The 1,153,433-nt window shown below is 41.6% G+C and overlaps 6 protein-coding genes and 8 long non-coding RNA genes across 34 annotated transcripts; 8 read left to right on the forward strand and 6 right to left on the reverse strand.

The window, feature by feature from the left end:
• Positions 1 to 13,294: 13,294 nt before the first annotated feature.
• LOC135184864 (uncharacterized) lies at positions 13,295 to 82,651 on the reverse strand. Of its 4 annotated transcripts, none has more exons than XR_010306232.1 (9): positions 82,343 to 82,650; positions 52,301 to 52,384; positions 49,807 to 49,891; positions 48,949 to 49,039; positions 30,496 to 30,663; positions 27,243 to 27,366; positions 21,131 to 22,151; positions 18,597 to 18,699; positions 13,295 to 13,346 (listed from the first exon to the last, which is right to left on the reverse strand). It is a non-coding gene; the product is annotated as an uncharacterized LOC135184864 (long non-coding RNA). The 4 variants fall into 4 exon arrangements; XR_010306233.1 differs by lacking the exon at positions 13,295 to 13,346 and adding an exon at positions 13,976 to 14,500; XR_010306235.1 differs by lacking the exon at positions 49,807 to 49,891 and having other exon boundaries at positions 82,343 to 82,651.
• On the reverse strand, positions 38,222 to 39,087 carry LOC135184865 (uncharacterized). Its single transcript, XR_010306236.1, has 2 exons — positions 38,921 to 39,087; positions 38,222 to 38,611 (listed from the first exon to the last, which is right to left on the reverse strand). It is a non-coding gene; the product is annotated as an uncharacterized LOC135184865 (long non-coding RNA).
• A 60-nt stretch (positions 82,652 to 82,711) lies between the features above and the next one.
• Positions 82,712 to 83,937, forward strand: LOC135184867 (uncharacterized). The gene is made up of 2 exons (XR_010306237.1): positions 82,712 to 82,781; positions 83,377 to 83,937. It is a non-coding gene; the product is annotated as an uncharacterized LOC135184867 (long non-coding RNA).
• Positions 83,938 to 91,067: 7,130 nt separating this feature from the next.
• LOC135184707 (uncharacterized) lies at positions 91,068 to 99,981 on the reverse strand. 2 transcript variants are annotated; one of them, XR_010306133.1, is made up of 4 exons: positions 99,784 to 99,981; positions 97,483 to 97,575; positions 96,794 to 96,898; positions 91,068 to 91,386 (listed from the first exon to the last, which is right to left on the reverse strand). It is a non-coding gene; the product is annotated as an uncharacterized LOC135184707 (long non-coding RNA). The 2 variants fall into 2 exon arrangements; XR_010306132.1 differs by having other exon boundaries at positions 99,761 to 99,981.
• Positions 99,982 to 111,970: 11,989 nt separating this feature from the next.
• ID4 (inhibitor of DNA binding 4) lies at positions 111,971 to 115,451 on the forward strand. 2 transcript variants are annotated; one of them, XM_064161051.1, is made up of 3 exons: positions 111,971 to 112,642; positions 113,429 to 113,487; positions 113,905 to 115,451. In XM_064161051.1, exons 1-2 carry the CDS (start codon positions 112,237 to 112,239, stop codon positions 113,440 to 113,442), a joined length of 420 nt encoding a protein of 139 aa, XP_064017121.1. In that variant the 5' UTR covers positions 111,971 to 112,236; the 3' UTR covers positions 113,443 to 113,487; positions 113,905 to 115,451. The 2 variants fall into 2 exon arrangements, with proteins under 2 accessions (XP_064017121.1, XP_064017120.1); XM_064161050.1 differs by having other exon boundaries at positions 111,971 to 112,635.
• A 120,534-nt stretch (positions 115,452 to 235,985) lies between these two features.
• On the reverse strand, positions 235,986 to 298,685 carry MBOAT1 (membrane bound O-acyltransferase domain containing 1). Of its 2 annotated transcripts, none has more exons than XM_064161052.1 (13): positions 298,500 to 298,685; positions 274,328 to 274,473; positions 273,739 to 273,816; positions 267,667 to 267,762; positions 258,625 to 258,680; positions 255,539 to 255,593; positions 252,771 to 252,954; positions 250,754 to 250,946; positions 247,466 to 247,569; positions 244,669 to 244,733; positions 241,477 to 241,609; positions 240,159 to 240,310; positions 235,986 to 237,875 (listed from the first exon to the last, which is right to left on the reverse strand). In XM_064161052.1, exons 1-13 carry the CDS (start codon positions 298,587 to 298,589, stop codon positions 237,743 to 237,745), a joined length of 1,485 nt encoding a protein of 494 aa, XP_064017122.1. In that variant the 5' UTR covers positions 298,590 to 298,685; the 3' UTR covers positions 235,986 to 237,742. The 2 variants fall into 2 exon arrangements, with proteins under 2 accessions (XP_064017122.1, XP_064017124.1); XM_064161054.1 differs by lacking the exon at positions 298,500 to 298,685 and adding an exon at positions 292,071 to 292,216.
• A 25,540-nt stretch (positions 298,686 to 324,225) lies between these two features.
• Positions 324,226 to 374,362, forward strand: E2F3 (E2F transcription factor 3). Of its 2 annotated transcripts, none has more exons than XM_064161055.1 (7): positions 324,226 to 324,618; positions 362,176 to 362,287; positions 364,488 to 364,707; positions 365,271 to 365,429; positions 367,991 to 368,105; positions 371,029 to 371,167; positions 372,055 to 374,362. In XM_064161055.1, exons 1-7 carry the CDS (start codon positions 324,295 to 324,297, stop codon positions 372,318 to 372,320), a joined length of 1,335 nt encoding a protein of 444 aa, XP_064017125.1. In that variant the 5' UTR covers positions 324,226 to 324,294; the 3' UTR covers positions 372,321 to 374,362. The 2 variants fall into 2 exon arrangements, with proteins under 2 accessions (XP_064017125.1, XP_064017126.1); XM_064161056.1 differs by having other exon boundaries at positions 371,032 to 371,167.
• A 4,311-nt stretch (positions 374,363 to 378,673) lies between these two features.
• On the forward strand, positions 378,674 to 814,345 carry CDKAL1 (CDK5 regulatory subunit associated protein 1 like 1). 7 transcript variants are annotated; one of them, XM_064161063.1, is made up of 16 exons: positions 378,674 to 379,097; positions 380,526 to 380,559; positions 382,985 to 383,157; positions 386,397 to 386,509; positions 453,487 to 453,571; positions 514,201 to 514,297; positions 526,256 to 526,304; positions 543,018 to 543,138; positions 571,851 to 571,954; positions 646,313 to 646,479; positions 663,696 to 663,841; positions 697,751 to 697,931; positions 715,092 to 715,154; positions 782,498 to 782,581; positions 785,957 to 786,121; positions 803,949 to 804,390. In XM_064161063.1, the coding sequence occupies exons 3-16, from the start codon at positions 382,994 to 382,996 to the stop codon at positions 804,078 to 804,080; spliced, it is 1,671 nt and encodes a 556-aa protein (XP_064017133.1). In that variant the 5' UTR covers positions 378,674 to 379,097; positions 380,526 to 380,559; positions 382,985 to 382,993; the 3' UTR covers positions 804,081 to 804,390. The 7 variants fall into 7 exon arrangements, with proteins under 7 accessions (XP_064017133.1, XP_064017129.1, XP_064017134.1 ...); XM_064161059.1 differs by lacking the exon at positions 803,949 to 804,390 and adding an exon at positions 814,062 to 814,345 and having other exon boundaries at positions 378,675 to 379,097; XM_064161064.1 differs by lacking the exon at positions 803,949 to 804,390 and adding an exon at positions 786,969 to 787,484 and having other exon boundaries at positions 378,675 to 379,097.
• LOC135184871 (uncharacterized) lies at positions 476,582 to 482,837 on the reverse strand. Of its 2 annotated transcripts, none has more exons than XM_064161058.1 (2): positions 479,903 to 482,837; positions 476,582 to 476,647 (listed from the first exon to the last, which is right to left on the reverse strand). In XM_064161058.1, exon 1 carries the CDS (start codon positions 482,164 to 482,166, stop codon positions 479,983 to 479,985), a length of 2,184 nt encoding a protein of 727 aa, XP_064017128.1. In that variant the 5' UTR covers positions 482,167 to 482,837; the 3' UTR covers positions 476,582 to 476,647; positions 479,903 to 479,982. The 2 variants fall into 2 exon arrangements, with proteins under 2 accessions (XP_064017128.1, XP_064017127.1); XM_064161057.1 differs by lacking the exon at positions 476,582 to 476,647 and adding an exon at positions 477,421 to 477,511.
• Positions 814,346 to 896,865: 82,520 nt separating the features above from the next.
• Positions 896,866 to 934,882, reverse strand: LOC135184873 (uncharacterized). Of its 7 annotated transcripts, XR_010306242.1 has the most exons (6): positions 932,294 to 934,882; positions 922,292 to 922,343; positions 916,618 to 916,884; positions 915,572 to 915,667; positions 913,071 to 913,190; positions 910,860 to 911,982 (listed from the first exon to the last, which is right to left on the reverse strand). It is a non-coding gene; the product is annotated as an uncharacterized LOC135184873 (long non-coding RNA). The 7 variants fall into 7 exon arrangements; XR_010306244.1 differs by lacking the exons at positions 910,860 to 911,982; positions 913,071 to 913,190 and adding an exon at positions 896,866 to 896,959 and having other exon boundaries at positions 915,577 to 915,667; positions 932,294 to 934,881; XR_010306243.1 differs by lacking the exons at positions 910,860 to 911,982; positions 913,071 to 913,190 and adding an exon at positions 896,866 to 896,959 and having other exon boundaries at positions 932,294 to 934,881.
• LOC135184874 (uncharacterized) lies at positions 919,139 to 927,121 on the forward strand. The gene is made up of 3 exons (XR_010306245.1): positions 919,139 to 919,432; positions 920,576 to 920,635; positions 926,931 to 927,121. It is a non-coding gene; the product is annotated as an uncharacterized LOC135184874 (long non-coding RNA).
• Positions 934,883 to 959,475: 24,593 nt separating the features above from the next.
• Positions 959,476 to 964,584, forward strand: SOX4 (SRY-box transcription factor 4). The gene has a single exon (XM_064161068.1). The coding sequence runs from the start codon at positions 960,597 to 960,599 to the stop codon at positions 961,893 to 961,895; it is 1,299 nt and encodes a 432-aa protein (XP_064017138.1). The 5' UTR covers positions 959,476 to 960,596; the 3' UTR covers positions 961,896 to 964,584.
• Positions 964,585 to 969,062: 4,478 nt separating this feature from the next.
• On the forward strand, positions 969,063 to 970,407 carry LOC135184709 (uncharacterized). Its single transcript, XR_010306134.1, has 2 exons — positions 969,063 to 969,259; positions 969,341 to 970,407. It is a non-coding gene; the product is annotated as an uncharacterized LOC135184709 (long non-coding RNA).
• Positions 970,408 to 982,107: 11,700 nt separating this feature from the next.
• LOC135184877 (uncharacterized) lies at positions 982,108 to 985,442 on the forward strand. Its single transcript, XR_010306246.1, has 2 exons — positions 982,108 to 983,955; positions 984,755 to 985,442. It is a non-coding gene; the product is annotated as an uncharacterized LOC135184877 (long non-coding RNA).
• The last annotated feature ends 167,991 nt before the right edge of the window (positions 985,443 to 1,153,433 follow it).

Here is a 1,153,433-nt window from a genome sequence, read left to right on the forward strand (position 1 = left end):
TTCCTGTCCTCTGGTAAAGGACACCAGAGAAAACGTGTCCCCTCTGGAATCACAGAGTGCTGTAACACCAGAGTATCAGAATTGAGAAGCTCACTGCAGGGCTACTGCACTGCACCTGCCTAGTGAAGTGTTGCACAGTGTCCCACTTCTGAGTCCATTTCTCTCTCTGCGATGAAGGTGCCTGGTAAGAGCCCTGGGATGTTCTCACAACTGCATCCCTAGGTATGCCCCTGATCAGAAGTAATGGTGTCTAAGGAGAGGACTGTTCCAGAGGACAGACGTAATCCTCTTCAAGAGGCATAGGTGTTCCTTGCCTAAACAGCTGTTCGACACAGGTCTCTAATTCTGATTGGTTTATTGCCTTGGGATAACAAATAATTCTGGTAATTCTCAATACAGGAGAATCTGTATTTGTATACCACTGGCAGTTAGAATTAGGATGTATTTGTGTTCAGTAATGGAAATGTTATACATGGAAAACATCTTACATTTTTTCTGACTCCTTTCATCCAGACTAGCCCTAAAATATTTTAAGAAGTCAAGATCTAATTTCTCTCATGTTCAGAGCAGAAAGTTAATATTTATGCTTTAGCCAATTAATTTATATAGAAAATATACAGTGGTGTGATTTAGTCCCCTAGGAGAGAATGCAAGAAGATACCAAGACTAACAGCTCTATTTTTACACAACTGTTAATGATGCTTTGGCTTTCATTAGCGTCTTTCCTACCACAGACTAACTGTTAGCCTTTTAAAGCATGAAATCAGCACTGACCTGGATTAAGAGTAGTATTTCACTGACTCCACAGCACTTATAGCTCTGAGATTTCCCCTGCAGTCACCTATCCAATGTCTGATAGTAATGCATTGTTTATGAGGAGCCCTGGAAGCAATAAGGGATTCATACAAACGCCTTTTAAAAGGAAGCTCATCCTAATTTGAGACATGACCTACATTAAAAGATAACTCAAAACCCAATAAATTAACAGCTTTACCACCCAGCCCATTCTCATCCACTGTCTGCTTTTTTTAATGAGTTGATTGCAGCATCTTTTATGAAGCTAGTCACAAACATCATCTTAGTTTTATAGACAGAGAAACTGAGACACAACCAAGTAAAATTACTGACTTGAAGTTGCTGGCTGGCCAACACCACAGAGCCAAACAGAACATGAAGGTTCTCACACAAGTGCTTTTAACTGATACAGTCAGGATAGCACTGATGTAAAAGTATGTGATGGGGGAGGTTTTTCAATTCAATAAATAATTCCTTTAGTCCTATGCCTACTTGTGTTCAGCTGAAGCCAGTCACATAGTCATCTTCATCCTTGGTTTATGGTATTCAGACATGTCCCAAACATGCCTTACTCTGTACTCCATGTAGCATAAGCTAAAAAATATATGGAAATCTTCAAGGGATGGCAAGTTCTCTTCACCATTAACTACAAAGTTCAGAAGAAACTTCCTTTGCTGTCATTACTTAATAACACTGTAAATTCCAAAATGCTTCCAGTCAGAATTATGGGACTCATTCTATCAAAGGCATCCTGGCCTGTGCCAAAAACAGTGTGGCCAGCAGGACTAGGGATGTAATTCTGCCCCTGTACTCAGCACTGGTGAGGCCTCACCTCGAGCACTGGCTGCAGCTCTGGACCCCTCACTTCAAGAAGGATATTGAAGTGCTCAAGCGGGTCCAAAGGAGAGTGATGAGACCGGTGAGTGGGCTGGAGGGAAAGTCTCATGAGGAGAGGTTGAGGGAGCTAGGGATGTTCAGCCTCAAGAAAAGGAGACTTCGAGGGGACCTAACCACTCTATGCAACTACCTAAAAGGAAGCTGTAGTCAGCTCTTCTCCCAGGCGACTTGTGACAGATTGAGAGCGCATGGTTTGAAGCTGCACTTTGGGAGGTTTAGGTCAGATATTAGGAAGCACTTCCTTACAGAAAGGGTGATTAGGCACTGGAATGGACTTCCCTGAGAGGTGGAGTCACAATCCTTGAAAGTCTTTTCAAAAAGATTGGATGTGGCACCTGGTGGAAGAGTTTAGCTGATATAATGGTATTAGGTCATAGGCTGGATTTGATGACCTCAGAGATCTTTTCCAGCCTCAATGATTCTGTGAAAGATCAGCTTGTAGCTATTTTGTTGTAGGTCCAAGATAGAAGACACTTGCTCTAAGTAAATCTCATTCCTTGGATGGTAGACCCAAACAGAACTACAACATTATTATTTTTTTAAATCTCTTAATGAGCTTTAAGTGTTAGAGACTATGTTCAATTGGAAATGCATTTGCAAGAGGATGAAATGAACTTTACTATCCATCAATACATAAGCACAGTGTTACCTTTCACTTGAAACATTTGCAGTAAGGGATGACACTTTCCAGTCTATGATCACGTGCATAGCCTGTATTTTAGGCAATGCAAAGTAACCATGTTGTGTATATGGGAAACACAACAACAAATGATGTAGTACTTAGCACTACTGTGGCACAAATATCTCCCGCAGTTTTAGGAGAAGCTGAATAGAGAATAATAACTTCGATATTCTTTCCCCACATCTTAAAAGATTCAATAAGGTCTGAGGGAAGTGGTGGAGTCACCATCCCTGGAGATGTTCAAGAAGAGACTGGATGAGGCACTTAGCAACATGGTCTAGTTGACTGAATAGGGTGCTAGGTTGGACTGGATGACCTTGGAGGTCTCTCCCAACCTGGTTGATTCTATGAAAGAAATGGCATAAGGAAAACAAACTACTACATCAATTAGTTATAAGTTCATATTGAAATGCATGTAGAAGTCTTCCCTTCTGACCTATACATAGCACTTCATTTGCTTCTACTACTTCCACAGAGCTCTACACCAGTTTAATATTCCAAACTGTAACTCCTACCTATAGCCTGATTTTATAGGTGGGACCACGTCTGGAGAAGCGTTACAGTAAGTAGATAACAGAAGGCTCTTGCCTGACACATCTAACTTCCTTTCTCATTAATGGGCAATGTGCCTGCACTGACAGGAAAATTTATCTCAAAGTCTGTGATAAATCAGTCAGATTTGATCTGCTCTATGTAAAATACACAGCCAACATTGATTAAATGAGCAGTGTAGTGCTCTTTCAATAGAGCATCAATGTTTTTCAGCACATAGGCATAGACAGATAGCTCATAGTTATAAGTGAAGTAGAATCATGATTTATGTTTTTGGTCACTGGTAGGATTCATTGAAAAATATTAATAGAGCAATGTGGGTTCCTCTCCCATTCCTTTTCCCCATGCCCATTACTGTATTTTGCTGCTCATGCCCATTATTATTATGTGTGACAATCTGGGGTGCAAAAAGTGTTTATGTGCACTGCTGGGCCTTTATGAAACACTTTGTAAATGAGCTTGGATTTTAGTGCAGTACTGTAACACGTTTTAAATAACTACAGTTCTAGTCTTTGGTACTGTTATCTCTCTCTCTCCTTCACATTCCTTGGATCACTTTTTAACTCACTAAGGAAAGGAAAAATGTCTTCAATAAAGACTGTTTCCTAAAAGACAAATCATGAAAAATCAAGAAATGTCCAAGCTGAGTGATCCAGAACAACCTCAATTTACCTATTTGACCACCAAAATCATAGAATCATAGAATCAACCAGGTTGGAAGAGACCTCCAAGAAAATATCATAAGCAATCCTCTCCCTTTGTTTTATTAGCTCATCTACAGAAACCTTTGATCTACACACTCTCTTGCAGATCCAATGTAGGTGTAGACAATCAATTTTTCTAGCTCTCATGTAGGCTTCCTCTCAACCTGACAGCCTCATGACAGTAGTAAGTGACATATCTGGTAAAAGCAAGCTCCCACGAGTCCTCATTAGCACAAGACCTCTCTTCCAGAAAGCCAAAGGCTGGCCTGAAGCCTCAGCAGCAGAGTTAGAGGCTGTGACATTCAAAGAGCTCTTCTCATTGTTAAAATCCAAGATCAGAAGAAAAAAGACTTGAAATGGAAAAATTTCAGGCACATTTGCCAGACAAGTTATGCTTTCTGAACTTGCACATAACAGAGCAGTTTCCACATTTAGCAAAACGGTAGCCAAGACTTGCCAAGACAGAGAGGTTCACTTGGTGCTTTCAGAAAGATTGTGGTTGTTTGGCCTTTGCTAGGGGCCAGATGCCCACCAAAGCGACTCTATCACTCCTCTTCTCAGATGGACAGGGGAAAGAGACAGTATTACAACAGGCCTGCAAGCCAAGATAGAAGCAATTTAATAGGATGAAAACCAAAGGCAAATGCTGCATGGGAAGCAAGAGTAAACAAAGATGTAATTCTCTGCTTCCCATCAGCAGACAATGTTTGGTCGTTCCTAGGAAGCAGGGCTTCAAAACACATAGTAGTTGCTCCAGAGGACAGATGCCATCAACAAATGTCCCCACACTTCCTTCTTTCATTTAGCTTTTATATCTGAGCTGATGTCATATGGCGTGGAATACTCCTTTGGTCAGTTTGGGTCAGCTGGCCCAGCTGTGTCCCCTCTCAAGACCCATCCCTCAGCCTACTGCTGGGAGGAAAAGGCTGGAAAAGCACAGCCTTGGTACTTGGCTCAGCAGTAGCCAAAACACTGTTGTGTTATCAACACCCAGCTACATCACTGCAAAACACAGCACTAGAAATATGCTCTGGGGAGAATTAACTCCAGCTGAGCCAAAACAAATATAAAGATTGATCACATCCATCTTCAGTAGAAATGCCTGCTCTGTAGTGGGACAGGACTGGGCTGAGAGGATTCCTACATTTCAGATACCTTGCCCTTATCACTCTACTTGACACATGCTCTGGCTAGCACTTCAGCCACAGGTTGCTTTCTCTCACTTCAACCTTGTAATCTTCCAAACTTAGTCTTGCAGCCTATGCTGCACAAGCCTTCTTCAAAAGCATCTCATCTGGGGACACTGCAAGAACAAACTTATATTATGGTTCCAAGAATCCTACCACAACATGAAAGGAAAAGCTGGCATCTGTAAGCCCTTCAGAAACCACTCTTTTGGAAAGAGGCAAACTCTAAAGTAAAAAAAAACTCTTCTACTGAGAAGCAGAACACAGAAATCAATTACAAAATCTGAAGGCAGATAAATCAAATATTGTAGCTTAATTTGTCCTTGGTCACATGTAATGTAAGGTTCTCCTCCACTGGGACTCCCAAAGTCAAAGTAATACTGCAGACAAAGATCTTAATTCCTTCAAACTTTCCTTTTCAATAGAACTTTGAGGTGATAGCCCACTCTCAACAAGGTTTCAGCTGAGTGCTTCCAGAGAGCCTCTGTATTAATGGTCCATTTAAGACACTGAATTATCAGTATCACAAGAACATCTCTAAAATGTCTCTGCAGGATCTTAGATTTAGCATAGTTACAGGAAGAGCTTTGTTCATCTGGGGCACTATACAAATATACTGCACTAAAGAGCACGATCCAAAAAACTTCCTTCTACATAAATGAAAGAAATAAAACCTAAATGACACAGAAAGATAGAATCAGCAGATAAATCTAGTAAATGAGAAGAGAGGTCATGACACCAAGAGACTAGTACCTGATAAATTAGCTTAAATTTGTAATTTTTTTGGTGGTAAATTTTATTTATTTTGTTGTTTTCTTTGACTTTTTTTTTTAATGGATAACATGAAAAAAAAAAAGAAAATATGTAGGCAAACTGCAGATGTGTTTATGAAGAACTCTTCCCACATGGCACAGCGTGAAAACAAACATTCATTTACTGAATCTTTAATAAGAAGGATGCAGAAGCTGATATTGTAGGCCATAAAAAGGCAAAAGTTGTATTTGACTAGTGAATGAGAAATGGTTTAAAAACTGGCAGAAGCCGAAAACACCTAGGAAATGGAGAGATAGCTTACAGATGATGATACAAGATGGAAAGAAGAAACAAAAGAAAGATGTAGAGAGAAGAATGACTTAGTCAAAAACACAGGGTTGCAAAGTCATTTTTGTTTCACTTTTGTGTCACTTTCAGTTAATTTAACTGGACCTTTTTTTCAGATTGTTTTCTTAAGTATTATACATTTTATTACATATCTGCTAAATTTACCATTACCTTGTAATTACTGAATGACAGAGTTTTAATCAAGTAAGTACTCTGGAAGAAAAAAGTATCTGGCTCCATGTAGTTATGCCTTCCCAACCTAGTTTTTGTAAATGTGAGCTTTCCTATGCTGAGCATTCTCCACATTTGACAGGAAGTGGGGGACAGATGCTTGGACTTTAGAAGAGCAGACTGTGAATTCCTCAAGGATCTGCTTAGGAAGGGACCATGTGATAAAGCCCTGCAAGGCAGAGGCACCCAAGAGAAGTAGAGAGTATCCAAGAATCACCTTTTCAAAGAGCAGGAGCAAGGAGGTGGACAAGAATGCCAGGAAGCTTGCATGAGTAAACAGGAGGCCTAGACACTATTAGCTATCCAAACAGTCAGGAATCAGGTTAGGAAAGCTAAGGCCCAGAAAGAATTAAATCTGGCTGGGGACATCAAGGTTAGCAAGAAAAGTTTCTGTAAGTATGTCAGTGATGAAAGGAAGAAAAGGGGCAATGTGGGGCCACTTTGCAAAGAAACAAGAGACCTGTTCACACAGGATATGGAGAAGGCTGCGGTACTCAATGACTTTTTTGCCTCGATCTTCAATGGTAGAGGCTCACATCACCCACATTGCAGAAGGCAATGACAGGGACTGGGACAATGAAGATCCATCCACTGTAACAAGAGTCCAGTTTCAAGACCACCTAGTAAATCTGATGGTGCACAAGTACTTGGACCTGCCAAGACCAACCCACTGGTTGTGAGGGAACTAGTAGATGAAGTTGCAAAGCCACTTTCCATCATATTTGAAAAGTCATGGCAGTCTAGTGAAGTTCCCATTGACTAAAAGAGAGGAAGCATAACCACATTTAAAGAAAGGAAGGTAAGGAAGACCTGGGGAACTACATGCCAACCTGTCGCACCTCAGTGTCTGTCAACATAATGGAGCAGAACTTTGTGAAGACTCTGCTAGGACACACGGAAAATGAGGTGGTTGGTGGCCATCAACATGGCTTCACCAAGGGCAAATCCTGCCTGACAAATCTGGTGGCTTTTTATGATGGAGCCATAAAAAATGGTGGATAAGGAAAAGGCAATTGACATCATCTTCCTGGACTTGTGCAAAACTTTTAACACTGTCCCACACGACAGCCTGATCTCTAAATGGAAAGGATACAGATTTGAAGGCTGTACCATATGGTGGATAAGGAATTGGTTAGATGTCTGCTCTCAGTGTTGCAATCAACAGCTCACTGTCCAAATGGAAACCTTCGATGAGTGGAATCCCTCAGGGGTTGGTACTGTGAGTGGTTGTTAGGGCCCCGTATTCCCCTTACCAACCCTAGTTAGCTGGAGGTGGGGAGCGGCTGTGCTAAGGCTCAAATAGTTCCCTTAGAATAAGTGAAGGCAGAAGGATGACAGAGAGATAACAAATTTGGATTGTTAGATTGAACCAGAGCAGAGGGAAAGTAGGAAGGAAAAGCAGTGGGGAAAATACCTATGAAATGGAAGGGTGATGGCCATTTCCCTGGCTGGAAATAATGGCATTGTTGCAGAAGCAGTTCCAAGTGTCTTGGTGGCGGTGGGAGAGCAGGGCTGCGTGACATAGTCTTCCCTAGGCTGCAGGCAGTGCAACGCAGGGCCACAGGATGCAGGCCAAGCTGAGCAGCAACGCAGGGCTGCACCATGTGGCTTTTCTCCAGGACACAGGCATGGAGATGGGGAGTCAAACAACATGGGCTGGAGCAGAGTGGCAGGGATGCAAGGCCGTGCCATGTGGCTGGCTGCTGCAGAGCTCTCTAGGCATGCAGGCATTGCCAGAAATGGCAAAGCATGAGGCCATGCAAAGCAGGCAGTGGGGAGAACCAAGCCAAGTAAAGTGTCTTCCTTCCACCCCTTGCTCCCCTCTGCTTTCCCCTAACCCTCCTGAGCAGCAGGCCCGAGGCTGAGGGCACCGCCCTGGACCATGTGCAGCCCTGACCCTTGGTGGCGCTGTTTGAGCTAACAAAACACTTGGGGTCTCATGGACAGTGAGATCAAGTGCAAGCTCAGCAAGTTTGCTGATGACACCAGCTGTGTGGTGCAGTTGGCACTGAAGGGAAGGTATGGCATCCAGACAGGCCTGAGAGGTGGCCCCACACCAATCTCACGAAGTTCAGCAAGGTCAAGAGCAAGGGCAATCCTGAGCATAAGCAATGGCTGGGGGAGGAATGGACTAAGAGCAGTCCTGCAGAGGACTTGGGCGTAGGCTGATAGAGTGCTTAACATGAGTTAGCAACGTGCAGTGGCAGCCCAAAAAACCTGAGAGGCCTAGGGAATTCCAGCCTCTTCCAAGGAGTCTGGAAGCTCAGTTATTTATAAAATTCCCATAACAAGACACCTTGATCACAACAAGGGACATCTGTTTAGATGAAGATGCCTTAACACTTTCGTGTGGAAGTCCATAGCTGCAACTGCCATACACAGGAGGAACACCAAATGTAGATAAGAGGTTACCTGAACCAGCAAGTGTGATAATAGTTAATACTTAGGGTCATCAGCACTGAGCAGCAGCATTCACATAAAAAGCAGCTGATTTATGACATCCAAACCAATATATTCACAACTCATAGCAACATGCCTTTCATTCTTCTGAACTAGAGAATGATATTCAAAAGAGCTCAGATCATTCTCCCATACTCAGCTGGAGACCATGAATTATTTAATTTCTTGGTTGCCTTTGTGTGTGTAGCAAGGGGACCTAGTTTTCATTTGGCTTGACAGTTATATCACGCTTTATTTTTCTCCCTCAAAGCCTTCATGTAGTTCTTTATGTGAAAGCTTGGCTTTCTGTAGGCAACTGGTATTTCAAATTAAAAGCTGCACAAGTTTTTGTCAGTATAAGACTTTATATTTCATTTTCCCTTCATAGTTCACAAAATGGCTATTTCTATAATTCATTCCATACTACTTCATACAGAAGATTACTATTGCAGCAGGCACCCATCAAAGCCATCTTTCTCATCAACAAAACGTTGTTTGTAGCAGCCACACATCAATGAAACTTCTTCAAGCCTGTGACTGTTGCTTTCTCATAATTATATTTTCTAATCCTCCTCTACACACGAGAGCTCAATTCACTTCCTGGTACAACACATTAGCATCCTCTTCAAATCCATTAGCACTACCACAAGATTCACAGCAGCTCTCTCTCTTCAAAATAGTGTGTTATTAAGTTACCATACAGCAGGCTCAAGACTATGAATATTTTAAGTCCAGTGTATGTACCAAATCAGAGAAATCCATCCTAGTCTTTTGCCATATTTGCAATATTCTAAGAGACACTTATAGGCTTTGTTAAACTTGTGCTGCCTCGACAATATGTGATGCTAACAGCGTCATCTCTACAGTCATTTTCACTCAATGGTGAGTGACCTTGGTCTGCCACCTGGCTAAGTCAGGCCAAGTGTTTCAGACATGTTTGGTGAAACAAAACTAATTCATCCAATGAGTTGCTGTTAGGAATATCAGGTGTCAAATATGTTATCAAAACGACCAGTTGGATGTTTCAAAGCGCTTAGCAGAGTCTAAAATTAGGCTGACTTATACTATTGCACTTGGTGGGAACTTTTAGTCCCATCCTTACAAGAATGAACACTTACTTTGGAGCATTTGAACAATTGTACTGAATAAGATATCAAACATTCATGCTAAAAAGTCACTTAACATTTTTAAAATCAGTGATGCAATCTGCAGCTGAAACGAACAGGATAAAAACCTATGGACTACCCTGGTTTTACCCCTCTGCAAGTACAGGTCCAAAACAAGGCTGACAACCTGATGTCTAGCACAAGTAGAGAAGATGCAGATGACCTCACTTAATTTCCAGTTCTCACAGGCTTCACCAGCAAGAAATTCCACAGCTTTTTCAAAGGCTTCAAGCAAGAAGAGACCTATTCTAAAAATTCTTCCATGCCAGAAACCCAGGTGGGTTTACATATGGGTTTAGAAATTACTTAGGTAGCATATGGAGCCTCTGTGTTTCAATCTAAAGGCTTTATTCCAATAAAACACATGCAACAGCAGTTGAGCTTTTAATACTACTCTAATGTATAGTCCTGCAATGAGTTTAAGGCATTCTGCTTGGCAGTAACCAGTCCCAATGCTAAGACTGCTGAAGAAGCCACATTCGTCTCCTTAAACTTCCACGTGAGCAGCATAGGGTATGTGAGCAGAAATTAGCACGGGAACACATGCCACAGCACAAGTTCATCCTTTCCTTTTTATCCTCCCCACTTCAAAGCCAAGGCAAATTTTACTTCACCATTTTCCCAGCATGAGCTACTCTTTATTTTTACTCATTCTTTTACTACTCTCACTATTTCAAAAGCCACATTTTGTCACTTTCCTGCTGCACCTGGGAAATGCTTCTAAAATGCTTTAAACAACAACAACAAGAAGAAGACACAATCATTAAGTAGGTCTATATAAAATGTTGAAGCAAAATGACTGGCACTCTCAGACATGAAATTATTTTTCAGAGTGGTGGCCTTTTCTTCCCAGTTTTACAGGAGACATGTTTGAAAGAAATTGAGTGAGCAACTTCACCATCATTTGGATGCTCTCCTCTGACTGCATTTGAACACTAGAGTTTTTCATCAGTTTGCAATATCCATTAAGCTACAGTTATGGGTCTGGCATGCCTTAGGTTCCTACAAAACAGCAATGCTGCTGCTGTACATGATGACTGTTATCAAAACAGATGCTGACATACCAAAACCAGCAGGAATTCCTCAACTAAGAATAGCCAAGAGCTCTCTCACAGGAAAGCTGCCTTTCTTGAGCTGTCTGAATCCTTCTTTGGACCACAAGCCTGTAGAGAGGCCATAAAATAAACAGCACCAGCTATTTGTCCATTTGTTTTATTTAGGTATTTGAAACCATACTAGTAGTTGCAGCTGACACAATCTGATCTGTAGCACCATATATGAAGATCCTATCCAACCAGCAGCGAATTTACAACCTACCAGTCAAGAAAATTAGCCATGAGGTAAAGCCATGAGCCACAGAACAAATACACAGAATAGAAATATGATGCTGGGGTTTAGGGAAGGGAATCACTGTTCCATTAAATTTGAATTTGTTTCCCCAAATTCTCAGAACGCTGGACGCAAAACGTTCCCATTTATCACTTCTAATTTACTACTACAAATTGCATGACTCAGTTGTGTCTGCTGAGAAAAAGAGAGGATGCAAGCAAGCAATCAGCTGTGCAGTTCCAAATAATCAGCTCAGTCTTCATCAAAGTACAGAAACTAGCGCTCCTCATGATATTCCATGCTTTCCTCCAATTCCCCTTATGCAAGGCCTGAGTGAGATAGCAGCCACAGCTGGAGACATTAATCTCACTAGTTAGTAGTAACAATAATAACTATGCACAAGTAAACTCTCTTTCCTGTCTTCTCAGTATAAGGCATACACACTTCAAAGAAATTCCTGTTGGTAAAGCCATGACATACCACACAAGAACAATGAAACAATTGGAAGCAGCAGTGGGAGTTACCAAAGCTGCTTAGTACCTGACCTGATAAATCAGGTAAAAGGTTTGGTCAAAAAAAAACAAACCCCAACAAAAAACCTTATCTCAATATCCATGTACCGCAAACATACATACAGAATTTGGTAAAGTACAAGTAACTACAAGGCATACAGACTGCCTTTATGGCTTTTGTGTGTTTGCTCAGCATGCATATTTGCTTTCACATGCAGGCATATCTTCATCTCAGAAGAGCAATTGGGTTTTTTACAGTCTTAAAATGTTTTGTGCCTCTTACTAGCAAGCATAATGTGTGTTATGAAGATTCACTTAATGGGGTTCACAATCTACTGTAACATTTCTTTAACAATTCATCACTTGCAGTGATTCAGCAGGAATCAAGACAGACACCCTAGAACTGAGTTTGGTCCATAGCACTTCATGGCAGACCATGTTGCAGTATTGTGAATACTTGGCTCCTTTCCTCTGCAAACATGTCTCTCATTGGCTAATTGGAAAAAAAGATGTTCCCATTTTATAAAGTTGGGGAAATGAGGCCTGAAAGGTTTCCAGCTTTTTTTAAATAACAAGTGCTTTACAGAGAAAGTTGAATCATCCTCCTTTTACTAAGGTTACTGAACCACCCAGTTACCTCTAGACGCATCTTGTACACCTAGCTGACCAGATGGCTCTGAGAGTCTAACACTAGGCATTCAACTTTCAACTGCATAGTATTTGCACAACAAACCTCACGAGTAGCCCAACTACTCACGTGCTTCTTATGCCCAAGAAATCTGGCATGTTAGGGGCATACCATATGTACTACCTGGACTACAGACATCTGCACAGCTTCAGGAGCAGGTGCATCACTGGCATACCAGGCGGCATCATTTTTTTTGTGTTCTCTACTAAAGGTTAGGAATGGTCAATCTTACATGTGGAGTAGCAGATTCAAAATGTAGAGATTTAAATTCTGCCTTGGTTTAACTGTTCATTCACTGTTCAGCCACCTTTTTATCTTTTTCACTCAACTCTTCTTCTGACCTTTCTATTTCACTGTGAGGTTGACAAAGCAGGAACCATCCTTTTGTTTGGGTTCCTGCTATGCAGGCCAAGGAGCCACAGCTAAACTGAGCATTTTCTGACCTCTTTCTGAAAGAAATCAACCACATGAACTAAGTACTAAGCTGACAGAAATCACTTTGTCTTGTGATTACTTAATGGAATCTAGAGCTCTCCTACTAGAAGCAGAATTTACAAAGGGTGTGATTCAACTGCCCAAGTGCAGGTGTCTAGTGCTATTTTAAGTGTCATAGAAAGAGCTATTTTTAGATGCCCAACAGCATCTACTTCTCCCAGATAGTCTATCCCATACATTTAATATATTTCACAGACCAATGCAGATGGTTCAGATATCCTTGGACATCCAAAAAGGCCATTCACCAACAGAGACTACTAGAATATTTGCTACACAGGTGCATGTGAAAACTGTGAGGAAGGCTCAACAGACTCTCTTCTAGTAGTGTGCAAATAATTTCATTTCTCCTGTTTCCCACGTTTGGGATACATGTGAAATGCAATGTAGCATTAAGAAAACACAGGCTTCACTTGTTAAGTCCTTTCAAGGAGAAAAGAATCAGGTAAGCACTAGCACCACCTCCAGATCTTATTTACAGTAGACCTTAGTCGTGGTAACCAAGAACTTTTGTACTCACTCTTTCAGAATACAAAGACAGACATCAAGGCGAAGATCTGTGTTCCACACTCTGTAAGTCACAAAGCAGTGGTTATTGGTTACCCATTGTGCTGACAAATGACTTGTACACGTTTGACAAGTCAGATCAGGGTTAAAAATAAACCTTCACTTTCAGAGAACTGCTTAAACCAGCTCAATGAACAGATGAATAGTTTGTGGTCCTGCAAATTGTTGTATCAGCACACTGACAGCAAGCGGCTGCGGTTTGGGGGGTAGGACTGAGCAGCTGTGGCTGGGATGCCTCATGTATGAATCTTCAAGTTGCTTAAGCTTTCAACATATCTGAGAAAGTCTGGGCTCTGGTTCTTTAAAAATATGTGCAGTTTTCTTCCAAATGGAATAGCAAATTATGAAACCAAAGAAAACTTGTCAGAGCATGATTGCAGCAAATAGCATGAAAGCATTAACATGGTATTTTCGATGAAAAGGAACGCTGTGATCAACAGCATTCTGCATGAATCAGAAGAGTCTGTAAAAGGGAAATTAATAAAATTAAAAGCCTCATGTTCTTTTTTCCCCTCTCCCTCGTACCCCCATATAATTCTTTCATACAAAAGGAAAAACAAGAAAGCAGGAAATACTTAGTGAAGGTAAATCTTGCAAAATAACTGAAGTTTTTAGAGCATTATCATCCTTTCACACATATTTATGGTCACAGGCATTCAAGGAAGTTCAGACTGTCTTTCTGTGCCCTTTGAACTTAACTGACACCAGTGAGTGCAACTATGCAGATACAATATATGTGGATTAGCTTTCAACAGGGGTTCATTTATTGGCAGCATCTTGCAGTCATCAACAAGGTGAATGAATAAGCATGAAGTATACTGGGCTGCCTATGAGTGACTAATACAGAACAAGTTCTGGTGCACTCAGAGCCAAGGAATGTCATGCTGTTGCACAGGTCTGCTCTATGTCCTACACCAGTGCCAAAAACATCCAGTCCTTGCAAAATGGATGACTTATTCAAAACCACTTTGTTAATGGGCAAATTCTCATGTTAGAGGGGGAAAACTTGCAAAGGGTTCCATGCTTTTGCCAACAAACACTGTAGCAAATGAGAATTTCTCTCATTAATTTCAGTGGCTTTGTTTGAAGTCTTTAATGATGAGAGGACTTATTCTATCTTCAATTGAGATACACGTCACTTCAGTCATTGTGATCTGTCTAAACAGTAAGAGCAATAATTTGTTAGCAGTGTGGTAGCTCACCCACTCATTTCACACCAGCAACAAGAAACAATTGTTTCCACTTATCCAGAAAGTTACCACACAATATTTCTCTGGAAACTGCCATGCACATGTGATTTGATCTTACAATTGGTCCTAAAGGAGCAATGACAGTGACATTCAGTAATTACTTAGTGCTTGTACACAAACTCAATAATGCTTAAAATGAGGTAAGTCTAGACCAGCACCCATTCAAACCTCTTATATAACCAAGTACAGTGTCCTCATTTTCACTTAGGTCTGGTCTTACATGCAGCATTATAGTAGGGAATTCAGCCTTGCAGTGTTCTCATTTACAGATCTTCCACAGCCTGCAAGGCTACACTGAGATACTCATTAACATCAGCCTTTGGGTGATGTTTTCCTTGCAGTCCACTTACAGCTACTGGAAGAGGGAGAGTTGTGGTTCTCCAGGCTCTGGAGAGAAATGCTAAGCAGAAAATCAGGATTTCTCTTCGGTGACCAGCAGAAACAGAATGCAGGTCCATAAGAAGTTCAGATTGAACATTAGGAGGAAATTCCTTACTGAGAGGGCAGCTAGTCACTGGAGCAGGCTCCTCAGGGATATGCTCAAGGCACCGAGCCTGCCAAGAGTTCAAGGAGCATCTGGACAATGCTTTACTTATGACTTAGTTTTAGGTACTCCTGTGAGGAGCAGGGAGTTGGACTTTATGATCCTTAAGAATTCCTCCCAGCTTCAGCTATTCTATGATTAACTTCGGTGTCCTGATGTAACCTGTAAGTTTGTTCACTGACTACAGAAAACAACAGGCTTCTCTGTGCTAAGGCGAAGCATCAAGAGTAGCCTGAAAGCATATTATTTACACATTTGCATTTAGTACATGTTAAAATAATGCTTTGTTTTCTCCAAGAGTGTAGCAAAATGATGATCACAGGATATTAGGGGCTGGAAGGGACCCAAGGAGATTATCCAGTCCAACCCCCCTGCCAGAGCAGGACAATACTATCTAACAGAGATCACAGAACAACACATCCAGACAGGCCTTGAAAGTCTCCAGAGAAGGAGACTCCACAACCTCTCTGGGAAGCCTATTCCAATGCTCTGTGACCCTTACAGTAAAGAAGTTCCCCCTTGGGTTGAGGTGGAATCTCTTTTGCTGCAACTTACACCCATTGCTCCTTGTCCTATCCCAGGGAGCAAGTGAGCAGAACCTGTCCCTCTCCTCCTGGCCAGCCTTCAGATACTTATAAACATTTATCAAATCTAAGTCTAAGTCTTCTTTGCTCCAGGCTGAAAAGCCCCAGGTCCCTCAGCCTCTCCTCATAAGCCATGGCCTCCAGTCCCCTAATCCTCTAACCTCACCCTCCATTTTGGGCTAATCCACTTTGCTTCCTAACACCCTGGCCAAACCTCCATTCTTCCTTGGGACTGGGGTAAGGTTGAGAGAGGTAGGGGGAAGGTGAAGGGGTGGTTGGGAGCACCTCCTGGGGACTCAGGTTTCTGGGAGGGCTGTTGTATTTCTGTATTATCTTTTGTCTTGTATATTTCTGTCTATAACTGTATATACTGTAAATATCTGCTTGTATATTGTGCCAGCTGTAAATAATAAGCTTCATTCATATTTCCAGAGCTGGCTGAGTCTAGTCTGGGTGATTTCTAAAGTGGGGGGGGGGGGCAGGGAACACCCAAACCAGGGTTTCCAGAGAGAGCAAGACACTGTACCAAGGAACACAAGCCTCCTAACGGCACTCTGCACATGCAGGGAACCTTAATGAAAAGCAGACTCTTCTGGGGTGCAGCCCTCTGTCAGGAAAACAGGGAGAAAATGATGGGACAGGAAAAAACACCTCTTCTAGTCACAAGCTGGCATCCAGAGCTTCATATTGTGAAAGGTCTGTATATGGCTCAATCAGCTATGTGTAAATGTGCAGGGTAGGTGAGGAATGCTATGCCTTCTTGATGCAGATACCTAAGCAGGCAGTGTGAAATGCTCCCATAGCGTTCCACACGTTCCATTTCTTCCCATATCTGTGCCCAGCAGCTTTTAAGTGATGCTCACTTACCATGCGCTGGGTATCAACACACACTTTCTAGGTTGGTTTGTGGGCTTTCTTCAAAAGAGGTAAGAGCAAATAGAGGTATGAATGAATTTCTGGGGAGAAGTTAACAAGCTAAACACCACTTTGGCTATATTTGTCATGGTTCAGGTTTGTGCTCACTTCACAAACCCAACAAGGGAGCAGAGTCAGTTTTTTTAGTGCAGGCAACTGAAATTCTTCCATCACTGCAGTAAGCTCATGAGTTGTTTCAGAGCCACACACAAGAGGCCAGAACCTTTCAGAAGATTGTGCTCTCTCTTAACAGATATAACACAACACAGCAAGCGCAAGCACCCACAACCCCTGTTTATCCTCCTGACATTTCTACACATACATCAGGCTTGCAAAAAGTTTACACAGAGATGCAAAAATAAGGTATTTTTAGATAATACTCCCAACCAACAACTTACATTGCCATATTTTAATCTCATTTCCAAATTCGCAGCTATCTATGTATACTAGGTGCAACATCCACATATAACTTAGACTGTGCCAACCTTGCAACTGACTACAGAATTCCAGCAAGCAAGACTGTAAGCTACAGCAGGGCATGATATGAAAATACTGTGAAAGGACAAATTAAGGCAAGACATAATTTCTGCTCCACCTGTCTAAATGTCAGTAGTAATGACTCTTTCCTGTGTGTTCTGATCACATTGTAAAGGAGCTGGAAACACACATTCTGGTACACCAAGCCCAAACAAAAGCATTGATTCTGCAAAGGGAAGGTAATACAGTCTCTGCTTTGATATATTCAATGTTAAAAATGGTAAGCACTTTAACATTATGAGTAGCTTAAAACAGCTAATGAACTGTATGCCATTCACAAATGCTCAGACAGTAGGCTAGTTAATATTTTATAGTTTATCTGATAAAGTTAACAAAAGAATTTAAGTCAGTGTGGAGGCATACACTGAATATTTCATCACCTCCTTAATTGCAGAATACAGACAAGACAATTTTTTTCCCTTTGGGAAAAATAAATATTAAAAGTTATTACTGATGGGAATCAGTTTGGCAGTTAGGTTAAACCCAACTGGAACCGACCAGAGTTGGAGTGCTGAAAACATCAGAGCTAAAGCATACTCACCCAACTCTATTATTTTACATGAAGTAGTAATGTTGATAGCAAACCTTGTGTAACCCAGCAAGCTGAGGTTACATTAATGCAGAAGAAAACGCTGCTTTGTGCTTTTTTCCTTATAGTTAATCTGCAATCTTCAGAAGCTGCCACTCTTTTGCACAGCAGACAATATGATATACCTAAGGCTTTTTATTCTGACTTCTGATTTAAAGGTCTTCAGCTTGTGCTACAGACCTTAGCCTTGAAGCCAAGTGCAAATTAGCTTTAAATCAATGAAGCTGATTAAAGCTTCATTGTGGCTGAGCCCTTTAATAAAAGGACAAGGGGGGAAGGGAAAGACCCACTTGAACATGGCAAAAGGGCTGCCTCTCAACTTGGAACATATGTAATGCTTTTCATTTCCACTTTACCCTGACAAAACATGAAGGGTTTAAGGCCATCTACCTGCTGACAGGATGAAATCAAAGTCCCAGTTCAGTAAGAAAGGCCAAGAATCAGAGATGTTGCTGTGCAGGCAGAAAGTAAAAGGTTGCTTTCAAAAAATAGTGGGGGAAGAGGATAAACGCAAGGAGATAGACATCAAAACATCTCTCCAGGATGGCAGCAGCATTTGGTTTTTTTTGGGAGGGGGAGGGTTGCTTGCTTAGGTGTTTTTGTGGGTTGGTGAGGGTTTTTTGATTTGTTTTAAATACAGAAGTTCCTATTTAGTGAAGTAAGCCGTAGGCAAGTTGCAGTGCTATGAAAGGAACTCGCTCTTTCACGGAGTTCCATTCTCAAAACAAGCCACTTGTCTCCCGGGGCTCTCTTTCACTTGGAATGCAGACAACCTGCCAGATTCACCTTTAAAAAACAATAACAGTACCAAATGAGAACAGCAGAAGATCCTTACCCTGCTTTGAATACCACCGTGGGAAATCCACACTACACGAATGCTGGGCTTGCTCTCTTTTCTTTCTTTATCCTTGCATTTAGTGCAGCCCAAATATACATAGCTACGAAAAAAAAAAGATGACAGGCTTTTGTTGCATACTTATTTGGGAATCTTCACAAGAAGTTTTAAACATAAAATATAAAACTTAAAACATCATAGTCCATGGTACTGCGATTCATTTCTTTAGCTAGAGTAAATGATGCTCAGAATATTGCTAAATTACAGTCAGAGCAACACAAAAACCCTCATCTGTCTCCAAGCCTTGAAGATGAATTCCTTCTCTAAAGACAATTCAGTCAACCTGAGTCTTTCAATCTCTTGCTGTTCACCTCCAGACATAAGTGACATGACTGCAAAGGGAAAAATCAGTCTGCAAGATAATGACAAAATGTTTCAAATAATCAATACAAGCAGCAATAATAATACTTAGGACAAACAAATGGATGTTAGAACAGAGAGAAGGATTAAAAGTACAGCCCAGTATATGACAAATGGAGGTCTGAACCATAAAATGCAAGGGGTTGGAAAATACATCCAGAGATCATTGAGTTCAATCCCCCTGCAAAGCAGGACCACTTAAGGGCAGGCCACACAGGAATGTGTTCAGGCAGGTTTTCAAGATTCCTAGAGAAGACTCCACAGTCTCTTGGCAGCCTGTTCCAGTGCTCCATCACCCTCAAGTATGTATGATTTGGAAAACAAAACAAACCAAACCCATGAATTAACATAAGGACAGTGATCCTGAGTAGCTTGTTTGGTACATAAAAGTTAGCTTCTTAGGTTAGCACTGCTTCACTTTTCCTTAATCTATTCATTATATAATGATTCTGAGCAGATGTCAATTTAGCACTAGCACAATGCCTTCTCATTTAGAGTAAGTTACAACAGATTGTAACATGTTGCTATGGAATAGTATAAAATGAGGAGTTAAATCTGTACAAGGTTACATTGCAGTAGATTATCACCTTCCTTCCTGAATTTTAGTGATAAGAGCTCCACATTGCAGTAAATACTTTTCATCACTACATATCATGCAGAATGAGAAACAAGTTTCCATCACTAAACTGCCCCAAATAAGACACATTTTGAACTACAGCAATGAGTACACAGTCTCAAGTAACAGCAGTCACCCACCTCTTACACAGAGGCCCAAACCCAAGGTACCCAGTCCAGAGGCACCCACACTATAGATTTACCATTTCAGGCACTGGTCAGCAAGTTGGCAATTCACTTTTGGATGGTTGTGTGATTTGGTTGCTTTATTGTTATTGCATTAAAAAAATTATTATATAGCCTCTATTTTTATAAACCATCAAGATTTGAAGTGAAGAGGTGTATTTGCTACACCAACATTCATGTTTTTTACCCCATTTCTATACTGTGTTAGGATCTCAGATAACCCAAATATGGTAAATTTCACATTACCATAGCTTTGGCCAGATCAGAGTCACAGAACAAATGGGAGTTGGAAGGGACCTAGTCCAAGCTCCCTGCTAATGCAGGTCTGCCTAGACTCCAGAGAAGGAGATGCCACAACCTCTCCAGGTGGCCTGATCCAGTGCTCTGTCAACTCTCACAGGAAAGTTTTACTCAAGTTCAAGTGAAATCTTCTGTATTCTCATTTGTATCCTCTGTCCTTGGTCCTGTTACTGGACACGACTGAAAAGAGCCCAGTCCAATCCTCATTACCTCCATCCTTTACATACCTACAGGCATTTAAAATATCTCCTCTTTGCCTTCTATTTTCCAGGCTAAACAGCCCCAGATCTCTCATCCTCCCCTCATGACCATCTGCCGGACTCTCTCCAGTAATTCCATGTCACTCCTGATCGGGGCAAGCCCAGGACTCGACAATATAAGACACAAGTGGCCTCAACAGGGAAGACTAGAGACGGAAAATGTCCCTTGTTCTGCTCACCATGCTCTTCTTCATGCACCCTAGTCTGCCATTGCCCTTCTTGGCCACAAGAGCACATTGCTGGCTCATGCTGACCTTGTTATCCATCAGTACTCCCAAGTCATTCTCCACAGAGCTGCTCTGCAGCAGGTCAACCTCTCCCTTGTACTGGTGTGTGGTGTTATTCTTCCTCAGATGTAGGACTCTAGGTCTCACTGAATTGCAGCAGAACCTTCTGGTTATGTCAGCTGCTCCTCTCAGTTTTGTATCATCAGCAACTGGTTAACTTAAGCAAAGAGAAATCCTTTTCAGTGGCAGATGTTTTCCCCTTGACATCTTTCAGCCTTTGCATTATTATTGGGGCTCTCATTATTTTTTCTGTGCACACTACCATTTGCCATGCTGGTGTTCTATGTGCTAATATTTTCCATACCCTTGAAAAACATTTAATGTACAATTTGTCATCTAAATCTTTCCTAATTGGAATTCACTTTGTCTACTACTCATTGAATATATTTTGCTGTTTGAGTAAATTGATTTTTTTCATCTCAACATCAGTAATGTCAATACAGGGGAGGAGGGGGTGTGAGGCTACCTTGCTTTGCACGGTAAGAGGTGGGAGCTGATGAGACATAAGTACTTTCTGCAGCACTAAATAAAGGACAAGAATAACAGGGGTTATGTGTAGTCACCATGGCTCTCTGAAAATGCATATATTTGGAAATACATGATAAAAATTTACCTAGAATAGCACTAATATTTGTTGATTTGCTGGTATTTGACATCACTTAAAACCTTTAAGGCTGAGCAGAAGTGACTACACTGTTCAGTATGGACAGCAGTAGACATCATAAACTGACAATTTGCTCTCTACTTCTTGTAATAGGAAAGAAACAAATTTATAGGTACCAGCTTTCAGAACAGACCCTAGATCTTTTTGGCATAAGATTCAGAGACTTCATTTCATTTCTAGAAGCTTAAGTCGCAAAAGTAAGCAGCATCATTCCTACATTTTGAGTCTGGGAACAGCCTCTGGCATGGAGCAGTAGAGCAGGCAGAAGTACTGGTACAACCACAGTGTTCCAGACACAGCTTTTTGCACTAATCCCTGCTGAGACAAACCCATTACACCACTCAGGGGCTCAGGCCCAGCATCTCCTGAACACTCTGTGCCAGGAGACAGGGCATACTGCAGAACATGAGTTTTAATTATTACATCAGAGCAGCTACAGACAAGACTTGCAGGCCATTGATTCAAAATATCTCAACACTAGATGTCATAAAACAAACTACCAAGTACTTACAATTAAAAGAATCCTAGATAATGACAGAATATATTAAAGACAGAGAAAAGTCAAACATTACTATATGTGACCTAACACTTCACAACTACGGGCAGAAGAAATGACATCTTGGAGAGCCTTCAATATAGACAGTGACTAAACACTCCTAAACAATACTTCCCTGATAGCAATATAGGCACTGGCTAACCTACCACAATAGTATTCACTAGTGTGAGAGAAAACATGATCTGAACACGACAGTGTGCCAGAGAGGTCTTCATTGTTTTCATCCATCCATCAGACAGTACAGAGCCATTTCCCACTATTTTGACACTACAAAAAATAGAAAACAAATGACTCAGTGTGTTTGCCATTCCTACTATCACAAGTCAAACCTCAGTTTTTCATGACTCCAGATTAGGAAATGTTTTCCCACATTATGAAAACTTCTTAATGATCAGCTTGATGAAATCCTTCAATGGAAAGACAAGTAGGACACTGAAAGATCCTCTTTCACCTCCCAGGTCAGAGTTTATGACCCAGATTCTAAAGCACATTAAAATTGATTTGCACGGCATAAAGCATCTCCAAAATCAACATCACTGTTTATAATCTTAAATATACATTACCTGGTTTGCAAAGGATAAAAAGATCACCCTTTACCTACAGAATATCCCCAAATCAGTAATTCTAAAATCAAGGCAAATTAAAAGAACATAAAACACGACATAGCTATCAAAACAATTAGCATCATCTACTTAGTATCCTCCAAGCTGACAGGAAGATGTAAGATGACAATAAAGGACAATATATTTTCCAGTTCATTTGTAATCCTGAACTGGTGGGAAATAAGATGAGATTGCTGTCTCCTGGAACATACTCATACTTTGCCTAAGATTGCAGAAGTGCAGATTCAAAAGTCTGCTGTGGAATATATAAATGCAGCCAAAACATAGGCTTGATCCTGTTGCACCTTGTCTCGTTCTTGTTGTTTAATTACTTAGTAGTGAGCACAAAGGAGAAAGCAGCACTTGAAGAGGCCAAGCACATTCACTTTTAAAATCTTTGTGTAATAAACCAGGTTTGAGATAAGAATTTGGCTCATATTCATATTTCTCAGGCAAATGTTACGAGTTCACACTAATTTCATTGAGACAATCTTGGAAAACATAGTCCAAGGAGTATTCTCTCTATAAAAAACAATATCAGAAACTAAAGATATTTGATGTGTCAAAACTAGATAAATGAATATAAATGCACTCTGGAAAGAAGCAGGCTTGCCATTTTTTGCATACAACGCTTACAGCACAAATTACTTCTCAGGTAGAGACAGCTTAGATGGAAAATACATCAACAGCCCCATTTCACTTTGAAAAGCATGAATTATCATTTTTTTAATTAATCAAGTCAATCAAGAGATGTCACATTTGATGCCAGCAAAGGAAACAAAAGGATGTTGATGATAAAACTCGCCCTCCTCCCTACAAGAGAGGTAAAAGCTGGAAGAGTTCAGAGTGGGTATTACTTTTGAGAAACCAAAGGGCTGATAATACAAGCTGTAAGAAAAGTGCAACAGGCCATCTATTTGAAATTTGTTTTTCACATAGAATGAAAACAACAGCTCCTGAAAGAGAGGTCAATCTACCCACGCATCAATCTCCAATCAAGCAGCACTCTGAGAATCAAAATGTGATTGCAAATCTCTTGCATGCCAAGATAAAGGGAGTTTTTCATTTCAGTCTATTACTGCCAGCATTTTGCATTCATTATGGTCAGGGGTAGAAGTGACTGCTGGGTACTTGCTGGCTCTGAATGCCAGCACTGTCTTGATTACATTAATAGAGAATTAACATTTAGAACCTGTTCTAAGGCAGTACAAATAGGCTTACTTGTCACCACCTCCCAGCTAAAGCTTTCATAGAGGTCTTACTTTCCAACTCAGAGGGCCAAAAGGTTAAGAGGTTAAAAATAGCTGTATAACCTATCCATTGCTACAAAGAAAGGTCTAAAAGACTAAGCTTTGAGCATTACAATGGCAAGAAGGTTATCTTTCCTTTTGTAAGCATTTTTTTAACACATACTCAGTGGGCTAGCAACCCCTGCCTTTGAGGATAGGGGGTTTTTTGGTGTTTGTTTTAAGTTGTCATTGGGCAGATCAAAATAAAACTTTAAAAAACCCAACTTTCTACAACCTCCACAACAGTCTAGCACATGCACTAACTTCTTACAGTAGAAATTGCCACACTGATAGGTTAAAATTACTCCTATCAGGTCAGGACATTTTGCAAACTCTTCAGAAAATCCAGGAAATAGCTACTGAGCACATGAAAACAGAGGAGGACAGGAACAAGTGGAATAAACAGTCTCAAGAGAGCTTAAGACCTTAGCACACATCCTGCAGAACTTCTTTTGTCATTTACATCATAAATGTGCCAAAGCAGTGATCATTCCTATAGTGGAATTACACATTAACTCATCTGTATTAGGAGCTTTCATGTCCAATAGATGCATCAAGTGAAAAGGCAGTGACTCTTAGTGCCATGATCTAGGTGACTGGATAGTGCTGGGTGCTAGGTTGGACTGGATGATCTTGGAGGTGTCTTCCAACCTGGTTGATTCTATGATTCTTCTAAGATGAGGCAGTGCAATGTATATTTTTAGCTCTTGTTAACTGCATGAGATTGGTTAATCCAATCATTCTTTGAGAGTGCAAGTTATGTGCAGTGTCTCATACAAGGATGATACAAGACAACTTGAGTCTCATAACATCATAAAGTTGCTTTTTAAAACAAACAAACAAAAAGATTTGCCTCTTCCCTCCACCACCCCCTCCACCCCCCACCCCCCCCCCCCCCCCAAATTGGACTTAAATCACAGCAAAGAAAACCAATTCTAAAAAGCTTCAGCAGGGCATTGCATTAATGAAGATTTATTATTTCCACTTCTATTTCACTCACATATAGCTATCTCAAAGAGTGGACAGGGCAAAATTCCTGCAAGAAACAGGGAATATCTGTCAGAGCTATAAATGTGGGGGGCTAGCAGCTGACCTGAACCCATTATTTGCTCTACAGGATCAACCAAAACAATTTATTCATTAAAAATAACACCTCTAACAGCATCATCGGCAATATTACATCACACACACTTTGCTGTAAGCAATCAAGTATTAGATACACTTGGATATTATGAAGCAATTCTGCTGCTGGAAGAACTAAACAGATGTAACTGGATTATGGTGCTTCACCTGTAGAGCTGGGTCTTTACTGTCGTGGAATCAAGGCCTTCCTTAACACAAGCCAGCATGATGTTATGGTAATGGAAATCAGAACAGAACATAAGGCTCTTCACCCAGAGTGGGTAACCCACTACAAAGGATGAACAATAGACAATACCAGTTACAGGTACTTGATAAATAGTATTAGACAGTTTTCTGGACAGCAGTAGTGGTTAATGATACAATCATAGAATCAATCACGTTGGAAGAGACCTCCAAGATCACCCACTCCAACCTACCACCCAGCCCTAGCCAGTCAATTAGACTATGGCACTAAGTGCCTCATCCAGTCTTTGCTTGAACACCTCCAGGGACGGTGACTCCACCACCTCCTTGGGCAGCCCATTCCAATGCCAATCACTCTCTCTGTGAAGAACTTCCTCCTATTCCCCAGCACAACTTGAGACTGTGTCTCCTTGTTCTGTTGTTGGTTGCCTGGGAGAAGAGGCCAACCCCCACCTGGATACAACATCCCTTCAGGTAGTTGTAGACAGCAATGAGATCAGCCCTGAGCCTCCTCTTCTCCAGGCTAAACAACCCCAGCTCCCTCAACCTCTCCTCACAGGGTTTGTGTTCCAGGCCCCCATGCCATAACAGTTACTCTAATACCAAGTTTCAGCCATCACCAACACTAACATGCATCATCAGAGTTTTTAAATAAATCAAGCAATAAGTAGTTCTGGAAACCAAATTCACTCTTCCATGCTAAACAACATATCCTCTTAGTGAATCAACAGATTAATTAGTCAAAGCAAGAGACTGAGCCAGACCAAGGAAATGCCTCACTAGAAGCATGGGCTCTCACACCCTGGTACTAATTCTATGCTTTGCAGTTTTTTCTCAGTGGGAGGTTCTACTGTGGCTCACTCAAGCCTGTTTGCTGCTTTGCACTTGTCTCATCACTTTGCTCTTACTGATCAGTCTTGGTGTATTTGCTGCAGTTTCAAACAATTTCTCAAAGCAATTAATTAACTGAATAAACAAAAAATAACTACAGTTGTGTTATGTCTAGTTAACAGCCAAGGAACCACCTTTTTCAGGTGGTCTGTTTCCACAGGAGCAGACAAGTCAGGTGATCATCTAAAGGCCAGATTCTACAGTGGTAAAATATTTCATGGGTTAAGATGACAGGTTAGGCAAGTGTTTGTAAATAAAGACGTTGCTACAGGTGATCTTGCCAGAGGATAGGGAGATGGATGAGTTAGCTTATTGAAGGGCCCTTCCAGCTATGCTTCCCAGGTTTCTGTTTTCTATCTTCTTAGAAAACTTAGGGAGAGTAAACCAACAAAATGCTTGCTTCTCTATGCATAACTTAGGGTACCAAGAACAGCCTTGCAGGATTTTGAGACGTTTGTAAGAAGCTTCTTGTGAAAGAAGGCAGCCACCTTGTTCAGCAAACAATCACATACCAAAAAACTTTTCTGAGGCTCTCCACAAAGAACATTTCTCCCATGGTGAAGATGCTAAAGCCCTTAAGTACTCGGGACTGGTGGAAGCCCATTCACTGTTCACATCAATGAAACCAAGACAGTTTGTATCCCCCCAAAAATAAGGCACTGTTTTGTGTTAGGTGGTGACATGGCCTTGGCACCTAGTCAGAAATGTACTCCTCCCTTGCTGTCACTGGCCAAAGTAACCTCTGATGCACATAATCTGACTGCAATATTGTCTGGGATGAGAAGCAACAGTGTCATGTTGCTTCTATACCAAGCTTATCAAGATGAAATTCAGCAAATTGCCCCAGAGCTTGACAGGTGCTTTGACGCTACTTAGTCAAGGTGAACAGTGACATAAAAGGCTTTTGGAGGAAGGTTCTAACCAACAAAAGAAATGGAAACATTTAGTAGTCAAGTAGCACTATACAGCACTAATACCATTTCAAATTTGTGGCATACTAAAAGTAAAGGAGAAATAAGAATCTGTGTATGACATCTTACAGCTTCCAGCCACAGGAGTGACTGTACCCCAAGAGTTGTCATCCCAGAGCACTTTACCAATGAAAAGTTCACTAAGAAGAGTTTGCACTCAGACTGAGCAACCAGAGAAGCAAGTTAAACAGAAACCACGACAGGAAAACAAGTTTGACAGTCCTGCCCACCTGGAATTCACTCCTGAGCACCAGTACAAGTTTTTGGACAACCACCCACCTGGGCATTAATGAAACCGATCCAATCCCTGAGATCTTACATGTCTCTTCTTCTGAGTGCACTGGGGAATGGTCATTAGCTTCCAAGACATCTGGGGGCTCATTAAACAGCACGATGCAACGGGCTAGGGGAGGGGGAAATCAAAAGTTTATTTCAGTAACAGTCACTTTAAAAAAAACCCCCCACACACACACACACAAAAACCTCACAAAAAAAAAAAAACCCAACACATCATCGTTTATAATGTAGAACTCCCTCCAAAATTAGCTTACACACTGATATAAATTGGTTTTCTTTGTGGTCTAAAATTGACTTGCAATTCACTACTTAGTCAGAAAATAGCTACTGAAAAGCCCTGGCCTCAGAGCTTTTGGACTGTGGACTCCTTTCATCATGTAAACAAATGCTTCAGATTTAAAGCTTTCCCATAATTGTTATGCTAACCTTGGAGTGAAACCTCTCCATTTGCATTTGAAGGAGCTAAATATTAGGCAGGAAAGAAAGTGGTCTTTTTAAAAGCATGAGAAAATGTTCCTTCTTTTTGGTCCTCAACCATCTGGGCAGGCCCTGCTCCTTTCTCTCTCTCTGGCAAAGGCAGAGAGAAGGAAAAGGGGCTCGGATGGCGGTAATCTTGCTGAAAGAGAATTAAGAAATTCCTTCAAATCATGAATGAATGAAACTTCCTAGAGGGGAGGGGAGTCTGTGTTCCAAGAAGATGTAAGAGGCTGAGAGAACAGGGACACAAACAAATCAGTGAGCTAGTGAGTGATGTAAGAAGCATCTAAGTTTATTATGTTTTTCTCTCAACATGTTCTGGAGGCCAAAGCCAGATTTTTTTTATAGACCCCATGTGTGAGCTCTGTAGCTAATGCTTCATCTTTTGCCCTTCTGAAGCTAAGAGGAGTATCTGACTGCATGTGCATTCACACACGCACTCCTATGTGCATGTGCATACAGCTGAGGCAGCATAATGATGTCAAAAAACATCAAGAAAAACAAAAGGAATAGAAGAGCCATGGATTTCAGTCCTGGGCTTGTGGTCAGAGAATTGCATTAAGTATTTCAGCAAGGATGAAAAGGACAGTACTTGCACGACAAACCCACCGGTTTTGAGGCTTAGAATCACAGAATGCTAGGGGTTGGAAGGAACCTCTGGAGATCTAGGAATAACCCCCTGCTACTGCTACTTCTAGTAATATGGTTCAAATAAAAACCTTTCACAAGAGAAATCACTCTTATTTTCAAAGAGTGTTATGAGAGGGGCTGTCTCCATCACTGCACAGGTCAAGAAACATAAAAGTTTAGAGTTAAAGCTGTAATCAGTGGAATGAATATTTGACACTACCAGAGTATGCATGTAATAGAGAAAAACCAGACTGATAAACCAGTCAAACCCAGGCCAAATTATCTGCTGGCACAACTCTGTTCTTGAAGTCTTGCCAGCAGGGAGCTTAGTGTTACATTTTGAGCTGCTAAAGGAAGTTATCACAACACACTCTGTCCTAACAAAACCAAACAAAAATAACTAATTGTACTGGAAGGAAACTGAGCAAGGATTACCAGATTATCACCAGCCAGAACAACAGAGTTTGCATTACCTGTAGCACTGGTTTCCACCTATTTTCCATCTCTTTGCAGAGCAACGGATGGACATTCTCATTGCATTTTCTGTTAGTAGTAGGAGCAAACTGTGGGTTGAACTAGAAAAATGAGATTCATTGCATTTTGGTCACATATATAAAATAAGAAACAGACTGAATTCCCTTGATATTTTCACTTTCACATTCCAGGACTGTATTTGAGTAAAGATTCCAGTTGTAGAGGAGGACAATTTTGTTTGGCAATTTCACCCTGGGATAAAGTAATTTTCATGTTTCATTCCTGGTCTACAGAATACCAAACAAAAGATCTAACTACCAGGAGGACTCCACAGAAACTTCAGGGAACTACTGGAAATCCTTGTAAATGTCAGTTAAACCCAAGAGAATATTAAGTGCTACTAAAACAGCAGCCCTGCATTCATGAGCATCACCTTTGTGCTTGAGTACACAAAGTGAAAATCATCTCATAAAGGCCAAGGTAGATGGCAGGCTTTAAAACCACTTAACTTGTAGTTAGGGAGGACCTAAAAAGATACAAAGAGTGGGTAAGACCAAGTCTTGCCTCCTTCTCCTCCTGTACAGGCTGCACAAAATCTCCAAAGGAATTTCACTCAGCAGCAGGATGGACAGATGTCAGGGAAGCTAAGAGTCATGCATCCTAAACAAAACTGAAGATCTATTCTGCAAGTGTGAAACAAGTTCCCATTTGTTTACCAAAAAGTAAACTATTACCCTGCCCTCCCTCCTAACAGAACAGAAACATGGAAGAAATGGCATTGAATTAGATTTAATTGCAATGTGTATTTTCCTTACTGATGTGTTGAAGAGGGTTCATAACAAGCCCCAAACCCATCTTTACTGTGGGATAGATTAAGACACTTCTAACAATGCGAGAGCCAACTGTATCCCAGGCTGCATCAAGAGAAGTGTGGCCAGCAGGTTGAGAGAGGTGATTCTCCCTCTCAACACTGCTCTTGTGAGACCGCACCTGTAGTTCTGTGTCCAGTTCTGGAACTACTACAAGAAAGACATGGACACACTGGAGCATAGCCAGAGCAAGGCCACAAGGATGATCAGAGGGCTGGAGCTCTTCTTCTATGAGGACAGGCTGAGAGAGTTGGGTTTGTTCAGTTTGGAGAAGGCTAAGAGGAGATCTCATTGTGGTTTTCCAGTATCTGAAGGGGGCCTGCAAGAAAGCTGGTGAGGGAGTTTTTAATGTGTTGGGTAGTGACAGGACTAAGGGGAATGGAGCAAAACTAGAGGAGGGTAGATTTAGATTAGATGTGAGGAAGAAGTTCTTCACTATGAGGGTGATGAGGCACTGGAACGGGTTGCCTCATCCCAGGAAGTTTTTAAGGCCAGGCTGGATGGGGCTCTGGGCAACCTCTACTGTGAGTTGTCCCTGCCCATGGCAGAGGGGTTGGAACTAGATGACCCTTGGCATGCCTTCCAACCCCAACAATTCTGTGCAATACAGGAGAATACTCTTCCATTGAATGTACTGTAATGATGAACCCATGAACACAGAAACCATGGTCACTGGCCAAAAAGCAAGGCCACTGGCTCCAAATCCAGATGGTTCTGCAACAGCTCTGGCAGTTGCTATCATTGTCACCTCATACTGTCCTCTTTTTGCCCACCAGGCTTCTTACCTGATCCACCATGACACAGCTTTGGACAGAGACCAGCCTTGCCAGTGGCTGTGAGCTTTTCCTCAGGTAGTTAAACTATTCCACCCGTCACCTCTCTTCACATCCAAGGATAGTTTTTTCCAGATGCACTAGCCAGCTGCTCACAAACATAACAGCTGCTCACTTTGACTGGTGTTAACAAAAAAAAAAGATATAATTAGTGGCAGTTAAACACCAAAGAGTAACCTTTTTAACAAGATAGTTGAACACAATTACACTTTGCTAAATGCTGAAGCTAGACACAGAGGGGTAAGTATGGTTAAAATCTGAATTTGCAACAGGCTTAAAGTTAGCTGATTTTCAAAGCTGTCTCACCTCTTTCTCCTAAGAGCAAGAGAAGGATTATCTCCCTCAGGGAAAAAAAACCTCTGTCCTCATCAGGAAAGAATTACTGCCTGCATGGTTCTTTCACAGAGATCATCGATTTTTATTGCACAGCTATACTCTTGATTTAACATCTACTTGCTAATGAAAAGTCAAAGAACATGACTCCATTTCTGGGACTGATTTCTCTTTCAGAGAGTCAGTCATGCAGCAAACATGTGCAGCTACCTGGGCAAATTCTGAAATTAGTGCCATGCACTAACCCATGTAGCTCTATTTTCTTCCTCACTCTGGTGGGTTGGGAACTTCCCCCCACCCTCACCACAAGTTCAGTTGAATTATACCAGACCACTTTGGACAGAGTGGAAGTAAGACAAAGTTGTATTTTATAGCGAATCTGTATCACAGAACTGCATCATAGAATCAACCAGGTTGGAAGAGACCTCCAAGATCGTCCAGTCCAACCTAGCACCCAGCCCAAGCCACTCAACTAGACCATGGCACTAAGTGCCTCATCCAGTCTTTTCTTCAACACCTCCAGGGACGGTGCCTCCACCACCTCCCTGGGCAGCCCATCCCAATACTTACATGTATTTATAATTATATACCATTTAGAAACAATGCAGAAATCCAGTCTCCCTGCCTCCAAAGAAAGCCCAGAAGAGGTCAGTGCCTTCCTCTCTCTCTCCCCAGACAGAGAACAACCAGCAAAGCTCAGGTGTTACCTGGTCAGTTGAGGTTAGTAGAGATTAGGGGGAGAAGCGAAGGAACAGCAAACAGATCAGTACCCAAGAGATAAGAAGAACAAATTGTTTATACTTTGGCTTGTTATATCTCTTAGCAAACCAATGAATGGTATAGACTTTTTCATTGTATTCTTTTACAACCAAAGCTCTAATTTACTTACATTCATAGGACCATAGGATGTCAGGGGTTGGAAGGGACCCAAGGAGATCATCATCTCCAACCCCCCTGCTGGAGCAGGACAATACTATCTAACAGAGATCACAGAGGAACACATCCAGACAGGCCTTGAAAGTCTCCAGAGAAGGAGACTCCACGACCTCCATGGGGAGCCTGTTCCAGTGCTCTGTGACCCTTACAGTAAAGAAGTTCCCCCTTGTGTTGAGGAGGAACCTCTTTTGCTGCAACTTACACCCATTGCTCCTTGTCCTATCCCAAGGAGCAAGTGAGAAGAGTCTGTCAGATTCTGCACTGAACTTTGAGGAAAGTACCAACTTCTCTTATTAGAATATTCTAAAAAGCCTTAAACTGCCATCCTCAGTATGCCAAACAGTTGCAAGGTGGCATTTTACAGGATTCATTAGTGTATAGGATTAGGCTATTCTTTGAAACATCTGATGAAACAAGGAAAACTCCAATCAAAGTTGTCAAATTTCACTGCTTTAAGTTAGGCTCCAAGCCCCTTATCTTGACACCCAAATCAGACATTCCATTTCCAGAAAGGAGGAGTGACCCTATCATACACTACTTTTGCAGTCCTGGTTTTAAGCAACCAGAGTACACAGATCCTAATTAAGAATGAGGCTAACAACAGCCCTTGGAATGCATTGAGAGCTTTCAGATAAAACTGTTAGGCATGCTTGATGCCAGGTGCTCAGTGTGGCATGGCATACCCAATAAGGTTCAGTATATTTAAACTAACACATCTCAGAAAACAGAAGTGGGATACAGTCTTGAATTTAAGCCTGACATCCATCATCTATTACAGAGAGGGTTCCTACAGGGTTTTTCATATACAGAGCAAATGGTAGATAACAGACAAAATCCCTATTGATGTTATAGGTGATGGACTCTTCTTATCAAGCTCCTGGCAGCTATCATAGGAGGAAGGGGACATAATTACACACACTTGAGGCTTCATTTCCTTTACAAGCACACTTCATTAGTACTCACTGGTAAATATACTTGCACATCTTCAGAAAAACAAACACTGCTTTTGCAGGATGCCTCATCAATGCACTAATTTGTGGTGGCAAAACACATAGCAAATCATTTATCAGCATTTCTCTGCTCTTTCTGCACACTGGGGAAGCCAGGAGCTATCTCCAGATTATCTGTTGATAGCAAGGGCCACCATGATTTCATACATCTTGGTCTGTTTTGTTCCTTCCACATCACATTTTAAAACAGCTGTGTGCCCCCTTGGAGTACAAAGGTAGGATATCAGCATAAGCAATATGACAACTACCTTGTAACACAGTGTCACAGGAATGACATTCAAAACTGTAAGGAAGGTAGCAAGAGATACACATATTTGCCGCCTGTGCCAAACTGACAAAAGCCACTTGGAAATCAGTGCGTTTGAGTCCCACAGAGCAGTCCAGTTTTTGCAAGTATTGGGTCATCTGCTGATCTGCAGTGACTGCAAGGTCAGCTATAGGAAGAACTGAAACAAGTAGAAGGCAGTTGGATGGCCTTCTCAAGGAAGATCCCCCACCCTTCCTACCTTCCTGCTGCCGGACTACTCTATGCAACACACCATGCTATCACGAATTCACCACTAAAAATATATGCACTGAGGTTTGTGAGGTATAGAATCAGTCAGGGTTGGAAAGGATCACAAGGATCATCAAGTTCCAACCCCGTTGCCATGGGCAGGAACACTTCACACTAGATCAGCCTGTCTAGAGCTTCATCCAGCCTGGCCTTCAACACCTCCAGGGATGGGGCTTCCACCACCTCCCTGGGCAACCTGTTTCAGGGTCTCACCACCCTCATGATGAAGAACTTCTTCCTAACATCCAGTCTGAAGCTACCCATTTCTAGCTTTGTTACATTCCCCATAGTCCTGTTACTACCTGACATCTTAAAAAGTCCCTCCCCAATTTTCTTGTAGGCCCCTTTAAGATACTGAAAAGCCACAGTAAGGTCACCTCAGAGCCCTGTCCTATCCAGACTGTTTCTTAAAACAAACAATCAAACAAACAAAAAAAAACCTCTCAAACTCTACTACTGACTTTCCCTTTTCTCTGAGCAAGGCACTTCATCCCCTTCTCGAGTCTACTCTATACATTCTCTGGAGCAAGAATGTTTCTATACAGCACTTCTTTTGCTTTAAGTGTTTCAGAGAGCCAGCTCTGAACTCCTGGATTCATCTTCCTGTCCACTGCAGACTTTGGGTGACAACAAGCAAGTCTGTAAAGCCATCCACACCTTCTTTGAACATCTTCAGTATGGACATGGTGTAACACTGCATATTGTACCATTTGTAACGGAATTCACAAAGATGATTTGTTTGCTGAGGCTTCTCAGAGACTCAGGTGCTAAAACCCCATTCTTATCAACAATTCACTCCATAGTTCATCCCCAGCTCTTTCTAAACCTTCAAATCAGATTTCAGTGATATTACAAATTTACATGTTTCTGTTTTTAAGACTGTGTTGCCAAGCTGTGACAGAATAAGATTTCAGGGTGACATCCTATCAGCATTTTGATTTTCCAAAGGGCCACTTGTTAATCAAATAGAATCAACCAGGTTCGAAGAGACCTCCAAGATCACCCACTCCAACCTACCACCCAGCCCTAGCCACTCAACTAGACCATGGCACTAAGTGCCTCATCCTGTCTTTTCTTGAATACCTCCATGGATGGTGAATCCACCACCTCCCTGGGCAGCCCATTCCAATGTCAATCACTCTCTCTGGCAAAAACTTCCTCCTAACATCCAGCCTATACTTCCCCCAGCACAACTTGAGACTGTGTCCCCTTGTTCTGTTGCTGGTTGCCTGGGAGAAGAGGCCAACCCCCACCTGGATACAGCCTTCCTTCAGCTTGTTGTAGACAGCAATGAGATCAGCCCTGAGCCTCCTCTTCTCCAGGCTAAACAACCCCAGCTCCCTCAGCCTCTCCTCATAGGGTTTGTGTTCCAGGCCCCTCATCAGCTTTGTTGCCCTTCTCTGGACACCAGATACCTCTCCAAAATCCTGCTTACATGTAAGTACTGCCACTCTCCCTCTCAGAGACAAATAAAAAAGAGCCTTGACATTTCCAGACAGTAACTCTATTTCCTCTTTTTACCCTTTCTTCTAATTTTTCTTCTGAAGCTCCTGTAAAGTTTTGGACCACTGGGCTTATAGAAGCAACAGCTATAATCCCTCTCTGTTCATTCATAAATTCAGAAGTCTCCTGCACAAAACAAAACCTTTTTGTGGTCAATAGGATGAACATATCATTGCATTAGCTGTATTTACAGAGCTGTAAGCAAATTACGTTTTGCATCACAGCCGTGAAGACAAATACAGTAATAGAATCAGGTATCTTTCCCACCAGATGGAAATTTGCTAATGCAATAGGAAGTAGCTTATTAAATACAATGAACTTCTGGTGTCAGGAAACACAAACTGTAAGCACCATCAGGTGAAGGGAAAATGGCTGCTTTAACGATCTTGCACAAAGATACATAAATTTCACCTGATTAGAAAAAACAACCTGCCAATAATTAGACTGTCTCAACCAAGGTTGTTAGTTTTGGTTTGGTTGGTTTGTGGGGGTGGTTTTTTTAAGAGGGAACAGAGGTGAGGGAGTTCATTTGGGGGTGATTTTTTTTGCCTTAAGTATGCATCACAAAATGCTGTTAAAGTTGTTGTCATCTTTACACGAGCAAAAAAAATAAGCTGTTAGGCAAGTGCTGGCTTTAGAACAGCAGCGGAACGCAAACCAAATCCTCTAACACACTCTTAACACTAGCCTTGCATCCAGGTGTTCTAGGCCTTTCAAGCAGTGATATGGCCCGAGACATGCTGTACTAATATTCTTAAGAAGCCACACCCAGAACAAGAAAACAGTGCTTTCACCTAACTGGGGAAAAATTACATGAAGATGAGTGTGTGAGCTGCAGAACAGCAGAGCAAGAGATTTGGCAAGGAGTTTATCAACATAAGAAGAAAAAATTCTTTCAAGAGGCATAATCAAATCCAGGATGGCAATTAATGACAGCCGATGTTGCCGATTACTTCTGTGCAAAGCACAGTGGTCACCATGTCTTGTAAAGACAGGTAAGCACATAGCCTCTAAGCATGACAAGCGGGTCAGAGAGCAGACTCCATGAGTGAGTCAGAAAACAGCATGAGAAACAGTTCATAAAGACAGATCAGTGAACATCCCAATAGCATACGAGATACTATGTTGCTCTGCTTAAGTAAGAAATATGATTTTGAGAACGCTCTTGCAAGGGAAGCCACTTTCTAGAATACAAGTCAGAATCACAGAAGATTTTTATAAAGTCACTTTCAGCTACCACCCATCCAGAAAAAATATTATTAGAGCCTTCTCTTTTGCTCATATTAGGCCTACAGTTATCATGGCAAAACTCATGCCAACACCACAAACCCAAAGATTTCACCCACATCATCTGCAAAATGGACTCAATACAGTAAGGGTGCCACAAAATGTATGCATTCAAAACACACAACTATGGCAAAACAGAGAAGTTGCTTTCATTTAGGTGCACAAAATTGATGTATGAGTGTGTCAGAACTAGAACTATCTAGAGAAGTGTTCCACTACAGAGTCACCAAAAGAGTCAAATAATTCCTGTTAGAATAGTGCTTCTAGGTGCCTGCATAAATGGCACTGAATTACAAACTAGCAGAGAGGTGCCAGTAGATGTTCCATAATTAAAGGTTCTACCAGGACTTTCTTCTTAAGGGGTACTTAGCAATTTCCTAATTCATAGAATCATATGATTCTTTTCCAATCTCAAATATTTTCTTTCAGCAGTGTTGTAAACAGCAAAAACTTGTAGCATGGGTTTTCTAAGGTTACCTCAGGTTTTTAGAGGCCAAACTAAGCAAGAGTTTTTGTTTGGGGTGGCAAACCACACACAGTCCATTCAGCATTTGCGTGCAATAACCCACCTACATTCTTCAGTGAAAAAAATAAACAAAACCAGATAAACATTCAGAGAGGAGTTTGTTTTGTGCTAGTTTTAAGTGACAAAACTGCTCGTTTTTCCTGTCAGAAGACTTTTACCAGAAGTGTGCATTTATCAGTCCAAGAAGCTGTCACATCAGTGTATTTCAGGGAGACGATAGATGTTAGCTCGTACGCCTTCTCATCCTTCTCCAAGAGCTCAACACAACAGCCTGCCACCCACCACAGTAACCCAAGAGATAAAACACAGAATCATACTAGCAGAATGAGAGTGGTTTGTAAGCAAAGCCAAATTAAATAGACATACATTCTTATGCTATATCTGATTATCAAATTGCAGCATCATTGCATGCAATAGCTCAGAAAACAACATCCTGTTAATGCAGCTACACCTCTCCTATACCCCTAATCTATGTAACAGCTCAGACTTGCTGCAGAATGCTCAGGCTCAAGGACTGATTTCCTTATATGAAAGCTGTACCTTGTAAGTGCAAAGTACAAACTTCTATGGAAGAACACAAACCTGAGTGTACAAACATGCCCCACACAGTACTTTCATGGGAAGTAATGGGTGGTTGTTGCATTTGCTCATGTGATCCTTGGGGTGGACCAAATTGGAATCACAAAGGGTTAAAGGAGTCAAATGGAAGTGAAACTCCATTCTTGAGACTACGGGTTTATCACTAGGAAAGAATAAGAGAACCTAGGAAAACAAGGTGATCTCCAGATGAAAGTGAGCAACTTCCTGTCACACAGGGCAACAAGAAGTAAAGGAAACCCTAGGGTGCATGGGACTGTCTCAGCTGCAATCCTCAATGTCACCTGTTCAAAAATGGAAAGTTAAGTTACAGTAAAGCAACTGTGGAAACAGGTGGTAAAATTGTTGCTGCAGAAATGGATTGTTATAAGACAAGAATACTTTGAGGCAAAAGTCAGAATGCATTGGTAACCACTGTAACTTCATCTAGATGTGTGCCTATGAGATTGTTAAGCTGTGAGATCATCAGTGTCCTGCCTGGACAAGCCTTGTCTTTTAAAGACTTTGCCTTAAAGAAATACCAACACACATTTACTAAAACAAGATTTCTTCCCACGCCCATTAGTACCAGACTAACTGACTCACATTACTGACTGGGTGCACAAGATGAACAGTTTCCCTCTGACCATGAGATTTGGGCATTGTAAACACCTACATATCATAGAGGCTTCAAGTCTTCTCCAAAAAACTGGCCATGCCTCTACACCCTCAGGGTAAATCTCTTCCTAAAAAGGGCATCATGCCTTTCCACCTGTTAGTTTTTGTCCACCTTTACTAGTGGAGTTATCGAATAGAATCATAGAGTCAACCAGGTTGGAAGAGACCTCCAAGATCATCCAGTCCAACCAATCCCCCAGCCCTATCCAGTCAACTAGACCACAGCACTAAGTGCCTCATCCAGTCTTGCTCAAGAAGAGACTTGACAGCAGCTTGTTTGGAAAAACACATTTGTTTTTTTGTTATTGACAAAGTCCATTAAAACTACCCAAAATGTGAATATTTTGCTAAATGATTGTCTGGCCAGGGTTTCAAACTCAGAGTTATCATTATGTAAAGAAATTCTAGGCAGCTAGCAAGAATATAGCTTCACCAAGAGAGGTTTCTTTTCCTTAAAACTGCAAAGGCAGCAATGGAGGAAAGGAAGACAACCCCACTGTCAGTCTTCTATGTCACGCTGCTCTCTTTTAAGCTAGCAAAAGATGCAAGTTGTTTTTTAAGTTGCTTTTAATCATTACAACATTAAATACGTGCATGTAATTTTCTATGGCTTGAAATTTTGACACCATTCTTGGCTTTGGAATCATCCCCAGTTAGGAGCCCCTAGAAGAGCGAGAACGAAAAGAGCTGTTAAACATGTCACAATGCAGGGTGAAGGGAAGAAGTGCTGGAAGTGGAGGATTTTCAAAGAAAGCATAGGAAACTGTGCTGCACAAAGAGTACAGAATATGTTCTTTTCCCACTTCCCCCCCACAAGCTTCCACCTCCTGCCCCCCTCCTCATGACATACATACACATTTTATGGCCTAAAAGCCATCGCAAAAGGGTGTGTTCTTTCAGGTTTATAGCCTTGACTAATGGAATTGCTCTAAATAACATTTTGATCTTGTAAGGTCACACAGAGTGCTATACCTTTCCTTTAATGATTCAGGTCTGCACCAAGCATTTCCCAGAATTGAGATGGTAATGAAGTCATTAGTTTCTTCCTACTTGAAGCTCTGGCTAGGAAAGGGAATTCTATGGCTAAAGTCTGAGAGGGTCTTTTTCATAAAGCTCATACCCAGCTGAGCTGCAACACCTGTTACATTTTCCCAGGAGCCTGAGCTGCAGAGCATTTCCAATCTATTTGCTCTTCTTCTCCTACATCACATTGACAAAAGCTGGGGAGGAATGGGTTTTATAAGGCAGTGCTAATTGAAAAAAATCTATGGCTGGTGCAAATGTTAACTCACATCCCAGCTAAGGTATTGATGATTATTTCCTTGACAACACTAGCACTTCCCAATTGCATTTCAATTAAAAAAAAACCCACTCATTTGAAACAGGTTCCTTAATTCTGCAGCTTCTGTGTATGATACAAAGGAGGCATGATAACTACAGAAAAATTGTTGAAAGTGAGTCTGTATTTTGAAAGCTTTTCATACTAAAATACGGTCACCACGCAGCAGAGAAACAGCGTGAAGCAAATGCCAGTAACTATAGAATGAACAGCTACATAAAACTTCCCACAAAGGCACAGAACATTTCTTGGAGAAACAATTTTAAGATGTTTCCCAAGCAAAGAGAATAATAAGCCTGGAAGATGCAGTTCTACATCTGTGGGGAGAGATGTGCTGGGTTTGTTCACTGGAGCAGAAATACATAGGATTTAAGAAAATGCTGACTAAAGCACAACATATCCACAAATTGGACTCAGAACTGAAATATATTTAGCAACCAGGAAATACCCTCTTTAGCCACTGGTACCCTCTCAGATCTCCTCTCAGAGTGAGCCCATTTATAATCTATGTTTTGTAGAGCAGACACAGGTATTCCAATGCATTTTAATCTCAATAGCTAATTAGCACACACATGCACATACAGAGTAACAGAGCTTATGAGAAGGGAAGCTGGTAAGAGAATATTGCTTGACTTAGGAACTTGTTCCATACCAGATCAAAATTACCCAGACTTACTGAACTCCAGAATGCACCATAAAAACCAGCTGCTGTCTGTGGTGAAGATATAGTCTAAAGGTAGGACACCTCTTTACTAAGGTAGGACACTTTACTCTTTGCTGTTGACCCAGCTGGCTCCTGCTGTGATCACTAAGGCTTTATAATCAGAGGCAGAAAAAGATTCTGAAGAAATGTCTAAGTAGTGTCCCCAGTGTCTCAAAATCTGAATGTTAAATAGACCTATTACCAGAGTCAAAATACCTTGCTGCACTGCATTTACTTCCTCAGTTTGATCTCTGAATATCACTTCAGAAAAACCTCAAGAAGTAGAAAGATCTGGGGATTTTCAGCTGTTTTCATTTCTTAGGTTCTGTTTCTTTGGGGATTTTTGTTTGTTATATTTGGTTTGGCTCTTTTTTGGTTGTGATGGGGGGGTTTGGGGTGGGATTCCAGGGTTTTTTGGTTAGGTTTTGGTTTGGGGTTTTTTGTTTTGTTTTGTTTTTTTCTTCTTGTAGTTGACTATTTGTTTACAGTTAGTCATTGGGTGGTGTTTTGAATGGTTTGTGGTGTTATTTCTATTCCACATTGTACACATACACAGCATAAACAACAGTAATATGCAGAGGAAATGTTTGAGTGCCTTTATAACATTTAGGAAGTCTATATGCAAGAAGGATGGGGCATACCACTGAAGTATAAAAATCAATCTTGCATTTTCAGGAGAACAGTGTGCATTTAAGAAATTCTGTTACATTCCTCATTTTTATGGCTGTAATGCTAAAGCATCATACTAGAAATGAGCAAAGCTGTCACTATGACAGGCCAAACTTAGGGCTTTCTCTCCTGCACCAGAAACATCAAACCAAGTTATTATTGTTTTTCTCTTAGTACAACAAATCTTAATGAAAGATTTTGCTTGCTTATAAAGTAGGGAATTATTAGAGACTAGTTTCTGATAATTTTGCTCAGAAAACAGAGCACACATAATCACCAAAACATTCAGGTTGGAAACTACCCTCAGGATCACCAAGTCCAACCATTATCCCTATTCTAAAAGGTTCAACCTAAACCATATCCCCAAACACCACATCCAGATGACATTAAAAAACATCCATGGTTGGTGACTCAACCACCTTCCTGGGCAGTCCATTCCAATGCCTGACCACTCTTTCTCTAAGAAAGAAAAATTTCCTAATGTCCAGTTTAAACTCACCCAGTTGCATCCTGAGGCCATTCTCTCTTGTTCTATTGCTATTTACCTGTGAGAACAGACCAGCACCACCCTCTTGACAACATTCTTTCAGGTAGCTGTAGGCAGTGATGAGATCTCCCCTCAGCCTCCTCTTCTTCAAACTAAACAGCCCCAGCTCTCTCAGGTGCTCTTCGTAAGGCTTATTTCTCCAGGCCCTTCACCAGCATCATTGCCCTATTCTGCACTCCAGCACCTCAACATCTCTCTTGTATTGAGGTGCTAAAACTGAACACAATATTCAAGGTTTGGCCTCATCAGAGCTGAGGACAAGGGAACAATCACCTCTCTACTCCCACTAGACACAGCATTTCTAATACAAGCCAGGATGCCGCTGGCTTTCTTTGCTACCTGGGCACACTGCTTGCTCACATTCAGTTGCTTGCCAATTAGAACCCCCAGGTCCCTTTCAGCTACACAGCTTTCCAGCCACACTTTCCCAAGCCTGTAGTGTTGCTTGGGGTTGTTGTGGCCCAAGCACAGGACCTGGCATTTGGCCTTGTTGAAGCTTATGCCACACTTACCTTCCTGATCTGCTGAATCTGTTCTACAGAACTGCAAGGAAACAAACCTTGCTGACAGGCTTTATTACAGGTTTTGTTATTTTCCCAATAAAATGAAATAGACTCATTCTGCATCAGTGTTTAAATCCCCAAAATCATTGGATACAGTCAGAGAGATGTAATGTGTCACAAAAAGTTCTGCACAAGGCAGTGTACCTGAAAGTTTATAGCATAAACATACTTTTGCTTTGAGTCAACCCCAGTCTGGCAGTGAATCATACCATATCACCACAGTGGAGGAAGGACATGCAGGCAGTCAGAACACAGCACTTCCCAAGCATTTAATTCCCATTTTGATCAGCTCAAAACAGCAGCTTTAAAATTTCCCTTGTAAGAGCAGCCTTAATTCTTCACTCCAATGCATAGTCATTGGGGTTGGAAAAGATCTTTAAAGTCCAATGATTATCTAACTCTATCAGAGCCACCTCTACACCTACTCCCATATTTTAGCTGTACTAAACCAGCTACCTCCTTCTTGTCCACTGCTTCCTTAATTACTTTCGTGCTTCCTTCCAAATTGCCCCTTCATTCTGCATGCAGTGTCACCCTCCTACAAAGCTTTCTTCAACCTATTCAACCAAATAACCTGTGCAAAGCCCAGTTCATCCTGTTCTAAACACTTCCCAAGCATTTTTATATGTTCCTGCTTTACAGTGGTTACCACCTCCTATTAGTACTCACTTCTGAAAACAAGTAACAGGATCTACTGGTACTCCACATAGAGCAAACGGCTCCAGTTGGATAACCACATTCTCCAGCCCTCCTAGAAAGAGATGGTTCCTGCACTACCCACAACAAAACCTGGTGATAAGTTTATAAACTTCTAATATCTTTCCTTTTGTAGAACAAAGGCAGATGCTGGCAAATACCTGTTTGGAAGTGATTGTGCCCTAAAGACTCCAGAACCTTTGAGACTCCAGAACCTTTGAGACTCTAGTTGCAATTTTCTCCATATTTACACATGAGCTGGCTTTGGCCTGACAGAATGGTAAGGCTGGAAACCTGGGATTCTGATAGCTTATTTGTACACTGGAATTTGAAAACACTTGTAGAGCTCTCATCATGGCAGGATCCAAACTTTCAGTACTCACATTTAGTGAAAAAGTCATTAACCTGGTTTTACAAGCAGGAAACTGAGGCACAGAGCAATTAAACAAGTTGTCCAAAATGCCAGGAGAAGTTTGAAGGTACCATCCATGTGTTGGACATAACTTTCTAACACAGCTGGTGAAGGAGCCAACTAGGGACGGAGCCCTCTTGGACCTGCTGATTTTTAACATGGAAGGACTTGTGGAAAATGTGATAGTTGGAGAATGTTTGGGGAAAAATGACAATGAAATAGAGTTTTCAATCCTCAGGACAGCAAGAAGGGGGGTTAGCAGAATGGCCACCTTAGACTTCTGTTGGGCAGATTTTGGCCTGTTCAGGAGATTGATTGACAAAATCCCTTAGGACACCTTCCCGCAGGGCAAAGGACTTGAGGAGGGCTGGAAACTCTCTAAGAAGGAAGTCTTAAAGGCACACAAAACCGTGCTGGCAAGGAAAGAGATCTGCATGGTTGGATAGAGAGCTTTGGTTGGAGCTCTGGAATAAAAGGAGAGTTTATCACCTTTGGAAGAGGGGACAAGCCACTCCAGTGAAGTATAAAGATATAGTGAGAAAGTCAGAAGGGCCAAAGCCCAGTTTGAACTTACCCTGACTACTGCTGTGAAAAACAATAAAACTTGTTGCTATATATACATCAACAGCAGAAGGAGAAGTGTTTTGATTGTGTAGACCTTGATGATTGATGGTAAGGTCAAGTGCTTATGCATAAGGATTAGGGAGAAGGCACATAAGGCAGATATCCTGTGGGGAGCGTATTGCAGACCACCCAACCAGGATGAGGTGGCAGATGAAGGGCAGTTAGCAGAAGTCTCCAAATCCCCAGACCTTGCTCTCATGGGGACCTTTAATTTACCAATGTCTGTTGGAAATACCGTGTAGTAGAAAGGAAACAACCTAAGAGGTTCCTGAGGTGCATGAAAGATAACTTCCTGACACAGATGGCAAATGATCTTACCAGGGCAGGGGTCTCACTAGTCCTGGTATTTACAAAGAGAGAAGGACTGGTGGGTGATGTGGTGATCAGAGGCCATCTTGAGCTTAGCAACCATGAAATGATAGAAATCTCAATTCTTGGTGAAGGAAGGAGCAGGGGTTTAGTAAAACCACTACCATGGACTGTTGGAGGGCAGATTTTGGACTGTTCAGGACACAGGTTAAGAACGCCCTTTAGGATATCGACCTGAAGGGCAACAGGGTCGAGAAAAGCTGGAGACTCTGCAAGAAGGAAGTCCCAGAGGTGCAGTGGCAAGCTGTCCTCATGTGTTGAAAAGCAAACTGTCAGGGAAGCCTGGCTGAACAGAAAGCTCTTGGAGGAGCTCAGTTAAAAAAAAGAAGAATTAACCACCTTTGGAAAAATAGGCAGGCAAATCAAGAGGAGTGTAGAGATCTAGTCAGGTGATACAGGGAAAATATCCTCTTGGAAAGGGAAGCAGTGGGGGACCAAAGCTTTTAGGCAACAGAGTTAAATCCAGCTGGTGGGTGGTCACAAGCAGTGTCCCCCAGCACTTGGTGCTGGGATCAGTTCTGATTAACATCTTTATCAATGATTTGTATGAAGGGATCAAATGCACCCTGAGTAAGTTAGGCTCTGTCACCTGACCACTGACACTTTAAGAGCAGGGGAAAGAAGGAAAGTACCAATTTCTCTCAGATACATCATAAATATCAATATAAAATGAGAACCAGAAACACTGAACATGGTAGAGATTTGAAGTTGAAATGGAATAGCCTTTGAATGCTCCAAGTGAAATTTGAGTAAGTTAGCAGCCTTTGAAATATTGAATACTGAGCAGCACATTTCCATCATCTTCCCCTTCTCTGCTATTCAAAGTGCATAGCTAAGGGAGAAGAGAAGAATGGAAAAGAAATCAAGCCTGACTGCTGTTCACACTTTAGGTTGCATGTTATGTACACAGAATTTTACTGTGAACTGACTTGGAACGGAGCTTGTGCAAAAATTTCTTACTACGTTCTTATTTTTTTAACAAAATGCAGTCATTTGGAAAGTATCACAGGTCCAGATGCCATTCCTTGCCAGTGATCTCCCCTCCCAGCCTGATGCCATCAGAGCCTAATGATTAGGACACCCATCTGGGGCAGATATTGAAAGGCAAGTCTGCACCCCAGCTGTTTCACAACGAGAAGACTTAACCACCAAGTTATCTCCCCCCTTCAAATAACCACATCAGAGCAGTTGCATCTTATACTGATAAAGAGAAAGTGGTAGGCTTAGTCACTTTCTTAGGGTAATAGAAAGCACCAAACACAACAGGTCACACATCTTAAACCAGTATCCTGACTGTGGACAGTATTGTGCTCTTCCCATTGTACTCAGCTGAAAGAATTTGATACAAAAGGTCAAGGTATTATATTCAGAGCAGCGAGGTGGAGACTGGATTTACAAGCTAGAGTCCAAAAAATCAAAGGGAATTAAACAACACTTAAACCACTTTAGTGTCCTTGAAAAATCCCCAGAAGTGCTTATCCTTATGTGTCTTTCCACACCAAAGAACTGTGCCCGAGTGCTTAGCGTAGGTTGTATAAACAAGACAGAGAAAAGCACCTCATGGGCACCATAGAGAAGACAGCAAGCAGACTCTCCAAGGCAACCTATATAGTGTTTACTGACAGCAAAGTATCACCACATGGCATTTTTTCTAAGTGGTAGGTGTGTCAGATTCTGAGGATGATATTCCTGGGAGTTCTTTCCCTGTCTTCTCCTTTAAACAGTATTAGAAAACTCCATACATAAAAGATTTTATTAAAATATTGGTATGGCACATCCACTTCTTAACATTTACATCTACATTTACATTCATGATCACAGCATTAGCCTGCCTCTTAAATGAGGTATTTACTATGAAAAGAATAGTTGATGGTAGGATGAGATAATGCACCCCAAGGAGAATGTACCTCACTCAAAAGACTCCTCACATTTGTTACCAATCCACTGGCTAAATAACTAAATAAATAGTAAACAAACATAAGCAGCTAAACTTAAGTTACTTAAACCAATAGCATCTGTTGGTAGGGACCTTCCTTAACTGGCTCATGAACTTTAGCTGTAACTGCACTTTGCTATTCTAACAATGGTTAAATCTAGTTTAAGTCTATCTACTCTCTATTTTTGAGGTTGCTCCTCCAGCTGAGGGTTACTATCCTTCAGCTGTGCCTAGCCATATCCCTGGTAGGAGTCTGTTGATGCTGCTTTAAAATAATCAAACAAATAAAATAAAAAAACACCAAAAACAACCAACCAAAAAACCACCCAGGAAACAAAACCTCACACCACACTTTGCAAACTATATATATTTTTAAAACAACCAAACACATTATATTAACAGATCTTCCTTAAAGCACCTCAGTGTGCAGACATCTGAATTGTGCACCAGAGAGAAAGCAAGTTCTGGAAGTGAATAATGCCAAGCAGTAGTTCACTGTACAATTTCTACACTGTATCTGCTCTTGACAAACCTCACTATCCTAGAATCATGTCATTGATGCTATAAGGCCCTTGCTTTCTCCTCTCCATCTGTGATCCTCACTCACTCTTGCTCAGCTCCTCCTACAGGAACTGTGGTTCCCCTCTCCTACTTTTAGAACTAGGATTGGTCCAAAGTGCTACTTTCCAAATATACCACTTTCCAAGTATTAATTTGCACACAGCTTTACACTAACTCAACTGGGCTCCCCAGCAGCAGAAGACTGAGATAAGTAACTTCATTTGGTTTTGGTGGATTTGGCACATAATGCCTGAAAGTAGTCTGGATAGACTGCATGAGCAACTTCAGACCTCTTCCGCATGCTGATCATGTGCTTTGTTGATTTGAACTCTCAACTCTTCTGAGGAGAACACCATTTACAGAGTGTTCCTACATGGTCTAAAGCAGTGGTGGCTCTCACTTTTCACTGATCTTGACAGTAAAGACATAATAAGAATAATGTGCTCAATTTTACAACATTTTTCAATTATTTGCAGTGAAAACCTTCTGGCTTGCTTAGAGCAGTGAAGTTTTCTACTCTGTTAGGTTCACTCAAATTTCTGGTAAGAGAGGTTAGATGGAAATAGAAAGTTTGATGCAAGCAAATAGGCCAACAAAATATATAACTGAAAAAAAAAAAAAAGTATATTTGATTATGTGGCAGTTTAAGGCTTATTGGAAAATTCCAGAAGAGACATTGGGACTTTCCTGAAAGTTCAGTGCAGAATGCAAATAAATTAGAGCATTGAATGCAAAAGAATAATAAAGTCTCTATCATTCATTGGTCTGTTAAGAGGGATAAAAGAGTAATGTATAAACAATTTTGCTCTCTTGGCTCTTGGGCTCTGTCACTGCTCCTTCACCTGTCTGACTCCTCCACACTGTGTAATAACATTCTGCTGATAACACATGAGCCTTGCTGGTTTTCTCTCTGGGGAGAGATAAAGTAGTGGCATTGGCCTCTTCTGGGCTTTCTTTGTCCAGGAGAAAGGGTGGTTGTGGCCAGGGGGAGGTTGCTCTCTCCTCTCAGGTGGCCAGCTCCAGAACAAGAGGACACAGCCTCAGGCTGCACCAGGGGAAATTTCGTCTCGAGGTGAGGAGAAAGTTCTTCACTGAGAGAGTCATTGGGCACTGGAATGGGCTGCCTGGGGAGGTGGTGGAGTCGTCGTCCCTGGAGCTGTTCAAGGCAAGGTTGGACGTGGCACTTGGTGCCATGGTCTAGCCTTGGGCACTGTGGTAAAAGGTTGGACTTGATGATCTGTGAGGTCTCTTCCAACCTTGGTGATACTGTGAGATGGGATTTGTGCATTGTTTCTAAATTGTAGACAATTGCATATAATTGTAAATATATACATGCTTGCAAATTTGGCTTTGCTGTAAAATACAGCTTTTTCTTACTTCCAAACCTTCCAAGCTAGTCTGGTGATTTCAATTTTATTTGGGGGGGGGTAATTTCTCAACCCAGTCATTTGGAAAGTTATATTAATCCCTATGTAGTGCAGTATGAGCAACAAAACATATTGCTGAAGACTAGAATAAAGTATTACAAGATACTAAGCAAAGACATCAGTCATTCAAGAACAGAAGTGGTTAAAAAATAAAGAATATAGCACCAGGCACAAACCAACAGGCATAACTCAGGCTAAATATGCCAACTGAACAAGAAAAGTCTGAGTGGCTGTATTGGGGTGATGGGAGTTTTGGTTGGTTGTGTGATGTAGAGAGAAGAGACTAATGATAACATTGAAACTGGTGATGACACTAAAGGAAGAGCTGGAGCAGAGATCAGAGGCAGAGCATGGAGATACAGCATGTAATGAAATTACAAGACAAATGGAATTGTCTGGTGAGAAATTGATTTTCACAGAAACACAGAATTTCAGGGGCCAGAAGGGACCTCAAAAGATCATCAAGCCCAGACTGTCCTGCCAGAGCAGGATCACCTATACCAGATCACACAGAAACACATCCAGGTGAGTTTTGCGTATCTCCAGAGAGGGAGACTCCACAACCCCCCTGGGCAACCTGTTCTAGTGCTCTGTTACCCTCACAGCACAAAAATCCTCCTCATGTTTACATGAAACTTCCTATGCCTCGATTTCCTCTCACCGTCTCTTGTCCTGCCATTGGGCATCACCAAGCAGAGCCTGGCTCCATCCTCTTGGCATTCACCCTTTACATATTTGTAAACATTGATGAGGTCACCCTCAGACTGCTCTTCTCCAAGCTGAAGAGCCCCAGCTCCCTCAGTCTCTCCTTGTAAGAGAGATGTTCCATTCCCTTAATCATCTCCGTAGCTCTGCACTGGACTCTTTCAAACAGTTGTCACAGGAAGCTGGAATGGGCTGCCCGGGGAGGTGGTGGAGTCGCCGTTCAAGGCAGGATTGGACGTGGCACTTGGTGCCATGGTCTAGCTTTGAGCTCTGTGGTAAAGGGTTGGACTTTATGATCTGTGAGGTCTCTTCCAACCTTGGTGATACTGTGAAGCTGGCTCCATCTTCACAATACCCAAAAGGGAAGTTGAGGCGGACAGAACAACATCCAAATGGGAAAGGCATTAAATCAAAACAAAAAAAGATGCTGTACGCACTACTCTCCTTACCAAATGATACAATAGGGGAGAATGAAGGAGATTGGTGCATCTAAAGGTCTAGAAAAGGGGACTTCTTCCTAGAAGGGGACCTAGAAGACTTCTGGAATAGGGGAGGCAGGTCAGTGTCACATCAAAAACTTCACAAACACTTTTGGTGGGAGATAAGTGACTACATCCTGACAGCAAATGTACATAGGATCAGATACACTGTGTGGTTTACTTCACACTATCACGTGTCAAAAATGCTTAACCTCAGTAGTCAGGACAGGCAGGATAAAGCTTGAAATGGGTACCCTAGGCTACCCTATCTTTCCTAGATTACCCTAGGAAATGGGTCACAGATAAGAACCTGTGCAGCTTACTAATGGATGGATTTCCCTGGAAATCAACAAATTAACACTGGATATTTCTGAAAGATTCATGGAATACTGGGTTGGAAGGGACCTCCAGGGTCATCTAGACCAGCCTCTCAGAGTAACAATACAGTCTAACTGAAATGGCTCAGCACCTTGTCATGCCAGGCTTTGAAACAGTTCCATGCAGGCAAATCCACTACCTCCTCCGAGAGTTTATTCCAATAGTTTCAATGGTGATTTTTTTTTCCTGGCACCTAGTGCAAACTTCCCCAATAGCAGCTTGTACCCATGGTCACTCTTTGTAAAGAGGAAGTCTCACTCCTCATGATAGCTGCATTTTATGTACTTGCACATGGTCATGAGATGCTCTGTAGTTAGCCCACAGTTCCAGGCTCCAAATTGGAATTAACAACAATTCAACAGCTTTTGTTGCACAGACAGCCAAAGAATGGTCCAAACAGTCCACTTTTGCCTCAAAAATCTACTGTATGGTCCCTGTGGTTCTCCTCACCTTTGGCCACATAAACAGCATCAGAAGAAAAACACATTTCATAATACAGGAACAAACATAAATCCACTCCAGACACTGTGAGGCCCTGAAAAAAAAGGCACAGAATTGAAGTGTATGTAATGTGCTTGCAGAGTAAGAAAGGCTTCAACACTAACTTATATTCATAGGAGGTAAAGGATGGAAAAAGTGGGGGGAGGGTAAGAAAAACAAAAATCCTCCTGTGATATGGCGAATCCTCAGATTACTCGGCATGAGGGTAGGGAACAGTTCAGGCAGCAAGCTGACAGAATGGCCTTTCCACCCCCCCAACACGCTAATTCTCCATGAAGATACTCAGCTTCAGTTTCCATTTGTTATCAGGCCAGATTTATATGCAGCCTAAACAACAAAATACATGCAGAAAAAAGGGGGGCAAGACGGGAAGATCAAATGCATTCTATTTTATCACATAAAGCTCAGACAGCTGAATTCTTGTACTGTTCCTGCCCTCATTCACACAGGTAAGAAAGAGGAAAAGGGAGGAAAGAAAATCAGGGGTTGGGGGGAAGCCTTTTTATTTTGCTAAAGGACCCCAGGGAAGGGCCCCTGGTGCAGAGGCCCTGCTTTTACAAATGCTTCCCTTTCCTTACACGGTTCCTTTAATACAAGTAAAAATTCCAAATTCCTCATTTGTTTAGCCTGAAATCCCTTGCACATTTCCCACAAACTACTTCCTTTTCTCTCTTTTTAGCTGAACTCCCTCTCTTTTTAATGAAGAGAAGTTCAGAGAGTTTTTCCCATGAATAGATGGCGGGCACCTGGGAGTTATGAATTTTAAAGTGATCATTTTCTTTCAGTCCTGCTGGACAATGGGGATCTCCTTTTGACTCACTTTCACAGCTTTGAGAGGCTCTCAGATCAGCCACATTCCAATCAGACTGGAGTCAGATCAGAGCCAGGCTGGACTGCATCAAGGTCTCTCGCACAGAAAGACAAGGAGCAGATGGCCAACACTGAGCTCTCCTCCCCTTTTCAGAGCGCAATGGAAGGCAATGTGGGAAAGCGTTCCCCCAGCATTGCCTATTGATTTCTGAATAGGACCACCACATGCCACCAGCCTGTAGGTATGAACCTCTGTTAACAGATGGTGAGATCATTATGAGCAATTAATTCCTTTAATGTATCAGTGGGAACATGTTGGAAAGGGTGATGCAAGCGCAGAGTGAATAGTGAACTTCTCATTCCTTGGGGAGAGCTGCAGCTACATCACTGAAGGATGGGAATAGTCTTTCAAGAGACTCTGTACATACTGAGAACCAGAGGTAGCCATTTGGTCCACAGAAACAAGGCATGTTTTTTATTAACTAATCATGCCTCTCTCGTTGATGTGTGATTAACAACAGATTTCTTTCTAGGTCATTTTTGGAGAGACAAACAATGCAAAACAATAAGGGGGGGGGTGGGGGTGGAAATCCCAAACTATCAACACGATAGGAACACAGGGAATTCAGTCCTAAAGATGATGGAGGAATATTGCTACCAAAACCTTCTTACATAAAATTTAGACTGACTATAAATTAACAAGGAAACAGACTATTTTGAATGCAACTGTGTTTAGATAAATGAGAGGAATTCATAATAGCTCTCGGCACCCAAAATAGAAGCACGCAAATAAGCCCCTTAGCACATTTGTTAGAAAGTTACTACCAAAGAATCCTCCACAGAAGTTATATATGGCACAATTTAAATATAGATACCATATTGAAATGCAAAGAAACCCACAGGAAAAAATGCTGCATGTTTGCTGCTAGTCATTGTGATCAGTGAAAATTAGAATTAAGTCTGATAATAACAACTGTAAGAGCAGGACATTCCCACATCATCTGCTTTACATGCATTTATATGACAGGCTTTGTTTGGGGGTTTATTTTTTTATTTTAGAGACAGAAGGGGGAAAAAAAGATGAAAGCACAATCTAGATGTGTAGTTAGCTCTTGGTCCTAAAGATGACAGCAGCATGTGAACAGGAAATACAGGCAACTATTCACTTATTCATATTTAAATGACACTTTTTGCTTGTAATTAAGACACTCAAGTCATGTCTCTGTTCATGAAATTTACATAACTGTACAATAGCTTGCCTAAGTGAACAGCAAATGGTAGTTAACCTTGAAGTGTATTATCTTAATTGAATAAATCTGGCTATAGTTCAATAAATTTAAACATAAAGATTGCCTTTAAATTTACTGAAATATTTTTAAAAGCACATTTGCTTTTACATGTTAAGATGGCTTACTGTTTTTATCCTAGATTTTTATTTCTGCTGTAGCAGTGGTCCTTAAAAAAAAAAAAAAAAAAGAAATCATTGCAGAACACTGAAGACATTGATACATGTTTGCTATTTTCTCCTTATTGTTTGCAGTTTGAGTCAGTGTCACATTCTGGAAAGCCTTGATAAGAATATCAGAATATTGAATCAAAATGTTTAACTTGCCTGTTTGAGATAGTCCCTTACCTACTTTCTGTGTCCTTATTGGACTTGTGTTCTTCCCCTCCCCCACCACACACCAGCTGAGCATCCCATCACACAGTGAGAAACCTAGGTGGGAGAATATAGATTTTTGCATAGGTTAAATAGGAAAGCCACATTCCACCACTCTCCCATTTAAATCAGATTTACATGGGGTGTAAATCCCCTCAGAATAGAGCCATTCACAAAGGGCTCAGAATGTTCCTCTCACAACAGCGATTGCATTAAATCAGTAGTAATATTTTTTTCTTGGATTACATATTTACAGCAAGAGCAACTGAGCAGCATGTTTATATTAGTGTGAGATAAGTTAATGAGAAGACACCTGTGCCTTACACCCATTTACAGAAAGAATCACCAGAGGAACACAGGTGTTCCAGCAACATAGCTGTGGATATTAATCTGCAAACACTTGAAATGAACAGATTGTTACTACGTCCAGCCACATACACACTTGGACAGACAATATTTTGGAGTTTTGTTTGGGCTATCTTCATCCTAAAAAAAACAAACCCACAAACCCAAAACCAACAAACCACCAACCCACACTGGTTTCTTGGCCATCAGCAAGAGCTGTAATTTGCGCTTTTCTCCCTCTCACAATGTTCACCATTGTGCCTCGTGCAACATAGATTGTACATGCTCGGTTCTAACCCACATAGCATTCACACTGCGAATTACCATTTTTCCCAGCATCTAGCACTACTCAAAAGACAGCACAATAATACGCTAGAAGTGCCTTTGTCTGTTAAAACATTGTTCTTCATTACTACATGAAAAGCAAATTGTCTTTATATAGAGGAAGAGTGGCACACAGTAGCGCTGGGAGTAGGGAGAAGGAATTTGTGTCACTGGCTGACCGCTCGTGACAATTTCTTCTCCAGCAGCAGACACACTGATGTTTTGAATAAAATGTTGGCTGAAACTTTTTTTTTTAATATTAGTTGCATTGGAATGACTCCAAGAGGATGATTTGCTTTTGCCCTTAAGGTCATCTAAGCTTTCCCATAAAATGATTTTTTTAGGGGTTGTTTGAGGTTTGGTTTGTTTGGGGTTGGTTTTCTTTTTGTTTGTTTGTTGTGCTAGTTTGAAGCTAGCTAGAATGTTTTGGTGAGAAGAACTAGATTACAGGCTGTGAAAGGAAAACAAGGGTGATGTCTACTTCACTCATAGGCTTGCTGATATGTATGGGGACAAGAAATAAAAACATAGATAACCGCTCTGACTTCTGCTGCTTGCTGAGCTGCATCTCTAAACTCACCCTCTGTTTCTTTTCTAATCCACTTTGCTTCCTAACCCCCCAGGCCAAACCTCCATTCTTCCTTGGGACTGGGGTAAGGTTGAAAGGGGTAGGGGTAAGGTGAAGGGGAGGTAGAGAGCCTCTCCTGGGGACTCAGATTTCTGGGAGGGGAGTTGTGTTTCTGAATTACCTTTTTACCTTGTATATTTCTGTATATATTGTAAATATCTGCCTGTATATTGTGCTAGCAGTAAATATAAGCTTCATCCATATTTCCAGAGCCAGCTGAGTCTAGTCTGGGTGATTTCTAAAGTGTGGGGGGGCAGGAAACTCCCAGACAAGCAGCAATAGAACAAGGGGACACAGTCTCAAGTTGTGCCAGGGGAGGTATAGGCTGGATGTTAGGAGGATGTTCTTCCCAGAGAGTGTTGATTTCCCATGGGAATGGGCTGCCCAGGGAGGTGGTGGAGGCACCGTCCCTGGAGATGTTCAAGCAAAGACTGGATGAGGCATTTAGTTCCATGACTGGATAGGGCTGGGTGCTAGGTTGGACTGGATGATCTTGGAGGTCTCTTCCAACCTGGTCGATTCCATGATTCTATGGTTTGTGGCTGGTTTTGTTTCTTTGGTTGGTTTGTTTGCTTGTTTTGTTTTCATTAATAAAACCTGCTTAATCTTTCGCCTGGTTGCACCACATCTAAACTGAAAACAGATCAGAAAATCTCATCCTTTCACTGGAATCAATTCAGAAAGCACATGACCAAATGATGAATTATGCAAATTCAGGAACAACATTTATTTTTGCAGTCCAGTTGAACACTGTACTCCAAGCTGAGGTGCTCAAAGGATAATTTTTCAAACTGTCTTACCTGGAAATCAGGCAACTTAGGGGACAAATATCCTTCAAAAGTTATGCTCAATTGCCCTAGATTTTCTTTTTACTTTCAATAAATAAGAAAATTGGTAAAAAAAAAACATTACTAGTCAACATGTCTAAAAACAAATACTAGAGAGGGATGCAGCCTAAGAAAACAGCACCAGATGTTGATGGATTGCAAGAGGAAGGAAATCAGAAAGTGCTTAGATTCACATGCTCTCCCTAAACAGCATTGATTTCTGCTGCTGTCAGACACCCAACACTGAGTTCAACACATCCATGGATATCTTCTACATTCTCATGGTCTCCACTGGAAGATATTTCTTCCTTTTGAAAGCAATCTGCAAACTACATAGGACCTAGGTGCACCAGGAACATCCCATGTCATCTGCTACCTGGCCTCCTGGTCACAGCACTCCAGTGCTTCCACTGACACCTGCCTTGCAGAGTGTCTTTTCACAGCTCAGAGACACTGATTAAAAGGTGGAGGGTGAGACCCAGGTTGTCTTGACTTATTTCTTCATCGAGGGATCCCAAATTCCACAGTTTTTGTATGATAAAGAAACCAGGGCAGCAACTAACAATTACTCTAGGATGAGAATTTGTTGACTCCCTTTCTGTCTTTCTCTCTTCAGAAATGCAGGTAATAAAACCTACTTATTTTGCACCTGACAAAGATTATAATTGTAGTTTGCACCTGAGAGAGATGAAATCATTAGTCCTTTCCTAGTGATCTGAAGTGACTTTGCCTGCCTTGGCACAGGCAAATTTATTTAGTCTAGAAAAATCATATTTTAGAGGCTTATGATTTCTAGTCAATTAAGAATACCTCTAGCAATTCCACACACTGGTTGCCAGCACAAGCAGAACTGTACTCAATAACATTCAAGGAGAGCCTGAGAGGAGGACCTCACTGGGCATGTGCCCACAGAACTTGCATCCCTCTACTTTCAAGGGTGGATTTGGATTGTATTTTTAGGGCTTGATTTTTTTCCCCCAACTGCTGGTGCTTTACAGTTCCATACTTACTTGTCAGTCTTCCAAAATAAACACATATGTAGGAGCTTCCTATGAAGTCACAAGTGCACATGCTGAACTTCAGGCTGCCCTTGAGGTAGGAAGTTGTTCCCCATACATTTGTCACACTAAAAGTAATTTGACCATTTGTGAGTCCTCTATTTATTGTTATGGAAGCAGGAAAAGTCTATCTTGGATCTCTTAAAAGTAAATATTTAATATACATTAATAATTTCCAAAAGGCTTTAATTACCTTCCTTAATAGACAGTTTCTGTTCCCTATTAATATGTAGGCTCTCTTTAATTACCATGCCTGTAATAGCACTTTTCCATTACATAGGCACAGCCATGACATACAATTAGAAATATGAATTACTCTCAATTAAGAAAAGTGGATCTGTTTGAATCTGAAAGCAGAGAACATTCTAGTGATGGCAGTTGTACAGAAGGGAAGAAATTTCAGCAAGATCCAGGATGTCTGAGCAATTGATTCTGGAGACAAATCACATTCACTGTCAAGAACTAAGCTGTGATCAGGGCACAACAGTACGCCACACCACCAAAATCTGACACAGAATCACTTTCCAACATGCCTGCTCACAACTCCTTTTAGAAGTGCTGGACACTATTTGGTGCAACAGGGGGAGAAAAAGAAAAACTAAGTTTTGCTGCAAACTCATCAGTCCCAAACTGCTGTGTGATTAGAGTAATTGACTTCAGATCACATACAGATTCCTCCACGAGAACACTACATTACCATTTCCACCATTAATTTCAAACAGAAAACAGGAAAGTGAATTCATGCTTCAAGTTCATATCAATTGCAGAATTGGACTAATAGGAAGACTGGGTAGCTAATCTCACCAGACAATACTAAGGTATACTGTTCAACTTGAACATTCATGTATAAATCAACTCATAAAAGCCCTCATAGGCCTGCTGAGATGTATAGGAACAAAAAATAAAAGCAGAGATAACCACTCTCGCTTGGGCTGCATCTCTCTAACCTCACCCTCCATTTTGGACTAATCCACTTTGCTTCCTAACCCCCTGGCCAAACCTCCATTCTTCCTTGGGACTGGGGTAAAGTTGAGAGGGGTAGGGGGAAGGTGAAGGGGTGGTTGAGAGCCCCTCCTGGGGACTCAGGCTTCTGGGAGGGGAGTTGTGCTTCTGTATTAGCTTTTACCTTTTATATTTCTGTCTATAACTGTATATACTGTAAATATCTGCTTGTATATTGTGCCAGCTGTAAATATAAGCTTAATTTATATTTCCAGAGCCAGATGAGTCTAGTGCAGGTGATTTCTAAAATGGGGGGGGGGAACACCCAAACCATCACAGGATCTTAATAGCTCTCCACTCAATCCCAGCCTTTTTTTTTTGTTGTTGTTAAACCACTAGTCATTTGTAGGTTTCTTCCCAACTCTCAGAAAGTATCTCTGAAAAGCATCCGGGACGTTCTCGTGCTAATGGAATGGGTACTTCTACATAGCAATAACTCCCAGATAGGTAGGGAAGAAAGGAAATAAAAAGCCAAATTACAGAATGCTGCAACCCACCATCAGGGCCTCAACGTACCACTAACAATTCCAAACCAAGTGTTTTTTTCTCTCCAGGTATGTCCTGCCTGGATGGCAAACCACATGCAAGCTTCATCTTACTTTTCTCACTACAGCAACACCCTGCAAGCAGCACAACTCAACATCCTTTTCCCACTACTTCCTCTCGAAGCAGCTAAAGATGTTAAGTTCATCTTGTATCACTGCACATCTATATTGTGAGGCTCTTATTCTTCAGTCTCTTTGATGCTGCCTGTCTGTGTATTTGTGTTTGAAAGTACTAATTCTTTAAAATGAACTGGAAAGCTATGCTGTTTACTAAAATCAGAAAGTATGCAAGCACCTTTATCAAAGAGATCCATTATGGCTCCTGTTAGATTCAATTAGAGCAAACACATTTCCCTTTACTAACGAATTCTAAGGTCACCTCAAAGGAAAAAAAAAAGTCAACACAGAAAACATGCATCTGCACATCTTTCTAGACTATAGTTGCCATTGCTGATACTGAGTCATGTTTGCTGCTACTGAGTCATGTCAGAATTACAGGTTGCTACACAAATAGCTATGCTGGCAAAGTGCCCTGTGAGCTCACTGCCCAGGTTTCATCAGGGCATTATCTATCATCCTATGAGAGACAATAAAATGTTAAAGGTAGCATCTTCCCTGACTTACATGAAAAAAAAACCAAACACCCAGCAACTACTGATGATAAAAGGTATACTCTCCCAGAAGTTAAATCATAGCAAAAGTTTAAACAGAAGGCTCTAATTACCAGAGCCTGCTGCAGCTTTTGCTGTTTGATAAGTTTTGGAGAAATCATAGCCTTCCTTAAACCAAGAGGTGTTTTAATTGTGACTTCAGAGTCAAAATTTTCACCCTTGAGACACAGCTACGTTTTTAAGCAAGACTGCAGAAAACAGTTCCCAAGAGACCGTCGGGCATTTAAAAGCACATATGTATAAATTAACAAGTTCTTGGAACAGTCTGCTCATTGTCACATTACTTTTATACCTTAAGCCCAATGCAGGTGCAGTACAAAAGGCACAAACCGTATTATTATGTGAGGATTAACCTAATAGCTTTGATATTAATAGGAGTTTGAACCTGCTGGAAAACAATGGGTTTGATGAAAGTAGGCTTCGTCAGAGCTCTTCAATAACATGTCAGTCACCTGCCAGCTGTTCAGAAGTCAGTCTCATCTAGTCCTACTTCAGCAAAGGAATGGATGGTTAAAATAGAGGAGGGAAATTCTGTCTGACCTGTTCCAATTGTCAGCACTCATACACCTCGTTTCCTATTATGGAAAACATAGCAGAGAAACATATCACTGCAAATGCATGTTACATGGAACTATAGTTTCAACTGAGGCTTGCTGAACCAGCCTGCCAAGAGCCTCACAAGACAATCTCGCTTTATCGCGTGGTTAAGGTTCAAAGTAAGGAAGCAAGAAATAAGGTGCAAGCCTGGAAAAAAAATGCCTCTTGACTGAGTTAGGAGACATGTGAATCTGAACTGCTGATGCAACAGTCTGGTCCTCTATAGAACAAGATTTTCACAGCATGGATGAGGATTCAAGCCTCTGCTGTCTTTTTTTTTTCACCCCCCCCTCCCCTCTCCCCCCTCCCCATATGGTATCCTTAAATTTCTAAGTACCCACTCTCTCTGGAGGAATACTGCTAGTCCTTCTGATTTCTAAATTCAGTGCAGACTGTCAAAAAATATGTGTCATCTGCTCTGTAAGGGTCACAAAATTCTCTACCTCCAAAATAAAATTTTCCAACTGAAAGTGTCAGATAGCAGAGGATTCTTTATCTTCTTTGGCCACATGAGTGCCTTTTGCACATCTGAATTTGTCTAGTGTCAGCTGTTGGCTACTTGCTTGGTATGTTTCACACCATAATTCCATAATCCATTTAATCTGTCATTGCTCAGCGCTGCTGATTAAAGGCACCAATCCCATCTTCCTCCTCCATACTATGGCCATTCATTCCCACTATCTCCATTGCATCATTTGTGTGTGAAACCAAACTGAAGAACTGAGTTAGCTGAAAACTGTGGGGTTTTCGTTTTGTTTTCTTTCTATATATTAGGAACTTCATTTGGCTACAAACTACTTGAGTTTCATCAAATAAGCACAAAAAAACAGAGCTGGCACAAGGGAAAGACAGAAATATGCAACTAGATGACAGTGGGAATGCCCTTTTCAGCAGACACATTAAATCATGGCAGATAAAACAGATCGAGGAACTAGAGTACTAATCTGCTAAATGAATCAATGTAACACCTCACTCTAAGAAAGATGCAGAGGATTCTCTGTTATTAGAAGGCTAAATCAAGACAAGGTCTCCAAAGCCTTATGCTTAGCTTCTTCCACAGACAAAGGCTAACTGAAGAAACATCTGGGTAAAACACTACTTAATTTTCTTTATACTGCAGTGATAGGATTCTATCAATCTCCTCTTTTCTCTCAAATCCATGCAACTTATGTGAGAATAGCCTTACCCTTCTCACAGTATATTCCTCTATTAGGGGGTTGATAAATTTCTAATAAGTCACACACATTTTGTAAGAAAGAATTTGCACCTTTCATCTACTGGTTTAATTCCATCCATGAATAGCTCAAGGACAGTTGCTAGCCCTCTGTGTTTACTGGTAGCCAATCCTCCTCCTCCCACAGTAGGGAAATTAAACAAAGGGGAAAAAAATCCCTAATATCTACAATTATAGTATTGTTCTTATTATCACTAGCACATACAATATCCAAACTGAAGACATGAGTTCTTTCCCCCCACCACCACTTCAGAACACAATGAACTTTTCATTAAATCAAAAGGCTCCCTCAATACATGATGTACAAGGTCTGTATAAACACTGATAAAACTTTCACACTTGTGCACACAGTCAGATGGGGAAAGCAGGTGCATGGGCTGTTTTTTTTTCCAAAACCACAGGTCTTCAGTCAAAAAAGGTGTCTTTTGAATCTAAGGGGTTTTATACTTAACTTCACACTTCTTCCTGTGCTGGGTTTTACTATGATTCTGAAATGAACTATTACAAAAGGGAAAGGGATTAAAAGGGAAAGATTTACACACTTCCTGTCATCAAGGAATGAAAAAAGAGATAATCATGACAAATATAAATTAAAAACTACCAATCAACCAAGAACAATCAAGAGATATTGTGCAGGTTTTCACTGCCTCCTGCTGGCACTGAAGCCAGTGTTTTTGCAGGCATATGGTGCCAGGGTATCTACCATTAATTTGCTCATTTTGTCACCATGACAGATTCTCACAGTTGAAGCCATACAAAAAGCCTCATTTCCATCTGTTGAGTTTAACATTATGGAGTATGCAACAAGGTGCTGCTGATAACATCTCCCAAGAGCATGGCTGGATGATCAAACTGATACTTGACCTGGCTGCTTTTGGCACATCAAGTTTGAAAGTGGAATAAAGGCTGAAGAGCTACTTCCACAGCTCAAGACCTATTATGTGGAACTGTTCCAGAATTCCTGTGACTTCTGCTCTGGGGCAGCCCCCCAGCCTGAAGTTCTACAGCCATAGTACCTCTTCTCAACAGGTGCCTTGAAGTGCCATTGAGGACCTAGCACAATGGTTACACTACAAGAAGCATATTCTTAAATGGGCTAATTAGCCTGAGCACAACAAACTATCAGCACAGTTCTGTTCTCTTTCCTGAAGTTAGCTCAGACTTTTGTACACCACCACATTATCTACACAAGGAAAAGCTTTTTTTTACTTTAAGGGAGACAGAGTACTGGTACAGGCCACTTAGAAAAGTTGTGGAGTCTCCTTCTATGGAGATACTCAAAACCCACCTAGACATGATCCTGGGCAACCTGCTCTAAGTGAACCTTTTTTGAAAGAAAGGGTGAACTAGATGCTCTCCAGAGGTCCCTTCCAACCTCTGCCATTCTGTGACTCTGATTTCACAGTGGCATTCAATAAAAACTGAGGGAAAACAAGTTTTTATGTCACAGCACACTCTCTCATACACATCCCCCTCTTTCAGCGGGGGCATTGCTGCTACACAAGAAGATTCAGGTTCTTCAATCCCGAAGAACTCACAGCCAACGTTTAGCACACAACATCACAAGTAATGGTTCTTAACACCTCATTTCAAAGGTCTTAAATGTTAAATTCTACTAGAAATCATCCCCTCTGGCAAACTCCAAACATCAGTAGATTCTTCAAAAGCACCTAGTTAGGTTGCAGGAAGACCAGAAAGTTTTATTCAAGGCATATTTTTGTTTTGTTGGTTTGGGGTTTTTTTCAAGTGAAGATCTGCCCTTCAGAAATTCTCAGTTTATAGAATCCTAAAGTCATTAAAGATGCAAAAGACCCTTAAGATTAGCAAGTCCAACCATCAACCAACACTCCTATGGCCACTAAACTGTGTCCTAAAGTGACAGATCTACACAGGGTTTGAGTATGCAAGTCTGTGCACTGCATGACTAATAGTAGCAGTCCAAATCTTCCCCAGTTGTGGAAGCATAAGACATGGTTTAACAGGTCTCCCTGACATCACAGGCAGTTATTAGTTTAAAACACTGAATACAACACATTGCTTTGAATCAGGACAGTTGACTAAAGAGACACAAATGTAAACATACCATATCATACTCAAGTCTTCTAGAGCTCATGCACTAATAAAGACTGGATGAGGCACTTAGTGCCATGGTCTAGTTGACTGGGTAGGGCTGGGTGATAGGTTGGACTGGATGATCTTGGAGGTCTCTTCCAACCTGGTTGATTCTATGATTAAATATGCAAAAAAGGGGAAGATTTTAGCCTGGTGCTTCTATAGAGAAAAAGGAGCTTCAAAAACTGCACTTGGCAAAAGCAACCACATGGGCTGTATTTGCAGAGTTTCTCATATTTTGTAGAGTTTGGATCAATGTGCATTTTATATTTTCCAGCTCTGACATTCTGGATTGATAAGTTGTTTACAAAACCACCGAGCTGAGTAAAATTGTGCTCTAATTATGCTCCTCCCCCAATGAATCAATGCGGCCCTTTCAATTTAATCTTTTACATGTATGATTAATCATAAGGCAAATCCCAGCATTTACAAAAGATCAAACAGAACTCAAAGTTACATTTGAGACTGTGGCAAGTGTTTGTTCTTTCCAAGAGCACCCCAGCATGCAGGGCAGATGGAGAGTACAGGCACTTTTGCACATTAACTAGGGCATGTGGTCTTTCAACACAAGCTACTTCAACTCAGCAACTTAACTTTAGGATCAGTGTGTGTGTATATATATAGTGCCTGTTTGTAGATTATGATGTTGCTTTGCTCATACAAGGCATTTAAGTCTGAGTTCTATTCTTGCTAGTTCTAATTGTACAGAGACTTCTGAAATCTTAATATCTCATGTAATTTTTTCAGATATTTAGGGGAAAATAACCTCTACCTATTACATAATATGCAGAGACTTTACCTCAAAAGACTAACTCAATCAGGCATGCTACACAGTGGACACTAGGCAACCTATTTGCAGTATCTCTTTAACTGTGCAGCTGCCTCCCAATTCAAAGGCAAAGACTTATAACACAAATGGAAGCCTGCTCTAGAAGAAAGGTTTATTTGTACAGACTTTTCCCCCTGCACCTTGATCATGGGTTTTATCCAAAAGAGAAAGATCAGTCCCTTATTCCTTATTTATCACAATCCTGCAGGAGCAAGATCCTCTGTGGCATGCGGGTATACTCTCCAAGCGCAAAGAGGAAATAGTCCAGAGAACTTCATTCATCTCAGAATCTTCAGCTGTCTAAAAGTCAGGCATCTAATCTAAACTAGACATCTACACTGCCTCAATAGCAAGAGAAGCATCTCCAGACAGTGATTCATCTCACCCTAAACCCAGTATTTCAGTCAGGGGGAGAGGCATCTGCACAGGTAGCTGGAAAGTAGGATCATTCTCCCCTGACTACAGAAAGGGTCTTCCTGTTGAGCGTGCACAAACTTTACACAACTGAAGTCACAGAACTGCCACATCTCCAGGCGGCTCTGTAGCACAGCACAAGACTTTTTCATCTGAGGAAGCTTAAAATTGGAGCTGCTGCTATCAGCCCCTCTGCTACCTACTGCAACAACACTGTGTACAAGTACTATTATACCGGCCCTAGGAGTCCATATGGTGCTCTACCAATAGCCGGATCACTGCTTCTTTGCAAGACAGTTTAGAAAGGTTGCCTAGGCCACCATTGTCACTGCCATGTCTAACACAGGTTACAAAACTTTGTTCACAGAGAAAGCTCTGTGAAGCAGCAGAGTTCTGTAGTCATTCCATTACTTGGCTTTGCCTCTGCAAAAGAGCATGAATACCATGGATCACTTCTGACTGATAAACAATCCTCTCATTTGCCATTTGTGGGCTTGTCTTCAAAGGCATTAAAACCCTGCAACTGCTAGACCAGCACTTTCAGGCATTCTCCAACTATTCAGTTGAAAAAAGGCCCCCTGTTTAAGTTGCTCTCTTCTGGCAGGTTTGTTTCTCACACTGCATTCAGTAACCTGTAGCCTGAACTGATTGTTTTTCCCCCTCACAGTGAATTAGTTTCATAAGAGGAACAAGAATTTTATTTCCTATCACAGAGAGCAATTATGGGAACATTTTTGTCTCCTACAAATAAGTATTTCAGATGCTTACATGTTTAGCAAAAAAGAGATTATCTCCAAATATCACCTTCTCATCCTGAAAACCCATTACTAAAACTGCCTCTAAAATCTCTGTAGCTAGCTAATGCCCATTGCTGCTGAGGGACTGGTTACATGTTTGTGTATTTATCACAAATACAGACAGCAAACAGAAGTGCTCTTAAGAACGTTTTAATAAATCCATGAGCACTGAGTAAACTTGACTTCTCAGAAGAGCAGCAATGGAATATAAAGCTTTACATCGCAGGTCGTGGTTCAGATTTGGCACAGCTATTAGCAACTGGAAGGTGTCACCAAACCAAAGCTTTCATTTTCACCTACAGAAGCACAGATTCCACAGCACTGTATTAGTCTCTTACAATAGCATCTGATAGCTGCTTAACAGTTCAGTCTCCATCGTGCAAGAGGACTTGATGCAACAAAGACTGTGACACTCCCCAAGGAGAGAGACATTGTGTCTGAGGCACATCAGTGGTGAAAAAAAATCTAGCTTTCAGCAGCTTGTGCTGCTGCTAATGCTGAAGGCTTTCTTTCAGCTCTCTGAAGACGACATGCTTCATGAGCACAGCGTTCAGATTCAATAAAATATGGGGAAAAAAAAACAAAAAAAATTGAATTTTTAAATGTGTAGATAATGTTTCCAAAGGATCCTTGAAGATCAAAGGCAGAAGTCAGCTGGACCAGTTGTGCAGCACGCTCCACACAGGCTTCAAAGCTCAGAAAGCCAGAAGTTGCACAACTGGAAGTTAAATGTGATTTATTCAGCAGCATTGGACTGGGAAGGGCACAGCAGCTTCTCAGTATTTCACAATGGGACCTCTTCTTTATTCATCCTGCCTAATTATATACTGACACTGGAAAATTACATTATGAGGGCAGTAACTTCACTAAATAATTGTCACTCAAAGACATTCTGCAACGCTTTGTGATGTCTTCCAAAGCAGGCTATTCGGAGACTAGAAACAGATTTTCATGTCAGAACAATTGGTTCATACACAATCGTCTGAGGCATTTTGGGTTTTTCAGCTTCACATTATAAAAGCAGCTGCAACACCTGTTGGCCCAGGACATCTCATGTGTGTTTCATTTCTCTTTTTGGATCAGCCACTGGAAACCTGGCCTTGACACTAGAAATGAGATTATGAAAACTGGCCACAGTTAACAGCGTTCGGTTTTGGCTTGGAGTTAACAGAATGCTTTATTTGTCTAAGAGAGTAGATGAAAGCTCTTATCGCAGTCTTAACTTGCAGTTCAACCCTTTGGTGTACTGCTGGGAACACTGGGGACTTAGATTCGAGATCTGTCCACATGATGCTCATGATTCCCTAGTCAGAGAGCAACAGGAGGTTAGGTGGGTTTAAGCATCTGAGAAAACCCAGGACTGAGGAACGAACACATGTAACCACTGAGATCCCTAAGCCTATTAGCAATAAAGCAATTAAATGCATTAACTACCATATAAAGCTTGACCTAGCCAACATTTTAAGGTTATCCTTCATTAGATAGTCTGATCTCTAGCATGAATAGATACACAAACACAGTGCAATCACCTTGAGATCTCATAAATACCCCAGTTTTTCAAGGTCAGCCCTTAATATAGGTGTCCTGGATTGAGCTGGAACAGAAGGTATTTCACCCCAAAGAAGTGAAAATAAAAACACTTGCAGAGAATTGGAGGTTAAATAGAAATATTATTTACAAAAGTAAACAAAAGAATGAAAGGTATCAAAGAAAGAGAGAGATGACCTGGATATCTGCCCCTTATATAGGGAGATGCAGGATACAGGATGGAATAACAACTTACAATACCCTGTGTCCTCCCTCTGGGATGGACTGTCAGTCCCCTTGGGTCTATCCAGTCCTCTGGAGGAATTTCATCTCTATGGTGTAACAGATTAATCCCTAACCTACAGCAATAGGAAAGCACCAGTCAAGAACTGAAAGAAGAATCAACCACACTTCAGTTTACCAAATCAGTAAAAGAGACCTTCCACAAAATGACATCTAATAGACCTTGCCAGGCCTGGCTCCAGTTCCACTCACTGACTCTTAACAATCTACTGCTTGCTACCACAGAAATATCTAAACATGCACTAATACATGTAACAACTACCCTGTCAAGGCTGCTTCAAACTGTGCTGTCAAAGGAAAAGAGAAGATGCAACTTCTTGCTTGAAAAACTATCTTTCTGAAATATTATGCCAGATTTGGAGGTGAAAAAAAAAATAATACATCTGAAAAGTTGAGTGGACAAAGCAAACAAGCAAGCAGGGTTGTTTGGTGGTTGGGTTTTTTTTGGGGGGGGGAGACTGAAGGCTTTGGGGGGAGATTTTTTCTTCTCAGTGGGGGTTTTAAGTTGGGTTTTTTTTTAATGGCAGTCAGTTATAGATTCTTCCAAAACAGTACTGCACAGGTGAACACCATTAACACCACTGACAGAGAACTATCTCTGTTTATATATGTAAGTAAAGCTTACAAATCCACACTCTCTTAATAATCTTTCCAGGTCTTAATTGCCTCAAATGTTACAACCAGCAAGCATATAATGTTCTTTCCCAAGTTGATATTCTCATTTTTCCCCTCATGAAATCATCCTTTAAATAAAATCTTTTCATCACATTCTCCACAGCACACCTGTTCAATTCTCCTTGTTCTCAGTAACACACAATGATGCTCCAGCAACACTCTGGAGATGATGTGATAATATATTGGCACGGGCTCTTGAAAGAAAAAAAGCAAAGTACACTTTCTGTTCACTCAAATAGGAAGATTGGCTTGGTACTAGACCTTCTGGCTCTGCTGACTAATTGTGGTATGCTTGTCTCTGCATATTTGCCAAAAGAAAGAATTTTAGTATGCACTATATATTAGAACTGCTTAACACCAATGCTGACTGATATCTTTCCAGTTATGTTGTTTTATCCCATATGATCTCGTGCAGACTAAACTCCTTCAAATGGAAGTCTGCCTCAACTGTGCATTTCTGGCCAGTGTTTGTGCTAGTTTGAAGCTAGCTAGAATGTTTTGGTGCGAAGAACTAGATTACAGGCTGTGAAAGGAAAACAAGGGTGATGTCTACTTTCCTCATAGGCTTGCTGAGATGTATAGGGACAAGAAATAAAAGCATAGTTAACCACTTCTCTCACTTGGGCTGCATCTCTAACCTCACCCTCTGTTTCTTTTCTAATCCACTTTGCTTCCTAACCCCCTTGGCAGAACCTCCATTCTTCCTTGGGACTGGTGTAAGGTTGAGAGGGGTTGGGGGAAGGTGAAGGGGCATTAGAGAGCCCCTCCTGGGGACTCAGGTTTCTGGGAGGGGAGTTGTGTTTTTCTGTATTACTTTTTACCTTGTATATTTCTGTCTATAACTGTATATACTGTAAATATCTGCTTGTATATTGTGCCAGCTGTAAGTAATAAGCTTCATTCATATTTCCAGAGCTGGCTGAGTCTAGTCTGGGTGATTTCTAAAGTGTGAGGGGGTGAGGAACACCCAAACCATCACAGCTAGGGGCTGGAAGTGACCTCAAAAGATCATCCATTCTTCCAGAGCAGGGTCACCTATACCAGATCACACAGGAGCACTTCCAAGCAGATCTTGAGTATCTCCAGAGTGGTAGACTCCACAACCTCCCCCTAGACATCCTATTCCAGTGTTCTGTCACACTCAGTGAAAAAATTATTCCTCATATTTACACTAAGTTTCCTATGCCTCCTCTTTCACTCATTGCCCCTTGTCCTGTCATTGGGCATCACTGAGGAGAACCTGGCTCCTCTTGGCACTCACCCTTTATGTATTTACAAACATGAATGAGCTCACCTCTCAGTCTCCTCTTCCCCAAGCTAAAGAGCCCCAGCTCCCTCAGTTTCTTCTTGTAAGGAAGATACTCCAAGCCCTTAATAATTTTCATGGCTCTTTTCAACCATCACGTTCTTGTTTTCTATTCTCAGTAACTAAACCAGGCAATATTACTCCTGAGTACCCTGCATTAGGGGAATCCCACCAAAATGAAGCTGCTTTATGGTCAGCTTTCCTTTTCTAGAATCTCCCTGAACATCTGTGCACAACGTTAGTGATTATAAGTCATACCATTCACTCCCCTGCAGGAGGAAAAAAGCACCAGAAACTATCCTGTGTGTTTTACTTGGCAAAAAACAGAAGTCCCTTTGGAAAAGACATAAAAAGGAAAGTAGAAACAAAGGTATCAGAAATTATTACATTTCTTTGTCCTTGTTCAGAACAAATCTCTAAATGCAAGTGGGTGACAACAAGCCCCATACAATCCTAACTTCAAGACAGAACAACAGGAGGATTGAACTGTGGCCATACACTGTGTTATGGTGTAACGGCAACAAGCTCACAGACAACATTTTAGGGTGCTTTTTCCCCCCTAATCTTCAAACTACTTGAACACTGGAGTAGAACACACGTTTTCCTATCAGACTTACAGTTTTGTGAAAGATCTGAGGATTCATTTCAATTTTTTGTCAGAAAATCTCAAAGAAAGAAATCTTTTGGACCACAGTGTCTAGCAGTGAAATGAACTAGAGACAGATAATGGGAGGAGAGGGGAAGGCTTCTTTTTAAAAACAGAGTAAGGCAGTGACCATTTAGCAGTTGCTTATGCTACTTTTCAAATAAATTGTGAAGACCTCTTCTGATAACACACAGCCTGTCATTCCTTATATTTTGAGGGAAGAAAAATAATGTCATTTGCGAGTCTACAAGTACCCTTCCTAAGGCCAGCCGCTCTCCTTCAACCTAAACATCACAGAATCACACAACACTAGGGGTTGTAAAGGACCTCTGGAGACCATCTAATCTAACTCCCCTGTCAAGGCAGGTTCAACTTGGGCAGGTAACACAGGGCTGCATCCAGGAAGGTTTTGAAAGCATCCAGAGAAGGAGACTTCCCAAGATGTTTGGGCCATCTCTCCCAGTGCTCTGTTACCCTTGCAGTAAAGCAGTTTTTCCTTACATTAAAGCAGAACTTGCCACATTCCAGCTTGTATTCATCACCCCTCATCGTATCACTGGGCACCAAAGAGAGGACACTGCCCTCACCTTCTTGACAGTCACTCAAAGTGTTTGGTCAGATCCCATCTCAGCCTTCTCTTCTCCTGACTAAACAGCTCTGGGTCCCTCAGCTTTTAAGAAGCAGCAAGCTCCCTATGGTGGCAGGTGTAGTATACAGCAAGAGAGACGATTTTGCCTTTGTTTCAAATGAAAGAATTGCCAACAGAAATGTGCACCACTCTCTCTGTATAGCTCTGTGATTAAATACTCCACCAACAAACATACTTCTTCCAAGCAGTAACAGCTTTAGATTACCTTATAGCATATTATTTTTCTTAAAGGTTTTTGTTTGCTTGTTTTTAATGCTTCAATTAAAATTATTACATCAATGGGGAAAAAAGATTTTAAAGGTGTACACCTTGGGTAATCTAATCTGTCCTCAGACAATTTTTGTGGTCATAAAATTGCTCTCTTAAAAACTTTGCTAAATGGAGCCCAGCTCAGAAGGAGAGGCAAGTTATCCGAGAGTGTGAGGCCAGCAGAAAATCCCACAAATACAAGGGTGCATAGGGAATGTGGCTGCCTTGAGTTGCACCTGGATTCGAAGGAGCATTCCTACAGGTTCAAAAGAGGGCAGCTGAAATGACAGCATACAGATACAACTGACATCTGACTTTCCCACAGGAAAAGCTTGGCTAGCCTAAAGAGTCAGAGGACTCCATGTTTAGTCTTTTTAATTAGCTGGTTTTCCTCAGTACCCTTTTAATTATTTTTACATGGTGCCTGCTAGGGAGGCTGTGCAGAATTCATTTCTCTTTAGGGAAGAGAGACCTTAGGGCCCCTGGCAGCATCCCTCTAGCCTGCTTTCTGTGAGACTGGTCTCTTTACCGGTAGTATCAGGCAGGACCATGGGAGTTAATAAGCAGTTGGCCAGATGGTGTCTGTCCAAAGGTGTTGGCTTTGTAGAAAACTGGAACTTCTCTCTGGGAATAAATCAGTGATACAGGAGAGCCAGGCTGCATTTCAATCAAGCACAAGCAGACAGACTATTAGCAGAGATAATTACCTTTGCATTTTTTTTCCTCCTCATCTTTTTTCCTCCCCCTTTCCTCTCTTTTCCACAAAAGCAATAGATGCAGAACAGATAGTGAGAAACAAAGGATCCCCAGGCCTAAGAACAACATTATTCCAAATACTAAAAGCATAAAGCTAAGTGTTATTTTTTTCAGATGCTATCAGCACTCACACCCCCACTGCTGAGTCACTGAGATAATACCTGTGTAATAACAAAGAGGCATGCAACAATAAAATCTTCTGCTATCATAACCTAAAGACATCTTAAAGGCACATGCTACTGGTCTTGTGGCCTTGTAACCATTATCATAAGGCACTTCAAGTGCTAATGGTGCAGCCTTGGACCATAGCAGCAACTGTTAGTACTGTCTCACCTAACATGGTCATGTTCCAGTATTCAGTGCAGCTCAGGCCCAAAGGAGGGATATACTGGCACATCCAAACATATGCCACTGAGTCTAGTCTAACATCAGGAAAACATCTATATGGCTAAAAAAGAATATGTCTGCCAATGGAATATTAAATAGGATAAGACTAAAGGCTCTTTTCTCAGAAAGTGGCAATTAAGATAGTAAGACTAAGAGTCTGAGTTTGTTTTCCCATTATGCTACAGATGTCACACTACCATGAACTAGTCGTTAGTCCTATAGCCCCTGCTCCACCTCTCTGAAAGGCATAACACAACTTAGTGTGGTGGGCTACAGCTCTTGAAGACCTTAAAGTGTAATATTAATTGAAGCTACTAAGCAGCTCAACACTAGCATGCTGATACACAGTCAAAATAAAGGCTCACATAAACCTTCTTTACCCATTCCTTGAAACAATCTGGAACCAACCTGTCATTCCAGGAAGCTCTCTCTGCCTGTAAACATAACTTCTTTCAGAAAGCTCCCTTTTTAGGCAGCATTAGGATTTCTTTCAGCTATCCCACTGACATCACTCCACAAAAGGTGTTTGCACTTGGACAGACGATGGGCGAGTTCCCGCAGAGCTGCAGCCATCAAATCCCACTCCTTCCATCCCACAACACAACCATGCAAGCCTGCTATACTTTTATTGCTATTATGATAACAGAGCAATTAAATAGTCTAAGCGTAGTAGTAAGGTAGAACCTTACTACTCTCAAGTAGTAAGGATCAGTTAACTGTTCCTTACTATCCTGAAAGGACTTGTGGAGTTGCAGGCTTCTGGGTACGAGCAGGTTCTTTGAAAAGAGACTGTTTTGACAGTATTGAGGCCAACAGAGGAATGCAACAGCTCTAATGTATTCCAAATTCACATTGTTCCCCGATGCATCATGTATTTAGGTTCCCACATGGAGAGTCTAACTACAGTGCACACATCTTTCCAAGGAGAAGAAATAAAAGGAGGGAGAGAATGCTCTCTCCTTGTGGAATGAAGCTGTTTGCCAAACAACAAAAATCAGTGCAAGGACTGAACTCCAGATTATTTATAAATTCTAATTTTAAAGGAACATTTTTTTGTGCAGAACTAGGCTGGTCTTTTCAGAATCTTCACCAAGGAGTGCAAACTGAAAGCTGCTCTGTAGTCCCCACATTTATGCTTTTTTAAATGCATCTCTCATCTAAGGAACACTATTTTCCATTCAAGCTGCCTGTAGCTTCTCATATTAGGTAAACAATTAAATTATCAACATCATGTTGTGTTCAAACGTGCTATCTGATGGAACAGACTTCTAGAGAACATTCCTACACTGAAGGCAGACAACATTTTGTGCAGTGTCAAGTAAATCCTCCATGTAGATGACCTCTGAATAGCACCATTTGTGAAAAGCACAAAACGAGAAAAGCCCCTAGCTTTTCCGTGCTTTCAGTGCCCTGACACTTCTCTCATCATATCATCCCCTTATCCCATCTGTGTAATGCCAATCACTCCAAAAATTCAACTGCAGATAGAACCTTGGAGTCCACATAACAGAAGTTTTGCATGACTGCATTAATTTCTAAGTTACAAGTCTGTAATTTGTCTTCCTCCTTCTCAATTCTGACAAATGGATACCTCATATGTTCATTAATGCCATTTGTTCCATGTAAGTATCTCGCACAGATTTACCTGCTGTCTTTCTGCTTGTAGTTATATCCCTAACACACTATGGGCCATGCCCTTCAAACAACTAAAAATTCAAGCACTGGATTAAAAATAAAAAATAATCCAAAACAAAACAAACAAAAAATCCCATCAAAAATGCTAAGAGAAGTACTAAAGACCCTGCAGCAAGGCTTGTGTTCCTCAGCTTCTCATCACCTTCAAGTTTCTTTTCCTAACAGCAATAGAGTAACTCCCCAAATTAAATAGCAGTGTGGATGCAGATCACCCAGCTTGCATCTTTGTGTAATTAAGGTAAGGCCTCTGCTTTGTTTATCCACTAAGCCACATAATACACACAGACAGCACAATAGGACTGACCTACCCACTTCTGGCACGTTGCGCTTTAGAGAGTCATTGATTCACAGACTCGTTCAGGTAGGAAGGGACCACAAGAAGCCTCCAGTCAACCACCTCTCAAATAGTCAGCTAGAACCAGACCAGTTACTCAGGCTTTACCCAGTCAAGTATTGAAAATCCCCAGGAATGGAGGCTCCATAACCATTCCAGGCAAGCTAATCCACTTCCTGACTGTTCTCTCAAGAGGCTTTCCTCAGCAGTAGCCCACGCCGATGATTCCAAATCACACTTCTGTGCAGAGATGTGCTCCTGGAGGAGTCCCTCCGTGCAAGCTGATAAGCCTGAAGCTCCTTGGATTGCACTTTATTCTGGAAGATTGGTACATTTGCTTTTCTCTAACCATTTGGCCTCTTCCTCAAACTCCATGACCATTCAAAACTTGCACAAAGCAGCCTTGTCTGGTCACACACCTGCTCTCTCAGCAGCCTTTGATGCAGCCTGTTGTCCCATTGACTTGCATGAGCCAAGTTCTTTCAAGTAATCCCTGACTCAGTCCTAGCTCTGATGGGGCTCCTTGTTCTTCTCAAACCCTTTCACTAAGCAGAGAGACCTGTGAAACCTCATTGGTGAGCACTGAGGCAATAATTTGCCCACCCCACTCAGCAGCAAGCTTGCAATTTCCTTGTCTGGCCTTTTCCTACTGAGTGAGTGAGCAGCTGTGTGGTGCCTAGTTGCCAGCCAAGGTTAAAGCACAACACTTTCAGAGCTGATTTCAGAGATGTCCAGCCTGAGAACCAAAAATCTTTATACAAATTAAGATTTTGTACACTTCTTCATCCTCAAATCAGGATCTGTAACAAACTCTCATCATGATTGTGTTAGTTTGAAGCTAGTTAGAACGTTTTGGTGAGAAGGATTAAATCACAGGCTGTGAAAGGGAAACAGGATGATGTCTAATTCACTCATAGGCTTGCTGCGAGGTATAAGAACAAGAAGCCAAACATAGATAAGAGACTCGCTGCTCCTTCTGCTTGGGAGCTCTGAGCTGCATTTCTCTCTCTAGACTCTCTGCCATTTCTCTGATTAATCCACTTTGCTTCCTAACCCCCTGCCTGAACCTCCATTCTTCCTTGGGACTGGGGTACGGTTGAGAGGGGTGGGAGAAGGTGGAAGTGTGGTTGGAAGCCCCTCCTGGGGACTCAGGTTTCTGGAAGGGCTGCTGTGTTTCTGTATTACCTCTTACCTTCTATGTTTCTGTATATACTGTAAATATCTGCTTGTATATTCTGCTAAGCTGTAAATATAAGCTTCATTCAAATTTCCAGAGCTGACTGAGTGATTTCTAAAGTGGGGGGGTAACACCCAAACCATCACAATGATATGTCCTGTACTAGCATATCTACTTACCACGACCCCACAGGCTCTTGATTTGCCTGTCCTCTGCCCCACAAAATTTCACATATTAACACTGCTCATTCACATCTAAGGAAAGTCCTTCTAATCCTTGTCTTCCCATCTTTTCTGAAGACTCTGGATCCATTCACTGCCACACTTGCCATGCAAGCTGTCCCACCATACTGATGTTAACTCCTAGAGTATTTTAGCTGCATGATGACACTGTTCTAGTTCCTCTTTTCACCCTATATAAACATTCCTGAGATCGCTCTGTTGTGGGTGCAAAATTTTGGGGCTCTGGGAGAGCATTCCAGAACAGTGAAGAAGATAAGCAACCAATTAAAGAATTATTTCCATTAGCATAGTTTTGGTTTTTTTAAAAAAAATAATTACTTGTGTGTATGAGCTCAAAGAATGAAAGTATTTACTCAATTAGAAGGAAAAATATTTGCAGCTCCCCAGAGCTATGAGAACAGCAATATAAGATTTATAAGATTCCCCCACCTGAACAAGTTTCACTGTTTGAGTCCCAAACTTTGTACACCCACTTAGGAAAAATCATCCTCTCCATTTTGCTACAAGTCCCAAACTCTTTGCACCTCTGGCAAAATATGTGCTCTTTCATAGAATCAACCAGGTTGGAAGAGACCTCCAAGATCATCCAGTCCAATCTAGCACCCAGCTCTATCCAGTCAACATAATATGCAATGAAAGAATTAATCTGACTGAATCATAGAATCAGTCAGGGTTGGATGTGACCACAAGGATCATCTAGTTCCAACCCCCCTGCCATGGGCAGGGACACCTTACCCTACATCAGGCTGGCCACAGCCTCATCCAGCCTGGTGGTTTTTTCTTCTTGAGAATAGGAATTAAGAGTAATGATTTGCTTCTCATTATGTATCTCCTCTACTTTAATTATGGATCCCAAACTTTGTACACCCATTTAGGAAAATCATTCTCTCCATTTTGCTACAAGTCCCAAACTCTTTGCACCTCTGGCAAAATATGTGCTCTTTAATACCAGTAGTGTGATTATGTGGTTTCACACCAATCCAAAGTGGTTGTGCCCCCTGTACTCGGCTCTGGTGAGACCACAGCTTGAGTGCTGTGTTCTTTTCTGGGTGCCATAATACAGGAGAGACACTGAAGCCCTGGAGCTTGTGCAATGAGCAGCAAGGCTAGTGAAGAGTCTGCAGAGCATGGCATATGAGGAGCGGCTGAGGGCGCTGGGGTGGCTTAGGCTAGAGAATGGAAGGGTAAGGGTAGATCTTGCTGCTCTACAACTGCTTGAAAGGAGGTTGGAGTGAGGCTGGTGTTGGTCTCTCCAACAAGTAACAAGTTGTAGAATGAGACGAAATGGGCTTAAAGTTGTGATGTGGGAGGTTTAGATTGGACATTTGTTATACAGGGGACTAGTTGAAACCCGAGTTTGGGGTAAAATGCAATGAGGTCGATTTAAGAGTTATTTAATAATGTCTTAATATACACAAAATGATTCCCCCAGACCTATTTACAACTCTCCACGCGAGTTCTTGGAGGCAGTTAGCAGAATGCCTCTGCACAATGGAATTTGGAAAGGGTTCAGAAAATGTCTTTGGTAGAGAGTCTGGCAGCTTAATTTGCTGCTTGTGAGGGTGACTAAAATCCTTTAGCCACTTGAGCAAAGAGGTAAGAATACTCACCAGTCCTAACGTCCGTGGCCCGAAACACAGGCAGGAAAACATTCAACAGAAGTCCTGTGGCCAACTCCACGAGGGCTGCAAAATGGAGTCAGCTGCTGCCTGAGGGGGCCTGAGGGGGCCTGAGGGGGCCTGAGGGGGCCTGAGGGGGCCTGAGGGGGCCTGAGGGGGCCTGAGGGGGCCTGAGGGGGCCTGAGGGGGCCTGAGGGGGCCTGAGGGGGCCTGAGGGGGCCGGCAGGCGAGCAGCAGGTGAGTGCGGAAGGAACGAGCACACAAGCTCCTTATTCACCTGTTCCCCCCCATTTATAGGCTAATGGTCTCACTGGCCACACAATCACCTCTGGCAATCACCCAAGTAGACCCCAAAATGGCAGAACCCACAGGCTGTTGTCCTCCAAAACAGGGGGGGCGCATAGGCCTTGCACGCGACAGGGGCGTGGTCCCCAGGAGACCCCTCTCAGGCAACCGGATCGAACCGGACTGGGTTGCCTGGGTTCCGGTGTCCTGTTTCCCCGCCCCTGGCTGCAATGCGGACAGGCAGGTAAATAAGACAGGACACGCTTAAGCCCACTTTAAGTCCCTTAGGGCTATGCACCACAACATTAGGAAGAAGTTCTTTACTGAAAGAGTGGCGAGGCATTGGAAAAGGCTGCCCAAGGACGTGGAGCAGTCACCATCCCTGGAGGTGCTCAAAGAGCATGCAGATGTGGAGCTTCAGGATATGGCTCAGTGGTCACAGTACTGGGGTTACAGCTGGACTCGACCTTAAAAGATCTTTTCCAGCTGGGTGCTAGGTTGGACTGGATGATCTTGGAGGTCTCTTCCAACCTGGTTGATTCTATGATTCTATTAATGTAATTTGCCTGTAATGAGTTTCCATGGGTAAAATGGACTGGAACAGAGCAAATGTTTTGCTGATGGAAACAGGGAATAAACCCCACAGCTCCCTCCACCATGGTCACATTTAATACTGCAGCCAGAACAGCAGTGGAGACCTCAACACTGCCACTATCACTACTAACCGTTGTGACAGTTTGGGTGTTACCTTACCCCTCCCCCCCTTAAGAAATCACCCAAACTAGGATGCAAATTAAGGAATGAAGTTTCATATTTACAGCTTAGCACAATATACAAGCAGATATTTACAGCTATATACAGAAATATACAAGCTAAAGGTAATACAGAAACACAACAGCTCTCCCAGAAACCAGAATCCCCAGGAGGGGCTCTCAACCACCTCCTTTCCACTCCTCCACCTTATCCTAGAGTTTGCCTTACATGCAAGGTTAGTTTGGAGGATTGACCAGGGGGATTAGAAATCAGACTAGTTACACAGAAAGCAGGCCAGGAAGAAAAATGCAGACACCAGCTGCAACCAAGTCACTCTGTTACCTATGTCTTGCATTCTTGTTTTTATACATCTCAGCAAGCCTGTGAGTGAAGTAGACATCATCACTGTTGCCTTTTCACAGCCCATAATCTAATTCTTCTCACCAAAATATTCCAGCTAGTCTCAAACTAGCACAACCATGACCAAACCTATACAGAAACAACTTATGTGAAATATGCTGTTTTATAGCAGAGCACAGATGTTGAATTTTTGTTCTAGACTGGGTCACATTATAGAGCAGAATTGATTTCCAAAAGTCTACAAATGCAGTTTTTAACAGAACTGCACTTTCACAGTCCTTACTTCAGCCACTAACAACCACTATCTCAAATCACATTGAAGCATTCCTTATACTATGGCTAGTCAGTGATCTGCAAAGACTAATTTCACAAGCTCCTCCACCAGAGTGTGAAACTGTTAAAAAGCTCAGATAGGTAAGCAATGCAATTTTAGTATACTTCTGGCTGTGTGTTATCCAAGCTAGAGATGACTTTTTCAGACAAAAAAGAATTGCATGCAATTGAGTCCCCATTTATGCATCTAGTCTTGAAATCATTTAGTAGACAGTGTTCACTTAGCACCTCCTTAACAGTTTTAGATTCTACTTACGTGGCTAAAAATTACATAGGACCAAGGGATGGTCAGAGTAAACTAGCAAAATGGTCCAAAAGATCTGGCCTTAAACTGGACAAATCACAGAATATATCTGCTTGGAAGAAACCTCAAAGATCATCCAGTCCAATCCTCAACCTGGCACTGAACAATCAACACTAAACTATGTCCCTAAGCTCCAGTTCCACATGGTGTTTAAACACCCCCAAGAACAGTCACTCCACCACCACCCTGGGCAGACCATTCCAATGTTTGATAACCTTTTCAGTGAAGAAATATTTCCTAATATCCTAATATTCCTAATATCTCCCCTGCCACATCTTATAACTGTTTCCTCTAATCCTGTTTGTCATTAAGAAGAAGCTGGCTCTCTCCTTGCTCCAACTTCCCTTCAGGTAGTTGAACAGAGCAAAAAGGTTTCTCCTCAGTGAGCCTAGTCCTTTCCTTTCCTCCTTCCAATCTAGTTTAAAGCCCTGTCAATGAGCCTAGACAACTCCCACAATAAAATCCTCCTCCCCTTTTGGGAGAGGTGTACTCCCTCTGCTGCCAGCAGACCTGGAACCGTGTGAATCAACCCATGATCAAAAACCCAAAGTGCTGCTTGTGGCACCAGGGCTGAAACCAGGAATTCATCTTGTGGATATTCCTCAATGTATTTGAGTCGGTTCCTGCTACTGTGGGGATGGAAGAGGACACTACCTGTGCTCCCAGTCCCCTGATCAGTTGACCCAGGACCCTGAAGTCCTTCTTGACAGATACAAAACCTGCACAAGTATGGCTTATTGCATTGGAAGCATTCTGATTATCTGTATATCAGTTTCAACCTGCACAGGAATATCAATTACTTCCCACAGATAGCCCTCACCTTGTTGTTTCAGAAGTGAGGAGTGATACCAGCACACGTGGATTTTCTTACCTCTTGCACAAAACCAGTCACAACTTAAAATAAAAACTAACTGCACCTTACAGAGAAAAGAGCATTTATTTACTAGAATATTTTGAAGGTGTGAAACTCAATAATAACAATGGGTGTATTAAATAACAAAGCTTTAGAAAAATATATGTAATTAGATAGCAACATAGTCATTTAAGCAGATATTTCTATTGAATCTTTGCTAGGCTCCACGCTTGTCGTCAAATTAGATCTTGTCCCATGGTATGCATTATAAATGAGGCAATTCATTTCTTGAGGTTTGTAACCAGTGACTGGAATTATAATCAACAATATACATTAGTGTCTTCTAATATTTACAATATTTTGAAGCCTGTTTTGCTCTCACACACAGAAACTCCACTGTCTTTGTAGTGACTCCCAGTTTATGCTGGGGTAGGTTAGAATACAGCATCTAATTTTATATGAAGCATTATGAGGCTCTAATATGTTTTAAAGGCACACAAGAAGGTCAGATTATTTGCATACTGCAAGGCATTCTCCAAAACCAGAAAGTTTTGTCTGGTGGGGTTTTGTGAGAGTTGTTCTGCTCTATTGGATACCATTACTAACCAACTGCAATCCTTTAGCTTACATAGGCAGCAAAAGAATGTGTCCAGAGAAGGGCAATAAAGCTGGTGAGAGGCCTGGAATGCAAACCCTATGAGGAGAGGCTGAGGGAGCTGGGGGTGTTTAGCCTGGAGAAGAGGAGGCTCAGGGGTGACCTCATTGCTGTCTACAACTACCTGAAGGGAGGTTGCAGCCAGGTGGGGGTTGGTCTCTTCTCCCAGGCAACCAGCAATAGAACAAGGGGACACAGTCTCAAGTTGTGCCGGGGGAAGTATAGGCTGGATGTTAGGAGGAAGTTGTTGCCAGAGAGAGTGATTGGCATTGGAATGGGCTGCCCAGGGAGGTGGTGGAGTCACCATCCCTGCAGGTGTTCAAGAAAAGCCTGGAATAGGCAGTTAGTGCCACAGTCTAGTTGACTGGATAGGGCTGGGTGCTAGGTTGGACTGGATGATCTTGGAGGTCTCTTCCAACCTGGTTGATTCTATGAATTTTATAGCAAATTACTTTATGGATAAGATTGGCAATGCAAAACATTATTGCAGAAGCTGGAGGGAAGTATTCTAACCTCTAAAGTCTCCTTTGACTTTGTAGGAAAAAAGCAAAATAGCTTCAAAAGTACAGAAAGAAATTATAGCAGAATTATATTGTACTCCAAGAATCTTGTGATGTTCATATTATTGCAAGTAGTGATATTGTCTTGGCCACTGAAATATCATACTGAAACCTATACCTAGGGAAATACATTGATTCTCTTCTTGCTACTATAAGCATAACGAGTTTTCCACTAAGAGTTTCAGTATAGCAGTGCCAAGAGAGCACAAGAGTACTACTATCTTTAATTTTTCCTGAGGGAAAAGCTATAGTCAAGAAATAAAGAATTAAAACCCACCACACAATCACACAGTAGAAATTCATAATGACGTCAACATCTTTTATAATCAGAATATGAAGGGCAAGAGTGACTCAGCCTGAAGACACAAAGGTAGAAAAAACATACAGCTGCTAGAGAGGAAGAGATCAACAAGGAGCAGTCACAACCTTCTGATAAGCTCTAAGCCAACTTAGAACATCCATTTCATACTTGAGTGCCATGATGAAGGAAGAATAAATATTTCTGCTTTTAAAGAAGGCTCTGCAGCAAACCCATGACCAGTCTGTAAGAGGGTGAATACGAAAAAACACTGAAACTTCACACCTAAAATAAACAGAGAAGGTCAGCCAATCAGAAAAACACAGAAGCTGTTAAGCCATAAGCCAAGTGAAATGCTCTCTCCTTCAAGAGAGAGATTTAGGGAGATGGCAAAAAAAATATGACTTGTTGGCTAGCCACTGTAAAACAGTGAACAGCAATACAGAATGTTAAACTGTCTTGGCCTTAAAAAGAAGGCTACACACAACAGTCACTGGCATTCTGTGAAAGTTAAAAAAACAGGCACCACACACACTGGAAACTGCAGGGTCATAAATAAATTGCCAAGGCACCAACTAATGTGAAGGCCTTCTTGAAGGCTATGAAAAAGGCTGAAGGCTATAGTGCAGTCACATCAAAACCAGGAAAGTTAGCTTCCTAGAATATAGACCAAAGATAAGTGAGCAAAGGCTATTAAGGCCAGAGCTGAAATATTTCATGTGACTCAGACAGAGATGTCAAAGGATGTAAAGAAAAAGATATCATTATCTGATGACCGATGTGATTGGACAACTCTGATGCTTCCTTGTTTGCTTTCTCCTTGAAACCCCCCATCTCCAGTGTTGTATAATTTACCTTAACAAAAGCTGACACCTGTCAGATGGGTTCCTAGAGTAATTTAAGTCGTACATCCTCACTCAGTAGGCATGCTTGAAAGGACGCCACAATCTGGAACAACCCTTTCATTCTATCATGCACCAAAACTCTGCCAACCACAGCTGACAGCATCTCTACAACGTTGTAGAGGCTGCAAAGACTTTGCTGATTTTCAGACAGACAATCCTTGAGTTCAGCCAATAGAGGTCTCTGATATTAAACAATCAGAACAATCAGGGTTGGCATGGACCTCAAGGATCAATAGTTCAAATCCCTCTGCACAGCCTCACCAATGCTGAGTACAGGGGTAAGAGGACTTCCCTGCTTCTGCTGGCCACACTCTTTCTGATACAAGCCAGGATGCTGTAAGGCCTCTTGGCCATACGAGTATGCTGCTGGCACATATGCAGTCAGCTCTTGACCAGTAGCCCCAGATCCCTCTCTGCCAAACAACTTTTAAGCCATTGTCCCCCAAGCCTGTAACACTGCATGGGGGGGGATGTGATCAAAGGGCAGAACCCACCTCTTGGCCTTGTTGAATGTCATACAGTTGGCCTCAGACCACCAATTCAGCCTACACAGATGCCTCTTGCAGACCTTTCCTCATCTCCAGCAGATCAATACTTCCTCCTAGATTGGTGTCATCTGCAAACTTACTGAAGGTGCACTCAATTCCCTCACTGAGGTCATCACTAAAGATGCTAAATAGAACTGGCCCCAATACCAAGTCCTGAGGAACACAACTTGTGACTGGCCACCACATGGATTTAATTCCATTTACCACCACCCTTTGGATCCAGCCAGCCAAGAGTATGCCTGCCTAACCATGCCTAGGCTTTACTGAAGTCCAGGTACACAACATCCACAGCCTTTCCCTCATCCACTGAAGGGGTCACATTGTCATAGAAGGAAATCACATTCATCAAGCAGGACCTGTCCTTCATAAGCCTATGCTGACAGGGCCTGATGACCTTGTTTTCCTCAATATGCCACATCATGGCCCTCAAGCGACCTTCCACAACAACAAGGTCAGACTGACAGATCTGTAGTTCCCCAGATTCTCCCTACTGCCTCTCCTGTAGATGAGTGTCACATTCACCAGCTCCCAGTAAAGTGGAACTTCTCCAGCAAGCCAGGACTGCTAATAGATGATGGAAGGAGCTTGGAGATCACCCCTGCCAGGTGCCTCAGCATCCTTCAGTGGATCTTGTCCAGCCCCATAGATATGTGTGTAAGTGGCAGAGTAAGTCCCTAACCATTTCCTCTTGGATTATGAGGTTTTAGTTCCACTTCCCATCTCTGTCTTGTGGCACAGGAGGCTGAGTACCCAGGGAACAGCTGATATTACTATTAACTAGTAAAAATATTACTACTTACAAAACTATTGTATGCTAAATACCACACTGACAATTACAGCATCTCCCTCACCAGGAGATGAAGTTTCTGGAACACAAAATGATAACACATTTCAAAACCTCAGGAAACCCCAGTAAAAGACACATATTCCAATACTTATCAGCTATTACAAAACATATTTGCAATGCTTGGCTTTTTAATTCCATGTACATAAGCTGCAGGATTAGGAGGTGCTTTATATACCAAGTGCTGCCAAACCTAAAGGGATATTTTTCAGAAACACAATAAAAAGCAGTTTGGCAGCTTAAAAACTAGAAGAACCAGAAGCTTCACCTTAACGTTTTTCCTTGTTAGAACAGAAAAGAGTGTGCTACCTTATTAAATAAGCAAATGTATGGTTTGCAAGCCAACATTTTACCAGATTTATTCCTTACCTTCTTTTTCCTGTAACCACATGCTTGAGCATCTAAACTGCAGCTGTAGTACTGAAGACTCCCATTTATGCATACAGCTCTGAACTCCAGCTTCTGTGCAACCACTGGTCAGACAAACTCTTGATGAAATAGAACTTTTGCTCCAGTAAGAAAAACAGAACCATTCCCAGGAAGCCACAAAAATTAAAAGAGAACAGAGAAGGCAATCACAAAGATGCCTGAAACATTGGATTGCCCTTCACTGTGTTTGGTGAGCTAGGTTGCAGAGGTTTTTAATGAGGATTGATGACCAGCTGGGGTTAATGGCCCTCAGCTGCACCTCAGGCCATTAACTCCTCCCTATCAGTTATTAATCCCCAGGAAATACCCTCTACCTCTCTCTTTATTGCTTAATCATAAGTGGCAAGAGATAATCAACCAGTCATGATCCTGGCATGGTGTAACTGCTCCTGTTCCTACCTCTTCACACAGCACATCTTATGCTATTGAGATATTACCACACTGAGGTCACAAAAGGATGAAGAAACACATGCGAACAGAGAGAAAATAAACATTTTCTCTGGTGGCTGCATTTCACATTTCTTCTTTAGAATAAACATAATATTTATAGCTTCTGCACTTTGTTGGATTATACAAATCTGTTTGCAATCACACTTGTATTAGACTACTGGGGACTCTTCTCTTTGCAGTTCTAGAGCATATAATGGGGCTAGTGCTCTTATTACTGCTCTTTTCAAAGCAAGGCAGTACCAAGTAGTTGTTACAACACATAGCCTGAAAAGCAAGAGCATCACAGTCAACCTAAGATACTGCACTCAAGAGGCACATGGAAGCATAGAATCGCAAGGCTGGAACCTGGTGCTTTCTCTTGCAAAGATTAAACTCAGACCAGCCCAGACTTTGATATTCCCCACCCAACTAAACAGACAATTTGGTCCAGACTCCTACACAGTAGCAGAGGATAAGAAGAGGGTTTGTGCATGGAGCTAATAAAATAATAGGAACACAAACTTTATGTTTTAATTTTGTTGCAGAGAAAGACTGCACTGGAAATTGGTTTGCCTGAAGAAAGGAAGTGGTATTTCTATGATACAGCACCTTGAGTGTCTCCCCTCTGGAATGAAATTTCTGAGAACCTGACTACTGATCTAAGCAACATATTTTAATTCATACCTACCAAGTTCATGCACTCTGAAAGAGGATACCTAAACAGAAGTGATGTGAAGATCATCTATCTTGACTGCATCTTCAGTGAATAACCCTACATCTTCTTCAGTGTCCTTTTATATCAGGCTCACAGAAAGAGCAAATAGGAATCACTTTTCTATTTCATTCTTTCCCATATGTGAAGCTTGTGGGGCACTGAGATTATTTTTTTAATGGATCAATAAATCACATACTTATGTCTTTGTGAAAACTTCGACCTAAGTGAAATTGTAGCTTCCATCCCATGAACTACCCCATTTATTTCAATGGGAACACCACTGTCATCAAAAAAAGCTTGAAAGATTCCAGTCTTCAGAGGATAGACAGTACTCCAACCCCCAAGGGCTCTTCAAGATGTTGATTACTGTTATTCTTTTTAAAGGGAATAAGATCACACTGGCTAAAATATAGATCCTTTCAGGTCACATTTACCAGTGATCTATGGTGATGTAAACTACATCAATTACATCTTTTATTTGTATGCAAATCATAAGTGAACACTTTGCTGCCCCACTTAGATGTAATTATCTATAAACACACAACAACACTTTTTGTGCTTCTTCCTCTGACAATGTCATATTTTCCTTAGTTATGGGCAGGACAAGTTTTGAACATGCAGTAGAATAACCCTCATATAGAAAGTTAGAGCTAAAAGATCAACATTTGCTCAATGAAAGTTCTCCCAAGAGCCAAGTGCTGTCAAAATTAGCAGAAGAACTAAGAAAAAGGTTGTAAAAAGAAGTAGTATATTTCATTGCAGAACAGCTTGTTTAGGTCTTTACACTACCTCAGCTGTAACAACATTTTCATCAACTTCAACAGGCTTTGGATCAGACTCAGTTGGAATGGAAGTTGATGATGGTAGTAGGAGTGCATTGACTGATGGCAACGGGCTTTGAATTGGCCCATTATTAGGAAAGCTGTTTACAAAGAATGAATAAGCAACCCACACTGTGATATATACACTGCCTCTGCTAGGGTGGCTTCCTGACTCAGAAGCTAGTACGCAGCTCTGTTTCATATTTGTGCTAAAAACAGTGGTGATAATACAGAGATGGTTGGACTTGATGATCTGTGAGGTCTCTTCCAACCCTGATGATGATACTGTGATGGTTTTGCAATTGCTGAGCAGTGTGTAGAGTCAAGGCTTTTTCTGCTCCTCACACCACCCCACTAGCTACTAGGCTGGGAGGCACAGGAGAAGCTGGGACCAAAGGGTTATTCTAGACCATGTAACAGAAGGGCTTGGATAGATAGGATTGATGGGCCAATGTTAATGGCATGAGCTTCAACGAGGCCAAATACCAGGTCCTGCATTTGACCCACAACAACCCCAAGCAATGCTACAGGATTAGGGAAGTGTGGCTAGAAAGCTAACTGAAAGGGACCTGGAAGTTGTAATCAATAAGCAACTCCATATGAGCAAGAAGCGTGCAGGTGGCAAAGAAAGCCAATAGCATACTGGCTTCTATTAGAAATGCTGTGTCCAGAAGGAGTAGGGAGGTGATTGTCCCCTTGTACTCAGCTCTGGTGAGGCCACACTTTGAGTATTGTGCTCAGTTTTGGACACCTCATTACAAGAAGGATGTGGAAGTGCTGGAGCGAGTGCAGAGGAAGGCAACGAAGCTGGAGAAGGGCCTGGAGCATAAATCTTAAGAAGAGTGACTGAGGGAGCTGGGGCTGTTTAGTCTGAAAAAGAGGAGGCTGAGGGGAGACCTCATCACTGTCTACAGCTACCTGAAAGGATGTTGTGGAGAGGCTGCTGCCGATCTCTTCTCACAGGTAAACAGTGATAGAACAAGAGCAAATAGCCTCAAGCTGAGACTGGGTAGGTTTAGGCTGGACATCAGGAATTTTTTTTTTCATAGAAGGAGTGGTCAGGCATTGGAATGAGCTGCCCAGGGAGGTGGTTGAGTCACCAACCCTGGATGTGTTTCAAAGTCGTTTGGATGTGATGCTCAAGGATATGGTTTAGGATTAAGCTTGTAGAGTAGAGTTAGCAGTTGGACTTGGTGATCCTGAGGGTCTTATCCAATCAATGTTTCTGTGATTCTGTGATCATGCTCAGCATATAAAGCTGGCAGAAGAAGCAGCAAGGGGGAAGTTCAAAGTGACAGTATCTGTCTTCCCAAGCAGCCATTACACCTGACAGAGGCTTGCTTTCCTGGAGACATCAGAGCATCTGCCTGCTGACGGCAAGTGGTGAATGAACTCCTTGTTGTGCTTTGCTCGTGTGCACAGCTTTTGCTTCACCTATTAAACTGTCTTTATCTCAGCCCATGAGTCTTTTCACTGTTGACACTTTTGAGTCCCTCCATCCCACCAGCAGGGAGTGAATACAAAGCTCTGTAGGGTTTAGTTACCAGCTGGGGTTAAACCATGACCAACCTGATCTCCTTTTATGATCAGGTTACCTGCATGCTGAGTGTGGGGCAGGCTGTGGATGTAGTCTACCTGGACTTCAACAAAGCCTTTGACACCATCTGCCACTACAAGCTCCTGGCAAAGCTGGCAGCTCATGGCTTGGGCAGATTCACCCTGATATGGGTCAAAAACTGGCTGGAAGGCTGAGCCCAGAGAGTGGTGGTGAATGGTGCCACAGTCAGTTGGCAGCTGTCACTAGTGGTCAAGGATCAGTGCTGGGCCCAGTCCTGTTCAACATCTTTATTGATGATATTGACAAGGGGATTGAGTCCAGCATCAGTAAATTTGCACATGACACCAAGCTAGGAGTAGGTGTGGATCTGTTGGAGGGTAGGAGAGCCCTGCAGAGGGACCTGGACAGGCTGGATGGGTGGGCAGAGCCAATGGGATGAGATTTAACAAGGCCAAGTGCAGGGTTCTGCACTTTGGCCACAACAACCCCAGCCAGTGCTACAGGCTGGGGACACAGTGGCAGGGGAGCAGCCAGGAAGAAAGGGACCTGGGGGTACTGGTAGAGAGTAGGCTGAAGATGAGGCAGCAGTGTGCCCAGGTAGCCAAGAGAGCCAATGGCATCCTGGCCTGCATCAGGAACAGTGTGGCCAGTAGGACCAGGGAGGTTATTCTTCCCCTCTACTCAGCACTGCTCAGGCCACACCTTGAGTGCTGTGTCCAGTTCTGGGCCCCTCAGTTCAAGAGAGATGTTGAGATACTGGAACGTGTCCAGAGAAGCTGGTGAGAGGCCTGGAGCACAGCCCTGTGAGGGGGTGTTTAGCTTGGAGAGGAGAAGGCTCAGGGCTGACCTCGTTGCTGTCTACAACTACTTAAAGGGAGGTTGTAGCCAGGTGGGAGTTGGTGTCTTCTCCCAGGCAACCAGCAGCAGAACAAGGGGACACAGTCTCAGGTTGTGCCAGGAGAAGTATAGGCTGGATGTTAGGAGGAAGTTGTTGGCAGAGAGAGTGATTGGCATTGGAATGGGCTGCCCAGGGAGGTGGTGGAGTCACCATCCCTGGAGGTGTTCAAGCAAAGCCTGGATGAGGCACTTAGTGCCATGGTCCAGTTGAGTGGCTAGGGCTGGGTGCTAGATTGGACTGGATGATCTTGGAGGTCTCTGGTTGATTCTATGACAACATTTTCTGAAACAGCTTTTTTTTTAACCTTTTTAAGTGTGAAAATACAAAGATTTTCATGGGGGGTGGGGTTAAAAAAATATATAATTAAACCCCACCAACAACAAAACCCACCAGTACAAAAAAAAAAAATCTTCACACAGAGGGTCCTCTTCTTCCTACACCAGTTTCTTTTAACCTAACAGCCAAGCTAATCCTGATGAAACATCTTTGTATCAACTGCTCATGTTTTACAGAATGCTTTTTATCCCTAATTAATTGAATCATATACATCACAGTCACATTTATTAAATTTTGTTAATAATTAGGTACATTCTCACATAGAAGATTTTAAAGATTTGTTTAATGTCACATCTATATATAGCAGACAATTAAATCATTATATTCATTAAAGTTACTCATTTAATTCCTTTGCTTGGCAGTAGGAGACAGAACTCTGAATCCATGCTTCAGCTGACTTCAGAAGCACGCAGTGCGAGCAGCAACAAGAGTATGTTTTTAAGGATCATTTGTGAAATGTGCTGGACTTAATGTCAGATTCTCAACCCTTCTGTTCCCATAAAAGATTTGCAGAACAGAAAAGACTTCTAACCAGCTACTGTCATTGTCGGTTAGAACAGGGATTAAACAAGCAGCTACATCCAGCTCACCTTTTGCACAGCACTTCTTGTATTAACACATTCTTCAACTCAACTGACCACCAGAATGAGCTTCTGCAGAGAATGATGGCTACAATTTCTTAGTTTATGTATTTAACCATGGCTCACAACGGTCTCTCCTGTCCTTAAAGCATATAAATGTATTATGAAAGCAAGGCCACTGAGTAACAACTCTAATATAAACAAGTTTGTTTTCATACCATTAAAATGATCATACACACTCACGAGTGAATTGTTAATGCAGACATCTATCAAACATTTAACAGACGATCACAAACCACTGCAGATGCTCTTTCCAGAAACCTCTCTTGAGGGGGTTTTGGTCACCAGCATTCATAATTCACAAACCAGCTAAACTAGGGATTCGAGTTAGCAGCAGAGAGAAAGTTCTAGAAGATAAGTCTGCTTGTAGTTCATGACAAAATGATGACATAGGTGCAGCTCAGCCCAGTGAATATCTTTGGACAATGCTCTGTATAGTTGGGAATGGTTCCTAACTTCCAGTTTCAGATGCTGTCTTATCCCATGTTCTGACTTTGTTTCAGGTGGAAATCAAGCATGTATGATCTTTACTCTTATTCTGCCCTGAATATTACATGAAGGAAATGTGACCTTCTTGGCCAGAGAGGCATCACAATATGCTCCAACTAACTTGAAAAAATCAGTCCTACAACTTGGACATGTGCCACACCATATACTCACAGGACTGCTTAGATGAGGTTTTCTCCTTACAGTAAAGCCTCTAGATAAAGCACATCTACATCAGATCCCTTAGGTAAATGCAACTGGTTGGAATGAATACAGTCTTAGTAGCTACTTTGTTAACATAGTTGCTTATTAGCAGTAAAGATTAAGACTTATTCACCACTAATTCTCTGAAGCACAAAGCTTAACTTAGGTATAGCCTTACACTTTTTGAGCCTTTTACACACAGTGGCAAAACAGAGCAAACTACAACAGTAATATAAAGCAGCACTATAAACAAGATGTATTTCCAACTACAAAACTCACATGCATTTTTAACACTACAAATATGGATCTATATTCAATTCTTTAGAACCCAGCTTGCATTTTGAACATAAATTTGCTTTGCCTTGCTCATGGGGAGAAGGAAGAAATCTAATCACATTCTACTGAGTGTTTTCTCTGCTATAATTTAGTGGTAAAACTGGCAGGCTGCCTAACCACGTCAAAAAGGGATACATTTGAAATGCTGTAACTATAAAATAACAAGGAAGCTTTTAGCTACATTCATGTAGTGGAGACTATGAAAATGTTTACTTGTAGTGTGGTTAGCATATGAAAAGATTAATCTAACAGGAAAATACATTTTCAAGTTGTGAAATTGTCTTGCTTGATGTATAAATATTTTATGTAAATAAAAGTGGATTTGAGATGCATATAACATTTATATATTTTTAAAACTAAAGGCACAGCAAGTGACTCTGCAAAACATTTCTCAGCTATACTCTCAGGCTGCTATCTACACTAACGCCTTTGTTTGTTTGTATTAGCCTTTACCCTAATGAAGATGGCGCCAGTGGTTCTGTCTGGCCAAGCTGCTGACAGGACACCATCAACCTCCACGGAAGGCATCACAGAGAGCGAGCAGGCAGTTTTTCAGCTCAGTGACTCTGACTGCAGGCTCCGGTGAAAGGAAATTGATGCCAGTGGCGGGAATAGGGAAAGGTGGCATCTCCTCAAGACGGTGAATGGAGAAGTCTCTGAAAAGCAGGGTTGACATATAAGGATGCTGTTCTAAATCCTTTAACATCTGTGCTCATCTCCTCATTGGAATGGGCTGCCCAGGGAGGTGGTGGAGTCACCATCCCTGGAGACGTTCAAGAAAAGCCTGGATGAGGCACTTAGTGCCATGGTCTAGTTGACTGGATAGGGCTGGGTGCTAGGTTGCACTGGCTGATCTTGGGGGTCTCTTCCAACCTGGTTGATTCTATGATTCTTTGGAAGCCATGTAGCACTAAAACCCAACTGAAGAACAAAGCAGTCTGTATCTGGGTATTGGGCAACGTGATGAACTATAACATCAAGTAATAGGTATGATTTATATATTTTTTTTTACTAGCTGTTCTTAAAAAGAAAACTTCTGTGATCCATATAGCTGATATACTTGTGGACTGTAAAACATATATTCAGTCTAACGTAGCATCCTAGCATAAGTTATTTCTCTACAATCATAAACACTGTGAAGTCTATGGATTTGTGTCATCACGTTAAGCAAAGCCATTACACTGAGCTCGAAATACTGTTTCCCTCTATGGCAGCATAGACCAAGTCACATAGTGCAGATCTGTGGCTCATTCTGCTATTGTAAATGCTTGTGCATTTCTGAGACAGGGGAAAGTGCTGGTGGATTGACATCAGTGCACACAAAGAACTGGATGATTCAAGCGCTTTTATGAACCTAACCCTGCACCATCAGCTTGACCTCTCTTCTAATGCACAATCAGAAGCACACTTTTTTAAAGACATGTATGTGAGCCAGCACTGAACTCTGAAAATCAGATGATGACCTGCCCCATATAATTCTGAAGATACCTTTTAAACAGTAAGAAAAGCACGAGTTACAGCTGGGCTGCAGAAAATGTACTCTGGGAGATATCCAGCAAATACCATCAAATAGAAAACTTGAAATTCTCTTGAAGATTCCTGTAATAATTGTATCAAAAAGGCACAATGCACTCAGAATAGATGCTCATGGGGTGGAGCTTAACACTTAAATCAGCGAGAAACAAACACCAACACTTTCACCCATTATACACAATCTGAAAGCAGTGGGGAGTAGAGGGGAGGGAAACAACCACCTAAACAAATAACCCAGTTTCTAAGTATAGATCTGTATCAGTGAAACCAAAAATTGTTTTCTTATTGATCAGAATAAGGGAATAAAAAAGGGGGGGAAGGGGAAGGGGGAGGGAAGGGCAATTCATTTATTTTAAATATCAAATGCATTGCAGCAGCAGTATTCTATTTTTATGTCATTGCTTTTGATACTATGCAAAATACCATTTCCAATGCTGGTTTTCTAAAAACATAACCATTAGGATAGTTGTTACATATTTAATTTCATGCTCCACTCAGCATAAAGCAGTTGAGAGACTGCCAGCCAGAGCAAATTAAGCAACCGGTTAGATAATTTCCTGCTTAATTGAAAGCAGGTAGTTTTTAAAAGTAATAATTGATTTTGTTTCTAATGAGTGTGTAGCTATTTCTTTCTTTTTCTATTCCTGTTATCAAACACGATTGCACTAACCCTTTGTACACTGTTAATGACAAGCACAGGAGGCAGAGAACTGGAGAATAGTGTTTATTTATTGTTTTAGACTCCAATTGCAGCAAAAACAACCAGCAGACCTGCATTGCAATATCAGTCCTCCACTTCAAGATCATTGCTTCAAGATCTAATCCAGGTCAAAAGTTCTTACCTTCATGCTCTTCAAGGGCAAGAAGCGAGTCAGTAATCTCATCTTAGTTCAAAGCAAACAAGCATCAAATATCCTAGCAGACAACAACTGACCTTAGGAGAGAAAAAAACAGAGAGAGAATGTTCTGCAATCACTGCTGTCCTTCTGCTTTCAGGAATGGTCACTCCAAAAGAAAGCTGCAATGCCTAAAGACAACAGAGAAAGAACTCTTTGACTGAAACTGTTATATGATTTGATGAGAAAATACTTCACTCTCCAAGAGCAGTAAAAAAGCAGCTGTCACAAGTAGTTAATTCACTTGAAAATGTGAACTTAAAAAAAAAAAGAATAATTGTTCTATTAAAATGTTTGAACAAAATATTCCATTTTCTGATCTAAAGAAAAAAATATTAAGATGACTGTGTCCATCTTTTTTTTTTCCTCCTTTTTTCTTCCACTTCTTTGGAAATTAACAAAAGGAAAAGCACTTTCTAATATGTGTAGGAAGCATTCCTGCAAGCTTTGTATTACAATCCAATGTTTTGACAAGTTAATGTAAGAAACAGTCAGATTCCAGTCTGACTCATTTTAGTCTCCATCCTCATAACTGCTGAGTACCTGACTGCTTCCCTTCTACAAGTGTGTGTGTGCACATAATGTGTATATACATATATAAAGCAATCCCCTGGAGTGACACAAACCAACCCAGAGTCTAAAAAATCAGTAATACATGTATATAAAAATCAGGAGCAACAGCATCACATATAGACATGCAGACAGCAGATTTATAACCACCAAAACCACTGTCATCATTCTGCCAATGAAAAAACACAGTGGGTTTCAGGCTGGTAGGTATCTCCCATATTGATGTTACTGATTAGAGCACTGAGACAACTGAAACCTGCACCAAGTAAAGCAAGCAAGAATCTTGCAGCCTGTCATCTACGCATTACTGAAAGTATTATGTGCAGTTCTAAGCATTTAAATCTGGTACTTAGTATACAAATCCTTCTCCTGAATTTACAGTCTTACATGCAAAGGTTTAAAGAAAAACATTCTATCCTCACAGAACATAATAAAGAGGTATGGAGGGCTTCACAAGATTTGGGGTTATCTTCTTTAGTTTGTGGAAAGAAGGTACTTTAGCATTGGCTAGTATGACAAATGACAAAAGGGTTTTTTTGTTATCCACACTGACAAAACCTCAAAGCAGTTAATAATCTTAGCAGCAACACTATGATTTTTTCCCCTGAAAAATCATTGTTGCCAACCATAATGAATTCTTCTTTTATTTAAAGCTCATCAATACAGTAGAGTTTGCCTGATCAGGTGTTCAAGAAAAGACTGGATGAGGCACTTAGTGCCATGGTCTAGTTGACTGGACAGGGCTGGGTGCTAGGTTGGACTGGATGACCTTGGAGGTCTCTTCCACAAAATATAATTGAAAAAAACATAATGAAGGTAACCAACTACATAGTTTTTATGTTGGTATTTTAAATCTTCACTGGATATGGTCGTTCCCAGTAAAAAATAATGCAACATGGGTTAGCCAAACAACAACAAAAAGTCTGTATACATGCAATTAGATACCTGAGGGCTTAAAGAAAAAAAGATCACTTGCACCCTGGAGAATAGAAACACGTATTAAAGCAGAGACAAACAAAAACCTACTGAATAAAACCTGTGAAAAAAATATCTGCTTCACTTCCTGTCTCAAATAACAATATTTCTAATGAGCTCAGCATTGAAGGACTTGCAGCTACCTCTCTCAAGACAGGGCCATAGTTACTAGCTGCACCATGCTGCAGAGGCCACATTTCCCCATAGAATCACAGAAATCACAGAAACATTCAGGTTGGAAAAGATACTCAGGATCACCAAGTCCAACTGATATCCCTACTCTACAAGGTTTGTCCTAAGCCCTGTTCCCAAGCACCACATCCAAACAACTTTTAAACACATCCAGGGTTGGTGACTCAGCCACATCCCTGGGCAGCCCATTCCAATGCTTGAGCACTCTTCCTGGGAAAAAGACACCTTAAATATCAAGTCCAACCATTCTCTCTAACTTTACCAAGTCTGGTGCTGAGGCATGCACTTCATCACCACAAAGTGATTTCATCACTTTAAGTAACTGAAAAGATGAGGTCCTAGGTTCCCATTCCTCTTCAACCAAGAAGAAATCAATCCTGTATTTACCCAAATCAACTAAGTAGTTACTGAATGCTTATTTTCATTGCTACTTTCCTGCAGGATATCTCTCAGGGCAACCAAGTTAGCCTCTGCCCCAATGTTGCATGGAGTTCCTATCTATCCACCAACTGCTCAGTAGTTTTCTCTCAGGTGAAACAAAGGTTTGGAAACCTGTCAGGAGGATCAGTGTTCAGAGTCTGTGCCCAGAGGAACGGTTGGGTGGCATCAGACAGGTGTCAGGAGGGAGGTGTGTGTGTGTGTGTGTGCAGCTTGCCTGGCTTTTGGCTCTGCTTCACGTACAACACGACTAGGTTTTACTGACTTGTGCTGCAAGCCAGTTAGAAGGTACCAAATGTCCTGACAGACCAGAGGAAGAGGAAACTGATCTTGCAGGACTGAGTTTTAAACTCAGAATGTATTAAACTGCATGGTGTCATCCTTCCTCTGGGATTGACTCTTTGGCCAGGTTACAGATGTCTTCTCTCTTTTCAGTGTTTGTGAGTACCTTCATATTGTCACTGTCCTCTATCTTGGCCACCAAGACAGGAACTTCCAGTTGTGGGCAGTCCTAGACAGGCATCCATCACCATAAGGAATACATCTGCTAGGGGAATAGCCCCATTAACATCAGCAGCCAGTTTCCATGATTCAAGAGCCACAGATCTGGCTCTCACTATACATAAACTGCATCTGCAGTGGTGTTCATAACCTGGAGAAAAGGAGACCTGTAAGAGCCCTACAGGTAAGACTGGAAAAGGAAACTTCAAAGCCATGATGTGTCATCTCAACCCACTGACATTGACATACCAGCTTTATTCAGATGGACTAAACAAAATATACAGAATGGAATGTTGAGGTTAGAATCCTCAGCTCCCTGTTGCTGCTCATCCCAAGAAAAAGCACATCATTTAATAATGTCATTTTTTCATAGATATAATTACATTATTAGTAATAAAATTTTGGGGGGTTGGATATTTTATGGAGCCATATTTAATGCACACCTCACAAAGTGAGGTTACTACTGTTTAAGAAGCTAATATGAATCCTCTCATGACCAAGCCCACTTGTTGAGCAACCCTAGAGATGCAATAACATGTACTAAAAATGTGGGGTTTTTTTAGTTCTTAACCTAGTTTAAAGCCTGGGATACAACTCTCAGCTCTGGGCCTCCTTCCATCTCCTTACTCACAATCAACAATAAAGAAAAGATCTCAGATCCTGTCCATTTCATAGATTCTCTCCAGCACTACCTTCTCTCCAAAGCCACCTCACAAAACAGCATTCGCAGACTCCAGGGAGCCAGACACAAGTTTTATGTTTGTTGCACTGTGGTCAACCCTCTAAAACTACACATCTGACAAGCAAGATTTCCTCTGCATCCTGAAGCAAATACCTAAGGGCCTCAAAACTAGTGTCTTCCACCAAAAAAAGGCATTTTCCTTGCTACTCCTACAGGAATCACAGGTCTCAGGCAGAGAATGAAATAGCCCCAGAGATGTAGCTGGGGATGAGGCTTACTTGGTTTGTCAGTAGTCCTGCCACTGGGAAGCCATCAAGTCTTGAACTCATTTACCTTGGGAGAGAGGTATGTTTTCTCAGAGAACACTCCAATGGACCTTATAGCATAGGCTACCTGAAAAGACATCCTTTAGCCCTCCAATTTCTTGAACAGACAGAGAGGGCTTGTGATAATCCAATCCCACAAAAAAAAAACCACAAACAAGAGTAACTTTTGACTTGCTGGCACCCAGCATCCCTTGGCCTCTATGCAAAAATGACAAGAAAAACTGGTTCAGAGCAAGACAGCAAGTTTGTATACATTCCAGTTATCAGGAGCAAGAGCCATGACGCCCTAAAGATGAAAAGAAATGTCTGAGGCTAACTTAGCTGTCACTGTCAGGTAAGCATTTTGTAGTACTGACAAAGAAAGCATATTGAAGACTATTTGCAAATCAATAAACAGCTTCTAGCACATGAAAAGCTTTCAATATAATGATTTATTTTTACACCAAGGGATTGCTTCCTTCTTGGACAAAGCACATTCTATAGAGGCAACTGAAGACTATGTTCCCCAGATTTCTTTGTCAAGTCACTATCATCATCACAATACACAGCTAGTGCTGTTTTGGAAAGTGGGAATTGCTTCGATTTCAAATGGATGAGAAAAGCATAAAAAGCTTTGAACATGTCTCATGTTGGCCAACACCTCTTCACCAAAAGAAGTTTTCCAAGTTCAAAACTGACTGCCAAGGCAGCATACATGACATTTGCTATTTCGGTTCCTATGGGAGGGTCTAGAGAAGATCCTTATGGGTAAGAACTAATGTTAGACAATCTCTAGCCAAAGATTTCAGAGAATGTTTAAGGATTTACTTTTTGGAAGTACTGACAGTGGCCCTGATCCAGTAAAGCTCTAAAGACCATAATTTAAACACTTTGTTAGATCTGAAGTATAGCATGCAATGGAAAAGAACACAAATATCAGAAACAGAGTTAAAAGTTTAGTACTATAGTCATTTTTTTTCCTCTAGTAAATCTCACGTTCCCATGGATCTGCTCCCTTTCCCATAAGAAAAGCTACCAGGGAAGTGCTGGGGTATGGATCTACTCTTAAATACAACCCCCTTGTGCTATTGAGTCTCTCCATATAAACCTTCCTCTTAATGCTTTCAGTGATATTTTCTGCCTAATCACATTTTAGCTTATGCATCTACACATACAACATCAGATAAAGTCAATCTGCAGATACACCACAGGTGATGAGTTGCAGACCAAGAATGCTGAAGCAACAGAGACACCAGAGTAAGCTCCATGCAGAGCAAATTCAGGTCTGATTGAGCTCATTAGCTCAGGCTACATCCCAGACCACTGCAGATCCACAAGCATACCAGTACACTCATGCAGCATGGAAAATGAATGCATCTTGCAGAGCTTGCCCTGTTATCCTTATGCTATACTCTCAGGAGAGGCAGGCAGCAAAGTCCATATGGACTTGAAAGGCTCTGGGATGGAGCTTGCGCTATTAACCCCAGAATGAACTCTGAGTCTCCGGTTGGGCACAGCACAAATCCAGCATTGATCCAGGACTGTAACTGTGCTCAACTCTGTACACAGTGGAGGACAACATACAGGTTCCAAACAGCTGAGTCAGTACCTCCAGCTCAGCACCAGCCATGCTAATGCAGGGTCAGGCCTCTGTGTGGACACTGGCTATGCTGGGTTCCACTCCCAGCAATGGGAACACAGCACAGGCACACCCAAACAGGCCCAGATCTTGTTTGGCAAGACTTAATGCTTTAGTTCTATAGGGTAAGAAAGCAGCTGGACTGCATTCAGGCTTACATTCAGCACTAGGTGTTCCTGACTCACCCTGGCTCCTAATGAACTAAGGGGACATCACGGCAACATACTCTTACTCACATCAGTTTTTCACAGGGCTCTACCCAGCATCATTTACACCAGTTTTCCGTGTCTTCTTTGTACAAGATTCACCTCTGCAGTTGTGTTGAAACTAGGTGCAGCTTCCTAAGAAAATGCATCATAGAAAGGTAAGAGTGAAATGCAAAAACCTAAGACATAAAAGCATCACAACATCAATTAAAAAAAAACAAAAACAAAATCAGCATAACTCACTCCAAGAAAATGAGAATAAGGATAGCTGCACAGTGACTGCATTACACAGAAAGCATCTTTTTATCAAGATGCCAGCTACACCAGCTTGATTCTTTCATATCCGAAGCATTTGGTTGCAATGAGTTATAATTTGTTAGAACAATGTTAATAAACTAAAAGCACAAAGGGGCAATTACAATCACATTAAAGCATGCTGTAATTTTGGAAAATTAATGTTTCACCAAGCCTTCATTTTTACAGATAAACCGAATCAGAACTGTGCTGTTCCCACCCTGGGTTAACTAGTATCCCTGTTAAGCTTTTTAGAACCATATGGAAAGCTATCAATTTTTTTCTTAAGTAGGATTCTCATCACTTTGTTTAATACCACTACAAAGCACACAGGCTAATATTTACAGATTGGTTTCATGTAGGAATGGTGAGTCGACAAACTGCAAGGCAACAGGTAGTAACGATTGATTCTCAAAAGGAGCTACCTGCCAGAGGGCTGCACAGAAAAGCAGGAAGCTCTCTCCTTTCTGATCCCGTGGTTGACTCAGTGTCCCTTTGGGAAGTCACATGGGGCCAAACTGCAGTAATATTAACACTAAGTATGAGAAGTTTCTGAATCATGCATGCTGAAATAAAATAAATTAATCCCACAATTGACTTCAAAAGTCACAAGATCACAGGATCATAAAATCAAACAACACTTCGTGCTGCAAGAAACCCTTAGTGGTCATCTAGTCCACTCGCCCTGCAGTGAGCTGGGACATCTTCAACTAAATAGGATTACACAGAGCCCCTGTTTAAACTAACCTTGAATGCTACCACAGAATCATAGAATCAACCAGATTGGAAGAGACCTCCAAGATCATCCAGTCCAACCTAGCACCCAGCCCTAGCCAGTCAACTAGACCATGGCACTAAGTGCCCCATCCAGTCTTTTCTTGAACACCTCCAGGGACAGTGCCTCTACCACCTCCCTGGGCAGCCCATGCCAATGGCAAATCACTCTCTCTGTGAAGAACGAGCACAGCATCAGCTTCATATATCTATTGCTAAAGAAATCTCCCTTTATTATTATCATCTTTATTGATTATTATCTTTATTGATTCCAATGGCAAATCACACTCTCTGTGAAGAACTTCCTGCTAACATCCAGCCTATACCTACCCCAGCACAACTTGAGACTGTGTCCCCTTGTTCTATTGCTGGTTGCCTGGGAGAAGAGGCCACCCCCCACCTGGCTACAGCCTCCCTTCAGGTAGTTGTAGACAGTAATAAGATCACCCCTGAGCCTCCTCTTCTCCAGGCTAAACAACCTCAGCTCCCTCAGCCTCTCCTCATAGGTTTGTGTTCCAGGCCCTTCACCAGCTTTGTTGCCCTTCTCTGGACACGTTCCAGCACCTCAACATCTTTCTTGAATTGAGGGGCCCAGAACTAGAAGGGGCTTCTACCTTTCTGGGCAGCCCATTACAGTGCCTTAATCACCCTCACCATAAAAAAAATCCTCCATATATAGTCTAAATCTCCCCTCTTTTAGTGTAAAACCATCACTCCTTGTCCATCTACAACAGTTCCTGCTAAAAAGACTGTCCTGTCCTCCATCTTTCTTATAGGCTTCCTTAAAGTGCCAAAAGGCCACTGCATCATTACAGTGTAGGATCATTTTGTTTGTCTCATGGTGCTTCAGTCAGCTCAGACTACAAAGGTTACTAAATATAGCAACAAACCTATTTAATCAATACAAAGGGATGTTCACAAAGTCTGGCATTAGCCCTACGTTTTTCACAGAGACATCAAATATTTTGAGTTCCTCAGATGAATTTAGAATGCCTACAGCTTTCAAGCTCTCAAAAAGCTCCAGTGTAGACTTTCATGTACTTGACCACACTACTGGGACAAAAGTGGTTCATGCTTAGGCAGAAAAAGCAAAAAAATCTTCAAAAGTACTCAGCACACAGCAGTCTCCTACACTGTTTCCATGCAATCCTTCTGCTGCCATCTCCAAGAGGGTATCACACAACTACAGAGGTGCAGCGAAGAGCACCAGAATGATCAAAGTCACAATAGATTCCATACAGAAGAGATTAAAGGGACCTATTTCCTCTGGCACGAAAAAAAGCAAACTGGAGAGAGAATGTACAGATCGGCAAAATCAGGGATTGTGTCAAAAAGGTATCAAAGTTTTTTTTGCCTCCCAAGACACAGGAATCAGGAGGTACCAGTTCTACCTACCAGCTGACAGATTTTCAGAGCGACTGAAACAAAAGGCATTGTTTGTTCATGTAACGCCCATGGCCACAGACAACCGAGAATAAGAGCATTTGCACTTAAAGGTCCACGGGTATTTATTAAACACAATGGCCGCCACCTGCACGCCACAAGGCCTTTAACCACCCGGTGCTACAGACGGGCAACCAGGAACATGCCAGGCCAAATTCCTCGATGCTTTTGCTGGACAGGTCCGCCCTGCCATTTCTCGGGGGACGTCCTGGGGGACACCCTTACCACCACCCTACAAGAACCAGCTACCGGCTACAGACCAGCACTCCATCCCTGCCTCACAGCAAAGCGCTTTGCACCAAAACCCCACCCTCCCCTCTCTTTACTCTGGGTTCAAAACCTGCCCGAGACTACCACGACTTCCCCGAGGTACAACGGCCACCCACTCTTAAACCCTTCATCCTAGTGAACAGCAGCTGCCTCGTTTGCAGCTCGTTTCGCCCACCCGAGCGCCCCAGGACAAGCACACAACCGCAACTGCCCTACAGCATGTTCGAGCGGGGATTTACCCCATCCACTGGCTTAGAAACGGGAGGAGAGCCGCGGAACCGCCGTTGCCAGGGCGCGGTGGCGAGGGTAGGGGGTATAGGAGGGAGGATGCGCGCAGGCGCGCTCCCGCGGCCGGGCGGGCGGGCAGCTGGAAGTCATTGCCCGGAGATTGGCGTCCGCGTTGCCACGGCGACCGCCCCGGCGGCGCCAGCCGGGCCACAGTGTGAATGGGTGATGTCACACGCGCGGCGCCGGCCAGTCTGGGCCGGCCAGGCCAAGGCATCAGCTGGGCGGAGAGGCGGGAGCGGCGGGGGGAGGCCGGCGGGGAGGGAGGGGAAGGAGGAAGGGATCTGGCAGAGGCCCCGCGCTGAGCTGTGCGGGTCCTACCGCCACGCGCGGAGGGGGGTGGGGGGTGGGGACTCTGTCACGAGTGCGCCTCCGGGTGCGCTGTCACTGCTGCGGGTGGCGCTCCGGCGGGGGTGGCACCGCCGCTCGCTTCTTGGCCCCCACGCGGGACGGGGGCCGGGTGTTTGGCTTGGGACTCGCCAGCTCTCTATTGTCCCAGTGGAGATGCCTCTGTGTTCAGCCTGAGTTCTTTTGTGAGGCACTCAGAAAAGTTCCTTCCTGCAGGAACGAGGGCGCTTTTCACTGCGCTCCAGCAAGGTTCGCACTCCTTGCCAACGCTCCCAAACTTTCCGCATTCAGCCTCGAAGTTTCCCACTGCTTTCAGCAAGGAGATTCCCACACTGCAGAATACCTGACTACATTTCTAATTCAGCCGCTTTCAGCAAAGCAGCTTCTCGGAACTTGCCATGAACAGTTTGCTTCCCGCATGAAATTCACTACTTTCTCACTGCAGTTCTTCACGAGGGGCTACCTTCCCAGCTGAGTGACCTAGGCTCAGAATGGGAAAATCAAATCGGTCCTTCTTGTTGGTTATATAGAGCCTCTCCTTACATGAGTTTTGGTGGGCTCAGGGCAAAGGCCACTTGGCAAAAGCCAGCATAGCTGTTTTGTTACCCAGCGGGAGCTGTGGTTTAGGTTTAAATGTATATTTCTTCCCATCAAGACATTAAACTGTTGCAGAATGCGGGGGTCTGGGGGTGGGGGTGTTACAGTAAATGAAATGCCCCCCCCCCCCGCCCGCCCATCAGTCAGAAACTGCAGCTCCTTTGCATTGTATCTCATGGCACAGCACCTCTCGCTGCGGGCCTGGGTGCCTGCATACATGGGAGCTCTTCCAGGCTGAGGACATGGGAAAGTAGGTTTCTCTATGAGTAAAATCTTAGAGCATCTGAAATTAATTACACACTTTGGTGTTTTGCTTCACTTGGCATTTGCCGAGTATCCATTTGCATCCAGGTGGGACTTAAAATGGTTTTCGTTGTAGTTCTGCTTATTTAAACTTGCCTGCTAATAAATTGGTTTGGTACATACACTCTCAGGGAAGAAAAGGAAGTGAAGGCCAAACCTTTACAAATAATTGCAACCACTTGCAGTCCTAGAGAGGCTTTCAAAGGCAGTGCAAACTCACTGAAATGTCACCCATCAGTTTGCAGACCCTGTAGCTGAACCTTGTGGTGGCAAAGGTTCAGTCACCCAAAGGAGCAAGAGCAGCAGTGAAAAGAAGCCCGTGGGAAGCAGCAGCATCTCAAAACAGGGCCAAGTTGGGCAATGCACCCTTAAAGGACAGAGCGCAGTCGTGGACCTGGGGGCTGGGGAGGAAGAAGGACAGCAAGGGGACCCATGCATCCCACCAGTTTCTCAGCCTTAACCTTGAGGATGGATTTTAAAATCAATTGAAACAGTGCAGAATCAGTCTGTGGGAAAGGTGAAAGCTAACCCCCTGCAAAAGTCTGCATGCAAAGGGACCTTGCAGTCAGTGTGACATAATTTGGACCGATGGCATCATTTGCAGGTGTACGGCTAGATGTTAGGAGAAGCGTGTAGGAAGGACTTACCTTGCAAAAACTGGTTTGTCTGAGGTCAGTCAGCGTGTGCTCATGTTGCAGGATGCTACTCATCTTTCCGTAGTTTGCTGAAGCTTCGGAAGCTGCAGGGTGGCAAGGAAGCTGAGTTTATGTAAATGCAGTTTTAGGGTGAGGCTCAAGTCTCCTTTCTCTGATTTTAACTGCTCAGTACAATGTTTAAATCTAAGTAACCTGTAACCTTTAAAGTCTTAATGGGATGTTAACACTGCATGCTTTTGGTGGCCGGCTAAGAGGAAATAATCTGAGGCCAGTCATTGACAGTCAGCCATCTCCATCAGGTACCTTTGCAGTAAACTAAATAAATTCCATCTGGTGGGGGAAGGGAGAGAGTCCTGAGAAACTTGCTCCTCTGCTCCCATTGATCATCACCTGCACTGGACTTCATACAGCAGTTTAATCCTATTCTTTCCCTCAAAGGTTTCAAGCCTCTGCAAGATCCTGACTGCTAGGGAACAAAGACTGGTATGTGGTTCCCTCAAAGGTCAGTCATTAACCTGCCCAAACAACAGTTTTAGGAAGATCAAGGCAATGAAGAAAACCTAAGAAAAAGCACTTTCACTTTGGAATGAATTGTTCAAAATGCCCTCACACATTCGGTTTTATTCCCTTTCAGGCTCTGCACTTTCTAGTTCCTGCACGTATTTATTTCTCATCAGGAATAATGGCAAGATTTGCTCTCCCAGAGGTTTGACCTTAAGTTTATTCTAGCCACAACACTATGGACCGTTTCATCAATTATGAATGTACTCATGTGTATAGAGGAACTGGTAAGCCAGGTCAGTAATGCTACCTTGTTCTGGAGACTTGCCCTCATAAATAAATTAGGGAGATACCTTTATGAAGTATTGGAAAGAAATAGAAAACAAAAGAAAGAGAGGGGAAAATGGAGAAAGAGAGCGAGAAAGGCAATGAATAAAGAAACGAGAAAGAGGAGGCAGAAAGAAAGGAAGAAAAGAAAATGAAGGAAAGAAAGGATGGAAAAGAAAATGAAATAAATGTAGAAAGCCACATTTTTCTAAAGATAAATGGACAGAGGCTAATATAAAAAGTAGTTTCTCTGTGATTTGTATTTTCTGTGCCTGCATGTCAGTATGTGAGACAATACTGGACTTCGAGTAGCCTGACTATCAATAAGACATTTATTTCCCTAAGTTATTGATGACCCTTTAACTCACAAGTGACAGGCCAAAGTAGAGCCACGAGCAAGTTCTGAAAGGTCATCAATAACAACTGAAAATAAACGTTTTATCCAGTGCTTGCCCATTGTGTGTCCTGACAGTTTAAGTTTTGTCTGGCATAGTTTTTACTGGGTTATAACCCTTTAGTTCCTGTCTAAAGAAACCTGGTCTTCCAGCAAGGAAGGAGGACACAAAAACACATCCACATTTCCACTTGCTCGCTCACATGCTTCACACACATCTTGTCTCAGATGCAGAGGTAAAAGCATGCATCTCTCAGCACATCAGGATGAAACAATACCCTGAAGGGCGAAAGCAGAGAATGCTACCTTACTAAAACATTAAACACCGTGGAGAATCCTTATGCTGCAAGTCCAAGGCTGTTCAGAAGAAAGAAGATACAGAGAGGATAGGATAGGGAGGAAAATAACAGGGGGATCTGAGATGCAGGGGTGTAAATAAATCATACCTCCTGCAAAGATTACAAATACATAATGTTCTATTAATGTATTTCTAATAATAATTTGTGCCATACTTCAAGGAAGATTGATGCATTGTGTGTTAAGGAGCTCCCAGAGGCAAAAGAATGTTTTTTTTTCTGTCAGTATAGAGTCTGTTACTCCCAGTGGAAAAAGACTGCAATGGACTTTGGATGCAACCCAGTGGGGACCAAAAATTTACTTTGGATAACCATCACCACTAACCTCAGTGGCTTTTAATTAGCCTTTTTTTTTTAGTTAAAATGTAATTTTTTTTCTTACTCTTTTCCATTTTTGTTTTCACATTTCAAAGAATTTGGGTTTGAGACTCTGTTCTCAGGAGCTCCATGTAGAGTTACAATTTCAAGAGGCCAGACTGAAATAAGCTAGTAACTTTGCATCCAGTTGTGAAACTTCTGCTCACTTGAGCAGTCCTTATACCCACATCCTTACTCAGGCAAATAAGCTCATTAACTTCAAGACAAACTCTTATATAAGCAAGGATTTGTGCTGCTTTTCAAGTCAATTTCTACACTGAGGTAAATGAAGATATTTGCTTGAGTAAAATGCTTTAAAGTGTTGAAGGAGCATGTTAGTAGAGCAAAAATTACCAAAATAAATGTCATTAACACTTCAAGGTAAGTATGTGGAGACATACTGGTATTGAAGACAACTTGAAATAGTTACTTAGCATAAGCTGTGCGATTAACCCAAAATATTATTCTACATGCACATCATTTAGCTTTAAGAAAACGAAGACAAAACTGTAGGAAAATTTGCATGTGGAAGCATTTTTAACAGAGTATGTCTTTAAAATGTTTTTGCAGAGTGTGCCCCCTGCACAAGAAGCAAAAACATGAAGAATTGCTATACAGCCACTCTAAAATGGAAAATAACATTAATTCCCATTTCTTATAAGGGAAAATCACTAAGTCATAGAATATATTTAACTGTGAAGAATTGCAGTTCATGGATCACTGTCCAATATTCTCCTTACATCCATCCTTCTTTTTGCTGCATCTCCGGCCATTTGCTCTCTGCAATGTGTATCTTGATTTAAATTCTCAGTGCTGCACAGCAGTTTTCCTTAGAAAATTCTGTTGTCCTAATAAATATGTAAGGTCATTTTAGTATATACTACTGCTGGAATTAAAACCTGTGAGCATGACCCTGCTCAATAGAGACATTATCTGTCGTCACTTTTTTTCCTTGCTTTCTAAACATGAAATCCTGCAAGAGCTGTTTTCTGGCAATAAAAGCTGAGGGCTCTTGTTTTCTTGAGTGACAATCTTCTCAGAAGCTACACAGGCTATAAAGAAATGATCACAGAAAGCTTCCTACCACAAATTAATACAAAACTCAACTTTGTAGCAGACCACTTTTTCAAATGCACGCAAGTACATAAGCAAATTAAAATGGTGCTGTGATCCTGCTGCTCTGCTATTCCTTCAACAGTCTGGAAGGAAAGGATGAGGAAGAGCCATTTGCTTCTGTTACTAAGCAATTGGTAGATCCTCACATGTTATGGCAACAGAAACTCTATAGCAGGTAAATAGATAATAAGGTTACACAGAATGCAACATGTATTGGAAGCACATGGCATGGCCCAGAAACAACAGGGGCCAGGGGATACAAAGATGTATTGAAAAGCTTTCCCTCCACACATACAACCACCAGACTTGAATTTCTAGTTCTTTCTAGCTTCTATTCCCAGTGATGTGACTTGAACCAAGTCAACAAACAGCATCTTCTATAGTACTTTAAATATTAGTCAGGATGTCACTAGCATGAAGCAAAATGCTGAACAGTAAATTAGTATTTGTCAAGCAGGTGATACTTGCAAGTGACCCTGAGCCACAAAAGTACTTCAAGAACCAACCAGCTGCAGTCAGAAGAAACATCAATGGGGGTTGGCCTCTTCTCCCAGGCAATCACCAGTAGAACAAGGGGACACAGTCTCAAGTTGTGCCGGAGGAAGTATAGGCTGGATGACAGGAGGAAGTTGTTGGCAGAGAGAGTGATTGGCATTGGAATGGGCTGCCCAGGGAGGTGGTGGAGTTGCTATCCCTGGAGGTGTTGAAGAAAAGCCTGGATGAGGCACTTAGTGCCATGGTCTAGTTGACTGGATAGGGCTGGGTGCTAGGTTGGACTGGCTGATCTTGGAGGTCTTTTCCAACCTGCTTGATTCTGTGATTCCGTGTGATTCTGTGATTTCCATCAACAAAGAGGAAGCAATGGTTGACAATCATCCATTGGACAGCAGTGTGCCCTGATAGCCATGAAGGCCAACAGTATACCCCAGTGTATTAAGAAGAGTGTGTCCAGCAGGTAGAGGGAGGTTCTCCTCCCCCTCTACTCAGCCTTAATTAGACCACATCTGGAATATTTTGTACACTTCTGAGCTTCCCAGTTCAAGAGGGACAGGGAACTACTGGAGAGAATTCAATGGAGAGCTACAAGGATGATAAAGGGACTGAAGCATCTCACTTATGAAGAAAGATTGAAAGACCTGGGGCTATGTAGTCTGGAGAAGAGAAGACTGAGGGAACCCTTATCAACACTACCAATACCTGAAGGGTGGCTGCTGTCAGGAGGATAGAGCCAGTCTCTTTTCAGTGATACCCTGTGATAGGACAAGAAGGCAATGGATGTCAGCTCAATCACAGGAAATTCTATCTCGACCTGAGACTTTTTTTTCACTGTGAGGGTGACAGAGCACTGGAACAGGCTGCCCAGAGAGGTTGTGGAGTCTCCTTCTCTAGAGGTCTTCAAAACCCACCAGGACATGTTCCTGTGTGATCTGCCCTAAGTCGTCCTGCTGTGCAAGGGGGTTGGACTCAATGATCTCTGGAGGTCTCTTCCAACCCCTAATTCTATGATTCCATTGTTTCTTCAGGGATTTTGGGGTCGGTTGGTTTGTTTGTTCTGTGGTTTGTTTGGGGGTTTTGTGGTTTGTGGTTTGTTTGGGGTTTTTTGTTGTTTTATTGTGGGGTTTATTTTGGGTTTGTTGTTGTTGGTTTTGTTGGGATTTTTGTTGGTTGTTCTTTGGGGTTTTTTGGTGGCATGAACTTAGACTGCTCTTGCTGATGAAGCTCTTAAAGTCCCCTGAAAATAAATAACCAGTATCACTGGTGTAATGCTAACATATGCAGATGAGCATGTACACATCCAGATACTTATTTAATTTAGGTCGATTTGCTCCTTGTCCCTGAAGGCTGTATTATTTGTGTGATTATAGAGCTCTTAATGCAAACTCATAACAAACATGAAAATAATAAGAGACAGTATCATGCCATTGGTTTTCAGGCAGATTGGCTGAAGATTTCTGTCCACAAACAAAGGGCATGACATTGCCCGTAAATCCGATCTAAATCTACACAAAATAAAATTAAAGTGAAAGTTAAGACTCCAAATTCAATCTGTTACTATGTAACTCAGTTTAATGTAGTGTTCCTCAGGAAGCAGCTCCAAACACTCCTAAATTATTTTTCCCCTTCCCCAGAACAAGCATCGTGATTGCTTATATTTGGACCACACTGCAGAAGGTTGTCAACATGAGTTATCTTTCTTGCCACAAGCTTGCTTTAGTCAGTGCAGAAATCTGACATTGCCCAACAAACCCAGTGTTTCTGGTCACCTCAACAAAGCAACCTTCTTAAATGACATTAGCCTACGGCCCAGATACAGCCACCAAAATGCCAGGGCATCTGTCAGTGACATACCAGTGCTGTTTGCTGCTGCAGCCTCTCAAAGGAGGAGGTGAGTTTGCACTAATGTGCACAACGTAGCCATGCTGGAGGCATCATGGCCAGAAAAGCTCTTGTAAATATTAACCCAGTTACAGTCTGGGTTGGTTTTTTTTTGTTCTCTCCACTAAACGAGTTAAATATTTCCTTCTGCATTTATCTCCATGTTTGTGTAAAACAGAGCTTACATAAGCATCAAGCCATGGAGAAGGTGTTTAAGCTGTTCCTCATCTCTCCAAAACATTTGTTGTCACATGCTGTTTTGTAGCATATGAAGCTGAAGGGAGGTGGGCAGAAGTATGTTCCTGTCCTTAGAAGGATTCTTTAAACTGGACAAAGACATGAACATGGAATTTCTTTTCTTCTGTCTGTGAAGAGCTGTTGTGAGCAATCCACAAACATTTGTCTTTTTATTTTACATTAAACTTCATGCACAGGGAGCAATGGGAAGGTGAAGGTCTTTAGAATCCTAGGTCTTCTGATTGAAGAGACAGTTGTGTCATGGTCACAACCAGAGAATGAGAAAAACTCCTCTAGGTTAAGTGAAGTGTGTGTAGTATTTGGAATTTATATTTGAGCAAAACAGGGAGAACAGCACTGAAGATGGTTCCTGCTACTGGGGGAAAAGGTTTGCCTTCAGAAGTGGTTGGAAGAGCTCTGCTAATGAATCATCCCTGGCGAGGACTGCTACCCAAAGACTGATGGACTTTGGTCTGTTGGCAGTCTGGTGAGTGAGATGACTTCTCTGTGCACTCTGAATACCTGATGGATCTTCTGGACTTACTCTGAGTACTCACAGGGTGTCATTGCAAAGGACCCTGCAATCTCACCTCCAGTCTGGTGTCCAAGGGGACAAAGGCATGTAGGAACAATAATCCAGTAAAAGATTTACATATGCCTTCCTCCATCTCACTCCCTCACCCAATTTTTTGTTTCATATCACTATCCCTTGATGCCAAGAGGAATTTATCTACGGTGTTTGATAAGGGAGCACTAAACACATTATAGTGCTATTTTAAATGACATCACAACTAACTAGATATTTTAATTGAAGGTAAATAACCAACATTATTGCCTTTTGAATGATAGCAATAGTGGAGAGTAATGGCACCATTGAGGAATCTATTGCTATTTCCCTCATAAACCATAAACCATTCAGAGATTTATAATGCTTTTTTAATGATCAGCCCTTCTAGGTGTTGAGCAGCTCTTCTGAGATCCTGAGTCTTTTGACTGTCTGCTGAAGTCAACAGGAATGGAGAGTGGGGGCAGTGTTTGTGCCCACCAGGATGAAACTCGTCGTACCAGTTACCAGCCTCAAGCAAAGGAAAGCTTGGGATTTTATCACACTGCTCTGATATTGTATGCCCCAGGCCCCAAAACAGGGACACTTGACTCAACCACTGTTTCATAACCTGCTTAAGAGTGAAAATGCATTGTGCATTTGTGTGCATTTCATGCCCTCTTAAGGTAGGTATAGCAAGTAACCTTGTGTAAGAAACCACGTTGATTCCTTGCTTCCCTCTGCATACCTAAATGTGTCCCCTTCCAATTTTACCTGTCCTGAGATCGTTTGAACTGAAGCAGTACTGCTGAATGCACCGGTTGGTTCAGTGGCACTGTATCACACACAAACATCTGTGGATCCAGAATACTGTCAGAGGAAATGTCCCATGTTCTGCTCTTGGAAGGAATGTCCCCCTTCCCCGTTGCCATGACCCAGAGACAGTGTCAGTGTCTCAGGATTATTTTTTTTTCAGCTGGAGTCAGTGTTATATTCATATACTCCAACCTGTGCTGACAAATTCAGCCTGCATTAGTCATTCTCGTTAAATTCAATGGGATGATCCTCATGACAAAAGGGAAATAAGGCTAGTCAATATGTTTTCATTTTTAACTGGCTTTACTTTGGTTTTTAATCAAAAGCAACTTTTTTAAGCTCTAGAGAGCATCTGAACTCATCAGTTCTCTTTTAATGTACCAAACCAGTTCATTCAAGCATTATCAAGGATCTTGTGATAATATTGCAAGAGCTAGTTACAATGGAAATGAATCTCGACTCTGGATGTGGGAAGAGAGCACAGAAAAACACAGCCAAGAGAGATGAACACCTCCAGCCAGCCAGGAAGGGACCACATGCTCGAAGATGCACAGAATCTATTTTAAATACCCAAACTTCATCTGGTGAAAACCAGGAGTGTTAATCTCTATATACTCCTGTCAGGAAAATATTGCTATTAATAGGACAAAGGCATGAAGAGTAGCCACTGCCCCTCTCTCTTGTGTACGTCTGCAGGCATGAAGAGTTTCACTACGTTTACCTAACATTCTGGGGTTTCCAACCCCTTTCTAGAGCAATTTACTTAGCATCTGGTGCACATCCAATCTAAATTTTGAAAAAGCAGCCGACCCAACCTGCTCCCACTTAAGTCAATGACAAAACTGCCATTGACTTCAAGGAGAGCACAAGCGGACCGGTTGTTAACAGGGAATTGGTGCCTATTGTTCAGCCGAGCGTGGCAGACTCGCATGTATCAACTTCAGGAGTATCAAAGGGAGTTACTAGAGGAAATCCCCTGAATATTTATGCCATAGTTGGAGGGGTGCGTTGTTTTTCCCTCTCCCACATATCTCTACTGCAATACATTAACTACATGCACACAGTCCTCTGGCAACTCCAGCAACATTTACAGACCCTTGGACTTCCCTTTGTACCCGCTGCGGTGGAAGTAGCCTTCTGGGAAAAGAGGTCTGCGGCATATCGTGGCTCTTCAAGGGTTTTCAGAAAGAGTGAGTCATCCTCAAGAGCCATTGTGGTCTCTGTGGATTTGCTCTGGTGCTGCTACGAAGTGTGTGTGTGTGTGAGTTTGTGTGTGCGTACAGAATCAACCTGTCCAAATCAGCTTCGAGAGAGTTACAGGGGAACCAGTTACATACTGGGGTTTCCCAGAGGTTTCCAGTGAGATGAGACAGCTCCCAAGAGGGATGCAGTGCAAACTGAAGATCCCAATATTGTGGCATATCTAGTTTCAAGCAGTTCTAATTAAATGGGACCAGCAAGATTCGAGCCTGCATGCTCGCTAGAATTTATCCTTTTTCTTTGCAGGCAGCACATCAAGTCTGTCCCCCATTACGAGGACTCTGGGAAACAGACACACTGTAACCATAATGTATGCTTCAAGGCCCATATATATTTCCTCTTAGTGAGACTCAGAGACTGCAGGGAGTGGAGTTTCACAAGAATAAAAGCAACAATTTCAGCAGAATTGGGATCATCCAGCCCATAGCTAATGGAAATATATAATCCCATCCTATCATCATGATGTAGCATACTAATCTAGACCTCAGTCAGACAAAGATTTACGCCATGCACTTAGATTTTGTGCTGAGAGCAGCCTAACTGCTATAGATTGCACTGTTAATGTGAGGCAAAATAAAGCAAGAGCGTGAGTATTTATAAGCAGAGGCTCAAAACATGTTTTAAAGGATGAGAGCAAATCAAAGTGTGCTTCATTATACACTTCAGACGATCCGGTCTCACTGCTCATTCAAAGTTCTAGGTTTGACAGCTTCCCACTGTACCCTTTATAATCACCCGTTGTGACTAAGCATTGAGGGGACAAGCAATCATTAATCACCATTATAGATTTCTTCCCTTCTGTTGGGTTTGACTTACAGGCTTAGGGGCAGATCCTGCAGCCTTTATTCTTTCCTGCAGCCCTCTGCCCAAGCCATCCGCCCTACTTTACCCACAGAAAGCTCAAAGCACCGCAGCATCCGTGTGACGAGGCACTGATTTTTTGACACCGGCAGCATCCCGTTCAAATAAGCCATGGCTCTTCGTCCTTAGCAGGAATTAACAGAAAGTTCGAACATTGCATTATTAAATTAAAAGGTTACAATCTGCCACAAGATGACTTAAGCAGAACTCAGGAGTATGTGTCTGTTAATTTTAATGCTCTCTCTCTCACAGTAGAGAACTCTGGACATTTCCAGCATCATATGTAAAACATGGTACATCTACCAATACGTGATCTGGTGCATTAATGGACCAAATTAAGTTACAGGTATGAATTTTACATAAAACAGATTAATATTATATGTCATGGAGGAATTTTAAATACTTCATCCCCATGCATTTTTAATACTTATGTGCTCTAATTTAATGTTCCCAGGCATCTCCTTGCTTGAAGTCCCTAAACCCTCCGCCCCCGCCCAGTTTTGCTTGGGATTTTCCCTGTCTTTAAAGCGGCGTCCCGAAGTCCCTCGAAAGCTGTGTGAAGCCGATCTGAGTCTCAGACGCCACAAGGATGAAAACGTGTTTCACCATGCGAAGAGATGTCAGCCCTCCCGAGAGGGGAATGGGGCGGGAGGGAGAGGGGCAGAGTACGATCCGGGCAGGCGGCGAGGAGCGGCGCCGGTGGCACGGGGCTGCGCGTGCCCCTGCGGAGCTGCCGCCGGACCGCGGGGGCGGCGCTGGGAGCCGCTGGGCGATGGATCCCGCCCGCATTCCCGCAGTGCTTCTTCGCCGGGACCGCCTTCCTCCTCCTCCCCCTTCTCCTCCTCCTCCCTCTGGGGGTCAGCGCCAGCCGCCCGCCCCCTCCAGCAGCGCCACCGCCTCCCCGGCCCCGCCACCATTGGCCAGCGCCGCGTTCCAAGGGGCTCTGATTGGCTGCGGCGCGGCACGGCGGCGCCCCCCTTCTGCTCCCCGCGCAGCTCTCGCCTTGCCCCGCCGCGGCGGCGGCGCCCCCGCCTCCCCCCGGCGCCGCCTGCCGTGCCCCGCCCGCACCCCATGCTATATAGGGGACGGCTCGGCCAGCGGCGGCAGAAGAGGCGGTTGTGGCTGAGCTGTGGGGAGGGAGCGGGTTGGGTTTTCTTTGGCCGTGCCGCTCTGCCGTTGCTGTGCGGCCCTACGAGCACCTCTCGTTCCATCCCGGGGGGAGCTGCTGGTAGCGCCAGCAAGGCTGCGGCCGTGCCCTGCTCCCGTTGCGTTGCGGGCGGTGCGTGTGCGGCTGCTCGAGGTTGCAGGAGGCGACAGCAGTGGTGGAGAGGGAGGTCTCCCTCCCTCCCTGCGGCACCATGAAAGCGGTCAGCCCTGTCCGGCATCCCAGTCGCAAGACGCAGCCCGGCGTGGCGGGCGGCGGCGGGGGACACCCAGCCCTGCGATGCCTGGCCGAGCACAGTGGCTGCAAGGGGGGCCCGCCGTCGGGCGAGGAGCCGGCGGCGCTCTGCCTGCAGTGCGATATGAATGACTGTTACAGCCGGCTGAGGAAGCTGGTGCCCACCATCCCGCCCAACAAGAGGGTCAGCAAAGTGGAGATCCTGCAGCATGTTATCGACTACATCCTCGACCTGCAGCTTGCTCTGGAGACGCACCCGGCGCTGCTCCGGCAGCAGCAGCAGCCAGCCGCCCTGCATCCCGGCAGCTGTCCCGCGGGCACCCCTAGGACCCCGCTGACAGCTCTCAACACTGACCCGGTAAGAGGTGCGTGCCACACCAGCCCGCACTTGGGCTTGCGGAGCGGGGAGTAGCGTCATGAGCCGGCGGTACTCGGCGCCAGCAGCCGTGGGAGCACCGTGGTGATAACTGGCCGCTGCCGGCCCCATGTCTTTGCCGAGGGGCTGCAGCCTCCGGAGGGAACGGGGCGGACGGGCTCAGAAGCGCCCTGGCGGTGCACCGTGGGTGTCGGCATCCCTCCGGTGCAGGAAGGCATACGCACGGTGTTTACCGTGTAATTACAGCCTCTCGAGGGAGTAGCTGTAATCAGCGTGTTTGCACACACGGGAGCAGACGCCGTGCTCCTGCGCTTCCCAGCCCTCCGCGAAGCGTAGCGACTACGAGCGGGTTTCGGGGCTCTGCATATTTAATGCTTTCGGCGCAGCGTGCTTGGGTGCAGGCAGGACAGGGAGCGTCTCTTCTCCGCGGGACACTGGCATCTTCCCCCTCATATGCCCTCCCTTTTTTACCGTGGCAGCCCGGCGGCGCTTACAGCCGTGCCGCGGGGAGCGGCGTGCCCGCGGGGCTAAACCTTCGGGGCTCTTCCCTGCGCCCGTGTGTGCCGAGCTGGGTCCTGGGTCCCCGTCTGCCAAGAGGGCCGCCGCGGTCCCCTCTTTCGCCCCAGGCTGGTACCCGCCTGTGCCCACCCCCGGCATAGCTCCGGCAGAGCTGTGGTAGTGCCCAGTTAGCGGACGCGGGGATCTGTGGAGTGGTGGGGGAGTCTCCATGTCCCATCTCCCCACCTCTAACTTGGCGTGTTTTCCTGCCGTGCAGGCTGGCTCTGTTAACAAGCCGGGGGACAGCATCCTCTGCCGCTGACCGCCGCTCCCCAGGTGAGTGCTGGGCGTCGGGTTGGGGGAGCGTGGCCCTCCGGGGTACGGTGCCTGGGCTTGGCGGGGCCGCACTGCCTGCCGCCGGGAAGCCTGATCCCGCGGACAAATATTTGTAGGAGGCTTTGGAGGTTTATTTTTAATTACCGGGCGGTTACTTTATTTTCTTTAATTACCGGGTGTTGGGTTGGTTGGGGTTTTTCTTCCCAAACCCACCTTTCCCCCCCTACCCCGAAGCGCTTGTGGCTGCGGCGTGCAGCTGCGCATCCCTTCGCCGAGCCCAGCCTGGGAGCTGCGGTTGTTGTTTGACCTGGTTTGTTTTGGGTTGTTGATCAAGCATGTCTTGTGTTGTGTTGGTGGCGCCAGTCGGTCTGGAGCGGAGCGGTTCACACACCCCCTCTATTCATTCCTCTCCCACAGGTGTGCGGCGGCGCCGCGCCGCGCCGAGGCACCGCGGGGGGCGGGCGGGGGTGGGGGCCGGCTCGGCCCCGCCACACCGGAGGAAGGAGCTCCCCCCACTCCTCCCAGCAGTTCCCATGCTTCATCCCGGCACTGCCAGCCTTTTCACCGTTTTTGCACGTCCGTAGCGGTCCTGTCCCCGTGTACCCTCCCCAGTCCCCGTCTCTTCTCTTCGCCTCCAAGCAGATGTGAGCGATGTGTCCCGCGGGGGCAGGAGCTGGTCGGACTGGAGCAGGAAAAGTTGCGACTCTGCCCCGGGATAGAGAACCTGAGCCTAAACCCGACTTTAGAAGCATTATAACTCTTTTAAGAGACCGAGCAGCTGAATCTTGAAGCTTTACTAATCTACCAGAGCATTTGTAGATATATTTGACATCTATTGTTTAAAATAGATGGATTTTATTGGGGCCCAGGGAACTTTCTTCTCCCTGAAGGAATGTTACATATTGTATAGATAAATGAGTGACATTTCATACTGTGTATATATAGAGATGTTCTATAAGTGTCAGAAAAGTATATGCTTTAATAGACTACTGTAATTATAAACTATTTTTAATTAAATATTTTTTGTAAATATTATCAAGGTGTGTATGTTCTGGTTTGTTGGATTATTTTTTTTTCTTCAAACTGTGGGAATATCTCTTTAGAAAAACCACAGCTCAACTATGGAGCTTCTAATATGGAAATACCTTAAATGTTTAGGGTTTGGTTTGGGTTTGGTTCTTTTTTGGTCCCCAAATGTTCTTTAGACTTGGAAGTTACAGCTATAGCTAATGGTCCTGCATGACTGCATGAGATGTCTAATTGCAAATAAACTTGTTTGGAGTCCATACGAACGTGTTTTCCTCAATCTAGACTTAAAATGTTTGTAAGTGTATTATACATTTTGAGACCACACTTTTTGTCATTTAGGCACAGGGGTTTTTAGTGCATTCTATAGAAGTAGCAGTAAGATGTAGTGTTTTTTACTGAGAACTGAAGAATTCTATCGTTTTTGCATTATGGGGGCAGTGCTTTTAGGTCGCTAACCAGCTCGTTTGGGTTTTTTTTTGGTTGTCTTTTTTGGGGTGGGTTTTTTGGGGTTTGGTTTGTTTGCTGCAACAGCAGATTTAATGAAACTTGTTCTGGAACTTCGTTTAGCATATAAAGGTTTTGTTGTAAATTTGCGTTCCTGTAGACTATTAATTGCTTAAAGTGGAAAAAAAAAACAGTTCTCTGCTTGCAACCAAAGGGCAAACCATTAACAAAAACAGTTGCTGTTTCCTTCATCCAAAGAGAAAACTGAACTGCAGAAAGGCACGTGGGCTAAGTAATTATGATCAGTGATGTGAATTCAGCTTAAAAGGAACTTAACGTAGACCAAAAATCAGATAACTCTGTTAAGATTATTTTTCTAGTACAAAATTACTTGCATTTCACTGCAGCTATGTTACAGTTAAAATCCTGTTTAATCTCTGTGATGTGTAACTACTACATGTGATAATTAAACTAGATTTACCTGTCTTTAACTGTGATTCTTCAGCTTATTTCTTCAATACTCTGAATTTGCACCTTCTCCTCACTTTGTCATACACATCATTTACTTGGGAATTAATTATACCGCAGTCTTTATTTCTTTTAACAATTTGAGTCTTGCTGGCTGTGAACTTGTGTCCAGGCTCAGTGAAAGATGCTCATCTGGTGTGATCAGTAGCCTGCACACTAGTGAAATGGGATTTTCGGAGTGAGAGAATTAAGTAGGATTTAATTGGGTGCTTTGTAAATAGCTGGCCAACTGTGTGTGTAAATGGGCTGTTTGACTGAAAAAGAGGATTTGTTTCAGATTACACAAGTGTCAAAAGTACTGTAACCCAAGGGACAACTTCTATTAAGTTAAATATTTAAGAGGAAATTAACTCCTAGGGTCATTAGCTATTGACAACAGTGATAATGTCAACAAGATGAGCATTGTCTTAATGAAAATAATTGTGTAAAGATCAAAAAGTAGCTAAGATGTCTGCAAATATTAAAGCCTCCTGTCACTGTAAATTCGTTAAAGGCAAAAGGAGCATTTCACAGGCTGAGCTGTGCCTCGAGGGATGGGCAGTGGGTCCCTGTGTTCTTTCTGCCCAGCCTGGATGTTGAGACAATAGCAGTTCAATGAGCAAAACGCATCTGTAAAATTAAGTCATGAATCTCTTGTCATTGAATTTAGCTGGGAGACACAAGACATTAAGAATGCTATCAATAGGGTTTTTTTACTGCGCTTTGAGAGTTGTTTGTTAAAAAAAGCAACAGTATTTTTCTAAAGGCATGTTGTGTATTAATTTTCTTATTAATATTTGTAGTGCTTAGTTCAGCTTGCATAGCTGAGCTATTTTGTATACACATTTTCAGTAACATTAGTTCTCAATATCCTGGTTCATTTCTACCCACTGCTGCCAAATTACAGTATTCTGTTACAGCGGAGAGGACTCAAGCAAAAGGTAGTGTCTCAAAGTATGAAACTGCCTTACAGAGTTTCTACATATCAAAGCCTGGGAGAACTGATAAATATCACTAAACTACTTTTGAAGGGGGAGCATAGCAAATCCTCGGATTGTTTCAGGTCAGGGCAATCTCCCATTGAATTTAGCAGCTTGGGGTTTTGGTTTTCTGTTGCGATACTTGGGGCCTTTAGAAAAGTCTTGCTAAAGAACTGTGAAATTTTTCCATGATACATAATCTTGACAGATTTCAAAGCATATACATAAAACACTGAAAAAGCTCTGAACACAACGTTGTAGGTGCTGGCCTTGATTTCATGTGTGAAAACTGCAAGCAAGGAATATCTAATTGCTTGCTTCCTAATGGCTGGAATCAGTAGGGTCCTAAACACAGCTGTACTTGTTTTTGATTTTCAAGTACTTTAGACTCTTTCATTATATTTTAATTCCATATTTTATTTAAATCGTGTTCCACATACAGCAAAATGCATCAATGTTTGAACAAAGGCAAATTAAAAGCACTCTTTCTTCTGATACCTTGGACTTTGTCTTAGTCACAAAAGCATTCCTTAAAAGGAGCTTTTTGATTGCGTGATGAGAGTTGTGGTGAGGCTGCCAGATTAGGAATTAGGATACCAAATTCTGTTCCCAGCTCTGCTACTGAGGCTCTTTTGTGACCTTGAGCAAGTCACTGGCTGTCAAACAAACTTCCAGTTTTCCGCTTGTAACACACTGGTGGCAACATGTTCTTACCTTTATAGAAGCAGGGAGATGAAAGAGGCAAAATGCGTTTGTGTGTTATAATTCATCTTTCTTATGGGAATTATGTTTGGGGCAAGAAAGGAAGCACAGGGAAAGCTGGGGTGATTATCAGGAAAGCTTTCATTAGCAGGAGCCAATTGAGAAATACATTGCTAGTAGAGGCTGCAGGGAACCTCTTTTCTGGGACACTGAAATTATTAAGGACTAGAAACTGGTCTTGGGAAGGAATAGAAGAGGCACCGAGGTTTTTCCTTCCCTAAGTTATGCGCTGTCTAGAGAGCACAGCAACAAATGCAGCTGACACTGTGTCCCGGTTCTGTTGAGCTGTGATGCAGAGGTGCCTATCCTTGCAGATGCTGAAATTTCCAGATGCTAAGACGTGTTCATTCCATGCAAAAGGCAAGTGCCAGCTCTTGCGGTGACAGCCCGGTTTTCCCGTCTGTTTCACATGGGAAGGGTATTTATTTTCACTTTCTAAACCATGCAGTGCTGCTTTTAAGCAGTTGTTGCATTTCCAGCCACAGGCGAAGCGGCCATGAGGAATGCCATAGCTATCCTCCTGGTTGTTCTGAGTTAATGAATAAACCATGTCTAGGATAAACAGGTTTATGGCAATGTAAAGCGGCGCTTCACCATTATTTGTATTTTCCATGCTTTTGTAGCTGTAGAAGTCACATTTTTGTAAAACCTTTGCTGTTAGAAAGAAGAAACCACGGTACAAGCAATTCAAGTAATTGTTTTAGATGCAACACAATTTACTGGCTTCTCCAATAGTAAGGCTTGCAATACTAAATAGCATGTTCCCAAAACAGTATGGAAAACGTTTCACTCTTGAGTCCCAGAACATGTGATCTGAAAACACAGGCTAAATATATTTCCCCTGTATAACAGCTTGCTCTCTTTGCATTAGAAAATCCATCCTTTACCCTTTACCCTTATTCCTGCGTAGGAGAAGACTTGTATGCTGTGCCTAGCAGGAGAGCCTGCTTTCTCAAGCGCTCAAAGCAGGCACACGGACATCAGCCCTGGGAGCACAACTGAGCTGACCTGGGTTTCAGGCACTGCACAGCACTCAGAGCTGGGCTGTGGGCAGCTGCCAGCCGAGTGCTGGTATTGCATGGGCCAGACCTGGTCTCTCAGCCACCATGTCCTATCATGCTTCCTTGACAAAAATCCTTTCCCCCTTCACGTCCTGGGGGAAAAACTCACAGAGGCTAGGCATGGAATCACAGCAACATAGACAGGAGGAGGGATTTTCTAAGTTGGCACTCCTCCTCCTTCTCAAAACATCTGTGAAAAAGAGCTGTGTCACCCAGAGAGCACTGGGGAAGGAGCAGTGCAATCCCTGCTGCGTGCTGCGCTGAGGCACAAGGCTGAAGTCATCGTGGAGATGCTGGTGAGCCATGGGCCTGCCTGCCGGATGCACCAAGTGTTGCAAGGTAATTCATCTCCTTATTTTGCACTTCATGAAGGTACACTAGGGAATGCAAGACCATTTGCAACCAGCACTTGGCTGTGCTGACACAACTGAGGACCTGTAAGAAGGCCCATAAAAAGTGCCTCTCCATACAGCAAGGCATGAGGAGGGAGCTGATGGACTGTGGTACCTCGGCTGTCCACTACCATGCTCCAGAAGGCTTGAACAGGGAAAGCAGAGCATGCTCCTGGCAGCTTATTTCAAGGTAGAAAACACAGTGGTGGCTGGAAAGAGTTTGTCCCCATTTGTCATTTCTGGGCCCGTCGAGAGGAGAGCTGGCACCCAGGGCTTTGGCACAGCAATAAGAGCAGTCTCTCTGCAAGAGCCCGGGGTGTGCAGCCCTCCCCACGTGAAGTGCAATGTCAGTGCTGAGTGGGATGTGGGGCAGGGCAGCTTGGGCTTTTCTTCCTTTGATGGGCATGGAACACACTTTGACATGGTGGTGGGAGGGTTGTTTTTTTATTTTCTTCCTTTTTTTTTTTCCCTTTTCTATTTTAACTTTAATTTAGCTGTGGGTTTTCTGCCTTTTTTGTTATTTTTTCTTCCAAACACCCCCTTTCCTCCCCCCCAAGATAGTATGTTTATCAACTGACAGGATACACTCATTTCTGATTAAAGAAGCATTCTGACAATTTTCACAACATGTATAATTTACTTAAGGACCATAATGACTTCTTCTGAGCCGTGTGTCTTGTAAATAAATATTCCAATGATTTTTAACATGCATATTATGTGCTCCATAGATCAATGGCTCTTTTGAAGCCGTTGCAGTTTATCCTGTAAGTTGCTATTCAGACATTTTTTAATACTTATTATTTATTCAACAGGGTATCTCTTCATTCAGAGATGCCAGCGTCTATATTTGTAACAGTCTAACATCTTTATGTGGGTTAGGATATTTCAAAATTAGTACTGCTCAGCCTTTTCAGCAGGTTGGAAAAATCCCCATGAAAATGTGGAAACAGAAAGAATAGCTCAAATGAACGAAACTGTAACATGCATCCATTTCAGATCAGGTTTTTTAAGATGACTCCTTCTGTTTCACTCTACCAGCCCTGGAAACACATGGGGCCAAGAAAAGATTATATGTGGGAGCTGCAGTGCACATGATGGATCTTTGGGAGGGTTTGGAAGGGCAGCAGAGACTGGCCTCAGGGGGAAGGAGGAGAGGGTGCCTTAGGCCAGGCATTTCCCTATGAGTTCGGCTGTTTCTGGCCAGAAACTGGGGGAATCCTTGCAGGAACATGCAGCGCTGGGGGAACAATGGTGCAAAATGACATTGCCTTCTTCAGCTTTAATGAAGCAGTTTCTTGTTCCATGTGCAGAACAGACTCACCAGGTAAGCAGGAGTCAATATACCAGCACTTGTGTGGGAGCTCCCCCAGGGCTTCAAGTGCCAACGGTATATTTTCAGAGTTTGGGGTTGGGCTTTTTTTGGTGCAGCACTAGGGGCTCAGTGTGAGGCAATGGGCACAGCCAGGGGCAGGTGTGAAGGTGCAGGGCATGTGGAAGTGAAGCCATGCATACAGGTGACTTCATGCTTATGCAGCTATCAGCTAGGGCAAAGCCTTTTCTATTCTCAGAGCGTGGGGGAGCAGGCAGAAGTTAATCCCCACCCCAGCAGAAAGCTGCAAGGGGAACCCAGTGATCTCCCAGGCCCTTGCAAGAGTAGCCCATGAGATAAGAGGCCCTGTGACCTCCGTGCAGGCTAGTGAAGGAAGAGAACCTGGGCAAAAAAGATAAAGGTCTTATTTAAATGCAATTATAGAGGTGAAAACATAAAAAACTTGCTATCAAAGTAATTTGCTTGTAGTATCAAGGCTTTTGTCACACCTTATTTAAAGTCCTACTCCTGTGTTTAGTTTACCTGTGTTGACATCCCCTGGAGCCTTCATCATTTGCTATTGGTGAGCATTAAAGAAAAAAAAAATCCAACAAAAAAAAACCCAAAATGTTCCTGTCCATGCAATTAATTCTCTTTTCAAGTGCTTAAAATTCAGCATGTCCCTTCAGTTCCAAAGGTGCTAGATCTTCAAAACCAGCAAGCTGCTCACAGTCAGCTGGGAAACCCCAAGTTGTTTTGGAGCACATAAAAACATTCAGTGCTGATAAATACCCACACTGTGTTTTGCATCTTCATAATGTGGGATTCCATTTACTTGACATATGCAATAAATAAAGCAATAAATAAAATATGCTCCCTGCCTCAAGGACATTTCCCCACGTAAGTTGCCGCAGAGTATACAAACCCTTTCCAAACCTGCTGGTGTTACACACATACCACACTTCCTATTATAAATGCAGGGACACCTTCTTATGTCTGAGTATAAACACCACTGTTTAAACCATAATGGAATCAGACACAGATAAGGCTTTTACTGAGAATGTAAAGTGAGAGAAATAACTGGAAAATGGGCAAATTGTTCCCCTTAGCCCTTTTTGGTGAAAAATGCTTCTGCCTAAAGCATTGGAAACTCCAGTGACTAAGCTCTTGATCAAATGCCCACCAAAGTCTTTCCATCACCTTCAGCAGATGTCAAATGGCAAATTCACATGAATGAATAGGTGCATTTAGGGCCCTGTAGTGCTCTGCTCAGCATGGATGAAGTCCCAGTATGCATCATCCAGGCCTTAGCTGGGAATTAGATTTTACCATTTTTTACCAGTTTACTCCAAACCTACACTGTTGTCGCTGGCATAAGGAGCTGGATGCAGCCTTTGAGCAAGCAGAATGGCACCAAGGCTTGCAGCTTTTAACTTTTCCAACTCTTTTAAACACATAGCAGCTCTTTAGCAAAGAGTTATGGGCAACAACAGCAGCATCTCTGCCAGAACTAAATGGTGAAGGAAATAAATCATGAGGCCAAACCTGTCCCCGTCTTGGCTTTGGACTCATTCTCCTGTTCATCTCAGCAGGTTTGGGATTAGGGCCTATCATAAACACCCAGGGAATTAGAAAATCTTCTTCCTGTCACAAGATGAGTTTTGAGTTGAGTTCAGTTATGAGTTCAGTGAACACAGCGGAATCAGATACTCACTGTCATCGATTGCTGGGGGTGCTTTCATTGTCTTTGGTTGGAATGCTAAATATAAACAGATATAAGTGTTTGCTTGGATTCACTGAAATATTAAAACAAATGCTCGTGTCTGAATCACAGGGCAAGGCCTTCTTTATTTTCCTGTGGCAATAGCCATACTGAAACAAGCTGTATTTTGTTTTCTTTCAAGACAGGTGTGATGGCACACCTGCGGAGCTCAAGCCTGAATAGCGACTTGTAACCTTTTGTGGGTAAGGTGGGGGGCAAATCCTGCTTAACAAGGATGTCAAACTGATCTTTGTTCCCTTCTCCTGACCAAGTATCTGTGGCAACAAACTAGAGACGGGTAAACAATTGGCTTCTGCTACCGCAGGCTTTCCATTTGCAGTTCACCGGGAGCTCTTATTATATGAAAGGAAAGGGTGGATGTGGTGTCAACACAAGGTAATAGTAATATTATTTGAACAGGTGTGTGGGGTGTTGCTAAAGTGAGAGAACGGGCAAGTGGTAGGGAGCAGTTAGTACAGGGCTGTGCATGTAATAACCAGAGCTCACCCCCGTTTATTATCATAACAATCATGTACAGTGATAGGTTTCACAATGAGCTGGTCTGATTTACCTGGTGCATTAAACCAGTTTTGTTGTTTCTTGCTTTCTAACTCCCTGTTGGAAAAGAGCCTGGGAAAACATGCATGCTAAAAACTCGGTGATCAGACCCACTGTGCACATAGCTACAGATAGATGACCCACCAGGTCACAATTACCCCCCAGACTCTGCTCCTCCACAGACAACTTTGCTGCTGATTTACACCAGTGGAAGAGACAAAACAGATTTAGTATCTCAGCACTGCATTACAAAGGGCTGGGAGGTTTGCAGCAAGTGTTAAGGCACCTTGGAATAGGAAGAGTCGAGTATCTCAGCGGTTTTGTCTATTCATCTACTCGCTGTAAAGTAGTTAATTTTAATAACATAGCTGCAGTCTGTGGTGCCTGTTATATTGATATGTATCTACGATTCAAATCTACATTTATCTTTGTGTCCATATAGTTAGATGGATATCCTTTCAGCAAGAAAATGTATGCCACACTACAGAATGGAAACAGGAAAAACAATCTCTTGAATTCTGCTTTTAAAAGGCTGGCTGGAATCACATTAGAAAGGATTAATGCAGGAGGTACATACCTTGCTGAAATTTGCATGTTTCCATTGTGGGAAAGTGGGAAACAAAGGGGGAAAATCATACCCTGATGTGCTCTCTGAGTAGGCATATGTGCAATGATTCACCAAAGACACCTATGGAGGTTACAAAAAAGAAATTAAGAGACGATATAAAATATGTGAGAGTGTTCTAGACAATTAGGCAACCCACTGGTCCATTTACAGTGCTGCTCATAGCTTTCTATCAGCTCTGATGAAACAGTGGCAAAGCGTAAGCAAGGAAATTTTGCACTCTCTCCTGTCCTTAAGGGTACTTCTTTTAGTGAGATCTTAATGTGTATCCTGAATATTTTAATAGAAAACTATGGCATGCCACTGGTTTGTGCAAACAGTAGTTGTATTATTACAGGGGATGAATTAATCTTCCAGGCGTCCATTTGTGTTACTCAGATCAGGCAGGGTTTATTTGCAAAGGGCTGACCCTGCTTCCTGGCAGGTTCTCCTGGAGATGCTGTGCCAGATTCCCTCCAGCCGATGCAAAAGGATTTGGTTGGCATATCTTGGGCACCACAAGTACAGCCACATGGCAAGGGCTGCCACCCAAGAGAAAGCAGGGTGAGCAGCTATGTGAACAGCAGCTCAACAGGCTTCGCTCAACAGGCATCTTCAGGCGTTCCTTAATGGGTATTTAACGTGGGTAGGAAGCAAGTATCCTCAAGCTTGGTTCTGCATCCGTCTGGTAATGCAGATTTAGCCCAAGATCACAGAAGAAACCTTTCTTTCAAGCAGGCTGCTCCTTCTGAAGCAGAACTGCTGTGACTTCAACATTTGCCTGTGTACAGATTTCATCAAGTAAATGCTTAATAGCAGGGTGACTGTCATCTTAGGACAAATACTGTAGAAATCCCTTGTTAGTCACATCAGGTGTGTGTCTTCAATACTGCAACATCTGTTATTTGTTAGATGCAAACAGAGAAGGAAAATGGGTATTTACCCTGTCCTGGGCTCTTTAGTGATTCAGGCAATCTGGCTGAACGTGGCAGAGACAGTGCTGACAGTATGGCTATTTCAGGAGGATAACATTGCACCAAATGTTGAGTAGGGGGAAAACAAAAAAGCATTGTATTACATTTGGGTGCCCTTTTTTTTTTTAACAATCCAGAATGTATTTTAAATGTACCTTGTTCCTCAGAATTTCCCTTTAAAAGTCAATGCTTTCCTGCTGTTGCAGCAGAGAAAATGGGGACCTGGGGGGGTTGTCATAGACAAACAACTCAATATGAGCAAGCAGCGTGCCCAGGTGGCAAGGAAAGCCAGTGGCATCCTGGCTTGTAATAGAAATGCTGTGTCCAGCAGGAGTAGGGAGGTGATTGTCCCCTTGTACTTGGCTCTGGTGAGGCCACACCTTGAATATTGTGCTCAGTTTTGGGCACCTCATTACAAGAGGGATGCAGAGGTGCTGGAGCGAGTGCAGAGGAAGGCAGCAATGCTGGGGAAGGGCTTGTAAAGAGTGACTGAGAGAGCTGAGGCTGTTTAGTTTGAAGAAGAGGAGACTGAGGGGAGACCTCATCACTGTCTACAGCTACCTGAAAAGAGGTTGTGGAGAAGCTGCTGCTGATCTCTTCTCACAGGTAAATAGTGATAAAACAAGAGGGAATGGCCTCAAGCTGCAACTGGATAGGTTTAGGCTGGACTTTAGGAAGCATTTTATTTCACAGCAAGAGTGGTCAGGTATTGGAATGGGCTGCCCAGGGAGGTGGTTGAGTCACCAACCCAGGGTGTGTTTAAAAGTTGTCTCGATGTGGTGCTTGAGGTTTAAGGGTGAACCTTGTAGAGTAGGGTTATTAGTTGGACTTGGTGATCCTGGGGGTCTTTTCCAACCTGAATGTTCCTGTGATTTTGCGATTCAAACATTGGATGTACTGTTCACAAACAACAGGTAAGTCTTGGCCAGCTGAAAGGAGTCACAGGGGTCCAGGATTCTGAACTAAAATAAGTATTTTCATCTTTATTTGCATGCTTGATTATTTCACCCTAGAGGGTGTCCAGGATTCTGGATTAAAATGAGCGTTTTAATCTTTTTTGCACAGTTGATTATTTTGCACTAGAAGACACATATTGCAGTTTTGTAAGCAGGTATTTAAGTAATAAAACACAACAGCCTGATAACATTTTAGCTGTAGTTTGAGTCAGGACTTTAATGAGAAAGCAATGGATTCTTTACCTCAGACAGAGTTCTACACTTAATTCATATACAATACTCATCCACAATGTGTAAGCCTATTAGTTGGCTACCATAGTGCAAAAGTTGGTGTCAAAGTCGTTGTGGTGTGCTGCAGAGACAGCATTATGGCTGCATGCCAGAATACTCAGAGAATTCCTTGATCTTAGCTGGGATGTATTCATTAATATCGTTGATCATTTAAGAATTTGGGTTTGGGGTTTTTTTGTTTGTTAAGTATAAAGTCGCAGGAACGTAGCATTTCTTCCCCTAAATGTACTTTTTCCGAAGGGGAGGGATACGTTCTGCGAGTTTGACTTGCTGGCATCCTTCTCCACGCTTGGGAGTCGTGCCCTTCCTCTAAACCAGCCTCAGTAACATGCTGCCCTCTTTTGAATTTCAGGCGGCGGTGCAGCTCCTGGCAGAGGGCTGCCCGGGAGAGCGGGAGATAACGTCGGGTCCTGAAGGATGCTCCTGACTCCTGCGAGGCTGGAGAAGGATGAGAAAGGCAACACCCTGTTTGGTACTATTAAAGAGAGTTAGGAGAGTTGTTCTGAAGGACACGCATTCTCTAACGTACGCGTTCTCACCTCTTTATTTTGAAAACAAAGATCATAGAATCATAAGATCATAGGATAGGTTGGGTTGGAAGGCGTCTTTAATGGTCACTTAATCCAGACTCCCTGCAGTAAGCAGGGACAGCTTCAGCTAGATCAGGCTGTGCAGAGCTCCAGCCAGCCTGACCTGGAATGTTTCCAGGGATGGGGCTTCTACTACCAGTCTGAGCAATCGGTTCCAGTGTCTCACCACCCTCGTGTGAAAAATTTCTTCCTTATGTCTAGTCTAAGTCTTCTTTTTTTTTTATTTAAAACCATCACCTCTTGTCTTGTTGTGACTGATCCCTTTGAGTACTGTAGGGCTGCAAAAACATCTCCTTGGAGTCTTCTCTCTTTCAGGCTGAACAACCCCAGCTCTTTCAGCTTTTCTTCATAGGAGGGGTGTTCCAGCCCTCTGATCATTTTTGTTGACCTCTTCTGGACCCACTCCGATATGAACTTTTTATGCTGAGGACTCCAGAGCTGGACACAGCACTCCAGATAAGGTCTCACAAGAGTAGAATGGAGATGGAGAATACCCTTCCTCAACCTACTGGCCACACTTCTGATGCAGCCCACGATGTGTTTGGCCTTGTGGAATGCCTTACCCTGTTATGGGAATATTTTAGACAGGGAAATGTTGTTGTCTCCAGTGCTATTTTAAATGAGTCTTTGCTCAAGCTGCAATAATTTCTTTTACTGTTTGAGTTGTGAGCTTTGCTGAGTTCCCATCTAGATCTTGCAGAAAGAAGAATACATTTTTTTTCCATTAGGCCATCTCTGGCTAGCTCTGGCCCTCTGTACCAGAAAAGAAACACTTAGAGTTACTCTAATGTATAGTAGCCTCTGAAATTTGTCCATTGGTATGGGACTACTGATGTGGTGGTTGTAGAAACCATTCCCTACTAAGCTGGAGGAGACAGTTTCTGCAGCTGTTTCTCCTCGTCACTGGCAAGCAGCTGCATAGATAGGGCATATTCTCATGTATCTCCTTCAATGAGGGAATATGAAGGAGACCTTGTGTGAAGTGCTATGCTGGAGTAGGTACAGCTTCCAATTTTTCAACAGGGGCATTAAAAAACCCTGCTCTCTTTTTCTCCTGTACACATCCCTGCTTGACACATCTTTCTGCTGGAGGCAAGGGATGAAAAGAATCATTACTTCATGTGTTGGGGAGGCTGCCTTTAAGTAATCACACAGAAAACTAACATCCCTAGGAGGAAAGGCATGCAGTTTTTGGTCTGTAGTAGTTCAGAAGATGCCAGTGCACACTGCCTGAGAGGAATGCAAAGGAAAGCATGTATTGTGGGAGAAAGAAAAATACTGCATGCACACCTAAACCCATGGTAATTTTCTTCCACGCTATTACTGAACTGTTTTTTTTCTTTCTGAACATATGACTCCCCATCAAGCCCTCTTACAGTCCTCAGAAGCTAAAAGACAAGTATGCAGCAAGTCAGAATATGCAGGCAAAATGATGAGGGTAACAATAGCTGTGCATCTTGTTAGTGACATGATATGTGCAAAAGGGTGTACCATTTATTATTTATCTCATTTTTCTGCACCTACAGTTTTGGTGGTGGTGGTTGTTGTTGTTTTGTTGTTTTGTTGTTGTTGCTGTTAGCACAAAAATGAGGGCAATTAATCCCAAATACCATCTGAAACAGGATAAACAGAAGGGAATGAGGCATGTGTATGTCACTGGTACTGTACTATCTCATATGTAATAAACACCAGACAAACTAATAAAAATAAACAATACAGTATTGTGTCAGTTTCAACTCAGACAGGAACAAAATATTGCCACATTTTTTTCTTACAAATCTGGCTGTGTGCTGGCTGGAAAGACCCCTAAAGCACATGAAGCTCTTATCTTCATACATTTCCCTAAAGAATAATAGATCAGTCGGTGCTCTGATGCTGTTTTAATAATGTACAATTTACAATTCATTTGGTTACCAAGCACTCACAGTGTAATTAATTTCACAGACCCTTTCAACAGATTCACATGGTTTACAGCAGTATGGAAAGGAGGTGGGGAAACTCTCTCTTGCCTCTCTGTCATAGGAAAGTGCCTGGATGGCATGTCTAAATGCTGTCCTGTCACTGTGGGAGTGATGTGGCTCAGTTTCCCTTTTCCTTCTGTCCCCGGCTCCCATTTGCCTATCTATTCCATGGGAATGAGACCATGAACATCTCCATGGAGGATATTGCCCTGGGGATGAGCCTGACAACTGCAGCAGCATCATGCCACAGCTGCACCATCCCTTTGGGATGCATCAGACATGTGGCCCAACCTGCCAACCCTGAGATGTGCAGCAAGCTGATGTGGAGCAAAAGCTAAGGTAAGCCAAGGAGAAGTCTTAAGGACAAAAGGAAGGTGATAAGTTTTCAGTGCCTCTCACTAATGCCTCATTTCCTTCCCCCTTACCATGAGGGTCAGAAGAGTCAGGCAAGAATGCAGGTATCACTTCAGTTAGGAGAGCCTTCCCATCTGAAACTGTCAGCACATGAGCCCAAGCCTATTATTGTTTCACAGAATCAAGACATGAAAACTGGAGGGAAAGACTTCAGAAGGTAGCAGAATACACATTGTCGGGCATTTTATTTCCACAGTCCTGTTATTTTTTCCTGTTATGAAGAATCTATACAGTTGCCTGAGAGACTTAAATAATGGACTCTCTCTGCAATGAATGGAGCTGCTGTTCTGTGATGTCTTGCACATCAAAGTGTTTTTTACAAATCTACATTTACCTCTTTGATAACACTGGGAGGAATTGAGCCAGTACAGAGGAGCTGCGGGTCTGCACCCCTTCCGAGCTTGCCTTGACAGCGGTGTACGACTCGCTATTTGAGCAGTGGGTTTGTTTCCATTAGCAAATAAACAGGAGGTTCCTTTTTTGAATTTCCCAAACATTATTTTCCTTTTGGAAGTTCTCAATTCCTATACATGGGCTGTGCATGTATATACATATATGGATACTCATGTGCATGTGTACAAATATGTATACACACACACACACATATATGTGACCATATATGCTTGAGGATTAAAGTCCTACCGTGTGAAAGCTCAGCTCACAGTCTTGGCTGTAAACACACAAGTCCTCACACTGAAGTGCAGCTTAAATATAGGCTTGATAACTTTCTACAACTAGACAAGCAGTTTCTCTCCTTATTCCCTAGATGTTGAAAAGCTTTAAAAGGTACCATTTTCTTCTGGGGACTAAAGGCCATTGTAAGTCAGAGTAGTAAATGTTTGAATAACCTCTATGGGGGCCTGTGTGATTTTCACAAGGCATTAACTGCAAGAAGTACATCTTCTCTTGTGCTGCTTCTGCAGCTGGCTATTCAGTCTTCTAGCATTTAATCTATTGATTTGGTTTCCTGATCTCTTACTCGAACAAAGATGTGGAGAGGCAGAGCCCATGAAATGCTGCTTTCACATCTTGTTTCCATATAGGATTTGGCAGCCAATTTGCCAAAATACTGAAGACCTGCACCTTTTTTTGTTTTGTTTTGGTTGGTTTGTTTGTTTGTTTGTTGCATCTCTAGAAACTTGACTCTTCTGTGAATTGGGGCACATTCATATACATAAGTGTAACCAAAAAATACAATTAAGGACATCATGTATGTATTTGTAAATACAACAGCAATGATGTCCTGGCAGGGCAGAAATCCTGCCAGACTGGTTTTGGCCACTGCTCTCTTCCTCCTGTGTCAGGGTCCAGGAGTCATAGAGTCATAGAATCATAGAATCAACCAGGTTGGAAGAGACCTCCAAGATCATCCAGTCCAACCTATCACTCAGCCCTAGCCACTCAACTAGACCATGGCACTAAGTGCCTCATCCAGTTTTTTCTTCAACACCTCCAGGGACGGTGACTCCACCACCTCCCTGGGCAGCCCATTCCAATGCCAATCACCCTCTCTGTGAAGAACTTCCTCCCAACATCCAGCCTATACTTCTCCTGGCACAAATATTTTGTTTTGATTTAGTGTAGCTCAAAATATGAACCCAGCTCTCTTAATAAAATCCTCACAGGCACCAACCTGTAGTGTTGCTAAGAAGTACTATTTGCTTTATTTCAGAATGTTTTTTCCTGTACAGAAACCAAAGAAAAATTTCTCAGACATTAAAGTTGACAGTGCTTAAACCCATGATGTCTCAAGAACATTGCAGAAGTTCTAGCATGTATCAGAAACAGAGACTCTCTTGCTATTATTATTATATATATATAATTATTAATCTTTGAAGAACAATAAAATAAAATCTGCCAATAAAATCCAAGCAACAGCTAAACCACATCTCTTTGGTTTTGGATCACGGGGGGAAGGAAGAGTCTCTTCTTGTTTCTTAGTCCATATTGAATCTGAGATAGACATATTTCCTCAAATCGACTCCTTGTGAGTCCATAGGGACTGTCAACATTAGAAGGATAAATGCTCTTTGATATGGAGGCTGGCTGGCACAAGACCACCCACATCTATTCTCCTTATCCTCCTTCCTTCCCAAAATACTTGTGGGGCACAGTCCCTGACCAGAGTTAACACCTGAGTTCTGTCCAGGGATGGCTGGGAAGAGTAGTACTTGACCCAAACCAAACCCATCCCAGGGACTGCTCTACAATTTAACAATCCAGAAAATTGAGCTCCAGCAGCTGAGGGCATTCCCTGGCACTGTTTCCTTGACTATCTGCATATGGCACACAGAGCAAACCCATTTGAGAAAATACCAATTCGATGACACTTTCAGTGCAGGGTTGCATTGCTGCAATGCACGAGAGCACACCCTTTAAACACGCTGGCAAAACCACTACATTGAAGTTTGGCAAATCAGAAGTGTTCTGATTGTTCTGAAAGCCTAAAAATTTCCCCCCAAAAGGGAGTTAGATGCCCGAGTTGAACAAAGTCAAGATAACACTTAAGTAGCTGATTCATGAAAAGCTGCCACTTGACTTTCCACAACAAACTTGCCAACGTAAGGCTTCACGGGAGGAATGCAAAACACCCAGGCAATGCTTAAAGGAGAAGCTGTGTTTTCAGTCAAGGACAAAATAATCCTGTCATCTCGAAATGTGACAAACCAGCTTACAGGGCTTTGATTTCAGCAGCATAACAACCTGGCGCGTTCTGTGATCAAGACACCCGCAGCTGTAATCTAATGTGATCTGGAGCTTATTCACTGATCACAGCTGTGTAATTTCAGGTAACATGCTTCCCTTGTTTAGTTTTGTTTAACATTGTTAAATATATAGTCAGACCATCTGCACAGTATTTTTTTAAATTGGAAATTACAACCATAACTTCCTTTTTATATATCAATAAACTAAATAGCAAAATTTCAAAGGGATCCTTCTCTACCAAACACTGAAGCAGAATGTTTGTCCCACGCCACACCATTGCCTAATTGCACACTAATTGGACAAACGTGATTAAATATTTCAAGATCTTTACTAATTGCCTCTATTTTAGCTTTAAAATTTGCTTGCCACCAACAAATTTAATGACACTGGTGTCTAGTCATCAGCAAAAAGCCCAAGAGTTGCTCTTTAAAATGTACCTAGTCAGAATATTTACTGATTGTGCATTGTTGTTTCCAATGTAGCTTAATTAGAAATCCAATCAGTTCTCTAAGTCTAATTATACTTGATTTGTAGATTCAGACTATGATACATAATGAAGCTAAGCAGCTAACAGTAAACGTGCTTGAAATGTAACAATAAGAGAAATATTTTTAATGCATGCCTTGTTATCATTTTAGAAACTCCAAGTAATAGATGAGATCCAGCACAAAGGGAAATACAGAGATTTATGACTCAATAGATTGAAAAAAAAGCAAGCAAGCAAGCTCACGTTTCAGTCTGCAGCAATACAACTGGTGTGTGCTTAGTGTTTAAAAATATTCCCATTGTTTGTTTTCTGATTTGTTTGGCCAAACAGCAGCATATATTTTGTGGGTACTTTGATGACTGTACTGGGTTGCATGTATCTTTCAACCGTTATTTCTGTCCTGCATTTTACACAGCCTCAGAAGCTGGTAGCTGAGTGAGAGATGGTTATTCAGGTAGCTGAATCCCTGCATCTTCAATGCATCCCTAATTTACTCTTCTCTGCAAGGAATATCCTTTAGGGATATTTCTTTTTACTTCACCCTGTGCAGGGAACACATCTGCTTTGCTATTATTTTTTACCTTGGTCCTACAGTCTGAAGATTGCAGCTGCATCCTGACACCCATGCTGTAGGATCAGACTAACAGTGTGTCATGTTTTGTAAGCTGGGCATTGCCTATAGTGTCCTTTTATCAGTATTTCTGTATAGTAGCAAACGTTTTGATTGTGCTTAAGTAATTAGCAGCACAAATATTTTCTCAAGGACAGGCAAAACAAGCAGCAAGCAGAGGAGGAGAAAAGAAACCTGTCAGCAGGTCACCCTGAGACCACTGGTTGCTTCTTTGTGTTTTCAAGAGGCCTGATTTCAACAGGCAGCCACACTTTTTGACTTAGTAAATCACAGTTACCCAGAGGCTTTTCAGAAATCAGCCTTTTTTGGTGCTACCTATCTAGTTGGTGGCTTTTAGAATAACTTGCAGACTTCTTAAGGACCACTTGTTGCTACTGAAGGAGACAAAGCTTGCTGTTTGTGAACTTCATTTCGCTGTAGAAGATACTGTACTAAAAAAATGAAGTTTACACTTCATAAACAGTTAAAAACCACATAGGTGATCTCATATGGAAAACAATCACTTCCATAATCTGTGATGGAAAGCTTTGTGATCCCTGGCTCCTTATGAGGAGAGAAGGAGAAATATTTAGCAACATTGGGGTAGGGTCTTCTGCAGCAGACAGAAATTCAGGCATCACTTTCTTTTTAAGAGGGGACTCTTAAGGGCTTTACGCAGCTTGGGATTTTCTCTCTTTACTCTCTTTATTCTAAATCTCTTCTTAAATCAAAAGCTAGTCTTTTGCTGCAAATAAAAAGCTTAACCAACTGGCAAGTCTTTGTGTGGGGCCTACAGAAGACAAATGTTGAGAACTCACCCTGCTAATTGCTGCAGCTCTAGAAGAAGCTAATTAATAAAGCAGTTCATGAATAAAAGCCATTCCCCATGTTGTGGCAACACCAGTGAGAATTTGAGGGATGGGGAGAGGAAGGAAGGGAAGGCAGGAAGGCAAAAATAAGGAAGCAAACAACAATGTTTAATGTTAACTTCCGCTCAGGAAGAAATGTAGTCCATAAAGTAAGCAGACACAGACCAAAAAAAAATGAAGTTCTTGGTGAAACTGCATGGCTTAGGTATGGGCAGAGCAACCATACTGCCACGTGGTGTCATGGATTTCGGTGGTTAGAATGCCATCTCAGTGGGCTAAGCCAGCATGAGGCAGACCCCAGCTTGCCAGAAGCTCAGTCAGCTATGGAGCCAGCCAGTGGGACACTGCAGTCTCCCCCATGGATCCCCAGCTCTAGTTCTGGTGGCTGAACTGCCTGGCCACACTATGCTGACAGTCTGCCACTAGTTTTTGGGATCTCTGTTGAGAAATACATCTAATGGCTTTGCCTTGTGGCAACATGACCTGATGGAATCAGCTCGAAACAAGCCAGCAGGTTGGCTTTCAAACTGGCTTCCTCCTCTGCCTTGCCAGAACTGGGGTATGGCCTCAGCGCTTTCTGCCCAAAAGCCAGTTCTTGCCAGCTTCCCATAGCACTTGAGCTCTGTAGATGAAGAGCACTGAGCAGCAGCTGGCTATTATTTTCAAGCTTCCAGCTTGCTATTTTGTCCCACATAGAACGAGATTGATTTTTTTTTAAAGTAACCACTACCACAGTATTCCTTAAAGAACAAAAACTGTGAAGTTTTTAATGAGACCTTGGCCCTGCTTTATCAGCAATGCTTGAAATATTTGTCAATGGTGTTCTTAATTCAGTGAGTCTAGGGATTAGGTTCCCACTCCCCTCTTTGGAACTCTATACTGATAAAATTGATGGCAGCAGGGACAAAAGTTTTGCAAAGCAGCACAATACAAAATTTCAGACACATCCCCCACACTAACCAGGGTTCAATATTTTATCTGGCTTGGATTTTTTTTTTTTTTTTTCATCTGTGTGCAATCAGCCTTGAAAATTTCCTTTGCCTTCAATTCTTTTACTTTTGATGGTATTCAGATTGCAGGCTCTGCCTTGGCCTCTCATGCCACACAATCTTCTATTTATATTATTAAAATGCAGCACTTGCTTTTTCATTTTACTCTGTTTACAGGATATTGGTTTTATTGATTAATGTCTCAGACTCAAGTAAAATGCTAATCACACAAGGGAAAAAAATGTAAAAAACTCAACAAGCTGGTCCGTGGTGCTTGGCCTTGGAAGTAGCTCACTAACTTAGCTCTGATTTAGGCTTCAAATTGTAGGCAACTCCTCCCCTCTAATGTGGTGGATGATCACCTGGCCCCCTTTGGCCAAGGTGCACAACGTGTTCCCATTTCAAAGAATCATAGAATCGACCAGGTTGGAAGCGACCTCCGAGATCATCCAGTCCAACCTATCACTCAGCCCTAGCCACTCAACTAGACCATGGCACTAAGTGCTTCATCCAGTTTTTTCTTCAACACCTCCAGGGATGGTGCCTCCACCACCTCCCTGGGCAGCCCATTCCAATGGTAAATCACTCTCTCTGCCAAGAACTTCCTCCTAACATCCAGCCCAGACCTCCCCTGGCACAACTTGAGACTGTATCCCCTTGTTCCATCGCTCGTTGCCTGAGAGAAGAGACTAACCCCCACCTGGCTACAGCCTCCCTTCAGGTAGTTCTAGACAGCAATGAGATCACCCCTAAGCCTCCTCTTCTCCAGACTAAACAACCCCAGCTCCCTCATTTGTGTTCATATCACAGGGCACATGAATCCCACAGAAGGAAGACTAGTAAAATTGCATATTTAGTTTAATTTTAGTCTACAACTATGATTTTCAAACTCATTTATATTTGTCTGGTTTCTGCCACAATTATGGGTGCCACATACTCTGTCCTTCAGACAAACCTGACATAAATGTGTGCATGTGTGTGTCCTGGTTGCTGTAACAATAGAGAGCAGGCTGGCATAGGAACACAAATCAAACCCAGAAATACAAACCTAAAGAAACAGCAAATAACTCTGCTCACACAGAAACAGCATGGACTCTGCCATGTTGGTCCTGCAATGCTGACTGCTAAGTGTGTAAGAACGAGTATGACAGGCTCCAAGTCCCTCAGTGCAAGCCTGAATTTTCTTTCATCAAAGAGGAAGCAAGGTCTCTTTCACTGCCCCAAGGAGACCAGGGTTTTGACTGCTGTTTCTGTGAGTGTTTCTTCCACATCCCTCCTACCTCTTCCTAAGCAACACCACCAGCAGTGATACCATCTTTGGCACCCAAGCAAATCACAGGCAAAGGAAAGTATAAATGTGAGCAAGAGCTGCTTGCTTGCCCACTGCCAGCTGGGAAAGCAGCAACCACCACAGCCTCCATCTCAGAAAGATGCAATTCTGCACACACCTGTATTTTCCTTGCGTGAAGCCCACCAGAAGCTGATAAGACCAACTGTGCTCAAAGTGCTGATGTGTCAGTCTCTGCAGGTTGAGAACTTGTGTGATTGAGGCCCCAATTACAGTAAGCGCTCAAATGTATTTTAAATCTGTTCTTCTCCTCAGCATGTGCTTACACCAGGTGCTTAACTGGAAATAAATGCTTAAATTATCTGCACTTCAGTGGGTTATAACCAAGAACTTCAACTCAAATGGGGTGTAGGTCCTAACTTAAACAGTGATGCTTTCCTGAAGCAGGATGTAAACTGTGACTCACAAGAACAGCTATTAATCATTAATCATCAAAAGTACTCCTTGGTGGTGCAGTGTGATTGTAAGCATTATTTTTCTGTGCAATACATATATCCTGTAGAAATAAGTCTAAGATTACTTCAGAAAGTGTTCAGAGACTGGAAGAGGTCAATCAATGCTTTTATTTTCCCCTTAACCCGAAAGCTATTTTTTTAGTTTTAAGAAAAAGCTATTTTGTTCTTATCCCATTGTACTGTCTTTCTCCCCCCACCCATTTTCCTCTTATTAATAAGGTCTGGCCCTCTTTAACATGCAACAAGAGCCTAATGAGCCATGCAGGCTTCTGTAATTTTTTTCACTGTTGAAAATGCCTGACACTAATCTATGCCATTTATACTAATAAGAAGTGCATCAGCTGATATTTGGTGCAATGAAAACATTTTAAATATACTTTATTGAATTGCAGGTAGCAATTCTTCACAAAGTTTACTCCACTGTGGAAGCAGATGCCCTACAAGTATCACAGAGCTGTGTGTATTGCACAGTACACACAGCTGAAAGGAAAATAAATCTGATGCCCAGTGATATATTAGCATTATATTGTATGTAAACATGTCAAAAAGATACTGCAAGGAAAATAATATCCTCCATTTTTTTCCTGCACGCTCTGTTTACAGTTTACATTAGCAATGAAGTGCTGACCTAAAATACGATGCCACATTTTATACTAAGTGGACATTAATTAAAGCTAAATTGCAGGAGAACACATCAGGAGTTTATGCTTTACATATGTATGCATACCCACACCAATTCATCACGATTAATGCTGTTCCAGTGAAGAGACAGGATTTCCATGTGGACAAACAGAGGCAAGGGGAAACTCATTCCTTAGAATTCTTTTTGCCCCCTCTGTTCTTCATTGTGAGCTTTGCATGTGCGTTTCTCCACTGTCTCATTAATAGCACTTAACTCTGATACAGCTCCTCTAATTCCAGTGGCAGAAGTGCTGGTGTAGCTGTGATAGATGAGGGATATAAGTGAGGCAAGGCTCTTTGGGAGGGGTGATATCTCCTATTAGAGCAGCAGATGCAGCTGGAAAAAGTGGACAATCTTTTGGGCACACAGTATTTTTCTGTTTTGAAGCAAAGGCTACAAATGGCTTTCCATGTCAGACCTGAAGAAAGGCTCTGTGCCTGAAACTTTTTCCAGTTAAAAATATTCCCTTTCCTTTGAAATCTCTCTTTATGCACATATTTCAGAAGGGTGGAAAGTATTATCATCTCTGCCTCAACGATGCTGAAAAAGAGAAACTGGGATGGACTGGGCTGAAGCCCAGACGTCCTGGCTGCCTGGGTGAGAGAAGACCAGCTTCCTTCCTCTGCCTGCTCTGCTACTGCCTGCTACGTGAATATAGGAACATCCAAGAGAGGGGACTGCAATGATTCACATTTCTGAAGATGTGCCTCAGGCACATAGTTACCCTGTGGTTTTGGAAATATAAATTCATACCTCCAATTTAATAGGAAATACAAGCACACACTGTGGCATCCTATTTAAGTGTCCTACTATCTGCCAAGTGTGGGGAATAGAGCTGGCGACTCCCCAGAGGCTGCACACTCACTCTTTTTAAGAAGGAAGGGGAATAAAGTAGGAGAAAAAGAGGCCTGTGAGAAGCAGGCACAAAAATTCCCAAACAGCCTTGCCCCTGCATATGGAGGGGCAGTGTGTAGCTAGCAGCACTTTGAAACATAAGGATCAGAAGGTCCAACGGGGGGGGGGGGGATGCTATAAGGTGGTCATCATCTAGTTTTAGAAACTGGGTGGAAGATTTTCTCATCCAGGCAGGATGTGACCCGTCAGAGACACTGGTATCAAGGTGTCCCACTCATTTTAGCAAAGCCTGTCTAGAGGTCATCTCTCACACTGTTGTCCTCCAGGTTTGCTTGCCAACATGTTTATCTCTGCCAAGAGAAGCACAAAAAGACATCCCAACACCAACAGCAAGGACATGTCACAAGGCACATCTCCTGAGCTGAGCTGCAAGGAGGATCTCAAAGCTCACTTACAGGGAGGTAAGGAGGCATGGTGAGGTCCCTCATAGCTATGACAGAAGTGAAGAAAAATTGTTACACTGAATAGGGTCCCTGGCACCTTCCTTCAAAAATATCCTGACATCTCAGTTGGAAGCCCCATGGATCTTTTTGACTTTCACCCATAAAGATCTTGGTCAGATCTCATGCATCCTTCTTTTAGAGAGGTCCTGGAGAAGGGAACTCCAAGAACTTGTTACACAGTGGGAAAAAAAACCACCACGGGCCTATGTCTATCTTTTGTAATCATAGGGTCTCTTTACAAACTGAAGCATAGTCATGTTCGTAATTGGTGGAGAAATATTAACAACAACATTTTTTTCTGGCCCCTTTATTGTTCAGTGAGCAACAGTGCTCCTTTTGTCTGTAGAGGAACCCTCATGACCATGGCAATCATCTTCCTTTGGAAAACTCTAGGCATATATTTTATTTTTAATTAGATATTTTAATTACATATTTTCAATAATTTAAAAATATTAAATTACATTTTTACCCATCTCCCTGTCTGGAGGAAGGGTGGCAGTATCCAGGAGAGTGAAAAAAAACAAACCAAACCAAAACAGTTATATTGTCAGGTCTGCTTTACTATTTCTTTTTGTCACAGATTTGCACTGCCTCCTTTCTTCCATCTCTTCCCTAAAAGAGCAGTCAGACCCCTTTTCTTGCTTATCCAGGTTAATTTAGAATCCAGCTATGCACAAGACTAGTTCAAAGATAAATTTTAAAGTAACTTGCTTTGGATTTGATAAAATTGGGGTTTGTGTGCCAATGACCTGCTTGCTGTGTCCTGCCCCCTCTGAAACTGTTCACTGTCTTTCTAATCTGGATGTGTCTCTAATTACTCAGCTGTTCCATCACCCAATGACCACTCTACTGCCCAAGAAAGGGAATCAGGACATGGAAAGAAGACCTGCTGGCTGAAATTGAAACAGATTTAATAGTAACAAACCCCTCTAACAGTAATACTGATAGAAAGCACACAAAAATATACTCAGCCTATATAGCACTTGTGAGCTGCACACTGCTAGAAGTGTCAAATGTCAGGCACTGGGAGCACCACAGCTCCAGCAAGAGTGCAGCAGTCTTAGCAAACAGGAGCATAGGCACGAGGAGCAGCATGCTGAGAGAGACCCTCCACGGACAGCAACTATTGAGGAAAAGAGCCCATCCCCAGCAAACTTTCCAGTTTATAGGAGTGTGACATTAATTGTATGGAATAATTCTGTTGGCAGGCTTGGATCAGCTAGCCTGGCTTTTATTGCTCCTTCTCGCCTTAGCACCTGGCTAACTCAAAACTGCTAAAGACCTTGATCACTATGGAGACCTGCATACTACAGCTGGCCACAAATGAAAACAAAGTGTCTTATCAATTTTATTCTCACTGAATTGGATGCTACAGTCTTCTCAAAAATGCAGCTTTCCTGAATAGATAATTGATTCTATGATTCCATCCCAGTGAAAGTAGGGCAAGCTGGTAGCCAGTAATCTCTCACTTGCTACCTTCTCGGCCACCACTGCTCTATCCTAGATCGTGCCTAAGAGACCAGTCGTGGTCCAGTGCCCTTCTTGCTCCTAAGACTGTATGAATTCACATCAAGATGACAATCTTTGCCCTGCATACTTGTATTCCTTGGCCATATCTACAAGGGTCAGGACACAAGTGAGGCAGGAGCCTTGTGAAAGGGTCAGGCACCCCTTTTGTCAGGAGCACTGACTGAAGTGCAGGCTTGTGGCCACCCATACCTGACCAGTGGGCCATCTGCATCAAGACAAAATGATAATAACAAATGCAGGTGAGCATCCTGGAAGGCAGGAAATTCAGCTCACCACTTGCTGTAGTGCTCCAAATGTTTTCCACTTGGTACATTCCCTTCAGCATTCAGTATAGGTCACAGTAATCTGCTGTAATGATCCCTCTCCTGGCACTAGCTTTTCCTGACATTGCTCTAGCAATCCTACTGTTTCACTTGCACTGAGAAAGTGGTTCTGTAGCCCCTCTTTCTTTTCCTCAAATCCAGAGAAATGCCTTTTGATTTATCCTCTCAGCATTTGTAGCATCATGAGCAACTTGAATTGTGGGCTGTCTAGATCTGTAACTCATACCCTGGACAATTACTGGCCACACACACCCCAGCATCACTCTCCTCTTAACCTTCACCAGCCTAAATGTGTTAACTCCCCAAAGCTTATCAGGCTGTCTGGACGAGTGATTGAAATGAGCATGGCTTTTCTTGAGAAGCCAGTGCCCTAGCCTACTAAATCACTAGCTCTAATCTTGAGCACTTAAGCAAAACCAAACAAAATAATCTTCCAGAAAACACTAACAGCACAATGTCAATACTCACATCATGTGTGTCAACTGCCCTATTAATTACTATCATTACCTGCCTTCATAAATTGAATGCAACTGCGGTTCTAGCACTGTGGGAAACAGGCATTCATTGGGAAAAAGCCTACGGAAGCACCTTTGTGTATCTGCATGTTTCCCCTCTCTCCCTGCATGCACATGCAACACAAAGTGTGCCCACTCGCCTGCGCTACCTTGTGTGCACATATGTAGACACACACGTTACTTCATACACACGTGTGTGCTCTCTGTGCGACCTGCTGATCCTGTCAAGCAGCGCACGCAGAGGTGTGCACGCTCTTCCCGGGCAGGTTAGTTTACAAACGTCACTCTACATTGTTACCCTGGTGTTGAAACACACACAGAGATGCTCTCTGAAAGGATACGTCTTATGCCCTGCATCTCGACATTTTCCAACAGATGTTGGCTAATGCGGTTGTAGAAGGTTCACCGTGGATGCGGTGAGCCCAATAAATCTTCCTCTTAAATGCAGACGCTCCACCATCCCAGCATCTTATACCTATAATACATTTTAATTACTTGGCTACTCAAATTATACCAAATGAGATCTGCACAGAGCTGCATCACGGATTTCTCAATTTACATTTAATCCACAGCAAACAAAATAATAATAATAAAAAAATGGCAAGCACACTTTTTATTGGAACTTGCAGGAGCTCCTGAAGTCTGATACCTTTAAAATTATTAAGTGACAAAGATTACTAGCACTAAGGTTCTACTTTGCTTCCCCATTAGCCATTTAGGTGACAGCTGCTGTATTACACATAAAGATGAACCATTCCTTGAGGGATGATAGTGGTTCCGCTGTGACACTACTGGCATAAAGCATTATCAGACCATAGCTGTGCTTAGAGCCATCACAGTCTCCTAGGCACCTATCAGTACCCTCATTATCTGCATCACAGAGTGTCGAGAAAGAACACTGCCAGGCTTCACAGCTTTGCAGCTCATTTGAGAAGCGGAAATTAAACATCCCAGGAGAAAAAACAGGCACATTGTAACAGCACCAGTGCTGTACACACATAACATGTTGACTGCTGTTGCACTGACTTCTGTCTCATTAATTTAATAGGCTCCTGGACTGGGGATGGGAAGGTGGAGAGGCAGCCTTTGCAAGCAGATTACTGAGCAGGGCTCGCTGCACTGATCGCGAGTCCAGATCGGAGTGAGAACTTACACAAAGCACTGCCCCACTTCAGATACTCATCCTGACTTCTGCAGCTGCCGCGGGGTGAAATAAGCCAGAGAGAGGCAGCAGAATTAGCTCATCACATGTGTAATCTGTGTTTTGATTATCCTCGACCCCTGTGTGCAATAAAGGAAAACAGCACAGGTGCTTTTGCAGGCAGCCATGGTAGCTATGTGCCTGTGTGGGGGTTAATATGAGTGAGTTAAATGGGGACCACTGCGTTCAGGCTGGGTGATGTCAGCGGCAGTACAAAGCAGCTTTGCAGCTCAGAAGGGACTGGTTTGCCTTACTCCTCTGAAAAAGACAATGTTTGGTCATGTGGTGATGTCCAGCAAAAAGCACAGTCCTTGCTGAAGCTGCTGTAGGACCCGAGTGGAGCATAGATCTTCTGATAGCCCTGGGGTGACTTGCTCCCTGAATCAATACACTTAAACAGCTCTCGCTTACACTAAAGCCAGTGAGTGCACGTCAAGGAAGAAAAATGGACATGGGCTTCTGTTCTATTCCCTTGCAGAATTTTACATCCAAGAGCACCTGAAGGAATTTGGAAATGTTAAGATGTTCTGTTGCGTTTTAGTTAATTCCTGCAGGTGATTTCAGGCAATGATGTACATTTAAGTTGATAGGGACATTATAAGAGATGTCACTGAATGCAGGACTGGTCTGAAAATGTATACATTGTGAGAGACATTCCTTAACGTGATCTCTGTGTCTATGTTCTCTCTTTATTTGTGTGGATGGGTGATAAAAGAGATTTTATGGTTCAACTCAATGACTTTAAAGGTCTTTTCCAACCTAAGTGATACTATGATGCTATATAAGACAGAAGTAGAAAGAAAGTGAGGTCATTTTTACAGTCTGTAAATCCACTTCACTCATCCTATAGGAGCAGAATTCCTCAGACCCTACTGTTCTCTCCCCTTCAGCTGTGCAGGAGCTGCTCAAGTGCTCCAGGTTGTATGCTCAGACATGGTATAGAAAAAGGAGCCTACAGTATGTATATATATGTTTCCTTATCTCAGCATTCAGTAACGCTGATATTTTCCTGGATCATATAACAAAAATGCAGAAGCTGCATTATCTAGACACATGTACAAGTCAGTGACAGCATGAAGAGCAGGTGGGAACCTTGTTTTGAAGGCCCAGTGGGGAATATTGCCAAAGGGATTGCACTTTGTGGGGCTATTAAAGAAAAAACACATGCACGCAGATGGTCTCAGCATCTTAAATACATCTTCAACCCTCGGAAATGTCACGAGTCCCTGAGTCTATACACTTTTTTGGGAGTCCCACAGCCAATAAGTAGGGAAATTTCCCTAAGTATCTCATCTGAAGTCATCCAAATAAGTATATTAATATTTTTGAAACTGTGGAAATGAACACAAGTAAATATCCCAGGAAAATACTTTTTCCCAACAACTGATTTTGCAAAAGTTAATAGCAATTGCAGATATTATTCTTGCACACTTAAGGTCTGATCTGGCTTAAAGAAGCAATGATATAGTGTTTTTTTTCTTTCCAGGTTCTTGTACACAAACTTACTCCAAGAAGCAGTGTTCCTTCAGCTGCTTCTACATTGCTCCTGCATTTGTCTCTTATGCTAATATTCCCCAGATGTCTGTGGACAGGGCCAAAGGCTTTAAGAGTCTGGGGCTGGGGCAAGGATTGCAATAGTGATTGGAAACATCAGAAATATCTACTATTAAAAACAAACTTCCAGATGCTCATCGTGTTTAAACATGTAAACCTCAATTTTAAAGCATCAGTTTTGACCATGGCATAAGATGAGCAGGACATAGAATGGGATTAATGTTTCTAGCTTGCATTGGAAGAATAAACAAGGCTGTGGAGGGTTTTGAACTCCTCCTTTATGTCCCCAGGAGCAGTGGATGACTTCCTCCTCATTATTCAACAACACATGGAAGAGACAGCTTTCATTTGAATGTACAATCATTCATTCATGTAAGCACATATACAGTAATACTCTGTTGGCTTCAGTGGTAGCAGAAACAGATACTTAATGGTAAAGCCAAGGGACCTACAAGAGGGGATTTGACCTTCTTGAATCTCACATTACATGCTTTGACTTGATGCTGATTGCTGTCTTTTACAGTGAGCTTAGTTTAGTTTCAAAACCACCTCTGGGCAAAGATAAGTGCATAGCTCCCATGTAGGTGCTGTAAATTCACATACATAGGAGTAAGAAGATATGTTTCCATAAATACATGTTCATGAATGCATCTCTTCTTTATTTACGTGTGGAATCAAAATTCTCTTCTTTTTCTGCTTACGTCTTTTTTGGGGTTCTGAGGGAGGACTCTTTTTTTACACTAAAGATCACAGGAATTTGTGTTTGACTGAGTGTTACAACAGGAACAAGGGAACAGTAGTGAGACCAACTGGAGTACTGTGTACAGTTCTGGAGCCCCCAACACAAGAGGGACATGGAACTGTTGGAGCTAGTCCAGAGGAGGGCCACAAAGATGCTCAGAGGGCTGGAGCACCTCTGCTATGAGGACAGCCTACAAGAGTTGGGCCTCTTCAGTCTGGAGAAGAGAAGGATTTGAGGAGACCTGATAGTGGCCTTCCAGTATCTGAAGGGGGCCTAGAGGAAGGCTGGGGAGGAACTATTTACAAGGTCTTGAAATGACAGGACAAAGGGTAATGGGTTTAAACTGGAAGAGGGGAGATTTAGACTAGATGTTAGGAGGAAGTTCTTTACAGTGAGGGTGGTGAGACACTGGAACAGGTTGCCCAGGGACGTTGTGGCTGCTTCCTCCCTGGAGGTGTTTAAGGCCAGGTTGGATGAGGCCTTGAGCAACCTGCTCTAGTGGGAGGTGTCCCTGCCTATGGCAGGGGGTTGGAGCTGGATGATCCTTGAGGTCCCTTCCAACCTAGACCATTCTATGATTCTAACACTTTCATTGCTGTATAGGTGACTCGCAGTTCACTGTACCTTTTGCCACAAAGATCTACATTTTAAGTCTTACACAACACTTTTTCACTTTGATGTAGCCAACTGAGTGAAAGATTTGGCTGCAAGAAACATGAGTTAGCCTCAATCCAGATAAAACAGCAGGAATCCTTTCGACCTTTGAATTAAAAAAAAATAAAATAAAAGATCAAAGCAGCTGAGCTACCTGCAGGGACACAGGAGTAAAAGGCATCACCTGGGTCATTGAATTCAGGCTTTCACAGCCATCAGCAAGCTGAACCCCATAGTGCTCGGGGATCCAGGAGCATTTCACCTATCTTCAGACTTGTCAACAATCATCTACAACTACCTGAAGGGAGGTTGTAGCCAGGTGGGGGTTGGTCTCTTCTCCCAGGCAACCAGCAACAGAACAAGGGGACACAGTCTCAAGTTGTGCTGGGGGAGGTATAGGTTGGATGTTAGGAGGAAGTTTTTGCCAGAGAGAGTGATTGGCATTGGAATGGGCTGCCCAGGGAGGTGGTGGAGGCACCATCCCTGGAGGTGTTGAAGAAAAGCCTGGCTGAGGCACTTAGTGCCATGGCCTAGTTGAGTGGCTAGGGCTGGGTGCTAGGTTGGACTGGATGATCTTGGAGATCTCTTCCAACCTGCTTGGTTCTATGATTCTATGATTCTATGATTCTATGATCTGAACATGAGCCAGTAGTGTGCTAAGGTGGCCAAGAAGGCCGAGAGCACTCTGGCCTGTATCAGGAACGGCGTGGCCAGCAGGAGTAGTGAAGTGATCACCTCCCTTCTAGTCAGCACTGGGGAGGCCACAGCTCAAATAACTGGGTTCAGTTTTGAGGCCCTCTCTACAAGAAGAACATTTTATTGCTGGAGTGTGTTCAGAGAAGGGCAACAAAGCTGGTGAAGGTTCTAGAGCAGGGGCCTTAAACTTTTTAAACAGGGGGGCGGTTCACTGTCCCTGAGACTGCCGGGGGCCGGACTTCGGTTCGGCTGCAGCCCAGCCGCGGCGGGCGCTCAGGCGCTGCCGGGGCCGGCGAGCGGATCAGGTGGCAGAAGCGGCTGCTCGCTTTCCCGCCCAATCCCCGGCGCGGGGGTGCTGGTGCTCTGTGAGCACCCGGACTGAGCGCTCTGGGGGCCGTATCGGACCCGCGGGCTGTAGATTGAGGACCCTTGGTCTAGAGAAAAAGTCTCATGAAGAGTGGGTGGGGGAGCTGGGGTTCGTTAGCCTGGAGAAGAGGAGGTCAACAGGATACCTCATTACTCTCTACAGCTACCTGAAAGGAGGTGGGGGTTGATCTCTTCTCCCTAGTATCAGATTACAGCACAAGAGAAAATGGCCTGAAACTGTGTCAGAGGAGGTTTAAGTTGCATATCAGGAAAAATTTCTTTACAGAAAGAGTGGTCAGGGTCATAGGCTGCCCAGGGAGGTGGTGGAGTTGCCACCCCTGGAAGTGTTACAGAAACATGTGGACACAGCACTTTGGGACAGAGTTTAACGGCCAAGGTGGTGTCAAACTGGTGATTGGACTCAGTGATATTAGAGGTCTTTTCCAACTGACACAATTCTACGATTTTATGATTCTATGATTCCAAGATATTGTCTCCCATAAATGATTCCTGCTTCCAGTGGAAAGGAAGCCTTAGGGCAGGAGGAACACAGACCTGCCTGGACACGTTCCTATGTGATCTGGCACAGGCGATCCTGCTCTGGCAAGGGGGTTGTACTAGATGATCTTTCGAGGTCCTTTCCAGCCCCTAACATTCTGTGATTCTGTGATTCTTCAGCACTGCTGTCAGCTTCCCAGTATGGCTTACAGCCTTGGCACCCAATGGTGTGTTCACCTTCCAGCACAGACCAGGACCTAGTGCCACCCCTACATAAAAGACTACAAACCACATGCCCCAGGTAATAATCTGTGGTTGCTCCTAGTATCTCCAGAAGATACACCTGCTGAAGCATTGTTTTTCACTCCCATAGCAGGGCAAATCAGATGCATTTTCTGCTAACCCAGCTGGCTTGCACAGGACCTGCATGGGCAACTTATCAGTTGCAGCATAGCACAGTGTCAGACCTTAAGTCCAGACTTCAGGGATATCCTGAAACCTGCCGTCATCGCAGACTACATGTCCAGCATATGCTCTACCTCATTGCCTATTGATTGTAAGACAGAGAACAGAAAACTCCTTTTATTCCCATTAGAAACCCATCTGGAAAAGCTTTTCAGTCCAGTAACCAGTGTTGGGCCTGTTGTGACTTTGTTTTAGAGTTAAACATGGGAACAGGAGCTGGGGAAAGGTGCAGGTCTGTGAAATAAAGCTTTTCCAGACACAGGGAAACAACTTTGTTCTAAATTCCTAAATGTGGACGTTGGAATGCCAATGTGAAAATGCCAACTGATTATCCTCTTTAAACCCAAGATATGTAAAGAAATATTTGTATTAACATTCACAGGGTTACTTTACACTTCTATCTTAAGTTATTCTGCTGTGTCTATCCTCCCATCAGATAATTTTGGACAAGGCACTTTGAAGAAATTTAGGAATATATGCTCACATGATGGACAAAGGTGTCTGGGACAAGTGTATAGCTTAAAGCCTCATAGCACATATCTCTGCAGCTTCCAGACCATGCCTCTCTTTGGACACCAATTTCCCACAGCCATTCAGTGAGAGTGGGGTGCAAGATGTTGAGAATTCATATATTGAATTATCTATTTATAGCTTGTCCTTGGAAAAACAGATTCTGTCCAAGCAGGGCCACAGCCACCTGTTTTCTCTACCAGTATTTCATGATCTCCAGGTCAGAAGGCTTAGAGATTTTGGAATAAAGGAATAAAGGTTTATGTAAGTGCAGCTTCTGCTGATTTAGGTGGTTATGGAGCGTTTACATAGGTATAATTGAAGGAGTCTTTTATTTTTAAACTGTTAGAGGTCAAACCCTGGAAGAAAACATATAGGGATTAATATGAATGTATCACCTCCCCATAATTTCTGGTGACAGACCCATTTCTTCCTATTCCAGTTTGCTACTGCTCCCAAGGTAAGTAGACAAAAAAACCCAGAAGTCTTCTTCACTCTTAGTGCTTAAGACTCCCATGGAAATGGGCTATTATTTTGCCCACATTATCCAAGAAGACCATAGCAATTCTGACAGAAATTGAAAATAATCTGGGGAATGGACTTCTGTGGACTGCATTTTGCCTGCCTAACCAAATAGAATATAACCTATCTAACCAGCTTGTTCTGAATAGAAGCACCATTTTGAAAGGCTTGAAGTAAAAGGAGAAAATTTACTTTGCCTGTTTTTCTTTTGAATGTGTCACCTGGAGCCTCAGCTATTGTCTTCCTTGGTTTTTTTTCCTTTTGTTTTGTTGTGTGTTTTTTTTTTCCCTGCCACAATGAAATCACTCAGTCTTTGAAGAATTTCTGCTGTGTGAATTACAATCTCTGCTGGGAGAATTAATGTTTTTGTCAGTTTATAGACAGTATTCTTCTTAATGTTAATTATTTTAGAAATGCATATTAAACATATGCTTAAAAAAAACACCACCAACAACAAAAAAAACCCCAACATCCAAACCTAGGAATGGGAAGAAAACATAGAAAACCAGCAAACTTTGCAGTCATCTCTCAGATGCTGGATTCTTCCAGACTCACAGCTGCTCGAATGCCTTCTGCCAGCTGAGTGAAGAGTTTGATGTGATAACAAAAGAGCTTCCATGGAAAAGCCAAAAATATGTCTGTAGCACAGCAGCTGACCAGCTCAGCAGCACGGGTCACTGCAAGCACAAACCGCCTGCTTCTCTATTCATTCCTCTAGCTCCTGACTAAATGCTGAGTCAAGTTTAAGGGCACAGACCACATTCAGGCCATTCATCACGAGTGCCACAACCCGTTCTGTTCCTTGATTTTGCAGGAAACCCTGGTCGACAAACAGCCTGGCTATCTGGAAATTAGACAACACAGAGGCTGCAAAATCTGAATGCTTGTGGTCCCACATCACGTTAAGGGTCTTTGGTTGCCTGGAGCTTGGGGACCTTTCTCTTTGCAGAGACACCACTGCTGGATGCATTCCTGCAAGTGACAGCTACCAAGATCTGTTTCATTGAAGACCAAGCCCTAAACATGCACCCTTGGCCTCACTTTCCCCTGCTGTGTCAGCCAGTATTTATGAGAGACAGTGGGAAGCATGTCTTGATTGACATCCCCCTCGGGGAAGGAGAGGGGAGCACCATATCATATTGGCAGTGAGTCATCCTGCTCAGATCATCTCCCCCTGCTAAGACGCTAAAGATACCAGCTAAAGATATCAGCTCAGGCTGAATGAAATTTTAAGATGATGAGAAGGATGGTGTTAAGCCTTCAACACTGGATGAATGCAAGGATTTTTTTAAGCAATCAAGAAAAAGAAGTGGTGAGGAGTTACCCTGGGTGACTATTCTGAGTCTCCTCCATCGCATTCCCATGCTAAGAAGCAAAGCCTGCAGATTCAGTGTAGGGCAGGCAAAGGAGATCCACGTGGAGGATAAGAGATCTGCAGTGTGGATTGTAAAAGAAAATTACGCCCCAATAACAGAGAAAGATGCAGGCCTTTCATTCGGTTCACAGGCTGCAGAGCTCTAATATTATTAACCAGATTTATTTCAAGGAAAAGGTCACTTTATGAAGCGACTGTGTCTAAACTTTGTTCAGATAAAAGGCCATTAACAAAAGGCAGGCTTTGGGAAAACAAGCAAAACTAGGGCTGTGCACTCAGTAAGCACATTTTCTAGTTTTCAGTCAAGAAGTCATTGGCAGTGTCAGTGCTTGAAAACTGCATGGCTCAGACATTTCTAAACCCTTTTAATCCATCACAAAGGGCTCCCTTGATTGTTGCTTTGTTTTTCTGCTGCTGCCCTGCAGTATGGCTGCCAGTGTATATTCCTGATAAGCAGTGAGCTATGCAGATGCTGCTAGGCTTCCCTGCCCTCAGCACCACGCAACCTGCCAATGCTTGTGTGAGGGACACAATCATCTGTCACAAGCAGCCAGGAGAGGTGACACTCCATCCTCCCCTTGTAGTCCAGGAAACTTAAAAGAATACAAGATTAATTTCCATGGGATATGTGGTGCCACCATAAAAGTCCCTATGCAATAAATGGGAAGTTCTGCTGAAAAACTGAGAGCACAATGAAGCCCCTGCAGTATTAATGCCATTTTAATCCCTCTGGATTCAGAGTTTGGCATTACTAATGCAATTAATTGTGATAAAAGAAAGAGAGCACTGGCTCTGTGCATCTGAATATATACTTCAATGCACAATCCATCCTGAGCTGCATGAGGAGGCTGTGTCCCTCTTCTCACATAGCAAACTCCAGCACAGCCTCTCCTATCTGAAAAAGATCCACAGAAGTCTAAAGGACATATTCAAATCCATCAGGAGGAAAAAAAAGAGCGAAGCAGGTGGCAGGGAGGGTCTCAGCAGAGCAGCAAGGTGACCACCTGAGTTAAATGACACATGGATCCTCTGGGAGAACACAGACCACGCCACATACAACCTTCTAGACCACGCTACCAGGGAAATAAAGGGGGTATTAAAGTTTCCAGCAAGCAGAGCAATAGTCTATTATTTTCACAGTTCTGCTTCACCTCTGTAACCTCTCTTAAACGCGGTGCATTAGGCAGTAGCCTCATGGGGGCTTTGCTGGCATTGGCCAAGCACTCTGCAATGCCAGGTGTATCGTTAGCAGAAAAAAACACACAAAATGACAGACTGATGTGACAGGACCCCCACCAGAAATTCTATGCACTTACTCTGAAGAGGAGCATGGATAAGGGAGAGCTACTGTGTCATCCCAGGAGCAAACCTTGATTGAGAGTCTGGGAAACAGAGCTGTTTTGATACAAAGCAATCCCTTCCCTTGCTTCACCCTGACAGCAAACAGGTTTGTATGCTTAGGATGCTCAAGCTGTCCTTTATTGCTGGTGGCAAAATGTGGTGGAGGTTTTATCTGTAGGACACAAGCGTCTGCTGAGGTTGACTGTGAACCAGTTATTCTTTCCCCCTGGCCTTGGGAAGGAGAGATTACATTTTCACCTACAAACACATGGTTTGTTTTTTTTCCCCAATTGTGGCTACGTAAGGAGAGGAAAAGCAGCAAGATGCTCCATATGAACGAGTGCCTTTGCAAATGTAACTGTGAGCTCTGGGTCATGGCACGGGCAGCACTACTGTGCTCATACCTGAGCTGCAGGGCAGAGGACTGAGCAGAGTGCTGCAGGAAAGTAAGCAGCGACATACAGAAGCAGGAGGAAGAGCAGAAGGGGTGGGGGATGAAAGAGACAATGAAATGCGATCTGCTGATCTCTGAAGATCCTGGTGAAACGCAAAATGGGCCCCGGGTTCAGGAACATCTGTGCATGGTGAGGGCCGGGTGATACTGGGAATAAATGCGGCAAAGGGGATGCGAGTGAACACATGCCTTACATTTAAAATTCAAAAGGAAAGACATTTCCATGCCACTGGTTTAATACTAGATGCTAAATGTCCAACATTGGTAATAAGAAATAGCCACCCTATCAATTTTTAATAAATACTAATGACCTCCTAAATTAAATTTCTAAATGGAAAAATATCAATATCAAACATTTGCGAGGCACATGGAATCTTTACAAGTGTGTATTAAGGCTACTCATCGCAATGCATATGATACCAACTCTTACAGACATTGCTTGTTTGACTCCCTGCTGGCATTTTCACAGCTCAGCCCTGGCCACCTCTCCTTTGCAGCTGCTCCTTCTGCAGCAGCGTTATTTCCAGTCTAAACCACAGAATACCACAGTGGTGCACAGGTCTGTGCAGCCCTTCCCCAGATGACTTCTCTCTAACAATGAGGGGAAAAGGGGGCTTAAAAACCCTGATGTGTTTTAACGATCTTGTACAGTCTTCTGAATGACTGCAGAGCAAAACATCAGATTTAGGAATAGTAGGTGGTCTTTACCTTTTCATTACTAACCAGCAGCCTCAGTCTTTAGTCCCTCTTTTGTCTTGAAGCAGAAAGATGTATTTAAAAGGATGTAAAAACGTTACCAGCATCATTGCAAGCAGCACACAGGGAAGCTGAAGAGTGTCAGTCCTCAAATCTTTTTCTTCTCTCGCCTTCGAAGCTCCTATCTTATTTTTCCATTTGTCTGGTAATGTGTTTCCTCATTACAGCTGCAAGCTCTTTGAGACAGGGGCTGCATCTTCTTCTATTATACTTTTCTTTCAGAGGCTCAGGGTGAGGAGGGGCACCTAATTAATGTGAAGTCACAATGGTGTGAAGCAGCACATGAAAAATATTTCTATAAAGAATAGGAGACATGGCAGGGTAAACCTAATAAGATGTAAGATTTTCAGGAGGGTTTGCTTTTCTGTATTTGGAGAAACATTCTATCTGAAAGTGTTTTCCTCGACCTGACCGATGAGTATTATCTGGAATAAAATGGTATATTAATTTCCCTTGACAATAATTGGAGCAGCCTATGATCTTAGCAGACTATGATCTTAGCAACCCTCTGGGTATATTCCTAAGGTCAGAATGAGAGTGTCACAGCAGTGTTGCTCTTTTATGCCACTCCCTATGCATCTCCAGGAAAAGCTACTAATCCACTTAAACAATTACCTTTCAGAGGAATAGGCAGAGGACTTTGTGTCAGGATACCTGATGAAAGACTCAGCCTGTGAAATATTTGAAAAGCCCATGGAACTAAGTAGTGGAATACAACTATTATCTGCCATGTAGCACCAATGAATAAAATCATCACCAGGCTGAAACCGTTTGGTATTTTTATTCATGTCTGCTCTGCAAAGTGGTTGAAGCCTAAAGCTAATGAAGGAACTAATATGCAATTCATCATGGTGTAAAGCAGAAAAGACAGACAAAAGTAACTCTTGACTCATGTCATGTCAGTGCCTTTCAAACTTCTCTTTGCAGTAGCTTTTGGGAAAGGACCTCATTCTCTGTGCCACTAACCAGCTTGCTTTCACCCTGCTTGCAGCCACGTCCCAAAACCCTGCTCAGGCTGCAAGCAGGAAATCCTCTCAGTTTCTTACTGCTCTCCCTGCACATGCATACGAAATAAGGAAAGATAATCAGTAATCATGCCTGACTTTAAGTTAATGGGGCATAATATTGGAGGCAAATAGCTAAGTCACCGTTCCACGTACTGGGGACAGTGTGTACCACGAGACTGCTGCTGTGCCTACTAGGGGATGAAAAGATGCAGGGATGCTGCCTGCCTGTGCTGGGACCATGGCACCTCAGCCCAGTTTGCCCAGGGAAAAGCTTTAAAGAAAATACAATGTGTGAATTTGGCTTTAGGAGCTCATTTAGTGTATTTGCTGTCAAAAGATTCCCTGAGAGTGGATCTACTGCAAAACCTAAGACTTCACACCTGTTTCTGGTCTGGATCAGGCATTTTATTGGAGAAGCATGCTTTGGTCATGGGCTGACCTTGGAAGGCAGGTTGCCACAAAAAGCCCTATGGGGCTAAATTCTGTCATCCTCTGTCTGAGTTGGGGAAGCAAGGGAGGTTGTGGACAGCATCTACTCTTCATGTGCAACCCACACTGAACCGCATAGAGAACAGTTTACAACAGCCCTGTGTAAATTATGGTCTTCCTGCTGCCATCAGGTAGCAGCTGCAATCAGCTGAGTGGGGGGTTACTGCCCATCACCACTCTGAGATCACCTTAAAGGAAGGATCCCATCTGGGGACAACAGCAAGCTGTTGCAATGGTTTTGGTGCTGGTGGCAACTTCACAGCAGACGTGCATGCTTATTTGAATTTTTTTCTGTGTCTTAAAGAGACTGGTCTTAAAGAGGCTTGTCTCTTGCCTGGGTATTTGGGGCACTGTCAGCACACTTGCAGCTGCAGATTTGCACCTCTAACATTTTAGTTGTGATTTCAGTCAGTTTGCACATTTCCAAAATGGAGCAAAACCTCATAAAGCACAGATCTAATGCATATAATACCAATTTGCTGAGTGTCAATGTATACTGATCTTCTATTACAAACACTGGCAGATGGCCATTCCCTTAGTACTCAAGAGTTGCTTGAATAGAAAATCAAGCAATGGCTTAGCCTGTATTTCACCTCTGCATCAGTGCCCATAGCAACACACAGAGGTAGCTGCCTGAATGTGATTCCTCTGACTCCACCAACTTCTTTCCAGCACAACAAAGCCATTGGTGATCCCATGGCTACCATATCCAGTTCTGTCAGAGCTACTAAACAGCAAGAGGGACTTCCTGGGTAGAAGACAGGAGTACATGGGCTGCTGGGTAGAAAGTCTCAGCCCAGTCACAGTAAACAGAGGGCAGGGCATGCACTCTCCTCTGTGAAGAGGAGCAACCTCTGCTTTGTGGCACTGGCATGGGGAACAAGAACCAGTCAACCTAGTCTGAATGTCATGCAAAAACGGACCATAAATGCAATCCCATAGATGAAGAAAAAAGGGTGATTGAAAAGCTGGAGAGCACAGGATCAGATCAAGTACTTGCTCTGAAACCTGATATGCATGACATCTGCACAAGCACCTGCTTTCTTGGACTTTGCATCTATGAAAGCTTCACAGATATTTTCTAATCACAGGAAAAAAATCAAGACCTTAATATCAACAAGTCCAACCATAACTTAGCATTTCCCTGTACACAACTGTTAGACCATGTGCCTAAGCACCTCATCCAGACATCTTTTAAACGCCTCCAGGGATGGTGACTTCACCACTTCCCTGGTCCTGGTGACCCGTTTTCCTGATATCTAATCTAAACTTCTCCTGGTGCAACATAAGTCAAGTTAGGAACCTAAGTTGTCTGTGTTCAGGATCTTTTTCCTATCTAACCCATCAAGCCTATTTCCAAAGCTGAGAGTCTGGCATCACACAGGAGTAATATGTGTCCCCAGTACAGGCAATGCATACTGTGCTTTACTCTGAGTTTGGTCTTTAATACCAGAACTTATGGAGCCTGTGCATTTTGGAAATTATCAGTTTGCTCCAGCTGCTCTTGGAAATTGGGAGGAGCAAGGCAGATCATCAAATGTTGCAGCACCCTGTGTTCCTGACCTCTTTTCCTCTGGGACTATACCTTCTCCCTGCAACAGGGTGGTACTCAGAGGTTCAAGGCCAGACTGGGTGACACTCCTGTGTGGCAAGGAGCAGATAATCAGCTGTTCCCTGGCATAGGGCAAGGGGCAATGGATGTAAACTGCAGCACAGGAAGTTCCACCTTGCTATGAGGAAGAACTTCTTTACTGTAAGGGTCCCAGACCACTGGAACAGGATCCCCAGGGAGGTTGTGGAGTCTTCTCCTCTGGAGACTTTCAAGACCCATCGGATGTGTTCCTATGCAACCTGCACTATGATCCTGCTCTGGCAGTAGGATTGGACTTGATGATCTATGAAGGTCCCTTCCAACCCCTAACATCCTGTGATCCTGTGGAATCTCACCTCCCCGCTTGCAAGTGTAACCTGCTTGTGAAATAAACTGTACAGAACCAAGCCTTTGATGGAATTTGTGAGTCTGCTGGCAGACCCAATGCTGTCTTCCAAGCATTTTCAGTTGGTTTGCAGAGATGCTCAAAATCCTGGGGATGTTCCCAGCCAGACTCTTGCAGCTCTTTTACTAGGCTGTGAAATTTTCGAATTAAACTATTTAAGCGTTCTAACAACACAACACATCTCCAGGTGCCTTATTCCACAATAAAAATCCATTGTACAGCCTCCTCCCCTTACAAAGTGGATTAATTTTAACCCTCACAACAGCCTAATGGAAAGAGCATGCCGCACTCCAAACACCAAACACTTGCTGAAAGCTCTCCTTTGTTAGTGCCTCCTGGTTTAGTCACCACCAGCTTCTGAAAAGATTCCACAGAGTTAATGTTTCCATTTCTTTTAATTCACTTGCAATGATGACACAGCCATAACACAGCTGTGTTCCAGCTCAAAGGAGCCGAGTGCGGATGCTGCCCACTGTTCCTCAGCCTCTGCTCCCTCTCTGGCTCACAAGTGGGGCTGACACTGTTGGAAGGATACAGTGACATTTTCCTATCTAGGGTGGAAAAGTTCTTTTAAAGGAAGCCTCTCTTCTTTTTTTTTCTCCTTTTCTTCCCCCCTCCCCCAATTTCTTTTTTTTTCCCCTTTCTTTCCTTTTTTTCCCCCTCTCTCTCTCTCTTTTTTATTATTATTTGACATTTTCTCTGTGAAAAGTTGACCTAATTTTCTGGGAATAATGTAAATGGTTACACACGCAAAGCATTGCGCTGGAGAGTTTATAGATAAAGCTGAACTATTTTATGGTTCAATTATCCCAAAGTATGGAGGGATCCCTGTTGCATTAACACTTCACAAAGATAGTACAGTGGGGGCTTCCTTGCTCTTTTCCTGTGACCAAGCTAAGATTTGCCAGTAAAACCACCACTGCATCTTTCCTTACTACAAAAGCCATTAGCACTTGTAGTTATAAAAGACACATTAAAGATATGCACCTCAGTGACTTTCCCTGCTGTTAGTATTCCTATCAATTCCCTGCCCCATTCTGGAGGAAGTTTTACAGTGTCTATTCTGATGCACAAAAGGTAAGGTGGAAAAGAGTCATTCCGGGATGAGTAGAGGCAGAGAAAAGGGAATGAAGTGGTGGCATGCAGGCTGGCATGGCACAAACACTGTAGCAGCAGCTGGCTGCCACTGTGCTGCCTGGGATGATCTTGGGTGTCCTGACATGAGCAATACACGGCAGTATGTGGGACATGTCATGCTGGCAGAGCCCTTCTCCCTGTTGGGCAGGCTGTTACCCTCGAACACACCAGCACAACCTGCTAGATTAGGTTGTGGCAATCTGTATTTCAGACTGAAATATGGTGTGCAGGGTTCACCCCTCTAAAGAAAGGAACAAGGAAGTGGTTTTTTTTAGCTGAAAACTTAATGTAATGTGTTGGGCAGGGTGTGGAGGAGACTGCTGTTACCCTCGAACACACCAGCACAACCTGCTAGATTAGGTTGTGGCAATCTGTATTTCAGACTGAAATACGGTGTGCAGGGTTCACCCCTCTAAAGAAAGGAACAAGGAAGTGGTTTTTTATTAGCTGCAAAGTTAATGTAATGTCCACTAGAGTGACAGTGTGGGAGAAGAGGGATGAATCTGTCTGGTCTGCTCAAGAGATTTCTCTTTGATGAACTGGGCTGTAGAAATCTCTGTGACCCTGCTTGGGTACATTTTGCTATTGATCCAAATAGATGCATGATTCTGTGATACACCTTAAATTTCAATGTAGGGTTTTCTGACATTTCTGGGATGTTATTCCAAAAGAGCAGCTTCTAACTTTTCACATATGCTGCAGGTCAGTGCCTTTGGTTAAGTTGGACCATGAAGATGGTTTGCACAGGAAGAGGCTGGGTGCTAGGTTGGACTGGATGATCTTGGAGGTCTCTTCCAACCTGGCTGATTCTATGATTCTATGATTCTATGATCTTCTCCTTTGCTGATATCTGAACCAGCTGTCTTAAGTGAGACTTAGGTATGGCTCCCAGTTCTCCAACCATACCTGCCTTCCAGAGAGATGTGGCTGACATTCTTGAAGGAATTTGTTGCTCATCTGTTGCTGGTGCTCACTTTCATTCCTATGAAAATCTAATTAGGTTCAGTGATTAGGAGTGCTAATGGGCATAACAATCCCACAGAAACTTGACTTTCAGCAAAAGAAGGGCAATCAAAAAACCCAGCAAAAGATGAAAAAGAAAGGAAAAATGTAGAAAATATATTAAAAACCCCCAAACCATAACTTCCATTTTATGGAGGATAAGATAAATAAAGGCACTATGCAAATGCCTCTATCTACCTATCAGAGATCGTTGTAAAGACAAATTAGTTAATTGCTGCAAAGTGCTTTGAAAATGAAAAGGGATATATAAGAGGTGATTATTATTATTCACAACAATCTGGTAGGTGAAGGCATCTGTCTATTTTGCTTTATATACCCCCAGAGCTTTCCCAAAGCAACATTAGAAGAAAGGAAAATACCTAAAATAGGAGAGGAACAATCCCAGAAGGGAGACAAAAGGCCTGTGACATTTGTGAATAATAAAAATAATAAGCTATAGATCAGATTAAAAAAAAATACCATCAGGAGTATAGAGTAAGAAAGCTACACTGAGGTGCATTTGAACGGCTCTTAATGGATGTGGAGATCATTAGCAGTGTGCTGATACTGCTGAACTGACATGGAAAATATTAATTTAAATAGGAATATCTTACATTAAGTCTGTAGCCACATTATGATGCAAATAAGTTGAGCTTCTGTGCCCTATAATTTGGCTTTTTTTTGGTACTAACCAGAATGCCTGTTTTGTGTCCAACCTTCCAAAAATGATACAGGAGAAACTTTTTATCCCATTACAGTATCTGATGCAATTCTGCAGTCTAAAAAGATCAAGGATGAAGTACTGATATCCAGCATTTAAGCTACAGCTAAAGCAAACATTTGTCTCTGGATGTTGTAGAATAGCATCTTGTGGTAGTTAGAGTTAACACTCCAATAATCCTAAATTACAAACAAAAAAATAGGAACTTTCTGGACATTTTTCATTAGGAAGTAAATAAAACTGAGAAGTGTTTATGGATGAAAAAATAATAGCTAAGTCTATATAATTTCATTAGTTTGCTGGACTAGTATATAATTTGTTGTACTAACTGTTCTTTCTCTCTGCTGCTTTCCGACCTCCTCCTCTTCTTTTCCCCATGCTGGCTGATCCTGCATGGCTACACTGGGATGAGCCAACAGTGTGCACTTGCAGCCCGGAGGGCCAGCCAGATCCTGGGCTGCGTCAGGAGAAGTGTGGCCAGCAGGGCAAGGGAAGTGATTCTCCCCCCTCTACTCCGCTCTGCTGAGATCCCACCTGGAGTACTGCATCCAGTTCTGGAGCCCCTATTACAAGAGGGATGTGGACATGCTGGAGTGTGTCCAGAGAAGGGCAATTGGGATGATCAGAGTGCTGGAGCAGCTCTGCTATGAGGACAGACTGAAAGAGTTGGGGCTGTTCACTCTGCAGAAGAGGGGCCTCTGAGGTGACCTTCTTGTGGCCTTCCAGTATCTAAAGGAGGCCTACAAAAAAGCTGGGGAGGGACTTTTTACGATATCAGGGAGTGATAGGACATGGGAGAATGGAGCAAAGCTGGAGGTGGGGAGAGTCAGCCTGGATGTGAGGAGGAAGTTGTTGAGCATGAGTGGTGAGAGCCTGGAATGGGCTGCCCAGGGAGGTGGTTGCGGCCCCATCCCTGGAGGTGTTTAAGGCCAGGCAGAATGGGGCTCTGGCCGGCCTGATCTAGGGTAGGGTGTCCCTGCCCATGGCAGGGGGGTTGGAACTGGATGATCCTTGTGGTCCCCTCCAACCCTGACTGATTCTATGATGCACTAACCTTGGCTGAGTAGATAAATAGTGGGGCCTGGTTTTCTGTCTGGGAGGAAGAAGGTGGTGACTGTTAGCCCCGTCTGGGTTTGTCTGGGGCAGGAGGGGTCTCTCTGTTATTTCTCAATTGTAAATAACTGTAGATATATGCAAATACATTTTGTACATATGCATTGTATTATATGCTTTTCGATTTCAGCTTGCTGTAAATAGATAGCTTTATCTTGCTTCCATACCCTCTGAACTAGCCTGGTGATTTTATTTTGGGCAGTAATTTTAACCCCACCACACATCTAGGCCTCTGAATCCTTATATTATGTGTTAACTCCTCTCACACTGGCAGTCCCACCAGGTCTCAGGGAGCTGGTCATGTGCTTGTGCTAAGCACATGCAAAAGTGCTAGCAAGATCATTACACTAATTTTCAGCATCAGAAAGTAAAATAATGCCTATACCGAGGCGAGACTCATGATGAGTCTGTGCACTACAGCATTTCATAGCTCTGGATTTCATAGCTGTGGAAGAATTAACTCATTTCCACCACCACCACCCCCTTTTTTTTTCCCTTCTCAATACAACAGCTGAATTATCACTTGCCCTAGCTATGAATCACTTCAGAGCTCATTCCTTAAAGGTACCCAAAATTCCCTTAGGTGTTTTGACATAATTCTATTACATCTTATTTCTGTTTAATATTAAATTCTTTCCTGCACGTTTAAATAAACCTGGAAAGCCTTTTAGGGAGCACAGCTTAATGGGGAAGTAAGAACATGCGCAGTGACTGTCGCTATCTTACGTACGTGTTATTATTAATGGTAATTCATGCAGAACCAGCCACTTCACAAGGAGAGACTAAACACTTACATAAAGCGAGGTGCTTCTCTCTGACCTTAATTTGTTTCTGTACTTGAACACTGGATTCCCTTTCAAAAAAATAATTATTCCCACAACGGAGAAAAAGCAGGAACCCAGTCCCTTTCTGGGTGACAAACAAATGCAGGGTGTTCAAGGTTAAGGCTAGGAATAGTTTCTTGGTGGCTATTTCAATAAGCTAGAGGGTAAAAAGTCTCCTCCTGGGTCAGAATTCCTGAGAGAATGGAAATGGAGAATGGGGCCTGTTTGTTCCAATGTACTTCATGGCTTTTTCTTCCTTGTGTTCAATATGTTTTCTTACAATTTCTGCTCTGGTCTTAGAGGGACCAGGCAATATCTCAGCTCTTTGGATGTGGGCTAGTGACTATAATCCTCATGTTTCTTCTTGATGGATAGTTCATTTCTCTGTGTGGAATAACTGTAGTCCAATTCCCAGAAAAATGCATCCATCTTACATCAGACTGTTCTAAGTAAGCCCAGTATGTAGCAAGCCTAGGACTAGATGGATCCAGAAAGTGAAAAAGCCCTGATCAAAAGCTCACCAAATCCCAGAAAAGCTTCCTAGGGGGAACAAGACATCTGGGTTGATATTTCAAGAGGAGGACTGGGAATGTTCTGTTGTTTGGAATCTTCTGCCCAGACAGGAGAAGAGGAGATTTAGAGGGAGCCTTATCACTCTCTACAATAATCTCAGAGGTCTTTTCCAGCCTCAGTGCTTCTGATTCTGTGATTTGGAGTGGTGATTTGAAATGGCACATTGACCCAGGCAGGGGCACAGCTTGGGTTTTATCTTCTGTCGGCCAGAACCATAGACTCACAGACACTTTCTCTAGCTCACAATTGCTCAAAGGAGCTTTGTAATTTGCCCAGAGGAGCAGGGACAGCAGAGAAAATCACACAGGCAAGCTAGAATACAAGAGGTTTCAACTCAACACAAGGAGACACTTCTTTACAATGAGAGTGATAGAACACCAGAACAGGCAGCTCAGATAGAGTCTCCCTCTCTGAAGACTTCCAAAACCTGCCTGGATGCCTTCCTGTGTGACCTGTCCTAGGTGATCCTGCTTTAGCAGGGTGGTTGGTCCCTTCCAGCCCCTACCATTCTGTGATTCTATGAAACAGGACCGCAGACTCCTCTCTTTCAAAGTTGGTGTTTGTTTTGGAGATTCACTTATTCTGAGTGAAGAGTGAAAATTCTAATTGGGGTGGTGTGTGGTATTTGCTGCTGATGGGCATGAGTGATGCATCACTTCATATGTACTGGGCTACATGCACAGAAATGGAAGATTTGGTAGTAAATCCAGATTTACCTTAGATGAAGTGTTTACATGTTTAACATTGTGATAAAAGCTGGATATTAACAGCAGTACAAGTATTTCTTTCCCCCTGCCTCTATCACAAAGTGAAGGCAGTGTTTTTTCCCTGTTAGCCAGTTAGCAATCTAAGCAGTAGCCCAGATCAGTGGCAAAGGAGAGATACCCAAACCATAGGCTAAGGTGGGGACCCTTTTTACACTGTTTTCTCTCTGCTTTTGGATAAGATAGATGTGTGCACTATTGGGAACAATTGCAAATGGAAGAATGTAAACTGACAAAGGTGCCAGAAAACCACAGGAAAGACAAAACCAGGAGTTAGAAACATAGAATCATTCAGGTTGGAAAAGACCTCTGGGGCCATCAAGTCCAACCATTGACCCTACTCTGCTAAGCTTACCCCTAAACCATATCCCTAAGTACCACATATATACAACCTTTAAACACATCCAAGGATGGTGACTCAACCACCTCCCTGGGCAGTCCATTCCAATGTTTGACTTCTCTTTCTGTGAAAATGTTTTTCCTAATGTCAAGTCTAAACTTACCCTGTTGAATTTTAAGGCCATTCTTTCTTGTTCTATTGGTAATTACCTGTAAAAAGAGACCAGCACCAACCTCTCTACAACATCCTCTAGGTAGTTGTAGAGGGCAATGAGGTCCATGAAAACAAACAAACACAAAAAAATCCCACCATTAACAACAAAAAATACCAAACCAAGACAGAGCAGTGCATGATGCCTTTTGCAGTCCTTAGGTATTACAGAACTATTGGCATTAAAAGGAAAGCTGTCATACAAATCTGAAGCTGCTTTTCAAACTGCTGCACTGTTAATCTAATAAAATATCTACCATCATCCTTTTCAGAATCCAAAGACATCCACTGAAGGCAGAGACTAAGAGGAACAGCTTTGAGTTTATATTGCTAGGTACTGGTTTAGGGCCTGGAAAATAAATCTCATGAGGAGCAACTGAGGGAGCTGGGGCTGTTTATTTTGAAGAGGAGGCTGAGAGGAGACCTCATTACTGTCTACAGCAACCTGAAAGGGCATTGTGGAGAGGCTGCTGCTGGTCTCTACTCACCGGTCAATAGTGACAGAACAAGAGCCAATGGCCTCAAGCTGCAACTGGGTGGCTTTAGACTGGACTTTAGGAAACATTTTTTCCCCAGCAAGAGTGGTCAGGCATTGGAATGGGCTGCCCAGGGAGGTGGTTGAGTCACCAACCCTGGATATATTTAAAAGTTGTGTGGATGTGGTGCTTGGGGATGTGGTTTAGGGGAGAACTTTACAGAGTAGGGATAAAGGTTGGACTTGATGGCCCCAGGGTGTCTTTTCCAACCAGAATGTTTCTGTGATTTCGTGATTCTGAAAAGGTGGTTGGTTTGTTTGTTTGTTTTTTCTTTCTCTTTCTGAGATGTGAAAGCTGGAATTTGGCCAAGAAAGTGTTTGACAGTTTCTGAGTATTATAAAAAGTGCTTGTAGATGTGATTTGTATTTGTCATCCCACCTTTGACTATGGCATAGGGTACAGAGGATGTTCCTTGTCTTGCTAGCAATTTATGAGCAGTACAAGCAAACCAAAACTGCACTGATATTTTTGTCTCTAAAACTTTGCTCTCCCAGGCCCAAAGTACAGCTTTTTGGGTGATAAGTAGAGGATTTTTATGTGGGGAAAAAATAAAAAAAAGAAAATCAGTGAGCTAAGCCAACACAGATGCATTAAGGACAGTGAGAATGTTCAGTGAGGACACAGCATGAATAGTGCAGTCGAAAGAAGTCTTGTGTGGCAAGCAAGTCCTCATCTAAAATACTTTGGAAACCAGGATAAGCATGACTAATTTTCCTGCCAATTTCACACACAGCTTTCAGTTGAGCTGGGTTGCTGAGCCCCATAGCCCAGGTCCTCATTCATCACCTGGGTTATCTGGCTGCAAATTTTAAGCCTTGTATCTCTCTTTTCACCTGCAAAACTTGCACATTACCTATCCATCTAACAAGGACATTAGGAGGCTAATTTAACCACAGCTATATAGCTCTTCTGAGAGAGGTGGAGAAAAGGTGCTCTAGTAGCCATCATGCTCTTCGTTATCATTAGAGGTGGCATTTGAGTGCCAGCTGAGTACGACAAGAGTTGGATACAGGCATCAGCTGTGGCTATCTGTCATAATGACCCAGATGATGAGAGTGGCTGCATGGGGAACAATTGTGATGACCTGCAAAACAGCTCCATTGAAAATGCAAAGTCTTGTGCAGCCAAAATTTAATTCAGTGCCTGAAGAAACCACAATCTTCTCACATCTTATTATGAAGAGGAAATTAATTAATGTTTTTTTTTCCTTCAGAAGCACTTTTGCTAAAATAAACCAAGAGAACAAAAAAGACTGATAAAGTTTCTTGGAGGATTCTGTTAGGAGAACAGAGGGCAGCAGCAGTGCTATGGTTGCTCCCCAATGCCCAGCAAGTATGTTGTGATCTAGTCTTCTGCTTCAGTCTCTTTGCCCTTCTCCCACTCCTCTTGCTAGCTGGACAGCAACACACAACACCCTCAAGTGCCTGGCATGAAATCTTCAAGGTGATTCACCTTCACCCTTGTGAAAGTGGGTGGCTCTGCTACCCATCCACTGCAAGCTCATTTATCCCACCTACTGTCTCCCACTCCACAGGCCAAGAGAGGCTGGAGTTTGCTTCAGGAAACAAAGCAACAAGGGGACCCATGCCTGGGAAAGAGCCAGCTTGGAGCACCTCCCCACTCCCCATCAATTTCTTCCATGGGATCTAACAGACAGAGCTGTGTGAATAAATATTTATATTAAACATAGTCAGGAATGAGAATTCATGATCTGAAATTACACAAATATTTGGAAATCTAGACACTGTAACTCAAGTGGCACTTAATCTCCAAGTGCAACCCAAAATACATAACTCCTCAGTTTACTTGCACTGTCAACTCCCCAAGTGTGGAGCTGAATAATTTAGGATGGAGGAGAAACAGAGAGTGGCTGAGCATAGACTTTGCTGGGGAGGAGAAAAGCTCCCCTCCAACTTCACTGCTGACTTTTCCTGTCCAGGCAGGAAAGGGAAGCTCCAGGTCACCTTCAGGACAACCCCCATAAATGCAGAGGAAAACCAGAACCACACATGCAAAACCTGTCACCCCACAGCCTCCTGCCTGCAGACACAGGGAGAGGAACAGGGGGAGTGCAGGGGTGCGCAGTGCTGGAGCCTTCCCGTGGCAGGGGAGGCTGCCCAACACCTGCCACCAGTGAGGCTCCAATCTGAGAACTACAGCTGTAGCATAAAGGCGGATTATCACCCATCCAAACCAAATTCAATTATCATATCTATGCTGCTTCTCTATTTCTGTAACTGGAAGGCTATTATTAGGCTCCCTCACTCCCTCCCTCTCGCTCCCTGTTTTTAATACATCTCCAAGTAATGCTGCTGTAAAACATTCAAAAAAAGTAAACATTAGCTTTAGGCCATTTGATTATCAGTTTCCCAGTACACTTTGTTCTGCTCTGGTTTACTCCATATTCCTTTAATAAAAAATAATAAAAATAATAATAATAATAAAAAAAAAATATGAGCTGAGATGGGTTTAGCAAAGCCACACTATAGTGATTCCTCTCTGTCTCCAGTGCTGGCCCTAGCTGGCTCTCACAATGGTGAAAAATACCAGTTTATGTTTGGATGGAAAGAGAGGAAATAGGTTTTGCCTGGAAAACAGGGATACCATATTCCCTCCTGTCCTAATCATAAAATATTTCTTAGCAGGCTTCCCTTCTGCGCTCTCGTTAAGAAGTACTCCGTTTTCCATGCTAGAAATGGGACATAGTCAAGTGCTGAAAGTACATCTGAATGTGCAGCTCATGCATCTGGGGAGGAATAACAGCAGGCACCAGTACAGGTTAAGGGTTGCCTTGCTGGAAGTAGATATATGGAGAAAGACCTTGGAGTCCTGGTGGACAGCAAGTTCTGCATGGGCCCTCGTGGCCAAGACAGCCAGTGGCATCCTGGGGTGCACCAAGAAAGTGTGTCCAGCAGGTCTAGGAAGGTTCTTCATCCCTTCTACTTTGGCCTAGTGAGACCACACCTGGAATATTGTGTCCAGTTTCGGGCTCCCCACTTCAAGAGAGACAGACATCTGCCAGAAAGAATCCAGTGGAGAGCCATAAGGATGACTGGGGGAATTGAGCATCTCCCCTACAAAGAGAGACTGAGAAACATGGGGCTGTTTAATCTGGAGAGAAGAAGACTGAGAGAAAATCTGATCAATGTGTACAAATATCTGAAGGGTGGGTGTCAAGTGGATGGGGCCAGTCTCTTTTTGGTGGTCAGCAGCAATAAGACAAGGAGCAATGGCTCATAATACTATACCCTAGCATTTCGATTGTGATGGGGTGGGTTTAGCATCATGACTTTCACTTCAAAAGCTGCTCATTGACTTCAAGTCTTTTATCTTTCATGCAAATCATAGATTTTCATGGGTAATAAAGCATTTGGAGCAAAATACAGAGATTGAAGAGGTAGGATCTTACTTTCATGGTGTGTTGATCTGGTTTAAGCTTCCCAGAGACCAAAAGCCTAGCAGAACAATACAAAAATAGGATTCCTCCCCTTTTTGGAAAGAAAAGAATTAGGTATAGAGAATGAAAAGGAGTAAAACACCCAAAGAATAGTCTTGCTCCAATTTGGAAGTTAAAGGAAAACTTTAACAATAAATATTTAAGGTAAGAGGAGTTACAAAAAGTATAGGGAAGATTAAAAAAAAACAAAATAAATATACAAAACCCAGTGGATGGAAATGGATGGAGGTAGATTCAGGAGGTGGTTGTGCCACCACATGGTAGGTTGGCCATGTGACAAAGCAGGAGCAGGAGGAAAAGGATGGTGCTGTGTGGCAAAGCAGGGGCAGAGAGAAACGGGAAGTTCCCCTGTTTTTACAGGGGATCCAGATAGGAAGTGGGAGTGGGCTAACCACTGCATCTGGGGTCAGGTCGAGACCACCCCCAGGGAGGAGTCAGAAGGACCTGGGATCAGGTTCAGACCATCCCTCAGGAGGGGTTAACCCTTTACACATGGTTTTGGGAATTAACTAGGAGCAAAGAGCTGGGCTTTGGCCTCAGTGCTACAAGTTCAGCATCATCTGTATGAGATGTGTCCTAGGACCACACATAGGTTGGAGCAGGACCATAGCTGAGGCCTGGATTGTTAATCTGCTTACTGAAACATCCTTCTTCTAATTCTTACAGAGAATTGGGTCCACTGATTTTGCTTGGATGAATCAGCCCACAACCCTGCATACACAGATTGCTGTCTCTTGCAGTGGCTGGTACCAAATGCTCCATATAAAGGCAGGTATGAGTTTTCTGCTAGCATCCTGCCACGCATACACAGAAATGTTTGGGCCTTCACTGCAATGGGCAGATCTAAGCTGATTGTGGTGGCTGTGCATGGAAATGAGGAAGCTGAAGATTTAGTTATTCTCTGCTTCACTCTGCTCAGCTGCAAATATTGTACAAATATTGTAGCCAGACTTTCTTTTAAATTAATTTTAAAAGCTTTTGGATAAGGTTCTTATTTACATCACTCTGATCATGTAAAGGCACAGAAACGAGCCAAGTTTTTTAATTAACAACTGATGTAGCAGAGAATTCGGCATTATATGCAGAAATACTTCCTCTCTGTTTTATTTTGGCCATGTGCAACCATAACGCCACTTAGTACTAACGAGAGTTGCATGACCTCAGCACCATGGACCTCCTGGGATGTTAAATGACTCTTGCCACCCTGTTCATGTCTGTAAGCTGGGATAAGCCACAGGTTTTAGCCACACATTATTCATTACACACTGTGTAAGTTTCTTCATTTCCTTTGTTTCATTGCCACTAGTGAAAAAGTCAGCAGTGATGCTGAGAAAAGGTAAGGCTACAGGCACTTTATTTTGGGGAGCCACCTTCAAAAACAGAGGCACAGAAAGAGGCTAGGGACTGTCTGCCTTGGGGGACACCAGCATAGGGACCTTGGCAGCAGTGAAAAATACCTGAGGGAGAGAGAAAACATCCATTGAGTTGGGTGGGGAAGAGAGAAAGGGGACAGGCTTTAGAGACAAAATTGAATGAGAAATCAGCATTCTGCCCCAGAAGCTGGAGACCAGGGTGGGCATCACCACAGGGGCTGGGCTGCCTGTGCTGGTCCTGCTGCTTCCAGGAGGGCATTGCCTGGACACCTCTCTGCTAGCATTGGCCACCTCAGATTTGACTGAGGTGGACTGGCATGCTCCAGGCAAGGAAGAGCCTGCCCCCCAGATGTTGTGTTTGGGATGAATTCATTCTATTTTCCTTAAATCTCAAAGCTATTTTAATTTCATGCAACAGAAGAGCAACCAGAGAGGCCTAACAGCTGGCGCAGTTTTTCACTTCAGCTGTTTAATGTGGTGGCTGCGACTCAAGTCCACACCATCAAAAATTAGGGTGAGGCCAGAATCAAACCATCCTTATAAGCAACATCTTCAGGTCACCCACAGTCATCCCTGCTGCAGGGAGGGCTCATTCCTGCTCAGCTGCCTGGAAAACATAGGTACACCTCATCACACTGAAGCATGCTGGTTACCTGCTAATATGAAAGGAAAAAAAAGAAAAGAGGAAAAAAAAAAGGTGGGGTGGGGGTGGTGAGGGGGAAGAAAAGGCTCTCAGCACTGTTGTTTTGTCATGGTGTTTGTCGTCATCCAGTTCCCTCGCTGAGAGCAACGAGCGATCAGGAAATCGATAATTCTCGGTGGTATTTTCTCAGCAGTGTTTCCTACAGAATGTGAATGTCTCTTTTCTTGTAGGCAGATGGACAGAGCCTGCAGGATCACATTTACTGGAGAGAAACCAGCTTTGAAAAGTTTCGACAGCCGGCACGGTATCTGGTCCATCTCTATCGAAACGAGTTCATTACCATTCATTTTTTGCCAACTGCCAATCAGTTCTTAAATCACTCTTCAAATTAGGATGTTGCAAAAAAAAAAAACAAAAACCCCCAAAAAACCCCACAACAACAACCCACCAAAATGCCTCTGCAGGAAGAGTTTCAACATTTACAGGAATATTTCAGAAGTATTGTTCCAACAGCTGACGCTATATAATTAATGCATAAGCTAAACCAAAAAGCTCACAGACCTTGTAAAAAAGTGGTTTCTTTCATTATGTGGGTGTAGAAAGCAAGCAGCAAAAGATCCCAGATTCCTCCCCTTACCCATTTGCTAATGAATTGTGTTTCAGAAAAGATTATGATATGCTATTTGGAGAGATTGTTTCTCGATGTCCATCCGTTTTTATTTTCTTTCTACAAAGGGCTACAGTTTTCCTAGAGAGATTCTAATTCTGCACTCTGCAGTGTCTCATCTTCCTAGTGCTGGTCCTCTTAAAGAAGTGTTTGTCAACAGACAGTGAAGAGACCCACATTCAGCCTGTCATACTGCTCTACCAGATTAAGGTATTTGCATATTTTCCTGCAAAATAAACCCATTGTCACAGAGGATTAATAGGAAATAAAGAAGGCAGGAAAACGCAGATTTTAGCATGCAAGCCCATGTCTTTCACCTATTGTATAATTGGTCTGCTTTTGCTGATTAGTGGCTATGCTCTTGTTGGAACACAAAGTTTGTCACTTTTTTCTTTCCTTTTGATGGTGGCAAATACCCAAACAAAACATATGAGTGTCACTTCTTACAGTCCCTGAAACAATAGTGCAGCAAAATCACAGCTTTCTAAACTACCCTGAAACCTCAGAAAGAAAGATGCCAGATAGGCAGTGCTCTTCTGAAGTCACAGAGTCACAGAATTACAGAATCAGTCAGGTTGGAAAACACGTCAGGTCCAACCTATTACCCAACACTAATCAACTAAACCATGACACTAAGTGCCACATCCAGTCTCTTTTTAAACACCTCCAGGGATGGAGACTGCACCACCTCCCCGGGCAGCCCATTCCAATGGCAAATCACACTTTCTGTGAAGAAATTCTTCCTAACATCCAGCCTAAACCTCCCCTGGTGCCGCTGGAGGCTGTGCTCCCTCATTCTGTTACTGATTGCCTGGGAGAAGAGACCAACCTGCATCTGTAGAGAGCGATCGGGTCCCCCCTGAGCCTCCTCTTCTACAGGCTGAACAACCTTAGCTCCCTCAGCTGCTCCTCACAGGCCTGTCCAGCCCCATCACCAGCCTTGGTGCCCTTCTCTGGATACATTCGAGCGTCACAACATCTTTCTTAAATCGAGTAGTCCAGAATTGTGCACAGTACTGTTATGAAAGGCCATAATAGGTCTGAAATGTGTCCTGGATTGTCCAGGCATGATCCCTGATTCCCCTTCCAGAGTGGGGAGCAGCACAGGAAAAGATCAAAAGGTCACCCAGTCTGCTCCTGTGATAAACAAGATGCATACATTTGTTTATGCATGGCCCATTATTTCCCCAAATCTGGGTAAATGAAGCCCCTGGCTTCACCTAATATGGGTAGTTTTGACAAATGGAGCCATCATGGCTCAGGCAATTGATAAAATATGGTCAGAAGTTGTAAACAACCCCACTTAACCATGCCATTTTGCTTGGCTCTGCCTTGCCATGCTGCCATGCTTAAAACCAGCTTTGCTGTGTAACAACAGGGTTTGATGCTTCAAGCTTGTCCATCTGAAACTTTGCCAGGCCAGGCTTTTCAATTAACACTAACATTTGCACTGATCAACAAGAACATCTGCAAATGTGTTTAATAGGCACAATACAGGTTAACATTGCATCTCCACAGTATTCACAGAATCACAGAATTTTAGAGGTTGGAAGGGACCTCCAGAGATCATCGAGTCCAACCTCCCTACCAAAGCAGGATCCCTTAGGATAGTTTACATGGAAACGTGTCCAGGTGGCTTTTGTAAGTCTCCAGAGAAGAAGACTCCACAACCTCGCTGGGCAGCCTGTTCCAGTGCTCTGTCACCCTCACTGTGAAGAGGTTTCTCCTCATGTGGAGGTGAAACCTTCTATGTTTCAATTTGTAGTCATTGTTCCTTGTCTTATTGCTGCTGACCAGTATTGGTGTGTCCAAAGTTGCAACACAAGTCACAGCCTCCCATGTGCATTTTGCAACAGGGCAAAATGGTTTCCCCTCCTCTCCAGTATTTTTTCCCTCAGATGTTACATCACTCTCCTTTGTTTTAGCCTAGCACTACCTGCAGTCATCTGATAGAATCATAGAATCATTTTAGTCCAGCACTACCTGCAGTCATCTCAATGCCTGCTGCCTCTGTGCCATCAATAGTGTCACCTCTATTTCCTCGTTTGCACTAATAAGGAACGTTTGGGAGCGTCTCTGACTCCGGCAGTGCAGTAATGAAGCACCAACATTTGTGAGGAGAGCAATTCAGCAATGTTGACAAGTGACTTAGCTGATCAGAGAAGTGCAGCTGAGTTGGAGGGAACCTGTGTTCTTGGGATGTGGGAGGTGAATTATCTCAGCGTTCAAAAAAAATAAACAGAGACAAGTTTGATGAGTTTAAATTCACAGAAGAGCTTTTTAATATTTCCTGAGGTCTTAATCAAAGAAGCATCCTAACTGGTCCCAAAGGGAAATGAAAGATGAAAGGAGCTGACACTGATGCCCACTCTACCTTGCCTGGCTGCTATTATTATTTTTTTTTCACTTCCATTTATTCTTGTTACTATAAATACCTCGACTGCTAAGAATTAGCAGAATATTAATGCGAAGTCACAAACAAAAATCCATTGCAAAATGTATCAGACCTTTAAAATTTTAACATCTAGCAAATTAAAATCAGGGAAATTGACAGAGATCGGATGAAAGAAGATACAGCACCTCTAGCTTATGCCAACTAAAAATAAGAATTATTAATGAAGCTAGGCTTTCTTCTGCTGTGCACATTAATTATTTATGATAATAATACTCTGTACTGCCATATTAAAGAATTTTCTTCACCCAGCTTCCTAGAAAACTCCATCTTCTGAAACCCTCAACATGTTAAAACCCACAAAAGAATGAATTCCTTTCAGTGTATTTATTATACTGGAAGATGAATATAGTCTTGGGTTATTAAACTGGAATGAAAAACACATCTTATTAGAACTTACATGGTGATTTTTATTCTCACTAGTTTCATATAAACTTAATGATGCAGACTGCATTTTTATGCTCATCTATTTTAAAATGGTGCCTGGAGCAAAAAAAGCTTCCATTAATGCCAGTTTGGTATTTCAAATACAATTTGATGTAATTTACTTCAAATATATGTGAACAGAGAAGGATAATGTTGAGAGCATTTTCTGGATTCAGATCTGGGTTAGCTCGTGGCAGTGATTTGTTAAAACACAAGTTTTATGCAACAGAGGGTGAAGAAAAGCTAAACTGTTTCTCAAGAAACAGGGTAAAATTAATATCCTTATGCATAGGTGGGGGTTTAAAAATATTTTGAACTGGCAAAGTTTAAATAATTAGTTTTGAGAAGAACATTGTTGCTGTTATTTATAAATCAGCAAACAATGTAACTCATTTGAGTATTGGACCACATTTTTTTACAGCTATTGTATTTGTTGCAACCTGTCTACGATAGATTGATTTTTTTTAACATATATACATTTATTTATTTACAATACAAGGTTCATTAATATTTCCATCCCTTTCAGCCCTATTCCTGCAACACTCATATTTTTTTTTTATTTCATGTTATTTACTTTTTACTGCTGTTGGAGTTTATTTTTCTTATTCCAAGAATTCCAATGGCAGAGACACATGAATCTGAATGCACACAACAGCTTCTGCAGGACTGGTATGACAGGGGTAAGGGTTTCATGCAAGGGAAAGAGTTTTCACAGCTGAGGAATTCATAGCCAAAGAAGGCAATTTATGGTGTGGTTAAAAAGGGGAGGGGGGGTGAGCATGCATGTAATAACCTACTATAAATTCACACATATGTTACCTGCATATACAGAGAGTGACGCACTTGCAGTTCATGTTGCTGTCTCAAAGAACAGGTATTTTAAACCAGAAACCATCTGGATGCTTCACCATGAGGGTGTAAGGCACTGAGGAACAAGTTGCCCAGAAGAGATGCAGACACTCCAAATCCTGGAAGTGTTCAAAGCCAGGTTGGAAGGAGCTTTGAGCAATCTGGTTTAGTAGGAAGTGTCCCTGCCCACTTTAAGGTCTCTTTGAATCCAAACTATTCTATAATTCTACAGACTCCTGTGCCAAGACTTTATGCCTAATTCCCCTAGAGCATTTGTTAAAGTCTATTCCTATTTATGAATTTCCTGGGCCTTTTCCACACCCTTTCCTCCTGAGGATAAATGCTGCCCCTGCCAGAGCTCGCTGCATCATAGCCTGTCAGCATGTGGTCCTGGAGCTATCCTCTTCTCATGGCCTGATGTCTAAGACACAAGAAAGTTTAAGCACCAATTCCCTTGAGGGGGGCTTCTGGAACTGGTGTTGAATGCCACCAGTGCTGAGATGGCACTGCCTGCAGGTCAGTGTCTCTGAACAAGGGGTAGAGGGTGGGGTCCACAGGGCAAGAGAGCTGATGACCTCCCCTCTGCTTCTGAGACTGGGAAGGGCATACCCTAGAGCTAGGGCTCTCTTCCCAGGTAGACTGGAGTCCTTTCTGAACCGTTTTCATCGAGGGAACAATCATTGAGGACATTGTAAAGGAATTCAATGGAAAAAAACGTTCCTAATTGTTTTTCAGGCAAGGACTGGATAAAGAACCGTTTCTGAAAGAAACATGTAACAACATCATCTCACAAAGCAACGCTAGCTGTATGGATGGGTTCATAAGTTTCAATGTACACATCAAATTGGTGTAAATAAGATAAAGGCCTAAGAAAATTAATGAGCATGTTTTGTGTCTAGTAATGGACTGTGGTTTTTCTGCCTACGACAACGAAGAGAACACTGCACATGACCTGATGAGTTATGCCATTACAAAGATTAAAAATTAGCAGCATTTTAAAGCTTTGTGTTGGAACATTTTGTTTGTTTTTAATCCAGACATTAAATCTCTTAAACCAGCCAGATCTCTGACCTGAAATGAATACCTTTGTGCAGTTCTTTACAGATGCCTTACTCATAAAATGCAGAGGCACAGCCTATGTGAGAGATATGTTTGGTGTGCATTAGAAAGGAGAGAAGCACTTAGATATATCACATTATTTAAAAAAAAAATACTAGTACATGCTTCTTTATTTTAAGATTTCATTTCTGTGGAAACTATGCCCGTTTTGACCCAAAGGTTCCCTCCATGAGTCAGTGACAGCACGCAGAGGCCAGGAGCAGGGACTAGATCCTGTGCTGGGTCCCATCTTCTGGGTCCACATGACAGTAACAACAACGCCCAGATCAACAAATAACCATTGAAGGGTGTCAGACTTTCTGCATTCAGTGATTTCAGAGTCTTTGGAAGTCAAAACCAGACCACAGTTTAGGTGAAAATGCTGGTGGAGGACAGCTGTGTTAAAGTGATTTTGTGTTAGCACCTCATAGCTCTTCCTGAAAACTGGATAGTTGGCTTGAGGGATATTTGGGGCTTCCCAGTTTCCGTCTCATTAATATAACAAGCAAGATGACCTCTACAGCACAGTCTTCTTGAGTTGGTGTTAGACTAACACAGATGTTGAAAGTAGATGACCTCTCATCTTCTCTGAAATGGTCATGTTTTAGGACTTCTCTTGGAGGAAGCCCTCCCTGGGGTGAACCTCAACTTAGCACCACTCCTGGATCTGATATATAGAAAACACCTATTCAGGCAGGGCGAACTAGCAGATACTTTGAGCTAGTGAGCCTTTTGGCTACCATGAGTTGCACTTCAGACATCTGAGTCTCAGAACAGCACCCATAACATGCAAAATATCTATTTTCCTTTGACAGGAAAGAAGAGAAAATACACTGTAACCATGAAAACAGTCCAGCATTGTTCCACCATAGATCACCTATTGCTGTTAGATCACCAATGTAATGTGTCAGTATCTCCGCTGACACAAATGAACTTCATTGCAACGTCTCACACAAGCTAAGGTTCTAGTGCAGTATCTATGCCAGCATCACAAATACTTGCCAGATGTTTCCAGCACACTCAGCAGCTAGCACCTGCTGGGTCACAGAACAAAACAAACCCACTGATGCTCAGCTGATTTCTGGGAAAAATGCAGGAAATACTGAAGGAAGCAAAAAAGCCATGTAGCATGTATGTTAAGTAAATAACACCGAGACATATTTGCTCCTAAGAGGGAAAGTGTCATTAGAGATAGGAATGCTCTACAAAATCACCCATAAGCAAAACAGTTTATCCTTCTGTGTATTTTGCTGCACTACTCTGACCCTATATATCATCCCATCCTTCCAATGAGAACTTTCACTGCCCACCAGTCTGGTGGCAGCAGGGGCATAAGTTGCTCAGACTCGTATAAACTCTTTGTCCTCTGAAAGGTGGCAACCACATCTCAAGCTGGTATAGATATGACAGGCATATGAAACTGTGTACCAGGGCTCTCTGAGCTTGAAACATGTGGGAGATTCATACCCCATATGTGGGGATTGCTGTTGCAGTCTAGACTCATCTTCTCTTTTTCTACTTCCTCTTCCCTAGCTGCAGTGTTTTCAAATGAAGTGGAGAGCAGAGGGTCCTTGAACCTCAGCAGAATCCAGTGTCAAAGTATTGAAACAGAGATGATGCTTGTGGCACTTCCTTCCACCTGTATGGTTAAATCCTATACAAGGAAGGGAAGAGGAAGACACTCTGATGCTGGATTATGAGTAGAAGTCTCTTCCTCATTACTGGAAGACAAATGAATTGAGAAGTAGGTGAAGTGAGAAGTAGCAACGTTAATGCTAATTTCCATTTTTAAAAAAAATCTAATATATGTTTTATTTAAATGAAATTTCAGTTCACCCATAATGTCTTCAACTTCCCAATGGCAGTTATCTAGGGCACGTGGCATGGATAGAATGATCTCCTTGCTGATGTAGAAATGGGTTAAAAAACGAATGTTCTGTCCACCCTACTTTACTACTGATGTGATTTAGTAAAAGACTAGTTGCTGTCAGATCCAGTAATTTGAGACTCATCTTACAACGAAGTATATATGCTGATGAAAAGCTGCTTTAGCAGCAGAGAGACTGCTAATTGTTTGATTATACAGGTCTTCACATTAATGAAGCACTATTCCATGGATTTGGAGCATGGCGTGCAACCAAATTACCACCCCAGCACTCAAGCTGTGAAATCTGATTATTCATTAGCCAGTCAGTGAGTGGTACAAACATCTTTTCTTTTTTCAAACCATCAAAGGAGAGTGACTGCTTTTTTTCACCACTCTTCCCTTTAAGAATCTGAGCTTTTGGACTTCTATCAACGATAGGAGCTTACTCAAGATTTTAAGGATAAGTCTATTATATGAAGAGGGGTCCCTTTTCCCCCAAACTGTGCTCTACTTGTATAATTTATCTTCCATGTTTACTTAGTCCTGGCTTCCCCTGAGCCTGTCACTAAATGACAATTGTAATGCACTTAATGAATTGAGAGTAGACTATATCCTCTCTAATTGACAAGAGTTACTAAAAGGCAAGAAATCCAAGTGAGGAAAGCTCACAGTGCATCTGCCTCTACTAAGCAGACCTAACTGAAGATGAATAGCTGTGAAAACATTGTTCTTTAAGGGAAAATTCTTCTCTCATGTAAACAATCAGATAGAGGGAAAAAATTATTAGACATTACTAGCAGAAAGGAGTCTGTCCTTCCTTCCTTCTTTCCTTCCTTCCCTCCCTCCCTCCCTCCCTCCTTCCTTCCCTTCCTTCCTTCCTTCCTTCCTTCCTTCCTTCCTTCCTTCCTTCCTTCCTTCCTTCCTTCCTTCCTTCCTTCCTTCTTCTCAGTTCCCTCTTTCTGAATTCCTTCCTCTTTCTCTCTTCCTCCCTTGAATTCCCCTACCCACAGTGAATCTAACCTAAGTAAGATTCCAGCCACAGCCTGTCCGTTTTGTACAGTGAATGTAGCTGGGATCAGTTACAAAATGAGCTGACTGGAAATCCTTCCTCACATGGTGGAGAAGTACTGACATCTCCAGCAAATGGGATTATCTGTAATGAGATTACATACAAAGAGATTAAGATGTGAACTGACACTCCTAGGAGATACAAAAGAGGCTCCTGAGACAACAGAGAAATGAGGTGTCAGAAGCAGAAGGTGGAATTGCTTCCTTGAGAAGGTTTTTCATGATAATGATAATGATCTTACCCGTATAATAGTGCCTTTCATCCAGGAAGATCCCCAAAGAGCTGTACAAATGCTGTACACTAGTTCTTTTCAGACCATCATGGAAATGCTTCCACCTCTGGTCGGAGTACAGCAGCTGTTTAACCACATACAACCTGACCTCACAGCAGCACTGGGCAGGAACTATTAAGATAAAGGCTGATCTCAGGAAGAATTTAGGACACCAAAATATAACTGCATAAATATCAAGTCTGGACATAAAGACATTCCACAAGTTATATTCTGGATTTTTGAATATCATTTATTTAGTGTTATTCCTCCTTGTTTTTCACCACTTACATCAACACCTTTAAATAAGCATGTAGAATTAGTTTTTGAAATGTTCATTAAAAGTGCACCATTTCTCTTTTTCAAAAATTGGGTGGACAAAACTAAGTGCTCAAAGCAAATGGGAAAGAACTAAGGTGCTGAAAGTTCTATCGCCTCGATTCCTTTGCACTATTATGTTTATATTCACCTGAAAGTGCAGTACATTGACTGGACACTGCCAAGCAGACGACTGACACATTAGGCCCCTACATGTCTGTGGACAGATGCAGTTCTAAAAACATGACCTCTCATATTTGATTAACAAGGCTGTGATGGAAGCCACCACAAAGAACTGTCTATTGAGGAGAGACTTCTTATGTAAAGTAACTATGACTGAATCTGGAGACAGTTTCGTTCATCTCACAGAGTACTGTGTTACCTACCAAACCTTTCAGCCTTTCTGTGAAGCTGGTTGGCAACAACTTTGTATGAAAAGCCTCAGAAGACAGGCAGAAGATGTCCAGAAAAGTGGCAGAAAAAGAATACCCTCCTGTGCAGGCTCATAGCTCATCAGAAAAAATACCTGTACTTTGGGCATCACTTGCAGACATGAAAGCAATGTAGGTAATCCTCAGATAGAGCTTTCTCTCACTCTGAGTGCTAAATTACCATTCTTGTTCTTAGTAGATTTTATTAGTTTTCTTGTCACTCTTACAAATGCAGTTTAACAGGAAAACAAAATGCATTTAGACAATATGGTCTATATGGCTTTGCAGCTAAACAAGTCTTCCTGTCAGATTCTTTCAATGCTCTGGCAGCAAGGATAATGAAACATTTTGCTTTCTCCTCCACTGCCGTGTACCAGTACCAATGCCCGAAGGATAACTTGCTTTCAGAGAGGAAGGCACCAACCCTGCATATTATTCTTCTCCTTCAGCCTCTGAGCCTAGAACCCTAAGTCAACTTAACTAAATCACCAGTTGCCAGGTACCAGAGGAACTGCTAGCTGCTCACAACAGACCCCAACACTTTGTCCTCCACACCGTGTCTCTTCTCAGGCCTAGTTCTGGCCTCATAGTTGCTAACATCTGACAGCAGACTCCACAGATCTGAGTAAAACCCTCTGTGGTCCACTCTACCTGCAGGATGGATAACAATGCTACCTATTCTGGTAGGTAGCCACTGATGTGGCTTGGTTTATGTGAGCAGCACAGTCCATTATATAATTGAAGGTTTTGTTCACCTGACTGTCCTGACAATGTCCACCCTAGGACTCATTACAGACTAGTGTCTAGTCCTAAGTTTCCCCATGCTTTGGACCTTCTCCAGCAGTAATCAGATTAGGACACCTTGTCTCTTGCTTTTATACACTTTGGTAAGCAGGATCTCTACCAGAGGCTAGCTTTCAGCTGACTCAGTTGCACCATCAGCTGTCCTGCCTTGGCCTTGGCACCTTGTCCCTAGCAAAACTCAGCACGTCCCAGCATGGAGAGGAATTTGTTACCCACTAAAGAGGGTCTTGCTCTACAGCATTCAATGATTCTGATCTCTGTCTGGGCTACTGACAAGTGCTTCCAGTCCAAAGCAAGAAATTGAGCAGCTTTCATCACCCACACAGAAGCTCTCATTTTAAAAATAATGCCTTTCAATGTCAGCTTGGCCAACAGCTGCTTCTAGAAGATTAGAGCTTTTCTCTGCCTTCTTTGGCAACCCAGATGGATTTGTTTGCCTAGTTTACATTGCACTGTATTGTTCAGATATCTGTAAGCGTGATCAGTGCTGGCTTCCAATATTTCAAAGCCTGTGGCATCATCATCATCTCATACCAATTATGAGGAGGGAGGGGGAAGCCTCTTCCAAGTAGCAGCTGTTGAGTTTGGAAGGGGCAGTGGAGTACCCTTTGTGCTTGCATATTTCATCAGCAAGGTGAGAGGTACTGATACTCACATGACACAGCACTTTTAGGATGAGATGCTACATCTAACCTATTCCCAGGATTTTCCTGGGTACCTATCCCAACAATGTCTGCAGTGACATTCTGATATTATGACTTTCCAGGAATATCCAGGGTAGCAAAAACAACTTTTCCTCACTGGCTTCACCTGATTTTTGTGTCATCTCCACACCACCCTACACCATGGCCTGATGAAAGTATATGACCTGATGCACAATTGCCTGAGAACAGAGGTTACGTTGGAAGTATTAGCAGTCTTTGCATGCTTGAGCTCATCCCCCCAAGCAGCCTTGCAGCACAAGGAGCATGTGCTTAGTTGTCTCTTGCCACACATTCAAGAACAAACAAGTACAGTCTGCCAGATCCCCCCCCTCAAACTTCTCCGTTTCCATTCCTGCAGCTCAGCAGCTAAGTCAAAGCATTAAGCACCATCAGTGGCCTGCCTTTTTAGAGCTGCTGAGTGCCCACAAGTCCCATAGACAGCACGTACAGATTCTCTCTGCTCAGCTTCTTTCCCAAAATTTTTCACAGCTTTGGTATTATCTTGATTGTTCCCTCACTGGCATTAACTTGCAGGCATTGACATCTGTACTTGACTGTAGAGCACAGAGTCCAGTCACTCTGCAGAAACAGGCCATGAAAGATCAAGATGCTTATAACAATACTGATCTTCCTTGACTTCAAGAGATGCCACAACAAAGCTCTTCATGAGGCATTTGGCAGAGACGTTGCTCAGTCGAGAAAACATTCCTTAACTTGGGGACAATAAACAGCCCTATTACATATGCTGCCACTTCTTCCCTTGCATTTATTTATGAGACCTTTAACACAAGAATATCAGCTTCTCTGGGACTCTTCATTTTTCTCATTATTTCCAACTATTAGGAACAGTTTATTTCTACCTGCAAATCAACTGTTTGCATGCATGTACATGCAAGGCACTGTCTATTTTGCACAGACAAATGCAAACTGTGAGTAAAACACTTGAGCTTTGGAGATACAGACTCTAAGTGCAGCCCACAAAGAGAGATTACCATTTTGGGTAGGAACCAATGTTCAATCTGGGGTAACATTTGCACTGCCAGATGTCATAGAACTTGTTATTCCACATTCCTTATGCTGGAAAGTGCTACATCTGGCTCAGGAACACATCAAAGCCTATGTCTACACAGCATTTTGTGGGCAGACTCAAGCTCAATCTGATCACATTCTAAGCCAGTCAGGAAACATATGGCCAGCGTGATGCCAAACCCCAGAGAATCTGCCCAGATGAGAAAAAGTGTGTATGAGAACAGTCAGAGCTCAGAGCAAGTGTCTGCCTCCCTGCAAAAACAGCTGAAGATAGAGCAGGCTCACATTTTCAGGAAACCTCCACAGCAGCTGGTAGCAGAAGCAATGAAGTTTCTTTTCATACATCAATACCTTTCTTTAAAGCCGTTTGCTGCCATGACAAAAGATGCTTTTGTGAAAAGCCAGGGGAGTTTGACAGACAGGCACCTGCTCAGCAAAAGCTCACTGAGGAAGACCCTTAGATCATAGCAATCTGGGACATAAAGCTTCATTTCAAAGCAGTGGAAAGAATTAGGACCTTTATAACTCCATGTCCAGGAGCTCTCAATTACTTGCACATTGAAGCCTTCCACATGTTTTGGAAGATTATTTTTTTCAAGAAGTCCAGGTAGTATTCCAGGTTGGGTGCTGAAAATTTATCAGTGTCTGACACGGGATGAATTTGGCTGTGATGAGAAAGAACAGATTTGGTGTGGATGATCTGAGCTTCAACACAGATAGATTACTATTAGCATTCTTTTAGAAGTGTATAAACTCATTCCCATTAGCTTAACAGAAGACTGAAAAGTTGTTATTTACATGAGTTCAGTTACCATAAAATACCAAGCAGATTGCATTTATTTATCAGTTATTTCTGTGGGTTTGCAATGTAGTTTGAGTTTCCCTTTTCTTCCCAGTTAGCTTCATTTGGACAGAAGTCAAAAGTTTGTTTAAAACACAAGAGAAGCAGTGAAGAAGCACAGAAGCAAAATGGTGTCATGTCCTTGCTTTCATCAGGTGGTGAAGGAGCTGCCAGCCCTGAAGCAGATGGAGAGCCTCAACTTCTGATGCTATTTCATGGAGTCTGCTCATGTTGGTGATGGGCTCCAACAGCTTGAGATCCATGTGATCCCTGATTATCCTTCTCCAACACTTCCTTTGTGGAGGAATGAATCTTATTCTCCACTTCCATACAATGTCCAAATGTTTGCCAGGTGCTTTGTCAGTTACTTACAGAAAACTAGTGATCCTGACCCAAAAAACACTTTCTGTGTGAATGTAAGCCATGAAACACTGATCCAGGTGAGTGATAGTTGAAGGACCAAAGGAAAGATATCCTGGCTTTCCACAACAATGAAGCATAGCCCTTCCTTCTCTTTGTGCAGGGAAATCACCAGTCTGATATCCCCACCTGTGTTTAGGAGTGAACTTTTGCTTGATGAAATAAGCTTGGTGTGTGGGTTTGTTTATGCAAACTTGAGCATAACTTGTTTCCTCGGGAGAGAGCTATTTGCCCAGACTTAGACAGCACAAATGCATGTGATTTACAATGAATTCAGTGGGAAGTCAGCATCTGCATCTGCAGTATTTCAAATTATTGCTTCATACTGAGAATGACGTGTTTCAGCTTTTGAAGTATTTCATTTGAGAGACCCAAAGGAAATTTTCAGACTACTGAGTTATCACTACTGAGCTACTTCAGCTACTATCTGTCTTAACATTTCACTGTAATGAGGTATTATTTAAGTTACCATCACGGAGGATCTTGCAATACCTCCTTAAGCCAAAGGGTGGGTGACTACCAGAGATGGTTCCAAGTTTTGTTACTCCAGCAACGGATTTTGCAAGCAGTCCGTTTCTCCTCCAGTCCAATTATCCTGAGACACTGGATATTATAACTTGCACTTCTCTCTGGCATAAAGTAGCTACTGGCTGTCATAAAACTCGAAGCAACTTTTTTTTCTTTGACCAAACCTTTTAAAAATGTGACATTCCCAAGTAAAACTTCAACATGATGGAGGTAAGACCAAGGAAATAGCCATGTCAAGGCAGAGTAATTACAGTTTTTTCTTATGGACTCACTTGAAGTGCTAGAAGCTCCACCCCTGGAAACATTCAAACTCAGGCTGGACAGGGATCTAAGCAACCTAATCTAGGTAAAGATGCCTCTGCTGGCTGGTCTGCCTGTATGACCTTTAAAAGCCCATTCTGTCCCAAACCAACCTATGATTCTATAATTAACATACTACTGTCTCCTCTCACATGTATTGCAAATTTAAGACTCCTTAAAAAATTGATAAGTAACAGCATAGCACTATAGAGGACTTTGAAGAGCTCTCTGGGTGACACTAAACAGCCCATGTCTATATTACACTGGTGGGAGACTTCTTCCAGGGCAGATGTACAATAATTGCTACCAGTCCCAGTAAAATCTCAGCAAGTACTGAAGATTAAAAGAAACAAGGAAGACTTTTGAAGAAAGAGGGTACATCAAGAGAATCTGGCCATGCTTCACAGTCATGTTCTGGTATTTGTCACCAAGCAAGCATGCTAGCACCTCAATACTTCTGCCCCAGGCCCAGCTGAGAGGCACAAAGGGACCCACAGTGCTTCCTGGACCAGGAGCAGCTTGGATTGATACTGAATTTGGATTTCCTAAACTGAAAGTGTCTTAAAAGCAACAGAGATTCCCTGTTCTTTTAGGGTTGTGGGCTAGCCTGGAAAAATAAGGTGGTGAAAGGCTTTTTGAGTTAATGGAAGATCTCTTGAGGCTTAGGAGGAAATGGTGGAGGGGTAAGAAGGTGGAGGGGAGGGGGTTGATTCTGTTTGTGAGGAAAGCCCACTTGACAATCATTCTGTACTTGTGTCTAGCAAGTAAAGAGTGATATCATCTTGAACAGCTCTAAGAAGACAACTCTAGTCATATGATAGCACATTGTAAGTCCATCTGCTCCACAGAAAGTTATGTTCAGTAGGTATTTACAGAAATAATTTCCCTCTTTTTTTTTTCATCAACATGTATCTGATGAACTTTAAGAGGTATGAAGTTGGGAGAGTGAGGACAAAAGCAATATAGACAGATTTCAAGATAAGAAGGTAGACTCCATCCTCAATTCACTAAACTTAAATACTCCATGAATACCTGAACAGCTGGTGGTTTTGCATATTGTATCATCTCTGCTGTGGTATGGAGGTAGAGGAATCTGTATAATATAACAACAGGCTCTGGGGCTCAGCTGAGAATTGCCCAGGATTTTGTTGATATGAATCAGCTACCTCAGGATGAGGCTAGATTTTATACCAAAGTTATCACGTTTCATATTTGAATTTTCATTACAATGCTGGTTATTATAATTTCTTTTTAAAGGAAAAAGCAAATCATCTCTCCAATAGAAACAAGAACAATGCCATGCTGGAGTTTCACGAATCCACTTCAATACCACTTGAAAGACTCACGAAGAGTCAAGCTGCTTGGTTCCTATGAAACAGCCCAAGAGCTGCTCTCTGTCCAGCTCACGCAGCTAAGTTAAACTCTTATTAAACTCAGTTGTTATTTTTCTAACAGATTCTTAATTATTGTTTTTTGAAGCAACAATCATCCCACGCTTCACATTCGCTTTGTTTCTCCACCTCTTCACGCGGTGCAAGCATGTGGGCAAAGCGTGGGAGGCTCCAAGAGCCCAAGCAATTGAAAATTGATGCGGTGCTTTAAAATAAAGGAACGATCCTTATTATGAAAGGGGAAAAACAAAGTAGCACACTGAGATAAACAAAGACGCACAGACAATGCAAGGAAAATAATATTAGCAGATGTTGAGCCAGCCGTTAATGATCTGTTTTATATTTAAATCTATTGCTTGAATGCTGGAGCCAGAACACCAAGGAGCAAGAAAGAAGCCTGGCAGCAGCCATGCACTTCACTTTTATTGCTCTGACTCCAATCATTGATGCTGTCTTTTTAAGTTATCAATATAAAAATTTTGCATGCAAGTTGAGTGGTGATGGAAAAGCAGAGCTGATGGCACTGGGAGAGGGAAGGGCTCTCCCTTCAGACTGAGAATGGCAAAACTCTCCATGTGCCTAGACAGCTGCAGCTCCTCGGAGGGACAGTGCTCAGGGCCTGGAGAGCCCAAACCAAAGCCTTTGCACACATGTTGTGAAGAAGCCATGAAAGAGGTCAGATGCAGCTTGTAAAAGGCAGACAGACTGTGGAAATATGAACAAAACCACTCCATGTTCAGCTTATAACCAATCTTTTAAACCCTGCACTGTCTGCACTTTCTCATCTCTTGCAGGGACCCTGCCCCACCGCACACAGCAGGCTATGAGAAGGTGATTCCAGAATCCAGAGGGCTGGAGCATCTCTCCTATAAGGACAGGCTATGAGAGTTGGGGCTCTTCAACCTGGAGAAGAGCAGGCTTCGAGGAGATCTTGTAATGGCCTTCCAGTGTCTGAAGGGGGCCTACGAGAAGGCTGGGGACTGTTTACAAGGTCTTGTAATGACAGGACAAGGAGTAATGGGTTTAAACTGTAAGAGGGGAGAATTAAACTAGATCTTAGGAAGAAGTTCTTTACAATGAGGGCGGTGAGACACTGGAACAGGTTGCCCAGGGAGGTTGTGGCTGCTCCCTCCTTGGAGGTGTTTAAGGCCAGGATGGATGAAGCCGTGAGTGACCTGCTCTAGTGGGAGGTGTCCCTGCCTATGCAGGGGGGTTGGAACTAGATCATCTTTGAAGTCCCTTCCTACCTACACCATTCTATGACTCTGTGATTTTCAGATAGACTGCTTCAGTACACAGGAGTAATGACCAGACTCAGGAGAAATAATAAAATTACAACAGCCCCTTTTCCTCCTCAGACCCCAGGGTGGGAATCAGACAATGGCTCCCAAATGACCAATAAATTCAACAGCTGAGTTAACAGACAGGTGTGGCTAGTTTTGGTGTAGCAGCTACTCTGAATAAAAAGCTTAACATCTAAAACCATTACAAATAAAATTTTAGCATTTAGCAGTAAAATAAGAAGAGAAAAAAGGGAGAAGAGAAGGGAGAGAGGGAAGGTAAGTATCACCACTCTTGGATCCAGTGAAAAACCTTATGTTGTGGTTTTTAAGGGATAACTGGCAGAAATTAAGCTCTCAAAATTGGAGAAAAAATACAGAATTATATTTGGACAGAGATACAGAGAGAGACGTTACAAAACAATTACCACATCCCTGGCAAGCCCCCTTGAATTTTGCCCCAACCCAAAATAACTAAATCTAATGCTCCCCAGTGCTCCAATCCTTCCCCCCTCCCCATGCCTCTGCCATCCAAGAGCCCTAAACAAGGCTCTGGAGGCCCCAGAAGAGGCCTACTGCTTCCATGTTCTTCCCAATAGTGGCTCCTGCCAGACACAGGGCAGGAGGAGGAGGTAAGGAGAATGAACTGACCTTGTTGTGAGTTTATAAAGAGATAGCAGAATTATGGGATTGAATAACAATTTTCTAGTCCCCAGAAGATTTATTTTTAACCCTATAATTCTCAACCTGGGACACCTTAATTGCATTGGACTCCTTTGGCAAGAGGCTGTCTCACCTCCCACCCCTTCTATACCCTTGTCACCATGCATGCATTGTGGGACTATCTTGAAAGGGGTGGGGGGAGGTCAGTGATGCCCTAGACCCACATAACTGCCTGGGCATGCCCTATGGGCCTTGTTTACCTGCCAGAAACAGTTCACTACCTCACTGCCACAGAGCATGTCTTGTTTCAGCTGCTACTTAGTTGGTTGAGACAAGACGGTCAAAAGTCTCTCACTGACACCTACACTGCACACCTCGGAGTCATTTTGGGTACAAACACAGTGCTTCAGTGGTCCCTGTGAGGAGAAGCAGCCTGGTGAACTGCAGCTCAGCTGCCTGCAGTTATGACAGTCTTGTGAGCTGCTCATGAGGAAAACCTGCCTGGCGCTCTCTGTGCCATCCATTCAGCAGAAGGATGTGCCCCCAGGCAGGGCCTGCTGGTGATACCAGGAGCAGTGACAGTTTCCCCTTGTTCATACTGAGCATGTGCTCATTCGCTGCACAGCCAGGCCAAAACTTCTTGTCCTATTGCTTTCTGACTATCCCACCCACCACAGCAGCAGCCAGTGCAAGCCAGTGGCAAATCTTCCCCACTGCTCTGGTAAGCCTGACCTGAACCAATAAGCCCAAGATACTCTCAAAATGAAAATCTAACCCTAAACCCAAGGCACTGATGAAGAGGCTTTACCTCATGTGTGCAACAAATGGCTCCTCTACACTGTTTTGGCATGGTGGGCAGGTTGGCAGAGTGCAGATCCCCCTTTCAAGACCTGTACAGCTTAAGCTGGGTGACGGGCACTGCAGATGCCTTTTATAGCAACTCCTCCTTAGTTTTCAGCAACAGATACATCAGATATATTTATTGCAAAGCAATGTGATGCATAAAAACTGAAGGTAGAAAAATTCCCTTATGTACTGTTCAGCCAGGGTTAAACATTCAGTTGCAAACCTCCAAGCAGCTACACAAGAATAAAATGTTGTAATATCATCTCAAGACCAAACTTGACTTGATTTATGCAACATCACCAAGAGCTGGATCTCATTTCACACTGGAGCAAGACTCTCATGAGACCAATCCTCTCCCCAAAACCACCTTCATCTCTGTGAGGAGGAAATCAGGTGCATGAGCCTTTACAGGACTATAGCACCCTTTGCTCCAGTCGTTGCCCAGGGTGTGGGGACCTGGGACCTGCCACATCCTGCAGTATGAGCTAGGCATTTGTACTAAACACATCTGACAGAGTCAGTTTGGCTGCTCTTCCAGAGCCAGGCTTCTTGATTTGTGCCACATTCTTTCTTTAAGTTTTCTCTTGCCTTTCATGAGATGGCTGCCCTACCCTCATCCACCCTCGCTCTTAGAGCAGTTTCTAATTCCTGGCCATCTCCTCCTTTCCATTATATTTACATTTACATTTGCATTCCTTGTTAAATGCACTATTTCCACCTTTCAGGTTGCTATTTCCTGCTTATGCTATTCTCAGGACTTTGGTAAAACTTCACAAATCACCACTCCTGAAGAACAGATGCTACTCAAATAATCCTTTAGCACCACAGTTGTCTGCTTGCTGTCAGCCTGACATAGACAAAAAATGTGATATATAAACACAATAGGGAAAAAACCCTCAACCTATGTGGAAAGGGCACTGCTCCACCATTTCCTTCTGTGCTTCTCAGTACCCAGAGGAAGGGCACCAGGCTGCTCGTAGCTTTTGACCCAGCTCCAGACCAAGATCAGACACTACTGTTGCAGACTTACTTCTGTCCTCTTAGGATCAGTTACTGACTCCCTATGAAATTATTTGGTGTCAAGCTGTTTGACTCTCTTCTGTTATTATTACTCTTAAGAAAAATATCATTATAGTTTAGTATTTATACCAATAATTCATACCAACAACTACCTAACCTAAACTAAGTCCGTTTTGTTCCTGCCATAGTGATTTCAATGCCTGTATTTCAGTTAAGGCAGGACAGTTTCATCCTCCACATGCTCAGGTTGCAACACGAATTGGTGCAACTTCCATGGCTTTTTGTTCAGTTTTGTCTGTCAGACTGGACTACCACAGGCCTCTGTAGCATGCCAGTCTTCTGAGCTCATCAAAATGGATTGAGCATTAAGTCAAGCACCATAGAGATGTCTGCCATGACTCCAGAGGTACTTTTATAGAATCTTAGAATCATAGAATGGTCTGGGCTGGAAAGCACCTCTAGAGGTCATCTAGTCCAGCCCCGCTACAGTCAGCAGGGACATCCCCACTAGACCAGGTCATGCAGAGCCCCGTCAAGCCTCACTTTGAATGTCTCCAGGGAAGGGAACTCAACCACCTCCCTGGGCAACCTGTTCCAGTGCTCCACCACCCTCATAGTAAAGAACTTGTTCCTAAGATCCAATCTAAATCTGCTCTTCTCAAGCTTGAACCCATTGCTCCTCACCCTGTCACTGCAGGCCTTTGTAAACAGCGTCTCTCCAGCCTTCCTGTAGGCCCCCTTCAGGTACTGGGAGGCTGTTATTAGGTCCCCCCAGAGCCTCCTCCTCTCCAGACTGAACAACCCCAGCTCCCTCAGCCTGTCCTCACAGCAGAGGTGCTCCAACTCTCTGATCATTTTCATGGCCCTTCTCTATACCTGCTCCATCAGGTCCATGTCCTTCCTATAATGAGGACTATGGAACTGGATGCAGTACTCCAGGTGAGGTCTCACCAGAGCAGCGTTAAGTGGCAGAATCACCTCTCTGGATCTGCTGGCCTCACTTCTTCCGATGCAGCCCAGGATACCATTTGCCTTCTGAGCTGCAAGCGTGCACTGTCTGCTCATGTCGAGCTTCTTGTCCAATAGCACCCCTAAGTCCCTTTCCACGGGACTGCTCTCTAGCACCTCATCCCGCAGCCTGTACTGACAGTGAGGATTGTTTGTCCCAGACACAGGACTCTGCACTTGCTCTTGCTGAACTTTATGAGGTTCACCTAGGCCCACCTCTCCAGCCTGTCCAGGTCCCTCTGGATGACCTCCCGTCCCTCTGGTCTGTCGACACCACCACACAGTTTGGTGTCATCAGCAAACTTGCTGGTGGTGCCCTCAGTCCCACTGTCTATATAATTTTCGCCTTCATACCTGCAATCTCACCACTGAAACATATCGACTTGGGTTGTGGTTTTGTCTTTCAAATAAAATTAGCCATTACATAGCTTTCACTGATGCCTGTTTTACCATATATTGTTGTCTGATATTATTAGCCCAGAATCTTCTTCAAGCTAAAGGTAATGTCAATCACTTAGCTCAAGTGAGGAGTCTTTTTTAATAGCGACCTTCTCTCTCTTTACTGCAGCTCCTCCACTTTACAAAGACATGAAAGGCCCAGCCAAAAGCTCTTAAGTTCAAGTTACACCAAACTGCTGATTTCAAAATGTTTAATATTTTTTTCATGCTTTCTAACATCCAGCAACATCATTTCTGACCCTCCACACACATACATATATATGTGCACACTCCAGCAACCCAGATAAAACATACCCACAGGTCCTTGGTGTATCCTTTTCCATTCCCTACTAGATGCTCATGTTTGCAATTATCTCCCAGTGAATAGAGCCGTGTAAAGTCAAAGAAAACAGAAAGCAGATTTGTGCTTTGAATCTTGCACTCACCACACTTCAATAACACATTGCCTTGCAACTCATTGTTGTGAATGCTAACATTTGGTGGTGAACAACTGCGACAACATTACTGTATCCATTATATATTAACAACAGATGCATGTGTATCCTAATTTTTCCTTCCCTTTCTCTCCTCCCCTCCCCTTTCCATGATAATTAACAAGGCAATAAACATGTAAAACTTAAAAATCACAGGAGTGGAAAACTGATAAAGGCCTCTGAAATTATATCAGGAAAAAACAAAACAAAACAAACCCCTCTCCCCCCCCCAAAAAAAACCCCAAAGAATTATTGAACCAGAAGAACATACAAAGTTATTGCCATTGAGCTTTGCAGAAAGCACCAAAATTGAAAGAATAATAATTAACAAGGGCAGGTCAGTTTTCCAGCAAGAGCTAAATCTGAGGTGAACTGAACTACCTGAAGTAAGTTATGTTATGATGTAAACAAAGGGAGAGATGCTGTTTAGGCTTATGGGGTGGGGGAAAAGCCATATTTTTTAAAGCACTCAGACATCCAGTAGTGTCACCAGCTGTATCCAGAATGGTGGGACAGCCAGGCCCCACCCAGCCAAGCTCCCAGGGACCAGGTCCTCCCACAGCCCACTTGCCTTGCACACAGCTCTGTGATTAATAAAGCACAACGATATATGGTGGAACAGCATCATTGCTCTGAGAGTGTGAGGTAAAGTCCAGCCTACATGGTGAAAATGGGAATAGACAAAGAGAACAGTGGGCTTTCAAGGAGCTCCAGTTTAAGAAGTGTTAGCTTCATTTGCCTTATTAGCTACTGCCCTGATACCTTGTCTACAAGTGTACAAGCATTTGCACACACAGGCATGCTGGCACACACAAGCTTGTACTTCCCACTAGCTGAAAGCAGGAGCTCCTAGATAAAGTGCATGTGCCAAGGTCTTAAGATCAATTTAATGAACCATCATGACTGCATTTGGGACTAAATTTCCCATCTTGCTTCCTTTCTTTACCTCAGACTCTTTGGATCCATTTGTGAGAAATTTAGTTTTGGCACATGAAAGTCCTTTATCGCTGCCAGTGGTTAATCCGCACTGTGACACATTCATTCAACCAGAGAAAATCCAATAGCGACATTTATACCTTGGGGGGAAAAGAGGTTAAATGCTGGATGTAAAATAAACTCCTGGACTGTGCCAAGCAATCGTATAATATCTGTATCATGTATAGGCATGTTTCTTTCCCTAGCCCAATCGCATCCAGACTCCTCTATTACTCCACACAATCAGTGAAATGGATGCTGCTGGACATTATCTGGAAGTGTCTCTGATAGCCCAATTCAGCTGCTCCAGCCTTTCAGCAGTCCACTGAGAAGTGGCTACTTGCATGTTGCTACATCTCTTCCTTTTTTCCACCTGCTAAATAAAAGGCAGCTTAAATTACATTAAAAACTCTCCCAACATTAATTTCCTCTGTAAGCAATCACAGTATTGGCTGCAAGGATGCTTTGCAGTTCCTGGTAAGAAGATTGTCTATGTGGCCAGATATTCACACATGAGAAGGACCAACCTTTGAAGTCTCACATGTTAGCACTGTTAAACTTTTTCACTACCTCTGGGCCGAAGAGTTAGCCAAAACCCAAAACCTTGATGTGCAAAACAGTGTACAAACACACAGTGCAGTAAAGCCCTGGCTTCAGAGAGAGTAAAGCTGCACTAAAGCTGCACTTAGGGACTCCCATTTTAAAGAAGTTCAAGTCATTATTTTCATTTGGTTGTGTCTCCTTCTTCTAGCATGGTTTAGCTGATGTTGTGGTGTTAGGTCATAGGCTGGACTTGATGATCTCAGAGGTCTTTTCCAGCCTCAGTGATTATGTGTCTGGCTGGAAGGAAATGTTTTCCAGAGAGTTGGCAGCCCAAGAAGCCTCCCATCACCTTCTTGCCTTCTATTCTTAACTGGTTCATTTGGTTTCTAGAGCTGAGTTTAGAAGTTCTGAGATCTTCCTTTGCATGCATTGGTCAATGCCTTTACTGAAGAACAGTCTCACTGATTTCAGGAGGCTCACTTTATAGATTTAGATGTCTCTTTTAGGCACACTTTGTACCTACATCTGGGTATGTACATTAGCCTGTATTTTAGATTACACACAGGCATAAATATGATAGTCCAAGGCATATTTCCCAGAGGAAGATCAGAGCATACAATATTAAATTCTTTCTCTCAGAAACAAACTGTATTTTATCTTAGGTGTAGTGCTGCTGAAAATAAGCAGGACTTCTCAATGGCTAAGTGTTCATCAACACAAACAGAGGTATCAAGATAGCACTGCAATAATGACCCAAGCTGGGTAGCTTTTAAACTGTGACCAAGCCTTGCAAATCCTTTCACTTAACTTAAACATTACTGAGTGACCACACTATTATTTTTTTTTACAGTTTCTCATTAAAAAGAGCATGTTGGAAAGGTTGAAAGAAGCCTGTGATTCACAATTAACCATGTTTGCACAGAAATCTGAGAACCAGCCACAAGCTGGGAATCAATTTGTGTTCCTGATTATTCTAACTGCAAACCAATGGAAACGAGGAACATTCATATAAAGGTAACTTTTAAAATAGATTAACTCTTTCTTTCCTCTGTATTTAGAACTTAGCCCATTAGTAATGAGGTATATCAAAATGGTGATGATGGTTATGTTTATTGTTGCTGAGGCCACTGCTACTCACCCTAAACTCTGTATGTGTAACACAGAAAGGTTTAACCTATGACAAAGAAAACAGAGCTGGGAATGGCACTTCAGCAACTACATTTTCCTGATAAAGCTATTTTGTTAGAGAAATAACAAAGGAAAAAGAGGTAAACATCAGAAACTACTGAACTTGGATGCAGAACTAATGACAAAAAAATCCACAACCTTTTACAGCTGTAAATTTGATTTCAAAAACAGGGAAGGTACCAGTGACAAGATCTGGAGTAATGCAATATTCAATGGGGCTTAGTATAATCAAAAGTATAAGCAGATCTATGACCAAAAAAAGTTAAGAGAAATCATTACAGAAGTAACACCCAAAATCAGTGTAAGGAAACGTTATTTACCTAGACAACAAGGCAGCTGTAGAGACAGCATCATACAACAAGATTATTTATATAAGAGGGCTACTACAATTTGTTCAAAAGCATAATGGTTTTATTCTCAACTGGAAATAATTTACTGGGTTACCAAAAAGGGCACTCTCCTACATAACTTTCACAGTGCAAAAGCATTTCAAGGGATTGCCCCAAAGACCAACTTACTGTAGATCAGGTGAAGACTTCATTGAAAACAGAAATGGGAAGGAAGGTGAACAGATCTGCAATGTATGCAAGGCATGTTAGGCAACAAATTTAACAATTTGTATATTAAATGCTGTCAAATTAGAAAATTGTTGGCATTAATAGAGAGTAGCAGTGGATGAGTCTAATGCTGCGAACAGAAGAGCCAAGTCCAAACCAAACCTGTAAAAGCATCATGCTAATGCAACACAGATGAGTTGGGTAGGACACTAACAACCAGTCAGGGCATTAAAACTGATGAAAAACTCTGTATTCTGCTGTGAATTGTCAGGAGTTTTGTCCAGCAAGTATCACACACTCAAAGTCTTCTCTTCATAGACATTAAGTAACCACAAACCCATCCCCAGGGGACTACACAGACAGCAGAACAGACAGTATGTCCCCAAAGCTGCTGCCAGCTGCAGCCTTGTTGAATAAAATAATATATCAGGCAATCAAAATCAATGCCACTACAGTGGAAACTGGGCCACTCACTGGGTCCCTACCCACTGGCTAGGCTATAGCTGGCAGCAGTGTTCTCCTAAATCACTCTGGTAGAAGGCAGAGGTAGGTCAGAGCTGTCAACTCATTACTTTATTGTCTCTGAAAAAGGGAGTTACCTTTCCAGTTTTGCTCAGTTTCACCTCCTTTCCTGTGTTTTATGTTGGCAAGCATCCATCTTTTTCAGTGACTGTATATACATATACAAATGTAGTTGGACTTCTCTCAGAGATGGAGAATCTTGTTTCATCACAAAATTGCCCCAGTGCCACACAGAACCAAATATCAAGGAAATTATACCTAATTCATTTTGTATTACCTGTTCCCTTTAATCTGGAGGCTATTTCAGAGATGGAAAAGATGCATTGTCAGCATTACCAGGGTAAGTCTGTGATCCTAGGTACTCAGTGGCTAATAAAACTTCAGTCTTCAGAAGAAAAATATTAAGGCTTATTATTATCCCAAACCTTCTGTTAAATCAGATGCAGCCATGATTTCCCTCTACCTTTAGGGTTCACCTTCGTGTGCAGGGAGCATTTATTACCAGCATCTTCTTCATAACCTTAGGATGGTGGCTCATCTGGGCTTGGTGTCTTCCTAATCTTCATTAACTCTAATTTCATTATCACCTGTCCTGGAGTGACCCTGAGATCACTCACTACTTCTTTCTTCCTCCTCTGGGAAATGAATTTCTGTTTCTGTCCTCAGCTACTGAACTGCTTTTGTGAGCCCTGCGGCAAATAATTAGTATTAGCAGTATCCCCTTCATCTCTCACCAATCTGGGTGCCCCACCCCATCTCAAAAGCTCTGCTGGTTCCTTGGCTTGTCTTTCTTTTTCTGATATATGTTTTAAAAGCCTGTAGAATATTTGGCTTGGCTCAGTAGTCTCATTTCATTCCTGTGTGAGCTTTTCTCACCTTTTTTTTTTTTAATCCATCTATTAACCTTCCTGTTCCTCACCTTCCCTTCTTGCATTTGATGTTCAGCATCTCTCAGATGTCTCTTGCATGACATAAGAACCAATTTTTCCAGTTAATTATTCAACCTCATCCCTTACCTCTCCCCTCCCCCTGAAAGAGAATGTTGTAAAGGTGGGCTCAGGATGACAGAGTATCATTGGATTAAAAAAAAACAGACTGAATTAAAAGTCTTCCCACAAAAGAGAGGTCTTGACCAAGAGGCTCAGAGATACCCCCATTACAGCAGGGAGGAGTTTGATTTTTAAAAGCAGGCAGCCCAGCTCCCTCCCCTGGCAGTGGCAGAGGACATTGTCATGTGGTAAGGTGGCAGAGCAGTAACATTTTATTTCAATCCTGCACCTAACTAAATGGGGCTGTTGGGCACTGAACAGAAACAAATAGAGGGGGAAGAATGACAGTGACCAAGAGACGAAAGAAAAGGAAAGAAACCTTCTCTTCAGCTCTATGTCTTTGACAAACATCTGAGGTAATAAACAGTGAGTTTTATGAGCTAATTGCATTTTAATCAATTTGAGCTCTTAACTGCATTGGAGAGGCTGCTAACTTACATTAGATTCATGTGTGGTTTTTCACTCTGCATCCCCACCGCTAGCAGCTTTCCAATAACAAAGCCTTCGCTGCCACCGTCACCATGGACTATTGCTCCTGAGTAGTGCACGGATGAGAAAAAAAACCAAACCCTGAACAAAAACAAAGAGGAAGAGCAGGATCCTTTGCATAAACAAGGGGAAAATGGAGTGATTGTGTTGCACAACGTGAGGCGAGAGTGGAAGTTCAGAGGCTGGCAGCAACCCACGGCCACTGATCTCTGGAGAAAGAAATCCTGGCACAATGAATTTGGGAGAGTCCAATAAAAATGTAGAAGTGAAGGCAGAAAACTCTCTCCTCCCAGTTGTGTACATGTGTCCACACAAGCAGCATATGTTAAGCCTTTAAATGAACATTTGGCCGTGAAACAGTAGCTATGGCAATACACAGGCACGAATTTATGTACTGTACATACATATCGCACAGAAAAGCTCTGTTTCTGAACTGGACTGGCAGCTGCTTGAAATTTTCCCCTTCACTTTCCCTAAGGTCTCAGGTGTGGGATTCATGAGCCAGTGTCTCAGCTAGAACAGGTGTCTATCGCTGTGTAAATAGCAATTAGGCCCAAATTTCAGACTTTTTTCAAATCCCTATCTGAGGAAAAGCCCAGGAATAAATAGTTGCTGTAACGGCCAGGGGTATTGTGTAGCATTATAGCCTCCAGCTGGGCTATTACATACTATAGACGGGTGAAGAATACAAGCACCTGACAGATGTGTTCTGTTAGCTTCATTAGAAAAGAAACAAAGAAACTCCTCAATTAATAGCAGTGGAGCCAAAGGGAAGGGGGGTGCGGGAGGGAGGAATCATAGCCTGTTATTTAAACAGAGTCAGGGAGCCTTTCACTGATGGCTTAATATGATTCATTAATAAAAACAGCTTTTTGAATGCCCAGTTTAAGTCAAAAGAAATCACTAGCGTGGGTTTTTTTGTTTGTTTTGGGGATTTTTTTCCCTGCAAAAGAAGGGCAAAATGACAAACTGGAGTCGCTGAATTAATTTTGCACGAGGCTGGTCCTTCTCAAAGCCCCTTTTCCATAGGGCATTCATCTCTCAGGGTGGTGGCGCAGTCCTTGGGAATCAGCTGGGTCACGTAGAGACAGGGTGAGAGAGATTTGCAGGGATAATATAGAAACATTCCACATCTCAAGCAGGAAGCCTTAATGATTTTAGAGTGTCAAAATGGAGCTCCTCAGTATAATGGGAATCAGATGCTTCTAGGAAGTCACATCTTTACATCACAACACATTATTCCTCTTTTGAGGGTCTGAATGACCAGTAAAGCCATGTCGAGTATAGTTTTGTGTGCCACTTCTTCAAAAGCAAGGGACTTCACAGCTCCTTATTTAGTGTGGTTCTAATGAAAAAACAACAGCAAGAAAAAAACCCAAAACCAAACAAACAAACCCCAAAAAACAACAACACCAACGAAGTATACACAACCATATTGTACAGCAACTCCTTCTTATTTATGCCCAGGCACATCATGTGGTAGAAGATCATGCAGCCAGTTACAGAAACCTCTTCTGCTTCTGAAAACAAGGCAAAACCATCACTACCTTTATATAACAGATATTAAAATTCAAATGCAATGTAATTCTAAAGCTGCAGTGCTTAGTGCTGTCACTTGTGGTGGCAGAAACAAATATCTTCCTAACACACATTTTAAAGTGAGGGACATGCTTCAAGCACTTGTGTGCTCAGGGAGTTTCCCCACATGAAGCTATCTGTGCTGGAGTATTTTAAAAATGAAGAAGGGAAAGGATAACTCAGCACCTGAGAGCATAGTAAGAGTCTTATAATGGAGGTAGCTGTTGTGTGCACCTCGACCTGTCAAACAACTCATGCCAAGAGAAGACTATGCAGGATTTACCAGTGTCTGCCTGGACAAGGGGATGGTGAAGCTGCAGCCGTCATGCAGCAGTTGACGGCTCCACGTTGCCCAAGTGGGGCGATGGCAAAGCTGATACACTGAACTAGAGGGCTGGTTTGATGAGGTGTATTACAGAAAGATTAAGGAAACCAGCAATACCTATTAACTCCTCTCACATATTTCTCTGAAAGTTGTTTCCCACAGTGCATTAATTGATGTTTTGTCAGACTGCCTCTAAACGTACTAAATGATGGGTCTTTCATCACGTCCCAAGGGACACTCATCCATGACCAAATAGATCTTGCTGTCAGGAAGGGTTTTTTTATATATTCAGCCTAATTTTTCCTATTCTTAATTTCATCCCATTACTCTTAGTTAAACCCATCCTATTGTTCTAAATAATTCACCTCCCTCAGGAATTTACCCCATCCATGTATTTGTAGGCTATTCTTTTGTCCCACTGTAGTCTTCACTTAGCAAAGCTATCTATATTTAATTCTTTTAATCTCTCTTCATAAATTAGTCCCTCCAGCCAGCAAAGGGAAGGGCATATTTGAGACATTATTCAGTGGTGAGCTAGGATGTTCTGTTATATTCTGGGGATATCTAGAGCATGGAAAATGCCTAGGGGAAGCCTAAACATTCATATTATTACTTCTTTTTTTTTTTTTTCCAGAGTGTTTGAACTGCCATAGACAAAGTGATATTTCTAAGGCAGAAAAATATAACTAAAGATCTCTGTTTTATTCTCCCTTTTCTGTCCCACTGTTGTAAATGTCTGCTTTGTCCTCAGTTAATAACCTCCATCACCAGCTGCCCAGCTCTTGCTTACAAGCTTCTCCTTCCTTTACATCCTAACCTTGGAATTCTTACAGCTGTGTGAAAAGCACAAAATCAGACAGCCAGTGTAAAAATAGGTTAAACTATATACAATAAGAAATAAATGCACTGATGCTGCAGCATGCTGGAGCTTTTTCCATTAGGCTTGAAGAAGCTGTTTACTTGTGATAGTTTGTGTTCTTTTAACAGTTTGCACACTTGTTTACTTGTGATAGTTTGTGTTCTTTTAACAGTTTGATTACTTGTGACAAAGTCCCTGCTTTTCTCATGGAAGGAAATTCAGGCTGAATTAGATAGCACCACTATCTTCTTTTTCTTACTGTACTGACAGAATCAGACAATAGCTTCACTCTTGCCCTTCCCACTCACAATTAATGACTCGGAGGATTCAGACTTAATAATGACTGGTTTATTTGAATTGCTAGTTTCCTTCCTAAGGACAGTTTGTATGACAGAGATGATAGCAAAGTCTCCCTTTAGGAGAATGCTGTGTAATTCTGGGTGTCTTAGATTGATTTGCTGCAAATTGCTCTCTGCTCAATCAAGCTCTACATCTGAAGAAACTTAAGTGACTTAAATCAGGAGGCAAGGATGGTGTGGTCTTTGAACCCGAGTTTTTTAACCAAAATAAAAAGAGAGTTGTCATTATTATTTGTACTTCATGGTATTTCTCCTGCCTATCTTAAACACTCCTTTACCAGCAAGTGAAATCTGATACTAAAACTTACCTCCTCCCACAGTCTTAATGTAACCATTACTTAAAAGGATTGCAATAGTGTTTGACTTCTGTGTTAAAAATGGATTTTCAATTGCTTTAAATACATCCAAAGACTTGGAATGACAGCCTGTGCTCTGGAGTAATTTAAATATCTAAAGGAGAAACACAGAATCCAGCACATGAACCAGTGCCCGTAATTGGCTCCGATACATCAACAATTTATTTACTTTTCTCTACAGCTGACTTAATACCATAAAATTAATTCAGTACTTGCCAAAATGCCTATTGCAAAAAAAAAAGTCAAACAACTCATATTTGGGTCATACAAACCTGAAAAACATTTGAGACCAATAAATCATGTCTTCTAGAGGATATGAAAATAAACAGACTGGCATGTTAACGAGAACCGATTCGCTCTTTAACCCCTTGGATATTATTTTTCCTCTTTGCATTGTGGCAACACACAGGATCACTTCTGGTTATAAGTGCTGTACAAGCACAAAACCTCAAATACTCCTTAATTCAAGAGTTTTTATACTAAATAGATGGACTGGAAGGAAGCTAGGGATGTGTGTGCACGTGTGCAGGAGAAAAAATGTACCAATGACATGCACAAGGTGGTGTCCTACAAGTGCCAACTTTCTTTCAAGCTTATTTCTCTTCTACCACGAAGCCTGTTTAGCTGTCCAGTGACTAGATAGCTTAACATGGCTGATGGTGGCTATCTCCCACAAAAAAGATGTCTTCCACAAATTATCAGAGCCTCAGTTCCTTTCCTCTGAAGTCCCAGGACCAAGGTTCTGACATGATATATCCCTGTGTCCAGAGGTACTGTTTCAAAAGAGCTGAGAAGTGTAGGTTTACTTCTCTTGTTATGTTTATGGGTCAACTCAAGTGCAAAATGTGGATATACACAGGCTGGAGAAAGTCTGTTTTAATCTCTCTTATATTTTCTTCTTTCATCATACTGCATTGCAATCATTCTAGTTCTGTTTCTCTGGTGTATTAAACTAGTGCATTGCCAAGTCTCAGCTTCAGGTTCTCGCATCAAAGCCTTAGGCCAATTTTATTTCATTTGTATTTGCTGTCAGAGCAATGTCTTTATTTTAAAATGGCCTTCTCATTTCAACTTCTCAGGTGGCTTGACAGAAGTAGAAAGTGTGAGGAAGAAAACCCTCCCCCATGCCGCAGTCTGCAGTATTGCTTTTATGTTCTCACCCTCTCTGGGGGCGGCGGGGGAATGTACAACACACAGAGAGAAAATGGAGTTCAGGATGCCATTTAGCAGCGAAAGGGATTTTTTCCCTAATCTGAGCTAGGCACTTGACCTGTTTGTACAACCTTTCCATTTTATTTATAGGCATGCATATACATAGGTATATCTGTGTGTATAGAAAAGGTACACACATTTTAACTAAAATGTTCATGCTGCTGTTGCTCTGGGCTAATTTATTTTCGACTGTGAGTGGCACATTTACTCAATTACAAACAAAATTGTATTAAAGCAGAGTGAAAATCTATCACATCCAATTATGGAGACAATGAGGTGCCATGCAGCCGAGGGTTAGGCTTGGACCAGCCATGTTTTGCTTGTGGCCATCAAGGATTGGGCTGGAGCCTTTTTTACGTGTGGGGAGAGAAGTGATTTAAATTGGATGACAGGAAGCCCAAATCATTTTGTCATATTAAAGTCTGTCAAAGATCCCCCTCAGGATGGAAGCATTTGGTGTCAAACATAATGCCAAAATATGGAAGGTAAGAACAGCTGTAAATAGTACATCACAGGGTAAGGGGAAGCACAGGGGAAGTTTCTCTTCTGGCATTGCACATTAAGCAGCTGATATTGCATGTCAAGTACCTGATATTAATAGTTTTCAGTTTTCTGTTCAATATCCCCCATTACATCTGGCAAAGAACACTATCCATTCTAACAACTTTTATTTGCCCAGCACGAATGTGTCCTATCTACAAAATCACATGCACTTAAACATACATAATCAAAACCCATTCAAGTCCACTTGCATACATACACATCTCTCTGCAGCACTTGCAGCAGTAAGGACACTGAAGTCCCTGGGTCATGGACTCTTGCAAAGATCTTAGCAAGCAGCACTGCAGCCTGTGGTGCAACAGGAACAGCGCAGTGTTGCAGAGCATCCACACACTGCTTTCAGAATTAATGATTCTTGTCTCTTTAAAAAATAATTAGAATTTGAGTTGCACAAAATACAGACATCTTCCTAAGCACAAACACGGGTATATAGGTTTTCGAGGCTACTCCCCATTAAGTGCTTTGGTTTGGGCTAGTTTAATCTGTGTCCTCAGTGGTTTTAGGCAGAACAATTGGTTTCTCAACTGAGGAACATGAATGTTAAAAGCAGAGATCAGATGATACCTCTGTACCAAAGCAATGAGTTTCAGCAGAGCATTTGAATTCAATCTTTTCTACAGAAATGAAAGCTGTGTCGAGGATTCCACAAAATGCTGTGCCTTAGGAATGAAGTACTTCAGAAAAGCAGTTGAACAGTGACAGTATTTCAACATCAACAGCTGGGAAAAAAAGAAACCTCAGTTCACCCTACTGCAACAGCTGATTGCTCCCTCGCAAGCAGCGACAATTCAAATTCCTCAAAAATTCTAACAACTTCTAGTAATGTTTCCTTTTGACAGTGCTGGGACAAACATTTTTATTTGTTCACCATTTTCTCTGAAGATTTATGTCAAAATTAGGCTGCTTCTTTCCATGATTTCTTTTGCTTTTCCCCACAACTCTGGAACAAAAAAAAAAAAAAAAAAAAAAAAAGTAGGGGTAGAAGAAAAACAGAAGCAGCAAACAAAACTATCAAAGCAGGTCTGAGGAACATCAAAAAAATGGAAAAATTATAAAGCCAAAGGTGATTTTTTTTGCCATTTTGTCAAAGATCGATTTTTGCCACAGGGCAGTGAAATGCAGAAACCTCTCTGCAGTCGACCTGGATATTGCTGTCGATGCATATTCATATTTCAGATACTATAATGACAGATGTGAGGGAAGAGAGATTTTTACTGCAATTGAATGAGAAAAATTATGGGAATTAATCAATTTTTCTTTCTCTGGGTATGCAGATACAGAGATGTATCATGTGTTTATACTATTATCTCTGTATGCTATTCATAGGATAATGTGTTTTGATTTACAAAAGATTTTAAATACTAATTTAAACAGCTTTCCTTTCCTGCCTTTCACACTCACATACACACATTTATTTTCTATACAATAACTCCTCTTTCCAGTGATCATTATAAGAATATACCCTCAGAGCTAGGAAGCCTGAGATGGTGCACAAAAGGGCCAGTCCTGCAGCCATCTCCTCGCTAGCAGTACAGACTGGAGGAGGAAATGGTAGAAAGCAGCCCTGTGGAAAAAACCTGAGGGTGCTGATGAACGAGAAGCTGGACATGAGCAGACAGTGTGAGCTTGCAGCCCAGAAGGCAAATTGCATTCTGGGCTGCTCCAAAAGATGCACTGCCAGCAGATCCAGAGAGGTGATTCTGCCACTTTGTTCTGGTAAGACCTCATCTGGAGGTCTGTGTCTAGCTGTGGAGCTAGAAGGACATGGACCTCATGAACTGGATCCAGAGGAGGTTGTTCATCCTGAAGAAGAGGATGCTCCAGGAAGACCTAATAGCAGACTTCCAGTACCTGAAGGGGGCCTACAAGAAGGCTGGAGAGAACCTGTTTGCAAAGGCCTGTGGTGATAGGTCAAGGGGCAATGTCTTCAAACTAGATAAGAGCAGATTTAGATTGGATGTTAGGAACAGGTTCTTTACTATGAGGGTGGTGGAAGACTGGAAGAGGCTCCCCAGAGACATGGCTGGGGCCCCATCCCTGGAGGTATTCAAAGTGAGGCTCAACAGGCCTCCTGGGCAACCAGCAGCATTTAGTTGATGACCCTGCTGACTCCTGGGGAGGTTGGACTGGATGACCTTCAGAGATTCTATGATTCTACTTTTACCAGGGTCATACAAGGGTCAATGGTGACATTTCTGTGTTTCTCTCCTGGCATTTATACATTTATGTATTCAAGCCAATATACTCAGGGTGAAATCTAGAAACTACAACTTTGTCTACATACAGGTAAAAAAATCCTAGAGACATTTCTTTAAATATACAGTACAGGACTCAGAAACTCTGACTTCAAGTGAACTCAGTATCAGTGTTTTACTCATGACAGATCAAAGCAGTGTTTGTTTCTGGATAATGGAAGTTAAACAAAATTAAATCTTGTTTCATTAATTCAAGCTCACAATAGAACTGTCTCTGCTGGTGTCTACATTATTTAGTCAAGACTACTTCTGATATTTCTCTAAGTAGTAAGAGGCAAGAGGAGCAGTCTCCTCACCCAATTTACGAAAAGGAAGAGTTTTAGGGGAAGCAAGTATTCGTAACTGGAGCACAGATTTGCACAAAAGGAGATCTGTGGAGGGCAGAGTAAGGACCAAGGTTATGGGTTTTACAAAAAGCCCAGGCAACATTTAAACATTCTTTCAAAATCCTTTCCAAAACTGAATGCTCCTGTTAGAAGGCAAACAAAGAGTTGTTATGGGACTCAATGGAGAAGCAAGATACGACAGGGCAATGGGGAAGGAAATTAGCACTAGGATAGCACTTGGATGGGGGTTGGAGTGGTGAAGGACCACAGGCATAGGCTGAGGGGAATAGGCAGAGTGGGATGCTGAAGGAAACACTTGGGATTGTAGATAATCCCAGGGAAAGTCTTGGGCTAACTATAGCTCAGCATCAAGCCCATACTAATGCCACAGTCACCAAGTTTGTGCTCTCTTAGGAAGCGTGCACATTTCCACGCTGAACAAATCTGGTGTGTCCAGCTGCCTCGGGCCCTGTGGAGTCAGCATAACCAACATGGCCCTCTGCAGTGTTAGCAAACAGCATGGCCAGCACCACTCCCACAGCACTCACCAACCTCACTAAGGCTATGAAAGGTGAAAAGCTCAGCTAATGCTGGTGTTGCTTAGCTCAATGCTCCCGCTGGGAAAAGAAGAGACAGAACAAACACTGGTGAATTTATGAGAAACAGGAGATGATTTATTATGAAAGCGTTCAACAATTACTTCTTTGAAGGAAGCTGGCACCTCGCCCCTTCAACACTGCCACTTACCATCCGCTCCAAAATTAGATAAGCAAATCCCTCCTGGCCTTTTCCCACCAGGAAGAGTGTCAGTCTACTCCATCCATGTACCTTGAACCTCAAGTACTTGATATAAACTGACAATTGATAGTCAATACTATTGGCAGACCCACTCATCAAAGCTAATTGCACAACAGGAAGCATCCTGTTTCAGTTCATCATTGTGTAATTCAGTGCTCTATTATTAGAGATATGAGGAAAGTTTCCATAGGAAGAGAGATGGAAAAGGAAAGGATTTCTAGTTTAAAGCAATAAAACCAGGGACTCGCTAGCCTGTGTGACACAAAAAATTCTACTTCTGTGTTATCTACTGTTTCTCATAATGAAAGAACAAGAGATAGCTTTAAAAAATTGAAAAGCATTCAATTGAAAACTGATAAAGGGATTTATTTATTTGTATACAACATGCAAGTAGCTTCTGGAGCTAACTCAGAAGATATGACTGAAGCAAAAAAAACACCACCCCACAAACAGTAGGATTAGGAGTCTATCTGGATATTAAGAATATATACATATAATCACAAAACTAACTTGCCAAGCTGTGTTTTTTTCCTCCTTGAGGATAGTGAATGTAATCAACAACTTTGCTGAACATTCCTGGAGTATTTTGAGGAAGTCAACCCAAAGATTTAAAGGGACTCATTAAAATCACAATTTCACCCCACTTGCTGTCTCATAATTCTACCTTACCGGCAACCTGAACCTAAGAGGTCTCTGATAAACAAAAGAGGCTGGGCAACTAATTTGTTGACAAGTACTGTAATGCTCAGACTTTGTTCTCATGGTTTATTAGCACAACATCACCTCAGTGCAACAGAAAAATCATATTCATGTCCTTCCCATTGCAACAAAGTATTTTATTTTTGGAATATACTTACAGAATGAGCACATAACTCCTCAGACATCTCAAGTCTCCTCTTACTGTAGATATGCTCTATGTGCAAAGTATTACTTGAGCCCTCTGAAAGCTGAACAAGGCACAAATGATCCTGATGACCTATCTCATCTGAGTTACCTAAGAGTCAGCTGAGTCAGCTGAGTCTGTTCCCTGTTGGGAGAGATTTTAAACTGATTTTCTGAGATCACAGAATTATAGAATCAAGCAGGTTGGAAGAGACCTCCAAGATCATCCAGTCCAAACTATCACCCAGCCCTAGCCAGTCATCTAGACCATGGCACTAAATGTCTCATCCAGTCTTTTCTTGAACACCTAGATGTAGTTCATTCTAGTGAATAAGCTCCAGGTATTTCCCACACATAGGAAAAGTTATTGGAATAATGTTCAAGAGAGAAGTGTAAAGGCCCTGGTCTGACATTCTGCCACCAAAAATCAGAAGTGAACCCAAATACATTCAGTGTTAGGATTATACAGGCCTCTGCCTCCAGTGTCACCTTAGTTTAGGATGTCCCAGCAGAGTTTAACTTGTCTTTCTATTAAGATGCTTGGCTGACAGATCCTGCAGTTAGCTTCACCTTTGCAAATGTGTGCCAAATTTATCTTCAAGCCTTGAACTGACTTCCTCCTAAACTCACAAGGTGAGCTGCTGAATGCCTAACTGATTTAAATTCAAAGTCAACAGGATGTATCTTCTGCAATCTGCATTTCACAGCTCACACTTCCAAACCACAGAGACTTTTGAGACATGGGTTAAAAATGGAGGAAATTATTGCAAAATACATACTGCTGCTCATTTTACATGCCTAAGCCTGTGAAATACCTTCACTAATCTACTTCATACTTTCTGTCAAACAGTTCTACCAGACTTGTTAAAAACCAGATATGCAAATTTTCCCTAGAAAAGGAGATTTTTTCAGGGAATTGAGCATAAGGGGTATCAAAATAAGACTTTATTGTAAAAAGATATTAATTCAACTGCAACTGCTTCATAAACTCAGAGTATTAGATTAATGCTTTATGAGCACATTATCTACAAGTTAATGTGAATGCTGTAACAATCTGAAATTCAGAGATAGAGACTGTTCACAGGTTTGGCTTGGACCTCATCCACAAAGGCTTTATTAATCAGCACAGAAAGTTTAGTCTAACCTTTGCCAGTAAGTTCAAGGTAGAGAAGCTTCCCGAAACACAACAGAAATATCCTTCAATCTTGCAGATACTTAGCAGCTCCCTCTGCTCTAGCCATAGGGCTGGGTCAGAACTTCCCTCATCACCTAATCATTGCTGATGTGCTAGACCACTGAGGCACCACTGCTACAGGTGCAAGAGCGAGCCCATCCAAAACGCTGTCTGTATCTGCCACATGGAAAGAGTCAAACCCCAAAGATCTGTATCACTGATAATGCCCCCCAAGCACTGCAACAAACACACCTCACAACACACTAGTGGAGCTGTTTCAGTCTCGTGCTTTGCCCTCCGTTCCAGCCACACCAGCCAGAGGTCACCATATTCCCACCCCGTGTCCTTTTACGCTTGCACAGTCCAGCACAGACAAGAACAGCTGAATCAGGAGCGAGCAGAGAATTGCTTTTTAGCAACATGACATATGTTAACCTAAACAAACCAAGGATCAACAAGGCGGCGCGGCAGTAAGAGCAATGAAGACGTGGCACTTTATCATAATCCCATCTAGTGACACAGGAAACTTCTGTCAATACATTTCATGCTCACAAAATGTACTGCTCAGCGCTTTCACACTGTTGCTAGCCACGTGCACTTTCATTTATTGGGAAAAAGTTCTTTTAAGCACACATTGAATCCAGATCCATGTGCTCCCATACAGACTTGCCAGCTTGTTCAAACGGGGACACAAGGCTTTGTCCACATGAGTACAGTACACTAGGAGTAAGTGCCAAGCATATGGGCAGAAGTCCTCAAGACAGTTTTCAAGGGCATTTATGTGACAGGGTATTAGGAAGCTTTTTCCAAGGACTTTATTCACTGAGAACCCTTGGAGGTGTGCCACAGAGATTTGTAATTCTATCCCATAATAGATGAACAGTGTAGGCAAGCATTGGGCCTCCACAAGTAGCCAGTATGAGCAGGCCCAATGACAAGGCAAGACAATTTACAATACGCAGTTCTGTAGTAACTTACCACTTGAAAAGTGCCTTTTGAAGATAGACAGTGGGTCTGTGAGTTAGGCCATGGGGCATTAGGGTTTATATCACTGAGAGATTAAGTCACCTCTGATACCATGCAGAGGTGCCCTTTAGGCAGCCTTTGGGTCACACACATCTCTGTGAGCACCTTGCAAGCCTCTGCTGTAGATTCCATGCATTCTCCCTTCTCTGTCACCAAGGTTATCTTTCAATATCTCTTAACAATTTCCACAGCCAACTTCAAACCTTTCAAATTGCAGATCCTTTTGTCTTTCATCTTGAGATTTTGCTTTTGTTTGCTTTTTTATAGGATGAAGAGAGATAAATTCTGTAGGCTAGACTAACTTTCCTTCTCTCACTAAAGACATGGGTGGCTGATGTTTATAATCCCATTCACTGTAACACATTACTTGCCTTTTCTTTTCGGTGGGGAGACACTAACAGGCTAACACCTGTGATTTATGAAAACTGTTTTCATAGATGTTCTTCACCTTTTTTTCACTATTTGTATTTGGTTTTGAGGAACCTGCTGACCTGAATTTATCAAGTTACTGTGAAGTTCCTCAGTCTTCAGGAGCTTTGAACAACAGAAATGTTTTTGCATCAGCTCAGGTATTGTTAGGTGATTAAAGAAAAGGTCAGTTATTGATTCTCAAGAAAAGAGCATTACCCAACACTTTCCCACGGATGAAGCACCTATGACAGTCAAAAGGCAACAAACCTTGCAGTCAGTTTCAAGCCAAAGTTGGCAGTAGCCAAGGCAGGCTTACTGCCTTTCAACTTGCTTTCAGTATCTACAGCTTCTGCAAGCCCATCTAGTAACATTGTTCCATCGCTTACTGGTAACTAATAATTTTAGTTCCATTGAAAGTTATTTTGCTCCTCACTTTTACTGAAGTTGAAAAGTTCTTTTATCCTCCAATGGTTCAAACAAACAGAAAGACCTTATTGTGCTGCTGTGCAGGGAGACACTGAGACAGTGGGGTTTGGGCCAAAGGGTGCAAAAAGCTGAGAGAGTGGAATTTATTCTACAATAAAGCAGCATTAACTCTCAAGCAATCAGCATTAACTCCCAAGAAATCACTTGATACCCTCCTGAGAACGCTGAGGGATTGCAAAGGTGAAGCCCTGAGGATGGAGCTGCTGCTGCCTGCCCATGCTGGCAGCCTTAGGCACAGCCTGCCACAGAAATATTTATGTGAGATGGCCATAGCCTGTAAAACTGAATAAGAATAGAAGGGAAACATTGCAAAATGTCATATCCAGACAAGAGAACAAAACAAAGGGATTTCTTTTTTTTCTCCTTGCAGCAGGGAAAAAAAAAAGTACTCACAGGAGCTCCTTATCGCTTTCTCCATCTTTTTTTTTTTTTTTTTTTTCACTTCTCAGGTTTCTTTCATGCCAGGAAATAATTCTCTCTCTGTTGACACCTATGCAACCACAGACGTGTCAGCATGAGCTGACTGGGTGAAAAAGAAAAGAATATTTACCCCAGCATTTCTGCGATCTGCTGCATTGCCACTACTGCAGTGATTTATTTGGGCCTGTTACATATTTTAGCTTAAGCTTCTCAGTCACCCAAATGATTTCCCCTCAACAAATGAGAAATACCAGTGAGCTATGCAAGTTTGCAGGAAGGAGCGTGAACAGAAAAACAATCAGGGTTTACCCTCTCCAGCATGTGCCTTAAAAATGGGAGTAATACACCAAGGAGCAAACACCCAGGGATGCTAAGAGATGACGCGGAACAGAGGAGTACCTTCACCTCCCCTCCTCGTCCTGTATGCCAGGACCACCGGATCTCCCCCAAGACCTTGGAGCTCCCTTCTCCCTACGCCGTGCTGCCTCGTTCCCCCGCGGCCGCTAACGGAGGACAGGCGTGGGGGGGACGGGGCGGGGGGCGGGGGCTGCAGAACTGCAGCATCAGCACGGAGATTAGGCTGTCAGCCTCCAGAGCACTTCCCTGCAAGGGAGCAGATAAGAGGGAAAAGGTGAATGGGAACACTTGTCACAGCAGATGGCGGCTTTGATTTGCAGAAGCAAGCTAGGAGGGGGCTGGAAAATAGGGACGGGGAGGCCGCCCCTGCCCGCCCGGTGTCCGCCGCTCCCCGAGCTCGTCAGTGCCCAGGGGATGCCGTAGCCGCCGCGGCCCGGGCCGGCCGCCCTGCCATGCACTGAAAGTACTTGTTGACCTTCCCCACACACTTCGTAAGACAAAGTGTGGGGCTTCGGCAACGCTGGCTGCGTTCTGCATTTTATTAACGCTATGCTAATTAGCTGGAAAGCCACGCATTGATTTTCTTGAAAGGATTCGAGGATCAAATATCCATGAATAGCGCTGGCAAAACCTAATCTACTAATGGATTTAACTTAAGAGAAATACAAAGCTCAAAGAAGAAATATGATTATTTGGGGGCTACTTAACTAGTACTTATCTTTAAAATACTTGTACAGCATTTCTATATTCCATTGAGGTAGGAAAAAAAAATTGCAGTCACGTTTTTAAAACACGTTTGGCCAATAGCTCCAAACAATGTTTTTTGGTTTCTCCTCTCCCCTCCCCTTCCCTTCGTCTCACTTCACCTCCCCATCTCTCCTGACGTCTCCTCCTCATCATTGTCCTTTTCCTCCTCTCTTCCCTCAATCTCTTCCCCTTCCCTTTCCATTTTTCTTTTCCTTTTCCCTTCCCTTTCCTCTTCCCACTGCTGATCTGGTAGAGTTGTTCACGACAGCCGTGAGGCCACAGTGGCTGGTTCACACCAGCAGCATACAAGCTATTGTACTTATCCACCTGCAGAAGGGCTCATTTTCTGCCAATGCACCATGACGGTGTCTTCAGTAGCTGGGATGGAATTTTGTCCCTTTGCATCAGGGAAACAGTTGACCCTACACCCTTTTTGTGCTGCAGTGTGGTGTTTCACTGCTGTAAAACCCCTCCAAATTTTGCAGATCATGTCCCAGATTTGTAGGCCTGGACTCCAGGGACAGTGCCAGGAGGCTGAGCAGCTGTGTGTGGGGATTGAGGAACATGTGTTCTGAACTAACCAAGCAACACAGGGATCCTCCTCTCTTCCAGCAGTACATCTCCGCCTTATATAAACCATCATCATGTCCAAGAGCTCTAGCCGCAGGCCAGGCTCATACTGCAGTATGTGCTGTATAAGTACAGCACAAGAAATTGGTCTAAACTACAAAGAAAGGAAGCTTAATGGCAGAAAAAAGACCCCAGGCACATGTAGACAGGAAGGAAATACAAGGAATAAAGGAAAATAGTAGTAAGCTGGACAGGCAGTCACTGCAGCACACCCACAAGCAGTTGTCCAGTCTTTTACAGACAGCATTATAAAGAGTAGTTTCAAGGCAAGTTGGATAGCAATAATAAGGCAAGTTTGGATTTGGCTTCAGAGGATGCATCTTGAGCATGAAAGGCAGCAGGAAAGAAAACAGAGAGACATTTGTTTGAAACTTTAACAAGGCAACAAGGAAGAAAACACAGAGGCCTTTGTACGAAATGTTAACAAGTGAGCAATAGAGACCAGAAAAATGTCTGACTGAAGGTGGAAGCAGAAACTTCGTGGGCATGCAAGAGACAGTGGGGACCCAGTGATGTGCTAGCTGGGGAACCAGGCCTTGAAAACTAAGATATGTAACTGATGTTCAGTGCAGCTTGGGAAAACAAGCAAGTGGAGGGGATCTTTCAGACTGCCATGGTCAACACAAAAAGACGTAGAAAAGTTGGACCATGGTGGTTGAGACATTTGGGTAAGTAGGTGACTTAGTTGGGGCAATTAACAAGGCAGAAATTATAAAATAAGTAGTTGTTTCATTTCCAAAAAGCCCCACCCACAAACTATATACCAACTAGTTAAATTTGGGCTCTACTTTGGTTGGGAAAATCTTCACAAGGATGCTTATGGGCAATTCATTCATTTAGGAGAATCAGAAAATTGGAAAAGTTTAGCCACAAAATAGCTTTACCACACTTACAAACAAAAGGCAGCCTGGAGCCCTAGGGAATGTCTGTGCTACTCAGGGTGGAGGAATAGAAATTTTGAGATAGTCCCTGGCTCCTTTGCAGCAGTGTTGGAACTGCTCAGTGTCTTGATAGCTGTTAAGAAGCTTCTAGATCTTCCCAGGCTCTAGCGGGGTGCTGGGAAAGAGGCAGATGATCTCTGACCTGACCCTGGTTCCTCTCGGCATGGAGGTTTGCAGAGGTGCAGGCAGAATCTCTTGCAGATGTGCAGTCAGTGCCATGTCAGTGGCACTTCTCACCACTTTGTAAGGCACTTAATGCCTTCTCCTGGTAAACTTAAGGCACTTAAGTTTCCAGGTAGTTCAAACCCAAAACACTAGGGCTAAGCTGGTCTGAAGTGCGAGGCAGAGCAGAATATGTTGTTCAAGCTGAGAAAAGTCTGAGCAGAGCAAAACGTAGAGCAGAGCAGCACATACTGAGACATAGCAGTGAGGCAGAGGCAGCTCCATAAGGCAGAAGCAGCACAACTGCTTGCAGCTTAGCTCAATTTATATTATCTGCCCAAGTGTAGTGGCTCTTTTGGCCATAGAAATTCACTCATCAGAATGGCAATTGCAAAACAGACCATATTAGGTGGAACCAGGGCTTGCTCACCCTTATTCAGGCAAGACACTAGTAAGTACCTAAACACCTGTGGGTGCCTGTTTATCACTTTGGGAGGGGACATAATGGTCCAAGACTTTGTTTTCCTCCTGCCCTTGCTTCCCCCATCAGTAGAAGGGTGAGGCAAGCCAGGACATGTAAAAGGCCTATTAGCCTTCCACAATAGCAGGTGACCTGATAGACAAGCATGCACCTAAAGTTTCAGAAAGCCACACAGCTCCAAACCAGAATTTTTAAATCAAGACTATCAAATTACTTAAGGAGACAATTATACTGACACCATCATATTGGTCTTCTCCTAGGCTTAAATACAAACCAGCAAATCTGAACTAAGTTGCATTAGAAACAAAACCAGAGCTCAAGAAAATTGATGCTGGTATCAAGGGAGTAGAAATCTCAAATGCAAGTCTCCCTTTCCATTGCCATAGAGAGGACACTATGCAAACTACCTCCTGGAGTTCTCTCCACACTTTTTTTCTCTCAGCAACTCAAGATCAAATGTAAATCACCAGTAAAAAGACCATTATTTTAACTGTCAGCAAGACCCTCAGCCAGTGCTGCCATTCTGTCTTACACACGAACAACCAAAGTCATCCAACCTGAAATTAGCTGCCAATCCTCAGGATGCTGGGTATGTTGAAACATAATCCATCAGGGCATCCCAGGCTGGGCTGGTTATTCAGCACTTGCCAGACAAAAAAGTAAACTCTCCTTTTAAGTTAGCACAGTGAGCAAATATAACTTTAAACCAAAGTTTTCACACCTCTGTGATGTAATAAAGTGGATTTTTACATCATCACTTAATTATCACAATCATTCTTGAAAAATTAGATTCTGCTCCCCACGTGAGTTTGTCAGAGTTGCCACATGTTCATTTGTTTTATTGATAAGATTCCTTTTAGCTAATGAATGGCTGCTATTAGATTACATTGCTGTCTAAACTTTGAGGTGTGGTGATTTTACTTATTCACCCCCAGAAGCATGATGGCTCACTGTCCCTCAAGAAACAACATTGGCTGCACTATCACACAACTGCGGGGCAATATGTTGCTCCAGTATGCCTCAAGAGAGAGGAGTCACTTCTAAAGATTTATACCAGCCTTAAACACAAGCAAGGCAGGGGCAAGCCACACCCTGGGTCTGCGATAATATTGTTTTTATCTTGTAATTTAATCAGTCTGTTTGGTATCTATCCTGTACATCAGGCACTCATAGTATGGTATACTTGGGCTCTCAGACCAGTGCAACCCTTGTTCAACAGCAAAGCTTCAGCTTCAGCATCCCACTGTGAGTCATCATTTTCTTCTCAAAAATTCTCTCTGAAAAGTCTCTGCAGTCCTCCTTGCTTTTATATCTTAGGGTTAAAACTTACCACACTTGTGAATTTTGGAAGTGATAAGCCTAGCAGGCCTCAAATAAGTTTCATCCACTGCAGCAAGGATACCACCACCTTTGAGGCAAACTTTAGAGTTTTCCATAATAGAGCTTAAGCCGCAGGGTACTTATACTCTGTACCCACATAGCTTATGGTCAAGAGGTTCTGATATGTGACTAAAAAGTTGCATGTATTTTGGGTTATTAGAGGGTTATTTAATTTCTTTTTTGCACAGATGGCCTGTGACACTCACAAAGGAAGCAGCATGATGCTGGAGAACAACAGCATCAAAATGCTCATGACATTCAGCTCCAGGACTCCTATTTCATGGGACTTCAGGTTTTGCAGACATTTGGCTTTCTCAGGCTCAGTCCAAATCCAGGTTTTGGACAATGATAGCTGACTGCACATGAAATCAAGCTGATAATGATGACAGAAAATAATTGGGGGAGATGGCAAAAATGATGCTTGCCGTCTGGATGTAGGGGAGCCTTGCCCTTTGTTGCCCAGCTGGAGAAGACCTCCTGGATTTCCAGATGCTTTTGAATGTTCCAGCGGCAGCAGGAGCTACGAGTGTTTATTTCCCCTTCTCCTATCTGCTTGGTGAGGAGATTTCAACCTCTTGTCCTGTTGGACTGTGTCACCATTGTCTGTGCTTTTCTCATCTCCAGACTGGATTGCTGCCATGTGGTCTGCTCAGCACTACGTCTGAGGACCACTCAGAAACTTCAGCTAATTGCAGTATGCAGCTGCCTGCTTACATATCCACATTTCAGACACAAACCATAGAGCGCAGATGGCACACAGGCTGCGCCAATTTTCAATTCATTTCCAGGTGCAATTCGGGCCTTAGTTTCTAAATCTCCTTGTGATTTGAACCTGCCCGTCCCCCGGAGAATACCTCCGCCTACAAACACTAGGTCCACCATTGAGATGAGCTGTTGAGATGAGCCAAGGCATTTGAACTGACAGTCCCTGGAGCAGAGCATTTGGAAATGGCTTTTTTTCCACTCAGCAGAAGGCCCACAGCTCTTGAATTTGCTTCCTTGTGTGGTGAACCTCCAGGGCACATTGCAAAACTTGTCTCTTTTGTTAAGCTTTAGTTTAATATATTGGGGTGGGCTAAGCAGGGAGGTTTTGATGAGGAGACTTTTACTTTCATTGTAGTATAATTCAGTAGGGGATATGAGTTTTGATTTAGTTTTATTTCAGCTGTAGCTAATGCAGTCTAAGATTGTGCATAGCATAAATAAAATCAAATAAATAATTATCATTGTTTCAGGCCACTGGTATTTGCTGGAGAGCCAGAGAAAGAAAGACAAGAGTAGAGTATTGCTGCACTGGAAAGAATTAAGCAGGTGTGGCCAAACAGAAGGGAATAGGCCAGATTACTTCCTGTAGCTCATGTTGTGGGATGCTACCAATTAGCTTCCTTGCAAAGGCATTCTTGAGACCTGACATATACCTCAAGCTTGTACTAGAGGTCTCTCTATATTGCCACTGGTCTAGAGAAGAACAACAGTAATACTGACCAAGACACAGTGTCAAACCAAAAAAAACCCACCAAACAACCAACCACCACCACCATAGCATGGGGTACAACAACAAACCACAAACCACAACAGCATTAGATTCCAAAGACCCCTTTGTCATAGAATTATCCTACCTTTCTTTTTCTTTTCATTTCAGTCCCCGCCATGCTCCCTTTGTGTGGCTGCCTCTCCTTATTTCCTCAGGTTCTTTTCAGCTGGGTTCGTACACTGCAGATTTGAACTGAGCCGTCAAACTGAATAATGCTTCCAGAGAAGAAAAGAAAACACCTAGAAAGAAGAGAGGCAGATTGCTGAAAATAACTGAAGATCTCAGATGATATAGCTGATGCTGTCTGAAGGCACATGTATGTACATATATACACGCACAGGTAAATAGATCCTGCTTGCAAAAAGCATTTTGTTGTGTATATCCACAGCCTGAAAAGGTATCTACTCCTTTTAGGGACAATTGCATCTCTCCTAGCTAGAGATCTATGTATTTAATAAAACACTCAAAACTCATGATAGCTGTTGGGCATGCAACAACAATCACAGACCTTCAGTTTCTGTAGCTGTGTGTGGCAGAGAAAAATTCTTGCCTAGAGCTCACAGGACAAAATCACAGGAAAAAACCTCTGCAGAACTCACCCCCAAACCTGGGAAAGGACAGAAACCCTGTCTAACTAGGAAAGAGGCAGGAGATGTCAGCCTTTTGAAACTGTGCTTTCTTTACCAGTAGAAAAGCTTTGTTGAGGGAGTTTTGCTCTCCAGTAGTGTAAAGAGAACCAAAAGCTGCCTCAAATAGGTAGCAAAGTAGTTTTTTCCCTACATGAGGATTGGCATAGTGATGGAAGAAACAGTTTTATACCATCTGCTTCCCCCTCTGGTTCAGAGGAGAGGCAGAGGACAAGAATGCCATGCACCACTCTTGGCAGCATGATTTGCAGCAGGCCAATTTAAACTCCTGCCAGTAAAGCATTTGTATTGCTAGATCATCTTGTCTTCTATCATCATGTACATGCCCACAGATGCAGTAAGGTAAAGGTATGTATCCTTTGTGTTTCAGACCTTTTACATTTTTGTGGGAGTTCAGTAAGGTCATTTAACTACCACAGTGGGTTGGTTGGGATTTTATTGTTTGTTTGCTTTCTGGATCCCCCCACACACACCTTGATTCTCTTGGTATCTCTTTATAAATACTGAAAAATTTCTTAGTGGAGTTAACTCTACAGCTCTTGCAATATGCACAGCCTTCAACTGTACAGAGACAGCCTAAAAGGACTTTAAAAATCACCTCTGTGTCTGTCTTGTTTAAAACTCTGCCTCATGACACATTTTTAACTGAGTTGCCATTACCAGACTAGATCTGTTCCTTCCTTCATGAAACACTTTTCTTACCAGGACCATAAACCTATGGGAAATACATTACATTGCAAGTATTCCTCAGCTCACCTACAACATCTAACATACTCATGATGAGCCATCAGTACAAAGAATTCACTGAACACATAATTCATTGCCATTGTCATAAAGTAGTTGTTAATAATCACAGCGTCTTCAACAAGTTCCTCTTTAATGACAGCTTTAAAGCTGATTTGCTCCTCAAACTCCAGAAAGAGGAGTTCCGAGTTTATTACTCTCTTTTCATAGGTGAAGCACTCAACCCTGTGGAACAATCTTAGTGTCACTAGCTTGAATTCACTGATTCACAAGCTCATGCTTGATGGGAAGGATAGAAGCAAAATAAAAAGAAGGAAAAAAAAAACCAACCAAAAACAAACACTGCAAGCTGGGTTTGTTACATCAAGATCAGGAAAACAGCTCTACCTTTTGCACTCAGGGCTCTTCCTGCTGTTCAAGCTCCTGTGAAGCCTTTCACAGTGAATCCACTAGCAGGACAAAGGCAAGAAGTATTTCTTGCACCAAGCATCTGCAAGACACTCATGACTGCAGTTGGGAAATAATTCATTCCTACCTGACAAAGCCATTTTGAGTGCTACCCAAGCCAACCTCACTAGCAAAGTTTAATTGGAGAGGCACATGAACAAACCCAGCAGAAAAGAAAGGTTATTGTTTAGGAGTGAATCTCGAAGTCATGTTGCATATTGATAGCTGCCACAAGAGCACAACACAGGATAGGACAGAAGGTTTTCCTGGGAGCAGAGGACGCTGTTTGTGGTGCATGTAGCCTTGTATAGCTGGACTTGTCAAAGCCATATTCCTGTGCCACAGATTCTGATGGTTGTAACCAAGCCAGAACAACAACAAAAAAACTTCCACTGGTGAAAATATTACAGCCTTGGCAGGAGAGGACCTTGCCTGGAGGTTGGTATGAGTCAATTGTTAAGGGGCTTTTGTGTGCATGCACGTACGTGTGCGTGTGTGTGCATTAACAGAGTATGCTGTCAGGGACTGATTTTCAACGATGCAAGTCTCCTCTAACTGATAACACTCTAAATAACAGGTGAGTGACTCCTGGCAAGAAGGAGATTGTCTGACCTCATTGTTTGCCTTTTTTCCCCCCTCTTTGTTCTTCACAAATAAAGGTTTTTTAATAAACTGAAAGGTCCTCCGCTCCTGCCTGATGATAAAATGAAAGGAACCAGTGAGGTATGGTACAACGTGGCAGCAAAAAAAGAGAAGCTCATCAGAAAATAACAAAGGTGCAAGTTAAAGATAAGGCAGCTGTCAGAGATTAATCCTGCTGGCCTGATTGTTTTCTTTAATACCAAGGCCTGCAATAGCAAGCGATAAGTTTGCTGAGTAATTTGGTTTTTGGTGAGGAAATAAAATTCAGGTAGGCCTCATAATTGATTTCCTTTTCTTCAGTTTTCTAAACATTAAACAAAACCAAAAAAACCCCACCTCTGTCTGCTTTGACTGCACTTTCCTTTTTTTCAGATTTGCTCCAAGGCTGTGAGCTTCCCCCCAAGTCAGGTCTGTGAGAAGATAACTCAGTGGGCAAAAGGACCCTCTCTTTCTCTAGCATCCTCCTGGGAACACTTTTGTTTTGTCCGAAACACTAATTGCAGGTCTTGAATTCTGCCTGGTGGTAGCTTCATTTTACTGTCCGAAAGTGTGCAAAGTATTAGATGGTGGAAAAAGCAAATGTTGAAAGAAAGTCAGTGCTTCATGTCACCCATGGGTTGGTCATGGTGTTGGCCACCACCTGTGGAAGAAGCACTGCAGAAGCATGGTGCAGTCCTTATCAAACTGGAGAAAAATCGTTGCTGTCAAGCCATGGAGGCTACCCAAGAGGGTCACTGGTTGGGGCACACACAGAGCTCATCATAGCAGTGCACTGGGGATCCCATCTGGACCCTGACCCTGGACATGGAAGAGGGAAGAGTAGCGAGCAGGAAGCATTATCTTATCTACCATGTCAGGCTGAAGAAAATCCATTCCCCACCCAAACCTTCCTTAGTTAGGGGTGCACACAGGCAGCAACTGTGAGAAGAAACAAAAGAGATTGTAAGCTGAGGAAGAAATACCTTTCCAAATCAGAGATTCTATAGCAACGAGGCAGAGTCACACTCAAGCAAGATGATTCTGAGAGAGAAACGTTGTGAGTGTGAGTGTTCATGTATGTGGGGGGGTGCACATGTATGTGTGTGGTGCATGCGCACAGGACGCAGCAGCAGTGTTATTTATCGTGACAAAATGAACAGCCCCCAGGATGCTCATCCAGCAGCTAATTTCTCATCTTATCTATTATGTGAATGAGATGGGAAAACAGTTTCCTGTTTTTCACAGATATCACTAACATGAAAGATACAGAATGAATTCCCTTGAAAGCTGTGCAGTCAGCTCCAGCCACAGACTCATTTATTTCAATGGAAGGAATTAATGCAGTCAGGGCTGCCCATTGATGGGAAACAAGTCTATAAAAACTCTCTACAGAAGCAAATGTGCTGCCACCACCTCCAAAACAGATGAAGAGCTTGGTGGATGCTTTGTCCCCATTCATTGATAGCACAAATGTAGAGGCAGGCTTGTGCACCACCCAGGCACACACATTTACCTTGTCATTATTCAAAGTGGGTATTTCTCATGGTACGATGCTGCACTGGTGCTACATGAAAAAGGCAAGCTGTACAATGAGGTTACTCTCAGTGAAGAAAATCTTTGCAACTAAGGAGCTTCTGAGGTTCTTATACCAGATGTAAGAGTAAGAAGCCATCGATGCATCCAGTCCCCAGCATCTTAAAGCTTAGGGTAAAGCTTTGAAAAAAGCCCTATGTGAAAGGCAAACAGAGGGGCTGGATAATCTAATATTAAAGCCAGGCTGTCATGAAAGAAGCCCCCACATCTCTTTTTAAAGCATAAACTCACAGAAAGGCCTATTTAGAAATGCAACAATCTGTCTGTGTATGTCCATAAGCAGTCAGTGTCTGTGACCTTGCTGCAGCTACAGCTACAGCTACCCAGATGTGTGGCAAAGTGGAAAGTGCAACGTCGTTTTAGCACTTTTCAGGCCATTTTTGCCTGGTTTATGTTGGTTTTCACCTCTTTTCCCCAGCAGAGGGAGCACTAGGGCTTGGACAAAAAGGAAAGGGAGGCGTACCAGAGTCATGGCAAAAATAAGGCAAAATCTCATAAGCCTGTCAATAACCTTACTGCACTTTCTCCTTCCCTGGAAACAAGTCCTGTGACCCTGGCTCTGATCCTGGCACTGTCAGCACCATGAGGAAACTCTGCAGCACAACCAGCGATATGCTGAGCTGACCTGACACCCATGGGGTGGGAACTACAGCCTCATATGCATGGGAGATGGGAAGATGCTGCAAGCACAAGCATCGTGGCCGCGGGAGTCACACTACTGGGGAATAGGCTGCCTGCATGGAGTGGGCTCCTCTGGGCCTGCTGCTCCTGTTGCAGCTCTTGTTCACATCACAGGGCCACAAAAGCCACATCCTCACAACCTTTGCACCCCTCACTTGGGAGGGCCAAATCTCTGAGAGGCAGCAACCCTTAAAGAGACATCTTTAAAAATAGTTTCCTTTTGCTTCCTTCTTATCCTTCACAGTCACAAATGAGAGTAAGGGGGTGTGCTGGTTGAGGCTAATGGAATATTTTAGTGAGAAAAATTAGATTATAGGCTGTGAAAAGAAAACAGTGGTGATGCAGAGAGGACACCTAGAAGGGCAGTCCAATTCCAGCCCTTGATTAGAGAGGGCATGGGACTGGACACAAAGTACCACTTTTGACCATATCAGAGTGGGATATGCACAGCCTCATTGCCCAACACACAGATTCACCTCTCTCACACAAGGTCAATGGGCAGTGACCTCTTCTTTTCATATTTTGGTTCTTGTTACTCCTGCTCTTTTTATTGCTAGCCCTAGAATCAGCAGGATCTTTCTGCCATCACTTAGCTGAAAGCACAGTTTACTCCATACAGGCTTAAGTGCATCTTACGACCTGTCATACCTGGGAGAAGAGGGAAAGGCACCTGTCCTCTGCAGTGAGATTAGGGTTTGACCCATGAACCAAGTGATGTATGTGGCAGGTATTCCTGCCTTCTCCCTTTTCATGAATCCACTTGACAGCCAGCATCAAAGGTTGGGTGATAGTAGATAAACACTTTGTGAAATGGAGAGTGAGGAGAAGTGGAAAGGGAAAGAAGAGAAAGCTGAAGAAGGTAAAAAGAAATGAGAAGAGACAACTCTGGCACTTTAGTACACTAAGAAGAGAGGCTTCAGTTACACTGTAGCAAGGCACTAGAATAGGAGAAATGAAAATAAATTCAGCCCATAGCTCTAATGAAGTAAATTCCAGAGTGGGCTGAGACCTTAACTGATATAAATGAGGATCATTATCTTCACTCTGCTATTCTGCTCAGCACAGGGCAAGGAGTGCAGAGATAGGAGGAGCTGACCAGGCTGTGACAGCGTGAAGTACAGCCCTGCTACCCTGCTGCTGTCCCATGACAAGGAGACTCATGCAAAGGGACAGCGACAGTGCTGTTCGCAAGCTGTGTGGGCCATCTGCAATCCTCATCCATCTCAGGCTTTACCCCAGCTCTCTGCCTGGTCATGAGAATGGTTTCTGGATGCCAGGCCGGCAGGAGGAGTGGTGGGTTTCCAGAGGGACAGAGTGTTGAGTAGCTTTGTGTTGTTCCCATGTAATTCCTGCCAGGACACTGTCAACATCAGTCACTCACTGGGGAGTCTCGCTTGGCATTAGCTGTCTTCCTCCTCCCAACAGTGCCCACTCAGGCTGTTGGCATCAGCCCTTGCCACCCTGGAGACTGGGTTGAGCACCGGGAGTCAGGAAGCAGCAAGTACAAAGCACAGCACTTATCTGCCCATGATGGTTTATTGCTTACCCACAGGGTGAGTGAGGTGGGCAGGCAACAGACACTTCCTGCTGTTGCACAAAAAATCAAAGCTACGTACTGGTGCGAAGCAGAGCAGCACATCTGCTCAGTGAAGTGGGTCCCTAGGAACAAGCCTCCTCTCTCGTCCCACTAGCAGGACTCAGACGCCCCAGTGCAACCAGAGAGCAGTTTAAGCTCCCTGTTGCGCCTGCGCACAATGTAGCCAGGCTCACCTGGGAGCCCTCCTCTCCCCACCAGCCATCCATCTCCTCCTGACAGCAGTGCCCAGCCGCTCTCCCACAGACCTGTGATTTATGTGGCGTGGAACTTGCTACCACCAGAAATTAAAATGACCTCAAATTTGCCATATTCAACATTAAACTTAGAAGCTTGCAGCCCTATCTCCTAACCTCTTTCCTGACCCCTCCATCAACTCTTTCCATGCTCCTCTCAGAAGGAGTGATGAAAAGGATATAGTAATACAGCAGGAGCCCTCTCTTGGTCCTCTCCATCACTGTATCTACAAGTTAATATCTCATATTTAATACTGACATAATAAATCCCTCTTGGCTTGGCTCAGGCAAGTATGACACTTAAGAAGGCAGCAACTTCACGTAGTTTCTGAACATTTACCCCTAATGAGAAGAGCTGAAGGTCAGACAGGTCAGAGAAAATAAAGACACATTAAGATAAATTCATTGTGGCATTAAATCAAACTCTTAACAGAATACTGTCTTCAACATTTCTCTAAGATTCACACAAAAGCCTGTCATCCAGACTCAATGGAGACATGTACCTCATGAAAGTGGCTCTGATGTAGGTGCAGGGTAGTGGTGGCAGAATTTAAGAGTGAATTTCCAATGAAAAACTGAAGGCTTTACTCAATTTAATATAATTTTAGTAATGATCTCAATAAAAGCCACATTAGAAAGATACTGAAATGAAATAAAAATGAGTTTGGCATTTTCATCCCAGAAGATGTTGGCAGTCTGAGGTCAGATTTTGGAGTTGATAAATGAAATATGAGAATCTAATGTCAAAATGTTTTTAGGTGGTTCGTTTTCTGTTTTGTACTCTTTGTATTACTTATCAACTGCAAAGAGATAGTTCTGATAACTGACACCAAGTGATGCCACAGAGATTATAATAATTAGCTCCTAAATTAAACAAATCACCAAGTGAACTAGTTCTGAAATGCTACAAGGCAAACTTCCAAAAGTGAAATTTCAGAGAAAATATTTAAACAAACATATTTCTGGTTCAAACAGGGTAGAAATAACACACAGTGAGCTGAAAATTCAGTTTCAGCCATCTGTGGTGAAGGCTTGTGTCTGAGCACTTCTCTCAAGCAGGCAGCATACTCTCTTCTCTCTGAGGATGCAAGGCTAGCATGTGTTGGGGTAGGAGGTCCTCTGCTTGACCTCTCCCAGTTTGGTCTGTGCAGCTGTATGAGAGAAAGAGGGGTGAAGTAAGATGGATATGAGCATTAGCAATCCACTTGTTAGAAACCCCTGTGCTTCATCCTACTCCAGAGCCCAGGACTGCAGCATGCAGTGTGGTGTTTTGCAGGCTAGAAACCCAATCCAGATGCTCATTTTCACCGTCATGCCACAGTGAATGACTCATCTTCAATGTCAGCCATACCCAAGGAAAGGGTTAGGCCAGAGTTCACATGAGGTTTTGTTTATCTTCATTTTTCTTCGTAAGACCAGACCAGAGAGAGCTGGATTTGGGTGGCAGGGTTCTTTTAAATCACAACATTTGGCTGGCTGTAACGTGGTTTCCTCGATTGCTTTACAGCAAGGCTAGTAACATTTAAACAAGCACAGTTAAATCTAACTCAAACTACTATGTCAAATAAATTAACCTTGCTCTGAGAAACTTCTTTCTTTGTCCTGCTCTGAGAAAAAGCCATCCACAATATCACGGTGGAAGTGTACGATCCAAAGTGCTTATTATAAAAGTGCCAAATCCATCTCCTTATTAAGTACACCTTGCACCAGGACCACAGAGTGGTGCCTCCTCCTTTTCAAAAGCAGTGAGGCTGCTTTTGGTCTCAGCATGCACACCTCCTCAGCATGTGCGCTAAGCCTTACTGAGCACTTTTCACCAGACATTTGCTTCAGGTGCTGGCACAAACCAGGTTTAGCAGCACTTTCTGGAGTAGTTAACAGACTTCAGGGAAAAGCCCTGCAAGCTCTAGGAGAGGTGGTATCAAAGTCAGTTGAAACACCAGTTCAAGAAACACTCTCTCTCCCAGTCTGGAGAGAAACCAAGACATCCACCTCTCCCACCACACACTGGTTTCAGCCTGGCTGACCTTTGTGCCAGGAAAGGGTAATTTACAAACATAAGAGGATGAGAACTCTGCCCTGAGGAGCTGTTTTAGGTTAAATTGAGCAGACCAGGCATAAACAAGTTTGGGCCAACATGAACATATAGACTTAAAATAGTAAATATTAAATATGTATATATAAAAAGAATCATAGAATCAACCAGGTTGGAAGAGACCTCCAAGATCATCCAGTCCAACCTAGCACCCAGCCCTATCCAGTCATCTAGACCATGGCACTAAGTGCCCCATCCAGTCTTTGCTTGAACACCTCCAGGGACAGTGACTCCACCACCTCCCTGGGCAGCCTATTCCAATGCCAATCACTCTCTCTGGGAAGAACTTCCTCCTAACATCCAGCCTATACTTCCCCCAGCACAACTTGAGACTGTGTCCCCTTGTTCTGGTATTGGTTGCCTGGGAGAAGAGACCAACCACCACCTGGCTACAACCTCCCTTTAAGTTGTTGTAGACAGCAATGAGGTCCCCTCGGAGCCTCCTCTTGTCCAGGCTAAACAACCCCAGCTCCCTCAGCCTCTCCTCACAGGGTCTGTGTGCCAGGCCTCTCACCAGCTTTGTCACCCTTCTCTGGACACATTCCAGCATCTCAACATCTCTTGAATTGAGGGGCCCAGAACAGTGCTTGAGGCCACAAGTTATCCTTTAATTGACAGCAGTTCAAAGGAAACTTGCCCAGATACAGGCTGTTTCATAACCGCCTGCTGTGGGTTTCTCCTCTATCCCCTTGAAGCCTCCGGCTCTGGCTGGTGATGGGGTTTGGGAGCCACTGAGCCATCTCCTCTGACATCTAACTTCTCATCCCATCCACGTCCTCTCAGGTCTGACTGCAGAGGAGGTGCCTCCCTAAAAGGTGGCATGAAACAGGAAGAAAGGCCAGAGGAAAAGTCCAGCCAACATTAAAATGATGAAGAAGGGATCAGGGTGGTAAAGCCTGAGCCAGCCGTGAGTCAGGCCCTGGACAAGGACTCTGGAATCCTGGATTTTATCCCAGCCTTGACCTTGGACAACTTCCTCTGTCTCCATTTGCCTCCTTCCACTCCCAGATGCCGTCTGGGATCCTAACTCTCACTGAAGTTTGCTGGTGTAAAGCAAAAAGTGGGAAAAATAATTAAAAAATAAAAGGATTTAGCACTTCAAAATCTGGAAAAATGTTCAAAGACAGGCAACTGCAGGGAGTTCAAATGAGTGTCAGCTAAAGATCTGATTTCCAGTGTCGCTACTAATTATTACATGCAAAGGGAAAAAACCAAACAAACAGCCTAGTAAACCCAAAGCTGGCTTTGAATGGCTGGGACACATTTTTTTACCTGGGAACGACAGAGAACTTTTGCTTTAAATGCATAGTGGTTGTAAAAATGGATAGTTTTGGTGTAAAAATGGACACTTTTTAGGATTTTCCCTCCTTTTTGCTAAAATTTGTCAGCAGTTTTAACAAGATGATCACCAAAGTTACTACTGAGTGATTTTGCTCTCTTTAAAAAAATAAATCAATCAATCTACTTTCAGTAAATTAAGTATCTCAAGAGCTAGTCTGCTAACAAATTTCACTAGAGGATGCTCTGGTGTATTTCCCAAGAAATTTAAGGAAGAAAAAGTCCATTCTGGTCCCTGCACAACGAAAACAACATTGAAAGTTCAGAATTTGACAAAGCTGTTTTCCTAATCCGAGGCCTGCTCTGTTTTTCACGCAGTGTTGACAAGAGCGAGATGAGAGAGAAATTCTGTTTCCATCATCTATTCAATCTCTCGTCTCTCTGATGATTAGCGAGTGCCTGTTTCAGTGGTGTTTTCTTGTTAAACAGAAACTCGTCCCATAGAAACACAGCTCGAAACTAGCAAATAATTTCACAACTGACAGATGGCAACAGCTATCTACACAGTCCTCAGCTGGTATTAGCCGGCAATGTGGAGGTAAGAACTGCTCGATCATGATCAAACTCCGTATGCCTCATCCATCCTTTAATATTTCCTCTCCAAAATACAGGCACAGAAACGCTGCAGTCACACAAATCCACCAGTAAAGATAGCTCGCACTCGGTGCTTCAGTCTGCCTTCCAAGCCATAGAATCATAGAATCAACCAGGTTGGAAGAGACCTCCAAGATCATCCAGTCCAACCTATCCCCCAGCCCTATCCAGTCAACTAGACCATGGCACTAACTCAAGTAAGAAATCTATTAAAAAATACAGATACACTTTCCAAGTAAATGGAATTCTCTATTTACAGCTGCCTCTAACTGAGTTACCCAGCACACAGAAAGAGGTGAGCAGCAATAGGGGGAAGTTCAAAGACTAAGTATAATTTTTTAAACTCAGGTGAAGGTCTTCCTCACCACAAGGAAGACTTCCAGGCTTTGTCTTGTTGGCTTAGGAAAGGATTTCACAGTATCACAGTACCACCAAGGTTGGAAGAGACCTCACAGATCATCAAGCCCAACCCTTTACCACAGAGCTCAAGGCTAGACCATGGCACCAAGTGCCACGTCCAATCCTGCCTTGAACAGCCCCAGGGACGGCGACTCCACCACCTCCCCGGGCAGCCCATTCCAGTGTCCAATGACTCTCTCAGTGAAGAACTTTCTCCTCACCTCAAGCCTAAATTTCCCCTGGTGCAGCTTGAGGCTGTGTCCTCTCGTTCTGGTGCTGGCCACCTGAGAGAAGAGAGCAACCTCCTCCTGGCCACAACCATTTCTTTCAAAGCAAACAAGCTGGGAAGGCCAAGAGGCACGGCAATGAACAAAATGAGGTGGAAACTCATCAACCCCACACTAGATTCCAGTTTCAGCCGGGTAAGCTGCTGAACAAACATCACCACTCTGTAATGACCACTGTTGCCTCTTTGGAAGCAGTGCAGGATGCAGAGAGGTGATTGTTTGCCCCTATTCTGCTCTGGTGAGGCCTTACCTGAAGTAGTGCTTGCAGCTACGGAGTCCTCAGCACAGGAATGAGAGTGCATCTGTTGGAGCAGCTTCAGCGGAAGGCCGCAGCAGTGACCAGAGGGCTGTGACACCTCTCCTGTGAGGAAAGGCTGGGAGATGGTGATGTTCATCCCGGAGAAGAGAAGGCTCTGGGGAGACCCTCCTGCAGCCTTTCAGTCCTTAAAAGGGCTGATAAGAAAGCTGAGGACAGACTTTTTTGTTTAGCTCTGTCTGTTGAGACAGGGAGCGACACTTTTCAGCTTGAAGAGAGGAGAGTTAGAGCAGGCACACGGGAGATAGTTTTTACGAGGGTGGCGAGACAAGGGCACAGGCTGCCCAGGGTGGTGATAGGTGTGCTGTCCCTGAGAACATTCCAGGTCAGGTGGAACGCAGCTCTCCTCCACCTGATCTGATTGAAGACGTCTCTGGTCACTGCAGGGGCATTGGCCCAGATGATCTTCAAAGGTCCCTTCCAACCCAAACTGTTCTGTGACTGTATGTCAGCAGCTGACAGGGCAGCAAAATATCCCTGTCTCCTATCCAACCTGCTGGCGAGCTGAAGGTCTGCTCGTGTCTACTTCTAGGCACAGAAAGGAAATATTCTGGGTTCATTATGCACAGGCAGAAAACAGAAAGCTGAATACTTCTACCTTTACCTGTGAAAAAGCAGGTAAGAGAGGAAGAAAGGTCTCAGCCGCAGGGCCGCGACCGCGCGTTTGCCGGCTGGGGCTTGCCAACGCTAGCGACTGTATTCCTGAGGGCACACTGCCACCTAGCGGTACCGCGCAGGCCCTGCGCCGGGCACCGCTCGCCGCTCCTTTTCCCAGCGCCGAGCCTACGGCTAAGAATCGTGGCACTATCCTGCTTGGAAATTACCTTGTTAAGATCATCGAGTCCAACCGTTACCTAACCATATCAAGTCTGGTGCTAAACCATGTCCCTTAGCACAATATTTGTCTTTTTAAAAGGCCCAGGGATGGGGATTTAACCACCTCTGGCGGCTGCCTGTTCCAGCATTAGAAAACCCTTTCAGCCCAGAACTTTCATCTAACATCCGACCTAAACCTTCCCACGTGCAACTTGAGGCCACCACCTCCCATCCTATCACTTATGACTAGGGAGAAGAGACAGAGCTCTCCCCCTGCCCCAGCCTCCTTTCAGGTAGCTGTAGAGAGTGAGAAGGTCTCCCCTCAGCCTCCTTCTCTCCAGATTAAACAATCCCATCTCCCTCAGCTGGTCCTCACAAGACCTGTTCTCTAGATCCTTCCCACACCACTTACCTCACTGCATCAAAGTACTAGTGTGTGTGTGCAGGAAAACTGTCCTGCTTCTCCCTACCCACTGTGAGGTGTGGAGTGTCACTACACCCCTAACAGAAGGCTTCGTTTGCAAGCCTGAAAGAGAAGGATTTTGGTGAGGGAGTCTGGAGAAGGCACAAGGATTGCTTACATTTTCAGCTCACCAGTCCTCTTCACTCACTCTTTGAAGACTGCAAATTTGAATAGCTTGGATTCTCTGTTCAGTTTCAGGCCCACTCACTATAACAACAGGAGGCGCTGGAGCGTGTACAGAGAAGGGGAACAAAGGTTTTGAGGGGCTTAGAGGACAAGTCTTATGAAGAACAGCTGAAGGAACTGGAGTTGCTCAGTCTAGAGAGAAGGAGGCTTCAGGGGCAACCTTCTTGTTCTCTACAACTACCTGAAAGGAGGATGTAGGATGTGAGTGTCAGTCTCTTCTCCCAAATTACGAGGGAAGAAATGGCATCAAGTAACAACAGGGAAGGTTTTATTCAGGTTGTATGTTAGGAAAAAGTTCATTAGCAAAAGGTCATCGAGCACTGAACAGGCTGTTTAGGGAAGTGGTTAAGTCACCATCCCTAGACGTATAGATGTGGTGCTGAGGGATATGGTTTAGTGGCGGACTTGGCAGTGCTGGGTTAATAGCTGGTCTTGATGATCTAAAATGTCTCTCCCAATCAAAACTATTCCATGGTTCTTCTCACCACAGCATCACACTTTGTGCTTGAAGACTTAGTAGGGTTTGTTCTTTGTTTATTTAATTACAACAACCTTTCTCAGAGAGGCTGGTGGATGCCTGCTTATTTTCCACACTTGCTGTGCTGCTGCCCTGCTGTTCAGCCTGGATCTGGACACCCATCTTTCATGTTCTTGCCTTAGGGAGTGGGGTTAGGAGGCAGTGGCACCCCTAGCTCAAGGCGCACCATAGGTGACATCCTACAGCAGCTGCCTGAGAAGCTGGGCAAAATCCTGCCACCAGCTGTGACAGCCCAGCCAGGTGCTGGAGGCCTGCCTAGGAGTGGTAAAGCAGGAGCTCTGAAAAGAAGTCCTATTTTCCTGAGTGTTTGTGTGTGTGTGTGTGCAATTTCCATAATAATTGTGTCTGTTGTCTGCAGACATGAATTCATTACAGCAGGAGGTAAGAGAACAGCCAGTGTCAATAGACATTTCAAATTCCTTGCTACAGCCTTGATTTATAAGGCACAACCTGAAACACTGCCTGGCTGGTTGCCTTTCAGTGAACTGAATTTAACATGATAACTAAGAGCACTGAGAAACAAACGAACAAATTTTGTTTTCAAAGCGCTCTGTCTCTGTATTTTTCATTTCTAAGAGTTGCTCTCTGTGTTCTGCATATCTCCCTACACCCCCAGCTCCATCCCCCTCCTTCCTCCTGTGCATGCTCCATCGGCACTTGCATTAATCCAGGCCTAGAAGTAGTAAATTGATTCACAGCAATGCAAGCACTCAGGGGCAGAACATTCAAGGAACAAATGAATTAATCATCTCAGAGCCTCTGTGCTAAGTCACATAAAAGCTGACTGTCCAGTGCAGTGGTAGTGATGGCAGGTGCAGCCACACTGCACTGAGTCCTGCAGCAGGCACCCTGACCAGCCCTGGCACTGCATGTAGAGGCTGCTGGGTGCATGTCCATGTGAGACAGTACATGCACTTGCATAGGTGCTCTCTGAAGAACTCCAGCATATAGAAATAGCTGTAATAGGAAGAGGAAGCCCTGCACACAGAAGGAGGTCTGCAGTCATTATAAATGGACCTTCACAGGAACAACAAGAAAGGGGGAAAAAAAGCTTTCAGGGAGAAACAGAAAATAATGCTTTGCAATTACAGCCCACAGCTGCCACAGCTCCAGCTCATGCTATACACAGGTGCAACTATTATAGCAATGAATACCATGCACTAAAGGTGCCATCCATATGGGTAATAATACCAGGGCTGAAAAGGTATCATCATTTGCAGGCTGATGCTGGGGGTGAAAAAGGAAAAAACAAAAAGGATAGTCTGTGTCTCAGCCAAATATCAGCTTTATCTGAGGCTGTGGATTACTAGGTGGGCAGGTGGGCACTGAGAGAGGAGCTTCTTTCACTGTCCCACTGGGGAAAGCCTTCTGATGCAGCAGGTAATGTCTCAGTTGAGACCACAGTACTTTAGCTGCTTGGAAAACTGGCAGGTTTTTTTCCCTTCCTTTGTCATGAATAGAAAGTTTTCTTCCCTTTCTGTTATTTAAAATGTCAGAAGTGTGAAAAGTACTTGGAAGCAGGGAAAAGGTGGGCATTTCTCCTCCAGTGTCTTCTATCCAACACCCATGCACTGTGGTGCCTCTTCTCTGACTTCGGCAGGGTCCCTTACAGTGTGAATAAAGAACTAGACATAGTGATATGACTGTGGGACCATTCATCAATATTTTTCCCTTTTCTCTCTATTCCTGTGTCACACCTACATGGCAGCAAGGAAGACTGGACCACCTGAACTCCAGAGATTTTCCCCAACCTCATTTGTGCTGCTTCTGTGACCTCCCTCCAGTACAAAGGGGCCAAGTGTTGTTTGGCTCCTTTGTGACTTACTGCAGCTCCTGACTGCTCGGATGACATAGGCCTGTTCCTCCAGAGGCACAGGATGGTTATTTCTCTGCAGCTTGTTTTTTTCCCCCCAAACCCTGTCACCATGAGACAGCTCTTAGGAAGGAAGAGGGTGCCCCTTGGAAGCACAGACCTAGCAAACAAGCAAGCAAGTCAAATGCACTCTAGACAGTTTTACCACACACTTTCTTCGGAAAGGGGAACTCTTAAAGATACTTAGCAGAGAGCTAAGTGAGAAGCAGGAAGAGAGATACCCAGCACAATCGGACATCATGGCCCATGGTGAGCTTCCTTTTTTGATCTGCAGGCCACTGGCAGTGAAGATGCTTACATCACAAATATAAGGCTAGCAAAGGTTTGCCTTTTTCTTACAGAGTTCTTGGCAGTTATCCACAGAACCTCAAGCATCTACGAGTCATAGACCCCTGACTTAGCACACAATGTAGACAATTCCCTCTCTCAGCTTTGCTGGCCTTCTGTGGAACAACCCCAGCTCCAATAAACTGGCCAAGTACAGGGACACAGGCACAAGGCTCAGGACTGCCCTGCTGGGATTGCCCAACCCCACACAGTGTGAGGCAGGGGTGTGACATCTGAAGCACAGCTCCATTCTCTGACCCAGGAGGTGCTGGGGAAGAGTCCGGATGCTTTTGGACTGATAGTGCCAGGAACCCGCTGAATGCAGGCAGAGGAAACAGCTACCCCGGCACCAAGTCAAAAGCATCCACTGGATTCCTGAACAGGTCCCAGTTCACCAAGGTAGGCAGAACCAAGGTCTTTTTATAGCCCGTAAAGTTGAGGGAGGCATTAAAATTAATTTGAAAACTTCACAGGAAGCTGGCATAATGAAAACAAAAGTGGATTGATGCACTGGCTGGCATACCCTCGCCCTGGGAAAGAGTTCAGGCAGCCACTTCCAGAAAAGCTGGAGCCTGCTGGAAGAGAGCACAAAACAGAAAATGCTGCTCAAAGGAAGCTCACAGACAAAGTGGCAATGTGGAAGAAATTATAATGATTAATACAGTGCCTGAAGTGTGCAGGGCACCACAGAAGATTGAAAGAAAAGCCAGAGATTTGATTTTCAACTGCCCTTCAGCAGCAGCAGTCATTTTATACCAGCACGAAGTGGGAGCGCAATCTTCACAGCACAGAACAAGTGCACTTTATGTTGCCTTTGTCTCTATTTTCCTGTTGCAAAGATCCCAGGGAAAAGGGCAATGAAGACTATTTGTCCCTGACCGCTGGGGCTTGGAGCCTAAGCTAGGACATAGACCATAAACAACAGACAAAGGAAGAGAGAAGCCACTGAGAAGGGCTACCACATTTATCTCTGGAGAGGATGGAAAACAAAGAAGAAAATGGGGACAACATTCAGCAAGCAGCTGCAGAAAAAGCACAGAGTTGCAGAAAAGAAAAACTTGTTCCTTCCCTTAATTTGATTGTACTCAAGAGTTTTGCCACAATCAATCTCTTTTAATATCAAAAGCAAACCCAATTAGATCCTTAGCTAATAAAATTTTAAACCTGTAGCTCAGATTCAGTCACCTCCCTATATCTATCACAGCAGGTGAGCAGTGGTAAATAAATAAACATAGACCGGTAGACAAGCAGACAAAACAGGTATACAAAGCTATCAAGCCCAAACAGCAGCTTTCTGTGGTGGCAGCAGCTTTCAGCAGGCAAACAGGGCATTCTGGGTTTGTCCTGTGAGGTGCTACAGGTACTGTGGTTTCTCCAGAGTGAAGAGGGTTAAGATTCCGATTCTTGCTTTCTGCTCCCTGAAAACCTGTATTTTGAATTAAGAGGATTCTCACTCACATTTATTGTTGATGGGAATATGTTTCTGCCAGGTTTGACTCCAGCTACTTAATGCAGATGAACACCAAACCAAATTGCTGATGAGATTTTAAGCAACTCTGAAAGGAAAATTTTTAGGGTTACAATAACAGAAGGGGGTATATTAGGCATAGATTTCCTTCAATAGACAAAAAAGCATACATTCACCTGTGATCTATTTGCTGCATCAAGTCCAGTACAAGTGAGATTTGCATGTTGTATTTCACTGTACCACACAAGCACAGCCAGACACAATAAATTGGAACTGTTCTATACAGGGGTGACTAAAACTCCAGCCATGCTGAAGGAAAAGGAGTGATTGAGCCTGACCTCTGCCCAACATGCACAAGAATTGCTTGCTTCTGGTTTGCAGTCTGTATAGCAGCATTACGATGCAGCTAAGGGCCTCCCGTGGGTTGTACCTCTGTGACAAGCAAAGCGTGCTCAGTCTCTCTGAAGTCTGGCTTTATAAGGCTTCCTAAAGACACCAGGATGTATAATGGTCGTATTTTAATGTGTGTTTATGTTCTGTGATAATGCTTCAACTGAGCTTCTAAAAGGAAAAAGAAAAACATGAAAAAAATAAAAGGGGCAGTGTTCAAAGGAATAGGCTACTACCTAAATCAAACAAACAACTTTTAATTTACTGGTTTTAAAATAGAAAAGGAACATTTTGTTTCTGGATATGCAGAATATTCCTCCAGCTCAGAAATATTTATCTCCTGACTTACGTGCTCTTGCAGCAGTCTCTGAATTCCTTTGAGTCATTAAAGGATTTTGTCCTCAAGTCATTCCCATTAGGGGAATATTCAATTTAGAAACTTGCCTCTCACTCAAAGCTTGCATGTGAAATTCATAGTTAAGATCATGCCTCCTCACTGAGTTTCAGGTCAGTACGCTATCCACTGAAGAGACAAAGATATTTAACAATTAAATAGTCCTCTAGGCTATGTCCGTATGAGATGGTGCAGGAGCACTCCCCAGCCCAGGGATCGACGTGCCCTGACTGTTCTCACTCCACAAAGGTACAGTCTTATCCCGCCTCTCCCCACGCTCCTCTTTCCATGGGAAGGGAAATTCCCTGCAAGGGCCATGAGGGACATGCAGTGCCCTCCCGGTCCCCAGAACAGGCAGGTGGGATCTCTGGCCACAGAACCAGCCTAGCAGGCTAGGGCTGCAGAATGATGCTGAATAGCTGGGACAGCGCCCCAGAATTGTCTCTTGATGCCTACATACCCTGTGTAAATCTGTTCACCCTCTTGGGCTAACATTAGCACCAAAGAAGTAGAAGCAACCTGAAAGGCAAGAAGAGGTAGGGGCATTTATTTACCTGTTGAAAGACAACACAGTTTTGCTTGTAAAAAGCAAGTTATTTTTCCATTTTCAGTCTTCTGGTATCGAGAATTAGCTATCCATTTTCCAGAAAACAGGGAATTAGTCTTTCTAGACTACATGTTTAACAGAGAAGAAATAAATCTTCATGAGCTCAAGACATATTCCCCCTTCTTCTCTTAGCCCCTCACCCCCTGCCTCATATCTCCTCTATGCAGTCTTTCAAATAGTTTAATAATATTCACAGGGACATTAGATTAATTGGATTTTAATTCCAAATGACTGTGAAAGCAGAGAAGTGAGTCACCAGTCCATGCTAATGAGAAGATCTATTAAGGACCCTTCTCTGATAGACACATAGAGTAGGGTTATAAATATTTCATATTCAATTAATTGAATTTTGCCCCCTGTTATATGATGCTGCCCTGGAATGTTAATCAACTGGGACCAGAGAGAGAGAGAGAGAGAGGAAGAAAGAGGAGGGAAAAAATAATCGAAAAGAGAGGCTTTAAAAAACATCAGAGCCATTCCCATCTCCAAATCCTCCCAGTTCACACAGCACCTGCACATCAGAGCAGAGCCTTTCATACAGACTGCATCTGGTTCCATACAGGGGATAAATTAATGTTAATTAATCAGACAGTCATTTTATGAAGAACTCTGTGCAAAAGGTTATTTGAGCCCTGCTGCAAATAGATTTATAGGTATAATTGCCATGTTGAATGACCCTCTGTACATAGGCTCATTAAACTGGCCATCAGTCAAGAAGTCTAATTGAGGCAGGCCAGTAGCATGCCGCTGGGACCACGCGGATGGCTGCAAACAAAACCACTCCACAGAAGCCAGCTTTCTGAAAGCCACCAATGCTGCTGCTTCCCACCCTCTGGGCAGTTTCTACCACTCTCTTCCTGCCAGCAAAATCTCTGGACAGGAAAGAGTGAAGAGAGCTCCATGCTGGCTGTGTCTCGTGTACAAATCGTGGCTCTCGGACCCACTGTGGCTTTACACCATTTGCAAAACATACTGTGGGACTGGGCAAAGTATGGAAATGGCTTTACTGGCAGCTGTGGTTTCCAGAAGCCTTGCTGGCCTTCACAGCTGGAAACAGCTTGAATGGGCAGCATTCAAAGACACTGAGATCAGAAGGTGAATATAAAGACACTTAAGATTCTTGATGCCATTGCATATTTTAAGAACAACTCTTGATTTCACTGGGGTGCAGGAAAAGAGCGGGAGCCTGGGATCTGAAACACCCAGGGCTGCCAGTCAGGCACAGGTGCATAGCCAGAAACTGACCCAGTTTCTGAGGCTGCTGTCCACCCCATCAGTGCCACACAGTTCTGCAGTTACACCATGGCAGACAGTCACTCTCACAGGGGTCTCTCAGTGTGGGCTTCTCCAAAACTGGCAGGCAAACCTTGCCACCATCTCTGGAGGCAGACATGTGAAGGTTGGCACTTTGGAAGCCTGCCTTTTGCTCCTTCTTGTGGCACAAGCTGCCTGCTTGCAGCCCCTTATCGCAATCTCTGTGTATCTCTGGTCCTCACCTATGCAATTATCTCTGCTATTTTCTGCCCAAAGCAAACTTTCAATCACTCAGGCCTGCCAGAGAAAAGCCTCCAGGCCAGCCCAGGGCCTCTCTTTCAGAGCTGCTCTATGGGTGGACAATAAATGGGGTGCTGAGGGTAGTCTTGTGGCACTTCTCAGGACTGATTCTCCCTTATCCTGTGGCTCACTTCCACAGACTGAGTCACAGAGTCAGGTGAACAAAGTGTGTCTCAAATTCTTAAGGCACAGAAACATCTTTTCTACCGACAAGGCAGCATTTCCTCCTGCAGCAATACTTTTTTTCCCAGGCTACCTAGTCTTCAGTGCCTCTTGTGCTCCCTCTGCACAGCCAGGCACGTTTGGTATGCACATGTAAGAAACATGGGTTAGCACAGCTGCTGACACCCCTGCAGCACCTTCACTCGAGTGCTCGCCGAGGTCCCGCCACCCACAGAGGGCACTGCTCGTAAGTGGAACCGAGCACAGCCGCTGCCACTTCACCTCGCATCGGCACTCGTAAGGCTGCAGCTTCCAGCCAGAGCAAACCCAAACGCTTCACGCATATTGTAACTGTCATCTCTGAGAAAGGGAGCAACAGCTCACGCCACAGAAAAGAATGCGTTTTTAAAGCACATACTGTGCATTCATACTCACGCTGAGAAGCCAGCCAAGGCTTCCCACTTGGTACTGCACTGGAACGCTGCTAGCCGCTGACAGCTGAAACAGATCAGTTCAGCAACATAAGGAGAGAGAAGGGTACCTTGAAGGTTAGTTAAAATTTGAGCATGCAGCCACGCATGTCACTTTGTTTCGGTCAAGGATGAGAAGACACACACTCCTCCTCTGTCTGCAACATGTGGGCTGTAGGCATTCTTTGTAACACATCCTTAAAGACAAGTTTCCATCTAGTCCCTTTACTACCGCAGCCAGTAACATATTGTTCTGAAGTTCCCTATCCAGGAATAAGGAGATAAAAGCTTCAAATATCAGAGACATTGACTTCACTCACAGGAATTTTACCAGTAAACTTCCCTGAGTTTTGAGATTTCAACCTGGGCTCCACATCTAGTTTCCTAAGCCTACTTGAACATGCGCAAACAGAGCTAAGGGCAGGTTTATGCAAGCATCTACCAGAAGAGTAAAAATGGCTTTCCCACCCACCTACCTCATTTTAAGTGATGCAAAAATCCCAGCTATGTGCAATGTGTGCATGCAGAACAGAACAGCCAGAAATATCTGCCCACCTTGTATCCCACTTCTGCGCTGCCTCCGGTGCTTGGCATGCACCAAGGGGACATGTAGGAATGTACTCAAGGAGGGGGACAGCTTCGAGGACAGTAAAAGAAAGTACTTTGTGTTCCCAGTACACTGAGGAAATTGCTGAGTTGTTGCTTTTTTCAGACACCAGACCAATAGTTAAGCTGAAACCAAAGTTAATTCTTCATTCAGTTCTCTCTCCTAAGTGCATCTCAAACTCTAGCTCAGTTTTAACGTAGACAAGTGTGCTGAAAACCAGCAGCTCTCAGCTTTTTTTCAAAGGAATGTTTTCAGAGTGATTTAAATCCACTCTGTGTTAGCCTTGCAGGACTCCACGCTTGGCCAGGTAAGCTGCCTAGCTCACAATAACATAGTACAGCAAAGATTTTAGTTTCTGTTTCTCCTCTAGGTTTAAGACTAATTCAATCAGCAAGTTCCCCTGCAATGCAATGTTTCTAAAAGACCATTTCAATTTCAACTGACTTAACACACCACATTAAAACCATGTGATCAGTTCTCGTGGACACCCGTGGTTCCTGTTTTCTCCTGTCTGAAACAAGGCAACAGGAGAACAAGAGTTTGCTCACTACCCCTGAAGAATTGATCACATCGTAGAAGGTCAAATGATAACAGAGGTTGGTGGTGTTAGAGTTATGCAAGTTCCACTTACTAGGAGCACTACAAAAGAAACCCCTCAGATAGTATCTGGCCTCTCTTGAACATACAGTTTGAGGAAGGGCTGCAGACCAGGGCACATGCTATACAGGTAGATCTCAGGGCAGAGAGCAGCATCTGTCCAGCCTGTCCAAGTGAAGGGCTGCCAGCTTTGCCAGGAGTTTGCTGTGGCAGACAGTGTCAAAGGCCTTGCTGAATTCCAGGTAGACTACGTCCACAGCCTTCTCCATGTCCACCAGGTGGGTCACCTGGTCATAAAAAGAGATCAGATTGGTCAAGCAGGACCTGCCCCTCCTAAATCCACGCTGGTTGAGTCTGATCTCTTGGCCATCCTGTAGGTGCCCTGTGATTGCACTCAAGATGATCTGTTCCATAATCTTGCCTGGCACTGAGGTCAGGCCTGTAATTTTCCAGGTTCTCCTTCTGACTCTCATAACACTTTGTTCCAGTTTCTAGAGATAAACACTGTCTGGCTTCAGCCCATGGAATTCCAGCACCAGCAGCACCCAAAGCCCTGTTGTCCCAGGGGATGCACCCTGGTTCCCTTCCACAAGAAACAAGAGTGGCACAGCCAGATCTCAAGGGAAACATTAGCTGCCCAAGTTGCAACTAAGGCTGCTGTCACAAGAACACATGCATGAGCAGAAATTAGGACTGCCTATGTTAAAAACAAGGTGCCACAAAAACAAAGGGGCCACCCTGCCACCATTTCAGCAGGAGCAGGATGTAAAGCCCAGCTGCTCTGCAGTATCCAGCAGACATCTCAAGTGCAAGGGATTTCGTGCCCATTCACCCATTTTCACAGCAGACACTTGTGATTAATAATGCCAGGCAGTGACACAAAGCAATTTCTTTATTCAGATCAACCTTTTACTCCCATCTTGCCTTCTAAATAAATATCAAATAAACTTTCCCATGATCTATGCTCTAAATTGTGAGGTGGTCACAGAACAAAAAATTTCCCACTAGAGGGGAAAAAAAAAAAGCAAACCCAAAAAAACAACCAACCAAAAATAAAAAACCAGACATTTTTGTAACTTGTTTTGGTTTCACCAACTTGTTTCTTCCCAAAACATTAGGATCCTGCAAAATCTTAATCTGACACAAAAATCCAAATGCCATAACTAGCAGATTCTTTGCTCAATCACACATCAGTTAAACCACAAAACAACACCAGCACTGTAACAAGGGATTTTCTCCTACAAAATCCTGATAAAAACAATCCTGGACACACAGTCATTGAAATGCAGTTGTTTTTGATGTCTCATACCAGTCTGTTGTATTGGGGTAAGTGGATTTTAAAGTAAGTGAAATAGAAAAACCTGACACAGCATTTTGCAGCAGGTTATCTCAAGGTACAACAAGCTTTGTAGAAATTACGCCTCAAAACATCCCTGTAAGCCAAGGAATTTACAAGCAAAGAAACTTGCATCCATATGCTAAGACACATGATCATACAAGGACTTGGTCTTCACTATTGTGCTGATGGTTCTATCACATCACAATATTCTGTGGAGAATGATTTATTATACCTATGGTAATTACTGTTCAGGTAGCATATTAGTGTTACCCTGCTGGAAAGTCACCCCTCCATAAGAGAGGATGGTTTTCAATAGAGCAGCTTGATCCATTACAAACAATTTTCAGACCTAACCTGTAACTGCAAGCTTTAAAAGACAAAAATCTGCACAGCTCCTCATTTATTTTGATACTCAAATGGAAGTGCTGCATCGTGCTAAGACTGCAAAGTAAGGCTGATGTAGGTAGCAATGACACCAGCTGCATCATTAGAGAAGCACAACTCTACAGATCACAGCGTCTATGTCTCTCCTTTTACTCTAGGTTTCCCCCTGCCCTTCTCTTCCATTTTGCTTTTACCTGACTTTAGATTTTTGGCTTAACCAGTTACCAGTGCTCCCAAACACCTATTCACCTACTCCCAAGGGACTTGTCTTGCCCTCATAACCAGCAGGCATCACATAGTAGGATGTGAAATACCCTTGCTGCCAAGCTCAGGCTGTAGTCCCTGCTCTGGAGACTGCCAAGGAAATCCCTTCTCCTCCCTATTTTCCCCACAGAGGCAGAAGTCAGTGCCAGCACCTTGAGCAACCCCATGTCCATAGTTTTCCACTTACACCATCTCTTTCCACATTTAGAAGATGAAAAACATCCCAAGCCAGTTGTCCACAGCACCAGGCTATCAGGCAGCTGCTCTAACTCTTTGCTAGGTGCTTCCTGTCCCTCTGATCATAAAATTATTGATTAATAATTGCATATTTCTGTAAAAGAGCAAAAATGCCTGTGTGAAAAAAGTTTAAATATATAAAAAAACATCATAAAAATATTTATATTTAAAAAAAAAATGCCCCATGAGCCTGTAAACGTTGCCTGTAAAATCTCTGCCAACTGGAGTAATTTTAAAGACGATCATTCAGGCTCTCATCTGCCCTGTCCAGTAAGATTTTAAACTAACCAATAAAAATGCCACTTGGCTTGTACTTCTGACCCTCATTCCACCCATTTTCCTTCTTCATTGTTGGTTTCCAATGCAATAATCCAATTTCCCAAAGTTGGCAATTTTCTTTGGAGGAATCATTTCTCTTTGCTTTTAACAGAGTTCTGCGTGGCCTGATTCTGAGGCTTTCTTACGGAGTGGGCTTGAGGTTTCATCGGTAACACAAGCAACACCAGGATGCTTAGAATGTGCATGTGAAAATACATAGACCTGGGAACAAAAGCAGAAAGAGAGCATTAGGTTTTTATTGGTATTGACATGAATTGTGCAACCTCAGTAGGTTCATGAAGAATTTAGTGCTGAGGGATGAATGGAGGAAGTGTGTATCTGGTCAATATTCATTGACCAGAATCTCATGCAGCCTCTGCATTTGGTATCTGCTGGCATCAGTTCTGACAAACTCCTGAATCTGAATCCTGACAGTTCAGATAAACGCATGGAATTCATTCCCAGACTTATTCAGTCCATCTCCCTTTTCATGTTAGAAAAAAAAGCTGCGTTCCGAAGTGACATCCTTCATGCTTAGCATATAAAAAAATTAACAAGTTTAATAAATAAATAGTGTGGGGAAAAAGTAATTTCAAGTGTTGAGACCTGAAATAAATCAAAATGCTTGACTTTTAACTGGTAAAGGTCAGGTAATGATATTTACAGAAGGGTTGTGTTTTTGAAGGCAACTTCTCAGGTATCTTTAGTTGATCACTATTACGTACTGAATAGTTCTATTTAAAATAATTCAGTATATATGAGCTTCAACAGGGATTAAAAAAAATACTTAAAACAATTATGTGAGGCTTGGGCAGCTTGGGGAGGATGATATTTGGGAACAATATGGTCCAGCTCTTAATGACAGACTCACACCTTTCTTTGGTCCCATTTATCACAGTATCACAGTATCATCAGGGTTGGAAGAGACCTCACAGATATGCTTCTTTCCATAGTTGTTATTATCCATCTAAGGTGCTTAACACCACTGTTAGGTGCACAGTGCTCAAAAAAATCATGCCCTGGTCCAGGGGCCTACAATTTCCTTGCTTAACAGTCTCTAATGTTAAATGTTAACTACGTTGAGAGTCACTAGGGCCAAAAATGTTACAGAATGAAACTAAGGAAGATCTGGAGTAATTTTGATATGGTAGGTTTTCTGTGCTGCAATCAAATGTGTTAAGAAACAGGAATAACAAATGTCAAAATTCATCCTCCTTAAAAAAAGATTCATTGAGAACAGTTATCACTTTCATCTTTATGTTGGAGGAGGGAATTCTTTCTCCTTAAGCAAAACCTGTTACTCTGCTGACAATTCATTGCAGAATGAAAGAAATTATTTTCTCAACTTCTCTATTTCAAATAATTTTTATTAGTGTGTATTCCATATACTATGCAACACCAGTGTTTTCTTATTCTTAAGGAGCCTAGGGATTTACTCACTTCCTATGGAAGCATTCAAAAAGAAAAGCATACTCATTTCAAGCAGGAATGCTCTGCCAGGCACCCTCCTCCTCTCCTGCTGACCAATCACATCTGTTCTATACAGCTGGCAGCTGGAAACCTCATCTTTTCTCATTAAGTCCTTGTCATACTTTGAGAGGTCTCAGGGTCCCTAAGAAAACTACAGGGACCAAGAGCTGTCCCAGGGGACGGATCTGGTCATCGCAGGATGTTGTAATATCGTTATTCCATTACATTTTCCAGTGTCACGCTTATTAAGCCAGTGCCTGGATGATACTGCTCTTTTTTCTTTCCCTTCTCTCCTCTCCTCTGCTCCCTGCACATCTCTCTCCAGGAAGAGCGTGTCCCTTCTTATCTTATGGTGCGTGGTGGAGATGGCTACCAGCTGGCAGGGAATTTTGAGTTGCGTCATGCAGCCTGCTGGGGCCCTCTAGGCCTAAGATGTGGGGGGAGGGCAGATATGGCCTACTCTTATGCCTGCCAAGGGTGGAATAGGTGAAGGATTCTAGATGGTTTTAGTCCAATAGACTTGGTTTAACTTATGGATGTATCCATTCTACCTGACTGCCTTTTGCATATATGCACTAGTAAATAGAATATCTCTTCAAACTTCCAATCAGTTTGCTGTATTTTCCTTCTTACTCTCTAAAAGGAGTAAGAGTCTCCTCTGTTGTCCAGTTCTGGGTAGCTTGTGGCCTCAAACTATAACAGTCTTTCCTACTGCCAATTCACATTCTTCTTAACCTCTCCTGCTTTGGCCACTGTTAATGGTTCAGACTCAGCTGCTCTGAAGACAGAAACTGAGTATGTGAATAGTCACCTAAGGACACAGAAAGACTGAGAAGCACAAGTGACATCATTATCATTACCTCATGAAGTTACAGGAGTGTCAAGATCACCCTTCACACATTATTAGGCACCTAGTATGAAGTCCTTTCAAAACTGATGACATGACAACCACTTTTCAGTGTGGTTTGGGTTATTTAACAAAAGCCTGTATTTTTATTCTTTCTGGAGAGTAATAGTTAAGAGAAGCAAACTTACTTGTAAAACTTAATTGTGGGCTCAACAGCCAGCATAACAAACGGTGCAACAGTATAGCACACAGCCAGTTGGGTGACAGCCCAGGTAAGAACATCATAGGCTGTCTTGAGAGGCACTGACGAGAGGAAGTAATGTCTGCAGTTGTTTCTTATCTACAGGTTAGGGAAAAGCAAGCAGAAAATTATATATAATAATTTCTTAGGCAAGGTTGCACAGACACATGGTAGCATACAACTCCCCGTTTATCATCAGTATCAGTACTGCAGTAAGGTTTATACACCAGTTAGAAAGCACTGGGAGTAGCAAAATAGATATGTAATGACCAGAATATCCAAGATTTCACAGTCAAGCAGCATCCAAGAGAGAAGTGTCCCCTAAGTTTGCTCTTTCATAATCACAGAAGCAGACTCTCACACTGGATAACTGGCACAATATCTCTGGGGAGGAGAGTTGTTAATTATTTTGTATTCCTTCCTCCTAGTTTTTATTTATTACTGGTTACCAATGGTGAAAGAGTTACTTCAAATGAATAAATATGTGTTTACACCTGCAAGTGTGTGATGTTTCCTAGAGATGCTGGTTTAGCTTTGCATCTACAAAAACTTCATACGTGAGAGGCAAAGCACACATTAAGGCCACATGCTCAGCAATCTGCTCAAGTCATAGTGATTAATAATATTGGTCACTAGTTTAATTGACCTTTCAAACTGATCTGGTTAATTTATCCTTAGTCAAACCACAGTGGTGTTTACTGGCCCTGCCTGACTGGCTGGTTCAGTCTGAAACATCAGCAGTGACAAATTTAACAATAGGGACACACAGAAAAGCCTGTTATGTCTTTGGTGACTCTACCCAAGGTGAGGTCCACAATCAGAAAGACCTGTTTAAGGTTTCAATTGCATCTACATAAAAGAGTTCAAGTTTGGGCTATGTTTCAACCTGTAACAGCCTCTTGTGAAAACTGTGCTGACCTGACTACACAGAAATCTGGACTCAGGTTTAACCTGGAATCCCAAGCAGATTTAACTGCATGGACATTGCTGGTGGCACTACCAGCTGTACACTCACAAGCAATTTTTCCTCTGACAGCCAAGGTCAGCATTGCGGCATGTGAAGAATTGGTGTTGGTTGCAGCTGCTGGGAGTACTTTGTAATGAGCATCAATACAGAAAGTATCTGTCAACTTCAACCCCGGAAAGGCACGGAAGTAGGCTCACAGCAGACACAAGCTGCTTGACTATGCCAGCGTGGCCCCTGCAGTTGACAGCTGGATAGCATCTAGTATAGGCCTTAGAAGAGAACAATGAAAGGTACATACTGCTCTGGCTGCAAGTGTGATAAGGATTCCAGTGAGAAATGTAAAGTAATATCCAGGATAGATACCATGCCACAAGGCCGACAGGACAAATGTTAAAGCTGTAGGGTACCAAGGAGCTCTGTCATAGCAAACACTGTGAAGACAAAAACAGAACAAGAACAGGCTGAATACAACTGCATGACAGCACTCCTCCATTTTTCAGGTCTTATTCTGTCTTCTTAATGGCCTTACCTTGCCTCTATTACAGAGCAGGGCATGAAACACTCTTCCTTCATTTAGGTGGAGGGTTAGATGGAAAAATGAATCATGCCTCTGCAGCAAGTATCCAAAGAGCACCCATGTGCAAATAACCCCAGCACTCACTGCACTTAAACAAGTAACAGGACAAAGAGCAAGCACGACTTCTCTTTCACCTTTATGCCTTTATCTGGAATCATACACCACCCTAAAATACTCTGACAGTGCATCAAGAACAAATGGAAGGATAAAGAGATAGGACTCCACCCTTCACTGATGAAGGGAGGTATTTTTAAACACTCCCACGCGTGGGAGCAGAAGAAACACAAAAGGCCCTGTGGGCTGAGATAAGCAGAGTTTAAAGAACTAATACAATGTACAATACCATAACAGCCTACTTGGCAGCACAGCAAAAGCAGGAGCCAAGTAGCCAGCAAAAGCAAGCAAGAAAAAAACATCATCATCCCCTGCCCCTCACTCCAAACACAGCAGACAGCAAAGTGGAAGAGTTCAACACCTCAAATCCAGAAGCCAAAAATCCCTTGGAAACATGAAGCGTCTAATGTTACAGTGCAAACTACAAGTCCTAAGAATCTTTTGCCCTAGCCAGCCCTTCCCTTATATAGTGTGCATGACATCAGCATGGTATCAAATATTTATCAGCTGGTTCAGCTCTCCTGGACATTATCCACCCATTATTCCATATCATCTACATCTTGCCCAGAAGCAACTAACATCATAAAACATACATCAGCTACTGTCTATTCTCATCCGAAGTGAGACTACCTTGTCATACACAACAGACTTCTTACTGCAGATGTTCTGGAGCTGGCAAATGGTGGGGTTGTGTTTCAGCTCTGGGGCAGCTGACTCCAGATATACTGGACGCCCCCCCAAGCAAAAGCAAACTGTGACCTGCATTCCCAGCGTTCAGCTTCTAAACATACTCAGCTGTTGGGATCCCCCTGTTGCACCACAAATACAGATGGGTTCCACTCCCTCATAATTTAATGGCTTCAAGGTACACTGTGTGCCTGCATCTACGGAAGCTTTATACTCTCTTGAGTTTGATGTTACCAAGCTATCAGATCCACACCGACCAGAAGACCAAATTACCCCTTTCCTCCACCTGACTGGAGGCAGAGCTCCACTAATCATCATCAGAATCAGCTGTGTCTTGTAAAAATGCTTCGGAAGTCCCTTCAAGAGGATCAGAAGCAGTATCTGCTCTTTTTGAGTGATTTTCCACTGGAAACTAGGATAGCATCCTTTGAGGAGATTTTCCTTGTAATTCAGACTCACACAGCTAAGACTGAAGTGGTTTTTTTTGTCCCACTTCCTCATGTCATCCCTATGGTTGCATAAGTAAAACTACAGGGTATCTGAGGTTCTCAGCTTTGGACAGAGAAGTGCCTGCTCCTAACAGCTGAAATAATGGACTGAGATAAGGAGACTTTAATGAAATGATACAATGTACAATACCATAACAGTGTACTTCACAGTGAAAGCAGAAGCCAAGTAGCCAACAGCCAGCAACAGTGAGTGGGAAAAGAACCCACAGACCCCCAACCCTAAACATGGCAGCCAGCAAGTGGAAGAGACCAACACTCCAAACCTGGAAGCCAAAGAAGGCCCCAGAAACACAAAGCACCTCAGTTTACAGTTAGAACAACAAGTCCTATGAATCTTTTGCCCTAGCCAGCCCTTTCCTTACAGAGCAGGTGTGACATCTACATGCTATCAAATATCTGTCAGCTGATTCGTCTTGTTGAAGCATGGACAATTTGGCAGAGGCTGGGAACAACAGGGAGGGTCATAAACTATTGCAAAGCAGAGAATTTCTGCTAAAATTATCAGCCCAAAATCTTACCCCCAAAATGCAAGCAAATAACCAGTCCAAGAACACACTAAGCAACCTATTTGGCTATCTGTTCCAAGAAATGAGTCAAGATTATCAGGAACTTATAAGGAACATCATTTGAATAATGAAAATTGGTAAACATTGACTTTTAAGTTGCATATATTTAACAACAATGGTTATAGTAACCACAATAAATCTGTATCTGCATTTTTGACACCACACTGTACAATGAGCCTTAATCATGACAAAAAGAGTCATGAGTAACAGCTGGCAGCTCCATTTATGAAACTTGACATGCAAGGATGAGGGGTAATGGCTTCAGGCTGGAAGAGGGTAGATTTAGACTGGATATTAAGAAGAAATTCTTTACACTGAGGGTGGTGAGGCACTAGAAGAGCTTGCTCAAGGAAGCTGTGGATGCCTTCTCCCTGGAAGTGTTCAAGGACACTGGCCTTAAGCAATGTGATCTAGTGGAAAGTGTTCCTACCCATGGCAAAGCGGTTGGAACTAGATGATCTTTAAGCTCCTTTCCAACCCAAACCATTCTGTGATGGTTCTATGATTGATACACTTAGCAGTCATGGGTTAAAAATCAGATCTTCCCATGCTGTAGATCTCTTCTCTGTATCCTAAATGAGGACTCCCTGGAAAGCATCTGCTGCTAACTCCAAACCAGACTACATCAGGCCTCTAAAGACTTCTCTTAAGTTCTAACTGAGCTGAATCTCAGTGACATACTGAAGCTCACCTCCGGCAGTAAATACACAGGACAACACAACATGGCCAAGCGAAACAGTGCAGCAAGAATAATGGAGGCAAGCAGCAGCCTAAAAGAGGCCATCAAAAAGCTGTTATCTTTTATTATGGAAGATCTGAAGTTCATTTATGGCTTTGCTGCTCATATATAAAATGCGGGCATTTTACATGTGCAGCAATAAAACTTTACAGCACCAAACACCCTTGTATTCCACCAGCTGTTACAGAAAAGCAGGGAGGAAGGGAAGCAGGCAGGGAGGAAGGGAAGGCTTCACCAGTCAGTGTTTTTGCAGGCTGCCTAGAGTTTTTAGGTCCTGCATTACTGTTCCATTACTTACCGCTTTAGCCAGGCAGCTGTCTGAATGTTCCAGTTTTCAATGTACATCTTAAAACTTGTTGCAGTCTAAGAAACAAGTTTACATAAAATGTTAGCACTCAAACCTGTAAAACATTACTTGTATGTTAAATTAGACAGGAGATAGATGGAAATGGATGTTAATTCTGGTAGCTAACCACTGTGAAGATTGTGCCACAGTTACTAAAACGTTTTGGGAGGCACATTAACCAGCACTGATTGCTTGCTGCTAACACTTGGCACTCCCTGTAAAAATCTCACTTTGTTTTGTAAAATTAAACACAATGTTTGGTTACTTTTCCAATTATGGGAAATCTAAAATGCTTTCATGTTTTAAGTGCTTGGCCTTCCTTTCTGTTCATAAACAGCTTGGGTTTTGGAAGAAATTGCTTGCCACACAGTCTGGACCTCCCCAGTACACCGGTGTGTTATAAGAACTAAAAGAAATGCATTATTTGCAAAAGGAGAAACACAGACATACAATTTTAGACTAAATTTAGAAGCCAGTTAGCAGCCCAATGCCCAGCTTGAGAAAACAGAATGGATTCCACTATCCTGGGAGAACCACCTGTAACTCCTCGTGAGACCAGTTCCCCTAGCTTTAGGGGACTGCTGGACTCTACTCAGTGTCAGTTCCCCTAATCCTGGTTAGCTTCACCTCCGGTGGCTTTCCATCTCTACTGCCCCTTGCTTGTTGCCTGCTGACTGAAAACTCTAAAGGCCTCCTCACCAAACAGTGATGAGATTCAGTGACACCACATTATTTCCCCCTATCAGCTGAAGGCAAAGGCATGCTGGAAAGATGTATTAAAAGCAAAGGTTTTCAAAAGAAATGCACAGATATTTTGTACTTCTACCCAGAATCCTGAAGGCTAGCATCTTATTCTCTGTGTTTAAGGAGTTAAAATCATTAGTCATTTCTCAATGCAGTACTGCCATGTTTGAATTGCATTCCTGCACCAAGAGTAGCCAAGAAAAAGATGATTTCTCTTCCAACTAACATTGTCACTCTCTTGTCCTCCTGTAAGCTCCCCTGTTACATTACCAAGAGAGAAAGAAGTCATTTGCTGTCAAAACGTTAATGCTGCTTTCAAGTCCCCAACATGCATTTAGCCACTGTCCCATTTTAATGCACTCTCAACTGCTGCTATGTGTTTATCTCTACGACAGAGCAGGTAATTTCACACTTACCACTCAAGTGCCCAATTCTTAAGCAATTTTACATATGTAAGTGGCTATACCTGCTGAAAACACGTTGTACAATCACACTGAAGCGTCAGTCCATTTGTGCATACTGACAGTTCAGGGCTCACCCTAAGTAATGGTCTCTCTAGCCTCTATTTCTCATCACACACTTGATCAAATCAAATGGAAAACACTTTGGTTTATGCTCCTGGAAATAATTTCTGCAGTCTGATCTCTATTGCCCATGTGACCAGTAGAGATAAAAAAGATTATGAAGAGTCTTGCAGTTCAGTGGATAGAGAGGAGCAAAAGTTCCCATTTCCTTATTTTGGCTTGATTAGAAAGCATTGCTTGCAATTCACTTGCCTCCTTCAAGCAGGATCAACTCAGCTCATCAAGGTAAAGATCATCTCCTGCCCTCAGACTGAACTAGATATTGATTCAAGTTCTCAGAGTGATATCTGGCATGCTGTATCAAGGACTACAAAGCATTTTTTGGCTGTATATTCTGTACCACTCAGGGAGAGAGGTATACTGAGGATTAATTAAGGTTAAAAACAACAACAACAAAAGAAAAGGCCAACAAAACCAAACACAGAACAACAGGAAAGGACATTGAGAAAGATAGACCATCTAATGTAACTTCCACATTTGGTATTTTTCCACAGGAATTATAAGGGCTCTTTCATTTTTGAGAAGAGCTATTATAGGATACTCAGTCACAGATCATTCAGTAATAATGCAGTCAATTTGTTTTCACCTGCTTTTCCTTTTACAATCATAACTACAGAATCAGAGAAGGAAGCTCCTCCTCTTTCTAAAGAGGAGAAGCCTTTAGAAGGTTGTTTCTGTCACATAAACATTTTTACATCTCCCTGGCATTCACAGAATATTCTTTGGGGCAAACAACTTAACATTGGCCATCTTTTGCATTAGAGAAACAAACACAAAAGATTAATGGATGTTTGAAGTACACTGCAGTCGCAAGAAACATGTGTGACAGATTGTTTTGAGAACCAATGTGGAGCCCTAGATCAACAGCCATTTAGGCTCCATGTGGCCTTGCTAGGTCCCATTCAAGTTGCTTGGTTTGTACCAGATATTTCTCCAACCCTTGCATTTCTCCATTTATGAGAAGCACTCCAGGCATGTGCAGTGACCCAGCCATTGCATTTGTTGTGGCAGCTTCTTTCACTAACATCCCCATCTCAACTAGGTTACAAAAAGTGGAAGGCTATTAGAAGTAAATAAACAGACTATACCACAGATGGTTGAGAATCATAGCTGCGAGCATTTTATTGACCCACTGAACTCAGCCACAATCTACAGTAATTGACTGCTCATTTATTAAACATCTGATTAATCATTTATTAGCCCTCTGTAAACTATTCAGAAATGCAACCTGAATACAGAGTGTGATGAAGGCTGCATGGCTGATGCTTTTTATCTGCCCAGCAGATAAAATACAAAACCTCTCCATGTTAAAGGGAAGTAGATTAGTGCCACAGACTTATTTTTCTTCTAGGAAAGCTTCTTTCCACTAATCTTGCCCCTTTCTCTGTAAACAGACCAGTGCAGCTACTCCTTTAACTCACCTCAATATTCCAGATATTCAAATTGGACAACAGGTCCCAGTGGAAAGTGCCCCTCTCATCAACTCCACTGAAGCCATAGCCAGCTGCATTGTTGACTGCATCTGCTGTAATGCCACAGCAAAACAAGTCAAATCAAGTCTGCTCAAAAAGCCACATTCTCTTTCAAGTCAGAAGGATACCAAATACACATTCAAGACAGCTTTAGTAGCAAGTAGAATCCTCTCTTTCAAAAACAAGTTTCCTCTTGGCAAAGAGGCACTGCACTGAAGCAACGCAAGAGTCACTCCCTAGCTAGAAAGACTTAGCTACTCCTTGGACTGAGGAAATAAAACAGTAACATAAACTAGCAAGGGATAGAAACTGCTTTTCCCATTATTTCATCTCTATTACCCACCTGAGAGAGTTATACAAGAGTTACCATCAAATTAATTAGCACTTTCCTCAGAAGTGTACCTGGATGCCACAGCACTTTTCAGAATTCCAAACACCTGTAACGTCTCAAAGACATGTTCACTATCCCTGTTAAGAGCTTCAACATGCCTGTTTTCCTAAGTCCACAGACAAAGCCTTTTGCTAACCCCGTTGCTCAGTGCCTCCCTGAGTACTTCATCATCTCTACAAATCAGGTAACATCAATTACACACTGAACTGCTCTTTAAGTATAAGTAGAAGTTTGAGTAATGGCAAGCATTTCACATGCTGCGCTCTTGCTCTTCTGCAGCACACAGATGAGCTGCTTTCCATTTCAGCCTTGCCTGGCAGCTATCTCATCGCTAGGTCTTGGGATTCTGCTTTTAACATGCCCCTGCTGTAAATCCTCTCTCACTGTACTAAGAAAACAAGAGGGACTCGTTACCTCTGGATCACTAGGTGCAGCCAACAGCAAGGCTTATTGGAAGAAAAAGGGAAGCAAAAATGCAGGTAACACTTTTCCTTCTAGATTATTTACAAAATACAAGCCTGATTAAGTTACACTTTGAAGAGATCAGCATTTATTGCCCAAGAATGAAAACTGATTTTGCTTTTCAGTGCTGTGAATACAAGCACAAGCTCATGGAAGAGGCCCAGAGCACAAAACCAGGGAGAAAATCAATTAAAAGCATCAAGGAGTAACAATAAATGGACAAATAAATGAACAACCCTCTCTAACCTGAAGCTTTCAATTTTATTAACTGAGCTAGATTTTACCAATGGAAAGAAACACTTCCACATCTTTAATTCTCTCTCTGTGAAAAAAAACCCAAACAAAACACACAACACCAAGCCAAAACTCCTCAAACACCCTGTCTGAAATTGTTTTTACCTTATGGCGTGTTTCTTGCCGACATCAGTAACAAGCTGCAATGCTCACAGGACCACACCCAATTGCAGAGACCAGAGCCGTGTGTACCTGCCACTCTTGAACAGTGGGCCTCCTGGATTTGCTCCATCTTGCTGCTTCAAGAGTAGCAGGTACTGCTTAGCATTTCTTTGCCAAAAGCATGAAACCAGAAATCCAAAGACATAATAATACAGCAGACCCATAGGCCTCTTGCTTCCCAAGCTGCTGTATGCAGAGCAAGCTGTGATGAGCAGAATTGCTATTTTCTCCCCTTGAACTGTTCATGACATCCTAACCTTGGCAAAGCCCATCAGAGATTCCCCTGCTGCTTTGCGCAGCTCTGACACATTGCTTTCAAAGTTCCTGGATGCAGGCTCTCAGTCTCAAACTGCTTTCAGTGACAGCTTCAAGTTATGTTTGCAGCCACGTTCCCATGACTATTGCTAATGCAACAAGATGCTGAGTTTTCTGTCTTTCTGGAGGAATTCAGCCACGGCTTTCACACAATAGTGTGACTGCCCTTTTCTGAGGGCAGCAAGCACTTACCGAAGCAGCTTCAGCAGGCACTTTCATAATGCCCTGAGCCATGCCACCACAAGCTGAATGGCAAAAGGACAAAGTGTTTGCTATTCTGCTGCCTGGATTTGCAATGTGCATTACAGAGGTCTCACCCTCCAGTATGCAATATGTGCCTTTCCAAAAGCCCTTCATTTGCAAGGTATTTCTACAGCCTCAGTGGCTTCGTCATGTCACAAATTCAAGTTCAGTTTCTCTCTTTGACAATGGACTTTTAGTCAATGGGGGAAGAATGGAGGCAACAAATTAACATTGGATCTCACAGAAATAAGTTTCTGAGCAAGTAATTCTTTATCCCAAAGCTTTTCTCATGTGGCTCATGTCAGTCCTGGCTGTCCTCCCTCAATCTGCCAGTTTTATTCCCAGCAGAGTAATCACAGACTCACAATGAGCTTCCCTGGCTCTTTCCATTCCATCCCAATGACACTCTTGTCAGTTTCAGGTGTATGCATTGCTGACTGGGCTTTCAGGATTTCCCTTACAAACAAAGTCTTGTAATACCAGCAAAAAACCCTCAGTCTCTCATTTATCAGCCTGGCCTATAAGGATTTGACTCCTCACACAAAGATGGAAAATGTAATTTCTAAAAGGAATAAGGTAAAACATAAAAAAGGTGATTTTGACCACCAGTCCAGCTGGTTCCTAACAAAATAAATTTGTTTCTCTCTATGATGAACCATCTTCTTGTTCTACTTTTCATTGCAGAGATTCTTGAGTCCTTCCATCCCCTGCTTCATTCCTTACCTTCTCCCCCTAGTTCTCCAATCTTTCCTCTTGAACGCTGAAAGCTGATGTGTACAGGATCAGACAGCTGCCTTAGAGGCAAAGCCTAACATCAGTCCCTCAATAAGCACTGAAGCACTCCAATACAGATGCATGTTCTAAGGATGTCTCTAAAGGAAGACAGATCTGTTTGCACTGTAACTTGCTTGGAGAGCCTGAGCCAGCATAACCAATTTAAACCTCCCAATCATACAGATATAAGTGGCAAATTACGAATAAAACATAAAAATGAAGGTTTAGAGGAGGCAAAACTTTTTTACCCACTCAATTCCTGTAAAATAGATTTTGGTACAAAGTTTTCACTAAGAGGCTACTGCTACATTGACTTTTCTGGCAACAAGTGGAAAAGCAGCTTTGGCTCTTGGAGCAGGGGATGTCAGACAAGCTAGGAGAGATCTCATCCAGGATTTTCAAAACTTCTGATATCTCTCCACTGCAGTAGGATCCACTGAAGATAGGAGCAAGTGCATATCTCCTATGAGAACTATGGATCTAGGGACTGGTTTGTTTTTTTTTCCTTCTCAGTAATGTTTCAATGTTTCAGACTCCCTTCCACATTTATGAACTTAGCAGCTATCTACAAGAAGTAATGATGTGACGATACTTACCCAATGTCCATGCAAAGTAGTACTTTGGTTTTGCTGCCTGAGTTACCACATACAGGTAACCAAGTCTTGACAAGAAGGGTGTTTTAGCAAGGAATTCATTATCAATAATATAGGCCATAGGGAAGTTCTTGGTAAGTGTCAAGAAAAAAAGGAGTGATACTAGTGTGATACACAATTTGTACATCACTGCTCCCTAAAAAGAACAAACAGCAAAACAATCATTACAAACATTTGCTTAAGAGAGGGGGGGAAAAAAGTAGGTATTCATAACATACAACACCAATGTGCTTCAAGAACTCATAAATTCAGCAACTATAAAGTTGATATTAATTAATGTAGTAATGTAGAAGAGGTTGCCACAGCCAAAGCTTTGATTTGTCTTACAGAACTATCTAACAGGTACAAAAGACAATTAGAACTCAAAACTGGTAATGAACTTCACAAGATACTCCTCCTTTAGTTAGTGAAGTTCCTCAAATGAGAAAGAAAGCAACCAAAAATCCAGACCCTTAGAACATAAAGGAGAAATCTTTCCTATACAGACTGTCATCTCCTGGACTATTATGTACTGGATTCCTCCTGGAATCCAAACCCATCAGTGTTCAGGTACAGTAACAGGTCTTATTGTCTGGCTGCCACCCAGAGATCTTGTTAACAATCACTTCTCCAAACATTGTACATCTTACATGGCATGTGTATCTTCCCATGATACAGGGTACCTGGGAGGCCATACTGTTACTCAAACACTCCTCCCCAGCTTCCTATACACCAGTATTAATGACAATCACATCAGTAGTTAGAAACACGACTTCAAATACAAATCAGGAGTAAAATTTCCTTGACACCAGATCTTGATTTCAGCTGAGACAGAGTTAATTTTCTTCCTAGCAGCTAGTACAGTGCTGTGTTTTGAATTTAGTATGAGAATACTGGGGATCACACACTGGTGTTTTCAGTTGTTGCTAAGCAGTGTTTATACAAAGTCAAGGATTTTTCAGCTTCTCAGGCCCTGCCAGCAAGGCAGCTGGAGGGGCACAAGAAACCGGGAGGGAACACAACCAGAACAGCTGTTCCCAGCTGACCAAAGGGATATTCCACACCATATGATGTCACGCTCAGTATACAAATGAGGGGAATTGGCTGGGATCACAGGATCATGGGATCACAGGATGTTAGGGGTTGGAAGGGACCTCTGGAGATCTTTGAGTCCAGCTCCTCTGCCAGAGTAGGACCGTATAATCTATATAGGTATTCAGCAACTCTGCCTGCTCTGCATCCTCAGTTATCAGGGCTGCCTTCTCATTCAGCAGTGGGCCCACACTGTCCCTACTCTTCCTTCTACTACTGATATATTTGAAGCAGCCCTTCTTGTTCTCTTTTACTTCCTTTGCCAGTTTTAGTTCCAAGAGGGCTTTGCCCTTCTTTGTTGCTTTCCTACATGCCCTGGCAACTTCTCTATAGTTCTCCCAAGTGACAGATCCCTTCTTCCATGAACTGTACATTTCTTTCTTCCATGGGTCTTAAGTAGTATATTTAAAAAATAGTGTTAATCAATGTGAAAAGTGACCTCCAAGCTACTTTAAAGTGTGAGATTCTCTTGCAAAACACCTCAACAAGCTACATTTTCTGATTAGCTGCGATTCACAGACTTCTAACATCTGCACTTTAGGTGACATTTGATTTTCTGTTTTCCCCAGACATTTCCTCTTCTGTTTGGAGCTGAACTTGTCATTGTCAGAACCTGCAGACCATTCCCATCATTGCATAAAGGACACCAAATGACCAAATTTTCAAGCCAAACACATTTGGGGAACTCAGGAGGAAGACACTAGCCCATTCACCCCTGACTCTGTGATAAGAAAAAGCAGCTACTTCATAAAAAAACCCAAATCTGTAACTTTTACTGGGAAGATAATCCAAAAAATGGGTTTTCTTTTTAGTTTTTAATTATGACAATCACATCCCAAGCTGTAATCTCCTGCCCTTAGCAATAAATCTTTGTCATTTTAAAACTTACAGTTGGAGAAGGATCAGGAAGTCTGTCATAACCCTTCTGCTTCCAGTTCACTTCTAATAGTTTCATGTGCACGTGCCTCCCTTCAATGAAGGCTACATAGTCCTTGTAATTGCTGCAAGGCCCAGCTATGATGCTCATAAAATTGAGGAGATAACTTAAATACTCCAGTAGAGAAGGCTTTGTCCTGTGAAAATCATTCACACACGACGAAACAAGAAAACAAAACAAAACAAAAACAACCACTAGGTAAAAATTAGCAAAGGTTTTCATGAATGCTTTATATTTTGTGTCTGGCTCAGGCCCCAGCTTTCTCTTACCACCCTTATCCCCCAGTTGAAAGCTCACTAGATCTGGTTTGGAGAAAATAAAGCAGAGTCTTTCTTCTACACTCTATATTTCTACAATCCTTTTCAACAGGCCAGCAGTACCAGGAGTGAGAAGCTGGTAGCTGTTTTAGGACATCTGTTTAGTACATCAGGGACCATTAATGGCTGGCAGACCAGAGGCTGAATAACACTGGTCTCACCACGCTGTGCAATGCAGTGCTTTGCCTTGTTACAAAAACACACAGGGCAGGGAGCATTTAAGACTAGGACCCTCAGAGCTGTGAAAAGCTCTCATCCGCCCTTCAGTTCTGCTTTCTGAAAAGTAGGATGTATGATGAGAGACAGAGAAAGAAGAGGCACTCTATCCTGGTGTGTAAACAAAGGAAATAATTGCCTGTATTCCATCACAAACAAGAGAAGGAACTGAAAGGGGGAAAAAATACTTAAAAGATAGCTGAAGATAAAAGTTGAATGTGAGTCTGTCATATTCATCACTGCCATTCTACAAGTGCATATCCCTTGGGTTCCTTGGGCAGGGAGAAGTGAGGTTATATGAGAAGTAAAACAAAGAATATCCACTGTCCTTGCTACAGATTAGTAGAATGGAAAAGAAAAATGTACAAGCTTCTCAGTGCTAGTGTAATCTGTAAATTGTTGGGCTTGCTTTATCTATGTGACAGAAAACACCAGCATCTAAATTCAGCACTGAGATACACAGTGCTCTCCACAAATGTGCTAACAGCCATCATCCAAGCAAACAAGGAATCCCCAGATGAGAACAGAAACTAGGGCACTGTGTTTCAAGACTTTTCTGTCCAAGACAGATGGACACACACATAAACCAACCACTTAAAAGTCTTTCTGATCAAAACATAAATTCCTACCAGGAAAACTAAGCAACAGTTAAACATTTGCTGTTGTCTACTTTTATTCTGAAGCAGAATTAGTTTGAATAAATAGTTAGCTTAGCCAGGGTTTTCTGCATTCAGCTTGCTGGTTATTGTAGATGTTAGTGCCCAAATGATCATTTCCCTGGTGAAAGCATTTCACACAAAGATGCAGGGAAAAAAAACTGTGGCAAGGCTCATCTTTCTGTTCTGCAAAACCGCGTCCGTTCCTTGAGCTTCTGAGCTCCACAGTAAAATTAAAGTCATTCGTTTCAACTTAGGTTCTGCACATGGGTGGGTGGGGAGACATGAGCAATGCACAAAGGAATGTGGAGAGGATGAGAAACAAAAACAAACCAAGAACAGGAGGGAAGACAAAAGGCTGTATTACCAAAGGGGATTTAAAACTCTTCAGTTATTACTTGTCTGCCACCGAGACTTGAGTTATTGGCATGTGCTTCTCTATTATGAGCTCATCTACCGTACAAGGGAAAAGAAGAAAAGGCATTTGGTGAGAACTTGACTAGAAGTAATCTTACTGTCACAAGGGTCCAATGTGGTTAAACATGCTGCGGACTTTAAAAATAGACATATAGCTATGGGTCACAGCAAAAGTTACACAAACCTCCCTATAGGGTATTTGCTTTTTAAGAAATTACTTTAAGAAGCTCATAGGCACATTTTCTGATGCCTGAGTCGTCTGCTTTGGAAATGAAGGAAATCATTTCCCTGGCCTTGGAGTAACACTCCACAGTGACACGCAGTTTTGGTCTAAGGCAAATTCTGTAAACTAATTATTCTATAAAACAAAACAAAGAAACAAAGCCAAAAGCACCTGCACCTCCATTGAGATACAAAACAGAAAAAGAAGCTCTCAAACATATGATCAACATGCTATCTCCCTCTGAAAGATAGGATGACTAGTCACATAATGTGAAGAAGTAGGAGTATTAATGCTACAAAGAGAGATATGAAAAACAAAATTTTAGTGTCTGAAAACTAAGGAAAAAGGAAAAATTTTCACAGCAGTGGTTTGTTGACAGAGAACTAGCATTCTACTTGCAAAAGTAATGTATCACAGATAAGGTGAAGACAACAGCCAAACAGTCCATATAGTGTAGTCTTAGTCTGAATACAAGAGTTGATGCAGCAAAGACTCTGTAGTTTTGGTGCAAATGGGGTATGTTAAGTCAGTGAGATGTTGCTAAGTACTTTGGTGCTTTACTTACCAGCACAGGGTGATAAAGGCCAAAGCCTTGGATAGAAGAAATAAGGAATGTAGCAGAGAAGCACTTAGTGTAAGGAAGATACTGACAGAAGCATTACAAAATCAGAACTGCTCAAGCAAGGAATAAAATCAGGTGGGACATTTGGCTTATTGTGGACTGGGAAGAACCAATGAACATTTTCATGGCCAGGCCACTAAGTTCGTCCTGACATTACAAAGGCAAAAAACCAAACCCACAAAATCAACCAAACAAGCCCAACCACAAACCCAAATCCTAAAACTTTTTTGAATTAAGAAACCAATCACTAGGGGGAATTCATTTCTTACTTTACAGCAAGTCGATTTTGCTCAGCAGTGAGTTCCTCAGCTTGTCGCCCTATACCTAGAGAGAAGGAAAGTGGCATTAGACCTGCCCAAAAACCAAACAGTGAAAGCTATCCCTAAAGCCATATGTCTGCATCCCACAGATAACTTCCTCAGGCCATAAACTACAAGAAGTCTTAAGTCTCAGCTCAATTCCAAACTTTTAGGACAAGTATGCTACTGTTCTACCCTACCTCCTTACCCAGCTCCTTACCTCATTTACCCTTTCTCACTCTTACTACACTTTCACCAAGGGGAGCTGTAGTATCCCACACATACAATGCAACTTATCATGCCACCAAGTGGCAGTGACTTCCAGCAGTCTCTACCAACAGCCCTGGGCTAGAAAAAACTCTGTTCCCAGAAGCCACTGGCTCATTTAAGCACAAACCTCCCGCTGAGCACAAACCTCCCGCTGGCTCCTTGGTGAGAAATGGAGCATTTCACAGCAGGAGGAGTGGGCAGTGGAAGAGAAAGGAAACAGAAGCTCCAGTGGTGTGAATGAGTAGCCTGGCTGCCTCCTGCTGAAGCAAGCCTAAACACACACATCGGTAATAATCCAGAATTGTACAATGTCCAGACTAGAAGGGTGACCTCCTATCGAGTGCACAAGACCTTTGGGGCCAGAAGTAGAGCACTGGCTTGCTGTCCCAGAAAAAACGTGGAAAAATATTGTATGATGGCCAGGGTGTAACAATTTGCTCATAACAAATATCACAAAACCTTCACTCAAGTCTAGAGAATAAATCTTACAAGGAGTGACTGAGGGAGCTGAGGCTGTTTAGTTTGAAAAAGAGAAGGCTGAGGAGAGACCTCATTGCTGTCTATGACTACCTGAAGGGACACTGTGGAGAGGCTGCTGCTGGTCTCTTCTCACAGGTAACTGGAGACAGTGCAAGGGGGAATGGCCTCAAGCTGAGACTAAGTAGGTTTAGATTGCACATTTAGGAAAAAAAGTTTTTCAGAGAGCGAGTGGCCAGGCACTGGAATGAGCTGCCCAGGGAGGTAGTTGAGTCACCCACCCTGGATGTCTTTAAGGGTTGTTTGGATGTGATTTAAGGTGAATTTTGTAGAGTAAGGCTAGAGGTAGGACATGGTGATCTTGAGGGTCTTTTCCAACCTGGATGATTCTGCGATTTAGCTGCCCACACCGTGTGGAATGCTACTGGCTTCAGAAAGAACAACTCCACATGGAATGAGTCACAGCATTTGATGCTGAGTAGGCATCTATACAGCTTCAGGAGATCAAGGGCTTGGCATCAATTAACACTACTGCTCTAAATATACTGGCCATAATTATCAACAGACACACAAGACTCATTTCCTAAAAAGACTGCTGATAAGCTGCTCATTTCCATTCTCTTTCCATTATTTCAATTTGTCAGTACTGGGAGGGTGTGAGTTCCAGGGAAACAATTAAGCACTTAATTACTTAAAGGGCTGGGTATTTTGTTTGCCTGTTTCCATTTATGGGCAGCCAAGTCACATTTTTTTAGAAATGGAAATTTGTCCCTGATGTTTGAACTGCAAACTTCCTCCATTCCACCAACTGGTCCATATATGGATGTTCACAACATAATTAGTCTTTTCCATAATTATTAATCTGTAGGATTCCTGGTTTGCTAAAAATGCTTCTGCCTCTGCTGTTATTTTTTCCTTTCTTGCCTGTTTGCCTTCAATATTCTAGGTGTGCATCTAGGTTGGACACCACTGTGGCACACAGCAATACTTGAGCTGACTAGCTTGAATAACAACAGCAGAAAAGCCCCAGGAACATGCATGTCAACAAGAAGGTTAATCAGCTGAACTTCAAGCCCTACCCACTATAGCCAGCTAAAAGCACTAATCTGGCTTGCATCCAGTGCCAGACCCTTCAGTCTGTGGTGTGGCCACCACCTAGATCACAGCCCCATAGCAGGCTACTTATTTAGTGACATGCAGTCTAACACACTACGGGCCTTGCTCAGACTGTCCAACATTCACACTGCAAACTCAGTAGACACGAGGAATAACACTACTGATGACAACTGACATTTCTAAGCTTTGCACTGTACTGGACACAGGCATTTCACTGGGAAATAATAGTGCTCTTTGTCACAGCACAAGACTGAAGACAATGTTATTTTGCTTACAGCTGTGCCTCTCCCTACACTGGGAAAAGGCCACCGAATTCCAATCCTCACAACTTGTGGAGTGTATTATCATTGAACACACCAGTGATAGCATGCCTGTGCTGCATTAACATCAATGACTGAATCTAGGTATCAAATACAACTTTAAACTTTCAAAAATCAAGAACAGCTTCAAGAGGTCAATGAAGAGGCCCTGTAGCATCTAAACAGCAGCCACTAGCTACAATCCAAATTGGGCCCCAAGGAAGAGAGATGGGAACCTGCCATGAGGATGACTGGGGCACTTGAGCATCTCCCCTATAGAGAGAGACTGAGAGCCCTGGGGCTGTTTAGCCTGGAGAAGACTGAGAGAAGATCTCATCAGTGTGTGTAAGTATCTGAGGGGTGCGTGTCAAGTGGATGGGGCCAATCTCTTTTTGGTGGTGAATAGCTATAAGACAGGGAACAATGGGCACAAACTGGAACACAAAAGATTTCACCTCAACATGAGCAGAAACTTCTTTACAGTGAGTGTGACAAAGCACCGGAACAGGCTGCCCAGAGAGATTGTGGAGTCTCCTTCTCCAGAGACTTTCAAGCCCTGTCTGAATGTGCTCCTGTGCAACTTGCACTAGATTATATGGTCCTGCTCTGGCAGGGGGGTTGGACTCAATCTCTGGAGGTCCCTTCCAATCTCTAATAATATTCTGTGATTCTCTGAAGTAGAGCACCCAAAGAGGAAAACAGTTGCCTTTGTTACTGCAATAACAGTTTGATACTAGAGCACTGATCAAAACTTGAGGCTTCTCATTTTCTCCATAAAGCACTTTTTCTTTTCATGTGGAACAACTCACTAGGCCACATTCACCCACTCCATAATTCAACCACAAAATGAGCTGGAAAAAAATGCTTCAGGAGATGAAGAGATTCTTCTCTTACCATCATGTAACTGGCATGCAAGAGTTGTGATCTTCTGCGTAATTATCATCAGTGGACTATAACAAAAGACAGAAACAACAATTACATGTCTTTTAACACAAATTATTTCCAACTTTCCTACTGGATGCCTTTACCCCTTTAAAAGGCATAACTCTTAGCAACAAGTAGAAAACATCCAATTAAAGCTGAAGGAGCAACTCAGGCATAAGACAATTGCCTGAGTTCAAAACAACAAACCCACAGCAACTTGCACTGGAATTTTTAATTGCAAAGAGTACACAAAGCCTTATTTTACATCTTTCCATCCTGCAGCAGTACACATTGTTATTCAGAAGAAGACACACCACTAGGAAATACCAGTTGCTGCAGTTCACTGGGTTTCCTTTCAGGCAAGGACCAAATTCCAGCCCCATACAATGAAAACAGTAGAGAATAGTAACGCTGGCTCGTTTTATTGCTACTTTCCTATTGTTTGTCTCCTCAATGCCTTAACAAAATGCCCACTCTGCAGATACACAAGCTTATTTCCCTGCCTAAACAGCCCTATCAATTAGGGCTGTGTGCAAACACCAGAACAGCTGTCAGAACAGCAGTTGCCCCATTTGCTTCCTGCACATGCAATTGCTTTATGGACAGCCTGTCCAAGATGTACCATCCAACTGCAAGTATTTGGGCATATGGGACCTGGAGCCTCCCAAAAACAGGAACCAGCTGTGTTTGAGCCATGCTTACAGGCTACAACTACCCAGCAGCTTTGGGGGCAACCAGATAATTCTCCCTGGAAGAACACTGCCTCGGTTTCCAGTGGAAAATCACCCAAAAAGAGCAGACAAAATTGGTATTGCTTCTGATCCTCTCCCAGGGACCTCCAAAGCACTCTTACAATATGCAAGTAATTCCAACCAGGATTAGAGGGGCCCTGCCTCCAACCAGCTACAGGAGAGGGACAGCTGGGTTTATTGGACTGCATGGATCTGATGATGCAGCAAGTTGAACTCATGAAAATATAAAGCTTTAGTAGGTACAGACACACAGTGTGCTCTGATGTCATCAAAACCGTGAAAGGTGGAAGCATTTGTGTTTCTGGGGTGACAGAAAGACCATGGAATGCAAGCCAGAGTTTTCTTTCACCTGAAGGATAAGATACATTCAATAATATCTCCATCTAAAATAACAATTATACATGTCCTGCAGAGATTTTCAAGAGATTCTGAATCCTCCTCAACAAAATTGACATGTTGGTTACAATGAAATGTAAACACAATACCTAAGATCTACTGTTTGCAATTTAATTATCCCACTATGATAAACCAAGCTGATTTTCAAGGTAATTAACATGCAGAGCATTGGTAAACACAAGAATACCAGAAACAGACGTTCTTTCAACATAAGTGGGGGGTAGGTTTGTTGGGTTTTTTTGTTTGGTTGGGTTTTTAAAAACTAACTATGTAGTTCTGTGTGGCTAAAGTCATTTGCATTTTCTATCCAAAATTAGAGAACATGAAGTATCAGCCAATTTCTTCATAGGAAACCATTTCTATCATTTCAGCAGACTCTATTTGAAAGGTCAGTTAAAAGCTTCAACATAAAATCCAAAATAAGCTTAAATATACACAGATGAAGAATACAATCACGACACAACAGTACATACAGCAGCAATCTTTGGGTCACCTAAACCATTAACTGGTCTGTGAGGTGGACTGAAAACGAGTTCCACAATAGGTTTCAGAGAGTTGCCATCAAAAACACAGAATCGAGTTGGAAGCCTGTAGCCAGTGGTATTCCCCAGGGATCAGTACTGGGTCCAGTTTAGTTCAATGTCTTTATCAACAACATGAATGAGGGCATTGAGTGTACCCTCAGTAAGTTCGCTGATGACACAAAACAGAGCGAGGTGGCTGACAGCCTGTCTGGTTGTGCTGCCATGCAATGAGATCTGGACAGGCTGGAGTGTTGGGTGAAGGCAAGTCTTATGAAATCCAGTAAGAACAAGTGCAGGGTCCTGCAACTGGGGAGGAATAACAACAGGCACCAGTACAGGCTGGGGGCTGCCCTGTTGGAAAGCAGCTCTGTGGGAAAAGACCTTGGAGTCCTGGTGGACAGCAAGTTCCCTATGGGACAGCTATGTATCCTTGTGGCCAAGAGAGCCAATGCCATCCTGGGGGGCATTAGGAAAAGTGTGGCCAGCAGGTCTAGGGAGGTTCTTCTCCCACTCTGCTCTGGTGAGACCACACCTAGAATACTGTGTTCAGTTTTGGGCTCCCCAGTTCAAAGAGGGACAGGGACCTGCAGGAAAAGAGTCCATCAGAGAGTCACAAGTATGACTGGGGGACTTGAGCATCTCCCCTACAAAGAGAGACTGAGCAACCTGGGGCTGTTTAGTCTGGAAAAGAGAAGATTGAGGGGAAACCTTATCCACATGTACAAATATCTGAGGGGTGTCAAGTAGATAGGGCCAACCTCGTTTTGTTGGTCAGCAGCAATAAGACAAGGAGCAATGGCTACAAATTGGAACATAGCAGGTTTCACCTCAACGTGAGCAGAAACTTCTTTACAGTGAGGGTGACAGATGACTGGAACAGGCTGCCCAGAGGGGCTGTGGAGTCTCCTGTGGAGACTTTCAAACCCCAGCTGGAAGCATTCCTGAACAAACTACCCTAGGTGACCCTGCCTTGGCAGGGAGGTTGGACTTGATCTCTGGAGGTCACTTCCAGCCTCTAAAGTTCTGTGATTAACTGCAGCTAAGGAATGGATAAATAGAGCAATGACCTTGTACCTTCCAGACAACTCCAACACTATGAAACAGCAACTTGAGTTTTCATTCCAATCCTCTTATAAGAAAAGTTATTTATAAGCTGTTTTCACCATTGTCTTCGGCATCCTATTTCTCAAGGTAGATTGTCCCCTTCAAACAAAATGTAGCTCTGCTTTCAAAGATGCATAAATCCCAATCCTTTAAGCATACAAACCAGCAGATTTTTGTAATCCTTGAGACAGAGGCTGTCAGTTAGCCAGCAGTCCTACTGCAATAAACACAAGTTTTTTATTTTGTCAGTGCTTGACCCTTTAGCTTTATGGATGAACACTAATGCTTGTTCCAAACTGGTTCAATTTGTTGCATATGTTTCTTACAGCAAGCGCTTTATGCCAATATTGAAGTGGGTAACTTTAAACCTCAGGCTCAGAGCCAACACTGGAAGTGCCTAAATTTAGACACTTGCCTTAGAAAACCAGGCTCCCTGCTGTAAGCCCGAGAATCAAAAGGCAAACAAACCTGAAGTGCAGAGTAATGGAGGGGAAAGCAGAAGTGCAGCCTGCACTGAAGTCATACAATGTGTAAACACAGAGAATAGAGAGGTTCTCTCCATCTATATTAGGAATCATTGTCTCACTGATAGCACATTATAACTCTGCAGAACAAGTCATTTTAACCAGAAAATATGGACAGTCTTTCTCCCTCAAATCCCAGCTCCAGAGGAGACAAAACGAGCACAAAAGTGATGCTGGTGGCACTGTGAATTGGAGAGATCCACCAAGTGTATCTGTTGGACTGGATGATCTTGGAGGTCTCTTCCAACCTGGTTGATTCTATGATTCTATACAACTTCAAATAACTTTTCTCTGAGAGGATGCACAAGTTACTTGAGTGGGACAAATTACATGGTTCAATTTTAGAAGCAAAACCACCTACTATGCTTGTATTTGCTCTGGGCAACCCGATCTAGTTGAGGATGCCTCTGCTGACTGCAGGGTGGGGGCTAGACTAGATGACCTTTGGAGGTCCCTTTCAACCCAGCCCATTCTAAGAGTTTATGATACTCAGATGAAGCATGGAGACCTACCCCTAAAGGAAAGAAGCATATGAAATAAAACAAGGCTTCTTAAGTGTGGTGACAGGAACTCCACCACATGTGAACACTCTCCAATCACTTTGCCACCTGCAGAGTGGCCCCTGTCCTACTGAACACTACAGCTACAAAACTAACACAGAAACACAGATTTTGATTTGCATATGGTGCAGCTGTTTTCCTTCTTCCACGTGTTATATGTTGGCTGAGAGTTTAACCTCAGGTTGTAGCTGCATTGTACCTCCTTCACGCAAATCACAATGGCCAGCTTTTCATTTCAACAAAACCAAAAACTAAACAAAAGCCTAAACCAAGAGACTAAGAGAAGAAAAAAGAAGCAGCCATCAAGAAATTGTCTCAGGGAGTCAGTACAAACTAGGACATGTCAATAAATAATGTAAAAAACCTCAAACCACAAACTGTCTTTCCCTCACGTTAGATGCCATGAAAAATAACACACGACAAAGACACAACAGCTTACAGAGAATGCTCAGTAGAAGGGTTTGCCTCCCTAAGTAAAGCTCCCAAACAAAAACATACCAGCTCATGTTATTTTTAAACATGGTTTGCCCCAGTGCAAGAAATTTGCTCACAAGCACAAACCAGTGGAACCAATAATGTCAGCACTGGCTGCAGCCTGCTGCAGGGCTCTTCCCTGGGTCATAGGCTGGCTTCTTCATCGAGCAAGCTCTGTTACCCATGAGAGAAAATACAATTACCAAGTGGAGTCTGCCTGACCTTAGGTAATCCCATGGAGGAGTCTGGCACACGCTGGCTACAAATAGTTTCCACTGACCTGCTTTCACTAAGAGAGGGGGTGGAGTCACAAGGAAGCTCACTGCAGACAAGACTTCAGAACAGCAAACATCTATTTGACATTTATTTCTATAGCCCTGAAGCTACAATGAGAAGTTCACACAATTCTACTCTGCTATGTCATTAAGTGTGCTGCCAAGGGGATTGCCACAACAGATACCACAATGGGTCTCAATCTTGTTTTCAACAGCAAAAATGAAGAAGTTCTGAAGTGCACAGAGGAAAAATACTTCACTGAACACGCTTGTGCCTCCAAAGCAACTTCCAGTTTGCTTCATGTGGGGTTTTTCAGTGAAAGCTTCCCAAGAGCACTTCTTGCGTTTTCATGACAGAAGCATTTAACTTAAAAGAGGATTTACTTTTGGAGAAGTGTCCTGGGATGCAATAGATGTGTGGAGCTCTGCAGCAGTGACTGCATCAAATTCCCTTATTTTGGCTCTTGCAGAGCTTCTGTGTAATCAGTGGAAAGTGATCTCAGTGCAACCTCAAGTGAAGAGCATCCACGCACCAAGTGGACATGGACAACTCACTGATCTCCCTTTACTCTCTCTATATCTCTGCTGCTGTACTGAGGATATGCTGCTGACCAAAGTTACCCAGAGCTGTGGAACGCAGACTGCAGCAACATGGGGCACTCTGTACATTTGAAAGACAAGAAAATATCGATAACTAACTGAAATAACAAACATTGACTGTAATTTCGCACTGTGTTTTAACATGGTAACTGAGTGCACCTCTGTTTGCTTCCATCAATAAATGCATTTTCTTTGTAAAAAATGGTCATTATACTTTGGTGCTTTTGTGTTCATTACTAAGCCCTTGAGAGGGGAGAAAAGAGCAATAAAGCACTAACTGCACAACAGAAATTCACTGTCTGAAGTGTCACTTGCTGCAGAAGTATCTGCTTATACGGGTTTTGGAGAGGGATCTTTCAATGACCACCCCCTTCTAAGTGCTGCCAATGTTGCTGCTGTTCTGCATTTGGGATAGAGCAAACACAAAGATGTCCATTTCTTCTGGACAGCGATGTCCACCCGAACATTCACATAAGCAGTACAGATCTGGCACCTGTAGGGAGGAAAGCTGCTCAAGTCTCCCTGATAATTCAGCTCTGATCTCTCTAAGAACAACAGAAGTTTGAAAGCAATGTCATTGTGCATAGTAATCTCCTTTTTTTTCTGTCAGAAATGACACCAAGAAACTTAACTCCCATGTGCATGATCATTCAACAAATGAGCTGCAATATTAAGAAACTTTGGTCAGACACTGCAAGAATTCAAAGACGAAACCAAAAGGCTCTGTGGTCTTATTTAAGCAAAAGATGAAAGCAGACAACTTCACAGGGATAAGGAGCTTCTCTGAATTCCATCCAGATGTTTATATGCATATGGCATTTCTTCATGTAGCTCACTAGATTAAAACCATATTTGTTACTAGTTTCCAAAAACAACTAAGATCCCTTGATTTATTTTAAACTAATTTCTCAGGAAAGCCATAATACTGCTGTACTCAGACTGAGTCTGTGATACAATTAAAAAACAAACAAAACAAAACAAAACAAAACAAACTGTTTGTTAGCAATATCAGTTTTATCAAGTTGTATAGAAAGCAGGCAACTTACCAGCACAATCCTCTTAGCATAAAGAAGAAGAAATAACAGAGAGAGAAAAAGAGAAAGAGTTAGGATTTAGTTTTCCTAAGTACAATGTATAAATGCCATGGTAAACCAAGCAAAATAAATGTGTGTTTCTTTCAAAGACTGACTTGAATTAAAGAAGGAAGCACAGCATTGCTATTTTACAACTGGTGTTCAAAAAGGAATAGTTTTCTTTGGGAACGGTTTTGATTGTGGGACTAAGTGACCAACCCACCCTTCACATGAAACAGAAGAACTAACCAGTGACCAGGAGGAAACAAGTTTCTTTACTTTTAACCTTGATGTGATGAGTCACAGTTTGAACTTTCATTTTCCAGTTGACTTAAGACATGACTCAAAAGTTACACCTTGTTTTCTCCATCTCTACCTCCATTTCACAAGCTGTGCTCTCAAAAATGGGGGACTCTAAAGAAACAGCACAACTGACTAATACTAAAGAAGCAAAATGAGACATGTTGCAAACACATAGCAAAAGCAGTATATGTGGGAGCTTTTAAAACACACAAAGCAGGTCAGGGAGCAAACAAGGCATGGCTGCTATTAGCATTGACATTGGGAAACGTTCATCTAACCTCTGGATTAGCACTTTAAGGAACTGACATAAGAAAAACTGATGGCACTAGAACTGGTTGTATGCAACCAGGTATTACCGAAGACTTGTGGGGTAGTAAGACCTCAGAAGTCAGCAGATGATAGGCTTTTTATTCAATCTGAAAGATTCATCTAAAAAAGCAGGGGTTTGCTTCCTCAAGGTATATACCCAGGTATACTGGCCCAAAAGAGTGGGAGGCTGGAGGCAGATGGGCAACACTCCACAAATTGTATTTTGGCTGCTTCTGAAATCATGAGGGTGAACTTTAAGGCCATCCTTCCAGCCAGGGGCCTGCCTGAATGCTTCCTTGTTACTACATACAATAGACATGGAACCATCAAACACAGGAGAATGAGCAAGGAGGTTCAGTTGCTGCTTATACAAAGTAAAGCTGCAGTCAGGGAGTGTACTTTGCTCTGGGTTCAGGTACATCTATTCAGGCATGGAAATAAAGCCTCATTTTTAACACATCATTTACACCTGAAGACAACAAGCTTTAAGATAGATTTAAGAGACTGAGCTGGGTTTCAGCACTTTGGATTGCAATATTTTTTTTTCATTTATTTTTAGTTTTTTAAATGTACTATGAAGATGTAGTTCATAACCATGCTACACTTTTCAGATGTTTACCACTTGGCAGCTTTATGCTTGACTGAAGTTTAGGGATTGGTTTATTGAAGTGTCAGGATTAAAAAAGAAAAGAAAAATCAAGTGACTAAGTTCAAATATTATTCTTTCGGTATTTTTTTTTCCTCACGCTCATCATTAGACAAGAGCAGCTCCTCTTACATCAAGAGAGCAGAAAATGCTACCTAGGCTACAACAAACAACCACCATTCCTCTTCTTTATCCCCAGTCTCAGATGAATCTTTGTTAAATGTCTTCAGAAAGAGAAAGCTAATGTGCCTCACACTGCATTTCTGAATGCACTACTCAGAAAAGCACTCTTCTCACCATTTATCTCTTTCTCGTACAGACACAGAGCTACAGCATTCCAACCCTATTTGCAGACTTCTTGGTGTGCCATGCTCTTTCAGGATATGCTTTTGAGTATTAAAAGAACCACAGAAAAAAAATTACAAAGCTAGACTTTTCTAAGTTTATGAGTTCCCATTTCTATCCCCTCCTCTAATAATAAAACTCAAAAGTCTCAGGGGAGCTTTCCTCCCACTTCCTGAAATTTAATTAATGCTTAAATCCACCACCTTTCACATGGACACATGCAGGAAGATGTCAAAAACTTCCAGTTTCCTGCTCTATAAGAAGACAGAGGCTTGGAAGAGGCATTTACAACTTAATGTGCTAGTTTACAGATATTTTTTTCATAGTATGTTACCAATTACTCTGTATTCAGACATTCTATTAAACAAGTGGGATACAGATTAGCACACTGGCTTTAGATCATACAGAATCATACCTTCCTCTCAGAAACAAAATATACAGGGTTAGCCATCTACTGCTTCAGTTAAATCAAACAGAAACTACAGTATGTATGAAAAATGCTGTTTCACAGAAATGTATGGCATGTAAGAAGTTGTGCTACTTAAACAGCAATCAGAACCAGTCCTTGTAAGAGAACCCATAAGACCAGCACCAGCAGCAAAAACTGATCTCTTGTCACTCTGTCTGGGTTACCCATCCATCCCAGCTTACCCCAGCCACTCATCCTCTGCCCAAGTCTAGCTGTCTGCCAGAGTGGCTGGAGTGGGAAACACCTTCACAGCTGGGGCACCAAGATAAATCAAATCAGGGACAAGGATGATCTGGCTGTGTCTTGGAAAGTAGAAGGAGAGCAGCCCACCCCACTGCTCAGGGCAGACCAGAATACAAGCCATGCTGCTTCCCAGGGCTATAAACACTCCTTCAGCTCCAGCAAGTGACAGTGCAGGCTTATCTCCTAGGCTGCTCCAGGTGGAAGTCTAGCTAACCAAATTCTACCTTCCTAACTAGATAGCACCTATCAAGAAAACAGCAGAAATAATGAACCAACAGAAGAATCACACAGTGTTTATTCCTTCCTAAGTATCAGTAAAGCTTAAGGGAAACAGACCACATCAAGTTTATTCTTAAAACATACTGAATACAACTGATACTAAATGACACAAAAATCAGCTTGCAGACCCACTCACCCAGAAAAATCTGTAGTGAGAATGCCATAGTGAAAGATGTATATGCGGCTGATGTGGCACAACGTGAGGTATCCCATAGCTACGACAAAGGAGTACCTGAAAAAACAACACACAGAACACACAGTTACCAACACAAGTACCAACAAGAACTAGAATCACTCAGACTGGGTTTGGGCTTGTCTAGGATTGGAGTTTGATTTTTGCAAATGAGGTTGTTAACATGTCTGAAGCTATGTTACAAGAGCTGGCAGGAATTTTTGAAGAGGACTGATGGTTTTGTGTACCCAGCTGAAACATTATGGAGGTGCCTTCTCACACACTAGGACTGGGGGGAAAAAAGAAAAGTAATAGGATTACTTCAAGTTGTGCATTTCAGTTTCAGAGCTCCCACTCTCACATCTTACTTGGAAATCTCTGACATAAGTGCTGTTGAGATTATCCACTGCCTTTTTCAGTCTGTAAACGTTATTTACACGTAGAGCTCTTCCTTAGATCTACCTGAAACAAAACCATTTCAAGTTTAAGGTATTTTCTCTCTTCTGATTTTGTATAAAGGCAGATAATGATGCAGAGCCTAATCTTTTCAGCTCTACATAATGAAAGATGCCCCTTTGCAGAAGAAGCATTCCATAAGTAGAGCTTGACAGATTCACTCTGTTTTTCAAGATGATTGCAAAATTGTGTAAGGCAGGACAGCAGCATGGCTTTCTATTTTAAGATTTAAATCATCTGACAACTGGAGGCATTGCAGTATCTACGTGGAGCAGATGCAGTTTTAATGACAGCTAACTCCTCCCTGTATTTACCTGAGCAAGAAAGAGGGTACTGAGGAGGTAAGAAACAGAGAGTATTAGAGGATTGATTGTGGTGTAATCTAGAGGAGAAATGGAACAAAAGGAACAGTCACCAGATGATTGAAAATGAGCTAGGCCTTTGTCAAATCATAGCTGGTTTTAAAAGAAATGAGTTTTTCCTCCCTAAGGACTAACAACCTGCAGTGCGAATGGCAGTGATAGACGACAAGGCAACCTGTAGGTCAGACAGCCCACAGCAAACAGCTAGATAAAAAGACAGACCGAGGGGACATGACAGCTTCTTCAGGAGATTCAGAGCAGAATTTGTCTTATTTCATCTGGGTCAGCCATCTAGTCCAGCCTCACTCAAGGTCCTTGGGCTCCTTCTCATCAGAGAACGGCAAGCATCCCTCAAAAGGCAAGTTACCAGCTCAGATATGGAGCAGTGATCCACCGTGTCCCAGTTTAGGGCCACAAACTACCCAGGGACAGAGGACAGAAGTGGTATTTACTCCCTCTGGGGAGTAAAAAATAAAAATGCTGCACACTGATTGGGAGTTTAAAGAGAGAGTCTATTTACAAGTATAGATGTCCAGAAGGCATTCAGCTAGACTTGAATACATGCACAAACTGTGGCCACCAGCATCCTGGCCTGGATCAGCAATGGTGTGACCAGCAGGATCAGGGAAGTTACAGTCCCATGTTCTGGGCACTGGTGAGGCTACACCTTGAAGATTGTGTTCACTTTTGGGACCTTCACTCCAGGAAGAACATTGAGGTGCTGGAGTGGGTCCAGAGAAGAGCAAAAAAGCTGGTGAGGGGCCTGAAAAACAAGACTGATGCATAGCAGCTGAGTGACCTGGGTTTTTTCAGTCTGGAAAAGAGGCTGAGAGGAGACCTCATTGCTCTCTATAGCTCCCTGAAAAGAGGCTGGAGTAAAGTGGGAGTTGGTCTCTTCTGGAACAGGCTGCCTGTGGTGGGTTGTGGACTCTCCCTCTCTGGAGATATTCAAGACTTGCCTGAACGTGTTCCTCTGTGATCTGGTACAGGTGATCCTGCTCTGGCAGGGGGGTTAGACTGGATGAGCTTTCGAGGTCCCTTACAGCCCCTAACATTCTGTGATTTTGTGAAACTAGGCCAAGTCTATGGGACTAAAACCTTCTAGAATCCTCCATCCATCCAACCTCAGCAGACCTGAGAGCAGGCTGAAACTTCCCTCCCCACCTCTGGCCTACAAGGCCTAGGCAGGCTGCATGACACATCTCAAAACTCTCTGCCAGCTAGAAGCCATCCCCCACCCAAAAACCATGAGATAAGCAGGGATGAGTACTTCTCTCAAGGAGAAAAGAAGAGAAGAGAAGCAAGGAGAAGAGAGAGCTATCAGTAAGTCACAGCTTTATAAGTAGAATGGAATAACAATGCTACAATATCCTGGAATGACCAGGATATTGGTCATTGGTCTTGGGACTCTCCATCTCTTTTTGGAGAACTGTGTCTCTGTGATCTTCTTAAGGGAACCTGTCCCCAAAGCCACCACACATGGGATGAAGTATCTAAAAGTAAGCTTCAATGCTTAAGTGTAAAACACCTAGAGGGAAAGAGGAGTGAGCAGGGAGGGGTACACTGTGGTGCTGCTGCAGCTGGGAGCATCTCTGATGCTGCATTATAGTCTGCCTGTAAACAGACTTTGACACCTGCCAGCTTCACCAGGGAGCACGCTAGCAGAAAACAGCCAGGGAAAGCAGCATGCAGGTTAAACTATATAGTTCATCTCATTTTTCAGTTCAGCTGGTGTTTTTTTGGGGGGTTAAAAAAAAAAATCTAAGTCCTGCAGCACCACTATGAAGGATCCAGTGCTCTTACAGGCCCCCCCAGCCCTTAGGCTGACATTTTTCAACCTTGAATACATTGTTCTTTTGTCAAAATTCAATGTAGATGTAGTTTGAGTCACACTACTATGCCTAGCAGAATAGAGTAGAAAAGTCTTAACTCAATCTTCCCAGCCCTTCTAAGGTTTTGAAGCATACTGGATTGCTACTTCATGTTGACTCAAACCAACACATGACTATTTCATAGCAATGACATTATATAACCCAGCTGAATTTGTCCTGCAGTATACAGCCATTTTTCCCATTGTGACTAACTGGCTAAACAATAAGAGTAAGGGGATTTTCCAGTTGAAATTGTGCCTGCCTCCCTACCACAACCTCAACTTGTCAAGGAAGACGTAAATAAAGTATTGGATGATTCCCTCTGGAGATCTGATTCCTCTGATCTCCAAAGTAACTCCTGCATTTCTCTCAAGTGATAGGCAGGGGCAATGACCAACAGACAAGCAATACACAGTTTTGGTACCTTCTCTTTCTGGACTCTGGATGGCATCTTTCATAACCACTGTCCATTTATATTTTTAGAACGTATTAATTACCTCTGGACTTTCAGGCTTTGCACTCTGTGATGGGGGTGAGAAAATCTTGATTAATACTTGTCTTGTTGGTGCAAAATGCTAGCAACAAACACGTTTATGGTTCACGTTCCTAAACAATCAGAGAACCATTATGGTTGGAAAAGGGCCCTAAGATCATCAAGTCCAACCATTAATCCAAGTTCCACCTGGAACTCACTGGAACAGGCTGCCCAGGGGGTTGTGGAGTCTCCCTCTCTGTACATACTCCAGACCCACCTGGATGTATTCCTGTGTGATCTGGTAGAGGTGATACTGAGGTACCTTCCAGCCCCTACCTTCTGTGGTTCTGTGATTCCACACCTATGCTTCCAGGATGGTGACTCCTCCACTTCTCTGGGCAGTCTGTTCCAATACCTGACCAGTCTTTCAGTAAAGAATTTCTCCCTAATATCCAGTGCAAACCTCCCTTGGCACAACTTGAAGCCATCTCCCCTTGTCCCATCACTGGTTACTGGGGAAGAAGAGATTAACTCCCACCTATAATCCTAGACAAATTTTAAGTGGTGGTTTCCATTTGGATATTTGAGAGAAGTCATCCTAGGCAATGACAAAGAAGGAGAAATTACTATCTGAACACTAGACCTTCAGAAAGTCCTGGCCCTGAAATCATGTGAAGAAAGGGTTTCCGTTCCCCAGCCCAGACTGCTGTGGATATGAGCATTCAATGGCAGCTACAGACACAGCCATAACACACAGAGGCAGAAATCACCTGTTACACAGCCAAAACAAACCACGTGCTCTTAGGGAGACCAACACAAAAGTGAAATAGCAGCAAGAATTGCCAGCTCGTCCTTAAAGGCTGCTGTAAAATGCTTTCACAAATAAAAAAATCCTATTTGCAGAGATGGATGGAAAGAAAAAGGCTTCACCTACGCAATTTTACCATAGTTTACATGCTGAACTCTATCAGAGAGGATACCCACGTGAGAAAGCTCAGTAACTGAGCAGAATTCTTCCACATGAACTTCTCCTCAGCCAGTGAAAGAAGCAAATAACTACTGTGTAGTTTTCACAGGATCACAGGATGCTAGGAGTTGGAAGGGACACAAGGAGATCATCGAGTCCAAACCCCTGCCAAAGGACTACACAATCTAGCACAGATCGCAGAGGAACGCATCCAGACAGGCCTTGAAAGACTCCAGGGAAGGAGACTCCACAAGCTCTCTGGGGGGCCTGTGCCAGTGTTCTGGGACCCTTACAGTAAAGAAGTACCCCTTGTGTTGAGGTGGAACCTCTTGTGCTGCAACTTACACCCATTGCTTCTTGTCCTATCACAGGGAACAAGTGAGCAGAGCCTGTCTTCCTCCTGACCATCCCTCAGGTGTTTATAAACATTTATTAGATTCCCTCTCAGTCTTCTTTTCTCCAGACTAAAAAGCTGCAGATCCCTCAGCCTCTCATAAGCCATGCCCTCCAGTCCCCTGATCATCCTTGTAGCTCTCCTCTGGACCCTTTCCAGCAGATCCCTGTCCCTCTTAAACTGGGGAGCCCAAAACTGAAGGCAGTATTCAAGATGAGGTCTTACCAGGGCAGAGTAGAGGGGAAGAAGAACCTCCCCCAATCTGCTGGACACACTCTTCTGAATGCGCCCCAGGATCTCAATGGCCTTCCTGGCCACAAGGGCACATTGCTGTGCCATGGTTAACTTGTTATCCACCAGGACTCCCAGCTCCCTCTCCACAGGGCTGCACTCCAGCACATCACCTCCCAGCCTGTACTGGTGCAGTTTATTATTCCTTCCCAGGTGCAGGACTCTGCACTTGTCCTTGCTGAACCTCACTTGGTTCCCCTGTGCCCACTTTTTTCATAAGAAAATACTTCTTGTCTTTTGGCCAGAAAAGTACTCATTTGATAAATCATTTCAGGAATGTTAGGTGTCTTCCTTCCACACAACCATTTATATATGGAAAAGAGAGATCCCATGCTGGAAAACTTCTCCTGATGAAGCTATAAGCTTCAACTTCGAAGCAATGACTTTTCTGGTACTTTATATATTTTCAAGCTTAAAGCCCAGTACCAAATGCAAGGCCTATTTTCATAGATCACTAAGTTAAACAGTCACAGTGACCTTGTTTAAACTACCTAACTCAAGAATAAGTGGAAAATACCTAAAGGCTAAACAACAAGGGTGGAAATACATTAAAAAAGAAATGCTGAATAGTCAAGGACAAGAGACCAAGGAGAATATGACTTCATCATGTTTAAGAAACCAGATATTTGGGAATATATTATTAAAGATGCAGAAGTCAACTTTTGAGGCCAGCAATTTCACAGGGAAATGCAATACCACTGAGGAAACTGGTGGTGTTTAGTATGAAGGCTGAAGGGAGACTTTACTGCTCTCCACAACCACCCTAAAGGCACTTGTAGCAAGGTATGGGTCAAGTCTCTTCTCCCAGCTAGCAAGAGACAGGATGAAATGAAATGGTCTCAACGTGTGCCAGGTGAGGTTTAGATACTAGGAAAAATTTCTTCATTGGAAGAGTGGGTTAAGCACTGAAACAGGCTGGCCAGGGAAGCAGTTGAATCATCATCCCCAGAGGTATTTAAAAGACATGTAGATGTGGCACTTAGAATGATCTAGCAGTAGACTTGGCAGTGTCAGATCAGCAATTGGACTTGGAGGTCTTTTCCAAACCTAATAGTTCTATGAAAAACCACAAACTGAGACTGCAGCTGCTTCTGTAAACTGAATGAAAAAGGCTCCTGCAAGTCCCTGAGAAAGAAAAGGAGTAAAAATATAAAATAGTCCCAGAAAACCTTCATGTTTGTCAGAGGAGCAGCTCCAAACTTGCAGCCACATCAGCTCACCTGTGGATGTTGGGAATACTCGCCATATTCATAATGCCATAGCTCATCATCACCAGGACAAAAAGGTGAATGGAGTACCTTGAAAACAACAAAGGGAGTATTCAGACAACTAGCACATCACCTGGCAGAGCTGACAGTTCAGAGCAAGGAAATATTTTTCCATGCAAATGACATAAAAGCAATGTCATATCAAGGTAACAGTAAACGTGTATTATCACAATCATATCTTTCTAGCCTCTATGTCCAACACAGATGAATACCTACTGACAAGATGTCGTCAGCATATTTCATTAAGAGAAAGAGCAGCCTGGCTCCAAGTGCACATTTGAACTACAGGAAGTATCTCTACAGCAGACTGATGTTGCTTTAACTTCTAGAACAAACATCACAGATTAAACACTTCATTTGCAAATACTTTTCAATTTACTTTGAGAGTTTGGGATGGTTATGCCAGTTAGGAATTTGAGGTGTTTTTTCAGGATAGCATAGAAAGGACCTTAAGAATAAAAAGGCAGCATCCAGAAAAGTTTATATGAAGTCTGAAAATATCTTTCCCTAAGCCTTGTCTACATGGTGACTAAATACTCACCACCCAAAGCAGAAGACAGCAAAGTATATTCCAAAGAGAGTGGCAAATGCATGGCGAACAGCAGAGCTGGCATGATTGGGACCCAAGTAAATACGAAACCAAAACGCAGCCAAAAGGGCGAACAGCTGACAGGCCACAAAATTGATCTGTAAAAGACAAACAAAAAATGGTTGTGATTCCTGGATGACAGGGAGGAGGAGTCTGCGTGTCCTCAGAACAATAAAAGAGTGGAGCCAGGGAAATGGGGGGGAGCAAAGTGCAGGCAATTAATCACAGTCTCAAGTTGTGCCAGGGTAGGTATAGGCTGGATGTTAGGAAGAAGTTCTTCACAGAGAGAGTGATTTCCCATTGGAATGGGCTGCCCAGGGAGGTGGTGGAGGCACCGTCCCTGGGGGTCTTCAAGAAAAGACTGGATGGGGCACTTAGTGCCATGGTCTAGTTGACTGGATAGGGCTGGGTGCTAGGTTGGACTGGATGATCTTGGAGGTCTCTTCCAACCTGGTTGATTCTATGATTCTGTGATCTCTTATCTTGCCAAGGTCTCACTTGTGAGCCTAAGTGGCCACTTACCTTGGCCAATGACAGAAGATACTGAACAAGCATGTAGCTACCCAGAAACTCAGGCAAGAGGCAGAGTATACTCCAACTATTCAAGCTACGGGTGGGCTGCAGGCAATTCTTATTGGCCCCAGGGCAAGGCTCTGCACTGTTGCCAGCATCGTTGGCTTGTCAGTTCAACTCAAATGCAAGAGACATCACAACCCCCTGTGTCTTCTTGGTTGGAGGCCAAGGCCAGGAAGCAGACTGGAACTCTGAAGCACTGCTCCAGTGCCTGACTTCCTCCATAAATACCAAAACAAGGGCAAAAATCAACAGTCCTGATCTGACACTGTTTCACAAGCACTAACTGGAGAGCCTGCCTAGCTGAAATGCTCCACTGCAGAGCATCCCCCAAGCAGCCTTTTAATTCACCAATTTCTTGCAGTTAAGACTGTAAAGAAAACAGTTTTCCTCTACCATCATGCAAACAGCTACAGGAAAATGCTTCTCAATTCCTCTTTGGCTACTGCATGTCTCTAGAGAGAATGAGAAGTGGTCTGGCAGAGATGGCAGTAGGAGCACAAGACAGGTTATGAGAGTTGGGGCTGTTCACCCTGGAGAAAAGAAGGCTCATGAGATACTTTATAGTGGCCTCCCAGTGCCCGAAAAGGGCCTATGAGAAAGCCAGAAAGGGACCTTTCACAAGGGCTTGCTGTGATGAGAGGGAATGGATGTAAGCTTGAGTAGGATAGATTTAGACAGGACATTAGAAAGCAGTCCACAACTAGAGGCTACTCCTATCAGACACAAGGACAAGCAAAACCTTCAGTGTCTTTGGAACAAAACTGACACCAAGCTGCCTTCAAGTCACCTTCTCCTGGACAGCATCTGCAAAAATCCCGTAAGTCAGAGGAACAAACAGAGCTCAGAAGCTGTCTCTAACAGAACACCACAGTATTAGGATATCACGTTAAGTCCAACCTGCACCCTAGCCAGCTGGAGTTAAATTCATTTTCTCAGCTCTAGTTGTCTGCTTTAAAACTTTTTTAAGATAAAAATAAAATCAAATCACCTTGAAGTCTCCAGCAGCAAGTCATCCTGGACTGAGCAAAACCAAACAGGCTGCAATATTTAAGCAGTCGCTTAGATTAGAGGATTATCCAAAGCTATCAGTCTAGGACAGGATGATACATCTCACTTGGAGAAGCTCTTGACATGCTGGATATGCAGAGGTGTGTAAATTCAGCCAAACTCCCTGTCAAAAACATTTACAATGTGTTTAACAAGACACTACAGCCCCAAACTGCTTTTATTCTGGTGGACTACACCCAACATGGTGTTGTTCAAGCGTTTCTATTAATGGTTTGTGGGCTACGTTGCTTCAGCAGTTTTTCTTCAATGATGCAGGCAGGCATGCAGTAGAGTACTGCAATAATTTAAATACTTAGAGATGCTGAATTTGAGTTCTTTGAAGCAGAGACAGTATCAGTTTACTTCTTGTTCACGTAAGCTAACAGCATTTATAACAGAAGGTATCAGCTGAGGAAACTGGAGCTGTTTAATCTACAAAAGAGGAGGCTGAGGGGAGACCTTACTGCTCTCTGAAAAGAGGTTGCAGAGGTAGGCACTGGTCTCTTCTCGCAAGTAACCAAATGATAGAGCAAGAGGGAATGGACTTAAGATGCATCAGGGGAAGTTTAGACTGGATATTAGGAAAACAAATTCACTGAAAGGGTTGTCAGGCACTGGAATGGGCTGCCCAGGGAGGTGGCCGAATCACCATCCCTGGATGTGTTTAAAAGCCAAACAGATCTGGTGCTTGGGAACATGGCATAGTGACAGACTTGGAGTGGGCAAAATGGCCATGCTTCCTGACCTCAGAGGTCCTTTCTGGCCTGGATGATTCTGTGATTCTCCCCATCTTCCACAGCCAGAAGGTATGTGGAAATGGCCCAAGAGAGGACATCCCAAGCACCAATATAGGCTGGGCAGTGACTGTCTTGAGAACAGCCCTGAGGAGAGGGACTTGGGGCTGTTGGTGGACAAGAAGCTCGATATGAACCATCAGTGTGCTCTTGCAGCCCAGAGAGCCAGTCAGATCCTGGGCTGCACCAAGAGAAGTGTGGCTAGCAGGTTGAGGAAGTGATCCTCCTCCTCTACTCCACACTGTTGAGACCCCACCTGGAGTACTGCCTCCAGTCCTGGAGCCACTATTACAAGAGGGATATGGATGTGCTGGAGTATGTCCAGAGAAGGGCCACAAGGATGACCAGAGGGCTGGAGCAGCTCTCCTATGAGGAGAGACTGAGGGAGTTGGGGCTGTTCAGTCTGGAGAGAAGAAGACATTGAGGTGACCTTATTGTGACCTTTCAGTATCTTAAAGGGGCCTACAAGAAAGCTGGGGAGGGACTCTTTAGGATGTCAGGTAGTGACAGGACTAGGGGGAATGGAACAAAGCTAGAAATGGGTAGACTCAGACTGGATGTTAGAAAGATGTTCTTTACCATGAGGGTGGTGAGAGCCTGGAACAGCTTGCCCAGGGAGGTGGCAGAGGCATTTAAGGCCAGGCTGGATGAGGCTCTAGACAGCCTGATCTAGTGGGAGGTGTCCCTGCCCATGGCAGGGGGGTTGGAACTAGATGATCCTTGTGGTTCCTTCCAACCCTGACTGATTCTACAGTTATCTCATTAAAACATTCCAATTAGCCTCAAACCAGCACACTGAGCCAACACTGAAAGGGTGGATAGACTAGGCCAAAACTTTTCTTCACTGTAGTCTGAGGGAGGGAGGTTGTTTACTCCTCAGGCTTGGGAAATAGAAGACGAATGGCAAGGCACCAGTAAAACTTGATCTTCTTTCCAAGAGATGAGATTTTTTTTTCTCCCTGGCAGGCTGAACTCTGTAGTGAAAACTGAGCACTAATGTTGAAACCAGACCAGATGTAGTCTGTTCTCCAGAGAGTAACAGAGGAGCATGGTATCTTTTCATGTAACTACCATGTCTGTTTAGTTATTTACATGTAACACTTCAAACACATGCAGCGTTCATGTGCAGACTGCCAGTTCATCTGACAGTGACTTTACTGCATTGCATTTAACATGAGGGTTATTCTTCAGTCTACATATTCAAGGCACTTAAGTCATCAGATCACAGTATCACAGTATTATTAGGATTGGAAGAGACCTCACAGATCATCAAGTCCAACCCTTTACCACAGGGCTCAAGGCCAGACCATGGCACCAAGTGCCACGTCCAATCCTGCCTTGAACAGCTCCAGGGACGGCGACTCCACCACCTCCCCGGGCAGCCCATTCCAGTGTCTAATGACTCTCTCAGTGAAGAACTTTCTCCTCACCTCCAGCCTAAATCTCCCCTGGCACAGCCTGAGGCTGTGTCCTCTGATCTCTTAAGATTTTAAGAAATGCTGCACTACATTAGAAGTGAATTAAGAGGAACACTTTCCTCCCCTCCACATCCCAAACAGGAAAGAGTTTATATTATTCATTTTTTATTGTTTTCACTGTTGCTCAAAACATTCTGTAAACAGTAAACTGAGGACTGTAAATACTAATGAATGGTGTCCACACAAAAATAAACAGAAATAGAAACTATACAAGAATTAGCCCTTCTCATTCTGATCCACCATTACAACTAATTTAATCCATATTTTTAGCTAATCACAGTCGTTCAGTGCTGTCATCTATTTTTTTCATACCTGGTTTCAAGTCCGCTAGCAGAAAAAAAACCAAACCTTTGCTCTTTGACATAATTTTTTCCCATGCTCTAGCAAGTAGAATGTCATAAAATGTCATAAAATCACAGCACAGCATGTTGCTGAAAGAAGATACTATCTTCCTTTAACTTTCCATGATTAAACATTGGAAGACAGAAAGGCAGTCTCATCACAGTACCCTGCACCAACATCTGGAAGACTTGTATCTGACTCACAGCCTTGCAATGCAGAAACAAGGTATCTGTACTTTGGAGAGAGGGAAAACCAGGAACATCTCCAGCCCAACTGGGCTGATAGTTTCTGTTGTCTGGTTAATGAATTCTTTAGTATCTAATATTCCCAAACTCATTATGCCAGATTATAGTGGTTCTGGGAGTTACCTGCCCCCACACACAATGAAATTCACCCAGACTAGACTCATCCAGCTGGAAGTTAAGGAATGTAGCCTCACATTCACAGCTCAGCATATTATACATGCATATATTCACAATATATTACAAGTATTTACAATATACTATATGCAGTATATACAAGTTAAAAGTAATACGGAAACACAATACCCCTCCCAGAAGTCAGAGTGCCCAGGAGAGATTCCCAACCACCCTTCCACCTTCCTTCCAGCCTCCTCCCTCCCTTATCCCAGAATCTGCCTCATGTGCAAGGTGAGTTGGAAGGATTTGGTTACACAGATCCAGCTAGAAGCAGTTAACACAGCAGAAGCCAGGGACATTGACTGCCTTATCTATGTTTGTGACCCTGTTTTTATACATCTCAGCAAACCTGTGAGTGAATTAGACATCACCATTGTTTTCTTTCCACAGCCTATAATCTAATTTCTCATTAAAATATTTCAATTAGCCTCAAACCAGCACACAGATGGATCCAGAGCATGCACATATCAGGTAGGAACAATAAAAAACCTCAATGTACTGCAGGTCTTCCCTCTATCCATTCAAATTCTGTAGTAATAGTAACTCTAAGTGATCTTTAGACTGCAAATGAGTTTTATACAAAGCTAGCAACTGGGTCAAACTAATCAGCTGACAAAAGACGAACCAAATATTATAATTTCAAGAAATCCCTACAGTATTATGACAAATCAAAGACCTCAAAGCACATAAAAGGCGAGTTCCATGTGTTTCCAGCCTTTGAACCTTCTCCTTTTTTCAGTAGGGTAGAATCAAATTGGTTGGACTGGCACTCTAAGGAATGGAAAAATTAACTCCTAGGCATCTGGAATCACCATCCAGAGATTTTCAGTCATCACCACCATCAGACAGTCAGGAAAGTCATCTCAAACTTCCTAACCATTCTCAGAGGAAAAAACATAAAGCCATTTTGCTCTATCTTTTATTGTGTCTCATTAATCATCTTCAGGTGGGCACTTCAAAGGGCAACGGCCAGTTGTTGAGTCACGAAATAGAAGTTACACATACCTGGCATTAAACATGTCTCAAAATCTCAGCAGTTGGAGGGCATGAGCCCATTGTGAGTAACAGAATGGGGACAAATATCACCTTTTGTTGTGGGAGTAATCTGCCTTCATGGTGAAGGTCAAGAAAAAAAAAGCAGCAACTGACAAAACTGTTCTAGCAGTGACTCCACCACCTCCCTGGGCAGCCCATTCCAATACCAATCACTCTTTCTGTGAAGAACTTCCTTCTAACATCCAGCCTAAATCCACCTTGGCACAGCTTGAGACTGTGTCCTCTTGTTCTGTCACTGGCTGACTGTCCTTAAATTATAGATCTCGCAGAAGACAATTCTACTTTTATTTCAGGCCTTCTGCTTACCAGACAAATAAAGAGAGTAAGGCCTGAAAACTGCATCTCATCAGCTGAACAGAGGTGTATCAACATAGGCTGAAACTTCCACCAGAATAAAGATGAAAGCTTCAGCCTATGGTCAAGATTCTCTGTATTTGTTGCTCTCTACTAACGAGCTACAGAACATTACTTTAGAAGGCTTCTGTGGTGGGTTTAGGAAATCACCTACTCCAAACTGAAATTCACTAGACCAGCTCAGACGGCTTGGAAGTAAGATAAAGCTATATTTAACAGCAAAGCTAAATGTACAAGCATACAGACAAAATATATTTACATATATTTACAATTACATACAACTATGAAATAATACAGAAATCCATTCTCCCCCTAGACAAAGTCCAGAAGGGGTCAATGCCTCCTCCCCTCTCCCCAGACACAAAACAACCAGCAAGGCTTAGGTGTTACCTGGAAAAAAGTTAGCAGAGGAGTTAGAGAGGTGAAGGAACAGTGAACAGATCCAGTGCCCCAAAACCAAGAGAACTGTTTCTACATTGGCTTTTTATACCAGTTAGCAAACCAGTGAATGATACAGACTTTCATCATTATTTTCTTTTCACAACCAATGCCTTTCTCATTCAGATCCCACACTGAACTTTCAGGAAAGTACTCATTTATCTTATGGGATTTTCCCAATAAGCCTTAAATGAGCACAGGCTGCTACAAGGTTTTTACCTGCTATATCACAATTTCTCCTCTATCCTCTAAATCTCTCTCATGGGTTAATACAAGGGCTAATCTGTTAGCCTGCTCCTCCAACACAAAAGTGAGGGGGAAAGTGACACACAAAACTCAGGGTTGAGATAGACAGATAAGAGTTTAGTATAGTGTATCATAACTGCACTGTGTATCTACCTTAGCTAGTTATCTAATTAATCCATTAATACAATGCATTATTATCTTAGCCTGTTTGCAGAACAAGCACAGTGGAAAACAGGGGGAAATAAAAGCAGCATAAAACAGAAAACCCAAACCAACAGCTACCCTACCACTATGCCTGCAGAATGGAGTCAACACCCAACACCTGGAACTCAAAAGCAGCAACTGGAACAGGAAGCCTCTCATGTTGCAATCCCAACTTCAAGCCCCATAATACTTTGCTCTAGTTAATACTTTCATTTTTGATGCTGGCATGACTGCAGCATGAATAACAGCAGGTTCAACTCAGTCCACAACAACCACAACAGATCACCAAATGGCAGCTTTCAGTACTTGGAAAAGCATAAAGAAACATGTTAACAGAAACTACTGGCAGCAACAGCAACTCCTTCTCAAGTCAAACCACTGTCTGTGGAGTGTAACAGAGCTTTGATAGTATTCTGGGAAGGGGATGGCACAATAAAGCACTTCACTTAGCCAGAGACCAGCCCCATCTCTCTTACAAAAACCTACAAGTGCAATAAGTTGTTTTCTCTGCATTTTGCATGTGTAATTGAAAACATCTGGTAGACAAACCTGTTCATAAGTTCACTTCACTGAAGACATTTCTATTTTAATGTTGAAAAATAGACCCGCTGTTATGATGGCATTTCATAACATCCAAATTGTGATATTTAAAATGGGTGTGTTAAGAATGAGAGACAGAATATACTTTAGTGAGATAATCTCAAAGGCATCTGATACTTTCTGAAATTTTTCAAAATATTTTGATCTTCCAGACTATTTTTATGGACTGTAAGGACAAAGACTCTCTACAGAAATCACTTGGAAGGTGACAAACACCCTTAAAATGAGGGCAGTATCACAGAAACCACAACAAGTTTCCCACTGCTAGAAATCTGACTTAGGCTTCTACAAAGGAAAAGTATTCCTGTAACATCATCTGTGCAGATCCTGATTGCCCAGTGGTATTGCTTTGCACAGAACTCGGTGCACTGAAAGCACAAAGGGGCATTTGTGAGGAAAATGGAATTGACTGACTCTTGCAAGATGCTGTATTTTCTGGCTACAACCAGGCACTGTGAATTGCAAACAGCACAGAGCAAAGAGCAGACAAATTCACTTATATCGGGGCAATACTGATCCAACAGCTGAAAGTCACACCTTTAATATTATATTGAAACAACTTGTTTCTCTGGCTTTGTGTTGTAGGACTCCTGTAGAAGGTTTTGAGGGGGCAGAAGTAAAGGTTTGAAAACAGAATTTCTCTCATGGGAGAGAGAAGCATTCTAAGCATGATTAATTTAGGATTATTGCCCTCTTCAGAAGCAACACTCAGTTCTAGTGGCCATGGCTTTTTGTCTCTGTCGCATACAGAATATGAAGTTGGTGGAGTATGCCACTCTGATAGTATTTGGGCCTGTTGTGCTCTTTTCCCTGGTAAATTCTGCTGTTTCCCTACTTAAAGGGTCAAAGATCCTTCCATAGAAGCTTGAAAGAGATATTCTTTCTGGATTACCTCTATGAAGCCACTAGCAGAATAATCACCTCCGGGGGGACACACAAATACCAAATTAAACCTTTAGTCAGGAACAACTTTAAAAGAAAAACATTTAAGTCAAAAGTAAATTCGAGAAGTCAAATCTACATCATAATGCTAGAACACACACCCACACATTTACCCTTGATGGCTGACAAATTTAAGGTGTGGACCTGATCTAAACACAGTATTGGTTTGCTGTCAACAGCTCCTACATTAAACTGTAATGACTGTATGCTGAACAGATGTTTCAGTAGCGATCACTTATGTGGAGCGATGTTCTGCCACCGCCTCTACATGGTAATTACAGTTCTCTCAGAGAGTGATGCCAAAATATGGCATGAAGAAATTCCCCTGTATCCGAAATAGCCAGCACGAATTCCTACCTGTAACAGAAGCAGCAGTAAAACCAAAGAAGCTGGAAGCTTCAGCCACTCATGTAAAAGTCAGAATGCCTTTAGGCTGTTAGAGAGCTGCCTCATTTCTTTAGATTACTCAGCAGGAGTGAGGTAGCACACTAAATACAGAACCATTAACCCAAAAAGAGTACTTCAAAAAGAGTAATTTAACATACCTCTGTGCAGGTATAGGATGGCATGGAATAATACAGCACACTTGTCTAGAAACAGAACTACAGCCATCAGGTTTGCGTATAGCAGATAAGGACACAGAGGGGGGGGACATCATTATCCAAACAGGAAGTCTAAGGACAAAATCTCCCAACAGCAGGACCACATGCCTCACTTCTCCCAAGGCTTCCAGAGAAAGTCACTAGGACCTTCTATTTCTCCTGGGAAAGACGACATCTTGTACTGTCTACCCTCCTTGCTTATGCATAGATTCATGCTCACGCAGAGGGAACAGAGCAACCTCAGCATCACATCACTTCCTAAGTCCAGCTCTTCTCTCAGGGTCCACTCAGAAGACCTCATCTAACATATGTAAAGTTAGGAGACAGATGCTGAAGTGAAAATGAACAGAAACAAGGAACGCAATTCCTAGAGGGTAGAATGTAACAAACCAGAGTCCTACAAAGCTTCCTTTGAATGTCCCTAGAGCTCTTGGAACTTTTCATGAGAGGGACAACCGAGCACTGCTACCTCCTTTTCTTTGACACCTGTAGGGCTCAGGCAACTAAGAGGAGCTTGGATTCTTAGTTTTCATAATTATATAAATACACCAGTTATCCATTTTTGTCTCAGGAGCAAATTCTTGAATAATAGATATTATTCCCAACTCGTCATTTCCATGATGAATGCTCCCAAATCCTAATTATTTTCACACTACCTCCTAAGAACACTGCCTACCCTCTGCTCTGACACTATCACCTCATCCATCGTGGACAGTGGATCAGCAACGAAACAGAAGCAGGACTGAGGAAGGATTCATCAGGCATGACCCCACTTCAGTTTAGCAGCTACAGCACTAACTGCTGCAGAGATTTCAGCCCAGTCCACTTAAGTTATTCTTCAGTAACTACTTTGAAAGTAACATTGCCAAGAGTAGCATCACAGATATGCTTTTTTCCCCCCTAGATTTAAAGGTTTAGTTTTTAATGACTTAGAACACAGCAGAGCAGGCACCTTTTCACTTTGTTTAACTGGCATAAGTACATAGCTGATATATTCAAAATGCAAAGAAAGAAGACAACGCAGACATAAGTGCGTACACCTGACCACTCTGCTGGCATATCCTTCTGGGGCTTCTATGTAATTTATATTCCTCAAATACCAATGGCAGCTGCATCAATGTAGAAAGAGCAGGATCTTTACAGCAGTGTTTCTAAAGCCTCAAGTCAGAAACATGCTTAGCTTTCAGGCCAATTAAAAAAAAAAACAAAAACCAAAACTGGGCTTAAAAGTGCAATCCTTTACTAGAATTGGAAGCGACACATTTAAAATAACTTGCCCCACTATTGCTCTTGCAGTGCCTGTGCAATTCTATTTTCAGCTCCTTTCCTGTAGAAAAACATGTCAGCACTCTTTTAAAATACACACCAACACAAACAGAGCAGTTTTGTCCACATTATCCCTGGGATATCCCAGTAACTACACACAACAGAAAAAAATAAACATCAGTAAGGAGAAAAAGAAGTGCCAACTCCACAAGTTATTCCAAACCAAAATGACGCTGGGCTTTTTTCTCTCCGCTGTAGAAGCTGTCAGTGCTGTGTTAAATTCAGGCACATTATCCTCAGAATTAAGTAGCCTGATAAAAGATGATCTTTCAGACATCACAATGGTATTATATAAGGATTTATTGGGTTCTTTAACACTGAGCCATCCTGTATTTAAATGTTCAGTCATGCTCACAGTAACTTAAAACAAAGGCACTGTAAAAAGAAGCACATTAGGACAAGCTTAAAAAACTATGGCAGGACTTTGCCCAAAGGAAGGAGAAGAATTTAGATGTCTTAACACTTAAGTTGGTAGCATCTAAATTTCTTTTGTTATGAATGAGGAAAAAAATGTAATTCTAGATGTAATTCATCTAACCCTAAAACACAAATCCAAGCCAGGTACTTCTATGTAAGAGTAATCTAGATGAGTAAAATTAGATGCAAAAGTGTACACTGCAGACTTACAAAGATGAACAGTGGCCATTCTATACATACAAACTTTAACAGAGGCAAAAAGAAATGTCTAGTCTGCCATTGGATTTCCATTTAGTTGTAAGAAATCAAATTCTCCAAAAAAGGACCCACAGTTCCTGGTGTTCCACTTCTTGGTCTAGTGTTTAAAAGCACCGTAAAATGGTATCACATTCCCGAAAGTGGTATTCTGCTGTAAACTAAGCTCACTTCAAGTGCCTGAAATAGAGCTGAAGGGAAAAAGGAGAAAAAAGTGACAATCAGTAGGCACTTCTGGGAAAAAAAAAACTAGTGTATCTACTGCCAGATAGATGTGGAAGAGTTCTAGGGTAACAATGCTCCTATTTGATGGGTGTAGTCAAACACACCCAGCTTCTGAAAGCAGGTGCTGCAAATCTCAGCTCTTCCCCTCCTCTTCCTAGTCTAAGCAGTTTTGCATCTCCAAAGCACCCAGTAACACCACTTGCAGAAGAAGGGAAGAAAAACCCTTGTGAATGACAAAGAAAAACCTTTTGGCTGAGCTTAAAAACCATCTGGGCAGGATACATCCACAGCCAGAGGTGAAGATCTGTGTCTAGCCAGGTATGGGGCACAGAGCTCAGAGTATTTTCCAATATTGTAGATCTACAGAATTTGGCAAAAGAGGTACAGAAAATACTCCTAGATAGCTTTCAACATGGAACTCCCACACAGGCAGAAGAGGATTCACAACAGCTACATAAAGACCAGGGAAAATCTGCTGTGAATCTGCAGAATTTTGGGTTTGTTTCAGTTTTGTTCTGTTTTGGGTTTTTTTTTTGTGTGTGTGTGTAGATCATTTTTGCTCAGTTCAACTTGTGCCGATACACAACTGAATCTCTCTACAAGAGGCAAAAAAAAAAGCATGACACAAGTGGAGAGAATACACACAGCACCACCTCTTTAGTAATTAATATCAGTCAGAGACACTTGACTGGAAAAATCACATTTTCAGTTTGTATTTTGGCAATTACCTTTGCAAGCATAATGGTTACTAACTCACACTGCTTTCATAAACAGTGAAAACTTTATGTCCTGCAGATGCTTGCAGAGTCTCCCATTTCCACTACGGACCTTGATTCTGCTGGCAAGCACATTTTCTAGATAGGCTAAAGAATGAATGGAAAAAACACTATTTCCAAAAAGTTGTGTACAGGTTAGTTTGGTTTTGATTTGGGTTTTTTCCAATTCAAGTACAATTACATTTGTTTCGCTCCTTTGCTGTAACAGTGACTGCAGAACTAGCAAGCCTCTGTAACTGCCAACTTGAGATACTCACTTTCACAGATACGAGATTTCACAGTCATAAAGTACTGCTCTTCCCTATTGTTCCAAGTTTTAAAGTGAAATTATTGCTCTGTGCTGTTTGATGTAAGATATATTTACCAAACTGTCATTTGTGTGGGTTGCAGACTTCATTTTTAATCCCTTCAGAACTGTGGCAGGAAGAGAACCCACCAATAAAACATGCTCAGTGACAATATCCTGTTGTGGCTGGTTTTTCCTTTCTTACTTCTGCTCAGAATTTGCAGCATACTCACTTCATTCTCATTTATTTTGGATCTTGAGCCATGCAAGAAGACAAGAGCACAGCCCCAGCTGTTCAGTTATGCCTGTGTTACAGGCACCTTACATCTACAGCAAACATCTCTGGAAGCTGAACTTTGGAGTATGACTAATTTTAGGCACTCAACCTCAGATACTGTTGAAAACAAGTAACTTGGAGATGATAAGCACTCAGAACTTGGCACAGGCCAAACAACTCAACCATCACTAAATTACAGTATCTGGAAATCATTACTATCTTTCCAAAAAGTCATGCTCTGAACCAATTCCATGGGTTACCCCCTCAAAAAAACCCCAAACAACAAACCCAGCACCACATTTCCTGATTTTTAAACTTAGCAACCAAATCAAACAAAAACTAACAGAAAAGTACACAGCATGATCAAGTGTCAGCTGGTGAACAAGCATAAAGAAACAAAATAAACAGTAAAGATACTTGGATTTTGCTATAAACCAATTACATTTGCACTGTACTGTATTTGAGGAAAAAGGTTTATTTCCTTGCCTCATTAAAACCTTGCTGCCTTCTTTATATACCCCCTACTAGACTTCCATACATCTACTTGCATGCTTTACAGCAGAACTTCAGGTCCTAGCACTGACATTTTCCCAAGACAACTGCCATATCAGGAGGAGAAAAAAAAATCCACCCATATTTGTATCACTTAATCACAGTATTATATTTTTCCCCAGGCATATTCTTGCCATAGTCCTGAGTCAGCAATTGCAGAAACTTAACTTGCTGTCCTTTACAAAGAATCATTAGAAACAGGAATAAGCCTCATTTTTCCTCCCTCTAACAGCAAGAATGCTCTTACATGTTAGAATTATTCCAGTGATGCTCCTACTACGTTTTATGGGCAGTAAATTGCCTATCACTGCAAAGTACAGCAACGAAATTCCAGAAACTCAAAGCAAGCTCTTCTCAAAACACCCTACGAACTCAAACACAGCCAGGAAAAAGAAATTCAACAATCCTTTAAAGTCACATAAATAATTGTAACTTCTCTTTCAAACAAGCACTTTACACATAAAGCCTAAAAAAAAAAAATGCTTCAGAAGAACTAGGACATTGCGTGATCTGCACAGCTGGCTTGCAACATTTTTTCCATCCCTTCTTCTATCATGAGGTTTTTACACTAATAGCATCTGGCTATCTCAGAAGCATCTTTGCAGGTTTGATTTTTAGCAAACTTAAGGTATCTTAAAATGCACATGGACTTTTTCCCACTGTTATGGCAGCACTAAAGCACAGAGTATGGTAGCATTTTAGCTAACTTGGGACAAGATTACCAGAGATCTGGATCTCTGCTGACTGCCCAAAGTCTCTCAAGGGCACAAGCCAGCAGTTCTACCTGACAGCAAATAAATTAGGCCACCATCTCACAGGCAGAGACAGCTCAAGCAATTGCAAAGACCCAATCCTCAACAGAGGAAATAGAGGTGCATCTGCCATTTAGAGGTCTTCTAAACTGCTCTGGTACTTTGCCTTTATTAGTAACTCTGCTTGAACACTTAAGTAACAAAGTGAAAAGAAGGTCAAAAAAACCAAGAAGCCTAAGGTAGTCTGGCAACTGAGGTAATGGCTCACATGAAATGCAGGGCTGATAAACAGTTAGATAACAGACTACTGATCAGGATGTCAGAACCCTGTCAAAGGATGACGGGACACCACCCCAGACACCTGCTGGTGTAGTCTCTTCAGAAAGAATGTGCAGATCACAACCCCCCCAAACACAACATTAAAAGATATGCAGCGTGAACTGAACAGAGAAGAAACTCTCAGCATTTGGACAAAAAAGAAACCATCCAACAGTTGAAAACCAGGACAAGCAGGCAAATAACCAAGAGGGAGATAAATCACAAAGCATATGAGGCCAGTTATCTCCTATATAAACCAACCGAACAGCAGGTGTAGCTCGGGCTCCTTCAAAGCAGGATGTTAAGAGAAGGACCTCTCTAGGGCGTTGGCTGATCTTCTTTACAGCCACCATCTGCTTCCTGCTGTCTCACCACATAACGAAACTCAAGTAATAAATCCAAGGTCAAGTCAGACCCTGGGAGAAGATGATGACTCAGATATAGTTGACCCACTCACCCATAGCAGGAGCAGCTGCACTTGGATCGCCAGCAGTGATCCAGGATCCCAAAAGCATCACCAACATCACAGGCAGAGCTGCCAGAAACCAGTGCCTGCAGAGAGGACTGGCCCTGAAAAGGGCCAGCAAAAGAATATGTACTCCCAAAAGTTTTCCCTTTTAAGCTGTTAGGTATCTGACTCTAGATACTCATGTTTTTCACATGAGCACTGCCCCTATTTCTGGCCTTAGCAGCCTCCTGCTGAAATGGGTTTCACAGTCCAGTTCTGGATTGCATGAAGAAGACCTTCATTTTCTTCACAATTGAATATGCAGCTTCCAATATCATCTTTTTTTCTCTTCATGTGGACAAACACAGGGAGACCAAAGAGAAATCATCCTAGGTCCATTTCACCTATGCTGCTCAGTATACTTTCACAGTGTACTTTCAAAGCCCTTGAAGAGTCACACTTCTAAAGCAAACAACCCAGTTCCTTCCATTTGCTTTTGCATATTTAAGAAAACAAACCCACCCTGTAACTTTTTTCTTTCACCTTTTTGATATTTTCATTGTGCCCTCACAGCAAAGAACAGTTATATGACAAGACAAACTACAACGAGACAGAAACATAATTATGTCACCCAGTTCCTTCTTCCCTGGATCATTCTTTGTTCTAATCCTCATTTTATTTACTGGTTAGCATCAGCAGAACATCTCTAAAACTTTCTTCTTCTACACTTCTGAAATAATTTTCCTCTCTGCATCATTACATTTGCAACTGGCAACCAGCACCCTGGCAGGCAAGCAGCAATAAAGGTAACACAAAATTAAAGCTACATTCTCTGAATAAAAAAACCAAGTATTTTCTCTCTCCAGAGCCTACCACATTTCACAATGTACCACAGCAATATGCCTACACTTTCAACATACTTGTATAAAACAGGCAAAACCTGAGTGCAGTGTTATTGTTGCTGTGGCAACTGCAGACCACAATTTATTTTTTGTCTCAAGAGAATTAGCATGAAAGCAAACATACCTATGAAGGCATAAACAGCTGTGGGTGCTAACCATGCCTACAACTCAGTGCGGATGTGTAATGCTGCCATCTATCAAAACCTGGATTTCATTCAACAAGTCATTTAACTTCCCAGTCACTGTCTCCAAACCATTTCTCTACATGTTTTTCACCTTCAAAAACAGCAAAGCAGGCACAGCATCCTGAACAATGCCACTGCTTAAGAAGGATAAATGCAACACAACTTAAACTCCACTTGTGAGTGAACAAAGTATCTCTAAAACACTCTCTATAAAAAGATAAATCATTGACCATCAGCTAGAATTCACTGCTACAGACACTTAGCGTGAACCACAGGAGTCAGTGATTTGAACCTGTTTATCTCATGTGAGCACACACAGGGGGCAAAGTCAATACTGTACTACTCTTTAACACTGCCTTGCACTGATAACAAGAAAAATTCCCACTTTCACCAGTTTATCGAGTCATTTAAACTAGGTGCAGGAGTTAATAATTAAATCTTTTCTACTCAGCAGTCCTTTAAAGAAACAAATCCTTAAAAAAACCTGATAGATGAACATGAAAGCAAGCATGGAAATCATTTGAGAAACGCTGAAACTGGAGGGTCCTCAAACGTTTGATTTTTTTGCCTTGTCATTCTGCCTTCCCCATTCCTGCCCTATCTGCATACCAGCACCAAACTGCTCTTGAACAAAAAACCACAAACGAAGAAATTGCTCAAGTCCAATTACAGCTTTTTGTCAAAAGACTAGGGGCCTGTAGAAGAAGCAAGCAGCTTAAGTTTCTTTCTTGGCATGAAACTAATTTTTTAGCATTCTGCAGACCATCCAAAAAGACTGATCTAAAGGAATATTTTCTTGCCTCCTTTTTCCCTCCCAGACACCCCCAGACTGGTGCACTCACTGAACCTGAAGACCATAGAATATAATCTGACACCGATCAGTAAATTTTTAAAGCTGCTGTTCCATATGATTGCCACATTTTAGTCTGGGATTTACCAGTCTGGAGCACATAGTTCTATCCACCTTTTGCATATGCCATCAAGGTAGGTTAGCTCACATGCTTTCAGACAGCATTGCACCCACTACACTGCAGTGTCGCATGAGCATGCAGGCAGAATTCCCATTGTCCAGCCACTCAATCACCCAGAAACACCAGACAAATGTTCAGAGTCCTCAAATTCCACCTGGACAAAGAATTCAGAAAGAGGGAAACCAAGAATGAAGGCTTGTTCTATCATGTAGTACTTGCTTTGTCTAAGACAGCACAGCAGCAGTCATGCTATAGACTCACTGACTAAACAGTTCTCAGAGTAATGACTACTACCATCTCAGAGGAATGACTGAGAACAAACTCTTAGTCAATTTGTAAACCTTTCAACTTACTTGATTCAAGAATGTATTTACAAGTTTTTTTTTCCTTGCACTGAGACATTTTTTTTCCCCTAAGCCTGAATTTTTCTTCTCATGAGGAAAGTTCAAAACACAGTTTAAAATCATTTCCTACCAAACTGCATTAAGGATGCAACATACTGTAAATAATCTCCCTAAAAATGTTCTAAACAATTTATGTCAGAAACTATTGCTTGGGCTTCTGTTATTGCTTTGGTGCTCACCTGTGATTTTGCAAAAGCTGTTTAAAATACCTTAAACTCAGGAAAAAAGGCCTGGTGAAAACAAAGATTTCCAATCAAGACTGGAAGATGGAGAACAATCAACTCCTACCATGCCCTGGGGAAGGGCCACCCAAAAGGTTTCCCCTTGGCTGTTTTTCCCATATGCTGTTCCCCCCACGAGCAGAGGCAGGACAGGCTGACCCAGGCAAGCCCCGTGCAGAACAGACTGGATTCCGTATTGTCAGAAGTGACCAAACAAGCCTGACCAGTGCTGTGCTCTAAAAGAATTGTCAAAAGAAGGTCAGAGATTTCCACTATGCCTACCTCAGCAAGCGCTGTGGTGCAGCAGAAGCAAGTCTGAAGAGCAAAAGACTGAGGATGAGGATGCCACATTCACGTGACTCATTTTCTAGATAGTGTCACTTCAGAGGAGCAGAACTCTGGTGGTACAGGCTGAAGTGCTGCAGGTTAAAGCTCTTCAGGCTCAGGAGATGCAACCTTCAGCTTTATGTCCTCAGAAGCAGCCTCCCAGAGATGCTCTCAGGCCACTCTGTGAACAAAGTGTACTAAGTGGGGACAGTCAAAAGGTTCATTCCCAAAGCACACTTCCGATCCAAACTACATGCTAGCATAAAGGCTCAGTATTAATAAAAGACTGAAGAAATGTATGTACCAGAATATATGCATGAAGAGCAAGCCTGAGTTTATGGAAGCTCTCCATAAGCATCCTCACCATGCTACAAAAGTACCCAGGAAATGAGGGGTTTAGTACCCTCAAAGTTACCTGTAACCACTAGGTCACATAAAGAGGGATATTTTCACTCCAAAACCAGCTCATTAACATCAGACTTTTAACTCAGTTTCAGACAAGTACAAAAGGTCAGATTCACCTTTGTGCTAATGCCAAGACCAACGCTGCAGCCTCCTCTGCCCAGGGATTATCAGCACCACTTACAGTTTGGCAAGTCTACCTTGAGCATTGCCCATTCCCATGAATTGTAACAGAAGCCAAAGAGCAGCCAGGGCACTCGATATAATGCCAGGCTGGCCACTGTGCAGCAAATCCTAAGCATCAGGGCCTCCCTTTAAAGCACAGAGCCAGCTCTGTGCTCAGTGCCTGGACCCCCCTAGGCTGGAGCCCAAGAATCTTTACTTTATATTGTCTCAAAATAGCTGCAGAGCACCACCACATCAGAGTGGTGTGATTAATGTGTGGAGAAGGCTTCAGGAAACTTTATGCAGCACTTGAACGTTTATTTTTCCAGATCTTGTTTAACACAAATGAGAAGGAAAGTGCTTTACAAGGGGGAAAATTTCAAGCGGCTGATTCCAGTTGCACTTCTGTCCCTTGCCAAGTAAAAAACTTATTAGGCTAGACTTTGTTTACAAGGCATGAAGAATGTGGAAATATTTACACCCATAGTGTCAAGACATCAGGCGTGAGGTTCAAGATTGCAGTGCCAAACTGACTGAGAACACGTTGGAAAAGGCAGCATGTCTTTCCAAGGCAGAGGGAAAATGTGTATTACTGCAATTGTTAGTAACAGTTGACCTGAAAAAAAACAAAGTCCATCTTTGGAGACAGTCTTAATGTTTGGAAAGGAGGGAACATACAGAATCTTGGGCCCTGCACAAGCAGATTTGCTCTAAGCACACAGAAAACCTGTGCAGCTCATGAGCACTATGAACTGCTCTGCTAGCAGAGACCTATTTAACTGGGGATCCAAGACAGAGTCTGACAGACTACACCTCTGTTCTTTACATCAAGTGCTATGGCCTTCATGGCATCACAGTAAAAAGCCAAGGATTTTCTTTAAGGACAATAGTTTTACAAAATCTGGGTACTCAAAGGGCAGAAAATATCACCATTACAGTTGGTTTTGGCAAACTAAGTAGTATCTATCTATAACTGCCGTTTAAGATGTTGCTTTCAAATTTCATTTTTACCTACTGTTTCTCAAATAGCTAAAAGTTACACAGCCTCATTTTTTGCAGCTGAGGGTGTCAGGCAGGGACTTCCATCTTCAAGGAACTTTCATCTTCATTTATCTCACTTCATTAAAAAAATAAACATTTTTCCCCAGCATTACATCTTCTAATGCCTCTATCAACAACCATTAAAGGAACCTCAAAGTTCCCAGCCTAAGTCTGCTGAGTTCCTAGAAAGCTAAATTTTAATTTATCTTTTCACTGCCCAAAAACTGGATTAGAAATGTCTGGGACTAACACATCTGTCGACTGGTTAAACGAGAAAGCACAGGAGTAAAACTGAAGACAGGCAGCAAACAAACTGTAACATATGTACCAACCTTGGTGATACTGTGATACGAAATTCAACAAAACTCAGATTTTGGGATCAGCATTCAAGCTGATTTTTGTAAATGGAAAAAAAGACCCACCATCTCACATATATTTTTTGCTTCTTTCTTCTATTTAAACCAGTTCATTGGCATGCTATGGCCAGACAGCTATTCAAACTCAAGGAATGGTGGGAAGACATCCCTAATTCTTCAACTATTCTAAGACTCAGAGGCATGTCTCACAGTCACCCCACAGAGTTACTGTTTAATTTAAACTGCTGCCAAAATATAAATATGCAGACCAGCTTCAATGGAAAGATTAAAATGAAAAGCATGGTGTAAAACCAGCAGCCAAAGCATCCGAAATTAAGTTTAAAAGCACATTTTTAACCCTTTGGGGAAACAGAGTTGGCCTCATCAATGAAGTTAAAAGCCCTCTGACAGAAACATCAGAAAATGCCTATGCCTTTTTTTCCCCCTCCTCTTCTTTTAGCAAGTTCAACTCCTTGAACATAGAACATTCTTCCCTGAAAGTCAACAACTTAGTACTGTCTGACACAGATCAGAGTGAGACCTGTTAAAATGTAAAGTCTGTTGTACAGCAGTTGAAGATTTGCATTTGGGCAACAGGCGACCCAGAATATCAAGGCAAAATAGCCTTGAGAAATGAAACTTCTTAATCCTATGTCTTTAACCCTTTCAATCAGAATTGAAGCTTCTAGAGATATCTCCTGAAAGGAGGTTGCAGTCATGTGGGGGTTGGTCTCTTCTTCCAGGCAACCGGCAACAGAACAAAAGGACACAGTCTCAAGATATGCCAAGGGAGGTATAGGCTGGACATTAGGAGGAAGTTTTTCACATAGAGAGTGATTTGCCATTGGAATGGGCTGCCCAGGGAGGTGGTGGAGTCACCATCCCTGGAGGTGTTCAAGAAAAGACTGGATGAGGCACTTAGTGCCATGGTCTAGTTGATTGGCTAGGGCTGGGTGCTAGGTTGGACTGGATGATCTTGGAGGTCTCTTCCAACCCAGTTGATTCCATGATTCTATCTAGAGATTAGGAAGGAATGGCAAAACTGTGCCACTACACTTACTTCAAGTACGTCTTTAAGTAATCTATTTCTTCACATAGACTTTGTTTACAGAAGTTGCACTGTTAAAATGCTTAACATCTATCTTGCTGATTTATGGTCAAGAACAGTGTCCCCAGATTGCTGATTGAGAACATATATGACAAAAAAAATTACACACTTGGCAAGAAGTTACTGTATAAGCATACTGGAGGGATGATGATGTTCTAGAATCAGTGACCTGGGGCATATCTGAGAAGGAAAAAAACCACCCTAAAACTCTTTTCCAAATGCTGCTGGAGGTATGTCATTGACCTAGCCAGATATTTTTAGAACACAAGTCAGCTAAACTTCAAAGTCTGCTTCCCTGATATATGGGGATGAACAGTGAATCTTTTCATCCTCCTTCAAGCTCATTAATCTTGTTACTGAATATAGCACTTCTTAAAAATTAAAATATTTCAATGCTAAATTCAAAGAGAAATGGTCCATTAAAGAGATATGCAAATGCAGACTGAGACATCAGGATTATTTTAGCATCTCAAATAGAGAACATCACTGTGTCCTCATGCAATGCTCTCACAAACCATGAGCAACTTGCCAGGCAGACAGCACTGCTAGGAGCTGCATCCTCTGTACCTGCTCTATTTCTAAGTTGAAATTCTTTAAAATTAAGTAAACAATCAATGTAAACAATTATATTTTCATATCCAGCCTTGCTTCCCATAGTTTGAGCCAATAGCTGTTTATCAGACAACAGAACATTTCCCACCTACCATTACCACAGCTTTTCTGCCCCTGTTATGAAAGGCAAAGAACAGTGACTTTCCCTTTTTAGACTTTTAGCTCGACATTTTTTTCTGCTCCTCACAGCAAAAATTTCTCTCACAGAATGGATCTCATAGGAAAACATCTCTGCAAGGGAAGGGACAAGTCCTCTGTGCACTTAGTGTAGAAACAGATGCAAGTAGTTTTCATGTACCTCAGTGACCTGGAGAGTCTATGCCCCACCTGTGTGCCTTTCGTTCTCTAGCCACTTCCTGGCATTTTTGAAGGCTCGAGGCCAGGAGGAAGGTTTAGGCTGTCACTATCCAAGAAGCCATGCACAATGACACTGACACACAAACCAGAGACTGCCTTCACCCTGCTGCAGCCTAGCCACAAAGCCTATTAGCACTGCAACAAGGGGCTCATATAAAACCAGTCCTTGCCACACAAAAGTATTTATCAAAACACTCTCCTGTATGCACAGCTCTGCTCTGCACAGGGCAGAAAGTGAACTTTTCTCTCTCCCTCAACAAAATCCCGCTCTCATTCTAATGAGGAAGGTAACCGACTCACCTGGCAATGGATCTCTAAGAAAGTGTTGGAAGTGCTTATGTTTTGTTTCCAAGGGCACTGGCACTGCAAGTCACAGTTAAAACTCATGCCTTTGAGAGGACAGTAGTGGCACAACAGTTCCACAGAACAATCTGGGTATTTCCTACTTTGGGCCATGAGAAATTCCTGATTCTTGGCACAGTCCAGCACATTGAGGTGGGGCATGAGGTGTGGGGAAGACTTTTTCTAAACGACTGACAACATAATCTCACAGGGACAATTAAGAAGGATCTGGGCAGGGTGGAGGAAGAGATCTTCGGGTGGAGAAACCTGTGTTTCTGCACAGCTGTGCTGCAGTTTTAGGACAAATCCCACCAAAGAGAGTTACTCCTGACCCACCACTAAGATGTGCTGCTGGAGACTGCAAAGCCATTCACAGGAATGGCACTTATGCCTGCAGGAACACTGGCACAGCCCAGCCACACTGCTAATCCCAGAGCATGTATCTCCTGCCTACTGGTGTGGGCCCAAGATGCTTAGCACCAGGCATGCAAGTGCCCACCATCAAGACCCATAGGACCACGGCCCCTGAGATAAACACATCGCAGACGCAGGGAAGCATCCTCAGGCTCAGAGAAGCACAGGGAGAAATTTCCTGCGTGGACAACATCAACTTTGTATCACCTTGGCTGAACTTAAGGACAAGTGTTTGAAAGCTCAGAAACAAAATCCTGCAGTGTGTCAAGTTGTCATTGTTCAGTGACCTAGTCAGCCTAGCAGTGTACACACACCACGGCACTGAAAACAAGCTGGAACAGTAAACATGTGCTATTCCTGGTTCCTTCGGTGAATATGAGAACATCTATCATGGCATGGAATACCTCAAAAAAGAAGCTAATCACTATTCATGCACCTTCTCTTAAATGAAAGTATGGGCTTATAAAATATTGTATACCTTGATTGTTTGACTGGTTTAGTGTTGAGCAACAGATCTCTTTTCTGTATCAAAAGCCGTTTTCTGTTTAAAAAGGAAAAAGCCAGCATAGGAGTTTAATACATAAAATGATATAATGATAAACTTCTTACTCAACTTTAAAACCAAGCAGTAGTAAAAAATGATACATAGCACCAACTGCTCTGCAAACACAAAAAAGCAAATAAACCTTTGACTTTTACCATCATGCTTCTGCCACCCTGGTTTCCTGGGGCAGAGCTCAACTTAGCAGTTTGGTGGAAGGGTCTTCCTGGCCAGCACCAACTTCCCAGACCTAACTTCCTCGTTGCTGAAATAATGCAGGAAGGCAGCAGGTGCACGCAGGGCTTAAGAGGCAACAAAAGGTGTGGGGGTGGTAGAGAAAGTTTAACTAGAAGCCTGCAAACAAACCACAGCCAAAAATGTGTATTACACTGTTAAACTTTTCACGCGGAACTGCTCGCCCATTCCTATGCGTTTCTCATCTTCATACAAGCACTGTGCAACTCCACAGGCGCTTGTGTCCGGCTGAACAAGACCTCTGTGCCTCCTTGCTCCGATCCGGAGTCACAACAGCAGTGCCTGCACGTAACGATTTTTGAGGGGACTCAGGGCATCCACCCTCCCACGCACCTCCCGGTCCCAAACAGTTCAGCAGCGGCGGGCAAGCACCTGAAACATGTCAGCGTTGCAAACTTCCCTGCAGTTAGCTCAACACCGCGGCTGAGAGCATCCCGCAGCCTCAACGACTTTTTGCAGGAGGATGAAATGTGCCAAGCAGTGCCGGGAAAAACGAAGAGCTGTCGCTGTCACAACAAAACAGCCAGCCAAGCCAGGCTATGCGACTCAACCCGGACCGACCCCGCCTTGTTGCCCCTTCCCCTCGCCCAAACACGTTTCTATCGCAAGCTTTTCCGCGGGGGACGATGTCTTCGCGATGCCCCCCAGGACCTTTGGCAGATGCAAGGCGTGACCACGAAGGGTGACTCGCCTCTGCAGGACGAGCCCTCCATCCCCTCACGCCGGGAGACGCCAGCTCCAGCACACACGCCAGAGTCCCCGCCGCCCCGCGCCCCAGCCCACAGCCTCACCTGGTCCAGCGGGATGCCCAGCAGGCCGCTCAGCGGGTGCAGCAAGGTGGAGCCGGTGGTGCGGTACAGGGCTCCCGGCGACTCGCCCATGCTGCATCCCCACCACCTTCCACTATCGTCGCCACACGCCCCCACCCCGGCCCGGCCCGCACCGCACCACCCCGCCACGACGGCCGCCGGGCCGCAGGGGGCGCTCGGCGGGGCGTGGCGGCGCCGCTGCCAACGGCCAGGGGCGGGGGAAGGCAGGGCCCAGCGGGCAGGCGGCCGCAGGAGGGGGTGGTGTCGCCAGGCCCATCACCTGCCCCCTCCCGCCGTCCCCAGCCCCCTATAGCGGATTCGAGCTGAAAGGCGGGAGTCGCCCTCCCCACGCCCGCAGCGTGGCGGGTATTACGGGAAGAGGAAAACACCCCGCGCCTCCTCTGCCCGGAGTCCCCCCGCCACGCTCCGCCCCGCTGCGGGGGCCGGCAGCGCGCTTAAAGCTGTTCCGGAGCGAACGGTGGTTAAAGCTCGGCGCTGGGGGCAAAGGGGGCACGTTCGCGCCTTGTGCTCAGGGGTTGGGGTGTGGCTGCTTGACGGAGGCGCCTTGGGCGTGTGGTCGCGGCAGGTGGCGGGAACTTCCCCTCCCCAGTGCTGGGCTCCTTAGTGCAAAGGGAAGAGGGAACTGCTGGAGAGAATCCATCGGGGGGCCACAGAGGTTGTGAGGGGACTGGAGCATCTCTCAGAACGAAGGGCTGAGAGACCTGGGACAGTTTAGCCTGGCAAAGGGAAGACTGAGAGAGAATCTTAAATATGCATATGAGTAGCCAAAGGGTGGGAGCCATGAGGACGGGTCTGGGCTCTTCTCAGCGCCTAGTGATAGCATATGGGGTAACAGGTACGGACTGCAACACACCAGGTTTCACTTAAGGGAAAACTCAGCTGTGAGGCTGCCAGAGCACAGAACAAGACTGCTCAGAGTGGTTGTGCAGTCTCTCCTCTGAGACATTGCACAGGATCCCACTCAGTGGGGTTTTGAAATCTGCTCTGGGTGAACCTACTTCAGCAGGGTGTTGGACACACCTTGAGTGCTGTGTTCAGTTCTGGGCCCCCCAGTTTAGGAGGGACATTGAGATGCTTGAGCATGTCCAGAGAAGGGCGACGAGGCTGGGGAGAGGCCTTGAGCACAGCCCTACGAGGAGAGGCTGAGGGAGCTGGGATTGGTTAGCCTGGAGAAGAGGAGGCTCAGGGGTGACCTTATTGCTGTCTACAACTACCTGAGGGGTGGTTGTGGCCAGGAGGAGGTTGCTCTCTTCTCTCAGGTGGCCAGCACCAGAACGAGAGGACACAGCCTCAGGCTGCGCCAGGGGAGATTTAGGCTGGAGGTGAGGAGAAAGTTCTTCCCTGAGAGAGTCATTGGACACTGGAATGGGCTGCCCGGGGAGGTGGTGGAGTCGCCGTCCCTGGAGCTGTTCAAGGCAGGATTGGACGTGGCACTTGGTGCCATGGTCTAGCCTTGAGCTCTGTGGTAAAGGGTTGGACTTGATGATCTGTGAGGTCTCTTCCAATCCTAATAATACTGTGATACTAGATCCTCAGAGGCCTCTCTAACCCCCACCATTGTGTGGCAGGCCTGCCACAGCTGCATGACATCCACTAGCAGTGGTACTGAGCTTACCACTCTGTGCCAAGTGAGTGCCCATTCACTCCTCTGCAGAGGGGAGATGGAGCTTCACAATCAACATGGTTATGAGAAGGTTTTATTATATTTTTAACACAGAGATCCTTTTTTTCTCTCTCTCTTTTTTTTTTTTCTCTCCAGTCATTGCTCTTAGAAGTACTGGTGCTTTTAATGGAGAATTGCCAAACATTCAGCCAGTGATTCATGTTGCTTGAAACTAAGATGCATGTGATCTGGGGAGAGTGCCTTCTCCTGGGTAGGAGAAAGAAATTTAAAAGGAGTGGGAATTTTAAGTGATATTTTGTGGTTTACATTCTGTGGGTTTGTTTTGTGAGTGAAATGTGCCCATTAAAAAGATACTTCTGCCAAGATCATCTTATCTGTAGAAGGAGTGTTCTTACACTTGTCCCAGACAATGTGGTATTGCGTTGCAAGGAGAGCTCAGGGAGCACTGTTCAGCTTGTGCTGTGGACATGCTTGGAACCTGAAATACCCCAAAGGGTTTTTGAAGGCACAGTTTCAGGCTCTGCAGTTCCCAGTTGTGGCATCAGAAACCACAGCGGTGGCTTAAAATGGTAGTGTACTGAAGTTGAAGTGTCCTGCTTATACTGTGCAGTTGAGTGCTGTGCTGGGAAAACCTGGCAAAAAATGTTCAATATAGAAGGCATATCCACAGCAACAACATCCTCTTAATTATACTGGTTTAGTGGTGCCAGTTTGAATATATCTATAAATACATACATGCATGCACACACATACTTTGAGCAGGCAAAGTAAGCAGTTTGGAAGGACTGGGTAGCCATGCATAAGACTTCCTAACATTTTCCATTAGAAGGTTGTCTTTCCAGTTGTTTAAAATTTGCCAGTCTGAAATGATCTGGATGGAACTTTCCATGGACTGTGTCCACCACGAGCAGGCTGCTTGTTGAGCTTCAGCTAAAGCCATTGACCTGCTTTTGGGAACAGAATGAAGACTGATTATTACATGCTTGCTAAAGATATTCTCAGAGCTCATACCTCTGGGATGGTGACTTAAAGTTTAGAGATGGTTGTTTTCCTGGAATCAAGGAAATGCCTTTCATTGTCTTTGTGAAACTACTCAACAGTGACCAACTGCCAGAGTTCTAGGGGAGGAAAGCCACACGTAATCAACGTGGAGATTCAGGGAGTCAGTATGTAACATCTCTGAAGACCAAGCTGGCCAATGTGTTGCCCATCCACAAGAAGAGCTGGAGGGAGGAAATGGGAAATTACAGGCCTGTCAGCCTGACCTCAGTGCCAGGCAAGGTCACGGAACAGCTCGTCTTGAGTGCCATCGCAAAGCACCTGTAGGATGGCCAAGGGATCAGGCCCATCCAGCATGGGTTTAGGGAGGGCAGGCAAAACCCACAGTTTGTGTTTAAATTACCACAGAATATTACAGAATGTCAGGGGCTGGAAGGGACCTCGAAAGATCATCCAGACCAACCTCCCTGCCAGAGCATAGGCCTTGCACAAGGCAGGTACAAGCTAAGTGTGTGTACCTTGTTTAGCACAGGAGAAAAGCATGCCTGGGCAGGCCAGTACATGTATAAGCCTATTTTGGGCCTATCAGGCCTACCACAACAAAGTCCTGTCACCCCTAACCCCTCTGATCTCTGAGGACTTGGCTAGAATGCAGGAAGTTCATCTCTTACTAAATTTACTCCTATTTCACACAGCTGCAAGTCTCTGCCCCTGGAGTGGGAAGCCCTGCTATTAGAGACACTTGAACTGGCATTGCATGGAGCCAAGGAACATTCAACAGGGCTAAATTCATCTGAGAGCATGCTCCTGGACCCAAACTAGCTCAGCAAAGGTGCAGGACTAGAAAGCTCTACTATACTGTGAGTATCTTTACACCACTGCCATATTTGCTTTACAAACTAATTTGTGCTTGGAATTATACATCACTATGCCTTAACCTCTTCTTCACTGGCAGGACCACCCACAAGGTATAGCCATAACCTCGCAGGCCAAAAGGTTACTCAGGTTCCTGACAGTGACAATTGCAGATGCTTAGGCAAGGTGAACAAGAAACAGCAAATATAGAGCTATCTTTCACTTTGGATGTTCTCCCTGGTCCTAGCCACCAGGACTTTCCAAGACAGAAATTTCATCTGGAATATCATGTTTAATGGCCTCTGATGGGCCTGTGTTACATGTCTTTTTGAATTTACTTATATTTTTGACCTCCATGGTATCCCATGAGTTCCTCTATTTAATTATATGCTGTCTGAAAAAGTACTTCCTTTGGTTTATTTTAAAGCAGCTGCCTTGTAATTTCATTGGATCTTGTCTTGTGCTGTGAGAAATGAGTAGTCATTGCTTAATCACCTCCCCTATGCTATCCATAATCTCATATGCCCTGAGTTGTTTCTTGTCCTCACTGAAGAGTCAAGTTGATCTCTTGTTATATTGAAGTTATTTTTGTTTATCCTTTTCACCCTTCTCTGTTTCTCTTTTTGAAAAGGAGAGACTATAGGTTTATGTAGTAACATAATGTTTTGTTCTATATCCCTCTTCCAAGAATCCATAGCATTTTCCCCAGTGACCTTAGAGTCTATTTTCCGAAAGGTAATAGGTAATTTGCAGCCTAATATGTATGTATAATAGAAAGTAGCTTTTTCCTGATTGCATTTATCAGTATTAAATGTTAACAGACTTTAAATTGCCTCACAATGCAACATGGAATCTGTTGCAACTCCTTTATGAAGCTTTGATTATCCTGAGTTATTTTGTATCCTCTTTCTGTCTTCTCATCTCCTTTTCCAAAAACATAATGTGTTCAACAGGATGGATTCCTTCATATTATTTTCCAACTTGACATTTATTCTTATCCTTTATTTATTTTCCTTTACACGATTATAATCCAGGAGAGCACATTCCCTACTATTATGGGATAATTTAAATTCTGTGGGTATGAAACCTTACTGCCAGTGATCTGGAAATACACAGTGTGATCTTGACAAGATCATACTTAGAGAGAGTTCTAATAGATTTGTAATGTGTAACTTTGGTAGAATGGCTATAGTTTCCCCTTTATACTGTAGTTACCAGGGTGTCTCCACTTTTCATCATTTGCTGTACAGTTTCTACCAGTCTGCATATGGAAATAAGTGCTGCTCTGTCATTCTCTGACCCTGCTTGATTGATTCTGTTCCATATGGTGATTGTTATTCCTCAGTGGAAGATTCTGGTTTATGATTTAAACACTAGGATAGAGTTCACTGGATAATGCAGACAGCCCTCAGTCATTTAATAGGAAGCACAAAAATGAAGGTTGCCACTGCAGCAACCAAGCAGTGTAGCAGCATTCTAAAACATCTAGAAAGATCGGTAGAAATGTTTGTTTGTCATTAAAAAGTCTCTTTTATTTTGACATAGGTGTTTTAAACTCTGGCCATGCCAACACTAGCTTTGGATGAATCCAGAAAAGGTTGGATAAAGAAGTTTGGGGGCAGGCAAGGAAGGGAGAAGAAACAGAAGAATTTGATTGCACAGTTAGGGAGATAATGATGTGAAAGTGTCTGTAAGGTGTCCTACCTGTGTGAATGAAACTTGCCAGAGATGAACTAGAAATTATTACTTTTGCTTCAGAATGAACAGGAATGGGTTTGTTTTCAAATCCTAATTCTTGTTGATGTTAGAAATTCAAGCTTAGGGACCATGGTGGCCTGTGGATGAACTGCAGGCCTAGAAGACATACAATATTGTAAGAAACAAAGCTGAGCAACTGAGAGAGTGGTCAGCTATTTTTTTAACTAGGTAACATCCATATATTTGCATGGTTGTAAGGATGTTGCACTGATCACCATCACCATTATCAGAAGAGAATGTTACCTGCTGAAGGAGGCTTCAGAAATCATGGGGTAATGATTTTTAATGTTTTTAATTAATAGTGAATTAGAATCAGGACCTATTGAAGCAAACTTAAAGGCAACAGAGATGACAAACAGAGGTTTACATATATTTTATAGCCCATGACTTGTTCTACCAACATGTCTAGACACAGTTTTGCACCCTAGCTACTTTTCCTGCTGCTCAGGGGAATCTCTTGACTTTAGCAAAACCAGTGGTAGTAAGGCAGACATGTAAGTATAGAAGGATTCATTTGCTACCAAGTTGAAAAGAAGTTGGCTTATATCCAATCTTTTTGTGAGCTTTACTGCTTTTCAGTCAGGAACATCTTGCGATGTAAAAGACTCTGTGTAACACAGCTTGAAACTAAAATCCTGGAGGGGCATTTTGTGATTTACAAAATGAAAAACTGGAAAATCTGAGGTTTAGCACAGATTACTCATAACTAATATTAAAAAGGTAAATGTTCATGGAAATAGTTCTCCATTCAAGCAGTAATTCATGAATTTGTGGAGATTTCAGTTCCACTACATTTAAGGAAACCAAGAGAAAGATTTTCTAAGGCAAACAGGAGATCTCAAGGAGTCTCGATACCCCCACGTTTAAATAATGGTGTTTGTATTCTTCAGAAAGGGTTTGCAGAACGGTCTTAGTTCATGACAGTTTTCGATAGTAACACTCCTTCAAAATTCCAGGCTTAAGTTTACTGTATGCAGCATATTCTTCCTACCTGAGCAAAATGAAAACAGAAGACGGCGATAATTTAATACAGCAGAACCCTTCGGCGTCTTTACGTTCGGCAACGTAGTCCTCTATATTATCATCCCGCTCTTCACAGTGCAAGTGCCTTAGCGTTTGTTCTCTGCTGCCATCTAGAGGGGGAACTCTGCAGCACAGAGAAAAGTCCTTTCAACCGCCAGAAAGTTACAGCTATAGTTATAGTCAAGTGTCATTGAATCATAGAATCATGGAATCAACCAACCAGGTTGGAAGAGACCTCCAAGATCACCCCGTCCAACCTAGCACCCATCCCTATCCAATCAACTAGACCATGGCACTAAGTGCCCCATCCAGTCTTTTCTTGAAGACCCCCAGGGACGGTGCCTCCACCACCTCCCTGGGCAGCCCATTCCAATGCCAATCACTCTCTCTGTGAAGAACTTCTTCCTAACATCCAGCCTATACCTACCCTGGCACAACTTGAGACTCTGTCCCCTTGTTCTATTGCTGGTTACCTGGGAGAAGAGGCCACCCCCCACCTGGCTACAATGCCCCTTCAGGTAGTTGTAGACAATAATAAGATCACCCCTGAGCCTCCTCTTCTCCAGGCTAAACAGGCCCAGCTCCCTCAGCCTCTCCTCATAGGATTTGTGCTCCAGGCCCCTCACCAGCTTTGTTGCCCTTCTCTGGACATGTTCCAGCACCTCAACATCTTTCTTGAATTGAGGGGCCCAGAACTGGACACAGTACTCAAGGTGTGGTCTGACCAGTGCTGAGTACAGGGGAAGAATAACCTCCCTTGTCCTACTGGCCACACTGTTCCTGATGCAGGCCAGGATGCCATTGGCTTTCTTGGCCACCTGGGCACACCGCTGCCTCATCTTCAGCTTACTATCTACCAGTACCCCCAGGTCGCTTTCCTCCTGGCTGCTCTCCAGCCACTCAGTCCCCAGCCTATAGCACTGCTTGGGGTTGTTGTGGTCAAAGTGCAGAACCCTGCACTTGGCCTTGTTAAATCTCATCCCATTGGCCTCTGCCTACCCATCCAGCATGTCCAGGTCCCTCTGCAGGGCTCTCCTACCTTCCAACAGATCAACACCTGCTCCTAGCTAGTTCCAGTTGTTTAAATCATAGTGGTTGCTCAGAAATCCTTTTTACAATGAGTAGATGAGGAAAGAAAAGTCTTGATCAGTCAAGACTTACAGCTATCAGAGAACTATTCTAATGTTTTTAAAGCTGTAATATTATATTTTTATATAAAGAGAAAAGAAACTTGTATAAGCAAATTCTTACAATTGTAGTTAAAAGTCTCATGGAAAAATATTAAATTACGTTGCAGGAATCACTCAGTGCTGGTGCATGGATTTAGAAAGCCAAGATCTACAATGTTTTTTGTCCAGTAGTGCTATCAAATACCACTGTTAGCTAAAAGAACTGCTCTGAAAGATGTAGTGCCTGAATAAAGTATCCAATAACACTAGTGCTGACCGAACCCTTTATCCTACAGTACACTGTTAAAGAGGTCTAATATTGTGTGCTGCTGTTATAGTTGTGGATAGTCATGACTTCTTCAAATAAATACTGTCCAGAGGGAGGAAAAAAGACATTAGAGATAAGTATGATTGGAAGCTGAAGAGTGTTTTTAAGATAACCAATAGATGAATTATGTAACTATAAGAAATTCTAGATTGTAAAGATTTTCTAGTCAATTTGTTTCACAGAAGTTGCCTTTTTCTGTTTTGGGTTGGTACTTCATTACTCTTCTGAGTGAATACCTGTAGAGATCTAGAGAACATGTGTTCAAGTAGAATCTCATCCAGACTCTCATTGTGTCTTCTTTACTGAAACATTTTTCCCCCTGCAACACTGAAAAATTTGCCCTTGTCCAAACAGAATGCTACTGCAAACCTGCTTCCTAAATTCATCTCTTTGAACATGCCACTCCTGGTTTTGCACATTGTTTTGCTCCATCTTGTGTCATTCTTCCTTTTCTAGGTTCCTGTTGTCTATCCATCCACCCTAAGACAAGCGTTAGCCCTTATGTTAGATTTTCAAACGAGCACTCCAGGCTTTTCTTCTGAACTTGCCCTTTTACAATTAGGAGTTGACCCCAATAAACATGCAAGATTAATATACTATCCTCTTTTTAATTACTTCTAAAAACTTTTTTTTTTCCATATTGTTTCGAGGGGGGGAAAATGCTACTGAAAGCTTGTCAACAGAGAGCTGTTACGCTGAGATCACAGCATAGTCACTGATTAGTGCTGTCTTTTTGTTTCCCTGGCTTCCTGTGCCAGCTGGTCCATACCCAGTTTTGAATCCTGCCTCCAACTTAGATCATTAGCCCCTTCAGCCAGGGCTGCCTGCTTTATTCTGGGCTTGTGTCACATCACAACAGGCTGTTCTTCTATAAATACAGATGTTTGATGCAGTGATAATAAACATTATAAATGTATTACTTCTGTGATTGTTATTATGAGTATAATATTTATATGCTTAGGGAAAGGACTGAATACCACACCCAGTGTGCTCCACCAGAAAGAACATGACCCAGTTAACAATGGGATCTTTAGGTGTGTTTTCATCACTGGCAAAGGCAGGAACCCCACTGGCTGATCTGCAAAACATTGATGATGTTGTTTGTTTTAGAGGCAGTCACTTAGCAGACCTTCCTGGGTGGATGAGTTTGTGTCACTACTTCATGCCAGAATTATCAAACAAAAGTTGTGGATACTACAAAGAAGAGAATCTGAGACATTCACCTTCAGATTCTCCGGTCAGCCACATCTGTCAACAGATATTTTATAAACTTCTTGTGGATGTTGGCTCACCTTCTGCCTGTCTCATAAGCATGAAGCTACCTCTGCAGAAAAAAAAATGGAAATTGGGTTAAGAAAAACAGTTAGGTGAAGTTGAGCATTGTCTGCTTTAGTAGCTGCTCAAAGGCAGTACCATGCCTATAATATTAAGTGACTGTATGTGAACAAATTCCAGGTTTCTTAGCAGTGCAGGAAAAATAATCATCTGCCCTACTATAAAGCCAGACATCCATACAAGTGTTTACTTTTATCTGTGGTCCAACTAGAGTGGTCTGATAACACAGTGTGCATTTCCCACAAGGCTAGGATGATGCAGATGTAGTTATTAGGGTGGTGGAGATAGCTAATACAGCTAAGTTCCACTCACATGTTGCTGCAAGTAGAGATTCATTGGTTGTAAAGCCAGACATAACCAGAGTGATCACAAAGTCTGAACTAGTGGGAGAGAATGACATTTCATTTTAGAAGGATTCAGCTTTCCTTCCATCTTCCTACTTCATCTTTCCTTCCCCTGAATCAGTTTTGGATTTCATTTGGAGAATATGTATGGGGGTTTGGTGATTAATCTCTAAGCTGTAAGATTCCTCCCTTGCATTTGAGGAGAACTTTTGCTTAGTTTCTTAGTTTTTTGCTAGTTGCTTACTTTTTTATATATATTTTCAATAGTTCTGTGTGAAAAGGTGTTGAGTTTCTCTACAAAAAACTCCTATGTGACTTTGTACTGCAGAAGTGGCCAGGGTACTCAGTAATGCAGCTTATCTCAGAAGAGAAAAATAAAAGGTTCAGAGGTTAAAGACTTACAAAATAAAATCCACTGATGAGGTAACATAAGCTTTTTGCAGCAAGCATTTGTTGTTCAGACTAAGGCCTAACTTTAAGAAAGGCAAGTACTCTAGCTTTTAAAATTGCTAGGGATAAAGAAGAGTTATAACCCTAGCAAAGTTATTCTAACAGATAATTGCTCTGACAGAGGAAAACCAAACAAACCAAAAAATACTTAATGTAGAGGAAGACCTGATTCTTCTGTCACCAACAGGTAAAAATAGGAGTTATAATTTTGTAATTCCTGTAACCAAAAACCTAAATCAGAAACTGACTCTGTTAGTAACTCTTATAAAAATGAAACCCCACATTAAAGCTGCCAACCTAAAAATTCCAAACGCATCATGACTTTCCCAGTATGCTTTTTTTCACATGGGCAGTACTTTGTCTTTACAGAAGAGTGCTGAAGCTGATCATCTGTAGCATTCAACAGGAGGACATCTAGTCCTCACAACCCTCTGTTTAGGTAGGAGGCAATCTCTTCTGTGATTAGAACTTTCAGAGTCTTTTTTTCCTTGTTTTCCTTCAGCATGATTTCTGAGGTGCAATTAGACCTGCTCCAGAGCCTTAGTTGAACACATGCTTAATGGGGTTCTGCTGTTTCCACTTGTTTCCATAGGAATATTTCCTTTCCTCTATCCCACTGCTAGAATCCCTGCTCCAATACAAGCTTTCTTTATATGAGGTCATTGTTTCTGTCACCACACAGACAAAACAGATTCTTCTGAAGTGGATGACCCAATTACTGTGGTAACAGATGGGCCACTGTACAATGCACTTGCCAGTTGACTGCTTGCAAACATGTTTTTAAACAGATATCATAATAATTTGCTTCACAGGAACTGACAAATTGTTTTCTACTCCATAGAGTATGATATGGATCTGTAGCAGTAACAACCTTCTGTACAGTTAATGAAGAAACCTAGAATCATAGAATGCATTAGGTTGGAAGGGACTTTCAGTCTTCTAGTCCAGCCCCCTGCAGTGAGCAGGAACATCTTCAACTAGATTAGGTTGGTCAGAGCCCAGGCCAACCTGACCTTGAATATTTTCACAGATGAGACTTTTACCACCTCGATGGGCAACCTGTGACAGTGTTCTACCATCCTCATCTCCTTTTACATTCCATGCAAAGCCAAGGTTGACAATAGCACCATTACTTAGTTATGGTGTAGTATGAGCACATACATAGCATGAAATCCTTTAGCTTCTGTTGAAGTCTGCTACTTGCCTGAAATATCCCTATGAGAAAGTGTTTAGGCTTTTGACATAACATAGCTTTATCTTCTCTAGCTAGGCTGCAGGCTTGTCTTATGGTCTGATGCTCTAGCTTATTCCTGAGCACCTGGGTGACATTCTAGCTTTGTGGGCTACTTCAAATGCTGCTACTGATTTGAAGGGCCTGGCCTGAGATTTGCAGGGTGAGCTTGCTGATGTCTTGTAAACCAAGTAGTGGAATGATTTTGATTTAAATTCAAAAAGTAGAAGATTGCAGTTAATGTCTACCATGTAAACAGAGGGCTGCATCCAAGCATTGTTTGTCTTGGAAAGGTAAAGGAGTGGTTCCAGCTCGGCTGCTTTACTGTGTCTACCCATAGGAAACATCTTCTCACCCAGGCTGTGGGACCAATGAAATGAAGCAGTAGCAGAACACTATCTGAAAAAGAGCAATAGTCAGGACTCCAATCACAAATCTCAACATATGCAGGAAAAAACCCTCTCCTCTTTAGGAGGAGGAGCCTTTTTTGGAGAGGAGCTTATTCAGTGACTGACTCTTCCCACAAGACGCTGTACCTCTCATGACATGCAGAGGAAAACAGTGGCATGCAAGAGAGAACTAACCCTGCTGAGAGTACATGAACTCTGAGTGTCCCTGCCCAGCAGTCCCTGCTTCCTCTTTGCACTGGATTTGCTAACTTTTCCACGTGGCCTTGAACTGTGGATTTGACAGCAAGAGAGGGAAGGAAAAGAAAGGCAATTTGTCCTCTCCACATTGGCAAACCATAGCTTTGCACAACGATTTTTCCTCCTGTAGATTTTTTTTCTGAGCGTGTGAGCAGAAGGGGAGGTTGGTAACAGCATCCCAGAGTTTTACATTTAGACTTCTGAGGGCTAAAACTATCCTGTGCTGTATGGGGTAGTAAAACATGACCTAATATTGCAGTGCCCATTCTAATTTGCCTATGCTTAATCCAACTCAAATTCGGTGTGCAGATAATGATGAGCTGATTGCTTGCTCAAACTGCCCCTTTGGTTTCTCAAATGTGGTGCTATCATAAATGAAAAAAAACCCCCAAACATTCTGACATAAAGTCCAAATTGATTGCTTTAGTAACCCTGCAGATACAGCATCCATCTCCATTTTTGGATATAGCAAAGAGTGCAAGGCACACAGACAATCCTAATATTCCCAAAGGACATAATGGAAAGAAAACAAGAAAATTAAAATCTTCAGTGAATAGCTTTCAAATTTCTGCCATCATCTTTGGGGTTCCTTAGCCCTGAGAGGGCTGAGTGCAAGAAAACTGCAGCTACTAATTCATAGTTGCAAGGGAGATGCCAGCAATTATTTCCTAAGTATGTGACTATACTCAAAGATTATGTTTGGCTTTCCAGTTCTGTAGCTTAGGAGATAGCCTAAATTATTTACTGCTGGAAAGTAAAAGTGATTGTCTTTTAGCACCTGGAATTCATTTCTGATTTCAAGACTATGAACAGGAAATGCAAGAAAGTACATACTTAGAAAATAATTATTACTTCAAGGAAATATTTCAAGAGCCTATTTAACAGTTAAAGTTTGATGAGGAAACTCTATTGTAAATGATTAGAAGTGAGCATTGGATGTTATACATGGGCAGGAGTATAACAGAAACTTGTAGATGGTTAGCAGGCATGCTGAAAAGCATACAATTGATGAGCTAGGATAAGTGAAAATGGATTAGCCACTTTCAAAAAGCTGTGCCAATAGTTTATTTTGACCCTATAAATTATGTGTATGTCTTTGGCCTAAGGAAACTGGAGGGCTCTGCTCTGTGTTTGATTTAACAGAACAGATGAGAATAGAAGTCTTATATTTACTTTAGATATACAACCTTTCATATTTATCAACTGATTCTTAGGTTAAATTGGGGTTTTCTTCTCTGTAATACATTGGTTTTTTTTAATTAGATAGATACTTTATAAAAGACTTTGTTGAGAACTGGCCAGGCAAAAGCTGCTCAGCAATGATATCTGCATTTTTAGATGCTATTCTATTGTCAGGCAGCTCCATTTTGACATTGTACCCTTGTAGTTTACACTGAAACTGCCTCAGAACATTCCTTTATTGAGGCTTTTCTTGTCTTGAGGAACCACTGCATACTCACAGACGTCTCTCCCAAATAATATGATGCTGAATTCTGGATGTCATCACTAAGCATCTGATTTGTAACAGCTCCTTAAATATATTACTGATTTGGAGTTTGTTTGTTTGTTTAAAGAAAAATCCCATATTATCAATAAACTGGACAGTATTCAAAGACATGTTTAATAAATGGAAAATGGATAGTAGCAAGTCAATGTAGAATAGAAGTTAAACAGGAAATAAAGGTCAATGAATTGCATTGACAGAAGGATACTTTTGCAGGGCTTGTTATTCTGACATCTTTATTATATTTGTGGTTATTATTAAATTAAGATAGTAAAATAGTTTCAGGGTTGTAAATATCACTTCCAATAGTATTTGTGGATAACACAGATCTGCCTGATTAGAGTTACTGGAGTGGACAGGGCACTTGTAAAGAGAAATCTGAGTCATTCTGCAGTGACCTGGACCTTTTCAAACAAATTGTAGCCAAACATATGACTGCAGGAAACAGAGGCTCTGCCTGTAGCAGGGAAGGCTGCAGGCTGGCCACCAGTGACTCCTGGAGGGGAACTGCAGGAGAACTGCTGAACAAAGTCTCCAAGTGCAATGCCCAGAATTGGCACATCTTGGAAATTAATGCAGAGAGAACTGGTAGGAAGGAGGGAGTTGAGAACTGAGACTACAGTAGAAGTCTGCCTAACTGCTATCCTTAATCAAAAGGATATCCTTCAAATGAGTGTTGATACAGAAGAGAGCAGCAGTATTTATTACAGAGCTATAGAAAATGCCTTATGAGTAGAGACCTGGAAAACACATTTTGTTATAAAATCCAGGTTTGCATAGAATGTGTAAGTACCCTCTGAAGAAGGAAGTGTGGAATGACTATAGACTAACAATAGAAAAATAACAGTCAGTGACTGGAAATTTGACCTGTGTAGTTTGAAAGAGACAGTAAGATGAAATTATTAAGAGAGAAAAAAAAAGTGGGGAACATTCCATCTTTTGTTGCTTTTAAAATAGAATTTTGATTTCTTTCCAAGAGCTGGAGTTTATTATTTCAACAAAACCCAAGTCGTTGGGTGAACTTGTAAGATGTGTCTGTGAAATTTAGGGGTCCATAATATCATAGAATCACAGAACTTTACAGGTTGGAAAGGGCATTCAGATATCATCAAGTCCAACCCCCCTGGCAAGGCAGGATCACCTAGGGTAGTTCACTCAAGAACACATCCAAGTGGGTTTTGAAAGTCTCCAGAAGAGACTCCACAACCCGTCTGGGCAGCCTGTTCCAGTGCTCTGTCACCCTCACTGTAAAGTTTCTCCTGGTGTTGAAGCAAAACTTTCTATGTTCAAATGTGTAGCCATTGCTCTGTGACTTATTTCTGCTGGCCAGCAAAAAGAGATTGGCCCCATCCACTTGACACTCATCCCTCAGGTATTTGCATGCATTGATCAGATTTCCTCTTCTTCTCCAGACTAAACAGCCCCAGGTCTCTCAGCCTCTCTTCATAGAGGAAATGCTCAAGTCCCCCAGTCATCCTCATGGCTCTCTGCTGGACTCTTTCCAGTGGGTCCCTGTCTCTCTTGAATTGAGGACCCCAAAACTGGACACAATATTGCAGGTGTGGTCTCACCAGAGCAGAGTAGAGAGGGAGAAGCACCTCCCTAGACCTGCTGGCCACACTTCCTGATGCACCCCAGGATGCCACTGGCTCTCTTGGCCACAAGGGCACATTGCCTGCCTGTGCAGAACTTGCTGTCCAGGAGGACTCCAAGGTCCTTCAAAACAAAGTGGCCATATTCAAGTGGTTTACCAGGAATGGTTCTGGGCAAAGAGTGAGTCCTGAACTATTGCCCAGAAACATTTTGGGAGAATGATACTTAACCCATGACACAAAGCCATGCCAGCAACTCTTCTAATCATTTTAAAGCCATGCCCAGAAGAGTATTAAAGAGCATTCCCTGATACTCTTTAATTTCTTAGTAACACATAGGTATCTGTACAGAGAACCTCATTTCAGAGTTTTCCCTTTTTTTTTCCCCTTTAATTCTCTTTTATGTAAAAGGCATAAATTAGCCCATTAAAAAAAATCAGGAAGGGAAGGGGTAGGGAAAGGGAAAAGGGAAGGGCTTCACCATTCAGCATTTTTGCAGGCCATTGACTGCAATGACTTTGTCAACAGTTGAAGGGAAGTGAAGAGAAAGGAAGAAAAAAATAAAATAAATTAAAGTTAAACTATTTTTTTTTAAAAAGGGAAGAGAAGGGAAGGTGGAAGGGAGGAAGGGGAAAGGGGAAGGGAGAAAGGGGAAAGGGGGAAGGAGAAAGGGAAGGGGGAAAGGGGAAAAGGGAAGGTGGAAGGGGGGGAAGGGAGAAAGGGGAAAGGAGAAAGGGGGAAGGAGAAAGGGAAGAGGGAAAGGGGGAAAGGGAAGAGGAAAGGGAAGAAGAAAGGGAAAGGGAAGGACAAAAAAGGACCCACCTTCCCAACGTATTCCAACCCATGCTTTATAAATGTACCTTGCCTGAGTGTTTATCACTGCATAGCTGGTGCCAAAAGATCTCAATGTGCACATCATCTGAACCTGAATGAGTCATGTTGAAACAAATGATAAGCCCATACCAAAACTCAGAAACAGAGGATTTTTTTCTTCACCTGTACCCCGTTCCCTGCCTGTTAACAGAAGGGTTAATTCTGCTATTCCTTTCATTTACATCCCAGTTTAAATTGCTTGCACAATTCTACACGAAGGCTATCTTCATGTTAACTCTGTAGGTTACATTCAGATGTCTGGGAGTGAGTAGGTGCAATAACAATTTCACATTGTTGTTATGATTTCAGTGCACAGAAGATGCTCTTTAAACAAACAGTCGCAATGGCAGGCAGTGAAACAAGTATTCACCAAATTACTCACTGACCTCATAACTTGCACTTGTGCAATTGATTTTATTTACCCTTAAATCATAGTCAGCCTAAATAGGCATCACCAAGGAAACCCAGCTATTAAAAAAGCTTGACTGCACTTAGTTGTTAGGTTTGTATTTTCTCAGTAGCAATTGTTGCATCCCTAAGTAAATGATGATTTAAACTGATTGCAAACTGAGTAGAAAGGATGTAAAGAGTTGAGAAGACTTGGATATGTATGTTTGTGTTTGGTCATGGTCATTTTATGTGGGATTTTTCTGGCAGGTGAGTGGGGCTTTATAGACTGGAAGAAAAGAGAGAGGTATCAGTGAACTGAAAAAGTGTGCCTGGGAAAATTTATGACCAGTGCATCCGGGGGAAACCCAAAATCTACAATTTGTTACTGGGGAGCTGATAATCAGAGGACTGTTCTTATCTGTCATGACACTTCAATTTCAAAGTCACATCTGACTTAGATCAAGTCAGTTCAGCTTTAAGCAGGAAACTGACCTGCATAACCACCACATGTCCTGGCAGCCTCCTCTGCTTCTACTACTCTGTAAGTTAACACCAGTGTCCTCCATCAGCAGCGTATGAACCTGTCGAGAACATACACACAATCCTTGGCTCTCTGCTCTGCAGCATGACATCCTTTCGAGGCTTCAGACAGTCCTTAGATCAGGAAATCAATCCTCAGACAGCACATTTAAAGAAGCTACTCAGGCTTTTTGTGTATTTCAGTAGTGCTGCCCCATGGAATATACAATCATCTTGTTGTCTTTGCTACTCTTTACCTTCAAAAATGAGCATTCTTGTATCTCAGAGAGATTGCATGGTGTTTCCTGGAATGCAAAGAGGCATAACATTTGATACAACATTGTTGAAGTTGTTGTCTAGTTCATGAAGACCTCACTCATCTCAGTGCAAGACTGTCCAAAGTTTTCCAAGCTCCTAAGGTTTCCCATCTGTCTCAAAAGCTTAGAAATCACATACCACAAAATCAGATGGATGTGAGATCTGAAGAAGTCTGGTGCTTCCCAACTGATTTGCTGCCATTTCTTTCCCATAAAAGCACTATCTTCCCAGATGAGTCACACATAAAATGAACTGAAGACCAAAACAAGAAGGCATTTATACCTCAGCACAACAAACTCAACTTGTGTTATGTATTTTTGTGAAGCTGAAATGCTAAATTGTTATGAAAAACAGAGCACAAGCCTATTTCTTATTCTTCCATGCTTTGAATGTAAAGCTGAGGTAGGAATTATCTTTGTTCTGATTATAAGAAAGACATTTTACACAAAATAAAAAGAGATAGAATCATGACTTCCCTCCTGCTGCCCTTGATAAATAATAATATGCTTTGCAAGTATATGCTTCTTTCAACAGCTACCCTCTTTAGTCTCAGGATATTGATGTCTGGCTAATGAGGATTTTCATGGACCTGAAACTCTTTGTTTTCATAAAAGATGCATAGCAAGACAGATGATTTTGAGAATTAAATTCTGAAATCTGTATGCATGGCCAGATTGTGCTTAAAACCTGGGGGACACATAGGGACCAGAAAAACTGACAGGAGATTTTCTTTGTGGGCAAGGATTACATCACAACAGATGCTATTCACTACTAGAAGTACAGAGCAGTTTACATTAGTGTCTTATCTCACAAATCTGCATTCCATAGACTTCATCATTTTCTAAGACTTTGACAGCCAGATCATAGCACTCCTACTTTTGCATATGAGAGTTTTCTAGTGGAAGGGTGACAAATTTGTTCATCTTTGTGATATTACTCAGAGTCCTTCCCATCTCACCACCATCACTCACAACCTCTGCAGACAGCTATTCTGGTATATGTAATCCTTATCCTTGCATGGTACCCACGGAGTGCAATAGCATTCAGTTATAAAGAGATTATCTGTATATTGAAGAGGCAAAGACTGGTGGGATCAAAGCAAAGTCAACTGCAATGAAGTGGCAGTAAATGCATGGTTTGGTGGGAGGGGATTCTGAGAAAGGCCAGCCTATGTAAATAGTAAGAAATATAGGTAAGTAAGACCTTGCCAAGTGCAGATGTGCATTAGAACTGAGACTCAGGGGCTGCTCAGCAGCTGCTCCTTGTAGCTGTTTGTCACGGCTGCATCTGCACCTGGTTTGTCTCTTGAGTTTGGAGGCAGATGGTGACACCCATGCACACATTTTATGCAGAAGAGCCCTGGATAGCGGGACAGCTGTTACATACTATATCAGCTTTTACTGCCTGCTCTGAGGAAAACTGGTTCTGCATCTGCACTCCACCAAGCCAAACAGCCACAGAGCCACGCCGGCAAGAGAAATCATCCGTTAAGATCCCTTCTACAGTCAGCATAGTACTGGGAACGTGCAAGGTTAAGCAGTTTTGTCCAACTGTGGTTCAGACAAGAGGAAGCCTGTGTGGAGTTCTGCTGATGGAAAAGAAGACGCAAGGCCCAAGCTGCTCCCTGAAGATCTCAGCAGTCTAAAGCCAAGTTCTCGCTGGTTGCAATTTTCCCTTTGGCCACCAGACTCCACTATCCTGCTTGCGATGTTAGCAGCTGTGACAGCCACATCTTGCCGAAACTCACTGCTCCCGGAGTCCCGCCGTGGAAAGCAGCAGTGGTCCTAAAGCCTAGGGCAATGGCAAGTTGTGTGGATAACCTGACATGCAGAGACGGGGGAGGAACAACTGAAACACAGCAAAACAGCAAGAATTCAACTGGCCTCATTAGCTGAACTCCTGCAAAGCACAGTCAAGCAAAACCCTGGAGTTCCATGAACTCCTGGAGCCGGTGTGGTCTCAGCTCCTGGGTTTTTGTGGGCACCTGGCTCTTCCTTGCCTACACACTGTCCCTTCCATTGTGCCGGCTCAAGAAAATACTGTGCAGCCCTGCAGTGAAGCAGATTGTGAACCGATATAAGCTAAGACTAACCCAGCCCAGATAATAGTTGGCTCTAACTCAGATCAGTTCCTCAGCCACAAGCAAAGGGAGGAGTAGCACAAGGGCAGGAACAAATGATAAGTGAAGGCAGGACTGCTTCATCTAGTGGCAGTGACAGCTTCTGCCTGCTCAAGTTGTGCAGGCAACTATAAGCCTAAGAGCAGAGGTTCTTAGAGTTAATGCTCAAGTCTGAAGCAGCTATGGATTATGTTGGGGATATGTTGGCTTGACCTTCCCATGTCCCATATCTACGTCTCCAAAAGGTACCAAATTTGAGCAGATCTGGACAAAACAGGTGTTCAGAAGTTGAAAACCAGGAATTCCCAAAATGTCTTTGTTAGCATTATATTCTGCTAGGATGTACCTTCTTACAAGGGAAGGCAGAAGGTAGTCCTACAGGGATAGTTCTGATCATTTGTGGAAACCTTGGGCTCCTGTTAACGTAGTTTCCACTGCAGTCTCAATAGAATGGGCTTCTGAAGCATTTATATGCTGAAATAATATGCAAACATTATTCGAAAGTATTATTATTTGTTGTAAATACTTCTGGTGCTTTGAAAATGCACATCTCACAGTTGCATCCCTGTAATGATCAGATACAAGAGTTTGGATAAGCTGCCAGGTATTGAAGAAGTAAGTCCATAATCCTGCAAAAGAAGGACAAAGCAATTCAAACCAAAGAAAACTGCTAACTGATTCTTGGAAGTTTGAAAGCTAGAAAGGAGGAAGGAAAGGATTCCCATCTGCAGAAATGCTAAGGGCATTATCAAAGCATTGATAATAAGGGTTATGAAAATATCCAGAACAAAACTGTCATTTTGGTTGCACAGTACACTTTGTGCAACTCTGCACCTTCCTGACAAAAGAGGGCTGTTGGCTTTCTGGTTAATAAATAATACATCCAACCATTTTGCCAAAGCCTGTAAATAAAGAGTCAATTCCAAAAGTCGGCACATTATGAGAAACAGCCTCAGTTGCATAGACCTTTTAGGCAAGCACTCAAAAAAAGTAAATACAGGATGCAATTTATCTGATCTGGATGAGTGTGGAAAAGGAATCTAACAAACCTGGATTGAATTAAGACATTCCACTAGTATAACTTTCCTACAACCAGTCCATTAGATAAAGAAGGATAAAAGAGACCTTGTGTACACAGATATTTAAAATCTTTTAGTTACAAAAGAGACAGCACCCTAATAAAATAGTCTTGCTCTTTTCTCCTCTAATAGGAGGTCATTTTGAGCTGGATTGATGGAGAAGATGTAAGATGAGCACTGTGGTGCCTGTCTTAGAGGCCATGACCTCAGCAAGGAAACAGTCCTCCCTCCACTCATCCATCAATGCTCTTCTGCAGTCTCTGCCACTCACCTACCCCCATGCCCAGCTCCTACACCAGCTCCCAACATGTAGTCGGGCACTCAGCAGCCATTACTGTGCCACCTAAGGAAACCTGCAGGTCTGAACTGAACACTCCAGTTCACGGAAAGAAACAGAAAAACAGACACCCAAGATGGAGAGCTGGACTTCCACACTCAAAAAGAACCCCAACCCCCCCAGAAAACAGCACCAAAAAAACCAAACCACCACCAAAAACAATGAGCGGGGAGCTTCAGTAAGTCCTTGCTCCAGCTCTTCACAGCAAGTTACTTACTGAGCAGTGAGGCAAAGGATTTTTGAGGCCCAAGTTCAAATTTGTCTTTTCCCTCCTTTGGAAAATGGGTTTGAACTTGTATATCTCTGTCCTAGGAGAGCGTATGGGCTTGTGGGCATCCTCCACTGCCAGATCATTGTCAGAGCTACTACTCAGCAAATTATATCAAAAGATCAATCCAGAGAACTGGATTGCAGCCCTTGGCCCAGGGAAAAACATTGGAGAAAACCTCAGAAAATTTAATAAATTAAAATATTTTCCTATCAGGATGCCCAGAAACTCTTTCACCCCCCAAAAAAATAAACCTCTAAATAACTTGCTCTTTAAAATGAAAACCTGGACAATAAAACTACACAGGAATGAACAAAACATAACTGTATCGTATACTTGCTCTTAAGTCACAAGCCCCTAAACCCATCCTTCCCTTCCCAGTGCTTCTTTGGATGCTTGTGAAATTAAGCTCCAAATTTTAAGAAGCTGAATTCTTAAAGCTTAATAATTAGAAAAGGGGTTTGGATTTTTTGGGGTTTTTTTTGGTGGGTGGGGTTTGGTTTGTGTTTTGGTTTTTTGTGTGTAATTTCAGTTCTGTCCCTTGCATACTGATGCAGTCTTTCTTTGTGTGGATATTATTCCTGTGCAATTCTTGATTCAGCATAAAGGATGGGCAGGTCTCATACAGTAAGTAGCTGTTCAGTGTTTTATGTCCTCACAATATTCCATATGGAGCTCTATCTATTTATTTATTGTTGCTAACTATTCAGACCTTTTTTAGAGATGAGTTTTGTTTTTTAATATGTAATTCAGGAACTTTTTTTTGTGTTTTTAATTTTGATGCTGTCCAGAACCTTGAGAATAGGAAAACTCACATTAGAATCCAGGCTTCTGGCCAGTTTTTAACCATTTTAACAGCGTGGCAAAACTTAATCTCCATTAATGCTTCCACTAACTGCCAGACAGTCAGAATCCCAAAGAAACCAATTGTCTTTATACAGGACCATTCACTTTTGGGACAAGCACAGCTTTATCCTTAAATAACACCACGTGGGTAAAATCACATATGATCATACAGATCAAGACCATACTCACAAGGATAGTAATATAGTACCACAGTACCACTGTCACAAGGAAAGATAAATCACAGGTGCACAACAGTCTTAACTGCAGTATCTCCTAAGCCTGTAGTTTTGCAGGGTTATTTTCTCTGCAATAGATGTCTGGATGATGACATCCCAACAGGCAGCAATTTGTATTGTGCAGACCATCGAAGGTTGCTGGGCCTGCAGTTAGCCACCTTTATGTAGCTCCCTGTATGCTTCCTACATATGTTTTACTTTCCATTTTCTTTTGGTTGCTTCCAGTACCTCTAGCAATGAATTTTATATTTCATAGGTCCCACTGTAAACTGAAATATCTGCCACAGAATCATGCTTAAAGGAAAGAAAAGGTATCTGTTCTCCACCAGCCTTACCGTAACTCTACTTCCAGAAAGCAGGAACATGCAACCTTCCCATTCAGATGGTGCAGGCTGTGTCTCCTGGCCACCCCATTCAGCATTTCTGGGACTAACCTTGTGCACCAGGTTACAGGGAAGTCCTACCTGGCAGAGGTCCTTCTGCTGCTGGGGTAAGGATTTATTTTCTGTTAATTTTCTTACGTAAAAGTAGATGTTGTCTGTCTGAATTTATTGCAGTTCAGTTGAAGTGTTCTGAGTATGAGAGGGTTTTGTTTATTTCTTTTAAACATTCTTATACATCAAGCCAGATTCTTTTCCTTCACAAGGAAAACCAATACACACACAAAAAATACAGAATTTAACTGCTAATACTTTAGCTTTACTTTATTTCATCTGCCTGACTTATGGCCTTTGCAGAGTAAAGAGCTACTAGAAACTCAGATAATGAAGGAATGGATATATAGAAGTGAATTCTGAAGTGTACCATGCCATAGCCTGGGCACTGCCTCTTTTCCTCCCTCTGACTGTGGTTTGTTTCTGCTCCTGGGATCCTGATTATTTCTCCTATATCTACACAGCTTTTTTCATACTTCAGAGTTTCTCTATTCTTTCTCTCTAATGCTCTGTTTTAAGGACTCCCTGTTTTTGCTGTTGTCACTTTACTATCCACCTTATTCCTTTCTTTATTGCTTTTTTTTTCTCTACAAGGTAACATTATGACCCATGTCTCTTCTCTTCATCTCAACATCCACCTCAACATGAGGAATAACTTCTTTACTGTGTGGGCCACAGAGCTGCCCAGAGGGGTTGTAGAGTCTTCTTCTTCACAGACCTTCAAAATGTCTGGATGTATTTCTGTGTGGCCTGCCCTAGGCATTCCTGCTCTGGGAGTGGGTGTTGGACTCAATGATCTTCATAGGTCAGTTCCAACCCCTACCATTCTATGATTCCATGATCTTGCAGGATCCCTGATTATATCCCTTTTCCCACCTTGCTTTTCCCATTTTTTCCATACCGTTCTCTCTCATCATATTGTTTCTTAGATGCCTTTTTTACTCTCTCTCCTGAAGAGTCCCCATTACTCCTTTCACAGCTGCCCACGGTTACCATTTGTTCCTGTTATTTCCATTCCCTTTCCTCCAGGATATGCAAAAGCAATGTAGTGTTACCATTTCCATACTTGGGAATAAAATCTTTATTTTGAACTATAAGCAATCCTACTGCCTGCCTGCCCACACATTTCTCTTTCTGGACTTTTACCTCCTCCTTCACCTGCTGTCCTCAGCTTCTGCTCTGCTTTGGCCCTTGGATGTGTCCTAGCAATTTTCTCCTCCTAGGATGGAGAGTCCTGATGTAGGATGTCCTCACGTGATGGGTAGTTAGCCGAAGATGACAGAGACCTTGGCAGTGGAAAACTCTAAATAATGCTCCAGAAGACTGAAGATGAACTCTGCAACAGTGAGATCTGTTTCTCCCTGGTTTTGCTAAAGATATACCTCACCTAGCCAGCAAAGTGCTCCTCTACCTGCCATGGCCAAGGGACACTAAGAACAGATCTCAGCTCCTTCACACTGTGCATGGGCAAAAAGCTGGACATTGCTGCCTGATTCCTTATACACAGTCCACAGTAGCAGAACTGCAGAAGTAGGTAAAATTTTGGGCAATGTTAAGGTTCTCCAGAAAAACATGACAATTTGAGTCAAGCTGTGTTCCTATCTGGTCTGGAAAGACCATAATGAAAACACTTAAGGGCTTTTAGACTTGAGAAGATCAGCCCAAATTCAGACCACCCTTAAAAGAAGCCTTCCTTATCTATCAAAAATTCCCTAGCCTACCCTCCCTAGGTAGGCTACTGCAGGATTTCCTCATTTCAACATCTATCAATCCTTGATTATCTACATTAAACCTAGCAGTGCTTAAAAACTCAGTAGCTTTCCCTACAAAGGAAGAGCAATCTCTTTGTGACCTTTTGTGCAAATGACAACTGCACTGTCCTCTACCCTTTTCACCTTAAGAAAACAAAAGCCAGCCTTTGCAGTATAACACATTTTTCTGACCACATTTATTGTTCTCATTTTCCTCTGTACCCTCTTTCCCAACATGCAGTGCCGAAAATTGTATGCGCTAACTTAGTCAAGGCCTCTCCAGAGCCAAATGGAGCAGAGTTTCCTTCTTTGATGACAAAACATGCCCAGAATGGAAGGTGTTCCTGTTTTACATAATGGCATCACACCAGAAGCATTCATTGTGTTTCAGCTAACTACAGGCAGCATTGAAGACTTGATGAAGCAATTTGTTTGTGTACCTGGAAATGGGGAACGTTACCAAGGTAAAGGATCGTCATCTGCCCCATTGAGCAGCATCAGTCTCCACGTGTCTGTTGGGAGCACTGGTGGCAGGGTGTGTGTATGAAACATGGGAAAACTGAGCATGGCCAGGGGGGACATTTTATAAGTTAAGGTGGCATTTAATATGTGAAGCCAGGAGCAGGAAGTGGAAACATCTAACGGACATCATTCCACTGGTTTACTTCTTGGAGGTAACACAGATCATAAGGAAAGGGAGTTTTTTTGGTGAATTTTGTTTTTCATGGAAAAATCCCCATGGAATTAAGTGCCTCAAGCAGGCTGGTTTAAAGGCTTATAGATGCAGATGTACAAGCAGAACGGAAAGTGCTCTCATAGCCACTGGAGCGTGAAATCCCGAACCAGAACGCCTCAAAACGGCTCCCTCAACACTTGACCTGCGCGGGCTGGTGCCTTTTCCAGCAAACCAGGGCGAGAACTCAGATGGCGTCAGCCGAGAACCCGGCCCAGCGGAACGGAGGCGCCAGCCCCGCGCCCCACGCACCTCGGAAGCGGCAGGGTTTCTGCAGGCCCGTAGGGTCGGCGCCTTCCCGGGGCTGCCAACCGACGCTCGCCCTACCCCGCCCGGCGAAGCGGTTTCGCCGGGTAGTGCGGCCCCTCCGGCGAGCACGCTGCGGCCGGCGCCGCGCAGCTGTCACTGTCAGGGAGCCGGCGAACCGGGATCCCGGCTCCTCGGAGGGGGAATCCCCCAGCCTCGCCCCCGCAGCCAATCGACGGGCGACATGCAAATCGCGGCCGCTTCGGACCAGTAGGACGGGAGAGGGGCGGAGAGGCGGTGTCCGGTTGGACGGCGGAGAAGGCGGCGGAGACCAATGAGGTAGCGAAGCGGGCGGGGTGCGCCCCGAGGGCGGTGCCATGCAAATGTGGTTTGAAAAGAGGGCGGGAAATCCGAGTTTCGCGGGAGGCTCTTGGCGCGTAACCCGTCTCCTTTCCCTTCATTCATTGTCAGCAGCCGCCGCTTCCTGGAGCCATTTTCCAGCCGGCCCCACACAGCGGGAGCGGCCCCGCTCCATCCGCCGCATCTGCCCGCCCCGCTGGCTCCGTCCCCTCCCGGCGCCCCGCATACTGCAGCCGGGCCCCCCCCGGCACCCGCAGCCCCCAGTATTTTGTGCGGGGCCTCGGCATCGAGGAGGAAACGAGCTGGAAAGGCCGGGGGGGGGGGGGGGGGGGAGGGACGCCTGGGGGGAGGAGGAGACGCGGCTGCGGGGACAGACGCGGAGGGAAGGATGAGAAGGGGACTTCAGCCGTCGGCCCCGGCAGCGCCGCCGCCCGCACCGTCCACGGACTCCAGAGCAGTCCCCGCCGGCTTCCCGGCCCGCTTTGCCGCCGGCGCCTTCATCCAGATCCGCAGCACCGGCGCAGCGACGGGGGCGCCCTGTGTTGTCTCCTCCTCCGCCGCCGTCGCCGCTTCCCAGGCTCCCGGTGCCTTTGCCCCGGCGGCGGATGGGGTCCATCCCGCTGGCAGTTCGCTGTACTGCACTCCTCACGGACCCGCCGGCAGGACGGCGCTGCTGCAGCCCACTCTCGGCGGAGGCGGAGGTCGCCCCCCGGTAATTTATTTTTCCCTCGTCCCCGCGGGAGGGTGAAGGGGACGGTGGGGGTTCAACGCCAGGCAGGCCCTCTTCCAAGCGCTGTCCGGGCCCCAAGGACGCACGGGTGGGGGCAGGGGGGAGAGCAGGAAAGGCGGAGGCAGCGCTTTGTTGCAATAAACTTTCGTCCCTCCTTCCAACACCCCCCCGGCCGCTGCCGGGGCTTATTTAAAAGGCAAAAAGGAAGAAAAAGGAGGGGGGGGGAGGGGAAGTAAAAAACACCCCCCGCCACGTTCCGTTGCACGGGTGCAAAGAAGAAGGCGGCAGGCAAGGGCCCTGCTTCCCCCGGGACAGGAGGCCGGGCCGGGCCGTGCCCCGCCGGTGTCTCCGCTTCACCCCCGGAGCCGCCGGTGACGTCTGGCACACGTGCGCGGAGGCCGCGGCTGTGACTGGGAGCCGGGGCGGGCGGGGAGGGGGACGCCGCTTCCTCCTCCTCCTCCTCCTCCTCCTCCTCCTCCCTCTGGCCTGGGACAGCCCGACCGCCGGCCGGCTGCCCCCGGCCCCCGCCGCTCTTGGAAATGCCCCTGCAGCAGGTCAGTGACTCGTGGGGCGGCGGCGGGCTACGACCCCCCCTTCCCTTACAATTTCCGCCCCCCCTTAAAATTTCCACCCCCCATAAAAAATATTCCCACTACACCCCCCCTCCCCCCCCGTCTTTGTCCTCGCTATTTTCGGGTGCGCGCTTGGCCCTCGTGGGCTCCGCCGAACTGGAGAGCGGGGGAGGGTGCGGAGCATCCCCGCCGGGCGAGGGTCTCGGGGGCCGGGGAGGGGGCGAACCTGCACACCTCGGCTTGCAGGTAAGCCCCTTTCTAGTCCACAACCCTCACCTAGCGGGGTGGGATGATCACTAAACACCCTCCTGCCCCAGTGCGCCCCTGCCCGGGTAAAAGGGGCTTTAACACCCTTCCCCACCCCCCGCCCCGCATCCAATCGCTGATGGTCCAGGTATAGATGCAGCTGTATTTTTGAGGTACTTTTGCGAGAGTGTAGGAGCAACATCAGTATTTGTGTTTTCTGTGCAGCTGGGAGACCAGGAGGATGGCAGGAACTGCCTTTCCTGTGAGCTTTTGCAGGTGTTGGTTGCTGAGGTAGGGATGGGTTTCAAGGCTTGTCACATCACATCCAAGGCTTTCTTAGATGAGCATCTTTACTGTAAAATATAATTCATTTTTCCAGTGGTCTTGGTCTTCTGTATATCCTAGTGGTACTGAGTATCAAGCAGGCTGGTTCAGGCCACTCTAAATATTTGCCTGTCCTGTGTGACCATTTGATTCCTAGAAGGTGGTGGTGGTGGTGAGTACAAAGAGGAGCATATGTTACAGGGTAATTCTGGAGAATAATTCCACAGTCTTCTGGTTTTGTGGGAGGGATGTTGGTGATAGAGGCATAAGATTTCTCTTTAATGGATGCTACAAGACCTTCAAATGTGAATGTAGTGCTGTTTTTTTGGGGTATGTTTTTCACTCCTAATGGGACTAACTCCTAGCCATAACACCCTAGGAAGGTTTCTTTCCACCATAAAGATTTGGAAGCAGGAAGACAATTTTTGGGCTCTGCCTGCAAAGAAATATCCACACAAGTTGTCAGTTTGTTGTATTCTCCTCTACTCCCATGTTTACCTTGGAGAGAAATATGGGATGGGGAAGGGAGAGAGTGGTCAGGCTGGCAACATATACAGACTTGGACTGGCCCCCTCCCCAGGGTGATAAGCCATCCATGGCACGCACCAGGAAAGGGGCTGCACATCCTGCTCTGCCCTGACACCTGTTATTGAAGTGCCCCTCTTGGAACTGTGCTGATTTGCTGTGGATCTGTCTCCTGGGAAGTGAAGCTGAAGTGCCCTAGTGCTCTGCCTCGACTTTCTGCTTGGAAAACTGCTTGGCATGGAGATGATCCAGCCCTTTCACAGTTCTCAGGCTCCTGCCTAATGTTCTCCCAAACTCACAGAGTATTTTCTGGGACTTGGGTATTTTGTCAGTTGGGTCCTAGCACAGCATTTTTGAGAAACTGTTATCAGAAACTGGTGATAGGAGTGAGAAAACACTGGATAGTTGAGGCAGTAAGCTCAGGCGAGTAGCATCAGTAAGAATTTGGTGCTTGGTTAGTTGAATTGCAAGTATTTAATGGAGCCTGAGACCCCCAGCTGAAAGCAAGGCCCTGCTATGCAAATGACTGTAGGGATAAGTCTAAAATTTGGCCAGCACACCTGCACTGGTTAGGGTTATGAAAATACTCTAGTTTTGCAGATGTAACTTCACTGGCAACCCACCCAACACATCCAAATATAAACTATGGTATAACTGGAAAAGAGTCAGTACAGCAGTATAGTCCAGGCTGTTGAGGGAGATGTTTGACTGCTAGCAATTAGAAAAGTTTCTTTTGCTCAAGTAAGCTGCTTCCCCCTAGGAATTTGTTAGTACTTTACGGTTGTGTAAGTGTAACTGTGCTGGAAAGGCTTTGAAAAGTGGCCTAGTCCATAACAATGAGTGGCTGCAACTCCAGATTGAGAGCTTGGACTCTCCTTCATCTCCCAAGCAGGGGTCTTGCCATATCACTGCCTGTTGTGATATCTCATGTGGCCAAGGGTTGCTAGCCGGGCTTTTGTACCCTCATGAGCCCAAGTGCTGGGAGCCTGTGGCTCAGGCTGCCTTCCCTTTTACCTTGAGCAGCTTTTTCCCAATTCCTGTGGAGTTAAGAGAAAGTGTTACTGGGCAGATCTGCCCCCCTGCCATAGCTTACACAAGCAGTAATGAATTAACTCTTGCAAAGCAATCAGCAGCTTGTGTTCCTAGGGAAAGCCTGGGCCTGCAGAAATGGAGTCAGTGCTGCTGCAAGGGGCAGGTGGTCCTGTGTCCTCCCCTGCCCTGCTGGGCCCAGCCTGTTACTACATCTTTCCCTCCTGGAAGTTCAGCCTTCCAAGGAAAAGGAACTCTAAGATAAAGATTTTTCTGCTGGGCAGGCAGATGGACCTGGTCTGGGAAGTGCTAGGGAGCATCAAGGCAAGGAGGTGGCCAGGGAGAGGGCACAGGTATAACGATATCATGCCATTTTGGTGATGGTGAGCTTGCAGCTCAGTTTGGTACCTCATGAAAACGTGGGAGAGATCAATATTTGATGAGGTACCCCAAAAGCATTCTTGCTGGTGTTGCCTTCTCGCTTGGTGTGAGAAAGTCGCTCCCATTTGCAAATCCCAGCACTTAAAAGTGAGGCTGCTACACAAGCAAGCTGCTCAAAATATTTCTAATTCAAATAGTGGAGAATTTCTTACTGTCTTTGGGTTATAAAGATAAGCCTTTAAGAAGAGGCCATTTTCTTAGCCATGAGAAAATGCTTAAATGGAGACACCACCCACATGTTAAGTCCTTTTTAAAAGGGGCTAAATCCTCTTAACAAGAATATCTTTAGAGAACTCCTGTGGCCTTTAGATGACATGAGCTGTGGAGAGGCTGGTTCGGCATACTTCAGAAGGGGGCGGGAGGATTTACATTTCCAAACTGAATACTTAGCACCTCTCATTTTTCTGGTGGTTAAGAAAGCACCTCTTCCTCCTTCCTTCCCAGCGAGTTACAGCTGGAAAGGGGGAAATATAGGGTAAGGCACAAGCCTTCTCCTAAGAGTTAGGTAAAGGAGTAGGCCAGATAGACCATGAATACTGAACTAGGATCCAAGATAGAGGAGAAAACCCTGCAAGTTGCACAAAGGAGGTGGATAGTTAACTAGGAGCTTTCCTTTATTTTGCAGGAAGAAAATGTGTGTGATGACAGACATGTTTTCAGACCCCCTTTTTATTTTTTTGTGCCTGATAGTTTGTGTTACTAGGAATGAATGCTAGCGTGAGTCTAGAGCCTTTGCTTCTTGAATAGCATTTAAGGGAGTTTCTTTGGTTTAAATCCATCTCTTCAAGCAGCAGACTGCTTCTGAGCCCAAGGAGGTACCACATGGTCCTTTGGCACAGGCGTATGAGGAGAGTTCAAAGAGGTATAAATCCTGATTGCCCAAACTGTGCCAGCAAACATCTAGTGGAAAGCAGGCTTCTGAACAAAACCATGCAGAAATAGCTGGTGGCTTGCTGTGCTTGCTGATGGTGGCTTTGCTGTCCTCATATGGAGTCCAGCGAGGCTGATGTGGCTCTGTCTGCACCAGAACTACTGAAGATATGGTAGCCCCACAATGATAAGGGCTTCTGGCAGGTTTCCATGGGCAGCTGGGCTGGTCAAAGCCTTTACTGTTTTCAGCAGTAGGCTTCTACCTCAGTGTCCTCTGTAGCATCTCCTTTAACGTGCCCCTGGCCAGGCAGCACTCTTCCCCACCTCTGTGCTTGAGTGAGCATTTGGTCTGGCGTGCGGTAGGTACTGGGGATACATGGCCCAAGATGGGATGAGTGGGATGAAGGAAAGACACAGAACTTTCCCATGCAGTGTTACTGAGGTGTTAAATTGGCTCACTGAGCCTCAGTCCTCCTAAGTTGGTTTTGCTGTTCTCACCATGAAGATACTTTCCTTGTGCCACCAGCCTGCTTGACAAAGGTTGCTTTACAGGCAGTTTATTCTTCTGTAGAGGCTGCTTCAACTGAGTGAGCAATTAAAAGTATTTTCTTTCCCCTCATTGTATCCCAGGTATGTTGGTGCTGCTCTGTTAATTTTTACAGTGTGCTCATTTGTGAGGATATATAAGCATTAAAAGAAAAATCTTTGGATTTAGCAACAGCCATATTTTGCAAGATCTTGCATCTCCTACTACTTTTCTCATTGTAGCTGTGACAAATGTTTGAGGAAGGAACTCAGGAATAGGGCTTGCACAGGACAGCCCTTCTAGTTAGAGAGAGCTTGCCCTTGGCCAGGGATTACAATGAATTTCATAATCACTAATGGCCAGTGATTTTTTTTTTGGACTAACATCTGTTTGAATCTAGTTGTGGTTCTGAACTTAGGCAGCAACATGTTCTGTCTATGGTTTTCTTCCATACAACTAAAAGATAAATTTCTTTCTGACATTTTCTTTTAGCTTTACTTGCTATCTATAGGGTTATTGGGTGATCCTAGATACACAAGAAAATAATTATATCCTACATCAGTGTTGTAAACTCTGTAGAGAAATATATATGATCTTTGTCCTCAGTTGTCCTCTCCAAGCTAAAGAGTGCTCAACCACTTATTTTCTCCAGAAATGAAAGCCATTAATATGAAAATCACATGAGTGTGAAAACAACTGACATGTGTGCTCCTGGTGAAGCTTTTGGGGCTTGGCAGTATTGAAAGCAATCCTGTGGAGAGGGCCCTGGGGGTCCTGGTGGATAACAAGTTAACCATGGCACAGCAATGTGCTCTTGTGGCCAAGAAGGCCAATGGGATCCTGGGGTGTGTTGGGAAGAGTATGTCCAGCAGATCAAGGGAGGTTCTCCTCCGCCTCCTCTACTCTGCCTTAGTGAGACCACATCTTGAATAGTGTGTTCAGTTTTGGACTCCCCAGTTTAAGAGTGACAGGGATCTGCTGGATAGGGTCCAGTGGAGGATGAGGATAATTAAAGGTCTGGAGGGCATGGCTTATGAGGAGAGGCTGAGGGACCTGGGGCTGTTTAGCCTGGAGAAGACTTAGAGGGGATTTGACAAATGTTTACAAGTATCTGAAGGCTGCCAGGAGGGAGAGACAGGCTCTGCTCACTTGTTCCCTGGGGTAGGATGAGGAGCAATGGGTGTAAGCTGCAGCAAAAGAGGTTCCACCTCAACACAAGGGGGAACTTCTTTACTGTAAGGGTCACAGAGCACTGGCACAGGTTCCCCAGAGAGGTTGTGGAGCCTCCTTCTCTGGAGCCTTTCAAGGCCTGTCTGGATGTGTTCCTCTGTGATCTGTGTTAGATAGCATTGTCCTGCTCTGGCAGGGGGGTTGGACTCGATGATCTCCTTGGGTTCCATCCAACCCCTAAAATCCTGTGAGATGTTTTTAAGACATAGTATACCCACGGTGCAGGCCTAGCAGGAACCGTAGACTCTTTCAGAGCCATGGTCTTCCCTGCTCAGGGGTGGGGCAAGAGTAAGCTGACTGCCATGGGAAGACCTCATTATAAAGCATAGATTACAAAAAGGCAGCTAAAGCAGTTCTGTTTCTCATTGCAGCCACTGTCATGTGCCGGCCAGTAAGGCTGGGGTGGTCATGGGAGGGGAGAATTCAGCTCACCCCTCCTGTCCAGGTGACCAAGAGGGGAATTGGGTGAGAAATGATGATGTGAGCTTTTTTGAGTAGCTCCAGTTATAATACCTTTCAAACTTTCAGGTGTCACTTCTGAAGCTGTGTGCTGGGCTGATGACCCTGGCTCTGGTGGTAGAGTTGGTCTTGGTGCTGGTGGGGAGGAAAGGAAGGGTGGTTCAGATTTGAATCCTAGCTTGTGGAGGAGCTGCCCTCTAAGAATGGGTTGGAGGCTGTGACTGCAGGCTGCTTGCACTGACCATGGTAACTTAGAACCAGCCCTGCCCAGAATGAAGCTTCATCAGATAAAAAGCTCTGCTCAATGAAATCTCCAGGTTTCACAGCCTCTGCAAACAATCTCATTTACAGCTGGCAGTGCTGAGTGTGTATATATGGTGGCAACTCTCATCCTTACAAATGACTAAGATGGCCTTCAGGCTCTTGTTTTGGCTGGCAGAGTTAATCGCTTCCTGCATTAGTTTTCAAGAGCAGAATTGTGTTTTGCTGCTATGGCAAGAAGAAACCCCTCCATTTGCCTGAGGACAGTGGTGTGGTGGGAGAGGAAGACTGCTGCTGCCTCTGGGATGGGGCTGCTGCTGCGCCTGAGGTGCTGCTGCTGAGTATTTGGACTGTTTCAATTTCAGTTCTGTCTGAAGGCAGACTTGGCAAAATTACCCAATTTATCACATCTTTAAAAGGGAACTATTTCACTTCTGTTTTCCTCAAGTAAGTCGGTCCAAAACCACACTTGGAAGTTGCTATGCCTGGCATGAGTGTCTCTTGAAGTACTATGCTGTCTGCTTGGAGGGTGCTGTTATTTACTGGACCTGGTGGCAGTTGTGGAATTGATAAGACTGTGTGATCTCAAGGTGAGCTGTGGTAAATATTTAGGTCTGCAAGCCTCTTAAAGGGAAGAGACAAGATTTTGGCTACGTATTGATGAAGTTGGAGTGTGCTGAAAATGGCCCTTCTATGTGGTAGGAGCATTCTACTTCGTGCATTTAGCCTTCCTTTTGTACATATATGTGCACATCTCAAATGTGTTGGTAATTTGCAGACTGAACTTGCCTAAGGTTGATGGCATGTGCTGTGTTTCTCCCGATGTGCTTATGAATGTAAGTAGTTGTTGACCTGTTGCAGGTCAACATGAAAACTGACATGCTAACATGGAGCTCTGTGTGTGGCCTGCAGCTTTCAGGCTTTTGTGCTCAAGGTCTTTAGCCTAGGACCAAGCTAGGAAGAAAGGGTGGAGCATTGGAGATCACCTTTTCAGAATCAGACAGGTGTGTTTTCTGTGACTGCTGAGTTAGAGGGGCGAGTATGGCTTTTGGTCTTACTATGAGGATGTCAATAATTGACAGTGGAGTAAAACTTGCATCCTGTTTTGTCACTAATTAAGAGATTTAATTTACTCACCTGCATTTACTTGAAGCATTTCATCCAGCTTGTATGTGGCCACATCTAGGCCCAGAAAGGAGCACTAAGGCTGATGGCATTTTTCACGTGCCTACTTGAAGGATTTTAGGAACATATGGGTGCTTCCTGTGATGTTCAGTTGTAGTACTAAAGATGTTAGGTCTTGGACACCTTGGGATTTATATGAACAGGCCACTGTTAGAAGCAGAGGCTGCTATTATTTTGGCTTTCATTTTTATCTTTACAATGAGCTTTTGTAGTCTCAACCCATAGACATTGCAAATCACTAGTTAGTTTGCAAAGAAGCATGAAAACTTGCTGAAAATATCTAAACAACTGTTTTTGGTAAAAATAAACTGTACTGGGAAACTAGATAACAAGAGTCATCTGCTTAGCCTTGGCTGCTTCAGCTCCAACATTCCTACTCCAAATTGTGGGGTGTGTGTGCGTTGCTTAATGTATGCATAGATTCTAGAAGTAATTTTCATTAATGAACTTCTTGAAAGACTTTCTCTTCACAATGCTGTTCTGTTGGGGATTTTTTTGTGTGGGTTTTTTTTTTTTAAGTTGTTGTACAGCTGTTGGTTCAAAGGTTGTTGCATATTGCATAAGTTAGTGTGGGCAGAGGGGGAGAAACACGTTGGCAAACTTCCTTCCTTGTTAATTAAGGTGACATTAAAAGTCTCTGGTTTAGGTCTTGATGGTGGCTGTCACCACGCAGCATGGGAGTCAAACTCTTGTTAACCTACTGAGCCACTCCACTAGTTCTCTCTAAAAATGACTTTGTCTTAATATTAGTTCTACCCATTAATTGCAGAGTCTTGCAAAATTGGAGTGCAGTACCAGATACAACTTTTCCCTGTGAGTTACTAAGTGTACAACTGTAGGATTGAATGATTTTTACACATCTTAAGGTACAGGTGGAATTTGAGAGAAGCATTTCTCTGTAGGGTGAGTGTACTATGCTTTCTGTAGAACTCAGGTTTCAAATTTGCCTTGCTTGTTGAGAAAACAGAAGACTTGCTTGCATCCTTTCTATGTAGGTTCCCATTTAAGAGGGGCTGTTTGGCAAATTTGAGATCTGGAAGTAGAAATGTATGTAACCTCTTGGCTTGGCATTTATGTTGGTACAATCCATTTATGTTGACAGTGGGCTTCTCACTTTGGGTGCTATCACTGTGTAAGTATACAAGTATGTAAAAATATAGAAAATGAGATCAGAAGGTTTGTCTTGTTCTATGGGTGGACTGGCCATTTGTCTCTGGGTTGTCTACTGTGTACTTGCAAATAAATGCTTTAAGGAGCAGGTTAGAAGGGTTTGAGTTCTCTGACTGCTTCTGCAGTGGAAACTGGGCATTCCTTTGCCCCCTGCTTAGACTTCTTTTTAACACGTGCTGGTTTTAAAAGTAGTTTTTTTCCAATCAGAGATGCTAGAAATGGAATTATATGGAATTAAAATGTCTAGAGTGATGCTAGTAACCCAATAGTGCCTTCAGTACCTCTTTTCTTGTGCTGTGAACTCTGGAATTAAATGGCAATTACCATGTATATATGCTGGTGTTATTCTGCCTTGCCAGCGTTGTGTTTTCAGACAGCGTTGGTCCCACACATTGACAGTCAGTTTTTTGTCCCCGTGCAGTAAGCTAGTTCACACTTTGTCTAAGGTCTTCGCATAGCGGGAATTGATGTTGGTTACAGCTCTCACAGAAGGCTTTTGTGTGGCCATATCTGAAAGCTGTCTTGTTGGAGCTTTTATCAAGGCGACTGCAATGAGGCCATTATCCCAGCCAGTGGTGAACGTAGATATTTGCAGAAATTTTTATAGTAGTGCTTAGGAAGTTGGCAGGCTGGTGCAGGGTGACAGTGCTGGGGTGGCACAGAGATGATGCGGGCGGTGGCAGCTGTGCCGCAGCGGGGCGTTATCTGTGCTTGCAGGCAGGGGATGGGGTGGGACGGGAACCCCGCGCAGGGCAGACGGAGGGTGGTGATCGGGGCTATCGCGGGCGCGAAGAATCCTGGCCCTCAGCTCAGCAGAATAAAATTCTACTTTTCATGGTAAGGCTTTTTATCAAGTGGCTCCAAGTAACCCAGATCGAAATTGCTGCATAAGAGTTCTGCACCTTGGTTCTTTTCCCCCCCCTGCCGCTCTGTTTGCTTTTGGCTGTGTGGTATCTGTAGCCTAACTCTTGGGAGTTACATAAAACTGTGAGGGGAAGCTGAAACTTCTCAACTCAGCTGTAGTGTTCTTTTCGAGCACAAAAGTCTTGAGCTGATGGAAAAGACAACTTAGTATCACAGTATCACCAAGGTTGGAAGAGACCTCACAGATCATCAAGTCCAACCCTTTACCACAGTGCCCAAGGCTAGACCATGGCACCAAGTGCCACGTCCAACCTTGCCTTGAACTGCCCCAGGGACGGCGACTCCACCACCTCCCCGGGCAGCCCATTCCAGTGTCCAATGACTCTCTCAGTGAGGAACTTTCTCCTCACTTCGAGCCTAATTAGTACTTGAGATGGGGACAGGAAGGTCTTTTAAAAAATAGAACAGCATTTTGACTGGCTCTTTTGTCTCAAGAGTGGATATTTCACTGTTTGCTTTTTCTTCTCCCTCAGGAACCAGGGGTAAAAAACACTTCTTTTTGTAAAAGACAGTGTCCTGACAGCATAACCAAATTGCTCATTTTCCTTCTGTGGTGCTTAATCGTTAGAGCTGCCTTGATGGTTTGTTTTTTTCCCACCTCAAATTAGCAGTTTATTTATAACATGCTGATGTTCTCCATGCCCGTTGGTGTTACTGTTCTGTCATGCTGAGCTGAGAATTGTTCTCTCAAAAACTAATGCTGTCAAGATGACATAAGTGAGCAAGTTGTGCACGGTAGTCAGACAAATTCAGGTGGTTTGTGGTATGGCCAATTGAAAAGTCCTTCTATAAAATCATGTCAATTTCCTTTCAGATTTCAACTGCTAGTAACATTTTTGTTGCTTGCTTGCATTTGCTCAAAAAAAGTGCAGACCTTTGCCTTTTGGCATCCTTACTACCCTTTGATTCGTGTTACCAAACTTCTCTGTGATAGTCTTCTGATGCTGCTACCAGGTGCTTTGTCGAATTGCAGGCAAGGGTGTGAGAGACCTCAGAGGGTATTTTCCCCCTTCTCAGGGCCCTCACAACAACCACTGTTGCAATTGAGAGCCTGCAAGGTGCCTGCAGGATCTAAGGGTTAGCGCTGCCCTTTGCAGAGGTCCTCTCTCTGCTTCAGCTGCTCTACAGAAAGTCATTCTGGATGACTTGGAATGTCAGGGAGAGTTCAAAGTCTAGTCCATGGAGAAGGAAATGGCAAAACAAAAACACACCCTATGATTTGCTGTACTGGGAGCCATGTGCTTCGTAGGTGTTTACCAGGAGGGTGGTAAAGAAAGGTGCAAGAGCGTTTGGATGCCTCCTGTTTTCTTTGCTGGTGACCCATTCTCTAAACATGCTCTTCTGGTTGCACCTGGCACTGGGGCACTGAAGTCCTTCCTTTTTCTCGTCTCAGTAACATCATGTTTTTGCTAAATATGTGGGAAGTGAGTGCAACAGTAGTGAACAGGTTGCATGCTGTTGGCTAGATATCAAACTTAGGTACAGCCTTCTGCAGACGGAACGAAGTTAATACTGGAGTATTTTTTGTGGTTTTGTCGCTGCTGCTTTGTGGTGGTGGTTTTTTGTGTGCGGGTTTTTTCCTTTTTTTTGGGAAGGGGAGGGAGAGGAGGGGCAGAAACCCACTTGGCTGTGAAAGGGAATGTCTAGGGGATTCCAGAGACTGACATATTTAATTAAATAAAAGAGAGAAAAGAAAAGCAAGCTTGTAGGCAGGCAAATTCCCCTTATTCAGAGGAAGCCATATGTTCATGATACTATCCTTAGGGCGATTTATTTGCTTCAGAATTAGGAAAGAGGGTTGCTAGGAAAAGTAAGATGCATTCACTTCTTTTGCCTTAAGGAATTTTATAAGGGCAATTACCATCTCACTCCTTTTTCCCTCCTTTCCAGTCCTGGAGAATAATCAATTTAGCAATAACTCGGAGCAAGCAAAAATGTGGTTGTTTTAATTTGCAGTGCAGAGACTAAGATGGACTTTCTCTTTAAGATGAAAATCAGGTATTTCTGTCTGAAAGTGTTTCAGGAGTTACTGCATCATTCTATGTTCAATAAGCAATGAAGAAGTCTTCAGCCTTTTTATTTCCCCCTTCAGATTTCTCTAGTTTTTGTTCTCTTTGCTTACCTTTCAGCTCTTTTGATGGCCCCAGTGCCATTTGGAACATGTTTTCCTACTTCCTCAAAGGCAGGGAAGCAGCACTAGTCGTACAAGGCAGGGCTAATATCTGCTGCTGGTGCTTCATTTGAAGTGGAGAAGTGTGGTTTTCCCAGGCATTTGAAGAGCCTGGTTGCCTCAGCCTGTAAAGAGCAGCTCCCAAACACCGCTTGACTGGCAGTTGAGAAGGGGCAAAACTCGGTGAGAGCTTTAGCTCTAGGCATCTGTGAGATTCTATGGCATATCTAGCTAAAAATATCAGAGACTTGAGCTTGCCTACTGACTTGTTTGATGGTGATGCCTTGTTGAAATGGAAAAAGCCAATACATCTGGAACAGACTTAAACTTCCTGAACTTTGCATAGTAATGCGATGGCAGAAGAGACTCGATGTAATGATCCTAGCAAATGTACTTTGCTCACCAGGGCAGCCCTGACTCTTTGACTAATCCTTCAAGTATGGCATGACTGGAAGATTAGAAATAGCCTGCCTGCTGGCATCTCCAATGATGCTGGAAAATTTGCTTTCCTGCTGAAAACCTGGTGTCAGATAACTTGTCTAGATTCAGCCCATTGCGCAAGTGACACAAAAAATGTATTCTTCCTTCTGAACACCTCAGTGCAAGTACTTTTTCTCTCCCTAAATGTCAGAGACAATGTTTTCTGTCCTTTATTACAGCATATGTTGGAGTGCCCTCCATGTCTGCATTGCCATGAGCCAGGGCAAATCCCTAATGGAGCAGCTGCAGTGATTTTCTCAGGCAGAAACTCTGAGTATCTCAAATTGAGAGTGTGGGAAGGCACAGTCTTCTCTGAGGAGAACTCAGGATTGTAACCTAGTAGAGGTATTAGTTTGGTCTGATGTGGGTGTGCAGATAAGAATCGTTGCAGTGCAGGGTTTTGTGGATGAGACCTCTGGATATGTCACTACAGGTCCACCTGTTCATGTATCTGCACCTGACACCTGTAACACTGGAACATTTTTGGGCAGTAGTATTGATCAGGGCCATGACTAGTTGCTTTCTTGGGTGTGACTGCATAGAGTAGAGAAACTTCAGCTTTCGCTTCTTACTGCTTTCAGAGGCAGAGTTGAAACTCAGAATTTTTTAGGTCTGCTCTGACTAACGTGACTGTGTTATCCTGACTTGATTTTTCTTCTCAATAAGAGAGTCCAAAAACCAGCATGCTTTACTCTGTTGATTTTACAATGAGCTATTCTTTTTCTCCCAAATGAACCTGGGACCTCTCTTATGAGGAGCTACACTTACCAGCAGATGCTTGGAGTACCTGTGAGTGTGTGAAAATTACTTGCTTCAGACCTAGACTTTCCAAGGGGACAAAGTGCTCGTCAGTGGATCAGCCAACTGCATATAGCATCTGGGCTCTGGCTACAGCTGAGATGATGCTATCAATCTCAGTGATGTGGACTTCAGATGGAGAAATAACTGATGAAGGCTTTGCATTAGAATCATAGAATGGGTTAGGTTGGAAGGGACCTCAAAGATCATCCAATTCCAACCAGGGCCTGTGATCGTGAAGCTTCTCCTGTTTGTTTGTAGAGAGCCTCATCTGCTTTGCCTTCCTGATCAGGAGGGCTGTAGCAGACTCCTACTATGACAGGGACAAAAAGACAGGATGTATACATATGCAGCTTTTGGGGCTCAAGAGGCCTGCGCAGCAGCCTTTGGGAGCAGTGGAATGTGTGGGAATCCTGAGGAGCTGGGTTTTTGCTTCTCTGGATGAACTAGCTGCTTGTGTTTCGCCTGTCATGGGGAAATCGTGTCAGTCCCTTCACTGAGTGTTCTTCTCCAGACCACTGATTTCAACAAAGTGACTTTTAAGATTTGTTTTGAAGTTCAGTGCTAAGATCCCATTGGAATGGGCTGCCCAGGGAGGTGGTGGAGGCACTGTCCTTGGAGGTGTTCAAGAAGAGCCTGGATGAGGCACTCAGTGCCATGGTCTAGTTGACTGGATAGGGCTGGGTGCTAGGTTGGACTGGATGATCTTGGAGGTCTCTTCCAACCTGTTTGATTCTATGATCTTAAAGGTGTCAGGCCAGCAAGGTGATTTGGGTAAGAACCTTTCACATTTGTGATACTGAACTTGTTCACCTAAAACAAAGGCAGTGGTTTGACTGTACACCAGAATGTCTTTCCAGGGCTGTGATATGGCTGAACCACAGTGGAAATCTGGAACTAAACCCACACTGCTTGTAGGAAGTTTGACTCCCTGCATTTAACCACAAATGTGGTCAGTCTTAGGAGAGGCAGTAACGGAGAGGAAGAAAGGTGGTAGTGTTTGATTAGCTTTGTTCTCTTTGTTTCCTGCAGCGCATCCAATGGATGCAGCTCTGGCTGTGAGAAGAGAGTGATAATATTACTGACTTATGGTTCCAGCTTCTTCCTTTGTTACACTTGGAAGATACTCTTTTGGGGTATATATAACATAACTTGCTTTCAGCATATTAAATCCGATAGTGATGTGCTGCTATTAAATGATTGTGCTGCTCAGCAAACTTTGCTGTGATTCTGAAGACAATAACATGTAGAAGAGGATTAAATAGCATATCAAGATCCTTCAGGTGGCTGCTAGTTTTGTGTGGCAACTGCAGCAGAAAGCAAAACAGTCATCATGGGTGTCTGCAGTAGGTGAGCAAAGGACAAAGGTCTTCCCACTGCTCCTTACCATCATGCTCTAGACCAACACAGAATCACAGTATGGTATGAATTGGCAGTGACCTCCAGAGATCATCTAATCCAAGCCTGCTCCTAAAGCAGGTTGACTTGGATCAGGTTGCAGAGGAATGTGCTCAGGTGGGTTTGCTAAGTCTCCAGAAAAGGAGGTGCCATGACCTCTCTGGGCAGCATGTTCTGGGGCTCCATAACCCTCACAAGAAAGAACTATTTCCCTCAGTTCAGGTAGAACCTCCTGTGTTCTAATTTGCACCCACTGCCCCTTGTCCTATCATTGAAAAGTGCTAGCCCAATCTCTTGACCTCCACCCTTTAGATATTTGTATGCATTGATAAGATCCACTCTGTCTTCCCTTTTCCAGGCTAAAGAGTCCTAGATATCTCTCAACTTCTCTTCAGGGAGATGCAGCATTTTAGATCTGTTTGGCTGAACAGCCTAGGAATCTCTGTTTTTCCTGCAAGCTAAAATGTCCTCCTGCTTCCTTACTGTGTTTTCTCAGAAATTAAATGTAATCCCCTCATAGTCAGGGTCACCTTAGTTACCTGCTGGGCTAGGATGGAGAAAGGAATTGGGGGTTGTGTCTGTGCTACTTGGAGTGTTTTCTGTGACAGGCAACTTCCTGCAACTGTCTGGGAGACACTTTTTGGTGATGTGGCTTTGCTGTCAGTTTACAGTGTTCCAAGTCCATGCCTCCACAAGCAGGGTCATGCTGCCCTCCTTCCCCTGCTCTTGCAGTCCCACTGCTTCCCTGCTTTCTCTTGTGCTGCCTTGCACTTCAACAGCCCAGGGACCTGCTCCAGCTGAAAGCTAACACTGGGCACGCGATTAGTTTTCATCCCAGTGAGCTGCCCATCGTGGCTGGGGCAGAGGCAGACTACGGGGGATGTCCCCGTGGCCGTGGGGTGCTGAGGCCCATGCTCAGCCACGAATGGTGACCATGCACTCGCCTCACACGTGGGACACCTTACTTGGTGTGGTGGCAGACCAAAGACCTCCCTGCCTGCGTGCAGCCTCAGCATCTCCTGAGAGCGGCTGGAGTTGTGCGTAAGGAAAACCTAACAGATGGGTGTGTAAAGAAATAGGCAGCCTTTGTGCCTTTACTTACTGCTTAGGTTACTGAGTGTGCTGCATGCAGCTGCTGGTGCCTTGCTGGCCCTGCCCAAGGGCTGAAGGGAACGTGCATGCTCTCCTCATCTCCAGCTTTCAGCTTTCAAAGGCTTGTGGCAGCTTAGGGGTTATGTGAGACATGGAGGAGAAAACATGGCTGAAAATACTCTCAAGTTGCTGAAAGTAAGAATCTGTGCTCTCTCAGTGCTGTGCATGCACCGTGCCTACTGTGCTCGGCTGTCAGTCCCTGACTGAGCCTCCCAGGCTACATGCAACTTAATTACAGCTGACATCGAAGTAGGTGAAGATTTAAACGTAATTTGTGCCTAGAAGTTATGTATGTAGTGAGCTTGTAATACTGGAGGCTTTCTCTGAAAACATCACTATCAGGAAATGCCTCCTAAGGAAAGATTGGCTGTGCTGCTTTGGCAGCTATGCTTGCTCTGAGCAGGGCTTTAAGGGGACTGGCTTTCAAAAGGTGAAACTAAAGGCATTGCTGTCTCACGTGAGGGGGCACAGAGTTCCTGGAGATAACAAGTGAGGTGACTTTTGCTGACGGTCGCCACAGCTGAGTGGCATAGGTCAACCAGGTTGGAGGAGACCTCCAAGATCATCCAGTCCAACCTATCCCCCAGCCCTATCCAGTCAACTAGACCATGGCACTAAGTGTCTCATTCAGTCTTTCCCTGAACACGTCCAGGGATGGCGATTCCACCTCCCTGGGCAGCCCATTCCAATGCCAGTCACTCTGTCTGGCAGGAACTTCCTCCTAACATCCTAACTTCATCCTAACATCCACCTCTCCCAACACAATTTGAGACTATGTCCCCGTGTTCTGTTGTTGGTTGCCTGGAAGAGGAGACTGACCTCCACCTGGCTACAGCCTCCCTTCAGGTAGTTGTAGAGAGCAATGAGGTCACTCCTCAGCCTCCTCTTCTCCAGGCTAAACAACCCCAGCTCCCTCAGTCTCTCACAATAGGGCTGTGCTCCAGGCCCCTCACCAGCTTTGTCGCCCTTCTCTGGGCACGTTCCAGCACCTCAACATCTCTCTTGAGTTGAGGGGCTCAGAACTGGACATAGGACAGCTCCTGGAGCTTCTGCTCAGATGCTAGTCATATGGAAAGTACATCAAGAGAGGTTGAGTTCCGTGACTACACTCAAAGTAAAGTTTCCTTTCTGCCCCTCAAGTGGGAGAGGTGAAGCCAGCTTGCTTGGTGGCAGGAGCACCCAGGGCTCCACGTATTCCATGCCAACACAGAATTTGGCCCTTGTGACCAAAACACACAGCTGAATTTCAGGTTTGGCTTAAAAGGAGACATGTGATTTGTGGTGTGCAATCTGTGCGTGCGGACTCACTTACTGCAGTACTAACTAATTCTGGAGCCAGCCTGTAACTAACAGGACTGCAAAGGAGTTGCCACTTTAATCTGTTGCCTAACTTTGAATGTAACTATCTCAGTATTGATTACTTAAACACATAGGAAGTTTTCTCCTGATCTCGTAACCCTGCTGCATGCTGACCACTGCCAGGAACCTCAACTGTCCCTGCAGCAGCTGCCCAAGTTTTCATCTCTCTCCTGATAACTTTCTTTAGCTCCCTTTCACATTAAGACATTTGCAGGATGGTGAAGTGTGAAAGCTGTGTAGCACTCCTGTTTATTTTGGAATCCAGTGTTTTACACATGGAACACTGTAACTCTGCCATATTTACTTTCTTGTATTTAATTCACTGCAATGTATTTACCTGAAGCAGAGATGAAATTTCCAGCTTGCCATGGAAAGCATAGGGCCACGCTGCAGAGCTTGTTCCAAGATAGTGCAGAGTGCGTGAGGGCCCCCTGGACAGATGGGCAGAGGCCAAGGGGATGGCATTCAATAGCTCCAAGTGCAGGGTGCTGCACTTTGGCCACAACAACCCCATGCAGAGATACAGGCTGGGGTCGGAGTGGCTGGAGAGCAGCCAAACAGAGAGGGATCTGTGGGTGCTGATTGATACCCGCCTGAACATGAGCCAGCAGTGTGCCTAGGTGGCCAAGAGAGCCAGTGGCATCCTGGCCTGCATCAGGAATGGTGTGGTCAGCAGGAGCAGGGAGGTCATTCTGCCCCTGTACTCTGCACTGGTTAGACCACACCTTGAGTACTGTGTTCAGTTCTGGGCCCCCCAGTTTAGGAAGGACATTGAGATGCTTGAGCGTGTCCAGAGAAGGGCGACGAGGCTGGTGAGAGGCCTTGAGCACAGCCCTACGAGGAGAGGCTGAGGGAGCTGGGATTGGTTAGCCTGGAGAAGAGGAGGCTCAGGGGTGACCTTGTTGCTGTCTACAACTACCTGAGGGGTGGTTGTGGCCAGGGGGAGGTTGCTCTCTTCTCTCAGGTGGCCAGCACCAGAACAAGAGGACACAGCCTCAGGCTGCACCAGGGGAGATTTAGGCTGGAGGTGAGGAGAAAGTTCTTCACTGAGAGAGTCATTGGACACTGGAATGGGCTGCCCGGGGAGGTGGTGGAGTCGCCGTCCCTGGAGCTGTTCAAGGCAAGGTTGGACGTGGCACTTGGTGCCATGGTCTAGCCTTGAGCTCTGTGGTAAAGGGTTGGACTTGATGATCTGTGAGGTCTCTTCCAACCTTGGTGATACTGTGGCTTCTTGCCAGTGCAAAGCGTGGGAGGGAAGTCAGGAGTAAGATGCTTCTGGCTGCTATCATCAACAGGCACCTGTTGAAAGGGCAGAACTATGGATGTCAAGGCAAGATGACAAGTTTTGGGGTTCTTGGAAGTATAAAACTCAAAGACATACCAATGACTGGCTAAGCAGGTTTCTTCCATGGCTGTCTTTTTAAGTACTTTTCCTTTACCTTGGATAAGAACTTGCAATATCAGATGGTGAAATACAATTGAGGTCTCCTGAGTAATCTTGTCTTTACAGCTTGATATAGTTTGGAATTAGGGTTGGAAAAAGAAGTGTAGAAAATGAGGATTTAAATTTTATTATCTATGAAGACTATACTACAACCTAGGCTTCTTAGGAATCTAGGAAGCCTAAGCTGTCCTGAATTGTCCTTACCCTTCCTCCTGTTGCTGAGCAAATAAGGCTGTCCTTCCTAAAGGCCATCATACACAGGCTATTTTTGATCTTATTCCTGCCATAATTATATGTAGCTTTTACAAATCTGCCTGGATGGAAAGAGTCTGTGTACTTTGGAAGGGCTTTTTTGACTAAATTTAAGGATGCCTCATGTCCAGTTGTGAAACTTACTATTTCAGTTTGCCCTACCTACACAACTTTTGCTAAAACAAGAGAAAAAGGATGAAGAGAGACTGAATAGTGTCTGTGAGAGGAGGGAGAGGTGACTCGTAAGTGAGACTACGTTTGAAAATGAATAGGGTACTGGTCAGAAATGAGTAAGCTACAGTTTTTGTGAAGGAGGTAGGATTGAATCATATGGTCATTTATCTCCTGAACAGATTAAGGTGTACTTGTGGAAGAACCCATGAGCCTCAATTGAGTAGAAAATCCTGCAAGGCAGGTATCAGAAAGGCAACAAAGCGGAAGGCAGCAGCAGTGCAAGTAGTCAGATGGGCTTTCCCTGGACTTTAGCTTAAAGTGAATAGGAAGAGGAGGCTCAGGGGGGACCTCATTGCTGTCTACAACTACCTGAAGGGAGGTTGTAGCCAGGTGGGGGTTGGTCTCTTCTCCAAGGGGACACAGTTTCAAGTTGTGCCGGGTTAAGTATAGGCTGGATGTTAGGAGGAAGTTCTTCCCAGAGAGAGTGATTTGCCATTGGAATGGGCTGCCCAGGGAGGTGATGGAGTCACCATCCCTGGAGGTGTTCAAGAAAAGACTGGATGAGGCACTCAGTGCCATGGTCTTGTTGACTGGATAGGGCTGGTGCTAGGTTGGACTGGCTGATCTTGGAGGTCTCTTCCAACCTGGTTGATTCTATGATTCTATGAATAGGCACCTGAGTTTCTGATTTCATTCTAGGTGTTGTCTCTCTTACCTTTCAGCCAATATTCTGCTCTTACAATCTTTTCTGGCATCCATAACATTTCCTTGAAACTTGGGATGTCCAATAACCCTTTCTGTAGGGTTTTAAGGATAGAATTCTTCTGTATAGGCAGCACAGTGAAAAGTGCTTATGTGTTAGTTAAAATGGTTACCAGCAGTATCCGACAGCTCTTCCCACCTTCACCCTTCTTCTGTCTCTCTGATGTGAGTGAAGCCCATGGAAAATGTGTTTAGCTCTCTAAACCATTTTGATGTGACTGTCAGTATAACTCTTAGTTAAAAATCAGCCAAGTGACAGGAAAAGGATCCTTCTGATTCCAGTGACTGTTTGCTCTAATCCCACTACTATGGAGTGCTTTGACCATTGTCCCAGAAGTAAACACACAAACTGTTACTGATAGTAATTACTAGCAGAATAGTCAATGATAATGGAGCTCTCACAACATGCTCTGAAGGCACATTCTTACACAGTGTCTTTAATACAGCCAAAGGCAAAGTTGTATGCCAGAGAACAGGGAATGCAAGCTATGCCTTATGAAAGGAGGACTGTATCCTGGAAAGCAGCACTTCAGAGAAGTCTGTATTGGCCAAGCAAATGTACACCAGCTTCCAGTGCAATGCCAAGGAGCAGTGGCATGTAAAAAAAAGGAACAGGAGAGGGGATAGTTTTGCATCATTGAACAGTTTTGGGGCAGCTGCTACTTGAAATAAAAGACACAATTCTGGGCCAGGACTTGTAGGGAGAAAATGTTGAAAATAAATGATGTTGCTAAGTACAGCAGCAAAAAATATTTGAGGTCTGAAGGAAATGTTGTACAGTGCAACTTAAGCAGTATTTTGCTTATGAAATGAATATCAAGGGATGACTTGACTGATAGACAAGGTACACAATTGGGAGGGGTGGTTGATTTAGCTGATGGTAGTGCTGCTTTCTGCTGGGACAAGATGTAATGGGCACAAATATGAACATAGGAAGCTCCATCTAAACATGAGGAGGAACTTTGCTTGAAGGGTAGTAGAGTAATGGAAAAGGCTGCCTACAGACATGGAGTCATTGAAGACCTGTCTGGATGCTATCTTGTGCAACCTACTCTGGCAGGGGAGTTGGACTAAATGATCTCTAGAGACCCCTTCCAACCCCTGTCATTCTGTGATTCTGTGGGACCTTGACAAGCTGGGGAAATGAGCTGATGGGAACCTCATGAAGTTCATCTAAGGCAAATTTGTCTAGAGGAAGGAGTAACTCCAGGCACCAGTATGGGCTGGAGCAAACCTAAAGGAAAGCAGCTCTAAAGAAAAAAAAACCTTGGTCCTCATGGACCAGCAATGCAACCTTACAATAAAGATTACCATTGACCTACTGGGCTGTGTTAGGCAGTGTATTACTACCATACCAAGGGAGGTGACTTTCCCTTCTCAGCCCTAGTGGGACTCGTTGGACATGCTGGGCCCAGTTCTGGGCTACTTAGTAGGCAAGAAATATAGGACCTGCTAGGTCCACTGAAGTGTCATGAAGATGGTTGTGGAGGTCTTTAGAAATTGCCCCTCAAACTAAATTTATCAGACTAGCTCAGAAAGTTTGGAAGTAAAGTGAGGCTATATTTTACAGCAAACTAAATTTACAAGCATATATAGAAAATATCTTTATGTGCATTTACAATTATATACAATTCAGAAATAATACAGAAATCTAATCCTCCCTCCCTGGACAAAGAAAGCCCAGAAGGGGCCAACACCACTATCTTCTCTCCCTCCAGACAGAAAACCAGCAAGGCTCACATGTTAACAGCAAAAGGTTAGTACACAGTGTGGAGGAGTCAGAGGTGAAGGAGCAGCAAGAGCCAAGAGAGCAAAATTGTTTATACATTGCTAGTTTATCCCTCTTAGCAAACCTATGAATGAGAGACTTTATTTTTATAACCAATGTCTTGCTCATTCATTCTGTATTCAAAAGAATGTCCAGAAAGTTCCTCTCTCATTTATACTTCAGAATCAAAATAGTGCATTAGCTCCTAAACTGCTGCAGTAGTTAAGGCCACAGAGCATCTAATCTTCAAGGAGCAGCTGAGAGCTGTGAGTGTTGAGTCCAGAGGAGAGAAGGTGTGTGTATAAATATGGGATGGGAGAGAGCGAAAATGATAGAGCCAGGATCTTCTCAGTGGTGGCCAGTGACAGGACAAGAGGCAGTGGGCACAAACTGAAAAGCAAGATATTCCACATGATGATGATCTTTGCTGTAAAACATGGGAAGTGGTCCCATAGGTTGTGGAGTCCTGTTCATTTGGGATATTAAAAACCCAAATCAATAAATCCCTGAGCATCCTGCTCTAGTTGCCTCTCCTGAGAAGTGGAAGTGAACTGGATCACCAGAGGTCCTCTCCCACCTCAGTCATTCAGATTATTCTGGTGCTAAAGAGTTGAACTTGAGCACGTTGAGAACTTAATACCAAAAGCTGAAACATCACAAAGTGGCAATTAGATATTTTTTTTTATTAGTTTTGTTCTTGAGGGGGAAATAATCATGAGCCAATACCTTCAAGTTTTGAAAGAAAGAATGTTAGCTTGCTCTCTAATTGCTCTGAAGAGTTTATGCTCTGTAATTTCAGCAGTGCACAGCCTTGAGGCTGGCAAGTCCTGCCTGCTTTTTGGTGGGAGCAGTTGTGTTTGTGGTCTTTCCTGACAGGTGCTTGCTTGTTTAACTTTCTCATAACAAGTTCTAAAATTGTTTAGCAATCTCTTCTTATCCTTGACTACAAGATAGGTTAATGCTACTAATGGCATGGCAAGTAGAAGAAATCTATTGGTCTGTAATATTTAGAATCACAGAATGTTTTGGGTTGGAAGGGACCTCCAAAGCTCATCTCCCTACAGTAAGCAGAGACATCCTGTACTAGATCAGGTTGCTCAGAGCCTTGTTGAGCCTGACTTTGATTATCTCCAGGGATGGGTCTTCAGCTACCTCCCTGGGCAACCTGTTCCAGTGTTCCACCACCTGCATGGTAAAGAACTTATTCCTAACATGCATTCTAAATCTCCTCTTATCTAATTTCTCTAAATCTGGTCTCTTCACTACAGGCTTTTGTAAATGGTCTGCCTGCAGCCTTCTTCAGGTACTGGAAGGCTGCTGTTAGGTTTCCTCGGAGCCTTCTCTTTTCCAGGCTGAACAACTCTAGCTCTTTCAGCCTGTCCTTGTAGGAGAGGTGTTCCAGCTCTATTATTTTTGTGGTCCTCCTCGAGACCCACTCAGTCAGGCCCTTCCTGCATTGAGGGATCCAGAGTTGGACACAGTACTCCAGGTGAGGTCAAAGCATTGGAATCACCTCTCTGGATTTGCTGGTCATGCTTCTTTTGATGCAGCCTAGGGATTGATTTACCTCCCAGGCTGCAAATGCACACTGTTGGCACACGTCCAGCTGCTCACCCACCAGCACCCAAGTTGTTTTTCTTCAGGGCCGTTCTCAATGTCTTCATCCACCAGTGTGTGCTGATATCTTAGATTGCCCTGACCTAGGTGTAGGACCTTGCACTTTGCCTTACTGAACCTCATGAAACTCTCCTCAGTGTACCTTTCCAGGCTGTCCTCTGGATGGTATCCTGTCCTTCAGACTTAGAATCCTCACCACTCCTTTGCAGATTTGCTGAGGGTGCACTCAATCCTGCTGTTTAGATCATTGATGAAGATATTGAACAGCACTGGTCCCAATACAGACTCTTAAGGGACACATCACCTGTCTCCATCTGAATGTCAAGCCTTCAACCACTACCCTTTGTATGTGATTGTCTAACCACTTCCTTATCCACTGGGGTATATAGGAGGCCATATGATTCTTTGATCAATGGGCAGGTTAGAGAGAAAATATGAATTCATCCATTTTAAAATGTGAGCCTTAAAAGATAGTATTTTCTGGAGAGGTCACTTCAAGATCCTTAGTTTATGAAATACATAGTGAAGAAGACAAAGTGGAATGGACAGATAGTGTCTGGTGTGGGTCAGTTTTGATAGAGCCAAGTGCTTGCTTGACTCTGACCCGAGATGCTCTGCTTCACTAGAGCCAAAAGGGATATTTTTTACTTTGTGATCTTGAGAAAGAACAGCAATGTTAGTTTATTTTTCTCTACAAATTTATTATCTGGGTTAAAATGCCTCATTTGGATGCTGTCTTGTAAATTAGGCTTTTTAGATTGCTCAGCTGATGGCCTAGCAGAATTTACCCAGATGTGGAAAAGAGTGTTGTTTAGTCTATCAGTACTCATTCACCTTTTTTTAATGAACTGTTGTCTTACTGCTTTTATTCCTTCTCTGCCACTGGGAATAAGTAAAATTTGCTGTTGAAGCCAAATAATTTATCTTCATTTTGCCAGCACTTCCAGGTTGTTCTGCTCCTCGATGTGGTTGATGGAGTGATAAAATGCTGCTGAGGTAGGATATGCGTTGCAGCAAAAGCTCAGTGGATTAATTGTTCTTTGTGACATTGCTCAGAATAAAAACAGTAGGAACTCATCTGTCCTTGCTATGTTTCAGCCATGTAAGCTGTCTGCTGCCAGCCTAGCCAGTGCAGTAAGAGTATATGCAACAGCTGCATACCTCCTTGTGAGGAGGGAGTCATCCATTCCTAGCATTTAGCAGCTAACAGTCAAGTTCAGTTCATAGCCAAAGAAATGTGCTGTGTAGAAATCTTCTGATGGCAGTACCAACTCCTGATCTAAGGTGAAAAAGACCTGGTGTCTATAGGTCACTACTATCTGTGATTCTTTCCCTTGCTCTCTTCATCTATGCTCTTGCCACTTCTCTGGCTTTCTGCTGATCTGGTGCCTCCTTTATGACTGCTTCTAGGAATAGTGGCTTTTGGATATGCCAACCATGTTTCCTGTTTCTTGGGCACTCATTCTTTTTGTTTTGTGTGTGGAGGAGCTTAATTGTGCTTCTTCAAAGTTACTTAAAGATTTCATTTCAAAACAACCTATTGAACTTGGGAATGAAACTGATCTCTTCATTCAGAGTCAGCATTATGGTTACTCCTGGGTGCAGAAATACCTAGGTTATCTGCCAATCTCTTTGGATGATGTTGGAGCTTCCTTAAAGTAATCTAACCCCCTCAGTTATGTACAGAACTATCTTCTGTGGTAGTAAATGCTTAGGACCCTATGTTATTTCTCATTGTGTGTCTCTGTGTGCAAGTCATTGCATCTCATCTGGATCTGGTTGTCTCTTGCAAGCTTTTAATCAACTTTCACAATGTCTTGTGGAATCTAGATAAAGTTTGTCACTCTAAATGGATTCGAAGTGCAGTTACTACTTTTGGGGAACTCAGCTCTATGTTTTTATGCTTGTATGGCACTAGATTAAGTACTTCAAAACAAAAGATTTTACTACTTCAGATCTGACTTCTTATAACTAATTACAGTAACTGAGCAGGTAGATGTTAGAACCATCATGCCTCAGGCAGTGAATTTAAATTATAGTCAAGATTGGTGTCAACCTTTAAGAAAGGATTTGCCTCCTTTGGGGGCACAACACCCTGCACTATCACTTGAGTGTTTAAAGCTCACTGCTGTCTGCTCCAGTCTCTGAGCTCTTTGTATGTAGAACCTCTTTGTTACTGATTTTTGGAAGAGGGTACAGGTTAGCTGGTTCCCATGAATCACTGTCCAGTAAGTGAAATGATGCAGTCTCTTGGCACTGCTCTGGTGTAACTCAATATGTGGAGTGCAGGAGGTTTGAGATGCTAGGATGGGAAATCTCAACTACAAACCTGTGCAGACAAGAAAATTTGTACTCCAGAAACTTGACTGATGTAATTCTGTGGATGCTGTCCTTTCTTGTAGATGTCCTATATCCAAGGAAAACAGAGCTTGAGATGCTGTGGCTTAGGCTGGCAATTTAGTAAGCAAACTTTGTGATGCAAGCCCAGTCTTGCATCATTACAATGCACCTACACTGAGATAGGACTGATGTGGCTTTGTGAGTGCTCCTCCCCCTTCTCCTTCTTCTTTGTTTTGTATGTATCAAACCTCATTAATTACAACTTCCAAAGAGTTTTGTGACTACATTCTACAAGTTCTATAATAAGGAGCAACTTTTTCTTTCCAATTCCAATGTCAATATATATGCCCAGTAAATTGATACTTCAGTTTCTAACCTGTGTATCTGATACTTCATGGCATTTGCTGGAATTTCCTCCAAGGAAGTTCATCCTATCCTATTTTCAAGCCCCTTTTAGTGTCCTTCCTCCCCTCCTCCCACAACTTGTTTGTTTAGAAGACAACTTGGCAAACAACTGACAGTATTTGAAAGTTTTTCTTTTTATAGTAGCTGTGCTCATGTCTACACACAGACTGGAGGCCACTTGGTGGAACAAATCCAATCATGATCTTACTTTGAATTTAATGACTTTTAAGAGAGTACTTTTAAAAAGTAGTCCTTAAATACAAAAAAAAATAGTCTGTAGGGCATATTTTGAGACTTCTTTGTGATGGTTTTGGTATGGGCCTGACCTTGGAATGACATGGAAGATGGATTTCCCCTGATCCAGTTCAATTTTGGCCTCATTAGTCAGGAGGCTGAAAGTCTTCTGAAGCACTGCAAGCGGCTCTGCAGCTACCTGAAGAAGTGGCACCTTATCACACACTGAATTTAGACACACATTTTTGGCTGGCTTGTTTTGATCTTGATGGGCAATATTAAAAGTGGATCAGTGTTGGTGTCATTGTTGCATGTGGATGCAATACAAAGAAATGACACCAGGAAGTCTCTTATGTGGCCCATCCGTTGTTACATCTGTTGCCTGCTTGCCATCAGTTTGAAAGTTTGATGTCAGGCCTGTTTTATGATAGTCTTGTTTTGTTCAAAGGATGTCTGTGGTGAGAAATTACTGACATGAACTGGAACTGAAAACCCTTGAGCTTTGCAGTCTTCCTGAAGTAGTACATTTGGGAATGGTGGTAGGCAAATGAGCAGTGGCTTTAACATTAGTTTGTAGGACTAGGCTAGACTGCTGGTGGCAGGGCTAGCCTTGCTCCTGGCCATGCATCCCAGGGAATGAGAGATTAACTGTCCTGCTGTACCCAGCCACTGCAGAAACCTGGAGTCAGGATTTTAACATACAGAACACACCCCACCCCCTTGCCTGTCGTCCCCCCCCCCCCAAATGCCTGTTGATCTCTCTGCGTTTCTGCTTGTGAGTCTTGGCTGTTTGACTCCAAATATTTTCTGGAAGTTTTATCTCCAGAGCTTCCACCTTATCCAGCTCAGCCTCCAGCAGTTGTCATGAAGGCTTATCTGCTGCATGGAGTTATTTTCAGGACTGCTGGGACATACATGTGCCCCTCACCTTGGGCAGTTACACAGTCGAGGTGCAAACTGGGTGCAGTTTCCTGAAAACAACCTTTTGTATTTCAACATGAAGTGGTAACTCAAGCCTTGAAGGTTAGTACCATGCAAAGCCATTGCTTCCAGTAAGAGGTAATATTTACTGGAAATGGTTGCAATAGAAACATCTCTGATGATTCATTTCCTATGCAGTATAGGTAATTCTGCTGGTTCGAGGCTTGAAACATGGCCTGTGCTTTAGTTTATTTCTTGCACAATTGTTGTAATGTCCTTTTCCTTCTAGTGCAAAGAAAGTAGTAAGTACCATAACAGTGTAGGAGAAGAAGATAAGCTGCATGTTTTAGCAGTGGCTGCTTACTGAGGCCAAACCTGACAGTGCAGGCTGATCCCATGGCATCTGTGTAGACTAATGAGCAGAAAAGGGAATAACATCAGATGGATTGTTTGCTTACATCAGTGTCTGAGTTAATGTTAGCAGTGGTGACTGTGAGCTACTCTGACCTCCTGGTATCTCAGCTTGCCCCTCAAGATGTTAGGATGAAAATCAAAGGGTATTAGTCCCTTGAGATGATAATCCACCTGCAGTAAAAATGACCTGCTGTAGGTCTAGGAAGAAACCACCATGCTTCATGGCTGTGCTTTGTGGCTTTCTTAGTTTGGTTCAGGTCATTTGTATTGCTTTTAAAAGCAGTTGAAAATGTTCTGTTCAGGCAAACATGAGAGAAGTGAGAACTGCCAGGCTGGGGCGAGGTGCAGGGCATAGGTAGTGAGCGGTGCTGCTAACGTGAGAGCAGGCTAACCACACGCCAACTGTTGAACGTGCCTGAAAGCTAATGTGTTCCTTTCAATAGCTTAGTGTTGTCTTCTGCAGTAATGTCTGGGAGGCAGTCATGACCCTTGCCTTGCTGCTTTCTGCATATTCATCCTGAGAAGGGTAAGGCACTGCTGGCTTCTTCTGGCATGGGTTGTACTTTCAAAGAAGAATCTGCCCTGAAACTTGGCCACCCACATTTCAACTTGAGTGAAATATAAGCATTAGACTTTGATATATGTGCTTACAGTTTGTGGCTTTCTTGCCACTCTTGATACTTCTGAGGGAATCACAAAAATGGAAAATTGATGGATATAGGATAGTTTTAATTGGGCCTTCAAAGAAACTTCACCAGAGGAATAATATCAGCCTTCAGCTCTCAGTGTCTGGAGTGTCTAATGAAGAGGCGCTGCAGATGATCAGAATGTAGTTTGATTTCATAACTGTGAACTGCCTTTTATTGAATTATAGACCCTATTAAGACATACAAAGGAGATGTTCTAATATTCATCTACATGAAACCCAAACAATGTGGCTGTAGCTGAATGAATAACTTCAGTTTAGAAGCTAAAGAAGAATTTTCTTCCCTTAAAACTGTAATAAACTGATACCAAATAAGCTGAAAAATGAGGTGGCAGTTTAGGAAACACAAATGGATACAGTGGAAAGGATTATTTTGTCCTCCCTTTCATACAGTTGCTGCTTTCTGAGAAGAAAATTTGGGAGTTTTGTGTTGGAGCAGGATGATTTCTGTGAGCTTTAAAACGCATCTCTAACTGTTATGTTAAATAACATCTGCTTGTCACTCAGCTAATAATCCTAAGTAGCAATACTCCAAGCTCCTGTTCTTCCTTGTGTTGGTTTTACAATGTCTTCACTTTTCAAGGCACTACTTTTGTGTATCTTTTCATATGTCTAAACCTAATGAATAGGTTATGTGTAAAACTTGATGTTGAGGGCAGGGTTTCATCAGAGTGCGGTTCCTGGTCTTGTTCCTCTGTGTTAGGGTTGTGTGGAAATGCATAATTTGGACAGAAGCAATACTTTTTGCAGAAGAGTTTAGAGACCTTCTAGAAGTTCTTGTCAAGGGCATACTCATTCTCTTTTACAGGCAACTAGTTTAATCCCCACCTTTCTTTTCTTAAACTTCAGTGGTTTCACACTGTCAGAATTAACTGCCAAACTAAGAATAGTATGGTAGAAATTATTGGTGTCTGTGTGTAAAACACTGGGATGTTAATATTATTTCATGAAAAAATGGAATTCCTCTCCTTTCCAGGAGTTTGAACTGCAGGTTTGTCTCCTCTTTGCTCAACAGCAATAGGTATGAGGCGAGGAGTTGTCATTAGGAGTCCGAAGGCAGGAAGCCTGATAGTCCACTTGCACCTTTTTGCTGACCTTGTATGTTTCTTCACTTTGAGCTGACATGCAGTGCTCATCCCCTTCCTTGCTTAGAGGTCCTCTGCTTTCCTCTCTGCACCTCTCCCCATTTTTTTTCCTGATGCAGGCTGTAGTGTTTGCCTTGCCCTCAGCTGGGTGCAGCCCTCTGGCAGGCACTCTAGGCTCTCCACATACCAGAGTCTGTTCACTTGAGCATGTTCACAATGCACAGCCTGTATCACCTTGTTCAGTGGAAACATTTTCTTAATAGGAATATTTTTGAGCATTCACCCCAAGGTGTCTTTCTTTTTTTTCTTTTCTCCTCTTGTATGACTTCCTCATCAAGCTTTAGCTTGATTTATCCTTTTATGTAAGCTGTTTGGTTTCTTTGCAAGTCTCAGCCTCTGGACGTGCAGCTGGAACAGCTTTCTAGAGCTCATGCCTTAGAACCTCAGCTTTTTAATTGTATATTCAAATGAGTGCTTAGTTCTGAAAATGTGGAAGAAAGCCTGTGGAAAAAGTATGGGGATTGGTAGTGTCTGTGCTATGGTTTCCTCACTGTGGTCAAAATTTATCTGTGCTCCCTGGATAGGCTTGCATTGCCTCCCCAGAGATATCAGCCCTGGGGTGGAATACAGAAAAGCTGCTATTTTATCTGTCCCCAGCACATCTAATATCTTCTAAACACTATGCCAGGGTTATTCTTCTGCCCTTGCTTACCTTATTCCTTGCTCTGAGACACTGCCAACTATCAATACACACAGTTTATTCTTTGCTATGTTTGCTCATTTCCAGTCTTCCTATTTTTCCTGTCCAGTCAACCCTAAATTGGAGTTTTCCAGTTTCTCATTCCACACACACACACCCCCACCTAATTATTTTTTTCTTCAATAAGTTACTTTATCTTCTGTCCCCATCTCTGCATGCTTGTCCCGGGTTATTTTGGTCTTATTGGAGCTCAGCTTTTGTCCCTTTGTATTTAAATCAGGCAGCTGATGCTGTTCAAATATACTAAATGACTATTAGGGGAGCAGGGGACTTAGATGGGACCTCCAAGAACATGGCATGTGCATAGCCTCGGCAGGCCCAGGAGCTGTAATGCTTGCAATTTGAAATGGAATTTAGCTGTTAATGTTTATGAGGTACTGACTGTGCTTTTTGAGGTGTGATTAAATTTGAGATTTTGAGGGAATAAAATCTGCTCCTTTTGACAAATTTTACATGTCTGCTAAAGCCTAATGGGTGCAGGAGTATTTCAGACAGAGTTTTGAAAAGGAAGCACAGGTAATGTAATTTTTACTAAGGCAACTGTCTTGTGTCCACTAATAAAGCTGAGACAGTTAACCTAGCAGGTAAAAGTTCCCTGTGCATAGTTTGGCAAAGTTAGGCTCCATGGCTTTATCATTTGAAAGAATGAGAGGATGTTTTACTGCTTCTTCCCTCAAACTTTGAAATATAAACCTGGTAGAAAATGAGGCTGTGGTTTAACATGGTGCAGTCTACAACAACTGATGTGGGCTGTCTGCACCGTGACACATCCCTCTCTGCTCTCTTGTCTGTGCTGACTGGTACCTAACGCAGAGCACTTTGCCATTTGTTAAGCTCTTACAAGGCAGCACTCTGACCTTTTTCCCTTTTTAATCATTGTCTTTGTCTTTCCCCCAAGAACTGAGCTGATCACTGTGTGACACCAAAGTGAAGCCACTCTGATGCCAAGCCGATGCCCCAAAGGAAGTGGGGGATATCCTGCTCTTACTCAGCTGTTCTCAGTGCAGACATATCACTTGTATACCACCTAGCTGAAAACTTGCTTCTGTTTTGATGGAATGCTAAGTTTCTGCTGGATGTAACCCCTTGTGCCAGCTCCCTGCAGGGTCTGATCAGGACCCATCAGTCAAGTGCTGCCCACACCAGGGTAGCAGGGAAAGTGCAGGGGTATAGGATTCAGTAGAAGTGGTGGTCGTGACCTGCGGAGACTTGGGTAGTTGTGAAATCAAAACAGCCCATTTAAGTCACTGAATTTCTATTTTCACTTTTCCCACACCTTTAATGGAAAACATATTTCCTCTTCCTTTAGTCTTCTGTAAGCATGCCTGCCTCTAGCCTCTTAAAAGTTAATCCATGAGACTGAGTATTGTAAAGTGAATAGCATCAGGTCTGTCACCTTGAAAATGCTTAGCTTATGCTAGGAGTTCTTAAACTATTATCTTATGGAGACAAGTGTTCTTGTGAAGACATTCTTGTAGGTTTGCCTTTGATATTAATCATGATAGCTATCTGTTTCTGTTTTTCAGAAGAAGGAAATGAAGCTAAAAGGAGAGTTGAAATGGCATCTGTTTTTACTGGTCTGCTGAAGAGTGGATCTATAGTTGGAATTACTCCACAGTAGTATGAGAGAAAACTGAGTCAAAACACTTAATGCCATTTTTTTTCTCAACAAAGGGTGGAGAAAAAGGTGTCTGGTTCAGTTCAGTAGGATGCTTTCCTGTTGTTTTTACATCTCTTCCTAAGCATATAATTTTGTGACTTTACCTGTCTTGTTGCCCCATGTATTTTGTGATCTTTTCACAGTCTCCCTGAGGAATCAGACTGAGACTGTTCCACTTAAATACCATGTTGCTGAGATGCTCTTAGCCCCTATGCTTCCTATATTCCCCTATTATTGGATGCTTTGCGTTGATATCCTTTGGTGTGCCACTTCTTAGCAAGTCCCATATACTGTGTCAGAAGGTTCTGCATGATGTGATCATACAGTGCAAGTAAAGAACAATGTGGGAACCCAAAACTCCTATGGAAGTATGTGGTTGTGCTGCTCACAGGCTGCAGGGAATGCCACAGCCTCTCACTGGTAGCAAGGGACAGCTGTGAGTGCGTGGTGTGAGCAGGTAGATCATCAGCACACCTGCAAGATGAGTTCAAAAGGATGCAGGATGAAGTAGAAAAGCTTAGGAGCATTAGAGAGGCTGAAATGGAGATAGACTGGCAGAGCCAGGTTTTGCCCTCCCTGCAGCAGGAATGGTAGCACCTGCCAGATAGCACCCAGGATCAAGAGCTGCTTGTATCCTGGCCCTGTGTCTCAGTCCAGGAGTTGGGAAGGAGGCTCTGTTCTGTTTTGAACATTTCTATGAGTGAAATGAAGGCACAAGCAAGGTCAAATATCAAGATGTGACTGTTTATTAAAGAGATAAAATGGAGCAAACAAAACAGAGAAATAAAAAGAAGATAGAGAGAATGCAGAAAGAGAGAGCAGGAGAGATAGTTTCCACCCCATGGTCTGTCTCTGGGGGAAGGAGAGGCATTCTGGACTGCTGCTTCCAGCCTGAAGTGTCCCCAGTGATATTTCTCTCTAGTAAGCTGGTATAGCTGAGGGCTTTTATACTGTTCCTGGTTCATTCATTGTAGTTCCACCTGGCCCACACCGTAGCCACATTACAATGCACAATGTTCTTCCCGGAGAGTGATTTGCCATTGGAATGGGCTGCCCAGGGAGGTCTGTCCCTGGAGGTGTTCAAGAAAAGCCTGGCTGAGGCACTTAGTGCCGTGGTCTAGTTGATTGGCTAGGGCTGGGTGCTAGGTTGGACTGGCTGATGTGAAGGTTTCTTCCAACCTGGCTGATTCCGATTCTATTCCATGATCCATATGGGACTGCCAGGTATGCTATCTAGGTGAGCAGAGATGACACATCAAGCTGGTCCTTTAGGATGTTCTTGTCTTTGCAGAAACACTTCAGTCCTTAATGTAATCATCACCTCACCACATGATTTACATGTTCCACCCTGCCAGGTGGAAGACAGAAGCCTAAATGAAAGGGGTGAGTGGAGGCAGGTTCATGGCTAAGGCAGAAGGCAAGTAGTGCCCTCCTTGCTGGCCTAGTCTCCCCTGGTACCTCTGAGAACAGATCTGAGGCCCTGCTGGATAGCAGCCAGCCTGGTGGGGGTGTGGATGACAAGCAGCCTATACCAGAATCTTGCCGCAGTCAGACAGTCCTTCCAGCCATCTGACAACCTCCTCTATAAGGAAGAAGAGAAGAGTTGCAGTTGTTGGAGACTCGCTCCTAAAGAAACAGAGGGCCAAATATTCCAGGTTGAGTCTCATCATGGGGAAGTCTGTAACATTCCTGGAGCTGGAAACAGGGATATCACTAGGAAACTCCCCAGCCTGATGTGGTTGTCAGATTATTGCCCACTACTCATCTTCCTGACAGGTAGGGAGGAAGCTGGGGGGTGTTAGAAGGGATATGGTTAGATGTACCTGACAGAGGTACATCTCCCCAATGAGGCTGCACCTGGAATACTGCATCCGGTTCTGAGCCCTTCAGTTCCAGGACACAAAACTGCCTGGAAGAGTACAGTGCAGAGACACAAGGATGATTAAGGGAGTCAAACACCTCCCATCTGAGGAAAGACTGAGGGAGCTGGCTCTCTAGCTTGGAGAGAAGGAGACTGAGAGGTGACTTCATTAATGTTTAATTTAAGAGCAAGTGTTGGGAGGAGGGAGCCAGGCACCTCTTAGTGATGACCAATGATAGGACAAGGGGCAACAGGTGGAAGGTGAAACAAAGGAGGTTCACAGGATGTTAGGGGTTGGATGGAACTCAAGGAGATAAAGTCCAACTCCCCTGCCAGAGCAGGACATTGCTATCTAATACAGATCACAGACGAACACATTCAGACAGGCCTTGAAAGTCTCCGTAGCAGACCCCACAACCTCTCTGGGAAGCCTGTGCCAGTGCTCTGTGACCCTTACAGTACAGAAGTTCCCCCTTGTGTTGAGGCAGAACCTCTTTTGCTGCAACTCACACCCATTGCTCCCTGCCCTACCCCAGGGAGCAGTGAGCAGAGCCTGTGTCCCCCTTTCCTGGCAGCCTTCAGATACTTATAAACATTTATCAAATCCCCTCTAAGTCTTCTCCAGACTAAAAAGTCTGTAAGGTTCTGTGTAAACATAAGGAAAAACTTTCCCTGTGAGGGTGACAGAACACTGGAACAGACTGCCCAGAGAAACTGTAATCTCCTTCTCTGGAGACATTGAAAACCTTCCTCGATGTATTCCTGTGTGACCTACTCTAGGTGATCCTGCTCTGGCAGGGGGTTGGACTGAATGTTCTTTGGAGGTCCCTTTCAACTACTAACATTCTGTGAAAGTCATCCAAATCTGTAGGAATAGTCCAAATAATGACTCTAGTGCTGTAGGAGAAATAAATCACATAATTTAAGAGTTGTTTTTTAGTAGTCATTGCTGAACATAGATCTTGAGATTTCTGAAGGGAAGTCAAATATCAAAAAGCACTGAATAATTTTGGAGGTGAGAGAGTGATTGCCATTGGAATGGGCTGCCCAGGGAGGTGGTGGAGTTGCCAACCCTGGAGGTGTTCAAGAAAAGACTGGATGGGGCACTTAGTGCTATGGTCTAGTTGACTGGATAGAGCTGGGTTGGAGTGGATGATCTTGGAGGTCTCTTCCAACCTGGTTGATTCTATGATTCACTCAGGATCTCCAGTGCCAAGAAAAAGATGCTACAAAATCTTTGGTCTGTAAGTCAGGGAAGAAGAAATTGAGACAATAGAGCACTTCCCTCCTGCATCTGAAGTTATGAGTTTTGTAAAGCAGGAAAGGAGAAGAGAGTGCCTGTTGAGTGATTATCAACGTCTGGACACAAGTTAAACATTTCCCAGGCTTTGCTGAAACTCCTTCAGAAACTTCACCAAGCTTGTTCAAACTTTATTTTGGCTTTTTAAACTTGGCTCAAAATCTTGTGCTTTGTCTTTCAGGTTCTTTCTATTCTTTGTGCCCTACGAGATAACTCTCTCGTAGCACTCTCTGTCATCTGGTGTTTATCCAGGGAGCAGTCAATAGCCCTGCGCTGCCTGTAGGTGCGGGAGGCTGCTGGACCCTGTTTGCAGCACTCCCCGGCTCACACGGATGGGTTTGTGCGCTCTGCGTAGCCAGCCGAGGGCTGGATGCTGCCTCTGTTCAGCCGAGGGCTGGATGCTGCCTCTGTTCAGCCGAGGGCTGGATGCTGCTTCTGTTCAGCCGAGGGCTGGATGCTGCTTCTGTTCTCTCGCTACCAAACGTGATTATTTGAAGTTCACGGGAGAAAGCTGTGCCTAACCACAAAAGTGGGGGTAGAATGCTGCTGCTTGTGTCTTGCAAACAAGTTGAGACGAAAAGGTTTGATGTGTAGTCCAAACCTAAGTATCTCTGCTGATGGAGAGTGCTGCTGCAAATCCCTGAATTTTAAGTCTTTAGCATTTCCCCTCCTTCTCACACCTGGTTTTGAGATTCTTTTATCTTTAATTGTATCCCTTTGGCCTAGTCTTCCCACGCCCTGAATTGTTCCCTTTTCACTCCCCCTTCCTTTTCTCCATTAGTTCTCAGGGTAGAAAAAACACTTACTTCAAAAAAAACACAAAAACGTGTGAAATGTTTTTCTCCCTGTGGAATAGCTGTAATCTTAATTTAATCCAATTACCTTGGCTAAACATATTAGCTGGATGCTTTTGTTAACAGTTGACCTTTTTGAAATCTGTGTCCTTGGATTACAGGGCTCATGTCTTGGGGAGAGGAGCAGAGGTGTTTCGTGCCCTCAGAAGCTGCCAGGAGCTTAGTGCCTGTAGTTAGAAGGATGCAGCTAGCTCAGCTTTGCTCTGCTACCGATGAGTTAGCACCTTGCTCATTTGCACTAAATGTGGAGAAGAGAGACTCGAGCGTTCTGCATGTGCTGCCACACCATGGGCTTCTACATGTTTCATGTGCTTTAACTCGTCCTTTAATAAGTTTGAGGTTTGCAGAATCCAGTACAAAGATTTTATTTAGCTATCCATAAATAAATGCATATGAATTAATTTATTTAGAGCTTTCTGTTGATCACAGTCCCAAAGTAAAACACATAAATGAAATCCACAATACAGAAGTACTTGTCTGCAACTTCAGAGCAGAAAGTATTATTTTATCTTGGTTCACTGTGGAGTTAGAATGGGATCCAACTCTTTGGGCAAGTCTAAAGAACAAGCAAATAAGGTACTTAGAATTATTCTGCCTGATTGAATAAACATTATTTAGCTAAGCTTCATTAGACATAAAACTTCTTTTGCTTCTTTCCTGAGTCTCCCAGGTAATGTGTGGCAGTGGTTTTGGGTTTGGTTTTTTTTGTGTTATGAGCATAGCAAGTATGCCCAGGTTTAATTTCAGTAACTTGAGTAACGTGGCAAGGGTCTAGAATTATCTCCAAAGATAGTAGACTGTGTTTCTGTCTAGGAACAGAAGTCATATTGGTGATGGTTTTAATTGCAGTTGATCTGCATGTTGCATAGTTAAAAAGTTATATTACTTAAGTGGTGCACAGATTGCCTTTGAAGTGCTTTTTCAGGTGTCATCTTCCTAATACTACTTTTGCTCCACCTTGCTTTTATGTAGGCAGCCTTAATGTAAGTGTGATATTTAATGTGAAGTAGATGTAGCAGTTGTACTCTCAATGAGGACAGAAATTGCTGAGAAGGAGGTAACAGTTGTCCAAAGCTGCTCTTGATGTCATGTCTTGTATTTCATTGATGAAAAGTTTAAGTAGTGGAAGCTACTGATCCTCTTCAAGTTGTCCTTTCAATTTCGAAGGGAAAACATAACTTAGAATCATAGAATTATAGAATGGTAGGGGTTGGAGTGATCTGTGGAGATGGAGTCCAACCTCCTCCCAAAGCAGGATCACCTGGGGGTCACACAGAAACATGTCCAGGTAGGTTTTGAATCTCTCTAGAAAAAGAAACTCCACAAACTCTCTGGGCAGCCTGTTTGAGTGCTTTATCACCCTTACAATAAATAAGTTTTTTCCTCATATCCAGGTGAATGTTCTGTGTTCCAGTTTGTGTTGGTTAACTTGCACTTATACTACCTGTGCATGAACTTACATGGGTACTAGGAGCTTTTCAAAGGTAATGAAGCATTCTGGGTGCATGTGATCATGAGGTTCTCTTCACTTGTGTTATCTGAAATGTTCTCAACTCGTGTGAGGTTGGAAATCTTGTGTATGTATTTAAGAAGGTCCAGATTTCACTTGAACTTTCATGGAACTTTTTCCAAATGAAAAAGAAAATGGCTGAATTTTCAAACCTCCACCATTCTGACCTTTGAGAGTGGCATATTAAAGTTCACCTTGTGATGAATATAGGGTATGAAGCTATGACACCTTGCTGTGAAAAATGCACTGCTGTCTGCCTTTCCTATAGCCTCGGTTGTTGTTTGAAATGACCTGCACTTCTTAGCAATCCATTAATTAAAACAAAATGTGGTTGTGTGTTTTTCTTTCAACAGGCAAAACGAAGGCTGGAGCTAGGAGAAAGTGGCCACCAGTATCTTGCTGAAGGACTGAAGACTCCAAAGGGGAAAGGAAGAGCTGCAACAAGAAGTCCAGATAGCCCAAAAAGTAAGGATCCTTGTATTGCACCCTATGGCACAGAGTTTATTTTACATGCTTGAGATCAGAGCACCACAAGAGGCTGCATTACATAGCAAAAGGAGTGTGTTTATTTCTGGATGTTTGTACAACATACTCAACCCCAAAGTTGTGGACAGCAAACTTGCAGTGTGCATGGGTGAGCGCAGAGCTGCTGAGAAGCTGCAGAGACTTGTGGCTGCTAGGTTTGTCCTCTATGTGTGCTGAGCAGCCTGCAACCTCTCATCCAGGGTGTGCAGTTGAGGATACTTAGGAGAGATAGATGCTGAGGCATGAAGGTCCCATGATGGCATCAGATGCACAGTTATTAGGCAAGGCTGATCAGTCCAGCCTCCTCCTGCCCTGGCTGATAGGCTGGGCTTCTTCCCCAGGCAGGGATTTGCAAGGAGCGGCAGCAGTGCCTCAAGAGTGTTACACACTAAAAGCTTTTGTGGGCTTTGAGCTGCCTTCTCTCCCTGCAATTATTACTAGATAATAACTAGTAATCACCTAGATTACTGCTGCCACTGCTTAGTTGCTGCAAGTATTAATTTTTGTGTGTCTGTATGGCCTTAGGCAGTAGGTTTCTTGCAGCAAGAACTGGGAAATGTTGTTTGGGAGATTTCAGCAGTGGAATTAGGCTTGTTGACCAGGGAAGGGGATGACTGGGGCAGCAGTGGTAGTGATGGAGAACAAGAGATGGGAAGGAGTACTTACTTGCTTGTCCCTTCACACCAGTTTAAGTACTTGTGCCTGTTGAGGAAAGTGAGGAAAACTTAAGCTGAAGACACAAACCCAAAGTGCACAAGTTAAACAACCACAGTTGTTTTAATTAAACTGAATTTCATTAAACTACATAAAGTTCATTTGAAATTGAAGTGTGTTGTCATAGAAATTCAGTACCATTCAGAGCATAGGATGCTGCTGCTGCACTGTTCATAAGACTGTACAGAGAACTTGATATGTGACCAGGAGCACATGCCATTTTAGGTGGAGGTCAAATATCCTCTTGCCCTTACCAGTCTGATCTTCTCATTGTTTTCCAACTCCTCAAACAAATTATCCTGCTCTAAACTCACAAGGTCATCCAAGTGATGTGAATGTTCCTCCCTTTCCCAGTGCAGACAAACCCTGAATCTGCCAAAGAATGAAATACATCTAGCTGTTTTGCTTTGCAAACAGGCAATGACTTGGCTTTTATTGAAAAGCCATCAGAGTCTTCAAAATATTTCTGGGTGGTCTAAAGGTTTGCTTTCAGGTAGGATTTCAGTTTTGACTGACTTCTGCAATTATATATGGGATCTGAACCTTGAAAGCATGAAAATATCCACCTAGATAAGCCTAAGATCCATCCTGTGTAATACGTGAAGCAAATGAGAAGTTTGAGATGTATCAGCCCAGCAGACTTCTAATAATGGCTGGCTCATTTCCCATGAGACAAAACCCTTGAACATGCAGAATTAGAAATTGTTTAGATCTAAGTATTTAAACACTTGAAGCCACATCTGTTAAGTACATAGATGTTGCATCTGCGTTGTATGGACAAGCAAGTTGTCCAGTAAGATCTGACTTGTAATTTAGATGAGGATGCTCTTGCCCAGTTTGAGCTTTGTTTGGGTATGGATTAAAAAATGATTACAAATTACATCAGTCTCCTAATTCACTTGAGTTGTCTGTAAGCTGTGGAGTCTGGCACTGCTGGAGCCTGTCATTGTGTTCACCCACTGAAGTACACCTAAGTCCTGCTTAATTGCATGTGAAACACTTATCTTACAAGAGAGGAAAATCAAACCCTGATGCAAGCTGGCTATCAGCCTGATGAAGGAGAGGCATAGGGGAATTTTTGGGTTTGCTGCCAGGATAAATAGATACTAAAAATACTATTAAGAATTCACACAGTGAAGCCCTAAGTAGACTATTGCTATATGTATCCATCTGACTGATGGAAATGTTTTTTTCAAAGCATGCATTTGCTCATGTACCTGTGACCTGGGAAAGGACATTTGGAAATGTAAATGAACAGCCACTGCTAAGATGTGTCTTACTGCAGAGTTTAGGGGCATTTCCTTAGTGAAGATAACAAGAACACCTGTAATGGCTATCTGCTACTTTGTGGATGCTGCTTTTAGAACTGAAATGAGGAAAACTGTTGTTTGTTTTTTTTCTTTCTGTCTTGTCTTTTCCTTCCAAGCTCCAAAGTCTCCTTCAGAAAAGACTCGATATGATACATCACTCGGCCTTCTTACCAAGAAGTTCATTCAGTTACTGAGCCAATCTCCTGATGGGGTCCTAGATTTGAACAGAGCAGCAGAGGTCCTCAAGGTGCAGAAAAGGAGGATTTATGATATCACCAATGTACTGGAAGGCATCCATCTCATTAAGAAAAAATCCAAGAACAACATTCAGTGGATGTGAGTATTTACTATCCTTTTCCATTCCTGTTGGCCAATTTCACTGCAGTAAAAAAAGCAGTAGTGTTTTCCTCCTCCCGCCTTCCATTCTAACAGTTTGCTCCCAGCAATCATCAGAAAAGCTTTCTGTCAGGGTAAAGCTTTTTTTTTTACCTTAAGACATGTTTTCAGTATGTAAATAGCATTTGTCAAGGAAATCAGAATACAGCATTTTGTTTGAATACTGGATTAAACCATTTGCCTCTGTAAGCAGAGAAAGTTTTAGGTACACACCTCTACCTACTGCATTCCTTGGCCATTTTTCAAGGCATGGTTAGAGGAAAGGGGAGCTAAAAGCAAGATTTTTGGCAGTGTTTAGAAATATTCGACTTTGCCTTCTCAAGGGCAGTTTCAAATTGTGTAGTCATGGTAAAAAGGTGGTTCTTCTGGAAGCCATGATTTGTGAACTTGCTATGGGCAGGTTTAGGGGGGAAGGTCTCAGAACTTGATCTGCTTCTATACTGTAGCATAGGGTCAGGTTTTACAAATGCTGCAAAGGGTGTTTTCCTTCTGTGTGTCTGCAGGGGCTGCAGTCTGTCAGAGGATGGTGGCATGCTGGCACAGCGTCAGGGCCTCACGAAGGAGGTGGCTGAACTGATTCAGGAAGAGAAGAAGCTGGATGAGCTAATCCAAAGCTGCACCCTGGACCTCAAGCTGCTAACGGAGGACTCAGAGAATCAAAGATATCCTTTTTTCCCCAGACCCTCAAAAGTGGTCAGTCTCCTTGCTGTGTCACATAATACTGGGAAAATCCCATACAAAGCATCAGAGATTTCAAGAAGTTGGCTAACAAAGTTTTAATGTAGTCCTACATAAAAGTTACTTAAGTCATGTGCACCTGAAATGCTTCTGGAATGTAAAAATAAGGAGGAGAAAAAAAAGGAAATGGAGTTATGTGAAGGAGCCCATTCTCATTCCTGTTCATATAGGCTAGACCCAAGAATTCTGCTATTGAGTGGCTGCATCCAACAACCCTGTGCTTTTGCTTTGGGCTCAAAATAGTCAAGCCCCATTTTGGTATGTGGAGAAACTGTGAAGGCATACAGAGAAAGTCCTTCATGGTTGTGTGTGTATGTACTTATTTTTTTTGGAGTTTAAAGTGATGTGCATCTGAATTACAGCTACAGTAAGTAAAGTTGGGAGTCAGTCTGAAAATTGCAACAAAATGTCAAATTGCTCTGCTGAGACAATCTAGTAGGGAATATCATTGAGAGCTTATTAAACCTTCATCTTTGTCTACTTTGAACTGAATTATTTAATGTAATAGCAGTGCTCAGCTGCATATGGTTCATATGATTTCTGGTAGTTTGGCTGCTAATGCCCCTTGTAATTAATTGATTTTCATTTTAATTAGGTTGCCCACCTGTTAACAACAGAAGACAGCATTTTTACTACATGCTCATGTGAAAACTTATTGCTTTTATATAATGAGTAGTTCATAGAGAGCATCCAACAAGGTGAACTTAATTCCTATTCTGAAGAACAGAGAATGGGAGTGTCAGTGAAAAGTATGTCAACTATGTCAATATTGTCTTTTGACAGGCTTTCATGCATGCTTTGAGATGTAAGCAAATATCAAAAGTAGCATGGGGAGTAGGGTCAGCACTGCCTTCAGCCAAGAGCTTGATCCATGAAGGGACTTAAGCAAGATGAAAGAGAACATTGCAATGAATTGTTTTGGTGGTGCTGATTCCTGTTGTAGAGATCCCTGCCCTGCTGTTGCTGGCTCAGGGCACCAATGATGTGGGTCAGCCTTAGCAGCATGTTGGCCTCATGCTTTTGGATTTAAGAGTGTATTCCCCAAATCCTTCTGTGACTTGAAGCTTCCTAATAATACTAGTGATTATTTGTTGAGGAAGGAATGCAGAAATATGAACCTGTGTGTGCCAGTACTGTCTTTCACTTACCTCACTGAAGTCTGGCATGAGGTGACCTGCTGAATGCTAAAGCTGGGAAGCTTCTTCCTTTGCTTAATCACTGAAGTGTCTGCTTTTGAAGCTTTTGAGGTTTTGTTTTGTTTTCTTCTCTCACTATTTGGTCCTCTTCACCTCCTTTTAAAATAGAATCAGAATACTGATGAGTGCCTTGGATGTTTTGGGATATGCATGGCTCCCCACACTAATGCCTTTGGCTGCAGCAGTGAAGACTGTTGTTTGATTTGAAAACCATGCAATCCTTTCCTCTGCTCATATAATGCCAGCCACTGTTCTTGTAACATGTGCTCTGCCTTTGCAAAACTTACTAAACATTACAAACTGAGTGACAAAAGCCATTTGGTTGGAAGCTGGCCTGTTGTTTTGCCTCTTAACCTGTTTGGCCCAAGTCAGATGGGAGACATGGATGTTTTGAGCTTGGGCAGTCTGTCTTGCTGCACTGCAGGGTAACATTTATCAAAATGTCTCACATTTATACCTCCAAAAAAAACACAACAAGAAGTTAAGCTTTTTATTTCTATGGTGTCAACATTATGCTAGATTCCTCAAAGATTATAAAACTAAAATTCTGTGGCAGTTTCACAGTTCTTTTTGTGACCAAAAGCACTGTAACACTTCAGATACATAAGTATGTGAGGCACCACCATGCTGTAAGCCATGGAAACATTCATGTTAAACAGCAGAATAACTGACTTTCATTCTGTGCTTACACAGAAGCATGGCTCTTCTGCACTGTCAAATTGTTTAAAGTACAGGTTTAAAACAGGTTTAAAAAAAGTGAAATATACAAATATAGGAATGCTGTAGAAATGGTTATGTGTTTGTTTGCAAGTGCATATCTAACATACTTATAACAAACCATCAAGCAAAACCTGAAATTATTACTTTGTTACTGACTTGCATGTTAGAGAGGCACATACACAAAATAATTCATCTGTCAACTCCTTTACATTGTTCCCTGTGTTTTCCATTTCTCTGCATTTTGATAGCAAGGGTGTAAACAATTTTCCTCTCAACAGACTCAGTAATTTCAGGTGGTTGATGTTTAGCTTATGTTTCTTTAGCTTTTGTGTGAGGGAGAAAAGAGAGAGCTCTCAGCAGAGAATCCCTTTTGTCACTTGATAGTGGCCCCAGTTGTTGCATCAAAGGGAAGCACTCACAGTTTTGCCGCAGCCACAACCAGGGTAGAGAATAGTAGGCTGTGGGCTAAGAGCAACAGAGCTATGAGAAAATGGAAGAATAATTCAAAGACTTGTGCCTCCTCTGAATATTTTGCAACTTGGGTCAGAAAATTCCTTAACATTGCTTACATTAGCTTATGTGACTTATCAAGATATTAGAAAAATTAGTGGCCTTAAAGACCAAACTGTTATAGTTGTGAAAGCTCCTCCAGAAACAAGACTTGAAGTGCCTGACCCAGTGGAGGTAAGGAGAACCTGGTGTTTTCCACTAGGTTATATAGCACTGCTCTGTAGGTGAACTATGTTGTGAATCCTGCTGTGGTAAGTGATGCTCAAGGTTGGGTTATACTGATCCCATATTCATGTGTTCCTATTACAAATTCTAGAGAGGAGATTTTTAACAGAAGTCTGAAGTCCAGTTACACAGGACAGTCTTTTTTATCTTAATTCCAGCTTCCCTTCAGAGTAATGCAGACTATTTACAACTATTCCTCTTTGCCATATATGAAGAAGAGCTCTTCCTTGACAGTTGAACTTCCCTGTCTGTAACCATGTAGAAATCTTTCTTCTAAGAGATTCAGCTCTTCTTTAGCTTTATAGTTTTAGTTATAACTTGGTGCCTTAAGCATCTTGATGACTCCTATTACTGATACTGTAATCTATTGAGACATATGTTTTCATGTAGGACTTTCTTTTCTGAAGATACTGTAGAAACTTGATTTCTTGACCTTCTTTCTTCCATCATCATCTTGGCTTCAGTCACTGATTTTACATATCTGTATGAAACATTCTGCCTGGGCACTTTTTGTTTGCTGTTGTGAAATTTATAAGGGATGGGGATTTTCCTTCCTGTTTTATTGAAAGTACTTCTGCTTCTGAAACTGTGCTTGTGTCCCTCTTCAGTTGCTCTTGGCTACTTCAGCCAGTGTGTCTCTGAGTGTAACCTCGTGTATATGACATGTCTGGCTTTCATTCTTTCACCCTAATTTTGTTATCCCAGGCTGATGTTTAGGGTAACAGCTGCTCCCTTTACTTACATTGCAACTACACAGAAAAATACTTCAGGTGGCTTTTCTTTGAAGATGCCCTGGAGGGAATAGATTTACTTTTCTTGATTGTTCTCATGAGTTCACCTGCTCCTGGGATTTTATGTCTTGGTGGCAAGTTTATTGCTTTACAATCCCCAGCAGTTAAGACAGACCCAAGAATATTCTGCAGATGTAAATAATTTGCATGAGCCACTGCTTCAGAACCTCAAAAAATTGGACCTAATTTATTCACTCAAAAAGCAATTAGAGATAGGGCTAAGACCCAAAGTCCTCTGTGTAGTGTTCACACCTCTCTGTAATTCCTTTTTCCCTAGCCTTTGAGTGAGTTCCAGAAGACCCAGGGCTGCCTGCTGCCAGTTAGAATAGAATAGAGTAGAATCAACCAGGTTGGAAGAGACCTCCAAGATCATCCACTCCAACCTAGCACCCAGCCCTAGCCACTCAACTAGACCATGGCACTAAGTGCCTCAGCCAGTCTTTGCTTGAACACCTCCAGGGATGGTGACTCCACCACCTCCCTGGGCAGCCCATTCCAATGCCAATCACTCTCTCTGCCAACAACTTCCTCCTAACGTCCAGCCTATACTTCCCCCGGCACAACTTGAGACTGTGTCCCCTTGTTCTTCTGGGAAGAAGCAGACTTTGTATTTCTTGACATTCCATTTCCTAAGATTATTCTTCCCTTTCTTAGCTGCATTATGGTTTCCATCCTTTTTAAAAAAAATTTGTACTGCCTCTGTCCTTAATTTTGCCTTTTGAACCTAGGTGCAGGCTTTGGAAGAATAAATCAATTTGCAGCAATGAGGAAGGAATGAATCAGTATCCATAAATATATGCTGTTATCACTGCTTGCTTTCCTGTTTTCTTTCCTCTAGGCATTAAGCCTCAATTAAAAAAATAAAATGAAATGAATTCAGTGCAATCAGGCAGGCAGAGATGCACACAATCATTACATTTGCTGCCTAGACCTCCCTTATCCCCTGTGCCCAACTTAGTTGATTTTCAGCTTCAGGCAGTGAAGTGCTGTTTCTCTCTCTTGCAGCTACATTTCAGTGTCCTTTGTTTGCACTACCTCAGTCACTCAGTAGTACCTTCTCCAACTCCTGCCCTTCCCATCTCCTTTTTACTAACTATCTATAGCATTGCCCTGATTACTCTTAACTCTTCTCTGCCCTGGGGAATCCCTGTTGGACTGTTTTGTTTGTGAATGCTGTTTATTATTACATAACTGTCAGAATAAATAATACAAGGAATGCTTTCTCAAAGGGCATGATAAAATGTGCTTGAAACAAGCCTGAAAAGAGGTATATGATGCCTGTACTCATGCTTTTAGAAACTCTTAATGCAGCACAACTGGAGCTGCCTTTTTTGTAATCAGAGTAATTTATTGTTTTCCTATCATAATACAAAGAGCAACTTTTGCAGATTTTTCTGTGTCTATACATGTCAATTTATCACATCAATGCATAGAAGAAAATGTAAGTTATGACAAATGAGTTGCTGTTATTATTCAGAACCACCATCAAACCTGCTGCCCTCAGGGGGCTGAAGGATGATTATGAACAAGTTTGGGTGGTGAAGTATTGTTTTGTGAAAGAAAAGGTACCAGAAAAGCAGGTGAACTTGCATGTAGCTCTATGGCTTCAGTGCAAGGGCTGAAGGTTTTCAGGGGGGTGGGGAAGCTGTACTGGCATCTTTGTAAAGCAGAAACATTTGCACAAATAGGCAATAACATTGTTATAAAGATTAGCAGTACTTGCGACTTGCATCTCCTAGTTCTCTTCTGTCAGCATGCTCCGGGTTACTGTGGTGGTAGTAAGAATGTTAGGGCTTCAATTCTTTATTCCTCTCTGGTTATGATACAATGATACAACACATAAAATGGTGAGCTTCTGAGAGGGGTGCACTGCAGTGGGAAAAGCTTTTGTGTTCTTTAGTCTGCAAGATAGCTTGTCTGAGCCTTTCATACTTTCAAAGAAAATGCATGGAGATTTTCAGGTTCTTTCATTTAGTAACAAATGGATTCAGACACTTCTACCACAGTAGAATTCACTCTGAATTGCCAATATTCTGTTGTGTTCATTGCTTTAACACCTTACTGATGTTTGCTTTTGTTAGCAGAGTGCACTGATACATTTATCTAGTACTCAAGGACCTATTGAAGTTTATCTGTGCCCAGAGGAAAACGATGCCCTCAGTCCAATGAAAACCTATAGTCAAGACCATAATGGAAATATTTCCAAAACCATTTCCAAAGGTAAAATTCTTTATTTGTGATACTATTGGCTGTCCTTTTAGGCTGTCTTTCAAGATTTCATTTTCCACTGTGCCTTTCTGGTTTATATAGCAGGAAATGTGTTTTCCTCTACATGGATTGCTTAAAAGAAGTTTCCTGGTTACCTATGACATGCAAATGAAGTTTATGCAATATTGAAGAAAGAAAGAGTTTTATTCCTTTTGCATTTTTAAATAGGGCAGTAGCAGGCAAGAATCAAATCATAGAATCAACCAGGTTGGAAGAGACCTCCAAGATCATCCAGTCCAACCTCAAGAAGAATCACCTCAAGAAGCAGAAATCTCTGTATATGGGTATATGCAGCTGCACAGTGGCACTGATGACATCTGTTGCCTAGACAGTTTTTGCTTTGACTACAAATTTGACTGGAAAATAGCCATCTCTACACTTTTTTCCCCTTGTAGCTGTTTAAATCTTGTAGAATATTTTACTTTTTAGTAGCGAAGTCTGTTAGGAGGAAGTTCTTCAGAGAGAGTGATTTGCCATTGGAATGGGCTGCCCAGGGAGGTGGAGTCACCATCCCTCGAGGTGTTCAAGAAAGGACTCAATGAGGCACTTAGTGCCATGGTCTAGTTGAGTGGATAGGGCTGGGTGATAGGTTGGACTGGATGATCTCAGAGATCTCTTCCAATCTGGTTGAGTCTGATTCTATGGTACTAGCAATGTGTATTTTCATGAAGCTCCTTGTAACAGAACAAAAGTGAGTTACAAACAATGTGAAGGCCACTTCTTTGAAATGATGCTTCAATGAAAGGTCCTTTATGCAGTGGTTATTTGCTGTACACGTGTGTAATATTTCTTAAGATGATTAAATACATCATCTTGTTTTTGTTCTCTTCCTCTTACAGAAGTGGCTTCTGCTAACTCAGGACAAGGTGACTGCTCAGTAAATATGGCAACAATATCTCCATTGGCTTCTCCAGCCAACCTGCTACAGCAGACTGAGGACCAAATTCCCTCAAACTTTGAAGGACCATTTGTGAATTTGCTGCCTCCTCTGCTTCAGGAAGATTATTTGCTGAGCCTTGGGGATGAAGAAGGCATCAGTGACCTCTTTGATGCTTATGATTTAGAGAAGCTTCCTTCATTAGTGGATGAATTTATATACAGCTGATTCTCTTAAATGCTGCTCACATCTAAGCTCTGTTTTTAATGGAATCAAAAAAAGCTGCCGTCATTCAGTTGTCCCCTACTTACTAGGAAATAGCATTATTAAGTAAACTAGCTTCTGGGACAGTGCTGAAATTTTAATTAAATACTCCCTAAAATATTATAAACAAGAAGTGAAAGCTTTTACAGTAAGGCCTTCTCCCTGACCCTGAGCTCCAGCGCCTTGTGAGTCAGCAAGCGCAAGCAGGTGACCGTAGATGTTTTGTCTTCACACTCCCCCAGTCTCTGCTTACCGTGACAAGTGGGCTTACGGAGAGGGGCTCAAGGAACTGGTTTAGTCCTAAATAACAATTTTATAGTAGTATTTCAGGTCGTGCCTTCTGCAGAGAATGCATGTCTTTTGAGTGTCACAACATGGATCGTACCTGCAGTGAACGTAAACATGAAGTAACGCGAAAGTGTGAAATGGGATTCTTCAGCTACTCGTGGGAATGTTTAAATTGCTGTCCTAATGCTCATCTTGAGCTGTGTATATGTCTCATTACGAGGTCAAATACTTATGTCCTTAAAAGCTTTTAATAAAAAAAGAAGAATACACTGTAAATGTAGTGTATATTGCAAATATGGAAAGGTATGAAGTTCTGCCACTTCTTGTAGTAGTCAGAGATTTTTAAAGATGCTCCTGTGTGCGTGTGAAAGTAGTTTTGTTGTGGGTTTTCTTTTTAAACTAGAACGAAGATGCACAGTTCAATTCTACTGCCCCCAGTGTGCATTAGAGCTGGTACATAAATTTTTGTGGTACTAAGTGGGGCTTTGTGTTAAGTGCCTACTAGAGATGCACTGTGGGTTTTTCCCTCTATGGAAAACACTTATGCCAAGCTTTGTTCGATATATGATATTTATCTCAGTGGGTTGGCTTCCTCTGCTTACAGCTTTTTATAATTCTCTTCGCCAGCAAAATGGAACTAATTCTTTTCCATAGTACATAACTGTAAGTACCACATCAATTGAATTGCATTTATTTTTTTGAAGATCTTTTGGTAGTATAGTATAGTACCAATATTTATTTTTTTGAACATGAGAGGAATTCTAAGAAGTCTTAAATAAATTTTCTGAGTGTAAAATATGTTGCCATGTTCTGGGCTAAATTAATGTACTGTTGATTAGGTAATACTCACATAATCCTTTTGTTTGCATTACTGTTGTGCTTATCAGACATACTCAGAAAATTTAGTACTACTTGTACTGTAGTAGAACATTATGTATGCAGGTTCTCTGGTACCATTGAGTTGCTGCTATGAAAGCTCACACATGAAAAGGCAAGAAGTCACAGTACTAATAAGAAAACTGTATGACTGTGTGAGTTTTGGAATATAACAATGTATAAAGGGCAACACAAAGAACTGTTAAACAGTGTTAAGTGTGTGTTTATATGTACAAACGTGTGCATAGATTACTCAGCAGTTGTATTTAAGTTGATGTCTGTTCTCGACTCACACTTTAGTTATCTCGCCGTTTTGTACAATAGAATTGATTTGTAAACACTGCCAGAATATTTTCTAGCTGGTTTGTAATTTTTTAAAGAGGTTTTTTTTTTTTAGATGTGGATTCTGTAAATAAAATCGTAGTATTTAAAGTTTGGTTTTTTTTGTCTTGTGGAAGAGGAAAGTAAAAAGTTGTGTGAGCATGAAGATTTGCCAAGGAAGGGGCACTTTTGTGAGGGAAGAGGAAATGACGACTAACGCAGACCATCTTATTTTGTACAAATTTAAACACTTGTCCCAGTGTGGGTGGGCAAAATACTAATTGAACTTAGCTTTGCATTGTATGCTAGTTTAAAGAAAAATCTCTGTAAAATACTGTAAAAAAAACAAAAAAAGAGGAAAAAAAACAAAACAACAACAACAAAAAGCTTTTATGGTGAGTTTTGTAAATAGATTTATTAAAGGATGACCTGTTCTCTAGCTGTGATCTTACCACTTTGAATGGATGTCATTTGAATAAATTTTGTATGGTAATGAATCAATAAAAAGGGTTTTTAAGAAACTTTCTATTTGTATATAGCTATTTTAACAACTTGCATGCTGCTTCTTGAAACCTTGATGATGTTACTTTTATCAGGCAATGCTAGACACTCTTTATTTCAGTCAAGACTATTTTTTTTAAGCTAGAGTGAAACAAGAATAAAAGACACATGCAAAGAGACCTAGCTGATGAGCTAGAGACTGGGATATTTTGGTTTGGATGTTGTTTGTTAGGGAGGTTGTGTGTTTATTTTTCTTTTAAATCCCCCCCAATATGAATTCTGAACAGACTCTTTGCAAACTTCAAATAAATTGAGTTATTCTAGCATTAAATGACCTGAAAGCAATTGTTGAGGACCTGTTTAAGCTTCTTATGGGTAATTCTACCAAAGTCTCCTATGAGTAGCTTTGAAAAGAAGGATGTTTACAAACTATGCACATACATTTACAAACTTGTACTTTCCTTTCTGGTCGTGGTGCTGTGCTTTTCTAGATGCATGGCCATCAAGGTGGGTTTTTTCCCCATCAGTACAATGCAATTGCAGTAATGTGGATGGTTGCTTAAATGTTACACTTCCAAAAAAGTTGTACTTGTCCTCTTCACGGCGTACGAGAATGCTGCAGTTTAACATTTTGTGCACCTGCCCATACTTTGAACTTCTGCACACAGCAGTGCTGAAAGGAAGATAACAGAGAAGATTCTCTGTTCTTTCATACTCCCAGTAAATAAAGGAGGGGTAGAGGACTGTGTGCTCTGATCTCCCTTTGAAACAAACACAATAAATGTCCTCTTATTGTCCTGTCGCAGCTCCCTGGCCTGTTCTTGGTTTCTTTGTTCCATGGCTGCTGTAATTGTCTGCTATTACTGGCTACAGCCTGCTAGTTTTCACCTTGTCTCTCATCTTCCCTCTACTTTCTGAACCTGCTCTGTGAAATCTGGATGTGCTGAGTTGCAGGAGGAAAAAGCTAGCCAGGTACAATCTGAGCTAGCACCACGTACTTCAATAGTGCACAAATACTAGTTTTAGGCTGCTCGTTTGGCTGCTAGTAGGTGGAAAAAGATCTTGACAGATCTGTCAAACCCAGCCTGAATGACAGACAACGGCACCCTCCTTTACACAAGTGTTTTAAAAAGGAGAGGGGGGGAAAAAAAAGTGTTCCTGCCCCTGGGCCTACAGTGGGAACTTGTTCACCTCCAACTGACGGTCACTATCGCTTCCTATTTCTGCCTTACACCTGAGGGAGTAAATTACACTACTGACTCGAAGCAGACAGGGTAAGTTTCCTTGCAGAAAGGAAGTCTACAAGATAGGTAAGATAGATTCTGCAGTGTGAGACTGCTACATGTTTAGCAGCAGAAAATTTAGCAGTATATGCCAATTCTTGCACAATGCCATTAGTGTGCTGGAGCCAGCAATTGTCAAGATTAAGTGAACCAAGAGCCTTCCTAGTAGTCAATGGAGTGATAGAAACAAAGGCATTTAAAAAAAGGTAGAATTCATCTCATTTTGCTTTTCTTGCTGAAACAAGATCTGCCTGGATATTATCCTACACCTATGCAAAGATCAGCAGTATGCTTTGCATTTGTCAAGTTTGGGAGTGTCTTTGCACACTTTTTTCTTTCTGAACTAGCAAGAAAGTGTCATATTCAATAGGAAAAAAGGGGTTGCTATCAATTCTGAATGGTACTGAATACTGCTGATAAATGACCAGATTCCCATAAAGTGCAGAGGAAGAGTGGAAGAACTCTGTTTTTTTTTGTTTTCCTACCTTCAGGACTCCATTTTCTTCCAGAACTGCATGTTAATAATCAGTCAATCAAGCTGTTACATAAAAACTGTGCTCTCACTTCCTGGGCTGTTTTCTCTCCCTGTTAGTTAAGATGCTTTAAAACAATTAGGTATATTCTATTAACCAGGAGCTAAAATTGAGGATTGCTATTTTATTTTCCTAGTAGTTTTTTTTAACTACCTACTCCTGCAAAACCTCTGATAGCTTAAGATGGTAACCCAGCCTGGGGCTGGCATCTTCAAGTCTACCACCCCTGAAGTGTAGGAAGAGAACCTGGAAAAGACATTTTCTAAAGCTCTTCTTTGGACATTTAAAAACTGGAGCGTGTATATTATCACTCTATAGAAGGCCCAGTGCTGAGACTTGCACTGCTAGTTGCTGTCTCTTAAAAAGCAGTTTTCCCAGGTGGATATAGATAAGGTGTTTCAGTGGTCATGAGATGGCAGGGAATCATCTGCTTCCCTTGAAACCTGCTGCACTATCAGCAGTTTGTGTGCAGCTTTATTTTTTATTGTGAATGTGCCATAAAGCAATTTAGATTTCAGCCTCAAAAACACTCAAATGCTGCCTTCCATATTGTGGCCACATCCTACGACTGAATAGAACTAGACTGTGTTGGCACAAGGGCTGCTTGATATTATGAATTCTTGGCAATAGGACAAAGCAAGGACTCTGCCAGATCATGCTGAAACTGATCAGCAAGGCCTGTGTATGTCACTAGGTTATTCCTGCCTGAGAGCTGCTCTTGGAGCTTGCTGCCTCTGCTTAATGAGTAGTGTTTTGTCAGCCTCAGCCATCTAGAGATATCTGGCTATGTCTGGCAGGCTGTCTGTGCTTTGCTCTTTTAGCCAGCCATAAACCAAGACTGATGTCTGCCCAGTTTTGTTTAACCATAGAGGTAACAGCTAGTCAATCTAAGTGTGGACTAGTGCAATTGCCATGTTCCCACAACACAGGAGTTGTATTCAAGAGGCAACAGCTAGTCAATGTAAGTGTGGACTAGTGCAATGCCATGTTCCCACAACACAGGAGTTGTATTCAAGAGGTAACAGCTAGTCAATGTAAGTGTGGACTAGTGCAATGCCATGTTCCCACAACACAGGAGTTGTATTCAAGAGGTAACAGCTAGTCAATGTAAGTGTGGACTAGTGCAATGCCATGTTCCCACAATACAGGAGTTGTATTCAAGAGGTAACAGCTAGTCGATGTAAGTGTGGACTAGTGCAATGCCATGTTCCCACAACACAGAAGTTGTATTCAAGGTCTGCATACTTAGAAAACCAAATACAAAGAATCACTAAGGAAGTAGCTAAAATACTGACTAGGTATTGTATGTATCATTAATTACTGGCATACCAAGGACTACTTACACCATAATGAGGATATCTGAAGCAGATCTTTGTGACTACTGATTTTAAAGTCCTCTCCTCCATTTTCCTCTGGGCCAAAAATGCTACAAAAATAAACAACTACAGATCACTCGATGATACTATGCCTGAAAAGTACTTCTGTGCTTAAACAAAAACTAATCACAAAGGCAAATGTCTCTTAAACTCAAACAATAACTCTATCATGAGGCCAGGAAGACAGTAATACTGTTTCATCCTGCCTAGAATGATTTGTTCTAGAAGACAGATTTAAATGAAGTGCTTGTTTCTTTCTGTCCCAGTTCTCTACATCTCTCTTAGAATCGTAGAATCAGCCAGGTTGGAAGAGACCTCCGAGATCATCCAGTCCAACCTAGCACCCAGCCCTAACCAATCAACTAGACCATGGCACTTAGTGCCTCAGCCAGGCTTTTCTTGAACACCTCCAGGGACGGTGCCTCCACCACCTCCCTGGGCAGCCCATTCCAATGCCAATCACTCTCTCTGTGAAGAACTCCCTCCTAACATCCAGTCTCTGCTTCCCCCGGCACCTTCAAGTCTCCCAAGTACAAGCTTCCGAGTACAGAGGCAGCAGCAGGCCGGCAGCTCCCTGCCGTGCGCGCCGCAGCTCCTGCGTCTTTACAGCCACGCTGCTGGAACAGTCCCAAACCGCGAGTCGAGTGCCCCAGCTACATAGTATCATAGTATCATAGTATCATCAGGGTTGGAAGAGACCTCACAGATCATCAAGTCCAACCCTTTATCACAGAGCTCAAGGCTAGACCATGGCAACAAGTGCCACGTCCAACCTTGCCTTGAAGTGCCCCAGGGACGGCGACTCCACCACCTCCCCGGGCAGCCCATTCCAGTGTCCAATGACTCTCTCAGTGAAGAACTTTCTCCTCACCTCCAGCCTAAATCTCCCCTGGCGCAGCCTGAGGCTGTGTCCTCTTGTTCTGGCACTGACGGACTCCCGGACCACCCTCCCGTTTCCCAGGCGGCAAGCGCAGGGCGCCCGCCGCTCTCTACAAACACCGCCGTCCGCAGAGAGCACCACGGCCTGTCTACCCCCGAGGCCCCGGGCCCCATGCTGAACGCGCGGCAGCCGGCCCGCCCCGGCCCGGTACTGCTCCTAGGGCGGGCAAGCTGGCCCGCACCCCACTGGCCCTCATTTTCTCCCGGAGCGGAGCAGGCGACACCTCTCCCTGTTTCTGCCCCCTCCCCCAGGGACGGTCAGGGAGAGCCGAAGGTAGAGCTCTGACGGCCCCAGCAGCCACTCCATCTCCCGACGGGCCTTAGCTCTTCTCCCGTGTACAGCAGTCCACCTGCAACAGAAGCGGGAGTGCCAGCCCGTCTGTCAAACACCCAGGCGTTCTGGCAGGGGAACCGCAGGCCCAAACCACGGGCGGGCGCTCCGGAGCCCCGGTGACACCGCCCCGCCGCGGTCGCGCTCCCTCCCGTGAGACTGGCACGCAGCGCGGCGAAGTAGTTTGGCCGCTGCCGGCCGCCGTGGCGGCTGTCTGCGCGCGCAGAGCTGCCGGGGGGGCGAGCGGAAGGTTATGGCGGAGCCCGGCTGAAGCAGTGCTGCGTCTAGCGGAGGTGGGTGCCGGGGCTCGCTGTTGAGTTCTCTTCCCCCGCCGCTCTCTGCTTTCCGGTCGTGACGGTAACGGCCGATTTCCCCCCTCTCCCTGCCTGCTTTGCCGGTGTCGCGGCCGCACGGTGCTCCTGTGCCCCGCGGCGCCCCCGCTGGGCTGTGCGTTGGAGGTGGAAGGGGGAGCTGGCTTTTGGCGGGAAGCGCCGGGATGCTGGTGGGGCAGCTGCTGCTCGGGACTCGGGTGCCAGCAGCAGGGTGGAACTCGGTCAGGGTGTCCATCCTGTCAGGGCTCCAGGCCGGGTCAGGCGGCGGTCTGTGAGCTCGGCACGGACCGAACTTGCTCTGGGGCCCTGAGGTGAGCCACGCTGGGCTCTTGAGGATGTCTTCAGTTACTCTACACTTGTTTGCTGTGTTAGCCTGAGGATAAAAGCCTGTGACTTTACCAGAGACACTTGTTTGTAAACAGAGGAAAAACCATTCAATTTCCACCTGGATGAAAGTTTCCTTTGTGGAAAGAAGCACTCTTGCAGTGTGCAAGAAGATCCATGAGGGGTGACTGAAATAGACTGGGGCGAGGGAAATTCTGCTTGCGTCGAGACGTTAAAGACATTTTTGTGTTTTACTATTTACTAGCATTCTTCTTTTTTCTTTTTCTTTCTTTTTTTAAATCCCTCCCCCCCTAGATAAGTATAAAGCTCTGTAGATAGAACTTGCCAGGTTTAAGGATACATTAGTTTCTACTTTCGTTATTGCCTGTTATTCCCACTGCTACTCTGACAGATTGACTGTGCCGGGGAAAGTATAGGCTGGATGCTAGGAGGAAGTTCTTCACAGAGAGAGTAATTTGCCATTGGAATGGGCGGCCCAGGGAGGTGTTAGAGGCACCATCCCTGGAGGTGTTCAAGAAAGGACTCAATGAGGCACTCAGTGCCATGGTCTAGTTGAGTGGCTAGGGCTGGGTGCTAGGTTGGAGTGGATGATCTTGGAGGTCTCTTCCAACCTGGTTGATTCTATGATTCTGTGATTCTATTTGCCTGTGAAAAAGATGTTTCATGCATGCATATGGAACTACTGCTGATGGCAAGAGATGTATTCTGAAAAAAAGAATGTTGTGAATGTCTTTAGCTCAGGTTTGCTCTTCCCTGCATTTAATTCAAAATTTTAATCTGTTTGAGAACAGAAGTCTGAACGTCCTTAGTCATATTAAACTGACAAAAAAAGACTGTGAAAGAAGGACAGAGTGAGGCTGCAGGTCCACCTAGTCAGTTGCCATATCTACCCAGTCTTAATGAGGTCAAACTGAGCAAGAAACACATTTTTGCAAGGAAGGATGAATGCTTGTGGAAAAATAATGTGAACTCATGTTTTTTTTTTGTTCAGTAGTTCTGCCTGTTCATGTCCTGCCTTTTTTCTCCTTTTTTTTTTCCCTCCAGTATTACTATCCAAGAGGATTTAGACTTTAAAAAGGTATGAGTTTTAATTTGGTTGTATTATTTCTTTTGTGGACCACTGACATATCAGTATGCTTTTTGAAGAGAAAAGAACTAGCAAATCAAGACCTTCTTTTTCCTTTCCTATATCGAGTTGATAACACTAATGGTATGTACAAATAGGTAGTGTAAGGGACATCACACACACACCCTCACCCCCACTATTATTCTTTGTTGCTTGTCTTAGAATCATAGAGTATCAAGGGTTGGAAGTGACCTCAAAAGGTCATCTGGTCCAGCCCCCTTGCCAGAGCTGGATCACCTAAAACAGATCACACTGGAACTCATCCAGATGGTTCTTGAATATCTCCAGAGAGGGAGACTCCACAACTTCCCTGGGCAGCCTGTTCCAGTGCTCTGTCACACTTGCAAAGAAAAAATTCTTCCACAGGTTCACATGGACTCTCCTGTGCCTCCATGTCCATCCCTTGCCCCTTGTCCTATCACTGGACATGACCAAGACAAGGCTGGCTCCATCCTCCTGGCACTCACCCCTTACATATTTATAAATGTGAATGAAGCCACTCCTTAGTCTCTTCCTCTCCAAGCTAAGAAGCCCCAGCTCCCTCAGTCTCTTCATATTAGGAAGGTGTTCAGTTTCATTAATCATTTTTGTGGCTCTGCACTGGACTCTCTCAAGCAGCTCCCTGTCCTTCTTGAGCTGGGTGCCCAGAACTGGACACAGTAGTCTAGATGAGTCCTCACCAGGGCAGAGTACAGGGGAAGGAGAAACTCCCTTGACCTACTAATCACATCCCTTCTAGTATACCCCAGGATGGCACTGGCATTCCTGGCCACAAGAGCAGACTGTGGCATGCCCTTGTTTGAGCTCCTTAGTAAGCTATTGGGACATACACAAAACCAAGTTTACAGTGGTAAATCAAACTATTTAAGAATTACACACAGCACAATGTGGGGCATGTAAATATTTTTGATAGGCTTCTGTAGCAAATAAGGGTTTTTCTGCTGTCCTGAAAACTGATCTGCATCTTGAGATCTGCTAGGAGGTAGACGTGTGTGGAAGATATAACTGGATTTTAAACTTCTAGTATATTATATAAGCCAGACAATAACCTAGCTACTTTATTTTAGCTAGGTATCAGGATCAGGTGTAGTTGTTTTCAGTCTTGCACCTGAAGACAGGAATTCTTGTTTTGCCATCAGTATTTGTTTTGCTACCAAATGTAAGGCCTGTGTGGTCAGGAATTCTGGGAATAGTTTGGCTTGCTTTTGAAAGGACTGTGGAGATGTATTAAAAATGCTGTGCACTCATTTTTAGCACACCAATAAGCAGGTGCTTGAAAGCTGCATCTTTCTTCTCCTGTGATATGCGTGGAATAATGTCTGTCACATACTGTGAACTCATTATTTCCCTGTAATAACCTGGTATGATTAAGAATGCTGCTGCGGTGTCTGAAGAGCTGCAGAGTGTTTGAATTAGAAGATAATAAAGGGACAGATTATGAAGAAAAACTGTGTTCATGTTTAGAATCTCAGGGGAAAAGAGCATCAGGTAGTATCTCTGGTTAGATGGTTGTTTTTATATGCTCTGTGTTCCTCCTGTGTATATTGCAGGTAGATTTGGGAATATATCTGGCTTTTCTTTATGAGAGCATACACAGTAGACACTAGGTGTGATGGTTTGGGTATTAACCCTGCCCCCTGCTCCACTTAAGAAAAATCACCCAGTCTAAACTCAGACGATCTGGAAATTGAGTGAAGCTTTATATTTACAGCTTAGCACAGTATACAAGCAGATATTTACAATATATACAGAAATATACAAGTTAAAAAGTAATACAGAAACACAACAGCCCTCCCAGAAACCAAGAGTCCCCAGGAGGGGCTCCCAACCACCCTTCCACCTTCCTCCCACCCCTCTACCTTACCCCAGACTTTGCCTTATGTTCAAAGGTGAGTTTGGAGGGTCAACCGGGGGGGTTAGTGTGCTAGTTTGGAGCAGGGTAGAATGTTTTGGTGAGAAGAACTAGATTATAGGCTGTGAAAGGAAAACAATGGTTATGTCCACTTCCCTCAGAGTCTTGCAAAGGAGTTCAGGAAGAAGAAATGAAAACCTTAGGTAACACTAGCCATTTTTCTCACACACTCTGCCTTGGGCTTCTGACTGAGCTACATCTCTCTGACAGTTAGGGAGCAGAAGAATTAGTCACACAGATGGTTAGAGAGAAAATTTCATGCATCCTCAGAGACAGAGCAAACAACTGTTATCTATGTTTATGTTCTTGTTCTTATACATCTCAGCCAGCCTGTGAGTGAAGTAGACCTCACCATTGTTTCCTTTTCACAGCCTATAATTCTTCTCACCAAGACATTCATCAAACTAGCATACTAGGCCTTGCTTTTGTATTCAGCTGCTTGCTAATACCACTCTTTTCTAATAGTCCCTGAAGATGCCTGCTGCCTGCGATTCAGTGCTGGAAGACATTGAGGATATGGTGTCAGCAGAAGATTTGAAACCGCAGGATCGGCAGTTTGTGAGAAAGAATGTCTTCCCAAAAGTGCGAAAACGCCGCTCACAAAACAGGCAGGCAGACGAGGATCCCCCAAGTGACAGGTAAATTCTTCTCATCTCTTGTGTGCGCTGTCAGCTGCTGAAAAGCTGCAAGTGTACAATATCTCATAATGTAAAATCTCAATGTAAGATAAAACTGACCAAAATAGTGCTTATAAAATGTAGCGATACTGAATAATAAATCCTAAGCAGGCTCACTTTCTGTAGAAATCAGCTATGACTGAGATACAGATTAATGGAGTAATTAGGCTGGAGAGATGATTCTTGTGATTTAAGCTCTTATATGTAAAATGTTTTGTGAAGAATTGTCTGTTTCTTCTTAATTACCTAAGTAGAAGCTGAACCCTTCAAAGTGCAGTCCTGGAGTAGCTTTTCAACATCTGGAATGAGAAATGTAAATGAAATTTTGAAAGTCACGAAAGGGTTGAGATTGGAAGAGACCTCTGGAGGCTATTTTGTCCAAATTCCCTGCTCATGCAAGGCCATCTAGAAACAGTTGGCCAGATCTGTGCCTCAGTAGCTGCTGAATATCTCTAAAAAGGGAGATTCTACCACCTTTTTTGGGAACCTCTGCAGTGCTTGGTCACCTGACAGTGAAAGCATTTCCTGATGTTTGGAGGGAAATTACTGTGCTTCAGTTTACACCAGTTGCTTCTGTGGCTGTCACTGGCCTCCACTGGAAAGAGTCACAGAATTTTGTAGATAGGATGTGGCACTTGGTGCCATGGTCTAGCCTTGAGCTCTGTGGTGAAGGGTTGGACTTGATGATCTGTGAGGTCTCTTCCAACCCTGATGATACTGTGATATATTAGCTTGTCATTCAGCCTCCCTGGTTAGCCAGGACTGTGGATAAATAATGGTGAGTGGCTCTGTTCTCTTGACTCCTGTTCTTTGGATATTAATTAGAATTGATGAGATCTCATGTTAGTTTTCTTTTCTTCAAGCTAAACATTCCCAGCTCTTTCAGCCTCCCCTCATAGGAGTGCTTGAATAACCTCCGTGACTCTTTGTTAGACTGTCTCCAGTACATGCACATCCCTTTTATGGGAACATCTTATCTGAGCCCAGGGACTCCCCTGATCTGATCCTCTTCCATCAAGGGTATGTCTTGCTTGTTTTAGTCTTTCTACCTGATTTCTGGAACCTGGGATTTCCAAGGGCTGTGGTTTTTGTATGTGCATCCTGTAAGTGATAGAGTGAATGTTCTTTTGAGCATTCTTCAAGGTTCTTTTGAATCTACTGGTTTATTTTGGGGGAAGTAGTATGCAACAGCTACCAAATGCATCTGCATTTTTCTTCCTTGTGATTTCAATAGGAACAGGATCAACTTGCTGCTGCAGTGGAATTGATTAAAGCATAGGTGAACTCAGTTATTGATCATTCTTTCTGCTGCAGTTCACATCTAGTTTTTTATGGCTTGTTTCCACCTTCCCCCTTTTTAGTTTCAGCAATTTTAAATTTTCATTAGTATTCAAAGGAGATTTTATAAACATAACAAAGCACATTTATGTGGAGCCCCACAAAGGTACATGGATCCCATTCTGCCAGAAGTGTATGTACACCTGAACTGGTGATGGTCTATAGATACTTTTCACTAGCACTCCATTCTCCCAAGTATTCAGATAATATATGTTACTTAAAAGGCTATGTTTTAGTGGTTTTGATCCAAGAAAACACATCAAACTTAGGTTGTGAAACTCATTCATGCCTCTTAAAATGATTCATGCCACTCAACCCTGGTCAAGCCACACCTTGAGTACTGTGTCCAGTTCTGGGCCTCTCAATTCAAGAGAGTTGTTGAGATACTGGAACGTGTCTAGAGAAGGGCGACAAAGCTGGTGAAGGGCCTGGAACACAAACCCTATGAGGAGAGGCTGAGGGAGCTGGGGTTGTTTAGCCTGGAGAAAGGAGGCTCAGGGGTAACCTCATTACTGTCTACAACTACCTGAAGGGAGGCTGTAGCCAAGTGGGGGTTGGTCTCTTCTCCCAGGCAACCAGCAATAGAAAAAGGGGACACAGTCTCAAGTTGTGCTGGGGAAAGTATAGGCTGGATGTTAGGAAGAAGTTGTTGGCAGAGAGAGTAATTGGCATTGGAATGGGCTGCCCAGGGAGGTGGTGGAGTCACCATCCCTGGAGGTGTTCAGTAAAAGCCTGGCTGAAGCACTTAGTGCCATGATCTAGTTGATTGGACAGGGCTGGGTGCTAGGTTGGACTGGATGATCTTGGAGGTCTCTTCCAACGTGGTTGATTCTTTGATTGACCCTGATCAAGTACTACACAGCCACTCAACCATTTGCTCACTCCTCCCGGTGGGCTGAGGGAGATAATTGGAAGAGCAAAAGTAATAAAACTTGTGAGTTGAGATAAAGACATTTTAAGTGAAGGAGAAAGTGAAAAACCTCTAATGATACAAAAGCAATCACTTGGTACCTCTCACAGACCAGTCAGTCTCAGGACAATGTCTAGTTTGGAAAGACCAAACCCTCATTAGTTTTTTTTTATTGCTGAGCATGATGTCATCTGGCATGGGTTATCCTTTTGGTTAATATGGGTCAGCTATTCTGTCCATGCTTCCTTAAAGCTTGTTGGCCATCTTCAGTCTGCTTGTAGTGGGAGTGGAGCACATGGAAACGGAAGGTTTTGGTGCTTCGCAAGTACTGTTTAACAGCAGCTGAAGCACAGGTGTATTTGCAACACTGTTCTAGTCACAAACACAAAAAATAGAATCATAGAATCAACCAGGTTGGAAGAGACCTCCAAGATCATCCAGTCCCGCCTAGCACCCAGCCCTATCCAGTCATCTAGACCATGGAACTAAGTGTCTCAGCCAGTCTTTTCTTGAACACCTCCAGGGACAGTGACTCCACCACCTCCCTGGGCAGCCCATTCCAATGCCAATCACTCTCTCTGCCAACAACTTCCTCCTAACATCCAGTCTCTGCTTCCCCTGGCACAACTTGAGACTGTGTCCCCTTGTTCTGTTGCTTCTTGCCTGGCAGAAGAGACCAACCTCCACCTGGCTACAACCTCCCTTCAGGTAGTTATAGACAGCAATGGGTCACCCCTGAGCCTCCTCTTCTCCGCTCTATCCTGGCTAGACCTAATATCCACTACACTAAAATGAAATAATTCTGATGTTTTTTCCTAACTGTTTGGAATTTTACTGTTTGTGTTGCTTAATTTTTTATTTAGGGGATTTCAATCAACTGAGTCTGTTCAGTGGGCTTAAAGGGGAAGCTTGCCTATCTTTTAACTTGCTTTTTTCAAAAATTTTTGCTTAGCATTATCCCTGGTGTTCAGAAAATCTGGATCCGTACATGGGGATGTTCTCACAATAATTCAGATGGCGAATATATGGCTGGACAGCTGGCTGCCTATGGATACAAAATTACAGGTAACAATATCAAACAAATTCCATAATTCAGATTGTTGTGGAGTAAGTGTTCAGAGCTCTCAAGCTGTCATTGTGTTTTCAGTCTGAATTAGCTTTTTGATCTGATTTTGATTTAGGGGTGAGGAGGTGTTTTCCTGGCATTAAGCAGAATCACTGCAAGATGGGTGCTTTCAGGATGGTTAAGTTTTCCTGACAGAGTAGCCATCTAATAAACAGCTTGCAGTGCCTTTTGTAAGCATTTTGCTTATAGAACTTAATTGAAAAGCTTTTCATAAGAGTGGAAGGGAAAAGTTATTCTTGGGCAGAATCTGACTGGTTCTCTGGTTGTAATTGCTGAAGCCCGAGAGAGAGAGACCAAGGAAGTGTGTTGCCACTTGGTGTGTGTTGGTTGCTGGAGCAGAGGTGAACTGTTCTATGTGGATGATCCTTTGTTTCAGGAGAGACTTTCAGTATGACGAAGGTGGGATGATACAGCTTTTTATCTTATACACATGAAAGTGCTGAAAATGCTTTTTTTCTCTTCCTTCCAAATACTTTAAAAGACTCCCTGTCAACATCATCTGCCTCTCCAGCTCTGAGCAAAACCCACAATCCTGTGTTTGTGCTGGCCACACTTCATCTCCGTAAAGCAAAATGTGCTGAAAGGAAAGCTGTAGGAAGCTGAAAACCGATCATGTCACGTTTCAGTGTGGAATTATTATCTGAATACTTTTGTGTAGCTTATGGCTAGTGGGAAAAAAAAGTTATTTTTTATTTATTAATTCAGGTTTTGGTTTGTCTTGCATTTACACTTGTCCTTGTACTGAAAGATTGCAAAGTTGTCTTTCCTGACATTTCACCAGAAGCATTTTATTCCTAATTTCACACAATGCTCGTTTCTTTCCTTCAATATCTCATGTTAATGCTAAACACTTACACCTCGTTTTTCTATTTTGCAGCTGATATCTCTGTATCTAAGTAGAAACTAAATACTGAATTACTCAAGTGCTGAACTATTTTAGGGAACCCAGGTGGCTCTTAGTACAGCTCTGGAGGAGGTATGCACTTTCCACAAAAATTATAACGTCTTTCAGGGGTTCACATGGGACTGATCTAGTTAATGTCTGTAATGGACTTGGAAGACAGCATGTAATGTACCTTCAGCAAGATTGTGAAAAACTGGGGGAAGTGGTTGATAGGCTGAAAACCAGTTCAGAGAGACCTTAACTGAAAGCAGCTTTGCATGAAAAGAGTCTAGGATTGAGGTAGACAAGGGCTGAAAATGAGTCAGCAATGTACTCTTGTAGCTAAAAAGGGCAAACTGTATCCTGGGCTGTATTAGCAAGAGTATAGCCAGCAGGTCTGGGTTAAGTGGTCCCTCAGCTCTGTGGTACTTGTGAGGCAGTGTTTAGAGTAACTGCGTTCACCTTTGGCCTAGTTTTTGGCTCTCCAGGGAAAAAAAGAGGTTGATGTAGTGAAGTGAGTCCCGTGGAGGACCATCAAGATAGTTTTGGGAGCACGTGATAGAGACTGGAAAGACTGAATTTCTTCAGCTTGAAGACGAGAAGGTTCATTGAAAATCCTGGTTGCAGACAGCAATACCTAGTAGGAAGGTACAGAAAAAATGGAGCTAGTCACTTGTTAGAGGTGTGCAGTGAGACAAAAGACATCACAGTCTTGCTCTTAAAAAAGTGGCAGTTAAGATTTTTAGCATCTGGTGCATAACTGGCTGCTCATGCTGCCCAGCTTTCTGTAGAAGCAATGCCAGTGTAGAGAGTTTCCCAACATTTCTTGACTATGGCTCATAAATCTCTTTTTAAGAAGACATTTTATTATTTCTTATAGCAAGTCCTTTGGGAAGTTCAAACAGAATGTCAACAAGAGATTTAGTGGTTAGTAAGTATTGCTTAACATTATCCACATTTCAAATATTTCTTTAAATTAAACAATATTACTTAACACAACACCAAAAAAAAATCTTCATAGGCAATTTTGTCTACTTCAGGGCCTCTGTTGCTATAATTTGTTGGAAAGAATTTGTTGCCAGAAGTTGAGGAAAAGGTAAAAAAAATTACTAAGGTCAAAGATAATCTCTTGTCATAGAATCTTGGACAGCTATTGCTTGGTGTTTTAGCCTGTTTAGTAGGTGTTCCTGAGCTTGGTTCAACAACACTTGCTGAAAAGATGCTGGAATGAAGTTCTCTAGGGAATATGAGGTGAGCTTTAATTGCAGTTGCTTTCCCATCATAAAGGAAATGGCCAAGCACTGTTTTTACTGTCTTCTAGTTACAAGATTGGAAAGAAATAAAAGCAAAGCAGAATCAGACAGACACTCATTGTTAACTAGAAGTTAACTGAAACTGAACATTGTTATAATTTATTCTAAATACAGGAATAATTGTTGATTACTTCTTCATACTATATCCTATCTTTCTTTATTGCAAGGAGTTTACTGTGCTCTCGCTAAGAGCTCTGTTTAGGAGATAAAGTGGTGTGGGTTTTCTTTTTACTGGATTATTTATTTTTCTTCCTTGCCTCTATCTGTTTCTAGAATGCTCATTCTGTATGAAGACCTTTTATACAAAAATACTGCTTTCAGGTGTGGTTGAAAGCTGAGGGCTGTGCTGCAGTTTTTCACAGCAAAGACTTAACTTTGTCTAGAGAGAGAGCGCAGTGTGAATTTGCAGTGTACAAATAGTGCAGTAAAAGCAATGCCAGTTTAAAATCGGGAGCTTCATCAGCTTAAAGGCAAAAAGGAAACAGCAGAAAAGCTGAACTTATTTTTGTACTTGCTTTTACAATGGAGGTAGGCAGTATTCTGAACAAATCTTGCATACCACCCAGCAGGAACACAAAGCTCCTCTGTTAGTCTGAATCACGCAAAAGTGTGTGGACCAGCTGCTATCAGTGTAGGGTTGTACCATGGTGCTTGTTCATGTTGTGGAAGTGGTATAGCTGAAGGTGGCTTTACTGGTTCTAAAACTGGTTTTGTTTTCTTGGCAGCATGACTCTCTATATAGCTTAGATATGCCTGCAGATCTACTAGAGTTCTCCCTTTGAGATACAGCCTGGAGGAAGAAGAAACTCTCATGCTACAGACATTACTGCCTACTGTGAAAAAGAGGAAGGGGGCGAGCTGGGAACTGTCAAATACTGTGAGCTAGATGTTTGTTTGCAGAAGAAATTCAGTCTATGTGCCACTTCACAGTATGTTCTCTTTGAAAAATGGAACCAAACCTGTAGTCGTACAAGGAATAGACTTCTGAAGTGAACAGTTGAATTGGCATTTGTTGACCTCTACAGGTTTCTAGTTCTGTTGAATGAATGGTTTTTGACCCAGCTTTCTTGAATGCGTTCTGCTAGACCAAGCAGTTAGACATGCTTGTTATTTTGTAATAATTACTTCTGGCTTGAGGCTGTTCAGGTCCATAACATTCTCTCTTCAGTCACTGCAAAACATGCTTGGGTAGAGGTGGTGTGTTTGAAGACATTACTAATAGCTTGCAAATACCAGAAGAATGAACAATAACTTTTCCTTTTATGAAGAGGAAGCAAAACCCGTTATTAAACTGTTCCTAGCTTTTATTTGCACTGTACTTGTATTTCTCTAGAAATAAGTGTTGGCAGGGAACTTTTTCCTCTTATAGCATGGGATTCCAGAAGCTAAGAGGAGTGTTGTTGTTTCCTTGTTAATTCAGCAGGCATGTGATACTATAGAACTTAAGCTTTATCTATGTAACTTTAGACTAGTTTTTGTTCAGGCATCCTTTTTTCTGACTTGCATATTTTTTCTGCAAGGTTGTTGGATGGAAAGATGCTGTATTTTTTGTGAGTACCTTTCTGTGCCTCTTGAAGAGCTTGCCTTGTTTCTGTAGTTGTAGTAGTTTTGGCAGAACTTACATCAGTGAGATTTGCCAGGAAGGTGGTGGAGGCACCGTCCATGGAGGTCTTCAAGAAAAGACTGGATAAGGCACTTAGTGCCATGGTCTAGTTGACTGGATAGGGCTGGGTGCTAGGTTGGACTGGATGATCTTGGAGGTCTCTTCCAACCTGGTTGATTCTATGATTCTATTTATAGTTCATGTTCTGTCCCAAGTCTGAAATTGCTGTGCAGAATATGTATGCATTTCTCTAAGGCAAATCTCATATACTCTTTGGAAATACTGTTAAAGAAATTCTCTTTGTTACTACTTGTTAATTTTCACAACACTTGTCAGTTTCATTTACCAATGGATATAGCTGAGGTATCCTTAAGACTATGTAATCAAACAGCAAATTTGAGCAGAAGAAAGAAGGAAAAAGACAAGGGAAGAACAAATGCTCTGGTCTGCTTACCACCTCATGTTGAAAAGAAGATGGATGTAAAAGGAAACATAATCTGCTGTTGAAAAAGATGGGGTGCTACGATCTAGTGTAGACTTCAGTGTTAAAAGGCATTAGCTCGTGTTCATTCTGTTGCATGAACCCTGCTTTCTCAGACTTTGGCTATCTCCATACAGATGCAGTGTGCTGCATCATCTATTTTATACATACAAATGGAAAATAAAGATAATGACTAAGATTTTACAGGTGTTCACTCATGGCTTGTGAATTGCAATTCAGAACCTGGTGCTTTGTTTTGGAAGTACTTGTCTACTGCACAATAAAATTCTAATATTTTTAGACTTTGATTTAATTTGTCCTAAAATGGAGATCTCAAACAGGTCGCTGCATGATAAACATTTGGCAGCCTTGCATAGCAGTGGTTGAAGTCTTTTGACCAAGGTTCCTGCTGCATTCTATTGTATGCTTTTAGCTGCTCAGAATCAACAGCTGATATTTCCATTTTCCTCTCTTCACCCTGCTGATTATGCTTCTCTGTTGCTTCAAAAGCATCATGTAGAATAAGCTGTAATGAGTGCCTTGTAGTTTTGGGGTGCTGTGGCTATCCTTTGAGGGTTTTTTAAGTAATCATTTTTAAGATAAAATAAACGTCATCTAAGTGCTTGGTATTTAGCTTTAGCAGTTAGTTAATTCAAGTTTAGTCCTTGCTATACTTTTCAAATGACTGTGATTGCACTGACCAAAAAAAAAAAAGAATCTTTTTTCTTTATTTTTTTTTTAAGGAGGGCATTTAAATAGAATAATCCAGGCAATTCTGTTTTCCCTAGCAGCACTGCAGCCATGAGACTGTCATTCTCTGTGTAGCCCCACAGCAATGGTTACAAGTGAGCTAAGGTGTAAATCCTATGTAATTTTGTACCCTTGCTGTAGAATTCCCTTGTTGTCTGTCACTTGTAAAATCACAATCCTGTGTGATTTCTGCATTGCTTGAGAACCTTACCTGCCTAACCACTCTCCCAACAGGTTCCTTTTTCAAATTCAAACTGACTGATAATCTGAATGCAAAAGATTTTGGTTGCTGGTACTGAAAGAGGCAGTAATTTATTTCTATACCTCTTGTTAAGGTGAAATAAGTATCTTAACACATCCAGTGATATGGTTTCTTACTATCACAAGGTCTTTTGATTCTTGGTGCTTAGGCTTGAAAACCCTTCTCTGTCACATGCACTTAGTGTGAATGCTTGGATTGTGAGTTTGGTGGGTTGTGTTGTGTCTAGTCCCCTTTTGCTGCTGCTGAAATAATCGTTGAGGGTATGAATTCATCGCATTAGAATCTGAAAATGCTGTGGTGGTGACATGGTTAAGAGGATGAGATGAGAGGGCAAAAGGAGACATAGAGGGAAAACTAAAGATATCCATCCATGGGATGAAACAAATCTGTGAATGAAGACAATCAAGATTTCACAGATATTTGGGATGAATACAGGTGTTCCTAGTGCAGCCTCAAGTGTCCACTGAAGCAGGAAGTGGGATGATGGGTCTGGAGTGTAGAGTTAATATTACAACATGCCGTGATTGATCCACAGCTGCGCATGTTCCACAGCCCTCTGTGAACTATGGAATAATTGGCAGTTTTGGCAGCTGTGTGTTACTCTATTACTGCTCCTGTGCTCCCTGTAAAACTTCCTAGCATGTGTGTGGCAGGAGTTGGCCACTTCTGACTTAGAGTTTGGTACAAGATTATATATAGAGCCGTTGGTGGGAAGTTTTTCCTACCTCAGCTTTCTCAGCACCCACTTCTTACCCCCATTAGGCAGCTTCCTGTTAAGTGGTGTATCTGCTTTGGGTATGTAGGACTCTTAATCCTCAAACTGGAAAATGTTTCCTCTGTTTATGGGACAACTAGAAAGAACGACTGTGTGTTTTTCCCTAACAGCTTCCTGTATCACTGCTGTTAAGCCTTGGTCTGACAAGTGTGTGCTGTTTTTTTCTGTTTATCACACTTTAAATCACCTGTTTCACAGTTCGTATAAATTGAATTGATTTCTTTGTTTTCTTTTTAGTGTTTTTCTTTAGCAGTTGGGAGGAGGCCTGAAAGCCTGCATAAATCCTACATGCACAACATTTTCAGAGACACCTTTAGAGAGAGTATGTAGGTAAATTTAAGCATGAATACTTTTTTGGGGGTAATTCCAGATGTAGAGCAAATGACTGCATGCTCTAGTGGTTGTGCAGTAAGGTGTAGTTCCGACTGTGCTCAGCTTCATGTAATCCAGAAGAATGAATCTGAAAAGGATTGAACCATGAAAGGTAAATTTCAGCTTCTGGTAACATGCATCGTCATATCTGCTATGTGTCCCTCTAGTAGATGGTTAAGCAATCAGTAAATGAAGCATAAGTAGTAGTGATTAAGTGAGTTCCATATGGACATACAGGTGATATGGAGCTTTGCAGAGTGCTCTGCTGAGACAGTCTCAGGTTTCTCATTATTCTCTCTGCTATACAAAATTTTTAGAAGTGAATGGGAGAACAGACCAGATTTTTTACCATATATTTTCAGAGGTGGGAGCAGGATCGTATTTTGATTAGACCATTTGTCAGAGCAGCTGAAAAAAACTTCTTTGTTACGATAGATGACTGGGGAATAGTGGAGAAGAGTTAGTGTTTACTGTAGGCTCTTGCTATAATTTGCAGTTTCATTTGCCAAGAATGGTGAAGCTTAGCTGTGAGTTCATTGCCATAACTTTGCCATAAGGCTTTAAAAGCCTTTGCTGTGCAACTTTGCATTAAGATGTTTTTAATGTGTTTGAGGAGTACTTTGTAACAACTGCAGTGTGGGTGCCTGTGCAAGTGTGAGCTGCAGTGCGTTGTGTATTATAGGAGACATGGCAAGCTGAAGTGACTTAGTTTCTGACTTGTTGCTGATTAGAATTTTCAACTGTAGCAAGCTCTTGAATTGTACTGTGTTTCTAAATACATAGCAATAACCTATATTCTCCTATCAGGCCTGAGGGTGTTTTAAGAAAGGATTGCTGTGTGATTATGGAGGCTGGCTAGAGACAGTAGAAATTCACTAAATGGATAAGAGGCACAAATCTGATTCGGTGCTTTTCCTGCTTAACGGAACTGAGCGTAACTTCTGTGTCTTTTGTCACAACCAACTTGGGTTATGGTCATGCAAACCTGGTGCTTCTGTGGTTCCCAAGTGTGAAAACAAGTCCTGTCAACAAGGAGACAAGTAACCATAGAATCATTCAGTTGAAAAAAACCTTGGGATCATCAAGTCCAACCATTAACCCTATTCTACAAAGTTCACCTCTAAACTATGTCCCCAAGCACCACATCTAAGTGACTTTTAAACACATACAGGGATGGTGACTCAACCACCTGCTTGGGCAGCCCATTCCAATGTGTAACTACTTTCTGTGAAAAATTTGTTCCTAATGTCAAGTCTAAACCTACCCTGGTGCAGTTTGAGGCCATTCCCAGTTGTGAGAAGAGACCAACACCAACCTCTACAATGTTCTTTCAGGTAGTTGTAGAGAGTGGCGAGATCTCCCCTTAGTCTCTTCCTCAAACTCAACAGCCCCAGCTCCTTCAGTTGCTCTTTGTAAGGTTTATCCTCCATGCCCTTCACCAGCATCATTGCCCTATTCTGCAGTCACTCCAGCACCTCAACATCTCTCTTGTATTGAGGTGCCCCAAGCTGGACACTGTACTTGAGGTGTGGCCTGACCAGTGCTGGGTACAGGGGGACAATCACCTCCCTACTCCTGCTCGACGTAGTATTTCTAGTACAAGCCAGGATATATGTAACAATGCATGTAGATTTTTTTTTCTTTCCCAGAATCCATGTAACATATCTGGTGCTATCTTAAATTGCCTGTGCTTTTTGTTTGAGCTTTTAAAAATGACTCGTTTGGTTTTGTTTATTTCGTGATAGAGCATTGTGTCTCCCCAGGCACGATTGCCAAGAGCCACTTCAGATGAACCCTTATGATTTCTTTCTATCGAAATGTACGCACAGGAAAAAAGTCAGGATCAGGTAATGCACGAAGTACTTCAGGCTTGTAACCTTTTCGACTTTCTTGGCAGGGCTGGGTGCTGTACCAGCAGGAGCCAAGAGGTGGGAGCATTGGCTCGGCAGTGGCGGGCTGGGGCTCGCCTGCTCCCTGCCCTGCCTGGGGAATGCTCCCTCGCTCTATCTCTCAGCAGGGTGCTTAACCTTTCCATTACGATTCAGCTGATTTTAATTCATGGAGAGTGGATTATTCAAAATTGAAGTGCAGTCTTGTGGTTTTCATTAATCAACTTGAACTTAAATCATTCTGTTACTCTGATCTTATGACCATTTAGTTGAGAGCTTTGCTATTGTGTATTACAAAGGTTTGAAGTTGTATTTTGTTTTACAGGTACCACTTTTTAGCTGCAGTTAGATTTTGTGTCGGACTCTTCAGTTTCCCTTTCAGAGTTGTCAAAGAACAGTCTGTTGTACCTCTTAGGAGCAGTAGAGTTGTGCACTGGGAAGCATTTGAGTTTGCAGAGAAGGATCTCTGTGTTGGTGGAATGGCGTTGTGGTAAGCTGGTCCTGTGTCTGTGATGCAAAGAAATTACTTATTACATCACAAAGTTGTCTTGGAATGTCTTATATTGGCATAAATGATTTGTGCAGCTGTTCAGAAATTTCAACCTCGTCTGTCACTTCTATTGAACTTTTTTTTGTGTGTGTGCTTATTTCAAACACTTGTGTAAAGCAGGCTGGGTGCTGTGACCAAACAGCCACGGGGACATTAAGCTGGGTTAGCTGGTACAGTCTTTACAACATTGCTGATAGATGGGGTATGACTTGTCTGCAGAAATGCCCATCCATGGAGCTTCTACATGCTTCTGTGAATCTTACAGCATTTGTGTGCAGCCAGTTGAACTTAGAGCTTTAAGTGTAAGGGCTGAGGAACAGGCTTCATCTGTTTAAGCAGAACACATTAGTATTTGTCTTGTGTGTCAAATCCCTGGCTTTGGAATTTGCTTATAGAAAGAAACTAAGCAGAAAAGCAGAAACTTTATCTTGGATGACTATAAATAGGCTTTGAGTTAATCGTGCCAAAACTGAATTGCTGTTGATTGGTGTGAGACACTGGTGTATAGAGAAGTGAGTTTTTTGGCTTGCAATTTAATAGAAGACAGATCACTTGGCTGCTGATTTTATTAGGCATTTTGGACCCTCAGCTTTTGTTGGCTGGACTTTAAGGTTAAAAGTGTGCTTGTTTTTAATTGATTCCCTAAGTGATAGTTGACTTTTGAATCTCTGTTTGTTTATGGGTTGGCATTTTTCTGTGTATCATGCTTTGAAAAATTAATTTACTGTTTGTGGATGTGAAGAGGTAGACTGTTAGATGTTGCTAAATTTCAGCATCCAGGGTTTGTTTAGAGGTTTGAGACATTTGTGACTGATAGAGATGAAAGTAGGATATTAACTGAATATGCTTTAGAAGTCTTCTAACTGGAAGATAAAAAAGTTTTACATCTTAGACAGCTCTAGTGATATAATCTCAATAGCTCCAAACAGTCTTTGTACCATTATAGTAGAATAGGGAAAACTCTTAGCAAAATTTTTCATTAAAAGAGAAAAATGACTTTGGTTCTCCACAAGTGCTTTGACACTTGTCTTTTGTTTTATATATATGTATATATAAGGCTTGTTGCAAACTTGATGTGTTTCCAGAATTGCTTTGGGTCTATTCATGATTTTCCAAGTACAAACACATCAGAGCAGAGCACCAGCATCGTCTCGTGTAAGTGGCCGTCTGTAGTTTTTCAGTGCAGTCAGTGCTTTCTCACTTTCCTGAGACAGATGGATGTTTAAATGGAGGGGACTGTGAGCTTCACCTCTGCTGTTCTGTGAGCTGGAGAGAAATTCTCATAGTTTAATAGCACCTCAGTGTGATGCTGCTCACCTGCTGGCAGGCAGTCAGGCATAGGGTATAGGAAGAGTAGTTGATTTGTGAAGTGTAAATTGATGCAGAGTTGTATGGAGAGAGGAATTTTAAGTAAGGTGGTTTTCCCTGACCACCTGTAGGGAGTAGGTTGTATGTTTGTGTTCACGATGGGCAGAGCCTCCTCTTAGACTGCTGCAGTCTGTCACAGATCATAGGCCAAAAGGCCCCTGCCTGCTTGAGCTTTCATGCCTAGGGCTGGGCCTTTCACCAACACTTGTTTCAGCTGGTTGTTGAAAGCTGGCCATGGAGAACTTGCAACCCTATTTAGGTGATTAATGACCTTTCTGGTTGAAAAGTGCTTCCAAATGTGTAAACTAAGTCTTTTAGCACAAGACTATAGCTGCTTGTGTTTTCTTTAGTAGGTATGGGGAACATCTGATTCATCTTCATACCATGACATATTGAACGCCTTTATCACTTCTCCCCCTAGACATCTTGTGTCTAGGCTAAACAGACCTAATTCCTAAAAGCTTCTTTCATAGGTTATGTACACTGGATCTCTGATCTTTTGTGTTCCTCTTTTGTGGATATTTCCAGTTAATTTGCATCAATCTTCACCTGTGTTATTCCCTTTATCTTGTGTACTGTTCTGATAAGCGGCTACGAGATGGATTTTTGATGCCGTATTTGAAATGTGGTTTATGATCCCTTCAGACATAGGTCCCAAAACAGCTGAAATTTGAACCAAAGTCTTTTAGAGAATAACTGTCATAACTGACAGTTACATTTTCTTTTTAAACAAAATGAGACAAACTGAAACACATATGTAGAAAAATAGTTGAGAGATGCTGTTAGACTAAGTTGAAGTCTTGGTGCTAGCTTGTTCTGAACGGAACACCTTGCTTCTCTGCATCCATTTTTAGTGTAGCTTGACTGAATGCTACTAATTTGTAGAGTTTTTAAAGATTTGTGGCTCATTTGGAGACACTGCTGTTGTTGATAATAGCAATATTCTAGCTTTTCTTCAGTAACATCAATTCTGAATTGCTAAGCCAAAGGTTGACATCACACTTGTTGTTTGCCTTTACCTTTTCTGCTATAATTTCAAAACCACTCAGGTATATATATATATATATATATTTAATGCTTTGGCCATCTAACTCTAAAACTCAGTTAGTTCCTTAGCTTGATTTATTGCAAAGTTGGCCAAATCCATAGAAGTATGTATCTGTGTATTCAGACATTGTGAAAGAAAGAGGCCAGAGCATTAATGGGACTGATTGCTCAGGAGGTGGGTTGCCTTTCATTTAGTGCTAGGGCTTACTTATGCCTGGTTCAAGTACGTGCTTGTGAAATTAGAGCTTTAGACTTGGAACACTTTATTTTAGTGTTTTGTTCAGTGATTGATTTCTGCAGATATTTTATGCAATTTGATCTGGTTAAAAAAATCCATCTTGATGCCAGTCTTCTGGGCTTTTAAGTAGCCTATTATCTGCCTCCCTCCCCTCAATAGCTTGAAAAACTTGAATTTATTGCTGTGTGTAACTTCAGATGTTTTGAAAGTCTAGCTATGACAAGCAGAGTAATCCTGGCTGTTTAAATTCAACAAAGAAAAAAAACTTCAGGGGAACATTAGGTCAAAATTTAATTTTCTAGTTAGACTTGTGATACAAGAACTATACAGGTCTCTATTAGCATTTTGCTAATTCTTACTTACCTTCTCCAGAGTACTTTTAGGAAGCAGATGTAAAAAGCCATTGAAGGTGTCTAAACACTTTTTCCCCATCTTGCGGATTGCCAGAGTTTAGGTCAGTGGTAAGATGATTGTTCATATAGATTCAATCTGTAGTGTCAACTTTTAGGTTTTAGATAGCAATTATATGGGTCACTTTGCCCTGATTTATTTGAATTTATTTAAAATGAATCATAGAATCAACCAGGTTGGAAGAGATCTCCGAGATCATCCAGTTCACCCTATCACCCAGCCCTGTCCAATCAACTAGACCATGGCAGTAAGTGCCTCATCCAGGCTTTTTTTGAACACCTTCAGAGGTGGTGACTCCACCACCTCCCTGGGCATCCCATTCCAAAGAGTAAAGACTTTACTCAGTAATGTGTCAAACTTACCGTCATAGTGAGCTCTATACTGTAAGTCACTGCTAGATGGCACTGTGTACCTTTCACCGAAACTGTTAGTGAAAGCTGGTTATGAGAACTGTTTAAATTAACATTTAGGTTAAAAATGGCATTTTGTTGAATTTTATTTTCAGTTCAGTCACTTAATTGATCCCAATACAAGTGATTTCTGGGCTCAGGGACTTCTCACGTTGATTGAGAGGACTCCAAAGTTCAGAGGCAGCCCTAACAAGTGAGGTAAAATTTCTCAGTGTTTCCTATGTAGTTATTAATAATGCAGAAACAGTGCATACATTAGGCTTGTGTAAATATCCTAGAAGATTATTCAGAAAAAAATAGATCCCTTGTCAGGTCAAATATGGTCACAAAAGAGATGAAGCAGTGATTAGTATGGAAGTCTTTTGAGATTAGATGGGATTTGTATGATTTTTCTTAATGATCGTTGCCCATGTATGTTCTTGCTAGTTACACCAATGCTTTGCTTTCAGAGTCTTGGCTAGGACAGCTTAAAATTGTTGTAACTATTTACTTATTCCTCTGTAAAACTGCCTTTTTGGCTTCGGAGTGACTCTGTGGTATTCTTGTAAGCGTAGTAGTGTTCATTCATGGAGAAGAGCATATTCAAATAAAGCTTATGGGTGTGGTGCTGAGCCGCTTGCAGTGAGATGCAGCTGGAGATGCTTGTGTCCAATCAGGAGGGTGTGAGTTTTTCCTTCAGGAGCAATGTAAGCAAGTGGTGTTGGCTCTGCGGAGAGCACGATGCACTGAGCAGCCCATTTGCTTTACTGTAATGCTTACAAGCACGTTAGAGATTGTGGCTCTCAGGTACGTACATCAGGAAAGTTCAAATCTTTTAAAGATGTGGATTCTTTTGACAAACGAATAAAGTTTGCTTTAGCTGCAGCTTGTGCTTTCTGACATTAAAAAAAAGTCAGACTCCAGAGGGCCTGTGAAGTGCAAAAATGACATTTATATTGTCAGACTGCATCTTTTCTGTCTGCATGTAGGATTTCATGTTTTTATAATTCACATTAAGTGAAGACTTTTTTTCTCTTTCTCTTTTTTTTGGGAGGGGGAATAGATGTAGTTGCTGAATGCTGTAGTTGTATGTTACTGTAATGATTATGTGGATTTCTGTAATTGTTAATGTAAGTTACTTACTTCCTGAGACCTTGCTGTTTACTGCCTCTGTTCACGCCTGTACTAGCATTATCAGTGGTAGTTTGCATTGTGTGTATACAACACATTAGTGTATCAGTGATTTGCATGGTGTCTATACAACATTTCTGGTCTGACACTCCTTCCTGGCACTGACTTGGTGAATTTGTACTTGGAGTTCCAGGTATGCAGCCTAGCACACACCAAATGGAAGATCTGACATAAGGTCTGATTCTTATTTTATAAAAAGACTACCACAACTGTGATGGTTTGGGTATTCCCTGCCCTGCCCCTGCCCCCTTTGGAGATCACCCAGACTAAACTCAGCCAGCTCTGGAAATTTGAATGAAGCTTATATTTACAGCTTAGCAGAATATACAAGCAGATATTTACAGTATATACAGTTATATACAGAAACATACAAGGTAAAAGGTAATACAGAAACACAGCAGCCCTCCCAGAAACCTGAGTCCCCAGGAGGGGCTCCCAACCCCCCTTCCACCTTCTCCCACCCTGCCCCTTCTCTACCTTACCCCAATCCCAAGGAAGAATGGAGGTTCGGCCAGGGGGTTAGGAAGCAGAGTGGATTAATCAGAGAGACGGCAGAGAGGCTAGAGAGAGAAATGCAGCTCAGCCAGTTCCCGCAGAAGAAGACAACAGCTGCAACTCCCTTATCTATGTTTGGATTCTTGTTCTTATACCTCTCAGCAAGCCTATGAGTGAATTAGATGTCAGCACTGTTTCTCTTCCATAGCCTGTGATCTAATCCTTCTCACCAAAACATTCTAGCTAGCTTCAAACTAGCACAACAGCGAAACACACACACAATATATTAGCAGATACTGGCACAGGGACTCTTCCATGTAGGAAGATTCTGAGGAAATACTGAGCAGTTACTCTTACATTCTCTAGCTGCAGAACATTATTAAAACAAATGTTTTCACAGAGTGTTTATGGAAACTCCACTTGTATTGAAGAAGTGTTCTTTCAGACTATATATCAGAGGGAAACAAACAGAAGATGGTTCCTTACCATACGTGATTTTGAAGGTGATGGTGATCTGTATTAGTTTGTTATGTGAGGCTGTGTGGTGGTTTTGCAGCACTAACAGAATTTGAGAGTTAGCCCCAAAGAGTAAATTACCAAGCTACTCAGAATTTGAAAGTAAAATTAAATTCTTATTTACAAAAGTAGACTAATTATAAAAGGTAATAAACATATATACATACACAACTGCACAGCTACCCCTCTGGACAGAGCTGTTGCCAGCTCACAATAATATCTGTTCTGCTCCTAGTCAGTATTCTTACCAATAACTGAAATAATATTTGGTGGAAAGAAGTAAGCAAGGCCAGAGGAGAGACAGGGGTGAAAACAAGCAAGCAAGGGGGCCCAGAACAAGCTGTATTTCAAACTATATAGTGTTTTTTATACCAATGGAGTGGGATAAACATATCTGTTATATTTTGTTCAGCCCCTTGAGAGTCCCTCCTGAATTCTCTCTCAAATTCTCTGGTAAACATATATTTACAATTAAGACACTACTCTTAAAAGTGTAACAGGCTGGATGGAAAAAGTAAGATGTCTGTATCTGTTAACAACGGGAAAGCTAAGAAGATTTGTTGTCTTAGGTGAAAACTTCCTCAGTTTAGAAAAAAATGCATAACTGTAGTGTGTATCTACCTACAGCTGCTGATCCTTGCCTATGATGCAATGACTTTAAAATAAAGTTTCAGTTTAGAATCTGGAAGAATTACTTGAATGTAACTCTTTTACTTTGCAAGCTTTTTCAGCCTTTGCTTTGAAGCAGTAAGCAGCTACCTGAAGGGAGGTTGTGGCCAGGTGGGGGTTGATCTCTTTTCCCAGGCAACCAGCAATAGAACAAGGGGACACCATCTCAAGTTGTGCTGGGGGAGGTCTAGGCTGGATGTTAGGAGGAAGTTGTTGCCAGAGGGAGTGACTGGCATTGGAATGGGCTGCCCAGGGAGGTGGTGGAGTTGCCATCCCTGGAGGTGTTCAGTAAAAGCCTGGCTGAGGCACTTAGTGCCATGGTCTAGTTGATTGGCTAGGGCTGGGTGATAGGTTGGACTGGCTGATCTTGGAGTTCTCTTCCAACCTGGTTGATTATATAACTCTAAGACAGCTTCTAGGATGAATTAGTAATATATAGTTAGGTCAAGCTGTTAAGGCAAGATCTTTATTCTTTTGTATTATGATTAATTTGATTCTGTAAGAAATGTTTTAATAATGCTTTTGTATGAACTGATTTAGAGGTTTTTTTTTTTTTTTTTTTTTTTTTCTTTGGGAGAAAAACTCTTTTTCTTGGACACCTGTGCCCAAAGAGTGATTCAAGAAGGTGTTGATAATTGCTCATCCTTATTGCTAATAGGCACTTAAAGAAGAAAGATAAATACAAACTGGAAGGGGTTTTTTTTTTTTCCTGAGCTTCAGGAAACAAAAAAAACCAAAACAAAAGTTAAAAAAAGTTAAAAACTCATGTGAACTAGTGTGGGTTTTTTTTAATGTGAGATTCAAGACACTGTAAAATGCCTCCTAATCAGGCTTGTCCCTGTAAAATATGGTTTAAAGTGTTGTTCCCCCCCCCCCCCTTTTAATTAATACACACTAGCTTTTTGTAAAAGCAATTCCATTCCCCTTGATGCCTACTTTGGGTATCAGGAACTAAACAAAAAATGCACTGTGCTGTATAGAAAGTGTGGAACTATCTAATCCCCTGCTAAACATACAAAGGAGTGTGTGACTTAAGAAACAAACTGTGGTATTTGATACCAAGTTGTACCAGTTATGTCAGACACACTTGAGTATTGAAAACACATGTGCCATCTGTGTTGCAAACCATATTCTCAATAAACTGATTCCTAAAAAGAAAGATTTAAAGCCTGATCAATGTGGTAGGTTTCAGATGTGTTTTCAATGGATCTACTTTTATATCTTCCAGCATACTATACCATAACCTTTTTAACCTCTGTGTAGTCTACTAATTTTTTTTTTGCATCAGTTCCTTGAGCGTTGTTTTGCAAATGTTTTGATTGTCACCCCTTGAAGAGAGGATAGTACTTTGTAAAGTGTCATTCTGGAATAAACCATGAAGAGACTTCTTTGGCAAACTCTGTGTGCTGGAAACTTTACAGGCTTGTAAAGATGAACAGCTATTTGAGGAGAAGCTTAAACTTGGGTGGCGTTTATTATTGTTGTTTACAGTATGTGAATGTATAATTCTAAAGCAGCACTTGTTCTCAAGGTGCCATCCTATATTGTTTGTCTAGCCAAACATAACTCATATTACATACACAGGAGGCTCATTAATAAATTCTCTGTGGGTTGTAATATACTTTATATTTGTCCTTGGTTGGAATGTACATCCATTGTTCTGCTCTTACTGGCCACTAAAGGGATGAAAGAGGCCTAAGAGTGTTGGCTATTCCTGGTTGTCAAGAGAGAAGGGATTAGCCCATGCTTTAAATTTCCCTTTGTAGGACCTCAGAATGCATGCAGAGAATCAGGTGGTTTCTAAAACACTGGAAAATAATACATTTCAGTATGTCATCTTTTTGATATATTCCCTTCAGGAAAGTTTAGTGCCTCTCTTGGAATGCTTATAAAAGTGGCCATTCTATTCTTGCTATTGGTATGGCAATAGTTCTCCATTTTGTCCCTTTCAAATCTGAAGAAAAAGGACCTACTTGTCTTCCAAGTTGAAAGATTAATGTCACTATTTTCTGGTAATGTATTTCATGTAATGATCAGTTTCACTTAAACGTGTTTTAAATGTTGCATTTTGGAGTTCTTCAGTATTACCCTATGGCAACCACAGCATTGATTAGGATGAAGTTCAAACTGTTGCTTGTGGTCAGCCTGGTGGTCACACCATGTTGTTTAGCAGCAGGAATGAGGCTGGTGGGCTGCACTGTTTGTTGTTCTGTACAAAATACTCTAACTGAAGTACTCCTAACACTTTTTGTGTTGTAAAATATCAGATTAATTCTGGGCTTAAATGTAGTACATGTTGACTACAACTGAAAAAACCCACTCCCAAACCATAATATGGAAATGTTAAGTTAGAAAACCCACACAATAACAAACAAACAAAACCCCCCAAACCAAAACACACAAGTTCATGTTTACCCTAAAACTATGACTAAATCACTGTCTTATCAGGTAATCTGGGTTGAGGCTACTTTGACTTCATTTACACTGTTCTCAGATGTATCACTTATGAAAGGCACTCAGTTTCTGAGGTGACCACAGAGGAATACCTAATCAAGAATGAGCTTAGCTTAACTTCTTTTCCCCCACTACTTTAATATCTGAGTGTGAGATTATTTTGAAAAGGTATTTTGGTACCTTCCTTAGTATCTAACTCATCTTGGAAGGGCTGCCTTGAAAAAAAAAACAACAGTTGTCAGCATGGAAGTGTAGAAGTTATTCAGAAGGGAACATAACTGAACTGCCCCTCACATAAACCACCAGCTCTCTTCAGACCTGATTAAAGGTGGCCTACATACTTAGGTTGCAGTGATGTTTCTGTACAGGAGCTGTCTGTAAAGATAGCCCATTGTGAACTTTACTTAATAGTGATTTTAATTAGCCTGCTACTCCTACCACCTGCTGAAGTGGAGTTGGAAGGGCTGCTGACCTGAAATGAATGCACATGTTCAGTATTAATACTGCATGTCTGGATCCAGACAGCAATCTTTCATTTTGACATGCACATAGTCAAAATAAATTGTTTAAAATTGGAATGCTTGAAGTTCAGCCAGAGTGTGCATTCATAATTATCTTCAGTCTAGTCTACATAGAAATACATAGTGCTGCCTTTTTTTTTACTTGCTGTACATGCAGGTAAAAATTGCAGTGCTAGTAGATAAATGAATTATGTTGACTTGTTTTCCTCCTATTCATGAACAGTATTAAAAGCCTTTAAAACAGTTTAGTTATAGGGGTTCAGATTCTGTATGAATCTGTGGGTTTTTTCATGCATCCTCAAGAACCTGAACTTGTATTTTCTAGCTGAGCAATTATTACTTGTAATTATTCTTAGAAATTATTTTGTTGCAGGGAAAACCAAAACCCTGCTTCATCTGAGAAGAAAGTTTTCCAGTCAACAACATGACCTGTCAGAGATTTAATTCTGACCACAGTACCCTCTCCCTTAATTTAAGCTATGTGTTCTTCAAGCTCCCAGAAGATAATTAATCTAAATACTGCCATTCATTCAGTTCAACCTTGTTCACATTGCAGCAAAATGGTTTATTTAAAAGAAATCATAGTCCTGTTGGCAGCTGCAGCTCTAACAGCACAAACGCTTTTACACTGATTTTCATTGGATTGTAAGTCAAAGTTCAAGCTTTAAAGGTACTGCTCAGTCAGGACAAAGGATTTCAAAATGTTTTAGTACTGAGGTTCATACATGTCTGCAGTAATGCCAGACAGTGCTAGGTACTTTTGATACACTGCTGTTGATTACCTTTTGCAATAAGATGATAATGGAAAATCTTCCAAGTGATTCTTTTGTTTCAGATGAAAAAGCAAAAAAATAACCCTTTAATGGAGGTCATGTGCACTGATTGTAAGACTGAAAAAGGCTATGGATGCATGAGCTGTCTTATTTCTCATGTTGAGACTATAATGAACTAGGTCCAAAGCTGTTACCTCTAGAGCTGTGTTCAGGTCTAAGTAGTCCACGTAAGTAAACAGTGCCTTTTAAAATCAAACAAAAAGACCACCCCATTCCCTTTCCAAAACACCTAAAGTCCTGTGGTGTTATAAATGAGTATAAAAATGTACACATCACATGGATGTCAGATGTGTTAGAATCTGAAAGAGGTGTCATCCTGCTACTGGGTTTTGTTGGGAAGAAGTTCTTCATCATGAGGGTGAGACACTGGAACAGGTTGCCTAAGAAGGTGGTAGAAGCCCCATCCCTGGAGATTTTTAGGGCCAGGCTGGATGTGGCTCTAAGCAACCTGATGTAGTGTGAGGTGTCCCTGCCTATGGCAGCAGGTTTGAAACTAGATGATCTTTGATTAATCTTTGAGGTCCTGTCCAACCCTGACAGTTATATGATATGTAAACATTGATAACCTGTAGTAACTGAGCTCTGGATGGGGAATTTTGATGGCTGCTGGCTAAACTATGAGCAAGTAGATTTCTCATCATTTTTCTCATTCAAGTTTCAAGCTTGAATTAAAGTCTACACATAGAATTTCTGGGGTATGGAGGTTTATTATTAAATCATCTGTTACAATTTTTTACTGTCTCCTGTTTATACTGTTTGTGTATTCATCCTTCCAGAAAGATTCTACTATGGTGAATCTTCCAGCATTTTTTCTTGTTTCATGGTTGACTGTGAATCTGTTCTTGAGCTATCTGCAGGGCAAAGCGAGGTGCCTCACCTTTTCTCTTACCTTATTTGCCTGTGGAAAGAAAGAAATACTGCTTTGTCTGCCTGATTTTACATCAGGAGATGGATATGTGATTGTGAAGTCTAATGTTTTTGAGTAAAATCCCCCTCATTGAATTATACTTTGAAATACTCACTAAAAACTATGAGTTTTTTAGGGTTTTTTGGGTGAAAAGCTAACTGCTGCCCTTCTCAGTTGCCAGGAATTTTTCTTCAGTCCTTACAGTCTTTTACTCTATTGCTTGTGTCAGTAAAATGAAGAACAACTAAGCATCAGGCTGTTGGTGTGAGTACTTCCATTATGCTGTCTCCTGTTCTTTCTGACTGTATTTGTATCTTATTAGTTTTCCCTTGGGATTTTTGTTCTAACAACAAAATACTGGAATCACAGATTGAAAATTCAAATAAAGGAAAGAGAACACTGCAGGTACCTGGAGTAACAATTGTCAAGATTTAACTGTTTCTTATCTCAATAATTAGGTATTTCAAGCCTTCAGCTTAACATGGCATCCGTGAGCAGAAACTACTGTTTCTAAACCACCTTTGTGCCTGTTTCTTCCCTGCTCTCTGACCTCCAGTGTAAAACAAACATCACATTTAAACTGAAATTTTTCCTCTGTGTGACAGCTTTATGAGGAGAAAAGCATGTAAGGTCTGAAGTGTTATAAGGATGTTTTATGGTTCTTCTTCTTACATTCAATACAGCTCTCTTTGGTGCAGCCTTCCTTTCCTGTTCCTCTTAACCGTCAGATAGAGATCATCACAAATATGTAACTATTAGTGTCTGCCTACAGAGTAAATTTTTGTGTGCAATAAAAACCCTGGGTTCTCTTCAGCAAATGTTTCACTGTGCCTTTTGCTATGGTCTGACAGGCATGACCTACATTTAAGAAAGCCCTCTGGGTCTGTCTGGTTCATTACTGTCTAGTTGCACATGCTTCTTCATAGATGGTTTGTTGAGATGCTTTTGCCAATGTCTAGGGTGCTTTTGCAACAATTTGCTATAGTGGTTTTGCAAATTCATGCTCTCCAGCAGCAAAAGTCTGACTTGCTTAACAGAATTTATGTGGAGCTTAGTTTAAAGCATCTTTCTGCCTTTCTGATGGCATTTTCATTTTTGTCTCACTGAGCTTCAGGTTGCTCTGGGTTGTTAGATGAAAACACATGTAAATTTACATCTGAAATGTGCAGTCCCTATTCTGAATTTTACTTGAGAGTGTTTTTAGAAGCCTGTTGAAAAATGGTGTGGAATATAATTGAAAGGCATTTCCCAAACCAGTGGGAGTGTATGTTTAATAGCAAAGGAGACTGCCTTATATCTTCCTCTTTAGTAGCAAGAGGCTGACTGCTGCAACTGGCATAACTTTTAAAAGATAGTAACGATCTTTAAATTAACCAATACTGCTTCTGTTTGAAATGCTAATCCACCAGGCTGTATGGTTTGTACAATTATTAATACTCTTTGTCTCTGTTGCTTGGTAGTTAAGAGGTTAAGCATTTCACAGGAGAGGGGAGATGAAAAACAAAAGCAGTTTGCATTTTGTCAATTTTCAACTTCAGGTATCAGTAAATCATTGCAGCAGCCTTCCTTATCAGTTGTTTGCACAAAAAAAAAAAAGAAGTGGAATGGGGGAGTGGAGAAAACCTGTTAGAGTTGTGTCTGAGGGGACCATCTGCTGTGGTTCCCAGTGTTGTCAGTGTGATAAGGGATAAGCTGTGTAAACAGAGGTACCACAAAAAAAAGGCAGGCCCCATTCAGGGAGGCGTATGTACGATTTGGATTTGGGTTGATAATGGCCTTAGAAAGTCAGAGGACTTAAAGTCTGTTAAGCAGAGGAGTGATGTATTTAATCTGAAACTCCAGATGTAGCTTATTAGCATGAGTTTGCTTTTGGACTAACTTCTGTAGCGTCTTTCTGATTTATTGGAACTTCTACAAACAGAAAACTACGCATGAGTTGCAAGGGATTTGTGTAATACTGACACTTTTGTCTTGTTTTGGAAAGCTTCACTAGCTGTTTGGATTGGTGCTTAATCAGCAGGAATAGATAAAGATTTGGAGAGGGACTGACATTGATATTAAATGTTTGATTTAGGGGTAGAATTAGCCAGGTGGTCACTTGGCAAATTAAGTGGACTGATACGAACAGAAATCATCAGAGAATTGGTGATTCTTCCCTTGGCCACAGGTGTCCCTAGTGGGCCTGAAACTCATCTGTATGTGTCAGACCTTTGGGAAAAAGGGCCACAGCAGTAGCCCACCTCTTGAAGTGGGGAGTGGTTTTCTAAGCTTCTTGTTAATTACCCTTTGGATGCTTCTTACAGCAGAGTGAGGTGTGGGTGTGTTTCTCTGGCTGGCTACCCACCTGCAGTGTATCAGAGAACCTTAGATCTGTTTGAGCTAAATCAGTCATCTGCTAACTGGAGTCCCTGCAAGTAGCTAGGTCTAGTTTAAATGTATCTGGAAGGGTCACTGATGTGTCTGGTTTTATGGTGACCAAAGTACTGGAAAATGGGGAGGAGATTGCATTAGAAGTGCAGTTAAACTTTTCACCAGTCTGTTTCTGGCTGCTTATGGTAGTGGTTTAGGGGCAATGCAAGTTCAACTTGGAGGTTGTGTCTTTTTTTAGTTTATTTATTTTGGGTCGACATTATAAGGCTTTTACTACTAATATTCATACAGCCACCTGTAACACCTACTAGACACAAACTCTTTAGGAAGATAGTATGTAGAATAATGTTCTGAGGGAGAAAGAGTATGATGCACTGCCTACTACTCCTCCAGGACTGCCTCCCTTTCCATCATACAAACTCGTCTTTCTAGTTGCCCTATTGAGAGGCAACAATTTCTTTTAGTCGCTGATGATGTGTGGAAACTGAAGAGGTGCCAATACCTTCACCTTGCTAACTGCTGGAATGTGATATGCCACATTTGGGAAGGCTTAGTATGGATGGATGTTGGCCAGTGGCTATGAAATGTTGCTCCTTTGGGGAGGAATAGTTGCTATGAACTATTACCCTCCATGAGGGGCTTGGTGCCCAGAGTTTGAGGTGCAGAGGTTTGGAACAAGCTGGAAGCTGGAGTGTGCATGTGGGATGGGAAAGTGGAGGGTAGGGACATTGCAAACCTTTGTGGAAAAGAAGGGAATTGTCAAATAAATAAAGTTTGAGTGTGGCCAGTCTATAGATCAGTTTACTTTCTGGTGTGCTATGTAAGATGTGAATATTTATACTGCTTATTAGTGAGCCAGTAACAGTATAAATGTAATATTTTCCTAACTTTGGGATCTGGCAGCAGGTTTGTAACAGTTGTGTTTAAAATATATGTGCTGCTTGCTCTGATGAATGCTTACAGACCTTTTTGTGCTTTGATTGACTTATGGTTCTGCTGCAAATGCAAATACATTTTGTCAGTATGTAAGATTTAGGTGAAACTCTTCTCTCTGGGCACACAAAATGCTGTTTTTGTACTAGAGTAGACTTTTTAGTGGTTTTTTTTTGTAGTGAGTTTGGTCAAATGCTGTAACATTTCCTCATCTACATCATGCTTAGATGTAGGAGGATGTGTACATCCACTCTGAAGCACGCTTAAGGAGTTATTATGAACCTTATAGTATACTTAGTGGCATGGTCTAGATGACTGGATAGGGCTGGGTGATAGGTTGGACTGGATGATCTTGGAGGTCTCTTCCAACCTGGTTGATTCTATGATTCTACCATGTCTGAGATGTGAAATCTCTGTCCTTGAAGACATGCAAAACCCAACTGCCCACAACCCTGAAAAACTTCCTTTAGTTTCCCCTGATTTGAGGCTGAGGGTTGGGCTAGGTGATCTCTACAGGTCCCTTTTCACCTCAGCCACTCCGTGATTCTGTAAAAAGCTGTAAGCTGCAGAAGCTATTCTAAATGAGAAGGAGGAAGATTTCTGGGGAAGGCAAAATCACATTTTTCTTTTTAGATAAAGTCAGATGAGTCACTCTCTGCTTTTCTTCTGGTTAGCTTTTTGCCAAATTTTTCTTTTGTGTTTCTGTCTATCTTGTTTTTCTGTCCTTGGGTTTGCACTCCCGTTCCTACGGTTTGAGAAGGCACTTGTGGGAAGTAGGAAAAGGCAGAGGAGAATTTTGCATTGCTTTCCTTTGTCCCATAGGACCTGTTCTCTAACTCATTTTTAGGTGGTTGTTACAAAGATAAATTCTATGCTAACCTAGTCTTTATCACTGCCCAAGTCCCAGTAAATGTAATTCTGTGACCATCTAATATAATGGAAACTATGATCAAAACCTAAGAAATGACATACTGCTTATAAGAGCTGCTTTGATTTTTATTTTTTCCCACTCTGAGTTTAGGCTCAGATATTGATTATGTGTGAAATACTATTGAGGGATGAGGAAGACCTCAAAGTGAGCTTAAAATGCTTCTTAAACTTTCAAGGCTCTGAACGCAGCACTTTATTAAACCACTTAATGCTTCTTACATACCATTTTCAGTTTGCGAAGTTCTTCCTCTTTCCCTGACAGCCTTTTCTCTTTCTTGATGTAGAGACCCTCACTTTTTATTGTCAGGGCTTACTTATGCTTTTATTGATTCTCATAGTGCTGAAATGTTATACTTTGGAGAACGAGTTTCATATGTAATGCTCTCTACACAGGGCTTTAGCTGAAATTAACGTGACACATGCTGGGTGGTAGAAGTTGCTGGCTGTTCTTAGATGTTGCAAGAAGAAGATAGAATGAATTTGTCTTCTTGTAGACTATATATAGGAAGTGGTTCCTTGCTGGCCTTATCCCTGTGAAATGAGTAAGGCAATGTGAGTGGGCAGCTCTTTGCCATCTGAACACAATGAATTATGGTGGCTGTAGTTCTGCATTTTGCTTAGCATGCAGGTTTAGCACATTTCCTTTCTCATCAGCAAACATCTGCTATGCTACCAACAATCCACTCACTAAGATGTAAAAAATAAGCGCTTTAAATTATAAAGATAGTTTAACTACATGTAAATATTAATAAAGTGGTGATTTCATTAATGATGTTTTAATAATTCTGATACAGTTTGAGTGACAGAAAACATTTGCAAGCTGAATTAACTGGAGTTATTTCACAGGTTGTGCCTGCATCACCCACTGCACATGTTTCTTAATGCTTTCTTTTGCTATAATCTTCACTTACTATTTCCTTACTTGCTTGAAATTCCATGTGTTATGAGGTAATGGATTCTGTTTCATAAAGATATGAGAACAATATTTCAAATCTGTCCTCCTCTCTGGTCTGCCACATTAAAACATTAAGTGCCAGAAGAAAATGTTGTGGGTCAGATGCAGGTTTTTTTAAGCTTGATCTCTTGTGGACTCTAAGGCTTCTGTAGTGGATTTGAAAGCCTGTTTACCTGCAGTAGTACATGTTAGATGCTTGTTTATTAAGCACATCTGTCCTAATTACACTGTAGTCTTTTCCTGGTTTGAAACAAAATATTGGAAGCTAATGTAGGAGCCAAAACCTGGACTCAAGCTTCTATCTGCTTTTTCTCACTCAAAGCAATAAAGTTAATCTGTCTGGGCTTTATTTAATATGTTGGAGACCTTTAAATAGTTTCACTACTGAGTTCAGCTTTCTGCTTGCTCCTTTTCACAGCTTCTGCAGTTGTTCTGCAGAACATGAAAACTTGATGAGTGTGGTATTTGTGCTTTTACAACTGATTAATTTAGATTCTGTTGAAAGTAATTTCCAAGTAAATGGCATGTGTAAGCTTGCTGTATAGCTGGAATATTTTGACAGACTAAGTTGTCTTGAAGGTAAACTCTGTGTGGGTTAAAACCATGTGTGCTTGCCTGAGCTGACTGGTGAAGAGGTGTACAGAGGGGAATGTGGACTGATGGAGAAGTTAATCTTTAGGGTGACTCCTTCTGTTTTAATAGTTTTTCCACCCTTATAAGTCGTGCTTTATTCATACTGAGCTTAAAAAATGGTGTTTGGAAGAATTCACAATGTTATTTGTTGGCCTCTTTAATAAGACTAATAAAGAAGGTGTTGTAGAGAAACCCAAAAATACCTTGAAATGTGATCTTTAAAAATTGATTTGGGTTACTCAATGACCGTATGTGACCTCAGTGGCATACTGAGAGCTTTGGAGATACAGAAACAAAACCTATCAAATAGGGAAAACGTAGTGTTACATTTAGTTAGTTGTTTTCTGCCACTGTTGCTCCAGATCAGGGCTTTGTGATTTCTACTGGTGGTGGATTGGAAGGGGGAAGTGATTTGGCACGTGGATCTTTTCTTCATGGTAGTACAGCTCTGGTTTTCAGCACAAATGTGAGGAGCCATGTGGAATACTGAAGTGAGTGTTAAGGAGTGAAGGGTGATCTAGGTGATCCTTTTCTGGCAAGGAGGAGTTGGACTAGATGACCTTTTGAGGTCACTTCCAACAACTAATGTTCTGTGACTGATGCAGTGCTGCCATGGTGAAGCAGCAGCGTAGCAGGACAGGCAGCTTGCAGGCACCGGAGTACTGGAGCTGGCCATGAGCTATGGGAACGGAACATGGCTTGAGTTTTGCTGGTGCTGTGCTTCACAGCTCCCTGCCCTTTTGGGCCTCTGAAAAGCTCAGAAGTGCTTGTTTTTAAGTATTGGTCTTATATCTTCATCCTTCTTGGAAACCAAAGGTAAATAACTCGGAATCATATGTCTGTTCTCGTATACAGAGCCTTGCTTCTGTGTTCTCTGAGGTAGGTCAATCAACAGGCCACGTACAGTCCAATGACCTTGATTTGAAACATATGGAAGCACTTCTAAGGCTCAGAGCAGCTTTTCCTGTTTGCTTGTCTTCAGAAGAGCTTTGTAACACATAGCTGAGGAATCTGGGAAATCATTTATTGGTTTGGCTTTTGGTGGGTTTGTTTTTTTGTGTGTCTCAAATAATAGTGTAGAGAACATGATCAATCCTCTCTCCACAGTCTACCACAGTGGGCAGCTTCCTAAAACAAAGTTTAGCAATGTTTGACTAGAAATTTTATGTGTAAAGAAAACTGGTGAAGTGTTTGGCTTTCAAAAAAAGAAAGCTCCTTGCTTCTGCAGGAACAGGAGGATGAGTTTGGTAGCTGTTGCTCACAACTGAAAATAGAGGGTGGCTCTGTATGGGTTGGCAGTTAGAGTGAAATGTTAGGACGGAAGGTCTGGTGGGGAGACAACTCTCTCTGTGTGAAGGAGAGACAGCAGACCCTATACACAGACAGTAGTGTGTATCTGAATTGGGGAGTAGGATGGAGCAAGAAGAATGCAGGAGCTGTCACTAGGGAATGGAAGAGCAGGATCTAGTGTCTGGCTTATGTAACATGGAGCACCCCAATGCTGTCAGCCTTGCACCGAGGCTGACATTGGCACCATTCTGCCAATGCACAAGAAGTTGACTGAAACAGCTGCCTAATACCAGAAAGCCATAGCTTTAGGTAGTGCTGCTTCAGAATGTACCCATTGTTTGGAAGTGTGGCATAGCTAATTTGTTCACATTTTGAATGTTACAGGATTTTAACAGTACTGATGGCATTGTGGTCTGGATCTTTCATTTCATGCCATATGTCACACTTGTAATTTGATTCTGAGAAGTGCTTGCATAATGATTTTAAAGTGCTTTAAGTATTTGACAGCACATCATCAGTTGGGGAGAAGGCAGTTACTGTCTGTGTGAATTCCCTTCTAGCCCTTTTTGATTAGATTATTCAGCACCTTGTTTTAAAGATTAATGACATGCAAGTGTCTTCTGAAAGTCAATTGTCTAACTTGAGGTGAGAAAGTGGTACATAAGTATTAATGATAGTACCAGACAGAGCATCGTGATGCATGACACAGCGTGAAAGACTTTTGTCTCCTACTGACTTACCTTGCCACAGGGCCTCTGCAGTGTTATAGCTCCATGGTTAATGCCCATCAAGTACATCCAGTGGCACAGTCTATAACCACCATAGCCTCAGCTCAGCTGCTAAGGCCAACACACAAAACTCAGGAGGGCTTTGTGCATTGACTTGGACTCTCCCAAGCTAGCCATGCTGGGAGGGCAGAGGGGTTCAGAACTGTTGTCAAATGTGGTGGTCTTTTCTTTGTCTTCTTGAATACTAAAGTACAGGAAAAAAATATTTCAGTGGTGTAATTAAGTGATTTCTATTGATTGTGAAGATGTAAATTGCATAGAGCTAAGTATACAGGGACTTAAGGCTTTGCTAAGGCATATGGAAAATGAAGTGTTTGACACTGTCCCACATGACATCCTGACTACCAGTCTGGAAAAAATATAGACTTGAGAGGTGGATCACTCACTGGATAAAGAATTGGCTTCATGGCTGCACTCAGAGTTGTGATCAATGGCTCAGTGTCCAAACAGAGATGGGAGACAAGTGGCATTCCTCAGGGGGACTGCTACTGTTTAACATCTTTGTCAGCAATATGGACAGTGAAATTCAGTGCACCCTTGACAAGTTTGCAGGTGGTACCAAGCTGTGTGGTCTGGTTGACATGCTGGAGGAAAGGGATGCCATCCAGAGGGACTTGGACAGGGTTGAAAAGTGGTCTAAGCCAACCTTCTGAAATTCAACAAGACCAGGTGCCAGATATTACACCTAGGTCAGGGCAATCCCAAGCACAAATACAGGCTGAGTAAGGAGTGGCTCAAGAGCAGTCCTGAGGAGAAGGATTTGGGGGTATCAGTTGATGAAAAATTCAGTGTGAGCTGGCAATGTGCAACTGCAGCCCAGAAGACCAACTGTGTCCTGGTCTGCATCAAAAGAAGTGTGACCAGCAGGATGAGGGAAGTGATTCTGCCCTTCTACTCTGCTCTTGTGAGATGCTGCCTGGAGTACTGTATCCTTTTCTGGTGCCTCCAGCATAAGAAGGACATCTAGCTGCTGGAACAGGTCAGGAGGAGGCCCATGAAGATGATCAGAGGGCTGGGGCACCTCCCTATGGGAACAGGCCATGAGAATTGGGATTGTTTGGCCTGGAGAAGAGAAGGTTCTGGGGAGACCTTATAGAGGCTTTCTAGTACCTGAAAGGGACCTACAAGAAAGTTGGGAAGGGACTTCTAAGAAGAGCTTCTAGTGATAGTATGAGAGGGAAGGGACTGAAGCTTAAAGAGGGTAGATTTAGACTGGATATTAGAAAGAAATTCCTTACAGTAATGGTGGTGAGACTCTGCCCAGGGAGGCTGTGGATGTCACCTCCATGGAAGTGTTCAGGCCAGGTTTGATGAAGTCTTGAGCAACCTGGTGTAGTGGAAGGTGTCTCTGTTTATGGCAGGGGGTTTGGAACTAGATGATCTTTAAGGGCCCTTCCAACCCAAAGCATTCTATGAACATATGAAAGCATTTATTCATTTTAAAATATAAAGTATATGCACATCTTGTAGGCTTTTAACTCCCAAAAACACCTGCCACAGGCTTTACTTCTGTGTACTATGAGCTTTACTATGAGTAAACCAAACAAAAACAGAAACCCCACCCAAACCCACTGTTACTGCAGCCTGCGCTGGTAGGTTGGGATTTGAGATCTTCCTGAGACTGGCAGTTTTTGTGGGAACTGAACATTTTGTAAGAGGGAAGACCTTAGTTTTAGAGCTTTTACTTGTGTATTTATGTATAATATATGACAAATGTCTTTTGAAATTGCACAGTTTTTATCAATTATGCAGCAGCAAACCCTAGATTATGCCACAGGATTTGCTTCTTTCCAGTTAATGCCTTAGGCAGCTTAGTGGGGAGTCCGTCTTTAGCAATGCCATGCAAGGGATTAAATGTGTTCTTTATAAATGTATAATAAATTAACTTCCTTATTTGAAAAATACTGTTACTTAACTAAGTAGGATGAGGGGACCTTACTGTTTTGGAGAGTTCATTTTTAGTGCGTGCCATGTGAACGTTGTTTTTCTCGAAGGGCTGAATAATGAATGGCTCTAAAATCAGATGATGATTTTTGCAATGAAATTTTCATTCTTGCAGTTTCTGGTTCTCAAGGTATTTGCTATTTCAGTTGTGTGGCTTCTGAACACATTTTGTAAGATTTAATCAAATAACTTTTAATAAATAGTGAAAATCTGTTTTGCTAATGCACTAACAATTCAGGAAAGAAATCTTAGTTCTGGTTTTCCCCTTGTGTTGTGTCTGCCTATTCCCTGGATTTTTTAAGCAACTATTTATTATTTTTTGGAGGTGTGCACAGCTTTGGGTTTTTCCATGGCCAGATGAGTTTTCTTTCTTTGTTAAGTTAAAGCACATAGGTTTTCATTGCTAAATAGACAACATTTTTGGAGATTTTAGCTGTTGAATCTGCTGATGTGTGTTCAATACCATGCTGCTGTCATGCCAGCTTCAAAATGGAAGTGCTGGCATGAAAGGCTTCTTGTTGGTTCTTCCAGTTTCCAGGTGTGGGGTGTTGGTCTGTGCTGGCTGCTGCTTGCTTGAGTAGGGGTAACTCTTTTATTGCTGGCTTCTACTGCTGCTTCTGCTTTTGCTCAGGTAATTGTATAGTGTATCTCATTAAACTCCTTACTTCAACCCAGAGAGTTTTGTGGCTCTGTGTGTGGGCTTCACTTGGAAAGTAGACTGTGAAACCAGGACATTTCTCCCTCCTGTTCAGGGGTGGAGGGCTTGCTTGTTAGAGAGGGCTGTGTTGACCCAGAACATAATTGTTTGTGTTTAAAATGTTACTAAGTTGCTGACTATGCAGAAATTGAGATAAACCAGTTTTACACTGCGATGTTAAATTATTTGAGTTATAAAATAATCAGTTTTGTCTACCTTTAAAGAAAAATCTACAAAATATACCTTTTTTCTTTGTCCTAAGTAGATGATCTTTGTTTGGAATTATTCACCATCTGAGGAAAAGGAGGCTCAGGAAACAACTTGTTTCTCTACAACTACCTGAAAGGAGATTCTAGTGCAGTGGGTGCTAGTCTGTTCAACAAGTGAAAGGACAAGTGCCTCAGCTTGCACCAGGAGAGGTTTAGATTGAACATTAGGAAAAAAATCTGCACTGGAAAGAATGTTAAGTTTTGGAACAGGTTGCCCAGGGAAATGTTCAAACCATCATCCCTGGAGGTGTTTAAAAAATATATAGACGTGGTTCTCAGAGACATGGTGTGGCAGCAAACATTGTAGCATTAGGTTGATGCTGAGACTCAATCATCTTAAATTGTCTTTTCCAGCCTTAATGATTCTATGACTTGGAATTTGGTTTTTTTTTCATTAGTCAGAACTGGTCTTTATCTTCTGGATTCTGCAAGGTATTCTAAGCAAAAGAGAATTTTGCTTGATTTATTTGAGGTAAAAGGGTAAAACATGTCGTCTTGCCACAATGAAGACATCCAAATACAAAGCAGTAAAACTGAGAGAGTAGTTGGCCACTCTGCCTGCCACCTGTGGTAGCCAGCCACTGGATTGCAGTGCTTTGTATTGGGGTAAAGGCATGTGTCTTGCTTGCTTTGCCATGAAAAGCTGGAGTTGGAAGCACTCTTCTCCAGGAGCACATGGTCTGTCTTAGTGTATTTCTGTGAGGCAGATATCTTCTAATGTAAAATATGGAATGTGAGGAGTTAAGTACATGGTGTTTACATTGACTTGTAGTGAAGATGGACTGTCCTAGGAGAGGATGCTCTAAGGAAGTGGAACTTTCTATTTGTATCCTCTTCATCCTAGTATTGAGAAGTAGGTAAGTTGCTGTCACTCTTGCACATACAAAGGCCTTTGCACATGTGTTTGTAGAACTCATGTGTGGTGACCAGTGTTTAAATTCTTGCTTCTTTGGACAACGTGGTCCAACAGTGGCCTTGAGGACTGGTCACTTGACCTGCCTTGCCTGAGCAGAGCTGCTAGAGTTCTCTGATTTGTTGGTATGTGGTCATTGAGTAAGATGACTGAAACAGTCATCGACCAGAGGTGGCTTAGATGTCACCCTGTTACTTCCTGAGGTGCAGAACAGAAAAGCAGCAGTGGGGCATGTGTGGTGTGTGATCCTTTGGCTTACTGTGAAGACTAGGATCTCCTGCTGAAGTTCATTAATGAATAGTTGGAGACAGTATTATCTTAATTTATTCTAGGTAAGTTCTCAAGAAAGTGGCAGTAGAAGAAAAAGAGCAAAGTCTTCCTGAAAGTTGCCCTTTTTTGTGTGTGTGTGTGTGTGTGTGTTTGTTTTCTCTAATAGTTTCACAAGGAACAGGATTACCAAATCTGAAAAACTAGTTTTTCCTTCTCTTGAAAATAATAGTGATAAACAAAAATCAGGTTTATCAGTATGACAGTGTGTCCAGTCATTTGCATTTATAGTTTGATTGTGTTTTGTCATTTTGTGTTAGTGCCTGTGGCTCACTGTTAGTGAGAAATGACTGAGTTTTGTGGTGTTGTTGTGGTTCTAGGAATGCTCTCTTTCTGAATTTAAAGTGGTCCCTGTGATTAAACTGGTGGTGTGAACAATGTTCTCTGGTTAGACACAGCTAATTCAGGGAGCTGGTTTGATGTAGATTCTGATCAGTGAGAAAATGCTCAAAAATGAGGGCTTTGCCTTGGCAGAAATATTGGAAGGAGTGTGACAATCTCAAGTTGTGCCAGGGGAAGTATAGGCTGGATGTTAGGAGGGAGTTCTTCGCAGAGAGAGTGATTGGCATTGGAATGGGCTGCCCAGGGAGATGGTGGAGTCACCATCCCTGGAGGTGTTCAAGAAAAGCCTGGCTGAGGCACTTAGTGCCATGGTCTAGTTGAGTGGCTATGGCTGGGTGCTAGGTTGGACTGGCTGATCTTGGAGGTCTCTTCCAACCTGGTCTATTCTATGATTCTATGACTCTTTATACAGTTGTGTGGCAACTGTTGTGGCAGGCAGCTAAGAACAAACCACCAAAAGCTAGTGTGTAAAAGACAATGCTTTTGTATGTGCTGTAAACTTAGCTCCTGGAATTTACTGCTGGAAATATCTTGGGGGCCAGCGATTCAGGAATGAATTGTGTTCAGAAATAGCAAAGTATTTTCCCACCTCATAAATTGGGTGAGGCATCGTTACCTATGGGCCTTGAAGCAACTTCTTTTGTTTCTGACATCACATTCTAAAAAACCCTGCGTGTCTGTCACCATTTAAGCTTCCAGAGCTCAAACCCACAGGATAGAAGGTAGGTTACACCTCCTCTTCCCCCTCCCCCCTTAGGGAAAAGGTCAGCAGGGCAAGCAAAAAGGTAAGCAGAAGATGTGAACAGAAATTAGAAGTTAAGAAAGTAATTTTTACAGAAAAGGAAAGGTATATTTAGGGAGAAGGAGTGTACAGAGATATAGGGAAAGGGAATAAATACAGATATATACAGAACCAGTGCATGGATGGCAATGGATTCTTTGGATGTAGATCCCAACACGTAGAGGTAGGCCAGGACCAGGTGGCATGTCTGACCGCATGGTTGGCAGCTCTCGGGCAGGGAGGTGAAAGGCAAGAGAGCAAATGGGAAATTCCTCCCCATTTTATAGAGGGTAGGCAGAAAATGGGAGGGAATAATGTGACCCAGGGACCCCTACCCTGGAGGGTTGGGTTTCCATCCACCTGAAGGGTTCAGGTTTTCACCTGCCCACCTAGTAGCTCTTAAACCACAACAGTGTCGCTCTGCCAAACTGCTAAAGAGGAGAGGCTGTGACCAATGGGTCCATGATGAAGAAATTGCTAAGTAAAAAGAGCTTGTCATACTACCGTTTTGGATAGTGAGCTGATACATCAAAAGAGTATGCAGGAGAAATTGCAAGGACTGTCTGTTATTCAGGTAATACTCTTGTAATGTTTACGGCTTTCAGTGCTGGAGAACAAAGGAAAGCCTATTTTACCAAATCACTGGATTGTAACAAACAGCAGCAACGTTAACTAACAAACCCCCATGTTCTCTTCTGTGGAAATTCGTAAGAAAGTGGATTTTCTTTTTTGACAGTACTTGCTGGAAAACCTTGGAATGATTTTCATAAGTCCAGTAAGTGTTTGCATGGCTGCTGAGAAGCTTTTCATAATGTTTAATATTTGCAAGATGTACACAGACCTCTGTTTTACAGGCATTGAGCTAAAAATATTGGCTTTTGTATTCTTGTAATATAGAGCTGTGGGTGAAAAACAGTAAACTTCTTGACACTGCCTGATCTCAAAGCTTGCTAGAGGAAGAGTTTTGCAAATCACTTTCATTGTGTTTTTTCTACCTGTACCTATAACTCTTTGAATGACAATACTGTTAAGTAACATCTAAGGTAATTAATCTGCTGAGTGTAGTCTGTTTAGAATAGAGTTAATTTTGAATCACATAATTAACCAGGTAGGAAAAGAACTTTGAGATCATCAAGACCAACCTATCACCTAACACCTTCTACTTAACTAAACCATGGCACTAAGTGCCTTATCCAGTCTCCTTTTAAACACGTCCAAAGATGCTGACTCCACCACCTCTGTGGGCAGCCCATTCCCATGGCCAATAATTCTTTCTGTGAAGAACTTCTTCCTGACATCTGGCCTAAACCTGCCCTGGTGCAGCTTGACACTGTGTCCTCTTGTTCTGTCACTGGTTGCCTGGTGAAGAGACCGATCCCTACTTGGCTACAACCTCCTCCTTCAGGTAGTTGTAGAGAGCAATAAGGTCTCTGCAACTGACATGTGGTCAAGCATAGGTAAGTGAGACTGTGCTATCTGGCACAACCCCCCCCCCCCCCCCAGTGTAAGTGGCTAATGCCAAACAAGACCTAACAGTCTTGTTTCAGTGGCATTTTTTGGTAAGCCAAAAGCTTTAGGAATGCAAGATGGTGATCACAGCAGTATAGATCCTCTTTCTAGAACTGCCCTGGTGAAGAGAGGCGGAAAGTGGAAGATTTTCATGTGTACTTCCAAATGGCTTCCTTTGGGTTTCCATCCAAAATACAGATTTCTATAAATAACAAATGAATAGTTAGCCATTAATTACTTGGGAAACAAATAACAATGATTCTTAGTGCAAAACTCTGTGTTAAAGTTGCACAACTCTTTAACTATATGAAGAAGTATACATTGTGGTTAGCGAAGAAGGATTTTGTTAGAGGTTATAACCACTTGAGTCTGAAGTATGAAGCAGGATATTACTTTATTACATGAGTTAGAAGTTTAATTTTAAGTTGTGCTTCTCCACTACAGTGAAATGAAAAGCGAGCAACTTTACATAAGTGTGCATTACTTTGAATCCTTCCTGCTTTAGTTTTTTAAACCAAGATGGTTTTCAGAGCTGCTGCAAAGCCTCAGAGTTACCCTAAAGGTAACATGGAATGTGAGTGTTCAAATGGTGACATGTTTTGTGGCTAGTGTTGCTGAAAGACTAATGATTAAGTTTTTGCTACTGTTTTTGTGGTGACATCAACTTCAGCATGTTGCTTCATACTATTTTACTGGAACATATTCACAGTTAAAATTGTTTAAAGAGAAACTGATTTATTTTTTAGTATTTCTTTTTTGATTGAAATATTCCATTACATCAAATCTTACAACTTGGTTGGAAGAGAAACGCAGGATTTGGTCAAAGGACTACAATATCCATTCTTCAATGAAGTGCTAAGTGTTTGTTTAATATGTTCTGGACCATTTTTCAGCTTCATCAAGCTGCTAGTGCCAAAAGAATAAGGATGTGAAGATTGGAATGGGAGATAATGAGGGTCATAGTTCCAAAGGAATGATGTAGAAAAATGATTTTTTTTCTTTAAAATTAAATAGTAATTGGAAAGATTTTTCACTGGCAGAGAATTAAAAAACGTATTTTATACTGCTTATAAGGGGTGCAAGGGGGAAAGCTGAACTTAGAAACTATTAAAAGTTTGTAATGTTCTAGGTATCTTTTTCAAGCTTTTGGTGAAATGATATTTAATGAAATTGTAAGTTGTTTTCAAACAAAAGAAAGATTTCCTGTTGAGCTTCTGTATTGATGTGTTTGAAATGGTAGCTCTGAATTTGAAAATTAAGCACATTGAAACTTTAGTGGTTTGGATTTTTTTTTTTTGTGTTGTTGTTTTTTTAAAGGGAAATTTAAGTTACAGTACCATGAAGTGAACAATTTGCTAGTGCAAGCTTGATACACATTAGTTTGAATGGCAGATCCTGCCAGCTGGTCAAGGTGGTTCTTGTACTCCAAGATCTGTTAGAGATACTGTGCTGTAGAGTTGTTAGAAGCTGAGCTATAATAATGTGCCTGTGCATTTGCCTGCAGCAAACATTTAAAACACCAACTTAAAGAGCTAGGGAACCAGTCTGTGCTGCTTGTTGGTGCACAGCTTTCCTGCCAATAATCTGTTTATGCTTGTTAATTTTTCTTTGTAATTAACATGGAAGGTGAGATGGCAGCATCAGTAAATCGGTTATCGTGGGAGAGGGTGTAGAGTAAGTTTGAAAAGTTTCAAGTGCAGGTTTGAGATTGCCTTTTGACATTAAGTTACAGCAGATGTTGGCTTTATTCCAAATCCTTAATAAGGGATGGGGGTTACAGTTTTCCACTTGGCAAGTTACCAGCCTAAAGAAAAAGGCTTCTATTCATGCTGTTATAATGGAAACTATTCTCTTTACCTTAGTCTTCCATAAATGCAAGTCATTTAGTGGATAAAAATATCTTCTTGTGTTCATCGATTTCAGTCTCCTGGTTATTCGTACCTAGACTGATTTGATGCAGTTTCAGAGGTCTTGAGCAATTCAGGAAGATTTATTCAATAGTGAGAAAGCCTCCCCTGAGGCTTCGCTGATACGTTCTTGTGAAGTAGAACGAGCTGGAGCGAAGAGAAATATGGTAGTGGACTCAGCAAGTCATTTGTCCTTTAAACAGGAGTATTACTTAGTCTTATGGCATCACCTGCTGTACGTGGCTGGCAGAGACAGCTACAGGATGACAGCTGTCATGCCTAGGCTACAAGAACTTCTGAACTGCTCAGTTTGTGCAGTTCCTGGAATGTAAAGAGCAGCAAGAGTTACCATTCTTCTTGGCAACTCCATTGGCAGGAATGATTTTTAATTCTGTGTGTCTGCTTCTGTTTTTCAGAGGAAAGCCCACAGAGGGCTGAACTAGGCTTGTGTGTCCCACCAGGATTTTTGTGAGAATGCTGTTACTGTACTACTTCAGTAGGTGGTGTAGCAGTGGCTGATAGAATCATAGAATAGAATCATACAATCAACCAGGTTGGAAGAGGCCTCCAAGATCATCCAGTCCAACCTAGCACCCAGCCCTATCCTGTCATCTAGACCATGGCACTAATGTAGACCTTTTATTATGATGGGAAATGTGAATAGCAGGTAGAGGTGCAGATGTTCTTCAGGTATACATCTCATTTAGTTTCTCAAGTCAGAAAGGTAGAGAGAGGTGAAGTTTACATAGCTGTAAGGATATATTGAAATTTTTAATTTGCTTTGGTTTTGATGGCACTATGTAGCCTTTACTCTTGAGATGCAACCAAATTTCGTCTGACCAGCATTGAAGATTCAGTTAGGGTATGGATATCTGGGTCTTCTGGGTATCAAAAATAAAGAATGAAAGAAGTTCCAATCTTTGTTAGTAAATGTCTTGAAGTTATCTTGAATGGAGGCTGGGATTACAAAGCCGGGTGGGTGTTGGTCTCTTCTCCCAGACAACCAGCAACAGAACAAGAAGACACAACCGGGAGAGGTCTAGGCTGGATATTAGGAGGAAGTTGTTCGCAGAGAGAGTGATTTGCCATTGGAATGGGCTGCCCAGGGAGGTGGTGGAGTCACCATCCCTGGAGGTGTTCAAGAAAAGACTGGATGGGTCAATTAGTGCCATGGTCTAGTTGAGTGGCTAGGGCTGGGGGATAGGTTGGACTGGCTGATCTTGAAGGTCTCTTCCAACCTGGTTGATTTGACCGCTGTTCCTAGTGGTTGATACTCAGTAGTAGGTATGCAGACAAAAGTGTGCATATAGTTACAGCAGTGACTGAAAATAGGTCATAACTTTGAAAACAATGGTACCTGCAGCCTACATTATTTAAAGCTGCATTCTATTGCCTGCATAGTATATCATGGCAAAACTGAAGTCAGTAATGACAGACACCTCATGTCATGGAAGGAGACAAATCTGGAGTGAATTTGAAATGCATAAGAAACCCATAATGGAAAATACACGCTTTAAGGTTTAATTTGTGAATACTGGTCTAAATGATGCATACACAAATCTTTTCCAGTTCTTATCACTTCACAGATTTTAATTTTTATTCAGTCTGCTTGATTTGTTCTAATAGGTATTAAACATACACGTTCTCACTTTCTGGCATGTTAATAACGCTGCATGGCAATTGAGTTATTCCTCTGAAGGTAGGAGATGAAAAGGAGGCACAACAACTGTAAGAAAATACTAAAATATGTCTGCAATTCTAATTCTTTTTTTTTTCCTCCTATTGAAAGCTAGTTAAAAGAAATTCACTACTTCTGAAGTTCATCATCTTTGCCATTGGGATTGCCTCTTGTGATGAGAATGTTACTCTGTGTTGAGTTTCACTAAACATTTCAGCTTCGGTATAGTTCTGCCCTTTTTCAGTATTTACTGGCAAAGTTCAGGTACAAATCCTGTAACTGGTTTAAAAATAAATAAAAAGTGCATAATTTTTAACATATAGGTACTCTGATGCTAAATGTCTAATAAAAATGGACTTTGAGAAAATTATTCAGTTTGTGCTATTTCAGTAACTCTGCAGTGCTACTTGGTGCCCCAGGAAACCTCCCAGTTTGAAACTGGCATGGAATTTTAGGAGTGTAATTTTTTTGTTGCAGTGTTTTCTGCTTACTGCATTGTGTATTCAAGTTGCATTGTTTACAAAGACCTCAGAAGGTGATGCTACATGTGCTTTGTTTTGAGAAAAATGATGTTTTGAGGGAAAACACAGACCTCTTCTAATTCCACTATATTTAATTCCAGCGTTAGTACGTTGTCAGGGAGGAAGCATCCTCTCTGTTTCAGTTTGACCCAGCCCATGCAAACTTATGTTCATATGCAAACAGTCTGTAAGTCATTAGATAAATATGACCTCCTTCATTGTTTGATATTTCTCAAAGCATTGCTTAAGAATTTGCCTAATCGTTTGACTCACTTTTTTGTATTGTCAAGAGTGCAGACGTTGATATGAAAAATACTATAATGTGCACAAAACACAGACAGGTAGTGTGACAGGCAGTGTTCCCAGGTTAAAATCTTTCACAGATATTTGCATTCATTTTGAATATTGAATATTCCCAGGTTAAAATCTTCCACAGGTATTTGCATGCATTTTGCATAGTGAGGCATTCATGTGCTTATTAGCCCCACGCTGTACTTGCAGTTAAGAAATTTGCATATGATTTGCTTTCTGTTCAGTGGAATAAGCTTCACATAAAATGCAGTGTATTAACTCTTTTTATGTGTGACCTATTGCTGGGTGGAAGGCACTTAGGGAAAGAAAAAAATCTGGTGCTACTTAGCATTTTGTAATAAGTCTGAGAGTTAGAGGGGGAACACAAGTATGAAGTGTTTCTGTCAATAGGACCTTTCAGTAACACATTTACAGTATCACAGTATCACCAAGGTTGGAAGAGACCTCATAGATCATCAAGTCCAACCCTTTACCACAGAGCTCAAGGCTAGACCATGGCACCAAGTGCCACGTCCAATCCTGCCTTGAACAGCTCCAGGGACGGCGACTCCACCACCTCCCCGGGCAGCCCATTCCAGTGTCCAATGACTCTCTCAGTGAAGAACTTTCTCCTCACCTCCAGCCTAAATTTCCCCTGGCGCAGCTTGGGTGTGCTGGGTGGCATGTTTCCAGATTTGGTGTCATTTCTAGCCTCCCAAGGACTTAAATTTAAGCTAACTCTTTGCAGCAGATGCAGAAGAAGAGGTAGAGGGGATAGATTGTTTTGCTGTTGCTGTGGGTTTTTTGGTTGTTGGGTTTTTTTGTGTGTGTGTTTCTGTTGGGGATTTGTTGTTGGTTCCTTCCCCCCCCCCTCAGTTCTTTTGTCCATTTGTTGCAGAAGCAGTGGTTTGTTGCCACTTTGATGACTGGTAGTATGAGCTGTTGATTAGTTGTCATTTTCGTTCACAGTATTTCCTAGTATATTAATTTTTAATTCCTTCTGAAACAATCAATATTCATTATTCTTTCAGCTCTAGTGGTCTGAATTGAGATTACTCAAATCCTTGAAAAGTTAATAAAATCCTACGCTTTTTCAAAGGCCAGAGGGAAATAATTGTCCTTGGAGCCTGACTGCCAGTTGCCACTAACAGATTTTCTGGTGAGGTGCTGCATAGTTCCACAGCATGTGTGCAAAAATCCCACCTCCGTGTGTATATATGACTGTTGATCTTCTTGGACTGGCATTGCTTTCAGTGAATTTTAAGCTGTGGTACCTTTATTACTTCACTAATTCCAAGTACACTTGCTTACTAATTTACCTGTTAGAATATTCATATATAATAATCTACCTCTGAAACATTTTCCTAGGTCCTAGTGCCCTTGCCTTCGTCTTCATGACATTAGAAAATGATTTCCACTGCTCTGGCTCGTTGTCTTTTACCATGGTCAGAGGTGGTGAATGCAAGATGAAATCTATTTGTTGATTTCTGCAGGCAGAAGTGACAGTGCTCTCTGTATCCTGGTTATTTATGAAAGAAAATTGACACCCTGCTAGTTTTATACCACTGCTAGGTATCAAATGGCTCTTCAGCATGGCTTGATAGTTTTCTTCATGTGCAAAAAGTCTAAGAATGAAGAACTGAGCTAAGGTAGAAGCATTTAGTGGCCCAGAAATCCAGAACACCTGATTTGCACTGCAAGATGTGTTTTGAATATAGATAGCAGCAGACAGGCACTAAGGAAAAAACCAACCTGCATGCCCTTCCTTCTTCATCCTTGAAACCTGGAGATGGTCCCAGTTGTGTCACTTGTTGGCATTACATTTCTGTCACTAAATAGCAGATAGTGTGGGCTGCAGCACTGCTGTGAGCAGCTGCTGTTTGCTTCCCCTGTGTACCAATGTCAGGTGTTTTGGTTTGTTTGGTTTTTTAATCCCAGGTCACTTACCTAGTTAATTCTGTAGCCACAAACAGTTGTGTCATTCCAGTGAAAGGACTGTATGAGAAAGACAGGAAAATTACTAAAGCTTGGACTGATAGTAAAGGAAAGCTTTGTAAAGCTGTGCCCTGAGTCTGTTCCCTATTAGGTAGCTGTAATTTGTGTCTATATGTGAGACCTGGCCTGCAATGTAACTGCAATGGGTTTCATGTTATGTGTTTTTTGTTGTTTGTTTGTTATTTGTTTGGGGGTTTTGGTGTGTGTGGGTTTGGTTTGGTTTGGTTGGTTGGTTAATTTTTTTATCTTCCTCCCCCTCAGGCTGATCTTGAAATTTTAGCAATTTATTTACCTTATTCACAGAATCACAGAATATATATTTGTTTGAATGAGACCTCAAAGATCATCCAGTCCTAACCTTTGACCCAGCATTGAAGGGTCAACCCTAAACCATGTCACAGTATCATCAGGGTTGGAAGAGACCTCACAGATCATCAAGTCCAACCCTTTACCACAGAGCTCAAGGCTAGACCATGGCACCAAGTGCCACGTCCAATCCTGCCTTGAACAGCTCCAGGGACGGCGACTCCACCACCTCCCCAGGCAGCCCATGTCCACACACTGCTTGTACACCTCCAAGGATGTGACTCCATCACTGCCCTGGGCAGACCACTCCAGTGTTTGAGAACCCTGTCAGTGAAGAAATGAAATTCCCAATATACAGCCTACACCTCCCTGATGCAGCTTTTAAGCAATTCCTCTTGTCCTGTCACTTGACACCAAGGAGAAGGGGCTGTCCTCCTACTCACTCTAACCTACCTTAAGGTAGAGGGCAATGAGGTCCCCTCAGGCTACTTTTTTAATAGACTGAACAACCACAGATCCCTCAGACGCTTCTTGAAGGTCATGTTCTCCAGGCCCTTTGCCAGCCTTGTTGCCCTTCTCTGGATGTGCCTCAGCACCTCAATATCCTTCCTATAGTGAGGGGCCCAGAGCTGAACACAATACTCAAGGTGTCACCTCACCAATGCTGAGTATAGGGAGATGGATGGTCACCTCCCTGTTCCTGCTGGCCACATTTAGATGATTTGCAGCAAAAAAACCCAAAATGTTCATTACATTGGTTGATGTCGACACTGTATGAACATCAGAAATTCAAAGTAGATCTGATTATGCAGGAAAAAGTATATTATGTAGTCTACTGATATACCTTGAAGGGAAAAATGTGCTTGGAAACTTATTTCAAAAGAGATAAATATGAGTTCTCTCCAAGATATGTCCTTCAACCTTTGTATCTAAAAGTCATTGTTAATGATTTCAGAATTGGCTTTTGTATCTCTACTTAAAATGCTTTGGGAATGTGTCTGGAATTTTAAGTACTGAGATGTAAGAATTAGTTTAGTGCAGGCTGATAGCCGTGTTTGGTGACTGGGAAGCAGTGTTTCTGGGCACATGAAGATGATATGTTTCAAAGATGTTGTTCGAAAAGGAAATGTTTCACTGTCTTGATGATTGTAAAACTAATAGCAACGATGAATGGGAGAGTTAACCAAAGCTCATCAAAGCTGTTATTTCTTCCATTTCTACTGATTTCCTCAGCTGACTCTGGTTAATAACTGTGGCCAGGCTGCTTTGTTTCCCATTCTGTGAGCGTGGTAGCAGCGCCATACCTAAAGGCCCTGAATTCTACATCTTTGGTGCATTTGCTTGCTCAGTTTGGCATGGTTGAGTTTGCATCTTATCTTTAAATAGAGACAGATTAAATGATGTCATAGAACTTGACAACAACAGGATTAGCATAAACACAAAACTCAGTCTTTTTTAGAGAGTGGTAGTCTTTGTTCTTCCCTATGTATGCTGCCGTATTGATGTTCTTGAACTTATTCTACAGTGGTACAAAGGTGAGGACCCTGTTCCAGTTTTCCCCATGTACTTTCCTGTCTGAAAACCATCCTAGGAGTTAAAAAGTGTTGTCTTGCCTTCTGTCAAATGTGGAAGCCTCTCTTTCTTGTATCCTCTTGCACTGCATAAAATTGTAAATTTGTTGGAAGAAAAGCTGAGCAGTGTTTTTAAGTAGGTGACTTCATCTTCACGACTCAGACCGAACATGCATTGTCTATTTTAGCAGCACAGCTCATCTTCTTGTAAAGTGAAAAAGATACAAATAATCATCTCCTGATTTTTTCATGTGGCTGAACATGGCTTTGTGAGCATTACAAACACTTCAATCTACTGAAAGGTATCTGGTTTTTAGCTGGTGGCTCTGGTGCAAGAGCAGGGACAGCTTAAGTTGTGTTTGTAGGTAATTTTGTTTCGAATACTGGGCTGTTTGTTGATGTATTTTACAAACCACTTGGTCATCCAGACTGGGAGAAGAGGGTAATAGTACCCTTGAAGAATGTCTGAGTATATATTATCTGTATGACTCAGAGTCCTGTGACTGATGATTACTTTTTTTTTCTGTGATGTTTAGCATCTGTTCCTTGAGATTAAGTAGCTGTTCCATTTTTCATTATAGGTATATGATTACAACTATCTTTTAATCAGTCCTGTAGCTTTTAAGGCTTATTTTGCATTGTAGAAATGTAATTGAAAGCATTATTTAAGTATTACTCTGACCAGTCATGCTTATAACTAATGTGTAGGTAGTGAACTTCATTTCAATACAGATAGCTTCTTAAGTGTATATTATGAGTTGCATTAGCACAACTCATCTGTTCTCAAATGAATTTCTGCAACTTAAATATTTTGCTCTTGGCTAATTAATGCTGTAGTTGCACATCGATGTCCAGATGGTAGCAGGCTACTTACTTCTGTCTCTCCATCCATTTCTGCTTGAGTTTATCATCTTATTGGTTGGGCCACCTGGCTGCTTTCTAACTTGGGTCTGCAGCGTGGTATGCATGGAACATTGAATGTCTCTAACAATGTGAGTCAGTCTTAGATTGTCAAGCAGTTGTCCCACATCACCCTAACTGCAAGCTACCTGCCTGCAGTACTGCGAGAATCAGTCTGCTCTCTTTTACCAAGTGAGATTATGATGAAGTTCTCTACCCAGGTCTAGGATTCCTAATTAGAGGGACATGGACATTTTAGAGAGAGTGCAGCTAGGGACCACAAAGATGATTAAGGGACTGGAGCATCTCCTGTGAGGAAAAGCTGAGAAACCTAGGACCATTCAGCATGAAGAAGAGATGTCTCAAGGAGTATAAAATATCTGAAGGGCGAGTGCATAGAGGACAGACTCATTCCAGTGGTGCCCAGCAACAGGACCAGAGGCAATGAGGACAGACACATAGGAGATTCCCTCTGGATCTCCTATGAATTCTCTGAAAGAAAAACATTTTTTACTGCGAGGGTGACTGAACACTGGTACAGATTTCCCAGGAAGGTTGTGGAGTCTCCATCCTTGTTGATACTGAAGAGCTGTTGGGTCACAGTCTTGAGCAGTTGGATCAAATGACCAGAGATTGCTTCCAACTACAACCACTTGTTGGCTTTTTTAGCTACTGGAGAAACACTACTGCTGTTTCCAGCATGTTTCATAATGTGGCATTTGGGTTGGAGGATGTGTTTATGCTGTATGAAAGCAACCACCTTAAACCAGTCCAAATATTGTGTGGCAAACAAGCTTCTGTTGAGTTCTGTGATGCTGTAACTGGGATTTTCAAGCATTTGTATTAGTCAGTTTAATGGTAATTCAGAGGTCTGTACCACCCTGTATTTATAGTCTTACCTGGAGCAGTGCAAGATCTGGTCAGATTGTGAGCTCTGGCCATGTTGATTGTGAAAGCAGTTTTCACTAAATCTTTTAGCAGAGTATTGTAATAAAGTGGAAATAGCACTGCAAAACATGTAAAAAGCATCCTACAGTAGATATTTTCTACAATAGAAAGGAAATACTTATTTCAGCAAAAAATTCCTATTTTTGTTTTCCCTTTCTAGGCTTCACACTGGTAAGTTTTGATTTTTTTTAACCTCTAATACCTCTAGTATTGCAAACATAGGTTTTGGTTCTTTTCTGTAGAGATGTTTTAAATGTGCTTTAAAGACTTAACTGCTTTTCATCAACTGGTTTGAAGCTTGCTTTTTGCAGCCTTTGTTTTATTTTGGTGTGCTTTGTGCTACAGTAGCACTTACCACCCAATGACAGTCTTTTGGTCTCCTATACTGATGAGTTTCTCATTGACGTAGAGCTGTTGGTTCCTTAGCCCTCTTAGAAATTCTTCCTGTGTCAGAATGTTGTCATATCTGGGTAAAATGGTGATGCTTCTATTGGAGTGCATGTGGAAATATTTGTGTGTTTTTCTCACAATAATCTTAATTAGCAGGTAGGCTCTTAACTAATTGCCAAGTGTTTTGATGTGGTGTTAGTGTGCTAAGCCTATCCTGGGTTCTTTAATCTGTCTAAGCTAGGAATTAACTACCTGTACATGATTGCTATGGGAAAGAGAGAAAAAAGATTTGTGATGAATATTTATCTGGCAAAAGACAACTTGAATTTTAGTATTCAGTGTGGTTGTGGTCTTAGAGTTTACTTTTTCATCTAAACTCAAGGATTTAAATGTCTTGTGTCCATCAGCTCTCCTGTTTGTTGGGGAAAGAAAGACAAATATTTGGTTTGGGATTCAAGATCCTATTTATGTCATCAGAAGCAATGCTCAGTTGAATTGTAATGTGTTACACAGCTTGTGTGTTCTTGACTTCTGTGACATAATATTCCACAATGCATTATAACCTGATGTAATGTAAGATACTTGGGGAGTAGGAGACATTATCTGGAGCAAACACCAGCCTGTGCTTGACATTTGTGTGCTGGTTCATTAATCAGTCAAAATGTGTGCTCACAGCTCAGCAGCTTTCAAACACCTTAAATATTAATTTCAAATGACAAAAAAAGCAATGAGAATAGGAGTGAATTTTTAACATGTCTGAGACAATTAATTGTTTTCAGCTAATAGCAGCTAAACATTGATTTGATCTTTTACATTTTTAAGGCTGTTGTATTTTTTTAAGATGCCTTCTGAATTGGTGAAGGATTTAATTTGTATTCACCCTCACCTGATTAACCTACTGCTTATGATGGTTGATTTTTTATTCTGATTCCAAGATGGTTAATTACCTTTGGAGTACTAACAGTGGATTTGGAAAACACACCTTATAAGTCTTGTAAAATCTGTACCACAGTTACAGGTAAGGCTACTATTGCTTTATTAGACAATCAAGTGGTTGAAGTAGATGTGCTTTTGGATGCACAGACATAAGCTCTGAAATAGTAACATATAACTGCAAAGGTCAGGTGGAGAAATGCTGCCCAGCCACATAGCATTTATAGAATGGTCCAGGTTGGAAGGGACCTCAAAGATATCCAATTCCAAACCCCCGCCATAGGCAGGGACACCTCCCATTATAACAGGTCGCTCAAGGACTCATCCAATTTGGCCTTAAACACCTTCAGGGAGGGAGCATCCACAACCTACCTGGGCAATCTGTGCCAGTGTCTCACCACTTTCACTGTAAAGAACCCTTTCCTAATATCTAGTCTAAATCTCCCCTCTGCCAGTTTAAACCCATTACCCCTCATCCTGTCATTACAAGACCTTGTAAATAGTCCCTCCTCAGCTTTCCTGCAGGCCCCCTTCAGATACTGAAAGGCCACTAAAAGGTCTCCTCAAAGTCTTCTCTTCTCCAGGCTGAAGAGCACCAACTCTCATAGCCTGTCCTTGTAGCAGAGGTGCTCCAGCCCTCTGATCATCTTTGTGGCCCTCCTCTGGACTTGCTTTAGCAGTTCCATATCCCTCTTGTGTTGCGGGCTCCAGAACTGCACACAGTACTGCAGGTGGGGTCTGACAAGAGCAAAGAGGGAGAATCCCCTCCCTTGCCCTGCTGGCCATGCTTCTCTTGATGCAGCCCAGCACACAGTTGCTGTATGGGCTGCATGTGCACACTGCTGACTCACATTGAGCTTTGCATCACCCCAAACCCCCCAGGTCCCTTTCCTCAGGGCTTCTCTCCAGCCATTTGCCACCCAGCCTGGATTTGTGCTTGAGATTGCACCGACCCAGGTGCAGGACCTTGCACTTGGCCTTGTTGAATGTCATGAGACTGGCCTGGGCCTACCTTTGCAGCCTGTCCAGGTCCCTTCTGTATGGCATCTCTGCCCTCTAGCAAGTCGACTGTGCCACACAGCTTGGTGTCATCTGCAAACTTGCTGAGGGTGCACTCCATTCCTCTGTCCATATCACTGAAAAAAACATGTATCCCTGAAGAAAAAGCACACCTGGTACTTACTATCTGGACACTGATGAGGATTGTGAAGTGGTTATCTTTGGGGAAAGCATAAAAGCTTCAGCTTGTTTCGCATAGATGATGATTTGAAGTTTCTACACAGTGTGAAAGGTGTGGTAGCATAGAATCTCACTTTTCTGTGAGGTGAGTTGTAGCTGATCTGGTTTCCAAAACTGATGAGTTGTCACACCTGGCATGGCTAGTTTGGCTTTTCTGGTGTGTGTAAGGATACTCTGTTAGGTAAGTGTCACTGGCCAGTGGCTTTCTTTTACACATCTGGAAATATTACTGGATGCTGGGTGGCTCAGGGTGCTGCTGAAATAAAGGGGTTTTTGCATGTGCTTTGTGGTGTGTGGGTCTTTGGTTTGTTGGTTTTGTTTTGATTTGTTTTTTTAAAGAATCTGCTAGCCCTAAGTTGCTAAGAGTTCCTAGTTCTTAAATATTTGTCAGAAACATGTTCACTTCCTTAAGGAATTCCTGCAAATTCCCCATATGAGGCAGTACTTAGGTACTTAACATTTGTGGAACCCCTATGCCTTATATTGGTTCATGTTGTTTCAATATCTAGAGAGGTCTGTTGGGCAAAAAACTGCTTTTCTGTTTGCTTGCCCTTCCTTCTGTACATCTTCCAGGACTGATTTTCACTACACATCTATTTACTCCTTAGATCAAATTCACCTCCGGTCTTATCTTTTATGTAAAGACTACCACCTTCAGATTTTCACCAGTAGTTCTCAGCCACAGGAGGAATGCATTTCTTGCAAGACTGCCCTAGTTGGCTGTATATTTGTAGTGTAGCTCTGCAAACCTCTTTGTGGTAGTGCTTAGTAGTGTTATAAGACCAGGAACATTAAATTTGACACTGTGTTTTTGGGTATGCTTTGAGCAAAGCCACTGCCCCAAAAAATATAATGTGCATTTACTTTTAGTCTTCTAACAGGATTATTTAATGCATCAGAATATAATACAAACAAGCCTGAAGACAGTATTCTGGCTAATAACTCTCTCTGTTGTGGCAATGCATGCGTGGAAAAACAAGGAGGGATTTAAGAACTTAATATAGACTTCTAAATGCAGTGGCAGCTTCTTTGTGGGGGTTAAAAAAAGCCCAATGCCAAACCAAAACAACTTTGCAGCTTTATGAAGATGAGCCAGCAGTGTGCCCAGGTGGCCAAGAGAGCCAATGGCATCCTGGCCTGCATCAGGAACAGTGTGGCCAGTAGGACAAGGGAGGTTATTCTTCCCCTGTACTCAACACTGGTCAGGCCACACCTTGAGTACTGTGTCCAGTTCTGGGCCCCTCAATTCAAGAAGGATGTTGAGGTGCTGGAACGTGTCCAGAGAAGGGCAACGAGGCTGGTGAGGGGCCTGGAACACAAACCCTATGAGGGGAGGCTGAGGGAGCTGGGGGTGTTTAGCCTAGAGAAGAGTAGGCTCAGGGGTGACCTCATTGCTGTCTACAACTACCTGAAGGGAGGCTGTAGCCAGGTGGGGGTTTGTCTCTTCTCCCAGGCAACCAGCAACAGAACAAGGGGACACAGTCTCAAGTTGTGCTGGGGAAAGTATAGGCTGGATGTTAGGAGGAAGTTCTTCGCAGAGAGAGTGATTGGCATTGGAATGGGCTGCCCAGGGAGGTGGTGGAGTCACCATCCCTGGAGGTGTTCAGTAAAAGCCTGGCTGAAGCACTTAGTGCCATGGTGTAGTTGAGTGGCTAGGGCTGGGTGCTAGGTTGGACTGGCTGATCTTGGAGGTCTCTTCCAGCCTGGTTGATTCTATGATGATGATTCTATGATGATGATACCTCTAGACTTAAATGTGTTGATTATTTGGCATTACATTAATATATATATATATTTATATATAGGTAACAAATGTCAAACAATCACTGGCTGCATTTACTTCTGCTGGAAAAATATTTTCATGCATGATAAAAATAAACATGCAGTTATCAAATAAATCATTTAGACATGCAATAATAATTTGGGCATGCAGTTACCAAATAAATAGGGCAACAAAAGGAACTGGAAGACTTAGACATGATATTAATTGCAGTGTGTTGTTAAAATAGAGTTAACATTCACGAGTAATGTCTTTTTAAAGGAATGGCAGACATGGTTTGGGTTTTGTTGTCAAAGGTGTTAGCGTTAAGTGTGCACCTGCTCGAAAGAGACGTAATTCTTTTGTACTTGAAGTAGTCGTCTTAATAATGTATATCAAATTTTGCTCTGTAATACAACAGAGACCACTTAAATGTGCATGCTGAAACTGAAATCTTCCTGTGAACCTGAGGATGGGATGGTCAGAATATTTGCATTTGACTGATCAAATGGGTTTCAGTTTCCTAGCCAATACAAGCTCTCTTCAGAGCTTGCAGAAGACTCCTGTGTGTCAATGGAAAGCTAATGTTCTGCTTGGCTTTTACTTGCTTTACTAAATGGATTAAAGTGATTAAATTTTACCACCTAACTTGATTTCATTAATCATCTGTTTCAAGTGGATTGGTCAAGAAGCATGCCTTGCTTATATATTCTAATGGCACTTTTTTTAGCCATTTATTTTGTACAGGTTTTATTGTGGCTAACGATGTTGGAAGAAATGTGCCCTTCTGTAGTTTTACTGTGTTCTTCCTAAACACATTCTTAAGCTGAATCTTTTTTGTTTCTAATCTCAAACAGGCCCTATGAAAATTCAGAAGCTGTTGGTGTCATCTTTGATATATTTTTGACACACACTTGTTGCCCATACTTAAATCTTCAGCCCAAGCATAATGATCTGCACCTTTCAGTGCATGCCTTAAACTTTTTGAATAGTTCAAGCATGAATTTCTTCAAGTTATGGCCTGCCTGAAAGAACAGAGGCCTCTAATAAACTTCCTCAAATTGCTAGGTCTTTTGATTAGCCTTTAAGTGTCTAGAAGTAATGTTTAAAAATGCCAAAGCACATCTGTAGTAATTACTAATACACAACATTTTTGAAGTTCCTGTCAGAAAGAAGAGTGAGTCACTTAACCAAGCTCTGCTTTTAAGGTTAATTTTTAAGGGGAAAAGATTAAGTATCTATTATACTATAAAAAGAGTGGGGAGCAGAAAGGGACAAAGTCATTTAAGGCTTTGAGCAGGGTCTAGTAAATTCATCTGAAGTGCTGAATACTGCTCTTGAAGCATAATGCTAGACCTCAAATTGCTCATGAAAAAAAGAAGCTGTTCTAAGAATTTTGACTCTGTTCAGAACTGCAGATGTTTGGTTTTGAACAGTGTTTAAGATCCTGTTTTCTTCAGTCTATCTGCTGGAGTGTGATCTGTACTTCATAACACGGGCTAGCTTATAATGAATGTGTTTTCAGGCAGGACATTTTTCAGGAAATTATGCTTGTTGTCTTGAGTGTTTGCTTTGGTCTGAGGATTTAATTGTGCTTGATGTAAGTAATTACATTTGTTGAGGAGTTTAGGTTCTCTCTGCAGTTTATTACAGTGGCTGTATTTGATTTTAATTAGTTTGATGATCCTGTAGAGATTGAGAATCTGGGAATGATGCATAATGCGACATGTCTCAGCATGAAGGAATACAGCATTTCACTAAAGGGGCCATTTGTAGTGCTGTGAGAATAGACCTGCTGTAGATGGTTCCTTGTTTGTAAAAAAAGTGCAAGAAAAATCTTGGTGTGGACCCAGTTGGGGTAGAAGTTATATTTTGCATTTATTTTTCTTTCCCCAGTGATTAAAGTAGAAGCTACATAATGTCATTGCTCAGAAAACAGCATTATGGGGTGATTCTGAAATAAGAGGTCACATACAACTGACAAGTTCAGTGTAAAACTGGCAATTGCCTTCATTGTCCAGATAGGGCTCTGTGGTCTCCACGTCATCAGCCAAGCTGTCTGTATGGTCCCAGGTTGTGCAGGGCTTTTGTATTCAGGAGCAGTTGGTATATATCCATCTGGCAGCTGAGTATACAGACATAGCAGGAGCACCAGCAGTCTGGAGAGTCCAGATGCAAAAAAATCACCTCATCTAGGGCAGTCTAACAGCTGCAGATGTTTGGGGCTTAGTTCAGGGCTCCAAAAGCTTGTGTTTTGGACATGGAGCTTGGACTATAAGTTGTCAAAGACTAATGGAACTGAAAGTGTGTTTTCTTACCAAGAGATGCCAGGGGGCCTGGCATGATTGGGTAATTGTGGGGTTGCGGACCCTGGAAACACTTGGGTTGCTAGCAGGTGACCTGATAAAGGAGCTCTGGACTGAGAAGTACAGGAACCTCTGTAGTGTAGTGGATGTATTTACAGTTTTACAGCTAATAAATTTTGGCAAAACAGATTTGTTCAAAGCCATTTCCAACACTGTGTTAAGTGCTGGGTGATTAATGGAGAACACAGTGCATGCCGTTGTAAAACTCGGCGATAAATTAATAGCTACTAAAACCCTGTGAGAAATAAAGTGCTGTGGTGTCTCTTCTGTGAAAATACTCTTAGCATGAGTTTGAGTACAGATTTTTTAATGAAATATTCTTATCAATCTGAGTTAAATAAAACTAAAGATTACAGAATATTAGGAGTTGGAAGGGACCTCTAGAGATCAAGTCCGATCCCTTCTGCTAAAGCAGGATTGCTTAGCAAGCCACACAGGAATGCATACAGATGAGTCTTGAAAGTCTCTGGAGAAAGAGACTCCACAACTTCATTGGGTGGCCTGTTCTAGAGCTCTGTCACCCTCACACCAGAGAAGGTTCTCCCCACGTTGAGGAGGAGCCTCCTGTGATCCAGTTTGTGTCCACTGTTCCTTGTCCTATTATTTGGCACCACAGAAAAGAGCTTGGCCCCTTCGTCTTGACACTCACCCAATAGATATGGACAGATATGAGTAGCATTTTGAGGTTTCTCTTTTCTGGCATTTGGAAGACATTTAATTTTTTTGCATCAATCATGTCCTTTTTTTTCTCACTGCACTTTCAGACAAAGCAAAGCCATGGATGTTTTTCCTCCACTGAGTTCTAAAAAGCATCTCTGCTGAATATTTGAAGTACTTGTACAGGCCATTGGAACAGTAGGCAGAGTTCCATATATATTGCCATGCATACTGAACATTGAAAAGAGACTTAGCTGTACAGAGCTTATGAATATAGAGTTTTAATTCCATCTGACTTGTAATATCTATTGGCAGAGGTTTAAAGAGCTGCTAGCAGAGGGCTGGTGTGACTAAGGAAGAAAAGGTGAAAATGTGAATTTAACATTGCTGTCTCATGGTAACTTTACTTTCCTGGGTTTTTTTATTACAACAGTAGTAAACACTATCTGAGTTTAATTCTAGTTGGAAAAATTCAGGACAGGACCTTTAGTTAAAAGTAAGGGTTTAAGCACTTGGTGTTGGTTAACTCCTATGCTTTATACAAGTTGAACATGTGGATGAACCTGAAGTGGTAGATCTGTGCTTCCAAAGACAGAAAGCAGGCTGTTCTGCTTGTGCTTGTGGAGGGACTCGATGGTTCCATGTTGTTTGTATCTGGGACTCTGATGCGTGGCCCATACTGTACTGACAGGCTGAATTCCCAGCTGCGTTTCAGTTTGGACACGTCCTGACTGCTGACCTGTGCTGGTGACACTAAAGCATAGTTAATATCTATATTTCTGTTTCTTGCTGGACATGTCTTGACAAAGTATCTCTCTCATGAGTTGTTTTTATTTTCCCTCCTCTTCTACCTAGATAGAGCTCTTAATGCACTTGCAAGCTGTACTGTTTCTTAGGATTATTGCTTCAGGCCAGTGGAAATAAAATCCCAGCAAATGCCATATAATCCTATGATTTGATGGTAGGTAGGCTAGGCTTTCCATGGAGTTATGGACCCTCTCATTTCCTCTCTTTTCACTGTACCACTTCCCTTTATATTTATCAATGTTTTATTCATTTCAATAAGGTCTTGCTCTTCTGAAATGTTGAAAAGACTGAAGGTGCGGTAAACTAATTTTATTATAAAGTCTTCTCCTACTGGAAGTGATCATTAACCCTTATGGTTATTACCAATAAGCATTTTTATCTTCAGATATTAAAAAGGAAGGAAATAGAACCCCAAATTTTTTGCATTTGGGTTTTGACTTTTTTGTTTGTTTTGATTTAAGGTTTACCACTAGGGTTCACCAAAAGCTTTCTAAAAATTAGTGTCAGTATCAGGCCATTGAGTGGATGAAGTGCCAGAGTGGAGTGAGTTGTCTGACTTGTAGAAACTTGATATGCTGTTTTTAAAACTCATCTTTGAAAGCAAAGAAAAGGTAAATTAGAGACTCTGTGCTAAATGAAAACAGCTGTAAGACAGTGAAGTCATAAGATACAAATATACAGAGGAAGACAGTGATCATGGAAGAGATATCAGATTAAACTTCAGAGCTGCTGCTCTATGGAATACAACAACACTCCCTCACATTAGTGTTTGACCAGTTTGTGTTTGATGAGACCATAAAGCCCCAATTCTTCATGCAAAACTGGTGATGGTGAACTTTTGCAACTTATTGAAAGTTTCAAAATGAGCTTATTTCATTGTATGCAGCCTCAGTAATACTGGAAGACCTCCTGTTCTGCTTGTGTTATTTGTACAGAACACATTACAGGAACCTAATAAAATTGGCTTTCTCAGAAAAATTTAAATCTGCAGTCAAGATTGGGAAGAAATGGAAAAAAAGAAATGTGTGAGGCTGTAATGAATCTCTTTGTACTAGGACAGAAATACTCAACTTCTTTAGGGTCCTGCTTTGGAGTGACCAAGGTCTTGTTTTAATTTTGTCCTCACCCCTTCATGTAGTTAGATACTGTTATCTACATATCTGTATAGATTCAGATTGGATGTTAGGAAGAAGCTCTTCACCATGAGGGTGGTGAGGCACTGGAACAGGTTGCCCAGGGTGGTGGTAGAAGCCCCATCCCCGGAAGTTTTAAGGCCAGGCTGGATGGAGCTCTGAGCAACCTGATCTAGTGTGAGGTGTCCCTGCCCATGGCAGGGGGGACAGAACTTGATGATCCTTGAGGTCCCTTCCAGCTCTGACAATTCTGTAATTCTAAAACCTAATCAAAACCTGTTGGTGGGATTTCGTGGAGAACCTGTGCTGCTGCTGGTTGCTGCACTGCATCTGTTGGATGTTTGTGTAAAGGGTGAACTTTCAATTTTCGCTATGCTCAGGCTGAAGCTTTCACAAGCACTAAATTCTGCTGATAATCTGAGCTGGGGATGATGGCTGGGAATTAACCACAGCAAAGGCTTATCTGGCTGCTGGGTATGGTACCTTAAGCCCATATCTCCTGCTTTTCAGAAAACTGATAAAGTAGCAAATAGATGAGGTGTGAAGGTAGTTCTGAGAAAGTCAATAAATAGCTGGAAGCTACAATTTAATAAGTGTTTGGACATATCTGGCTCAGATAGATTATATATTTTAACTCTTTAAAAAATGATAGATGGAACCTAAATCCATACTCCCTGTGGCATTAGGTATCAGGAGAAATAAGTCTGTGCCTTTAGGTATCAGGAGAAGCAAGTGGAAGCAAAGCATTTGAAATCAATAAGTTGCTTCTAGGTGCACCTTAATACAGACAGAATTTAGAGGGGAAAAAAAAAAGATTGTGAAATAGATACAGGAATAAAATTTAGCTTTTAATTTGCAGACTACAGCAAAACTGTAATCCTGGCTCTTGTGAAAATGAGCGGACGTTAGGAAGTTATGGAAGTGAGGAAGTTCAGTGCCATGGGCCAACTTGTACACAATAGGTGTACTGAAAGAGCAAGACATCTGTGGAGTAAAGTTGCTCTCCAGATCAACATTATGCTTTTATGATCTTGGGAGGAAGTTCTTCACAGAGAGAGTGATTTCCCATTGGAATGGGCTGCTCAGGGAGGTGGTGGAGGCACCATCCCTGGAGGTGTTCCAAGAAAAGACTGGATGAGGCACTCGGTGCCATGGTCTAGTTGAGTGGCTAGGGCTGGGGGATAGGTTGGACTGGCTGATCTTGGAGGTCTCTTCCAACCTGGTTGATTCCATGATTCACTTTGGGCATTTGATTAAGAGCTACTTTATAGAGCACTTGGAATGAAGCAAAGATTCCTCATTTTCTTGGCACTTTTGCGGTACTTGAGTCTTCTTCACTGCTTTGGTATTCTTTTTTTCTTTTTTAATGTAGTTTTGGCTTCCAGGGATTAGAAGTAAAAGGGTTCACTGAGGAGGTAACTCAAGTGATGCCATTGCATTTTATAAAGGCCTTTGGTTTGTACCTTTTGTGGCAAGCACAGCAGGTTGTTACGTGGGTGCATGATAGGACTGAAGCAAGTCTCAATCTCTATTTAATTCTTTCTCCCCTACAGTCACAGTGAGGGAGAGCTGTTTAACATTTTATTAGCTCCAAAGATAGAAGCATTTAAGTGAGGCCTGTCAGAACATTACACCTAAGGGAGATTAAAATGATCTTCCTGGGGCAGATTCCAGTCAATCTTTCTTGATTCTGAAATATTTATTACTGTTTACCGCAAATTCATATGGAATAATGACGTGTACAGAAACCCATAAAATTTTCATACTTTTTTTAGTTCACCTTTGACTTTGCTGTCAGCATATGAAATTAGTTGCTTCTGCTTGACTGCAGTGGTTTTTTTACCTAGTAACATCATAATGTGTAATATTTTCAAATAAGTGGTTTAGACTACATTTTTGACTTGCATTTTGTGCCTTGCGGGTCTCAACATCATCAGTTTCACTTAAATTTTACCAGTTGTTTAGAAACAGATCTGTAAAATACAGTCAAATCATCCTAACCACTTTTTTATAGGTAAGCTTTCTTCTGGGATTATAGATAGAGCAAGTGGAGATTCTAAAGCATTGTACAAAGATGAGAAGTGATCCCTGAGGAAGCACTTAGTGCCATGGTCTAGTTGACTGGATAGGGCTGGGTGATAAGTTGGACTGGATGATCTTGGAGGTTTCTTCCAACCTGGTTGATTCTGTGACTCTATAGATTCTTCTTAAGCTCACACAACTGTCATCCTTCTAAGGCAGTAGTTAGACTTCAGTAGATGCTTTAGGTTAAGTGACATATCTACAAGATATATTCGAGCAGTCACAGGGGGTCTGTAGATCTGTTGTCATCTGGGGTGGTTTTGTTTGGTTGTCTTTTGTTTTGTGCATGTTTGTTTGTTTATTGTATCCCATAGCAAATCCTCATTTTAATCTGCTGATCAATGCTTTGTGTTGATTTGCTATGCTACCTAAACTACAGAAGGGCTGTTTTTAAGACATCCCTTCAAGTCTGCTGTCAGAACTACTGGATTGTGGCTTATTTGCATAGACATTCTGTGTGGCTTGGTCAAGTTATAGAAACTCTGAAACTACATGTCTGTGTTTATGAGATGAAAAGGAGTTGGTGTAGGGCTGGGTGCATATTTAATGTGTGGGTGTTGAAGGCAAATCAGTTAATATTTGCAATGTATTTTGAAAGTCTTGCACAATACTGTCGACTAAACTTCTTTTCTTCATGGTTAACTTCCGACTAGTAGTGACTGAGGTAGTCTGTGTTTGCTCATTTGAGTAACTCCTGTGTTTTGCATATGGAGCTGTATGTAGGGAGTACAGAGACAAAGTGCTGAACAGTACTGCATGTGCTATTTTTGGAAGTTCAAGCAGCCTTAAGACTTGGAGGAGGAGGAGTTTTCTGGGATTTTTCCAATTTCTGTCAGCAAAACAAATTCTACCCTCATTAATCATCAGAATGAGTCGTCGGAGTTATTTGTGTGCCGTAGTGTAGCCTGGCTAAAATAAGCTGCTTGACCTTGTTTCTAATGTAGTGGGACTTTCCCTGTGAGACTGATGAATCACTCATTAATACTCTTCATACTGAAATTATTTACGGTGACCATGAAGTCTTCACTGAAGTGAAAGGAGCAGTTGACTCTTGAAATGCATGAGCTTAATAGCAGCATGAAATGCTCCCTTGAGAGCACCACACTATGGCATCTGCATCTGCTGCTGCCCAGGATAATTTGAGTGCCTTAACATGAGGTGGTACTGTGCTGAACAGCCCCTGACTATACTTTGGCTTTCTGCTAGCACACCTCTTAGCTGGCAGTTGCATTTTTCTGATACTGTTTTATTGTTGGTGACCAGTTGCAAGTGATGTTCCCCAGGACTCAGTACTGGGGCCAGTTCTATTATTTATCAGTGTTATGAATTACACAAAATTAATAATCTATATTAATTTTGATATCCAGGCAAAGATTGTTTATAACTATGAAAATTGTTTATTAACATTAAATCTTACCAGAATACCTATTTCCAATGTTCAAAACACACGGTTTGGGTATTTATACGCACAGGGAACAGGCAACCTGGAACACTTAAGAAATAACTAACAAATACAAACATCAAACTTAGAACAGGAAAGAGGTTCTTAGTTTCAGTTCTACTGCTTGCCCACTAGTGGACTCAGGAGGATCCTCTCCTGTGTCCAGTTCTGGGCCGGGCCCCTCAATTCAAGAAAGATGTTGAGGTGCTGGAACATGTCCAGAGAAGGGCAACAAAGCTGGTGAGGGGCCTGGAGCACAAATCCTATGAGGAGAGGCTGAGGAAGCTGGGCCTGTTTAGCCTGGAGAAGAGGAGGCTCAGGGGTGATCTTATTACTGTCTACAACTACCTGAAGGGGCATTGTAGCCAGGTGGGGGGTGGCCTCTTCTGCCAGGCAACCAGCAATAGAACAAGGGGACACAGTTCTCAAGTTGTGCCAGGGTAGGTATAGGCTGGATGTTAGGAAGAAGTTCTTCACAGAGAGAGTGATTGCCATTGGAATGGGCTGCCCAGGGAGGTGGTGGAGGCACCGTCCCTAGGGGTCTTCAAGAAAAGACTGGCTGAGGCACTTAGTGCCATGGTCTAGTTGATTGGTTAGGGCTGGGTGCTAGGTTGGACTGGATGATCTTGGAGGTCTCTTCCAACCTGGTTGATTCTATGATTCTATGATTCTCTCTGCTGCTAAGGCAGGAGGCACATTAGAATCTAGTTACAGAATCTAGTTACACAGTTACAGGCTGTGAATATTTACTCACACAGTAGTATCAGACAGTACCCAAACACTTGGAGGCAGTTCTGTCGGTGTCTTGAAAGTTGTTGCAGGCAAAGCAGAGCATAACGTGGCAAAAGCCTGTTTATTGTTTGCCCGAATGTAATGGCCCCTTTGGTCACAGAGATTCACCATTCAGAAGGACACTTTGCCAAACCTGACCGTATTCGGTGAAGTGAGGAGCTTGCTTTCCCTTGTTTGGGAGGGCTGAGTCTGGGCAAGTCTTGGACCCTCCAAGTGGGTGTTTCCAAGCCTTTTGTCATTTCCCTGCACTCTGCTTCCTCCCCCCTAGCAGAGGGAGGGGAACCATGGGATCATGCCTGGGCAAGCCAGGACATGTATCTCCCACAACAGTCAGCGATTTGAGGGAGGGGATTGAGTGCACCTTCAGTAAGTTTGCAGATGATGTCAAGCTGGGTGGGCATGTCAATCTGCTGGAGGGCAGGAAGGCTCTTCAGAGGGATCTGGACTGCCTGCATAGATGGGCTGAGGCCAATGGTATGAGATTCAACAAGGTCGAGTGCTGCACTTGGGCCATAACAACCCCACACAATGTTACAAGCTTGGGAGAGAGTGGGTGGAGGGCTGCCTGCCAGTGAAGGTCCTGGGGCTTCTGAATAGGGCCCCGCAATGTGTTTAGGTGACCAAAAGGCCAATGGTGCACTGCCCAGCATGAGGAGTACAGTGATGAGACTGCACTGCAAACAGCAGGTGAGACCCTAAGTGTTTACATTGGCTTGCACAGCACCACTGAGGGGCGGAGGTGCACATGGCACTTGGCCTAGGTGTGGGGGCAGTGAGATCTGCCGTGCGGGAGGTGAGGGGGCAATGGGAGGGACCTCTGGGGAAGCAGAGGGGGCAGGGGGCCGGAGGAAGCTGCACTGTTCCCACTGCTCAGCCCGGCCCTGCACTTTAGTAGGCAGCAGCAGCAGCAGCAAACGGTGAAGCAGAAGTGGCCCTGTGGCAAGGCCCTGTGGCAAGGCCCTGTGGCAAGGCCCTGCGTTCCCACTGCTGCCTGCCTGCCTGCCTGGAGGGCTTTGCAGCGGGCAGCCTGTACCGCTGGCCCCGCATCCTTCGGCGCTCACTGCTGCCTGCGTCCCGCAGAAAAGCCTCCTGGAGCGGCTCTGCTTCGTGTTGCCTGTGGCCTGGAGAGGAGTGTGCAGCATGGCCCCGCTCCACGGCCTCTGCCAAGAAACTCGGAGGCTTCTGCAGCAATGCACAACGTCCAAGCCAGGGCAAGGGTGATATCCCCTCTCTTCAAAGTGTGTTTTTCCCGCTCTTTTCCCCTCCCCTTTTCCCTCTGCTCTGGTTCAATCTAGCAAACCCAGTTCGTTAGCTGTTCAATGTCGTTTCACCTTCGTTTGCTCCAGGGGAACTGTGTGAGCCATAGCAGTTAACCCACACCCCCTGTGCCCGGGGCTGGTAAAGAGAATCCCAGCCTGTGACATGGCCCTTGCCCCTCACTGCAAGAAAAATACAGAGGTGCTGGAGCGTGTCAGGAGAACAGCGACCAAGCTGGTGAGCAGCCATGAACACAAGGCTTGGGAGGAGCAGCTGAGGGGAACCAGGGTTCTTTAGCCTTCAGAAGAGGAGGCTGAAGGGAGACCTCACTGCCGTTTATGACTACCTCAGAGGAGGTTGTAGCGAGGTGGTGATTGGTCTCTTCTCACATGCAGCAAGGGACAGGACCAGAGGAAATGGCCTCATCTTGTGCCAGGAAAGATTCACGTTGAAGGGTAGGAGATTTTGTTTCACGGAAGGGGTTATCAGGCATTGTTATTGATTGTGGATGAAGCAATATGCTGTGACCAGAATGTCTCAGAAATTCAATGACAAAACTGAAGCATTGCATGCAAGTTGACCCTTTTGTGTTTTACATCCTAATACTGCTGTTAATGAGTGGTAAAATACTGCAGCTGCCCAGGGATGTGGTTAAAGCTCTGTCCCTAGAGACTTTCAAGATCAGACTTGATGTGCCTGGGGCAGGCTAATCTAGTTGGAGGTGTCTCTGCTGACTGCAGGGGGTTTGAATGACCTCCAAGGGTCCCTTCCAACCCAGTGCAATGTGTGAATCAGTAGAGATGAGTGGAGCTGCTTTGAAAGGCATTTGCACTCTGCAGATACAGTACTTTCAGCATGCATGCGAGTGCTTTGCACGCATGGTACATCTTCAGAGAGTGGGAGCTGATAACATGGCTCTGAAATTTCAACCAAGTGTCAGCTGTGGAATTCATAACTCATGTTTTTGATTTGTAGTTGCTGTTGACAGAGCAGACTAAAGGAAAGTGCTCATTTGTTTGGAGTCTTCTCTGTAACATGGTATATGAAAAGTGATCATTTGTATCCGATATGAACTAGCAAGTGGCAACTGTATCATGTGACAAGGAAAGGTCTGGAAAGCATAATTATCTTTTGGGTTTTTTTTTTAATTAGTTTTCTTGTGCTCTTCTGAAGTTGGTTGTGTATATTTCCTCTGCCAAGCAAAGCCCATTGTCTAGAAGCAAATAACCAAACTTACTGTCCCCAGAGGAAGATGTACCTTCTTTCTGCACTGTTGACTCACAACATTTCTGAACTAATATTTATGGAAAAGATTCTTTCCCAATACTTTCTGAGGTCCCTCGGTGCCCAGTGGCTCAAGAGATCATTAAATTAACCAGCACCTAATTTCAGTGATGTGGGGTGTAAGAGTGGGTTTCTGTGACACAGGAATGTTGAAACAAATAAGAAGTTTGGTAACTTTGTTCCAGTCAAGATGCTGGGTGACTTTTGTAAGTGGCTGTGAGATGTCCTCATGCTAAGATGTTTGTGTCTTTTGGGGGGAGATGATTCACATGGAGTCCAGTTGTGAGCACATGCTCTAGATACATGACTTGAGGGTTACTGGCTCCAGAGCATAAAATGCTATGCAGGGGATTGAGGGAAGGGGACAGAGTTGCTTTGGAAGTGAGAAGGCACAAGATAAATTGTTAACAGGGAGGTCCAGAAATGGGAACAGAGACCAGAATAGAGCACATGAGAACAGAAATTGGAGATATATTTGTTTTGCAAGAGTTAGAAGTAAAACCAAATTGGAAAGGGCAAGAAGGAAAAGTCACAAAGAGCTTTGAACAGGGTATAGAGGCTGGAGGAAAAGGCTATGGGAGAGCCTTCTCTGCTAGAGAAAGATGATATTTCTGATTCAAATTACACAGGTTGATGTATAGGATTTAAAAGTATGTCCTACAAATTAGGAGTAATGTTCTTTGAGTAGTCAGTGCTGAGAAAATCCAATAGTGGTTTCAGTTCAGAGACAAGTGGTATGCTGAAGAACGTCAAGAAAGACAATTCTTTCAGGACTTCACTCTGTTCCTTGTACTTTAGTGCTCTGTGTGCTTTGATTTTCTTTTTTTTTTTTTCCCAAGGACATGTGGTTTGGGGGGAACTGAAAAACAAAGTTTTGAAACAGAGTCCAAAGAAAGAAGACTTCAGATGAAGCACCAGGGGAAAATCATGTCAACTGTTTAGTTTTCAACTGGTAGCATTACTGCAGTCATCTGAGATTCTCCTGATTTATGATATCTAAAATGATAACAAACTCAAAAATGCTAGTAAGAAAAGCATTGTAAATACTGTTTTCCACTCTAGGTACACTGCTGTTTCAGACTCTTGACATTTTATCCTCAGAATATTGCATAATGCAGCCAATTCATGTTTTCCAGAGCTTCCCAATTAAGTGAAGTATTCAGAAGTTTCCATGACCTTTAGGTTTCTTTGTACTCTGTTGTTTTTGCAGAGAGTATGATAGACTGTGGTTTACTTCCAGTGTAGCCTTTCTTTTATGGAAAAGATGTCACAATGCAGAAAGGACATGGTTTTGAGTTGTGTTTTTGAGGATCTAATCCAATGCTGATTGGACATGATTTTTTTTTTTCTAAAAATGTCTTAATGTACTGGGAACTGTTTAAGTAGCTCATAAAAAATGTACAGCAGCAAAAAAGAAAAGAGAAAATCAAGAGGCTGTCATTACACTGAGCAGATGAAAAGCTGAAGACATAAGATCTCTTTAGAGAAGTTTATTGCAGGACTTAGAAAAGGGCACCTCTATCTCGTATTCACTACTGTAATTGTTCACTGTGCTTGTGGTACTTGCTTCAGTTTTGCTTGTCATGGTATATATGGCTTGCTGGAAAACCTTTTGTAAAGGTTAAGTTGTCCTCCTCAGTCAGATCTGTGACAGTTCCCAAACACAAACCTGTTCTTCACTGAAAATTTGGAGATTTCTTAGAAGCATTGTTGTCTAGTGGATGTTTCTAAAAGTGATGGGCATCAACCTGCTGAGTGAATGAATCCCAGCTTCAAGATGGAGACTCAAGCTGCAAGAGGTGACTGATGGAGGCTTTGCAAGGAAGGATGCATGGGCTACATTAGTAGTTACAGTGCTGTTGACCATCTAGATCTAAGTGCTTCAAAATCTGTCATCCTGAAGTATAAACAGGAAGACCTCGGGTCTGTTTGCCCCTGTGCTTGTATTTAGAAGCCTGAACTTACTTGTCAGAACTATTTTACTCTTCATTTGGGTACACTGAACACTAGCAACTACTCATGTCAGAAAACACACATACAGCTAGTCCCTTCAGTCCCCCATCCAGAGTAAAGAACACTTATCCCCATTGTTACTTAGTATTCAGTAATTATGAAGCCTCAAGGACTTGGATCTGATGTTTTGGTTCATATTTGTTTCAGCATGACCGTCGAGGCTGTGCCTTTATTGTAAGTGCATCAAAACTTCTCAAAGCAAAATGCAATTGATAACAAGTTCCCTTTGCAATGCTGTAAACATGCAACCTGATCAAAAAATGACAGCTAACTATTTTTTCAACTGAAATTTTCTTGGAATATACAGTAATTAACAGTGAATCCATACTAGTGCATCTACTTCTTTTAGGCATGTTCAGTGCAAGAAGGAATTCACCTGTCATTTTAAAGACTTGTGCTAGGAACTCTTAGTAGTGAACACACACATGCTTAGGAGCTGTGTATATGTTCATGCATATGAAAACTTAGATGTAAATACCTGAGAGGGAATAAGAAAAAGGTTCTAAAAAGTACCAGCATGATCTATTTCTATATTTATGATAAAATAATACTGTTGACTGGATAGGACTGGGTGATAGGTTGGACTGGATGATCTTGGAGGTCTCTTCCAACCTCGTTGATTCTATGCCCAGTTCTGGGTCCCTCAATTTAAGGAAGATGTTGAGATGCTTGAACATGTCCAGAGAAGGGCAACAAGGCTGGTGAGGGGTCTGGAGCACAGCCCTGTGGGGAGTGGCTGAGGAGCTGGGGTTGTTCAGCCTGGAGAAGAGGTGGCTCAGGGGAGACCTTATTGCTCTCTACAACTACCTGAAAGTCAGGTGGGGGTTGGTCTCTTCTCCCAGGCAATCAGTGTCAGAACAAGAGGACACAGTCTCAAGCTGTGACAGGGGAGGTTTAGGCGGAATGTTAGGAATAAGTTCTTCACAGAGAGAGTGATTGGCATTGGAACAGGCTGCCCAGGGAGGTGGTTGTGTCACTGTCCCTGGAAGTGTTTAAAAAGACTGGATGTGGCACTTAGTGCCATGATGTAGTTGATTAGGTGGTGTTGGGTGATAGATTGGATTTGATCTCAAAGGTCTTTTCCAGCCTGATTGATTCTGTGAGTCTGAGCTGCTGTATGAAATTACTTCTGTTGGGTTAGTGTGCCTTTTTAACTTAAACATGTTAGTTCTCCCAGTGCTGTTTTGAGAAAAGTGGGTTTATTTTACCTTTAGGGGAGAAATATTGTCACAATGAGTCTATCCCTTTCTTCTTATGTGGAGACTATGGTACAAGGAGGAACTGAAACCAAGCCTAGAATTGATGTTTCCTGTATTAAGGCATCTCTCCTCTGAATAAAATCATCACTTGAAAATGGTTATGCTCTGCAGTGCTGTATGACTGCTACTGAAACTCTTGTCTGTTAAATATTCCCAGCCTCCTGTCTGGCTCACAACATTGGCCTCTTGTTATTTAGTTCCCCCATGATTCTCAGGTGGGTGTATTATGGGTGTGGAGCTGAATTTTTTACTCTGCTGAAAAGAATAAGAAACAAGAATTTTGGCAGTGTTATTGGAAAACTGTTTTTAAAATCTGTTTGTTTTCATACTGAGTGAATTTGATTATGCCAAAGCTTTAGTCTTTTTCTGGTGTTGAAAAGGTACCTTGCTTTGCTTCATAACATTCCTAAAAATTATTGTTATTTTTTAACCTATAGTTATCTTTCTAGCAGTAATGGTATATTCGTTAGTCTGATAATGTTAGAGGAGGGATTCTTTGGCTCATTCCAGTTTCATTTTGACTTCTCTATAGACTTAACATTGAACTTGGTTCTCCTTCCCAACCTGTCAAGACAGGGTCAGGTCTCAATGCATTTGCTTAACATTTGAAGTAACTAAAGGTCTGAATGTTTTTTTTTCATTGAAGAGGCCAATGTTTGATGGAAGCTGATGGTGTCCTCTCTATCAAGATAGATGTTAGAATCCTGAATGTTCTCACTATGTACCTTGCTATTTTGTGTTATTTTGATTTTACCCTCTTCCTAGGTTGACTGGTGGTTCATAGAATCATAGAATAGTTTGAGTTGGAAAAGAACTCTAAGATCATCAAGTCCACCTGTTGACCTCACACCAAAGTGGCCACTAAACCATGTCCCTAAGTGCCACATCTGGTATGTTTTTTGAACACCTCCAGGGACAGTGACTCCATCAGCTCCTCAGGCAACCTATTCAATGCCTGATCACTCTTTTACTGAAGAATTTTTTCCTAATACCCAAACCTAACCTCTCCTCAAGTAACTTCAGGCCATTTGTTTTCATCCTCTCACTCACTGCATGTGAGAAGACATCAACTGCCATCTCACTACAACCTCCTTTGAGGGAGTTGTAGAGGGAAATGAGTCCTTTTCTGAAGGCTCACCACCCCCAGTTCCTTCAGCTGTTTCACACAAGATTTGTGTTCAGGGCCCTTCACCAGCTTGGTTGCTCTTTGGACATGCTCCAACACCTCGATGTCCTTCTTGTAAAGAGGGGCCCAGAAGTACTGAAGACAGTACTTGAGGTGCAGCCTCACCAGTGCCTAAGGTCACTTTCCTGATCCTGCTGGCCACACTGGCCCTGATACAGGCCAGGATGCCACTGCTGTTCTTGACTACCTGAGCCTAGTTAGCCAGAACTGCTGATAAATGATGGAAAGTAGCTTGCTGAGTGCTTCCAGTTTTTGCAGTACCCTCAGGTGTATGCCATCCAGCCCCAGAGACTCGTGTGTGTTAATTGTATAGGAGCATTTCTTTGGAGAAAATGGCAGTCAGACAGCTAGAAAGACTTTTCACTGGTACCATTTAGACTACGTATGGAAGGGAAAGAGGATTTGCCCCTATCTGGATACATTCGTGGTGAGTGCATGCGTAAACATGTCTGAGTCTTTGCAAGCTTTCTTTTGCTTCAGCAGGATGTCAGTTCCATTAAGGCATCCTAAAAATGGTATTTTACCACTAAACATTCTTCATTGGCTCATGCTATTTAAAGAGACTTGAGTCAGTACTCAGGATGTACTGCATAGGAGCATATGACACAGATTCATCCAGAATGATACAGTCTTTTCTGATGAATGCTAGAGCATTTGAATATTTGAGGTGGATTACCTTAATTCTTTTATTTGAGGAAAGAAGTTCTGACTTAACAAGCAGCATAACTATGCTAGTAATTCTTCAGTGCAGGTCATGTTTTACAGGATTAGAGTTGATATATGTGCTTCTGCAGATAATTCTGGCATTCAGTTCTGTTCATGCATTTAGATACCAATAGGTTGTGAACGTACAGGAAAGTTTGAGTCTTGAAGGAAATTATGTGTTTGTCTGAATGAAGGCAGATACTCATTGCAGGAACATTGTTTGTCTAAAAATTGCTGATTTATAATTATACCTTAAATAGATGTACACATTTCTTTTCGGATTATATGCACTAGTTCCTCACGCTAGTAGAGATTCACGTGTTCTACATTCAGATCTGCCTCTTTTGCAGCACTAATTCACAGTAGAGCTGGAGCAAAGGATTGATTTTGTTAATGAAACCTACTTGTGTTGACCACCGAGTTTGAAAAGGTCTTTTATGTGTTTTGGTGAGCTTTTTGCGTGTGGGTAGACCAGATCTTTCCAGGCACTATATATTTTTGGGAGTACCAACCATTTTTCTTAACTTTGTTTTCTATGATGAATGACCTCAGCTGGTAAGTGAGATAACTGTTCATTTGCAGAACAAACAAACAAGCAAACAAACAAAAAAACCCCAAACATATAATGGAAGTGCTGATGTTTGGGGTTGGGTTGTTGGGATTTGTTTTGTTTGCTTGTCTTTTTATTCTAAAACTCGGAACAAGAGCAGACCGACCAAAAAACCTTCAGAGAATGTAATTGATTTAAATGTTGAATATCAAGTCCTTTTTTGTATACAGTGAACTTACTGATAATGGCCAAGTTTGGATTTTTTTTTTTTTTAATTAATATGATATAAAGTAGCATTTGACAGGCTGGATAATCCTTAATGCAGGTTTGTATCATTCTGTTTTACAGACAACTCTGCTGAAGCAGATTTATGGTTGTTGAACAGTTGTACAGTGAAAAATCCCGCTGAGGACCACTTCAGAAACTCAATCAAGTAAGTTGTTTCCCTAAAGACACATACTTAATTATGGACAAATACTGCATCTTTTCAGTTTAAAAGCTTCATATTTTCCATCTAGAGCTAATTCTGTGTTTTGGAGCAAGAAGTATGCTGATTTTGAGTATTACAATGATGAATTCTCTAGAATGGATTTTTATGGTGCAGTTTATGTTTTTAATGAGCTATAAGTTGAAAGAATTTACCAATGCATGTATTTTTCATGACAGTTTTTTGCTATCCTTCTGAATGGTTGTTTTTCAAAAATGTGAATTCTTAGGCTGTTGTTTTTTAACTCAAATTGTACATAATCAGTCTTTTCCAATGAAAAGAGTATATATGAGTTACTTCAAACCAACCATTGAACTGTACATTTTCTTAAAGTGAATTGATTAGCCTATTGCAGAAATACTGTGAGGAATGTGTTTTATTTCACTGTAACATATGCATGTTGGAAAATGACATGGTAGGGAGTTCTGCCTCTGACTTTGGCAGAGGTGAAGCTGTGATCAGAGTAACTGGAAAACCTATAAGCTTATAGCTCTCATTTCCCAGTATAAATAAATACTGTGGTATGTTTCTTGTACATTTTACCTTTAGTAAACATGTGCCTATTTATGCAGTCATTTGTTTAGTGTGGTGCGCTGTTTGCTGAAATTGATTCTGTTTAGGAAAGCATCTTTCTTGGTAAGCAGTTGGCAAGCTCCAGAAGGTAGAGAGGATATAGAAGCTAAATATGAACTACCTGCTTTCAGTACTGGAGTTACTAACAGCATCCCAAGGTTGTAACATGGATTAGAAACCATTTGTCTGTGGTAGGTGACAGAGCAGAAGCTTCTTCCACTCCCACAAGGATTTTACTTCCTGACTGCTGGTGTCACACTTGGAGATGAGACTGGCTAGACTGGCTGTTGGGTGCTTTTTAAACTTTTGCCAGAGGGTAGGAAAAAAAAAAGGCTATTCCCAGAATACTTGCAGTTAGTGTGCACTGGCCAACAGAACTGATGACAGGATCTTTTCCAATGTAGTTGTGGCCATCTTTCTTTTTACTAATCCTATGCCAGAATGAATGTGGTATGGTGTGGCCTTCAACCAGCAGAATAGTAGTTGGTTAAGAAAGAGGGTCTAGCTAAAAGCAAATGACCCAAAATATTTCTTTGAAGTTCTTATTTCTGTTGCCACTCTATTAATGAACCTAATGCTATTTGTAGCCTGGGTTTATTCTTCTTTTTTCCTTAGTTTTCCCTGTGCTTTTCTGAAACATAGATACTCTGGTTGCTCTCCATTTCTTCTCACTGCAGAAAGTCACTTCTTTCCTGTAGCATGTGTCATTTGTTCTCTATGCTGAGATCCTGGCAGTTTCTCATTATGGAGAAGGACTTCTGGTGTTACTTCTGACCATTCTTAATAACGTTCATTAAACATAAGGGAGAGAACCATATGCAGGTGCTCTTTCATAGGACTTGGAACTCAAGTACTAAGTGTCCTCTATCTTGGAAAAGGGCAATTACTACTGTATTTGAGTTTTAGTATGGTGAGGAAAAACTTGGATTTCTAAAGAACACAGTTTCTCACAAATACATCTTGTTACAGCCTCAAACCCAGTGTATGAAGTGTGGCTGATAACAAAACTAACTGCTCTTGTATCCTTATCATAAGAGCTTGTTGGTAGCTATGGAGATCTTCATTTTTCTTGCTTAAAGAACAAATTAAACATTTAGTATGTGGATCATCAAAACAAACATACTTGGGGTGGAAAAATTACTACTCAGTGCAAGAAGCTGCTTCTTTGGAAAACAAACCCACCAAACGTTCAGATTTAAAGTGTTACATGGTATTATAAATGTCATGTGAGAGATGTAGATCAGGTTTCTTTATTCTCTGCTCTCTATAACAGTTTCTGCTGTGTTTTCTTTCATATATGACTTTGAAATGCACCGATTCAAACCAGCAAGCATGTTCACGCTGGTGCTTAAAGAATGACTGTCTGAGAAGCTGATCCTTCACTGATACTGTGTGCCAAAGGATGTGTCAGAACCCAGCGGGTTTGGTGGGTTCAACCTTTTCTGATCTGATGTTGTTTTTAAACAAATCAAAACCACTCCCAAACTCTGAATATATGCATATGCAGATGTGTAAGGAACTGGAGCAACCCAACTAACAATGTAAGCTCAGTGTCTTTCATTGTATAGCTCTATACCAGTTTGCCTCTCTTCAGTATCAGTAAAGTTGACACTACTGAGCCAAGGTGATGTTACGGAAGGCAAAGAGTTGCTTAAAGACCGGTAGCTCTTAAATGGGAATTGGAAGCTTTTCCTGTGCAGATTTTGTTCTGGGTTGGTTAGTCATAAAAAAGATTAAAGGCAGAGGTAGTAAGTAATAAAGAATTCCCAGTATAATTTACTAGGTGGGGTTTTAAAAAACAATAATTAAATCCTTTTTGTCCGGTTACTGGGCACCACTGAAATTCCAGGCTCTGTCATCTCCTCTCTCCCACTTTGCTGCCCATCAGCTTTATAAGTATTGATGGAATTCCCTATATTGTTCACTTCTCCAGGCTGAACAGTACTTTCTCTCTCAGCCTCTATTTTTTTTATTGTAAAGTAATTTTCTTGAAACTTAGATCTTATTAGTAACAAGAATAAGCATTCAGTAAATAAATTGCTAACCTTAACTTCTGTAAGCCATAGTAAATCTGTTAATGCTGTTTGGAGACAATTAAGTGTAAGAAAACGCTCTAGAGGAGGTCACTACCTTTAAAATACACTTTTTGATCTCATGTGTGCTTTTTTGATTTATATGTGCTCTGATACTTTCTAGACTGTTACGACTGAAATACGTCACTCAGTTTTCATAATGACTTCCAAAAATTTGGAAACCATTCCGAGTGTCTGGCTAACCATCTTTCCCCTCACTTGATTCTTTCCTGAGTGTTCTGCTGTGTTACTGGTGTTTTCAAAGACTCTGGCTTTTCCTAAGGAGTTCAGCTGATTTGAGTATTATGGGTGGGATTCTGGATTCTTTTACTGAACTAGCCAGAATGATGTCATTTGGGAAGTATGATATGTTTATGCTGTTGAGCTGGTCATGGCTTATCTCATAGTATGGAATAAGTTTCACCACTATAATCCTCTTTGTTACTATATATAATGAATGTGGAACATTAGCACATTGTGTTAAGTATATGTTGCTCCCTTCACTTCAAGGCACACTGCAATGTATATTCAACTCTGATAGCTATGAGTTGTGGCAGAAATGTGAAGGGTTTTAGCACGGGGTGGATCCCATCTCTGTCCTTGCTTCAGTCTTCACCCATTCATGAATAAACACTGTGTGAGATCTCTCATGCTATGAGAAGCACTAAAACGTGCAGAATTTGTTGAAATGGTAGTTTAACAGAGCTTTGGTCTTACGTCATGCAAATTACTTAAGGCTTTCAGGTCCAAGGGACCTAAGTTAAAGAGTAAAAGGCATTATTACCTCTGAATGCTACAGAATTTCTCTTCATGTACTTGTGTTGATATGAAGTACAGATTGAGGTTATTCTTCAAGAAACACAAAAGCTTGTTCAGAGATAAGAGATAAGAATAGCCTTCTACTGCTGCTTGTTTTTGCAAGTGAAAGTGACCTTGGAAGAAGATTTTTTTGTTTCTTTGTTAACATTTGTGCCCATAATTCATGTGATGCATTTTGCAAATGGAATAAAACCCACTGAGTTGCCCGCTGAGTTAGAACTCTGTTATTGCTTTGTTTAAAGCAACATTAAGCCTTTTGCTTTTACTTACACATTTTCAGTGCAAAAGTAGACTACAGTTTACACTTGTTTATAATGTTCGTACAGTAAAGTCAAAGCTGTGAAGTACCTCTGGAAGAGGGAGTGTAAGTGTTCCAGAGCTCTTTATTTTATAAATACTGTTAGCACAAGAAGCTTTCTTTCACTTCATTTCTGGGATGTGTCATAGCCTTATGGTCCATTGCATTTTAAACGAATAATCTGTTGCCATGACTATCGTTCTTTGTGTTGGGGTACTTCAGGTAATGGGACAGCACTAAGAAGTACTTGTAGATAGGAAGAATGCCATTTTCTGCTTTTCTTGCATTGAAGAAATATGTGAAGAGATGGATTTTCTGAACTAAAAATGTCTGTGGAGCAAGCTTTCTTAGGTAGGAGGAAACATGGCACTTTGAGAGAAGTTGCCAATAATGTTCACTCTTGCTCAGATCCTCTATGTTATTCCAGATAACACTGATGAAAATCTTACTGTTTTGTCATGAGACTCGTGTGGTTATGGGTTGAGAAAATGGTTTTATTCAAGAGATAACTTATTTTTGCTGTGCAAGAGAAACATCTTCAATTTGTTAACTAGAATTTTAAATCACGTTTTTTTTTCCTAAGAGCAACCAGGGGAGCTCATGTGCCGGCTGCACTCTGATTTCATCAGAGCTTTGATTGGGATAGATTTATGCTCAATGATTACATATTTGCAGTTATGGGAGGGCTGTGAATATCTCAGCAATTGCACACCATTAAGCAAAATCAGTTCTTAAATTAGTTTTGTAGTATAATATAGCTCATTATGTCATAATAACTGATTAGTATTTTTGTAGAAAGCATTCTTTAGTATAAATTGTACCAAGTAACTAGTTGAAAACAATGAACACTTGATTGATGGATGATTTCTTTTAAGGACAGTCTTTTTTTTTTTTTAATTATCAGAGATTGAAACAGGTTGGAAAATACCTTCAAGATCATCAGATCCAACCTATCACCCAACACCATCTAATCAACTAAAGCATGGCACTAAGCACCACATTCAGTCTTCTTTTAAACACTTCCAGGGAGGGTGACTCCACCACCTCCTGGGCAGCCCATTCCCATGGGCAATCACTCTTTTTGTGAAGACTTTTTTCCTAACCTCTAGCCTAAACTTGCCCTAGCACAGCTTGAGACTGTCCCCCCTCATTCTGTCACTGGTTGCCTGGGAGAAGACACCAACCCACCTAGCTACAAACTCCTTTCAGATAGTTGTAGAGAGCAATAAGGTCACCCCTGAGCCTCCTCTTCTCTATTTCTACAAGGGTTTTCTACTTCAGCATTTGAGATTTGTTATTGGTTTTTTATATATAGCTACACTTACCTGTATTATTGTTTGGGGTTTTTTTTTGTTTATTTTACTAGCTAACATTTTTCAGCTTGAGCAATAGCCAATTTAACTGTTTTATAGTTCAGCTGTACCATGGACCAGAGTGTTGTCCTCTTTGGCTTCCAAATGCTGCAGAAGAATTTTGTATGAACTGGAAATCTCCATTTAAAAAATTACCAACCTGGTATGGTTGTTTTTGCCTTCTTTTTAAGCTTGTTGAATATTATCATGCATGCTCCTATTCTCTTAGATTGATGGAAGACGTAGCTGTTGGTAAGGGAAACATTTAAATGATGTTTGGTAGTGGAAGGTTTTTTGCTCCATTTGAGTGCATTCCTTTTCTTGCACCCATCTCTGCTGTAAAAGAGAATGTTAAAAGCTGTTTGACGTGATGTTATAAAATGCAGAGAAAAAGCAGACCATACTGAGCTGAATGTTTTCCATTGTATAGCATTTAGAAGATAAAAGGCCTATGGCCTGCTGATGATTACATGTATTACATGGCTGCACTTCGCAGAGATTTGCAAAAGCCTGGCTTGTAAACTTGTGTGCACTTTGGTTTAAAAAGAAAAAAAAAGTAGTACAAGAGCAGAGCCTTTTAAAATAAACTTTTAAACATTATTCTGGAAATCTTTTTTGACTTTGATATGAACACATTTGGGATTCTTAAGTATTCCATGATGCTTTAAGAAGTTAGCTAGGGCTGTGGCTTTAGTTATACACTGCTTATTATAAAGCCTTGGGTGCTTTACTGGGCTAGTTCGCTTTTAGATACTCTTTGAGCCTTGAGCTTAACCATTGGAGACTGATGCATTCAACTGTCATTTTAAGTTAGAAAATAGTATTAGAACATGAAGGGCCAACTTCCTTTTATGACTTCATATATCTGTATTTGAACTTTTTGATTCAACTGTAGTTACAGGTCTCCAGCTATGTAGGCTCCTAGAGCAGTGTGTTACAAGTAGTATTTACAGGCATTGAAAATCAGTTAAGTTCACATTAAACATTCAAGATAGACTTTATTTTTTTTACAAACAAATGCAAATGTATTACACTTCAGTGATAAAAATAAGCAGGGAAAGCTTCTGACTTGGAAAGTACAACAGCCCTGGTAGTTTATAGAGTAACACTTCCATGCTTCTCCTCATCCACCAAAACGTGGACATAGCTGCATTTGTTCCTTTTTCAGCATTTTAGAACAGGAACCTTCATGCATGTGTAAGCAGCTGAAACCCATTGTAAGAAAGTGAGCAACACTACAAGAGGAACTAATTCTCTTTAGACTGCTGATGCTATCTTTAGTAGAAAGGCAAACAGTTCGTCTTGACTCTCCTTTCAGACCTGGTCAAATTGCATAATTGTAGGAATCCCCTCCAACCAACCAAATGTAATAAAATCAGCCAAAGTAACTATTGGGCTTTCACAGTGTTTCTCATGCTCTTCTGCCCTCTTCTTGCTTCGGGGATATGATGTTCCTGCTGGGATCCCAATGCTGGCTGCCCTCTTTTTGCTTTGACCAGGGTCAGATACAATAGAAATAATCACCACCACGGAGGTACTATTTGGGGCTGAACATTTCAGATTTGTTTTGTTATTTAATCAAAGGCTTTAAATAATAGGCTTCTTGAGGGATGGGAGAGATCTGGATAGGGCATTACAGGCATTTATATGAAGAGCATCTGAAAACTTATTTGATAACGTCTCACCTGAATGATGACAGCTATTTCTTTTCACCAAAGACAGCCTCATTCTCAATACAATAGAGCTAAATTTCTAACATCCTAGTTAGAGATCCTCCTTCTCTTAAGATCACAAGTTAGCAGGTTAACTCTAACACTGGAAGCTGGTTTAACACTATCTAGGGTGTTTTCTCTTTGTTTGCAGTTTGAAAAACAGGCTACCAAGTAAATATGTTAAAACCTAGTTTGAGTTCTCACAGAATGGTGGCAGTTGAAAGGGACCTCGGGAGAAGACTAGTCCAACCTTCCTACTAGAGCAGATTGCACAGGATCGTGTCCAGGTAAGTTTGGAATCTCTCCAGAGAGAGACTGCACAACCTCTCTAGGCAGCCTGGTAAAGTGCTGTCACCCTCACAGGAAAGAAGTTTTTCCTCATGTTGAGTGGAACTTCTATGCTCTAGTTTGTGCCTCTTGCCCCTTGTTCTATCTCTGGACAGCACTGAAAAGAGTTTGGCCACATCCTGTTAATACACATCAATAAGCATTTATAGGATTGCCTCTCAGTCTTTTCTTTTCTAGGCTAAACAGCCTCAGGTTTCTTAGTCTCTCCTTGTAAGAAAGATACTTCAGTCACCTCATCTTTGTAGTCCTCTATAGGACTTTCTCCAGTAGTTCCCTGCCTCTTTTGAACTGAGGAGCCCAGAGCTGGACAAAATATTCCAGATGTGGCCTTATTAGGGGTGGTGACTAATTAATTAAGAGCTTGTGGTACACATGGTGGTGTGATAGCATGTGACTACTGGAAATGGAAGCCATCTGAGACATCTTGAGGTGTGTGCTTTTTTTACAACTTCAGACAGTAGGCTAGGTGTGCTTTTTTATTCTTGGAGAAATCTGTGTGACATACCCAAGCAGACTGTGTCCAACAACGGACTGGTTTAGCTGAACTTCCCAGATTGCGCTTAATATGGGGGTGTGCGGTTGGGGTTCTTGCCGCCTCTGCCACCTGACATTCATCTCCTTTCTGTTGAGGGATTTATTTTGCATTTCTCATGGGAAGTAATTGCATCAGAGCTAAAAAGTGTATGAGACACTTAAGATATTTTAGATTTTCCTCAACTATGTAAAGGCATTTCTGAAAGAGGACATAATATTGATTGAGGTCCATGGAAATGATGTGAGACAAGATCAGAGCTCTGATTGCTTTGGCTTGCTTTGCCTGCATACAGACAGTATAGTCATAAGAGGTGAAAAAGGCTTTGGCATGTTTTCTCTTTTGCTTTCCTGAGCATGTATCTAATAGACCAGAATACTTCCCATGAGCTGCCAAAGGGAGAGAACATTCTAAAAAGAATTTTCAGTTTCAGCAAAGCTCACTTTTTACTTGTCAGTGGGACAGGTCCTGGGCTAAGGTGAAAATAAAACTTTCCCCATTAAGCGATCACTGCTGGTTTTTCATTATGAAAGACGTGGTGAAAAGTATAGATTGAGAGTCTCTAAGATGGTGAAAACCAAAACTATTTCACCCATATGCATCGTTTTGAAAAAGTGTGTGACAAATAGTAGAATGCTGAAAGGGTTTAGTAGTACAAAGAGGAGTTCTTGTTAGCTGCTCTTAATGTGGCTTCTACGGGCTTTACAGTGTTTTGTGTATTATATGACCCTCTCTGTTAACAGGTGCTTTGTTCTACCACTTCAGGGTAGATGAATTGAGCAAAAAAGGTTAATGCCTTGAGTACTGGAAGCAGGTGGTAGATAGCTTTGAATATTTCTCTCATTAACTGCACATTGGCTGCTGTCCTAGCAGGCCTGGCTGTTCCTAGGGAGGGAGCAGAGAAAGCATGCAGGAACTTGCTGTAGCAGGATTAATGCAGAAGTCAACAGGGTCTAAACTCGTTCTTACTGACAAGTGTGAGGTTTATTTGTTTATGGTTCAAAGGACTGTCTACTAATGCTTAATGTGTGTTTGTCCTAAACCAGATTTTGTACTTGTTTGGGTGAGCTTGAGTGGAAAAAGTCTTCTCTCTGGTACTTCTCAAAGTGTATTATCCTGTGGTTAGAGTAGACCCTAAGTCAGGAAGGACAAACCCAATGTTGGGTATTCTGCTTTGTCTGTCTTCAACAAAGCTCTGGCTTTTTACACTGAGTTCTGTTCTTGTTGTGTCTCTGGCTAATGTTCATCTGTAAAGGTTGATGATATACCAAGATTTTGTTTTGGTGTATTTAATCAAGGCTTGTTGGATATTGCCAATGCAATACAGCAGTATCTCAGCTTCACCCTTTCTGTACCACTCCTGTCAGAGACATTAAAATAGGTAACTGTTTCTTTCAAATTTAACTTTTAGCCAACATTTCCTCTTACAAACTTTTTTGTCTTCCATAAAGAAGCAGCAGAAGCACAGATCAACAGCAAGAAATAGTTGGCCACAGAACTGTTTCACTGCATGCATGTATTTGAAATTGAAACTTTCCCAAGGGAGATGATGCCTGATAACTGCTTTTAATGGGATAAATAATCAGTTTTTCTCATCTATTAGTTTTACAGCTCAGAGCACAATGGAACATGACCCTCATTAGTGCCTCCAGCTACCAGTGTAGAAAAATGCTAACTGACAAACTTTATACACATTTGCATCTATGAGGATAAAAGCCAATTGTTTTTCTTGGGTGTATTGTTTATTAGTGTGATCCCAAGGGATATTTAGTAGTGAAGATACAGAGCCTCATTCTTTCCTAATGGACAATATTAAGTAAAATAGTTTAAAATACAGCAAAATTAATTTTAGAAGCAATTTGTCTTATAGTGGGTAGTGTTGATTTTTTTCTTAAAAATTAGCTACTTATATAAACATAAATTGCAATTAATATCTTCTATAATTTCATTTCATAGAATCATAGAATCAACCAGGTTGGAAGAGACCTCCAAAATCATGCAGTCCAACCTAGCACCCAGCCCTGTCCAATCAACTAGACCATGGCATTAAGTGCCTCATCCAGGCTTTTCTTGAACACCTCCAGGGACGGTGACTCCCCCACCTCCCTGGGCAGCCCATTCCAATGCCAATCACTCTCTCTGTGAAGAACTTCCTCCTAACATCCAGCCTATAACTACCCCAGCACAACTTGAGACTGTGTCCCCTTGTTCTGTTGCTGGTTGCCTGGGAGAAGAGACTGACTCCTACCTGGTTACAGCCTCCCTTCAGCAATGAAGTCAACCCTGAGCCTCCTCCTCTCCAGGCTAAACAACCCCAGCTCCCTCAGCCTCTCCTCACAGGGCTGTGTTCCAGGCCTCTCACCAGCTTTGTTGCCCTTCTCTGGGCACGTTCCAGCACCTCAACATCTCTCTTAAATTGAGGAGCCCAGAACTGGACACAGTACTCAAGGTGTGGCCTGACCAGTGTTGAGTACAGGGGAAAAATAACCTCCCCTGTCCTACTGGCTACACTGTTCCTGGTGCAGGTAGACCAGTTTGTATGCATTTACCTTATAGCAGTCATTAAATAAGAGGTTTTTTTCCCTGTGGAGCTGTTGGCAGATACCAGTCACTCCAAAAGATGAAGGAGAATCAGAAGTGCTATTTAGAGTCAGAAATGATGCAACCATGGATGTGCCCTAAGTACAATGAAAACTTGTTTCACAGCATTTCAGACGTGTAACACCATGTTTAAACTGAATCCTGAATCAGGAATTTTCTGCTTCACAGAATCACAGAAACATTCTGGTCGATAAAGACCCCCAGGATCACCAAGTCCAACCAATATCCTTACTCTACAAAGTTCACCTTTAAACCATATCCTCAAGCATCACATTTAAACCACTTTTAAACACCTCCAGGGCTGGCAACTCAGCCACCTCCTGGGGCAGCGCATTTCAATGCCTGACCACTCTTGCTGTGAAATGTTTCCTAATGTCCAGAATAAACCCTCCCAGTCACAGCTTGAGGCCATTCCCTCTTGTTCTGTCACTATTTACCTATAAGAAGAGACCAGCAGCAGCCCTTCCACAACATCCTTTCAGGTAGCTGTAGACAGTGCTGAAGTCTCCCCTCAGCCTCCTCTTCTTCAAACTAGACAGCCTCAGCTCCCTTCAGATTATCCATGGCTTCAGGTGCTGACTCTTTTGAGATTTAATAACTGAACTTGAAATGATTTTTTCAGAGATTTCCTCTTCTCATGTTCTACTTCTTGCTATTAGTAGCAGGTTTCTTTTTTTAGCCAATATTGGACACATTTGTTAGCTTAGTTATATGAACTGCCTTGCACTGAACCTGCAGAGACATTTCATACAGGAAGCTGTTGCAAGATAAAGACCATAAAATTTAAGGATTTGTGAAACGTAAGTTGGAATTTCTGAACTTTTACAGAAGAGGAAGCTATGGTAATTTTGATTCTGTACATGCTCAAATTACTTGACCTTTTTTGGTCCATATTGCTTGTAATTGCATTTGTGGCTTGTGGACTTGACAATATATGCATGCACCATACCTATACTTAAACATGCTAGAAAACAGGTGAAATATGTGGGTTTTGCACAGACTTTCTGACCTTCCCTCTATGGTTCAGAAGACTTGCTTCTGATTTAGTCCTGGACTGATATAAGTCACAGCATTGCAGAAATCTAGTGGTTAGTAAACCTGGGGCTTCAGAATGTGATAACTTCGTAGGATTGAAATGCTGAAATTGATCTCTTGAGAGTTGGATAAATGCAATCTCAGTTTGGGTGGTATAAATTGGGGTGGGTTGCAGTGTTTGTGCTAGCACAAATACAGGTATCCCTACAAAACAAGCCTGATTCACCTTGCAGACAGTGGTGTAAAATGCTTGGTTTTGTTAGGGTGTTTGGTAATTCCTGGATGTCCCTTGAGATAGAGCTCGGATGAGGGGCTGAGAGAAATGCTTTTACAATGGGAAAAGAATTTCTAGTATTTACAGGGGAAATAATGAAATTCAACAAGGACCAGTGTAGGGTCTTGCACCTAGGGAGAAATAACACCAGTACAGGTTGAGGGTTGAATGGCTGCAAAGCAGCCCTGTGGAGAAGTCCTGGAAATCCTGGTTGACAAGTTCACTAGCAGACAAATGTGGCCTTGTGGTCTAGGACAGTGGTATCCTGTGCTGCATTAGGAAGAGTGTGGGCAGCAGTTGGGGTAAGGTTCTCCTTCCCCTCTGTTCTGCCCTGGTGAATCTACCTCTGGAATACTGAATCCAGTTCTGGGCTCCTCAGTTCAAGAGGGACAGATAACTACTGAAGAGATTCCAGTGGACCTAAGAAGAGCTATAAAGATGATGAGGGGACTGGGACATCTCTCTTTGAAGGAACAGCTGAGACTTGGGGCTGTTTAGCCTGGGGAAAACTGAGAAGAGATCTTATCAATGCTTATCAATATGTAAAGAGTGGTGCCTAGCGACAGAACAAAGTGCAACAGACACAAACTGGAACACAGTAGGTTCCATCTGAATATAAGGGTTTTTTTTTTCCTGTGAGAGCACTGGACCAGGCTGCCCAGAGAGGTTAAGGAGTTTCCTTCTCTGGAGAGATTCCAAATCCACTTGTGCAACCTACTCTGGGTGACCTCTGCTATAGCAGGAGGGTTGGACTACGTCATTCCAGAGATCCCATCCATCCCCTACCGTTCTTTGGTTCTGTGCAGTCATGAAGGTAGCAGCTCTCTGTGATTGTCTAGGTAAAGATTTCTAATGATCCAGAGGGCCAGCAGATGACTCTGCTAGTGGTCCTGGCCTTTTGTAGACTTTAAGAAACCTCTGGATTCATCAGTCTTTAATGTTGTTAACATGTCTCCTTTTTAAAATAATGTAGAAATTGAAATGGCTGCTCAGTTCTTACTGGCTTGATTTCTATTGTTCCACTAACTGATGTGCTCATGAGGAAGGGAATGATGAGCTTCATAGTTGAAATACATTGGGTTTTGGTGTTAATGACATAATAGGAATTAAATACAGTGTTAAAATATCTCTTGAGCAACATGTTTTTAAGTCAACAGTTTGTAGTTTTTACAGCAAGCAGTTCATGCTCTTCAGTTTGTGGTTTCCATTTCTGTTGCACAAAAGTGCATGTTTGTTGCAAAAGTTTTGAGTGAAGCTGTTGTGAAATGCTAGTCAGCACTTGATGGATTATTGGAGGAAGGACATTCAGTTAGGCTAAGCCAGGTATTGCACACTCAGTTGCCATTCTTTACTGGTGCTGTGGTTGAGATGCAGTGTGCCCTCCTTGAATTTCTTGTGACTGTTGCTCAGACCACATGCTAAGCTGACATTGTCATAGTCTCAGATAATTGTCAGGCAGTGTGTTGTTACAGAGGGGATGGGCTGTGACTGACTTCCTCTAACATCCCAAATTATATTCCATTCATAATGATGTTTCCAGCTGGAGTCCATTGCTTGGTGCAGTATTTCCATGTGAAGAGAGAAAAACAGGTCAAGTTGCCCCATTTCTGTTTCCCCAGCTCCCTGCTAGCAATGTCCTGGTGGTGCAGCTGCTACCAGCTTCACTCCCTGCCAAAGATGCAGCACTGCTTTGTGGCTTTGGGAGCAAATGGCAGGTGGCAGAATAGAGTGTACCTCTATTTTGTCTTCTCAAAACACATCTCAAGTAAATTTAGTTGTGGCTGATGCTACATGTTGCTTTTCTGTCTTTGTTCTTTCTGGTAGGGACAAGCTACTGAAGTAACACAGCTTTGGTGCTCTTTTGTTAACCTTTGCTGACTGTCCTGAGAATCTTGAGTATCCAGATGTTTGAAATAGAATTAGATCATTAGAGCAGTGTGTGAGGGGTTTGTTTACTTATTCAGTGCTGTTTTGTGATGCTTGTCTCTCCATTTCTTGGCTTCTAAATTTAATATGTTTACAATAGGAAAAGACAAACCTTTTCAACATGATGGGTTTTCTTTTAGCCTGACTTTTAATGATAATGAGAAACTTCTAGTATGTTTTAATGAGGCTACCTTTTTCTCAGCATTCAGATTTGTAGTTGCACAAGAGGATGTTTTGTACTGGTTTGTTTTTGTTGTTGTTGTTCATTTGTTTGTTTTCTCTGATTAGCTTTATTTCTTTATTAGTAATCTTTGATCTATTGCAGTGTTGTGGACACACTGAGCCATTGACCCAACCATCCTTATTCAACTGCACAGGGATTCAAAGACTGTTTCTGTGAAAATAGACAACAGTTGTTTGTTTATCCTTTTAAAAACTGCTCATTCCTTTTGCACATGGGGAATATGTGTGCTGCCACTAGATGTTAAAGCATTCAGGCTGGACAGGAGTCTAAAGACTTTAGACTTAGGCTGGTAGCATCAAAAATATGTAGTGAAATATATATGGAGTTGAGCATGGCTAGTCAGTATTATGGAGCTGTGGCATGGTTCCCTTAGTGTTTGCTTTCAAGAGATAGGAGAGATTGCTTGTGAGTTAGAACCGCAAATCCAAGTTGAGGATATTTGTAGAACATGTCCTTACAACTGAAAGGAGAGATGAGAGCGTCGGAAGTTCAAAGACAGACGTGCTTAGATGTTATGCAGTTGTTAAATGCCCTGACATCATTTCCAATGCTTTGTTTCCGAGCATTCCCAAGGCTTTGCGAGATGAATACCTGGGTATCAGGTTACATCTGGATTGTAGGGCATTTGTATCATAGGTGGAGAATGAGAATGCTCAAAAATAGCATAAGACTGTTGCTTTCTCTGCTGTTTAAACAGTGCTTTAATTAAATTCCTGAAGCTGTTTAAATATTTCTATAGAATTAAGTTAAACCAAACGTGTTTGGTTTTGTAGGCTTCGATAGCTTTATGTAATTGTGTTACATTATTTTGTTTATGAATATTAGCATTCATGCAAGTTGAGAAGTTAAATAAGCACAACTGGCACATACAAGTGGGAATCGGTATCAGTCGTTCCTGAGGTCTCTTGTCTGTTTTCCTTATCTGAGTTAGTTATGTTCTGAGCAGTCCCCCAAGGCCAGGCAATGGCTAACACAACAAGTTGTGGATTATTGAAATTCCCTCTTGCTAGTGCATGGGCAGAAAATTAGAGTTCTTCATGAAACTCGAGTAGCCTCATTTATTCAGGGCTTTACTCGGCACATCAGCATGGGCTGATTATGATGGGCTGTGCCTTTGTAATGTCCATAGCTATCTGCAGAGATGTATAGTGTTTTAGCAGCTGAAGGGTGAAAAAAAACACTTCTTCTGGATGCATAATGAGACAATCAAAATAAATACTGATATCTTATATAACATGTAGCTTTCTCAGAGTTCCTTGTTATATGTTAGCTTTATATCACTTGAGAATGTTGTTAGATGCCTCTTGGAGAGCAAAGTTTTACTACTTTGTTTATCGAAAGTGGTATTATTATGAAGGAGTAAGGAATTAAATTCTTAAGCAAAGTGATTGTCTTCCCTTCCTAATGTATCTGGAGCAAGCTTTATTCAGAGGGACTTTACAGTGAGTGTAACTTGGTAGCCATATTGCTTTATCTTGAATTGTCTTCTCCTATGGCAATGAGTTGTTAGTGAAAAGACAATTAAAGTAACTTCCCATTGTGCTTTCCAGACATACCTGGTGGACTTACAAAAAGACATTTTAGGCTTCTAAGAGCCACAGCAGTAAAAAACATGGGTAGTTTTGTCAGGGATTGTCACTTTGTTATGGCAGTTTCCAGAGTAAGTCATGCATGAGTCATCAAGTACAGGTCAGTGTAATACACAAAATATTTTCCCATAAACATGCACAATTTCTTCTGGCAGGGGTTACCATGTTGGGAGACATGATCAAGTTTACATCCTTGCTTAACTCACAGTTGAAAATTTTGAAATATGGAGCTGAGAGAATCCTGATAAGGTGTATAAGAAGTCCACTGGAAAGCAGTACAGCCATGACATGACTCTGAATCAAAGTCATTACTCTGTTGAGCTAATCTTTGGTGTTTAAAAGCCACTAATGAAACTTCTTGCCATTGAACAGCTTCTGTCCTGTTTGCTGACTTCGAAAAGGAATTCTAAACAGCTTACAGGTGTTTCTTAGTGAAGGCTGGAAGAAAGGTATAGAAAAATCTCCATTCAGTTCTATCAAACATAGCAGACCTCTCTAGAAAGAAGCTTACCTCCTGAGGTAAATCGCTGATGTATTTAACGTCGTTTCCAGAGTGTAGAGCTTAACTCTGATCTCAAGGTAAAATTTCATCAAAAGGTGCAAACTTAATGGACTTTAATGCTTAAGTTCTCATGGGTAAAACAAGTCTTAAACTAAAAGCTGGAATTACTTCTGGTTTGTGGAAGGTGAAGCAGCCACCCTGGTTTGTCAATGCCTAGCTTGTGTCCGGGTGGCAGATACCAGGTGATCTTGGGGAACAGAGTTAGGTGAGGAAACGTCAGGTCTCTGCAATATTCTCTACTGACACTTGAGCTTTTTACTTTATCTAAAAAGCGATTTTGGAACATATATATTTAAAATAGTACTACAAGAACTGCAATAGTGTGTTCTGTGGCACTAATTAGGAAAGTATTAGATTTTCTTTCAAAGCTCATATCATTTGCTTCCTTTTTCTAGCAGTTGCACAATTCTCTGGCAAATTTTACGTGTGTGATAGGCTCAGAGAAGGACAGATTTCAGAGAAGGACAGATTTTTGCTTTATGGTACATCTGAAGCCTCTGTGCAGTTCTTTGAAGATCAGTTTCTTCAATCAAACATAATGGGCATCAGAATAAGAGGTGATTGCTACTCTTGATGTACTGTTGAAGTCCTTTCAGGTAGCTGTAGACAGTGATAAGGTTTCCTCTCAGCTTTCTATTTTTTTAAACTGAAGTCCCAGCTCCCCCAGTTGCTCCTCATAAGTTTTATTCTCCATGATTCTGAACCTTTAGCTTCAGCTATGACCTTCCAGGCCCAGTACTTATAAGTGACAGTTGTTTCTGCAAGTCAGAGGCACTGCCCAGGAGGGTGTTCTCAAGGAAATGAAAATACAATTTAGAAGTATGAATGAGTTCTGGAGCACAAACTTACCTCAGAAGTGGGTTTGCGATTTCAGGGCTTTTTTGTTGTTACTGGAGATTTGGGTTTATGATAATCTTTACTAGGAGACCATATTTTTCTCTTTCTGGAATGCACTAAATTGTGTGATAACCATCTTTTGCCACGGGTGTTAGAAAGGTTATAGTAATGATAGTTGCCCTCGATACACAAGGAGGGGAAACCCATCCCATTCAGCACTGGATGAGAGTCCTGGGGAAATGTCTGAGTCTGTGCAACTGTGTCAGAAGTGCACTGTGGGCAGCCTGTGAAGAGGAAGTGTTGTTGTGTAGAGGCAACCTCACCTCTGGCGCTTTTACATTTTGTGTGTTTGACTTTGCAACCTAAATGATCTGTTTTGACCACAGTTGTGTGCATTGTTTTCTGGGTGAGAAAACCAGCCGACAGCAGTTTGTTACATGGCACCGCACTCTGTGCATCACTGTAACCTCGCTCCTAGGCTGCTGAGCCAGTTGCTGTTTCCCCCAACACCCTTCTCCAGTTCACCTCTACTCTGCATTCACATTGTGCAATTTATCTGCTGCTTGAACAGCCTGGATTCACGGAAAGCAGAGGAGGCAGAGGCACCCTGCTTTGTGTTTGGATAGGTGGGATGCAGCCTTCTGTGTTCAGGAGGTAAAGTTGTCCCCTCTGCACATGCTTGGTGGAGTCAATCTCTGCAGGACATTGTTTAAATTGGTGTCTTCTGCCAAGCTAGAGCACCTACAGTTGGTCAAATGTGAGCCTTTTTTTATTATTATGTTGGCAAAAAGCTTATCTATCATAAAAACATTTTCTGTTGCCCATCTTGAAATTCACTTGATTAAAAAAAAAAAAAAAAAAAAAAGTCTTCCTAACTTCTAAAAATCTTCAGCAAAGCACTGATTATCATTGCCCTGGGTCTTCAGCTTTATTCTTGGACAAGAGCTATGACTTATGGAGAGTTATGATTGCATGCTGGAGTTTCCAGATCTGGTCAGATAGTCAGGGAATTTCAGCCTGATGGATGGGGAGGAGGTTTAAGCTAAAAAATAAAGCATTAGCTGACTGTTAGAGTAGATCTTTTGCAAGCAATCTAGGAAATACAGCAGCTAAGTAGTACCTGACTCTAGTTTGGCAATCCTAAAAAATTCTTTTAAAGTGACGACTAATTTGACAAATAATTTTATTTCTGGAAGGAAAAATATCCAAGTGTATAGCATTGCACGTTCAGTGATTTTGATAAAGGAAGATAAAACTAAACTAGCCTTAAATGATTCAGACTTAAAAATATTACCTGAAGGGTAAATTACAGAAAGGAGTAAATCTTTTGCAATGTGTTTGCTGAAGCTTGGTGTACACTTCTCTAATGTGGTGAGCTCTGAGCTTACTTATGCCTAAATTGCTGGAGGTAGGCTCAGGAGCAAGATGCAGTTGGATATGAAACCTTTGTCACTCTGTCTGGTACCAGCTTTCAGCAGAGGGAAGGTCAGGAGATGTGGAGACGTCAAGAGTCCTTCTGGCTGCCTGCCCTGCGTGCTGCCTCTGCCCCAGTGAGCTGTGAACCCAGCTGCTTGACAGGTGGTGGAGAGAGATCACCAGGGTGGTTTTATGTTTTCCTGCAGATGGAGGTAGAGTTACCAGATAGTCTTTGTTTACCAAATGTTAATGGTTTCTTAAGGAAATAACTCTGTGCCTTCTGGAGCAAAGTTTCCTAGCTGAGGAGAGTAGTTAAAGCTCAACAAGTAATATTTTAAAACACTGTGTCTCTTTGTGACTAATTAATAGGTTCACTAACTCACATTGCTTGGGAGCAACTTATAGTTACAGTGGCTTGCAGCGTGCCTGCAGAGCTACTGTGGAGTGGTTAAAGAAAGTGTGATGGACTCTGTTACATTTTCCCTGGACTTTTACAACCATCATGTTATTTTAAGGATGAAATAGAGAAGCAGTCCCAATGTAATTGCTGCCAGGTTGCAAACAGAGCTGACAAACATGCCTCATTTTTAATCAGAAAAAAATACTGCTACTTGCTGAAGTTATCTTAGTAGTTGTGAGGATAACATTTAATATGTTTTGATCTTTTTCTGCTTCAGTTGCATGTTGGTTTGGAAGGCTCACTGAGCTTGAACAATGACAGAAAAAAAATCTGTCTCACCTATCATGAGTTAAAGTTTAAACAGCAAGAGTTAACTAGCTGCAGACCAGGAGAAAAAAAAGGAAGCTTCTTAGCTTTGCACCTGTTAAGTGCTGCAAATAATTGGAAAAGCAAAAACAAAACAGAAGCAGTACAGCAGCTGCCAACCCCAGCATATTGGGTATACACAGGTACCTGGGCCAAGCAGGTTGAGGAAGACAGAATTTTTTGTGTTCAAAGCTGAGATGTGTTTTGTGCTGTGGAAACCGTGGGCTACAGGTGTGGTGTTTGCACTAGAAGGAACAGCCAAAGCAGTCACGAGGGGGGATTGCACTCTGGCAGGAGGCAATGAAAGCCTTGCTGTAACTTGAGTTGAATATGGCTCAAAGCGTTTTTCCAACCACCTCAGCTGGTCTCATAACAGGCAGTCTCCCCCCTCACAGACCCTCCCTTGGTTATGTCTTCAGGTCAGAGGTGTAGCCTCCCTCCACAGTAATGAGCCACATTAGGAAAATTATATGTTTCTTTTCTGCTTTCTTGTAGCAGGAATGAGTGAGCGACGTGGTTACATTTTTGTGTAGATGTGAATTGGCTGCCTTGTTTTGCTGAAATTAATTAGCTGCCTGGTGCTTCATATTACTAGAAATCCATTATTGAAGACTTGAAAATTGAGGGGGGGAAAAAAATAGTGGGCATTGGAATTTTAATGCTCCTGGTTTAGTTCAGCTCAAATTGGTAAGGTTTTTAAAGATAGAAAGTCTTTTGTTCTTCTTTTTTTTCCCCAGAAGCTTCTGTGTCAGTTGGAGAACCAGGAATTGCAGTAACCCATTAGTAGTGAAAGAAAACCTAAACCTGAGTATGGTAGGACTGGTAGTAATTTATATGTGGTGGGTCTGAAAGCTTAAATTATCCCCAGGAGGCTTTGATTAAGGCATGTTTTTGCAGCAGCTTAAGCTTTGTCCTGGTGATTCATTTCGATATTAAGCTTCTTCTGCAACTCATTTTACATTTCCCTGGTCAATACAGGTAATATTAGGATGCTTGCACTTTTTATTCTTTAAAGGAACAACAAAAAGTGAAATTGATAAATTTGTTGTACTTGCTTTTACTAAACAAGGCAATAGTAAACTAGATCAAGGTTTAGCATAAACATAAGCTGTTAGGCCTCCTTCATGCACCAGCACTTACTTTTTCTTCTCCTCCCCCACCCCCCCAGTGGAAAATTACAGTATTTTAGTAAGTAATGAAACATGATCTGTTCTGGTGGTCTGAGAACACCTGAACCTCTAAATTAAGGTGGCCCAATAAATATTTGTTCTCCACACGGAGTTTTCTACTGTATCTTGAAAAGCCTGGCTTCTAGGATGGACAAAACCCCAAACTTGGGTTTTGGCCGTTGTGACAGGACATGAGGAAAAGGGTAGCTGTGCTCTCTAAAGGATATTTAGCTCTGAGTGACCCAACAGTAGGTGGTTTGAGAATAAGGCAAATGTTCAAGAGTGTGAAATCAGTGATGTTCTACCTAGGTGCTTGGCTGTGGCTTTGGTAGGCTTCTTCAAGCATCTTCCATGGAATACTCTGTCTTAAAGCAAGGATGAGTTTTGAAAATGGCAGTATTGTTGGAATGGTATGAGACCTTGAGAAAACTGTATTTACCTACTTATTTGCATTTTCTATAATTGGTGTCTAACAAGCAATGAAATGGATCTGCACTGTGAAGAAGGAAATTATATTAATTTCTGTTTTAAGAGAACCAAGGAATTAAGAGAACTGATGAAGGTCCCATTAGGATGTTGGTGGTAGAGCTAGGAAGTCGATGTAGGTTAGAATTCCACTGCTTAGGTTAGTAGAGTCCCACTGCAATGCTTAATCCAGCAGAATTAAATTATTTTACTCTCCTGTATTCCAGAACTTGCAGCTGAATCCAGTTGTGTTTTTTTTTAGATTCTAAACTGCGTTCTTTATTTTTAATTTGAAAGAAAAAAAAACTGAGAGAAGTGTTTCTTTGCTAACCTTGTATGGAAGGACTTTGCATTTGTTTCATGCTGGGAAAAAAGAGCGAGAAAAAAGCCATTCTTTCTGCAGCAGGTTGCTTGGCTGGTATTCAATATCGTGTTAATCTTGTGCATCTTGTTAAACTGCTACACAAGCTGGATGCAGACTTATCTACAAGAGCAAAGAAAGTTATGCTGTAGCAGGTCTGGGCAATCACGTGCCACTGTAGCTTCTGTGTCGCTGTTAGGCGCTGTTAGCATGCTGACTGTTCCCAAAGTTGAGGAAATGGACTTACAGAATCCAATATGGATTGTAAATGTAAGACATTTAATACACAAATCAGAAGGCTTTTTATACTATTACAGGATTACATGTCGATTTCTAATTGGTCCATGCAATACATTTTTGTGGTTTAAAGCATAATCATTAGTAGATACAAAAAGGTATTTTTATAAGCAGTACGTGTGCTCATATATCAAACCCTACATTTCCAGATGTGCAGATCCTTTGTTCTATGGTATATTCATGACTGATTCATTACTTGTTTTACTTTGCACAGCTGTATCACAAGGACGCAACATCCTCAGGCCAACTCTGCTTTTTTTCATAGAAAGCACGAAGCGGACACAGTGTCCTTGGGCTGACCGGTGTCTTACCCGCTGTGTTCCAATCGCCTACATATCGATTGCAAAGCAACAGCCCCTACAAAATTCCCCACATCTCCCCCTTTCTTTTCAAACACTGTAGCAGCGATCCGATGCATCTGCCAGGATAGACATCGGAAGATGCAGGGTCCTAAAAATAACACAACAATAACAATAAGCAATACTATTCCTACAGTTTTGATTAACTCTTTTGCCCAAGCTGAAATTCCCCATGACATTAGCCAATCATCAAAGGGGTTATGATTCGCTGTAATTCTCTCTGTATGATGCTGAAGCCAGTCTACCTTTTTATGGATTGAATCACTATGATCAGACAAGTTAAAACAACACATTCCTTCTACATCTTCACAGCCTTTTCCTTGTACTAAAAGCAAGTAATCTATAGCTGCTCTATTTTGCAGGGTAGCCTTTCGCAAACTATTTTGATCTACTGCAAGCTGAGAAATAACACTAGTAGTAACATTAGCTTGTTTTGCTGTCCAACATGCTAATCTCTGAATGGCTGACAAGGCATGTGCTGTTCCTATAGGAGGAAACAATGCTCCAAAAACTCTTGCTGTATGAGACCAAAGTTCCACTTCATCATTACAATCAGAGGTTAACATTTCTACATTTCTACGATTTCTTAATAGAGTAGCACTACTTGCAATATGATTTCGGATAAATTCTGAAGTAGGAGTTAGCAAAGAAAGGTGACCAATGTAACATGGCCCTCCGTTACTTTCTTTTGGGATTCCAGGCCACGCTCTTCTACCACAGATCAGGAACACATTTCTAGGCAATCTTAAGGCTTTGGTAATGTTAAGGCACATACCATTTGTGTTCCAACCATAAACCGTGTCTTTAGCACAAAAATCAGAGGTACTCCAATAAGGAAAGTGATAGGATGTTAGATCTGTTATTTGACGATTCGTCAGATTGTACGAGCCAAATATCAGACATCCTGACTGATTTGGCATTCTACTTCCTAACAGGTTGAACTCTTGAGGATCCCATGGTAAAGGGTCATTGAGGCTTGCAACTATTAATGCCATACAATGACTTATACTTTTTGCTGTAGAACAATCTTGATGTGTGAGAGATGAAAAGGAGGCTACCAAAGTGCGTTGATCATCAAATGGCAACCCTATCAGGCATGTTTTAAATGGGTCTGTGGCTGCTGATAAGTGTAAGCAAAAGGATGGGTTATTTGTCTCCTTTGCCCAATTCACCCAAAAGTTGTCTTCACTACCCCACCCAAGATTCTCCTGCACCACAAAAATAATTACAATAGCAGATAACCAATACATATTGTTCAACATTTAGCTCAGATCAGTTGTCTCTGGTGACGTTGTGTGCAGCTTCTAAGTCAGCGATTTCTTCTATCGCCGTTTGATCATCCTCCTTGTTTTCCTTGGTTTCAGCATGTAGCCAGGGTCGCACCCACTTGGCTGGCAACCACCGCTCTCCGTCCTCTGTAATGACACAAGCATATCCACGACCCCAAGTTATTAATCTCCATGGTCCATTCCAGGTGGCTGATGAGGGGTCCCAAGCTTGCACAGAAACGTGTGTTTCTTTTAAAGGATTGTTTTGAGTAAAATGTCTAAAGATAGGGGTTGACCCAACTTCTTGATTCGACTTTTGTGACCAGAGTTTCCAATTTAAAACATAAATGGCCTTTGAAAGAATATCGTGGGGGGAGTGGGAATGGGAAAACTCCCCCTGTCTTTGAAAAATGGCAATATATCGTTTGAGATCAGAATGCTTTCTTTCAACAATTGCCTGTCCTGTGCTATTGTAAGGAATTCCAAATAAATGTTTGATATTCCAGGCTGAAAGAAACGCTTCAACAATTTGGCTTTTATAATTTGGACCATTGTCTGTCTTAATTGTTTGGGGGTTTCCTAATACAGCAAATGCCATTCTCCAATGTCGACACGTTGCTGACGCCCCCGATGATGTCATGGCAGATGCCCACAAGGCTGAACTATATGTATCTACTGTGACATGAACATATTTTAGACGTCCAAATGACGGAACAATTGTAATGTCTGTTTGAAATAACTCTCTTGCCTCAGTCCCCCTAGGATTAGTGCCTTCTGATTGTAGGGGTGAGACCTTGGCACAATCAGGACACGAGGCAATAATGCCACGAGCAGTTTGCAGAGATATAGAGAATTCCTTAGACAAACTTTTTGCAGATTGGTGAAAGAATGCATGACTTACTTGTGCTTGCTTAATTGCCTGAGTGGCTGATTTGACAGAAACAGAAGGTTCATCAGTATCATTTTGCTGGGCTCCAGCACTCACCACCTCATCGGCTTTCGCGTTTCCTTCTGACAAGAATCCAGGCAAGTTAGTATGACTACGAATATGAGTACAAAAATATAAACATTTTCTGTTTAGAATCAAATTCAACAATTGAATAATCACAGCTTCAATAACCTTGTTAGAAATGTGTCCAATAATTGACTCCTCTACTCGATTCACAACAGAAGCTACATACATAGAATCAGTAATAATATTTACAGGGATATTTACAAAGTCTTCAAACACCATTGTTACTGCTTTGAGTTCAAGGCATTGAACAGAAACTCCTTCTAGTTCTTTCACTACAGTCTTCCATTGTTTGGAAGTGTCACACCATTTAGCATAGCCATATTTGTGTGTTTTCCCAGAAGCATCAGTAAAAACTGTAACACCATTTTCAATAGGTTGTTCACATTTCAGTGCTTTCTGGTTTAACATCAATTGAGTACCAAATAAAGGAAATGCAGGATAATGATTATCAATAGATGTAGCAATCACTGCAGTAGCAAAAGAATATGACATGTTACACCATTCTTCTACCACTGATTTCATTGCAAATGGTAACACAATCTTAGTTACTTCTACCCCAAAAACATGACATACTCTACGTTTTGCCTTTAACAGCAAGGAACCAACAAGGTCAAGTTTGTGTAACAGTGATGCATGAGGCTGACTTTTTGGAAATAACCACTCCAATAGTAGGAATGTCTTCTGATCCTGTTCCTGTCCTATTGCCAAATAATAATCATTGTCTTGTTGGCATAAATAAACATTGATTGGCAAGGCAGTATTGTAACGATATGCTTGTAATTCAGCTATTTTGTTATTAATTTTTTCAAGTGCCTCATAGTGCTGGTTTTGCAAAACTCTAGGTTCTGCTGGATGTTTTGATCCTTTTAGCAACTCTCTAAGGGGTTCAAGATCTTTATTAGTAATCCCTATCCATTGTCTGATCCATTGCAATTCTCCTAATAATTTTTGGACATCATTCACTGTTTCTATTTTCACATGTAGTGTAATTTTTTGAGGTCTGATTCTGCTTTCTGTCACTATCAGTCCTAGATAATTCCATGGTTCTTGGGCCTGAATCTTATCTTTTGCAATTGTCAATCCCCAGTGCTTAAGAGACTGTGATAATGTAGTCTTTTCAGTTTCTGTTAAGGGAATGGGAGAAGCAATCAAGATATCATCCATATAATGTAATACCACGTATGTAGGGTGTGAACTCTTCCAATTTTATAATGCTTGGTTAACATACCATTGACATATGGTTGGGCTATTACGCATTCCCTGTGGCAGAACTATCCATTCAAATCTTCTCATGGGGGCACTGTTATTCTTTGATGGTATACTAAAGGCAAATCGTTGAGTATCAGCAGGATCGAGTGGAATACTAAAGAAACAATCCTTAAGATCAATAATGTAGACAGCCCAATTAACAGGTATTGCAGCTGGAGAAGGTAGGCCTGGTTGTAACGCTCCCATTGGCGTCATTTGCTCATTAACAGCACGAAGATCGTGCAAAAATCGCCATTTTCCTGATTTTTTCTGTATAACAAAAACTGGAGTGTTCCAAGGACTAAAAGATTCTTTTATATGGCCTTTCTCTAATTGTTCATCCACAAGCTGGTTCAGGTGCTCCAATTTTTCATCAGTGAGCGGCCACTGATCAACCCACACAGGCTTATCAGTTTTCCAAGTCAGCTTAATAGTGGGAAGAGCACCTTTGTCAGTGGCCGCTATGGAAAAGGAGTAGACAAAACAAGTTGCCATTGGGAGAGTACATCTCGACCTAGCAACCATAAGGGTGTGTTCATGATTACAGGTGTTACTTTTGCAATGTTCCCCTCATTGTCTTTGATGTCCAATAACACAGCACTTTTTCTCATTTCTGCTAGTCCTGCTATTCCCAAAACCTTCTCAGATGAATTTACAATTGGCCACGCTTTTGGCCAATATGCAGCTGGCACTATAGTGACATCTGCACCCGTGTCAATCATCATCTCAGCTGTAATGGTTTTAGGGGTGATCTGAGTATCGGGATGGATAATGGTAACAGAACGTGTAGGTTTGTTGTTAGTTATCACCTCAGAGAAAGCTATTAGTGGCTCTGTAGACCCAAACCCTCCTGTTCCTCTGATTTTAGGTGTTGAATGTGGTACACAGGCTTTGAAAGGAATCAATTGTGCTATCTTACTGCCTTTTGGAATGGTAATTGGTGGTGTAAAAACATTAACCATAATGTGAATAACTCCTGTGAAGTCACTATCGATTAATCCTGGTTGTACAAAAATTCCAGTTCTTGTAGCTGAAGATCTTCCTATTAGCAAGGCAGAAAGTCCATACCCTAATGGTCCTTTACTGGTAGTAGGGATTAGTGTAACCTCCTGTGTTGTGATTGTTATTGTTTCACTTACGACCAAATCGAGGCCAGCGCTTCCTCTGGTGGCGGCGAGTAGATCGTCGAGGCAGCCTCCGTTGTGGGGGGTCCGGTCGCTTAAGATGAGGTCTGAGCCGCGCCCCCCACGCGGCCTCCCCCGTTTCCCTGCTGGGGCACAAGAGGTGTTCCATCCTTCTTAAATCGGGATTTGCAGTCTGATGCTCTGTGTCCGAACTTGTCACACTTGTTGCAGGTACCTGCGAATGGAGAACTCATCGACGATACTTGGTTAGTAACAGCCTTAATTGTAGGACAATGCTTTTTAAAATGTCCCGTCTGTCCACATTTAAAACATACAGGATTTGAGCCCTTGTCCCCCTTTCCTTGTGGCGAGCATTTGGACAATGCAGCTGCTAATGCAGAGGCATGAATTCGAGCCTTTTCCTTCTCTTCTTCCATCGGGGCTCGAGAACATTGTTCTACCATTTGCAGTAAAGAAGCAGCAGGGGGTAAAGTGGCAATTAACCTCCGACAGGCAGCATTGGCATTTTGCATAGCAATCTCTTTTACCAATGTCTCTTTCATGTTGGCTGGAATGTCAGGTGCCATTTCAACACCTTCTGTAATTCTGTCAACAAATGCCATAAATGACTCAGAGTCTCTCTGTTTAATTTGCAAGTATGGTTGTTTTGGAGTGCCAACCTGTGGCAAACTGGCGAAAGCTTCAAGGGCAGCCACTTTGCTTTGAGCCAGAATTCGCAAGTCTAGCGCAGCTTGCCGCTGTGGGTCAATGTACTGACCGTTCCCCATCAATTGCTCTAGGGAGGCCACCCGTAAGGGATCTCCGTGCGGCAGTGTCAAGTTATCAAGCTGTTTCTGCTCTAATCTTTCCTGCCACTTGTTAACAAACATCATATAACTCGTAGGTCCCAGCATCAGTTCAAACAGATGTTTAATGTCTGTGGGTATTAGTGTCTGATGTTTTATAAATGTTTCCATCTGTCTTCTGACCAGTCGATTGTCTATTCCATAATCTAAAATTGCTTTCTGTATTTTGGCAACTGTGGTCCAGTCTATAGGCTGCCAGTTTCTCTGTCCATTATTATCAATAGTTACTGGTGCAGCTGTAAACTGAAAATCCCCAGTAATTTCAGCATTGGTTACAACTCCCTTCCACCGGTTTGACATGTCAAAGTTGGGATCTTTTGGAATGTAATCAGAATTTCTCTGTTTAGGAGTCTCCTTTGACTTTTCCTCATTCGCTTTCCCTCTCCACCACTTCCAGACATCATCCACCATTCCACTTGCTGAATCCTCTTTCCTTTTATACTGAGGATACAATGCAAACCAATCTGCAAGCTTTCTCTTATCCTCCGCAGACAGTCTCGCTTCTGAACCATACTTAGACCGCAAATACCAATCGCCCTCCTCTATGTTCATTTCACCATCTCTGATACTTTGTAACACCCGTTGACGAACCCCTTCCACTGACATTTTACCATCTGTATTTTTCTCTTCAGTAACAGCAGCAGGGTGAACACAATTACCAGACTCAATCTTTGTTAATTGTTTCTCAACATTTTTCAGACCTTCAACAATAGACTTATGTGCCTTGCGATAACTCTCTTTAACCACCCTTGATTTGGAACCTTTATCCAACCGTTGCATCTCATTCAATAGTTTAGTCATTGCATCTGCCTGCTCATGTAAAAGAGTCTTTAACTCCTCTTCCTCAGGAGGCAGAGGGACAGTTGCAGGATCTATTTGCGGAGCTGATGGTACCGCTTGTCCCACTTCCATAGGCTCGGGGACTTGTGAACCTCCCGCTCCCTTATCGGGGTCCCAATCAGGAATGAGATAATCGTAAGGACCTTGGGTAGCAGGGCAAACAGTTTTCGTCTCAGTTTTTATCTCAGTTTTTGTCTCCGCGGCAGTTTTTGTCTCCGCCCCCGATCCCGATGTTACTTTATTTTTAGCGTCTTTCAAGATGGTCTGAATTATTGCTTCAACTTCTGCCTCCGCTCCTATTTTTTGTACTAAGAGACTGATCTGTCGATAGGTTGAAGCAAGTCTTTTTGCTTCTTTATTATCAGTCTGGACAGATTCCCATATTTCCTCCCCTATACGCTTCCACGTCTCGTCTTTAAAAACTTGTGCAGTTTCCTTGAGTAAGCCTCTACGGCGTGCCCAAGACAACAAATCTGTCACTAGAGCCCGATCCAGCGGGTCTCCAGCTTTCTGTCCAAATTTCAACAAGGCTTCAACAGAAGCTTTTTCTATTCCCGGGGCCGTATTCCCCATTCCGCGCCTTTTCCCTGCTCAAGGCAGCCGACTCACCCGCTGAGTCGAAAATCCGTGGTACCACTCACGCCTCTCTCGGACGTCCGGCCGCAGCCGCCGCGGAATTTCTTTTCTTTTTCCCCGCTTTGCAGTCAGCTCAGCTCTCTTCCCGGGTATCAGGTCTCTTGCTGATCACGTCGGGGGTCACCAGATGTCGCTGTTAGGCGCTGTTAGCATGCTGACTGTTCCCAAAGTTGAGGAAATGGACTTACAGAATCCAATATGGATTGTAAATGTAAGACATTTAATACACAAATCAGAAGGCTTTTTATACTATTACAGGATTACATGTCGATTTCTAATTGGTCCATGCAATACATTTTTGTGGTTTAAAGCATAATCATTAGTAGATACAAAAAGGTATTTTTATAAGCAGTACGTGTGCTCATATATCAAACCCTACATTTCCAGATGTGCAGATCCTTTGTTCTATGGTATATTCATGACTGATTCATTACTTGTTTTACTTTGCACAGCTGTATCACAAGGACGCAACATCCTCAGGCCAACTCTGCTTTTTTTCATAGAAAGCACGAAGCGGACACAGTGTCCTTGGGCTGACCGGTGTCTTACCCGCTGTGTTCCAATCGCCTACATATCGATTGCAAAGCAACAGCCCCTACAAAATTCCCCACACTTCTGACTCTTACACCTTCTTGCTGTTGTATGTCAGTGTGCTTCACATGGTAATCCCTGTAAGGTAGGGATGATGTGTTTCAATATCTTTGTGCAGTTCAAGGACAGTAGAGTCCAGCTCTGCATTGCTGCTGTTGCTCAGTGTCTCAATGCAGTAAAGTGAGACATGAAGTTGTGTTGCTCTTAGTCCTGTCATCCTTGACTGAATTCCATTCTCATTAGAGAACTCAGATGTAGGTCGAAATTGTGCCCCTTCTCCACAGAATTAGCATTTCAGTTTTAAGCAGTTCATCTGGGTTATAACCATACTTTTAGTTAGACATGAGGGACTTGTTTTAGGACCACGTGGTCTGTGTGCCCCATTCCTGTAATAGAGTAATAATGGGGCAGCCTTGCCTGTATACTCACACTTTTACTGCACCAACCCATAACGTTTTGTTGTACAGGTAGTAAATAGCAGTTGAAGATTATTAATATTGAATTTATGTTGTTGAGCACTTAGACTGTTTGCTACTTGTATTTTACACAGAAAATGTAACACAGAAGTCTGCTAGTTTTAATCTTTCATGCTTGTAGGACCTTCTGACTCTGTGTGCTTAGGCAAAGATGCACTACGTACTCTTAAGTCTTACTCTGTTTGCTCGTTTATGTTTAATAGTGACAGCCTGATTACTCTGAGTGCATGGTCATCATGCATGTATCAGTGGAGCTTCTTGGATGTTCATACTACCTAACACTTTTTTCATTGATTTGGATGATGGAACAAAGAGCATCCTTATTAGATTTGCAGATGACACCAAACGGAGAAGTGAGTTTGGCACAGCAGCCTGTGATTAGGTGAAATTAGCAAGCTGGAGGAGCAGGCCAGCAGAACCCCATGAAGTTCAGTGGAGATGCATGTACCTTGAATAGAACAACTCCATATAACAGTGTGGACTGGGAACTCTTGGTCTAGAGAGCAACTTGAGTGTTGGGGTTTGATTTGTTTGCATTACTCTTTAAAAAGAAAATAAACCTGGAGGGCATCAGGTTGAGTCAGCAGTGTGTCCTTGCAACGGTAAAGGCCAGCAGCTTGACTGCATTAGCAGCAGTGTGGCCAGCAAACTGAGGGAAGCAATTATTCTTGTTTACCATTTGGGAGAATAGAGTTGGAAAACTACCCAGTTTCAGACTCCTGAAGACAAAGCTGAGTATTGGTAATCTGGAGGGAATCTGTCAAATGGCTGCTGAGACTGGAAGGCTGGAAACAGGAGCTCGCTGCCTAATTTGCAGCTGCAGAGAAAATGGGAGCTCAGAATTTCTCAAAAGAGCCCAGTGTGATAGAACAGGAGGCAGTGGTCTAGCAATAAAACTTTGGTGTAGTTAGTGGGAGCATTAAGAGTGATAATTTGATTGTAATTCTGACTAGTTGTAAAGAAAAGCATGTTCCTGGTGAGAGAGGGTAACATGAACAGGTTGCATAGAAGAGCTGGTGTCCACCCTTGGAGAGTCTCCATCCTCACATTCTCAGAACTCAACTGAGCAACTGAACTTTGGAGTTAGCCCAGCTTTAAGCAGGTGTTGGAACTATTTGGGAGCTTAAAAGAAGACTCTGGAGATACTACCTGACTGAAGTTTTTCTGTGGTTCTATACAGCTACCTTGTTGACGGAGATTTTATAGAGGTATCTTTTTATGTCACTGTGTTGACCTCTCTTATACCAAGGCACATATAACCCAAATGGTGTTTTTTTGAGGCCAGGAGACTGTGTGTCAATCTGGCTTTGGAGCATGTGTATGTGTATGTCGTTTCAAGTGATTTTTTTCACGGAAGAGCTTAGTTGAGTGTGAACGGGAGAGGGTTTTTTGTGGTTTTTGTTTCTCTTTTTCGGCTACTCCTGTGTCAAAGAGCAAAGCCAATTAGAGCCTAGAGCCAGTTTGGAGAACAATGCTCTTAGAAATGCTCTCAGTGACAAACTACTTATTTGCTCACAAAGCTGGTCCGGAGCAGTGCTGTTCCTTTGTTTTCATTCAAAAGTACAGATATTTGCAGGTGTTGTCTTTGGCCTTTTCTTAAGAGAAGATGCTATCAGGATGGAACATGGGCACTTTGAGGTGCACTCATTATTGAGTAGGGCCAGAAGGCCATCCCTGTAGTGCTACCTGGGAGGTGTGATGGTGAAACTGAAAAAAAGATAAGGAAAAAAAGAAAAGGCAAAGTCAATGTGATAATTGGTAGCTGTTTACAGACATTTTCTTCCTAAAGGTACAGTTTCTACAATGACATGAATCCTTAAAGCAAGAATTTCAGAGAATAATTTGTCAGCTTACTGTTTTGGGACTTTTGTCTTGAATATTGGAGTGCTTTCTATCTTCCTTTCAGGAGGAGGCAGTAGTAGTTTTAAATGAGACAGTTGGACTAGATGATCATTGTAGGTCCCTTCCAACCAAGTTATTCTAAAATATTCAATACTTCTGTAACCCTTCATAATCTCCAGTATGCTATCATGGCTAGGGAATTTATTTCCTGGAATGTTAACACATGTGAAAGCTCATAATTCTCAAAGTTGGTGAGGTTTATAACATCCACTCCTTTTCCTTTTTTGGCTTGTGCCATCCTGCCTTTCAGTGTTCTCTTTCTCAAAGTAAGCTCCTGTGTGCCTGCAGTATAATCAGCTATTGGTATTGAAACCTTAATTATGGACTGATGTCAAAGTAAGTGCTTACTCAAGAACAATTTTTTTATGTCTACTCCTCCTCCATTTTTTGGTATTTAAAAATAAAGCTTAAAAGGTAAGAAGTTGGTGTGTGTTTGCATATCCAGCCCTCAAAGACAGCTGGCTGATCTGAGCTGACACACAGTTAAGGATTTAAATGCAGTGAGTCACTGACAAGCTTGACCTGAGGCTGAGAAATGAAAGCTGGGCTCCCACCTCTGTTTCCTTGTAAGCACTGTCAGGGCACAGCTGTGGCCCACACCATGCTTTGAAGTGAGCATGTATGGGATTAGCGACACATATGTTCTCCTGAGAAGCAGGTACATCAATCATTTGAATATACAGAGTATGTGAGACTGTCCCTTACTTTTTTCCTAACAGGACTAAATATTGCTAAAGGTACAACCATATTTCTCACTTTTCCTTCTATGTCTCTGTTCATGGAAAACCTTTGCTATAGTGTTTCTGGGCATTTCGAGGTCTCTTCCAACCTGGTTGATTCTATGATTCTGTGATTGTACCATTTATTAAAGCACATCTGCAGAATACAGTTGGACCCTGTCTTCAGGATCAAACAAAGATATTTGTGTCCACCTCAAGCTACAGTCTAGGCACATAGTTTGAAGCCTTGTGTCTTGTAAGCAAGACACCTGTATTTGTGGGGCTGGTGCATGCCTGGCCTTACAGCTGCAACTGATAAAAGGCAGCGTTGGGCTGAATCTGCACAGGTGTGCAAACACAAAACAGTGTTTGCTTACTCTGCTGCAATCTGAATCCTTCACTCCTCAAAGTATTTGTTTTCCCTGGAAAATGACATTGTAGTGTAATAGGTATAAGACCACATTAAATATCACTTAACAGAGCTGATCACTGCAAGAAAAAGGAGTGATTTCTCTGTACTTTTTTTCTTTTCCTCCGGGTGAATTAACTGTAGCTAACCAACTGTGAGACTACCCCACCTCAGTACAGCACTGACAAAACCTGCATTGACTCAAGACCTACGCCTGTACCCTCTCCACTGGAATTTTGTCTTGCTGTAAATCCCTTGTCTAGTGGTGTTAGGTAAAAATTACTGTTGCTTTGCTTAAGAGATGGAAGAAATATTTTGATGGTTTCACTTAAACACCAGGACAAAATTCTTCATTTTGAGGATGGCAAAGCACTGGACTGCCCAGATATGCTGTGGAGTCTCCATTTCAGGAGACACTGAACACCCACCCATCTGGACTTGTTCTTGGGTGATTTATTCCAGGTGTTCCTGCACTAGCAGCAAAGTTGGACTAGACAATCTTGAGAGGGCTCTTCCAACCTCTACCATTCTATGATTCTGTGACTGTCCCTGCAGCTAAGGCTGAAGTGCTGCAGCCTGGCTCTGGTCAATATGTGAATACATTGCAATTGGTATTAGACATTGCACTGTTGTAGTTTTCCTCAAGTATATGGAAGTATGGAAATTGGGATGAGCTAGTTAATACTTGTAGGTGTGAGCAGGTGTCTGCCTCCCTCCCCCCCCATTAGACGTTTGAGCCCTACAAGTTCATAAAGGTGGTGTGTCCTCAAAGCATCTTTCTTTCGTCAGCCTTTGGTCCTGGTTGCCTGACTCTCAGGCTGAGGGTGGTGGGGCAGAGGCTGAGTATTCTGCATGGATTCATAGTTAGGACTGCAGAAATGCAACCCTTTCATTCCCACATTCCCCTTGCAGTCCTTGTTCTGTAAACTGTCCTGTACAATTTCTCCCAGTTACCAGAGGTTTCTGTATAAGTAATGATCCTAGATGTACATAGCTGGATGTACATTAATTCTTTTCTAAAAGAGAGATAAGTACTATTTGAGTTGAAATAAGTAAAATCTATTCTTGGATTTGGCTTCTGTATCTGACAAGTGAATGTGGTAGTGTCTCAATTTAGCAAACACTTTATAATGTTCAGTTTTATTGCACTGCATTGCTAAAAATGCTGTCTGGATTACAAAATTATGATGCAGATTTCTTATTAAAGTCACAATTGAAATGTACATAAATATTATCTGGAACAGGTGAGGAACTGAAGAATGTAATTTGCTATAGTACAGTGTTTCATTATTTCAGCACTACTCATGTATTATACATTTCCATTAAGTATCTGAGCTGATGCCTCTTCTATCAGTAGATAGCTACTACAGCAAGTGGAATAGGAATTAATAGCACTGCAGTAGGAAAGCCACAGATAATATTACAAACACAGTATTAAACTTTGCAAAGTAGATTCAAAATTCTATTTCAGCTTTGAAAATAATAATGCCAGTGTGAGACTTGGAGAAGTCGATTTTATTTTTTTTTCCTGCCAACTCCTTGTCCAAGAACTCCTAGAAGGAGAAAGGGGGACTGTGGAAGTGTCATGGTGTTTGGGGTGACCTTTGTGCTGTTCCTGTGCCCCTAGAATACTGGCAGTATTACAGTACACATTTCAGGTGCAAATCTATTGCAATTAGATTAGCAAAGAGAGATTCATCGAAGTGAGGTAGCATTTAGTGGTGTGTGTGTATGTTGTCAGTTCTCTCTGTTTATTAAGACTAGCACAGTCATAACAGCTGGTCACTTGTCATCACTGTGGCTGAACCAAGTAATCTTCCTTTACGGTGTGCATGATAGCGTGTAAACCAGCAAACATCTTTCCCATTTAAGGTTAGAAGGAGCTGATCACAGTTGCTTTCACTTCATACAGATAGGACTTTGAACAAGTAACAGTCATTAAAAAATATCATGTCTTAAAATATGAAGCATAGGTTACACTTTTTCTTTAGAACCAATGTTTCTCAGGTTTCTTGTCTGAAATGAAAAGCACTGGATTTTCTCCAAGAGCCTGATGTGAACTCTCACTGTGAATCTGGCCTGAACAGCAGCCAGGGAGTAGGGACCGAGACTCCTGCCACCGGCTTCTTCATCCCTTTGTTCAGGAGGTGGGGCCCTGGCTCAGGTGAATAACTGTTGGAGCTGCCCAGGTTAGTTGCTGTTACTGTATAAAGAAGTAACTTGAAAGATGGTTTGACCAGCAATAGTGCCATGTCTGTTTGTCATAAAATGTTTGAGCCATCTGTTGTTAGACAAACTGCTCCAGTCTACCACCTGGTGTTTCACTGAGCCGAGGGATTTGTTCCAGATTAGCACTGGTTTACTTAATAAATATTGAAAGAAGAAAAAAATGGAGACAAGGGGAAAGATGATGTGATAGTTTTTCTGTTTTATTGAGTGCTGAATAATACTATTTGGATCATTGTCTCCTTATGTGGTTCATGTGTCACCAAACCCCATTTTCTTTTCATTTTGAAAGTTGAGGATGAATGTTAAAGAGATACAACGCTACACAGGGATTGGTATAAAGTTCTGAGCAACATATGATTTAGTTTGGAATTGTGGGTGGCCACCTGCTTTACCTTTGTTCTAGTGGCAATCTGGCAAGTAGCTGCTCTGGTTTGGTGCTTTCATTTGTTGGGTGTGTTACAAACCATACAGGGGAGCTGCAGACTGCCTGGGTTGGCATGGGCTGCTGAAGTGCTTGGCTACTAGCCCCTTGAATGCAAAGATCCCCATAGCTCTTAAGGACTTTTTGTTTGGTTGGTTGGTTTTCTTTTCTTTGGGCTTTTTTGTTTGTCAATGATCACAAAATTCATCCCTTTCACTATCACACAGAGGTAAATTCTAAGTTGATCATAAGCTATCTTATTTCCTTTTGCTAATCTTTAAATAAAAGGCTGCACTGCTCTCAGGTAGTGTAATTCTGAGTGCTGTGCCAGCACCTGCCCCTTGCACCCCTGGAACCGTTGCCTGGGTCACAGGGAGGTGCAGGAGGTATTGGAAGCGAGCTCAGGGCAAAGCATATCTCTTGACACAGGTTTTTTTGGTTCTGCTGTTCTTTGGGGCTTTTGTTGTTGTTTGTTTTGGTTTGTTTTTTTAAACCTCATACTTTTTACGCTGGTTAACAATTTCACATTTCTCATTCAGAGAAAGCAAGTAACACTCTCTTTTCCATCATGTTATTGGGATTAAAAAAACCCTCCAGCCTGCATCTGCAGTCTGTTGGTGTAACCCTCAGCTTCTTCCCACTTTATTGCTTTGCCTCCAGGTCTTGGTGTCCTCAGGATGTAGGAAATTAACGTACAGATTGTTAAAAAATTAATAGGTTTGTAATTGTTTACCATGGTATTTTACTTTTTCTTGTGAAAAACTGGGGGCTTTTGGAGGCTGAGTACTGGTTAGAAAGCCAAAGGATTGATGGGAAGAAGCACCTGATTGTGTACTTTGCTGCAAACTTCATCATAAAGTACTAAATGTAGAATAGGTTTATTTTTCTGTTGTGTTGTATATAAATTTATATAAGAGTGGAGAAAGCATTTTCTGCAAAACAAGCACTGAAGGCAGAGTGTACACACCTGAAATCCTTCCACTGCAATAAATACAACATTGTTTCAATCTAATGGTTTGGTTTTGAGATACATTGGCAGTGTTTTGTAGCCAGCATTCAGACCCTGATAGTTAGACATGAATTGTCTTCATTTAGGAGTCTTTTAGACTACAGAAGGAGTGTGATTTTTGACTGTCTTCCTAGCAAATGCAGTCAGAAACCTTGAGGAAGACAGTACAACTTACTCCTGTTGCCCTCTGAAGACTTATTTGCACTTGCCTGTTTTGATTTTGAATAGTGGCTTGCTGACAGGTTTCTGTAACTTCAAAAGCAGCAGCAAACTGCTGTTGGGTGATTTGGGTTTTTTTTGTAGGAGCTCTTATAGGCACCAAGATTAGATAAATGAAATTTAAAAACATCGTGTGTCAAGCAGCTATCAAAAATGCATTCCTGTGTCAGCTTGTTGGCTGACAAATGCTTGCCCCTTATATTCTTGTTTCCAACATTATTTGACACATCCTGGAGTTTAACTCAATTCTGCCTGCACTGAACTGGGAGGCACCGAAGTAGCTTTCAGCTCTTTTGTAGATATGGACTGTATAAACAAATAACATTTTAGGCTTGCATAGGATGTCAGGGCATTTCATAAACTGCCCATTAGGAGTTTGGAAATATCACCTTGTTAGTTAAATCAGATTTTGTGCCTTGCTTGTGTCCCTGCTGCATACCCTTTTTCCTACCTTGAAGAAGCAGTGTGTGAAGTAAATGGCTGTGTGAATGGGCTCAGTGTTGGAGCCTCCGTAGGGCTGCCTTTTTGTGACACAAGATAGTGTAGCCAGCAGCACCTTGGCTTGTGTCAAAAGGAGTTCACTGGCAAAGTGGAATCAGTCAGCTGCAGCAAAGTCCTGCCCTGCTTCTCAAGATAATTTGGCATACATAGAGAGAATTAATAGCCTGGCTGGGCTGCTTCCAATGCCTTCTGTAGCCCCTTCAAAGCTACATTGCCTTGCTTTTTATAACCAAGCTGATAGTGTGGCCTCTTCAAACCCCCATGTTTTGAAGAATCAGTTTCACACTAGGAACCTGAGTGCACTAAAAGCTGTTAAATATTGCTGTGAAAATAAATCCTAACTGAATTCTCTTTCTTGCAGCTTGAACTCCTTGGTTTTCCTTAAAATAAAAAAAACAAACACATTGAGAAGATGTTAAAACAAGCAAAAGCTTTTGTGGCAGTAGTATTGTTTTGTAAGCCAGGAGCAGAAATAGATGCTGTAGAAGCATAGTTTGGGTAAGACACAGAAATTTTAAGATGTGGGCAGCTAATTTTTCTCTTGGCAGAAGAACTGATCGTTTTCTTAAGTTGTTGGTAAAGAAACCCCTTTATGCTAAGGATTATTTAAGTTGGAGAAATCTGCCAAGCACTCTGGGATGGAAAACTCTGAGTACAAGTACTTGATAATACAAAAGTCATTAACAGTTTGACAAACCACACTGCAGTTAAAGCTACAGTCTTCCTTGAAGCAGTACATTTATGAGGACTGTGTTTCCTACATGTTTAGCATCTTTCAGGACAGTTTACTGTTGAGAGTTCATGGTCGACTTACCTAAAACACACTGCAGTAGTACAAGCAACATGGCTGGGTTTAGCTAAGCTGTTTTGGCATGTAAACATGGTTAATAAGCTTCATGGAGTTGTTAGCATGTGTGAAATTGGAAGAGGGAGAGCATGTCCTGTTTGTCTTCTGGGTGCTTCTCTGAGGTTTTCCTCAATCTCAGGCCCATGAGGATTGAAGTCCAGCCTCAGACACAGGACTTGGGCAGCTGGCTGGAGTCAGACAATTAACAATTCTTCCTCTGCTCTCATGCATTTTTGGTATTTTTCTCTGGAAAAGAGAACATCTCTGACATGATTCCCTGAAAGTTTGTGTTGTTTTTTTTTGCTTCAGGCTTGTAAGCTTAAATGAGTCATGTGAGGCAGGTAAAACGAAGTCCAGGTTGTTTAAAACTAAACTCCCTCTTGAACGTGAATGATGTTGTTTGTCCTTCACTCTGTATCAGAAATGGCATATTGAGTGAGGGAGATTTACTCATCATTTGGAATGGTTGCCTGTTGTCTTTCTGAGACCCAGGGTTTGTGCAACACTCAGGCAGTGAAAGTTTAAATGTGGTTCATTTTGTGTGAAACAGTTCTTTGGCTCTAGTGGTTCCAGTGTTGTAACACACTTAAAGGGAAAGCTTTGTCCGCTGAACTGGAAAAAGTTGTAGCCAGTCTGTCTCTTGTTTCCCACCCTGTGGGGCTGCCTGAATTTTGACAACAAGATGACAGTCTGGAGTTTGGAACATGGTTTTGGTTTTACTGCTTGAGTGACTTTGAACAAGTCTCTTTTTACCTCTTGGTTATAAAATTGCGATAAAGAAGGATATCCACCTTGTGGGCATGAGGTTGAAAAAATGGTTCTTGAACAAAAGAAAGGATTTATGATCCTTGGCTGAAAACAGATATACAAAATGCAAAGCAGCATTATTCTGAGCCTGATTTCTAATAACAAGATTATTGTAGCGTGCAATGGGATAGTCAGCTCTAGCATATCATGACATGCTGAAACGTCTGTCTGCTATGTATGATTACCAAGCTACCTTCCATGTGTGCATAGTGATATTGCAGGAGAGCCTTCAGGTAGGAGTGTGAGTAAGGCAGAATGGTATCGGGTTGTTCCCAGATACCATGACTTGTCAAGGGATGTTTCAAGAGATGTTTTTTTGTCTTTAACAAGGAATGTATGAACTCTTACCGTGCAGCACTGAACTCTTTTACAAACTGAAATTCATTAAATTTTACAGCATGCTGTAGGTACTTGAGAAGATAATTATAGCTGCTTGCTTGGGAACAGAGCAAGTAGCCTTCAGAAAGTGGGCTTTTCAGGTGCTGACTTAATTATATTTCTACTTGCCTCTGGCATAGTTTCTAGCAGATTTATCTTTTTTATTATCATGCCAGAAAACATCCTTTGAAATATGCAGTTTTATGGAAGCATAGCAGTTCCCCCATCTGTCCCACTGTCCAAATTTGAGTTTGTTAACTCTTCCAAAATAAGTTCATGTCTTCCATTAGTGTGCCTGTGTTCTCTAGCACCAAACTGTCAAACTGGGCAAAGACAGTCAAGATCAGTGATCTTTGTATTGAGATCAGTCATATTTGTATCAAGTTTATCTGTGTCTTCTCCATATGTGTAGATAAATCTGGTAAAGGTTGCAGCTACCATGACAACTCTACGTCAAACATCTCATTGTGAACAGTTACACAAATTTTAATAACAGACAGCAGATAGTGGAGCTCTAGCTAGAGCTTCAGACAAACCTCTGGATGAGAAGGCCAAGTTCTTTTCAAACTGCTTTTAAAATTTCCTCTGAGATATTAATGTAATCTGTAAATGGAAATGCATCTAGAAGAGGCCCCATGCATATGTAGCTGGAGATGTAAGCTGACCTTTGATGATCACCCTTTCGTTATGCCAGTCAGAATTGCTTATGGCCAAGAAATGCCTTTCATTTTTTTTTTCATTCCTGTTCCATATGTGTCCTTATTCCATCTCATGTATGTTGTTTGGTGTTGTCTTCTGTTTACTTGCTCAGCTGACCTCTGAGAAGTGAAGACAGAAGATCATGCTTTATGAAAGTAATCTAAACGATCTCTTTCTGCCATCTGCTTTTTCCTTGATGGTTATCCATAAACTTTAGAAATGCAGATCTCTAGAGGCTGGTTTTTCAAATCTGAAGACAAAATTTAAGCACTTACAGGTTCCCACTTTGGCACCAATATCCATGGTGGTGTTAATTCTGCTCTTCACCCAAATTTCTTTCCCTCAGGTTTGTTTTCAAGGACCACAAATAATGAATGTGATCCATTTGAAGATGGTCACTGCAGAATATGACTCTTAGCAGCTGACCCCACTGGAAATTCAGTTTTTCATGAATATCAGTGGTGTGTTGACAGTAAAACTGTTCATAGCTTATCTTATTTTAAATTACTTGCAACAAATTATAATATGAATCTGGACACTTTGTAGTGGGAGTATAGAGAAGGTAGGAGGCAAATGTACAACAGAGGGAGGTTAGCAACTGGATAAAAAAAATCTGCATTTCTCTGAGTTAAAAACGAGTAAAACTGTGTCTGGTGATGGAATCAAATGAAAATTGCTCTGGGTCCCCTTTCTTGGAGTTTTTAACATCTTACTGTTCCCCCTTCAGTAGAATTGCTCGTTAGACATCTGTTCATAGTCCCTACTTGTTTGTATTTCTCGCTGAGCCTCATCATTTTCTTGGAGTGGAGTGCTGACAGCTATAGCTCAGGGGCTGGGCAGAGCTGGCTCCGGTGCAGAAAGGCAACCCCCAGCACAAAACGTGCCAAGAGATTTCGTCGTCTCATGACCAGACATGGGAGTAAATATGTTTTGCTGTTGAACAGTAAAAAGCAGTTATGCAGCACTGTTCTTTTGGTTGGCAAATTATAGCACAGGTAAAGAAAGTCAAAAAGCTGGAGCGAAGGAAAGTGGTAACGTGGAAGTGTGTGGGCTTTTAGGCAGTGTGGTCAGTAATGAGTGGTAGGATTCAGGTACACACTGTTTTTTTTTGCTGTATCTGTGACATTTGGATGGGAATAGCATTGGGCAATCCCTTTATATGTATTTGATAGTTACATTGCAGGGCTTAATATTCTTTTTCTAGCAACACCATTTAGGCAGCAAGGAAGAGTTCTGTAAAATATTAGTGCCTTATTACATACATGAGAAGCCCTACTCCGTTAATCTTAGCTCACTAGAGCTGTCTCTTATCATACACTTTTGTTCTTGTCCTTAGTTTGATATGCAGTTTGGAGAAATACTGTCTGTTGGTTGAAGTTCCTTGCAGCATTAAAACAGTGATGAGTAATTGCTGACAGGTCCAGAACAGCTAACCACTTAGTGGAAGCACACATCCTACATGTAAGTCCTTTAAATCAAGCTGAAAACATCTAATACATAGTACCAAAATATCATGGGCATGGTCTTAAAAATGTTTTTTATTCTAATTTTACATATTGTCATCTGAAAATAAGCCCTTTGTACTGGCTGAACTGTGAAATCTAGAACACATGTTACTACAAGTTGCATATATGTCTTCTGAGAACTGTTTCAAGTTTGGGGACTCATTTACAGGCAGTTAACACACAGCAGTCTAAATTAATGCCTGAGGTACAGCTTGGTTTTGTTACTTTGCACTTGAGGATGACTGCCTCACTCTCCAGGAACTAACCCTGCAACTTCTTGCGTTTTAGCTCTTTTTACATTACTGAACACCACAGTGATAAAAAATCAACAATAATTCATTGCATACCTGTGCTGTTTTGTAGAGTTTTATTGTGTGTCTGCAGATTATATGTGCAGCTGCCCAAATATGTTTTTTCCTCAAAATATTTCACTTGAGATAGAGAAAAGGTGTTCTGTCTGCTTGTCTGTTTTAAATTCAGTATAGCAGCTGCTTGTTCTGGCTTTTGGTGTTAAGCTGAAAGCTTACATTAGTTCTCTGTAGGGGAAGAAACCAACCTTTAAGTTCTTTCTGGAGAACATTTAGGAAATCAGTGTGTACAGCAAGGTAATTCAGTTGTCTTGAGCCATCTCAGATTGCCAGCTTTGTGGGAATGGATTTCACTAGCACTTGTGAAACTTGAAGGCAAGATGACAGATTTCGAAGGCACTGGCAAATCACTGCATTTCCTGTATTTCCTATTTACCCCTCTCCACGTCTTGCCTTCAGACCATCCTTCTTCACATCCCTTCTGCTCTACCTATTCCTGTATTACTTCCTGCTTTTGCCTTCACAAGTACTGGGGTGAGTCTCTTGGCCTGGCACACCTGTGTGCTGGTAGTGGTTGTCAGGCCAGCCTTCCACTGACATAACTCTGATATTTAGTATTTTTTTAACTCAGTCTCCCCTGCTCGTCTACCTCCAAAATATTCTTTTTAGGAAGATACAGTCCATGAGAGTCTTGGTCTAAATGCACAGCACTGTAACACAGGGTACTGAAGATTCCTTGTTAAGCATTTTCTGCTTTGTACCTGGCACTCTAACAGCAAGAGTGAGTGCAATTAGCTTCTGAACTATGCACAGCAATTCAGAATAAAATAGTAAAATGATGAACTTGAAGCTGAAGTGCCTGAAGTCATCTTTAAAGCACTGTTTGGAAATGTTCATATTATCTCTGTAGCTGGGAATGAGGAACACAGAAAAAAGAATCCCAAATGAGTGAAGTGCTGAAGTCTTTTTAAATAGGGATTTCTCATGAAAAATGGTCTAATGCAAGATCCTTTCTGAGCTTAAGTTTCATTTAATAAATGAAATAGCCTCTTTTTACTTAAGTTATGTCATCTTTACTGAAGTCAACATAACAAATAACTTTGAATATAAATAAGGAATGCTTGAGATGGTCATTCATCTAACTACCAGCACATATTTCTATGTGCTGCAGTTGTGCTTTGTTTTATATCAGCAATCCATGATTAGTTTGAATAATAACATCCTTGGGGAGATGATAGGGATTTTTTTTCTTCCTTCTGCCTTTTCTTTCTTCAGAATAGAAGTGGATGAAATGTTTCAAGGTTTGGAATGGAACTCCAAGTGTGTTAAGAGACAACTTAGGTAGATTAAAGGATCCACAGTAAAATCTTCAGGTGCAATAATAATTTGTTCACTGCCTCTTCAGCCCTCTCCAGCTTCTGTCTATAGATAATAGCTAACCAGAGATGTATTTACTATTTGAAAGAATACTTGAAAAAATTAAGTGAAAGGTATTGTGTGTTACCTAATGCACTCTACTGCCACTGGGAAAGAATCATTTTAATGGTCTCAGCATTGACTTCCTCCCCAGTTTTAGGATATTGAGGGTATAGAACACACAGTTAGAGAAGGTATTTGGTAGCTACATTAGCTATATCTCTCTCAGTACTCTGTACACAGAACTACAGAGGCCTTCATTGGTATTGCTTGCTCACTGAGGGTTGTTTGTCAGTCCTTGCTGAGTACTTAAGCCCCTACTTTAAAGGGAAGGCGAGCACTTGAGAAGCAGCACAGTTCCAATAAAGTAAGTGCCTTTAATTAGTACGAGAGTTCAAGGTCCCTTAAATTTGTCTAATAACCTTAAGATAATAAATCAGGTTATAGGGATTTGACATAAGAACATACTAAACATATATACTGGTAGGACCTTTGGTTTTACCAGTTAAGGATTTTTCCCTTGAGGCTAAATGTATACAGAACAGTTGAGAGGCTGCCTGAGGATAGCAGTTTTGTTTTCCTATAAGATTTTACAAAATACTTTCCTACTCCACGTTGTAAATTTATTCTTGGATTATCTATAGTCCAGTAAAAGGATTTCCAGCTCACAGCAAGTTTTCACATGTAAAGGCCTCCAGGTCTGAGCAGGTTAAGCAGCATTCCAGAAGCTGCCTGTCCTGTAGCCAGGGTGTAGGGTTGTCCCCCTCCATGTTGCCATTGTAAATTGCCAGACCATTTATCAGGGGCAGATCCACCTTGTTGTGAGGGAAGGGATTTAGACCTGGCTTATATGAATTAGTCAGCTGAGACCCCATCAGTACAGAGCCCACAGAAAACTTCACCTTTGTGGCCTCAGTTTTGAATCAAATTGACATAAATTAGTTTCTACGACAATATCACAGGTCTTGGGGGAACAAAAGAACACACATGCTGAAAATGTGCATTCAGAAGAATAAAGCAATTGGTTGTTGGTTATTTAAAAGATCTTTCTGGTAATCTGGAAAATCTTATTTGAGCTACAGCTGTTATGAGGAAGTTAATTATTCCCCCCTCACTTTTTCACTGTTAGCACTTGTGCAAGTGTCTATGTGCCTAGTAAGTATCACATAAGGAAAATTTCTAGTATCTGGTACTTGTTGCAATGAAAACTTTCTACATGCCTTGAATTGCCCTGGATTTCTCAGAGTTTAATTTAATTCTTATTTAGAGACCAATACTGGTTTGTGGATTTCTATTGTTTTGGTACTTAGGAGCTTTTGTTTTGATGATGTTGTCTTCTGTAGCTGAGTTCAAGATCAAATGTTGACCTTCGTAACCATAGTTCAAAGTCATCTGATGTCTGTCATGAGCCTTTAGGCTATTCAGCACATTCAATTTATTGTAAATACTATTTTGTAAGGAACAAAGACAAACTTTCTGGGAGCTGAGAAATTAGGTTTTTCTGTTCCAGCTTTTACTTCTGCTTGAGGTGGCTTCACTCTATCAGAAATCTTTGTGGAAGTAATGATGTCTGAAATCCCACATCAACAGCCCCAGGTTTTTGAGAGAAATAGCATGAAGTAAGAAAGTTCAGGCAGTTGGTGGTTGGTGATAGCCCTCCTCTAAAGACTCATGACAGACATCAGATGACTTTGAACTGTGGTTATAAAGGTTAACGTTTGGTCTGAGCTCAGTTATAAGATGTCGTCATCAAAACAAAAGTGTCATGTTGTTTTTTAGAATGCTAAGACATTGATGTTGTGTTGACCATTTGAGTATGTTAAATCATTAATTGAGGCTGTGTTTGTGGGTAGCAGAAGTAAGAAAAAGATTAACTCTTTCTGTTTGGACTTGCTTAGCTGTGATAATGTCAAGTTTTGTGCATTTTGGTTTGTTGCATTGTTTTTTTTGTAAATGAAGTGATAAGAAATTTTGTTGCTTGGGTGCTTCTAGTTGGTGCAGAGGGCACTGAAAAAGTTCTTGATGCCATACAGTGGTGCTTGGATTTCTTGTGAAACGATATAGTGACTTTGGAATGGTTTCTAAGCAGTGCTTTTTAGTTGTGCATTGGAAGTAGCTGGAAATGTTTAGCCAGTTAGCTTCTCAAGCACGTAGTTTTTAAAGGCAATCCCAAAAATCTGTCTTGCAAAGCAAAAGACTTATTAAATAGCTGCAAACAGCAACCAAATTATCAGTCTCTAATTCCATTAATATTCTTCCTTAGCAAGAACATAAAGAGAGAGATTTTCATCAGGCAAAGCTGTGATCTATGATGATTTTATGAGAATATCTTAAATTCATACCATGTGACCGTATGGTCTTATTTTGGTAGTTCTTTTTCCTGAATTTGGTGTAAGTCCTGCTCTACTTTTATGCTGTTCCCATAGCAGACAGTGGTGATTTTCAGTAAAACTGGGAAGCTTTCTTCCCTGCTTCCCTCCTACTATCAGTGATGTGGAGTCCTTGTTGATAGTAACTTCTGCTTCACTCTTCCAGGAAGCCTGCTTGTAAACAGATGCATCCTTCCCCCCCCCCCCCCCCCCCCCATTGATTAGCTTTTACTGGGAATGCAAACAAACTGGTTTTGCTATTTTTATGCACAGCAGATGGGCAACTTCTGGAGTGAGATTTGCTTGACAAATGGAAGCTCAGTGTGACAAGGTGCCTTCCTACACAACTATTTGTCCCTCTGACCTGTTTGGACTGTTCTTCTGGTCTCTGAACTGAGCAGTGTTTTTTGGAAAACTTTAAAAGTCACCTTTAAGTGTGTCTCTATTTTTACCACAAATATTGTTCTACTCAAAATGAGATAATATTTATTTTTTAATTAGTCATGCTGGCTAAAGGAGAAATTATAAATGTATTTTACACTGATAGTTTGGTACAGATTAGTGACTTTATGAAGCCAGTTCTCTTCAGTGGAGATTCTCTTAGCAAACAATGCATTTAACACACCGAAGCAATTAACGAAACACAATTACCAGAGAAGAAAAACTTAACCAGTCCAGATTGATCCAATAAATGTGATGGAATTCTCAATGAAATACAGGGTGTGGAATACCGTAGATTGTAACATATTAGTTGTGAAGTTAGTGAAAAATGTGGGTAGTATCATTGCCCATTTTGATGTCAAGGTCAAATGCACACAGTTTAGAATACAGAACAGGAAATGAAGGAGTTGGCATTTCAAAATTTATAACTTTTGAGAGTTATGTGTAAAGCCTCAAATTATTCATGTACTTTTAAGAGCTTGAGCAGTCCTGTTGAATATTGTAACTCATCATGAACACTACACATGCTTTAAAATTGATAAAGTTGTTGCATGAACAGTAAAATATTTAACTGTTTACATTTTTCTCAGGTTTACTTTTTCAAGCAAAAGTCATAGTTTGAGGCATAGAGATGGGTTTGCTGCAGCAAGTAATTCTTTTATATCTTTGTGTTCTCTAATTTTGTATCTGCGTTGTTGATCTTGTGATTTTCTGATAGGTTTAAAGCTGGGTGGAAACACAATTTGTATGGCAGTATTACTTTAGGCACAACTACTTCCATAGAAAGGGAAATAATTTAGAATATAAGGCTGGTAGTGCAGTATCTCTTTAACCTTGCTTTACACATAGGATGTTGTATGAGCCTGCCTGATTCCTGTCAGAGAGAAGACACTCTTGTGTGTAACATCTGATAGTGTCAAATACTGGCAGAAATGAGAGTAAGCAAGTGTTCCTAAAATTGGTAAAGACTCTGAACAAGGGCAGAGAGTGAGAGTGGTTTTTGGCATAGGCATGGGAGCAGAGACGGAGGATATAGCTATAACATTTTAAGGAGGACACATTGGAAGTGAATGCTCTCAAGTCTTCTGAATGTCAGCACAGCAGATCTGGCCTTCACTTGACCCATAGTCTTTTATATTGTTAAGTCTAAGATGCCTTAAAAAAAATTCCATCAGATTGAGCTGCTGGTAACAGGGATGCAGAACTTACCTCATAGTCCTGTCACTTCTGTAGTGTATTTTGAAATAAGTATCTGTGTAACATTTATGCCCATGTTTGCTGTCCCTTACTGAAGAGTTTGACCAGCATTCTGCTGGCATAGATAGGCCTATATCCTACAGCCAGTTTTATAGCTTTATAATAAGGTTAACACACACTTTGCTCCCTGAATACTACAGAAACCTGCAGTGTGTTGTCCAACAGCAAGAGATGTGCAAAGTTGATGACTGAGGCTCAGATTTTGAAAGGAATTTGAAAGAGTGCAGTGTTGAATCTCCCAATTGGAGCTGTATGTAAAAGAAAAGTTCCAAATCCCTCTGGCACCTGTTAAATGTTTTTTTCTTGATGGCAGGGAAAGATCTTCCTCTGTGTAGACTGTTCAGAATAAAGGCTCAATCACTGTAAGAATTACTATTTAACACTTTGAATCTTTGTGTATGGGCCATGGTAGGGAAAAAAGATGTTTATTAGTGAAGTAGTATTAATGGAGTAGATTACATCTAGTGCAGTGAGTCTGAAAAACATGCCTTCTTCACTGTGGTAATTTCAAAGAAAAAGGACATCTTTTAGCTAATTTCAGAGGTATAAGTTGTGCAATTAGCACTTCTCTCATCCTTTCAAATTCCACAGTATTTGAGAGCTGTTGAGCACAATTTCTTTGAAGCTTCTAGTAGGAGCAGGTGGATTTCTTTCCCAAAGTTTCATAACTGGATAATAATTTCCAGTGAGATTCAGTCGAATTCTGAGCTGCATTCAGTGGGCTTCAATGCAAAATATTGCATTATTTAGTACCGTTTCCTGGTGTGAGGTGTCTTGAAATCTGTAGAGATAGATATTAAAAAGAGAAGAGAATTAAACCTCTGAAGCAGTTGCATAGGAAATGCTACGTTGAATGTTACGTTGAATGTTGCATTGAATGTTTGGCATTAATTCACCGTGTCTGAAGTCCAGGGAGGGAGATTTAACACTAGAAGGTCTTTCACATTAGAGGATTAATAAGGGCATGAATCTCTTATGCAACCTAAGTTTGGGAGCCCCGGAATGTGCAGCTAGAGTCCACCTGCATTTCCCTTATGGACTTGCTGGTTATCACTCAACAGAAATGGGACTGAGGAAAAGGCTAGAGATATTACAGAAACTTTTTCTGTACACCAGCTAGCTCAGCTTGCATAGGACTTGCAAAATAACCTTTAGAAATTATTTGTTACTGTCATAATAGGTGATTGTCTTTAAAAAGCCACTGATCGATAGTATGCTGTAGTGAGGCCTTTCTCCTGACATTCCTGATAAGTGGAATGGGACATGAAACTGTGAAATCCTGGTGAAGTGTTACATGTGGTTTATTGTGCTGCAATAGTTACTGCTGGTGATTATGTCCTGTAAAATTAGTACTGTGTAGCATTAGTGCTTATTCTTCAAAACCAGAATGCTCCTTCTCTGTGTATGTAGAGGTGAAGAGGTGCTCTAAAGATGATGATATTAGTCTGTGAGAATTACAGAGTCATAGGACATTAGAGGTTGGAAGGGACCTCCAGAGGTCATCAAGTCCAACCCCCCTGCCACGGCAGGATCCCTTAGTGTAGTTCACAAAGGAGTGCATTCAGGCAGCTTTTGAAAGTCTCCAGAGGAGACTCCACAATCTCCCTGGGCAGCCTGTTCCAGTGCTCTGTCACCCTCACTGTAAAGAAGTTTCTCTTCTATGTTCCAATTTGCAGCCGTTGCTCTTTGCCTGATTGCTGCTGACCACCAAGAAGAAATTGGCCTCATCCACTTGACACCCACCCCTCAGATATTTGTACACATTGATCAGATCTTGTCTCAGTCTTCTTTCTTGTAGCGGAGATGCTCAAGTTCCCCAGTCATCCTTGTGGCTCTCTGTTGGACTGGATACCCCATGATATTCCAGGTGTGGTCTCACTAGGGCAGAGTAGAGTGGGAAAGGAACCTCTCTCGACCTGCTGGCCACGCTTTTCCTGATGCCCCCCAGGATGCCATTGACTCTTTTGGTCACAAGGGCACATTGCACATGAAGAACTTGCTGTCCACCAGGACTCCCAAGGTCTTTCTCCACTGAGCTGCTTTCCAGCAGGGCAGCCCCCAACCTGTTTTGGTGCCTTTTGTTATTCTTCCTCAAAATGTGATGGGGGAAAAAAAAAAAGAGAAAATAGGGGTTTGGGAGTAAAATAGTTGCTGTCATGTGTATATATGTATATTCAGGCCACAATAGTTTGATGCTTTTTAGAATTGCTTAGTGTTAATAAGAGCTAATATTTGTGTCTCAAATCCTTTAAATTGTTCTGACCTTTCAGATATGCTTGTGACTTTAAACTTTCATGAGCCTATGCATTTATTATTATCCTTGTGAAATGCCTGGCAGTGTATTAAAGTTACTGAGTATTATCTATTATGAAAAGTACTAACATGATATCTTGGTTATTTTAGGAAACATTCTTGGGCAAGCTGATGTACTTTGAAAAATTGCCCCTTGAGTTCAGATAGAAGTTACAATTTTTAGCTCTTTAAATAATACATTTTGAACTAGATTTAGCTGACATAAACTGGAATTAATTTCTCGAAGCTACTTTTAGGGCTTGTCCCTTCCTCTTCCTTCTCTCAGCACTGGCCTTGCCAAACATACATATCCAAAACCCTAAACCAGAATGGAAGCAAGTGTGCTGGATAAATTGTTAGTGACAAACTGATGTAGCTATTCTGATCAGTCCCACTGCACAATGGGAGTGCACTAAAGCCATCTTACATTGCTTCATGCACTTTTGAACTTCCTCCTTTCTAATAACATCTTCTCCCTTCCCATGCCCAAATATCAGTCACAACAACTTGAGTGGAGAATTTTTCCTTCAGCGTGCAGGCAAAATCGAAGTGCAGTCATGTAAGTCATCTGGGAATTTAATTTTTGTTTTGGTTTGATAATGAGATTTAAAGTGCCTAAGTAAAAATAAAATAAAGGCAAAAATCATAGAATCATAGAATCAACCAGATTGGAAGATACCTCCAAGATTATCCAGTGCAACCTAGCACCCAGTCCTGTCCAATCAACCAGACCATGGCACTAAGTGCCTCAGCCAGGCTTTTTTTGAAACACCTCCAGGGATGGTGACTCCACCACCTCCCTGGGCAGCCCATTCCAATGCCAATCACTCTCTCTGGCAAGAACTTCCTCCTAACATCCAGTCTAGACTGCCCCCAGCACAACTTGAGACTGTGTCCCCTTGTTCTGTTTCTTCTTTTCAAAAGTCAGATTAGCTTCTTAAATAGTCATCATGCACTTTCTGTACTTGTAACAACAGACTCAAAACTTCAATCTCTTCAGACAATAAACCAGTAATACCTCTTCAGCTTGTGTTGTAGTGTGTGGTGCAAGGCCCTTCTAAAGCATCAAGTTCAAGCAGTGTAGGAGTCTGTTACTTGCAGGAACTCTGAATTTAGGCAAGTGTAGAAATACTAAGGTGTTGTATGAGTACAGAAACCACATTTTTCTTTCCAGGAAATGTAGATGTAAAAATGTACTCCATGGAGAGTTGTTTGAATCATTATCATTGTCTTAGATATGGCTTTCATGTTTATTCAAAGTGATGTTCGAAAGACTTTGGTCGTGCCAGTGTTTGGAGTTCCTTTGCAATTTCAAGTTAAGCTCTTAATTAAATTGTGGTGCTGTTTTTGAAAAATACCTGCTGTTTAGAGTGAGTGACCTGAGCAGAGGGAAGTCTGCAGCAGTAATCAAGGTGCTAAGCATTGGTTTGAGCTCTGTGTGCAAACTTTACTAAACTGAGGTTAGAGCTGGATATGTTGTGCATGAGTGTCAAGTTCAGCATGTGAAGAGTGCAGCCAGGCTGTAGGATGAAGATAGGCACATGTGGAAGATGTGTTTGTGATTGGCTTTGTCTCTGATAAGGACCATATCCACTGGTGACAAGGATGGTGATGAATACAGGGTGAACGTACAGAGGACAGGGTGAACGTACAGAGGTTCAAGCAGAAAACAGGGCAAGGAAACCTTTGTGTTTCGCTCTGAATGAAGAACAGAACCAGCATGAAGAGAGTCACTGCATATTTGAGTGGGAGGTGTCCCTGCCTATGGTGGGGGGTTGGAACGGGATGATCTTTGAGGTCTCTTCCAACCTAAACCATTCTGTGATTCTATAAAACAAGGAGAAACTGAAGATATTAGTGAAGAGCTAGTTAACCTTCACTCATAATCTATTGATATAAGGCTGTTAGCTAAGTATTCTGTTGCAAAGAATGTGAAATGTATTGTGAGGACCAAGAAACCTGAACCAACTTTTAGGAGTTGATCTCAGTTGTGAGTAGGAGAAACATGACCAAGAGAATTGGCATCTATTCCTCTTTACTTCATACTTACCTGATTTTGAGTGACAAAAAGCAGAATTTTGACTGCCTTTCAGGTCTGTGGCTATTCTTCCTCAGCTGCCCTGATGTGTCCCAAGAGAAAATGAGCTCATTGTTACCTCCTTTGCTATCCTTGACTTTTTATCAGAATATCCCATGTCAGACAGAGCACAGAAAACTGCAAGGGTAGAATGATATTGTTGGTGCTTGTCACTTTCACAGGAAAGTGTGAAACTGCTATTCAGTTCCATAATTTGAGACAGAACGAGGGGGAATGGCCTCAAGCTGAGACTGGGTAGGTTTAGATTGGACTTTAGGAAAAAGTTTTTCATGCAGAGAGTGGTCAGGCACTGGAATGAGCTGCCCAGGGAGGTGGTTGAGTCACCCACTCTGGATGTGTTTAAGGGTCGTTTGGATGGTTCTATGTGGTGCTTACAGATATGGTTTAAGGTGAATCTTGTAGAGTAGGGTTATAGATTGGACTTGGTAGTCCTGAGGGTGTTTTCCAATACAATTCTGCATTTCTCTCTGGTTAACTTGAAAGAATGTCATTCTGTCAGCTCTTTAAAAACCACGACAGTACTAGTTACTGCTGTCTATATTTAGCCCATGTAATTCTGCAATTTTTTATTTTTAATCATTTTTCTTACCTAATGGAAAAAAAAAAATCCTGGTAGCTTATATTTGCCAAAAAAACCTACCCCAAGAACAAAAATGAAACAAGAAGTACTCATAATAACTTCTGGAACAGCGAACTCTCTTGGTGATCCATTTTGCATTTTATTGGTAGCCTCTTACTGAGAAGTGTATCACACCTCTGGGGGAAACATCAGATTATTTAGTTTTCATTCAACTCTAATTTAATTTTTTTTAGCCACTGTGTCAACAAAGTTTTACATTACGACTGTTGGCCATGCATGGGTGTAACTTGAAGCCTGCTTAGGTTTTGAACCTGAGAGGCAGTGTAAGAGTTCACAAATTAATTGCAATATGCCCTAAACTGCACTTCTTTTATGTTTAAACAGAGGACTAGAACTACAAGTGGGAAAATTGGGAAGGTAAAGCACAGTTTACAAAAGACAAAGGAAAGATATGCCACAAATGCTACAGTAGAATATTGTAGTTCCTACAGGAATGTGTAGAAAGAACAGAGGAATAGAATAAGAGTCAAGTGGATTATACCAAAGTTCACTCATGACTTTGATTCCCATTTCTTTAATCTGTCAGAAGTTTAATGTCTCTTTCCAAGTGTATTTGCAGGAGAATTCCTTTCACTAGTTTTGACACAAGTATATTTGTTTAAATAATGTATCTGTTTAAGCAAAAATAGATTCAGAATAGGATTTAATTTTCATCTTTGAAGGAGGAATATGAAGCTTTGCTTTTCTGAAATAGTAGAAAGAATGTCAAAATGTTTGTGTTTGGAAGAGGGGAAGTAATGGTAGAAGATAAAGAACAGAAGATAAAGATAAAAGTTTGAAACTACTACTTCTGAAAACTGTTGTCACAGTCATTTCCTTAGATCCTTGCTGAAGAAAGGCTAGCATGAAACTGGAGATGTTCAAAGGCAGTGACATATTTTTAGAAGCCTGCTAGAACCTGTCATGTGCATACTGAAGGATGTAAAGCTCTGAAGATATGCAGAAACTAGTAATTTTAAATTTGTTTGGTTTTTTTTTAAAGGTAATTCCAGTGTTTGCCACTTGCAGCACTTCACTGGCAGTATGGCTACCAGCAGCCTCTGCTTTGCAAGGCTGAGTTGTTGGAACATCAAAACACCTGATACTCTGGGCCTCAAAGAAGTTGAGAGTTAAAATTACTTGTGCTGTCAGCAGAGAGCTGAAGATCAGAAGGAAAAAGAGGAGGGCAGAAAAGGCAGCAAGTGCTGATGATGGCCAAAGTTTTGCAGTGTTGGCTAGTATATGCTTGGAGCTGCGTGTAAATAGTTTAAAGCCATAGTAATAGAAAAATAGTTAATAATTTCTACTTTCATCAGTCCCAGAAATAGATAAACCAAACAAAATATTATTAATAGAAAACATTATCTTAGATAATATCTCTGTGACACTTAAACTTGCTGGTATTGCCAGAGCAATCCTTGTGCTGAGCTCAATTGTAAATCTGCACTGAGCACAAATGAAGATGTAATCTAATTTAGTGTGTTTGTTTAGGGGCATAGAATCATAGAATCAACCATGTTGGAACAGACCTCCAAGATCATTCATAGTCCAACCTAGCACCCAGCCCTATCCAGTCAACTAGACCATGGCACTAAGTGCCTCATCCACCTCTTTTCTTGAACACCTCATCTTGATAAATGTTTGGTATTTAATATTTCTTTCAACAGAGTTTGAAGAATGAGGTGAGCTTCCCCCCCTGCCATTTTTTGCTGAAGCATGCTAAAGGTTTTGAATAGAAAATCAGTAATAAAAGACCTACTGCAGGAAGACAACCTTATCTAAGACAGTAGTTAGACATTTGCCTAATTGTGTTCCTAAGTAATTTAACTTCAGTGAGTAAGTAAGAATCTAAAGAGCTGCGAGTACTTTATGTGCGCTTTCAGTAGTAAAGCATGGCTTCACAAGGGGCAAGTCCTGCATGACCAGCCTGGTGAAGATTTAGGATTTGTTCCTTCATCACATTCTTCCTGAATACATCTTGCTGTGATTTTTTTTTCAATTTGGTATCATCTTTTTACTGTTTCTAGTTAGGAACAACCTCTTCAGCATGAGAGTAGTGGAACGCTGGAATGAGTTGCCCAGGGAGGTGGTTGAGGCTGCATCCCTGGGGATATTCAAGGTGAGGCTCAACAAGGCTCTGGGCAACCTGATCTAGTTGAGGATGCCCCTGCTGACTGCAGAAGGGGTTGGACTAGATGGTGGTTGAAGGTTCCTTCCATCCCAAACCATTCTATGATTCTAAAAGCCTTTGCAGGAGGAAAATACTACCAGCCACCACTAAAATCTTGTATTTGTTTGAGTAAGGACTGCCCAAGAGTAACTGTTGCATCTTTAATTGCTGCCTATAAAGTTACATTTACAGGAAATTGGGGTAAAACTCAGGCACAGACCTGACTGGGTCTACAATTTAAAACTGGATGGTCTTTTGCAGGCAAACCTTTAGTCACTTCACTTGTGTGCCAAGTAGCTGGATGAAAACAAGTTTTCATTGAAACTAAGATATTTGATCTAATGCAATAAGCTGTGTTGGGAAAATTCCCTGTAGTTTGGAAGCAGCTGCTAATCCATCCTTTTTGAGTGCGATGAATGCAGGCGTCTGCTATAAAAGCCTGGATGGATCTGCTACACTTGTGAAAAGCAGAAGTTTGAGTAGTGCATTCAAATGCATTTGTTCTGAGAGTGGGAAAGGTACAGGAAGTATAACAGATGTTCTCACAGATGCTGTGAATATCCAAATGTAGGGAAACCACGCTTTTGCTTTCTCAGGTATGTCCTCTCCAGAAATGGGGGGAATAATTTGAAACATAGCATGTGAGCGTTCTCAGAGCTGACTTCTCACCTCTTTGGGAAAGATTTATCAGAGGAAAAAAAAGGTAATGTTTTTATTTACGTATTTTTGCTTGGAGCACATCTTTACAACCTCAGTTTGAGGTCTGGTGGAGCAAACATTTGTATCTTTGAAGTATTTTCAGAAAAGATGTGATTGCTTTTGTCAGGAGTGCAGCATGTGACTTTTTTCCCCCCTTTTACATGTTACCTGTTGGATTGTGCCAAAGAAGGCAGGTTCAGAGGGTACAGGGTGGTAATTAGAGGTTTCATGAGACTTGAGTCACCGTCCCTGGAGGTGTTCAAGAAAAGACTGGATGAGGCACTTAGTGCCATGGTCTGGTTGATTGGATAGGGCTGGGGGATAGGTTGGACTGGATGATCTTGGAGGTCTCTTCCAACCTCATTGATTCTATGATTGTAGGTGAAACAATTCCCAAATCCTTCTCTCTTTTTCCATTTCCTTCCCAAGAACTTTCTCTCTTGTAGTGCTGCTAATAACAGAATTAAACAACAACAAACAAAAGCAAACAAACAAACAGAACCCTCAAACAACAAAAACTTGACTCACTAGGTTTCTCCTATATTAGTGAGTTGACTGGGGCCCTGGAAGGGTCCAGAGCTTGAAGCAGGGGATGATGATGCCAGATGACCAGAAATGAGAAAGAGGAGAGGTTTGGAGCTGGAGAAAGGTAGAAGTAATAGCAGACAGGGAGGATGGGAAGCAAGCCTCTGGGTGGTGATAAGACATTAGATTGGCTCAAAGCCTGTAAAGCCACAGTTTGGAGTTAGCATATTTAATTTTTCAAATGGCAAATAGCCGTGTGATTTTTATGGATTTCCAGGAATGTATTCCAGATGCTACACAGGCACCGTCTCTGCACTCCAGGGATGCTGTGCTGTCTTTAAAACTTGTGGCTTCCCACTGATTAATTCAGCAGATGAGACACTTGGAAGATCTTTCACATGTTTGAATCTTTACCTAAATGGCATTTCTTTTTCCCTAGAGACATCACATAATTTCTATAGCCTGGGAAGGAGCATCCTCCTGATTTTGCTTTTTATAACCCTTGGCAATCTGATCTCAGCATATACACAGCTCGTACTGTATTCAGCTGAAACTGCCTTAGCAGAACTTTTTCATGTGTGCTAACATTTCTTTGGCCCTTTCTAGATACAAATTCCTTACTGAATTATGGCTTCACAACTTTCTAAAATATCTGATGGGGGTGTTGTGGATTTTGTGAGAGAAGGCCATGAGAATGGCATGAGTAGACTACATTGGTCCGCTGCACAGATTGATTTTAACTGTGCACATCTTAATGTGGAAGTAGTGCCTTTGTGCTGGTGCTGCAGTGGGGAGGGGAATACTGGGTGTGCTAGAATTAGCCTCTCCCCAGCCTCGTCGCCCTTCTCTGGACACGCTCAAGCATCTCAATGTCCCTCCTAAACTGGGGGGGCCCAGAACTGAACACAGTACTCAAGGTATGGTCTAACCAGTGCAGAGTACAGGGGCAGAATGACCTCCCTGCTCCTGCTGGCCACACTGTTCCTGATGCAGGCCAGGATGCCACTGGCTCTTTGGGCCACCTGGGCACACTGCTGGCTCATGTTCAGATATTCAGTGTGAGGCTCGACAAGGCTCTGGGCAGCCTGATCTAGTTGAGAAAGCCCCTGCTGACTGCAGAGGGGTTTGTGCTTGGTAACCTTTGGAGATCCCTTGCAACCCAAACCATTCTCCGATTCTAACATTCTCAAATTTGCTTTGTAAAAATGAGAATCATGAAATGTATTTCATTATGCCTGAGAGCACAGTTGCAATGGTTGTCTCTGTGTGATGGAGTTGCAATAGAGATCCTTCATGAGTCTTCTACTGAATGCAATACTTCTTTGCATGCCTTTGCTGTTCCAGATGTCTTTTTTTTTTTTGTTCCTCCCCCCATTATTTAGGAAGTAGCTTGAATAATTCCTTTCTTTAAAAAAAGAATTGCTTCAATTAGATTTCCATTCAGATCTTGCAAGTTGTTTTTACAAAAAGCATGCATTTCTAGGAGGTGTTTCTTGAGCCAATTAAATTGAAAGTTCAAGGTAAGGTTCTTGTAATTGAAAAATATAAAGGAAGTCTGAAAGGGAAGATGTATTTATTCATGCCACCTACTAGATTCCATGAGGTATCATTCTCATTCCTATTCATCATTTTGAAGGATAAAGGCTTTTTTAATAGAGTTGCTGTACTAACTAGATTTCTGAGGAATAATTTTTGTAGGCTTATGTTAATACAAGGAGAGCTCATTAAACAATGTTAAAAAGAGATGACAATATAGTACTGGAGTGCATATTTGAAGAATTGGTTTCTTGAAAATGAGGCAGAAATGTTCATAATTTCCTTACAAAGGTTGTTCATTCCTGGTGGGTTTTGTGGACTGTAGAGTATCTTATGGATATCTTGAAAATACTTTATGATTGAAAATTTAATTCTGACATTTCCACTTAATTGCATTTTAAAGTTGAAAAAAAAATCCTGCTGTACAAAATTCTCTATTCTGTAGAGACCTGCATAACTTTAAAAAAGTTAAATGAAAGCAATGCTTATTATGAAGAATATTCAGTTTAACTTTCCCCCCCTAGCTCCAGTTAAAGTCCCAGAAGATATGGCAAAATGTTAAAGCTGTGAAATAACATTAAAATGCCATTCAGTGTGTCAAGGGAAGCTTTGTTTATTTTTTTTTGCTTCTCTGCTAAAAAGACTCAAATAAAAGCTTTTCCTTCAGTAGTGCTCACAGGTTTTCAAGTAGATGGGAGATGGCTGATGCTAGCAGCAGATGATACCAGATGCAGAGCTGCCCAGGGATGTGTGCTTTGTTTGCCAGAGATAGGTCTTACTGTCTTGCCTCGAGGCATGAGGTTGAATCTGTTAGACTATACAGACAGCGATTTTTATCTTGTGAGTTAGTGGAGTGTCACATGGTGCTGTGTGACATTTTTAGGTAATGCACGAAGTGGGATTTTTTTGTTCATTTTATATTTTTAACTTGTAGAAGTAGGTGACTTTTATTGAAGTTTGCCAAACCCTTTAAATAGGTAGCATTGAAAGAAAAGAAGGGTTGTAGATTTTGGAGATGTGTTATTAGATTCCCTGCCCAAGAAATGGACTAAATTAATTCTTTATCCACAGAAATATTATCAAGGAAGAGGTGAAAGGATTTGCATTTATATTATACTCTTGAGCATGCAAGTAGAGGAGCAGTGAGGCTCTGTATGATGGATGTCTGAAGATTTCCTGAAAGCCCTACTAAACTGAAATTGAACACTTCATAGAGATTTCCTACATTTGTGTTAGATATGCGGTACTAGGCATAGAATCATAGAATCAACCAGGTTGGAAGAGACCTCCAAGATCATCCAGGCCAACCTAGCTACCAGCTCTAGCCAGTCAATTGGACCATGGCACTAAGTGCCTCATCCAGTCTTTTCTTGAGCACCTCCAGGGACGGTACTCCACCACCTCCCTGGGCAGTTCCAATGGCAAATCACACATTTCCCTGTTATTTCATACCTGTCTCTGTATGGGATATTTAATTTATCCCTTAAAAATACCTCACTGTAGTGCAGCAGCCCACACTTGGTGAGATGCCTGTGATCTCATTTCATATTACAATTTGTGTGTTCTTAGGAAGTTTCGTCAGAGCTCTAGTTTGTAAATCAGTTTGTCCATATTATGAGCACAAAGTGAAAATTGTGAGTGGTGGAACTGTGTGTGACACCAGTCTGGGTTTTGAGGTTGTTTTTTCATTTCCTTTTAAAAATGTATATTTGCTGGAGATCTCCAGATGCTGAGTGTAACATCCTTGTGCTCCTTGAACTTCCCTCTCTCTAATGCATTCAGCTTGGAGGCAGCTCAAGCAAGCTGAAGAATATAAAATTGTCTAAGTAGTTGTTTATTTTGGATGAGATACTTTTTTTTAAATGGAAAATGTTATGACATGTCTTATCCTGTTCCAACATAACAGTAAACACTTCATGAATCCATATATTGCTGGAAAAAATACAGATTTACAAGGTTCCAGTTTGACAGAAGTCTGCCAGGGGGTTGCAATACAGTCTGCAACTGTGAAAGATAGTTCCTAGTGCAACTCATAACTTGTTAGAAGTCTGCTGAAATTATTCAGTGCTTCTCTTCTTTACTGTTTTGCACATTGTAATGCAGTAGTCATCTAGGCTTAATGTGTTAATGACTGATCTTCCAAGTTTAATGAACAGAAGCAGGCTTTGCATTGGACTGTTTTGTATGCAGCCAATAGTTCTGTTCAGGCCTTTCTGCAGTTTCAAGACTCAGTGATGGCTCAGTATTCACTGTTGAACTGAAAATGAGTCAAGAGTACTGCTAACAAAGTGAACAATGTTAACCATTTATCTTAGTGTTTTAGTTTCCTACTTGGTGCAAAGGTAGCATCAAAGCTAAGGAAAGATCTAAGTTACTGTTTCTCTGTCAAAGGCAAGCAGTTAAAGCTTGAAAATGCTCAATATGAATTTAAGTGAGCATTTACCTGAACATCCTGGCCTGCATCAGGAACAGTGTGGCCAGTAGGACAAGGGAGGTTATTCTTCCCCTGTACTCAACACTGGTCAGGCCACACCTTGAGTGCTGTGCCCAGTTCTGGGCCCCCCAATTCAAGAGAGATGTTGAGGAGCTGGAAGGTGTCCAGAGAAGGGCGACAAAACTGGTGAGGGGCCTGGAACGCAAACCCTATGAGGAGAGGCTGAGGGAGCTGGGGGTGTTTAGCCTGGAGAAGAGGAGGCTCAGGGGTGACCTCATTGCTGTCTACAACTACCTGAATGGAGGTTGTAGCCAGGTGGGGGTTGGTCTCTTCTCCCAGACAACCAGCAACAGAACAAGGGGGACACAGTCTCAAGTTATGCCGGGAGAAGTATAGGCTGGATGTTAGGAGGAAGTTCTTCACAGAGAGAGTGATTGGCATTGGAATGGGCTGCCCAGGGAGGTGGTGGAGTCACCATCCCTGGAAGTGTTGAAGCAAAGACTGGCTGAGGCACTTAGTGCCATGGTCTAGTTGAGTGGCTAGGGCTGGGGGATAGGTTGGACTTGATGGTCTTGGGGGTCCCTTCCAACCTGGTTGATTCTATGATTTTGAAGTAAATGCACGTTTTACAGTAAACATCAGAAAACTGAGGTAAGTGGACATTTCTGACTGGCACTACATAAATTCTGTGTTTAGAGCCAGCACTTGCTGATTGCTGTCCGCTGCATTGCACTTCATATCTCTGTCTTATATTCTTGTCCAGATTCTCTGCTATCATTGTGGCAAATGAAGATTGATTTAACTCGATCAGGGCTTCCAGGGTTATGCTTTTGCCTATGATACACAGTAGTAATAGTCTCTGTAGATACTGTCCAAAATGAGCCACATGTGCTATAGCTTGGTAGCTTCATGTGGGGTTCTTCTGGTGTGTTGATTTCATTGGTTTCCTGAAGCTCAAACTTGTACAGGTTGCTTCTGATTTGGGAATGTTTTCTTAGTGCTTGCTTTCCTGTGTCATGTGCAATATGGCTACTTTAAAGTTGAAAATGATCAGCTTTGTAAATATTAACATGAAGTATTTCTGTCTCTTTTTAGGAAAGCCCAAGAAGGGAATAAGAAAGTGGTTGTAGCAGGCTGTGTGCCACAGGCCCAGCCTCGTCAGGACTACCTGAAAGGCTTGAGTATCATAGGGGTATGTATCTTTATCAATTAGAAATTAGAAGTTCTCATACATGTTTTCTATAGGTCAGTGTCAATCCATAGATGCAGTTGCCTTTCTTTTGTTAAAAACGGTTGAGAAGCTCCATGTCCTGTGCCATGTCTCATTCCATCCATGTTCTGTCTGTCCATTCACCCCCTATTTGTCTTCCTGTATTATGCAGCACTTGAGCCTTCTTTCACCCAGGGTGATTTCGCTTAACTGTGGCATGAGGGGAGAAGGAAGGGGATAGCGTTGGTGGAACTGAATTCCAGTTCCCTTTTATAGTCTGAAAATATCTACAGGATGATGAATATATCCATTACCATACTGTTTAAAGTAGCACAGTTTACTTGCTTTAAGACAAAGAAACGCACCCTTGTTACAGTCAGTGGAAGAAGTGTGTGGCAACCATAGGGCTAACACTCTAGTTTCACTTGAAATCTTAAAGAAGGAATAGTATTGGATGCAGAAGACAACAATAAGATAAATCTATATAATTTTGTTCATTTGCTGGACTAGTACCATAATCTGCTGTGTAAAATCTTCCTCCTGAATTGCTGCTCCTTAACTCCTACACACTGTCTGATTTCTGCACTAACCTTGGCTGAGTAATAACAGTTGCAGCCTTCTTGGTTTTTCTCTCTGGGGGGGATAAGTAAAAGGTGGCTGTTAACCCCTTCTGGGCTTCATCCAGGGGATCTGAGGAATAATTCAGGGGGATTCCTGTGAGGATCCTTGTGTTATTTCTCATTTGTAAATAATTGGAAATATATTTGTGTGCATATGCATTGTATTACATGCTTGTAAACTGTAGTTTGCTGTAAATATATAGCTTCCTTTGTTTCAAAGCCATCTGAGCTGGTCTTGTAAATTTACTTCAACCCACCGTAAAGTGTAAAAAAATAGACCATATAAATTACCTGGACAGAGCTGAGGGTTTGCTGATTTTGATGGTTCTGTTGTGGGTTTTTTTTTCACCTCACATTATTAATCAGGATGGTAAATAACTGTTTATTTTGTTTAAATTTGAAGCAGTCTGAGGAGTTAAATCCATTTTTGAACTGTTGAACAGTTACTAAACTTTGCCTTGAAAAGGCTGACAGAGAGCTTTTGACTTCAGTTAGTCAAAAGGCTCAGGGGGACCTCGTTGCTGTCTACAACTACCTGAAGGGAGGTTGTAGCCAGGTGGGGGTTGGTCTCTTCTCCCAGACAACCAGCAACAGAACAAGGGGACAGAGTCTCAAGTTGTGCTGGGGGAAGTATAGGCTGGATGTTAGGAGGAAGTTCTTCACAGAGAGAGTGATTGGCATTGGAATGGGCTGCCCAGGGAGGGGTGGAGCCACTGTTCCTGGAGGTGTTCAAGAAAAGCTTGGATGAGGCACTTAGTGCCATGGTCTAGTTGACTGGCTAGGGCTGGGTGCTAGGTTGGACTGGATGATGTTGGGGGTCTCTTCCAACCTGTTTGATTCTTTGATTCTAAATTGCCTTTAGTATCCTTTGGGATGAAGTGTTTCTGTATAAATGAATCACCTTTGTGAAGTGGTCATGAACATCCAGCAGTTAAAGCATAAGCTAAAAAAACCTTTAGATTAGAAGTGCATGAATTTGTATTGTAAAAGGCATGTTGGAGATGAGGCATCATCGTTGGATTCAGTGTGAGAATCAACTGTCCTGTGTTATGCTGAGTCAGAGCAGATGACTATGCAGCATGGTTTCCACTTGAAAAATGTGAAGTGTTTCCACTCCAGTGTTAGGAATTTAGCTTGAAACTGGGATTTATACAAATAACAACAAAAATGTAATTTTCATTGCTTCGTGCAAGGTACTATTCAGAGTAATTTAGAAGTAAGATTCCCATCTTCCCACCCCTAGCTCTGGATGGGTATCCTGCATTGGTCAGGCCTTGGAACGGGTTACCCAATGAGGTGTTAAAAAAAAGTGTAGATGTGGGTTTAGTGGCCATGGTGGCATTGGGTTGATGGTTAGATTGATGATCTTGGAGGTCTTTTCCAACAGTTGTATGATTCTGTGATGCTTTGTTTGGAATTGGGAAGAAGATGGATTTGTTGGGATTCTTTATAAAGATGGACTGTGTGCTGTGTGAATTTTAATTATTACTTGCGCTCAAAATGTTTTATCTCCCACTTTTCTCCCCAGCTGCGTTCTCAACCACCTTAATGCCTATAAATTAGCTCAGTGCCCAGAAATATGATATCTGGAGGCTGCAAAATACCACAATACTCTGCATAGAGGACATTGCATTTCCATTACACTCCACAGTCTTACTTTACACAAATCTATGTGCAAGTACTGTGATGCTCTGTCACCTCCAAGACTTCAACTAGTTAACTGCAAGTTGCTCTGTGCTGCAGAATAGGGTAATCAAAAAATAAGTGGTGAATAGATTTCCATTTTGACTAAGAGGCTTCATGGTTATGTGATCTGTAATTGGTCATCATTATATTCGTTATGACATTTACACATATGAAGACAGAAGGGAATAAAATTAGTCACTGTCTTTTGTCCAAGGCTGTAATTTGATGTTTTGGTGAATTTAACTTGAGAAACTTGGAGAGTCTTAAAGTTTAACTTTTTCTTTTTTCTTTCTTTCTTTCTTCCTCCCCCCATTTTAAAAAACACCTTCTAAGCTACAATGTAATTTCTGAAAATCAGCTTCCTCATCTTCAGTTTGTTTAATGAAAAATAATCGTAGGTTTGTATTTATTACAGAATGGTTTCTGTTAAGAGCTAAATTAGGCTCTTAATGCAGTGTTCCCAAGTAGTTTTGAACTGACTGTGACACTACTGTAATGTAATATTTGCAATATGTAAATATGTGATAGTTACTGTGCAGTACAATTCACTATGCTTTTAAGTAATAGGTGCTTTAGCTCAGAAGCTGTTAGCAGAAGCAAAGCTAGGAGCGATACTGTCTGTGTTTTCAGTTTGCACATTTAATACTTTCTTCTCATTTCACAAAAGGTACAGGTGAGGGGATGACTGTATTGAAAGGATGTGAGTTATCTTACTCTTGAAAAATATTTTTGAAAGGCCCTTTTTTATGGAACTGAGAAATAGAAAATGTTCTGTTGGCAGCAAGATACCGATTCAGCTTTAAACTTTTAAGCATTAAGAGTACGGCTGTGGAAATCTTGCCTTAGCGCCAGGCAAGGCTGAGAGATGGAGTTGATTTACTGTTGGTTATGCAAGCTCTGCTACTTACTTTTTTCTTTTTATTAAAAAGAACAACGTTGTTTAAGCATGTAGTTATTTACCAGTGGTTATAACTCTCTTGGGATGGCTTTCTGGAGACAAAGTGTGTCAGAGGGCTCTTCTACTTATCTTCTTGTGACGGAGGAAGAAGTTGCGATGTAACTAGCAGAGAAAACTCTAGCAAAGACAGGGTTTGTTTTGATCTGCACTTAAGAAACATGGGACTGAAATGCCACTCTCTTCTCATTATTACTTCTCTTGGGCAGAAGAGAAGGAAGGGCAGGTTTATATCCCAGTTACCATTTGTGACTTTGGTGCTTTTTTGTGGTTTCTTTCAGTCATTGCAGCATCTAAAAATCATGTGGGTTGGGGGTTGTTGCCATAGGCTGTGTATAAGGCAAACTTACATAACATGGCAAAGAAAAGGAGCTGTTTTCTGCAAGGGGGAAGCTTCAGGTAGTAATAAACCTGCCAAATGTTAGAAGTACATAAAACACATAATGATGCATTACATAGGCTCACAACCATTTACACTCAGGTGGTTTCCAAAGCTTGTTAATTTATGTTTGGTCTATCCACTTCAAACTCAAGTGTGCATATGATATTGCAAAGAGAAGTCAGTTCTTGTAGTTAGGAGCTGTCCTTCACATTTCCTTTCTAAGTTCCAACAAACAAGCAAACAAACCAAACAAAACATCTAAACAAGATTTGTTTGTGCTGATTGCTTTGAAGGGATGATAGGGTAATGATTTAGTAGATGAGTTATGTTCCAGGGACTCAAGGGTAGATGTAGGTAGTTATTTCCTCACTTCCTGAGCTGTATAGAAGGGCACAGAAAAATTGTTCCCAGCAGTAAACACTTTAAAAATTAATATGCCTTAGTTCTCCATTTATACAAAACTTTCAGTGAGCAAAGCTTTAACAGTGCCATCATGAAAGAAGATCAGCATAACCTTACCAAGATGCCAAATGCCTGTACATCCATGCTCTACATGAGGATGCTGTACTATGTACTGTTTCTGCTGTTGAGTTCATACAGGTTTCAGTGATGTTTGCAATAATGATAATCCCCTACTGAGCAGAGCCTTAAGGTCAGACTGCATTAAAGACTGCAAGCCTCTCTGCTGCCCTCAAACTGGAGCCTTGCATAAATGGAAATACCCAATGTGTGTTTCATAAAAGACAAATTTGATGGAATTTTATTTTGAATTATTTGAATTAGCAGAATTTCTTGGACAGTGTTCTGAAAGCCTGGAAACAAGTGCACACTGTAACTTGCAGCCAAGAATGATTTCATGCAAAATTCAAGCTCAGTTAGTTCCTCTCAGCTAAGTTGACTTTGGCTTTTGAATTGCCACACTGATATTGAGGTATGACGCTTGAACCTGGAAAGTTAGGAAAGAATTGCAGTTAAGCACCTGCTTTCCGCAAGACAATTGGATGTGCAAATAGAAGCTGTTCATTACCACAGTGGTTGCATACTGTCCTATGAATCAAAAGGTGTAGGAATTAATTCAGATCAGAGTGACACTTCAGCTGCATAAATGTTTAGTGAGGAAAAATCACTTTACATGCTTTTCTGGGATAGTCTCCTTCCCTTCAATGTTTGCATAACCTTCTCACAACACCTTCCTAAACCAGAAACATTGCCCTTTGCTGTGGTCAGTGTTGTCAGGAAAGGTTTTAACCACAGATGTTATCCCTCTGAAGCCAAAGTGGCTAGTCACGTGCCTTTTGAAGTTATGCATTAAAGCCTGGGTTTATACTGCCTAAGTGCTGTAATTTGAGAGACTATTTTGTTCAGCTCCCTTTACGGTCAATGAAGATAATTATCTATAAGATAATTTAGATCTTAAGAAGATCTGAAGTGACTTTTGAAGCCCTGTATTCCCATTTACTGGCTTTAGAGAGGGGATAGGCTGAGTAGGCTTTTAACATCCAACACGTGACAGAGCTGCCTAAACAAGCTGAGATGAAACCAAAGGGTTGAAGCGGAGTGTTAAAATCTATAAGATTATGAATAGCAGGCTGTAATACTGAAGATTATTTTACTTTTATAGTAATGGATTTGTTTGTCTGTATGGATGAAAACCAGAGATGTGGAGGGTTTCACCTAGATGAGAAAAAAAAAGAGATGGGTTTTGCCTCAAGTAGTTCTTTCATATATATGTATGCTTGCTCCCAGGGTGCTCATAAGCAGCTGAGTGCTGATGATGTTTACCTCAGCAGTTGTCTTGTGTGCAAGCAAGCTGCTGCCTTTTTCTATATTGTAGGTACTGTGTCCTCAGTTTCTCTCAGCCATTGCTGAAGTGGTTTGTGGGTTTTGTTTGTTGGGGGTTTTTAAATTTTATTTTATTTTATTTTGCAAAGTGTTCTTCAATTTACATTTCCAGTCTTCTGTATTTCTGGTCTTTGTCCCTTCTTCACTGGCTTCAAGATTTCCTTTGCAATAGCCACTTTCTGACACTTGATGTGCTTATGCATGCCTTGTATTACTGCTATTTTTTAATCTGGAAGACTCAGTCACTGTGCCAAGGGAAGGACAGTGGAAAAGCAGTCTGTGTCCTCCAGAAGATACTGAACGTTGGTGTGTAGCTTCTTGTCACAACCACCCTTGTCATGGTTTAAGGCCAGCTGTCAGCTAAACACCATGCATTCACTGGCTTACTCTTTCTTCCCCACACAGAGGGATAGGAAAGAGAATCAGAAGAAAAAAAGTAAAACCTCACGAGAACTGAGATAAGGAGAGTTTAACTGAACAACATAAGGAGAGAAGAAACAATCATATGAATGATACTAACAAGAGAATATATAGAGGGATGCACAATGCAATTGCTTACCACCTCACACTTGATCTGTTCTTGGGCTACAATCCCTCCTTCCCCCAGCCAGATTCTCCAGTTACTGAGCATGACACCACATCCCCTAGGCTAGTTCATGTCAGCTGTGCTGTCTCTCTTCTCAGCTTCATGTAAAAACTGACTCTATCGTAGCTGAATCCAGGACAACCCTTGGTCTTGTCATGGCTGCAGCCACAGAGGAAGCACACAAAGGCTTTTCTCTCAGAAAAGAGCATTAAGTCACTGGATACCTTTTCAAAACAAGAGCTGATTGCCTTTTTCGAGTTTAGGGCATTCTATCCAGCTTTGATGATAAGAGACATCTAAAGATCATATTTGCTGTTTTGTACTGATCATAGCACGTCAGAAGTAGATTGGTCTGAATATCTTTACTCACAAAATGCTTCTGTTAGTGGATGCATTAAACTGAAAGTACATTTCACTGTAAATATTTTATGAGTGCTTTTCCTCCCAGATGACAAAGTAGGTGATGCTGAAGGCACAAAGCTGATAGTTTAACAAGAAGCTTTGGTTGGGACATGGTTGAGGCATCATGGAAAGTACCTAACTGTGAATAGGACCCAGAACAAAACGATGTGTCTCATGTGTTCTTTTGCTGTTTTTGACTTACACAAGGTAACAGCACTATGTAACTTCTGAACCAAAGAAGAGCTAAAAGTGCATCATAGTGTTGGGTAATTACAATGCTAAAATATACACTCTTAAGGTAAAAATGAGCATATTAACTAGGGAACCTCCCTAAAACATTTTAATTGCTAGACAGCATACATATGCATGTTGTAGGATGGATAGGGAAGTACTTCGGACCTGGCAGCGTTGGGGACTCTGGCTGTTGTTAAATGCCTGGCACTCCATCCTGCAGAACAGCAATAATGGCAAATAGCTCAGCTCAGTCTACAACTACCTGAAAGGGCATTGTAGCCAGGTGGGGGGTGGCCTCTTCTCCCAGGTAACCAGCAATAGAACAAGGGGACACAGTCTCAAGTTGTGCCAGGGTAGGTATAGGCTGGATATTGGGAAGAAGTTCTTCCCAGAGAGAGTGATTTCCCATTGGAATGGGCTGCCCAGGGAGGTGGTGGAGGCACCGTCCCTGGGGGTCTTCAAGAAAAGACTGAATGAGGCACTTAGTGCCATGGTCTGGTTAATTGGATAGGGCAGGGTGATAGGTTGGACTGGATGATCTTGGAGGTCTCTTCCAACCTGGTTGATTCTATGATTCTATGATTCTCAGTGTGTGAACTGGCTTTTTTGCACACTCGTTAGAGAACCCTTGTTAGGGATGACACAGGGTCTTTGCCAGAGGCCTTGATTCTTTCCTGAAGAGAAAAGAGAACATGAGGTAGTTTCTCTTACTTTTCATGATAGGTTTGTGGATGCCTTTTTCTAGATTGCGGAGTACAAAATCTCAGAGTAAATCTGCAGCCTCCCACTCAACTGCCTGTTAAAGAGTGTTCAGAGTTTGTAGTAGCTCTTTTAGAGGTTACATTTGTTCCAGAGTCCTTCCCCTGCAAAAGAGTTTTAGAATGTTAATACTGATTCTGAGACAGCTTGGATCGTGGCTAAGAGCTTGGAAGAATTTGCATGACCATTGCTAACATGCATGCCTGTCTGCACTCGCAGATCACCTGGTGTGAGACTGCAGACATAACACATTACAATTCTGTCTTTGGGCTGTTTACACCTAGTAGTCATCTGTTGAGTGTGATTGTGACAGTACAAAGAGAAGTGGGGGACTTTATTTGACAGATGGACCATGTGTGCCTTTCTATACTCCTCTTGCTAATTATGGTACTTACTTAGAGAGCTCGGGATTTCTCTTGGTCAGTGGAGTGCTAGGAGATCCTGAAAGGTGCATGGTTTGAAATGTGGCTGGCTTGCAATTGTATGTTTAGGAGCAACCTGCAGCTTAGCCTCAGCATGAATTGCCTCATGTGTCTCTTGTGTATATAAGGCCTGGAATATGTGATAGCCTAGCTGTGATGCCACCAGGAAGGCTCAACAATCTTTCCTGGGCTTTGTTTCAACTCAGACTTCATGCTTTGATGCAACTGTCTTTTTCCTTGATTTTTTACCATCTGGTCTCCTGCTTTGGCTACTCCTTCATTCCATGGGCCTTGATTGTGCTCCTGCCCTATATCTCTATCAGCCCTGATTTGTTGTAATTGGTTTGTTTTGTTGTTTTTTTGTCTGTAGTTCTGCTCAGCTGCCTGCTGCAGTTGCCATTAGCTTTTGTTCTAACAGGAATTATTTGTAATGGACAAAAAGTCCACCATGCCTATGCTCATACCAGAAAAAGATTTCACAAGGTCTGGGGAGCCAAGTGCCATGCAGCAAGGTACCTGCTGTCATTCCTGAAGTTTTGGTTTATTGAAACTCATTACACAGAAATGTTGAGGAATGGTCGCTTTCCCTTCAGACACCACTAAGCATTGTTAAGTCTTGGTATTTCATGGGCTTTGCCATGCCTGTTGGAGGCATTATTATCCCTGCTCAAGACGTTTTATCAAAGCCTATGATATACTCCAAAGTAGAATTATCCATAAGGTATGTGTGATGTGGGGAAATGAAATCCTGCAGGCCTTCATATACCCAAGGAGGTGTCTTTGTCATGACTTTGATTTTTTCTACAGCTCCTATCTCGCTTTAAAAACCAAAAATCCTCTAAACCCTTCCTTTTTCTCACTCCAGATTCACTCAAGTTTTACTAAAATACTTTCATATTCATGAATGCAGATTGGAAGCATTCCATATTTTCTTCTTGAGCACTTAGGGCTTTAGCCAAGCAATTTCCAATAATTTCCACTGAAAAATACTTAATGTGTGAAACAACATAAAAGGCAGAATTAACATCCATTTCTAGTCACAGATCTCATTATCTTTCAGACTTATGATTTTACTTACATGAACCATCTTCTTGACAGACATATTCAGAATAATTTAATTTATCTAATAAAATGAAAATAGGTTATACTGCTTGATTGATTTTTTTAATTCCCCCCCCCCCCCCCCCGCCTTCCTATCTTTATTTAACAAGGGCTTTAGAGCTTTGCAGACATCCCCCCAGATTTACAATACAGACAGTGATCACAGAATAATAGATAGATGTGGTTGGAAAAGACCTCAAAGATCATCCAGTCTAACCCTCAACCCAGCACTGAAGGACTGACACTAAACCATGTCCCTAAGTGCCAGGTCCACGTGGTGCTTGAACATGCCGAGGGACAGCAACTCCACCATTGTCCTGGGCAGACCATTCCAATGTTTGAGGACCCTTTCATTGAAGAAATATTTCCTGATTTCCAGCTAAATCTCCCCTGGCACAGCTTATAACAATTTCTTCTAGTCCTGTCTCATGTCATCAAGAAGAGGCTATCCATCCTCCTTGCTCCAACCTCCCTTCAGATAGTTGCAGAGAGCGATGAGGTCTTCTTTCAGCCTGCTCTTCTCCAGGCTGAACAACTGCAGCTCCCTCAGACACTCCTCATAGGCCAGGTGCTCCAGACCCTTCCCCAGCCTCATTGCCCTTCTCTGGACGTGCTCCAGCACCTCAATATCCTTCATAATAGGTGGTTCAGGTTATGAACCAAACCAGGTTTCTCTTGGTTTAAAATGATTATGAACTTAAACAGTTCAGTGTTGAGGTATGTACCAATTATATTTTAGGCAGTGTATTTGACACAGATTGTTTTCCCTGTCCATAATTCTTGTAAATGTGTATACTTCTGTTTTCCATTTGCATTTTTTAATTTGATTTAAAAAAAAAAAATCATTCTGGATGTTAAATATCTCAGGTCATGACCTTTTAACTTGTCTATGTAGCCCTTATATACACACTCGTGTATACATACATACATATATATACACATATATACATTTGTGACCTTCCAGTATCTGAAGGAGACTTACAAAAAAACTGGGGAGGGACTTTTTAGGATATCAGGTAGTGACTGGACTAGAGGGAAGGGAGCAAAGCTGGAGGTGGGGAGATTCAGACTGGATGTGAGAAGGAAGTTCTTCAGAATGAGAGTGATGAGAGCCTGGATTGGATTGCCCAGGGAGGTGGTTGTGACCCCATCCCTGGAAGTGTTTTAAGGCCAGGCTGGATGAGGCTGTGGCCAGCCTGTTCTAGGGTAGGGTGTCCCTGCCCATGGCATGGGGGTTGGAACTGGCTGATCCTTGTGGTCCCTTCCAATCCTGACTGATTCTGTTATTCTATGATTCTCTCTCTGTATGTGTATGTATGTAAATACATATGCTTACTGCAACTGCTTGTGTGCTTTCTTTACAAATCGATTGCTAAGTATTGGCACATGCCTATGATATGAATGTTTGGAATAGCATTTAAATGCCTATATTTTAGTGAGGTTATTAAAATGCCGCTATTAGTGACACTTTAAGTGATGTAATTTCTAGAATTCATAACTAATACACTCTATTCAGCAATCTGAAGTGGCAAGATACTTGGGTTTGAATTTCAGAAGTTTGTTGCATTTTGGAGTTTTTAATTTTTTTAAAATAGTTTTACATGGACTCGATCCAACACCCAGAGAAGGGAAGGGACAGACTCCCACTGATGTGTGCTGGGATCTCTACATCAGACAGCAAGTACAGATAATTCTTTTTGTTGTTTGGTTTTTTTTTTTCCCCCACTGCTGTGGGAAATTAATACGAAAGAGAGATGATTGTGCAGACATGTTTACAGGAAATGACAAACTCAGTGGTTTAAGGGCTCACAGACTTAATGGCTTTGATGCAAGGAATCCAAGTTCCAGGCTCCTTGTTGCAGACCAGGTTTTGCTCTTGAAGCCTCTGCAGCTTGTGCTTATCTGATTGTTCTAGAAGCAGCATGCAAAAGAAATCCAAGAAAAAGACTGTAGAAATGATAATAAATCTAGTTTGTATAATGTACAGACTAGAGAAGCAGTGTTTTAGGAGGGATGGCTGGGGAAAATGCTAAACTAGTTTCAGTGTGCAAACCAGGCTTTCCTGTATTGCATATAAACATATGTGCACATACACTGTAGGCATTACACAGGACAGGCTGTTTGGTTGAAAGTTGTAGGAAGAATTTCAACTTTGAGAATTGCTGAGTGTTTAGTGTTGCAGTATTTAATGTTGATTGTGTCTACTTAATAGACCCAAATCTCTATAGTACCTTGCCCATTAATTTTAAATAAAGAACAGCAGATCCATTGGGAAGTAATTGTACTCTTTCTCACATTATAGGGGAATTGTGGCAGGTGTAACTCTACAACATACATTTATTGTCTTCTCTGTGTCATGGGCATTAAATACTCTTCTGCCTTGTGAAAATCATCAAGACTTTTCCTTTCATTTCCAAATGCTGCCCACACTGAGTCTGAGAGTATGTCTTATTTCCTTAAGTTTGATAAGAGTATTTTCAAATTCTTCCTGTATTTCAGTGTTTTTTTCTCTGCAATACTTATTTAATTTTCTCTGCAGTAGTTGTCCCTCACAATATTCTCAGCTTCTTGTAGCATTCTCTGTCACCTGCTCTTTTGGTGTTAAGACTTAGAGGTTGTTTGAGCTTTGTGGTGCTGACTGCCTGGTTGACCACCTTCTTTCACACACCATGGATATCAGTTGAGACTCTTTCCTAGCGTCCCTCTTTCTGCCAGCCTTACAGGAAGTTGCTGTTTTCGAGGACAAAACTTGGTTTAAGTTAGGTGGTGAGTTTTAAAATCACTTTGTGGCAGATGAACCAAGATGCTCTGTTAAAAAAACCTGGCTAATACCATGTTCCCAAACTCTTTACTCCCTCTTGATGCAGAAACCTGCACTGTTGAAAGAAGAGTTTATATAAAGTTTGTCCAGTTGTTGGCTACTTAGATATTGACCTTCTGACTTTTTTTAGGTTCAGCAGATAGACCGTGTAGTAGAAGTTGTGGAGGAAACTATAAAAGGTAAGCATCACACTTGAAATAATTGAAACTAGTCTGAAAGCTGTAAATCGTAGCTAGCAGAAGTGCTGCTGTCATATTCTTGATGAACCTAATGCTTGCTTTCTCCTGTAGTGAAATGTGTGGGCAGTGCTGTACTTGGCCCTGTGTGCTTTGTCTGAGTGGTGATTTTTGACATCTCTTTTGGCAGGAGCTACGTGGCCTTGTGGATTCATAGGTTCACAATTCCAGGGGAGACTTAAATTGTTTTAAATTGCATCCGTGTAGTGTAGGTGTGTGTGGAGTATTGTGCTACCTTAATTCAGCACTACATCTCTGTTTTCTTATGTTTAGTCCCCTCGTGTTTTCTTCATTTCAGCTATTTTGGCTTGCTTCCCTGAGCTCTCCTCAGCAGGACAGATAAATTATCTTCTGCTTTAATGTTCTTTTGTAACTGTGCTCCTTATTCTCTCCGTGTTCAGGAGTGTACACTTAGTACTTTGAGCAAAGGGGGAGAAAAGGCAGTGTTGTTTCTGCAGCCTGACTAGTAAACATTTGCTTTAAAATAAATATATTTGTCTGGGTCTTTCTGGGTTACCTAAGTTTGTCTCCATTACTTATCAGGCCATAAAAATTACTGTTCCATGAAGCTTTAAATTACAAGGTTTAGTTTAATTGCCTGTACTTTCAATATAAACAAGTGTCTAGTCCACAAGAGGTTGCCTGTAACTTGAATGTTGAAGTATGATGTTTTTGAAGTACAGCACAATAATGTAGAAATGGGACAACATTTTGAAACAAAAAAAGGTTCTGTCCAGAAGTGGTGTAGGGTGGTGCAATGCTGATAGAGTTTGTGGTTTGAAGGCCTTAGGGTTTTGTGTTGTTTTGAATGCTTTATATAAATGAAACCTGTACCTTTACATACTCCCAACCAAAACTTCTCCCAGTTTGTCTTTACCTTATAGGTTCTATTTTTTGGAGGTACAACCTACTGAACCATACAAAGAAGAAGTATATTAATCACATAAATACTTATTATTAAATAACCCACCCTTTTTTTTCCCAGAATCATAATAGTGTTTATGACAATATGTTGGAATTGGGAATGCTTCATTACAACAGCACAGTATTTCAGATCCTTATCTGAGTTTTATTTATTCTTAAGGCAGTAAGATGATAATCTGGGTCAGCATGCCCTCCTTTTATAAAAATGGGCTTTGTAATATTTGTGCTGACTCTAGACATCACTGCCTTTTTGATAGCTTAGTTATTCATGTTATTGTGACTGAACATTACATCACTAGAGAGAAGACAGACAAGTTAGTAGCAGTTGTTAAAATCATGCTTCTGACTGAGTTGGTTTTAATATTACATTATACATGTTGATATAACTTGGGAAAATAATATCCACAGACATAAACATCTAAACTTGAAGAAGTTGACTTTTGGGAAAGATTTTGGGTTTTAGCTTACTAGAAGTGATTTGAATAAAAAGGAGTAAGTGGGCTGCTGAATCCCCTATACGGTGCCAGGCTTTCTGAAGAGCTGAAGAAACACAGGATTTCAGATTTTTTATTGGGAAATAAATAACTAAAATGGCTCCTTGGTGCAAGACATGGATGTACTGGAGAAAGCTCAATGAAGGGCTGTGAAGATGGTTAAGAGAGAGAAACTGAGACTGGAGCATCTCCTTATAGGGGAGCCTGAGAGAGCTGGGACTGTTAGGAACTGTGAAGACAAGGCTCAAGGGGGAATCTAATCCACATACATAAATACTTGATAGAAGGGTGCAAAGAGTGCACCCTGTTCTAATGGTGCATGGTGACAGGGCTAGAGGCAGCAGGCACAAAGTGAAACACAGGAGATTGTCTCTGAACATCAGGAAAAGCATTTTAACTGTGAAGATTGACTGAGCACTGGCACAGGTTAACCAGAGATGTGGTGGAATCTCCATCCTTGGATTTATTTGAAAGCTGAATGTGGTTCTGGGCAACTGGCTCTAGGTGGCTCTGATTGAGCAGAGAGGTTGGACCCAATGACCTCCAGAGGTCCCTTTCGACTGTATGTCTTCTGTGAAAATAGAATTTCAATTGGAAAGAGAATTGACAGATTGGCAGGGGTCATAGCATACAGTCATGGCTTGCTTTTGCAAAAGCAAACTGTAAAACCGAGGGGTTGTATTTCTGATTATATTACTTTCATTTGAATTTGTTTAAAGATAACACATTGATTTATGTAGTTGAGAATCCATCTTCTAATGGAGAAGAATTTGAAGCTCTCCTTCACTGTAGTTTATGGAAGAAATTAACTATGAGCTTCATTACCCAGGTGAAGTAAAACGGTAAGAAGACTGTTAGTTAAAATAATGTTATCCTGTAAAATACATACATGATAGAAACTTAAATTCATGTGTGTAAACCCAAAGAAAATGTAACCCTCTGTCTTTGTAAGTCTACATCACAAATGGCTACAGGAGGCAGAGGTGGTGTGGGCCAGGGGATTAAATACAAATCTGAATTCAGAGCCAGCCTAGTAGTAAATCTGAAATTGGATATCTGTCAGTTGTATGACACAACTTTCTTCTTTTGTTTATAAAGGAAAGCAAAGAGGTTGCATGGGTGGCAAACTCTTGTAGTGTGGATATGTATATACAGAAAGTCTAAAAAATTTAAATCTATTTAAGTTTTAAAAGGTATTTTGATGGATGTTTAAATTGGCAAATTTAAACTTGTGTCATCCCTCCATAGGGCAGCTGTCTCTGTAGATTGATTGGCACAGCCAGGATGTCTGGATTTTCTGTCCAGATTCCAAGATGGTTATAATAGTGGGCTGGTTTATATCTAAAAATATAATTTTCCCTGAATTCCCCCTTCTTAAGGGGTACAGTAGAATTTCTTTGTATGCTTTTATTTTGTAGTGCATAGTTTTTAAAAAGAGGAAAAAGAATTTGCCTCCTCCCTATTTTTTTTTCTGTCCCTAATGTTCACCTTTCTAGTTTTCCAAGAAATTGGCTTTCAGAAAAGACTGGATGAGGCACTTAGTGCCATGGTCTAGTTGACTGGATAGGGCTGAGTGATAGGTTGGACTGGATGATCTTGGAGGTCTCTTCCAACCTGGTTGATTCTATGATTCTGTGATTTAGTTGAAAGCTTAATGTACTACATTACTTTCTTAGAATCATTTAGGACTCTTGTTTGAAATTAAAGAGGTTTCTTATAGCTTTGTTTCTCAATCTTAAGGGGCTTCTCAGGAAGCCAAATCCTCTTCAGAAGTGTCACTCTGCTGGTTCAAGAGACTGCTTCAAGAAGTAGATCTTTATGGTGGTTTTCACCTCATCACTCTGAAAACTGTGTATGAGCCAGTTCCCAGCTCTTCAGTGGGTTAATTCTCATAAAGATTTTTTTACATGATTGTCTTTTTATCCTTCATCAGAAAGTGGAAAGGAAGGGTCTTCATGTTCATTGTTGCTCTAAAATCCAAAAAGAGAGATGGAATTTTTAAGACACCCTCTGGTATTTAATTTTTATACTACACTGTCTTTTAGCACAAGTTTTACAAAGCTTTGAAACTTGCTGATTATCAGGTAAACTGTCATTTCCAGAAGTGATGTTTGATAACCCTGCAGTATTTGCACATAGGTCATGTCTGATAGATATTTATACTGTGTCTAAAATGTATTTAACTAGAGGCATCTTCACGTACTCCTAGTATGATATTGTGATTTATAATCTGAAAGCTATGTACTATCTGCTAGGAGCTAGACAAGTTAGTTTGATCTTAGTCTCACAGCTGGGTTTCTCGGAGTAAAAGCCACAGTCTCATAGCCAGAGCATTCAGTCTTTCTGATACCCAGGACACTTTCATTCAAGGTTCTGATTTAACAGTTGGGTAAACTTTGCTCCATCTGCATACTACCCTAATTAGAAGACTGGAGTACAACAAGTTTTACATCATTTGGGCACACATTTCCATATATGGACTTAGTAGCATTTCCCAATAGGACCAAGATTTATCTTTGGGAACCACAGAATGTCTTTATGATGATTGCCCAAGTCAGCATTTTATGAACCTCTTTAAAGAAAAAACAACATACAATATGTGTATCCAGGCTTGGATGTAAACAGTTTACAGTAGGCAAGATAATGTGCTTATTCTGTAAGTTAAAGGAGAGACTTTAACTGCTTAATGTAGAAGTTCTTCTTTTCATGGTTTTGAATTTAGGTCTTCAAAGATTTGGGTCTTTCTTCCCCTTTCTAGACATGCCAGCTCTCAAATCCCATGTTATTAAAGCTTTCTGAGGGTGGGAGACATTGGAACAAGAGTATTTGTGTACAGTCTGCTTTTAGCTTAGGCCTTAGGGAGATGACAGGCACAGGTTGAATTGAGTTTAGGCCATATTGCGCCTGCCTAATGGTTTCACAAAGCATAGTTTTACAATGGGTCATTAGACTTGATTGTAAAAAACAACCAAAGGAAATTACTTCAGGGTTGAGCCTTTTATACTTCACATAACCTTTCTTGATTTCAGTCACATTGACCTGTCTGGTGAAGTTGCCCATCCATTCCCTGTTTAAACATTAACCCATATTTACTAAACTGTTAAATTGTCCTCATGTGGTTACTAATTATGGATTGCTGATAGTTCCAAAGTTAGTCTGTATGAAAATGGACAGATAAATGGCACCTATATTATACAGAAGCTAAAATGTGGAATTTATATTGGATTGCCTACCTTAAGAGTGAGTGTATGCACATAAATGCCAGCATATTAAATGTTATTTATATGTGTTGCTTGATGTCATTATAATCTGCAGATTAAAATAGAGTAGCCAGGACTTAAGAAGCAGATGACAAGCCAAATCAAGAATAAAAATTGGAGGAGTCAGGAGTTTCTTTTTGAGGAAAAAATATCATTTGGCATCCAGTCAGGAAACTGTTTGTGCTGAAGTGCAGCTTGAGGAGGGTCAGAGGGAGGGTAGTGGCCTCATTGAGTCCCTGTTTCTCATTCTGTGTCCTTTGAAAGGACATAGAAGGGGGGAACAGCTTTGGATGGGTTGTTTTATTTATTTCAATGTGTGGTGAGTTGACCTTGGCTGGCTGCTGGACCCCCACCCAGCCAGTCTCCTGCTTCCCCTCCTCTACAAGACAAGGGAGAAAATAAGATGGAATAGCTCTTGGGTCATGATAAGGACAGGGAGATCACTTACCAATTACTGTCATGGGCAAAACAGACTTGACTTGGGGAAAATTCATCTAATTTATTGCTGATTAAAAATAGAGTAGGATAGTGAGAAACAAGGAGAGAAGTAGAACTACCTCCCTCCTGCCATTCTGCTTCTCAGCTTTACTCTTTCATCCCAGATTCCTCTAGCTCCTTCCCAGAGTGGTGTAAGAGAATGGGAAATGGAGCTTACAGCCAGCCCATAGCAGCTCTTTGCTGCTTCTGCCTCCCTGTTCTGTCCTGCTTCAGCCTGGGGCCTTTCCCATTCACTGCAATCCTCCAAGGGCTGCTTCAGCGTGCCACAGGGTGCTGTCCTCCAGGGACAGGATGCTCCAGCATGGGTCCAACACAGCCTACATGCAGTCAGGTTGTGCAATCTCCCTTTCTGGAGACGTTCACAACCTACCTGGATGCACTCCTGTGTGAACTACTCTAGGTGATCCTGGTTTGGCAGGGAGTTTGGCCTTGATGAACTCAAATGTTCTGTGATTCTGTGATTACCAAAAACAGTAGTATTTTTTATTTCTCTTAATTCGAGAACTACTTCAGTAACAAGCACTGACTTGGGAAGGACCTGACTTGAAGGCATTTCATCTTAGAGTTTTAAATGAGGGAGTTGTTGTTCAGCTGGATCCTTCAATGAGGACTCTGGGTTGCATTTTGATTGCCTATTTCTGTCTGCTTAGGAATCAATTCTGAAGGAATTGATTCAATATAGTAATATCACTATCCTTGCTACTATCAGTTCTGCAATTCAGCTTTCTAGCCTCTAATTAAAAAGAAACAGTAGAGCACAATGAAGAATATACAGTGATGCAGCAGACAGATTTTAATTGCTTTTGTAAATCATCAACAATCGTGTGGCACAAGATAAAATTTTTATCTGCTAGAGCAAGAGGTTTCTGTTGTCATCAGCTGGTTTCTGTTCTTACACCAAAGTACTTTTTGTTGTGCCTATTCAAATGCCTTTGGGTGTGCCATGGCTATTAGCTGTGTTAGATGATCTGAGCTATTAGGTGGGTTTTGGCATTAATTTTATCAATGTAGTTATTTCATTGGTTCAGTTTAGAAAATGCAGTACTGACTGTCCCTGTTGTGCCTGTTCTTATGTGGTGGCTTAGGAACTTCCCCCCCAACCCCAGTTAAAGTTACCAGACCGGCTTGGAGGTAAGATAAAGCTGTATTTTACAGCAAAGCTAAATTTACAAGCATATATACAAACTACATTTACATCTATTTGCAATTATATACAATCTAGAAATAATACAGAAATCCAGTCTTCCCCCTGAAACAATGAAAGCCCAGAAGAGGCCAATGCCACCTTCTCTTTCCCCAGATAGAAAACCATCAAGGCATATGTGTTATCTAGAAAATATTAGTGTAGGAGCTAGAGAGGAGCGAAGGAGCAGCAAGCAGATCCAGTGCCCAAGGGCGAAGAAGAAGGAATTGTTTATACATTAGCTTCTTATACTTTTTAGCAAACCAATGAATGATGCAGCCTTTTACTCTTTTACAGCCAATGTCCTGCTCATTCACATTCTGTACTAATTTTTCTCCTTATAATATTCCAGTAAGCTTTAAACCACTGCACCTTTTCTAAGTAGCTCACAGAAACTGAATGGGAGATTGGTAGTGCTGCACAAGATAAAAAAAACAAACAAGCAATGGGAGAGAAAGAGACTGGAAATCTTAGTAGCAAAATTGTGACTTCTCATTCTTGATATGCAGGGACGAGATGTGCTTTCTTTCATATCACACCTTCAACAAATGACTGTCTTAGCACATCTCTCTTTTTCTGTCCTGTTCACGTCTGTTAGACTTGTCTAGGTTTAGCTCTGCTGAGGAATCCTCATGGCTGGTAAAAGCTAAGGGTACTTTATTCAAACCAGTGCAATTTAGTTATCCACAGGAGGAGTAGAAATTGATGTTAAAAGAGCCGAGATTAAAGTAAAAGCTTACTTTGACATAGTGATAGGTTCAGCTCAGCATTTCATTCTAAGAGTAAATCTGTTCTGTTCAACCTGCACACCCCAAAACCTTAGGCAAGGTACATGTGCTGCTGCACCTGGCTCTGACAGTCTGCCTTTCAGCATTCCCCTTCATCAGAACACAGCCTGTTTGATCTGACTCAGAATTTATTTTCCTTGAAAGTTGCTGTCCAAAATCTCCTGAGGTTTTCAGCGGCATCCTTGATCCTAATCAAATGCAATTCTTCATGGAGAGGCGAGAACAGAGGGTCAGGGAAACTCTCCCTGTAGTCGATTCTTAGTGTTGGCCGTATGAGCTGTGGAGTTGTAGCCAGCATTTTGAGTTCACAGCAGATTCAATGTTTTGTCATTTTATTCAGAAAGACAATAAGATCACATGATCTCAGAATAAGCAGGGTGAAGCTGTTGAGTGCTGAGAAAAAGCCCCACAGTGCCTTGCTAAGGCATTTGAAATGCTTTTGTTGTCAGAGAAGAAAGTACTGTGGTTTTGTCTAAAATATTGAATGCTTATATTCTTAATTTAACTCTATGAAATTCTTATATTAACAGTAATTCTTTCTAGATACTTATCTTTTCTGTTTTACTTGTGGCACTCTCCTGTTTTAGTGCTCATAGATACTGTTATGTTTGAATGGAGCACTTGAGAAATACCAAGAATAAAGAGACATTGTGAATTTAGTGGAAAGAAAGTGGTGTATGAATTTCAGCAATCTGGGCCACCTCCAGGGCTTTTTTAATGAAGTTTGTGAGCTGCTTCACTGTATTTAGTATCTTGGGTTTGAAATGATAGAAAATGAATTTTAAAGAGCTTCTGCCTTTGCCGATGTGGCATTCATATTTTGATGAGACTTCCAAAACAGAATTGTTGTTGGATACTAATTCCAAGGGCAAAATCCATGCTGTGTGCTTAGGAATACCTGCATTTTCCTCTGAAGCTTTTTTGAGTCGGTATAGGTGGAAGGCAGTCTTTTCATGAAAGAGTTCTGGATTGCAGAGATCAGATCAAACATACCACCTGCTATCAGTAACCTGATGGGTTTGCTTGCCTGGCACAGGGCATGCTTTTTCCTGTGGTGTTACAATTCTAGCAGCACTAGTCTGAATTATTCCATGTCTTGCAGTGGACTTGGTTCCTGCCTACACAGATTGAAGGAGTTTCAGTGTTACACAGCATCGCTGCCTTCACTGATCTAGAGGAGGAATAATTTGTATACATGCCAAGAGCAGGGCATGTATCTTCCAGCCAGGTTTGGCTTTTCTTTACCTGAGCCAGGAACTCCCACGGGTGACACTCAAGGATGCCTTCACCACATAGCTAATGTGCTAGTGACCAGCTCAGGTTGTTTTGGGTTGGAGCATTGACACAGCAAAGCCCTGAGACAATTAGTGTCCTTGTTGTTTCCGCACTGGTGTGTGTCTAGCAGCATGTGATTGCTCTGGGGAGCCTGGGGATTCCTTTACAATCAGTCATGTCTGTTGTGGGACAGCTTGTTTGTGCTGCAGGGCAGGGAGAAAAGATGAGAAGAGGAACTTAGAGTCTGCCCTTGCTACATTTGAGTTGCTTCCATCAAAGGTGCACCAGGCCTCAGACTGTAAGCCTGCCTGCCTGCTGCGAGCTCACCAAGTCTTCATTTCAAGTCCCTCCGAATTGAAGTGGTTTGAGCTCAAACATGAATAACATTTCAGCTTATCTGTAGAGTGTTACACAATTTGTGTGGCATCCTTCTGTTTCAGATGCCGGTGTTTTAGTTTGGTTTTCTTTTATTTCAGTCCTGTCAGAAGATCCAAAATAACTTGTTTAGAAGGTTGTTTTTACCCACTTGTTAGTTAGAAGAACATAACTCTGGAATCAAATGTGATATTAAGTGTTGTAATAACACCTGCTTTGCCTCTTCTACCTTTACTGCTATTTTTGGTCTGCTTTCTCTTCTTAAGCTCTCTTTTCTCTTTATTATGTTCTGTACTGGTTTTGTTACTTCCACTTAAGTTTTCTAGTTACTTTAACTCCTTTTATTTACTCCATGCTCCTTTCAGTCTTTATCATTGCTTTTGATTCTTTACACTTTTTTTCTGGTGGTTTGATTTTTTTTTTTTTTCCTTTGGAGAAATTTGCTACTTTTGTCTTCCCTTCATATGGCTTTGCCTTCCTTAGTTATACTGCTCCCATGTGCCATTTCTTCCCCAGTGTTAGCCTTAGGGAAAGGAAGCTCTGTATTTGGAATAATGGTAGAAGGAAACATGTGCAAGTGTACATGAAATAGTGCTTAATGCTTTTCCCTGAAGATGCTGGAGAAGATCAGAAAGGTTGGGGAGAGACAGCTGGGAAGCGTAGAGCAGTATATCGGCAGCCTTGAGAGGGAAAAAATGTCTTTCAGGAAATGGTGAATAGCCTCTAAGTATAATGATTTAACTGGGAAAGGGAAAGAATGGGTAACAGAAAAAGCTGAAAACAATAATATTGTTGCTGCCAAGGCTGGAGTTTCCTGCATCTTTGAGGATTTGCTTTCAACTCCTGTTTTTGAGCAGCCTGAGCTACCTGCACTAAACTTTGAAAGTAGCAGTTAGGAAGTGCTGCTTGGTGTCTGTATGTTTTTGAAAGACAGCAGACCTAATAATATCTGATATTTGCAACTCCGATAGGTCATTGGTAAAGCTAACTAAAGATGACTAAGCCAGGTCACTTCCCTTTCACTTATCCTTTTATCAAACCAACAAAATACCACTCCAGTTTGAATCTGTTTGCTCTGTATTGTGAACATGCTTCTGTGGGTTTAGGTCACAGAGGTCTGACAGTAGCCTGAGCTTCACAGCATATTTAATGTTCTTAAAAACTGACAGCAAAAAAATGCCTTTACCTATTCCTTTTGTGTGTTTGTACTTCAGGACCAGGCCTTCTCTATCACAGTCCTAAAGCACATACACCTGTGATTAGAGTTAGGTGTACCTGCCATTGATATTAATTTACTTTTCTGTATCCTTTTGAATCTCAAAGATCTTTTCTTTCTGCACAGTGGTTTATCAAACTGCCACATTTTAAAGCCCCTTTTAAGACTAATAATAGGATTTGATGTCCTGATGAATTCCAGCCTCTCCCTTTCTGAACAACACTTAAGCAATATCAATCTTGTCTACTGACTTGTATGTGAAGATGAGCTTAATTTTAAACTTCAGTCAGTTCTGGAAACTGAGGAGCTCTGATTAATTTAAAATGGTTTCTAGATTTATTTTATTTACACTTGCTGTGAGTGATTCTGCTCTGTAAGCTTCCTCATTGAAAACAGTGTTACTGTTGTGCTGTAATCTGCAGTAATTCTCTGTTGGTTAGAGAAAAAACTGTTCTGAAGCATGACCTAAACTGCTAACCTTATCTTTTTTTTTCCTTTTTAACATGGAATTTTATCTACTATTAAGCTCTATGTAGAACTGCTACCTGTGTGTCAGGTGAGGGGTAAAGGACTAGAATGTTTTGCCTTTCAAATATAACCCCTCTAGATCTGTTTGTCATCCAGTTGTTTCAAAGCTCGTGTCTTCCAGTCAGCCATCAAAAATTGCATGATCTTTCTGCTGTATTTGTGACTGATCACTCATTGCTGTGGAACTGTGATTAACTCTGTCCTGAGCTTAAAAATAATTTAAATAAATAAATAGGAAGAAACAAAAACAACAACAAAAACCTTTAAGTTTGGGTTGCCTGTTTTGCTTAGTTAAGTTGTTATCCAACCTGCAAAGTCAGAGGGAAGGTAGCAATCAGATAAAATGCTTTAGAGGTAAAACTGGATTGCAGTGTTTTGCCCCATTCTAGGTTTTGAAAGAAGGACATCAAGTGAATTTTAAAGTTGCTGCTTTTTCTGTTTTACTTGATGTTGGTGAGGGCTTAATTATACTGATTAAACATTATTTTTTGTTCAGAAAAAAAGGTTGCTGAGTCTTTTCCTTGTGACAAATTATTTAGTTTTAGTTGTTCTTCAAATAAGTGTGGTGAAAAAAAAAACAACCTGTCTACAACATGTGAAAAAATATGATTCAGTGTTTATTGAGTTATGTTGTATTAATAGCAACAATGCTGTAAACAGATGCTTTAGTGATTACTTAAAATGAAACAAAATAGTCCTTGCATGGAGTAAGGGAAAAATGATTTAAGGTCATGAATGCTGTAACTGAGAGGTGGTTTTGGTTTATTTCCTTTTATTTTGTCTTGGAGCTGGGGATTTTTTTGTGGGGGGTTGTTTTTTGTTGTTGTGTTGTTTGGTTGGTTTATTTGGTGGTTTTATTTTGTCTTAGTGGTAGTTTGAGTTTGGGTTTTTTTCCTTTGTTTTGAGGTTATTTTTTGGTTTTGTAGTTTTGGGTTTATTTTTATGTTACATTATTAAGTGTGCCTACAACCCAGGTCACTGTAGTTTGGTTACTTATGTGCAGGTTGCTTTCCAGAACCATTAAACTCTGCTAAAGCTCATCTCCCAGTAGTGCTATTTTTCTGTCCACTGCTGTCTGGAATGAAAAGTACTGAGATGTTACCGTTCTCAAGTACCACACAGGTTTTTCAAGCCTCATATTAACTTGAACTTTAGTGTCATTCAGCAGGAATATGGGGAAAACTGTGGCCATATTTCATGTGAAAATAAGCTGCCACATTTGATTACCAGGCCACAGAACTTGAGTGTGGGATTGGGGTGGGCATTGGTGATCAGCGGATTGTGTGGGAGGTGGTCACAGAGCTGGGATTTCTGTCTTGCATTAAGATGCAGGATAAGAGAGGCTATGTATTAAGCTCCCTGTGAGTTACACTCGATGTGCAAGTGTCAGGGTTTTTTTTTATGTAATGTGTAAGGTGCATTTGAAAGCATTTGAAAGACAAAAGATGTGTAAAGAAAGCAGAAGTAGTACTTGTGGTTAACAAGATGTTCTACGCTTTTACGGTGTTACTGTTTTGTTTCCTTTCCCATTTTCCTCAGAAAACATGGGTTACAAAGTTTTGTCTCCTGCACAGGTCTCTTATTGCTCCCGTTTTCCTCCCTCCTTACCAGTTTTCAGTCTTCTGACAGATTTCAGATTAGTGACACATTTTATAGTCTAAAGGATGCTCTTTTCCCAGAAGTTCCATGAACAAATTTGCCTCTTTGATTACTGCTCCCAGTGTGAAAAAGGGAGAGTCAGAGCTACTTATTAGAGTGCAGTGATTCACATGGTTCTTTGTTGTGAAGGGTATGTTGTGGTGGTTTGTCCCTGGATCGAGGCAGGGTGCCCACCAAAGCTGCTCTGCCACTCCTCTTCTTAGATGGACAGGGAAGACAGAAAATATAACCAAAGGCCTGTGAGTCAAGATAGAAGCAACTTAATAGGATGAAAAGCAAGAGCAACCAAACAAATTATTCTCTCCTTCCCATGAGCAAATGATGTTCGGTTGCTCCCCGGAAAGCAGGGCTTCAAAATGCATAGCAGTTTCTCTGGAGGACAAACACCATTAACAAATGTCCCTACACTGTGTTCTTTCCCTTAGCTTTTATATCTGACCTTATGTCATATGGTCTGGAATACCTCTTTGGTCAGTTTGGGTCAGCTGGCTCAGCCATGCCCCCTCCCAAGATCTTGCCCGTCCCTCAGCCTGCTGTTGGGGCGATGGAGTGTTGGAAAAGCACAGCCTTGGTGGTGTGCAAGTACTGCTCAGCAGCAGACAAATCACCAATGTATTATAGAACCAAGTCCAGCCCAGCCGAACCCAATCCCTATGTATTTGGAACCCAAACTTCACTGATTCTACACTCTGAGATATTACTTGTTGAGGGGCAGGCTAGTTTTGTGGGTTGTTTGCTTTGGTTTGATTTTTAAACTTCAGAACGGTGGTTTGACTCCAGTTCTAAATACATGGATTTAAAATGTTTGAGTAGCTTCTTGTTGTTGTGTTGTTAAGCCTGATTGCTTGCCATGAATTGTTCCACTGTATTTTCAGCCATAAACCCAAATACAGTTTTACTATGATAACACAATTGAGTATTTTTAAAAGGGATAAACTGGTTTATTCCAAATAAACCACAATATTAGGAAATTAAAAACTAAAAAAAAAAAAAGAATGTTCTCTGCTTCTAGTTTATTTTTTGTGCCCAGCATAATGCAATCACTTTTGTTGTAAGAGTAAATAGTGGTTCTATTCCTTTGACTTCTTTAATGAAGCAATAAGTTGGAAAATAATTGATTGTATTGGGAGACAGAGATATTGCTATGAAAAAGTAAAGTGAATAATTAAGCAAATATTATCATATTGCTAAATTCATGGCAGGATATAATGAAATTTTTGTCAAATGCAACTGCAGAAATAATGTCTTTTTAATTTCAGTTGTTGTTATGAAGCCTTCATTATAATACCAGGCAAGTCCTGCTTGCTTCTTCACTGGATCACTTTTTTTTTTGGAGATTGTTTTGTGTCTTAAAAAAAACCAAGATAGAAAGGTGGTGTGCACAGAGCAGTTGTTTATTTCCAGGTTGGTTTTGCCATATCACAGAAATAAATTCAGAGTATGAATGCCACTGCCTGGGATTAATAATTCAGCCTGCCCCCACAAGCAGCCCTGCCCTGCCCTTACATACAGTTGGGTGGGAAACTAGCATAAAACCTCCCCTCTGGGTTGAGATAAGGAGTTAACTGAGATCATACACTATGCAATTACCCTAGCAAAAGCAGCAGCAGAAGACAGCAATAAAACAGCTCCCCCCACCCAAGCATGTGGCAGTGTAGTAGTTTAAAGCTTATTGGAAAATTCCAATAAGAGCCACTGGGACTTTCCCAGTGCAGAATGTAAATAAATTAGGGCACTGGATGTAAAAGAATAATAATGATTAAGTCTTTTTCATTCATTGGTTTACTAAAAGGGCTGCAATGGCAGTGTATAAATGCTTTTGCACTCTTGGGCTCTGGGCTCTGTCACTGTTCCTTCTCCTCTCTGACTCTTCCACACCTTTTGCTGGTAACACATGAGTCTTGCTGGTTTTCTATCTGAGGGGAAAGAAGAAGGTGGCGTTGGCCCCTTCTGGGCTTTCTTTGTCCAGGATGGGGGATTGGATTTCTGTATTATTTCTAAACTGTAAATAATTGTATATAATTGTAAATACACAGAGTAATAGAATCAGTCAGGGTTAGAAGGGACCACAAGGATCAGCCAGTTCCAATCCCCCCTGCCATGGGCAGGAACACCCTACTCTAGATCAGGCCGGCCAGAGCCTCAGCCAGCCTGGCCTTAAACACCTCCAGGGATGGGACCTCAACTGCCTCCCTGGGCAATCCATTCCAGGGTCTCACCACTCTTGTGGTGAAGAACTTCCTCCTCACGTCCAGTCTTTTGTATATATGCTTGTAAATTTAGGTTGCTGCAAAATATAGCTTTATCTTCCAAACCTTCTGAACTAGTCTGGTGATTTCAGTTTTATTTGGGGGTTAATTTTTTCAACCTACCACAGGCAGCCAGCCCAGTTGAAAAGATCTACACCCCAAAAACCTGAAACTGGAAGCAGCAACTGGAACAGGAAGCCTCTCATGTTAACAATCTCAACTTCAAGCTCCATGATACTTTGCTTCAGCCAGCACTTTCATTTTGAAGCTGCCATGGTGGTGGTATGGTACTGAATACACAACAGCAGAGTCAGCTCAACTCAAGAAAATTACTCAATTTCATTTAGTTATTCAAAATAGTCAACAGCCAATCAGTCAACATTTAATTTAAGTCAAAATTCCATTATTCAAAAGTTTATTGAATGATGCCTCAAAACACATAGTGGGAAAATATGTATTATGCTTTAAGGCTTAGCTTGTTTTTTTCTGTGTCTAACTGTAAACAAGACATGGTCTTTCCAGAAATGTTGAATAGAAAAAAAAGGGTATAAAAGTAAATAATTGCTTATTGGATGCAAAAAGAATAACAAAGAGAAATCTATATGATTCCATTCACTTGCCAATGGGGATAACTTTCAGTTGCATAAACAATCTGTCTCTCTTGTTTCTTCTTTGCTCCTATCTGCAATTCTGTTTTGCATAGCCTCTTATCTCTGTCCTGAAGTTCTTGCTGGCACAAACTGGGAGGTAAAGGAAGAGGGAAAAAAGGGGGAGGGGGAAAGAAGGCAGCTGTTGGAAGCCTCTCTGGCTTTGTCCAGAGGGGTGTTTGGGTTCCTTAAGAGGGTCCTTGTGTTGTCTCTACTTTGTAAATAATTGTAAATATATGTAAATATACTTTTGTACATACACATTTTAGTGCTTATAGATTTTAGCTTGCTGTAAATACATAGCTTCATTTTGCTTCCAAACCCTCTGAGCTACTCTGGTGATTTTACTTAGGGGGTAATTTTAGCCTTCCACAGTATGGTAGTTTCAATGTTCCGCAATATGGTGAGTAATGGATGAGCTACTTTTATAAATAGCTAGTTTATAAATACTAGTTCCTAGTATATGTTTGGAGATTTGTTTGAACCTGGTTGTTAATTGATCTGAAATAGGATTTTGGCTTTGCTGTGCTGGATGTAGCTTGGCTAGTACTTCATAGTTTCATGCTTTCCTTTTGCCCCTCTCTTTTTAGGGTAAACTCTTTTCTGAAATGCTTGTCAGATTGTAGCTATAGTTTCTTGTACTATCAAAAAGTTTTCTGGCTTCATCAAATCCATTTATTCTTTCTTCCCTCCACTCTGAGTAATGGTTACTTTCCACCTATTTTCAACTATCTAGCAATAGTTTTTGCTTGCTTTCCTCTTATCTTTCCATTCCTTTGTGGAATAAATTATGCAAGTCTTATATTTCTAACTTGGGCACATTTGACACTACCTGTTGCAGCAATACACGCAATTGTTTTTATTCTTTGCTGTTCTGAATGTTAGTGAACCTTGTGCTCTTTAAATATAGAACTTGATGTAGTATGACTGATGTACTGCTGTAGGTAGTTAGTTGGTGAGTATATTTCTCTGTGAGTAAAGCAGAGGTGTTTGAGGCAATTTTCTGATCTGTAATCCCTTTGGTGTGGGAGGAACAGATGTAAATCTTTGTATCAGCTTAACCATGAGCATGCTGTCACATATGCTTCACAGCATTTTCCCTCAGACTTACAGTCAGGTGTCTTTGACTGAAATGTGTTGGTTCTCCACATAATAAGTTAAAAAAAAGAAAATGCAGTTGTTTATTACCTACTAATTTAGATTTGATTGAAATTTTTGGGGAAAACATTTTAATCCTACCATGTAACATATTTAAATATTGCTATGTTTATATTTCTTTCAGAATCTGAAAAATTAAACTGTTTAAATCATTTTAATGCAATAAACCCAAAAATGAAAGCATGAAAAGATAATTGAATTAAATAATTTGTTCATTTTAACATTATTTTACTTGTCAGTGTTTCCTTTTAAGTGCTCCAGCTCATGCAAAAGACGTTATTACATTTTATTCTCCTTATCAATCTTTGATGTATAAATGCTACTGAAGGAGAGAAGCAAATCAAAACAAGTATGATGAGACTCATGCTTTGTATTGACTGCATTTTTGTGCTTCGTTTGAAGGTCATTCTGTGAGATTGCTGGGTCAGAAAAAGGATAATGGAAAACGTTTGGGGGGAGCTCGACTGGATTTGCCAAAGATTAGGAAGAATCCGCTGATAGAAATTATTTCCATCAATACAGGGTAAGGTTATTCCGAATGTATAAAACGTTCAGCGCTGCCAAGGAATTCAAATCTCTTTCTACAGTGCCGGTATAGTACTCCTAAGATACACAAAAGGAGACAGGATCAAATACTTAAATATTTTAGATGGTATTCCTTCTGGAAAAGAAATCCTTGCTGGTTTGTGTACAGGCCTTTTGCTTTTCCAGTGCTCCGTAGAGTCCTCCGTGTAAGTTCATGTAACTCTTTCTTGAAAGAAAAAATCCTAAGAAAATGGGAGAAGAAAAAAGTGTTTAGGGGCTGTTTTTTTTCCCCTGTGCTCTTGATTTCTAACAAGGCAGTTGCAGAGTGCTTCGTGAAATCTGTAAACACCTAATTGTGAGGCCAGGTGTATTAATAGGTATTAGTAGGTCGAGGGAAGTGATCCTCCCCCTCTACTCTGCACTGGTGAGACTCCAGTCTGCATCCAGTTCTGGAGCCCCTATTACAAGAGGGATGTAGATGTGCTGGAATGTGTCCAGAGAAGGGCCATTGGGATGATCAGAGGGCTGGAGCACCTCTGCTATGAGGAGAGACTAAGGGAGTGGGAGCTGTTCAGTCTGGAGAGGAAAAGGCTCCAAGGTGAACTTATTGTGGCCTTTCAGTATATTAAAGGGGCCTACAAGAAAGCTGGGGAGGGGCTTTGTAGGATGTCAGGTAGTGATAGGACTAGGGAGAATGGAACAAAGCTAAAAATGGGTAGTCTCAGACTGGCTATTAGGAAGAAGTTCTTCACAATGAGGGTGGTGAGAGGCTGGAATGGGTTGCCCAGGGAGGTGGTGGAAGCCCCATCCCTGGAGGTGTTTAAGGCCAGGCAGAATGGAGCTCTAGACAGCCTGATGTGGTGTGAGGTGTTCCTGTCCATGGCAGGGGGGTTGTAACTGGCTGATCCTTGTGGTCCCTTCCAACCCTGACTGATTCTATGATAATAGCTAAATTAGATATAGTTGTTTGCTTCTTGTCCCCCTAATAGGCTTCTAAGGGATTATCATACTTGTATTTCATCCTTTTCTTTCTTTGAATAATCTACCCTCTGTCTGTCAAGCAGTACTGGATCCAGAAGACTACAAGCATTTTTCTGTTCTGTGCTTCTGCTTTGGGGAATTCTATTTTTATCTGTCTTCCCATGATAATTTTCCTAACTCCACTTGATGGTAACTGGTTTGGTTTACTAAAACAAACAAACAAAGGCAACCTAAAAGACCCCAAACAAAATGTCAAAGCATGAAGCCAAACCCCCCAAAACAGAAAAATAAACATGCACACACATGCACACAAGTCCTCTCCGGATTTTTCCCATCCTCTCCAACTCATGTTGTAATTCCCCAGGTGGTACAATACAAAGTGCATTGCTCAAGGCATCCTGTGTAGGTGTGAAATCACTGCCTAGAGGAACGTAAATAGTAGATCTTTTTAGCTCACTTTGTTTCGTGTTTAGCCTAGTGTTGTCACTAACATTTCATTGAAGAGTTTTGCTGTTATCCTCTCTCTCTCTCTCTTCCTTGTGTTTAAGTAAAACCTACTGTGCTGTTAGGTCAGAATACCAGTTCAGGGCTTAGAATCATAGAATCAACCAGGTTGGAAGAGACCTCCAAGATCATCCAGTCCAACCTAGCACCCAGCCCTATCCAGTCAACTAGACCATGGCACTAAGTGCCTCATCCAGGCTTTTCTTGAACACCTCCAGGGACGGTGCCTCCACCACCTCCCTGGGCAGCCCATTCCAATGCCAATCACTCTCTCTGGGAAGAACTTCCTCCTAACACCCAGCCTATACTTCCCCTGGCACAACTTGAGACTGTGTCCCCTTGTTCTGTTGCTGGTTGCCTGGGAGAAGAGACCAACCCCCACCTGGCTACAACCTCCCTTCAGGTAGTCATAGACAGCAAAGAGGTCCCCTCTGAGCCTCCTCTTCTCCAGGCTAAACAACCCCCAGCTCCCTCAGCCTCTCCTCACAGGGCTGTATTCCAGGCCCCTCACCAGCTTCGTCGCCCTTCTCTGGACACGTTCCAGCACCTCAACATCTCTCTTGAGTTGAGGAGCCCAGAACTGGACACAGTACTCAAGGTGTGGCCTGAGCAGTGCTAAGTAATGTGGCTACCTTTTCTTCCTTTGAGGTATGATAAGCATATTGGTGACTTCTGTGATACTACTGAATTATAATACCTTTTGAAACTGCTACCTCATGCACTGATTGTTTTTGAAGTCTGGATATGAGCTCTTATGGGGTAGTTAATTTATCTAATTTTTTTCCCCTTATTGTCTTTCCTGTCATCATCTTGTTTGTGCCTGTGTGATCAGAATGCTTTTAATGATTAAAAATTAGCATAACATTGATTGTTTTGAGTTTTAGATGGTATAAATTCTTTTCCATATATATATATTTATCATAATCTAATACAGTATTTTTCTAGTTGTAAATGTTGTCAAGGATGTAAGTAATTCAGCTCTGCTCTTGCCTATTTGGCTTTTGATTTATAGTAGTGAAAGATGGAAGATGTATTGCAATTTGTGATGACAGGCAATTGCTAGCATAATTTTAGAGGTTAATACAGAAAGGATACTGTTGGAAAATAGACACTTGGCATTAGGTGGCTGATGCAAACAAAAAGCTTTAGTTTATTTTGAGCACATGTATTTTCACACTGGGTTTTTGAAAGATTGCTTCCCAAGTCTGTCAAACTGCAGACAGTTAACATCTTCCTAGAGTGTTACCTTTGGAAAACCTTTCATAGAATCATAGAATCCTAGAGCTTAGAAGGGACCTCCAGAGATCAAGTCCAACCCCTCTGCAAAGCAAGACTTAAGTAGGTCAGGTCCTGTGCTAAGTAGGACAGGTCAAAGAGGAACGTGTCCAGGTGGATTTTGAAGATCCCTGAAGAAGAAGACTCCACAACCTTTCTGGGCCTGCTTAGATCCTGATGTTTCAAGCACTAATTACTTTGTGTAGTAGTTATTGCTGTTCCTCAGGTCCATAGAACAGAAATAGGATAAAGTGAAAATTATTAGAAACTACAAAAATAAAGATATTTCATGGAGAATAAAGCTGAATATGACTTGGCAAAATCAGAGTATTCTGAAAACCTCAAACAAATAATTTGTATAGGGTAACTAAATTAACCAATGCCCTCTTCTGTGTTATATCACATGCTCAAGGAATCCTGTCTCTCTTGAAATACAGGCTATTGTGTTTTGCAGTCCTTTTTTCCCCCTTTCCCCTTCTCAACCTCTCCACTTGTCTACTGCAGGTGACTTTTATGAATTCTATTCTGGAAATGAAAAGTAGCTTTAGAAAGGCAGCAGTGCTTATCAGTTTCTGAAAACATGAAAATGTACTTGGTGAAGAACAAGCCACAGTATGCACTACTCACTGTGACTTGGCTTTGCTCCTGTTCTCAACTTTGCCATCATCTGGCCACAGCAGTTTTTTATTTCCAGCACTATATTTGATCTGAGCTCTTTTGCCTGACTGGAGAAAACTTTGAAGATCAGTTTTTGGTACAGTGCTCTCTATTGAGAGGTGAATCTAATCAGGCTAGAAAGTCTTAAAATAGTAAGAAACACTGTTAAAGTGCCACAGGGCCTGAGCACTCCAGAATCATTTGAGGCTGGTGGTAGGACCTGGAGCTGTTCAAGGCAAGGTTGGATGTGGCACTTGGTGCCATGGTCTAGCCTTGAGCTCTGTGGTAAAGGGTTGGACTTGATGATCTGTGAGGTCTCTTCCAACCTTGGTGATACTGTGATAAAAGCAGTCCTAGACATGGCAGATGGTTAACTAAGACCTGGGACGATCCAGGAGCTCCAGTCAGGACCGGAGGGAATCGAGCTGGAGACAAGACTGAATGGAAGGCTACATACAGCACATATCTGAGGCCCAGCCTGGAAGTGAGCGCAAGGTTGGATGCAGGAATGGCATTTAAGCTCAGGCCAGGACTGGAGGCACAGATCTGAGCTTAACTGGGGCTCCTGGCCCAGAGTGGCTGTTGTTGTTTTTCCCAGACAGTGGCTGAACTCCTGCAGCTTGCTCTAACAAGAATTACCCCCACAGTCAGGAGCAACAGAAACACACAAAACCCCACAAAGCCCTGTGGGCTGAGATAAGGAGAGTTTAATGTAATAATACCATGAAGAGTATTTTGAACAGTGTATTTCACAGGGGAGCACAACAAAAAGCAGAAGCAAGGCAGCAGCTCTCTCAAAGCTTGCATCTAGACAAAACAGAAAGGAACAACACCCCCAAACTGGAAACTGAAAGTAAGCCCCCAGGAGGCAGGAAGCTTGGCATGTTGCAGTCTGAGCTACAAGCCCTCTGGTCCTTTGCCTTGGTCAGCCCTTTCCACCAGAACAGAAAGTGTCACATTACAGTCTGAACTACAAACCTCATGAGCTTTTTGCTCTGTCCAGCGCTGGCGTGATGTCAATGTGGTATCAAATATCATTGACTGGTTCAGCTAGCAGAACCCATCACAAGGGGCTACTGAAGATAGCAGCTGAGGTCAGGTCTTATTGAGGCCTGATGGTGCCCACAGGGCTGTGACAGGTGGTGGTATATTACCAGTTACACATGGAGTCTTACTGAACTCTTGGCCTCTTCTGTTAATTCTGTGAGGGAGTAGAAGACTTGTTGGAGCATGTGAATCCTGCAGCCCCAAAGCACTGGAGTGTAATGGCTCATGCTAAGCCCCTTCCCTTTATGTATATGGACACTTGCCAGGTGGAACTATTCTTCTGGGAATTCGGTAGGACCAGTTTATTTTTGTGAGTCTTCAAACAAGCTGATTGTTAAAGATAGCTCTCATTCTCCTGCAGCTGTGTGAGAATGTGGGTGTAATTGACATGCAACACCCTAGAGTAAGATTTGGTTTTTGACTCAAGATGTCACATTCTTCAGTAATTTTGACTTGAGGCTTTTCATTATTGATTCTTTCTTCTCTCAGGCACGGAGGAGAAAAGGTTCCTGTCCTTGTATAACTGAATCTTTTCCTTACTTGACCATGGACAAATGCATGCCTACGTATGTGTATGTGTCTCCGTGTTAGTTTCCCCCAGACTGCTGCTGCATGTAAGCCTCCTCAGCTGTTCCTTTGCATGAATCAAGTCTGTCCTATTGAGAGATGAATAGATTGTCTTCACTACAGCATGCAGTCTGTAATACTAATCTAAAACAAACCAAAATGAAGTCCTATTCGGCAAGGGATCTCTCTGAAGATAAGTGCTGCTCTTGTGCATTGTGAGCCAGCTCAGATTTTTCACACAGTGGCACATTCACCCATAAAAAAAGTGTTGCTGTGCCCTTAGAGAGACTTGCATTTTGTTCAAGGATCAACTTTTTCTTCTCCTGAAGTGATGTACAGGCTTTTTCTACTGCTAATTTTGATTGCCTCATTTAGAAATCCAGGCTTTCTTTACCTGTTTAATTTACTTTGGCAATTAATCGTTTCTGGCAATAGACAGACTATGGCTCTAAGAAAATCCCTCCACCTCAGGAGCAAGATACTTGAGTTTCCAAGTATATTTGCAGAGACTATAGTGAGTATGAGAATGAGGGCATAAGAGACTTACCAGATTTCTCTGAAATACAAAGATAGGTAAGCAGATCTTAATGTTTCACAGTGCCAAATACATAAGGAACCCTTACGATCCCAGTACCCCGTACAAGCTTCAGCCTGATCTCTGTAACTTTCCCCTGAAAACTAAGTCACTCTTCCTCCCTGTATTGTTTCCTTTCTGTTACCACTTAGAAAACTGTTTTTTTTACAATAATTTTCAAATACTTTTTTCCTTGTATATAAAATAGGCAGTCAATTAAAATGAACTGTTAATTAAAATTAACAGTTCCAGCAGAGCTTGGGTAGTAGTATTAGTAACCAGTAACTTCTTTAGTGATATTAATGGATCTCAAACTAGAAGCAGTGGTTTGTCCTTTTCTCCAAAATAATTGCCTCCTTTGAATTAATGGCATTTTGTTCAATCTCTTTCACTTTTATTGATGTCCTGAGCATGTATTGTACAGATTATCTTACTGGATCAAGCAAGGTTATAGCAGAATAGTGTGTTAGGTGGTGTTTGGACAAAAGGCATAAAGTTTTGTTCCCTAATCTCTTGCTGTCATTATTCCATCTGTTGTTTCAAAGTAAGAGAAGTGTTCTCGAAGTCCATTTTGCATTACAGCAATAAACTTTTCTCCTTGTGATCTGATCTTCATTAGTGCCAGTTTCACAGCCTGTGTAGCCACTTAGCTCTTTTTACTGGGATTGAGGCTGGAACTTCCACCTTTTTAGTTAAGTAATTCTCTATCCTGAGCTATCAACTTTGTGGCCTGGATGTTATTTACTGATGTGTCTGTGTTGTTGACATGGCCCAAGCACCTCCCTTATATCTAAATTTCTACCACTTAGACCCATTTCAAATAAATGTTTACTTGTACTTTGCCTTCATACCTTGGGAAGCATGAAGAAAGTGTAGTAGGAGCTGAGTATGACCCCACAGTAGGACTTGCTGTTGGCTGGGTTGGCACGTAGGTTCTTTGAAGTGCTTTCTATGCTCTTACTGAATTTTCTGCCTCTTCCTTTCTTTTTGGAGCAGGGAAGTTGTACTGCTGATGTGGCCAGCTAGAGAGCAATAAATGCTCATTATATAGGGGATTCAAAACCAAAAGAAACATATCAGTATGCACATGTGCATTAGGATATCTTGAGACCTAAGACCTTGTGCAACTCATATTTGCAGTATGAACATACCCAAACAGCCAAGTCTTTTTCCAGGTTTTCCTTTTGTTCTCTGCCATCTGAAGACACTACACAAATCCAATATAATGTCATTCTCTTGGTACTTTTCTAGATTTCCTTATGAAGGTACTCAGGTGTTTAAGATACAGCCCAGGAAACTGACCATCTGAGTTTGAGTGTAGTTCTGAGTATAGAACCACAGTTGTACTGAGAGGACAGCATAAATCAGTGTTCACTCCTCAACCTGCACATCTATGTATGCTTTCTTTTGAGAGAAGGGCTTTTAAAAGCATTGTTAATGTGAAGTTTAAATTACCTGATCCAAGCCTGATAGATTATTCCTGTACTGCTAGATTATCTTACAGTGAATCAGCATGTCCCTGGGATGTCTGCTGGGATGGGGGTTTATTAATCCACAGGCTGCTGCTGCTTTATGCATTTTGCTGTGTTTTTTCTTTTCCCTGCAAGTAGGCTAAGGTAACTGTACATTGTGCTATCTCATTTTTCTCACTAAAGCTCTTCATTTCCATTCTTTATCTCAACCCTGAGAGTTTGCTTGTTACTTTCACTTCTGTGTTGGAGGGAAACAAGCGGTTAACCCATTACACAGAGAAGCTGGCAAGGAAAGGAAAGGGAAGGGAAGGGGAAAGGAAAGGAAACCTTACCTTTTCATTAGGGTTTCTTATTTTATTTTAATCAATATTTGTATGTACATATTTAGATTCTAGGTGTACTATATCCTAAGTACTTATTTCAGGCAGGCATGTACCAGATACTTATCTATTCTGCCTTGTCATGCTTCACAATATACTTTACATCATGTAAATAATAGGTAGTACAGCTGTGTGGGTTTATATGGAAGGCATTCTTAAAGGCTGAAAGGCTAGTCTTACAGAGCTTGCAGAAACCACACTGCTGTAGCAGAGGCAGAAGGAACAAACAGTTGTTTACAACACAAAGTTTTAACATTCTGCTCTTTTGCCTAAGGTTTCTTTCCACTGTAAATTACTGTAACTCGCATCCAAGGTCATTATTTCCTAATTAGATATTTAAACTGCATATTGATGACACTGAAAGGTTGTTTGTTTCAGTTATTATCAATTCCTTGCAACTATAATAATTCACATTTGAAGAATGGAATATAAGATTTTAAATCTGTGTGGTGGGTTGAAATAACCAGATTAGCTCAGAAGGTTTGGAAGCAAAATCAAGCTATATTTACAAACAAGATGAAAGAGATAAGCATTAAATACAATGTGTAGGTACAAAATGTATTTACTTATATTTACAATTATTTACAATTCAGAAACAATACAATGACCCCCCCCTTGAGTTGTTCCTCCACTCCTCTGGACAAAGGAAAAGTGAATAACTCTTCTGGCAGAGAGAAATCAGAAAGGCCTTACTGCTGCTATCTACTTAGCCATAACAATAGTCTCAGCCAGGGGCAGTGAAAGCCCTGCAAAAGCACCAGCCAGAGAGAAGAGGAGAAGAAGAAAGAACAGTTTATGCAGCAAGTTCTGTTATTGTCCTTTTGTATCCAGTCTCTTTATTTACCTTTTTATTCAAGTATGTCCAGAAAGTTCCTGTTTCTTGTTTATAATTGAGAACTAGGCTAGAGTATTGATTCCCAACCACCACAGTCTGCTACAAAATTTCTAAGTACTGCATGGTAAGGATTTCACTCAGAAGATGGAAAAAACTGTATTGCTTATCATACATCAATGTGGCTCATGTTCTTCTGTGTTTGGAGTGATTCTGCTGTCTTGCATCTGTCTTCTTCTGCATCCTCACTGTTGAGAACATGACTGCTCACCTGTGCTTCCTCACGCATCCAAGTGAGAAGTGTTGTGTGGTGCCAGTTAGTTTCCTCGAATGAATCATGCAGAAAGGGAATTTAAGAAAACAGAAAATAAAGTAGTAGCTATTTCCTCCCTCTTGAGTACCTTGGTTTCTGTCTTAGCCTAAATATCAAACGCTATTAGAGCTGGTTCTGTAGGGTAGATTTGTGTTGCCTTCAGTGCCTTAACCCCAGTGTCTATCGTCAATTAATGTGAATTATGCACTGAAATTGACAGCTGAGGGCAGCAGGAGTTATGCCTTTGGCTATACTGGTGGAGGTGGCATTCCACAGAAGTTTTAGGCCTGGCCAGCTTTGTTGGACTAGCTGTAGTAAATTCCCATCTGCTGCTGGGAAGGTAGAAGCTGTTGATGTCCTCAGTTCCTCTTATTGTTGTATATGTTGCCATTTGTGCTGATCTGTATTAGACAAGATAGCTTTGGTGAGTTGTGAGTATAATGGAGATGTTCTGCAGGTTCTTCTAAGTAAGCTTATGGTACCATGCTAGCCTGGAAAGTATCACAGAAATATCCAGGTTGGTAAAGACCTTCAGGGTCACCAAGTCCAACTGATAACCCTACTCCACAAGGTTCACCCTAAACCATATCCCCAAGCATCACATCCAAACAACTTTTAAACACATCCAGGGCTGGTGACTCAACCACCTCCTTGGCCAGCCCATTCCAATGCCTGACCACTCTTGCTGGGAAAAAATTGTTTCCCAATGCCCAGTCTAAACCTACTCAGTCACAGCTTGAGGCCATTCACTCTTGTTCTATCACTATTTTCCTTTGAGAAGAGACCAGCACCAACCTCTCCACGATGCCCTTTCAGGTAGCTGTAGACAGTGATGAGGTCTCCCCTTAGCCTCCTCTTTTTCAAAGTAAACAGCTCCAGCTCCTTCAGTCACTCTTCATAAGATTTATTCTCTGGGCCCTTCACCAGCTTCATTGCCCTCCTCTACACTTGCTCCAGCACATGAAGATGGCTTTGAATTCAAGATGATCTCTTCAAAAAGAGTTTTATACACAAGAAGTTTACTACATACCTACATTTAGTATATAATTTTCTTTTCTTTATAATTTACTTTTCACTAAATATTTGCCTGAAAGAAGGTAATTTTTTCTCAGGCTTTTAGGCTGTTGTCTTTCAGCTTTGTACATATCTTCATGATTCCTGCCACTGTTACTCTCTTCACAGTACTACTTTTTTCTGCTCTTTAGAATCTTCATTACTTGAACTCACTTCTTTCAATTTCAATTCTATCCCTGGGATTTTAAGTATAGAACTTGTGAAACTCTTCAGCTACAATGTCTGAATTTCTCTGATCTCACACTGCCTTAATTCAGTGACAAAGTAATCCTGAACTGGGCTTCTTTACCTTCCCTAAAGGGATTAGAGTATGATCCCCTGCCAAGACAAATGTTGAGAGAAAAAAAAAAGTTTGAAGGGTCTTTAAATGACTTTTTCACTAATACATCAAGTACCTGCAGTTGTGAGCTTGGCAACGAGTAACCTAATGATGTTTAACAAGGATAAGTGCAGAGTCGTGCATCTGGAAAGGAACAACTGCACCATTACAGGTTAGGAGGTGATCTGCTGGAGAGCAGCCCCGTGGAGAAGGACCTGGGAGTCCTGGTGGACAGCAGATTATCCATGGGACAGCAATGTACCCTTGTGGCCAAGAAGGCCAATGGGATCCTGGGGTACATTGAGAAGAGTGTGTCCAGCAGATCGAGGGAGGTTCTCCTCTCCCTCTACTCTGCTCTAGTGAGACCTCATCTGGAGTACTGCATCCAGTTCTGGGATCCCCAATTCAAGAGGAACAGGGATCTACTTAAGAGAATCCAGTGGAGTGGTACAAGAATGATTGAAAGACTGGAGCATGTGCCTTATGAGGAAGGGCTGAGAGACCTGGGGCTTTCTAGCCTGGTGAAGACTGAGAGGGGATCTAATAAGTGTATATAAATATCTGAGGGCTGGGTGTCAGGATAGAAGGGACAGCCTTTTCTCACTTTTGCCTTGTGAAAGGACAAGGGGCAATGGATGTGAACTTCCACCTCAACATGAGGAAAAACTTCTTTACTGTAAGGGAGCACTGGAACAGGCTCCCCAGAGAGATTGTGGAGTGTCCTTCTCTGGAGATATGCAAGACCTGTCTGGATGTATTCCTGTGTGACCTGCACTAGATTCTGTGGTCCTGCTCTGGTAGGAGGATTGGACTTGATGATCTCTGGAGGTCCCTTCCGACCCCTAACATCCTGTGATGCTGTGATCATTTGTGGTGTGACTCAAAGACTAGTATTAAATCCTCAGATTGCTGTTGTTAAATACTGCTTAAATGGACCCTAGGCCAAGCATGTTTTTGAAGAACAGCATACCTTGCCTCCATTCCAAGAAATGTTCAGCTGATCCTGCATTAAGTTTACTGACATATGACACTTAAGAATTACTCCAGCAAACAGTTGCTTCTTTAGCATTATTCTGCTATGCAAAGTTATCTCCAGCTGCAGTTCCATACTATCTGCCAACTGTACCGTAACACATTTTTCATTCCTCTGTTCTTACAATGATGGATTTTGCACCTGTTTCATCAGTGGTGCGGTCTGATGACATGTCTAAGTAAACTGTCATCTAATCTGCATCATTTGCTTGGCTCTTTGCATAGTCCAGTCACATGCTGCTCACATGCAGTGAGGTTTCTCTCTGGAGTCAGAAGGTACAACATGCTGGTTCCTTCCCATAGGCAAAGATCATTGTGATGCATTGTTTGTACACACCAAGCATTACTGGCCTTGGATTCTTGTTGTGCAGTGTTTTTGTGCTATTTCTCAGTTCCTGAGAAGTAATGAGTACTATTTAAGTGTGCACAAATTCCACAGCTATTCTTTTTTCTAGGTTGTGAAAACATCCTCTCTTGAGTCTGATGAATGACTTCTGCACCACGTTAAAAGAAAATAGTTTTTGATTGTTTCCATTTTGGCACATTTGCCTCCCTTAGGTTATTTCTTCCCAGCCTCACAAGTTTTAACTTCTTTCTGCATACAGTGCCATCATGAGTCTATAATTTGCATCAAACCTCCTCCTTCTATCTGTTGGTACAGTTCCTTTTACTCCAGTACGCCTCATCTACAGAAAATTAGCTATTTCACAGTTCACTTAAAAGATTCAAGAAGCTGTCAGAAATTACTGTGCAATTCTCTAAACTCCAGTACACCACACAACTTGCAAGTTGGTGAGAAAAACAGCAGCATTCACATGCTCCAACTGCGTCATCTTATTAAAACTTTGGGCGGCTTCAGGCATATTTGTGCTTCTTCGTCACTAGGTGGCTGCCCACACTGCGCAGTCTTGCTGCTCTGCTCACCCAAGAGGAAGATCACCACAATTCACACAGTCCTCAGTTTTCAAGTTAAATTACTCTGGGAAAAGGTTGTTGGAGGGAAATGAGCTTGATTTTGTTTTGTGTAGCTATGCTATGTAGTTTCCTGTGGCTTCAGATGATGCCTTTCAATGCTCCTTTCCTCATTACGTTGTGATTCAGAAGCTGAGACAGCTTTAACATGCTGGAAGTAGATTGCAGGTTAGCACACAGTATCATAAAGTGAATTCCTGCCTGTCTTTATGAGAGATGCTTACACAGAGAAGCGGCTTTGGATCACACAACAAGCTACATGTTCTAGTCTGCCTGAGTGAAGAGAGGTCATTTTGAAATTGTCTGCAGTTTCATACATTTGTACTTCTGACATCAGTGTGCTTTCTGAGGTTGGAGATAGATTCCATCTTGTTGACAAGAGCATTTGCGTCTCTTCTCTTGACGCCCATGAACATACTTCATAAGGGAGATCTGGTCAGAATCCTGGGAAGCATTTTATTCATTTCTCAGATTACCATAAATACTGAGGAATAACCTCCTATGTTGTACTTCTAATTGATATTGTGTTTGTGGTGGTTTAGGTGTTACCTGCCCCCCCCCCCCCCCCCCCCCCCCCACACGCACACATACTTTGGAAGTCACCCAGACTAGACTCAGCTGGCTCTGGAAATCTGAATGAAGCTTATGTTTACAGCTAGCACAATATACAAGCAGATATTTACAGTATATACAGTGATAGACAGAAATAGACAAGGTAAAAGGTAATACAGAAACACAGCAGCCCTCCCAGAAACCTGAGTCCCCAGGAGGGGCTCCCAACTGCCCTTTCAGCTTCTCCCACTCCCCAGTCTTACCCCAGATGTCACCTTGTGCCCCAAGGAAGAATGGAGAGTCTGCCAGGGGGGTTAGGAAGCAAAGTGGATTAATCAGACAGATGGAGGGTGAGGTTAGAGAGAAATGCAGCTCAGAGCTCAGGCTGTGCTCCAACTCCCTTATCTATGTTTTTACTCTTGTTCGTATACCTCTCAGCAAGCCTATGAGTGAAGTAGACATCACCATTGTTTCTCTTTCACAGCCTGTGATTTAATCCTTCTCACCAAAACATTCTAGCCAGCTTCAAACTAACACAGTGTTGCCTTCAGTTCCAGCTTTTCCCATACATCTCCCCCACCACTAGAAAAGTGAGACAAACACTAAAGAAGCCATGCTCTTCACTGTCCCAAGATCATCTCACACATTTCCTCTCTCTTTACAGAGATCACCCATTAGTTCCCCTTGTCATCTTTTGTTTTTTTAACTGAAGTCCAGACTCAGTTGAGAAGAAGAAAACAGAAGTGGTAAAATAAGATCTTGGACTCATATTTAGACTATTTAAAAAATTGTGTAACCTTTTCAGCATGTGAGTATCTGTTCTGTTGTGCTGTGGAGTGAGACTTCTGCAAGTGTTCTGTAATCCCTTCTGCTCTGATGCATGCCAGTAGTGTAATATGTACAGAAGGCTTCAGTCAAATGAGCACTGAGTGCCCTGTCTTGAAAACAAAGAACAAGTATTTCTTTATATTCCCTATGGAGCATGTCAATAATCTATAAAGCTCCTGAAAGTAAAAGCTGCCATTACTGTCTCAAATACTGTCCCTGAAGTGTTTCATAGGTCTAATGGAGCACTCCTGACTCATCCTTATGTAACAAACATGAAAGGTCTATATGAATTGAACCTAAATAGGAGTTATAGTCTGCAGTGTAGTATTAACTCCTGTATGTCAAGGCAGGTCGTCAGACTTTGCTTTAATCTCCTCTTTTCCCTTTGGTTTTATTTCTATCTTCAGGGACTTGTCCTGTGTAGCAATAATATAAATCCAGATTAAATACCCCTGGCAGCTGGAGGAAAAGTGGAACTGTGTGATCCTCTTCATTTCCTTTGTTGCAGACACAACTGCAAGTCTGAGAGCTGGTACTTTCCTGTGTGTGTCATTGCCAAGGAGTCAAGAAACCAGACTGACCTGTCGATGGTGCCAGTGTTACTTACAGCAGGATCTATCCTTATATATAGAGTTTAGTTGTCTTACTGTTTTGAGGTAGAGAGAGATTTTCTCTGCCATTGCAATATTTGGGGTTGATTTCAGGACAAAGAATGGTTGCCCTTGGAGGGAGTGTGGTGCTGAGAAGTGAAAATTCATTTTTGTCTATTTTAACCTCTTTGGGTCATGATTAATTATGATGATTTATTACTCTTCTCAGAATCACTGTTGGTTGCCTCTTTTATGTTTAGATTTTTAATCCATACACTGGAGACTTTGAGTTATTACTCTCCATCTTGAGTACACTGAATGGAGGAAGACACTGAAAAGGAATGCTTTGTGCCACTAGGAATATGGTACAACTTGTCCTCTAAAACCTGGTATCACCCCCTGCCATTATTGTATACATTTATGTAAAGCACAGAACTCAATCTGAGATCAGCTTAGGCTATAAAATGCTGTTGCACACATCTCATTGCCTTCTGTTTGAAATGTGCCAAATACATTTTTAAGGCTTGTGCCAGAAATATGCCCTTGTGGCAAAGGCAGCCAGCGGCCTCCTAGGCTGCACTCAGCAGAGTGCCTCCAGCAGATGGAGGGAGGTTATCCAACCTATCTGCTCAGCACTGATGAAATGCATATGGAGAACTAGGTCCAGTGTTGGGCTCTGAAGTATGAGAGAGGCATAGACACATCTGAACAGGCCCAGTGAAGGGTCTGACATTTGAAAGCAGCCTAGAGAAAAATAGGGTCAGTGTGATTTTCTCAGTGTGTGAAGGCTTTGCGTGTGTGGGGAGAAAAGAGGACAGAGCTAGGCTCTACTCTGTGGTGCTCGGCAAGAGGAGAAGAGGTAATGGGTACAAAGTGAAATACAAGAGGTTTTACTTCAATGTAAGGAAAAACTGTTTATCCCAAGAGAGGTGGTTGAACACTGGCATAGGTTCCCCATCCTTGGTAATTCTCAAAAGCTGCCTGAACATGATGCTCAGCAACCTGCTCTGAGCAGTAAGGGCTTAGACTACATGACTTCTAGAGGACCCTTCCCACCTCAATCACTCTGATTCTGAGATGTTTAAATAAATAGGAGCAGCAGAAGAAAAGCCCACAATGATTTAGTTATAAACACTATGAATGTTAGTGTAGTCCCGGTGAAGACCTTCACTGCAGCGGTAACTGTGACAGTTTGACGTTTTAAAAAGCAATACCCAAGACAAAGGGCTCCCCATCCCACGCAGAATGCATCCCTATTTGCTGTGCAATCCTGTAGGCCTATTCAGCCTCAGGAAGGAGGAACTTTATTTCCAAATTTCTTGCCTACTAGGCAGAGTGGAATACTCCCACTGGAAATACACAGACCAAGCTTCTGTCTGCAAAACATAGCATGTTGAATTGCATCAGTTTGATTTACAAGAAGACTTCAATGCTTTTTTCTTTCTTTATTTTTTAAGTGACTTTTTCTGACTTCCTTCTGCAAAACATAAGCTTTTTATTTTTCCTAAAGCAACCACCTGGAGTTAGAGTTTAGTTTGTAGAGTTTGTCTTCGAAAGATTGGATGAGAAGTAGAGTTTTAGCTGTTGGGGGTTTTTCTTCTCCCCTTTTTTTTCTTTTTTCATTTTGTTGATGTGTGTGTAAACTTTGTGAAAAGGAGCTATTTAAGCAAAGGTCAAGTGCAGAGTTGTCACTCATCACATGCTTATCTAGCTTATTTTTAAACTAATACACAAGTGTCTAAGTATCACATGGTTTTTCTTGCATTGCAGACTGGTGCCAGACTTGATGTCTTTTCTGTTTTTAAGAGATAAATGTCTGGTGGTTTTTGTTTTCAGTGAGTATGTTTGTGAGTCACATATACTGTATAATGTTGCTTTGCTTCTGAAGTTTTACAGAAGGTAGATGGAGGCTCCGCAGTTTCACTTGGTATTAGGCTGAAAAATGCAGCTGGGCAATGTTGACTGAAGGGTTTGTTTAGTCATTCACATTCCTGTGTTCCAGCAGTTTGTTTTAGATGGTTTGCTAAAGAGCTTGCAGAGGTGCTCCCATTACTGTTGCTGTAGAGATCTTTTGTTTTCTGTTAAGTTAGGACTGACTTAATTTTTGTTTTCCTTTTCCATAACTATACATCAGCTACTTCTCTAAATAGCAGTATAGGTAAAACAGTATGCTGATTTCATCCAGCAAGTCAAGTGCATAGTGCAGTTTTTGTCTTTTAGGAATAATTCTTTGATGAAGCAAAATGCTTTACTATTTTCTTTTTAATTTGCCATTTAAATAAAGAGTAATCTAAATGAATGTTCAAGTAATGGAGGGAGAAATGTTGTTACAGGTTAAACTATTTGTGGAAGTACCAGCATCTTTAGCAATGTTGGACTAGATGATCTTGAAGGTCTCTTCCAACCTGGTTGATTCTATGATTCTGTGATTGCTTAATGAATTAACTTAAAAATCTTTAATTCACAACAGCATAGTGACATCTACTCACCAAGCACACTATAAACGTGTAAAGAAACTTTGAATTCCAACTAAAGGCTTATTAGTTATGTCTCCATGCTTATTGCATTATAGCTGCAGTTTCTAGGGATATAGTGTTTGTAAGGCAGTCTGGCTCTGGCTGCAGCTGGTCTTGGGAAGTGTTTCTTGAATGTACTCAAATCCTAATCCAGCATTTTTTTGTGGAAATAGGCCATGTGCTCCAAGTTTAGAAATATGTGTATGTGAAAGCACCAAAGTAATATAGAATTTAGATTGAGTGCTGTTTAGTTCCTATCCTTGTTTGTATAGGTTCCCTTCTGGTATAAATGTTCCAGTCATGCATTAGTTTTACATCCCTTGCATCTGTACTGAAAGCTGAGCTAGTGCAGACAGTTTATAACCAGCTAATACCTAACACACACATTCTTTGTGATTCAGACAGCTGCTGAAGTTATTGCAGAGACTACTATAATGGGAGTTTTAATCATTAAACTCAAACTAGGCCCTATTCCTTTATTACCAGTTCATTCTAGCAGCTTATGTACTTTACAACTGTTGCTTCTTTGAGTGGAAGTGCAGTGAGGAAGCATAGTTGCAGAAATAGTCAACTATGGGAATGAAAACATAAAATTGGTCAGTTAAAACAGAAAGTTTGTGATAGAAATGTTGTAAAAATAGTTTGACAAACCAGAGTAGGTGTGAAGTCATGGTACTTACTGTGAGGTATTTTTTTAGATACTCCCTTTCTGTGATGAAAAGGGACAATCTTTTACTGTCATATCTACCTTCTTCCTTCACAGTATCTCCTTTTCTGAATATGATAGTTGTGAAAGAAGAGTTCATCCATGTAAAGAAAGGGAGGCCTAATCTGCACAGAACTGATTATCTCTGATGTCATCACTAAAAATCAGTGTTGAGGGAGTTTTTTTGGTGGTTTGGGGTTTTTTTTGCTTCTTGCTTGCTGTTACTGAACTTCATGAGGTCCCCATTAGCCCATCTCTGCAGACAGTTAGTGTCCCTCTGAATATCAACTGAACCAGCCCACTTACATGAAAACTGCTCCTTCCACAGCAATTTGTCTTTATGGATTCTATGAGTGTGGCAAAACCCTGCCTAAAATTGAGGCATACGACATCCCCAGCTCTCTCCTTCCCATAGGATCAGCCAACTCTTGATAGAAGGCAAGGTCAGGTCATGTCATTGTCTTCAGGCAACTGAGACTTACAAGGAAAATGTCATTTTAACCCTTGTTTATAAAAGCAAACCAACATCTTTTAGTATGATGTTGTCAACTTCATTTGTGAAAGCATTTCTGCAGGAAGTCTTTGGGTGGTGCTTACTGAGTGAAATGGTTAACATGCCTTCCTACGCTGGCTTGTGGGGTCTGTTCTACAGCTTGTGTGCAGCCAGGACAAACCCCCATCCACCCAAAAGGTTCAGTGTCTTTTGAAGAACTTGAAGTTGAACAGCTGTTTCGATTCAGCCCTCACAAAGATAATGTGGCAGATGTGGCTGTGGAAATATGCAGAAAAAAATCCATTTAAGTGTTGACTAAGGCCTGTAAACAACTGAATTTCTGAGCTACTTTGTGTTTTGTCTGTCCATTTCGTTTTATTGTTGGTCTTGCTTTTGATGACTAGTGCTGCCTCTTGTGGATTTTCCAGCCTGTAATGTCTAGAAGGCTGTTTAGATCCTGGATCCCCAAGAGATTCTGTGGCCTGCTTTTAATGCTCCAATTTGTGCGTTGAATGCTTTAGTCGTGGTCTTTCTGATTTTCTTTTAAATGACTGACCGTAACTCTATGAGTTGTAATGGAGGTGACAAACATCAACAACAAAAGAAACAAACAAACAAAAAAGAATTTTCATCAACTTAGGTCTAACCAGATAAAAACTACTTGTCTGGGTTTGTGCTTAAAAAAAAATAAAGCCAGAAAGCTAGCAAGTTGTGGTTTCTGTCCGAGCTGGCAGTGGTTGAACTGGAAAAGTTTCAGACTCACCACAAACTTGAGCGGTTAAAGAGGAAATCAAAGCATACAAACACAGGCCAACTAGCTTGGAAGAAAGTCAGGCCATTCCAGTCACTGGGACATGGGGACACTGCAGGATTTTTGCAAGCAGAAGAGTCACCAAATTCAAGACGACAGGACAAAGTCAAAAACATGATGGGGGGAAAAAAGGGAAAACATAAGAAGAAGAAGAAGAGCTGAGGAAGCATTAGAAGGGGAGAATTTTAGAGAAGTAAAGCAGATGAAGAAGTGGAAGATCATTAATAAGGAAATGCTGATTCCTGTTTTTCACTCTGCTTTTAAATTCCATCTAATATGTTTAAACATATTTAAACAGTAAAATCAGAAAATAGTGAAACCCCAAAGAGTTTATAAACGTTAGGTCACCACATTTTTCCAATTAGTTTCCCTATTTACTCAAAACCAAATACCTCAACTTAGTGTTTAAGAGGTATATGGGCAGTAAGTAAGGCACATCCATGAAGATCATCTGAGTGAGTCCTATAACCGTGTAAAGGGGATTAATTTTCTTTGTTAAACCCCCTTGGAGCCTCTCAAAGGCAAACATAACTGGTTTGAGTTTCTGTTTGTGAAAGAAACTGGTCATTGAATTCTTATAACTCCGTAAATCAGTCCATTAAGCTGATTGGAAAATCTCAGATTTAGGGTTGGGCAGTTAGGTTGAAAAATGTGGGCTTCCTTCAGATCACCGAAGTAATACCTGACAAAGAGTGTGTGCTTGGAGCATGTCTGCCTCTCTTTACTGCTGCACATACACTGTTCTTTTTTCAGCAAGAAGAACCAATTCATCACAAGGCAGAGATGACATTTAAGAGCAACAACATTGTAGATAATGCTTAGATCTTTGTCCATGTTAGAGCTTTTAACATTCCTGCTGCTGCTACAAGCAGTGGGACATTTTGGGGCAGAAAGCTTTCTGTAGACACACTCATTGGGAATGGATTCTTTCTAGATTATAAACGGAGAGTTTGTTTTTATTCTGTGTTTATTTCCATTCTTTTGCCCAGACAATTCAGATCCACTTTCCCACAGACATTTCACAAATACTTTTTTTTTTTGGAAATTGGTCTGATGGCAATCTCAGATAAATTCTAAATTAAGCCTGGTAGTTTCAGTGCTGCTGAAGTGTAACTTTTTCCCCCCTCCTCCCTCTCTCCCCCCAGGATGTTTTGACCAGTAGGAAAAACAATACCTTTTATCCCAAGAATCTGTGTGGTACCTGCTGTATGTTACAGAATTAACTGCAGCCTAATGTTTCCTGTGGGGTTTCACCACTCTAAAAGGGTCTTGTCCCAAAAGTCATTCAGGAAGTAAAAACAATAGCTCTTATCACAGGCAGTGGTCTACTTTTCAACCTTGTTTTCTGTCTGGGTGATTCAGGAGCTGCTAATGTTGTGAAGATGGGTGGTAAATTAAGTGAATTGCTTATAGAAGGACACTTGACTCACTTCTCCCTCTGCTCATGGACATCTGCTGAAATGCTTCATTCCTGAAACAGAACTTCAGATGTGCTCATTGTCTTTCCTCCCGCTATGTAGCAATCACAGTTTTAATAAAATCCTGAGTTCTTTGCTAAAAAAAAAACAACTTTGAAAGGTTTGGTTTTTTTTTTAACTCAAGCAGTTCTTCCTTACAAACCCAATTAGATTTTGCAGCACATTCTGTGTAAGTTATGCTGTCAGCTGCCCCCAGTAGAGTTTTTGGAAATAAAACTGTACTACTTGATGCTGTAAAATACTAAGGCATTTGTCAAATAACTGCTTTCTAAAACTCTATAAACTACAGCAAGTCTCTGCAGATCCTGTCCTCAGAGGTCACTTTGCAGTCACTACTGTTCATTAGGAGGGATTTGCCAATGGCAGTTGCTTATGCATGCTGAAATAGTGATGTTGGAGTATTCTTCCACTGAGTCTCTGGGATTAGCTGTGAGCAGATTTCTAAGACAGTATCTTTTCTGTCTCAGTGTTTTCTGCCATTGCTCTTTGTTTCTACCACCTCCATTACTGCTATTTGACTGAGACCAAGAGTCATCATCTTCCAAACATCATTGCTCTGTATGAAGTGTTGAAAGAATTGATTACTTGTAGTTGCAATGCCATGGCATTTTCTGCGCTGTGCAACCACAGAACCTAATTTATCTACCTGTGCTATTCCAGCTGAGTCACTTTCTTGATATTAATAACTGTCATCTTCAGCCCCCACAGTTCTGGTGTCTGTAGCCAGGCAGGTATTTGGAGATTTCTGTCCCTGTGAATCATTGAGCTGTAGTCTGAGTTTCAGGAAAAAAAAAAACCCTCAACCTCAATTTCCAGTGAGCATCCAGTAATGCACAATTTTGAGTCAGAGAGGAGCAGGGATCTGTGCAGCTTTGCAATGGAAGGCTTTACCTTGAAATATCTGTTTAGAATGGTTGAATGAATTAATACAAACAACTGCAGAACCTTGGAGCAGAATAATTAATCAAGAAGTTCTTTAGGCAAACTCTTAAAAAGCGCCACTGATGCACTGAATCTTACTGATGTTAAATCATTGCTCTTAAAGTGAGCAAGTTGTGTGTACGATGATATAACTACATAGCTGTGACCTTTGAATCACCTGCACTTGACTCTAGGAATTCAGTTTCACAAAATGCAAATATTTAAAGTACAAAATTAAATCATATTGCAGCTTATCAAACTAACTGAGCTGCCCTCTCTCCAAATTCCTTTTGAATAGTAGCTGGTGAGACATTACCAAGTAGAACACTGCTTTCAAGGGTCTTTGCAAGGGAAGACTCATAATGCACTTTGTTCCCATGTTGCTGAGCATGGAATGGCTTGCAGAATCAATGTAGCATCCCATAGCTGCACTCTACTGTACAGTGTTTCTTGAAGGGTCATCTTTGTACTGCTGAAACTTTTTTGAGAGGCTTTTATCCTTTTACATTGGCATTGCAGTTTCAGAGCAGTTTCTAAAATAGCTGACCACAAAGATAATTTCAGAGAACTCCTGTTTTTATCAGGTTGAAAGATGTTGTGGCATTGAGTGCATTTATGTTAAGCAGAGGTACTTAACACCTTTGCCAGTGTGGCCAGTAGGACAAGGGAGGTTATTCTTCCCCTGTACTCAGCACTGGTCAGGACACATCTTGGGTACTGTGTCCAGTTCTGGGTCCCTCAATTCAAGAGAGATGTTGAGATACTGGAACGTGTCCAGAGAAGGGTGATGAAGCTGGTGAGAGGTCTGGAGCTCAGCCCTATGAGGAGAAGCTGAGGGAGCTGGAGTTGTTTAGCCTGGAGAAGAGGAGGCTCAGAGGTGAGCACATTGCTGTCTATAACTACATGGAGAGAAGCTGTAGCCAGGTAGGGGCAGTCTCTTCTGCCAGGCAACCAGCAACAGAACAAGGGGACACAGTCTCAAGTTATGCCAGGGGGAGTATAGGCTGGATGTTAGGAGGAAGTTGTTGCCAGAGAGAGTGATTGGCATTGGAATGGGCTGCCCAGGGAGGTGGTGGAGTCACTGCCCTTGGAGGCGTTCAGAAAAAGACTGGATGAGGCACTTGGTGCCATGGTCTAGTTGAGTGGATAGGGCTGGGGGATAGGTTGGCCTGGATGATCTCGGAAGTCTCTTCCAACCTGGTTGATTCTATGATTCTGTGTAGCATAGCCCCAGTAACTGGTGTCCAAGTGGAGTCTGACGAAGCTGGGATTCCAGAAGTAGGGTAGTGTGGTTTGCTTCTTAGACTGATGAGCCTTGATGAGACAAATGTTACTGCTGTTTCAAAAATATTTAAAATCTTTTTTTTTTCACTGAAAATAAATTCACCTGCCCCAAATTTCAACCCACTGTCATAGCTTTGTTGTAAAATATGCAAACTTCAGGCAAAAGTACTGTATTCTGAAAGCAAGTCAAGCATATTAACCATGGTTTGTTGGAGTTTGGGGTGGGGTGTGTGTTTTGTGTTACTGTTTGTTTGAGCTTTTTGTTTGTTTGTTTTCTGTAAACTACTTCTCCCCCCCACCCCCTCAATCCATTGCAGTTAAGCTTGACAGAATTTAGAATTACAAAGCTACATTTTATAAAGGTAAAACGCTGAGCAACGTTAATGGCATTTAACTCTCTAAATATATTATCTTTAAGTATAACTATACCATAAATGCTGCTGTTAGGTTTACAAAACTTTGCATGCTAAGGGGAAAAAGAGTTGAAGAATTGTAGTAGATCTTGTTTAGTAAGTTGTGGCTAATGTTTGTCTGCTGGGAGTACATATTCCTGGTATTTCTTTTGCTCAGTCAAGGCTGCAAAGGCAGTTTTCTCTTTACCCACAGTAGGTAATATTTTTGTCAAAATTACATATGATAGAAGTTCTAAAAGCATTTCACAAAAGCCTAAATCTCTTTTGTAAGTGTATTTTGAAACAAGCAAATCCTGCTCCCCCTTCAGGAAAACCACAGTTTACTAATAGAAATTATTCTTGGGCTGGAATTATTGAGGCCTCTTAAGGCTGATGGTAGGTGCAGAGAGAGGGTGCGGGTGACTCTGATGAGCAAGCTTTCTATATTTGTACTGCTGTGATGTTCCAGTGATGTTGGGAGCACTGCACTACTGCCAGAAATGTAAGGTTGGCTTGTTTTAAAAGGCCAAACATCGCAAAACCTTGAACTGTTAGAACTAGTCAGATCTCATAAGGGCAGATATTAATGTTTAGACTAAGTTATGGTTACTGATATTTTGCTTTGTTTCTTCAGATTTCTAATTTGGGAAAAAGCCACTTCAGGATTGAGTTTTGGTTAGAGTCTCTTTGTGCTGCTGTTTATTGGGGGTTGGTTTTATTAGTTTTGTATTCTGCTTACCAGCTAATTAGATTAATACCAAACAAGAATGTACTGGATTATTCAGGAAATTAAAGGAGAAATACCACCCTCCTTCCCCAAAATTAGCCACCTGCAGAGCAGTGGGGATCTTCTGTCATATGACATTGGTGCAGCTGCTCAGCTCTCCCATCTTGCTCACAGATGTCTGGTCTTGGTCACTCACAATGTGAGCATCTAGCACACTAATGGCACATTGCAGTCTATAATTGAGCTGTTTTCTGATCCTTGAATGAATGATGTTTCATATCTGAGGGTGGAATCTGTCTCCATCGACCTTGGTGGCACAGGTCCCATAAGAGGAACCAGGATTTTGTTCCTCATCTTATCTGCTGCTGAAATCCACCGATTAGTTCCACTGAAGGGAAGTCTTTATTTGTCTGCTGTGTCATAAGTATTCTTACTCATAATTAGTCCCATCTGTGAGGGGTAGCCTTTCATGCTAAGTGTCTTTTTTATGAAGAATATCACTGTATTGAAAATTAAGAATCTGCTTAATCTAATGCATAGTATCAGCACATAATAGCTAAACAATGTTCAGAGCACTATTTTTCATGGCTACAACAAAATTTCAGCCGCTTAACCAAAATCTGGATGATGTTTGTTATGGCTATGTATTCTGAAAGTTTTTAATTAGCCACATGGTAGTAATTTATCTCTGGGTAGTATTTTACCTTGCTGTAAAATAGTTCTGTGTATTGGACACACAGCTGATTAAAGGTTAATAATTCAAAGTCCCTTAATCAGTTTAGTGTGTTGGAAAGACAAGATTTAGTGGGGTTTTTTTTGTTCTGTCATCATAGAATCAACCAGGTTAGAAGAGACCTCCAAGATCATCCAGTCCAACCTAGCACCCAGCCCTATCCAGTCATCTAGACCATGGCACTAAATGCCTCATCCAGTCTTTTCTTGAAGTGGTGGAGTCACCTCCAGGAATGGTGACTCCACCACCTCCCTGGGCAGCCCATTCCAATGGGAAATCACTCTCTCTGTGAAGAACTTCCTCCTAAGATCATAATGTTGATCTGGAGAGCAACTTTACTCCACAGATATCTTGCTCTTTCATTACACCTTTTCTTGAACACCTTCAGGGACAATGACTCCACCACCTCCCTGGGCAGCCCATTATCCAAAGTCTGTCATTGGTTATTACAAACACCATGACCATTATTAATTTCTTTGTGGAAAAAGCTTTGGCCTGTATTAATACAAACTAACATTTATAAACCAACTTCAACTGCTTGAAGAAGGCTTTGAGTTTAACACAAAGCAAATATTCTTTGCCACTACTGTAGCATATTGGCTTTTTAGTCTCCTGCTTTGAGCTTTGTCTGTGATAAAGGCTGATTTTTAAGAAGAGCTTCACCTCCTGGGCTGGATTTAGGTGATCCACTTGCAGATGAATGCCACTTAGTAAGAGTCAGTGCTCAGATTCTGCATTCCCAAAAGCTTTTTCCTGTCTGTGGTCAGAATATATAGCAGCATGGACATATGAATAATATGTTATGCTGGAAACTTGGAACAGAGGCTGGCTTACTAGGGAAAAAACAGCTACAGATGCTTTATTATACTTACAATTTGATGATGATGATTCTGAAATCTGTGAAAAGTAGTTAGTTTAGCATTTTTACATGTATTTGAATTCTGTATAGTTTTTGTTGGTTAGCTGTATCCTGGCTCTGGCCCCAGTACTGAGCCCTAGGGGACACCACTTGTGACTGGCCACCAACTGCATTTAACTCCATTTACCACAGCTCTTTGGGTCCAGCCACCCAGGCAGTTTTCAGTGCAGTGAAAAGTGCATCTGTCTGTGCCATGGGCCACAAGTTTCTTGAGGAGAATGCTGTGAGAAACAGTGTCAAAGGCTTTACTGAAGTCCAGGTAGACAACATCCACAGCCTTTCCCTCATCTACTAGGTCCATCACCTGCTCATAGAAGGAGATCAGATTGGTCAGGCAGAACTTTCATGAACCCATGGTGGCTGTGCTGATCCCACCATTTTCCATCACTTGCCATATGAACACATCCATACTCTTCCTCGGTACTGATGTCAGGCCTGTGGTTCCCTGGATTGTTCTTTCATCCCTTTTTGTGTATCAGTGCCAGAGCGATAAGTGGTGACGTGCTATTTTTTATAGGTGTGCTATACAGGGATTTTTAGGACAAGCAATCAGAAAAATTCTGTGTGAGTAGCAAAAATAAACCTTTTTGCTGTAACATCAGTACCAGTGTTATATTCTAGCTCTGTTTAGATCTATTACACAGGAATCAATTTAAAAGTTTGGTTTAGAAACTATAAAATTATATTTTTATCAGTCTTATGATGAAGTGACACAGCTTGAAGGAGGTCTACAAAATCCAATTCTTTTCATGCAAGATTAGAGTTCCATATCAGAAAAATAAATGGTTCTAACATTTTTCATTGAAACTTCCTTTTACACCAGATTTACAATAATTCAGACCCTTCAAATTGAAGTAGAGGATAAAAGATTATTTTTTTTCTTTCTCTCCAGATCCTAGCTTAATTGTGAGTTTAATAAATTTGCTGCATTCCAAGAAATTGTCTCTTGATGCATCCCTCTTACTGATGGCTGACAAATTCCTCTGTTGACAGTAAAAAAGCTGCTGTTAAAGTAACCTTGGGTCATGGGCCAGGATTGTTGCAAGTTCAGTCTCTCCTTGATGACCTCAGAGGATGGACAAAATGTCTGATGATGTTATTTTCTTTGGAGAAAATGAAGATGAGTACAAGTATCATCAATGTAAACCACACCTTTGTGCCTTAGATGTAAAGGAGCACACATGTCTGCTGTCAAACTGATTTTATGTTACCTTGAAAAATAAGCAAAACTGAAAAAAAAAGGAAGGAAAAATTGCAGAAGAAAAACCAACTCAGAAAACCCCCAAACTAAAATCTGAGGGGAGAGTCTGGGGCTGCCCCATGCGGGTCTCAGCCTGGGGGGGTCTCCATCTGGCTAGGGGTGTGATGTGCGTAGAAGTCTCAGGAGTGAAGGAGTGAAGCTAAGCTTGGGAAAAGGGGGAGGAAAGACTTTAGTCCTTTTGTTTCTCAACACCTGAATTGGTAATTGAGTTTTTTGTTTTCCCCAGTGATTAGTTAATTTTCACAGAGTTGGGTCTGTTTTGCATATGTGATCTAAACCTATCCCTTGTTCCTCTGCTTCCCCCAGTGCAGCTCAAGAGGAGGGAGTCTGGCTGTTAGCCCCCACCCCCAAACACAGCGTCCAGGCTGCTGAAGGCTCTTTATGACATGACAATATGCATCAGTGAACCATAACGCTGGTTTTGAGTAACTGTGTGGAAGAAAGCTGTTTTAACTTAGTGAATGATGTTGAGAGGAAGGAGTGTGACCGTGGGATGACTGGATAGGAGCCTGCTTAGGAATGAAGTGTTGGGTTGGATGAAGAATGTTGCTTTAAAAACAAATAAACAACCAAAACCCAACCAAGCAAAACAATAACCACCACCAACATACCCAAACAAAACAAAATAAGCCCTTGAATAAACACACACACAAAGGAAATAAAGGGAAAAAAATACAGCCAAGGAGACATGCTTTGAAACCCTGGAAGACTTTGAAAGAGTCATGGATGAAAAGCAGTGAGAAACAAGTCCTCCTTGGGCTGTGAGGAGAAGCACTTTGTAGTATACTTATACCTGACATAAAACATTCTAATTTGATAAATAGATTGCACAGTGAAGGCATAATCAATTAGTCATTTCTACTCTCTGGCTTTCAAATGTTGCTCTTGTAAGCCTGCACAATGAAAGGCTTTTGATTTGCAGAAGAAAGGTGAGGTCGATAAAAACCAGTTCACATCTGATGTGTGGGTTGTCTTTGGGTGGGAATGAATCACTACTTTGGAACAGGTTGTAAAGGTTCAGATTTAGATTACTCCCCCACCCCTCTATTTTTAATAGATGATGTGTTTTAATGAATGGCAACTTATTTAATACACATTTTCAGTTCTTAATAGAGCAGTAAACAGTATCTTTTAGGTTTTGGATCTAAAATGGAAACCGAAACTGGTGTTTGGATCTGATAGCCAGGAAAAACAATATACATAAATAAGATGATGCACAATTCTCATCATTAAATCTAGGTGAGAGAATCAAAAACTATTTACATGTACTCTGAGAGAAAGTAAGGTTCTGTTAGTGGAGGTCACAGGTGCAGGGACAGGAGGGCACTTGAGAAAATGTTCTGTGAGGTGTTTTGCACTTTGTGATGCTCTGCTTATGCAAATGAGGTGTAATTTGTGTCTGAGGGGAATCTTTGTCAAGGAAAACTTTCAGCATTTACAAAGCAGTAATTACCTAGTCATGGAGCTGCCAGACATAATAGAAGACAAGATATATCCAAGTCATAAATGCAGTCCTGTACCTGGAGATTTCATCAGAACCCACCTGGTCTTTTGCTTGTCATTATTGTTTTGAAGGTTTTATAGTAATGCTCCTGTAGTTAGAGCATTAAGCCTTTCCTGGTGCCCAGATGCTTTATTACTTTGAAGTTGTGGCCTTTTTTAATATTATTATTGTGAAAATTGAGAGCATTGAGATATTTTAGTAACCATAAATGAGAAATTGCTGTCATAGGGTTTTTGCTTTTGTGGAGGGTTTAGAGATGTAAATGCTTTAACCTGTAAAAAATGATAGGGCAGTATCAGCTTCATAAAAAGGGGAAAGTAAAAAAAATAATGCAATAAACTCATTTTAAGGTTCTGCTTAACATTAATGGCACTATAAGCATCCAAGAGAAATACAAGAGGAGTTAGTTTTGTTTGTTTTGGTCCTTCCATCCTTTTACTTTGTACAAGTCTGCCTTTATTATGTTGTCAGGCAGTCACATAATTCCTTATTGGAGTTTTTCCATTAGTTGGAAAATCACCTACTTGATGAATCTGTCTTCTATTATTTGTTTTGCTTACACAAGCCAAATGGAAACAGGAAAAATTAACTGAAATGTGTTGTCAAGAATACGGAGTGTTTTAAAAATCTACTTTTGGCCTTTCGGGACCTTTGCCTTTATGTCCAGGTTGGATTTGTCTTGAAATAGTGGTGTTGGAAGCCTGCAGATTCTCCTTCAGTAATGAACCCTGTTAATTAACCCTGTTAGAGCTTTCTAAAACTATGTAAATTCCCACACTTAGATTTTGTATGTGGTTTCCACTGGTAGCTTTTTCAACCTGAAGAAGATAAGCAGACAAAATACATTTCCAACTACTGTATTGATTTTTGAACCAGTACTACTGTTTGTCTGGTCACAGGTATACAAGTTTATTTTTCTAGCTGTACTTGATAAATGTAGCTGTTGGTGTAAAAGCTGTTTTGGCTAGGAACTGAGTAATTTTGTCTTCTAAACAGGTGTCTCAATGCATGTACCTATTGCAAAACGAAGCATGCCAGAGGAGATCTAGCAAGCTACCCAATTGAAGAGCTGGTGAGCAGAGCCAAACAGTCTTTTCAAGGTAAGGACTACAATAAAAGTCAGCCTCTGAAGTGTATCAAGTCTTGTTTCCACAGATAATACTTATGATAGCATGTGGTTCTGTTACAGTATTGATGTTCTTGATAGTTATAACTGTGTCTGGTGGTGCCTGTGTGGTAGAAAGCTATGCTTTCATTATGTTGTGCACAACATATTGCCCGACCATACCGATTTTAGGCTTGCTAAAGTGAAGTTCCGTGCAGGCATTTTTTCATGATGATGTGGAGACTGTAATATTTGGTCATTTTCACTGAATCACAGATCAGGGGCTATAAGGAACCTTGAAAGATCTTCCAGTCCAACCCCCCCTGCTAAAGCAGGATCACCTATACCAGATCACACAGGAACGTGTCCAGATGGGTCTTGACCAGAGAGGGAGACTCATGACCCCTCTGGGCAGCCTTTTCTGGTCTTCTGTCACCCTCGCAGGGAAAAAGTTCCTCCTTGTGTTTTCATGAAAATTCCTATGCCTCAACTTCCACCTGCTGCCCCTTGGCCTGTTGTTGGGCATCACCAAGAAGAGCCTATCTGTGCTTTCTTAGAGGGTAATACAGTGTAACAGATTAAAGCAAACCTGCCTGCGGTTTCCCCCAACAGAGAAGTGAGGGAAAAGTAACACCAAAAAATCCTTGGGTTGAGATAAAAAGATTTGAGACATAAAGTTTTACTGAGCAAAACAGATAATAATAATACAACTTGCAATCACCTTAGCTAATAATATAATGACTTAGCCTGTTTGCAGGATCAGGAGTGCAGCATAAAGGAGGAAACAAGGGAACTAGCCAATTCCTACTCGTCTTTATATTAAATACTTTGAATCAGAAATAGAGCAATAAATACAGCATGTGATGTCACATCCTCTACAGATGTCACTGAGTGCATGCATTGAGTTTCACTTATGGCTTAAAGTGTTGCAGTTGTTCCAGTGAGAAGTAGGTCTCCAGTGATTCAATTTGTTTACAAATCCATGCTTATTTATGGATCCATAATGAACCTTACTCAGGTCAGTGATGAACTATTCCTATCCAAAGAAGAGTTTCTTTTCCTAATCAAAGCTCATCTTCAGAAATTCAAAGTTCTACATTAGCCACACAGAAACTTCTCAGTTAAGACTGCAATTCACTTTTGCTTTTGTTAAAAGCCAGACTCTTCTTCCATGAAGCTTATCTGTAGTTGCCACTGGATGTGTCCTTTTGCTTATGTTTGTACAATTAATGCTGTTGTGGCTGTGGATTGGTTTGTCTCTTCTGATGGACAGGAATGACACCATGTTGCGAACTTCTTGCTTTTGTAGATCAGGTTTCTAAATCCTGCATCCATATTAATGAAATGGTCAGTAACTGAAATGCCAGATGTATAAATGCACTTATTATTTTGATAGAGAATCGGTTCAGGAAACAGGTTTTTGAAGACTAGAAGTTTTCAGTAGTATAAGACAAGTGATTCTGAAAATGGTACCTAGCTGCTGTGCAGGAGAAAAGCTGCCATTTGATGGTTATGGTTAATATTATGCAATATGTAGCAGACACAAGTAAATGCCTTGTGATAGGAAGACATATAGGTAGGAAAGGAACACTACATTCTTTTCCTTTCATTCAGGTGTAAGCACAAAGTACTTTTATATTATGAGTAGCTTGAGAATAGTGTTGTTCTGATGATAGCACTATATAGCTGTTGAAATGTTCTAAAGACAGTTTGAACAATTCAGCACAGGAATGTGATGAAGGTATGTGAAATACAGTCAGGATTACAGACTTTCTATTTACATGTTAGTTAGGTTTGTTGTATGTATGGGAAGAAATAATCTCATGAGGAGCGACTGAGGGAGCTAGGGCTGTTTAGTTTGAAAAAGAGGAGGCTGAAGGGAGACCTCATTGCTGTCTACAGCTACCTGAAGGGATGTTGTGGAGGGGCTGCTGCTGGTCTCTTCTCACAGGTAATTGGAGACAGAACAAGGGGCAATGGCCTAAAGCTGAGGCCGAGTAGGTTTAGATTGGACATTAGGAAAGTTTTTCATGACACTGGAATGAGCTGCTCAAGAAGGTGGTTGAGTCACCAACCCTGGATGTGTTTGAGGGTCTTTTGGATGTGGTGCTTAGGGATATGGTTTAAGGTGAATCCTATAGAGTAGGCCTATAGGTTGGACTTGGTGATCCTGAGGGTCTTTTCCAACCTGAATGTTTCTGTGATTCTATAATTCAGACTTGTCTGCTTTCTTATGGTTGTCATAAAGTCCTCGTTAAATTAACATAATGATGTCTTTGGCTGACACAAAAAGAAAGAAAACTCAAGTTCTGTTTGTCTTTGCAGACAATAAATGGGAAGTTTTGGGAAGTATTTTGAACTTTGAGCATTTTACATTTGGATTGAAAATTCAGTAATTCATTTTGTCAGTTGTGCTGTGGCCTTTATTGTAAATATCGACTCCTTCCAAGTAACTTGATTTCTAATGGAAAAACGTGCCCCTAAGCTATTGCTTTGAAATTTCTTGAAGAAATGCTATGACCATTCTCATAGTAGGCATCTCCAGGGAGTTCTGTTCTTATTTGGCCTTACACTGGTACCTTTGTTAGAGGACATAAGGAAGGAAGCAAGCACTGAATTGTGAAATGACAGGCTTTGCCTCCAGCTTGCACATGCTTAGAAATGGGCATGAGGTAGTCAGATAGTCTGCAGTGTATGGAGAATGTGTTGCTGCAGTTGGACTGCAGTGAATGGCTTAAACAGTGTTAAATGTCATGATTAGAGTTTTTGCTGAGCTGTTGATTCACTGTCTCTTCACACAGAAGCACAGAATGTAAGGAGCTAGAAGTGATCTCCAAAGATCACCTAGTTCAACCTCCCTGCCAGAGCAGGATCACTTAGAGTAGGTGTAGGAACCTGCCTGGACACAGGAATGCCTCCAAGCAGGTTTTGAATGTCTTCAGAAGAGGAGATTCCACAATTCCTCTAGGCAGCCTGTTCCAGTGTTTTGTCACCCTCACAGTAAGATTTTCCTTATGTTGTCGTGGAAGCTCATGTGCTCCAGCTTACACATATGGCCCTTGTGCTATCACTGGGCATCACTGAGAAGAGCCTGGCTCCATCTCCTGACATATTTGTAAGTGTTAATGAGGTCATCTCTCAGTCTCCTATTCTCTAAGCCAAAGAGGCCCAACTCTCTTAGCCTTTTCCCATAAGGAAGATGTTCCACTCCCTTAATCATCTTTGTGGCTTTGCACTGGACTCTTTCAGGCAGTTCTTTGTCTTTCTTGAACTGGAGACAATGTTCCAGATGTTTTCTCAGAAGATGTGGAAAATACAGAGAGGTAGAGATGTGTACTGAAAAGTTTTTCCACAGGAATCATTCTTGAGAGAACTCATGTGTCTTAAATGAACAATACAAGCAATACAGTACATGGTGATTTTGTATAGCTGCTTGATCAAGTCACACGAGAAAAGAGAGAGTGATGTCTATTTGCAGTGATTTGTAGATCTATGTTCTTGCATTACACAGCTCGATTGTCCCTACAGGTGGGAAGATTCAGTTGCAGAAGACAGTGGAAATAGGTAACGAGAGCTGTATTTAAGTACTTTTTGTTACAGGTCCTTAAATCTTAGCACATCAAAAGATCCCTAAAATGTTTTATTCAGGTGATCATACTTCAAGATTCCAGCTGACATCTCGAAACTCTATTTCTAGCAGCAGTATGTTGCCAGGGCAGATCAGATACTCCTGATTTTGTTTCAGCCACTTCTGTCCTGCAGCCTGTGGGTAGGATGTCTCTACATAGGAAGCATTTCCAAGCTGTACTATGTGCTGCATTACTTGGCTGCATGCTGTTTCAAGTAGTCATTGGACAAGTCTTAAACTGCTAACAATATGGTGTGCGATGATATCTGTGACAGCAGCTGTAAGGTGCTGCCTCACACTTGCTTTGATGTCTGTTTCTAAGATGAATTCTGAAGATTTTTGGACCTCTAAAGCTTTTCAGTCAAAACTGAGCTCTATGTCTTTGTTTAGCTACTGTTTTTTGAGAGGTTCACGTACTCTGTGTAGGTAAGTAGATATTTATGTCATTGTATTTTAGGGTCCAAACCTTTGTCTCTTTGGTCAGTGTTGTGAAAAACAACAATTAATACCCTACTGAGAATGGCAATGAGATGACAGCAGATGAGAAAGCTGTAATAATTTACATTCTTATTCAGATTGTACAAGCCTGATTTAAATCAACTGATTAAAAAAGCTGAAATCATCATGACTGAACAGGTATTAGCCTCTATCTTGTACTGTTCCAGGCATTTTTCTTTTTATGCTTGTAATATCTTAAATTCTATCTAATATGCACCCAAAAAAAAAGAGTATTGCAGGTTTCTTGTACATGCAGCATACTTTCATAATGCATCGGAGCAAGTGTTAAGCTGCACTGAAATTGAGTTTGTATGCTTTGTGTGGGTTGATGTCTCCTCTCTGACCTCCATAGTAGTTTGCAAGGTCCCACTGACATCAACTTCAATCGTTCACAAAGTTTCTTTAAGAAAATCTGTCTGAAGTTGGAAGTGAAGTAGCTTGTTGAGGTTTTTTTGTTTGTTTGTTTTTATTTTAGTTTTATTAACTTCAGTGTTTTTTCTATAAATGTTAACTTTTAATAAGTAGTTGTGTCATTTTTTTTCATGGACAGCCTTGTCAGATCACATCATATAGCAGGCTTCAGTAACACAGCTAAGTAAAAGTATTGTGAAATACAGTAAAGTGGTCTTTGAGTAGAGAACAAGTGTCTACTGTCAGGCTGTTTATGCAAAGAGATTTTCTGCAGCTGATACCACAGCACTTTCTTTGTGTCATCAATTTAGTAGTATGAGTTGGTTTGGGTTGGGCTTTTTTTTTTTCAAAATTGCTGTATCATATTCAGTGCTGTGTTTTAGGGAATTGAATTTGCTGTTATGAGAGAGCTCTTTCTTTCCCTCCTGGAGCTAATTCAATGTATAACAATATGTTTTTGCTTAGTATATGAAGCTGGAGGGAGTAGCTGCCATTGGTGAGCAGCGTGCTGAGGGGACACAAATGTTAAACAAACCTGAGCTTTGGATGTTGTGTGGAGTAGTGTCCTAGGCAGTAACTTTGGCTAATTTTCAAGACTTTAAAGTGATTATCATAGAATCATAGTTAATAAAGAGACTAATAATTTAATGATGGGATTTGTGTTTTCGCATTTCAGAGACTCAGTTCAGTAGCAGGAGAGGGAGAGTGTTTGGTTATCTCAGAATCATAGAATTGTCAGAGTTGGAAGGCACCTCAAAAATCATCCAGTTCTGACTCCCCTAGCATGGGCAGACATACCTCATACTAGAGCCCCATCCAACCTGGCCTTAAAAATCTCCAAAGATGATGCTTCCACCACCTCCCAGGGCAACCTGTTCCAGTGTTTCACCACTCTCATGGTCAGGAACTTCTTCCTAACATCCAATCTGAATATACCCACTTCTAATTTTGCTCCATTCCCTTTAGTCTTTCCTGATATCCTAAGAAGTCCCTCACTAACTTTCCTCTAAGCCCCCTTCATGTACCAGAAGTCCATAATAAGGTCTCCTTGGAGCCTCCTCCTTTCCAGACTGAACAACCCCAACTCTCTCAGTCTGTCTCCATGATGTATTTAGGTCAGTGATTTTTAGTGAGTATAAAAAGATGTATATCTGTAGTGCTACCTGGCGATCTGTAGTTCCTGTTTAATTACTACTCCATTAGCTTATTTTATGGTAGCACTCAGGGATGCTCAAATGGAAGTCAAGTCCTGTTGAGAAGCATTGTTCTTGTACCCTCAAGCTAACATTAGTCTCAGCAAGGCTCATCAGTCTAAGCAGCAAATCACACTACTACATAGATACTACTTCTAGAATCCCAGCTTCTTCAGACTCCACTTGGACACCAGTTACTGGGGCTATGCTACATAGAATCGACCAGGTTGGAAGAGACCTCCAAGATCATCCAGTCCAACCTATCCCCCGGCCCTATCCAGTCAACTAGACCATGGCACTAAATGCCTCATCCAGTCTTTTTTTTAACACCTCCAGGGACAGTGCCTCCACCACCTCCTTGGGCAGCCCATTCCAAAGGCAAATCACTCTCTGGCAAGAACTTTCTCCTAACATCCAGCCTAGACCTCCCTCAGCACAACTTGAGACTGTGTCCCCTTGTTCTACTGCTGGTTGCCTGGCAGAAGAGACTGACCCCTACCTGGCTACAGCCCCCCTTCAGGTAGTTGTAGACAGCAGTGAGGTCCTCCCTGAGCCTCCTCTTCTCCAGTCTGAACAACCTCAACCGCCTCAGCCTCTCCTCATAGGGCTTGTGTTCCAGGCCTCTCACCAGCTTTGCTAATGATCATAAGCATGACACAGGAAAACTTCGATAACTAATCCTAATTCCTTGCTCATTGATACTTTTTGCTTCCTCTTGTCAAATAAGTATTTGTATCTGTTGTATCCACACCACTGGTTTACTTCTGGAGCCTAGCAGTGTTATGAGGAGTCAAGCATCTTGTCATGCTTCTTTCTCCTAAATTTTATTCAGAAATTTCTGCAAAAATTCCCAAAAGCAGACAAACCTTTCTTCCACACCAGCCATGTGATGAAGGGACTTTGTCAAGAAATTGGTTGGATAATTACATTTAAGAAGTGTTCTGTTGTTACCCTTTGATGTTTGGCAGCTGAGTTTCCATTATTCATACGAACTCAAATCTTGACAATGTGCAGATTGATGCTTAATGTTGATTTTGCAGCTGTCAATTAATTTCTGTTGAAGTTGAAAATGCCTGAAAATGCTTGGAAACTTGCTGAAATTGAGTCTCTGCTGTATGGTTCAAAGACTAGGACTCTCTAAAGATGGATTGGGCAATGCTCGATGTGGGAAGGAAAGGCTGAACATTTTATAAATGTATTATCATGGAATCACAGATTTGTCAGGGCTGGAAGAGACCTCAAGGATCATCTATCTTCAACCCTCCTGCCATAGGCAGGGACACCTCATATTAGATCAGTTTGCTTAGAGCCACGTCTGGCTTGGCCTTAAAAACTTCCAGAGATGGGACTTCTGCCACCTTCCTGGGCAACCTGTTCCAGTAGCTCACCACCCTCATGGTCAGGAATCTCTTCCTAACATCCAATCTGAATCTACCCACTTCTAGTTTTGCTCCATTCCCTCTAGTCCTATCACTACCCAACATCCTAAAAAGTCCCTCACCAGCTTTTTTTATAGGCCCCCCTTCAGATACTGGAAGGCCACAATAAGGTCTCCTTGAAGCCGGCTCCTCTCTAGACTGGACAGCCCCAACTCTCTGAGTCTGTCTCTGTAGAAGAGGTGCTCCAGCCCTTTGATCATCCTTGTCTAGACATGCTCCAGCACCTCCATATCCTTCTTGTAATAGGGGCTCCAGAACTGGATGTAGTACTCAAGGGGAGGTCTCACCAGAGTGAAGTAGAAGAGGAGAATCACCTTCACATCGACCTGCTGGCCACACTTCTCTTGATGCCACCCAGGATATGTTTGGCTCTCTGGGCGGGTGTTCTTCTTCTTCTTATTATTATTAATATTTAATAAGGTGGAGATATTAGTAAATATGTTTATTATTTATTAATATCAAAATACCTCTGTAACTTATTTGCAGCTTCAGGTATTTGGCTGTAGGAAGGTATTTACAGAAATCTCTACATTTAAACAGTTTAAATGGCTTAAGCAAGCCAGAAATTGGCAATTTTGCCAAGATCAGTAGTTGGCCAATTGGCAAAGAAGTAAACAGAATTATTAACCAACGGTATGGAACCTGAGCAAACAAGGGAAATGCGTAAGCCAAAGCATAGGCAAGGTGCAGGTAAAGCTGGTGCCCTGTTTACAACAGGGCAGGACTTGTCCAAACATGTCCCTGTGTACCAGACATACAGGCACCTGGCCTTTTGGCTAGTTCACACCAAAAAATCCTGCTCTGGAGGGAAGGGGAAAAGAGTTTTGAGTTTGGGCTTGTCTTTGCCCTTCACCACAGCTGCAAGTGCACAGTGGCAGCTCGTGTTGAGCTTCTCCTCCACCAATACCCCCAAGTCCCTTTCCTCAGGGCTGCTCTCTCAAGTCCCAGTCACTGTCCTGCCTATATCGGTGCTTGGGATTGCCCGGACCCAGGTGCACAGGCTCACCTCTCCAGCCTGTCAAGGTCCCTCTGGATGGATCTCTTCCCTGCAGCATGTCAGTTGCACCACACTACTTGATGTTGTTGGCAAAATCGCTGAGGGTGCGCTCAGTGCCACTGTCCATGTTACCGACAAAGATGTTAAGCAAGACCCTCTTTAACCTTACAAAAACCAAACTCGTGCCCCATACCATTATTCAAACCTTTTCCAACTGATTTTTTTTTGAGAGCAGAATTTTCCACATCACAGATAATCTTAGTTCCTTCCTAGCTTTGCTCTACACAGTGTTGCCCTGTGCTGTTTGGATCTTTTGTTTTTCAGTTTGAAAGAAGGGGGAGAATATTGACAGTGTTTTTTCTGGGATAAACCTCCTCTGTCAGCCTTTTTACTGACTTCTAGGAAAAGCAGACTTTATTCTCATATTGTTCCTGACGGATAATTTGAAGTTGCATTCCAGGGAGTTTGGGCTGCTGTATTTGAGACACTTCAATAACAACTTCTCTTTGTTCTTCACTGCTTTTTGGCTATAGCTAAAGAGCTGTGTTTTTGTTGTTCTTATTAAGTTTATTAAAATTCTTTCTGTATTGTCTTTTTATGTCTTATGAATGTTTTATTTTTTTCCTGCTGACTTTGCTAATGCACAGAATAGTTAGGCCAAGATAAATATTTTGGTACCAGCCTGTCATTCCTTAGAGCTATAAGAGATAACATAATGAATTAGTTTTTCATGGCCACATGTGATTTTTTTTTTTCTAATAATCTTGTAAGAAAAAAATTGCATTTAGAGTCCATCAGCAGTGGTTAGAAGCAGTGTCTTCAGCTGTGTGAAAACTGCTGTGTAACAGACATTTGAACACACATAACCAACATCATAGAGCAAAGATGTATTTAAAAGCATAGAAATCCATATTTTTAGTAGGAAATGAGAGTACTGTCGATATTTTAGAGTTTCATTTGAGTTTAAAAAAAGTTTAGTGAGTTTTCCTCTTGGCTCAGAAAGAAATTGTGGGTTTGGTGTGTCTTTTTTACAGTCAAGTTTACCATTGTGTTACAGTTGTGTCTGTTGCTTCAGCATCTCTTGTTGCATAAAAGGTTCCTTTGCATTGTTTTTACTGAAGAAATGCAGCATCAGTTACATGAAATTAGCTTTTTCCCCTCAGTGCTCTCTCCTACTTTCTGAGGATCTCACTGGGATCCTGTGGCAGAGGACCTGGGAATGGCTCAAAGCTGTGTCTGTCAAGGGAGGCTCAGACTTGACACAAAGAGATATTTCTTCTTCACAGAATCACAGAGCTAACCAGGCTGGAAAGACTTTCATGATCATCAAGTCCAACCTGTTACCCAACACCATCTAATCAACTGAACCATGGCACCGAGTGCCACATCCAGCCTTTTATTAAAGACTTCCAGGGATGGTGACTTCACCTCCTGAGCAGCCCATTCCAATAGCCAATCACTCTTTCTGTGAAGAAGTTTCTCCTAACAACCAGTTTGAGACTCTGTCCTCTTGTTCTGTTGCTGGTTGCCTGGGAAAAGAGACTGACCCCCACCTGGCTACAGCCTTCTTTCAGGTAGTTGTAGAGAGTAATAAGGTCTCTCCTGAGCCTCCTCTTCTCCAGTCTGAACAACCCCAGCTCCCTCAGCTGCTCCTCAGCTTGTGCTCCAGCCCCTCACCAGCCTTGTTGCCCTTCTCTGTACATGTTTCAGCATCTCAAGATCTTTCTTAAATTGAGGGGCCCCGAACTGGACACAGGGTTTTTTGGGCCTCGTTTTACTTCCTTCCAAGGTGGCCAGATGTGAACTGACTTTGATCTAAAACCCACACAGCCACTCTTGTGCATTTGCAGTGTATTATACATGTAGTCAGTCCTCTGCTGTCAGAATGCTTCAAACCTATGGCATGCACCAGGTGACAGACTCATGCAAAATAAATTTGGTGTTTTCAAGATCTGTTGCCAAAGGCTGATCACTGTGCAGTGCACTTGCAGTATGTTTGATGTTGTCATCAAAATATTAAACATACTGATCATCTCTGTGCCCTGTGGCTGCAAAGGATTCTGGGATTCACAACATGCCACTGTTGTTCACAGAAATGCAAAGTATCGGCAGAAGGCTCAGACTGAATTTAAAATGTTGTTAATATTTTCATTAAGGGTGTAGATCATGGCATTTTCTGACTTTATAATTGCCAAGAACTTTCAGTAATGTAATCTTGCTTCCATTTCCTTATGACTGCCAAACTGTAACCAGCTAACTATTTGCAAGAATTACATTAAGAGGTTAGTATAGACAAGTTTAGAAACAAGAACAGAAATTCTTACTGAATCGTTGTGGGGACCTTCATCCCTTAGACTGGTAGACATTTTGCCCCACGTCACCTTGTTTATTTGGGGGTCTGTTGTGGTTTTGTGACATGTATAGTTTTGCACTTGGTGCAGATGGGTTTTTTGGAGACACGGTAGATTCTGAATGTTGGGTTTTGCAGGTGTGCTCCATACCTCAGGCTGCTTTCATGCATAATGTTTGTTTTATTATTGCCAGCTCTGCTGTAATTTTTGGCATCAGCAACGAGGAAGGTGAACCTCTCTCTCTTTTGCTGCAAGTGTTAATTTCTTCTTCTGGTCTTAATAGAGATCTAAGTCCATTCAGTCTGTTTAATTGCCTGTGTTGCAGCCTCGTATAACTGACATGCCACAACAGTTAATTTGCCAGAAAGTCATGTCCATGACACATTTGAGACACAAGTGATTCACACGAGGTTTTGCAAGTAGGCAGTGTATTGTGCTGAACTGTAGCTGGGCCCTTCCCTTGCAAGGAAAACCACTTAGGCACTGTTTACTGTGTGGATAATTGGGCTTCTACTGTTTCAATACTGAGTAGTTTTTGTTGTTGTTGTTAAATAAAAGGAGGTGGCCACAAAGAGCTTGAAATGTTGTGATGTAAACAACTGAAGAGAAATACCTTAGAATAATACATGATTGCATTCAGGGTAATAAGCAGTTAGTCAGTGTTATTTACTACCGGGTCTTGAGTGGGATGACACCAGATGAGAGTGTTACTAGGAAAGACTGGAAGAAGAGCAAGGCAGTAGTAAGGAATTGGCATTCATCTGCTCCTAAAATTTGTGTTCCCCAAAAGATTTCCATCAGGAGTTGGAGTCCATATGCTCTGGCTTGTGCTGCTGAAAGTTGTAGTTTTCTCTGTGAGGATTGTTCTAATGCATTTGAATAGCTTTAAATGGATTCATTGGACGCTTCAGAATGTTGCTCTTGTCATGGTTGCCTCTTCCCAAATCCAAAGGCCACTAATACTGCAATAGGAAATAAAATGGATGTTTTCTGGAAATCCAGACAATGGTAGTGGGGTGCACATGAGCCTTGTCCAGAGTATAGCGTGCCAGGTATGTTAACAGATCACCTCTGTTAGTGTCTCCATCAGACCTATTTTAGTAGGTCTGCTATTTTATGAAGTGTCTGACTGTGCATGGGTTGTTGAAGGCCACAGTATCAGAAAGAAGCACAGAAATATGTGACTGCTTGTTTTGCATCCCTAAGACTCCTACAGACAACAAGACTCCACTGATGTCTTAACTTTTGGCAGTTTAAAGAACCAGAGAAGTCTGTTACAACAAAGGTATTTTTTTTTTACCTTTAACAGGAAAAAAAAAGCACAAGTTTTGGTCACATTTGGTCTTCTCCTTTGTTTTGAATCTGCACTGTTTAAATTTTTGAATTAATCAAATCTGTTTAATTCTGCATTTTTGTGAAGAAAGGAGCCATTTTATTTCTGTTTTGAATAAAAGTTCAATAGAAAAGAGCCAAGACAGAGATGTATACAGTTTAAAATAGTACTTGATCTTCAGCCTGAGGCTATAGTTTCAGCTGTACTTTAAGCAAACACTGTAACTAAAAGGAGTATTTCTGTGCCATATTCCCTAATCCACCCCCTCTTTCTTTTTTTCCTTGTCCTTTCCTTCAGCCACCTGCTTCCTTGCTGGGAGTAAGCTCCTTGTACGAAGCAGGCTGAGGAGCTGATCTGGATCAAAACTTGGTGTCAGCTTTTTTCCCACTTCTCTCTCTCCTACTCCCTCAACCAAAACACCCCAGTCCCCCACCCCCATTTTAACATGTCATTTTCCTCTCATTGCTCCCCACTTCAGAAAGGGGAGGGGGAGCAGGGCATCATGCTTGGACAAGCCAGGACACACATTAGGCCTCTTTTGGCCGTCCCCAACACCAACCCTTCCAAGCTCAAAAGTAGAGATTTTCAGGTACTGTGGAAAGGTGATAGTAGAGAGTAAATACATACTGAGCAAGACTAGATTGGACTGCTCAAGGCAGAGGAAGGGAGGCCACAAGGCTATTGTTTAGATATAGCTTAATAATGTGAATATTATGTGATATTGTGCAATTAAAGTTACAGTGATATCATGTAGCAATACACTGCTGATAATTGCTTGAAGGCTTTGAGGAAGACTGACATAATTCCCGTGGGCTTTGTAGCCCAACAGCTCAGCTGCCTTCTGGGCTGCATCAAGAGAAATGTGGCCAGGGGTCAAAGGAGGCTTTGAACATCCTGCTCTAGTGGAAGGTGACTCTGCTCATGGCATGGGAGTTGGAAGAGATGACTTCTGAGGTCACTTCTAACCCAAACTATTCTATGATTCTATTGTGACCTTACTACATTTGCTAAAGATAGCATGCTCTTCTGTCCCAGACAGAGAGTGGAACTCAAGTTTATGAATGTCCAGATTCCAGACTGATAACAGTTCACTGTTTCCAAAGCTGGTCTCAAAAGCTAAATGTTCTTGAGGCTAGATGTCTCCTCATGGAAGCAGCAGCTGGGCAGCCTGAAGATCTACTTAGCAAAGGAGATTTTGTGGGAAAAGCTCTTACTGTCAATATGTCCCAAAATAGCAGATCTAGAACCCTTGTTCTGCCAACAGGTTGTAGAAGGAATCCTGCCAGAGCAGGATCACCTAGTGTAGATCACACAGGGACACATCCAGGTGAGTTTTGACTATCTCCAGAGAAGGAGACACTACAGTCCCCTGGGCAAATCTGTTCTGGTGTTACGTCAGCCTCACAGCAAAAAAGTTTTTCCTCATGTTTCCATGGAACTTCCTGTGCCTCAACTTCCACCCATTGCCCCTTGTCCTGTCATTGGGCATCACCAAGAAGAGCCTGGCTTCATCCTCTTGGTACTCATCCTTTCCATATTTATAAACATTGATGAGGCCACCCCTCAGTCTCCCCTTCTTTCAGCTAAAGAGACCAGGCTCCCTCAGGCTCTCCTTGTAAGAGAGATGTTCCACTCCTGAGAGGTATACACAGCCTGACTTCACGTTTGGACTTAGAGGCTCTGACAGTGGGACTGCTGAAAGCTGATGTCTGAAAAATAAAAGAAGCTGGGCTCCATCAAATCAATTTACTGGTGTCTTTGGGTCGTGTATTTTACCTGAACTATTCTAATAACTGATCTAAAGCTATCTAGAGCTACTACTTTTTCACTATGCTTCCTTATCTTTACAAAAATATGTATCTTTGAAAAGCCAAAATAATCTGTGGACATTTTAAAGCAGTATGCTGTTTTCTTCATCTGTCACTGAATTAGATGTCAATCCACTATGAAATAAAGCAATCTGATCTTGTAAGCCTTTAAAAATTCTGTCAAGTGCTTTTTGCATGTCAACACTGTGCTAGTTTGAAGCTAGCTAGAATGTTTTGGTGAGAAGGACTGGATCACAGGCTGTGAAAGAGAAACAGTGGTGATGTCTACTTCACTCATAGGCTTGCTGAGATGTATAAGAACAAGAATCCAAACGTAGATATGGGAGTCGCTCTTTGTCCAGGCTCTGGGCTGCATTTCTCTCTAACCCCACCCTCCGTCTCTCTGATTAATCCACTTTGCTTCCTAACCCCCCTGGCTGGACCTCCATTCTTCCTGGGGGCACAAGGCAACGTCTGGGATAAGGTAGGGGAATAGGAGAAGGTGGAAGGGCAGTTGGGAGCCCCTCCTGGGGACTCAGGTTTCTGGGAGGGCTGTTGTGTTTCTGTATTACCTTTTACCTTGTCTATTTCTGTCTATCACTGTATATACTGTAAATATCTGCTTGTATATTGTGACAGCTGTAAATAAATAGCTTCATTCAGATTTCCAGAGCCAGCTGAGTCTAGTCTGGGTGACTTCCAAAGTATGTGTGTGTGGGGGGACAGGGAACACCCAAACCACCACAAATTTATCTTTACTTTTCATTCATCCTTACAACAGTCTTGCTCAGAAACAGAAAGTTTTCTTCTTTCAGCCTGTATTTTCGTCGTTATCAGCCTGTACGTTCATTGTTCTTAGGAAGACTTTTCCTGGTTGGTGCCTGCAAGTGGTGCAGTGGTGAAATACCGGGAAGGGAATCGCTGTTCCAATGCAGGTCACCTGCGCCCTTCTGCAGAGCCTGCTGGCAGCGCACAAGCGCCACGCCCGCGTGCTCCGCGCAGGTGGAAGCGCTTCCACCGCCTGCCTGCCTGCCTCAGCAGCGCAGTGAGGGCCAGGCGCCAGGTGCCCCGGCCGGGGCGGCGCCTTGGCTCTGAGCGGACAGAAAGCTCTTTGGCTGCTGCCCAAAGGAGCGCAGCAGAAATGCGCCACGCTGCACTGGAGGCTTAAATGGGTACAGAAGCTATTCAGGTAAAAGCAATGTATACATAAATTAGTTCTCCACCTGGCCCTGACAGCCAGAACCTTCCACAGCCTTCCCAAAAAACCCCCTTCCCCTCCGCTCAGCCTCAGCAGGCCCAGGAGCAGGCTGAACTGCTTCCCGCTAGGCCCAGGCCTCAATGCTCCACCACAGGCCTCAACAGGCCTGGTGACGTAGCTGGAAATTAGCTGTCAGGCAAGGCTGGGAGAAGGCCTCTCTGCCCCGCGCTCTAGGAGACAACGGTGCGCGTGTCAGGAGCAGAGGGGAAAAGAAGAGAGCAAGAACTGGCTGTGGGCTCCCTTAAATAGGGGAGATACAGGAACACAGAATAGAGTAGCAGATGATGACATCCTGGGCCTCCCTCTGGGCCAGGCTGCCCATTCTGCCTTGGGACTGGGGTAAGGTTGAGAGGGGCAGGGGGAAGGTGAAGGGCAGTTGGGAGCCCCTCCTGGGGACTCAGGTTTTTGGGAGGGCTGTTGTGTTTCTGCATTAGCTTTTACCTTGTTTATTTCTGTCTATAACTGTATATACTGTAAATATTTGCTTGTATATTGAGCTAGCTGTAAATATAAGCATCAGTCATACTTCCAGAGCTGGGTGAGTCTAGTCTGGGTGATTTCCAAAGTGTGGGGGGGGGCAGGGAACACCCAAACCATCACACCCTGGGACTCACTAGTCTCTGGAGGACTTTCTTTATGGTTGCACCAATTAACTTGTCATTTCCCTTAACCTACAACAGGTGGGACTATACAATCTCGCTGTGATTGTCTTCTTGCTGATAAGTACCATTAGTAATTTTGCCATTATAAACAGTGCCTTAAAGTTACTTTTGAATCATGTTACTACATATTGTACTGCAGGACTGTAAATTCTCAGGGGAGATGTAATTGCTGTCTGAAGCAGCATCTTTTCAGAACAAAGGGCAGGCACTGAGGTTGCCATTGTGTTAAAAATCTCACAAATGCAAACTGGTGGTTAGTTATCATGGTTTTATTTGAGCTCACCTTACTGCCAATATATTTCCCATGTAGTTCTTCACTTTGAGCTTACAGATGGTAGAGTTTCTGCTTTTAAGATATCTTCCCACCACTTTTGTGCCTCTTCCAGTTTAGATGTGAATTGTAATGACTTGGAAATATAACACAATGTTTAATAGGTCTGCTGAGGAAAGGACTAACAAGCTATGTACAAGCTACATCCTATGCACATTTGGCAGTGAAATCAATGAAGAGTCTTCATGCTTTTTAACAGCACGTTTGGCTGGCCTAAGGCTTCCTCAGAAGAGCTATTTGATCTGATGTTTGCTTTAAAATGTTTCATGGAAAAAATTGTTTATTTTATACCACAGCAGTGTCTGTTGTAATCTTTCCATGCTTTATTCAGAGGAACAGCAGCAGAGAAAAGCTGAATAGCATTGCTTGTTTGATAATTTTATTTATAAGTATCTTTTTATTAAGCTTGCATTACTTAAGACAGACTAAAATATGATGTTTGGGAATGCCACAGCCAGTAGGTGAAGTATTTACCAGACAGATTAACTTGGATTGGTATGTGTTTAGTGTTAGATTTAAAAGCACTTTGAGTTAGAGCACAGTACATGTTTTTAATTGATCTTACCTTCAGGAAAAAATTTACATCTCTAGTTTTGTTTGAAAGTAAAAAAATTGATTTTATGTGGCTTCTTACAGAGGTATTGGCACATTTACTCCTTGTAAATGCTTGTTCAGGCATGGAAACTAGTTTTTTCTTTGTTTTGCTCCTGTGTTTACTGCTGATTTTCTAGAACCTGAACTCTAATATTATAGAGTATTAGCACAACCACTCTTGCCTGTTACGTTGAAGCCTGTTACTTTGGTCTTTCTGTTGCTCCTATGATTATACCACAAGCAATTCCCACTATAAAACAGATATGGTCACCAGAATCCAAACCACTGATTTACCAGATCATACACTGTGTTGCAGCAGCCACCTTTTTAAGCACAGCATAGGTCATCATTATCATGTCCAAAGGTGATTTATCAAAATGCAGCAATGATTCATTGTATCATTTGATAAGTAGTCATCTCCTAGCTAGGCTGGCCTTCTGGAAGAACAAATGTTATTTATTCTCTCACCAAAACATCTGACTCACAAGTCTACTCAATATGATATCTTCTGCTACCTTTTCTTTTTTGGCTGCTGGGATGTGAAGGAGAGCACTGCCGTCTTGGAGAATAAGTGTTTAGCAGAATCAGAATCTCTCAGCATGAAGTCTTCACATTAGCTTTATGTGTTTCTCTTTCTAGACTAAATGAGTCACTTCAGCTATGCCCCACTATTTCTTCTATTGCAAGGTGATGTCTTCGTCAATACCTCTTAAAATGAAGTTACATTAAATATCTCATCCCATACAAGGTTTGAAGGCATTAAGTGCAACTAGGAAAGGTTAGAATCAGAACAAATTAAAATAGAATCCTTAATCTCATAACATGGTTAAGACTGAGGAACTCCTTTCACATGGGACTTAGTCAAAGTTTATATGTTTGGAAGAGACATGGAAGAAGCCATTTGGTTTAGGAGCAAGTCTTACAGGGAGACTCGTAATGTGCCGAATTAAATACTCAGCAAATAACTTAAGCAGCCTGTACTTATACACTCTGTGAAGCATCCTTGGGGAAGGGGCGCTAGGCTAGCAGTCTAACTCATGGCTATTCTTAAGCTATATGTCAGCAGATATCTCATTTTCCCCCATTTTACTTTATCTAAACCGTGCATTGTCCTTTTAGCATTGCCTCCTTTTGTAACGAGGATGTACATGTTTGTGTTGGTCTGATTTAGCTTCCTACAGCCCAAAAGCCTAACAGAACAATAACATAAATAAGATGCCTGCCCCCCTCCTTTGGAAAAAATTAAGTATAGAGAGTGAAAAGGGGTAAAAACACCCAAAAAATAGGCTTGCTCCAATTTGGAAGTTAAAATGAAAACTTTAACAATAAATAAAAGATATTTAAGGTAGGGGGAGTTACAAAAGGTATAGGGAAGGGATACTAGAAACAATATATATATAGCCAACCAGATTGATGGCAATAGATGGAGGTAGATCCAGGAGGTGGTTGTCCCACCATGTAGTAGGGTGGCCATCTGGCAAAGCAGAAGCAGCAGGAACAAGGGTGATGCTATCAGGCAGGTAGGGCAGAGAGAGAAAAAAAGTTCCTCTTGTTTTTATAGGGGGTCCAGGAAGGAAGTGAGAGTGGGCTAACCATTGCACCTGGGGTCAGGTTCAGACCACCCCAAGGAGGGTTAACCCTTTACAATCTTTAAATCAGTTTTTGGAGTGTTGCTGCACCTGTTGTTATTTTGTGCAATATCTCAAGTCCATGTCTCCTCTCTAATAATACTGTAAGACTGAAACTTCTAATTCTGGTTAAAAGGAAACTAAGAGCTGAGCTGCTCAAGTCTAAGTTAACTTTTTTGGCAAAGTGCTTCAAAAGAATTAAGTCATTAAACTAAAAAGGTGCAGTTTACAGAAGCAAGAGACTTCAACATCAAACAGCTCAACTCACAGCATATGTCAAGTGTAAACAATCTGTAAGTTATAAAAGGAAATTGTCTAATCTTTCATGCTGTATTCACTGAAGTCATAGTGAGAGCAAAACTCTGGGTGGTGACAAGCCCACTGATGGTAGTGATAAAATGCTGCAAGAATACCAAATGTATCTTATGAAAAAGTAAATTTACATGCTTGGTCGCAGAGATGTGATTGAGCTCTCTCATGGTTACCTGTTCCTTCTTTTTTACCTTCTCTTGAGTATTTCCTACTGTTGTAAGACAAAAGTTAGTATCATAGTATAGTATAGTATCATCAGGGTTGGAAGAGACCTCACAGATCATCAAGTCCAACCCTTTACCACAGAGCTCAAGGCTAGACCATAGCATTAATAAGATTTAAAGCATTTTGAAGTCAGCTTTAGACATAGTACTGCAGCAATTGTTATTGCTTGTGAAATAGCAGGAGTAGGGAGAAGAAAACATTACATTCATGCTGCCATAGCATTTAATACAAAGTCAAGCCAGTCAGCTAACACTTTTAAAAACCAGAATATATTATCTAGCTTTCAGCATCTTTCTGAGGGAAGCTAGTTATATTGTATGGAGCCATCAGTGGCTCCTTTCATTGGACAAGACACGGCTGCAGTTTTTTCTTGTCTTAAAACTCTCACATGATCACGGGTCTGATGTTCCGAATTCTGATGTCCTTCACAGTGGTGATTTATGTATGATTTGCACCTGCATATTTTGGGGCACTCTGTGACCTCTCTATTCTACAGCCAATGCTAATAGATCCTAAAATGCATATTGCAAGACTTCGTAAGACTGCACAACTTGCCAAGTTCAGACGTTAGATGGCTTTTATACACAGTGTGGTTGTATGTGGCAGTAGATTAGGAGTAATCATGTCAAATGATGCAGAAAAATTGTTTCTGCAATATCACTCTGTGAAAATAAGAGCTGTGATTTGTACAGATATGTGGGACTCCTGATGTGCACAGCAGGGTGTCTTGATAGCTCAAATATATGTCTTTTTTAATGCTGTGTGCCTTGTGTTAAGATACTGAAATCTGAATTTCCAATATTGTGGCTATGTTAGGCCTAAGTGCTGCCAGCAAGGGTTTTCAGGGTACTCCAGATCCTTTAGAAAGTTCCTGTCTTACCTGTGAAGACTGGTTGTTCCTATTTTATTTAGGTTGTTTGTTCATGGTTTGTTTTCAAACAAATGAGCCCAATACTCTAAAGGAAAAAAAAAAAAAAAGGGAAAAAATAACACTCTGGTTCATCATTTATTTGTAAACCAGGTCAGATACCCTAGATTAGCTCTCAGCAGGAGCATAATTTAAATCCTGACAGACCGAACCTAAACAGTATGTTTTTTTCAGATCAGCCAAAAGATAGGGAGAGAAAAAGAAAAGCTATTTCCAGTTCACGAGCAGCACAACAGTGCTGAATAAATCTGCAACTGTTAATGAATAGCTATTTCAAATATTTACAGGAGGCAAAAGAAAGGAAGATTGGCATCCAAGGCAGCTGTGCCCAGGGAGAGCTATTAAAAATAAACATGATAAATGATGTTCAAGTGCTCGTATAGCTGTCAAATATCAGAGGTACTCCAAAGAGGAAAGTGTTTATACTCCGTGGCCATGCTGCAAGGCATTCTAGGCAGACATATTTTTTTTTCCTCAAAATTTTCACAAAACTAACATCTAGGAGATCAAAAGGGAAGGGAGAATCTAATGTAAAACATTCAAGAACGTTGAACTTCATTCTACATTAAAATACGCAAATGCTTATTTTCATTGCAGGTGTAAATCAAATTGTTTATTTCCACAGTAACTGATTGGGTTTTTTTTGCTTTGACTCCTAGTTAAAAAAAAAAAAAAAAAAAGTGTGGTGAGAGTTTATGCTCATGACAAAATCCATTACTTATTTTTATGACTCTTTTAGTGTTCTGTGTTAGTGGATGGTAGTGATTGAGGTGTATGGTTGTTGCACTGATTACGTACAGAACTTGAGAAATTGTATATTCTGTGAATTTCAGGTGCTTATGCATACATAGATTTAATTTTTCTTTCTTTTTTTTTTCCCAGGGTAGCTGCAAAGTATTTTTTATATAATTTTTCAGTTCTGAGTTCAAGGCTTTTAGCAGGGACACTTCATTTTTGTATTTGAGGCTAGTGTCTCGGATTAGGATTGTAGGATGCTGTAGTAGAAACTCCTTGTTTGACATGTATGGATGTTGCTTTCTTCTCTCTTGCAAAAATTCTTCAAGAATGAATTAGAAAAAAAGTGGTGCTAAAGTAGTAATTCAGCTTGTCCTGAAAACATAGATTGAGGAGTAAGCAAATATGGAGTACACATAACCAGTGTGTAACAGTTCCATGGATTGCTGTCTTGCTTGTCCATAAACTCTTTAGAGTTCTTTAGCACTGAAATTCACTGTGAAATGGATGTGAGCTCAGCTATCTGAACCTGTTATGAAGAACAGCTTAAATAGTGTCAGTTTTATATTTGGTGTCTTGAGCTTTTGAGGCCATTGTTGAATTAAGTGTTTGCAATGAAGAGAAAAAAGACACTTACAAGCATCTCTTTCCTTAACCTGTGTGCAGGTTAATTGTTGTGGGAATGGCTTTGTGGTTTCTTCAGAAAGTGAGTTTTAGCAAAATCTGTCAGATCTACTTTTTATCAAATTGTGGTGGGGTAGGAAGTATGGCCATGATGGGAAAAATTGGAAAGATGGAACCTCCCCAAGGCTGAAGACATTAGGAACTTGAAAGCTTGCCTCTTTTTTCCTGTTTTTTCTTTCCATATAATAGCAGATGGTAACTTTCAATATGCCAACACATAGTACTATAGTTTCCTGAAGCGATCGAAGTAGACAGCAAATTCTGTACTGGTTTCCTTAATATGGAGAGGTTTTATGTCACTGGGCACTGACTTGAATGGCAACACAATTTTAGATACTGAATTGGTTGTAGTTGCCATGGCCCAATGTGCTTTCAGTCATCTTTAGTTAAACATGCCTGTTGCCACATATCCTGAATGGGTCCTGTCATAGTTACACTACTTCTGTTATTTCAGGTTTATGATGCTGTGCTGGTGCAAAGGGTGCAACACCTGAGTCACTTAAGGAAACTTATGTGTGCTGTTGTATGTATCTTAAGTGAAATTTTACAGTTGTGTCACGTAAAACAGAGCTCAGAGATGCACAGGACCTTTCTGTAAACTTTAAAGGCAAAATCTTGGTTGTCTGTGTCACCCTTGCAAAGTCCTTGTGGTTGGAGAAAGCACTTCTTTTCCTCTAAGTAAGGATAGCTCAGCGGGAAGGGTGTTTGGTTTGGATTTTTCTCCTTCTGGAAGTGGAACAAACTGTTCTCTTTTAACTACGTTTTTGAAGGTTTGCTGTGCATTTGCTCGTCAGCACCATGGCTGCTTAACCTTCTGCATTTGGTAGAAACGCCCCAACATTCCAAATTACTCAAGAGAAGGCATAGCTAACGGTCAAGGAAAGAAAGCTCTTGGGAAGGCTTAACAGAGATACCTGTATAACAATATACAATTTTCTGTTGATAAAACATGTGAGGTTTGATCTGTGTGAATAATCTGAGAGCAAGAAAATCTGTGTTATACAACCTTCGTTTTTTTATGTCTTTTTTCCCGCTCCCCCCCCTCCCCCCAGTCCTTTTTTGGTTGCACAGTAGGAATCATGACAGACACTTTTTGATTGGTTTGGGTAGACAGTAGGCTGAAATTCTTTTTGAAGAAGTGAAAAAGTACAAGTAACACTCTTCAATTCAACTTCTAACCTGTAGAGTTCCACTGGAAGAAATCAGGTACTTGCAGCATTAATTTATCACAGACCTAATGCAAGAAGTAGGTCATACACATTAAATACCTCTTCTTAGGAATAAAGCTCAGCTTTATGTATTTAAACTAAAGTTTGTGTAGAGTGAGTCACTCTGAAAAGCTGATGTTACATTATCCTGTGATTCTTCTTCATCTGTGCTGAGCACTTATATTTTAAACACTGATGACATGAAGAGAGTTGTATGTGCAACACATTTTGTTCTAGCAAAACTTTGGTAGAGCTTCTGATTGGAGGATATGAAAGTATTAATGCAGAGTTCAAGAATGTTCAGTTTGCACTACCAGTAGAGAAGGCACTCTTGGAAACTTTGTTTTTTTGACAGACCTTCTGGTGAGTCTTTGAAGGTATATGTCATGTTGTCTGGAAGTACATGTACTTGCAGTTAACTACTTCAGTTAACTACTGAGAATGAATACATTTTCTGCTAAATCCTATAAAATATCAAGTGCATTCAACTACTGCGAGGGTGTAACAGACTTTTCTTCCTCCTTTTGTGCTTTCCAGTTTCTGCAAGTACAGCAGATTTTTCTGCCTTCCGTACAAGAAGAAACTTCCTGCCATTCTTAGGTATAGAAAGGAGAGAGATTCAAATGGCATGTCCAGACAGAATTTACTCACAGCATCATAACAGTGATTTCTCTGGGCATGTTTGCCGCAGCATTCCACCACTATACCCTGTAATGAAGGGAGCACTCAGTATCTACGATTGTCTGTCACATCTGCAGTGGGCAGACTGCAACTGTCTAAGCTGGCTTCAGTAAAATTACGCAGAGCTGTTTCTGTTTTGTAGCAGTAATTATTGCCATCCATCCCAGACCTTCTCCTAACTGAAGAGTGGATTAATGCCTTCCATTATTTTACCATTCCCTGGGTCCATTTCTACTACTTGCATCTGCTCATGTATTTCCTAGCCTGTGGCAATGAGAATAGTAGTGTTGCAGAAGACCCTTCATAATCCTGAGTAGAATCAGGAAAGGTAATACAACTAGCAGTAATTTCTTTGTTGCTGCTCTTCCCAGAATCTATCAGGAGCAGGAGTGGGATGGACCTGCAGATGTTAAGGAGATGAAATTTCTACTACTCAACTGCCACTGTTAGTGGAAAGTTCTTTGCAAACACAGGGATAGAAATTTTCTTTGAGGTTTCAATCAATCAGATATTTGTGTTTGCTTATCCATAAGAGTTTGAATAAGGAGGAGTAAGAAAATGGATTTTAAATTTCTTTTTTTCTTAATGCTTTGTTAGAACACAGCCTTAAGTTCTTTTTTGAAGATGGATAAATGTCATCTGTATCTTGCAGATTAGGCAGGCACAGTGTTTGGACCTTTAAATAGTCCAAGCAGTAAAGTTATCATAAAAGAAATAACATTTTTACATTTCTAGTATTCTGTGGCAAAAAATATATCTTTGCAGCAAATAACAAAGTTCTGTAAGGATTTTAAACTTACTTTCATCGTTGGGTGTTATAAACTGCAATAACTTCTACTGTAACGTAACTCTAAAAGGATGGGAGCAAAGAGTACTATTAAAATGTTACCATTCTGTGACATGGATAATTTCACAAGTTACAGGAATTTTACTTCAACATCATAAAGTTAGAGCTCTGAAGCTTATCTTTTCTTTCTTTGGCCCCTTCCTCCACTAACTCTTGCATTAGAAAGTTTTTGCTCAATTCTTACATGGTTTTAAATGTATCTTTTAGTATTTAATTATTTAGATTTGCATATTGGGCTTGTATAGTCTCCTTAAGTTAATTGTTCCATTTCTCCAGCTGTTCCTAAATAGCCGTTGTGCTGATCAAGCACTTGCTTCACTGTGTCCTTGATAAAATTAATGAAAGCATCTGTAGAATCAGCGACAGCAGCTGCAGTGCCTTATGGAAGCCAACTTCTGCTTAACATTCTGATAAAAGAAATAGTTTTGTACTTGTGCTGGAAGCTAATGCTGGCTGGCTTACTTCTAGCATAAAAAGAGTTGCACCTGCCACAGCTAGACCAAGCACTGAGGCTTGCTGATTACATGTTCTTGTTAGTGGCATTGTTATTGGTAAAATGAGAGTGATGTCATCTTTATCAAACCCTCCTGGCACCCTACAGAGTGACAAATAATTTGCCCACTGCTGTTTATCAGCATGGGCCTCGTTTTAGAAGTGACAAGAGTGCTGAATTTTCACAGTTGAATGCTGTACAACTGCAGAGGTGTATGAAAATGAACTGGATTGATACTTGTAATCAGTGCACATAGTGATGGTTAAGGTGTAATGAAACATAAGTGCACATTTAGGGTAATTATATTGCTACCAGGTGGGGCCCTGGGGCTTTGCACATATAGAAACTGCCTGAGGTGGCGCATATGCAGGAAGTACTGCAGTACCATCTGCTTTTTTTCTGCTTTCCTCATTAATTCTTCTATCCCCCAAGCCTGGACTGCACAGACTTCAAACAGTACTTGGACTGGTCAGTATCTCCTCTTCTTCTAGTTGGGTGTAGCCCCAAATACTGGAGCGAATGTGGTGCAAAACAGCAGCTCTTGTGAGTAGAATGTGTTAGTACGCCCTTCTACAACTCTCTGAGACATATGTTGCATATTTCCCCTCTTCAGTATTCTCTCAGAATGACTTGTAGTAAAATCTGCTCTTGTTATATTTTAAGGCAATAACTAACATTTTAAGGTTTTCTGTATGTGTTAGTTGTCTGTACTTATATATATATATATATATATGTCTTACATGGGTACTGAAAAATACTAAATTCCTCCAGACAGGCATCAGTATTTGTGTTTACTTCAGTGGAAATCTGTAAGCCTTAAGCTACTTGCATTTATGTTAAGTAACTAATGGGAATAAATGTTTAGCAGCTGAAAACTCTACAAGTATCTTTTGCTCCTTGGAATCACTATGTAAACTAAGAAATGAAAAGTGCATATTGTCATTCCTTTGTGGTAATTACTATGGGAAGAGGGAATGTGTGTTTTCAAACTTAACAAAGGAATAGAAACCTGGTGCCTCCAAGAATAGTGTTCACACTAGCACACCAAATGTCTCAAATGTGTATGTACCACACGTGGAGTTTGGTTGTATACCTCATGTGGAGTAGGTTTAATGTATCTCCCACGCCTTGTATTCATTTGCAGTTGTTGGTAGCTGCTCTGTGTACCTGCATTTAGTTGTCTGGAAGTATATTAGGAAAAGCAGTGTTCTCAAAGCAGTTTCTGCACTGAGGGCCATAGTCAGACTGTATTACTGTGAAATGTTTTGTAGTATAGCTTTCTGTTCTAATGCAGCTTTAGTGCATCTTAGGCATTTTTGATTGTCTCAGATTTTCCCTGCTGAATGTAGGTCATTATATAATTTGTACTGTTTGTTCCCTGATTAAAAATGGTACATTGCTGAATCTGACTTTTTTTGATAGTTTATGCCAGGGTGAGACTCATACTTGATGTAACTGCAGAGAAGTCAGTGGAGTAAACCCTTGAATGAATTTTATCCAACTTCTACAGAAGCACCCAAGTTTTAACTGAAGATTGGTCAGTTACAGTGTGTGTATATACATATACACACATTAAAAAGGTGAAAAAGCCTGCTTTGAGATCTGTCTTATTGTAAAGCAAATTCTGTATGTATGTGGTGGCTCCTGGTAAGTGTAAGTCACCCAATTCTGTAAGTTAATGATGATTCACAGAAATTAATGCTAGTGTATAGAGGTAAACCTGAAAAAAAAATCACATTTTAATGAATTACTTTAGTGAGAGAAATGTACACATTTACAAGTCCACTTTTGTGCAAGTAGGTTGGTAACCTGTACTGTATACATGGAGAAATTCAATCATTGTAAAGTCTGAATGGAAAAAGACATATTGATGACAAAGCTATTAATTTCTATCTGTCTGCAAAAGGTAGTCAATTCTAAAAGTGAAGATCTTCATGTCACCTGGGGAACCATTGCAGAGTGAGAGCATGGATGATCTGGTTTTTAGAATCTGGTGACAGTCATTTATTGGAAGAATATTTGAACAACTCTGGGCCTGGAGGATAAATTACCTCTGCAGCCCATGACCTGAGAAGCTGTACACCTCTTGGACATACTGCTCTTAATATACTTGAGATAATTCCTTTGATTAGAATGCTGAAGTATTGCATTTATCCCATTGATCTTACTAAGGTGGAACATTTTGGAACATTTTGTAACATTTAAGGAAAGCAAAGAATGATTATTTAGATTTTTTATTTCCCTCTGCCACTACTATCACAGATGTTTGTTTTTCTCTCTTTTCAGAGTGTGGGGTCCAAGGGCATTCTCATGATCATATTTCTTGCTCTGACAGCAGCTAAAAGACAGATCCACTGTTTCTGTGAATTGGTTGTTTAAATGGGCATTGGAGCGTGATGTAAAAGTGCATACTGTGTCTGCCTACAACTCTGCAGTCCATTTACTAACTTAGCTTATCTCTGTTGTTTTGCTGTTGTGATGATCGTAACTTCAGGGACTGAGAGCAATGATGGCATTTTAACTGTCCCCAGGAGCTACCTTTAGAACAGTAAATATTAAAGTTTTACCAGTGAAGTGCTCACTGCAGACAAGAAACACCTTCAGCATTTCTGTCCCAAGTCTCAGGAAGTTCAGTTCTGTTCTGCCAGTTTGGGACAGAGTAGGGGAAAATAGCAGCACATATTTCGTAGGCAAGACCTTAGTTGGCAAGATGTATTTAGCTTGCCTTTTAAACAGCTCCTGCCTCTATTTCCATGCTGGTTTGACCATGACCACCTCAGTCCTCTTTGACATATTTGCCTGGATAGACAAGTCCCTCTCTTGAGAAAAAGAGCTCATTTTGTCATTGCAGGCTTAAGCCTCTGGTACTGTTTCTGTTGGCCTTCTCTTTGCTTGTGATATGAGGTGGCAACTGTCAGTAGCAATGGTGTTTCCAAGTTAAACGGAAGCAGCAGTTCTCAAACTCCAGGGATCTGTCTTCCTCTTCTCCATCCTCCAAAACATACATGCTAAGTTTTTAAAGATCAAGATGAATCCTTTAATTCTGTAACAGCTGATGCAAGAGCCAACAAAAACAAACAAACAAATGGAAACAAAAGCATAGCTTCAAAAGACGATTGATTCTAGCAAACTTTGAGTTTGAACTGTAAGTGGCTTTCACCCATATAATTTGTATTCTTAGAACAAAAGCAGTTGTTAGACTGAAAACTTTCAATTTAAGAAATTTAGCTTGCATACAGCAAAAGAAAGGAGACCTTTTTTTGCCTAGAATCTGTAGGTCATCACAAGTGAAATAGCCATGACTGCAGCTTCTCTCTGTGAGTCAGGGTTTGATTGGTGTAAATACTTGGAGATGCTAGCAAAGAAGTTCTAATAAATTAATTTGTATTTCTCTACTAATACATGTACATTTTTCTGTCTTTGGTAGAAGAAATATATGAACAATGCAAATACAATTAATGACATTATTGTCTGCTTTAGAGGAGAAAGAAGTCCTACAAATGTGATGTTAATATGAAAGGTAGGGCTCTCTTAATTTCAAAATAAGGTAACTGCTGTGATATGTTATTCAAGTCTGCTGTTACAGGAGCACAGCCTTCAGCAGAACGTCAGAGGTTATGATGCTGTTGCCAAGTTAGTGGGAGGCAAGATGGGTGTGCGAACAGGGGAGGCAATTGGTCAGTGCTAAGCCTGTCAAGAAGACAGAATATGGTGAACTGCTTGAGCCCTTGAACAGTACATGAACTTGTGCTGACTGTTTTTGTTTTTGAATTCTGTACTGAGATGTTTGGTGTTTTGGCAGGAGAGAAGGATAGAGCTTACTTGCATCTGTCTGGTTCTCTGCATCTTGGCAGTATGAAAAGTGCTTAGTTCACAATAAACCATAGATCTTTTAATTGTGAATAACTGTTAATTTTTAATTACATTTGTTGAATATATTTCTTTAACAGGACAGGTAAAAACTTAGTGCCTGAACAGATGTAAAATTGGTTTTCATCTACACTCTATCTCTCTTTGAGCAAGCACTTTCAAATTCTGTTCATTTTCTGTTTCCTTGATATCCTTGACACCTGTCATGATGTCAAAGCTGACCCCTGTACTTTAGATCAACAGTTCATTTCTAAAAATAATACTAGTAATTTTAATCCAGAGCTCTCAAATTATAACACTTAAAGGTGTGTATGTGACTAAGTTAATGTATTAGTTCTGAACATCTTCTATATGAATATAAGCTAATTAGCTGAGATGGATTAGTTAATATATGAAGTATGGAGGACAAGAAATTTTAAACCAGAAGAGGGCAGCAATGCTATGAAAAAAAAAATTTGATTCAGTTATCTTCTTTTTTCTCTCTTGCCAGTAAGTCACATGTATCTGCTCTGCTAATTTCTTGGACAGACTTTAAGATAAGTAGCAGGAAAAAAGAGTCTGCTAATACCATTGCAGGGGTGATTATTTCGGTTATATTTCTTTGAACAGTTTCTTCCTGCCAAAAGGTATTAACTTGAAGTAGTACATGGAGAGGGCCTGCTGACTTTTTTTTCATTAACAAGTATTTCTAGTATGAAAATTGATTTTATGATGTTGTGGTGACTTTTGGTTTTGTGTCTGCCCTTATTCAAAATAAACCCTTTCATTTTTTAGTGGTCACAGTCATACTCGGTTTAGGGAGTTCAGTATCAAACTGGCTTTTTTTTGATTCATTTACATGTTGTCAGCAGTAAGTTATGCTGACCAAATACACTGTGTAGTAGTTTAGCAACTTGATTGTCAGAAGAATGTGACTGCAGAAACGTATGCAAATGTACAAGAGTATATAAAGCAGCATTAAATATTTGAGTATAAGCCGGAGTGGAGACCATATTGAACATGATGTAGTTCTTAGATGTACAGGACAAATATTTAGTTGATTCTTTCTGAGAATGCATTAGTTGTAGGGAAAACAAGAAGAGTGTTTTCCTTTTTTTATTTTGAGTATATTCTAAGAGGGGCTGTAAAGGATAGGAGTAGTTTCAGTGCATTTTCCATGAGTATAGGAAAGTAGGTCTGTTGAGGAAGGTGATGTCCCAGAATCTTATTATAGAACAGAGCTACTCCTCAGCACTCAAAAGTGCTGATAAGAGTTCTGTAAGTGAGGGGGAAGAGGAGATAGACAAACAAGCCTGCATTGCTTATTTTGGTGCTGAGAGAGCAACTGAAGACTAAATGCAGCTATTCTTATGACATTAGAAATGTGTGGGTACTAAGAGTTGGGGAAACATATGTCCTGTGTACAATGACATTTGTGGAAATGTAATTCTGAACCTTCTTTCTTCTCCAGCGCTGATTCAGACAGGGAAGAAACAGCCAAAAGCTGTTCAAGGGTCCACACTGTTCTGTAGTCTGAGAGAATAAACCCAAATGTTCACAAGCTAGAAAAAAACCCAGAGTATACAGAGGGTGTTGCTTCACCATCTGGGGAAAAATTAGCATTTCATTTGTATTAGCCACTTCTGTTCTGGTTTTAGAAGCTGACTCACTGTCTGAACATACTAGAGGGCTTCTCCCAATATGTTAATTTTAAACTAGTCTGCCTGCTGATTAGTATCCTTAATAGTTTCTTGCATGTGTTACACAATGCATGCTGAAGTGCCATTGTTAAGTAGCACCATACATCCCAGTTGCTATTGGGTATGCCCACTGGGTAAAGAAATACACACTTAGCCTTCTGTTGTTTGGATATGTGGAATTACCTCTGTTTCTTCCTGGCTTGTTGTGTCTTAGTCCTGTGTCAGTCTTGACTAGGACATGACTAAGGGGAAGTTCAGAAATCAAGAAATCCTTGAGACTGTTAAGATGATGGCATTGTTTAACAGTACCTGAGCTGTGTTACTAATGTCACAGTCATTCTTCTGATCACTTACAGGAAATCTCCGGTACCAGGTGCAGAAAGAAGAAATACATGCTGGTATGACACAGAAACTCCTCCCAGTGGGCAGCTGCCCACTAAAGATGAAATAATTTTATATTAACCATAATGTATGTACAGTAAGACAAACTGGGCTCTAATACAAGGAACTATTGAGTGGCTGAAATCTCTTATGTTACTACATACCAAAGGCATGAATTATTTTCAGGAGACATACCCATAAATATGTCTTGCAGCTTGTAATTAAATCCTGCAAAGTCCCAGCAAAACTTCAACATTTCTGCTGTTCTCTTTCTCTTGCTCTGACACCAAAAAGAGTGTTCAGGGTTTTTTAATTCTGAATTCTTGCCATTAAATGAATCTGGAAATGCAAGATAATGCCAGTAGGCTTCATCTCATTCTGTGGGCTTCAGTTTTAAAGATGCATTTGCTTGACTTGAGATGTGTAGTTGATGTGTGGCTTGATGTGCATTAAGTGTGTATCTTGCAGAGGTTTTTAAGCTTTTTGGCAAACTGACAGAAAACAACACAAAAAAACCCCAGGATTTCAGACACCCTGGAAGTTGTTTTCCACAGTTTTTTTTTTTTTTTAAATGAGACAGTTTGTTCTAAGAAAGAAGAAAATCACTTTCCAGTTTCCCTTAGTATGCTAGGTACTTAGGCTACCTACCCAAGATAGGCAGGAATTGAGAACTAAAGCCCAGTTTCTGTTGACTATATAGGGAAATCATCTCCTCATTTAGACACCTAAGTGAGATATTCAAAATCAGTGTGACTGTATCTGTTTTCCCTAAAGTAGTCAAACAATTCCCCAGCATAGCCTAGAGAGGAAAGCGTATGTAATCCTGCCAAAATTCAAATAACACCTGAGCTGATGTTATGTTTTCTTATGTGTAACCTGGGAGAACTTTATTTCCCAGAATCACAGAATGGCTGAGGCTTGAAGACACCTCTGGAGGTCCTGTGGTTCCACTCCCCTGCTCAGACAGGGCCAGATTTGGGAAGGTCTTTCTGTGAAGCAATTTTTTTTACTGTTTGTTGGTTTAATCTAGGAAGTGTCCTGGCTTCTGGTGCAGGCTGCAAAGCTTGTTATCTTTTTCAGTTGTAAGAAGTCCATGGTAGGATAACCCCTCCCCACAGCCCTGGCCAGTTTACTGCTAGGAATGTATAAATTACAGTTAATCTTATGTTATTAAGTGGGAGGAGTTTCTCTATATTGTATTACAATACGGTGTTAAGAAAGGGCTAGGTGTTACTACTATGTAAAAATTCATAAATGTAAACCAAACTGACATCATCTGATTTATAAAACCAGACTTTTTCTCTTTGGGTTCCTAAATGCAATGTCCAGGTTTAATTGCAAGATTACATTTGGATTTCATTTCAAATATTGTATATCATGTGTTGATAGTTTCCATATGAACTATTGCTGGATGTTTTGACCATAATTTTCCTATTCTCACTGTAGGAATGGATACATTTCAGTTTATAATTTAAATCACTCTGTGGCAAATGTAATCTGGTCTTAGTCTGATTACACTGTGCCCTATCAGCTGCTTTTGGTTACTTATTCACAATTCTTCATGTAATTGTTAAGACCGTGCTCCATCTAACATACATGTGCTGATTCTTAGCCACAATACTTCAGGCTTGTTAATTTTATATTGTTACTGATTAGAGTGTTTGGACTAAGGTATATTCTTGAACTAGGTAGGTGTCATATTTTTAACACCATGCTGTAAAAGCTCTCCCTTGTGCTCTGAGTGGTTTTGTACAGGGTTTGATTAATAGCGTTCTTCTCACAGTCAAAGTCTTTGTGTGCTGAAGTGAGGTTTATTTACTATTTAGTGCTTCCACAGGTATTTGTGGTCTTTTTTTTTTTTTTTTTTTTTTTTTTTTTTTTTTTTTTTTTTTTGTATCTGCCTGTTTTATTATTCTCTGAAGTATCAAATATACAATTGACTTGCTTGTGTCTTTTGAGTTGGGGACTGGTTGAGGTGGGTACACTTTATAATGAACATACCTTGGAAGGTGATCAGATGCACTGCATGGTGAGATGGGTTTATCATCTCTGTCCTCTTTGCTTTGCCCAGGTACTCCTCAGACATGTGCTGCCAGCTATTACTCCATCCTCTTTTTATTGAGCTCATGAATAGTTCTGAGGGTTGTTTGTAGGAGCTTCATTTTTAGAGTGGCTTTTGCTTTAAAGCCAGCAGCTTCTTTTTAATTTTACCTCTTCCTCCTGCCCCTTGTTTCTTTTTCTTTTTTTTTTCCCTCTTGTCCTGATGATAAAAGTGTGAGATATTAGATCAAAGGACCTTAGGTTCTGTTTCATAATCTGGAGAAACTTGCTATGTGATTCTTCTAGAACAGAGGGCTTTGTTCAGTGATCTGTACGAGAAACCAGCTCATGGACTTTCAGGCAAAGAAATGTTCAAAACTCTGTAAGAAATCAGATTGGTTTAATACATGACATACACAAACACATCACCCCATGAAACTATATGAGAGTAGCACCTGTGCCCTAAGTCTCTGTTTTGTTGGGTTGGTTTTTTGTTTGTTTTCTTGGTTTTTTTTCTTGTTTTCCGCTCTGCTTCCTCGTGTATTGCCTTAGTCCTGCACCTTGTAGTGTTTAAGCCTGGTCATCAGTTTCCCTATTTCACCTTTTCCTGCACATGCCATGGTTTACTGGTGAGAGGGAAAAAAGAGACTGCCAGCTATGTACATCAAGGACTCTTGATCGTGGCTCTCTGGAAAATGTTTGAAAGTATCATAGTATTATCAATAATACTTAACGTCAAAATAGGTGTTTGGGCAGACGGCGAAGGGCACCAAAGTGTGCACAGCATAATGATGATTGAATAGATGGCTTTGAACAAGGAATAGTGGCATCCCCAACCTTCTGACTGTTGTACATAAATTATTATTCCTTTTCCTAGAGGACTTGTTCTGAGAATTATGCTGTCTGTGCACTTCAGGCACAGTAAAGCCAGAACTCTGCTGTGCTTTTTAGCACAGAGCAAAAGCAAATGCATGAGCAGCAGCAGCTGGCTTTCCCTGCCCCCTCCTCTCCCTTCCAAGCAGTGATTCCCGAATGTGTTTTGAAGGAGGCGCTGAAGGGCTGTGCTGGACTGGTCTTTCCTATGTCCCAGTAGCTAGCGAAGTGTGGGGAGATGCGCAAGAGAGTATGTGGGATGGAGGAAGTCCTGATAATAGGCAGTTGTGCTGCGTCCCGGTCCTGTGCTGGGAACCCATGAGTGAAGCTGGGCTGGGTGTCGGAGGCTGCTTCACCAGCTGGTCGGCAGCACCTGGTGAGCCAGGGGCAGTGTGCCGAGCAATTACGGGCAGAGCTCTCCGACTTACAGCCCTGCGATGAGGGTGCTGGGCTGTGCTCCTCAGGCCTGCTGCCAAGCATCTGCTGAGGTGCTGGGTGTTGCCCGGGGGCCTGGGCCTGAGCAGGGCTGGAAGCGGCAGGTGCAGGGCTGTGTGAGCCTTTTGTCCTGCACCTGCTGCACATCAGGTAAGTATAAACAGCTGTCGGACGTAACCCGGGATTATCCGGTAGGTGGGCCTGGCCCTGGCCCAAATATCTGCTGCTCCTCCCGCCCCACTCCTCATGCAGCTCGGCTTTATGCGCTGTTTTGAAGCGGGGGTCTCCAGTGCAAGCAGGCAGTGGGGGGGAAGGGTGCTGGCAATGCCTCCTCCGACTGGAAACGTTCCCACTAACGTGCAAGAGGACTGAAACGCAGAGGCCTGGCGTTGTGCAGCGTTGCTAGGCATCCTGCTTGCTCTAAGGTAGCTGGAAATTGCACCACATTTAAGTGTTCAGATAAGCAGACAGCCTGTTGGTTAACTTAGAAAACATTAACTTCTTTGTGTGGCTTGTGGCGGTGCGGAAAGGTGAAGAGGACAGAATAGAAAGTAATACTGCTCTATTGTTTCTAGAAAGGAGCACGATTGCTGTGTTGTCAATACCGAGTTATTGAGAGAGACTTCCTTGCTGTTACCTACCTTTGTGAAGCAGAAGTACATTAATGATAAACGTTTGCAGTGGAAAACGTTAAGATACAAATATGTCACTGTGCTGTGTGTACTAAGCATAGGAAATACCCCTGTAGGTCAGTACCGTGGCTCAGTAAATGTTTACTTTGAAAGGGCACCCTATTTTTACAACTTTTTTTTAAGGCATAGTTGCATACAGAGTGTTTGTATATTGATAGTACTGTTTAGGAAAGAGTCCAGTGAAGAGAACAGATAAACCACAGGAGAACCCATTATGCTTCAGCTTTGTAATATTAGTTTGTTGATCATTGGCACTTTGTTAAGTTTTTGTGCATTGTTAATATGGTGAGAAAACTTTAGCTACAGTGAGAACGCATTTAAGTGACATCAAACTGCTTCTTGAGCGTCTTTGAACTTCTGAGTGCACTGTAAATGGAGGATTTTAAAGCAAGCAGTAGTGAGTACTTAATTATTAAGCTTGTCTCTTTGTTACATCTCCTTCAGAACGTGCATAAAATCTGAAGGAAACTAGGATTCTGCATAGACTAAGTCCTAACAACAGATGCAAGTAAAGAACCCTGACAGATCAGTATAATGATCTGGAAAATACAACAGCTCTCCTGGAATTTGAAAGAGAAGTTTTTGAAATTAAGAGTTGTTACTGCTGCAATGAAGTTGGAACCTACTGCAAATTTGATTTGGTTTCTCACTGCCCATTCAATAGCCAAACAGATTGCGGAAGAGTGATGCAGTTACTTTCAAAGTTGATGGGCTTATATGTAGGCCTACTGGAAATAGATCTGAACAATAAGCATACAGTAAAGATGTTTCAGGATGCTTGAGAGATTCAAATAGATTAAATCAATGCTGCTCTTACATTGATTTTTTGGGGGTTTCTTTTTTGACTTTGGGCAACAGTCATGATGGAGAGAGAGTACCCAGAGGACGTTGTGGGGGAGGGGGAATAGAAAGTGAGGGATAGAGTTAGGGTTTCCATTTGGGGTTATTTTGTCAGTCACAGTAGAAAAGGAAGAACTGGTTGAAGTTGCAATTGATTTTTATTAGCATAAAAACAGGTGCATTCCCAGATGTGATCTACTCTCTGAGGAGGAGGGGGAGAGTGAGCTTTTTATGTGAAGAAGCTACAGTTATGCCGGTACAGAAAATATTCCATTTACAGAGTACAAATATGCAGCAGATTTGAAGGTCATTAAAATTTGCTTTTTCTGAAAATCATTAAGCAGTTTTAAAAATTGAAGTAAAACAGAAACTAATGATCTGACACTCATGAGGGGTATGAGAATAGCAGTTGGAGATTGGCATTTCTCCTTAAGCATGGATTCAGAGTACTTCTGACCTGATTATCTACTTGTTACTTCAGCTGCAAAGGACCCCTGGGAATAGAGGGCAGTTGTATTTCTGACCTGTTGAGTTCTTAGTGCCTCAGCCAGGCCTACTCTGGTTCAAGATCATTTTAGATTCACTAACAGTATGTGATCACAGGTTCTCAGTGTCCTATTGAGAAGTCCCCCATTTCAAGTACTCAGAAGAAAGTGAAACTCTGCTAAAAGGTGGTGGTCATGTGTAGTTCTCTCCTGCAAACTTTCAGTCTCTTCCATGTGTAAAGGAAAAATACACTATGAGTGAGAAAATAGGGCCCCTTAATTATGACTTTAAGTAGAAAATCTGTTTAACTCAATACCTTTTGAAAGATCCTGGTTTTTCTGCGTTGCCATTTGCAGTGAAGGATGTTCATTTTACTTAGATTTGCTTATGAAGAAATACTCTTTGGCTCTGTGTGGGTTATTTGGTTCCTCAAGATCAACTGAAATAAGGCATTGTGTAACAAAGTGTGTTTCCTTGTTCAGAGTATAGTAGCATGTGGCAATATAAGGTAACAGAAACATCTAAAATGAAAGTAATGGCACTGTATTATGTCTCATTCTACATACATTAATGGCCTTAAAGATTACAAATGAAAACGAATTTTAGTCAACTCCCTGTACCACATGAGTTGTCAAGGTTTATTGTGACCAAGATAGTAATTTGCTCACCATTATTTGTGATCTTTTGTGCCCTGTTGCTTTAAAAATGTACATCAAAATGTAGAAGTGTAACATATTCAAGCACTTGCAGGTGCAGTAAATGCATGTGATGCCAAAACCAAGTAACTTGTGTATTTAAGAGGAAGACAGTTGCTTTCAAATACAGTAGTAAGACTGATTATGGTGCCATGTGCTTACTTGAATTGTTTCTTTTCAAGCATCTGCTCCCTTACTGAAAATGTATTTCTGAACACCTGCAGAGCACAACCATTTCCCACTTCCTTCCCATATAATGGAGTTGTATTTACTAATGGTTCAGAATCCAACACACCCCCAGGGAGAGGGGGAAGGCACGTTTTGTTTTTTATCACTGTGAGCTCTGCTGTGTCAAGGAGCATACTGTGATAATCTCCCTGTGCAAATGCTAAAACTCATTGTGAGGTGTTTGTTGGCAGTAGCTGCAAGGCTTAGCATCTAAAACAATCCATTTGTAGGTGCAAATTTATTTTATTCAAACTTTAAAAGGTATGAAGCTACCCAATTATCATACACACTGTCTAACGTTAGACACTGGGAATTGTTTGAATGTATACTGAAGCTCTGTTGTGTCTGTATGTCTGAAAACCTGAAGAAATAAACAGAAGGAAGAGGAAGGGGAAATGATCTATAGTTGAGTTCTCTAACTGCTGGAAAATATTTGGAGATCAAGGATCTTCTTGTCTTAGCAGCCAAGTAAAGGGGTTTACTGCCTAGAGTATGTTATGAAAGATTCTGGTGTAGGTCAGGCGGCAACAAGTGTGTTTGTTTGCTTTGTAGTATGACAGTATTTAAATTGCTGAGGTTTGGGGTGCTCCAAAGTTATTAGCAATTTTTTTGTGTGTTTATTTTTTGTTTGTGGCTTGTGTGTTTGTGTTAGGTTTGGGGGTGGGGGTAGTTGTTTGTTTGGCTTTGTTTTTAGCTGTCCTTGAACTTTGACTTTAAGAACATGATTTCAGTGAAAGTTCTGTGGTCTTTCTCCCCAACTCCTGTCAGGCTTTTCCTGACTGTAGTCTTTGCTACTACTGCAGGTGGTACCATTTTGACTTTTTTATTCCACTGCCGTTGGTATGGCAATGGGAAATGTCTTTACCATGTAATTTGTCATAGTGAATGACAAATGTAGTGATTTGCAAAAACATTTTTGTTAATACTTCTTTAACAGAAGACATCACTGCTTTCCCTACTTAAAAAGTCTTAGCAACTTATTTGAAATGTTTAGATTTTGTACAGTTGAGATTCATGGTAAAAATATGTGAAAAGCGTTTAGATCTAAAATCATGGCTATCCAATATTTCCCCCCTCCCCCCCCAAGTTTTCATATGAGAAACTATTTATTACTGTTTACTTGCAGCTAATGCTTTTGGTTTAGACAAAAGAATCTATATTCTCTAGAAGAAGGTAGGGCATCTAAGACTTAGATTTATCATCAGATTTCTGTAATAGAGTAAACTTCATAATGCCTAACAGGTTTTCCGTGTACTATTCTGAATGTCCAGGGACAATCTGTCTTTACCTGCCTTTCAGTTTTAAAGATTTTATTGTCTTTTGGACTGATAAGTGCTTGTTGGTCCTGCGTTTACACCTTTGGCTGCTAAAAAAGCCCCAAACTTACTGATACAAAAATGTCATTTCGATAGAAGCAGCAATAAAAAGCTTCACCTTCACTAGAAGCCACTCATAATTGTTGACTTCGTTCTTGCGTCATCCTCTTAGTCATTTGTGTAGTTATTAGAGTAGATCATACTTTTGTGAGCTTGAAGTATTTGATTGCAGTTAATATGAGACCTTATAGACATAAGAAAAGCACAGTGTATGCAATACGTAGTTCCTTCCATTTTCCAATACTACAAACTTCATGTTGGGCTTTAGTAGTAAATCTATAGATTTAACATTTCTGATTACATAAGAAGGGTCTTTTATAGCTAGGACTGAGATGTTGACACACATATTACAAATATCTTGGTGCTTCTTCATAAATACATGAGTTTTACATCTGTGAATAGGCGAAGAAGTTCACTGTAGTATATAGGCAAATAGAGGATTCAGACTATCCTGGTGCAGACTAATCTAAATTGAATTATCTTGTGTCTGCCTTGGACTTACTTCTCACAAATGAAACTTCTATCTGATGAGGTAACTGATGTTTGTCTAAGTCCTGGCAGAGCGTGTGCACTTTTGATTGCATGTATATGTATACTGCATAGATAAATGAGTTCCTTTGCTTTGCTTTATCATTTTTATACATTTTGATGGGCATATTTTTTATAGAAAGGATGTAAAGATAATTTGTAAACTCCCAGAATTGCAGATACTAATATCACTTAGTAGTTGCTCAGTTAACACAGAAAATCTTACAGAAAGCTTTATAGGGTGTAGCCTTCCATACTTATTCAAAATATAAACTTTTATTTGGGGTAAGTAAATACTGTTTTTTATAGGACTGTATAGAACTGGTGACAGAAGCCATCTTTTGTGGCAATAAACTGCTCGAATAAGGATCTGTGGCTGCTTTTTGCAGGAGTGTTTATTTCCATATGTCCCAAGTTTTTTATAGGCATTATTTTCCTTAGTTTTGTGCAGTCTTCCAGGACTTTCTGAACTGTGTATAATGCATGGTAGTTGTACTGCTGTCCAGCTTATTTGGTTCATACTTCAAAGTGCAATTTTCTGTTCTAAACAGTTTTTTTCCAGGACATTTTTGTTCTCTTTTCTGAGTAGCAGAAGGAGAGCTTCTGCTATTGGGCTGTGAGCCTCCTCTGCCTGAGGATTCCCTAGCTCAGGAGATCTCCTTCCCCACCACAATTCCAGAGGTTTTTAATTTAAAGTTTCAGTAAAATAATTAGGAATTCCTGTGATTATACTACTGATTGTAGAACTCTCAGCAATTCTGTGGGCTTTGCCTTCAAGTATAAAAGACTTGCTAAAATGACTTCCTTTTCTGCGGTTTTCCTCTTTCACCTGTGTAATATGTCTGATGTGAACCTGGTAGTTATTCACTCTGCCAGGATTAAAAATGCTTGAGGGATAAGTATGAAAGGCTTTTTCATATAGATCTGCTGAGCTATTAAATTTTCTGAAATAAGTATTTCTATAATTCTGCCATATTTATATGTAAATTATGTCAAACTTTAATCTCATTCAGTAAGAGCCCTCTTTAAGACTGGGTATCCACAGGCCACTTTTCATATTGTTTCTATTGCTTATACTGCACAGATTTCCTTTTGCATTTAGCTGTTGAACTCAGTATGCTCTTGCCATGCTGGTTCAGCAGTTTCAGAGGACTCTAAAAAAACTCTAATGAGGCAAGTATATCAATTGTATAGGGGTTTTCCCTCTCCCCACGTGTGCCCTCAGGAGTGTAGACCTGTGTTCTCTTCATCTGAAAGGCAGAGTGGAAAACCAATCTCCTCTATATTCTCCTCCATCTGGGCTTTAAATTAACAGTTTGGATGGGCAAGCAAAGATTAGACAGTCAGATACATAATTAAACTAACAGTTTTACTTACCTGTCAGGCCTATACCATTTCTGTACTTTAAGTGTGAAGAAATCAACCTAGCTCAGTTTTGGGCTCCCCAGTTCAAGAGAGACAGAGACCTCCTGGGAAGAGTCTAGAGGAGAGTCATGAGGATGACTGGGGGACTTGAGCATGTCCCCTATGAAGGGAGACTGAGAGCCCTGGGGCTGTTTAGTCTGGAGAAGACTGAGAGGAGATCTTACCAATGTGTACAAATATATGAGGGGTGGGTGTCAAGTGGGTGGCGCCAACCACTTTTCACTGGTCAGCAGCAATAAGACAAGGAGCAACAGCAACAAATTGGAACCTAGAAGGTTTCGCCTCAACATGAGGAGGAACTTCTTCACAGTGAGGGTGACAGAGCACTGGAACAGGCTGCCCAGAGAGGTTGTGGAGTCTCCTTCTCTGGAGACTTTCAAAACCCACCTGGATGCGTTGCTGTGTGAACTACCCTAGGGCATCCCTGCTTGGCAGAGAGGTTGGACTCCATGATCTCTGGAGGTCCTTTACAACCTCTGAAGTTCTGTGGTTCTCTGTGTGTGATATAGAATCATTCAGGTTGGAAAAGACCCTTGAGATCATCAGATCCAGCCAAGTTCAGCACTGGATGAGGCACTTAGTGCCATGGTCTAGTTGATTGGTTAGGGCTGGGTGCTAGGTTGGACTGGATGATCTTGGAGGTCTCTTCCAACCTGGTTGATTCTATGATTCTATAAACCATGCTGCTAAGTGCCACATCTAATTGACCTTTAAACACAACTGGGGATTGTGACTCAACCACATCCCTGGGCGGTGTGTTCCAATGCTTGACTACTCTTACAGCAAAAAAATGTTTCCTAGTGTCTAACCTAAACCCTTCTCTATTGCAGCCTGAGGCTGTTTGCTCTTTTGCCAGTTATTGCCTGTGACAAGAGACCAGCACCTACATCTCTGTATTGTCCTTTCAGGCAGTTGTAGAGGGTAATAAGGTGCCTCCTCTTCCTCAAACCAAACAATCTCGATTCCCTCAGCCACTCTTCGTAAGACTTAACATTTAGGCCCTGCACTAGCTTAGTTGCTCTTGATGACTGTTTACATCCCAAGTACTTTTTAGTTTCACTGAAGATAAGGTGATGGATTACCTAAAGGAAAAGGATTGGTCCTTGTGCAGTTTGACAGGGTTTTTTACTAGCCCCACCATAAAAACCTTCTGTGTATAGAAGTAAGATACTATGCTAAGATTAAGTCTTGTCAAAATGTACTTTTCAAACACATTTAATACTAGCAGAGCATCGGGACTTCTGGTGGCCATATATATCAAATAGGAGAATTTAATTTCATATTGAGTCATTGACCATGCTCTACTTTACTGACTTAACTTGGATATTTATTTGCCAAAAGTTGGAATAGGCAGAGAACTGTTTGAATAAAAATGTTTGATTTGCCTTTCTTTTTGTTTGATTTTGTTTGTTTGGCTGGGTTTTGTTGGGCTTTGTTTAATGAAAAATAGTTATGCTTACCTGTCTGCAATCTAGTATAAGGAAATTTTTCAAATTCAAGAATCAATTTCATTTACCAGATTTTCTCTGGAAGGAAGAGTTTTGAGAAGTGGCTTCTGTTTGGTCGTTTTTACTCTCCCGATGCATTAAGTAAAATACAGGCACAGAAATGGCAATTGTCTTTTCAGCTATTTCTTAAGCTCTTAGATTGACTTGCACACTGAAGTTTGCTCTCTCACTTCACTGTAGGCATAGAAGGATTCAGGACCAGGGTGTTTTTTTAGACTCCTTGATCTAAAATTCTGGTGGTCACCTACTCTGGGTAGCAAACTTCAGGGAAAGTCTCAACTTCTGTTAAAAGATTGCAGCTTTGCACATCACACCCAAAGCTTTGCAAATGTACATTCTGATCACTTGTTTTTTAAATTCAGCTGTGCTTAAATTCAGCTGGCAGAAGTGACTGCTGCCAATTCAGGTTTCTGCTCAAAAAGTGTTCTCTCATCAGAAAACCATGGCCACTTTCTTACTGAAGTCTAACAGTTGTATTTTCCTGCTTCTAAGAAATCACTGTGCTGTATTCTGCTTTTCAGCTTAGAAAAGTAGCATCCAGGAGAAATCTGTTTTCTTTGTAGAGAAAACATACAGGCTTAGTTGAAAATATATATTGTATATGTTGTTTTTTTGATGTTGAGGGATTTATGTGGATTTTTTTCCTGACTGAAATGGACATTTAAACCCAGAAGATGATTTTGCCTGGAAACTAATTAATGACCAAAGAGAAACTATTGCCATAGATGCAATTTTAAATCTTAATTATGGTGTCAAGTTTATCCAGTTTATAGACTTCTGGGCATGGCAAAATGAAATCTGTAGGGTTTTTTAGGCACTGAAAATTAGATCTATAATTAGTCTATCAATGTAATTATTATTAAAACAGTATTTTCTTTTCCTTACTGGTCAATGCTAAAAGCAGAAATTCCTGCTTTCAAATATAATTATGATGGTAGCATTTGTGATCCAGCATTTTTAATGTTAAATTTGTCACTCAGTGCCACTGGAAAGAAACAATTATCCTTGGGGAGTATTTTTTTGGACTGGAAAGTTGTGTGGCTTTGTGCTTTATTATTTTTATAGGGTGGAGAAATTTTCCTGGTCTGTTTCTGAAAGAGAGAGAGAAAAAGAAAAAAAAAAAAAAACATCAAAGTGAACTGCTCTGCCTTTTTTTCCTGAGAAATGACCACCCTACAGTTAGGTTTTGTGTTTCTCTCTCCCTTGATGATGGATGATTCTCTGGCACACTGACGTGTGTCTCAAGGGTATAAGAGTAAGGGGAGGATGGTGCTAGTATTACCTATCATTTGAAAGTACATTGTGTAATCATTTCAGCACTTTTTATTTTTGTGCCTATTGTTTACAGTGTTTTTCTGAAGCTTGGAAAACTCTCATGTTCCACAGGGTGAATATTTTCCCTGCATTTTTCTCATTGAGTTGAAACAAGTTGTCTAGCTAGTTCCTCATCTATCATTCTAAAGTATTTCTTTCTTGCTGGTGGTTATTGCTCCCTGCTGCCATGCAGGCCTCTGAGGAATCGTTTAACATATCTGAAGTGACTCTTCAGTGCTAGGAGCTATTTGTGTGTGTTAGCAAAAGTGAATGATTTTTGTATAACAAAGTTAAGGAAAATGAGGTATTGGATAAAAGTTTCAAAACCGTCTGTAATGACTTCCCAATTTACACCACTAATAATTGAGAAGTGTGCAAGTCCTAGAGAGCCTCTCAGACCATCATCCTGTGTCCTGCTTTGTTCCTCTAGGGTTCAAAAAGCATCAGACAATTGTTTAGAACGCTCTGTGTATGAAGAATAATGATGGAAAAATGATTACTACAAGAACAAAAACCACAGTCAAGATAACACACATAATGTAGCAAACGTAAGAGCCCTATATACAATTCAGTGATTTTGTTGTAGGAAGAAGTTTTCATTGCTGGTTGAGATTTTCAGTTTTGCATTACAGAAGAAAGTTTGCACCTCAGTAAAAAGCTTGACAGCATTTTGAGATCTGAGAGGTTCTACTGGCTCATCTAGTCTGTTTCGTCCAACTTCTTTCCTTCTTACTGCATTAGTAGAAACTGCACTTTCTGTTGTGGATCTGTGAGGGTTTTACTCTTGCTGTAGGTGTCCAAACTCCCAAATTGTGAAAGTATCAGCAGTTCAGGTTTGTAGAACTGAGTAATAAAAATTCATCGGAAGTCAACTGTAATAAGAGTTGATATGTAAGAAAATACTTGCAGAGTGTACATCTGAGGTGGGTTTCTGTAGGTTTGCTGATCGTCTATCACAGATGAATTTTCATGGGTATGGATGAAAGATGGAATGGCCAGAGAAGAAGAGGCAGAGAAATGACAAAGAAGGCTTGATGAGTGCAGGGGAAAAGATTGTGTTAGACAACTTTAGTTTCGTTGGGTTAGTGAAAGGAGCGGGAAGTGAAAATAATTGAATCTTGAAGATTCAAGAAGAACAAGGCAAAAAGAATCTGGTCGCTACAGTTGCTTCAAATAGACAGAAAAGGAAACCACCAGAGGGAGATGCAGGGTAAAATTAGGTCACTTTTTCACGTGAGTGAGAAATTGAAGCCATTAATTGAAAAGGAGATGGGAAGGGAGACTATGCTCAGAAATTCTTTATGATATTTCAGAGAAACCAACAAGTTAGTGGCAACTGTATTAATGAAGAATTCTGTTCTGTTTCTGAAGATAGTGTGTTTCAGTTGTGTTTATTGGTGATTATTCCCAAGTCTTTTGGGAAGTTGATTTTATTAGCATCACTTTAATTTACAGAATATAACATTTCCCAGTATTGAGTACTGCGGATTTATAGGTCTGCTGAAGTGCTCCACTACTCTACAAATCACATGAAACAATTCAGTCCTGGATATTAACCTGAAGGGAAAAGATAAATTTTGATTCATAAGTAAGCAAAATTTAATAGACAGCTTATATTATTCAGACCAGAAATGTTTTCAGAATTCCAGTTGCTGTGGGATAGATACAAATTATTTCAGATGTTGAGAATAGCCACAAACAGCTTTGTCCACAATATTTTTGGTATTTTACTGTCTTGTTCTTCAGTACCATTTAAAATGTTTATCAGTATTGGTGATTTTTTTATAAATAAACATTTGTTAGAGTTTTGTGGAGGGTTTTTTGTTTGTTTGTGGGTTTTTTTGGTGTTTTGGAAGACAGGTGCAGCAACTTTGACATGGCACTGCATATATCGGTGCTTTCTGTCCCCAGATTCATCACTGATTGTGTTTTTTCCTGACTTCTATAGAGAGAGTATTCACAATATGTGATCTAGAAATTTTTGTCAAATCTTTGGACTGGTAGAATTGCATAAGAGTACAGTCATAGTATATGCTCAGTCATGCTGGCTGTGTCCTAGTAGAAATAACATCCAGCTGATTGCCTGTAGTTTGTAAAATTAACTACAACTTAGCAGTTCAGCATCACTTACTTAAAGCAATGACCACTGAGCATCACTTTTTAACTGGCCCATAGTGGCAGCTGTGAGGTTTGTAAACTTTGTGCTTCCACTGTCAGTCTTCATCTCCCTCAATGCAGAATATTTCTACCAGAAAGAGAATCAACCTACTTTGCACTTTAATGCAAGTCAGTCATTTAGGAGCCTTGTTTGGATTGTTTGTTATTTTTTTGTGAATAGTATAAAGTTTTAATTCTCAAAAACTATGTTTCTATATGTCACTTTCAAAGAAAGGAACAGTTAATAAGTATTTAGGCAATGTAACTTTTGGGGTTTTTTCTTTCCTTTTAAAGAGTAATTTGGTCATTTCTGATATGTAAAACTACTAATTGTTTTAGAACTATCTTGAGAAGGAAGTAACATCTATGTTACGTTCTTTGGTGTTAAAAACTGATTGTGTTTTCTGAATGTCAGTATATTGGTGGTTGCAGCTCGATGCTTGCACGAAGCTCATCCCTGATGAATGTAGCAAGATAGATTCATTGGAGCAGATTGTTAGGTTTAGAGAAGAGAAAAGCAAGGGTCTGCTCCAAAAAGAAGACATTAAACAGAAAAAAAAAGTAACAAGGTAATGAAATAAGGAGTTGTATCTGTTGTAAAATTAATGAGTTTTCTGGATCTTCTTGTCAGTGATGCAAATTAAGTCACTGGTAGCTAATAGTGTAATCTGTTCTTGAAAGCAATAATTTCCTAATTCATGGACTTCTTCAAATATTTGGAATTAATTGCAGTGAAGAAGATAAAGAGCAGTTGCCCTTACAAGTAGGAGCATCTCTATAGATCTTAATTTTTATGATCTTCTCTATGACTCTGAACAACAGGAGAACATTTTTACTCGCCAGGGTCAACAGTTAATTCAAGTTTAGTACTCTGAGGCATTCTGAAACACCAGAATCATAACCCTTGTAATTCTGTGACTATTACATTCCTTCTACTCTGTATCCTCTTATTTTTTGCATGTTCAGAGTTACTCTTTTTATTATTTTCCTTCTTCCAAAGATTACTATGGATACCTTCCTTTCTCCTTTATCCCTCTTGTGACCAACCTCCCATCAAGAAGTGCTTGTGATTAAAACTGGAAAGAACAGACATTTCCAATCATTCCATATTGCTCTTTATTAGAATCTACCTCTGCTTCTGGCTGTACTGAGATTTGGAAAGGGATTTAAAGTGCTGCCTTGATTGTCATCTTGGGCCCTGTCACACATTCATCTGCATCCCATCAACTGCAGCTATAGAAGTTCTGTATAGTCATACATGTGTGTTGTGTTGTCTATAGAAATGTATATGTAAGGGAACTGGAAGACATTTAAAAAGTGTGTTTAGTAGGAATCTGTTGCTTGGTGTGGTGGGTTAGGAACTTCCCCCTTCCCCCCACTGAAATTTACCAGACTTGCTCAGACAGTTTGGAAGTAAAATTAGGCTGTATTTACAGCAAAGCAAAATTTACAAGCATTTATACACAATGTATTTACAAGTATTTACAATTATATACAAATTAGAAGTAGTAGAGAAATCCAAACTCCCTTCCAGACAAGGAAACTGCTCAGAAGGGGCTCAAAGCTACCCCCTCTGCTTCTTCCTCTACTTTCCCAGACAGGCAAGCAAAACAAGCAGCAAAGCTTACATTGTTTTCTGTTAGCCAAGATTAATGGAAAGATATTAGAACAGAGTTAAGAGAAAGCAAATAGATTCAGTGACAGAACAGACTGACTGAAGCTGTTTACATTTTAGCTTTTTCTCAGCAAACCAGTGAATGATATGGACCTTATTATTTTCTTTTCGCAACCGATGATCTAATTTCTCTCATTAAAATATTCCACTTAGCCTCAAGCCAGCACGCTTGGCTATGTGTCCTTGAACCAAGAGCAAATATAAACATTATTATTTGTCCACCTAATTTCCAAGACTCTCATTTGCATACTGTACAGAAAATACAGGTATGTATGTGTCTAGATGAGTGTGGAGGAGAAAATTCTTGTACATTTCTGAGAAAATGGAATGTTCTGGTGTTTAGAAGTGTGTCTAAATTTTATAATGAATTATAAAGGATTTAGTCTGGCAATCATAGAATCAAACAGGTTGGAAGAGACCTCCAAGATCATCCAGTCCAACCTATCACCCAGCCCTAGCCACTCAACTAGACCATGGCACTAAGTGTCTCATCCAGTCTTTTCTTGAAGACCCCCAGGGACGGTGCCTCCACCACCTCCCTGGGCAGCCCATTCCAATGGGAAATCACTCTGTCTGTGAAGAACTTCTTCCTAATATCCAGCCTAGACCTACCCTGGCACAACTTGAGACTGTGTCCCCTTGTTCTATTGCTGGTTAGCTGGGAGAAGAGGCCACCCCCCACCTGGCTACAATGCCCCTTCAGGTAGTTGTAGACAGTAATAAGGTCACCCCTGAGCCTCCTCTTCTCCAGGCTAAACAGGCCCAGCTCCCTCAGCCTCTCCTCATAGGATTTGTGTTCCAGGCCCCTCACCAGCTTTGTTGCCCTTCTCTGGACACGCTCCAGCACCTCAACATCTTTCTTGAATTGAGGGGCCCAGAACTGGACACAGTACTCAAGGTGTGGTCTGACCAGTGCTGAGTACAGGGGAAGATATCCAATGCTTGGGTATCAACTTCATCTGTAACTTTTTTTTTTATAGAAATTTGATTACTTGTTTATAGATCATTAATGTTTTAAGGTTTACAAATGAGAAAAGGAGCTTCTACTCACATTGAAGGCAAGCAGGAATCCAAACAGTAAAAAGCAAAACAAAACAAAAAAACCCAACAAAACAAACAAAAAGAGGAGGCATCTGGTAGAACAATTTGTTATCCTGAAATTCATATGCTTTAAAATTAACATTTGGTTCATTTAAAAAAACAAGTATATAAGGTTGCTATAAAAATTAGGATTGTGATTACAGTATTTTACTGTAATATGTATGGGGTTTATTGATATCTTGACAAAATTTTGAGGCCCTTTATTTGTGTAATTTCCCAAGCAATTAATGTATGTACATACCAGTTGAACATACACAAAATGTTGGTTTCTTCAGTGAATTTCACTATTTGACTTCGTCTATGTAAGCCTTATCTAGATTCACATTTCCACTTAGTATTAAGAACTGTTTTTTAACATGTCCTGGGGTGCTTTTTGTCTTCTAAGAAAGAACCTTTGCAAATACTCATTATTTACTGATAAACCAACAATGTTGGAGGAGGAAAGTGCATTCTGATGTTATGTGCCACAGATGTATTTCAAGAGTCCTTTAATGTAATTTTGGGCTCAGAGCATGCAAATACTTTTAGAATGGTTTGGGTCTGGAAGGGATCTTAAAGACCATCATTCAAGGCCCAGATGGACAGGGTGCTGGGCCATCTTATTTAAGCTGTATTCTCAAAAGATTGGACTGGATGATCTTAAGATACTCTATGAATCTATGCAATCCACCACAGCCAGAGGCAGGGACATCCTCCGCTAGACCAGGTTGCTCAAGGCCTCATCCAACTTGGCCTTGAACTCTAAAGGGGGGGGGTATCCACAATGTACCTTGTCAACCTTTGCCATTGGAGTGGGCTGCCTAGGGAGGTGGTGGAGGCACCGTCCCTGGAGGTGTTCAAGGAAAGACTGGATGAGGCACTTAGTGCCATGGTCTAGTTGAGTGGCTAGGGCTGGGGGATAGGCTGGACTGGATGATCTTGGAGGTCTCTTCCAACCTGGTTGATTCTGTGATTCTGTGAACCTGTTCCAAAGTCTTACTACGCTTTCTGTGACATATTTCTTCCTAACATCTCATCTAAATCTCCCCTTCTGAAGCTTCAATCCACTCCCCCTCATCCTATCACTTACAAGCCCTTGTAAAAAGTCTCTTCCCTGCCTTCTTGTACCGTTTCAGGTACTGCAAGGCTGCTACATGGTCTCCCTAGAGACTTCTTTTCTCCAAGCTAAACAGCCCCAGCTCTCACAGATATGTTGTTACACAGCTAATACAGTATGCAAACTTATTATATGCTTTAAGATCATTTACCTGAAACACTCAAATATAACTAGTGAGTGTAAACTTAGGTCTTTTCCTGTATCTATACCTGTATATCAAGCATAGAGCAGGCAGCATTCAATGCTAAGCTCATTGTGAATGTTTAGGAATTTTGTGAAACTCATAGAGGTGGTTTTCCAGAAAGCTACAGATATGTATGGAGAAAATTTGTGTTGAGGTGTGTGTGGGGGAAGTGTGTTAGGGTGTACTCTGTTGGCAGATTGGCTAATGCAGTTATGTCAGTGTGCATTGGTTGAAGCTGTTATGTCAGGCAGCCTGCAAAACATTTGGTGTGGTTTTAGTGTTGCTTAGTGTTTTTCAAAATTGGGTCATTTAGTTATGCTATCTTTTAAGTCCCAACTTAAAATCTTGGGCAGAGCTGTATCACTGTAGCTGTTTGAGAAGGCTGAGGAGGAAGACTGGACTGGCTCGCAAAGAAGCAGTTCAGAAAGAAGGAAAAGACTCTCTGTGTGTCTTTGCTACAGCTGACAGGAAAATGCCTGCTGTATGGTCATGCACACATGAGATTAGGAACATGCTTCTATATTAAGGTTGTTGTACAATCTTGCTTTATCTTTAGCATCATGAAATTTGTCTTCACATTCCTCTCTAATTTAGCTGAAGAGCAGAAGAAAACTCCATGGCTCTGCCTATGGTTTCTTTACCATTGTTTACTGTGTATTATATCATGTAATCCATCAGCCAACTTTAATTTCACAAGCTATTCATTGTGTTTAAACAGTGCATTTCTTATATTAAATATTTATGGAAGTCTTTGGGAAGAATACATTAAAATGGCAGATGGAGGTCGTTTCAAGCATTTTCTTGATTGAAGGCTGGGGACCCCTGTGAATTTGAAGTCTGCTTTCAAGGAAAGTTCACAATGTCTGATTATAACCCAGGCAGGCAAGAATCCCACCAATTCCCTGCACTGTGATTTCAGAAAGCAATGGCTGCCTACAGCCTTCATGCTTCAGCACCTTTCATTTTGAAATCATTTGCAAGTGCACTGAAGAATGGTGAACAAAAGCATTTACAGTTGTATTGCTTATTAATAATTCAACAAACCTGCAACTTTTGCACAATGGGATTACTTTACTCATTGATTTTTAACTACTAAAGCTAAGTGGACAATCTGGGTTTTGATGGCAGTCCAGTTGAGACACGTACATTCAGATTCACACCACTAACCTGGGATTATTACTAGTCAGATGTAAAAAGAGCCAGGCAGAAGGGACGTTGTCATGTCAGGCAGATAAGGTGTCCCAGGTCCTCAAAGGAGGGGGCAGATGATGGTGCTCATTGCCTTGCTTTGCCCAGCTAATCTTACTGCTTTGTATTGCTTGTTCTCCAAAAGATGCCATGAAGATCTTTGCTAATGTGTGAAGACTGATTTACAGAAGCATTTAACTTTTAATACTTGTGATTTTTACTAGTTTATTGTACAGCAGCTGATCATTTTAATTCCATGACTTGATGTCAAAATAACATTTGTCTGTATTTTTCCTTGTTGTTTTTTTTATTGTGTTTGATCAGGAGCAACTTCTAGTGATGACTGCAAAACCAGAAGCTAGATTTTTTTCTTGCCAGAAGCTTGTACTCCAACCCCTTTTCCTTCACTCTCGTTGAAATATTTTCAGTACTTGAACATGAGAAAATAATTCTCAGATTATATTTTTTAGAAATAAAAACTTGATGCAGGAGATGCAGTCTTTTAATCACACTTGAATTCATGTGCCTGGAGATATATTTGACATTGTCTCTTTTTTAATAGCAACTTTTTCTTTTCAAAGATGTTTAAACTGTTAAAATGATAGAGAACTGTTTAGGGAAGCATGCAGCAAGGTAACATCTGCTGAACCATTTTTAATGTGTTTATTCTGTTCATCAATTCACAGACTTATGCAAACGTGATATGAAATTGATGGTATCTGAAATTGACGGTAACTGAAATAATAAGGTGGATGACATCTTGCAGAAGTACTGCAAGATGTTGTGATGTTGTAGTGTCTTCTTCTCTGAAGACTTTCAAGACCTGTCTGGATGTGTTCCTCTGAGAATTGAGCTAGATGTTATGGTCCTGCTCTGATGGTGCAGGGGGGTTAGGCTCAGTGATCTATGGGGGCTCTTTCCCCCCCCTAATCCTGTGATCCTGTGGTATTCTGAAAGACAAAGTCCTCTAGGATACGTTCCTCACAGTTTCAAACAAACAAACAACAAACCAAACACACCCACCCTTGAAAAAACCAAACCCCAAACAACTCTTCATTATAGAAGACATCTTCATCACACTTCATGACAGTAGCACATTTTACATAGTTTCTTGGGGTAAAGTGAAGCAATATGTTACCATCTAGAGGAACCTAGATTTTTATTTTTGCCTTTTTTTTTTCTCCCCAGGAATACCACCAGTATTTTCCCATTGGCAAGTGTCTATTTTTGCCATTTGGACTTTGTAATTTTCTACTTAAACTGAGTTTATGCTTTTGCTATTCTTAAATTCTGAAAAGCCCAAGCATGAAAATATTAGTGCTGTCTATATGCATTACCTTATAGAAATGCAGAGAGTGTGTAAATAGTTAATATATTACATAGTAGGAGTATTGTATCCATCTCTTCATGTCTTGAGAAAAAGATAAAGCTGTTGCTGCAAAGAGCCTGTTGTTAGAGCGAAAAATCATGTACCACAGCAGCAACAACTGTAACCAAAACACCTTAAAATGCAAGCACAGTGTTTCTGTTTCACACAGACAAATTAGATCTTTGTAGTTGTAGAATTAATAAGAATTTTATTTAATTTTAAAACTATTATTCGTTCTCTGCCCATGTGAATCATCCTACCAGCTGTCTACTCTATGCAGGTTGGGTGGCTTCATCATATGTCTTGATCTTAGCTGGTACTGAGGTCAAAGAGGACATGCTTGTGATGGATGCTATTACTGATAACAGAGCAGTTTCAGTGTCACTTTTATGCACTCAGAAGTTTTCATATCTTATGGTCTGATACATGTTTATAAATCTCATGCATTTCTCTGAAAAAAAAAATACAGTTTTGCCTATTTTTTAAAGGAATATTGTTTATTTTATTTTCGTTGTCCAGGAACATTAAGTTTTTCTTTTAAATTACTTATTAGGTGTTTTGGAACTTCTGAACACATGGTTAGTAAAGTTAGGTCTGAATTCAAACCAAAGAAATTAATTTCCATAGAAAATTGAGTGAGAACTATCTTATGCATGAAATTTCAACTGTAATTCTAGCATTGTTTGGCCATGTTGCTATAATATATTCACTGTAAAAACTAGAAGCTGTGTAAATAAGTGAGTGGCAGTTGCCCCAGGCAGAAATTTTTACTGATGCAATGAGATAAAAGTAATTAAGAAACATGTAGACTGATGGGTAATTAAATTCATGGAAAGCATTTTGTAACTAATTACTATGTTCTAATCACAGATTGCTTTCTATTTGTCAAGGTAAGTGTATATAATTATACAGTTCCCATTTTCTTTCATCTAAAATCATCCCAGTTGGATGGGTATTTTTCAAGCAAGCCCAGGCCTCTTGGTTTTTGGCAGTTCTTTTTCCTCAGAATAAAACAAAGTGGTGGTCATCTTACTGCCTGAATGCAAGTGGCACAGCTGTCAGCAGTTACATTGATGCTCTCTGCCATGCCTGATTCACGTCATGCCTGTGACTCATTAAACTCATTGGTTTTGTGGTGTTCATTTAGATGCCTAATGGCAGTCTGATAAACCTCGCTAGACCAAATTCAACCACCAACATTTAAGCATCTTAAGTGCTGACCTCTGCAGGCCTCAGCTTTTCAACTGTAAATATTTTAATACTTGAAACAGAAAAAAATTGCTTTTGTTAGGAAGAGTGATATACTTTGGATGGTTTGGGTTGGAAGGGACCTTAAAACATCGCTTAGCGCAACCTCTCCCCTGCAGTGAGCAGGGGCATCTCCAGCTACATCAGGTTGCTCAGAGTTTCATACAGCTTGACTTGGATTGTTCTCAGGGATGGGGCATCTACCACCTCTCTGGACAATCTGGGACATTGTCTCACCACCTTCAGTGTGAAAAAGTTTATCCCCATCTTTCTTATCAGTCTCTCTAACTACTGAAAAGCTGCAGTAAGATCTTTCTGGAGCCTTCCGTTTTTTAGGCTGAATAACCATGTCTTTCTCACCTTCTCATAGGAGAGGTGTTCCAGCCCTCTGATGATTTTTGTGCCTCTCCTCTGGACTCAGTCCAGCAGGTTCATGTCCTCCTTGTGCTGAGTGCTCTGGAGATGGATACAGTACTCCACATGAGGTCTCACCAGAGCAGTGAAGAGGGGCAGTCACCTCCCCGACCTGCTGGCTGACACAGTGCAGGATACAGTTGGCTTTCTGGGCTGAGCACAATGTGTTGGTTTATGTACAACTTTTTGTGCACCAATACCTTTAAGTCCTGCTCCTTAAGTCTCAGTGCTGTCATTCCCTAGTCTATATTGATACTGGGCTTTGCTACTATGTGCTTAGGTAGAGCTCACCTACTCAGTGATTTCTAGTTTGCAACTTCAGCTTGACTTCAATTTAATTGGTTATTTTGTCTTGACAAGGTCTTTGAGGAAAATTTAATTCCGTATTTGTCTTTAATTTTGCCTTGGAATACAGATTCCCTGGTAAGTCCAAATTTTCCTTGAATCACGACAGAAGCATGGGCTAGCTAAGGTGTGAACATTGCAGCCATCTTTGGGATGGCTGTTCAGTAGGCTGTCCTTTATTGGAAAACCATAGATTCATCTGTAACCAGGAGAAGCTTTTTATTTTCTACCTGATGTACACCTTAACAAGTGACTGAAGTAGTAACATGAGTAAGTTTTGCTCTATCATGTCAGGGAACCACCATGAATATATAATAAGCTTGTTCTGTTTTTCTGTAGTAATAGTGAGTACTGGATGCTTTGGGAGCAGTAAAAGAAGCAAGGTGAGCCCTGCATAGTCTCCTAGCATACGGGGCCCTCCCGTGACAGAGGCTGGAGCCTGAAAATTGTATTTAATAGTCTCTTCCATAAATCTGACTGTAGGCTCTTACAGTTCCAACTTCTGCAGCAGCCTGTAGCAGTGAGTTTCACAGTTTCTCTAATCAATAATCATGTGCTGTCTAAAACCTTTTCATTTGACTTGAGGCCACTGCCTGAGAAACTTGCCGGTTGGATTGGGTTTTGGATTTCTAAGGGCACAGCCATTTACCTGACCACCTTTTCCTCAAGTTCATGATTTTAGAGATCTTTGCTTCTGTCATTCCCAAACAGAGCTGTAGATTGCAGTTGTGGAGGCAGGGAATTAATGTGGCTGAGTCAGGAAATACAATTATTTTCTTTTCCAGAAAACCCTGCTCTAAACTATATACAAAACTAGTTCAGGTTTATTTACAGATTCTAATTAGATCAGGAATTCTTCAAAGGATGTTCTGGGCAAATTTAGAGATGTAGCAAGTCAGGAAATGGAAAAGGCTAATCTATAAACACAGTTTTACCCCACTATCAATAAGACTGAGCAGAGGATTAAGGGAACAGCAGGCTTTACACACAGAGGTGAGATAGGTATTCGGCAATGATCTCTTGCTGGATTTCTCTGCTGCTCAACTGCCTTCTGGCACTGTAAGCAATATCTTATAGTCTGGATCCATGCAGCAGAAGCCCAAGGTGAGTGGCAAAGCCACCAAACTCAGAAATGTCTCAAGACATGGCTTCCACAAGACAGGAATTTGTGGAAGCAAATCAGCTGTGAGATGGTCTGAGAGTAGCCAGGTCCAGGTGCCACCGGCACCTCTCAAATGGACCCCAGGACTTGGCAAGCTTGCAAGTTAGCATAGAATGGTGCAAAAATGGGGAGAACCATCCAAAGGCAGGGAGAGTATAAAACTGAGAGGTGTGTAGAAAGATAGGAGCCATCCAAAAGCAGCTCATGTCGTGAGCTCTGTCTAAGACAGGAACTCTTTCAAGGTGGGAACTCCCTTGTGCCTTCTTCCTTGCTCTATTTATGCTTTTCTAGACAAAGTGTCCATTTGCCACTTGATGCTGGGTGTGAAAAATCAGCCAACCACCAGCCCAACTCCAGCGTGGGCTTCTGCATGGGTCAAGACATGTGCAGAAAGGCGCCTCCTGCTGCTCCCCCTTCAAGCCTACAGTGCAGGGAAGGGAAAGCAGTTTCATGCCTTCTCCTCCTCCCCATTCAAACCCACGGGACGGGAGGAGAAGAAAGTAATTTGGAGTGCTCCAGAACAATCACTTAGTCTCTTGTGTCAACTTTATTGCAGCCATCTTGATGATAATTCTTATGAAACAATGTCACTATGGAATCCAGAACTTTGGAATACCCAGGATGTGTGAAAAGACATAGCCTTGGCATACTCTTAGTTCTGTATTCCTTCTTTATTCAGTGTTAACATTCTGCCAGCTTGTTTTGATTGGTGCTAATTAGTCAGATAATGCTTTCAAAAAAATCGATCTCACTTATCCACTCTGTCATTATCACTTTGTTCAGTATAGTTTCTGCAAGTTGTTACAGTGAATTTAGCTTTGTCTTCCCATGGATAATTTTCTGTTACAACAATTTTTTCTAGCGTTCTTGATAGCTTGTCCATGTTGTAAAAACTAGCAAATTACTCCTGATGTTTGCCTTCTATCTGGAGCAAGGTAATCCATGAAGGCATCAGTCCCTTTGTCTTGCCAGTGTTACTATCTCTAAAAGTTATTGCTGAAGAACAGTTGAAAACTGTTTGGAAATCCATGTGTGCTGTTTTGTCTCAATGCTGAAAAAAACCCAATAGCTGTGTGCATTCACATAGGTGTAAATAGATGTCATTATCACTGAAATAAATGCAAGTTGTCTCAAACGTGGCGGGCTGTTTCATCAAGAGTGTAGATGTGTTGTTGCCAGAATAAAATCTAAGCCTCACCTACATCTAACGTGCAATTTTGGGCTCAAAGGTATTTAATCGCTCATGTTTTAAATTCTTCATAGTATTTTAATAGTTAATTTTGAATACTTAGTTTAAATACTTAATAGATGCATTCTTTATGCAGAATGTTTTTTGCAGCCCATCAATTATTAAAACGAATCACATTGAAACTCAGTATAGCTTCTGCTTTTACATCAGAAATGGAAAAGTTAAATACCATTCTCGTTCTTTGACATGGCATAGGTCTGGTTTAATTTGCACTGTCCTGTGTTTGAACTTGGAGCTGTGGCTGTTACAGAATTTGCCTGGATCCTGTTTATTTACTCTGTATGTTGAATGAAAATTATCTTGCAGTAGCTGCTTCTGTTGTTGAGCTGCTACTGACCTGGTCTAGGAAAGTGTGAAGTTGATTTACGGAGAAAGAAGACCTAATGTGAACAGGCCAAATGTGAAGTTATACTTTAAAAACAAGAAGAAGCTATCAGTGAGCTCAGAAAGATAGCGTCATTCTCTTCCTGCTCTGGTCTCTTGTGCTGGCTCCAGTACTGCCTTCTGCCCTGAGAGGTTGTGAACACTGAGAGAGCTAGTCCAGATTAAAAATTGCCTTATGGCATGAGAAGAGGTTAAGTTCTAGTCTTGTCTGCAGCAGTTTACATTGTTCAGTGTCAGGACTGTCTGTTGTCACATGCTCTTCCTTGCAACTGTCTGCTTCCTTTGCTTATTGAGCAGCCAAGCAGAAGGCCACTTCAAAATGTTGGCTTCCAACAGAAAATTGAAATGCAGCAGGGTGAGGGGCAGGTTTTCAGCTTGCCTTTTGGCTTTGTGGAAAGGTAAAGTAAGGGACCGAAACATGTAGCAGGTAGGAGAGTGGGAACGTTGTAGATCCAATACAGATCCTGTTAAAGGACAGGACCCTTAGAAACAAAACAAAGGTCTTGAAAGAAGCAGAATGGACTTTGGCAGTGCAAGTAGACTTTATTGTCAGGCCTTGTCTGCTAAGGAGTGGTGGTACTTGATGAGGAGGTGTCTGCTAAGGAGTGGTGGTAGTTGATGAGGAGGTGTCTGCTGAAACCTGCCTTCAGCCTGAAGCAGAACTGAAAGTTCCATCATAATTTCAGTCCATAAAGGTGTCTTAGAAGGAGAGTGTGAAGAGAAATCATCAAGTAACTACTCCAGACAAATGTGTCTGAGAGCCATCATCTATATGCCTTTCATTTCCAGTGTCCAAACTGATGACTTGAGTGAGATTTTTAGACAAGGTGCCTTGGGTTGATGTTTATAGAGTACCTGGCACTATGTTGGCTCATGTTTACACCAAGTTAGAACTGATTATGGGAAGAGGAAAACTTATCTTACAGGGTTTTTTGTTTTGTTTTAGAAACAGAAACAAGCTGAAGTGCACTCTTTCAAAAAAAAAACCCTAAAATGCATTCATTACTTGAAATAAAAAGCATATCTCCAGTGTATGACAGCCATGGAGTGTTTGCAATTTAGAAGAGAGCTAATTAAGTGCTCTTTGTGGCATAAGATGAATGTTATTTATTTACTGAGAACATTCAGGTATCAACAAATAATGTTACAGAGTGTGATGTGGCTCTTTCTAAACCGTTTTAATTCATTATGACTGCACTGCTGGCACTGTTTAGTCTTTATAATTCCTGTAAAATGACTGTTCTCTAGTAAGATTTCTCTGGAAACATTGTGCCTTGTTTTATTTTTACAATACCTGTCTCTTGAATGCCAAAGCACTTGTATTTGCTAGAATATTAGGAGATACAGCTTTATTAGGAAATAAAAATACAACTTCATTAGGAAATAGAAAAAACATGCGCTGTTTTACTTCTGTTTGCTGTTCAAGGTGGGTGAAATAAAAACATGCTTCCCTTAGTTCTTTTTCTGACAGATAATTCAGTGATCCTGAATGTTTCTGTTCTTGCTATTAAAAGATTTGAACTGCAAAAAATTCTTTAGTGGCAGTCTGCACCTTGGCTAATTGGCACTGAGGATGTCACTAGTCATGTCTGAGCGACCTCCTGCTGCTGGTTTCCCAAGTTACAAATCAGCATTAGCTGCTGACAGCCAGCCAAAAAACTTCAGCAAATACTTAGGACAATGGGCACAGAAAGGCACCAAGTCTTGTGAAGTCAGTCAGTGGTTTATAGACACTGAAGCATTCCTGAGGATCTCTTAAGCTGAGCCACATGGTGCTGAGCTAGGAAGTTGATTGATGGTTTTACAAAGAAAAAAATGTTTATGAAAGAATGCTTTTCTTACAGATTATCCTGCATTAATATATATCTGATGTGCCTGGCAATGCTTCAGCAACTGGATGTTTGCCAAGACTTGACACTCCTGCAAGACACAATACACAGTTTGTGTCTAGCAGCGCAGAGCTTTTTGTTTTATGATCCTGTTTTTAACGAGGCAGACACTTTGATATGAATTGTCCTTTGCTAAATCAATAACACTTTTGCATTGTGTTCGTTACAAGTTAAATTGCTTATCCAGGCTAAAGTGGAGCCCATTTTTGCAAGTGTTTGCTTCTTAACAAAATTTCAGTCTTATCATTATGTTGCAATGATTGGAATAAACACAAAAGGTACCAAAAGCTCTCATGTGAAGATGAAGAATTACAGACTCCACACAAAATGTACTAACCAGGTTCCCTCCAAAAAGTAAGCTCAGAGGTGCTTAAAATACCTTTGTAAAGATCAGTGCTTAGGATATCAGTGGGAGCTGAGAACCTGAATCCATTTGTAGATCCGTCTGCAGTCCTTTCAGAGTACTTGAGAAAAGTTTGATATTAAATGTCCTCATTGGCCTTACTTTTAAGTGAATTTTATGACTTTTTGTGTGTGTGTGTGTGTGTAATTTGTGCTGTTAGTTTCATGTACTTTGTGTGCTGTTGGGAAAATGGCATTCGTGTGCAGTGGGGAGAATTAATAGGACCTTCATCTTGATCTGAGAGAGCAGCAAAGCTTAGCCATTCTAAAACTGCAACACAGAAATTACTCAGGCTATAATTCCCTTATGTTAAATTTATAATTAAGGACTGGAACAAATAAATTAGGTTACTCTGGACTTCAAGTCCAGCCTCCCTAACATCCCTAGTGAATGATTTTTAAGTATTTTTTGCTTTAAGCTTAAAGGTCCTTATATGATTCAAAATGATTGAAAGGATGAGTATGTTTTCTTTTATGAGAGAAGATTTAACAAACCATCAGTGAGGCTGAATTATTTCTCGTTACCAGCAGAGGGTCATTCTTTTAAATTGGGCTTAAGGTCATTGACGGGGCAGGTTGAAGGGGAGGAAAGAGAGGAGATATGCATTGTGGTTAAATGTGTTGGAACTGACCTGCAAAATAAAATGGAGACTGTCAGATAGTCTGAATATTTGTTCTGTCATGCATAGAAACATACACAGAGAGAATATGCAGGAAAACCATTGCTCCACTGGCTTGCATTCAGGCATACGGTGTGATAAATTGCTTGGAGTCCTGGTGAGGAAGAATAACAACGACCTGAAGACAGAGAATCATTTCAGTGTCCCATACTATTGGTTATTGTTGCATAGTATTCTTTAGGTGTAAGTAGAGGTAAATTGAAGTGGTTGGACAAATAACTGTAATTACAAGTTGGAAATTCTTGTAAAGCTGTATTTATACACCAATACTCGCAGTATTTATTTGAAGACCAACTCTTTCATGATAGGGTAAAGCCTGCTTTCTTAAAACTTGGTGCTTTGTGATGCTGATATTGTTCTCTACCACTATGAACCTGATTTCCTTCCTCATAGAGCCTGTGATCGCCTTGCCATGACAGAGTTGCAACTAATCCAGCCTGATGGTTGCAGCCAAATAGACTGAGTAGAGGCAGAGCCCTGCGTGCCTTCCCCTAAGTGGGACACTCATTTCGGCCACTCTCTCAGTGGTTACTAATGTTTGTGGAGCTTGTGGAAACCTGCTGAGTTTCCTATCAAATTTGATTGAAGTTCAGAAGTTATATAGTATATGTAAGTATAGTATATATAAATATGTATGTTACAGTATATGTAAGCATAGAATGAAACATACACAGCATGATCTTGCAAACCTTGTTTTCTTAAGTATTCTGATTAAAGAAATATTTCTTAAAGACAAGTGTAAGGAATTTGAGTACACACTGGAGACTTGAATAGGAGGAATCAGTTAACAATAGTGAGATCTGGTAACTTAATTAGTAGTAAATGCAGAACATAAGTTGTTGTAAAAAAATAGAAGCTCAAAGTTTTGCATTCTTCTCTATTCCTGCTCAGCAATATGATTGATTTAAATGAGATATTTCATAAGAGTGGTAGTAAACCTCTTACTGAAGGAGTTAGTCAAAAGTTACCTCAGAGGGCAAAGTTCTTTGTAATCCCAGGATGACATGATATTTTCTTCAACTGGAGGAAAGGAATGGATTTCTTGTTAAAACTTTTAATATGTTTCAGTTTATTTTTCTGTGCCAATCTGCTGTTAATACTGTGTGGTATTATTTAACACAGTTGATTTTACTCATTCCCCTGATTTCTGTGTGCATTCATATGTCCACCCTCAAAGCTGTCTGAGAGAGTCATTGGCTACTGGAATGGAGAGTCAGTGGCCACTGGGAGGTGGTGGAGTCGCCGTCCCTGGAGCTGTTCAAGGCAGGATTGGACGTGGCACTTGGTGCCATGGTCTAGCCTTGAGCTCTGTGGTAACAGGTTGGACTTGATGATCTATGAGGTCTCTTCCAACCTTGGTGGTACTGTGATACTGTGAAAGAGTTCTTCCCCATGGCTGACCCTCAAGCAATATCTGAGCTAAGATACTGCACCTATGTCTAGAGGTTCTCTGTTTCAGGACAGTGCTTTCATCCTGTCTTTGGTTTTATGCTTACATGTTTCATTGCACCTTTGTTTTAAATTTACAGCATCCTTTTTACTTTCTTTTGAGTCAATATACTAAAATAGGTAATTGCCTTTTGTATTTTACTAGAGTGTGGAGATAGGAGAAAGGAAATACTAGAAAGAAATCTTTCTGAAAATATGATTAACACAAAAAGCCACTTTTATCCCATTTCTGTGAACCATCCCTTTCCCTTCAAAGGAAAAAAGTGAAAAGATATTCAACATGTTATAAGGTGCAGCCAAATTGGGTTTATTGTTGTGTAGGGAGAAAAAGATGTTATGCTGTGACTTAAGAGGCACTATAAATATTTATTAGACTATTTGAAAATTACAGCACATGACTCAGGGCTAAAATTCCTGCTGTTAAAAAGGAATTATTGGAAGGCAAATTATACTATGCAAGAAATGTCACTTTTTCCATTTCTAACACAGAGGGTGAAAAGACCTTCCATTAAATTACTTCTTGTTTCTAGCAATGCTAAAGCTTGGTTGCATACATAGAAGTGAAAATGGCATGTGTACATGCAGCCTGTTTCCTCTGCAGCTGTGTAAGGTGTATGGCACCATGCTTTTTTTTTTAGTATGTCATACTTTAGGTTAGATATTTCATGACACTGTGGTGCATTCATTGTCTGCATTTTGTTTCTTTATCCAACTTGGCAATTGTGCTAGTTTGAGCCTAGCTGGGATATTTTGGTAAGAATAATTAGATTGTAGGCTGTGAAAAGGAAACAGTGGTGATGTCTACTTCACTCATAGGCTTGCTGAGATGTATAAAAACAAGAACACATACATAGATAACAAAGTTGCTCTCTGGGCTTTTGGCTGCCACCCTTCTCTCTCTAACTTGCTAACTAATCTGTCTGCTTCCTAACCCTGCTGGTCAATTCTCCAAACTCACCTTGAACATAAGGCAAAGTCTGAGATGAGGTAGAGGGGTGGAAAGGAGGTGGAAGGGTGGTTGGGAGGCCCTCCTGGGGACTCTGGTTTCTGGGAGGGCTGCTGTGTTTCTGTATTACGTTTTAACTTTAATAGATCTGTATATATATATATTGTAAATACCTGCTTGTATGTCGTGCTAAGCTGTAAATACAGCTTCATTTCTTTAATTTCCAGCAACTGAGTCTAGTCTAGGTGATTTTCTTAAGTGTGTGGGCTAGGTAACACCCAAACCATCACAGCAATACACATTTTGGCATTTTTAATAAAACTGCTTGTAATGCATTAACCTGCCTGTTTCCCAACAACACAGAAGGGAAGGAAAAGTAACATAAAAAAAAGCCAAACAAATCAACAACCCTCAAAAAACATAACTTGAGGTTGAGATTAAAATAAAAGTTGAATGAGGTGATGTAATGTGGAATTACCTTTAGCCTGTTTGCAGAAAAGCAGCAGCATAAAGCAGGAAACAGAGAGCTAACCAACTTACACCTGCCCTGCTGCCATCCCCATGGAAAAGCAGCCAACACCTGAACCTGGAACCCTAAAAGCAGTAACCAGAACAGGAAGCCTCTCATGTTACGATCTGAACTTCAAGCCCCATAATACTTTGCTTCAGCCAGCACTTTCATTTTGAAGCTGGCATAAGGCAGGATGGTTTTGAATAACAGCAGCAGATTTTTCAGCTCGACCCACAGCACTGCTCTACAAAATACCCCATCTATCATTATTAGAAAACAAAAACATATGTAAAAAGTACTCCTTTAACTATCAGGTCATATTTCTTCCAGAAAACCGAGAAACACTTTGGAATAGTATTTGTGTGTGATTTGTGACTCTGGAAAGTTTAGGCTGGAATTTATATTCAGGGCTCGTAAGGATCCTGAAAGAAAATTATTCTTTCCTCTAAAGATGATTTGTTTGTGGAATTATGGACCCACAAGTAGTCCAGTCACAGAGTTGTGTGCAGTGCTGCTCTTAAGTGGATTAGTCATCGATATGCTGTGCTGATGTTGTTGTAAGTGGTGAAAGGCTAAGTATTTTAGATTTTGATACCACTTCTAAAGCAGAATGTACAGATTCTGTATTTTCAGAATATACAAAAAGAGATCTCACTAGGTTATTTTAGTGATGTTTTCAAAGGTTTTTTTCCAGTGTCATTTACTTGGTATGTTTTTTTTTAATGAGTGGATTAGGAACTGCTTTTCTCAGTGACTGGGCTCTTGTTTGAATTCTAGTCTTGAAAAGATTAAATGATTACACTTTGGATATTCTTTTGATAAAGATCCCCAGACAGAAACTTGCCTCTCTTAAATTCGATTTCGTTCATGTTCCTATATTGGAATATAATAAGTTCATCAAAAAGTAAATTATTGTTTAGAATAAGACTTTAATGACCATTAATCTGGGGAAAACACGTGAATATCCTTCAGAACTCTTGAATCGTTTCACTTTGGCCTCCCTGCACACATCTCCAACAGATTTATGTTTTGGTGGTCTATCACTGAGTACTTCAGATAAATTTAGGTTAAGGTGATTGTTCACCAAAGAGGCTCTGGGTGCACGCTGAGAACTTAGTAGATAAATGACTTCAGAATTGGGAAGCTATGCTACTGCTGCTGTGCAAACATTCTCCTTTTCGGTCCACTTGGCCCATTGAAACTTGCAGGGAAAATACCATCCGCTTGAGAAAGTATTTTAAGTAATGCTGGGCATTAAGGTGGGGGGAGTGGGTAGGGGGGAGGTTGACAGGAATCTATTTGGTGTTATTTCTACTTGTAGCCTATCTGTGCATTTTAATGTATATTTTTAATTATTTTTTTCTCTTAAGAGACACCACCTTAGTTCTGAGCTTATTTAGGGACTTGCTACTGACCTGTTTGAGCAGGCACAGCAACAAATTGACATACTTGCAGGTAAAGGCTGTATTATTCTTAATGAATGAATGGTGTTATCTATGCTGTTGTGAGCAAGTAATTCTAGATAAGGATTGTCATCCTCAGAAGCTGTTTGCATATATCCCTGCTGCATCACTGGTTCATGGAATTGGGGTCCACCAACTGACCACCTTCCCCTGCATTTACTGGCCGTTTTCCCTGCTTTTCTTTTATTCTGTGATGTAGCAGTTTGCCAGACTCTTGAGCCATTGTCTCATTTGATACAAAGCATGATTGTAAATAAAGTCAGTCTTTTCCTTAGAATTCAGTACTTAAATGTAAAATAAGAAAGGCTATGCTGTATAGAAGAAGTGCTGAAAAACAAACCAAACTAAACCTTTTTTTTTTTTAATTGATGTATCTCTGTACTCTGTGTTGACACTTGAGGTTTAAATTAGATCTTGATTTTTATCTTAAAGCGAAACAAAGTATTTGACACTTTGCATTTGTCATTTATGATAGTACCTTTTTCTTAATTCTTACATGCTCTGATCACAAAAAAAGAGCTTACACTCTGAAAGACATCTCTCCTAATCCTGGGATATGTAGGAAAACAGAGGTTAAGTATTTGTTCTCGTTAGTTTTTCCACTCAAAGGCAGATATAAGCTGTCTTCTTTCTTTGGTTGTGTTTTAAAATGTCAAGATTTTATGATAACCTAAATTATTTTCAAGTGATTTTCAGGCATTTTTTTTTTCAAATTAACATTTAAATAATTTCTATTCTTGCATTTCATGTGTTTTTGTTTGATGTGGTTGGCATTTTGGGTTTTGGTTGGTTGGGCTTTTGTTTGTTCTGTATTGTGTTTGTGTTTTTTCTTAAAGTCAGACCCACTGAATGAAATAGGACTGTAGTTTTCAGCTCTTGAAAATATTTGCATTTAGGCAGGACAGTGCTTTCTGGAGGATGAGTTTCTATGTCAGATACCTCTAACACACCTTGTAGCTTGTTTGCAAGCTCCTGTTGCAGAATTTGTAAATTATTATCTTTCTGAACTCAGACTGAGAGAATTATTTAGCTTGGCTACAGACATTTTTAATGACTGCAACTTGGTATGCTATGTCACTTCCCAAGAATTAATCAGTTTCCATGAAAACATGTTGTTTAAATTAATCCAGACTCATTAGCATTACAGAGATGGATACTCAGTAAAAAAAAGCCTCCATTAATTAGCACTGCATCCTGTAATATGCCTACAGCTCATGACCATTTCCTTGAATCTGTGCAGTGTGTGACCCTTTGCATCTGATACTTCATCTGCAGCAGACCGCTCGGCTATGTTTTGGTTTTAGAACAGCGAGCGTATGCTATAACGAGTGGCACGTTGCTCCTCTTTTCCCAATGAATTCCTAACTCATAAACAAGATTGCTCATATGCTTCATTCTGAATTCAGAGTTCAAAGCGCATTTCTTGGTGGTGTTTTGACAATAGACATACAAATAATACATCTTAGTTCTTCAGTTTTTAAGTTTATGGAAGTTTTACTCTTTCTCCTTTCAGCAGATAAAGTATTTCTGCAGGGTGCTAGGCTGACCCTTCCAAAGGAGGGTCAAGTTCCATCTGCTTATAGGACAAGAACAACATGAGCATATCAATAGTTCACAAAGTGTGCTTGTGAGGCATAGAGCTGGGTAGAGTAATTCCACACTTCAGGGGTTTGTGTAGTTGGATGCTGTATACAGGGCTGAAGAACAGCATCTCTAAACTCAAGCCTGCCTGTTTTTTTCTGAAATAGCTTTACTGTGGGTTTAAGTCTCTTTTTGCCAATCCATTCCCTGTGGTCTCCTAGTCTATTATGCTTTATTCTCTTAGTGCATGTGCCATTGCCCATCATTAAACTTGCTTCTTCAATGATGTTCTTAGTTCAACAAAGAACTAATTAACATCAGCAAATTCTGTCCCTGATCATTAATGCACATAAGACTTTTATTCTGTTAACTTGGGCAGTAGATGTGCTCCCTCTCTGAAAACAGACTTAACTCTTGTAGGATGCCTGTATGTGAAATGGCAGATTTCCATTCTGTGTTTTTTTCAGCTGACAAGTGTAACGATTAAGTAGAATTTTATTTTTTGTGTGTGTATTTCTGTAAGGACTGAACTTACAAGACCAATGTGTAGGTAACACACATTCGTGGAAAGAGAGTCCTAGGCAGGTGAGCAGAGAAAGCACATTCCCCCTTAAAGAACAACTTTCTCATCCCTCAACCTGAGAAACAGGATCACCTCTTAAAACTCGACTATACTTTTTTCCCCTCCATTTTTTTCAAAATTCTTTTCTCCTTTGTCTCTCCAAACTGACTATAAAACCCAATTTATCATCGTGATGTATGGTATCATTAATCCTCCTTGAAAGCAAGATGCATAATGCTGCAGTGTTGGCACTGAGCAAACTTCCGTGGCCTGTCTTGATGCCCTTTTGAGTCTCTCGTTCTAGCAGAATTAAACTGGGACTCATAATAACTTCAGCTCTCATGCTGTTTGCAGCAGCAAGTGACCTATTATACTGTTCCCTTTCCTTTCCCCCCCTTCCTCTCCCCTTTGCTAATGCACTATAGCTTCAAAACGAGCAAGATAGGGCTGCCAGTTTATGCTCTAGCAGTAAGCTATTAGGAACAGAGGTCCCTATAGGGGTAGAATGACCTCTTTTATAAGCAAGGACAAGGGTTTGCTTTGTGGGAGAGAGAAACCTCTTGTGCTCTCTTTTGGGATTTAACGATCAGTTTGCCCTATCTGCTGCATGATTTTTGTTGGAAACTCTTTTAATAGCACAGAAAGAAGGAACAATTTTCACTAAACTTTTACAATTGTCACAAGCTTTCTTAGTCTGTGTTTCAAAATATTCCTTGTATCAAAATACTTTACTTACCAATGTACTTAGAGAAATGAGCAAAAGAAACAATACTTGGTGTAAATTGTGAAACTGCTGACCACTTCAACAATTACAGGTAGTAAACTTCCTCTGTAAATGTAATGTGAAGCATTTTGCTGTAAAAGGAGCTGTTCTGGTTTTGAAGTGCAGTGAATTTAGGTAAATAAGCAAATTCAGTGGACCCATGTTCTAAACAGTTTCATCTTCCATATGCATGACTTTTGAAAAGGAAAAACTTGGATGAATCCGTTTGTAGCTTCCACTTTCAAAACTACAGAAGATAAAATAGAGAGCCACTGTTAGCCCTATGGCTGTGAAATTCTTCTATTAGACCTCACAGCTAAATGTAAAGCAGTTGGTAGAGTGTCCTTACATTAAAGTTACCTTGATGTCATTAAGCAGTAGATAGGTCAGTGGGCCAGAACTCCGTATTTCAGCGTGTGGTTGTTTTGGTGAAGTCTCCAAAGTAACCATAACATTTTATGTGAAAGGTATAAGTAGAATTGTGTGTGTGTTTTGTTGTTGGTGGGGAGGGGGAGTTTTTGGGTTTAATTTTGTGCAAAGGCAGAATGTGTTGTTATTGCAACTTAAAATCAGTTAAGAGAAGTTCTTAGTGATCAGTCCTAATGCTAGTTGTTTGATTTTCATGTGGTCCAGCACTGATTTGACTTTGTAAGCTACATGATGCAAGAGGTATGAATGCACTTTGAGGGGAAAAAATGTATAAACCATGAAGTTTTAAAAAATACATTTGCATATTTTTATTGAAATAGAATCAAGCTGTCTCTTGGGCTCTTTTGCACTGAACTTTGTAGGGTATTTCTTCGGGTCTTTTATTTCAGAGTTCATTTAAGGTCTGATTACAGTTTACTAAGTGAGATAGGATGTTTTACCATTTGGAAAGAGAACTTAATCTAACTAGAATTTAAGTGATGTTTCATAGTTTTGACAAAGCAATTGCCAAAGGAGTTAACAGGGTCCAAAGAACAGTTACTTTTTCTGGTTTGCGGTTTGCAGGATCAGGAACCTTTTTGTAAGTGTCTGTGCCACATGGGTGCTAAATGATCCTTTAAATCAGGTTCCCTGTGTTGGCTTCACATAGTTTGGAAATTTTATACCATGGATATATGCTAATGTATGACATGTATGTAAGTACTTGAGAACTTTAATCATTTGTGTATGCAGACATTTACCTAAATTAAGTATCCTGGCATGAAGAAAGAAAGCATTCATTTTGTTAAGTGTAGTAAACAACAATGCCCAGCAGAATCTTCCAAAGTAGTACTGTTGAGTTACTCTACATAAGTTGGAACAGTCTGATACAGTGTAACTTAGTCTGCATGTCACTTCAAATCAGATCCCAAGCACATCTGTTCTCAAAAATAGAGAGACCATAACAGTTTGTGTGCTCATTCATTTCCTGAGCACTCTGATGTATGTGTCACTGTGTGGGTAGTGGAAACCGCAGCCGCTTTAAAGACTTGTTCTGAACCTAAGTGCTTGCAAAACATAGTTGTAGCTTTTGAAACTGCAGACGGACATCCAGAAGTGACAGAAATAGTCTTGCAGTGAGAGGCATCCAAGTGTGCTGAGAGTGCTGGCTGATGTCATTGTGAGGCTGTTTTCTCTCATTAGTCAAAGGGCATGGCAATCAGGGGAGATTCTTGATGACTGGAGAAAAGGGAAATGTCATCCTGCCCTTCAGGAAGAGCAGGGAGCAACAGGGCAGCTGAACCTCACTCTCTATAGGGATGACTTTCCTGGAAGTGGCTTTTAGGCATTTAAGGACAAGAAGATGTTTGGGAACAGCTTAGCAAAGCTTTGCCAATGGTAAATCATGTGACTTACCTGAGTGACTTTTGAACCCTGCCCCAAATGTATCTAGGTCTTCAGCATAATCTACAGTATTCCTAGACTGATGAGATACGGAGTGACTGAGGGGGTTGTAAGGCGGCAGGAAGAATTGTCTGCGCTACCAGGCTCACCTGGTGGTAATCCATGGTATAAAGTCTAGCTAGCAGTTACTAATGGTATTTTGCAGGGACTGATACCAGGACCAGTTTTTTGTGTCTTTGTTAACAATGTGGGCAGTAAGACTGTGTGCATTTTGAGTGATTTGGGAGGTGATACCAAACTGACTGGAGGATGGGGCTGTTGCAGAAAGATACCTCATCCGTCTGGAGAAATGGACTGACTCTAACTTAAGTTCAATAAAGGCAAGTAAGATGTCCTGAATCCTGGACAAAATGACAACATGCTGCAGTATGAACGTTGAGAGCTGACAGGCTGGAGAACAGCTTTGTGGACTTCAGAGTTCCTCTGTGCAAGCTGACGACCATGAGTCAGCAATGAAATCCCTTTGCAATTACCAGCTGTCTCCTGGATGCTATTAGCAAGAGTGCAATCGCAGGCCCAGGGGGATGACTAGTGCCTTTTATCTGGCAGTTAGGGGACCTCACACAGTGAGTGTTCTGTCCAGATTTGGGCATCCCAGGACAAGGGTTAGTGACATACTGGAGCAACTCAGCAGAGGGCACTGAAATGATTAGGAGGCTGGAGCACAACTTAAAAGAAATGTATTGAGCTTTTGAAGAGAAAATAGGGAGAAAATCTTATTCCTGTCTATGACTGCCTAATCAGAGGATATAGAGAAGGCAGAGCCAGTCTATCTTGTAGTCAGACAGGTCTTGAAAAGGTAGGATGAGAGATAACAGGACATGTTCGAACACAGGAAATGGCAATTAGGTGCAAGGAAAAATATTTTCCCCTGAGGGTGGTCAAATATTGGAAAAGATTACCCAAATTGGCTGTGGTATTTCTGTCCTTGGAAACACTCAAAACACAACTGCACAAGAGCCTGAGCAATCTTGTCTAATTGGACCTGATTTGAGCAGGAGATTGGATTAGGTGACCTCCAGAGGTCCTTTGCAGACTAAGCTATTCTGTGATCCTATGAAAACAATTTTCATTATGTGTACAGAATTGTCTTTACCTTTTGACTTTCTTGATGACCACATAAAAAGGACTTTGTTCAGGCTTTTAAAATACATCACTGTGTGTGGCTAGTCTTTGTCTTTATGTATCATAGAATGGTTTTGTTGGGAAGGGACCTCAAAGATCGTCTAGTTCCAACCCCTCACCATAGGCAGGGACACCTCCCACTAGAATAGGTCACTCAAGGCCTCATCCAACTTAGCCTTGAACACCTCCAGGGAGGGAGGTAGTCTTAACCAAAGCTACAAAGCTATTCATGCTGTTAAGAATATAATAAAAAACTACTGATGATGACCTGTAATAGTAAAAAGTTGAAGAAGTGTATTTTTGGTCCTCACTTGAAAATGCACTGAAGTGGAATGGTCTTTCCTGGCCCCTCAACCAACCTCCTGGGTTAGGAAGAGTTGATAAAGCAAATCATCCTTTTGCAAGGCCCTCTCTCTTCTAACAGGATGTTTGAGGAACTAGTAATTTCTTCCAGCGTTGCATTCCAGTACGTAAGCCAACATTGATGATACTATTCACATCTTCTGCTATGCATGGCAGGCATTAAGAAAACAAAAGGTGGACAATCATCTTTTATTTCTTTAGATAGAAGAGTGAGAAAATAGATATTTTGGAAAGAGGACATATGTTTGGGGACAGTAATGAACCTCTAATATGTCTGTACTGGTTTGTATGTAGTGTGACATGAGCAGAGCTACAGTTCTGCGTTCATCTACGTGACACATTGCTGGTGCATAAGCTGGCTCAGGCTTTTAAATGTACAGAAAGAACATTGATCCTTTCATCAGTGCCATGCCTCTTTTCCAAGCGTTATATCTAGACATGTCATCTTTCTCATCATCTGCTTGCCAGATATGCTGCAATTTCTGATTGTTTCTGGTGTCAGTTACTTTCTGAGTTTAGGATAGGGTGAATTTGTACAGAGTGCTCTCTCTCCTCTAGAAGTCCTGTGTGTATATGGATCAAATAGGAATTTCCTCCTAAACTGGAAACTAGTCCTGCAAAACCTCCATTAGCACCTGTGAGTTGCTCTCAGTTTGAAATACTCTTTCAGGGAGTCCCTGCAATGAGACCTTTCAGTGGTGATCCATGTAGCTGAACTATCTAAGAGGAGGCCTGGACTCCAACATGGTAAATCATTGCTTGTAGGTACTTCAGAAGTATAGGAGAAATTTGCTTCTCCAAATCTCAGTTTCTCTTTTAACTTGCATCATATTCAGGCTGTTACAGGGATAAGGTGTGCACACAGGTGTCTTTGCAGTTTCTCAGTTAAGGCACTGATTCACAAAGTAATGCAGCACACGCGCTGTGTCAACTATATAAATAGTGCCAGCAAAATCCATGCTGAATAAATAAGGAGAAACTCAAATAATTGAGGAGAAAATAATTTTAAGTAGGATAAGCTCATTCTGAACAGTGGATTAAATTAATGCATTTTCCAAGCTTTTCTTTTAATCTTTGCCTATGATTTGGAGGAGGAACAGCAAAGAGGTCAGGTGGTTATTGGTTGGTTATTGCTAAGCATATACCTGAAAAGGTCACAATTGGGATGTCTCCCACCCAGGTAGCCAGAGCAGAGAATTGTGCTGCTGGAGAAACTGATCCTGTCTATGTAAAAAAAAAAACTTACCTAAAAGAGAACAACAAGAAGGGGAAAAGAAAAGAATAATAAGGGGATTTTGTGATTGAATTTCATTTGTACACTGGTACAGCAAGTTAACAAATAGGAGAATTTCATCAGGATTAGTGTCTGATATCTTAACATTTTCAGCTGTTCTGTAGATTGAAACAAATTCTTCAGATGGAGTAGATTTCAATTTAAAAGATGGTTGCTACTGCTGAAAAGAGTGCTTACAATAATGGAATGAAAATGGAGCAAAATTAATACATTTTAAAAGCTAGATTAGTTTTTTGTTTATTTTTTTTAATTAAAGTGAATTATTTCAATTGGTTTCTAAATCCAAAATGCATATCTTGAGTGAGTGACAACTGTAGGATTTCTGTTTGTCTATGACAAAGAGTGTTTAGGCTACCCCACAAAAAGGATGCTAAACCAAATATCAGATAATCTGTGATGAGTATACTTTATAGTGAGACTCTGGAGAAGAAGTAGGTTCAGAATATCTGTCATTTACTTGGAAGCTATTTTTTCCCCAGCATTTTTCATTCTTAGTCATCCTCAATTACAGCAGAACAGAGATTGGAAGCCAGCTATTGAGGTTACACTTTTGTGCTGGGTAGTGATGGCAGAGCAAGGAAGAAACTATGAGCTGTGACCAAAATAAGACTTGTAATTACTCAAATATCATGATAATTGGCCTTAACACTGTAACAAATGCCCTGAGTTTGCACATCTGAACTCTGCAGGTTGGATCAATTTTCTTGTTTATGAAATCAGCTTGCTTTTATTAGCACTGAAATGACCCAGTAAAACAATGGTGAATGATCAAGTGAGTTGACTGGGGGAAAAAGAGGAGGAAGGGGGGAGGAGAAAAATGGCTATCTGTGATTACACAGTGGATTTAAATAGGTTCCAACATAAGGCTGGAGTTTGGAGAGGAAGGGGATAGATTAAGAATAGGAAGTGTTGCCTCATTTTTTTAATGCTCTTTGAGAGGGTATAAGTTTAAACTCCTAAACTCAGGATGCAAATTATTAGTATAAACAGCCGAACAATAGTTGGCAGCAAACCTGTGTCACACATAGTTGTGTACAAAGTTGATTTACCCTGGTTGTGAATACTGAGCATTCAAAACAGCTTTTGGTTTTGAAGATTCATTTTTTTTCAGCCTGAAACTGGGATATGAAACTTTCTCCTAAAATACAGGTGTCCACCCCCCCCTCCATATTAAGGCTACATCCTTGGCTCTCTCAGCATGAATTATTCCCATTGCTTGTTGTTCAACACCCTGATCGGAGAGCAGATGAGACAGTTATTCCTGTTGTTGCTGATTTACTGTTACAGCTGCTTCCTCTTCTTGTGATTGAATTGAAAGTTGCAACCCACCAGGAGGCTAATGGTCCCCACCTATGCAGCTTTCAAAGCTCGCTGTTTTCCACCGGAATGTTATTTCCGTTCCTAGCCAGTAATTTTTTTGTTTCCCCTCGATGTTCATCTGGTAACTGTGAGGCATTATTCCATTAGCCATTTTCAAGAATAAAGCCCTCTACCAAACCCCAAACTTACGTAACTGTTTAGACTGAAAGCTTACAAATGAGAATTCCTCTGTTTCAGTAGAAACTGGGCAAGTAAATTCCTCTCTTTTGCAGTGTTCTAATGACTATTGGAGGAAAAAAAACCACCAACAAAGCAGGAGATAAGCCATTATTTGCATCTTTTATGTTTCTCTTGGTTTTAAAATAGAATACAGATAATTTACTTCTGTTTTCCCTGTGTAAGGAAAATGTAGGGCAGGCAGCAAATCCTACAGTGTGTGTTCATGGTGTGCTGCTGCCTGTGGTGAGATGAATTCCAAAACCATTAGCAGCTGCAGTGGAATCTAAGGTGTGATTGTGTACTGCTAGCAGATTCTGCGTACCTCGTCAAGCATGGAGGGACTCAAAGTTGTGAATGCAAGCTGCATAACTAAATACTTTGGGCCAGACTACTTACAAGAACAGAATTATACAGGTCTCTCGTTATCTTATTCCTGAAGAAATCCTTAAGTACTCATTTTCTTGGTTTGCCTTTAAGTATGCTTAGTTCTAAATAATAAATGATCTTGAAAACTTTTCTGAACAACAAAGTTAACTCTGGTGCTGAACCCAGGCTCCTGTCCACCCTTATTGTTGAGATGTGGTTTAGGAGCAGCAGTCTTGAGTTTACATTTTGGTAAAACTGATGCTTTTCTAAAATGTACTGCTTTTAGAGTCACTAAAATCTGCATATGTGTTTGTGATTTCCTCATCTTAAGTACAAATTGTTAATACAGACATGTACGTCTTCTGATAACTTATCTGTTGGTCTAATTATTGCTTTAACACTTTCTAGTTTTTGGATATTTTCTTTGCTGGTTCATCATTTATATTAGAAATAAAACAGCTCACTGGGAATCGTCCTCCTAGCCACTCATTCTTGAACAGCCTATTTCGTGCTTTGGGGTGGTGAGGAAGGGGTATGAATTGCATTGTCCAGCTGATGGAAGTTGGGCAGACTGACAGAGGTGGCTGTGTGGAACTTCACAGTTAGAGGTGGCTGCATGAAACTTCAACATTTTTTTGAGAGGGTTGCAATCTTTCCCCTCTTTGAGCAGTAGGATATTGTTACCAAATATCAGTGCTTAAGGTCACAGCTCTTCACAATATAAATAAAATATACTGCTTCCTAAGGCCTTGATTGGTGGAAAATAAGGTATTAACTGCCAGGAAAAAGGTTTTCCACCACTATTACTCAGTCATGCAGCGGTCATTAATCTTTTCAGTGTAAGCTTAATACTGCATTGCTAATTATATAATTTAAAGAATGCAAGTTTTTGATAGTTATTCTGAGAGGAATGTTAATCACTATGCTTTAGATAATTTTTTTTTGCTGATCAAAAGCTTACCAGTTAATAAATAAACTACTGGTAACAACGATTGGTGCAAAGTCTTTCCTTGGGTAGTGTCACTCACAGCGTTTAATGAGTTATGCTCAGAGTACCAAACTTCACTGACTTGCTGTAGAGGCAGCACAGAATTAGTCATTGGCTGTGAATGTTAATCACTTCACAGCAATGATAATTTACATCATTGTTGTAGCACTCTTGTGCTCCTAAAATGAACTTAATAACCCACTGCTACCCATATGATAAGCCTTCCTTCTCCTTCCCTCCCCTTTGCGATTGAATACCCAGTCTGGCTGCATAATAGCCTCGCGAAATACTGCATTAAAAAGAGTGAGCAGCTGTATGATAAAATAAACAGCTCTAAACCAGATTTGTTCATTATCTCTTTCTTTTATTCACAGAGGGTGTTTGTGAGATATGGCTGACCAGTGAAGACACAGGGGCTTATGGCAAAGACATTGGCACAGACCTCCCTACGCTTCTGTGGAAGCTGGTTGAAGTTATTCCTGAGGGAGCTATGATGAGGCTTGGCATGACAAACCCTCCATATATTTTAGAGCATCTGGAGGTAAGGAATAAAAGAGAATAATTTACAAGCTGACATAGATGTTCACTGAGTGAATCAGCATGGAACCTTGTGTGTAGTGTGTTTCATTCTAAGTGGTAGCTTAAAAAAAATTACATATTTCAAATAAATTTATAGAATTGGACTAATAGTGTTAAGCCATTTGCCTGGCACGGGCAAGTTATCAAGGTAATATAGTCAATTCATTTTGGAATTAGGCTGTTTCTGAGATCTGACCTGTGGAGCATTGTTATAGCAACGTGGCATTTGTGTGCATGGTTAGTGTTTTCAGGAATTATGGTAATGCCATCAGCAGGTGATGGACTGTGGGGCTGAATTTGTCTTCCTGCTGCACCTCAAAGGAATATTTCCAGAAACACTATATGCTGGTCTCACTCAACCAAGTGTTGTCCTATGTCAAATGCTATTCTGAGAGTGTGATAAGAAATGGAAATTCTCAGTGTTTATTTGGAGTTTAAAAATTGCAACTAAAAAGTTTGGTGAGATTGGAAGCAACGAAGTGTATGGTGAGAATCTGACAGAGTATTGGATGTATACGGAGCAGAAAGTGAGAGTTGTGTCTCAAAGATTTAAGCTGGTTAGGTTGGGTTCTGTCAACAAATGAATTTATTGACATTTTTAGGAACTGTTCATAAAAAGAGCCTGACTTAAAAGAGAAGATAAAAACAGGGAAGCTTAGGGTAAATTTTGTAACCATATGCATTGGCAATATCCACATAGAGATGGTGTCCATGCTGCTTTGCCAAAGATGCTGTACAGTGAAGACTTGCACTTAGATGTCAAGGACAGTATTTCCTCATGAGAGTGCCTTAACTACACTTCTCCCTTTTGAACTACATGAGCTAGAGGAATCTCATCATGATAAGAATAAGCAGTTTTTCACTCACCCTCTAAAGAATACAAGCTGCAGAGAACTGCAAGAATTCTCCCAGGCTGTTTATTTATTTGGTTTAAGATACAGTACACTAAGATAGAGTCTTAATAACACTGAATAGAAACCTTCAGCAAGTGATTTGGTTGTGGTTTTTGGAGCTTCACAACCTGTCTCAAAATCTCCTATCTGTCACAAGTTTGGGTTTGGGTTGTGTGGTTTGTGGGTTTTTGTGTTTTCTTTTGGTTTTGTTGAGGTTTTTATTTGTTTATTTGGGGTTCTTTGTTGGGGGGCTTTTTGTTGTTTTTTTGTTGTTTTTTTTTGTGGGGGTTGTTTGGGTTTTTGTTTTGGGTGTTTGTTTGGGTTTGTTTTGTTTGGGGTGGGGTTTTTTTTCATTTTAACATTTTTCAGCGTGCAAAAGCAAATGAAGCTTTCAGCAATTTTCACAGTTAGTGTCTCTGCTTTCAGTTTTAACTTACGTTATTAAAAGTGTTTTGGAGTAGTGCTGCTTTTGTCATGGCTGCTTATCCTAGGAGTACTTTCAGCAGCTTTGTTTTTAAAAAAAAAAAGAATTACTGAAATAAAGAAACTGCTAAGGGACACTGTAGTAGTCTTAATTTGCTATAATCAGAGTCAAGTGGGAAGCTTATTGCTTTCCTTCAGTCAGTAATGAGTGTGAGCATGTCACAGATCTGTGAATGTTTTTGATTTATCATCTCTAATCTTCCTGTTTCTAAATGCTCTGGAAAGTGCTGTAGGTAGGATTCTGTTTGAACTGACTCGTATTCAGGAAAACTCCTCTAATCTCTTTAAAATGGAGTTTTAAGTGTGATGGCAGGAGGAATTAATGAAAGCCTATTAAAAATGTGCGTCTTAATGGTGCTGTGCAGCACATGCATTGTGTGTACGCTGGCCTTTTTGGACAATAGCAACATCTGCTGTTGCTTCTTTGCAGTGTTTCACATAATTTCCAGTGTAGGTAATGTTTTCTGAGGATTATTGTTAGCCATATTTCTGTCTAATTCTGTGTAACCTATATAACCAAGAATTTCTGAGTTTGTCATTTGGTGAAATCGATGATTTCTCAGACTCAATTTGTAAAAAAAAAATGTTTTGCCTTCTGCATTTATGCTTCAACCTCTCTTCCAGACTTACCAGTCCTATATCTGAAAGATCAGGAGGGAATGTTGCCAGTCTCCTGTACATATTTTCACCAAACAAAATAAACTTCTTGTGGGAAATGTGTTTTTAACTTTCCAATTGAGGAAAGGGTAGAACTATTATTTCTTTAAAACCCAAAATATATTACATGAGAGGCAGATTAACCTTCGTGTTACTGGATTAGGATAAAATCCAGATGTAGTTACCTCTTAAACTATGAAACTGTGTTGTCAGTTGCAAACATCTTCCATTAATAGTTTATAGAGCAGCTGTATTTTATTAGTTTTCCTATATTTTGTGTTGCTAAATAGGATGTTTGTTGTTCTGTAAAAGAAAACTTGACATAGGAAGAAAGTATTCATTGTGTGTCACTTTTTATATCCAGTGAAAAGGAAAAACTTGTTCCAGTTGTGTCTGTCTTTTAAAACTCAGTATTTTCATACAACTATATATATACAACTGCTAGACAAGGGTTTATTTCACTTTAGTAGCGGGCACACCTGATAAGTGGCATAGAGCAAGTCATGTAGAAGACTAAATTAATTTTATGCAGTCATGTAAAAGCATAAATTAATTTTAAGATCTGGACTGACCTTAACTAGAGAATCAACCTAAAAGCAATGATTTTGATTCATTTACAGTTTTTGCCATGTTTGTTGCAGTTTGCCTGCAGGTAAAAAAGATTTGGCCAGTTTATTGCTGTCTTACTCTTGTAACCTCCAAAGCTAATGACAAAGTTTATATAAATACATTTGTTTTCTCTGGTAACACCCATGTGAATTATGTGTTTTAACCATACTATTTCCCAAAGACATTATGCACACTTTTCAAACACTGATTTGTTGCATTGCATGAACTCTTTCCTCATTAGAACTGCTTTTGTACTTAAGTATGACTTAAAATGACGTTCCACAAATACATGTTTTCATTCAGATAGCCACATATTTTGATCTATGATCATTCAGAGAACCAGGTTACTGGCTCAACTGTGTGCTTGGAATTCACTGCTTTCTTTTACTCTTTGGAATTTTTGTACCTTTCAGTTTTCAGATTGGGAGGAGACTGGAAATAAAAAGAATAGAGCTGTTCAGATTATGCTTTTGAGGTGCATTCTGACAATTTAGTTCTTCTAGGTTTTCTGTTTTGTAAATGTGGTGGTAGTAGTGCCATATGCACTTACAGATGAATGTGGCATGAACAATTTTGAGATGAGAAGCAACATACATTTTTAAGCGATACATTCTGCATTTAGTCGAGCCTTCTTGGTTGTAAAAAAAGAATTATTTGCAACCATGCAGTGTTTCATAGTCATGCAAAATATTAAATGCTTTTTGATATGCTGCATACTGAACTAAATCAGTAGAAAAAGAGCCTTTATCACAATTATTCTGACTAGAATCTAAAATAGCAATATTTTTATCTGCTCTTTTCTTCTTGTCTGCAGTTGCATTAGCAAGTACTAGGGGGCAATAAGAGTAGACCAGGAAATTGCAGAATTTGGTAGTGAAGCTGCTGTATCTTCATTATAGGCATTTCATAGAATGGTTTGGTTTAGAAGGGTACTCCAAAGGTTATCTAATCCAACCCCCCTGCAGTGAGCAGGGACATTCCCCACTAGATCAGTCTTGTTGAGCCTGCCCTTGAATACCTCCAGGGATAGAGCCTCTTCAGAGTCTTTACTTCAAAGTAAATCTACTCCCCTTAACCAAAATTTCCCTCTACCCACGGTCTAAAGCTGTTCCAAAGGCAGATTGTTGGTTTGAATCTCTCTGTTCCACCAAGGGCTCGGAGCACATTCACTGTGAACCTGGAGAATGGCCACTGCTCTGATTTCCCTGGAAATTAGTTTGATTTGCTCAGTCCAAAGTCACCCTGCAGGCTGAACCAAACCCAAGACTGATAAGGAAGTGGGAGAAATTACACTTCACAGTTTCACTGCTGCTTTCAAAATCAGCTCATTAATGTCAACATAGCCAATGCTGGTATGGCTCCTGTATTTGTTGGTGTTAGAGAGATGGCTGTTTGGTGTCCTTAAAATAACTGAAGAGAGATGTTGAGATACTGGAACATGTTCAGAGAAGGGTGACGAAGCTGGTCAAAGGCCTGGAACACAAACCCTATGGGGAGAGGCTGAGGGAGCTGGGGGTGTTTAGCCTGGAGAAGAGGAGGCTCAGGGGGGACCTCATTGCTGTCTACAACTACCTGAAGGGAGCTGTAGCCAAGTGGAGGTTGGTCTCTTCTCCCAGGCAACCAGCAACAGAACAGGGGGACACAGTTTCAAGTTGTGCTGGGGGAGGTCTAGGCTGGATGTTAGGAGGAAGTTGTTGCCAGAGAGAGTGATTGGCATTGGAATGGGCTGCCCAGGGAGGTGGTGGAGGCACCGTCCCTGGAGATATTAAAAAAAAGACTGGATGAGACACTTAGTGCCATGGTCTAGTTGGTTGGCTAGGGCTGGGTGATAGGTTGAACTGGATGGTCTTGGAGGTTGATTTTATCATTCTATGACCTGATACTCCAGCATTGTTTCTCTTAATTATGGTACTAAGACTGAGAAAGGAATTGGGAGTTTGCTGGTTAGCTGAAGAATACATCCTCAGTTTTTCTGTCAGAGGAACCAACAGAGATACAGTGTTTTCCAAAGTCCTGTCTCAGTCTGTTTGAATATGTACACAATGAAGCCTGCGGTCTGCTTCTTTCAATCTTAGATACAAAATAAGATTTTGAGACACATGCCTTTGTCCAGCATCAGTCCTCTCATAATCTGCTGATGCCACATGGCATGAGGAAAGATTGGGAGATTTTAGTAAGTGGACATGAACTTTGGTCAGGGAAAAATGCTTTAACTCAATGTTTATTTTTTTTTTCTTTTATACAATGTTAAAGGCGAAGGAAAAGGTCAATTTTAGGATCCATTTTACAGTCTTACAAAGCCTACTATGAATGCACCTGTGTACAGTTACCTTGTGTGCTCTTGCCCATCTGTATTTGCACAGAACTACTGTTGGAATCACACAGGCAGATGGGAAAGATGTTATCATCCTCCAGTATCAACATGTACCAAAAGTGACATAAGCTATACATCCTGCTTCAGAAGTAACCTCCAGGCATTTATTATGCAATGGCATTACACAGTTATTTGCTGGGACTATTATGTCTTGCATCCTCCTGCAGTAACTGATCAGAAGGGATGGTTGGGAAGAGTCCGTTAAAATGGTGTAGAAGAGAAATGATAAACAAAAAGTCAAAGACGAGATTAGTTGTATAGTAGGATGAAATAAGCTAATGTTGGAAGCTTAGTGTTGGAGACTAATTTTTGTGTGGAATACATTTCACTTTTGTTTGGTTTTTTTTTTTTACTTCATTTTCTTGCTCTGTGTCTGGGGTTTGTCCAAGTCAGAAGGGAATGCAGATCATCCAGACTGCAAAAGGGCAGGGGCTCATATCGCAGCCTTAGCTTACATCTCTTGCAGATTTAACAGTAGCTGTCCTTCCAGAGTTGTCTGAGATTTTAGTACAGCACTTCTGTGAGTGATGGGATGCTTCCAAATCTGTATAAAGGAGGCAGTTCACACCTGCCATTCCCGTAAGTGCTTAATTTCACATGACTAGATGAGTAGTCATCTTTGTCACCTGTCAAAATGAGTCTGTCTCAAACCATACCATATGCCATCTGTGGGCTTTATCTCCGTTATTAATTCAGGACATTTGAGTGATGCACCAACCATTGAGATGGAGTCTGCATGGCGGCAGCATCTTTAAATGCATAAGGAGTGCCAAGAGTACTGTACTGCGAGTCACAGTAGCGTTTCTTTGCTCTTTTGCTTTGGTTTTCCAGCTCAGCTCAGTGTTATTGTTCCTTAACCTCGTTGAATCCGATACCCTACACACGGCTCCCTCAAATGTGCCCTGACACAGCACATAGATATACATTATGGTAAAATAACTAATTCACTTTTGCTTTTTCCCATACTGTTCTTTTTTTTTCCCCTCTGAGTGCACTGAGTGTTTTTGAGCATTGTGTTTTGAATAGCTGTTTTGAAGCTCAAGTTTTGAATAAGCTGGAGTGCAAGCTGATTTGAAAGGCATTTAGAATGAGAGTAATATGCACATACTCTTCAAAGGCAAATAAAAGGGCAGCATGATTTCAGGAATTAAAGGAAATACATGCCCTAAAGGCCCTTTATTTCCACTATTATTTTTGTCGTTTTCATAGACTGCTGCATTTGAAAGCACCAATTAAAATCTGTTGATTTGACCAGAAAAAATGAAAACTGTGGCATACATCTGAATAAATGAATAGTTAAGCTCCTGACCTCTTATTACTGTGAGTTTTGTAGTGTTTTGTTGTCAGTGGACCATGCAACTTAGCCTTGCTGTAATTACATATTTTTCTCTGTGCAAACTGTGCTTGTCTGTCTTTCTAGCAGTAAAACAGAAAGAAATCTCAGATACTAAAAGGTGGTGGCAAGGAGAGTCTAAAAAAAAGGGGGGGAAATGGGGTGGGAAGGGATGCTTACTGTTGCCATTGGTGTTATGTTAAATGCTTATTTTTCCTGTCGAGGCCTTGTGTGTAGCTTTCCTTGCCCTCATGTATTCCAGCTTTCAGTTTTCTTTATTACAAAACAGTCTGTCTCTCTGTGCTTCCTCTTAAAATGTTCTTTGTCTTTGGGATTTCCAAATATAGCATGCTTCCTTGAAATTAATCCTTAATAATACATGGTGTCATGGGAACTTGTCTACAACTACCTAAGGGGTGGTTGTAGCCAGGAGGAGGTTGCTCTCTTCTCTCAGGTGGCCAGCGCCAGAACGAGAGGACACAGCCTCAGGCTGCACCAGGGGAAATTTAGGCTTGAGGTGAGGAGAAAGTTCCTCACTGAGAGAGTCATTGGACACTGGAATGGGCTGCCTGGGGAGGTGGTGGAGTCACCGTCTCTGGAGCTGTTCAAGGCAAGATTGGACGTGGCACTTGGTGCCATGGTCTAGCCTTGAGCTCTGTGGTAAAGGGTTGGACTTGATGATCTCTGAGGTCTCTTCCAACCCTCATGATACTGTGATACTGTTGATACTGAACTTATTCATAGAATCAACCAGGCTGGAGGAGACCTCCAAGATCATCCAGTCCAACATATCTCCCAGCCCAATCCAATCATAGAATCAACCAGGTTGGAAGAGACTTCCAAGATAATCCAGTCCAACCTATCCCCCAGTCCTGTCCAATCAACTAGACCATGGCACTAAGTCCCTCATCCAGGCTTTTTGAATTGATGTCTATTTGGATATTATGGGGTTAGGAAAAGGATGAATCTTTTCTGTGGTTTAGATCTATGTTTTGTCAACCAGTTTCTTTAATAGAAACTTTTAAGATCTGGGAATGAACGAGGTCTAATGTCTACGGTGATGGTTTTGCTGCCAACTGGTGGAACATGATTTAGCTTAATCGTGTCAAAACAAGCACCCATCTTACTATTGTCTAAGGTGTTTTGTATTTGTGAACCCTGGCTGTTCTCAGAAACCTTAACAATGTATTAGGAACTTTGATGAAAAATGAAGATTTGCTTCCAGATAATGCAGAAGGGAATATTTGCCAGAATGAGAATGATGTTCCCATTCTTGGTAACAGTAGAAAGGAATACATTGAGAAATGTGAAGGGAAAAAAAGCTTTTCTTTATGCAAGACTGCATTCTCCATCAAGACAGAATATTTTGTGCATATCTTTAGTACTCTGCTGTATTTTATAATCTGTGCATAAAAACAGGTGTTGCAAAAAGTGGTTAACATTAAGCAGTGCACTACTTGACCAGTTAAAACTGCATGTTAACTGTAATTAGGATTTGCTCCTATGAATGTTCCTGTTGCTCACTAGGTATCAAAAGGATAAGAGTATGTAAATGCAGACAGCTCCATCCTCAGTCTTGCACTGAGTGTCAGTTTGCCTGTCAATTACTTTGGAGCTGTGGACCTTTGGAGCTGTGGCTTACTTTGTTGGTGGATTACTAGCAGAAAAGAAAAATCGCCATCAGATGAGTATTTTGTCGAATGAACAAGTAGTGCCTATATAGGAAACTGCATTTTTGCTAAATGAAGGGGGAATTTTAGCAGTTGCCATGTACTTCAAGGCATTGGGGTAGATGCTACTGTCAAATTTATAGCTTGCATAACAAACTGTGCCATCTTTTAATGTTTGTGCCTTGACTGAGAAATAAGATCCCTCTTTCCTGGTTAACTATAATAAGTAAAGTTATACTCCCTACTTTACATGCTGTTCCATAAGCTTCTGCTTAGTTTAGATTCAAACTCTTGTTTGATTTGATAGATGAGCTGTTGCGTTGACTCTGCTTTGCAACATTATCTACTTAATCTTCGGTAAAACTGCTTATTTCATTGGGCTTTGGCCAATTAAAAGCTTGATTTTTGTTTTGAGGTGATTCTTCTTTTAAAATGAGAAAAAGGAAATACAAGGTGTTCCTTTTTAATAATACTGCACAGTGATACTGGGTTTGGGTTCCTGTACTATTGTGAATTAAGGAAAAGGTGTTCAAGTTCTTCTGCTCAGTCTTGGAATTCAGTTAGCTTAGTTATGTTAAACATGGAAGAGCTGCTAAAGAATATAAATGTTGTGATGCCAAATGGTTTTGAGTATTTTTGTTTCTGCCATGAAATGCATCTCAGCAGCTTGGATAGCTACAAAAGAAAAGTGATAGAACTTGCCTAAAGGTTTAGGTTTTGATTAAAACCTCCCACTATTTTCCTTCCACTGCAACCTGCTATAAAGCAGATGCTGATTTAGGTATTGTACTTGCTTGTTTGATGCAGAGGGAAACAATACAGAGACTTCTGGCACTGCTTTGTATTGGTGCTTCCATCTAGGCAGAAACCATCAATTCTTTTATATCGTATAGGGTTCTTACTTTTGAGGTGGTGAACAAATGCAGACTATGGATGGGGGCTGGACTCGATCTCCTTGGGTCCCTTCCAGCCACTGACATCCTGTGATCCTGTGAAACTAGCAATCCATTTCTCATCCAGGTTTCTGAAGACAAAAGATGCTGTGACAGTCCTACTCACCTACTGTATGTGTGTGCTTCTTTATGCTTTAATTATTTTAAAGTTTTGATTAGCATAAAATACGATTGAGAACATTATTTAAAGTTACAGTTTGCTGCTGCAATAAATCACCTTTTTAGGGAACTTCCAAATGTGTGATTCTAATACATACTACAAAGAGGAGCATTAATTTACTTCTGGAAAAAAATACTTCCTTTGAGGAGTGCTTAGTGATGAGAAATTAGAAAGTACCATGGACAAATAAGCACCTTTTATTTCGTATCAGAAGCAGTCATTTCACAAGGAATTACTATTAGTTATTTGCCAACTGGTTTAAATGTCACTCAAGTCATTAATTAAATATACATTTTACCTTAAAGTGAATCTGTTTGTTGAAACTGGTCAAACAGTACTCTGAAGCTTCACAAAGTGTCTTTAGGGTTTTGATCGTGGCTGCAGCATCAGCAGTAACAGTTCTCATCTCTGAAAGCACTGAACCATTTACTGCATGTTTCCAGCTGCACAGCTTCCATCAGTCTGTGTGGGATACCTTGAGGAAATCTGTATGTTACCATTAGTGCTGAACGTATTCCTGGATCAGCACTTCTTCACTGAGTAGGAGAGTTCTTGATAATTCTGTGTTTGAAAGTAAAAACAGGTAGTGGGTGTTTGTTGCTTTGTGTTTTCTTGTTTGTGGGCTGAGACGGGGAAGTGATGCTGCAAGTATTGACTGCAACTTTCAACTGTAGTGCTTGAATTGTAGTAGTGTTACCCAAATGTCATTTTTCTAGCAAGGATTTGTGCTATCCTGTCCTCACTTTTATTTAATAAAAGATGTCGTGAGTTTTTGAAGGCATGTAGATGTTTTTGCTATGGCTTAGTTTGGTTTTAAAGTGAATAGGTTTAATATATAGCCACAAGGGAGGAAAAAAAATAACTGCTGAGCTAGCTTGGGTTATCTGTTTTCTGAGGCTGGAAGCAGTGGAGAGCTTCTACACCTAGGAGAACAGCTGGGAACAGCTAGGGCTGAGCATATGGCTCTCACAGATAGTTTTCCTATCAGCAGATCACAGCTTGCACTCTGGTTTATATCCACTTCTAAGGGTGGCCTGAGCTAATACCAGTTTTCTGTTTGGTAATGTGGAAGGCATTTTTCCCATGTGACAAAACAGATTTGTGCCCTCCATCTGGCAACCCAAAGATCTGATTTTAAGGTTCAGGTTACACTGATCAGAATTGTGGGGGCTTCTAACTGCTCCAGTGTGACCTCCCTTTATTTTAAAGAGAGGATAAAGACCTGGGCATAAGTCATGTCATATTACATGGGATAGAGTTTGCCGCTAAGCTTGCTCATCATATGGCTTCATTGCATATCATCCTTCATATACAGCTGAGGGAGAGGCATTGCCTTCCAACTGGTGTCCTTGGGGAGGTTTGCAATTATATGTCTTACATGTTCATAGATTTTTACAGCCCCATTACTCATGGGGGGTAGGAATCTGGGGAAAGGTTCTCTCTTCATTAGTTTTAACAAAACTGTTACATGCTTTCCAGGCTCAATCATACTGTGTTGTCGTTGCCATGCCTGCATTGCTAGGCCACATCTGTTCCTGAACAGCACTGCAGCAAAAGACTTTCTAAAATGGACCTCAGCCACTTGGTTTTCATCCAGACCATGCTAGTGGTGGCACCACTGGGCTTCTGAAATACAGCATTCAGTCCACGCCCCTTGTGCCCTATCCCAAACTAACATGTGCCACAAGGGAAGAGGAGGTTTTGAGGAAATGCCATCTTGTCACGTTTCCATATGGATGAGGGTTTCTTTGGACTTTACTCCTGGCAGAGTACAAAATCCTCTTGCTAGGAAGCAAGTTAGTCAAATCATTGTGGCTCTAACATGGGGCAGAATTCAAACACTGGGCTTCTGCCTACTTTAGGCTAGGGAAAAGAATCCCTGTCTAAACAGATTGCCAGTACTGACATAAAGATGCAGAGATACTGATGCTTATTGTCTCTGTAATTCTCTTTGGTTGCTCTTGGTGTCATTACAAACAGAAGGAGTGATTTTCTGGTTAGGTGGTTACATTTGTGTGCTGTAATTGCTAGGGGAAAGTATACTGACTAAATAAAAGTCTTGCTGGCAATGTGCCGCGAGTTCTGATGTACTCCAGCTGCTAAGAACTGTTTCCTATACAATCAGTATCCTAAAAGGTTTTTCACATATCTTGTTAGATTTTCAACGTAGATGGCTTATTTTTCGTAAAGTCAAACAAATTGAGCTTAAAACAAATTAAGCTTTGACCTTTTTGTTCCTACATAAAATGTCATTTTTGTGTAGTGCTTCCCTTCATTCATGAACGTATTATTAGATTCCAGGAGATGGGGGAAAAAGGCAATCAGCTGTTTCAGTCATGATTAAAGACAGAAATTTTTGTTCACAGTCATGTAATTTCTTAAAGTTGTTCATTTATTGTTTCCAGATGGAAATAAAATTCTATATTGCATTTTTGCCTTCTAACTGAAACACGTAATTGTGTCTAGTAATGCAAAGCACTAGGTAAAAAACCCCAAACTATATATACATATATATATATATATATGTATGCATGTTTACAAAAAACTCAACAGGAAACAGATGTTAAGCTTAGAATGTTGAGACACTGTAAAGTACAGTTGTGCATTAGCCCATGGTGTCCTTCAACTTCTCTCTGGGATGTTAACTAAAGAGTTTTATTAAGTGATGAAATCCAGTATTCTGTGTGCAATCTGTGGTGCGGGAATATCTGTCAGCATTGGCTGTGACTGCTCAGCTTCTAGCTGTAATTTCATCAAACCTCTGTGGTAAAGTGCATCAGCAGAGTTTTAGGGGTAAGATGGATAACAGGTGAGAGTGGAACAATCTTACCTTAAAGCTCTGGCTTATAACTTGATTTTTATATTTGAACACTTGCACAGTTTGGAAGACAGATTTGCCCAGATTTCTGATGTAATTAGGAGAAACTTCTGTTGAGTTAATGATTCTGTTTCCTGCTGAACTGCTCACTCCAAGTTTATGGTTATGAAAGGTAAATTTAAGAATACCAGTTGTCCTTCATGTATTAAGTAAAAAGAATCACAGAATATCTTTATCTGGAAGAGAACTTCAAGGTCATCTAGTACAGCTTTCGACCCAGCAGTGCAAGGTCACCACTATACCACGTCCCTAAGCACCAGGTCCACGCACCACTTAAGTACCTCCAAGCATGATGACTCCACCACTGCCCTAGGCAGACCATTCCAATGTTTCATAACCCTTCTAGTAAGGAAATATTCACTAGTAGCCAGCCTAATCTTCCTCTGGCACATCTTGCATCCAGTGTTAGGGGTTGAAAGGGACCTGGAGAGATCATCTAGTCCAACCCCGCTGCCAGAGCAGGTCACACAGGAATGCATCCACGCAGATTTTGAGTGTCTCTGGAGATGGAGACTCCACAAACTCTCTGGGCAGCCTATTCTGTCACCCTCACACAGTGAAAACTGTTTTTCTTTGTTTCTGCAAAACCTCCTATGCTTCAGCTTGCACTCGTTGCCCCTTGTCCTATCATTGGACATCATTAAGTTGACCCTAATGACTGTGAGTTTTCTGGTGTTTGTCTTGGGTTTTTTGTGTAATTCATGTTCTACTAAATTCACCAAATGAATAAATATGATCCTGAAGTACTTGGCAGGTGATCAGTTTGTTGGTAAGGCCTTTAATTCAGATTCATATGCTCATTAGAACCTCAGTGCCTAAACCACAGCATATTTTCTGCAGCAGAAAGAGTTGTCCCCAACCTCCTCTACTCTAGTAGGATCTTTGAGTGTCCAGAGCATACCTGAAATCTGTGGCAACGACAGCTGGGCTGTATTAGGGTTTCCAGACTGATAATGTGTGTGGTGTATATGCATTTTCAATGCATATGATAAGCTATTTACTTTCTAAAGAAAGTAAGTTCTTTGCTACTGAGAGACTGATGTTACATCTTTCTAGTACAAAACGATGCAGTGGAATTATCAGTAATATTTCTGAGCTTATGTTCATGGCTCTTACTTCATACAGGGACTTGGAGTGACAGTTGGAATGTTCAGGTAATTAATGACAGGCATTTTGTGTGTTATTAGTACAGAACCAAGTGAAACTACTTGAAATGACAACAGTCGTGCTCTTAATCCTAAAAGATACCAAGGGCAGTGATTGCAGAGGCCATGTGATTTCTTTCATTAAGTGGGGAATAACTAAAAGAAACAGTTCTGACTAGAGTCTTGTTTAACTCTGGATGCAGGATGCAAAAAGAGTGAGTGAAAGTTCCCTCTTGGCCATGTTCCTGCTGCAGGAGATCAAATGCAAGACCAGCAGATTTCTGCATGTTACTGTGAGATAAGCAGCCATTGGGGTTAGAGTTGGCTGGGGTTTCTTTGGGTTTCACATTCCATACTTTGCAGCAAAATCTTCATTTTAAGGCAAAGAGGAGAGGAGGACAGATGAAACCAACATTTTCACATAGCTGCAGAATTTCCTTACTTGTGATGTTAGAAAACAAACCCTCATTATGAATCAAAGTAGTTTCTCATTCTTTATTATATATGGCGTCTTTTATCAGGTAAATTCAAGGTAGTAATGCCTTTTTAAAAATTATTATTATTAGTTCTTGTTGGCCTGCAATGTGTGTCTAGTTGTATACACAACTTGAAAGTAGCTACTACCATGGAAAGAATTCATCCCTATTTTAGGATTACAAAGCAACCCTTAAAAAGTATTGTTTAGTACGAGTGCAAAGGCAAAAAAGAACAAAACCTTCAATTTTTAAACATGATATTCCCACTGTGTGTATTTGGGATAGAAATCTGTTTGGGTTGTGGTGGGGTTTTTTTTTCCTATCAAATGATTCTCAGCTTTACAAATGCTGGAATAAGAATCACACTTTTGTAGCTAGAAATTCTAATAAATAGTTTATTACCTTCAAAAAGAATTCAGAAAATGATCACATATTGCAGAGGATGTTGTTCAGAAGATGTCAAATTTGAGAGGAGTGAGAAAGAATTTTTTTTTTTCTATGTTGTAGGGCGAGTTATTTTTAAGAACTTGGCAGATTCAGAAACATGTTATGAAACTTTTATTGGTTTCTCATATCATAAATCTGGTTTTGAAGATTGAGCAAAGTGCTCTGAACAAAGAGATAAGCAATATAATAGCTTAGGCTCTAACCTTTTAGGAACATTTTATTACTGATAAGAAAAAAAAATAGAATAATAAAATCATTTAGGGTGGATCACTATTACAATGCTTCATATGAACTACATTGAGAGTATCCTGTAAAGCTTAAAAAATAATGTTTTCCTAATTTTGTTACTTTGTTTTATAGGAATTGTTCTGTGTTGTTTAGTGTTGAAAATATATTCTATCTAGATGTCTGAAATTAAGAGCACAGGCAAAAGGTTCCATTTGAAATAGACAAAATTTGTATGGATGCATGGTAGCCTTTGCTCTGCTCTTTTATTCATGAAGCCTGCTAACTCCAGCTTCCACTGTGAGCCAGGTTCACTGCACACAGCCTTTTCTGTGCATCGAATTGTATATCCTCCATTAGCAGTATAGTTATTACTATGGCATTTAGCTTATATACCTGAGATAGCTGTTCCACTGAATAATGTAGCTACTTCTCTTACACATTTGTGTAATCAAATCTTGGGCAGAGTCTTTCAAAACTGCTTTCAAAAGTGATTTGAGGGATGCATATGTTTGTTAGATGAAAGGTGTGTGCTGAGAGTGCATTTTTTTACTCCTGTCTAAAAGCCAGTCCTTTTAAAAGATGGGCACCTGGAAGTTAAAAGGTACAAGAGTGCTTACCTCTTTTTGAGATGCTTGAGAAGGTGAGTCATCTGGAGAATATCATATGAGGAGCAGCTGAGGGAGTTGGGATAGTTTGATCTGGAGAAGGCTGAGGGGAGACCTCATTTCTCTTTACAATGCCCTGAAAGAAGTTTGTAGTGAGATGGGGATTAGTCCCTTCTCACAAGTAACTAGCATCAGGACAAGAGGAAATGGGCTTAGTTGTGACAGGGGAGATTTAGATAGGATTTTAGGAGAAATTCCTTTATTGAAAGAGTGATCAGGCACTGGAATAGGCTGCCCAGGGAAGTGGTAGAGTGTTCAAAAAATGTGTAGGGTTGGCTCTTGAGGACTTCATGACTTTAGTGGCTATGGAAGTGTTGGGTTGGCAAATGGGCCTGATAACCTTGAAGATGTTTTCCAATCATAATGATTCTATGATTCTTTGAAGAATCTACTCCAGCCTTGTGGAAACAGAAAGAACATAGAATCATGGAATGGTCTGGGTTGGAAGGGAACTCTGAAGATCATCTAGTCCAACCTCTCTGCAGTAAGATGGGTCATCCTCAACTGGATCAGGCTGTCCAGAGCCCTGTCGAGGCTCACTCTGAATATCTTTAGGAGTGGGGTCTCAACCATCTCCCTGGGCAACCTGTTCCAGTGCTCCACCACCCTCACAGTAAAGAACCTTTTCCTAACACCCAATCTAAATCTACTTTTCTCTAGTTTGAAGCCATTGGCCCCTGTCCTGTTACTGCAGGCCTTTGTAAACAGTCTCTCTTCACGTAGGTCACCTTCAGGTACTAGAAGGCTGCTATTAGGTCTCTCCGGAGCCTTCTGTTCTCCAGGATGAACAGCCCTTGCTCCTTCAGCCTGTCCTCATAACAGGGGTGCTCCATACCCCTGATCATATTCATGGCCCTCCCCTGGTCCTGCTCCATTAGGCCCATGTCCTTCTTATACTGAGGGCTCTAGACCTGAGGTCTCACCAGAGCAGAGCATCTTTTGGAGCAGTCCAGGATGGGATTTGCCTTCTGGGTTGCAAGTAAACAGTGCTCATGTCCAGCTTCTCATCCATCAGCACCCCCAAGTCCTTTTCCACAGGGCTGTTTTAACATCTAGATATGTGACTAATATTGCTGATTAATTATCCAGAAAGTATTTGTAAATAGTTGCAACTGTAGTGACTAACTCTGGCAGCAGAATGTGTTGGCAGACAGAATGTCTGTGTTGGCAAAAAAAAAATGGCAGAAATGGTCTGAATGAACCTAACTGAAGCATCCAGAATACACAGGGTACAGGAGTTGGCAGTGCAGCACTTGGTCCCAGACTGTCCTCTGTGCTCTTATTGGGGAGAGAGGGAAAACCTTAAGTGAAAACCTAGTTGTGCATGTAGTATGTAATATGGTTCTTTGTCCAAGGTCCCTTGTTTTTTGCAGGTTAAGGGTTAACTGCCATATTGTACTATTTTGCACACCACCTAGATGCTGGTTTCTCTTTCAAGGTGTTTTAAACTTTCTTGCTTTCCTTAACTGTGTAAATAAAAAAATGAAAGGAATCTGATCATCCTATACTATTCTCTCTCTTAGGTTCCATCACCCTGCCAAGCTTCAGTCAGTGGTTTGGTTTGGGGGTTTGTTTGAATTTTACTGTTACCTTTACTTTTTCTTTCCAATTTGTAGGAAATGTGTAACATCCTGTATTGCCCCCTTCAAGCATTTATGTTTTAGCTGCCCTCAATTAATTATATCAATTTTATATCAAAGCACTTTAAATTTCTTCAGTCTTGTCTCTGAAGTAACACAGGTGATACATTTCAGCCTAGTGTGGGAGCAGGTTTGCCAATGGCCAAATATACCTTAATTAGCAAATGTCAAAACTTAAGGATGCTCCAATTAGTGACTTTCTCATATTAGTATCTGAGAACTTGACTCTGACATGGAAGCAGCTGACCCTTGCCATCTTCTGAAAGGGAAAACAGCCCCTGTCTGAAAGCACTGACTTTTACAATACTCTGCCTCTAAAATTTTCTCTTAATTGGATGAGTACCATGTAGGGGCATGTCACCTGTAGCTCAAAGGAAATCCAGTCCCCTAGCTTCCCTCTTCTTTTGTTTAAAAACCAGATTTGCTTCAAAATAATCTGTACCCATTGTTTCAATCTAGAGTTTCTGAAGTATTAGAGCTGACACTCATATATTATTTTAAAGATGTCTCATGTGTAATTGCTTTCATAATGATGTAAAATGTTTTTCCTTTTTCAATACCTCTTAGGAAATGGCGAAGATTCTCAATCACCCAAGAGTCTATGCCTTTCTGCACATACCAGTCCAGTCAGCTTCTGACAGTGTGCTCATGGACATGAAAAGAGAATATTGTGTAGCAGACTTCAAACAAGTAGTGGATTTCCTTAAAGAAAAGTAAGTCTACTAATATTTCAGAAAATAACAGTGTTGGCTTTTTGCAGTGTCAAGAATATGTGGCTGAAAACACAGTTACTTACAATTTCATAATTAAGGTATGGAAAAGAATGAGCTTCTTTAAGTGTTCAAAGGCTTTGAATTTTCCATAGCCCCCTTGATGTGGTTTGCCCCTTGCTTGAGGTTTTATAAGCATCTTAAATCTCTGCACGACATGCTTTTAATTTGTCAATATATTTGTAATCTTTTTCAAATAATACATTCCTAAATTATTTTTTTTTATGCTTAAACTACTATATATAGACTGCTTGAAGTTGAAGTTATTGAAGTTGTCTTTTAATGTGGCTTTTGAGCATTGTGTACTCTGTGTGCTGGAGGTGATCCAACTCTAGCAAATGAGACTGGGTTGGTTTGGGTTTTGTTGTTTAATACACATCTTATGTCCTATAGCTGATATACATTTACATCAATATAGTAATGCTCCAGTCTTATTTTATGAGACTGATTATTTCTAGAAGGAGTTCAAAATTATCTCTTAGAGCAGCAGAGCTAATTGTAAGAAACAAATGTGAGTGTATTGCGAGGTGCCTATTTATCCTGACCTAAAGATGAAGGTTACATTCACCTTCAAAGCTTTTCTAACTACAAGTGATAACTTGATATCTGATGAAGTATTTTCTTAGCATTTAAAATTAAGTGACATATTTTGATGAATATTTCTGCATCAATTGTCCTAAAAACGGGAGTTTGGAGAACTATTTCTATCACCTTATTTCCCAACTCTCTCTCTTTATCTGCTTTTCTGTTGTTTGTGCACCCATGTTAATGAATTAAAGGTGGTTGAGTTTTACCTTTGACTCTTAAATGGCATTAAAATACTTGGACATAAAAGAATAAAATTGTAATTATCATTTTCCTGATCAGTTTTTCATGATAATTGAAAAAAACCATTTTTGTAGCCATGTAAAACATTTCATGTTAGAACTGCACAACAATTATATAGGAGAAAGAAAAGCAAACTGCAGCACAATAGAATCTGTTTTGCAAACCATATGTGTAATTTTTAGGACATCCCTGTGCATCTGGGGCAGCTGATGGGAACAGAGCTGCTTGTCTTTATGCAAGTTGATTGGGCATTAATTTTCCATCCTCAACAATGCACATGATTTCTTGTCACTTAATTTTCAGTGGCTATAGGTCAGTGTTACTTTTTAATTAACAGGTGTATTGTATTCCCATGTATCTTAAGTGGGAACTGTGTCAGTTTGTCTTAGCTGACTTGAAGCTGATTCATTATTCTCTTCAGTGGTTGTAGCATTGGCAGCTATTATCCTAACAGCAGCTGGTTTTTTGATAACCTAGTATAGCTGGCACATGTTTGGGCATGTGGGAATTTATTAAGTCATTCAGCTCTTGCACAGAGAAAAGAGTGAATTACTTAATATCTGAATGTAAAACAGCTGGGCATTGCATACACCGTGATCTATGACATACGTCTTTTTCCACAGGCTTTTTTGTAGGGAACTTTACAAGGAGGAAATAAATGGTTTAGTGTCTTAATTTTAAATAATAGTAAACTTTATTTATCCTGATTATTAAGAAACTACCACATTATCTCAGAGTTCCTTTTAAAAAGCAGTCTCCAAATATTGAGGTAGTAAATTCTGTGTACCATGTGGCAGCAGGATGAGGAAGCTGTGCAAGGCAAGGAAACTGTTTTGGATGTTTGAACATGTGCACATCTGTAAAATTAGTATTATTTTTAATTTTGCACTTCAGAGCATAGTGTGTTCGTTTGTAGCCACTCCTCTCCTTGCAGCAGCCAGCTATTACCTTCCCATACAGATATTCCCATAAAGATCTTGGCACAAACTTTGCCAGGACTTAACATTGTTGCAGACAGCTCCAGAACCCAGAGCCAAAATAGCTAAAATTAAATATGTGTTTGAACTACTTTAATAGCCAAAAGGTATTATTTCCATCTTCTCTTTACCAAAAAGGAAAAATAAAACTTAAGTAGAACCCCCTACATCTCCTTTCTCTGTTGCTAAGGCCATAAAGTCATCTAGAGGCTTACTGCATGAAATATGTGGAGTCTTTATCATAGATTCCAAATGGCACTTTTGTCTCGAAGACATAACAGCTACTCTGATAGTGCCTTCACATGAAACTCTATTAAACCATAGTATAGGCTGGACTGCTGAAGAAGTAAAGCCATGCACCATGGAATGAAGTTATTATCAGTTAGGTACTTAATAACTTGAGTTCAAACAGCTAAGCAAATGGAAATTAAGTACAGCAAGTGAAAAATTAAAGGGGAAATGATAGGAATGAGCCACATCATCTTTTTTTTTTTGGTTTTGTGACCCGAAAGATACCAAGTAATTCCTGAACCTTTCATTTTCCAATCAGGCCAACAAAACTCTGGGACTTTGTTCTCCCAGAAGAAAGAGCAAATGCCTTTCCTCCCACTAGAAAGTCAGGAATGATTGCAGAGGCATCTCCTTCTGAGAGGGGGGATTTATTTACATCCTGCCGAGCACAGAAGGCCTTGCAGAAGCTAGAGTTCTCCAAAGCACTTACTTTTTGTGTTGAAACTGTCTTTTTTAAGGAATGGAGCATTGTAGACCCGCTGAGACTGTGAAGTTAGACATCTGACTTCTTTCTTAAGCTGGGGGCAGATGTGACTGAGCTGGAGGGCAGAAGGGCTCTGCAGCGGGACCTTGACCGCCTGCACAGATGGGCAGAGGCCAATGGGATGGGGTTCAATAGCTCAAAGTGCAGGGTGCTGCACTTTGGCCACAACAACCCCATGCAGAGATACAGGCTGGGGTCGGAGTGGCTGGAGAGCAGCCAGACAGAGAGGGATCTGGGGGTACTGATTGATACCCGCCTGAACATGAGCCAGCAGTGTGCCCAGGTGGCCAAGAGAGCCAGTGGCATCCTGGCTTGTATCAGGAGTGGTGTGGTCAGCAGGAGCAGGGAGGTCATTCTGCCCCTGTACTCTGCACTGGTCAGACCACACCTCGAGTACTGCGTTCAGTTCTGGGCCCCCCAGTTTAGGAAGGACACTGAGATGCTTGAGCGTGTCCAGAGAAGGGCGACGAGGCTGGTGAGAGGCCTTGAGCACAAGCCCTACGAGGAGAGGCTTAGGGAGCTGGGGTTGTTTAGCCTGGAGAAGAGGAGGCTCAGGGGTGACCTTATTGCTGTCTACAACTACCTGAGGGGTGGTTGTGGCCAGGAGGAGGTTGCTCTCTTCTCTCAGGTGGCCAGCTCCAGAACAAGAGGACACAGCCTCAGGCTGCGCCAGGGGAAATTTCGGCTCGAGGTGAGGAGAAAGTTCTTCACTGAGAGAGTCATTAGGCACTGGAATGGGCTGCCTGGGGAGGTGGTGGAGTCGTCGTCCCTGGGGCAGTTCAAGGCAAGGTTGGATGTGGCACTTGGTGCCATGGTCTAGCCTTGGGCACTGTGGTAAAGGGTTGGACTTGATGATCTGTGAGGTCTCTTCCAACCTTGGTGATACTGTGATACTGTGATACTGTAAATATTAGTATTGATGTTCTAGTGTAGTCTTTTCATATGCAACACCTAGTTTCTTAGAGCCACTCTTCCCAGCTAGTTGACAACATTTCTGGTTTATTATGAAAACCATCAGCAAAATGTGCAAAATATAAAGCCAGAAACACAAATCCGTTAGCCTAAAAGCCTGCGCTACAACAGTTGTGTTTTATACTGTCTTGAGAAATTCCTTGTGTGACATCTTGCACTTCTTTTTTGTGCTTAAATTTCAATAAATTCCAGTGTTCAGAACCAAAACAAAACCAAAAAACCCAAACAACTCTTGTGCAGTCAGTGTGTCTGTAGCTGATTTACAGATACAATTGAGGGCTTCTTTATAAACTACAGAGCAACAGTAAAGAGGAGATGAGGAAGCGCTGATTAACTTAGAAAGTGATCCTGTGTGTGCTAGTTTGAAGACCCAAACCATCACACTGTGCTACTTGTGCACTGGCTGTGGGGACTAGGGACTAGTGCCCCAGTCAGTAGCCTTAGGATCCAATAAAGGATTCTGGAGGCACCATTCATTTGCCAGACCAGTTCCTGGATGAGTTGCTCATTTCAGTGTGTTTACAACTAAATATAGCAGCTTTAGAAAATGCTGCTTAGTAAATTTAATCCAGAAACCCATTTATTCCTGTATCAGAAAGTCTTTGAATTGTGCTGTCATTATATTGAAATGTGAGTTGTTTTCCAAGTGGTCTCAACTTTCAAGATTCAGCAAAAGTTATATTTCTGAAAGGTGGAGTTTCTAGTTGTAGAAAGAGCAAGAAAGCTTTAATTATCTCAAAGTTTTGAAACTTAATCCCCTGAAATTTACTTTTGATGATAAAAGCAAACAATTGGAATTTATTTTAGTTAAAGAAACCTGAGATCTGAATGTCATAGTCTGTAACTGCAGTGTGAATGTATACCCAGTAAAAAAAATCTGTAGATTTGTAGTGTGTTTTCCAAATTTCTTGTTTGCTGTCATTGACCAGACTCTTCTGTTTTTTTTAAGTGATTATGATGTTCATCAAAGTTTATATTAATCTTTCTCTGTTAGTGCTGCTTGAGGAGAGAATTGCAATCCAAAATCTAGGAGAATAAGAAAAACAGGGAAATTTAGAGCTAGGCTAAAATACCCTGCCTTTCTGCCTTGGGAAGTCGTTGGATTTGCTCACAGTTTGTTTTTGTTTGTGTTCTGAGATATAAGTGTAGTACTAGTTTTGAGCAGCTGCTTCTGTGTACTTGAGATTGTGTCATAATTCATAATGGAAGCATCTGAGCTTTACAGTATAATCTTGGGCTGTCAGGGTGGAGAGGCACAGTTCTGTCACACAGCAATTTTGCACTATTTCTCTTTTGTCCATTAAATCACACCTTACCATTAAGCCTGTCTTAGCCCCTGTTACTTTTAGGGAATATTGATTTTTTTCAGCATATTTAGATGCATAATTGCATGCAGTTGTTAAAATAAGTAGAGGACCAAAAGTAAAACGAGTGCAATTTAGGATGAATGGCAAGGTTGGAAGGAAAATAGTCACACAGGTGTAAACTCAAGTCTTAGTTGACCAATTCTTACAGACAACTGCTGAATGTCTGAAGAAACTGGATACTGTCCAAATATTGAGAGACTGCCCAAATTGAGAGGTGTATTATTATATATGTACTTTAGGACAACTAGATTCAGGGAGGCTTCTTTCTTCCCTGTTGCTTTGCAAAGCCAGCAGTTGGTAATTTGAGCAGCTTCCTAGGCCACCTCTTAATTTGTTCCTTAAGAATTTGGAGAGATTCAGCAGTGACTGTCTTGTGGGGTTTTTTTTGGTCTGGCTTGACTTTTGTCTCTTGTCAAAGTCTATCTCCTTGGATGTTCAGACAGGCTGCTTTAGAGAGAAATAGCAGAGCTGAGGGTGAAGTGGGCTCAGATAGTGTCTTCTCCCAATCATGCTATGTATCCATGTTAATCTTAGTACAGCAGTATTTGAGTGTCTGAATGACAGTTCCCATAGCCAGCTTTCTCAATGTAATTTTGTCCAGTATGTTTCAGAGAGTCTGCTCTTGCCTTTTTGAGCAATTTTACAAGCAGCAATTTGTTTCCCAGGTTCTAGTCTTCTGTTGTGACCTTGTTCTTATTCTGGGCATCATGACAAATATCCATAAAAGCTTATGTGGGCAGTCAGCTGTTTATCATCATCTCTCTCTGTACTTCTCATGTAAGCGAGTATCTCTCCACTCAGAACTGTCTTCTGCTTGAAAATTTTCTCTGTTTTCTTATGGTTCTGTTTTGGTTTGGTTGGTTGATTTTTTTTCAATGGAAATAGTGATCAGGGAAGAAATATCTTCTGGAAAGCTTGTTTCTAAATACTCTTATTTAGAGAATCAAGGAAATTCCCAACACTGTAAATAATTTATAGCTGTAAATAACTTCTTCTGAAAGATGTTGATATGCTAAGCTTCTGAAGATAATTATCAAGTCCACACTGGAAGATAAATGGCAGAATGAGTCCTCATCAAATTTGCAGCTATTCTAGACAACCTGCAATCTTGAAATTATCCCAGGCCTTGTAGCAGTAATACTGTCTTTATCACATCACCATGCCAGTTATTGAAACTGGAATTTGAAGGCAGTGAATAGAATAATTTTTAAATAGCCATTTACAATTTTTATATACATTTCTCTAGTCGCTTCCAAAATGCAGGTAGTTATGAAACAACTCTTAACAGCTTTGTCACTTATTTACAGCATGAGTAAGTTTTCATTTTCCTTCTGAAAATGCAGTTTTGTTTCTCGGAGGGAGGCATCGTCGAGCTCCTTCTGCAGCTGCACAAAACGTGGCCCTAACAAACTGTGACAAGTCTTTCTGTTTTAGGCTTTTTTTGGGGGTTGTTTTTCTAGTGGGTTTTAGTACATCTGTTCTGTCAGTCTAACTACTGCAAATACAGATGTCATCCGTTTGAAACCCTTATGATGTTTTTCTGTGAAGAAATTGCTGAGTGTATTTGGTATTTATCTGTAATTTTATACCTCAGTCTCTGGACACCTTTCTTTACCCCCCCTTTTGTCTGCACTTGGGGTCTGAACTAATCACTTTACCACATGTGCCATCTTTTTTGGTATTTTAAATGAATAGAGTGTTTGTGAAAAAGTATTGAATTAGCACCAAAAGCTAAGGTGTGGAGGTTTTCACCAGACAGACACAGCACAAAAGCAGATTCAGCTTTGTGTCTAGACAAGCAGTGGTGTAGTCTTTGATGGACTACAAGCTCCTTTTGCCGTAGGATTACTTGTCTTTAGGTGTCATGAAATCTAAAGTTGAGCTTACAAGAGACCAGTTGCTAAGTTATAAGTTTTCCTGCCTTGCATTTCATTCACAAGATCTAGTAAAGAGGTAGAAGTAGGTGAGAGTTTTCAAAGATGTTGAACAGTAACAGATCCATGAATTTCATTAGGAAATTTTGAATATTTAGTGTTCAACTACATGAATTTAAAAACTGGTGTTCTTTGGTACTGAATGAGGAGAGTCGACTGCTAGGCATACCAGAATATCTTTGTATTTTGTTTTGCCTTTAACCCAGCTAAATGTCATTTTAACACAATAGTCTTTCCATTTTGACTTGTATAGCACTTCTTTGCCCTTTCTCAATAAATGCTGCTGCACCCTTATTTTCTAGCAAGGAGCTATACTGAAGAGATTTTCTGCTTGAGAACAGGAGAAGAGAAGGAATATCCCTTATGAGTATCTGCATCTTTTTAATCTCCTGTCTCTACTGTTCTGCAGGTTGTTGAATCAGATTGCAAGTTAGTTCATGGAGAGACCTCTTAGTGCCACAGTTCACATAATTAGATCTGTTGCCACTTTATAACTAGTCATGATTTTATAGCCTAGATTTTCATGTCAAATACATCAAGGACGTTAGAGTTTTCTGGACTGCAAGCTCTCATTCTGTGTCTATGCATCAGAACGGCAGCTGAAGAAGTGTGTACTCTCTTCTACATTTGCGGGTCCTGTGTCTTGCAAAGCCTGACTATTAAATTCTTCCTGTGCTGGGGCAAAGCATCATTTTCTGGAAAATGAACTAAAACATGTAGCTGGAGCTGGGGTGATGTGGAAATCACATTAGACTTGTGGTTAGTATTTGTAAGACTTTTTACAAGCACTTAAACCAAAAATCTGTTAATAACAACTTATTTGTGTCATCTATATTGAGCAACATGAGTGTTTGTCGCATTCACTTTACAGCCTGCACTTTCTTATGTGTGTGTATATAGATAAAGTCTTTCTGTCCATATGGCTGAAAATAACAGCTTTATGTTCGTTGGTTAGAGCTTGATTGGAATCTTCTGGAAACAAAAACCACAGCAACACAGGGTGCACTAAAACTTTTAGTGACAGTGATCTCTAGAGATCAAGTTTTCTTGTTTTAGAATCTTAAAAGAGCAGCAAAAATTCTTTACTTTGAAATAGTGTGACTTTTCTCTGCTTGGAACACAGGTTTGTGTCTTAGTTTACAAGTTATTTACTCTAAAGAGCACACAAATAATGATGTCATGAGTTCTTTGAAGTTTTGAAGGATGTTTTCATAAAAGCAGTTGCTTACGTTTTTGCCTAGACATGTGCCTACAAGAAGAGCTGAGAATAAAGCCTGTGTAGTCTTTTTACACTAGATTCTGCACTTCATAACTGTAATTAATATAAAAGACAAGATTTTTGTCTTTTTTTTAACTCAGATACTTGATGTCTCAGTGTTGTGCTCATCCTTGCTTACATCTTCCTCCCACTTGATTCTTATGCCCAACTGAATTCAGCCTCAAATGAGATTGTAGAATTCTGTTGCATAGAGAATGTGACTGGGTCACCTTGGGGGACTTAGAGAACACTTCATGGTATGGGTGTAACTAATGAGGGGTAGCACAAAAATGAGAAATACAGGACTGGATTTACACATGCCCATCTCTTTCATGTGTGTGGTAAAATTATGCTACAAGTCCATACGGACATCTCTTTGACCGGTCACAGTGCTCACTTTTCAGAAGTTGTCTTTCTTAAAGAGAATTATGCCTGTTTTGAGCAGGAGACTTGAAGTTTCAGTACAGGACATGGTAACAGTATAGTTTGTAAGAAAGGGATGTTTCTCATCTGCATGTGCATATGCTACAGCTACAGTATGTTACCTGGAGAAGAGCAGGCTCAGAGGTGTTGCTGTCTACAATTGCCTGAAGGAAGGTTGTAGCCAGGTGGGGGTTGGTCTGTTCTCCCAGGCAACCAGCAACAGAACAAGGGGACACAGTCTCAAGTTGTGCCGGGGGAGGTCTAGGCTGGATGTTAGGAGGAAGTTCTTGCCAGAGAGAGTGATTGGCATTGGAATGGACTGCCCAGGGAGGTGGTGGAGTTGCTGTCCCTGGAGGTGTTCAAGCAAAGCCTGGCTGAGGTACTTAGTGCCATGGTCTAGTTGACTGGCTGGGGCTGGATGATAGGTTGGACTGGATGATCTTGGAGGTCTCTTCCAACCTGGTTGATGTGCAAATACTGAAGTCTGAGTCACGTCACTCAATGACATGTTAAAGTGACAGGCTGCTGTAAAGATGGTGCTAAATGTAGCTTCAGTCATCTATTGTGCCATTCCCATAGACAGGTGTAGAAACTGGAGAGTGAAGACTGGGAAAAAGCAGTATTCAGGATGAGATGAGCACAGCTCGTTGAGTTCAGGCTTGGTGGACATGCACAGTATTTTCTGCTCTGTATACTTTGCATTGGTTTTACTGCCCAAGTTACTTTGCTACTCTAGTATTTTAAACCAAAATAACTCAAACTTCCTGATATTTTTTTTTCTTTTATATAATTATTGTCATTGTGCTTCAGCAGCTGAGTCAGAATTTAGAATGGAATTTGGGAGTGGGTGGTTGTCTTAATTTTTTGTAAAAGCACTAATAAGTATAATTTGTGTTTATTTGCTTAATAACAGATGGTATTGCCATTTAACTGTCAATTCTAATTTGCTCCTGAGCTTTTAAACATATCCAAACATGTGTTAAAATACTTCAGTATTTCTTGTGTTAGTATATGAATACATTCAGAAATCCAAGACACACATATGTACATCTTGTAGCTCTCAAATGTGAACATTTTTGAATCTGCTGGAGTTGCTCAAGAAAAGCCTGGATGAGGCACTTAGTGCCATGGTCTAGTTGACTGGGTAGGGCTGGGTGCTAGGTTGGACTGGATGATCTTGGAGGTCTATTCCAACCTGGTTGATTCTATGATCAAAAGAAGTACCTCTTCATCTGCGTGTGTCGTTTTTCTAGCATAGTGCTAGGTATTTTGTAAGCCATGTTATTTTGATCACATTAAATAACAGAAGATATTTGATGAAGGTGATAGTTGGGGACATAATAAGCACTGATTGAAGTTACATCTATGTCAAGCTTTCAAGAAAAATTATTTAAATGAATTATTGAAGAAATAAGAGATGTAATAATTCTGTGGCTGATCAGTAAGTACCTTCAGCAGTTATTTATTCCTAAGGTGTTTAAATAAAGAAATCACTAAGTGGAAATGCACAAAAGTTGCTAAAACTGTAGCTATACAATTATACAAGAGACACAGTAATTCTGCTATCCAATTTTCTGTATATGTTTGTTTGGGCACTGTGATATAGATTACTTCATGTACTCATGTGCATCATATATTAGTCTGTAAATTGTACTCCTGAGCTCATTCACCTCTTTGTAATGAGAATGAGATTTGTTGTTGTGTAGCATGGCCAAGAGATAAGAAAACACAACATTTTGAAAGATTTCTATGAGTAGAGGATATGACAGATGAAAGTTTAATATTCATAACAAAATCACTTATCTCTTTCACTTGGAATTTTTTGTCTTTATATTTTCCTTCTCATTGTGCTGTATAACTCTTTGTTTAGTAGGACAATTTGCTACAATACAGTTGTTAAATTAGAAAGACAGCATTGCAGATATGGTTGCAAATAGATGCAAGAAGCAATGAATGTAAATTCTTCTCAGTCCTCTTACCAGAAAATTGTGATTCAGGTGGAAGATCAATGTGGAAAATAAGTTACTGTATCCAAACAACTTACACATAGGAATTTATAAAGGCAGTGTCTTGCTCTTTCTTCTTAAATCTGGAGAAAATATTTATTGGTAAAACCTCAGAGGTCGTAGAAATTGCTTGGCTTCTTGCTTGCTGTGTCAGATGCCTCCCTGCTTGGCCTTTGACCAAGCTGTGACCCTTAGCAGGAGAAATGATGAATGCAGTTTCATACACTCTCGCAGTCAGCTTTCTGGCAATAATTTTTGGACATTGCTAACCCTGATAGATTTAAATCAATATCCTACAAAAAGCTTTGTATTAAAACCAAATATTGATCTCTTTGAAGGTCTAGAGAGGTTTTCCTTCCCTGATGAGACCATACCTGGAATACTTTGTCCAGATTTGGGCTCCCCAATTTAAGAGAAACAGGAATCTCCTGGAGAGAGTCTAATGCAGATCTATGAGGATGATTTTTGGACTTAAACATCTCTTGCATGGAGAAAGACTTGAGAGATCTGGGACTGTTTATTCTTGAGAAGGCTGATAGAGAATCTTATAAATGAAGATGATCAGAGGGCTGGAGCACCTCTGCTATGAGGACAGGCTACAAGAGTTGGGGCTCTTCAATCTGGAGAAGAGAAGGATTTGAGGAGACCTTATAGTGGCCTTCCAGTATCTGAAGGGGACCTACAGGAAGGCTGGGGTGGGACTATTTACAAGGTCTTGTAATGACAGGACAAGGGAGAATGGGTTTAAACTGGAAGAGGGGAGATTTAGACTGCATGTTAGGAAGAAGTTCTTTACAGTGGGGGTGGTGAGACACCACAGGTTGCCCAGGGAGGTTGTGGTTGCTTCCTCCCTGGAGGTGTTTAAGGCAAGGTTGGATGAGGCCTTGAGCAACCTGCTCTAGTGGGAGGTGTCCCTGCCTACAGCGTGGGGGGGGTGGAGCTGGATGATCTTTGAGGTCCCTTCCAACCTAGACCATTCTATGACTCTATAGTATCTGAGGGGTGGGTGTCAAGATGACAGTGCCAGTCTTTTTGGTGGTACCCAGTGACAGGACAGAGAAGAATGGGTACAAGCTAGAATACAGGTTCCACCTCAACACAAAGAAATGCTTCTTTGCAGTGAGGGTGACAAAGCACTGGAACAGGCTGCCCAGAGAGGTTGTGGAGTCTCCATCTCTGGACACTTTCAAAATCTGCCTGGGTGCATTTCTGTGTGGCCCATCCTAGGTGATGCTGCATTGGAGGGGGGTGGGGATTGGACTTGATGATCTCTGGAGGTCCCTTTCAACCCCTGACATTCTGTGATTTGCAGAAGCAGTAAACACCACCGCTCAAAAATAGATTCTGTGATTGGTTAGAGCTGTACTGCTGAATCTGTGTATGTGTGCGTGTACATGTGTGTGTGTTTATGTCCCACAGGCATTAGTCTGTCCTTTTTTAGCTCTGGTGCTTGGTGAGAGATCTCCTGTCTGTCGGGGAATGACTGTTTCTCAGACAGCAGAGACATGCAGATGGACTGTGGCTTCAGGTCTAAAACAATGCACTTTATTATTCCATTGCAGTAGTGGGGTGGCTCCTCCAGCACTTTACTCACATACTCAATCCTAAAAATTGCTGAGGCAGACATCTGAACTCTGAGCTGTGGCCAGCAAACTTTTTCCTTGGATCTCCCCCACCTCTGTTAGACTATATAGCTAGCAGCACTTGAAGAATGAGACTGTTTCATTTCGCTTATGTCTGTTGCTTTTTGTGTAGCAACATATTTTAGAATGGAGGAAAATAAAACCCCAGCTTTGTTTAGTTCTGTTAATTTCAGTTTGTAATTCTGTGATTGTTGGCATTCACTGTAAAATCCTTACAGTTGGGGAAAATGTAGCCATAAAAATGTCTCTTTCTTAATGATGTTATACTTCCAAATGTTTGTTGTTTCAAAACTGAGGCAAGCAAGTAAGGGTTTTTCTTAAATCTCCTTTTCATCTTTGCTTCCTTCCAGTTTCCTTACCTACTTAGATATCTTCCCTTAACTTGTTTTTTACTACTAGGCTGTAAGCACTATGTAGTGTGATGTATTTTACAGTCAGCCAGGAATGTTGGCTTGGGAATTTTACCACAGCCTTATCAGCTGCTGGAGTCTGCATATGAATTTGAGTCTGAAGCTTACTTTCACTGTAGTTTGTTGTGACGGGGTTGTTAGGAGTTTTCGTGGCTCCATTTAATAAGTACAATAGATATGTCTAATTTTGTCCATGTCAGTGCATAAAATCAACATTGTGGGTGCAGCAGTGCATTGTGATTTAGAGTGATTTGCCACTGGAATGGGCTACCTGGGGAGGTGGTGGAGTCACCATCCCTGGAGGTGTTCAAGAAAAGCCTGGATGAGGCACTTAGTGCAATGGTCTAGATGGCTGGCTAGGGATGGGTGCTAGATTGGACTGGATGATCTGGAGGTCTCTTCCAACCTGTCTGATTCTATGATGATGATGTTGTGGCAAAGAAAGTTTCTAAACAATATAGTTATCAGCAGAAAGATGTTTAAAATATGTGATACCCTGTGGAGTAAGGAACTCATCTACATTTTGGACCTGATTTTGTGACATTATACTTGAGTACGTGCAATGTAATGGGTTTACTTAATTCTAGTTATATGTATATTTGACTGTGGTGACAAATTAGGAATTTAACACAGCAGACATATTAACTGTGCCTCAAGTTCTTCTAGGAGTAGAAGGGGACCTATTTTGTAAAAATTAACCCTCATTGCAGAATCATTTTAAACAAAACTTTAAAAGCTGACTTGAAAAATCCAAGTGTGTGTAAATCCATAAAGCAGATATTACCTAGAAGGATTTTCTGTGTCTTTCAGAAAGAGGAGACATTTTCTAGCAATTTGTAGAGCACTATTTCAGCATTGAAAATCTTGTGTAATTAAAGGCAAGTGTCTTTGTGGGTCATCCCACTTTGTAATCAACGTTGCTCAAATGTGCATAGAATAGGAAAACAATTTTTTTTAAAAAGTCATATATTTTAAACTCTTTTTTTCTTTAGACAATTTAGCCTGTATCCATACCTGGGGATTATCATCTTCCCATTAGCTTCAATATTAGGGCCTGCACAACTGATATATATGTCTGTTGAGAGTCAAGGTTTCTGTTTTGCACAGCAAAAAGTGATTTTAATGCTGTGTTCTCCCATGGATGTTTGCCTGCAATCCCTGGAGAGTTAACATTAATTAGAAATTAACAGGGAATAGTTGTACTTCCCTTGGAGGATTGTTTTTAGCACAAATTGAAGATGAAAGAAAATGAGAAGCTGTTACTGCCACTTGTTTGGTTTACTTCCTTTCTTCTTTAGGACGGTAAATGATCATCAAATACTTGGTAAACTCCTGAACTAAATTCTGAGGAGATTTGTTGGTATTTTGACTTTGTATTACTGCCTCTTAAGATATATAATTTCAACAGAATATAGGTTAAACTTTACTGTTTGATTTTCCATATTTTTTTTTTAATAATCTGGACAGTTCTAAATACAAGCTGGTTTACAAACAGGGTTGTTCCTCCTCTTAGTACATATCTAATTCAGCCCAACAGCTCTAAACATACCAGCAATGTCTTATCAAATTTGCTGCTGTGAATTAGTTTCAAACTTGAAGCAGAGTGACTATATTTCCATAATAAAGCATTAAAAATATTGGAGCTGTAGGCATGAAAACAATTGATACCAGTTGAAACAGTTCCCAAGCTATGGATGCACAATAAAAGTCAGAATTACAGACATAAAGAAAATGTTACATATAATGAAGAGAAGTTTTACATCTGTGGCTTAATTCAAAATCCTGTAGGCATGGCAAACAAAATGCATCTTGAATGATATATTTTTACCATTATTAATTAAATTTCTATGCATTTGCCTCTCCAGATCGCTCTAGATTTATGACATGGAGTACCAACTCCTCACTGATGGAACAAGGGAACAAGAATTGGGAGTTGTGGTCAGTTAATAACACATTTTTTCTACCTCTATTTCCTTCTCCAAAGGAGGACACCCCACACTCTTCCTCTGCTCCGTCGTGGGGTCCCTTCCATGTGAGACACAAACATAAGTTCTTTCCCTGGGCTGCAGTTCACAAACTGCTCCAGCACAGGTCCTTTCCATGTGGTGCAGTCCTTCACAGGTGGACTGCTCCAGTATCTCTTTCAGGGTCACAAACCCTGCTAGCAAACCCATGTGGGCTGCTCTCTCCATAGGTCCACAGGTTCTCCAGGACCTTACTCCAGCTCAGTCTTCCAGTGGGTTCACAACCTCTTTTGGGCACATCCACCTGCTCTAGTGTGGGATGCCCCATGGACTGCAGGTGAATACCTGCTCCACTGTTAACCTGAATAGGCTGCCTCATCATGGTTCTTCACTGTGGGCACAGGGGAACTCTGTTGCACCATTTGAAGGGTGTCCTTCCCCTACTTCTTCACTAAACTTAGTGTCTTCAAAGTTGTTTCTGTCACACATTCTCAGTCCTTTCTCTGGTTACAGCAGCTATTGTGCAGGGTTCTATTCCCCTGCCACTTAAATATGTTGTCACAGTGGTGCTACCACCTCTGATGGGCTCAACCATGGCCACCAGTGAGTTGGAGTGGGCTGCCATTGGCTTTATCAGACAGAGAGGAAGCTTCTGTTGGCTTTTTATGGAAGCAGCCTCACTGCCACAGCTTTGCCATGTAAGCCAAATAAACCTGTATATGAAAAGAAAGTCCTTACTGTCATTTATTGTTGCCTGTTTTGGTGAACAGAATAGTTAGTGCTTTCCAGAGTGTTTCATAGTGGAATGTCTGAGTTGTCTGGGGTTTATCTTCAAAAATGTTAAAATCTAATATAAAATTGGATGTGATGTTGTTAATATTTATGCTCCTGATTGGTTTACGTCTTCACCATTCTATACAGTGTCATGACAGAAAGTCAGAACATGATTCTGCGAAGTTGGCTGTCTAAGATTACTTAGACATTTTTACAGGATGCTAAATTATTTTGAGGGCTTTCATGATTACAAAACTAGCAGAAGCTCAACTCTGTCTTTTAACATATGTTTTCACAAAATACAGCTTTTACTTGACAGTATTAAAGTGAAGCACAGTAATTATCACATTAAGTGAGATAATCTTCTCATGTTTTCATTAATAATGCAAATAAACTCTTCTATTTTTTTTTTCCCTGAGGAAAATGTTCAGATAATTCTTTAGAACAAAAAAAAAAGCTTCATTGATTGAACCAAATGTGGGTTCAAATTGCTGTTATGGTTATGAATCAGTAGTAACTAGAGATTGTTTTATTCTTTTTTGTAATATGGCATCTGTAGAGGACATGCTGCAAGGCTCTCATCCCCTGTATGGAGTTTGCACAGGAGTTAATTATTCTTCCAATGTGGCTTCTGGTTAAGTTAGAGCATTATACTTTCACTCATTAAGTCTGTCACAAAACCTTGTTTCTTATTCGCTTTAAATCCTCTTCTAATGCATTTGATTAATTCTTTTTATTAGTTCACCCTTTTGTTTTTGAAGTCCTACTTTGAGGATTGTCTTCTGACATGCTGGGTTTTTCTTTTTCCTTCGAAACAAGAATGAAATTTCTGACCTGGTATAGATTTGACTTTTCTTATTTTCATCAAAGTGTTGTGTTGGTTTAAGTTTTCTGGTGAGCTTCCCTTCATAAATAACTAAACTGCCTTTGCTTTCTGACAGGAAAACACACTGCATCTAAATATCCTATCTTTCTATTAATTGACACCTGAGCCAGAGTCTTGAAAGGGAATTGCCAGAGTATTTTCTTCCTAAATTCACTGGGGTTTCTTGTCACATCACAGTCCAAGTCCTCAATTACTCCAGTAACCTGGTTCCCTCCAGTTGTGAAATATTAACTTTTAAGCCTGCTTTTAGGCTGAAAACTAAGTGACTCCTACAGGAAAATGTAAGTGCCCTAGTGTAACAGGTGAATGGGTTAGCCTGCCTGTTTCCTCCCAACACAGAAGTGAATGAAAGTAACATACAAAAACTCTGGTTTGAGATAAAGAGTTGAGTTAAAAAGAGTTTAATATAAATTTCCCTAACATGATCATAATGCACAATTATCTTAGCTTAGCCTACTTGTAGAAAAAGCACCTTAAAATGTAGAAAAGTGTAAAACCCCAACATAGAAAAAACAAAACCAGCATCTGCCCAACTCCTACCCATATCACTGCCATCCCTGGGGAAAAGAGCCAACACCCAAACCATGGAACCCAAAACCAGTAACCAGAACAGGAAGCCTCTCGCATTACAATCTGAACTTCAAACCCCATAATACTTTGCTTCAGCCAGCACTTTAATTTTGAAGCTGGCATGAGGCAGGGTGGTTTTGAATAACAGCAGCAAATTTAAATACAACCCATGACACCTAGAAATTGAGAAGTGTAAAATTCCAAAGAGTGTTCTTTTCTGTTAAGATAAAACTCTACAAAAGCTTTTAGTGAGATGCTCAACTACTCTGTCCTATACTCATCTGGAAACCCAAACTACTGAAATCCTGGGCCCTGAAAATGGGGGAAGGGAGATGTGAATTATAAAGACTTACAAGAGATCACAGAGGATTAAACATTTTTCATTAGTGGACTCAATTTCTGAAGATACATAGGTTCTACTTACAAGGTGTCTGTCCCACCTGCATGCAGTAAGTGTTTTCAGAGGGCTGGTACATAGATGGCAGCTCTGCATTAGATACTCAATATTCTGTATATATAAAATGAGCTTAAGTTGTCTGAGATACCACTTGTCTGTTCCTCAGTTATCCTGATTTGGCACTTCTTTTAAACCTCCTTTTATACCCTATCTTCTATTTTCCTCCGAGGTGAAAGCCTGTGTCTGTGCTAGCCCCACCAAGTGATACTCAGACACTTGATTTCGTCTTAGCAATTTACAGCATTCACACCAATGCTGTCAATAGTCCATCTCTCTGCCTAATAACTCTTCATGTCTCATGTTGGTATTGCAGAGCAATGAAGGGCACCTTTGTACCTGGCAAGCGTTTGGGAGCCTTTCCAGGTTCTTTAACGGACGCTCAAAGGTCATCACGTGACGTTCTGTGATTTGATACAGTTGATGTCAGTGATACACACTGAATGCAAACACTCCTGTTTCAAGTTAATTCCATTTTAGTATTCCACTCTTTCTTTATCATAGTATCCATATAATAATTATAAAATTATTTATTGCATTCAAGTAGACTTTAATGGGGAGAGCTCATGGTAACTATTAAATTGGAGTTTGTGTTCAGCTTGCAAAGTGAAGTATGTATCACCACCTCATCCCATTCATTTGAAACACTTTTCATGTCTTTAAGTGTTGATGTAGTTAAATTTTGCAGCTTATGCCTGCCTCAGTAGTAACACATGAGTAAGAAGTTTGCCAGCACTTGCTTGGTGGAGGTTTCCTCATCCTGCAAATTTTAATGCAATTCTCTGTTTAGAATGCTGGGAACTGCAAAACTGCAAACAAAAAGAAAAGTGGCATTTCCTTCATCCCCTGGTCTCACTATCAGAATGTGCTCTCCTTGATTCTATAATTGTGTCTTTAGTGATAAAGGTTTTCCACTTAATTGTTTATCAGATCTACTGCATTTGATATTCCTGTCTGAGGACATCACTGATGTCCTTATGTGTCTTCAGACATTTTCAGTTCCATTCCATCTTGTGTATAAAATTTCATGAGTATTACTTTGTCAACTTTTACCAACTCTTTGGGCATTCCCTAAGATTTGCCATTTCCTCAGTATAAGACTGATGCCACTTCTTGGGGTTTGCTTCCTTTGCTCTTACTTCCTTTTCACTGCCATGTCCAGCTGGAGACCTGTAACTAGTGGTGTGCCCCAGGGGATCATTGTTCGCTCTGGTCCTGTTCAAGATCTTCATCAATGACATTGATGAGGGCACAGAGTGTCTGCTCAGCAAGTTTGCTGACAATACAAACTGTGAGGCTTGGCTGCTACAGCTGAAGGTTGTGGAGTCTCCTTTTCTGGAGACTTTTAAGACCCATCTGGATGTATTCCTGTGTGACCTGCACGAGGTTCGGTAATCCTGTGATCATCCTGCTTAATTTTCAAACTGTAGGAATCTTGGAGTCACTGGATTCTGTCACTGCATGTACCACATCCTTCTGACTTGCCATTTCAAGATACAAGACAGTACATTTCCCTTAGTCTTCAAATGTTGCCTCTGTGCTTTAAATCAACTTGGTTAGCCCAGCTGGTAGCAATCTTTTCTCTTATGTAATTATATAGAGTCATATATGAAAAAAAACCCACATTATTTTTCTCCACTACATCTTTATTCTTCTTCCACTGCTGTTAAATTTACCTGCAGTCTTTTCCCCAAAATAGTTTTCACACATCATCTACTCCAATCTTAATGACTTAGTGATGCCAAAGAGCTTTGTTGCCCTAGTTGAAATGCTGTGGTGTGTTTGATTTCTTCATAAAATATGGTTTTCATTTTTGTCTTTGATGTTTCTTCAGTGATAACATAATATTGTTGATTTTGTGCTAATTCTCTTTAACCTTCGATTGTAGTCAAGTGAAAGAGTCAACTGCTCACAGTGTCAGATTTCCTTAATAATTATTTCCCCACAATATGATTTTGTTAACTTCAAAAGATGGTTTTTCCGCCTATTTTACTTCTCTAAAAGGTGGAAACACATTTATATTGGGTCTGCTTCCCTGGATAATGGGAGAAATCTGACAGCTACAAGCCAAAAATATTTCAGGTGCCACCTTCCAGTCATCTGTTTAAATAGCTGGGCTGGTTTGATTTATCATTTCTAAATTTAATTTGGACTTTAGATTTACTTTTTGGGAGGCATAAAAAGAGAAAGGGCTATTTTCCCCCATACTGATGTGCACCATTGTTCTTCAGTTTGTCTGAAATCTTCTTGGTTGCCACATTTAAGGAGTCTACCAGTTACACAGCCAAGTGGTCGTCCCATTTAAGGAGTCTACTGTTGTGCAGCAAAGCTACTGCTCGAATGACTTTGAGAGTTAAGGCTGCATACAGCCTGTCAGTGTCCTTCAAAAAAAGGCACCTTGAACCTGTATATATTTAGCAATCCTTCATTGTATTTAAACTTTTTGAATGTGACAAAATAAACTGCTGTCCTGCTGACAGCATTGTAAACCATGGTAGCTGTAATTGTTAAGGCGTTTACAACTTGGTGACACATTGAAAGTGAAATCGTTCACTGAACTGAACAGGGAAAATGATAGAAGCATCCCCGAGGCAGCAATGTCTGTTAAGTGTATATTGTTTTGTCACTGGCAAACTAATGGTCTACATTTAAATTTACCTTTTTTTCCCCCTCTTCCTGATTTTCTGTTTGCATGTTTGCACCTGAACATTCTTCTTCTTCAATGTAATGTTTGTATGTTTGCATCTGAGCATTCTTCTTCAAAGTAATGCACATATTAATTGCTTCCATTAAGCCCAAAGTACTAAACTGATTTTGACATTTACAAAGAAATGTGCTTAAATTGCTGATAATCCTAGACAAAAAAACTCTTTTCAAAGTGTCTGAGAGCCCAGTTAGTTGAGGCTATCTTTCTGAAAGAAGTCCTAGGAGATTTTAGAGTTGTTTTCCTGGTGATTCCCGGCTTTTTCTGCCCAGTGACCCCAACAGCATAGCAGAGTAAGCCTGTTCCTCCATTTGAAAGTGAAGCCACAGTGTTTTGTTCTAAACTACATTTTATTAACTGATACTTAAATTCTGTTATTGCGGGCTGTGACCCTATGTCTTTAAGGAAGTCTTTTATAGTCTGAACTCAACTGCTGTTTGGATTTACCTGAGAACAAAACAGATGCTTCTTAGTCATTCCACAGCTTTGCAGTTAGGCTGAGTGAACTGCACTTCCTTGTAACGATTGATACTGATTCTGCTGTGATGTCTTTAAATTCAGATTGTTATCAGAACATGACCAAGATAAGACACAGTGATCTACAAGACAATATTTGCTCTGTGCTATCACTCCAGTGATGTCCAGCACCTTTTGTATCCTCTTCCAATTATTTTTTTTACACAGGCAATTCTTTATGCACACTAGTTTTGGAAAATTGATGATTTCTCTCAGAGGAACAGGACCACAAACAATATCCACCCAAATTGTTCATACAGCTTACAGTGTGAGAGAATTGCATCTCTTTTAAACCTGCAGACCCCCCAGACTAGGGGGCAGTTGTCATGAGCTGATCATGTTATCCTCAAAATCTGCTTTGCCTTAAATGCTGTCTTGCCAAAAATCATTCCATCTTTCTCTGTGCTGCAGAAATACATGTGATCCTGAACCAAAACCTTGGAATAAAGCATTTGGCCCAATAACAGTTTAAGGCTCCAGGGTGACCTTATAGCTGCCTTCCAACACCTAAAGGGATTCTACAGAAAGGCTGCATAAACGCTTTTCCACAAGAGTGTCTAGCAGTAGGGCAAGAGAGAATGGCTTTAAACTGAGGGAGAGTGGGTTTAGACTGGGTCTTAGGAAGATGTTCATCAGTACAAGTGTGGTGAGACTCTAATACATTGCTCAGGGAGGCTGTGGATGCCTCCTCCCTGGGAGTGTTCAAGGGCAGGCTAGATGAGACCTTCACCAGCTGAGTCTAGTTGAGAGACATCCCTGCCCATGGCGGGGAGGTTGGGGTAGATGATCTTTAAGGTTCCTTCCAACCAAAGCCGTTCTATGATACTTAATCCATTCTTGGTTCTGCTTCAGATAAGAATTCTTAAAGTCTCTGTTAAAGTCTTCCAACTTGTTATATTACTTCACTTTTGACATCTTCTTGTATTCCCCCTATGCTTAAATTGCTGCCTATGACCAGTCTTTGAAACATACTTGGCCTTGTTTTTGTTGCCAGTTCTAGTTTATTTATTTTCTAAAGCTTCACCTAGCCAATGTGTTTGTGCAAAAAGTCCTTCAGTTCCATCAGCTTCATACCTTAAGGGGAAGTAATTTAATAAGAAGAGGGCTATTGCTCCCAACTATTTAATATCCAGCTGAAGTCAGTTGCAAAGTTCTTGACTTTTTCAGGTGGGTCTCTGCTCAGCTTTATTTGTCAGTAGGCATATTAATTGTTCGTTCTTCTCTAACGACAGTTATGGTTTTCTGAATTTAAATCTCTTCAGTAACAGCTCGAAAAGAGGCAGAGGCTGCTATCAATATGCTGGTAATTCCAGGCATCTTCTATGAAGCAGGTAGAGTGGGACTCAGCATAGTGCTTGTATCTCTATGGAGGAGAGAATTTATTTTCTTCATCTTTTATTTGGCAGTTTCTGTTTTCCCATAGCAGAGGACAGCAGTAGTATGAGTCCTCTCTTCCTGAATTTAACGGTGGTCACAAGGGATTTTCACCAGTTTCCTGTCCTTGTGCAGCCTATTCTAAAAACAAATAGCTCTCTTAAAGGGAGTGTATTGTAATAGTTTTGGAGTGTAACATTTCTCTAGATGTAGAAAGTTTGCCAATACTGTATTTGTAAGAAAGTGGGCATTTGTCTCTCTTGTGTAAGGTCCATTACGTTTTGGTACCTGCTTACTGAAAAACAAATGAGTCCAAACCTGCATCTATAAATACTTTCATCTTGTGGCTGTATTGTAGAGTGCTATCAACACCCCTCTCAGAAACGACATCTTAAAATGGTAATAGTTACTGTGAAGTCTAACAGCCAATATCAGAGGTATGTCAGATCCATCACACAAAGGAATTTAGGGACTTTCAGTCTGGAAAAGTACTAATTGTGAGAGACTGGAACAGAGGTCAATAAAATCACGAGGAAGAGTACTGAGAAGGTGAATGGAGTCGTTACTGGTCTCTCCTAGCATAACAATTAGGGATGTCAAATGGAATTAGCAAGTGGAAGGCTCAGAAGATTCTTTTTATTTTTTTTTCTTCCTACTGATTATGATATGGAGAGGTTTAGAGTCAGGGGAAACTGCACAAGGTAATGGAGAAGTATATCACAGGCTACTGCTTACAAAAATACTTCTCTGATAAAATCTAGGTGTTAAAATAAGAAAGGAGTTCTGGGTGACTCTGCACCTGAAATGCTTCCCTGGGCTTTTGCTGCTGTCTGTTGCTAGTAGTAGAGTGCTGGACTTAGGTGGACCTGTGATCTGATCTGTCTTATCTTCCAAGTCCCCAAAACATTACAGGATTGTAGATTGCAGAGGGTGAAAAACACAAATTCAGAAAGATGATTTTTTTTTTCCCAGTTCTTTTTTTTTTAATTAGCATTTGTTAATGGAGCACTGCTTGCAATTTGTTTCATTTGGTTTCATCATGCCAAAAAGGCATGTTAATTGTTTTGTTTTATATGCCTGCTTTCTGTGTCAGAGTGAAGAGCTACACGACTGTCACTGAAACAGACATGGATGGGTCCTCAGAGCCCAAGATGTTCAGTACTGGTAATAAGCATCGTGTCAGATTGAGAAAAAGTATATCACATTCTCAGCTACTCATGGCTGACATCCTATTATTTCTGACCAGCCTGACAGCTCTGATGTTAAACAGTGAAGGGTCATAGAAAATTAGTGTACTTTCATGGCTCCTTTGGTGCAGCAAACATTAAGTCAGTTCCCAAGAACAGTTCTCTAGCGCAACCCTTAATAAATTCAAACTTTATTTTTAGTGATGACCTTTAGTAATGCAAGCCTTGATCCATTGAGATGCTGTTCACTTCTGATGCATCTCCAAATCCCTTTTTTATGCATTTTAAATCAACACACGCTTGTTCTGAATTTATGCGTGTGGATAGACAGAGAGATGTAATTTAAACACATCTGTTCAAATATGCATTTCAGATCAACTTGGTGCCGGTTCTCATAATACGGCTGAGTTTTTGACGGGTATTATATCCCTAAAGTACACAGCAGATGGTATTTATTAGAGATTGAATGGAAATGAAGTTTAGGGATGTTGAGCTTTTTGTCTTAAGTCACTCATTTTTTAATCATAAAACAATGATGATCCGAAGTTATAAATCTGTAATGAAGTTCTGTAGAAGGTTTAATTTTTATGGGGAGGGTAGAACACCTTATATTTGAATAAAGTTAATCCAAGCCTTAGCTGTTTGTCCTTTTAAGAAAATTAATAATAGTAAGTATTAGAATGTTTCCTGTAAAACATTTGCGCTGCATCTAGTAGGAGCTCTGGCAACCTTCACTGTAATTGTTTGAAGAGAGTAAAACTGGTTGTACTCTTTCATCCTCAGGCAGTGAGCCATGCTAATTATGAACTACACTTTTTATCTAGGTCACTATTCACCAGTAACAAGAACAGACCCAGTTCCTTCTCACACAGAGTCCTCTGTAACTATGCCTTCTCAAGTTCAGTTCTGGAAATCAGGTCTCCTAGCTGCCTTCAGGTGTCATTCAGCCCAGTTTCTAAAAGAGCTCTTTTGGGTGCAGGAGGTATGCTTGGAAAAGAGCAGAAGTAAAAGATAACCCTCTCAGTTTAAGTGAGAGCTGTTAGACTGTGCGTCTTGATCACTGCTACTCTTCTGCAGCCTTCTTAAGGTTACTTGCAGCAAACCCAATAATGGCTTCAAAGTCCAAAACCAAGATCTTAAGCTGCACTTACAAATCAGTCACAAATCTTTGCAGATCACAAAGCTCAGGTGTAATATGTTCCCTGTGGGAATCACCGCTGTGAGCACCCATCAATGCTCTGTTAGGTGTGGAATGTGAACAGCAGAATGCCTGTGGTGACTCTATCTGTCAAGCTAGGCTTAATATGTAGTTTCTGCATCCCTTGAAATCTGAAGTGTTACTATGAACCACCTCCAGTATTTATGGTCTTAACAATTATTCTCCCATGTGTGTATGTGCATACACTCCTCTTCAGGGAGATCTGCAAGGATATTCTGAAGCTGTGCCTTGGAGGTTTCTCTGTGGTCATGTCTGGGGTTTGTCTGTCTGGGTCTTTTTTAACAAAGCCCCAATGTATAAACAATGTGGCATTACAATTTCTGTGTCTGGTATCTTGTGTTTTAGGCATCAGTTTCAGAGAGATAGGATCCAAGCAATGAAAACTTTTTTTAAGTCTTAAAATTATACATTTTACACACATAAACAAAATATTACTTACTTAAACATCTGCTAGTATTCGGTGTTTCAGCAGTCCAGCCAGATGAAACAAACGACACAACTTACAAATTAAGCCACTATGGAATTTTACAGTCAGTGACAACAAAGTTGTCTTCACTTTGATGGAGGCAAACTGCAAGGTGAAGGAGAACTGATTTGTGAGACAACCTGGGGCACTGTTAGCCAGTAATAAAGTACATTTTAAATATTTGAAATAATAAGATTGCTTTGCAGTGGGAACACGTGCATGAATAAAAGATGTTAGCAGGTGTCCTACCAGAGTGCAATCTCATGCTGTTGAACTTGATAGGAATATGGGCACCATAAACAGACCTAAATTTGCTAAAAGTAATCAAAATGTAAGATCTGAATAACTAATATGGAAAAAGGTTTAAAAATAATATGAAAAATTATAATATAAATATTTGTGGGGGTATTATTTATTTTCTTACACTGAATACTATCAACTTTATTTTTTAGGGGGTGAGGCCACAGCTTTCATCATTTTCTCTTGGCATGTGATTGTGTATGATGCTACTGGAGGTAGTTTTTTTTCCAATACAGGTTATTACAGCTTTAACAGAAATTCAATCACAACACAGTAAATTCATCTTTGAAATTGGCTCAATCTAATGGACAGTTTCATAGAAGCAAACATAATGTCTCTCAGGCTCAAACAAAGCTTGAAGTCAAATATATTAATACTAACTATGGAAGAGTGGAAATGGATACTACTTTTACATTATTTCTTTTATTGACTTGTGACTCCCTGGCCATGCTCACTCCAATATCCTGTCATCTCTCTGTTCTTTTAGATTCTATGGCAGTCTCTGAAATGTTTGTTCTGTCTTGCTATTTATACTTCATGGAATCACAGAATATTAGAGGTTAGAAGGGGCCTCAGAAGATCAACTAGTCCAACCCCCATGCCAGAGCAAGATCACCTAGAGTAGACCTATTATGTGAATTGTGGTCACCCTTCTATCTACCAGGACCCCCAGTTCCCTCTCCCCAGCACTGGTCTCCAACAAGTCAGTCCCCAACCTATACTGGTGCATGGAGTTGTTCTTTCCCAGATGCAGAACTCTACACTTGCCCTTGTTGAATTTCATTAGATTTCTGCCCCTCCCAACTCTCCAGTGAGTCTAGGTCTCAATGAATAGCAGCACAGCTTTCAGGTGTGTCAGGCACTCCTCCCAGTTTGGTGTCATCAGCAGGCCTGCTGACAGCACACTCTGTTCCCTCATCTGAGTTGCTGATGAATATATTGAACAGAACTGATCCCAGTACTGACCCCTGAGGGACTCCACTAGATACAGGCCTCCAACTAGACTCTGTCCCATTGACCACAGCTCTCTGGCTTCTTTCCTTCAATCAGCTTACAATTCACCTCACTATCCAGTCATCCAGACCACACTTCCTCAGTTTAGCTGTGAGGATGCTATGGTACATAGTGTCAGATGCTGTACTGAAATTAAGATAAACTACGTCCACTGCACTGCCATCGTCTATCTACCTGGTTCTGTCCTCATAAAAGGCACTGCCATCGTCTATCCACCTGGTTGTGTCCTCATAAAAGGCACCTCACAAAAGGTTGGTCAGACAACTTCCCCTTGAAAAACCATTTTGACTGCTCCCAATGACCTGCTTATCCTTGATACGCCTAGAGACAGCACCAAGTAGAAGTTGTTCCATCACTTTCCAAGGGTGGGCATGATGCTGCCTGGTTTATTGTTACCCAGGTCGTCCTTCTTTCACTTTCTAAAGACTGGAGTGACATTTGCTTTCCTCCAGTCCTCAGGCACTGCTTCTGTTCCCCACAACTTAACCAAAGGTGATGGAAAGTGGCCTAGCAATGACTTCTACCAACATCCTCGGCATCCGCAAGTGCATCCTATCAGACCTCATGGATTTATGGATGTCCAGATTGCTTAACTGATTGCTAACCCAGACTTCATCAACCCAGGCAAATTCATCCTTTTTTCCTGACTCACTCTGGGGTCTCAGGGACCTGGGGCTCCTGAGGACAGTCTCTAGCAGTTATTCTATTGCTGAATGTTATAGTAGTATTTTAAATGTCTTTCTTGAGAAGTTGTGATTGCATCTTCTGTGTATGTCCTATATTTAGCTGCAAAATCTCCTGCTATTTGTCCTGGTGAGTTCAATATCAATGTCTAGAGCAACTGAACACAGGAAAGGAATTGGCAGCATTAAATAGAATTTCCCACAAGAATTAATAACAGAAGTTCTGTGGTGGAGATGATAGCACCACTTGTTTTCTTACATCAGTTTCTTAACTATTACTGTTCGTGATATATCGAGCTGTGTTTGGATAAGTGGTGTTACCAGATGATAGTTTATATCTAGTCGTAAGACTTGTCCTGTTATAATTTAAAAGGCTTCAGACAGAAATGTTCATGAAATATCTATTGTCATTGAACTGAGGCACTTTTCAGTTCCACTCCATGTGTAAATCAGTTGAGCATTTGATAGGAAGGTTTAAAAGAGCTCTTTTTCTACTACAGAGGTTTTGAACTCGTACATGCTGGACTTCTTTTAAACACATCTGGAAAAGATTACTAAGAAAAACATTGTTAGTGGATACCCATTTATTAAAGTCTGCACATCCATTGCATAATTTAGGGTAAAGGATAAGCTGAAAGAGATGGGAAAACCCCTGCTTCAGAAGTTATGTTCAGGTTTGCTCCCCTAATTCCAGACAGTTATATCAGAAGTATATTGTGCCGTGCTCCAGTCATAATCCAGAGAAAGAACTGGAGGAGGGTTTCAGATCAGAAGTAGGCTGAATCTCTCACTGAAAGTGTGGGGATCTGTGCATGGTTTCATTCTCAGGTTAATCTCCATACAGTCAAGAGAGAGGTGGTGTGAAGTTTCATGTTATTATTAACCTTTGAAAGAGGTAGTGCTTCCAGCTGAGCAGTCTGTTTCTCTTGTGCTAGCTCCAGTTCCTGCAACTCCTCAGTGAGCAATTCAAGTTTAAGTCAGAAATCCCACAAGACCAAGACTTGCAGAATAAAAAGAGGGAGGAAAGGGGGCTTCTGGACAACTGTCCGTGTGTGTGGTCATGGGGAAGATACAGACATAACCAATGCAAAATGGCATGCGAGATGCCCGTTCGGTTCTATAAATATGCTTAAAGACCTGCGAGGTGCCTGTTTGGTTCTATAAATATGCTTAAAGATCTGCTCTTACATACCTTCAAATGATTTCATCCATTGACTTCATTACATTTGCAGCTTCCCTAGATGGGCATATACTGCAGAAAGGTTCTAAAATGTAAAATAACATATGAGGCTACAATAACATCTGAGGCTAGAATAACATTTGAGAGAAGACTGGCTTTATTTTTGTAAGAATTCCACTTCTCCCCCAACATTTTCAATGCAGATTTCTAATTTAGGAATCAAGAAGTTGCTAGGTCATCACATTTTTTGTTTTGATCTTAGTTATTCTACAGTTGCAGGCAGTTCTTGTTCTCTACTGTAAGAACGTAAGAGTGTTTTAAATTTGTTCATAAATGTACTTATTCTAAGACAGTGTTTTCTTATATTGGGAGGGGTGGATGTGGGGGATCTTGGCTAAGAGCAAGTTGGTGTATTTAAGTCACTGCTGGATTTACATGTTAATTGCTGAAAGGGAAGTAGGAAGAATATGTGATCATGCAGAAGAATTTCAAGTGCTCACATGAGTACATGAAGGTGCTGATGAATTTGAGCTCCTTTACATAATTTCTTCCTTAAACATGGATTTGGTTTTTAATGATTATTGCTAAAGGAAATGTTTTCTGTAACTAAAGCCACATGAAATGATCCATGTAACCTCTGAATCCTACCAAGTTTCATGGGTTTGCTACTGGTTTTCTCAAATGAAATAGAAGGCTTTGTACCATTTTATTTTTGGCAACTTGACACTTTTTTCCACTTTCCTAAATTGAATGGCAAATAATTTTGATTTTTCTCTCCTGACTTACCTTCCATCAAGAGCTCTCTGACTTCCTTCTGTTGGTGAATAGGTCTGTGTTAACTGTCACTTTGATATCTGCTGTATTTCCCTGCTACTGCTAGTCAAGGTTCTGTTTTCTCTGACATCAGTAACTGTCCTCTGGGCACAAAAGAGCAGGAAACTTGTCACCTTGAGAGTATGCCTGCACTGCTTTCTGGTTGGTAATATGCAACAGAGATACCTGAGTAAACAGTAACCCTAACCCTTATCCAGTCTCCTCTTGAACACCTTTAGGGATGGTGACTCCACCACCTCCCTGTGCAGCCCATTCCAATGCCAATCACTCTCTCGGGCATGAGCTTCCTCCTAACATCCAGCCTATACTTCCCCTGGCACAACTTGAGACTCTGTCCCTTTTTCTGTTGCTGGTTGCCTGGGAGAAGAGACCAACCCCCACCTGGCTAGAACCTCCCTTCAGGTAGTTGTAGACAGCAATGAGGTCCCCCCTGAGCCTCCTCTTCTCCGGGCTAAACAACTCCCAGCTCCCTCAGCCTCTCCTCATAGGGTTTGTGTTCCAGGCCCCTCACCAGCTTTGTCGCCCTTCTCTGGACATGTTCCAGCATCTCAACATCTCTCTTGAACTGAGGAGCCCAGAACTGGACACAGTACTCAAGGTGTGGCATGACCAGTGTCAAGATGTGTGTATGGTTGAAGCAACTTCCTACTCTTAAAAATACTTCTGCCTTTCCTGAGGACCACTGTCTGTTCTTAGTTCACTTAACAATGTCTTGTGGAGCTTCTCTACTGACCCTAGAATCCTGCAATTGAATTTTCAGCCTTACTGTAAGTGCACTTATGTAATAAAAGTTACAAAATGCTTACTGAGGCTGTTTAGCAGTTGTTTTCCTTTGTTTACTTCAGAACAGATAAAACTGCATTTTGTGTTCAAAAACTTTTTAATCTTGGCTGAGGCACAAGAAACTTCTTGTGTAATTTTGCATCATATTTCATAGCAGGACAATTTTTTAAACTTCATCTCAATCTATGCAATAAGGAATTTTGTGCTGCTTTCTTTCAGACTGTCAGAGCAAAGGTCTCTATTTTTCAGCTGTATATGTGGTTTATATTATTCTACAATTATATCTTTTTCTTGTCTTTTTTTTTTTCGTTTAGAAATTATGTTTCACATCTGGAAGTATTTGTAGTTATTTTTGTTCATCAGTGCTTTGAGGAAGGCTGAGAGCTTGGTGTTTGTCAGTATCTGGATTTTATTGAGTGTAATCTCTTTTCTCCCCTCTCTAAAACTACTTTTAAAGCAATATAATCAAGAGTAGAGAAAAAATGCACCATGCAGTGTCATATTTTAGGCAGTCATACTGGATTGAACCATAATTAATTGCTATTGCTGAATACACTGTCATCCTTATTCTCTTTTCATACTCTAGCTTCTCTTTGTGTGTAATAATTCCATACAGGAAGAAATCTAATTACTAAGATAATTAACACCTTATCAGCAAATGGAGTTCAGACATTTTTAGAGATTATGAATTTTTAAAATATGTAATTTCCTTTTAAGTGAGTGACAACTGGTGTTATGGAGAAAAAGAGTATATTTTATTGTATCTAGCTTGATTGGACCCTTATAATTCATGTTGCTATAGAAACAACCAAACCTTTGTAAAGGATGGTATTACTACTACCATTGGTAATAAATCCTTTGACTGTTGCCAATAGTGTCATTAAAATGGATAAAATAACTTCATTATAATGGTTTTGTCAAAAGTAATGAATGTTCTGTTCACGTACTGGGAAATGGCAGCTGATGTTATGTGATATTGGTTTATAAAGTCATGTACTTTTTTATTCCATAAGCTTACCATTATTGCACCAGATACTTGTGATATGAACAAAATCACAGTGCAGAATACAGTGCTCCTCTCTTCACTGGGTCCTTACAGCTAACAAATTTTGTGGTTATTTTGTATCAAGCAGAGCTTCCAATCTTGCAATTTGTCAGCCTTAAGAAAGTTATATACCTTGACTTCAGCAAGGCTTTTGATACTGTCTCCCACAGCATCATCATAGATAGGCTCAGAAGATGTGGAGTAGATGGTTGGTCTGTAAGGTGGATTGAAAACTGGCTCAATAAGAGAGTTCAGACTATAGAATCATAGCAGCATATTGCTGGTCAGCAGCAATAAGACAAGGAGCACCAGTGACAAATCGGAACATAGAAGGTTTTACCTCAACACGAGGAGAAACTCCTTTACAGTGAGGGTGACAGCACTGGAACAGGCTGCCCAGAGAGGTTGTGGAGTCTCCTTCCTTGGAGACTTCAAAACCCGCCTGGATGCATTCCTGTGTGAACTACCTTAGGGGATCCTGCCTTGACAGGGAGGTTGGACGTAATGATCTCTGGAGGCCCTTTCCAATCTCTAAAATTCTGTGATTCTGTAGTTAACCAAGTCCTTGAAAATGTTCTGTTTTATGCAAGTTTTGATTTGTCACCCAAATACTATATTTTAACTTCGTCTCAAGTGATGGAGTCTGAATTCAAGAACTCAAAACCTAATTGAAATAATTTCTTGGGCCTTTTTCTGTTAGGGTTTTTGTCCTTGTAGTGGTGATGGGGTTTTTGTTTGGTTGGTTGGTTTGGTTTGTTTTTTGAGTTGGTTTTTTGGTGAGTATTTTTCATAAGGAAAAGGCAAAAGGATACTTTAATAATATAATGTCTAATAAACTCCAGTGCACTGAACTGTATGTGGAAACACATGTGGAAAGGAGGCCAAGACATTGCTTTAATATAAGGAATTTCAAAAAATAATAATAATTAAAAGAAAAGGTCACAAAAAATACTATCAGGTACTGTTTGTATAAAGGCTGTTATGGTGAATATAAGCTCTGCCTGCTCTAAGATTGCATCTAATCAAATTACTAACTAAGCACAATATTCTCTGCTTCCCTTTCTTTGAGCCTTTTGCTGACGGATTCCCAGCAGTAGTAGAGCTCATTGTTGCAGGAAGCTTTTAGCTGTTCAAACTCGAGTTCTTCACCCACTGTAACCACAGCATTATTTTTGTTGTGATAATGTACTGTCTAATAAAAAATAATAGTTCTCTTTGACTATTCAAATACTTTGTAAATGTCATTTGGATTACATGCATTCGTGTTTGTAGTCCTGATGAGGGGAAGAGAAGCCTTCCAGACATTTCTTTAGGGTGGAGACAGACTTGGAGAACCCCTTCTTAAACTCAGGTGTGTGCTTTGCTTGTGGCAGTGGTCTTTATGGCATTCACCCCTGAAAGAGTATGTCTCAGATACTTAAAAACTGTAGAATTATTTGGATTGAAAGGGACCTCTGGAAGTCATCTCATCTATTCCTCCCACTTGAAACAGGGACAGCTTTAACTCAGATACTGTCAGTATCTTTATAAGGTTCTTGGTTTTCCTCATAAATGATATTTTCTCCAGCTCATCATTGTTACTGGAAGCATAGAATTAACCCTGTGTTTTAGAAACAGTCTCATCCGTGTCAGTAGGGAGCATAGAGTGCTTCTTAGCACTTAGTCTCTGCCTCTCTGCAGAAGAGGTTTGTCATTATTCCCACTTGACACAAGCAGGCTGAATATAAAACAGTGCTGTGGTTTCAGAATTTCTCACAGGGCAGTGGTCATCCAGCTGCCAAGTGGCAGGTTTATAAAAATGAGTTCATATCTCCTGAATCCTGTAGAGTGCTCTGTCAGTAGTGTGCAGTAATCTGTTGCTTGACAACTGGGACTCGTTTTCCTGAGCCATGTCATAGAATCACAGAAGGGTTGAGATTGGAATGACTCTATGGAAGTCATTTTCTCCAAACCCCCACCCTGCTCAAGCAGGGCCACCTAGAAGCAATTGCTCAAGGCCATATCCAGACAACATTTGAATATCTCCAAGGAAGGAAACTCCACAACGTCCCTGGGCAATATGTGCCCGTGCTCAGTCACCTTCAGTAAAAAAGTGTTTCCTATTGAGGAACACACCACCTGAGCCCTCATGCCTTTGACTGTTGCCCCTCTGAGCCCTGTAGTCACTTTTAATACTGTTCAGATATGCCCTCACAGTATTATTTGTGCCCATGTGAAATAACAGCAGGAAATAGTAGTCACAGGGCCAGATGAGCCCTACCACATTCTGGATCTTGGCCCTTGGCAGACAGCAAATAGCTCTAGATGTTTGTTCAGGTTGACAAATATGTGTCTGTGTCCCCCATGGCAGTGAGTGATGACAATGATTCTCATCTTCTTCCTGGCAGTCTTACATGGTTTAGGGCTTAGTTGAACCAGATGATTTGCTTGTCAGCACACCTTGCTCCTCTCCAACTTTCAGGGAGATGAACCTATTTTGCAATAGTAATTCCTTAGGAGGGAATTCTTTTGATGTCAGAAGCCACCATCTTCTATCCTTCCCCTTTTCCAGAGGTTTCACTTCCCTTGGTAGTGGGAGTTCACAGTAACTACTACTCTACTGCAGATGGGAGCTGAGGTTCTTCAAGCTGTTCCAGTTGCAGAGAAAATGCTATCTGTCTTCCTTTCATCTTCTCTGATCATGCACAATTCAGTGCCTGTGCCTTTGGAAACTTAGGTATTTTGTTTGCCTTTTAGAATGATCACAGGCTGATTTTATGGAGTACTGAGTTAGAGATTAACTTGTGACTAAGAGATGTCTTACAGGCTTCAAAGCCAATTTTGTTCAAAATTGCTGGCTTATATGGCATGCCAGTCCCCTCTTTTGGATATCCTGTTCTGCTTTAATAGCAGCATTATAGAACGTGAGATAGTTTACAAATTCTAGCTTTAAGTTTTGTGGATTAAGCAATCAGAACTCAAGAAATTTACAAACTCTGCTGATTATCTAGAATTTCACGTGAAGGAAGAGCTGATCCAGATGTCTTCACTCTACTGTTGCAACCCTATACTATATATATATGTATGTATAATCCAATATTTGCTGCAGTGTCTTTCTTCTATTCCATGTGCTCTTGGCTGACAACCAAATGCATTTTTCATTACCAAGCAATGGCATTAAAATCTTAATAATTTTTCCAAAGATCATTTTAGGTCTGCATTTCTGTGGATAAAGTCAAAAAGTTTTTAGTCTATGTACACTAGCTTTTAAGAGTGCAAAGCTTTTACATGTCCTTAGTTCAGTGTTCCTTTCTACCTTCTTCACAGAGTGCCTGGAATAACAATTGCTACAGACATCATCTGTGGTTTTCCAGGAGAGACAGATGAAGATTTTCAAGAAACAGTGAAACTTGTGGAACAGTACAGATTTCCCAGCTTGTTTATTAATCAATTTTACCCACGCCCAGGAACTCCAGCTGCAAAAATGCATCAAGTTCCAGCTGCGGTGGTAAGATCCATTTTCTTGTGCCCCTGTATACAGTCTTTGAACACATAAAACACGTGCATGAAAATGTAGGTTTTCTGCAGAACTTTGCTGCTGTTAAAGGTGGTTTTTTTCAGTCCTGTAAGTGAAATAATTGTTGAATTGCTTTTACAGCTTAGTCAGATAACTGATTACAGTTCAGATTAATAGAAAGGGTAAAACAGTGCTTTTACTAGACTTGGGTCTTCTTTCTGTCAGTTTGTTGCTGGTTGAGTACCAAGAGTTGGTTGATTACACTTTGTTTTCCCTTCTTTCCCATTTAAGGCCTTTATGATTCTAGCAATCTCAAGCTTACTGTGAAACAGCAAAAATCTCATGCTTTATTTGTCAGATATCAAACTTGCAGGCAACTTCTTCTCAGCGCTCTCCTTGTACACTGCTTATAAACTCTGCTTCCTTCAGCCTGCGTGTTAAAGGCTGTCTTCATTTAAGTTGGGACAGATTAACCTCTTCAAACAGGGGCAAAAGAAAACTGCTCACACACAGGATTAGAGAGTTGGAAAGTTTAAATGGAAAGGCAATTTATATACTACAATGCTACAGTGGTACAGTGCAAAGCATAGCAAATACAAAGAAATCCGTAGTCCGGGGTTAAAGCAGAGGCACATTAAGCCAGAGCTTCACAAAATTCTCTCCCCAACCAGGCCTCAATTCCCCAGGCCTCAAGTGTCTCCCTCCCCCCCCTTCCCGTATACCTCCTTACCCAGGCCCAGAAGACACAGTAAAAATTAGCTCAGCCAAGGCCAGGCCAGGCTGCGAGCCTCCCACATACCAAACCTGAGATAAGGGAGCCTGGAAGGGAAAAGAGGAGGAGAAGGGAAGGTGCTGACTCTGCTGCCAGGTTTTATAGGGATGCAGGATTTATGAGGAGAAATGCACTTTCCGGTGCACTTCCTGGGCACTCCAGCTCCTGGAAATCTGTAACTTTGTGGTCTCTCTGAAAGACAATATAGCCTCAACCAACCACAAAGACCATTGTCAAAACCATCATTTAATCATATAAGTTTAAGTTCTTTTCTTTCTGTTTTTGAGAAGTGTAATTCTTTGTGACTGCCAACATGAAGGGAGGTTGTAGCCAGGTGGGGGTTGGTCTCTTCTCCCAGGCAACCAACAACAGAACAAGGGGACACAGTCTCAAGTTGTGCTGGGGAAGGTCTAGGCTGGATGTTAGGAGGAAGTTCTTCCCAGAGAGAGTGATTGGCATTGGAATGGGCTGCCCAGGGAGGTGGTGGAGTCACCATCCCTGGAGGTGTTCAAGAAAAGACTTGGATGAGACACTTAGTGCCATGGTCTAGTTGAGTGGCTAGGGCTGGGTGCTAGGTTGGACTGGATGATTTTGGAGGTCTCTTCCAACCTGGTTGATTCTATGTCCATCTCAAATTTCCATTAGGAAAAGAGCCTGTGGATGGCTATTTGACTCTGTTTTGTTTTATATAAATAAACACTAATAGCAGCAATTGCATCTGAAGGCATGATGTGGGGTTTGGGTTTTGCTTTTTTGTTAAGTGGCATTTGTAATATTTTGTAATCTGAGTCTCAAGACTATAAAGTACGTAACACTGATGACTGTACAGTAATTCAACTTGTTATTATCAGCATAAATTCCATTTCCACATCCTTTCAGTATAAGAATGAAAGTCAGCCAACAATGTAAATCCATTTAAATAAAAACAAGTTTCTTTCAGTTTATGTATCCTGGTACACTAACATGAAGTCAGAACTACATATCAGCACTTGTATCACTTCACTTATACAGACGGGCCGTAAGATCATCAGGGGACTGAGAGAGTGAGGATTGTTCAACCTAAAGAAGGAAAGGCTCCAGGCAGACCATGTAGCTGCTTTCCAGTATTTGAAGGGGTCATACAGATAACAGAGAAGTTGTGAAGGCTTCAAGCCTGGGAGTGTTCAAAGATGGGGTGGATGTGGCTTTGAGCAACCTGGACTAGTAAGAAGTCTGCCTGTAAAGTCTACTCCAACCAAAACAGTTCTATAATTCTGTGACCTGAAAGCTGAATAAAGCATTTCTCCTTTCAGTATGTACCCAAATTTCATAGTGTCATGGGTTGAGTTGAAATCTGCTGCTGTTATTCAAAACCATCCTGCCCCATGCCAGCTTCAGAATGGAAGTGCTGGCTGGAGCAAAGCATTATGTGGCTTGAAGTTCAGATTGTAATAAGAGAAGTTTCCTGTTCTGATTGCTGCTTCCAGGTTCCTGGTTTGGGTGTTTCTTCTGCAGGGATGGCAGCATGACAGGGAGGAACGTGAGGGTAGCTCAGTGGTGTGGGGTTTGGTTCTCTGGCTTCTGCTACTGCTTCACTTTTCTACAGTAGGCTAAGCTGCATCATATTATCTCATTTATATTAAACTTTTTTATCTCAACTCTTTATCCCAACCTGGAGTTGTTTATTTTCCTTTGTATATTACTTTCCCTCACCTCTGTCTTGGAGCAAAACAGACAGTATAACCTGTTGCACACAGAGAATGTGTCAGCTGCTGAAGGCATAAAATGGCTTCTTCAGTTCATTGTTTGGAGAAGTACAGCTTGAGCAATGACTGCTCACGTCTTGTAGGCTATCTCATGAAGGGACATTCTGAGTGTTTTTTCAGATTTAAGTAGCTGCTGTTGAAATAGCCTACTTAGTGTAACCAGCTCTCTTTGCTGAAATACTTTTATTAGTTTCAAATGCTTTTCACAAACCTTTGTGAAGTAAAAAATCATATAAATGCAATTTTTGGAAACTGGGAAGCTTAGAAACCAGGTTTCTGTTTTGTGTTCTTTCATCCACACGTTTTTAAGCACACCATTTTCACAGGAGGTGCCAAAAGCTTAGGTTAATTTACCCTCTTCTGTTTAACTGAGTGCCTTGCATAGACAGTATGTGATGAGCTGAATTATTAAAAGAACATTAGCTGGTTTGTGGTTAGGAATGTTACTTGGGAAATGATGATGTCATTTTAACCCAGTTTTACATTCTTCATAGTTGCAGCACTAGTACTTACTGCTTTCAGTCAATTAGAACCTCCAAAGAAGATGGGGCACTCTAATCCAGTGCTGTTGAAAATCTGTGATTACCAAGAGTTTGTATCTCTTTTTTTTTTTCCAGCCTCTCTGTAGTCCTTCTAAAATCCTGTGTTATGAGATCCATTACTATCTCTTTGTAGAAATGGAGAGTCACTAGTCAAATAGAACAAAAAAGAGGTTGTTCTTGTCTCTTATGTTTTGTATTCACCTTACTCCTGGACAGATGATGATGGTCTTTCTGCATTACCACGAAGGGTTCATTTCTCATTCATTGCCTGGAATAACTTGCATATTTGGAGTAGGGAGGTGATTGTCCTCTTGTACTCAGCTTTGGTGAGTACACCCCTAGCACTGTGTTCAGTTTTGGGCACCTCAGTACAAGAGGGATGTTGAGGTACTGGAGCGAGTGCAGAGGAGGGTAACAAAGCTGGTGAAGGGGCTGGGGAAAAAAATCTTATGAAGAGTGACTGAGGGAGCTGGAGCTGTTTAGTTTGAAGAAGAGGAGGCTGAGGGGAGGTCTTATTGCTGTCTACACCTACCTGAAAGGACGTTGTAGGGAGGTTGGTGCTGGTCTCTTCTTACAGGTAATTAGTGATAGAACAAGAGGGAATGGCCTCAAGCTGTGACTGAGTAGGTTTAGACTAGATATTAGGAAAAATATTTTCCCAGCAAGAGTGGTCAGGCATTGGAATGGGCTGCCCAGGGAGATGGTTGAGTCACCAACCCTGTAGTAACATTTACTGCATTCAAATTTTTAATGGATAGTTTCAGTAGAAGTTGTAAATATAATTGCCTTTTTGGAGAAAACCCTCATTTAAGTTTATCTTAAAAGAAAAAAAAATCACCAGATCAACATGGAATCTTCCCTTTACATAGATAATTTATCTTTGAAACTCTTATGGGCACTGATATTTTTCTAAAAGGGCAGATGACACTAATCCAGATGGACAGTTCTGCCACCATAAATTCATAAAAGACAGTTAAGGCTGCAGGCCTTTCTCATTTCTCCTGAAGAAAAAATGTCCATGGAGAATCAGACATCTGTGTAAATGGTCTCATCATTTCCTAACCATCAATTAGATTATGCTTACCAGAAATGCTGTCTCCAGAGTAGAGAAAAGTTAGAGCACAGTTAAGCAAAACTGGACATGGCTTTTTTTTTTCAGAAGCAATTGCAATGATGCTGAGTAATCTACATGAAAAACAATTCAAGATGTTGTTTAGAGCTGAAGAAAACCAGATTTTTTTGAGGAAGTATTTGACTTTCACCCCAATTTTATCTACCAGTTTTATGCTGGTTGTCTCCAATAGGCAGAGCGTAGAAAATGTGTTAAGTATGAAATGCTATTTTAGGTTTGTTAGTGTTTATTATTGTCATTGTTGTCAGTTTTGTAGTTGACATCAATAGCAATTGATTTCTCAATTCCCCTACTGTATTCAGTCTTTAAATTTATCATGCTGAAACTTCCATAACTGAAATTACAGATTCTAGTCTATTTTAATAAGCAATGTAAGAGAACTTGATTTAGACACATCTGTTAGGGATTTTATCTTTAGCTGCATTGCAAAGGACCAGAATGCTTCAATTGCAAGTGTAAAACTTACTCTTTCTCTAAAATTCAGGATCACTTTGTGTTCTTCATAATTTTAATTTCTATCAGATTCATATTCTCAAGGTAACTATTCCTTGTCTGGGGACTTGAAAGATTTCTCTCTCCATCCTTTGAGCTTTAGTCCATCACAGTTGCTTGAAAGCATTAAGGAACATCATCATTTTAGGATCAGCTTTATTTCTATCACATGGAAACAAGAGAAAATAGCCACTTCAAAAATAAGGATTGTGGTAAGGTACAATTAGGTTCATCTCTGCTGAGAATAGACGACAGCAGCTGCTTTGAGAGCAGCAATGTGACAGCAGTTTCTTGACTACACTGCCCTCAACTGCAGTGTGGATTCCAACCTTTATGTATTTTCAATACTGTTAGCAATTCCACTTTCAGCTAGTGGTGTCATTAGATTTTTTTTTTTAACTTAAAAGATTGGAATGTCTAGATAAAAGATTGTATATTCACCTCCTCTTACAACCTCTTTCCTTCTCCATATATCATCAAATAATTACCTTGCTCTCAGCTAGAAAATTTTATCTCTGTCAACTACTGAACCTTTCCTTTAATTCCTCTGAAGAGTCCTAAAGTTTTTCTCTTTGTATTAGTTGTATTAAGAACTGTGCACTCCATACCAAAGTGAATAACCAAGTTACAAACTTCATAACTAAACTACTATTTGATCTCAACAATTATTTGCTTCAGAAATGTACAGGTACAGGATATTGTCTCTTAGGTGTATAGTGGGGAGTTATTAAAGCCTTTCAGTACATGAAGGGTGTGGTGGACATGCCATGTCCATGGTAGACAAAAATGTGAGACCTTATCTCGCATCCAAAAGAATCTACCTCTGTCTCCCAAAGCTCCATTTTCAGCAGCCCTCATGCCAAGCAGTACTTGCTTTAGGCTAGCAGTTGATTTTGGTTCAAGGATGGCCAGACCTATATTCTATTCCTTTGCTGCAGGAATGTACCATGTCCATCCAAGCATATTGCAGATGTTTACTCCTCTGTCATCCATCCACCCTCAAATAGTGTGTCCAGTTAAACCTCCTACTGAATCTAAACCCTAATCAGTCTATATACTGGGCTTGTTACCTGTTAAATGTACCTATCATTGCTTGAAAATAAAAATCTGTCATCATTGTTACCTCCCTACCCCTCACCCATTTAATCAAACCATCACTTAGGCCTGTCCCTATATTTACCAGCTGTTGGAGCTGTACATAATGCACTAAGAGGTTTGGAGTGTTTTCTCTAAGGGCAGCGTAATGCCATGTGCAGCTTTCTCGGTGTTTTCTGCTAGACAGGTTATACTTGATCATTTCTGTGGGAGCAAGCCTTTTATTTTATGCCTTCATCTTATTTTACTTAGACTGCTTTGCTTTTGCTTCCTTCTAAATGACCTCCAAGAATTCCCTGACACCCTATATGACCAAGTGGCTGCAGATCCCCCATACCTTTCACCAATTAAAATTTGACAAGGCACTAGAAATAGGTATTCTGAAGTACCATCAGAAACAGTATATTTATTCATCCTTTGTTGGATGGATATAGGTTTTGCATTTCTGAATCTCCATGCAGAAACGTCTGAGTCTTCCATGTGGCTCATGTGCTTTTACCTATTCAGAATAAATAGTTGTCTATGTGTGACCAAGCTATCCCTGTCTGCTTGAGAAATAGCCACATTCTTGTGGCAGTATTAGCTGTTCTCTCCTTCGGCACTTTTTAACCTCAAGCAGCAGGACAGCAGCTGGAATAGCATTGCTTGTGCAAAGGACACTTCCTGCTCTGTTCATGACTCCAAAGGAAAAGAGAGCAGAGCTGAACCTTGCATTTGTACCATCAAAGAAAAGACTGGTAAGCTTCCCGTTGAGCAGAGAGTAAGGAGAGGTGACAGTTGAGGGCTGCTCCTGCCTTGGAGCATGTGCTTCAGGCTTTAATGGGTAGCGATGTGACACAACATGCCTACAGAAGCCAGGGTTAGAGCTAAGGCAGGGAAAGAATTTGCCAGCTGTCAGGGATGGATTTAGAAATAATTTTATAGAGTTTCATGTATTCTGTGCTCTGCGGGAGAACCAATTGCACTTTTAAGCACTTTCAAGTAGAGGAGTGTAACTTCAGATGGTGTTTATAAGTTAATGTGATTTAAATGCGCAGAAAGGAAGAGATATTCTCCCTTGTTTCTAATACAGGCATAGAAGAATCAGTAATACTTCTTGCCTTAGCTTAACTGTAGCAAATACAAAGATCATTCAATAGGAATATGTTGGGATAGTCTAAAATTAAAGAAGAAAGCTGGGGAGGTCAGGAAATGGAAGAAAATGAAAGTAGAAGGAAAATAAGTAGGAAAAGGAGCAATGCCATGTTTTCATCAGCACTGCTACTCTGGTCTGCCATCACTGTCTTTGAGCTCTCTTAAGTGGTTTGACTAAATGGCATTACATGCTGCAGGAACTAGATGTAGCTATGATAACTGCTTTTGATGTATCAATAATGCTTGCCCCTGCCATCCCCTCCAACACATTCAGTAATGCATGGTGTCATGTGCAGGATGTACTTTAGTCAATCTTGGCTTTTCTTGTATATAAAGTCTGAGTTTGACTGCTGACACTGTACTACACTTGTTTTTTTTCAGTAGTAAACTTTTATTTACTGCTTGTATCTCTGCCATAATAAAGACCTGAGTGAAGATTTTGTATGGCAAATTTGAGACGAGAGAGTTAGAAATGTGAAGGCTAGAGGGTGAGGCAGACCATAAAGGGAAAGTCAATGCATAATCCCTCATATTTGTTGCTGAACGATTGAAGTATTCCAAGTTAACATTTTCAAGTGAGTTTTGTACTTACGCAGTAATAGTTATACTTACACCATAATTCCTTACACTGTAATTCCATGGGTTTTTTTTATGAGAACAGCACATGAGGTACTGCAGAAAGCCTTACACAGCATCAAGACAGCTGTGATTTCTCTTCTCTACAAACCCAGTTAGTCTCTGATGGGATTCATTTTGACCAATACAGCTGTTGGTTAGCAGCAAATGAGGGTTGGGTCTTTGTCTTACTATCTGGATCCTTAGGAGTAGTTTTGCATATTTTTATCCCTATTCTTTTCTAGAAATATATAAACTGACTAACCTGTGAAAGTAGAAAGCCTGAATTCTTTTTTTTGTTTGTTTTAAAGGTAGTCAAAACAGCTGACTGTTTTTATGCTCTACCTTTAAATCCACTGCACTGCTCACCATTTGGGGAGTGTGCAGAGAAACTGCAAGTTTGTCTGATGAATTCAAAGAAAGATGTAAGGGTGGTGAGGGGAGGGTTGAGGTTAGATGAAGCCAAAGGCACTAAACAGAATTTTACAAAACTTTAAAGACAGTTTTATTTTAGGGCTATATTCAACTATGTTGCAAACTCCTTTAAGTTATTTAACCAGGTGCTAAAATGTAGATCTGGGTTTGTTGTTGTGGGAGACAGCTGAGCTAGTAGGTTTTAAAATAGGTTGTACCCTTTTGGAAAGCTATAAATGGTCTTCCTTGGGAACTGCTGAGAATTCAGTTCATAGCTGATCTGGGAAATGGGTTAAATTGCACAGTCACAGCTGGGCTGTGCAGAATCAGACCCCTGAGAAAGGGCAAAAATATTTTGACTCAAGCCTGGAGCTGTGGTTCTTTAATCTTGAATTGATGTACTTCAGGCATCTGGTCTTATGCTTTCAAGGAGCATGACTGTCTTGCTGGAGAAACCAAGGCAAAGTTTAAGCTCAATTGAGAATACACTTGGGAAACCAAGTTGGTGTCCTACTTGGATAATTTTGTGTTGGTTCTACAGAAGAAACAGATTGGAATGAAAACTGCCAACAGCTTCCTCGTAAACTTTCTACAAACTGAATATGAAAATTCAAGTATCTTAAAGTAACTTTACAGCTTTGAGTTCAATCTAGATCATGTTGTTAAGAAAAGCAAATTAATTGAGACTGGAAAACAAACTGTTGAAAATGCTAGTGGAGGAAAAGAGAGAGTTCTTTCTGAACTTGACTGTCAAGCCAGGAATAGTTACAGAATTTGCAAGGATTCTGAAGGCCCCACCAGAATCATACTTTTGCGAGTTGATAATTGTAGCCAAGTGCAGCCCTGTACGATTGGTAGTGGCCATGAGCACTCATTACCTATCCTCTTTTCCCTTTAAGTCTATCTGAAAACCTTCATGGAATTCTGAGATTTTAGTTGCAAGAAAACTGAAATAGAATCAGGAATTTTGTGTATCACATACTCCTGCACTGAATAGAAGGGAAAGAAGGTACTCTCTGCAGAAAAGGTGGAATAGTTTCCAATTTTAAGAGAGGAAATATTTTTTATCTCTACTATAAGTACATATTGATCAGCATGTCAGGTTAATTTCTCTTTTCACTGTTTATCTTTTTCTCAGAAAAGCTCAGAAGTCAACAAGTGGAAATGTAATCTAGTAAAATGAGATTGGTGGTGTCATGGAGCTTTTTTCTCTTTGGTAGGCTTTCATGGTTTAATGTCCATTGCAGAAGAGTGTATCCTTCTGTATTTCCTACCTAAACATAGTTCCTTAAAGTTTTTCAAGACTATAATATTGTTTGAATTGATACAAAATATCGTCAGGATAAACTAACTTCTCTTAGGTTTAAATAACATAATCACAGAAACAGGTTTGAAAAGACTCTCAGGATCACCAAGTCCGACTGATAATCTTGCTCTACAAGGTTTACCCTAAACCATGTCCACAAGCACCACATCCAGATGACTTAAATGCATGCAGAGTTAGTGACTCCACCACCTCCCTGGGCAATCCATTCCAATGCCTGACCACTCTTTCTGTGAAAAAAAATTTCCTAATATCTAGCCTAAACCTAACCAGTCACAGCTTAAGGCCATTCTCTTTTGCTCTATCATTAAATACCTGTGAGAAGAGACCAGCACCAACCTCTGCACAATGTCCTTTCAGGTAGCTGTAGACAGTGATGAGGCCTCACCCCAGCCTCCTCTGCTTTCAAACTACAAACTGCATTAATATGCAACTACAAGGCAGGATTGGACGTGGCACTTGGTGCCATGGTCTAGCCTTGAGCTCTGTGGTAAAGGGTTGGACTTGATGATCTGTGAGGTCTCTTCCAACCCTGATAATACTGTGATACTGTGTGATACTGTGATACAAGGAGTATATTGGAAGCCTTTACCTTGTGGTCTCTGTCTTCGTTAACACAGATGTCATGACGGCAGTACAAGGTGAAAATTGTTCATCTTTTTCCTTTACCAGTAATTAGGAATTATGTGCTCTGATCTAGGGCTGTAAGTTAGAACATTACAGGAAGTTTGCAAAGTGTTTTGTAAATTCCCCCCTTTCATGATCAGGAATTGAAGTGAGGCAGAGAGAAATAAAAATTCTTCAAACACCTTTTCTTCATTAAGATGTTGTTATTAGTAGAACCAAGCCATTGTACTTAAAAGTGGGTAACTGTTTGCACAACACAGTCATTTAGTCCTGGCATTCACTTGTGTGCTCACCTGTGTGCTCACCTGTCATTGTGGGTAGAGCAACAGCTAAGAGGCCAGCCCCAGGTGTGTGCTTAATAGGTCAACCTTTGGTTTCAAGGTGGATGCTCCAAAAGTCCCTCAGAAGGATCTTTATTCCTTTAAGATGTAAATGTAATCCTGCAGTCTTCATCTACATATAGAGTCCTCTTGGATATGGTGTGAGTCTCTTTGTCTTTTGCTGATCGTAGTGGCCTTGGGCAGATTGAACAGACCATTGTCCTGAGTTTGTGAAGTTACTGCAGATTGTATGATTCAGTATCAGTACTAGTTTTCGGAGCTTACTGATCCTTGGAAGATTTCCATATGCTACATTTTCAGCAGGTAACATTACTGGGTTTGGCCTGATTTCCATTGCAACTCTATTGAAATCCATACGTGCCTAAAGAACCCATTCACACAAGCTCATAGAGAAAGAGCCTCTAGAGCAACTGGTTGGGCTCCGCAATTCAAGAGAGATGGTGAGATACTGGAACGTGTCCAGAGAAGGGCAATGAAGCTGGTGAGGGGCCTGGAACACAAACCCATGAGGAGAGGCTGAGGGAGCTGAGGTTGTTCAGCCTGGAGAAGAGGAGGCTAAGGGGTGACCTCATTGCTGTCTACAACTACTTGAAGGGAGGCGGTAGCCAGGTGGGGATTGGTGTCTTCTCCCAGGCAACCAGCAACAGAACAAGGGGACAAAGTCTCAAGTTGTGCCAGGGGAAGTATAGGCTGGATGTTAGGAGGAAGTTCTTCACAGAGAGAGTGATTGGCATTGGAATGGGCTGCCCAGGGAGGTGGTGGAGTCACTGTCCCTGGAGGTGTTCAGGCAAAGCCTGGCTGAGGCAATTAGTGCCATGGTCTAGTTGATTGGCTAGGGCTGGGTGCTAGGTTGGGCAGGATGATTTTGGAGATCTCTTCCAATCTGGTTGATTCTATGATAGGTGTTACATTTATGTATTATTTGCCCTTCTGTCCTCTTCACTGGCTCCTAAGTGGAATAGCTATGGAAGTTTTAACTGTGTCTTTTTGTAACTTTTACTTGAATTACAGATAAGTAACTCCTCTAATAGTGGAATTTTTTCTCATCTTTTAATTCAAAATTTTAGTACACTTTATGAACCAGTCTACTCAGAGCTGGAAATGGTGTTAACAGTTGCAGGCATAAGACAGTATTGCCCATAACTTAATCCCTGAAATTGGATGTATGCAGCAGAACAGAAAAATCTATCAATTTCAAACAAAAACCCTCCTGGCTTTGGCAATTCCAGACTCCCTCAAATGAGAACACGGTTTAGATTTAATAACTTGTGACTTAACACAGATAGCAAATTAAGAACCTATCCATGTCTGATATTAATTATGTTACTGAAATAGTTTAAGCTTTACTACTTCATTGTCTTTATTGCCTAGCATAAATAGGCTCTGGCTGAGTATATTGATTTTGTGGCTGTTATTTTAGACTCTAGAAACAAAATTTGCCAGAGCTGTACATCTGTGGGTTTATTTTTTTAAACCCACAGTTTGTGTTTAAATTACCACAGAATATTACAGAATGTCAGGGGCTGGAAGGGACCTCGAAAGATCATCCAGACCAACCTCCCTGCCAGAGCAGAATCACTTACACCAGATCACACTGAAACAGATCCAGGTGGGTTTTGAATATCTCCAGAGAGGGAGACTCCACAACCCTCCTGGGCAGCCTGTTCCAGTGTTCTGTCACCCTCACAGGGAAAAAAAATTTCCTCATGTTTACATGAAATTCTCAGTGCCTCAACTTCCACCCACTGCCATTTATCCTGTCATTGGGCATCACCAAGCAGAGGCTGGCTCCATGCTCTTGGCACTCACCTCTCAGTCTCCTCCAAGCTAAAGAGCCTCAGCTCCCTCAGTCTTTCCTTGTAAGGAAGATGTTCCACTCCCTTACTCATTTTTGTGGCTCTGCACTGGACTCTTTCAAACAGTTCCCTGAGGTCTTTTGTGAACTGAAAGGCCCAGAACTGGACACAATATTCCAGATGTGGCCTCAGCAAGGTAGAGTAGAAGGAGAGGAGAAGCTCTCTCAACCAATTAGCCACACCTTTTGTATCACAGTATCATCAAGGTTGGAAGAGACCTCACAGATCATCAAGTCCAACCCTTTACCACAGAGCTCAAGGCTAGACCATGGCACCAAGTGCCACATCCAGTCTTGCCTTGAACAGCTCCAGGGACAGCGACTCCACCACCTCCCTGGGCAGCCCATTCCAGTGTCCAGTGACTCTCTCAGTGAAGAACTTTCTCCTCACCTCCGGCCTAAATTTCCCCTGGCACAGCCTGAGGCTGTGTCCTCTTGTTCTGGTGCTGGCCAACTGAGAGAAGAGAGCAACCTCCTCCTGGCCACAACCACCCTTCAGTGTAATACACTCCAGAATGGCATTGGCCTTTGTGTCCACAAGAGCACATTGCTGGCTCATGGTCAAGTTATTTTAATGCATATTTGATTTAATTAATTTCTTTGTGTCATGGAGGTCACTAAGCTTGTCTATCATTTGCAAATCATGTGACATGTACAGTGGTCCATAAAACATGCTTTGGAAGAAGAGGACATTGAAGTATCCTGAGCTGAGTTCCTAGTGACCCTCTCTTGATCTTCACCTGTCTTTGATAATCCAAGTACACTCCTTCAACCCACCGCAGCCAATTAGGTCACTGAGTGCTTTGGAACTCTTCTGCTGTTCTCATTCCTGCACTTCTCCAGTTGTTGGGCTAAAAATTGACATGGAACTTGGAATTGTTGGAAAATCTGTAAATAGAGTGGAGGACTGAACGATAGATTACAGTAAAGCGAGGGCAATTTGTGTGTTTCTAGTGAATTTGTCTGTTGTGGCTACAGGAGTCTTATCTCCCACACAGTGAGCACTTGAGCACTGTTTATCACTCACTGTTTGTACACATTGTACCTTCTGAAGCACTTCTCCTCTGCTTTTTTTGTTGTTTCTGGGATGCTGTAAAACCTGGTGCTTTCAAGGCCACTGCAGTGCAATAGAGCACACAGATATATCACCAGGTTAAGAAAAGGGAAAAGTGCACTTCAGGCAGGCAGACCTTGAGTGTATATATACTTAAGACATATATAACTTACATATAAATATAAATATATATATATAATTTACATATCTGTATAGCTTGTATATAGAGAACTTAACATACATAAAACTTACACTAAGCATATATATAAATATTGCATTTAATTACTAAAACGTAGATTGCAGTTCATCCTGGAGTATATTACTGCTTAACAGGATGCAATAACTATATATATTCAAACTCATTCTGTCCCTTCCAAGCAATCATTTTATTTCTGAGTTAGTGTCTGTCTTAATTTGGAATATGGCTGGTACCCCATGCCAAGTTTCTGGTGGATACCTTTGTTCTACAAAATCTTTTTGAGCTAAACTGTCTCTCTCATCAGTTACAATGGCATCATTAGAAAATACCTGTCTTGGATAGATTCTAGAGTCCTAGAATCAGTCAGGGTTGGAAGGGACCACAAGGATCATCTAGTTCCACCCCCCCTGCCATGGGCAGGGACACCCTACCCTAGATCCGGCAGCCCAGAGCCCCATCCAGCCTGGCCTTAAACACCTTCAGGGACGGGGCCTCAACCACCTCCCTGGGCAACCCATTCCAGGCTCTCACCACCACTCTCATGCTGGACAGCTTCCTCCTCACGTCCAGCCTGAACCTACCCTTCTCCAGCTTTGCTCCATTCCCCCCAGTCCCCCCCCCTGGATGGGGCTCTGGGCAGCCTGATCTAGGGTAGGGTTTCCCTGGCCATGGTAGGGAAGTTGGAACTAGATGATCCTTCTGGTCCCTTCCAACTCTGACTGATTCTATGATTCTATGGAGAACTGAGGAAAACTGATGAATGTAGCACTTTGTACTCCGAGTGACTTTCTCAATATACAGATCAAAAGTGATTAAAAAGTAATTTCTTGATCTGAGCTAAATAATGCAATGTGGTAGTTACAGTAGCATCAGTGAGTCATTTTAACATAATAGTTCAGATAGGTCAGATCCGGAAGATTAGCTAATCCCTACATGATTTTGTGTTCTTGATTATAGATGTGATCAGTAAGACAGGCACAATGTCAGTAGAAAGGAGCTAGCTATAGAAAGTAGAAAACTTGTTAGGCCTGTATTGTCACTTCTGGCTTTTCAGACCTTGCAGGGCACAAACACAAGAGCCTGATGAACACCAGTTACGATTTTATCAAGAAATCTGGCTGGGGCACAGCATTTTTTTGGGGGGGTCATTTCTAGGAAGGTGATACACTGAATAACTCAAGGTCAAAGAGAATGGTTCACTGGTTTCTGATCACTGGTTGGTTTAGGTTATTTTTTTCAACTTGCCTTGCAGAACAAAAAGCAATCTGTAAACTTTGATAACGTGGCAGTTTCAGTGGCTTGGCTCATATCTGTTGTGTGGTTATAGCTACATAAATTTAAGGCTCTATGGATTGACTGTCCAAGCAAGAGGTTTAAATGTATCTCGATTGGAGTGGTTGCTACATCTCTCTCTGGTGTTTAGCCAAGTAACTCTTTGGAGATTAAAGTTAGGCCAGGTGATATTTTTTAGATAGAGTGCTCAAAACTCCATTTTGTTCTATAAAATTTTGAGTTTAGAACTACCCCAGGCCTTTGTAGCTTCGAGATCACAGATGTATAATGGAGAAAAAGACAGACACAACTTTGTTATTGCTTAGAAAATGCATGTTACTGCAGACAGAGAATGCCATAACACAAAATGTGTTAGACGAGCTGCTTCAGAAATAAAATCCACTCCAGTCTTGTGGGTTTTGCTCATCTATTCTGATGGAGCCTCTGTGCTTTTGGTAATACTGGGGAAGAAAACTGTGAAAATACTGGCAAAGCTGCTTCATTCTTCTCCTGAAGTTTATCAAACCTGTACATAAATTCCACCTTGGATCACAAAGGTTAATGTAGTTTAAATGACGTAATCCATTAGATACTACACAAGCAGGTAATGTGATTTTCCTGTGTTTGAAAGAGAAGCAGTGTTGCTGTTGCTTGTTAGCATGGTGGAGTGTGTGAAATGCATTATAAGCTCTAAATTAAATAAAGTTCCCACAGCAAAAGAAAACTGTGTTTTAATTCTGATCATAAGTGTGTGAAAGATAAACGAGGGGAAAAGATAAATGTGGGAGAGTATGTTAAGTGAGGGAGGAGAACTGAAATCAAGAGATTCATTGGATTGCCTTCACAAATGTTACTATTGACTGTGATAACAAAGGAAAAGAAGGGTGTTTGGAAAGAAACAGATATGTGTCCCTGTTACTGAAGGAAGCCTCATATGCTGGAGAGATTTTAAATGACAGAAGCAGGAAAACTAAAGCAAGAGAGCCTTGCTGGCAATATATTGAGGCTGACACCTTCAATGGAACTGGTTGAATCTGTAATGGTATTAGAAATGGAATTATTAAGAACCTTGAGGGTGAAAATAGACTATTTATAATGTGAATTGAAGTCTAAGGGAAAGCAGTGATACCTTCATATTGGAGAGTAATTTGGGTCCCTTTTATTTCTAGATGAAAAACAGAATATTCCATTCAAGCTGCTTCTAACTAATCTTTAATAAAAATAGCTTGGTGGTATTGTAATTCTCCTTCACATAAAACATCTTAGAGCAGTACCATGCTTGAAAGGAAGACAAACACATTTTAGGCTGTATTAATATAATCTGAAAGGCAGGTAATTATCACTTGAGTATGAAAAGCGCATCGCTGGAGAAGTGTAATATACATGTGTGAGCCTACACTGTTTAGTATTTGGTATAGTTTTTTTTCAAGCATTTTCCATTTATAAAAAAAATGTATTGTTAAGATACCTTTACCATATTTCCACATCATTATTTGCAAAAAGAATAGATATTTTAAGTCCAGCTTTATTTTTTTGGCAGCAGTCAACACAAAATTCTACACTGATCAACTTGTGCAGAAAATATTTCACATTTCTTTGAGATATTCATCCTGTATTTTGTTTAATCATGGTTGGGGGGTTTTTACATTCTATTTGTTCTTTAAGTAATGTTTCCTGATTTAAAGTAAGTGTAGTAATCCACTCTATCATCTACTTAAAGCAATAGAAAAGAGCGCTAATTCTTGGCTTTACTGGTTTATTGTTCCAGATGTGTTCTGAAAGGATCGTGCTATGCTTTAAGCATGCAATAAGACAGGGGGATTTAAACTATTTTTGTATTGGTTAAGAAAGTACTCAAAAGAGGCAAACTTCCATAGAATGCAGCAGAAAGATTCTATTTAACATCTGCTGAAATCACTGAAATCTCTTTCACTGATTTCAGGAGAAGCTGGATTAAGCAGTTTTTGTCTTTGAACTTTGCTCTTTACAGAAGGAGATTTTTTTCCCCCTTTTGCCTTGGCATTAAATGGCACACCACCTATTAATTTTCCACAATCAAGGCAATGGGAATATTTGCATCAAAAGAAATTAAAAAATCATAAATTACTCTTCTCTAAATTGACTTCCTTTAAACCTAATCTGCTTTAAAGCAGGACTGCATGTATGTGCTAGACTAGCAGACAAGTCTTTGCAAGATTGGAACCTAATCTTCCAATTTCGTTATCTCTATTCTATTTATGATTTATTGTGCTGAAATTAAAGCAAATCTGAATTGTTTACTCATTCCACTGATGTTCCATAGATTAGTGTTTATTATTTATTAAGGATATGTTCTTAACATTGTTAATATATATGCTAATTATTTCCTGTGCTGTTTAATATCCTTAATCTGCATGTACTGCTCTTCATACCTACAGTTCCATTAACAAAGTAGGGAGAGAATATGTTTGTACCTGCATACAGCTTTTTAAACCTGTAGTCTCTTTCTTTTTCCTTTAACTTTTCTAATGTGATTTATTTATTGATATTACTTTTCAGAAAAAACAGAGAACAAAGGATCTGTCCCAGCTGTTTCATTCATACAGTCCATATGATCATAAGGTAAGAAAAAACATGCTGCCTAAGTTTGTTGTTAAGAATGATTCCAAACATTTATGGTAACAGTATTTCATGTTTAATGCAAAAATGAGAGGAAGTTATAAAATAGAAAGCACTAGGGTCTTCATGTTATTTAAATTCTGCTATCATATAAATGTTACTTTGTTTCTTCCAGCTGAGCTTGAAAAGCTTCACTTTCTGATTTGTGAAACCAATGACTCGCATTAACCTCATAGGAGCATAACTTATAAACTGACACTAAATCCTGAAAAGTGACCATATGCAGTATCAGATTCCCCTCTTTTTTCCTCTCTGTTTAGAAACTGTGCTACTCCTGAGTACATTGCTTAGCCTGTTGTGTCAGTTAGGCCCTGAGATACATGGTACTGATGAATTACTTATTGATTCTGGAGGCATCACTGGAAGAGGTCGCTTTGCTTTAACAGCCTGGTAGTTGTCTGGGGGAAGAAGAAATACACATCATCATCATAAGCTAATCCTTATTTCTTATTTGTGAAGCCTGGGAAGGTTAAAATGAAAGAAAACAAGACCTAAAATCCAATCTTGTTTTCTTCCCCTGTAGTATGGGATACGATAAATGTCACTCTTGTAATGACACTGCAATGTGCAATAAAAAATTAAAGCTTCACAATCTTCTTCATTAAGATTTTGGAGAACCAAGAGGCATTTCTGTGCTACAGCTTTGTCATGGGCTTTTTATGCAAAAGAGAGCATTAAGCATCAGATTGAAGGAGAGTTAAGTAGGTCTGTAAATATCTTGGGGAAGTTCTTCCTATCCTGGATGTATCCATGTGCACATGTTTTAAGTGACTGTACTAAATCCTTCAGCAATTTGTCAGCAATATGACTGCCTTTGCTACTTCTGTTTTGGAAAGCATGTGTGGCTTTGCAAGTATTCATTTTAAAAAAGATTGGAAACGATTTTTTTCTGTTTAAAGATTTCAAATGATAGTTCTGAACTCTACCCCTTTTTTTTTCTGCTATGTGTTGGTAAAAACAGGTTTTATATTTGTGGGAAGAAGGTGGTATATGTGTGTATATACATGCACCTATATATATGAACATGTGCATGTATATCTGTAGCTATGCATATGTCTGTGAGAAGGAAATATCTTGTGCAAATACAAATGGATGACATTTATCAGGTAAGTTGTTGCTGTGAGAGTTCCATGGTTACCAGCAGCCTGGCAATTTACTGTTTTCTCAAACATTGTCAAACATGAGGTGGATTCTATAAGTTTAACAGGTATATATCATTTCAAGTTATATCCATCCATCACTTTGAAGTGTTTTTTATAGATAGGCTTACATTATTTACAAGGATTGGTAAAGCAGATATTAAGAGCCTGTGAAAATTGAGAAACGTGAAGAGTAAAGGAAATTATTGTGATGACTTTGAATGGGATCATTGCTTTTTTTGAGTTGAAGCATCTTAAGGTGAATGTAATAGTAAATCAATTAAGATCTAATAAGGAGAAACAACTGATGAGCCAGAAGCTTTGATATTCCTCTGCATGTCTAAATTCTTCTGTCCCAAACACTTTTTATTCATAGTACGAGGAAATTCCATTATTCTTTTATTAGCACTTTTAATGGAGCTTGGCCATTTGTAACTCCTGCTGCCTTCCTGCTCATATCCTTTGTGGCATTATATCAAAGTCTCCTCAAATGATTTTGGCTTCAGTTGTGAAGACTTGTGCACTCTTTACAAATTAGTCATCAGGCAATGTGGAATTGAATATAAATGCTTAGATATATTCCCTTTTGATCTTTGTTTTAGGATCTTCAATAAATTATTAAAAGTAGCGCAATTGTTTGATGAGTGATTTTTGAAGCTCCACTCTTTCTGCTTCCAAGCACATTCTGCATATATATATGTGAGAATAAGAGGGTGTGGAGGAAGGAAAGTTTATTATAAAGGTGATCATTCCTTATTTTCCATTTGACAGTGAAGGTTTTCCTTCTGCTGACTACTGTATTTGTAGTGGCTGCAGCAAATTCACTACAGGTTCCTTGCTCTGTTCTTTTAATTTCCACCTCAGCTGCCAGTTTCACAATTGTTGCAGCCCTCCAGGGGAGGGCTTTTAATTTTTATATTAAATCTAACAGTAATCAACATTAGTTGAAAATACAGTTCTTTCAAGTGGAAGCCTGTATTAGTTTTACTCTGTTTTGTTTGATTTACATGGCAGAAGGGTTGTGGTTTGGGGTGGTCCTTTGCTGTTTTGTGCATTGTTTTCAGTAAGTGTAAAAAGATTTTATGATGACATCGTTAAAGTGTTGGTGGTGCAGGATCATGGCATGTATGACTTGAATTAATGGCATACAGGATTCTTACTTGGTTGACTAGAAGATTTTCCTCTGTGAGTCTTTCTGAACTAGAAAAGAGGTAGCCTTAAAGGATAAGTTGGAGATGGATGGTAGTGGCCAAAGCAAAAGTTTTAAAGCAGATGTAAAAAGAAGCTCCTGAACCACAGTGGCTAGAATAGGACTAATAGGAGTTCATTATTTTATGATGAGATATCAGATAGAAAAGAAAAAAGTCAATCAGAATTCTTCAGGGTTATGCTTCATTCAATAAACTAGAAGGTGATTTTTTGATGGGATAAGTACACAACCTTACCAACTTTACTACTAATCATGCTTGGTCAGGAGACCAACAGTTTTTATAGTTAGGAGCTATTCCTGGATGGCCATTCACTCCAATACATATTTGCTTATCTAATGTAAGATACTGCATCCTGAAGGACATTTTAAATGTTTGTGGTTCTGAATTTCCAGCTAATTTATGGAGAAGGAAGACAAAGATTTCCTTTTCCTTCCCCTTTCAGGTGTAGAGCCTTATCTTGTATCTATTGAGGCCTTAATTCAGCAGCAAAGAGGGTAGAGCTTTTAAAATCATCTATGCAGAAGGGTTAGAAAAGTAGGAGGTACTCTGTGGGTAGCTGAGGAGGAGAAGTTAAGCTTTATTCTTTAATGCTTAAATATGTATGGTTTACCATCTAGTTTCCCTTCTCATTGTTGAGATTAAACCACACAACATGAAACCTCAAAATTTGCCCTTTGGTTGTGTTCTTAACCTATCCAAAGGGATCTGATCCTGATCCCTTTCACCTTGTGTGACCTCAGTGGTTACGGAGCTTCTGACTGTGAAACCTGCGAGTGTCCTGTGTACCATGTGACAAAGATCAGTCTTGAGCACCTGGGAAATGTGTCGAATCTTTGATGTCAGATGAGGTTTTGGGGTTTGTTTGTTTGTTTTCTTGCTTGCTTTGTCATCATTAAAATAAATGCTTTCCAAAATCCACTCTTTCCAAAATTTAATAGTTAGAAAATCTTGAGCTATGTCTTGATTATGAAAAGCTGTTCCAGGTGGGTGTTTGATTGTCGTTTGTTCAAACATTTTTCAGTTAGCATGTGTGAAAATGCATAGATTTTGGATTGTAGATAAAGTCATTCCTTGTTCTGAAATACTTGCATTTTCCTGTGTTTATGTAGAGTAGGAGTATGTATAGTCTGGCTTTTTTGAGAGTCAGGTCCTGACTGCTTTGTAACTTTTTTCTTCTGAGCAATAGAACAGCTGTTCCAATTGCATGACCAGTTGTTCCAATTACATGTACAGTCTGTCTTTTTCTAGGACCATCAGAAAGGTAAGGTAAAAATCAGAGAATCGTAGAATCAGTCAAGGTTGGAAGGGAGCACAAGGATCATCTAGTTCCACCCCCCCTGCCTCATAAAGCTGTACCATCAATAGTTTTAGTGATTTAAAATAAAAAAGAGCATAATGGGAGAGTGCTCTTTTTCCCCTTAGCTGTAATCTGGCCAGTTTTCCACTAGTTCATTTACTGAAAGAGTGTTTGCCCAGAAGTAATTTCTGCTGAATCTTTTTTGTGTTTACACTGTGACTTTCCACTCTGCACACAGCAAGAATTTTATTTTGTCCCTAGTGGATGTTTAACTCCCTTAGTGTCTTTCTCCCAAATGATGTTTGCCCTTTAAAACTTGTGACCCAGTTTTTTGAAAGCTATTAAGGCAGTTGTGATAGCGAATTACCTGGTCAAAACCATAGGTATGAAAAGCTTCTTGTGTGCTCCAGGGTCCAGCATTCAGCAAGTGTCCAAATTCAGCGGCACTAAGTCCTGGTTCCTTTTCTTCGTGTCAGATGAATTAAGTGTTCAGCGTAGCCCTGGAGCAGTTGTTTAAATCTATAATCCTCAATTTATCCTCTGCAAAAGAATGTTTTTACATATAGTAAACACAATATAGCAGAACTACCATTCATTTTGCTGCTTTGCCTTCTTGAGAGGGTAGTCAGAAAGAGAGACCTTAGGACATGTCCATACATGCCTCTGGCAGCGTTGTGCTGTTAGAGTGACAAATACTCTGAGACTTGTGCTTAGAACTCAGTTCTGGATTTGTTTCTGCATTTTGCAACCTGGATTTTTTTGCTCAAGAACAGGGCATGATTTGTGAAAAAAGGTCATGCCTGATACTATAAGTGATTTAATTTAGTATATTTTGTGTCCAGCCAAGTAAGAAATAAAGTCAGTGTGCATGTGATTTGAAAAGAGTTTTTGAGAGATTTTTCTCTTGGTCAAAAGTGCTCAGGGTTAATAAAGACTAATGACTATTTCAAAATGTTGGTGTGATACTGCTAAAATAGTTGTATATTCCCCTAGCCTTAGGCTTTTATATATTCTTTATGAATGTGTTCTGGAAATATTAAAACACTCAAAGGAACTAAAACTCCATAGACAAAGCCTGTATGATGGGTGAGTTGTTTGGACCATTGCATTAAGATACACAATTGTGGGGTTTTTCTGCTAGCTCTAAGCCTTGTAAGTGATTCTGGGAGGTAGGAAGGTGCTGATCTTGTGTTCCACTGGCTTAGATAAAGGTAGATATGTGCACAACTGCCTTAGGAAAGGTTAATAACATGGTTGTGTATGGCTATGCTTAAGGTGCTAACAGCAGCTGTCACTGCCAGACTTAGCATGGTTTCAACCAATTATTTCAACAGTGCACAGACTCTTGCTCCATCCTTAAACTGTGGTTGTAGGGCACCTCTTTCTTCTGCTGGCTTCTGTAGCTCTGAAGAGTTTGAGGAATTTTTAAGCCAGAAAAGTTCTAAAACTATACTGCTACACATTGAAAGAGACTGTAAGTAATGAAGGGGTGAAGCCTGGTTTTCACAATTAAACAGGCAGGAAGCAATATCAAACAGGCAGGCTCTCTTTTGGCACTGCCTATGGAGGCATGTCTGTGTGCTCTAAGTGACACTAACACAAAATTTTAATCATAGCAGTGCCCAAGACTGTGGCATTGTCTGAAAATTGTCATGGACACCTGTGTGAAACATAAAATATCCAAAAGCAAGAAGAAGTCCCATGTGTGCTAGTAAGGGGTGAAGGATTGGAATCCCTTAGCATCTGGCAGCAAGATCAACTTCTGCACGCCTCTGGCCCCTGTTCTGTAGCTGGTGGTCTCTGAGGATCACAGACTGGCAGGGCAATGAAGTGGGGTGGGAGGTGGCACTGAGAACCAGCATATCTGTCTTCACCATAATGATGACTGCTTAGTTAAACAGCAGAACCAAAGGGAGATGGAAAGTTAAGGGCTTCTCTTGGGACCAGGTTTCCAATAGTGAGCTGGAAGCTGAGCGTTCTCTGCATCATTCACAAAGAAGTAAAATTGAACCAAAGAATCTACTGGAAGAAAGTGCTCTAAAATGTTTGGTGTTGGCTAACTTTCTGATGGCAGGTGTCACCATACTACTCTCTTAATTAGATCCTGAAAGGTTTGGTTTTGAAGCTGTGTCTGCACTGCAGTATGATGTGATCGCATGAGAGGATGTGTAAGTGGAAATGTTGGGCCCTTGTAGAATTGAAAGTGTTGCTAGGGGTGAGTTTTCTTAAAAGGCGCTAGTGTGTGACTGAAAGCATTAAACATATCTGGCAGGTGAGATTTACATATCTGAGAAGTCTGTGCTGGTACCTGTTTTGTAGTTCCTGACCTCCCAGACTTTGCCATCTTCTACTTCTGTGTTTGTTGCTGGCCATCTTTCATAGCTGCTGGCATTAGGAAGTGGTTGGTTTTACATATGAGGTGTGGCAGCTAACATGTTTAAGTAAACCAGGTTTGGGTGCTTTTTGAGTCTGGAAATTGGAAATTCCAGACCTGCTGGAAACCACAAGTAATTCTTGTTTATCCTGTGAACAGTAGTGTTTCTCAGCTCTTAACTGTTTCATCGTATATGCAAGGCAGTAGAAATGCTGTGAAGGTGTAGGTTTTACTTTAGAGACAGAAAAAAAGCAAGTACTCTTGAGAGACTGTCTCAGCCTTTGGATTTTTTTGGGTAATGATTTGGATATAGGATTCTGAAAACAACAAACATCCTTTTAATCTGCCTTCCATTTGTTCCGAGAACAGTATTGTATGAAATCTTAAGGTGACTGTGAAGTCTCAATGCTTGTGGTGTAAGCTGCAGTCTGAATTTTCTAAAGCAGTTGCTTTGAGTTGTTGTTCTGGAAGATGAAAAGTATTTGTAGGTTATTGGTGAGAAGAGACAGAGCCTTTTGCTATCTCTTGCCTTAAACCAGACTTCAGATTTCGTTTAATAGCTCAGATGTCAGATATGACACCATTTTACAGAAATATTCTTATTGTAGCTTAAATCCATTCTTCTCTTTTTTTCTTCCCTTATGTTCAGAACTGCTATTGGAGAAGGGTTACATAAAGCTGTTTTGTGCTCTTGATATGATGTGAGGCTTGAAAGAAGACTACTGAAAGAGAAAAGCAATTTCTATTTAGAACAGCAGTGCAGTGGCCTTGTGCTAATGGGACACTTGAACATTACATGATGATAGTGAAGAAAAATCTAATGGTCTGAAAAGCTTCTGCATTTTCTTGACTTAACTCTTAGCTGCATTGAAGTTTGTAATCTGTAACACAAAGTGAGCTTATACACAGTTTAGAAATGGATGTTCAAATACCAGGAATTGTTTCAGGGTTTTGTAGAGAACAGGAAAACAAGAAAGGCAATGCAAGGAAAGGCCTTATTTTTTCTTGAATATACTGTATAGAAAAATGTGTATCTGCTCTGTCTTAATTCTGTAGCAGAAATATTGGACTAAAAGGCTTATCTGAAGTGTATATTGCATCCAGAAAATTAAAAAGAAAAAAAAATGTGATGGTTTGGGTGTTACCCACCCCCACACACACTTAAGAAAATCACCCAGACTAGACTCAGCTGGTCTGAAAATTAAAGAATGAAGCTTTATATTTACAGCTTACCACAATATACAAGTAGATATTTACAGTATATACAGAAATACACAAGTTAAAATGGTAATACAGAAACACAGCAGCCCTCCCAGAAACCAGAGTCTCCAGGAGGGACTCCCAACCACCCTTCCACCTTCTTCCCACCCCTCTACCTTACCTCAGACTTTGCCTTACATTCAAGGTGAGTTTGGAGAATCAGCCAGGGGTGTTAGGAAGCAGATAGATTAGTTAGGCAGCAAGTTAGAGAGAGAAGTGCATGCAGCCCAGAGCCCAAGATCACCTCCCTTATCTATGTTTGTGTTCTTGTTTTTGCACATCTCAGCAAGCCTATGAGTGGAGTAGACATCACTGTTGTTTCCTTTTTACAGCCTACAATCTAATTCTTCTCCCCAAAATATCCCAGCTAGGCTCAAACTAGCACAATTTTAGAAAACAAGCAAACAACCCCCACAATTCCTGACTTTTAGCATCCAGTCAGAACCTCCCCTGGTACAGCTTGAAACCATTTCCTCTAGTCCTGTTGCTTGGCACTAAGGAGAACAGGCTGATCCCCTCCTTTCTCCAACCTCCCTTGCTCCCTTGGAACTAGAAATGCTCCTTTATTTTTTATTTTGCTGTAATTTCTCTGTCCTATATCGCATTGAATAGAATGAAGAAAAAGTTACTTTACTATGCAGTGCAAAGTTCAAGACTGAATGAAGTCACTGTATAAAACTACATAGAGAATTTGGGCTTTAGATAAGTTCTATGCAGGAAACTGGTTCCACTGTCTGCTAGCACAGTGCAGTGAGGCCATTCTCAGCATGAGCTTATGCTCTACTTTGAATGGCAGCTGGAGGAGGAGTCTCAGAATCTTCAAACAAACCATATGGATTTTGCATAGTTAATCTAGATGACTGTCACCTGCAGCAAAGCCTCTATCTCAGCTGCCTGTGAAATTTTGAGTTCTTACAAACGTGCTCTCTCAGTGGTCTTGTGTTTAATCTTCCTGTATCTGAGGAAAAGGCTCATGGTCTTAGGGGAGAGACATGTGTTCAGCTGTAACTAGAAAGTCATCCTCTGTTTTTTACCAGTTGCTTATCCTTTTTGAGAATTGCAGGATGAGCACTGAAGGATGTCAATGCTTGGGTGATTTAGTAGGTGGGCTTACAGTAAAGCTCATAAATTCAGTTACGTTACCCAGATACTGACATAGAATCATAGAATCAACCAGGTTGGAAGAGACCTCCAAGATCAGCCAGTCCAACCTATCCCTGAGCCCTATCCAGTCAACTAGACCATGGCACTAAGTGCCTCATCCAGTCTTTGCTTGAACACCTCCAGCCACAGTGACTCCACCACCTCCCTGGGCAGCCCATTCCAATGGCAATCACTCTCTCTGGCAAGAACTTCCTCCTAACATCCAGCCTATACTTCCCCTGGCACAACTTGAGACTGTGTCCCCTTATTCTGTTGCTGGTTGCCTGGGAGAAGAGACCAACCCCACCTGGCTACATCCTCCCTTCAGGTAGTTGTAGGCATAAACTCTACTTGTGTCAATTAGAGCTGACTTCAAAGACTTCTAAGCCTGGTTCAAGGCTGGAGGCTCAGACTTTGAGTTCACTCTGTGGTGTAGATATACTGTGTAGGTTTAGGTCCCACTTCAGGGCAGAAAAAACCATCTAGAATACAATTCAATTTCAACTGTGTGTGGGGTTTGGTGTATCAGAAGGAAGGAGTTGTGCTGTCAGCAGGAAAAGAGGTACAAAGCTGAGTTTTGTTAGAAACAGACATTAACAAACCATATTTCGTTCCTTCAATATGACATGTTCTTCATACTATTTTTCCTCTGTATTCTGATATTTTATGAACATAGAATAGTTTTCATCCAAAAAACTATCCATCCAAAAATGAATAGAATAAATTATCCATCCTTCCATGTATTTTTTGAGGGAAAGATTCCAGCTTGAGAGGCTTGTGTGGCAGCCATCTTCTGTGGAATACACTTCATCATTTCCAATTTTGTCCAAGTGCCAACATAAAAAAAATGAATTTAAAAATCATCTTTCCAAGAAGCTGTAGCTTCTTTTGTAGTTCTAGAGACTGCCTTTATTTGATCTGCAGTGCCTGAATTACACAAGGCTTGTGGGGCCAATGGCAAATGTAACATTTGGTATTTCATGATCCATCAGGATAATAATGGGAGGTTTATATCTTTTTAAAGCAAAAGGAGCGTCACAATTTCTTTGTGAAGAATGTGGCATTTTCTAATATCACTGAAAGCAGCTAAGAGGTTGATCTTTAAAGATGACATTTTAGTTCATATAAATGCTGCTTTAGGTCATGTTCAATTTTTCTTTCACCCATTCCTCTTACAATCAGGGTAGGCACAGCTAGTCATTTAGCCCTCACAGGGAAGTAAGATGGATATGCAAGTAGCCCACAAAAGTCTTTGAAACACATCATGAGATGGATTTTTTTTTCCCAGGATATTTTTCTGTGAAATTCGATATATATAGCACGCATAAGAGAGATGTTGTGATAAAACACTTCAGGCTACAAATACAAGCAGTCAGGCTGACAAATCCTTTATTTCTTACTGTCATGCTTTTTTCCAGGAAGAAAACACCTATGTGTTCTTACTGCTGCTGCTTTTTGCATCTCCGCTGATATTGCCAGCATCATTTACAAGCCACGCGCATGGCAAATGAGGCTCCTTCAGGCCTTTTTTTCCCCCTCCTGTTTTAATAAGCTTATTTTTTATTCAAAAGGCCTACTTGCTACAAAACCTCACACAACATAAGCCATCACTGGTTTACATTGCAAACCCCAGCCTTGTTTTCTGTAGAACGTTTGCAGAAAATGTGCAATGTAAAACTAAAAATATCAACCATTTGTAAGTCCTGTGCGGGAGCAGGCATTAAGTACCAATTCACGTGTCAGACAGACAGTGACAGATGCTTTGTTAATGTATGGCACAATCCCATATTAAATCAAATGGCAAGTGCACAGTTTGACAGATACTGTCATCAGTGCAAACATTATTAAACTCATTAAAGAGCTTGCTTTTAATTTTTTATTTCGAGTACATACATTTGGCTGGCAGAGGCTTTCTCAGTCAGAGCCTGCAGCAAGTACTACTTCTGCAGATTTTTAGCCTAACGAAGTCTGATGTGTTTCTGGCCGTTCCTCAGGGGCAGTGCCACGATGTTTATGGCTTCCCCTGCACAGTGCGTGTCAGGGTCTGTGACCAGAAATTCCATTTGAGAGCACATCGCTCTGGATAGCACTCAGTGGTCTTTTCACTTTGATTGATGGCTCTGGTTTTGCACCATCTGGCTTCTGATAGGCTGCATTAATCATATTCTGAACTAAGAAAATGTAGACAGGTTTTTTTAATAAGTCAATGTATGTGGAAAAAGAGAAGTGCGTGTATATATGTGCTGGCATATTTAATTCCTGTAGGTTCCAGCCATAGAAAAGAGAGCAACAGTCCTGCCATACAGCTTGTGTTTGGCTAGATAGGTCTCTAAATAGTAATCTCTACTTTAAAAAATGCCCATATTTGGATTTTACTACTGGTTTATTTTATTTTGCTTTCCATCATCTGTTTATAGTCATTGCCTTCTGCTGACATGGTTTTCTGTTAGAAACAATGGACTTGTCTAAAGCATTTGAGTTGCATCTCAACTGGCTGAAGCAAATCTTAGCATTTCTCTTTCTGCTGCTTTGACGATATGCTGAAGTTCCTTGCTTCTTTCTAAACATAGCTTGAGACAATGGTTTCTAAAACAGAACATCATCAGTTTTTAAATTCTCTGTGTGAACAACATCTTTAAATAGATGTATTTAAATTCACATCTTGTGGAAAATGGAAGAATCGTAATTGCACCATACAGTGTACAAAAGTCAGTAATCAGCCATACTGAGGGCCTCTGATAGCAGTGGACAACAGTGTATTTAAGGTATTGTATTGTTGGATTAGCAAACTTACTAGTCTGCCAATGTGCAAGAATTAACCAGACAACATGCAGTTAGTAAACGTTCCAGATTTTATTTGGTGTTCTGATTTACAACTAAGCAGTTATCTGTACTTCTCCTCAGTAGCTTACTTTCACTCTGTGGTATTTTACAATTTGGCTTAAGAAAATATCTGCCCTGTGGTCTGTCTTGTCACATTGAAGCCATGAGCTGGATGTTAGGATTCAGAATCTACTTAATCTTTGCCATTGAAATTTTCAAAGACCGTGAGATAAGAAGCTACCATGGATTCCCTTCCACCTATACTGCTGTGGATATAACACACTGTGAAATGGGCACACAGCAATAGTTTATACTCTCAATAACAAATCCAGTGAGCACATTTGCTATATCCCCAAGTCCAGCATTTACTGGTCAGACTGAGAGTGCTTTTTAGGTGTTTCTTACCTATCAAACAATACGGAAGCATCACAGCCACCACATTTTCATTGGCAGTTTTAAATCACATTATTGCTGGGGGGTTTTCTTGGTGGGGTTTTATTTCTGGGTCTGTTCTTAAATTTTTGCTTCATTTTCTCTCACCTTTCCTGAACAGACTCATTAGCAGAGCTTGCAAGTACTTTGGAATCTTTTTTCTTGGGTAAGATGTATTATTCCCTCTGCTTTGCTTGCAAAAATGTCTTAAGAATAGGATGCAGAATTTCAGGTAGAACTTAGCAAGAAGTGGAGCAATGTTTGTCCATAACCCCACCAACTAAATAAAACTTCCTGTTCTAATGTAGTTTTTTTTTCTGCCAGGCTTGATGATGGTCCCTCCACAGAGGAGATGAGGTTTATTTTAAGACATCTGGCATGAATTCTTTATAATGGAAAGCTGTACTTAGAGTTCAAAACTAATGGCATGTTAGGAAGCTCCAACATACTACAGCAGAAACAGGTTTTGAGGAAGATTTTAGAAAATTCAGTCACTCTATTTAATAAAGACATAAAGCTCCCTAAGGACTTAATGCTTCTTAAGCTCCTAGCACTATGCAAGTGCTTAGAGCATCCTGTATCACATTTGTTCACTTCCACCATTTTGTCCAAACCCACTTTTTCTGTTGTTTTGCTCTAACACATTGGTATTTTCTTGTACTTTTCTTTTAAAGACAGTGCTTGTTTGTTTGTTTACAGTCTCACAGATTTTTAAGATGGGCAACTGTGATTGAGAGAATCATAATTTACCAATAAGCTGTGTTAAATTATTATAGATGCTGAAAATTAGGATAAACAAAACCTGCTTAATGATTATTACAAAAGTGTCATCTTCATGTGTGTGCCAAGGAGGAATTAAAAACATAAACTTCATGGCCACATCACTGAACAAAGTGTGCCCAATGTTGAATTACAGTTCTCTAGTAAATCAACAACTGATCTTGAGTAATTTTGCTTGCACTTCCCAGATAGAGAACTCCCACCTCATTTTGCCTAAATCATTACATTTATAGTTTACCTCAAAGACATTGTGGAATTAAGAAAAAAAAAGTTTTGCCAATGTGCATTATCAGCATCTTCTCCTAAGATCCCTGTTGGCTGTTAACAAAAGCTTGGATCTTTGAGACTGGAAGAAGCCTTCAGCATGGATGCTGCTCCCCACTGTTCCCATTAGGCACCCTCAGTAAAAGCTGGGTGGACATGTTGTTCTGCTAGAGGCTAAGGAGCCTTTGCAGCAGGACCTGCACAGGTTAGACTGCTGGGCCAAGGATAACTGCATGAAGTTTAACAAGGACAAGTGCCAGGTCCTCCACCTGGGTCACAGCAACCCCATGGTAAGCTACAGACTTGGGGATGTATGGTTGCAAAGCTGCAACTCAGAGAGGGACCTGGAGCTATTGGTTAGCAGTTGGTTAAAAATGAGTCAGCTGTGTGCCCAGGTGGCCAAAAAAGCTGATGGCATCCTGGCTTGTGTTAGAAACACTGCAGCCAGCAGGAACAGGGAGGTGTTCATCCCCCTGTACTAGGCACTGGTGAGGCCACATGTCAAATACTGTGTTCAGTTCTGGACCACTCGCTACAAGAAGGACATTAAGCTTCTGGAGCATGTCTAGAAAAGGGCAACAGGGCTCATGATGGGCCTAGAGCACCTGGCCTATGAGGAGCATCTGAAAGAGCTGGGGTTGTTCAGTTTGGACAGAAGGAGGCTAAGGAGAGACCTCGTTGCTCTCTACAACTACATGAAGGGAGGTTGGAGCAAGGAGAGGACAGCCTCTTCTCCTTGGTGTCAAGGGACAGAACCAAAGGAAATGGTTATAAGATCCACCAGGGAGGTTGAGGCTGGATATTAGGAAATATTTCTTCACAGAGAAGGTTATCAAATATCAGAATGGTCTGCCCAGGGCAGTGGTGGAGTTGCTATGCCTGGAGGTGTTAAAGCAGTGTGTGAGCCTGGTGCTTAGGGATATGGTTTAGGATGGAACCAAAACTGGGTTGAAGGTTGGGCTGAATGCTTTTTGAGGTCTCTTCCAAATGTATGCTTTCTGTGATTCTGGTTCTGTGATTATCCGGCTTCCAACTTGGAATAACAGCATCACCATTCAGGCTTCTGGAAGCTGGAGCAGTGCAAAACATTGTTGATAGCAAAGGCCTACAGTGAAAACAGCAGTTGTTTGTAGTAGTGTTCTGCAAAGGTTCCTCTGCATTTTGTGAGACATGGAGATGCATTCACTCCTGTACTACACTTCAAAACATGGAGGAAAAGGTAAAACATGTTTTCAGGTATCTTTCTGAGAACTGAAATTTGATTGATACTATAATTTAAACACTCAGTTGCAGTGTCAAAGGGCAATGGTTAATAGAAATCTTTAAAATGTGACACATTGAAGCTGTGGATGTCCTTTGCAAAGTTGTATGTGCCAGCTTAAGAAAATGACCCGCAACACTTTGTCATCGCCATGTGCAGGCTGGTAGTGTTTTCATCTGATGACTTTCAGCAAGTAGCTTAAAGTGAAGAAACTTTTTATTACCTTATTTTCTGAAATGGAAGGCCTACCTATGCATTTCAGCTGAACAAGTCCAGTCAGTCTTATCTTAGTCCACGCAGGTTAAATGACCTAGATTCTTGAAGGCAATACTAGCCAATTAATTCTGCAGAAATGTATATACCCTGCGTTGCTGGAGTGGTGCTCCATGTTGTCTTAGCTCATTGCCATTCTGCTTTATGGTTAGGTTGAACATGGAGGATAGGAGTTGACTTTTGAATTGTATTTTTGGGTTTGTGATGGTTTGGGTGTTCCCTGCCCCCCCACACTTTGGAAATCACCCAGACTAGACTCAGCTGGCTCTGAAGATTTGAATGAAGCTTATGTTTACAGCTAGCACAATATACAAGCAGATATTTACAGTATATACAGTTACAGACAGAAATAGACAAGGTAAAAGGTAATACAGAATCACAACAGCCCTCTCAGAAACCTGAATCCCCAGGAGGGGTTCCCAACCACCCTTCCACCTTCTCCCACCCATCTCAAGCTTACCCCAGTTCCATGGAAGAATGGAGGTTTGGCCAGGGGGGTTAGGAAGCAAAGTCGATTAATCAGAGAAATGGCAGAGGCTAGAGAGAGAAATGGAGCCCAGAGCTCCCTGGCAGAAGTGCCTTATCTATGTTTGAATTCTTGTTCTTATACCTCTCAGCAAGCCTATGAGTAAAGTAGACATCACCATTGTTTCCCTTTCACAGCCTGTAATCTAGTTCTTACCACAACATTCCAGCTAGCTTCAAACTAGCACAGGGTTAAATTTTTGTTGCTTTCTTTTGAAATAAAATGTTATCACTCTCTATGTTAAAAGAAATTTAATGAGGAAATACTTGTAAATTAGTTAATGTTTGCTGTCTTCTGTATGCATATTCTATTCCTTATGAGGCTTGCCAGTAAAAAACCAGCGAGTGGGATGACCAGACCTTGTAACAGACTCATTTCCAGAGTTTTTAATACACTTGGGTCTGTTGTTTGGTTTTTTTTGTTTTTTTTTTGTTATACTGATTATTAGTAATATTGAATCAAATGATAATATCAATTTATTATAGAATGTTAGAGTTTTAGAAAAAGATACCATTGGTAGTTGTTTGGGGTTTGTTTTGCTGGTTTTGTTTCGTTGGTTTTTTTCGTTCTGCTTGTTCATATTTAAATTTCAACAGCATTTCATACAAATCTTTCAAAGGAGTCTTATATACAGATTTTTGGTAGTCTTAATTTCCTTAGTAAGTAGCATCTTTGAGTAATTATTTTTCTTGTCATGCATGGAGTTTTAAGGGAAGGGGAAGCTCTTTATTGATTGTGTTCTGTGGATATAGATGGTTAGATTCTGTAGCATACATTCCTCTGTTAGTGGTGAGCAAGTGTGGATATTGTGCAAGCTCTGTAGTTCTGATAAGAATTTGGGCCTGTGCATCAAATATTTCCTGGAAGTAGGAAAAGTAGGAGTACTTAAGTTTGAAACCTGTATAATGGCTTATGTATGAATCAAAGTAATACAATTATTCATGTTGACAATAGGGTAATGTTATTGCCAAGAAAGGTATTTTGTCTGTAGTGGTAGATAATGGGCCATTATATCACTTTATGTGTATATTTGTGTGTGTGTGTGCATATATGTGTGTATATATATATAATTTCTGTTGAGAATGCTTGCAAAATTACCTTTAGAGGGAGACTGGCTGTACTTTGGTTTGTCTTTTTCTTTAACTGCAGCTTACAGTAGCTCTGAGAGCACGATTCCATGAAAATAAAAGCCTAGATGCAATGAGAATAGAAAGATAATTCCCAATAAGTATCTGCATTTGTGTACTGTGGTGCCAGTTGTGATTTTTGAGAATCAGCCTCCTCTTTCAGCACCTTGCCAAAATCCTGATTCTGCTGAAATACAGCCTGTATTCTTCTGGAAATAAAATAGCTTTTGACTTCTAAACCAAAGCCTATAAATGATCCGGAATTAAAAATCACTAGCAGCTTATTGTTGAGGGGGGGAAAGAATTTGCATTCCACAGGGAAAATACTAGGCATGTGGGGATGTATGAATGTATGGAAAAGCTTTGGCTGACATGTATTTGTGTGTCTATGTCAAATACCAGTCAGAAGTTATTGTTCTGCTGTATTTCCTCAGCAGTGAACAACGAAGTGACAACTGCTGTGGTACTCAGGCACCATCTGTCTTGTGAACCCTGCCACTCTGTTCTTGCCTGAATATGATAGATTTTACCTTATTTCTCCAAGAAAATAAAAATAGTACTTAATCTGCTGTTCAAAAGCTGGATAAATTCCAAGTGAGGCTCTGTTAGTAGTGATATCCTTGTCTCCGGAGGTGTAAATTTGGGCTTACACCTAAGTGTGTGTATATAAATATTACAGATTTATTGCTGTGTGTTCCATGCTATGCCACAAATCCAAGTCTGTATACAAACATGCTATGCAGCAAAAAATCTTTTTAACAGCATGCTAATTTATATCCACAGTAATTATTTTTAACCTACCTATCTACAACTGAAGACTTTAAAAGCTGTTCTAAGGATGGAAGGATTAAGGACACCTCAAAGTAGAGTTTTGTTTGTTTCAAGATTTTGAACTCTTTGCTGGTGGTATGTTGTGGACAGTGTCTAGGTTGTTTGCTGGGCTTTGTTTATTTGTTTGTTTCTAATTTCAGCATGGTGAGATTTGTAATTTCTGGATAATTTTTCAAATGCAGCCTTCTCATTTTCTTTCATGTAAACAAAATTAATTTAGGGTAGATTGCTTTTTTCCCCAAATGTTTGGTGAAGAAGTATTTTCCTTGCTGCTATTTTTTCACATTCAAGCCTTTTCCTTCTCTTTAATTTTGTTATTGTTTAACTGTACCCATGGTCTCAGCCTCTGAATTATTATGCTGCACCATCTTCACAGCTCAATACACTGGACAGCAGCAAAAGTACCTGAAAGCCAACTGACTCTGTGCACAGCTTTGTCTTATGAAGAGTCTAATGAATAGGCACTTAAAAATTGGAACCAAAAGGTCTGCACGTGTCTCTGCAGAAACTTGAAGCACCTGCTTCACTTTTTAATTTCAGGATTTTTATGAAGTCTGCACATTATTAGTGTTTCTGTCAGAGATACAGGATTTCCAGCATTAATTAAAGATCACATTGTGCCTTGAGAAAAAGTGACCTCACATAAAAGACTTAATTATTTTTAAACACTTTATTTTAAGAAAATGAGAGCCACACTGAAATGGTTTGCAGCGAGCATGCATAATGAAAGCAGTGTGTGAAGCCATGAATCCCAATTATATGGTGCTTGGATTTGTGTACCAAATGACAGCAAACTGTATCTAAGAACAGAACACAAACTGTGTGATGAAATTAGATAGCCCATATGTAAAGCAAAGAAAGCTTTTTTTTTTTAGGCATACAAGATGGGGCATCTCTGTCTTCCTTACCTTTTTCAGTCACATGGAAACTTTAACTAAAGGTTTGTGTCAATCTCTTTTATTTTGAAAGTGTCCATTTAGTATAATGAAGTCTTTTTCTTACACAAGTGAAGAAGCCCTTTGTTGTTCCTGAAAATTTTAAGAATCTCATGCATCAGTTGCTGGGGGCATCAGATTATTTTAAAGGATAAGAAGGTATGTTCTTAGATGTGATTTTCATGTTCTGCATGCTCAGTTGTGTATCTAGAATAGGTGCTGTTCCCAGTGGAGCAAAGAGGAGAGGGTATAGGGCTCTTTTAGGGTCTCCATGAAAAGGCCTGACAACAATTGGCTAAATAAAACAGCCACTTCAGTAAGGTAGAATAAAAAGAGGGGATGAGAGAGTGAGTAAATATTAAGTCCCTTCAAATGCTGAGAATAGCACAATCATGCAGGATTGAACAAAGCCTGGGTGGATTTTCCCACTGTGTGCTGCTCACATCCCAGTCATGGAGAGGTTCCCCTTGGGGTCCAGGAAGGACCAAAAATTGTTCTACTTAGATCTCCTGTTTAAAAAAACCCTTCTTTTTCTTTAAAGTATTCTAGAGCAGAGTTTGTGTCTGTATGTTTTATATACTGTCTTTGCTCTCAGTTAAATATTCCACATATGGGAACCCTAGAAAAAGTGCCACTGATGAAAGGAGCAGTGTTGCAAATGCAGGCAGTGAAAATAAAACAAAAGGGGACAAAATATTAAAAACCCACTAACCACTTGTAGTCAATAATAAACACATATTACTTTTTTCACAACTGCACCTTTCTCCTCAAAAATTGGTGTGAATGGGAAAATGCCCTTGCAAAAAGTGGGACTCATCTAAACATTGTTTATGAAAGCCAAGGTGAATGTGCTTTCAGATACACCTCAAGAGACTTACATATGAGAAAACCAGCCCTACCAGACTCAACGTCTGCTTTGCTTGGAGGAGAGACATAAATACTTTTTGCCACACAACACTGAAAAATGTGTGATGAATGTAGCAACTGTAAAACCTTCCTTGTTCCTTCAGCTAAAACAAACAGAATGTGTAATTAGTTGGCTTCTTCTGCTTAATCCTACATCTCAAGAAGATTTTGTGCCATTTGAATCGTCATCTACCTGATTTTTACAGGAATACTTGCTTTGTTCCAAATCATCTCCACGTTTGCATGCAACAAACCTCTGCAAAGCAACAGTTAACACTGCCCTGACATGATGCATTTAGATAGTTAAAGGGAAGCTTCCTGCTGTTGCTTTTATTTTATCAACTTAAGACCATACCAGTGATTTCCAGATGTTTATAGCATTTCTGTCATAACCTTCAACTTTGTACACTTATTTTAAAGGTGATTCTTAGTATGAATTTTCAAGCTGTTTTTATCCCTGTTTCATCATCCATTTTAATTTGTATCTTCTGAAGTAAAATTCAGAAGTAAAACTGCAATACATGAGGTCTTTACCTTATGTTGTTTTGGCTTTGTATTTGCAAGGTGAAATGAAATACACAGTGATTTTGTGGCTGCACAATAAATTACTGTTTATATTTCTCTGCCCCAATGAGAGAAAGATTGTGTTCGAGTTGATGTAGTGTGATATCCTGAGGGTGTTGACACATTGCTACAGGTTGCCCAGAGAAGTTGTGGACTCTCCATCTCTGATAAGTGTTTAAGGCCAAGCTGGATAAGGCTTTGAGCAACCTGGTCTAGTGGGAGGTGTCCGTGCCCATAGCAGAGGGTTGGAACTAGATGATCTTTATGGTTTCTTCCAATTCAAGCCTTTCTATGGCTCTTCAGTAAGAAAACCTCTTAAAGATAGTGCTTGAGGAGAGTTGTCTTTTTATGTAAAGCTTCTTTGAAAGCAAATTTTCCTCTTCTGCACCATCTTGTCCAAGTTTAACTGTTGTACATTTTAATGAGTAGTCAGACGTCTGCTGCCTCAGAAAAGCCCAGGGTAGTTCTCTGGCCTTTCACAAAGTGCAGGCAAAGAGCATATGAACACAACACTGCTTTGATTGTTTTCACAAACGCACTGTCATGGAAGAGGAAGTTTGTTAAAGTCATATATCTAATGTCAAAAATACGGGTCAAAGCAATAGCTCTGGGTTTGGGCTGAAAACCTCAGCTAAATGCCACCGTGCAATTGCAAATCCCTGTGCAGGACACGTAGTAGTCCTACAATTTCTACAGGATAGGAAAGTCTGTCAAAGCCAGTGAGGTTCCTATCTGAAGAATCAGTGTTAAATGAGCCCCATTCCTAGTCAGGCCATGTGCTGAAAATGCTGAAAGGCTGTCTGGTGACTTCACAGTTTGTAGAGACAGTCTGTATGCAGAGATACTGTCTTTCATTAGACAAATTGCTATTGTTAGGAAAAAACAGACAAATTCTGAGGCTATAGAAAGCTCCTTTGTTTCTCCTAATTGTATCAACCAATGTAATTTGGTTTGAAAATAAAAGAATTTTACCTTTCCTGTATCTTTAGACCATTGTGGTTACTCCCACCACTATTTTAAACTTACCAGAAGGATAAGGTGTTGCTACCCATTTGATTTACTTTGACATTCCAAGCCGTCTAGTGGAGGATGTCCATACTCACTGCAGAGTGGTTGGACTAGATGACCTTTACAGGTCTCTTCCCACCCAAACCACTCTGTGATTCTATGATGTTGGATTTCCTGAGCCATACTACAGTTTAAGGGGACAAGACTGAGATTTAGAGAAACAAAGGATTCTCTGATTCCTCCCTTGCTTCTTTCTTAGGAAGTACCAAAGTACAGCATATGCAATCAACTTCAGAATGGTTTTGCAGCTTTTTTCTCTCCTTTTCATCTTGTAGTGCTGCTCTTCTGGCTGGCAAGGAGGAAGAGCATAGTGCATAAGTTGTGCAAGGCCAAGGTTGGACAGTGGGTCAGACAATTAAGAAGACAGTGTCATAACCAGAGGAAAACATGTAGAAGCAAGTGGAAACAGAAACAGTAACCAAAAGAAGCCTGTTAATTTGGTATTTTCTCAGAGGGGCATTTGGATTATATTTATTTGATTAGTATTGTGATTTATAGATGTAACTGGCCCTTTTTTCCTGAATGGAAGCAACTCTATCACTTGTCACACATAAAATCTCCTACAATCAAGTACAATTAAGCTGCTCTCAAATTTGCGTGTTATGAAGTTGCATGAGCTTATTCAAGTCAACAAAAAGAGGTCTCTCTTGCTAGGCTAGAGCATTATTTGAGTTAATCTGCCTGCTTGAGTACGTTAATGTTTTGCATATGGTTCTAAGAGATATGTGCAGCTGGGTGGCATAGCTTTGAATTGCTGGAATGATTCATGGCACTGGTTTCCACGCAGTCACCTTTTCCTTCTTTAATGTGAATGCAGCCTCCCCTCAGTAGTAATCCAGGTTTTCTTTGCACTGCAGCACAAGTATTGTTTGTACTTTATAGCAAAGATCAAAAGATATATATTTTTTTTTCAAAATAACAGCAGGAACCACAGATCATAACCCATTCAAATGACTTCCCTCCCTTTTATATCTTAGAACTATACTATTGTGGAGTGTTTACTGGTTTGTTGTGGAATATAGATGTTACTAACTGCAGCTATGTTGATTCAGTATTGCCTTTTGTATATGTTTTTTAGAACTACAAATGATTGCATTTAATTAAAACCCACACATTAGACCAGATGCTCCTTTAAATGAAGAAACTCATAATATGGGCAAGGAAGCCTCCTCATGTTTCTGTGCAGGAAATTTTCCTCCCAGTAAAATACTTAAAATGAGAAGGGGTGGTATAAATACACAGGTGGTGTTCTGAAGGTAGGAGGTACCTAAAAAAGCTTTCTTTGGTTTTAGCAGCCTCCTTATAGAGTTGTGTAAAAATATCTCCTTACCTTGTGGAGAAGGATTTCACTGTGCCAAATTAAAACCCTCAGCGTTGTACTGGCAGCAGCTCTGTCTTGGTGTCTGTTGAAGGAATAGAGGCAGGTAGTTAGACTGTGATATTGTGGGAGATGCACACAGGCTGTGAGCATGAGACTCAGTGTTACGTGTGAACTAAGGCAGTGATCAGCTTCCCTATTTCCTTTTTCTTTTTGTCACCATACTCTGCCTTTGCCAGTTTCTTCTTGGGTATTAGTAGAAGGAAGCATGAACAGGGGAGCAAAATTAAGAACTTTTTTCCCCTCCAGCTCAACTTGTCTTTTATCAGCTGAAGGAAGCTGGAGGAGGGAGCTCTTGTCATTGAACTTGTGGGACTGCTCACACATTGGTGGCTGTAGGTTCTGGAAAATGTGTGTTTTCCAGGCAGAGTTAGCAGCCTGATGGTTGTGCTCCAAAGTTGTCATTTCCATACACTTACCCACAGCCAGCCATCTCACTCCCTTTCACCACACACATAAAGCATGTGTTTTGTAAATCTTTGTGGGCAATCTAATTCCTATGTTGCAGGTAAGGAAGGGAAAAAATGTAAACTCTCTTTTAATTCAATTTAGTATCAATTGTTTGCTTTGAAGCAGTTTTCCAAGTACTGTATTGTAAAATTTTTACTCCTCCCATATCTTATTATTTCTCTTCTGACCTCTATCTTCTCTAGAGTGCTAAAAACCACATTTCTTCTGTCCACAACCCCCCACCCCCTGCCCCAATATTTTATTTTCTGAAGTCATACTTAAGGAAGGAATAAGAAAAATGCTTTTCCTCCCACAGGTTATTCCCATGCTTTAGTGCCAATAATACACTCCTACACTCCTGTTTTATGTGAAACTGTCATGCTGGCATTGGGTCAAAGAAGATAGCAACTTTGAAAAGGGGAGGCAAGTGGTAGGAAACGCACTATCTAAATAGTCTTCCCTGCCCCTCCCCCAGTTTGGAAATTAAACTGGCATGTGCATTGGAGGGCATGTCCAGGGGTAGAAAACAGGCCTGTTATTTAAAGCATATTCAAAAAATATGGAAACAACTTGGCTTGAGTTACCTTTGCTTTTCCTTTGAGTTGGAACTGTATGTTTTATCTTTGGTGTGTTCTCTCTTACTGCCAACGTCTGAAGCTGCAAAGGTGAATGTTTAGGATGATTCTTTTAGGAGATCCAGTGCTTTAGTTGGGTCTCTTGGACTTAGATTTTGGAGGTGTTTTCCAACTGAAACAGTCTTGTGATTCACAGGTGGCTGTGGATGCAGGTGCTTCCAGGCCATTGCACATTTGTTTGAAATAATAGCAGTGACACCCTCCATAGTGGGATTTTGAACGACAGTGGTTTGTTAATGGTGTGGCAGTACAATGGTCTTCATCTCCTTCAAATTGTAGTCCTTAAAAGTTAGCTATAGAGACTTAGAGCTTAGACTGCTATTGGATACCCTGTGCTCTTCTGTCCAAGACGACATGAACATCAGGGCTGAGTCAGATTTACACATTTAATATCTGACTACAAAAAGTTTACCATCCTAAAGTCTTAACTCAGTTCAGCAATGTTCTTTGTCAGTACTGGGACCAGCGCTGTTTGTCAGTGATATGGATAGAGGAATCGAAAGCAGATGACACCAAGCCATGTGGCACAGTTGATTGCTAGAGGGCAGGGATGCCATCCAGAGGGACCTGGACAGGCTGGAGAGGAGGGCCCAGGCCAACCTCATGACATTCAAAAAGGCCAAGTGTATGGTGCTGCACCTGGGTCGGTGCAATCCCAAGCACAAAGAGAATCACAGAACTAATCAGGTTAGAAAAGACCTTTGAGATCAAGTCCAACCTATCACCCAACACCTTCTAATTAACTAAACCATGGCACTAATTGCCTCATTCAGTTTCCTTTTAAACACCTTCAGGGATGGTGACTCCACCACCTCCCTGGGCAGCCCACTCCAATCATGGAATCATAGAATGGTTTAGATTGGAAGGGTCCTCAAAGGTCATCTAGTTCCAACCCACTAGAACAGGTCACTCAAGGCTTCATCCATCCTGGCCTGGAACACCTCCAGGGAAGGGAGCATCCACAACCTCCTTGAACAACCTGTTCCAATGTTTCACCACCCTCATTGTAAAGAACTTCTTCCTAACATCTAGTCCAAATCTTCCAGTTTAAACCCATTACTCCTTGTCCTGTGGTAGTCTATGGTAATAAATGTCCACATGCAGAATGCTTTAGCAGTTAGATACTTCAAATGCAGGGATTTGGAGCAACAATATCATAAGAGAATGTTATTGAATTGATAGGAAAGTTGGTACTGGGGCAGTCCAAGTCAGGCCACCAAGACTGCTGTTAGGTTTAGGAAAAGAAAATTATTTTAAGGCAGTCCAATCTCACCTCATTTTTATTGTTTGCTTTCGGGAATTATTTTGATAGTCAGCAGTGCTGGACTGCTGTAAGGCAAGTCATGGAACCATAGAAGCTGGTCTTCCTTAACCTCTGGGCAAATGCAGTATGGCTAATGCCTAGCACAGTTGTGTTTGCAGCTGTGCACTATCATGACTTCTTCCTATGGTGAACAATGCTACTGGTTTTTTTTTTGTCTGCAACATCATCAGGGGCAGTTGTTTAATAAGTGATATTTGTAACTCTAGATACATGCCTTTTTCTTGTTGTTATCTTCTCGTTGTTATTTTTGTTGTCTGTGTAGTATGAGGCTGACAGTACAGTTGGCAGGAGCTCTCAATTAGCCTTGAGGTCAGGCATCTAGATTAAAAATCTTGCCACATTCCTTTATCGTTTCACCCCAATCTTAAAAGGGCAGTTCATTTCTCATCTGTATTTAATACTTTGTTTCTTCTAGGGGACACATAACGATAATCTTATTTTACAGCACTACCAAATTGGGTTCGTGATCAGAGCTGGTACCAATACTTCTAAAAGACCTATTTGTTTGAGGTGCAAAGTATCATTTTATTTAGCCATGTGTTGGAAAGTTAATTTTGTCACAGCATTAACTAACCTTTCTACTGCTGTATGATGGACAAAGCTTCATTCTGAGCAAGTCTTTAAATGTTAGCTGTGGATAATGGAGAGGTAAAGGCCTGTGTGTTATTTACAAAACAGGTGTAAAATAGTTTCTCTCAGATCTCAATCTGATATGCCTCAAACTGTTTGAGCCACCCTAAGTGGGCTTCTGCATCTAAGTTTCTGCTTACCCACCTTTGGGGTAAAGTAACTTTGTTTGGTGTGTCAGTGCTTTTTTTTGTTCTTTCTTCCTCCCATTGCCACAACATGAGTGGGAATATGGTTCTATATTTATGACAAGGTATTTTCATTACTTTTGGCAAACGTAGTACACAGGAAAACTCTGTTTTTCAAAGATCTGAGAGAATGAGATCACTCTTAATTTAACAACAGTTGCCATTTTTGCAATTTCGTACAGACTATTTCAACTGCTAATCAAGTGAATTAATTCTGGGATGAATGAAGTTGGCAGAGCAGATCTGTCATGGTTTGTCTAGCCTTTGAAAGAAGAAATACTTCTAAAATAGATCAGAAAGCAGCATGTATCTGTGAATATCCCTGTACAGCTTTGTACCTCTCTCTAGTTCATTATTTCCATATTCGCACGGGGAAAACGTTCAGCACAGGAATTTGAGATTACTTCCCAAAGGGGACAGCCCTAAAGGGATTGCTCTGACACATGAAGACATTAGTGGAAAAAACCCAGCACACAGTGGGGTTTAAGGAACAACATTGAAGAGAGTGTGTCCTTGTTTTGTATAAAGGACTTGTAATCACATCTTCCAGAGACTTTTCCCCCTTATGCTAATTCTTTGCAGTGTGGTGTTAATGACTGAAATACTACATTTTTCACCTCTGTATTCTCACTTGCTGTGACTTGGCACCTGGTTCTGTATGTTTTTGGGTTTTTTTTCTTCAATGAAAATAATTAATATACTCCTAGGACATGTGAATAAACAGTGTTCCAGAATACTTACTTTATGAGAATTACAGGAAGCATTTAAAATGCTATATATGGCATTAGAGTGCTATGACACAAAGTCTAGAAGGACTGGGACACATTTAGTGCCATTATTTTCATTAAATCATTTGCATAGTTAAAAAAAATATATTCTGCTAATTTATTCTTCTTATGAAAGGTCATCTAGACAGGTCTGTTAAATTTAATGGCTGTTTCATTATTAAGGGAGAGCAAGAAGTTCTTAATTGAGGAACAGATAAAAAGCAAGCTAATTAACTCCAAATACATTGCTTTAGCAGCATCCAAACAGCCATTTCTAAGATTAACTTGGGTTAGTCATCTTTTGAGCTTTTAATCATATTTTTAGATTGCATTTTTACACCATCTGTACTACAGAAATGACTGTAATTTTTGTCACAGTTGGAAGCATCAGTTAATATATGTTTTCTATTTTGATCTAGGGAGGTGTTTGAATTGAGGGGGAAAATAGTCTTAAACTAATTGGGTTAATTTACAATAGATTGAGAGAGAGAGCAGTGGGAATGATTTACTCCTGTCTTTACCTGTTTTTCTTCCAACTATTACCTTACTTTTTAATTTAAATCCTGTCCCAAAAGAAGTGTTTGCCCCAGCCCTTTGATCCTCTGTAAATTGCTGAATGTAGCGGGAAACCACTGTCAGTGCTTCCACGCTCTGTCATTCTATTAACAAGATATTTAGCAGTTCAAACCATCTACTAGAGCTTGGGATCGAGCAGGATAAGAGCCACTAATGCAATGGAATCAAGCACTGATGTGTTGACTACTGCCTGATAGAGTCTGTGTTCATAACTCGTTGGGGTAGAGAGTGACAATAACATAGTAGGCTGTCGTGCAGCTGGTAGCCCACAAAACTCACTGTTCAAAAGGTTGCTTTTGATGGGGAAAATCCTTGACTGTGTAAATGTATGGACTAGAATAGAAACAGTGCAGGCTGTATGCATCATGTGAAGAGAGTTTTATCTGTGTGCAATCAGTGTTACAGAGCTTGTACACTAGTAATAATAACCAGCTAAGTATTTTTCAAGGTGCTGTATGAACTTAATTTCTTTTTGTAACAGACACAGGGAGTATGAATTCCCAGCAGGTAGGCAGTATTAAGATCATTTAAGCATATGCTATTCTACTCTCTTCATTCATAGAATCTTGTTAGCAAACTCCAGTTTTCATATTGTAGCTACTACTTAATGCTTTTTTGTCTTTTCATTTTTTTTGCTTATATGTATTTAATATTTCTGTTTGCCACAAAGTTTAGCAGGAAGCTCTGTGTTTTGGGGAAATCTTACTGTTACTCTGAAAAACAGAATTTTTCTGTGACATTCAAATATCCTGCAGTGGAGACAGTGGACTTTCTTTGTTTAACAAGAGAATCACACTTTCACAAGATTTATTTTATAATACTGATTTTTAAGGTTTTGTCCAGGTTACAGTCTACAATCATTAGCTAGGGAATACTGGCAATTTACTCTGGTACCTTGCTAGACTTACCCTACTGATGTTGGATAAAACAGTGAATGTAGTGATGTTGAAACAGAAATTGAGATTGGAACAAAAGTAAAAATACTTTACCACCATGTCCCAGTGGATGTTCTAGTAGATGGTATAGTTTGAAGGAAAAAGAGAGAAGAAACACCTTGAGGAGTTTTTTGTGATGGTAAATTTTGACTTTGGTTGTTGGGTTTTTTTAATTTGTTTTAGTTTGGGCTTTTTTTTTCAATTGCTGCTCAGAAGGCAGCAATTATCTTATGAAATTTATGAAAGAGACCTACTGCATTCATGTATATATTCTTTTTTTTCATATATATATGAGTGCAGTAGGTCTCTTTCATCAATTTCATTATATATATATATATATTACTCTTATTTGAATGACAACCATCTCTGTTCTTTGAAGCAGAAAGGTTTTATTAATGAAGGAAAACAGCCCAAGGTCATCTGCCAAAGCAAATTTTTCGTGTTCATAAGTAAAAGGATTTGGTGACCATTAGGTAACTCAACTACTGTGAAACTGTTCAGTTATCTTTCACAATGATAATTTTAGTCATATGTGTTGGCTCAGGACAGTAGTTCCATTTTTATTTGTTTTTTAATTGTGCAGAACATTTAAAGTGTCATCTTAAACCAGTGCAAGATGATTTATGAAGCCCATTGTAAGGATTTTTTGTAAGAGTCAGACATTTAGGGAAGAAAAAGGCATGAGGGGGTTGTGCTCTCCTCTGCATCAGATACAGAGGGACTTGACTCTTAAATACTTCTGTTCAGATGACACCTTGCATGTCATAAGTAGTTCATAGGCACTGCTTGGAAATGCAAGGTTAAAATGAAATGAAAGTTGAAGAGTTGTAGCATGTGTAAAAGAATTACTCTATTGAACTTTACTGATCATCAGGCATTTAAACAGCAGTTAAGCATGTAAATATCCTTGAGAACACCTTCCAGTGTTTTGGTGTTACTGAACCTATAGTTTGCCCTGATGTTGGGATTCAATGAATAAAAAACACCACATAGTTATACCCACTTTCTACAACAGCTTTTCGTCTTTAAGACTCCTTCTTGATTCTTCTAAGAATGTTATTGTTAACTGTTTTCTTCAGCTAGCAATTTGAGCTCCCTACCTCTCTCTGAAAAAGTAGTTGATTCCTGGAATGCAGAATCTGCTGTGTCTACATCAAACAGTCTCCATTTTCTTGTTTGTACTAAAATCACACTTAACAAGCTTTCGTATACTTTGTTTTAAATCATTAGTGTAGTTTGACTTAAATGGTAATGGCCTGTTTCATTTCCTCATTGCCCAAGAGAGCCAATGGCATCCTTGCCTGGATCAGGACACAGTCTCAAGTTGTGCCAGGGGAGATCTAGGCTGGATGTTAGGAGGAAGTTCTTCACAGAGAGAGTGATTGCCATTGGAATGGGCTGCCCAGGGAGGTGGTGGAGTCACCATCCCTGGAGGTGTTCAACAAAAGCCTGGATGAGGCACTTAGTGCCATGGTCTAGTTGACTAGATAAGGCTGGGTGCTAGGTTGGCCTGGATGAACTTGGAGGTCTCTTCCAACCTGGTTGATTCTATGATTCTCATCTGCAAGCATATTTTTGCGATGTTTTCTGAGTCACAGAATGTGTTGTGCTCGAAAGGACCTTTAAACATCATCTAGTCCAGCCCCTCTGCAGTAATCAGGGACATCTGCAACTAGAACAGGTTGCTCAGAATCCATCAAGCCTAAGCGTGGATGTCTTCAGGGATGGGGGCTCTGCCATCTCCCTGGACAGCCTGTTCCAGTGTTCCACCATCCTCACAGTAACCTCTTCCTAATGCCCAAAATCAAATGAGGTAGTATCATTTCAGAGCAATGAGGTGGAATCTAGGGTATTTGCTGATGAGTTTTCAGAATGGCCAGCATGGCTGCTGTACTGCAAAAACCTCTGCTGACTTAACAGCATTTGTTTTCATTGCGTGAAAGCAAGAGATGTTCATGAATGCTGCATTGGTGGTGAGAACCCAAATCTGCAAAAGAAGAAATGCCAGAAGCATTTTGTTGCCTCAGTAAGGAGACACTATCATGTACCTTCCAATATACATGACGTAAGTCACACAAGCAACAGTTCTGTAAGATTTGAAGTTAAGATCAACAGTGATATTTTTTCCTATGATAGATCTCTGTATATACCACATGAACATCAGAACTTCATGGAGAACAGTGCACATGGGAATATTTTTGCACTTACAGTCTAGACAGAACAAGGGACCATCATTGCAGTTACATTTCTGAAGCTTCTCAAGTAATAACTTAGATTCTTTTTAGTCTTTCAATTTTTCTTCACTTGGTGTGTAAATGGCAAAAGTTAATTTCACCTGTGTGAGGTTAGTTTGAAAGCTGATCCTCTCTTGGAGGTGATTTTAGATCAACCTGTAAGAGAAACCATCAAGGCAAAAACTGTGCAATGCCAGTTAGTGTAAAGCTATGACTGCATTAGAAATGCGTAGAGGTTCCTGAGCAACTTACTTTCCAGCAAGTGCATCATTCCCCAAACTTACTTCAAGATGAGTATGTTTTTCAGATGAAAAATATGAAATGGGTTGGAGTGGCCAGTTGGTGCATTCAGAGGTGGTTCATAAGTCTTGCAGCTTTCCAGAGTTCTTTTCTGTGCCACTAGACCTGTGTCATTTTGAGAGATAAAAGTTGATCTTTTGAAGGCCATATTTAGGAGTATGAAGTTAAATCTTTTTAGGAATGCCATAGATATTTAAATGGGGATGTTAATCACAAAGCTTACAGATCAGTCTCAGCAACTATGTGCTTGTTAACTCTGCTTTCCTGAAGACTAACAAAAGGAAAAAAAAAAACCAACACAAAACCCCCCCACTTGAAATCTCTGCAGTTGACAGCATAATTTTTTATTGAAGGAATGCAGTGGCATTTGTTAGAGGTGTCACATTCTCCATTGTTCATAGTCATAAAAAAAATACTCCATCTCCATATCCTCGTGTCTCAGTTACTCATTTCTCAGTGACACAATATCCAGTGATGCCTTGTCACCTTTTCTCCCCTCCATTTTGTCTATGAGTGGTTTCTAAATTATTTTTAAGTAGTATTTAATGCCTTGTACTGCATGGGGTTAAGAGGGAAAATTGTTAATGTTACTGCTGGTGGATTTTTATTTGTTTGTTTTGTAGTGGATTTTTTTTCCCAAGCATGTTTCAGACCACTGCTTCTGTCGCTTAGAGAATGAGTGTGTGACTGACAGGATACTATTTGGGAAGTGATGTGCAGTCTCAGAGTAATATGACATTTTATGAGCAGCTTGACTGTTTTCATTACTTGGATTTATACTTTTATTTCTGTGTGCTGAGGAATAAGTGAGCAAGGCAGCTGTGGGAAATAGAAAAGCTGTCAGGAGGACAGCCTTGAAATTATGCCATTGTGTCTAATAAGACATTAGGGCTGTTATCTTTAAACCCTTTAAATGCTAAAGTCTGATAGAGCAGCTTGGATCATTGTTTCAAGTTAAGTGGTTTGGTCAGGTTTGTAATAGGTTCACTGAAGATAATCAAGAAGCCTTGAAACAAAATGTTAAGAATCTTGTCCTAAATAGCATATTTAGAGCTATTTTTTTTACTGGTAACAGTGGGAGATAGGACTTGTAGTGCTTTCTTGCCTGTTTTATAACCCCAGCAGAAATCTAATGGAAGGCTATTGTTTTCATGTAAATATTGTAGGCAGTCCATTGTCCTTCTAATTATGAACTCTGCTTTTTCACTACAGGCTTGAACACTACATTGCTTTTGCAAGCTTCAGTCTGGCAAGCTCTCTTTGCCACGGCAGTACAGTAGTTCTCATTCCTGCGTGTCTTAAGAACTGTAGCAACTTTGTGCTTTTCAGTCATTCTTCACTCTGAGTCCCCTCCCTACTTCTGCAAGGGACCCTTCTCTTTGAAAACATCAATTAAGTACCAGAGTTTGCGGTCTTGGTTCCTCTAGCAGAGTGACAGCTTGGTGCTTGCGCTCTGTTCACTTATTGAGCAGTTTTGATGATCTGTCAAGTGAAACTAGGAATGATCATAAATCACACAATTTCTCACTATAAACGCACTATGATCTGATAAGGAAGTTTCCCTCCCGAGGCTAAAGCTGTCTGTGAAGGCTTTGCTTGGCCGCCGTTGTTAAAACCCAGTTGATTCTGTTGAGTCAGGGCAGAGAGGAGCAGCCCCTGCACCTTTGGACATGCCAACCAAAGACCTCAGTTCAAAGCTTTATTATAGTTGCTCTCTAATTGCACCTCTGAAGCACTCAACACAGGTTTCCAAGTGGTTTTCTGACAGCTCAGGAAAAATTAAATTGTTCTTAGGTGGTTACAGCTTTGAAACACTTCTGTAATTTCAGCAAGGAGAATATGGTGATACAAATTAAATTGAACACATGCATAAACAATCGAATCATAAGAAATAGTTCCTGGTGATTTATCTTCCTGTAAATGAGGGGGAATGCAGAATTGCACTGACATAGCATTAAGGAATTTTGACAAGAAAAGCTCTGCTTGCAGAAGAAATAGTGTTTGAGATACCAAGTGCTTCTTTAAAATGTAGAAATTATCATAACATTGCTGCTTTACCCAGCGGCAAATATCTTCTGACTGGTAAGAACTCAACTTAAATATTATCATTTCAATTGCAGCAAGACAGGTCAGTGACTATTAACCTGGTAGTAGGATACATGTGATGTCCTTACTAACACAGAAAGAGTACAAATCTCTTCCAGTGCTTTCAGAACTGTGGTGACAGGTATGCACAAGCAGGTGTTGCAGCAGAAAACAGAGCATTATGCTTAACAAAAATTAACCAGCTCAACCTTAAGAACAAATAATTATTTCCACACTTTTAATTAAAAATAAATAATTAAATGAAACAAGCAAACACATTTAAACCAACAAACCTCCCCTGAAATCTTTTAAGGAAAGATCATCTGAAAATAGATTATTCCATGGGAGAAGAGACCCTTATTTTTTTGGGATTTACAGAGAAAGACATCTTGTGGAGACAGTTTTTTCCATGTTCCTTATTCATGAAGGCAAATGTGGAAGTAATTGGGGAGTGCTCTCTTCCTCCAAAGTATACAGTTGTAATAAGGAAACGCCAAAACCTGTTGTTGCCAGACTTATGTAAAGCCTTTTTGCTTTCCAAAAGTACATGGGTTGGTGAGACATAACTGCTAAAGCTTCCCATGGTAGCTTGGTAGTACAGAAGTTTGCTAGCAACAAGGTGAAACTTGCATGACAAATTAGTCTTAATTTGTTATTAGCTCAGATTATGCTCACTTCTCTCCATATCCCCTTATTTTCTCAATGCTTTACTCTCTAGCAGATTGATCTTCTCTGCAGCACTGTTGAATACAATATTCTGGCAAAAAAACACCAGATACAGCAAGCAGAATAAGCATACCAAAAAATATTTGTCTTGCAGTAGCTGACAATAGAACTAGCACACAACTGTAGGACATTTTTGTTTCCTTTGCTATGGGTTGGTCTCCCATGTTATCATACAGCTGCAGTGAGTACAAAAATGGATGAATGCTCTCTGAGTTAAAACAGAATTAATTCAAATTAAATTGTAATTACTCACAAGCTTTTTTTATCATGAAGTTACAGCTATTCTAAAGTTATTCAAAGAGATCAAAGAGCAGTGTAAAGCTCTTAGCAATATATATCTTTCATTCATATCTAAATCTATCCTGGGACACTTCAGGTGCCAGCATTGCTAATGTCTCAATGTGAAAAAAGGCATCACAATCCTAAGAAAAATTGTTTATGTAAAGCTGGCAGGTTAATCAAAGGAGACCGACAAGTATCACAGTATCACCAAGGTTGGAAGAGACCTCGTCATCAAGTCCAACCCTTTACCACAGAGCTCAAGGCTAGACCATGGCACCAAGTGCCACGTCCAATCCTGCCTTGAACAGCCCCAGGGATGGTGACTCCACCACCTCCCCGGGCAGCCCATTCCAGTGTCCAATGACTCTCTCAGTGAAGAACTTTCTCCTCACCTCAAGCCTAAATTTCCCCTGGCGCAGCTTGAGGCTGTGTCCTCTTGTTCTGGTGCTGGCCACCTGAGAGAAGAGAGCAACCTCCTCCTGGCCACAACCTCCCCTCAGGTAGTTGTAGACAGCAATAAGGTCTCCCCTGAGCCTCCTCTTCTCCAGGCCAAGTAGTTCCATTAAAAGTAGTTAGAGAGAAACAATTAAAGTAAGGACCATAACAGCATGTGCGTAGTATCGATAGAGGTAATCACTGGCTAACCACTGTTATCCTGTGTGTGTGGTGCGATGCCATTCCTCAGTTCACACCCTCAGTTCACACACGTTTTTGAACGTGGTGTCTGATCACATCAAGGGATTTTTTTTTTGAGCTTTGGAAGAGAGAACTCTCTTAGTTCAGTCAAAATTGAAAAGGAAAAGGTAAAACATATTGAAGTACTGATACCTAATTAGTTAAACATCTCACCCTCATGGTTGTCCATAGAGAAAAGATGAGTGGTAGCAGCCATTGACACCTTCATGAGTTGAAGATGAGTGCTTTGAAAGCTTGTCTTTTTCCCAGTGGGTCACTTGGTCCACTTTCATCCAGATGATGCCTTTTTTAGATCTTCTAGCAGAGTAACTCCCATAGCTCAGTTCTGTTCATTATCTCAGTATTTCTGTAATAGTGCTTCTCTGGGAGAGAAGAAACAAGAGCATGGCTCTGTCAGAAAGAATAGGAAAACAAAATTATATATGGATAGGGGAGTACAAAAAAGCTCCTGGAATAGCAGGCCAAAATTTTGGCAGAGAATGGATGAAAAGATTTGAGTGTGTGATGGTTTACATGTGAGCTCCAGTAAGGAGTAACAGCAGTAATATCCTCAAGTGGAGCCCTGGGAATGGTACCAAGAGAGCTTGTAGGATAAAATTCCAAATACCTGGCACTTCTTATATATACCATGAATTTGGGCAAGACAAGGCAAACATGCCTTTTCTCTTTCTCTTCCTCAACTCAAAGATAGAACATCATATATAAGCACTGACATAGATTTTTTTAAGGAAAACTATGACACCAGTCCTTTGTCATGCCTTAAATTGCTTGCTCAGAAACATTCAGGTTGCACAACTTTGTGGTCACTTCTTATTAAACTTTCTTTCATCAAAGCTGGACCATTTTTTGATCTATTGAGCACATGGTCATTGTAAAGGTTCCAGATGCCAGACTCTCTGTGTAAGTAGTGCACAAGACTGAACAAAGCAGTAAGTGGCTGACTGTATTTCACAGCTTCATTTTCTTTACCGCACTTGAATTGCACTCAGACTTTTCTTCTCCTGTATATGCACTGTTCTTCTGCACATGTCCTTATCTTGTCCTGTTTTAACTAGTTGCTTTTTCTGTGTTTGATCTTGCAGTTAGATTAGAAACCTTTGCCAAGAAAGTATGGCCCACTCTTCCTTGCCTAAGTTTCATTTCTTTCTTACAGTTCTCATGCATTCTTTCTAAGACTCTTGGGCCCCTTGAGGTATAGGATCCAGCTGTAACATGTGGGGTTTTTTGTCTGCTTTTAAGTATAGTCCAATACCTGAGACTTCCTCCTCTTCAGGGTACCTTGGCTGGCAAACTTATCCAACTTCCCACTGTTTCATCAAGCCTCCACTTGAATGGGTAGCCCTCAGAGTTTAGTGAGTGAGTCTCTGTTTATGGGAGATGAATAAAAAGAGCCCTAAGACCATGTCCCTGGCTCAAGTATTCACTTAATCTCATCTTCTGGGTTCTCTATGTTGTACAAAATCTTACTCCCTGAATTAATGAGACGAAGTTTATGATTGCCTGACAACTTTTAATTCTCCTTCATTGTACATTTGAATTATGGTGCTGTCTTGATTCTGTGATCACATGCTATCATGTCTGCTTCACAGGATGCACAGTACCCACTGAATGGGGTACTGCATTCACATGTTTTACACAACTGCTTGAGAAGTAGTGGAAAAAACACTGCTATAAAACCAAGGAACTGAGGTACAGGAAACTAATGACCAAACCCTAAGGAAATGCCTCAGTTCATTGCCTCAGAGCAGGAATACTCTAGTGGGTATCCAAAGCCTGCTTTTTCAAATGTATTTGCATGTGTCTATGGAGTAGTATTTTATAAATCAAAAGATAATGCAAAGAACTTTGGTCTTGAATGAGTTCTTCAAAAATAAGTTCATAAATGGTATTGTTTCTTTGCAGAAATGAGTCACACTGAGATCTGGCAGGGAATCATTCAGAAAGGAGAAAACTTTCATCTACTGAACAGGCAGAAAATGAGATGGTCTTTAGTCATCTGCTAAACCTCAGTGATATCTAAATAAGGTCTTTACTGCTTAGTAAAAATCTTAAGGACATTCATAACCATTTTCTTCTGCTATTGTCTTTACTTAGGGAAGGGAGAGTTCAGCAGGAATTCCTTAACCACACTGTCATTTTGTTTCAGTGTGTTACTTGTAGTGTGGACTAGATAACTTTTAGCTAGGTAATATGTGATTTTGGTGTCCTTAGTAATAAGCAATAATTAAGCAATGTTAGATGACTGAGTGGTCTCTGTCAGTGTTGCTTTTCTGAAAGAAGCTGTGTGAGGTGATAAAAATGACATTTCCTTGCACTTGTTTAAGCCCAGTTAGTTTTTGTCTAAAACAATCCCTAAGAAGCTTTTAGTTGTGTTTTTTTTTTTCTTTTAAGAATATTTGCCACAAAAGAAAGCTCTATAAAATGTTTCTCAAATCCTAAATTACAATATACTGTGTGAATCTTGCAGGTTGATACTGGACTATTGAAGTAGAATATTAGAGCTCTGAGGGGGTAATGTAGCCATGTTGCTTATTTCATAATTTTATTTTAGAGATATATATATTTTTTTATATGTATAGTGTCAAGTATATCATAGAATGATAGAACAGGCTGCGCCAGGGGAGATTTAGGCTCGAGGTGAGGAGAAAGTTCTTCACTGAGAGAGTCATTGGACACTGGAATGGGCTGCCCGGGGAGGTGGTGGAGTCGCCGTCCCTGGAGCTGTTCAAGGCAAGGTTGGACGTGGCACTTGGTGCCATGGTCTAGCCTTGAGCTCTGTGGTAAAGGGCTGGACTTGATGATCTGTGAGGTCTCTTCCAACCCTGATGATACTGTGAACAGTTTGGATTGGAAGAGACCTCTAGAGGTCCTCTAGTCCAATCCCTTCTGCAGTAAGCAGGGACATCCTCAACTCGATCAGGTTGCCCAGATCCCTGTCAAGCCTCACCTGGAATATCTTCAGGGATAGGACCTTAACCACCTCCCTGAGCAACCTGTTCCAGTGCTCCACCAGCCTCATGGTAAAGAACTTGTTTCTCATAATGTGGAAGTTATAGTTTGTTTTCAACTACTTTTAAAAAGTACAGGAGAGATGTTAAAAACAGTTGTAACATTTTGCTTAGTGACATTGAAACTTTTCATTTGCAAGCAGTGGCTGAGAGTACATGTTCCATATAGAAATGAAACACTGCTCTTCTCCTTCAATAATTTGTATGCAAGGACATAACCTTAGCTAAAATATTCGTCTTATGAGTAATTTCTCCATCACTGGAAATTTGAGCTGAGGTGATGAAAGAAACATTTCTAGAAAATTATACTCCTTGTGTTGACAACATCCCAAGATGTTCCTGACAAACAAAGCACAAAATTTATTTTCAAATACTATTCTACTCAGAGTGCTCTGACATATTTTATTTCCCTTATGGTACTGGCTCTGACCTTAAATCAAGTGCTGAAATTTGAAAATGCTGACAAGCTTCTTCAACACATTTGTGGGGAAGAACTCCTTACTAGTGGCTGTGGGCCATTAGTCGCCGAAAAGCACGTTGCCACGCTGTAGGTGAGGGCTGCTGTACATAGGGACTTGGACAAGTTTGAGAGGTGGGCCAAGCCAACCTACCAACATTCAGCACATTCAAGTGCAAGGTCCCATGCCTGAGTCAGGGCAATCCCAAGCACAAATATAGACTGGATGAGTGTGGCTCAAGAGCGGTCTCAAAGAGGAGGACTTGGAGCTGTCAGTTGATGAAAAACTCAATGTGAGCCAGTAATGTGTGCTTGCAGCCCAGAAGACCAACAGTATTCTGGGTTGCATCAAAAAAAGAATGGCCAGCAAGATGAGGGAGGTGATTTTGCCCCTTTACTCTGCTCTCATGAGACACCTTCTGGAGTACTGCGTCCAGTTCTGGTGCCTCCAGCATAAGAGAATCATAGTATCAGGATGGAGCACCTCTGCTATGGTTATTAGCTGCAAGAATTGGGGCTGTTCAGCCTAGAGAAAAGAAGACTATGGGGAAACCACAGGGTTTATAGTAATGGGAGGAGAGGGAATGCATTGAAGCTTGAGGAGGGTAGATTTAGACTGGAGATTAGGAAAAAAATCTTTACGGTGAGGGTGGTGAGACACAGGAACAGGTTGCCCAGAGAGGCTGTGGATGTCCCCTCCCTGGAAGTGTTCAAGGCCTCGAGCAGCCTGGTCTAGTGCCTGCCTATGTCAGGGAGGGTGGAACTAGATGATCTTGAAGGTTTCTTCCAACCTAAGCCATTGTATGAATCGATGAACCTGTGAATTTATGATATTGTGCTTGTGCTTGTAAGTAGGTTTAATGCTTGTTACCAATGCATTTAGCAGTTGGAAGGCTAGGAGACTGTCCATTCTGACCCCATTCAAGATAGAATTCTAGTGTATTTTAATTGTACCAGTTCCCACCTTTCTAGACATAGGAAAATATGTAATATCTGGTATGACTCTAATGAAAGCTGACATAATAATGATATTCTGGAGACAGAGCTGTATCTTTTGACTGTACTGCTAGGCTGTTGTAAAGTGAAAGAAGAATTTTACATTATTGTATTTACCTGGTCCCAGGAAACTTCCTTTAAGGATTTGATGTATTCCAAGTCTGGCCATTTAGACAACAACTGAATTCATTAAAGTGAATGTGGCCTGGTTAATTTCTTGTCCTGAGTTTTTTATGCAGTTTGACAGCATAGGGTTAAATGTTTGATATGCTTTTTTAAAAGATAGCTGCCTTTCTAGGGCAGTGGTAACATTGGTTCACACTGCATCTTCTTCATTGTCTCTGGAAATATGTGAGGAGCCTTCAAAATGAAACTCACTGTATGAAATAAGCTTTATTATTAAAAATAGCATGTTAAAACAGAAGGAGGTGCCCTTCAAAATCCTGGATCACAAGACAAAATTCAAACATCAGTATACAGTGACCAGTCCAGGTATTCAAGAATATGATGCTTTCCTCTTGGATATTTATTTGCAGGAGTATAGACAACTCTGTCAGACTTAGAAACATCTTTTTAATCTCTTTTTTTTTCCACCTCTAAAATTACACACAATGCTCGTTATGTTTGAAGTGTGCTCACAATTTTTCTGTCATTGGGATCAGAGAGGGACAGCTCCCCTGTATGTTTACCCAAAGCTTCCCTGCATGTGGAATATCATGAAGTAACTAGTTAGTAAGGACAGACCGGACCTAGAAGGCAAGTTGTTATTTATGGGAAGTAATCCAGCAGCGTGGCTGTCTTGTGAATCTGCCTGTGTGCTAATAAAAGGGGACAATTTCCAGAGCAACCAAGCTCTGCTGATATATTCATGAGCATGGAAATGCTAAACTGACACACCGATGTGTGCATCTTGGTCTTTACCCAGGTTTAAAACTGTATATAGAAGTGAAGAAGCTACTTTGGTAAATCTGATTACTGGAATACAGTAGAAGGAGAAGGTGTTTTCATGTAGGTTTGCTGGGGTTTATTTGGTTTGAAGTCTTGATTTAGTTGGGTTTGGTTTTGCAGTGCTAGTGCACCAATGAACCACAAAATGATAAAAATTGATTAAAAGCATTGCGTGTTTCAGTCTGCAGAGTGTATGACCTACATGTAAATCTTTAAAAGTGATGACTGGGGATAGGTAATTTGGTTTGTTTTGATTAAAAAAAAAAAAAAGAGGAAGAAGAGCAGGTGGATTTCTTCTACATTCACAGCAAGGTTTCTTTTCCTTGGTTTCACACAACCACAATCTATTCAATGAAGTAATTGCTGTCCCCTTATCTTGCATCCCAAGCTGAGTTCAGCATCTGGAAAAGCTTAAGAACTCAATGCATCAGATTATCCTGCTCAAACTGCTGTTTATTGCAGGCCATTTTGTCCTGTCATCTCCACGACAGAATGTCAAAGCTTTTCTTTCTGTTACCTTCAGCTTCCAGCATCTGCAGGGGTCTGATATGCAACCTCTGCATTACACAGGGGGAAACCGTCAAACAGTCAGGATGAAGGCAGCGAGCCAGACAACTGCAGACATTGGTGACTTCTGGTGCTGCATTGCAATGGTGCCTTCTGTTAGCAATCATATTTCACCATTCTCAATCACTCAGCCATTTTGGTAGGTTTCCTAAACCTTCTGACTTCCCATGTTATAGGCTGTCCTTCCCCATCTTTTCTCTTTTACTAGAATGTTCCAAAGTGTGATGACTAAACAGCTTTGCTTAGGCGTGTACCAGTATTGCTTCCTCTCTCTGCTCACAGGTTTACAGAGTGGTTTCCCCTAAATGACAGAAACTCTTTTACCTGTTAACAAAGCTACAGAGAATAGTCTATGGAAAAAATCCTGTCACAGGATTCTCTGTTCTATTTCATTGTGGTTAGTTTTATTGTATTGTCCTATTCCACTCTTTTTTTCCCCCCAGTGGCATTAATTGGAATGTCTGTTCAGTTATCCAGTCTTAGACTTCATGCTGAGACCCAGCAGTGGGAGTCCTCAGTGTAACTCTAATCTAAAAAAAAATACTGCAGGTGTATGCATTTTAAAGAATAATTTACTATCTGTATGCCCATGTCCAGTTTTAGCATAGGTCTTCTGCTATAAAAATGTCCTGAAATACAGACACAAATGCCTTCAGCCAACTGCTAAGAACATAGGTTTGTCACTAAATAATCTATCTCAGACCCTCTGACTCATTCGGACTCTGACTCAGCCTCCCTCCACTGCCCATACAGGGAGCTTATATCCTGGATAGTAGCACTTCAAAGCACTGTTTGTGCCTCTACTGAGTGTTAGACTTCTCTACGTTCCTGCCCAACAACTTTGCTGCAGTTTTTTTGCCTGTGAAATAATAGAATCAACCAGATTGGAAGAGACCTCCAAGATCATCCAGTCTGACCTGTACATACTGTAATATCCTATACGATGTTGAGTCTCAGAAGGGCATTTAAAGGTGACTTGCTTATCGTCTCTATTGAGAGATTTACCAAGTTGCTTGTTATGCAGATATGGACAGTATGGCTGAATTTGAGGTTTCTTTATGCTACCCAGACTAATATGAGCACATTGCATGGGGGTAAGTATAAGGAGAATGTGCATAGAACCTGTGCTTGTTAGCAAGTGTTTCAGACAATGCCTTTTACAGAATCACTGAAACATTCAGGTTGGAAAAGACCCTCAGGATCAACAAGTCCAACCAGTATCACTACCCTACAAGATTCGCCCCTAAACAATATTCCCAAGCACCACATCCAAATGACCTTTAAACACATACAGGGTTGGTGACTCAGTCACCTCCCTGGGCAGTTCATTCCAATGCCTGACCACTCTTTCTGTTGAAAAAAAAATTCCTATTGTCCAGTCTAAACCTACCCAGTTGCAGCTTGAGGCTGTTCCCTTATTTCTATCACTAATTACCTGTGAGAAGAGACCATGAAAGTAACAAAAAGCCTGATAACGAGTTCTGTTCTTCAGTGTAGATTGATTCAGAAATGACATCTAGTACACCCTACTGCATCATAGCTACCTACTTAAAATAGTAATTATATTTTGAAACTGGAATCTAAAGAATTGCCTTAAAACTCCTCTGACCATGTACAATATGGTCATAAAGCTTGATTTACAAGGGAATTGAGATTATGTGCTCAGCACAAAAAAACCCTTTATGCTTTATTATGGATGTTCACGTGCTGCTCAATTTCAGGTTGGGAGAGCTGGCCTCAGATTTAACATTGGAGGATCTCTAATGAAATTCTGAAAGGTTATTCCACCAGTGTAGCAGTTTTAGAGATGAAAGAGGTAGACTTCTTTCTGTTTGCCATTTGCACGGCTTCTTAGGCATCACCAGTACAGGACATGCATTATAGAAAGTAATTCAACAAATGTAATGTTTTCTGGATTAATTCTAGGGCTCCATAAAATTAAATAATTGGATGTGATAACACAGAGGAAGATTACATTTCACAGTTAAATGTGATCTGACACTCTAAAAAGTAAAGTACATTTGACATATGCTAATGATCCATTTTTCTTTCTACATTCATTAAGACTAAACTTTGCCTTCCTATACTATGAAAATTTAAGGGTGGTCAGATTACACTGGACAGAAAAGTATATGTGATTAGCATATTAATGTTTGATATTCAGATGTATTTACTTTTCTGAGTAAAGATTTCATTGTTTGCATCTCTCTGAATAGAGAATGCCAAGCTAGAATTTATTTTGAAGTTAGGGTTTTCTCTTGCTGCCTTTTATCTTTTACAGATGTATATTGAGAAATCAAGTTCTACCATTTAGTCAACACATAGCATACTAGCCACATGAAAAATACCATCCTGCATGGAAACAGAACATTAACAAACAACGTGGTTCATCATGTAAAACATACCAGTATCTTAGGTGTCCCATAGCTTATCCTCTCCTACTTTAATTGAAGGAATTCCTGTAAGGAGTAGAAACTCCACCTTAAGTTCACGTTCATGGATTCACAGATTGCATCACATTGGAAGGGAACCTCAAAGGTCATCTTGTCCAAACCTGCATTGAGCAGGGACTCTTCCAACTAGATCAAGCCTGATCTTGAATGTCTCCATGGATGGGGCCTTAACCGCAGTGCAGAGCAACCTGTTCCAGAATTTCACCACTCTCATTGTAAAGAACTTCCTCCTTTGTGTCTAACCTGAATCTACCCTGCTCCAGTTTAAAACTATTGTCCCTCATCCTATCACACTTTGTCACTGATTGTTGCCTGATGTGTGAAGAAAGCAGCCAACGCATCAGGAACTGTGTCTATGAATGATGTGTGTTCTTGCAGATGTTTGGATTCTTCTATCCAATTCAGTTGTGTTTAAGTCATTGCATGGATAAGAAAAGTTCCTGGGGAGAAGCCCACTGACATGTACAGACTTTTTACAAGAATTCCCTGAGTCAGAAGAAGTAAGATATTTATGTGTCTTAATTCAGAGGGTAAGGTAGCTGAATACAGAAGTATCATACATTTGTAAGAATGGTTATGTATAGATCTAGCATTTCAAAATGCAAATCTTACTTTCTCTATATCTTAACTAGATTGTGTAATCTATCACCTTGAAAAAAATTGTGGGCTTCAGTACATCTCTAAGGTCCGCATTTGCTGTCATCATATAGTGAAAGGTGCATTTAGAGGCAGCAGACATCTTAACTGTAGGGTTAAAGGGAAGAATCCTTTCATTTCGAAGTAAAAGTAAATATGTGTGATGGTTTGGGTGTTCCCTGCCCACCCACACTTTAGAAGTCACCCAGACTAGGCTCAGTCGGCTCTGGGAATATGAATGAAGCTATTTATTTACAGCTAGCACAATATACAAGCAGATATTTACAATATATACAGCTATATACAGAAATAGACAAGGTAAAAGGTAATCCAGAAACACAACAGCCCTCCCAGAAACCTGAGTCCCCAGGAGGGGCTCTCAACCACCTTCCCCCTGCCCCTCTCAACCTTACCCCAGTCCTAAAGACGAATAGAGGTTCAGCCAAGAGGTTATGAAGCAAAGGTGCGTTAGTCCAAATGGAAGGTGAGGTTAGGGAGATGCAGTTCAGTCCGAAACCCAAGACAGAGTGTGACAAAATGTCAAGAGTGTTATCTAATGTTTTCCTTTCTTCTTCAGCAAGACTCTGAGGGGAGTAGCCATCACCATTGTTTTCCTTTCACAGCCTATGATCTAATTCTTCTCACCAAAACACTCTAGCTAGCTCCAAACTAGCACAATATGAAAGATGTTTTGCTATTGGAACACATAAACACAAATGTCTGCCTTGTTTACACAGCTCCCAATAAGAGAGGCATGAATTATTTGCATAGGTTTGGATTTTTGTTACTCGTTGCTCGTTGTGGTTTTTTTGGCTGGTTGATTGGTTGGGATTTGTGTTTGTTTTGGGGTTGAGGGGAGTTGGTGGTGTTGGTGGTTTTGGGATTTGGTTGGATGGCTGGTTTGTTTTTTTTCTTGGAGTAATTTTGATGGAAACTTGATTCATTTGTTTTATCAGACTTTCAGATTGTGGAAGTCATGCTTCTTGGTTAGGTTACAGTCAAAATAGGTAGTAGGTGTTTTCTATTGAACGATGAAGGGCAGCCTGGGGATTATTAAGAAAGCTCTGTGGTATATTGAGCAATGCTGAAAGGTAGCATGATAAACAGCATCTGGCTGTCAAGAGAAACCTCAAGTTATTGTATGTGGTTTATGCCAGTATGTCAGTTTTCCACACGCTGAGTGATAATTTAGAAAGGGAAAAGAGCAATTCACATATATCCATAAAATCTGAATCTAATCCAGGATATCACATTACCCTGCACAGCCACGTTCTAGTCATGTAAACTATTAGTACTAAGCAATTTTGGTCAATATTATCTGTGAAGAATCCAGTGGCCTCGCAGACTCTAGCAAATTAAATTGTTGTGAGAATGGCTGTACATCTTTGCTGAAGGTATCTATTTGTTTTAATTGAAAGTCCCTGCTCTGGCATCCTGAATTTGCTCAGCATGGTTTTCCAGGGAACAAATTCTGTTCATTTCAGTTCCTGTATTTCTGAAATCTCAGCCTGAGGAGATACATTCTTCACAGACCTTAATTCTTTATGGGAATGACAGGAGTTCATCAAACTTTGATCTCCAAGGTTTCCAGCAGTTTGAAACCAGCTGCTGCTGGGTTCTATTAAAGGCAGAGGGATTGGATCAATCCAGCCAAATACATGTCGACTTGGAAGAGAGGTTATCAACTCTGGTTAGATTTTTAAGGTTAAAGATGAGGGTGAGCTGTGAACATAAACTGACAGGGACATGTCTTATTCAGACACAGACTGAACTGAAATGTATGTGTGTAGCTCAAGAGAGAAATATTTATGTTTGGCTTATTTTTATAGGTAGATGATCTTTGCATTCAGATGATTCCCTGGAATGTAGATAGGCGTCATCTTAAAGCAATGTAATCACTTCTCAGTGATTTTTTTTGTTGTCCCTTTTTTTCCTCATATCCCTTTTTTTCCTCATTTTTAAGATTTCCCCAAGTGCATTCAGAGTAAATGGATGTTTTTAGTACAACTTCAGCTTTGTATCAGCTACCTAAAAGTGCTTGTAGTTTAAGATAAAGTAGGCTGAAATGAGCTATATTAAAAGAGAGGAAATAACTTACTTGTTTACTTCCAAAAGGCTGTTGTTGAGACAGAGTGTTTGGGTGGTGAGATTCAAATAGTTTGGCTTTTGGATATGTGATTCTAGGAGGTACTCCTACCACAGAGCAAATGTCCTTGGATGCAGTGTCATGGGTTGAGTCGGATCTGATGATGAATATTCAAGACCACACTTCAAAATGAAAGTGCTGGCTGGAGCAGGGTGTCATGGGGCTTGAAGTTCAGACTGTGACATGAGAGGCTGTTCCAGTTGCTGTTCCCAGTTTGGGGGAGTTGGTCTTTTCTGCTGCTTGGTTGGGATTTGGTGTTTGTTTTGGGGTGGAGGGGGGTTGGTGGTGGTGGTGTTTGGGGGACTTTTTTGGGGTTGTGATTTTTTTGCCTGCAGCATGCTTGGGTGAGAGGGAGTTGTTTTATCTCTGGCTTCTACTGCTCCTGCTGCTTTTGCTAAGGTAATTGTGTAGTGTATAGTCTCAGTAAACTCCTTATCAGGGACACTGAGATTGCCTGTGCTCAGCACACTGATGGAGCGAAAAGTATGAGTCTTTCTTTCCTAAGTCTTAGATAATTGTACTCAGCTTGTATCAGCTGTTCCATGTACAGAATGAGAAAAATGGCAACATCATATTAATACTTGCTAGAGCAAAGACTTTTTTAAGTACTTGCATTGCCCTTTTGTTTGTTTGTCATCTGGGATAAAGGACAGTTTGTGAATGCATAGTTGGCAAGAGTAAACACAGTCACTTGAGGCTTAATTCTCTGAAGTCTTTTGCCAAGCAAAGATGGCTGTTAGCTACTCCCTAAAGTATAGGAACATCTATATCATGGGGATACAGGTAGGCTGTTAGCTGGGGCAGAATACTTCATGCTGTTTTCCATTTTTTTCTAGTAGTATTTCAGTGAATCCAAAGTACAGTTCTAGCTAGCTAATGTCAGAGAGGAAAATAAGACTAGATTGGGTCTTTCCTTTACCCTGAAAATCCAGAAAGCTGACTTTCTTGCAGCTGAGAAAACTAGCATTAGAATATGTATGTATGTATGCCAGAATGTGTATTTCTTCCGCTGCTTCTCTTATTATGATCTAAGCAGCTGAATGAATATATGAGCTAAAAGTTGGAATACTGTGGTTGATTGACATCCCATAAAGCTCCTGTCATCCAACAGTATATTCATAGCGCATCAGAGAATATGAAGCAGTGCTGCCTGAAAAACTGTGTGTGTAGTGCAAACTCAGAACAAGCCTCATTTATGATTATTTCTTGGAAAGAAATGGTTAGAAGAGAAGCACTGTGATTAAAGGAGCGGCCATTAAAGATGAGCACTGACTTTTCCATCTCATTGCTGCTTTATACTTGCCAAAATCCCTCCTGCTGAAAAAGATACTGCTTATTATTTTTATTTAATGGCATAGAGGGGTTTGACATTTTGTACTCCACATAAATTGTGAAGCTAAGCAAGAGAGGTCAAAATGTGTTGGGATTAGGCATCCATTTCTCACCTGAAAGAGAAATGTGCTCCCAGTATTTGATCTTTTTTTTGACATAAGCTCTTGCAGTCAAATTAAAGATGGTTAAAATTAGTGCTATGTAGAACAGTCTCAGCCTTTGGGATTTTTTTTTTTTAACAGAATTGTGAGGCCTTTTTATGATCACTTGTACTTAAGTGGTGGCAGACACCATACAGATTAGACAGCAAACTTAAATTTTCTGCAAAATTCAGTTCAATAGTTGAGGTGCTGGAACGTGTCCAGAGAAGGGCAACAAGGCTGATCACAGTATCACAATATCACCAAGGTTGGAAGAGACCTCATAGATGATCAAGTCCAACCCTTTACCACAGAGCTCAAGGCTAGACCATGGCACCAAGTGCCATGTCCAATCCTGCCTTGAACAGCTCCAGGGACAGCTGATGAAAGGCCTGGAACACAAACTCTATGAGGAGAGGCTGAGGGAGCTGGGGTTGTTTAGCCTGGAGAAGAGGAGGCTCAGGGGTGACCTCATTGCTGTCTACAACTACCTGAAGGGACATTGTAGCCAGGTGGGGGTTGGCCTCTCCCAGGCAACCAGCAACAGAACAAGGGGACAGATTCTCAAGTTGTGCTGGTGGAAGTATAGGCTGGATGTTAGGAGGAAGTTCTTGCCAGAGAGAGTGATTGGCATTGGAATGGGCTGCCCAGGGAGGTGGTGGAGTCACCGTCCCTGGAGGTGTTCAAGCAAAGCCTGTCTGAGGCACTTAGTGCCATGGTCTAGTTGATTGGCTAGAGCTGGGTGCTAGGTTGGAGTGGATGATCTTGGAGGTCTCTTCCAACCTGGTCGATTCTACGACTCTATGATTTCAGCTGGAGATAAAAACAACTGCATCTACTCTTCCTTGAGTGTGACAAAAAAAAATGACTTTGGAAAAAAAAAAGTGAAAACAAGGTAGTTGGACCACTGATACACGTGGAAAGAATGATAGACATGTTTCAGGTGCTTAGCAGCATGCTTGCAGTTGACAGCATTGAAAAGAGAAAGGAATAAAGAGGTTTTACCTTTAACATAGAACAATTCAGTTTTGTGACTTACGCAAGGGGCACTGTTACCAGCTGGCGTGCGAAGCCTTAGTGTGCTGCAGCAGAAACCCACATGAGTGGATAACCAAAGTAGCAGTAGTTTTAATGAATTCTTTAATGCATGCTGAGGAGGACTTTTACTTTTAAAATGTCATTCCTATACAAACTTTAAAAAAAATTCCAAAAATAAAGGAGCAGATGAACAATAATTATTTTTGTATGATGGATTATGCAGTAATGAGGCTTGCATGGCAAAGGATTTTTTTCCTAGTATTTTGGTTGGTCTGGTTTGAACTGACCCATAGGCTGAGATTCCTTGACAGGGGATTTTGCCCTACTGTGTCTTCCAAAGGTGCTGTGCATTCTTGTTAGTTCATTATTCCTTTTTCTTTATCTTTGTCAGTCTTGTGATCTCTCCTCTTATCATCTGGAGATTTCCAGGGTTAATTGTTTTTCTCAGAATTCCAATTTTTTTATGTCTAGGAGGAGGTTGCTCTCTTCTCTCAGGTGGCCAGCACCAGAACAAGAGGACATAGCCTCGGGCTGCGCCAGGGGAAATTTAGGCTGGAGGTGAGGAGAAAGTTCTTCCCTGAGAGAGTCATTGGACACTGGAATGGGCTGCCCGGGGAGGTGGTGGAGTCGCCGTCCCTGGGGCTGTTCAAGGCAAGATTGGACGTGGCACTTGGTGCCATGGTCTAGCCTTGAGCTCTGTGGTGAAGGGTTGGACTTGATGATCTGTGAGGTCTCTTCCAACCCTGATGATACTGTGATACTGTGTGATACTGTGAATGCATTAGCCCAGGTCCAGTGACCACAAAGCAGAGCATCGCTTGCATCTGATTGTTCATCTTTCTGTGTATTTTGTTCTTTTCAATACAGGCAAAATAAGCCTCAGAAAATTGCAACCATTTCTAGTTGATTGTAGTTTTAATCTAGTAAAGCTTTGAAAGAGAGAGGTAGGGGAATGAGACAGTGTTAGCAGTTTGGGGGTTAAGAGTGAAATAGAAACAACTCTTTTTTTCCAGGCCCCTGAAGGAATGTTTAGGCTCAAGGGCTCAGTGCCATACTCATGATATGAATGCTATGTGTATTTATGCTGAAATAATGTAGACCTGTGTTATTTTCCACTAGTGTATCATGTTACAAATTCATGTCCAGTGTTCTGTTCTCCCAACGATCTTTTTCAGCATTGTTGCTTTCCAGTTTTCCCAGACAGAATCTGGGTTTCAGATTACATTTTCCCAAATAGATTAGTTGACATTTTCAAAATGGGGATCTTGTTTTTCTCTACATAGTTCAATTTGTTTTCTCTTGCTAGGGTTTGTGTATCTCCTCCATTTTAATTTCCTCCATGAATTTCAATGTTGTATTACTTACTTCCTATTCCAGATCATGTATGAATGTATTAAATAAAGATGGATGTGTAACTGATAGCTGAAGTTTTTCATCTGAAGCTTCAGAGATATTGGAGCTTGTGTCTTATAAGCAGTTCTCCTTCCATTACTGGGGCATGCCAATATTCTTGTCCCAAAAAGATACATAGAAAACCTTATTCAAGGATAATTTGTGCAATATGTGTTCATGGGTTTTCTCTCACCCCCTGATTTTTGATAGCTGTTAGAAAAACAACAACAAACCAAAACAAGCCCAACCAAACCCACACAGCCTTCCGTCTCCCATCCCACTTTCTAGTCAAAAGAAAACAACTGGTTGTTAAGCTTCCTTTTTCTGATTGAGCATGCTCAGGTTTTGTAAAGTGTAGGTTCTGACAGTCTGAATTCCAAGTCTCTGTGGTTAGTCTTACCTGTTAAGTAGCTGCTTGTGATGACCACTCTCAGTCTGAAGGTCTGCACTGGTAACAAGGGATAGACAATCCCCTGAGGACTGCTGATCTGGAGTTTCAGTGACCCTTGGGTTTTTTCCCAGCTATTTCAAGAGAAAAGTTTGGTTTAGAGGAAGCTGTTTGGTGGAAACAGCTTAACTTTTAAAAGAAAGTTGCTGCCAAGTTTTCTTCTCTCTCCCAAGATGTTTTAGGCTTTGGTAATTTTTTTTAAGGTGTCTTTTTAGGTAGAAAACCAAGTAGTATTCATTTTCTATTATGCTAAGCACTCTGTGGTTGTGACTGGATATTTAATTGTGAGTTTCTTACGTGTGCAATTTTAAAGTTCTTCTTGCAGGAGAGTTATCTGTATGAAGTCTCCATTATTCCTAGCAGTCCACTTTTTCTTAGTTACTCTTAAATGTCAAGCTGAGGAGGATTTCACCATCACCTGAATATTGAGATGCTGACAGGGTGGTCAGCTGCTTTTGATCTCTGTACTCCAGAGGCAATATCTGTTAATAAGCACTGATGGGAACGGTAGTTAAAACTTTTTTCAGTCCTTTAAACAGAAGAGAACTTCCAAACAAATATCTTAAATTTGTTCATGTGAAACATTGTGAGATTTTAGTAGAAATGGGATTTTTTTCCACATTTTCCCCTTCCAACAATTATATCTCCACTTTGAGCCTGCAGTGGAGGTTGGCCAAGGCAAGTAGATTTATATTACGTTCCCTATAGCGACCATAATCTCTCTGTTTGCTCGACAGTTTCATTCCTTTTGAATACATGCTTCAAGAAGATTGCCTTTTCTAATACTGGCTCGTTCTTGCGTGCAGCTAGGAAGGGTATCTGAAACAGCACATGTTCTGTTTGCAATTGTATGAATTTTATTTTGGATACTTTACCCAGCAAGTTTCTTAACACTACTGCTAGGATATAAATAGCAAATACTAGATTGTAGCAAAGTCAGTGAGGGATGCCTTGTTCTCAGTCTCTCCAGGAAAATCCACAGATAATTCATGAGTTCTGAACTGAGCCCATGGCCAATGACTCATTTTTGTTTTGTTGCTGCAAAGACTCACATTTACATCCCAAAATGAGTACAGCTACAAATTCCATTGCTATCAAAAAATGTGTAGTGGGCTTCCTGACTACAGCTTGAATCTCTTCATGTTGAATAGTTAGCATAATCTTTTTAAATTACTAAAATTATTAATTACATGGATTGATTTTTTTAGAGCAAAATGTAGATAGCTGCTATGCCATATGACTGTACTTGCAATGATCAGCTCCCACAGGTCAATTAAATGCTTCAGAGTTTAGTCAGCAGGCAGACACCCATCACTGCTGCATGTACTTAGACAGAATGGAAGTTATTTCTTAATTATTCCATTTAAGCCTGGATGGAAAAGGGGTCATTATGGATTTAAAGCTTTACTTTCGATTTATGTGGCTTAGAATTATACTTACAAAGACAAGAGCTTTTCTCTTTGCATAAATTAATTTTAAATCATAGACTTTTGAGTGCTCTTCAGAAAGTAAATGGGATTCTGATTAATTTTAGCTCCGCAATGGCAGGACTTAGTAATGAACTAAATGTAGACTGAAATCATGAGGAAGTTGAAGAGATCTTTTGCAATATGTGTGAAACTGTCAGATGGATCTGCCGAACATGTGTTTCTTTCATATGATGCAACCAAATGTTTAGGTTTCCAGCCTATATAATAAATTGTGTGCTGTGTGCCTCCCTCAGCCTTCTGTGGCATGTGTTCAAGGTGTGAAAGCCATTATTCTAAAAGCTTTAAGTTGTCAGTGGGATTCTAAGAAAGCAGGGAAATATGTGATATTACATTTTGTAAAGAAGCAATCTGTCTACTTTCAAGTGTCACATTTTTCTGTCTAATTTATTGCTGTTGCATCCATGTGCACAGCTTATGTGCAGCTCCAGGACATTTGTACAGAGAAATCCTACTTTCTTCAAACCTAAGGGCATTCATAGAATGCCCTTCTGCTTTTAACTAGAATCCTTTAGAATAAACTCACAATCATGAATATTTCTTATGTAATCTGAACATCAGGTGCATGCAACATCAAATACCGAGAGACGCAACAGTCTTCCTGCTCTAATCGTAGTATGTCCTAGTGACAATTTTCTACTCATATCCATTCTCCCTTGTGTTGTAGTAACACTTTCTACACAACAAATATGATCTTTAAAGAAAATAGGTCTCAGGAAGGTTCATCAGCCCATCATAAAGCTAAAATTAATGTCAGTTATAAGGTTTTACTCTATATTTACCAACATTCTCTTCACTATATATTGAAGTTCTGAATATTATTGGAATGGGCTGCTCAGGGAGGTGGTGGAGTCACCATCCCTGGAGGTGTTCAAGAAAAGACTGGATGAGGCACTTAGTGCCATGGTCTAAGTTGACTGGATAGGGCTGGGTGCTAGGTTGGACTGGATGATCTTGGAGGTCTCTTCCAACCTGGTTAATTCTGTGATTCACTGATCAAGTCTGTCTATCTCTTTCTTTTCAAATTGTTTATTTAAACTGATCATTTATTTTTAACTGCCTCGAGAAATGCACAAGAAGTAGAAATCAGTTTCAAACAATGAGAGGAGTGAAAATGCGTAGGTGCTGCTTTGATTATGATTCAGAATGGTTCTGTGAAAACATTGCCTGCTGTCACTTGAGATAACTTATCCTAAATGACAAAAATATTATTGCAACTTCAGTGGCTGATGTGAACTCAGTTTTACAGTGTGGTCTGTTATTTCAGGAACACACATAAGATCAGTAGTTTAAGAATTTTACTAAACAGTTAGTTCAGAGATAATTGGGAACTTTTAGTGTGGATCTTTGAGCAGGGAGCACTCAGCTGGAGCAGTCAGAAATGCAAAACAATACCACTGTAACCAGTAATTGTTGAGGGCCATGTAATGTCGTAGAGTCAACTATATATTTGTGATCTCTAGATTACATTCAAGGCTGCCTTTATTAGTCTACAATTTAAGCTGCTGCTTTTCTATATAAAACTGCCCTGGATGGATGAGCTGCAACAACAGTTCACGGACTTTTCACTGGAAACACACAGACTTGATGGGTGGATCACTTGCTGGATAAGGAATTGGCTGGATCGTTGCATGCAGAGAGTGATGATGAATGGCACAATGTCCACCTGGAGACTAGTGACAAGTGGTGTCCCTCAGGGGTCAGTTCTGGGACCAGTGCTGTTTAACATCTTTGTCAGCGACATCGACAGAGTGCCATAATAGCTAGGAAAGATAGAATGGAGTGCACCCTCAGTAAGTTTGCAGATGACACCAAGCTGAGTGGCACAGTCAACTTGCTAGAGAGCAGGGATGCCATCCAGAGGGACCTGGACAGGCTGGAGAGGTGGGCCCAGGCCCATGTCGTAACAGGCCAAGTGTAAGGTCCTGCACCTGGGTCAGCACAATCCTAAGCACAAATCCAGGCTGGGTGGTGAATGGCTGAGAGCAGCCCTGAGGACCTGGGGGTCTGAGTTGATGCAAAGCTCAACATGAGCTGGCAGTGTGCACATGCAGCCCAGATAGCAACCATGACCTCATTTTTCAAAATGAGAACAGTTGGACATTGGAATAATCTCCCAAGAGAAGTGGTGGATTCCCCTAGACTGGTCAGTTTTAAGATTCAGAGTGACAGGGTGCTGGGCCATTTCATTTCAACTACTATCACCTAGAAAGGCTGGACCAGATAATCCTTGGAGTCCCTTCCGTTCTGGCATTCTGCGATTCCTTAGTTATCTGTGTTAAGGACAGAAAAAAAAAGACAGCTCCATGATGTATGACTGGGTTTGGTTTGCTCAAATCAGACCACCCACCCACAGTGTCTGGTATACAAAGAGTGCATATTTCCCATTAACCTCTCACTCACCCTAGATAACATTTCTGGACACTTAGGTGGTATATTGCAGCATAGTTGCCAATATGAAGACTTAAAAGATGTTTTCTTGAAGAATACTGTTGTGGCCACTGGGTGAGCAGCCAGGTCTTATCTGTAAAGGCAGTTTGAAGAGCAATGGCAGTTCTGTTGTAGATGTTAACTGACACCTTTAAACTAAATCTTTTGCTTCACTGATCATCAGTCTCTGTGTTAAACAAGCCAAAAAACAAGCAGATAAAGGAGAGATTTGAGATTACTGTAAAAACTGCAACGCTAAAAGGATTTGCCAGTTCAGAGTCATCTGCCATTTGCTGAAGATTCGATATAACCACAAACTGATGGTTGCTTTACCATCATTTCTCTTTATTTTCAACCAGTGTCCTGTGCACCATTTCATGCATAGCAGAATAATCATTTTCCTTCTTATGCCCAAGGCAGCTACTGTATCCCAAGTAAGAAGTTTACATTTGCAATGGCAAGATAACTGTCTAAATGCATAGAATTATCTCCCAGTCCTCCCCTAAGTGAAGAACCTAGTTGTTGAAATTTTGCTGCCTGATGGAGAATTTCAAAGCCATGGAAGTCAGACTCTGATGGCCTCACAATTATATTATTATCTATCCTGCATGCAAGTCACAGTGTAAGAGAGGGCTCAGGTGGCAGAAACAGGAAGAAATCCTTATTACTGTATCTGCCAGTGTCATTCGCCCTGGCCTCCTCCTAAGGAGACAGTGCAGCATTTGATACTGAAACAGTAATTATACTTTAAAATGTTTTCTTAGCTGTTTTACTTCCACTTTTCAAGTTGAATGTTTTATTACCTCTACAGGCAAAAGGGTAAGTTTCTTAGGCAAAAGCATTGTATAAATATAAGCCTTCCTGACAGACATTCATAAATAATTAGGTCCTTGTGCTCCTGAACTACTTTGCCTTTTTTTTTCATCTTTAACCTCATTTTTATTGCACTGTATTATAGTGTAAAGGTGAAGGCAACTATGGCCTGCATATATCCAAATAGCCTGTGTATTGTACATCTATCTGTAAGAATAGGAAGAATGCCACTGCCCCAGACTTGATTTTCCTTTTCCATGCTAAAACCTCTGCAAGATGTTCCTTTAGATGTTCTTCATGGCTTGCAATTTTTTTACTCTATGAAACAAATAGCCCAAGGACAACTCTGTGGGGTTTTTTTTTAAATCATATTTCTTTAGAGGATTAGACATATTCTGGTAATTTTTTTTCTATGCACTTTTTTCAAAGGATCATTAAATGTTGAAGTGCTGATATGCAGCAAAACCATTAAACAACTTATAATGAAAATAAATAGCAGCTTTCCACAGTTCCCAGGATTTTCTATCTATGTCTAGCATGAGATTTCTTTAATAGCTTCTTCAAGGATCTGTGTTCTAGGAAAAATACATGTTCCCTTCACATTGTGTGCCCCCTTTTCAATATTGCTGCTAAAAATAGAGTAGTACTCACAAAGTTATATAAGGACAAAAGAGTTAAAATTAATCAAGAGCAGGTATATTCTGATGTTAAAATAAGAAATGTATCTGCATATGAATGACTGGGGGGGAGGGGAGGTTACTAGTGTAGAAACTAGCAAAATAATGAAGAGCCAAACACAAGAAGAAAGGCTATAAAATGGAAAAGCACTCTGCCTGAATAACGGCTTGCCCCTATTTTACAGATGGGAAAACTGGGGCACGTAGAGAACTTAATTGATTTCCCTAGTGTCACCCTATAAATCATTGATGTGACAAGGCCTAAAGCTGATTCTCTCTGAGAGCTCTGCAGCTAACTCTGCCTGAATCTCTTCAATAAACAGATTCTGAAAGCATGTTCTCTTCCATGCAATAATTTATACTTGATGCCTGAGAAGCCCGAAGTGTGAGCAGATAATGCTATTTGAGCTGTACTTTGCAAAAAGCCCTTCCAGATACTCTGTTCTACTTGATCCCTTTCTTTCATAAACAGATTTCGTGTTGCTGCCTTCTTTCCATGTTCAATCTCCTTTCTCTTTGTATAAATGAAATGGCATATCCTCTCTCCCAGGTTTGCATTTATTTCATGCTCTCTTGAGTTAGGATCACATAACTCATCTCAGCCTCTCTGAGAGGCTAACCTCTTCCTCACTGAAGCTGGGTCATGAATAATTTCCTAGAAAGTGAAGCATTACCTCTTCTTCAACCCTGGAGCAAAGGGAATATCAACTGTGAGCAATTATTACCAGTACCAACCATCTAAAACTATAAACCTCTGAGTCCAAAAGGCCCCTTCTTAGCAATGGGCTCTACACAACACAGAAATTACTACATGACATCTTCTTTGCCTCTATATAAAGTCCTTGTTTGCTGTTAATCAGTCCCATTTGTTAGTGCCATTTGTAAATATTGGACTTCAACAGACAGTGTCAGGCTTCTGTTGCATGAGGATTGCTAGGTACTAGTAGTCATGAGTCATAACAATTTTTGCCTTGTCATCTGACCTTGAGAGAAGAAAACAGCTTTGGGACTAACAGATTGATCTCTTGGTTTGGAGGCATTTTATCTGCCTTCAGAACCTTCAAGTCTCTTGTGGCCCATACTCTGGTTTACCTCACTGTAGCTTAAAAGAGTTTGGAAAAATATTTGAGACATTTATTAAATGGTCTGAATTTTTATGACAAAAGTTTTAAATCTATTTAAGTGCTTCAGATACAAATGTGATTAGTTGTCTCATGCTACCTGAAGAAATTATTTTCTTATCTATAATAAATGAAAGGGTAGATATTTACTTTATCAGGAGCACTCTTCAGATATTAATTTTTAAAACAGTCCTTTGAAAATACAGCAGAAGCCCTTCTCTCTCTACTGGCATTCAGGCAAAATGAAATATAATAAAATCCACTATATAACATGATGGAGTGTTTTGGCAAACATGTCTGTAAGATGTTTTAATCTATGATCTTGAAGAAGGAAAGAAAAAAGGCTATCTACAGTTATGACCAAATTCCATGCTGAATTAATAATCACAGTTAAAGTGTTGATTGGAAGGTTGAGTTGGAGGTTCTGGGCTTTTGACAGAAGTTGTTATTCCATTACTTTCTTAGGCATGGACACTCCGTTTATTACTAGGTCTTGAACCAAGTATATTAAGTGTTAGGCAGGATCTGGTTTATTATTTAAAATCATTTAGAACTCTTGGGCAGTGCTATAAATGCAGGTTTTCCAATCCATAATCTGTTTTCATGTTGGTACTGCCTTTTGTTACACTGGGAGAGCTAGGGAAGAAGATTGACCTCATCCTAGTTGTATAAAGTGGATTAAAGTTGCAATAGTTATGCTGCAGTATGTGGTACCATGCAACATCTGCTGAATTCTAAGGATTGTTGCAATGGCTTCTAAGGCATGCCATGATTTCTTCTCACCACAAAAATCCCACCTCTGCTGTGACAGCTTTCTGCTACCTGCTTTCATCTTGGCTCACTGAAAACAGTCTGTCTTCAGCACATCCTCCTTTCCCACCAGCCAGGGGGAATCTCTGACCACAGCCCTAGGTGGTAGAAACTGAAAATGCTCGTGGTCAGCCATATTTCTTCTGATGAGAGTGAAAATTAAGATCTGATTGTGAGTATTAAAAGATGAGAATTCACCTTAACCCTAGCAACGTGGAAATGTGTTGCTGTTGCAAAGCTGGCAGTGCTACGTCATTTGTTGGGTGATAATGAGAGTGCTGAAGTTTGCCCTTTGATTCCTGAAAGGAAGTTGGAGCAAGGAGGTGGAAAGCCTCTTCTCCATGCTGGCAAATGACAAGACTAGAGGAAATGAATGCAGACTGCACCAGGGGAGTTTTAGGCTGGATGTTAGGAAATATTTCTTCACTGAATGGGTTATTGAACATTGGAATGGACTGCTCAAGGCAGCAGTGGAGTCACTGTCGGTGGAAGTGCTTAAACAGCTTGTGAGCCTAGTGGTTAGGGCTATGGTTTAGTTGTGATCTTGCAGTGCTGAGCTGAAGGTTGGACTAAATGATTTGGAAAGTCGCTTCCAGCCACAGGGACCGTAATTCTGGTGCAAAGTTTTTGCGTGCTGAGTTCTGTTATCACCATTTCCTGGTTCCAAGCAAGTTGCTAGCATAGGATGTTTATCATTCAGCTCTGTCCTAAACTCCTGACATTGAGCTCTGAGAATGTCTACTTTGGCTAAGCATTAAGAAGAAATTATATCTTTCCTTTTTTTTTTCTCTGAAATCTTTCATGATGAATAGAGAAGCTTAAATAAAATAAAAGAAGTAGGAAGAAGCAATTACACTGACCAGTTGCTTTTGTCTCAGACTTCTGCAATTGTGAATATTTAAACTAAATTTCCAGTAATCCTCAATTAAATTTAATTCTCAAGTTGTCAATTTAAATTTCAAATATTCTGTCTCTGCTTTCTCTCTTTACTGTAATCCGTGTCAAGTTTCTGGAGTTTGTGTCATTTTTGCCATAATAGCAAGGGAAGGACAGAGGAATGGAGTGCACCCTCAGCAAGTTTGCAGATGACACCAAGCTGTGTGGCACAGTTGATTGCTAGAGGGCAGGGATGCCATCCAGAGGGACCTGGACAGGCTGGAGAGGTGGGCCAAGGCCAACCTCATGACATTCAACAAGGCCAAATGTATGGTGCTGCACCTGGGTCAGCACAATCCTAAGCACAAATCCAGGCTGGGTGGCGAGTGGCTGAGAGCAGCCCTGAGGAAAAGGGGAGATTTAGACTAGATGTTAGGAGGAAGTTCTTTACATTGAGGGTGGTGAGACACTGGCACAGTTTGCCCAGGGAGGTTGTGGCTGATCCCTCCCTGGAGATGTTCAAGGCCAGGATGGATAAGGCCTTGAGCAACCTGTTCTAGTGGCAGGTGTCCCTGCCTATGGTGGGAGGTTGGAACCAGATCCTCTTTGAGGTCCCTTCCAACCTAAACCATTCTATAATTCTATGATCCTAGGTACTAGAGTGGAAGTAGATGGAGAGTCAGTTGGGTGCAGGAGATAATGGCTGAAATTTTATGTTAACTAGAAACAATTGAAAAAATGAGTTTAACCCAAAGATACATCTTCCATGTGATAAATGCTGGTTGCATTTATTCCACCTTTAGGCAAAAGAAACATTCTTAAAATCACTTAGTCAGGAGCCACCTTATATTGAGACAGTAAGATTCATTCCTGTTTCTTCAGCGTGCCATAATAAGACCCCAGGCTTCACGCTGGATCTCTTGGCAATGCTTTTGGCTGGAGCAGTATGAAACATGCGTCAGCCCACACCTGTTCACCGCTATAGCTGATGTACCCAGCTACACCTATTATGGCAAGCAATTTTGTCTTGGTAATTGCATGAAACAGCTTAAAACTTAAACGTCCTTCTTTTCTCCTGTCTTCTGTTTTGTGTGATCACCTCACAGAACACAGTCTGCGTTCTTTTTGCTGCCTCTGACACAAAGAGATAAATAGCACAGGTCATTAGAAGCTGATGGTGATCCAGAACTTGATTTGGAGAGTTCATCCTTAGCTACAGGAGTGTAAAAGTGACCAAAAAGATGTGTGACTGGCTCATTTTGTGCCCCATCTCAATGATTTAAAAGGCGATTTAGGGTTAATTACTAGCATTTTGCCTTTGAAAACCAGCTGCTAATTGTCCTGTGCCTTAACTGATGCACAGTAGAAAGGTGTTAAGAGGGGAAAGCAGTGTAGATTTCGAAAGTGGAAAGCTTTCTTCCTTTTCATAGTAATTTTTTTCTTCTAGAACAGAAGTGTTTTATCCTGCAATTTTCTTGAACTGATCTCTGTTAACTTCCTTTAATGGTTAATAAAGAATTGGCTAGAATTATTCTTGTAGTATGCTAATGAAGAGGTGCTTCTCCTGGTTCCTTTTTTTTATATGCAAGTAATTGGCATACTGTTTAAAGCTAGTAAAATGCATCACAACCAGTTTGACAGGAGTGACTATTAAATTCTAAACAACATGAAGTCACACTACATTTATCACTCTTTAATGAATCATTCACTTTGGTCCCTCAGTAAGCCCTTGATGTTATTTGTCATTCAGTACTATGCCTCTAGAAGTGTCAGCAGTTCCAGGGTCTTACCTTGCCTTAGATTGAAGAAAACCCCTGAAGTGTGTAATTTTTGATCATATATTGGCTACCATCAAAATAAAAGAAAATAATATCATTATCCTGTCCTCATTAACATTATCAGCTTCTGATGATGCTCAGATGCTTTTTTTTTTTTTAGTAGCCTGTGATTCATTTATGCAAAAGGGGCTTTATTATTCTCTTGAAAAGAAAGCTGATAAATATTTATAAACTTATTTTTAACTCTTTCAGTTAGTGGCACCATTTTGAATTCTTGGCTAATTAACTCGCAACAATGTTGTGTATTTTGTCTGTTGTTAAATGTATTCATGCAGCTTTTGGTGGATTGGGTAGAAGAGATGGATTTGGGTTTGTATACAAGGTCATTTTAGACCATTTTGTCTGGTTTATCCCATCTGTTCTTCCTTTGTTGTCAGATGAGATGAGCAGAGAACATTTGCTTCAGTTGTAGGCTAATCAGAAAAATTATGTCGGTACTTTGGACAAAACCCAAACTTTTTGGAGCAATCTTTTTGGTGTATTTGATTTAAAAAGTTAGGCTATAGGATGTATTCTCAAAGTACTCAGTCTTACAGTAGGGATTCCAGCATCATGGCAGGGAAGATGATGTTGACTGTTGATTTGTATCAGTACTATCTTCACATTGTTATGTGTTTTTGCATCCAGTTTTTTCACTCATTCTCAACTTTTTAATGCTTTATCCTGTATGTAAGAAAGCAATGTGCAGTCCTGCCTGTGATATACCAAAGTTAGCTTATGGTGGAGCCTTTTGTTATTGCTGGCAATTCTCTCCAACAGCTGATGATGCTGCAGCTGTGCTGAACACAGCATTGCATCAGTCTGTGCTACATCGGTACTGTTCTGGCAGAGCCACTGGTGAGCAGTTTTCTTTCCACAGGGTAGACAAGACTTTATTCTGAGAAAACAGATTGGTATTGCAAGTTCCTCAAATAATTTTTGGAGAAGTTATTTGATTGGGTATTTACCAAAATGATTTCTAAACCCTAATACAATGGATACGTGTCCAGGCTCATGCAGCTGTTAAAAGAGATCACCGAAACAGGAATTGCATATTGTTGCCTTAGCAACTGCCACTTCATGTTGTGCATAAATCACTTGGAAATGTGCGGTCTATCTTAAGGAACTGCTTCCAACAAAAACAGCCACTCTTAAATAGTTTTAAATGATTCCACTGAAGAAGCTGAAAATGAAGGTCATCTTAATGGCCATCACATTTGTAAGCTTGAAAGCTGAGCTTATTGGAAAAAAAAAAATAGAGGAGAGGGGAGGCAAAATGAAATTTAAAGAGCCCAAATATTTGTTTGCTCGTGGCACCAGAATTCATGTGATTGACAAATTGCACAGAAGTTATAGGTGGTTTTGAAAGATTCCTCTCAACCCCATGTTCCATTCTAGGAGATCAGCATTAATACTGTTGTTTCCTACACTTGCATTTCCTCAAGGCCAGATTGTTTGTCTTCGTTTGTGTTGTGTTTGCGAGCTGTTATGGATATGAAAGGAAGACTTTAAACATACTTTACATACCCAGATGTTTCTTGTTCCTGTTTTGAACTGATCCTTAGATTTTGACTTTTTCTGTAGGCATTTACCAGTTTCACAGAGTTTTTTAGATCACCTTAAAAAGAGGGAAGAGGTTTTTGGCGGTGTCATGTTGAGGCTACTCATGCTACACGATAGCCTCAAATACCAGTTCTGCACAGAGTGTTTTATATTGCTATAGCAACTTCCCCAGCTTTGTGGACAATATTGTGTGAGCTGTGTAACAGTCAGAATTGGATTTTGCACATGTGGAAATAGAGTCTCAGAGAGCACAAGGAAACATCCAGGGTCCCTTAGCAACATTGTGCCAGATCCATAATAAAACCCCAGTCTTCCACCTCATCCTTTTTCTGCTTCAGCCCAGGTTTACAACAGAGTCAAATGAGAAATACTGTATTAAGGGGCAATATATATGTCCCATTTCACAAAACTCGTTTTCCCTTTATAATATAGTACACTGTAAATAAAATTTAGAAAAGAATATGATAGAGTTGTCAACATGCTACTTTTATTACCCCTTTTCTAGGCAATGAAAAGGAGAGGCAAGGAAAATGCTAACTTACTGAATTTAAAAGGAATCAAATATTTTGAGGACCAGTTGTCATTTTTAGGTCACTGCTCACATCTCTGAATATAATTTTCATCTGAGCTGCATGGCAGGGTTTGTATGTGCTGGAAGAAGCAACATTTTCACAGCAGGAGACCAAATCAAAATGAAGCAGTCAGATGCAGGTGCACAGTAATAGAAAGGATCTATTTACCCTGAAGCGTGAGCAATGGGCCAAGAAAGCAGAAGCAGTCTACTTCCATCTTTCACCTCCTCCTTTCCCTACCTTTTTCCTCCCCCCTAGCTGTGCCAACAAATTCATAAGGGAACCAGAGAGAAGATGTTCACTTGTTTTTAATGAGTGGCATTGCCTACTGCTGAAGGTCTGAGGCACTGCTGATTGTGTACTATTAGAGCTGTCTGTCTTTAATTTATACCTAATCCTTCCTTCCTGCTTGCACAGCCCCAAGTCATCCTGAAAAATGGTTGAAAGAGATTCTCCTTTGGGCATCTGTTGGTTGTGTCTATTCTGAATGCTTGAATAAAGCTGTGGAAAGAGTAGTATGTCTGAAGCATGTGTGCTGAAAATGGAGGGAAGGGGGCAGAGAAGTATTTTTATCCTGGCATAAAACTTGCCATGCTCAGGATCGGAATGGTTTTAATACTACTGCTTTTCAATATCTGCACTTAAACTCATAACAGTTTGTCCTGGAAGGCTAATAGGCCTATTAGATGTCCTGGCTTGCCTCACCTTTCTGCTGAAGGGGAAACCAAGGGCAGGAGGAAAACAAAGGCTTGGGCCGTTGTGTCCCCTCCCAAAGTGCTAAACAGGCACCCACAGGTGTTTAGGTGCTTGTTAGTGCCTTGCCCAAATAAGGCTAAGCAAACCCTGGGTTTCACCTAATATGGTCAGTTTCGCAGGTGTCATTTTGATTGGTGATTGTCTCTGGCCAGAGGAGCCTTTGCACTCAGGCAAGTAATATAAATTGAGCTAAATTGCAAGCAGTTGTGCTGCTTCTGCCTCACTGCTCTTGGACGACATGTTCAGCTCTGCCTCGTGCTGCAGACCAGCTTACTTTGGGCTTGGAGTACCTGGAAACTTAAGTGCCTCCAGTTTACCAGGAGAAGGCATTTCAGTGCCTCCCAGCGTGGCAAGAAGTGCCACTGACATGGTGCTCTCTGCACCTCTGCAAGGGATCCTGCCTGCACCTCTGCAAGCCTCCATGCCAGAAGGAACCAGGATCAGGTGAGAGATTGTCTGCCTCTTTCCCAGCACCCTGGGAAGACCTAGAAGCCTTTTAATGTCTGAGCAGTTCCAGCGCTGCCACAAAGGAGCCAGGGACTATCTGGACATTGCTACTCCACTGCAGTGAGTAGAACAGGCTTTCCCTAGGGCTCCAGGCTGCCTTTTATTTGTAAGTGGAGCAAAATCATTTTGTGGCTAAACTTTTCCAATTTTCTGATTCTCCTAAATGAATGAATTTCCTATAAGCATGCTTGTGGAGATTTTCCTGACTGAATTAGAACCCGAATTTCAGTAACTTGTGTATAACTATGGGCAGGGCTTTCCAGAAATAAAATTACCTACATATTTTGTAACTCCTGCCTTGGTAATTGCCCCAACTGCATCACAGCTCTGCAGAAAAAATGCTGATACAAATTCAATGTCCCCAGTACTACCTTCAGAAAGGGAGACACATATACACCTTAAATGTTGGAGGAGCAGTGTGGAATAGCAGAAAAACAAGCAGTACAAAGGAGATTTTGCAGAGTGGTGTGTTCTGGTATTATCAAAATGGGACCACCTTATAAGTTTCTACAAACTTTGTCTTTTTTATAGGGACTTTGTGGCACACCTAGAGTCATCTGTCAGGAGAAGAAAACACCTACAATGTATAAATAGAACCCTTAGAGAATGTTTAACTACTATTGTTGAGAAAATTGACTTCTAATTACAGAATTATTATTGTGATTCATAAAAAGTGGGTCCAGCAGCTGTCTGCTTGATAGGGAAGGTGCCTAATTACTAACCTTTATTTCAAATCCTTAGACAACAACTGAAAAATTAGAAGTATACAAAAAGTGCTGTAGAATTTATACTTTCTAAATTAGTTGTGCTTAAACTTTGTTACACTTACTAAAGGTCAAAACATGCACATTTACCAGAAATACTCTGTGCGTTGGAGTAGTCTACTAAAACACAAGTAAATTGTGACAATGTGTATTTTTTATTGCCTGCTTTAGGATGTATTAAAATGACAAAGAAAGGAAAGTAGTTTTTTGTGTGTTTTCCAAGCCTTATACTAAGTATACTCCACAGTCTTTGGGACCAGAGTCCAAGCCACTCTTATTCAGCATGAAAGGAGATGCTCACTGATTCCACTATGAATTAAACTTAGCCTGAAAGGACTCTTTGGCAACTCTCTGTAAATCAGTGGAGATGACTGTATGTGCAGAGTGCCTTCTGTTGCAGGAGTACAGAAATACAGTGGTTATTAATATTAAAAAAAAAAAAAAGCCCAAAATAGTCTCTTAAAAACAATACTAGCAACACTCAGATGAAAAAACAATAAGGAAGCTGTGAGAAATATCAAGTACCACATGCTCTCACTGTAATAAGTCATTCATCAAACCAGAACAATTACAGTTTTCATTGACTGAAGGAAAAATGAAGATGAGAAGCAAACATTATCTGAGTATAATTACAGCAGGCCATCGGTGAAGTTACACAGAAATAGAGCATGTGAACAGTGCCCATCTTTTGCACCCTTACTACTGTGGAATTTGAAAATCAATTTTGTGGTTTATGTGATTGAGCCAGTTTTGGTTTAAAAAGCAAACCTGTTTTGACTGCAGCCAAGAAGGATATTTGACTTTTCTTACTGCCAATTCGTTCTAGAAAATTAGCCAGCTGGAAAAAAACTGCTGCTTATGGTATTTGGTCAAGGAAAAACTGTGTTACAGAGTTATCATGTCAGAATTTCCTGTAGGATACATGAAAATGAAATAAAAGTTCATGATTTGGTTACTAATTCTGAGATTTACAAAGCTGCATGGCAACAGTGTAGGAGGTGATAGGACAGACAGTGCTTGCTGCATTGCTTTGGGTAAGCCCAAATTCTCCAGGAGTAAATTATGTGACCAATCCATCTTGGAATGGGGGAGCTTGTCAGGCTGATCTTTTGCTCTGGTGCATTATTACTGTTTTCATGCTCTCCTTCATAAAGAAAAAAAAAAAAAAACACCAAATCCTATTTCTTTAGGAATCTTTCCAAACTGAGGTGCCAGAGCTGAGTTTCCTCAGTTCCAGATGCTTTGTCAGATGTGTAGCTCCCTGAGAGCTGGAACTTGTGCCTACCTGCGGAAGCAGATGAAAGAACAGGAATAAAAATAAGACACTGAATTACTTCTGCTGGTACATGCCTGGAAAAAAAAAAATCATCAAAGTTTATTATAATTATGACTGTTATTAGATATCATGTCTGGTTTCTGCATATTTAAATTCCTTCTGAAAGAGGTGAAACTTAGGCACTTAGAGATCCCAGGGGAATAATTGCCGAAGTGATGACATATTCCATTTCTTGAACAAATTTCAATACCAAAGCTGCATTCTGCATACTTAAATTTCTTCTTAATTATACTTGGATGCAGGATACATAGTCATTTTCTGTCTTACAAATGTGTGTAGCCAATTAGTCCTGTAGATCATGAATACCCAGTGGCCTAACTCATTAAATGGAATTTTCCTTTTCTGTTGTTATGGCAAAAGAGTCTACAAATATCATCTTTCTCTGTGAGCTCAGCCTTGGCCAAGGCTACAGATGGTGTAACTTGAGCAAGTGAACAATTTCTGGGCTTACCTGTACTCCTTACAGTATGCCATAGGCTTACGTGTGTGTGCATGCATTGCAAACGGGTATAGGCTGTTCAGCTCCACTGGTACTTCATTCGAATGACACAGTTTTGGTGCTGTGTGATGAATTCTCTTTCTGGGAAATTCTGAGCCCAGAAGCTCTGTCTGGCCCACCAAGACATGGAGACCTGAGAAAAACTGTCAGTGTGTCTCTGGAGAACTCACTGCTGGCATCAAATGGTCAAACACAGGTGGTGTTCTCTCTGATTAGTTTTTATTAGTAATACTATTTTTTTACGTAGCTTATTTGTTGTTCTCTCTTGTGTATGAAGTTAACACATACAGCTTAGACTACCTCATGGGCAGAATTGATAGAGACGATGAAAGCAGAATGCTGTGACTGGTGAGAACCAGGGAGCCACAAGACAGTTGTGAATTGAGTTACAGATCGGTCTTGCTTTAAGCTGGTTTTGCTGTGTTATAGTGTCGGTATATAATGAACGCAGTATGAGAACATGACTTGGTGCTTGGCCTTGGTGCTTTTCAGTGGTAGCATGTTTCCCCAAGGGTGAATGTTGCTTATCTAACTCTTTTTCATAATACTGCATGACATGAGAGACTTTGGCACTGTAGTGCTACAGGACATACTGGGTTGTGATGTTAAAAGCTGCGGTCTCAAATAGTGTAGGAACAACACAAACTCTCCATTCAGGGGGAGTGTTCCCTGTAATCTTATTACTGGCACAGTTATCTCCAGTGCCTTCGTGACATATATTTGTAAAACTTCTCTGGGGATTTGAATTGAATAACTGTTTCCTTGAAAAAATCACCCCACCTTATTGGTTCTGGGGAATAGGAAATGGTTACACTGGATTTAGGTGACTAAAATTTATGTTGTGTCTGTTGTACATTTTTGCAGACTTCACAGAGAAATGTAGGCACACATTTTATATGTGCTGTTAGAAAACCTGTAAATACCTCTTAGAAGTATGCAAAAATATACAGCTTTTATGCTGTTAGGATTCCGTTAGTGAGTGTGTGACTCAGGGCTTGTGACCCTTCTGCTCCATACCCCACACTTGTCGTGCTGGGGAAATAGCTAAGTGCTTTTGGGAAGATGTGCCAGGTACTTGCCCACTCAACTTCTCTCCAGGATTTACTTTGGGAGTACTCCAGGGAAGTGCACAGGGAAAGGAAACACAAGAGTTGCTTCACTACTCTGTGTGTATATGTATGTATATATCCACTCTGTGTGTACTGCAATGTAGATGTGACCTCGCTGTTCTCATTTCTGCAGCTCTTTGTCTGTTAATCTTACTCTTAACTTTATTGTTTGTAACTTAAAGAATCAAAACATTATCAACTGACCTACATCATCTTGCTAATTCATATAGCCCTTATGACGAATGCCTTAAAACTTCTACGTAACAGCTGCCATTAGAATGTGGGGAGTCTTTCAGGGAGCAGGGCAGAGTCTTGAACACAGCTTTGCTCACAGATATTAAAAGTTTGGAGTTAAAAGAAACCTTTTTTCATTCTCAAAACAGCAATCATAGAATCAATAAAAGCAGTGAGTAAATATGACTCGCTGGACAGTTGTAATTTGCAGAATGCATTTGTCAAGTAGTTTAGAAATAATCCAGGGCGCGTTTAGATTAAAGGAAAAAAAAGTAAAAAGAGAGAGAGAGAGGCTCAGACTAAATATGTGAGCTGGACATCTTCTGAGGTTTGCAGAGTTAAGGCTATAAAGTTCATTACACGACTCAGTAACGGACAAAGGTTTAGCTGGGTGTTTATTTAGGCTTTGATATGGCTGTGTCTGTGAGTCGTTAAAAATTCTTCTTCATTGAGTCTTTGTAGTATGCAATGTTGACTCCACTATTATAGAAAGCAGAGTGATCTCATGAGTATAGCTTAGTGAAATCACCAAGCAGGGATAAGGAGGTACCCTATCATATGAAATAACAAGGTGGCTTCCAAAAGAAGGAATGCAAATAGAGGAGCTTGATGGCATCTAGCACTTGTGCTGTCTACTGCAGCTCGCTTTTTCGCTCAGGTACTGCTGGTTTGTTAGTCATAGGGATGTTGGCCTAACTGGATTTTCACATGTTAAGCCATTACAGTAACACAGTTCTAGCCCTCAACTCTGACTTTTGACCTTGTAAGTTTTAGAAAGCTTCAATTAGGGCATTCTCTGCCCTGCTTTCTTGCTGACACAGCATTTCCTCAGAGGATTTTGTTATTTCTGGTAGGAAGGTTTGTTTGTATTTGCAGCTCTCTACTGAGTGTAATCAATCATTTTTGTTTTCTGAGTCATCTCCCTTTTATTTTCCAGGTTGGTGAGAGGCAGAGAGTTCTGGTAACAGAAGAATCCTTTGATTCCAATTACTATGTTGCTCACAATCCCTTCTATGAGCAGGTACAGTTAAACAAACAAAATAAATAATATACTTTTTGTTTATTTTTGCCTTCTAATAACCTCAGCAAGATAATGTGCCACGGTGAAAAGAAATTTGAAACCAAACAAACATACCCTCAAACAAGTAAAGAAATAAGAACCATTGTTCAGGGAAGGTGCTGCCATCAAGACTTTTTTATGATGCGTTTTATTTCTGTGTGTAAATACAATTTCCCTGAAATGATGTAAAGAAATGTTATGTAAAGAAATACACAGTGGCTCTTTGGGTATGCAGCATGAGCAGGATACATCCTGTACGCCCAAACAGCATGATCTGAATGGTTCAAGAAGCTGTTCATTACTTCAGTGATTTTCATTTCTGTGTCTCCCAAGCCATTTTTTTCTGAATAGCAGAATCTTGATCGTTTCCATCTTTCAGAAAATCCTTTCAGGCAATGCAGTTTGCAAAAAAATAAATTCATTTCAAACAATAGGAAAGGTTAGAAACTTGTTTAGATTAACACTACAGCCTGACATGTTGTATTTCCTTCTGTGTTCCTTCTATAAATGAATTATTTTCACACAGAAACGTTTTCTTTGAGCTAGGAAGGAAGTGCAACATTTACTTCACAAAATTGTGACTTTGGCTCAAAAGCAGATGATTTGCTGAAAGCCAATAAAATTGGCTTTTCTGAGTCATCATGATTTCACTCTGCTTTTGCTTTTGCCTTTTTATCCATTATCTTGCACTGGGCTGTTTGCTTTTGTGACCTTTAGTTAGTCTAGTGTCTGACCCTGGAGAAGCTGTCAGTGATGGCTGTGCTCATATGGTCACTAATAGTGCTTCCTTCTGATTCTGGGTTGTGTTACAGGCACTTAAGCATTTATTTTTGCTTAGTAGTAAGTAACATTACTCATCTTGAAATATCTGCTGCTATTCAATATGTGGTTCACTCCTTGTTTTTTCTTTGGCTTCCTTTTAATCTTCTTTGGTTGGTTGGGGTGGTTTGTTTTTTTGTTACAGGTCTAACCTCTAAGTTTTATATATAGCTGTTTCTTGCTTTTGTAGCTTACCAGTCCAGTTGGAGGAACATGGATTTTCTTATAGAGATTAAGAAGAAGTTGCTTGGGGCTTTGTAGTGTTCAGTGCTTGTTTCATTAAAATGTCATTAATTAAAGGAAAAACAGTATGTGCAGAAAAAGAAGTGTTGAATTTTTATGGGGTGTTTTTACAGCATCTAATACAGCTCCTGATTTGGGCTGGCAAAGAATTCACAAAACCCAAATATTAACACAGAGAGTAATCTCAAATGTTGTTGTGGAAGAAGTACTTTCCATTATTAAAGTATATGTCCTTTCCCTAAAATCCTGTGTGTGGAGTGCTTGACAGGAGTAATGTCCTACTGTTTGCCCAGGTAAGCACGACATTTAGTGTTAGTGAATAACTCTAGTAGCATTAAATTTATTCATAGTAACTTGAAAGCCACCTTTGAGACACTAAATATCTTATTATACTTTGGAAGCTGAAAGTCTTCTGTAATGTTCTGCTAACTCAAATGGCTATCAAGCCTATTCTCTCTTCACTAAGCTCATCTATATTAAGAGTCTGCTGTTAAAGCCACATGGATGGGGCCACACTGACAGGCTTCCTCATAGGAGTGCAGCTTGCATTTGTGGAGGCTTTGGCAACGTAGCTTAAGGTAGTTTATTTAGCATAGTAACCTAAACTGACCGAAGGATACTTTTTTACAGAAAAACAGTCAATATGAGGGTTTCTTTTGGTAGAGCTTTGTTCACAGATTTTTTTTCCTAACCAATACTTGTATTAGAAAAGGGTATGCCAAGCCTGGCTGATTGCCTGTTTACAGAACCTCCAAGATACCTTCCTTTTAACCTCGTCCTTTTTCTGAAGTAGTAGTAACTTACCCCTGTCTGTCCCTGAGGATTTATGTTCGGTTACTACCATTTCACATACGGAGATACCAAGATTTAAAGAGGTCGAAGGCCCAGGGATACTTTGTTACCTGAATTTCCTTTGATTTAAATTTGATGGAGATGAATTCTGTGGGAAGAACTGTGTTCTAGTCCCATTGTAATACTCTCTCAGCATTAGGATCCTGGATTTCTGTTTGCTGCTTAGTTTGAATTTGTCTCAGCTTGTCCATCTCTGAGAGGCAAGTATGTCTGCTTTTCTTGGAAGATGCTTAGGAAGCTCAGCAGAATCCTAGGACCTGGAAACTCCTACAGTCATGAACACCTTGAGCCTTCAGGGGAAAAAGGAAACTACTGGCAATGATTTCCTCCAAGTGAGACAGCCAACGCTTGTGATAAATTAAAATGGAGAGGCACTGTTGGCAACAAAAAGCTATCCAAATGTGGCTGGCACAGAGTTTTCCTCTGAAAATCCTCTGCACATGTAGTCTAAAAACGAAGCCATTTCAAAATACTTAAATTTTGGCATCCAAAAATCAGGATATCCATACGTGCTCTTCACCTTCGAAAAGCTCACATTTGTGTGTGGCTGAACCTAAAGCAAGGATGGTTAAATAAATGCTGTGACTCAGTTTTTCGTTGTATGATTGGGAAATTACTGAACTTCTTTTTTTTTTACTGCTTCTGAGCCTTTTTATGCCGTTTGTCCTTCCAGCAAAAAGTGTCACTCCTGCATGTTAAGGGACTCTTTCTTTCTGTAGTATGCATGACCTAGTGACATCTGTTACATGGTGTCTTTTTTGTGGAGTCCTTACAGGACTGTCTGATACCATGGCTGTGCAGAGTCAGGGCAGGGTGACATGGGTTGCTGACCCAAGAAACACACTTGTCCATTTTTACAGGCATTCATTGTCAGTCATGCATCTCAGCTGCAGAAGATCTGTGCAATCAAAATAAGGGCTTCTGCAAATACAAGCAAGGGCAAAATTCCTCTCCTAAAGCATGTACAGACTGAAAACCATGGGTTGTTGGTTGGTTGGTTTTGTTGTTGTGGAGGCATGGGGTTGTTTTGGTTTGTTTTAAGTATTGTGGGGTGGGTATAAGAAATCAGAAGCTATACAACAGTCTAGAAATTAGAATTGTGTAGTACAGGTGCCCTTGGGAACTGTTGGGATCTGAATTCAGATGTTGCAACTCAGGCCTGGCTTTCTCATCTGTCAAAAAGCACAACTCATGGAATGGGAATGAAATGAACTGAGCTGACACTGCAAAGCTCTCAAAGAATGCAAGCTGAAAATGCTGCTGGTCAAGTGTGTTTGGGCTACAATATATGGTAGTTACTAAAATTTTGAAGTTTTAGGATATACTCTGATCTTTCTTAAAAGTACATTTTCAGAGTGGGAGCTGGAGACATTGATATTCTCTGTGGTATTGAGTAAATGTGTCTTTATCTTTATTTGAAAGGTTCTTGTGCCAAAAGATCCCCTGCTAATGGGTAAGATGGTAGAAGTGAATATTTATGAAGCTGGGAAACATTTTATGAAGGGGCAGCTAGTGTCAGATGCCAGAGTTTACACTGCATCCATCACCAAGCCGCTGGCAAAAGGAGAAGTTTCTGGTTTAAGAGAGGTGAGTAAAAGACATTTTCTGCCTTACTACACTGGTAAAACAGCAGCTGTTCAAGCGCAATGCTTCCCATGCTATGTATCTGTTATCATTTTATAGTTCCTCATTTATACATGCATGAAGCTTTCATCTTGCCTGACAGATTGAAATCTGGTTTTGAAAGATATTTTTGCCGATGCCCATAGCTTTGCTGCGTGTAAAGGCCTTAGGTTTTGTTCCAAGATGCAAGATGAGGAAAGAACTTACTAGAACTGAAAACATTTAGCATCAGTGATTATACAATTCAACGGATTTCAGTGCGAGTTTTGCAGAGGGATTAATTGATTTCTTTTGGTTTACAAAGCCCTGTGTAAAATATGTGTATTGATTACATGTCTGTTAAACAAGGTCAAAATTGGCTTCAGAGACTCAAAATTACTTGACAGGTAGAGGTACGGGATATTTAAAATACATTTTGGAAAAAGATCAATATCTGATTTAGTCATGTAAAAAAAAAATGAGAGTCTTTTAGAAAGAGATCTGATCCTTATTTTACACCTCAGTAGATATGGCTGTTAGCCAAGTATTCTCATATATTTCATGGAGCTCTAGCTGTAAAAACTGATGGAGTGTGAAATGAAAATGGGTATCACATTTCTAAGCATCATTTGATGTCCTTTCTCCAGCACTGTTGTTAGGATCTCCAAAAATTATGTAGCAAGAGTTTAGCACATGGAAGAAGGATAATTGGCAGTTTATCAGCCACCTAGCTGCTTTACAGTAAATTGTTGACAAGTATTAAAGTGTATCTGCGTCCTTGTTAAAGTTCGAAGTAGTCATCTCTGAAATAAACCATCAATGCATACCTCAGGTGGCTGGTGTTAACCTCAGCTTCTTGGTCTCTTGAATAATCCTGACTATGGAAACACAGACCAACAATAATGCACCTACTGTAACATGTTTGGCAGATTATGAAACTTAGAGCACAAACACATTGCTAAACTTTGGAGTACTGGCTGTAAGTATATGTGTATCAGCCTGGTAAGGGTCTGGAAGAGGGAAAAGCAGCCAAAGCCCTCCAATTGCCTGGTTGGACTGTGCAGCTATTTAAAAGCAGCTGATTTTTTCATCAGAATGCTTTTTTAAATAATCTGCTGGAACAGAACCAGCTCTGTCATTAAACCGAGCACGCGCTGCCAGAAGCTCGTAGCATGGGAACAAGCATGCAGACTGTTGACTTAAATTTTCTGTGCTCAAATGAGACATAAAACTATCAAAATCGAGGGTACTGATAATTTCCATAAGAGCTCGTTGAGATGTACAGATCTGCTCCTGCCTTTTGAGAAGGTACAAATGAGAACCTGGAATGCTCAAGTAAATGGCTACAGCAGGCAAATAATAAAGCAAATTGCTTTTCATTAGTTTTGTGGCTGTGAGTGCTCCTTCAAAGGAGTATCATATTTGTGTTTGCTGCAGTGGACATGTTAGAAACTTTGGCTTTCTGAAAAACTAGAATCTCAAGGCTTCGATAAGTGTGGAAGCTACGTCTGAAAGCTTTTAATCACTTTTTGCCAGTATGCAATACCTTTATCATGAACTGAAATTGTGGAAAATTCCTCCTGACAAATCATAGATAAGTAGCAAATCAGAAACTTTCTTCAGGTTCCCAGGAAAAAAAAAGTCAGTTTGTCACGGAAGTCACTGTGGGTCGAAGCTGTTCTTTATGTTGTTCTCTGTGGTTGGAGTGCTGAGAAACATTGTTTGTCAGGACGTGGAATTATAACGTCAGATGCTTTTGAATGAGATAAAAGAGGGGACATATGTCATATGGTCCTTTATATAGCCTGTTATGTGCACAGATGGCAGGCTGGGGAGAAAAGGAGGCAACTCGGGTTGTATGTGTTCAGATACTCTCTCAAAAGTGGCCAAAGATGTATCTTCAGGAAGATGCCACATGTCTCCACAAGGTTTTCCAAAGGGCAGCATGCAGAACGAAAAACTTGGATTACATTTTCTCAAACTATATAACGGAGAGAAGGAAGAGTTACCTAAAGTAGGTTATAAAAGCAACGAATGAAAACACATGTGGCCCTTTCACTTTCTCTTTCCCACTGTGCATACAGATGAGCAAGAACTAGGGCCTGCTTTACAATCTCAGATCTGAAAGGATGGGTAGCCAGCTGGTGCTTTTAAAACCATGCATGTTTCTGTTGCTCAGCGTGGCTGTCCTCTGGGCAGAAGTGATTATGGGCAGCAGCAAACATCCTGTATCTGGTGTGTTGTCTGAAGTGCCCAGGAAGTTCTTGTAGACCTCTAATCTCACCCTGTCAGTGGTATGACTTCCTCTCAACTCCTTTACTGTCTACTGGTCCATGATCAGAGCTAGTTTAGAGAGGTACACGAATTTAAATGTAGATTGAGGTAATCTAGATCAAAAGAATGTGATAATGGGCTGCACTGCAATAAAACACTCAGATGCTTCGGTCCGTTTCCATTCAACAAAGCACTTGGTTCTTTCATGATGCCCATGTATATTACTGGGGTTGCAGTGCACACCGTATAGCTAAGTATGTTGCACAAGTACTATGGTGAAGAGGGACAGATTGCTGAGCCAGGGCTGTTATGTGGCTGTAGACAGCCTGCAGCAGTTTAAAAAGGTGCTATTTTTGTTGTGTGTCCCAGGCATCACTTGCTATCATTAACAGCATTTTCATTAGCTTTCGTAGGACAGAGTAAAAGATGTTTCAGGATACATCATAGCTGTACTTTAATGAGGAAAGTTCACAGAGAGAGTGAAAGCTTTTAGAACTGTACAGTGTGTACATAAATTAATCATATAGCTAAAAAAGTCAAGTCAGAAAAACTGAGAGCACAGAAATGTGAGTGCTAACATGAACCCATCAAAGCAAGCCACACACTCATCCCAAGAAATAAAATGCTGTGATAAGGAATACCTGCAGTGCCGTTCTCATCTGCTACATAGAATCACAGCATGGTTTAGGTTGGAAGGAACCTTGAAGATTGACTAGTTCCAGTCCCCCGCTATAGGCAGGGGCATCTCCTACGAGAACAGGTCGCTCAAGGCCTCATCCAGCTTAGTCTTGAACACCTTCAGGGAGGGAGCATCCACAGCCTCCCTGGGCAACCTGTGCCAGTGTCTCACCACCCTCACTGGAAAGAACTTCTTCCTAATGTCTAGTTTAAATCTCCCCTCTTCTAGTTTAAACTCATTACCCCTCACCCTGTCATTACAACACCTTGTGAACAGTCCCTCCCCAGCCTTCCTGTAGGTCCCCTTCAGATACTGGAAGGCCACTGTAAGGTCTTCTCAAAGCCTTCTCCTCTCCAGGCTGAAGAGCCCCAATTCTCACAGCCTATCCTCTTAGCAGAGCTGCTCCAGCCTTCTGATCGCCTTCCTGGCCCTCCTCTGGACTCACTCCAATAATTCCATATCCTTCCTGTGTTGGGGGCTCCAGAACTGCACACAGTACTGCAGGTGGGATCTCAGGAGAGCAGAGTGAAGGGGCAGAATCACCTCCCATGCCCTGCTGGCCACTGAGTTGCCAAATTGGCTCAAAGAAATAAAAGAAGTACATCAGCAGCTGGAATCAAATTATTTGACTCAAAAAGAGGGGATGCAAAATGTCTCACAAAAGCTCCATAAAATACTCACCCATTCTATATCTCTGCCAAATAGGTAAAGAAATTCTGATTAACTGAATTCAAGATTTCTCTAGCATATGATTTCATCATATTTTCTCAGTGTATGAAAACCATACCTAATAGGTATGTCCATTAATGTGTTAACAATGTAGGATGTCTTGACAGTTGCTATAGTCTCTAAGGGGGAAAAAAATCCCTTAACTAAGTAGATGGATCCACAGTAAGACCTTGGCATTTCAATAACATTAGGCTCTGTGGCAGAAGTTGGAACAGGAAGGACAGAGGAGTGTTGGAGTCAGGACTCAGGTTAAAAAAGCTGTCCAGGCAGTCAGACTTACTGATTAGGGAGGACATACTAAGTATTAAAATGAACAGGTGTTTGTCAGGACATTTTTTTTTCCTTTAGCATGAATTTTTCATAAAAGCCACTCAAAAGGGACTGATGTCTTCAAGTTGTACAGTTTTACAAGAGGACTGTTATGGGAGAAGAGGGGGGAGTACATTTGGAAATATCAATTAACTCAGAAGTTCAAAATCTGCTATGGATTTATTTGGGTTTAAAATGTAAAGCTCTTTACTCAGTAGTAGAACAGTGTTTAGAGGTTATATAGCAGGGGGGATCTATAGGTGAAAGCTGAAATCAATAAAGCATAAACATGGGTCTAAAGACACTTCTGGATTTGATTCTAGTGACTCTAACATAGGATATATGTGGACTGGTGATTAAAAAGTACTGCCAGTAACATTTAAAATGATCAAAACAAGCATATCATGGTCTACTTATTTCAGTTAATAGTAACAGGAAATAAATATTTGAAATCTTTGATCAAGTAGTACAAGATCATTAGTTCTACTAAGACTCCCAGGAAATAAACCCAAGCTGTAAGTACTGCAGTTGTGGTGTCCTTTCATTGAGGCAAGCTTGTAGCTGACAAAGCATTGAGAATGTACTTCAGCGCTTTCAGGTTCAGGAAAGCAATTTAGCATTCCTCCTATGTTCTTAAGTGCTCTGGTGAACTGGTCTCTGAGACTTCAGAGATGGATCCTCAACGAGCCTAGTACTGATTACATTGTCACTGAATAATAGACGTTTTTAAGAAGTCAGCAGAGTGTTTTCTATAGTCTGAATGTAAATTCATTTCAAGATAACATTTTAGTGGGTTTGGTTTTATTAAGTACATGTGGCCACATTTAAGAATCTTGACAGTTTCTCAGCAGCATAAAGTAAAATGCCTAATAAATATGTCCTGTTTACAGTCAAACATTTGTCTAAAACTAATCATGGAAAAAAAGCATCTGCAAGATTCTCTTGTTAGAAATGGAAATAGAGTATGTTTTGCTTCTGTACTCCAAAAATAACCCTCACTGTTTACGTATGTTCTGTGACTAGAGAAAAAAAATATTGCAAATGAGAAATATATGAAGAAGAGACTAAAGGAGTGATGGATAAAAATAAAAGGCTGGCTACCTGCCAGAATTGTAATGCATTGCCAAAGTTGAAGTCTCTCAGTCTGAGGGCCTTTGGTAGGAAATTTTAATCAGACAGAAAATTAAGGCAAGAAAAAAAAAAGAATTTTAACAGGCTATTTAATTATCTGGTTATTATTGGTTTCTGTTCATAATTCCTGGGTCCATAATGCATCTGTGACTGATTTTCTTTTCAAGCAAACACAGGGACATCTATCAGTTACCTGGTTTCTACTGGTGTGCATGAGAACGTTCTTCATGTCTATTTTCACTGCCAATGGCTCCTGCTGGCAGCCTCCATATGTGGCATCTCCTTTTGTGAGTCTGGGGTCTTGGTGCTCAGCTCTGTGGCTCTCCCAGCCCACAGTAATATCCAGAGTCAGCCTGTTAAGCTAATATCTATTCAAGTGCTTGGGTTCTCCAGAGGAAATGAGGAGTCAGCCACTGATTTTCAGTTAGGAAGGACTTGCTGATCACACTGCTCCTTCCTTTGGTCCTCCATCCTGCCTTCATGTTTTGCAGTAGGTTGTTGTAGCAGTGTACTTCTGGATGCTACTGAAGAGGCTGTGTGCTTCTGGTCTTCCAGTTAGCCACAAAGTACTTTCTAGGTACATTAACCTTTTTCCTGATGTTAGGAAACAGGGAAATGCATACAGCAAATACTTCTTTATAACCTGCTAGAGAGAAGAATCAACAAAGCATAAGGGGAACTCTCTGATCTCAGGTAGAAAAGGTGCTTCAATTGCAGGCAAAATAAAATGGAAATGGGAGAAAAAACTGTCTTCTGCTGGAACAGAAGTGAAAGAAATCATTGCAGAACCGAGAGCTCTGTGTTAGAAACTTCAAGGACTTGGAAGGAAATGCAGATGATGTGTATAAACTGAAGTAATTATTAAGCACAGTTTTTACATGTGCTGGAGTTTCAAAGTGGTGGAAAACGTGGTTTCTGAGCAGAAACTAGAGATTAGGGATTTAGGGAAAGAAGAGAATGAGGAAGCAATGTTTTAGATCCAAAAATTGCATACAGATGTAAAGAGAGAAATCTTCAATAAAATTACAGAACCCATAGAAAGTATGAGAAAGGCTAATGGAGCATGGAATTTCCAAAGAACAGAAGAGAATAAAATAAAATACACCTTTTGCCACTCGTGCAAGGCTACCTCTCAAAAGCATCATTGCATCAGTGCCCAAGAAGGGGCAATCTGAGGAATGCATGGAGAAAACAGAAAGCAAAAGGAATTTTTTTCTGTGTAAAATAGTTTTCAGGTACCAGTGTATGAAAATGCAGTGTTCTTGCATTCTGTGCTCTAGCATATGTAGAAACATACCTTGTGTTGGCTCGGTAGCTTCTCTCCCTCTTTCTTGAACCAACTGATCATAGTGCAAGGCATATAAATAGTCACTGCTTTTGCATATATTGGTCTGCTTTAATGTCTTTCTCATGTCCCCGTGGATGTTTTTAAGAAGGACCTTCAAAGTCTCATTTTTCTTGAAAAGCAACAAAAAATTGTAATGTAAGGTGCCGATTTTCATGATCTGCACATTATCTGTACACCACGCTGGCTTTGTTTTTTCTTCTGCTTGAAAGCCCAACATTTCACAGAATCAGAATTAATCAGGTTGGGAGATCATCAAGTCGAACCTATCACCTAACACCTTCTAATTAACTAAACCATGGTACTTAGTGCCTCATCCAGTCCCCTTTTAAACACCTCCGGGGTGGTGACTCCACCACCTCCATGGGCAGCCCATTCCAATGGCAAATCACTCTTTCTCTGAAGAGCTTCTTCCTAACATCCAGCCTAAACCTGCTGTGTCCTCTTCTTCTGTCTCTGGTTGCCTGGGAGAGGAGACCAACCTTCACCTGGCTACACTTTTCTTTCAGGTAGTTGTAGAGAGCAATGAGGTCTCCCCTGAGCCTTCTCCTCTGCAGGCTAAACAACCCCAGCTCCCTCAGATGCTTCTCACAGGGCTGTGCTCCAGTCCCCTCACCAGCTTTTTTGCCCTTCTCTGGACACATTCAAGGACCTTAACATCTTTCTTAAACTGAATCTGAAATGAAGGATGAATTCCTTCCTAATGGGCAGAGCAGATTTTCTTTCTAGGTTTAGCTAAGCAATGGATTGGATTCCCTGTAATGGTTGGGGAATTTTAATTGGTGCTGCTCTTTAGGAACATACTTAGCAAATATCTGTGATAAACACTTGATGTAGGTCACCTGTCATGGGTATGGGCTAGGTGACCTCTTAGTTTGTTTCCAGCCTTATCTTCTGTAGTTCTATGAACATTTTAATGTAGCCAGAAGGTATTTCATGACTAGCAGACTGGAATAGAAGGTAGTTCACTGATCCAAAACATTTCAGAGGGCTAAAATACATAGACATAGAATCACAGAATCAACCAGGTTGGAAGAGACCTCCAAGATCATCCAGTCCAACCTAGCACCCAGCCCTATCCAGTCAACTAGTAGTTTTATCCTGAAGTCTTTAATTTAATGAGCATTTTCTCTTTCACCCTCTCCCTCTGGAAGGACTGAATTTCAACTACAGTGATCAAAGCTCAGCTGAAACAACGCATATTGTGCAGCTACTTTTCAAACAAATACTCTCTTAAATCCATTTCAGGTGAAAACATATAAACTTTATTTACTTTTCCTTTCCTCAGCCTTCAGTGTTATTTGGCTGAATGTTCCTGTGTAATCACTTTAAATTACACAGTTATGTTAATCGTGTGCCGTAGATGCACAGTAGTGACTGGGTAGATGCATGGTAGTGTCTGGGATGATTCAACTCTTAAGTAGCTTTCTGGAGAATGGGAGCAGATTAACCAGAATGTTCTACCTCTACTGCCTCCAGTTGTAAAATTCCCAAGTACTAAAAGGGTTCTGCCATTTTTCGTGTGTTGCTTCTAGTACTTGACCTGCTGATATTGCAGTGCAGGATGGATTCTGTTCTTTCTTGCCACAGGGACAAATTGGAAATGTGTAGCCATGGTAATTTTAACTGTTTGACATTCTCTATAATATTTAGGAGTTGCCTTTAAAACATTTTTTTCTTTTCAATCAAAGCTTTAGCAGGCAGGCATTTTGGAAAGAATCAAAAGGCATTTGTTGTTACCAGTGGTTTATTATTTAATGTACCAGGTTATAAATTCACTAAGTTTTAATTGGTTTTCAGGTAGGAAAAAAGAGAAAGCAGCAGAGAAAGTTTTGTGGTTTTCTGTCGTTTTGGAGGTCATCTATTTTTAACTTGTTATGCCAACAAAAGTCATTAAAGATTTGACTTTTATACCACTCCAGTGGAGTTTAATGCAAGCATAGGTGAAGGATTTTCAGCCCATGTGTATGCTGTAACTTACTTGTAGTATTTAGTTATCCCTCTTCTTTCTATTACTTCTCTTCAGATCACAAAAAAGATCACACAGACAGTATTGCTCTCTTCATTGTTTCCTTCTCTCTCCTTTCCGTGCAAGCAAACACACAGGCATAGGCATGAGGTATTAATATCTTGGGTGGGTGATTTTTTTCTACCTGTTCCTCATCTATCAGAGATGTAATTGCAGCAGTCTTTTTACAGGAATACTTAAGTGGGACATCATGGAAAAAGCACAAGAAGCTCATGAGAGGAAATAGAGGTTTAGAAGGGTGAGAGAGCTTTCCCCATCACCAAATTTGAGGTCTATAGAGATTTGATTTTACACAAAGTATTGGAATGTTAAGTTTCTGTCTCTTAGAAATATAATTACTACCAAAACCATTAAAGTAAGAGAGTTCATTAGCTTTGAGATTGTTTTGAAGGCAAATTGAAATTACAGTCATGAGATTAACCCATTTTTTAATTTGAAACTATTTTGAAAGTATTGCTCATTTCAAAGGAATTAGGAAAGCCTGTTAAAGGCAAATTAGTGTTCTGTATCCTTTAGTATGTTCCAAAGTTTTTATCAGATTCTAAGTAGAGTAATGGCTTTGTAGTAGTCTAGAAATCATCCTTGATGATTGTCTTTATGATGAGAATTCACTACCATAAGAATTTTGAAAGTAACATTTTTTTTAGTGCTGACAAATCTATTTAAACAGTGTTGAACTGATCCAGCAATATTAGGATTAATTGTGAGTCACAGCAGAATACCAAGATCTATTCATATTCATGGCTTCCCACTCAGACTTTGATAATATTTGGTTGTAGCAATTTACATTTGTGTTTTTAACATGTATGTTAGTAACAGTAGATCAGAGACCTTTTGTGGTGTCAAGGGTAATAAGGTAAAGAAAAGCAGGAAAAGGCTTTTAAGCAGGAGAAGGAAACAAATGTTTAAGGCTTTCATAAGTATTAAAGTTTTTGTATGGGAATGCCTATGTATAAAATTTCAAGAGCAAATTTGCAGTGATTGTATCTTTAATTGAAATTAAATTACAATTGAGTAATAAGGATGAGCTGTTTGGTGGCTACGTTGGAGAACAAATATCTTAAAGGTGGTTATATTGGAAAAAAGAATGTCTTAACATAGTCAAATACCATACTTCAGTGAGGTGGATGTGAAATTCAGAGCCTTAAATTTAGTCCACTAAAGATGTTCTTGTAATGACACTAAGATACCGAAGACTTACTGTGACTGTGCTGAATATATTAGAATGATCCTTCAAGACAGGCAGTCCACAGAAAGTTGTAGCATGTAAGCAGGCTTAGTAAACTTACGCTTATTGAAAGGCTTCAGACAGTAACTTTCTGTTTACACAGGCTGTATTCCATATCAAGTTTAAAATTCACTCTAGATCCTTTGTCACGTAAGCAGATCAAAGTCTTGATCACGCCATTAGCCCCTAAAGCATGTAGTTGGAGATTTACTGGACCAAACAACAGAAATAAACCCTTGCCCTCCTGCTACAGTCTCTCCCCCAATCAAAGACTTTTTTAAGGAGTCCTCTTAAACCACAAGAAGAGTAGTTGTTTTAAAAGTTTGTGATCTGCCTCTAAGAACCTTGGCTCGTTGCCTACTTAATACATTGAAGGTTTTCATAAGACCTGACTTATATTTATTTAACTATAAGTTAAGTTCTTATTTGTAACAAGTCCCAAAGCTAGCTGTTCTTGTGGCCTTTATCAAACACCATTAAGTAAAAGAAACGTTTAGAAAAGTAACTAATTATTTAAGCACTTCATTAAAGCTGTTCAAAGTCAGCTTTACCTGCGGTTACCATACATTACACCAATCTTGATTACCTTCCTCTCACTATTTTCCATTGTGTATTTAAATCACTTAAAGGATTCCCCCACCCCTCATTTGTTACTTCAGATGCTAGAATCCTTCTTAAAGATGCAGAAAGATTTCCTAGTGACTTATTCCAGTGTCAGGCTGAGTCACTTATGCTAGCTAAAATCCAGAAACTACAGCTGAGCTTGATGTAATTGTCTGATGCAGCACTGGGAAGGAGCAATATTATACTGAAAGATACAGTCAGAGGTTATGGTGGTCCAGGTAGTCCAAGTCCCATATACAGTCCTACTGGAGTAAAATTAGGACTCCACCTGTTTGCCTGGTCTTTAGTCATTTTGCATTCCTCTTTCACCAGACCAAAGCTTGTTCATAATTTTCACTGAGAGTCTGCTGCAAGTAGATTCACAAATATGCATCAGAAACAGTTCATGTTTTGAGGTTCTGAAAGAGTCAGAGGGTTTCAAGCACAGTTTGCCTATGTTTGAAACTCAAGCCAGCAGGATGTTAAAATTTCAGCATCTTTAATTTTATGTCTTTTAGTAGAAGCAAGACCACAACCCAGATTTGGTATGATAATAAAATTATTTTGGAAAAAATAGGGCATGTTTCTTCCATCCTAAACACTGTGAAAAGCTGAGACTTTGGAATTATGGTGAGGAAAATGAACGCATGCTTCAGTGGTGCTTTAGCTTTTAATTGTTGAGGTGTGCTGGTTTGAAGCTAGCTAGAATGTTTTGGTGAGAAGGATTAGATAACAGTGCTGATGTCCAGTTCACTCATAGGCTTGCTGAGATGTGTCAGAACAAGAATTCAAACGTAGATAAGGGAGTTGCACTTCTTCCAGGGGAACTGGCTGAGCTGCATTTCTCTGTCTAGCCTCTCTGCCGTTTCTGATTAATCCACTTTGCTTCCTAACCCCCTGGCCAAACCTCCATTCTTCCTTGGGACTGGGGTAAGGTAGAGAGGGGTGGGAGAAGGTGAAAGGGCAGTTGGGAGTCCCTCCTGGGGACTCAGGTTTCTGGGAGGGCTGCTGTGTTTCTGTATTACCTTTTACCTTGTCTATTTCTGTCTATAACTGTATATACTGTAAATATCTGCTTGTGTATTGTGCTAGCTGTAAATATAAGCTTCATTCATATTTCCACAGCCAGCTGAGTCTAGTCTGGGTGATTTCCAAAGTGTGGGGAGCAGGGAACACCCAAACCATCACATGAGGTCACAAGCAGTGGCATGAAGTCATTTTTAATTCAGATATTCCAGTGTAAAATTCAAATCAAAGCTGCACTACGTGGTAATCTTAAGCCATCAAGATATGAAAAACTAGTAGGCATTTTTCTCCTGTATTCTCTGTTGTAGAGAAGGGCTGACAAATCATTTGTAAAATAAAGATAAATTTTAAAAATAATTCAATAATAAACAGTTGTTTAAAAGAGGTTTCTATTTTTGGTTGGTTTTGGTGATGACAGTCACTCAGAATAATTAAGGGTCCAAAGGTAGACCATGCTTGACCTACATAGCTCAGCACTCCGTAAGAAAATAGTTACATTGAGGCAGAAACCAAGAAATAAGTCAATAAACTGTGTAGTGAACGTTGATGTTGCTGTGCTATCAATGTCTTTATAGCACATTTCATTTTCTCTTTTTATCTGGCCTTAGCAGAGGAAACACTCTGTTGTGGGATTTGGACCTGCTAACAAAGCCTCTTCAGAAGTGCATGAGCGTGTTGTTAACTATACTGTAGAGAAATGGCCAGCCTCTGGTTTGGGACAGCCTGTCTCACTAGACAGTATCCAGTATTCTCTTTCTCAGTGGCTACCAGATAAGGTTTATGCATACTGGAGCCTATGTGATGTGTGGAGAAGGAGAGCAAGTAGCTATTAATCACGTGGCGAATTTCTGTCTGGTTGCATGATTGGCAAGGCATGGTGGCGGAAGGCTCTCAGCAGACTGATGCAGCTTCTCAAAAAGCATATACAGCACATTATACAGCATGAGATGGCTGTGTGATTGATGAACAGTGAAAAGAATGAATCTTGACTGGCTGGAGAGCCAGATGTCAAATGCAAAATGAAAAGCAAGCATCACATGGAAATTAATGTTCTTTTTCTGTGGTCTCAGTTATAAGCATGGTGTCCTTGAAACAATATTCTATGAGAAAATCATTCCCTAAATGTTTTAGCTTTCAAACTGATGGATTCTTCTTCACATATATATATATATATGTATGTGTGTATACACACACAGAGGCAGAACTTGAAGAAATGCTCTATATTTGGATTGGAGTGGCTTGGAAATTTTTGTGGACCAAAGATATGTAGGCAGTACATTTAAGCTCTCTTTGTCAAAACATCACATAGCTACAAAAACTACCTATGCATAATCCTGAGCAGATGGATTTCTGGTGCTCAAGGAAGGGTCTTGTAATCAGTATTAGAAGATTTTTTTTTTCCCCCTTTTTCTTTTTTTTCTCCTGCTTGTTTTGACATGAATTCATATGTGGCTGTAAGTCATTTCAGTCAGTCTGACTGTGCTTTATCTTATCCGTATGGAAACTATTTTGTAGTTCTCACATACAAAATCTCTGATAAGTGCAGATAACACAATTATCATACAAAAAGAATGGCTGTGAAGATCCATTTCTGACACAGTTTTTTGTTTGGTTTTCCTTTTTTTTTTTTCCAAAATACAAGAACTTTAATTTGTTAAAATAATGGCAATAGTGTTTAGAATGACAGGGATTCTTTTCCTCTTTCATCTATTCGACATGCATCTCTATCCAAAGAAACATTAGTTAATTATTTTTTCAGTAAGGACTACTTAAAATTCTGTAGCACAATCAGATTTTGTCAGAGAACCACAGGGGAAAGCCAGATGTGTAGCTTTTAATAGTTGGAAAGGAATGAATTAGAGTTATACTTGGGAGAGTGTCTTGTGTGATTGAAAAAAAACCCAAACAACTATTACACTCCTGTTAAGCTTTCATATGGAGACATAAAGCAAAGTCCAGGGCCATTAATTTGTTAAAGACTGGGTTAATCTTCCCCACAGTTACCATTCTGTGGGCTTGCATTTCTCACCCACCTAGTATACAATTGCCATTTTTAGGTCACCTTCTGTTTTGTCTGCGTTTACCTCAGGTTTTCATAGAACCATAGAACGGGTTGGGTTGGAAGGGACTGCTAAAAGTCATCTAGTCCAACCACCTCTGCAGTAAGCAGGGACATCCTCAAGATCCCTGTCACACCTCACCTTGAATATCTCCAGGGATGGGGCCTCAACCACCTCCCTGGGTAACCTGTTCCAGTGTTCCACCATTCTCATGGCATAGAACTTGTTCCTAGCATCCAACCTAAATCTACTTCTGTCTCATTTGAAACCATTGCTCCTCACCCTTTCACAACAGACCTTTTAAACAGTCTGTCCATCCTTCTTGTAGGCCCCCTTCAGGTACTGGAAGATCACTTATTAGGTCTCTTTCTCTTCTCCAGGCTTTCATTTTCAGAATGCAGTATATTCTGCTGGGATTTAATTTTAGGAAAGATTTTATGGATTTCATTAAAGTAAGGGTGAGTGAAATCCCTTTCAAAGAGTGTCAGGCTGTCCTAAGAGGGAGACCTTTACTTCACTTAGAAAGGTCCTATAACTACTGATAAGAAGTTTGATAGAACATTTTAAGTTAGACCTAAGATGGCAAATCTGAGAAGTAAAAGAAATACCTTTGCAACAGCTTGCTATGTGAAATAATTCTCATATCCTGCATTGAAATATCTTTGCAACAGCTTGCTATGTGAAATAATGCTCATATCCTGCATTGAAATATCTTTGCAACAGCTTGCTATGTGAAATAATGCTCATATCCTGCATTGCTGCGTGCTGGTAGCATCCAGTCAGGTAGATCCCTTGGCCACGACAAGGTTCGGAGAAGTGACAAGTGCAGAAACTCCATAATAAGAAGCAAGCTAGTTTGTTGCAACACTGTTCTGTATGCTATGCAATACCTTCTCCTTTCCTTTTCCTACTGGCATTTTATCCACTTTTTGCCTGATTTTGCATTTAATTTTGAAGTGCTATGAAGTAGCACAAAGCTTTGGGGCTTATGACCACATTTATATCAAGAAAAATGATTTTACAGTGCTAGTCTTTTTACAAGAAAGCTGCATTCAGAGTTAGAGCATGAACAGCTGAGTGTCCAGCTGACAAAGCCTGGCTTTCTGTGCTTTGGGTTCCTTCCATATTTCCACAGCTTCCTCTCCACGTCTTCCTTGTCATATCTGATTGCTCTGTGATGAAAAGTGCGTTGTAGGTGGTTTATGCCACTGTTGCATGTGACTTGGTGTCCAAGCAATACAGATGGTGAGCAGGGTGATAGCAAAAAACAGATTGTTGAGGCCAAACTTTGGCCTTTCCCTCCATGGGAGCACTGATTTAAGTCTCTCTTTTTCCTACTACTTTGACATGAAACTTGATGGGTTGCACGTCCCATTGTTGAAGTGAGTGAGTAGGCTCAAAAGCTACTAGGATGGGCAGAGGTAATGAAATGGAATCACAGGCACCATTTGCTCATGCAGTGAGTAGTTGTGTTCACTGAGAGACAAAAGCAGCAACAAAACACAGAAGAAAGTTGGAATCATAGAATCAACCAGGTTGGAAGAGACCTCCAAGATCATCCAGTCCAACCTAGCACCCAGCCCTATCCAGTCAACTAGACCATGGCACTAAGTGCCTCATCCAGTCTTTTCTTGAACACCTCCAGGGACGGTGACTCCACCACCTCCCTGGGCAGCCCATTCCAATGCCAATCACTCTCTCTGCCAACAACTTCCTCCTAACATCCAGCCTAGACCTACCCCGGCACAACTTGAGACTGTGCTGTATTAAAGCTGTATTAAAATATTATGGGCTGTGTTCAACAGACCAATATTGCTTTCTAAGTAAAGTGTAGCAGTGCAATGACCTATAATATGCAATAACAAGGAGCTAAGAATCTTTCTCATGTACATGTGTGCAGAGGTTATTTGGGGTGCAAAGTGGAATACTCTGAACTAAGGAAATTCTAGAGTTTCGGTTCCTCTTTCTCCTTTAAATGCCAACTCTATTATGTTTCAGCCTTTAATCAATGCTTCTGCACTATTCTCACACATGTACACATACAAAATTGTTTCCTTCTGTGCACAGAGCTGAGACTATTCATTTAGTAAACTATTGTTGGGTATTTTTCCTTTGCATTGTTTATTGTCTAATAGCAGTGTTATTTGCTGCATGCTTTTTAAACCTTACTCTCAAGGGAGTTACTGATTTATTTCCAACCTTTCCTATGACCCCATAGCTAAGTTTCTGAGCACTTCGGAAACAGTAATGAGTTCAGATTGTCTCCTGAAATGCAGCTTTTGTCTTCCCATTTCACAGATGAAAATGAGGCAAATGTTCCAAGTGTCTGCTAGAAGGTTAGCCTAGTGAACAAATTTGATTGTGGTCAAGCTGAAATGCTTGGAACTAGATATTTTAAAATTACTCACATTTTGTAGGATGTGTTCAGACTAGGCAGTGACTGGCTGGAGAGCAGCCCTGAGGAGAGGGACTTGGGGTGCTGGTGGACAAAAGCTCAACATGAGCCAGCAGTGTGCACTTGCAGCCCAGAAACCAACCAGAGCCTGGACTGCATCAGGAGAAGTGTGGCCAGCAGGGCCAGGGAGGTGATTCTCCCCCTCTGCTCTGCTCGGGAGTACTGCATCTGGAGCCCCCATTACAAGAAGGACGTGGATGTGCTGGAGCATGTCCAGAGAAGGGCCACGATGGTGATCAGAGTGCTGGAGCAGCTCTGCTATGAGGACAGACTGAAAGAGTTGGGGCTGTTCAGTCTGGAGAAGAGGAGGTTCTGCGATGACCTTCTTGTGGCCTTCCAGTATCTGAAGGAGGCCTAGGAAAAGCTGGGGAGGGACTTTTTAGGCTACCAGGGAGTGACAGGACTAGGGGGAATGGAGTGAAGCTGGAAATGGGTAGGTTCAGGCTGGATGTGAGGAGGAAGTTGTTGAGCATGAGAGTGGTGAGAGGCTGGAATGGGCTGCCCAGGGAGGTGGTTGAGGCCCCATCACTGGAGGTGTTTGAGGCCAGGCTGGATGAGGCTGTGGCCAGCCTGATCTAGGGTAGGGTGTCCCTGCCCATGGCAGGGGGATTGGAACTAGATGATCCTTGTGGTCCCTTCCAACCCTGACTGATTCTATGATTCTATGAAATTGCAGCACTGTTTGGACAGCATTGAAGAGAAACTAATTCCAGAGTACAAAGTCTCAAATAAAAAGGGGAAATTAGTACTTCTGGGTTAATTCCAGAGGAACTGATGAGCTAATCCTAGGAATTATCCAGTACAATCTGATAGAGCACACCATGTGAAACCTGAGTAGAAGACTGAGGTGCAGTGGATTCATTGGAGGCTTTGAACTGAGGTGCACATTGCCGGTATTTGAGCCTGACAGCACAAGTTTGTGCTTAGGCACTTCAGTCCTCTACAAACAGAGAAGCTCTTGACTGTCTAGTCAGACCACCCTCTGAATGATACAAATGCTCTTCTGAAGGCAGATATTTGTTACAGCCTGTAGTCTGGATACTTACTCTTCTTTGATGTCTTAGAGTGCCAAGGTGCTATCATGATTATCTAGCATAAAATATACAGCAAGCCAAGAAAGGATTTTTTCATGCAATCTCTGTTGTGGAGGAGGGCTGATGAATCATTTGTAAAGGCTGGAGCTGCAGAGATTGTGCTGGGGCAGTTAGACTTGCCAGTCGAAAAGGAGTAACCATGTTTGATGTCTTCATGAGAGAGTCCTCCATTAACTGCAGCTGAACTTGGCTGAGTGTGAAATTAAAAAGGGAGACTCAGATTTCCAGACACTCCCTCAGGTGCTCCAAAGTATGCTAACTGGCACTGTGGGAGACCTTCTAAAACCAGTAAAGCTACTCAAAGGACAGAGGCCATGACAATATGAAAATAAAACCTTTCTATTATCACTGAACACACAAAGTTAGTCAAGTTCTATTAACTGCTGAATGTCAGCCTCACAAGAAATGCTTCTTTTTGCCAAGCTCCAACTCTGACTGTGCTTAGTGAGCATCTACAGCCTCAGGAACTGGAGGTGTTTAATACCAGGCAGAGAAGTCTGTGAAATTGAATGTAAGAGGAGTTGACAGGAGACTACGTGTTAAGGCATTACCTAGTGGTGTGGGTTGGGTTTGCACCCCAACAAATTGGAAATTTACCCTCCTGAGTAAATTTACCACATTTAATCAGAAATTTGAGAGTTAAATTATATTTACAAATATGGACTAAATGTAGAAGTATAAAAAGCAATAAACATGTATAAGGTATATTTACATATTGTTTACAGTTCAATAACAATGCAGTACTTCCTTGTGCATTATTTCACCTCATGCTCTCCCCAGCCCTAGACACAAAGCCCAGAGAGGCTGAACACAGCCAGCCTGCTGCCTCTCCCCCCTCTGCCTTCAACAGTTGAAACAAGAAGACAACCAGGCAGCAAACAAGGTCACAGAGAGGCAAACTGCAAGCAAGAAGCAGCAGAGAGAGAGGCAGAGCAAGCTTGTACTGCAAAATATAAGATATTCAGCAGGCCAATGGAATTAGATAAACTTATCTTACTATTATTCTAAGTCTAGTCCTAAAATCCTTTAGACTGGAATTCCCTGGGGAAAAAAAGCCCTATTCTTATTTATAATTAAGACAGTAGGCTAGGGCATGAGTCCTAAACTGTAACACCTAGCTTTAAGAAAATGTATTTCAGACTTAAATTTGCCAGATAGAAGGTTTTAGAGTCTGGTGACAACTAGGATATGAGACAGTAGTTGTAGAGACCTGATTGCTGGCTCATATTATGGTGCTGGATACACTTGCATCTTCCTTGTTTCTCTACCTGTAAAATGAGAAAGGCATATAGATCCCATTGGTATCATTCCCAAATATTAAAAATGCTCATTTTATACCGTGTTTATTATCCAGGAGTTTGAAATCTAAGAAGGACCTGTCGTGGTAAGCTCAATAGGCCAAAAATGGGCAGTTCTGAACCTTGTGAATAATCAGTTTAATCATAGAATAATAGAATCAACCAGGTTGGAAGAGACCTCCAAGATCATCCAGTCCAACCTAGCACCCAGCCCTAGCCACTCAACTAGACCATGGCACTAAGTGCCTCATTCAATCTTTTCTTGAGACCTCCACCACCTCCCTGGGCAGCCCATTCCAATGCCAATCACTCTCTCTGGGAAGAACTTCCTCCTAACATCCAGCCTATATCTCCCCTGACACAACTTGAGACTGTCCCCTTGTTCTGTTGCTGGTTGTCTGGCAGAAGAGACCAACCCCCACCTGGCTACAACCTCCCTTCAGATAGTTGTAGACAGCAATAAGGTCCCCCCTGAGCCTCCTCTTCTCCAGGCTAAACAACCCCAGCTCCCTCAGCCTCTCCTCATAGGGTTTGTGGCCTTTCACCAGCTTTGTCGCCCTTCTCTGGGCATATTCCAGCATCTCAATATCTCTCTTGAATTAAGGGGCCCAGAACTGGACAATTCAGCTTTGCTCCACATGAGAGGTCATTAAAGGCTTTTCCTGATTTTGAGAAAGAGTGTCCCTTGAGATGTTTCTTGGGTATTTATCACAATGTTCTTTGCAAATAACAACAGCTCGAAAAGCTTTAGTATTTCATGCTTTCTACCATTTGGGAATATAGAATTCCTTTTAAAGATTCTCTTTTAATATCTACTCAGAGTTTGTTTCCAAGTAAAAGCAATATTGCTCATTTCACTGTTGTTAGGTGAATAACACTCAGTTATATTGGTGGTTCTTTTGGCATGAACACACATTTTCAGATCTAGCTATTCATTTTACTGAGGTACTCTTTCTGAGGGAAACCTTTTGTGTCCTTGCCTGTAGCTACTGTTGACCTCCATGCAGTTGTCATTGTTATTTCTAGATTTAAAAGCAAAGCAAAAAGGTGATGGTCTCTGAAGGTTTGTGCTCTTAAAAAAAAAACCCAAACCAAAACTAAAATGAAAAAAAATCTATATTTCTTTTCATAATCTTTGAATGTTCCCATACTGCCTGTTCTTTGCCATTCTTTGATCATCCAACAAAACAAACTGGGGAAATTATTGCATTGTAAACACACATTTAAAATGCTTATTTTTGAAAACAAAACAAGATGAAAACAGCAATGAAGAAATTTCTATGATCTTTTAATGAAGTAGTAAGCTGCAGTCCTGTGGAATGATGTCTACTAAGACAAGCTGTGGTAGATATACTGAAAAGTGGTATCTACTTTAACCTGTAATGCACTGTAATGTGTTTTCAGAGCCACAAAGCCTGTGTTGGTGATGTCTAGGAAACAGATTTGTTTGTTAGCCAACTAATTACGAGATAAGTGCCCAGAGCAAGCACCTGCCATCTCCTTCATAAAACTATGCTATGCACAGGGAAATAAATAGTGACAGATCCCCATCCTGAGCTTGTCCACATTGTGCTGTGCTAGGTTTATCCTTCATGTCATGTCATTGCTTGGACAGCTTTGATTTTTGCATCGCAAACTTTTTCCTCTTAAAAGATTTTTCAGCTCTCTTGTGGTTCTAAGTGCAGCCTGGAAAGATGATGGCTTGCACATCACTTGTTCCTGACAGAGTGATTGACACCCCACACACCTTATCACCAAGGGGAAAAAAAAAAGAGCTAAGAATCCAGACATCACACTGACTTTTTAACATATTGTTTCTGACCTTGAATGACAGCTCATTTTAGCAATGCAATATTTGTATACTGGTAGGATATTGAGTCACTAAGTTTAATAGCAGCGTAAAATACAAGCATGTTAAAAACCAGATCAGCTCCTGGCTAGAAGCATTTATAGATAAATACAAAGAAACAGGCTAAAACAAGTGAGTATTAAGGAAAGCAGTACAAGAAGATTTTCATGACATTTTGGCAGTGGTTTTGGCTTGTGTTTTCTTGGTTGGTTGTTTCTCTATTTTTGGTTTCATTTATAAGTTAATCTTTTTGGTTGTTTCACTCCTCCAAGTGTACATCGAAAAGGAATCAATTTAATAAATCCCAGTTACTCAGCCTTCTGTCTAGCTTTTAACTGCAGTATGAATTTGGAGGGCTCATTGAAGGAATAATCCTTGAAGTCTGTTTGAGAAAGGAAAAAGGAGATAGCAAAGGGCCTACCCTTAGGGTAAGAACATGGAAGAGAACAGGGCGTTGTTTGCCAAGAAAAATACCAGTGGAGCCTTACAGTAACAAGGAGAAGTTCAAGTACACTAACTTAGAGAGAATTGATTTATTTTATATTTTTGCACAGGAATTTCAGATTAATGTTAGAGGAGGAGGAAGTTCCAGAGGTGGGTCTGTGTGACACAGAGAGAAAGCCATTACAAATTTGTGTTCCTATTGGCATCTCATCTTTTGTTTATTAAGAGGAGATTGTACCTGTAATTGAGGTGAGCTGTAGCTGAGTAATGGAAAATATGTTCTTTCTATACTGGCCAAAGGAGTCAGACAGATCCTGCAAGCATTACTGGGAAAGAAGGAAGATTATGGGAACTTGCTATGCCAGCCAGAGTAGACTGTAGTTAAAGATGTAAAGATGTTCTCCCTAAGGGATGACAAACCTGGAAGTAACTGTCAAGATCTGATGCATCTGAGATTAAGGTCGATCAGTCTCTGTGTCCTTCCATTATTAAATGTGTTTTGTGTTTGTATTTGGCCATGGCCCAGCTGCTAGGAGTATTGCTGGCCTGACTTGATTGGTCATTCAGTGATCTTGATATTAATTAAAAACTGATAACTGGAGCAATTCAGATGTTCAGGGGCAGGAGCACTTAGCCTGTGAGGAGATGCTGAGTGACCAGGCTTGTCTAAGCCTGGAGAAGGAGACCCTAACTGAAACCTTCCTGTAGGGAGGTTATTGAGAAGACTAAGCCAAGTGCTTTCCAGTGATACACGTGGGTGGACAAAAGTCAGTGGCATTAAATTGAAGTGAGATGTTCAGATTGGATATTAAAAGAAACATTTTTCCCCATGAAAATGGTCAACCACTGGAACAAAGGCCCAGAAAGGCTGTGCAGTCTTCATCCTAGACCATAACCTGATGCTCTTTAAGCAGGAGGATGGACAAGATGCACTCTGAGTTGTCCTAGGATGCTATGGCAGACGGTAGGGCAATTTTAGTGACTGCAGCTATTTGCAAGATGGTTTGATTATTTTCTTACTATAACTTCAGTTATAGTAGAACTACAGATTTGGTAGTAGCAGATTTAAGAAAACACTAGTTACTGCTCAGGCTCTGACCATTTACTGATAAATTAATAATATATCTGTATTTATCCTTCAGTTCTGTCCTTTCACTGTTGTATGAAAGCAGTCAGTCACACATCACACACACATACAGAAACATGTGTATATACACACAAAATAAGAAGCAATATGAAATTCTTTTGCACAAGTGCCTGGCTGCCTTATTTTTTTCAAGCTTTCCTATTTCTGAAAATAAGTAAACTCCATGTGCATGTGGAATCAGTGAAGTGCTAGGAATGGCATACAGCTGATAACATCTGAAACAGTCATGCTTGTACAGTGCTTTCTCTTAACAACACAGCAGCGTGCATTCATTGGAACACACGGTGGCAGGGATGCCTCTTATGGGAGTTGCAGTGTTAACTCCATTACAAAAAAACACTTTTGTGTGCCATTTACTTTCTGATTTAAGCTCATCATTCCACATTTACAGGAGGCTGGTGGAATTCCATAAGCAATAAATCAAAGGAGCTCTCTTAATACCCACAGAATTAAACGTGTCTTCCGGAACTCTTCAGTAACATCTGAATTTACATATTTTTTGGCTGTGTAATCTATGTGACCTTCAGTAACTGTTTGGGTTTTCAATCTGAAAAATGCCTCCAAAGTGTAATAGCCCCGAGTTTCAAACAGCACAGTAGGCTATGTAATGCATATTTTAACATGTTTTCTTTTAATTTGTCCCACAGCCTTGTTTTGGCGTGGCTATAGAAAAGCCCATCTTTTTAAACCCAGTAGCACAAATGTGTAAGATGTACTTGGTTGGGCTAAAAAAAAAATCAGAAGTCTAATTTATCTTGAGATACGCTCAGTCAAGTAGTTTCTCGCTGCAGTTAGCTAACACTTCAAGCTCTAACAGTGCCCCTGAGCCATAAAAGAGATTTGCATGTAAGAAATGTTTTGCATCTATTAAAACCTCAGCTCAGAGCTAAAGAGTTGCTCTCATGTCTTTGTTGACTAACAAGAAGTGAGATCTTACAAAAAGCTAGGCTGTGATCGACAGATGCCAAAGCTTAGGTTTTGATGTGATTATATATTTATTTCATGCACAGCATTTTAAGTCTGGGCCTGGAGCTTCAGAAAGACAGCAATCAATGGATCTGTGCAAGAGTACACAACATATATTACTCTTGGCAGTCGTCAAGACAGAATTATTCAAAAAAATAATCTGAAATGCATTTGATCATACACTAGATGGTTTAATAATTTATATTATACCTTATTAGCAAAGTCTTATGTTTACTTTGTGGCTGCCAAAACAAGATGAAAGGCTGCCTCCGTGGAAATACAGGATGCTTAGCTCAAAGTATGTGTCCTTGCATTTCAGCTTGATAATTTCCCTGCCTTCTCCCATTCTGATTGATAGTATGTAAGCTTCCATCTCAGTGTACCTTTTCCTTCGTTGTGGTCTTTTTTAGTGAGAGCAGTGCTCCTTCCTAACAACAAATCTACCAAATAATTTTGTGGCCCATCAAAATTAAATTGGTATAAACTTATCTTCCTGGCAACTTCATGTATCTGAGCTCCTACAGGTACAGAAGTGTGAATCCTAAGCTCAGCTTGGTAAACTGTCAGACTCTGAGTAGTGATTATGTGTAGTAAATATCACCAGTTGCATAAACTCTATTACAGAAATGCCTTGAAAATTTCCTTGAAAAGCTAATGCACTGCAGATGTTTTGTCTAGAGGTACAAATCAGAGCCTTTAAGAATTAATACTTCTCTAAAGTGAGCACAGAGTGACCTGCTAATTCAACAAATGAGATCTTTGCCTCCACCCCGGTTTCTTACATCAGATGTGCACAAAAGAGCTCTACTAAACATGTTTGTTTTTTTTTTTCCTGTGGAGAACTCCCCTCCCTATAAAATATGAAAGATCTTTTCTGAAGGTAGGTGTCTTAGAGAGTTCTTCAAGGCACAGTATATGGAAAGCTGTAGGGACAAGAACATATATAATAGCTACTGTGTGATATATAACTGTGCCAGGGCAGGTTTGGGCTGGATGTTAGGAGGAAGTTCTTCACAGAAGGAGTGATTGCCCATTGGAGTGGGCTGTCCAGAGAGGTAGTGGAGTCACCATCCTTGGAGCTGTTTAAGAGGAGCCTGGACGAGGCACTTAGTGCCATGGTTTAGTTAATTAGAAGGTGTTAGGTGATAGGTTGGACTGGAGGATCTCAAAGGTCTTTTCCAACCTGGTTAATTCTGTGATTCTATGACACCTTACCTGAAAACTAGTTCCTCAAATGGAGCCTAGAGAAGGACTTTTGCCCCCACCTCAAACAACAACAATCAAATAAACAACAACAACAAAAACCCAACCAACTCAAACCAAACAAAAAATAAGCAAACAAAAAAACACCCAAACGAACAAAATATCCCCAGAGTGTTTTTTGCTGGCACAGCTGATAATGCAATACTTTTATGTTAGGAAGAGCTGGTTATATTCTAGACAGGCACTTCACTGTTGTCTAGGCTGCAGAGAGAGCCACTCAGGCTTAAGAGAGTGACCAGCTTAGCAGACCCCTTCCCACTGAGAGTTCTGTGCTGTGTCTCACAGAGCTGCACTACAGCCTCTCTGGGAGAGGCATCTACCTGCAGGTGTCTCTGAGAGATTATCTTGTTTTTAAAAGCTGTTGTACGAATTGCAGGGGGGACAAAAGACTCCCATTTTCTGAAGGAGCCTTTCAGCTGCAGGGAACCAGATGTACCCTTTTTGTATCTTCTGTAACAATAATGACAGAACATTTCAAGGGAGCCAGTGGCATTAGCCATCCACCAGTGGCATTAGCCATCCGCCAGTGGTGCAGGGCAGGATTTCAGAGCAAATTAAAGAAGGGTTCCTAGAAAACGTGGGTCAGATGAGCATATTACTTACTGTTCTTGAAAGTATTTATCAGGGTCATCTGAAGAGATACATTGTCAAACAGAAATGCAGTAATGTTCTAAATGACAAGATGTTAAGAACATCTCAATGGGTCATTCTGGTTTACAAACTGAATCTTTTTGTCTGTGTGGGAACAGTTTAATCCATGAGAAAATTTATAAAGAATTCAGGTTGGTAAGGTAGTAAGAGTAGTAGTTCATGCAAGCATCTATTGAAAGAAAAACCCTTAGCCTAAATTGTTTGACAGTCTTTTATATTATCTGAGATACTGTGAACATTTGAAAGTTTTGATGTGTTCTGAAAATGTAACTACTAATAGAAATAGATACAGAAAACAGAAAGAAAACAAAAGTATAGTGAAATTGTGATAATCATGCTTCCAGCCCAGTTAAGTCTCCATATCAGTAAAACACGGTAAAGATAAAACCTCATCTACAGAGAGATAACAAAAAACAGGTTTAGTGTATGAGTATGATTGTCTAATTTATGGGAAATCTGACAAAGTAAGGAAGAAATTGGGCCTCACAACTCTCCAGCATGGCTTACTCAACTGGCATGTTGCTGAGACAGCTGGCCATGGAGCCAGTGGTGTTCCCTACTACCAGAAATTTGAAAGCCTTGCTAAAATCTCTGCTTACGTTCTCTCCTACTGCAGTATGCAGCACTGCCTGATGCATATGTGTTGCAACAGAGGTTGAAGAAAATGATTCAGCAACCAAGCAAAACAAACAGAGAAACAGTATAGACTGTTCATGATCAGAATTATACCAACAAGATGAGAGACAATCTGGGTGTATGTTGGAAAACAGAAAAGCTGCAGAACAAAAATGAAGTGCTAGTGAAATCACTGCTGAAAGCTACTGCACAGAAGCATGATTGGGTGCATGAAGCACTAACATGGTTAAGTGTTAGTAAAAGGGAAACTTTTTACAAGTTGTAATGTGCATTTGGGGTGTTTTGTTGGCTGTCTCTAGTCTCACAGAGAAAGATAGAATCATAGAAACAAACAGATTGGAAGAGACCTCCAAGATCATCCAGTCCAACCTAGCACCCAGCCCTAGCCAATCAACTAGACCATGGCACTAAGTGCCCCATCCAGTCTTTTCTTGAACACTTCCAGGGTCGATGACTCCACCACCTCCCTGGGCAGCCCATTCCAATGCCAATCACTTTCTCTGGGAAGAACTTCCTCCTAATATCCAGCCTATACTTCCCCTGGCACAACTTGAGACTGTGTCCCCTTGTTCTGTTGCTGGTTGTCTGGCAGGAGAGACCAATCCCCACCTGGAACTGAAGCTGAGCACAAATAAGAATGTAGAGGAGAGAGTTGCAAAGCAATTTATGAGGTACTGGCTCTAGTCCTGTGCAACGAAGTAGTCAGCACTTTACTGCTAGCCAAGTTGTATAGAAATATTGAATAGGGTGTTAGGAGTCTGGGTGTAGTCAGCCATATTTTCAGTCAGGAATTGGTGAGGCAGGCAGTCTTTGGTTACACTGATATTTTTGCAGCCTTGCACGTTCTTTTAAATCACCTTAGCATTAGTGTTCTCATGCTATCAATGGATGTAAAAGTGGGGCATGACTGTACATTGCTCATCTTCCATTGGAAGAGATTTGTCAGATCTGCAAAGAAAAGAAAGGTTTTGTAAATGTCTAGAAAGAATTAAATTAATCTATGAAAAATCCTTTATGCTGTGTGGTTTCCAGTTTATTCTACAAGGCGATGGTTTATTAGTTTTCATTTTGGAGGATAAAATAGCCATGGTTAGTTACTAACATTTCAGATGCCTTAGGACTTGATTGCAACTGATACAATACAAAGCACTTTTCATTTTTGGTTGGCTTGGTTTTTTTAAATGAAGCTAACATATTTTGCACAATATAGCCTGAAATACTGGAGTAGTGTTGTTATTTTACCTTACACTACAGAAAACTACTTTGCTACCTGTTTCCTGTTTACTTGGTTGATGATCTTCTGGGGGCAGTACAAATAAGTCATTCTCATTTCATAGGTGACTTATTCAGTAGCCCTTTGCCTGTGTGAATTGTGGTCTAAATCAACGGTGCCTTAGATGTTAGAACAGCACTTACACCAGGATATCATTTCCCCTTTGATGCTTACTTACCTAAGCAGTACTAATTGCTATTTTCTTTCTATAATAGAGCTGATTTCTGCAATGGAACACAGGAGGTAGTTGGCAGACAGTTTAAAATGTGCTGCCACACTTTCATAGGCAGCTATCTTTCTTGGAGCTTTGATAGTTCTGAAGAGATTGCCCAGAAATATTTGGTAAGGGAAGGAGTCAGGTCTGTGGTGTCTGTATTTTCCTGTGACCTCACTTCAGCTGTTTGGAAATACAGAATTGTCAAGAGAAGTACTTTCTGTGTCCCTGACTTGTCTTATATGAAAGGAGGTGGGGGGAATTTGATTAATCAAACCCCCTTTTTAACTGGCAAATTTTAAACCAGTTGAAAAAAATCTTTCTGGTTTCCAGTTGAATTTCTAAGAGATCATTGAAATAGAGGGAGGAAAGAAGAAGGGATCAGAATTATTGACTCTTAAAATGCAAGATCATTACAATTTAGTTTAATTACCACTCATGCCTCTTGTAAATGTAATCAGATTACAACTTTAAGATGTTTTTACTATGGAGTATCTACAGTGCCAGCATGCTGAACTAAACAAGAGTTTCTTAGTCTTTCCTCTTAGATTTTTCCACTGAAATAGTGACTCAACGTCTGTAACTTGTACTGCTGTTAAAAGTCCTCATACTCTGGGGGATCTGGCTGCTTGCAGTCAGTTAAAGAATGGTAATGGCAGGCACAGCAGGGACCTCGGATTCAATATGCTGAATGAGAAGGTGAGTGTTTTAGCACAGCTGCCTCCTGAGGGTCAGGGGTAAGGAAAAGCCCTGTGGGAGGATTTTCAAGCACCACTGAGCTGGCACACCAGGAGATGATGATTGACTTTGGAGGAGCCCTGCTGTGCAAAGGATTCTTGTGTTCTGGTCCCCTTTGTCACTGGTTAGACATTTAATTTGAAGAAGCCAAAAATGGAAGAGTAGTGAGACAACAGCAGAATAAATAAAAGATCATGAGGCAGTTCTCTTTGATGATACTGAGGTCTGGAGATTGGGGTCTGTAACTAACAGCTTCATTGATTTGGCAGTTAATTTCATTAAAAGATTAACTTTGTATGGCATTAGTAAGACTTCTGCATGAAACTGGATGACCTGATGATGATGATGCAGCACAGGTTGAATTCTGTGTCTTGAAAAGGGCCACTCATTTAAACTTCAGTATCAAGAGGTTTATTTGTATTTGGTATGTGCAATCCAAAATACATAGCGCAGGTTCGATCTTAATATGTGCATTTCTTTACAGGAGTTCAGGCATGCGCCACAGAACGGCACAAACTGGAAAGCAAACTCTTCTGCTCAGACCTCAGTGAAAACACCACTCAGCTCATGGCTGACTTTGCAGCTTCCATGGCAACAAGAAGGGGATGGACTGAAGATACTGTCTGTCAGCCTGGCTCTGCTTGCCGTTTTTGTTACGTTTTACTACGGAGTAATGAAAACAGAGTGGTGAACTGGATGAGGCTTTTATGAAAGCAGTAAAAGTGATGTTTAAAGTCTTCAGAGGAAACACTTTTACCTACAGTTCTTTTTTTTCTTTCTTCTTTTTTTTCTTTCTTCTTTTTTTTCTTTCTTCCTTTTTTTTCTTTCTTCTTTTTTTCCTTTCATTTTTTTTCTTTCTTCTTTTTTTTTTTCTTCTTTTTTTTCTTTCTTCTTTTTTTTCTTCTTTCTTCTTTTTTTTTCTTTCTTCTTTTTTTTCTTTCTTCTTTTTTTTCTTTCTTCTTTTTTTTCTTTTTTTTTTTTTTTTTGGTAAGAAAGCTAATATTGATTGGGCAATATTTTTAACTCATTTTATGCCTTTCTTGTCATTCATAGGAGAAAGTGTTGTAAGTTCTAGGGAGACCTATCTTGCCAAAATCCTGCCTTGGTTGGCTGAATAGTTTGTTGTATTTTTCCTCTTCTTCTTTCTAAGGCAATGCAATGTTTGCATTGCTTACTGTTTGACTAACTGCTGCAGCAGGTACAATTGCATGCAGGAAAATCACAAAGTTTATAAGAAATCTTTCCACTGAGAGATGTTGGTAACCTTCTACTTAAAGCTTTCTTAAAGAACTTGCTTGATGACGTGTGATATATGTCTTTTTATATTAGAATCAAACACTGATACATCCCTGGAGTTTGTCATTTGTTGTTATTTATTTTGCTGCCATGTTAGAAAGTCTTTTTGCCTGCCATCTTGCCTCTCTCAGCATCACAGTGAGTTACTAGGCTTTGTTGATGCAACAGGAATTATTTTTTACGTAGAAACTGTTCTAAAGTTATTTGGTTTTTATCATTGAATAAGGGGATCTGGTGGTAGAGTTAAAATACAGGTGGAATGCAATCTCTGTATTATAGTATATTGTATATACTAAATTACAGAATGATGCTCAGAGAACTAAACGTGAATCTTGTTCTAGCTGTGCATTGGAACATGCCTTATATAAGGATATTGCTCTGTTAGTGGGAAGGTTACATTCTGAACACTGCAAATTTCTAATTACTTTCATCAAGCCATTTTCATCCTGACAGGATCACCACGCATCTTGAGAATGTGCTGGTCAGCCACACGTCGGACTCTCTGCCCAGTTTTGCCAGCAGCTGACTGCATGATACTCTTCACTATTTCATGCCTTGTCAGTTTTCTGGATCTTCATCCAAACTTCCACTTGCAAAGTCTGTTACATCTTAAAAGCAGGAACTGTTGGAGTTTTTTGTGATGTTTATGTGGTGCCCAACAAAGACAGAGATGAGCTGCATACATGGCTCTTGTGCTTTAACTCTGGTAGGCAGCTGAACTACTTGCTCGTTCTACCACTCCCCTTCCTGGTGGGGTAGGGGAGAGGATTGAAAGGGTAGAAATGAGAAACTCATGGGTTGAGATCAGAATGCTTTAAAAGCAGAAGCTGGGCACACAAGCAAAACAAGGAATTCATTCACCGTTTCCCATCGGGAGGCAGGTGTTCAGCCACCTCCAGGAAAGCTGGACTCCATCACATATGACGGTTACTTGGGAAGACTAATGCTATCATTCCAAATGTCTGCCTCTTCCTTCTCCTTCCCTCAGCTTTATATGCTGAGCATTACATCATATGGTCTGGAATAACCCTTTAATCAGTTGGGATCAGCTGCCCTCTCTGTGCGCCATCCCAGCTTGTTCACTACCAGCCTGGTGTGGTGGCATGTGGAGTAGAAAAGGTCTTGGCTCTGTGTAAGCACCACTCAGCAACAACAAAAGCTCCTCTGCAAATTCAAAACATAGCCCATGCTAGCTACCATGAAGAATATTAACTCTGCCCCAGGTAAAGCCAGTACAGTGGCTCTAGAGTGAGGATGAATAATTCCCCAGGAAGGATGCTTTGTACTCTATTAACCGAGGATTCCGAGGAGTTACAGACAATTAATCAGGAAGCTACACTATGATGCTTTCAGTACAGCCTGTAAATTATAACAACAAATGTAAGTGTCTTCAGGAAATTAGGTGTGTAATGACTTGAATATTATATTTCTGATTGCACCCATTGAAGGTCATGAGGCAAGACTCAAAATCCATGAGATTTTTTTAAACCACATGCTCTTGATTTGCTTGTGCCTGGGTTTTTTTCAGGCTTTTTTTTTTTTCTGCTAACAATAATTCACATTTTTAACAAATCTTTAATATTAAAACAAAAAAACAGCATCCCTGCTTGACTCTGGGAGCTGAAATTCTCAGGAAAGTGCAGCATATGACAAGATTCTCAGGCAAACTATGAGTTGACAAAATTGTTATATCTGAGCCAAATTTTTTCATTTGATGGGAATAAACTATGCAGATTTGTTCTGTGCCTCTAGCACTCTCTCTGTCAGCCACTGTAGCTTATCTAATCGTAGCAATTACAGCCTCATTGCATCAGTTATTACAGAGATTTACCAAGCTTGCGATTTAGATTCTGTGAGTTGCTGGCTGTAATGGAACCAGCTTATTTTCTTGGAAATAATGCAATATGCAGAAAGAGGTTGAAGCAGACTTTGTAAATGGCATTGCCCACAGATGCAATCTATTCTTAAAATGAGCTTTAACCTGATAAGTAGGAAGTGTTGTTTATCAAAGATTTTTATTATTTTCTTTTGGATTTTGGGAGAGCTTTTTGACACTTTGTATGGTAAAGTATTAGAGTGTTTGCTCCTGTTTGTTTGCAGCTAAAACTGTCCAAGTCACTGGGTTGAACACCTGTGTTCTGATCAAACAACTCCTCTGGAGCTTCAGGCAGAACTCAAACTGCACATTGCTTGAAGCTGCTGTTGAAGGCCACTGGGAAACCTCAGTGAGTGTAGAGTGAACTGTAGAAGTGTACCATGGCCTGCATCGGGAATAGTGTGGCCAGCACTAGTTAAGTCACATCTAGACTACAATTTAAGAAGGATGTTAAGGTGCTTGAATGTGTCCAGAGAAGGGCAACAAGGCTGGTGAGGGGGCTGGAGCACATGCTCTATGAGGAGCAGCTGAGGGTTGTTCAGCTTGGAGAAGAGGAGACTCAGGGGAGAGCTCATTGCTGTCTGGCACTACCTGAAGGGAGGCTGTAGCCAGGTAGGTGTTGATCTCTTCTCCCAGGCAACCAGTGACAGAACAAGGGGACACAGCCTCAAGCTGTGCCAGGGCAGGTTTAGGCTGCATGTTAGCAAGAAGTTCTTCAGAGGAAGAGTGCCCATTGGAATGGGCTGCCCGGGGAGGTGGTGGAGTCACCTCCCCCGGAGGTGTTTAAAAGGGGACTGGATGAGGCATTTAGTACTGCAGTTTAGTTAATTAGAAGGTGTTAGGTAATAGGTTTGACTCTGATCTCGAAGGTCGTTTCCAACCTGTTAATTCTGTGCTTCTGTATTTGTTTCCTGGAATGTACTAGCCTGAACACGTTTGGTCTGTGACTTTTACTCCTATCTGGCTCCTAATTGCTGTGCCAAGTGGATGGCATTTATAATTGGTACACTGTCATTGTGTTGGAGGCTCAGGTAAAAGTCTGTCTTTACAAGCCACCAGGGCAAGTGAGAATGAAACCGTTGCAGGAGAAGTTCGTTGCTTTTGCTTTTACACATAGGTGAACATAATCATTAACTGCTCATAATCAATCTACATTCAATGCCTGTTTTGCTAAAGAACAAAAGAAAAGATATCATTTTCTTTCACTACCAAGGAAGCCTCAACTATCTTTCTTAAATGTTTGTGGCGGTTCTTTGGCTGTTTTCAGTGGAGAATCTTGCAAACCACAAGATTTGAATAGCAAAGACGTCTCGAATCTCTTCTGAACATCATTTAAGTGTACGCTTCTTATGTCCTCTTTGTGCACAGTTTTGGATGCTGGGGGACTTGGTCATTTAATCTTTTTATTGTAGCTTTCTATTAATGGTATATATGCTTAGAATGTGAAATTATAAGTGTGCTGTATGTAAAGCTTGTTATGTAAAGCAGGAGAGAGAAAGAAGGAGTTGGTACCTTTCGAGGAGAACACATCCACCTCCATCACATCATTGCCTGCGCGTCTCTGAACATCTGACAGCTTCTGTTAATTTAGTTTCGCTCCCCAGTTCAACTTCCCATATGGAAATCTGGAATGATTTTTGAATAACAGCAAGTAATATCTGAAGTGGCAGCAACTGGCAACTCTGACATTAAGCTTGGCTGTAGCCATTACCCAGAATCCTTCCACTCTTCTTGAGAAGCAATTACAATTTCACAGGTTGGAATTAAAATTCCCGGCGGTATGCAATAGAGTAACTGAAACTGTCAAAGTGATTTCAAGCTGCTAATCTCTTGCTGCTCGAAGAGTGAAAATAGAGCCCCTCTTACCCAGGCACAGATCTGACAGCTTAAAAACTACAGCCTTCCAGTACATTTAAATACATATGGAGAGTGGCTTGATCTGCTCACAGAGGATATCTGTAAAGATGTTATGTCTATGAACATTTGTGTGTTATTAACAAGTCTATCTTTTTTAACTTTAAGATATAACTTCAGGGACTAAGACAAATAGCAAAGAAGTCTTATGCGAGAGCTCTGAGAATTTGGAGGATTGAGCAGGCGTCTGCCTGTTTGTGTGAGGCTTATTAGAGTCTTTATTTATGTATTTTTGAACATGCAGTATTCGTTGCTGGAGAATTGCTTGCAACTTTCACTACTTCTATGTTCATGTATTTCTATCCCACATTTTCTTTTCAGTGCACTGTGTTTGTGTAGGGCAGAAACAGAGTGCTCAGAAACAGGAAAAAAATTGAGAAGCTGTAAAGCTAAGGTGCAAAATCAAAAATGTTAGTGCAAAAGCTGCAAAGCAGGTTTGATCTGGGAGAGACAGCCCACAGAGGTAGGAACTGTTTGCAGAATACCATTTGACTTATTCAGAGGCAGGGTTCATCCACTAGATAACTCAAATGAGAATGATTGCTAGGAAGTATTTGTGTAAATAGACTTAAGTGTCTTTTAGTTGCATGTTTCATTCCTGCATGCTAACATTGAAGTGAATGCTTTTTTGCTTTAAATGAAAATGCTTTGGTAGCTGGCAAAGGGGAGACAAATTATTAATGGTCCTATTTTAAACTTAAGGAAGCTCAATACAGAAGGAAAATACAAAGGCAACAAGCAGTTATGTCCCTGCGCCTGCTGGTAACCCAGAGTCTCCTAATTCTCACTTGGGAAGCCGTGGTTGTGGATTATTTATGCTGCAGAACTACCTGTGCTATACTGTGACAAGTTGGGCGTTTGAAAAGTCGTGGAGGTGTCTGTGTTACAGCCAATAAGCTAGTGAAACTGATGGCATGAGAATCTTCAGGTCTCTTTGTTTCTCTGTTCCACACCTCTCTTTTAAGCCTTTTCACCCAGTGTACATAGACTTCTCTGCATTCCCTAACTCTTGTCATTCAAATCTCCTTTATCAGGAACCTAAAGTACAGTGAGATAACATGTTTTAAGTTTCTGTGTAATGCTCTTATGAACATAAGGTAAGAAACAGGAAGGTAATGATATATGGTCCGTTAATGAACATGATATCATGATCAAAGAGCATGAGAAACTGGTGCAGTAATATGAGAGCAACATCATCACCTAAACCAGGTTGTAAGATCTGTCTTGTCCACCTTTGTCTTTCTCTACTTGTTGTCATTAGCCGCTCCCTCTTGCATTATCGCTCAGAGGAAACAGCATTTCCTATGTTCTGCTGGAGTGATCCAGAGTAACTAGTTTACATATGCTGGGGCAGACTGAAGTACAGCAGTAACATACACTAAGATGTGCAGGTGTATGCAGTCCTTGAAAAAAAAGAGCAGCTGGTGTCACATCATGCACCTCTGATATTCACAGATGAGGTCTGCATGGAGTCTTGGTTATTAATGTGCAGTTCCAGATACTACAATCCCACTGTGTGCAGCGAGCTGCCACTGAATAGGAGAAAAGGGGACAGGGAAAGGTGGAAAGGAAAAAGAACCCAACAACCTTGACTAGTTATGTTTAAGAGGGTGTTTCTCAGTAGCCACGTCGCCAGGGAAGTGCATTAAGTGTTCAGAAGGAAGCTAAATACTGCAGTAATGTCCCAGATCTCATCTTTGCACCTTTTGCTTCTTTTTTTCCTAGATTCATAATCTACATTCCAGAGGAATGAAGATTTCCCCTGGCAGAACCTGAACAGACTGAGAGGGACAAAGTCTGCTTTTGGCTTGTGGTGAATTAGCCTGTTTTTCACAGTACAGGACAGGCAGATTGTGTGAATCATGTCCCATGAATGAAGAAAGAATAATGTTTGAGTGCCTTATTGACAGTCTTTATTTTATTGGAAACTGTTTAGCAAGAAGAGCTATTCTTCTTGAAAGTGGTGTTAACATGATGTTTTATAGAGTATGATCTGCCTTGAGTGGCTTACTGAATGCTGATTGTACATAATGGAGTGAAATTCCATGCTGCTGTGCAGATTTGAGCTTACAACTTGCATGCTTTAAGTGTCTCATTTGTTGTTGAGTGTGAGAACAGGATAGTTGTGCTCAACTGAGCATGGAACAAAAGCTCTACGAAGACAGGCTGAGGGAGCTGGGGTTGTTTAGCCTGGAAAAGAGGAGGGTCAGGGGTGATCTCATTGCTGTCTACAGCTACCTGAAGGGAGGTTGGTCTCTTCTCCCAGGCAACCAGCAACAGATCAAGGGGACACAGTCTCAAGTTGTGCTGGAGGAGGTATAGGCTGGATGTTAGGAGGAAGTTCTTGCCAGAGAGAGTGATTGGCATTGGAATGGGCTGCCCAGGGAGGTGGTGGAGTCACCTTCCCTGGGAATGTTCAAGAAAAGACCGGATGGGGCACTTAGTGCCATGGTCTAGTTGATTGGCTAGGGCTGGGTGCTAGGTTGGACTGGATGATCTTGGAGGTCTCTTCCAACCTGGTTGATTCTATGATTCTGTGATAACATATGATATCTACTCCCTTCCTGAATGGTATTTGTATGTGGGGACTGGTGTGCAACATTCTAGACTAGAGGAGAAACCTGAAGATAATAAAATGCCTCCCAAAATGGGGCCACAGTTGTTTGGCACATAGTGTGAATTTGAGATCTGAGAGAAATCATGCTATTACCCTTCCCAGCTGCTCAGAACTCATGGGCTTGCTGTGGTGTGTTAGAGCAGTCTGACTCACAACACTAGTGTGTCACTGCTGGAGAAAAGTTGTCCAGTTCTGGCTTCTGTCCTGCTAGCTGGTTACATGCAGTTCTAGGGGAGGAGACTGCTCCAGCTAATTGGCAGCTATCACCTTGTTTTGTCAAAGCATTACATTTATTATTGCAGGGTAGAGAAAATGGGGAAACTGTGACCAGCAAAGAGACTTGCTCAGTCCAGTGGCATTCAGTGAATAGTACATGCCACATTTAAAAACTGCAAGCTTCAATTGTTTGATCTTTTCAGTACTTGTGAGCCTACAGTCTGTCTTGCCCTTTCTCCAGCTGCTTTACCTAAGCTCTCAACACCCCATTTTGTTTTATGGAAGATGCATTAGCCTGAGCACAATGACTGCTGCTCTAAAACCAAGAACGCTGCTTCTCCTGTGGAGCTGATTTGCCAAAGGTATCAGTATTTGGAAGCTATCGTGTTGCAGTGTCTCTCTTTATGTAGTGTCTGGTTGCCATAGCTCTTGGGTTATATCAGAAGCTCTCATTTGTTATTAAGCAGTGTTAAAAGGCCTCTTCTGTTGTGTTATTTTCCATCTTGCAAAGCCCAGAAATGTTGTAATTTGAAGCAAAAGATAAGATACATCATTGGTGTCGGCTGAACGTATTAAATTTTATATCCACTAGTGGCTTTATGAGCCGTAAAAGTCAACACATAGGAATCATTAACTACAAGATCTCTGTACAAGAGATTGCAAAGGGCCATGTGTGACATGCTCTGCAGAGTATTAATATGAGACAGCAGAAGGAAACAAGTGAGCAAGTTACTGAGTCAACCACACATAACCAATAGCAGAGAGAAGGATGTTCCCACTCAAGGGACAGCTTAATCTCCAAGTATTATGGTGTTATTAAGAAAATAAAAGAGGACAGATAGCAGCTTGGTTATGCTGCTGTGGCCTTAATTTGCTTCTGTCCTGCTTGGATTGTTCAGTAGGCAGAAAGGGCAATCTGAGCGACAAGTCTCCAGCAGAAGGATAAAAGAGAAGCCTAACAGCAGATACCAGCTTTGGCTGAGTGAGAGAGGAATGGTTTGGTACAAATTTGAACATCTGGCCCTTCTGTATCTCCTCCACATTCCATTCTAAAATGATTCTTTCTGCAAACACATGGTCTTGTTCCCAAACCCTAATTTATTTGACTGAACAAGTTCACTTTTAAGAAGATGCTTGTTTGCATTTTGTTGTGTTGCCTATTGACACTTTACTTGTAGGGGGACAGGATTAGCTTTTACATTGGTATGAACCTAAACACAAGTGGACTGTGGAGCACTGCTAAGGGGGTTGAGAAAATGAAGCCTAGCTGACAGTCAGCTTGTTGTATTTACTGCCTCCATCTAAACGTTTGCCAGAATTGCATACTGAAAATTGTTGAGGCTGTCTAAATTTACTGCTAAATTTTCAGTTTCTGCCAATTGGTAGTGACTTTAGGCTCAGGCTTACAGATCATCTCATAGCCTTGGCCCATCATGTGTCTGCTCAAAGAATTACCGCTGCAGGACAGCAGTATTAATGTTGCTCTCACCAGCTCCTCCATGGCACCTCTGCTATGCAAGAAGAAAAACATTAAACATCAAATAAGAGGAAGTTGCTGAACTTTGTTAAGGAAGTGCCTGTCTTGTGTCTCTGTACAAAGACTGTAGGAAATTGTAATTTCTGAGGTCCCAGAGTTTGTTCTAGAATAGTTATCAGCTGTAATCCAACATAATCTCTGTGCCTGAGTTAACAGGTTTCAAACAGTGAGTTAAACCACTACCACATGTAGTAAGTGTTCATGCCGTTACAGAAGAGTGGAGAAGCTCTTCCCTTTCCCTACCTTGGTAGCAGCAGTAGTTCTCTACTGTAGAGATGGATAAGCCTTAGATGCATTGTATGGCAAACAGCAGCAGAGCTTTTAGGGCCAGCCTTTTGCCACCTGTGTTTCTTTACACAGCCTTTGAAAGACTTTAACTTACCATGTATCCCGCAGAAGCCTCGATTCTCTGATGTCCTTTGATGAGCATGGAAGCTGTTGTGAGTTATGTTCTGCAGAATTCCAGGAGTACAGTTCCAGTTTTTTGAATCACAGCAGCAAAGAGCAAGCATTTCAGCCTTCCACATCAAAGTTGTTGTCATAACAGGGTTCAATAGTATATTTCCTGTTCTTGCTGCATGCACTGCTGCAAAAGTTGAGTCATCAGCATATAAATACTTCCTTGGCCTCAGAATATCTGATTTTTGTGTTGATTAACTGCCGATTTCATTGCTCTTTCCACACTTACTGACTCATCTAGCTAAGAATAATGAAATTGAATCACTGCCAGTCATACTTCACATTGGTACAAATGTAGGAAGGCTGAGGCAGCTCATAAATACTATTTGATCTGCCAGGAAATCCATGAAAGTGGAATTCCAGTGATTCCCAATAGCTTGAGCAAAAGACCTGGAATAGATTCAGTAATGAAATGTAGTCCTGTGGATGGTATTGTCCTGTGGTCTCTAATGATGTGCTTTGAGCTAGGAAAGTAGCTCACAGAATCACAGAATGGCTTAGGTTGGAAGAGACTTCAGACATAATCTACCCCAACCTCCCTGCCATAGGCAGGGCCACCTCACAACTAGACTTGGCTGCTAAAGGCCTCATCCAACCTGGCCTTGAACAGCCTGGGAGGGTACCTCCACAGCCTCTCTTAGGCAACCTATTCCAGAGTCCCACCACCTTTGTCCTGAAGAACTTCTTCCTAAGATCCAGGCTAAATCTACTCTCCCTCACGTCCAAACCATTCCCCCTTGTCCTATTGCAAGACACCCTTATGAAAAGTCCCTCTCCAGCCTTCCTGCATGTTCCTCTCAAGCACAGGAAGGCAGCTCTAAATGATGTTCTATCCAGTGGTTGAGACCTGTGATTATAATGAATGATAAATGAAAATCTGCTCCATGGAAGGAACAGGTGTTACTCTGCTTTGTTAAAATATCTTAGCAATCTGGCCCAAGCTCACTTGACTGATAGAATTGACAGGGTCTCCTTGCTTGGAAAAAAAAAATGACAGTGTACTAACTAGTCTGATCTTCCAATTTTCAGAGTTCAGTTATCTAGACGTGCTGTTTGTGTGTTAGGCAGCAAAAGCGAGCTGGTGTGGTGGCCAAATGGAACATAAAGTCTTTCTCCTGTTGTCTTAGGCACTTCAGAGTCAGTTGGAAAGCGAAACTTCAGGCCTTGTGGAGAAGCAGTGCTGTAGATGGTTCTTTCCATACCTTGTAATTGTCAGTGTAGGACAGGTTTTACATAATTCAGAGACCCAAGCAAAGGTTAAATAAACAGTCCTGTAATGATTTTAAAGTAAGCTATGTTTGAAGAGTGCTATCCTTGAAAAGGCAAGTTACAGTATCTTGCTCACTTTACCCCACAGTTCTTAGCAGACTAAACATTTTCATTTAGCAATACAATAGCTGCAGCTCATATGGTCCTCTTACAAAACCAAAATGTTGAGTTTCTATAGGCTGAGGCTAGTTTGTCACAAATTAGAAAGCTCAGGGAGTGGCTGTAGCAGCTCCAGCAGATTCAAACTGAGGCTGCTGCCTTTCCATCCTGCTTCCTATCAACAGCTCTTCCTTGCACCCTCAGTAATGCCGTGAGTCTGCATGAGAAGTTAAGTAGCTCATCTAACAGAAACAGTTTTTTGATGGGGTCGATTGTGAGCTGGCTTATGTTGCTGAACTGGCTTACTGTGCGTGAGCATCACTGCAGGGAAAGGGCTGATTTCCATTGGCCTGAGCTGCCAGAGGGTCACACTTTGGGCTGGAGACAAAGGTTGCATGAGTCTTACAAGCTGAACTGCTTCTTTCTTGTACAGCTTGGGAAGGGTTCCTTGTTCTACCACTTTATTTCCATTACAGCGTTGCAGTAACATGCTGCGGCCACACAAATATGTGACTGGAAACAGAGTACTGTTGCGCAAGCACTGGAGAGCAGAGCCATAAAGTTGTTTGAAGACCTCAGCACAGCTTCAGAGGTAAGGTATGCTCAGGAACTGCAGAGCAGAGGTCACAGCCCACAGGCAGGCAGGATGTTACAGGGTTTCACAGTAGTTGAGTGGTCTGTTCTGATCAGCTCAGGATTAGTAGATCATAAAATCCTTATACAGTTACTGTCAACCTGTCCTTTGCCTTGGGCTAGTAACTCTCCTTTTGATCTCTAGAGGCACACACATAGCATGACTTTCCATTCCTTTCTGTTTTTTTAATGGAAGCACAACATACTGATTCCCTCCCAGGAAGTGCTGTTTATGTGGGTAGAACAGACTTAATGTTTCAGGACTCACAATCTGTCCCTTTTGTTAGCTGTGCAAATCACTTTAAAATCCAACTGGCATGTGAGTGGGTGGTTTTGGTTGGATGTGGTTTGGGATATTCTTTTGTTGCTTTCTTTCCTTGTGCACATGCTGCTAAATTTCTATTTGTTAAGGAAGTACAAAGGAGGAAAAAGTTAAGTTCTGCGTCATTTCATTTTGCCTTTGTGCTTGGATCTGGTCAGAGCCAGACAAACTCTGGGCAGTCAGCAATGTCAGCAAACATAAAGCAGATATCTAGAGAAGGACTTGGAGCTTTTGAGCCACGTTAAGCCTGTTATAAACTTGTGCTTTGAGGACTTGCAGTATGACACATGCTAAATATGTTAACTGCCATTAAAGGCTCTCCTGAGGTTTGTTGCCAAATGTTAGCAAAAACCCAGCAGGACATTTCAAGTGGTATATTCCAAGAGTTTCTATCATGCATTTGATGAAAACATCTTTTAAAAAGAAACAGTTAGGATAAAGGAGAAAGCTCTGTACTTGCACCAGATTGATACTGGATGCAAGTTTGATTTCTGGGAGCAATTTAGGGAAACAATGACTTTTAGTGAGAGTTTAATGGAAATGTGTGAGAACAGAAGTGGTCTTTTCTCGGCCTTCTGTCTACTGCTACTGAAGCATGCAGAAAGCAAGTGACTAGACATTTAAATTGTGAAACACCGGGGGAAAAGTGCAGTTTCTCATCAGCACCCCTTAATGGGACTATTGTGGGCATCATAGTACTTCTAACGCTACGTTTTTGGTGTGTCTTTCCTGTGAGCTAGCTTGCAGTCGTTTAATAGTGTATGTGTTGTTTGTATACGTGGTCTGGGGTGGTTTTGTCTTTCTTGTGTGCATTCTGCAGTTGGTAGCTTGAGAAGGCCTTGCCTGAGTTGAGGAAGGGGGAAATAAGGTTAAATAAGCCATATAGTGTCTTGTTCTAAGACTCTGAAACTCAGTTGTTTTGATTTCTTGAAGCAAATGCCCCAGCTGGGGCCAGCAAGAGAGAGAGCTGTCTGCCCTGTGCCCAAGCCTGCTCTCAAGACAAATGGCTTCATTGTTTCTCCACTGTGCAAACATCACTGGTCCTGGGAGGTCAGGATTGCACACACTGAGTGGGTGCTTAAAGAGCTTGCATCAAATACAGGTAGAAGATTTTGGAGATAAGAAGTCAGTAGTGATAAGACTTGTGTACTCTCTGACCATGTTTTGGTGGTACAGTAAAAACACAAAGCACTGAGCTTGTGTAAACTCACTCACTCCTCTGATTCAAAATATGTCAAGGAGTTAACTTTCTACCAGTAAGCCCTGTGCCAGATAAGGTATCATTTTCCCCTCCACAGCCAGCCCAAAAGCCTAGTGCTGCCACGAGCTTACTCTCATTTGCTTGAGCAGATTCCATAGAAACACAGCTGTGTACCTATACCTGACACGATGCACATGTGTGGTAGGGCACCCAGTGTCATTACCTGGGTGAGTGTAATGAAGGGGTAATTAATTAATTGAGAGATATGATTTTTCAAAAATTAATATTGTTCATTAATTTGCTTTACCCAAATTTGGGGAAAACAGAGGCCTTGCATGAGGCAGACACAAGCCAAGTGCCTGTATCTTGTTTACCACAGGATGTAAACAGGAGCAAAACAAATCTGGGCAAGCCAGAGTCCTTAGACTCAGTGGCTCCAGGTTCTTTGTCCTCTTTCCCATGGTTGCTTCTCCCCAAAACAGAAGGAGGGAGAGCAGAAAAACATATCTAGACAAGCCAAGCCATGTATAAGCCTATATGGGGCCTGTTTATGCCTACCATGACAGTGAGGATGTAGCGTGGAGTGTCACTGGCATTGTTAGTGGATTAGGCTGAAACAGTTCTTCACAGAACATCAGTGACCATTGAGTTTTGGCAAATTTCTATGCCACTCTTGTTCCTAATAACATGCTCCTAAATACATTCTTTCACATGTATATATGCCACTGCCTGCTGCTCTGACCATGTAGCAAGCCTTGTGCTGTTCTTGGATTGCACAGATGGCTTCCACCGTGTACTGTGCATAATTTGGCATCACAGACACCATCTAATCTCATACAGTTTTGGATAGACAATTTCCACCCACTTAACCTTAGGAAGGGGAACACTTCTCTTGGTTGTCCTGTATCTTGTGTGGTGTGAATTCCTCCATCAGTTGTGTCTACTAGAAATGGCACCACACCAATACCCAGAGACAAAATCAACTTTTTATATTGCAGACAATGAAAAATCACTCACCAACAGGCTTCATTGTTGTGGTAGTGGGTTGGTGTCAAAGTACAGTTAAATGAATTTTAGTGACTTCTCAGTGCCTGCACTTTAGCATGAGGCTATAGACAGCAGTTGTTGCTGGAGCTTGTCATTAGAACAAGACAATCTCAAAAGCAGGGCTGAGTGAGCTCATTTAATTCTAGCATAGGAAAGTGATTTAAGGGCCTAGTTCCCTCTTATCTTGAAGTTGGATTTATCCAACTCAAGGATTCCTACATCACCTACACTCCTGTAGTACAGAGGCAGCACCAAAGCTGCGTGCAAGGTTTGTGGTTTTTTTAATATGCTTTTTAATCTGTATTTTTTATACATCAGCTAATTCCAAATTTCTTTTGCCACCAGTTGGTTATGTTTTCATAAATTATCTTGGAGAATATTCTTCTGTAAAAGCTTCCTAAGAGCTAACAAAAACCTTCTACATTTTTTTTTAATGGAAGATTAAATTCTCTCATTATTTTATCACTCCTTTTATTTCAACTTAGAAGGTCACTGTAGGTGGAGTATTTTCTAAGGTGAGTTTTCTGGCCTTTTTTGAAGGGATTTGAGGTAGGGGAAAAACAATTGTGTAAGAAAATGATTTTCATTCCACTGATGTTGATTCACATAACAGGCTCATCACAGGCTTACAGGATATTAGGGGTTGGATGGGACCCAAGGAGATCATCGAGTCAAGCCCCCCTGCCAGAGCAGGACAATGCTATCTGACACAGATCACAGAAGGACACATCCAGACAGGCCTTCAAAGTCTTCAGAGAAGGAGACTCCACGATCTCTCTGGGAAGTTTATTCCAGTGCTCTGTGACCCTTACAGTAAAGAAGTTCCCCCTTGTGTTAAGGCAGAACCTCTTTTGCTGCAACTTACACCCATTGCTCCTTGTCCTATAACAGGGAGCAAGTGAGCAGCACCTGTCTCCCCACTCCTGACCAGCCTTCAGATACTTATAAACTGTTACCAAATCCCCTCTAAGTCTTCTCTTCTCCAGACTAAAAAGCCCCAGGTTCCTCAGCCTCTCCTCATAAGCCGTGCCCTCCAGCACAGCTCTCCGCTGGACCCTCTCCAGCAGATCCCTGTCCCTCTTAAACTAGGGAGCCCCAAACTGAACACTCATAACTGAATATCAACATACAAATAATTATCTGAGAACTATATTTCCAGAAGGGACAATTTTCTTACTTCCTTGTTAATTCAAAGCAATATGTTTTAAAACTGATGTAACTCACAGCCTTATGATGGTCACATTACTTTCCCTTGGGAGTAAACACAGACAAAAAGTGTCTGCTTAGTTTCCAAACTACAGAGCAGTTGTTGCCTCAGGTACTCAAATTTCTATAGCAAAAAACCCCTTCCCTAGCTCTTGTAGCTGTACATACTGAGTGTGTCCGTGTACTTGGGGACTTCCTTGCCAACTTTTGAAGAGTACTAAGAACTTTTCTTTAGTGAGACATGGAAAAACAATTTACTGAACAAGCCTCCTAAAAGTGCTTTTTCAGACAGTCTTTCACCTAGCTAAAACACTTAGACCTAGCATGCTGTAGCTGGAAGAAACTAGCCTTATCATATAATTTCCAAGCCCTTTTTTCCCCTTTCCTTTCATTTGGAAAGATAATGTAACCCAACAAGACAACAGGGTCAACCCTTGCTTCATACCCCATTGCAGCACAACTCTCAAACCTCCTTCTGGAATACTTTTCAGAGTGTGCAAAACCTAATGTATTTAGCTTGTTAGCAGCATCCCACAGGATCTCAGGTCCCAGGGACAATTCACAGCCTTCACAGATCATGGGATTTTGTAGCAGTCAACAGCAGTTATGAGACTCATCTAAGGGAAAGGACTGGGCCATTGCTCCCATACATCCTCTACACCATTATCTCTTTCAGCAGTGTGGCTTGACTTATAAAGCTTATAGTGGAAAATGTATTACGTTATGCATAAGTCATCAGATGCTTTTATCAGGTACTTCAGCTGTTCCAGATTACAGGCATGTTTGTGGGCTATGTACATTTATTGGCTTATTTCTGTAGGATGGATTCTTAATGCTGGAAATAGATAAAGAGGCAGACTCATCTTCCTCAGATTGTTTGAGGTAAGAAAATTATGCTTGTAGTTCCCTGCTGTTATGGAAGGTTGCTGTGACCTGGAGATGTACCATATAGCTTATCACTTTTCAAGTTTAAAAGAATTAGCTGTCAGCAACAGAAACTAGCTTTCTGATTGCTTTTGCAGAATGCAGTGCTGATCCATGTCAATAGACCTTGGATGTTACACAGTAAGTAAATGTAAGTAACCAGTCTCTCCTTGCTGTCTTCCACTTATTTACAGTAATAGCATCTAAATCTCTCCTTCAGGTGTTGGGCTTTTATACCTAATGAGACAAGAAGTGCCAAGAAATAAGTAACTTAAGGGATAAGGAGGAGACAGAAGGTGCAAAGGATGCAAACTTTAAAAGCATACCTTGAACGCATTAAGGCATGTGGGGGTAAGGTGGAGTTGCTGGCTGTGCAGAACACCTGAACTGAATTGCTACTTTTTTGAGTCAGCAGAGCTTTACCAACTTTACAGCCAAAGTCTGCATTTTCTACCCACACTGACTCAAATGCAAAGCCAGCTTCACTTTTGTAATAAGAATTGCATGTTATTGTTAAAAATCAGAGATCCCCTTAAGCAATAGTTTCTTAATGAGAAAATACTGGTCCTTTATGATGGTGCTTGTTACTGGCCAGAACCTTCTGCCCAGCTCTTTCTTTGATAAAGTTCAAAACAGGCATCCATGGAGATGATTGAGCTGAAAAGAGTTTTCATAGATGGACAGTTGTCCAAGTTACCAGTAAACCTTTTGTGTAATGTTAACATGAAATCACACTGCCAGCACTGTGCTGAAAAGCTCCATTTTTAATCACTATTAAATCAGATTTTTTTAAGGAAACCCCTCTGGCCTCAGCCCAGCTTGGTGAGTGGGGCAGCAGAGGCTGAGGTATACACAGGGACAATCAGTAGTTTACTTTTTTCCCCAGTATTTTCAACTCTGAGTTCATTTGCATCTGACATTACAAAAGGTGAATGTAAAATACTGCCAAGTCATGAATGTAACAAATCTGCCCCTACTTGCGTGTGAGGTAGTCAGAAGTCAGGCTGGGGAATAGTTCCTCTCTGCAGACTGTCAGTGGTCTGGCAGAATGTAAGTGCACAGCCTTGTCAGGAATAATGTTAGGGCCTCATTCACGTTTGGCTTAATCTGCTTTGGAAAAGGAAATACCTTGTGACATTCTTCAGTGGCCTCTATAGACAAATAAATAAAAGATTTAATGGAGCCTTCACAGTAGGACATTGGCAGCAGAGGAGGACCCTGAGGACTGGGTTGTATAAATTAGGCAGAACTTGGGATATTTTCAGAGCTCCTTAAGGGATGAGGAAGAGTTCTTTCATCCACCCAAGTTCCTGGGGCTCTAAAGGGGAATAAAAAAACCACCCTGCACCATGTTTAGCACAGGGAACAACTGTTTCTCAAGAGTGGTTTGAGGCTGTATGTGTGCATCATAGAGTCTGGCCTAGGTCCATCCAATCCATTCCTCTGAATTGGACACTAGATGGTAACAGCTTATAGTATGTCAGCAGGTAATTAATTATGATAAATGTACAAACCTTGCATGGTCTCCATAGGCTGCGTAGAGCCAACAGGGTGCACGTGACTGAAAATACACTGATTAAAGGTCTGCAGTAGTAATGAGCACTGTGGCAGTGTCCCACACTGAGTCATTGAGAGCTGTGCTGTCAATTACCTGTGGATTAAGGACCAATGTGATTTTAACCAGATCCCTTATGACCTGAATGGAGAGCCCCAAAGGATTTTTGTGGCGCTGCCTCTCATAAATGCTTCATAACAGTTTTCTGCTTTCAGTTCTCATTCCTTCTTTGTGTTTTTTGGTTTTTTTTTTTTAAGAACATCAAACTCCAAAGTAGCAACCTAAGCTAGGACTAATATACGTTTCAGTATATGTCCTATGGCTTTTTTTCTCTTGTCCCATCCATTAGCCTTCGCTGTAGCTTTCGCACCTGAGTCCTGAAGGGAAGGAAAGGGCTGGGGGGAACAGATGGCTCATGTCGAAAGCAAAAGTAATTGTGGTGATAAGGAGTTTTATCAATTTGAAGGAAGAATCCCTCCTAATTTGCCAACTCCTTTTGGCTTTCATGTTAGCTTCCCTTTGTTATTTGTGTGTGCATGCATACATTTGTGCGTGTGTGCACATGAAGCACATTGTTTTAGGTAGAGCAGGTGGTTCTTCATGTCAGCACATCAAGAAGAACTCAGAACCACTTTGTCTACGTACATAAACTATTAGACTATCCACAACTGATGTCTTTGAGGTCATCTTCTGTAGGCAGAATAAATTTCTCTTTAGCAGTACAGATGGATACTAGGAAAGCCAGCAGATGCATTGTAGCTAATCAGAAAGAAGCTCAGCAGGGTAACTAAAATCTCTGCTAGAATTCATATCCCTTCACGGAGCTTAATTAAAGAGCTTTGTGTGCATCCTTTTGTTTTATCTGTTGCCAGTGTTTCGTCTCCTGTTGTGGCAGTTCCTTCAAATAACCATCAATTTGCTGTGATAATCTAATGAGGAGAACAAGCAGCACTGTTTAATTATATAAAAATTATAATGAGCTTTGGCTGCCGAAGAGTTAAGGAGCTGCTGCTGGCCACTGGAATACAAAAGAGCTAGCGCCAAAGGGGCCCCTGAAGTCTGTGGCACTTCAGACTTCATTGCTGAGCAGCAGTAACTGGCTTGAGCAAACAGCAGGCCAGCGGAGCTTCCTTCGGGGAGAGATAACTGAATTATTGAGCAGCCTCCTAACAGCAGGAAGCAGAACAGGCATGGGCAGATTTCTGTTTCACACCCCAGCAAAAATACAAGGCAATCAAAAGAAAGATCTCTTGTCCCACATAAGCACAATGCCCTTGGCAGCAGAAGCTGGAGTTTAAGCATAGCTAGGTGTCATCTGCTGCCATTTTGCTGCAGGAGGTAGCAGGAGTACTTGGGGGGATGGGGTTCTACCTGCCAAAGTACAGATAACAGAGTTCCTCCTCTTCTCTAAAAGTAGTGTGGATTCAGGTTTATCAAGAGATAGCTCTTCTAAGAGCTTAAAACATTCAATTTGAAGAACTTTTGTGGTTTGATTTCCTTTTTTTTTCTGAGTTTTTGTTTGTTTGTTTGTTTAACCAAGATTTAAGTAAAATCTTGTGCAAGTTCTTTATTTTGCATCCAAACTGTTTAGTCACTCAAGTTGTTGTTTTCCCATTTTTGTTTTCTCTAGCTGGGATCATGCTGAAGTAAGCATGGGGTGGAGAGCTTTGGAAAAGAGAAACAGTGAAGCAGAGAAGGAGAAATTGCTGGAAGCCTTGTTTCTTAAAGCAAAGATTCAAGTCCCTGAAATTCAGCTGCTGGCTGCTGTGTACATAGTATCCTGATATGCAGCACTAAGGAACTCATGAGGTATATAGTGCCCACAAGGGACCACAAGCCAGGTCTCCAGGCATCAGGCTGCTTGGCTGGAAGATATATGATGGTGCTGGTGATAATACCTGCAGAACCAAGGATGTCTGAAGCCAAAGAGACATGACAGGGCATGCGTTTCCTCTCTCAGTGCATAGCCTGGCCACGGGAGAGGTTGTGTGGTGAGGCAAGGGTATCAGCACAGCCTAGGTAAGCTGGGGCAAAACTTGTGATAGAGCAATGTCATGAGAAGCCTGACCTGAACAGGGCTGTGATTGCACAGCTTCTGACTGACACTGCTCTGCCACTAATGCCCACAGAATGGGAAAAAATTTGGGGAGCAATATGTTTGTACAGGGGGGTGTGGTGGTTGTGTGTAAGGAAGACTGCCGTGAGAAGAGGCAGTACTGAGTTGGTAAAAGGTGAAGCTTTTCCTTTGTTGCAGCATTCATTCCACACTCTGTGTTGTAGTAGTATTTCTGTGTCAGGAAAAGATGCAGTCTTAAATAAGGGAAGCTTGCATGAAGAGCATTTTACAAGTGTAGCACTGCAATTGTACAGGCAAAGCATTGTTACTATTGACAGTCTTTTATACACTGACTTTTTGACCAGATCCTTTGCATGTGATCCTTTCTCTGCATGTGCTTCTGCAAGGGCAAGTGAGCAGGTGTGCCATCTTTCTCCTTCCCTTGTTAATCCTCCACATTTCTTCTCCACAGGTCTCTACTCATTCTCTCCATAACAGGGTTATTGATCTGCTTTTCTTCATGCCCCCTCCATGTGCCACTGTCTCTGCTCTTCTATTTCATGGTATTGCCTGCCCTCGTCATTCTTTTGTCCCTGTGGGCATTGAAGCCACATGAAGCTGTTGAGCCCAGGAGCCACACAAGTCCCTTGGCACTGGCTCTTTTCTGTTCTAATGACCAGCCACAGCAATTCCTACACAATCAGGGCATATTACCATTTTTATCTGAAGAGTGTCATGCACCTTCCTCATTAAGAAGGATATGAATCTGAATTACCTCCTTCTCTTTTAGCTTTACTCTTTTTGACATCCCCTTCCCTTTATAGTCCAGTCTCATGAGTTCATTCTGCATGACATCCGTGCAATACATCCTCTCTTGTCTACCCAGACAACTACAACTTTGCTGTTGTAACTTCAGCTCTTGTTATCTTATGGATCAATCACTGTAGTCATCCTGTCATAAATCTGACAGATGTTCCCTACCCATCCGTAGTGCTCCTGCAAAGATAACTTTCCCAACGCTTGAGTTCAGCTGTGTTGTCTGTTCTCTATGCTTTCCCATTGCCTTGCTCTAGGAACTGATCTACTTGTTTTCACTTAAAGGCCTATCATGGGCTGTCTTCTCCCTTCCTATTATCACCTGCTCAGTATTGAACAGTATCAGCACACAGTCCTGGCCTCATTCCATTGCTAAACTTTCTTCATACTTGGAAGGAGCATCCTGCAATCTCTACAAAGCAGCTTCTTTTTGGTCTAAGCATCCATTCATAAGGCTCTTCTTTCCACATTGTTTCTTAAACGGCTTTAATGTGCTGGCTGATGTGGTCTTATTTTACTCTCTTCCCCGACCAGACTGCCCTAACAATTTGTGTTTAGGTCATTAATTCTTTGAGACTGGGTTTGTCACACTGTTCTGCCCAGGTACAGCACATAGCACAAAAGGAATGTGGTCTTTGAAAAGGTCTCCTGCACATTTCAGTAGTAAATATGCTTCACCTCTAAAAGCAATTAGTTGCACGCTAGTGCTGCAGTAAACTGTTACACTCCCCCTGGTAGAACAAGCAGAGTGGCTGATATCTTCACACCCACACTTAGCTCAAGAGATCACATCTCTTTCTATTCCTGTCTGACTTACCTTATGCTAAAACCTGAGGATGTGAGTTTTAGAGACATCACTTGAAGGACACCCCTAGCTAGGCTGTGTACTGGGAGAGACTGAGCACACCAACCACACTTCCAAACATAACCAGTGCAGCAAAGGCCTCGGCAGCTGGCCCCAGTGCTATGTGGAGGGAACGGATGGTGTGGGCACTCCTTCAGCTGTCTGACTGTGGATTCATCAGATTATCTCAAGCTATTTTACTGGGGGTTTAAACTGGCTGGGCTGGGTGTGCAGACTGGGGGGCACTTGTGGAGCCACTGGGGTGTCTCTGGGGCAGTGAATGCTGGCAGTGGGATGATGCGCATCCAATCATAGAATCAACCAGGTTGGAAGAGACCTCCAAGATCAGCCAGTCCAACCTAGCACCCAGCCCTAGTCACTCAACTAGACCATGGCACTAAGTGCCTCATCCAGGCTTTTCTTGAAGACCTCCAGGGACAGTGACTCCACCACCTCCCTGGGCAGCCCATTCCAATGGAAAATCACTCTCTCTGTGAAGAACTTCCTCCTAACATCCAGCCTAGACCTACCCTGGCACAACTTGAGACTGTGTCCCCTTGTTCTGTTGCTGGTTGCCTGGGAGAAGAGACCAACCCCCACCTGGCTACAATGTCCTTTCAGGTAGTTGTAGACAGTAATAAGATCACCCCTGAGCCTCCTCTTCTCCAGGCTAAACTCCCCCAGCTCCCTCAGCGTCTCCTCATAGGGTTTGTGCTCCAGGCCTCTCACCAGCTTTGTTGTCCTTCTCTGGACACATTCCAGCACCTCAACATCTTTCTGGAATTGAGGGGCCCAGAACTGGACACAGCACTCAAGGTGTGGCCTGACCAGTGCTGAGTACAGGGGAAGAATAACCTCCCTTGTCCTACTGGCCACACTGTTCCTGATGCAGGCCAGGATGCCATTGGCTCTCTTGGCCACCTGGGCACACTGCTGGCTCATCTTCATCCTACTATCCACCAGTACCCCCAGGTCCCTTTCCTCCTGGCTGCTCTCCAGCCACTCAGTCCCCAGCCTGTAGCGCTGCTTGGGGTTGTTGTGGCCAAAGTGCAGAACCCTGCACTTGGCCTTGCTAAATCTCATCCCATTGGCCTCTGCCCACCCATCCAGAGGAGCGACTGAAATGAATGCGTTCAGCCCTCGCAGCTGCCTGCAGCGTGAGCATGTGCCTGCAGCACCACTGTACTCACTGGTGCTTCAGGAAAAGGAGCCCTTGCCTTTTGCAGAGACTCAGGGAAATCTTACCTTCTTTCTCTACGAACTACCATCCTTCCTTATCCGTGAAGTTTGACCAGTGTCACACTGAAATGAACTTCAAAGCAAATTCACATCAAAACTGCTCGAGACTTAATTTTTGCTCAGTTTTGATACACAGCATGAAAATCACCTCAGGCTAACTGGCAGTGCTTGTGACGAGTAAATCTTTTGGTGAAACAAGAGAGGGCTTCCAGTTTCTAGTGAAATCCTCTCCCTCTATCCTAATCCAGCGGGCATTTACATGGTTTTCTTGTGCACATTTCACATCGCTTTGCAAATCAAATGCTTCCATACAGGAAATGTTTTTTTTTTCTCTGTTGTGCATGTTTGTGGCTGGCTGCCAAAGGATCCTGATCTGGCACTCAGCTTTTGTGACCACGGCAAATTTTTTCTTTCCACTTCTACCTCCTTTGTTTTCTTCTCTGTTAGATAGGTAGAAGCAAGTAGGACATCGGAACCCAAAGGTTCTTTGCAGCCACATGGGTCAAAAATGTGATAGCAGAAGGTTAGGTTTCTTAGTATCTTTAAAAGATCTCTGAGAAATAAACCAGATACACTTTTTTTTTTTATTCTGACAAAATGTATATTTTATTCTCAAAGTGAGCTCCATGCAGTATTTCAATGACAGCTAATACAGTAAGTGACAAAATGCTTATCTGTGATGGTTTGGGCTCTTACCCACCCCCCCACACTTTTGAATTTGCCCCAGCTATCTCAAACGGCCTCTGGGAATATAAATGAAGCTATTTATTTTACAGCAGCAAATATACAGGCAGCTATTTACAATATATACAGTTATATACAGAAATATACAAAGGATAAACAATACAGAAGCACAACTCCCCTCCCAGAAACCTGAGTCCCCAGGAGGGGCTCTCAAACCACCCCAACACCTCCCCTTGCCCTCTCAACCTTACCCCAGTTCTCAGGAAGAAGAGAGGTGCGGCCAAGAGGTTAGGGAGCAGGGTTAGTGGGAGCAAGGTTAATGAGATGTGACCAGATCTGAAGGCAAAGGCAGAATGAAGACAAAATGGAGAATGTTTTACTACTTCTTCCCAGAGTTCTCAGCGTGACTGTGAGCGAAGGAGACACAATTGTTTTCATTTCACTGCCCGTTATCTAGTTCTTTTAACAAAACATTCCAGCTTGCTTCAAACTAGCACATTATCCTGTATTAAGTTTTGCAAGGCCCTGCGTCTGGGTTGAGGCAATCCCAAGCACACATACAGGCTGGGCAGTGACTGGCTGGAGAGCAGCCCTGAGGAGAGGGACTTGGGGGTGCTGGTGGACAAAAGCTCAATGTGAGCCAGCAGTGTGCACTTGCAGCCCAGAAACCAACCAGAGCCTGGGCTGCATCAGGAGAAGTGTGGCCAGCAGGGCCAGGGAGGTGATTCTCCCCCTCTGCTCTGCTCGGGTGAGACTCCACTTGGAGTACTGCATCCAGTTCTGGAGCCACTGTTACAAGAAGGACATGGATGTGCTGGAGCATGTCCAGAGAAGGGCCATTGGGATGATCAGAGTGCTGGAGCAGCTCTGCTATGAGGACAGACTGAAAGAGTTGGGGCTGTTCAGTCTGGAGAAGAGGAGGCTCTGAGGTGATCTTATTGTGGCCTTCCAGTATCTGAAGGGGACCTACAAAAAAGCTAGGGAGGACTTTTCAGGCTATCAGGGAGTGACAGGACTGGGGGGGATGGAGTGAAGCTGGAGATGAGTAGGTTCAGGCTGGACGTGAGGAGGAAGTTGTTCAGCATGAGAGTGGTGAGAGCCTGGAATGGGTTGCCCAGGGAGGTGGTTGAGGCCTTGTCCCCGGAGGTGTTTCAGGCCAGGCTGGATGAGGCTGTGTGCAGCCTGATCTAGGTTAGGGTGTCCCTGCCCATGGCAGGGGGGTTGGAACTGTCTGATCCTTGTGGTCCCTTCCAACCCTGACTGATTCTACAAATATGAGGGGAGATAAAGCTCTTGCAAGTAATGAGCAAACAAAGGAGTTTCTGTTCCTGGAAAACACCTTTTACTGGTGTGCATCCTCTTGTGCTCTCCTAAGGCATTCTGAAGTAACCAGCTCATGAAGCGGTCTCTCTTTGCTGCATTTGGACTTAAACAATGAGGTAATTACTGATGTGGTAATTTCACAGGGGCAGAAGCATGACAATCTAGATAGACACCTTGCTTTACACTTACACAATTGCAAGTGAGTGCTGCAGTTCTGAATGTCAAAAACCAGGGAGGAAGTGGTGTGGGGGACAGGAACAGGCCTGTCAAAAAGAAGCTGAGCTTTGTGCAACCAAAGCCCTTCATGCATATTCTGAAAGCAAGGCCAAATCACAGTATCACCAAGGTTGGAAGAGACCTCACAGATCATCAAGTCCAACCCTTTACCACAGAGCTCAAGGCTAGACCATGGCACCAAGTGCCACGTCCAATCCTGCCTTGAACAGCTCCAGGGACGGCGACTCCACCACCTCCCCAGGCAGCCCATTCCAGTGTCCAATGACTCTCTCAGTGAAGAACTTTCTCCTCACCTCCAGCCTAAATTTCCCCTGTCACAGCCTGAGGCTGTGTCCTCTAGTTCTGGTGCTGGCCACCTGAGAGAAGAGAGCAACCTCCTCCTGGCCACAACCTCCCCTCAGGTAGTTGTAGACAGCAAATCAAATTAAGAAGCAGAAGGACATTAGGTAGTAATGTCCAACAGGAATGCTTCATGGACTACCATGGTAGGGTGGCTCCAGAGCCTGTCCCTGCCGAGCACTCTGTACACATGGTGCTCGTACATGGGGCACCACCACACTGAGGACACGAGGACTCAGCAGCGGAGGCTTTTGGGAGGTATTCAGGAACTTGCCAGCTGGAATCCATTTGGTCCTCACCACAGTTGCTTTCCAGATAGGGTGGAGACCAAATGCCCCTTGTGATCTGCAGTCTGTAATATAAGAGAAGCAAGCACAGCACAGCACAGCACACCATCTTGTGAAAGATTTAGCTTTGTTCCTTTCTCTTTGTTTTTTCAATCAACATTATGGCCAGTAGGCTACAGTCAGAAATAACCTGCTTGGACATGATGGCATCTTTCTTCAGTTAATCACAAGAAAATTGCACTACAAATATTTTTCCTTGTTATTTGAGTTTGGAATATTTCAGACCTGCTCTTCCAGTTTCTTTCTCCTCATCTCTGGCACTAGATTTGATGCATGTTTCTTGTCTTGTTAGTGAAAGCTGGGGCTTTCTATGACTGTGAAACTGGGCTAAGTATTTCCTGCTTTTCCAACCTATCTCCACTGAAGCAGTGGTTTGTGATTCAGCTTCAGAATTCTGAAGGTAATGGTTAAAAAAACCTGCCTGCCTTTTTTTTTCTTCCTTAGCATTTACTTTTTTTTCCCCTTTTATAATAATTTGTTTATACTGTGAACAGTAAAATTTACCAAATGGCACTGTGAAGATGACTTCACCATGCTGTAATGGTCTTTCTCATCATCATCTCTGCCTTTCACTCAGCTCCTTTGTGAAACGGAGGCCTCAGGAGAATAGTGCTGAGGTTTCCTGCAGAACACTTGGTTTTCACCTATTCAGTGCAGTCTTATGGCACTGAAAAAGCGATTGTGGCTGTACTGCTGGTCATATGTTTCAGCAAGAGAAGTCCATGTACAGTAGATTTAGTTAAGACATATTTAATTCTCCAGAGAGTTGCTGTTCTTATGATATCTGAAAGATACAACTTCACGTTGTCATAAAGGTTGTAGTCATCTTTTCAAGAGAGCAGATTAAGCCATGATTGGTTCCTCTGAGTCTCAGTGGAGTATTACCCAGGTCCTTCCATTACCTTGAGGAAGAAAGGGTAGCCTTACTTCTTTCTCTGTTTCCTTAGCTAATAATTCAGAGAGAATCAAAAAGTTATTAACAGGCTGATGATGCTGGAGACTTTGAAACAACTTTCCACAGCCTGCATCCTCATGCCTAAGAGGACTATCAAGTAAGTCACAGATCACAGAACATTAGAGGTTGGAAGGGACCTCCAGAGATCATCAAATCCAGACCCCCTGCCAAGGCAGGATCCCCTAGGGTAGTTTGCCTGGGAATGCATCCAGGTGGATTTGAATGTCTCCAGAGAAGGGGACTCCAGAACCTCTCTGGACAGCCTGTTCCAGTGCTCTGTCACCTGCACTGCAAAGAGGTTTCTCCTCATGTTGTGGTGAAACCTTCAGTGTTCCAGTTTTTAGGTGTTGCTCCTTGTCTTATTACTGTGCACCACCAAAAAGAGTTTGGCCCTATCCACTTGACACCCACCCTTCAGATATTTGTATACATGGATAAGGTTTCCTCTCAATCTTCTCTTCTCCAGACTAATCTGCCCCAGGGCTCTCAGTCTCTCTTCACAGGGGAGATGCTCAAGTCCTCCAGTCATCCTTGTGGCTCTCCACTTGACTCTTTCCAGCAGGTCCCTGAACGAGATAGAAGATACTGAACCAAACTCGACCCAGTATTGATCCCGAGGGAACATCACTGACCACAGGCCTCCAAGTTGACTCTGTGGTACTGATGACAGTGCTCTGAACTCTGTTGTCAAATCAGTCCTGCTCCCATACATAGCATCTGCCAGAAATGTTGAAGAATTCTGCACCAACAAGCAGTTAGTGTCGGTGGACTGTGGAACAAATCTGCAAGTGGGTAAGTCCTTGTAAAAGTCCAAAGGAAAGGCAGAAATGTCTTAAACTAAATGCTGGCCCCTTTGCAGGTCTTATCGCTTCCACTTCTCCTTTGAGCACAAAAATAATTTCTTTTTGTGGTTTATGTATGGTCTTGTGGTATTTTCTCTTGCTGTGTGACTTTTATACTACCTTTATGTGGTATGCTTGTAGCTCTGGGGCAGAGCACCGTGGAGGCTGTTTAAAATTAGGTGCAAATGTATAAATCTTTGATAAAATGCTGATAAATCTTTATGCAATGTCTAGATAAAATAACTCAAGAATTCAGAAACTCTCTTGAATCACCAACCAGAAGTTCCATTTAATGCCACCAGGGCCCTACTGGAAGGAAATATGTTGTATGTGGGGTTCCTATCTGAATCTTCCATGTTTCTAGATTAAAATGGTTATTTTTATGTTCTATTCAATTATCAGGTAAAACAAATGTCATTTGGTGCTATTGGGACATTTTCAGTAGGCCTGTTTTGTTAACATGAGATATGCACCATGAGACACAGAGGAACTGGAATCTGTAGAATCGTGGAATGGTTTGGGTTGGAAGGGATCTTCAAAGGTCTTCGAGTCCAATTGCCCTGCAGTGAGCAGGGACAGCTGCAACTACAGCAGGTTGCTCAGAGCCCTGTCCAACCTGATCTGGAAAAGATGTGGGGCATCTACCATCTGAAGAGGCAACCTAGACCAGTGTCCCACCAAGCCCAGTGTATAAACTGTCTCAAGTTGTGACGGGGAAAGTATAGGCTGGATGTTAGGAGGAAGTTCTTCACAGAGAGAGTGATTGGCATTGGAATGGGCTGCCCAGGGAGGTGGTGGAGTCACCATCCCTGGAGGTGTTCAAGAAAAGCCTGGATGAGGCACTTAGTGCCATGGTCTAGTTGACTGGATAGGGCTGGGGGATGGGTTGGACTGGATGATTTTGGAGGTCTCTTCTAACCTGCTTGATTCTATGATTCTTCCTTCTGTCTAGCCTAAATGTACTGCCTTTTGGGTTAAAACCATTGCCCCTTGTCCTGTCACAACAGACCTTGCTAGAAAGCTTGTTCCTATCTTTCTTATGGACCTCCATTAAGTGTTGAAAGGCCATAAGAAGATGTCCCCAGTGCCTTTTCTTCAGGCTGAACAAGCAAATGCTCCATAGGACATAACCTGTGTAGTATGAAGAATGGGCTTCCCGCTGAGGAAGCTCTGTTGTCCCTCATAGGCGTGTACAGTGCCCTCAGCTAATGAACTGAAGGGTACTTCTTCTAAGTAAGCTCTAGTTAGCATAAAGAGGTGAAAATGGTGTAAATCACAAATGCTTTTCAATTTACATTAATGAAAAATTAAACCAATTAGAAGCTGGGTCACTGGTTAATCAAAAATGCCATGGAAACAGCATCAGCTTTAGTGGCAAGGATGAGATCACAGACAAGGGCTTCAAAAACAACACTGCCTGATTCTGTGAGTTTCTTGCCTGCTGTGCTTAATATTTTTAATCTGAAATTACCAGTGAAAATATGTGTTGTTCTGGCAGATTTCAGGCACAGGTTCCCGACATGAGGGGTAAAGCAAACGTCCTAAAAGCTGTGCCATGTTTTTTCATTGGTATTTAAGGCTAAGAAAAGCCCACCAAAGCCGTGTAGTTTGACCATCTACATCACACAGACCAGAGAATTTACCTCAGTGATTGCTGCCCTCAGGCTGGATTTCAGAAGTGTGGAGAGATGTATTGCTTTCTTTTTCATCTTTTGATCCCTCGGTGTGTTCAACTGCCTGCATCTGTCTCTGTGTTAAAAAGAAGATGCTGTAACTTTAATGTATGTTTTGTTTTCAGGATATGCACATTGATAGGTATATACATGAACACACAGGTGTGTGTGCAGGCACACATTGCAAATGGTTTGCATGTGCTCTAACAGCTGGCACCACCACAGAGGTGACCTGACTTAAAAGGGTATGCAGACTCATAGGAAAACTGGGAGAGGGAAGAGGTGGCAGAAGGTAGCATGACCTCTGCATGCAACTCATCCTGGACCTCTCTGCTGAAGTGTTTATACTCGTTATGAAGTCAGCACAGGGAGGGATTAGAGGCCTGCAGAGAGGAACAACTTGCCTCACCCTGAAGAAGCTGCCAAGAACATAACGTAGGACAGAGACTTCTCAGTTTGGGCTCGTTTTAAAAAGGCAGAAAGAGTTCAGGCACTGAGATCCCTTCCTGTGCCTGCTGTAGGAGAAGGCTGGGCAGAAACAGGCATGCTGAGGAGCAAGTGTAGAGCTGCCTGCATTGCTACCCATTGTGTCTGTGCTGGATGGAAGCAGTGACGCTTCAAAAAGCTTTTGCTGAAATCTCCAGTGAGATTATTTGGCTGCATGGCTAAATGGGCTAAAAATGGGGGTTTTTTGTTCAAAAGTCTGTAATCACTCAAGGATTGTCAAGCCCAGGGAAGTGGTCGAGTCACCTTCCCTGGAAGTATTTAGAAGATCTGTAAATACGGTGCTTAGAGACATGATTTAGTGGTGGCCTTGGCTGTGGTAGGTTAGCAGCTGGACTCGGTGATCTTTAAAGTCTTTTCCAGCCTAAACAACTCTGATGCTGAAAGATATTTACTCCAAGAACTATGGTAAACATGATAGGATGTTGTGCAAACCTGCAACCATTTGGTGTTCATTGTCAGTGAAGACCCTTGGCCACCCTGGGAGAAACAGTCTTTGTTGAATGGTCACTAAAGTACTCTAGTCCAGTTAATGAATCTGACTTATTTGCTGTCCCTGGAAGGTGACCTGGAAGCTCATTTTAAAGCAAAACTGCAATGAAAAGTCATCCCATTTTGGGTAGGTAAATACTTAAGTAAGACTATATATAAAGAGAAGAATTTTTCTTAGCATAGCGATCCTGTCTTTCACAACTCCCTTAATGACCACAACCACTCTGAATGACCTCCCAGTGGGCCTTCTTATTGATACTCCCCAGCAGGAGTTTCAGTCTGATAAGTAGGTCAGGATTCAGTTGGTCCAATTCCCATTTGAACGCATGACAAGACAAGAGGATTTCAGCTTTGCTGTCGAAAAGGTTCTTCTTTTTCATGTTCAGGTTATCGAACATCTAGAGGGCAGGTGCATAGATAAAAAAAGTCATAGCATGGAGAAGGAAAGTGAGGAAAAGAAAGTATTAGTGTTTAATCCTCAGCGTGATAGCATGACTAATGATTCCATAATCTCTACCATTTCCCATCTACAACGGAGTTCTTCTGCTGCAGATAGTACTTAGTGTCCCAAAATATTCTGTAGCCACATTTAATGTATTAAGAGACTTTCCGCTTATCATCGTAGTGCTATCTTTTTGGAGTGGAAGAGAGGGTGTGTTGATACATTCTGCCCTCCTCCACAAAAATGCAGAAGGTTCAGGGGGCAAAGCTGAACTTGCTCTGACAATTCCTGCTTCTCCCTTTTCCCCATGTGCTGTGTCCTGGGAAGGGAGTTCATGCAAATTCCTAGTGCCCCTCTGGCACTGGGAAAGGAAATTTAATCTAACTTACTAATTCTCACATAGGCTTATGTTGAATAGAAAATGAAGAGGTGTGTCGTCTTGTCCGGTGACGTTGGGGGTGATGAGCAGAAACCAGCAAATCTATTATAAAACAGATAGCAAGCTGGACTAAACCCAAGTTCTCACTGGTGAATTATTAGTCCACTGTTCATTACGATGTCTAGTTTCAATCCTAATGAGGTGGAACTTGATGAGATAATTACTTTGAACTATAGGATTCTGTTTGCCCACAACAAAAGCTTACAGTATGATATCATCTCATTGAGCCCTTCCCTCTTTCTTAAAAGTTATTAGTTTTCTTTTAAATGGGATGTTTGTCTTTTCTCACTTAATGAAAATGGCACAGTGACTGGAGGTATCTGGTATCTCTCAGGATTTATCTAAAGGTGACCACCATCTGCAGATAGTTCCTACTCCGTCTGGTAAAGAAGAATCTAAAAAAATGTTGCAGTCAAGGGGAAATTTACAGAATCACAGAATTTAAGGAGATGGAAGGGACCTCAAAAGATCATCCAGTCCAACCTCCCTGCCACAGCAGGATCACTTATACCAGATCACACAGGAATGCACCCAGGTGGGTCTTGATTATGCCCAGAGAGGGAGGCTCCACAACCCCCCATGGCAGCCTGTTCCAGTGTTCTGTCACCCTCACAGGGAAAAAAAAATCCTCCTTGTGTTTACATGAAATTTCCTATGCTTCAACTTCCACCCCTTGCCCCTTGTCCTGTCGTTGGGCATCACTGAGAAGAGACTGGCTCCATCCTCCTGACACTCTCCCTTTACATATTTGTGATGGTTTGGGTGTTCCCCGCTCCCCCCACACTTTGGAAAATCACCCAGACTGGACTCAGCCAGCTCTGGAAATTGAATGAAGCTTATATTTACAGCTAGCACAATATACAAGCAGATATTTACAATCTATGCACCTGCACACAGCTACATACAAGGTAAAAGGTAATACAGAAACACAACAGCCCTCCCAGAAAACACAGTCCCCAGGAGGGGCTCCCAACCACCCTTCCACCTTCTCCCATCCCTCTCTACCTTACTGTAGATGTTGCCTTATGCCCAAGGAAGATTGGAGGGTTGGTTGGGGGGGTTAGGAAGCAGGTGGGTTAATTACAAAGATGGCAGGTTAGGTTAGAGAGAGAGAAGTGTTCAGCCCAAAGCCCAGGCAGTGACTGAGTTATCTATATTTACATTCTTACACATTTCAGCAAGCCTATGAGTGAAGTAGACATCACCATTTGTTTCTCTTTCACAGCTTGTAACCTAATTCTTCTCACCAAAACATTCTAGCTAGATTCAAACTAGCACAATATTTATAAGCACCAATTAGGTCACCCTTCAGTCTCCTCTTCTCCAAGCTAAAGAGCCCCAGGTTCCTCAGTCTCTGCTCATAAGAGAGATGTTTCATTCCCTTAATCATCTTTGTGGTTCTGCACTAGACTCTCTCAAGCAGTTCTCTGCGTGAGCAGAACACTCAAAATATACTTACAGATGCTTGATAAAAGTCTTGATACTGCTCTGTCTGTATGGCAACTGTTTACATAAAAGGTGCCCATTTTTGACTGTTGCAAAACATTCCAGTTAGAGGTGATGGGGACTGTTAGCCACTGCTGCTGGCAGTAACTGAGGAAGGCAAGCTCAGGAGCCTTGGCTAAGTACTTGACATTAAACCTGTACTCCCTTCCTCCTCAGCTCTAGAGGACATTCCTGATTTGGGCACCTGGTCTTTTACTCTTGGGTGAATCTCCAAGTGTTTCCAAGCTGTGATATGCTGGCTGCTCGTGGCACACAAACCTGTTCAAAATGCTACTTGGCTGGAGAAGAGGTAGTTACTCCCTTCTCAGTGGTGGTCCCTGCTGCTGCAGGAACTGTCACATGATAAAAAATGCATAAGCCTCTGTCTTCAAGTCTCTTATGGGCAGAGGCATCTCCTGTAAAGCCTTACTTTGGCCATTTGACAAGTGGGGGAGGTTAGAAAACAGTCTGGCAGTGACTTCCATGAGTCTTTCATGTCCAACAGACTGGTCCAGGTAGACCGTTTGGTTCAGGAGTTCATGTGTTTTGCCAGCCAACTTCTTTTCTATGCTTAATGACTTCTGCAGCACATTCTGTGCAGCTTGGGTCAATCTCATCTTTTCATCCTCCTCCTGCGATCTCACTTGGTATCCTGGACAATGAAGTGTGAAGGTGCAGTTGGCCTCTTCTGTGCTCCAAACCCTCTGGCTGTTAGTGCTGGAAAGAAAAGGACATGGTAGCACTAGTGTTTATGCCTAATTGCTGACTACAGCTACCTGAAGTCGTAGCCAGGTGGGGGTTGGTCTCTTCTCCCAGGCAACCAGCAACAGAACAAAGGGACACAGTCTCAAGTTGTGCCGGGGGAAGTATAGGCTGGATGTTAGGAGGAAGTTCTTGCCAGAGAGAGTGATTGGCATTGGAATGGGCTGCCCAGGGGGGTGGTGGAGTCACCATCCCTGGGGGTGTTCAAGAAAAGCCTGGCTGAGGCATTTAGTGCTATGGTCTAGTTGAGTGGCTAGGGCTGGGTGCTAGGTTGGACTGGGTGATCTTGGAGGTCTCTTCCAACCTGGTTGATTCTATAATTCTAATACATGGGTGTTTCCATGACTGGAAAAGTGCCTGTCCTTGCAGAGATCAGTTCTCCAATGGAGAAATCCTGCTAGCATTGGTATTGCAATGCAAAATGTACGTGATAAACTCTGGCCTGTATATATCCAAAAAGACTCATTCAATTGCATGCTGAATTTAGGTAGAATGTCTCTTTAGAGAATAATATGGGAAACTCTATTGTTTTTTAATGAAAATAGAGTATAGAACATACAGATGGCTGGTTTAGTGTCTGCCATTGCACTGGCATATGCAGGCAGCTGCTTTGTGTATGTATGTGTAGCAGTAACTGACTATTAAAACTGAACAATCATGTAGCATTCTGTATGTTTTCCCTCACTTAAAAAAGTCTGGCCTGCTTTATTTAGGCAATGTACTACCATTCTTTTTGGAATGTCTCTACCTTATTTATTTGCAAGTCAAAATATGAATTCAGTTTTCTGCATAGGATCATAGGATGTTAGGGGTTGGAAGGGACGCAAAGAGATCATCGAGTCCAACCCCCCCGCCAGAGGAGGACAATACTATCTGTGGTGGTTTGGGTGTTACCCACACACACACACTTTGGAAATCACCCACATTAGACTTAGCCAGCTCTGGAAATTTGCATGAAGCTTATTATTTACAGCTTAGCACAATATACAAGCAGATATTTACAGTATATACAGTTATATACAGAAATAGACAAGGTAAAAGGTAATACAGAAACACAACAGCCCTCCCAGAAACCTGAGTCCCCAGGAGGGGCTCCCAACCACCCTTCCACCTTCTCCCACCCCTCTACCTTACCCCAGTCTCCAGGAAGACTGGAGGTTTGGCCAGGGGGTTAGGAAGCGAAGTGGATTAATCAGAGAGATGACACAGAGGCTAAAGAGAGAAATGCAGCCCAGAGCTCCCAAGCAGAAGTGCCTGATCTACGTTTGGATTCTTGTTCTTATACATCTCAGCAAGCCTATGAGTGAAGTAGACATCACCCTTTGTTTCTCTTTCACAGCCTGTGATCTAATCCTTCACACCAAAACAAGCTTCAAACTAGCACATTATCTAACACAGATCACAGAGGCTGAATAGTAAATTTTGAGAGAGGAAAAGCATTTAACAAAAGAAGTTCATAAAGATGTCGTCTTTGTCTTCATAAAGACCCACAGAGAGGATACATCAGATGGAAAAGTTCTCAATATGCTGGAATGAGTGCAAAATCCTTTCAATAGAATTTATTAATAGGATTTTTCAGGTCTGGATTAGGATGCTCACATGGAGTATAAATGCTCCGTCTAGGATCTGGAGTGGTTAGTTGGACCATCTTGAAAAGTTCTGCCATTTATTCCATCTGTAATGGGCTCAGAACTGTAGCAGTCCATTCTGCAAATACCTATTTAAGTCTTGCATGGACCATGGTTATAGGCACAGCTGGAGAAAATTTGTTGGCTGCTACACGAGCAGTAGGTAGGCTCTAAAGTGAAGTGTCTCTTCTGTTTCAAATGATCTTAACACCAAACTAACTTAAGAAGATTAAATTTTCACTATGAATGCCTGTGTTGTCTTACTTTCCCACTCGGAATATATTTCCAAGCCTAGCAGTTAAGGATTACCATTGAATCAGGACAGAAAATGAGAAATACTTTCGCTATTGCTTGTTGTCTGGGTGATGGGTTGGGCTGGATGATCTTGGAGGTCTCTTCCAACCTGGTTGATTCTATGATTCTATGACATGGTCTTAGATTTGTTTGCTTATTTATTCATTCCTTATGTCTTCAATTCACAGAATCACAGAATACATCCAGTTGGCAGATAACTCAAAGATCATCCAGCCCAACCCTCGACTGAGCACTGAAGGGGTCAACACTAAGCCATGTCCCTGATTGCCAGGTCCACACTCTGTTAAAGATGTCCTGTGTGTATAAGCTTCAAAACACCAAATTTCATGAGAAATTTTTAAGAGAGTAACTTGTCAAGCCTGGAGGTGTTAGGAAAGTATCCCCTTGAACCTTTAGGAAACTGGACTTGTCACAAGGGTTATCCCTGCAAATGCCAGGCATTAACAAATACTTACCTTCCATCTTCTTTTTCACAGTATCACAGTACCATCAGGGTTGGAAGAGACCTCACAAATCATCAAGTTCAACCCTTTACCACAGAGCTCAAGGCTAGACCATGGCACCAAGTGCCACGTCCAACCTTGTCTTGTACAGCCCCAGGGACGGCGACTCCACCACCTCCCCGGGGTTGTTGTCCGCAACAGCAGCATTTTATTTGCTTGGAGTTAGACTTGATCAAAAGAGGATTTTTTTTCTGGAAGATGAGTGTAGAGTCTCCTCCAACACTGACCAGGAAAGACTTAAGGCTTTCCCTTGCCATGTGCTTGCCATCATTCAGGGAGATGTTTTCTGTGACGTGTGAGGTGCCAATAAAGTCTGCAAGGCTCGCTTCAGGACACTAATATATAAACTCTTTGCCCCACAGAGTTATCATTCTCGTGTTAGGCTGCAAATGAAGTGGAAAATCTTCTATGTTAACAGGACGTAATCGTGAAGCAATCGGACTGTGGGGGCTTTGTGGCCTAGTTTCTGTGTCTTACAAGAAATCATTACTTGAATGAAATGGAGAATATTTTTTCTTCTCTTTCATGACAGTGGCATGAATTTTGTTTTACAAAGATTGCTCTTACTGCTTTTAGCTTACTCCAGTAATATTATATAGGTGGTGAGCTGTTTTGTACCATTATCTGTAGATTCCACAACAATATAAGATGAAATTACCTTTTTGCTGGAAACTAATAGCATATTTTGTAGCTCCTTCCCTAATGTTGTCAGATTGCACTAATCATAAATGTCAACGAAGTCTCCAGATGATTTCCTGACTTCTGAAAAAAGGCCTTCATCTCAGCCTCTTAAATTCCAAGGTCAAGGGGAACGTAACATTCAAAATAATTATTAGCATTATTTTACCTTGACATTTCAGCCCTGCTTTCAGTTTAGCATTCCAAGCAGGCAGTGAAGATGAATGCCGTCTTTCGATTCACTGGAGGGAATTGCCCCAATTAAACCTGACTTTAAGGTTATCTAAAGCCCCGTATTAATGTGCTGTCCTGTTTTTTAGCAAGAAATACTTCATGAAAGAGAGAAACTTTCATTAAAAGCATGCAAGATTTACTGTGACAAGAACAAGCAATTTCTGAATTGCCATTTTCCCCCTAGGCTAGGATAGTAATCAGTGCTTCTCATTTTCAGGGGAGTCAGTGCTTGCGCTGCCCAAAAGATTCTTTTGCCTTTTGTTTCAACTGAAAGGTCAGAGTTATACTTTTGTCTAACCACAAATTACCAGTGCTACCTTGTCACAACCTTGTGTGTCCAGGATATTATTCTGTACATACCTATATTAATGTCATTTTTTTATATCATGCCAGGTAATAGGAACAGAATATGTCATTTGTGGTTTTTTTTTTTACCCTGCACAGAAAAAGGAAAGCTTTCACCAAAGCACAGATGAAAAGAAGACACAACCACTGTGCCACACACCACCCCACAGCTATTCTACCTTGATTGAGTGGAGAGCTGGCAGTCTGCTTCACTCAAACAATTAACACTTCCTGCAAACTTCTGATGACCCTTGAGGTTCTGGAGGTCTGTTCTGATAATGAGGTAAGTAACTGTACATTGGTCAGAAAGCAAGTGCATACAGCCAAATGGCAGGCACCAGTTAGTCTTCAGGCAGTAGGATTGTTTGGTACAGTACAGAGAATAAGTTAAGTTCCCACAATGAACATCATTTCACCGTGGCCCAGGTGAAATGGCATGGAAAGCCATCGGCATCTTGGCTTATATCAGGAATAGTGTGGCCAGCAGGACTATATAATTCTCCCCCTGTACTTGGCACTGGTAAGGGCTCACCTCAAGTACTGTGTCCAGTTCTGGGTCCCTCACTTCAAGAAGGATATTGAGGTGTTGGAGCAGGTCTAGAAGAGAGTGATGAGACTGGTGAAGGGGCTGGAAGGAGCTCCTCTTGCAAGGAGAGGCTGAGGGAGCCAGGGTTGTTCAGCCTGAAAAAGAGGAGACTTAGAGGGGATGTTATCACTCTCTACAACCACCCGAAGGGAAGTTGTAGTCAGGTGAGGGTCAAACTGTTCTCCCAGACAACTTGTGACAGGACAAGAGGGCATGGTCTGAAGCTGTGCCAGGGTCAGATATTAGGAAGCACTTTCTCACAGAAAGGGCAATTAGGCACTGGAATGGGCTGCCCAGGGAGGTGGTGGAGTCACCATCCCTGGAGGTCTTCAAGAAAAGACTGGATGAGGCACTTGGTGCCATGGTCTAGTTGACTGGATAGGGCTGGGTACTAGGTTGGACTGGATGATCTTGGAGGTCTCTTCCAACCTGGTTGATTCTATGGTTCTATGGTTTTAGGTTATAGGCTGGATTTGATAATCTCAGAGGTCTTTTCCAGCCACTGTGATTCAGTAGTGTTCCAGTTTGATCTGCAGCAAAGCTTTGGTGTAGAGGTAAAAAATGGAGCCACGCTGTGACAGGATCTACAAGACTTCATAGCTGTAGCTCCCTGTTCTTGTTAGCTGCTTTTCCTGTTACACTGTGCCTTTCTGTGAAACCTTGAAGATAAAATTGTTTTGCATGTTTTGGGCTGTAAGTCATGGCTATTCTCCAGCTGATAGCAAATTGCTATTTGCATCTGTTATGGTTGTGTGCCCAGTATGTGATTTCACACAACTGCTGTGGCCTGTACGGTTTCGATAGGAGTGGAATTTATTGACTTGTAGTTAAATTTGACTTTGGAACTTCACCTACCTGGAAAATAAATTGATTGATGCTGTCACACTTTTTCTTCTAACCTCCAGCCCCTTGCAGATTCATACTTCAGATGCTTTTGTCTCCAGCACGAACATGTTCTTTCTGTTATTGTTTATTTGTTCTCAAGTAGAAATCTTGGATAAATATTACATGAAGCTCAGTGCATAGATGCGTAATGATCTGCAGTGATTTTTCACTCAGAATTTTCAAGCACTTTTGACATTCCTTTAAATAGTGTAAATTTTGGTATGGCTTGTAGTTAGAAGTCTGTGGTAGACAAATGTCAGAATCCTTTCTCTGAAAAGTTGGTTCAGCAATGCACCTCTGTAACTGATCATGGAAGTCTACAGGAGTCTTGAGTCCCTTTACAATTTCCATTTCCTCTGCTGCTTCCTCCTATTAGGTATTTACTAAAGCTGGCTGATCTTCAGTGAGTTTGTGGCCAGAAGTTCCTCACCCCTTTTTAATTCAGCTTTCATTTAGTTAAGCAGCATGATGAATAATTGTGAGAGAAGTAGAAGCTTCTTTCCTCCTGCCTGTAAAGCTTCACAAAAAGTAGTGACTCTGAAGAGCACGGCAGAGAGGGGGAATTGTTACTGAACCCTGTGGAAATGATCCTGTGCTGTTTCTAGTCCATTTTGTGAAGTAGAATTACTTTCATTTACTTATTACTTCATTACACAGGTGCTGCAGTAAAGGACATATATTGCATGCATATATTCATGTAAGGATTTTAAAGAAGCTATTCTGGCCTTTTACATGATAATCTTTTTAGAGTGTTATCTGGTGTTGAAGAGGGTGTAAGAAGTGTTCCAGTGAACATCTTTAATTTTCTTTCCCTCTCCTCCCTCTCCTTTCCCTACATTTTAAATGTTCCTTTTAATTTTGTAGCAGTGTTTTCCAAGGTATCTGAATGTCTCATTAGTGCTAATCTACCGGATGGGACCCTGGAGAGTGGGAAAGAGCGATTCAGAAGAGCTAGCTGTAAGCCAGTAAACCAGGTTTGCTAGATTCTCTGTCATCCAGCTGTTTTCTATAACCTTTTGAGGAGGGCTCTCTCATGAGTTTACCTGACCCCATAAAAATAGGCTTTCTTATACTAGCATTTTCTTTTCATGTCTCCAGCAAGCCTGTTTCTGAGACTGGTGGTTTTGAGGGCTGAGAACAGAATCTATCCCTTTCCATTGTGCTCTTTAGTTTTTGCACAAGCAGTGAATATTCTTTCCTAGCAGTGCAGCCCACAAATTCACCTTTTCAGAAGACCATGCTGTGGTGCCATTTCTAATTTAATTATTTCTTTGTACAGTCCCACTTCTAAGCCCTTGGAACCTAAAGCTTGGAAGATAATTATTTCTGTCCCTGAAGAGGAATCTTTGAAATCTCTTTGCGTCTTGTGGGTTAAGTGTTTAATGTTTCAGATGGAGATTGGTAGGCACGAGAACAGAAGCTGAATGAAATTCATTGTGCTCAGTGCCTATCCATTTTAAAGAATTTTCCTTTTGGCCTTAAACATCCCTTTTTTTACATTAAAAATGTCTTTGGAGTTTCCAGTGAAGAGGAACTACAGATTATTTCCCCCACTCTTGACTGGAATAAATACAGAGTAAAGGAGTGCCTGACTGATAATGGATCTGCAGCCACACAACTCCAAGGTTCTTATTGTCTGTGTTTTTCATTAAGTGATGTATGTCCTTATAGTAATATAGAAATGCATACAAAGGAGTGCTGTTAAGTGTGGAGGAGCAAATAGATTAAAATCTATTTTTAGAGTCAAATAAATTTTCTTGGGGCCTGGAAAAAAAAATTAATTACTCCAAGCTGACAAGAAGTCCTAAAAAAATCAGTCTGTTGAGGTAATTTATATGTGTGCACAGACACAGACAGGTATTCTGGTCTGGCTTTTTAGTTTGAGACTGTTATAAAAGTGATTGAAAACAAAAGGAGTTGTTCAGGAGGACTGCTTCAGTGAATCAAAACTATTAGGGATTTTACTGTTGTGAAAACAAGATTTATTTAATAGGCCTCTCCAAAGGTTTTTTTCATCCTCTGCCTCCAAGCCAGAGTGGACATTGGCATGTGAGATGGTTGCAGGCTGTGAATTTTCAAAGAGGTTTAAAGTAACAAGACCACCCTAGTTGCTCTCCTAATGCTGCTGTGCAGCCCTTAGACTTTTGTAAGTGTTTGAATTGCAGAGGCAGCAAAGTAATTGAGGAGACTTGTTCAGGAAGCAACTTATGAACATTTCCTTACCCAAGAGCCCTTTGGTCAAGAACATGAAAGAAATATAGTGCTGAAAGAAACTTAGTGAAAACCTTAATGTAACAGCATTCATTCTCTGATTTGTGGTCTTCTGTTTTTCTGTGGTTGTTCTTGGTGGTGGTGGTTGGTTGGGTTTTGGTTTTGGTTTGTCCTCTTCTGTTTTAATATGTCCACTGTGCTGCTTCTACCAAATTACAGTTTTCCACCCATTGCTTAAAGAAGTTTTTTTAACAAACACAAGTCAGTAATTAGGCAGGTTTCCAGCAGCTTTGGTTACAAAGCCAAAGGGCTACATGAAGAATATGCTGGCAACAAACAACTGATATAATTTAACGGGACATAATGGAGTCATCTGGGGCATCCAGCAGTTTTTTGCTATAAGGAACTACATCAGAAGGCCTCTTTTATAGGTATTCTGTGGTTGGCTTCTGGAGTTGTCCTCTCAGAGCAGCTATGAAATGCATTGTTCTGATGCTGATCTATGGGCCCTGAGTTCCTGCTTTTCACCCATTTAATTAATTACAGAAAAGCAGAGCCAGAGGATAAGTGACTCGTAGGTCTCAGGATTTCTTTTCACACTGTGGTACTTGAAAAGAACTCGAACAGAGAGAAGGTGACCTTGCTTGTAATCGTAGCATTCCTTATTTTTTGTTTAATATAAGCAAAAAATCTTTTGGCTTTTACATTCACATACTCTTAGAGTTATGGGCAGTGAGGAAGATTAGTCCAATTTCTGTTAACAGAAATGGGTGAATTTCCTGAGCTCATATCTCTTTACAGTAGTAATCCTACTTCAAGAGAAGTTAGTGATGCACACTTCATGACACTGTTTATGTACTATGTCTATGGGTCTGAAAACATCTGTGATGTGATTGTTAAAAGAACATTAATGGCTTTCCAAAAAGGAAAAAACAAACAAACAAACAAAAACCAGGACATTTTTGCCCTTCTGTTCTTCAAGGACTAAATTGGATTGCACCAATGCATGTAATAGCCATTTATCTAGTATGAACTGACATGAGGTCTGTTTGTTAACATGAGTGGGATGAGTCCATAATGTCCTGACTCTGAGCAAGGCTTCCCTGCTTTTGGGAGGTCAAATATTAGGAAGAGTCCTTCCTAGAAAGGAAGTCTGCATGCTCAGGTCTTCCCCAGAGAGAGACCTCTCCCAGCAAAATGCCACTGTAGAAGAATTGATGTGTTAATTGGCTCAGTTTAAGAATATTCCATTTAAAAATCAATTGCTATGGAAATATATTTGGGGAAGTTTTTAGGTGGGAGTGTTTTTTTTTCTCTAATGGCTTTGAACAGTCTTGCCACCTAAAAGGAGGTTGTAGTGAGGCTAGAGCTGGTCTCTTCTCCCAAATTACTAATGAAAGGACAAGAGGAAATGGCCTCAAGTTGCATCAGGGGAGGTCTGGGTTGGATGTTGGCAGGAAGTTCTTTGCTCACAGGTGGTCAGGCACTGCAACGGGCTGCCCAGGGAGGTGGTGGAGTTGCCATCCCTGGAGGTGTTTAAAGGGAGAGTGGATGTGGCACTTGAGGCTGTGGTCTAGTGTTTAAGGATGCTGGGATGAAGGTTGGACTGGATGATCCTGGTGGTCCTTTCCAACTATAGCGATTCATAGTGATTAGATGTTGTGCTGAGGGATTTGATTTAGTCAAGGACTTGTCAGTATGAAACTAATGATTGGACTTGATGATATTGAAGGTCTTTTCCTATCTAAGAAACTCTGTGATTCAGTTAGCAAGATGACAAGAGAGATGTGGAGATGCTGCAAGTGCAGTGCTGTAGTATAAGCAACAGGCAGGTGCTTTGGAGCAGTCCTTTAGGCACTCAGCGTCCCTTGGCACACAGCTTGTGAGTGGCTTGCGAGTAAGCATCTACATCCACTGACCTCCCAGGCAGCCTACTGCTTCTCACCAGCTGAGGAGGAGTGAGGCAGCAATGAGAGAATTTCTACCTCAGGGGTGTGAGAAATACAAGTTTAAATGTATGGTGCCTGTTACTGGTTGATAGTATATAGTATGTGTATGTGTGTAAGGGTAAGCAACTAGTGTACTAGAAGCTCTCCTGTGTGTTTAACCCCTGACAAGGGCTGGTTTTCACTGGAAAAGGTGCTGCTGCTCACTTAAGTCTTGAAGTGAGTAGGAGAGGCGAGAGAATGGTCCTCTTACAACTGAAATTACTTTAGGGAGAAAAGATGGCACTTCCAAAATATCAGAAGCTGTCGAAACACATCATGCCAACCATCAGGTATCTAATGTGGGAGTGCTCTCCACAAAGTGATGCATTTATTCTTGATAATACAGCATCAGTTCGATCACTTTGCTACAAAGATGTGTTCCACTTCCAAAGTGTGCCCAGCAGTTAGAATCAGTGTGCTACCAAGACTTCATCACTTCACTATGAGCAACCTGATCTTGTTAAAGATATCCCTGCTCTCTGGGGAGCAAGGGACATGCACAAAATGACCTCCAAGAGTCCCTTTCAACCCAATTCATTCTGTGATTCTCTGATTTGAGGTGTTTTGTTTCTAAAATTTACAATGGTGACTTCTGACAATTTTGTTATTATTGTTATTACTGCTGTGTTTAGCCTGGTTGCCTCTCAAGCCCCTGACTGTTTTGTAAATAGTTTTTGTTACTACTTTACAAAAAAGCCCCAGAGGTAGTTTCCCATCACATGAATGACAATCACAAGAAGAAATCTGTTCCCTTAACTTTAATGACTGAAACTTAATCAATACCTGGATTCTTCAATATTTAGGCTGAAATAATACCTTGTGACTGGGACTCTTTTTAGGTGAATGTGGTTTGTAATCCATTAACTTAAAGTGTTGGAGGATGAAAGCAGATCTGGTACTTTTGCCACTGCACTTAAAACAGCATCTAGTATAAACTAAGGCTGAAAGAGGGTTTACCTGTGAGCAGGCATTTAAAAAATCATTACATTTCAATCAGATAGGAAAACAATAAAGATCTACATCTGCTTGCATCCATAGGCCACTGTGGAAACCACGCTGAAGAAATGCTTGGAGGTTAGTCTGGTGGTGCCTGGTTGATAGTTTGAATTTGAGAGGGTTTTTTTTTTTTTCAGAGGTAGATGCTCAAATTATGTACAAATGCTGTTATAAGCACTGGAGTCAAGCAGTTGAAATTAGACCCACATAGTAGCTGAGGAATATGTTTTGCATGGGCAGCTACTTGAAATGTTTTGCAAGTGCTTCTTAAGCACCTATGAGAAAAAAAAGCCAACAACAAAACACTAACAGAGAAACAAAAGTCTGGCATTGCTCACTCTAAGAGCTGGGGTTGCAGCCAGCTGTCTAAAATAGAAATGGGTATCACAGCAGTCCATTATGGTGATTAATACAAGGCCTCTGTTAGAGTTTCTAACTCTGATCAGTCCTAAATATAATAGCAGGTGCTCGAGAAACAGTGGAGAGAAACTTGTGAGGGAAAGAGCAAACGAGCTACATTTTACTTAGTAATCTCTATCAGAGAATTGACTCACTGACTAAAACTGGTTAAACCAGGATGTTTAAGCCTTCAGGAGTTAGATGCCTTTACAGGCATCTGTTTAAGGAAAACCCACACCTTTCATTAAAAAAAAAAAAAAAGGCATTCTACCTTAATTGGCCAAGTTGTCTTATCCAGAAAACTTTGATCAAAAACTTTGGTAGTTCTTCAAAGCTGATCCTAACCACTGTGGGTGGAAAGCCAAAGTGAAAAGTGTGTGAAGGTTTTTCATGCCTCCCGCTTTGCTTTTAGTTGGAAATGCCAAGAGAGAGGCTTTCTCATTTCCCGTGTTGTTGCTTCCCCTGTTTCTCATCATAGAGCTCTTGGTGAAAAGGGGACTGTGGTCCATGATTGTGAAACCTCTTTGTTTTTCAGAGAGCAATGTTTCATGAGCAAAAGGGTGATCTGTGCTAAGAAATAGAGTCATAGAGTCAAGCAGGTTGGGGTGCTGTTATGATTCTTTCAGTTTGTTTTTTTCCCACAACTAGCATCAACTTGGGTTTGACAGTGACAGGTACTGAGGCTGTAGTCTTTCCTGCGAGTGCCTTCTTCTCATCTATTCTTAATGGAAATTAATGATGCTTAGCATCTTGCAAGACTTGCCTTCATATCCGGGTTGAAAAGAGGGTGAAGAAGGTTACAGGAGTGCTTTCTGCTGTCTTTTTCTTAAACATCATGTTTTCCATCCCTCTGCCTCAGAGGAGAGGCTGAGGGAGCTGGGATTGTTTAGCCTGGAGATGAGGAGGCTCAGGGGTGACCTTATTGTTGTCTACAACTACCTGAGGGGTGGTTGTGGCCAGGGGGAGGTTGCTCTCTTCTCTCAGGTGGCCAGCACCAGAACTAGAGGACACAGCCTCAAGCTACATCAGGGGAAATTTAGGCTTGAGGTGAGGAGAAAGTTCTTCACTGAGAGAGTCACTGGACACTGGAATGGGCTGCCCGGGGAGGTGGTGGAGTTGCCGTCCCTAGAGCTGATCAAGGCAAGGTTGGATGTGGCACTTGGTGCCATGGTCTGGCCTTGAGCTCTGTGGTAAAGGGTTGGACTTGATGATCTGTGAGGTCTTTTCCAACCTTGGTGATACTGTGACAAACTAGTGTGGGTACACTCCTGAGCGCTAATAAACAGAGGTGAAGCTGTATCCAGTTGAGCCTTCCTCTGTAAAGTCAAGGAGAGCACTGCTGGCATGTCCAATTCAAGGAGGGGGTTAAGTGCTCTCCACTCATCCGAAACTGTCTGGGGAAGTTTTGTGAAACTCCACAAAGGCAGTTGTAAGATTGTAGTGGGTGGGAAGACCCAAGAAACTGGGTGGTGAGAAAATGTTAAGAATAGCTGGCAATTAATCTTAGCTCCTGGGACTTAGGGACTTTCCAATGCTGGCAGGTCTCAGTATGTGTGTTGTTATTCAGGCTGCACGCCAAGAATATTTAATGCTGACTGCCGAGTGTGTCGGAGAAAAGTCATTGTGCAGGCAGTGTCACTCAAAGGAAATGCGCCACACCATAATCATTGGTTCAACAGTCATTTGCAGACAATGAACACTGACATTTGGATAGCAAATGGAACAAATAGTATAAAAAGGTGAGTGGGTGGGGAAACCTTTGTCTTTTTTTGGTAGTTAAGACCATTAAATCTGTTAGTATATGTTGTCTGTACACGGGTCCAGAGACTCTGTTGCAGTCGTGATAACAGCATTGCTGTGAGAGGATATTAGGACACAGAGGGGGGAAATTATTTTTGAAAGATCAATGAACTTTTGTGATAAAAAAGATTGTCTCTGTCCCAAAGAACAAAACAAAAACAAATCCCCAGCATAAAGCAGCAAAAACAGTGAAATATTAATAAAGGGTGGCAGAAAATCGAAAAACTAAGGTTGAGTGTAATAGAAAGGTCTGGTTTGCCCTGCAGATTTCACCAGAGCTTAGACCTCAGACCTTATTTTGTGTAATGTGCTGCCTGTTAGTTGTGGCAGGCTGGGATGTGCCTTTCCCACTGCAATACGTCAGCGTTTATGGAACAAGCATATGTAGAGAGCTGGACTGAGGGAGGAGACTGGGTGAGTGAAGAAATGGGGATTTCTCCGTGAGCTAAGCCAAGCAAAGACGCAAGCCTGTGGGAAGTGTGTGAACATGGACACGCTCCCCTTCTGGCCCTTTAGCCATGCCAGTTATCTGTGCTCGTTGTCCCAGACGTGTCCGTTTGGGGGTCTGCTGAGGCGCCCTGGCAGCGCCGCGGTCCGGACGCTGCATGCTGCGCGGCGTGCCCCGGACGGACGCGGAGCAGCGACGCTGGCGCTGCCTGGGCAGGCGTCCGCACCACCTGCGTGCTGCACCCACCGCGTCCCGCCGGCCGCCCTGCAGCCCTGCCAGCCTGCGGAGCCGGTGCCAGGCCGAGGGGAGCAGCAGGAGACGGACAGAAAGGCAAACACACGAGTGTGAGCCGCGGCCTCTCCGTGGTGGCTGCAGGGCCAGCCGGCCGCCTTATCTCTGCGACTTGGCTTGATAACCCCGGCGCCAGCGCCGGTCTCTTGCAGATTATCTGCCAGTCACTGCCTTAGATGTGCAGGACAGGATCACTGCCACACTTTGTCGTGGGCCTTAAGGGAATACACGTAGTGCTCCAGGGCACTTTGAGAAGAGCCTCTATTATTAATAACCATTGTGATTTTTTTTCTGGTAGACTCTAAAGTCTTGTTGAGCATCATGGATTATTTATACCCCCTAGTGCTGATTGCACCAGCTCTGTGTCATCGGCCCTCCAGCACCTGCCTTTCTGGCTGGCATCCTTTTTTCCCACTTAATGCCCCCTGCTATGCCACAGGTGTAGCCATGTCTGATCAACAGATGTGCCCTCTGTGCCTCTTGTTGTGGATGCAGCTGTAGTCTAGTGACTTCAGAAAGTTCAGTCGTGTCCTTCGCTCAGTCGAGGTGTGTCTGTGGTAAAGCACAGATGGAGGTGGTAAAGGATGCACCAGGCTCAACTCGGTGGTGTTTATGATGGTAATGGTATTTTTCACTCCATCTTTTCAGATGCCCAGGGCATCATAGAATGGCTTAGGTTTGAAGAGACCTTAAGAGATCATCTACTTCAACCTCCCCTCCATGCACAGGTACGCCTTGCAACTAGACTCAGCTGCTCAAGGACTTGAACTTCTCCAGGGCAGGAGACATCCACAACCCCTGGGGGCAGTCTGTTCCATCCTTTTGGGTGTCTGTCCACCCCAAGCCCCCTTTTACAATGATACCTTGGTACACAGCCATCAGAATCATGGCTTCCTTCCCAAAGACCACATAAAACATATTGTTCTGAAGGCAAGGTCACCTCCAGCTTGGAGAATTATCCTTCTTGGTCTTGCAAAAGCTCTGGTTTTGTAAATCCATCGTTGGATTCCATCATGCGTGTTGGAGTTTTTCTTTTGTTGTTTTGATAGCTTTTCCTTCCCAAAGAAATCTCATTTCTGCCTGGAAAATATTGCCAAACTAGACCCAGCTGGGAATTTTTCAGATGGATGCATAGGTGCACCTTATCTGAACCCTCACTTCTGTGCACACTGCATGACTGTGTTAATGCAGGCTCCACGTCACACAAAGCTGACTCACAGGAGACTCTGTGGGAGGCAGTCTCAAATGTGTGCTGTCTGGAATGCCGGTTCAGGAAGGTCCCAGAGGGGACAGGAAAATCCTGAGGTTTAATCTGTTGATGGAGCAGAGGTTGCTCCTTTGTGTCTTTTTCAGTATCTCCTGGATGCTGCTGGAACGCCCTGCAGAAGAGGCTGAGAAAACCAGTTCTAGCAAGAAGAATGGCATGGGAGGAGCTCAGGTTGAAGGAGCAAGCAACAGATCATGAAGGGATTCAAGCAAATAGTCAATGTACAAGCCTCCAAACTGAGATCTGAGCTGAGCAGACAAAGCGAATAAAGCAAAGAAGGTAGGATGACAGGTACTGACAGTGGTAAGCATCCATCTAAATAAGTCTGTTGTCTGTTGTTTGTCAAAAGAAACACATAACAAAACCAAAAGACAGGAGAAAGGTCTGCCCTTCCTTTTATTAGTTGTTGCTTCTTCTGCCTCAATATGCAGAATAAATGCATTTCTTCTTGTAAAATAGAGAATTACACTGCAGGGTAAAACAAGCATGAAGCAGTTTGACTGATGGAAAGTGAGTAAGTCTGTGAAGGGTTGAGAGTGCACTTATGGATAATGTTAAATTAATTCAAAGGATTAGTGCCTTAAGAGAGACCTTCCTTTTCTTCTGCAGTGAGCCACTGTACAGTTCTGAAATCACAGAGTCACAGAATAGTAGTAGTTAGATGGGACCTCCAGAGTTCATCTGCTCTAAGCCCTTGCTAAAGCAGGCTCACCTAGTTCAGGTTACATAAGAACACATTCAGACACATTTTGAGTGTCTCCAGAGGAGATTCCACAACCTTTCTGGGCAGTCTGTTTCAGTGCTCCATCACCCTCTAATTAATGTTTTTTTTTTTTCCCCTTACATTCAAGTGGAACTCCCTGTGATCTACAGTAATGGTTTAGCTCACGGGCTAACCTGCCTGCTACCCCAACACATAAGTGAGGGGGAAAATAAGATACAAAACTCAGGCTTGAGCTAAAGAGATAAGAGTTTAATATAACATATCGTGGTATCAGTGCATAATTACCTTAGCTAATAATCTAATTAATCTAATAACACAGTTCATGATTAGCTTAGCTTAGCCTATGCAGAAGAAGCATAGTGAAATATAGAGAATAAAACAACCAGCATAAACCACAAAACCCAAGCCAGCATCTACCTGACTCCCACACATTCCACTGCCATGCTTGCAGAGAAGAGTCAACATCCAAGAAGCCAGAACCCAGAAGCAGCAATGGGAACAGGAAGCCTCCCATGTTGCAACCTGAACTTCAAGCCTCTTAAAACTTTGGTTCAGGTGGTGCTTTCATTTCTTGAAGCTAGCATGACTGCATCATGGTATGAATAACTGCAGCAGGTCCAATTCAATCCATGACATCTAATTTGTACCCCACATCCTATCAGTGGGCATCGCTGAAAAGAGCCCAGCCTCATCCTGTTGACCCCCACCCTTTAGATATTTATATGCATTTATGAGATCCCTTCTCAATCCTCTCTTTTCCGGACTAAAGAGCTCCAGGTGTCTTAGCTTCTTGCGATCATTTGGTTGGAAAAGGCCTTTGGGATCACATAGTCCAACATTTATGTCACTCTACCAAAGTCTGATGCTAAACCACATCCCTTAGCACCACAATCAGAATTTTGCTTAGTCTCAGAGGTGGAACTACTAGGTTGGGAAAATGGGACCCTGCTTTAGGTGCTGGTCTGGTACTGGAGGAGCTAAACCTGCCTGAACTGTCTCTGATACCACTAAAACTCTCAAACCAAGTTCCCATAGAAACAGTGGAGGTGTAGTCCCCCCGAGATACCCTTTACTCTCAGAGATTTATGTTTACACCAAGAGGCTTAGAGGCTTGTCTTCAAAGCCAAAGTGTGAAGCTGGCCCTGTAACTTGGAGAGGTGATGGGCTCCGTAGGAAAGCTGAGCACTAGGAGTTTAGTGTGGTAATGGAAGCATTTTTAAAGTTAGTATTTTTGTGGGTTTCACTGTGTTTACATGTGGCTAATTTGTAGCACTGTCCTTTTGTTTGTGAGATAGAGACAGCTCCAAAACAGCCGTAAAAGCAGATGAAATCATTTATAGAGAGTGTCTGTGCATATGACATTAAAAAAAAATAACCTAAGGGTTAACATATAAAATGTTAACTGGATGCTTGTATAAAACCAGTATCTGGTGTCATCAGTGAGACAGGCTTATAGAAAGGGATGAGACAGTGAAGTTACTAATGCTACTGAAATGCAAGAAGCAGCAGGAATTCTTCCCTTTTGTGTCGTCAAAATCTAAGCACAAGGTTGGAGCCAGAGGAGAGTGTGTGACAAGGTAAAGCATAAGAGAGTGGTGATTTTTTCTGTAATGTTTCCTATGTTGAGCATTCTCCTTTTACCCTCTTACAAAGAGATTGGTTTGTTTAGCCTTGGGGCTGAAACTGGCTCTGATTTCCGTGGACAGCAAATTTTGCGTGTGTGGTACAAGCAGTAATGTTTTCCCCAAAATATGCTTGCCAAGCTTGTGAATACAAGAATTCAGAGGTGCTAATTCCTGGGACGTGTGCTGATAGCATAAGTGGAATCAGTATTCAGAATTCAGTTACAGTAAACATGCCCATCACCCTGCAGCCCTTCTGAGAAGCCCTCACTATTCCATCTTACATATGTGCAGGCAGCCAAATACACGAGGTATTCCTTAAGGGCACGCAGCAGGTAGGATTCAGCCTCAGCTTTGGGTCCCTTTTAACTGAAGTGTTGTTACTGAGCCAGAATGTGTGATCCCTCTCACTCTTGTCCTAAGGATGTCTTCTGCTTTAAATGCCTTGCTGTCTAGGACAGGAGGAGGGAGTAGCGTTGCTGAGGACAGGAGGTTGAGGAGTAACCTGATTGGGGAAGAAGCCAAATTAAACAAAGGTTTAGATCTACAGCTGAAAATAGTATAACTTACCATTTTCCTCTGCCAGTGGCTGACACACCACATTTTTTTTCTTCTTTAAAACCACAACGAACCATTCCCAAAAAAGGAAGTGTAACCTCTGTTTTCTACACTTCTGTCCTTCGCCTCATCTGGGGAAAAACCTTCTCTTGCTGTATTTCTCATGACACATTTGAATGGAGGATTTCTTCACAGCGTTTCTGCTGGGGGCTGTTTGTTTTATCTTGCAGTAGATAACAGACATGTATGCTGCATAGATTAGAGTTGGCAAATTTTGCGACTGATTTCTTTAGGTTCAGATAAAATGCTTGAGTCTCCCACTGATGTCTGTACTTAAAGCAGCATGTTAAAATGTCTGTTAATGGGAGCACTGAGTGATTTCTGTGTTTCCTTTGGTTCTCAGCTGGCCACGTGTGCACACTAATGAGACACACTAATATTAAAAGTGGAATTTGGAGCAGAGCAGGGGCCAGCCTAATAAATCTGCTGTTAGTTCAGGCTTTGTGGTGATGTTGTTGCGCCCGGGGGGAGGAAGGGCAGAAGCTGGGCGTTGGGCCTGAGGGACAGAAAAGGAAATCAGATGTGGGCAAGCAAAGAGGCAGGATCTGGATTGCTGGGGGCTAGAGGCAAAAAGCAGCTTCTGTAGGAGTGTTGTGAGCAAAGGAGTGTGCAAAAAAAACAGGCTGTGGCAATTTTGTTTGCTGTGGCTGTACTGCAATGAGAGGTTGAAGTGATTTTGGAGTGAAAGGTTCTTTATACCCAAGAGTAGACAACAGAGAATAAACAAACAAATAAATAAAGACTGCCTTAACTTGGAAGCCTCTTCTGAGATGATAAAGCAATACATTTTTCTTCCTCTAGTACAGCCAAGATGTTATAATGATGACGCTCTGACTTCAAAGCTGGCCCTTCTCTGAGCAAGGGCCTGAGCCCACTAACCTTAGGAGGTCCCCCTAAACCCGAGCGTTCAGTAATTCTGTGATTTGGAGCCCTGAAAATCTCTGCTCTATTCACCCATGATGTTAGCAAAGCTGGAATATTACCTTGAAAGAGTGCTGATTGTAGTAAGTCGTGGCCAACAGAGAAAAAACAATTTAGATGTGAAGGGGTCTATACGTGCCAGGTTTGAATTTGATGGATGTCAGCTGCAGTAGCTTGCTTGCCATGGTAGAGCTGCTGACCCCTGTGAAATAGATGCATGGTGGATATGCCAAACAGCACTTGTTTAGAACTTTGTTGGTAACTTACCAGCAGGGCAAATTATTTGAGTTAATACAGTGACATGGTGGTCTCGCCACTTGCTCATATTTCTTCTTACTATCCACTCTTGTAAAGTATGCTTTAAGGAGCTACATTGTTACTGTTACAGATTTCATTCACCTCCAGGCCAGGCTGGCAAGCATGCTGGAGCTAGCTGTCTGTTTAGTGCATAAAGAGGGAGGCTTGGCTTCAAGACTTACAAGTCTGATGCTGTCATGAGCATCAAATCCGTGCAAGTGTGAGAGAAAAATTATGCTGGAAGAAATCAGTTGTTCTCCAGAAGGGCCACTGGCTCAAACTGGAAAACTCTGTCAAAGGCAGAACAAATAAATCTGTAGATGTGAAAAGCTATGGAACAGCCATAAACCTATGATGAATGAGAGACTCAGTGGATGCCAGAGTTTCTGAGAAGTTACTTACGGATGCTAAATTTCACTATCCATCTCTCACTAAGTGCTTGGGGGTTTACTGTGCCTTCTGTAAGATGATAATGGGTTGTAGCTATCTGGATTACTTTGTTTCCCTAAACTTATTTAATTCCAATTATTTCTCCTCAGTCACGTTCAGAAGAGACATTGTAGAGGGAGGACTAGGAGAACTCTGGAAAAGAGATATGAACAGCTGTAGCTCATCACTGTATAAAAGATTGGGAAGGGATGAAACCTCGGGCTTTTGGCTGAAGTTGGCCAAAGTAAATACAAAGTGGAATCTTTAGGGGTTATGATGAAATTAAAAGTAGCAAATAAGTAAAGCTATCAAATACATTCAAGTCACAGGTTGCACAAATAATTTGCCTTTCCTAAGCTTGATTGTGTTAAGCCAGACCTTTATTTGAGGGCAAAAAAAAAAAGTCCTTTATTTCATCAGTATTCCTGACTTAAGAGGTATTATCTATGTAAAAACATGATTTGTTACTGTGAATGAGGGTATTACAATCTAGTCCTAGGTTTGGATGTTATATTCTCATCTATTTTTCATGTCTTGGAGCTTGCTGGAAAGAAATTACCTCTTCATATATACAAGGTACAATTGGTTGTGATTCTCCCACAATCATACATCATTTACAGTGGAGAGCTTTAATGTCTGAAGGAACCATTTTCACCTTTGTAAGAATAATTATATATTTCCTCTGAAGATAGACAAAATGGATACATTCCCTTGAAATATTTTAATTGTGCCCAAATTCCTGTTTCCCATTTGCCCAGCCTGGAGTCTTGGTGAACTCAAAGTCACTGGGAATAAGTAGAACTGTGGGTCTGATGTTTCTTACTGACCTTTCTGCCTCAAAATGAAGGTAGTTCCATGATATGACTTCCTACATATTCAGTTTAAGGAGTGAATTTGAATAATACAGGAAAAGGTGGCATGTGGCATCCTTCTAAAAAGACAAGAAAGTAAGCAGGAGTGGGAGAGATTCTGAGAAAAGGTAGTACTATGCACAATAGATCTTCATCTGAGATCACAGCAGCCTTCCCCAGGGGGTTGAGGGAATTCCTATACTCCAAATCACTTTCTGTGTCAAAGCACAAGTAGTGGGAGCAGAATCCTGTGAGTGTCTTGGCTGGGCAGATGTATGCAGAGCTCCAATCCTCAGCTAGCTTACATACTGCCATTCTCAGCTGTGGCTTGCAAGCACTGCTATGGACCACCTAGGGGAAGTGCAGACCCTCTCAGGTAGGTCCATTCTGTGCTTCTGTAATTAGCCTTTAAGAAGGTGGCAAGAGCAGTCCCAGTGCAACCACCCAAGAGGCAGATCACTGCATGGGGTGGAGCACCATTGCCTTTCTTCAATGCATGTTGACTTGCAACAACCTGGGGACCTCTTCTGTCTGCATAGAATCATAGAATCAACCAGGTTGGAAGAGACCTCCAAGATCATCCAGTCCAACCTAGCACCCAGCCCTAGAGCCAGTCAACTAGACCATGGCACTAAGTGCCTCATCCAGTCTTTTCTTGAACACCTCCAGGGATGGTGCCTCCACCACCTCCCTGGGCAGCCCATTCCAATGGCAGATCATTCTCTCTGGGGAGAACTTCCTCCTAACATCCAGCCTATAATGCTCAGCTACAGCACTGCAAAACACAGCATTATGAAGATATTTTGAAGAGAATTAACCCCAGCTCAGCCCACTCCTGACCTACTACATAGAATCATAGAATCAACCAGGTTGGAAGAGACCTCCAAGATCATCCAGTCCAACTTAGCACCCAGCCCTAGCCACTCAACTAGACCATGGCACCATGAGGTTCTTGTCCTGTTGAACTGCAGTACCAATAGCTGCTCCCATTCTCCTCATACTTGCATGCTTCTTTTGTGAGGTACGTGTGCTTGAGTTGCAATCACCTCACTGCACGCTGGCTGTTATGAAGCTGCTGTGGCTTATTCTCCAGTAAGTGCCATCAGAAAAGCAAAGTGTGTTCATTTTACACATCAAGTTCAGTTGTACTGCTTGGGGGCAATGCATGTCAACTCCAGGCTTAAAGTGCTAGATAGCATTGTTTCATAAACACACAGCAGTTTTGTCCAAAGTGCTGCATCAAAATGTAGAAAAAAAGTACTGTAAGACTGGGACAGATCTGCCATAGACAGCTTTATTCCTCTCTCTTCTCTTATTTGTGGTTTAGGAGAGGGAGGGGGGAAAGGCAACAATATAATTGCTTCTATTACTCAAATATTTGCTCTGGAGCTTGGAGAAGAAAAATAGTTATACATTATGTAAATTATACTTTTAAAGACAGCAGCCTTACAAACAGCACTACCTTAACCCTTCAGCAACACCTAGCACCTTATTCATCTTTAGCCATTGACAAACAAGGCAAATTAACATCAGCAAGATAATTAACTACAGCTCCAGGTAGTATTTGCATCCAGTCTACTGGAAGCTGTCTCTTCCCTTTACCTCCTTACAGCTTGAAGGTGCTAATTTCAACACCTACAAGATATGGAATTTGGATTTGGTTGAGAAGAGAATGAGTCTGCTTTCTTTTTTTTTCTTATTGGTAAAACATCAGATAATTATAATGGTGAAATGACATCAACCTTCTACTAGACTTTTTCCCCCAAGTAATTTGCACATTTCAGGATGCTTTTAAAAAAATCTTAATCTTCCACACAGCAAATTATTACTTTTTTTTTTTTTTTAATGTCTTGTACCTAGACTAAAAATGCTTTGGGGATGGACATAGCTGGTGGTCTAAAATCAGGGTAATTGTGTTTGTTGCCAAGGAAAGAAGAACATTATTGCTGGAGACACAGCAGGCATTTTATTAAATGGTGGTACCAGCTGGAAACAAATTATTACCTATATTTTAAACTACCATTTAGAAATCTTATGTTTTTATTTCAATGGAAAACAAAGTTTTAGGGAGATTACAGCTCATGTGTTCTTGTGATTTTTACTGGGGTATGCTACATTCATATAATTATCCATGATAGTGTCATTTACCTTGGTTTTGATGAGGCTGTTATTATCTGCAAGTAAAAAAATGATTCTGCTGCTACTTCCTTTCTGTCTGATACCCCAAATAATTTTGGAGTGAGGAAGAGCATATGCAAGCAGGTGGGCTGTGTTTCTAATAATTAGTTTTCTTAAACATGTTATAAAGAGCATTGCCAAGAAAATATCACTGTAGCATTTTGAGCCCAGCTGGCACTGTAGTGGAGTCTGGAGAGGGGAGGAGAGAACAGTGAACTGAGCCATGTTCATCTGTGGAGTCTCTCAGCCAAATTCACTTATAGGTGAATTTGTAGCTCTCTGTGTGCTCTAGAAAATGTTTTCACCTGGGTTTTGTGGAAGGAAACAGAGATTGTTCCTGTGCACAGCTTGCCCTGCGAATGCACCTTCACTTTTCCCTCTGTTTAGTAGTATCCTCAGGATACTATTAAACACAGTTTCAGTTTAAGAAGAAGCTCTCAAGGTTAAGAGGAACTGCACAGCTCACTTCTCTAGCTCAATTGCTGGGCTGTGTGTGCACCCAGAAAAAGAACATGTTAATAAGACAGCAAAGTCTGAACAGAGGCTCGCTAAGCCTTTCTTTTCCATCTTTTCAAGCCAGAAATTGAGAAGAGATGGTTAAGAGCACTAGCAGTAGGAGTGCAATGTGGGTCTGTGTTTTGGCAATAAGTCTGATTTCATGGTCTCTAGATCAGAAGTGCCTCAGCCATGTAATGCAGTGTGCTGACACTGTACGAACTCCTACTCGCGCTTCAAATCCGTTCCAGAATGTTGAGGGGTTAGTATTTCAGCTGCTTGCCTTACTATCAGATCAAGCGTTGTCTGTCTTCCCGCAGCAAGCATAAACTCCATGTGTTTTGGCTGATCAAATGGAAATAGGATCTTGGGCCCATTCCTGAAGTGAATTAAATTTGTATTGCTGAATTAAATTCGTCAGGCAGTGCAACGGCTGTGCAGTGCCAGTGTGAGCGTTCGCTCCCTTCTGCCAGAGAAACAGGAAAACAGCAAGGCTGGAGTGATTTTCCTTAGCACTTTTCCAAAGATTGCTGAACTGTTTTGGCTGGACCACTCAAATAAATTCAGTTTTATGAAACATGGAAAAGTTCAGTAAGGTTACATGCAGTTGAAAAGGGCCAGGTAATCAGCCAAGTGTTCTGTATAATAACTCAGCTTCAGACTATATATTGCTCTTCAGGTAGCCATGATTAGCAGATGAGTGGTGTGGCACTTGGCTTGTTTTTAAACTGTGCTAAGTAAACTCTGTCATACAAAGGAGCTTCTTTTCTCCCAATTATATATGACTATTTGTGGGGGTGAGGGCAGAAATAATCTGCTTTTAAAGCTTTTGGACTTTTCTTGGCCTTTGTCAAAGAAATTCAATTAAGTACCTCTTCTTCCTCTTTGTGACATTGCTTTGATGGGAGCTCAATGTAGAAAATGATGACATCCCCCAGTAAAAGCATCTCTTTTGTATCTGGTGTGCCATATGTGTAAGATACCTACCATTTCTGTAGCATAGTGCTGTGGTCTCCAGACAGCCTTTAAAAAAAAGAAGGGATGTTGTCCTTTCCTACTCAGTAGGGTAATGCAAAAAATGTTGCCAGGATGCAGCCACCTACCTCAAAGTATTGCTAGAGGCACTTTAGCAGCAAGGCCCATTTGCACAGTGAAAGCTGCATGATGAATTTAATACACATGAAGCACTGCCTTCCCTAGGGAAAAAGAAGAATAGATTCAGAGAAGATAATCAGAGAGTCTGAAGGTTTCAGGAGGACAAACAGGTGTTTTCTATGCCGTGTTGCCTCCCACTTTGAATCTTAGTCTGGAGGATACATTGCTTTCTTCTTTGACATGCAGGACTTTTGCTTCACAAAGATTTTTTTTTAGTGGAATCTGAGTCTTGATGCATGAGCTAAAAGCCATCTGTGTGCTTTATTTTTTCTCTCTTTGGGTGTCACTGTTCCAACTGACTCTCTGCACTCCGTGGTTATGAGAAGCCTGAACAAGAAAGTGGGAAAAAAACCCAAAACCTGAAAATACCCTTTGGGGAAAGGAACATGCAGTCAGTCACCTCAAGGTCACAGAAAATACAATGGGCTTGTGCACTGGTGCAGATTGAAGTGATTTGTTTCATTAATCAAAACTCATATTGTGTTTGCAAAGAATAATTGACATTATCTGAGCTGTGTTACTTGGGAATCTGATATTAACCACTCTGTTTAATTATATAGAGTTTTAAAGCCAGAAAATAAGCCTTCTCTTGTTCAGCAGCAACACTGTCTCTTTCATTAACAAAGCAAACCCAAACCTTTTGTCATGTTAGGGTAGGAAAAAAACCTGTATTTTTAGCAGTGAAATAAATACCACATTATTATGACTGCGATTTGGTGGGAGTTAATGTCAGATTCTGAAATGGAGCTTGTCCTTGTGCACATTAGTGGAGGGAGCTAGAAAGAAAATTTCAAACACTAGCGTAATAGTTTCCCTCAAAAAGGTGTATTTTTGTTGGCAGAGGGGGGTGGGGAGGAGTGGGAAAAGAGTGGGTTCAGAATAGGGAGTGTGTTTGGGGGAGGAATGCCTGCAACACTGGCTGAAAATGGAAAACTGAAGGCAATAAAAGAGTTGTATTGGTGTGTATTAAGAGCAGGGAATTAGGATTTCTTTTCCTCGGTTAAGATAAGTGCAGAGATATTTGATCATGATCTAATGCTTGCATGCTTATCCTGCAAATTTGTTACTCTCCAGGCATCTGCATTTACCAATCTATCTGCAGATGTGCAAGTAGCAGGTCATTGAGCTTTGTGGTTTGTTTACTCAATGCTAGGTATAATGTGCCTTTGATCTATGAGGCATCCATAAATATTGCTGCAGCCCACGGGGCTGTGATGTTCTGGTCCACCCTTTCCACCTTCCTGATGCTAAGTATTATCTGTCCTCTGGAGAAGTCCTGGTGAAATCAGTTAATCTGCTAAGGTTGAACTAAGCTGGCAAAAGCATCTTTTGTTAGGTTTCCTCCGTAATTGGTGATTGAAGATATTGAATTGAAGAGATCTTCTACAGCAGGAGTGCCTGATTTGTGCCCTGTGTAATCACTCTGACCTACTAGGGTGATTCATTCCTCTTCTTCTTTCCACAATCTGATTAAATGGATTGCTTCAGTGAAACTGAGCACCTCTCTTTAACCCGCATCCTCATCCTGGGGACTCCTTCCTTCACTATTTGAGGGACATTCAGCCAGTCAGCTGGGGTAAAGTGTCCTTGGGAAATGTCCAAGCCAAAATGATTCAATTAATTTTCCCCATGTAGATCTGAGGAGCAACAGCAAAGGTAATGGCCTAAAAAAAAATTAAAGAGCATTCATTGCTCTTTTGCTTACCACAACTGAGTCCTTCCCTTTGTTCTTGGACAATGATTGGTTAAGGAGCTTGCATACCCACGGTTTCCACACAGATGCCCTTGATTGGGCTTTCCAACCAAGACTGGGGAACTGGTAGATGTTGAGAGAATCCACAGTATACAGGTGCAAGGATGCATCGTGGCATGCAAAAAGGTCTGTGGCACTGCCCTCCTCCATGTTGTCAGTGGAAGTAAGGGACCTGCCTAGAACGGAACAGCTTGGTACTGGCACCCCACAGGGATAGCAGGGTCTTCTTTTCATGATCATTTGCCTCAGGAACTAGGTTGCTGAGAGAATCTCTAGCAGGTCGATCCCAAATGAGTAGGGTAGTGATGTCCCTTCTGCAGAGAACTGGAAAACTGAAGTGGCATGCAGCCACACTCTGACACACCCTGCCACCTACTTAGTCAAGGATACCCACAATGGAGGAATTACTTTTCCCCTGTCAATATCTATTACTCCCACTCTCCTTCTTTAAGCTGCCTGTCTCACCGTGTTCCTGAATAGCTTTTTTTTTTTTCCTTTTACCAAATAAATGCAGCTTTCAATTGGAGTTTGGTTGTCTGCTCTTTGACCCAGATGGGTTTTAGTAAGTAAGTTTTGAAGCTAAAAATTCTGAGCTGCTACCTGGTACTTTTTGGTTTTCCTCTTCACAGGTTGTAGCAGCCAGGAAAAGCAGTACTTGCTCTTTCTGCCCATAGCAGTTGTGCTGCACTGAGAGAACCCATTTTGCCTGAAAGTGCTAATAATATCTTGCTTTTCCTGCTACTGCTCTGCATTTTTCCAGTACTGCAGACATTTTTACTGAAAACTTAACCAACATCTCCTTCACTGTTTGCTATGTCAGGTCAAGGTGCCACCAATAATTCCAGTGTACCTTTGGCATTTTTCCAGTATCAGCTGCCTGTTCACTTAAGGATTCAGCCTCAGCACCTCTGCATTGTTGACCTCTCATGCTATTGATTTCTGTGTCTGGAATCCATTCAAGTCACTGAAGGAAAAATCTGCTTTCCTTTATCAGCAGAAAATGTTTGGTCCTTCGCAAGCTGCATTTCTGGTGGTGGGTTTTCCTGCAGGAAAACGTTGTGAACAGCATTTGTTTATTAATAGCATCTTGTTCATCATTTGCAGCTCAGATATTAATAAGAAGTAAATATCAACATTTCATTTTCTCTTTTTTTTCACAAGTGATAGACTCTGGTGCTAATCTATTCACCCAGCGGCAGAGTTCAGTGAAATTTTACACAACCTCCTGATTTTCATCCTCCTCCAAATCAGATAGATTCGTTCCTCACATCTAGAGGGGATATTCAGGGGCATCTGGAAACACCTGTGCAAAAGAGCAGTTCTTTCAGCCTCCTTCCTGCCCTACCCGAAGTGGAAGAGGGCATAGCTCTCCAGGCAGTAGTGACTAAGAAGAAATGAGTCTCTTTCTCTGGGAACACAGGAGTTCTTTGTTGTCAAACTTCAGTTGTTCTTGTCTTGTGATCTTTTGTTTTTTTACTTTTTTTGAATAGTATCTAGCCAGTGACTGCTGTTTCTCATGGTTGGAAAATACAATTAAAGGCACCTGTACATCATAGATGGTATAGAATCACTTCCATCATTCTTCGCATATTATACATTGTCGATGAACTCTCAGCAGTGATTTGGCTCAGGAGGAGCAAAGTATGTCTGATTTCACTGCGTTTCTCATTTGCACCAAGTCTGCTTCACACTGTTCTCCTAAAAGGGGCCTTAATTTAAGGGCAAAATTTGTTTACTGCCTCCTGTCACAGCCCAGGGAGATCTAGCATCGATGCATTCATTAATTGTGTTTAGACAGACGAGGTTTGCAACATTTCATACACTTAGGCCACCATACACAAGGGCAAAGGTTATACACCATGTCTGCATCTTTCTCTGGGGCAGTTCTGTTTTCCTTGGCTGTCTGGGTTTCATTTTTAAAACATTTCTCAATTATGTGGTCTTGTGGGGTAGCTTCAGTGGCTGTGATCTCAGAAGTCTGAGTAAAATGGGCAGCTGCTGATCTTGCAGTTGTATGTTTGTCTGTGTACCTGTAGGATCAAGGGCAATATTAGCCTCAAGTATTCCCATCAGCTGAAACACAATCTTTGCTCTTATGAAGACAGCAAACATCTGTATTTTATTCTTTTTTAAAATGCCTTTTGCTGCCAAACAAAGCTATAAATTTTATGTTGTCTAAACAAAGTGAAAGGTTTGATCTTCCCAACATGAGACATTATGCTTTTAATTCTATTCTGAGACTTGAAGGCTCATACGACTAGTTTAATTCCTCCCCTTGGAGCTTGTTATCCATAGTTAAGTAGACTGATACAAACTGCTGTTTCTTCTTCCTGAACCTTTACTCATTTTCTTTTGTAGTTAACTAAATTTCTTTCCCTTTTCCCTTTTCCTTTCCTTTCCGTTCCATTCCGTTCCCTCTTTCTCTCCCTCTTTCTCTCCCTCTTTCTCTCCCTCTTTCTCTCCCTCTTTCTCTCCCTCTTTCTCTCCCTCTTTCTCTCCCTCTTTCTCTCCCTCTTTCTCTCCCTCTTTCTCTCCCTCTTTCTCTCCCTCTTTCTCTCCCTCTTTCTCTCCCTCTTTCTCTCCCTCTTTCTCTCCCTCTTTCTCTCCCTCTTTCTCTCTCTTTTCCTTCCTTCCCTCCTTCCTTCCCTCCTTCCTTCCCTCCTTCCTTCCCTCCTTCCTTCCCTCCTTCCTTCCCTCCTTCCCTCCCTCCTTCCCTCCCTCCTTCCCTCCCTCCTTCCCTCCCTCCTTCCCTCCCTCCTTCCCTCCCTCCTTCCCTCCCTCCTTCCCTCCCTCCTTCCCTCCCTCCTTCCCTCCCTCCTTCCCTCCCTCCTTCTCCCCCCTTCTCCTCCCCCTTCCCTCCCTCCTTCCCTCCCTTCCCTCCCTTCCCTCCCTTCCCTCCCTCCTTCCCTCCTCCCTTCTTCCCTCCCTTCCCTCCTTCCCTCCCTCCCTCCTTCCCTCCTTCCCTCCTTCCCTCCTTCCTTCCCTTTCATTTATTTTTTCACATTCTACCCATCCTTTCCCATAGAAATGATGTTGTTGGGCTTGTTTGGGGTTGTTTGGTTTTGTTTTTTTTTGTGTGTGTGGGTTCTGATCAAAAATTCTCTTAATTTTGTGCTATAAAGAGTGGTTATTTTCCCAACCATTAACCAAAGTGTGTATGTGTGGAGAGGGGAGTGGGACTATCTTTTCTTTCCTATCAAGTGTCGTGTCTTATTTGTGGATTTGCACACTGATTTTTTTCATATAGTTTACCATCAGGTGCTTCCTGTGGGTTCAGATGGAGAGACTGTGTCTGTTGTTGTTGTGCCAGCTTCCCTGCTACATGTTTGGCAGAGAAAGGTGTAAAACCCTGCTCATCAACACTGAAAATCAAGACCTAAACATAAATAGGTATACATTTCCTCCTCTTCCCACTGCTCTCAGCTCACCACAAAGTGTGAGTTCCTAAGCAAAACTAGAGTTTTATTGTATAGAAAATGGTAGTTTTTAAAGTCTTCCCACCTTATAAGGGTTTTGGTTTGTAAGGGTGTTTATTCTAATTTGACATTGGGAGGTGCTGAATTGGTAACTTGGGAATCAGGAAAAAAATAGGCTTTAGTCTCCGCATACCCACCTCAGCTTTTTGTATGTGCCCTGGCTGGTGAAGCACTGTCCTCCTTAGGTCTTAATTTCATTGCTGTAGAGACTGAAGTCCTGTCATCTAAAAGCTGATCTTATGGGTTTTTTTTCCCCCAAGTGAGCTGACAGAATGTGTATAGACAATGACACAGACACACCAAATTTACATTTGTCTTCCCGCGAAAATCTGTGCTCGCTCTCTCTGGCAACTGTGAAAGCTCTTTGCTGCTCTTTTCCTGACTCTTAATTCACATCTGACTGTCTGACTTCCAGGTGGCATCACTTTCCTTGTTGTTGGCAATACAGGCTTAATTTGGAATCACTGCTTGCAAAAGATTAGCATGAAAATTTTTTGTTCCAGTGGCATGAAACTTCCTTCCAGCTACATTGAAAATCATTTCCCTGAGCTTCAGTCCCAACACCATGAGTTTACAGAAATTATTTCCTATTGAACTGATTTGGATTCTACAGAGAATAACTTTACTCATGTGTCCCACTCAGTTTTACAGACAGTCCAAAGAGTCCTTTGAAGCAAAGTGTCACAGTTCTTGGTGAGTTCATCCTGCCATTAGAGACACAGGAGAGTCCTCTGTACAATATGTGCCCAGGTAATTGCAGAGTGGGATTCAGCTCAGTAAAGGAGGATATGGATGTGCTGGAGCATGTCCAAAGAAGGGCCATGAGGATGATCAGAGGGCTGGAGTACCTCTCCTATGAAGACAGACTGAGTAGGAGTACGCTATGATCTCTACAGGTTTAGGTGGAGCCTGGTAAGAAACAGTATTTCCAAAATCTAACAAAATAAGTTTAGACCATTTGATATACAAGGCTTTTTTGGATTCTTGATAGACAGGAGGATTATTCACTCTTGGCTTTGCCACATACTGTACAAGAAAAAGGGAAATATTAATCATACCTTGCCAAACTTGGTCAGGCTTTGATGCCTCACACTTGCCAAGTATGGCTTATTATGAAGCAGCTGTTTCCTACGCTAATATAAATAGTAGAAATGAAGGGTTTGAACATAAAGGGTGGAACAGTTTGAGAGAGACAGGGATCTACTTGAAAGAGTCCAACAGAGGGCTACAAAGATGATTAAGGGACTGGGGCACTGCCTTATGAGGAAAGGCTTAGAGACCTGGAGCATCTTAGTCTGGAAAGGAGAAAACTGAAAGGGGATCTAATAAATATATATAAATATATGAGGGCTGGGTTCAAGAAGCTTCTTCTCACATGAGCCCTGTGATAGGGTAAAGGGCAATGGAGTAAACTACAGCACAGGAAGTTCCACCTCAACGTAAGGAACAACTTCTTTGCTGTAAGGGTCATGGAGCACTGGAACAGGCTCCCCAAAGAGGTTGTGGAGTCTCCTTCTCTGGAGACTTTCAAGACCCATCTGGATATGTTCCTGTGCGACATGCACTAGATGATGTGGTCCTGCTCTGGCAGAGGGGCTGGATTCATTGATCTCTGGGGGTCCTTTCCAATCCATAACATCCTGTGATCCTGTGAAAGAGGGCAGAGTTACTGACAGTGGAGGTTGTTACAGTATATGCAGCTTTGAAGGGACAGTTAATTCCCTGGTGTGTAGTGGTAAGAATTGCCTCATTTTTTTTTCATCAGACTACATTTGATCAATATTCGAATTAAAGCACTCTGACAAGGAGAAGAAAAGTCTCTCCTCATTTTGAGGGGCTGCAGTGTATGTGTCATTCACCATACACTTTGTCACTGGCTCTTAAGGTTTCAAGGCTTGTGTTTATCTGCTTTGGAGATGAGTATGCTATAGCAGCTCACAGGGAAATAAGCAGCATGTCCAGATATAATAAAGGTCTTATGCTTGCCAGCTCTGCTGTCCCCAGAGTGTGGCTCCAGATCTCATGTGGCCACCTCCTTCAGCAGGAACATGTCAAGCTGTCTGAATCTGGTGTTTTCTTCCAGCAGTTGTTTACTTCCAAAGGTACTGCTTACAATACATGTAAACTGGAGGGAATTACATTAGCAGGATGTGAAACACACATAGTTAGCAGTGCTGTGGTTGACTGGTTTGTCTTTTTGGCTTACAGAGTGGTGATATTCAAACTGTCAGACACATCTAAGTTGGATTTGAATGCAAGTGACTCCAAATGGGCATGTAAAATTGAATTAAAACACTGTATCAGCTCCTGTATTTGCATTCTGAAGATGGTGATTGAAATAGGTGTTAATGCCATTTATTATTAAAGAATAATGGGATTTCTGGGGTCAGCTTCTTGGTGAAAGATAAACAACAAATATAAGAAACATAATGAAGCCTCGTTCTGAAATGCAAAGCAGATGCTCTATCCAGTAGAAAATTAAATTAATCAATGAACTAATTTGGTATTTTAAATTCTGAGTAAAGGCTCTGCACTGGGTAGATTTAAATGCAGTCTGAAAGACTCTGTAAATTATTAATGACATAACTGAGCTGAATATCTCTATCCATTCATTCATCTTGAATGTGGGGGTTTTCCTCTTAAATGTTTAACAACAGTTTCAAAACCTGACTTCTTTTCTTCATTTCCAGCCTGTAGGACAAATAACTTTATTCATTTTTCAAAGATAGAAATATATTCATGCACTCTAAGGTGGAGAAATGCATGTCAATCAGTGCAGTAGGGCTGCAGCTTGGGGTTAGTCACAGCATTAACAAAGCAAGCCCAGAGCCTGGGTAGGGTCTGTCTGCTGCATGTCCTAATTCGTTGATATGTTTGTTTTTATAGTGAGCCGCAGAAGCTGTGGGAGACAATGGCCATATTGTGGTGGTCCTTCATGTAGACCTGACACAAAATAATCAGTGTAGAAACCCTGATTCCACTGTAGTGGTGGGGAGCAGAGAGAAGGGAGCTTGCATGGTAAGTGGATGTGGTTCCTCAAAGTCTGGATTTTTATATGAAGCTGTATACCTTAAGCAGAGAAGGGCACAGAGACAATACTGCCTTCCTACCAGTCGTGGCACGCCTATTCCTGCTTGTGACTAGGGCAAACTCAGCTTTCTCAGTTCACTGGAGTGCCCAGAGGAGTTCATACAATATTTTGGTAGCACAACAGTGCCAGAGTTAGTGAAGTGTTCTTTTTACACCAGCATAGGTTGCTAAACTTCTTGCACTTTGTGGACTTCATGGCAAAGCAAGGCGAAAGATGCTTGATCCACTGCACTGCAGCAATAGAACCTGGAGTTCCTAGGTGAGTGAAATGGTTTGGAGTATCACTGGCAGGCCTCAGCCAGCCTTACAAGTGATTATAAGAAGTTCCTAAACTGAAGAGAAAAATCTTCTGACCAGTCAGTATTATATCTACTGGGTAGTGTAGTGGTAAATAATTCTGTGTATTTACTGTTCTAAACAAAAATATTCCTTCTGATTGATCCCATTATTTAGAATCAGAGAATCACAGGGTTCCTTTGGTTGGAAAAGACCTCCAAGATCATCAAGTCCAACCATCAAACTAAGACCACCACCACCATTAAACCACGTTCACAAGTGCCATGCCATTCAACTGAACACCTCTAGGAATGGTGACTCCACCACCTCCCTAGGTAACTTATTCCAATGCCTGACCACCTTTTCAGTAAAGAATTTTTTTCCTAATAGCCAACCTAAACCTCCCCTGGCACAATTCCAGGACATTTCCTCTGTATCATCACCTGATATGAGAGAGAAGAGACCAACCCCCACCTCACTCCAACCTCCTTTCAGGTAGCTGTTGACAGCAATGAGGTGTCTCCTCAGCTTCCTCTTCTTCAGACCAAACAATCCAAATTCACTCAGCCACTCCTCATAAGACCTGTCCCTAGACCTTTCAATAGCTTTGTTGCCCTTGTCTCCATGTGCTGCAGAAACTCAACATCTTTCTCATAGTGAGAGGCCCAAAACTGAGCACAGTGTTCAAGGTGCAGCCTCACCAGTGCCGAGTACAATCAGTCACTTCTCCACTCCTGCTGACCGCATTATTCCTAATAGAGGCCAGGATGCTGGTGGCCTCTTGGCCACCTGAGCACACTGCTGGCTCATGTTCTGCTGGATGTCCGCCACCCTTAGGGCCTTTTCCACAGGGCGACTTTCCAGTCACTTTGCCCCAAGCCTTCAGTGTTGCACAGGGTTGTTGTGACCCAACTGCAGGAGCTAGTATTTGACTTTGTTAAACCTCATACAGCTGATCTCTGCCCATTAATCCAGCCTGTCCATATTCCTTTGCAGAGCTCTTCTACTCTCGAGCAGATCAACATTCCCGATGAGTTTACTATCATCTGCAAACTTACTGAGGGTGGACTCAATTGCCTCATCCAAATCATTGATAAAGATATTAAAAAGAGCTGACCCCAATACTGTTCCTCAAGGAATACCACTTGTGGCCAGCTCCCAGGTGGGTTTAATTCTGTTCACCACCACTCTTTGAGCTCAGCCAGTTCTTAACCCAGCAAAGTGTCCACCCATCCAAGCCATAAGCAGTCAGTTTCTCCAGGAGGATGCTGTGGGAAATGGTGTCAAAGGTGTTACTAAAGTCCAGATAGCATCCACCGCCTTTGTTTCATCCACTAAGTGAGTCACTTTGTCATAGGAGGAGATCAGGTTCATCAAGCACGACCTGCCCTTCATGAACCCATACTGGCTGGGCCTGATCATCTGGTTGCCCTGCACGTGCTGCATAATGGTGCTGAAGATGACCTTCTTCATGACCTTCCCCAGCACTGAGGTCAGCCCAACAGGTCTGTAGTTCTTCAGCTCCTCTTTCTGGTCCTTCTCCTTTGTTCTTTGGCACTGAGTTTGTCATCCATCTGTTGTTGGCCACTTGAATTTTAAGGTCTCAATTTCCTTTCCCTATTCTGTTTTTAATTTTTTTAAAAACCTGTTCCCAGAATAAGATATTCTGACTACTGTGATATTTGGAGTGTAATATCTCAAGAATACATCCAGATGGATGGTGGTAAAGAAAAAAAAGTGAACAGGCCAAAGAATCTGCTAAGAGACAAGGTGAGAGGAAAATCAATTGAAAAGTGTTCCTGCAGCTTCAGTGTGTATGGGCTGAAGTGCTGAATCTTTGCTGTCTGCTCTAAACACAATTAACTCTTCTTCCACTGTCACTGATTTTTATATCATTCTCTATTTTTATGACCCCAGACTATGTGAAGAGGACCTTTCAAATCCACAGACTTCAAGAAAATAATAATAAGTCCATCTTTACCAAGCGTCTCAGCTTCTTAAATCAGCATCTGAGAAGCTGCATTTGTCATAATGTTCCAGGACCCTCTAAAGTTAGAGTCGTGTTTCATCGCAGCATCATTATGACAGATTAATCTTGTTGGCTTTTGTCAGGTGAGGAACTGTACAAAGCTCTGGTCTGGATCTTAGGGTGTTGGGGATTTTCTAGACGGTCAGTTATCATATTCCTTTCTTTCCATGCATAAAATAGTTCGTGCCTGTAGGTGCAGAGGTCATTTTGCACACTGGGTGTAGCTCCTAAAGTGAGCCAGAGAGGAGGGGATATGAGCATGGGGGAACAGCTTCAGGAACTGCTAGAGAGCCACTCCCAGCTAGTTAAAAAATTATTTCCATGTGAGCTAATACTATTCCTAAAGCTCTTAGTGGAAACAGAGTTCAGTATTATCTAGCTACATCTGGAAAGTCTCTTTTACTCAGAGTAAAAATTTTATAACATGGCTATTCCAGAAGCAAAGTGGAAGCTCTGGTTAGCTTTTAGCTTAGTTCCCAAAGTGGTCTTACAGCTCTGAGGGGTTTTTCCAAACTCTGCTAACATCTGAATTGTAGGAACAAACCAAAGAGTTAGATATAATTGTACATGCCTTGTAATTTTTAACAAGGTTTCAGAATAACCCTAGTGAGCATATTTCCTGCATGGACAGTTGTGCTTACACATGTGTGTTATGCTAAATGTCTTTTATGGGAAGCATTAGAGTTCTGAATGCACAAAAAGCATTTCTCAGGCTGCTTATGATTTCACAGCAGTTTGGCTTGAGCTAGCACTGAAGAGCTTATGAGCACCTGATGAACAGCGCAAAGATGTGCTTGTATCCCTGTTAAAGTGTGTGTGTGTGTGTGCATATTGTTCAGTATAGGCACTGGTTTTTGAAGTGAACTGAGCATAACCAACTGCAACTGAAGTCACTGACCACCATGAAAGAGTGTTCAAAACTAGGCAACTTTCCCATTCTAAAACTTGTGATTTCCCATTGGAATGGGCTGCCCAGGGAGGTGGTGGAGGCACCATCCCTGGAGGTGTTCAAGAAAAGACTGGATGAGGCACTTGGTGCCATGGTCTAGTTGAGTGGCTAGGGCTGGGGGATAGGTTGGACTGGCTGATCTTGAAGGTCTCTTCCAACCTGGTTGATTCTATGATTCTTCTGTAAGATTATCTGTAAGGAGATAAAAGAGAGGTGGAGAAGCATGTGGGCCTAGGGTTTGGGGTTTTTTTGCTTGTCTGTAACATTACTCATTTTAGAAATATCAGACTAATTAGAATCTGTCCTTTTGGTTTGTGTGGAGCACCTTCAGAAGTCTAGACTAAGGTGAGCATAATTACCTTTATTCAATCTAATTGAAACAGGTACCTTTTTCTCCAAGTCCCTTCATTCAGTCCCTCTTTAGGTCTTCACATACTGTGGAATTTTCCAGTGCAGACAGGGCTGTTGTTTTGAATGTAAAACAGTCTGGGAAAAACACACCCCGTTTTCAGTGGTATTCCATGATGAATAAATCCATAGAGGGGAACAGGCTTGTGCTTTTCCTTTCCTTACTTTTCTGAAGCATGAAATACAACCTTCAGTGCCAACAGGCAGCCAAACCCCCTGAACTCTGGGTAAGTTGGACACTTAGAAAACAGTTTTTAGGAGTTACATTCCAGGAAAGATATCCTGCTGGTTTTGTTTAAATAACAGATATTTTTTTATTGCTCTTATCTTCCATCTCTAGTCAGTGAATCTTCCTGAGAACAGTTTATATGCTAAACAGCTCATTTGCATACATACATGCAGGCACCGAACTTGGTGCTTCCAGAAACTTTGTAGGTGGCTCTGCAGGAATAACAGAACAAATGTAACCTGAAGCAGAAATGAGAGGCATCATTTAGAGCAGGTGTTAGGCTGAAGTGCTGAATGATTGACCTATACAATGAGGCAAAGCGACCACTTGATCTGCAGTTGTGCCTTTGTGTGCCTCTGCACGAAGCTGATTTAAGCTTTCAAATTAAATAATTGACCCACCAGATGTCAAGACACAGAGAGGAATTAATTCTGTGACAGGTGTAGAGTTTCCAAGCGCATTGGTGAGTCCTCCATCACCAGTGAGCTGGGTTTAGTCGAAAGCTTGGTTAGGAAATATGGAAGAACTGCATTTGGAAATCACAGGGAAGAGAGGAACAAGGAGCACATGTTTATTCATGTTATTTTCCTTGCTATGCCTTATTTGTAGGAAAATCATAGCAGCATGCTGTCCTTCCTTCTGCCCAAAATGAGAGCAGAAGCTTGGGGGTTGCTAACCACTAAACACCTGTGATTATGTGCTTTCCTGTGATGCTCTGCCCTGGCCCACACAGGACTCACTAGCAGTAGGAGGCACTCATCTCCCAGGTACTCTCAGGAGAGAAGTATAGGTATAAAGACGCTAGCAAAACTGAGGGCAAGATTGTGCTGCTAGCATTTTCTGGCATTTTTACCAGGTTTCTGACTAGGTCAGGTTGATGGGAGTCTTAAATAAAAAAACAAGGGGGAAAATAACAGACAAGTCACCACTAAACAAACAAAACACACACATACAAGCAAACCCAACACAGATACTACGATGAAGGAATCTGTGTGCTGTGATAAGAACTAGATTTAAGCTATTGTGACACAAAAATCCTTCATCAGGTTTTCTAAGCAGGGTCTTCAAAGGTATCACAGTATCACCAAGGTTGGAAGAGACCTCACAGATCATCAAGTCCAACCCTTTACCACAGTGCCCAAGGCTAGACCATGGCACCAAGTGCCACATCCAACCTTGCCTTGAACTGCCCCAGGGACGACGACTCCACCACCTCCCCAGGCAGCCCATTCCAGTGCCTAATGACTCTCTCAGTGAAGAACTTTCTAGGGTAGTATCAAAATGCAGTTCCTGGTATTAAAACTAAATGTAACCCTATCTAAATACTTGAGAACATCAGATTTCATGTTTCTTGCCAGCGCTATGTGCGTGCACATGTTGTAATCTTAGACCAGCACCTAGTTATGCTGGAGAACCCATTGCTCACAGGTGTCTCTGTCCACAAAGAGTTACCATTTCAGTATGTGCAGATGTGACTTCTGAAGATACAGCTTTCCTAGGTAAATCTCTGGGAAGTGCCTTTTGAAGGTGTGGCCTTTTCTCCTATGGTAATCTTTCAAAAATCAGAGAAGGAAAACTTAGTTTAGCTCTCAGTTACAGGCTTCAAAAATACTGTTTCTCCAGTGGATGTTGAAGTCCCTTTTTGCCACCCCATGATGCTGGTGAGCCCAGAATCTGAACACTACAAACAGAAAATGAAATTGCACATTTCATCTTATTTATCTGCTTTTTTTTAAGCACTTTTAGGTTTGGGAACTCCTGATAGGCAAAGTATATTTTCATTGATTGTTGTAATGTGTGGGGTTTCCTTTGGAGGATCAGGAGTGACCTCATTGCTGTCTACAACTACCTGAAGGGAGGTTGTAGCCAGGGGGAGGTTGGTCTCTTCCACCAGACAACCAGCAACAGAACAAGGGGACACAGTCTCAAGTTGTGCTGGGGGAAGTATAGGCTGGATGTTAGGAGGAAGTTCTTCCCAGAGAGAGTGATTGGCATTGGAATGGGCTGCCCAGGGAGGTGGTGGAGGCACCGTTCCTGGAGGTGTTCAAGAAAAGTCTGGCTTAGTGCCATGGTCTAGTTGAGTGGCTAGGGCTGGGTGCTAGGTTGGAGTGGATGATCTTGGAGGTCTCTTCCAACCTGGTTGATTCTGTGATTCGTTTTCAACAATATCAGACCTGCTTTCTTTCACTGAGTTCAGATACTAGGCCAAATAAAATATTAGGTCTTGGTAATTTTTTTTATTTTGGAAATAGTGTTGATTTTCTAGACCAAAAATGAAGTGATTATGCTCTCCTTTCCATGAGTGCTTTCTGTAATGCTTCCAGATTTGTGCCAGCTGAATGCTTTTCAATTTTGAAAGGAAATCAGGATGAGTAAAATTCTGACTTAGATTTTCTTTCAGCACTCTTGGGGTATTTTGTAGAAATGTTTTGGAGCTGTTTAAGTTGCCATGAAGAAGCCATGATTTCAAAGGTGGGAGATACTCCAGGAGTTTGGAAGTAGAGAAAATTGTGTGGGTTAATTTTTTCCATTGCATCACAGGAAAATCTGCTGAATCTAGGATTTAGACAGAGGACTTCAACACAGACAGAAGCTTAGGCATTAGTACCTTAGAATCTGCATAAAAAAGTTTTTGCTCCAGTTAAAAACTCCCAGTAGTACAGGTTGTAGCTGTACTCAGATTTTTTTGCTCAAATGCAGACACTGAGCCACCCTTAGAACTCCAGGGTTACACTGCCTGATATTCAGTTTAGACGCAGCTCCTTTGGAAAGCCTGTAACTGAGCTGCAACTCAGTGCTCAGCATTGTTTTGCCATTGGAATGGGCTGCCCAGGGAGGTGGTGGAGTCACCATCCCTGGAGGTGTTCAAGAAAAGACTGGATGAGGCACTTAGTGCCATGGTCTAGTTGAGTGGCTAGGGCTGGGTGCTAGGTTGGACTGGATGATGTTTGAGGTCTCTTCCAACCCGGTTGACTCGATGATTCTATGATTGTTTCTTCCTCTGGGATATGTGATCAAAAGAGAAACACCTTCACTATCTTAAATAATCAGTATAAAAGATAGCTCTTTATGGCCAGAAGTAGGATTTCAGAAGAGGAGAATAACAAGGCCTGATGTAGTTTTCCATTAGAAACTGTGTGCTGGCATTCAGAAGGGAAGATACAACAGCTCCTACAAGCAACACAAATAAGAAGAAACACCGAGACAAACTTAGTGTCGTGTATGTACCAAGTCATGGTTTGTCACAGTTCACTCCATGCCACCTTTGATGTGACTTGCAAATACAGGTAATGTTATTGTGTAAAGTTGCCTTTACATTAGTATCACCACCTGCTATGGCTAATTTACCTGTAGAGTGGGTGTTCTGCAGGCTCCTGGGCTGGTTATGGTTTAACCAGTTCACACAGATTCGAAAGGGAAGGCAAGACATTAAAAAAACAAGGTATGAAAAATGCACTTACTGGGGAGAAACAGCAAAGTGTGAACCTGTGTGACAGCAGACTCCTTAGTGGAACCCAGCTAGCCCCATCTGTTCAAGCCGGCAGTTCACCACAAAGTATGAGCAATAGTGAGGACAGAGGTTTTTCAGGCTGGTGATGGCAGGTTCAACACATTCAGTGTTCCTGTCGATGTCAGTATTTTTCAGCCTGAGGGTAAAATGAAGCCTGATGCAAACTACATTAGGGTTGAGGCACTCAGATGGGAAGCATTTTTATCATCAGTCTAGTTCATGTAATGAAAGGAGAAGACCCACTGTGACATGCTGGGATATATGTTGTTAATTGCTCGTCATAACAATTCTGTTTCTTCAGTGAGATCTCTCTTTCCCCTTACCTCCTCTCCCTATAAAACAATCTTGTCAATATGGAGAGAGCAACCCTGAGGAATCTACAATTTAATGAAAAATTGCCGTTGCCATGGCACAGACAGAGTTCTGATTTGATATTGAAAGAATTTCTCAGCTTCATTTGCATTCTCTGACTCTCTAAACAGCTATATCAGCTGCTAGGATTCAAACAATTAAAAATACTCTATTATTAAGAAGAAATTAAAAGGAGTAATCAGCTTAACACAATTCCAGCTCAAAAAACCCCTTTCCTGGCAGCTCATGGGAAAAGCATATTTGTATGCTGTTAACATCCCAAGTTGGCTTCAGTTAAAATACACCGGGGCAAGATTAAACCAACACAGAGACACTGGAAAAAGAATTAATGTTTTCTTTTCACTGTGAACAATGTGAGATTTCATCAGTTTTTGTTGTTAGGATGTCATATGAAAATACTGTTCTGAAGCCTACTGTGCAGGCTGTTACAATCTCCTAAGTGAGACTCTTTAGTACAAATTTCTTGGCATCTATTGAATTCCTCCAACTGAAATGTTTGTATCAGGCTTTTCCTTGTTCCGTTTCCAGTGTTTGAACAAGAGAGAAATTTCCCCCCTTCAGTTTTCAAATTCTTTGGGTTTGTGGGTGGATGTAGTCAAGTGGATTTAGAGTAACTGGATTAAATTTAACACAAGAAGTAAATGCTACCTAAACCTCGTTTGCTATTCCTAAGAAACCTGTTGTCATGGTTCAGCAGCCTTTGCTCTCATCATCTTAGGTGTCTGCAGGATAGATGCCGCAAACTGCACTGCAGCTCACCAGATGATTTTGTGGCACATGGAGTGGTGCAATCTGTTGTACAACCACCAAGAGCAGTGGCCAGCTTTTATGCCCTAGGTTAAAAGAAGTCTGAAACCATGAAAATTTGGCTCCTGCCCCTTTGAATGTCCTGAGACAAACATCAGAAAAGTACATCTGAAAAGTAAGAGTTTGGGTTTCCATTTTATTTCCATTGTTAAGTATTTTTGCTCAGAGTACCAGACACTTGCAAGAGACCCAGGCCTTCCTTGGATACCCAGTTTCAAAGCTTAAAGTCATGGATGTTCTCTGCCCTACCTCATGTGCTTCCTTTAATGTCCTCTCTCCCTGCTTCCCAGTACACTAGTAATATTTTTGTCTTTTGCTCTTTCTTCCCTTCCCCTTCCTGAATTTCCATTTCACTGTATATTTGACCCTTGATCATTTTCACATCTGTGGTTGAAATTCACCTCTAGAAGAAAACCCAAACACCAGCTTGGGCACTCCTAAACTTTTGGAGAAGCTAGACATGCCTGTGTTTTGTGGTCTAGGGCTTTCACAAACGGCATCATTGCCCTTGGTTTGATGATTTTATTTCTATGTAGGTGAACCTCCAAATGACTGCTTTGAAAATGAAGCTTGTTTTGCTCAGAAGGAAGCTTTTCATCCTTAGCACATGGCATACCACCCAGTGTCCATATACCATAGTTAACATGTAAGTACTAACAGTTTTTCAACTTGGTGAGTTATGCACCCCCAAATATTATCTCACTAGAAGAAGTGAGGCCAACACAACTTTCAAGCAAATATGTTATTGTTACTGTTCTCTGGTTCTCTCATCAACATACAGGATATTGTCCCATCTGGCTCTTTCTGCACCGGAATTAAGAGGGAGCCATGCTCGTTACAGCATCGTTACAATTCATAAGGTGGGTGGCCCATAACTGAATCTCTAAAGCACTGTTAAACCCTTGAATTAAGTGTAGCCAGGTTAAAAAGCTCAAGGAGTTCAAAGGCCAAGTGTACTTGCTTACACAGCAGTGATGGTCCAAGAATAGTTTCTTTTTTTCTGACCTCCCACTCATGTTCCCCAGTTTGCCTTCAAGGATAACAGGCCAGCAGATAGACAGACAGTTGTTCTATCAGTTAAGAGAGGGCTTCATGGTACAAGGTGTGATCCATTTCCCAAAGCAAAATGTCCTTTCAAGAAGGTCTGCCTACATAGTTGGTATAAGATTGGTTTTTCAGCCCGCAGCAGACTTGAAGGCTAATGTTGTTTGCCTGAAGGTGTGATTATTTGCTTTACACTGTCTGTCGTGTGGGGCAGAGGAGGAAGAAAAGATGCAGGTGAAAGTCTTTTCATCTCTGATGTTTGATATATAGTTAGTGTTATTATTCTGACCTTGTGCATCCATCTTAGGGTTGATGAAGGGATAGAAAATAACTGTAGAGTAATAGTTTAATATGCTTTTCTGTTGCACCCAGTCCACCTCTTAAGTCCACGATTTGTATGTGCAAAAACATATTACTGCTTCTGGTTCATATTCCCTAGTCACTGACTCACTAAATATTGATGACTGAACTCCTAGAGATTGATGTGGTCAAAAATAAATCCCTCAACAAAATCCCACCACCTCCCTGGAGATAGTGCATTTCATTTCTGGATGGAACATACCCAGAGTTTTTAGCTTATCCTGTAAATCCAGTTGTAACTTCTTCGGCGCTCCAGCCCACAGTGGTAGCTGATGCTTTTTGCCCTTTTGCCATGCTGGTTTGGCATCATGATGTGGTCACAATAGGTTCTTCATAAGCCACTTAAGAAAAATGGTTTTACAGCTTCAAAGCAGAGCTAGTTAAATATTTTACTTGGACCTGGTGAGTTGCTGTCAAAATGTATGATGAACTCTCAAGATATGGCTCATGTTTAATGGAGAATCTTCCCCAGTTTTTGCACAGTGAATACATTTTATTCACTGAACCTTCTCATGTTTGAATGTTGAAGCATGCATAATTTCCTGCCCAATAATGCTTGTACAATCTGGATTTCTCTTAGACTCCTTAGTATCCTGTCTGGTCCAGTAGAAAACATAAATTGTTTCTGGATTAGCATATATGAACAACTGCAACTAATGGGTGCATGCATGCATATATCATATATATATATATATATATTATACACATGTGCCAGAGAAGAGCATGAGTTTGGATTTTTGGTGCTGGTTAGAGAAATGACATTTCCTTGGTGAATCAATTCCTTGATGAAAGAAGTCTTTTTGTAGAAGGTATTTTAAGTGGGATTATTGCTGTCCTTTGTAATGCTGATGAAATCCTCCCAGGAACCAGGTTTTTCTGTAAGAATACCCAGGTTGTGTTCAAGAGCTAAAGTGACTTTTGATCTCTCAGAATTATCTTCTGGGACCTCTTATTCATTACCTCTGCAAAACCAGGTTTAACTTTATGGCCTGCCTCCAAGGTGGAACCTTCCTCCCTTCTGCTATCTGAGTAAACAAAATGATTTTAGATAGGTACACATCACCCTTTAGTAAGAACAAACAAAAGTAGACTGCTGTGAGTGTCTGACCATCCTTCTAGTCTTTGGTCCATTTGTCAGTGAAGCAAACCAAACCATGTGAATCTCAGATACTCATGGAAGGGGTCCAAGTGCTGTTTGGTTTGGATCAAGGAGTAGCATACAGAGACACTGAACACAAGCTCTGTGGTAAAGGGTTGGACTTGATGGTCTGTGAGGTCTCTTCCAACCCTGATGATACTGTGATACTATGATACTGTGATACAAAGAGGCTTCCATTGTGCACATGCTGCACAGACACATGAAAGAAACTGCCAGTTGTTTTAATATTACTGTAATAAACAACTGCACACATATATTTGCTAAGTCTTTAGTATGCTGCTACAAGATTGTTTTCAGTCTCTCTGTAGCCTTCCAGGAAATGCATTTGTAGGTTTTCATCTCTTGTTCACATTGCTCAAGCTTAGAACTGTTTTGCCTTCTTAAGCAGAAGAACACAAGCAAGAGTTGGCATTTGTTTGGGAAGCTGAATCCAGTGTGTCTTCCTCCTGTTTGTCTGGTATCAGTTCTTGCTGATGGTATTCTTCAGAGGAATTTCCCTTAGGAAGTAAATTATTTATTGGGCCAGTGCTTCTCTGAAGCATGTCTAGAGAAAAATAACACTGGTAGCATCAGGCAAGAAACTCCATAAGAATTCCAGCAGGCCTCTGCAAATATTGCTATACCTTGTATGATAGAGGGAATAATACAAATAAGTAGTGATTACAGATAAACACATTTTATATGTGCTTTTGCTATCCACAAAGCTAGTATTACATTTGAACAGAAGGCCCTCACATACAATATCAACTTTGTATTTGTACTCTTTCTATGGGAGCAGCAAATCTCATAGTTGTGTAATGCAGAAATGTGGTAACCAACTGCTTAAATACTTCAATAATGAGAAGCTGGTTGATAACATGGTGAACAATGTTCAAATACTATATGAAGAGCAGCAAAAATTCTGCAGAAAGTGTATCATCACACAGTTTGTGAAGCCTTTGTGTTTTGCACTGGCAAGATATCATCTTGTGTATATATGTTTGCAAACTAAATCAGATGCTTATGGTTTGGTGCTTCTTTTGCTAATTATAATGTGAGATCCAGTACAGCAACAAGCATCTACAGTGAGCAGAGGCATCGAGAGTAAGCTTTTTCCATGATTGAATCTTGCTTCTAGGTGGACATGGTCCCATTTTTCTTTATTCTTTCTCCAAAATTTTAACCTTCTCTGTCTGGTTCCAGCTCAGCCCACCATCTTAACTCATCGATCGTAGATAGGCAACTTACACTGCTAGGAGTGTCTGGTTATGTCACAGTTCTAAGCTGCAATCTGTTGAAGTGAGATCATAGAACCATACAATCAAACAGGTTGGAAGAGACCTCCAAGATTATCCAGTCCAAGCTAGCACCCAGCCTTAGCCAATCAACTAGACCATGGCATTAAGTGCCCCATCCAGTTTTTCCTTGAACACCTTCAGGAATGGTGACTCCACCACCTCCCTGCGCAGCCCATTCCAATGCCAATCACTCTCTCTGCCAACAACTTCCTCCTAACATCCAGCCTAGACCTCCCCCGGCACAACTTGAGACTGTGTCCCCTTGTTCTATTGCTGGTTGCCTGGGAGAAGCGACCAACTCCCACCTGCCTACAACCTCCCTTCAGGTAGTTGTAGACAGCAATGAGGTCACCCCTGAGTGTCCTCCTCTCCAGGCTAAGCAACCTCAGCTCCCTTAGCTTCTCCTCACAGGGCTGTGTTCCAGGTCCCTCATCAGCTTCATTGCCCTTCTCTGGGCACATTCCAGCACCTCAACATCTCTCTTAATTGAGGAGCCCAGAACTGCACGCAGTACTCAAGATGTGGCCTGACCAGTGCTGTGTACAGGGGAAGAATAACCTCCTTTGTCCTGCTGACCACGCTGTTCCTGATGCAGGCCAGGATGCCATTGGCTCTCCTGGCCACCTGGGCACACTGCTGGCTCATCTTCAGCTACTGTCTACCAGTACTCCCAGGTCCCTTTATGTCTGGCTGCTCCCCAACCACTCTGTCCTTAGTCTGTAGTGCTGCTTGGGGTTGTTGTGGCTAAAGTGTAGAACATTTTACTTGGCCTTGTTGAATCTCATCCCATTGGACTCTGCCCACCCATTCAGCCTGGCCAGGTCCCTCTGCAGGGCTCTCCTACCCTCCAACAGATCCACACTTGCTCCTAGCTTGGTGTCATCTGCAAACTTACTGATGATGGGCTCAATCCCCTGGTCCAGATCATCAATACAGATATCAAACAGCACTGGGCCCAGCACTGATCCTTGGGGCACACCACTAGTGACAGCTGCCAACTGGATGTGGCACCATTCACCACCACTCTCTGGGCTCGTCCCTCCAGCCAGTTCTTCACCCATATTTCTCTCTTGAATCTTTCTGAAAAGATGAGTTCTGACTCAATGTGGAGAGTAAATCACCATTTTAAAGCTAGGGAAGGTTCAACTTCATTTAATTCTGCTAGATCTCTCTGTTTCAGTGCTGGGGAGGAGGTGATGCTTCTTCCTGCTGAGATCCCATGTGAGTGAGATAGGGAGCTTTCCAGGCTCAGTGTGGCTGTTTCTCTCAGCACTTTCTGTAGCTTCTCTCCCTGGTCTTGCCAGAAGGAAGTTCATTTTGTGGCAGTGTGCTTGTAAAAGGGAGTGAGTCCTGATTGACTGAGCTGTGCCGTGGCTTGATGAAAACAGGACAGAGCAGCAGCTTCTGCTCTTTAGAATTTCTGGGGCATTAGAGATGAAGAGGTCTCCCATATCTTTTCACAGCCTGCCTTGACTTCCCTTTCTTGCTTGGTGGAGGAGAACCTCCATGTGCTTTGGACTTGACTCTGAGCCGAGAGGCTGTATTTGTGCATGGCTTTCAAACATTAGCCAAAGATATTAGGCTGTGTATGTGGAAGTGTGGGGGAGGGAGCAACGCTCCCTTGTGCAGTCGCACAGAACAAGCCACAATCTGGCATGCTTTTGGTTATTAATAGCTAGAATATGGAAGTAGGGCAAATATCCATCCTGATTTATCCTGACCTGAATAATCCATATAGTCTTCAGGCCATAGACTAGCGATTCTGTCTCTAGCTGTCACATTCCTGAGTCTGTTGAAGTGATATCTGTGACCATTTTGTGTCATGATGATCAATGTCACATTAAAGAGAGAAGCCTGCAGGCAGGCGTGTGAGCGCTGCTTGATTAGGGAAGCGCCGGGATGGGGATCCTGCTCCCTGTCACTCCGCTCTGTCATAGACCAGGAGACAAAAGATCCCGAGGGAGAGGTCACCCTGGCCTGAGGCTGCTCTGCTGGGGAGGGGAGAGCTGAAAGATGGTTTAAGAGGCAGTCCACAGGCAGAGGAGAGGAGTCAAAGAGCTGTGAAGCAGCACCGTAGGAGGCAGGAAATAGCTGATTCAGGAGCAGGGAGAGGGAAGAGCAAGAGGCAGAGATGTGCAAACCTCTGCATCCCTATGGTTAACCATTCCTGGGCAGGATCAGGGTGTTCTACAGGAGCACAAACTGATCCAAAAATATTGGCCTATTGAGATTCCAGGAATCAAATTTAGAATTAAGAGTGATGAGACTCAGGAAAGGCTACTGATATTTGGCCTTTTTTTGACCTTTTTTTCCTTTCTTTCTCATTTTTATTCCTAAAAATCATGAATTGACAGAATCTGATGGTTTTATTCTTTTTCCAGCTTGGCAACATGCTGCTTTTCACATCTATTTGTGAAATCACAGCAACCTTTTTTGACCAAATGTGCAGATTCATCATTCTGGCCTACTTACATTCCTGGCATGTGAAGAGAGACAGACAAAAGGACATCAACTGTGATAAATCCAGCCTGCGACTCACATCAGAAGTCCTCATTTGGTCAGGTTTCCCGCTGGCTTCCACACGAACTGGCATGATTCTGGGACAAAGCATGTGAGCTGGAAGAATAGGGTGCACATTTGCATTCTGTTATTGTTCTGAGTGTTATTCTGGTAACAATTTTCTTTTTCTGGATGGGGACACACACCAAAAAAAAAAAAAAAAGCAGTAAAAATTACTGCTGATTGCATTTTAGAAGCTGCAGGCATTAGTTGGAATGCAGGCCTATTTACTAGGGATAAAATGAGTATATAGGGAAACAAATCTTTGCCCAGAAGTATTTAAAGCCTAATATTAAATCAGGACACAATGCAAGAAATAAGAGTACCATGAAATTAAGATGGCTGTGCTAACAGTCTGCTGTTATTTAAGCCAGCTAATGAACAGTTTGATAGCTTCAAATCATCGAGCATTTTGTGTGTGTTGTGATATTTTTCTGTTCTGCTTTAATACAGATAAGTAAGTACAAGAATGGTTGCTACCAAGCTAATTTAGAGCTTTAGATTGGATATCAGGGGAAAATGATTTACCAAAGGAGTGGTTAGGCATTGACACAGGCTGCCCAGGCAGGTGTTGAGTCACCATCCCTGGGGCGTTCGTAAAACACATAATAGTGGTACCTGGGGACATGGTTTAGTGAGCACGGCAGTGTTGGGTTGACAGTTGGACTTGATAGTCTTAGAGGTTCCCCCAGCCTTAGTGATTCTATGAATTTCTGGAGTTGCAGCATTTGAATTACAGCCAGGGCAGGGCAGTCCATCTGTAAACACTGTGATTCAGTCCATCGGTGCTTTTTGGGGCCTTAAATGTCGGTACTCAACTTCACAGGTAGCCCATTCATGCTTCAAACAAGTAGTCTCCTCCTTCTGCCTCTTTTCACAAGACACAGCAGACAAGACACAGCCACAGGTCCCCTGGCTCTTGCCTCCATGTTTCACTCTTCCCCTACCACACGTGAGTTTGCCTCGCCTTGCACAGAGCTTTCAGGCAGCGCGAATGCAGGTCGGCAAGACAACCGTGCATCTCTCAATGCCAACAGCACCTCAGTGCTTCTAGAACAGCACTCTCACATTGCACAAAAGCTGCATCCAGGCAGCTGAAGCTGGGGGCAGGCAGTGTTGCCGCACATGGGCAGCCCCAGCCAGCGCCTTGCCGGCAGCCAGCCTTTGCTGGGGAGCAGAGGGCAAGCATGGCAGTGATGGCAGGGCCCCCTTTGCTCTCATAGTCAGGGAAACCACAAGGCCCTAAGTGCTGACCCAGCTATGGAGGCCGAGATTCCCACAGGTGGGGGAGAGGGAGCATGCTGGGACTGTCCTGCCCGTGTCTGAAGCGCAGGTGCTGGGTGTCTCTGCGGTGCCTGGCGGTAAGTGTGCACCAGCACCTGGGGCTCTGTGACTCGGGCTTGTGGCGCTTGTGAGCCTGGCTTGTCAGCGGGAAGTTGTTCTTGTCAGGCTTCCAAGTAAGCAGCAGACAGATACTTACTCTTCTGAGCTGTTAACAGTTTGCCAAGAAAGCTGTCTGAACTCTGAAATTTCTCCTTTCATTGTCTGCCTTCCTGACCCTGCCTCCACCGACAGCAGGTCCCTCTTGTCAGGGGAGTGTCCTCCAGGCACAACAGTGGGAAGTGGAGGAGGGGAATTTTCACCTCCAGAAATCCTGTTTGGCAAGATAAGGATGTCTGGGCCTGTGCGAGGGATGGCAGAAGGCAGCTCCATAGAATCATAGAATCAACCAGGTTGGAAGAGACCTCTAACATCATCCAGTCCAACCTAGCACCCAGCCCTAGCCACTCAAGTAGACCATGGCACCAAGTGCCTCATTCAGGCTTTTCTTGAACACCTCCAGGGATGGTGACTCCATCACCTCCCTGGGCAGCCCATTCCAACGCCAATCACTCTCTGTGAAGAACTTCTTCCTAACATCCAGCCTGTACTTTCCCTGGCACAACTTGAGACTGTGTCCCCTTGTTGCTGGTTGCCTGGGAGAAGAAGCCACCCCCCACCTGGCTACAATGTGCCTTCAGGTAGTTGCAGACAGCAATGCAGCCAGGACTCCCGGACGAGGCTCTCCCGGAGACCGAACAAGATCATTTCTGTGGAGAGAGGGGGCAGGGCAGGGCAGGGCAGGGTAGGAGCCTGCACATAGTAACAGCTACTGGGTGGTTGATGGGTGATAGCTCATTAAGCTGTTGCAGCTCTATGGTAACAGCCGGTATGGTATCCACATCTAAAGCAAGCACAGAAGCTTTGATCAAGTTTGCTCTTATTACACTAATGGAGCTGAGCCCGACCTGGGCTCCTCGGGAGCTGGGGCCTTTGCAGCTTACAGAGTAAGCCCTGTCTCTGCTTCTACAGCATCACTTTTGTCATGTTGCCAGTTATTATGCCCCATCTCCATTTGGGCTAATCACAGAATGGTGGGTGTTGGAAGGAACCTTTGGAGATCATCTAGTACAATCCTCTTGCTGAAGCGGTGCTGGTTGCACAGGATCATGTCCGGATGTGTTTTGGATCTCTCCGGAGAAAGAGAAACCGCAGCCTCTCGAGGCAGCCTGTGCCAGTGGCCTGTCTCCTGCAAAATAAGAAAGCTTTTCATCATGGAATCTCCTGTATTCTAGTTTGTGCCCTTTGCCCCTAGTCCTATCACTGGGCACCACTAAAAAGAGCCTGGCCCCATCCTCTTGCCATGCAGCTTTTAGTATTGCGAAGTGTCAGTTTCACCATCCTCTGAAGCTATGTGCAGGCAACTGCTTTAGGTTGCCTTCTATACCATGGTCCTGTTGAAGAGGTTCTCAGAGACCCCACTCTAGTGCTGTATGGACCTGACTGTATAGTGATGCCTCTGTTGTATATGGAAAGAGCAGGGTTTTAGCAGCTTGTCTTGAATTATTTTTAGCAGATCCATGCATGCTTTGAGCTTACATGGAGCCCTTTTATGAGTGGGAAGAAACATAAAAAATGCTAAACTATTTGGTACATTGGCTTGTTTCCCTCTTTAAGATACAAAATAAGGCTAGTAGTTTGAACTCTCAAATAAAACCTATTAGCCACACTCCAGAACAAGCTACCTTTTTGCTTTGTGAAATGAACAGCTTTGGAAATGGTGTTTGAAGGCAGTTTTGTATCATACGCTTGACATACAGAAAGTAAGGTGTTTATTAATTACAAAAGATAGTTCTTCAGATGCTGTCTTTGGAAAAGGAGAAGACTTCTGGCCTTTAGGCATTTCTTTGAGGAAGAGGTGATCCAGCTCTGCTGAATCAATGAGTTTTCTTCCACTGACTTTATACGCTTTGGCTAATGTCCAATCTGACCTTCCTCGGTTTCTGTCTGGGTGTCTGAGCAGTTAGGTCATCTTTGGCAGCTGGTAATATATATTTTTAACACCAAAACGAATGCTGACATTCAGCAGGTTATCAAAACACAAGCTTGCATTACTGCAGAGAAAGCATTGCTGTTTATAAAGCCTAGTCTTGAATTTCTTCTCATCTCAGGGAACAGTGCTGTAAACAATGCAGGAGAAGAGAGGCACAGTTCAAATGCATCCTGACAGTGAGCAAGTCTGTATATACAGAAGTTTTAGGAGAAGTCTTTGTGAAGGATCTTTTTCACATAGGCTTCCCAAATGCTGCTGGGGTTGGTCACATCTTTTATATACCATACAAGTCAAGTCCTTGATAAAAGTGTATTTTTTTCTTGTCATTTGTGAAACTCATGACTTCTCCCCCAAACAAATGCTTTCCCTTTTCCCTGGAGCCTCCTTTGTCCATCTGCGTGAGGTTTCTGTGCCACAAAAGTCTAGTGATGGAGCAGTTACTACTGGCTCCAGGATAGACTTCAGTTCTGGTGCTGTCCATCTCCTACTGTGCTAGTTTGAAGCTAGCTAGAATGTTTTGGTGAGAAGAACTAGATCACAGGCTGTGAAAGGGAAACAGTGGTGATGTCTGCTTCACTCATAGGCTTGCTGAGAGGTGTAAGAGCAAGAATCCAAACATAGATAAGGGAGTCGCTCTCTGTCTGGGCTCTGAGCTGCATTTCTCTCTAACCTCACCCTCCGTCTCTCTGATTAATCCACTTGCTTCCTAACCTCCCTGGCCAACCCTCCATTCTTCCTTGGGGCACAAGGCAACGTCTAGAGTAAGGTAGAGGGGTGGGAGAAGGTGGAAGGGCGGTTGGGAGCCTCTCCTGGGGACTCAGGTTTCTGGGAGGGCTGCTGTGTTTCTGTATTAGCTTTTACCTTGTCTATTTCTGTCTATAACTGCATATACTGTAAATATCTGCTTGTATATTGTGCCAGCTGTAAATAATAAGCTTCAAATTTCCAGAGCTGGTTCAGTCTAGTCTGGGTGATCTCCAAAGTGTGGGGGTGTGGGTAACACCTAAACCATCACATTGACCTACCCTTGTCTTTTTCCTTAGAGGATGACCGTTGGAGGAAGTCAGTCTGCAAGTGAAGGTCTGTAAACAATTGTTAGAGGTGCAGTTGCTTCAGTGTGGTTCATAAAGTGGGACTCAGCCAGCATACAGGCTGTGCTGAAATTAGCACATCTGAGTTTCCTGTCATAACATATACTGTATACCATGCTGACGATCTTGGTTTCAGCATAGGTAATCACTGATACATTCTTTTCAGTGAGATTCATAGGTGATGATTACATGTACTGCATAAATTACTTCATTATTAAAATCAGGTCATTTGAGCCCCAAAACCATTAACATGCAAACTATTAGCATAATTTCATAAGCTAATAAATCAAGCACAGGAAAAGAATTAAGCGGTTCCTAGTGATAAGTGTTTCTTCAGAGATTAAGAAACACAATTTTCTTATGCATATATTAACATTTTAAAAGTGAATTCATGCAAAAGCAATTTTTCTGCATGTATAAAACTTATGTTTAATAATCTGTGTACTCAGCCTCCAGAGCTGTTTCAACATTAGTGTTTTTCCTCACATCACCGTGCAGCAATTTGACATTGAACCAGCTACCCTGTGTTGATACACTCTACCTGTAAAATTCTTTATGCCATTATTAAGCAGTCAAAGTTAAATAAATAAATAAAAGCTAACACATGATTTAGAAGAAAAATAGCTTGGGTCCATCTTGGATAATAAACTGTTCATCTGAGGTAAATTTTCTATTCTTAGTCTTAAGCAGTCCCAGCGAAATTGTAATTATCTCCATAATTGCAGTCTAGGACTGTGGTGGTTGTCATTTTATTAAAGTGGTGCATTAAAATTGATTTTATTCCCATTCCTTATGTAGTGTAATGTAATATTGGCAGGAATAATGCAGAGATAGGTTCTTCTATTCATTTTACTGGCTAGATTTAAAAGAATACAGCAATGGAAGTGTAATTATTTGGATACACAAAAGTTGCAGGGCAACAATGAAAATCCTATTTTCGATGAAACTGTAATAAGCAACAGATCACAGTGGCCAAGAATTTTACAATGTTACAAGACATCCATGATAAATTTATGTTTAGTTTCTTTTGTTTTCCAGCTCTTAACCTACTGTTTTGGTTTGTTTCGTGTATTTCTTTTCAATAGGAGGCAGCCAGTGATTTGCTCCTAGGAATAAGTGAACATCATGTTTTCAAAATGGGGCTCACCATATAGGGTATTTTGGGTCTCTGGGTTCCTACAGCCATAACACAGCCTCTTTCTAGCCCACATGTCAAAAATACTCAGCCTTTAGCAACTGCTTGTCCTTGATGCTGTTTAATGACTCAGTTGGCTAAGACAACACCACACTGAGAACTGCATTTTGAGGAGGGTTGGGTTTTTTTTGCTGCCCATCTCCCCGAACCAGCCTGTCCTGGGGGCAAACAGGGATCACCAAGAGTGCTAGGGAGGTGGTGAGGACATGCAAGAGGGGAAGTGTGGGGAGAACCCTTATCATGGCAGCTGGTTGCTGTTTCAGCCTTGCTGCAGTGTGAAGCCACAGTAGAGCCATAGTGTTGACCTGAGCACAGCTGTGGTGCGCAGCCAAGCATAAATGACATAGCAGCATAGTCAGTTCTCAGCTTATGTGGAAGAAAAGGCAATCAGGGACTGTGTTGTGGTCACTTCTGTTATAGGAGTGTAGCTTAAATGGTGGGTGACTTGAACTGTGTCTCAGAAGACCAAGAATTAATTGCTTAAATAAGGAATCAGCAGAGCACTGTCAGTGTGCAGCTTTCCATGTCTGTTGTCCCAGCCATTCTTATTCTGTGTTCCTTCTTCACCATTTTGTCTGTTGAGAAGTACAGGGCTTCTGTACATCTCCCAAATCATTAGAGTTCTCCTTACCTTTCCCCCTTTGGAGGCTCCAGTGACTCATTCCTCAATTACAGTCTCTTTTGCATCCTTTCAAAGCAAATACTGAACTACTGCTACGTCTGGCAGGTCTTTGGCTCGTTTATATGTGCATCGTATGTGCAGAAATCATTTGTGTTCATTGAGGATTCTCCTGGGGTGTGTGTTTCAGATATGCCTTCAGAAGACTTTATCAAAACTCCATCCCAGGTCATAAACTCATTTCTCAGTGCTTGTGTAATTAATTGCACTGAGGAGATGATGTGTCTAGTATAGGGTAGGTGACAACATCCACAGGAAATAATATGAGAATTTTCAAGTCAAAATGCCAGTAATTGCAGTAGAATGGTTATGGAGTATTTGGCAGTGTTGCTTTCTGTATTGCTGCAGCTGAATATTAAAAAGGAAATCTGAAGTCTCATCTGGACAAGTTGGCATGGTTTTGGAGATTTACAATGTAACAGTCCCCCTCGAAGACAAATGGAAGCTACTGTGTAAGTGCAAACTCCGACTTGATTGCTTTGTTCATGTATAGTAGAATCTCATTGAATTCAAGGGCAGATTACTCACCTGAATAAAATTTCTGGGTCAGGTTCCACATTTGCATGAATGAATGTGTACAAACAAGAATTTGAATTTCCAGGATTCTGCAGTAATTATTCTCAGGTATGACTGCTATCTTCCCTTTTAAAATGTTAGCAAGTCTTTTTCATGTGGAACACCCAATGTGAAGTACTTCCCTTAGCCAGGCAGTGCCCTGATTTTCAGCAGTGCATGAAGAGGAAGGTTCCTCCAGGCAGTGATTGGCACACCCACTCCTGGCTTCTGCTCTCACTGCCCCTTGGAGGACTCTCTTCCTCTCCACATGCTAGAGGCAAAACCTCAGAAGACATTCAGCAGGCAAAATGAAGGCATCTTTGCCCTAGTTCAATGAATGTTCTCCCAAGAGAACAACAGACTCATTTGGACCAGAGAATTTATGCTTTGCTGTTGGCTTTTTTTTTCCCATGGTCATTGTTCATACTGCCATATTTCATCTTTCAACCTATTTGTCTCCTTTCTTTGTAAATTGTGAGCTACTTGATTAAGCATAAACTTGTATAAGCTAGTTTCTTGTGTACCTGTTCATCAAGGTATCAATAGCAGTATTTCACTTAGTGAGCAGTGGAACAGGATACTTTAAAAGTCAGTATTTGAATGATGGTTTATTTATTACATTCCAAAAAATGTGTAGACATGACACACTGGGACATGATTTAATGGCCATGGTGGTGTCAGGTTGACTTGATGATCTCAGAGGTCTTTTCCAGCTGAAACAATTCTATGATTCTCTTCACTAATTTGACCACAGCTGAACTACTACTAGCATGGTCCAACTCTTGAAAGTGGAAACAAGTGGACTATGGCTGCCTGGCAATTGCAGTGCACGTAAGTGGCAGGAGGCTAAAGAAAAGTTCATCTCCAATGGACTTCCTTAATATGAAAAAATGCTTTATATGAAAGTGTGTTATAGGGCTGCAATTTACACACAGAGTTCAAAGCCAGGAAGGCCAGGAAGAGCCTGGCCAAAGCATTCACTTCTGATGTAGTCAGTTTTATGCCTGCATGACTATAGTGGCTGCTGTGCTACCATGTACTTCTGTAAACCATCCCAAGAAATGTGCCTGTCCTCCACAGCTGCAATCAGCTTTGGAATGCTTATAACCATAACATACCCAACAGCTTTGCTCTTTCTTTCCCACAAATCCAAAATAATTATGGAAATCCTGAGCTATTGCAGATTTTAGTCCAGGAAAATATCATCACCAAGAATCTTTCTCATGGCAAGAACGGCTGCTGATTTGAGGGGGTTGTCAGTTCTTTTTTCTTAAGGATCTCTGTCTACAGCACAAAACGAATGCTGCTTTATTTAATTCCAGAGCCTTGAGCAACCTGGTCTGGTGAATGGTGTCCCTGCCTGTGGCTGGGAAGTTGGAACTAGATGATCTTTAAGGTCCCTTCCCACCCAAACCATTATATGATGCTATGAAATCCAGCAGCAGAAGCTCTGTTGAGGACAGAGCGCTGGGTAAGAAGCAGCACTATGCAGTTGCCTTAAGGTGTTCAAAAGTAAACTCATTTTTTAAACTAAAACTACCATTTTCCTCTTTTTGAGATGTTTATTCACGCAGTTAACCAGCACATACAACATTTTGGTTAGAAGTAAGTAACTTTAGGTGGTTGAGGTGGAAACTAAAACCATCCACCAGAGGCTATTCCAGGACAGGAGGCATTTCCAAAATCCATTGGGGCCTCCATGAAAATGTGTGGCCCTTTCAATAATTTGCTTTATTACCAAATCCACTTGTTTACTAAACTAGTTACCCAGCTCAATCATTTCCCCATTTCTGAAGTGGCAAAGATTGTCTAGCCAAAAAGCAGATGTACAGTACCTGCTTCTTAATAAATAAATAAATAAATCCACAAACACCAAGATATGTGAAAGTATTTTCTGAGGACCAAAGCTTTGGTGCCATAAAGACTTCAAGAAAATGAGGATACATGCGGCTTTGTTGCCAATTCTCTGCTGCAAATCTGAAATTACTCTGTTGGAGGTGACTGTGGAATTTAAGTGCTCGCTGAAGATCTCTGGTGTGGTGTAAATGGCCTTGGATTATCAAAATGTGGTCCTCACCATCAAAAATCTGACCCTCAATGTGTGAGTCATGAATTGTGTTCACTCCATTCTCATTATTAGGAGTATATGAGCTGTATGAGCCAAGAATAAGAATCAGTTGATAAAAATGGGCACCCCTTAGTTACACAACAGGAGTCATGTATCATCTCCTTTTTCTTGTGGGATGATAAACATCATGTGAATGTATTTGAACTTTTCACTAGGGAGGGGTCTTACATCTCAAGGTATCTGAAAAATGATGAGACTAAGAACACAGCTGACTTTTTTAGGCTTAATTTTATTTAAATGGAATGCAGATGCTTACTTGAGACCTTAAGAATTTCTACCAAAAAAAAATATGCAAAACAATGTGATTCAGTGTTTTTTTAAGGTATTCAGAGAATCATAGAATCAACCAGGTTGGAAGAGACCTCCAAGATCATCCAGTCCAACCTATCCCCCAGCCCTAGCCACTCAACTAGACCATGGCACTAAATGCCTCATCCAATCTTTTCTTGAACACCTCCAGGGACGGTGCCTCCACCACCTACCTGGGCAGCCTATTCCAGTGGCAAATCACTCTCTCTGTGAAGAATTTCCTCCTAACATCCAGCCTATACCTCCCCCAGAACAACTTGAGACTCTGTCCCCTTGTTTTGTTGCTGGTTGCCTGGGAGATGAGACCAACCCCCACCTGGCTACAACCTCCCTTCAGGTAGTTGTAGACAGCAATGAGGTCACCCCTGAGCCTCCTCTTCTCCAGGCTAAACACCCCCAGCTCCCTCAGCCTCTCCTCATAGGGTTTGTGTTCCAGGCCTTTCACCAGCTTTGTCACCCTTCTCTGGACATTGTATTGCTACAATCTGCCTGTGCTTCATTTGCTGTTCTGTGACCTGCTCACCATGGATGGTGGAAAACCTTTTCCCATTTCATTGCAGGTGACCTGTGGTTCCAGATTCTGCCTCTAGAGAAGTTTTAAGAAGTTATTATTCAAATTGGAAGATTTTTAAGGTAAACTGCAGAGGATGCAGAGAATTGCTTCACCAAGGCCAGAAATTGAGCCCATGGGAATTAGCTGAATGGCTGTGCCGTATCTCCCATAGAAGAGTGACAGTGAGTGTTGGTTATTCTTTTCCGTGTGATCTGTGTTAGCTTACCTTTGTTTACCCATCAACCATGGACACTGTAGAGGAGCATGATGCATAGCAGTATATATTTTGGACATTCTGGAGGTATGATTTGCTTTCAGAAATGAGCCTTCAAAACCTATATATACAAATCTATCAGTGGCTTGTATTTCAAATAAACAGAGCCTTTGAAATTAACACTGCAGGATGTTTATAAACTGACTGATGCTTACCATCAGCTCATTCATTAGAAGACCATCCTCTCCTTTCAGTTGGCCCTCTGGGCATTTGGGACCCATTTTCAAACCACAGCACTTCCTACTTACTTTCTCAATACTCTTGGAATATTCCAAGACTGTCATCCAGAATGTGAAGATGGTCAGATATTGACGCTATGGCTTGGCTCAGTGCTGGTTGACCCAGGTCATTGAACTGTTTCAGTGTGCTAAGCCAGCAGGAATCTGACCCAGCAGGGAAAGAACTGGTGATTTTCTGGTAGGCAACCATATAGAAATACGCTGACTGTAAGTGTTGAAGCTGCTTGTGCTAGTTAGAGGCCAACTGTAGTATTTTAATGAGAAATATGATCATTGGTTGTAAAAGGAAAATAATGATAAAGTCTTTATCACTCACTGGTTTGCTAAAAGGGATAAAAAGCCAAAGTGTAAACAATTTGCACTTCTTTGCTTCTGAGCACTTGTTCCCTTCACATATCTTCTCTCTAATATCCTCCCTGAACCTTGGCTAACAGATAGCAAGTAAGCTTTGCTGATTGTTTTCTGTCTGAGAGAGAGAGAGGGTGGATTTGAGCTTCTTCTGGGCTTCTTTGGGAGGGAGTTTGGCTTTCTGTATTATTTCTAATTTGTATATAATTGTAAATACATATAAGTATATTGTGTATATATGCTTGTAAATCTAGTTCTGCTCTAAATATAGCTTCATCTTACTTCCAAGCTGACTGAGCTGGTCTGGTGAATTTCAGTAGTAGGGGGAAGAAGTTCCTTAACCCACTGCACTTGTGCAAGAATAAAGATGGGACAACTCTACTAGCAGAAGAGAGGGAGCTGGCTTGTCACCTGGCAGTTAAATCACCTGAAGCAAGATGTGGAACTGCAACCTTGCAGCAGGTAGCTACTGTGTGGTTTTCCACACCCAGCTGTTGATATGAGCTCCGTGCTGTCTGTTGAGAAACCTCTTTATCAGCATTGGCTATCAGATGTCTACATGTTATCATGACAGAGAAAGCCTTATCTTGCACTAGAGGCAAATACTACTGCAACACAGAACTATGTTTTAGGACATGTGAAGAGAAAGTAGAATGAGAGGCTTATTTTAACCAACTGATATATATATGTAGGTTTATACTTTTCATTACATGTATTCTGTAAAGAGGACCAATATCAGTGGGTAAACATACTGTTTACTGCTGCATGTCCTTTACACCTCTTTAAGTCTTGGACACGGAGAACTCTGGTATTGAATATGAAACCCTTATTTTCAGGCACTTCTAAACAAGGACAGCCCAGAAAGTTAAGGCAAGTGAGGTTATAAATGTGATTTTCCACAAACTAAAGTGCATTAAAAGGCTTCTGTGTGGTTTGGTTCCTTCAGAGGCAGTGCAGCTGTAGACTTGCTCCAGGATTGAGCTCACTTCCTCTTATTGATTGCTCTTAAATTTAGGGGCTTTTAGAAAAACCTCAAGAGTGAGGTAAATAAAGTTGAAATATGTGTCTCTTCTAATTAAATGCTAAAGGGAAGAGGAGAATGTCTTACTAAATTACATGCCTAGGTATAGTTTGGAAGTATACATTACTAATGTAATCTCTCCTGCTGCAGTTGATGAAAGTCCCAACAACACTTGTCTAGAAAGTATCTTGGGAGCTGTATTCAACATGAAAACCTCAGACAAATCAGGGAAGATACTTTCTGGAGTGCTTCCAAAGTAAGTGAACAAAATGTTTTTAAATATTTTACCAATATTTTACTAATATCTATTAATAAATTATCCTGGAGAGGAAAAGGCCTAGAGGGAATCTTATCCATGTGTACAAATACCTGATAGGAGGGAGTAAAGAATACAGAGCCAGACTGTTCTCACTGGTATCCAGGGAAAGGATAAGAGGCAAAGGGCACAAACTGAGATAAAGGAAATTCCATTTAAACAGAAGAAGCCTTTTTTCCCTGTTATCTTGGTTATAGAGATTGTGCTGTCCATGTCTTTGGAGATAATTCAAACTGCAACTGGACATGGCCCTGGGTAACCTGCTGCCTTGTGCACTATGCTTTGAGCAAGGGGTTGGACCTGACAGTCTCCAGAGGTCACTTACCACCACTGCCAGTGCAACATTTCAATGTTTAGAATTTCCTCTTACACAACTGAAAATGTTAAGATTGGAGGTTAATTACTGGATCATCTTTTCTGTAGCATAGTAAAAAGGGATGGTTCAAATGTAAGTGGTCCTTTTGAATAACAATGGGAAATTAAAATGTTGTGCCAGCAGTTGCTTCCTAGAACTCAGGTTCAGTTGTCAATGATCTGGATGTTGAGTTTACCTTTTGTCTGCAGGAAGAATTCTCTCTGAATCTAAAGGAATTCTTTATTTTGGATGATGTGCAACATACTCCTTTTGACAATACTATGCTGCAGTATGTTAAAAATGGAATATAACCATAATGGACTTCAGCACTTTCAGTAGTGGTAGCATTAAGCCCAAACTGGCTTGTTTAACATCTCTGTTCAAATGCACTGGATTTTCTGTCTTGCTAAGTAATCCAGATGTAAAAACACCAGTTTAAGAAGAGCTGTAGCCACCTAATGGAAGTGTGCAAAGATCCAGAATGGTGGAAAGCAGCAGAACTTCTCTTAATCTTGTCTACTGTGTATATTTATCTCTGTTCACTCATCTATGTGCCTTCCCTCCCTCCCCAGCTGCCACCACACAGATGGCATTTCCAGCAAGATAAACAGTTCAGATTCAGTACACTATTTGTTGTCTAGAAATGCTAGCAGATGACAGGGAGAGGGAGTCAAAAGGAGGGCTAGCTCCACATTTTTCAGCTCATGTTTTGCCCTTTATTCTCCTCAATCACAGCTGAGAGGTCCAGGGGATGGCCAGGGGAAAGGGAACGAGGAAGAGTGTGGTCATATGCATATAGTGACCTTTGATACATTCAGAGGCTTACAGGATTTCAGTTTCTATCCTATGCAGCTATTTCCTTCTAACTCTGTAACAGCTTTAATTTATTAAGCAGATGAAAAAAAATGGGGTTTGTTTGCCCTAGAAACCAAGTAAAAACAATGTGGAAGAGGAAGATATTGCTGCAAAGTTGTTACTATTAAAGCCAGACACAAAGTGGAATGTTTGCAGCACTTATGAACTAATAACAAGCTAACAAATCAATTATTTTTAACTCATGAATTGCTACAAGGATGATTGCAGAACTTGAGCATCTCTTCTGTGAAGAAAGACTGAGAGGCATGGGGCTGTTTAGTCTTGAGAGGAGAGGGCTGAGAGGGGATCTATCAATGTCTGTAAATTTAACTGTGCTAAACTTTCACTGCAGGGGCTGAAATCTCTGGGAAAACAAATGTGTGCCTCAGTGAAAAGTTTCAGATAAAGTGATTTTGTGGAGCAAGACTAAGGTTGCTGGCTTCAGGATCTTAAACATATTATTGCAGCTATTTTTTTCTGGGGACCTGTGGTACATGGAATCATAGAATGAACCAGATTGGAAGAGACCTCCAAGATCCATGTGCTGCAAGAGTTTTATTAGCTGCCTTGCGAAAATCCATTCAAAACACCACTCAGAGTAAGGCTGCTGGAAAATACTCGTTCACAGAGAGAAGAGCTGCTGCTGCCCAGCTGCAGCAGGGTCACTGGGACACCCGATCTGCCAGAAGAGACAGATGTCTTTCTCAGTGACTCAGGCTGGAGCACTTTAAGCAGGTACTGGCCCATCTGCTTGGTGCCGCGCCCGTGTCTCAGATGTCATGGCTGATCAGCTGCATGTTCAAGCACTGGTCCAGTGAAAATTCAGGGAAGCAGTGCCATGCACTGACAGTGCCATCTCAACAGACATTCCCAGCCCTCTTTCAGCTGTTCTTGTAAAATTGGGTCCGGGGCCTTGTAACATCCTGGACCAGCCCCCTGCGAGTTCAGTGCGTGGATGGCTGTAGCTAGGTTTGCTAAAGGACAGCTAACTGTTTGTGCCTTGACCATCAGGGAGATGCTTTTTTCCCAGACACTTAATTTTTCTCTTGCTTTGTTACATGTGGGTGTCATAAGGAGACCCAACTGCGTTTGTACAACGTTCTGCAGCCAGGAGAGCAAAGAGAGCAGCTGAGGGCTGGCATCCTGCCCTGCAGAATGCAGACAGCTGCAGCTGGTAATCCCCTGAATTGCCACTGTAGGGTTTGATAAAGCTGCTGTGGTAGAGCACTTCATGCTCTGTGCTTGCTTTACTACCATCTTAAAAGGTAACTAAGTCTTAATAAGGCTTATTGTATAAAGACAAGTCGTTGCTGATGTTGTGAGCACTTCATTACGTGCAAGAAATGTAGTGATATTTCTGTTTTGTACCAGCAGCACAATTCTTTACTAGTAGATAAGGGAAATTTTCTCCAACTGCTAGGGTAAAATCTCCTAAATTAGAACCAGAAAACACAAGACTATAAAATCAAACAGCTTTCTTATAGTCCATAGATCTCTCGTGGTAACCTGTACCAGTCACTTACAAACACACATCTGTGTTTGTAACTAGAAATTAGTTGAACTTGAAAAAGGAGGAGTTTTTTGAAAGTGGTGTAAAGGTACTTCATGGTCTTTGTGTGCTATAAAGAGTTTCTGTGTAGGAACAGCTCTGGAGTGCTGGTGTTGCTTTTCACATGTAGTTCAAGCCTCCTGGAGGTCTGTCAGGTTTCTTATAAAAGGTCTATGAAAAGTTATGTATGAAGAGCCAAGGAGCTTTGATTTGTCACATAAAGCTCTGCACTGTCACTGGGAAGGAAAACTAGAAGTCTGCAGACTAATGCAGACTGCAAGACACTGATTTGGTCTACATTTGTGCTATAAATGACTACACGCCAATTTCCCATGGAGGCAAGCATGTGTGTTTGTCCATGGTGGTTGTAGTCACCTTCTGGATTCTCAGGTTGGTTTCTCTGTGACCTCAATTCCTGGGATGCCAATAAGCCAAAAATTCTAAATTAATGTAGGTAGCACATGACAAAGCTTGCAAGCAGTTTTGGAGCCATGTGTGGATTAGGTGAATATATAAGGTTTGAATAGGCAAATAAAGCTGGTGGGGGTGGGGGTGGGGGGTGGAGAGAGGAAAGATCATTCTAAAAAAGGCCACAAACCAGCAAAAAAACCCCAAGCTCTGCTTCTTTCTCCTGTCTAATTAAATTTTAAGACCTCCCTTTTTAAACAGCATATGGGACACAGATTTCCCATCTGGGGATCAGTTAGATACGTGTCTCTGTGTTATTCGAGTTCCAGCTGATTAAGCCATAGCATATACCAGAAGTTTCCTGTGATATTTGTAGGGACTACCAGGGGCAGGAAAGCTAGCCTGGAGCTTTTTGACAAAATGAGTTTCATCCAAAAATGCTTCTATTTGTCTAAGCTGAAACTTTGTAGGAAATATGTCAAATAGGATTTCAAAGCCCTGAAAAGAATAGATTTGATAAAAGAAGATTTTGACAGTCTAAATTAAGGATTCTGGTTTTCTGTAAAGTAGCTTTTAGTTACAAAACATAAGCTAATTCTGTTACAGTTGAAAAGTTTTTTGAATCAGCCAATGAAATATTTCTACTGATTTGTTTTTTTTAACTTTATTATTACTTTTAGTTCCTAAACTTTGTCAAGGCTTTGATTTTTTTTTCCTTCACAGTTTTAAGAAAGAACTTTCTGCAGGATGAGAAGGAGTCCAAATCCAGGCCTAGTTCACTCAGTTATATTTTAGAGATTTGAAAACTCATCAGAAAACAATGAAGAACCACATAACTATGCCCAGAAAAATACAAATGAGGTATAGAGTTGTTCTAGGCCAAGTGCAGCGCTACAGGCTGGGGACAGAATGGCTGGAGAGCAGCCAGGAAGAAAGGGACCTGGGGGTACTGGTGGATAGTAGGATGAAGATGAGCCAGCAGTGTGCCCAGGTGGCCAAGAGAGCCAGTGGCATCTTGGCCTGCATCAGGAACAGTGTGGTCAGTAGGACAAGGGAGGTTATTCTTCCCCTGTACTCAGCACTGGTCAGGCCACACCTTGAGTGCTGTGTCCAGTTCTGGGCCTCTCAATTCAAGAGAGGTGTTGAGGTGCTGGAACATGTCCAGAGAAGGGCAATGAAGCTGGTGAGGGGCCTGGAACACAAACCCTATGAGGAGAGAAGAGGAGGCTCAGGGGGGACCTCATTGCTGTCTACAACTACCTGAACAGAGGTTGTAGGCAGGTAGGGGTTGGTCTCTTCTGCCAGGCAACCAGCAACAGAACAAGGGGACACAGTCTCAAGTTGTTCTGAGGGAGGTCTAGGCTGGATGTTCCTCCTTCTAGGAATAAGTTCTTGCCAGAGAGAGTGATTTGCATTGGAATGGACTGCCCAGGTAGGTGGTGGAGTCACTGTCCCTGAAGGTGTTAAAGAAAAGGCTGGCTGAGGCATTTAGTGCCACGGTCTAGTTGAGTGGCTAGGGCTGGGTGCTAGGTTGGACTGGATGATCTTGGAGGTCTCTTCCAACCTGGTTGATTCTATGATTCTGTGATTCCACTTTCATTTCATAACTGCTCCCTAGCCTTTAACCATTCTTTAGCAGGTATAGGGCTGGTAGGATTCTTATCAGGTATGTACTTCAACATGTAAAGCACGAGTAATTGGGATCCATTATTTTAGCAACTGCTCCTGCTTCTGTTTAATGACTAAATGAATGCAAAATGTTTTTTCTTCCTTCTAGCTGAGTTATTTAATTTAGGGGTACTATAGATAAATGCTTACAGAAGTCATTCCTTATAACCACAGGAAACCTTGTCTTGTTTACATCTCTCTTTCATACAGTAGTGCAATACCTTTTGCATTTTTTCCCAAGGTTACACGGAAAGCAACCTGGTATGTTAACAATGGTGTCTTATGGAATTGCAGTGGAATGGAAAAACTCTCTCTAGCTGTATGTCCTGAAAAAAATATTGGCTAACTTCAAGTTATGGTGTCTCCTAAATGACTGCAATTTGCTTCAGTGATTGAAAATGCAAAAACATATTTGCATTTTATTTAAAAGCAACACCTTTCCTATAGGTGATGAAGTGTAAAGCATTTTGTGCAGTTCTTTGGCTTAGAGATCAGAGTGAAGGAAAACTGAAGTGTGCAACTGGAAGTAAGCTATTTAAGCCTCAGGGCTTTCACTGGGAAGAAACATAGAAGATGCATGTGTAGTTGTGCACATTTCCTTGGGTATATGGGAAAAAGCTAACAGAAAGTTTCTGTCCTTGCAAAAGAGCACCAAGAGAATTTTTGCTAGCAGAATCTGAAAGAAACAGAAATATGGGAGTTGCAATTAACAAGATGAATTAAATTGGCCAAGGAATTCATGCAGACATTTCACATTCTTAGATAAAGAGTGGCAATCACAGTATGATTTTCTTAGGGAGCTCTAAAATTGCAGTGGACCTCAAGTCTAGTTCCATCAAAACAAATGATGAATCTCATGAGCGCATCCTGTTGCTGGAGCAGTTTGCCCGGTGGTAGAACCTCTGAAGGTACTTGAGAGGGAAGGACTGGACAGAAGCTCAGTCCTATCTTTGCTGTTAGCTGAGGTAGTGTTTTTTGTGACAGTGAATTTAGAAAACATCTGGGTTTAACTGTGAATAGACCTTCTAGCATTTCTCTAAGCAGGTGCTTGACGGTTGTGCTTTACAAAGTTCATTCCTAGGTGCTGGTCATGGGAGAAACTACTCCCTTCCTAGCTTAGTTTCACAGAGGCTTTGGGTTACCTCAGCCCCAAGACAGCAGGAGATGAATAGTGTACTGCTATCCATGAAGATGAAAGCTGCAGCTCGCACAGCTGCGTTGGCTTACTTTTTTACTTTACTGTGTAGGTCTTAGGAGGCCTCCTTTAAGCAAAGGGCTGCAGGAAAGTGAAACTGCATGCTCTGTGCCATAGAATCTCTCTTCTTATTTCCCTTCTGCCATAGAATCTCTCTTCTTATTCCCTTCTGCCTATAGCAATTGGGGTCCAAGAATCTTGGTAAACGGTCAGGGAACAGTCTGGTGTGCAATGAGCTCATTGAAAACAGCCATTTCCTCAAGGCTTTGCTGTATCAGCCAGCATGGTACAGACTGGGCAGATCCTCAGCTGCTGTAACTTGTCATAGTTCTGTGGAACTTAGTGAACCTTGACCAATTCGTGCTATGTGAGGGTTTCACTGACAGAGTGAATATGAAGGGACATTTTTTACTGATTCATTTTTCATGACAGAGACCCAAGACCATTTTTATATGAGTTCTGTAGCTGTGGGGTTCCTTCAGTTACTTTTAAATAAATATAGATAATGGTAAATTTCTATGATCCTTGCACTTCTGTATATGAATATAATCTTCATTTTCTATGCATACTTATCCACTTGCAGAGGTCTCTCTTTCCCCCCTCCACCCCAGTTTTTAATTGTGTTTGATCTGAGAATTAAGCTTCTTCCAGTTTAATGACACATTGCAATTTTCTTGTCATTCCACCTGCTGGGAAGAAGAGAGTATTTTCTTCTTATACAGGGATGAAGAATTATTTTCTGTCATCTCATGTGTGGTGTCACTTTTTACTTTAAGAGTTAAAGACCATATGCAAGTTTAATTCTGCTTTCTCTTTTCTTTACATTACCATCTCTCTTAGTTACCTTTTCATAGTTTCTTTGAGTTTAATTCTTTTTGGAGCCCTTAACTGACTCTTATTCAGGTTGATCTGAATCCACAGAAGGCTTTCCACAAACTTCAGGAGCTACTTAAGAACACCATGTAAGAAGAGCTACAGCAGCTAAGGCTAAAAGAAATATCCATCTAGGCCAGTATCCTGGCTCCTGCAAGTGATCAGAAGTGGAGGACAACTACTTGAGTCTATTATAACATCATGATCAAAGAGTGTAGTGATAGCTACCTGTCATATATTCCCAGCTTCTAGCTACATGACTCCCAAAGACAGAGGTAGAGCCTTTCTATTTCATAGGTCCCAGTGCATTAATTTGTCCAAGACATCTTTAAATCATGTCAAATCCTATAAGCCACAACATTTTGTGGCAATGAAATATTATATGAGGGAATACCTCTGGTTTTATCTGTTTCAAATTAGTTAATGATTTGATGCATTCTTGTTCACTGCCTTTCATGATACAAAAACTTCCATTCCCTGTTTGACCTAGGTTTGCTATTCATGGTTGTAAAGACTTCTCTTCTTCCCCTTTCCTTGCAGAACAGTCGTAGTTTTGGTTGTTCTTTGAAATTGCTACTGCTTAGTTTCTCTGTTCCTTAGAAACTTACTGATAAATAGTTTTCAGTGATCTCTCCAATTTATCTTGTATTAAGAATGTTTCCAACAAAGGAACCTCCTTGAGTTTATAGCAAATAGGGATGCAAAGAATTCCTTCAGTTCACGGCCATGGTTTTCTCTCTCCTGTGTGCTCCTTCTGTATCTTAGCAATCTACTGCTCCTGCTCTTTGACAGATATCCTTGCACATTAACTTCAAGTTTTTGATGGTTGTCAATATCTTTTGGGGCATATGATGTGGGTTTGGTTTATGATCTTCTTTTCCCTTCAACTTTTTCTTTTTCAATAAACTTCCTCTGTTTAACCATGGCAGCTTTTCCTAAAGTATTTACTCCTGAGACTTCAAGCTGCTGGGAAGTGTCTTCCTCTTGGGGCTGTTACTCTTGATATGTCTTTTACAGGCTTCCACTTTGTTTCCCTTAAATTTGATCACTACCATAGTGGATTCCTTAATTGGTTTCTGTTGGGGTTTTGCTTTTGTTTTAATGCTCATATATACATAGTAAGTCTAATTTCATTACAGTTAGTGTAGCTGTTTGGTATAGAAGAACTCAAGTGGCAAATACTGCGGCTATGGATGCTTTCTCCCCAATTATTTTTCCTTTCATTTAAGCTGATGTGTTTGTCTACAGTTTCAAATTATTCTGAACAAAGTTTTCAAATGGAAGATATTACTTTTTTCCCTCTTAATTGTTACCTTTGTTTGTTAGGAGAATTGTTATCATTTACAATATTTGTCTTTCCTAAGAGGGAGGTGTTCGAGTTCTTTGACACAACTAGCAGCTGGTGAGTGTCAGTAGCTTAATCTGCAGGGTAGATACTAGTGCATTGCTTGGCAGTATCCCAGCAGTTGCTGTGTGGTGTGCTGCACAGGATGATAATGCATAGGATCATACAATTGTGGAAAGTTTTGGGTTGGAAAGGACCTGTGAAGGCCATCTAGTCCACCTCTCTTGCAGTAAGCAGGGACATCTTTAACAAGATCAGGTTGCTCAGAGCCCTGCCCAACCTGACCTTGAACATTTCCATGGATGGGGCATCTACCACCTCTCTGGGCAACGCGTGCCGGTGTTTCACCATCCTCACTGTAAAAGTTTTCTTCCTCATATCCTCATTGTAAAACTTTTCTTCCTTATATCTGTTCTAAATCTCCCTGCTTTTGTATAAAATCACCACCTCTTGTCCTGCCACAACTAAATGGAGTGCCACCATCCTTATTACAAGCTCCCTTTTAGTAGTGAAAGGCCACAATAAGGTCTCCCTAGAGCCTTCTCTTCTCAACCATTGCAGTATTTTGGAGCAGGAGCATAGGAACACCAACATTCCAGGGAGGCTGGGGTTTACAGTTTCCCTCTGACCAAGCTGTCTGTGACAAGTACCATCCAGAACTCCTTCATAAAACTGCAATAGACATTAACAATGACCTAGAGGCATATGGAGAGTTGGGCAGGCTGCTACATGAGGCATGCTAACTGTAAAAAGCCAAAGTAAGGAAAGCAACTTGTGAGAGTGCTACCAGAATATATCTGTCATTTAAATATATATTGTCCTAGTGGGTCTGCACTTTATTAATGGATATACCTTACTTGAAGTGCTCTGGCTGGCAGTCCAGCAGGCAGGAAAATTTCATCCAAAAGATATGGACTTGTATCTGTATCTGAGGTGACGAGAGCTAATCTGAAAGAGAGGAAAACACAGTAGATCATTATATGCTTCTGGAAGAAATTAAAACCTGAAATACTTTTTGTTTGTTTGTTCCTAAATTCAGATACTTAAAAGCAAACTTGCATCCCTAGTATATTTTTTGGTGTGGTTGTTGGGTTGGGCTGGGTTCTCCTAACAAAATGCACCATGTATTTTCTTATCAGCTTTTACATCAAACTGTTACAACAGCAGTAAGTAGGCAAAATGCAGAAACTATCCTAATTTCCCCTGGAATGTGCCCTACAGTATCAAGTAGAGGTAGAGTGCTATAAACACATTACAGTGTTCACAGAATTGCCTAATACAGCTTTAAAAGATGGAAAGGCTCAGTTCTGGTTCGGGGCAGTGCAGCAGACTTATGAAGCATACTGGGAAAGTCACAAGCACCATCAACCTCAGAGAATTTAGGACAGTAGTATAATTACAGTAATGCACAAATGAATGAAATTCCTATTTTGAAAGACTTCCTTGTCTTCCCCTATGCTCCATCTCAGTAAAAGAGACTTTACATGTATGCAAGCAAGGACTTGAAACCTAGCTTTATCCTGATCAATTTGCTTGTCCTGCCCCTTGACAACTTTAAAACAGCCTTTGAAACCTTCAAAGGATTCAAACACACTGTTGCAGAACCAAGATTACTTTTTTTCCCCTCTTTTTTTCCCTTGTAAGTCTTTAGTGCTGAGCTGTCCCAGAACCTATGCAGAAATAATCCCCTGCCAAGGTATGGGATCCAATACGCCTGTAACCACTCAAGCTTCAGGTTACCTGGGAAGTGAAAAAGGCATTCTTAACTATCCTTAAACATGCTGAGAACATCCTTTCTGTTTCAGCAGAAATTAAAGCCTGCAATCAAAGATCAAGCTGCAGCAAGAACATTCCCTGTATACATTTTGATCTGGATATTGTCAGTAAGTGAAGTGAACCTGGCTGAGCTTTAGATGACAACTTTTTGTCTCTTAGTAGAGCAATCCTGTCTCCTGCCAGAGGCCACAATTCCTCTCTCATTTTGTTGATCCTTGCCCAGTTTGCTTTGTGAGATGAGGACCAAAGGCACACGAGTGAGCCCAGTCTTTTGAGGTATTTTCCATCTTTATCTCCAGTGACATCAGACAGAAATGCACGCGTATCTCAGCTTCAGTGCCTTCTTTAGGACTTCCAAGTCAGTTCTTCAGCAGCACAGTCCAGAACACCTGCAATAGTTCATAGTCAGTAAGTGACTTAAGCTGTATTTAATAGTCTAAACCAGAGCTGTTGCGACATTACAGTGATACTGTCCAAACCGAGGTCTTTATATAAAGCGCAGTATTGTTTGCCAGACTGATGTTAACATGCATGATTTAAATGATGACACAAGCAAAAACTCTGCTCTAAAAGGGAGAAATTATAGATACCAAAATATTATCTTTCCTCTTGCCAATGAGAACAGCTGTCAGGATGGGGTTTACTGACAAAAATTTTGGCCAGCAGACACAGGTTATCATTTTCCCTCTGAAATCCAGGATTAGCAAAACATGCCCTTTTTTTTTTCATTTATCGGAAGGTTTGTGCCTTTCATCTGGTCAAATTTAGCGTAAAAGTGAAAAGAATATCAAAGTTACAGGCACCAGAGGGAGACTGTTAATGTGGTAACAAAGGGCATTTGGCCAGTTAAAATAATAAAAGCCTATGCAGCGTTCCCAGCGATGGCTGAAGCCCAATTAGTACTTTCCAAGTAGAGCCACAATATTCCTTTCCAGTTTATGCGGTTTGGCATGATTGAGAGTGAGTAAACTTACTTTCCTACAAGGGAAAAATATAATTAAGAGAAAAAACAAGGTCATGCAGTATTATTCTTTAAGTAAGCAATAGCACACCATGGGCTGTTCATTAAAGAGTCAACATTCATACACCTTCAGCAGGCTGAGGCAGAGGCAAAGCAATGTCTACATATATTATCTTAATACATATATTATCTTAATAAACCTCTATGCAAGGGTAGAATGCTCATTGATGTATCATTTCCTTACTAGATTCTTTTAGGGGAACATATATTCAATGGTCATGTAGATAGCACTCACTTACAGTAGTTAAGGAGTACCCTTTCTGTTAACATTTTTTACTTTTAAGTAAAGTGGAGATTTGCTATTTTCTTGTTTGAGTACCTGGGGTTTCTTGGTGCTGCTGCTCACATACAGTAGTTAAGGAGTACCCTTTCTGTTAACATTTTATACTTTTAAGTAAAGTGGAGATTTGCTATTTTCTTGTTTGAGTACCTGGGGTTTCTTTGTGCTGCTGCTCACATACAGTAGTTAAGGAATACCCTTTCTGTTAACATTTTATACTTTTAAGTAAAATGAGGATTTGCTGTTTTCTTGTTGTTTGAGTACCTGGGGTTTCTTTGTGCTGCTGCTAAAGGCAGAATGGTTTGGAATATTTCTTAATTAAACTAATTAAGTTTGTTAAAAGGACTTTCGACCTGGATACGCACAACAAAAGCCTCTAGAAGTCCACTCTTATTTATAATAATCCACTTCCCAGTACTCTGAAAGTGACACAAAGCCTGCAAAGGCTCACCAAAGCTGAAAGTAAAGTCACAAGACTGGAAAATTCTCTCTTGTTGTTGATAGTGTCTTTAAAGTGAACAGACTCTCCAGCTGAAGCTCAGAGAGAAAGGAAAACATGTAATGCAAAAGAAAACATGGTGACCCAGGGTAAATGTATGCTACGATAGCAAAATTAAAGCAGCCATGCTGAGACATCAGGTTTATGCTCTCCTAGTGATGCTGCTCGTGAGAAAGCAGAGCAATCTGCCAGAAGGAAGATGGAAAAAGAAGAAAAAGTAAAACTTCAAAAGCCATGGAGCCCCTCCCATCACCTGAAGCTTAGACCACACACCCGAAAGGGAGTAACCCACATCCAGCTCAAGCACAGAGTATGAGCAGCCTTATCTCCCTTTTAACTGCACTGTTTTGCAGATGTCTCCTGTACTTGTTAGATTGATTTTTGTTTTATTTCCTGGTTCTTTAATAATTACAGTAACCTATAGTATCAAAAATGTTCATGAGTTGCAGCATCTCCCCACAGCTCCTGTCCTACTGCTCTTTGGCTCCCAGTTGGCACAGCTGCCTGCACTTTCCAGCTCCACCAGGGATTGCTTGTTCCATGAAAATCCCAAACAGCCTCCTAAACCAGCCCTGCATGTAGCATTTCTGTGTGTGGAGAAGCAGGAAATGTGTGGGTACTGGATGTGGGAGCATATTTGTGATCTGCTCTATGATTTCAGTAGTCAGATACGTGTATTGTGCACAGTACTCATTCTGCTGTCTTTTCACTCACAAGTTAACAACTAACTGCATACCATCCTCTAGTCATCCATGCAAATTAAGATGTACCCCAAAGCACCTGATTTTAAGGAGTTACTTTAAAGACAGAGAAATTCTCATCAGTTACAGAGTTGTGTGTTAAACTTCTTTATGTTATTAAACTTTTTTTAGTGTGTTGAGCTACTCTGAAGCAAGAACAAACTGCCAAAACCCTTCTATTGCAGACTCTGTAATTTCAGATCACTCCCATCTCAGACCAAAATGGAAGCAGAAGCTGGCTCTGGGGCAAGGCGCAGAGCTCTGTTGCATCAGCTGCTATGTGCTCATGTGAGCCTGCATGCCACAGCAGCATCCATGCTGATGCACAGCTCCTAATTCCCAGAGTGGATTTTTTCCCACTTTTTTCTCCTGAGTCAACAATGGAGCTCCTTATCAGGTGAGATTGATACATCCTATCTTTTTGCTGCACATACATCTTAACCTCTTAAACCAGATCCATCTCACCAATATTACAGTATGAAGGTACCTAATTGGGTATTCTAGCAGTTTGCTATGCCTTGAGTTATAAAGAAACTGAAACAGCATAAAAATACGAAGAAGTTTACCAAAAATCTGCATGCTGAAACACAACTTTTTTTCCTTGGAGTCTCCATACTAGTAAATTTTCTTTTTGGAGGCAACAAATCTATTTTGCCCTCAGTTAGAATCATAGAATCATAGAATCAACCAGGTTGGAAGAGACCTCCAAGATCATCCAGTCCAACCTTTCACCCAGCCCTATCCAATCAACTAGACCATGGCACTAAGTGCCTCATCCAGGCTTTGCTTGAAGACCCCCAGGGACGGTGCCTCCACCACCTCCCTGGGCAGCCCATTCCAATGGGAAATCACTCTCTCTGTGAAGAACTTCTTCCTAATATCCAGCCTATACCTACCCTGGCACAACTTGAGACTGTGTCCCCTTGTTCTATTGCTGGTTGCCTGGGAGAAGAAGCCACCCCCCACCTGGCTACAATGCCCCTTCAGGTAGTTGTAGACAGTAATAAGATCACCCCTGAGCCTCCTCTTCTCCAGGCTAAACTCTAATAAATCTCATGGGAAGGAACCCAACACAAGAAATGGCCAAGCTGGCCAAAACTTTTCTTATTAAATGACCAGGAATATTCAGTTCTGCTCCAAATTTGAACCCAGAGTAAATGTTCATTGCATTTGCCACAGATCTTTTCACATCATCACCTTAGAGATGCTGCAGCCTGACCAGCTTCTCCTTGTGCTGGTTTCAGTGCAGTTGTCATGAAAACACAGCAAAACTTTTATCCTAAAAAGAATGCCTGCTCCTCAGGAAGGAAGGTTGGACTGGATAATCCTGGTGGTCCATTCCAACCATAGCGCTTCATAGCGATTAGATGTTGTGCTGAGGGCTTTGGTTTAGTCAAGGACTTGTCAGTGTGAAACAAATGATTGGACTCAATGATCTTGAAGGTCCTTTCCAATCTTAAGAAATTCTGTGATTCTGAGAGGATTAAAAAAAAAAATATCTATTTTACCTAGAAAATATTTTGTCTGCTTCTTCATATAGATGCCAAACAGTGGTTTACATCAACTTACTGATGAGTACAGCTTCTTCTAAAAGCAGAAGGTATGTAGAAGAGGAATAACAACTATTTGATTTGAAGAGAATAATGCAAACGTTTCCTATATAGATAACTGCTGAATGGTGTTTTCCTGATTCCCTGCTCTTTACTGCCCCCCCACCTCGAGCTATTCTATATCACTTAACAAGTATTTCTGTATAAAATCTGTATTAATGGCAAAGTTACACTTTGTAGAAGAACATTCTGTCAAACAAGTATACCCCACTTACCTGCAAACCACACTATATATGCATGCAGCAGTCGTACTCTGTATCTTTTCTACACCTGTTCCTGCAGTACTTTCATCACTCCTGCAGTTCTGTATATCCTCCACTGGTTTATTAAGCAACATAACTGGTATCTGTCATGCTTCGTTTAACTCTGTCTTAATTAGCCTACCACCTCTAGCAGATTACAATCAGCAAGGCAGTACTACCATCCACTGCAGGTTTTATTTCTATGACATGTTTTTCTTTGTAAGGCACTTTGCAAATGCCTTTCCTTTAGCAACAAAATAAGTCTATAGTTGTCTAAAGAGAAGAGACTAATAACAAAGCTTTATCCCAGTCTGATGACTATTTTTAGTAACTACAACTAGCAAAATAGAAAGAGGCACACTGGAGGAATGAACAACTTTAAAACTAATGTTGTCAAGTCAGAATGATTATTTGGTTGCATCCTGCCATAGTGGAGGCCTGCAAGTTTCTGATGTCTGAACATGTCTCAGATATTTCCAAAGAGATAATGAATTCTGGGTCAGGAGAAATAAACTCTTCTGACAGAAACATTTACTTCTTGGAAGCCACTATTTACTTATGCTAGATTTGCTTAAGTCTCAGTTCTCAGCAGCCCTGAGGAGAGGGACTTGGGGGTGCTGGTGGATGAGAAGCTCAACATGAGCCAGCAGTGTGCACCTGCAGCCCGGAGGGCTAACCAGAGCCTGGGCTGTATCAGGGGAAGCATGGCCAGCAGGGCCAGGGAGGTGATTCTCCCCCTCTACTCTGCTTGGGTGAGACCCCACCTGGAGTACTGCATCCAGTTCTGAAGCCCCTATTACAAGAAGGATGTGGAGTGTTGGAGCATGTCCAGAGAAGGACAATTGGGATGATCAGAGTGCTGGAGCACCTCTCCTGTGAGGACAGACTGAAAGAGTTGGGGCTGTTCAGTTTGCAGAAGAGGAGGCTCCAAGGTGACCTTATTGTGGCCTTCCAGTATCTGAAGGAGGCCTACAAGAAGCTGGAGAGGGACTTTTCAGGCTCTCAGGGGGTGACAGGACTGGGGGGAATGGAGCAAAGCTGGAGGTGGATAGGTTCAGGCTGGACGTGAGGAGGAAGTTGTTCAGCATGAGAGCAGTGAGAGCCTGGAATGGGCTGCCCAGGGAGGTGGTTGAGGCCCCATCCCTGGAGGTGTTTAAGGCCAGGCTGGATGGGGCTCTGGGCAGCCTGATCTAGGTTAGGGTGTCCCTGCCCATGGCAGGGAGGTTGGAACTGGCTGCTCCTTGTGGTCCCTTCCAACCCTGACTGATTCTATGATCTTGGGCTTTATACAATCAAAACCTTCCAAACTCAGCTTAACAAAATAAAAAAGTGTCAAGGCTTCTTCCTCCTTGGGTGCAAGTCATTCTATGATTATGGTATCCCTGCAGGACATTCAAAGCTTACCTGCTTAGTATATCAGTCAGTAGTCCACATCTATCAGCTCTACAGGGATGCTCTAAACAGAATATAACATATTAAACATTACAGATAATGCACTAAAAATTTAACATGTTCACCACTTCAACATCAAAGAATGTATTATATAGCAATTGTCAGGGAGGGCATATTAAATAAAAATACCTTTTAGGAACTTAATAAAATAATCCTGGATACAGATTCCCCTCCCAGTAAGCAGATCAAAATTAAAGCTGACAAAAAGATCTGTAGGAATTCTAGAAAGCTGCAAGCCCTAATAGATAACTCTTAGGAATAAATTTTCTCATTCCAGCACTCTTATGCAAAATAAAAATAATCTGTCACACGATTTCCAAATACTCTTTCTCCCTCTGAAAAAATCCCTCAAAACCCCAGTTCATCTTCCTAATAAATGGTGAAGTTCTTGTTAGTAAGTGTGGGAATGCAGTAGCCTTCTGCTCTCCTTAGTTGTACATCTGAAATTTTGCTTGTTTAGTCTAGGAGAAGCAAAAGCTGATAGAGGAAATAATTATTCTCTAAAAACACAATAGGGTGGTAAACAGTAGGCAAGGAAGAGAACTATTTACTCTAGCAGACAATATTGGCACAAGAACAAGTGGGTGTAGTTTGGTCATGAATAAATTCAGGCTGGAAATGAGAAGGTTTCTGACCATAAAAATGGTGAGGTTCCAGAGCAGTTTTTTGATGCAACCACCAAGCACAAAAATACAGCAATTCAGTCTATTTAGTAATGAGGAAGTGGAAAATGCTGCAGGCATAATTCTCTGGGTAAGTAAAGGACAATCCAGGATGTAGCTTCTGGTGTTGTGTTTGCCTATTTTTCTGAAAGCACGGGGTTCAAAAGATGTTGAAATTAGACCATATTTATGAACACAACTTTGGAAATATTGTTTAAGCAAATATTATGGTAGATAGTAGGCTGAAGATGAGCCAGCAGTGTGCCCAGGTGGCCAAGAGAGCCAATGGCATCCTGGACTGCATCAGGAACAGTGTGGCCAGTAGGACAAGGGAGGCTATTCTTCCCCTGTACTCAACACTGGTCAGGCCACACCTTGAGTACTGTGTCCAGTTCTGGGCCCCTCAATTCAAGAGAGATGCTGAGGTGCTGGAACATGTTCAGAGATAGGTGACAAAGCTGGTGAGGGGCCTGGAACACAAACCCTGTGAGGAGAGGCTAAGGGAGCTGAAGTTGTTTATCCTGGAGAAGAGGAGGCTCAGGGGGGACCTCATTGCTGTCTACAACTACCTGAAAGGAGATTGTAGCCAGGTGGGGGTTGGTCTCTTCTCCCAGGCAACCAGCAACAGAACAAGGGGACACAGTCTCAAGTTGTGCCGGGGCAAGTATAGGCTGGATGTTAGGAGGAAGTTATTGCCAGAGAGAGTGATTGGCATTGGAATGGGCTGCCCAGGGAGGTGGTGGAGGCACCATCCCTGGAGGTGTTCAAGCAAAGCCTGGCTGAGGCACTTAGTGCCATGGGCTAGTTGAGTGGCTAGGGCTGGGTGCTAGGTTGGACTGGATGATCTTGGAGGTCTCTTCCAACCTGTTTGATTCTATGATTCTATTATCCATATGTAAAAGATCTTTGTAATTGAGTTAGTACTTCACAACAAGAAAACAATTTAGCTTGATAAATAGGTGTCACATTTTAACTTCAGTGGTTGGAAGCTAATTCTTTTTAATGGAAAGATGCAACTTGTTCACATGCTGATTTTCTTGGGGTTCATAGTGTGTCTTCCTACTAATTTTATTTTACATGGTGTCTTGTTTTAATCTTTAAAGTTCCTTACAAAAGGAAAATGGACAACAGTAGGACACAGCTGCAAAATAATGGCTGCCTATTTATTTATACCAATCTGGCCAAATTTGGCTCCTGAGCTCCTCGGATGAGCATTTGCTGATAGTCTAAAACCTTAAAAAAAAGACCCCTGATGATCATTATGGAAAGATGGAATCTGAATACCAGAGAGAAAGAAGCAAAAATGAAACAAACATCTCAAGTTAGAAGAGCAACTTAAGATTCAGGAAGAGTGTCCAAAGAAAATAAGGAATATGCTATGAAACTCATTTCCACAGACATGAAAAGAATTTGCTGAACTTGCAGTCAGGAGTTTAGCCTAGAGACCCAACATTAAAGCACTTCTTTTTTCTTGTGCAGCTTCTGGTGCCTGCACTAGCCTCACTGGTAATAGTTAATAAATATGGTTCACTCAGCACTGTAGTGGCTCTCGAAACTCAGATTGGTAGCATACCACCATGTCATCCAAAGAATTAAACAGCTGCCCTACATTCTTTCATCAGCAAAGCCAAGCAGCAGAAAGAAAAGCAAAATATTGTGAAGGCAAAATAGAGGTATCCCCTGTTAGTGTCCAAATATAAACAAGTGACCATCTCTGAGTTGGGGCTGTTCAGTCTGGAGAAGAGAAGGCTCTGAGGATACCTTATTGTGGCCTTCCAGTGTCTGAAGGGGACCTACAGGAAAGCTGGTGAGGGAGTTTTTAGGATGTTGGGTAGTGATAGGACATGGGGAAATGAAGCAAAACTAGAAGTGGGTAGATTCAGACTGGATGTTAGGAAAAAAAGACTGGATGAGGCACTTAATGCCATGGTCTAGTTGATTGGACAGGGCTGGGTGATAGGTTGGACTGGATGATCTTGGAGGTCTCTTCCAATCTGGTTGGTTTTATGATTCTAAGAAATTCTTCACCATTAGGGTGGTAAAACACTGTAACAGATTGCTCAGGGAGGTGGTGGAAGCCTCATCCCTGGAAGTCTTTAAGGCCAGGCTGGGTGGAGCTCTGAGCAACCTGATCTAGTGTGAGGAGTTCTCGCCCATGGTGGGGTGACTGGATCTACATGACCCCTGAGATCCCTTCCGGCCCTGGAACGTACAGTGAAATGATTGCATATGCATAGTTCAAAGTCATGTTAACATTTCTTCTTTGCAAGTGTGTGTGTACATACACACATATATATAATTAGAAATGCACTTTTTAATCATAAATGATAATTTACATTCTCTGTAAGCTCACTTACCAAAGATTTATTGTAGAAGAAACTGTATCATCAGCTGCAGTATGCACCGTTACAAGCTTCTTGTTGGTGCTTGTTCATCAACTATGGCAAAGACATGTGACAACGTAACAAAGAGAAATCACATAGGTGACTGATACTGAAGGAAACTGACTGCACCACACAGAGGAAAAGAGCACATACAGCTTCCTCACTTTGCTCCTCAAGGAGAGGTACCATTCATTACGTGGGCTAGCTGTAGCAGACATCACTCTTTTTTCTGGAGGGAGGAGGACTCACACTTTGTTTTAAATGCAATCATCAATTCACCACTAAAAGTATATTTGCATTTTTGATAAAAATGGGTAAGAGAATTGCAATGAGGTGGTTAAAAAACTAGGTTGTATATGAAATGTGAATCTTTCAGCCTATCATTTATAGCTTTTTTTCCTTATGTTTTCTAAATGTGATCATCTGTAAAAATCTCTGTTGCACTTCACCATCACATTATAGCCAGGCGGGGGTTGGTCTCTTCTCCCAGGCAACCAGCAACAGAACAAGGGGACACAGTCTCAAGTTGTGCCGGGGGAGATATAGGCTGGATGTTAGGAGGAAGTTCTTGCCAGAGAGTGATTGGCATTGGAATGGGCTGCCCAGGGAGGTGGTGGAGGCACCATCCCTGGAGGTGTTCAAGAAAAGACTGGATGAGGCACTTAGTGCCATGGTCTAGTTGACTGGATAGGGCTGGGTGCTAGGTTGGACTGGATGATCTTGGAGGTCTCTTCCAACCTGGTTGATTCTATGATTCTATGATCTCAGGTGCTTAGTGACTGTTCTTCAGTCAGATAAAAATCAATCTTTTGTTTTCCCTGCATTCAGTCTTTTGCACAATGACATGTTTTTTTCCTGATAGGTAGTGTTCATAAATATTTGGCATGCAAATATTTTCTAGTATTTGGTGTTGGATGTACAGAAATTGAAGAAGCAAGTGCACTACTCATCTACAAATAAGATAGAAAATCTGTTCAGAAGTACATACCTGTCAAGGATCCCTGGGCCGTTTTTGGAGTGGAAGGTGAAAGGACCTCTCCAAAGAGGATGCTCAGGGGAGACCTTATTGCTGTCTATAACTACCTGAAAGGAGGTTGTAGCCAGGTGGGGGTTGGCCTTTTCTCCCAGGCAACCAATGACAGAACAAAAGGACACAACCTCAGGCTGTACCAGGGCAGATTTAGGATGGATATTAGGAAGAAGTTCTTGACAACAAGAGTAATTGTTGGCATTGGAATGGGCTGCCTGGGGAGGTGGTGGAGTCACCATCCCTGGAGGTGTTTAAAAGGAGGCTGGATGAGGAACTTACTGCCACAGTTTAGTTAATCCGGTGTTAGGTGATAGGTTGGACTCAATGATCTCGAAGGTCTTTTCCAACCTGGTTAATTCTATGATTCTGTGAAATTCAAGAGATTAGAAAGGCTGAGAATTCTTCAAATTGAGACAGTATTTTAATACTTTATAAAAAAGAAAAAAAACAGGTTAGGTAGGCAGTCTCTTTCACATGTGTATGATACCCTTTGTCTTTTTTTCATTCCTTTACAGAGAAATCCTTCCTATGAATACTCCCATGGACTAGATCTGATCTAATTGAGGATGTCCCTGCTTACTGCAAGGGGGTTGGACTAGATGACCTTTAGAGGTCCCTTCCAACCCAGGGGATTTATGATTATATGACTCTTAATGCTGCTGGGAGAGAGCAATTCAGCAAGTCAGACACAACTGCCAGACACTTGGAAGGTGAGGACTGTATTGTTAAAAAAGCTTGGTTTAAATAACTGCTCTCATTGTGTTCTGTGGCAAAGTAAAAGATGCACTCCAGCTCCTAAATGTAATGAAAGAAATGTAGAATATTAAAGAAAGCAGAAAGTGTAAGCAACTCATTACCAGATCAAGCCCATCAGCTTGCCAAAGACAGAGACTGTCCCTCATGAAAACACAGGTGATGAGTTTAGTACAGAAAAGCTTTGAAGAAAGTAATTCCTTTTTAGAAGAGGAATTGCAATACTCCATGCTAATTCAGTGGATAATACAGGCCATGTTATATCACTCAAAGGACAGGCAAAAATACCATTACCAGTCATGCCCATTTAAATGGGATATAACTGCTTAAGCTAATATGAAATATGTGTTCAGCCTCTAGCTACTACAGGAGCAGTGGCACAGGTAATTACATGTACATGCAAATAAAGGGGCCTTGAAGCTCTTTTTGAAGAGCAATGCTGGGACTCTGGGTATATGTACATGTGAGTAAACATTAATGTAGTGTATTGGATTATGGAAATCAGTCACAGTACTGATTGAAAAATTACGTTTCCTAGGTGACCTGGAGGTTTGGTATGTGATGCTTAGAACAGGTATGACAAGTTTACAGAAGAGCTGCCTGTGAAAACATAGAAACTAAAGATGTTCCTACTTCTCTTTCATTATCTAATAATAGTAGTTTCCCACTTTTATATTGGTATGGGAGTCAGAATTCTGTAGCACACAGATAGCACTCCATCCTCAACGTCCCTCTGTATTCCTCCTTCTCCCCTAGCCCCATCAACCATGGCATTGCCTTTAGGAGCAGAGGATGTGGGAACTCATCTATTTCTCATCTTAGTGAAGTTTCTCACCATCACATGTTACCTGCAGGTCACAGGGATGGCCGTTTGCTGTGACTGTTGTGCTACTGGAGACGGATTTTGAATGAACATAGGAAGTGGAAGAAACAGAAACGTGAGTACGAGAAAAGGCTTTTCTGTTGAACTTTTCACCGAGGGTAGCTGCATATAACTTAAGTTCACTTCTGCACAATCTCTGTGAAATACTGAATATAAGTGACCTTAGAATCATAGAATCAGTCAGAGTTGGAAGGGACCACAAGGATCATCTAGTTCCAACCTCACTGCCTTGAGCAGGGACACCTCACACTAGATCAGGCTGTCTAGAGCCACATCCAGCCTGGACTTCAACACCTCCAGGGATGGGGCTTTGGCCACCTCCCTGGGCAACCCATTAAAGGGTCTCAGCACTCTCATGGTGAAGAACTCCTTCCTAACATCCACTCTGAATCTACCTATTTCTAGCTTTGTTCCATTCTCCCTAGTCCTATCACTACCTGACATCCTTAAGAGTCCCTCCCCAGCTTTCTTGTAGGCCCCCTTAAGATATTGAAAGGCCACAATAAGGTCACCTTGGAACCTTCTCCTCTCCAGACTGAACAGCCCCAACTCCCTCAGTCTCTCCTCATAGCAGAGGTGCTCCAGTCCTCTGATCATTGTCATGACCCTTCTCTGTACACATTCCAGCACATCCACATCCCTCTTGTAATAGGGACTCCAGAACTGGGTCCAGTACTCCAGGTGGGGTCTCACCAGTGTGGAGTAGAGGGGGAGGATTACTTCCCTCAAGCTGCTGGCCACACTTCTCTTGGTGCAGCCCAGGACCATCACAATGACAGCCCTACAGTCTATCAATGTATGTATTTTTTCCCTAATTCAACAGCATTTCCCAGTTTTACAGTTTTCCGTAGGTGTTAACCACCATATGTGCTTGGCTATGGATGAGGTTATGTTGTAGCAAATTTGCTTTTGGATACAATTCCCTGGTAAACTTTGAGACAAGACCTGTGGCAGAAATAATACCAAAGGTAGTTAGAAAAAAAGCACAAGTTTTCAGGCACCAGTGGGGCTAGACTTTGCATTCCCAGCAATTTTTAACTTGGTGTTCCTTGGGACAGATTTTGATGATCTAGGAAACCCATAAGAAGCTATGTTGACATGAGACCTGGGAAACCCATTGCCTTCACTGCAGTTCCTGGTTTGGAATTCATTTCCCCATTTTGGTCAGTCTGAAATCATTCAATTTTCAGAACTTTTGGTTACATTACAATTATGCAGCTTAAAGGCACAGAGCAGGTGTAGGTTTATGGTCCACAAAGAAACTAAACTGATCCTGTGAAACACAATGCAAATACTGGGCACTGGAATGGGCTGCCTGGGGAGGTGGTGGAGTCGTCGTCCCTGGGGCAGTTCAAGGCAAGGTTGGACGTGGCACTTGGTGCCATGGTCTAGCCTTGGGCACTGTGGTAAAGGGTTGGACTTGATGATCTGTGAGGTCTCTTCCAACCTTGGTGATACTGTGATACTGTGATACTTTTAAAGGCAAGAGTGTTTTTTTTATGGTAGCTATATAATATAAATTGAAATGGCAAAATTGTTTACCTCTATCATATCCTGCAGTTATCACACAGCATCAAAAAGGGAGTAAGCTGCTTAGGTATTTTAATTGTATCCGTGAACTATTTTGATTTTCTTACTTTAACTCTGAATTTCCTGCATTGGAATGTTTGCTTTGGAAAAGCTGCAGTTGTCTTTTCAAGTTACTTCAGGCTGATTTTCCTCCTAACATTTTTTTTTTGCCTGGGAATAATGGTGTGAAATTCATATCAGCCAGAATGCAGAGGAATCTAGAGATACTTTATGCACACTTATCAATAATGCATTTCTCTACATTCTTAGGGGGATCATATTTCCATAAGCAGTTGCAATTAATTCAAAGCAACTGTAAGGTGGAAAAAAAACCCCTCAAAGCCACAACAGACCCTCCTATCCCTAGGGCTCTTATCCAAATAGATACAACCATTACAGATCACAGCCTGCATGTTTTATGGCAGATTATAAGAATGCAGAATTGGCAAGTGAGTGAGCATAAATATTGTCAATGGAACTACAGGCCAGAAGGTCCCTTCAGTTTGCTGGCTTCAGATGCTAACTCAAGTCATGCGTCCTGTTGAGCAGAAACCAACTTTTCTTTAGCACTGTGTCAACCATACTGGACTCTTATAATCAAGGTGGGGGGGTGGGGGCGGAGCACAAAACTGGCAATAACTTTCACAAGAAGACTGTAATGGAAGGAAAGTATTGAATCCACCTTCTCTGTTGATGGCACAGAGAGTCTCACTATTAAATTCAGTGGTAGCAGAATGGACTCCAGTATGTTTTTCATATGTGCAACTGCACCATGATCGCTGTCCAGCTGCAGATGAGGGCATGGGTCCACCAAATGCATAGAAGGCATTTTATTCAAGTGAATATGTGCATATAATCAGGATCTCGTGTAAAGAAGTCTTTTAGCCCTTACTTTGCCATTGCAGATTCATTTATAGGCAAGTATAACAGTGAAAAGCAAAAGCACAAAACACTGTTTGTGATGCAATGTAGATGAATTGCTGAATCATAATTGCTAATATTTGTGGGATTATGTCAGAAGGTTAGTATTGCACAATCCATCATTTATTTTGGCACAGACAATTATACATCTTAAATACTTCAGCTGGACCTGATTAGCTCTAGTCCTATCAGAAAACACTTGGATGTTACAGATGACTCTATGTTAATGCTTTTTATGAGGTAATATTGCTGATATTCTCTTCATGATTCTGTGGCTGAAAAGATTTGAATGTTGGGGTTTTTTTCCACATCTGCATGTGCAGTTTATCCTGCTGGCAAACTAATGCCCTGCCTCTTGTGAAACGCACACCAGCCCAAGAGGCAAATCCTAAGGTTTTCAGACTCAGAGTTGTTTTTAACAGTCTCATAACTTCACTTCCCAAAGACACTGTCATGACATCCCCCAGTAGCTACTGCAGTGACCTAATGCTCAGAAACAGCATGAGGCCTGACCAGCACTGCATATTTTGAGATGCAAGGCCAGTATCAAGCAGTGGGTGAAAGCCAGTGGCACATGAAAAATCCAATAACACACACACAAAGTTAGAGGACTCCAGTGCAGAACAATTTGGGTTGAGCCCTTAAAGGGGCAAGCAAACTCCTGATTAGGTGTGCTTTGCAGTTGTTAATGAGGACATCTAACACCTCATGACTCTCTACAGAGTGTCACAGCAGAGGAGACTGATCAAAAACTTCCGATTGCCAATACTCTATAGCCTCAAAATAGTTAACAGACCATGACTTCAAAACAGTCTATGATACTAGACGAATGCAGTCATAGTAATAATAATAATAATAATGTAAAGTAAAAACTAGCAGACATCTGCATGGTGTTTTGCAAAATATTCACATTCTTCTTTGCATGATCCTTGCAGTACAGTAGTTTTATCAGCACATGCTACATTTGTATTCACACAAAAATACAGAAAACACTCCTTGTAAAACAGTGAAGCCACCAAAACACCTATTTCTCTTCAGCAACATTTGGTCTGAATCTCTTGATTTTCTTATCACAGTAACATAATGGAGATGTTAGACATTCTCCAGAGTTTCAGTCTTTGCTCTGCACATGCATTTTTCTTTGTTAAATTTTGAATACCGTGTGAAAGTGAAGCATATAAATATAGCACTGAAGGGACTAATTAAATCCAGATAGCATAGTAACTTGAGAGCATGTTGTCTAAGAAAAACAGTTTGCTAAATCACATTACTGAATAATTTAAATGTTGAGAATTTTGTATAATCATATCCTGTGCCCCTTCAAATTCCTTTGTTATCAGAGCTTAAACTGTAAAACCTTCTGCCTCTTCCACCTCTAGGACAACAATCTCCACTCATATACTGGAAATTTCAAAGTACAGTACATTTTGTTTTAAGAAGACAAAATACCTAAACTCCAAAGGTTTCAAGGACATTATTATTCAGGTAGAATAGGCTCTTATTTAGTAACAAAGCCGAATACAAATCTAATCTTTAAATTCTTTCTTGCATGGCATTTCTACAAGTGTATTTTTGAATTACAAAAAAGCCCTATTTTAAATAGCCTCTCTTGTCCAATTTTAACGTGAGCATATACCGAAACAAATAGATGTCACCAGATCATGCTGCGTGATAGAACTGTCTGCCATAAACACACATTTTCCCCAAAAGAAATACAATGCAGCCATATAAATAAGAAGAAACACTGCTTACCTTCCTTCCTTCCTTCGAAAATATTCCCTGAAGGCAGAGTAAATCTGGTTATGAAATGGAAAATAAGCCCGAAGTGTAAAACTCACAGACATACACACTGCAGATACAGTCGTCTCCATGAGGAATGCCTGTTTGTTGCCTTCTATACACGTTTCTCACTTCTCCACGTTATTGCTATTATGCTACAAGGACTCAAACCATGCTTAAAATACAATTCTGCAGTACAGCTATAAGCATCAACATATTGCTGAAATGGTGCTCACTGTTCCTGAAGTCATGCACCATCCTATAGGAAATTTACACCTCCAAAACAGAGATTTGTCACAACCGAGCAGATTGTGGCAAAACACCGTGCCTGGCTTGTCAGGCAAAGTTGTTACTTTCAGTGATTAGCACATATCCAGAAAGCACAGTACCTTTACATTTGTGTACGTGCATGCGCACCTACATACCCACATCTAGAGAAGGAGTCGCAGCCTGTCTCCCACCACCACATGGTAATTGCTGAATAGGGGGGGGGAAATCTTGTTAGTATTACACACAATCATTTTTCTTGACCGTGGCTCTGGCATACATTTTTCATGTAGCACAACCAAGACCGGTGATGCTAGAAAGCATTTCTAACAGAGACATGAGTAATTATTCACATAAGGCACCGAACTCATTTTGGTTTCCCCTGCGAGAGCGCAGCTACTGCAGCAGCAGTGCAGGGTCTCTCTGCTGGTACTCGCTTGCTGCAGCCTTTGTGCATGAGTACACGTTATAAACAAATTAGTAACACAATGACATTCAATACCCAACGACTAAAGAAAATCATAGAGAATCAATCAGATCATACAGCAAGCATCTAGTTTGGCTGTAAAAACATTTAACAGTAGATAGATTTCTTTTTCCCCTGTGCTGTCAAACTTAAAGGTGCCAAAAGGAAGCACACTAAGGCATTTTTGTTCCACTGTGATATTGATCCAATGCCAGACGTAGTGAAACACAATGGGCACACAGTCAGCCTTGGTAAATTAGGTAAATTAGAGATCATTTGATGGTATTCTATTGTTGCTATTGTAATCACAGTAATTTTCACTGGTAATGGTGCTTCGTGATGAAGTGCGGTTCTCACAGGATAATTGTGAAAGGTATCGAAAGATTCAGGGTGTAGCATCTGGTTTTAAAAGCTCTTCACATTCAAATTGGCATTTTACTTTATCTTGAAAATTTATTAGAGATTCAGATCATGCCGGTTTAAATGGAAAGGTGAAAGCAGGGTAATTTCAATCTATGAATTATTCAGATTCAGACTGGTGAAATTGCCATCCATGAACTGATTCTCTGACAGTCTCTTTTGCAGAGCCTCCATTACGCTTGTCATTTTTATTTCTTTATCTACAATCTCTTTCTCAGTTACTGAGCTCGTCCCTTAGGGCTGTGCTTCACAAACCAAGTATTTCAAATTGGCAATAACCTAAATGTGTTGCTGTCTCAAGTCGCAGTCTCCACAGGCTGTCTTTTCCAAATCATTAAAAACCACATCCGATGGTGTCTGTGAGGCTCTTCGATGAGATGAAATAAACAAAATTGAAAACAAACAAACAAAAAACAGCAAAGAGAAGAGACCAGGGCATCATATCGAAGAAGAGTTATGCTCCTGTAACAGTCCAGCAAAAAAAGTGGTGCTTTGTGCTTGTTCCTTTGTTGTCAGTATAACCCATTCTAGTTGCATAGCATCACGCAGAAAGAAACAACTGTTAAAGCAGGCTGACTTCGTGCCCTGATTTCCAGCAGGAGCAGATAAGGATTGCATTATAGGCAGACTAATCCACGCAAAATACACACTCAGAGACCAAGCATAACAAATAGCTTCTCACAGGCAAGAAAAACAGAAGTAGTAGTAGTTGTCGTAATTGTAGTATCAGAAGAAGGAGAAGCAACTGGATAACTGAAAGGGTTTCATTCTCTCAGACTCCAACTGATACAGATTGCAATCCCAGAGACTCTCCACTTGATGGCTGGTTGTGTCATTGCTAGTCGACTGCTGCCCTGTATCCAGAAGGACTGGGACTGATTTAGGTCAGAGAGTCTGGTTTCTTGTCTGAGCTTTGCTTTAACTGAAGTAAGAAATTGCGGCAGTTTCTGTTACCAATCTATATGACTCGGGGAGGCTGGCACAGCTTCGGCAGTGTGGTGCCTGCAAAGGCCCCAGTTGGACAAACAGTGACAAGTGCCATCTCTTCTGTCCGAATGCTGCAGGTGTATCACTGCAGCATTAAAAAAAAACCACCACAACAAAAAACCCCAACAAAAAAACCTCTTAGCACACAAAGTGGGAAACCAGGCGTTCTTCCTCAGAGGCGATTTGGGTACAGAGCTCCGAGCATTCCCTGCTCAGCTGAAAATGCTGCCAGGCTGAAGCCAACACATCCAGGCTGCGTGTCTGTTCCTAAGCTAATACCAGGAAAATTTCCCTTGTATGAAAAAGACAAGAATAAAAAAAAATCTATGCTGCTTTGTGCCTGGTTCTATGCGTCTGCTTTGCCGCACTGCGACTAGAAAACTGCAGCAGTAAGAGCTCTGGCAGTTGCGATAATGTAGAAAGCAGCAGCTCTGTGACACAGCAGTCAGCTGACTCACAGTGTTATCATTCAATGTCCTCTATAGAATAAGGCCAGTTTCTAAGGTAGCACCAGGAGGATGACCTTGCATATAAAAATTGGGCTAGAAGGAGTGGCAAGACTTGTGCTCACCTGCAAGTGATTTCGGGGTGATGGATAGCATTATTGTCGGGCACGTGCAGGTCTTGAGCAGTCTCTTTTTCCTTCCTTCTTTATGAAACAGAACTTGTTGTGTATTGAGCAGTTTTCCTTCTATCATGAAGTAGTCAATGTGGTCAGGTACTGCTGATGACAACAGGTGCCATTAATGACAGTGGCTATGGCATGCTCCAGGAGAGAAAGTAACTGGGTGAATACCTCTGATAGGCAAGTCCTAACTGGCAAGAGCACGTTTCTGAGGTCTTAGTGAGGCATCTAACTCTCTAGACTGATTTTTATGGCTCTCTGTAGCTCCCAATTATATTCACTGGGGACACTTTGTCACTTATGTCTCTGGGAAGTTGGAAGGGGAAACTTTAAAGTTGTAACTGGGAACTGGTTAAAGTTTGGAGTCAACAGGAGTCAAGTGCCTCACTGCTGCTTGGACAAAAGTTACCCTTGTGGAACATCAGGTACACTACTAAAAAACTTCACCATGAGTCCACCTACATAAACTATACCTAAAACTAGAGCATCTCCATCAGAAACTGCCATAATAAACTTGTCAATCACTTACTGAATCACTGTGCTATATTATGTTACCCTTGCCCAAAGACAGATCAGCTTCCACTTGCCTCGATGGATGTGCTGTATTTGCTTATGCCAGATTTAAACTGCCTCTCACAGTTGCTGTTCTAGATGGTGCATTTCAGTAAGACACATTGTGGGTTTATTGCAAAGCACTCAGAAAGCCATAGCCTGAACTTTGGCAACAAGCAAGCAAGGATGCAAGCATTACACATTGAGCTGGTATTCCCTGCAATAACTCTACTCATGCTAAATTACATCAGCCTTAAAGTTGATATTATACAGAACCCAGCAATTGGCACCAAAATCCAATCAAACTGTAAGGAAGCCATAAAAATGGTAAAAGCTGCACTGTATCTTTAAGTTTTGATTCTGTTAGACAACACAAAGAGCAGAGCACCCATGCAAAGTCCATTGCTATATTGCTTCAGGGAGGGAAATGTCTGCTCTCATGCGTAAACAGCTAATAGATGAGTAACATAGCCACAGCCCTGTCTCTTCTTTAACCAGTTTTGATTAAAAGCCCCAAAGGCCACTACTCCTGCAATCACCAAAATCAGCACAGACATCTAGTGAGGAGATGCCTCTGCCCTCCTCCTCCCCCTTACAACCAAACCACCTCATGCCTTGATTATCAGCTGAGCCTTCACAGCCCCATGTGCTTATGTTCCAGAAAGTGTTTTTATTCACTATTCTGGAATCTCTGACAGACAGCAGGAAGAAGCATGAAATCAAGGCAAATTTTGGGAAGCAAAGGATGACAATTTCCTGCCTTAAATGATTTGCTGAATGACTAAGTGTTGATTGTGATAATGATGTGTCTTTTTCTGAAGAGCTCTTCTCAAGGATCTCTCTGTAGCTTCGAGAGAAGCTAGGTGGCTTTTCTACCAACAGAATTCTTTCAAGCAGCAGCTCTTCCTAAGTGAAAGATGGTCTGTAGATGGCAGAAGATGCATTTCCGCCAATTTCAAGAGGCATGGGAGGGGAGAAGGCAGAGGCACCACTTCTCCTCCTCAGCCACCAGCTCTGTGGGGCCAGCTACAGCTGCGACAATCACAAGCTGGAAGATTCTCATAATTTCCCCCCATAATCTCGTTGTCTCTTTGGGGACAGGCAGAGGTATTTCATTCCCTCAAAACCCCTTCAAGGCTTCAACATACATCTTGCAGCCTTTGCTGCAGAAAGGGTGAAGGAAGCCAGCTGGCTCTGACAGCAGTGCCCTGAGGGGTCAGTGATGTGTGAAACACAGGATGGGACACATCCACCAACGACTGTTCAGAAGCTCTGCTAAAAGCCACATTAGGGTATAGTTCCGAGACCAACTTTTCTCTGGTTTTCTGGTGTTGATGAAGGCTAATGCAATTTCCTGACACATGTGCAGAGCTCCTTTTCTAGTCATTAACACACACATGACCCCATGAACAAAATCCTAATTTGGTGTTCTTAAAAGTCTGTTGCAGAGGTTCAAAGTTCAGTATTTTGACTAGTTCTTGGCTGCATATCCACGTGGGTGTAGTATATTCCACTGTGCTATGTTACATTAGGTTAAGAAATTACACTTGGACAAATTTGGGAAAAGTGACTGAAAGATTGAAACTTTTACCTCTCTTACCACCTCAGGAACAGAACAGATTAAATGTTTGCCTCTTTTCTCCTCTTTTTTACTGAAATGAAAGTTGCATCCAAGCTCATAAGCTGGGTGCCAAGTTTTAGCTGAACACAATTAGGAACAGCTTACATATTAAACTGCATGCTGAAGGGCCAATGACATTAAAGGGATGCTCTCTCTTAACTGCAGCGCTGCTGACATGAGCTTGTGTTAGAGCTGAATTTTTAAGGCATCACCAACTATATCCCACATATAATGTTACATTACAAACCCAAAATGTTTTGCAAGTCCTTTGGCTATTGCATTCCCCCTTCCTAAGCATGTGCAATGCCACATTCATTCACTTGATGTTATTGTAAAGTCTCAGAGCATCACTGCAAATTAATAAGGCTCATTTGTGGTCTATGCTCTTACTCTGTTTCTTATATTGACTACAGTTTTTACTCAATGCATATACTTGAATGTTCTCCTTTTTTTTTATTTCAAATGGACCTTTTCAGATTTGTTGGGATTTTGTGTTTCTTTGTTTTCTTTTTCCCTTTCTCAACTTATCAGATTTTACTGAAACAAATTGCTAGGATCTTAACACTAATATTGTGTAATTAACAGGGAACATATTAATGTACAGCTTTTTCCTGCCCATTATTAGTTGACTGTGCTTGTTTGAGCCTAGCTGGAATGCTTTGGTGAGATGAATTAGATTACAGGCTGTGGAAAGGAAACAGTGCTGATGTCTACTTCACTCATAGGCTTGCTGAGATGTATAAGAACAAGAACACAAACATAGATAACAGAGTCACTCTCTGTCTGGGCTTTGGGCTGAACTTCTCTCTCTAACCTAACCTGCTGTCTGTGTGTGACTAATCCATCTGCTTCCTAGTCCCCCTGGCTGACCCTCCAAACTACCTTAAACATAAGGCAAGATCTAGGGTAAGGTAGAGGGATGAGAGGAAGGTGGAAGGGTGGTTGAGAGCCCCTCCTGTGGACTCAGGTTTCTGGAAGGGCTGTTGTGTTTCTGTATTAGTTTTTTAACTTCTATATTTCTGTGTATATTGTAAATATCTGCTTGTATATTGTGCTAAGCTATAAATAGAAAGCTTCATTCAATTTCCAGAGCCCCTAAGTCTAGTCTGGGTGATTTTCCAAAGTGGGGGTGGGTAACACCCAAACCATCACATTGACCTAGGTTTTTACTCCTTCCCAGTGTACAAAGCTTGGGGCTGCAGGCACTTAGAGTAATATACACATATCGTATAAGATTTTTCCAAACAGTTAGTTTTCTTCAGATTTCAATGAAGTAGCATCTTGACCACCACTCCCTGTTCCCTGTATTTTCAATAAGCATGATGAAAGGCAATGCTATTGAAGAAAAGAGAATCCAAAACTCTTCTTTTTCTTCAGCAAGATTTTCCAAAGAACTGACTTTTTTAAAAACACTTTCAGAACTTTCAAGTGGGACTCGGACTTGAGACAGAGAATTAAACTTTTACAAGGTGCTCTGGGAAGACTAACTGGGACAGAATCCTGGGGCAGTCATGGTCTGCAGGCCATTAGCAGTTTTGAATCAGCCAAAGCAGCTGACCTGAGTTGGCTACAGATGCATCCCAGACTATAAATGTCATGCTCAGTATAAAAGGATAAATTTGCTGAGAATGGGGGCTCCTCTTGCTTCTTTCCATCCCTGAAGGGGTTTGCTCATTATTCTGCTCCCAAGGACTGCCTTCCTGTTTATTGTGACCACTATACGTTTACTAGGTGAAGTATAACTATGTTCATTTCAACCCAGGGATGTCTTCTCCTTTTCCTGATCCCCCTTCTCAGCTAGGAGGGGTCATCAGGTGATAGAGAACTGCCATAGTTTAGCCCCAGATACAGGCTACACATAGACACAGGGGCTAATTAAAAATACAACTTGTCACAGAAGTGAAAGAGAATCTTCTGTATTTCCTAATCCTGCTTCTGCAAATCCTTCCTGCTGAAACAGCTGAATCAGAACAAATTGCTTGTGTGTGAGTTATTTCAGCCATATGGTGAAAGAAAAAAAAAGAGCCTTGTGCCTCCTCAGCTATACAGTAAATAGGAACTACCTCCATGTGGTTTTACACTTTTATAGCTAATGTGGAGACCTACATGTGAAATCAGAGACATTAAGTGAATTTGTAAGTCTCTCCTCCCTCTGGGATTTAAGGCTTATAATTACAAAGCTGATATTCAACCTGGTAGATATAGATAGATGGATGGATTGATCGATAGATAGATAGATAGACAGATGGATGGATGGATAGAGAGACAGCAAGCAATGCTGATTATTCTGCTATGAATACCTTTTTCATTCCAATGATTAAAATACAAACAAAACTAACTGTGAAAAACAGAACAAAACAGTGGTGTGCATAAACCATTAATAATAACATGGACATTTTTTGATCCAAAGAGCAAGAGGATAACTGCACAAGGTTGTTGAATAGGATGTGACAGGAATGTCAGTAAAGGACAGACATAAAAGTGACATCTTGTTGTCTGTGGCACATCATTGGTGTCAGTCACTAATGATCTCCTTGACATGTTGAGTACATGGCTCAGATTGTATCAACATTAATTCCTTTTTTTCCCCCCTATCCTTATTATTAGAAGTCAGTTAAAACTTTCTGTGATAGAAACCAAGGCTTGTGCAATGGGGTTATTGCTTATCTTCAGGAAGATCACAATTATATGTTTGACCTTATTTGGAAGTGACACTTAATAAATCTGGGATAATTAATCATGGAATAATCGATGAGATTATCCATTTGGGGCCTCTGACTTTTCAGCTTTTGTTTGCACTTCAGATGATATTTCTGTTTGCTGTGAAAGACTGCAGTAATGCCAGGGATGAATGAGGAAACTACCCTGGAGAGAAATAAAAAGTTTAAAATATGGCATGAAGCAGGGGAACTTCTATAAAAGGACAAAACTGATTGAGTGCACTGAATGTATTGGCCAAATGCAGCAGTCTGCAGATAAAAAGCCATCAATCTGCTACAGCCCACCCAGAAACCTGAAATCCTACCCAAATTTTCAGGACCCTAATCCTCTAATAAAAACAACTCACACCTATATCCAGAACACCAAGCTCTAATCAGTGTTTACATTGCAGTGTATTTTTGTGTGGTTGGTATGTATGATTTTGTTCTGAATTGCCATGCTCCTAACAGATGCTGCTTCAACAATTGACATTGCTTAGATTAGAAATCAGTTTGTTCATTCAAAACATTAAAATACACCCATCTAAAAATAAAAACCTGAATTAAAAATTGCAAATAGAAACAAGCAAGCAGGGAAGTGCTAAAGTAAATGCAATCAATTCCAGATTTAAAACACCCTTCCCACACTCACACCTCCCCTTTCCACTACTGGGTGGTCATGGACTTGTGGCTGTTACAAGTGGTTTTCTTTTGAGTCACTCCAGACTTCTATTTTCACTTATTTAAAAATGGGAAGAAACAGAGCCATTGACTTAAATTTCTGTGTGCTCTGCACTAAGTCTCAAAATCTGTCCCTAAGGAAGCAGGCTCCTGAAATAGCAGTGGAATCTTCTTAAGTGGTGGAGCAAATGGGAGTCCAAGAGAGACTAGGAGCCAGGAGAACCTGGGCTTAAAAAAACTGTTATACCTCAGGATGGAACTTGCTAGCTTTACAGAGGACAGTACATGCTATACAGACTGTGACAGGCTGGGCTATGCTCCCAGTTATTAGTGAATGATGTAGCCCACTGGTAGCTGAATGATTGGGAGGCTTGGCTGATACAGCTGAAGGCTGTGCAGCCATCCAGTGAGACCTGGACAGACTGGAGAGCTGGGCACAGAGGAACCAAATGAGGTTCAGCAAGGACAAGTGCAGAGTCCTGCACCTGGGAAGGAATAATAAACTGCACCAGTACAGGTTGGGATGTGATCTGCTGGAGAGCAGCCCAGTGGAGAGGGAGCTGGGAGTGCTGGTGGATAACAAGTTATCCATGGCACAGCAATGTGGCCAAGAAGGCCAATGGGATCTTGGGGTGTATTAAGAGTGTGCCCAGCAAATCAAGGGAGGTTCTCCTCCCCTTCTACTCTGCCCTGATGAAACCTCATCTTGAACACTGCATTCAGTTTTGGGCTCCACAGTTTCAGAGGGACAGGGATCTGCTGGAGAGGGTCCAGTAGAGGGCTTTGAGGATGATGAGGGGACTGGAGAGCATGGATGATGAGGAGAGGCTGAGGGAGCTGGGATTTTTTAGTCTGGAGAGAAGATGGAGAGAGGATTTAATAAATGTTTATAAACATCTGAGGGCTGGTCAGGAGGTGGGGGACAGGTTCTGCTCACTTGCTCCCTGTGATAGGACAAGGAGGAATGGGTGAATGTTGCAGCACAAGAGATTCCACCTTGAGACAAGGGGGAACTTCCTTACTGTAAGGGTCACAGAGCACTGGAACAGGCTCCCCAGAGAGGTTGTGGAGTCTCCTTTCCTGGAGATTTTCAAGGCCTGTCTCTGCCTCTGTGATCTGTGTTAGATAGTATTGTCCTGCTCTGGCAGGGAGGTTGGACTCAGTGATCTCCTTGGGTCCCTTCTAACCCCTAATATCCTGTGATCCTGCAATAGCACAAAACAGTTGATGCCAATCACCAGGTATTAGCTCTGTATGAATTTCTGAGGTTTTACTTGGTACTAACACTGATTTGTTAGTTGTTAACTAATTACCACAAAGCAGTGGATCACTTATCTGTGGTAGATGGTAGGTGCACGTCTTCCAGGTCAGGATAATCCAACCAAAGCCAGTTGGGTGCTGCAAAAGAGCTCTGTGATCAGCAGGGTAAATGGAATATGCTCTTTCAAGTACATCCTGATCCAAGTGGAAGTGCAGAGCCTCAAAGACTTTCTTCTCATCCATGGTCAGTAGTAAAACTGAACTGTAAAGTAAAAGTGAAACAGCTATTGGAGATCTGCCATTCTGAACTCTATTCCCATGACAACCTTCACCCACAGTCTGTCCACAATGAGGTCCCATGTGATATGAAACTTCTTAATACTGCATCTAATATGCCTCTCCTCCAAAAAATCAACATATAGAATTCTGTGTAAAATTAAAATGAATGGATCTGTGTCAGAGTATTTGGATAATATTACATGGGCTGGCCTAACTCAATAACACAGTTACTGTTTTGTTTTTTTCTGTTCCTATTCAGTTATTAAATAAGCACCTTAAAAGCTATTGCATTTCTTCTCACCTACCTTTCACCTCCTCATGCTACAGCTCTGGCATCTGCATGACCTATTTACTCTTCCTGTCCTCATGCCTAACCGTGGCAGTCTGACCTCTCCTACCTAGAGGGGCAACAGCTCAGCTTTGTGTCCCACCCATGCAGGTGTGATGATTGGACAAGTCCCAGCTGGAAGTTCTCCTCACATGTATGCAGTGAAAAGTTCAGGGTCTAAATACCCTGTCTTGCAGAGCATCAAAAGAATCACCTAGCTATGAGGCAGCAAGGAGCTAATCCCCATCTCTTCTGAGGAAAATACTCTTTTGTGTATACCCTGAGGGCCCAGCTTGGCTGCTGGCAAATTGATTGGAGCCTCCTGCACAACCCTCCTCTCTGAGCACAGAGCTCCCCATGCCCTGGATGTCAGCTTAGCTTTCCTAACACTAAAATACATATTTTAAATGAGATTTAGCAAGCTTTCTCTGCAAATAAATAAGTAGGCCAATAAATCACAAAGTAATGCAGGCTTCATGTTTGATCTGCTGGGATCTATGAGGCTGTGGCAAAGTAGTCACTTACTTACAGTTAACCAAATTATAAGTTTGTTCATTAGCTTAATGGAAATCATTTTACCTGCAGATCTACAACTTGTTTTAGTGTTGAACTCTAAGAGTACTTCCATTTGTATACCACTTTTATACTACATACAGCATAGTTCATTCTTCTGAAGCTGTCGAGAATATTCTTACTCAGAATTAAGAAGATTAAAACTGGTTTCAGTATGGCTGCTGAAGTCAACTGGTAGGATTTAGGGGTTTTAAATTGCATATGCATAAGAGAAGGTAGTGTGCACAAGCTCCTGTATAAAGGAATAAACATTTCTTCTGTGCAAGTGCACCAGAAGGTAACATCTAGAGGACCACCTTCTATACATGTATGTGGATTCTTGATAGACCCATCCCACACATGCTGCCTGTGTAACAAGTGTGCCTACACACACAAACAAGTTCAGACTTGTGCACCCTGCAGGCTGCTTTGCAGATAAGGATGATCCTCACACTCTATCATCCTGCATGCAGGAACTTTTTGCATGTTCTGGTGGGGGTAAACCACATTTACATTTCATACTAAGACACAAGTGCAAGCAGGCAAACTCGTTACTCTCCCTCCATACAGGAGAAGCAAACTGCCAACTGCAAGGTCTAGGAGGATGTATCTGTGGCAATACTGCCCTTGACTTGCCCAGTCTCTTGTGCCTTGTGTTTTTTTTGACATCTGCTGTTGGGAAGCTGGAAGCTGTGCCTGATGGACTCTCACATACTCAGAGGAGCTCTAACTCAATTACATTAAGTACATAGCAAGCACGTGTCACTTAGCAGACGTGCCTTTAAATCTACAGCTCTCTCACAAGCCATATGAAAATGCTTCACAGTCACACAGAGCTTACGGACTACTTCTCTGCTTTAAATTTTCAACACCACTCTCTTTCATGACTTCTGTAGTTTAACATGGCCCTCTAAAATTACTTGTTTCTCCTTCTATCTGCAAGTCAAATACAGCTCAGTTGAAAAGAAAACAGAATCTTTCACTCTCCTTAAGGGAAATAAAGATGTCCTATTCTGCTTTGAAACCTAAAAAGAATGGCAGTGGTCATCTCTTCCCACTGACTTAACAGGGCCAGGATTTGAATGTGCATGTTCCTTTGCTCTACAAGCCGAGGACAGAAATCATGTCTCTATGTGTCTTTGACACAACACAAAATGCAGCATATCTCTGTGATCTTATCTGGAGCTACAAAGTACTATTATGCTAAACAACCATCATGAATGATTAAAAAAAATAAAAGAAAAAAAAAGAAAAATTAAAAAAATCAGCAAATGAAGCTCAACCAGTTCTTCTAGTTGAGCTATTAGATGCAATTAACATGTCTTGAATGTATTCCTTTTTCCTTTCTGGAACAGTTGGGAAAAATGAACAAAATGGCTTCAAAAGGAACAGAAGCTTCAATTCACAATTAAAAAGAAAAAAAAAGTTTTCACATGTTTAAACATATGTTTAAAATATGTCTTAAAACACTTTTCTGGAGAAAGGCTTCTCTCATCTCTGTTCATCTTTTTTTCCTGAAAGGTAATTCACCTGGGGGTACTGGTAGATAGTAGCTGAAGATGAGTCAGCAGTGTGCCCAGGTGGCCAAGAGAGCCAATGGCATCCTGGCTTGCGTCAGGAACAGTGTGGCCAGTAGGACAAGGGAGGTTATTCTTCCCCTGTACTCAGCAATGGTCAGGCCACACCTTGAGTACTGTGTCCAGTTCTGAGCCCCTCAATTCAAGAGAGATGCTGAGGTGCTGGAACATGTCCAGAGATAGGTGACAAAGGTGGTGAGGGGCCTGGAACACAAACCCTATGAGGAGAGGCTCCGACCTGGAGCTAGAGTGTATACCTGTACTTGCAATTCTCAATCTGACCTGGAGCTAGATGGTATACCTGTACTTGCACTTCTCAATCCAACCTGGAGCTAGAGTGTATACCTTTACTTACACCTCTCAATCTGACCTGGAGCTAGAGTGTATACCTGTACTTGCAGTCCTCAATCTGACCTGGAGCTAGAGTGTATACCTGTACTTGCAATTCTCAATCTGACCTGGAGCTAGATGGTATACCTGTACTTGCACTTCTCAATCCAATCTGGAGCTAGAGTGTATATCTGTACTTGCAATTCTCAATCTGACCTGGAGATAAAAGTATATACCTGTACCTGCACTTCTCAATCTGACCTGGAGCTACAGTATATACCTGTAGCTGCACTTCTCAATCTGACCTGGACCTACAGTGTATACCTGTACTTGCACTTCTCAGTCTGACCTGGAGCTAGACTATATACCTGTACTTGCACTTCTCAATCTGACCTGGAGCTAGAGTGTATACCTGTACTTGCACTTCTCAATCTGACCTGGAGCTAGAGTGTATATCTGTACTTGCACTTCTCAATCTGACCTGGAGCTAGAGTGTTTATCTGTACTTGCACTTCTCAATCTGACCTGGAGCTAGAGTGTTTATCTGTACTTGCACTTCTCAATCTGACCTGGAGCTAGAGTGTTTATCTGTACTTGCACTTCTTGGCCACTGAAGGCAACTCCAATACCAAGACCAGCATCATACAGTCGGACAGGAGAAAATATTTTTTCTTATATATTCAGAATGTGTATTTTAAGTAAATACATGCAAAAAGTGTTTTTACAGAATGCTAAACTTAAGGTTAAAAATGAAGATATGCTTTACTAGTGTACTCTAAAGACTTCTGGGCTGACATTTTAAATGATGTTTTAAATAGTCCTGTTCTCTCCACATAATTTCATCGTATGGAAGGCTGGCTTTGATAATTACTTCTCAATTTGCTCATAGCTATTTTACAGCCATTTAATCTTTTCATAACCCTATTCTTAGCTTAGCTGTTTTAGAGCTGTTTGTCCTGTTTGCTGTTTATTTTAATTAGGCAGAAGTCCAATCCCCTCTCCACCTTTAGTCTGCCAAAATAAAGTAGTCAATAGTTTTAGCCTCAGAGTTCTCTGTTCCTTTAGAGAGTAACTATACTAGTCTGAATGCATCTTCCCCAAAAAATGGATGACTAGTAGCTGATGTTTTTTACTAGTATCTTACCAAGGACTTGTATAGGATTATTAACCCTGTTAAAACAAAAACACACCCCCCAACCCAAAACTAAACTAACCTTAGAATCATTATGATTTGTGAAATTATTAAATTTGTTACTTTCTGTGCCTGCAGCACCTTGATAAATTATAATCTTGCTGTGACAGGCTTGTATGTCCAGACTGCTCCATCTGCCTTTGCCATTTATAACTATTGTGCACTTAAACCACAGCAGCAATGGACTTGCACTTTGTACTTCCTTATCCCATTTCTCCTGCCACATTCATGTGGTAACCCAGTTCTCCTCGTATGTTATCCAGATCCTTCTCTCTATTAGCAGTCTGTCTAAGAGTAGCTCTCCCTAAAGTTTTCCAAATTGCTAAACAACATACTAAATAAAAACAATGTCAAGACCAACCCTTGTATGACTTCACTATGAGCATCCCTCTGGCCCACACCTCTCTTCAGCAGCCCCCAGAGCTTATCTTGCTGACCTTGTGCCTCATTAACCTCACAAACACTACGAAGTTCCCCATCTTCTCCAGTTCAATTAATAATTTCCTATGCGGCACTTTATCAAATACTTAACTGACCTCTAAATACTTCTTTCTGCTTTTCCAGATAACTTTTTTTTATCTTATCTAATGTAGTTTTAGAGTTACTCAGCCACAATACACCTTTTGTAAAGCCAAGAGTGTGTTTGGCCCATCTACCATTTACTTCCATCAGTACATTATACTACCTGAGCCGATGAGGATCAAAGACATTTCTTTTTACCACTAATCTAATTGTGTTTAGAAAACTCTGTTATTACTAATAGTACCAAAGGTACCAATGGTATAATTTAGCCCTTCGGCATATCATAGGTTTAAACATGTAAGTGCCAAAACAAAGATTTTTCCTCATTCCCATGGCTCACCTTGTCTTTCCCTGCCTGAGCCTATTTCCAGGAGAAAACATTTGCTGACAATAGAAAGTCTGAAGCACACAAAAAAAAAGAGCCCTGCAGTGGTATACCTATGAGGTTTGTTCTATTTTATAGACCAGTGAAAAACATATTTTCTCTTACATGCTACCAAAAGATAATGCAGGGTCTGAGAGGAACGGTCTCTCTTAAACATGTTTGCCATGAATGGAAAGTGAAGTTCCTGCATCCTGCAACTACCAGCACTCACTTCCCTCAGCTGAGGCTAATGCTTAAGTTCATGCCTATTTACTTTAGAGACAGTATCTGAGACTGGTTTCATTTTCTTCAAGGCTTGATGTCTAGGTGTCTCTTAATAGATTAAGGAAGGAAAGATCTTTTCTTAGCTCTCCTCAAAAGCCTCCTCAACAAGTCAAGACCCAGATTACTTCTCACATCTAAATGCTGTACTTCAACAGAACTCTCCTCTAAAGAAAAAAATACTCTGTGAGAGTTAAAAAAAGGGGGGGGGGGGGGAGGAGGGGCTCAGGGGAGCGTGGAACCAGTTGTGTTTGCTTGCTCTGAAGTCTGCCAGAACACAGATTTTGTCATGTATTCTGAGCTGGATATGCTCACCTGTAGACTGTCAGGAGTAATTACTACTTGGGTGTCTGAACTGTCATTATTAAAATAATGGTGCGCTTAGTCATTTAAAAGCAAAACTAATCCAACTCCATTTCAGGTTCTAAACTGGCAAATTTACAGAAGGCCCTCAGACTTACTTGAGATTACTGTGCATATAAGTAATTTAAGTTCTGAACTGATGAACCTCCAGGGCCAAAACACCCCTGTGTACTTATAGCAGAAGTCCAAAGTCTCACAGCACAGGAAAGCCAAGAGAGTTCAAGGTCACTGCTGCCCCTACAATGGAATACAAGCTTTGAGGACAGACTACATGATATAGCACTATAGAAAGTAAAAACAAAGCACTCCCTAGAGAATACATCAGATTAGGTAGTCTTATGAAACATGGTCATACATTAGAATGTTGCCCACATTCAAGTAGCAATAGAAGAGACATGAAGTGGGTGATAAGCACTTCAGTACCTGGCAGTTTGTTCTGGACTTAGAACCAGAAGGGGGAAAAACAGCTCTGCTTTTCTCAGATGTTGCACCCATTTCAGCTGTGCACTCACCTGTGCTTCTGCAGAAGATTGTACAAATCCTGCACTAAGCCTAAATCTTCCTGCAGTGGATTACTTTTTACTAAACCTTCACTCACAACTGTATACAATATAGCAAGGAAGTGCATAGAATTCTTATTTCCAGAGACCTGTGACAGCACCTGAAGCTCAGCATTTGCTTGGCAAACAGCTGGAAGGTTTTTGCTCTCTTTGCTTCAGCAGCAGATTGAAAAAAGATGAAAACATGATCCAAGTGTGTTATAAATGCTGGTATGCATGTCTCAGTCAGTAAGCAGTTGTCATGAGAACTGGGACATTCCAACATCTTGTCCTGGCCTCTAAAGAAAAGGTGGAGAGCTGCCTGTCTGGGACCCATAGAGGCCTTGTACTCACGCAGCTGGCTTCCCTTTGCTCCATGGCTGATGGAAACCTCTTGTACCCTGAGCTTCTCTCTGGTGTGTACTGCCCATTTGGGCAGAGAACATCAGCATTTGCCTAAATGTCTTCCTGCCACAGCACTGCAATGGGACACTGCTCCTATGCTTTCATCATTGCTTGCTCAGCTGTAAAACAGTTCTTAGTACCAATGCTGAAATCATTTGATGGGCACTGGAGATAGAGCAAAAGATAAGAAATGTACATTCTAGCCCTCCCTGCTGAGAAGAGTAGGCTTCACTAAAGAGAAGATTCAGGTCTTTCCCCTAAGCTTTTCAGAGTTTTCCTTAAAATGATCAGGAATACACCAGTTAAAGGCTGCAAAAGATGCCTTGTTCAGAGCCCCCAAAGCAACACCTTCCAGAACATTCAGCTGAATGATAAAACAGGCACACAGCGAAAGCATTGTTGTCACTTAACATTGCTATTGAAAGTTCATTTCAAATGCTTCCACTGATCTACAGGCCTTATGTAGAAATGACCTGTAGAAAAAATTGGTTGGAAAAAGCTGTGAAAACATTTAATAGTTGTCCATGACTATGCATTTACGTTGCCCTATACTAGTGATAAAACACTATTAGCCATGGTTTTGAAAACCATAACCAGGTTTTCAAAACCCTCAAAATCTGAGGTTCTATTATCTTTCTGGTTTTTTTTTTTTTTTTTTGTTAAACCTCCTTATATGTGCAACTTCATTATTCCTTTTGTTGGGAAGCAGACTTGAAGACCCACGTAAATGAAATATACATAAGCATCTAAGGCACAGAGAAATTAAGACCATATCACTCTTTATCTTGGTCTTGATGTAAGTGAAAGCAAAAGTATTGCTCAACCAAAACTGTCAGTCCATCAAATAAAAATAGAAGAGGCTAATTGATAAGGAGCCTACACATTTATTTTAAAGAGGCTTTTAAATTTGTATCAGAATATCATAGAATCTAGAACTGTTTCAGTTGGAAAAGACCTCTAAAACCATCAAGTCATAGAATCACAGAATCATAGAATCAACCAGTCTGGAAAAGACCTCCAAGATCATCCAGTCCAAACTATCACCCAGTCCTATCCAGTCAACTAGACCATGGCACTAAGTGCCCCATCCAGTCTTTTCTTGAACACCTCCAGGGACAGCAACTCAACCACCTCCCTGGGCAGCCCTTTCCAATGCCAGTCACTCACTCTGCCAACAACTTCCTCCTAACGTCCAGTCTATACTTCCCCCAGCACAACTTGAGACAGTGTCCCCTTGTTAATGGAGAGTTTTGGAGGTTGTGAGGTTAATTTACTGGAATATATTTATTTTTATATATATATATATATATATATATGCACATATACACACATATATATGTATTTAAATATGTATGTATATGTATGTGTCCACAGCATTGGCCCTATGTGTGTCCACAGCATGAATCTAAGATCATTTAACACTTATTTTTTAATGAGCACTATTTAAAACTAAGTTTATACAGATGTTAAGATTATACAATATTATCGTATATAATTAGCACTTTACAGTGTTTGATTATTTGGAAGAGCAGATAGTGAATCCTTCACATGTCTGGATGGAACTAAACAGGCAAACTGAGTACTCATCAATGATAGATCTTTCTTTAAAAGAACAAACAACAAAACCAAAAAAATCACAATAATTTATACTCTACAAAAAGATGTGTTCTACTTTAAATTAGAAACTCAGAGAGCAAATGCATGGTTTTAAAGTTGCTAAATCTCTAGACAAAGTGGCTCAAATGAAAACAAAATGTGTTCTCTGAAAGACATTTTAATTTTCTTCCTAAGTAGCACCAACTAAATAACAAAAAAGCCACACACACAAAATATAAGCTCAACACCTACAATGGTCTACAAATCACTTCTGTAGGCCCAAAGCAGGATAAAAGGAAATAAATATACTTCATGCTTGGTAACCTATTAACTGACACCAACTGTTGCAGCTGTGAATAAAACAAATGCATGATAAGATTAGATATGTTGATTGCACCTGGCCATCTGTAAATTGCTGCTTACCATAAGAATCACATGCTTTCTCCTAGTCACTGTGATAAATGCAGAGTAACTGTTGTTGGAGTTGGGTTGTTTTTTTTTGCCTTTGGTAAATTATAGAGGAACTAATAAGGAAAATTTTATACACAACAGATTTCTTTTTCTAGTCTGTGCAAAGTTTGCCCTGGTGTTTTTCTGCTTTGAAGGATAAAAGAATTTGACTATATGAGACTGTATCTCATTGGTGTGGACAGCTCAAGTCATCTAAATGTATTTGTTTCAGATGGAGAGAGAAAAAGCACTCTGTAATGAAATTGCCTTCAGGACTGCAAAGACTTTGCAAGACTTTCTATGGTGTTGAAAAAAACTACAATATAAACGTAAGTTAACATATCAACAGCTACAGCATTCACTTGTTTCCCCTTGAGGATATTACCAACAGCTTCCCTAATTTTTAGGCTAGAAACAGAAAAAATAAACACACATAAAAGAGAAAGCTCATTGCATGCATAGCATTTGGATGCTGCTTTTCCTACTTATAAGCAGGAATTAAAATGCTGGCAAGCAGAGGGCAGCTGTGAAGAGTGGCATGAGGCTGTCACAGAGATCAAGGCAGGCAAAATTCTGGCACCACCCAAACAAGAAACAGCCACCCCCCAGAGCTGGTCTCCCACTCCCCACATTGCTGCTAGGGTAGGCATCTCCCCAGGAAGGCAGCAAACCTGTTTCAATCCAGGGAGCACACTGAGGAATGGGCAGTGCCTGCTCCTCTGCAACAAAGCACTGCCATGAGCTAGGGGACAACTGGCTACCACTTCTGGGTGCAGGGCAGTGGAGTACCATTCCCCAGATCAGCAGGAAATTTTCCAGATGTATTGTGGGAGGATGCAACTGAGCACTGCTGCTTGAGAAGCAGCTGAAGGATCTCCAGCCCTGGGTAGACTTTCCAGTTATGCTACTGGACGCCGTTGTGGCAAGTTAGTTTGCAGAATTAAAAAACAGGGTGGTAAATACAGAGGTCTCTGAATAGGGGAGGTTGACTTTTTTACTTCAGCAGAATACTAATCTCTACTGTAGTAACTAAACCTGAAAAACTGCTCTACCATCTTGCTGATAATGTATGTGTGCTATTTCTCCTTGTTACCAATGACAGTGTCAGCTACGCAAGTCTCATGTGAGTAAAGAATTATCAGATGCAAGCAGTTTATGTATACATGCACTACAGCCTGCATTAAATAACAGATTCCACTGCTCCTGTCAGTGTGTGCTGTTGTCCTCTGTTCCAAAAGAAGAACTGCAGGCAGAAATTTGTAAATACTATCAAATGTCTGAGTTGAAGGCTCACCATAACTGTGGTGTCAGATACTTGGGTGTCTGACACTTGGGTGTCAGATATCCCCTCGTGGCTGGATTTGCTTAGAAATCTGTGAACAATCAAAATATCAGTCAGACACAACTTCTACTCCCCTACTTTGCAGTAATTTGAGCATTATGTGTTGTGCTTATTTGAAAAGCAGCTTCAAGACTAGTGGACATCAGGATGTACAGCAGCATGCATTTTGAAACCTCAATTACTGAATATAGAGTATATAAGATTACAAAATCCATCAGCAGATACCTATGTAAGAACAGCAGATCTTCTCCCATCTATAGGTATAAAGATAGTATTATATTTCTAGAATATGAAAACAGAAGAGCAAAAATAGATTCCTTAAGAAAGTTTAAGTGATAGATTATTTTTATCTTCATCAGTTGTAGCAAATTCATCTCTCATTTGCTCCATGTGATTCTAAAGATGAAATCATAAATTTGCCATAGGTAAATGTTTGCAAGGTTAAACCGAATGTGAGTAATGCATTGGGTGAATGCTGTTTAAATTGTGCATGATTAAATCTTTGCATGACTAAAACCAAATCAGAAGTCATACCAGGGCTACAGCAAGGCCGAGAGCACAGAAGCAGAAAGTTTATGACAAAGCTGTGGGTTGGTGAAGGAGGAGGCAAAGGAGATGAGAATTTGGTGGTGTCTGCCTTGCAAAGCTTTCCTCCCCAGAAGAAGCTGGGAACAGAGATGTGCACAGAAGAGCAGTGAGACAAGGGCAGGACAGGGCATACTTGCACCACAGCCTCTTCCGAGCTGCTGTACAAATATCTTGGAGAACTGGAGCCACTTTTGAATCACAGTTGATGTGACACAAATCAAGGATGAAAACCTAAAATCCTGTTGTTCCTGGTGCCTAAGATAATTCTTCTACAGTTAGCTCACATATTTTTGCACTACATCATAGTCTGCAGTGTACATCTTTCCTTTAAAAGTGTCTCCAGTATCTGTTTCTATAGGAGTTTGAACTTTTGTCTTTTTGAGCCCTCTAGTCCACATATAGCTTTTTCCCTGGTGCTTTCACTACTTATTTCTGCCAGTGACTTTCTTTTCCCTTTTACACATCCAGGGAGAAAAGGTGATATAAACAAGTTATCAGTACAGTGCTTGTTCATATACATGTGTTCGTATTAACAACATGCTGTGGTGTTTCTGAGATGATCCTTGACAGCCATACACCTGCAGAATGAACATTACTTCCCAACCAGGTATAAGACATGCAAGGTGCAGTCTTGTATCCTGGAAACTTCCACCCCACGTGAAACACCTCTGTGTCAACCACGTAATTTCCCTGCCAGGAGAGGCATGGGGATGTACTTGGTGTCACAGGTGGGAGCACATTAGGAAAAGCATACGATCAGCATTGAAACAAACGGCATGACTTAACCCACACACAGGGCAGCTGCTGTTTATTCTAGTCCTGAGGTTAAAACAGACGGGGTGTGGGTGAACTGCAGCAGCAACCCACAGGCACTGTTACCTTCTGCACTAGAGTCTCCACAAAAAAACAGTAAGGAGTAAATCTCAGGTTCTAGGTGGAAATATGTGCAATGAAGTCTGAGCAGAGTTAGTCTAAATGCCAACTTCCTGTATTATCTGGGAGATACTTGGTTTCTATGACTATTTTAAAGCATCTTCTTTCATATCTCATTGTGTAACATCAATGATTATGAGCAGACTATTAAATTGGAGAAGTCACCCACAGTCAGGCATTATTTCTTTGAATTAAATGGGAGTAAGAATAGATTATCTGGATGTGCATAGTCTTTCCCAGCTACAGGGATATTTTCTGCTACCTCAACATTTGCACCTCAAATTTCAAAAGCAATCCTGAGAAAATAAACTAAGGGCCATTTAACAGATAATCTTTCTGTGGAAGGGCTTTGACAGCAGCAGTGCAATATTTTTCACATTTTTCAACTACTATCATAGAATCAACCAGGTTGGAAGAGACCTCCAAGATCAGCCAGTCCAACCTAGCACCCAGCCCTATTCAGTCATCTAGACCATGGCACCAAGTGCCCCATCCAGTCTTTTCTTGAACACCTCCAGGGATGGTGACTCCACCACCTCCCTGGGTAGCCCATTCCAATGCAAATCACTCTCTCTGGCAAGAACTTCCTCCTAACATCCAGCCTATATCTCCCCTGGCACAACTTGAGACTGTGTCCCCTTGTTCTGTTGCTGGTTGCCTGGGAGAAGAGATCAACCCCCACCTGCCTACAACCTCCCTTCAGGTAGTTGTAGACAGTTGACAGGTGACAGTTTCCTGGTGAGTCAAAAGCCAGATGCCGCTCCAGAGCTTGTCTACCTCTGCTAGAAATATCTTAGAGCACATGCATAACTTCAGCTGTCCTCAGGTTGCTGAAATAGTTTTCTTTACTTAGAGTTGGATCCTGGTGTTAAGTGTCCACGAATAATGACAGAGTTTACCCCAAAAATTACAATTATCACAACTACATCCTATGCATGACCTTTTTTTTTTTCCTTAATTACCCTGAATATCTCACTCAAGAAATGGTTTCACAAGAAACAAATTAGAAATGCTAAGAATTTAATTTTAAAAGAATTCTTTTCCTATGTGCACAGGGATAACCTTATGCCTCCCTTCCAGGAATACTGAATATAAGCCACATTTTGCTTAACACAAGACGTCATTCTTATGCTGAATTAAAAAGCAGTATCCTACTAAATGATCTTTCAGAACAACCCAAATTAATTAAATGCACAATGGCTTTGTAGCTCCATCTTACCAAATGTGCTTAAATCTGGGTGACATCACGATGTTGAGCAAATGGGCAGAAATATTATTTCATTCTTGGTACCATGTGGGCTTCTGCTAAACTGTCTTCTTGCAGCTGTTTGTTCATTTGTAGAGATAGCAGGAAAAGATGAGCTGAGTGTTACGAGAGCAGTAGCAATAAGGTTGTAGAAGGCACGGAAAGGCAGGAGCAAGCAGGAAGGATGCATGCAGATGGCTGGGAGGGAGCATAACAGATCAAACAGAAGAGCACACTCAGAAAGTGCAGTGGTCTGAAGGAGCAAGGCACTCCTTTCCTAATCCTCTACAGGGAGCAAGGCTGAGCCCTGCCAGAGGACTGGCTGCAGGCACACATCAGCCACTGGTTTTCCTTTTGGGCTACCCTTTATGGAGTGGCCTCCACAGCAGCTGCAGCTCATGAATATGCTATCTGCTGCCACATATACAGCAGACCAGGAATTCCTTTTCAACCTTGCGACTCTATTTCTTTTCACTTTGCAGAAAAGGCTTGCCAAAACATCTTTTAAAATTAAATGAAAGCTTTTCTAAGATTAAACTCCTTTTTTAAATTATTTGGTTTAAAAGTTTTCTAAGTTTTATAGGATTGAATAATTCTGCTCTGGCAGGGGGGTTGAACTTGATGATCTTTCAAGGTCCTTTCTAACCCCTAACACTCCATGATTCTGTGAAGGGTTGCAATTCTCCTTTTAAGTAAAAGCAAGCAACATGTTTTCCAATAGTAGCTTTTTAGGTGTGGGTTTGTTGGGGGTTTTTTTGGTTGTTTTTTTTTTTTTTTTTTAACAGGGATTTTTGAACTTGTGTCATTCTTAGAGAACAAGCTTAAGTTTAAAACATCAACAAAATGGATAAAGGATAGAAAGTATTATCATATTTTCTCATTGAACATTTCTGGAGAGGTGTTTCTGCCTTCCCAAACCAAGCATTTCCATATAAGTGATTAATATCTGAATTTATATAAATATGTATACTCATATGACTTCTGACCTACTTGATGTATTAAATGAAGTAGAGAGCCTTGGTGTTCCCCTAACAAACATGGGGTATCTGTGTGAAGGCTTATATTCAAGTAAAATGTAAGTGAGCATATACTTTTTGCAGGAAACAATACAATACAACTTTAGGCAACAGATTTTCACTCCTAAGTAAATAATATCCTCTATAAAACACTTCCCAGTAATAAAAGTTCTTCTCCACAAAGCTGCAGGGGAGAGTTCAAAGTGTTTATGAATTATGGTGAATAAGGTACATAGTGAATCGCAGTGATGCAGTTGTACAATGGAGTTTTCTTCTTGCAAACAGGACAAAGAAGGAGTGCCCACTTTCATGTCTCAGTTTACACCTCCAATCCTTAAACGTGCTCTTCTTTGATCATGAAAATCCATTACCATCATGTTATTTTAAAAGCCAGGGCTTTTTTTCTACTTCCCCCCCCCCTTTTTTTTTTTTAATGGCAAGTATCTCATCAACAGTTTTCCCTGAAAATAGAGAACAGACATGTAATGGGGAAGGTGTTCTTTAGCAGTGTACTTCTGCTGTAGCCTTGCCATTTGCAAGTCAAAGACCTTGCTGGGCAGCAGGACCCCTTTCCTGCTGGCTACCCGGGCAGTGTGCTGGCACGGAAGAGAAGCACTCCATGACGGCAAAGGCATGTAGGAACATGTTTAGCGTGAGACAAAGTTTGCCTCCCAGAAGCTCAACCAGAGTCAACTCCAAAGTATTTCTTACAGCCTGCAGAGCTGGGGGTGTGGAAGTGATCAACTGCAAGGGCTGCAGTTAAATAAGCCTGAGCTCTAGTAATCCTTAAGAAGGAAAGGGGGGAGGGAATCTGCTGCAATAAATCTGCCTGTTCTTAAGATATTATAACTGTGAAGACTGATTCACACGGAAAACCTTGAATTAGTTGCTTGTGGAACCCAGTACTGATGCAGATTTGTCAAGGGCTTTGTGAAGGCGAACCACAGGTTAAGAGTCTCAGTGACACACATGAGAACGGTGTCATCAATGACCGTGCCCTTAAATTGTCCTGATGAGGTTTATGATCAATTCCAAGGTCTTTCAAGCAGTGCACAGGTGAATGTGTCAGCACTACCTCTTTTTTTTTTACCTCAACCTACTGAATGTCAGCTCGAAACTTGCAGTGCTGTGCTGATCAGTAAAACCATGGGGTGAAAAATAATAATTAAACAACAACAAACCAAACACCCGAGGTTGATAGCTTCACATTTTCCCACGTCTAGCACAAGAGGCTCAGCGCTGCCACCTCGCGTCCCTTACCGCAGCCCTAGCCCTAGAAAGCCTGCAGGAAATAGAATGAAGTTCCGAGGCTTTTCAAGTTGTAAAACGTGGATAAATCTTGCCAGCGCTCTTAAAACTGCATTTTAGATAGATGCTGAATGCTCATGCTTTACACCTAGGCTTAAAAATTTGAGGAGCGGGGAGGCACTTTCAGTCCAGCACTGGAGGATTAGGGGTGGAAGCAATTAAATTCAAGGAAACAGCCAAGAAATTGTAGTAAAATGTTTTTTACAGAGTTTCACTGCATGTTCTTAAAACTGATTTGTTTAAGCAGCTCTAAATTGCACTTTTGTCAGGTTTTCATTTAGGAACTGTCCATCCCACAGGCACACTTTTTGAACTGAGATTATATCAAGGTGGCTGTTTTCTTCAAGATTCTTCACTCGATTCACTTGGAGACAATTTTTACTCATACCAGTCAAGACCTTGCACACCATAACTCATCTGAGTGAAAAGCTTCTCTAATGCTTTTTTCTTTTCTCTCTGTCCCTGCCTAGCCCTTTAGTTGTTTGGGTTGTTTTTTTTTTCTGCCCTGACCTGCATCTAGAAACATGAGAATATTTTACTTACTTTGTTTGTTAAACAAACTGATATTTATATGTAAAACATGGTAGCTGGAGGTTGAAAACCTTTTGGATAGTATGTTAACAGGTGAAGCAGCCAGAAGATGCTGATTGCCCTCATTCACAGTTTTTGGCATTGCTGCTCGTGAACACCAAAAGTGTAAGTACACCTAGTACTTAGTCCTGACCTCAAACCCACTGTCACTTCCATTTCTATAGACAGTGGTGGTATAGGGTAGATCATATTTGATGTTAGCTTTGGGCTGCCAGGAGAACAGCAGTGTGAGTTACTGCTCGCAAAGTGTAAAGGTGAGAAACTCCACTAATGTCACTGGATGTAGTCATCCTGGCAGAAAGCAGTATTTTATCCAACGTTTACAAGAGGCTGAAAGAGTATGTATTATTTTTGTATGCAGAGCAATAATTCAGGTTGTGTATTTTGTCAGTATTCTCAGTAGCATACCCAAGGAGGTATTAGCAACTCAGGACTTTTCTCAGCACTTCCTGGTAGTGTAATAGTTTGAGGCCAGTGTGGAAATCTTAATAGTCAAAGCTTGCTCTCAAACCAGCAAGAAACTACCATAAATTATCTTGCAGAACATGCATAACTTATTTTTAGACCTCTTTCTTAGACATTTCAGCTGTTTCCAACCTGGTCGTTGCAGCTTTTTTAACAAGTGGGCTTAATTGCTGTTGTGTGGAACAAAATTGTCCACAGCTGTTTTGTCTACCAGCCTTTTTGGTGCCTTTGAGAGTAACACTGCCACTTTTTCTATGGATTTACCACCCCCTTTACCAGAGTGTTGATGGGCTTGGGTGCTTCAAGGCCCTAAGAGGACCTTCACAGCAAGTATCACCGCAGCCCTGTTTTCCTTTTGACCGTTACAGGAGTAAGGAGACCAAACGGCAATCTCCATAACGCACCTTACACTATAGGAAGGACCCCGAAGCCCTGGGGGGCAGGAGGGCAGACACGACAGAACCTCCGCCGCAGGAGGCCGATACCTGCCTGCCGCCTCAGCGCCGCTTTCCCCCCTACCTCGCACTCCCTGGGGAGCCGGTGGGGTCAGACCGGATCTGGCCAGCTCCCCACAACCGTACCCTCTCCCTCCTCCCTCACCAGCTCCGTAGCGGGCGGCGCGGCCGGTCTGTGGTGTGCGTGAGCGGCCGATGGCGAAGCACAGGAGAAAGCGCGGAGCACAAGCAAGGCGGTAAGGCTAACACCTCTTCCTCCCACCGCGCCGGGGAGATGAGGCGGGCGGCAGACGATTAATTAACGCCGCCGCCACCTGTACGAGGCTGGCCGCTCTGCGGGAGGTGCCAGCCGGGTGTCCCGTCCCACCCCCGGCGCCGCTCCGATCTTGCTCTGTGGCGGAGGGGGCGTGACGGCAGCGCTTGCCTGGCACTTCTTGAGAGCTGGGTGATGGTCCCTCCGTTAATGCTCCGTGTGTGGGCGGCGGAGGGAATAGGATAAGGGGCGTACGCGGGACGCTCCGATACCCCCCCCCCCACCTTCGGAGCCTCCAGCCGCGCGGACAGCGGACACACCCCCGCCGTCCCTTTGTGCGGGACAGGTGTCCCCGCTCCTCACCGCCTGTCTCCACCGCAACTCCCAGCGCCTCCTCCCTCAGACACTGGGTCAATTTCCACCCTCTTATTTCCCCACCACTCCCATTTTTAATTATTTGCATTATGATGATTTTTTGCTGATTTCCTAATTTTTCCGTGGCAGGGAGGAGGGGAGGGAGGAGCGCAGCGGGAGGGGGCCGCGGGATTGGGGGGCTGCGGGCACGTGCGCGGCGGGGCGCGGGGCGGAGCGCAGGGCTGCCCTCCTGCCCCTTTTAAAAAGTTCGCCCCGCCGCCGGGAATGAGGTCAGCGCGGCCGCTTCTCATTGCACGCCGCCATTATTACCGCGCCGGAGCAGCCTCCAATTGCCGCTCGGCGGGAGGAGCTTGGCACGCGGAGGCGTTGGATACAGCTCCCGATTGGCCGCGGGGCGGGCCGCGAACGGATAAAGCGGCGGCGCGGGGCGGGCGCGGGGGTCCGCTCTCAGCTGCTGCCAGCGGAGCGAGGCGCGCGGGAGGGCGCGGGGCATCGCCCGGCGGGCGCGCGGGTCGGCGCGCGGCGGGGGGGGGGCGCGCGGCAGGGTTCCGCGCGCGCGGAGTAGCAGCATCGGCGGCAGAAACCGGGAACGGTGCTGGGCGCCCGGCTCGCCGCTTTTACTGGCGGGGACCTACACACTCGTTCATTTTTTGCTTCTGATTTTTTTTTTCGGGGTTATTTTTTCCCCTCGTTTTTTTTTCTTTTTTATTTTTTTTTTCCTGAGTGGCTTCCTTTTCGCTCAGTACCTCGCAACTGACAAATTCTACCTGCACAAACTCTTCTTGGCCGCCGACCCTGCCGCCACCACCACCACCACCACGCGTCCTGGAAGCCGGGGTTTGGGAGGCGCGCCGCCTCCTTCTTTCCCTGTGGCCGTGCACGCTGGCCGTGCCCAGCGCTTGAGAGACTTTCGGCAGCGGCGGAGGTGGGCGCGCTGCTTTCCTGAAACGCCGGGGGCGGGCAGCAAGCCCTTGTGAACTGGACCAGCTGCTTCGGGGAGGGGGGAGATCCGAGGTGGTGAGGAAAAAACACAGACCGACATCCCCCCTTCCACATTCAAAGCCCAAAACACCCCGAGAAAAGAACCAAATTTGGACGGGTGGCTCGAGGTGCTGCTTTTGCAGAAACTCTGGTCCGACCGTGGGCGGCCCCGCTGTCGCCGTCGCCTCGAAGGGACAAGGACCGCGCCGCCGGGGACGAGGCGCCGGTGTGGAAGTACAAGTGGTGCGGGAAGCGGGGTCGCGGCCGCGCGGGGCTACGGGGCCCCAGTGTCGCTGTGAGAAGTTGCGCGCCCTGCCCCGTGCCGGAGCGGCACTGAGCTCCGGCGGGCCCCCCGCCGCCGCCGCGATGGTGCAGCAGACCAACACGGCGGAGAACACTGAGGCGCTGCTGGCCGCCGAGACCTCCGATTCCGGGGCCGGCATCGAACTGGGCATCGCCTCCTCCCCCACGCCGGGCTCCACCGCCTCCACGGGCGGCAAGGCGGACGACCCGAGCTGGTGCAAGACGCCCAGCGGGCACATCAAGCGGCCTATGAACGCTTTCATGGTGTGGTCGCAGATTGAGCGGCGAAAGATCATGGAGCAGTCCCCCGACATGCATAACGCCGAGATCTCCAAGCGCTTGGGCAAGCGCTGGAAGTTGCTCAAGGACAGCGACAAGATCCCTTTCATCCGGGAGGCGGAGCGGCTGCGCCTCAAGCACATGGCGGACTACCCCGACTACAAGTACCGGCCCAGGAAGAAGGTGAAGTCGGGCAACAGCTCCGCCAAGCCCGGCGACAAGGCGGACAAGGGCGGCGGGGGCGGCGCCGGCGGGGGCAGCGCGGGCGGCGGCCCCGGTGGCTCTGCGGCCTCCGCCAAGCCCGCCCCGAAGAAGGGCGGTGGCGGCGGCTCCAAACCCTCCCCCACGGGCGGCGGCGGCGGCGCGGGTGCGGGCGGCAAGTCCCACGGCAAGGCGGGTGCGGGCGGCAAGGCCGCCCCCTTCCCTGGAGAGCCGCCAGCCGCGCTGTTGCCGCCCGAGCACCAGGCGCTATACAAGCCCCGGGGGGCAGCGGGGGCTCCCTCAGGCCCCGGCAAGCCTCTGGCCGAGAAGAAGCTGAAGCGGGTCTACATCTTCGGGAGCGGGCAGGCGGCGGCTGCCTCGGCGTCCCCCGGCAGTGCTGTGCCCGGCAGTCCCACACTCAGCAGCTCGGCGGAGACCGGTGACCCCTTGAGCCTCTACGAGGAGGGGGGAGGCGCGGCGGGCCGGCCCGACGGGGACTGCGGCGGCACCGGCTGTCCTTCGCCTTCGGGCTCGCCCGCGGATCACCGTAGCTACACCAGCCTGCGCGCTTCTTCCCCGGCCCCCTCGACGGCACATTCCTCTTCTGCGTCGTCCCACTCCTCCTCCTCTTCCTCTGGCTCCGCTTCGTCCGACGACGAGTTTGAGGACGACCTCTTGGACCTAAACCCCAGTCCCGGCTTTGAGAGCATGTCCCTGGGCAGCTTCAGCTCCTCGGTGCTTGACCGGGACCTGGATTTTAACTTCGAGCCCGGCTCAGGCTCGCACTTTGAGTTCCCGGACTACTGCACGCCGGAGGTAAGTGAGATGATCTCGGGGGACTGGCTGGAGTCCAGCATCTCCAACCTGGTTTTCACTTACTGAGGCGAGACCCGCTCGCTGCTGGAGGAGGCAAAGGCGTGCATCGTCGGCAGGACTCGCCCACCCCCACCGGGCATATTTTGTTTCGATGTTGGTTTGTTTTATTTTATGGGAAGGGGCTAGTGAGACTGCTTGTGTTCGGGCCGAGCGGCGGCGGGAGCGGGTTCGCTCTCTACAGAAAGGACAGCAAGCCCCCTTCCTCCGGCTGCAGACGGACCCGTACACACCCCCTCCGAGAGACCAGCCTGACGTGGCCTTTTCAGAGCCTGGCGGGAGCGAAACGCTGCCTCTTCCCTTATTTCCTGAAAAGAGACAGAGAAGGGGAGGGGAGAAACCGCATATGCCTCTGGGTTCTCTGTTATTGCCCACTTGATGCGAAAAAAGAGGAGGGAGAGCAATGCATTGTGCTGAGCACACACTGGATGTGTTGAGCGTTTGCTCTTTGGTATGAGAGAGCAATCAGAACTTCTTGGGGGAAAAAAAAGAACAACCAACAAATCTACCCAAGCCTTTTCAAGGTTCATGTTTGGGGACAGAAATCCTGTCCCGTTTGCTTGTGCGATAAGAAAAGGCGACGGTGATGGGAGGAGGAGGTGGATGGAGCTGGACTGAGATCCTTATTTAGCGGGAAAGAGCCAGACTTACACTTGGAGAGCTGTCTTGGAAATACGGTGGAGGGAAGATAATAATAAACTGAAACGGATTTGCACGTACAGATGAGGTGGCTGCAGCGCTTTTCACAGTCACCTTCTGTCATGTAGAGAGAAAAATAAGGCTGAAACTTCAAGAACACTGAAAACTTCAGAGACTTGAATGGGAACAGTTTTTGTCATGATGTGGTACAAGGGAAATGGAGGGCCACGGCTTTTGCAAAAAAAACCATGAAAATACTTTAAAAAAACGTAGGTTTGGTTTTTTTCTTACTCGGAATCGTGATGGTGTTGGATTATTTCACTGGTGGGGTTTAAGGTTTAATATAGCATGTTATTCTGTCTATCTTTTTAAGATTTCCGTGAGACTGTTGAACAGTTTAAACCCTGGTGTTAGGAGTTTCACAGCAGGTAGATGGCGCAATGTTTGATTCCTACGAGATATCACCAGCTTTTTTTCATTCTTAACTCTTTAAGGGATTCAAACGCAACTCAAATCTGTGCTGGACTTAAAAAAAAAAAAAAAAAGAAAATTCAGGACCAAATTTTTTTTTTCCTCAGAGTCTGTATGTGTTTGTTCCTTATAGCTGTAAATGAAAAGACTGTTTTTTCTCACCGATGCTCCATCCTCGTATTGTTGGGTTTTTTTTCCTTGTAAATGTAATCGGATGCCATTTTATAAGTGGACGTATTTATACTGGCCAAACATTTTTGACTTGTATTTCTTTGTCTTTTTTGGTAGTTCTCGTTGTTACCCGCACCATTTTTATGTCTCCTTCACTGAAGGGCTAGAGTTTTAACTTTTAATTTTTTATATTTAAATGTAGACTTTTGACACTTTTAAAAACAAAAAGAGAAGAGAGATGAAAACGTTTGATTATTTTCTCAGTGTATTTTTGTAAAAAATATATAAAGGGGGTGTAAATCGGTGTAAATTGCTGTTTGGATTTCCTGATTTTAGCAACAGGGCCGCTGGTTAGTCTCTCACACCCGTGTGCGCGCTCACCCACACTCACACACCCACGTATCAGCCCCTATTTTGTCCATGTTTACACTCCAATCTGCAGGCATCTTAAAGTGACAGCATCCCTCACCGCTGCTGCCCGCCCGCAGCCCCCCTGCCTTTCTGCGGGGGCTAGGGGGGAAGAGGGGAAGGGAAAAGCTGAGGCGTATACACTGTATGCTACCGTTTTGGGGAGAAACCTATCCCGAGTTGAAGTAAAGCAACTGGTGCATTTACACAGGAGGGATCCTGTACCTTTAACTTGTAAACCACATCTTTTGCACTTTTTTTTTTTTGGAAGCAAAAAAACGTGCCGTTTAAACCACTGGATCTATCTAAATGCCGGTTTGAGTTCGCGACACTATGTACTGCGTTTTTCATTCTTGTATTTGACTATTTAATCCTTTCTACTTGTCGCTAAATATAATTGTTTTAGTCTCTTATGGCATGATGATAGCATATGTATTCAGGTTTATAGCTGTTGTGTTTAAGATGAAGAAAGTGAAAACATCTTTGTACATTTAAGTCTGTATTATAAGCGAAAAAGAAGATTGTGTGTTTATGTATGTTAATATAACATGACAGGCACTAGGACGTCTGCCTAAGGAGGTGGTTCCGTTAAGGGTTTTAACTTTTTTTGTTTGTTGTTTTGTTGGTTTTTGTGTTTCTTTTTTTTTTTTTTTTTACTTTTTTTGTTTGTTTCTCTTTGGGTTTTGTTTTCCTTTTTTTTTTTTTTTGGTCATCCATCCTGTGCAATATGCTGTGTAGACTTTTTTTTCCTTTTTGCTTTTTTTTTTTTGTCTGATGAACACTCAAAACGCAACGTTGGGAAAGAAAAGAAAAAATCATGCCAACTAACCATGTCAAGTTCACTGCCTGTCAGATTGTTGATATACCTTCTGTAAATAACCTTTTGTTTGGGTTTTTTGTTTTGGGTTTTTTTGTTGTTGGGGTTTTCTTTTGTTTGTTTGGTTGGTTTTTTTGTTGTTTTTTTTTCTTCTTCGGAAAGGAAATAAAATCAGCTGGAACTGAACCCTAACACTGGGCTACTCTTGTCATCATTGCCGAATTTTACGCCACTCGTCCTCCTAGTCCGATTCCTGTGGCCCGCCCCTCGGCAAGAGTAGGGCTAGCTCAACCGTTTGCGCCCCCGCCCCGGCCCAGGGAGGCGGTGGACCGTCGGGGCCCGCCTGATGAGTGGCCGCAGCTGCTGTGAAGGGTCGGGGCGGTTGATATGCGGTCGGCGGCTGCGTGCTCCATGTGGAGAGGTGGGAGGAGCCACTGCTGTGCAGCCTTGCGCGGCTGGTTGCTCCCGGGCTCGGAGGGGGATGGCAGCCTGGACATCGCCGGTGGTACTTCCCCTCTCGGGGCAACTCGCCCTGTTGCCACGGGCTGAGATTGTTTTCCTACTCAAGGGATACTTGTGTTCCTTCCTGCTCTGGCCTTTCGGGTGAGAAGTGCTGAAGCGAGCGAGGCAGTAAACTGCAAGTAGCATCTCGGGGAACTTAGCCGCCCATCCGCCACCCCAAGGAGTTTCTTCTGGGCACCTTTAATGAAAGTCTTTGTAATGCAAAGGGTTAGCGAACGCCTGGCCGTCAGCCGTGTGCATGAGTGGAGGGCTCAGGGGGCCGGGGAGGGGGAGATGTGTCCTTCGGGGGTGGGGAGCGGCCCGCGGGCCCAGGCCGGTGATGGGCTTGGGTTTCGACCTCTAGGGTACGTGCATGCATTCCCCTTCTGCCTGCGGATATGCATCGTACCTTGAAGAGTGTTTTGTAAACCGATTAAGGCATCTCCCTGGCATAATGGTTTCACTTAGCTGTTAATTTACAGCTGGCTTTGAGCCATAAACTCTTTTTCCATGAAAAAGGAGCAGAAAACGAAAAGAGAAAGGTGGCACCGGCTGCTTCGTACGGCCACCGGCTCAGAAGGTTAATGTTTGCCCTTCCTTATCCCCATGAATTCCTGTGTTGTGTTTGCTATGGAACAATTCCCCCGTCCCTCCCCCACCCTGCAGCAGCTCCACACCAACCATCTCGGAGAGGTTTGCTGCTTGGCCTCTTGGCACACCGTGCCTTTCCAAAGCCCTGTGCAAATCGGGATCAAAACCGGTGGGCCTCGGCGCATATCCGCGACTCGCCGCCCAGGGGGGTCGTACAGGCACCCTGCTGGGGGTGTGTGCCCAGCCCTACCCCTCCGCCCGATTCTCAGCGGATAGCCGTGATCAAGCGGTGTGGTTAGCCACAAATTTGCTCTTGAGTCTCCGCTCAAGTCTAAACGAGGAAAGGAAAGGGCCGGAGGTGGGGATGGGATGGAGATGGGTGACATCAAACTGCAGCCACTTACAAGCGACAGGTTTGGCTGGCAGCCCCGCCTGAGCCTGACTGAACGCTGCTGCTCCTGCTCGCCGCTGGCTGCAGTTAACTTCAGGGGGTTTATGGTTTCCTGCCTATGTTGGTTTTGTTCTCAGTTATAATAAAGTACGGTGCTGCCAAAGAGATTGTTTCTCTGGGGGATACTGTGGTGGCACAAGTATTGCATCTAGGTAGCTAAGCGGTAGTCAGACTAAAATATGTATATATCCAACCAACATTACATATGTACATATATGCGTAAATAAGAAATATTAATCTATTTCTTGCTGTCTGCAATGTTGAACAAGGCAAGTCTTTTACTAAAGGAGATGCCCAAAACTAAGACACACGAGATATATCACCAAATGTACTCCTTTATATATATATATATATATACACATACACACCACCACCCCATATTTCTAATACAATTGTTTTGGATGAAGAAGTGGTAGCCCTTTAGGAAAAGTGAAAGCTAATAAATTTATTGCAAATCTTTGCTTTTTTTTTTTTGTTTTAATGAAGATCTACATTGAAAGAAAACTGTTTTACAAATCACAGCTGGTGTCTGACTGTAGGTTTGCCTAACACCAGGATGGTGGGTGCCTGTAAAGAGGTACATTTCCACAGCATGATGAAATTTCCAACTCGAGGTTGCTGTGGTGTCATTTCCTCCCCATACCCTGCCGCTACCGCTGGGGCCTCTGCCCCAGCTCAGCTCCTGGAAGGCGCAACCATGCTTGAGCAAAAAAGGCAGAACAAAATTTCTCTTTTCCTACTGTGCCTTCTCACTCATAGTGATAATTTTCTAAACTTGTACAGCCACACATGGTCATTGTCACCAGTACATTCCACTCCACTAATTTATTCTATCTTCCTTGACATCTCCTTCTTGCTTATGGCCTCCAGAACACCTTGTAGTAATGCAGAGTGAACTTGTTTGTGCGCTCAGTGGAAAATATGGGAGTTTCTGTTTTCTTTCTCACCATGGATATAGATAATTTTGTCCATTCTTCTACTATGACAATGTTGTCTCTTCCATCTTTTGCTAAGCCACTCATAACTCTTTGCTGTTTCTCTGTCAGCACAGCTCATAGTGCACAGAGATACAGAAAAGAATTGAGCCAGAAGATAAAAATGAAAAAACCACCATAATAGTCCATATATATCTGTAACCAACATTTGTTTTTCACAGACCATGCTGCTTTGTAAATCATTAATTTACCTGCAGGTTAGATGAAGACTCACTTCAAGACTGTATTTAGAATTTTCAGTAATCAGGTCTACTTCCCCTGTGTATCATTTAATTTCCTTCCCTCCATATGTAAAGCGCTGCGTAATGTGACTTCATGCATAGAGTGTATTGCAGTTTTCTTTTCCAGAACCAAAGTAGAGTTCCCCAGGAGTCAGCAATGCTGATCACATTTGCAAGAGTTCTACTGCCATGTTATCTTTACAGCAGAAACAGCCTGACTGAGCAAAAAGGACAGTACTGAACTAGAGGCCTCCTCAGCGTCCCCCTTAGCTGTTGGGAGATATATAATACATCACACAGTAGCAGCTATATGAGTGCACAGCCTTCATACTGGCTGTCCCTTCCTCTGCCACATCTGCTTCCCCAGCCAAGTGAAAAAAATAGATTGTAGCTTAGCCCTCCTCTTAAGGGCTCTTTATTTTCTGTGTTGGATCTGCTTTTTGAATGTATATACCTAGATTAATTTTTCCTGTAGAAAACCTCTGTAAAGGTCTCTGAAAAGCTTTGAAGACATTAAGAACGTATTGCAATATGTCTACATCTTGATATGCTTGGATTCAAAAATTATTATCCACCCCCCACCATTTCAGCCACTCCGCTCCAGGACCCTTGAATGAGCTCTAAACATCAGCTAAGATTTTTGTCTCCAACATGAGGAAAAGAAATGTCATTGTCTCTAGGATGGACACACTGCAGCATGAAAGGTGAGTTGTTCAGAACTTAGCAATTTCCTGGTCAGTGAGTGCTCTGTTTTGTGTGTTGTACATAAGGATCTTAAGGCGAGGAGTGGCATTTACTGAGCCTGGGCTAATGAACCTATAGACCATTAAGAGAATTAAATGCCCTGCAGTATGATTTAGGCATAACTCATAGGCATGACTATGCAACATTTCCTAACACCACATCTTTGGCTAATTTATACTGTTCTGAGTCACTTCCCATGCTTCTGTTCCCCCTAGCAATACACTAACTGCTAGTATCCTTTCTCCCCCAGTACTACCTATTCCACGTTTTTTGCAAGCAAAGCTTAATTACCCTGCTTGATGGAAGAATATCCTCAAACTCCAGGTAACTACTGCTTCCCTTATAAGTGAGTTCGTTTGAAGGGAATGTCGCTAGAACACTGGCTGCTGGTGGGATGACATTGACTGGTTTGTGACAGGGGAGGTTAACTGTCCAGAACTTGTCCTTGATTGCATTTGTTGACAGTTAACAGTTGCTAGCCAGTCTCTTGATGCACCACTGTGTCCCATCCTTATCATAAGCAGAATTAGCTTGCTTAAACAGAACGAGGAAAAGGGCTTGCAGAAGTAGTAGCAAGGCTGGCAGATTGGTTGAAGGGACCCATTATAAGCATTTCAAAATGATGGGAATTAGAAGTAGAAACCCCTACCTGGCATCAGCTGGGTGAGATAAGGCCTTTGTGTCCTGTTTGGCACTGATATGCCAGCAAAATAGTGGCAAAACTATGCCTGGTTGTGTTGGCAGTGCCCTTGTAAGGAAAACAAAAACATTGGTCTTCCTCATCTTTCCTTTTTTGCTCTCTCAGTAATTCAGTCAGTTTCTTCGTGGACTTTCTCCACCCAATCTCCAGTTTACATTTCTTTCTTTGATCTTGCTTATTTCTGTATGTCTTCAAGAGAAGTTCTGGTAACATTCAGAGATTTTCAGATTGCACTGAGAGGACACTCGATTTTCTGTCTATATCAGTGATGAAGATACTGAACAGCACTGGTCCCAATACAGACCCTTGAGGGAGACCACTTATCACCCATCTTCATCTGGACATCGAGCCTTTGACCCTTTGTATGCGATCATCCAACCAATTCCTTATGCACTGCACAGTCCACCCATCAAATCCATATCTTCCAGTTTAGAGAGAAGGACGTTGTAGAGGGCTGTGTCAAAGGCTTTACAAAAGTCCAGATAGATGACATCTGTTGGTCTTCCCTTGTCCTCTGATACAGTTACACCATGGTAGAAAACTGCTGGATTGGTGTGGGTAAGACTTGCCCTTGGTAAAGCCGTGCTGGCTGTCTTGAATCACCTCCCTGTCCTACATGTATCCCAGTATAGCTTCTTGTTCCATGATCCTCCCAGGCACAAAGGTGAGGAGGACAGGTTGGTAATTTCCAGGGTCCTCTTTTTCACTCTTTTTAAAAATAGAAGTAATGTTTCCCTTCTTCTAGTCTCCAGGGATTTCTCTTTACTGCCAGGACTTTTCAAATATTATGGGGAGTGACCTTGCAACTACTTCAGCCAATTCTTTCAGAACTCTGAGAACTCCTTCCCATGCAACAGGCAAATTGCCTTATGTGTGGCAGCAGAATGAAATCTAATTTAAGATGTGTTGAAGATGAACCCATGCTACATTATCGCCTTGAGCTTAGTCCAATGCTCTCAGATGAAGGTATCTCTACAAATTGTCTGCTTGAAAAATAGCATCAAGCTGGGTACAAACTGTGACTGGGTTTCTGAAAGCTAAATTAAAACAGCTGGTATCCAACTGTAGAATTTTAAAAGCTGTTGCTCAGGTTGGCTGTTTGTAACAAGTGGGATCTCTATGAAGCCAGAGAAGATCTAACTCTGATCTCAGCACAGCTGATCAAAACCTGTATACTCAGGTTAAAACCCACTCACACCTTTCAAAACAGCAAATTCTTGATGTGTCAGAGAAAACATAATGGAATGACTTTTTGCTGTAGCAGTCTGCCTGGAGTTTGTGACTGTGTGCAGCTCGTGGTCTGTGCTTCTCAGTGGAGTGAAGCAAGGATCCAAACTTTTCAGGATCCTGGAACTGCTGAAGTTGGAATTATCACCACAGTGGGATGAATGAACTTGCACATTTCTAGCCATAGAGAAAAGAGTGGTATAGTGGCTAAACCAGGAGGTTGGAAACAAAACTGCCTTTCAGATGAGTTCCTGGTCACCCTGCAAACTCTGTTCAAGAAAACATCACCTAGAAAAGCAAAATCTTACTATGCTGCTTTCCTTTAGACTGATTTGGGGGGTTTTGTGCTTGTTTTGTTGTTGTTGATTTGGCTGTGTGGTTTTTTTTTTTTGTTCCTTTTGGGTGTGTTTTTTGTTGGGTTTGGTTTGCTTTTTGTTGCTGTTCATTTGTTTTGGTTGGTTTCTTTGGGGTTTAATTAATACATTTAAAATGTATGATGTTTCTCAAAAACAGAGTAATAGAACAGAATAAGAAAGAACTTTCATGTTCTCATCAAATAAAGAAAGAATCCCAGGTGTTTTTAAAGCCTTTGCTCATGTTCTCTTGGATCAATTTTGGGGGAGAGGGAGGGGAGTGTGAAAATATTCTTTGCTTGAGCTCTCTGTTTGCTTTTAAGGACTCAGACATGAAGCCTTATAAACTAAACCCTTTGTTACCTTATCCTGAGTTGAAAATGCACACTAGTGCTCGGGAGCTGGTCACAAACTGAGGGTCATAAATCCCATCTCAGCTGATCTATATGGTGTGTTTCATGTAGATCTAAAATCCTGTATTATCACATTGAAGGATACAGACCGTGAGTTTGACTTTGACTGATATCCTCAGTGATAATTACATAAAGGAAGCTTCCTAACTCCATTAACAAATTGTTCCAGGTTTAGATAAGGATTAAATCATAGTGTCTTCTCCTTTTCCATTATATTATTATTGTTACATAGTTGTTGGTGCCCTTAATCAGAGATCAACAGCTCATGTACTTGGTGAGCTAGTATAGGACAGAGAAAAGAGACCCACTTCAGACTGTTTATAGTTTAAATGTAGGACAGAAAACCAGCCACAGATACAAGCAGAAAACAAAAGAATACTGTCATTTGGCTTGGCAGCACTGATCTCACTACAGCAGCAGCCTGAGCTAGCTGGTTTTTGTTCTTTGCAGCTATAGCAAATGAAGACAGGTATTAACTACAGATACTGAAGAGAACACACATACATTTGGATCAGTGAACTGGGACCTCTTCCAATGTATTTATCATAATGAGAGAAAATACAAAATGTAACAAGCAAGCAGTGAAGGAGCTAGAATCATGAGGTGATTGCAAGCAACTCATTGCTGCTGTATAGAAATAGTAAGATACTTGATAAGCATGTGGTGGTGTTGGAAAGAATCCTAAAATAGGCTTGTGGAAAGAAGGACAGGGGACAAAAGCATGTATCAGGTTATCATGGTCAAGCCCAAGGACCACAAGAATGATCACTGAATCAGAAAGTGTGAAGGGAACAAAAAACACTGCAGTAGATGTGACCCAAAGTGATGTGAACGTTGAGAAGTTCAGGATAAAAAATGATACTAATATAACATAGCCTGGATATTGTAGCAGAATTATTGCTGGTTACTAACAAGAAACTGGTGTCTTATTGCAGTAATTGAGGAAGAGGTACGAAGAAGACTTTAAGAGCCTAGAGGAGTTGGAAAACTTCCATCTTTGTTTAATCCAGGTAGAGTATGCAATCTGGGTGGCTCATTATCCACAAGCAGTGTTAGAGCCAAAGATGAAGTTTTAATATTTTCTGAGGTGAGGATGTCAGCAGATCACTGTGTGAACCAGTCAGACCTGATTTCTGCTTAAGTAAATCTGATTTCTTTATTTTTTGGTAGTAAAAATGTTGAGGTGATAGTCAACGAATGGAAAAATAACAAAGTACCAATTAAGTCCTATCTAATCTCAGTTTTATCTGGCCATTCATGCTAATAATTAGTTTCTCAGGTTTAAAGGCAGTAATCACTCAACAAAGCCAACTGTGTAAATTGAAATTAAGGATGTATTAATACAGCAGTTGCAGAACAAGCTGCTCATTTCACATTTTTGTGTTAGCATTTCTGTTATTGGTTCCAAGTGCCTGTTAGTGCCTTATCATTGTAAAAGTGGGGACACATAATGCCTGACCTTTCAACCTAAAATGTGAAACAGTATGCAAACGTGGAAAGAGACACAAGGAAAACAAGACAAAATTCCACCTTATATAGCGATGGAAATGATGTTAATGACATAGCCACAGCTCATCTCTCTCAAATTTGAGGATGGTGATTCTGTACTTTTGGGTGAAGGTGGGTTTGGGTGCCTGTATGCTGTTGATCTGAGTTCCAGGTGCTGCTTATTAGGGAGCATTGGATTGACTTCAGTTGGTGCTTTGCTTCTTCAAAGGCCTGAGCAGGTTACATAATGTGCCCTGTGTGATGGGGGAACAGTGAAGAAAGTCCTCTGTGAGCCCTGTCTAATGCAGAAAGCCTTGAATAAGCAGTCTTGACTGCCAAGAGGATGGACATGGTGAGTTTCAGAAGTCTATCAATAAATTCTATTTCTCTTATTTGTGGTCTTCAGAATGCTCCTCCCAGCAGGGAGTCTCCTCTAGGTGCCTAAAGGTAACAGCAGCTTTTCCCAGGGAGGGGAAAATTGTGTAAGGTAAAGCAACCACAACACTACTTCATGGTATTTTTTTTGTCTGCTCTCAGTAGTTCCATTTCTGATTTTGGAGATAATTTGAGAAACTTTAATTCCTTGGGCTGCAGTTATGTCTAAATGCTTCTCTGCCTTCTAAGTTCTCATAACTGTTCATGCACAATTCCTTCTGTTTTGTGTCTGTCTGGTATGTGTGTGTGTGTATCACACTGTATACAGCACAGGGTTGACTGAGCATCTACTTTGTCTACAGTGTATTTGCTATCAGTCACCTAACTGGATGTTTAGTCTTGTATGCAAACGTGGAAAGAGACACAAAGAAAGCAAGACAAAATTCCACCTTATATAGCGATGGAAATGATGTTAATGACATCACCACAGCTCATCTCTCTCAAATTTGAGGATGGTGATTCTGTACTTTTGGGTGCTTGGTGGCCTTAATAACAAATTGCAAGCAGTTGATTTTTAAAAGAAGATTTCTTAATTCATATATGGAGGGTTGTTTTAATAATGACACTGCATTAGCGTATCTATTGTGTCTCATAAAGCTGGAAAACTACCTCCCTTGCTCCAGCAAAGCCCCTTATTTTTATACATCATAGAGGAATGAACATGGTCATCTTTACTTCAAAAAATCTTTCATTTGCCTTTGATCATCAAATAGTTACTCTTGGAGAATTTTTTTGCCTCTTTCTTTTCCTCAAGATTTGGTTTCTCATCAGCCCTGCATAGCTTCATAAATAGCACCTCAGAGCTCTCATACTAACCATGTTTTTTTCCCTCTCACTCTCTTTAGTTTGAAGTTTGCCCTAAATATTTCTCTTTGCCTAGTTAATATACCAAATATATACAAGTTGTAAAGATAGGATTTCATAAGATCATATGCACAGGTGAAGTGTAAATTCCTTCACTATGTGTAGAATCATGGAATCATGCAGGTTGGAAGAGATCTCCAAGATCAGCCAGTCCAACCTAGCACCCAGCCCTATCCACTCAACTAGACCATGGCACTAAGTGCCTCAGCCAGGCTTTTCTTGAACACCTCCAGGGATGGTGACTCCACCACCTCCCTGAGAAGCCCATTCCAAAGGCAAATCACTCTCCCTGGCAAGAACTTCCTCCTAACATCCAGCCTATACTTCTCCCAGCACAACTTGAGGCTGTGTCCCCTTGTTTTGTTGCTGGTTGCCTGGGAGAAGAGACCAACCCCCCACCTGGTTACAACCTCCCTTCAGGTAGTTGTAGACAGCAATGAGGTCACCCCTGAGCCTCCTCTTCTCCAGGCTAAACAACCCCTACTCCCTCAGCCACTCCTCACACAAATAGAAGATAGGAAATGTTTCAAATTCTGAGAGTACCCTGCTTGTAAGGTGAGTTCTCACAAATGATGCTTCTAAGGTTTCCTGCGATACATAATAATATAGGAGATGAAAGAGGATATAAGCTCCTTCAGTCTTTGTCCATTTTACTGAGTGGCATGTTGGGGATTAGGTTTAACTTGATCCTTTGTGCAAAGATTCTTATTATTTTTTTAAAGAAAGTAGCTGTTCAGATTAAAGGATAAATTAACATATTGTTCTATAGCAATAAATTGTTAAATTGGATAATGTGTGCCTCTGATGCTATCAGAGAAATCACTTGCCGTGATACAATGTTGCTTGTCATAATTCAGTTGAATGTAAATATGGCCTAGAAAATGCTTCACCAAAATAAAGGATTTTGAATTATTCAAATTGCTTAGCATGGAAAATAAACAAAATCACGTTGCCCTTAATTAAGAAGGAAAAGAGACTACTTTGGGTTCTGTTATATGTCTTGAGTAAGTGATCAATGCAGATTTCTCGCATGCAAACCTGAACCAAACTGTTTGTATTTGATAGTAAATGCAATAGTGGAGAGAAAGACAACACTTCACAAGGCAATGAACTTGTGTGTTCCAACTATGTTGTTTTATGCTGGCTTGAAGATGGCTTTGAGCTGACAAAAGCTTTTTGAAATGGCATAACTTAAGAATGAAAAAAAATCCAAGTCCCTTGTTCCTGGGGGTAAGCAGCTTTGCCTGAGCAAGGCTGTGCAGGATCAGAAAGAGTGAGGAGTGATCCCTCTACCTTGCCCTTCCTGGAGAGCAAAAGGCCTTTTTTGCTCTATTTGTTTTATTCTGTACTTTATCTGAGGCACCACAAGACTCAGAAATTACTTAAATAGCAACACCAGAGAAAAAGAAAATAGGCTCATGTGTTATTTAACCAATTTTGCCTTATCATCCAAAGTGCATGCCAAGACTGTAAAAATATGCCTTGGTGTTTCTGGATGGGTTTTAATCTTTCATATTCTTCTAATGAGAACACCCAAAGTGATACTTTCTGAAATCTGATGCAAAGTGCACTGAACCCAAACAGAAAAGACGCTTAAATGTACTTTAAAAACAGCCCATAGTGACAGCTGAAATAACTATTTTTTTCCTTTCTGAGCCTGATTACTTTGTTCAGTAAGCCTTGTTTATACACACATGTTCTGATTTTAAAGGTAACTTTTTTATTTGGTTGTTTTATTGGTCAGTAAAAGCTTTACAAATTATTGGAAGACTGAGGAATAATTTAATATCTAAAGAGCCTTCATGAGTAGGATGTAATATAAGTCATCTGACAGTTCCAGTAAGGGCTGTGTGAGTCAGTAGGAAAAAGGATGATGTACATGCTAAAGCTGGCAAGTGCAGGAGTGTTCAGGAAAGGAAGCCTTCATTATTATTACTTGGGTAGGTTTTTTTTTCCATTTTAATCGATCCCATTGCATAATTTAAGACACTGCTGTAGATGATTGTACCTCTGCCAGACAGGAGCAGTTCACAATCACATGGTTCCAAAAATCCTAGACATCATCTTTTAAAGTCAAACACAGTGAAGTGTTACAGCAATCTGCAATGATATCTAGATTCTGCCAGCTGATCAACTTGGTGCAGCCACAGACAGTTAATGTGAGTGGTGACAACGATGGCAAGTAGTGGTGCTGGCAGCAATCCTCCAGGTTGAGGACATCCTACAGCATCAGCTGCAGGCTGTGACTGGCTGTTGTTCTTTCTCTCAGGTCATATGTTCTCCCCAAGAATGTGAAGGTGGGTTTGGGTGCCTGTATGCTGTTGAGCTGAGTTCCAGGTGCTGCTTATTAGGGAGCATTGGATTGACTTCAGTTGGTGCTTTGCTTCTTCAAAGGCCTGAGCAGGTTACACAATGTGCCCTGTGTGATGGGGGAACAGTGAAGAAAGTCCTCTGTGAGCCCTGTCTAATGCAGAAAGCCTTGAATAAGCAGTCTTGACTGCCAAGAGGATGGACATGGTGAGTTTCAGAAGTCTATCAATAAATTCTATTTCTCTTATTTGTGGTCTTCAGAATGCTCCTCCCAGCAGGGAGTCTCCTCTAGGTGCCTAAAGGTAACAGCAGCTTTTCCCAGGGAGGGGAAAATTGTGTAAGGTAAAGCAACCACAACACTACTTCATGGTATTTTTTTGTCTGCTCTCAGTAGTTCCATTTCTGATTTTGGAGATAATTTGAGAAACTTTAATTCCTTGGGCTGCAGTTATGTCTAAATGCTTCTCTGCCTTCTAAGTTCTCATAACTGTTCATGCACAATTGCATCTGTTTTGTGTCTGTCTGGTATGTGTGTGTGTGTATCACACTGTATACAGCACAGGGTTGACTGAGCATCTACTTTGTCTACAGTGTATTTGCTATCAGTCACCTAACTGGATGTCTAGTCTTTTATTGCAAAATGTCTGCTATTTCTGGGATCTAAAAGGCCATGTTGTCTGTGGTCACTTTAAATGATGCTTTCCTCACCAGATGCTTTTATGAATAGCTTAAGGGAAGAATGCTTTTTCCTTTTGAATATTTAAAGAAGTTATGATATTAGAACATTTGTTATTTTTTTCCTTAATCATAGAATCAAGCAGGTTGGAAGAGACCTCCAAGATCATCCAGCCCAACCTAGCACCCAGCCCTAGCCAGTCAACTAGACCATGGTACTAAGTGCCTCAGCCAGGCTTTTCTTGAACACCTCCAGGGATGGTGACTCCACCACCTTCCTGGGCAGGCCATTCCAATGCCAATCACTCTCTCTGGCAAGAACTTCCTCCTAACATCCAGCCTATACTTCCTTTGGCACAACTTGAGACTGTGTCCCCTTGTTCTGTTGCTGGTTGCCTGGGAGAAGAGACCAACACCCATCTGGCTACAGCTTCCCTTCAGGTAGTTGTAGACAGTAATGAGGTCTGCCCTGAGCCTCCTCTTCTCCAGGCTAAACACCCCCAGCTCCCTCAGCCTCTCCTCATAGGATTTGTGTCCCAGGCCTCCCACCAGCTTTGTCGCCCTTCTCTTGATGTGTTCCTGTATCTCAACATCTCTCTTGAATTGAGAAGCCTAGAACTGGACATAGTGCTCCAGGTGTGTCCTGACCAGTGTTTATGATAAAACAAGGAAAATATCTCATCCACACTAATTTTTAACTCCAGAATTTAATGGTTTTTTGATAGAATTCCTGTCTAGGATAAGAGGTTGGTTTCTACTGAGTTTGTGGGGATATTGTCCATGCCATTTTCAGGGAGAAACACAGGAAGCAAAACAATGTAAGTAGACACATTTTGTAACTGCAATAAATGCTAAAGATAAATAAATAGTCTAGTAATCCTATGGGTGCTGGAAGCTCAGCAATAGGTTAATAGGTGAATAATTGCTCTGCAGGCACTGCTTGTGGTTAGTTATGGGCATGATTTCTAGGAATTAATTTTTCACAGCTATTTGTTCATTTTATATGATCAAATGGAATAACCTAAACTTGTAATGTGCAGTTGTCTGTGAGCATTTTTGTTATATGCTTTCTTTCCTCTGCAATGACTGTTCTGCATTAACAGAAGCTTTTAGTTTATTTGTTTATTTTTGTGGGTGTGTTTGGGGGGAGGGTGTTTTGGTTGCCTTTTTTTTTGGGGGGGGGGAGTTGGTTTGTTTTTTGTTTCTGAAGTGGAATTTTCAATTTCTGTTTTTCAAATAAGATGGCATAAATCAGGATGCACACATGTCATGGTTTAGGTGTTACCTGTCCCCCCACACTTAAGAAAATCACCCAGACTAGACTCAGCTGAGCTGGAAATTGAATGAAGCTTTCTACTTACAGCTGAGCACAATATGCAAGCAGATGTTTACAATATCTACAGCTATAGACAGAAATATACAAGTTAAAAAGTAATACAGAAACACAACAGCCCTCCCAGAAACCTGAGTGCCCAGGAGGGGCTCTAAACCACCCTTCCATCTTCTTCCCACCCCTCTACCTTACCCCAGAGTTTGTCTTATTTTCAAGGTGGGTTTGGAGGGTCAACCAGGAGGGGTTAGGAAGCAAACAGATTAGTCACACAGATGGCAGGTTAGAGAGAGAGAAGTGCAGCCCAAAGCCAGAGAGCTTATCTATCTATGTGTTCTTGTTTTTATTCATCTCAGCAAGCCTATGAGTGAAGTAGACATCACCATTGTTTCCTTTTCACAGCCTATAATGTAGTTCCTCTCACCAAAATATCCCAGCTAGGCTCAAACTAGTACAAGACATTAATGATTTATTTGCTTATTTGTTTAATTATTAGGTTTTTTTTAATTTAAATTGTTGTTTCTTTATAACATATCTGTGGAAATGGAAATGCAAACCTCATGGACTGTGTTATCCTGATGCAATGATTGGTGATGTAAGAGCAAAGGGCATTTCCCAGAAGACCTTCCAGGTTGTTTTAAAGTGACCTCTTCATATCTCCACGAAACATATCTCCACAAAACAAACCATCACAATAAATATTCTAGGTGGTTTTGAAACCTGTATCCAGATGGTTTGGATGCATCTATTAGAACATAAAAAATCTGCATATTCAGCCATCACTGAAGCTGATAAATTGCTGAGACAACTCTCACATGCATATCACATACAGAGGTGGTTTAGTGAATGAATAATGCAAACCAGAGGTTTCTGGAGCTCTCGCTGAAGAGGAATGAGGCTTCCTATAATTATTCAGGGTCTGACTCTTCAACACTGTGAGCATCTCTGAGATCTCTGTGACATCTTCTGTGAGCATTTATGTTTGTGTGAAGTAAGCTTAAGAAGAACTTCTCCACTGGAATTTACATGGCTCAGGAGGCTCCTAATAGGATGAGTGTCTTTACTTCAGGTCAGTGATTTAAATCCCAGTTAGAAATAGCCAGAAGTCATTACAATCTGATAGTGGGTTGGTGACCTATGAAATGAACTGGAGACAGGAGCCACCAGTTGCCACCAGGATGTGCCTACAAACCACACCAGTGAAACAAATTTAGTAGCCTGCAATTAAAAGAAATTAGAGTGTTTCTTTTCCTTAATGAGTATCTAGATTTTTACTGCTCAGCCTGCACCAGATAGTGCACAGTTGAGTTTTATCCATTAATAGGAGATTTTCTTAGAATTACAGTCTTGGCAGCTGATCCTTTAAATCTGCAGAGACAACCAGCTGCAGCCTTTAGGTAGTAATTTCTCCTCTGTCTGGCTTTTAGCTAGTAAATATTTGCCTCTTTTTATGTGTATGGTGATTTTTCCAGGCTCTTCCTGTCATCACTGAGGAAACAGCTTCTCTTTACCCTCTCCCACACTTTATTTCACTTCACTAAAAAAAAAGAAATTACATTCACTGTCCCTGTGACTGTATTATTGAAAACACTTATGTAGGAATATTTGGAATCAAATATATAATAGCTATTGAATGATGTACCCCATAAATTACCCAGTATGTGTGGAGATAGAATTTGGAAACTCAGTGTGTTTATGTGCAATAAATACAGAATTTGTAATTTGGCCTTACAGGCAAAGAGGTTCCTGATAGACTCTAGGTCTCTTTAATCTGATTCCAAACAGTCACATATTATGGATGACATTTTTCTTTCATGACACCTCCAATATTGTGCAAAGCATCAAATTTGAAGAGAATAGCCTTATATCAGCTTTTTTAAACTGCTATTTGTTATTGTTTTGGTGTCTTGTTTTGGTTTTGGCTGTTTTGGGGGGGTTTGTGTGTGTGTGGCTTGGTTGGTTGGTTTTTGTTTGATATGTGTTCTTAAAAATAACAGTAGGCAGAGAAAAGATGAGGGAGGGAAGGCCTGGTGATGTTTTAAAGCTTAAGTCACCTTTGGAACTTGCCATGTGCTTGACTGGGGGTCTAAAAATCCAGCTTCCATGCAGTAGTTGGACACATGCATAAAGTTGCTTGCATGTAAGGGTGCAAGAATGGAGCTGCAGAAAGCATTCTTCTGTTTATGCATCCGTTGCATATCATGTTTGGGATTGCCTGGGAATGGGTATGATTGATATTGATGTCAAATACATTTTTTCAGTCATTCCACTGACAGCTGAATTGAGTCCCCACTTAGAAATCATGGGTTTAAGAAAAACAAGCTCACATTTTACCAATATTGACCAATATATACCTTAACACAGGTGATATCCCATTGAGACTCTTTATATCCTCTGTGTTTGTACTGCTCAAATATAGAGATAAACTCAACTTTTTTTTTCAATAAGAACTGACATCATTATTATATGTGATTCTTGCCAACTAACATTATTCAGGACTTGGACTCCAGCATGAGAGTGGTGAGACCCTGGAATGGTCTCACCTAGGGAAGTGGTTGAGGCTCCATCCCTGGAGGTGTTTAAGGCCAGGCTGGATGGGGCTCTGGGCAGCCTGATCTAGGGTAGGGTGTCCCTGCCCATGGCAGAGGGGTTGAAACTAGATGATCCCTGTGGTCCCTTCCAACCCTGACTGATTCTAGGATTCTATAGTTTAATTTTTAGTGTACAGTTTGTATTTTAATAAATGCTTGTTAAAACAAGAGTATACTTTGAAGAATATTAACAGGGCAGGTAAATTATTTTGTGTAAAGGGTGCCAAAAGGCAAATAAATAGCTGAGTGAATCTAGATCTATTAACAAAAGTATTCTGTCATAGTCAAAGGCACAATGTTTTTAATAAGTCTCAAATAGAATGAGGTTGCAACTTTCCAGATGAAGCTTCATTTGAAAAATTTGAGAGCAGTGGCAGTGTTCAGACTGATAATCATATTGACCTAAGCCACCAAAAAGGCAATTATAGAGGTTATAGGAAAGGAGCAAAGAACAGTAATAGAGGTCACAGGCAAATGGAAATCCAGACAGTTAGTTTATCTCATGTCTATATTTACTGTGCTGGTTTTACCAGAACTGGTACAGTATTTCTGTACTTAGGGTGACCTTGGCACGTCTTGCAAAAACAAATTGTGTTCCACTGTCCTTCACGATGGCAGGTACATGTCCATGTTTTTCCATACCTATTTCTGTGTGAAAAGGTCATAAGACCTATGGGTAGAGGAGGTCAATTCTTGCACAGGTCAAAATCAAAGCTAGGAGGCCAGGCTGGCTTGCTGAATCAGTGGCCAGAAGAATATATTATCTTGCAGAGTGGAAAAGCACCCTGTCATTCTGGTGTGGGTTGAATATCAGGGTAGTCCCATCATGGCCCTGGCAGGCTGGCACTCAGAGAAGGCTTTGCCTGCTTGTGCAACCTCTGACAGGATGGTGGAGCAAAATCTGACCTTCATATTCTTGCCTTTTCTTGGCTACTTCCTTGCTCCTTCGTTCATCTGGCACTTTTCAGCTGCTCCAACAACAGCTAACCCCCCTAGGTGGACAAGACTCCTGTGCCCTGGTCCTTGCTGGCACCCATCAATGCCCAGAGTCAGAAGTGGAGCAGCCTTGCTCTCCCTGGGTGGATTCTTTATCCTGCCTCTTTGTGCATGCAAGGGTGGCATCTGCTGCCTCATAGACTGATTCTGTAGAATATTTTTTAATGACTGCACTTTGTGTAATCACACCCATGCCATCTGAAGCAGAAGTGAATGTTTTCAGAGGCCTGACTGTGGCTGCAGAGATGGGGAAATCCCAAATTAGATTTTGGGCCAGCCACAAAAACACCTGTCTACTGTCTGTCTGTCTACCCAGTCATACTCTGAAGGCACAGAGATGATATTACTGAGTTGCAAGCAGATGTTTCATATGAAACCAAGGTCCACAAAGCCCTGTTAAACCAGGTCAAAATTGCAGGTAGCACTCCAATACTTTTTCTGGCATTGTCCTGTAGATTCTCTTTCTTAGGGAATTGAAGACAAGGATTTTAGTTTCCATGCTTAACAAATATTCGTCTGACTGCTCAAACACATTTATGAATCGAAGAGATCACACTGACTAGTGTTCTAGTCCAGCACTTTAGTCAGGAGGATATGTGTGTGATTCTAACAAAGATGTGATGAGCTGAAAAGGCTTTTTCAATATAAGCCAGGGGGGGGAAATAAATCAGTTAAGCAACTAGAAGTAATTACAACATTGTCTGAAGGAGAAAAGAATAGATATTAGAGTTGTAGAATGCACTGGGTTGGAAGGGACCTTTAAAGATCGTCTAGTCCAACCCCCTTGCAGTAAGCAGAGACATCCCCAACTAGATCAGGTTGCTCAGAGCCCCAAGCCTAACCTCAGATGTTCTTCAGGGATAGACTCTCCACAACCTTCCTGGGCAACCTGTTGCATTGCTCCATTAGCCTCACAGTAAAGAACTTCTTCCTAATGTCCAACCTAAATCTACCCTGAATGTCCAATCAAAAATCACAAACAATATATTCAGAACATTTGTCTCAAACACTCAAAATAGCCATAATTGTCTAACAGTTTGGATTGTGGATTATCTTTACAGAGGATGTCATTGTGGTAGTTATATTTAAACTTGGTGTATCTCAGATGAAAAATTTCAGGAAAGAAGAAAAGTTAATGTTTTAAAGCTTTAAGAAATAAGAATGTAAGGCTGAAACCACATCTACCCAAACTTAGTCTTATTTTGACTATAATAATCTTCTATTTAAGTAGTATTCTCAATTACATATAGATTCACTGGCACCAAGAAGATGGAAAAGTAATGCTTTTGCCCTTGTTGGTTAAGAACAACATAAAATAGGTCTGTTCATTTGTTCAGCTTGCAGTGGAGCTTAAATTTTGTGTAATGAAAGTGTTAATTGAAGAGGAATGGCAGCTGAAATAGCAGCCATCACATACAAATATATTGATGAATATTTGGGATGTATCTATTTCTCCAGGGATTCCTGTACAAGTTCTGTTAGAAGAACCATAGGCTCTACAAGGAGAAGTGGCAGAAACAGTTACAGTGGAACCAGCTTGATGTTGAGTTACTGATTTGCCAAGTAAGTGTGTGTTAAATGGAACAAAAAAAAATCTCCCTGGACACAACAGGACATAATGGGATGTGACAAAGAGGCTCTGAGGGGTCTCCTTCTCTGGAGACTTTCAAGGCCTGTCTGGATGTGTTACTCTGTGTTAGATAGCATTGTCCTGCTCTGGCAGGGGGGTTGGACTCGGTGATCTCCTTGGGTCCCTTCCAACCCCTAACATCCTGTGATCCTGTGATGTAGGCTTAAACCCACAACAAAGTAGCAAAAAAAATTGCTAGGACAGAAAAACCCAGAAAGTGCTCTGAGTTGTCTGCTGAAAGACCATCTTTTGCTGCTTGTCTGCTGTATTGCCTGTCTTCATATACCTGGCAACAGCCAAAAGTTTATAAGCAAGTCAAAACATTAAGATAACCTTGCAAGATGAGTGGTAGTTCACTTCTCAGGGAAGTGGGGTCAAACAACATTGATGACCTTTTGTGCAGACTTCCCTCACAGTTAAAGCTAAGATGATTTCTGTAGCTGATGTATGTTAACTTTTGTGTGAATTCCCTCATTAAGTTTCTCATCTGCTGTGGCATCTGTTAAACCAGAAAGAATTGAAACTAGTTCTACTTTTCTAGGACACTGTTGCAGTGATTTAGTGGATCTTGTGTAGCCTGAACTTCTACACAGCCAGGGGCAAAGATAAGAAGGGATTATGTGCAGGTCTTCAAATGCAGGTATTTGCAAACCCACAGGTGAAGAGCCGCGGGCACTTTAATCTTGGTGAGTCCACAGGTGATGTGCTTTTGGACTCCCTCCATTTCCAGCATAACAAAACTTGTAGAGCAAATCAAAAAGCCACACACAGGATGAGAAGTGAGACATGATCAGCACCTCAGCTCTCTGCTTCAGATTGGGATGCCCTTCATGTTGATCTGTGTAGTAGGTGCTTACTAGATCTACACAAAATTCTGGGCCTTTGGCATGCCGGTCTTCACATCACTGTGGCACCAGTTTGTGCTTCAAAATCACCCTTGCCATTAGTGCTGCAACCAAATGTCAAATGAGTGCCATAGCTCTGAAACCTGACTTGACTACTGAACTTCAAGCAATTGAGAAATGTAATGGAACCTAATCAAGTTAATGTAAGTAATCCCTCAACGAGATTAAACCAATTCTGTAAGTGTATAATCTCTGCAGGAAGGTTTTCTGTCCTGTGCCACCAGTCTTGCTTTCAGGCCCAGGTTTATAAAATTACCTGTATGCTAATTTAATGTGTTGGCAAAACATAAAATCAATTAAGAAAAAGTAAACAGAAGCTAAATCCAAACATTTTTATTTGAAATACAACATTTGTTGTTCTTTTTTAGCAGTGGAAGTTATAGCTGACTTGGTTTTTAAGGGATGTGACTGACTGTGGCTCACACAAAGCTATAGCAGAGTGGAAGAACCTTTTAGAAAGTTAGAGTTTAGAAGAATACAGTTAAATACAGAAAAGAAGGATTATAGTCCCTGTCCAGTTTGGCCTTTTATATGATGATTTAATGTGGGAACCAAAGAAGGGAGTCAGCTAGAGCATATCCCTGTGTACCCTTGACACAAGATTAAGGTTAGAAACATAGTCAACTGGTATGCTTGCTTTGTGTAACATTTGTATAGAAGCATAGCAAACTTAGAACAAAGACCTGAAAGTACTCTGTGCCAAGATAGCCAACACCTCACTGTAACCCAATAAGAATGTTAAAAACAGTCTTTTACCCAATCACTGTATTCCACAGTTTACCACACTTTGTAGAACAGCATATAAAAACACTGCTGCTATAGTAATAAAAGGCTTTCACTTTGGCTACTTTGGTGTCCACATATTCACGTGTCACTCTTATTTTGTCTGTTACTAATTAATATATACAGTGACAATTTAATGACTTGTTCTGTTCTTAAAAGTCCTGAATTTATATCCAGAGTGAATTTCACTAAAACCTTTCCCCCAGGAGGCTTGGGAAGCAGAGTAAAAGCTGTATGGAGACAGAAGGAGCTCAAATACCTGAAAATGGGAGAAGGAAGAAGAATGTGGTTGTGCTGTGTGGAAGTCAAGGATTTAAAAACTAAACACAGATAGTTTAGGCCATTTTTCCCTGTTGTTTGGGAGCCAGAAGAGGCTAAATCACTGCCATTTGGAAATGCTTAAATGCTATCACTCTAAGAGCAATTTCTTCACTGTTGTGGCTTTTTCCACAGACATCAGCCTGTGGAAGTGTCAGCAGATTAGCAGTTGGACGCCTCTTACAGCCACAATAAAACCTCAATAAAAAGGCAAAAATAACAACTAAAGGTAAATGAATGCCATGTTAGAATCATTACCTTTATCCTTAGCTCTCCTTGAGTTTAATCTTGTGTCAGGCTTTCCACTATTTTTTAAAGGACAACTGTCAGGCAAAATGGAGTATTGTAACCTGGCTCTGTAATGTTTTTAAACTTGGAAAAAAATGTATCTTAGGCATTCCTTTTTAACATTTAATATTCCCTTTGCCTGCCAGTGAGCCAGCTGTGATGGGATTTTAACCAAATTGTATTGTCTTGATTATAAATGGCCTTTTAGCCACCAAATAAACTCTTCTGTAAGACAGAGTAACTTCTTGAAGTGTTCCTGATGTTCTTTGCCCTTTGATCATTCTTTCTCTTTTTCTCATCGTTGCTCAGTTTGCTCTTTAGTTGGATATTCTCCGCTGTGTCTTCTGTTTTGTGTATATTTAATGTCAAGGGCTGGGTAGTTCAAGAGAGACAGAGAACAACTGGAAAGAGCCCAACAGAGGGCTAGAAAGATGATGGGATCTGAAGCATCTCTCTTCTAGCAAAAGGCTGAGAGACCTGGGGCTGTACAAGCTGGAGGGAACTGATGGGAATCTTACAAATGCTTATAATATCTAAAGGATGGGTGTCAAGAAGATGCAGTGACAGGACAAGGGGCAACAAGCACAAACTAGAACACAGGAAGTTCCACCTAAGCATAAGGAAAAACTTCTCTCCTGTGGGAATGATGGAATACTGGACCAGACTGCCTAGAGAGGGTGCAGGGCCTCTTTATTGGGAGACTTTCAAAACTCACCTGCAACTTGCCCTAGGTGACCTTGCTATAGCAAGAAAGCTGGACTAGATCTCCAGAGATTACTTCCAACCCCTACTATTCTGTGGTTCTGTGAACAGGTCATCATAATGGGACTATAGTCAACTGGTAGTCTCTGGCCCACCTATTAGTTAATCTTTATCATTCATAATGAATTAATATCATAGAGACATACCTTGTTTAAATTCAGTTTGTACTAGAGAATTACGATAGGCAATTATTTTATTTAGACATTTTTTTGACTTTGAATTTCCATGAGCAGGAGAAGTGGACATGAGTGATCCTATTTACCTGCCCAGCAAAATCCATTTTAGTGGGCAGACCATGGGTGAAGACACCATCCTCACAAATTCTCAGCAAGCAGCACCTAAAGATGCCTTGGATCCCATATAATCAGGAGCTACTTCTACAATTTCTTCTTTTCCAGGAAATGTGTTTAAAATGTTTGCTGTTTGTGTCATAATACACAGACTTCCACCAGATTCAGAGCTATCCAGGAAAGAGATCTGGCAAAAATGGATCCATGCATTAACAGAAGAATATGTGTTGGTTGGATGTCTGAGTGCATTATTAAAAGAGCACAGATAAAAAGAGCAAATAAGGATGGAAGTAAGGAAAGACCTATGGGTGAAGTTAACACCCCTCTTCCATGCTCATTAGACTGAAGGAAAACAAAACTAAGGAGGTGGGAAAAGAAAGATGGATAAAGCAAGCATGAAAATAGCAAAGAGGAAAAGTATAAAAATCTAGGATTGGTGAAAAAGACAGAAGTGGAGTGAAAGGAGGAAGTGTGCAGAAAATAATATAGGAGGCAATCCTAAAAGTGTCATGGTAGACATGCCAGAGCACACAATGCAGAGGGGCATAAAAAAAGTGAAAGAAGGGATAAAGAAGAATGACTGCAAGGCATTTCACATGTCTGGTGTTACACTACCTGTTATCATTTCACCTCAGAAATCTAGAGTGAAAAACAACAATGAAATACATTGCAGCAAAACATAGGAGGACGAGGGCTGAGAGCCGTGTGTATCATATGCAGTTTCTCTGGAATAGGAGGGTCAATAGATTGGTCCTGGGTGGAAGATTTTGAAGAACAAAACTTTGAGGCTGACAGCACTGGGTAGGAGGGAATGGTCTGCATAAGCCTCAACGCTAGGGAAAAACAGTCAAGGGGAAAGGAGATAGAACAAGGACAAGTTGGGCTGCTAGCATGAAATAAGCATGAGCTGAAGGGAAATAGGAAGGGATGTCAGTAAGCTGGGGTTGTAGGACATGTCAACAGGACACCAAAGTCTAAATATTATGCCCTTTCCACCCTGTTTTTTTCCTTCTTAAAACAAACAAAGTCATTCCAGGATCATCCTCTGTTTTCTGCCTTTGAAACAAACTACCCCTACCACGTCAGGTGTGGGCTGCTATTAATAACCAATTCCTGGTAATAACTTCAAGGTTTATTTTAAGAAAAACAAACAAGCAGGAAAAAAAAGCTGCGGCTGGGGGTATTTTTCAGATCTACTCAGTCTGCTCCAATAGGGGCTTGGAGCTCTGGGAGGGGACCAGCACTCGGGGTTGCCCCAAACCTGTGCCGGTGCTCCAGCTCCGTGCAGCCCCTCGCACAGGTGCAGCGCACACCAACGCAGTGCACCTACGCGAGAGAGCCCTCAGCACCCCGCTGCACGTGCGCACGAAGGGCGGCAAACCCGCGTAGTGTACCCGCGTAGTGTACCCCCTTCCCCAGCAGCGCTTCCTCCCTGCCGGCAGCCCTGCCCCAGGCGCGGGAGCCCCGCTTCAGACTAGGTCTCCGCTTATCCTATGCCCTTCCCCGAGCGCGGGGTGCGGGACGCCGGGATGCGGAGCGGACATCAGAAAGTTAGGCGCTGGAGGGGCGGGCGAGGTAGGGGGCCGCTCCCCCTTGCCTTTGTTCGGCGCCGGGGAGATGACCCTCGTTGGGGTTGAGCCTGTCCCGTGGTCCCGCCGTCGGCACAGGGCCGGGCGGGAGGCGAGAAGAAGGAGGATTGAGGCGGAAGGTGCCTCTCCAGCCTCCCTCCCTCCAAGGTGAGTTGCGCCTCTGCTCCGCGTTTCTTTTGTCTCGGTTCGAGGCCGCCGCGCACCCCCGCCCCGCCCTGGCAAACTTTCGTCGAGGACTCTGGTGCCTCGACGGCCGCCCGCGGGCCGGGACTGGAGGCCGTGGGGCCGGGCAGGGTTGCGGGGTTAGCTGCGGTTTCCGCCCGCGGCCGTGCCGCGGCTGCGGCGGGCGTCCCCGTGGGGGCGGCCTGAGGGCAGGTGGAGGGGCCATGGGCGGGACCCTCCTTCCTTTTTGGTTTCTTTGGGACGGATGCGGTCGTCCCCATCTTTGCGCTGTACGCAACAGGTAGGGATGCCAGGAGCCGGCCGCGGCGGCGGTGGCACCGTGGTGGAGGCGTGGGCAGGAGTTTTCAGGAGGGGGCTTTTTTTTGTTACGTTCTCTGGAAAAGTGCGAAGGGTAAGGGGAGAAGAAGCAAGTCTTCCCAAATTCCCCTTCAGTTGTTTGTTTGTGTACTTCCCGTGTCCACGCAGGAGGGGATGGATCGTTTCGCAACTCGGGAGGTTATTATTATTATTTCATTCTTGTTTCTTCTAAACTTATGTATATATATTTTTAATGCCCCGCGTTTGCTTGTTCGCTCCGGGAGATCAAACTGACCGAAACCAGATACCCAGAGGCTTGTCCTCACTGATAATCGGGGAAATCCAAACAAAGAGGTGCATCTACCGGAAATAATGATTTAAGAGATGTTTCTCTCTCTCTTTCCACCCCCCACCCCCCGCCTTGGATTAAATTCTGGTTGCTTGTTTGGTGGTTTGGGTTTCGGTGGGGGTTTTTTGGTAGTTGTTTGGGTTTTTTTTTTTTCTCTTTCTCTTCCTTTTTTTTTTTTTTTTTTTTGTTTCTGGGAGGTTCGGTTGGAGGGAAGTTTTGCGTCGGAGTCGGAGCTGGGACTGAGAAGGGATGGAGAAGACGGAAAGTTGCGGTGGGGAGAGGAGGCGAGGGGGGCCACGGCAGTGCGGGACCCCGGCTGCGCCTGGGCTGCGGGGGGAGCAGGGGCTGCGGGGGGACCTGCCGCCGCTGCCGGCTCTTTGTCTGCTCCGGCAACTTGAACAAAAGGAGAAACTCGGGTGAACTCTCCATCTCTCCCTCTCCTCTCCCGGGTTATCTCATCTTCGGCAACTTTATCCGGAGAGATTTACTCAACTCTTTTTTGAGCTCTTCCGCCGCTTGAAATCAAACCGCCCCGCTGTAGGCTCCTAAAGAAAAGCGGGTCTCACAGTTTAAAGAAAGGAAAAGGTACGTTTGGACTTCGGGTTTATTGTTCTTTGTCGGCCGCCCCCCCTCCCCACCCCGCAAGCTGCGCCTTGGGCTGGGAGGGCGGGAGGCTGCGGGCCAGCCGAGCCCTTTCTTTGTACTTTTTGGAGCACATGCAGGTATTTTTGGGGAGGGTAGCGCACTCGTTTCGCCCTAGCTCCGATAATACCGGCTGGGGGGCACTACTTGGGGGTAGGGGCGTCTTTCCTCCTTCTTGCGCCGGATTCGTATTTTGGTTTAGCTGTTTAACGTATTTCTATTTTTGAGGGGAGAAAGGTGGGCTGAGGGAGCTTTCTGGGTCGGGTTGTGTTTAAGGGTTGGGACAGAGGATAGCCGAAGTCAGAGAAAACTTACTGGTTTTGTGGGGAGTCCTGGGGTCCTTGGCGAAGGAGTAGGGGCAGCCGGGCTGGGCAGGGGCAGTACACAGCGGGGACAAGGTGGGGACTCTACTAGGTGCCAGCCTGGGCCGTAGGGGCCAGGGGCACTAGGGAGGGTCACACATTGCTGCTCTGGGACTTTGTTCATCCGAATGCATTGATCATAGCCGAAGGGGAGAGGGAAGGGTCAGTTTAGGCTGACCGTCTGCTTCGTCCCTTCGGAAAAGCTATGGTTACCTTGGGTTTTGTTCCATTCTTTTTGGTATTCATGGCTTCTAGAGCAAGCATTGCAACTTCAGGAAAGTTACTCAAGCGCTCTTTGCACTTCACTTATCTTGATTAATTTAGTGTCTTACTATTTACCCTTCCACTTTTCAGTGCTTTTCCTGTTTTCTTTTTTATCTCAGTCCGCTGCTTTCCCTTTCCTGTGTTATTTTCTTGTCCTTTTGTACCAGTTGTCCTTCTCGCTCCTTGGATCTGTTTCAGAATTTCCGAAGCCTCTACTTTTCCACTTTCAATTGTCACTCATTCTCCTTATTCGAGGCCCGTTTCTACCTATTCTTCTACCTATACCCTTGCTTCCACTCTCTGAGAAAAACTCCTTTTGTCAGGCTATTTCTTTTCATGAATGCGTAGATATGCTCAGGTTTTTCCTGACGTGAAGCAAACATAAAAGCTTGTTGTCCCTTCTCTAAAATTATTCTGTGATCTACATTATATGCATGTTATGCAGACAGCTTCTAGCAGAAGTTCTTACTCATGCACCAGTATTTACCTTCTTCTTTCTTACTGTCATTATCTCCCAGCACATGCATTTTTTAGTCTCTCAAAACTTCTTCTTGTGGTTCTTTTCTCTTGTTCTTGGTGTGGAAGTTTGTTCTTTCCCCATTGCCACGCTTTCATCTTGGCAGATCTGACTCCGTTCCTCATATCATCATTCCCTTCTGTGCAGAGTACTCAAATTTTTCTCTCTATTTCATGTATTGCCCTTCCCAAACTAAGCAAAAATTTGATGTTCGTGTTCCTGAAGGAATGGCACAACAGCAGCATCAGCATAGACAGGTGTGGCTTTGTCTGCTTTGACTTGCTTCTTGCTGGGCTGGGTGTCAACAGTGGTAGTCATTGCTCAAACCGTGGCTGGAGTAGCACACCTGCTGATTGGGAGACACTGAAACCAGAAAAGAAAGGAAGAGAAAAGGTCATAATCCACCATCCTGACATGTTTCCTTCAAAAGGGTTGTCTGGTTTTATTTTTGCTACTTGGAGCTTTTTTATCAACTTATTTAAAAACTCAGGAAAAAAGTACCTGCCAAGGTGGTCAAAGAGCTTTTATGTTACCTTCCTCTTCTGCTGCTCTAGTGCCATAATGTAAGGCTGTGTAGAGAAATATGAGTCTTTTTCTTAAAGCATAGAAAGTACAAGAGCAACTGCATCCAGCTCGAACATTGTTATGCTCCAGCCTGGTGATGTTTTTCTAAGTGAAATGCCATCACCAGACTTGGAGTTTAGGATGTGTCAATATCTGTGGGGAAATATAGGTTTGAAATCATTCGGAAGGGTGGTAACTTCATATTTGTGTGTTAGTCCCTGGGTGGTGCAGCAGAGTTATTGTGCTGAACTAATGCTGATTCCTCTTATTCAAACAGGTCGAAACATGGTTGTCAGGAAAATGGGATGGTTGCCAAAACAGCAGTGTTTGGTGGGTGCCATATTGCATTATTTTTTGAATGGTGGAATACAGCTTGGGATTCTTCAGGGATTATTAGCATGGTACAAACAGTACTATACAGCTGCTGAACATCTTAATCTTTTGGATTCATATGTAACTTACTGGGCTTTTGGAAGAAGTGGAACAGCCTCTTGCCAAAACTTGAGGATATTATGGAAAATGCTGCTGAGACTCATGTGGATTAGATCACCATCTGACATCAAGGTACTGCAGCTGATGAAAGGTATGCTTCTTCTTTCTTACAAAAATGCTAGGTCTTGTAAATCAAAACACTAAGCACATTGTCTTAATATTAAACAAAATTACTTTGCAGCCTTTTGTTTATCTTTGCCTTGCTGCTGACACCTATCAGTGTTTCTGAGTAGTGTAATCTGAGAGAAAAGCCTTACTAATGGTTTTGGCAATGTTCATATCTTAAATGTAGAAGGAAAAACTGAGCACAAAAGTGGTTTTGGAGTTAACTGATATTTTCAAGGCAATGACTTCATTTGGTCTAGGAGTGCGTAGCAGCTCTACAAAATCAGACTTGTTAATTTTTTAAAGAAAAATAAGTTAAAAACAAGTTAAACAAAGCTTTGCCCACAGTTACCATCTTCCAAACAGCTGACTTGATCTAAAAATGTGTTACTGTCTTGAGTTGAACTCAAGAAAACAACCTTGTGTTACTTAAGCCCTCTTCTTTCAAGTAATAGCAAGCAATCTTATGGATGGTTATATAGAGGTGAGAGCAGGTAGAAATATTCAACTTAAAAATTCAATGAATTATTTTATTTTATTTTATTTTATTTTTAAAGTTGCAGTTTAGGCTCCTTGCAGATCATGTTTGCATCCTGAATGTCCTGGTACTGTGAAAGTCCATTGAATGCAGACAGTTCTTGCTTTTCTTGTTACTATTTGAGATAATCGATGTACAAGAATTAAAACTAGTGGACAGAACAAGCTGTGAAACACTTATTAGTGAATAACAAATGATCTTTGAATCTAGATTAAGTGTTAATCCAGTGGTGAGGAAATCATCAGGACCCTTAGTGACCTGTGAAAATTGCACAGCAAATTTTAAAACTAAACCCCAGTGCTTTGATACCTGTGTTTTGTGTACTTCTTATTTATGGCTGAAAATGAATGAGATGAAGATAGTTGGTTTTGCTGTGTGTTTCAGCTCATCTGATTGGTTCCAGCCTAGAACATATGTAGGGCAGACAAGTGTTCATAATCATAAGAAAAGTGCTGAGCTGGCTGGCCTACTTTGGAGCAAAACAGAAATCTGAGCGAATAATCAGTTTTTATCCTTTCCAGTTGTAAACAGAGATAGAAGCAGCAACACAGTTCTAATTTCCTTGTTCTGACTGTTTTAATAAAGAACCTATTCTTAGTTTTCTGGATTATTGGGGATTAGCTTTTCATTATCTACTGAATGCAATTATTGACCATTTAGATTTCCATTCTTAAGACTGTTCTATGTTTATACTATTTTTGAACTTTGCATGACTTAGGTTAGCCATATGAAAGAGCTGCTATCTAGTGTTATCTTGGAAAAGAAGCCCAGTCATTACTTTTTTTGTATTTAAAGGAAATCAAACCTGTGATCTTTTTACCTTTCTATGAAGAAAAGGTGCACTTGATTTATCTGCATGAAATCCATTGCATTTTATCAACACTGGGGAAAAAAAAGTGATTAATATTTTTACTTAATGTGTGTGGAGACACCACCTTATTTTCATTTAGTCTGAGTTGTGTAGACTGAATTTCCTCATTGTCATAGGATTCATGTTGTATTATGCAAATTAGTAGATACGTTTCTATCTGGAACACTTCAAAAGTTATTAAGTTGGTGATGAAACTGTTGACATGTGAAGAAGGGGAATACAGTCTGCCTTCAAGTTTCTTTGCAGTATTTGTGATAAAATGAAAAGGCACATTCTGCTATTCAGAGGTAAGATCTATAGAGAGATGAAAAGTTGGGCCACTTTGGAAACGTTTAGTGCTGTACTACCCAGCTGGTCAGTGTGCAGCCTTGGTGGGAAACTTGCATAGAGACCTTTCTTCTGGGAGGAGGCCCAGCAAAAGACTCATCAACAGCAGGCATAGTGGGGGATGGATGAAGGCTGGCAGCTGTGGCAAAGTACCAGTAATAGACCATGGGAGGGGCAGTGGGGAGCACCTGCCTTAATAAGGGCAGGAAGCAGTGCTGCTGCGTTCAGTTGGGAGCTTGGTTGCTGTTGCTGGAGAGAAGGGTTTCAGGTATGTTTCAGCCTTAACATTGTAGCTCTAAAGTGTGTGAAAAAGGATTCCTGTGGTTTGTCTCTGGTTACAGTTAGGCTATTGCTTATGGTGTTCTGGGAAGCAATGGAAGTCCTTGCAGGTGTCCTGGGCTTGGGGGTGAGCTCTGAACTCCCCCTTAGAAGTCTACCCTGGCATTCATGGTTGTTAAACTGATAGCAGAATTTACACTTAAACCAAATGTAAACCAAATCCAGACAGTTTGGTCAGCAATTCCCCCTCTGAACTTTACTCCTAGTTTAAGTGGTCTTCTGGCCAGTATGCTTTGTTGCATGAGAAAGCATCTTGCTCTATGAAACGGAGAGGTAAGGATAACCATGGGCAAGTGGAGCACAAATGAAGAGATTTAACAGGCTGCAAGAAGGGCTTTTATGGTGTGTCACGGGTAGGTGGACTGCAGGGTTGAGTTGTGTGTTGTGACAAATGGCAGTGAGAAAAAAGGGGAGGTTTTGTAATTTCTGGAATTTTGGGTAGCAGATGGAGAAGGTTGTATAGGGAGTAACTTCCTATCAACAAACATCTAGGAGGGTCTAGAAAGCACAGCTGCAAATATGACATTTTGTTTTCTGTTTCTTTTTTCATTGATCACCTTGTTAGGTAACTGAAGGTACAGAACTCTTACACGTTTTACATGAATGTTGGAGTATGACTTAGATCTTTTTAGCTTGTGTGAGCAAATTTCATGAGAGAGGTAGAAAGCTGACCTAGGCTAGAAGGAGAGAATTGCCATTGAGGATATTGGAGTAGTATGGGTGGGGTTCTACACTCCTTCACTCTGTTACAGTTACAACTGAGAAATGCTTTCATGAAAAATTACAATGGAAAGGAATCTTGCAACATTGTGTAATGCTATCAGTTGTGTCTGGGCAGAGGCGTGTGGTGTCTGGAACAGTTTTCTTTCTCTTGATTGGATTTGTTTTTATGTAGCAAGAAGCTTTCCAACTCACTATGGATGCTATTTGATTTTTCTTTTGTTATTATTAGGTGTGTTGTAGTAACATGAAATTTGTAACAAACTATGTATGAAGCCTGATGGTAGGTTGTTACTGCGCTTGAGTATCTTGTGGTTTCCTTGGTTAAAATGCATAGATGTGTTTGGTTAGGGGGAAATGGTAGGCTAGGAAGATTAAAAATATTTTAACAAAGAGGTTTTTTGGCTTCTGTTTGTTTTTCCCCACTGGTCTTTGTCTGAGGGCAGGGACAGGACTTCCCCTGAAAATGTGGACTACTGCAAGTGTGGGTCCTTTCTTTACTCATAGCTGGGGATGTTGTGGGTTAGCGAGAACATGTTGTGTTTAATTCTGTACAGAGAGAAGAGAAAAATGCTCCTACTTAATCTAAATGTGCATGCTCCTGCTAAAAATAGCACAAAATTTAATTAAAACTTTTTTTTGTACTTTAAAGAAGCTACACTTCTATTTAGGAACAATGTTAGCACCTTATGAAATAGGCTGCCTTTTGGGACATCTTAAATGTTTTGGTAACAATTTGTCTATCCCTTTTTTCTGAACAGTTTGTTGGTTTGGGTTGGTTTTTTGTTTGTTTGTTTGTTTGTTTTTCCCCCTCTCAAGTAGCCAAACCTGCACGTGAAATGAGTTGCCTTAAGCCCTTGCAAAGGGAGGTGAGTGTGGTGTTGCTCTGGATATGGGCAATACATCCCCTTCAGAGATAAGCAAAGATGTAGAGCCACAAAAGTTCATGTGCGATTCCTATTCTTGGCAGGCACGGGGGGGGTGGGTGTGGTGGAGGAAGGCATGTGGTTGTCATAAAAATTCATTAGGCTGATAAGGATGGAGCCTGACTTAGCTGTGAGCCAGTGATGAATGGTGAGGGAAGTGGTGAGGCGTTTTGAAAATGAGGGCTGGTTGCTAGTGATTGATGCAACACAGAAAGGAGAGGTGGATTTTGTGGGAATGAATAAGGATATGCTTGCCATAATTTATGTTTGGAGGCCCGTGCCTTCAGTGTATTTCTAATAGCAAAACACAGTGAAATCTTTAAATGGATGTATCACAGGTTTTAAGTATCTTGAGGATCAGTAATATTGGATTCTTTTTCATGTATGATAAAATTGTTTTCATTTAATGCTGCGTAAAGAAACAAAATTAACTTTAGCTTTGCATGTTTTGAATTAAATCTGCTCCCAAAATAACTGCAGTCCTCATCCGAGGAGACAAGTTAGCGTCTTCTGTTTAATTGTGCAGTACTGTGCAAGGCAAAAATTCATTTAGGTAAGTGGTCCAGGAATTGCATATGTTGTTTTGAGCTTATCTAAGAGGTGAGACTTTGTATGGCTGCTCATCTAGTAGTTATCTTTCAGGATTTGCAAATGTTTTTGAGTTTTGGTTTTTTTCCCCCCCCCCCCCCTCTTATCAGTGTTGCTCTGTGCATATGCTCTGAAAATAATAAAAGTTGTGATGGCTCCAGAATGCTTAAGAAGGTACCTTAGATAATGCAAGAAACACTGGAGTGTATCTAAGTGACTTGCTGCTTTTGTTTAGGCCGATGCAGTGTCACATTTAAGCCTTGAAGCAACTTCATCTCTATAATGATGCTACTGGACTTGACCTGCTAATTGCTGCCTCCCAGCTGAGCTTGCATATGATGTGGTTTCAGCTGTGCTGGAGCTAAGCTGCTGGTAGATCAGGAGGCTCTTCCCTGGGCTTGTGAATGTGGGCTGAGTTGTGCTTGGTGGAGAGGCTGTCGTTTAAAAGCTTCAAATGTTGGAAGCTGCAAAGCTGTTGAAAGAGATGCTCTTCTCCTTAACAAAAAATGAATAACTTTGTTAATTTTAATAAACCTGTCACGGGTTGAGTTGAATCTCCTGATGTGTATATTCAGTACCCTGCTGCTGTCACGCCAGCCTCACAAAGAAAGCTCTGACTGGAGCAAAGTATCATGGGGCTTGAAGTTCAGTTACAATATGAGAGGCTGCCTTTAAGTTTCCTGTGTTACTTTCCCTTCCATCTGTGTGGGGAGAGGGAGGCTTGTGACACTGGGCTGTGTTAACCCAGGACAAAAGTAAGAGGTAAGATAGGTGATGAAAGGTGCGCTGTTTCTGAAGCTTAAGTTTGCCATATGTGCAGTTTTATGATGCAATGTAGGCAGTAGCTTTATTCATTCAAGCTCCTTGACAGGATCTGTGGAGATGTTTAGGGATGGGTACTTGCTGGAAAAAACCTGACGTTGGAAGGAAGGGTGGTTCTGGTTCATAACTTAGTTGTCAGTTTTAAATTCATTATGCTAGCAAAAGAAGGAACAAAATAAATGCAATTCTAAACCCAAAAGCTTGTTTATCATTTGGATACCTTCCAGCTTCAGGATTTGTACACATTATTTTTATAGTCTTCAGCCTATGCAGTTTGTGGCTTTATCAGTTAAAACTTTCATTTGTGTATGGTTAACATCAATGTCCTAGATCATGTCTTGGTTTATCAGATTTGGAATAACTGCCATTTCTTCTTTTGGCATATCTTCTTCTCCGTGGTTATCAACACTTGATGCTTAAATAGTATCATCCATCTTCAGGAGACTTTGATACATGAGCATTTCTAGCCTAATTGAGTTATGATTTGAATATGTTGTGAAAGACTTTAAACTGAGAGAAAAGTTGAATGATTATTGCCTGTATAAAGTGTAAATGGGAGCACAACTTGCAAAAACAGATTAGCTGTGTAAAAATCTATATTAGCAACTTAGTTACTTTCTGTACACCAGCTATGGGAGTTAGCTAGATAGGGTTTGATGTGTATATCTTTCATGAACTCCAGAACTTGGGCAGTGGAGGAAGGGGGGCTATGTGTCCATGGCAGCAGTTTGCCTAGTAATAGTTCTGAAAAGAAAGTTTTAAAAGCAACAAGACAAAGTTTCTTTCTCTCTACAAAGAAATGAGCAGACAATGCACTTTTGGACCACATAATACATCTATATGCAAGATTGATTAGATGCTAGTTTAAATGTCTTATTTAAACTTATCCCCTTCCTTTTATGCATTTTAATGTATAGTAGCTTGGAAACCCAAAATACATTTATCAGCCAACCTGTATTACCCAGTGCATGCTTTTCCTTCTATATTTGAGCTGCTGTGCCTAGATGAAATCATCCAAGCTGATTTTCAGTAAAGCCAAATAATAGTTGCTATTGACTTCAGTGCTGATATTGGACTACTGGGGTATTAGGAAAGGGAAGTCAGACATCAGGGCTTCTGTGTGTATAGACATACAACGCATTCTTATATTTTAGATGCATGCAAAAATGTACACATGAATGCCATGAGTCTAAAACCTAAAGTGTGGTTCCTGAGGCAGCTTCATGAAGGAGATGGGTGGGTTTTTAACTCCCCTCTTTTTGAAGCTGTCTGATGCATTCCCAAACCTTGCTTCTGCGGCCTTTATCTACTCAAAACGAAATACATGCCCTGTTCCAATTTACCATTTTGTTTCTTAAAGTACATCCTACATGTAAATTCTGATCAGTCAAAAACATATAATTGAAAAGTGTCTATTGAATTAGTAGCGATTGGGAAGAATTCACTCTAATCAGTGGTAAGTTGATTTTTTTTCAATCTCAGGCATATTGCTCACTCCTCCCCTAAAAGACACCACTGAAAAGCAGCAAGGCATAATTGGAGTGGAGCTATGACAAGCAGCAAAACAAAAAGTACTATTTTTTAAGCAGGTAATCAGTCATGTTTAACTTTTCAATCTTGTTTAACTTTTAAATGTATGTATTATATATGTGCACACCTATATATGTTGTTCTGATGGATTCACTGCTTTAAATTATGTGTGGTGTAGTAGATGAATTGACTAAAAGAGATTGATTTTTAATATATCCTGTTTTAACATCTTCAGTAAGAATTGTTCTCAGTGCCACTAAAACTGCGTGGAATGTTACTTGTTGACTTCATGCAGGGTAGATGTATTAGTGGCTCTCTGTTTGAGACAACTGAAAGGATGTTTGAGACCAGAATCATTCCCAGATTGATTTCTTTGCATTTGTAAATGCAAAGAAATCAATCTGCTGCTTTGACCTTGGATTGCATGTTGCAGTTGAAATAGTTTTTTTGCTCTAAACACTGTTGCAAAAAGCAGTCATTTCAGATAGGATGGATCAGAGTGAGAGCAGGACAGAAAAGTGGCAGAAAAACAACTCTTTTGCAGACTTGCATATTTGAGATTGTACCAACACTTCAAGAAAAGGCTTAAGATGCATAACCCTGGGTAACAATCATATGAAGCATAGTTGGGCTGTCTGATAACTCTGTAGAAGAGTATATTCTAAAAACATTGACAAATGCCTGTAGCAGTATTTTAAAAATAAGGATTTGCATACACACTGTAATCCCTGAACACGAAAGGGAGAGAACTGAGGTTTGTTGATCTGCTGTATCAGAAATTGTGTATGTGAATGATGGTTCTAGGCTTCTGATTGCTTAGTGGGAGTAGTGCTGTGCAAACAGACTAGGAATTGCCAGGAGCCATTTTGCATATAACATTTTCCCTTGTAGTTTTCTACTATGGGCAGCACTTTATGGTCATGATCTGTGTAAGAGGTGTCTTTATTCTTATTTTTATTCTGAATGCTTCCAGGCTGAGGAGAGCTATGAAGTAGACTTATTTCAGGTCAGTGGATGGAGTAACTTCTTGGCAAAAATTTGTTGTGGATCATACGCTGCCATCACTGCAAAACACTGTCAGCAAAATAGGTTGTCTCAACCTCTGCCCTGCTTAGGCAAGATCAATTTCTTCTATGAAAAACAAAAACAGCCTCTCTCTTTGAAGAGGCAGGAGTTGAATGTGTTGGCGTAATAAACACTTGTCTAAAAGATACTTGATGGTAGTTAGGGTTTTTGAGGGAGATGTAGTCACTTGGGTTGTCTCCCTAAAGAGAATGAGGGTGGACACATTGGATGACCATTGGTATGTCTGTTGGACCACAAATATTGTCATGTGCATTTTCAGTGAATTTTGTCTTTATCTACTTCTTAATGAGAAATAGAAATACAAACTAAGAAATATTGTTGCGAACAGTCGATGCTTCTGTTTGGGTGCAGGGTCATACTTGCTGTAGCTAGTAAAATCTGTGAGCATTACAGACTGTCTCATTTTTGTTTTCCCTAGTGGGAAGGGGAATAAACAATTCATTAAGTGTAATAGAATATTTAATTTCTCTTAGAATTTTTGTATGGTTCTTGTCCTGTTTCAGTTTTCTGATTCTGGATTTAGAATAGTTGCACTAGTTGCCACATACCTGATTATTTTACACTGATAGCAAATTAAGTAGAAATTCTGCTTGGAAAAATTTCAACATAAGAATTCTGCATCAGTTTGATACTAATTTTGAAATGAAATCTCATACTTGCAGGGTCAAAATCTTTCGTTTGGGGAAAATTGCCAGTATAGGAAACTCAATGTGTCTTTAACTGAAACGGTCTCTAATTTATGCTTGATTCTTCTGCTAGGTTAATGTTAATTAGTTTAGCATATCACTCATAAAAGATGTCATAGTTGAGTCATTGTGTAGGTAACAAATCTTGCACTGGCTAGCAATGAAGAAATATTACCTCTATTAAAACCCACACTTAAAGTGGAGAGTCGGTAAGGACTCATGACATTTTGCAGTCATCCAGCTTAATGCATTTTAATGCCTTGAGTGGTGTGAGGTTTTTTTTTTCTTAAGGGAGGTGTGTGGAATAAGCAAGTGAGGCAGAGCTTTCAGATTATGCACTATGGTGTATATAATGTAACCTGTGCCAAGTGAGAAACCTGGTAAAAATGATGGCTCGGGATGCAGTTAGCACTGGATCCCTTAACACCAATTTAACCTTAAAAACATCTGTTCAGTGCTGGGTTACCCAAGGAAAGCATACACAAATACTCAGGGAATCAGTGGTAAAAAAAGCTCAAACCTGCTGATATTCAGAACCTGAGTAATTGGATATTAACACCACAGCTAAACATTTACAAGTTGTCATGGTTTAGTTGGGAGCACGACAGGCTCTTTAACTCTTAGGGTAGTTGAAGAAAACCTCACATATCATATGACTGGATAGGAATAAGGAAGAGTATTGGAAGTGCAAGTGGAAAGTGCTGTTTGTTAAGGTACAGGCTACAGGGCAAAGCAGATAGAATACAAAGGAAGCCATAGGCCACGGTTCTTCAAAACCTCCTTAGGCCAAAGCTTCCACAAACCTCCCTCCAAAACCAGGCTGAAATCCCAGGCCCAATTGCCCACACCCCCATGCTGTGCCTCTCTGCACCCGCCTTTGCCGGACCTGCGTGACATGGCAAATATCCAACCTGGCAGATCCAGGCCCCTGCCAAGGCCACTCTCAGCCCAGCTCCCACGCCAAACCAAGATAAGGGAGATGCATCAGGAAGGAGAGGGAGGGAGGGAGAAGGGGAACAAGCTGCAGAAGCTAGCTGTGCAGTCAGTTTTAAAGAGATGCAGGCATTATAGGAATGAAATCACTAAAGATTACAATTTCCTGGCACCCCCCCCGACAGTCTGGACCTCCTGGAGGCCTGTAACCTTAGGGTTTTTTTCGAAGGCACCCACATCAAACTGTGACACAAGTCTGCATGCTAGTAATTAGCTCAGTAGTTTTATCCATCTCTGCCCTGAGAGAATTAGAACTAGGCCTACTGTATAAGGTGAATTTCAGCTGTAATTGTGGAGTGGTAATTGTGACTTCAAAATAATTCACCAGCCTGTTGGAGGAGGTGATGCTGCGATGCTGCCATCACAGAATGGGAAGGGGTTGGAAGGAGCCTCCAAAGATCATCTAGTCCAACAACCCTGCTGGAGTAGGATCACCTAGAGTAGGTCTCACAGAAATGTGTCCAGGTGGGTTTGGAATGTCTCCAGAGAAAGAGACTCCACAACATCTCTGAGCAGCCTGTTCCAGTGTTTTGTCACACTCACAACGAAAAAGCTTTTCCTTATGTTCGTGTGGAATCTTCTACACACACCACAATTGCCTGCCCCTTGTCCTGTTATTGGACATGCTGTGAGGAGCTTGGCTCTGTCCTCCTGACACTGTCCTGTGCATATTTATAAACATTAATGAGGTCACCCCTCAATCTCTTCTCCAAGCTAAAGAGCCCCAGCTCTCTCAGCCTTTCTTCAGAGGGAGATGTTCCATTCCCTTAGTTGTGGCTCTGCAAAAGCAGTTTGCTGTCCTTGAACTGAGTGGCCCAGAACTGGACACATTCCACACGTGGCCTCACCGAGGCAGACTAGAAGGGGATGAGAACCTCTCTCACACCTCTCTAATACACCCCAGGATACCACTGGCTTTCTTGACCACATGGGCACATTGCTGGCTCTGTGAATATGTGCTGATTGCTTGCATCCTACTTTGTTACAGGTATTCCAGGGTACAGGACAGGCAAAACAAGTTGGTCTGATTAGAACTGTTAACTGAAAGATACTGCCCTAGCTGTTTAAACCACTGGTGAATGGTAGTGAGCAACTGATTAAGCATTTAAGAGAGCTGCTGCTTCTCTGCCTGATGAACCCTGGGTGGAGTGAAAAGTTTCAGGTCTTGAGAGTCAGTGGAGTTTTATTCGAACAGCACAGGCAGGCATGGTCAAGAGACAAGGATTTTGCACCAGGAATGTTAACATGAAATGTTTAGACTTATGTTGCTACAGGCCATAAGTGCTTGGATGGCACAGGAGCAAGGCAGTCTCTTCCAGTATGTGGCAGAAAACATCTAAAACCTTGGAGGGCACTTAGCAATGCATTTGAGAAACCATAAACTATCCAAAGAGATGCATTGGCTTGCAGATAGCGGGTTTGCTTCCCTGTGAAGGAAGTTACTGTAGCTTTGTGGTCAGCTAAACACAACAAGGTTGATCTGAGAAAAGAAGGGTTACCACCTTGTAACAAAACGCAAGTAGAAAGCCAAGATCTTCAGTCATCTCAGGTGGAACACTGAAAGAAACTGGGTGACCTCTTCAGTCTTTCGAGTATCCTGATAAATTCAGTGTTTCACATCCAAGAAATGGCAGCTTTTCAGCAGGTGTAGCTGGCAGAAGAGCAGGAGTTGTTTTCTTTCAAACTCTGTGAGTATTTAAGCTTCTTGGAGTATTTGTGTTTTGTACCAATAGAAAGTGATGGTTTTGGTTTAGGGTGAAGATTCAGTAAACTGTGGTCATAAAAGTGTACCATTCTTTGACATCTTGCTTCACTGCTCCATAGCACTGGTGTGTTTGAGCATTTCAGCTCTCATATCACACCTAACTACCCTATCTCTTCGAAGTGGCTACAGTCTTCAATGTGCCACACTGATCTTTTAATGAGATACTTGCTCTTGTGTATGTAACTGTGAATATTAGGTTTTTCTGTGATGGAATGATGCTCATTTCTATGAACAGGTCTGTGCTTTTAAGGTGCTGATTTCCTGAGAGTGTTTTAGCTTCCTCAGTGATTTGCTCATTGGTTCATTTGCAATTATAAAATCTGGTTACCACCACAGTTGAAAAATTGTAGCAAATGAGCGACTTCTTTCTGAATTTGCTTCTCACCTTGGATTTGCATTAGGCTTTCAGACTTCCTTTAATTTTAACCATGAAAATGGAATATATTACAGTAATTTTATTAACATCAAAAGCCTTCAAAATGTTCACGTGTAGCTCTTAAAATTTATAAAGCAGCAGTTTAAGACTTTGAAATTCTTAACAGATGCTCAGCTATGTTCTCGGTAGTGGAGCTTAAAGCAGAAATAATTTAACTCAATTATAATAATGTAAACCTTTCCCCCTTTGCTTTGCATAATTAAATATTTTCATTTACATAGCACAGAAGTTTAGCATTCAAAACAGGATAGATAAGCAGAAGAAATAGGCAGACAAAGATGCATCTTTGATGCATGTAGAGTAGTAATGCACATGCTAGTAATCTTACTGTGCTTATTATTAATAACTTTAACTAGAAATCCATATGCAAATTCTGGTGAATATGGATTCTGCTTAATGTGGGATTTTGTTTTTTAATTGGGTCCTGAAATACTCTGTAAAGTACATTAGGTGGGAACACAGTAATCTTGATATTTTCTTCTACTTCTTTTTATCTGTTCATTAGTGGAACAGATCTTGCTGAAATTAAGGTTTCCTTTATTTGATTTGGCAATTTATATGGAAGCAGGAGATGGCTTGAATGTGGCTATGTGGAAGTCTAGCACAGATGCTGTATGCCTCTGATTTACAACTGGTGCAGGAAAAACTGTGCTAGAGGTGGTTATTGCTACCACTTCGAATAATGCTGTGTATCAGGTTCACCAGCCTGCTGTCAGAATAGCATCTCAGTGGTATAATGAGCTACAGAGTAGACAAAAAAATCTGCAAATAAACAGCTACAATACCTTAAAATACTGCAGTTTGTCATGCTCCTATAAACAAAATGTATCAGAGTGAAAGCAATCCTTGCTGGTTTTGAAGAAATCTAACACAGCTTTTGTTAACTGGTTTAATGTCACACTTGAGTTTTCTTGGAAGTGGAAAGATCAGTGATGTTCTCCTATAATAAAATGAAGCCCTTCTGACTCTTATGTTCCTAAAGAGATTACAGATGTTAAATAACAAGTATATAAAATAAGATAAATGTGCTTTTTTTTCCTGTAGTGCCTTTTTATTTGCTTACCTGGTGATGTGTGAGGGTATGCGGCTTGGTTTGGCTGAATGTGAACCAGTTTGGAGGGTGCTTTATTGTTTTTCTATATTTACAGCATGCCTCAAATTACAAAATCAAAGTGTCAATATATAAGGCACATGCAAAAATTCTATAGAGTAGAATTAAGAGAGGATGAATTTTCAGACAAAGCGTAAATTGCATTAAGCACTATTTAGCGTGAGGATTTTATGGTACATGGCAAAGCACAAAATAAAACACACATCCAAGCAAATGAGAAAGCACTTTTTGTGTATGTATGTAAGTGGGTGTAGGCATTGCAAGGGGGTAAACCTTAATGGAATACCTTTTATTCATGTTTCCTGCAGGGATCCATAGTTGATGAGCTTTGGGAACTTGTTTCAGTAGTACTTAGCTTTCTGGGGTTTTGTGTCAATCACCTACTTTTCTTCTATTTGCAAGTAGTTGTTTTTTCGTTGTCCCTTTTTTTCCCCTTGTACACTATAGAAAACTTAAATCTTTCTTGCCTTTTTTGGTGGGAGTGAAGACAAGCAGGATCTATGTGAAAAAGAATGAGAAATTTATTTCCATTGTGGCAAAATATAATGTCCTAAAGGTTCTCCTGTTAGCCATCCTTTTAAGAGTAGTTGTTTACTAAATACAAATCCAAGAGTGTAAGGTTACTTTTACTTGCTTAAAGAGGAAATGAAGCTACACGGTTTTCATGTAATCCTCCAAACTTGTAGCAATATGTGTGTTCTTGTTTTCTCTTGCCTCCAACACTGATCACTGGAGAGCACTTACATGCTCTAAAATAAGTCTCTGGCACTTCTGAGCACCTTAAAGATAATTTCATTGGCAGAAATGCTGCCGGAGACTGAGTGCAATGTTCTCTTTATTTGGATTATTGCTCTTTTTGCTTTAGGTGCTTTGCCAGTTCTCTGTTCCATTCTTAATTCATTGAACTTGTACCAGATCTCTGAAGGGTCATGAGAAGTGTGCATTATAAAGTCACTGTTTACCTCAAGAAACTCTAGTATTCTCTGGAATTTTGAGATATTTTGGCACACAGGAGAAAAATGTTTTGGTTTATGTGAAGTGTCGCGAATATGTTAGAGAAGTGTCAGCATTGTAGTCAGATTAAAGAAGTTGTTTTTGTCTCTGAGCAGAAAACATGATGCTGTGTGGTTTAGTTTCTTTACTGGATGTCTTAGGCATGTTGCCCTCCAGATGGTTTTCTGTGTTACTGTATTCTCTTAGTTTCAACTTAATAGAAACAAAGACAATATTTTACTGTACTGAGGCTTCTGAGGTGAGAGATGGAATTGTTTCAGTGTATGGAGTTAGGCACCTAAGTGTCTACTCTGTACATGAGGTAGGAATTGGTAGTAAGGATCTGTTGTAGAGAGCAGTATGTAGAAGATGGTGGAAGTATCTCTCTTACTGGAATTTGTTCATAATTAACTCACATGTGTCTTAATTTATAGCAGGAGTAGTCTGTTGCTGCTTTACTAAGCCTTTCTTTCTCTCCCTTTTCTTATTTTTGACCTTTTCAAAGACTCTTATAGCAAATGTGGTGACTGTTTTTCATTTAAAAGTGAAACAAATAACTCTCCGTATCTGACATTCTGAAAATAATATTTGGCTATTAGACTTGGGAGTCCCTGGAGTACAACAGCTTTTTGTGCACTTTTTCTCAGGTTTATTTTTGTCCAGAAGTTTAGAGAGTGTCTATGTACTTTGCACTTCCCAAGTGATTTGTGCATTGTCTGGTCCAAGTTTAACTATGTACCTGTGATCTCTGTGGTTTAGAATTCCTAGATGTTTTAATACCAGGGACTGTCATTAGAAACTGCAGTGAATAAGCTCATCCTTATTTATGTTCACTTAATTAATCCTAATGCCTGGAACTTGTTCCAGTGAATTCATGCATTTGGCTGAGTGCCCAGTGTTTTCAGTGAGTTCTTACAATTTGGTTGCTGGCCTTGGAGGGTTGGAGACTGGAATCAGGATATCATCCATGTAAAACACTATTCACCTGTGGGACCTATTTTAGTATTTGTTAGTGTGTCTCAGACCGCATCTCTGATTATGTTGAAGAGGGCAGGGCAAGCAGACGGTCTTGCTCTGTTCTTGCTTGTGAGACCCCTCCACAGCAGTTTAATCTAAATGAGAGACAGGTAGTGTATCTTGTTTTCCTAAGGACTCTGATGGGATAATCCCAGGTAGCTCCCTCATAAGCTCTTTTTCAGCATCTGGCAATACCACTGATGAGTGCTCTGATACTGCATGTGACTTGATTAATTGCTTGAGGTTGTCTGGTCCAGGCCTGGATGCGATCAATCTAACTCTACGGATTTTAATAGTTTTTGATGCAAATTTATTCACTTGAAAAATAGGATGGTAGAGGGGGAAGCTTTGGTGTGAAATCACCCTGTAGAGGGGACTTCAGCTGCATGCTGGAGGGGGGAATTTCTACCACAACAGAGGGACACTGTTAGAAAACAGTTGAACTGGACACACCATGGTGCCTGTGGAACTTTGATCTGTGTGATAAAGGTGCAGTTTATTTAAAACAAGCTCAATTAATGGCATCTATCCCTAAATAGGTTAAAGTGTTTGTTTTTTTTTCCTGGCTGTAGCAAATAGTTTCCTGAAGCATGTGGTAAGAGTGGCAAGAATATTTGGTTTGCTTTGAGCATTGCCTAGACTATCCTATGCTGCATCTGTAGTTGGTTCCTTTTTCCTCTGGACTAAGATAGTTCTGAAGTGCAGGACAGTGAAATGCCAGGAAGAACCCTGGCTCTCTTTGCACCAGTTGTGTGAACTTGAATGGAAATGTCATCTGGGGAATCTATCTCTATAGAGTATCTGACAGTGTTATGCCGCTGTGAGTTTTTTCTTTCCTGCCTTTGTAGGGGGAATTTGACTTCTTTCTTCAGTTCTGATCATTTTGCTCTAAGCTGTAATAGTTTTTTCTTGTGTACCTTTTCTGTGGGAATTGCATAGACATTATACCAGGATTTTTAGGGTCAGGGTGTGTACTTTGACAGGGTCTGGATCTGTGGTCAGGATTTGAAAGTGTGGTGTAGTGTTTGGTCATGCACCTTCCCCCTCCCCCCAAAACCCCTCTCCTCTTTATTTTTATTCTTTTTCCTGTTTGTAATATCTTTGTTGGAACTGGAATCCTTAAATATCTCTGGTTAGCTGTGAAAGAAAACCAGAAAGTTGGTACCTGGGTATCAGTTCTTCTAAGCTCTCTTCTTCTGGGCGAGGAAGTTTCAGTGAACATCTGCTTATAGACAGTGATAATCTTTACATGATTATTTGCATCTATGACTGATCTGGCAAAATGATATTTTGTCTAACTCTAAAAGGGAAGAGACTGCTTTTTTTTTTTGATGTGGCACATCTGAGTGCAGCAGTACTGACAATGAAATTGGTGGTTCAGGAATTAATAATTGGTTTCACTAGAGGCTGATACACTCTATACACTCACTGAGCTGTTGTGGGTACTTCAAGAAGAGTGTAAGAACAGGGTGAGGTTGCATTCACACTTTCAGTTTCCAGAGATTTATGGCTGGTGAGCCTAGGACTTACCCAAGTGAAATTGTCTTTGTAGTTACTAATTGTCTAGGGATTTTTGCTTTGTTTTGTTAATTCCCAGCATTTTTTGAACCTATGGGAACTGGTTGTATTTACTGGAGCCAGTGCCACAGAGTTCCACAGTGGACTTCAGGTGAAGAAATCTACTTTTGGTTTGAACCTGTGATGAGCAGGGTTCCTCTAATGCCCCTCTGCTGCTGTACCGGGGAAGGCAATAGTTTCCTGCTTCCCTTCTTCAGCCCACTAAGACCTTGCAGGAGTCTCTGTTATCTCCCCAGGGTGTTCTCATTCTCTAAAGAGATGAAGAAGTTCAAAGAGCCCAGACATAGGAGCTGTCTCTTACTTTGGATTATTTCACCATTTGTTCTATATTTTCTACTTCTGTTGCATCTTGTTGAGATCAAAAAACAGGCTTATGTAGAGATGGAGCTCTTCTTGTGTTATGAATGCGGTTCATAATAATACTCAGAATGTTCTCTTTCCTTTTCATTTTCCTTTTACACTACAGGAATATTAAAATAATCTCTTGTTGCCCCAAAACTTTGGTCCTTCTTGATAGGATTCACATTTGTGTGTGAAAAGGGAATGTGAGGTGCTTGTCATACTTCCACCCCACACATATATGTTTTACTGATTTTTATTCCATTTCACCTGTAACTCAAATGCTGTAGTCCCTGAAGGTGATGAAAACATTTTTCTAGAAGATCAGAAAACACTCATAGTAAAGCTGGAAAGCTGTAGCCCATCCAGAGCTGTGCCAGCTGACAGTGCAGGCTAAAGAACAACTGCAGTGGCTCATTCCTCTGGGAGTCTGATAGCAAGTAGAAGAATCAGTGGAGTAGAGATACTCTGTTCTTGTTGTAAGCTCAAAATACAGAAAGTTTTTCCTTAATTATTATTTTTGTATCTAAGGAAATGAAATAAAAAGGAATATTATGTACTGCTTCCTAGGAGGTATTGATTAAACAGGATTCTAAGTGAATCTGATTAATTTGCAACATTAGCATTTGACAAGAATTTGTAGCAGAAGCTTCGTGTTTGGCTTTTAGCATGTTTGCAGCTACCTTTTATTTATGTATTAATTTCTCTGACTGCCATAGATTTATTTTGGGCTCCTGATAGTTTCACAGAAAAAAAAATGCAAATAACCTGTGTGATACAGTCAACTTAAGACATTCAGATATATCCTGAGGGCAAGAAAGCAAGTAAGCAGATAGATGTGGCAACTGAATTTGGAAAGACTTAATGGTGCTGTCCCAGAACTATGCCAGTCAGTGAAAATGCCTTATTTCTTCTGTTAGCTGAGCAAGATGTATAGGTGCAGCTCAGTAAGATGGAGGCTGCTGTCGCCATTCCTGGATACAGACTCGACAGACAAAGAAGGGTTCAGGGATTAACGGGAACTGTGATGTACCAGCTGACAAGAGAGACATTCAGAGCAGGGAGCATCCACTTGTGTATTGGAAATATTTTTATTGTCAGCTTTCAGTGTGTGATTTGCAAAGTGTGTTAGGCCCCAGATGATAATTTGGTAGTTGTAGGTCTGTTTTCTGATTCATGACCATATTAAATAAAAAACAAAACACCCCCCCCCCCCCCCCCCAATACCTCATGTTTTGTGGTCTACCCTGTTTAAAAGGAAAGCTGAAAATTGCACCTCCAATTTGGTTAAATGTGGACTTTAAATGCCAGAGCTTCTTCAGAAGCTGTATACAGAAGACAGCCAGAAACTGCATTCCTGTTCTGTATTACCAATTTCTACCTCTGTTCTAGGCAGAATTTTGATTAAAGGCATTTGAACTGTGATTCTTAAGATGTTAAACTTTCTGAACAAGTACTATGATGGTCACTTAGAATCAAACAAGTAATAGGAAGGTCAGAGCTCTTCTAAACCAGTTCCTGAGGCTGAAGAAATTAATTCTTCTCACATAGCCCAGACCTAACATACAAATAATTCCAAAGAGCCTATCTTGGTTGTATAGGGAAAAATTGAGCCCTCTGAGCAAAGTAGGCATGAGTTAGTTAAATTGGGGTTGCTAAAAATGTTTTTCTCCTGTAGAGATCATATAGCTGATGATAATGTGTACAGTCTCACTAGTTCAGTGTACTTGAGTTTCAGGCACTCTGGATTCATGTATGTCATGACTGGCCTTTAATAGCCAGGTTCAATGGGTTACCACATCTGTGTCAAAATTAAAAGTACCTCTTAAAAAGGATGTGGAGACAGATTGATCTGTAGGAGTACTGTACAGCATCAACAGTGCTTGTGTAGCTACCTGCTGACACTCTTTTCAAGGAGGAAGTGGTAGAAGAAGCTCTATCTGCACAGTTAGAAATTGATGTCAGTTACCAGGGGCTTGTAAGGCAAACTAAAAATCCAGTTCTTATGTGTTTCCACTCAGTGATGGAAATGATACTTTGTCTACCTATAAACAGAAACTTTGATTTCCAAGATGCAACATGGGTGTTTTTTAAGACTATTTTCTTAGATAATGCAAATCAATTTAGGAAAACAGGCATGACCTCTCCAAGTCTGAGAACAGTAAGAGATAAAGAGCACTTACTTGATGCATATATTTTGCCCAGGAAGGCCTTGGGGAATAACTGTAACAAACTGGGAAGGGAAAAAGAGGACTAGTGGACTTGTGTAGTACCAAGGAACGCTGATGCAGGAGATGCAGGGGGTGTGTTTACTGCAGAGGGCACCTCAACACTGAACGCTGACTACTGGTTGCTGGAAACTGTCTATCAGCAATGATAGTTGAGTCTTTGTGTTTGGCTCAGGAAGACTGATGTAAGGAACTATACTGAATTTGGCATAAGCTTCTCAGGTTTAGTTGTTTTGCAGTGCTGAGAGAGTACTACTTCTAGTATTTCTTTTCTATTAAGCAGGTTATTGAGTGGCAATCTGTTCTTTGTAGGGCGCTCTTTAGTTTGAGCAGTGAGGTTGCAATGCAGCACCTTCTGTCACCTGCTTCTGCATGTGTGGTTTTATTCAGCATGAGCTGAAAAATTTGGCTTATTTGTAAAGAATGGTGTTGAGTACTGGGGAAAATTTGCATGAATATTTAGTTTCTACATTTTGTGTTCATTGTTTTGGGGTCAATAACCTGAAATGAAAAAAGGTGGAACTCAGCAAGGGAAGCAAGATCTCTCTGCTCATGTTGCACTAGGGTTTGGCTTGCTAGAAAAATGCCTCTGGTTCAAGTTGCTGTAGTTTGGAGGAACAGCTTACCAATGTTGGTGGTGGTGGTGTGGGTTTTTTCCTTTCTTTTTTCCCCCTTTTTCTTCTCTGGCATCAGAATGGAGGAGTAAGTCACAAGCATGTGGTCCTTTTGCTGCAGTGCTTGGTTCCAGGTGTAAATGATGTACTTCTGTCTTATCTGTGGTGGGGGTCTACCTGTGAGAAGTGGCAGCATTCACAATTCTCGTTAGGCAAAGTGATGGATGGCTTTGCTGCAGGCTGCCCTTTCCCCTCCTGAGTGAGACTGGGAAGGAGACAGCTTCTGAGAAGTTGTCAGAACTTGATAGCTGTACAGAAACCTCTGTCTGCTGGATCACTGGAGCAATGTTGAAAAGAGAATGAGAATAATCTACCGCCCTACCCGTTCAAACAGTACCTGCTGAACTTGCTGAAATGCAGGTAGTACCGAACGTGTGATGAATCTCTTCTTGTCTATGGTATCAGACAGGAGCTGAATATTGCATAAATATCAGATTTATTAAGAGCTCTTTTCTTGTTCAGTGAATATTAAAGAATTATTCCTCTTGTGCTGAATAAAGGCTAATCTGTTGATAACAGTCTCTTTGAATTCACAGATACCAGGACTGCATTTTTCAAGGCAGTGTTTCCTAAGAAACAGATTATTTGAGGGAAAAATGTTGTGGTTTTTTTTTTTCCCCTCTAATTTGTGAAGAAATAGAGAACTATTAGTTTAGCATTTTTAAAGTGGTATTTCTTAAGAGTCCTAGTTAATTTCTCCATCCAGTTACATAAATCTCCACTAGATACTTTTATGTCATAAAAACATACCAAACCAAAACAGCAATACAGATGAGAAGTTTATTTTTAGTCATTGTGGCATACTGGCTGACTGGCCCTTTCTTCTTGTTTTCATACAATGACTTATCTCTCAACTTTGCAGTTAATGCTGAAATAATCTAATAGGGTATTTCTACTTTTCATTACTTGTCACAGAAGAACAACATAGTATGCAAGCAAGCCCACTTGAACTGAAATGAAGTCTGTTTCTATCACTTATCTCTCTCTAGGTGGGGCCTTTACATATTGGCATACGAAATGAGAAATCACATGGTTGTCTTAAGTTTACATCTCTCTAACTAGATCTGACACTTAAAACATAGATCTGTCTTTGCCATATGTGAAGAATAACATAGATCATCTGATATATAAGAACTTGTGGGGAAAAAAAAAAACCAACCAAACCCCAACTGTTTCTAGATAATAAGAAAATTAATACATTTACTGGAGATAAAAATAATGTACTTGTAAAAAGGGGTTAAGCTACTTAGATGAATCAGGCTTCTCATTCCAAGTGCTGTCTAACAACTACCTAGCTCAAACTGAGAAACATCTGACTTTAGTCGTCTTCATTGTGTGTTTCCTGCATCATGGTGAAAAAATTCCTCAGTAGAAGGTGAGGAAAAGTTTTAGCTTAGAGTATGATGGCAGATTTAGTTCTTTGCTTAAAATAATTGTCCTTTAATGTGGTTCCCATGTGCCACAGTAATCCTGCTCTCACCTACTGCGCTGCCATAAAAGGAGGAGGTTGGTTTTGGTGTATGCATATTGTGTGGGTTTTGGTTTGGTGGATGGTTTGGGGTTTTTTTTGTTTGTGGGGTTTTTGTTTGGTTTTGGTCAGGGTAATTATTTAAATCAGGATGACCATTTCAGTCTTCTTGGAACAATTGGAGGATCTAGATACTTTTTAACCATGTTAAGTGTTTATATCTGCTCTGAAAGTGTTTGTGGTGGCTGGTCAGGTGGAGGAAAGGAGTGCTGCAGGCAATATGATGAACAGGGGGACTGTCCACTCGAAGAAGCCTTTAGAGCTGCCACTACCACACAGCTCGGCCCTTGCCAGGCTCTACCCCTCCGTTCCGTGCTGGGAATGGGGCCTATCATGAATTGTCAGCACTTTGTATGCTGTCTAATCTATCCCTGAAAGCTTTAGCTTGCTGCTCTGGCTTGCCTTTTGTGTCCCATCGCTCTGCTGTGCTTTGCTGCCTTACCAGCTCATTAAGAGGCTGGTCTGGGGGAGGTTAAAGAGGGGTCTAGAAAACAAAGCACTTCTCATTCTTTCGCTGTGGTGATTTTCATTTCTACAGACCTCGAAATGAAAATCCTGCACAGCAGCAGCAGCACATGAAGCTTTTCCTTCTTCCCTTCCAGGCTATCCGTGTGCCTGTGAGCGTTTTTGTAGGGGAGTAACTGAAAGCCCGGGTTTGCTACATCTGCAGGCAAATAAGAATATGTACACAATACCCAGTGTCCGCAGTGGAAATGGTCCTAGTGGAGGATTTTGGTGTTAGGAGTCAAGATAAGAAGTGTGTTTGTGCTGTCATGGAGATATGGGTGGGATGGCATTCTTCATTCAGAGTTCACCTTCTCTAGTATGTAAATGAAGCTGCTCTGCTGCTTGCCTTTTTTTTTTTTGGTCATTTCTCTTAATTTTGTGTTTGGCTGGTTTTTGGGTTTTGGTATAAACCAAGTGGTATTACAGTTTTGTTTCAATTGCTGTAACTTCAGGAAAATGTTTATGCATTTCAAAGAAGCGGTATAGGGGTTGGGAGAAATGTTAAGAAGAAACATGATGAGGAATTGCTGGTAGCTTGGTTTGAAGGTTTGGGTTATTTCTGTAGAAAATTGTTGGGCAGGCTTCCTGTTTCTTTTCAATATCCAAATGCACTAATAAAATCACAAAAGCTGATTGTATGAACAGGGAGATAAAAGCTGTAAAACATATACTTTCATTGTTCTTGCTAAATAGAAGTGTAATTTATTTACAAAGGTCCCATTCTGAAGGACCATGTGGATGAAAATATTTTTATGTTGAAAATACATGTAGCAGTTCAATATGTTCCTGAAATTGAGTTTAAAACTGATTGGAGAGCGAGACATGAGCTTATTGTGACTTCAGGAAATCATAGTAAGTTAAAAAACAAAAGTGTGTGTGTCCCCCCCTCCCCTCACATTTACTGCTGGATTTATAGAGGAAAAATCAGCTCACTGAGTGGTGGGAGGCTCCTGGATTTATGCCTGTAGTGTTAGCATTTGACAAAGGCAATCTGATTTTGCAGGGAATATTTTCTCCCCATTTACTCCAGTAAAGTAGTTATTCCATTCAAAATTAGGAGCAAACTGGGTGAGAAGAAAGGAGAGCTTGTTTTTCATCATCTGGTGTAAGACAGCAGCAGGTGTAGTAGATGAAGATCTACTAATTTTAAACACTGTGGGGCATGGTCACCAGCAGAGTTAATCACATTCGCTAAATATAAATAGAATTTCTAGTGAAGCTCTGGATTTATTGTGAGTAATTAATTTTAAATGAAAATGTCTTGAAAGTCTCACTAATAGGAGAATATATATTTTTTTTCTTCAGGAAAACACAACTAAGCATAAATGCAAAGCAAGGTTGGAATTTTTTTGAAGATTGATGCAAGCAGTGATTAAAACATGGCTTTAAATACCTTGATTTAAACAATCTTAATGTTACCAAGCTGTAAGGGCCAATGATGGATGTTTCCTTTTGTTTTAATAAGCATTGGGGGGAAAATGGCATAAGGCTATATATAAGCACTAATTCTCTCATTGTCTTTAGCTGCCTGTTATCCTCTCCCCCTTGATGTTAGAGGCCCATTTCAGTGTGTTCAGAGAGGAACAAAATGTATATCTTGAAGTACGTATTTTCTAGTTGCTTTTAGAAGCTTGTAAACTTAGTGACATGGAAAATAGGGTAGCAGTTAAGGGTCTGTACAAATATTGGAAGGATATGAACATAACTTCTTTCTTCTTGCTTTAGAAAGTTTTCTGTTGCTCAGTGATGAATCTGGTGTCAAAGTTTTCATCTGAGGAATGAAACCTTTCTGTGATTTGTTGGTGTTTGGTTTATTTTGTTCTGTCGTTGTTTGGTGGGTTTTTTTGTGTGTGTTGGTTTTCTATAATTCTTTTTAATATCTTTGCTTTTATTTTGTCAATAAAATACTTTTTTTTATAGCAGCATTATCCATGATTTTAAAATAATTTAACTTTTCATTTCTTTTGAATGGCTGTTTATATTTTTGGTAGCTCAAGAGCAGAAAAAAATAGAGGATGAGAGTTTATATGAAAACTTCTCTTCTATATAAGATTAAAAAATAGATTCTCCCAACAAAACCCTTAGATGGTCTCTTTTTCTGCTTTATTCTATTTTCCTTCCCTTCATAACCCAAAAGGTCAAACAAAATCAAACTCTACCCCCATATCCATATGCCTTAATTTCTGAATCTCTCGCCTTGTTGCCTGCTGGTAAACTTCCCACACAGTTGGGTAGGTCCTCAGGCCTTAATTTTAGCCAAGTATTTAAACGTGTGGTTGTGTTCTCTCCTAGTAAGGCCAATACTGAGGTCTAGATTTTGTTCTGAATAAAAAGCACTATCCTGAATTGGAGTAGAGGATGCAAAGTATCTGGCATTAGTCACAGAATGCGTCTTTCTGATACTCTGATCATTGCAAATGTTGATTCTAACAGTTCCATGTGTTTAGGTGTTCTGCACAACCCAAAGAAGGAAGAAGGGTTGTCACTCAAAAGTACTGAAAATGCTGATGTTTCTGTTCAAAACAAATTTAAGGGTGAAGGCTGGTAGAACTTAAAATTGTTAGCAACTAAGCCTGCTTTTGTGGGAGTGTAGATACTGTTAAAATGTTTCATTGCTGTTGAAATGATAAAAATATTTGTTGTAGCAAATTAAACTGAAAATACTGAGTTGCTTTTTAGGTGTTAAATTGATCCTCTTTTTTTTTCACTATCACAAAGAAAAACTGGGAACCAGAGTAGGTTTAATGATGCAATCCCACTGCTTGTGCCTCTGTTACACAGGAATGGCCCCTGATGAATATGGATTAAAAATGCAGTGCAGCATCATACTCGGGGCCTCTCCTTTCTATGTGGAAGGGTTTCCCCTCTGCATTACCAAGGAAGATGTCTGTATTTTGTAGTTACTAGTTTATTGCTCTGAGCTCTTGGCAAAATATCAGGGTAGCTTCTGGTGGGGTGACGTTTGGATATGTCTGTTCTGCAAGAAAATATTTTGGCAGCATATTGTGTGCGGTTTAGTCCAGCAGAAGAGCACGTGGGATGTGAAGTCTTCAAATGGAAACGCTGTAGGAGTGTTTATTTTAATTGATTTTTTTTAAGCACGCATCATGGCATGGCTAAAAATACCTGCCTACTTCAGCAGAGTGAAGAAAAGCACTGTAAACATAAACGTAGGTGGTGTGAATGCTGAGGGCTGGGTAATGTTTGCTGTAGGCTTCCAGGAGCTGGGGTTTTTGAGAACGAATAGAAGTCATGTGTGAGCAACAGGCCATAGATTATTTTTTTGTTGTTGTTTTTGGTAATTGTTATGTTTGTAAACAGCTGGGTTTGGAATGTAAAAAGGTATGAAGCAGCAGTGGTTTATTTATTATCTTGGGTAAGGTCAGAAGCACTAACTGCACATTCAGATCTGACTCATCCTGTGTGGCTGTGCTGAATATGATGAAACTAGTTTTAAAGCACGTGGCTGCAAATAACTTGTCGGTGTTTGATGAGGCAGAGTCCACATAAATCTCTACATCTGGAATGTGTGAACCCACGAGTATCTCCTGCTAATTACTCTGTTTGACATTTCCAAAGCTAAATAAGAATGATGGTTAGTTATGAATCATATGTTGCTGTGCTGAAATGCCAAGTTTCATTTTACTGTGATAGAGATTAAGGCCAGCAGAGTGGTCGTTTCTCTCAACATCACAGTTTTTGCTACCATCAAACTGCTGATGCAGCATTTGCTTAATGTAAATGTACCTTTGCACCTTTTAAAAGTGCTTGAAATCTAGAATAAAGCATGCCTTATCAAAAGGTTAGTCCTGACAAATTATTGTAAATTATCTCCTGTCTTTGCAGTGGAACTGATGCTCTGCTGTGCAGTTCAGTGCCTTTTTTTGTAAGACTGGAGTGTGTACTTACAGATGCTAGTGGCACTGGGATGGTTGGCAGGAACAGTTGGGGGTTAATCACAGAACACTCTTGCTGGGTTAGGTCTTTGGAGACCAGTTGTACATGGGGTAACCACCTTAATTTTTCCTGCTCAGCATTCTGAATGGCCTGCATCCCAGCCTTGTTCAACACAGATATGGAAAATACATGTTTTGATAGTGTCAGAGTTCAGTGGGGTGGAAATACTTTCATGTCTCAAGGCCTCGGCTTGTGGGTTTGTGTTTTATTTCTTACCTTTTTTTAGTTTGTTTTCCCTCCTAAATTGAAAAAAAAAAATTACTATGGCATCCACAATTCTGCTGTTAATGAAGTTGAGGTGGGGAGGGGAATACCCAGGAGTGAATGCTGGGAACCTACCACCACCACAGAGAAAAAAAATCCAGTTTCAGGTGCTTGAGCACTGTCTGCTTAATTCAGGTTTAAGGAAGTTCGTAAGCTCCAATAGCTGTCACTTCCTTTTATTTCTATTTTGACAGAAATATGAAGAAGTCTAACTGAAGGCTAGGTTTTAAATCATAATATGAAGTTAGACAAAGGTGCAAGCTTACACTTGTATAACTGCTGCATTGGCATTAACGACTTCTTTCTATTACAACATATATATGGAAGTGTTCCTGTATCTACGTTGTGGGGCACCTCACACTGAAATAAACTTATGAAAATGGCTCTATTTATGGTAGCTCCCATATAGCTAGAGAGGCCTGCAAGCTTTCTGTGCAGGATGCTGTGCTTCCAGTCACATAAGCAGCTGCTGTGCTCCTGGGCAAGGAAATGTTACCTTCCACCTGGCTGCTGTCCTGCATCTTATGTTGCAAAGCATTAAATAATCCTTTAACAGGGAAACCTGCTCAAGAGCATTGCAACACAGATTATTTTTTTTTTTTGGGGGGGTTGCTTGTTAGGAGCACCTTCTGCAAGTGTGAGACCTGCTTATTGTAGGGCTCAGAAATGTAAGTGCTCACAAAGAGCAACCCTTTCTCCTCCCCATCCCCCCCCCTCCTTGAGGCAAGAAATATGGAATGTAAAAGGGAAGTGTGATATGTTTTGACAAAGACTTTGCTTTAACATCTTGCAATCAATAGGATCCAGAGTACCCAGCACAGGTCTGCAACACTGGATCACATGAATTGAGCTGTAGCCTCAGTTTTCCTCCACAATAGCCATTTTCGAAGTGAATGGTGAGTTCACTGATCTCTCTCTACAGAAACAGTTAAGTCCCCATTTCCCATGCAGGGCCAAGGCTATTGTGAATTCATCCTCTCCTTAGTCTAGCAACTGTTTTTTATATATCTGGATGGATGGATGGATATATAGATAGATGATTTAACAACTGTTTCAGCTTTTTTTGCTCCCTGCTTGTCTGGCTAGTGGTGTCTCCCTTTCCTTTTGCAGTACGTTTTTATTTTTCCTCCCCATTCCTCTTGATTAAAGTCCTCTCTTTAACCTCCTATTGTATCTACCCAATTCCATAAATTCTTTTTCTAAATTCCTATTTCTTCCCCACAAAAAGCCTCTTATTCTCAGAGGGGAGTGTGTTTTTTGCCTGGCCTCTGGACAGCTGTTCTATTCAAAACCTCTCCCTTGGAGTAAGAGGCATCCCACAATTCATCGCCTTTTTTTTTCCTTTGCCATGGTAAAAGCCAAAAGAATGTTTAACAAAGACTTACGATTTGTGAAGGAGGTGGGAAATGTGAGTATGACTTAGTTTCAGAAAACTGCTGAATAATATAACCATTAAAAAAAAACCTTTTGGAAAGCTTTATCTCCATCATAACCAGCTGATAATGCGATAAATGTGCAGAATTTAATACAAACCTCTTACTTGAACTTCAGTGGCTGAAGTCATGTGTTTTAAATATTCAGTATTTCAAAGATTCGGTTTTTATTTCTTTTCATGCCAATGCAAGGCGGCATGAAATAAAAGCACATATTGCATATGGAGTTTATAAGGAGCAGGCCATGAATGGGTTGCATTGTATTTTGAAGGTTTTGGAGTCAGTAATGTTATGCAAATGTAAATGGAGGGCAATACACTTGTAAAGAGTCGAGGGGGGAGGGGTATGTGCATTTATTCCTTAAATCCTTAAATTCTTTTAAGGGATTTGTACGAGTTTGATAAACACTGTATTGATCATGGGAACCATTTGTGGTACAGATTCAGATTGTAATCTGCAGAATTTTGTTACCAAAAGGTGTCCTGAAATCGGTGTTTTAAAGGATACAATCCAGCTAAAATTACAAATTTGCCTCTGTTACCATAACAAAACCTGTTAACTTCCTCTCACTTGCAACATAGCTGTTATCCCAAATCAAGATGAGAAATACAACACTTGAAATGTTTGCTCGTCTAAGAAGCGCCTCTGACAGCCTTTCCCGCACGTTAGATCCTGCTGTGTTCTCGCAGCGGTCATTTGTGTTTCGCCTGAGAGACCTTTTCCTGGCGGCTGAGAGAGAGCCCAGTGAAAAATGCTCCTAGTTTGTTTAGATCCTAGCACGAACTTGCCTTATTGCTGTTTTCTGGGTCAAACTGTATGAGCAAGGATACCGCCGTTTGGACACGTTAAGTGTTTCGCAGCTCACAGTGGCCGCATTTCTGTCCTGCCGTGGCACATGGACGTATAAATACACTTGAGTTGATGTGAGGTTCTTAGAGAGCCTGCTCCTGGTTTTATGAGAAATCTCTGGCCTTTCTTTGCAGATCTATCTAGTTGGTTTGGGTCTTGCATGGATGCTTTGCCTGAATCCTTTGGATGTGCATTAATACAACCGACTGTGTCTCTGAAGGAGCCACTGCTCTGCCCCCACTTCAACCGTTTGGTTAATGAGGGTCAAGCTGGTGGACAAAGGATCCCCGTAGCAGGCCTGGGACCCGGCTGGCCTCAGCTGCCCCTTTGAGAGTGTGGCCATGTGCATGTGAAAAGGCCTTTACATGTGCATTTGCAGGAACCCTCACTCTATTGTCACTAATGTATGTAAGGAAGAGTCCCTAGGTATTCATTAACATGGGTTCTTTGATAAAGGTTTCTTGTGCTTAATTCTTTGCTGCTGTTTCTATGGAATAAACAAGAATTTTATTTTGTTTATTTTATTTTATTCAAACTGGTAAACGTAAAGAAGCCTTAAGTCACAAGGAGCATTCATTACAAAGCTAAGCATGCTTAAAATTGTCTTTGGGTGGTGTGCTGGTGATTATTTTTCCACCAGGGATGAAGGAGGCATTTCAGTGAAACTCAGGACTCCTATTTGGTTTTGTTGAGCTCTAGTGTATTTGCAGGTATGTGGCTCACATCACATAATTTCTTAGTTTGCTCATCAGTTTTGTAACTGATCCAAAGTATTTTGTTTTCTTATGGCAAGGTAGTGTGAGAAACCCCGTTTTAACTGCTGCTAAGGTTTTAAGCATGTTAGAGCTTCATCCTCTGATGCGTTTTGGAATTTGTAGCTTGAGGTGCTGCACCAGCAGCCTCTGTCTAGAGACTTGAGAAGGGCCTTTGTGAAAGATGACATTTTGCTACATTAAGAACCAGGGGTGCTAAGCGTTACCCCATCTTCTTTGAGCAGAGCGGCAGGGGGGTTAATGCCTATCAATTATCTAGAGGATGTGGCTACTACGGGTCCTCATTAATTTTGTGTAGTCCACTAGAATTCTCTAGTGTAAGTATGAAGAAATAGCTATCGTAATGATTCTGTTCCCTCATCTCTTCCACAGGATGCTCGCTGGGGGTTTCCTCTTTCTCTCTTTGGCTGTAATGTGAAAACTTCAAGAATTACGTGAATGTTACCGTGGCTGTACAGCAACGACCTAGATGTCAGGCGGTGAACTGGAGGCAGTGAAATTATATTCTTGCTATGTATCTTGAGAGTGCATGGCCAGCTGGTGCCAAATGGGCTGCTGCTGGAGTAGCAGGGGATGCGTGATTTCTTTCTGTGGCAAGAATCTATCCTCCTTGGGCTTGCAGCCTCTGCAGGACAGCTGTCTCCTCTCCAGTGAGTGCCAGAATTCCATGTTTTGAAGGATTAGCTAACAATAAGTTCCTAGTACTTAGAGAGCTTTGGAAAGTGTGTGAACAGCCCCCAAAGACTCGATAACAGCCTCTGACATGTAAATGCAATTCTCACCACCTCGTTTTCTAATGGCTGCCAAAGACCTTCAGGTCCCTGTAGCGTAGCATTCACATGGTTAGAGTGCCAGTGACTTCTAGAGTCACTGCAGTGAAACAAGCACCCGCAGAGCCTGATGCAAGAAGAAACGTGCTTCTGAATTTCCTAACATACTGAAAATAGCAGTGAGAATTTGAAATGGCCAAGTGTCTCTGGCTATCTTTATCTATATTCAGAAGTAACTTTTGTTTTGGTTTGGAACTCCAGGATGTATAGCTCAAGTATTGATTTAAAGTCTTAAATAATTTGCCTGACAGCTGAAGATCTTGTAGCCACTTATTGAAGATTTATTTTTCCTTCGCCACCACATCGCTCGATGTCTGTAGAAATTGCTGTCACTAGGGCAGCAGTAGTATTTCTGCTGTGAAACTGCTGTAGTTTGAAGTCTTCGGGTAAGACACCAGAATCAGGTTGTGAATTCTTGTTTAATCTTCTTTCCTGACCTCTAATGGCATCCAAGGAGGAGGAGCATGCTGGCTCCCAGGACTGAGACCCATTCAGTGCTTCCGTGTAAGAGGCTGACATGCCTTTTGTGCATCTCTTGGCTTCTGTGTATAATGGTAGAGATATCAATGTTGCAAAACCCAGGTGTTGAAAATACCTTGACTTCTTTTCACCTCCCTCCCTGGATAGTACCTTCAGAAGAAAGGCTGTTCTTCTGTAACTGTGCCTGCTGGCATGCGCCCGTTTATGCGTGTAGCTTGGCAGAGCAAAAACTATAGATTGCCAGATTTTAAAGTGAGACACACAAAATAAGATGGTTTTATTTTCTCTTATATTAAAAATGCCATCGATAGTCATTATTTCCTGTAAGCTGAATCAATATAAAACTGAAGCAATTATTATCCATCCTAGACTTAGCATTATAGTGCCCTCATTCGTTGCAGGTTTAAATTCATATGCTGAGGGTGAACCATGGTAAGGGTGGCAAGGACATGCATGCATTCTATTCTGCCATCTCAGACACACAGATGGCAGTCCTTGGGCAGGAGTGGGATGGAAGAGGATGGTGTCCTACCCTCTGGCAGAAAACTGCTGCAGCTTCCTTGTCAATGTCCTCACTTGCTGCTATAACCATCTTCTCTTGTCTTTTATAGAGAGAGACAAGCTTGCAGGCTTCCTCTCCTGAATGGTCCAACACATTTTTATAAACATTTTTTATTAAGACAACAGCTGTGAGTAGTGCTGCTTGTCTGCAGATGTCGCAAAATATACAATGAAAGTAAGAAAGGAAAAAAACCCAGGGAAATGGCATGAGCTGAAGGATATTTGCACACAAGCAGCCTGCAAAAGTGTTAAGGAAAATTGCACCAAAGCAGCTTTAAAGATTACAGTGCAGGCTGTGATTTTTATCAGAGGCTAACCTAAAAATTAGGCATAGTTTATATATAAGCTTACCCTAAGGTAAGTGTTTTGATTTCTGTGCATACTGTGGAATGGGTATTTACATTTTGCCATTCCCTTGCTGTTCCTCTGTTTACATTTATAGTCTCTTGTTTTGTGAATATAGGTCACAACCCTACACTATTTTACACAGCTTTTAATCATGAAAAAATCATGACAAACCTTGAGGAAAATGTGTCTCTGTGTTATTGGTAATAAGCAAAAAAAAAAAAGAAAACAAGAGAAAAAAAGTCAATACCTTTTCTATAGGGAGAAGTTAGGACTCTCTATTGGGAGGAAAACAGAGCATTAGATGAATTTTATAACATCTTTTTCATAGCTGATGTCTTTAAATCTATGATGCTGGCTGGAGTGCAAGTCAGTCCATTAAAGAAATGTCATGTGTAATTTTGGAAGAGATATGTTTTAAAACAATACATGCATAAAAAATAGCATAAGGAATTTGCCTCTGGGCTGCTGTGAGGGTGACACAGTAATTGTCACAGATGAAGAGGTAGGCCCCCCTCAGAGCTCATGATTTCACTGTGCATGATTTATTAGTCTTGCCACCCATTAGAGGGGGACACACATGCTATTCTCATAGCATTTTAAAGGATGATCTAGATAGTGGAAACGAACTTGTAACTGGCTAAGATCTGCTGCCTTTGTATTACTTGCTTCAAATTGTGCTTTCATGTGGTTTATAATTGAGCAGCAAATACAGCTTGAGTTTTAGTTCTCTTTTTTTTTTTTTTTTAAAGAACTGTTGCTTTATGATAAATACTGTTGTGTTTTTTTCTGCCTTTGTCAGGATGTACTGAAATGCAGACAGTTAAACCGGTGGTTTTTGTATACTACATAAATCATATCTTGTCTCTTCCTTTATACTTCCTGTTCAGTTTATTCAATTCAGCTCTGTAGTGAGATCAGCTAGATGATGCTGTTGCAGCAGAAGCAAGATGGTGATGCTGTGGGAAGTACTTCCCCACCCCCTCAAGTGTTTATTGCAGCTTGGTTGGTTTATCTGCCAGTATTCATCTTGGTCTGCATGCTTTTTTTTCCCCCCTTTGGTTGCTCACAAACATGCTCTGCTTTTTAGATGAGAAATTCCACTCTTCTCCTGATGGCAGTGATGACCCTCACCTGTGAATTTAACTACAGGAAGAAAAAGTGATTTACAAGGAACAGAAATTAAAGTCTTTAATGTGGCCCTTCTTTACAGGCCTTGAAAATGACTACTTGGAGATACTTCCCTGCCTCCTGTAGGCATTTCTGGCACATTCTACCACTGTAGCAGAATGTACTGAATTTTAAATCTGTAGGACACTGAGAAAACACAGAAGAAGAATATAAGCATAAGAATCTGTTACCCCGACATGGCTTTGGTCATTGTGCTTTCTCCAAAACAAAACTTGGGAGTTTTTCTTGTTTCATTAAGATTCCATGTTTGGTGATGTGCTGAATAATGATGTCACATTATTTTTGCTCCTCATAAAATCAGCTGTGATTTTAATGCTGTATTAACCCTTTGCATGAGTTCTTTTCCCTACATCAGCAGACTTGGAGTCCATGAAAGTTGTGATAGGTTTTCAGAAGAAGTGAAGGCACTATAAAGTGCATCTGAAATATCTTTCTATATCATATATTGATTTTTATACATACTGAATGACATTATGGTTCATTAGCCACCAGAAGTGGGGCCTAAAGTGTAAGGTTTTTGTTACATAAAAAAAAGAAACACACACCCAACAACAACAAAAAAAAGCCTCCAAAAAAACAACCAACCCAACAAATGAAATTGTGACACGGATTTGAAATGCCATCACCTGGTTTCTGTGGTGTTCTTGTGCCACTGCAAAAGTGTGAGAGTTTCTGGGCTTTTCTGGTTGTGCATGTGTGAAATACCTCATGAGATGTGTTGTGTGGCTGAACTGTGAGCAGCAGTACAGAAGATGACGTTGAGAGCTGTTCTTGCACTCCTATTCCTCTGCCCTGAGCTCGGGAACAGCTTGTGAGTATCTGCAGAGGAGGGGCAAGGCCTGACTAGGGGATGTGCTAGAGCCAGAGAAGGCTGAGCTGATATTTTGCTCCTGGGATAGCAGGAATGGGAAGAATGTAATGGAGCAGCCTATCTTTGGGAAAGATGTTCCCAGAATGTGCATCCCAAATGTGTTGCCTCCTTTTAATGCCTGAAAGTATTGGTGTATACCTTCTAACAAGTTACCATTCTGGCCTCTTAAAGAGGGCTCACAGTCTGTAGTTAGGCCATGACAGCTCTAAGAGGAGGTCCATGCCAGGCCAACAAGTGTGCCCACTTTTGTCTCCTGCAGGGTTCCCTGTACATCCGTCAGCCCCACAGAAGGGAGTGGGGAAGGTGTTACAGGCTGAATAGTTGTCATGGGGCTTGAGCTTGCCCCAGCAAACTCTGCCTTTTGTCTATTTGATAGTAGTGATTTATTAGTTTTCTTCAGTAGCCTCTATGTTGTGTGAGTGGTGGTAAGGGGGTGTGTGCATATGTGTGATGTCTTTCCTGTGTTAACTTCTCACCATTTTGCTAGAGCCTAAAAAGGAATGGTGCAACTTCCCATTGCTAATTCCTTCCAAGTGTCAATATAAAAGCCACCAAGGAGTATTTCAAGATTTTGAGGCAGTGTCTGGAGATCAAAACTTGCCTTAGTTTAGAAATTGCCTGCGAAACTGCAGAATCTTTGTGCTATTTCCTGAAGATACGTGGTTTAGTTTTATATGTTAGTCCTCTGAAAGAGGAAGCTCACAACAGTGGTTTTGTGTCTGGATTTGTGGGGAGCAGGAAGCAGTCATGCATTTTCCTGATGGTGCAGCTTCTTGAAAAGGTGCAGAGTCTCACATGGGCATACTGCTTGGGACTGATCAGTGAATGGATCTTAGGCTCTTCAGTAATTTTTCAGGGAATTTTAAACATGACTTTGTGGTTCTGTTGTTCTTCCTTTTTCCTTTCCTTCTAGTTGATTATAGTTGGTCATACCACATTATTTCAGTCACTCCCTGTTATTTTAGCATAGTATATGTCCAGAAATTCTGACGTTCTTCTGTTTCTCATATGCATAAACCTATCTTTATTTACCTCAAATCTGTAACATGCAACTTGTTTTTTAATGAGGAAAACCATAAATGAGTTTGCTGTATATAAATCTATTTTCAAAAAGCTGGTATATTGAGAAGCTTTCAAAAGATATTTTAACCTGATGCTGCTATTCTTCATTTCTAAAGCTGAAACTTTTCCTTCTTGCAGATAGTAGGGTGGCTGGCGATGGATTTGGCAGTGTGATTTGCTATTTGATAGGGAGTTTCTTTTCTTCCTTTTTTCCAAGGAGTTTTTTTCCTTCAGTCTACTTTGAACATGGTTACTATGTTTCATGCCATAAATGAATTGGTGTCACAAGCACGATTGTAATATATGAACAGAAAAATAATCCATTGTCAACATGGTGAATGTAACCAATTAGCATTGACTTAATGTGGGTCTAAGAGAACTTGTTTTCTCTGAAGACTCTCTAAAATCCACACTATTAATTTGTTAAGCCAGGCTCAATCATGTTGGCTATTTAGAGAACACTCTTTCAAGCTTCTCTGTCAGAAAAAGCAAAAATATCTTGAAGATTATGAAGGTGCCCCCAGTGCATAGAAAATTTAGATGTGCTTGCAAAATAGCTTAAAAACGTGAAACTGAATAGGCAATTGCAGAAAAGATTTAATGGCCAGAAAAATGAAGGTATCTTTAGAAGTGTGTGAAATACAGTAGATAACTTAGTATCTAGGTAATACTCTTACCACAAGTGTGTACTAGGATGATACTAACCACTTCAATTTGTCTTGATTTCTAAGGCAGCATCACAAAAGCCAGCACTTCATGATATATCAGTGCTTATGCTTTGAATAAGCCTTGCTTATATTGTCCATTAGGGGTTAAATTGAGGAAAAACTGATACTCTGTTAGAAAGCATTTTCCAACCTAAATAAAACTCTGTGGTCCATGCCACATTCATCAGTTAGGCATTTTCTAAGTTTTTTAATCTCAAGTTTATGCACGGTGTATATGTGTAGAGAGAATGCAGTGGTTGCATTGCACCCTCCTTTTGAGCTTGGATTAATTGCAAGGTACAGTTTTCACTGTAAGTGTCAAAAGGTGGAAATCCATAACAGTGGAAGAGATTGATGTGAATGCCAGCTTTGTTCCTATGCATAATGCCAGGCTCATGTGATAATGGAACCTCTCAGGAAATCTGCTTAGGCTGGGTGAGTAGGACCCTGATCTTCACTTCTATGCTTGAATCTAGCATATATGCAGGTTGATTCATTTAGTTTTGTTTTGAAATTCAGAAATGTGCTGCTAGTCAACTTAAATCTCTGCTCTCTACATGGTGTTCTCATCCTATACATGATAATCAAATCCATCCTTTCTTATGGCTGCCTTCCGTTTGGATGCGTAGTATCCAGCCTGGCAGGGAGCAAGGACTAATTCTCACTGAAAGAAATGGCCCATTTAGGGTCATCAATAAAGGTAAGGAAGAAAAATAGGAAGTATTCTAGATGCTGAGAGGAAACCTCTTTCTCCATAACTACCTGAAAGGAGGTGGGAGCAAGGTGAGAGTTGGTCTCTTCTCCCAGGTGAGAAGTGATGACAGGACAGAGGAAACAGCCTCAAGTTGTGCCAGTGGAAGTTTAGGTTGGACGTGAGGAATAATTCCTTCACCAAAAGGGTTGTCAGACTCTGGAACAGTCCGCACAGGACAGCGTTGGAGTCCCTATCCCAGGGGAGGTTTCAGAGCTGTGTAGATGTTGTGCTGAGGAACATGTTTTAGTAGTGACCTGGCAGTGCTGGGTTAACGCCTGGACTTATCTTAAAACTATCTTCCAGCCAAAACAATTCTCTGTGTCTGTGAAACATTGAAAATGTTAAACGCAGACTTGTTTGTGATCTCGAGTATCGTTGTTTATAGGCATTGGTAGTCTGTCACTGTCAGAGAGGTGGTTTCGCTAGAGCTTAGCAAATGTGAAAGGTAGGTCTTGCCTTACAGTGCAAATATTGCTGCAGTGTTTGCAACTGCTTGCAAACCCAGGAAGGGGTTATTTTGTGCTTATGCAGAAGGGCTTCTTGGAGGGGCTAGCCCCTCTTCCTCCCTCCACCCCCCAAGTAACCAGTGCACAACGAATAATGCAAACAACTGATGAAAGTTGGTGCTTATTTTAAACATTCTGCTGCGGGGGTGGGGGCTTTTTGTGTCCTTTTTTTTTTTTTTCTTTTTAGTGTGTGGTTTATTTGTTTGGGTTGTTTGTTTGTGACCCTGTTGAAAAGTAGTTCAGGAAACAACTTGTGAAGCAGTGCACTCAAATCTGCAACCAAGCACAAAACCTTGCTGCATCTTAAGTTGCAGGATGCCAGGTCCTCATTTTGCAGCAAGGAATCTAGTCTGTACCTCCCCCAAGGCAGGAGACTGACTGGCATGGCTTATTTCTTAGCCATTCACTGTGCTTTCTCTGACTTAGAAGAGCTGTGGGTTTTGCAGTCTCTTGTCCTCTAGAGTTACAAGTGCTGCTCTCTTTCTGCAGCTTCAGGAGGAGAGTGTCTCAGTTTCAGTCTCAGGGGAAGGCTGGCAGAAGTTTGCAGGGTGGCAGCAGCACGGGTTTCATGTCTGACAGAGTTGCCACCGTGAAGCATGTGTGTGGTGGGTATTTGTGATGCTGTTAAATTTCTGTCCTAATCTGGAAACAGTCCAAATTAAGTGGTTTTCTATCTGAAGGTACATGCAACTTACTTGTTCTACTTCTAGGCACAGAGACAACTTCCATTTGAAAATGAGTCTAGATCATCTTTATATTACCAATGTAGATATTATACATAAAGGTATATATTCTGTTGAAATGTATTTTGTATCACTTTGGAGAGATCTGTGAACTATTCTCAAGGTGGTGGGAGAAGTATTCATAGAATCATAGAATCGACCTTACTGGAAAAAAGCCTTTAAGATTAAGCCCAGCTATTATCTTAGCTCTGCCAAGGCCGGTGTGAACTGTGTCCCTCAGCAGCACATCTGTGTCTTTGAAACACTTCCAGGGGTGAGAATTGAGCCACCTCCCTGGGAAGTCTATTCCAGTGTTTAATAACTCTTTGAGTGAAGAAGTTTCTTTTACATCCATGGTATAGGAACTCGCCAATAGTTCAGTTCATCACTAGCAGCATTGTTTGTCACAGTTTCAGAGGATAACAGCGTTCTGTGGAAACAATGCTTTTTTGTTTGTTTTTATCTTTAAAAACAAAGATGATTTAAGCAGTGGGAGAAAAAGAGCTTTATATGAAATAGATGAGGTGGCCCATGTTATCCTAAGAATCAGTATTTGTTTTAGGGCACTTGCTGTTACCTATTGTGTATTCTGGTTACCTCTCAAGAAAGGTCTGCAGACTGAGGAACCACATAATGGAAATGTTTTAAGCCTTGGCTGTTCAACTGAAATTTCTCTCACAATAGTAAATAATGTATCTCCCTTTATGAGACACAACTGCATCCTCAAACTGATCATCAGCCTCAGTAGGTAAAGCCATATGTGCAAGTAGCACATAGAGAAGAACAAACAGCATACAGAGTAAGATTAGTTTCATTATGTCATTACTTTCTTGTTGAAATCCTTCTTGTTTGTGATCCGTTTTTAAAGACTCAGCTTGCTGGAATGGTTATTATAAAAATGAGAACTTTACCTCTTTCCTCTAGAAGCATGGTAACAAAATTTTCATGTGGTGTTTTTTTCACAGACTACGTTCTCAAATGTCAAGGTCTGAAGGAGAGGATGCGAGGGAAAGGAGGGGGATGAGGTGAGGTGTGAAGTGAAGGTGATAAGTTTACGAACCAAAAAAAACTTCAGTCTGGTGTGAGGGCATGGAGGGTGGCCACTACCTGTGTCTAATATGGGCCATAAGTGGAGATTAGATCTTCAGTTGTCTTTAATCTCCTTTTCTCTGAGGATGAGTTTGTTAAGATTTCAATGAAACCGTTAAAATCTTTATTTTTCATTTTGGCTCCTAGGTGGTTTATGTACACTAAGTGTGAAGGCAAAAGCAGAGGGAGTTTGCTGAGATGAGCCTGCCTGAGGATGCAATAATCCCACAGAGGCTTTTGCATCCCTTGCTGCAGGGTTGGATCTGAGCTTTTTTTTACTGGGAGAGCAGAAATTGCATGTTTGGAATTTGGTTTTACTTTGAGACCTGGATGTTCTTTATTTAGCTTGTTTCCTACCTTTCAGTTTTGATTTCTGGACCAAGCACTGAACCTGTGTTAACAAGTCTGAATCCTTACATACCCCATTCCCTATTATCACTTCTGCCTTTCAAATCCCCTTGCTTCCTGTGCAAAGCTAGTTTAATTGAAAAATAATAACTCTGCTTAGTGTATAATGTGGACTTGCACTCCTCTGGTAGGCTTGGCAGGTGATATAAAGACATTCACAGATGACAAATACTTTTTTTTCCCCCAACGTGCTTTTGTTTTCTTCTTTTGTTTTGATAAACAATTGGTAGTGCAGTTTCATTGTAGTGTGAGATACATCTTTAGTTTACAAATATTCGGTGGTGTTTCCATATCTTAACTGTGGTGTATGATCATATTGACAGCTCACTGTTTTATAGAAATTAATGGGGGGAACCTACATACTTTGGCAACTTGGAAAATGCTAAATTGTGTTTTGACAGTTGTAAAGGCTTTGAAAGATACTTTGGAGGGTGGTGAATTTTAATGACTGAAATGGCTAAGGCACCTCATGTCTCTGCAGCTCTGCAGTGTAGAAATGGAGGTTACTCTGCCTGGAGAAGTGGATAGTGAGGGAAGTGAAAATTGCTTATCACACTAAAGTTAAATGGGGAACGTTTATATTTTGTGTGATTTTGTGGTCTTTCATTATTGTGAGTCTGCATTCATACTGCATGTGTGATTAGAAGCATCAGAGTTACAGTCTTGTTCCTCTTCAGATGCACTCGTGCTGTGGCAAATTTTATATTGCCAGTTTTGAAATTGGCATCTTGAGAATTCATGTATTTGGGGTAAGGTGATTGACTCATGGAGGTGATAGACCTGGGTGAGATCCTAGTGTGGCCATTGTGCTGTTAACATAGTCTGCTAGTTTTATGCTTTCCTTATCTTACAGCTTGAAAGGCTCTGATTTAGTACTTTTCAGTACCATAGAAGAGCATTTATTTTTGTTGTGGTTTAATTAATGAAAAAAACCTCACATTTTCCCCACTGAAATAATTACTGAATGTCTCTCGTGTCCTAATATCAGGTTAGAATACTGTGCTTGATCCAGAAATCAGGGTAGTTAACTATGAGAGTAGAGGATGATGAGTCAGTTGTGTTTGATTGTAGGCAATAATCTGCGGAGGTCCCGAAAGAAGCTGCTGAACTTTGATAAACTTTTCTGTAGCTGTATTGCATAATGAGAAATGTTTATGATATCTGACAAAAAATATGTAAGGTCATTATTTGTGTTTCCTAGTTAAAAAGGGGAAAGGATAGACTTCTAAGCCTCAAAGCAAAAAGTACTGCATAGGCTGACGTTCTAAATGTGGAAAATGAAGGCAGAATGAAAATTAGACCAGATCCCAATGATTTGCTCATGCTAACTCCCTTTTTTTTTTTTAGCATCTTTAAATTGTAAGTGTGAACATATTTTATTTAATAACGTGTGACAGAAGGCATAGGCTCTTCTTTCTGTGGGGTGTTTTTTTTTACAACCCACACTTTTCAACTGCTAGCGTATATTAGTATGAAGTGTAGTTTCCATTGTAGGAAAATGATTCCCAGCAGTGTTTGAGGGGAGCAGAGGAGAAAGGATTGAGATCTATGTGTTCTATTTTAGTTGAGGTACTGAGTATTTAGTTTTCCTTTTTGTGTTTGATTAAAAGGAGTGTAATTTTTTGGGGATAGGGTATCTTCAGTTTGTCCCATAATGATCTGTATTGGATTCAGTGCTTTGCAGTCCAAGTTACAAGGTACACTCATTCATTGCCATCTTAACATTTTATTTTTGCTCAGAAACTTGGTTTTAAAATGAGTCAGGGTGAGTCAGGGTTGATCATGCCCACATTGGTCCATGTCGTGGGACAATACCGAGAACACAAATTGCTTGGTGTTACCTAAAGTGAATCCAGAAGACTCACACTCAGCACTTCATATCCCAGTCCTGTTTCCATCATGGGAACATTGGAGTTGATCTGAAATACAACAATTGAAACATGTTGTGCAAACGTTGGGTAGTTTAATACCAGTTGTGTTGCTCTACTCCTCTGTTTCTAGTGGGCAGCCTGACTTGATGGTGTATGTGGAGCCAGGATGCCTTCTGAGTGGCCTAGAGATACAATAAGAGGAGTGGGACAGACAGGGATTTCTTCTTTAGTTTGGATGAACTTCCTGGAGAAGATTTTTCATGTACAGACTTTGAGGAGATTTTTGTTGAGTTGTATCAATGCTTCACTTGGAATAGTCCCTTGAGTTTGCATAAAAATATTTGAGTTGAACAACATGTTTTTTTAATTTGAAATCACTAGATTGTGAGGTTTCTGGAGGTCCTCTCAGTGAATTTTGGCAGTTGCCAGCTGGCTTTTCTTCTGATTTCCCTCTTGACTTTATTCTAAATTTAGTAATGAACTTTAAAAAAGTTTAGAATTTAACACCACAGCTGCCACAGTAATGCAGTAAAGAACCAAATATTAATTATAATTAACCACTTAAGTATAATTAGTATTTCTCTTGCTTTGGTATCAGGTAAGACTGTCATGCAAACCCTCCTTTGACTACTTTCTTATATCATCTCTTTCAAAGCCTTTCAGTTATGAGCTTTTGCTTTTTAGTCTTGTGACTCCAGATACCATTATAGATAAGTGTACTTCTATTTGGCTCACGACTCCAGTCATAACTGCTGTGGCCCCACTTGGGGGTCATGGTCCCTTGTCTAGGACTTGCTGCATTAGAACACTATGAAAGAATTCACAGAATCACAGAACTTTAGAGGTTGGAAGGGACCTCCAGAGATCATTGAGTCCAGCCTCGCTGCCAAGGAGATGCCTTATGCTAATGTTAGGAGGCAAATGCAACCGACTGTGAACAAAGCAGTGAAACAGATTAATCATGCAGAGGGATGTTGTCTTCTGAAGTTTGAATAAAAGAGCTCCTATATGTTCAGTGTCTTATGAATAACTTTTGTTCCTCACCATACTGATGCATAGCAGACTGCTGGTGTTGCAGCATTTTAAATGTCTGAACTCTTTCTTCTGGTCTGAAATTGCACTAGGGGAGGTTTAATTGGATATTAGGAAAAAAATATTTACTTAAAGAGTGGTCAGACGTTGGAATAAATTGCTCAGGGAGGTGGAGTTACCTTTTTCTCAGAAGGCATTCAAAAAACACATGGACATGGCATTTCAGAACATGATTTAATGGCTAAGGTCATCTAAGGTTGAAGACTAGACTTGATCTTAGAAGGTTTTTCCAGCTGAAGCATTTCTATGATTCTGCATTCATTAAAAAGCAAAATACAAAGAACCCACACACCTTAAACATATTTATGAAAATACATAGACCCCACAGCATTAATTTAATGCAAATGCTTGTCTTTTCTTTTGAAAGTAAAAGAAAAGCTTTACAGTGAATGCCATGTGATGTAACATTCCCCTAGCCCTTCAAAGATTGAGAACTTGGGTCAGAGTTCAGCTTGGAAAAAAACTGGTTTGTAGTTCAGTGGTTTGTAATGAAGGTAGCAATGATACTTTTTTAATGTCACAAGTGTCATCTTCTGGGTTTTTTTGAAGGAAGAATCTTTGAGTATATTATTTTAATGTCTAATTGCCTTCATACCACAAGTTAAATGCTCAGTAAATCCATATTTCTTGGTCTGTGGGTGTAGTTTAGTACTGATCTGGATTAATGTGTGTCTTGTGCTCAATTTTTTTAAATTAGTGAAGCTTTGTTACTTGCTGCTCCTGTTATCTCTCCACTCTTAAAAGTGGTTTGAGCCTTCTAACTAATACAATTTAGAATCACAAACTGTAATACTGAAAATGCAAAGGGATTTCTTAGTGTTTCATGACTTTAAATGTGCTACTGTGATGGCAGCACTTTTAAGAAGGTAAAGAACTTGCATCTACCTCAGGTAGTGACAGGACTGGGGAGAATGGAGCAAAGCTGGAGGTGGGTAGATTCAGACTGGATGTGAGGAGGAAGTTCTTCACCGTGAGAATGGTGAGACCCTGGAATGGGTTGCCCAGGGAGATGGTGGTAGAGGCTCCATGCCTGGGGGTGTTTGAGGCCAGGCTGGATGAGGCTTTGGCCAGCCTGCTCTAGGATAGGGTGTCCCTGCCCATGGCAGGGGGGTTGGAACTACATGATCCTTGTGGTCCCTTCTAACCCTGACTGATCCTATGATTATACCTGACCATGTAATATTTACCAGCATCTTAGGATGGTGTCCTTTCTGTCTTTACTAAGGAGTTTTTGTGACCTATGGACAAGCAGAATTCATACCTTGACTTGGTTCATAGGAAATATGACTGAATTCTACTCAGCAGCAGTGTGTCCTCCTCAGATACAGCTTCTGGGGCTTCTGGATGGCAAAAAAAAAAAATGTAGGATGGAGATTCATAATTCTGTTAACATGTCTTGAAACTCCTGGGTTATATATGTGTTGGTGATACTGCTGGGCAGGCTTTGCTTTAGCTCTTACAGATATGGGTGGAGGCCTATGCTTCCTTTTCCAGAAGTGCAGGAGCCTCTGTTCAGTCACTTGCACCCCCAGTCTTCCCCTGGGATGACAAAGTATCTTAGAACTAAGGGCATAGGTTATACCCCCATCCTTGGTCCTCACAACTGATAGGTTAAGTGCAGGTTGATTGACTGCCATCAACAGTGGCTTAACACTGTTGAATAAAGCAATGTGACCCATGAAACTAGCCCATAAATGCAGAAGGGGCTTTTAAAGGGGCAGCTGAGATTGCTCTGCACACAGATTCCAAACCTGCTTTTTGGTTTTGCTTTTGAATTCCTTAATCTTTAAGGTATGAATTGCAAGTTGAGGGAGAGACACAAATCTTTGCTTTATGTAAACCCTTGTGAAACAGCATGAGGGGAAGGTGGTCGGTGTCCAAGCACGCTGAAAACAGGACCCAAACTTGAGTCACTTCGAAGTTGAATGTTCTGTGTGCTAAGTGGCTGGCATTTAAGTTCAGAATTGGGGGATTTCCCTTTAACAGCTCCAAATACATCAGGTTTATAGGACTCTACAGTCGTTAAAATGACTCCTAGGAAAAATGTTAATGCTTAAGGGCTTGCAGTCTCCAGCACTACAATGTAGTGTCTGTGGCAGAATGTGTGAGGTGTAGGGTACTGTTTCCTGAAGGTTTTCAGGCTTACTGAGCATTTTGGTGCTTACTTGCTCAGACACTGTCTGATTTTCAGTTTAATTTTAAATTTGTTATTTTATTTTGCCTTTTCAAACCTTTAATAATTCTCAGTGTTACCTGTTAACAATTAGAGGACAGTTATAGCTGTGTGAAAAAGCATGTTAATACTACCTAGCTCATGATGCAGACCTGAAACTGAAGTACTTTAGCTGATGAATGCAGCTAACCACCGTTTCAAGAGAAGGAACAAGCCTGCTGAAATGAAGCATCAGCCTCACTGGCTTTGCCTTGGCTTCGTGACAAAACATTACTCTCAGAAGCATGATTCTTACTAATCTCCTTTTATCAAGCATAAAATGAGTCAAATATTTTACCTTGACAAGTGTTACAGCTTTAGATTTCTGTGCTTGGAGGCAAGTAACTTTCTGTATCCAAAGCCTCCACTCTGAGACAGACCTGCTGAAGAGGCAAAAAGCTTCCTCCTGGTGGAAGTCTTATCGGTACTTGGTGTGATGGTTTGGGTGTTCCCTGCTCCCCTCCCCCCCACTTCAGAAATCACCCAGAGTAGACTTAGCTGGCTCTGGAAATATGAATGAAGCTTATTTACAGCGGGCACAATATGCAAGCAGATATTTACAGTACATACAGTTATAGACAGAAATACACAAGGTAAAAGGTAATACAGAAACACAACTCCCCTCCCAGAAACCTGAGTCCCCAGGAGGGGCTCTCAACCACCCCTTCACCTTCACCCCTGTCCCTCTCAACCTTACCCTGGTCCCAAAGAAGAATGGAGGTTCAGTCAGGGGGTTAGGAAGCAAAATGGATTAGTCCAAAATGGAGGGTGAGGTTAGAGAGATGCAGCTCAGCCAGCAGCCCGAGTGAGAGTCATGCCGAGAGTGATATCAAATGTTTTTAGTTCTTGTTGCTATAGATCTCAGCAAGGCTGTGAGTGAATTAGACATCACCATTGTTTTCTTTCCACAGCCTGTAATCTAGTTCTTCTCACCAAAACATTCTAGCCTGCATCAAACTAGCACACTTGGATACATATTGACCTGGAAGATGTCTTTGGGAGTTAAAGAGAAACTGCACTAAATCACTGCTTCACACTCAGAATAAATTAACGACATGAATTTTTTTCAATGTCTGGAAGACTGCAAAGATTGCATCTTTGACACACTGAAATACAATGATACTTTGTTGACAGGGAACAACTAAATCATCAGTTTCAATAGCTAATTAATGAACACTTGATTTTTACAGGCTGTAGATAAACTGAATTTGTTTTCTGAACTACTTTCCACGTGCTCTCTAAAGCTGTAAATTGTAGTGTTCAGTTAAATGTCAGTCGAAAGCCTTAGTAGTCTGAATTTCAGAGGATGTTGCATTGAATTTATTTATTTAAACACTACCTACATGGTAGGTAAGCTTCTGAGTAGACTTTAGGTATTCAAAGACTTTGGGAATTCAACATTCTATGAAGATATTTAAGAAACATTGTGCTTAGTCCAAGCTAGTTTGCTCTTCTAATAGATATTCACTGTCGTTACATCTTCACAGCCATTTAAGCAGATAATCTTTCTCTTAAAAAAATTAAGATGCTTAAGGGTCCTCTGGTATTCAAATAGGCCTTCTGGAAGGCAAAAATATGCAGTTTAATGGTTTCATGGTTTCTGGTAAATGATCTGTGTAGGCAATTATTGAGAAAGTTGTTGCTAATAGCCTAATGATGTACTGGGTAACACTTAGATTCACCAGAAAGTCAGTGTCCATCAAAATGAATGTATCTGAAGCTATAATGACAACTTTAGACAACTTCAGTTAATGGATTGAGGTCATAGTATTTATTGGTTGTACAGCCTGCTTTGCTTCTCTTTATTAAGAAGCAGCAGCAGAAACCAAATAAGACTATGTGTGGTGTTTATGATGGTTAAATAGAAAATTACCTGTAGAATCTGTTGGTATTTCCTCTGTCAGCCTAAGTATTTCCTGGTAGAGTAATACAGGGATGAAAAACATGCTTTATGGACATAAAGTTAATATTGTGTCTTCCTGAGATCAAGTAATTTCTTAATAGAAAGAAATGAAGCATATGACACTTGATAAAGGTGTGTTTTGTATTAAGCAATTTTATCTGTAGCTACTTAGAAAGCTCCTGTAACTTGGGATGGAGATAAGCTGAAAACTTCCTCATCTTTGCTGTCAGTTGTCTTGACAAAAACTTCTGTAGAGATACTAAAATAATGAAAAATGCACACTTGTGCTTGTGTTTTTGGAGAAATCTTTCTATCTTGCTGGAGAAGATAGAAATGCAAGTGATACATGTCTGTAAGCACCTCTCCCCTTCACTTTGAGGGTATATTAGGTTTTAAGGCATAGTCTATGCTCAGTCGTGGCAGTTGCATTTGTGTCTTTTTACGCAAAATGGCAATGTCTTCCCACAGCCTGAAAATTAAATAGAGTAGATAAGAGGCTGTGAGGGCAGTCCAATGTGAATCTTGTGTTTTCCAGTCCTGATTTTGTTGGTTTTTTTTCTTTACAGTGTTGTAGGGAGCATGAAGTACTTGCCTGTTGGCTATCATTACCTTCAAAGTTGATAGCTCCATTTTCTCAGGAGTACCAATGTGGCCTGTGGATGAAGGGAGATTTTGATGTAGAGTCAAACTTCCAGAAATCCCTGAAGACTGAGACTAGAACCCTTGAGCTGCTCTGAAAGGCAGTGAGTTGTGTGCTGTACCTACTGAATATGCTCTTTATGGGGCTTCCTATTCAATGAGTATTGAGGTGTAATCTGGAGCTCTTGCTGCTTTTGCTCTGTCCCACACAATAGAAACCCCAGTGGCACCTTGTTTCCTGGCAAGCTGGGGACAGGAGAAACTTACCATTATTGCCAGGATCCCATATCAAATAAGGGTCAAGGTTTCATACTGATGTGATAAGTACAGTACATGTGGTTTAGGTTGAGGTAGAGGGTTGATTTTTGGGCTTGATTCTCCAAATGTTTCCTCTATTCTTATCAGAGTGACTTCTCTTGAGCCAGCTTCTTTCCATGAGGACACAGACCTCTTGCTGTTGCATTGACACTTTCATGATGGGTTGGCTGTGCTCACTGACAAGGAGAGATAAAGCTGGATGGAGTGTGTTAGTATATTACTACCAAATGTGACATCCAGCAGCTGCACAAGAGCATCCAAAAAATAGGGTGGAGAAGAGTATCAAACATTCCTCCCTCTCTTTGTCCTTCTTTTGCAAAGCAGCATTGAGTGGTGTATTGTGGATTATGTGTGTATGTATGAGTGTTGGTTTGGGTTTTTATTGTTCTCTCTTCTGGGATGCTGAGTCCTACCTTCCAGATCATCTGGCTAGTTATTAGTTTAGCCCTTCAATATCAACTTGTCTTTTTTTCTTTTCATCCTGTTTATTGTGATATGTGGGATGGTTGGCAGCTATTCTGTGGTCCCTATTCTTTCTCAGACTAGCTCGTTGGAGGCTGTGATGTGTGGGTATGTTGTGGGTGGTGTTTTGTTTTCTCCATTCGAGTTCGCTAAGGTGTAGGGGTGATAATGGGTGAATGCTCAAGATGACAGGAATCAAAATTTCATGGAACAAAAAACATGGAATGGTTGATCAACCTGCAGCTCTAAGCTGTCATGTAAATTTAAGCAGCAGAAGTCCTTATTTCTAAATGATGGAGATTCATAAGTGTCACCCATGGCAATCTATGGGAGTGCACTTTCTTAGGGACTCCTAAAACCTGATAAAATCTGTTTCTTTCTCACAGTAGCAAAGATCCAGATTTCTTTTCAGTTTCCTTCAAACAAAAAGGGCATGGGTATGGCCTTGCAGGTCAAATTTAATCACAACCCTGAAATCAGCTTACATGTGTTAATATTGTTTATGATTTAAACAGAACAGATAAGACACGCTGTTTTGTTTGCCTGAGGCTTTTAGACAGAAGAAGTTAATGGTTGGTCCATTTCATTTAATAGCAAATCAATTTTCTGTTGATGATCTGAGCTTAAATTAAAAATCATGTTTTTGCATTAGCAGAGGAATAGCTGCTTTTAATCTGAAAACTCTGCTGTTAGGTAAGGAAAAAATTAATCTTCTGTCTGGTTTGAATACTGTTGAATAATTAGTGTAATTACTAAAAGGCCTTGTATAATAAGATGGAAAGAACATTACAAGTTTGCATGTGCAATGTGGCATCAAAGCAAGAGTCTTAACAGTAAGAGTTGGGCCACTGCAATGGAAAAAGAAATGATGGTCATTGTTCTGCTCTTCATAGGAATGTCAGCCTCTATTCAGTGATACATATTCACAACTGCTTTGTCCAGCTTGGGTTTCTGTGTATTACTGTAGCTTTTTGTTTTGGAATTGATACTACTCAACTACCTGATGGGTGGTTGTGGCCAGGAGGAGGTTGCTCTCTTCTCTCAGGTGGCCAGCGCCAGAACGAGAGGACACAGCCTCAGGCTGTGCCAGGGGAGATTTAGGCTGGAGGTGAGGAGAAAGTTCTTCGCTGAGAGAGTCATTGGACACTGGAATGGGCTGCCCGGGGAGGTGGTGGAGTCGCCGTCCCTGGGGCTGTTCAAGGCAGGATTGGACGTGGCACTTGGTGCCATGGTCTAGCCCTGAGCTCTGTGGTAAAGGGTTGGACTTGATGATCTGTGAGGTCTCTTCCAACCCTGATGATACTGTGATACTTAAGATTGTTTAAAGATAAATACTAATAGTTAAACACGGCTATACAAAAATTCCTTTGTCATGTTAGAATTTCTGTGCATTAAGCAGAACATTTGGATAAATCTGTACATCTAAGGAAATGTAGACAAGTTTATATTTTCAGGATGTTGAAAGTTTGTTTTTTTTTTTTTTTTTTTTTAAATGAAAAGCCATTGTGCCACAGGAACTTGCAAGAGTTTAATTCTGTAGTGACATCATAGTCATCAATAAGGGATGAATGCCCTTCAGTATTTGTGCTACTGAGCTAAATGCTTTTTTTGGTGCACCCCTGTGTTTAAAATCAGAAGTGATTTTTTTTTTTGGTGTACTGCCTGTCATGGGTTTAGCCAGTGAAATCTGCTGGTTTAGTATTCAATACCGTACTGACGTCATGCTCACTGGAAATGGAAAGGGCTGGCCAGAGGTGAAAGGGTTTTATGGGATTTGGAGTCTATCCTATGGCTTGTAAAGTTTCCTATGCTGGGTTTTTCTTGCTTTTTTTCTGGCTACTATGTAGGGGTGCTTCCCTTTTGGCTCATGTTTGCTCATGGGTGCAGTTCACGTTTTGTCCATTTCCCTGCAGCTACATACACTGCTGTTTTTCTTTGTATTAAATCTCTCTTATTTCAACTCTGTCTCCTGGGCCCTTTTTTCTCCTTGCCCACCCACAGGGTGTGTGTGCATGTGTAGCTTTGCATTGGTGGTGCAATGGTAGAATTAATGCCTGCCACGTGGGAGGCCCAGGTTTGATTCCTGATTTGGGAGTTGTGGGCAGACTCTGAGAGCTCAGCTGCCAGCTGTGTTAAAACCAGATTGAAAGAATCTGTTTTTAAGTTCTTAATAAGGTGGCAGTGTCAACACACACTCTGTAAATGGGAAATGTAACCCAGGGTTGTGTGTGTATTGATTTATTTTTCTCTTTGTTTTTATATTTTTAAAATTTACTGGGAGAAGAGACTTCCTAAGTGGTTATTAATTGTATGCAGTCAGAGATGTGTGAAGAATCAACAGCAGAGTCTCACATTTTACTGTGTTGCTCTTCAGTGAAGTTGTCGCTGGGTTCTTCCTGCTCCAACTCGAGGCAGTGGCTTTGGTGATGGTATCACACCTGGGAATGTCAACCAGCTAACCAGCAGACTTAGAACCTGCTAGGTGCTGGTGGCTACTGCACCCCTCTCCTATGGTCACCTAAGAGACCAGGGCTTGTGAACGCACCTGACAGCAGCTGGTGGTGATGATGTGCACATAGAGCTGTTCCCAGGACTTGGCTTGCTGGTCTGGCAAACAGTAACAGGCAAGAATGGAAGAGGAGAGCAGGAAAGGTATTTAAACCTGCAGCTGTTAAATTGAGTGCATGTCAAAAATTCTTAAAATACAGGTTGCTGCAGTGGGTACTGTGCCTGTGAGTTTGTAGCTCATCCTCTTCAAGTGCTGTGGGCTTCCCACATTGAAACACCTCTCACTCAACAGTGACTGCTAGGAGTGTTTCATAGGACCAAAGTTCTGAAGACCTAAAGTGTGTGAAGCGTGGATACTCTGACACTTTTTTTCACCAAAGAGACACCACAGCCAGATGTGTGCTGAAATATCAAATGGGGTCAGACCAGAAGGGTCTGAAGCAGCAGGGCAAAGCTATTTAGAAATTGTAAATGCTTCTCAGCCCTCTCAAACCTATGGTGTGTGGTCACAAACTGGTAGACAGTTAAGTCAGAGGGAGAAAGAACAATGGTGTGGTTAAGGCACTAGGCTGTTGTTGGGAGATGTGGTTTCACTGCTGCAAACTTCCTGTTTTTTCTCTATCTGCTGTGCTTGTGTGTTTCCTTATGGAGCAGAGGTGATCATGATCATGCATAGCAGACTCACTGCTCTGGACTTCAGAAGAGCAGACTTCAACTTCTTCAGGGACCTCCTTGGCAGGGTGCCATGGGAAAAAACTCTGGAAGGAAGGAGGGGGGGGTCTAGGAAAGCTGGTCAGTGTTCAAGGATCGCCTCCTCCAGGCCCAGGAGCAATGCATCCTGAAAAAGAGGAAGGCAGAAGGCGTGTATGGATGAATAGAGAGCTCCTAGACACACTTAGATGCAAGAAGAAAGCTTACAGAGAGTGGAAGCAAGGACAGAGAACCTGGGTTGAATACAAAGAATTTGTTTGTGTAACCAGAGCTCAGGTTAGGAAAGTCAAAGGACAGCTAGAATTAAATCTGGTTAAGGACATTAAGGGGGAACAAGAAGAACTTCTTCAGGTATATTAGTGAAAAAAAAGAAGACTAGGGAGAATGTGAGACCCTTCCAGAAGGGAAATGGAGAGCTGGTGACAAAGAGTATAGATAAAGCTTAGGTTCTCAGTGACTTCTTTGCCTCAGCCTTCAATAGTGAGGGCTCCAGCCACAATGTCCAAGTCCCATAGGGCAAAAATAAGGACTGGGAGAAGAAAGATCTGCCCACTGTGTAATGTATGTCGTTAGGAGGATTGTCTGCAACTCTTGAGCTCATGTTTTACTTTAGAAGTGTGTGGTCTAACTGTATGTAGTGAAGAAGTTACTTTTGTCTATTTTTGTAGGAGGAAGCTAATTTTATTGTGTGTTGTGGCACGTTTGTCCTTCCCTTACAGCACCTGTCATAGTGTGTGAAGATAAGCATAGCGGGAGTAATCCGTGCTGCTTACTGGATTTCTTCTTGTGATGGTTTGGGTGTTCCCTGCCCCTCCACACTTTAGAAATCACCCAGAGTAGACTCAGCTGGCTCTGGAAATATGAATGAAGCTTATATTTACAGCTAGCACAATATACAATTTACAGTATATACAGTTATAGACAAAAATATACAAGGTAAAAGGTAATACAGAAACACAACAGCCCTCCCAGAAAGCTGAGTCCCCAGGAGGGGCTCTCAACCACCCCTTCACCTTCCCCCTACCCATCTCAACCTTACCCCAGTCCCAAGGAAGAATAGAGGTTTGGCCAGAGGTTTAGGAAGCAAAATGGATTAGTCCAAAATGGAGGGTGAGGTTTGAGAGATGCAGCTCAGCCAGCAGCCTGAGCGAGAGTGATGCTGAGTGAGTTATCAATGCTTTGACTTATGTTTTTACACATCTCAGCAAGGCTGTGAGTGAAGCAGACATCACCATTGTTTTCTTTCCACAGCCTGTAATCTAGTTCTTCTCACCAAAACATTCTAGCCTGCTTCAAACTAGCACAGTCCTTTGTGTCCTACCTGTGTGATGCTGTAGTCATCTTGCTTCTCATCCTGAACTTTTCCGAGATGTTCACCTGTATTGGTGAGAAGCTTCTCACTCTTGCTGCAAAAGGCTAGGTTTCAGTGATGAATGAGATTGGTACTAATAGTTTGGTTGTGAAATGCTTCGGGAGCTTTCCCAGTGAGAGGCTCTGTATCAGGACGTGAGAAGCTGAAGTGTGAATCACCGCTCAGCTGCTTTTTTTGCCGCGTTGAGGCTGCAGGGCTTAAACTTCCAAATTGCACTGGGTTGTTCTCAATGGACTTGTGAATAGCTGCTGCTATTTTTTGTGTGAATAGTGTTGGAGAAGTTGCACATACAGGCCACAGCTATGACTCTCTTTTGATGTTAGAATAGTTTTAAAGACTATTTTTAAATGGCATAGCCTTGAAAGACCTTTTGTAGCAATGCGTGATAATGAAGAACTCTTAGATCATAGAATCAACCAGGTTGGAAGAGACCTCCAAGATCATCCAGTCCAACCTAGCACCCAGCCCTAGCCACTCAACTAGACCATGGCACTAAGTGCCTCATCCAATCTTTGCTTGAACACCTCCAGGGAGGTGCCTCCACCACCTCCCTGGGCAGCCCATTCCAATGCCAATCACTCTCTCTGCCAACAACTCCCTCCTAACATCCAGCCTACGCTTCCCCTGGCACAACTTGAGACTGTGTCCCCTTGTTCTGTTGCTGGTTGCCTGGGAGAAGAGACCAACCCCCACCTGGCTAAAATCTCCCTTCAGGTAGTTGTAGACAGCAATGAGGTCCCCCCTGAGCCTCCTCTTCTCCAGGCTAAACACCCCCAGCTCCCTCAGCCTCTCCTCATAGGGTTTGTGTTCCAGGCCCCTCACCAGCTTTGTCGCCCTTCTCTGGACACGTTCCAGCACCTCAACATCTCTCTTGAATTGGGCCCAGAACTGGACACAGTACTCAAGAGAAGGGTGGAAGAGGGTGAATGGAGTCAGATCTCCCTCAAGGACTACAGCATTTCTGCCTGTCTGCAGTGTGCATCAAAAACTGGAAGTGTGTTTTCCTGGAGCATTCTTGCTCCATATGCTGAATTTGCTTTTTCTTTTTTTCCCCTTGAACACTGTTCAGCTGTGTGTGGTGTTACCTGATAAATTTGAAGGCATTGTATCTGTTCATGTATTTTTAAATGCTTCTTTCCATATGTGTGTGTGTGATTATGGTCTGGAGAATTTTGCTCCACTGTTCTGCCAATGTCTTTAATGTTTGTTTTACTCTGGAAAAGAAAATCATAACGGATGCATTTCCTGGTTTTATACTCTGTAATAGGAAGAAAAGAACCAGAGTTTTCCCATCTCTGTGATAGCCTGAAGCAGGATGTGTGGCATGCAGGCATAAAACCAGGCTTTCTCCAGGAGAAGGAAATTAACTGGCTGAGAAGTAGGAAAAGTTCACCAGAAGTCATTGCTCTTCAGTTATGTCTCTCTTTAAAATTAAGCTCTGACCCTCTAGGCAAAAGAACAAATTGTGTGATGATTTGACTCTCTCTGTATGTAGTCTGCAGTCTTTAGATACTTGTGGCGACTGAGACTGGCAAGGTTTTGCAGCCTGCTGTATAAAAATGTCATGGTTGAGCTGTTTCTTTGCCTTCTCTCCCTCTATTTAAGGAATGATGTTTTGATGCTTTGCAGCAAGGTATGGATGAGTATTTCCCAGGCCAGATACTGCAGTGTTTTGAAGTGGGGTGGGGTGAGAGTGTGCATAACTTACCTGAATATGTCTTGTCAGCTTTTTGGTCATTATGTTCTTCCTGAAAGTGACTGGAAAAGTGACATAAAGCTGCTTTGAGACCTGGACTGCAGTAAAAGCTGCTTCAGAAAAGAAAGGAACTTCTAAGATTTTTTTTCTGGACTTAATATAGATAATGTTAACATGGCAAAAAGTAAAACAAAACAGTTATAAGTGTTGCTGTTAATGCTTTGATATGAAGAATCTACAGAGCAGTGATGGAAAAGATACAATCTCTGGAATAGCCTAGTATTTGGGAAAAAATAAGTATACTACTTATTTAAACTTTGGTTTCAACATTTGTCTTCCATCATTTTCCAGTGGCCTTCCAGTATCTGAAGGAGGCCTACAAAAAAGCTGGGGAAGGACTTTTTAGGATATCAGATAATGACAGGACTTGGGAGAATGGAGCAAAGCTGGAGATGGGTAGGTTCAGACTGGACATGAGGAGGAAGTTCTTCACCACAACAGTGATGAGAGCCTGGAATGGGTTGCCCAGGGAAGTGGTTGAGGCCACATGGCTGGAGGTGTTTAAGGCCAGGCTGGATGAGGCTCTGGGCAGCATGATCTAAGGCAAAGTGTCCCTGTCCATGGCAGGGGGGATGGAACTAGATGACCTTTGTGGTCCCTTCCAACCCTATCTGTTTCTATGGTTTTCTGACTCTGTGATGCTGAATGTCTACAGGGAATGCATTGAAACCTGTATAGATGAAATCTACTTCAGCTGTTACTTTGAGAATACAGTAGGATATGATTGAGAGTTCCTCATTGGGAGGCATTCCCCACCCCAATTTTGAAGCCCCTTGAAATTTAGTGCAGTGTTTAATTTAGTGTAGCATTTCAATGTTGTAATGCTTGCTGTTGCAGTGACCTTTTTTTTTTTTTTAAATAAAAATTAAAATTATACTCTGTATGCTACAGGTAGAGATAATTAGCTTGACATTTCCCCTTGTATTTTGATTGATGACACAGGTTAGGTAGAAAGCAGGAGATGTGTATTTTAAAAATTAATTCTGTCTGTTTCTTGATGCCTTTTTTTGTTTTACCCTCTCCTGCTTTTCATTCAGATTTCATTTAGGGAAGCTGTTTGAGTTTTTGCTTGGGTTTTTTATCTGTTGCTGTTTTGAGGCATTTGTCTCTTCTTGCAACCATTTGTGCCTTAATTATTCAGTTGTAAAATTGTACTAATAGTTCTTATTCTTTCTCTGGTATCTGCATTTTTGCAGTGTTACCTATTTTTGTATGGAAAACCCAGCATTGACTCCCCCCAGGTTATGATTTGTATTTCTGCATATTCCAGTAGTGTGTGTGTGGGAAAGTCCAGCAATTCTTTTCAGCAAAAGTTCTTCACTGAGAGAGTGCTTGGATCCTGGAATGGGCTGCCCGGGGAGGTGGTGGAGTCACTGTCCCTGGAGCTGTTCAAGGCAGGATTGGACGTGGCACTTGGTGCCATGGTCTAGCCTTGAGCTCTGTGGTAAGGGGTTGGACTTGATGATCTATGAGGTCTCTTCCAACCTTGGTGATACTGTGATACTGGTAAAAAAATTGTAATATGTATATGGTTTACTAATTTTTTTTAATGTCCTCTAAGTAATATTAGTAATAAGATCATATGGCCAGTGAGATAGGGTCCATGGAAGTATATGGGTAGAACAAAAGACTTCATGGAGATCTTATTTAGGCTGAGTGAAAATATTGTTGGCTGTAGTATTTCTGTTTAAGTCTTGTTTAGTTGCCCTGCATTTGTCATACACATGTAATAAGCAGTCAGCTTTCTGAGTTTGTTTTCCTTCTCTGCCATGTATCAAGTGTACCTGACATGCTGCTGGCATTGGCATGGGAAATTCTGAAGAGCATCTAGGAGTGCCTTGAGTTGTTCCTTCTATCCTTTTATTTCCCAGTATCTTCCTCTTTTAGAAGTGAAGTACACCCAACATGTGTGAGAGAGCATTAATTTGTGTAGCCATATTGCCAGCTGGAAGGAACATTAGAAGAGTAAAATTTCCACAAATCTCTCACCTACAGAACTTGGCCTGTCAAAGCTTATAAATGAGATGTTCTGGAAGAGCAGTTGCCAAATTGACATTTGAATGCTTTCGGTCTGGGAGGCTGTCATTAATGTATACAATCATCTAAACCAGAATTGTAGGCTTTTGGTCTTTGTTTTGTGTTGGGTTTTTTTTCCAACTCTTTTTTTCTTGGTGGTGGGGGGAGTAGTGGTGTTTTACTATAGTAAAATTATACAGTCAAAACGATTGCCTTATTCCTGCTTGACACAACAAGACTTAGTAGTAAAAAGTCCCACTGGTAAAAGTGGTTTATATATGCATAAGCTAAAAGTGTTTATATGGCTATTTCAAAAGATTTGAGAACAGGATGCTGCTGTTGATTGACTACTGAGCTTTGCTGTCTTTCTGGTAACCAGGTGGAACAAGTAGCACACTGAGTAATATCACAGTAATGCATGGCTTCATCTTTAATTCTTTTAACTTCCTATGGCCCAACACAATGCGAGGATTTCATGTGAGATTGTGTCCTACTGAACATGGGCTGGCCATCGTGGTGGTTGATTGTGAAGGAGATGTAATGCTGATAGGATGCCAGTTTTACATTTAGCCCAGACATACAGCAAAAAAGCACTTCTCCCAGGGGCTTTGTTCCTTTCTCTCAGGCTAGTTCCTGTATTTTTTAAGTTTAACCATCAATGGATTAGAATCCTTAAGTCATATAGTCATGTGGTAGTAGAAACTATGTTGTCTTCCTCCTAGGGAATGTCATGACCTAATAAAACATTGGGTTTTTTTTTCCATTGTGCTTTTTTGGTTTGGTTTTGGTGAGGTAATGCTGGGTGCTATTCTGTAAAGTGGCACAGTATCAAAAAGTGCTGCTCTGATAGATATTTTTTGTGTTTGATGTCTCTCAGAGAGGGGAGGAGTATGGGACTGAGGGGCTTATGTGGCAGCTGTCAACCACAGGTAGTCCTCAGTGCACACCCAGCCTCATTCCTTGTCAGTGGGACTCTTTGTGTGGGCTTTTTTGTTAGTTTGCTTGCTTTTTGTAGTTGTTTTTAGTTATTTATTTTCCTTTTAGGGGGATTATTTTAGCGAAAATGATCCAAGTTGCTGCCATATTATCCCTGAAGCTCCAGGTATGGCTCAGCAGATGTTGAATGGTTTTACAACTTGCTGCTGACAGTTTTTCCATTTCCCCCCTTCTGTGCTCCTGGTTTCCTGTAGCTTTGGCTCCTTATGCCCTCTTTACCTGTCTTGCAGTGCAAAATGTGCAGAGCAGCAACCTAGCTCAGTGTCTTGTTTACTCCTTCATTGAGTTTTGTCCTGTGGAGCAGCAGTGGGGAGGTGGGAGGACAGAGAGACCCTGCAGGAGTTGGCAGGGCAGAAAAAGGCTCTAGGACCTCCAATTTTTGGAGGATGGAGGAAAAAAGGAAGAGGCCTTTCTTCTTCCAGCAGCATGCAGCGATGGATCTGTGGTCAGTTCTCCTGACTTCTCGATGTGTGCTGAACTGAAGTTAATGGTGAAAGCATGAGCACGTGTGTGCTTACAGGCACAGTGTGTGCAGGATGGGAGGTACATAGGACATGCATCAGGCCCTTGCATTCTGCCTAAGCTCCACTGAAGTGTGTGACTCTGTCCTTTGGGCGTTTCTGAAGTATTTTTCCAGTGCCTTGGCTTATGAATGCTTGCAAAAGCATACAAGAAAACCTGTGGGTAGGGAAGAGAGTGTGGCTATAGGCTTTCTTGAGTCCTGGAGGCAAATAACTGATAATTAAAGTCTCCTTCCTCTCAAGGTTTTTCTTTGATGAGGCCACAAGCCCAGGTTGCCTGCCTAACAGGCATAAAGGCCTTTTTGTAGTAGGATGGTCACAAAAAGAGGAAATAGGACTGGAAAAGATGCAAATACACAAGTGATGAGGACACTGACACATACTGTACTGCCTTTGATTTATAGGTACAATCTGTAGCAGTGACTGGCTATTTTGAAGCCAGACCAATTAGACTGTTATTGGGTATCTGTCTTTTTCTTTTCTCATTGTTTTTTGACCCTCCCCCTCACCCCCCCTCTTTTTTTCCATGCCTTTTTCTTTTTTCCTCCTCTCTTTTCTTCTTTGTTTTGTTTTCTTTTCTCCCCTCCTTTTCTTCCTCCCCAGCTTTTTCCTGTTCTTCCTTCTTTTTTCCTCCCCTACCCCTCTGGCAATTTGTAACTTTTGGAATAGCAAGAACAGACAACTTCTGGCATTATTGGAGGCTGACACCATTCTGAGATAATTGTTTTTTTTTTGCAGTGGGATGTGGTCAGTGCCTGTGCTCTGTGCCATGGAGATCTGGAATTCAGATTAAGGGAAGAACACAGCATGGTCAATTCAACCAAGAAAATACTGCTTTTCCTTCATGATGTTAAGGAAAAGTAGATGAATTTACAGCCCCCAGCTTTCTGTTGCATGAAGACTTGCTTACTTGATGTATTTATTTATTTGTTTTCTTCACTGGGTTTAGCAGACCTGTCAGGCTTTCTGCCTCTGTGTCAATATAGCAGCTTGTAGGTACAAATGGAATCAGGCTTTGCAAGTGCAGGAGACACCGAGTTGCATTAATGTAACAGGGTTGTAAACACCAATAGGGCCTTATCTATGTCTCCTTTTAATGATTTTGGTTGAATATGACTTGATCTAAAATAGCAGTTCAGGTCTCCTGTGTGAATTTTGACACTGCTGGGCTCAGCTGAATAAATATATTGCCTTTCAATAGCAGGGGTTTTTTAAAGCCTAAAATACCAACAGAGTAAGTAAATAATGGAGAAGGCAAGTAAAAAAGGTGCTGCTTTGATTTGGTGTCTCTTCCTTTTTCTCCTGCTAAGGCATGCCCGTTGTCTTTAAACATCACCTTCAGTCTCAGACTTGTGTGTTACCTCTCCTTGAATCTTGTTCCTGCCCTTGTGCTCCCAGCTGAGCTCAGGACTGGCAGCTAGGGGAAGTTTGTTGTGATTTGGAGCTGTGAAGTACTGTATCAGCACATGGGAGATTAAGGCTTTTAGTAAATTTTTCTCTTAGTTGGAGAGGGGAATTAATGAGTTCCCAGATTCACTGGATTTATTGGAAATCTCTGCCTGCTGAATGTATTTATTTCCCCATGTTGCTGGCTGTACTTTTGACAGGTGCTGAGAGGAGATTTATAGAAACAGCAAATATTTGCTAGAGTGGCTGAAATATCTGAGGATTATTTAGATGTGACTGTTTGTCATCATCTTAGTTCAATAATTTAAATGCATAGCCTTGAGTCTGGAAATTTTTAATCTACTCTGTTGCATTTTGTACAGGTTCCATGACTAAATCCTACTACCAGTGGCCTAGTACAAGTCTGATACATTGACTTAAGAGTAACTTTTTCCTAGCTTCTACATATGGTGACATAAAGTTAGGGGGAGAGCACAAGATTACTACAGATGGATGCTGCTTATAACAGTGAAAAGACATGGGTTGTGTTCAGATGACTCAAAAGTAATCCTGAGAAAACTCCCAAAGAAGAATTTCTGGTATCCCAGTATCACCAAGGTTGGAAGAGACCTCACAGATCATCAAGTCCAACCCTTTACCACAGAGCTCAAGGCTAGACCATGGCACCAAGTGCCACGTCCAACCTTGCCTTGAACAGCTCCAGGGACGGCGACTCCACCACCTCTCCGGGCAGCCCATTCCAGTGTCCAATGACTCTCTCAGTGAAGAACTTTCTCCTCACCTCCAGCCTAAATTTCCCCTGGCGCAGCCTGAGGCTGTGTCCTCTTGTTCTGGTGCTGGCCACCTGAGACAAGAGAGGAGCCTCCTCCTGGCTACAACCACCCCTCAGGTAGTTGTAGACAGCAATAAGGTCACCCCTGAGCCTCCTCTTCTCCAGGCTAACCAATCCCAGCTCCCTCAGCCTCTCCTCGTAGGGCTGTGCTCAAGGCCTCTCCCCAGCCTCGTTGCCCTTCTCTGGACAGGCTCAAGCATCTCAATGTCCCTCCTAAACTGGGGGGCCCAGAACTGAACACAGTACTCAAGGTGTGGTCTAACCAGTGCAGAGTACAGGGGCAGAATGACCTCCCTGCTCCTGCTGGCCACACCATTCCTGATGCAGGCCAGGATGCCACTGGCTCTCTTGGCCACCTGGGCACACTGCTGGCTCATGTTCAGGCGTGTTTGTTGCTTCTGTCCATGTTTCTGCAGGACTCCTTTTTGCAGATTTCTTTCCCCCTTCTTTTTCCTTCAAATCTCTTTTGTAGACAAATTGTACATCACTAGCTTTTTGAGGAAGTACAAGAAGATGAGCAAACAAAAAGAAAGCACTTGGATAACTCATTATGGATGTCTAGATCAATATTTGTAGAATGAAACAAGAATAAATGACTAACCTTCCCTCAGGTTTCCAGTCAAATACATAGAAATCAATGTCAGCTTTGCAGTTATTTTAGAGTAAATACATGCTCCAATGCACCAAGCCTGGAAGAGCAGTGCAGAACTGGTGCTCAATATGGAAAAGTCTGCTCCAGTGCCACCTCCACAGTTGTGCTCATCTGTTGGCAAGCTCTTCTGCCTTTATCATTGTTTCTGACCCTAGTTTTAACTGTTTAAGTAAGCAGGCAATTACTGAGATATGGAATTCCAGATAGTAAAATAATGTTTGCAATTTGTCAGTGGTACTCAGTGGAGAGCCAAGACAGTTTGGGACTCTATGTCCCCTTTCCTGTGTTTCTTAGCAGAACAGATGATTTTGCAGCTGTTTGGACTTTCTTACAGCCTGGGAAGAGCTAGAATTTGTTGGAATTGAGTAGCTCAACTTTGTTTGGTTAAGATGAGGAGGATGCTGCATGACTCATAGGAAATGAGGCAGAGAAATGACAACTTTGTTCCTGAACTTGCCTGTGGATCTTGTCTTCCTGTCCCACAAAGTTTCTTACATCTACAGGTGCACTGCTTGGATCACTGTACAACATACCACAGGGCCTCTTACTGTGTTTTCTCTAGTCCTTTCTTGGTGAAGAGGATGAGCTGAGTTTGCATCTTTACAGGTCTTGGCGCAGTTGTCAGCTCCTGCCATCTGATAATTGCGTTAATGCACTCTGACTGCAGTTAGTGACCATGATTTCCATAGCAGCTGATGCTATTGTAAAATCTGTTGTTTATTTACAAGTTTTGGTTTTGGTTTTGACTGCCTACTTATGAGGGGCATTTTAAAAATCATTCCTTTTCCCTGCCACACTCACTACTGTCTGACTGACTGCTTATGTTTGGTTTCAGTGTCCAAGAGCCCATTTCAACGTGGTTTTTGTGTGTGTGTGTGTCCTGTTCTTGAATTTTACTTTTTCTCTTAGGCTTGGGAAGAGTGTAAATTTATAGAATCATGTAATCATTAAGGTTGGAAAAGACCAGAGATCATCAAGTCCCACTGACCAACCCAACACTACCATGCCCACTAAACCATGTGCCTGAAGTGCCCTGTCTGCATATCTTTTAACATTTCCAAGGTTAGTGACTCCTCCACCTACCTGGGCAGCCCATTCCAATACCTGATCACGCTTACAGTAAAGAAATATATTGAGTTTCATGGCCTGTTACAAAGCCCACTTCCTGGAGGGTGTGGGAAGTATCTGAATGTTTGAGTGTGATGGTTTGGGTGTACCCTGCACCCCACACTTTTAGAAATACCCAACTAGACTCAATCAGCTCTGGGAATATAAATGAAGCTATTTATTTACAGCTAGCACAATATACAAGCAAATATTTACAGTATATATAGTTATATACAGAAATATACAAGGTAAAAGTAATACAGAAACACAACTCCCCTCCCAGAAACCTGAGTCCCCAGGAGGGGCTCTCAACTACCCCTGCACCTTCCCCCTGCCCCTCTCAACCTTACCCCAGTGCTAAAGAAGAATAGAGGTTCAGCCAAGAGGTTAAGAAGCAAAGGTGAGTGGCAGGTGAGGTTAGAGAGATGCAGCTCAGCCAGAGCCCAGCCAGAGAGTGCAGCAAAAATGGTGAGAGTGTTATCTAATGTTTTTTCTTTCTTGTTCCCATACATCTCAGCGAGACTGTGAGGGGAGTAGACATCACCATTGTTTTCCTTTCACAGCCTATGATCTAGTTTTTCCTGACCAAAACATTCTACCCTGCAAGATGGTTCAAATACATTAAAGAAATGAAGTAGATTCTTTTTTGGATAGGAACAAGAAATTTTGCCTCTTTCCTTAGGTCTTTGAGTTTATGTGCAGCTTCCATTTTAATCCTTGCAAAGTTTTGAGTAGCCATACATAACAATATGCAGATACCTCTTTGTCTGGGAGCCTGTTGACCTGACCATACTAGCACTTGCAAAACTGCTGCTCTTGGCAAAAAGGATGTTCCATGTTAACTTCTGCCAGCTAGCAGAGGGACTTTATTGTGCTCTGTCAGGTATTACTGGATAAGAATTACCAGAATGGTTTAGTTAGTAGTAACAAGGCACTGTTTATGACCTTCATTCTCAAAAATTGAATCAAAAGTGTTTAAAATTGCTCCAGTAATTCTAACTTCTCTTATTTGTGTGCTTTCTTAGCATCTTTAGAAAGTCTTGGGAAAAAAAAAAGCCTCACCTGATTGCAAGCTTGTCATCTGACTGCTAGTTTTTGGCATATATATATATAAACTGCCAGTTTAGTCCTTATATCGGACTTCTTCCCCTGTATATGTGGACGAAGCCTAGTAAAGCAAAATGCTTCTATGAAATATGTTTCTGGAGGGTGAGGTTTGCTTATGAAGGAGTGAAGCATAGAGATGTATATTACAGTTGCAGTACCCATAATAAAAGAGGGAAAATAGCAGAAGAAGCTCTTGCTCCAAAGAGGCTACTAGTTCATTTTTGTTTCACTTGTTTCATAGTACTTAGTGAAGAAGTTATGACTTAATGTTTATGGAAAAAGCTATCTAGAGTAACTTTCTCTGGGCTCTGTGGTCTTGTGCTTAGCAGGAAATGCGTGGGAGAAGATGCAGCAAATTGTTTTGCTCAGAGGAGTAGTCAGAGCCCACTGCAACTATCAGAAATACCCTAGTAGTCAGCATGCTGAGCCTGTGACCTGATGAGGTTTTCAGCTTGACTGCCTTGGCTTGCGACGTTGTGCGATGATAGAAATGGTTAGGCAGTGGCTGTCTCTCACTGTTCCTCTCCACCTCTAAATTAGCCTGTGTCATTTACAGCGCTTTACTCTGCTTGACTGCTTAGGCACTGAGTGACACGTTTCAGTCCAGAGCAACTGGGCTTCCCTCCCCCTTTACCTAATGGGAGCAAAATGCATCTAAAGTGTTTGCTTCAGATGAATTAGTAGGCTGCGTAGGTACAAATCTAAGTTACTTTGGGCGGGGAGCGGCTGTGGAGAGGGTCTCCGTCCCTTGGTGGGGATACCCTTGTGCTCAGGTGCTGGCAGTCCCCATTTCCTGTCCCCAGCCAGGCAACAGCCAAGTGAAATTCCAGAAGTTGTACTTGTACGTGTGGCAAACTCATTTTTGGTTGCCTGGGCTGGGTTCCCTTTGGCTGAGCTTCTGTCTTCTTTTTTTACAGTTTCAACACTTCTTACCCCTGAGACTTTGTCCTCTTTCCTAATTAATCTTTTCATTCTCTGTAGGGCCTGGACTTGCTCTCAATATCCTGTTTAAAATGTTTATTCATCTGAGTAACTCTCCAATCTTTTATTTTCTTTTTTTTCTTTTATTTTTCTTCTTCTCCCCTTCCTGCTTGGAATGGGAGTGTGAATAACATTTGTATCTTTCAAATGAGATTTCTGTGTTTGAGCACATATTTGAACACAACCTCACTAATTTCCTTGGTTGTTAAGTATTTACCATTCTGAGATCCTAAAGCCTCCATTGCATTTACTTTTGTCTGAGTCTTCTCACAAAATTGTGGCCCATGCAATAGTCCCTGAGAATTCTTCTCACTAAGACAATGGCTGGAATAAGTTGATGTCATATCTTTTGTGGTTGTTGTGTATGAAAATAATATCAATAACGGGGAAAAAAAGCTTTGATCTAGTTTTTGTCAACATCTATCAAATGAAGTGAAATAAGCACCTTACTGTAGTGTCAGAAAGGGAAAGAGAATTTGCCCAATATGTATTGTAATATAGATGTAATTATTCAGTTAAACTCTTTTCTTTTCCATGCATCTTACTAATTGCTGCAGGACTGAACTCGTTGTGTGGCTGGTGGAGGGGGTTGGGATGGATTGTAATGGGCATCAAACCAATTTCCATGGGGCTTTTGCATTCAGAGTTGGTAGCCTGATTGAGGGCTAGGGAGTACTCTTGCCAGTTTCTAGGCTGAAACAGAGAGAAAAGTGGGATGGTATCATAGACACATATGCCATGGAATGATTTCTGTGTTTGCTTACTGAGTCCCTTCCTCTTTCTCACATGGGCAGAGATTACCCACGCCTCAAATGTGTTATTTTTCAGGAAAGCCAATATCCCATATTTATTTTAACCCAATAATTCTAGGGCTAAGCTTAATACATTGATACCACTACATGTGGCTTGCCTTTGGGTCATAGTGGCTTGTTGATAAGTCCATGAACTTTGTAACCTTTCCCCCAGAGTTCATGTTCATTATGGCTTTATATGTGTTCAAACCTGAGTGTGAGTTTCCTTGGTGAAGATGTTTGTTCTGTGCCAAGCATGTAAAGTTATCTAAGCATAATAAAAGAGCACAATAAATGCAGTGTGTAAAATCTGTAGAAGTGGTACCATTAAGGTCACTATGTTAGAAGCATAAAAAGGTTGAAGCAAGGTTTGGAAAGTTTTCCCACGCCATGCATCAGAAATGTCTTGTGTGGGTTTGCTCCCCTTTCTTTCCTTGGAGATGTAAAAGCCTGTGTGGAAAACCTCCTCTTACTCTTTGCATTTAATTTCTTTCCATTACTGAAAGAAATCCAAGTTCTCATAGTTCACATAAAATGGATTCAGTCCAAGGAGATCGTTGCCCTGTTCTCATTATTAATCTAGAAGGCTTCATACTTGCAGCATGTCGCTGCGCTGTGAGGAATATAGAAAGGGCAGAGCAGTCTGCCTGGGGGATGGGGGAAGAGGCAGCATTCTTCCCCCAGTACGGAGCAGCCTTTTCAGCGGTGATTTCATGCTGATTTGAGCATGAGCTAGCGTAAAGCCAGGCCAGCCCAAGCTGTTCTCACGGGCCGAGGGAGTCAATGTGGGAAGGAGAGGCGCTGGCTGCCTCTGCGCTGGGACCATCCGAGAGCTTGGCCGCTCTCCTCGCTGAACCCTGACCTTGCTGCCAGTGGGGAATTGCTGCCAGAGCCTGCGAGATCTACCCGAAACTCAGTCACGCTGTATTTGAATTCAAAATCAATATTTAGTGCATGGTTTTTCTTGAGGACCCTCTTGTATGAGACTTAGCAACGTAAGTGTTTAACTGGAGCACAAGCATGGCTTTAATTAGAAAGGCTATCCTTGCTTAAAGCTGTGTGCCCTTGCTGACTGGGGTTCTTAACTCTGTTATTAATGGCTTTTCCTAATGACCTGGGCTAAAGATTCCCAAACCACGATCCCGCAGATCACTTCATGTCTGTGGGGAGCTGACACACTGTGGCAGCTGCTGTTAGGCTTCTTGCCAGAGATCAGGTCATGCGAAAAGCAGCTAAAACCATACTGAATGCTTGCCCTTGGTTTTTTAATTGATTTCTTTTCTCCCCTCCCAAGTGAGCAAGTGCTGTGTACTGCAGTCCTGCTCCTCAGTTGTGAGCAGGAGGGAGAACTTCCCAGGATATAATGCTTTGGAGAAGTGGGATCTGTGTGATGGTTTGGGTGTTACCTGACATCCCCCTCCCCCCCTTAAGAAAAATCATCCAGACTAGACTCAATCGAGCTGGAAATTGATGAATGAAGCTTTCTATTTACAGCTTAGCACAATATAGAAGTAGATATTTACAATATATACAGCTATATACAAGGTAAAAAGTAACAGAGAAACACAACAGCTCTCCCAGACACCGAAGTCCCCAGGAGGGGCTCCCAACCACACTTCCACCCCTCTACCTTACCCCAGGCTTTGCCTTACGTTCAAGGTAAGTTTGGAGGGTCAGCCAGGGGAAGCAGACGGATCATTCAGGCAGGTTAGAGAGAGAAGTGCAGCCCAAAAAGCCCAGAGAGAGGCTCCCTTATCTATGTGTATGTTCTTGTTGGTATACGTCCCAGCAAGCCTATAAGTGAAGTAGACACAACCCAATGGTTATGTAATCTAATTCTTCTCGCCAAAACATTCTAGCTAGCTTCAAACTACCTCAGCTCTGGTAGCTCTTTCAGGAGCTGTTAATGCAACTTCTTTCGTTTTGCTTTTTTTCTTTTAATAAATGGTTATTCATGTGCTTTGGTGTTAGATTCCTACATAAATCTCCCCTACTTAATCAAGAGCTGGGTCACTTCTGGAGTAGAAATTACCATTTTGCTGGTCAAAATATGTGGAATATGCCATTTATGGTTTCTTTTAAAATCTTGTTTTGGGGTAAAGAAGACGGATGGGTTTACTTTACAAAGATGTTTGCTATTTTGTGAATCTCAGTTTTTGTAGTCTCCCTCCCTCTTTCTCTCCCTCCCTCCCTCCCTTGTACCCCTGACCCGCTCTGGCCAGCTCCTGTTTGTAGAAGGCATTTGGAACTATCAGAGGACATACAAATGACAGGAGAAGGGCAGTGGGTGGAAGCTGAGGCATGGGCTGTTTCATGTAAACACGAGGAGAAATTTTTTCATTGTGAGGGTGACAGAACACTGGAACAGGCTGCCATGGGGGGTTATGGAGCCCCTCTCTCTGGAGATATTCCAAATGTGTCTGGACATGTTCCTGTGTGATCTTGTCTAGGTGATCCTGCTCTGGCAGGGGGGGATGGACTGGATGATATCTCAAGGTCCCTTGCAGCCCCTGACATTCTGTGATTCTGTGTAATTTTTTTTCCCCTTGAGCTGCTCATTTAATCCATATTAATTTTGTTGATGTTTTATGAATATTTTCATTGCCATCCTCATCTCTTAAGAATGGAAGATGCTTTCCTGCAAATAAAAGGTTAATTCTTTTTCTGTGACTCAGGAAAGGAGAAGACTTTTTCACATTGTGAGGATATTTATTTTTATCATGTTGACAAGGATGTTGGGATGAAATAAATGATTTTTTCTTTTTTTAAAGACAGCAGCTGGTTCCAGCCTCCAGGTTGGAAGTATTTTCAGTCTCATCTGCTTACAAGCAGCTGGAAGCAAGCCTATACGGGTTGCTTATTTATGAGGTTGATGGACTTTCTGTGGGGAACACAGAAATGGATCTCACAGGAAGGAATAGATTAATGTTGTCAGTGATGACTTTTAATAAATTGAGCTTGCACCAGAGGCCTCTGAGAAAGTGCTTTATTCTGACAATCTTTTTGATCTTCTGCAAACAAAAACACCAAATATGTGACCAGGGCCAGGTTGTATTTGTAAATGGTAACTTACTTATTTTAGATTGGCTGTTTGATTCAGTTAATTTTGATGAATTTGAAATGAATATCCAAATAAAAGCACATTTTAAGAGGAAGCTAATTACTTGTACCTTCCAATTTACTGGTAAGAGGAAGAATGCCTTTTAATAGCCAAAACCTCACTTCTTATTCATGATGTGTATGTGTATTTACATGTGTCTACATATATGTATGTGCAGGTCTGTACGTATGTGTAGATACATACACTTAAGTATGACATGCTATTTTTTCCTACACTGTGCAATTTGTAAGTCAATAGCAGAAAATATCTTTAATTTGAAAGAGAAATACCAGAGATCTTTATTGAGATGATTTGCATTGTTAAGCTGATGCATTGCTTTACAGAAAACACACAGTGAGTGAAGAGGGATTATTTTCACTTCAACTGTTCACATGATGGAGGGAAGATGAGGCAGCAGCAAAGTGGGTCAAGCTGAATCCCACATTGTGGGTTTTTTTTTTGGTGTGTGTTTTTTTATTGTTGATTTTTTGGTTGTTGTTTTTAAATGGGGTTGTGAAAAATGAATATGCTTATAGCCCCTTCTTTCCTTGCAGTGTGCACGTTCTCTGTGCTTCTGTTTTTAATAAAACTGTCAATTCTGTTGGGTATCTTTGTTAAATTCTCGGTGGTTAACATATTCAAGATGTTTGCTTTAGGAAAGTTTTCCTCTTTCCATATGTTAATTAGGGAGCAGGGAGCAGCACTGTCTTAAAGCGAGAGCAATGAGAATGAGAAAGGCAGTGGCAGACAATGTAGGGGAAAAAAAGATGACTGTAGTGTTTTCTTAGTGCTATGTCTACTCACACAGTGAAGTACTTAGTGTATTTTACAGTGACCTGTGTTTACAAAATATATTAATTCAATTTTTTTTAAAAAAAGAAGCATCATGAAATGTAGTCCAAGATGTGTTTATGCTTAAAGTGGTAAGCTGAAGAGTGCCGTAGGTCAATCATAGTTCCATGTGTTGACTTTTTTTTTCCCCCTTTTCTGTTTATTCCTGGGTTTTGGGGGTTTTTTGGGGGGTAATGACAGAAATAGGTTTTGCAACTTTCATATGAAGGTGGAAAAAAGGACAAAGTTGTCAACATAAGATTGATACATATCTATATGTCTTGATCAGCCTTTCTTCTCACTTCTTTCATGAGAATGCTTCAGCATGAGCATTATTTCAGTATTTGTTTGCAATTATTGTTATTAATACTGGGCTGTTATTGTGATGACCTATCATAGTAGTGAACTTTGGAGTATTCATTGTATTCATTTAAAATTTATTTTTCTAAGAATCGTTTGGCTATTATTGTTACATGCATGAGTAAGTTCTGAGGCTATAAAGTGTTGTACCCTGTTGCAAACCTAGTTGCACCCCAGTGACTGTTTCTCCAAGTGGCATGTTGATGTTAGCATGTATGAGTGGTCCTGGACTTGGCAGATGCATGCTTTCCCTACTGTTAGTGGACTTGGAGAGCCCAGAATCCTCATGTTGTTGGCTACTTGAGTCGGGGCACTACAGTACACTTCTTACACACAGTTTTCTACCTTTGGCTCATTTAACATCCAGGAATTTTCTTACATTAATTATTATTATTAGTAGTAATAGTAGTATTCTCACACTTTAAAGAAGCAGCATAAGGCTGTCACAGTGGATCAAATATTCCTTGCCTTGATTTGCAAAACATGTTCTTTGACGACACCGTTCATTTCTGTGCAGCTATTTCACATCCCTACTTCCTCCCGGTTTTGATGTGACCTATATTGCATGTGCATATCTTACTGTTTCATTGCAGATATGGAATGTCTAGCAGCCTATTTCTTCTCCTCTGCTCAAGAGCCTTGGTTTGCTGTACCTTAAAAGGCTATGTGAACATTTCTGCAATTCTGTTTTGAGTGCTACACTGCCACTATACCGGAAGATACGAGACACAGATTTGTGTAAGGCTGTGTGTAGGTGAAGATCTAGTAGCAAGAGAGCAGCTAACTGAGCTTTCTCAAAAGTATTGCTCTGCTACTTTTGGAGGACAGGATTAGTGTGTATCTCTGCAGTGGGTTTTTCTCAAAACATAAACAAGCCCCCAGCTCTAGGATGCAGGTGCTACAGTAAATAAATAGAGATCAGAAGATTTCGTACCACAAAGAGATACTTTCAAATCAGAAGGGGTAAGAAAAGGAGAATGTTTTTTAAAAAGCCTTGATCTAGGATGTGTCTTTCATGATGTGTCCTCCTTTAATGTTCTGAAAAGGTTTAGATCACCTGTACAGGGCAACCATTTCCTTATATTTATTATATTGGCAATTTGTGAGCTGAAGAGTGCCGTAGGTCAATCATAGTTCCATGTGTTGACTTTTTTTTTTCCCCTTTTCTTTTTATTCCTGGGTTTTTGGGTGTTTTTGGGGGGTAATGACAGAAATAGGTTTTGCAACTTTCATATGAAGGTGGAAAAAAGGACAAAGCTGTCAACATAAGATTGATACATATCTATATGTCTTGATCAGCCTTTCTTCTCACTTCTTTCATGAGAATGCTTCAGCATGAGCATTATTTCAGTATTTGTTTGCAATTATTGTTATTAATACTGGGCTGTTATTGTGATGAACTATCATAGTAGTGAACTTTGGAGTATTTATTGTATTCATTTAAAAATTAGTTTCAAAGTGAAGTTGTAGGATGATAAATACAAATGTTGATAAGTGTAACACAACTACACGTGAGAGTTTTTGAAATACCTGAAAGTTTTGAGTTGATTTTAGTTAAACCACCATGAATATATAAGAAGTTTTGAAGGATTTCCAAGGATTGTATAACTATGTAGTAAAAAGAAATTAAGCATAATTATGTCTGAGTTAATCTGTATCCTTACAAATTGAAGTGCTAACAGAACTGCGAATGGAGGGGTGGTTAAAACAGGCTGTGAAATTGTATGTCGTGACTATGTGAGATAAACAGGAGCCCATCACAGTATTGGATCATGATAAAGGGAGAATCTTAGCTGTACCACTAAATCAAATCTGTGCCTAATTTAGAATGAAGATGTTTGAAGTTTGGGGGAGACATATTCTATTACAAGGTGACTTCTGTCACTGAATTGCCACCTGTACAATGACATTTGCGATACTCTTCCACTTGTGCTAGAAATGGTGGCCAGGGTGTGAGTAGCTCCCCAGAACAGTGGCTCCTTGGTGCTTGGTCCTGCTTCTCAAGGATTTCAAGTCTCTGGCCCTGTACACTGTGTGCCCATGGTAACATGACTCGATCATTCTTAGAAACTGCTGTGTCAAGTTGGTGTGTTTCCAGGGAATACCCATTTAGGAGAAGTGTCAAAATGGAGAGAGTGGTGTCCACTTACCTGAGAGATGTGTCATTTAAAAAATGCTTGTCTCAACACTGGAAAAGGTTCTTATGCCTGTTTTGTTTTTCACTCTGATAAGCTGACAAATATTGCCTGATCTTCAAAGTTCATAAAGTTCTTAACATACTGTTTAGATTAAAAGCAGCTTTATATTTAATTAGAAAAACATTACGTAATGATTATATTTGGACTTCATCATCTTTGTATTTCCTCTGCTAGTATTCTTTGGTGGCCTTTGAACAAGAGATCCTCTTAGATTCTCACTGGGTGGCCAAAAAGCAGAAGATTGCAAGAATTATAAAGATTCATGTTTGTTTTGGGTGGAGGCTTCAAAGGCCCACAGGCTTCCTTACACAGGGGTGCAGTCAGGAAATGGGAAGGCAAGGAAAAAACCCTCTGAATCTGTTTTCTATAAAAAGGGGATCATACTCAGCTTCTGTGAAAAGGCACTATAGTAATGGATTTCTCTGAGCTAAGTGTCTTTGATGTTTGCGTTAGTTGTCACCAATAAAGCCTCCTCTCTTTTCTTTACATGTACATGCACTTCAATAATGTAAAATACAGTGATATATTCATAAGGCAAATTGTAAATAGTGTGCTAAAACGTAGCAACTTAATGTGTGTAGTTTGAGATGCTGGATGATGGGATGTGTTCCAGTCCATATGTTCTACAGATTCCAATTAACAAGGCTCTCCTGCTGCTGTGTGGGATAAAGTGTGACTTAGGATTTAAGGCTGTGTATTTTTTTTTCTTCTTTTTATAAGTTATTGGAGGAATTACCTCATCAGTTCCTTCTAGTACTAAAGATAACTCACTTATGTGGCTTGCCCAGGCTGGTCTGTATCTGAAGGGCTTGTGATTCTGTTGTATATCACCCACGTTAGTAATTTTATTAGATACTGTAAATCAGAATTCTAACACAATATTATGGATGTCTGCAGGAACAGAGGTCTTTATTGGCACTTAAGGAATTGTGCACAGATACGTACTAAGGATGGATGAAAACAAAAGGAAGGAATTTCATGTCCCATTCAATTAATGGACTGCTTTCATGATGGAAGGAAATGTTTGTTGTTAACATAAGGTACCTTCTATATGCGTTCAGTGGTGTTATCTGGTAGGTTTGAAACATCTTAGTCTTAGCTGGATATTATCTTTTTGCTTTCTAGCTGTCATGATGTTATTTCTTTGCTCTTTAGCTGTAATAAAAAAACAAACAAGCAGGTTTATGCTTGGTTTTGTTGGAGTCCCACCTCTTCCCCCCAGAAGTAATTCACATTGTAGAATGTAGGACAGCATACGTATGCATAAGAGGATGCTGTGGGTTAGTGAAGGCTTTCTTTCAAAGCCACCATGAAGCAGAACTCCAACAGAAGAATGACTTGGGAGGACTCATTGTACATGAGTCATTTGAAATTGTTACCCTTTGTCAGTGTTTGCTGATGTAAGCATTATTGCGTGTGTTGCTTATGTTCATTAATAAGGTGAACTTCACATGCTTTTGCAGTTAGGAAGATTTTTGTTTAACTGGGGAAATACTTAGAGAACATCCAGGCAGTGTCTCAGCTTGCCACCAGAGACACGCTGCAGAGCACCCCAGGGCTCTAGCCCTGTTTAGGAGTATTTTTGAGCTCCATCCGTCTCTTTAGAAACCAGGATGCATGACAAAGACAACAATGGTCTTGTCCTGGTGTTGAGGATGTACTTAGCGGCTCCTCTGGGTGAGAAGATGATGTGCAGCTGAGCTTGGCAGTGGGATGTAGCCTAAAGTGACTTGCCCAAGGCTGCAAGGATAGGGAGATCTCACCCATATTGCTGTTGGTTGGTGAAATGGCTATGTAAAAGAAGCTGACCAATCTAGAAAACCTCATTTTAAATCCTAATTTGTGGTTACTCACTGATTTTAATGAAGCAAACTGAGGAGTAGCAGCAGATGCTGTAGTGCTATGAACCAGTAAGAGCCCACGCTGGTTAACTGAACGTTAAAGAGCACTACATGGGAAAAATAAAGAAAACTTAGTTGTCTTGGCAATAGTTACTCTTGTTTTCCATTTAAGGAGGTCCTAGGGCTGTGTGAAATGTAGCTAGAGATTGTTGTCCTACTCCAGTCAGCTTCCCAAGACCTCTTATGCTCAGCGCTGACTGTTAAGTCAGCTCAAAACACTGTAATTACTGCAAATGGTAGAGTCTTCAATTGTTGAAAGATTAATGTTATAAACTCTATGGATGTAAATCACAGTTCCATTTGGAAAGGTTTTCTTCTTTAAACTTTACCTTCAAACAAATATAAAAAGGAATGATGGATTTTTTAATTTGTTTTGGATTTCTGTCAGAGTATTTGTTCCAATAACTGACTTCACTCAGATGATAGTGGCAGACAATGAAACTTGATATAGTTTTCACTAAGGGATGAGAATAACAAAGCACTTTTGCAGACCAAATTCAATCTGAGAACTGCGAAGTTTGTCAGTCTAAAAATGTTCCATGAATTCATTGAGTATCCTTGCCATAATATGGAAGCTGTGGTGGCCATAACACAGACAAAAATCAGTTTTGTCTCTGTAGTAGCAGGTGTTCTGTCAGTATTCTCCTACCCTGCCTGAGAGCCACTGCGATAAAACTGAAAAAGCTCTGATTATGGATCCTTACGCTGCTGTGATGCTGATGCTGCTTGCTATAGGATGAACAATAGTAACTTGGTAATATTACTGTCTCTAGTTCTTCTCTGAAGCAGCTATAGAATGAGGGGACACGGTCTCAAATTGTGCCAGGGGAAGTATAGGCTGGATGTTAGGAGGAAGTTCTTGCTAGAGAGAGTGATTGGCATTGGAATGGGCTGCCCAGGGAGGTGGTGGAGGCACCATCCCTGGAGGTGTTCAAGAGAAAATCCTGGCTGAGGCACTTAGTGCCATGGTCTAGTTGACTGGATAGGGCTGGGTGCTAGGTTGGACTGGATGATCTTGGAGGTCTCTTCCAACCTGCTTGATTCTATATTTAAAAACCAAACACAGCATAAACCAAACCAACATTTCTCCCTTCTGAATCTATTAAATTGCACTTCTATCAGTATAATCTTTTGTATATATACGTATAAAATATGCATATATACATATAAAATATTCTCAATATGACAAAAATTTGTGTTTCTGATTATGGAGCTAGTTTGTTCTCTAACCCTGTTGGTGGAAAAGGTGGTTAAAAGTGAGTGGCTGGTTAAAGGTACACAGACAAAAACCAGTCAAAATTACTATTTGACATCTTATTTGCCATTTCTTGTCATAGCCTTTTATGGACTTGAAGATAATTCTTTCTTCCCTGTCTGCTTTTCACTTTGTTTCTGCATCAAGACAACAGATTTTTTAATTTATTAAAAAAAAAATGTTTTCAAAAAGAAAATGAAGGCATAGCTCCTGCGTTGTCATGGACATGGGAATTTTCACAAGTCTGGATTCTTCAATTATTTTTGTAGTGCATGCTGCAACATTCAATGGTTATAGCTATTCACAGGAACAGATTTGGTTTTGTTTTTATGGTTTACAATGTATGCTGCTATTTTTTTTGGGGGGAAAAAAAAAACAAACCAGCAAACTCTCAGTGTAGAGTACATATATGTAATAAATTGTGGAATTTTAAGCATAATGAGGTTATGAGGTTATAAGAGGAAAATGTCTGAAGTTTTGTGAACGTGACCCATAAGAGATGTTTGCTATGGTTAATATCAAGTGGTTTTTGTCTGCCTGAAATGTAATGCCCTATGTCTGTGCAAAAAACTCCTCCACTTGACTGGTCTTTAACCTTGACTTATTTTTAGTTGATCTCCAGTGTCTCTAGTCAGAGGCAGCTGTGTTTTTCTAACATATACCAGGGGTAAATGCTGCCTCAATGCAATCAGGCTGGATTCCCTTGCTGCTTTTTCTGCAGCGTGGAAATGGATGCTCTCAAAACCAGTCTACACTTGTAGTTCTGGAACTAGCTGGAATAGGACTGGTTTGGTACGTGTCCTGGCAAGCACACACAGGCTGTACTTGATAATTGAAATGTGGATGGTGAGCCTTGAAAGACTTTCCCCTCAAGCTTAGTCCCGAACAGACAGTGTGCTTGCAGAGCACTCAGCACTGAGGCATGAAGGACCGCGGCACACAGCATGAGCATGCTTCTGCTGTCTCAGATGAGTAGGTGCTCCCAAAACTGGGGGCTCAGCAGGAGAAGGAACATGAAAGTCTAAATGGGGTTGGCTAGAACAACATAGGAGAGCTCTCTCTTGAAATGGATGTTAGTGCTCATTAAAGAAGAAAACCTAACAGAATAACAAGGACAACCTACAGCACTTCTCCCCACACCCTCCCCCCCTCCAGGCTTTCTCTGGGCTTCCCAGCGCTAGGAGGTCTGCAGCTTAGAGATGGTGCTGCAAAGGTGGCCTGTCAGCAAAAAAGAAAGCTGGCATGCGTTTGGAGAGTCCCAGTAAGAAAAGAAAATGTGAAAGATGCCTGCTGTCTGCAGCAACTTGGTTATTTTAGTGGAAGAATGCAGTGTATGCCTATGTTTCTCTCTTGCTGCTATCTGAAGTACTGGTGTTGGTACTGTTACTGCTTCTGCTCTGTGTCATCACAGGCATTTTCTGATACACAAATGCCACTCCTTACTGAAAACTAACAGCAAGTTAAGTATAGTACTAAAGCCATCTGGTAGTTCAGACAAAAAAAAAGGTTAGATAATTAGCTGTTCTTGTCAAGGGACTGTGATTAAAATAGGCCATCTTCCTAATAGTGACTACTTTGCAGGGACTTCCTGAAAGCCACCTGGGATAATGATAATGAAAAGAACAAAATTAAAAAGGAGGGGGGAAGGTGGTACCATTAGAGCTCATTGATGACTTCTATAAATGAATCAAGTCAGCTTTTAATTTCAGTACTGTTTGTTATTTTGATATTTTGAAAAGAAATGCAGAATGAGTTTTTTGGCTTAGTTTGGCAATGATACAACTAGGGCAGACAGCTTACTGCTAGGGACCTTGATATTTCTGTGTAAAGTTCTGGTTTCATGGCTCACATCCTTATTAACTTGTGAGTGATGGTGGCACAGCTCATTTTCAAAGACCATTCTAATCTGTGTAACTTGATGTGCCCTGCTCTAGGGAATTTTGTTTCTTTTGGGCAATTAGCACTATTAAGGAACACTGAATGAGGAGAAATATCAGAATGATGCTGCATCATTCTTTATCAGGTGATGATTGCAAAATGCATAGCAATATTAGTGAATTTGTATTGATAGCTTGTAGGGAAAAAAAAAATCCTATTTAGGAGCAAATACTTTAAAAGAAACCTAGTTGTAGAGTGGAAGAAAGGATCTGTGTAGCTGTGATAACTCCAGCCCCTTCTCTGCTGTACTGTAGAGTGTCTTTTTGGTCCCTTTGGTCTTTTCTCCTAGAATCTTCATGTCCTCATCTGAAAAAAATAGCAGCAGGGAAACCTCTGAAGGCTGAATAGTGCATGCTCTTTCCTGCATGTAGATGCCCTATGCCAATGTGATAGAATAATTTTAATCAGTGAAGTCTGACCTGAATCTTCTTCTAAGCTGGTCTCATTGGGAACACAGTGTTAAGGGCAGCTATGCTAAATGGACTAGTAGGATAAAGTAAATGGATACTGCAATGGCAAAGGGAGAATGCACCAATACTAGTATGATCTAATTAAATTGTCACTTCAGATGGAAAAAAGAGTCCTGCATCTAAATGAGGTTAATTGACATTTACTTGACTTTGGGTTTTGTTGGTTTGTTTTTCAAAACTTAAAACCAACCCAATTGTCAGCTGCTGCTTACTTAACATTTCTGGTAAGGAGCTACTCTTTTGCTGCCTTCTATCTGTAAAAAGTGTGCCTCTAACATTTCCTGAGAACGTGCTGCAAATCTCTTTTGAAAACGCAAGCGAGTTGAAGAGTTAAAATGTGGGGAAGAATTAAAAATAGTCTGTCTTCTTTGTGCTTAGATTCTCCTCGCGAGAACAAAACAAAAATGATTTGCTTCTGCATTATTTTCATTAAATTAAGCTTTTATGTCCCTTTATGACTTGATTAGGAAAGCAATGATTTGAAAAATCCAAGTTATTGAGGTCTCGAAAGTGTCAGCAATGCTCAGCTTTTAGAAAACATAAGTAAACATTTCGGTGCCATATGCTCAAGATAAATTGCTGTGGAAGTGAATATACAAATACTTCTGATCATTTTAATGGGTCAGCCTTTCAAATCGTTAAAATGGCGATAAATGTAGGCACACCTTAGTGTAAGTCTCTAAGCAAGTCCTTTGTAAAACAGCAATGTGGTGCATTTACTATGTACTGATCTAAGCTTTGTTGTTAAGTGTTGAATCTGAACACTGCCTTAGGAATGTTGGTTTTTTTAATCCTGAGAAAACTAAATAATTAAAAATAGTTTTTGAAGTGTTTCCTTGAAAACCATGAAAAGAGATGATCCAGATTACAAAAGGAAGATCCAGATTTTAGTCTCCAAGTGCAGGCTGTCACTTATGCTCTAAATTCTGCCTGCTCCAGAGTTGTTGCAGTATCCTTCTACGTTCAGTGACCTGACGGACACAGTTCTGCGTTGTGCTACTTCTTTGTTTGCTGCTGTCATGGATTGAGTAGAATCTGCTGCCAGTATACATACCATGCGGTCATGCCCACTTCAAAAATGAAAGTGCTAATTGGAGCAAAGTATTATGGGGTTTGAAGTTCAGATTTCAACCAGGGAGGCTTCCTTTACCAGTTGCTGCTTCTGGGTTCTGGCTTCTCGGGTGTGGTCTCTTCTTTGCAGGCATGGCTGCGGAAAGAGTGGGAGTCAGGGAGCTGCCAGTTGTGGCTTTCTGTTTTATGCTGGCTTATTTTTGCTTCCCCTTGTATCTCACTGCGCCTCTTTTGCAAATAGGCTGAGTTAAGGTAATAATGTATTATATGATTAGATTAATTAGATTATTGGCTAGGCTAATTATGTGTTGCGCTTATGATATCTTATGTTACATTACACTCTTATCTCCTTATCTCAGCCCTGAGTTTTGTGTGGTACTCTTCCCCATACTTTGGTGTTGGGGGAGCTGGAGGTTAAACCCTTGAACCATTGCAGTGGTAAACCTTTCCATTACGCTCAGGCAATCCCCAGCATCCTTCACATTTTTATTGTTATTTACTTGCATAGAAGAATATAGGCTGAGAAGTTGACAATGAAGCTGAAGGAAGAAAGAGGCTTTTCACTCACTACTGTTACAACTGGCTTTTGATAAATTTTGCAGGTGAGCAATTGACTGTCAAAAGGACAAAATATTAACAAGGCTTGGGTGGCTGGAGTTGAGCGCTGGTAAGCTTGAGTGCTCTCTCCATGGTTAGTTCATTAGAGTTGACTTTGATGTGGTTTTAAAATTCAGGATTTTTTAAAGAAGTAAAGCTTGCTCTTTTTTGTTGGGGTGTTTTTGTGTGGGTGTGTTTTGGTTTTTGCTTTGTTTCCCCCTAAATTGACTTTCTCTACTGTATCAAAGTTATTTTTCACATTTGGATTTCGATGAGGTGTCTGATTATATGTTTTGGTTTTGTCCTGTCCAGATTTTCCTGCAGATAAGCCTTTGGCATTTCAGTTGCTTCTGCTTTGCAAAGAAATTAATTCCTTCAAGCCAGTGAGTCTGCAGCTCCAGCTGTGACTGTAGATGAATGTTCTTGCAGGGTCATGTACTGTAGCTCTGAACCTAAATAAAAGGATTAACAAGAGTTCACTGGGAGTAAAAACGCTTAATTTCACCGTAATAACTATGAGAATCCATAGGGGAAAGCAATAAAGCTTTACTATTATAATTGTTAACAAATGATTATTTCACCCTGACCCCGCTTCCTGCTGTTATTGTAGTTTTGGAGCAGTAACAAAGGATGGGATTGACCTAGTTCATGGTAGTACTTTAGTCTCTGCCTTCAAACGATCTTTTTCTTGAAAAATAATTCCTAGTCTATCTGTTTCAGGAGGCAGTGATGGTGTTTTCTGGTGTGCTTTACACAGTCTTCCTCCCAAAACTTGGTGCAGTGCAAGAAGTGGCATGATGTAAATAGCTGTCCTGGGACCTAGACTGAGAGCCAGCAATGCCCAGATGGTGCACCTTGTTCCAGAAGAGCACATACCCTTTCCCCCAGCTGGCACAAACTGCTTTTAATGATTTCTGGCAGAAAGGGGGGATTTCCATGGTGGCTCTCTTCAGCTGCATACGTTAGACTTCTTTGTCTTGTCTCCAGGTTGCTCATCTGCCCAGGGGTGGGAAGAGGAGAGAGCCTGCTGACAGAGGACTTCCTCAGTAGTATCTCTGGTGGCTGTTTGATGGGTGGGATATGGCCCCTTTCTGCATGAGCAGTGAGCAATGGCAAGGGCTGAGCCAGTAGTCACTGCCATAGTCTGATCCTTAAGAGCTCTCCTGTTTCTAGTAGAGATGTGAGGAGAGGATGGAAGGAATTTAATCAGTAGTGATCTTGACTTTTGCCAGTATTTTAGGATAGCCAGCTTCAGGCAGCACTATTATCTGAGTAGTCAAAACAATGCTTGTATCCATTTCCTTGGGAAGGAAAACAAGTAATTAAAACTGACTAATGTGACTGCCCAGCTTGGCTTGAGAAATCAGACAAAGGTAATTTAATTTTAAAGATTAAAGCTTGATACTAGCTTTCTCCTTTGCTTCATTTGGGTGATGGAGGTTGTAAGTTGGTTGTGGTTGGTGGTTTGGTGACTCTTTTGAGCCCCTGGCTAGAAAATGCTACAACACCTATCTTTGTTATGTGCAGGGAGCTCCTGGTGTTGAAGCCAAGGCATGAAGGCTGGTGCACAAACAAGGTTTGCAGCTGCTGATACAAGGTGCTGCTTGAGCACATGCCACGTACCATGAACTGGGAAGCATTTTGGATTTTGTCATATGCATTTCTGTTCCATATTTTTACTTTGAAAATGTTGCCCCTTTGAGACAATTTTATATGTTTAGTATTTACTTGCAAGAAAGAGAACTTCTAAAAAACATTGCTCCAGTCTTTGTTTCACCAAAAAGCCACCTAGTTGTTTTCTTTCAGAGAAAAAAATCTATGGGCAGCCTTGTGCTGTTTTTCAGCAGTGGTTTTCATTTGTGACCAGATCTGGGCCACTCAATTCAAGAGAGATGTTGAGGGGCTGGAACGTGTCCAGAGAAGGGCGACAAAGCTGGTGAGGGGCCTGGAGCACAAACCCTATGAGGAGAGACTGAGGGAGCTGGGGGTGTTTAGCCTGGAGAAGAGGAGGCTCGGGGGGACCTCATTGCTGTCTACAACTACCTGAAGGGAGGCTGTAGCCAGGTGGGGGTTGGTCTCTTCTCCCAGGCAACCAGCAACAGAACAAGGGGGGACAGTCTCAAGTTGTGCCAGGGAAAGTCTAGGCTGGATGTTAGGAGGGAGTTGTTGGCAGAGAGAGTGATTGTCATTGGAATGGGCTGCCCAGGGAGGTGGTGGAGTCACTGTCCCTGGAGGTGTTCAAGAGAAGCCTGGCTGAGGCACTTGGTGCCATGGTCTAGTTGAGTGGCTAGGGCTGGGTGCTAGGTTGGACTGGATGATCTTGGAGGTCTCTTCCAACCTGGTTGATTCTATGATTCTGTGTTAACTCTACTAATTTTCTTTTTCTTCTGTTGTATACTTGCTTGCATGCTCAGAAAACATAGTCTTAATTTTTGCTCCTCATGATTTTGTGGATCACCTTCTGAAACTGTAGGGACCACCATCAGTCCACAGAGATGGCTGAGAGGCTGCAGGCTGCATAAAACTCCCTCTGAACTTTTGAGGGTTTTTTTGTTGTTATACCTTTGCTCCAGGATTTCAAATATTTCTGATGGTCTTTTGTTTAAAACCTCATGTGGCTTCAATTATTCACAAGCGGCAAGTATCTTGTAAAGACAAGAACTAATTGCAGTCAGATAAATTAGGCATACTTTTTTTTATCAGCTTTGTTTTATTGTTGGGTTGATTTTTTTTTTCCTTTGGTGGCTGTATATTCAGGGGAGCAGCCTGTGCTTTAGATGTGTTCTGGTTTTCCTATAGTCTTCAAAAATCCTAGTGAAAGAGGTCACCTTCACCTTGGAGAAATTGCTGAGGTTTTGCTGGAAGAGACTTGAGTTTTGAAAGCATGTTTTGTGGTAACAGGTGGTGTGGTTTTCCTGAGTGCTCTGGTTTCATTTTAATCTGACTAGACTTCCAGAACGGTGGTGTTACAAGGTGAAAATTTTAGATCAAAGCCATTGCAGTCTTCTCTACATAGGTATGTTAGGTCTCCTTTTTGCATCGGCAAGTTCACAGTAACATGATTTAAACATGGACAGGGAACTGCAATTTAGGATTCCCTCCCTGCCAAGCCACTTGAGCGCACAAGTTCATAAAGAATTGGTCTGGATAGAGTTATTTTACGTTGCTCATTATCATGTTCTATTTTCTGTAGCTGGAAAGTGCTCTCCATTCAGAGAAACTGTACTCAGCCACATTGTGTACTTGAAGTTACCCCTAAGTAACAACTCATTTGCCCTGAAATCCTCTTGTCCAGGCTGTGCAGGTTGTGTGGATGTAAAAGAAGATAGACATTAGCCAAGACAGGCTGTTGCTGGTACTGTAACTTGAGAGTGGAAGGAGTACAACTTGACTTTATTTCCTTTTAAAGGCTAGTTTTGCAAATAAGGATTCCTCCTTGCCACCCATTTATTTATTTTCTAAGCACAGGAAATATGAGAAGAGTAACAGACAGGAATATAATCTCATCATCCCACTTTCCAAGTTGCTTCTTAACATCGAGCCCCACTGAAGCCACTACTGTGTATTACCAAGTGAAATTCTGTAGGCTTGTAAAGACATTTATGTAAAATTGGTGATGTGAAAAGGACACAAAAGAGAAAAATGGTTGCAGGTCTATTTTTCTTTGCTTAAGTTAGAGTAACTTCTAATGAAAGCATTCATATGTATATACTAGTATTAGACAAGCCATTTAAAATTCTATACATGGCAAGCATCTACATGTAGGTTTTATAAGCTTCGTCTCACAGTAAGTGAAGTATAGCAAAACACAGTTGTAGTCACATCCTGAATTATGCTTGGTTTAGCCAGCTGAGCTATCCATGAGAAGTAACTACTGAAGCAGCAGAAACCAGAATGTTCTTCCATGTGTTCCTAGAAAATGGGTGGGAGCTACTGAAAGATTGTCTCTTGCACTTTAGCTTTGGTTAAGAGAGTTTTATAATGTGTGTAAAGGAGAAGAATGTATTACAGGTGTTAATTCACAAAATGTGGCATCCTGCATAAAAGCAGACTCATTGGCATGCTGTTACAAAGAATGGCTTTTCCTATGTCCTAGAAAGCATGTTTTACACATAAAGTTTATGGTGATATACCTGCAGACGTGAGAGTTAATTGCAGTATGTGAGATCTGAAAGGTTAATTTGCTAGCCAGCTTACTGCATAGTTACTCTATAGTCAAGTAGATGCATGCAACATTAGCAGTGTGTTTTTCCCCCAATTTGACTTAGAGAAGACTTTGCAGAGGCACAGTACAAGGAAGTTGAAGAGCCTTTTAATGTACTTGTGTTGTGGCTGTAAATTCAAAATGCAATTCTGAAGAGTCCTAAGTCCAGGATTTTAAAGTGTTCTTTATACTTGGACACTTAAGAAATAGAAGGCTTATCAAATGAAATGGAAAACAAAACAAAAGAAGGATGTTAACAAAAGGCACACATTTCACATTTCACATGTCATTCTTTTTATACCATATAACCATAATTTGGAAATGCCTTTTTGGGGGTTGTTTTTTCCAGTGAGACCAGAAAAACTTCTCTGTTATACAGTGTGCATTAATATCAACAGATCAATACATGGATACAGCACTGATGTCAAGTCATTGAACCAGATAGAGATGACAACTTCTCTTTTGATGCTTCTATTTTTACATATCATGTTGATTTCCCATCTATAATTATGCTTGCTAGTAATTGCATTTCCTGTGAGCCTAGTTCTGCCCCAGATGAGTGTACCACAACTTCATTTGAACACACAGAGAAGTAAATAAAAAATTAGATTAAAAGTCATCTGAAAAAAAAAATTCTTTCAACTGTAGCATAAGGCTGAACTCTGAAGTGTTCTTGTTCTACTTGCTGTGGATTTGGTGACTTCTGTATTGTGTAACATGCTTGTATTTCTTTTTAAACATTTAGGAGTTCACCAGATCTTTTTTATGTGGCTGCTGGAGCATTTTCTTGGGACAGCAAAAGTGATTGATGAACGCACTTCAGGTAAGAAATCAAATGTATGCCATTGGGTAGGATTGTTCATTAACTTTCCAGACACTGTTTTGGTTAAGCTTCAATAGTAGCAGTCTTTAACATTCTAGCATCAAAATTCATGGAATATAAAATATAAATCTCTTGTCTACACGAATGCTTACATATGTCTTTCTGTGAATTATTGTGAGCAGGTTTTATGTTTCAGCAGGTTTCAGGTTTCTTTTTTTTGTTCTTCCAGATTTGGTAACTGTGACAATAGATGATGTTGGCATGTTAATTTGGATTTTAATGATCAAAAAAAGTATTACTAAATACAATTTGTAATTTTATTTTTTTTTCTCTGTAAACCCACCTGCTCCAACAGGAATTAGCTCCATCTATTTTAACTTATGCCTAATTGAAGGCATTTATTCTACAAGGTCTTATTTCTCTAAAGCATACCTGGACAGCTAAAGAAAAAATGAGGTTTGGTTCTTAGTACACTTTTAACCAGTTAATCTGCTAAAACTTTGGTTAAAATGATCTCCATGAAGTACCTCCACATCTCCAGGAGTACAAAACACCTTGTTTTGCATTTTTAGTGAATTCCAGCTATATCCCATGGAGGGGATGCTGGCTCTCCAGTGACTTCTCTTCTTGTGCCCCTTGTGATCTGATTTCATTCAATCACATTTTGCAGTTCAATTTGTATTGGTTGTGACTAGTCTGGTGCAGGTTTCTGTTGTGTCTCCAGGTGTCTGAGTTTGTTAAGTAGAAGCCCCATAATATTATTTTTCCTCAGTAAATTCACTTCTGTCTAAGATACAAATGTTATGGAAATATAATAAAGAGAGTGTGTGCCAGCATGTGTGTTTCTTTGCACAAAGCAGCAAACTCTTCTGCAGTCATCTTGTGTACAAGATGTTACCTGATGTTGATAAATGAAGATTATTAGGAATGCATAATTAGAATACATAATTGATTAGAATGATGGGGATAAACAAGCTGCTGCTATTACAGGCTTTACTCATGCTGCTGTACAATAGCATTTAACTTACTTTTGAACTTTATTTCACCCCAGCAGTTACAACTGCAGGCCTGAATATGAAGGCAATTTCAGCAGTTCTTGAGTAGTTTAAATAACTTAAGTTTTCTTGGAGGCTGTGACAATTTAGGATGTACTTGTCGAGTTATTGATAACCTTGGAAATTAACCCAAACTAGTTTAAATCCTGCATGAAGGCAAGCACAGGTTAATATCAATTTAGTCCCTGCTCTGCTACAAGCTTTGTGGGAAATTGTGGATAAATTCTGTAGTACCTCTGCAGTGGGAGGCAAATGCCTACATCCATATGTGCTTGCATTTCTAATAGACAAGGGAGTGTATTCAGAGAACTTCTTTCAGAACTCTGGTATGTCCAGGGCTACATTCAGCTTTCTGTGCACATGAGGATCATATTTTACTGGAAATGTAGAGATGCTAGATAGCCAGTGCTTAGACATGAAGGTGGTTACTGCCAAATGTGTGTTTCAGCTAAAGTGAAAGACTTGGGCTTATGTGTAGGTGGTGTCCTAATACACACATGGGCTTTACTATCTCTGGGCTTCCAATCTCCTTCTGCTTTTCTTCCTTTATAAGGGTGTTACAAAGGAATAGTGAAGACTGCATTGTGCTCAGGTTGGAGCCAAATGTGTAGTACAGGCACAGTGCTAAAGAGATGTCTTAAGGCAAGAATCACAGAATGGCTGGGGTTGGAAGGGACCTCTGTAGATTGAGTCAAACTCCTCTGCAAAGGCAGGTTCATGTGAAGAAGGTCACACAGAAACATGTCCAGGCAGGTTTTGAATTCCTCCAGAGATGGAGACTCCATCATCTCTCTGCGTAGCATGTTCCAGTGCTCCATCACTATCAAAGAAGTTCCTTCTCATGTTTAGATCAAGCTTCTTATGTTCAAGTTTGTGCCCACTACCCCTTGTCCTGTCACATGACACCACTGAAAAGACTAGTCCCATCCTCCTGATACCCATCCTTTAAGTATTTGTAAGCATTTATGAGATTTCCCCTCAGCCTTCTCTTTTCCAGACTAAAGAAACCCTGTTTTGTGCAAGGGCACAAAGCATGCAAGTTGATGACCCTGAAGTCTGCAGAATAAACTAACTTCTGGATTGTAAGAGTGTAAACACAATGTTAACCTGTGTCAGATCAAGGGACTGGGTTAAGCCCAGGCACAACTTGAGACTCTGTCTCCCCTTGTTCTGTTGCTGGTTGCCTGGGAGAAGAGGCCAACTCCCACCTGCCTACAGCCTCCCTTCAGGTAGTTGTAGACGCCAAAGAGGTCACCTCTGATTCTCCTCTTTTCCAGGCTAAGCAACCCCAGCTCCCTCTGCCTCTCCTCAATAGGGCTGTGCTCCAGGCTCTTCACCAGCTTTATTGCCCTTCTCTGGACACATTCCAGTATTTCAACATCTCTCTTGAATTGAGGGGCCCAGAACTGGACACAGTACTCAAGGTGTGGCCTGAGCAGGAGGAGGAATCTTGAAATGAAAAAGCTTTGAAATAATAAAACTGTAGTCGAGCCTCTGAAAAGATAGAATTTTTATACTGTGAATATTTGGAGTACTACACTTCTTAAGACCCTGTAAAAGCAAGCAGAACCAAACACAACTTTTTAGTACAATTTTAGAGCCCATTGAAGCAGAATAATTATACTGCTTTTTCTTGTTGGGCAAAGACAGAATTTATGCAGCTGAGTAAAAGTTGAGTTTATATTTGTTCTTTTTTTTTCCTTCAGAACAGTGTAGATTTTGGACTATTATGTGTACTTGATTACAAAGCCAGCTTACTGTTGTACACTTACTGCCATCCTGTATGCTCTCATTTTTCCTTCTGTGTCTGTATTTGGGCTGAAAGTGATAAGCTGTCTCCTACAAAGCATTACCTCAATGTGCAAGACCCTCAGTTAAATCCTTGTGAAACACAAGGCAAGTTGTATGCAGCAAATAATTTAATGCCTTTTCAGTTGACGATGACTCTGTTACATTTGTTCTGATGTCTCATGGAAAAGCAAATAAGACTTCCAAGCCAGCTTTTTCACTTAGAGGAAACTCTCAGGCACCTTGTTCCTCAAGACCCCACAAAATAGGCAGAGATTTTGCCCTGAATCAGGTCTGGGAGGCTGGTGGACACTCAATTTGCTTGTGGCACAAGATGACCAGCTGTGTAATGGAGAGGTGAGAGGAGGAATCTTGAAATGAAAAAGCTTTGCAATAGTAAAACTGTCGTTGAGCTGTTTATTCAGGGGTGTAAGCCTTCAAAAAGGGATGTTGGTGGGGAGAGGACCAAATCTGCAGCTTTGCTTGCCTGTGCAGGAAGGAGTGGCTGGGAAAAATTTGTTGTGAGGTTTGGAAGGGAATAAAGTAAGTTGGCCAATTTGATTAGACTGAAGAGAATAAGGTTTATCCACAGATTATCTGGATATATGTGAATATGGAACTGGATTGTTTCTTGCCAGAGACTTGTATGAAATTGAAAAAACAGAACAGGGGTGTTTTTTTTTTTCTGTAGCAGGATATAACTGGATTGTAAATTTTGGCAGGACTCTTAAACTTCTGAATGCTTCTTGAAACTCTGACAGTGTTTTTGTAAAATTGATTCTGGAAGTGAAATAAATGAGAGAGCTTTCTGTGTTCACCCTCACGTTAATTAGGTGAAACAGTAAGTTTGAGATTCATCCAGAAAGAGGTCAAAGCTAACAAGAAATAAAGAGCAAAGGAGCCAAACAAGGATAAGTAATGAGCCAATTCCTCAAGCTGGCAACGACATACCAAGAGATTGGAAAAAGGACGTTTGCAAGCTTCCTTTATTATTATAACCTCTTGAACAGAGTAATCCAGTCCAAACAGCTATAAACGCTTTCCAATAGAGAAGTTTATGACCTAGTTTCTGACTGAAACACAGTATCACAGTGTGTGGAAAGAACTTAATTTAAGATGCTGGTGGCTGTGCCTCCAGAGCGTTGTATTAGCAGATCGGTATATTTAGTCATTCCTGCCCTTTGCAAATGCTTGCTAAGTGGAGTCAAGTGGATTCAGCTTGAAACTTTTTTTTGCAGGAGACACAGACATTTAAATGCCTGGGTTGGCTTGCAAAATTTTCATAGGATGTCTGAATTTTGTTAGCAGAGTGCTCTTTGGAAAAGTAATCACTCCAGGATTATTTCAGCAGGAATCCGGTGATTACAGGATGCCTTTCTAGATTCTGTATTCCTTTAGAGCTGTGAAGGGGCTGGAAAAAAAAGTGTGGTTAGTCTGTTCACAATTATAAATCTGTTCTGCAGAGAGGCAAGAAAAACTTTGGTTAGGTTGATTTGATTCATGGCCCTCCTGTGAAGGAAGGGGATGTGCTGGAAAGGGGTGGGAACAAAAACGTTGAATTGGTTATTTGAACAGCAGATTATCTTGGAGAAGATTTTGTCTTTGCACCTGCATACTCTTGTAGGGAACATCAGAATGGACCATGTTTTTGTTAGCTGCCCTGGTAAGAGACTGGCATAAGGGTAGAGGAATACTGGAACAGGTTGCATGGGGAGGTAGTTGAGGCCCCCTCCCTGTCGATATTCGAGGTCAGGCTTGACAGAGTGTGCTAATTTGAGGCTAATTGGAATCTTTTAATGAGAGAAATTAGATCATTGGCTAGGAAAAGAAAATAATAGTGATGTCTATATTACCCATGCGTTTTGCTTAATGATATAAAAAGCCAAAACATAAACAAAGATTCCCAGTCTCTATCTGGCTGCCACCTGCTTCGTTAACTCCTTTGCCTGGACCTGTATCACTCAATCTAATAATTCTCCTTCTAACCCCTTATCTGGCATCTCACCCCTGCATGTGAGCCTTCTGAGATAAGGGAAGGGCTGGGAAGAAGGAGGGGAGTTAGACCAGAGCTCTCCTGGTTGGTTCTGCTGGTCAGGTTGGGTTTTGAATTTCTGTGTTACTTTTAACTTGTATATAATTGTAAGTATCTGTATATTTATTGTGTATATTTGCTAGTAAATTTGTGCTATGCTGTAAAATACAGCTTCACCCTTAACTTCTAAACTTAATTGGCAATAAATCAAATTGAATTAGCCCCACATTGGGTGCCAAATATAGAATGTAGTGGTTTGGGAGTTTTCAAAACTTACAGACTGCTGGAAGTTAAGGATCACAGGATATTAGGGGTTGGAAGTGACCCAGGGAGATCATTGAGTCCAACCCCCCTGCCAGAGCAGGACCACATAATCTAGCACAGATCACAGAGGAACACATCCAGGCATGTCTTGAAAGTCTCCAGGGAAGGACACTCCACAACCTCTCTGGGGAGCCTCTTCCAGTGCTCTGGGACCCTTACAGTAAAGAAGTTGTCCCTTGTGTTGAGGTGGAACCTCTTGTGCTGCAGCTTACACCCATTGCTCCTTGTCCTATCCCAGGGAGCAAGTGAGCAGAGCCTGTCCTCCTGCTCCTGACCAACCCTCAGGTGTTTATAAACATTTATTAAATCCCCTCTCAATCTTCTCTTCTCCAGACTAAAAAGGATGAAGCTAGTCTGATGAATCTCAGGGAGGGGAAACAACTCCTGAACTGCTACACAGGGTTCTGGGCAACATCGTCCAACGGGGGATATCCCTGTTTGCTTCAGATGGAGTTGGACTAGATGACCTTTGAAGGTCCCTTCCAAACAAAGCTGCTCTATTCTGTTCCGTGATGCTTCTGTGATGGAAAGGAAGCAACACAGACATGAACTACATGAGCTGTTACAAGCTGGGGAATTTTGATTTTTGCACCCTTTTCCTGCCTCTGGAAGCAGGGAAGCTGTGCTGATCTTCATCAGCTGTAGCTGTGACCAACACCATCTATCCCTTTCTTCTGCCTTTTCAGTAAGATTCAGAATGACCTTGGAAATGCAGACTTACTGTGTCTGAGGCAAGAAGAGTTTCGGAAAGCTGTTCAAATACATAAATCAATACTTGGTTAGCAGAGCAAAAGCTATAGTTCAATTGCTTGCAGTGTTTCAATTAGAATTCCTTTATTATTCCAGTGGCTTATAACTTCCTGAAATGTTCATGTCTCAAGATGAAATTTTCCAGACTTGATCTTGGCCTGACAGTGACCTTTCTTCCATTTTCTTCTTTGTTTCTTTTTTTCTCTGTGCTATTGAGTATGGCTTGGGTGTTTGTTTCATAATGAGAGGAAAATAGTAGAAAAATACACTTCAGCTATTGCTTTAAAAATTAGATTGTATAACTCGAGTGGTGCAGCTGTAGAGAAATGGTGGTGAAAATCATCAGAAGTGCTCCTTGACTCTTACCTTACAGAGTCTGTGAGAAGGGACACTGACAGTGCTATCAACATCAGGTCTTCATCTTACACTTCCTCTCCATCATGCACATGCATTACACTCATTTACAAATCATCACCTGCAGTTGCTTTGGCCTGAGCAGCAATCAGCTGAATGAAGCAGGATTCCTTGTGAAAGAGCAGATATTTTTTTCCCTCAGTGTTTGGCATGACTGTGGAGAGATGGTTCATAATTGAGGAACAGAAGTAGCACAGCTGGCAAGTGCCATGTTGAGCGGCGCAGGGGGAGCCCTCTGGGCTTCTTCTGTCCCACGGTCAAGGTTGAAAATGTTGAAGTTTTCAGAAATGCTTCTCCCAAGAAAGTTATTAAGGAAAACATAAATTTTAAATAAACTTTCTGACCAATCTTCTTCAAGCTGTAAGCTACAGTACTTTAAACCAGAACTCAGCTGTCTTAGGGGGTGTGATATATGACTGGGGTAGAAAGGGTAGAAATGAAGTGCTTTCCTTTTAATGCTGTTACCATGTCTATTTACCAACTTCTGTAAAGACTATTGAGCATGGTGGTGATGTTGCTAAACAGCAAATGGTGATTTTATTCTTTCTTTCTTGAAATACATCTTGCAAGTCGAGGAGTAAAGTTCATGCTTGCCTAATGGCATGCTTTGCCTTAAAAACTGGATTTTGTCAGGGACACTAAGTGTGAGGTTTTCTGTAAAACATTGTCAAAAAGTTTTCATTCCTAGAATTGGCTTCTCTTAGTCTCTTCTGTCCCATGGGAAATACCAGTTAATGTGTAATCACGAGTTGTCTTTGTTTCTTTGTTAAAGCATTGTGCCTTCTTAGTAACACAGGCAAGTGTCTGACTGAAAACTGCAAGGCAGCGGCAGAGGGTGGGAACAGAGCTGCCAGCACATCTAGCAGAGATGCCTGTTGTGCTCCCCTGCCCTTTAGCATGTTTGAAGTGAATTTGCTAACTGAACCTCTCCAGTGTAACATCACAGCTCTGACCTTGTAGAGGACTGTAGAAACTTACTTTGTTCCTGTCACAAACTTTCTGCGACCAAAGTATGATAGAGATTGGAAGGGACACCTGGAGATAATCTAGTCCAACCACCTTGCCAGAGCAGGTTGCACAGGACAGCAATATAATCCCTTGCAAGAGCTCCTGACTGCTATTCAGGCACTGCTTCAGCAGCGCTGCCAGCTGCTAAAGTAAGCTGCCTGTGGCATAAGCCCAGCTTCTCATATTGCCAGAGAATACTTATTTCTTGTTGGTGAAAAAAAATTTCCTCCTTAAGATTCAGAAATCTCAAGGTCTAAGATTCAGTCAATAAGTCTGCAAATCCCATCACTACTACTTTAATCTCTTAAAATGAATTATAGCATATCTGCTGCATCACAGAATAAAACAACCATCTTCTGTGCCTGGGCAGCCTCATCTCATTGGAGGTGTCCCTGCTTACTTGGACAAGAAGACCTTTGGAGAAACCCTTCCAACCAGATGCAGTCTGTGAATCTGTGAATGTTGCATTGATCTGTCATAAAAAACAATTTAATGCCAGAACATCAATGGAAATTATTTTGTATCACCAGTTTGTCTTCAGCACATGAGAGACTGATCTTCTTTAAGTCAGTGACCAGATTTTGGGTTGCTTTCCTGTTGTCTCAATGGGAATTCTAAGTGAGACGTCCTTTGGAGTGAGTCACAAACTTCTTTCCTCTAGCAAGGACACCTGCTAATGAAAAATGTTGGGGTTTGTTTTTGGAATGTTCAGGCCTCCTCACACGCTGCTGTTCTGGGTTAACACAGCAACCCACTCTCACAAGCTCTTCTTCCCCCACACAGATGGGAGGGAAAGTAAGACAAGGAAAAGCCCTCTAGATCGAGATAAAGAGTTTTATTGGCAGTGATGCAATGCACAATGACCTTAGTCTATTTGCAGAAAAGTGCAGTGAAATGCAGAAGTAGCAGCAGAGGTCAGCAGTAAAATGGTTCCCCCTACTCCAGCATGCAGAAACCAGCTCAGTGGAAAAGACCACCAGTTTCCAAAAAGTGGAAACTGAAAGCAGCGACCAAAACAGGAAGCTCCTCATGTTACAGTCTGAATTTCAAGTGCCATGATACTTCAGCCAGCACCTTCATTTTGAAGCTGGCACGGCAGCAGCATCGTGTCAAATATCATCAGCAGATTCAACTCAACCTGTGATAATGGCAAATGCAAATGCTGGCAACAGAGACAGTGAATTTCAGATTCAGAAGCTATCCTTAAAGCTAGTTTTGTTCATGCTAGTGGGATTGAGCAATATGTGCTTTGGTGTTGAAAACACGTAGTGCACACCACTGCATATCATAGAATGGTTTAGGCTGGAAGGGACCTCAAAGTTCAACTAGTTGCAACCCCCTGACATAGGCAGGGACACCTCCCACTAGAATAAAGCCTCATCCAACCTGGCCTTGAACACCTCCAGGGAGGGAGCATCCACAACCTCCCTGGGAAACCTGTTCCAGTGTCTCACCACCCTCTCTGTAAAGAACCCTTTCCTAACATCTAGTTTGAATCTCACCTCTGCCAGTGTAAATCCATTACCCCTCATCCTGTCGTTACAAGACCTTGCAAACACTCCCTCTCCAACCTTCCTCTAGGCCCCCTTGAGGTACTGGAAGACTCCTATAAGGTCTCCTCAAAGCCTTCTCTTTTCCAGGCTGAAGAGCCTCAACTCTGATAGCCTCTCCTCATAGCAGAGGTGCTCCAGTCCTCTGATCATCTTTGTGGCCCTTCTCTGGACTCACTCTGACAGTTTGATGTCCTTGTTGTGTTGGGGGCTCCAGAAGTGCACACAGTACTCCAGGGGGAGAATAACCTCCCTTACCCTGCTGGCCATGCTCCTCTTGATGCAGCCCAGCACACAGCTGCTGTCTGGGCTGCATGTGCACACTGCTGACTCATGTTGAGCATTTCATCACCCCAGACCCCCAGGTCCTTTTCCTCAGGGCTTCTCTCAGCCATTTGCGACCCAGCCTGGATTTGTGCTTGGGATTGCACCGACCCAGGTGCAGGACCTTACACTTGGCCTTGTTGAATTTCATGAGGTTGACCTGGGCCACCTGTCCAGCCTGTTCAGGTCCCTCTGCATGGCATCTCTGTCCCCTAGCAAGTTGACTGTGCCACACAGCTCAGTATCATCTGCAAACTTGCCACGGGTGCACTTGATTCCTCTGTTCATAGCACTGACAAAGATGTTAAACAGCACTGGCCCTAGCACTGACTGCAGAGGGACGCCACTCGTCACTGGTCTTCAGGTGGACATAGTGTCATTGATCACCACTCTCTGTGTGCGACCATCCAATCAATTCTTTATCCAGTGAGTGGTCCACCAGTCAAGTCTATTTCTCCAGGTTGGTGAACATGATGTCACATAGAACAGTCAAATACCTTACTCAGGTCCAGGTAGATGATGTCAGTTATCCTTCCCTTGTCCACTGTTGCTGTGACTTCACCATGAAAAGCCGCTATGTTTCTCAGGCATGATTTGGTGAAGCCATTGCTGGGTACCACCAATCACCTCTGCTTTGTCTTCTGTTTGTCTTAGCAGAACCTTCAGGGGGATCTGTTCCATGATCTTGCCAGGCACAGAGATGAGACTGACTGGTCTGTAGTTCCCAGGGTCATCCTTTTTTCCCTTCTTGAAGATGGGTGTTATATTTGCCCCTTTCCAGACAGCAGGAACTTCACCAGGCTGCCATGACCTTTCAAATATGATGGGGAGTGGTTTAGCAACTTCCTCTGCCACTTCCCTCAGGACCTGTGGGAGGATCTCACCAGGCTCCATGGACTTGTGCATGTTCAGATGTGGGTATTTGATAGTCAGTATGGAAGAAGTTTTAGGCAGAAATAATCAAAACTTCCTTTTAAATTACAACATTCTGTTTCTTGTGGTGCTTTCATTGTTATTTAGTCATTGAAGCACTGGCTTAGGTTTAGAATAACAGAATTGTTATGGTTGGAAAAGACCTTTAGGATCATCAAGTCCAACCATCTACCCAACACCACCATGCCCACTATAGAATTGTAGAATGTTTTGGATTGGAAGGGACATCCAAAGGTCATCTAGTCCAATTCCTTTGCAGAGATTAGGGACATCCTCTTATTAGATCAGGCTGTTCAGAGCCCTGTCAAGTGTGACCTTGAATATCTCCAAGGAGGAGGCCTCAAGTACCTTCTTAGTCAACCTGTTTCAGTGTCCACCACCCTCATGGTGAACAACTTGTTCTTAACATCCAATCTAAATCTACTCTTCCCTAATTTCAGACCGTTACCCACAGTTTTGCAAACAGTCCCTCTCCAGCTTTCTTGTAAGCCTCCTTCAGGTACTGGAAGGCTGGTGTTAGGTCTCCCTGGAGCCTTCTCTCCAGGCTGGACAATGCCAGCTCCTTTAGCTGTCCTCCTAGGAGAGGTGTTCCAGGTCCCTGAATTTCCATATGCCTCCTCTGAACCCATCTCATCAAGTCCACCTCCTTCCTGTGGTGAGGGTTCGAGAGCTGGAGCCAGCACTCCAAGTGAGGTTTTAGCAGAGCAGAATAAAGTGGCAGAATCTCCTCTCTCAATCTGCTGCCCATGCTTCTTTTGATGCAGCCTAGGAAACGATTGGCCTCTTGGGCTGCAAGTGCACACTGTTGGCTCATGTCCAGCTTCTCACCCACCAGCATCCCTAAGTCATTTTCTTCAGGGCTCGATTTCATCATTGTCTCTGTTCTAATTTAAATTTCCAGAGACTCAAATAAATTTCATAGAACCAATAACAATTTTATAGAGTGCCCTTCCCTCTTCCCCCATCTTTCCCCAAAGAAATGAATTAAATGTAGAGAGAGGAAAAGGTAAGCACACCCAAACAAATGAATCTCACTCTATTTGGAAGTTAAAAAGAAAAGTTTAACAATAACTTCAAAAGGTATCTGAGGTAGGGAAGCTGCAAAGGTATAGAGAAGGGAAAGCAAATACAAAATGTATAACTACAACCCAATTTTGATTGTGATGGCTTTGTCCACCTCATGGGTGATGGCCACGTGGTAGAACAAAGAGAACCAGGAACGGGATGGTGATGGTGGTAAGCAGGGAGCGCAGAGAGAGAGAGAAACAGGAAGTTCCCCTGCTGTTATGGATCCTTAGACAGGAAGGGGGAGTGGGCTAACCATCAGCTGGTAGTGTTCAGACCCACCCCTGGGGAGGGGTCAAGAGCACCTAGGGTCAGGTTCAAGGTTACTCCCCGTGGAGGGTTGTAAATCATAGAATCAACCAGGTTGGAAGAGACCTCCAAGATCATCCAGTCCAACCTAGCACCCAGCCCTAGCCACTCAACTAGACCATGGCACTAAGTGCCTCAGCCAGTCTTTTCTTGAACATCTCCAGGGACGGTGACTCCACCACCTCCCTGGGCAGCCCATTCCAATGGCAAATCACTCTCTCTGGCAAGAACTTCCTCCTAACATCCAGCCTATACTTCTCCCAGCACTCTATACAGTCATCCACCAGCCTGTGTTGATATCTAGCATTTCTCTGACCTAGGTGCAGGACCTAGGCAGGTGCTTTGCCTCTTTAAAGCTCGTGAAATTCTCCTTAGCCCATGTCTCCAGCTTGTTCAGGTCTTGTTATGGATGGCATCCCATCCTTCGGACTTACTAACCACATCACTCAGCTTGGTTTCATCTGCAAGTTTGCTAAGTGTGCACTTAGTGTAGCTGTTGGTATCATTGATAAAGATACTGAAGAGCACTGGTCCTAGTGCAGAGCCTTGACCCTTGAGGGACACTACTTGTCACCATCTGGACATTGAGCTTTTTCTCTTTTTATTTTTTAATATATTTTTAAATCTTTTGCTCTCTTCTGTGCTGTTTTTTGTTTTATACTTCCAGTTAAATCAGGATTTTTTTTTAATAGGATTTTTTTGAAAGATAAGCTTCTATTCTCATAGCAGTTATTTAAATGAAGATGCAGTCATTGGAGTAGTCAGGAATTTGTTATTTTGAGACTTTTGACCCAGCCTACTTTAAACTTTGGATAGGTGTTTTGTTTTTTTTTCCAGGTTTACTGCTACATGGTTTTGTCAGTTGTAGGATATTTAGGTTGGGTTTCTAATAAGGTGTGGAACTAATTGTATCTTGTTGTCCTTATATGCAGTGGTTTTTGCATTGCAATCCCTTTGGATTCTTCTCTTTACCTATAGGTATCCAGAATGAGCACTGACATTAGAAACTTGAAGAAACATTTTTCTTTCCTGGGGTATTAAACTGGCCAGTCATTCTTCAAGCTGCTGTATCAAGTTTAATGGGGAGTGATAGTCTTGAGCTCACTCTTTCAATTATCATTAAAGTCTACAGTGATGAGTACTTTGGAAAAAAAAAAAAAACAGTTTAACACCAGGAATGCAAAACCTGATGGTCCACTCTTGCTTTGTGTCTTCCCCAGTATGCCTCCCACCCTCTGTGCCTTCTCTTGTAGGCATACTTTATAAGTTAATAAAAGACACACCAGACACATAACCCAGTGCAGGCAGAAAAAGCTTCCCAAGACAGCTGAAGCAACTCCCACACAGTGAATTCATGGCTTGCTGAATACTGCTGCTGTTCTGCTGAAGAAGGGATCACAATTACACTTTTTTTTTTCCTTCTTGGTGCCTGGATAATTGTGCGAATGTGCCCCGAGTGCCTGACCTCCTTCCTCCACCTTCCCAGGGCCCTCAAAAGTAACCATAATCCGCCTGGCTCCTGTTTCCTCCGCCAGAAAAACACATCAGCTCTTAGCTTGGAAAACATCCTGCTCTGCAGATGTGCTCTGTCCCAGGGAGGACGGCCCTCTCCCAGGCTGAAAGCTCCTCGGGTCAGCTGCATGGCAGTGTTTCTTCTTGGCCCTCTCAGAAATGATTAATTCTGGTTGCGTTGTTGCTCTGTATCCTGTCGGGGCAGTCTCTCTTCTTACTTCAGGGATCAGTATAGGAGTCCGTATTGCAGGTTGCATGCCGTTGTTTTTGGACATTGGGTGCATACTCATCACTTTAGTTTGCATGTCAAGTGAAAATTCAGCCTGCATCCTTAACCTTGCGTCAAGATGCTCACAACTCTAAGCGTTAAGATAATTTTTTGGAGGGTGACAATTAGCACTTAAAGATTTTGCAGGGAGAGGTTAGGCTGAGTTGGAAAGACTTGCATTTTTTCAAGGAAATGAAGAGAGTGGTGGCTGAGGCTGCTGGAGGAGAGGGAGTGGGATATACCCTGGTCATTACTGCCCTGGGTGGGCCGATTGGAAAACTGAGTTTGTGCTGGGTGCCCCAGTGCTGATAGGCGTTGTAGTTGGTGATAGGGGGAGTGAATTGCAGAGACACCAAATGATTTCATGTGACCATGAACTGGGAAAGGCAGTGCAAGGCTGCCCAGCCAGGAACTCTTCAGGCACAGAGGCACCGGCCAGGTGGCCAACCTGGGGAAACTGCTGTCCTGGAAATCAAGAGTAGGGAATTTTGCCACAGTCAAAGGATAGCTGAGCAGGAATACTGTCTTGTCAGCAGGTTTGTGTTGCTGTCATCTGGCAGTGCCTGCTTGGCTCCTGCCGGCGACCAGCTTAGCCGCGCTTTCCCAGGACAGAAATACCAGCGTGAGAGATTTCCATGTGCAGTTCAGTTGCTCTGCTTGGACCACCCTTGGGTAGGCAGATTACAGTCAGTCGGATCTATGTTGGTGGCAGTGCTGTGTCTCTGCCATCTGTAGGTTCAGATGCTGGAGATTAGGCCTGTTTCAAGCTGTCTCTTTCATGGCCATGCCCTTTGTCTGATCCCAGTCATTAAGAGATTAGGTTTCTTGAAATTATCAGCATTTGTTGGCCCCCTGGCTGGACCAAACCACTTAGTCCACAGATGCGGGAAAGCTTGAATAGGTTTTCAGTGTGAAAGAAAATGCTGAGTTCCAGAGATGTATAATTTATATAGAAGGATAGTCTTTCACCTTCAGAGGAGTGGTAAATGCTGATTTTTGGACCGTGGTCAAGGACATGCACTGCTAAAGCTGAAGGAAAGGAAATGTGGTGATAATAGGAGTTTCTGTTAGGGAACAAGTGTCATAAAAATATGCATCAAGGATGGAGAGTGTTGACCTCTAGGGGTGTGTGGTTTTTTTGTGATTTAATAAGAAAGAATTTGGCCAATGTTTTAGAAAAGCCCTACAAAACATAATGCACTTACTTTTGTTTGTTCAGAAGGGACTGCTGGCCTCACTGATTCCTATTCACCAACATCAAATTTCAGTACAGATAAACTCTGCAGTGTTTTGTCACCCTAAACAAAAATGGCCAGGATTCAGGCCCTCTGTCTGAAACCAGGTCCTGGGTTTTGGACACTGGTCCTTCCTTCAGTGCTGGTCTCCTTGCATGGGGTTGGGAACTCCCTTCATTTTATGCTCTGAACCAGGATCTAGACATAGCTGAATCTCTTCATTGAAGCTGCAAGCATTCATAGTAAATCTTAGTGTGGGCAGAAAGCATCTGTGACTTCTTTATTAGGGAAATGTCTGATCGTTTTAGACTAGCTTTGAATAGCACTTCCATTCTGGTTAACCCTTTTTTCCCTCTGTTTTGTCAATTCTTAACCAAAAAATTTTCCCTGGTCAGCCCTTGGAATAGATTGGCTGAGAAGTGGTGGAGTCACTGTCCATGATGATAAGATGATCAAGAAATGGGACATAGTCTAATGGCCATCTTAAGTCAACAGTTGGACTCAGTGGTCTTAGAAGTCTTTTCTAGCTGAAACAGTTCTATGATTCTGTGCTTCTAAATGGTATAAAATACCCTTGCCAGTTGTGCTTTGGCTTTGAGTGTTTTGGGGTTTTTTCTTTTTCTTTTTTTTTCTTTTTTTTCTTTCTTTCTTTTTTTCCCTTTTTTCCCCCTTTCTTTTATTTTTCTTTCTTTTTTCTCTTTCTTTCCTTCTTTCTTTCCTTCTTTCTTTCCTTCTTTCTTTCCTTCTTTCTTTCCTTCTTTCTTTCCTTCTTTCTTTCCTTCTTTCTTTCCTTCTTTCTTTCCTTCTTTCTTTCCTTCTTTCTTTCCTTCTTTCTTTCCTTCTTTCTTTCCTTCTTTCTTTCCTTCTTTCTTTCCTTCTTTCTTTCCTTCTTTCTTTCCTTCTTTCTTTCCTTCTTTCTTTCCTTCTTTCTTTCCTTCTTTCTTTCCTTCTTTCTTTCCTTCTTTCTTTCCTTCTTTCTTTCCTTCTTTCTTTCCTTCTTTCTTTCCTTCTTTCTTTCCTTCTTTCTTTCCTTCTTTCTTTCCTTCTTTCTTTCCTTCTTTCTTTCCTTCTTTCTTTCCTTCTTTCGACAGAGTACAAAGATGCATTCTTATGTTTATTCATACAATCACGGAATGGACTGAGTTGGAAAGATCATCTAGTTCAACCTCCCTGCCATGGGCAAGGACATCTTTCGCTAAATCAGATTGCTCAAAGCTCCATCCCAACCTGAATTTTAACACTTTCATAGGATGAAAACTAGGTTGGATTAGGTCTTTTGGATGTTCTTTTTGTTAAGGTAATAATAAAGCAGTTCACATTATCATATACAGTTCTTCTGAGAATGGGCATGAACATTTTGATATGTATGGCTTGTCTTATTTTCACCAGATAACATGCAAAGGCATGGTCTTCTCTTGGAAAAGAGTTTTTTTGGCCAAGTTCTACTTTTTCAGATCCATGGAGGTGTATGAAACAGTTCTGCTAATTCCTCTGCAAGGACTCCAAACTTTTGTTTCCACAACTGAATAGACTCACGACCATGCAATATGTTTGCATTTTAATCTTATTCAAAATATCTCAAATTTACAATATTAAAAATTCTGTTTTCAATGTACTTTTTTTAATCTACAAATCTCCCACAATTTACTTTTAAGTTTTAAGACAGCTGTGATTGCTTCCCTCTGCTTGCAGCTGTCCCCTCTTTCTTGAGTTTAAACTGACCCAAGCAGTTGGTCTAGGCACTGTTGGTTTAATTCAAGGGGAATTTGCTCACTTATCTTTCAGTGTTAGTCACAGACAAATTGTGAGTGTGCACACATACCTACAGTATGTGAAACATATGTTTAGAAATTACTTCATCATGTGGTTTTGTCTACAAAGCCAAGGAGGAGAACAAAGCTGGTTTTGCAGGACAATCTCATCAAATGCAATTATCTAAAACCCCAGTTCCAGGGCAGTTTGTATCTGCCTGCCTGGGGAAGTAACTCAGCAGCTAGGCTGTGCAAAGTAAGGATTGGATTGAAGCAGTTAACTGTTTTGCTGCACTTGAAATCTGTGCTTAACTTTGCAAGTGGACTGGAAATCCCAAACTAGAAGTGCTAGTCTCCCAATCTTGTTGCGTGAAGTGGATTCTTGAACTTAAAGAATAATTGTTACCCAGTCTCTGAAATTCAGCCCAGGAACTCTGGGGCTGGTCCTTCCTGGGGATGATGGTACATGGCTATGCTGTATGAAGTGTGTTCTTGGCAGGATTGCTTTTTATGTGTTTTCACAGGAGGGATGGGGATGCAAGGACTCTAACTCCAAACAAATTAATCTTTCTGAGAAGGAGATATCTGAGTTGGTTTTAGTACAGATGACGCAGCAGGAGTGCAGTGGCATTTAAGTGTAATGTTGACTGGAATGCAATTCAATGTAGCTGCTCTTGCATCTTTAAGGTTGCTATGGATCTGCGGTGCGCTGCTGCAGCCAAGGTCAGAGGTGGTTCATGGGGCGGGGGGCAGGGGGAGGGATGTGTGTACACAGCCTAGCTGGAGCACCATACAGCAGAAGCATCTGTGAGCTGTAGAGCTTTGCCATTATCTCATAATGATTTGAAACACCACTAGGCTTAAAAAAAAAAAGCACACACTTTCTCATAGCATTGGCTGTTCAAGTGTGTAATGGATATTCTTAACTGCAGCAGGAAGGCACATACAGTAATTAAAATGCAGAGCAGAAGAATTAGTCAAATTTGGCACAAATGCCTGAGAAAGTGTCTGGTTTTGCTGTAGATGTAAATGAAGCGCTATCCAAAATTACTTTGAAAGGCTTTAATTACATCTGGTTTAATTTAAGATGTAAAATGAAGGATATTATTTTTTAATACAAATTTAATTCATGGTTAATCTGCAGATTGCAATATCCTTCCAGAAGGAATGATGTGCTTAGAGTGGGATAATTGAAAACTTCCCTTTCGAGCTGTTTGTTAGCCTGTCTCAAGGCACACTGTCCACAACTGTGCCTTCTCTGTGTATGGGCAGCTAGTGGGGGTGGATTGTTAAAAAAAACCCACCCCAACCTTCTCTTGATTTGAATTGGAGTGCACTGTTATAGAGGAAGCTGTTCATACTGCAGATAGGTGAACTACTCATCAAAATGAGTAGTCTTCTCCGGTAGGCTTTCTTTTTTCCCCCCCTGAAGTGCACACAGTAGGACTGGAGAGTAGTACTGTTTTGAACTGTTTTAAAGGTGACTGCTAGCAAATAAGACAAATAACATTCTTGAGCTATCACACCTTTTCCAAATAAGAAAGGGACCTTGTGTATGCGTGCATGCTTTTATTTCACATGTTCTGTACAGTTTGACTCTGGGCATCATGCACCAGCAAAGAGTGAGTTCAGAATGCTCCTGATGAGAGAGTGCAAGGTCCAGGAAGGACTGAGGGTCTCGCAAACCTGGCTGCTATCAGTGCTATCTGAAAAGTTAGAGATGTTGTAAAAATCATAGAATCAACCAGGTTGGAAGAGACCTCCAAGATCATCCAGTCCAACCTAGCACCCAGCCCTAGCCACTCAACCAGACCATGGCACTAAGTGCCTCATCCAGTCTCCTCTTGAACACCTCCAGGGATGGTGACTCCACCACCTCCCTGGGCAGCCCATTCCAATGCCAATCACTCTCTCTGGCAAGAACTTCCTTCTAACATCCAGCCTATACCTCCCCCAGCATAACTGGAGACTGTGTCCCCTTGTTCTGTTGTTGATTGCCTGGCATCATCAGGTTTGAATAATCTGGAATTTAAGGACTTGGGAAGATTATCTGAATACATTTCAAATGCTGCTGACCACTATATTGGGTGAGCTGTGAACTAAATACTGAGTTGAGCAAGGGAAGCAAGAAGAAAAAAAATCATCTGTATTGTCCTCCCATTCAGGAAGAAGGGAGGCAACCAGGAGCTGCTGCTCAATGGTTTTAGTCCTCCTGTAAACATACAATGTTGAATCAAGTATTAGCTTTAAAAATAAAAGCTGTCTCTATCTGAATAACAGAAACACAAGTTGCTAGATGTGTGTCTGGGTTGCAGATTCTTGGATCTTAAATAGTTCAGTTGTAGAAATGCAAAAATGAGGCCATTAAAACTGAAAGGCATAGTTTTTGGGGGCAAAATTACAGAACTGATAGTTGGAGGAAACAGCAGTTCGTGTACCACAACTTGATTTTGGAGGAGTAACATGCATTATTTTCCTGTGAAATCTTCCTTCAGATATCAATTGACTACTCTCAAAAGCTGACTGTGAAAGCAGACCCTTACTGAAATTGGAAACTGGCAAGAATAGAAAGTAAAAAACCCTCTTAAACCCAGAAACAGATGGCTGTAACACTACACGAGTTTAAGGAGTGTTGTCAAGTGAGCACTTTAGTGCTTTTCCCATTTTATTTTAATAGATATAAATGTAGGGATGTGGCATACAGATACATAGTGAGAAACTCTACAGGCACTCTTACACTTCATCGTGTTTTCTCCTACATGCAGGAATAATCAGCTCTTTACAAACAGTTTATCCTCTTCATGTGAGTAGAGTCTGAGGCTGTATGTTTTTAGCAGGGGGGTGATTTTTGTCAGAGGATTGGTTGCACAATTGATTTCAGAATCATGTCTGAGAAGAATGTGGCCAATTTTATGTGTCTGCATGTTAGGACCATCACTTTTTAAGTCTTTCCAGCAAAGCTTTGATTGATCAGTGGTGTAGTACTGGAAATACTTAATGTAAAAACTCTTCTCCACAAATAAGACGCTTGAGAAAGCAGAGTTTCTCATGTAATTACTTCATGTGACTTCTGAGCTAAGTGCTTAAATATGTAAGAAAACTCCCAACAAATGCCAGGAGACTTCTGAAAACATCCTGAGCATGTGGTAGTGCTGTCCCTTGATATGTCTTTGTTCCTACTCTAACAGATGCATCATGGAATGAAAGTGGTAAGGATGAATTTGCCTTGCACCTTCTCAGTATGTTAGTAGCTGCGGGTAGCATCACTGCAGTGGTAGGCAATCTTTGCTTTGCTTGTTCTGCAAGCACTGAAAGTACAATCACCTTACTGATAGATACTGCCTGCCACAGTTGCCAAAACCTGGTTGCTTTGGTGGTGTTTTTTCTGATGCCTTTGCTTTGTGGACCACAAGAGAGAAGCTTACTGTCACGTTAAGGCAAAGCTGAGCCACTGCCATGCTAAGGGAAGAATTGAGAGTATTGAGTGGGTTTATTGGTGATCCTACCCTTTCTCAAGTAATACAGTCAAAATTTATTCTGCAGACTTTGTTTAATTATGAAAAGAAGGAAATACTGGATGCATTTTTCAAAGCTTCTGCTGTGTCTTGAAAACTTTGGGTTAGCTTTTATTAGCTGATGGTAAAGATTTCAAAACCTGGAATCCTAAACTACTTGAGAAGGTGCTATTTCAGAAGGATAGACAGTGATGGTGGAAAACCAAGTTAGAATAATTCTTTCTGTCTGATAAGTACAGTTTTGGCTTAAAGCTAGTTGCTGCATTTAGTAGCAATGAAAGGGCCATATACACCTGCCTTATTGTAATGCCTGAGTTCTTAGACTGCGTTAGTCCAGTCCCTGGAAACTCAATGCCATTTTCATACTACTACAACTTCAGACAGGAGCCTCAGTGAGGCACAGCCTGAAGTAGAGAATAACCATCAATTTAAAGACAATTCCCTTCAAAAGCTTACAAACAAAACCTATCCTGTATTTGAAAGTAGCTGGAAAAAAAAAGTTTCCTGGTGAAGAGTAAAAGGAATCAATCAAGACCATAACCCTGGTGGTGGCCCTGGTGCGTTCTTCTCTGGGCACCTGGATAACACGCACTGGTGCATGTGGCCTTAGTTACCTGTTCCTGCAAGATGTTTGCTTCTCAACTCTCACCCCATACATACTCTTCTAGAGCAACACAGGAAGTATGGAAGTCTACTCTTTGGTCTACGGAGAAATTTACTGCATAATTTTTGGGAAAGTGGGTAATACTTCAGTCTTTTTGACCTCTCTTGTTTCTCCACTCACTGCTTCCATCAGTTCTGCAGCAGAGGATGGGGCATGGGATGTCCCAAGACTTGACTATATTTGAACACGTATGCATTTAAATGCATTTGAATAGGTGAAAAGCTTAATAAAAGATTTGCCTACTCAGACATTGTTTATTCTTACTGGAGTGGAATGTATATGTGCAAATGGACCATCAGGATCCGTTTTGTTGTGTACTGTATATGAAACAGAACCACAGGCCATGACCAAAGGAGCCTAAACTTTCACTTGTCAGATGCAGTATGTCACTGGGTGATATATTAAGCTTCCTTTCTGTAATATTATGAATTTCCTGCACCCTTCTTATTAAAAGAACCCACAGAACTTAAAAAGCCATCACAGAATAGAATAGACTATCACAAGTGATCTTTTCCCCCTCCTTCCCCGTTACCTTGAAAGGGTGATCTGCCATTGCTGTGAAAGTCTGATAAGAAATACAGGATAATCGGTTGCAATAGCATGGTATTTATTATTAAATGCAACTGAAGGGTCTTTAAACTCCAAGTTTTCATTGCAGTATTTTTATCTTTCCCTTACCTTACTTATTTTTGTGTTATCACCTGCTACATACATACCTCAAGCAAGGCTTTTATTAGCAAAAGCAGGCAGCTTCACAATGATTATCAGCTCTGTCTTATGTTTATACTTAGGCTGACTGTTGTACACATTCATTTGAAAATCACAATCACTTATGTTAACAGTGTGTGTTTGCTATGGGTTGGATTTGGACCCCAACAAATTGAAATTTACCCCCTAGAGTAAATTACCAAGCAAACTCAGAAGCGAAATGAAAGTTACATTTACGAAAGTTAAAATAGAGAAGTATATTTTGTACACATTAATTGCATTTTATGCTTACATAAATCTACACATCAGAAACAATGTAAGGATCCCCTTGTACTGATTCACATGTCCCTGGACAAGAGAAAAACGAATAGCTCTCTTCCCCCCCATCCCCTTACAAGGGAAAGGAGAGAAAACAAAGAGAAAATTCCTCTGCTACTTAGCCATAAGAAGAATCTCACAAAGGTCAGCAAAGGTAGCAGCCAGAGCAAAGAAGAGAAAAAGGAGGCAAGAACACTTTGTGCAGCAAACTATGTCCAAAGTCCAGTGGAATAATATAGACCTATCTGTTATTGTTCTTCTGTATCCAGTCCCTTAATTTATTTACCTTTTACTCAAAGATTTCCAGAAAGTTCCTATTCTTGTTTCTAATTAAGAACTAGGTGTCAAACCATCATGGTGTTGTGGAAGTATGTGTTTAGAGCTTTTCCTGAGCACCCAAGAAATGCTGAGGCAGTCTCACCTGAATTTTTAAATTCTCAATTATCAGGATTTTTTGTTAATGAAAAAGAAGTTGATGCTGCTACCCAAGCTGAGAATAGCTTGTTGATGAGGCCACACCTGTGCCTCCCAGCTCAAGAAGGACAGGAGGCTTCTTGAGAGAGTCCAGTGCAGAGCCACGAAAATGGTGTAAAGAAGTCGAACATCTTCTTTATGAGGAGAGACTGAGGGAGCTGGGGCTTCTTAGCTCAGAGAAGAGACTATGGGGTGATTTGATTCATGGTTAAAAATATGTAAGGGGTGAGTGCCAGGAGGCTGGAGCCAGGCTCTTCTTGGTGATGCCCAGTGACAGGACAAGGGGCTATGGGTGGAAGCTGAGGCACAGGAGGTTCCATGTGAACCTGAGGAAGAATTTTTTTCACTGTGAGGGGGACAGAGCACTGTAACCAGCTGCCCAGGGAGGTTGTGAAGTCTCCCTCTCTGGAGATAGTCAAGAACCATCTGGATGCATTCCACTGTGATCTGCTCTAGGTGATCCTCCTCTGGCAGGGGGCCTGGACCAGATGATCTTTGAGGTCCCTTCCAGCCCCTGACATTCTGTTATTCTATGACCTTTTAGACCACACATGATAAAGAGAAAGAAATCTGAAATAAAAATCTCTGTCTAATAGAAGAAATAACCAAAATCTAGTTACAATAACTGTTGAGGATTCTGTTTTAGTTCCGTTTTGTTTGTGATGTGTCATTATTTTGCCTAGTGCATTATCTTAGAGGCGGTCTGCACATCTGAATATGTGAAAAGCTTCTTTATGTGAGACAGCACAGCTCATTCTTGCCCATTGCTCTTGCCTGAATTCAGTCATTGAACTTGTCTCATTTCTTTTGCACTAAATGCCACCAAATGCAAAGGTGGCAGGGGTGACCTTGAGCATCAGGTACTTCTGTTGCTAGAGAAGGTAAAAAATAGCAGGTTGTATGATAGAAAGGATAGCTGAACGTCTGCATTTAATGTCCCTGAAAGTTCAGGGATCTCCTGCACTGTTGATGGCCTGGAATCATAGAATCAACCAGGTTTTAAGGGACCTCCAAGATCATCCAGTCCAACCTATCACCCAGCCCTAACCAATCAACTAGACCATGGCCCTAAGTGCCTCATCCAGTCTTTTCTTGAAGACCCCCAGGGATGGTGCCTCCACCACCCCTCTGGGCAGCCCATTCCAATGGGAAATCACTCTCTCTGTGATGTTCAGGGGTGGTCTTCTCTACCTGCTGCTTTACTCCATTTTCTGTATGCCTTATGTCAGCTCAGGATCACAGGCAGAGTTAAACTCAAGTGACTGAAGTGGTTAACTTCTGATGTTGATAGCTCTTCCCCTTTTCTGGAGAGACTTCCTTTTTAGCTGGAAACCTGCCCCTGTGGGTGGCTCAGCATAGCAAACCCAAACCAGTGTTTTCATGTTCAGAGCAGCCTTATGTTCCGGGTAACCCAGCCTGCTTCTGCTGCGTGGGCAGTGCTTGGAGTGAGGATGAGCTGTGTTGAGGGAATGAATGACCATGGCGTTCTTCTGCATTGCTGCAGCCTGGCTTTAGCTGTGACTGCCTTCAGCATGTCCTCACAGGAATACAACGCTTAGAAACTTGTTAGTTGTCCTGAAAGAAGAGAACACAAACAAAATACAGCTGCACCACGTTTCGAAAGTTATGGAAATCCTTGTGCTATACAAGTACAATATAGCATATACAATATGAATTACACAATAGACATTGGGTGCTGTTTCTGAGGCTTTTTGTGGAGACTCTCAGGTTTAGGGATGGGCAGACAGGTTTGGCTGAAATAATCAGTCCATGCCTTTTCACACTTTTTGAACTGACTGAGATTTATGGGTTTGGGAGTTGTTGTCTTTGAATAGTTAAGAAGAGACAGGCACTGAAGTGCTTCAGCATTTGCCTTTGATTTCTTTACATATTAACTTCAAGTCTTGAACCTGAGAGCTGGCACTAGTTTTCTTGTGCAGACAGAATAACTTCAGACTGCTCTCCTGGTTCTCTTTAGAAAGATTTGTAAACTTTAGAAATCCTTATTTGTTTTTCATCAGTTATTACCATTCAGAAATGGATCATAAACACAAAGCATGCTTTTGGAGTCAGCATTTGATACACTAGTTAACACAGTGAGTTTCTTTGTGTTTTCAGTGTTAGAAAATAACTGGTTAGACTTTAATATTTTTAGCTTTTTTATAGAAGAATGTAGGTTATAATAATTTGATAGGTTGAGCTGCTAAGGTGATTTAAAGTGCCGTTAAGTAAAAAAAAGGCATTAAGGAATGGAAAGAAGTTGGAAAAAATAGGATTTATCTTTCCTTTATACCATTCATTTGGTTGTGTTTAGGTTTTCTTTCTTTAATTTGGGGATCTCTTTCCTTCTTTATCTATACATGAAAAGTATTTAATTGCTGGGAAGAAGCATAATTTTTATGAAATTATCCTCTCTGGCTATAAAGTTACACTCTGGCTTTGTTCCACTTCCATTTTCTCATCTGTTGAGTCTGAGTGCAGACAAATACAGGCGAGACACGCAGCCTTTACTTGCAGTAACTCTGTCAGTGCAGGTTGCTTGCTTATTCCCTATTTATCTGTTCATTTCTCTTAGCCCTCATTAATCCGTCAGCATGACACAATCCTTCCAGTGAGGTTATGCCAAATGTTACAGTAGCACACCAGCAGAAACCTGTGTGCCATTTATTTTTCCAGAGATTAAATAAGACTATTCTCCTGTCATCTAATATTTATGCCCAGTACAGTCAAAAGTCACTAATGTTTTGGGTTTTTTTTTCTAAGAGGAAATAGCACAGTCATTCAACAGCATTGCTCAAAACTTGGTTCAGGCTTTACATATTTAATGCCTGGCCCTCTACTCTGCAACACCTGGCTTCAAAGCAGAAGGGTAATGGTGGAGAGAGCATGGGATAAGCCCTGCTGTGAGGGATAGCTTAGCACACAGGACTCCAGTATTTAAGATTGAGCTTCAGAGCTGCTCAAGAATTGCTGGTGCTTAAGACTGTTTGGCCTGGCAGGCTGTCAGAGCTGTTAACTTCAGAATAACATATCCTTAAAGAGGATGCAGTGGCTGGAGAGGAGGCGAAGGAAGGGGCATTTTTCTTCAAATACTGCCTCATTAACTTAGGCAAAGAGAAGAGGCTTCCACATGAAGAATGGGGCTTCCATAATTCCGAGTGACGTGCAAAAATAGCTAAGAATGTGAAGTGCCCCTGATAACTCCATGATCCAGTTTTGGATTCTTGAAGCTTTCAAAGCCTGGAGCTTGCTTTGTGATGTAGACATCACCGTTGTTTTCCTTTTACAGCCTGTAATCTAGTTCTTCTCACCAAAACATTCTAGCCTGCTTCAGACTAGCACAGCAAGCCATTGTGACTGTATCCTCAAATTGGCCTGAATCCCTTCAGGTAACTTTTTTTCCTCCCTCCCAAATCTAATGCGTGTGGTGTTCTTTTGTTCATATGCTGTTTATGAAAAGCAAACCAAAACCACTTTCCCTTCCTACAGTGTTTAAAATCATTATGCTCACCTGTAAGCATCTGGAGCTTCAGTTTCATGTGCTGCATTTTTTCTGAGCATATGCTCACAAAATGATTCATGCAGAGTGTTTTGGTTATTTGTGAATCTGTTGACCATAGCATCATTTAAATGGCCATTTCGGAAGGCTGTGGCATATATTAACACATCTGAAATGCAAGCAGTGTTTTTGCAATTGAAACAGATTAAAAAAGTCCTTTATTAATTTCAGGACTTAACCAAAAACAAGCAGCTGTTTGACTTCAGCTGAAAGTGTGAAATGTTTTGGTCACATCTTTCCCAGCATTGACAGACTTATTGGACTTGTGCCAGAGAAACAGCACAATTGAACCTATGAAGGATACGATGGAAAAACAACCCAGCAAAACAAACACCAGTAGCAGGCTTTTATGAGCCTGATTCCTTGTTCTTTATGCTGTCTGTCCTCTCCTTTTATTAATTTTTTCCCCCAAGCATCAAATTTGTATTGTTTGTACTAAAAATTACTTTTTCTTCCTTATCTTTTGCAGTTCTTTGGCTTTGTCTGTTTGCTGTTGTTCTCTCGTGCACTTTTCCTGTTCTTTCATTAATGTGGCTTTTCTTTCTACCTCCTGCTTAGAGCTACAAATTAATTTCTCTCTTAAAATTCTTTTTGCAGTTTCCACTTTCCTGCTATTTCTTGCATTCTTCAAGCTGTTTATTAGGCTTTTTTTGTTTTTCCCTGCATCTGTGCCTTGGTTAGGTCTTCTGTTTTCCTGTACTTCTCCAAAATGGTCATCACACTGAGAAAATTCCACACTCCCCCAACCACCTCCCTCCCTCCACCCCGAAAACCCCTGAACTAACAATCTCATATAATGACAAACTAAAACTGTAAAACAAATGAAAAGCAACCAAAATAAAAATCAATGCACAACAAAAATCACACCACCACCAACCCCCCAAAAACAAACCACCAAAAAAACCCCAAGAAAAATCCAAACCCAACCAAAGAGAAAACCCCCAATGAACAAACAAAACCCCCCAACCTTCCCCACCCCACAGGCTGGAATGTAAAGCAGGAGCCCAACTACAAAAGTCTCAAACCTGGGGCACCCTACTCACATTATTGACAAATTGGGAATGGCTACACATATGTAAAGCCTTTGACTTCCAGCCTAAGTGAATACAGTTACAGAAGCCCTTTTTGTCAGGCTCCCAAATGTACAAAATCTTAAGCTTCTAGGAAGAGGTTAACAGGGGAGAATCAATACATTAGAGGAGTGTCACCTGTGCTGCTAGCTATAGCTGTTACTGTGTCAGCATTTCCATTATAAATTTTTGCTTTCAAGGGTTTATAACTCTGCTTTTAAAATTCCTTGCGGACTGAAACTTGGCATCCAAGGACTAAGCCTGGAGCAAACTTCTTTTCCCCCTTTAAAATAACGTTTTAGCCAAAGGCATGCAATGAAAACCATTAGACTAATGATTAGAAAGGCAGCATTACTGCAACCAAGAAACTACCTAATGTGCTTATCTTAGTCTTCATTGTGGACTTACAGCTTAGGTATTTTGGAACAGGAGATTGTGTTGGACTATTTAGAAAACCCAAACAGCACACCACTCTGATGACACTTTAATGTTATCCACTTGGAGTGGATTTCACTGGACCTTTTGCTGCACAGCTCTACCACTACAAAATAAATGCCTTTAAACATTTTGTACTTTAAACCAACTGAATGTAGAGCATTGCATGCCTTAAGGAAAATAAAAGACTGTTGTCTATCAATCAGGAGGCTAAACGATTCTGAGTGGAGGATGCTGAATGCTTCAGATGCATTCCAGTGGGACCTAGAAGGATGGGGACACTCCTGGATGAGCTGCAGGAGCTGTCTGCTGTCCCTGAAGTGGTGTTTTCAGCTGGTGACCTGTACCAGACATCCTGCTTTGCTCATCTGTCATTGCTAGGGAGATGCCTTACTTCTGGGATGATGAAGTTGAAACAAGCAGGATCCTGTTCTTAACAAGGTAATTTAGGTCATCCAGCAATCACCTGATGTGGGGCAAATTTCTCCTGTCTAATTGCTGGTGGGCAAGTATCCACACAGCCTGCTGTCAGAGCACTTGGGATTAATTGGCACCTTTTCTTGACATCCTTGCAGGGAAACCTTAATGGGAAGATAAGCCTTTCCTTCTTCTAAAAGTAGAACAGCAGAATTCAGGCTGCTGCAGTGTTTGGGAGTTAGCAGCACAGCTGTTCTTGAGTAAGCCTCTGTCTGTGTAGCATATCTCACTCAGCCTGATGCCACATATGAAGTAAAAAAATGCAAATGGGGGTTGGGCTGGATGGACATCAGAGGTCCCTTCCAACCCATGCTATTTTGTGACTTTGTGAACAGAAAAGGTGTTGGGAAGAAAAGAGATTAGCATTATTTGTTTTGAAGAATGAAGTAGGTGTTTTGGTCTGTCACCATAGAATCATAAAATCAACCAGGTTGGAAGAGACCTCCAAGATCAGCCAGTCCAACCTAGCACCCAGCCCTAGCCACTCAACCAGACCATGGCACTAAGTGCCTCATCCAGGCTTTTCTTGAACACCTCCAGGGACGGCAACTCCACCACCTCCCTGGGCAGCCCATTCCAATGGCAAATGACTCTCTCTGTGAAGAACTTTAAAGAGGTACTAGATAATTATAAATCTTGGAAGTTCGAGGATCACATAACTGTTGATTAACATAGCAGAACATTAACTTGAATGGAAGCAGGGAGGTAAACTGGCCAGCAGAATTGCCAGTGTTTCCTCTCACAGGACTGAATTAAGTACCTAACGTGTAGCAGCAAGTTTTTTGTTTTAAGTCTGTTGAAGATTACTTTCTCTTAAGAGAATGAACCATATTAGAGATGTGTCTGTCAATGGTTTGTTGACTTTTTAGAGGTTTAGTTGTTTTTTTTTCTTGGTGGAAAGAGGTTTATAGAATGAAAGACAAGTGTTATATCAGAAACCAGCAGCTGCGGGAATGCTGATCACAGCAAACCAGCAGCGCCAGCCACTGCATCATCTATTCCACCACTGCCAGGCTGAAGGCAGGGTAAGTGTGCTGGTTGGCAAGTGCCTCTGGGTGGCAGGGAGTGATGGGCAGGTTTGGTGCATCTCGCTCTGTTGATGTGATCCTCGGAGGGAATGATCAGGGGTTTTCTTCCTCTTCCGAAGCGTAACACAGCACTCAAAAGCTGACAGCATCATCAAGCTGCTATGTGGTCATCCTGGTGAAGTGTCACACAAGGAGGGCATGAGTGTCTCCCGTTGCTGGCAGTGCAATGCCATAGCACATGTATGCTGCTGAATTTTTGGCGTGGCAGAGAGGTTCTGGCTGCTGGCCTGCTCCCAGGGGTGCTTGCCAGCACTTGTGCAGTAGCTGCCCTTCAGGGAGCAGTTATGCATAAACAGCTGGATAAATTGCTTTCCCCATCCCCCTTGAATGCTGATACTGTAACACATGCCCTCAAACTGTCCCAGCTAATATTAGAAAATGATTGGGTAAAAGGATGAGAAGATTTATTAATGCTTTTAAATGACCTCAGACATATTTTTCTAAGGCTGGGAATAGCCTTTCTACCTCTCATTCCTTTCTGATTTTGAGTGGGTGTTTATGATATAACCCAGAATTTCTTTCGTGCAGTCTTGCCCTTCTTTCTCCTGCAATGCCTCAAGCATATGAGGCTACAATCACTTCTCTCTTGCTGTATTGGTGTCTTTCTGCTGTGTGTGCATGTGAGAAGGGGAGAAAGCAGACTTACCAGCAGAATCTTTTTTTACCATATGATTTAAATTAGAGGTATTTACAATTAAAAAAAAATCAAAAGCAGGTTCTAATAATTACAGAAGATCTGAACTTCTGCTCTGGTAGTGTAATTTAAAATCATAATGACTGTGGGCTTTCATTCTTTCCAGTGTCAGAGGGGCTGCCCAGCCTTACGTCCAGTCTTCCTGTCACTCCAGAAGGCTTGTTCAGGAAATGGCAAAATGCACAAAAAGAGCCTTTGTCATTGACAAAAAGTTTGCTATTGTGCAGTTAAAGTACAGCTGTTCCATATTTCCTTACTTAAATTTGGACCCTTCCTGAGGTTTCAGTCCTCTAATTATTCTGCCCAGGTCACTGGCCTCTGATGACTATATTTAGTACATTACAAACATTTTCTGGTAATTTGAAGACCAAGAGTCTTTCTGTAAAACTCTGCTCCACTAGATATTAACTGCTGGGTTTCTGTTGGGGAAAATAATACGAAACGTGGAAACTGGAGGGGTTTGCAGAGAAGTTTGAATGTGTAATCTCCATCACTATTTCCATATTTCTGTAGGTTCTGAGAACTGTAGAACTCACTTAAAAAAAAGAGAACCAAAATGCCTCCCTCTCTAATCAGGAAAGCAATGCTCTCTTTAATGGAAGCTATATTTTCAAATGGCTGTAATGTTAGCTAAAACTCCTGAGTTTCAACTAGTTAAGTTAAGTTCATCCTCAGATGATGGTAGTTCACATTTCTAGTCTTAATGTACTGGATACATTTATGATTTGTAGATGCTTCAACAACACTACCAGAAGAGGCATAAATGGAAGGGACAAGTGCAAGACTGTGGCTTTCTGGTGGAAGTTGTTCTGATTAGTAAGGCAGGAAATAAAAAGTATGTTTATTTCTTTTTCCTCTTTCTAAGGTGTCACCTTCCTGTTTTTTCTCTGAGAGCTTTAACTACAGTGTTCTTGTTACTCATGTTTGCAGAGCACTTAACCATAAGGAAGTTCTAGACTGGGACCTAATGATAGATGCTACGTGAGGGATGTTGTGAGATTTTATGTACCAATGTTCATAAAGTAGTATAAAATATGGATAATTATAGTATGTTGAGATAAAAGACATTGGCCTCAGATTTTAAGCTGGTTTTAGCTGTAAGTATGTATTGAACACAATTCTGGCCACTAAAAATATTGGTCAGTAGTAGTCAATAACAAGGTTTTAGATTTTTAGATGCTAAGCACAAGACTAGGCAGAAAAACACTGTGAGTGTGGTAAATATAGTATCTCTGGATGACATCCTCTAATTGATCTTACTCTGGATGACATCCTCTAATTGATGTCATAAATTACCTTGATTGCTCAGGTTTACCTTGTTGCTAATGCATCCCCCTGGTGCCTTCTGAGAAAGTAGCTGTATCCTTTGGAAGCAGAGCCTATGATGAAAAGCAGGCCTATACTGTGTTTCAGTGTGCCTTTAGAAACAAATTCCCTTCTTCCAGCAAATTTCCATGCTGTGTCAGATACTTAAAAATCTCCCTCATGGGGTTTAGGCTGTAATTGTCTCCCTACCAGACGATATGCGTATTTCCTCCCACTCCCACCTTCCCCACAGCTGCTTCTGCAAATGTATTCCTATTTACTCTGTAATATTCTTTATGGTGCTGAGTGGCCATCTGAGTTGCAGATACGGTTTCTGTACTGTTATCCATGAACAGTTCCCACAAAGGATATACAGAGAAAGCCTGGCAAGAGGCTGGATTTTCCTTTCCTGCAGCAATAAAAATATCTTGATGGGCTACAATGCAGGCTTCTGGACTAGCAGAGGATGTCTTGGAGGAAAAAAAGACAAACACATCTTTAACACTTGTATGTGTGTGTGTATATATATGCATATAAACAATATTATTCATCTGTATTTGATTATGGTGCTATTTACATGTGATGAATATATGTATTATAGCTGGGGAATAGACATAACTGTACAAAAAGTACTTAAATGGCAGAGCCAGCTCATCAGGCTTTAGCTCTGAGCAACTCAGTGCAAGTAAAATGATCTGGATTTTATTAAGCAGCAATGGAATATAGTACTGGACAATAAAAGCTGTGGGTTTGCATTCTGTGCTCTGCCTTTTAATTCAGCTCATTACATTTGTATGCCCCCCCTGATCCTTTGAGCCTTGGTAATTTTAAGGTGGTGCATAACATAATCAGAATGCATTTACATGGATTTTGCATGAGTGGTGAACTGGTATGTTTTAGAGTACCTGTAGGATTCATTTTTGAAGTTAGCTTTTTTTCCTTTGAAAATTTAATCAGTCTGTTAATAAAAATGAGACATCAGTGTGAGAAGTGCCAGTTCACCTCAAAGCCAGTGTGCTTAACTTGCCCTTGTGTTTGCTGCCTGCCAAGGTTGCTGCATCAGGAAGAGTGAAGGTTTGAAAGTTGAAAAAGGAGGCTGTGATGAGGCTTGTGTAGACCTGCTGTTTGTATGGGAGTCTATGCACGTCTTCACACGGACACATGCACATATATGCCTTAGAGCAGTCAGTCCTATGATAAGCACACAGTTATTGTGTGTTTATCATAGGATGGTTTGGCTTGGAAGGGACCTTAAAGATCATCTAGTTTGAATACCCCTGCCATGGGCAGGGACACCTTCCACTAGACCAGGTTCAAGCCCTGTCCAAACTGGTCCTGAATGCTCCCAGGGAGGGGGCATCCACAGCTTTCCCAGGCAATCTGTTCCAATGTCTTGCCACCTTCACTGTAAAGAATTTCTTTCTAATACCCAGTCTAAATCTACCCTCTTGTAGCTTAAAGCCATTACCCTTTGTCCTGTCACTACAAGACGATGTATTAAGTGCATCCCCAGGTTTCTTGTAAGCCTCCTTCAGGTACTGGAAGGCTTCTCTGAGGTCTCCCTGAAGCTTTCTCTTCCCCAGGCTGAATAGCCCCAACTCTTGCAGCTTGTTCCCACTAGTGAAATGCGCCAGTCTTCTGATAGTCTTCTCTGGTCCCAATATTGACCCCTGAGGGATGCCACCTGTGACTGGTCTCTTCCACTTCTGGGAATAGACAGTGTCAGATCTGCTTTGGTTTTGCTTGGTGCTGTGAGAAGTTTCACAGACTTCTGTTTAGAAACGAATGCTGCTGTTTAGCAGCGAGGGAAGACCTCCACGTCACCCCTGCGTTGCTGTTGGCTGTGCCGAAGCAGCACACTGTCAAAGGACCAACCTTCAGCAACACGCAGCTTGGGTTTGTGTAGGCTCAGGCAATTACAGATGTGCAGGTCACAGGACCAGCTGTGAAAGCCTGGGTGCTGGTGTGAGGAGCTGTGACCTTTTGTGGTCTTCCCAAGCTGTTCACGCCTCCAGCCTGGGGTGGTGTTTCACTGTGTTTCACAGTTTACCTTGAAAAAAAAAACAACTCTTCTGCCCCCAGAGATGATGTCACAGGAGACAGTGATGTTGGAGGAAGAACAGTACTTCACTTGTTCAGATAGTTTAAAATACCCTGGATGGAAATAACAGTTGCATTCACTTTTTTCAGTCACAACAAAAGCCTTGATCCTTATGTGCTTTTTCTGCTTGGTTTTGCATCATCGAGCCAAGGAAGAGCCAAAGCTGAAGCTCTGGGCTGCCTACAGGTTTTCAGGAAGTGATGACATGTAGCTCCAGCCACTCTTCCCTCCTGCCTCCCTCCACTCCCACCTTCTTTCCACATACTGTTTCTGGATTTGCCACAGAACATGCTGAGATGAGAGGCTGCTGGTTTTCTGGGGTTTTGGTTTTCTTTTGTGGAGTCTGATGCTGAATGGAAGCAGCTGCTTTATTTAGAATATGATAGGGAAGAAAAAACACAGCTTAGGGTTCACACCCTCCTGGTGTTTATCCATAAATATGAAATGGTGCAAGAACATCAGATACACATGGAGCACTGTGATTGGCTGCTGCTGATGTCATACTGATGTCATTCTACCCAGTAAATGAATAGATCAGTTTGCCTGATTTGCTTGTGTAAATTCCTTTGCTTAGCAGCACAATCCTGGGGTGTTAATACACTTGCTAGGAGATGGCCTTTTCTTGATTCTTAGCAGTATTTTGTTTCACCATGCACAAATATGTGCACCTGTGCCCTCCTCATCTGCCCTTTCATTTTTTTCTTCTTTTAACACTTGGATGTGACTAGTTGACTTTTCTCTGAATTAAGTTCTAATGAAATAATTGGGAGATGTAAGCTAGTTTTTAAGCCTCACATGCTTTGATTACAAGTTTAGGGAACAGGATCATTTATTTGGAAGGCTGGATAGATGTGGATGAGTGCAACTGGGTGTGGAAATAAAAGGTAGCTTTGAGGAAATCATTAGGTTTCCATTCATCTGTTCCTCTTAAATCTAGGTCAATGTGTGAATAATATAGTGTTTTTCTACCCAGAGCTGCTGTTTTGTAAGGTTTTCTTAACAGACCAATATTCCATGACAGTCAATATTTCTTATAGTCTTTAGTGAAAATAAAATGCTAAGAAGTTATTGTCCTTAATAAAAGACAGGGGAAGGGCACAAAAAAGTCCCTTGGAGTTCGGAAACAGTGAGACTTTCTCACATTCTAAGGCTCTTGCTCTAATCTAGCAATAACATTGTGGGTTTTTTCCTTCGAAGTTGGGAAATGCTATTTCCAAACAAAGCCTTTAGAGTAGAGTGAATTTACTTGTATAAATAGAAACATATTGGAAAATGGTCATTGCAATATTTTTCTTCCATTTCTTTTTAATAAAAAGTCCCTTTCTGTAATCCATCTCTCTCAAGTGGCCAGAAGTGGCTCTTAAACTGATGAGGTAGCCCCTTGCATAGTTTTAGGAGATGTATTTCCAAGGGACTAAAGAAATCATTGCTATCTCAGCAATGTTTTGAATGCTTGGCTGATGCCTTAGAAACATTCTCAGTGCTAGGTCTCCATTCTGCTGAATTTCTAATGGCTAGAGATCATAAATTTGTTGATCCAAAAGGAGACCAAAATTGATTACAAAATGCAATGGGCTTTTAGGGGGTATTTCTGAGTTCAGGCTAGATCTGTGTCGCTGACAGGCTGCAATTATGTGTGAGCAATAACCAGCACTGATCCAAACATACGTAGAAATTCCATGCACAGATGTTTGCAGGCAGTGCCTTGGATAAGTCTAGCAAACTAAATCAATATTATTGCTTATCCTGTCCAGGCGGGAAGGCAGTGCTTTGCTGTTGCTTCTACTGCTTTTCTCTTTCTCCTCCTCCTCCTCCTGCTGCTGTTTGATCTGGTGAAAGCTTTTTGAGACCAAGCAGGCAAGGCTATCACTCACTATCAGGATACTTAATCCAATGCAGGTGCACTTTGAGCAACTAGAGAGGGCCCCAAGGTCATGCTGGCTGCAAAACCGGGCAGAGCTGGGTTCTCGCAGATGGCCTGGGTGGGAGGTGTGATGGTCAATAACGTCTCACATCTGGAGCTTCCATGCTCCTCTGTGCCATTTCCTCTCTTCATCTTCTCCCCCTACCCCTTTATAACCTTTCACAAGGCTTCCCTACAGTAATTCTAGGGAGATGCAGAGGTGAATATTGTTTTGTGAGCAAGAAGTTAACTCAGATCTGTTTATGATTTTTATGTAAAAAGGTAGGCAAATGAAAGGAAACTTCAGAGATGCAGACATCTTTCCTTTCATTGGTGTTGGTGGTCTGACATTGAAGCCAGTTCTTTTATTTGCTTCCTCTCTCTACCCTCTGATTTTTTTAAAGCCTACTTAAAAAAAAAAGAAGGCAAAAAAGCAGGGTGTTGCCACTAGTTGAATCTGCTCCAAATCCAGCCCTTCCCCTTTTGAAGAGTTGGGTTTGCCAGATTTCTCCTCCACATTCCAGTACTGTTGACCCACTCTTGCCCCCATCCGCTTGTTAAAAACTTGTTGTCTATTTTTTTGAGTTTGTTTTTATGGTTTTTTTGTTTGTTTCCTTTTTTTTAAACAAAAAACAACACAAACCCAACCAAAACCAACTCTGAGAGGCCCTTTCTATTATGGTGCTGCTAAATTACAGTGTTTTCCTCCCCTGAAAAACACACCCAAGGCAGACTTCACAGGGATGTGTCAAGAGAAAAGATGAGAAAGAGAATTCAGAAAGTATTGGTAGGGGGGGAAAAAAATGAGCACTGAACAAGGGATCCTTAAAACCCCTTAGGTTTTAACTTAATACAAGTCTTCAGGAAAGTTGGAGAGGGTTTTTGGGGAGGATTTCTAACCTCAGAGTCATTACTGGTAAGAACTGCTGCTTCCCTTGCGGCTTCACGCTGGAGCATGGATTTCCACAATTATACTGTGAACGGGAGCACGAGTCTATATTTAGGATACAACACTTTGTGGTAAAAAGCTACAGATGGCATATGAGCACCCACTTAGGAGCTAAAAATACACTTTGCAGCCCAGTTTCTTTGAATGAAGTCATGCTTAGGACTACAGTGCTTATGCATAGTTCTTTTTCCCTCCAAACTTCCCCCCTTCTATTGTTATTATTGCACCTAAAAAGACTTTATTTGGTGAAAAATGTCCTGCTGCCTCTACAGTAGGCCATATGCAACTTGTACATCAATATAGGAAGGTTGCCTGTGAATTTCTTTATGGCAGTTTTTTTTCAGTTTATTTTCAGGCTAAAGTTACCCTTCTGTTTTTTCTTCTTAATCCTCAAACTTCTTGCATGGTAAAAAAGGAGGGAAAAAAATCAATACTAAAAATCTCTACCACTGTAGTGTGGTGCTGTGAATTGTATGTGGACGAGGGTAACTCTGACTAGGGCTGGCCAGTTTTAGTTTGCAAATGTTCCTCAGCTGGTGACAAAATTGGAAGTCCCAATGTCTTTCTGTTAAAGAGGAAGGAATATTTCCAGTGGCTTGGAGTATCATGTAAAATTCCATGGAAAATATTAATTTTGCCCTCCCCCATCCCAGTATAGGGCTTTTTGGGCCTCTGCCACCCCTTCATGTTGTTGTGTTGAGTGTTTCCTCAGTGAGGTTCAGGACATGGTTACATCTTCCACAGGGGCAGGTAAGGCAAGGAAAGACTAAGATATAAATTAGCTATTAATATCAATAACACGGTAATGTAACACAATACTGCTGAGTGCTGTGCACTGATGTCTTGGAGGTGCAGTGTAAACATGGAGTGCATACACTGAACATTAAGTTTTAATATGTCATTGGATACTATTACCTTATTCTGGCACATTCAGTTCTTCAGATGCTTTTTTCTTCAAGAACACAGGAAAGCAATCTCTTATACACAGAACTCTTAGGGTATTAAAAGAGCTATCATATCTTCCTTGCTTCAAAGCATCCTCATTTGGATTCAGAGGGGGTATAACAGAATCTTTTAAAGCCTTCAATTTGAAAATGTTAGGATTAAAAAAGAAAAAAACCTCTGTTTGTTGATGCTCTTCATTCTTTCAGAGCTGCCGCCAGCAGCATCTATCCAACTTGATCACTCTTCAAGAAAAAGCTGCAAATGAAATGTCTGCAGGCTTTCCAAAATGAAGCTAGATTAAAGGAAGGTGTTTTTCTTCTCTCTCTGTGTTCTGCCTGGTCTTTGAAACTCTTATTCCAGTGATAAGGACATAATTATATAGCTTCTCATTGCTTACATAAATGCATTCAGCAACAAATTTTGGAAACTGGACTTCTGGTCTGTCAATCTTCATTGCCTCTATGTGTTTTATTTAAACCAAAGATGCTCATTTCACTTTGCTCTTCAGAAAGAGCAGAGGAGGAAAGCTTCTGTTTTCCACTAACACATATTTTTTCACCTGGAGAAACAGGTGAAAAAAACTACCAAAATATTGTGGCAGAGGACACTCAGAACCGTGTATGTGTATATCTAATAGCTAATATCTATAATATAATAAAGTGAGGGGGTTTATTTGCTTGTTTGTTTGTTCATTTTTTAAGTTTAGAATGGAAGTTTCTGGACATACTTGGAGTATGGATTTTGGGTGGCACAGGCAGGTGCATTTGCTCTCTGCTTTGCAAGGATGGGAGTGCAGACCTTCTTCCTATGCAGGCCTGGGGTTGGTTGCATGCAGGCTGGCTCTCCTATGGAGAGCAAAAGTGAAGTGAGGGTATTACTCTGCATGAACATTTGAAGTATTTTGTGTACTGTATTTTGGAAATGCTTTGATTAGAAAAAAGCAGATTGGGAAGAAAACATTTAGACTTTGAATGTGAATTAAATTTGTGAGGGGATGTCTAGTGCTTCTCTCTGGCACTTAGATACATTGCAACTCTCTAAAGCTTTAAGTGTCCCTTCTGAGGCTCCAGGGATCTCTTGGTATGGCTGTTTCCAGCTCATCATTTACTGTGGTGCCAAGTTAACCTCAGGTACCTCATCTTGTTTGCTTAAATTGCACTTTGTTAATTTATCTTCTGGATTCATATTCAAAGTGAGACGAAAATTCCCTGCCTCAGTCATTTTTTGGCAGCTGATCATCTCGTTTCAAGTGCTTCCATATTTCTGGAAGAGGTGCAGTTTTGTGGAGGGTAAATTCTGGATAGGTATTAGCAGAATACCTGTTTTGGAGAAGTCTACATTGCCATGTAGAAAAATAAACATAATCCAGTTTTGAAGTTCAAGTTGTAATGTAAAGTTTTGCTAAGAAAAGGCATTGCAGCTTCAAGTGCTCTTCCAAGTCCATGTGAGCCAGCTTGCAGAACTGTATGCTTTGTTGTATGAACAAATTCAAAGCATCAATAGTACAAAGGGGTCTAAAGTGTCCTTTAAAGTTGAAATTAGATTTGAAATTTTGTAACTTCTTGGAGATTGTCAAAACCAATGGAAAAATCAATGTTCATCTCTGTCTTGAGCTGAGTTGACAAAGGAGTTTGAAATCCAGTGCCATCTGTTGTACTAGATCCTGCCTTAACATCAACAGACTGTGTCAATCTCGAAGCACTGCCTGATATATTTTTAGTTGCCACGGAACAATCCATTCTTGAATCCCTCTATCTGTATTTCCTGGGAAATACATTCTCATCCAAGAGAAAGGAAAATGTTACACATGGAATAAAACTACACTGAAATGTCATAGATCTTTGAATCTTGTGGCATAATATTTTTTTGGGGGGGTGTGATACTGTATCAGAAAGAAAATGAATGATGTGGTTATTTTTTCCTAACACCTGGATTTCATGCTGTTGCTACTTCTGCTGCTGGCTAGCTGTTGTTTTTCATAAATCACTCTGTAGGAAAAAAATAATTAAATCCAGTGAAATGATGGAAAAAAGGGAGTCATGGCTAAGAAGGAGGAAAGCAACATCTAAATAATTAACAACCACCTGACAAGTTCAGAATCTTCAGGAATTTCCATTTTCCTTGGCTTGCTTCCTTGGCTTACAGCTTGGAAATGAGACCTGCCTAGATATCTGGGGTTGAAAAATAATAATCTTAGCCTGTCTTCTGGATACCTTAAAAAAAAAAGGCAACCCAAACAAAGCAAACAAAAAATCCCCCCAAAAACCTCCCCTGCCAAAACAGTAAGTGAATTTTAACAGAAATGTCTCCAGTCATGTGCTTTATGATTTCATCTCTGACTTTATTGAAGGCCTTTTATCCACTCCAGGGACTTCCACTGATGCATGCAAATGAGGCCATTCAGTGAGATCTGTGATCAGAATATTTTCTTTCCCTTATATTTTGATCTTGCCAACTCTAATTTTGGCATTTGGTTTGCACATGCAGATTCTGGGGAGATACTGTTTATGGCACTTTTGGACAGTAATGGGGAGATGGAAAAGAATAGGAGGGATCTCATTCCCAACCAGATGCCTCTTTCAGCCACATTCATGAGATGTCAAGTAAGTGGCAGCATTATTTTGTATATATTTCATTTTAGCCAAGTCAGAAGCCACAGAGTTTGTGACCAGGAGTGCTGTTAGTTTTTACACCCATAATAACCCCTATTTACAAATCATTTTTTTTTGCTTGCTGTGTTACTTGACTCCTGAAAGTGCTGAAGAATCAAGGCTGAATGAAGTTACAAATCCAAACTTCTAATACTATGTTTGTTTGCTCTGCTTGGGTTTTTCAGCAGACACTAATTTGTTTACTACAATAGAAATAGTGTCTCTTAATATGTTTTTGCATCAGTGCTGACTGGGTGATTAGTTGTTCTTGTTTTCAAATGTCTTTCAAGGAAAGTAAATGCAATCACCATGGATTGCAGCAGCCTTTCTGAGAGATTTCTCTGTTGTGACATTTTCTGCAATTAGATGTATTATTTCACTTTGACCATCACCAAAGAACATAAAAGATTATCTTTGAATTTACCATGTGTGTGTTAGTCCCAGGAGAGTACCACCATAAATAACATGCATTTATTTCAGTGAGATAAGTGTGGTCTTTGCTGCTTTATAGAAGGAAAGTACTCACAAATGGCTTTTGTACTGGAGCATGGGAGCTTTTAAAGCTTGCTGTACTTGAGAGTGAGGAGGGAATGTTATGATTGTCACTCCCTGCTGCTAGAATAAACACCTGGATTTATCAGCATTTGTTCTAATCAGCAGGAGATGTTTATCTGTGAAAAAGTTCCCTTGTCTTGTGTATTGTCAAAGAATTATATATCTCTACCATGTGTATAGGAAACACTGTTCTTTTCCAGTGCTTGAAACAAGTGCCCTGTGCTTCACCCCCGGGTTCCTGTATAGGAATTATTCTGTGGTCATGTGGGAGACAAGTCAGTAAAGAGCAGTTTGGTGGTGGCTTTTTTGTGGACTGACTTCTTGCCTTTCTGCCTTTAATTCTACATTAAATTAGTAACCTTATGCTAAACTGTGAAATTCTTCACTCTGGCATGAAACACCATGTCTCCTTCATGATTACAATCCATTTCCTACCAGTGGATGCTGTTTTATGGAGTTAGTTTTGTAGAAGTGTTGAGGGAATCGGGTTCTTTAGAGCAAGGACAGTATATGATGATGCGAAGCATAGCTCAGGTTTATTAATGTAATAGCTGTCTTCATAAATCACGTATTAGGTGTGATTAGAAGAAACTAAGCTAGTAAAATCTAATATATTACATTTGTATTTGCAGTCATTGCAATTATACATTAGTTTCATTAATCATAAACTGACAGCTTTTATTTTTTGATGGGAAAGCCCTTCATCCTAAATCCTACAGCTTTCTGCTTTTCTTGTCCTTCTAGTAAGAGATCCCCAACCATTACTTAAAATTGCCTTGAAATTTGTGTCACCTTCCTGCCTGCTCTCCTTACTCTTCACACCTTGCCTTCCCTCATACAACATTGCTGATAAGATCCCCCAAGAGTTGTCTTTTATACAGGCTGAACATCTCTCTTGCTCTCTGACAGAGGTGTCTGATTGTGGCCATTTGAGCTATATTTCTAGCTCAGACATAAAAAAAGTTGGAACAGAGAAACTCTGAAATGGAAGCATATTGGAGCCTCTGAGTGGAGAGGTGAACGTTCCAGGGACAGGCCATAAAATGGCAACTATGGATAAATTAATATAATTTCATTGGAGCATCAAAAGCAGGCAGAGGACAGGGACCAGAAAGATAACAGCCACATTAGGATTTTTCTTGCTCAGGGGCAGGACATGGCATTTCTCTTGAATTTTAGAATAATTGAATCAGCCATGTTGGAAGAGACCTCAAAGATCATCCAGTCCAACCTATCCCCCAGCCCTATCCAGTCAACTCCTGTAAGTAACCCCACCCTAGTCATTCTAACCTGCTGAAATCCCTCTGAAATCGGTTTTCCAAGGTTGCTTGCTCCATCACCTTTTCAGGAGTTGGAGTGGGGGCTGACTGACCTGTAGTCACCAGTTGCCACTCTTTCTTGCCCTTATTCAACTGACAAGTGCATTCTTCTGGTCCTTGAGAACCTCTCCTCGTTGTCATGATCTGTGACAGGTTATCGAGAAGGGCTTCAAAACAACAACCTCCTTCAGCACTTTTGGGTACATCCCTCAAGTGGGGGGGCATATGTAGAGTTTAAATCTGTTCCTAACTTGATCCTTCTTTACCAACAGTAACTCCCTTCTCACTGGTTTCAGAGGACTAGTATTTCTGAAGGCACATCATAACAGCAAAGTCAGGGAGTCTCTCTCTCTGGTGGCATATTAAATGGTGTGTGGACCTGGTGCTTAGAGCCATGGTTTAGTGTTGACTCTTCAGTACTGGGTTGAAGGTTGGACTGGATGATCTTTGAGGTTTCTTTCAACTAGATGATTCTGTACCTTAGACTTATCTATGTCCTTCATCAACAGATCCCCATGCCCATTCATGCACAGGATCTGCACTTCCCTTGATTTTCCTCATGTTGCTGGTACTTTTGTGGTAGCTAGTCTTGTTCCTTTCACTTCTCTTGCCAGATTCAAGTCTAGATTCCTATCTCTAAGAAGTGGGATAAGGACAAGAATTAGATGCTTCAGGCTGACACTTTCCCAGGAGCACTGGTGGGCTAAACAGTCCTGAAAGCTTCTGACACAAAAAACTAGGAGCAGGGATTGAGAAAGGGTAGGTCTTTTGTGCAAGGACATCTGTAGTAGCCTGAATGGAAATAGGAAGTGTCTGAAGATGCCAAGTAAAATTTTGGTTTCCCTTTAATTTTCCTTAACCATGTACTCTGACCAAGCATTTGGAAAACAAGACAGAATATTATCTTGGATTTATACTGGCTGAGAATGAAATACATGCAGGATTTGGACAGAAGGGTGAGACAGGAGTACCACTTGGATCTCATTAAATACTTTGACAGGAAGGGGGATCAACAGCAATTGGGATAAACAGCAGGAAATGCACAGGAAATGCACACCAGTGAAGTTTGTTGTGCTTTTTTTGGTGAAGTAAGCATCATGCCTGACCTTGTGAGCACCATGGATCCCAGGGCAGAAACCTACAGGGCTAAATACAGAAAGCTAAGTACCATAGAGCAGAGTATAGGAGGAAACCTCCTTTATAGAAGGAGGAGGAGGAGGTGACAGCAGTCCCTGCAAAATCTCCACCAGAGGAGGTAATTTTTTTTCCTGAAGAGTCTTTCCATCAGGGGATAAATGACTTGAAACACCAAATTCCATTTTTTTGGTGAGGCTTACAGCAAATTCAGCTTTTGAATGCTGTTTCCTTACCGTGAAGATCCCACAGCATTTCCCACATACCCCAAATGTTTTGTAAGAAGCCCAATAGACTGTTGTAAAAGAGCTCAGAAGGGCAGCCTTTTTAAAAGCCTGCCTTGGGCTCCATCTGCAAAAAGATGGCGCAGAGTGCTTCAGCCACGTACCACAGGATTTGTTGTGTGAAGATATATTCCACTGAATTGGATATTAAAGTGCATGGTATAAAGTGCTGTCTACTCATAAGAGATTTTGTACGTAGTTATTAGGCTTCATTACCTGGGTTTTAAGTAGACGTGTAGGGCATTTGGATCAGTTGTCACTGTCTAAGAACAACTCTTAAAATGAAGGCAAGCAATTTGTGCTTAATGTAGTAGAAAAAGGGGGAGCCAGTAGGACGACTGGCAGGATGAAATAGGGGGAATGTGCTTGAGGCAGTAATCCAGAAAGATGATTTTTGCATTTGCATTTTGAATGGATTTCAGGGGGCAAGATTGCTTCTGTCATGGCCAGAAGGAAGGAGATTATCTTGCATCTCAGCAACAATAATCAGGACCTGGGTGAAGATTTTTTGGCTTTTTCACCAGAAAGGGAAGGCAGGTGCTGAAGCAGGCAGGATTTTATCCAGTCCTGTTTATGTGGAGGTGGGCAGAAGACAAAGCCAAACGTGCCCCCCTGAATCATGAGAAATAAATGATTGAAACAAGAGCATGAGAAGGGCAGTTGCGTGTTCCCTTCTACCTTAGAGTGTGTTTTGGTTGACCTGCAGGAGGTTCCCTTAGGGAATTCAGCAGTTTTAAATATCTCTAACTTGACACTGTTTGCAGTGTTGTGTTATAGTCTCTAAATCCTGATGCATGTTTACAAACTCAGATTTGCAGCTCGCTGAAGCTGTGCCCCACGGGAATGTAGCTCACTCTTTTCTCTGTAGATTAGGATGCTGATCAGACTACACCTTTGGTGAAGCCTTGTTTCATTTGCCTGGTGAGGGTAATGGTGTGTATGAAAATCTAACATACTAGAGTGGAGTCTAGACTATGAAAAAGAATGGGCTGTGACTTGGTAGAAGGACTTCCAAATGCAGCTATTTTGGGTTCTAGTTAACATACTACTTTTTAATGTCTAAAACCTGTGGACATTTTAATAGAAAACAAACAGAAAGCATAGCTGACAAAGAAGAGTCAAAAACCTTTTTCTGTCCATCCTGTTTTAATCACTATTTCCTGTTTGTTTCCACCATTTGGAGACTGGGAAGGAAGTTAACTGTGTCTTACGGATTTTCCATACTACTGTTTCAACTTCCGCCACGAGAAATGAGCCTTTAAAGCAGGGTAACAAAAGACCTTTTTTTTTTGGGGGGGTGGGGGAAGGCCACCCAAAAAAAAGTGGAGCCAACAGAGAAAACAAAGAACAGTCATTTTTCTCATAAAAGTTCATGGAAAGTAGGAAATGGATTAGAAATTGTTAGACGTTGCAGAAGGCTTTTCGCTGCTGCAATTATGAGCCTCAGATAAATCCACAGCAAAGATGATGTTTCTGAAGCAGCATTGGTGTTAAGGCTGGTTTTTGTTTTGGGCAGGATGCTTACATGGATGGAGCTTTAAATCTTAAGGCATGTATGTAATTAAAAGTGTTTGCTGGAAATGCTTTTGGCCTATAAAAAGGAACTAGTTTAAAATAACACACTTAACCATTTTACCTGCTGGCTTACCTTTACCCTCTCAGGCAGCTTGCATTAAGAAATTCAACTGTTTCTGCTTTATGGCTTTTTTTCCCCTGCCCTCACAGAACAGTACTCTTTTGTTTGGGCTTTTTGCACTCCAGGTGAAAGACTTTGAATTCCTGCAAACCTGTCTTGCCACTGATTGATGCCGTTTGTGAAAATACTATTCACACGAAGATTTTATAATTACAGTGTATAGACTTTCCCTGTTTTCTCCTCACTTCCTCAAAGTACTGATCTCTTCTGTGGGGGAACACTTTCAGTGATAGATGTGATGGGTTTTTTTATGTGCTAACAGGTCTTTGATCACCTCTACTATATGAGGAGCAGCTACAGCAGCACGTAGCCCAGGGCTGAAATCTGTTTGTAGCAAGCCTGCTCTATTTTTTTCTGTGCTGGGGCTTAGTTAGGGCCTGTGAAGGAGAAGAAAATCTGGGTGCCATCTGGACTCCCTCTCTCTGCTCAGGCGAGGTTTTGGAGGCTGGGAATCCTACATCACTCCTAGAGGGAGTGTCAGCTGCCTTAATTTTTTTCCTCTTTAATTGCACTGTGGGACAGCCTCAATTTTTTCCCAGGACTGTGAAAACACACAGTCTGCCGTTCCCAAATCTTTTGAGGTTGCCTTCCCCCTCTCCCCCTCCCCCTCCCCAGGAAGGCCATGAAAATCACTGCATAATGGGCTTGGTTAAAGCATTAATGTCAGATGTGACTTGAATAAACCCTGAAGCTAACCTCACATGAAGCCTACTTATTTACATCAATTGAACAAAGATAAGTTGATTTCACCGAGGTTTTCTAATCAGTTGGTAATATTTGTTTGTTCATAGAACAATAACGAATAATTACACAGAATGATTCTGAATACTTCTGTAGTTTCTCCTCCTGAAGTGCAGAATCACAAATAGAAGGGCAGAGCATGTAGAAAAAAAAAGATAGTGTCCAAGTGTGTAATTACTGAAGGAAAAAAATTAAAATCAATATTCAGCTTTCCCTGAATGTTCAGCTTTGGATTTAGGGTTGCAATAGATGTGTATGTGTGTGTCAAGTGCATGCGTCACAAGCAGGAATATGCTTAACGCTGGTCCTCGCTCTACCCAATGCAGCTGAGGACTTCATCTTGTTGGGAAAATGATGATAGAAATATGTCTCTATCCTGTTGAAAGAAATCAGCATTTTTCATTTCCATGTAGAGATATTGCTATTTCAAACGCTTGTGACTATATCAGTCTTCGGCAGCAGAGTGAGCAGTAGAAGCGAAATGGATTGATAAAGCACAACATCAAAGGCTGTGCCTTGCATCTTCTTGCTCCTCCTCTCAGTCCTCACAAAGTACCAGGAGTTAATGACCGTGCATTAGTTACCTGCTTGCAAAACCGATGTTGATAGGAAAGACTTACTGTAAGGTAAATTAAGTGTGGATAGCACTGGATAAACTGTAGACTTCCTTTTACTGCTGTATTACCATAAGTGCCTTATGTTTGGATGGCTTAAAGGTGGATTTTTACCCGACGACCACCTTAAAATAATCTGTGTAACAAAAAAGCAAATTACATTTCCATTAGAATTATAGAATCATAGAATCAACCAGGTTGGAAGAGACCTCCAAGATCATCCAGTCCAATCTATCCCCCAGCCCTATCCAATCAACTAGACCATGGCACTAAGTGCCTCATCCAGTCTTTTCTTGAGGGCAAAGCTGGAGAATTCCTGACTCGCCCCTGATAAATGTTTTGTTTTGCTTTCCTCTGAAGCTGGGGCATGGGGATGCTGACAACTTGAGGCAGCTGCCCTCTGGTAATGCCAGTGCTGTTTCTTGGGAATGGGAGTTGTGGGACTAAATTTCCTATTTGCTGAAAATTCAGCAAAAGTAGTTTTGTAAATAACCCTACAGAAACACTCCATACAGCTCAAGTACCTGCTCTAGCCTTTTTGCTACTACTTTATAATTCGTGATCATGAAAGCTTAAACATTTTGACTCTTGGAACATACCAAAATGGTAATTATTGCTGGTGCTCAATTTCAGTGACATGAGAAGTCTGGAAGAGAACTTTTTGAGTGTCCACTTCCAGGGTGCTAATGTAGCACATACATTCTGGTACATTACATCTTATGCTGGTGTGTCAGGTGTCAAACTGGTGAATGTTTCCCTCCAATTTGAAGGGGATTTATTTATTTAATACATGTTTTTAAGAGGTTCCCCTTGAAATTTCTGACACTATCTATTAGTGGGACAGCACTGCTAGCTTTCTTTGCAGCAGAAAAGCTTTGCATGTTGCCATGATTAACATATTCCACTGCAAGTCACAAACATTACGATGCAATCTGCTAATAGGCTTGGGCAGAAGGCTCTTCCATACGTAGAATAGTAATTGTCAAAGTGAAGGTCAGTGGGTTTTGCTTCCTGTTTCTCAAGATCCAACAAAATCTGTGGTGGCTTATCATGCATTTATACCCAAAGGAGATGTTAGAATCACAGAATTGTCAGATCTGGAAGGGATCTCAAGGATCATCTAGCTCAAACCCCCCCTGCCATGGGCAGGGACATCTTATCCTAGATCAGGTTGCTCAGAGCCACATCCAGCCTGGCCTTAAAAACTTCTGAGGATGGGACTTCTACCACATCCCTGGGCAACCTGTTCCAGTGTCTCACCACCCTTGTGGTGAAGAACTTTTTCATAACATCCAATCTGAATCTACCCATTTCTAGTTTGCTCCATTCCCCCTTAATCCTGTCACTACCTGACATCCTAAAAAGTCCATTTCTTGTAGGCCCCCTTCAGATATAGATGGCCACAATGGGTCTCCTCTGAGCCTTCTCCTCTCTAAACTGAACAAGCCCAACTCTCTCAACCTGTCCTCATAGGAGAGGTGCTCCAGCCCTCTGATCATATTTGTATCCCTTTTCTGGACACACTCCAGCATGTCCACATCCTTCCTGTAATAGGGGCTGGACACAATACTCAAGATGGGGTCTCACCAGAGTGGAGTAGAGGGAGAGAATCATGACCTGCTGACCACACTTCTCTTGATGTAGCCCAGGATATGGTTTGCTTTCTGGGCTGCAAGTGCCCACTGATGGCTCATGTTGAGCCTCTCATCCATCAGTAAGCCCAAGTCCCTTTCCCTCAGGGCTGCTCTCAAGCCAGTCACTGTCCAGCCTATAATCAGTGCCTGGAATTGCCCTGATCCAGATGCACGACCCTGCACATGGTCTTGTTGAACTTTGGGAGGTTGGTATGGGCTCACCTCTCCAGCCTGTCAAGGTTCCTCTGGATGGATCCCTTCCCTCCACTGTGTCAACTGCACCACACAGCTTGGTATCATCAGCAAACTCGCTGAGGGTACACTCAGTGCCACCGCCCATGTCACCAATGAAGATGTTAAACAAGACTGGTCCCAGTCAGTGGTGGCTGCCACAGCAGCCTGAGGGAAAAGCAAGCATACTATAGCATTAAAGTTCACTCAGTAGGTTTTAAGTGACGACTTTGAGTGACCCACCAACTTTATACTAAGGCTTACAATGTTTTGCAATGGCTTACAACAGTTTTCTTTCTTACTAAGACTTGAGGTAGAAGAATTGTTGTCTTGGAAATCTATCACCTAAAATTGTCTTGGATTTGGTTTCTTTTCTTCCTCTCCTGCTGCAGGTGAAGGAGAGGGAGCTATCATTTTCAAGAAGCTGATTATTTGATATTCAAAGCTATTACTTTGAGGTTGATGAGGCATTAATAAAGGTAAATATACCTAGCTATCATTGGATGGTGATAGCCAAGCTTCCTCCAGTGTCTATTTTTAGGACTTTAACTTTTTAAAAGCAGATGAACTTCTGCTGTTACTTTGATTTTTTTTCCCCCTCTTGTTAAATGTGTGTGTTTATGCTGCTGCCTGTTTAGCTTCCATGCCCGTGGGTGAATTTCTCTTTCTTTACGTTCTTCAGGTGCTTAGAGCTGGAGTGAGTCAGTGTTTTGCAGATGAAGGTTTGGACAAGTTATGGATAAAATAGTAATAAAGGCTCTGTCTAGATTTTTATCTCAGCACAGCAGAAGCAGATGGTTGAGAGATGAAGATGAATCTGGGTGGTCTCTATGTCAGAGGCTGCCATGAGGATGGATGTTAACAGCTGGGGGATAGGGAGAGAAAAAAAGATCCTGAATTTCTGAAGTAAGTGTATTGGCTCTTGGTTTTGCTGTGCAAGAAACCTACCTTATTTGAAAATGAATCCAACTAGCCATTTTAACTTTGCTTGTCTTCCTTAAGCAGCAGTAGCTAACAGTAATGCAGTCAGGAGTACCTCACCTGCTGTGGGGGTAAAAAAAAAGATAGAAGAGTAAAGACCTGCTGGAATTTAAGCCACACCACCCTTTCTATACATTTGTTTTTTTAACAAATCAGGCCTTTGACAAATGAGTTTTGAAGCATTTCAGTGATATGGAGAAGGTGATAGCAAAGTGCATTACTGGAGCTGTAACTGAAGTTGTATCATAGTTTATTTTTAAGCGCTTTGAATTGAAGATTGTTAATTGGGACAGGGATGAGAAGGGGAAGTTTGCTTGGAGTTGGGTTAAGATGAGGTTATCTGTATTTGCCTCAAGCCTGAAAGAGCTGGCAGGAGAATTGTCTGAACTTAGTGAACTTACATAGCCTGACCCTTACACACGCACACACACATGCACACACTCACTCACCCACATATACATGTGTCTCTGAACGCTTTCTCAGCCTTCCACTACAGCCAACTTATCTAACATGCACACTGCAATCCTTTCCAGCCCACACTGGGAGGATATTAAATACTTTTTATTCTAAACCTCTTGCTCCCTTCTCAGCTTTCCCATCCACCCCCTGTATGCTCCCACTCTGGGAAAGGATGAGTGCTGTTTTCTCTTATCTCCATAGCTATGAGGATAGTTTCACAACTGCTCTGTGTTTCAGTTTTTCACCTACCACAGACTTAATGTATTAAAGTGGGCCAAATCTGGCACTCCTTATCCCAGACAAAGGTTTTATTGAAGTCTTTGGGAACTGTGCCTGGGACTTGTTGAGATTGCAGGCAGTGGTATTTTAAAAGAGGTTTCCTCAGTCCCTTGATTTGATTGAAGTAACTTTATTTTCAGTGAAGGTAGCTTAATCAAGACAGTGCTTTCAAGTCCAAAATTGTCTCTTATGAAGTTAACTGGGAAGGGGTTTGAAATATCTTACTTAATGTTTTCATGCCTCAGCACATCATTTCCCATCTATTTCCACTCCCTGTCTTCTGTTTGAAGGCAGACTTTAGCAGAGAGGCCATTTGTTTTAGTTTCCCCTTTTAAGGTTAGGCTGGACAGTCTCACCAGTATCCTTCTAAAAGAAGTTCCACCAGCTTGTTGTTTGGTACACCTGATTGTTTGCAAGTGATGTGGTGAAAGAAACATCCTGGCTGATGCTCTGACTTTACAGCTCTGACAGAAGACTTAGAGGTGGGAGGGGGAGATGTAAACCTCCCTTGCATGCATACACAGACACATTTATTCTCTCATTCTGTGATTGATGAAATAGCAGGTAAAAATGACTTCTGTTTTGGGTGGGTGAGTTTATACAGTTGCTGATCCACTGGAGGTGAAATAGTATCACAGTGAATTGCCATGAAGATGGAATTGGTCTGTGGAATTATCACTGATAGTCCCACACAGATTTGGGCAGGAAATACTCTCCTGACCATGGAGTTCAAGGCTGGCTAGCATTAGACCTATTACCCATAGAACTTTCCCATATTTGTGGTAAAAAGATAACTGATGTAATTCTTTTAAGTCTCCAAAAGAAGAAAACAAAAGGGAAAAAGTTCAGCTCTGTCAAACCCCACCAAAATACCAAATTGTCACCTCCTGAATCAAGATGTGTGGTGCTCTGTGCAGGGAAGTGCTGTTTTAACCAACAGATATGTGGAAGGAGAATTGAAGTTTAGCAGATATACTGGCTTCCCATTAAGGATTTAAAAGAGAATACTAAAATAAAGCCTTCTCTGAGGGAGAAGGAAATGGGGAAGTGGTGCCTCTGCTGACAAGGCATTGATTTCTGTCTGAGGCATCATTCATTATAACATTATAGAAAAGGATATGCCAGTGGAGTGTTCTTTCACCTTCTACTTCTTCACGGATGCTGGTGTCCCAAATGTCTTCAGCAGCCTCCCACTCAGGTCAGAGGTGCAGATCTGGCCTTCTTGGTCTTATCTAAAGTAGGAGCTCTTTTTCTCTTGGACTCAATGGCAGTCTAAAAATCTGGTGTACTACTTGTAACTGGAGAGCAAATTACTTGTAGTTGGACCATGGTGAGGACACAAGTCCACCCAGCATTTAGCAAAAGGATTTGGTAGCGGGCAGTGGGGAGGCAGAAGTTGAGGATTCAGCCCAGTGAAGAGGCCACAGCACTGCATCTGTGGCAGATTGGTGTATGGCTTCTGTAAGTTACTGGTGCGGTTTGCCTCTGTCTTTTGCACCAGGCTTAGAAAAGGTTTGTCTCTTAAATACTGGGTCTCCTAGAAGGAACCCCTGTAGTAAACCATGTTGTTTCTTCCTGCAGTAACCTTGGTGAGCTTTTCCATCTTGTTTGCTGACTACACCAGTCCTCTTGGCATCACTGCCTTGTCCTCAACTTGGTGACTTGTCCTCACAACTGTGTTCAGTTTTGGGCTCCCCAGTTTAAGAGGGACAGGGATCTGCTGGAGAGGGTCCAGTGGAGGGCTATGAGGATGATCAGGGTACAGGAGGGCATGGCTTATGAGGAGAGGCTGAGGGACTTGGGGCTTTTTAGTCTGGAAAAAAGAAGACTTAGAGGGGATTTGATAAGTGTTTATAAGTACCTGAAGGCTGGCTAGGAGTGGAGGGACAGGCTCTGATCACTTGTTCCCTGGGGTAGGACAAGGAGCAACAGGTATAAGTTGCAGCAAAAGAGGTTCCACCTCATCACAAGGAGGAACTTCTTTACTGTAAGGGTCACAGAGCACTGGAACAGACTCCCCAGGAGGTCGTGGAGTCTCCTTCTCTGGAGCCTTTCAAGGCCTGTCTGGATGTGCTCCTCTGTGATCTCTGTTAAATAGTATTGTCCTGCTCTGGCAGGGGGGATGGACTCGGTGATCTCTTTGGGTCCCTTCCAAACCCTAACATCCTATGGACTCATGCAACAAGTGTATGACTAGAATAGCATTCTTGGCCACTTAAATGTGTGTTTAACCTGAAGTTCATGAAGGTCCAATGAATGAAATTACTAGAGCTATACCATAAAAATGTCCCTTTATTAATTTATTTTTTTTACATAAGTACATTTTCTTATTATTGAGTCACATCTGGACATAAGTGTTGGATGTCTTTTTGGTTTAACTAAAGTGACCTCGTTGCTGTCTACAACTACCTGAAGGGACATTGTAGCCAGGTGGGGGGGCTGCCTGCCTTCTCCCAGGCAACCAGCAATAGAACAAGGGGACACAGTCTCAAGTTGTGCTGGGGAAAGTATAGGCTGGATGTTAGGAGGAAGTTCTTGCCAGGGAGAGTGATTGGCATTGGAATGGGCTGCCCAGGGAGGTGGTGGAGTCACCGTCCCTGGAGGTGTTCAAGCAAAGGACTGGCTGAGGCACTTAGTGCCATGGTCTAGTTGAGTGGCTAGGGCTGGGTGCTAGGTTGGATGATCTTGGAGGTCTCTTCCAACCTGGTGGATTCTATGATTCTAACTAAAGGCTTTTCCACAGTATGTTACATGTAAGAAGGAACTGGGACAAATATGCAGTAGCACAGTAAGGAAAACAGATTTCTTGCATTGGGATGGGCTAAAGATTTCATTGAAACAATCATATCTGTGTCTTTAGAATTTTAATTTCTGACAGAATTTCTGCTTGCAGGTTTCCTGGTGTATATGCACTGTGTAATTTAATCTCCATGGAAGCATTTTTACCATGTTCAACTTTGTTTCAGTTGTGTTATATTTTCTCTATTTTCATACCTGAGAATAAAGCTTCTGTTTTGATTTGGTTTGTGTTTTTACAATGACAAAAATGGAACCGAATGTGTTGGACTAGTAGTTCAGTTTCTGTTGTTCAGCTCTTTGTTTTTCTTATGACATTCACTTTTACAGAGTAATTTCTACAACAATTAACCTTTCTCCAGGCTGAGAATAGCTTTAATGGAAGCCTGTCTGTGATCTGAGAGAGCAGTAGAAGTGGCCTGGGAGTAGAAAGCTTAAACAGCGAGGTTAAACAGGTCAAATGAAAAGAAACAGTGAGTTGAAAGAAGTGAATAGTACAGGGGTTTAGAATGGGTGAAGCTTAAATTGCCAGGTTTTCAGTGAGGTTGTAACTTACATGTAGGTAAATTCTCATCCTTTTGCTATAAATATTCAGAAGTTTGGGACTTTTTTTTTCACTGAGGCTCAAAATGTTAGAAATTTTTAGAAAGTGATTTCTTGCAGACTGTCTTCCCCACATTCCTCTGGTGAGATTCCCATAGAGATGGTTCTTTTCAGACTTCCATTCACTGAAAGAAGAAAATACCTTCAGTTGGCAAAGACAGACTGTTTTACAGTCTGCCTGTTGCCCTCTCTCCGGTGCACACAAACTCGGTTTCAATACTAAAACACCACAAATGTTATCAGCTTGTTTTGCCTTTGCCAAATACAAGCAGAGTCCAGGATGAGACAGATGAAATGCCATGTTGTCCTGTGGTTGCCTCTAAAATATTTTTGACTCTTGACTTCATGACTTAGTTGTCTTTGTCTCCTGAGGCAGATTTTTTCTCTGTGATGGTGAAACCGATTTTTCCATCATGCATTAGTACAAATGAATGCAATGGAAGTTCCCTACAATTCTGAATAAGAATTGTTTTGCTGTCTGTGGCCTGAAAAAATGGCAGTGAGCTAAATGACAACAAGCTGGTATGCTTTGTGGCTGATGCACATTAGCAGTGGATTCCAAGAAGGAGCAAAGTTGAAATGCATTTTATGCTGATTTCTCTTGTGTTTTGTGACTTTCCCATTTTTAAACGTAACAGGGCAAAGAGAGAGTGTAAATGTGTGCTCTGTTACACAAGAATGAGAAGTGGAGGGTACAGGTTAGATGGGATTCCTTGATTTCCCTCTGACTCCAGAGGAAGTTTTGTGCAGGATGTTCAGGGGTTTTGTTAAAGATCACCTCAGTGGGAGGTAATGTTATTTCTTCTCTCAGAAGCAAAGATCAGTTCATCTTCTAAAATTCATGGAACTTTTGCTGATTTGTGATTGTTTGCTATAGTTTTTCCATTTTGTGCAGAAACATCTTTCCTTGTCTTGTTATGTGTAATAATGACTAAGGAGGAAATGGCCTCATAGGTGATAAAGGGCATTACGAAAGTCCTGCCATGCACTAACTGCAAGTTAAATTGTGTTCACATCATCAGCTTTGTGCACAACTCTCCTGCTGTGTTTCATCCTTCCTTCCTCAGTTCTCCTCTTTCTTGATAGGCTTTGCAGCCTGGTCTTTGCCAAAAAAGCATAAAGCATTGGAAGGAAAATGGGAGCTAATTGTATTTAATGGTGAGTCGGGAAGGGGGGAAGTGAGATAAGATTTTAGTATCAAGAGCCAGCACTGATTCTCATTATACACATGCTTTTAAGCTAGTTTCAAAAAACACTGGGGTTTGGGTGTTTTTTTCACTCTAAAGGAGTGAACACTGAGTCCATTTAAAAAAAGCACATTCTTTCCCTTCTCCCTCTGCCCTATGAACATGCAATTGATAAGCAAAACTCTCAGAACTACCTGTTCCTGCCTTTAGTGGTTGGAATAGCTTTTCCTGCTGTAGTATACTTTAAGCTCTGCCTTCACTGACCTCTGAGGAGGACATCTTGTGTGGGTCTTTGTCTCCTTTGGAGCTCTGAAGTGGTGGCAGATCTGGATACACTGCAGTGAGGTGCTCTGCTCCCTAGGCCTTTTTGTGAGGCTGATGTTCTTTGGTCTGGCCCCCATGTGGTGTTGGGACTGTGGCATAGAGGGCATGTATGGATTTGTGAGCCATGCTGTGACAAGTTTTGTAAAGAGAGGTTTAAAGAGAATTTAGGACCAGTTTGGATCTCAAAAGTGGGACTGACCACATCTCAGAGGCAGTGCAGGGCTGACATGTCTGTTAGCAGTCCTAGAACCAAGTCACTGTGCAGGCAAAACTTGTCAGGTTTGCTAGCAGACTCTAACCTGCTCTGCGCAGAACTGTAAACCTTCTGCTTCTCCAACTCTCTGTTGGCATTTTTGGTTTCAACCTGCCACAAACAGATGTATGCTATCCTATTAAAAAACGCCAGTGGAGCACCTGGGTCAAATGACTCTTTGGTCACCAATTTGGTTAGATGGTCATAGTCCGCTTTATTTCCATGATACAGTGACTTGCATGCATTCTAGCAAGAGGTGTGCTCCACCAAGATTGGTTACATATAGAGGGCACAGGGTTATGTGTAAGGCATGGATAGGTTAACATACCATAACAATCTGAGGGTCAGCCTCTGGGGCTGGCTGATTCTGCCCACCTGCAGCTGGCACTCCACCCCCTACAGCTGCATGTGGGGAGAAGCCACCCAGCGCCTGGTATCTTAACTCCCAAGATGGATTCAAGGATGCTCCCAGCACGGGTTGCTCATGTTTATGATTTTGTGTCTTCTGCTAGCAAGAATTTCTCCAACACTATCCCACTGCTCCCCATGCCTCCTTTGCTGAAACAAGCTGCTTGCTACTCAATTCATGTCTGTAGCATATTGCATCTCACAAACTGGAGGTTTCCGTCAGTAAATTGCCTTGGTTGTGTTCTCCCTGGACCATGCACCAAGCCTGGTTTGGGGAGTTGCCTGCTGCAGACCCAAAAATTGATGCAGGCTTTCCAGGCCTGTGAGGTTGAGTCATTCCTTAGCTTCCAAGAAAAGCTGGTGGGAACTAGAGCATTAGGGCCTGTATTTCCTCACAGGCTGTCTGGGTATGTTGTGTTTTTGTGAAACATTTTTGTTCAGCTGATGGCATTTTTTTCTTTTTTTTTTTAATGAATGAATGAGATTCTTGTCATAAAATACCACCCTGAGTTGGAAAAGAAGTTAAATAGAAATATGTTGTTATAATAATCCCAGGGAAAATTTTCAGGCATGATACGAATGCAAGTCTTGATTTCTTCTGCTACGGGTCAGAGGAGTGTAAACTGCCCCTTTCATCTGTGTGGTGCTGGATTTTGAGATAGAAATGCTTGGTATTTAATGTTTGGTATTTGATTTTAACTATTCATTTGCAGATAAGAAATAAAGATTCAAAGAGTGTCTATTTTTATAATATATTAGCTGGCCCAGTCTTGGAAGTTACAAGGCTCTTGGCAGCTCAAGGCTGGGAGCTTTTCTCTCTGGCAACTTCTACTATAGCTGTGTAACTTACAGCAGAAGGTGAGATTCAGGATAGGCTAAGTTAAGTAGAATTTCATACCTTAAGTAATGTGAGAGATATTGTAGACAATTTATTTGTCGTGGTTTCCAATGGGAAGAAAATGAAATCTACTTAGTTTTTAAATCTACAGTGCACAGGACTGGATTCCCCCAGCACAACTTGAGACTGTGTCCCCTCATTCTATTGCTGGTTGCCTGGGAGAAGAGACCAACCCCCACCCAGTTACAACCTCTAAGCCAGATTTAGTCTTGCCCAAATGAGTATGATTAAGCTCATCATTTTAGCTCTCTTCCAAGTAGTTGCTAAGACCTCTGGACCTCCTTGGCATGCATACCTTTCCAGCCTTAAGCTTTCTGTGGAAAGGCCTAAGTGTAACAAAACTCTTCCTGCAGCAGTGGAGTTAAGTGGAGCTGCAGCAGTGCTGGCCAGGAGGTCCAGAGGTCTCTGTGTGAGGTGAGAGAAGTGTGCAGGTTGGGGCAGTCTCAGGGCTGGGTTTCCCGTACAGGTGTTTGCAAGCAGGGCCTCTGCCTAGCTGTCTGAGCTCCTTTAGCAGCTGTCGTGTGTGCTTTAGGCTAGGTTAGGATACAGCACATGCAAGTAGGAATACGCTTCTGAACGTTATGAAATGTTGTTGAAATATATCTACACACACACATATATATTTCCCTTTGAAACTGAGGCTTGGAGGTAGGAGAGGGTAATGTTTTGGGATGCTGTGCTAAGAACCTGAGGCTGCCCAGGTGTATTGAATTTAGGCTGTCTGCCTGAAGGTATTTGCAACCTACAGTGGCAGCTGTGAAGGGCAAATTAGAGCTTTCATCTTAAGTGGTTACAGAAGATTAGGTAAGTGGGAGATAAGTCCTGCAGCCCTGACTTGTTAAAACAGAGGTGAGCTCCAACTCCAACTGGGCCTCTATGCTTTATCTTTCTTTCAACCCTAACCCTAATCTCTAACCTGAGCTATGCACTGAGCCCTGGACCAGGTTGCCCAGATGAGATGTTTGTTGTAGCCCTGTTTTCTCAGTACCTTGCTGAGGCAGACCTTACCTAGCCACACTCCTTTTGGGCCCCTAAGCTTTCTGGTTCATCCTGAAATCTAATTCTATGTTAAGCTGTGGGCTAAGGGCATATGTAGTGGGCATCTCCTCCTTGCTTGTGTGGGAAAAGGCACAACAAGATTATCTTGATCCTACTTTTTCTCTGTGATAGGGGATGAAAGGATTCCTGATGCCTCTCTTCCTCTTCTACTTCAGTAAGGGGTCACAGAATAAAATAGAGCAGTGGGGGTGACTGTCACAGTATATGAAAGCTTTGGAGTGATGTGACCCAGATTTGTAGGGTTTGCCTTCTCTTGTATTGTGTTTCTTCTTCACACACAAATTTCTTAGATAGAGAGGAGATACACTGCAATTATCTAATATTTTTTTCTTGAATTTCAGTGTTCCACTTGCCTTGTAAAAGTATGTAAGGAAGTAACAGCCTGTAGTTTGCTGTTACAATATAGGGCCAGTTCAAGAAATCCAGGTTCCTTTTGGTTTCAGTGGGTCCAAGCTTGAAAATGAACCTGAATGCCTTCCCACTAAACAACTCATCTCTATTTTAGTGACCATCCCTTTTTATTTTTAACTCCTGAGCAACAAAGAACACACTTCAGCTGATTCTTCCAGAGCTATCTGAGACCTCTGGCTTTTCTTATTCACACCAGCTGCCAGCACATTTTAAGCTGTATGTCTCTGCATGCTTGAAGAAGCCATCAATGATATTGGTGACAGCTGGACTTTGAAACGTTCTTTGCAGCCAACACAAAGTGCGTGGAGAGAGAGATTCATTATGAATATTGACAGACCGTACTTGCTTCATATGTTAGTTTTCTAATCATGAGCCCTTCTGTTTGAGCTGAACGACTTCCTTGTGGTCCACAAAAAACAATCCCATCACTGAATGATCTGAGGAACTTTTTTATGATGCTACTTTTGATGAATCAAACAGATTTTGATTTCTTTTTTTTTTTTTCTCCTGTGGCTGCCAGAAGTGTTCAGAATCATGTGAATTCCACCCCCTAGAGCCTTCCATGGCTATCTTTCCTTTTTATACAGTTGTAGTTGCTTAAGTTAGGAAGCCTGATGCTGTACATTTTGAAGGTAGGACTTACAAAGTACAGTGGTCTTTATTACTGCTTCAGTGTGCAGTACATTCCTCAGCAAGACAGTTGGATGCAGTATTTCATATTTAATCATCAGATAAGTTTGTAATGGGCAAGAGATTTGTGCAGACAGATGGTGTATCTGCTCCAGGTGCAAACTGAACCACCAGAAGTCTGTGAATGCAAAGTTCTCCAAGCCTTGCACAGGTATTCTGGATGTGTCTCCACCATGTATGGGGAGCATTCTGGTGCACATCTGTCATGATTATACAGAAACTGAGTGCTGTTCACGGACTGGCTGTTTGCATAAACAGCACACTACTGGGTTATCAAGCCAGTGACTTCAGCTGTAACCCTTACAGTGTTATGTGTGCTTGTGCCTCCTGGGGCCTTTCTGTTATACTACAGGGGTCCAAATGCTGAGTTTCATGATTTTGAGAGTATTTTCTTAGTATGTACTACAGAACATCTCTGTATGAGGTGGTGACTATTGGCTGCTTTAGTTGTGAATCCAAAAAGTGGATGTTAACCCACACCCCATTATTTATTTACATGAAGGCTTCTCTTTTCCTTTATTTTATCTCTAAAAACTTTCATTTGGACAAGTATCACACTGTCTAGGTGGTTAAAACTTGAATTTTCCTTTACTTTGACCCTGATGTGTTTTATTCGTGCGATTAAAAAAAGCAAAGGCGCACTTAACATTCTTTGATATAAAAAGTGTTTATTGCAGACAAGATGTCCTTTCTTTTATCCTCTTCCAGGATATTCAGAATGTTTTACAGAAGTGAGCTTTTATTTGACTTTCTGAACATTGGAATGATCTCTAGTGCTATTCACAGTATTGAATCTCTGGATGCCACAAATCTGCTAGACCTCACTGTCTTTAGTTCATGCTGTGTGGTTCGACGTTACAGTTGTGTACTTCAAAACTTCATGATTTCAGATTGGAATGACTGCATATGTGGATTTTTCTTTCAAGGTTAAGGGGCAGGATTCTACAAACACTTGCATGCATGCACACCCACAGACAGAAATGCACACAATATGATTGAGAAACCTGGTATTTATGGTAAGGTTCTATAAAAATAAAGTTTAAATGTAGGAATAAGAAACAAATGGCCTGAGAGCATGTTTTCCTGAGAATATGCTTGTATGAGTGATGTGCAAATATCTCAGTCTTAACCATTGTGTTAGATCTTTTATTCCTGTTTACTTAGTAAGGTTTTGGCTGCTAAAACTGTAACTGTCATCCTGCTGTAGCCTGTGTAGCCTAGGGAAGATGGCAGCGGGCAAGGAGGAGTGACAAGGTGAGCAGGAGTGTGTCCCTCAAGTAGTGACAGATGGTATGATATGAGGTGCGTGCAGTAAGACTGCCTTCAAGGCTTTGCAGGATTGCAAAGACATCACCCACTGCCACTGTGCAGCATCTTTGTCCTGTGTTTGAAGCTAATGAGATAAAATAAAAGCCACTGAAAGATGTAGTGACTTCAGAGAAGAAGATACACTTTTGAGAGTGGATTTGTCTTTCGTAGGTGCAGTGTGGCTTCCTTTTTGTATCATGGAAGTTCAATAAATTTTCTTTCTCAAGGCTGTGTTTTAAGGGCATGTTGTGTTTCTGCTCAAGAAAGTTTTTAATAAGAAAGCATCCTGGCAGAAATGTTGGACTTCTTCCAATAACTGAAGAGCTTATGGTACCTAACTGGGTTTTATTGTAACTGAGCAGGAAAAGTAGGACTATGAAGTTGTATAGAAACATTGTGTTCTCTGTCACCTTACAGTAATTTGACCTTGAATTAGAGCAATGTCTTTGACTTGAGTCAAGACATAATACACTATGAACTAATTGTTTAACTGCATCTATTATTATAGTTCCAATTTTTGTCAGTGCATTAGATGAAGTTACTAAGTGTTCCCACCCCATTATTCTTTTCTTTTAAGCCTTAAGTGTGAGGATTTTCATCTCTGGAGCAGGAGTGTGAAAGAGATTGGATGATTTACATGGAAGATTCAGAATGTGTTTTCTTTCTGCTCCAGGGAAGATGGATGAGTGAGTTAAGGAATAATTTGTAATAAACTCAATCCTTACTTCAGAAGGTCTGTGGTCAAAACAGAAAGATACAATTCAGATGGCTCTATATAAAGAGCAGAAGAAATTTCAGATACTACAACCATACCTCTTAATTACAAACATCAGCCTTCAGAGCTTTCTGTTCCTCTTCTGCTACAAGAGGTTTTCCATTAAAAATTGGTGTTTTCTATAAATACAAAATGAATGCAGCCTTTTTTGAAGCAGTTCCAATTAAGGCTGCTGCTGGAGCAAGAGCTCACAGTGGAGCTTTACCAGACTCTGCATCTATTTGGTAATGAAACAGACAGGTCAGCATCAGCACCAGGTATGCCCATACCACATCTAGGCTGCTTGCAAAGCATGGTAGCATGAAGGTGATGTCCAAGTTAGTCCCAGTGACTGCAAACCCAGCTTGGATGTCTCCCTGTCTCCATCCCTTTCTAATTCCCTGCCCTCAGAGGGGGATAGAGAAGTAAGAGGTTAAACTCACTTGAGGTATTGATGGGTGTTCTCTTCAGGTTGTCACTCTTTTAGTCCTGATTGTAAATACATAGGAGCATCATTAGAAAAGGGCACATGTTCTTTTTGTGGGAATAAAATTTTGACATTTGCAGTTCTTCTACCTTTGGGGGAGGATTTGGCATATACCATCTTGAGATACTGACCAACAAATAAGATCTGTACTTCTTAGTATGATCTGCTTGAAACAGATCCAGTTCCCATCAGAAAAAACACAAGGTGTTGGAGCCCTCTTTTTTGGCAGGGCATTCTCATTTATGCAGGTCCACCAGGAATGTGTATGCCATCCTGTGTAGTTACCAGTGTGGAGTAGTGCATAACAGGATGAGCTTTCAGTTACAGGTATCGCTGACCAGGCAGCTCTTGCACCAAGTAGTGGCACAAGAAAGAATAATTAAGAGCTAGTGAAAATGAGCTCTAACACTAGCAGAGTAGCTGCAGTATGTTTGAATGAATTTTAGCTGTCATGCAGCTTAGATTTATTTTATCTTTTTAAGTTGTGGTGCAGGGCTGAAGATGGAGACTGCACCACCTAGGGCAGCTTGGGCTGACCTCCTGAGTCTTCCCCTTATGCATGTGGGGGCAGGCAATGCCAAATAAAGTAGGCGAATCTGGACATGACATTATTGGCTTGAGTGGGCCAGACCTGAGGTGTTGTCATGCTGCCTGCAATCCTGAAGCTCAAGGAAAACGAGTCATGTTAGTAATGCAGAAGGAAAAGAACATGGTATTACTGTGTTAAGGTGTCAGAGAGGAAGTCTGAGGCTTTGCCTGAGGCAGAAATCTGCAGCAGCTGTAAGTGTCTGCTAGAGAGGAGGGAGAGGTTCATGGTGAAGTGGAGCAGAGTGCAGTAAGGTGCAGGAGTGTCCTGACACTTGGAGGGGAGCAGAGTAGGCAGCAGGGCAAAGTGGGTGTCAGTGGTGTGCCAAAGCATCTGGAATTCAGTGGGTGAAGGAAGGGAACAAATGGAAGTATTAACTTGTTTGGCTTGTTGAGAATAAAGAATGGGATGAGAGGATGCATTAGAGTGAAGTGAGTGGGAATATTTTTGCTGAACTGTGTACACCAAACATTTTAATTTTTTCCCCTTCAGAGATGTTTCTTGGTAGGATGTACTTAAGAGCATATGAAAGAGTCTCTCTTCCAGTGAGAGAGAAAAGTTGAAGATGAAATCGAGGAACCAGAAATAAGACCCTTCTGATTAAGAGGAAGGAACAAAAGGGTGAGAATGTGCAGACAATAGTGAGAAAACAAGTGTTTTAAGGGAGAGCTTTGGAAGAGACAGCAGGGATCTACGTCAGGAAAGGCAGTGGTAAGATTCCATTTCTAGATTTCTCATTTTCAGTCATCAGTATAATTTGAAGGCAGCTCTTACTGGAGGGAGAAGTCCTCTTTCCTGAGCAAGCAAATGGAAAAGCTCCCTAGATTTGCTTGCATGCACAAAGAAGGCTTTAATGTAAGTGTGAGAAAGCAATAGAAACATTATGATAGTACTTTCTGTATTTTCATTTTTGATGGGAGGACAACTTATGGTCATAGAACTGAGTAACCATAAGCCTGCAAACCCACACTTGAGTGCCTTGTAGTGCTTTCTAAAAACCTGCTTTTTATTTACTTTTCCTATACTGATGTGCTGAGAAGGAAAAAATAGTTTTTAAACTTTACACTAAAGTTTGTCATGAGGAAGCTTAGTTATATGCTGGGCTGCCTATTTGCTGCTGAGTGTAAGATTAAAGTGATTTTGAATACTTAAAAAAATGGGTATTGCATGAGAAACATTTGTCCTGTAGTGGATAAGTGGCCTGTGATTTGCTAAGATGTGGCTCATGCCTGAAACCACAGCAGGTCTAAAGCTACCCTAATAGCTTATAGTCTCTCCAAACAGCTATGATCTTGGCAAAGCATTGTCACATTGCAGGTGAAATCCTAGTGTCTGCCCTTCTTAGAGCCTCAGGACTCTTAGTGGAACTGTTTGACAAAATTAGTTTGCCTCTCTTCCAGTGTTCCAGTAAGTACTTGCATTGACACAGGCTTAGAAAGTTAAAATAATTGAAAGGTTTAATTTATCAAAGTGAGAAATACAACAGGTTTGGGATTGCCAGTGATAAGTGCACTAACTGCAAACGATCAAGCTCTTGGGTCGTGTCTGATGAGGCTGGAGATGCAAATCTTTGTAGTAGCCCTGGGAAATAGTAGAAAAGCAGAAAAAGCTCAGCCACATATCGAATGTGCAGCTCTTTCCAGGACAGCATCCCTATCTTGGGTGGAGGAAGAGGACCACAGCCTGTCAACCACCCTTGCCTCTGCTAAATCCAACCTTTCCCCTTGCAGAGCTGTATTCCCTTTTGGTTTTTTTGTTTTGTTTTGTTTTGGGTTTTTTATATATACCCTTACTGTGTCTATCTCTCCATCTAGGTGACATTTAGCATGATTTGAGTGGAGAGTTGAGTAACATAGTCATATGTGTACTATGTACTGTGACTCACTATCACAATGAGGGATGTCAACTTTAAAATTGCAGTTAATTAGGCAAAGGCCCTTGCTTAGGCACTGTAGCCTTCAAAATCTGGTTTGAAGCTGCATGTTTTGTTTTAGCCTTGTTTCATTAGTTTTAGCCAGAACAGGGCCATCTTATCTTCCCTTCTTCAGCCACTTGGCAGGTCAGCTTTGTGGATCTTCGTTCCCAGAGATAACATAAACATCTCTAGGTTATAAGCATCTTGACCTTGCCCTTGGAGCACACTAAATTAGTTTGCATTCTTGTCCCCCACTAAGCTAGGCAGTTATCCCACAAGTATAAAGTACTCAGTGTTTGTGGATGTGTTCATTTTTACCTTGTGCCTGCTTTACAACTGTGCTTGTGAGTGAGGTATTTGTGGTACACTGGTTTTATCAGGAGGAGAGTGGAGGTGCCAAGCATATACCAGAAAAGTACTTGTTACCCTGATCTGTCCTCATGCAGTCCTTTTGCAGTGTCATATGGCACTGAAATTATCTTATTTTAGCAATTATTTAAATATGTTGATAATGTTTACTTCCATCAGGGCATTAAGTTTTCCCAGACATCCTGTTGTCTTCCTCTTTCAACCTTGGCTGGGGTCAGTCTGAGCGCTTTGTGATATTGCCTTGGTTTCCTAGGCACCTGGTAGTGGTAGGATGGAGAGGGGAGATGTTAGGAAGAAGATCTTTACAGTAAAGGTGGTGAAACACTGGAAAGGGTTGCCCAGGGAGGTTGTGGATGCTCACTTCCTGCAGGTGTTCAAGGCTAGGTTGGATGAGGCCTTGAGCAACCTGTTCTAGTGGGAGGTGTCCCTGCCTATGGTGGTGGTGGGGGATCAGAACTAGGTGATCTTTGAGGTCCCTTCCAACCAAAACCATTCTGTGACTGAGTCTGTAATATGCACAGACCTGAGATCACAGTGGAGGGCGAAGATTGTGCAGCTTTCAGGGTGCATTGTGCTTACCTTGTGTTTGCTACCTGGTTGTCATCCTTCCTATATGGCAGGGCTGATGCTTGTGTGAGTGACACCAAAGTAGTGTGGCTGTGTGTTTGCAACCTTTCCAGTGCTGGAAGCGAGTATTGGAAACATGCCTTTATGCTTAGGAGGCTTCCCATTCTGGATGTGCTCATCAGAGAGCTTGTTCTCTGTCTGGATTGCCTGGCTTTGTTGCTCTGTGCCCATTTTTGACCCTGTACATTATCTGTACATTATATATGTTATTTTTATTTAATTAAAAAAAAGTCTCTCAAAATCTAGGTAGAGCAAGCATTCCACTGCTTATCTGTAAAGATGCTGACCTAGCATCATATAGAAGAGCATGATGAAGTGATAAATGGTTCAAGCCCCTGGCCTTTTATCTCTAGTCCTTATTTTTGGTGATATTTTTTTTTCCCCTTTTCTTTAATGCTTCTCAAACTTAAATGATTGAAAATCTTTCCAGATCTGATAACTGCAAAGATTTCAAGTGAAACCTTTGGCTCCAATCCCAGCATGAGATCATACAAAGTGATATTAGTTGAATTTGTACCAGAGTTTGAAAGGACAAAGAAAACATATTACTAGTAGTCTCTCTACAGCATTTTTCAGCGCTAACTGGTGAAGGCTTTTGCACTGGTTAACTTCTGCGCACTTTTAGAGGCTTCCAAGCACATCTGCATCTGCTTTTTTTTTTCCAGAATTACCTTAAAATAAGATAGAGCTGGGCTATCTCTCTTTTTTTTTTTTAACCTGTCTTTTTGACTGGTTACTGTGATAGGCATCAGTGAAAACGGTGGGCTTGTATATATATGTGCATACCTAATGAGGGTGAAAGTGCAGCAACTGCACGTGTCTTATGGGTTTCCTGTGTAAAGGTAAAATAAGATAAATGATGCCTTGAGTTAGGCCTTTAGTTTACTGAACAGGGCTGAACTTCAAGGTTGCAAACCCAAGCAATTGTAGGCTACAAAATTCTGCAATTAAAGCTACTCGTTCAAGCTACTCATTCATCTTCTGGGTAAATACTAATTTTGATTGCCTTTAATTAGATGATTGCATCCTATTTTTTTATTCTTTTTTATTTTTTCTACAAGGCCTGCATGTCGTTCAGCACACAGCATGGCTAATGCTTAATGAGTGGGTAGGTTGTTGATGTTTTGTTTCTCACCATTTCTTGTATGGCCTTATTTACTGTGTGGTTGGCAGATGGTGCACTGAATACAGAACTATTCATTTCCTCGTGGAGTTTTTCGTGGCATTAACACCATGGAGAATTACCTCACTGCATATTTTTCAGAGCATCTTAATTGAGAGTGCAAAATAAGATATGCATGTACATTTAACCAAACTCTGGGACTTCACTGTTAAGTTTTTGGGGGGAGATGTTTACAACACAGTTGTCTTCATAAAAGTCCTTAGACGAGGAACTAACATGTTGCACCAACTGTCCCTCACTCTTCTTTCTGTAGCAGCAGACAACAATGGGTCAAAATTTGTGCCAGGGCACAAGGTATCTCCAAAACTGACTGATTTAGTGGAGATGTATACAGCAATAACTTTCCTCCACTCCATCTTCCTGTCTCTGATTGTACATAACTGTCATGCTGGAAATCCTCTTCTGTAATCTGCAATAGCTATTTTGTCCAGCAAGGTTAGAGTACTCACTCAGTGACCCACTCTCCCGTGTTTGGTGTATATTTAAGACCTGATGGAAATGAGCAAAACTTCAAAACCTTCAATAAGCTACAGGAAGAGAACACCCTTCATCTGGTTTCTGTCTTTGAGACTGTAAGCTCTTCAGGCTGGAGACTGTGCCTTCCCATATGTCAATAAAGCATTTCAAGCACTACTTTAGTATAAACACCAGTGGATGAGGTCATCATATATCAAACAACGTAATTAAATCAGTGCTTTATTCACTGTCTGTATCTCATTACGGCTGCCTCCTAGGTCACACTGCAGCCTTGAAGATCATGTAAGAACTTGAACGTTGTAAAAGCCCTCACAGAAACATTTGCTTTGAAGTCGGTGCTATACATTTAGAAACCAATCTTCAGAAAAAATGCACTTTTGTAAAACGTGGTCCTGAGTTAAAAAGCCACAGAGAAGGGAAACACGTATTATTGATTTTTACGATCATAAATAGCCAAGCATGAATATCATCCCACAGCTGCTGATCACGGAGCTCTGATGGGCTGTTCTGATTGAATTGAGGTCTGAAAGCAATTGAGTGGATTATGTATTAGAAAGGAGCCTTTTCTCAGAGAGCTTCAGGCATCAGCATGGCAATTTTAGAATTTAAGTGATGGCCTACTTTGGCCTGCACTCAAGCAATGTGGGAGAATATTTGTGAGTGAGATCTTCCTTCCTCCTTTCACAGTTCTGGTGTTCTATCAGCACCTATGTGTTTTATAGTGATAGATCTTTACGTGTGTTTTACAAGGAAGGAGACTACCAATTTTGTCTGAGCAGTAAAGCACTTTGAAGTCTGAAGTCATAATCACAGATATGCACATAAACCTCATGCCTCACCAAGTATGATGCCTTGGGCATGTGTTATTGCTTACCTATGCCGTAATTACTGTACACATGTAGCTACAGGAATAGGCCCATATGGTTTTCCTACTGTAAACTTTCAGGTGACTTGCTAATCTAGGCCAGTATTCAGAAACATCAACTAGTCTGAGATCTCAGTTACAAAACTATCAAGCAAAATTCAGCATTAAGGGTCTCCCAGATCCACTTGAAATGAGACTACATTCCTATTCTCTCTTGTTTTGTGAATACCAGGCTCACAGCATGCAAAGTTGTGATGTTGTAGCTTGATAGCCTCTCTCCAAGTCTTGCTAGCAAGGAGGAAAGAGAGAAAGATACTTGGGGGTTTTATTCATTTGGTTTTACCATAAAAGACGATTTTTTTTTGTGGTTTTTTTTTTGTGCATGGTTTTGTTTTTACCCTGAGGGGGGTCTCATGAATTAATTCATGTTAACTGATTAATTTTACTGGAGTAACACATGTTCTTCCTCCCTAATACTTATCTATGTGCCTCTTGTGCTTTTCTTCTGTACCAGTAACAATGGCACAAAACAGTGAGTTGATGCCACATGTAAAGGTCTGCCGTTGAGCTGAAAAGCAGGAAAGTGAAGAGTGAGCAAAGGCAATTCTTAAGTGTTCTGCAGGACAGGTGTGTTCCAGAAATCAAACATAAAAGCAAAGGGAGAGGAGGAGAGCAAGTTTGAGAGCATCTGATAGCTGCTCTCCAAAGCACTTCTACAAATTCGCTGTAAAGATATAGGAGGTAGGGGATGATGATGAGGAAGGACTTGCTGACTTCTGCTGGACGCTGGAGTCAGTAGTTCCAGCTAGGTAGTTCTGCTGGAAAGAGCAGCCCTCCTGGCCACCTTGAAAGCTGTGGAAGGGCAGGGAAAACTGTTTGCCTCCAGGCTACAGCTGGAAATCACCTGGCTCCTGCTCAGCTATTGAAACAACAGCAAGGAAAGAAGTCTGTTACCTTGCCTGAAGACGGATATTTTCATGTGGTTCTGGGATACTAGGGGAGTGAGTTCCTCCCCTGCGATTAGTCTGCTCTTGAGAACCCTGCTGTTCCTATTCTTTTCTTGTTTTCCTGCCCAACAACAGTATCTGAGCAGGGGTTAAAAATAAAGATCATTGTCAGACAACAGAAATATAGGATGCTCAATGCTAGGATTTCCAGTGTCTTAAAAAAATGGCTTTAATTTTACTGTGTTGTTTTAGTGACTTGGTGACTGGTCAGGCACTTGGTAAACCTCCTAATAAAAAGAATAGACACTTTTGTTGTTATTACACCCTTTTATTAATGTCCTCGTTCGTGGTCTGTTACTTTGCCATGATTCTTTTCTTAAAACACAGTAAAACAAAAGTGGTAAACCCTAATTTGGAGGTCTTAGCAAGAGCTGCCAAGCTCTGATAAGGGTCAGCCAGGCTTCACTAGTTCTTTATTATAATCCACTACCCACTGTGATTTACCCTCTCTGAATATTACTCTTCTGTTATGCTTGCTATCATATCTGTGCAGATGATAGCTTAATACTTGCAGATGACCTAAATATAATGAACAGCAAACCAGAAAAGCTCTAAAAATGTACCCTTGTGAGAAGGCAACTTCAATACTGGCAAACTTGGTTTTCTTAGGACAAGTGTGGAAAAAGTGTTTGATGTAAAGAATATATATGTATATTTATTTATATGTAATGTTTGCTATTCCTTTGCTTGCTTGCTGCAGGGGCACCTTATTTCTCTTTGCAGTCACTTAGGCAGGCTTAGGTGTGTTGAGTGGCAAGGCCTATTTGCTACGTGTATCATAATGTGTGAACAGCCAAAGCGATAGACATCTTTCAACCAGCAGCCAGCTCAGAGGACAGGCAGAACAAGCTCAGGTCTGCCTGTACCTGCCTGCATACAGAGATCCTTAGAAGAAAGCAGAGACACCCATTTTCTCCTTATTACTGCATTACACCAGAGGCAAATGCTCTAATTAAAATTTGTAGTTAGTGGTGGTATTGTTGCAACTGCTGTAAATTTCAGTCATGTTAAGACTTCCCTGTGGTGAGAGAAAAAGTGTGAAGAGGCTGAGTAGCACTAAAGAAGGCTCTTGCACAGCACCTTTAGCAGCCTGGCCTCTGCCTTTCCATATTTTTTCAAGCATAACCTATGGCACTTTGTACCAGGAAAATTGCTACATAGCTTAAGATAAAATGTGACTAATACTATAGAGTGGAGGAGCTGTCTTGTAAAAGGTTTTAGTCCACATCTTGCTTTCTGCTAGGAAAAGGTGCTGAGATGGGTTGAAATGGCCTTGCCTGCTGTATTTGCCCTTGTGTATTGATTTTGTTGGTCAGACAGTGGGAAAAAGTGGGAACTCAGGTAATAAGGGTGGCAAGATTAGGAAATCTGCATTCCCACGAAAACATTACAGAATGTTTTTTCATGATGTCCCACTAGAGAAACAGAAACCTGGAAAACTAGTAGTTTTCTGAATGGATCCCACTTGTTTGTTCTTCTCGGTCACTGTGTTTATTACTTTGACCATCCTGACGGCTACTCAAGTACTCTGCCAGGTTTACTGTTTCTGCTTGCCTTTCCGAGTTGGATAGATGAAAATTCTTCCTTCCAAATATTTATTTGCTATCCTACACTGTGTTGTTTTCACTGCAGCTAGACCAAGGAGGAGTGCCCACTTTATTTGCTTTCTGGAATGAGAGGACTCCATCATACAGGAGTTATCAAAAGAGATACAGTCTGATATTTAATTACCTTTCCCTTTCTGCAAGGGTGGTTTCTTCTTAGGCAGGTTGGCAGAGTGCTGTGGGTCTGGACTTGCTCTCTCTGCTGAGCATCATTTAGCAGTTGATGTTAGGGATAGAGCAGCAGAATAGTAGCAATTGATAGGGTTGTATTCCCAAGGAGCATTGCACTATATTTGACCTGACATAACCAGCTGACATAACATCACTGAGGGTGTTGCCAGCATTTTCTTCTTTTCATATTAAATCTGGGAAAAAGAATTAATAAATGTTTTCTTTTTAAGAGGAAAGAGAAAACCCCCAGGGATCTTGGCTGGCTCTGTGTGCCCTATAGGTATGTCTGGTTGTTTTTGATGAGTGAGGTGCTGTCCTCCTGTTTACCTCTCTCAAAGGAAGTGTCTGTTGACATAGTCTGTGTTTCAATCATCTTTATTATACAGCACTCTGGGAACCCTTCAGGGCAAGTCAAGCCAACCTTAAAAGCAGTTTCTTGGTCGTAAAAGTAGACAAGCCCAGCCAGACGCCCACAGTTCATATTTCTCTATTTGCAGAGATCTGTGCCCTGATAACCTCAGACCCCACAGCAGCTGATGTTGACTTCCTTTGGAGTGGGGCAAGAGGGAAGGTGGCCTGGTCTCCCCAGGGCTGCCATACCTACCCTTGCACCACGGCCAGTATGGACCTGACTGTGCTGTGGATACCGTTGAGGAGCTGGCTTTGCTGCCCAACCTGGGTTTTCCTGCAGTGGGAGTGCCAGCTGTGGGCCACCAGGCTTGGAGTAAACTCACAGGCCATCCTTCTCCCTTCCCCTCCCTCTGTTCCATGTGTTTTCTGTGCATACTGTCACTACAGAGTGCTGCTTAGTGGTTTTTCTGCCCGTAGCATGTGGCTCAAATGTGCACAAGACTTCATGTGCCTTTACCTATGTGAGGTTCGTTTGCTCGATGATGTCCAAAGCATTGTGCAGTGCAGATTTGTGTCTGGGTGCATTTAGCATTAGAGAACTGCTGTTGCTAATGATTGACCACATTATCAGTCATCAAAGCTGTCCGTTGATGTTTGCATGAGGGTTTTACTTAAGACTAAAGTTTGTGTCAGAGTGAGCAGTTGTAAGCTAACTGTAGATGATTTGCTTGATGTTATGGTAGCATCTTGCATTGTTCTCTGCTTTTAGAAGTCTTTTGCACAGGTTAAATAAGCTTTGTTTTGCATCAGTGTGATGTTTTCTTCCAGTGCTCAGTGATGAGTTCCTAGATTGTGAAAATAATGCTGTGCAAAGAGCATCCATCTTTTGGCAAAAGATGAGTCAGTGACTGGCCATGATGTGCCCTAGATGTCTTTATCCAAATCTGTGACTCCTCTGAGGGGCTAAACCCATCCAGCTTTTGAAAGAGGAATGGCTTTCTATTGTGCCAATAGAGAGTAAGTGATAAACCTTCCCCTCTCAAGATGTGTGCAGTTCCAACATGGAGCTTTATCTTGTCTTTGATACTTCATATCTTCAGACAGCTATAATCTCAGACAAAAATTGTCACCCAAGAAGGCCACAGGTGGTTAAGAAGCAGAGTATGAGTGTAAGGCATTTCTTGTGAGGTATGGGGAGCTGCCTAGCAGCTAAATACTCAAATAACAATTAAAATAATTTGCAAGGTCATGCACTGGTAATGAAAGTAGCTTGTGCCTTCATTGTAGCTTAAGACTTCAAGGGCCAAATTCACTGCAAATATAAACAGTGGTGCAAATTACATGTTAGAGCCCAATTGTTCCCCTACAGGCTGTAAGTATTTCCTATTTTAAGTCACTGAGGGTTATTTGTCTCCTGTGGGAGAGACTAGTCTGTGGTGTAGCTGACCAGAAAATGATTCTTACTGATAAAGCAGTACAATCTGCATTGATTTGTTATTCATTGGCTGTACAGATCAAGTGCAGTTTACCCAGTGAGAGGGATTGACAGCAGATACTTTTGTCACTTAAATGTCCCTGCTGAGTATAACTGAGGGATGCTATTGTAACAGGGTGGAGTTTGCCACATACCTTCCAGCTCGTAACTCTCTAAAACCTGAATCAAACTTCAGTAAGAGCTGGCTCCAAACTTCACTTTTTCTGTGCTTGAAACAGGGTTGATAACTGTTAAAAATAGATGTGTATATAAAGACCATTCTTTGAATTTGTCTAAATTCCTTGCATCTGATAACATGTGCATCCTGCTTTAGAAGCTCTAGTGCTTGTGTCTGACATCCTGCATCCAAAGCAAGAGGTCTTTATTGGCTACAGAAAGGATGAACTTGTGTTTAGTGTTGTTAGATGTAGCCTAAGATCGTATGTGTAAGGTTTTCTCCCGCAAGTGTTGATTTCAGAGCTTCCAGGTATTATGAGATGTATTATGGTTGACGTGAACGTGATATTATCAGCATCTACTCTGGTGCTGCTCTGAAAGCTATAGCTCTTGGGAGGAAAAGCAACTGGTTCAGTTTCTCTTCTCTTGCTCCTCACCTTTTCATCAACTTTATTTCTGGTTGTGGAAGAAAATCTGGAAATACAGTTCAAATGCTTATTTGAATTTAAAAAAAAAAGAGAAAGCAAATAAAAAAGAAAGAATCTCTTTCTGGCGTTCTTGTTAGCCTTTTGGGGAAGGAGAATGTTTTGTGTGATATTTACTTGAAAGTGTTGAACCATCGCATCCCTTCCTGGGCTGTTAGCAGCACTGATTTTAAGCCTGGTGCATGTGCAACTGGTGCCTTGGAAATAGATCACGGCGCTGGTCACTGAGCACAGGTACAAAACTTGGCTGTTTGCCAGAGTAACTGTACTGGCTGTACTTCAGCTGGCTTTCTTCTGCTGTGGTCCTTGAGATGTTGCCATGCCAGCTCTTTGCGAACTTCTCTGAAGGTGCAGCTGTGGGATGCAGATCAGTGTGTGCCAGCTTGGCTCATAGTCCTAGGGTGTGAGGGTGACTTGCTGGAAGCTGTCTGCTGTCCCTCAGAGGCCCTTGTGCCCAGGCTCCTATGTGGCATGTTTCACAGACTGTTCTGCAGTTCCACCATGCTTTTGGATAAAAAAAGAAAATAAAACCCAAATAACCCCCAAATAAACAAACAACCCCCCCTAACAAACAAGGGAGGGAACACAATGCTGGAGGAAATCCTTAGAGGCTTTCTGATGATTCATTTTACTTTGTGCATTGACTTGGCATCAGCCTCTCTCAATGAGTCCCCAGCTACTATCTGCCTCTGAGTAAATGCTGTGGTCCTGCCATGGGCCATTTTTTGTCACAGCCTGGAATGGATTTGTGGAAAGGAGCACTTGCAGATCTAAAATATTTTTTGGGGCAATTTTTTTCTGGTAAAATCTGAATCAAGTAATAATCTTGGAAGTTAGGGCATGCTCCTTTTAGGAGAAGAATTATCTATTTAAAGCTGAGCTATTTCACTGCATATTCCTTCACATTTTTGTTAAAGGTTAACAAAATTGTTTAGACAGCTCTGGTGGCTGCACATCAATCTGCTATAACCAGCTGATTAATGTGGCTGATTTCTGCAGCAAATTTCTTTAATCACTTCTTATTTACAAACTGGAGTGGTTTTGTTTAAAGCAGCTATGCTGTGAGTGTTCATCCATCGTAAAGGTTCATTGCTTCGCTGAATAAGTTTAGGAAACACACATCTTATGAATCTCAGTGACAAATAGTGCCTGTAAGAGAAGAGGTCATATGCAAAGTGTCTGGTACTGTTAATCCCCCTTGTCATCTCCTACAGATGAAGTAAAAAAATACATTTTTTTTTTCTTGAAGCAAAGAGAAAGGATATCATAGTGAGTGCAGACAAATAAGAGAGAGAGCAGTTCTCTGATGCCTGCAAGGAAGTGTGCAGGAAGCCAGGAAACTGTGGATTTTCATTATCCAGGCTATTGGCTGACAGCTGGTGATTTGAAATAATCTACAGCTTTTTTTTCCTGGAAACTTATTTAGATCTTGTAGAGTTACTCCATTAGGAAATTGAGAGGTTCTCTCTTTTAAGCTAAGGTAAAATTATCTAGTCTTTATTCAAATAGATTTAGGCACTGAGCCAATGTCTCTGCTCTGGTTCGTCATGCTTTGTTGTACAGTGCAAGTGCTGAATCCTTCAGTGTGTTTATTCTCTGGGTAAATATAATTCTAACTGATATGACACAAACTATTTCCAGTGGTAAATATAAGAAGTATTTAGTGGCTGGGTCTCCACGGGGAACTCATTTGGACAGATGTCCACAGGTGTTGGGATGCAGGAATTAAGCAAGGACTAGGCACTTTATAGCCAAGTCTGTTTAACGTCGTTACGTCGTAGCATGGCAGAAGCAGATCTCCAAGGGGGTTTCAAATGGTCAAATCTGTTATGTAGGACATCAGCAAAAGTTGTGGCATGCTAGGCAAGGTTTTGGGGAAAGAGCAAGAATTCATCTAAGTGGATATATGAATATTTCATTCAATATTTAAGGACCAGGGGGAATATGTTAGTCATCTTCCACAGTCACCATGCTTTTTAGTTTTAAAGCAGGCATATTTTTCCCTATGCTTGCACGACTTCTTCCTTTCCTTCTGCTATTCTGTGTGTCTGGGAGGATATTCTGCACATAGTTTCCAGAGTAGGAATGATTCTATAGGTTTCTGTTTACTCTCTGTATCTTCTGGTCTGATAGCTTAGGTATGTTTGTCCTTGAGTCCAGTGTGTGGAAAACATGATATTTCCTCACCATTTTTTCTACACTTGCATTGTGAATCAGAATTCTATTGAAGTTCACCTGAACTTGGTCTCCTCTTTTACATTCTCTCACAAAAAGTTACCTGCCATTTTCAGATACTCGTGGACTTCTGGAGGAAAGGCTGCCCAGAGAGGCTGTGCAGTCTCCTCCTCCAGGGACTTTCAAAACCTGCCTGGATGCATTCCTGCACGAACTACCCTAGGTGATCCTGCTTTTGCAAGGGGGGTGGACTTGATGATCTCTGGAGGTCCCTCCCAACCTCTAAAGTTCTGTGATTTGTATATATTGCTAAAGCTCTTCATTAGTCTCTCATCACTTTATAATTGTTTCTGCCATGTAACACTCTCAGATTTTGGTATGTGTTCTCTTATCCTGTTAATATCCCTTTAGACTACTCCTAAAAAAGGTCTTTCTGATGGGAAATCACTTTAGATCAAGTATCACAGTATCACCAAGGTTGGAAGAGACCTCACAGATCATCAAGTCCAACCTTTTACCACAGAGCTCAAGGCCAGACCATGGCACAAAGTGCCACGTCCAATCCTGCCTTGAACAGCTCCAGGGACGGCGACTCCACCACCTCCCCGGGCAGCCCATTCCAGTGTCCAATGACTCTCTCAGTGAAGAACTTTCTCCTCACCTCCAGCCTAAATTTCCCCTGGCACAGCCTGAGGCTGTGTCCTCTGGTTCTGGTGCTGGCCACCTGAGAGAAGAGAGCAACCTCCTCCTGGCCACAACCACCCTTCAGGTAGTTGTAGACAGCAATAAGGTCTGCCCTGAGCCTCCTCTTCTCCAGGCTAACCAATCCCAGCTCCCTCAGCCTCTCCTCATAGGGCTGTGCTCGAGGCCTCTCCCCAGCCTCGTCGCCCTTCTCTGGACACGCTCAAGCATCAAGTGATCAGGAATTGATTTAATTGAAATGAAGGGAAAATTTAAAGTATGTCCTTAATTAAAATTTGGCTTTGAAAGATAGCAAACTTGAGTTTGTCAAACTGCTAGCAGGGCAAGTGAGCTGAACTGGAGAGCTTAGGGACCTGGATAGTGTAGAAGTTGGGAGGTTTTCCAAGTACTCTATCAGTTTAGATTTTGTGTCCCAAAGAAGGAGAGAAGTTTGTGCCCAGGTGGCCAAGAGAGCCAAGGGCATCCTGGCCTGGATCAGGAGCAGTGTGGCCAGTAGGACAAGGGAGGTTATTCTTCCCCTGTACTCAACACTGGTCAGGCCACACCTTGAGTACTGTGTCCAGTTCTGGGCCCCTCAATTCAAGAAAGATGTTGAGGTGCTGGAACGTGTCCAGAGAAGGGTGACAAAGCTGGTGAGGGGCCTGGAGCACAAATCCTATGAGGAGAGGCTGACGGAGCTGGGGGTGTGCAGCCTGGAGAAGAGGAGGCTCAGGGGTGATCTTATTACTGTCTACAACTACCTGAAGGGGCATTGTAGCCAGGTGGGGGGTGGCCTCTTCTCCCAGGTAACCAGCAATAGAACAAGGGGACACAGTCTCAAGTTGTGCCAGGGTAGGTATAGGCTGGATGTTAGGAAGAAGTTCTTCACAGAGAGAGTGATTTCCCATTGGAATGGGCTGCCCGGGGAGGTGGTGGAGGCATCGTCCCTGGGGGTCTTCAAGAAAAGCCTGGATGAGGCACTTAGTGCCACGGTCTAGTTGATTGGATAGGGCTGGGTGCTAGGTTGGACTGGCTGACCTTGGAGGTCTCTTCCAACCTGGCTGATTCTATGATTCTATGATGTAAGTTAGAGTTGTCAGAATTCAGGCAGAATGGAAGCTAGCAAGTGCCACGTCAGGAGACTATTTGAAGGATTTATTTGGGAATTTTCTACTAGCAAAGAAGGTTGGATGGATTCAGCAGTTGTAGTTTTTAATGCTTTGGCAGAATGCAGTGGCATTTTTGGGACACTGTAAGGGCCTGGGAGTTATTATATATGTGACTCAACGTTATTGGGAGAATTGTTTGAGATACAGAGAACCTGGTCTTGGCTCCCTGGGGTCGACCAAATAGCTTTGGGACTTAGGAGGCTCCTTAGTGGGACTTATGGGCCCTGGGGCCTCCTTAGTGACAGAGTCAGTAGAGGGAGGTTTTAGAGCCCTGGAAATGGCATCAGGCATGTTCTCTGCTGTTGAATTAGGATGGGTGGCTATTTTAGCGACAGTGTGAAACTGTACAAAAGGTGCCACAGTGTGGTGGGCTAGTAGACCTGCCAGGGGGTCACCTGCCGGGGAAGGGTCAGCTACTGGGGAGACCACCACTGCTTGTGGATGTTGCCTGCTGTGAGGAGGTGCTGCTGGGATGAGAGCTGCTGCTAGAGTGGCTGCTGTTGGGGAGCCACTTGTGCAACAGCCACCTGCAAAGAATTGGTTGCTCAGAAATTGGCTGCTAGAGATTGGGACTATCAAGGGTTGCCATCCTGCCTGGCCCCTGCTTGCCACCCCCCTTTGTGTTGTTCCCACTCTCGTGATCACAACTCACACCCTTTGCAGATTGGACCACTGTGGTATTTATACCTGTTGCATGTTCATTAAACCTATTTGGCACTTGACTCCATTCAAGTCTTAATTCCGTTCCTGAGAATGTTAAGTTAGTCACATTAAAGGTCCACTTGGGCATCACTCAGGAGTTAAGCTCAGCTGCCCCCAGCCCCTCTGATATCTGAGGACAAGCTGGAAGGAAAGGGGTTTAATTTCTGTGAAATTACCCACCATTGGACTGTGATGGACACAAGTACAGAGTGAGAGATTTGAGTTGCTGAGACTAGGAGAAAGGGTCTGAAAGGGAGTAGCTGGACTTGATACTCAGAAGGAGAAGAAGAAATGTGAAGGGTGACTTTGTATTTGCTGTTGTAACCACTGAAATGCCAGTGCTGACTGGCCGTAGGAAGAAGTGAAAGTTTTGTAGGGCAGGTATTCAATATGTTGATAACAGAATGTAAACCCTGAAGATCTGGTAGGTTAAATGAGGAATATGTGTAAATGCTAAGGAGACGGCTTGGAAGAGGAAGAGATGTGTCTGGCAATATAGTTTCATCTCTGCCATTGCCTTTGTGTCGGATCACCTCAGGCTACTTTGGCAATCTTCAAGTGACATCTGAGCCATCAGTGCAGAAGTGAGTGCTGAACTTGTGCTAAAGAGATGACTCAAATATGTTGATCTGAAAAGAGGAGCCTGCCCATGGCAGAGCTTTCAGAAATGCCCATCGATGTGATGGGGCACTCCTAACAGATAATAATTGACAAGAAAAACAGTGACCAATTTGAAACCTTGGTGGGGATGAGATGTCAGAGCAGGGGCAACAATCAGCAGTATCAAAAGAACCAGAAAGGCCACATAGGAAGTGGATTGAGGAAGTGTGAGAAGTGTAAGTTCCTTGAGATTTGCCTGGAAAGAGATCACGAATGTCCCTGATGGAGAGCAATTTCATTCACAGAGAAACAGCGGAAGCTGGGCTGGATGCTGTCCAGCGTAGAGTTGGAAGAGAGGAAGTGAGTGCATTGACTTCAGCCTACATTTACAAGTTTTATAGATAAGGAAAGGGAGGAAAGGAGTAACTGCTGAAATAGGTAAGGCTGCTGTTGTCTTGTTGATAGAGGAAAGAGGGGAGACAGAGTGAGAAGGCAGAGGGGCAAACGGAGACCAATTTTGGCTGAAACAGTAATGTACCGTTGAAGACAAACAAAGTTTGAAGAGTGAAGGCACACAGTTTATGGGCTCTGCATGGTGGTATGTTAACAAACCAATGAGAGAATTTCGCTGGAAGCCGAAGCAGCTTCCACGTTTAATGAAAGATCTGCCAAAAGATTTTTCCCCCTTCTAGTTAGCTGTAGCTGAAACAGCCTTTTTCCTCTTTTCATCCGGATGGCTGTGGCAGACGGCAGGGCACAGTGCCGATGTGTGCCGGTGTTATGGTGGCTGCTACGGAGTTGGCTTGGTCTCTGGAAGGAGAGTAACACGTCCAGACTTCAGGGGCTGCACAGCCTAATTGTCTGGCTGTCGTCCAGCTGCCGATTGACCCAATAAACTCTAATGAATCTGGATTCGGGCAGTCTGATTTGCTTCCTCTCCCCATTATGTGCCTTTCTCAGTCTATGAAGAGCTGAAACCTGAGTGCTGGCTTTGACAAAAGGAGTGAGAGAGGGGGGATGGAGAGGAAGAAAAGGCAGATAACAGCCGAATGTAATCAGTGTTTTATTACCATCCTCAGGAAGTGGGAATGGCTTTGGAAAAGAAAAAAAGTCGTTGGTTGGAACAAGGAAAGTTAGTTCTGTTAAGGTTATTTGACAGGAAATTACAAAATACAAACAGACAGAAGAAACACATTTTAAAATGGGGTAGGAAATCTCAAGTTACTTCACTGTATATATGCAAAACCCCCAAAGCAAGGGCTGGAAATAGCAGTTTAAACAAAAGCTATCTTATCTGATAAAGGCATTTCAAGCACAAAAGGAAATTTATATATTGGGTTGACAGTCTGAAAATAAATTGATTGTCTTGATAACACCAAAGATTTAATTGTGGGGGGAAAAAAAATTGGGTTCATTTGTATGACCCAGAGACAGAGCAAATTCCCATGTAATTTCATTCCTTTTCTTTCTTTGTACATTTCTTGTCTCCTAAGCTGTGTTGATCAGCATTTTTCAGAAATGTAAAGGTAGATTTATGCATGTAGGACGAGACTGATAAAATATGTGCATATTTTAGAGGCTTCCATGCAAACCAGATGCGATTAATTTCCTATGCCACTGTATGGAAGCATATTAACGGTACCCCAGCAAGTACCATTCAGGTGCAGAAAGATTTTGGCAGGAATGCATCTTTTTTTTTTTTTTAATAAGAGTAAAATTTCTAGTACTAGTGATCAGAATTATTATTCATTTAATAGTTAGTGTACTCGCAATATACCCTTGAATACTTGCTCTGTCTTTTCACTGTACGTGAGGAAAGGAAACCATTCTGTTGTTGCATCACCTTCATCCTGAGTCTGTAAAACATTTACGAGTGCCAGGAGAGAAGAACTTGCTTGCTAGCATGGTTCTGCTGTAGGTACTAAACCAGAAAGAACAGCAAGGAGGACCTTTCCAGTACCTGAACTGTCACCAAATACTCTGTTATGAGCAAAGATATCTTCAAAGAAAGGTGTCCTCCTAGTAAGATAGAACATGTTTTATAGAGTTGAAGCAATTTGATTTGCTGGGAGGCAGGGAGCAAAGAAGGAGAAGAGGAGGGAATAACTTTTTTGTGTGAATTAGATTATGTCTGTTCAGATCAAAGACTTGCAACACTGGGACAAATATCTTGCTTGTTTTTGACCAAAGTAGTAAGAAGAAGCGTTAACAGGTTTATAGGTGCACATGCCTGGCTGCTATGACTTAGAATTTCACATTCTTCCCCTCTTCTTCCTCATCCAGCTGCATATCTAACAGTATGTTACAGGATGGCACACCCATCTGTGACTTAGTGCTTCACCATACATGCTCAGTCCTGGGAAACATTTTAAGTTCAGAGGTTTTTCTCCCCCAGTTAGTTTGCCCACTATGCCTGTGACTCCATGTTACTCACACTGTTGAGCTTTCATAATCTACAAACACAGCAAAATAAAGTCTGATAGGAGGGCAGTCACTTTCTGGGTGTCATATTG

Source organism: Pogoniulus pusillus, chromosome 21, assembly GCF_015220805.1.
Source record: "Pogoniulus pusillus isolate bPogPus1 chromosome 21, bPogPus1.pri, whole genome shotgun sequence".
Lineage (NCBI taxonomy): Eukaryota > Metazoa > Chordata > Aves > Piciformes > Lybiidae > Pogoniulus > Pogoniulus pusillus.

Coding starts and splice junctions, on each gene's coding strand:
- E2F3 (XM_064161055.1), top strand. CDS start 324,295: ATGAGAAGGGGACTTCAGCCGTCGGCCCCGGCAGCGCCGCCGCCCGCA. Junction 362,288..364,487: donor AAGTCCAGATAGCCCAAAAA/GTAAGGATCCTT, acceptor TTTCCTTCCAAG/CTCCAAAGTCTCCTTCAGAA. Junction 365,430..367,990: donor GAGGACTCAGAGAATCAAAG/ATATCCTTTTTT, acceptor AACATTGCTTAC/ATTAGCTTATGTGACTTATC.
- CDKAL1 (XM_064161059.1), top strand. CDS start 382,994: ATGCCTGCTGCCTGCGATTCAGTGCTGGAAGACATTGAGGATATGGTG. Junction 526,305..543,017: donor TGTGGAGGAAACTATAAAAG/GTAAGCATCACA, acceptor CTTCGTTTGAAG/GTCATTCTGTGAGATTGCTG. Junction 646,480..663,695: donor ATATTTTAGAGCATCTGGAG/GTAAGGAATAAA, acceptor AATACCTCTTAG/GAAATGGCGAAGATTCTCAA.
- LOC135184871 (XM_064161058.1), bottom strand. CDS start 482,166: ATGGGGAATACGGCCCCGGGAATAGAAAAAGCTTCTGTTGAAGCCTTG.
- MBOAT1 (XM_064161052.1), bottom strand. CDS start 298,589: ATGGGCGAGTCGCCGGGAGCCCTGTACCGCACCACCGGCTCCACCTTG. Junction 241,610..244,668: donor ACAGCTGCCTGGCTAAAGCG/GTAAGTAATGGA, acceptor TTGTCTTCACAG/TGTTTGCTATGACAGAGCTC. Junction 240,311..241,476: donor TCACACTTGCAGCCAGAGCA/GTATGTACCTTT, acceptor CCTAACCTGTAG/ATAAGAAACAACTGCAGACA.
- ID4 (XM_064161050.1), top strand. CDS start 112,237: ATGAAAGCGGTCAGCCCTGTCCGGCATCCCAGTCGCAAGACGCAGCCC. Junction 112,636..113,428: donor CAGCTCTCAACACTGACCCG/GTAAGAGGTGCG, acceptor CCTGCCGTGCAG/GCTGGCTCTGTTAACAAGCC.
- SOX4 (XM_064161068.1), top strand. CDS start 960,597: ATGGTGCAGCAGACCAACACGGCGGAGAACACTGAGGCGCTGCTGGCC.